This window comes from Pelodiscus sinensis, chromosome 4, assembly GCF_049634645.1.
Source record: "Pelodiscus sinensis isolate JC-2024 chromosome 4, ASM4963464v1, whole genome shotgun sequence".
Classification (NCBI taxonomy): domain Eukaryota; kingdom Metazoa; phylum Chordata; order Testudines; family Trionychidae; genus Pelodiscus; species Pelodiscus sinensis.
Window position 1 is genome coordinate 44,566,334 of NC_134714.1, and position 1,057,327 is coordinate 45,623,660.

A 1,057,327-nucleotide genomic window follows, 5' to 3' on the forward strand; every position below is an offset into this window, starting at 1 on the left:
AACCCTGGCTACAAAACGGAAAGCTGAGGTTTCTCCCTGACCTCTTGCTGTCAGGAGTGGCGCTCAAGAAAAACAGTGTCACAGGACTTGTGACTTTTTTTCTTAATCATAAGAGCTGGCAGCAGCACTGAGCTAGTTTCTGCCACTGGACCAAATGTATCTCCCACCAGCTCCTTTGCCTCTGGAGAAGGCATGTCATAGCTTAATTCTGGTTTGAAAGTAGCACTTTTGAAATGCCTGGCCCTGACCCAGCAGCCATCTCCCACTCCAAAATCTACCCCTAGAGCAGAAGCAAAGAGGAACAGGTGTATGTAAAGCAGCCAGCAATTCTCCACATTTATTCTACTTTATGAAGATTTAAGACAGAACCCACAGCTCTGCCCACCTCATCTTAAAGACTCCTCTCCCAGTCACCTTGCCCAACACACTCAGAAAGGAAGCCAGTTTAAATGGGTAATAGGGCCAGCTCTCTCCCTGTACATGACCAGCATCAGCCCACATTTGGGATGTGTTCCTGCAGCACTCTTACCCCTTACACATATGTAACAGAAAGGCATTGGGGCACCCCCACAGAATCTCTTCTACCTATTGGAGCTGCTTAGCAAAACAGCCTTTTCTCAAAGACTTGCGGGGACACAGGATAAGGGATCCAGTCTGAGCCCCAAGCTCCAACCTGTTCTCTTCCCCATACAGAGGGCTTGCAGAGCCACCTCTTTCCACTTGCAACAGAGCAGTGCAGGGCAATAGGCTCCTAGCACTTCCACACACTGCTCAGAGAGTGGAAACAGGAGAGAGATTGGCATATGCCTTCCTCTTCAACATACACCTGCTCCAAGACCCTGGGGCAGGGAGGGAAAACTGGCCTGCTTTCATCTGTCTGAAGTATCACCTGTGCAGCTGTTCATCATTCACAGTGTCCTTTTCTTCACCTAGAATCATAGAATCATAGAGCTGGAAGAGACCTCAGAAGGTCATCAAGTCCAGCCCCCTGCTCTAGGCAGAACTAAACCCAACTAAATCAACCCGGCCAGGGATGTGTCAAGTTGAGACTTAAACACCTCTAGGGATGGAGACTCCAGTACTTCCCTAGGTAACCCGCTCCAGTGCTTCACTACCCTCCTAGTGAATACTTTTTCCTAATATCCAACCTGGACCTCTCCCACCACAACTTGAGACCATTGTTCCTTGTTCTACCATCTGTCACTACTGAGAACAGCCTCTCTCCATCTTCTTTGGAACCTCCCTTCAGGAAGTTGAAGGCTGCTATCAAATCCCCCCTCACTCTTCGCTTCTGCAGACTAAACAGACCCAACTCCCTCAGCCTCTCCTCATAAGTCATATGCTCCAGCCCCCTAATCATTTTGGTTGCCCTCTGCTGGACCCTCTCCAATGTGTCCACATCCTTTTTGTAGTGGGGGGCCCAGAACTGGACACAATACTCCAGAGGAAAGCAACAAGGATAGGGCACCGGTGGGACTGAGGTATTGAGGAAAAGTTTAGGGGTCACATTCTTTCTTGGTTCATCGCTCTATCTTCTAGCACTCTCCTTTGCTCCTGCCTTTGAATGAGTTTAGGCCCTCAGAGTGGGAGTACAAGATTGTTCTACAAATGAAATAATCAGAGATCCAACCAGCTCTACATACAGTTGTAGAGAAGTTTTTAAACTAAGGGCTTGAGAGAAGCTGACAGATACAGGGGAGCACGATTCAATCCCTTAGGGTAGTGGTGCTCAACCTTTTTTAATTCACGACTCCTAGGGCCGGGAAAATTTTTGTTGAGAAAAAAAAAAGCGTGCTGGGAACATTTTGTTGCGGTCCCTTTAATTTAAAGCGCTGGTCCACTCCCCTGCCATTCCCCCCACTTACGCATCAGGCGCTGAGCTGGGAAAATAAAATGGTGGCCGGCTCGGATTGAAGGGGATCACGACTCACAGGTTGTGCACTGTTGCCTTAGGGGAGGATCTATTAATGGGTATTTTCTATATTCTAGTAAGGAGGAGAGGAATATAATTGATAAAATACAGATAGGAACAGAAGTTACACAAGCAAATGAAAGTCTCATTCAATTACATAATGGCAAACTACTAAAAAAAAAAAAAGAGAGACAGATTTTGTAGTTGCTTGTATACAAAATCTAGAAGTTTAAATACGGAGATGGGGGAACTTAAGTGCCCGGTATTAAATGAGGATATTCACGTAATAGGCATCACAGAAACTTGAACTGCTGGGAGAAGAGGGCTGCTGCAGCCCCATGGATCCAGCCACAGACAGGGGGTGCTCTAGCCTGGCTGGAGCAACCCCCATCTGCGGTGAGGCTGACACCGGTGCATTGCAGGCAGGGGCACTCCAGCCCAGCCAGAGCAGCCCCAACTCTCTCTCTCTCTGAGCGCGTATGCATGTGTGTGCCCATGCAGTGGACTTCTCCAGCACAGCCACAGCCCCCTCAGCCACCCTGATTAAGTCAGCTAACTAATTAAACGGGATTTTACATTCCTAACTTGAACCATGGATCATCCAATGAAATTAATAGGCAGCAGGGTTAAAACAATCAAAAGGAAGAATTTCTTCACACAGTACACAAACAACCAGTGGAACTTGTTTCCAAGGGATGTTGTGACGGTCAAGACTATAACAGTTCAAAAACAACAACAACCCACAAATAAGTTCATGGAGAATATAAGTCTATCTATGGGTATTAGCAAAGACAATCTTATTGGAAAATCCTGGGAGGTGGGCAGACATAAGCCCACTTACTTCAAGAGGCCCTTCCCCCAGCCTTGCAGGAGGGACCACTGGATCTGGGTTCCAAGTAAATACAGGGGACAACCAATGAAAAGACAGGGTTGGGGTGCAGGTCATAGATTCAAAACAAGGATCCAGAGGAGGAAACCAAGCAGAGAACCTGGACAACATGCACTGCTCCTCAAAACTTTCTAAGGAGCCAGCAGATGCCGCCCAAAGGAACTCTGCCTGGACGTGGAGATCAGAGAGGAGCAAAAATAGGTCTCACAATCACAGAGCATCCCCTCATCCAGCATCCTCCTTCTGGTTGTGGCCTTGGCCAGTTAGACCTGGCCTCAGAGGCAAAGCCTCTGCCATACAGATGATATAAGGCCAGGTCTACACTAGGGATATAATAGTATAGTCGATTAACCAATATGCAAAAGCTTATAGGTTAATACTACAGACTACATGCATTTCTCCTCCCCTCCCCTCTCCTCTGCCAGTAAATTTTTTAGCAGGCTGGCCAGCAGCCCAGCCCAGTCTTGGCTTGTGACAGATACAGGACCTACCCCTGCTGTAACTCTGCATTTAAAGTGTATTAGGAGCCGGGTGAGCAGGCAGTCAATCCAGCTCAGTTCCAGCTTGCACCAGGTCCGGGAGCTCAGACCCTTCCCCCGCACCTAGACACGGGCTGCTGCCACTCCGCACTACTGCCTCTTTATCAGAGGCAAAAGCACAGCGTGACAGGCAGCTGGTCAATGAGGGGAGATGCTTTTTAAATTGGCTCCCCTCACAGACCATCTCCTGCCTAGCACCCTGCGTTGCTGCCTCTAATACAGAAGCAGCAGCACAGAGGGGCAGTGGGTTCCATGGGAGTGAGGTGCACTGGCTGCTGCTCCCACTCCCGGGGACTACAGCAGGGGTAGGCAATAATTTTTGCCCAGGAGCTACTTCAAAAATTTTTAAGTAGTTCCCAGCCACCCCAGAAGAGGCGGGGCCTAAACAGGAAGGGGTTGGGCTACCCCTCCCCCAGACCATGATTGGTTTGGGGGTAGGGAAGCCCCTCTCCCCTTCCCACTAGGCACCCATGCCCTGGAAGAGGCGTGGCATGCTCCACCACCCCCGGGTCAATCAGGGCCTGGGAGTGGGGGAGCACAGGAAGCCTCCTCCCTCCCTGTGAGGTGCCACGGGCTCCTCACAGGGCTGGGGTATGGCAAAGGAAGCTTCACGCAGCTCCCTTGTCTCCAGGCCCTAATTGGCCTGGGAGCACGCAAAGCCTCCTCCGCTCCACCCCCGGCCCAGTGAGCAGCGCAGGGCTTCAAAGCTCCATATGCTGCTGGAAATGGGAGGGAGGTTTTGTGCGCTCCCCCACCCCCGGGCCAATTAAGGCCCAGGGGGCGGGGTAGCATGCAAAGCCTTCTCTGCTCTGTCCCCACTCTGCGAGCAGCGAGTTGAAGTGCCGCACGCTGCTCCCAGGGCGGGGACAGAGCTGAGAAGGCTTCAGGTGCTCCCCCGCCCTCAGGCCCTAATTGGCCTGGGTGTGGGGGAGCAGCAGGGTCTCTGCAGGCTGGATCCAGCCTGCAGAGGCCCTTTTGCCCACCCTTGGACTACAGAATAGTCGACTAACAAATAAGACTTTGTGAGGTTATTCAACTATTCAATTAACTAATATTTAACATCCCTAGTCTATACTATGCAAGAAAGTCGACCTAAGATATGCAACTCCCACTATGAGAACAGCGTAGCTGGAGTCGATGTACCTTACTTATGTCAAATTTCTGTGGCACCTCCACTGTGGGAGGTCGACTTCCCTTACTTTTTGTGAGCCCTTGAAATACCGAGGTTGACAGGGGCATCATCAGCAGTCAATTTGGCAGGTCCTTACTAGATCCACTAAATTGAACCCAGCAGATCGATCTCCAGAGCAAAGATCTCAGGGAAAGCATAGACCTGGCCTGAGTGTTTGTTCCTCAGACAAGAGCCTCCTGATAAGAAGACTGCAAGAAAATTCACACAGATGTGGAAGACTCCCTCCATAGCCACATTTTTTTTCGACACTCCATAAAACACAATTTTCTTTCAAACTGATGGGGGGTGGAGGGAAATTTTCCTGGGAGGTTCATAAGTGGCTCAGGCTACAGTCTCCAGTAAACAAAGGTCCCTTGTGCCTACTACAATCCTCTCCAAAGTAAATGCTAAGGGAGTCATTTGTCCCTCCTGAAATCACATGTCCAGAGTTTTTAAAACCCACACAAATACCACTTCTGGTCCAGCTGCTTGCAAAGTTCTTTGATTTGTATATCCTGAGTTCTTTCCTCAGGGCCATCAGAAAGAATTTCCTTCTTTTCATCTCCACTCTTTTTGCTGCAGAAGCAAAGCCTGCCCATACTAGAGTTTTGAACAGTGTTACTCCCAGCTCAAACAGTAATAGCCCCAAACTATTCTGTGGACACCTCAAAAAAAGCAAGATAATATGTTTCCTTCAGCAGCATACTCTATGAGAGTTAAATGGGACTCCTTCCTGATGTAGTGCCCACAAACCACATCTTTACTTCAACAGGTCTTCATTTGCAAACATGGTGGTAATAAAAACGGGCACATTTTTTCCTGTTCTATTTTATAAGGTTTGACACAAAATATTATTTGTTTAATCTGGTACTGGGAATGGATCTTAAAAATGCCACAAAACAGAATTGTTATCTATGCATCAAGTACAGAATAATATTTTAAAAACTAATTAGAATCATAGAATCCTGGGTCTGGAAAAGACCTCAGGAGGTCATCGAGTCCAGCTCCCTGCCCAAAGCAGGACCAACCCCAACTAAATCATTCCAGCCAGGGCTCTATCAAGCTGAGACTTAAAAACCTCTAGGGATGGAGATTCTACCACCTCCCTAGGTAACCCATTCCAGTGCTTTACCACCTTCCTAGTGAAATAGTTTTTCCTAAATATCCAACCTAGACCTCTTCCCCTGTAACTTGAGTCCATTGCTCCTTGTTCTGCCATCTGTCACTACTGCCTCTCTCCATCGTCTTTGGAACCTCCCTTCAGGTAGTTGAAAGCTGCTATCAAATCCCCCTTCACTCTTCTCTTCTGCAGACTAAATAAGCTCAAATCCCTCAGCCTGTCCTTGTAGGTCATGTACTCAGCCCCTTTAATCATTTTGGTTGCCTTCCGCTGGACCCTCTGCAATGCGTCCACATCCTTTCTGGGGGGCCCAGAACTGGACGCAGTACTCCAGATGTGGCCTCACCACAGTGCTGAATAAAGGGGAATAATCACTTCTCTAGATCTGCTGGCAATGCTCCTCCTAACGCACCCTAATATGCCATTTGCTTCTTGGCTACAAGGGCACACAGTTGACTCATATCCAGCTTCTCATCCACTGTAATCCCCAGGTCCTTTTCTGCTGCATAGCCAGTCAGTCCCCAGCCTGTAACAATGCTTGGGATTTCCATCCGAAGTGCAGGATTCTACCCTTGTCCTTGTTGAATCTCATCAGATTTCTTTTGGCTCAATCCTCTAATTTGTCTAAGTCACGCTGGATCCTATCCCTGCCCTCCAACATATCTATCTCTCCCCCTATCTTAGTGTCATCTGCAAACCTGCTGAGGGTGCAATCCATCCCCTCATCCAGATCATTAATAAGGATATTGAACAAAACCAGCCCTAGAACTGATCCTTGGGGCACTCCACTTGAAACTGACTGCCAACCAGACATCAAGCCATTGATCTCTACCCGTTGAGCCTGACAATCTAATCAGCTTCCTATCCACCTTACAGTCCACTTATCCAATCCATACTTCCTTAATTTGCTGGCAAGAATATTGTGGGAGACAATATCAAAAGCTTTGCTAAAGTCAAGGTATACCACATTCACTGACTTCCCCAAGCCCACAGAGCTAGTTACCTCGTCATGGAAGCTAATCAGATTGGTCAGGCATAATTTGCCCTTGGTGAATCCATGTTGGCCATTCCTGATCACTTTCCACTCTTCCAAGTGCTTCAAAATGGATTATTTGAGGATCCCCCCATGGTTTTTCTGGGGACTGAGGTAAGGCATACCGATCTGTAGTTCCCTAGATTGTCCTTCTTCCCTTTTTTAAAGATGGGCACTACATTTGCCTTTTTCCAGTCATCTGGGACCTCTTCCAATCTCCATGGCTGTGTCTAGACTGGCCAGTTTTTCCGGACAATCAGCCACTTTTCCGGAAAAACTTGCCAGCTGTCTACACTGGCCGCTTGAATTTCTGCAAAAGCACTGACTTCCTACTGTAAGAAATCAGTGCTTCTTGCGGAAATACTATTCTGTTCCCGTTCGGGCAAAAGTCCTTTTGCGCAAAGCTTTTGCGTAAAAGGGCCAGTGTAGACAGCTCGGATTTGTTTTGCTCAAAAAAGCCCCGATCGCGAAAATGGTGATCGGGGCTTTTTTGCGGAAAAGTGCGTCTAGATTGGCACAGACACTTTTCCGCAAAAAGTGCTTTTGAGGAAAAGCGTCCGTGCCAATCTAGACGCTCTGTTCCAAAAATGCTTTTAACGGAAAACTTTTCCGTTAAAAACATTTCCGGAAAATCATGCCAGTCTAGACGTAGCCCATGAGTTTTCAAAGATAATGGCCAAAGGCGCTGCAATGACATTTGCCAATTCCCTTAATAACCTTGGATGAATTAAGTCCAGATTGATGGATATGTGTATGTCTAGCTTTTCTGAATAGTTCTTAATCTGTTCTTTCTCCACCGAGGGCTGCCCACCTCCTTCCCATACTGCATTGCCTAGTGCAGTAGTTTGGGATCTGATCTTGTCTGTGTTGTAAAGCAGGCTTTTTCTGTCCACGGCCTTCGCTATAGCCCATCCTGCCACACAAAACTCAAATGAGCATGGGAAGCACAATGCAGTTTTTTTGTGAATGGAATTTGATCTTACAGGCATCCTGGGACTCAGAGGCACCAGAAAACAGGGAGGTGAGCATTACTAGATAGCGCCTAGCTGCATTTACAGATAAGCCTCATTTGACCGTAGCTTGACCGGTCTTAGAGGCAAGAGAAAAAGCAAACATAGCGTAATAAAACACAACTGTCTCACACTAACTATGCCCCATCTGGTCCTGTCCACGAGGGGATCACGCATACATCACAAAAATTCCTATAGGGCAGTATTGTCATACTACCTCATCATTAGCCTATCAGGCCCTGCCAAATGCAGATCCTAGCATGGCATTAGACACCGAATTTTTGTATAAAAGACCCTCTACCCCTTTGTTCGACAGAGGTTCCGTGTATTGAGGGCACGTATCTTTTTTTTTTGCCCGGCTAAAGGATTGATCACACTGAGGCTGCCTCCCCACCCTTCGAGTCAAATATAGGGGTGCACGAGTCCGGAGCATGCTCCGAGTTCTAGTGTGTCTTTGTGTTGTTATCGTTTCTGGATTTGTAAGTATTACTTAAATGTATTGGTTATTGGTTTGATTAAGAGTTAAATTGTGTTAATTTCACTGTGTAATTATGTAAAGTGTATCTAAGTTCTGTTAACCACACTGTGTAAATTGTATAATTTTGTGTTGTGTAGTAGTGTTGTATTTAGGTTAAGTGTAAGTGTTAGAAATAGAAGACCAGGAGTTGTTAAGTTGTAAAAGTAGATTTATGACTAACTCCACCACCTGCCCTAAAATAACCATAGAGGGGCTGGCTTTGGACGGAGTTTTTATTATCATTATATTGGCTTTGTTTTTGTATTTTTCGTTAAGCAAATTAGGGATAGTGATTTGATATAAATGAATTGTAATCAAAGAATTGTAATCAGTTGGGTATAATTGTGCCCAAGCTTTTCTACCCTGTAAAAGCATTGGGCAATTGCTAGTTTAAAAAAAACATTTGCTAATTGTTAGTTTTAATGAAAAATCATTCCACTTAATAAAAATAATTTGTTTCACCATCATCCAGTAGTTTTCACTGGGTAGTCAACTTTAACCCTTGAGGCTCCCATCACATCACCGAACCAAAGTGTAACAGCCTGTGAAGACAGAGGCAAGAAAAGCACCGAGTACTTCAGCTTTTCCCACATCATCTGTCACTGGGTTACTGCCCTCATCCAGTAAGGGCCCCATACCCTCTCTGATCACCCTCTTAGTGCTAACATGCCTGTAGAAACCTTTCTTGTTACCCTTCACATTCCTTGCTAGCTAAAATTCCAATTGTGCTTCTTCCTTCCTGATTACTTCCCTACATTCTTGAGCAATATATTTATACTCCTCCCTAGTCATCTGTCCACATTTTCACTTCTTATAAGCTTCACACCTTTTGAAAGTTACTTTTCTCTCTTGTAAATACCTGAAGGACTATTTCTTATATACTGACATCTTGGCTACGTCTACATTGGCATGATTTTCCGGAAATGCTTTTAACGGAAAAGTTTTCCGTTAAAAGCATTTTTGGAAAAGCGCATCTAGATTGGCAGGACGCTTTTCCGCAAAAGCACTTTTTGAAGAAAAGCGTCTGTGGCCAATCTAGACGCGCTTTTCCGCAAAAAAGCCCCAATCGCCATTTTCGCAATCGGGGCTTTTTGCGGAAAACAAATCTCTGCTGTCTACGCTGGCCCTTTTGCGCAAAAGTTTTTCGGAAAAAGACTTTTGCCCGAAAGGGAGCAGCATAGTATTTCCGCAAAAGCACTGACAATCTTACATGAGATCGTCAGTGATTTTGCGGAAATTCAAGCGGCCAGTGTAGGCAGCTGGCAAGTTTTTCCGCAAAAGCAGATGATTTTGCAGAAAAACTTGCCAGTCTAGACACAGCCCTTATGTTTTATGGCAAAGCACACTTACCTATTGAATCTATAACCTCCACTTATTATATTCTGCATACATTCATGCCATATGCTCTCTTATGCTTCTTTATATCCTTAAAAACATAATAGAGATTTTTAATATTACCCTACTTTCCTAATGTTCTCACTAAATCCTCGCAATATATTCTGTCACCCCAAACCATATAAATTTTTAATAAAGAAGCTTTTTTCCCTATGGGTTGCTACTGGCAATCCCATATCAAGTGATACACTGTTTCTTTAATATTACATATGTTACATGACCATTCAATAAATACAAATTATTTTTCAAACCACAGTGACCAGTTCATGGTATTACTACTGTTCCTTTAATAACTTTGGACTACAGTAGCACATTATCTGCCCCATATTTGGGGCATAGTTCATAAAATTGTCTTCCTCTTTTCTCCTTGGTCCACAATTCTTGACATACCTTTTAAAACCTTTTCAATTCAGTTTTCCACTTCTTTTATATGCAAAGGACTCTGTCAATTTCTACATTTTAAAAGGCCCTCATATGCAAATTTAACACATTTAGCCAGGGACTGAACAAAGACATTTCTTGGATGGACCATTATATTCAACACACAAATGACATCAAAAATTAAGTAATAGACACTTACAGCCCACTCTATTAGCCTCATGTAGCACAGACACTTTAATTGTCAGGGTTTTTTTTCTCCTCCCCTCTCCACTCCTTTTCTGCTTTATATTTATTTTTCTCTCTGTGCCTCTTGCTCCATATTTGTCATCTGAAGAAGTAAGTTGTGCCCAAGAAAGCTCATAATACTATCTATATTTTTGTTAGTCTAAGGTGCTACAGGACCACTTGTTTTTTAAGCTTTTTCTTTTTAAGTTACAGACTAACATGGCTACCTCTGAGACTTGTAGACACTTTTAAAATATTTTCTGCTTTCTCCTCTGCCATTCCACTGCCAGGTATGCCAACATGTGCTGGAATCTATGCTACTATATTCACACCAAATGACATTGGTTTAGTCCCGGGGTGGGCAAAGGACCCTTGGCGGACCAGATTTGGCCTGCAGCTGCCCTGCCACTCCTCCACCCCTAGGTCTGAGGGTGGGTCAGCACACGAAGTCTCCTTGCCCCTGCAAGAGTGCGTGGTGGCTAGACAGACAAGCCGGTATTTATCCCTAGTTGCTGCGCGCTTTTGGCAGGTGGGTGGGTGAGTTTTGCATGCTCCCCATCCCCAGGCCAATCAGGCTTCCTGGGGGCAGGAAGCACGCAAAGTCTTTTGTGTCCTATACCCACCCTGCCAGGGGCACGCACTGGCTATTGACATGCCAATTGTTTTAAAACAGCTGGCATGTCTCTCTAGCTGCCCCATGCTCTTGCAGGAGTGAGGAGACTTTCTGAGGTCTCCTCCCACTTGGCACCTAGAGGGAATCACCTGGGCTGTGTCTAGATTGGCAAGTTTTTCCGCAAAAGCAGCTGCTTTTGCGGAAAAACTTGCCAGCTGTCTACACTGGCCGCTTGAATTTCCACAAGAACACTGACTTCCTACTGTCTGAAATCAGTGCTTCTTGCGGAAATATTATGCTGCTCCTGTTCGGGCAAAAGGGCCAGTGTAGACAGCTCAGATTCGTTTTGCACAAAAAAGCCCCGATCACAAAAATGGCTATCGGGGCTTTTTTGCAGAAAAGCGCATCTAGATTGGCACGGACAGTTTTCCGCAAAAAATGCTTTTGCGGAAAAGCGTCCATGCCAATCTAGACACTCTTTTCCGCAAATGCTTTTAACAGAAAAGTTTTCCGTTAAAAGCATTTGCGGAAAATCATGCCAGTCTAGACATAGCCCTGCTGTTTTAAAACAGCTGGCATTTCTCTCGGTGGGGTAGGGGAGAAGGAAGACTGCTCTTGTTCTTCCACCGTAGGCCAATGGGGCAGGGAGAGCATGAGAAGTCTCCTGGCCCCACCCCTTCTGACTTCAGAAATTTCTTAAGTGGCTCCTTTTTAAAAATTAATGCCCACTTCTGGTCTAGCTAGTCTTGCTAATAAGGTATTAATTAAATTAATTGAAAATGAGTGTTGTTGGCTCACCTTTGCTTCACTCTAGCTGATATTAATCTCTTCCGTAGCCTTGGATTGCAAAGGGATCTGTAATCTGTGCAGCATCTAAAAACAGAAGCACAGTCACATTTTTACCATGACTGTTACTAAAAACACTTAAAATCACTAACATTAAAAGCAATTTAATCTATTCCTGTTTTTACTTCCTCTGTGAGTCAGTTCCACAGTGTCCTATATCAGCAATCATGCCTCAGTACTGTAATTTGTTCTGCAAAAATGAAGGTAACAAATGCCTACTTATGTGACATGCTGTCATACAGCAGAGTCATCCAATACATAGAGATCAATCCTACACACACTGAAGTCAGAGAAAAATGAACATGGTGCAGTGGTTAAAGAGAAGAAAGAATTTCCTACCTTCATCTAGACCACAGGTGCAATCTATTGGCTCATAGCTGTTGACTCTATGCATGCTCCAAGGCTGGAATACATATAGAAAAAAAAAATAGTGGCTGCTCAACACCCACCAGCCATTACTGTTCCACAGCACCTTGATCAGCTGTTTGGCAGCACTTGATGATTCAAGGAGGGGTTTCAGGAAGGGTGGAGAACAGTGGTGGCCCATCAATACAGGCAAATTACGACACCAAGATAAATGGCTGTTGAGGGCTTTGGAGGCGGGAGCACCGATTGTGCGTTTCGCCTAGGGTGCCAGTTCTTCTAGGGCTACTTCTGGTGGAGAACAGTGGGTGGAGGCCTCAGGGAGGTGACAGAGAGGAGTTAGGATGTGATGGGAAGTCAGGGTCTCAGGAGAAAGGGCAGCACTTCCAGGGAAAAGTAAAAGATGATGCCTATGTATCAGCTCCTCCATGACTGCACATAGAGATGCTGACTAAGCATCTCTAATAGCAACAGTAGTAAACAAACAAACTTTACAATTTACATAGTTTGTGGATTCATAAATATGATGCAGATAAGTGGAATAGCACCCTGATTTCCTGTCAGCTTGTATGAGATATTTGAATAATTCCATAGTAATTATGCTAATTAATCCAAGGACAAAAATATAAATTGAGTAGACAAGCGCATATCACCAGGCTTGAAATTGTATAAACTAAGAACAGATCTTCCTGCCTAGCCTAAAGATCCTCTCTCATCCTGGGAGCACATCAGATTCACCACGTAGCCAACCTAAACAAACTTATGGGCTGTGTCTAGACTGGTCAGTTTTTCCGGGAAATTAACCACTTTTCCAGAAAAACTTGCCAGCTGTCTACACTGGCCGCTTGAATTTCCGCAAAAGCACTGACTTCCTACTGTAAGAAATCAGTGCTTCTTGTGGAAATACTATTCTGCTTCCGTTCGGGCAAAGGTCCCTTTTGCGCAAAAGGGCCAGTGTAGACAGCTCAGATGTGTTTTCCGCAAAAAAGCCCCGATCGCAAAAATGGCAATCGGGGCTTTTTTGCGGAAAAGCGCATCTAGATTGGCACGGATGCTTTTCCACAAAAAGTGCTTTTGCGGAAAAGCATCTGTGCCAATCTAGACGTTCTGTTCCGAAAATGCTTTTAATGGAAAACTTTTCCATTAAAAGCATTTCTGGAAAATCATGCCAGTCTAGATGCAGCCTTGTAGAACACGACACAGTATCAGTAATTTTCTTTTCTGCTCCAATTGGCAATCAGTGTGCTCAACTGGAAATACCTTTGCCTGTGAGAGATAGGAGTTGGCTGCGTCCAGTTGTCAGCTCCCCCTGGGGATTAAACCAGCCAGCCTGCAGGGGGCTGCGTTTAGTTGCCGACGCTGGCCCCCTGGTGCTGGGTCCCCACACTTGGAAGAGAGCTAACACTGGCAGCAGCTGAGGCCATCAGTGGTGGCTGACTCCCTTGCGGGCGCCCCCCACAGGCAGGACCACGGCCTCGGAACGACTCTGCAGCCGCAGGCCGGGCCACGCAGAAGCACGTGGGCAACCGGGACAAGTGCTTTCGCGGGAGTGCGGCCTTGAGCCAGGACCCCGGACAGCCCTTGCGCAGGCGCAGAAGGGGGGGGCTGAAGGGCCATGACCAGCCGCAATGACTGGGGCTGTGCCTGCCGGGGGCTCGGTTGTGGGGTCGGTGCTTGGGGGCCAGAGGTCCCCGGAGCGCCGGGCACTGCAGGGAGCTGGAGTTGAATAGACTCTGGCAGCAACTAGCCCAGTCACAGCCAGACTGTTGCTTAGCAACTAACTGCAAGCAGCCAAGTTCCTTAAACGGCTTCGTCATCACGCGCGCGCGCCTCCTCCCTTCTGCTTCCGCCTGAGTGCCCTACGTCACCAGGACCACAGGAAGCGGCGGGGCTTCGCGGCTCTACGCCAATAATGACGTGTTGGGTGGGCGGGGCTTACCATAAGCCACTGGCGCAAGATGGCGGCGCGGGGGCGGCTGTTGAGCTGCCTGAGGAGGCTGCAGAGCGGCTGTCGGAGCAGGTAACCCAGCGGCCCCTAGCTGGGGTCCCGCGCCTGGGTTGCTGGGGCTGGGCCCCTCGCCGGCTCGGGCGGAACCAGGGCGCTCCGCTGTGTCCCTCGCACGTGGGGCGCCGCGCTGGGATTTGCGCTGTAGGGCGGGGGTGGCATCGACACGCTGCCCGGCTGCTTAGCGCCTGCAGCTCCCTGCCCCGCCCCTCGGGTGGCCTTGCTGTAGGAGCCGGTCCCCGCACTGGGTGGCGGGGATGTGCGGCTGGGGCCGCTCGTGAAGAGGGACACGGGCCGCTCCGAGTCTCGGTCCGTGGGCGCGGTTACTCCGCTGGGCAAGGAGGGCGGTGCGACCTTGTCGGGGGAGATCGCGCCGGGGACTCGCTAGTGCCCGGGGCCGGACCAAGATATTGGCAACAAGTGGCTAAATATTCTCGTCTCAGCCGAGGTGACGGACAGGTGATGGTTACCGGCATTTCTGGTTCAGGGCACAAGCCATCTCCTAAGGGACTCCTGCTTCCAAAACCTTTGACACGTGCTACTGTGCCTGGCTCACATGATCATTGCTGTTAACTAGGCTGTTACAATCTCTCAGTGCTGTCACTGGCTAGATATCCCTTGAAGCAGTGTAGATTAGGCATTTCTCCTTCCCCACATTCGCTATGCATCTCAGGTTGTTTCTATCCTTTCCCTGGGAATTCCTTGTTGTGCTTGTCCCCATCTGCATTCCCAAAATCTCCTTTCTGGGGTTCTGCTCTAGTAGCCAGTGTGCTTTTTGCCTGCATTGCTGACTGTTCCATCCCCATCTTTTCACAGCAGCTTTTCCCCTACTTTGCTACGTCTGGTGAGAACATCACCCTGTTCTTCTCAGAATGGAGCTCATGTACCAAGCATCAGGGTGCAGTGGGCATCATCCTCTTCTAAGCCAGGGCAACCAGTGTCTGACTCTAGTGAGGGACAGATCTCCCTCACCAACAGCTGTGTGAAGGTACAACCTGGAAGGCACTCATGCTGTGTCTTTGAGTCTATTTCATTGAGAAGATTTTTACATTGCCTGGCATGCTCTTTTCATAAAATTCCCTGCCACAAAAGTGCCACCAACACCATGCTACTTATAGCTCTTTTACCTAAAGTTCCCAAAGTATTTTTTTAATTCTTAGCAGGATTCACTAATGGATACCCCCATTCCTGTTCAGATATGCGTCCCTTTGAGGCAACTGCAGACTTTGTGATAGCTGAACCGTGGGAAATTAGTGGTTTCCCATTCATTTCTCAAATAAGCTGCAATGAGGGATTCCCCACATGTGGCTGTGGGTGGACTGGGATATGCTGTAGGCCCCTTTCTTATTACTCTGATTCTAGCCCTTATCCTGTGGAGGCATCTTGGGATTTGAAGTAGATACTGTCTCCTTGCCTGTGAATACTGCAGATCTTCTAATGCTCCTCCCTTTCTGCTTTGCAGAGGCTGCTGGAGATTATAGAAGGTTCTGAGTTTCTCAGGCTGCAGGTGGAAGGAGGTGGCTGCTCTGGATTCCAATACAAGTTTTCCTTGGATACAGTTATCAATCCTGATGACAGGCAAGCACAGAGGATAAAAGTGTGTGGATGTATGCTGGGGTTGGGGGGAGAGATTTCTGTGGGCTAAGGTGATGAGAAAGATATGTGTAATAATGTTGTATGTTGAAGAGAGGAGATGGATGATCACAGCACACTAAGGGGAGGGAAGAGATCACAGTATATTCCTTTATACTGCTGGAAGTGTGCCTTTTCCTTTTATGTCTGCAGGCTTATAATAAATCACATATTCTTCTTTCGTAGGGTGTTTGAGCAAGATGGTGCCCGTGTTGTTGTGGATGTGGACAGCCTGGCCTTTGTGAAAGGTGCAATGGTGGATTTCAGCCAGGAACTGATCCGCAACTCGTTCCAAGTGGTGAGCAATCCACAGGCCGAACAAGGTTGCTCATGTGGAACATCCTTCTCCGTTAAACTCTGAGTGGATTCCTCTCTCGGTGTTGCTTGGGTGGACGCTGAGCCAGAGACTATACTCAGCATCGTCTCCAAGGGTTTCTAATTTTGCTATTTTTTTCAGCTTCCTCGATCCTCCTCAGACTGTTATACAATTACTGTAAATGTCCCCATCTGCCTCTCTGAACTGAGTCTACAGCCAAGACTGATAGGGCAGTCCCTGCAAGGGTTTGAAATAGGGTTGAAACCTAACACAAAAGCATCTTCTGTCTTCCATGAATCTCCAGAAACTGCTGAGCGTAATGAACCTTTCTGATCTCCCTGAGCTGCCCAACATGTGGAACTGCCTGTCTAATTAGAAGCTGCCTGTTCCTGTGTATTTGATGGGTTGTTGTTTTTTTTTATCACAATTTCAATTATTTGTTTGTTTGGTTTTTTTTCCCATGCTTTTCAAAGTGTGGTTCGAATGCAGGTTTCTACAGGGAGATGGTTATTTCCCCCTTGCCCTTAAACTGGCTGTAGGGCTGCCTGTGTTTTCTAGGCAGTTGTGGGTCTTTCCAGACAGTTTGTTCTATTAACCTTCTTAGTCTTGAAGATCTTCAGTGGCAAGAGCTCCTCCACTGCCCCCATGGCCCACCTGTCTACAGGGAGCATCCAGTACTTGATACGGGTAGGCAAAGTAGAGAGGTGGGCATAGGGGGTTAGGGTTGTTTTAGCATTAGGGCTAAAAAAGGCAATTTGGTTTGTTCCCAATCCTGACTCAATTTAAAAAGTGGTACAAATCAGCAAATGGCTTCTTAAACTGTCTGCTTTTGTCAGCAGGAGGGCCAGGTGGGTCACATCTGAGAGCCCTTGTACCATGTTCTGCATGCCACTTTGATTTAATAACCTAAACCATTTCCCTAGTTTTGCTTAATAATCTAATCTGTCTTCATCTTTGTTTCTGGTTTTAGGAGAGAAACAAATCTCTTATTGCCTTTATAGGGCAGTGCCCAGCTACAAGTGAACTGTAGGAAGGTTGTCCTAGATGTTTCCAATGCAAATTTATTTTCAGTTACTCACACTTTGTGGAACTCTAGCCTCTTTGTTGAAGTTTTCCATGCTCAGTCTCTGCTTGGAGATGAATGGTAAATTTGAGCCAAAATGGTTCATCTCCTTTTAAGTGAAAGGAGAGATGGGGAACTTGTGTTTTTTCCCATTATTACAAAATCCTGCTTTAGCAGTCTCATAACCAAATTGTAGGATTTAAGTGTCCATTTCCCATGGAATATGGAGTAATGCATAGCTTGGTCTGAAGGAAACAGCTTGCAATCTGGGTGAATTTTAATCATTTTCTGAAATTGACATGCCCTGTTTAGTTATGTCTTTTATTTGCCTTTCTGAGGTGTGGTATTAACAACCAATTTTATAAATGGGATAGCTGAGACTGAGAACAGAATTGTCTGAACTCCCATGGTTAAGCTTACAACATAGCTGGGAAGAGCATGTTTATTTCTGTGCTAGATACATGTTTTATCTACCAAACCACAATGCCACTCAGACAACTGGTTTCCAGTTTTATTCACTTTAAAATGTGAGCTCTAAAGCCTTGTATAAATGCAGAGCATTATTAATAGACCTGTCTTTAAATAGGATAACTAAGCCACAGAAAGGTGGCTGGAAGGCATTGTTTTCTGATCCAAGAAATAGGTTCTAGTTCTGCTTGAAGTTGGTCAAATTCATTTCTGTCTCACTTAACCTATATTTCTATATAGGTTATGAGTGACTGTAAAATATAAAAAATGGTAGGGGGTTCTGGGACAGTGTGAAGCCTGAAATTACTTAATCTTTTATCTAAATAGACTTGATTTTAAGTTGTCGTTTTAACCATGCTTCTTGAACATTGTCAATGAACTCATTTTATGGAATTTAAACTGAACATACTTGTTCCATTCCTCCTCACCATCTCTGTGTTTGCTCATTTTCTGTTGAATGCTGTTGCTTAAGGAAACGCTTCCCATATGCAGATTACTTAATCTCTTTTGCAGAAGCTGCCCCCAAGCAACTTAAAAGGACCCTTGCTAAGTACCATCTGTAACCACTTCTGCACAATTATAGGGAAAACTCACATATGCTGCTTTCTCCACCTGCAGTGTTAGCAATACCTCAGTAACTTCACTAGGTGGCACCCTTACTCCTTGGGAGTTGTGTTAAAAAACCCTATACAGAGAGTTTGGGCTTGAATTTTGATTCTGGCTGACATGTGTGAGTCTCAGAACCTAGGAAAGGACATAGATGGTTTTGCAACTCCCCAGTTCTGGGTCTGGCTGGGAACCAATTCATCTCCTGGTGTATGTTAGAACAGTCTGGTAGTCCATGGCCCAAGGAGGTTGTTCTGGACTTCAGAGATGTAGGGATGTAAGCAAAAGCTTATTGGATAGTCGACAAATCCCCTTCTCCCTCCCTTCTCCCCCAGCTCAAAAGCTGGTTTCCCCTCCTCCCCTGGCTCCAGCTTGATGGGATGGGACAGGGGCACAGTGGTGGTGCTTCCCCTTTGAAATGGAAAAGCTTGATGTTTGTTTGATTCTATAGAGAAAGGAAGTGGCAAGATTTGGACACTATCTTTTGGGCAAAGGTGACACTAAAGGTAACCAAGCAGAGGACTGGATGGAAATGGAGAAGCAGATTGGAGTCATTGGCATAAAGATGGTTGAAGAGCTGTAAGCTCAAGCTCACCTAATGAAAGGCTGTAGAGGGAAAAGAGGGACAAGGACAGAGCTGTGGAGGGGTTCATGGAGAATTAGAGATTGGAGGAAAAACACACTTTTTTGCCTTCCACAGTTAGGAGGAACACCTCACTTAACCCTCTCTCTTAAGAGACAAAGAAGGAAAGATTAGAGACGCAGGAGAATCAAAAGAGGGTAATTATGGAAGTCAAGCTGAGATGAAAATTTCAGGAGAGCGTATAATCAATTGTCAGAATAGCTGAATGATTGAGGAGGATGGACAAGGAACCCTGATTTTTGGCTAGGAAGAGATTGCTGGAGTTCTTGTTAAAGCAGATATAATAGACATGGTAGATTAAATCCTGTGTCTGTGATTGCTTTAAGACCATCCAGCCAGTGCCATGTGTCAACTGCTCGTATCCTAGATCTGTCAGGCTTCAGGCCAAACAATGGTACAGAGATGGCATTTGATGCTCTGGCAGAAGCATTTTACTTTCCCATAGATGAGAGAAGTCATCCTGCCACCAATTGCCAAAATACTTCCTCTCCACTTCCGAAAAGCAATACAGGTGAAAGAACATGCCCTGAAATGGCTCAGATCCTTTCTGTAAGGTCCAGCCCAGTGAGTTGTCATGAGCAACTATCCCTCCACTCCCAAAACTCTCCTCAGGGAGTCCTAAAAGGATCAGTCCTCTTCTTGTGTTATTCAGCACCTACGTGCAATCTTTGGACAGCTGCTGAGATGAGGTGGGCTGAAGTGCCATCAGGATGATATAGATAATACCAGCTTCCTCCCTCTCATTCTGACCATTCCATCAAACACAATCAGTGCTATCTCCCAACTCTGTCTCTCTGTGTGTGTCTCAAACCAACACTTGGATGAAGCTGGCTAAACCTGAGCCCAAGAAAAGCTGAGGCGATGCTGGTAAGAAGAGAGGAATGCTTTAGTCAACTTGCCTCCAGCATCACATTGCCTGCTGTCACAGGCATTCTGATTTTAGATGAAGTCAACTTTGAGATGCATTGAGTGTCCAATAGTAGCAATGACTCAAACAGTCACAGTGGCAAAAGATGCCCACTTTTTGAATGACTGGCCAGAAGATGAAGACCTTGAACTTCAGGTCTTGAGCCTGCACATTCTTGATCTTCGGGCACAATTATACAACTTATCCTCTTCAAAGACTCATTTGGCAAAACAGAACAGCAAGTCTGCTTGACAGCAAGGATTACTGTGGATACATCAGTCTGATGTTCTTCTCTCGTCATTTGGTCTCTTTTGTGTACTGTCAGTATAAGGTTCTGTGCCCTGATAGTCCACTTCCCCTAAGAAATTGGCCTTAGAGCAGCTCTCTCAAGCAGCTATCTGCAAATGTAGTCTCAGATTACGCTGGATCAATGTAACTATCAGTTAACAGGTGGAGCCATATGAGTACAGAAGACTCATAAGAACAGACTGCAGAACTCACTTCTGCAAGAAGTAACCATGGATCTAACCTCTTCAGAGCTATATGGAAAACTCCTTTGACTTCAGTTTCTCTGTTTCCTCAACAAAGACAAGTTAATACAAAAGGACAGTCTAATTGGTTGGCTTGAGAGCCAGATGCCCAAAGGTATTTAGATGCATAACTCCCATTGAGAGTTAATAGGAGTTAGGCACATATTTCTGGGCCTGAGTCACTAGATATGGTAATGAGATGTCAGAGTAAGTTTGGGCCCCTAGTGGAGGCATCTGCTTTGGTTGGTGTTTGGAATTAGGGTTAGGCCAAGTCTGGGTTTGGTGGGGTGTGCTTTGAAGAACAGGTCTGAGTAGATGATAGACTTAAGCTCAGGTTTGTATTTTGTTTGGGATCATAGATGTAAATGAAGTCTATTAGAAGAGGTTCATAGCTGGTGGGAGATGTGCAACCATGGAGGGAAGTGCTGTGTTAAAGCAGCTTTCCCAAGTCCATCTGTGAGTAGGCACAGCAGCTTTCTGGATCAGTATATGGTGCTGTTGTTCCTCACTGAAGGAAGGCAGTCTGTGCAGTGCCTCCACTTTCATGCCTTGAGATAATTTGTGTATGCAGGGTCTCTCTTTGTTTTTTAATATTTCCTTCTGGAGTGATAGAGATTCTGGCCTCTGTCTTTCTGCCCTTGTTTTAATCAGTGCTCGTTTACCTTTGGCATCCTTCAGTGGAACAGAATGGTATATCTTTTCATTGCCATGGAAACAGTGAGACTAAATGCATATTACCATGGCAACTTGCCATGTTCTTCAGCTTTATCTGTGGGTCTCATTTCCTGAACTTGAGGGTTTTGTGCTGATATTGATTAGGTATGTTAAATACTGTATAATTGAATAGCTATTCAATAGTCCCCAGTGGTGGGCAGTCACACTCCCATGCCTGTTCCCAGGGTGCCCCGTTACCCCACGCTGTTGCCTCTCTATCAGAGGCAGCAGTGCAGGATGGTAGGTGGGAGTTAGTTTACCAGGGGAGCCACTTTAAAAATCAGGTCCCAGTGCAGACCAGCTGCTCCAATACAAAGACAGCAGCATGGGGTGGTAGCAGCTCCTGTCCATGGGGGTCCGAATTCCCTATGGACAGAAGTTGGTCTGAATCCCACAGAGCAGCCCCTGTCTGTGGGGAGCCTGGGCCACCGTGAACAGAAGCTGCTTCTTGGCAGCCTCCCTTGTCCCCTCCCCCGTGCTGCTGTAGAGGCAACAGCACGTGGAGCGGAGGCAGCACTGCAGAGCTGGTGTTGGGCTGAACTGCCTCTTAGAGGCAGCGAAGGGAGGCAGATGGGTCCTCGGAACCAGCATGCACAGGGATCCTGCTTGAAAGCCAGATTCCCGTGCATATTGGCTCCAGCTTGACCCCCTCACCCTCCATTCTGCTGCTTCTCTATCAGAGGCCGCAGCACGGGGGTGGGAGGGGCTGGATCCTGTGCACTTGCAGAGAACTGTTCGAAGCCAGCTCCTCACGAGCACTGGCTCCTGCTCCTCCCTTTTCCTTGCTGCCTCTGTATCAGAGGCAGCAAGGGTGAGGGAGTGCATGTAGTCAATAAAAGTAACCGATAAGTCCAGGCTTATTGGTTAATCATGTAGTCAACTACATATTGACATCCCTAATATTGGCCTTCTATTGTTTTACAAAATGAACCCTCTGCTGCTACCATAGTTGGCTCAGTGCTTAAGTGTAGTCAACAAGAGAGTTGTGATTGCTGCCACCATCACCACCCCATTGACCAGACTTGTAATGACAGGATCGTCTCCAACTCTTCTCCCTCCTGATTTCCAAAAATACAGACAAGCACAGAATGATCTGATGTTGACATTGACACATTCCAAACTTCTTTCCACCACCTCAACCCACTTGCCTGGGTTAACAGATTCATGGTCTTTTGGATCAGTGGGCAGAGGTCAGAGACTGAACAGTAAATTTCAGAGTCTAAGGTACACCCTGAGAATCCTTTCCCTTGGGTTGATGGGACTGTGTATTTGAGCATCCCAATTAATCTTGACAGCCAGGTACAACACCCTGAGAGAAGCAGGTCTCTAAAGTCAGTTGAGTTCATACCCTGTACAGCTGTGTAGATCGAAAATAGTGCTCTGAACTGTGCACAGAAATTAATGAGACTCTGGTGCTGATCAGAGAGAACAGATGTAATGACCTTCCTGTGGAAGAGAGATTCTAAACTCCTAGCCAAGTCTGACTAGGAAGAAGAGGGGAAGCATTATTAGGCACTGCTTCTTTCTCTGTCTTCAGTAGCAGCCCATGTTCTGAAAGGATTTCTAGTTTATGAACCTAAGTAACAAAGAGCTTCAGGAAGCTGCTCTACATTTAGCTTCCCTCCTGTTTCTGTTAGTGGCTGCATATTTCTGTTTTATGTATCTCGTGCTTCAGCTGATTCCTTCTCATCCAAGGCCTAATTGTGGTTATTCAGGGAGAAATCCTATGTCCTAGTCTGATGCAATAGAGCAGGGATAGACATGGTGGGGCGGGGTGCGTATGAGTGGGCCTCCTTCGCCTCAGTAGGCCGCAGCAGCCTATAGCTGACTGGGTTCTACATGCAGCCCTATAGACTCTCCTCTTCTCTTCCCCCCCCCCTCACCCCTCCCAACTGTCCCTCTCCAAATGCCTCACACACCAGAGCCAGCACTTACTTGCTCATCCTCTTCCCAGCACTTTCGGAGCCAGCAAATTGTTTGATTCAAGTTCTGTCCCTGCTCTTCCTCCCAGACCTGAACCACTGTGAACAGCTGATTCCTGGTGTTCCAGCTCTTAGAGGGAGTGGGAGGAACAGAGACAAAACATGAATCAGGCAATTGGCAGTTCCTCTGAAAATGCTGGAAGGGAGGAGCAGGAAGCGCATTGTTCCAGTGATCTGGTGTATTGGGGAGGGGAGGCATCCACGTGGTCTTCGGCTGCAAATGGAGCCAGAGTGGGCTGCAGGTTGCCCACCAGTGCAATAGAGACAGATCTGAGAGTAATCCACCTCCTCTCCCCTCCTGACTTCATATATGTTGAACTGTAGGGTGACAACAAAACTCTATTGCACCTTGCGGGAAATATTGCAGATGCACAGTTGTCCCCTGTTTTCTTCTGGGTCCTATCAGATGGAGCCACTAAAAAGCAGCTCTCATTAGGGTAACCATCTAATTGTGTGGGTGCACTGTGGGTGAGATGGATTGAGCTCTGTTGCTACATGTGATGGGTTGCATTCATCTTTGTGAGCACCCTGGTGTCTTGATGTGCTGCTGCCTCTCTCCTGTGCACAGCATCCCCGATTGTACACAGCCTTATGTGGGTGAGAAGCTGCCTCTTCTTTGGCTCAGCGGCCAGGCATGCTGGTTATACTTGCTCGCTTCTCTAGTTGAGGTGTGTTTCCCTATGTGTCTTAAGCTGTCGGGGTGCCTGCTCTATCCTGTCAAAGGGTGAAGCAGTAATTGACCTCCAGAGGTCTTAGAACAACATGCCCCTAGGAGCCAGAGGGCTCCTTTCACCATGGCTTCAGCAGTAGCATTGGAACAAGGCAGGAAAAAGGTGTTTTTTTTGTGGCTCTTCTATTCAGGGACTGCTGTGAACTGGTTTGGCTACTGCTGCAGGTTGAAGTAGACCTGAGGGCTATCCTAATTTGTACTCTGCTGTAGCCTTATAGAACAAGGGGCAGAATTATTGGGCAAAGGACAACCCTGGAACTTCCCCTCATGCCCCCATAACACTCCTGTCCTGGCCCAGTGTGACCCTTGCACCTGAGCCACTAGAGGTAGGGTATATAGCTAGCTCCTGTGGAGTGCTCCTTAGTTTGGAGTCATTCTTGGCCTTTGAGCCCATGCAGGGGTGAATTGCCCTCATTGACTTCCAGTGCTGTAGGTGGGGGGTGTGGCTGTGTCTCTGCCCTTATGCTTAGAACAGGAGTGGACAATGATTTTTGCCCAGAGGCCACTTCAAATATTTTTGAAGTAGCCCCAGGCCTAAACAGGAAGGGGTGGGGCTGCCTCACCCCCAAACCATGATTGGTCTGGGGGTGGCAGAGCCCCTTTGCCCCTCCCCCTTCCCACTAGGCACCCGTGCTCTGGAAGAGGCTTGGCACACTGCCCACCCCTAGGCCAATCAGGGCCTGGGGTCAGGGGAGCGCAGGAAGCCTCCTCCCACCCTGCAAGGAGCATGTGGCACTTTGAAGTGCTGCAGGCTCCTCGCAGGGCAAAGGAAGCTTCACGCAGCTCCCCAGACCCTGATTGGCTTAGGGACAGGGGAGCGTGCAAAGCCGCCTCCACTCTTCCCCCACCCTGCGAGCAGCGGGTAGCGCTTGAAAGCGCCACGTGCTCCTGGCAGAGCAGGAGGAGGCTTCACATGCCCTCCTACCCCCAAGCCAATTAAAGCCTGGAGGTAGAGGAGCGCACGAACCCTTCTCCACTCTGCCCCCACCTTGTGAGCAGCGTGTGGTGCTTTGAAGCACCATGCGCTGCTCATAGGGTGGAGGAGGCTTTGGGCACTCCTCTGCCCCCAGGCCCTAATATGCCTGGGGCGGGAGAGCAGCAGGGCCTCCGTGGGCTGGATCCACCCGCTTGGCAGGCCGAATCTGGCCCATGGAGGCTCTTTTGCTCACCCCTGGCTAGAAGGATGAGATGTACACTTCCCTCTGTTGATATGCACAATCACACTTGCTGAAAACTCCAACCTGTCAGAATAATGTGCAATGTTGAAGTCCTCACTGAAAAGCAAGGCAGAGATAATATTTGGAAAAGAAAATTCTGTAGCTGTCCGGTGACAAACGGGAAAAGCAGGGAGATTCGTTGTTAGTAGAAGTTTATCTGCATGCACCTGTAAGAGCATGGTAGGGAGAGGGGAAGCAAGAGGGCAATGTAGCAGATCCCTCTGCCAGTTAATGAAACTGCCTCCATTGCTGCTGTCCTATATTCCCAGATAACAGGCAGAAGCCAGAAATAGGATGGATACAGTGAAAGAACTTTCTTAATCCTCTTCAAATTGAGCAGAAACATATCAGTGAAAAGCCAATTCACAGGTCAGAGAAGAATTACATGAGAGAAAATTGGATCTACAAATCGAAGGGAGCTCTTCTGTGGCTGAGAAATGAAGAAAAAGAGCTGGGTAGGGAAAGAAAAGTGACTTGTTCCAGAGAACCATGTTGAATGGAGACCTGGCTGGCCAGTCAAAAGAACCAAAGTGACTATGATGTGAGAGAAACCAATTGGATGCTTCCCAGGGCAGTGGAAGAACTTAAGGGATGTGGTATAGTCTAAAGAGGTTCTACCAATGGAAAAGGAGAGAGCAGGAAGGCCAGAGATGGGCCAAACTTCAGTAAGCAGTTAGGGCCTGGGTTACCAGTGAGGGATATAAATCCCAAAAAGCAGAATCCCAGAGATGTGACAGAGAAGCTAGGAGAGTGTATGCTGAGCACGTCCTGCACTAGAAGTCTTACTCTTCATAATGCTCTGAGACAGTAATGTGTGCAGACACAAATGTTGCTCAGGTTACCAATAGATGCATAGGTATTGAGATGAATGGCATAAATGCTAGATAGGGATACCTGGAATAAGCAGGAACCCTACAAGGAAAGACTAGATTCAATAACAAGCTAAGTGATCATTTCTTCCTAAATGAATCCAATAGAGGCTATTGCCTGGGCAGCTAGACCCCAGAGCAGAGTCAAGGTGAGAGAGTGGAAGGTAAATTGAATGAGTCAACAATGCAGTGTTGTCTCAGATGCTATATTGAGATTTAGTAATAGGAATTCAGGAAACACTTGAGGTATAGCTGCTTGCTTTTCTTTGCTTCAGACAGGGAAAGCCTACAGAGATGGGTTCCTAGTTTACAGAAGGACAAAGGGAGAAAGTTCAGAGAAGAGCAATTTGTCTGGGAAATAACTGTCCTCCTTAGGGCTTAGAGGTAGGCCTGTGAGGATAGGGGAAAAAGTGAGGTGAGCCAGAGAAAGGGCAGCCAAATCTCTAGAAAGAGATTGCCAAGAGGACATGGGTTGATCCATTTATGCTGCTATGCAAGTAATAGAAATGGCAGTTTCCAGAATAACTTAAAAGGCCAAAATCCTGTGCAGTGTCTACAATACCCAGGAACTCTGATCCAGTGCAAGGAGAGGCCTCTTTACAGCACACAAGGGCAGGTAGGATAACTTGGAGAGGACTAAGTTTCCTTGATTGCTGTAATGTGACACTGTTCTCCTTCCACAAGGAGACTAATATGATTGAACTCTTGAGTTCAGCTCCAGTTGTGATTGATCCTAGTAGGAGGTCTAGGGCACTTGGCACAACATGGAGCATTACCAGGACCTCACTGAGACCTGACACTTGGTTGGATATAATGCATGTGAGAATTGTGTTAGTGGGAACAATCTATATTGAACAGGCCAATTTTCTAGTGCACACCAGGCCATTGAGAGAGTCATTTTGGATAGGCTTCTTGAAGGTGAGAGGATGCTGGGCTCCTGGGAATGGGAGACTATTCCAAACAGGAAAGGCGGTGGGGAGGAAGGTGTGAATTCTCACAAATTGCTGATAAGAAAATAAGATGAGTGTAATATCAGTAGGGAGTAGGCTTGTTAAATGGGACTAAAGCTCTTAGTGTTACTTAGTGTGGGACTTTGCAGGTCTCCCTTGGCATGGTGAGACTAACCACTGTCTGGATAATTTAGGCACATTGAAGTAAACCCTGTCTAGGGAAGTAAAAACCCACTAAAATAGTTAACCAGTTAAATGATTTATTTATCCAGTTAACCACCCATTTCAGGCAAGGGAGCCAGCTGGTTAACCAGTTACAGGTAAGCAAGCTGAGAAGCCTACTGCTTATTGGGTAACTGGTTAACCTCTTACATCCTAATTCTGCTCTGGTGCAGGATAAGGACTAGCTGCCCTAACAGAGTACCTGACCCCAATCACAGAACACAAAGGCAGGTTAAATACCATACCACACCAAATACCATACCACACCAGTGGAATCTGCAGGGCTCCTTGGGCAGGGAGAAGCAGGATGACCCCAGGCTGGATTTTTCTCTGATTCCTTGGAGCCTCTTCCTGCCCTTTCTTTTTTAGATTTATTTGATTAATGCATATACATTCCTGTTTCTCACATGAATGGGTTTCAAAGAATGTCCGCTGTGTGAGGGGAAAAATTGAAAAGTATGAGCTGCAAAGCAGCTGGAATCTCTCCTACAAAGCTGGAGATGTTAATTATAGGAGACTAACTAAAGCCATTTGCCAAAGAGGTGCTTTCTAACCCTTTTTCTCCAGCCTCTCATTCTTTTCTGTTGGATTCTTATATTTGTGGCCCATCTCCATGGTATGATCCTAAGACTCAAAGGTACACCTACTTGACTTGCATACATGCATCACATGTAGTTAAATCTCCCCTCCCACTAAGTACATTATGACCTTTAGCTGGACTTACCTGGGCTATGCTTCTCTTGCAGCAAAGAGTAGCTGCAGTGCCTCGGCCTATCCATCTCTGCCTTTGATGGTGCAGACAGAGTGGTGGATCGACACTCTTGCCTTAGCCATTGCAATCCTAGCTTTTCAAGATATGAGCTAGCAATGCTGAAGCAATTTTTTTTCTGTTCCTGTTAGAACTAACCTGCTGTTTGTGTTGCTCAGCAAGCCTCTCCTCCTGTCCCTTTCCAGACTAAGTGACTTGCCAATGTCTCACAGGTCTTTCTAGGCCTGTGATTTCCCTCTCTTCTCCCCCCTCCCTCGTAAAATAAACTAGGATGATAGCGTTTCCTCACCTCTCATGCTGTGAGGAAAACTATATTAAAGATGGTGAGGTGCTTAGATGGTAAGTTGGTGGAGACCATAGAAGCTTGTAAGATAGAGCTGGTGTGTGGAAGCTCTAGAACTTGGTGCCCTTGTTTTTGAAAGCTGACACCTTTCTCCGGGCTTCCTAGAATTGCAGGCAAAGCATGTGCAGAGAGAAGATCTGTACTATCATCAGAAACTGGATTCAGTGTTTGGAATGGATGCGAGGCCCCTCTCTTTTGCCGAGATTCCTCAGGGACTAGGCAGCCAGAGACAGAAAGGGGGCACGAGGTCTCCAATTAAGGAGGAATCCTTTTATCTCAGTTGCTCTTACAGGAAGAGGCAGACTCAGGGACTGAGCAGAGCCCCTCACCCATGTTGGTCCCAGTTTTAAAGCTGCTAGAGACCCACAAATCTGCAGGAGCCTTTGATAAATCTCAAAAAAGAAAGTGCGATAGAAAAGCCTTTGAGCTGCTGGCTCAGCTTATTCTCAGAGATGCTTGCACAAGAGAAATGGATGCACATCGTAAAGTGGGGAAAGAGATGGAGGATCTGGAATCTGGTAGCAGACAATTCTCTGAAGGGACTTGGCTCGTAAACTGAGGAAGCACTTCTCCTTCCCAAAGTCCCTGTCACAGACAATGTAGACAGGAGAAGGGGGACTTGGAACCACTTCTATCTAGTAATTGGTGCCAAGCTCTCAGCCTGCAAGCATTCAGCCCTAGTGCTACAAAGTCTGCTCAAGGTAGGGCAGGTGCAGACAGACAGATTACATCTTCCTTATTTCCAATTTATCACATAGCAATAGCAGAAGACGAGCCCTGCTATTTTGCCTTCTCTGGGTGTGGGACCTGCTTCTGTTGCACATGCCTGTCAGGTACGCTATCTACAGTGTGTTCAAAATAGCAATATAAATAGTCCCAGGTGGAGGCTAGCATGTGCATGCAGAAAGAGTCCAATTCTGACCCTGGGATGAAAAATTAAGGAGAAATGACCATGAGTATCATCTATGCTGGGCACTGGAAGAGAGAAAATGAAAAATGTATAGGTGGTTTGTCAAGGGGCCTAACACCATCCTCTGAGCCTCTGATACTGCAGGATGGCGGAAAGCATCACCAGTACAATTCCAAAAGTATGCAGGCAATGCTTTGATCATCCAAAAAGGAGAAAAAACATGCCTTTGTGCCATTTGAGAGGCCTCTGTCACTGGTGAAATGAACCTCTGGGGTGAGCAATGCATGCAGTGCACTGTGAGCTATACCTGGAGTGGTTTTGTGGCACACGGGAGTGGGGCTGGCTGTGAGTGGTAGTTGGGGGCAATCTGGTTGCCCCAAGGTCTTTGGCTTGATTTTAAATGTGTCCCTTGGAAGAAGTGCCAGCCTCAGAAGAAATGATCTACTTGAGCTTTGAAGGGGCATATATCAGAAGGGGGTAGTGGATGCTTTTCTCTTAACACACAGTAGAAGCTTCCCCCACTTAGAATGAGAGGTAATGGAAAGGGGTTGCAGAGAGGCTATTATACTGTCCAAGGCCTTTTAAATCAGTAAAATTCCCCAAATTCCATCAGAGCATTAGAAGATTCATAGTCACCCCTTGCTGAGACCTCAGGGTACTTAGACCCTTCCAGGGCTGGCCCGAGGTATTCTGGCGCCCCGGGTGCACGGTGCATGTGCGGCCTGGCTACGGCCGCTGGTGCGCAGCTTGGGGCCCGCCACTAGGGTGCAAGGCGCAAGTGCGGCCCAGTCTGGCCTGGCCATCGCTGCTGGCGCATGCACTGGGCCGTGTAGGGCCCTGCGGTCGCAGGGATGCGGGCGGTGCCTGATGGCAGCTGTAAGGGATGCCGTGTGCCTCTTATAGCTGCCATCAGGCGCCCCCCATCAATTGGCGCCCTGGGCAGCTGCCTGGCTTGCCCATGCCTCCATCCAGCCCTGGACCCTTCCTCCCCCATAAGAAAAACACTTACTAGGTTACACACCAATCCCCACTCTCCAGCTTAGCCCCTGCTCCCTCCTGGGAAAATCCAAAGTTTTGGCATGAGAGAGAGTCCAGCTGGGCAGGAACTTGCTCCAGCTGGTAGCATCTGGACTAGTTGGGCTCAAACAGGTCTTTGGCATCTCTCATTCCACCCTTCTGCCAGGTTTCCCTGGCAGGGAGTTGGCTGCATGTTGATCCTGCCCAGTAGCTGTAAGGGCCACTTAAAGTTTCACAAGAGGCACTTGGCATTTCAGCTAACAAGAGGCAAGATGAGGATACATTACCTAATGTCTAGAGTGCAGCAGTCTGCAGGGAGCCAATCACAGGCCCAGGAGCACTCACTCCCAATCCTCATGAAGTGAGCTCCTCACTGTGCTAGGGATGTTACATATCAGTTAATTGAGTAGTCAATTAACCTCATGAATTCTTATCAGTTACTCAGCTATTCTGTAGTCCCCGGGGTGGTGCCAGCAGCCAGTGTACTTTGGCTCCACTCCCATGGAGTCCCCTGCCACTCTGCGCTGCTGCTTCTATATGAGAGTTAGTGATGCCGGGTGCCAGGTGGGAGCTGGTCCATAAGGGGAGCCGGTTTAAAAACCATCTCCCCTTGTGGACTGGCTGCTTGCTGCCATACCTCACTTCTGCCTCTGATATAGAGGCAGCAACGTGGGGTGGCAGCAGCCCCTTTCTGGGGTGGGAGGAAGGGGCTGAGCTCCCAGTCCTTGCACAAGATGGAACTCAGCTAGGCTGCCTGCCAGCTTGGCTCCTAATACACTTTAAATGCAGAGCTATAACAGGGGTAGGCCCCAGACCCAGCGTGAGCCAGGACTGAGCCGGCCTGCTGGCCAGCTTGCTAAAAATGTACTCAAAAGGGGGCAGGTGGTAATCAGTGTAGTCTAAAGCAAAAGCTTATAAGTTAATGCTACTTGGTTAATCAACTACACTATTACATCTCTACACTGCACCTCCACATGCACCAGGCAAGAGAGGCTGGCTACTAGGAAGCCTGGCCTGTTGGGTGCTCACTCTGCTCTTGGGTCAGCTGGGTTCCCTCCTCAGAGAGGTGAATTAGTTTGTTTTGGCTGCAGAAGCCCATCTGTGTGGAGGGACACCCCCCCCCCCCCCCCCCCCGCACAGCACCATGCTGGGTATACATTTTTCCTGTTCCCAAGCCAGAAGGGAGCAGGCAAGTTTCACCCCACACTGAAAAGGCAGCCAAGGTACCTGAATGTTTCAAGGGATGGAAGACAGCAGCCAAGCTAGAGTACATTGAAACAGGCCAATCTCCTCTCTCCTCTCAAAGGTTAAAGTGCCAGTGACCTTCCTTCAGCCTAGCCCCAAGGCCTCACCATCTGCTTGGGGTGGTAGCATAAAAGGGGAAGCCTTTTGCTCCCAGACAAAAAAGAGGCAGCAGCACAGGGCCTCTTTCTTCCTCCGAGGAGTGACCTCTTCCCTTTGATAGTAGCTGGGGCCACTTCTCTCCATCCACAATGCTATAGAGGCTAATTGGGGGAGTTGCCTGTACTTAGCAGCAGCCAGAGTGTATCCATGTGTGTAGGCTGGGCCTGGTTATTTTCATCACAATTGCAAAGGCTTCTAAAAACTTCCTTTGTTCAATGAAAGCTGAAAGCCTGATGTAGTAACATGGCTCTAGGAGCTGGAAGTCTGCAGCTGGCCTCAGACAGACAGATACATGAAGGCACAGTGTGGTTCTCTGCACAGCCTATCACCACCATGTTCCTTCACCTTGCCAGTAGGATGCACTGGAGAGCAATGCCAAGGATTTCCCTCCCACAGGGTAGGAGAGGGAGAGTTAGAGAGTTCTTGGGCTGTGTGCGCTAACTGTAGGTCTCCTATGCAGTGAGGGATGAAGAGTACCAAATTTAAATCCTCCTCCCCATCCCTTAGTTGGGATCCTGCCTCTTCTTTTCCCCTGTTGCATCCCCTGTTCCCTTCTGGTGATTCTGGGGAGGTAGATTGCAGAAGAGGGAAGACCAGGGCTTGATCTTTCTGTTCCAGGAGAATATCACACTCAGCAAACAGTGGGTTGCTGGAAGGAGCCTGCTAGGGAGCTGTATATAGTGTTAGGAGTGTAGCTATGCCAGCTGCTCCGATACTGAATGGGTCAGTCTCCAAGGTAGACTTTTGTTGGTACCACCTATGAGGAAAAGGAGGAACTAAAAGGAGTGTCTGGTTATCAATCCTGCAGTAGCTGCTACTTGTGCAATTTTGAATGAAAATGTCTGTCTACAGCTTTCAGTGCATCACCAGATGACCTAGGACAGTGTTTCTCAATCTTTTTTTATAAAGTACCCCCTTAAAAAAAAAAGTACCCCCAGTACCCAGAGTTTTCACACACACAATTTTTTTCTACCATTGCAACATATTTGTTTAAACAACTTAATCGTAGGTGGTGGGCGATGAAATTTTGGGATGTAAAAAGTACAAAAATAAAGCGCTGTAAAACCTAAAACAAAAATTCAGTTTTCTCCAAATTTCAGTTGTTGAAGTACCTCCCCAGACTTCTCCTGAGTACACCTTAGGGTACTCGTACCACTGGTTGAGAAACACTAACCTAGGAGACCCCACAGCCCTGGAATCAGGCTGGTTTGCACTCCTTCCCCTTACCAAAGGTGACTGGCTTATAGTTCCATGTCAGCTCAGACTTGCCTCGAGGGACCGTCTATCTCCCAGTGACTGGGAGAGATGATTGAATACCAGGTTTTGCATCCAAGCAGGGAAGCACTACCAGTATCTGCAGCCTTCTCTGCTGTTCTACCTTGTGTGAGCTGTAAGGGCAAGGAAAAATAAAGAACAGCAAATCTTGGGGATTTTGCTGGGCAGGCCCATTACAGCCCCTCTGACCTGCTTCTGTCACGCTCCTCAGACACACACACACAGCTCCCCTCAGAGGCTTTGGCAGTGATTATAGGGATTGAATCTCAGCGGGGCTAGCAGAGGAAGAAGAAAATGTACTCTTCCTTAATCCCTGCCACTATCCTGCCTGTATTGCCCTGGGAAGCTGCTGTTTAACCAAAGTCAAACAATGTAAGCAGCTCAGCTCAGGTGCTTACATTGGGGCTACTCAGACCTTTTTATCTCATCTCTACTTTCTGCTCCTTTGGGCTGCCTGCTGGTATGGGGCCATACTGGCCAACTGAACCCAAAAGAGCCAGCTGGGGACTGGTTTCTTCTCCATGTTCGGAGAGGGGGAGGAAAAAGCTATGGGAGAGTGATCTATTGAAAACTCTGTTAAAATGACCAGCTAGCATGTGACGTATAAGGGGTTTCTTGGTCCTGCTGGCAGGGTAAGGGGTTCTGCAGAGAAATGTGCAATCTGACCTGGCTCTTGTGTAGTGAGTATTTAGAAAGCCAGCCTACGGTGGTCAGGTAGAGTGTCTGGTGCCACTCAGTTTTTAGGGAGCAGCCTGCTTTGTCTCTCTTCTATGGTCAGAATAACATACGTGCCAACTCTGAGTGCTGGAGCATACACAAGGAAAAACCAATGGGTGCTGCACCCACCACCCAGAGCTGTTTGGCAGCACAGAGAGATCTTGGGGGAGAGGGCAGAGTAGGGCAAGCCTCAGGAAAGGGTAGAGATGGGGTGGGAAGTGCAGAGAGGATGGGGCCTAAGGATGAGGAAGCAGAGTGGGGGCAAGGTCTTGGGTGAGGTAGGGGTAGAGCACTCCCAGGGAGAAATAAATCAGCTCCATGGTTCTGAAGTCTAAGTTATAAGGTAGTGTTACATTGCAAGTTTCCAGCAAGTGTATTATATGTCTATATCTAACTTCTCTGTTGTACACATAGCAGAGAGGTCTAGGGCAGGGGTTCCCAACCTGGGGTATGTGTACCCCCAGGGGGTACGAGAAGCTTGTCAAGGGGGTCTGGGGAATATTTGGTAAATAACTAGATTATCGTAATTGAAATATTCCAAAAGTAGTAGTGTTAGTGAAAAAAGTTGTGGATTCTAGAGTCTAGAATTGATTTCCTTTCATATTGAATAGGGGGTACAGGAAGGTTTACTAAAAGCCAAGGGAGTACGGGGACCAAAAAAGGTTGGGAACCCTTGGTCTAGGGAGTTCCTCCCCAGAAGAGGCTTTAAGAAGAAGTGTGAGTTGGTGCATTTCAAAGGCAAAGTAATTTGCTCCCCGAAATGATCTTGTATAAGGCACCAATACAATTATCCCAGAAGTGGGAGAGGGGCGGGAGAGCATTTGAGGGTATGTTTACACTGGGGTTGAACACCTGCAGCTGTTCTGTGTCAGCTGACTCAGGTTTGAGTGACTCCAGGTATGGAGCTGTTCATCTGTAGTGTACCTGCTCCAGTTGCAAGTGTTTAATTGCACCATGAGAAGTGTACAGTCCACTCTGATTTCACCTTTTAACTGCTGCCAGTGAAAAAACCTCAAAGATGCTTTATGACTAAGTTAGTGTCCACGGGCGAAGAGAAAATGGAATCAATAAAACAGAAAGATCCAAATTGGTATGAAATGTTTCAGCTTATTGCCAGATATTCTCAAACCTCCACATTGAAGGGCAGCCGGGGATGAACTGGGATCAATTCCAGTCTGCTTCAGACTTCAGCTGCCCACGTCTATGTGTAACTCTAACCCATTTCCCTGCACCCTATCTGCCAAGTAGCTTGTAGCCAGACCACCTTGGACTCTGATGTCAGCTCTCTAAAGATAAACACGTTTAGATGGAAGGAGCCCCTCAGTTTGCTGCAGAATGTGTTATTGGTGAGTCAGTCTGTGATGCTCTTCTCTTGGGGTCAGTATTAAATCCATACCACGGTGTGGTTCTATGGGGCACTGGTCTGCTGGAAGTGAAGAAAACTGAGGCCTTGACCATTTGTATCCATTAAAATGTCTCAGTCCTTTGTGGGAGGTGGGGATTTGAATGTTTCCTTCAATGAGTGCAGTCATGTCAGTTCAGGATAAAACAGTTACTTACCTCATAACCGCTGTTCTTTGAGATACGTTGCTTATGTCCATTCCACTAGGTGTGCGCATGCCGTGTGCACGACTGCCGGAACTTTTTTACCCTTAGCAGTACCCGTTGGGCCAGTCAGAGAGCCCCCTAGAGTGGTGTCGGCATAGCCACGCATATATACCCCTGCTAGCACCAACCCCGCTCAGTTCCTTCTTGCTGGATATCTCGACGAAGGGGAGGCGGGCGGGACATAAGCAACACATCTCAAAGAATAACAGTTACGAGATAAGTAAACGTTTTTTCTTCTTCGAGTGCTTGCTTACGTCCATTCCACTAGGTGATTTCCTAGCCATAACCATGGAGGTAGGGTCAGCAGTCTAGACCGAGACGGACTGCAACATGGTTGTCCCCACTGCCGCGTCCTGTCTGGCCTGCTGTGAGATTGCGTAATGTGCGGTGAATGTGTATCAATGACCATGTGGCTGCCCTACAGGTATCCAGAATTGGCACCTGAGCCAAGAATGCTGTGGATGATGCCCAGGCCCTGGTTGAGTGGGCCGTGATAGTGGGTGCTGGTTTCCCTTTCAGGTCATAGCATGTTCTGATAAATGTGGTAATCCACGAGGAGAGACATTGTGCCGACACCAGGCAACCCTTCATTCTCTCCACTATCGAGACAAAGAGCTGCGTGGACCTACGGAGTTGTCTTGTCCTATCCAAATAAAATGCCAGCGCACTCTTGACATCTAGTGTGTGTAATGCCTACTCTCTCCCCCACTCCCCCGTGTGAGGTTTCGGGTAGAACACGGGCAGGTAGATCTCCTGAGACATGTGGAACAGAGATACCACCTTGGGTAGGAAAGCTGGGTGTGGGTGCAGGGTCACCTTGTCCCTAGAGAACACTGTGTACGGTGGCTCTGAGGAGAGGGCACGCAACTCTGAGACCCTTCTTGCTGAGGTAATCGCCACCAAGAATGCCCCTTTCAAGATAGATGTCAGGTTGCGAAGCACAAGGTTCAGGTCCCATGGGGGAATGGGTTGTCTAACCTGGGGGTAAAGCCTGTCTAGGCCCTTCAGGAACCTCTTAACTATAGACAGGGTAAACACCGAGTGTCCGCCCTCCCCCAGTGAAAGGCTGCAATGCCACCAGGTGCGTCCTAACTGAGGAGGGAGCCAGACCCTGTCACCTAAGGGCAAGAAGATATTCTAAGATGCTGCTACCAGGTTTCCACTCTGCTCAGCCACCCAGGTTGAGAACCTTCTCAATTTAGCCTTATATGATGCCCTGGTGGAGGGCTTCTTACTCTCCATCAGCTCCCTTTTCACCGGGTCTGAGCAGAGGAGCTCCTCCCCTCTAAGCCACTGATCTTCCAGGTTATGATGTGCAGGGAACATAGGTCCTGATGACCAAGGAGATCCTGGCCTATGTCCTGGGTTAGCAGGTCCGGAACCTGTGGGAGGAGGATGGGTGTCCTCCACCAATAGGCTCCGGAGGTTTGTATACCAGTGCTGTTGGGGCCATGCCGGAGCGATGAGGATCAGGGTCGCCCCAAACTTCCTGACCCTTAGGAGGACCTCGGGAATCAGCGGGTAGTGTACAGGAAGCACGTTGGCCACCTCCCGACCATGGCGTCCCCCTTAGATCCCAGTTCTCTCCTTCAGTACAAGCAGAACCTGGGGCACTTCTTGTGATTCGAGGCAAACTGATCGAGGAGGAGAGTACTGACCACCTCGCCCTTGAGGGACCACTTGTGGGCCGCAAATGCCCTGCTGCACCGATCTGCCAGGGTGTTGTGCACCCCCGGCAGGTAGGTTGCCTGCACATGGATATCGTGTGCAACACGGAGCTCCCAAAGGGCTATTGCCTCTTGGCAAAGGGGAGAGGAGCGAGCACCACCCTGTCTGTTGATATAATATATGGCAGCTGTGTTGTCTATCTGAACGGACACACAGTTGCCTTTCAAGCATGGGAAGAATGCTAGGTACGCGAGCCGGACTGCTCTCAACTCCCTGACATTGATATGCAGGTACCTCTCCACCCCAGACCACATACCTTGTGTCCGTAGCTCCTGCAGGTGGGGTCCCCAAACCGCTTCTGAGGCATCCGTTCCCAGCTGCAGCATGGGGAGGGGATACATGAACGGGACTCTGCTGCACACCTCTCTTGTCCACCAATCCAGTGCTGACAGGACCGCTGGGGGGATGGTAACTATGGTGTCCACGGGGTCCTGGGATGGTTTGTACACTCCCGGCAGCCAGGCCTGGCATGACACAGCACGTACATACAGGCTGCCATGTGGCCCAGCAGTTTCAGGCACTGTCTTACTGTGGTTATAGGGACAGCCTGAAATTTCTGGACCATCCCTCTTATGGTCTGGAACCTGGGGCCCGGGAGGTAGGCTCTCTCTTTTGTGGCGTCTAGCCTTGCCCCCACAAACTCGATGACCTGTGTAGGGACAAGTGTCAACTTTGCCTTGTTCAGCCATAGACCTAGTTGCATGAAGGTCTCCCTGGCTAGGGCTACTGCTGAACCTGCTTCTGCACTCGGCCCCTGATGAGCCAGTCGTCCAGATAGAGGTAAACATGCACCCCGTTCTTCCTCAAAAAGGCCGCTACCACCACTATGTATTTTGTAAACACTCTGGAACTATGTCTACACTCGCGGCTTCTTGCGTGAGTAATATGCAAATGAGGCTACGCGTGGCATATCGCTGAGCCTCATTTGCATACCTAATGAGCCACCATTTTTTTCAGAAGAGGCTCTTGCTCAAGAAGGAGCATCTACACTGCCCTTTCTTGCGCAAGAAAAACCCTCTTGTGCAATGCCGTTACACCTATTGCTTTTCAGGTAGAAAACCTAGCCTGATGTATTGACAAAAGTATGTACTTTTTGGTGGGAAGATTCGATGGCAAAAGAAAAACGGCAGTTTGTAACTGATGTACTACCCCATTTCAGAACTGCAGCATAACAGCTCTGGATTCCAGTTCTAGCCACATTATGGCTCTGTCAGCAGCTTCTCGTTAATTATAGTATCTGCTTCCTGCTGTATGTCTCTCTCAACTCCCCCATACTCAAACATACTATAACCCTTTGTTAAGGGCATGTGCCTAGGCTGAAGTCACTATTCCAAGCTGCAGATCAGTTACTGTCACCCAGCAAAGTCAATGCAAGCCTGTCTGGGTGTGTTGGCTTGACATAAGAGATATATTTGCACCTTGTACCTTTTGAGACAAGAGGTTTGGTAGACACAATGTTAGAAGAAACTGTTGTGTCATTAGTGCTGGGACATTAAGATAGCCTGTTGGGGCATTGGAGAACCCTGCAATGACAAGGTGGATGAGGGAATACCTTTTATAATGGGGGGGGAGAGGGATTTCTCAACTGACCAGTTTCAGTGAATTCATTGTATTCATTTCTGCTATCTTCACTTTATTCTTCTCAGTTTAGTAGAAAGGAAGAGAGAGCTAGCAGAAGCATTGTTCAGACAAAATATCTGACATGGCAAAAGATAAAAAGCACCCAGGAGAGGTGAATATGTCTCTGTAAAGCCCTAAAGGCGCAGGAGGAATCTGCAGAGACCCAGATTCCTCTGAAACAGCTTGCTATAAGAAATGTATTATCAGTGTCAGGAGCATGACTCAAGCACTGAAGAAACTAGGCTCAGAGGAGACGTGAAGAGAGCTGGGCTCTTTCCCAGTGGAGGACACTAACTGGCTCCTCAGAGGTAGTTAGATGCCTCCCTCCTCTCACCACTACCACTGATTTCAGTGGTAGTTACGTGCCTAAATACCTTAGATGATCTGTGTCCAGGATCTCATCTACACTGGAGGAATGTAATCACAGTTTAAACTGTTCTAACACCCATGTAGGTGAGTCAGGGTAGCACTAGTGGGAGCTGCAGAGTGAAATGAGGGTGTGTCTAAACTACACCCCTCTGCCGACAGAGGATGTAGATTAGGCATATCGCTATTGCAAATGAAGCGGGGATTTAAATATCCTGCGCTTCATTTGAATAGAAATGGCCACTGCTTTTTGCCGACACGGCACTTTGCTAGCAAAAAATGGAAGTCTAGATGGGGATTGGTTGACAAGGAAAGCCTTTTCTGACCGAGTCTGTAAACCTCGTTGCAAGAGGCATAAGGGATTGGTCAGAAAAGATTTTCCTTGTCAACCAATCCCCGTCTAGACTGCCGCTTTTTGCCGACAAAGTGCCGCAGCTGCCACACTGGCCAGCAAGAATCCACACAAGCAGTTCCCTTGAACACTCCAGCTTTCCCTGTGCCACAACCAGAATTGCACCTTATACTGATAAGAGGTTATGAAAACCAATCTCACAAAATCTGAACAGGTTCTTCTAATCCCAAAGGACCATCCCAGGTCAATGTATACTTTAGATTTTACCCAAAAAAGCACACTGTGCCAATCCTTTAGAATCTAAAATCTAATCCTGCGTCTAGACTGGCAAGTTTTTCCGCAAAAGCACCTGCTTTTGCACAAAAACTTGCCAGCTGTCTACACTGGCCGCTTGATTTTGCGCAAAAGCACTGACGTTCTACTGTCCGAAATCAGTGCTTCTTGCGCAAATGCTTTGATGTTCCCATTCGGGCAAAAGCCCTTTTCCGGAAATGCTTTTGTGCAGAGGGCCAGTGTAGACAGCTGAAAACTGTTTTGCGCAAAAAAGCCCCAATGGCGATCGGGGCTTTCTTGCGCAAAACCGCGTCTAGATTGGCACGGACGCTTTTCCGCAAAAAGTGCTTTTGCGGAAAAGCGTCCGTGTCAATCTAGACGCTCTTTTCCGCAAATGCTTTTAACAGAAAAACTTTTCCGTTAAAAGCATTTGCGGAAAATTATGCCAGTCTAGACGTAGCCTAAGGGTTTACAGAAAGAAAGAAAAATTGAGGGTAGAATTGTTAAAGAAATTACATTACATACACCAATCACAAAGTTCCTAGTGTAGGCTTGTAGCAGAGATGGAATAAACCGCTTAAAAGTCTCTGGTATACATCCTTTGTTAGGATGGATCCTCAGTCCTTCTGGGCCAAATTCATAGCAAAGATGCTTCTGAAGTGATGAGCCAAAGTAAAGACAAATGGAGGAACCTTTAGGGCCTTTTTTATAATCTTGTCCATGTGAAGAGAATTCCATTGTTCTTGCTGTGTGAAGGTACCTCCCAAAATGGGATTTGTCATATGACCGAGTCACCTTTCCATGTCCTCTTTAGGCAGGTGGCCATGGGGTACATGTTTGACAATGTTTACAACAGTGTGTATTGGCATCACTTAAGGTTTGTTGTCTGTCAAGCACTGCTAATAGATGGGTGACACCTGCAGATCTCTCTCAGAAGCAGATACTTGAAATATCAATACATAGACAATACTCATAACTTCACATACAAAAATCATACAGCCATATGAAGCGTATAAATAGAATCCGCAAAGCACAAGCTTTCAATAGACACCTCACTTGGCCCACTCTGTACCAAATTTGAGGCAAGCACACAACAGCGGGTGCAACAGTGTTCTGCATGTTCACATAAAATATCTAATATCATAGGGGTGCATGGCAGGCTTACCCATCAGGTAAAGGGGGCTGAGTGTCACTCAGTGCTCATAGTCAAACTCCATAATGTCAGTAGGCTGGAGTACCTACTAAGATAGATAATGTATTGTGCCTGGCCTTTTTTCCTTTTCTCAGGGTTCTAAACCTTTAGGAGAAAATACGTGGGGAGCTGGTCTTGCCATGGGGCTGAGTCAGCAGCTGTTAGGGACTCCAGCCTGGGAAGAAGACAAAATAGGGAGTAAGTTTGGTTGAGGGGAGGGGGCAGAAGGCATTTTACAGTTTGAACTAAACAGTCCTTCCCCCTACTGAGCTGTGTGTGGTTCTGGCTATTGCAACCACCCAAGCTGAGAAGTGAATAGACAGGAGGAGGGCTGGGAGTGCCGCCTGTTCGTCTCCTAGCACTGCCAGCCCTACAGGCTTTCAGAAGCAATGTTTGTTCTGACATTTAGAATAGATTAAAAATCAGTACAGGCTTTTCTGGGACATTTCAGAAGGTGAAGTTATTGATTTAAAAACTCAGCATCAGTTTTGTGAAGCAAACTCTCGGTTTCCTTTCATGAATACTAGTTCTAAGCATCTCCTTGCTTGTCAGGAAGATGTTAATCTCTGCTGTTCTCTGTGTCCGGCATTCAATAAGTCTAGAAATGAAGCTGTGGGGACAAACATGCTATGGCTGGAAGGTGTGGGTGAGTACTTAACAGATGCTTCCAAAACCATCTAATATATTTAACAACCTATTCCAGATGCATTGCCCAATGTACTGGTGGCAGGAAGCAACATCAGCAATCTCTACCACTCAAAAATCAAGATTCATGACTCAATAAATAAATAAATACATGTGGGGATGCTCTTGATTGCTTTCAGGTGCAAGTCCTCTCAAAGCTACCACCTTAACCTTTCACAGCTGTCCTGTAGCTTGCCTTGATGCCAAACTTCAGCTCCTGTGCAACATCTGAATTCCTGTGAGAAGGGCCATTCTGCTGACTGCTGAAGACAATTGGTCATAATAAATTCTGGTTCTGGTCTCAGCCCCGTAAGGGACACTAAAGGATGAGAAATTCTTGTCTCCTACTGCATGGCTGCTTCCCCACCTCTACATGCACCTCTGTTCTGCATTTTAGCTAAGGAGTCGGAGAGCTGGATTAGATTTTTCCACTTACAATGAGTTGATAAATCTGGAACTCCATCCAATTAGCCGTGAAATCTTACAATCCCTCCTTTACCCTCACATTGCCTCTGTAAGGGCATGGCTCCTTGCTGCCCTGCCCTTCTCCACCCTCATCCCTGCTAAGTGAGCCCAGCCAGGCCATGGAGGGCAAAGTTGGAGAAAATCACTAGTTCAGTCTGGGTGCAATATAAATACCTAGACATGGTGGTGACATCACAGAATAGCTGCCATAAGAATGAAATGCCCCTGAACATTGACTCTGTAAGACTGGCCTCGAGGTATATGCTGGTAGAGCATGAATGCCAAAGATGACATGGGGGCTCTGCTATGGTGCTAGGCAGGTACTGACTCTGCCAAGAGAACACCCTAATGGGGAGGCTCTTCTCTATCAGAACACTCTGTCCTCCCTTGCAAATCTTCCCAGAGAAGCTCTTCAATTGCTGCCCATCCAAAGGAAGGTAATGGAAGAGTTGGGGTGGGGGATCCCATTGCTGTGAGAGGAAGGAGCCCATAGAACATGGTATTAAAGCAGCAGTTCTTGCAGTTGCACTCACTCCACCAGCTTTCTCTATGTATCAGCAAAAGTGAAATGAAATTGTGTCCGCTGCTGGCTATGGAGAGCTTGTAGCCTCTAATCAGGGCAGATATGGCATTTCTTATCTGTTATATAAAACGGCACTGCGCTTCAATCCATCCAATTATTTTTTCCAATAAGTGTAAGTGAAGGGGGAGGGGAAACTGACAGAGCGGGGCCAGGAGAACTTATTAGACTCAGCAGTGAGCTGGCAGCACAGGGACAAGCTGCACCTGGCCAAGCAGCTGCCTTTGCTCTGTACAGGTATCCTGTTAGGCAGATATCTTGCCCTGGGCACTTATTTCATCAGAACCAGTCAAGGAGGTGCCCATTGCTGAAGGGAGCACTGCTGTATGAGGAGTATTGGGGAGATCCCCTAGTCAGCAAAGGAGTCAATGGTGAAGGGCTGATATGGTCAATGGACTCTATGCAAGGATCTCTTCTGAACTCTCCATAATGGGACGGTCAATGTGCCCCACCCAAACACTCCCCATAAGAAAAAAAATGTCCAGGGAAACAAAGAGGGCTATTACTGTCTTGGGCTAGTGAAGTCGCTATGTGTTGTCCTTTTACTGAAACTCGGTGGGGGTTTTTTGGTTGGCCATCTTCCAGTACCAAAAGAAAGGAGAAGGATGATGAGAAATGATGACCTGGAGACTCACAGTCCCCAGAGACAATGAAGAAAGGCTAATGCTCAGTGATCCTCAGTGTGAGCTGAGCCAGAGCAGGCCAAGCTAAGGAAAGAGCAGGAGGCTGGCTGAGCAGAGTTGGGGAGCAGAGTCATGCCAGATAAGGACACCAAGAACCAGAGAAGCAGCCTGAGTGGGACCAGAGAAGCAGCCCAGGGAGCTGAGCTGGAGAGAGAGCGGCAGCAGCAGTGCTGGGGATGGAGCAGTTCAGAACTGGGTGTGGTAAGCAGCTGGGGAGAACAAGCTGGAGCCTGGGCAAAGGGCCCGGTGCAGGGAGATGCCACCAGCTAAACGTTCTGGCAGGCTGGACTTGGAGAGGGATCGTAACCTGGCTGGGACGGCCACCTCTGGGGAAAAAAGGTCCTACCACCTAGGCCTGAGGGTGTGTGGCCACTTCTAGAGCAAGTGTCCGATTCGCTGCTCTCCAGCAGCACAGCCAGGGCCTGGGACATGGGCGGAACAGACTGTGTATTTCCTTACATTACAGAGATAGCTGTTATGTGTTTCCCTTTAACCTTTCCCATTTTTCCTTATTTTTTTTTAAATTGATTGCTGTTTAATAAATCGTATTTGCTTAGAACTGTATGCAATGGTGAGGGAAGCAACCAGTATGGAGCAAGTATTCTGGAAAGGGAACGTCCTAGCCCCTGCCCTAAGTGACCATGACAAGATTGGGGGTTGAAGCTCCCCAGGAACCCTGGGATTAGCCTTGTTCGGGGTACAAGGACTTTGCCACCCTCCAGAGTGGAAGGGGAGTCCTTGAGGTCAGGCAGGACTCTAGGTAAAGGGTGTATGAGCAAGGACTGCCACTAGCCAATTCCTTCATAGTAGTGTACAAGTCAGAATAGTTCTCCACAATAGTGAGACCATTTCCCCGCTTCCATGTGGCCATGTTTTGCCCAGTTTGTTGGGTGGAAGGGAACTCTGCACCAGTTTATTGCTGTGGAGTTGTTATTTGGGGTTTCAGCAGTGGCGCAAGGGTTGTCATGAAGGAATTGTGGCAGCAGCCTGCAGCTTAACAGTCTCTTCCCCTGAGCTGCCAGCATGGGCATTCATCACAAGAGGAACCCGCAGGCCTCTGGCACACACAGGTGCAACTGCATTCATAGAGAGGGGAGGAAAGGTTTGGGGTTCACTGAAGGGTTTTAGCAATGCCAGCAGAACGATTCCTGCAAGTTACACTTATACCTGAGGGAAAAACAGAGAATATGGACTGTGAGAAGACAACATTGGCTGTTATAGGAGCACCTCCGTTTTACAGAGATCTAGACATAAAATAAATAGAGGGGGAACCTCAGGCAAGGGAAGAAAAATATGTAATTGGAGAACGACACAGGGAAGGGTCAAGCAAAAAAAAGAACAGAAGAAAAGGCTCAAAGGGAAGAGATTCTAGTGTGGGAGAGAGGAACAGGGCAAACAATTAGTGTTTGGAGAAAGAAAGAATGTAATGAAAGATGCTGCTTTTCAGAGAAAAAGGAAGAGTAAAATAAGGAAAGCAATAGCACAGTCTGCAAACTACGTAAAGATGGAAAAACATGCCAGAAATGGGTGGTGAGGGAAGAATAGGATACATGAGAAAATCCCCATTTTAGATTAGTGACTCATTCATTCTGCCTCTCTATTTACTTGTCCTTCCTTGATAGATTCCTGTATCTTCGTATATTTGAGGAATTGATGGGAGGGGATAACTATTTTGGGCACTTATCCCATGCTATATTAATATTGGTGGCTACACTTGATATGGGAGTTAACTAATTAGGGAAGGGACACAAAACAACTTAAATGTCACCATATAGCCCCCCTCACTACAGTTCACTAGCTACTGGATCCATTAAAACCCCAGCACACAGAGAGACTTGGCCAGTGAAAAAGTGTTCAAATGTTGGCAACCAACACACAAACTGCAGCACAAGCATTTGGGTTCAACTTCTGGTACAAGGACAGAGGAAGGGGCTGGTAGGGACAGAGAGCTCCAACCCCTTTTGATTTGAAATAAACCAGAAGTCCCCTGAGGTCAATCTTTCAGGCCACTCAGGAGTGAAAGTAAACGAGTGCACCCTGTACACACCTCCAGCAAGAGCTGGCTGAGCTGCGGCAAAAGCCAGCAGGGAGCTATTTAAAGAGCTGGCAGGGACCCAGGTTGCAACAGGACAGTACCTGAAAGAAATTTTAAGTTACTTTCACCACTGAGGCCACCCCCAAAATTCCCTGGGTGACCTGGTAGTGAGTGAGGGCAGGTCCACCCTCATTTGGATGGATGGCCAGATGTGTAGACCAACTGAGTCTGCGTGTAGCTCTGAGAGGCAGGTGCTATTCCTACTGCTCATATCTCGGCTCTGAATTCCAGCAGCGTTCATCCTTTCTCAGCCTCATTCAAAGACACAGTGGCAAAGCTAAAGATAGAATTGGGGACAGTGCTATTAGTCACCAGAGATTTCAGAGCTCATTAGTGTTCAAAGCAGCCCAAATCAGGCCTCGTTTTCTTTTCCCTCACACCTTATTGCTAACCCTCTGCACTATTCACCCTGACCCCAAGTCACTGGGGTGCTGACTCTATAACGTGACAGAACATTCCTGGAAGAAAGCACAGCAGGGATTCGACTAGTATTTCTGTCCTTTCATGTTCCTCATTATTTGTGTAACTCTGGCAACACAGAATCATCAAGTGATGGGGGTAGGAGTGAGCCATTGCCACAAACCCCTCTGCATCACTGAAATGACTTTGGCAGTTTTGTCTTCTACACTGCATCCTGGGATCTGTGACCATCTCCTTCCATGTTACTCCTCTTGTTGCTCCTGCCAGGTGGCCTGGCTTCTTTCTTACACCTTTCAGACTATAAGCCTTTTGGAGCAGTGACTGTCTCATTTGATATCTTGTACACAGTGTCCAGCATGTTGTTGGCACTTAACCAATAACAATAATTCTTCTCTGAGGCATTTGATGGAACTTGTCCAGCTTTTCACAGGAGTTATGAAACTGCCCAAAAGGAGATCAGAATCCAGTTATCCAAGCCCTTTGTCCTCCTGGTAGTGAGAGCAAGCTGCAAATGCCAGTACCTTTGTTCAGGTCAGAAAGGGCATGTCTACACAGCAGGGCTGAAGTCGAATTTAGCTACGTAGCTTGAGCTACATCAATTGTGTAGCTTAAGTCAAAATAGCTTAACTCAGCTCTTGGCGCTGTCTACACAGCAAGACATCGAAGGAAGAGCACTCTTCCTTCGACTTCCCTTACTCCTCGTAAAATGAGGGTTACAGGAGTCAGAGTAAGAAGTCCTCCAGCTCAACAGTATTTTGAAATAAAGGCTTTAACGGTGTGTCTAAACTACACCCCTCTGCCAACAGAGGGGTGTAGATTAGGCACTTCGAAAGTGAAAATGAGCCCGGGATTTAAATATCCCGGGCTTCATTTGCATATTCAAGTTTGGGCGCTGTGCTGATCACGTACCCTTTCGAAAGTGAAAGTAAAATCTAGCCGTGGCTCATTTGCACTTTCTAAGTGCCTAATCTACATCCCCCTGTCAGCAGTGTTATTCTGAAATAACACTGCTGTGTAGACGTACTCCCAAACAGTGCTATGACATGGCCTGGGAGGTAGGAGCCACCACAGGTAGAAGCTCCTGAGTGCTAACACCTGCTGTGACCCTGATTTCTCTATAGCAAATTTCTTCTGTTAATGTTCAAATATTAACACTTGATGTAAAAAAAGAAAGTACAAAAGGAACAGCTGAGAATCCCTCTTATTAGCAATGTAGCCATCTTATCAGACTTTAGACTATCTATCTATCTGGGCAGCCCATCACCATGATATCTATGAAAAGTAAATACCAAAATTCCACGTAAAAGGTAAAAAAAGGTAATAATACAGAAATGCAATCAGTGGCATACGAGCAAAACAGTTATTCCACTATCACATTTTTCAGCTCCTCACTGCTCATTAAAATAGTGCCAATTAAAAAACTCTCTAAATCAAAAGGAACTTAATGTAATTTAAAGATTAACATTCATAGATTCACTAGTTAATTTGGAAACAGCCTTCAGTGAAGAATTCTCCAGCTTCTCAATTTTACCAATGGAAAAATAAAAGTCTGTTAATCCAAGTCATAAAATTAAAAAATACTGCTCTTCATTATTTAATTGCTAGATATGTGGTATGTGAATTTTCCTCTCATCCTTTAAACTACTGACTTCAGGGCTGAAAACTGCAACTATTTCTCTCTGATTGAGGACAGCTGAAGTAGCATTGGGGAAAGCCAACACCTTTCCTTTGGGAAGTAAAGTAGCAGCCTACAAATCCTGATCCTGAACAACTGGATCCAAGGGAAGTATTGCCATTGACTTTAACAGGAGCAGGATCAAGCTCTTTGCAAGGGAATTTTTAATATCTGATCTTGTTCAGAGGCAATAATAAACAGCACAAGAAGAGCACACTTAGAAATGTAGTGCTGTTCCATACTCTGTAGGGGTGGCTATGCTGCTATTGTACCAAGAAACACTCAATAAGAAGAAATACATAAAGATTTTCACATAGGTGTTTCTGATTGCTTGTTTGTTTCTAAAACATCTTTTTGTATAAGGGTTAAATCAATTAAAAGTGCATTTAGTTTAGAATACTCTGACTGAACAACAAGGAAATTAACAAAACCAAAGTGTAAATATCAGAATGAGTTCCCAATGACCCCTCGGCTCTTAGCTAATGATGGTCTTTGAGTCTATTAGATTAGGATTCTTTTTCCATTAAAGAGGCAGACTTTTGCTGACCCCCAGCCTGCCTACAGAAGCACTCAGAGAGTCACACCTTGTCTCTGGTCTGACTAATGCTGCTGACACTGACTCAAAAGGAACACCAGGCTGAACAAAATCTTATTTTTTGAGAATCAATGGCTCCTGAGGGGTTGCTACAGATGAACAGTTATGCATTATTTATCCCATGTCCCTTAATACCTCTGGGCACTGCACCAAGAAGCCTGGTGGGGAAGAAAGATTTTTTGGGGATGAGTGAAGTGCTAAGAATTGTGGCCTTTAATACCTGGCCATGGCTATCTGAGTCAACAGATGAACCTGAGCAGTCCCTCCCTCTCCCCACCCCCATTATTTCCATGTGACATATTGTTAAGAGTGAAAATAACCCAGGACAACAACAGTGCTATTTCATACCAAAGCTCCTTAGGTCAGATCTAATAGTGCAAATGTTCATAGGATGCCAAAGGAAAATAGCCTATATGTGCTGGCTTAAATTCCAGTGGAAGCTCCTTATAAAACAATATGGCTGTGTCTAGACTGCATCCCTTTTCCGTAAAAGGGATGCAAATTAGACACATCGCAATTGCAAATGAAGCGGGGATTTAAATCCCCCCCACTTCATTTGCATAAAAATGGCTGCCACTTTTTTCCGGCTCGGAGCTTTGCCGGAAAAAAGCGCCAGTCTAGACGGGGATCTTTCGGAAAATAAACCCTTTTCCGAAAGATCCCTTATTCCTCTTAAAAATTCCTATATCCCTAGCAAAACAAGAGTAAACTGGCCTGTTCCACTGCATATGGACCTGAAGGGAGGGGGACTGACCATCATCCCAACAAAAGACAAGAGCTTAAAATAAATGTATTTGATATAATTTCTGTGTGTAAGTCCCTCCTACCTGACATCTTAATTGCTTACTAGAATAGCTTTCTCCAGAGCACACACAGGGAGTGGCTGTTCTAAGTCCTAAATAACATACAAGAACTGGTTCAAGTAACTTTAGCTGAGTCACTAACAGTGACCACAATCAGAGACATTCAGTGTCCTCAGGAGAGGGATTGTGCCAAAAACAGTGGCACTAAATTTCAGAATGGGTGATTTAATAAAGAAAATGAGGCTAGTAAAAGAGACACTCATGTTAAAAGTAAGGAAATTGAAATAGCTAGATTCTGCACAAATGTTACTTAATCAACCAGAAGAGTACTGGAGAAAGCACAAGATGGGGACTGCTGACCTTGCAGAGGAGCCAGATAAGAGGGGACATGATAAAAGGTTACAGAATAATGAATGTTATAGGAAAGAGGGATTGTGAACTTCTCTTGTTCCTTTTTCAGAACAAGGGAACAGTCAAGGCAACTAAAAGGAAGCAAATATAAAATGGACACCAAGGAATACTTTTTCGTGTATCAAATAATGAACCCACGGGACTCACTGCCCCATGAATTTTAATCAGAAAGCTTATACCCCCACAAGTTCCATCTCATAAGCCAGCTTCTAACTATTGGAGTTAGGAAGAAAACCGCCTATAGGAATTATTCCATAACTGCCAGCTGCAGAGTTCTTGTCATTTCTCTGAAGTCTCTGGTAGGAGTTACTTTCAGAGACAAAGCCTGGGCTAGAAGGTGCACCGCCCTCACATGATACTATGACCTTTGCTCTCCTCCTGTGTTTCTAAGGGCAGGTGCCTCCTGCCCAGGCAGCTGAAGCATGCTAGCAGGGCTCTGAACTAGCACACTACCAATAGCAGTGTGGATGTTGGGACCCAGGCTCTCAAGCCCAGGGATCAGCTTGCCTTGAGAACCCAAGCTTCCGCCTGGGCAGCAGTGTTCGCACTACTACTTTTAACATGCGAGCTCAATCCCCTCCCACTGGGACACTCACTCTCAGCTGCAGTGTAAGCAAATCCAATACCCTTAGTGAGGCCAGTAGCAGGGTTTCCTCAGAGCTTTGTCTCCAGGGTGCCTATTTCATCTTGAACAAGAATCTAGTTCCACACCCCATTCTTACCGCTTGTTGCCCTCACTTGTGGCTTCACACCTGTTATTAGATTGTCAGCTCTTTGTGGTGTGGCTTCCTTCAGCCTGTAGAAATAATAATAATAATAATAATGAATATTGAAAGTTTCTCTCCCCCAGAACACCAAAGTCATGTAGCTGGGGCAGGGAACCATCCACAATGAGGGGACTCCCACAGTTTCTGCTAGGGGTATAATAGTGTAGTTGATTAACCAATAAGCAAAAGCTCACAGGTTATTGCTATAGACTATACACATTTTCCCCCCACCCTTGCCAGTACATTTTTTAGCAGGCTGGCCAGCAGCCCGGCTCAGTCTTGGCTTGTGCCGGGTCTGGGACCTATCCCTGCTGCAGCTCTGCATTTAAAGTGTATTAGGAGCCAGGTGGACAAGGAGCCCAGCTCAGTCTTGGCTTGTGCCAGGTTTGGGAGCTCAGTTCCCCACGCCCTGAATAGAGGCTGCTGCCACCTCACACTGCTGCCTCTGTATTAGAGGCAGCGGTGTGGGGTGACAGGCAGCTGGTCTGCGAGGAGAGCTGGTTTGTAAACTGGCTCCCCTCATGGACCAGCTCCTGCCTGGCACCCGCAATGCTATCTCTGATACAGAGGTAGCAGCATGGAATGGCAGGGGGCTCCTCAGGAGTGGGACCAGGCCCCACCCCTGGGGTCTACAGAATAGTCAAGTAACCAATAAGAATTTATGAAATTGACTATTCAATTAACTGATATTTAACATCCCTAGTTTCTACCTGGCTTAAACTGCAGTCCTTTTGCCACTTACAGGCTAACAGGAGTTTGGCAAACTGTTTACTGCTGGTTTGTCAGCTTGACAGCAATGTTTTCTTGATGGCCTGTCAGCTGCTGATAACAGTAACATCCTCACGCTTTGGAGCACAAGCCCCAGCATAATAAATCCCAAGCTGTTGTCTAAGGTTGAGCGGCAAGGAGAGATGAAATCAGGGTCTTGGCTGTTGTGGATTTATTTTACAGACAGACTGGGAGAAGCGGTCAGCAGAAAACTGGTGGCTCGTGACATCTCTAATCCCACTGCTGAGAGCAGCCTAGCAGATACATCATAGCATTTATGGGCATCTGGGATTAGGGAGTGAGGTATGTGACCCTTCTGAGAAAGAAAGGAGGAAACAAAGAACTCAGAGAAGCTCTCTAAGAAGAGAACATGGCATCTGCCATTGCAAATGTTACACAGGTGGCCATATGAGTCATTCAGAAGCAACATGTTGATGTAAAACTCTGGTGTGCCCAAAGGGCTGAAGCTGAGAGCAGAAGAGGACCCTTGGTACCCTTCCCATCTGAAGCTGGCAATGGTATGTGGCACAGACTGAGAGACTTGGTGCTCCCCCAGTCTGAAGCTGGGAGTGGCTAAGGGCTGAAGCAGGAACCCTGGCACACCCCCATCCCCTTCCCCGGGTTCTCCACAGACAGGGACTGCTCCAGACAAGAGCAACCCCTGTCTGGAGCAGGACCTCTGTGGGGCTGGAGCAGCCCCATGCCCACAGCAAGTGGGGAGTGCTCCAGCCCCCTCTGATTACCAGTTAATTGGAACTGGTAAGCATCCTCTGTTATGAGGACTAAGAAAGTTGTCCCATGAAATTGTGAGATAGTTCTGGATGATTCCCAGGCCCTGGGTAAAATAGGGATATATATCCACTGCAAAGTAATAGGTCTTGCATCCTGGATCTCATCTTGAATTCAGGTTGGACCCCTAGCACTGCAGTGTCATGGGGCCCTAGGCCTGGGTTAATGCAATTGCAGTATAGTTGCATGTGGGGCCCCTATAGTGCCCAAACCCATCCCTATTGGTAGAGGATGGTGGGAAGAATTCTTAGAGGGGTCACATGACACATTTTGCTTCTGGTCATGTGTCTATCTTGACCCCAGAAGTACTACGTCCAAGGGTGGGGTTTCCTGTGGCAGGTGGGTGGAGCCTAAGGAGTCAGGGGAATGGCTAGCAGTTTTGGGGGCATGACTAATGTGTCCCTATTTTTGGTTCCGAAAATATGGTCACCATATCTATAATAAATCCAGTGCTCCAGTAACAGAAGTTTTGTTTGCTCAACCAGAGGGACTGGTGTGTCTTTCCTGAGGGGCAGAATGAGTTTGGTTACAGTCACACATGAGCTATATGAATAAGCAGGGCTCGCTGAGCGGCGGCAAGCCCTGCTCGCCAGCCGCACGGTTCTGCGCTCTGCGCATGGGCAGATCGCTCCGCGCTGGCTCTCCCGGGGTGTAATCTACTCGCCCCAGGCGAGTAGATTACACTATTTGTCGAGCCCTGTGAATAAGCATCTCTGATTTCATTTAAGGAAGAATGTACCTGTGGTTTGTTAGTCTGTTTCAGCAGCACTGCACCTCACATACTATTATCATTTTTATATTATATATTTATTCCCCAAAAGTGGCAATTATTAGATCATTGGAAAATAATTAACTCACTGATCATGAATATTTCTGCATGATATATATACACATGGTATGTTCAAAGAGTTAGGGGTATGTGCTAGAATTAAGTTCTTAAAATGTGCTTGGTAAGGAATGCATATACGCAGCCTGTCTTAGACAAATGTATATTTTCTCGTCTGACTGACCACCCTGCAGCCAAAGAAGAGACATTTACAGGCAAGGCAAACAAAGCCATCAAACTAGTGAAAAGGGGACATAGCCTTCTAACTATATAAAAACTGGATATGATCCTCTAATGCGGGGGTGGGGAACTTTTTTGGGTTGAGAGCCACCTACCCACAGAAAAATTAGTCAGGGGCCACACATAAGTAAGAAGCAAAGAAGCCCTCAGTTGAGAAGAAAGATACTCCAACACTCCCCACATTCCCCTCATATGCCAGAGCTTAGGGGAGCCCACGCTAGTAGATTTTTTTGTGCTCCAGTCTCATGGTGGGGCAGCAGGGGGGCTGGAGCACCAGTGCAGGCTCCCCAATTCTGGGGGGACCTCTGAGCCTCAGGGTTCGGATCCAGACAAGCTGTGGGCCACATCTGGCCCCTGAGCCTGAGGTGCCCCACTCCTACTCTAATGATAAGCAATCAGATGAAGTCACTGTACACAATATTACTATAGTATAAACATGTTTCAAGTAAGGTCTTTTACAAAAGCTTGAGACACACTGGTGATTAATAACAGACATTTCACAGTAACACTGTATGAGGAATTATGGATACTCATTGTTATTATGCCTTAAAGCAATGTCTCTCAACTTTTCTAGACGACTGTACTCCTTCCAGGAGTCTGATTCATCTTGCGTTCCCCAGGTTTCGCCTCACTTAAAAACTACAGACATAAAAATAAAAAAGTGTCACAGCATACTATTACTGAAAAATGGCTACTTTCTCATTTGATCAAATAATTCTAAAACAAATCAATAAGAACATAAAAATTGTACTAACATTTCAATGTATAGTACAGAGCAATAAACAAGTCATTGTATGAAATTTAGTTTGTAGTGACCTCGCTAGTGATTTTTATGTAGCCCATTGTAAACCTAGATAAGTTGATGTACCCTCAGGAAGACTCTGCATACCTCCATGGGGTGCCCAGACCAAACAGGGAATTTCACCCAGACATCAGGGAAGGCAGCTATCTACTGTCTCTAGTGCAAATTAAGCAGTTTGGAATAGCAACAATGGAAGCTCTATTTACATATGAATCTGCAGGGGGGATGGGAAGTCTACAGGAAGGGAAGAACAAGTGAAAGCCTCAGGGCCATCCCTACCAATACATAAAATACACAGTTGCATGAGGCACCATGAAATTTGGGGCACCACATTGCCCCATATTTCATGGTGCCTGGGCAGCTGTGTAAGGCGCGGCACCAGCCCCATCTCCCATCCGCCCTCCCTGCAGGCTGTACCCAGCAGGGCCATTTATAGGGAAGTGCAGGGGCCTGGGGCAACCCTCCTCTGCTCCACCTCTTCCTGCCCCTGACAGGGTTGCCAGGTATCCGGTATTGACCTGGACAGTCCGGTATTTTCACCTCCTGTCCAGTAAAAAAATGCAGAAAATACCAGACACCTAAGATGTCCGGTATTTTCTGATTTTTTTCCCTGACAGGAGGTGAAAATACCGGACACCTGGCAACCCTACACACACTCAGCAACCAGGCCCAGCCCTTGGATCCCCCGCTTACCTGGTTCCGCAGGGAAGCTGTCTTTCGGCTCGATCAGGAAAAAAAGATGGCTGCCGGCAAAAAGCTTCAAAGGCTTTTCTTAAACGGGCCATGCTGTTTTATTTTTTAAGCTTAATAATTCCTGGAGCACCTATTTTTTTCTGCTCACCAACTTTGGTCTCCCTCCCCCCCCCCAGAACAGAATTTTTTCCCCAATGTTTTTTTTTGGGGGGGGGGTCAGAATTTTTAGTTAAACCATCTGACAACCTTAGCCCCTGTCCCACCCCATGCTACACCTTCCCCCAACACCCTTGAGCAACACAGCCTAAGGGATTAGGTGGGGGCCTGGTGCTTGCAGCATTCACTGATGGCAGGAGAGGAAGCAAAATGACCCAGCCCCAACCCCAGTCTACTGGTCCACTGGCTCCCAGCCATGTTGATCTGCTTCCCACCACTGGTGAGTGCAGGGGATAGTCCCATTCCTTTCACCAGTCCCCTCCCCCAAGCAATGCGACTGGGAGCTAGAGAAGTGGAGTTGGCTGGGGCCAGGTCGCTCCTCTTCCCAGCACTTCCAGTGAGTGCAGGGGTGGGCACAATCCCTGCTGCCTCTATGCCCTGCTTCTGCTCCCTGCAGCTCTGCTCCCACAGCCCCATATGGAGTGAAGGTGTTTAGGCTGTGCAAGTATGTAGAATGCCAGAACTGCTAGGGATGGTCCTGGCAGCCTTCTTGTCCCTTGTAGTGGGGTCAGTGAAATCTGGAAAGACAGGATGGTGTCTGCAACCCCAGCAGGAGAGAGAAACTTGGTCTGGGCTTACTTTTCAACAAATACTTTTCAGAGATGTCCGGGGATATAAAACCAAGGGAGGAAGGAACCCCATAGTGATCTGTCACTGAATCCTTCAGCCGTGGGGGTCAAAGTCTTGGGGAGCTGAGTTTAGATGAGAAGTTGCTTACACAAGATTGTAACTTGCAGAAGTTGAACTCTAGTTGTATTTGTGCTTTTGTTTGCTGTGACCCCTTCTATCTTTGTTCCTCCTGCTCTGTGTCACTTCCTCCCATGTCCTTTTCTTAAATAAACTCATTTTACTCTTGCTATAAACCAATTCAGGACTGTGATTGAAATAAGAGTGTTTATCAAACCCCAGTTAAATAATGAGCTGCAGTGTATTATCTCTTTACAGGAGTAATGAACTTAATTACATCTGTGCATGTTCCAGGAGAGGCCTAGACACTGCAGGGTGCTGTAGGAGCATAGGTTCACTGATTGTTACTTGCAAGGCATAGTTTGGACTGGCAGGGTCCTGAATGGTATGCTGGCAAGGCAGATAAGCTGGTGTGTCAGGGAGCTGTCATGCATCTTAGCAGTAGCAAAACTCTCACTTGATGGGGTAGAGATTAGGAACACAGTAACTGAGAACCTCATCACACTGGTAGATGATTTGGGGAAAATTCAGGACTAGAGGGTGTTGGGGTCCCTCTGCACACAGTAACAGGGTGGTGGATGCCAGGTTGTGACCTGCAGGCTTGTAGGCTGGCTGTTGGAATCAAGGCTGTATAGAACTGAAAGCACTCAGAATCACTAGGAAGGTGTTAACACAGCCCCTGATTGGTCAGGGTGGAACTGCAAACTGTCACAGTACCAAACTTGAGTTACCAAACCCTAGTTACTGCAAATTCAGTGCTACGTGCAGAACAGCAGTCTCTCCCTGACATTGAAAATCTCTTTACTTTTTAGTGGTGAGGCAGAAATTTACCAGCACTGAGCTATGGTGGGCATAAGGGAGGAGAGACTCTAAGGGTGTGTCTAGACTACAGGGTTTTGTCGACAAAAGTGGACTTTTGTCGACAAAACTATACCTGCGTCCACACTGCCTTTGAGTTATGTCGACATAACGTCGACAAAACTCAGCAGTTTTGTCAACGTATGTAAACCTCATTCTACGAGGAATAACGCCTTTTGTGGACAGAGTTCTGTCGATAGAAGGCATTATTGCATCTACACTGTCCTTTGCATCCACACTGTTATGTCGACAAAGTGGCTTGCTTTGTCAACAGACCTGGATGTAGTCTAGACGCTCTTTGTCAACAGAAGCTTTGTCGACAGTATCTGTTGACAAAACTTCTGTCGACAAAACTCTGTAGTCTAGACATACCCTAAGAGCTGCCAATGAAAATGACAAATAATGGGTTGGCATCAACTTTGTTCCAGGTATCATTTGGTCTAAGCCACTGTACCTGAAAATGTGAGTTAGTACGTTCTTTTTCAGGGGTTACTGAACTGTTGCAGGTCCATCATCAAGCTGTTAAGGTGAGAAGTTACAGACATAGCAGACTTAGTGCTGGTCTGATTTTTGGACTTGGGCCACATGAGCAGACACAGAAAATCAGAACAGCTCCCACCCTGTTATTCCAGATGCCAGGAACTCTCAGTTCAGTCTGGGTGTCTATAAAGGGGTCTTATGCAGTGTGGTTGTAGATGTGTTGGTCCTAGGAGAGAGCTACTCAACTTTGGAAGCCCTGGGGCCCACAATGATATACTCAGCACATGCCAAGGGCTGCAACTTAAATGTAGTTGCATATACATGCAAATATATGCAAATTGATTCTTTCACACTGACAGGCATGAATACAAAGATTAAGGCAAGACTATACATCACGCAGGCCCTATTTAAGTCAGTTCTGCTGATATTAATAAAATGCAATATTTACTCAAATTCCACCCATATAACAGCACTTTTAATGAGCAAACACAGTCCAGGAATTTAACTACTAAGACGCATAGCATCAGAAAACCATTATACTGACTCGCCGTTATGGAGCGTGTTCCCAGTGGAGGTCATATTCAAAGGATCCCACCCGTGGGCTGCATGTTAAGTAGCCCTGTCCTAGGAGATTAGTGAGATAAGGTGTGTATTACCTCCCCCATCTTGTCTCTCTGTTATGGGATCTTTGCATTTTTATTTCACTTTCTTTAGGGTGAGCTGCTACACTCTCTTTATACCATCCCCAACAGAACTCTGCATGTAGATGATATTGCTCTAAATTAATGGTTCTCTGCATTTATTGATTGTATCATTCCTCCCCCCTCCCCCGCCTTCTTTGTGTTGGTAGTAGTGTACACCTCCACCCCAGGCACATGGCCAGCAGCCACGACTCTGGAAGAGAAGAGTGCAGTGACTGCTGGCTGGGCATCCCACTCCAAAGGCAGTGAAGCAGCAGCAGAGAAATAAGGATGGGATCGTGTTGCCATCATTACATCTCTGCTTCTTTTGGCAATGGCAGCCTTCAGAGTTGGGCACCTGGCACACTGACAACTTGTCATGCTATGAGCAATATGCCAGGACTGTTGCTCCTGTATCCACATTGTAGTCCAAAAATCCATGTCAGTGTCTTCCTGAACAGTCTGTGGGTTCTCTGAAGGTGCACTGGATTTTGGCAGGTATTGCTTTACTCAGAGCAGCCAGAGTTCTGTATGATAGTGACTTTTATTATGTACTTATTATTGGACAGTACCCCAAGGTGGGTTAGTTGTTTTATGGTAGAAATAAGGAGATACAATCTCAGCCCCCAAGACCTGCATTAGGCCTCATTTCAGACATGACACAATGAAGTAAAGTACGTAAGCCGTAGAAAGGAGATGGAGACCATAAAATGATGCAGTCACTCAGCGCAGCTACTGCAATAGTGGCTCAAAGATATGTATTTTATGTATACAATAAATAAATCTCCTTGTAGGCTAATTTCTGGTATGTGTTATAGAAGTGAGTCTCCAGGGGATGGTGAAAGAAGAAACTGCATCGGCTTCTTGGTCCAGCTCAGGAAGTGTTTTTTACATCTACTGAATTTGAATCCATACTGCCTGTGAGATGCATAAATGTTCAGCAGTGATAGCCTGCCAGAGCAACTAGTAAGTGACAATGGACTTAAATCTGTATCACACAAGTTTGAAACTTCTATGAAGATGAATGGTGTGCATCACATCAGAGCAGCACCGTGCCAGCTAGCAACAGCTTAGCTGAATTATTTGTCCAAACAATGAAGCAAGCACTGTGCAGCTCAGGAGGAAGAGCATCTGTTCATAAACGCTTGGCTAATTTCTCATTATCTTATTGAAACAGCTCGTGCCATTGCAAAGGAGCCTCTAGCACGGCTAATGCTCAGATGACAGCTGGGCACGAGTTTTGATTTACTGAGAGCACCCAGAATGACACAGGTGCTGCAAGAACAGGAACAGGGAGACCAGCAGGAAAGACAAGTAAAAAAGTAGTGCTGTAACATGAGGCTGTATGGCACTAGCTTGTAAATAGGCTACTGTCTCTAAATGGCTCTAGCTGCCCTGACAAGACAAGGATGAGTGTCGTGTTCATCCACTGCAGGAGCACAAAATCATATCATATGCCAGGAATTGTGTTACCCTACTGAATGAATCAGCTGACCATTCAAGAGTTTCCGTTCTGGAGTTTATGGAGGATGACGAGAGGCCCTTTATCACAGAAACTTGCCATGCCAGAGCACTGGTATTAGTGGATAAGCTAGTGTCACTGTCTGGTCCACCTCACTAATTCTTCTCAGACATTGCTCTTGCATGCTGCAGGTTGTGATGAAGGTCCCACTTCCTGTCCCCATACATATTTAATGTGAGTCGGCTTATTGCTCTGTTGTTGGAAATCATAGTCTGGAAGCAGAAGAATTTCAGGCTTAAATGAGAATTTGATGTAGTTGACACTATTTTCTAGTTAACAGTTCTTCTATTAATGGAGTATTACTATTGCGGGCCACAAGTGGTTACGTATTAGCATTCTGTGTGGTTTTCCCGTAGTTGCCCTTAACAATATTTGACTTTACAACTCAACCGTAAAATATTGGATACACATCTTATTTCTGTCTCTTCTGGGGGGGGGGCGGGGGAGAGAGAAGTGTATTGACTTGCCTCAGTTTCCTTGTCTATGGAATAGGGGCAATAAGACTAGCCCACAGTTGTAAAGTGCTTTGAGATTGCAGGATGACAACTAAGGATTAATCTGGCTCATCTTTGTCGTTAATTCTTTTGAAAGCGGGCTAGAGAGGGAACAGGCTCTGCTCAATTATTTCTTTCTTTGCAATCTTTCTCTACCTTATGCTTTTGCTGGCATGAAGCTAAGCCCAACACTGCATGACTGACCGTCCTGGTTTCTGTAAAAGGGAGAGTGGTGGGAGAGTGGTGAAATGCGTGAGTGGGGAGAGCAACCCCTCCTGCTTCTTAAGTGCTGGAGTATTTTTTCTTTATTATGGTTTGCAAATGAAAACAAACAACCTACAGCAAAAGATAAATTGAGGGTGAGGAACAGAAAGGGAAGTGTTGAGAGAAGGAGGAGAGAGAGTAAATGAAGACATGAGGGCACAGATTAACAAAACGAGAGAGAGGGGAAAAGAAACAATTATGATCAATTTTAGAATCTACAGAGATTAGAAAGGAGAGGTAGATAGAGATGTGGGACCAAAGGACTGAAGAGGGGGAACTGTTCTCCAAATCAGCTGTATCATGCAGACATTCACTGTTCCACCTCAGTGCATGATTATTGATGGATTATTGATCTAAGAAGGTAACAAAAGGGGATCTAATGTAACTCTACACTTCTCCGGACTATTTCACAGCAATGAAAAGCTGATGATATTGGAGAACAGAAAGGGTTTAGAGCTAATGAACAGCTTTCAGTGTTGTGAGATTTTGGATCTCTGTTGTATTAATTCCATGCAGTGGAAACTGCTGTTGGCATGCATGGAAGGGCAGCAGGTCACATCTGGGAATTCAGGATTAGTCCAGTAGAGTGAGATTTAAGTTTTTACAGATGCAAAAAAAACCCAAGGGACTGACAAAAATCATTTGCTTAGCAGAATTGGCAGCACAGGACTTCTGATGTAGGTGGAAAAAGTCAACTGAAACCCAGCTAAATATTGAATACTACTTGTTTATGTAAAAGAAATGTATACAAAACCTTAATAAGAAGTGCACTGGCATTCATACAGTTTTCAGATGGAGAAGCTTACAATGTCAGCACTGAAATTAAAGTGCACAACAAATTGCAATGCAGGACAGTTCTGGGTTAGTTCTTATTTGGGTGGTGGGTCTAATATTTGAGGTTTGGTTTTATGTTTGAGCCAGTTTTATGAGCTTTTTATAGAAGTGGCTTGAATTTCATTACCTGATCTCAGTATTTGCACCTGTGTTGACTGCAAAACAGACCTGCTCAGTAAATTTGAGCCACCCACCACAGCTCAGAATGTCCCTATGGAAAAATCTGCATATGACCTGCAGATTTTCACCATTTGCTTTTCATCCTCTGAGTCATTTTGCTTCTGCAAATTTGCAGCCTTTTTATCCCTATTGACAGCATCAATGCTGCAGGCAGTCAGTTTCATTGCCACCTCTCTGGTTGTTGACAGAAGGTGCTGAATCTGAAGCTAGATAACTAAAAACCCTGGTGGCTGCGTCTAGACTGGCAAGTTTTTCCGCAAAAGCAGCTGCTTTTGCAGAAAAACTTGCCAGCTATCTACACTGGCCGCTTGAATTTCCGCAAGAACACTGACGATCTCATGTAAGATTGTTAGTGTTCTTGCAGAAATGCTATGCTGCTCCCATTCAGGCAAAAGCCCTCTTGTGCAAATGCTTTTGTGCAAGAGGGCCAGTGAAGACAACGTGGTATTATTTTGCGCAAAAAAGCCCCGATCGCAAAAATGGCGATTGGGGCTTTCTTGTGCAAAACCGCATCTAGATTGGCACGGATGCTTTTCTGCAAAAAGTGCTTTTGCAGAAAAGCGTCCGTGCCAATCTAGACACTCTTTTCTGCAAATGCTTTTAACATAAAAACTTTTCTGTTAAAAGCATTTGCAGAAAATCATGCCAGTCTAGACGCAGCCTAGGAGATATTTTAGAGGAGTGGGCTTCTTCACAGAACAGATGATTGTTCCAGTAGAGGTTTGAGTGTACTTCTGGGCAGCTCCTCTCGTGTGTAAAGAATCTCTGTTGTAAGCTTCCTGGTACCACACCAAGGTGTGTGCATTACAAAGCTTTTGATGCACCTCAAGTGCACCAGGAAGTACAAGGCTGAAAGCTACTCCTGTGGAAAAAGGATGGCTCTGTGGTTAAAGCATAGATCTGACACAGGACTTCTGGGTTCCTTTTGGAATTATGACACTGGTTCTCTGTATAATGAGGCGTTCTATGGCACCTTGAAGACAAGCAGCATGACTTGCCTAATAACCTCAGTCATGCTGAATGCAACACCGTCCACATTCTCAGCCACAACTCTGACATTATAATCAATGAGACTGGCAATAAAGTGCCTTAGCCAAACCCCTCTATAGTCCTGGTCTCCCTATCCAGGGACAGGGGCTGTAGTCATAGGGGGAGGGTGGGCAGGGGAAGGACCCAGGCCCACTGACTACTCTGGGTTCTGGCCCAGGGACTTTAAGGCAGCTGCAATAGATGGGGTTTGTTCTACTCCCCACCTAGCAACTACTTTCCTGGGCCACTCCCCCAAACCTTTCCTCTGGTAGCTGAACAGCTTCTCCTACTCCTCCAAAAGACTCTACCTGACTCACAATTCCCTGCTCTCACCCAGACACCTCTCACTCTCAGAACTTTGGCTTCTCTCTTCCTCCTCATGTACCACTGAACTAATAAAAGAGGAGCCCTTTTAAACCAGTCTCAACTGGTTCTTGACGGGCCCCAGGTGGTCTGATTAGCCTGATTCCCTTGGCTCTGAAAGACTCCTAATTAGCACCAGGTGTTCTAACTGGCTCATTGTCCAGACTACTTCTGGAAAGTTCCTGCAGGTTCTAGGCCAGCCCCTGCTAGTTTGCCCAGGGAACAGAGTCTTCCTTAATCTAGGGCTAACACAGCTCCCTGCAAGTACTCTTAGCCATCTGACCAGATCCTGTCACACTATACTTGAGCAAAAAACCTTCAAAACCAGATTGTAGCATGGAACTGCAAAACTGGAATTAATATGCCAATGTGACACTATCCGACTGGGTTTGAACAGAGACTGGGATTGACTAGCTCCCCACAAAAGTATTCCCCCCCCCCCCTTACGGTATTCTCACCTTCTCTGATGGGAGTTAGCCACATCCACCCTTATTGAATTAGCCTCATTAGCACTGACTGGTCCCCTGCATCGTAATGTAACACTCCCATCTTTGCATGTGGGTATATATCCCTGCCAAACTGAAGTTCCATTTCATGCCTCTGCTGAAGTGGGCTCCAGCCCACAAAAGCTCATGCCCAAATAAATGTGTTTGCCTGTATGGTGCCACAGGACTGCTTGTTTTTGCTCGAACAGACTAACATGACTATTGCTTTGTTGTTACATTACCTCTCTTTGCCCCACCGAGCATGAATGGAGGCCTGAACACAAGCAAAAGAGGGAGATATGTGTGACTGTTCAGTGCTCTGGCGCTCCTCACCCCCAGCTCTATGAAGCCTGCTGTGTTAGGTCAGCTGCAGACTGAGATACCTTGCCTAGGTTGGCATTCACATCAGGTGAGGATAATGGGAGAGATCTCGCAAATTCCTACCTGGTCCTTAACCCTCCTACATAATAAGCAGGCTAAAGGGGGAGCTTCAGCAAACAGTTCTAATGCCACCTCCTGGATCCCTCTCAGCTGGACTTCAAGCTAAGTCAGGGTTTTGTGTTGCTCCAGTAGATGATCTTCTCCTGATTCTAAAATAGATGAGTGTACCACACTCATCCTGCTGTATATCGTGGCATCATTGAATATACTGATCACCAAATACTCCTGCCCCACCTTCAAGAAGCTGTAGGGGTGAATGACAATGCCCTGAAATAGCTCAGGTCCTTCTCCTAAGAGGCAGCCTACAGGGACGTCATGGGCAACTGCCGTCCCCCTCCAACGCCTTCACCTGCAGAGCTACACAAGGCTCAATCCAGTCTCTCACATTACTCAGTATCTGAGTGTAGCCATGGGGGGAGGTGCTGGTTAGACAATGTAGACTGAAAAGCCAGCAGGATGCAGACAACACCCAGCTCCACCTCTCCGTTTCATCCATTGCAAATAGGAGTGTCTCCAGCTCTCTCTGCCTGCTGGAAACCAGCATTTAGATAAGAGTGAGTGGCTCATGCTGAGTCTAGGCTAAACTAAGATGATGGGAGTATGAGGAGAGAAGAGCATTGAAAAATCTGCCTCCTTATCATATGGAAGGCATCTGCTCACAAATGTCATAAGAGTCCAAGGCCAGAAAGGACCACTGTAATCATCTGGTCAGATTAATCCACCCCCTCCCCCAATACCCATATGACTCAGGCCATAGGACTTCTCTGGATAATTCCTGTTTGAATTAGAGTTTAGCTCTTACAGTGATACTGGGGAGTCAGTCTTCAACCTTGAGTCCTTTGGCACTCTAGTGGAACCCCTAAAAAGGGTGACCTGCTTCTTGAAGGACTGAGGCCAGATACCCATGTTGTGCACAATCAGATCCAGCTGGGAAAGGGGCTAGACTTTCTCTATAAAGGGCTCAGTGTGCTTCATGGAAGGGTCCTGCAGGAGTAGATGGGCTGCTGCTGTGGGCCCTGAAGCAGGGGATTGCAGGCAAGGGAATGGTGGGTCCTTTCAGCGCTGAGAGAGGCAATGGTAAAAGCCTCTGGGTATTGTAGCTCATGGGGGGTGGAGAAGCAGCTTTGTTTTGATGTTGTGGCTAAGTTCTACATGTAAAGAATAAAACACTTCTGAGGGGAAGATCTGAAGTCTCTGGGCATGGTAATGAGTCCTTCCTGGGCTGAAGAGAGAGATCAGCAATTTATAGAAACTCAAATAGCCAGTGGTGGCAAAAATCACACATTTCCATGATGACTGGCCAGCAGCCTGCACCACATCTTATCAGACACAGATCTGGCCATGAGGATCCATGCATTCTCGAGGCTCAGTTACTGCAATGCATGAGATCCACAAATGAACCAAAAGACTCTGGCATAGCCCTAGCTGGCACCAAATGCAGTAGCTTGTGTGCTTAGGTAGGTCCCCACTAGTACATCACCCCAGGCTGCACCCTGCTCTGTCATCTGACTTGGTTCAGTTTGTAGTCTCTGACTTGCTATTTAATGCCCTGATGGGACTAGCCTTAATTCCCAGGGGATACGTCTACACAGCAGCGTTATTTTGGAATAACATCACTTATTTTGAAATAACTATGCGAGCTTCTACATAGCTAGCCTGTTATTTCATAATAATTTCAAAATAATGGGTGGCTTATTTCAGTGCTTGTATACGTCATTCTATGAGGAATAATGCCTCTTTTGAAATAGCTATTTCAGAATAGCAGTAGTGTGGACGCTCTGCTGCTGCTATTTTGAAATAGCTTCTGCCCCAGGTCGTTAAAAGTAATCACTCCTCAGTGCCTCCTGGGTCTCTAAATCAAGGTAGCATGTCCACATTAGGGGAGCCTGCCTCGGGCTAATTTCCAGGCTTCCCAGTAGTGCAGTGCTATTTCAAAATAAGCTATTTCGGAGTATTTCTTCCATAATAGTTTAATCCAAAATAATTGTGCAGTGTAGACGAGGCAGATTCATCGCTTCTCCCTCTGTGACCAGGATCTCCAGTGACAGCTCTGTCCCACCAGAACAATGAAAAAGGCAACCAATGGGGGAGGCTGGCAGGATTTGGACCCGGACTATGGAGCCAAATGCTACAAGAGACAAAACTGGGCACAGGCCTGGCTGCGTTCAGAAAGCAATGTTAGAACTCTGCTCCTTAGCTTAGCTTGTCCTCGATAACTTCTGAACACAAAACACCCAACATTCCCTCATGCAAACAATATACAACCCAAAACCTTGTGAACCAGCCAAGCTATTTCTTGTCTGGGCTGAGAAGGAATAAAGAAAGAGTAAAGTTATTTCCGTTTTTAAATACTTGGGAGGGTGTGAAAATGGAGGCCATGCAGATACTGAGATAGATTGTTCATAATCACTGTCTGTGGTTTTCTGGCATCTGCTGGAGCATCCTGTCCATTCTCACTCCTTCCTTTTTCTGACAGGTTTGAGTGGTTATCCTCACCAAACCCTTCCAGTTGGAGGCCTTTCAATAACTCTGGAATCTGTTTCTTCAGCCTCATCCTTCTTCCTTTTAGTCTGTTGGTAATGAACAGCACAAAATGGTCAGACAAGGGCAGCAGTAAAATTAGCGAGGTAGTAAAGTTCACAGCTATGCTCATAAATTTAATTTTCAAAGAGGCGAAGCGTGAGACGAGAGGCCATAAAACTGGAGAAGCAAAGCTGGTGTCTGATTGAAGCTGCGGTTTTGTGCAGAATTGCAAGCAGCCTCTGTCCAGTGGCCAGTTACCATGGGGACCTTGCAACAGTAGGTGGAGCAAATCTTTCTGTTCCCAGCTTGTATAGTGCTTGGGATGAAATGGCATGGCAGGCTGGTAGCAGTCACTATTCAGGGCCTGCCAAGGCCTTTCCTCATTTGCATAGACAGAAGCCCAGGAGATGGTAATTTTATTTATTAATTGAAATTGATATACATACATGATAAGATCCCATCCTGAGTTCATGCTGCCTTAGGCAGCCTGCTCTAAACACTCAATACAAAAGAATAGATTTATCTGCATTGCCCGGTATACCTTATTGGGATAGTTTCTAAGAGAAGAAAGATTTTAAATCTCTCGCTGAAACAGTTTGGCTAATTCCTCCATCTCCTGCAGGAGGGTTTGATAATGATCCCAATCAGGACCTTGCTGTCACTGAGCGTATGTCTACACTGCAATTAAAAACTCACAGGTAGCCCATGCTAGCTGCCTCAGGCTTCTGAGCTCGGGCTTGGGGATGTTTAGTTCCAGTGTAGAGATCCTACTTGCATAGCAGCCTGTGCTGTGGGATTCTCCCACCTAGCAGCATCCTGGAACCTGGGCACCAGCCTGAGTCTGGATGCCTCCACTGCAATTAAACAACCCCTCAGCCTGAGTTCTGGGAGTCTGAGTCAGCTAGCACAGGCCAGCAGTGGGTTTTTAATTGCTATGTACAGATACACAGAAGCAGGCACTGCACTGCCCAGGAGCAAATGTCTACAATCCCCCCACCCCCGTCCTGTTATTTCAGAGGACAGGGATATTAGTGCTTCCTCCTCTTCCTCCTCCTTGTAGTTGTTGGGAGTAAATGGAAGCTTATGTGAAGTGCAGCTCTCCCTATTGCTTGGAGCCTGGAGCTTGCATCTTAGCAAGTGGAGCTTACGCCATAGAACGTGGGGCTTGGAGGAGGTGGTCTGGTCTATTGAATATCAGTCCCGTAGCTTTAGGACATTGATCCTGCAGCTGTGAAGTCAATGGGAGCTTTGCCATCAACTTCAGTTGGCACAAGATCAGGCCCTAGGGAGCAGAGTCTAGATTCCCCCAGCACTGGGTTGCTGCACCAACCAATTCTGCTCAGCTGTGGGAGTTTTAGAGTTGGATGCAAATGGACACATTCCTCAGCAGCTGAAATGGAGGCATTTTTCCTGAGCATGGTCTGTTCCTTGGGTACTATGAGAAAAACTTTCTCTCATTTGAGAGCTTGTTCCCCTGTGAGCCAAGATTAAACAGACTATCAATGAATGTCCATTTTAGTATCCTTAATTCAAAGGTAACATTAATTTGTGCTGCAATCCTGATCCTAATGCAGTTAATGGGAATTTTACCCATTGGATCAGCAGAGCCAGGATTTCACTCTATATTGTTAGGACATTTGGAGGTCACAGCCCTGCAACAGGTGTAAACATAATCTGCCACAAATCATTGTGACAGAACCCCCAGTGGCCTACATGAATGATATTGGCTATGGGAAAAGGGGCAAAAATGGGCTGGGTATGGGATGGGGGATGATAAGGAACTAAAAAATAGAAAGCAATGAAATTAAAAACACAGGTGGATCAAAGCGGTTTGAAGGCATCTTTTATACAGTGGGGAGAGAGGAAAAGACACCTTTCTGTGGGGAGAAGGTTTTTACTGCCACAGAGTCTCACAGCAAAAGCATAGTTTAATTGGGGATAGTGGCATTCCTGAATAGTAATAAAACTGAGCACTGAGGTCAGATGCTGCCTCTTCAAAAGGTTTGATGTCTTGGGCTAGTCAGTCATATTAAGTTAGCTCTTCCCAGCTTAATGCTCTAGGCCTAGAAGCAGAGAGTCCCATCACCTCTGAGCTTGCTTTGTCAGTTACGAAAGTAAAATAATTGCATGATCCCTGGTACACCTTTCTTTACAATTACAAATTAAGTGCTGACTCCTGCCCCACCTTCAGCATCCTGCAGGGATGAATGGAAATGCCCTGAAATGGCTCAGATCCTTCTCAGACCCAGCCTAGAGGGTTGTCATGGGCAACTGCCCACCACCTCCAAAGCCTGCACCTGCAAAGCTACAATCTTAGGAGGAAGGAAGCCCAGCAGTGAGGCGCTGTAGAGGCAGACAGAGGGCTGTGGAAGGCTCCAGACAGAGAAGTCTGGGAATCACTGCTTGGTACAGAACAGGGAATAGTCCAAGAGAGCCCAGGACAGGCTGAAGGGAGAGCAGGAAAAGAGCCTGGGAAGGCAGAAACTGAATCCAGAGAGTGAGAGAAGGGTGCCTGAAGTTGGAGAAGAGAAGACAGACACTTTAGGAAGGAGGAGCTGGGCCCACTTTAGGACTAGGACAGAGTTCATGTTTTGTTTGGTTTGGACTTGGATTCCCTTGATAGGGTGGACTTTTGTTAATGGTTTAACAACTGGAGGGGCCAAGTCACTACAGCCAGTCACCTCGACATTTGGAGGAGTAGGCTGATGACTGTTGTGGAGAAACTGAAGCAGAGTGCTGCAATACTGGGTCTAGTTATGAGCGGGTGCTCTGGGGAGGTGAATCATGTACAGACACCTATCAGTATGCCAGGTGCTTCTCACACAAAACCAGTTCCTGCCCTAAAGCCTGTACCGTATAAGGGCCCCAATCCTTTAAGTTGCTCCATACAGGTAGGAAGTCAATGGTGCTTCAGAGATGTGTTGATCTGCACTTACTGAACACTTCCAGGATCAGGACTTAACTGGCAAGCTTGACAAGAATGAGGAATATGGAATATCCCAGGAAGGGGAGGAGCAGGGAGCATTGTAGATTATGGAAATATAGTTGTGTCTTCCTCCTTTCATCCCCTCTCTCACACTCTTTGAGGCTCCCCGAGGCCTCCTCCAACTGTTTCTTGGAGATCCCATTGCTCACACTTTACCAATCTTCTTTACACTGATGAAGAATCACAGAGTTACCCTAATTCCTTGTCTTTCCTTGACTTTCTGACATCTCCTCTGGTTGCCTCATAGTCACCTGAGCTTAGTGGAGCAAAACCGGGGTCCTCATCTTTCCTCCTAACCCCTTTTCTATCCCTCCTTTCTCTGTGGGAAGAGCACCACTCTTCACTATGTAATCCAGGCCTGCAGCATGGGGTCATCTTCAATTCTTCCCTGTCTCTTGCCATATATATCCAGGCTGTGTCCAAATCTTGACATTCCTTTCTCCAAACCAGCTCTAAGACAAGGCTTTCCTTTCAGTGCAAATGCTTGTCCAGTATCTCAGCATCTTCGGCCTTGATTATTGTTCTCCAACTTTCCTGATATTCACACTGTCCCCTCTTTAGTCCATTCAGAGTGCAGCTGCTAAGATCATCTTCCTTGCTTGACTTTTGTGCCACCTTTATTAATCCCTCTACTTTCTCCTTTTGCATCAGGTTTGAGCTTCTTGTCTTTACCTTCAAAGTCCTTCTCAGCTTTGCTTCTTCCTCATTCCCTGCTAGTCTCTTATTGCATATCCCCACCCCCTTTCATCTGCCAACCCGACCAGTTTTGACCACCTATTTGTCTGCCTCTCCACAGCTGGGTTTGTGCTTTCTATCAAAGAGATGACAGACCATTACCTTCTCTTTCTTCCAGTTCACCCCAAGCCCACCTCTGCTGCAATGCCTACCACACACAGGCCATCTAGCCAGTCAAAATGGCAACTTGGGCTTGCTGACGTGTATCTAGGGTTGCCAGATAGTTTCACAAAAATACCGAACAACATGGCAGGAAAAAAATTGGTTGAGCAGAAAAAACAAACAAACAAAAAACCAAACCAAACCACGGGGACCAAAGTTGTTGAGCAAAAAAAACCGGACACCTGGCAACCTATGTATATCTGTTACAAATGGTATGCATCCTGGATACATGTTTTTTTCCTTTCCCTCCGCTCTGTGCATATGTGGATACTGCCTAGTGCAATTTGGATGCTATTGCATAGAAACAAACACCACCAACTGTGCATCCTAGATTAATTTTGATAGCTCCACTTTTCTTTTTACTGTAAAGCACAGACCTAGTTGTGCTGCTGCAAGAGTGCATCTTTAGGAATAATCTGGAGGAGGTGAAAGGGAGGAGGCTTGACAGATAGATTTTGAAGGGGATTCCTGCCAGAATGAGAATGAAGGAGCAGGTCTCTCAGATATCTAAGCCTGCACTACTAGGGGCTTTAAGGGATGTCAGGGCCAAGACAGTCACTCCATTGGCAGCTGATATGAAGATAATATGATCAATGTAGCTCAAGCCAGCAAGTGGACAGGCTGCAGCTTCCTGATCGTGCTACAAGGAGGGTGAAGAAGCCATGCTGAGCGGGAATGACAATTATTGAACCTCATGGACACATGGGCACATGTTGCTTTTTCAAGGTCATGACAGGATCATAGGTGTGCACACGGGGTGTGCCGGGTGTGCACAGGCACACCCTAATGTTTCAAAGGGCCGCCTGCTTCAGCACTCTGGGGAACGGGCACCCCGCCGGGTTAGCCATGCATGCGTGGCTGTGCAGTCAAAACCAGCGGCTCTTAGGACCCCGAGGAAAAAGGTGTCAGGGACGCAGCAACATCACCCTGCCGCCCCGTCAAGTGCGGTGAGTTCAAACCCCGGGCAGGGGGATAGGAGAGGTGGGGAGTGCCCCAGGCAGGTGATCGGGTGCAGCGCAGCTGGCCCAGGGAAGGGAGGGGTCGGGAGCAGCGTGGCTGGCCCAAAGAAGGGGAGGGAGAGAAGGGGGGGGAGCAGTGTGGCTGGCCCAAGGAGGAGGACGGAGGGGGGGAGCAGCACAGCTGGCCCGGGAAGGGGGAGGAGAGAGAGGGTGGATCAGGAGCAGTGCAGCTGGCCCTGGGAGGAGGGGCTCGGGCCCTGAGGGGCTGCGTGCGCGGGCTTCCCTGCTTGGCGGGAGGGAGCGTGCAACGGGGCTTCCTTCCTCTTCGGGAGGGGGTCGGCACCGGAGGGAACACTTATCAGGAAGTCCCCAGAGGCACGCTCTGGGACTCCCCTTCTCCGCGGGAGGGAGGAATGGGTCGGCCCCGAGGGGTCGCGTGCGCGGGCTTCCCTGCTCGGCGGGAGGGGGGAGGGAGTGCGCAACGAGGCTTCTTTCTTCTGCGGGGGGGGGGTCAGCCCTGGAATCAGCGCACAGCAGAGGCTTCCCTCCGAGGCTGGTGTAGGGAACTCCCTGCCCCCACTGGCACCCTGCCCCAGAACCTTGTTCCCCACCCTCCTGCCCCCATTCCCTCTCCCTTGCTCCCAGCCACAGAACTGTCCCCGTCTTCCCGTCCCCCCACTACAGAAACCTGCCCCCCTGGCACCCTGCCCCCTGCTGCAGAAACCTGTCCTCTGCCCCCCCCCCACCCTGTTCCCTCTCACCTGTCCCCAGCCGCAGAACCCCATCCCCACTGGCACCCTTCCCCAGTACCATGTCCCCTGCTCCCAACTGACTTTTCTGTGGATCAGTGACCCCTGACTCAAGACAGGTTCCCTGCCCTTCTGCTAAATAAATGAAGCCTGGCCAACAAATCCCTAATTGGGGTCAAGCCCCCATCTGGTCCCAGCCACTCCTGCATTCCCCCTTGCCCCATCAATGGGCCTCTTGTGGCATGATCTATCCAAATCATAACCTTTTGCCCTGCATGATTCTATTCTGGAGCCAAAATACTTCCCTGTTCTTAAATGATTTTTATTTTGAGATTGAGCCAACTATTGATATAGCTAAAATCCATAGCTACAAAAACGGGCTGAAAATTCAAACCGCTGAATAGACTTCATGCATGGCTTTCTGTTGTAGTTGAATATCTAAAGGAAAATAAACCCAGTGGCTTGTTCTCCTTAGATTCGAATAACCCCCCCCCCTCCCGCCTCCAACAATAGCCTCTGATTAAAAGGGAATTTTTTATTTGGTCTGAAGGAAGCTAGTACAACAAGGCTGCAGATGCTATTATTGGCATCTGTCCAGCTCTATTGTTATCCTGGGGTTTATAGTGAAACATGAACGACCAATTTGTTGGGTCTTTATATGAACCTGATTCCACAGTCCTGGTTCCTCAGCGCAGCCTATAACTACTGTGTTTTTATCAGTTTGTCCCCAGGGGATCTTGCCTCCCAAATCTTTCAAGAATCCTTCTGTTAATCTAACTCTCTCCAGGCATGTTAGCAGTTGAATTTAGCAACCAGATTTTGGCTATGGATTTCACACCTCACATAACTGCTATTGGCAGCAGCACTTTGTCATTAGCAGAGAGAGGTGCTGGGTGCTGTTCTCAACATGCTACAGTTACTGTAGAGATGGGACAAAATATAAATATAAATCTCTATTTCCAGTGGCTTATTTCTTTCAGGTTGCATTTTTTCCTGCTTGTTCTCAGCCCAAGGGTGGTATGTTTTGTAAAGTTTGATTAAAAATTGGTTTGGCTGGCTTTTGAGTTATTCAAATAGGAAGAAAATGTCTTTAGCACTAGACATTTTCCAAATACTTTCCCCCTCTCTCTGCCCCTGTTATAGTAACTCCAGTGAATTCCTTGGTAGCTCCATTTTCTTCACTGATTAAGCGCCTTAGCCTTATTTGAAGCAATGTGGTTTATAAATAAAGGAATCAGCTGAGAGTAGCACCTGGAGCATGCTCACTGTGTTACTGCCCTTTGTGGGGCAGAAGAGCCAGAGAATGCAGTGGTCTGTGCCTCTGAGAGGCGTGGGTGCACATAGGCATCAACTCTGGAGGGGAGGGTGGAAATGATGGGTGCTTAGCACTCACTGGTAGCCAGCCACCCTATTGGTGCATGGCCCTGCTGATCAGCACCTGTCCTGTGACATGCTGGGGGGAAGGGTCAGGAGTGACTGCAGGGCGCACCTGGAGGAGGGGGCAGAATATGACAGGAAGAGGCAGAATGAGGCAGGGAATGGATGGGAGTTTGGGGGAAGAGTGGAGTGGGGGTAGGGCCTGGGGCAGAGCTGGGGGAAGTCCCCTCCCCTCAGAACATTAGAAAGTCATTGCCTATGCAGGAGGGCTTGGTGAGTCTCCTGTCCTGGGCTTGCGGGTGCTCAGTAGTGCCATGAGCACAGCAGCATCAATTCACTCTCCACAACATCCTCCTCCATATGGTTCAATGCTGCAGCAGGGCAGAACTCAGCCCTTAATGTTGTTCCTCAAGCTTACGGTGGCTGTCACAAGCCCTCCTGGAGCACTGCCTTGAGAGAGACTGCAACCTTCTTTGTGCCTACAACCTTGTGCCTTGACAGGTACCTTGCTTGCAGTTCCCCCTCCCAAGGGTGCCAGGCAACTTCCTGAAGAAGGCTGTAAACCAAGTTGTTTTTGCTTGTAGTGAGGGAATGGGTGAGCACCAGTACTACAGAAATGTAGGGAAAATGCTCAAGACAGGTAAAATTGCACAACCAACAGCATACCCAAGTCCTCTGAACTGGACCGCCCTGTTAGGCTGCCACAGAGTTTAGCTGAACAGTTTTAACCTCCACAAGGGGAAAGTCATTTCTCCCTCAGCCTGAAACTCCACAACTGACATCTTAGTGTGCAGGACATAGAGAGGACTCAGGTGCAGGATTTGAGAGTGGCTGAACCTCCCTCCACCCTTTTCCTTGGATCCCCTGACCTTTTCCCACAAGGCTTGTTCTCCAACACACATTTATATCTAATCTGAGTGCTGAGTCCTTGCCGTGTATGATGGATAGAAGGAATGCTGGCCTCCTAAAGGGTTAAAATCAGGTAGCTAGTGGTGTTGTTGGCAAGGAGCCAGAAGAACCAATGGGCTACTGTGCTGAAATTTAAATTGTAAATACATACCTGTGACCATTTGCTCTTTTGGGGAGTTAAGCCAGGAGTTGAGACACACAGGGTGATTTAAACCCAGGCTGGATTACCATGCCTCCAAGGAATTTGGGACATGGAAGTGGACTGAACCAGGAAGGGATCATGAGTAAATAGAGGAAAACCTGTATTTAGTCGCAATTAGGATATTTTTCTTTATTTTTGGGTTTGGTTTGAACTTCTCTGTGTGAATCCATGCCTCCCCTCCCCCATTCACCATCTAAGAGTTGTTCCCAGAGATTTTTCTCTGTGTTTTAATTTGTAACACCTAGCAATCAAGTATGCCTTATTGAGTATATCTTTTGTTTTGTTAATAACAATCACTTGTGTAAGGTGATGATTGGATTCTTGTGTCCTGAAAAGGAACAGGGGCTCTGTATGTGCATGTCTGCCTGCCTAAGACAAGCGGTCACCTACCAGAGACTGCAGCTCACTGTTATCTTTTCTTTTCTCAGGCTCTTTGGTGCAAAGAGCTTGGGGTATCCCTGGGGGAGGAATTCAAGTGCCCTACCCCCTGTATTTTTTAGGGTGAATCACTTGATGGTGGCAGCTTTTGTTTTTTTCTCAAAGCCAGGGCATCTGTGACTCTGGGGCTGTCTCTAGACTGCATCCCTTTTCCGTAAAAGGGATGCAAATTAGACACATCACAATTGCAAATGAAGCGGGGATTTAAACCACCCCACGCTTCATTTGCATAAAAATGGCTGCCGCTTTTTTCCGGCTCGGAGCTTTGCCGGAAAAAAGTGCCAGTCTAGACGCGGATCTTTCGGAAAATAAAGCCTTTTCCGAAAGATCCCTTATTCCTGATTTTAAGAGGAATAAGGGATCTTTCGGAAAAGGCTTTATTTTCCGAAAGATCCGCGTCTAGACTGGTGCTTTTTTCCGGCAAATCTCCGAGCTGGAAAAAAGCGGCAGCCATTTTTATGCAAATGAAGCGGGGGTGATTTAAATCCCCACTTTATTTGCAATTGCGATGTATCTAATTTGCATCCCTTTTACGGAAAAGGGATGCAGTCTAGACAGCCTGGAAGTATTTGGAAGCAAAGCCTAAAGGTAAAGGTATTTAAGGTCTTTGTGGGCCCGCACCTTCTGCACTTGGAGTGCCAGAGTGGGGATCAGCCCAGACACCATGAGGTTAGTGGTCTGTGCAAGTGGCTTCTGGAGTGCTGAGCTCTCTGCATGCCAGTCCCCATTGGTCCAAAAGTCACAGCAGAAAAAAATGACTGAACTCAGTGGCCCTGATTTTGTCATTCCCACAGTAATTGCTGTGGCTCACATCCAGGCTAATGTTGTGCTTTGAATCATAGAATCACAGGGCTAGAAAAGACTTCAAGGGTTATGTAGTCTAACCCTCTGCCAAGATGCAGGATTTGTTGTGTCTAACCCATCCAAGACAGTTAGTTATCCAGCCTCCTTTTGAAAAGCTAAAGGAACAAAGAAAAGCAGGAAACTCAACAAAATCCTACATACTTACCCAGGTGGGCAATATGTGAGCTAGATCTGGCCCTCCAAATATTTTCCTCCTGCCCATCATGACCCTCCAGGCCAGGGCCAGAGGAAAAGGTCCTGTGGTACAGCTGGGCAGCCAGGAAATCTGCCTGCCTTATGTGGCCCCAGCCATGTCATTTTCAGAAGCAACATGTCTGGAGGCTGCTGGTAAGTGTGTCTTTGCATGCCCGTTGGGGGCAGTGGGTCTTTGCAGGCTTTCTCTGCCCCAACACCATCCTCAGAAACCAGCCAATGGGAGCTGCAGAGGTGGTGCGCGTGGACAGTGTGCAGAGACCTCCCAATGCTCCTCAACAGGCACACAGACGCATGCCAGCAGCTGCTGTACACTTTGGTGTGGGGCCAAAGTGTACAGCTGTTATTCTACCCACCTGAGTGCCCTGCCAGTAGGGAGCTGCCTATGCTGGTATGCGTCTCCCAGCCAGAGCCTGCACCTTGCACCCCAGCCCCATCACCAAGTCAGAATCCCCTCCTAGACTCAAACTCCCTCCCAGACCCCGCACCTCCTCCTATACCCTTGCCTTTGATTAGAACCTCCTCCTGCATTCAAAATCCCTCCCAAGATCCACAGCACCCGCTGGACCCCAATCTCTACCTGAAGCTCCCTCCTGCACCCAAACTCCATCCCAGACTCCACACTCCCTCCATTTATCTAATAGAAAAGGTCAGTCCATGATCACTCACCAAAATTCTTTGGCGTGGCCCCCCTGAAAAAATTATTGCCCACACCTGTTCTAGATGGTGTGGGTGATCTAAGCAAAGGATATGGATCCTTGGCTGAATCCTGGCACAAAGAGATGATAGCCAGGCTGTGGGGTGGAAAAGATTTAGGGAAGAGTGTGGTGAATGGTTCGAGAGGTGCAAGCTATCACCTGCAGGGACTTTGTCTATAATGAAGAAAAGCAATGCTGTCCCAGAGTAAAGCTACAGATCCACTCTTCTCCTCTCTCTCTCTGACCTTTTCCTCCTTTTATCCTATCTCTTCTTCTCTCTTGCCTTCTATTTTCTCTTTCTCTCTCCCCTTTTTCTGTCTTCTGCTTTCCATAGGGATAGAGCTCAGGATAATTTTGATCCACAGGATATTCACCAGGCTGAGCACAGTGGAATGTGGGGGGGGGGGGGGGGGAAGGAGGCAGGGAAGAAGGCCCGATGGCTCACAGGCCACCAGAGTGAGGATCACAGAAAGGCATAGGATGGTTTCGGGCAGCCAACCTGGGCTTTGGAGGTTCCTACAGGGCCCAGAGTGGTCTGGGAGATTACCGAGGTCTGAGGCTGGCAGCTGGTGTTGGACCAGGCCTGCACTCACCAGTGGCAGTAAGAGCTGCGGGAAGAGGAATGACTTAGCCCCAGTCTGCTCAGCTCTGCTTCACCATGGCTGGGGGAAGTGGAGCAGCGCAGTCCCAGCCCACTCCGCTCCCCTGAGCAACACAACTGGGAGCTGGACTCGGGAACAGAGCAAGCAGGGGCTGGGTCACTCTGCTTCCTGATACTGAAAAAAGTGTGGAGGCCTTACCCCCTGCTATTGGCATGAAGCCCCTTGGTAATCTTCTGGGTCGCATAGGCTTGCCAGGTGTCCGGTATTGACCCAGAATGTCTGGTATTTTTGCCTCGTGTCCGGTAAAAAAAAATCAGAAAATACCTGAAATGTCCAGTATTTTCTGGGTTTTTTCCCCTGCCAGGAGGTGAAAGTACTGGACACTTGGCAACCCTAAGACACACTAGGCAACTGGGCCCAGCCCCCAGCACCCTCCCCCCCAGGCCCTCTGCTTACCTGGGGGGGGGGGGGGGCTCAATCAAGAAAACAAGATGGCCACGGGCAAAAAGTCCTAAAGCAAGGGGAAGCAATGCCTTCCCTGGGTCTTAGTGCTCAACCTCTCCACTCTTGCACTTAAAGGGGCCATGCTGTTTTAATGCTGATTTTTTTCTCCACAACTTTGGTCTTCCCCCCCTTTTTTTCTCCCCTCAACAGAATTTTCCCCTGGTGGGTTTTGTGTGTGTGTGTGTGTGTGTGTGTGTGTGTGTATGGGGAAAGGGTGTTTGGTAGTTTTGGTTAAACCATCTGTCAACCCTATGGTTGCATCATTTGGGGGAGGGAGCTTGTAGAAAGGAGTGCAATGGGGACGGGAGGGGCAGAGCTTGAGGAAGGGGTATAGTGTGGGTAGGGCCTGTAGCAGAGTGGAAGAGGGTTGTCCTGGGCCCTGCACTTCCCTACGGATGACTGTGGAGAGGTCATAAACTTGAGGGGTGGGGAAATTAGACTCCGGGCATAGGTTTGCTGTGATGGAACCGAGGGTATCTAAAGACTTGTAGGGATCTTTTCTAAAAGGTATGCTCTAGGAATTATTTTGGGGAACTTTCTCTGGCCTGTGCCACATAGGAAGTCAGCCTATGTGGTCACAGTGTTCCCTTCTGGTCTTGGAGTCTGTGGTGTTGGCGGGATTGGAAGGGAATCCAAGGTCTTTCTGAAGAAGATCATGGACTGTGATCTTGTCAGAAGAGATTGAGAATGGGATTGCAGAGTTGGGAAAACAGGCTTGGTTTGACACTTGTGCATTGGGTGCTGGAAGAATGGCCTCATTACATATGTGTCTGGTCTCAGTTTATAATTTTTGTCCCTCTAAAAGGCATAGAATGCTCTGGGGAAGACAACCTCAGAGCTCATGTCATTTGCATTCAATGTGTGATCATCTGAGAATTTGTGTGGCTCATTTCTGCATTCCCTCCTCGCTACCATGGAAGATTATTATTGGTTGAGGGCAGTTAATGTTCTTGGTGCTGAACAGAGCTGAGATGGGTCTTGTCCCTGGAGTTTTGTCAAGCCAGGACCAACCTACCACTTCCATGTAGCCACAGGGTGCCAGAATTCTATGCTCAATGGAAAGTAATGAGTAGCACATGTGCCATGAATCGTTATCCAATGCTAATTACTTCAAACCCAAATACTGCCAGGATTGTGTACCTTCCTGAGATGACTCGTGTGGCTCAGACACTGACAATTCAGCCTCTTTCTAGATATTCAAGAGAATAATAATTCTTAAAATGTGTGGTGGGGGAGAGGTTCCTACACATGCTTGCTGAGCTGAATTGCTAGCCTTTCCCCAAAACGTTCCCCTGGGGTCTGATGCCAGGCATGAGAGGTTTCCATTTTTGAAAGTTACAAGTCACTGGCTGCAGGGGTTTGTGATGTGAACATGATCCAAGGTTTGCCTGTGACAAGGCTGGATGTCAAATTGAGGTTGGGAAATGGGCAGACACCAGACATGCAGTAGTGATGATCTTGGGTCTTTGCTCTCCTTCTGGGATGATGCTTTCAAAGCCAGAAGAGTGCATACCCTTCCTTGCTAAAACACAACAGTCCAGCAGGCCGCAAGGTGAAACTAGCACCCTTGCCAGGATGGGGGCTTTCTGGGGCAGAATACAGGCTCTGGGAGCACACACATAGCCCATGTTGCCCTTGCTATCTGCTGTGAAGTGACTGAGCTTAAGTGGGGAAGATCCCTGTGGAGCTCATGCAGCTGCCATTTGGTATCTTATTCTTTATCCTGCTGCTTCTTTTTCATCTCAGGCTTCAGCAACATTGTAAAGTTTAATTCCCAGAGACTTGCCTTCTCCCAATAACTGAGTTAGGAGCTCCCCAGGTCTCTGTCTGCCAGACTCCAAAGCTATAAGGTGGGAGGAGGGGGCAGCTTTCAGGTAGCCGAGGGCAGCTACAGGTTGTCCCAGTCTTGGCTATGGTCAGACAACTTCGTGCACACAAGGAGCTGGACAGAACAGTTACATCCCTGGGAGAGTCCACCCACAAGGGAGGGCAATGTGGTTCTCAATGTAAAGAACTATTCCACTGTAGGTAGTGCAGGGTAGCCTTTCCCCAAAACGTTCCCCTGGGGTCTGATGTCAGGCATGAGAGGTTTCCATTTTTGAAAGTTACAAGTCACTGGCTGCAGGGGTTTGTGATGTGAACATGATCCAAGGTTTGCCTGTGACAAGGCTGGATGTCAAATTGAGGTTGGGAAATGGGCAGACACCAGACATGCAGTAGTGATGATCTTGGGTCTTTGCTCTCCTCCTGGGATGATGCCTAGAGTCCATGGTGTCCTGGGGCACCTCTAGGACAGGAAAACACCAACAACCTAGAGGTAATGCAGAAAAGATCTGCACAAATGATTAAGAAACTGAGACACTGCAGAATGGATCAACTGGGGAATTGACATGAAGCAAGTCACTAGTTCAAAGGCAGCTCAGATAGATGAAACTTCCTCTTAGTTATCTCTTCTCCAAACACAGTAGTCTTTACCTTGCTAATTTCTTCCTTCTTTTCAGACCTCTAGGGGCCAGTCAGCTCAAATCAAAGTCAAGGGCATTGACTGCAGGGATGAGGGCCCTTAATCACTTTCATTGCTTTTCTTGGGGCATCAGAAGTGAGCAGATTATTCCAGGTGAGGACATACCATTGATTTATGGTCCCAGACAAAAGTGACATTAAAATGGAGTGAAGGTGGAGAGTACTTATCTGTAATTTAGGATCAAATACATTATGGGGGTGTTGTAATTATCTCAAACTCAGAGATGTGAAACCCAAGACATGCACAGTTAATGTTAAACTTAAAAAATATCCAAACATGATAAGATATGGAGATGCATAGTGAAGACATCTAGCCAATCTTGACTGTCCCTACTACAGACTCTTCCAGCTTCTCATATACTTAAAGCTCACTGCAACCCTCTGATACGTTGAAATATATATATTTTTATTTAATAGTCATTTCCCCCAATTATCCTTTAGAATTTAAGTTTCTCCTTCAGCAGACATTTTAATTCTGCCCTGCAGAGGCGCCATGGAAATACCACGTGATTATGATTAAACAGGGGAGCCGACAGACTTGCCAGGAACCTGGGGAAGTTGGTGGGGGGAGGTAGGGACTGTTCTGTGCTCCTGGAAGGGGAGGGGCCATGGTTGGAAGGGTCGGAGCTAGAGCAACCATTCCTCAGCATCACCCAAAATGCACTGCACACCCCCCTCTCTCAAGCTCTCATAGCTGCCTGGTACACGTGGCACAGCACTCAAGTGGCAATTTAAAGAGCCCGGGGTTCTAGCCACCACTGCTGCCCTTTTGAATTGCCAGGTCCCAGGGCAATTGCCCTTTTTGTCCCCTCCTCCCTCATCAGTGGGCCTGTGGTTAAGGCAGTTAGTATTTGTGGAGTCAGATTAGAACAAACTTGATTTTTTTGAAATCATATTTGGGTTTAGTTTTGTTTTCCAGGTTTTTCCCTTTCATGGAGTCACTATAGTTGTTCTTTCTAATTTTGTACATATTTCTTATGTAAACACTAAATAAAACACCCAAAGAGAATGCTGCCATGTAATATTTCTAACAATTGTAAGATGTGACATACCAACCATGTACCGCTTTAAACGTATTATCTATTATAGCCAGGTTCACTAGTGTGTTCTGGCTGCTTTACCCCACTTTGGATCAGCAAACAGCAACCAAAAAATACAGGCTGTGTGGGTTTACAGCTGTTTTGTTATACTAGCAATGCCAAACAGACAGCATGAACACTGTAGTTTCCCCTTCCTTCTTGTCCTCCAAAATCCCCTTGTCTCTTGCATTCTCCACATGCCCTGTGTGCACACACCCACTACAACAGTTCCACTACCACTGGCACTTCCCTGCTTTTCCCTGTGTGCACGTAGCCCTGAGTGCATGCGTGCACATATACAATTTTCCACTTCCCTCCTGTACATCCCCCACACTTCTCTTGTCACAGATCCACAGGATTTGTCCTGTGCCCCAGCTTTTAAACAGTCTCTTGGAGGAATCTCTTCAATATGCTGGAATCTAAAGTGGCCCCATTCTCCTTAAAGGTAGGCTATGAGACCTCAGCACCACTGAGGCACCTCTGTGCTTCAGCATTAGTGTTTCACACCATGAGTTCTGTTCTGCAAATGCTGAATCCAACTGAGACAGACTCTTGTTCAGAGACTTGCACTGCAGCAAGTATTTGCAATGACGTCAGGCAGCCTTTTCAAAACAAAGTAGGGTATATTAACCAACTGGAATACAGTAACTGGAAGTAGACGGTTGGCATAGAGAAGCAAAGGTGAAGACAGTTCCAATTGGCCAATAACTAGCGTTATTTTGAAATAACTTAGTCCATGTCTACACAGCAGGCAGTTATTTCAAAATAATGTTGAAATACTGTCAAGCTGGAGGACTTCTGACTCCGACTCCTGTAACCCTCATTGTATGAGGAGTAAAGGAAGTCAGAGGAGGAGTGTTCCATTTCAAAATAAGTGCTGTGTAGATGCTCCCAATTTTGAAATAAGCTATTTTGAAATAAGCTAGGCAATTGACGTAGCTCCATTTGCATAGCTTATTTTGAGTTAAGCTCTGCTGTGTAGATACACCCTTTGTTAGCCGCAGGTGAATACTCTTGTGTCTCTCCCAAAAGCTAGCTCTTATCCCAGCACCCTTTTATCTCTTGGTCCATTGTCTTCCTCCTGCAGATTGATGCTGAATTCACATTTCAGCTGTCAGCTTCCCATGTGCTAGTTGTTCAGGTGTTGGGGTTCTCTTTGTCTTTCTGGATCCTCCACTGATATGGGTCGATTTCAACCAATCCCCTCCTATTTAGCTTTAGTGCAATGGGTGGCCTTTGAAAGGTATTTAGGATTGAGGGCCAATTTGTGGTACTGTTTTCATAACTGAAAGTTTATCTGCCACAAAGACTTGTGCTCTTCTTCTCCCATTGTTCTTGGTGCGATAGAAGCCACAGCAGCCCTTAGGAAGATGATGGCCTCCTACCCTGTGTTGTGGCAGAAACACTCAGTCCCATTGACAATGAGAGAGAGTCTTATCAAAATGGTTCCTGTAGCTTTAGTGTCATAGAACAATGGCAGTTGGGGGCCTGTTTTGAAAGGGGGAAGTTCTTTGTGGAGTTTGCTATATTGTATCCTTTAGCCTCTGCAAGAGGAGTTATTTTCCATCATGAAGACTAACTGGGTGAAAAGATCATTAATTCTCAAAGAGAAACATTCAAATGTAACATGCACACAAGATTTAGTGAGTTTTAAAATGCAGTTAAAGTCTAAGCAATCTATGTTGTTGAGAATATTGGAAACCAAATAAGTTCTGACATTGGAGACTACATGTCTTAAAGAAACCATAATGTAATGCCTAAAATAAGAGACTGACTTATAAGTTGTCAGTACTGTCATTCTGTATTGTAATTAGCAGGAAGATACATGAATTTTTCATACATAACAAAGAGTTTGAATCCCTTCTCTAAGTGCAAAACTCAGCTCTGCCCATACAATGTATGGTATCATTGCTGCTGCCTCCAGAAGAATATCCCTTTTTTAGAATATCCCTGTGTAGACACTTATTTCGAAATGGGGGGCCTCCAGCTTTCCCAGGGTGCCCTGGTGGCCTCAACCAAGAACACTCCTCTCCCTCCCCCCCCCCCCCCCCCCCGGAACCCTTAAAGGGGTAGAATCTGGTCGCAGTGCCTGTGCCAGCTCCAAGCCAGCTAGCCCAAAGCCAGCAGTCACTGCCCCTGGCCCAGTGGCCCCAAAACATGAGCCAGCAAGCCACTGGCAGCCAGCCCTCCACTGCTCCCCAGGAGCAGTCTGCCAGATCCCAGGAGCCTGCCAGGGCCCGGAGAAGGCAGACGCCTTCCTGGTCCAGCATGGAGATCATAGACCTTATTCAGGTTTTTGGGGGGATGCCCCCAACGTCCATGATCTCCGCACTAGACAGAGGAATGTGGCCGTCTATGGCAGAATAGCTGCCAGCCTGGCCACCAAAGGCCACATGCGAACCCAGGAGCAGGTTTGCATGAAAATCAAGTTGGTATGGTGAGACCCCCAACCCTGAGCCCTGAGCTTCCCTTCCCCTGGCTTCCCCCTTCCAACTCCCTCCTCCCAGGTTTCCTTCTCCCCTCTTCCACCCTCTCTCTTCCCCTCTCCCACCTCCTTTCCCCATTCTCACCAGAGTTTCATCTCCCCCCCCCCAGTTTTGTTAAAGGGAGTTTGTGTTCATGAAAATACGTGTCTTTTATTTAACATCAGGAAGGGGAGTTAGGGAGGGGTAAGTGGAAGGACATGAGGGAGGAATGAGGCACAAGCCCCCAGAGGGGCAGACCAGGGAGACTCTCAGTGCTCCTCAGAGTGGAAGCTCTCCCGCAGGGCCTCCTGGATACTGACAGCCCCCCGATGGCCCTCCGGGATGGCAGCCTGCAGAAAGTGTAGTCAGGCTCGCAGCAATGTGTCCAAGAGAAGCACCAGAGTGTGCAGGGGCAGCACTGGCTCCATCTTGCAGAGTGCTGTGGTGTCCCGAGTGAGGGCAACCAGAGCATGAGCATGCAGAGACAAAATTCTTTGCTGTCCCTCATCGAGGGGAGGTCCCTTTAAGCACAGGCCTCCGATAGCCTCAGGCAGCAGCCACACAAAGTAACTCCTGACCTGATGCCCTGCTGGACCTGGTTCCGGCCGGCCTTAAATGCTATTCAGCGTCCACTAAGTGTGAATGCACTATTTCAAAATAGCAAAAAGCTATTTTGAAATGCATTTTGTGTGTAGACGCGTTATTTTGAAATAACACTGTAGTGTAGACATACCTTATGTGTCCATCCATCCATCTGTCTGTGAATCTGTTTGTTCAAAAACTCCTCCTAAACAATAAGAGCTAGGAACACTCTTAAAAGCAAGGTAAGGGTTTGATTGTGCCAGGACAATGGGATATGCCTGGAATTCAATTGCTTTTCTTAAAATAGAAAGGGAGGGGCCTGGTAAGAGGAACAGTTATACTGTAGAAGGATTGCAGGGGGTTGCAGGGGCCAGAGATGAATATTGGAACAGCTATAATACCATTGGGCCAGCAGGGGGCAGAGGTGGAGAAAGGGACAGCTATCTACTATATAATATTTCAGAGTGTGTGTCTTTTTGCTTGTGTCTGTCCCCCAGCTGGGGGACATGCACCCCTCCCCCAGCTGTGCCCGCTGCAGTGACCATGGACAGGTGCTTCTCACCAGGCCCCAAACTGCTTCAGTGAGAGAGGGCTGTGGTTGTCCTCTCTCTCTCTCTGGAGGAGCCAGCATACTGAACTCCTCATCCACAGCCCTACCCCAGAACAATGACTTAAAGAAGAAAAACAAAACTTATTTTAGTTAAGGATCTGAGCAATGCCAGGTAAATCTTCTACAGTATACATAAAATCTGGCTGCTTATTTTGCTGCCTAAGTAAATGCTGAGCTCTGCTGCAAGTCAAGCCCTTTCTGATGTGAGGGCAGCATCTGGGCTCAGTTAAATGCAGGTGCCTGAGTCTGGAGTTTTACAGTTATTTTTGCTTTTCCCAAAAGAACTTCCATCCTCTTGAGTTTATCATTCCTCTTCCTTTTATTTTTTTTCTTTCGTAGCACAATCTACTCCCTTGAGGACATCTTGCAACAGATTCTTCATCTTAAAGGCCTTCCAATTATTTTGAGGTCTGTACACTGTTTTTTCTTACTGACGCTAAATTCTTGAACTGGATTATCCACGTGTTACTGTTTGCTGCAAGTTCAGACTTCTAGCTTAAAATTATCCATTTTTTGGTTGCTAATAATGCAATGGCATCAAATTTGTCTTGGCATATTTGTTACTATATTTGTTGTTAAATGTAGAATGTCAAACACAGTACTTATTAGCAAGGGTGCTTCTAATGTCTGACAAAACATTATCATCTTCTTCCAATGCAGAGTAACTTCAGAACAGGAACATGGCTTTTTACTCATGTAGTTTGTCATAGTAAGGTGGGGGGTTTTTTCATAAAAAGAGGCATTGTTTGAATGGCATAATTTGTACAATGTCATATGTCATCGGGAATATAATGTAGCAAAATCTCATTTCTTCTGACTGCATGTGTCCTTGCCAGAGGTCTCCTTGCCACTCAAACTGAGATCAGGAGACCACTTATTTCTATACTTTTTCTAATGGGTCCGTTTCATTCATCCCATTAGACATATAAATATCCACAGTGAGACTCAGCAGAGCAAGAGATTTTGCACATTATTGCTTCAGTCCTTTTTGAATTGCAGCTCTTTGTTACTCGCATGTACAATGTTTGACTTGTAGTTCATTTTTTTTCTTGACATTTATTAGGTCATCCAGTCCTTCTGCATGTAGCCACGTGAGGGCAGCTCTAGGACCAGTTTATGTGCTTTTCTCTTAAAGCTGCACCCTAGCCTGAATTCATGAAAGTTATCAGATAATGATGGTGCTAAGCTGTTTTTATGCCCACTCTCACACACACGACTCTACCAAAGAGACATCCTGGGTCAGACAGACTTTAATTCAGGCTGCTAATGTCATCTTATCATCGTCAATCCACAGGACATAGAGCAGCAGCTCTACTATTAAGTGGTATCTGTACAAACTTGGGAGGGCTAATCCTCACCCTGTCTGGGTAATTACAACGCCTGCATTTTAATCCGGCGATTGTGTGTGGCCCATATGAAGGGCAGAGCGGCTCCACTGAATTGACAAAAGCAGCTTGTGGGGATTTTGATGGGGCTGCTGTGGCAAAGATGATTATACTTTGGTAATGTTACTGTTTTGATTACCCATCCACCCTGCCTTCTAGTCCTTTTTGGCATGCATTTCAGCATCTTATCATAACGTAAATTCAAACTGGTTTGAAGGGAATTAGCAAGCCATGTATCAAGATATTTTGTCTGACTGGCGACCTTTTCTTTGGGGCTCTCCTGTGATTTGGGCAGTGGGTTTTTGCTGAGACACACAGTAAGAGCTCATTTTTATGGTGACTTTCTGTCAACGCCCCCGAGTCCTTTAAACTTCCTGAGGCTGGAACACGTTTGCCAAAGCTCTTCCCAAGGCCTCACTGTATAAGCCAATGGTTTGCCCTAGTGTAACAAGGTTTTGTCCAGTACAAGTCCTCTTTGTTTACCTTTAATCAGCACATACTGCCTGAACCTTCCGCATGTGGTTTGATAACCAAGGCAAACAACAGGCGTGTAAGCAACCTATCTCCCAGCCATGTGCCTGCTGAAACTCTGCCCATAGATTCCAGCTGCTCCTGGTAACGAGTGTAGTCAGGGTTTTTATCTAGGACTTTCACCTAGCTAATGCATTTGCCACCAAATTTCATTGTTCCTAGTGCTGCAAAAGAAAAATCCCATCATCTTCTCTTTCTTTTATTATTACCCTGTGTTTTCGTTCAGCCAGCAATAGGTTGGAGACACCAATTCTGAATTTGGATCCGGGGTCCTTGTATATAGGGTTTTGCTTTGAGCCCATCTTGGGCTCTTAAGGATTCTTAAGGATCATCTACTGATGCTGCCTGGTGCTGGGTGGGGTTTGGCCATGGAGAACCAGTCCATATGAGGGTGCTGCTTTGTTGTTAGTAGCAACTCTTAATTCAGGGTGAGATTCCCTGGAAGATAACTATGTGCTTATGACATGTATGTGCACTAGGACTGTGCCTGTCCTGGCTCACACACTTTCTATTGCTGATGGAGGAGATGAGCAGTCAGGCCTTCAGTGAACTCAGTCAGTCAGAGTTGGACTCCTGTATCAGATGCTGAAATCACAGACGGGGAATCCAAGGACTGTGTTCCTCTTGTTATCTAGCCCAATCCAATGGCTCACCTCCCTCTGTTCTTGTTAAATGACAGACCCATATGCAGGGGTGTGTGAATGTATCTCCCCCCTACATTGTCCCCCAAGTAAGCGTGAGGCTGGGGCCAATTCCAGCCAGGATGGGGAAAGCTGGGGCAGCACGCTCCCTGAGCCTCCCTCCCCTGTGCTCTGGCCAGCCAGGGAAGGCTGGAGAAGATCTCCCCTCTCTCCTTGCTTCTCTAGGAGTGAGACCCCAGGAGTGAGGCCAGAGGCAGGACTGGGCTGTGAACTCCTTTATATTTAAAAAAATGGCAGCCCACATTTACAAAAAAGCACACACACCACACCCAGAAATTCCTGCATATGGGCCTGAATGATCTCACAGCTGTAGCTAGAAAGACAGGGTTTGTCTAAACTGCAATTAGACACCTGCAGCTGACCTGTGCCAGCTGATTCAAGCTAAAGGGCTTGGACTAAGGGGCTGTTTAGTTGCGGTGTAGACATTTGGGCTCAGGCTGCATCACAGGATCCTAGACCCTGGGCTGTAGCCTGGTCCTGAACAGCTACCCTGCAGTTCAATAGCCCTATAGCCCCAAAAGCCCAAGTGAGCTGGTCTGGGCAGCAGCGGGTGTCTAATTGCCATGTAGACATAGCCAGAAACAAGTCTACAAAAGCAGGAAAGATTCTACCTCTTTATTTCATTCTCCCAGTCAGAACTCTGGTGGCACTTGGGAGCTGGGCCATCAGAAATAACCTGCCGGCTGCTCGTGGAGTACAGTGAAAGCAGAAATCATGTGGTGATAGAGATTAGACCAGACCTTCCTCCTACCATTTATGAGAAACAAAAATCCTGCTAAGAAGTGACAGCTTTAGCCTGGCTAGGCCCATGGCATTTGGCATACTGGCCATATTGGAGATGTGGGTTAAGGGGAGCTTGGCTTTTGAGGGTAGAATAGAACCAATGTGAGCATGTGGGGATGCAGAATGGCACTGGGATGCTTTGAGCACAGGAATTGCCAGGCTGAATCAGACTCAAGGCCCAGTACCCTGTCTCTGACAGAAGGTAATTCCAGATGCTTCAGAGCAGTAGGCACACGTGGGACAAAATCTGCCCCCCTATGTCAGCTCTCATTCTCATTTCTGACAACTGGAGATTGGCTGAAGCACCCAAAATGAGTAGGGTTGCCAGATGGTTTCACAAAAAATACCAGACCTCCCCCAAAAAAGCGCTGGGAAAATTTTGTTGAGCAAAAAAAAACAAAAAAAAAAAGCATCAGGCCACTGAAATGCAGTTGCAGCCCTTTTAATTGCCGGGCCGCTCCCCTGCTACTCCTCCCACCCCCTCCACATGTCTGTTGGGCAATGAGCCGAGAAAAGTAGAAAATACTGGACATTTTATATGTCCGATATTTTCTCAATTTCTTTACCGGACAAAAGGCGCAAAGATCAGACAGTCCGGTTCAATACCGGACACCTGGCAACCCTAAAAATGAGGCTTTATAGACTCTGCTATTAGCACTGCCTGTGACAACTGAATATTCTTGAGCATGTTGGAGGATAGCTTTAGGCAGACAGCTTCTGTGGAGGGGATCATGCTGTTAAAACCATGTAGGAATGTGGGGGGCATGGTTGTGGGCTGCTAGGAATGGGGCCTAGGAGCACAGTGAGGGTTTGAGAAGACTTGGGGTAATGGCCTTAGAACCCTTGGGAGTGGTGGAGGCCACGGTGTGCGGGAGGTGAAATGGGTGTGGCAGTGATCCACGGCTGCTGTGGTCATGTCAGGGAAAGGTTGGAGTACAGCATGGAAGCTGTTCAGGGTGATGCTGGGGCATAGTATAGGCAAGACTTGAGGTGGTTGGAGCCAGTTGTGGTCACAGCAGGGGTGCAGTGAGAGGGTAGCAGCAGGGAAATGGTTTGGGGAAGGCCCAGGAAGCTGTTTGAGGAGCAATAGTGAAAGATTTGGGGATCTGCATGAGCCCTTTGGCGTGCAGGTTGAGAGTGGATGGGGATTATAGGAACAGGTGGGCTGCTGGGGTTTGGCTCTAATCTCACTTCATGCTGGGGTAGATTGGGATTAACTCCATTGAACTCGCACACGTTTTATACTGGTGTGACTCTAGTGAGTGAGATCTGAGTCAGGCCCTTTAGTTTTATTCTATACAAACTCTGTGCTATAAGAAAGAAATCCCACATAAAGGAGAAGCTCAGCTTTACCATCCCACAAAGATAATCAGCCAAATTCTGGCTCTAGAATTCCCAGGTGGGCTGAGCCAGCCCCATCTCACTGGGGCAGAGAGCACACTGGCTGTCTTGGTGAATTATGGTACCAGGGCTGGACCTCTGACTTTTAACACCAGCGAAGAGGGACACAGATCTTGAAATTCTGCTGTGCAGCTGTATGTCTTTCCTTCCCAGGGTGTTTGTGGGAGCTGCAGAGGGAGTTGCAGTGCCAAGGGAAAGGCAGTGAAAAGAAAGAGAAATGCTGCCTGTTCCATTCTGAGTCCTTAGCCGAATTAGCTGGACAAACATCTTGGGAGGGAGCCGTAATCAGGCAACGTGCAGCTGTCCTTAGGGAACGTTTGCAGCTGATCACACCGCAGCTGGAGTGCTAGAGAGTGAGTGAATGCTGGGCTCGCTTGACACAAATGTGAAGTAGGGTTTTGCTGCAGCTAGAGGGCTGCGCTGATGCACATCTCCAGTGTGTGTCTGGCTATGCTGATGCACATTGCCAGTGCTGTCTCCGGCTGCGCTGAGGAGTGGTCCCCAGTGCTCTACCTGGTGTTGTCTCTGACTGAGGCTTCCAAGCAAAGCAGCTCAAGACTCCATCCTAAAAGGAAGAGGCTGGAGTCATTCCAGGCGAAAGGCTCTTCCTAAGCAACATCATGCACGGATCAGGTTTACTTCAGCTACCTTCTCTCCCACTTAGGGGCTGAGACACTCTTCATCACTCAGGTAAGCAGCATGCCTGGACTTTTCTTAGCCAGGGTACTTTCCTGCTTTGACCACGCAGTAGTAACTGGGGCAGGATTAGCAAATAGTTGTTTCTGGGAGGGAAATGCTGGTAAGGATTTAGCAAAAGATTTTGACCCCATATATTTCAGAGAAATTGCAGAGCAACTTCAGATGGGACTGTAAATCGGAGGTGGCCACAGAGGTAAGGTCACTATGGACTTTCCCTTACAACTCAGCCCTCTGCTAAAGTTTGGGGATTAGTAATTAGACTATTGTGGCAAAGAGAACTAATAGTCAAACCATGCATGATAGATGCTCGTCATGTCGCTCATGGCATCATGGGAAGATGCTTGGAAGATTTAGAAGAAGCTGAATAGAACAGAAGAGGCAATTAGTCAGATTGGTTCATTGTGCCAATATTGAACCTTCTTCTTGTATGCATGTAAACCCCTTTTCAGCGTAGGTTGGCAAGATCCTATCAGCTCTTGAGCAATGTCTGTGGGAAAGGAGCTGTGAGTTTGGAGTTCTGACCAGTCCCTAGCTTGTAATTCATTTTCCTAGGCTGTTGCTGGTTTCATACCCACCCCCACCGTGCTACTCAGCCCCCCTTTACGAAGCTGCTTGCTGAGCTTTCAAAAACTAGATTTTGTCTGAATTAGCATAGCATCTACTACCAGAAACTTCTCCCCCTACCCCCAAGGGACCCGAAGGGAAAGCAAGGATGCTATGTAAATAATACGGATAATTGTAGAGACTGGTGTGAGGCTCTGTCTGAGAGTCTCACCGGAAAAGCCACTGTCTCAAGAGGATAATGGATGGCTACTTCCCAACTTGACAGCAGAAGAGTGTTGATATATTTATCTAGCAAAAGTTTCCAGTGCCATGAAAATAGCTGGCAGATTTACAGAGCGTTTGGAAGCAAAATGCTCCTCATTTTGATTCCCTGCTTCTCCACCAGAGACAGGGAGTAAACAGGCTACAGGAGGGTGAGTAGGTTACTGCAGCTCCAGTTTGGGATCCTCATTCTGTTCAGCACAGTCCCTGCTTTGGACACGGTAGTCCCACAGCCACCTCAGGGCTTTGTCCACCCCTGTCCCCTCCTTATGTTCAAGCTTCAGTGCTCCTTGGGGAGAGGAGCCTCCGAGCCAGGCACTCTGAGACACTGCTATGAATCTCCCTTTCATGCTACCTGCCCCATGCCCCCTGTGCCCAGTTTGGTAAAGAGTCAGCATTGTCCAATGGGGGTGCCCTTTGTCAGGCTGGCCCAGCATTCTAGTGTGAAATCACACCCTGCCCAAGAAGGGTTAATCTGTGAGGGTATCAGGCAGCTTCCCCAGGTGAAGGGAAACACTGACTGAATTGTGAGACTGGAATTGCAGAATCTGGAGACAGAGGGGAGCTGCCTTAGCTCACTCTGCCCATCTCCAGGAGCCAGGTCCTTCTGTAGTAGCTGTTCTGTAGCATGTGTCCGATCTAGCGCTGAACATCCAACGGATGGAACTCACACCCGAGGAGATGATCTCCCAGTGCAAGAGAAGTAGCATTGCTGCTCAGTGAAATGTTTCCTCATATTCAGCCAAACCTAACTCACTGTTATATCCAGCTCGTCCCTTCTACATACCCCCTTGTTTGTCACCCAGAACAACCCCTCTTCTGCTTTGCGAAATACACACTTCTGATATTTGCCACCTCCTGTCTTGCTCCTTTAATCTCCTGCCAGGGGCTTTTCCCTTCTGCCCTCTGCCATTTTCATTGCTCTTTCCTGGACTCTGTCAAGCTCCGTCTGCTAACAGCAAGCCTAGAATTCAATGTGGTAACCCAGATATAGTGGCACCAGAGCCACATTCTCATCTCTGCCAGGGGCATTCAACTGTGGAGTATGCATCATCAAACTGCATTGGCCTTTGTTACACACATTGCAAACACCTGTACTATTTGCTGCCCTCTCTCTCCCCTGACCATCATTCCTGATCCCAGCTCTTCCTCCTGTTGAGAGGGGTTTAGGGTTATTATCCCCAGGCATAATAAAAACACTTTCCCAAATGAAGCCTAGAGTACACTACTTTGTTGGTAAAATAATGTCACTGCACAGCACTGAGCAATGTAGTTATATCAACCTTAACCGCCTGTGTAAACAGCAGTAGGTCAATAGAGGAACATCTCCCATTGGTAGAAATACCACCTCTCTGGGAAGTGGATTAATTACAGTGATGGGAGCGCTTTCCCTACTTGCATAGGAGGGAAAGTCTTCTTGTAGATACTAACACTGCTACCCCTCTGAGACTTTTCAATTAAACATTCATTTTAAGTATTGAGCTGCACTTACTTTACTATTTTTCTAACCTTTGTACATCTACGTAGAGGGATTTTATGTGGCTTTAGCATGAGACTAACAAGCAGAAGATGCAGATCCAAGTCCCATCTCTATCACTGACTTTCTATGTGATCTTAGGCAAGTCATTACAAATGTCTATGTGCCTCCCTTTTCCTATCTGTAAAATGGGGATGATACTGACTCACCTCACAAGGGAGAGGAAGAGCGTGTAAGGATTTTTGTGTATTATGTATTGAGAGACAGAGAGGCCATGAGCCAGTGCAGTATAAGTATAATGTTAAGCCAGCAGTGCCCAAACTTTTTTGTTCATAGCCCCCACTTATCTGGTCCATGCCTCCCAGGGAGCCTCAGTGGGGAGCAGGAACTCGGTGTGGCGGATTGACTGTCAGGGGTGCCACCAGATATACTAGGGTCTAACTGAGCCTACTGGCACTACTAAACTGGGTTTTCCTTGCATTGGATTGCTGTGCCAGGACCTCAAGTCCTTTTCCAGCACAAAGCTAGGCAAGACCACACCCAGCTGTAGACACAGACTGCAATCAGATCTGTGTGAGAGGGTTCAGCTTGAAGATGTGCCCAATACTCTGGTGCACACACTATCTGGAGTGCAAACCCAGAATAATAATAATGTCTGCACTGTATAGAGAGCTGCACGAGCTCATAAGAATTCACCCTCTTCTTCAATGTGGAGAGAAGTATGCACAGCTTTTCGTCTCTCCTCCCCCCAGATATGAATGGCACAAACTGGGTTTTGACATAAACAAGAAATACCCTTATTAACTACGAAAGGTAAGTGTTAAGTGATAATACAGGAGAGCAAACAAAACAGATATCCTTAGTAAATAAACAAAACCCACGAACTGATCTTAGCACACCAGATATACCTTAGAAAATTCTCACCCTGAGTGATAAACAGGCTGGCAGATTCTTAAGGCACAAGTTGCCCTGGTTTTCTTATACTGGCTACAAATCCTTCCAGCCTGGAACCATCATTTCCCACAGTTCAGTCTTTATTCCTCAAGTGTTTCCAGGTGTGTTGTTGTAGGGTACCCCTATGATGTCACTGTCTCCCTTTTATATCTTCTTCCCACTTGCTGGAAAGCTCTTTTGCTGTGACCTGGGTCAAACAGTTCCCATTGTGTAATGCTGGCTCTGAAAGGTTTCTGTTGTGTAATCTGGGTGTGTGTTTTGCATAAGCAGCCAACACTGTTTGGCTTTTTGACTGTTGTACCTGAAAGGCTGCTTGTGGGTGCTTTGAACCTCACCACACGTGTCAGTAACACATAAGCGGCCAAACTTTGTAACTTCACACACAATAACACACACAATCCAATGAGATATTCATGTTTAGCAGATCATGACTTTCAGAATGACAACTCATTATATGTACTTTGTACAAAACATCCTGATTACATCACTGTGCTGACTATTGGGGTGTCATACCAGGAGCGGAGCTGTGGTCAGGAACACTGTGGCGCAGTTGGGACCAGGGCCTCATTGTAGCTGGGGCCACATTTGGGGCCAGGAGCTGGGGGCCATGGCCAGGGGCTGAGGTCAGAGCTGGGACCAGAACTGCATCTGGAGCTGGGACCAGGGGAGGGACTGTGTGCAGGAGCAGAATTGGAGCTAGAGTGGGCATGGGTGGTCCTTCCTCCCTGTCCCCCGGTAGCTGGTCTGGGCCCTGCCATTCCCCTCAATCACTGCTTCATCCTGCCCCCCGGGGCATACCCCGCAGTGTGAGAACCATTTTGTTAAGCACAAGCTGTATGCCTTCATTTATATAGGGCTACTTACATGCTGAGGGTTATGCTGAATGCACCTGCTTAAATGCTCTGCTGGCTTCAGGTCTCAGTATCCAAAAGATGCTAGGGGCTTTACAGAAATCTGACACCCAGTCTCCCTGTGCCTCCATCCAGCAGTCTCAGGGGCTGCACCACAAACCTTGCTTACTCCCCAGGATCTGCTTAGATGTCAGAGAATGTTGATACAGGCAAGCTTGGAGATGCCTCTAGGGAGGTTGGTTTTGTGCCTCTGCAGCAGCTCTTAAGCAGTTTGGCTGGAGCAGAGCCACACTATTCCTAGGGCTTCCCCTGGAACTTCTCTTAAAGGGAAATCCCATCACAGGCGGGGGAGTTACCCTGGGGCTCTGAGTTCAGCAGTGCTGTGAGGGGAAGGATGCATTCCCCACCTACTTGCATGCACCCCAACACTGCAGAGAGCCCTCTGTACAGACCAGAGGAACAGGATGCTACTATGGAGGCAGCTGAGCCCCTGCTACATGGGAGGGCAAGAGCCATGCATAGAAGTTCCATCCAGCCCCAGCTCATGGGAGCATGATCAGGCCCTTAATTGGTTCATGTTCATGAAGCAGGAGGAACCCTTGGGCATACCAGTGAGCAGTAGGCTACATAAACATCATAGAAGATTAGGGCTGGAAGAGACCTCAAGAGATTGTCTAGTCCAATGCCCTGCCCAAAGCAGGACCAAGTCCAGCTAAATCATCCCAGCTGGGACTTAAAAATTTCACGGATGGAGTTTCCAGCTCCTCCCTAGATAACTCATTCCAGTGCATCGCCATCCTCCTAGTGAAATAGCTTTTTCTAATATCCAACCTAGACCTCCCTCACTACAGCTTGAGATCATTGCTCTTTACTCTGTCATCTGCCACCTCTGAGAACAGCCTAGCTTAGTGGAATTTGCAACTCTTCCTGGGTTGGTATCATCCATGAGCATCATTAACTTCCCCATTCCAGATTACTAATAAAGATGCTAATCGGGCCAGACCCAACACGAGGCTACTGCCACCTCCATTCCTGGCTGTTTGTCTTTGCCCTTTGTTTCCGGTCCTTTGGCAGGTTCTCCGCCTACGTGGCTGGGTCAGACCCAAAATAGGCTGAGCTGTTTTTACACTTCAGATTATATAGCACACAGAATAAAATTCCAATGACTGTTTATTTTAAAGCACCTAAGTGTGAAGGTCACGTCATGAAACATGTATAGCCCCAGCCCCTGCCTCTATACCTTCCGATCTAAATCCAGGGGACATGTCAAGGAGGGAAGAGAAACAGACCCACTGCAGAGATAGATTCCAGCTCAAGTAGACATAACCATGCTAACTCCATCAGACCTAGCGTGTGTACATCTCCTTCAGCTAGAAATTACACCACAGACCTCAAAAGGAGAAGGGAAGACGAAGGACAAAGGCATTGACAACACTGTTCAGCACGGCATGAGTACAGCTTTCTGCTCCATTAAAAAAATCTATACATGGTAGCCTCGCCATCATGCCTGTCTCTCCCCGGATGCACAGCTTGCTCAGTTGCCAAGTACAATCCCTGCAGCTGCCAGCAAACACAAGAGGCAAGGGAAAGAGAGTGAGTTGGGTTGGATCTTTTTGCCTAAAGCAATCTCTGCCTGGGGCTGAAAATGCACAGGGCCGAGGAAGGACTTTGGAAATATTGAATCCCTCTTCACCTCCCCAGCTACAGTTGCTCCTGACTTCAGACTGAGTTTGGACAAACCAGTGCTCAAAGTCTGGGGACGTCTATCATCATCTAGGAGCTGTGGCTTTGGTAAGACAGTGCCTCAAGTGTGCTCCTCAGCACTTGGGCCCAGTTTTTAATTTGTCTTATCTTTTGTTGCTGGGCCCATTGCCCCTTAGCAACCCTCTTACACAGACACTTTAAGCACTGGGGGGGAATGCCAAGCTTTACACAGTAACTGCTGGTTTCTCTGAACAGAGCTGAGGGCCAACCCAGACATATCAGAGGAGATTTGCAAAGGGCATTGGACGCTCACCTGCTGTTGATGTTGTTTAAGTTGATTTGGAGGCCTGTCAGGCCTTTTGTGACTTTGAAAATCTCCCCCATCATCTTATCCTTAAACCATTCATTTGCAGTGCATCAGGTTTTATGGTCTGGCATATGTGGCCCTTCCGCCGAGGTTAGTAGGGTTGCCAGGTGTCCGGTATTCACCCGGACAGTCCGGTATTTTTGCCTCCTGTCCAGTAAAAAAATTCAGAGAATACTGGACACCTAAGATGTCTGGTATTTTCTGAATTTTTCCCCAGCCAGGAGGCGAAAATGCTGGACACCTGGCAACCCTACAAACACTCAGCTTTTCTCCTTCCCCCCCCTCCCCGAGACCTCCCTGGCCCTCAACACCCCCAGCCTCCCCCCTCCCCACCAGCCCCCATGCTTACCCAGTTCCCCAAGGCTGCCAGCACAAAATGGCTGCTGGCCAAAAGACCTAGGGGAACTGCTCCCCTGTTCCTATCCCTGCACTCACTCTTAAAGGGGACATGCTGTTTTAATGCTGTTTTGTTTATTTATTTATTTATTTATTTATTGGCTTAATAAGTCCTTGGAGTCCTTTTTTTTTTTTTTTTTGCTCAATAACTTTGGTCTCTCCCCCGCTTTTTTTTCCCCGGTGGGTTTTTTTTTTTGGGGGGGGGGGGCGGGGGAAGGTGTTCGGTATTTTTGTTTCAACCATCTGGCATCCCTAGTTAGGTGTTCTCTGGGCAGGGCTCTCTTCTCTCTCCCAGCCGTATGGAAAGAATTTTTGGGACCATACATTGCAAGACTACGTTGTTGGAAGTTCTACTTTCCTCTTCCCATGAGCATTGCAAAGAGAGCAAAACTAATTTAAAAGCCTGCAGCAGATGTTATTTCTCCCGACCTTATTCTTGAAAACATAAGAAGCTCCTTTGCTCCAGTAGTCCCTCCAATTTCGAGGCAAACTTTTGTAAAGACAGAGGGCAAATCTCCATCTGACGAGTCCATAAGGAAACATCAGTCTCTAAAAACAGGCTAAAAAATCTCAGGCTGCAGCTATTAAGATGGGTAATGAGACAGGTCCCAGACTTTGTATCAAATGGGGAATTCTTCACCAGAACTTGAATGGAATGATTTATTTCTTCACTACACCAGCTTATTGAGTTGGTGAGAAATACTTCTGAGTTGGAAAAACTGAAATAGAAAAGTGTAGCATCCAAAATACATGTTAGTTTTTAAAGTGATCGTAGACAATTAGCACTAGAAGTAAAGCATAGCTAGTAAGGGCTTTAAATACATGTAACGGTAGCACCCACAGGCCCACATCAGGATCAGGGCACCATTGTGCTGGTCCCAGTAGACAAAGGGTGTGTCTAGACTACCTAGTTTTGTTGACAAAAGTGGACTTTTGTCGACAAAACAATACCAGCGTCTACACTACCGCGAAGTTCTGTCGACATAACGTCGACAGAACTCCGCGGTTTTGTCGACGCTGGTATACCTCCGCGGTTTTGTCGACGCGGAGTTCTGTCGACAGAAGGTGTTATTGCCTGTAACACTGCGTCCAGACTACGGAGTTCTGTCGACAAAGCGGCTTGCTTTGTCGACAGAACTCCATGTGTCTGGACGCTCTTTGTCGACGGAAGTTTTGTCGACACTATCTGTCGACAAAACTTCCGTCGACAAAACGCGGTAGTCTAGACGTACCCAAAGACAGTAAGGCAACATCTACACTATGAGTTTTTTTGGCAGCAAATATGCTAATGAGGGACTCATTAGCATAAGTCATGACTTCATTAGCGTATTTTCTGCCCTTTCTTTTCGCGCAAGGGGTTTTTGTGCAAAAAGAAGCAGTTTGGACAGGGTTTTTTGCACAAACCCCCTGTCTTGTGCAAGATCCTTATGCCTCTCTGGGATAGGCATAAAGATCTTGCGCAAAACAGGATTTTTGCACAAATAAAACCCCGTCCACACTGCTTCTTTCTGCACAAAAACTCCTTGCACAAAAAGAAATTACAGAAAATATGCTAATGATGTTGTGACTTATGCTAATAAGTCCCTCATTAACATATTTGCTGCTGGAAAAAGCTCGTAGTGTAGATGTAGCCTAAAAGTGTCTGCCTTGAAGATCTTACCATCTAATCTGAAAAAAAAAACCCAGGTTCATATGTAGAACAAACATTAAGAAGGCAAAAATAGCAACAAAACCTGACAGCCCCATTACGATGCCATCAATGGTTGGCTCTGATTTGGGCTGCTTGCAGTGTTCCAGGCAACAGGGACAGTATGGTGGAAGGCACGTAGATTTTCTGGGAGGGAAGTAGATCAGTGGGCTGGTAAGGCTGGTGTGGGCTGGTGAGGCTGGCCAAAGAGGGGGTGTGAGAAGACAGGAGAGTGGATAAGGAAAATGGGGCAGATTGGTAAAGGTCCTGGAAGGTGAAGGCAAAAATTGGATTAGATGTGATGAAAAACAGGGAGCCAGTGTTTGAATCGAACAAGGGTATTTGCCATAGTCCTAGAAGCTTAGTAGCGATCTTGGCATTCATAAAGCTCTCCATGAAATCAAATGTGCATTGTAGTGCAGCAGAGAATTCAAAGACATACCCTCTAGCAACAGGCCCGGCCAAAGAGTGTGCGGGGCCCAAGGCAGCACGCTGAGCCACATGGCTGTGCAGCTCCCGGCAGGGTGGGTGGGGCTGGGAGACGGGCAGCGTGGGACCCTGAATGCGCAGGGCCCAAGGCGACCGCTTCGCTCGTCTTTCCCAAGGGCCGGGCCTGACTAGCAAAATGAAAACAACCATAGGCACATCATAGTTTATAAGGTCTCCAAGCATTTTCAAGCAGCAGCTGGTTTCTCTTGTCTCATCCTTAGCATCCAAAGTCTGACAGAGCTCCAAGAAAAGGCAGAGCTAGTTCTGTGGGATGACAACATCTGACAGCATTATAATTTTACCCCAGCCAGGCCCCCGAGGTAAGAACAGTGGTTCAGTGTAGGACATGCCATCTCATTGTTGGAAAACATTTACAGCCACTGGGTCCTGTTAGTCTGTTAAGTTGGGTTCCCCGCAGCTGTACATGCTTGAAATTTCAAGCAGGTTTTCCTTACTGGGGACTAAATGACAACCTCTCTTTGGCCTTCTCTACTGCTGTTTTTTTATGGCATATGCCTGGTCAGGATCACTGATGGAGGGGAGGGGAGGCAAAGAGGGCATTTGCTCCAGGGCCTGGCAATTCAGAAGGGCTCAGGTTTCTGGCTGCCACTGCTGCCACCACAGGAGTGGTGACGGCCGGAACCCTGGGCCCTTTAAATCATTACTGGAGTGCCATGCGGTGAACTCTGTGTGACTCTCAGGGCTGGCTGGTGCGGGGGGAGCGAGGCACAGAGGGTTGCCCCCAGCCCTGCCCCTTCCGCTGAAGGCCCCACCTTTCCTGGACTGCAGAGCTGGCCCTGGACCTTGCCCGGACCTGTCGGCCCCACTGTGCATGGCAACTCTGGCATGATTTTCTTGGTGAGATTCAGAGGTGAGCAAGGGGAACTCAAAGCACACAGCCTGCACTCCAATTCCTCTGTTTCTGTGCTGTGGACTCTGAGGATGGCTGCAATCTGCTCTAGAAGTTACAGTTCCCTTCCTCATGGCCCAGATGCTCTGGTCTGGCACTTTATCGCTGAGATGGACTGTCAGAGCCCTGGCAGCTTACACCATCTCAGATATACAAGTGTCTCCCAAGCTTCTCTCATGGGTTAATTCCTCGAAGGGCTTGTAAATTTGAATGACAGCCTCTGCCAGATTCACTTCCTCAGATCAAATTGTGGAAGAAAATTGGTCATGCCAATTTTCTTCCACAATTTGATCTGAGGAAGTGGGTCTGGCCCACGAATGCTCATCACCTAATAAACCATCTTGTTAGTCTTTAAGTGCTACATAGTCCTGTTTTTTGTTTCAGCTAGACTAGACTAACACAGCTACATCTCTATTACTATTCTGCCAGACTCCACTGTGATGAAGTCAATGCCTTGACCCCCTCTGAGCAGAAAATTATCAGAGGCCTGTTGTTCCCCTCCAAATTAAAAAACAAAAAACAAAACACCAGTTGCACCTGACATGCTTTGCTCTTTATAACCTCCAGTGTTGCTTACCGTTCACATTGCCCTGTAGGGGTAGAGACTTTTCTTTTTACTCCTAGTTCCATTATTTGATTAGCGTCTGAAGGCGGAGTTATGGGGAGTAAAATCTAAATTTTAGATGCAGAGTAGCTGTCCTGAAGCAATGGAATTACACTACTGTAACAATCTGCACAGCTAAAGCTCTTGACCAGGACTGCATAATTTCCTGGCTTCATTATTGTTACCTCTTGCTCTCTGGCCTCCCTGACAGCCACCCTGCAGATGGTAGGTACAGTCAGGATGCTGCTTCAGGCATCATCTTCTTGGCCCTCTGCTGGCTCTGCATTCTCCACCCCCCTCACCTTTAGATTCTTATCCTCCCCTGTAAGGCCCGACACAGCTCTGCCTGTCCCTACTTACCTACCTTTGTAATTTGGTGCGTTGCTTTCCTCAGCCATTCTGCTCCACCAGTGACACAAGTCTGCACTGTCTGTCTGGCCACCCACTCCAGAAGCACGATTGTGCCTCCTTCCATGTTTCCTCACTGTGCCTGGGACACCCTCCCTGAACTGATCCTGAAAGTCACTGTGCTCTCCTCCTCAAGCCCTACTCCTATCACCATTCCCATAGCAAATCATCAATGGATAATGGCCAGCAGCATGTGCTGGTGCCCAGTTAATTGATTTATGGTCTTAGACAATAAGAGAACATACTGACAGGAAACATGCTAATAGGCACCTACAGCCTACATAACACGTGTTCCTCTATCATGGGTACTCATATCTTCCCTTGCCTTTCCCTTTGATTGTTTGATGCACCAAAGTGTTCTCTCTTTTGCATCTTGCCTTAAGCTAAGTCATGGGTGTGATCTTTGGTTACTATTGTAATTAATAATTAATGTGAGTAAGATCAGAACCCATGTAATTGCTGGATTCAGACTCAACTTTTTCCTGAGGATCATTCCCTCTTTTGTCTTTCTCTGCTTTCCTAGGTCCTTTCCAGTTTGTACCTTCCCAGCTAGAGGTGGCAATTGTAAGTGTAGCTGAATCATTAGCTAGTTGCCATAAGAACCTGCAGTGCATGGCACACCGATCTGTTGATCTGTAAATAAAATGGACACATACTGTAAAAATAAAGGTAAATGCAAGTAGCTCCCCCCAGAGGTAGATGAAAGGATCCCTGTGTGCAGTCTACATATGGGGTTGTTCCATTTGTAAAATGCTTTGAGGCCTTCTGGATGAAAAGCTCTAAAGAAATGTCAGATCTTTATGCCAACAAACAACAAGATTGAGCCCTGGGAACGGTTATTGTCAACAAGGAAGCCAGCCAGTGAGGAAGCACCCATAATAGCTAGGGCTTTTGCCGGCAGAGAGTATGCAAATGAAGCACTGATTAGCATTTTGTCATGCTTCATTTGCATAATCTATATGAGCCGTTTTTGCGCAAGGGGTTTTTGGGCAAAACAAGCAGTGTGGACGTTTCCTTTTTGTGCAAAACCCCCTTTTTGTACAAGATCCTTTTCCCATATCCTTGGGATAACGTCCACACTGCTTGTTTTTGCACAAAAATGGCTTGAATAGATTATGCAAATTAAATGTGATAAAATGCTAATCGGAGCTTCATTTGCATGCTGTCTGCTGGCAAATGCTGGCAGTGTAGACAAAGCCTAGGATGGATTTCCACTGTCCACTGAGTTAAGTCAAGGGAGCTAGGAGTGTGAGCTCCCTATCCTTTCCAGACACCTGCACCTCTTTCATGACTCTGATTTGTCTTGTATCCCCCTCAAGTGTCACCTCACTTAAAGGACACAAAAATAGAATTAGACACAAAAATAGAAAAGTGTCACAGCACGCTAGTACCGAGAAATTGCTACTCTCTCATTTCTACCATATCATTATCAAATAAAGTGACTGGGCTATGAATATTGCACTGACATTTCAGTGTGCTATCTGAGCCTGTTTTTCATTTCTGAACCTTCTCTGAAGCCAAAGCCCCTCTGCCACATAACTTAGCTTGTCAGGGCCCAGGAAAGTGCCCTGCTTGCTGCCCCCTTATGTCAGCCCTGCACTTGCAACCCCTTCAAGCCCATCCCAGGGCCTGATTGCCTGTGGGCCGCAACTCCCAGTTTCAGAAACACTCATCTAGATGAGATGAGCCCCCCGGGAAGATCTCTGAGTACCCCCCAAGGTACACGTAACCCTGGCAGAGAACCACACTGAACTACCCATGCTTAGCACCTGTCTGAGAATCAACTCTTTACTGCCTCTGTAGAGTGACTGAGACATCTAGTGGCCAGATAGAAAAATAGCAGGATCATAGATTTAATAGGAAAATCTATTTTCTTCACACTGATGCTGCAGTGCACATTGTGTGCTGGGTGCTGCCTACACATGCAAAGAGGTTCCCTGCCCCAAGAAGCTCACATTCCAGGAGTACAGGTGGTGGAGAAATGGTGTGGGGAGCAGGAGACAAAGAAAATGTGGACCTCTTTAATATACATTGGTAAGTCAACACTTAGCGATGTGTGTTCAGGAGCTTCAGGGGGTAGCTGAGTGTACCCAATGAATGTTAATATACCCAGTATGTTCCAAACCCCACTTGTCTAAGTGCACCCTAATCTGATCCCTGGTCAAGCCCATTTGGCTTGCATTGGGTAAATTAACATTTTAAAGGAATTAAGAGGCTTGCGTATAATGTGAGGATTCCTTATGGAGCTTCCTCCATGTGATGCTGCTTCTCAGGCAGCTGTTAGGCTAGCGCCACTGAAGGGATTGGGGGGCCGGTGTTCTGGCTCCCACCATGAGAAGACAGGTCTTGACCCTAAGTAGTTTGGATGAAATGTTTCCGCAGAGAAACATTTATCCAAGCGAGAATGAAGATTTGATTTGCATCTGGAAATCAACCAATTTGCCTAGCGAATCCTTGAAAAGCATCACACGGCATCCCAATTCTCAAAGCAATTTAGTCTTTGCCAGCTCCGGAAGCCCATCACTGCGGCAGCTGAGTGCACCCCTATTAGAAGGGCAAAACAAATGCCGTATTTGCTCCTTCCACACTTATCAAACAAGTTGCTTCACAGCTGTGTATTAGCTGCTCTTCATCGCAGACATCCTTTATCGTGCCCATTCGCCAGAGCCACAGTCTGTGTTCCCTTCTGCCCCTATCGTTGCTGTCACTAAATCCTTCCCCCATAATAGCTAGACAATCCCCTCTCCCACCATCCTGCTTGCTAGAACAATTGTACACACCTGGCTCATAGGCTGCTTGAATTACACTTCCCTCTCCCTGTGTTTCCTGCAGATCCCATCCTTTTCATCCATATGCTGTTCTGACCAGCTTTCTCCCTTGCTGCGCAGATGACCTCTCCTTTTGTCTCGCATCCCTCCCCTGGCTTCCTCTCCTTTTGCACCTAGTTCAAGCTCCTTGCTCTCTTCTTCAAGGCTCTAGATAATCTCAGCACCGCATTCATTTCTGCCTTCCCCTTCCCCTATTCTGAGCCTGTTGCTTTCACTTTAAGGCTCCTTTTGTTTCTTGCTCATGCTTGACCTGGCCCCTTTTCTTATTCTTCCTCCTTTGCTTGAGACAGTCTTCCACACCCATGGGCCTGAACAGTTGGTCTCTGCTCCTTATCCCTCCTGTAAACCATTTATTTTGCCCGTGCAATTGTGACCCTCTTCCTGGTATCGCCTTCCCCTGCTTTTCACCTTCCCTTCTGGGTGTTTTCTCTCTTGGTCCAAACCAGATAATTAGTTCCCAGATTCAAGGATGTCCCCTCCTTGTGTGTCAGACAGGAGGGGGGACCTCTTCTTATCTCTGGAAAGCATCACGCACATTGTGCACTAATTATGATCATGTGCATGTGCAGGATAGCTCTCCATAAGTGACAGTAACGTCTCTGTTGCCTTCTCTGTGCAGCCACTCCTGCCATGACAAGTGCTACACAATAGGGTTTGATTTGGATACTGCTGCCCATGGTTCTGCCTGGAGGCCTAGGCAGGAGAAATGATTTATATGCAACTCTCACTTTATCTGGGGCTTTCTCCTTGCAGCTGCTGTGCTGTTATCTCCTGGTTTCTCTGATTGCTCCTTTCTCAAACAGCTTCACCATGAGTCTGGCAGTACGGCTGCAGTGCTGAGTACTGCTCTCTGAATGGGCCAGCATGGGTCAGTTGGGAACGCTCCTGCATGTCAGCCAGAAAGTCCTGTGGCTTACAGTCTTACATCAGGATTTTCTAACCTCCAGGGTGTCTGGGGAGATGTAACTCAGCCATAACCTGACAGTGAGTGCTAGAGGCTGGACTGAATGTTTTCTTGGCACAGCAACTAAACTATGATTGATTATTGGAAAAGTTACTTAATTTACCATGAACCTGGCTAGTTACACTTGCATCTGTGCCAAGTGTCAAATGAGAATCAAGGGCTGTCCACTGAGAGTATTCAGTGACCTCTACCTGTAAACGTATTGCCCTGGGAAGGGTAAATGTGCCAGACTTGAGAGCAGGGGGCTTTGGAGCTGGGAGACACCAGAATCTGGCCCTGTATGTTTTTTCCTTAGCTCAGTTCATGTCCCTTGTTTCCAGTGTAGCTCTTGTTTTGATGATCTCACAGTGCGAGGCACAGGGATCAGTCTGGTTTTCTGCCAAGGACTGGGCAGGAGAGGCTGGGACTGGGGGTGTCGATGCCTCGCCTTCTGGAGTGACTGTGGGCAACTGTCAGGAGAGGACAGCCACATAATTATGGAGATACAGCATCCAAGTATTCCCAGGTGATAGCCCAGTCTGACTGCAAGTCTGATCCATCTCTGTCAATCTGATAGACTCTCCTTCAGGTGCATCTCTCTGTCTGAGCTCTTTGTGTGTATTTATCTTCCCTAATCACCCAATGACACCCGCTATTACCCACTCTCAGGATTATTCAGACTAATGCCATGGGAGTGAATAGTGTCACACTCCATCCAAGTGAGTTTATAACGAGGATGGAGTGTGCCTTGCTCTCAGCCAATTTTGTCCATTTGCTGTTCCTTTACTTTGATCTTCCAGTTTCATTCTTTCTCTCCAAGCCTGATGATGGGTAAGAAGGCCACAGTTCTGTGACACTATGGTAGAACCCACGAAAGTTCAGTCTAGTTTGAAGTTTACTGCATAATTTGCTGGGCTTTGTCTCTTCCCAGGTGGGGGAGGTCCATAGGTCTTTTCTTGCTTCTCCTGTGATTCCCTGTGTAGCAATACATAGTCACATCATCTCAAGAGACTGGTAGGAACTGTGCAAACATTTGAAACATAGTTCCGTCTTGCAGAACTTACTTTGTTCACTGCACACAAGTGTGTGGACATACACACATTCTCATGGTATATTTAGGCAGTGCTGCAACCTTGGTGATTTTAGAAATTAGAATGATCTCAAACCCTTCCAGAATTGTGTCTTTCTCTCCTTGTCCTCCCTCCCATGCTTCAGGCTGTCTCTCTGACATTAGAGGCTGTTCAGAGGACATACTAACCCTGTTTCATTAAAGCAAGAAGCATATTCCTTGCCAGCATTACAACACAGCTGAGCGCAGCACCTATAGGGCTCAGTGCTCAACTTCCACATAAAGCCACAACTGCAAACAAATATTGAGATGGTTCCTATGACTGCACATCAGCGTAACTTTGCATATGTATGAGATCTGTGGTGGAAAGGTCTCTCTTCTCATTTCTCTCCTTATCCTGGGACTCTTCTTATCCAGCTTTCTTCCTAGAAAGGGAGCTGCCAGTGCAATAAGATTGCTGGGATTTTTTGGGAGCTGTTCCACACGAAAAAAATTGCTGACCATGAATCTTCCCTCCCTGTACAGAGTTGTCTATCTTCTTAATACAGCATTTCCCATACTCCTCCCTGCTACAGCCAGTGCCCTATGGGATGGCATAGGATAGATGTATTTAGCTACCTTTGTTGGCCCTTTGATCCCCTACAATCAACACCCTTATATCCTATTTTCCTCTCCTTAAAGTTTAGAGCATCCCCTCTTGGAGCCAAGTGCCTGGGGTGATGAAGGGCAGCAAGGAAAAGAGTGTTGGCTGCCTTATATCACAGGGAACATTACAAGAGAGGGAGCTCTGTTCCAGTGAGCAACAGAAGTTAGTGAGGGAAAAGACTCTGGCTGCCTCCAGTCTACCCACTGTCAGTGCAGGATTGTTCTCTACGTAGTTTAGTGCTTCATCCATTGTAGCTTTAAAAATCCCAAGCGGCTGATTTTCTATCACTTCCTATGCAAGACAATTCTGCAACCACCACAACTCACTCTTGGGGAGGCGTTTTTAATACTTAAGGGTATGTCTACACTACAAAATTAATTCGAACTAAAAGACGTTAGTTCGAATTAACTTTAATAGGCGGTACACAGGCAAACTGCTAGTTCGAACTTAATTCGAACTAGTGGAGCGCTTAATTTGAACTAGGTAAACCTCATTCTACGAGGACTAACGCCTAGTTCGAATTAAGTAGTTCGAATTAAGGGCTGTGTAGCCACTTAATTCGAACTAGTGGGAGGCTAGCCCTCCCCAGCTTGCCCTGGTGGCCACTCTGGGCACCACCAGGGAAACTCTTCTGCCCCCCTCCCGGCCCCGGAGCCCTTAAAGGGGCACGGGCTGGCTACGGTGCCCGTGCCAGGTGCAAGCCTGCCAGCACCCAGCCAGCAGACCCTGCACCTGTCACGGCACGAGGCAGCCACCCGCTGCCACTCAGACCTCCGCCTCTTCCTGGGACCAGGCTGGCGGCTCCCAGGAGCCTGCCTGGGGCCGCAAGAGGCAGGCGCCCACCAGGTCTAGTGCGGAGATCGTGGACCTCATCCACGACCTCCGCACTAGGCACAGGAAAGTGGCCATCTAGGGCAGGATAGCTGCCAGCCTGGCCACCCAGGATGAAAATCAAGGTGGTCCAGTGAGACCCCCGACCCTGAGCTTAGAACATAAAAACATAAGAACAGCCGTACTGGGTCTAGCCCAGTAGCCTATCTGCCGACAGCGGCCAACACCAGCTACCCCGGAGGGGATGGACAATGACCAAGCCATTTGTCTCATGCCATCCATCTCCAGCCTTCCACAAACAGAGGCCAGGGACACCATTTCTACCCCCTGGCTAATACCACTCCATGGACCCAACCTCCATGAATTTATCTAACGTCTCTTTAAACTCTGTTATAGTTCTAGCCTTCACAGCCTCCTGCAGGAAGGAGTTCCACAGGTTGACTATTTGCTTTGTGAAGAAGAACTTTCTGTTATTAGTTTGAAGCCTGCTACCCATTCATTTCATTTGGTGTCATCTAGTCCTTCTATTATGGGAACTAACGAAGAACTTTTCTTTATGTACCCTCTCCACACCACTCATGCTTTTATAGACCTCTATCATATCCCCCCTCAGCCTCCTCTTTTCTAAGCTGAAAAGTCCCAGTCTCTTTAGCCTCTCTTCATATGGGACCTGTTCCAAACCCCTGATCATTTTAGTTGCCCTCCCCTCTCCCACCCTCTCTCTTCCCCTGTCCCACCTCCTCCTTTTCCCAGTCTCCCCAAGTTTTGTTCAATAAAGAGAATTTCTATTTTTAAACACACGTGTCCTTTATTTTGTACATCAGGAAGAGGAGCTAGGGAGGGGTAAGTGGAAGGAGGTGAGGGAGGAATAGGGTACGAGTCCCCGATGGGGAGGACTGGGGTGGCTCTGCCAGCTCCTTGGGGTGGAAGCTCTCCTGCAGCCCCCCGATTGATTCCCCCCCCCCCCCCCCGGATGGCAGCCTGCGGCAAGAGTAGCCGGGCTGATGGCCGAGTGCTGTGATGTGCCGAGTGTGGGCATTCAGGGCACTCCAAGCCAGGACTGCTTTGCTGTCCCTCATCGAGTTAGACAAGTGAGCGGGGAACCCCTGAGAACTGTCTGTCCAGGGTGGGGGTCGGGTCCCTTTAAGCACAGCCCTGGGCTAGCCTGAGACAGCAGTCTTAAGTCCTAATCTGATGCCCTGCCGGCACTGCTTCTGGCCATCCTTAACCTTGGTTCAGGGTCCACTCAATGTGGAGATGCTAGTTCGAATTAGCAAAATGCTAATTCGAACTAGCTTTTAGGTCTAGATGCACTAGTTCGAATTATCTTAGTTCGAATTAACTAATTCAAATTAAGTTAGTTCGAATTAGTGCTGTAGTGTAGACATACCCTAACTTACATTTTCCCATAATTTCCTAGATTACTCCCAGTTTTACTCCTTTGAGCTACCCTAGGTAATTCATCACCCATCTGGATATTTACACTTTCAGCTATTAGCAAACTGCTACTATGTCCCTCTGTGTTGTTTCAACTAGACGAATCTTGCTTTTCCCATCTTTCCTTGTAGAGCTGTCTATCCAGCCTCATCATTGTTGCTCATCTCTGAACTTTATCCAGTTTATCAGTGTCTTTCTAGTTGTAAGGGTCCCAAGACTCACATAATCCAGGTGTAGCTGCAGTAGAGCTGTATAAAAAGAAAGGATCACCTTCTGGTTTTGTTACTTGATCCCTCACAGTGGCCTGTTTTGCTGCCATTTTGCATTGTCTAACTTGCTGTCCTATATCACCACTAAATCTCTTTTAGATATTTCTGCATCCCAGTGCTTTAATTCCTTTTGGTCGCCTGTGTTTCAGATAATTTTCTTCATATTTATAGCTGCCTTTTACCAAGTTTAGTTTCATTTTATCGCATACTTGTTTTCAATTTTCCCAGAATCCTTTGCATTATTTCTTTACCTACCAATATCCACAGTGCTGCCTAATGTACTTCTGTGCGCACATTTCATTAATGTGCAGTTCATTCCTTCTTCCGGGTCATTTAATGATGATCTTAAGTAAGACTAGATGTAACATTGAGACATGCAGTACCCACTGCAAACCTGTACCGGGCTTTTTATCAGCACCCTTTGTTCATGGTCCTTCAGGTGATTTTCAGTCCAGTCCAGTAACTATTTCCCACTTTGAATTAACTTTGGCAGAAAAAAATGTAATGAGACAAGTTGTCAAATGCTTTACTAAAAATGCAAGTTTGTCTGCCAAGATCTTTTCTTCGCAAACTCCATGATTGAATGATTAGCCTTGTTTTGTGATTTTTCACCTTTTAATAGTTGTTCCATTATTTTATTAGAATAGAATTTAATTTCACAGGAAAGTTCTTGTCAGGATTACTTTTTCCCTCCTTTTCCGACCCTCCATTACAAACCCAGTTCTCTGTGTCATCCTAGAATTGACTGTCAGTGCTATAATTTGTTACATCATTCCCTTAAAATTCTTAAAACACATTCCATTCAGATTGTTTCACTTCTCTATTTAAAATTTTCCATATATTCTTATACCTGCCTTTATTAATGTATTTATAGTAATTCTTCCTTATTTGGTAATGGTTGAAATAGAAATTCTTAGATTGGAAAATTAAGAATCTGGGGCATGCCATTGGTCTTATTTTGGTTGTTGGGGTTAGGTGTGCATGCCGGGTAGTGTTGGTGGCCTCTGACATGGTCAAACTAAATAATCTCTATTGACTCTTCTTGTGAGGAGAGGCATGAAGGATGTGTGAATGAACATGGATTAGCCTCTGGCAACACAAGGTGGTGCTGAAGGCTTTGGGGATGAGGGAAAAAAGGGGGGGGGTCATTTTCCTGAAGGAAGGTGCCTCAACTTTCAAAAGTTTGGGAAATGCTGCCCCAAGGGAAAGGATGGAAGCTCATGAATTTTTGAAACTAGATATAATACTAGGAATTGTATAGTAGGAGAGAATCGGGGATTGGCCTTAGGGATGAACATGTGGGAGCTAATTGGGCTTTTCATCCTCAGGAGTTTTTAATTCAACTTCTTTATTTAAATTTTCTTCTGGATGACAGCTAAAGCTAAGGCAATATGCTTTAGATCAGAAAGCATGGCATGCCACAGGGAGTCCTACACTAGGCAGATGAATATGTCTATAATATATAACATACTGCAGAGGATGAAATTACTAAGGTATCTAAAGAGAAATAACATTTTGGGCTGCAAGGCAGCAAGGTAGCCCATTGACGTATGCTGAGGAGATAGATGTATGCTAAAGAACTTCTGTAAAAACACTGTGTTAGAATTAGGGGTAGCCAAATAATGGAGTCTGTACCCCAGAGGAAATTTTGGAATTCTGACATCTGTATTCATCCCAAATCAGGAGGAACAATCAAAATATCAGCCATTTTCACAGAACAAAAGATTCCAAAAGATTTTGATTTGGAAATGTTAAAATGAGCAATGTTTACATTGTTAATCAAGATGAAATTATTCATTATTCCCAAATGAATACATTTTTATTTGAATTGATATTTTTTTAAAGATTTTTTCATCTCACTTCAGAAATGTCCATTCAAAACCAAATGTTTGTTTTGTTTAGATTTTATTGATGGAGAGTCAAACAATTTGGTCAAAATTAACACCTTCCCATGACAAAGTTTGATTCTGATAATCATATTTTCTGATGGAAAATTGTTTAGTGCAAAAAAAAATGCCAGCCAGATCTAGTTAGAATCCCTGGAACTGAGCTCTCTGTTAGGGCTTTTCTATGCTGTGGGGTGGCACTGGTTTCATTAAAGCTGTGAGGTTGCATTAGATTAGATAAAAGGGTTTAGAAAGAAAAGATGGCACAGTAGTTAGGATGCTATTCTGGGCTGCCGGAGACTGGGCTTCAATTTCTGCTCTGCAACAAACATTCTGAGTGACTCTGGGCAAGTCACTTAGAACTGGTTTATGCTACAAAGTTAGGTCACCTTAACTACATTGCTCAGGGCCATGAAAAATGTCAGACTCTGCATTGCATAATTAAACCAAACTAAGCCCCAGTATAGTCACAACTAGGACAAAAGAAAAATTCTTCCATCAGTCTAACTACCTCCTCTTGGGGTGCGTTTACACTGCATGCTTATTTTGAAATAAGCTATTCCAGAAAAAATATGCCAAAATAGCTTATTTTAAAATAGCATGTCTACACTACAGGGAAGCCTCAAAATTAGTCCGAGGCAGGCTTCCCCAATTTGGACATGCTACTTCGATTTAGAGCCCCAGGGGCCATTGAGGAATAATTATTTTGAATGGCCCTGGGGAGGCGATATTTAGAAATAGTAGCAGTGGTGCGTCCATACTACTGCTATTCCGTAATAGCTATTTCAGAATAGGCATTATTCCTCATGGAATGAGGTTTACAGAAGTCAGAATAAGCAATCTGTTATTTCAAATTTATTTTGAAATAACAGAATTGCTGTGTAGACACTTGGATTGTTATTTCGGAATTACGGCTATTCCGAAATAACTCTACTGTGTAGATGCATCCTTGGATGAGCCATTGTAGTGTATCTAATGGAGACACACCTACAGTAGGGCTCAATCCCTGATAGGTAAGGGAATGGGAAAAAGAGCAAGCACCATCTCAGTACGCACGTCTGTAGCCCCCTGCCCTCCTGAAATGGCACCCTGGCTAGTCACCGAGTACGTACCTCTCTGAGACCCTAGGATGTACTCAGGGTAGCCACAGCTACATTCTGTTCACAGCAGGCTAGCTCAATGACAGCTAGCGTGAGTGTCTCTAGGAGACAGGAATCATGCCTCCAGCTCAAAGTGTAGCCATACCTTTTGTTTCTCTGTGCCTCAGTTTCCCATCTGTATAATTGGGACAACAGCATTCCTCTCACAGCAGCGTTGGGCAGATAAATACATTAATGACTGCAAGGAGCTTAAATACTGTAGTGATAGGGAATTTATAAGGACTTTCACTAGGTAGAAAAGAGCAGCTGTAGGCATAAAGCAGACCTCAGAGTCTCAATCCCGCTCTCCCTTACTGTGCTGTGCATAGTGCATGGAGAGAGGCAAACCCCCAAGAGAACACTATGACTGTAACATTAATTAAAACATTCTCACTTCCATCTTCCCTGAATTTCCACTCACTCCCGTGCCAGACCCAGCCCAGGCATCCAAAAGTGCCCTTAAAGCTGGAGTATATTTAGAAACCATTAGCTGAAGCTGTAATGCAGGAAGGGCTGTAACTCATGGTGTGTCCTGCTAGTTTCAGATGTCAGGAAGGCCCCTCAAGTGGATGCCAGCTGTGCATCTACTGCAATGCCATCTGGTATCCTCTACACTACAGTGATATAAAGTATGAGCCACCAGAAAGGAATGCCTGTTGCAGGCTATCTGCCTGTATGGTCCCTTCTCAACAGGCATTATAGGTACAGCAGATCTTCCACTCGTCCCAGCCTAATGAATCAGGTCATCTCAGCACACGGCCACATGCCTACTTCATGATCAGCTTGTGACTGATGAACAGCTCCTCAACTGCCTGAGACAGTGCTTATAGAATAGGATCCCTAAATTCTTGTTCTCTCTAGTGCAGCCAGATAGTACCATTTTTCAATGGCCAGTGTCCTCCAGTCATCTCTGCTGTGACCAGTAGATTTTATTATGAATGGTACCCTGAATCCACAACCTCGCCTTGTTGAGATTACACATTCACTCCTTCTACCCTCTCTTATTCCCCAGGGTTCCCCTTCTCTTAGCACCTCCAGGCCCCTTTCAGCAGAATGGAAAGTCTGAGTGAGCTTCAGAACCCTCTGCTGGCCAAGAGCAGCAGGCACCTTCATGGTAGCTACTCCTACCATCAGCACCACCCCAGCCATTGCTGCCAGGGGAAACTTTACATCTTTCAAAACACTGGCAGTGCCAGGACTCACCAGCTGCTGGATGCCAGTTCTCTGCAGCTGGCTGTTGAAGCACTGTATGGCTCCAACTTCATCCTAGTGAAGGATGAGAGCAATCTGAAAGCCAAGGACAACAAGGGGGAGAGCTGTGAGACGACCTTCATGGAAAACAAAGAGGTCTCCTCGGAGGCTGAAGATGGACAAGAAGCACAAGGGCCATGCCTGGTGGAGAGTGATGTCAGAATCCAAACAGTGTCCTATGAGGTGGAAGAGGAGGAATTCCAGGAGTATGAGGTGAGCTCCTTCTAGGAGAAACAGCAAAAAGATGCTGCTACCTGTTGGATACGTCCAACAGCCCTTTGAGGTAGATGGTGCACACATGGCATCAAAGGTGTTAAATTTCCCTTTGGGGTGTCTGAACTCAGCGTCTTTGCAGAACATCCCAGCTGCTTCTGTTGGTTTCCCACAGGCCTATTGTGGTGGGATACTTGGCAAATTTAATCTGATGCTGAAATCAAAGTGGGGCTGGAAATAAAACATGCTGGAGGACGTAGTCAGTTATTATAAAGTGGTTTCATTTCATTTGCATATTGCAGTCCTATTGGTTGAAATATTTCCCAGTATTGTGAATTTCTCTTATGCCGAAAAAAGCTCATTTGCTTCTACACTCATCCCCCTCGTTTCCAGCTCTGGCTTATTACACAGCGAATGTTGCTATTTTTGTCAACTAGACAGTTGCACGGCAGCAGCACTGTAGTGAAGGTGTTGTTATATTTTTAGGGTTGGAAAGTCCCCTGAGGCACCTTGGATTGGCTAGAAATTCATCCAAGAGAATGAGCCTTCCTGGGGGTTGTGTCCAGTGTTCCCTGTAAGCTGTGCACTTGTGTGGCCACACAGGAGAGATTTGAATGCTGTCCAGCTGATTAGCACAGCACCCACAGCTAGATTCTGTGTTTCTACTGATGGTGGATGTTTGCACATGCTTCGGTGCACACAGAAAATGTATTTGGCACATGGAAGGAAAAGATTAGAGGGAACATTATTTGTGTCCTTTGAGATAACCATCACATTAAAAAAGCGCTAAGTGCAGATGACACATGGTGTCACGCTTCATGTGGCAGTCATGTGTGTGCTGTACATGCTGGTCTGTGACAAGGCACTTAGGTATCTTGGTTGGCTGCTCAAAGGGGACCTCATTTATCCATGGGGAAAGGAAGCTGCCATTCTGTCCCTCTCCATATTCCTCTCCCATAGCTATTTTGTCTCATCACCATCCTCTCAGCCCCATCTTGACACCCAATCTCCTGCTGCCCATGCAGACTTCTGACATGCTCCAGGGCTAGATTAAGAAAGGGACTTTTGGGACTGTAACCTAGGATCCCCGGACTAAGGGGGCTACTACAGAAAGAACTCCAGGCTGCCAAAAATGCAGATATTTTTGTTGATCCCCCTTCGCCTGGGGCCCTGGGCTGCAGCCACTAAGACCCTTGAATTCCAGTCTTGCATGGTGGTCACAAGGGAATGTGGCTCTGTGCACGGCCGTCCCTCCCCCCCGCTGAGCTGAAGCTGCAAGTGTCCATATGCTTCTCTTGCCTGCAGGCTTTGCCCCTGCAGCTCCCATTGGCCAGGAATTGCAGCCAGTCGGACCTGCAGGAGGCAGTGCCCCCCTTCCCATGGCCTGTGCCACCAAAGAGGAGCTGCTCCAGGTAAATGCTTCGCACCTCAATCCCCGTCCAAGCCCTAAGCCCCCTCCCTCACCCTAACTCCTGTCCAGATCCCACACCTCCTCCCCAACCCCTTGCTCTGAGCCCCTCCCCCCACTCCAAACTCCTTGGCTCCAGTGTGGTGCCCCCTCCTATACCCCAAACGCCTCATTCCCAGCCCCACCCCAGAGCCCGCACCCCCAGTTGGAGCCTTTACCCCCTCCCACACCCAGTCTCCTGGCTCAACCCACAGCCCTCTCTGCGCTCTGAATCCCTCATTTTTGGCTCCACCCCAGAGCCTAGGGGGGTCCCACAAAATCTAATAGCCCTGAGTCCCCAAAAGAGTTAATCTGGCCCTGCATGCTCCCCCAATTTCCCATTGTTAGTCCATACTCTACCCTCCCCTCCCCTCTATTTTCCCTCTCAGTATCTTGGTAGTCTCTTACTATTCAATTCTTCCACTCTGCTACCCACATTTCCCTGCACCCCCAATCTCTCGTATTATCTTTATTACCTGCACCACCTCAATAACCTTCCTAGCATTTCTCAGCCTCCTCTCTGCCCTTTTTCCCCATCGGTCTCTTTCCTGAACCCTTCATTCCCTAGAATTCCCTCAGTTTTTCCTTCCTGCTCTTCATCTTTCCTAGTAATTTCCAGTGCCTCCATGCATTGAGCAGCTTCCTGTCTCTTCACGCTCCCTCTGTGAACCCACCATTTCCCTGTCTCCTCACAATTTCTCATCCAGTTTCCTGACCCCAGAGCCCAGGAGGTGGCCAACTTCCCTGATACCAGCCTGACTTCAACTCATTTGAGAACAATGGGAGATGGTGGCCATTTTCATTTGTGGCAGCCTCACTTTCCAATGCAAAGCCTAGAAGGCAGTGGTGGCCATCTCAACTATGTCTTTGGCATTACTGAAAGAAATGGGAAATGGCAGCCATTCTGAATAAGGGCAGGTAGAAGGGTATATGGACCTCACACAGATCACTAAGGGGGTTAAGAGCCTGTGAACTTAATCAGCCCCACCCTGCTATACCTGAGCTAGGTGTCAAGCTTAAAGGGAGGAATTAAAAGGAGGAAAGTCAATCACAGTAGTGGCTGACCAGGAGAGGTGATAAACATCTTGTGCTAGCTCCTTGAAAGGACTGGCTGGTGCTTAGCACCAGTCCGAAGACTGCTTGAAGGAAGGCCTGGCTGAGGCCAGGGAATATTCAAAGACTGTTAGAAGCCAAAGCCTGCCTGGATGCAGAAGGGTCTCATATGGACTCTAATATTTGCTTTGTTTCCTGTAAGACAGAGTCTATTGTCCTGTCTGATCCTTTTTCAGATCAGAGTACACCAGGGTAGCCAATGGTCCTTTGTCTCACACATCCCACTGCTGAAGGGGACAGACACGTGCAGTAAATCTGGGCTGATTTGATCCTACCAGAGCCCGTACAGTAATTTGTCATGAAATCTGAAGCAACTCAGTCATGGGTTCCACAAGTTTGATACCATCCCTCATGAGAAGCTTAAAATATAAGAATAGCATGAGTCTTGCAATCAAATAATGACGGGCAGATCTGTGCTATGGCTATTTGTATTGATGTTTCCTGTGTTCACTCAGGATTTAGGTTGCTGTGTAAGAAGTGAAGAACAATACACAAGATTCGCAAAGGCAGTGCTCTGTTGGAATGAATTCCACTAGCTTTGCTCTTGTTGGTTTTGGCTGTTTATCTCCAAATCCATTTCTTTGGACCATGCCCCCTCCAGACTGAAATGTGCACTTGCCCATTTCATGGGTGTCAACCACCCAAAAATATGTCCCCTCCAAACTGAATGTGGGTCAAAGAGTGCCCCAAACAGGAAGAAAAGCACTACACATTCTGAGTGGATGCCCTTTGAAAAGAGGAACAGGGTTCTTAGGAGATTAGGGTATGCTCAAATCCAAGCCCTTTCCTTTACTCTCAGACAATGTTCTCTCTAATCTTTTCCATCCATGTGTGGATTTTTTCCATCCATGTACAGAATAAATGTTCATTTGCACTGAGGTAGGTGTGAATGTGCCCTACTAGTAGAAACAAAAAATCTAGCTATGGGCACTCTGCTAATCAGAGCAGAGTTTGAATTTCTCCTGTGCAGCTTACAGGGAACACTGCTCTCAGACCCAGTCTGGCAGGGGATTGGTCCATTGAGTCTTAAAGAGAATGAGGCACTTTGCTAAAGCTGACACACAGCCCATTATGCCATAGCACAAGACATTTAGGTATAAGAATAATTCCCAGGGAAATCCCAAATCTCCAACAAGTTTGCTGATGGCTCAGTCTGGGAATAAAATCAGAATTCATTTCAGTTGCAATATTTTCTCATTACATTTTTCAGTGTTTTACAAACTCAGTCCTCTAATTTTCAGCTCAGAGGAGTTGTAGAGTATATGGAAGGGTTGGGAAAGAAAAGGAAGTGAGGCTGAAATACAAAGTATGAAGGAAATATTGTGGGGGTGTGAAGCATTATTTAGATATGCAGTGATAACTTCTCTAGACATACCATAGATGGGCAGACTGACAGTGGCAGCTGTGACTCGAGCTATGGCTACAGTGCCCTTTTTTTGTGGAAGAGGATATGCAAATGGAGCTCGCATTTGCATATCTTCTTTCAATTCTTTTTGTGGAAGAGGTTTTGCCGATAAAAAGCCCCGTGTAGATGGGGACATTTGTCGTAAAAAAACCCTCTTTTGCAAGATCCCTTATTCCTCAAAAATCGAGGTTTACGGGATCTTGTGAAAGAGGGTTTTTTTCCAAAAAATGGCCCCATCTACACGGGGCTTTTTATCGGCAAAATCTCTTCCGCATAAAGAATTGGAAGAAGATATGCAAATGCGAGCACCATTTGCATATCCTCTTGCGCAAAAAAATGGCAGTGTAGCCGTAGCCTCAGAGAAAGCCGTTAGCAATAGGACACAGAGCATTTTGTGTCAAGAGCTCTGACTTCCTTGGTGTTGATCGTAAGTTGTTTGCACTGGTGGCTGTGTGGCAGTATGTGAGCCATGAGATCCTCCATCTCAGCCCACTTCCCCTCACACCTGTTCTCCTCCTGCAACTGAGGCTTCGACAGGCCATAGCAACTAAACTCCTTTTTTATCCCTGTGGCAGATCCCTCCAGTGCAGGCTGGTGCCACCCTGGTGGGAGGAGAGAAGCCCCTGTGTCAGCTGTTTGCAGGCCCCCCCCATTTTTGACAGATTGGCCTCATGACATGTTTGAGGGTTACATATGTGTCAGGCATGCCAAGCTGTCCCACTGAGGGGTGAATGGGGTGTGTTTGCCCTGCTACTCCCCAGGCCCTCTCATCCTGGGCTCTTTCCAGGCTTGATGGTGCCACAACAGCAATGACCTTGTTTGTTTTCCAGAGTGATTCTTCGAGTGACAGTGAGAGTGAAGATCATTTCCTAATGCTTCCCCCACGAGACCACCTGGGCCTGGCCATTTTTTCAATGCTCTGCTGCTTCTGGCCCTTGGGGATCGCTGCCTTCTACTTCTCCCATGGGGTGAGGAATCCCATCCTCCTTTTCTGTGCTGCACATGCTGGGCTAGGTAACTGCTCTTACACACGGACCCTGCAAGCCAGGAGAAGCCCCTGAGTCAGGGCCTGGCACCTTTCAGGTCAGGGAGACACACCTCTCTGTCATGCTCCAGGCCATGTACTGCTCTGGGCACCCTTTGTCCCCACCCCCACAGCAGAGTTACATGGTTCCACTGCAGCCAGGGTTCTCTATGATTGTGTGGGGGAACTAGAGGACTTTCCTTTAAGTGCAGAGACTAGATGCTACAGACCAGGGCCTCTTTGTGCCGTTCTGCTGGTGCAAAGGGACCCGAACCTGACCGCAACTTGCTAAATGAGAATTTCTCCAGCATGGGGGAGTCTTTGGCTGGGATGGAGCTGTTATCATCAGTTCCTACATTGCCCTGCTTCAATTTCTGTGTTCCAACTATCCCTGGAGATGGGTTGGTGTCCTGAATTACTTGTACTGTCTGGGATAGCTTGGAGCTGCCTCCAGGCTATTCCAAACTGTTCCAGCGTCAGCAAAAGGCCTCCTTGGAGACTGGACAGAGCAGAGATTGGCCTCTGTTTCTCATTGCAGGGAGCTCTTCATTCATTATCTCTGTAGTAATGGCCTCTCATGTTGTCTGTAGTTCCCCCTCTATAGAAAGGGGATAACAACACCTCCCTTTGCTGACCTGCTGATTAAACACTGAGGCTCTGTCTACACTGGCCCCTTCTTCGGAAGGGGCATGCTAATTTTGAAAGTGGGAATAGGGAAATCCGCGGGGGATTTAAATATCCCCCGCGGGATTTAAATAAACATGGCCGCCGCTTTTTTTCCGGCTTATTCCTGAGCGGGAGCGTCAGAGTTCTCGTGCAAGAAGCCCTGATTTTATACATTAGAACGTCAGTTTACTTGCGCAAGAACACGCGGCCAGTGTAGACAGGCAGCAAGTTTTTGCGCAAGAGCGGCCGCTTTTGCGCAAGATTGCGCCAGTGTAGACACAGCCTGAGTGTATCCAAAACCAAATGCCAAAGTGTAAATTCCTATAGCAATTGATTATGGAATAATCTTCTTCTCTGGGGAGATTCTTCTTCGCCCCATCAGTCAATGATTGGTTTATCCTTACTAATATGTCTGCAGTATTTTTGTTATTCAGATACATGTTGACGCCACTATGTCCTAATATCATGTGGCTATGAGTTCCACAGCTTATTTAAGCATCATGGAAAAATGTCTTTCACTTTTAAATATGTTGCCTTTTAATTTCAATAAAGGCTAGGTCTACACAGCAGCGTTGTTTTGGAATAACTGATGTTATTCTGAAATAACAGTTTGAGTCTACACTACAAACAATTATTTCAACATAATGTCAAAATAATGTCGAGCTGGAGGACTTCTTACTCTGACTCCTGCAACCCTTATTTTACGAGGAGTAAGGGAAGTTGGAGGAAGAGTGCTCTTTCTTGGACTTCCTACTGTATAGACGACGCCAAAAGCCGAGTTAAGCTATTTCGACTTAAGCTATGCAATTGACGTAGCTCAAGTTGCATAACTTATTTCGACTTTAGCCCTGCTCTGTAGACATGCCCAAAATTTCCCTGTGCTCTGGGATTATGAAAAAGTGTAAAGGACAGCATACCATTTATATCTTTTGTCCTAGTCACTATTCTGTGATTATTTTCATGTTATGAAAATGGTCAGAAGCCTGGAAAAAACCTTTTAACTCTCCCCGTGAAAGTATTTCTAAACCGTTGATCATTTTCATTGCTTCTCTTCAAACTCTTTCTATAACTGCCATATCCTTTTTGAGATGATGTGGCCAGCACAGGAGGGCAACCTGCCAATATATGTAATGACTTTATTCAGTATTCTTTTTTATCCCCTTTTTAATACAGGGTAACCAGAAATATTTTGCCTATTCCTGATTAGGCAACATACTAAAGACTATTAGTACCATGATATAGCTAATGTCTCATATAGCTAATGTCTCATATGCAATCCTTCTGGCATGACATCATGAACTTCTCTTGCACTTATATTTCAAGAACACAAGTGCAAAGTGACCTATTCAGAAGTCCAAACACAACCAGTTAAAAAACTGATCCATCTACAAAGGTATGGGTAGCTGTGGCTATTTCCCAAAAAGTATTTTGGTGGGAAGAGATGGTGCTATTATCCCTGTACCATGAGAGCGGAGTTTAAGGATATCAGATGCACACATGTACTTTGAACTTCTAACCCCTCAGACCTACATTGTAAAGGAAAGCTGTGTAAGCGTAAAGTTGCACAGAAGGGAAGAGGGGAATAAATGTTGGAAGTCAGTGCTATTCCTTGAAGTAAGTGAACAGTCAGGCCTCATCCCCAGAGGATTTAGATGACGTTAATAGTGACTTACACATGGTCTTCTCTTTCCAGACCAGTAAGGCTGTCTCCAAGGGGGACTTCCACGTGGCAAGTTCAGCCTCCCGGCGAGCCCTCTTCCTCGCTGCACTCTCCATCACCATTGGCACAGGGGTGTATGTTGGTGTGATTGTAGCACTGGTCGCTTATCTATCCAAAAATGGTCATGTATAGCAGAGACCTTCACGCCAAAGCTTAGCACTCTGCACACAAAGGCCAATGCTAGTGGGATTCATGCTTGTATGGAGCACAGGACACGCAGCTTGCAAGGGCTACTGAGCAGCTCCATCACTGGAGGGATCCAGACTGGTATAGGCTCTTTCCCTGTTACATGAACAATAGACTCCATTCTCCTTTACACCTTGGACAACTGGCTAACAACATCCCACTAGAACCGGATTCCGCACAGGCTGGATTCTGAGGCTGGGAGGAGTGTGCTTCCCTTAAGGAAGAATGTGGAAGAGAGATGTTTAGTTTATCTGCAGGGCCTTGCAGTCACTCCTAGGTTTCAAAACAACATGTTTACATTCTAGTCCTGCAGTGTGACTCCTTATCCCTCAATCAATAGTGTATCCCAGCCCTGGTCTTATTTTGAGGCATATGGGGAAGAGGGAAGTGAGCAATACATTCACTGGCTGCTCTTCCATTTGGGAGACCAGGCTTTCAGGCTTATTGCAGGAGAGATTGGTAAGGGCTCCTGTTGTGGGGAAAACATTTCAGTTTTAGTGCCATAGGCTGGCAACTGTCCCTTTAACTGCCACAGACTAGGAGGACACAGTGCAGCCCTGATTAAAGAGGAGGGTCTGGGACTCTGGATGCAGAATCTAGCTAGCAACTTTACCCCTAGGCTTTACCCTACTCTTGTTTTCCAAACTGTGGCTGGGCTGTTAGTGAGTCAGACCCAGCTCTTGAATCAGAAATCCATTCTAAACAAGACAATGAACGGCCATTTGGGCTGGTAATTGTCTGTCATTTCATGTGTAGAAGCTGGTTGGGAAAAGCCTCACAACCTTTGTGTATTATCATCCTCACTGTAGTACCTAATGGCCCAGATGAGATGGAGCTCCTGGTGTGTTAGGTTCTGTAAGGACACAGAACTGACAGCACCTGCTCCAAAGAACTCACAGTCTAAGCCAGGAACAATGGCTGTGTGTGAATGGAGGCACAGAGAGCTGACATGATTTACCCCACGACACTGAGGAGTGGGGCCTCAGTGGTCAGGGAACCCCTAGGCTTGAGTTGCATCCCCTAGCCAAGGTACCGCCCCCCCCTTTAGTTTTCTCAATGAGCAATGAAACACTCCAGGTACTGTCGTCTGGGGTAACACCCAAGAAAAAACATCCTGTTCTGCCCCCAATGTGTCTGTCTACTTCCAGGAATATAACAACCCACTCAGCCAGAACTGGCCTGATCCTGTCAATGCTGGTGACAGACAAATAAGGAGATAAATAAAAAAACCTCTTAACTCAGCTTGGTGTACCACCTCCAGTACTGTTTGTTTCTGCTCAAAGCCAGAGAAAGAGAACAATATATGTTCCAGGCTTGGAGAATGAATCACAAGCGATGGAGCCAAAACCCCAGATTGGGGGTAGGAAGGGAGAAGGGTGTCTGCGGAAGGCTCTGTGCTGGTCAGGATCCACAATGGAAATGCCACTGCCACTTAGTCCTGTTTATAGCATACTGCTTATGTGTATAGTGCCAGTAACACGCCAGGTGCTTCACAGACAGATGTGGAGGCAAGGTTTTTGCTCTGAACAGCTCACTGAAAAGAGACACTTTCTGCTTCAACCTGAGCTCTGCTCCATGCCTCAGACTCCACGTCTTAGACATTCCTCACCTTGGCCAGTCCACCCCTCTCTTCTTCTTTCCTTGCCTCCTCACTCTGTAAGTAGGCTTCCGACACACCCCTCCCTTCCCTGGGGTTTCATGCACGCTACAACATATTCTGTAAGAGACTCAGCATGTTCCTTGATCCATGTATTATTCATATGTACATTTCATTCTAAAGCAGCATGTTAATATCTGAGATTTCCATTGTACTTGAGCCATAAAAGAAGGAAACACACAAGAGAAGAAACCTGCTCAGAAGCGTTTCTGGAGGTCCTATTATGTTTTATAACATGAAAGAGTTAATAAAAGAGAGGGAAACGGAAGTGTATCCTTGATGAGTTGGATGTGGAAAGAATGGAGGTGCACTGTGCAAATGGCACAAAGCTGTTTTGATCAGTAAAACCCCAGGATGCTTGTGAGGAAAGCTGGAGGATGTAATCCAGCCAGATGCTGGGCGACACAATAGTAGACTGCAGTTAACTTAGATCACTGCAAAGAAATACACTTTGGGGAAAAGAACCTAAACTTCTATTAATGCCCAGAGAGGCTCTGAACTCAGAGTAGCTTTGTAGGGGAAAGATTCTGAAGTCACCATGGAGTTCAGTTTGCCCAATTCACCATAGACATTTAAAAAGCAAAGATCTTCAAAAGAGAGAGAGAAAAATATGATCTTGAGTAACAGTGAACGCCTCTGTGGAGTTACTAATGGGTCCTTTGGAGAAGCTGGAAATGAGAAGTCCCAGAGAGGCCAATAAAATGAGTCAAGTCCTGTCAGGACTTCCATAAAAGAAATGAGAGTTAGAGCCGTTCCAAAGCTTTTGTTTCCTTTTTGTTTTACCATTCGATAAAATCTTACCAGTTTGTATGACCAGGTCAGGGAGTGGGGGTACTTGAATCGCAGTGAAAGAATGTAAATGGGAAACAAAAAAAGGGAAATGAGCATCTAATTCACCTAGAGGAGTCAGTGTCCCACAGGGTCTCCATGCTGGAAATCATGACTGGGTTTTACAATAGGTTAATTTGATGGCCAATAATAACCCCTGAAGTTGTGCAAACTAAAAGAAGTGAAATGAAATCTCAGCCCATCAACTAATTCCCAAGGAAGTAATAAGGCCTCCCCTTCTTAGCCATAGCAAGGCACAAGTGACCAGCATCATTATGGGTGTGAGGTTACCATCAGTTATTATCCACTATTAGAATCAACAGTCTAAGGTATAGATGTTAAATTTAGATGAATTGGCTAATTCCTCTGCTGGCCCAGTGCTCCCCACAGTGTTTCAAAGCAGCAGCGCCACATGGAGCCCGGTGTCAGCGTGGAAACCTGGGTTCCATGTGGTGGTGCTGCTGCTTTGAAATGCCGCGGGGAGCCTGGCATTAGGCTCCCCACAGCATTTCAAAGCGATAGCATTGCATGGAGCCTGGGGCCAGTTGGCCCCGGACTGCACGTCGTGTTTCAAAGCGGCAGCAGTCGGTCTGGCCCGAGGCTCCACGTGGTGTTGCCACTTTGAAGAACCCCCTCCTCTTCTCCCGCACCCCTTCCTGCCTCTTTCTGATAGAGGCAGCAAGTGGGAGGAGGGGGGAGTGACTAGTCGACTAATGTGGCAACTAGCTGATAAGTATTTGCTTATCAGATAGTCAAGTAGTCAGTCACATCCCTAGGCTAAGGATCTGATGTGTTACATTATATTTGTACTGCAGTAGTGCCTAGAGGCCTCACTGGAGATTGGGACCTTACATTATGTACCAACATATAGTACAAGACAGCCCCTAGCCCAAAGAGTTTACCATTTACATAGACAAGCCCAACGACCACACCGTCACGCATCGCTTACAGCAGCCGCTGGAATATCAGGCTGAGGACTGACCAGAGGCCTGACCCTGGACATCAGGAGCCAGAATACCAGGGACTACATGATATTGCAAGTCTGATGTGTGGCTGCAGCAGAGAGGGGCTTGTGTCTGGATGAAAGTCTGAGGAAGCATCTGCTGATCGGAAGGTAAGGACAAGAGGGTGGAATTTCATGCAATAGAAAATGGAGAGGCAACAGAGAAATTCAACCCAGTTAAGCATGTGTGAGGGACAGAGAGAGCGAGAGGCCAGAACAGGAGTCTAGTGGTGGTAAAGAGACATAAAGGCAGGATCCCTGACTGCCACACTCACTCTGTGACCTTGGTTAGCTCCCCAAACCTCAGTTCATTCTCCTGTCAAACTGCTATAACATTTACCTCCCTGATGGAGGTAGCATGAGGCATAATTAAAAGGCCTGTTCCTCATGAGCTTGGAGACCCTGGGCTGGTGTGAAGTGTGATATTTTCCAGCTTGCTCAGAAGCAAGCCAAGAAGATTGAATTGTGGTACAGCCAGGAAAAAAGCCAAGAAATGTAAAGCAGGTCCATCATGCTCAGGGCAGGGCGCACACTCCCATTACATTCTTTCCTTGCAAAAAGTTACCAACCAGCTCCTTGCTGTCTCTGAAAGCTGAGACTGGAGGCAGATACAACCGGAGTGACCCCATCTTAATTAGGGCTGTCCATGATTAAGTTAAACGAATCTCTTCAGTTGGAGACACAACCGTGGACAACTGCTGCCTCTCTCAAGCCGTGCTGGAACTGAGCTACAGAAGGGAGCTGTGGGCCCAGTGCTGGGGAGCAGAAACCCTCTTTGAGTCGGATGCAAGCCAAGGGCCATGAGAAGCTGCAGCAAGTGAGGGAAGGAGGGGGGGGAGGAGAGGGGGGAAGCGTGTCTCAAGGTCAGGCAGGCCTCCGGGTAAAGAGAATTGGAGTGAGGCTTCAGATCCTTTCACTAGGGCTGCATCTAGACTGGCAAGTTTTTCCGCAAAAGCAACTGCTTTTGCGCAAAAACTTGCCAGCTGTCTACACTGGCCGCTTGATTTTGCGCAAAAGCACTGACGTTCTACTGTCTGAAATCAGTGCTTCTTGCGCAAATGCTTTGATGTTCCCGTTCGGGCAAAAGCCCTTTTCCAGAAATGTTTTTGCGCAAGAGGGCCAGTGTAGACAGCTAAAAACTGTTTTGCACAAAAAAGCCCCGATGGCAAAAATGGCGATCGGGGCTTTCTTACGCAAAACCACGTCTAGATTGGCACGGACACTTTTCTGCAAAAGTGCTTTTGCGGAAAAGCGTCCGTGCCAATCTAGATGCTCTTTTCCGCAAATGCTTTTAACGGAAAAACGTTTCCGTTAAAAGCATTTGCGGAAAATCATGCCAGTCTAGACGTAGCCTATCTGATTTCACCAGGATAGTGCATAAGCCAGGAAAGTGCCCCACAATAGCAGAATCATTCTCTCCATTTGCACTAGAAAACCAGCTACGCTTCTGGGGGCTGGCTAGTTCCCAGATCTCTGGGGAGGCTAATGAGGTCAGTGAGTGGCCACTAGGAAGCACACTCGGCCAAGGTCCTGCAGCTTCCACCACACAGCCCTCCACCACCCTGGCCTGCCTTACGGGTGTGCTTCCCTTCCCCAGCTGGGCTGCCGCCCACACACTTCTCTCTGACACTGCCTGGGCTGGCAGCAGCAGAGCCAGGTACAGGAAGCAGCTGGCTGGACTTTGCCAGGGTACTGGAGTTCTCCCAGGTAGTGGAGTTCTCTGCCCACTAGGCTAGCACCCTCTTCCATTTCTCCTGGGGGGGAAGGGGTTAGAGTGACTGTCCACTGAGGAGGTGTGAGAGGGAAAAGTTCTCAGTCCAAGTATGTCTGTCCTCGGTACCTCAATGCAGAACCTTGAGAACTAGAAATGTTTTCATGGCCCCTTGAAGTGCCTTCCAGCCCCACATCGCTAGGATTTTATGAGAATCCCAATGAAAATTCAATTCTGCTTGCTTAAAAAATAATTACTGGTTCTCAGGCTCCTAAATCCTTTAGATGTGTTTGGAAAAAGCTATCTAGTATCTGTCCTCAGAGTCTGTGGGACAGCCCCAGGGGTCTGGCTGGAATAGTCTGGCTTTCCACACCTTCCCCAGCCTTGCCCTCAGTACTCCCCTCAGCTGTGAGCCATACTCAGCCCTGCTATGAAGACCCTCTCTGGCCCCTACTCCACACCTCCCTGCACTCAGAAATTGGTCTTCAGGATCCTGCTAGTTGAGGAAGCATCTCCTCAGTGCTCCATCTCACCAAGCTTCCTGGGTTTAGCCCTTCAGCTGCCTACAGACTGGTTCTAAGTTCCTTCTGCTAGTGATCTGTGCTTGATGGCACTGTGGGATGATGTACTGGGACACCTCAGCCTGCATTGCCCGTCACAGGGATGAGTGTCAAACACAGATCTTAGGTTACCTTCCATTGAACTAGAAATTTAACTGGACTCCATCAGAATTTCAAGACCCAAACATACATGCACAGGCTTTTTAATGACTTATGTGCACTAGGGAATATGTGACACACTCTGTTAACAGAACATACTACGTTGAAACCCATCTCTTGTCTTTTTTAATTTAAGCTACAACTTGAAGAACTTGATTTGAAAGGAGCTGACAAAATTTAAAAGTGTTTTCTGCTCAGAAGCAGTGATACCATACGGGGTGGGTGGTGCAAGAACATCCCCTGTTATGGAAAGGAGGATATTAGTTTGATGTAGCCTAAAGGGGAACTTGGGGAAATTGAAATCCATAGACTCAGCATGGTGGCTGCTGCAGAATCACTTATTATGGACTCCCACAGTCTGCTGCATGCCCTGGAGCAAAGGGAAAGGACACAAAAAGCCAAGAAATCAACAGGCTGCTTAAAAGGCAGCTCCAGGAGTTTGTAAAATGTATAAAATCCTGCAAAATTAAATTTCTGCCCAAGACTCTAAAAAAACCCGATTGTCACCAGCCAACTCTGCCCCTCCATCCCCTCTGTGCCTTCCTCCCACCCCCTCACTGCCAAGCCCCTCCACCTTTGTTCCTTCCACACACACCCCACCACCCACTGCCTCTACCTCTACTTCTTCCATCCATCCATGAATAACCAGCTGGAAAAGGCAAATCTCAGCCCTGCCCCTTCTGCCCAAGACCCCCCGCCTTCCACAACCTCCCCCCTGTGGAACCAAGCCTGGCCCCTAATGCAGGTTACTGCCCCCAACCCTTGAACATCCCCAGACTCCTTAGTCTCCCCTTTTTCAATGGGTGGTGCGACCTCCTCTTTCCCCTCAGGTTGGAGCACCTGATGGCTGGACAGCCACACCCTGGCCCCAGCACTACTGAGAGGCCAGACAGCCAGGAAGCTGAGCCCTCCCAGGCAGCTGCACCATGTCTGCAGCCAGCCCAGCCAGCCAGAGCATAGGCAATTTTTGGAAGGCAATGCCTTCCCTTGCCTACGTTACCTGCTCCACCCTCCTCACTGCCTACCTCTCCATCTCTGCTTCTTCCTCCCACCCCTCCACCTCTGCGCCATGAGGGTTACAATTAAAAAAAAAAACACTAAAAGGGACAGTTAGGTGTCTTCAAAACCTTTAAAAAAAAATCTTATTCCCTTTTCCCTTCCCCTCTTTGTTGGTAAGTCATTGAGTTAGGCAGTTCTTTGGTGCAGGGATCTGATAGACCGATCACATGTCTGTAGCAGCTGCTCTACCTCATATTAATAAGGGATGTACATTAGCAACTGAAAGATGTAACCAGGGTCACATGTACACTGCAATCTGGTGAAGAAGAAGCCTAAGAAGTGAATTAAGATGATGAAAGGGATGTGAGTCTCTAACCTAGACAGAAGCACTTACTTCCTGACCCTTACCTGACACTGCTCTCACTACATCCATGAGATTGGGAGTTAAAAGCGATCCCTGGCTTTTGCCAGCTGTTAGGCAGCAATAGGGCCAGCTGCACTTTTTCTCCTTGGGAAGTTTAGATCTTCCAGATTGGCAGTTATAAGAGGAAAGGTCTCCTCGTTAGGCCTGGAAGTTTCCCTAGTGTTTGGACCTTCCATTGGCTCCTTGTTCCCATAACCTGGGGCCTATCCCGCTGCGGCTTCCTGTCACTAACTACATCGAAGTTTCTTCTGTTTGTGCTTTTTGCTCAAAGTGAAAAATGTGCCGTCTTCCCACTTGTGTTTCCCTTTATCTCACTTTGTAATTTCAAGTCAAGCTCATCCTGGCAGATTCTAATCTTAGGAAGTGCATCCCTCCAGAGACAGGCCTGGCTGACGGAGCGCTCTTTTATCAGCGCTGGGCTATGCTTTGTACCCTGCTGCCTATTAGGATGCAGTGAAAGAGAACATTATAAAAGGCAAATGCACTGGTTTGTCCGACACAGATCTAAGTTACTGACACATCTGAGCCAAGTCTGTCAGCACATGCTTCCTCTTTTCCTTTCTTCATGCTCCTTTCCCCTTGGCAAATGATTTGATATGGAGAGAAGCAGCAGCTGCCTCTGGATGCCAGGCTTTGTAGTAGTTACAAAGGGTGCTGGTGCTGGTTTGGCGCTTGATCTATTTCAGTTCCCCTTCCTGTTCTCTGAAGCGCATCAGGAGGAGGCAGAAGGGAACACAGAGAGAGGGGCGGGTGCAGAATATTCAGGACAGAATACCCTGGCTTCTACCAAAGGAATGTTAATGAATGGGATTCCTGAAAACTGAAGATCCCTGTCCTCAAGCCAGGGACAGTGGGAGCAGCAGCACTGTGTCCTTCCCAGTTCATACCACCCTGGCTCACATGCCTCCCTCCCCCGCCCTGCAGCAATCCCTGAAATCCAGTCCTCCCCTGGCCTCCCAGGCTCTGTACCAAGGAGAAACCACATGGTCTAAGTGATTAGTGCAGGAAGCTTCCTTCTATTCCCAGCACTGCAATTGACTTATTGTGCAGCCTACGGCAAGTCAGTTATCAACAGCCAAACGTGCAGAAGCAGTGATTGATTTTGGGTGCATGCTGTGAGGCACTTGGGGTCTGATTTTTCACAGGCATTGAACCCCAGCAGCTCCCATTGGCTTTGGTTAGATTGTGGGGGCTCGGTGCCTCTGAAAAGCCTCTCTCAAGATGTCTGAAGTTGGGCGCTCAAAATCACTGGCCATTTTTCAGAATGTTACCCTCTCCAGCTCTCCCTGTGGTCATGGACAACAATGGTAACACAACCACTGCTTAAAGAAAAAGTGCAACAGAGATCCCCTTGAGACTGTCACTCAATAGGCTGCTTATACCACGAAGCCTGCTCACTTGCCTTCTGGACCCCCATCACCTTTTCCTGCTGGGCCAAATGCGCTGGTCTCTCCCTGCCAAAACACAGAGCTGGGGTCACAGTCCTCAGCAGAGCAACACAGATACTGAGAACAGCTCAGCTCTAGAAAGTCTCGGCCACAGGGATTTGATAGCACCCAGGTGCACAGCCGTGATGGGACCAGAATCCCCCAAAAAATCCGTCTTACACTATATAAAAGCCTTACTTAGAGAAAGATCATGACGTTTTCTCCCTGTTTCAATATAAGAGAGACATGCACAGCTGCTGTCCTTCCGCCAATAACAATGATTTACACGGGGTTTGATAATAAACAAGTGATTTTATTAAGTATAAAAAGGAGGATTTAAATGGTTATGAGTGGTGACAAATCAACATAAATTATTAGGCTAAAATGAAACAAAATACACCAGGTAAGCCTTCTACACTGCTTAAAATAAGCTATGCAATGTGAGCTAGGCAAATTGCTTAGCTTATTTTGAGTCCATTTCAAAATAGCTTATTTCAAAATTTGGTGCGGTCTATACAGAACTTATTTCAAAATAAATCGCTATTCTAAAACATCTCTTACTCCTCATGGAATGAGGTTTACAAGGATGTCAGAATAGCAAGCCCATTATATTTTGAAATAATGGGCGTGTTCAAAAGATGCAGAATAGCTATTTTGGGATACCTCTAGTATCCTGAAATAGCACTGTGGTGTAGACATAGCCTAAGAGAAATTGTTACAAATCATAATTTCTCACCATAGTTCTTATTTCAGGTAAAGTTCTTCTTAGGCCAGAACAGATCTTTTCCCTGACCTGGGTCTAGCAGCTTGTCTCCTTGTTAGAGTTCTTTTGTTTCCAGGTTTCTTTTGTGGTGGGAGCAGTCTGTGAAGTCAGATGAAGACAATAATTGTTTCCTTCCCATTCGTCAAATAGAATTTCCCCAGGGTGGCAGGTCTTTGTTCCATTTTCCCCACCCCTGTGGAAAAATACCAAATTCAAGATGGAATCCAGCACCAGGTGACATGGCCACCTGTCTTTGTAGGACCAACCATAGTTTAGACTTACAGGAACAATGTAACTATTCACAGATCCTTGTGTTGATCATGAGGCCATTAAGTTCCTTAAGAATCACTAATGGCTTTCACTAGCAGACCTAGATTAATAAACAGGGTTATACTTTTAACTTTACATACAGGAAAGATAAATGCACTCAAATAAAATATACACATTCAGGGAATTACAGCCTCTTGAATGTTAGATTACTTGCCCTGTTTTGAATACAGCATATTTGAGTTGTGCATATTCATATTCAAAAAACACATTTCCATAAAAAAATATGGGGCACAGTGTTACTAAAAGCAAGGTATTTGTGATTTGATACTGCCTCATTCTCACTCCCCTAAATCATCCAGGCCCTGATGAATGGGAAATCATTTAAAAATGAAAAACTCTCTCCTATCCCTGCACCAGTCTGGCCCCTGATTTTTGGCTGGATTGACAACACTGCCCTGGAGCTGCAAGCTCACCCTTCCCTGAGTCACTGCAGGCCTTCAACAAACATGCTGTCTTCATTTCAGAAAGAGTGACATAGAAATAGAGCAGGAACGATGCTTTCTCCTCCCTTGATGGCACAATCAGTATTTTCCTTTCAGTGCAGTCCAGAGAGAAACTGCCTAATTATCTGAGGCAGAGTGAATTTTCTATGCCTATAGCAAAACAAGGATCTCAGAAACATATTCACCTGCCCCCTTCCATTCAGCTTTCCTCCCTCCCCCAGCCTGCTGCTGGAAGAGATGGTGCAGGCTCCGCCTGTGGCAGTGCTATCTCTCTAAGGGCCGGAGAAAAGGGATTTACTCATACAGAAGCCAATTAAGGGCCATCATTCAGGCATCAGCTGCTGTAAAACCAGGCTACTCATTATCACTCCCCTCCCTTGTGACAACTGCCATGATCTCCCTGTATAAAGATCTCCAGTAACAGCACATACCAGAGCACAATGGCTAGGGCTGCCTGCCCGAACAGCCAGGTGCTCAGCCAGATCCATTGGGCTAGGCAGAAAGGTGCCCTATACTCTCAGCCTCTTTTCACACCTTTTTTCCAACTGCCCTTCTCTGCTGTGCACTGCAGCAAGAAAGACTGGATCCTGCCCATCTCTCATCTGCTCTGTTAACTGTGGTGAGGACCTGGCACATGGCAGCAGAGATCGTCTTGAAATTACTGACAGAAGACTTAGAGGAGCCGGACTGTGCATGTGGTATGGACAGTGGCAGGCCCACTGACAGGGGGAGGCAAAGGGGGCAATTGTCCAGGGCCCAGTGATTCAAAAGGGCTCAGGGCTCTGGCTGCTGCTACTGCACAAGTGGCAGCAGCGGAGTCCTGGCCCTTTAAATCTCTGTTGGAGCACTGTGGGCAGCTGAGAGGGCAGCCTATTGGGTGCACCAAGAAGGAGCCCAGCCCCACTCCTTCCACCTGAGGCTCCACCCCTGCTGAGGGCACAGATCTGCCCCCTCCACTTTGCCGAGAGACCTGGTGAGGCTGTCAGCCCCACTGGACAGCAACAATCTGTTGAATTTGTCAGTCACAGAGCATCTGTACAGGGTGCATTGGTGCTTTTGTACTAGGGAAACCAGCACTGATTGGTGAGATTGCACCGTCATGCAGGTGTGGGATGAAGCCCAGTGGCTATAGAACTTCAGGATGTGCAAAGCAACCTTCCTGGAGCTGTGTCATGAGCTGGCTCCCGAACTGCAGCACAAGGAACCAGAATGAAAGCTGCCCTTTGGTGGAGACGGGTGTGGCAATTGCTGTGTGGAAGCTACCATTGGGTCTGCTAGTGTGCAAGGCAATCAATCGCATTCTGCTATGGAGCACTGTGATTCTGGGAAACGTGCATGACATAGTGGTTGGCTTTCCAGACATGGGATTTCCCAGCTGTAGGAGGGTAATCGATAGCACAAATACTCCGATTTTGGCCCCAGCCCACCTTGCTACCAAGTACATCAACAGGAAGGGATCCTTCTCAATGGTGCTGCAAGAACTTGTGAATCACCATGGAATTTTCAGATACATCAATGCAGAATGATCTGAAAAGGCACATCTTCAGGAACAGGCCTGTATGGAAAGCTGCAGGCAGGGCTTTTCTTTCCAGACCACAAGATTACAGTGGGGGGATATGGACATGCCTTTTGTGATCCTGGGAGATCTGGCTTACCTCTTGCAGTCCTGGCACATGAAACCATACTCGAGGCCCCTGGACAGCAGTAAGGGGCATTTTAACAACAGTCTGAGCAGGTGTTGCAAGTCGAACATTCCTTTGGGACAGTGTTTCCCAAATGGTGTTCCATGGAACCCAGGGGTTCCACGAAGTGAAAATAAGGGTTCCACGAGAAAATAACATTTTATGATTTTTAAAAATGATAATTAATATTTGAGCATTTATGAATTTTATTGAGAACAATTTGTGTTTGCCACGATAAGTGTCCCTGTGTAATGCCAGCTTAGCCAGAGAGTGGGGATGATGATGTCACTACTCAGTCCTGCGCGCGCAGTCAATCACTGGTGCCATTGCCTGTTATATACCACCATAAATCCCTGTACTCTCTCTCAGGGAGTGTGGATCACGTGGGTGACTGACTACGAATATACTAGTGCCACGTTGGACAAGTTGAAGCTTCAGCTGTCAAACCAGTAGCTTGTATGGGAGTGTGCAGACAGTGCTCTTGCGAATATTTTACTTCAGTTTAGTCGTGTGATTTCTTGTATTTAAAAATTTAACCGTGACAATATAAATTGACTATGATAGATTAATCTACATATCATGACCTAGTTTAGCATTTGTTTATTATTATCCTTACTTATTTGTGGTCTACTTTTTCAGCTCCATACATAAGACTGTTATTAGGGGTTCCGCAAAATTCCTTCTTGTTTAAAAGGGTTCCGTGGCCAAATAAAATTGGGAAACACTGCTTTGGGAGACAGATTGAAGGCAAGGTGGAGGTGTCGCTATGGCAGGCTAGACTTTACTGAGGACAATATTTCCATGATTATTGCAGCTTGTTGCGCCTTGAATAGTTTGTGTGACTCTAAGGGAGAATTGTTTGCTTACAGGTGGAGCACTGAGGCACAGCACTTGGCTGCAGAATTGGAGCAGCCAGAGACTAGAACTGTCAGAGTTCATTGGTCTGACCTAGCATGACCATTCTGATGTTCTTATATAGAACCCAGATGTATCTGCCCCCTGCTATAATCCACTAAACCCAATCTCCTCTCCAAAGGCTGAGAGAGAGCCCAGCAGTCCTGATTGTGAAAGCCTCTCTCCCTGCAGAGTGAATATCAAAGTAAGAATATACAGGGTTCGACGACTGCGTCAAAAACCCACTTGCCAGCCCCACACCGTGCATGTGCCAGACCCGCACTGCGCATGCGCGCACCGCCAGTGAATGGGGCGACTGGCTAAAATCTACTTGCCACAGGCGAGTAGATAAGCGGATTTGTTGAGCTCTGAGAATATACATTAAAATCTTAAGACTAACCAGTGTCACTTAAGTGATTGGTCACACGCTGTCAGAATATGTTAGAATTAGAGCTGAGTGGGTCTAATTTTTTTAAATTTTCTCTATTTTATACAGATACAGTGCTCCTGTCAGCTAATTGTTAAATTATCTGCCAAAAAATGAAAGTTTTCAAGTGTCTTTGTAGCTCCTGGAAAATGGTGATGTGTGTGGGGAGGGAGAAGGCAGACAGGGTTGGTCCACCTCTCTCCCCCCATTTGCTGCTTGGCTTATACTAAGCATGCTCAGGAACACTGCTGAAGCCACTGTCTTCGCTGTGCCTCCCCGCCCTCATTCTGCCCACCCCACTATCATAACATGTGCCTGTCACCCCCTACTCACACCTCACAACCTGAAATGGTGCTCCTAGCTCGGACCAACAGACTCCTCTCCCCATGTACTGATCAGATCCAACAGCTCTGCAGCACTTCAAGTGTGATGACCAGACATGGGCAGGAGGGAAGATGCCATGAGACCACTGCGCTGTCAGCCAGCCCAGGGACCCAGGGGGGACAGGTGCTCAGGCAGCAGGAAATGGGGTTTACGTTTTGTGGGCCTTGCAAAGAGGGCGGGGTGAGAAGCTGGTCACCTGGCTGCAGGGTAGTGGAGTTCAAACAGCTGTCCGGAGTGGCTGATTGTGGGCTACTTTCTGGAGGCCAGAATCAGCGACAAAATGCCATGAGGTGTGTACTCTGCATGTTCGTTGACAACACGGAGGGGGAAAGACAAAAGTCCCTCATGGAGCTGCAAATTTTTTGTCACTGAAAAAGAGCCTGACAAAAGACACATTGCAGTGTGAACACTCATGCACTTTTGTTGACAAATGGCACTTTTCCTCGACAAAACTTGCCAGTGTAGGCAAATCCCAAGGCTTCTTAGCCATGATTAAATGGTTTGTCTCCTTCTGTCTCCTCTTACTAGGACTGGTATTTGTTTTGTAGCCTCCTCCTTGACTCTGCCCTGTGTGCTCAGGATATCCCCATTTGCGGTAGGAAGCTCTCCACAGCACAGCAAGCCCATGGCTGGAGCATTGTGCTTCTTGCTGTGATTGCCTGAATGCAGTCTCGTGGAGAAATAAAGGCTACGGCTGCTTGCCATGTTGTGGAACTACCTACCCTTTAGAAACCACATCTGAGCCAGCCTGGAGCCCACGGGAACACAAACAGCAAAAGCACATTCAGCCTCATCTCCCCTCTCCTTACCTTTGTCCCCCTCTACCCCCCCATGAAGGACTGCGACAGAGACTGGGTCGAGGAGGAGGAAGTGGGGAGGGTTGAACACTAATCTAAGCTGATGTCTGTCACAGACTGTGCGCTGCAGTGGAGAATTAGTGTGCAAGGAAGTGCCCATTGCCCCACACTCCATGGGACACTCCTGCCAAAAGGAATCAGGTTAGAGAAGATACTCGGGGCATAATTCAGGTTTATTTATTTGCTGTGTGTCGGAAAGAATAAAAAGAAGGGAAACTGCACAGAACAACAGAATATTAATATGCCAGCCCATGAATAGCAGCCCCAAGAAAAGGCACAGCGAGGTCTGGATCCTGCTCTTCATCCCCCCCATTCACATCTGAAACAACCTGGAGCCATTAACTCCCTTGCATACATAACAGGAAAATGAACTCGAATCCTGATGAGAAGAGCAGATAAAAACACTAGCACCTGCTACAGAGTTTCTCCTGGCTCCTTTCCTCCTGGCTCCTCTTCTCAGCTAAAAGAAGAGGAAACAGCCCTCCTCTCTCCCTGGCTTGGAGGAGCAGCACACCCCAGGAACTCCTCTCCTCCATTTCAACCTATTTAACCATTGAGCACAGGGCATTCTCAGACTAGCTGGCTGCATCAGACTCTTCCAGCTTATGCCATGCATGGATTTCCTCAGAAATTAATTTTCTGAGTACACCTGGCTCTACCCCCATGTCCATCTGTCTAAACATGGTAACATTCCAGTGAGTGACCCATGTGCCGGGAGGAATCAGGACTTTATCTTGGAAAGCAATGGACCAGCAATGTCTAGGACCAGTTCATCTGCTGAAAGCCTTCTGCAGCCAGGAGCAAAGCAGGAAGCACTGGACAGCACAGGAGAAAGGGGATGGTTTGTGCATAAGGTGATTGGCCATTTGCTGACTCACAAACAAATGGTTATGGGTGTTCAAAGGGACGGTTGCCAGGATATGAGGCTGAAGCTGATATTATGGTGGAATAAAGGTGTGATATACAAGGGTGCTAGGAAGAATCTAGTCTTTATTTTCAGGTTGAAGAATATGACATAGACAAGGGTAAGAAGGCTCTGTCCTTGTCACATGACAGGGATCAGAGTCCAACCCCACCCCCTTTTTGGAGGGATTTATATGCAAATAAATCATAATGCCAGCTAAAATACAACCACAAATTAACACAGCCAGGCAATAAAGCACACAAATGGAAACACCTGGGATGGAGGGTGACCTCAGATGACTCCTGGCAGATGACACAGCTACTCTGACTCTTATTGGACACCTGTCAGTATCTCAGAACCCAAATGACTTTCTGATCAGCTGTCCATATCTTGCTTATCACACTGCTCCTGTTGAGCCCTGAGGCAGAGCTGTGACCTGGAGCCTGGGTTTGCTAACGTTTAATATTCTCTACTAGCCTACTCGCAGTGACTGGGTGGGCATGAGCTGCTTCACAGCACGAGCACATTTGGTTGGTCATGTGGGCTTCCTAAAGAAACAGAGATCTGCGCCCTTCACTGGATTTATTTAGCTGTCTCTTCTCCCTACCAAAGAACTGTCTCGTGGGTAGAGCGGCAATGGGGGATACACGCTCCACAGGCTCAGAAAAAGTTTGCTGGAGAACTCAATTAGGGCTCCTGGCTGTACTTGAAGAGTGGACTCAGCCCAGTGACTGATAAGTCCCAGGTGAGTGAGGAGCAGAGTGCTTACTGTATAGAGAGGAAGCCTAGAGCAGATGCAAGGAAAGAAAGAATTCTGTCTCTCTGGGCAGGAGAGGGCCAGGGAAGGACTCTAGGGCAGTGGAGGGAAGAGGAAGCCCCAGGGAAGAGCTGGCCTTAGGATTCTCCCCTGACTAGAGAACTCTGCCAAGAGGCAGGGAGAGACATGCAGTGGGATAAGTCTGAATAGACAGACCTTGCCTGCTTGTTACAGGGTTCCTGTGGTGGGCCTGGGGTTCAAGTTCCCGATCAGGTGAAACAGCCTTCTCCCCTCTGCCATCTCCCACCTCTTCCACTAAAGCCCTCTTCCTGACAGACAATGTTATAGGGTCCTTCTGATGTGTCCTTCCAGGATGCTGAATTCAGCCAATGATGTGCTGAGACCATGGTCTCTCATGCTGACCAGTATGATCTCATTGGCTTTTTTTGTTGGTCAGTCTGTATCTCTCTGTTGTCTCTTGTCTTAGCTTCTGAGCTCTCCAGAGCAGGATCTGTCTTTTAGACAGGAGCAGTGTGATAAGCAAGATATGGACAGCTGATCAGAAAGTCATTTGGGTTCTGAGATACTGACAGGTGTCCAATAAGAGTCAGAGTAGCTGTGTCATCTGCCAGGAGTCATCTGAGGCCACCCTCCATCCCAGGTGTTTCCATTTGTGTGCTTTATTGCCTGGCTGTGTTAATTTGTTCTGTTTGTACAGCACAATGGGGTCCTGGTCCATGACTAGGGCTCCCAGGTGCTACGAGTACCCTATCTAATGCACACTCCAACCTCTGGACACAGCCAAATATGCAGTTAAGATCTATGACACCCCCAGCATCCTCCACTGCACAGGTCTGAGCATCACCTATCCACCCCAATCTGCCATACACTGCTCTGACCTCCTATGTTCCCCCTCACTGCTCCGGTGCCCCCTACTGCTCCAACACTGCCTTAGTTCCACCAACCTTCCTTCTGTCATTATGCGCTTTGCTTTGACCACCTCCAGTCCCTCTGCTGTGCCAAGCGCCACTCGTCCCCCATCTCCACCCCCTTCTGGTCACTCCGTGCCCCTGGTAAGCATGGAGGGGCTGTGGGAAGGTAGTGAGGCTGAGAGAGTGTGTGCATACACCAACTGGTTACAAGAAAGGGAAGGAGAATGAATATGCAAAGTGCCTCCACCAATTCTGGGCCTGCAGTGTAGAGAAGGGGCTTTGCACATCCATCTGTTGCCTACCAGGCTCCGAGTATGACATAGTCAAGTCATTGCAACGAGATGTTCTAGAAAGATCACTCCATGGAGATTATCACAGACTGAAACAACGGCTCTGAGAGGGGCAAACTGCTCCTTTCATCTCCAGGGATGTTCTTATCCCACTCCTGTTATGTCAGCGCTAGGGGGCCTAAGCCAGGCTCACAGCACGGCAGTTCAGACCATGCCAGTTCTTAGATCTTCACTGCAGTCACTGCAGTGCCTGCCCCAAGAGTACTAGTTCTCAACTATGGTCTCATAGTTGTGGCATAAACTAAACATGCCCATTCCCAGCTCCTCAGCCTGGCCTTGGTATTGTGTGCCTGTGGCATGCACTGAACATGCTCATCCAGAGTGTCCCATCTTGGCTGGTCGCAGCAAGGTGGGGAGCATATTTTCATGGTGGGTCAGAAATGGGGCATATGGATGTGTAGCATGTTGGGGTCATGGCTGAAGCCCCCCTACTTCCTCACTACATAACTCTGACTCCCTCCTTTCCTTCCTACTCTCCTGCACTGCTCTGACCTCCCCTGTCTTCCTAGAAGCAGCCCTGTAAATAAGCGTGAGTGTGAAGCTCTTTCGCTCTGTTTGAAGCAGCATGGAGGAGGGAGTCATGGACTCCTCCCCTGACCAGAGGGTAGTGGAGACAAGGGGCACCCCTGAGCCATCACCCTTGACCTGGTTGATCAACATAGGGAAGAATTGTGAGAAATGTTGCAGGGGGTTGGGAGGGAGAGCATAAATCGCTTCATTTTCCTTTTCCCACCAAATATGTCACTGGAGGTGAAAGTGCTCAACTATCCCTGTGAGGGAGTGGACCAAGTCCTGAGGCCCTCTTCTGGAGGCCTTGTGGTCCTGCCACATTCTGCACCAGAGATACAATAGAGCTAGAGAGGAAGCAGAGGAAGCGTCCAATCAGGGGCCGGGAAGGCCCTATAAAAAAGAGCTGCAGTTAGTTCCTCTGGAGATCTCAAGCAGTGTGATGGTAGATGGTGCTGTGAGGTGAGCTTAGTGAACACTGGACTATGATAGGACTCTGAGGTAAGGATGAATAAGTTACTGCCAGGAGGAGAAGCCTTTGGGGCACCACTCTCTGCCAGAGTGGGCAACAGTCTGAGGGCCCAGACTCAGAGACATTATAGCGGGGAAACTGAGATAGATCCCTGTTAAAGATGTACCCCAGAAGTGGTTTTGTTTGATTGCACATAGTAGGTGTGTGACTTGGCTGGAGGGCTGAGTTGCTGAAGAAGCTTTTAACAGAAGGGGGTGCAGGTACACACACTTAGCCAGAGGGGTTCTTGTGAGAGATGATTGTTGCCCTGTTACGTTCCCCCTTCAGTCTCTCCTGAATGGCTGCACAAGCACAGAGCTTACAGGGAACACTGACCCACACCCTGTATCGGCCCAGCTCACCCAACCATGCATTGTTCCCTTTTAAGGATAAATTTTTTGGGGGAAGGGGGTTGCATCCTCAGATGAGGTGTATAGGTCTCACATTGGGGTAGCCGGAAAGGGGTTAATGGATGAGGCAGCTAGCTCTCTAGCTGTGACTAATTGGCCAATTAATAAGCACAGAGAAAGACTGCAGAGCAGGCACAGTAGTTCAGTTCTTGGTGGGCAAGAACTAACCAACTTGGAGCAATAGAGTGAGCCCCAGGAGTGGGCAAAAAAGAACCAGGTGATTTTTGTACACAACTGTTTTAGGAAGATTATATTTCGGGAACCTCTTGTTCAAAGGATCCCTAATCTGAACTGCTAACCCTTCCCCCGCCCCAACATCCTTAGGAGGCATAGCACATTTCAGGACTACCCAAGTTGGTCACTTGCCCCTTAAGAGCTCATAGAATTCACCTCCTATACACAGGAAGTGATTCAAACTTAACTGACAGCTGTGCTGCTCTGCTATAGTGCAGATTGCAAAATGAGCCATTCATGAGTTGCAGGCTCTTAACAGTTAACTCATTTGGAGTCTCCTGGAGAATCTTGGTGGGCTGCCAGGTATGGGGTTGTGCAACCCCTCAAGTGGTGTTTTGGTTTAACTGTCAGCTATCTAAATCATTTGGCTTGATTGCAGTGTTAACTCAGCTGCTATTTATATTTGCTCAATATCATCTCATTTTACCATCTGGTCATATTTTGCTTATACCTTCATTCTCTGCTAAACAAGTGTTAGGTATCGAGATATTGCTGTTGGCACCCCATGGGATTATTATGGATTTGATGAATCCCAGTTCATTATATGGTTGCACTACATGCTACTGCAATCTTTGTGTTGGACACAATGTATTGCAAGGGCTCCATGTTTATTGCAAACCAGACCCCGCCACTTGTTTAGCCTTGTATTGTATCTTTCTGCCTTTGTGTGCACGCTTTCACTGAGTCCACTTTAGTCCTTTCCCTGCTTAATAATGTTTTCATTGAGAAGCACAGCATTCACTAGCTGCCAAATACCTACCATTCTTTGCAAAGTCAAGTCTGCCTCTCGCAAAATCCTGGCTTTGACCTGCTCACCACTTATACCTCCAAATAATGCAGTCTCTGATTAATTCATCTGTTAACCGGTCAGACTTTCATGGCTTAGCTGAGCTTTATTACCGAGGTTTGTACCACAGCCAGAGGAAATGATTCAGTGTTAATGGGCTTTTTGTGAAAGAGGTGCCTCTCCTGCAGATGGTCACCTTCTCTGGGTCACAGTATTGTGGGTATGTTTGAATTACTTTTTGTCTAGTAGTTTGCAGTCTCCTTGGCTACGTCTAGACTGGCATGATTTTCCATAAATGCTTTTAACGGAAAAGTTTTTCTGTTAAAAGCATTTGTGGAAAAGAGCGTCTAGATTGGCACGGACGCTTTTGCACACAAGCACTTTTTGCGGAAAAGCACCTGTGCCAATCTAGACACGGTTTTGTGCAAGAAAGCCCCGATTGTCATTTTCGCTATCAGGGCTTTTTTGCGCAAAACAGTTTTCAGCTGTCTACACTGATCGTTTTGAGCTTTGCGCAAAAGGACTTTTGCCCGAATGGGAGCAGCATAGTATTTCCGCAAGAAGCACTGATTTCAAACAGTAGAAAGTCAGTGTTCTTGCGGAAATTCAAGCGGCCAGTGTAGACAGCTGGCAAGTTTTTCCGCAAAAGCAGCTGCTTTTGCGGAAAAACTTGCCAGTCTAGACACAGCCCTTGTGTTTTGGCTTACCCCAGCCACCATTGTGCAGGATTTCACTCTGATTTCTGAGCACTATCTCTCACTTCCCAGCCTTCTGTAGTTCTCTGACAGATTCTTTCCCAGGCTGGGGAACTGAGCTGGCTTCAGATATTCTTCCCCCCCCCCCCCTCTAAAAACTGAGTTACCTTCAGACACAGGGGCTGTGTCTACATTGGCATCCCTTTCCGGAAAAGGGATGCTAATGAGACACTTCGGAATTGCAAATCCGCAGGGGATTTAAATATCTCCCGCGGCATTTGCATTTACATGGCTGCCGCTTTTTTCCGGCTAGGGGTTTTTGCCGGAGAAAAGTGCCAGTGTAGACGCGATTTTCCAGAAAATAAGCCCTTTTCCGGAAGATCCCTTATTCCTACTTTCGGAATAAGGGATCTTCCGGAAAAGGGCTTATTTTCTGGAAAATCGCGTCTACACTGGCACTTTTCTCCGGCAAAAACCCCGAGCCAGAAAAAAGCGGCAGCCATGTAAATGCAAATGCCGCGGGAGATATTTAAATCCCCCGCAGATTTGCAATTCCGAAGTGTCTCATTAGCATCCCTTTTCCGGAAAGGGATGCCAATGTAGACACAGCCAGGGTGATTAGAGTTGGTTGGGAACCTGAAATTCTGTTTGGCAAGAAATGCCAACATTTTTTAAACACAAATTAGTTCCACATTGGCATGAGAAACTGAAATGTCCCACAAAATGCATTCCAAATCATTGGTTATTTGGAACCATTAAAGTATTTGGTGTTAATTTTATTATGTTGAATATTCAAGTCAATTTTAATATAATAGTCAAAACTAATCAAAATTATACAAAAAATACAACACAACTTTGAAGGGAAGAAGTCAAAACATTTGTAAAGTGATATATTCCCACAAAATATTTAGTCAAAAATACTTTTTTTTTTTTAACAGAAAACTATTCCATGAAATATGCTGACTGGGTCTACTTGTAATAAATGTACAAACCAAAGGCACAGTGGAAAGACCATGAACTCTATTTTGTGGCCCCAATTGCACAACATGAGGTAGGGCTCCCAAAAGTTGAAGGCCATGCAGCTGACCCCAATGGTTGCTGCCTCAGAGGTTGCTCATGAACAATCAAGTACTTCTGAAAGGACCAAAACAGAACCAGAATGAGAGAACAAAAACCCAATATCCCCCACTGACTCGATTAGTGGGAGAAAAAAGCACTAAATACTTTTTTAATTTGCTAGCTGTAAGTCAGTGTGAGACACTCTTGTATGTCAAAATTAGCAGAAGGAATGGGACCTCGCTCCCATAGTCTAAGGTAGATTCACAGATCCTGTATTTGGACTGGAGAGTGGCACAAATTTAAGCAGAAGCATGCTTTAGGGCAAGGGTGGGGTACCTCAGGCCCATGGGATCGATGTGGCCCCTGGCTTGCAGGGATCTCGCTCCTGAGGCTCAGGGGCCCCCCCAGCATTGGGAAGCCTGCACTGGTGCTCCAGCCCCCCACCTGCTGCCCCACCACAGGGCTGGAGCCCAGAAAATCTACTAGGCTGGGTCTTCCTAGATTCTGATGTGGAAGAGGAATGTGGGGAGTGTCGTCTTCCTTCTCAGGTGGGGGCAACATCGGTGAAGGGTTTTTTTTTTTTTGTCTTTTGGCTTCCTCACTTGTGTGCAGCCCCCGACTGATTTTTCTGTGGGTCAAAAACTTTCCCCACCCCTGCTTTAGGGCTATTGCTAGAGTGTCTCCTAACATTCACTAAGGACAGTGTAGAGTTTTTTTCAGCAGGGATGCTGAAGACAAAGACCAGTGTCATGACCAGGCTTTGACAACTGGGAAGTTCTCTGGGAAACTAGATGATGCAATCTCTGGCCCCAACTGAGAGGTGGGGTTGGGACAAAGGCAACCCTGCAGTCTTCCCGGCATGAAGTCGGAAGCACTTGTAGCACAGAAGCAGTGTTCAAATATCTCTAAAGCAGTGGTCCCCAACCTTTTGGGGCTGCCGTGCACCCGGGGGCGGAGCCATGCATGCGCCGCGTGCCCAGGGTGCAAGAATGGCTTGGGCAGGCCCTGGTCACTTGGTGGGCGCACATAAATGCCCCAGCGGGCACCACGTTGGGGACCACTGCTCTAAAGGTTCTATTGTTCTCTCATAACAGTCTCCTTGCTCTTCCAGTTACCCTCAAACTGATTCCTGACTAGCTGCTGTTTGCTGGTCTTCTCTGAGCACTCTATCTCAGCTGCCTGAAAACATAAATTCTGCTACCAAGAAGAGACTTGAACTGTACCAGGTGCTCCATATTCATGGACTATGATGGGAGCTGTAAGCACTCAATACTTCTGCACATTATCTTGTTTATTTACATGTCTAAATAGGTATGTAGATGCCTAATGGTGGTGGTCCTATTGAAAATGTTGGTGCTGTCATTGACCCCTGCTTGAGGCAAGATCCAGAACTGGATAGGCCAGTTCTGTGAGCCTGGTGCCATGTGCTATATTAGCAGGTGGAACAGACCACCCCTTCTGGCCTGGGGCGAGCCCGGTGCTGCCTGCTGCATAGGAAGCTCTTCGCTCTCTGGCCGGTTTTGAGTAGCGTGAGGAACATGGATGAATGTGAAATAGGTGCATTCGTGATTGAGAATATCCCCTAAATCAGATGCAGGCAGGAGGGCTCCTCTGTGTGGGTTTTACAGTCCCCCAGCTTCTGCATTTTAATCTCCTTTTACTGTTTTCATTTCCTGCTTTGCTGGGGTTTGTGTTTTTAAGTACCAGGCTGTGAGGGATTTCAGGTGACACTTGAACTAAATCTTATTGCACACATGTGAAGGGAGAGATTTATTAGCCCAGGGTTGACAGCAAAGTGAGGAGCAGCTGGGCCTGTTTGAAATTCATCTCTCCCCCGTCAGCTCAATGAGAGTTCAGTGTGACAGGGATACATTGCCGGTTATGTTTTTCCCCCCAATTAGACTCCACTCAGCCACAAACTACCTCAGTAAATAAAAAGTGCCCACAACTGATCATTAATGCCAGGAGTACTCTATCCACGTCTTTCTGGGCTGGCTGGGCAATAAAACACCATCTCATTACAGCAGACCAAGGAAGACAACAAGCTGAGCCTGAGCTGGGAGGGGAGAATGTAGGTTTGAAACCAAGACAGACTCTGGCACTGGGCTGGGGATTGGAAACTAGCCCCAGAGGTCAAGCAGGGCAACGTGAACTGGGAATGAAAAAAATAAGACTGGAATTTAGGATGGGAAATGGACCCAGAGACCAACAGCAGAGAGTGGAACAGGAAACAAGGCCTAGGAAGCAGATGTAGAGAGTCCAGGGAAAACTGAGAATTTGCAGCTGGAGGGTTCCTGCTTTATGGTGATGAGTTGCAGCAAACCCCATCTCCAGCAATGAGAGGAGGAGCATAAAGACTGCACAGTCCTCAGCAGCCTCAAGTGACTGATAAGGCTGACTGGGAATTACAGAGGGGATGGGTCTGTTGCTACTGCTGGAGCCCTCAGACCTCAACCATGGCTCCAGGAGTGTAGGTTCACTCTATTAACCCTAGTAAAATAAAAAAAGCAGTCGTGTAGCACTTTAAAGACTAACAAGATGGTTTATTAGGTGATGAGTTTTCGTGGGGTCCAGGACAAATTCTAACTGAGCTAATTCCATTCTGTTCCCTCAACTCCTCCTGCAGTTTCCACTGAATACAAGATTCCTTTTCACTTCCTGTGCTCTGATGTCCTCACAGCATGCAGGGATACCAACAGATGGTGTTTTCTCTCCCCCTGCCCTGGGCCCAGCAACACAAGCCTGCTATCCATTATGAGCAAAGTCTGCAAAGCACTTTGTGATTCCTTTTGGCAATACTTCTAATTGGAAATTATGCTTGTCTCTGTCACCATCCTTTAGTACTTCATGGGAATAAGTGAAATCTAGTGTTATAAATCCCAGAAATGGGCTATTAATATTGATAGAAAAAAAAACCTTACAGGAGGAGAGGCAAAGTAGAAGAGGTAAAGAGAAGGCCCCACAGGTCAAAGCCAATGAGCCATAATGTGATAACATAGGGGGGATTGAAGGCAAAGATACAAGGAGTGTGAAGTAAAGGAAGAGTGACCTTGGGCATCAATGTTTCACCTCCCCCTTCCTACGAGAGAGAATAAGCAAGAGAGTGCTTCCTAGATCAAGTTTCAAACAGCTCAGAACTGCAGGAAACCATACTCATTGGGGCTTTTAATGATCCCAACATCTGTTGGGTGACAAGTGCAAATCAACAAGGATCATCAAAGCTTTTCCTGGGGAGAGGAAAAAAGCTTTGATGATGTTCTGTTTAGGATCCAGAACAGACTCCAGCAAAAGGAAGCCTTTCTAGATCCTCTCCTTACTGAAAGGGAGGGATCAAATGAGAATAGCAAGCATGTCCTACTTGAGTCTGGCACATGAAAGGGACTGGTCACTGCATATAGCAATACAACCACACTAGATTCCAGGAAGGGACTAAGAAATTGAGGGTATGTCTACACTACCCTCCTAGTTCGAACTAGGAGGGTAATGTAGGCATACCGCACTTGCAAATGAAGCCCGGGATTTGAATTTCCCGGGCTTCATTTGCATAAGCGGGGAGCCGCCATTTTTAAAACCCTGCTGGTTCGAACCCCGTGCAGCGCGGCTACACGGGGCACGAACTACCGTTACTCCTCATTTCACGAGGAGTAACGGTAGTTCGAACTAGGAAGCCTAGTTCGAACTACCTAGTTCGTGCCCCGTGTAGCCACGCTGCACAGGGTTCGAACCAGCGGGGTTTTCAAAATGGCGGCTCCCCGCTTATGCAAATGAAGCCTGGGAAATTCAAATCCCGGGCTTCATTTGCAAGTGCGGTATGCCTACATTACCCCGCTAGTTCGAACTAGCGGGGTAGTGTAGACATACCCAAAGTGACTAAGGTCCACAAGCTCTTAAAATCCACTGGTGTAGGAGGATGCTGCAGGAATCTAACAGTCCCTAAGGGTATGTCTACACAGCAAAGTTATTTTGAAATAATAGCCCTTATTTCAAAATAACTTTCCTAGCGTCTACACAGCCAAACCGCTATTTCGAAATAAGCTCTGTGCAGACACTTATTTCAAAATAGGGAGCCTCCAGCCCTTCCCAGGGTGCCCTGGTGGCCACTCCGGCCTCAACCAAGAAAACTTCTCTCCCTCCCCCTCTCACCAGAGCCCTTAAAGGGGTAGACTCTGGCCACAGTGCCTGTGCCAGCTCCAGGCCTGTCAGCCCAGAGCCAGCAGTCACTGCCCCTGATCAAGTGGCCCCAAAACATGAGCCCTCCAGCCCCCCCCTCCCAGTTTTGTTAATAAAGAGTTTGTGTTCATGAAAATACACGTCTTTTATTTGACATCAGGAAGGGGGGTTAGAGAGGGGTAAGTGGAAGGACATGAGGGAGGAATGAGGCACAAGCCCCCAGTGGGACAGACCAGGGAGGCTCTTAGTGCTCCTCAGGGTGGAAGCTCTTTTGCAGGGCCTCCTGGATACTGACAGCCCCACGATGGACCTCCCGGATGGCAGCCTGCAAAAAGTGCAGCCAGGCTCACAGCAACGCACCCAAGAGAAGCGCCAGAGTTCCCAGGGGCAGCTCTGGCTCCATGCTACCGAGTGCTGCAGTGTCCCGAGTGAGGGCAACCAGAGCATGCGGAGACAAAATGCTTTGCTGTCCCTCATTGAGGTAGACAAGCAAGCAGGGAAACCTGAGAACTGGCTGTCTGAGGGGGGGGGGGGGGAACCCTTTAAGTACAGACCTCAGATAGCCTCAGGCAGAAGCCCCACACAGTAAGTCCTGAACTGGTTCCAGCCAGCCTTAAATGCGATTCAGAGTCCACTCAGTGTGGACGCGCTATTTCAAAATAAGATATTTTGAAATAACACTGTAGTGTAGACATACCCTAAAATGGAGGGGAAGCTACTTGCAGGGCCTCTGGAAAAGAGAAAGGGGAGGAACAAGGAACAGCCAATGTGGCCAGGCAAGAGATGGCTCAAAGACCTGAAATTTGTATAGGTAAATGAAAAGGGGCTGTCATTCATATAAAGATGCTCCCAGTCACAAAGCTGCCGAGTGAAGATCAGAAAATCAGGAGTTAATGTTGTCAGAGGCTATGGAAAGGTATTTTTTATAAATCTATCATGTGTGTGTGGCGGGGGGAGATAGTCGGGGGAATTGGGCTCATGGGAAGGGGATGTTTAATGAGGACTCATAACAAGGCATCTCAGCCATTCCTCAGCTAGAGGCCTGAAGAAAGTTGGGCAGGGAAGGAAAGAGACTGTTACATAGCAGGGAGGGAACAGCTGTGGGTGAAGAAGATGAAACAGGGCCTGGTGAGATGTCTTCTTATAACGGCAGGGGAGATTCAAGTTACAGGGCTGAAAAGAAGTGTGTGTGCACGATTCCAGGAAGTGGGTCCCGCTGTGAATGGGTTTGAGCTCCACAGCTTGGAGTACTAATATTTTCAAGTGTATGTGGGGGCAGAGCTATCATGAATTACGGGCCCTGGTGTTGGCTGTACTATGAGCACAGGACAGACCAGGCTGCCTTTCATCAGTCAGTGGTATTGTGCACATGTGCAATGACAGCCCTCACCCCTGTGCAGTTCATCCAGGAGGCTCTTTGAGGGGCCAATGAGCCATTAATCACCATTGGCTGACACCTTCTCACAAGACATGAACCAAACCCACAGAAGTGAACCTGGGCCCATTTGCAAGTGCATGCAATCATGCCTCTGCTGTAGGGCTGGAAAGCTCTCCTAGCCAGTGTCATCTGTCTGGTACAGCAGGGAGAGCTCGATGCCTGGCTGGAGCCTGACCCTAGGTGAAAGATACAAACAATTGCCATTCTATTCAGCACCTCTCAGAGCGGCTCAGATACCACCTGCCCTAGAAAGGCATGCTCTCTCTCAAGCCTGGCAGAGAAGTAGATCACTCCAGAATGTCAGGCAGCGATTACCTGAGCAAAGCCTGGAGCTCAGCACTGTTCTGCTCAGCTACCACCATCTTCCTCAAAGGAGGGATTACTGACTATAGAGCCTGCCTCCTAGACTACCATTTTGGCTTTTGACTGGCCCAGACACCAAGGATCTGCCTGTCTGGAGGGAGAGGGGGCAGAAGGGGGATGGCAATGCCAGCACCAGCCAGGCCTGCCTATCAAACTCCTTAGGAGAGGGTATGTTCTTGCACCCACTTGCTCTGACAGGCTTTCTCCTGTAGGAGAAACTGACACTGATTCTCTGCTCTTCTGGGCTGGTTATGCTGCTCTAGGGTCACTAAAGCACTGGTTAGGAAGTAGAATTAGGATGACACCAGAATAGGGCTGTTCTGTGTGCTTAGAGCTGGCCCAGAAGCTCTATGCTAGCACTGGACAGTCTTCAGTGCTGGGCAGAGGCTGGGGGCAGGCAGAGCTAGGGGAGGCTAGCTAGTATGCACTGCACTCCAGCCATTCTCAGCTACCCATAGTCCCAAATAGTTCTTGTCTGCCCTTTATCCCTGAGACACTAGGCCCACAGCCAGATTATGCAAACTGGTCATTCTTGCTTAGTGCCTGGAACATCGTCCCTTACCCCATGTACCCTGCACTTTCATCTCACTCATCACCTTCCTTCAAAACAGATTTGGGGTACACTCCCAGCCTCTGCCTTGGCCACTTCCCTCCTATGGCCAGTCTTTGCCTCTCCCCACACACACCTGGCACCAGCCTACACACCAAGCCACTCTTTGGCTCTGACCTTCAACTTGGCCCCTCTTACAGCTAGAGATGCAAAATCCTGTTGAATTATATAACCAGTTAAATGGGGCAGTAGGAGCATGGAGTGGCCCGCCCGGCCACAGACTGGGCCCATTGCAGACCGGAGCTGGAATACCCCTACCTGTGGTACAGATGGGCCGAATCCACCAAGGAGGGGGCTGCTCTGGCCCTCACTATTAACTGAAACCAGTAAGCCACACCCATTCACACCCCTATTTACAATCTTGACATTTCTCCCTTCATCTCCAGTTGAGGCCAGCCTTAGAAAACTAAATCTCTCAGCAGACTGGGATGAACATGGCTTTTCTGCTGTTAGTCTTGAAAGAAATCAGTTTTTAAATCTTGAGTGCAAAAATCCATGGAGCTGCTCAGACTCCCCTTTGTGACCCTGATGCACGACAGTGGAGGAGGTAACCCCAGTGAGGCCCCAGGAGGTTCAGAAGAAGGGTTTGCATTTCCCTTACAATGTGCTGAGGCTGGGGGGGGGGGGGGGAATTGAAATTAGCATCTCACAGACCTACTTGTCTGGCACTCGATCCCCAGGGCCTTTCAGAGTTACTCTATGTGCAGCCCCTGAAAGGTGAGGTGAGAACAGTGCAGGGATGGCACCAATGCCAGTCACTTTGCTGAGTGAGTGATGAGGCCAAGGCAGATTTACCAACTCCATTTCATCCCGCTCCAGAGGCAGCTCAGCAGGAGCTTGTAGTGAGGGAAAATCGCAGAAAATAAAACTGAATCTGAACCAAGCCAGCATGGAAAAGAAATGTTTTTGCAAATTGCAAACTGGAACACTCTGGAACTTAACCTGTGGGCCTCATTGCCCTCTGGCCCCTTCACACAAGGGTATAAGACCAGAGTAGCTGGTGTGGTAGAAGTGGCCAAGTTGCTGGCCTGCTTACCTCATGACAGAGTTGGTGCTAAGCTGTTGGGAGGGAGAAGGGTGTATGCAAATATGAAGCTGATGAAAGAAAGGATGTAGTTAACACAAATGATGAATCTGTGGTACTCACTGCTACAGGGGAATAGTGAGACCAAGAACTTAGGCTTCCCAAAGCACCAGGTGAGCATCATGAAGCCACCCACAACTATAGCTGATGAAATAACATGTATGGCATATAAACCTCCTGCTTCTGGGATAAACCAACCACTACCTAATGGGATTTAGAAGATGTTTCCCATGTAGGCAGGGAGTTGTGTAATTGTCCATCATGAGGGTTTCTCATATCTTCCCCTGAAGCATCTATTCACACTCTGCCTGATTAGAAGTAGACAGAGCACTACCAGGCTTCTCTACTCTGGCAAGACGTACATGCTGTGTTCCTGATCACTGGGGTGCATGTATTGCTAAGCCTTGGCCCTGCTGCTGAGTAGGCTCAGCCACCAGTGCCTAGAGCCTGAAATTGTGCTTTAATAGGCTGAGTGTTGGACAATCCACCCTCTCACACTCACCGCCTTTGTCTAGCTAAGGGAAAATACCATTTATTTGATTTCGATTTCACAGCTGCTGCAGCCAGGGCTGCTGAGGGGAAACAGCTGATCTCCCAGCCTCTGGGCACAGTTTATAGACACGGGTAATCATTCTGGAGTAATTACTATCTCACTCCCTCAGAGGAATTCACTGGTGAGAAGTCACTGGGAGCTAATTACTCTGTGTGTGTCTCTCTCTCTCTCACACACACACACACCACTTGCTGCAAAAGCTTCCTCCCCCTGCTTCTGTCACCAAGGAGTACGCTCCCATCCTTGGATCACAGCCCTATTGCGGGCTGCTCACCTTTCCTATTGTCAGCTGCTCTGGATCTAAGATCCTAGCCCTGCTATTTTCACTATCCAGCAGCTAGAGCTTTTTATAACACCTATCATTGCCCTGACTGGACAATAAAACAAATTCTACCTGCATACTCCATTGCTCCTTATGAACCATGCCAGTTGAATGACCCTCCCTTCGCTCTGAGTTAGACTGAATCAATGCAGGATCTGTAGTGTTAGGGAGCTTGGGGGTGGGGAGGATTGAGATGATGCAGTGCTGGTGTCATGTGGGGGGGGGGGGAGAAAGAGGAACAAGTGCTGCTGCAGCCCTTTCTCTACAACCCCAGCTATCCCCACAGGTGTCAGCTTCTCAAGTTGGGGGGCTCCCATATCAGAATCAGGCCCCCCAGGGCTTGGGTGCCAGCAGGAGTCAGATCCTAGGTGGGCAGGCCCTTGCTACCAGTGCGATCTAGGCTAAGGACTACAATAGATTGAAATGGGGGTGGAGGAAGGGTTTGCATCCCAGCAGCCAAGGAGCAGGGAAGTTGAGGGGGAATGCCGCCCCTCCACATCAGGGAAGAGAAGGGGCTTTCAGCACAGGAGTGGGAGATTTAGTTGGACCTCTACTACTTCTCTTATTTTAACCCCTGATGTGGGGCTCATTTCAGTCCCACCTGGGATAGTCCTGTTGAGTCCCTGGTGTTCCTAGTGGAGGCATCCCCCTCAGGGTTAAGTCCTAACAAACTGCCTACTAGACACAGGGGCTGTGTCTAGACTGCACCCCTTTTGCGGAAAAGGGATGCAGATTAGACAGCGCAATTGCAAATGAAACAGGGATTTAAATCTCCCCTGCTTCATTTGCATGAACATGGCTACCGCTTTTTTCCAGCTCGGGGCTTTGCCAGCAAAAAGCGCCAGTCTAGACGGGGATCTTTTGGAAAATAAAGCCTTTTCCAAAAGATCCCTTATTCCTCTTAAAATCAGGAATAAGGGATCTTTTGGAAAAGGCTTTATTTTCCGAAAGATCCCCGTCTAGACTGGCGCTTTTTGCTGGCAAAGCCCCGAGCCAGAAAAAAGCAGCAGCCATGTTCATGCAAATGAAGCGGGGGAGATTTAAATCCCCGTTTCATTTGCAATTGTGCTGTGTCTAATCTGCATCCCTTTTCCGCAAAAGGGGTGCAGTCTAGACACAGCCAGGCTGTCTGGGCCTGTGGGAGCCAGCACCCCAGACTGCTGCACAAGGCTGCTAGCCCCTCTTCCCTGAAGCTGAGATTCCTCTCACTGCGTGCACAGGACACAGAGGCAAAGTGAAGTAGAGGGTAACAAAAGCACAGAGCTCCAAGAGGAAGAAGGCCTCTCTGTTTCCCCACTGGAGGGAAGAAGAGTTAACTTCCCTAGTAGCAAAGAGAGGACTGACCTATGGGGGAATAGTGCATTTTAAAAACTCTGCACTTCCATAGTCTTCCTTTACCAGAGCACCACCTGCTGGCTGTGAGCCCCCTTCACCACTCAGATTCCCCCCCCTCCCCACCTCACTCAGGAACAAGGAATGAGCAGATCTATCACCACAGGCATAGTACATTACATCCTTTGTTTTTGAAAAGATCAGTTCTCAGACAGACACTTGCTGTGATGTTAGAAATAGCATTCAGTTGCATGAGCCTGATCTGGCTTCCAGTGCCATCAGTATAAAGACCCCGTTGTTCTGAATATAGACCAGACTGGGGCCTAGGGCACTGGTTTGGATCTGGCCCAGCTCAGCAATAACTGACAAGTGTTAGCCCATTCCCTGTGCTGTAGAGAGCGATCCCCTCTGCTAGTGATTATCATCCATGCTAACTGTTCACTGAGTTCAGATTATTTCCTCATGAAATTACAGCAGGGAGGGGAAGGGGGTCTGAAGTCCCAGCCTCCCCCTTAGAAGTGATACCACAGGCTCAGGGCAGACAGGAGAAAGTTTTGTATAGCTGCTGCCTGTCTGGGACCTTGGAGGGGTGGGGAGAAAGAGACAGACTGTTACCCTGCAGGGGCGCCTATTGGGCCTAGCTTTCCCCTAAAACTAACAAGAGGATAACAACGCTCACTGAGACATTTGAGTCACACACAAAAACGAGGTGAGAGAAGAGACATACCACACAGGGCTGGGAGGGGAAGGGTTTTTATTGATTTACATTTCTACAGGTTGCACATGCACATTCAGCCCTGCTGTAGCATGGGGCTCTGCTGCTCAGTCATGAGATGCCCTCCTCCCTTACTCTCAGTTCATTAGGTGCAGTGAAAGTAGAGTCCCCTCCTCCCCACAGTGGCTCCTGGTGTAGTCTCTCTACCTCTTCCAGTGGGGCTTCCTACCAGACTCCTGTGAAAAAGATGCTCCTGAAGAGCAGGAGCATAAGGCACATGCTCACTGGGACTGCAGAGAAGCAAGGTCACTTGCTAATAAGGCAGGGGACACAGGGAAGTTATTATCCAGAGCCTGCAAATGACAGCAAGTCACAGGCTTGAAGGGGTCAAAGCCAACAGGTCCCTGTTTAGCTGAAGAGCTACACATGATCATTCCCAGAGGGGAAGGGCAGACAGAAAGAAACAGGAACGCAACCCCCTCACCTAACAAGGAATGAGAGGAGGTCTTGTCTCCTGGGACTACAGGCAGGGCAATGTCTGATCAGGGACGCCACAGAGTCACTAGGCCTCTGGAATTAATAGTCACAGAACTCAGATCATGTCAGTGCTGTCCCTGAGCTAAACCGCTCCTCAAACTCCACCCGTGTTCTTAAGACAAGGAGGAATGCACCAAAGCACTGTAGCCTCTAGGGTACCCCCACCTAAGGCGGGGCTGTTAGGAAATCTTCCTATGGACACCATGCCTGGGATGGTCTCAGCACCATCTCTTGGAGCCTGAGAAAGAATGAGCTTGGTGTCCTTGGTGTGCCAGGCGCTGTGTAGCCCCCCCCCCCCCCCCCAAGAAACATGATAGACTTCAGGTTTGACAGTGACTGGGCAGATGAGCCCACAAATCCCATACATAGCATTCAGAACAGAAGCCTGCAGTTTGTCAGCCCATAACTTAAGGGCATTTATTCCCATAGTGCATACAGGAACATTTCAGAGTCCCATATCCCTCCTTTTCCCCTATTCCACCACCCTGCATCCCAGGCTAAGCATCAAGAGAAGGAAGTCCCCCTTCTGACTTTTTGGGGCATCTTGGCCACCCAGAAACAAATCCAACACAAATCAGAGCTCTCATTCCACTCCTCCCGCCTCCAGGGACTGGCAACAGGCAGGCCTGGCCCCTGTACTCTGAGACCAGATTTAGTCAAAACAGAAGAGAAAACAAAATAAGAGAAAAAACAAAGACAAAGAGAGCTGAATTGCAGCTCACAAATGCTGCCCTACCGCCTGGAGAGCAGAGAGCAGGTTCCAGCAGGCAGCCCGCCCTCAGGCATCCACTAGTGTCAGTCCATCGTGCAGGGCACGCTTCCACATGTAGTAGGTGGAACGTGCCGTGAGGGGGAAGTGGGCACTGAACTCTTTGTAGGTTGGGAAGGTCTTCGATTCAAAGCGCTGCTGCAGGAACAGCTTGGCCTGAGCTTTGAACTGGGCAGTGGCAATCACATCCATCACGAACATCCGGCTGTGGGCTCTTTCCGACATGGCATAGCCAGAGATTGTTGCATTGTAGGGGGTGACAGATGCCTGCTTGTCTAGATGCCTAGGTGCCACTTCCATTTGGGATCGTGGCTTGATCCCAGGCTCTGCTTTTCCAGGAGCCTCAGAGATGACCTGACTCAGCTGTTGGGATGAGCTGGTCCGGAGAGGCTGCTTGTTCATCTGTTGGCTGCTTTTCTTCCAGAACCAATAGGCTGTAGAGGAGAAGCCAGGGTAGCGGAGGCGGAACTTACAGAATGGCAGCCGCCATTGCTGGACATGCCTCTTGGCTATGTCACGAAGCTGCTTTCTCCAGTTATAGACTGAGGGTTTGAGCTGAAGGAGACTTCTGGACTCTGAGCGGTGTCCGTTCAGCATTTTCCTGCCAGACAGATTTCCAGGCTTGAATGGCAGGTACACCTTACTTTTCACTAGGGGCTTCTGGCTGACTGAAGGAGCCTGAGGGGGTTTGAAGTTGGGATTCCCCTTAATGGCTTTTCTCCGCCAGTTGTAGTAGGTGGACCTGGAGATACCAGGGAAGCTGCGCTTGAAGCACCTGTAGGGTACCAGAGTGTTCATGGAGATGCATTTCTCCAGGTATGACTTGGCTCCTTGCATGAAGATTCCTGCTTGGCTGGGCTCCAAGGGAGGGATCTTTGGCCTTAGGCTACCCTCTGACTTTGCTGCATCATCCTTGTCTGGGTTGGGCTTTTTTTGATGGTCTCCATGAGGCTCCTGTGACCTCGGAGTCTCAGCTGGAGCAGAGGTGTCACCACCATTGACCATGCTCTGCATCTCGTGCTTCCAAGCATAGTAAGTGGAGCGGGAGATTTCTGGGAACATTTGTCGGAAGTGCTGAAGAGGGATCACATTGCCTTCTTGGAAGCAAGACTGCAGGAAGTGTTTGGCTGCAAACCTGGTAGCTGCTTTCTGCCTGTGTTCCCGGGACTGGCGCTTCCAGCGGTAGAAGGTGCTCTTAGTGATGCTGTACTTGTCACACAGATTAAAGTAGGTCAGCCGGGGGTCACTCTTCAGCAACTCCAGAGTCTGGACTGGCTGGACTGGAGGCTCTGGAGAAGGGCTTGCAGGTTCCAGCTCTTCCAGGCCTACCACAGCTACAAAGTACTGTGCTTTGAAGACCTGAGAGGAGAGCTGCTGGCCTGACCACATGATGTGAAGCGTGGAGGTCTGTGGGCCACACTTCCTGGGCCGGATGAGGCGGTTGAAATATGGCCGGATCTTCAAGTTGCTCATGGGGTAGATGGAGTAGATGTTACATTGCAGCACTGAGGCCAGGGCATAGACATGCCACATGTTAGCAAAGGTGCCAGGGAAACAAGTAGCCTTGATGTCAGCATCAAAAATGGCTTCAAGGATAGCCAAAGGCAGGCTGGTCATCTCTGGGGACTCCTCAGTGCAGAGAGAGTAGCGGGCAGCCTGCAGCATCACCTTGGAGTCAATCATGCCATTCAGGTAGTAATGCTTGTGCAGCAGCATCTCCACAACTGTGCGCACCTGCAGCTCCAGACTCAGGCTGGGGTTGCCCCACAGCAACACACTGGCTGCCTCAAACAGGTGGTTCCCCTCCCCCTTGCACACCAGGGGCAGCATGTTGCTGGGGGCATCCTCTGGATACAGGCTTCTTGCTACCCGGTCAATTTCCAGCTCTTCCTGGAACTGCCTCCCACAGTAGCTGGGGAGTGAGAAAGAGGACAAGGTCCTCTCAGCCTCTAGGGCTGCACTGGTTAATCCCTCTAGCCCAAAGCATTCAGTGGCCTCTTGCAGCTCCTGCAGCACAGACTGCACCAGCTGGTGCCGCTGGATCATCCTGCAAGACACAAGAGTTCAAACCATGTAAGCTCCAGCTCTGCAGAGGAGACCATGCCTCCCAATGCCCACCCCACCTGCAAGTAGGCACCCTTGCTTTCAGTCCTCCAGATTCAAAAGGAGGAATCCTGGTCTTGAACCACAAACATGGGCAAGGGATACATCTTGTGTTGCTCTCAAGCGACCTCTTCTGGCCGATGTATAAATGGCACGGATGGCCTCCCGAGAGAGGACAGGCTGGTCAGAGCGATTTGCCGCAAGGTGTAGGAGAGTGCAGCTTGAGGGTCGGAGGTAAGGCTGCACCAGCAGGGGCTGCTGCAGGCCAGGAGTATAATGCATAGGCAGAGCTGAGAAGAGGGAAAGTTTATACCTGGTCTGTTCTGTGCCTGGCTTTGTGCCTAGTATGGGCCTGAGCATAACATTTACCCCAGATGGTAAAACCTGGGAATCTCAAAGGGCAAAAAGGTGAATTTGTTTCATTACCCAATAACAGCACCTGGAGAGAGGAATGGGAATGGCCACTCCCTTCTGCCATCAGCTTTCCTGTGAAAAATCAGTGTTAGAAAGCAACACTCTTCTAAAGTCCTGTGTGCAGAGACAGAGCCCATTCTCAGGGAGCTTTCAGCCTGCCCATAAGAGGGACAGTATAGTCCAGAGAGATCCCTTGCTTGGCCAGCTGCAGGAGCAAAGCCTATTCACAGCCAGGATCATGGTGTCAGAGCAACAAAGCTCTCAATACCCATCCTGGAAAGTCTGTACCCTGATAGTGTAATACAGTGGTTCCCAACCACAGGTCCACAAACAGGTGGCAGGCTGTGAACACTTGCCTGCTGGGCCATGGCACTCTGTTGGGCCATGCCCCCAGCCGTGTGCTGCAGTTGAAGCCGGGCCACGCTGAGACTACTGGGATGTCCCTACTGGGGCAGCCTCACAGGACCGGCCAAAGGGTGTGCAGGTCCCAAGGCAGCTGAGCCGCATGGCCCCCTGCCGGGTGGGTGGAGCTGGGCAGTGCAGGGCCCTGAATGCGTGAAGCCACAGGGTTCTGAATGCCCAGGGCCCAAGGCGACCGTCTCATGGCAGCCACATAACCTGGCCAGCAGGGCTGTATGGCAGGTAGCTGCTGCATGTGCCATGGCTGGAGCCGGGCCATGGTGAGGCTGTCCCTACTGGGGCAACCTCACCACAGCCCCGGTTCCAATTCCATGGCAGACACATGGCCTTGCATGGCTGCTCTGAGGAGTGGGCCTGCTCCTGAGGTGGTCAGCCTGCATGGCCAAGTGGGGCTGCTCTGGGGCAGCTGAGCGATGTGGCGGACCAAGGATCCTCTGGGGCAGCTCCAGGGGCATCCAACCAGCATGGTGGAGCAGGGCTCCTCCCGGGATGGCTGTGTCCCTCAGGGTTGGCTTAGAGACCCTCTGGCAAGCGCCTTGGCTGGGGCTGAGCAGGGGCCACCACTACCAGGCGGCTGGGATCGGGTGAGGGAACATGGCGGGAGAGGCCCTCTGAGTCAGTCAGAACCGCACCACTTTCAGCCTAGCCTCTCCCCAGCGTGGTCCTCCTTTTCTTTTCTTTCCTTCTCTTTCTTCCCCTTGGCCACAGCCCAGCCCCCTCCTTCTAACCTGCCTGCTGTACTCTTGCTTCTCTCAAAAAATTAGTGAAAACCAGAACTACTCTGCAAAGCATGCCATCTGTTTAACGATGTGCAATTTTGATCTTCCCATCCACACAATGACATGTATTGTGTGCGCACAGACACAATGTAAAACACCACTTGACAACCACACCACATGACAACGAGCTGTTTTTGTGCAAAAAGAGGTTTTTGTGCAAAACTGCTACGGCCACACTGCTTGTTTTTACACAAAAACTCCTTATGCAAAAACAGCTCAGAATAGATTATGCAAATGAAGTGTGACAAAATGCTAATCAGCGCTTCATTTGCATTGCCTCTTCCACCAAAAGCCATAGGCTACGTCTACATTGGCCCCTTTTCTGGAAGGGGCATGTTAATTTCAGCTATCGTAATAGGGAAATCCGCGGGGGATTTAAATATCCCCCGCGACATTTAAATAAAAATGTCCGCCGCTTTTTTCTGGCTTTTAGAAAAGCCGGAAAAGAGCGTCTACACTGGCCCCGATCCTCCGGAAAAAGCGCCCTTTTCCGGAGGATCTTATTCCCACTTCAAAGTAGGAAAAAAGCGGCGGACATTTTTATTTAAATGCCGCGGGGGATATTTAAATCCCCCGCGGATTTCCCTATTACGATAGCTGAAATTAACATGCCCCTTCCGGAAAAGGGGCCAGTGTAGACGTAGCCATAGTGTAGACATAGCCTGAATGTTAGGAATCATCATAAAACAGAAATTATTACAGCGCCGCTACATAATTCCATGGCATACCCACATCATGAGTACTGTGTGCAGATATGGATGCCACATTTTCCAATTCTAATATATATATATTTTAAAAGTGCAAAGAAAGGCAACAAAACTGATTAGAGGTATGGAACAGCTTCTATATAAGGAGAAATTAAAAAAACAGACTTCAGCTTCGAAGAGAAAAGACTCAGACATATATGGCAGAGGTCTCTACTATCATGAATGATGTGGAGAAACGGAACAAAGTAGTATAATTTTCCCCTTTACATAACACAAGAACTAGGGGTTACCCAACAAAATAGTAGACTGTAGACTTAAAACAAAATTTTTCACACAATGCATAGTCAACCTGTGGAACTCTTTGCCAGGGGACACTGTCAAGGCCAGACCTATAAGAGGGTTAAAAATAAATGAGCTAATTCATGGAGGATGAGTCCATCAATGGCTGTTAGCCAGGTGGTGGGGGAGGGGAAGGTGCATCCAGTGTTCCCTGTAAGATTTTCCATCCATGAGCGGTCCGAGTTTTGTCTTGTGCACCAATATTGAGGTCATGTGCGCTTGTCTGGATGTGTGCCACTGTGGCACCCCCCAGTTACTAACAAATATATTAATGTGTTATGGAAGAAAGAATACTAAAGCAGCCCTTTCCCAGTAACAAAGAATAAAACGAGCTGCTAAATCAGGACTTTCACCCACACATTTTTATCATTATGGCTGATCCTAACTGCCAATGTGCTGTATTTGTCCCACAATCTGCTTATTAATCACCCCTGCACTAATACAAAAGGCCTTACAGTCATTCTGAAGGAAATGGGTGCTTCCTAACAAATGAGCCTAAAAATAATGAATTGTGATGGTTGCAGCAGGTACAAGAACAATCCCATTTAAACTGTTTAACTATAAAAAAAATTGTAGTTAAGATCAGATGGCTGAAACATGGAAGGAAAAGATGGAACTAAACATTGCTAAAATACAGAAGTTATCAAAGCCCAGGCCAAAAGAGATCTCAGCTGAAAAACAAACAAACAAACTTTAGTCAAAGATTAAATATAAAAATGAATAGCGGTTTAGAAACGTAAGCAACTTACATGAGTCATTTGTTCAGAATTTGCAATTTACACATGCTCTTTGAAAGTCTAAAATCATTTTCAAAAGTAAAATAGTTCAAAACTTCAGCTAGTAAAAGATAAGCCAAGAAAATTTAAATATTTAGTCGCTCATTATGAGCATAGCAAGACCTCAAATTTTCAAACACTAATATTTTATATATCAGCTTTTTAAAAATTCCACTAAAATTCATTTAAATATTTTATTCAAGGTTGCAAAACTGACAGCTACTCTTTATTTGACAGTGAACATCGACTGACAACCTTAGCTTTAACTTAGTCATCTGAAGAAGTGGGTTTTGCCCATGAAAGCTCGGGATACCATCTACATATTTTGTTAGTCTTTAAGGTGCTACTAGACTATTTGTTGTTTAAGTTTTTCCTGCTACAGACTGAGGTTCCCCTCTGAACTTTTAACTTTGTTAGTTAACTCTTCAAGTGTCCTGATGCTTTCACAAAGTTAAACTTTTTTTTCCTTTAAGTGATTAATATTAAACATAAAATAAGTGAAAATAAAAAGAGAAACCCAAAATAAATATTCTAACTCCCTGTCAATAACAAATAAAAAATATAATTAAAGTAAAAATTTAAAAATAAGTATAGGTGTTCATATAAAATACAAAAAATAATACCTCTTACTTCAAATCTTTTAAAAGCTCTAAAAAGGCAAAAAGCTGGGTGGTTTAAAAACAAAAACCAACCTAGCACACACACAATCAATACAAAACAATAAAGCCCAACTATTAATCTCCTATTCAAAATAGGGATGCGAATGGTTAACATCACCCTTACTGGGTGATGCTTACTACTTATGGTCAACTGGTGTGAGGCCTGACACACTTCAGGCTGGGATGTGCCACATCCTGGCGGGAACAACTTCCACCCCAGCCAGAGCCACTGGAGCAGCCGCCGCCTGCCACATAACCTCTGGCTCTGGCCCCACTGACTCTGGCCCCACTCAGGGCCACACTGCCTATCACGTGGCTTCCAGCTCTGGCTGCCAGAGTAGCTGCCTCCCGTAGTGCAGCTTGGGCTCTGACTCCAGCCAGGGCCACCAGAGGAGCAGCGGTCCACAAGGTGGCCCACACCACCAGCCCTGGAGCTAGGTGGCTTCCCTGCTGCTCCTGGGGCAGGGCAGCCACCCAGCACAAGGCCCCACTCCAGAGCAGCAGAGCACGGCTCTTCTGAGCTAGACAGGAGGTTCATTTCTGGTGTGTGCCCACACAGGTGCGCTCCTTAGAGGGAAGCCTGGATGCATCCCTAGTCACTGTTTGCCAGAAGATAGGAGTGGATGACAGGGATAGATCACTTGATTCCCTGTTCTGTTCATTCCCTCTGAAGCACCTGGCATTGGCCGCTATCTGAAGACAGGATACGGAGCTGGATGGATGGTTGGTCTCAGATTGTGAGCTCTTCAGCATACGGCCTTCTTTTAGGACTAGAATGAACCTAGCATACCTCAGGAAGGACTGAAAATCACCATCAGCATTTTCCAAGGGGACAACAGGCAAGAGGGCTGATGCAGTAATGTGACAAAGCCCTACAACTGGGAGTCAGATTTGCCCTTAAATGCTGCTACAGCTGGATCTGGATTTGCCATTTAGGCCCAAGGTTACATTTTTAGTCTCATCAAGGCTGTCAGAGGTGTTTTATGAAGCACCATTCAGACAGGCCACATGCCTGGGTCATCTGTTTTCATAAGCCCTGACTCAATAAGTGCTTCAAGTCTGAAGCATCCATGGAAAAAAGTTAGCGGGTGCACTCACTGGCAGCAAGCACCTCTCCCTCCCTCTCACCACCACCACCACTGGATGGCTCTGTCATTGACTCCTCTTCCTCACAGCACCTCCAACCCACTTGATCAGCTGAGGGGGAGGAGCAGAGCCAGGGTGTGTTCAGGGGAAGGGCCACAGTGGGGTTGGGAAGAGACCGGGTGTGAGTAAAGCGGGACCAGGAAGAGGCCGGGCAAGAGTTTGAGTGAAAGGGGTGAAGTGCAGGCAGAGGCTGGGGTGAGATGGAGCTGGGGTGGAGCAATCCCAGGTCAAGAGGGAAGCTGGCACCAGTGCCTGATTTAACCACCCCACCACTTCTCCTTAGCTTGGTTGGTTTGTTAGGAGAGCAAGATTTGCTTGTGTTACTCAGGAGGGACTTGCATAAGGGGTTTATTGACACACTCCTACAATGGGTAGCACAGCCCATCTCACTCCAGCAGGCCTGCCACTGCATCCTCCACTCCCTATCTTGACAGCGAGGTGGTCATTTAAGTGAACGTGCTGCCCCCATACTACTCCCAGCTCAAGGAGTAAGAGACTAAAGATGCTCTCATAGACATCGCTCAATGTGGGGGCCATGAACAGCCTTTCTTCCTTTATGATGAGATAGGAGGGGCTTCCCAAAGCTTTTCCTCTAGCAATCCAGTGTGGAGGAGGTGGTTGGGGGAGAACCACCACTTTAACACTCCTTCTCCCACACCACTTCCAACTCCTATAGCTGACAGCCCCCCAAATGCCAGACCCCTTATTTCAGGCAGCAGAGGGACCTGACAGGGCTGGGCTGTGGAGTGGGGCTTTCAGCTGCCACAACTTAGGTGCTAGATTTGAAACAACAGGCTTGGTTTCACCCACGCAATAGTAGCTATACGCAAAACAAGCTCCCAGCACCCACCACCTACGGCTAGAAGTGGCCAGCTCTCCTCCTTGGAGTCTAGCCCCAAAGCCCGACTCCTTGGCCACTTAGACTACAAGCCTCTTTCGAAAGAGGCTTTTTCGAAAGAGATTGGCTAGACAGCAACCAGTATTTTCGAAAGAGACGCTTTTTCGAAAGCGAGCACCCAGGCAGTCTGGATGCTCTCTTTTGAAAAAGCACTATTTGTGTTCAATAATGCCTTTTTTTGAAAGAGCACTATCAAAAAAAGGCATTATTCCTCATAAAATGAAGTTTTCCGTGGTAGGAAAAACTGCTGTTTTCTTTCGATTTAATTTTGAAAGTACGTGGCAGCAGTCTAGACACAGGCGAAGTTTTCAAAAAAAGACCACTTTAAGAAAAAAAACCTGTAGTCTAGACACACCCTTAGCTAAGGCTGCCAACAAAGAGGCTACTTGTGATTTGGACCCCTCTCCTCTAGGTACTTCACTTCAGTCACAGGCTCATTTCACATAGTGCCAGTTGGCTGGGCATCCCAGGTATACATCACCACTGCCCAACATCACATTTAAACTCATACATAGAGGTGAGGCTTTGTAACACATTCCTCAAATCCTGGAGCCCAGATACCCAACAGGAGAAACTGACACAAAAGCCTGTGATGTGGCCACCAGGGAGGTCCAGTAGCATAGTGAGAAGCCCAGTCCACAGTTGTTGGAATAGAGGAGCCTGCAGGAATTCCCACTAGGATGCTACCCCTGAACCCTGGTCAGGGGCTGTAGCTTTTATGAGTCTCTGGCCAGTAGGTTTCACATGAACTTGAAGCCACTGCCACTCCTTTGCAGCAGAAAGAAAAGCAGCTGTTTCTTCTCCACCCCATAAAAAGCTATGTGGGGAAGGATCTACTATTCCACCCTTCCCTAAAAACCTCCTGGCTGCTGAGAGAGAGAGGAATCTTTCCTTTTCTATTCAGAGCTGGATTAAGACACAGACACAATAAGAATGTGCCTAGATTCGCCTCCCTGTTAATCACATGACCGCAACAGACTTCTCAGCTTTCATTTCAAAGGCAAAAATAACATTTTCCTCCCTTACAGTTACAGAGAGAAGTTTGAAAACATAAATGTAAAGGGCTTGTCTACACTAGGCAGCTTTATCATTTTAAGGGTAGCAGGATAGTTAAAGCAAGAAACAAAACAATCTCCATGTGAATAGTTATACTGGCATAAAAACATGTAAGCCTGTATAGCTTCCAATTTGGAAGGGAAATACAACTTTTACCAGTAACTGCATTCACACTAGTCCTTAAATTAGTATAAGCATAATAGATATAAAAAAGTTATATCTCCTAACCATAACACTGATATAAATTGTCTAGTGCAGACTAAAGCTGATAGTTATGTATGACTCAGACTTTGTTTGGGGGGTGAGAATGGAATGTGGGTCCTTAGGCTTTAACTATCCCAGTAAAGCGACAAAACTTTCTAGTGTAGACAAGATGAGGCCTTAGGCAGCCTGACACAACAGCTCTAAGAGGTGTGAATTGCCCCATTCATCTTAAACATCTATAAACACCTCCAGTTCCTTAAATGGAAGCCATGTGAAGTTAGCCCTTTAAATGTGTTTCCCTGTGTCAAAGCCATGTTTGTAGTCTAGGGGGCAGGACTGCCCACATCAGCAGTGAAGCTGAACAGAGCCGTGTGAGTTTCCCTTTATGGATGTTTGGGTAAGCTGTAAGCAGCAGCAACACTGGCAGCTGCCAGCAGGCTCAGGAAAATGACTTATTTGAATTGTGTTTGGAAAGTTTTTCACTGCAATAAAGGCTTTTAGCCTTTACAAAGTAAGAGTTCAGACACTGCACAGATATTAGTGGCTTCAGCTCCCTACTAACTCCAAGATAGTGGCTTTTTCAGGCCTTCTCTGAGCCCATCTAATAGCCCATATACGTTCTGGAGTCAGACTGGAACTCCAAAGGAGGAAGGCCCTGTATCCCATTCCCTGAGCCAGCCAGTTCCCCCTGCACCACTGGCCCCAAAGCAGGAAGGCTGCATCCGCAATTCCCAATTCACAGGCCATGTTATTTGTAATATCAGGGTGACAGAACAGCCTGGGGACCAGCATTGTGGGTTCCCTCTGCTGGTGGCTCCCTGGCCCTGCTGCAGCATAGGGACGCTTGTGTTTGTCTGGGAGGTGGAATCTGAGGGAAACAAAGTGTGACTGGGGGGCTCTTTTTACCCTCAGACATGCCAGGGTTTCAACGGGCAGAAGGCATTGAGGAAGGGGGGGGGGGGGGAAGAAACCGGGTTTATTGTCCTTGAAAGAAGGAAAGGCATTTCTGGACAATTGTGTCCTGGGGCAAAGTCCACATGGAGAGACAACACAAAGGTTCCTCTCGCTCGGTTCCAGAAATGGCCTGGGAGGCCCCAGCCCACAAAAGGAGCCAGTGAAACTGCCCTGGGAGGCCCAGATCGCATGGGGAGGTGGCAGCTCCGCAGCAGCGCTTGGGGCCGGCGGGGAGCTATGGGGGGGGGGGGGGGACACAGAGTGGGTGAGGCAGATACTTCACTGGGAGCCGCTGCCGCAGCTCCCCGGGCACCACCCTGCAGCTGTTCCGCGTCCGGAGGTAATTGCACAGCTTTCCCCTCTGCTCAAGCCCGAAGCGTTTGGACTCTGGCCCCCTGCTGACCTGGGCTGCGCTTTCTGCAGTCCGGCCCACGCCTGGCTTTCACCCTTGCAACGAAGATTCCCTCCTCAGCCAGGCCTGGGCTTTGGGAACCTCCTCTGAACTCACCTTACTTGTTGGGCAGAGCCCTGGCGCTCACACCAGCCAGTCCCCGGCCGCTGCTGTTACTTGCCTTGCTCCCTCTGCAAGGCAGTTCCCTGGACATTTAAATCCTGCAGCAGGAAGCGCAGCAGGCTCCACTTTCTCAGCTGGGTCCCACATTCAGACTGGAACTGGTTTCAGATCTGGAGTGAACCATCTGGAGTGATTGGCTTTGGCTTGTGTGAAGGGGTCTCAGCTCCTCCCCTCCCCACCAGGAAATAGTCCATCCTCAAGTGCTCTTGTATCCAAGATGAAAGGAGTGCAGATTCAGGGGTCACTTCCAAAGCTAAAGTGATAATGGCTATTGTCTCAAGACACTCAGACCAGCAGGACTTCTTAAAGGGCCAGCACCTTCACTGCTCTGCTCTCACACCTTCCAGAACATGAGCAGAAAAACAAGAAGAAACTGGAAAGATCTTGGTTCCAAAACTAAAATATAAAAGCAGAGGAGCCCCGAGGAGGAGCTCTGCCTGTAGCTGGGAGCCATGTGGGAAACTCAACACTGGTAGGGAGCTTGGATACAGACTGATTGGTTTGGACCCCCAACAGCTTCCTCCCCAGCCCCTACAAGAGCTTCCTGCTGCTTCCACAATTACAACAGAAAGAGAATCAAAGGCCCAGGAACATTTTGCCCAAGGATAAACCTTGCATATATATGATTTTTCCTCTTGTTCCATCAAGTCAGAGCAAGAAAATTTGAATGTTTTCTTACTTGGCTTGCTAGCTCTCATCCTTTGGCACCCACTCTCTGGCCTGCCTACTCGTCCCCAGTAGGTCTCCCAGTCTGTTACCTGTCCTAAATATTATGAGAAACAGACACTCTTCCACAAAATACCCTATTGCCATGGGGAAGATGCACAGGGCTGGGAGCCAGGAGGACCCCCCCCCCCAAAAAAAGTTCAAGCCATACCTCTTTCACTTACAACTGTTTCTAGTTCAGTGTATTTCACAACACTTATTCATGAGCAAGGCTTTACATTCTTCTTTATGAGACAAGCAAATATTCTCCCCATTGTACAGATAAGGTACCTTCTGGCAGAACTAGGTTTCTAATATAGCAGACCCAAATCTCAGCTGCATTGCCTTTCAGAAAGAATCATCCAGATTTGTTTGCTTATCTGTAACCACCAGGTCCTACAGCCTTCTAGAACCAGGAAAGACCCAACCATACCCATCTCCCCGAGTCTGGTGGTCTACCCTCTGGCCCCTTATTCCTGGTAGCCTACTTATACTCAGGGCTTGTCTTACACCCATACCTTTACCATCAACCTCTTCCCCCCGACTCTCCCTAACACCTGGACTGATCCTTCTCTTGTTTATTGATCCCCCCCTTCTCTCCTTTCTTGCCCTCTAAAACCACCCCTCCACTAGCTCTGGGCAGCTTCAGCTCCCTCCCTCTACCTATTTTCTTGGCCCCAGAAACCTCAATCCTTATCAGCCCCTCCCAGCACAGTGGATTTATCACATTCTTTGGGCCTTACATGAATCTGTGTAAACAATAAAACCAATGAGAGTTTTACTCCATTATTCCTCAGCTCCTAAAACCAACTGCCTCAAAGTCTTTCGTCTCAGGAGACCCTGAAGCCCAAGCCCTTTCCTGCAAGACCCTGCTGCAACCTCTAAGACCTCCCCTCAAACCCTGAAATTCCAAAATTTACTTTCTTCTTCCACCCAAGGCTCTGCCAGTCCCACAGTCTCTCCTGCTTTCTGGTGCCCTGTGGTCTAACCTAATCATTGCCTCCTGCCAGTCCACCTGAAGCCCCTGTGCTCTTGCCCTTTATGTCTCTTCCATGCAAACTTTTCCAAAACATCTGTCTTGCATGTCCTGGTGGGATTTGTGTGGAAGAAGCATCAAAGGAATGAATGGTATGTCAATTTCCTAGGGCTCTGGTTCTGCCAGCAGCGGCTCCCTGCAACCTTTGTGGTGGATTGGTCATTTGCACAGTCAACACCCAGCTCTGGGGTGGGACAATTCAGATGAGGGAAGTTTTAACAAGTTCTCGGATTTGAAATGTTTAATCAAGAGAGCAAGAGCCTGACTACTTGCTGCCTCAAAATAGGGCCCTGAGCTTTGGGGGTTAGGTGCTTGTTATTGAGACTGAACAGATATAATGGACCCTAGTGGTCTTGGAAGCCCAGCAAACATCACATTTTCTCTTGCAGGTATTAACAATAGGAAGAGAGCAGCCCTGGTGTCCGGTTATTTCCAACCCGGTTCATTAGCCCCATTGTTAACTGCATTCACCTTTATTTAGCCAATATGTGGTTTCTGCAGGCCCCCACAAACCCTTTGCTCTAGCCTAGTCTCTATCTCCCTGGGCCAGGACTAGCCCAGACTCCAACCCAGTCCCATACCTTTCCACCTGCCAAAGCCCTAGCATGGGATGTGATTTGTGCCAAAGATCCAAAGTGAGAGGCACAAAATAGTTATTGATGCAGATGTCAAACATGCTGGAGTGTTCCTTCCTCTGCATAACTCACTTTCTGGAACCTCTATTCTGTGATTCTTCATTTCTCATCCAATAACACTCAGCAGTAATGGAAGGGGAGGGAGAAAATGTGTTTTCTCTCCCATTCTCTTCCCATGTCACTCAGCTGCCATTTCTGCAGAACTCCCTGTAGAGTAGTACAGTGACCTACATGCAAGGCCCTGTAGAGTAGTGCAGTGACCAGCCCCATCTCCCAGCTACCTGGCACCCTCCTCAGTCCCTCCAATTAAACCCAGCCCAATCTACCTTCAAACCCTGGTAGCCCCTATTTTCAGGTGTTGGCTGCTCACCCAGAACTTCAAATCCATGCCCTATGAGTTCACTGTTACTAAATACAGAAGAGTTATTCCAAAGAGAGTGAATGTGGGAGAGGAACATTAGGGGTGCGTCTAGACTGGCAAGATTTTGCGCAAAAGCAGTTGCTTTTGCACAAAAACTTCCCAGCTATCTACACTGGCCGCTTGAATTTGCACAAGAGCACTGACTTTGTAATGTACAAAATCAGTGCTTCTTGCACAAATACTTTCACGCTCCCGCTCAGGGATAAGCCCTCTTGCGCAAGAATACTTGCGCAAGAGGGCCAGTGTAGACAGGCACCTTAATTTTTTGCACAAGAAAGCCCGATGGCTAAAATGGCCATCGGAGCTTTCTTGCGCAAAAGCGCATCTAGATTAGCATGGATGCTTTTGTGCAAAAGCACTTTTTGCGCAAAAGCATCCTTGCCAATCTAGACGCTCTTTTGCGGAAATACTTTTAACGGAAAAACTTTTCCGTTAAAAGTATTTCCGCAAAATCATGCCAGTCTAGACCTAGCCAAAGAGCTGTCGAATTAGCCCCCTTCTCCCTTAGGCAACTGCGTAGCCAGTTTCCTTCACCTAGAAGTTCTGCTGGCTGTCAGAATCACCTCTCCTCAGCAGCCTAGCTGGCTCCATTCTCCTTAGCACCTACACCCACTGACATTCTAACAGTGTTCTCATGCTCCTGTCTCTTTGTAACATTTTGGTTTTATTTGCAAGGCTGGGTTCACAGGCCAGGGATGCTGGTAAATCCAGCCAGCTGGATCAGTGATTAACATGGGAGCTGGAAAACACACAAAGAGAAACCCCTGAGCAGTTCTGTTATGCAGATCACTACACACACAGGCTTCCAGCATATAAACAAGTAGTTAGTGTTTTTCTGTGCTTGGGGCTGCCTGTTCCTTAGCCGAGGTCAGTGGGAGACACCTTTGCCCTCTGTTACTTGGTTCTGAGGAGGCTGGGATTTTTTGCTATAGGTCATCCAGACGTGGTTTAGCTGTTGTCACCAGTTGATTTTCTGTCTTTAATGTGCCTGCAGTAGTCTATTCTTCCTCAAACAAGTCCTGGGGCAGGGAGCACAGACTCCAACTAAGCTCAGTTTCTCATGCTGGGGTCTTGGCCATGCTGTAAGTCAGGCCTGTCAGCTCTAAGCTAGCAATACATGCGTTTCTGTGTAGAAAATGGGTCCAGTTTTCAATAGACATTTTAATTCTCCCTGGTGTTTTCAAAATGGGGGAGGAATGTCTGCAGGGCATAGAGCTGGGTTCTTGTTAAATGAGAGTATTTGTAGCACCTAGTCACTCATTGACTCGAGCATTATTCAGGGCAGCACAGAGATGAGCTATTGTTTTTGGACTGGGCTATAGAATGTCATATAATTGCCCAATCTTCTGTGTCACTGCTAGAGCCAGCTTCTGTTCTGTGTGGGTCAGGCTACTGCTGGGCTAATTCTGGGGTAACTTTTCTAACTCTGGATTTGGACTGAGTTGATCCTTATCGCTCAGCCCATCTCTAAAGAATAGATTTTGTTCTTTGCCTTTTCCAGGGCTCGGTCCAGTAAGGTGCTGACATCCCTCCACTCCCATGGAAGTCTATGGGAGCTAATGACGCTGCACATCTGTTCTTGTGATTGGCATTCTCCCCTGTTACTTGTGTATAGTTCTGCAGGGAAGCGTTTGCAGCAAGCTAGGGAGAGTTTGCAGAATGCACCAAAAGCTGGATCAGTGCAGCAACCCTAGAGCATTAGACAGAGGAGAGAGCGCTCCTCTGTGTATAGCTCTGGTGGGATATTATGTGCACGTTCAGGTACCTCTGAGTTAGAGGGAGTTCAGAGAAGAGCAACAAAAAGGCCCAGGGTCTAGAGTAAATGAATTAATGGGAAAGATGAAATGATGTAACTCTGTGTAGCTGGATTAAGTAGAGGGAATGGATAGCTAACGTCAGAGGGGTTAAGCCTCAAGGAAGGAGAGGAACTAATTAGGATGATGCCAGGTAACAGGATGAAATGCAAGAAGAGAAAATGTTGGCTGAATTTTAGGAAAACCTTGCTCAGAGAGCTAGTTCTGGGGGAAACTTGTCCCTCCACAGGAAAGTGGGCAAGGAAGGGAGAGGCCCCCTTTTAGACCAGACAATGAACTGGCCCATGTATAAGAGGGACAGTCCTGTCCTGGGATAATAGAGATGGGACCAAAATGGCTTTCTCAACTCTGCTTCTGATTTCTGTGACATGCTCAGGGCTTCTCCACCCTTAAGCTCCCTGCCCTCCTCACTCAAGGTACCTTCTCCCCCATCCCTCTTTTGTTCAGGGTTCCTGCCATGGACTAATTTGACCTTGGTCCTGGGCTCCGTTTCCTGCTCTAGGGGTGACTATAATGCACACAGCTCTGCTCCCTGCTGCTGAACAGGAGGGGAAGATGCCAGCGTATCCCAGATCATGTTCTATGATGACTGGAAAGATCCTGGCAGCAGGTGGTGAGGGAGGGAGAGTTCTGGGAACTGCCAAAGATTCAAAGTCAAGATCAAAGGGTTTCCCTTCTGATCCCCCTCACACTTTCCATTCCTCCTGCATGCACATAAAAGCACTCAGCCCCCAGCAGGCCCTCTGTGGAAGGGGCTGGGGGTGCTTTTCCACATGCTTTTCCTGTGTCATTAATAGCTAAACCAGCAGCGGAGACCTAGTGAATGTCCCCCACCCCCAGCGTCAATGGAGACCTCATGTGAGTTTGGTGACTAATTTCCTCCCATGCTTATGCCAAGAACTCTCATGGAGCCTCACAGTCCAGGCCTTCCTTGGGCAGTGGGAAGGGGGTCCCAAAAGATCTCCTTGTTACCCTTTTCACAGGATCAGGGGCTGCCAGGAGGACCTGGGAGGAGCAGGGGCAGAGGTTAGTGGTAGAAGTTAAACCACAAGGAGAGACCTGGAAGAGGAGAGAAAGGCTGCTTGGCTCTCTGGAAAAGGAAGATTAAACCAAGCACAGTGAATGGGGTAAGAAGAAGCAGAGTCATTCAAATACTAGGGCGACAGGCACCAACCTACACAGTCAGGCCACGTCTTAACTTCTCTGAAAATTGATGCTGCGGCAGTTGATCTTCTGGAGTTCGATTTAGCAGGTCTAATAAAAACCCTCTAAATTGAACGCTGAAGGTGTTTGCTCCCATCAACCCTCCACCGTGGAGATGGTGCAGAAGTTCAAATTATGGTATGTCGACTCTAGCTGCACAATTAACAAAGATGGAGTTGCGTATCTTAATTTGAACTTCCACGTGAAGTATTGACGTGGCCATACACTTGAGAGCAAGAGGAAGACAAAGTGGGTGAGAGTGCAGGCATAGGTGCTGGAACTAAGGGTTTTGGAGTGCTGCAGCACCCCCTGGCTTGAACTAGTTTCCATTATAAATCAGGTTTACACTTAGAGCCCTGCAAATCTGTAGATAGCTGCTTTATATCCGCAGGTATCTGCATCCACGGATGTAGATGCAGATATCCATGGCTCATTTTTGCAGATATGGATACAAATTTTGTATCTAGAATCCTGCAAATGTGAGAATATCCACTTCATATCCATGGGTATGGATGCAGCTATCTCACTGCTCATTTTTGCAGATACAGATGCAGATGTGGTTACAAAACTTTGTATGCGTGCAGAGCTGTATTTACAGTTTGGTTCAATGGCTCTGAGCATCCCCACAATACAGATAGCTCCAGCACCCTTGTGTGCAGATTTGCTAATAGGCCCAATTATATTCAATTTCCTCATTAATGATCCAGAAGGGGGATAGAACAACCTAGTTTGAAACTTGCTGATGACATTAGGGAATACAGAGAACTACAAAGAGGCCTAGAGATTAGAAAAATGGGTAAGAAACAGCAGAGAGGGACTCATCTTTAGAAAGCTTCGGATAACATGTCTGGAGGAAGATAATCCCAAACCCAGCTACTCAGTGGTAGGTGGAACCTGGGAAGCAAGAATGACTGGAACAGACTGAATATGGAGAACAGGCAGCTTGCAATGCAGTGTGACTACAAAATGGCCATTGTCACTCTGTCAAGGAGAATGATCATCACTGTCCACATGGCTCTGCCTCCACAAATGAAGAGTACTGGAAAATAACAAGAGAGGTTCAGGGGCTTGAGAGCCTGACTGATGAGGAAAGTTGAATAGAGCTGAGTCTGTCTAGCTTGGTTATGGAACATCAGGGTGAGGGAGAGAACAGTCTTCAAGTGTCTAGGGTGTAAACAGCCAGGAAGCAGAAGGTTGTGGAAAGCGTGCAACTGATTATAATTAAGAGCAACGGGATAGACTGAAGCCTAGGAAAATACAGACTGAATCTCAGGCAATTTCTGAATGGTGAAATCAGTCAAGCTTTCCACAGAGAAGGGAGTGGCAGGCTTATCTCATGGCTCATTGAGAACTGAACTGGCCAAAGCCCTGTTTACTACACCAGAGGAATTATATATTCAGCTGCTGAGAGGGGGTCAGCTGCATGGGACCTACTACTGAATCAATAGCAAATCCCACAGCCAAGGCTTTGCAATGCAAAGGGGATCCTTTGGAGCCTGACCCCAGAACAGGCTATGAAATGGCCTGTGGTGTAAACAGGGCAGTGCATCCCCAGAAAATCTGACTCCAGGACTCTCTCCCCACCCCAGCCCTGAGGCACGTCCTGGAATGGACAGAACTTTTGCTGGTGAAGAAGTGTGAGAAGTGGGAAGGGTGCAATAAAAGATGTAAATGTTCAGTGCTGAGAGCGGCTCCGACTGTCTAGGACACAGGCTTTGGGGGGAGGGAGAAGAGCTGATAGAGAGGCCCAGAGGATGCGCTCCTCTTTTGTTCTTGATCTTGGTTGTGTCAGGAGGGGCTGGGGAAATTCTTGGAACTGATACACTAAATGGAGCTCACAGCAGGTGCTGTATGAGGCTGGAGGAGGACAAAGGGGTGATGGGAAAGGGTTTGGAATAGACAATTGCAGCCCAGCATGTCTGAGTGTTGTCAGATCCTCTGGCTTCCATGCATCCAAAGTAGAGTCCAGTTTATAACAACCCGGCTGTGAATATTCTGTCCCAGCTGGAAAGCCACTTAATCTTCCTAGGGAGAAGAGGAGCGAGGCAGATAAATTCCAGTGATCACTGATCCGATACGGTTCACAAATGCCGCCTCTTACAGATTGCTGCTCCAGTGGGGTGCAACTGGCCCTCCCGGGCTGCCATCCCTAACTTTTGTGGCAATGATGGATGTTTATTTCTGTGGTAATGTTCCATGCTAGTGGGCTCAGTGTTTGACAGAGATGGGCTGTGCCCTGTGGAGCTTGATCTTTAAATATGACTGATAAACCTGTGAATCACAACAGCTTGAAATGGGAGGGGGTAGAGATGAGAACCAGAAGATGGGGATGCTGCCAAGGCCGAGCAATATTTGCAAGGAAGCTGATTGTGTGTGTTTTAATTGATTATGTAGGGTCTGATGTTTTGTTTGTTTCTTTTTTTAAACTGATCAGGCACAGGACCTGAGCAGAGATGAGTGTGGGGAGGCAGCCAAAAGGAATGAGCTTTGAGGTGGGATTGAACGGGATAGGAAAGTGACATAGGTTGGGTGTGGGCAAAGGGAGCCCACTCTGGGCACCGGGGTTGTGTGTGTGCAAGGAAAGGCCCAGAGCTGCAGTGGGAGAAGGGATACAAATAGAGGGCCAGGTGTGAGGGGAGATTGTGAGGAAATGAGGACCTCAAGCCCGAAGGGGCTTACATCCCTTTACAATTAGATTTTCCTCAAGCAAAAAGGTTTCCTAACCCAGAGTTCAGATGACAACTTCAAAAACATTAGTTTTAACAAACTTGGGCATTAAAGATGAGATCGCTGAAAGGCCAGGAAAGTCAGTGGTAATTTAAGTTCCAACATGGACCCTATTCTGCTCCCTCTACTGCTCCCACCTCAGACCCTCCCCATTTTGCACCAGTTTGATTCTGTTCCTTCACCAACCTCCACACTGCCCTCTTGTGTTTATCCTTTATGATAAGGAATTTAATTGCAGGACCAAGGAACACGCATGAGATTATGCTGTTCCTCTACCTATTTATTGTGTATTAGTCCAATGGCTTCTTTGTTTGCCCCATGTTGTGTGATCCTGGGAAGAGAAACATGTTTGAAAGCAGCAACAGGACTGTCACAAAACAAAGGCTCTGATTATGTGGGATGCTGCTCTTAAACTTCTGGGGCTCCACCTCTCTCTCCACCCTGCTAGTCAATAAGCCTGCCATTCTTCCCTTCCTCAGCCTCTCTGGCAGTAGCATACTTGACAGGAATGTTTGCCACCTGCAAGGGGCCTTCTCTCAGTTGCGGAAAGTGAGGTCTTTGTGGCTTCTTGGTCCTCCAAAGCAAATGGTGGTGCCTATTTTTGAACTGGAAGCACCAGAAAACTTTGCTGACAGGAACAGCACAGCACCTCTGTGTGGGGTTTAACGTGACATTGTGGGTGACAGACTGGTGCAGCCTGGGAAACTCCGGAGAGGAGCTCTGCCCCACAACAAGCTTAGATTGCCTCAGCAAGCCATAATGTTGGAACTAGTCCTGGCTCAAACAGCTTGGTTGGATTTTGTTTGAGGGGATAGGATTTGGCCAAACCACTCCCTATTTATAAGGAGCTGGTGCTGGAGTATCAGGGTTTGTGGATCAGTGCTGGAATTATCACTGGGAAGTTCCTGATTAGGAATGTTTAAATTCCCAGATAATGTCATGGTAACTTGAATTGTTTGTAGAGTGGAGAAATTCTCAACTTTAGCTTTGTGCACTGGATGGAGGTATCTTTGGTTTCTCTGGGAAATATATGTAATTGCTGTAGGTTGTCAGTGAGTGACTCAGCCGTGAGAAATGTAAGAGATTAAAAAGATTACACACTTGTCCTATGTTCCTACTGCTTAATTGTTTTGAAGTGGCATCACTTAGTCCTCATCTTTGTACAAAGGACACTCAGTGCAAACATAAATGCAGTTCATGCAGAACTGACCAGAGGAGGGTTATTTCCCAGGCTGTACTATTCCCAGCACTCGGCTTGGCAGCAGGGTGTGTTACTTTTAAGGGATCCGAATGAAGACGATTGATTGCCTTTATCATGTCCAGACTTCCCTGATAACTCATGTGTTGCGTGGGCATGAGCCTGATACAGCTCAGCCCTGGAAGGGCTGGACAATGGAGGGGCGGGCCAAAGAAAGCCCGGGCGGTACGCGAAGCCTCGCGGTGGCTCAGTAGGCTCTGCAGACAATGGCGCTAGGGGGCGCTGTGGTGTTTGATTCCGGGGGCTGCAGTATCTTCCTATCCGCTGGGTGGGAGTGGAACAGCAGCGCAGGAGTCGTGGCCCTTCTAGCCGCCCCGCGAGATGTCGATGGTATGGGATTTGCTGTGCCCCCTATGCCCAGGTAGACGGCGTCAGCGCCTTCCCGTTCCCGGAACTGCTCTAGCTCAGCTCGAGGTCTATGGTCCCAGCGGCTCCTATCTTGCCTCGCGGAGTAGAGACTCTATAGTTCCATTGGCGGGCGGGCGTAGAAGCGTATTAATGAATATTCAGATGAACTAATGAATATTCATTATGCAGAGCCTGGGGGCGGGGAAGGACGCTAGTGCGGTCTGGCCCGGACTCTGGCCCGGGCGGTGGCGGGCCCGGCTCAGGCTGCGCGGGGCTCATGGCTGCGGGGAGCGCCAGGGCCGGCGGCCGGTGAGTGAGCGTGAGGGCGGCCGGGCTCGGACTGCAGCGGGAGCGCGTGCGGGACCGCTGCCTGGCGGGGCTCACACGGGGAGGGGGGCGCCCGGGGCACAGGCTGGTGGGGGAGGCGCACGAGGTGTGGGGGAGGCGCACGGGGTACAGGGAGGTTTGGGGTGGCACGGGATGTGGGGGGCACAGGCTGGTGTGGGAAGCGCATGGGGAACAGGGTGGTGTGGGGGGAGCATGGGGTATGAGGGGCGCATGGGGCACAGGCTGGTGTGGGAGCTGCATGGGGTGTGGAGGATGCACGGGATACAGGGTGGTTGGGGGGAGCATGGGGTGTGGGGGGCGCATGGGGCACAGGCTGGTGTGGGGGACATGGGAGTGCACTGGGTGCAGGCTGGCTTGGGGAGTATGTGGGGTGCAGGCTGGCTTAGGGGGCACAGGCTGGCTGCTGGGGTGCATGGGGTGTGTTTGGGGTGCAGGCTGGCAGGACGAGTGAGGGGGTGGGATGGGCAACTGGCTGGCAGCACTCATGGGGTGCCTGGAATCATAAGGGGGCACTGGCTGGTGGTGCACATGGGAGGGATGTGAATCACTAGTCAACTATCGGATAAGCTTGCTTATCGAATAGTCAACATGCTAGTTGACTAGGTGCTTTCCTTCCCTTGCTGCCTCTATCAGAAAGAAGGAACAAGGGGAGGAATAGAAGGGGGTGCTTCATGCTGTGTGGAGCCCATGGTCAGCTGAGGACTCAGGATCAGCCGCACTGACCACAGGCTCCATGAGATGCTACTGCTTTGAAATGCTGTGGGGAGCATGGGGCTAGCCGGGGGACAGCTTGAGTCCTGAGCTCTTTTGCCTTTGAAGTATAGCAACAGTCCTGGGGCTATTGCTACACTTCAGAGGCGGAGGTGCCCTTGTCGACTATTTGATTAGCCAATTGATCACATTTTTACATCCCTAGTGCATGGGGGGCAGGCTGGCTGGTGGGTTGCGCAGGGTGTGTATGTGTAGGGCTCATGGTGTGTGTGTGGTAGGGAGGGTGCAGGCTGGCTGGCGGGGTACATGGTGTGTGTGTGTGCGGCTGGCTGCTGGTGGGTGTGGGGGGTGCATGGAGTTTGGGGGGTTGGCTGGCAGGGCAAATGAGGGGGTGGCATGGGGGGCTGGCTGGTAGGATGCATGGGATTATATGGGGTCACTGGCTGGAGGGGTGCATGAGGTGTGATGGGAGCTGGCTGGTGAGTCACGGGGTGTGAGAGGGTGCATGAGGTATGGGAGGGTGCAGGCTGGCTGGCGGGCTGCATGGTGTGTGGGGGCACATGCAATGGGGGTAGTTTGCAGGATGCATGGGAGGTGTGGGGGAGCACAGGCTGGCAGAGCACATCAGGGTATGAGGGGCTGGCTGGAGGGGTGCATGGGGGGTTCTGGTTGGTAGGGTACATGGTGGATGTGTGGGGCGTGTTTGCTGGCGGGATGCATAGGGATCTGGTGGGGTGCACTGACATCATCAGTGGGCGCCTCGGGTGCTCCGTTGAAGGCGATGCCCTAGGCGACCGCTGAGTCTGCCTATGCTCACGGGCCGCCCCTGCCTAAGGGTACTCGTACCACTGGTTGAGAAACCCTGGCCTAGAGGGAACCTGGGGATGCACAGGCCTGCGCACAAAAAAATTCTTCCCCTGCCACCTCCTCTGAAGAGCCATACAGCAGCACTTGCTGGACAAGCAGCTGCTCCAATGGGCAGGGCCAGCTGAGACAGCATGGTGAGGGAGCTGCTGGGGTGGGGGCCCAGAACCTGCCACAGCCACGTGATGGGTGGGGGCGGGAAGGCCTGCTCCTGTGGCCAGGGCCGCCATGTGGCGGGGGCGGGCCCTGTTCTGGCTCTGGGGCCTGGAATGTGACCTGGCGAAAGACGAGGGAGAGGGTGTCTGCTCCAGCAGCTGGGAATGGGACATGCTGCATGGTGAGGGAGGGGAGGTTTCTGCTCTGGTGGCCAGGAACATGTATGTGTTAATAAATTGGGTGTCACAGTGGCACACATCCCAACCAGCACACATGACCTTAATATTGTGCACAAGTCAAAACTCACTCCGCTCATGGTTGGAATTTCTTAGAGGGAACGCTGATGAAGGTTATAGCTAGAAGCAGAGGGAGGAAAAGGCAAGGGGAGAGGGAAATTTTGTGTGGAATATCCCAGGGTCCAGTCCATTGCAGTGTGGGGCTGACACAACTGCCTGTGGTGGACTGGAAATGGTAAGGATCCGAATGGATTTGGATACTACAGTTTTTTGTGCCATACAGGTACCTAGATAGCTAGTGAAAGGGAGCTGGCAGAGCATGGGCATAGAGTGGGGTCCATTGGGTAGAAAAACATGGTTGCTGAGGGAGAAGCTGAGCAAAGCCTGAGGGCCCAGGGTGGGAACGTGATGTAGAAGGAGATGTGAAACTAGCCAAGGGAGCGTGACCCAGAGAGGGGAGAATTGTTGGAGCAATGAAGAGAACGTGACTCCGGCTTTTGGTTAAATTAGAGGATCCAACTCAACAGTTAGGTTGGCCGCTTTTCCCTTCCCTAGACCGAATCATCTCTTTTTCCCAGTTCGGATATTTGATTGGCAGGGCGAGTTAGATGCATCTTTCCATGGTGTAGAATAGCCAGACTTGCTGGGTATATGTGTTGGAGGTAGATTTGAATGCTGGAGCGGCAGCTTCCCTGATTCATTGGGCCTGGATCCTGCCTAGTGTATGAAGCAGGATGAGGGGCCAAACCTATCCAGCCTATGGGAGGGATAGGAAAGGATTTGTATTCTCCAGCTTGAGGAGCCACATTGACTGCTTTCCTTTGGTCCCTCCAGTACAAATGCTCTACTGTGGAATCCCTGACTAAGGAATTCTTATGAACACACTTGATCTTGGCTGACTGGCTTTGGACTAAGCAGGCTGACTTCCATGAGGCAGCTATACAATTTATTCTCTTGGCATGTAGAGTTCTTTATTTTGAGGGTCATTACACTCACAGGGCCCTGAGGCAAATCCCTAGCCTCTCCTGCAACCTTCACTGGGGTGTGAGGCACTTCCATTGTGGTAGGAGGAAGGTTTGATAGTCTGATTCCAGGGAAGCAGGTAGTGGAGTGGGGTGGAGCAGAGATGGCTATTTCTCTGTAAAAAGCAGATTACACTGCTTCATAGTGCACCTTTGCTAACCTCACTCTCCTGTTCTTTCTCTTGCAGCAGGCCCCAGCCTCAGCTGGATCTGCTATTCCTGCAACGCTTTGGGAGGATCCAGGCCATCTTGTTTCCCAGATGGTCCTCCCAGAATGTGCTCATGTTCCTGACTCTGCTGAGCATTGCCCTCTTGGGTGAGTTAGTGAATGGCTGCTCTGGGTTGGGCTAGCCTGGGAAGGTGGGGAGGAATGTGTGTGTACACAATACCAGGCTTTTCATATTCTTGTGCTCCTCCTCAACTGTGCCGCCTCAGCCCTTCATTTTTCCTCTGTATTTCTTGTTGCCTCCCAGAGCAGTTGGTCATTTACCAGGTGGGATTGATCCCCAGTCAGTACTATGGGGTCCTGGGGAGCAAGGACTTCTCTGGGTTCAAAAGCCTGACTGCAATTGCGGTGATATTCATCATAATCAACTCCACGGTAAGAGGCATGTGCTCCTAGAGAGCTAGGAAAAGCAAAGAAGGGCCTATGATAAGGCAGGGACTCCCTCCCCGCCCACCACTGTCCACAAGAGGAATCTTGTAAAAAAGGAGAGCCCTCCCTAAGTTGCAGCATGTGCTCTAAAGCCTGGGTTCCCCATATGGGCTGGAGTCCATTGTTAGCCAGCAATGTTACTCATCGAGCTGAATGCTCAAAGGGAGGGATTGGTCCTTCCTTCTGGCCTTTGCAGACAGTTGCAAGTTGAGTGGGGCCATTTAGTTTTTCACTGCTGATTAATTTTGGATTTGTATTGCTAAATGATGGTTTTTCCTCTCCCTCTTTGTGTGTCTCCTTGCATCATCCCAGTTGAAAAGTTTGGACCAGTTTATCTGTAACCTGATGTATGTGAGCTGGAGGAAGTCTCTCACTGAATACCTACATGGCTACTATTTCCAGGGCCAGGTGTATTACACACTGAACGTGCTGCGCGAGGACGTCGATAATCCGTAGGCTGTTCACAACTTCTTTCAGCCTCTTGCTTGGTGTCTCCTGAACTGCTCCTCGCTCTTTGCAGCCATATCTGAGTATCTGGTTTCCCTTGGTAGGGGGCCGTTTTGAGCTCTCTCTGTGTTTGATTCTGCTCTGTGGGTTTTTCGCTGAGTGGTTTAGGCCCCTATCTCTGTGCCTGGTGGGAGTTGGTTCCTGATAGAGAACTCTCTTCATTGCCAAAAAATCTTGCTGCCTGCAGGTTGGCAGAAAGTAGTGCTATATCTGTGGGTCATCTTCTGTGCTGCCGTGTCTTTTCTGCCTCACGGAGCCCCTCTCTGCCTGCTACAGCCAGCTCCCTTCTGTAGGAGGGCCCTGCTTCCCTCTCGAAGACCATCCTCTCCCTGCTAGGAATGTGAGATCATCCTTTGGGCTGGTGTTTTGCCTGGGTAAATCCTCTCACTTTGGCAGGGCTCAGTTACAGAGCAGGGAAAATATACCCAATAAAAATTTAAAATAATGAGACTAGTTATTTGCACAATGGTTTTGGTTATACATGAGACCCTTGTGTGCTGTGCAGCATTTTATCCAGTGGCAGGGGCACTGGAACCATACAGAATTTGCCCTCTTCTGTTCTCTTCCCTTCTCCCTAGTCCACTCAGGACAGACTTCCTTATCTGCTTTGATTTTAAACCACCCAGTTTTAAACAAAACAAAACAAAACAAAAAAAACCCCCTTCATACAATTAAAAGGTTTTGACAGCCAGGCAGGAGTCATCTGGAACTTTGACATCCCAGGAAAGGCTTGGGAGCTGGCTTTGTTTCTTGCAATAGAGGCCTATACAACTTGGCTGCGTCTAGACTGGCAAGTTTTTGCGCAAAAGCTTTTTCAGAAAAGCATCCGTGCCAATCTAGACGCTCTTTTCCGCAAATGCTTTTAACGGAAAAACTTTTCCGTTAAAAGCATTTGCGGAAAATCATGCCAGTCTAGATGTAGCCCTGGAGAAGCTGGTGTATTTTCTCTTTCCCATCCTCTTTTGGGCAGTGTCAGAGGTGACTTTGAACACAGGAGCAATGGGTGGAGGGTTGAATTCCTCATTACTCATCCCAGCAAACTTTATCAGCTGTCTTCTCCATCATACCCCGCTACCATGTTTGCCACTGCATCAACAAGCAGGACAAGGAGAGGTGTATTAGCTGGATAATTCTGATAAAACAAGCAGCTAAATTGTAAATGTTGCTGTTTGAATCAACACCCTTAGACTTTCAAGTGATCCCTTCAGTTAGATGTCACCCCTCACAGCACTATTGTTTCAGGCTGCCCATAGATTTATGTAGTCAATATTGTTAGATGCACTCGTAGCACAGTTGGAGAGAGTAGAAGATGAACATATTTTTATCCTTCACATTATGAACCAAATATTTGTGGCAAAACAAAAAAATAGAAACCAATTTGTAGCAAGTTACATGGCTACATAATGACATTTTATGCATACCCTGCGGAATGGGTATTTCAGACTTGGATAGCTAGTGGTACAAGTCACTTCTCTTACTAGTGACACCTTCCAGAGGATTGGGTGGAGCCCGGAGATAGTTACTTGCTTAAAGGAAATGCTTGCTTAATGAGGATCATAACTCTTGTTAATGGAGATGACTTCAGGTAATTTAGTTCTCTCAACTAAGAGAATCATGATCATTCTGTAATAAAAGTGATTAGCATCACATCTGTGTGGGCTGGAGATACAGCAGTGGCACTGAACCATGATTCTTTAGCCATGACTGGAGCAGCTGCCAACCTTAAGAAATGTTTGCTATTAACAAAACTTTGTACTCAACCAGTCTTGCAGAAATAGGTTTAGAAAGTAGTGCCTAATGCCAAGATACCTGGATGCCTTGTTAGTGTGATAAGCAGCCAGTGCAGTGCATGGATCAAAATAAAAAACTTAAGAATAGTCAGGTGTTTTTTTCAAATAAGCCTCTCACCAGTCTTATCTTAGTTAAATGTTAGCCTTTAACCTGGGATGTGCTCAAATGCTACAGGGGCATGTGTGATATAATCAGGGCCCCCTTGGTTTCTCAGCAACATGAGACAAATTGTACCACAGTAAGTCCTAAATTCCATGGCAGAATTAATTCATTGTATTGCTGTGGAATACTTTTCATTCCAACATAAATTTGTCTGCTGGGTTTTCCTTGGGAATCTTCCATTGCACCAGATTAGAGACTGAGCCGTGATGGTGAGGTGGTCTCTCGTTAGCTCACACGTGTTAATCAAACTGGAAACTGTTTCCCTTTCTTTTTCTCTCACTTCTCCCTAGGCTGGGGAGGGGGGAGCGGAAAAATAGATGGCCACAGTCAGTGTGGCAGATCCAAACAGCTCAGGGTTCTAGCAGAGTATCTGAATTAATATTACTTATATGGAGTCATAAATGTTGCTTAACAGACAAAGGAAAGACAGCATCCCTGCCACAGTAATGTACATAGGCCCCAGGAGATAGCAAGTAAGAGCAGAGTTGTGAGCATCAAGGAGAGAGGGTTGATTCAGAGTGGGCTAAGGGGCAAAACTGGGAATGAGATGAAGATAATAAAAGGAACACGCTGCATGTGCCTGGATGGTGTTAGTGGCATCTTAAGTCCTGTCAGGTTGTGGAACTGTTTCCCAAGGGAAGTGGTGGAAGCCCTCTTCACTTACTTTTCCAAAACCTGGATTGGATAAAACCCCAAGAATAGAAAATGGAGAAGTTCTGTGTAGCATATGGGGAGGAAGTGGTGAAAGAAGGAACTAGGTGCATCCTGACAGAGCTTTATTATCTCTTGTTCTGATTTGCTTCATACTTGGTTTTAACAGTCCATGTTGCTTTTATGTTGAGCAGAGACCAGCGAATCAGTCAAGATGTGGAGAGATTCTGCAGACAGCTAAGCTCTATGGCCAGTAAACTCATCCTTTCTCCTTTTACACTGAGCTACTACACGTATCAGTGCTTTCAAAGGTAGGCTCTCTGCATCTTCCCATTGGAATGCGGCACCTCTCAGAGGTGATTTCACGCCAAGCCTGAGGGTGCTACAGTTCAGAGTTTAGTGGCTGGGGATTTGAATAGGCATGTTAAATATCAATTAATTGAATAGTCGATCAACTTCGTTAATTCTTATTGGTTACTCGACTATTCTGTAGTCCCGGGGGTGGGGCTGGCAGCCAGTGTGCTTTGGCCCCACTCCCGAGGAGCCACCCCTGCCTGCTTGGCCGTCAATGACCATGACATCATCACGGGGCGCCCCCCAACACCCTGTGACATCATCACCGGGCACCCAGGGCAGCGGCGCCCTAGGCAGCTGCCTAGCTCGCCTTGGCTCACGGGCCGTCCCTGACCCCAGTAATAGTGGGGTGGGTGTTGCTCTGACTGAGGCCTTTCCTGGGTTTGCTAGCTAACCTCTCTCCATCTTCCCCTTTAGCACAGGCTGGCTGGGCCCAGTAAGCATCTTTGGATATTTTGTCATTGGAACAGTTGTTAACAAGGTGCTGATGAGTCCCATTGTGTCAAAACTGGTGCATCAGGAGAAACTAGAAGGGGATTTCAGGTGAGTGCCTAGCAGCCTTTCATGATCAGAGGCTTGCTGTCACTGACCCTTCCTTCCTGGAATTCCTGTTTAAAGCCTGGCCCTATGTCCAGCCCACGCAGTGGAAATAAGTAGTTAATCTCCTCCTCTGACTATGCAAGTCGGCCTACTCTGCTTCTCTGAGGCCACAGCCAGCCCACTGAACCCAGCCTCGGAGACACCCATCTGGGCTCAACTTGCTAACCCCCAGCCAACCCTGCCATTAGAGTCTCTGTTGGTCAGACTATCAATATTTTTCACTGATACCTTGTTGCTATTGCTAATTTCAGTGAGATGCTGTGGAACAGAGGAAGCATAGAGCTTCTGTTAAGTTGGGTCTTGAGCCATGTTCCCCCAAGGATGGGTGGCAGAGATTTGAGGCACTCTTCTTCTTTCCACCACACACATGCACTTACATTTACGACGTGACTAAAATCCCCACCTGCAACCAAGCTGGGTCTTTTAAATCTCTCTTGATGCTTGAGGGCATAAACCATTGGAAGGTATTTTATTAATACCAGGTGCATTGTCAGGGTTTGATAGCTTCCTCTGAAGCATCCATCACTATTAGAGGTGTAGACAGCAGAGCAGATGTACCCATTGATGTGATACAGTGCAGCCTGAGGCTGCTCGATTATATGACCTCATTGATTTGATCTAGTGTAACAGAGATACAGGGCTAGTAAACAGGATACTGGACAGTGCCAGTGGGGGGATACCAGTGGTCCAATGTGATTGATGCAGAAGAGAGGAGACCACACTAGACCTCTGAAATGCCCTGCTCTGGTAGTACCTATGTATAGGGCAGTGGAGTGCTCTACTGAACCTTGGTCAAGGCCTGTGACCCTGTGTTCAGGCACATTACTGGGCTAAAAATCTGTTGGATCACTCAGCATGATGGCAGGAGCAGGGATGGATTTTTCTATTGCAGGGATGTTCATTGTTTAATCCGTGGGGTGAGCATGTCATATGTTTTGGTTTGTGTTGTACAGGTTCAAGCACATGCAGATTCGTGTAAATGCAGAATCAGCTGCTTTCTACAGGTAAATGATGGACTAACCCATTTCTTCTCTTCTCTCTTTATGGATCCTTCCAGCTCCCAGAGTAACTGCTCAGTTCACACATTCCAGATCAGTAAGGGGAGGGACCTATCCTGCTGCCTGCATTGCTTTAAACCTTCTCGTTTAAGGGCCCTTGTCCCTGCCTCCTGTGCCTGGTACCAAGTCTCTAATTTGCTGCTCTGTTATGACCCCTCTGTGAGCCAAGTACAAGGCCTATGCTGGGTCATACAGTTCTCCTGCCCGTAGGAGAGTTTCCTAAATTGTGATGGTAGCAGAGTCTCTACACAGCACCCACTGTCAGTGGACAATTAATTCAAGTGCGTTAAAATCCTAGGCAGTGGAGAGGAACAGCCTTCTCCCATCGCTCCTCAGGGTCCAGTTTAGCAATATCCTGTGGCCTACAGACCACTTTCTGGCGTGTCACACTGGGACCTCTTCTGCTGTTCTGGTGTCTGTTCAGGGTCTCACTCTATTCTGCCAAGATCCTCTGCTGAGATCTGTTCTAAGGTTCCCTTTTCTTAATTTCATCCCACTGCTCTCCTATTTTCCCCTTTGTTGTCAGCCCATTTAGACTTTAGTTCTTTCTCTCTCTTCCTTCTGGCTCATTCCCCCTGTTCCCCATTCACTTTTGTTGCTCTTCTCCGAATTGCGTCCAATCTGCCAATGCCTGCTACCATGTGGTGCCTGGAACTGAGCCTGCTCTCCCAGGTGGGATCTGCCCAATGCTGTGTATGGTGTCTGCAGTGCCTCCCATTGCAGTACCCCTTGTGAATGTCATCAACATGCTCTTTACCTGCCTGAACCAAATCATTGCTAAAGATGTTGTATTTGGCTGCCTGGAACCCTGATTCCTTGGGACCCCAGTTTGAGAAGGTCTGGAGTGGAGCGCTTGGTGGTACACAGTGAAAGTCAGTGGTCTCCCCTCTTCTTCTTGCCTTAGTACTATGGGATCTTGTCACTGGGGGACAGCAGGGACTCCTCCATTTGTCAGCCCTCCCTCTCTGCACTGTGTGTGTGGATTACCGGAATTTTTCTGGTTGAGTATCTGTAGCAGTTCTCCTTCCATTGGTCTAGCCTGGTGTCCACGTGGTACTAACAATAACGGGAGCTGGGCACAAGTATATTCACTGCTGCATCATGTAGGCATGCTGCAGGCAGAACGTGGTGGTAAAAGCAGTTGCACTAGACATACACTGGCAGCTCCACCGGGGGCCTGCGCTGTGTGCAGTTCCACTGGGAGCCAGGGTTGTTAAAAATTCAGCATGCACACAGCCTGTGTCTGAATACTAAACATTTTATTTTTCTGCTTTTCGCCACTTGAGGGCACTGCAAACTTTGCGAATGAGTGGAAGCAGCTGTTGCAGGCTTCAGCCAGTGTGAGTTGGTGTATGAGTGGAGCTCTCTGGTGCCAGGAACTAGGCTCCCACTGTGTATTCAGAGGGATGCAAATCTACAACCATTACTTAAGCTGGAGTGGGAGAAGAGCCCCCTTCCAGGTTTGAAATCCAACCTTAGACAGCTCCAGAGACATGAATGCAGTAGGTACAGATTCAACTGGGTTAACTGTTTTAAATACCTCTGGCTTTGGCTTCTCAGGATGTTTAAGGCCTGAGCTCAAGTGACCCACAAGAGATCAGTAATCAATCCACATCTGCTTATGGTAAGTGATAGAGAAGTGGCCAGGCTGTGGCTTGGGAATCTTACCTATCCTGTTTACCTGACTCTCATCACCACCTCTGCTCATCACGCTGCTCCTCTTTCAGGCTCCAGGAATGCAGCCCTTTCCAGAAGATTCTTTGCTCAGGTGCATGAAGTAGCTTCACTGGCCCCCAGTCTGGTATTGGGCCTTGGTATCGTCACTTGGCTCTTTCTTTTGTCCTCTACGTCTAACAGAATCTGCCAGAGCCCCTTGGCATTTCTTTCTAGGGTCACCTGCCTCAGCTGAGGCACTCTAAACAAGCACATTCACCAGGCAGCACCGGGTATTTAGTGCCTGGCCACCGCAATAACATGGCTGTAATACTATGGTGATGGGTATGCTCCAGATAGCTACAATAGTCCTGCAATGTTTTCATCATGCTGCAGGGCGCACAACATGTGAATGGCCGTGGCAAATTTATGGCCTGCTATTGCCTTGCTTTGCAGAGCTGGGCGGGTAGAGCACATGAGAACTGACCGCCGGTTGCAAAGCCTACTGCACACACAGAGGGAGCTGATGGGCAAGGAGCTATGGCTCTACAGTAAGTGGAGAATTTCTGTAATTTGCAAGGGGATGTGGACTCTTCATCAGGGAAATCATCTGGCCTGGGGAGTGTGTCTCCAGGGACATACAGGAGTATTGACTGCTCTTCCACTACCCTTGGCCACGGAGGGGGGTGATACCTGTTAGTGCCCTAGCATAGGGATATAAGCGACTACTCTAGTGACTACTTCACTACTTGCTCCCCCTCTCACCTCTGTATTAAAGGCAGCAAGGAGGCGGCAGGAGAGTCAGAGATGCAGTGGACCTGGGGCTGATGTGAGCTGGGACTGCTCAGTCCTGGCTTGTGCTGGCCCTGGGAGCTAACCCCCCTGTGGCTCTGCACTTCAAATGCAGTAAAAGCCCGACACCTCTTACTACATTTAAAATGCAGAGCTGCACCAGTGTATCAACTAATCGAGTAGTCGATGGAAATTCCACCAACTATTTGATTCGCTAATTAACCATTACTTAACATCCCTATTTCGGCACCTTAGGTGTGTTGAGGCAGTATTGCCTTCCAGGAGGAGAGCCCATGAGAGAATGAAGTTTGGTATCATGTTGATACCTTGGGGGGACACTGGCAAAGCCAGAAGGCCAAGGGAACAATGTCAGCAGCACCCCTGTTAAGAAGAGCAGGGAAACTGGGCTCTTGGGAGGGAGAAGCATAGGTGGGGGAAGATGGGAGCTGCTCTGAGACCAGGTCTGTGTTCAGCCTTTCCCCCCATGCTGGTGCTGTCTGGAAACCTTGACTGTGGTCCTGATTCCAGCCCCACCAGATCCAATTCCTTAGTGCTTAGGGTTAAGGGCAAGTGAGTACCTTGCCTTCAGGGTGGAAGGTAGAGCACTTTGCAAACAGTGGAGTGATGTATGTGGGAATTCTGCACACTTGAGCATTTCTACTTTTCCTATGTTCCTTAGGCAGCTCAGTGATGTAGGCCTCCAGCCCCAGGTATTCCTTCCTGTGTCTCAGGCTTGGCTGGCCACTTTGCTCTTCCATATTTCTAAGAGGCAGCAGAGGCTCTGGCCTTTGGAAAGAAGTGGGCTGGGTGGATTTTGCTCTGTCTAAGGTACTCTAGCCAAGGGGGTAGTGGTATATCAATGGCATTTTCTCCACTTCGGTGCTCTGCCTGTGGGAGCTGCATGCCAACAGGTCGGTTTTCATCCCTGTGATGTGGGGAAATTCAGTCTTTTGTCTTGGCCCCCTAGGTGCAGTGTGAGGTGCGTGACTGGGAGGTGGGACTAGTTTTCTTTGGCCTGAGGAATTGAAAATGGATTTGCCTGGGCCAGAGAGTGCTCCCTGCTCATTGACTGCTGCTAATGTGTTTATACCCAGTTGGGATCAACACCTTTGACTATCTGGGCAGCATTCTGAGTTATGTGGTGATTGCCATTCCCATCTTTAGCGGTGTCTACGGCGACCTGGATCCGGCACAGCTGAGTGCTCTGGTCAGCAAGGTGAGTTCAGCACCATCTCCCAGAGGAATGTGTTCCATGTGCTGCGTTTCTTCCCCTGGCACCTGCAGGACAGTAGGCTATGGGAGTGTGAAGTAGCCCAGACTGACTTAATCCTGAGGTTCTGGTGCTAAGTCCAAAGAGAGCAATGTGTTGTGCAGGGCTAGACTCCAGTGGAAAGGGTGACTAGCAGAGAGAGCAGTGCATTGTGAGAGGCGGTACTGGAAGTTGAGGGGGTGACTGCCCCTCTGTAGAGGTGACTGACTAGCACTAAGTCATGCTCAGGACATTCTTTGCAAACATAAGGGCTAGAAATGTAAGTCCTGTGCCTGCAAACTCTTAAGTGTGTGATTGACTCAATGCACTCAGGTATGGAGAGTTAATCACACTCACAGGCATTGCAGGATCAGGCCCTCCTGCTTTAAATGAAACACGCTATTGAAATAGCACAAGGCATTGGAATAGGGCTAGGCCCATGCAACACTGCCAACCCCCCTGCTCCTGCTGGCTGAAGAGAGGCTCCAAGAGAGTTGGCTTTTCATAAAACCAGCCTGTCCACAAACCAGATACTTGGCTTCAAAAGCCCCATCTGCCTGGAACTGCTCTGTCTAGGAGGCTGAACTCTCTCCTGCTTTTGTTGCCTCACTAGGCTCCTTGGGTGGGGCCTCCAAATCTGACTGGTTCCCAGCTAAACAAAAATAGCTGAGGCTGGTAATGCAGTTCTAAAAGTAGCCTGCTTAGCATTCCAGGCTGTGTAGCAGAGAGACACTTCTGAGAGTCGCAGACCACTTCCAGTGCAGGGTGGGTGGGGAATGGTCAGCGTGACACCAGGAAGGGGACACTGACCCCAGTGCTGGCAGGAGTTGCAGTGCAGCTTGGCAGGACTTGTGGATGTGCTAACCAAACAGCTGCAGCCTGTTTGTTCTGAATTCCTAGTGGTGCTTCTGGTTGGTCCTCTTTCATTGAAAGCTTTTAGAGGCTTTAACCCTTGGAGTACTGAGAGGAGCTCCCTGCTGGCAGGGATTCCTAAGGCATCAGTCGGAGGTGCTCATCCAGGATTCTAGGGAGTCTTCTGGCCAGTGGTGATTCCAATAGGGAAAGAGTCCTACCACCAGGCCCCCTGGCCTGGCATTGCATTTGCAGCGGGCTTACTGTGTTCCTTTCAGGGATGGCCTTATGGGAAGCAGTTCACTCAATGGCCATGGGGAGTGAGAAAGGGAAGCTCCTAGCAGACAGTAAAAGGTATTAGGGATGTAAATATCCATTAAAAATTAATGGGTCACATGATATAATTTTAATTGTGTAACCCATTAACCCTGGAAGGCTGGTGAGCCCCCATGGCAGGGGTCCCTGTGGGTGGTGAAGGGGCTGCTCCAGCCAGGGTGGAGGAGGGTTACTTCAACTCCCTGGCCTTTTGGTTAACCAATTACTGGGTAAGCATGTCAGTAAGGCTAATGCTTACTGGTTAATCTTTTACATCCTTAAAAGGACTCTCCCCACGTGAGAGTGTATTGGCTGGTTCAGATGAGCCCTCTTAAATCTCCTGTCTGGTTCCCCTTTCTCTGTGGTTTGTTCCTGTGCTGGGCCACTACTCTCCTAGGGTCTGAGAGTTTGTATGTGCCCACCTGAGGTGGCTGCCCTTAGTTGAGCACATGGTATCCAGTGCTGCTAGCTATGAGCAGGCGGAGCTGCCTCTGCCCTGGGCGCTACTGCACTGTCTCTGTGCTAACTCTTCTCCCGGCGTGTGATTCTCCCACAGAATGCCTTTGTCTCCATTTACCTCATCAGCTGCTTCAGCCAGCTTATCGATCTCTCCGCTACCTTATCTGATGTGGCTGGCTACACACACAGGTGAGATTTGCCCTCCTTAGCCTGTCTCCAAGCTGGTGGCTGCAGGAAAGGGAGTGTTTTTGGTGCCCCAGAATAAGGCTTCTGGGAATGTCCCAGTCAGCAGCTCTGGCAGAACTGGGGAAGCTTGTACCTTTGGCAGGGCTCCTTTGAAGGGGAAAACTGCTAACATGCGATCATCTTGTTCAAGGAGCCATTCTTAGTATGAGGTTAGCCCCCACAGGCCAGCCCAGATGGTACTAGGTATGGTACATACGTCTAATGAGAGAGTACCTTTGCCCTAAAGAGCTCGCACTCAGTCACTGAGGGGGTCCATTTGGAATTGAGGTAGGCAGGGGGCTCTTCTCTGTGGAGGGCTGGGTGCTGATTACCTATGACTGGAATCCCCTTGCTAACAGAAGCCACTGAGGAGGCGAGATGCTGAATGGAAGAGCAGCTCTTCCTTTAAAATATGCCTTAGCCGCAGCCCGCTGGGGTCCAGATACTTTCCAGTCCAGTGAGCAGCTTGCAGTGGAAGGCACTGAACTGACTGCATCTCTTTCCCAGCGTCCCTCCTAAAGCTTCCCATGATGCTTGATGTGTAGGAACGCTTTTAAAAGTTCCTATGCAATTTAAAAAGCAAGAAAATGCTTTTAACCTCCCCCCGTTTCTCCAGCATGACCATCCTGTCAGCGGTTCACCCAGAAGCTATGCAGGGTAGGACTTGCTCTGCATCCTGTACAGCACTAAGCACATTGCTCAGCCTAAACAAATCTGTTACGAAGCTCAGTGAGGACAGGAGCCAGAACTTGGGGGAGGGTTGCGGAGTCATTTCTGACCTTCTTGCTTCTCCCTCTGTCTTACAGGATTGGGGAGCTGCTGGAGACACTGCTGTCTCTCTCCAGGAAACACAGGGACTGTGAATCAGAAACCAAAAGCAACTGGGACTTTGACAAGTGAGTATCTGCAGCCAGCCTGAGCTTGGGATGGTAATTTACTGTCTGCACCTGGGTCTCTAGGTTGTGGGGAAAACTCACAAGTTCATCAGGCTTTTTGGATGTGCCTCTGGGATGGTAAAATATAGGGTTGCTCCAAACACTACAGCCTAGCATCCTTCCCTCAGGAGTGCTGTAAGGAGCGTCAGAGGTCTACATCCTCTGTGCCCAAGGATTAGGCAGAGATTTAAACAACTTTTGTGCATGTCCCTAAAATCTCCCTGAGGCAGGGAGGTATGTTCCTATCACCTGAAAATTAAAACTGTACAGATTGCTTGGAAATCAAACTGCTCAATAAGAGGAAGATGCTGGTAGCCAGGTGCATGTGAAAAAGCCCTTTGAGGCCAATGAGTTGAGTGCTTCTACTGCTGATGTATTTGTGATCATACAATCTGTTACTGCCCACCTCCTCTCCCCTGTGGCTGTCACACTTTACCTGTCGCAGCTTGTTTCACATTAGTTTGTAAGCTGTTTGGGGCAGAGAGCAGGTCTGTACATGCTTGCATGCATGTACTGGCAGTACCCAGCACTGTGATGCCAACTGAAATTTCAGGACACACAACCTTAGTGAAGATAGTAAATAATGTCTCTAGAGAGAAGCTCTACCTAATGTTCTCTGACTCCAGCAGCTCTTGGGATTGCACTTGATATTGTGGTTCTCCAGAGCTTTGGCCAGTTTCAAGCTCCCTGAGGTTCCTTACTGCATCAATCCACATGGGGTTCTACTTCAGCAATTTCCCTCTTGCCACTGTCCCAGATCATCACAACCTGTCTGGCATAGACACCCCTGCACTCAGGGCTGTTTCTATGTTTTTGCATGTGTTCCTGCTGTTTGTGGGATTAGTGCCAGGACTTGGAGGAGTGGGGACCTGAAGGCATGTTTAGAGGCATAAGCCAGCCTTTCCACACCTTAAAGTCTAAAGGCAGGCCTAAATCAAAGTGGCCTGCCTTTCGTGAGTGAGGACTGCAAGCCCCAAAGTCTGAAAATGCTGGTCTGGGCCTGTATTAGATGCCTCTAGCCAGCAAACTGACTTCTGGTCCTGCCATTTCTGCTGACTCTGCTCTCAGACTCCTTCCTGCTGGGTTCCAGGGCCTGAATAGGTGGCAGAGAAGGATGGATTCTCCTTCGCCTCATGCATCACTAAGCTTGTTGCTGGTTTTGTTCAGAGTGCAACTCCCATTGTGGACATTGAGGCATGAAGTAGAATGAACAGTTTGGATCCTACAGTCTGATTTGCAGCCTGAGAAGACTGGATCTGGGAGCCCTGAGGCAGAGTGAGCCAGGAGCCCCACTGAGTGTAACATACATAATTGCAGACATGGCCCCACACAGCATCTGGGCCCCCTTGTGTTGGACGCTGCACAAACACCTACAATAACAGCCTTTGCCTCCCAGAGTTTGAACTCTAGGTAGATGAGTGAGTGCATGAGGGGAGAGCGAGACAGGAATCCAGGACTCAATTCATAGGAAGGTGTGGATGTTTTAAAAGTTATCAATGAATCATCTCTCTCTCTCTCTCTCATCTTTCCATCATCAAGTAGCTGATTCCTTGCAGGCTGTTTTTCTAGCTTGAATCACCGTTTAGTTCTGGATTGAAGTATGGCCCTGCCATCGGAAGGCTTCATAGGGTATGGCTACACTGCAAAGAAAACCCTGTGGCAGCAAGCTCCAGAGCCTGGGTCCTTTGCTTGCACCATAGAGCTAAAAATAACAGTATAGACTTGCCCACTCAAGTTTGGACCCCGCTTCCCCCGCTGGGTTTCAGAGTCTGAGGTCCAGCCCAAGCAGCAATGCCTACGTTGCTACTGTTAGCTCTGTAGTGCAGGAGTGGGCAATAGTTTTTTATGGGGGTTTGGTTGTTGAGGCCACACCTCTGTATAATATTAATGGAGGGGTGTCGAGTTTGGGTACAGGAGGGAGCTCTGGGTAGAGGACTGGGGTACAGAAGGGGATGCAGCATCTGGGGGGGGGGGTTGGGTACAGAAGGGGGTTGGGCAGGGTTTTGGGGTGTGGGAGAGGGTGCCAGGTGCAGGCTCTGGCTGGAAAACACTTATTGTGGGCAGCTCCCAGCTGGTGGCCCTTTGGGACCTGCAGGCAGGCTCCCTGGCTACCTCAGCTGCACATGCTGCTTAAAGCACCCAGATGTTAAGGTTGGCATGTATGTCTGTGTGGCCCGAAGCCTGTTCCCCTTGAGGGCAAGGAGGCCTCTGTACCTTGCCCCCGCTACTATCCTCACGGCTTCCCATTGAATGGGAGCTGCAAGAGCAGTGATTGTGGGGGTGTGCATTGTGCGGCAATCCACTGTTCCCCTCCCCCCAGGGGGAACGCATTACATAGACACACATTGACCTCAGCAGCCGGCCACTCTTAAGTACCATGGGCTGCAATGGGACAGATCCGGTACACGGGTCATATTTTGCCCATCACTACTGCAGTGTGAGCCCAGTTAGCTTGAGCTCCAAGACCTGCCATCATGGCCCTTTTTTGTTTTTTCCAGTGTAGACCATCCCTGGCGGTTGCTTATTCCCAGTAGAACCTTCCAAAGCTAGCAGTGACTATGGCAGTCTTTCCCCAAGGGAGACCTGGATATCACACTTTGGCATGAGTACTGAGCCTGCTCAAGGTTAATCTTGCTGTCCTTCTGGCTGGTCTCTCTCATGGCTCTCTTGGACTGAGATGACCTTGTACCAGCGCCTGCTGCATGTGGGTGGTTTGTGTAGTCCATGCAGGGTTGCTGATTAGCCCATTATTCCATGGTGTAGCTGGTATAAATGGCACCTTGATACCCCAGTAGCTGGTGCTTTCTAATCCTGAAGCCTGGCACCTGTTAAGTTTGTTTGTAGCCCTAGTTGCCATGATATCTGGGTGCTAAACATGACATTAGGGGAGGCATAAGCCATTTACAAGGCAGGACTCGGTCACTTATCATTGGCTCTTTTCTCTGCTCTCTGCCTTGGTGCCTGGGCTCCAGTGGTTCTGAAGAGCAGCCTGTGCTGGGGGATACAGCCTTCCTCCTGGAGCGAGTCTCTCTCTCACTTCCATCCTCGGACAAACTGCTCATCAAGGATCTGAACCTGAAGATTTCACAAGGGAACAACCTGCTGATCGTGGGGAACACTGGCACAGGGAAGACATCGCTCCTAAGGGTCCTTGGTGGCCTCTGGGACAGCACACGGGGTAAAGACAGTGACTTCTCCAAAACTTCATCCTAGTAAATGGGGGGCAGGAGCTGGTGTTGTCGCAGGAAGGCTAGAGGGTGGGACCCAAGTCACTTGTGGGAATTTGGGGCCATTAGCACTTATGCATGTGAGTGCTGTCACTGGTGTGTTTGAGCTGTCCCTTTTTCCCTATGGTGTGAGTGTCCCCTCCTCCGTGTGCTGTGCTGAGCACCTGAGCTCTGATCAATGGAATCGTAATACTTACGTGGTGCTTGCATCTTACTAATGCTAGGCTGTGCACTGGGTAGGGGCTAGAAGGTGTGCTTGTGAATTGGTGTGACTCTGTCTCTTGGCTCTGTGCAGGGAATGTCCACATGCTGACCTGCTTTGGCCCCCATGGGGTGGTGTTCCTGCCGCAGAGACCTTTCTTCACAGATGGAACTCTGCGAGAGCAGGTGGGTCAGCTTGGTGCAGGGGTCCCACAGGCTGGCTGCACAAAGGGTGACAGTCCCAGTCCCTAGCCGCACTCAGCCAGGGCGGATGGGACAGGACAAGCAACCCCAGTGCTAGGAAACTGCGCTGCATAAAGGCTCACAGAAGAGAGAGGACTGGGGGAGCTCATCTTGTGTCTGAGTTCTGAGCTCAGCGTGTGGCTGTGATGAATTCCAAGTCCAGCTTCCTCTGACATGGCTCTGTTTGGTTTGTTCATCCAGGTGATTTACCCTCTGAAGAAGATTTATCCAGATTCAGGTGAGTGGAAATTAGGTGAAGCAGCTACTAACTGATCCTTAGTTGCACCTGTCTATGCACCCAACCAGTACATCTTTTGACCAGCCCAAACCTTCCCTGCCTGTCTGTACAAGGGATGTAAGCGACTAGTTGACTATCCTATAAGCAGGAAGAGGAAGGGGTGCTGGGGGGAGCCGGCCTAAAAGCCAGTTCCCTCCAGCTCCGTGGCAGGGGCGCAGCAGTGGCGTTCCAACTTTGAAATGTACAAGAGTCCCCGTTGGCCCTGGGCTCCACCTGGCGTTTCAATCTTCGAAAGGCACAAGAGCCCCTGCTGGGCCTCTTGTACATTTCAAAGGCCATGCTAGTCCTTATCGATTAATCAAATAGTCAATGGGATTTCCATCGACTATTCAATTAGTTAAACGAAATTTAACATCCTTAGTAGCACTAACCCATTCTGCTTTTGCTGCCCATAGCATTTCCTTGAAAGACTTTTCTGTAAATCAGCTCCATGCTCTCTCTCTACACTTCCAGGAGGCTTTATGCTTGTGAACAGCCCCTTGTGAGACCATGTTGGCTACTGCTTGTCCCTTATGCTCTGCATCATTGTTCATTGCTACTTACGTACAGAATCTTCTAGGATTCCCTGTTGATCTCCATGTGTGTGGGGAGGGGAAGTGCTCAAATCATCCTTACTAGACTTCTGAACTCCCTCAGATTCTGAATTAGTCAGACACTGAGTCTGCACCTTCTAATCAATCAGAAATAGGTCCAGGAAGGGCGTTTTAGAAGTGGGACTCCCGCATGAGAACAGGATCCATGAATTCAAGTAGTCAGGGTACTGTCGATTATCTTTCAATACTGTAGTAATTACCCATGACTCTCCTTTGTTCTTTGTAATGTTACCCAACTTATTTTATTGACTGCCCTGTTCAGAACCAAATTGTCTTGTTGTCATAGTAAGTTATAGATACTTAGAGTTCTGGAACATACCTTTCCCATTGGTCTAGGTGTGGTTTTTTTGTGTTAAACACCTTGCTATACAAAACCGAATCTTAAAAAAAAAAAAAAAAAAAAAAAGTGCCCAGCAAACTGCCCATCCAAAGCTTGCCCAGACCACAGAACTACTTGCTAAATGGTAACAGCTCTGTTTCGCCACCCATTCCTGATTGTTCTTGTTCCTGGGTTTGTGTTACCCTCCTTTTTGATAGTGAGGATTTATTGCTGTGTCAAGAGGCGCTGGACAGTCATTTCTTGTAGCTCTTATTGTGAATTATGCCTACTTTCTAGAGTATAGATCCTGCCTAGGGTGCCTATTCTAAATAAACCCACTCCCTCAAGAGGTGGCTGAGAAAGTAGCTGAACTTTACATTTTGTCTTTAAGGAAGTGCCTCCTGGTTCTGCCAGACCCATAGGAACTGTATTCAGAGTAAGGCCCTGCTGTGAGAGGCATCCTACAAGAGGAAAGAGAAATCCCAACACACCCTTGTGACCAGTGTAGCCAGGAGTCAAGCCTTGTGGGGTTCTATCAGTTGTACCCTGACTGGAGTCTGATTGGGAGCTAGTGCAGTGTGCAGCGCTCCAGTGTAATGATGTCCGAGTGAAGTAATAGCCAATGAAGTGGCAACAACAGTCTGCTTCCAGGTAGGCTGGAAGCGTAGCCACATGTAGAGTGCATTGTAGCTGGCTAATGTTAAGGTGAAAAATGGTTAACTTCAGAGGGGCATAGTAAGTACTTAGCTCTTCTGCTCAACTTCCACATCAGCTCATGTGGCTGACTCGCTTTTAGCTCTGATAGTGTCCCCCTTCGTTTGTTGGAACTTCTTGTTCCCCTTGTGAAATTCTCCATTTGCTGAGGCCTGTGTTCTGACCCTTGGATTCCCCAGCTTGCAATATGAGGGTTAAAGCTTTTAGGCAGCCTTGCATAAGGCATGTTACCATGGCAATTAGGCATTGTCAGAACTACTGAACACCCTGTGTTCTTGCTGTTTCTCCTCCCTTGCTCTTTGCTGACTCAGGCTCTAGATACAGCTCTGAAATGTACTGCTTGGAGTGGCAAGTCTCTTCTGTTCATGGTGCTGCTCCTGGACGTTGGTGTTTAACCTTTCTTGCGTGTGTTGGCCTGTAGGAGCCACTTGAGGATTAGCCATGGCCTGAATGAGGGTGGAGTGTGAAACCTGCAGCTCTTCAGTGTTTCAGACAGACAGACTTTAAATAGCTGCTTTTAAAAAAAGCAACCAGCAACTCTCATGGAAAGCAGTGGGAGGTCTGAGCCCTTTTTGGCCCATATTTGGTGACCTCAGGAAGGTGTTGCCCTAGTGATGCTGTTGTCCTGGATGTGGCGGTGATGCTCTTTGTGTTGCAGGGTCTGCGGATGATGAGAGGATCCTGCAATTCCTAGAGCTGGCTGGGCTGGTGAGTTGCTAAGGGAGCTGACAAGAACATAATGGGCTTGTTCCATCCTACCCCAACATTGGGGGCACCATGCTGTCCTCTCCCAGCACAGGGCAGCTGAGTGTCATGTGTAGGGTGTTGGCTGTAGCCTGGACAGAACCTTCTTACTTGGCTTAGCTGAGGAGTATGGTCATAGAAGGTGGGAATGTATCAAGGGCAGGAGTGACACCGGGGGGAAAAGGGATGTCACGGGAAGGTGAAATCAGGATGTTTGTTCCTGGGGGAGGTGACTTTGGGAGAGGCATGGAACAGGATTATTGAGGACAGCATTGGGGAAGAAAGGGATGGTTCTACTCAGGGCCTTATCTGCCACAAGAGGCAATTGGTCAGATCTCAGGATATGTTCAGATTTTCATTAGTCTTTGTCTTATGTCATTTGCAGTCTGATTTGTTGGTGCGCACAGGGGGGCTGGACCAGCAGGTGGATTGGAACTGGTAAGGCTGGTGCAGTGTCTGAGACTGGGTTGTGTGGATCTCCTGGTGGGAGTGAGGGCCGAGCAGTGTCACAGAGCTTAGAAGGGGCCTGTCCTCTGCATTCAGCTGCACTGGGGTAAGGGAATGGTAGTTGGAGTAAAGATATTGTTATAGCACCGTCAGTTCTTTCATCCCTGCCTCCAGCAATATCTGCCCCAAGCTCTGCTTTCTTCCCTCCCTGTGGCACCTTGTCCTCCTGAGCACGTGGCTTTGGGGATCACCGGGGGACTGGCACAGCAGCAGTCAGGCCCCCCATGCTCCCTGCGGCAGTAGGAGTCATGGAGGAAGTGGAGCGTGCTGGGCAGGTGCACTTGCCCCTCTATGCTCTGCTTCCTTGTGGCTCCTGCCACTATTGAGAATGTGGGGGGCCATAATCACAGCTACTGCACCAGACTGCCTCAGTGATCCCCAAGCCACATCCTTGGAGAGATGGGGTGCCATGGGTGGGAGAGAGTGGGGTGATGGCAAGAAGGGGTAGGACTCCGGGGTCAGTAATAGACCGGTCTCCTTGGCCCACCGGGAGTCCTGGGGAGGATTGATCAATCTCTCCTGCTGGCGATGGCCTGCTGGCCGGGACTGAGACCCCTGTGCTAGAGGGTTTGGTGCATCAGCAAGTTGGTGCTAACTGCAGCTTGTTCTGATTCTTGGCTCTTCTGCAGGTATGACATCTTGTCCCCAGGGGAGATGCAGAGACTCTCATTTGCAAGGCTCTTCTACCTCCAACCCAGATATGCAGGTGAGTGACTCCAGGCTGGAGAAGAGGCAGGTCTTCCTGCAGCTGAAGGAATAAACAAGCAGAGATTGTCTAGAAAAATCCCCTTTCCTTTGTCAGGAACTGTCTAGGTCTCTGCCATCTGTCTTGCCTTCCTGTGTGTATCCTGCAGCTGCCAGGTGAAGTGTGCATCTGTCCCAATGAGCATATTTACGCAGCCCTGTAAGATGTCCAGGGTGCCTGCTGGACCAAAAAAGGCAAATTTCTGCCTTACAGTACTTTAGTCTGTTAGGACTTAACCCCGCAAAAGAGAATGTACAAAAGTGAGGGAGAACCAGGCGGCCACTGAGACAGCAGAATTGATTCTCTCCTGTGTTGGTATCCTTAATTCTTTCCTGCAATCTTAGTATCAGTGCTGTTGGTGGGGGGAGACTGCAGAATATGGGAAGAAGTATGCAAAGAAGCGGGATTTGAAGGAGAGTGAAAGTGAGGGTTCACAGAGCCAGAGAGCATGTTTCTACCTCAAGGGCAGAAAGTGGAAAAGGCACCAAGCTGCTTGTGGGCAAAGTTGCAAAGAGCACAAATGGAAGACTGAGTTGCCATGGGTCAGAGTCTCATGAAAGGTGGACTGAAAACATTCTCTTTTATGGGAGCTCCTACGCAGGTTGTAGCAAGCTCCCCCTATTATGGGGCTGGCAGAACCACCTAAGTTTGCCCGACACGCACCATTACAAGACCCTGTTTTCAGTTAATAACTTTCTCCAAACAATCATTCAGGCTGAAATTATCTATGCTGGGCCTTTGCTCAGTGTCCCTGCCCTGACTGGGCTCTCCCTTCTAAATGCTCACAAGGCTGCTGCCTCTGGACCTGTGTGCTGGATCCATGTACTTAATAAGCTCTTCTCAGTCTGGATAGCTCCAGCCACAGGCTTTGGCCTCTTTGGCATATTTTCCAGGCACTCTCTCTCTGGAGCCACTCCTGGGGAATGGGAGTCCATGGTCCAGCTGCCCCAGTCCTCGAGCAAGATTTCCAGCAAGGCCTTGAAATCGGGCAGGGAGATGGCCTTTGTGCAGGGCTGTGCCTTTCACCATCCTCTACAAAAATCTGCCCAAATTTAGCTAAGTTATGAGTCTTTGAAATATTTCACCTTGCACCTGCTGATTTAAAGACTTGCTAGAGCTTTAGAGCTAGTTTTGCAGAAGTGTCAATCTGTACTGGATAGGCTGACGCTCTGCTGAGTAATGCTTTCCCTGCAGTTGCTGCTGAAGCCTGTGTGCAAACTTGGTGCAAGAGCTGAGAGCAGGGAGTTTGTCTTCCCTGTGCCATCAGTGGGATGAAGAGCCAGGGATGAATAAGAGACGAGACTGGGATAGGTTGAAGGGGACAAGGCAGAAGGGGTCAGGTTTCAGTGAGGGAATGGCAGAGGAGACTGTGCTCTCTGGAGCATGTTCCTTCCAGAGCCTGCAGTAGAAACCAAGACTGCTGAATCTCACCATTGCTCTGATGTCAGCAAAGATCTGTGAAATCCACAGGTAAACCTTTCTTATCCCCCAGGAGTGCTGGCTGCACAGTCAGCCTTAATCCTAGCATTTCCTGATTTTTGCAGCCTTCATGTACTTCAGTGCGCATTTGTGTATGTCTCTGTGTAGTACAAAAGGTAACTTGCAAGTGAATTCTTTGTTCATTGTGTCTTGTGAACAGTGAGTTATAGTACTGACTTCTTTACCTGGTGCAGGAAATTGTGTATGGTACTGTGGGTTCTGTGGCTCACAGTGAGAGAGTCGTTGGGGGGGGAAGGCTGTGACTTGCCTTGTCACTAGATCCTCCCTCCCTCCAGGGGGAGGCTAGAGCATTAATTTACAGTAACTGTTGGTAATAAGCATATAGTGTTTTGGCAGGGGGTTTATCTGATCTCTCTCTGACAAGGGGAGAGGGTGTGGGTGTGGGTATTGAGTAATATTAAGTGGGGAGGGGGAAGTGGTGCCAAGTGGGAAAAGTGATCTCATCCTTAGCTTGGTCTTGTTTGCCAGGGAGTTTTCATACGTGGGAGTGTGTATTCAGTAAATCTCTCTGCAAGTTCTGTCAGTGACGGTTGTAACTGCACTCCATGCAGCATTGCATAGAAAAATATTAGAAGTTACTTTTCAAAAGTTGTGCTAATTGGGGCTCCTCTTTCTCTTCTGGTGACTGTTATAAGTAGGGCCTGGTGTTCAGTAGTGCCATGTAACCCACCCTTTGCTGTGGAATTGTCTTCTGGAATCTAAACTTCTGTTAGTTTCTAGCTCCAGTGGCTGTGAAGGAAAGCTTGAAAAGGTGACATTCTCATAACCAGTACAGTATTGTCTGCATATCAGCAGACAGCCTGAATCAATAGCTGTGAGAGGAGCACTGTGCTTAGGAAGGAAAAATCAAATGTACAGCTACAAAACAGAGAATAACTGACTCAAACAGCAAAGGATCTGGGGCCATAGTAAATCAAAAATTGAATATGCACCAACAGTGTGATGCATTTGAGAAAAAACAAATATCCATTACAGATGTATGAACAAGGGTGTTATGTCTAAGCCGTGGGAGGTAATTTTTCTGTTCTGCACTGGCGTGAAACTTGTGACCAGTTCTCGGCACAGTGCTTTAAGAAAAATGTGGATAAACTGAAGAGTCCAGAGGAGAGCAACACAAATATAAACAGTTTAGAAAACCTGACCTATAAAGAAAGGTTAAAAAACTGAGAGTGTTTAGTTATGAGGAAAAAAGTAAAGGAAAGGGACACGATATAACTTCAAATATGTTAGGGGCTGTTATTGAGAGGAAGATGGTGATGTCCATTGAAGGTAGAATAAGAAGTAATTGGCTAAATCTGTAGCAAGAGATTTATGTTGGTATCAGGAAAACTTAATTAAAAGGTGAGTTAAGCATTGGAATAGGTTACCAAGGGACGCTGTGGAATACCTGTCACTGGAGGCGTTAGATTAGGGATGTTAACCAGGGATGTATTAGTATAGTCGATTATAGCATTAACCTATACATTTTTGCTTATTGGTTAGACTACATGCATCCCCCCGCCAATAATTTTTTTAGCAAGCTGGCCAGCAAGCTTAATCCTGGTTTGCACTGGGTCTGGGACCTACCTCCACTGTGGCTCTGCATTCAGAGTGTATTAGGAGCCAGGAGGGCAGGCAGCCTGGCTCAGTTCCAGCTCGTGCCCCGTCCAGGAGCTCAGCCCACCCCCCCCACCCCAGACAGGGGCTGCTCTCACTCCGCACTGCTGTCTCTGTATCAGAGGCAGCTGTCTCTGTATCAGAGGCAGAAGCTGGTCTGCAAGGGGAGCTGGTTTTTAAACCATCTCCTCTCATGAACCAGCTCCCACCTGGCACCCCGAGCAGCTGCCTCTGATACAGAGGTGGCAGGGGGCCCCTCGGGAGTGGGGCAGGAGCACACTGGCTGCTAGCCCCGTGCCTGGGGACTATAGAATAGTTCGCTAACAGATAAAAATTCATGAGGTTAATCCACTATTCAATTAACCGATATTTAACATCCTTAATGTTAACTGTTGTTTGTGTAAATGTGTAACTTCTGGAAATGTTAGCAGTTACATGTTTACATGCAGGGGGGAGCCAGTACTCCTGCCTACTCCCCCCCCCCCCCCCCCAGCCTCTGATAGAGGCAGCAGAAGGTGGAAGCCAGCTTTTAAGCCAGATCCCTTTGAGCACTGGCTCCCTTCTGCCCCCACCCACTCTGCTGCCTCTGTGCAGGGGTGGGAGGTGGGGCCTGCAAAAGCTGGTACATGCAGAGAGCTGCCCCCCACCTCATCCCCCAACCTCCCCCTATGCTGCTTCCTCCATGGGAGGCAGCAAGAGGTGGCTCCATGGGGCCGGCAGACACCTCTTTCCCCCCCCCCCCCCCCACAGTGCTGTCTATCAGAGGCAGTAGCACTGGGGGGGGGCGCAGGTGGCTCCCCACAGGCACCACCTCCCCCCCCTTACTGCCCCTGATAGTCAGCAAGGCGGGGGAGGGTTGCATGTAGTTGGTAGGATGAACTGATAAGCCCAGGCTTATTGGTGAATCGTGTGACTGACAGTATTTTAGATTAGACAGACAAACATGTGTGGATGTCCTGGGTTTATGTGGTCTCGCTTCAGCACAAGGAGCTGGACTAGCTGGCCTCCTGAAGTCGCTTCTACCCTCGCACTTCTGTGATAGGTCCCATTCATCACTTCTGGGTGTTGATTCTGAAACCTAAAAATCCTAATGTATTTGGCAGACGCCTTGTTTGTTGAGCTGGATGTTTCTGCTAACATGAATCACCAGTGGAAATGCTCACAGCACCATCCCCAGTCACCAGCCCTGGTAACTAGTTTCCTCACAACCTCTGCCACCAGCACAGAAATCTTTGCCATATTGAAAACTGAAACTCATGTAGTCTGTAAAATAAATTCAGTTTAATCTCTAACCAAGTACCCCCGGGACTCTAGGACCATAGTATTAATTAAATCCCTTCCTTTTTAATTTAAGTGAAAGAACCACAACATTTCGAGTCTGTTCCATCAGTTTTGTAGCTGAATCCAGAAACCTTGCCAGGGCCAGCTTGTGGTGGAGTGAACGGGTCTGAGTTTCTAACTTCCCCAATGTCTCTAGCCCTGGAGGCTTTCTCATAGGGGACGCTACTCTAGATCTCAAGGTATTTGAGGTTTGCCTTTCCTTAAGAAACCTTCAGTGATACTGGCATCTGGCTGCGATGGAAGGAGGTACCCATGTGAGCTGCATCATTTTGGCTGGAGTAGGAGTCTTGTTGGGAAGACCAGGTTTGCCCTTCAGCAGATAGTAGCTTTGTTCACTGCTGGTCCCAGTTCCCAAAGATCCCTGCCCCACTTCTCTGGTACCTTTTGTAGTTTGCCTAAGAGTCCCTCGATGGAGGTTTCAGACTTGACTGCCCCATGCAGCATGTGAGCAAGGGTCTCAGCAATTGCTCATTCCAAAATTCACACCTGTAGGGTAGAGCAGGGCTACTCAACACGTGGTCCGCATGTGGCCCGCAGCCCGTTTGTTTGCGGCCTGCGTTGTGATTTGGGTTTACGGTGTGGTTTGGGTTGATACGTGTTTTAGTAGTTAAATTCCTGGATTGTTGTGAAGCCAAAACAAAAAAGTAGTCAATGTGATGGTCTTCTGTCGCTATGCGGTTTAGTAGTTAAATCCCTGGACTGTCATTGCTCATTAAAAGTGCTGTCATATGGGTGGAAATTGGGTAAATATTGCATTTTAATAATATCAGCAGAACTGACTTAAATGGGGCCTGTGTATGTATAGTTTTGCCTTAATCTTTGTATTCATGCCCGTCAGTGTGAAAGAAGCTATTGGCATATATTTGCATGTATATACAACCACATTTAAGTTGTGGCCCTTGGCATATGCTGAGAGTATCAATGTGGCCCTTGGGGCTTCCAAAGTTGAGTAGTACTTGGGCAGAGATTCCCTGACTGGTTGCAGTCCTCCTGGGTAGTGTCATGTTGATGGGGCTTTCTGCTTTGCTCTCAGTGTTGGATGAAGCCACCAGTGCCTTGACAGAGGAGGTGGAGAATGAGCTATACTGCACCTGTACTCGGCTGGGGATGACACTCATCAGTGTGGGACATCGCACCAGCCTAGAAAAGGTGAGATGGAGAATGGCAGACTTGTGCTCAGCACAGGGGCCTGCAAACTCCTGGACTGCATGTGGAAATGAACTGGGCAAGAAGGGCAGGTGGATGAATGGCAGAGGCATATGTTGTTGGTGGATGGGTGGTGTGAAGCTGGGCAGGGAAGAGGAGAGAGAGCGTTGAGTGTGCAGGGGCCAGATCCTGGGGAGGAAGAGGGTCACCCTTTGAAGCCATGGCACTCAGATGTATGTTACTGATTTAGTTTCACAGCTGGATTTTGAAACTCTCTGGAAGAGGAAGATGGGAACTAACAAGAACGGAAGGAGTGAGGCGGCTCCCAGCCAATGAGGGATGCTGAAAAAAATACTGAGGATTGGGACTGGTTAATTACCCAGCTGCTGCAGAAACTACCTGCCCCACAGGAGATACCTGATCAGTGGAAGTGGAATTGCAGAGCCACCAGAAGCTACTAAGTATGCAGGGAGAAGGGGGTGGTTCTAGATTTTACTGAAGGACCCAGGACTGAGTATTTCCTTTCTGCCTGTTGTCCAAACTGCTTCTGGTGCTGGATGCCACAGAGAGTGAAGGCCTTTGTCCCTCCCAGAGGGAGCTTCTCCCCAAACCATTCCCCTGGCATCTGATCTCCTCTTCCTGCCTGTCGTGGTGGGGGAGTGAAAGGAGCCCGTTTCTTGCTCCTTTGAGAGGGGATAACTTTCACTGGAGTGGGGGAATACCAGGGTGCCAGGAGAAGGCATCAGGTTCTGTGCAAAGGCAGAGCCAGGGCTGCCCACATTTGACTGGAGTGTGATACTGGCTCAGATCACCACAGGGATCCTGATGATCTGGGTCTGCGACACTGGGACCTGTCTGGATGGATGGGACCCGTGTCTCCTCGTTCTGTTCAGCACGTTGCTGGACCTCACTAGAATCATTTTGCATTAAAATCCAGGGCCTGGTTGCATGGGTTGTGTGGCACCATTCATCAAGCAGCTCAAGTTGGTGCCAGACAGCAGCTGCCTCATCCAGTCACCCTGCACCAGTGCTGGCTTTAGGGGGTGGGCTCTGTGGAGGACTGCCTAAGACATTGGGGCTGGGGGAGGCGTCTGAGTGCTACAAGCTGGTGGGCCTGAACTGCCAATGTTGGGTAAGTGCAAGTGTGGCTGGAGCCCTGGCCAGCTGGGCAGGGTGCGGGCAGTGCTCCCTGGAGCTGCCAGCCTTGCCAGGAAGTGCAAGCAGCAGGGCTTATCCCTGTAGAGCCAGTGGGCCAACCCCTGGGTCCATCCTTCTTGTGGGCATGGAGAGTAACTATGCACCCTCCCTCTTTTCTCCTTCTAGCTGGGCAAGGGTGTTTGGGCTATGGAAGCTCCTGGGCCCAAACTTCTCTCTGTGCAGCCAAGCTGGCATTTGGTCCTTACACCCTGTGCCCTATGCTGCTGCTCTCAAACTCAAATAAAGGGTGGCAAAAATACAAATTCACTCAGGGTGCCATTTTCCCTAATGCCAGCCCTGTCCTGCATGGACCCCTCCCTCGCCCACATACCCTGTGCTGTGGCAGTGGATTTGGAGCAGCTGCAGGAAAAGCATGGAGGAGTAATGTTCTATGCTGGAGCTGGGAGCTGTGCTGAAGAGAGGCCTCTAATCTGGGGTTAACCAACTTCCACCGTCTGCCTCCTTCCTTGTTATCCAGATGCTTCTATCCTCTTCCTCAGGGAGGAAGCAGGGCTCTCTTCCTCACCCCCTCTGATTTCCTTAGACATAGCCTCATCGCAGAAGAGCTGTCTGCTTTGGCGTTGTAGTCCAAGACTTTTCAGTGCCAGTGTGAAAAATAAAGGTCGATCTCAGCTGAATTACTGGTGCCTGGTGATTGACTTTTTCTAGGCTCAGTCCCTGATTTGATGTGGGAGAAGGAAGGGGTGAAGAGAGAGGGGAGTGGAGAGTCTCTGCACTCAGGTTACTGGCCCCGTGCCTCCTGCAGAAGGCGCTTGTGCCCCTTGATGATCTCCTCCACGGTCTCATGGTCATCTAAGGTTGTCAGGTCTCCAAGTTCATCTGCCTTGTCCTCTACAATCTTCTTCAGGACACGGCGCATGATCTTACCTGACCGGGTCTTGGGTAGCCGCTTTGTGACCTGCGGCAGAAAGGAGCAGAGTAAGGGCTGGAGCATTAAGCAGTACTATCTGGGGCTGGGAACATGGGAAAGGGGCATCTGCTGTGCTGTTGGGACAGGGTTGGGGGCATACAGTGCGGGCAGGGACAGGCCTGTGGGCTCTTACCTGAATGTATTCAGGGGCTGCGTATTTTGCAATCTTTTTTGAGACCAGCTCCTTGAGTTCATTGCTCAACCTTTCCTGAGAGATGCCCGTGCCCTTCTTCAGCACAATGAACACGTAAGCTCCTGGGAAAAGATGGAGTTACTCATCCATGCCACAAGCCATGGTAACGGGAGCTGCGCAGGGCTAAGCAGTGCAGCTGGCTGAGATGTTGCCTGAAGTACTGTGGAGGCTGAAATGGTGTCTGTGACCTGAGTGAATCTCTCATCAACACTCTTCCCTCATCAAAGCCATTGTACTGCTTCCTGAAGCTGTAACCCTTCCTCCCCCCCCCTCCCCATGGTGTAAGGTTACCAGAGGCTTGCAGCCCAAAGCCATGTGGCTCTTGCGGTGACTACTACCCCATTCTGGTGTGTCCCATACATGCTGTGTGTGGTTCCTGCAACCTCACTCCCCTGTACAAGTCAACTATGCAGCCACCCCCCGCCCCACACACACACACTAGCCCTAGCATCTGAGAGGTACCTTATTGAGATAGCGGAATCAGAGGCCCTCACCTTCTCCTTTGATCTCATGAGGGAATCCAATCACAGCTGACTCTGCCACTGCTCCGTGCCGATTCTGGAACAAAACAGGTCTGTATGTCACATCAGCAGTCCTGGCAAGCTGGCTGGAGCCTGTCCTGCCACGCACTAGCCTGGTGCAGTCAGCTGCAAGGCAGAAAGAGATGGGGAGCTCCCAAGGTGGCCTCTGTGCCCTTTTCCTACTTCCCCATACACTACTGTGGCAGGTAAGAGGTCTGATGCCCTGCTTCCCCTTTCAGCTCTGGGCTTACTCCCACAAGACCTCAGTGGGTAGTCCCTATTCACAAGCCCGGGGCACGTCTGCCCCACAGAGCACTCTAATCTCATAACCATGGGGGCCTCCAAGGTTCAGATGATCCCCTACATTTGCAGGATGCGCTGAATCTTTAGGGATCATGTAGCAATAGCCTGAGCCCCAAATTAATCTTTATTGCTCCCTTGTGTGCAAGGTTAGAGCCAGCAAGGAAGGAGGTTAGAACAGCTTAATTGAGATACTGGAGCTTAATACGTTGCCATCTAGTCTGATACTGCTGAGGAAAAGTGGAACTTGGCATAGTGCAGCTCTTAGGGTATGTTTAGGCTACATCCCTCTTTCGACAGAGGGATGTAGTTTAGACACACCCTTAGATAGAAGGTAAGGTCTCAGATATGGAGCTGGGGAGCAGCAAGGCATCTGACATGCTCCTAGCTGTCTCCAGCTTGATGGAAATTCGTGCTGGGGAGTCTTGTGAGAGGCTTCAGCAATCATGGCTGCATGTTGTGATCACTATCCCACCTGGGCAGCATAGAGTTGGTTGGAAATCAGTGTGGGAGCTGTAGTGTTGTGAACTGCCCCTTCTTCCCTATCTGCTCCAGACAGAGCTCCTGTCCCATTCTCTACAGGGCCTCTTGCTGGAGTGGAAAACTCTGGCATGACTGCAAGGTGCTATGTTCACTCACTGTTTCATGGCTGCTTTGCTCAGAGACCCCTGGGTGCCTCCTTGGCTCCTGAAGAGGCTCTCCCCATCTCAGCTTTTTGTACTTGTGCATAAGCTCAGGGTCAAATGTTTTTCACTTCCTTCTTCCCAAGCCTCTTACCACAATGTCTTCCAGCTCAGCAGTGCCCAGCCTGTGCCCGCTGACATTGATGACATCGTCCAGACGCCCTGTGAGCTGGTAATATCCTTGGCTAGTACGATAGGCTCCATCTCCGGTGAAGAAAAATCCTGTGGTGATCAGAATCAGGAGAGCTGCACACTCTTCCCAGTACCTCCATGGCCTAGGTACATTCCTTCCCACATCAAACCACCCCCTAGTATGCTGTGCCCCTCTCCCCAAACTCACCTCAAAGGGACTTCCAGGACCCCAGTAAGCCTCATGGCTTCCCATTAGTTCCTAGCCCTACAGACCAGAGGCATTCCCTGTCCCTCAATTCTGGGGTGCTTTTCTCCCTTGCTGGAGCAGTCCCATTCCCACAAGCCTAGGAGAGCTGCCACAGTATAACCCTCCAGGCTAAGGAGACATTTCTCTTCCCTTCTCTCGTGACTACAGGCACTGACATTATTATGTCTATTACAGAAGTAATTGGTGGTCCCTGCTGTGATCAGGGCCCCATTGTGCTAGATCTGTGGTGAGCAACCTGTGGCCAGAAGGCCTCATGCAGCTCATTGGGGTTCTACATGTGGCCCATGAGTTGGTTGGGTTTTTGTTTTTGTTTTTTACAGTTGTCAATGCACAGGGTTGCCAGATTCTGTAAGTTTTTGTTCATGTCTTTTTTTCCCCTGACAAGTGACACCCACACAAAGCAAAGGCATGTGAAGAGTAAGGCTGTTAAAGACTAGTTGACCAGTTGACTATCCGATTAGCAATGCTTATCGGATAGTTAGTTGACCCTTCTCCCCCCCCCCCATGCTACCTCTATCAGAGGCAGCAAAGTGGCCAGGGGGGAGAGGGAATACTTCAAAGGGTAGCGCTGTCCTTTTGAATGTCACCTTGGCATTTCAAAGGGGCAGCGCTCATAGCTGATCCCGGGGCAGCGCTGCACATCTGATCCCTAGCTCAGCTGTGTGGCGCTGCCCCTTTGAAACGCCGAGGTGATGTTTCAAAGCGGCAGCGTCACCTCGAGCCCAGGGTCAGCTCCTGCTGGGGCTCTTGTACATTTCAAAGGAGGAATGCTGAAGTGCCTGTTGAGTAGCCAATGGAAATTCCATCAACTACTCTAGTCAACCGCATTTTAACATCCTTAGTGAAGAGAGGTGTGTGCTGATTGCTCACAACAGTGAAAGCCATGTACTCCCTCTGCACTCACTCAAAGTGCTGCCACGTTCAATTGTCACACCCCACAAATTCTAGGTACGCAAGCAAAACTACTCTATCACAGGAAACCATCTTGCAGCTTGCTGAGTTGAGGGGGCCGCTCATGCAGCCCACTCACTAGCCTAGGTTGTGTGTGTCAGTGCTGGATGCTGTATATATATAGTAAGCTCCTGACCCTGAGCCAAGGAGCTTATGCTCCAAACAGATGAGACAGGAGAAGGAAGGAAAGAAGGAAGTGCTATCTTTATAAAGTGCTGTTTTATAAATGGGGAACTGTGAGGTGCAGAGAACTGAAGTAATTTATCCAAAGTGTTCCTGTGAGTTTGTGTTAGAGCCAGGAATTTAATCCAGATCTCCCATGTTCCATTAACCATACATGTGGCTCTGGAAGTACACAGTCTCCAATCAGTGATCAGCTGTTTATCTTCCTTTGTCCTTCCCTGCAGATCATACCTGGGTAAGGCATCAAGTAGGTCTCCAGAAATCTCTTGTGGTCATTGTAAATGGTCCGTGCCATTCCTGGCCAGGCTTGAGAGATGCAGAGGGCTCCAGAGACATTGTTCTCTGTTAGGACATTTCCCTGGAAAATAATACCCTTTGTCATGGCTGGGACTGAGGTTACCCTCCAGACTTGGTCTAGTTCTATTGGCCACATCCTTTTGACTAGAAAAGACATGGAGAGCCGTGGGGCAGGATCCAGTTCACACACCAGCTGATATAGCTTATTCTGCTGCTTAACATCTGGGATTGGTCCACTGCATCTGAGAGAAGCCAGTTCTCACCAAGGCCCAGCCTGATCTGTGTCCTTCTCCAGATCTGCTTCCCTTAGTGCATTGCAGGCTCCCTGAGCACTGGCATGTAGCCACAGCTTTGGCTGTAAGTCTAGCATGGCTTCCATTCAGTTACTGAGGAGCTGGAGCCCTGTCCCAGAAAAACCCTTTGTAGCATTTCTGAGGCGTGCCTCTGAGCTCCCCTCAGGACAGAGCGCTGTAGTGAACAGTGCAGGAGCACAGGCTGAGATGGCACGAGGTTACTACCAGCTCCCTTGTCACAGTTCCTCAAAACAGGAGGATCCGTAGGGAGTTGGGCAAGATCTTGGGGGCAGAGGTGGGATGCAACTTCCAGGTCCTCTCCTTCCAGCTCCTCTACTACTGGAGGGGACAGCATGGGAACATGGGCTAAGAGAACCTCTGGAATCATGTTTGTAAATTACCTTGTCATCCAGGAGGGCGGGGCTGATCCCAAAGAGCGGTCTCATGGCCATGCCTGCAAGAATCTCGTCTCCGGGGCTGGAGGGACGGGGAGAGATACAGATGCCTCCTGTTTCTGAGACAAATGAAATGGTGACACCTATGAAATGAAACCAAAGTGAAAGCCATGGACCACTGCTATGAAATCCATCTTCCCCCTAAGCCTTGCTTGGTTACTGGTGCTGTGGTGGTGAGGGGATGCTGCTGCTTCTATGCCCAGGCAGGGGTACCTGTAGGCAAGGCTCTCTGCTGTCTGGAAGTGGCTGGAAAAGATTAACGGGGGATGAAAAGTCTTGCTCATCTAGGCCAGTGCTGGGCTGCACACAACAGCCTATTCTCCAGGCTAATTTTAAATCCTGTCCTGTGGTGGGTCCAAGAGACTCCCTGGTAATGTCTAAATAATAATTACCCCAGATGGGCATTATGCCTCCTAAGATGGGGAGATGCCTGGGAACTGCTTGGGGGCCTGGAATGGGAGGCGAGGGGTCGTCTTTGCTTCTTACCAGTTTGCCACCATGTGTCAACTACTGGGCACCGTGCATCACCAACCACGTTGAAGTACCACTCCCATGCTTCTGTGTTGATGGGCTCTCCCACTGCAAGGGGATAGGTAGATAAATTGTGCTTTAAGGGCCAATTCAGAAAAATCTCGCCTTTTCTGCCTTCCAGTATCTTGACTTCATCAAGGTTATGGATCCGAGCCAACCACTAGACTGTCTCCTTGGTGGTGTATTCTCTCACTGTGAGGTATTGAACCAACAAACACCTCTAATCCAGCCCACTATTAAATGGAATGAGTGATGGTGTGGTCAGCCCATAACCATCAGCTGGTACCAACCTGATCCAAGGATCTTGAGGGAAGATCGGTCGTATCTCTTTACCCACTCATCCCCGTATCTCAGCAGCAGGCGAATTGCTGTGGGTGCTCCATAGAACTGATTAATTCGTAATCTCTCCACTGTTTCCCAGTAGCGCCCTAGAATGGGAAGTTGGGCCAGTTACCTCTAGAATTAGCTCATCCATCCTAAGCCCTTGTTAAGGTTAACCAGTGGGGCTGGAGCAGTTCCCTGCCTGCCACCGGCAGGTGGCTGCCCCAACCCCTACAGGAGGGCCTGCTGCAGACAGACAGCTCCAGGCAGGGGTTGCTCTGGTCAGGCTGGAGCAGCCTCTGCCTTCAGGGAGCTGGTGTTCCACCCCCTCTGCTCACTCCCCCTTTAATTGGTTAACCAGTTAAACAATATGTTTTACTTTACCAGCTAGCCAATTAAACAGGGTTTTACATCCCTAATCCAGCCTGATTTCAGTAGTCACCTTGCTTTCATACCCCTGCTATAACAGTGCCATGGCCATCTCAGCCAGACCAAACTAGCTCAGGGTAAACCCCATGGGAAGCAATGGCCCTTTCCTTCCTTGAGAGCCATCTCCACAGCTCTCTGCTGCAGGGAAGAGCATAGCTAGCATCCCCCTCAGGACCCTGGCTCGTGGAGGGGACTCCTCAAACATGGAGTACAGGAGAGACTTGCTCTTCTTACTGCTCCACCTATGAATAAGATGTTTCCCTACCACCTCCCCTGAGGAATTCAGTCTGTTCTTCAGCTCCACTAAGGCACTCAGCTCATGTCATGATGGAAGGAGTCCAAAGTTGCTTCCCTGCATACCAGAGATTTCAGAGCAGGGTTACATTCATACTTTCACAATCACTTGTTACAGTTCTGGCAGAATGGCTGCTGAGCATTTTTGAAGAATCCTTGATTCTCCCATCCTGACCGCTTCTTCCGCTTGCCCATCCCTTCTCTTCTGAACCTCCATATTACTTACCAGGATTAGGGTACACTGGAGTACTCTCAAAAAGGACTGTGGTACCTCCATTGCACAGAGGCCCATATACCACGTAACTGTGCCCTGTGATCCAACCAATATCTGCCACACAGCCAAAGATGTCCCCATCGTGGTAATCAAACACGTACTGCAAAAAAAAAAAAAGCAAGAGTTGTAGCTGTATCCCAAAAAAGCTCTGCCACATCCAAGGAATGTGTCCACTTTTTCAGAACAGTTTCCGAAAAAGCGGACGCGTTCTTTCGGAATCCCCGTATTCCTCATTGTATGAAGAATAAGGGATGTGCCAAAAGAGGTTGTTTTTCCAAAATGTGGCCCTGTGTAGACAGGCCAAATTTTGGAAAATCCTCTTTAAAAAAAAAGTGGAAAAAGATACACAAATTGCAGTTTGCATATCTTTTTCAGATATAACTCTGCAGTCTAGACATAGCCAGAGTTCAGACGGTGCTATTTTTCCCATCCTCCCATTTCATTGAATGCCATGCTGGAGTAGGAGGGAGGACAAACTATCCTAGAGTAACTGGAGAGCAGAGTGAAACATCTATTTTACTTGGGCCTGGCTCCTCTTAATCCATTTCCCGTGTATTTAACAACAAGCAAGTTTCCTAGTAAAACGTCTCTTGGAAGCCCTTTGTTTCTTAGCCATTACTATGAGACCTTCCATTTTCAACAATATTTTAAAAGCCTCTTGTCCCTTAGCTGCCATTAGATTTGCTGTAGCAGTGCTCCAGCAGCTCCCCGCAAAGTGGGCCCCACTGACAGGAGGCTGACAGATGAGGATTCCAGGGGTGAGAGAAGTATTGGAGTGTTTGTAATGGAAACTTGCTGTCCTCTGTGCTAATGTCTGTTTAAAGTAACAGTATTAAAACAGCAGCAGCTTGCCGAACCCATCTGGGAAAAACTAGTAGGAATTCATTCCAGCTCTGGCCAGGCTTTCCATAGCTGCTGGAGCTTACGTGGCCATGTGCTGGAATCAGACAAAGATGCCTGCTTCCCACATTCCAGTCCTGGGACAACATCCCCTGCTTTCGCTTTCCATCCTCATGAGCTGCTCCAGTATTGCCAGTCAATAGCTACACAGAGTCCAGTGGCCAACAGGACAACTGCACTAACCCTGGGGTCCAGTGAGGGTTAAACACATTGCTTTGCTCTGTGTGAAATCACAGACTCCTTTATTTCCACATGTTCCTCCCCAAGCACACAGGGTATTTCAGAATTAAATTACCAGCTCTGGCTTCACAGGAACACTGGAGGCACCAAAGCCAGGACTAGAGCCCTCTGGCACAAGGGCCAGGTGGCAGTGTAAAGGGCCCTGGAACAAGTACAGATGGAGAGCTTGCCCCTGGCTAAAAAGCACAAGATGAGGTGTTTAGAAAGGGGCTTGTCTCATGAGAAGCCAGAAGGGTGGCGTTTGGAAGCACTTTGTTTAGTGAGCTGTCCCAAGCAATGGGCCTTTCCCCAATTCGTATGGGGGACTCTTCTGCAGTCCAGTCCTGCGCTGTCTAGGAACACAAGAGTGGCTCACCATGTAAGCTCCCAGCAGCTCTGGCTCCTGCTCTTTCACATCTATACAACAAAAACCCAACCCCACAGCAGTGAATCTCAGCTCCTCGCTCTGCAGGTACACGGTGCTCATGCTACAGCACTAGAAATAGCCGGACAGACATTCTCACTTAGGCTCTGAAGTCCAGGGAAAAGGGTGGGCCTCAGAGCCTGCATGGGAATCTCTACATAGATAGTTTTAGTGGCATAGCATAAGCCTGACTCTGTACTCCTCTGAGACTCGCTGCTGTGGGGTGAGGGGTAGGGAAGTTCCCCAACTGAAGATGCACCTTCAGAGGGCTCACCTACAGACACTCTAATGACAGGACTTAAATTCGGGACATAGCTGTCTGTTTTAGGGGCTTCCTCTTCCCAAAGCTACCTCTGCTCCACTGAGTTTTGGATCCTTCTCTGCTGTTAGTGCTCTTTGGGCTCTCTTGAGGAGAAGGGCTAAATTGCTGGCTAAACAGCAACAGAGCTTATGCACAGAAGGAAAAGGCTGGGAGTATTTCTGGACAATAGCTGCCATTTCCTTTTTCTCCATCAACTGGGCTAAAGTGATGGGTTGTCTGAGCAATGCTTTTCTCTGAGGGTGGAACTCTCTCCCTGAACTGATTGGCTTTACCAAATACATTGTCTTTGTTTTGTTAATAAAATCACCTTTTTAAGACTATGATCTGATTCCTGTGTCCTTGAAAGCAGGAGGTTCTGAGTGTACATACCTGAGACTGAAGGTCTGCTATCAAGAAATTACAGTTTGTTTTCAAGCTCCAGCCTGAAGAAGGATTAAAGAGCTTGGGATTACCCCACAGGAAGAAATTCCCAAGTGCGTCTTCCTGGGGTCCCCTCAAAATTATTATTATTATTTATTATTGTGTATTATTATTGCATTTGGATGGTGGCAGTGTATCAACCAAGATCAGGGCATCTGTGACCTTGGGGAGTTTTTAAGCAGAAGCCTATAATGGCAGGATATTTTTAAGATCTCTTACAGGTCCCCACTCTTTGCACTAAAACTACCAGAGTGGGGAACAGCATTGACAGACCATCTCTTCCTGAATGCTAGAGCAGCACCCAGCACAACATGGCACCCAGGTCTACCTGGGACCTCTGGTTGTTACTGTAAGGCTATGTCTACACTGAAATCTTTTTCTGGAAAAAGATACACGACCTGCAATTTGGGTACCTTTTTCCGCTTTTTTTTTGGAAGAGACTTTTCTGACATTTGGCCCATCTACACAGGGCGAAATGTGGGAAAAAACCTCCTCTTTCAGAAGAGCCTTTAGTCCTTATAAAAAGAGGAACACAGGGCTTCCAAAAGACCGTGCCCACTTTTTCAGAAACTGTTCCGAAAAAGCAGACACGTTCCCTAGAAAAACTCTGTAGTGTAGACATAGCCTAAGTAATGAATAACTGACTGTTCTAGCACATGCACTGGGCCCTCTGTGGCTTGGACTGTCCTGCTCCATTCCTGGTAACCATCTTGCCCACCAGCAGCTGGACCCCCTAATAACAGATTGTGCTTTAGCTTAGGTGGTAGAGATGTAGTCTTGGCATCAGGAAGTTGGCAGTTCTGCTGCTTCTATGCCTTTACCAGAAAGTTCTGTTTCTAGGTCTTTTTACCTTGTGGGTGATGGCTGTGTACAGCAGGTATCCAGCCTGTGAATGGACCAGCCCCTTGGGTTTGCCAGTACTGCCAGATGTGTAGAGAAGGAACAGCAAGTCTTCACTCTCCATGACTGCTGGCTCACAATATACATCCTCTTTCATCATTTCCTGTGACACAAATCAGAGAAATTCTCACACTGGGCACTCCATGGAGCTCCAGGATCTCCTCACAGCCCCCGGATTTTCCTCCGTTCTTCCCACTCTCTGACCTCACATTTCACTAGTCATGTACTAAAACCAGGGGATTATTCCTCCGCTGCCCAATGATGAGCCAACACTGCCTGAACAGCATTGTGGAGGCCAGGACAACTCTCTAGCAAACCAGATCCTAATCACTCTCCACACCTTTAGGCTCTTGAATTCTACATGTCTCAAGTCCATCCCTTTCTCTGCTTCCTTATGGCTAAAGCCTTGGCCAATTCTCTTTTGGCTGCTACAGCCTCTGCCTCTTTGGCTTCACCACTTCCCACCCTGATTCTCACCAGTACATACCTGTATCGTTGCTGCCACTGTGGCTATGCCACCCACTTCTCTTCACACCTGCAATGACTTTCTTTCACCAGCTACATCCGGTTTACATTTATTTTCCTCGGCCCCAAGATCCTACAGAAAGCTATGCATCAACACCTCAGCTCTCATTTCCACCCATGCTCCTCTATTTCCTTAGTCTCCAGGTCTTATCTTTGCATCTTCCTCTAGGCTGTCCTTAGGCTTTGAATTTCTTCCCACTCCCAGACTCACACCTCTCTTCAGTCAGCTGGCTTCTTAAAATGCAGAATTACAAGCGACCATCAAAATGGCACCAGTTTTTATTGCTTCTCTGTTGCCAGATCCAGTGTTCTGTGTTCAAGTAAACTGATGGTTTCTCTTTCCCATGCTGGCACCACAAGCTCTCCCTCGGTTCTGAGAGTCAAGCACTTTCTGGTTCAGTCATCATCACTAGTAATAAGATTCTGCAGTTGGGGCATATTTAAATTCTCTGCTGATGTGCTGTCCCAGGTCCCTCTCCCAGGGCTGTGGGCTCTGCGGAGCCAGCAGGTGTACAAAGCTGTAATCAGAGCTTTAGAGCCTATGTGGTCTGGGAGCCAGCAGCCCCTCTGCCTGTGATGGGCCACAGGTGAGGGGTTGCTCCTGGGTAACAGTTACCCGGTAAGCATCACCTGTAATGGTTAACCCATGTACATCCCTAGTCCTGGTGGCTTCCAGGAAAAGGCCGCCAGGTCTCTGTAACCCTAGGCACATGCTAGCTTTATGCTCACAGGCACCGCCCCCACTGCCCCCTCTGGTCACAGTTTCTGGCCACTGAGTGCTTCGGTGCTGGCACTATGACTGGGGGCAACGTGCAAAGCCTTCCTGTGCCTGGGGAGGGGGGAGGCGCATGGATCTAGTGGTCACTTCTGGAAGCTGCATGGAGCCAGGGTAGGTAGGAAGCCCCAGACCCCTGCTATGCCACCAACTGGACTTGTACTGGCCTGGTCAGCAGCCACCAGGCTCTGTTTTCATCTGGATGTTCTGGTCAAAACCCAAATGACTGGCAACCCTAGCTGTGGGCCCCATCCAGATTGAAATGACAGGGGTACTGCAGGCCAGGAATGAGGTGTACAAAGTTGTGTGGGGAGCCTAGGGCGGGAATAGGAGGGAGTACTCCAGAGCAGGTCTGAGGCACATGGGCAGATAGTTTGCAAGGTCTTGCCAGACTATTGTAGGCTCTAGTTAGTACTGTCACTCCCTGATGCTACACAGAGAATACAGTGTGTTCAAGAGCTCCCGTCTTTAACTCATTCATTCATTCTGGAGAGCAGGGCAGCTGCTGTTGGGAAGGTTCCTGGCCTGGGTCAGACTATGACACTGTTACTCCCAGAATAATGTTCCCTGTGCATCTAAATGCAAACAGAGTCCTTTGGGCTGCTCTGGGGGGAAGCTGGTGGTGGCTCCACATAACATCTCACCTCCTCCAGTGGCACATCCAGTTCTGACATGGGAACTTTCTGATCAGTCCGCTTGGAAACCAGAACTCGCTTCACTAGCGGACACACACGCACAGCCTGGTCCACTGTCTGCTTCAGCTCAGTAACCTTCCCCCCTCTCAGGCCCTGGTTCACAGTGATCACAGTTTCTGACTGGGCTGAAGAAGACAAAAGAGAAGAAAATGAACAGCCAGCTGCCCCTCTCTCCTCTTGCCATCCACCATCATTACCATGAAACCTAGCCCCCCTGGTTCTACACACACATGTAACTCTTCCCTGCAGCACGTGCCTTTTCCCTCTCCTTGCTCCTCCCGTCTCTTGCTTTCAAGGCCTCTCTTTAAAATAAGTGCAGCAGTTTTAAATTCTTTCTTTCCCATTGCGGTGGAAATTCACCCATTAATTCACGTACAACCTGATGAGAGGCAGCACTGCAGGCCTTTTCTCTCTTTGATGGGGCAGAGAACACAAGCCCCACATCTGACAGACCCTGCTGCTCTAGAAGCTTATTTTTAAAATACTGAGTTTGATGATGCCAGGCCGAGCCTCCATTGGACTGGAAGAGGCTTCTAGTGAGAGCTAGTGAATAGCCTTGCCACAGGGCAGGCCCTCTACTGGGATATTTAGTCCTCCCTGCCCTGCATCATCGTAGCAGGATTCCTTAACCATGGCTGATAGGGTTTGTTTCTTCTTAAAGAGCCGTGCTGATGAGCAGGATTCCAGCATCAGCCCTTGGCAGCATGTGAACGTTAGAACCCGAACTTCTCTGAACCCGAACTTCCCCTGTTGCATCTTACGCCCCTTCCTTCCAGGCCTGCTCTTGGTAACCAGTGCAAATGAGTGAACCCTGTTCACCTCACTCAGCTGACTGGCCAGCTGCAGCTTTTATTTTCCAGGGCTTTGGAAGCTACAGTTTGTGGGAAGTTGTGGTGATGTTCTTGGGTGACCTAAGCATGTGACCTAGAGCCTGCACGTTTCCTCCATTTCCTGAGCCCACTCTCTTCTCCTTGGCTGGAGGAGTAAGAACACTGGGGCAGGAAGAGTTTGCTAGGAAACTTCAGGCACAATCACCACATTCTCAGCCCCACTGGTCACTGAAGCTGACCGGGGATGATACTGTTCTCCAAAGGGGCGGGATGAAGGGACAATGCTTGCACAGCGCACCTATCAGTTGTGAAGAAGGCTCTTACCATCTCGGATTCTGTCAGCTAGAGCCTCAGCGCTGAATCCAGCAAATACCACAGTGTGTATGGCTCCTATTCGGGCACAGGCTAGCATGCTTGCCACAGCCATAGGGCACGGGGGCATGTAGATGGTGACCCGGTCACCTCTTTTCACTCCCTGTCGTTTCAAGGTGTTTCCCAGGCGGCAGGTCAACTCAAGTAATTCTCTGTCCAAAGAAACCAGCTTGAAATTAGAAGCTCTCCTATCCCAGAAGCCCCTCTGAACTGAGACAGATAGGGCTGGCTTCCCTTCCCTCCCCTTCTGGGAGCCCCACAGAGCTGGAGATGAATGACTCTGGTTCCTTCATTAAATAAGTAACCATACAGACTACGCTTATTAAATTTGCAGATGATACCAAGCTTGTAGGGGTTGCAACTGCTTTGGAGGATAGAGTCATAATTCAAAATGATCTGGACAAATTGGAGAAATGCTCTGAGGTAAACAGGATGAAGTTAAATAAAGACAAAATGCAAAGTACTCCACTTAGGATGGAACAATCAGTTTCACACATACAGAATGGGAAGCTTCTGTCTAGGAAGGAGTACGGCAGAAAGGGATCTAGGGGTTATAGTGGACCACAAGCTAAACATGAGTCAACAGTGTGACTCTGTTGCAAAAAACAGCAACATGATTCTAGGATGCATTAACAGGTGTGTTCTGAGCAAGACACGAGAAGTCATTCTTCCGCTCTCCTCTGTGCTGATTAGGCCTCAGCTGCAGTATTGTGTCCAGTTCTGGGTGCCACATTTCAAGAAAGATGTGGAGAAATTGGAGACGGTCCAGAGAAGAGCAACAAGAATGATTAAAGGTCTAGAGAACATGACCTATGAAGGAAGACTGAAATAATTGGGCTTGTTTAGTTTGGAAAAGAGAAGATTGAGAGAGGACATGATAGCGGTTTTCAGGTATCTAAAACCTGGAGGAGGGAGAAAACTTGTTCTTCCTGGCCTCTGAGGATAGAACAATAAGCAATGGGCTTAAACTGCAGCAAGGGAGGTTTAGGTTGGACATTAAGAAAAAGTTCCTAACTGTCAGGGTGGTTAAACAGTGGAATAAATTGCCTAGGGAGGTTGTAGAATCTCCATCTCTAGAGATATTTAAGAATAGGTTAGATAAATCTCTATCAGGAATGGTCTAGACAGTACTGGGTCCTGCCATGAGGGCAGGGGACTGGACTCGATGACCTCTCGAGGTCCCTTCCAGTCCTAGTATTCTATGATTCTATGATACCAGCCCTCTGTGCTTGGTTCTCCTGCTCAGAAGCCCTTGATGGGGTAAGTACAGAAGTAAGTACTGACCTGTATGTAATCCGGACTTCTTTCCCAGGTTCATCTTTCTCCCAGATCAGGGCCACTTTGTTTGGAGCTGTGTGGACATGTCGGTCCAGACAATTCACTGGAGGAGAAGATTGACTGTCATTACAGGGTCAGCTATTTTCAATTCTAGTAAAGCCAGTGCTAGCAACTAGTTCCTGAATACAATCAGGGTGGCTACATTGTGATTTTGACTGTTATTCAACCCATTAAACAGCAACCCATTGCTAGCACCAGCCATCAGGTCAGAAGCACCACCCCCATCCCATTCCCACTCCCACTCCTTCATCCCAGCCACATCCATGACCATCCTCATCCTTACTTGCAATCTGCAAATGCCCCCTAAGTAACTGTAAGAGCCCTCTGTGCCTCATACATATTAACTGTCATTTTTCAGCCACCCTGGGTGGTGAGTAAGCAATCCACAAAGAACACTTCACCCACAACTGAAACACAGCTGCCTGTGTAGTGGAATGGGGCAGCCATCAAATAGTGACAGTAGCATTCCATGAGACAGTTTGGGACAGGAAGTAAGGAACTCTGCAAGAAGGAAAATAGGGGAGCAGAATGCAATCACCTTACATGGAGTAGGGTCAGAACTCTGTGGGTACGTAGAGCTCTGTGGGATGTTTCATGACCACAAGCACTCAAGACCTTGGTGTTAAGTATTAGCTGCAAATAGGTTCCTTTGACAGCACTAGCATTTCAGTGTTGCCGACGCTTGTTTTATTGGGAGTCTCACTACATATGTTGCTTGCAGCAGATCGCCAAATCTCCAATATGTGAGACTTTCATTTTAAAAAAACATGTCTCTCCCTCATGGTCCCAGAAGGCAAATAAAAAACCCCCCCTAAATCTTATTATTTTTAGTGCTGACCAGACCCAATGCCACTCAGCTTGTGAGAGCAGCTTGGCTCACAGCACATGGTGCTTCAGGGGATAGCCAAGTTAGTCTGTTACAGAAAAAAACAACAAATCATCTGTAGCACTTTACAGACTAACAAAATATGTAGATGATATCATGAGCTTTCGTGGGCACAGCCCACTTCTTCAGATGACCGGAGTTATGAGTAGGGGATATGAAAACTTGAAATAAATAGGAGAGGGGAAGGAGAGGGAGGAGAAAAAGCAAAAAGAAAAAAAGGAAAAAGGAAGGGGGGGGGGGAGTGAGACAGGGCATCATTAAGTATCCGAGGGATGGGTACTTGAACCTAAGCAGATCAAAGTAAATAGATAGATGCTAAGACAGGAAGGATTCCAGCCAGACTCTCACATGCTAATGAAAAATACAGGACCAGCTACACCAGACTAACACGGCTATATTTCTATCACTATTCTACATGCTAATGAGACTCACTCACTTCCCTCCAACCAATCTCATTTGTACACACCTCCCATATACCCCCTTGCACAGCCAATCTGAACGTTCCTGGCAGGCGTCCTCTGGTTGAGCTTATGCGATCTGAAACAGTTGGTTTGATTGGCACTGTAGCACACCCCAGGCTTGTGTGTGAGGAGAACAAGATTGGGAGCAAACACACCAGGGAAAGTGGGGCTCAACATCCATATGCAATCTCATGCTCACACCCTCGCTCTCTGACACACTCTCATCACTTTCTTCCCTTGCCCTCCTCTCCCTTTGATGTCTGTTCCTCTGAGTATTCCTCTCCTGGCTTAGATTTCCATGTGCAGGGAAAGACAGACCAGTGCACTTCCAAGAAAGTGTCTAAAAACAGAAAGCTGACTCTTGCTGCTATAGAACCTCCCCACTAGTGCCTTCCCGCGAATAGATTTACAAGGCTGAAAAGGCTCCATCCTGAAGATGGTGGGACTAGTCAAATTCCCCAAGAGGACAAAGAACAGGGGGGCAGGAGAGAGGGGAATCTGGTTTCCTGCTTACCTGCTACATTCAGTTGTCCTCCCAGGAACCAAGACACCCGGCCCTGCTGTAGGTTACAGTCTTGGACAGAGTGAAAAGGATTAATCCATATGAGTCGGTTTCTTCCTAGAGCGCCCCAGAATGCATCCACCTGCTCCACCGATGCTTTGTACAGCCCTGGGTGGTCCCTTGATCCAGGGAATGCTACAGCTTCTGGCATATATGCAGTCAGGGGCCCTCCACTCCAAGCTCTAGATAGTCCAGAAGAGAAGGGTTCTTTAGAGGACTGACAGAAGATTTTTAGGCAACAAATTCTGGGAAGCAGCCAGGCCATAATCCAGGGTTGCAATTGCAAGCAAGATCCCCAACTCTGCAACAAGGAGGAAATCTTCAGAAATCCACTCTTCTTTTCTAGGAATAAACCCCAGGCTAAGTGCTTTCACTCTGCCCTGGAGCTATGACTTTGACTGAGAGGGAGTGGAGTGTTAGCTGGGTCTCCCGCTGTCCATCAGATTATAAATCTGCACTCAACCAGCGAGCTCACAAGTTGCCCTGTCTCTTCCTGGCCCGCACTCTCTCTCTCTCTCTCTCTCTCTCTCTCTCTCTGTGAAGGAAATTCAATCCCTTTTAAGGGAGGAGAGGGGGTGGGCTGTAGGAATGTTTGACTGGAATAACCTTCATGCTAATCTGAATTCTGAGGACTGCCTCTTGCACTGAAAACCAAACTGGCTGGTGCTTGTAGTCTCAGCCAGAGCGATCTAGGCTGGCCTATGTCACTTAACAGTTTCCCTTTGTCCTGTTGCTAACCTGCCCTTGCTTAGAGGTTGAATGCAGCAGGTTACCCACTAGCTTGCTCTGGCCTCTGCTAAGTCTCTTGCCTATGTGCTCCGCTTGGATTTTTCTCCCAATCTCACTCTGTGCTTTCCCCTGGCATGCTGCCCACAGTTCCTGGAATTATTTCTATTCCTTTATGTTCCAAAATGGCTCAGTCAGAATCCTGCTAAAATTGCTCTTCCAAAGTCTGTCAGACACAGTCTCCCACAGACCTATGAGTCTATGAAAACTCTTTGCTGACTGAGATCACGCCTTCAGCTGGTTTCCCAAGGTGGTATACATACACAGTTTATACATTCTTTGGTGCAGGGACCGTGACTTCCTCTTTATTGTCAATGCTAGCTATACCTTACCACAGAGTGCACAGAGTTTTAGTGGTGTCTGTAAAAATGAGATATTAATCCGAAGGGACTTCTCGTCTAAAGCTGGACTGAAGAGACACAGCCAGATTCTAATCTGCACCACCCTGGAGATGCAACCCCAAGGACTAGGCAAAAGTGGCTTCAGGCACAGCTCCTGGAGTGTTTTGCAGCAGCCCCTAACTTAACAGCAGCATTGTATAGCTGCCCAGGGAGTCTTCCATAGCCCCGAATAGTCAGAGCTCAAACCACCCTGGCCACTCCCCCTTCTAGCCACTAGCTACACCCCAAAACACCCCTGCTGAGATCAGGGTAGGGCCCTGTGCTGCTCTTGTGCTAGGGAAATGCCCTCAGACAGGAGTTACTAATCCCTTGCATCAGTGGATAGCATCAATGGGCCATAATGAGACCAAAATCTAGTCAACAGTGAAAGGATAACAGACAGAGAGACTGCAGAGACTAGTCCAATAAAGAGGGGACCCTATCCTTGAAGTCCCAGATTCCCATGCAGAATGAGAGAAAAAAAAGCTGGTTGCATCTGAGATGGTTTTGTTTGGGTTTTTGGTGTTTTCAGTGCAAGAGGTGATGTAGCTTCTAGCATTTGTAGAAAGACAAAAGAGTAGAGCCTGGTCATTTGATGCAAGGCCAGAGAAGCTGTTTCAGGGATTGGGAAAAGGGGATGGAGGCTTGCATGGAGAATGGGGAATAGGAGGAAATGATCCCAAGCTGGTTCTAGATCAGAAATGCCCTGCAAGGAAATTTGGAAGGGCATCTGTTTGTTCAAATGACAAGAGAGGGGCAGTGAGATGAGATCTAGGGAAGGAGGAGAAGGTCGTAGGAGTCACATGAGAGAGAAGTCCAAGACATGGAGCAACTTTGAGTGTTCATGGTGGATCTCAGAGATGTTGCAAAGGAAGAGCTGCCAGGATACGCAGACAGCCAAGGCCCTGGATGTGAGTGGAATTCTCTGGTCCATGACATTCAGGAAGGCAGACTAGATGGTTTAATTGTTTCTTCTGGCCTTAAATCTATGAAAGGGAAGAGAGGAGGCAACTGTGGCATTCAGGTGTGAATCAGGGTATTGGGAGAACAGTGGAATCCCAGTGACTGTGACGGAATGACTGTGTGCACAGCACCAAGTGAAAGCACATTGGTGGCAGCTCCCAGTCCCCACAAGAGTGAAGGGGCCTTCGCTGGATCCCTGAGTCCCAGGGCATCTGAGGCACAGTAAGGCACCACACGGGAATTATAAACACAAGAGTTTAAAACTGCCCATAGGCTGGGAAAGAACAACTCGAGTAAGAAGGGGGTCAGGGAGAAAGCAAATGTGTCATTAAATGGGCAGATGGAGGGAAGCAGAGACTGGGCTGAGCAACTGTACTTTAACAAGGCAGGCACAGAGAGGGTGTGCTAAGTGACTATAGAAGGGGCAGGCGTGGAGAGGCCTGGCTGAGAGACTGTTGTTAAGGGGCGTGTGTAGAAAGGCCTAGCTGGGCAACTATATATAAAGGGGCAGGGACAGGGAGGAGGAGAAGCTGGATGAAATCTTAACAAGGACTGGGGGTCAGGAGGAGAGTAAGAACTCCCTTGTGTAGCTTCCATCCCTTCATTGCCCTGGGGCAGGGTGTTGGTATATTGCCTGTGATACACCTAGCACACTTGAGGGGATCCAGGTTGAAGGAATAAATAATAATCTCCGCGGGTTTGTACAGGGGCAATGCAGGGAGTGGTTCCCCAAGGGAAGGTAAGAGGCAGCTCACTCCAGCCTCAGTAATTCTTGACTGGAAAAAGAGTGACCTCCAGTGGCTTTTTCAGGTCACAGCATGTGAGTATTTCCCACCTGACTGGTTTCAGCATTGGCAGTTAAGTACATCGAACACAACACCCTGGGGCAAAAGGGATTGAGCCTTATCCTTAGTGCTTACCTAGGCTGTTGATTTGCCCCTTCAAAAATGGCCACGAATCTCTGGCATTTGGACATCTAAATACCTTCGTGCCTTCGACCCCCAAGAAGTCACGAGATTTTAAAAAGCAAGATTTATATTTTTGTCTGTCTTTCAATTTTTGAATGCTCCCTGCTCACTTTGTGTATGTATGTGTGTGTGTGCGTGTGCAGGCACACCCCCACACATGAGACTGGCATGCTAATTAAAGCTGAAGCTTTAACTCTGGGAATCCAACAGACCAGCAAATAATTATGCGTCTGCCCCCATCTCCACATCAGTTTATCTAGTTTTAACTAATTATGTCCCCATATCTGTGTCCTAGCCCCAATTTCAGGCCAAGTCATCTCCCCTTGCAGGAATTGGGTGTCAGGCCAGACCACCTACTTCTGAAGCCCCTTATGAGACTACATGATTATGGGTGTCAGTCCAGATTGAGTTCCTGCCATGGGACAAAGGATGCTGAGTTGGTCCTTCTCCCTCATGAGAAAGCAGGGGATCACGTGTCTAAGCGATCTCCCTCCTGTCTTGCATAAGCAGGGTTGTCAAGCTATGCTCTGACTCACTGCAGGACAGAGAGGTGACAAGCTAGACTGGCTCCCCCTGTGACAAGTCCCCAGGGGACAAGTCCTTGGCCAGATCATGTCCCTGTGGTGACCTGGGATCATGGGATCAAGCCAGGCCATCTTCCTCTGGTAGATTGGGGGTTGAGGGTACTGGTCTGGGTATTCTGCCCCTGTGATTCAGGAGTGAATATCTATATGCCATCACATGTAATTTATGCCTCCTGCCCATGGCAGGAGTTATTTTATCTCTGAATATGTGAGGTACCAGCTTCTTTCTGTTTTACTGTGCCTCAGAGCCTAAATAGGCAACTATTTGTAATGCAAAGGGTTTTTTAAAAATAGAATCTAACCAATTGTTTTGCAGTGAGGGACTATAACAAGCCCAAGCCAGTCCTGGTGCCAGGCCAGATTTGCTGAGGGAATTGATGGTAGAGACCATAAGGTTAATTAGTCTCTCATTCTTCATTCTTCATTAGTGGGATCCTTTGTGGCCCCTGTTTCACTGGTCAGCGGGCACTGACTCACCTGAAGCATTAATTAGGTACCAGTGAGGAAGACAGTCTGGCCACACAGAAATGCTGCCTCCACAGAGAAAAAGAGGACAGGGGGTGGGCAGTGTCTCACCTAGCATCAGAACCATTGGCAGAGTTACATGTTAGGGCTGTAACCGCACTGCATAAGCCCCCTCAAAGGACTGTCATTGTTCAAATGGCTGCATGTATACAACATACCAGAGACCCTGTGACAAAAGCAAAAGCCCAGAATTGTTCTTTAAGCATCAGGATGGGCCCTTGTATACAAGTGAGATTTGCACTGTTTGCTCTTCAACCAGTTTTACACAAGTGGGTCACTGTGTCCACACTAGACAGGAGCAAATCTGATGCAGTTCTGCCTCACAGCCACATTGGCACTTTCTTAACATTAGGTGACACGGAGCCCTATCACCACCACTTGAATGTGTAAGGGTCCAGAATTAGTAAACTTTCCTCTAGTTTTCTGGCTGAGTCCCCTCTCTACTCTGCTTCTTTATGCATTTGCTACACCTGTGTCCCCTACAGCATCCTTCCCATCAGTTGAAATGCCCTCTCAGATCAATTGCCAACCCTAAATGTTCAGAAAACATGCCTGATTCCCCTCAAATCAATAGCTTGATCCAAAAAGTGCTTGAGCCAAAAAGTGTATGTCGTTTTCTTTCCCAACAAATTTTATCTTGTGGGTTTTGGAGTGTTTTCCATTTTTAACTCCCTCCCCTGCCTACATCCATCCCCAGTGTCTGTCGGGGGGACAAGGGAATGTTTTGCCAGTGTGCCCCAGTGGCTAAAGTGATTTGGCCCTTTGCTGCAGATGCTCCTCTGTGCTGCTGGATAGCTTAGAGCAGTTGTTCTCAACCAAGGGTATGTGTATCCTGGGGGTTCTTAGCTGTCTTCTAGGGGTACTCAGCTCATCTAGATGAGTGCTTCTGAACCTGGGTGGTTGCAGCCTCCAGAGACTTAGATGACTAGGATGGATGAATGTAGGAGGGTCACAAGTGTACGGCTGGCATTAGGGTGCAGCAAGCAGAGCAATTGCCTGGGCCCTGAGAAGCTAAGTTATGTGCTTCAGCCCCTGGCAGAGGGTCTGTGGCTTCAAAGAAGGCTCAGAAATGAAAAACAGGCTCAGGTAGCACACTGAAATGTCAGTGCAATATTTATATTCTAATTGATTTATTTGATAATTAAATGGTAAAAATGAGAAAGTAGCAATTTTTCAGTAATAGTGCCCGTGACACTTTTGTATTTTTATGTCTGATTTTGAAAGCATGTAATTTTTTATGTGAGGTGAAACTTGGGGTATGCACAACAAATCAGACACCCACAAGGGGTAGAGTAGTCTGGAAAGATTGAGCATCACTGGCACAGAGCTTCCAGCATCTCCTTCAAACCAACAATTCTGATTAATGAATCTGGTGCCTCTCATCTGCCTGCTTGCCCCAGCAATTAATTCTGCTCCTCGGCAATTCTACTCTACAGAGCCCCTATACCTGCATGTTCCTACAGCCCCCAACCCCCCAACCCATTTCGGCTTTGCTCCGAACATGTGGGGTTCTTCGTCTTCCTTGCCCAAGCTTGGGGGGGCAGCTGTGGTGGGTACAGCTCTAGGGGTTCTGCACCCAGGGGCCCCTTCCCAGGCCAGGCATTGGCAGAAGGGAGGGGCAGAGAACGCTTTACAAGAAGGGGCTGTCCCCCCTCCTTTCTTGCAAGGACCATGTCTTCCTTGTCCCTTCCCACCCTAAAACCCTTTTGGTGCCTGATGGGAGGGGAGGGAACCCTGGCTGCCTCCTGCAGCAGGCCCGATTGGCTGCTTTTCCCTATGAAGTGAAGAAGGCAGCTAATCAGAAGGGCCATTCCCCTGGCAAGGGGTGGAGATGCACTTTTCCCTCATCATCTGACACTAACTCCAACAGGGCCCTGACTTACTGATGAAGAGAGTTGGTGATGCTGCCTCATGGCCTTGCCTTGTGGGGCTTAGGGTTATTTCTAAGGAGGGAGATAGGTCTGGAAGGGCTCTCCTGCTCCACCCCCCAATCCTTGTACGGCAAGGCCTGTGGAAGCTGCTCACTGTCCCCAACCACAGCTGGGCTAGGTCAGATTTTACTGTGATGAACAACAAGCCACATTACAGCTCCCTGGCATCATCAGCCCCCCTTATTGGGCAGGAGTTACCCACTCCCAGAGAAGCCCTACAGCTTTCCGTTCTTGCTTTAAGACGGGGTTCTCAAACTTTGTGATACCGCGACCCTCCCCCCCCAAGTTGCTCGTGTCAGGACCCACAGTTTGAGAAACTTTAAGAGCTGAGATGCCCATGAGAGAGACACGGGGAGCAGGGAGGTGGATACATGACAGGCACCATCTTGGCTCATACTAGGGACCTTCAGAACTGAAAGTGTGAGTCAGACTCTGTGACAGGTGTCTGTACTAGGCTCACATCTTCTGTGGATGGGGCACTAGTGATATACCCTCACCAGTGGGTTTCAGCTGTAGGAGATTAGACACGGGTGGTTTGTTGGGAAGTGGGCCAGATGCATTGTGGGTCAGGTGTAATTTGATTATAATCACAGACATAATGAGTCACGCAAGTGTTGCCAGAGAGACAGTCAGAACCATGCAGTTGCCATCAGAAACAAGACCGCAAGAACTTTGCTGCTAAGTCCTCGGCTGGAGTATTGTGTCCAGTTCTGGGCACCACATTTCAGGAAAGATGTGGAGAAATTGGAGCAAGTGCAGGGAACAAACACAAAAATGGTTAAAGATCTAGAAAATCTTTAAGAGGAAAAGATGAAAAAAATGTCTGTTTTGTCTGGAAGAGAAAACCAGGGGGAAGGGAGGTAGAGACATAGCCATTTTCAAGTAGAGTACATAAAAGATTGCTACAAGGAGAAGGATGAAAAATTGTTCTCATCAACCTCTGACATTAGAATAAGAAGCAATGGGCATAAATTGCAGGAAGGGTGGTTTAGATTAGTCATTAGGAAAACTTCCTAACTGCCAGGGTCACAAAGCACTGGAATAAATTGCCCAGGAGGTTGTGAAATGTCTGTCTTTGAAGAGTTTTAAGAACAGGTGACAAATGCCTGTCAGGGATAGCCTTATTACTTAATCCTGAATGGAGTGCAGGGGACTGGACTAGCAAACCTATTGAGTTCCCTTCCCTGCCTACATTTCTGTGACTGGGCTTCATGGCATGTTTGGCCCCCTGTGACACACTATAATTTTTGTCAATTCCTGCTGTAGGTGTCTAGTGCCATCACTGTCATTTTACTCTGAGACTGGCCAATGCACTGGGTATACAGGGTTGCCCCGTCTTGCTTGTTGCCATTTAATGGATGGCCTTTTAAATAATTTCTGCTAGTTTGGGGAAGCCTATCTCTCATTCTCTTGTCTCCGTTTCAATCTTTTCTCTGCATAACTGTGCCTCTCTTCATTTGGGCCTCCAGCCACAGCACTTCTGGGCAATAATTCAGTATTTGGTGAGATTCCACATATGTTTGGTACATTTTTCTGTGGTTAGATATCACCTAGTGTGGGACTCCTTGTTTTCAAATCAGTTAGTCCCAGTGACTTATGTTATTAGGTAATAGCACTTTCAGCCTCTCTTCTCCCTGGGGCCAGGGCAAAGGGAGCGAGCTTTCCTACAGCCTGGTGGAATTTAGAGCAAGTTTCAGGCTACTCTCAGTTACACTGGTGTAAAGCACAAATGTGATTTAAAGACACCTCCAGAGTTGCCGTGTGTGTTTACTAGTCCCAGCATGGCTTTATCTCTGAGTAGCTCCGTGGAACTCCTGGGTCATGGGGTCACTCCAGGAGGGCTCATAGGGCACTGAAGTGTGTGTTGAAAAGATTGGGCCAAAGTAAAATTCCAAACTTGCAACTTCCGTTTGAGTAATATACTTTGTTGGCATGATGAACTCTGCCTGAGATGCCAAAGCATGAGCCAGACCCCTCTGCATGTGTACGTTCTCTTGCCTTTCGCAGTCAGAGGCCTCTGTTTGCATGCGGTTTTCTTTTATCCTGCACCTAACTTGATAAATGGATTTAATGGTGCCGTATGTCCCCTCCACACCCCACCCCCAATCCCAAGAGCAATAGAAAGTTTTGCAGCAAAGGAACGTTCAGTCCTGGATGCCAGATTGAGTCCAAAGTGTCATCAACCTCTTTTATAGAAGAGCCATCTCCTCCATTGTGTAATCTTTACATTGGTGAATGAGCAAGGACAGTAATTAAGATATGGGCAGTGGTTTTTTTTAGGAGGAAGGATGCAAGGATACATTGCAGTGGCCAGTTACCATACCTTTTTATTGAGAATGGTGCGGAGTAGGGTCTAGGGTTCCATTTGAGTCCCTGTCTAATGCAAACAGTTGCTGTCTCTACCAGGTAGCTTGCCATACCACTACAATACAGTAATTCCTCATTTAACACGTGCCCGCTTAACACGTTTTTTCAATAGCACGATTTTTTTTTTAGGGAACATTTTTTGAATTACATGACCGTCCCTGGAATAACATGATTTCCCCAGCCAGCCCGTCGCTGGAGGCTGGAGGCTGCGCGGCGCTTCCCCCACCTCCCTGCAAAGTGGCGGAGGGTTCGCTGCTCACCGCGCCGTTCCCCGCTGACTCCCCCTCACCGGACGCCATGCTCCTTCTCCTCCAGCCCCATTTGCAGGCCGGCAGCTGGGTTTCCCCAGCCGGCCCATCACCGGCAGCTGCGCAGGACTTCCCCCGCCTCCCTGCAAAGCAGCAGAGGGTTCGCCGCTTGCTGCGCTGTTCCCCAGCGACTCCCCGTCGCTGGACGCAGTGTGGGACCCGGCAGACCCGTCACAGGGGCATACTCCCAACCCAATCCCCCTCCCCTCTCCTCTCCTTCCCTTCCCTTCCCCAGAGCCAAACACCTCCCCTCCCTGCTGTAACCCAGTTCTCTTTCTCCCCCAACCTTATGTCCCGGTCCCAACAGACACCACCGTTTGACACGCAACCCCCACCTTTTCCATTATTTTCAATGGGAAAATTGATCCCGCATAACATGTTTTCATTTAACACGATCATTTTCTGAAACATATCTATAGTGTTAAATGAGGAATTGTTGTACTGTTAAAGTGAATGGTATGTGCGCCAAGTATGCTGTACACTTAAGTGACACCTAGACATGTGTGGCGTGTGCACGCAAGGCTCAAGCATGGCATTGTGTTAGTGTGTAAAGTGTGTTCATGGCTGCAGGATGTTTGTGAAGTACATGGATGTGCAAAGTAGAACCGTGCATGGTAAGTACAGATGTATGCAAGATGTATGGGTGTGTGCAAGCTGTGTCTGTGAGGTCTGATTGTGGGAGTGCGCAAGGTTTAAATGTTTGAGAGACACAGTGTATGTGGCTGAAGGGGGATGTGTGTATGAGGTGTGACTACTGAAAGCCGATGTGAGTCATGCATGTGTCCACTCAGATTATTGGAAGCAGTGCTAAGTATATTTTGAAATACAAAGCCTTAGAGCACTAGCTTCTTCCCTTCAGGCCCTCCAAGCTTCCATATGTCCTACGTGATGGCCAGGAAATTACCTTGCATTTTCGCCTTTTGAGTGTAAGCTTGTCTGTGGCATTTGGGCAGAGAATTGTAATTATGTCTCCTGAAGTCCTCTCTCCTTACAGTAAGTACCATGCCATGTCACCAATATTTGGTGTTGCTGGAAATATGTTAGTCTCTCGTTGCAGGATTCAGCTCCCTCTTTACGCATTGTAGAACCGAGAATTCATCTGGCATCCCATAGGAAATTGTTAGGTTGTGGGTTGAGAACAGAAGTTGACATTTTTAGGCTCCATTGGCTCTGGCATAAATCAAATTAGTTGGGCTGCTTCATGATTTTATTGTATTCTGCTAGTTGTTTTAAGAGGTAGTGAAAAATGTGCAGGCAACATATACCCCTCCGTTATTTGTGTGCATGTGCATGCACAAAGTACACTTGCACACATATGTACAAACTGCTGGGCCATTTGCCTTCCATCCAGGCCCCCTTATTCCAAAAGATGATGATTCCTTCAAGCTTGGTGCTGTCTTTAGTTTAGTTTTATTCTTGCTTAGGTCTTTACAGAAAATGGCACATAACTCACAGGTTCTGAATGACTAGAAGTTGTTACAGTTCCATACCTCAAACACCTCAATACCAAATTCTTTTTTCACTGTATGTACATTATTTACACAACATGGGCTATCGTCTAGCACGTCAAACAAATTGGGAACAAAGACAAACAGAGGCTGCATGGAAGGGAAGGATCAGTCTTTGACAGAATAAAAACAGTATCTCTGAGGAAAAGCAGCTCACAGCTGAAAGCAGGACAGACAGGATAGTAAATCACTGTCATAGAGGGTAGCTCCTCACCAGGATTGGAGGGGAACGTTAGCTTGGAGTTGTAATGTCTGTCTAGTGTGTGTGTGTGTGTGAGAGAGAGAGAGAGAGAGAGAGAGAAACACCTAACAGCATTTATGAGCGTGCCTGCGTATCTGTGGATGTGGCTGGTGCTCCCCTTGAAACTCAGAGACAGAGCTGGTGGAGTTTAATTCAATAAATACACGATTTGGCAAACATTGCCATTTTATATTGAGCCATTTATTCGGTGAATATTTTTCCTAATATTTGATCCACTTCACACTGAGAATGGGCAGAGCCTGCAGGCTCCCGGGTCTCTTGAGATGCCTTCTGTTTTGAGGGCTGTAGTCAAGTATGATTCTGAGAAGAAGCCTTGTGGGAACAGGCTGGCCCCAGACTATGCTTGCAGCAAGGACTCCCTGTTAGTATTCCATACAATTAAACCTCAGCACTTTGTGCTGGGGAGTAGAAGGTTTCTAGGAGCCGTTTGAGGCAGCCCAGATTACAGCTAACATGATACAGTGCACACGACAGAGTGCAGCATCGGGGGAGAGCACTAAGGAGCTGAATGCCAGGTATCTATGAGGGGAGGAGCTGGGTCTCAGTTACCAGTAAGGGGTGACGCTGGGTGCAACACTTGGGTACCCATGAGATCTTGGATGCCTCTTAGGCATGGTGTCATGTGCAGAATGTGTTCAGGATGGTGCTGGGGGTAGGAACCTGGTACCTGAGCAGGTTATGAGTCTTCAGCATGCCTACAGGGGGAAGGCAGGTGTAGGACTTGGAATATCCCCAAAGGGAAAGGTGGGACTTGGGTACCTGAGGTTGTAGGGATCAGCTCCTGGAAGTTGACTTTGCTCTTTCTCATCCCGTTGGCTCCTTACAGGAAAACTGAGACCAAAATCAGCTGTCCAGCATACCACCCTCCCCATCTCAGAGTGCCTCCAGGCACCCCACCACCCAGCCAGGAAAGACACACATGAAATATACAAACCACCATTTAAATAGACTCACTGTTTTATGCAAACATGTCCATGGATTTATCCCGCAGTGCTTTAGGCCAGAGAAAGAGTCACATGGTCCCTGTGAGGTCAGTGGGTCAGCCCCACCCACAGTTGGTCCTTGGGTGCTGATGGCCAGGTACCATAAACACTGGGGAGGAACATGTTTTGTGGGAGATAGAGTTCATGCTGCTCTAGACTGATGGAAATGCATAAGGGATAGACTCGCTCTCAGGGTGGGGTGGGGGAAACTGTACCAGGGAGAGAGCGTTGCTCTGATGTGGGAATGGGTGGGACTGGGAAGAGACTCGCTCTGAGGCTGCATGTGTTGGACCAGGACAGGAGAGACCCAAAGCCCCTCAGCCTCAGTTAGTTTCAGTCTCCTCTCAGAAGAAGATGGTGATAATTCCTGATCCCTCAGAAAGGAGGGGTCTGTGTGGCAGGAATAGTCCTAAGGGCTGGAAAGGTGGAGGGGCAGGAATACTCCTGAGGGAACAGTCTCTGGATACACCTGACAGTCAGAACTTGGCCTGAGCCTGTGGCTTCCTGAAGTGCTCAGAGACCGTAGGGGGCCTCACTCCCTGTGCAGGAGCTGCCGGAGGGGCCCAGTCAGTCTGAGGAGAGGCTGCTGCCCCCAGAGGAGATAGTCTTTGGGGGCTGATTTCCATCATCTCTTTCCCTCTAAATCTGCTTCTCCTCCTCTTGTGATGAGTTTGATTTCTCCATTTGTCTCTCATCATCTGCTGTTGCCTCTTCCTCTTTCTCTGGCTTCCTGGCTGGGGTGGGGGGGTCTCCAGAGACGGTCCCCAGGACTTTGGTGCTATGCTCCTGAGCTTTGGCCCTGAGGGCAGCAATGCTGTTCTCTCTCAGTTCCTCCTGGGAAATGGTTTTGGGATCCGGGCCCCTCTCTTCCTTGTTGCTCTTGTCGAGCTTGGGCAGGGCCTGACGTTCCACCTCCGGCTTCCTTCCCACCTCAGCTGCTGCCTCCAGAGACTTTTTGTGCATCCCTAAAAAGAATTGTTGGTATTCGGGTTTAGAAAAGCGCCTGGGCATGGGAAAGCCATCTTGAACTGAAAACAGCAAAGATAAAGAGAGGCCAGAATTAAGGAAAAGCAGAAACCCTTGCTTCAAACAGCAGTCACACAGAGAGCCCATTGCTTTGGGCCCTGCATGAGGGAAAACTCAGGCCAGCACTAAGAGGTTGCTCAGGGTAGACCAGAGGGGAGAGCTTGTGCCCACTCTGCGTTCTGACCAGGCCAAACATAAGGGAAGAACCTGGCCTGTAGCAATAGGAGGGAACTTGGAGAGAGGAGCACAGGTTTCAGGATGGAAGAGGAAGAACCAAGAAGTCAGTCTGTGTACGCATGGTTGGAATGTTAGTTGCAGTTGCAGCAACTCTGTAAATAGCTCACAATAAAGAGTCAGTTTAGTTTTACAATAATGGGGACCTCCCATGTTATTACCCAGAGGCCCAATATTCTGCTTGAGACAGGCCAGAACTGAGACAGGGCACACCTAAGGCAGAGAAGGGGATGGGAGGGGACAGATCCCTATGCTCCTCAATGCCCAGCCCTGAGAAGTGGACAAATGTGTTAAAGTGTGATGCCACTTCAGGGGACACATTCTAAACATCACAAGAGGCAGGGATTTCCTGCCCCACAGTTTAGGCTGCAAGACTGGACACAAGAGATCAAATAGAATAGGTTCCCTGGTGCTAGCGACCAGTGAAGGTACCCAGCTAGCAATGACAAGATTACACATGTAAGAGGGAAGGCCTGGAGCCTGGTAGCAAGAGGAGAAACTGGCTATTCTCCCACTCACAAGGCTGGCAAGAGGTATCCCTTTGTCTCCCTCTCACATAGTCTACCCCCACACCTCTCACTCCCAAATCCATACACAGACAGAAGAGCGGGGCAGCATATTTCTAAGAAGCCAGAAATTAGCTTTTTAACAGAATGAGCACGATAGATCAGAAATCAGGAAGCAAAGAACAGGAATGTGAAAGGGAATCTGCTACTTCCACATCCACACCACCTGTGACCTATTAGAAGAAGGCAGGCAAGAATTAGACTGTCTTCAGTGGCAGGGAGCTGTGGGAGGATACCAGTCCTTCCCTCCCTCCCTCCCTCTATCTCTTCCTTCCTTCCTCCTTCCCCCCCCCCCCCAAAAAGGAACCAAGACACAAGCAAAGGATCTCACAGGGGGTACCACAAGGGCTGAAGGAATCAGTCCCCACTTCTTGCTGTGTAACAGGGAAACCAAGCTGCTATGGCTTTTGAGTAAGGTGGTTGTTGACAGCCACACCACAGAAACCTGGGCTAAGGGGATAGTCCCCCCCCTCCCCCACACCTCATGCCTCAGGAATGTGGGCTCATGGCTGATAGCTCTTCCACATGAGTGTGGGCCCCATCCTAACCCTGGGCCAAGGGGCTGATACCCCTCAAGTCGGGACTGTGGGCTGGCAGCTTCCTCCCATGCCCTAGGGCTCAATGGCCAGTCCCTAATATAAAAGGTAATGTGCTTGTGCTCTGGGTTTCTGGAGTAAGTGTGAGTGCAGGATAATTTCCTCTCTTGCTCAACACTTCCAGTGAAACAATTAGTTTTCCCTATTTCAATAGGTCACCCCTTGGAATGCTGGCTGTACCCAGGTGTGGAGCTGGTCTCTTACCCAGGAGCCAAGGGGCGCAGGACTCCATGATGCCGTCCTTGGCGGATTTGAGGATAGACTCTGGCAGCGGGATTGAGTGACGTACCATTGCACCATAGAGCCCGTATTCTGCCATCACGCTACTTCTGCCCCAGCACTTCTCCCGCTTCCGCCACTTGGCCCGCCGATTCTGGAACCAAACCTGCAAAAAGCAGAGCAGTGTACTGAGGCTTGGTGAATTGTCGCTGCCCCTTAGTTAGCCCTGGGATTCTACATGCGCCTGCAGGAACACGTGCTTGTGGATAACTGTGAGGGCACATGCACGTGAGCATAGGCCCACATGTCCCCCTCATAAGTCACAAGCCAAAACAAGAGACCTATTAAAAATGGTGAGAAAGACTTCAGTCACCTTTATTCCCGATGGGAGCACAGAACTGACCATGATGAACAGAGAGGGCACGATGTAGACTAGAAATGGGCCAGCTTCCATCTACTGCCCCCCAAGCCTGCCTCACAGGTGACGAAACTCACCAACATCACTCAGTCTCTCAGGAGAGTTTGGGGTGTGCCTGTCTATGGGCCATGGAGATGTGACAGGAGCAGCTATGCCTCTCTCCCGAGTGGCTGTGCACATCTTCCACAGAGGCCACCATATCTACCCTGGAGGAGAGGGAGATGTACAAGCCCCCTACTGGAGCAGCTGTGGCTTTTCTCCTCTCTCACGCCCCATCCACTAGATTGTCTTTTCCCCACCCTCGCAGGAGCCCAGACCCATCCCTTGATGCAGGATGTAATTAATTTCCCACTGCAGTGTCTCTCACTAGTGGCTTTTGGCTTGGGTGCCTGGGATTTTCTCTTTCATTAACTGGGTGGCTGAGCTGCAGAGAGAGGCTGTGCACAGCTGGGGCTGGGGCTGGGGCTGGCCCAAGGTGGTGTGCACTGAGGTGTGTGTGGAGTGGGGAGGGGGCAGTCATCACAGCTCACCCTGAATTCCCCATTTGAAAAGCCCCTCATCTTCTCAGAAAATTGGCAGAATAATCTCTGGGCTGTGACCCGGAGGGCAGTGAGCAGAGACTCGGGTGGCACCAAGGGGGGGGGACTCTCAGAAATCTATTAGTGTTCTCGCTCCGATTTCCATTCCTCTTGTCTCGCTCTCCCACCGCCCTCCCCTCATTCCCTCCCTTCTCGCATTGGAGAGGCATCAGCTTTAGATGAAAAATTGCTTGAGGTCTATTCAGAAGGCGGCAAAGGAAGAGTCAGCCCCAGGGGCAGCCCGGGCCTGATTGAAAAATAAGTTAATTTCAGTTTGAATCGATGGGCCTCAGGCACTGAAATATCACGGGAAATTAAAGCAGCCGCTCCCTAGGGAACTGCGCCATTGACCCGCGCTAATTAATGCCATAGAGTTACCATTCGCCTCTCTGCGAGGCAGCCCCTCCCTCCCCGAGGACACCCCAACCACCTCCTCATTTAACTAATTAGACTCACGGAAAATTGGGTGTTAATTTGTTTAGGAATTTTTTTTTCTTTCCAGGGAAGTACATGGTGGAGTGGAAATGAATGGCGGGGTCTCGCTGGCAGATGGATGCTCGGGGTCACTCCGCAATCTTCTCCAACTTGATTGCTTGATTAGGTCGTTAGCACATTAAAAAAAAATTGCTTGCCGTCTGGCGCTGGCCTGATGAGTGGGATGAGGCGGGAATCGCCTGGGTAATTTATCTTTTTATACTGCAAAGAATTTGATTTCAATCTGCAGATATATGGAGGCGCCTTTGACACCTGTTTAACATTACAGAGCTGACAACTTAACCCTCTGATGCCTCCACAGCCAAGAGCCAGAGGGGAGCAGTACTCACTGCTCCAGCTGGGGGCCTGAGGCTGGCAAGTGGGCTCCCAAGGGCCAGGTTGGGGAGAGAAATGCTGGAATGAACTCCGGATGCTCCCCTCCACAGCTAGGGAGCAGTTGGGGGGGGGGGCTGTATCGTAGGTGGGATCTGGGGGGCTGTAGCTGACATGTTTGTTTCTCTGGCACAGCAGAAAGCCAGCTAGCTTGCCAATTTGAAATGGATGAGTCTGGGCAGACCTATCATGGCTGTGGGGAGCAGCCCAGTGTGGTTCCAGCTTCTCCCAGTGGGGAGCTTTGAAGGGGGAAAGAGACAGAAGCACCTCTGTAGGGACGCTCCTAGCTACTCCATTCCCAGCCTTTCTCAGAAGGAGGCGCTGTTGGGAACAGACCACTTATTTCTGTCCCTTGGGACAGGGAAGCAGGGGTCAGATCCCTTGGCTTTTCTCTGCTTGGGGCACCAAAAATATTTTCTGCCCTGCCCAGTGGAACAGCTAGTGCTGCTCCAACCAGCACCAGCCTGTTTTATCATGAGCTGTGTAGGGTACTATATAGCAGCATGGTTACTCCAGTCCCTCTCTCTCCCAGCAGGGGGCAGCAGGAAACCAACCACGGCACTAACTGTAGAGAAGTTGCCAGCTACTCTGACCCCAGCCTCTCCAGGCAGGAATTGCTATAGGAGAGTTATTCTCAAGCTGGGGTCTGCAGCCTGTGTCTAAGATTTCCAAAGGGGCCCACACCACCATTTTAATTTTTTTTAAAGTCCACAAATGAAAAAAGGTAGAAACCCCCTGCTGTAGGGAACGGCAGGTGAACGTTGCAGCTACTCTAATCCCAGCTCCCCGCCCCAATGGCAAGCACTGTAGGGAATGGAGTCAGAGAACTTGGTCACTGACTGCCTCACAAAAAGAGTAAATAGCTTCCTGGAACATTTAAAATCTACAGTCTTTGCATTTTCCATCTGCTGCTATTTTGTTTCTGGACCGTTAATGGTTCTGAACCCACACATCCCTAGGGGAGAGCCCACCAGGATTCATCTGCGCTCTCCTGGCTGGACAGCACTTTATCAGTCAGGTGGTAGAGGAATTCTTCCTCAGAAATGGCTTTGTTCATTTCTCCTGAGGGCTTTGCAGTGTCAGGCCTGTCAGATGACACTAGCTCCTTTCTCTTTGGAACAAAGAGGACAAAGCAGGAACTTCCACAATCTGCACTCTGAGGAGCAGTGCAAATGGTACCAGACCTTTCTAACTGACCAGGTTCAAATATCATGAGGTTGCAACATCTCTGACCTCTGAGCAGTTGCCATCAAAAGGCACTGTCTGCCTCCACCCCACCCCCACCACCAAGCAACAGAGCTGGCCAATTTTACCTTGGATAAACAGATACAGTTATCTCCTCATCTATAGAAGTCTCACCATGTTCCTCCCTTGACATCCTATTAGAAATACCTTGGGCACTCTCTTTCTGGGGGAAGCTGGTTGCAGATAATTAAACCCCCTGTAAACAATTTTGAAGATGCTGAGTGCAGCAGTAACTGAGCACCAAGATTATCTTCGCATTTGTCAAAAATTATTGCAGTGACATCGAAGCTGGCCATAGATTCCCCCTGTGAGATAGACGTGGGATGTGGTTGATTCACTATGACATTTACAGTACATAAAGTGCTGTCCATAAATTAATGCATGGGTGGAGGGTTCTTAATTTTCAGTGTTTCAGTATTACAAGGGGGTGGTCTTGAAAAATCACCAAAAAATGTGTAACCCATAATAGATAGCCCACAATTCTTCCCCATACTTCTCTCTTTCTTGCACCCATCCACCTTTCACAACCCATGCTTTTTATTACCCATCACTTCCTTTTTCTTTTCCTCCTCAGTGCTTTCTGTTGCTCCTGCCTTCACTCCTCCCCTTGGACACACAGTCTTGTGAATTTCTCTCAATCACACTGGTGTCAAATGCACACCATTACTCACTCACCCACCTCTCATATCACTCATTTCCCCAGCTCTTTCATGAAACTGCATCTGTAATGTCCACTAGGTGGCTCCCTGCATTAAAACAACATACTACCTTCTTCACAGCACAGGAGAGGAAGCAAATGTAGAGACAACAGAAACACATTGCCAGGTGGCAATCAATTTTCCATCCGTTAATGCTATTTCAGTGAGATCAAAATGTTTCATGTGAACTGTCAATTCCATCAACATTTTTGATGAAAAATTATCAAAGTGCTAAACAGCAACAAGATCAAAGCACATCATTTTGGCTTTGTTTTGACTATTAGATTATAATTTATAAACATAAAAGTTGTTATAGCGTAAATTATATTACAACAGTCAAAATGATAAATATGAAGCAAAGCACTTTGAGGGTTGTTCTGACACTTCCAACATGAAATTTTTCTGATATTCTTTTTTTAATGGGAACCTTTTCGTTTTGGGCTGGGATGAAAGGAAATTTTGGAATGTCAGTGTATCCTGTACAATGGAAATTCTGAGGCTTGTCTGATCACCTCTATTATTGACTGAGAGAGCCAAATTCTGCTCTCATTTACGTTCATCCATGAAATCCAGTGGAAACAATATAGTTTAAAACTGGGGTTAATAAGACAAGAATCAAGCTCAGCATCTTTGTCATAATTAATGCCTTAGATCTCAACACACAGAATACAGAAATATAGAGCTAGAAGGGACCTTGAGAGGTCATAATCCCCTGCACTCAGGTAGGACCAAGTAAACTTAGACTATCCCTGACAGGTGTTTATCCAACCTGTTCCTAAAACCCTCCAGTGATAAGGGTTCCCCAGCCTTATGTCCTTATGCAAAAACCCCTTGTGCAAAAAGAAATGGCAGAAAATATGCTAATAAGATTGCAACTCGTGCTAATGAATCCCTCATTAGCATATCTTCTGCTGAAAAAACTCGCAGTGAAGATGTAGCCTTTGAGTACAGTCTTTCAACCACCCATATCAGTCATTTAATCTAGATTTCATTTCTGTAGTTTGCTTATGAAAATGTCATGTGGAACTGTGTCAAAAAAAAACTTACTAATCAAGCTATATCACATCTACTGCTTCCTTTAAATCCACTAGGCCAGTAATCCAGTCAAAGAAAAAAAATTATATTGGTTTGGTATGATTTGTTCTTGAAAAATCCATGCTTGTTATTCCTTATAACCCAATTATTCTCTAGATGCTCCTAAATTGACTGTTTAGAAATGTGTTCTGATATCTTCCCAGATATCAAAGTTAGGCTGATTGGCCTATTAGTCTCTGGGCCGTCACTGTTAGCCTTTTTAAAGATAAGTAATATATCTGCCTTTGTCCAGTCCTCTTGGACCTCATCTGTCCCCGTTGAGTTCTCAAAGATAATTGCTAATGGGTCTGAGATTACTTTGGCTAGATCCTTAATTACCCTAGCATGAATTTCATCAGGCCCTGCCAAAGTGAATACATCTAACTTATCTAAATAATCTTTAACCTGTTATTTCCCTATATTGGTTTTCATTCCTTCCCCCTTGTTGTTAATGTTAGTTGTGTTGAATATCTGCTCATCGTTTTGATGACCTTTTCAGTGACTAGTGGAACAAAATAAGCATTAAACCTCAGCCTTCCTGATCTAATTAGTTATTAGGTCTACTTCCTTGCCAAATAGAAGATCTACATTTTTCTTCAGCCTTCTCTTCCTTCTACATAATAATGGCCATACTTGGTGAGAATTAGTAGTCCATCTAGCCCAGTATCCTGTCTCCCAGATCCTTGAAAGAATGAACAGAGCAGGGCAATTTATTGAGCAATCCACCTTTGTTGTCCAGTCCCAGTTTCTGGCAGTTTTGAGGTTTAAAGACATCCAGAGTTTGGGGTTATGTCCCAGACCATCTTGGTTAATAGCCACTGATGGACCTTTCCTCCATAAATTTATCTAACTCTTTTTTGAATCCTATTATACATTTAGCCTTCACTATTTTTGGCAATGAGGTCCATAGGTTGACCATACATTGTGTAGAGACATATTTCCTTTTGTTTGTTTTTGTCTTTCCTATTGCGTAATTTCATTGGGTAACTGCAAGTTCTTGTGTCATGAGAAGGAGTAAATAATACTTCTTTACTTACTTTCTCCACACCAGTCATGATTTTATAGCCTTCTAGCTTTCATATCTCCTTTCAGTCATCTTTTTTCCAAGCTGAAAAGTCCCAGTCTAATTAATTTCTCCTCATATGGAAGCTATTCCATGCCCCTAATAATTTTTGTTTCCCTGTTCTGAACCTTTTCCAATCCCAATTTTTGTTTTCAATGTGGGCGACCACACTGGCATGCAGTATTCAAGATGTGGGTAATCATGGATTTATATACTGGCATTATGATATTTTCTGTTCTATTATTTATCCCTTTCCTAATGATTTCTAATATTCTGTTTGCTTTTTTGACAGCCTTTGCACATTGAACTGATGTTTTCAAAGAACTATCTATGATGACTAAAAATGTATCTAAATTAGTAACAGCTAATTTAGAGACCCCATCATTTTCTACGTATAGTTGGGATTATGATTTCCAGTGTGCATTTCTTTGCAATTATGAACATTATATTTCATTTTCCAATACTAAAATATTTAAAGAACCCTTTCTTACTGTCTTATTTCCCTTGCTAAGTACAACTGATTTATGGCCTTCAGTTTTTCTGATTTTTTCCCTACATGCTATTTTTTTGTGCTCATCCTTAGCAATTTATTCATGTTACCCTTGTTGTAGGATTCTTTTTTGTTTTTTAGGTAATTAAAGACCTCCTTATGGATTCTTATTGGCCTTTTGCTGTTCTCCTTGTCTTTTCTTTGCATTAGGATAGTTTCTAGTTGTGCCTTTAATATTGTCTCCTTCAGAAACTGACATTTCTCCTGAAGTTCTTTATCCCTTAGATTTTCTTCCCATGGGATGTTACCTACCCAGGCCGGGCTCTTGGGCAAGGTGAACAAGGCGGTCGCCTTGGGCCCCATGCATTCAGGGCCCCATTGCCCCACACGTTCAGGGCCCCACCCTGTCCAACTTCCAGCCCCGCTCCCCAGCCGGGAGCTAAGGTTGCCAGGTGTCCAGTTTTGAACCAGACAGTCCTCTATTTGAGCTGTCTGTTCAGGAAACAAATTGAGAAAATAAATGTCCGGTATTTTCTACATAAGATGTAACACAGATTGTGATGTAATGTCAAGTGTGTCCCAGTGTCTGGTATTTTTGTTGAAACCATCTGGCAATCCTACCGGAAGCCGCACGGCCATGGAGCTCAGCGTGCTGCCTTGGGTCCCGCACATTCTTCGGCCGGGCCTGTACCTACCAATTCTCTAACACTGTCATAAGACATTATGCCTTAGCAGGTCACATCCAGTCCACCATTGTCAGATAAGGCAGAATTATCCCCTATTGTCTATTGTCAGGGCTTTGTCTAGATTTCAAAAGCCCAAGCCTCGGGATTTCTCTTGAGATATGATTCCACAGCCTGTTAGGCCCTAACAGATCTCACCCTGGGGAACTGTTTCATGACATCTAGCCTACATTTTCCTTTGCTCAGTTTCTTAGTTAACTCAGGGCCGAGAGAAGCCCTTTGTTTAAGACAATGAGAACCATTTCTATTTTCTCAGCTTTTACTGGTGCCTCACTTTCTATAAGTCCGTAGAACTGGATGTTATGCAAGTACATCCCTTTATTCACCACAAGGTATGAATGTGGAGACACTTATTGTCAGAAGGCATCTTGTCTCCTCTTTCCCTGGAGAAAATGGCTTCACATTTTCTTGCTGATCTCTTTGTTAGTTCTATGGTTCCTTGATCAGAGCTTTACTTTGGGAGGGGGCTGATATTGTTGTTCTATAGCTCTTTCTATAAGCTGCATCAGCAGTAATTTGTTGGCCACTGGAAGTAGTATCCAGGGTTAATTAAGATATTAGTTGCTGCACAGATCTGGTCATGGTGCTTTCCATCATGACAGGCCAAAATAGCTATGCATGGATATGTACCATAAATTTTGCTTTCACCTAATAAAAGCATGACCTTAGCTTGGTTTTCCCATTATACTGACTGAGATAAGGCAAGGAAATTAAGCATTTGCACTTCCAAAATTCACAAGTAATGGCTTTGTGACATGTGAGCCACTAGCACTTGCCACAGCATTAGAAATGCTCAGGTGACCAAACTGCTCACTGCAGCACTGCACAATTATAACACAAGCTGTGTCTTGTCCAAGCTCCCGGTAGTCAAAGTGATAGTTAACTGCTCTGAAACACTTAAGCTACTTGTTCATACCAGCTTTGCTCCAGGCCTGAGGTACATTGTGTGGCATAAGTGGCTCCTTCACTTGATTATGAAATCATAATACTTCACACCATCTGTCATAGGACTTGTTGCGCAAGTTCCTGCCTTTCCAGACTAACATCTCTGACTTGCCGAGACATCTTGTCTGTGTCCTGGTGACCAGCATGGATTCTTGACGACACCTCCATTCTCATAACTTTAGCTAGAACTATTTTGGGTCCTTTGCAGGTGGGCTATATTTTGCACCGATTTCATCCCAATTCACCAAGTATTCCCTAATTATGTCAGGAATCTCTTTATATCTGAACTTCCAGCTTGGAGCATGGCTTTCAGTGCCTGTAGTATTTCATCTCATCTTTCATCCAAATAGGTCCTGATCTCATGCGCAGAGGCATACACCACAGGGAGACAAAGAGCTTAGTCCTCTCTGAAAGACCCAATGTTTTTTACATTTGTGTATATGCACTTAGATACTTAAGCTGACAAGCACATTAAAAATGCAGAGAGGCAATTTCTCAAGATTATGTTTCTGTCTGCTGAAGGATGCCTTTGTTTTTATAACTTTCTCTTAGACAAATGCAAAGCATCTTGAAACAATGCTACTCCTGAGAGAAGTTTGTCATGTACACTTTAGATCCCTTTAAATTTAATTTGAAGAGCCCTGCATCACCTTAAAGACTAACAGATTTATTTGGGCATAAGCTTTCATGGGTAAAAACCACTTCATCAGATGCATTGGAGTGGAAGTTACAAAGACAGAGCCGTATATATGTACCAGTATATCAAAACAAAGGAGTTACTTATCAAGTGTAGGACTAGTGTCAATGAGGCAACTTCAGTCAGGATGGATGTGGCTCACTCCCAACAGCTGATGGGGAGCTGTGAATACCAAGAGAGAGAAAATTGTCTTTATAGTGAGATAACCAATCTAAGTCCTTCTTCAGTCCTAATTTAATTGTGTTAAATTTGCAAATGAATTGCAGTTCTGCTGTTTCTCTTTGTAATCTGGTTTTGAAGGTTTGGGGGCGAGCGTTTGTAGAAGAATGGCTACTTTTAAATCTGTTCCTGAGTGTCTAGTGAGGTTAAAGTTTTTACTAGTTTTACTACTTGTTTTTGTATGTTACCTTTCTTGATGTTTGATTTGCAACAGAGCTGCAATTCATTTGCAAATGTAACATGATGAAATTAAAACTGAATAAGGACTTACTTAGAATGGTTCTCTCACTACAAAGAAAATTTCCCTCTCTTGGTATTCACAGCTCTCCATCAGCTGCTTGCAGTGAGCTACATCCACTCTGACTGAATTGGCCTCGTCAACACTGGTCCTACACTTGATGGATGCATCTAGACTGGCAAGATTTTGCACAAAAGCGGCCGCTTTTGCACAAAATCTTGCCGCCTGTCTACACTGGCCGTGAGTTTTTGCGCAAGAACAATGACTTTGTACAATACAAAATCAGTGGTTTGTGTGCAAATACTCAGATGCTCCCGGTCAGGGATAAGCCCTCTTGTTCAAGTATTCTTGTGCAAGAAGGCCAGTGTAGACAGCCAAGTTAATTTCTTGCACAAGAAAGCCCGATGGCTAAAATGGCCATCGGAGCTTTCTTGCGCAAGAGAGCGTCTACACTGGCACGGATGCTTTTGCGCAAAAGCAAATCTTTTGTGCAAAGGCACATGCCAGTATAGACATTCTCTTGCGCAAATACTTTTAACGGAAAAACTTTTCCGTTAAAAGTATTTGTGCAAAATCATGCCAGTCTAGACGCAGCCAATATGTAATGCCCTTCTTTTGATATACTAATGAGAGAGGGAGAGAAATCTGTCATGCCACATTCTGCATACTCAGCCCTGTAGAAACAACAGAAAATATGGAACCAGCCCTGAGAAGCCCAACTGCTCAAGACAATATAGTAATTGGAAGATTTTGTTGTTATTTTTAATTTTGGGGCAAATCATCAAAAACATGATTCTAGTTTTAAGGAAGGATCTGAATGAGAAGAGGGAGGTTATTCAGCACTTGAGAAGAGAGAAGGTGTAGAAGCAGGAGAGAAGATGCAAAGAGGAAAGTGGGAGGATATAGCGGAGCTAGGGGAAGGACAGGCTCTTGGATGGAGTGCAGACAGCAAGTAGGAAGAGGAGGGAGAGACAGAACACAGATGTGAGTAGAGTCATGCAAGGGCTCGAAGGTAAGGACAACAAGCTTGGAAAGCAGAGGAAGCCAGTGAAGAGGTTTGAGTAAGGCAGCACATGATCAGCATATACCTCTAGGTTTTATCTCTACTTTTAGAGGATTCAGGGGCAAATTGTATGCAAAGATGTTACCATGAGACTTACGGTCTGAATCAATTCTGATCACAGCTCGTCCATGCAGATCAAATCCACTGTACGTAACGCAATGTAGCCTGGCACTCCTTTTTAAATCGGTGCCTATCGTGGCTTCCTAGATGTGAGAGGCTTTGAGACCTTCCAGGTGTCTCTCCTGAGCTTAGTCCTGCTCACTTCAATCTCTCTGACTTGTTACATCCTCATTGACATCTTAGTAGCTAAGTGTTGATTGCTGCATGACAGTTGCTATTCCTGACTCAGAAGCTTATTATGTGGTGACTGCCACTCTCAGGCAGTGCCCCTGTCTGACAGTTGATGGAGAGATTTGTACATATTGTACAAGTTGGCAAAATTTGAGAGAAGTAAGTCACAGATACTATCAAATCTCATGCTGCATGCACAGGCTAACTTAGGCATAGTCGGGATTGTACACATCTTCCCTAGCCTCTGTTTGCCAGAGCTGGGATGAGCAACAGAGGATGGATCACTTGATGATTACCAAAATGCAGGACAATGTAGCACTTTAAAGACTAACAAGATGGTTTATTAGATGATGAGCTTTCGTGGGCCAGACCCACTTCCTCAGATCAAATAGTGGAAGAAAGTAGTCACAACCATATATACCAAAGGATACAATTTAAAAAAATGAACAAATATGAAAAGGACAAATCACATTGCAGAACAGAAGGGGGATGCGGGGGGGTGGGAAGGGGGAGGAAGGAAGGTAAGTGTCTGTGAATTGCTGATATTAAAGGTAGGGAGAGTGGGATGTTTGTGAGTTAATGGTATTACAGGTGATAATTGGGGAAACTGTCTTGGTAATGGGTGAGAAAGTTCAAATTCTTGTTAAGTCCTTGTTGGCAAGTGTCGAATTTTAACATGAATGACAGTTCAGAGGATTCCCTTTCAAGTGCAGATGTAAAAGGTCTTTGTAGCAGAATGCAGGTGGCTAAGTCATTTAGAGAGTGTCCTTTCTGGTTAAAGTGGCAAGAAACTGTTTTCTCTTTGTGATCTTGTCTGATATCTGTTTTGTGGGCATTAATCCTTTGGCGAAGTGTCTGAGTTTTTTGTCCAATGTACATAGCAGACGGACACTTTCGGCACATGATAGCATAGATTATATTTCTGGATGTGCAGGAATATGTGTTCTTGATCTTATAACTCACTTGGTTAGGTCCAATAATGGTATCAGCAGAATGAATATGTGGACAAAGCTGGCAACGGGGTTTGTTGCAAGGGAAGGTACCAGGGTTGGTATTAGTGTGGTATGTCCTGTGGTGGTTGGTAAGAATCATCTTGAGGTTAGGTGGTTGTCTATAGGAGACTATGGGTCTGTCTCCCAGAGCCTCTTTGAGTATGGTATCCTGTTCCAATATAGGCTGTAGTTTATTGATAATGTGTTGGACAGGTTTAAGTTGGGGGTTGTAGGTGATGACAAGTGGTGTTCTATTGTTGGTTTTCTTGGGTCTGTCTTGAAGTAGATGGTTTCTAGCTATTCGTCTGGCTCTTTCAATTTGCTTTTTTATTTCTCTGGGTGGGTACACAGAATTTCTGAGTGACCCTGAGCAAGTTACACATGGGGTACATCTGCACTTTGAGCTGGAAGTTTAGATTCCAGCTTGAGGAGACATGCCCACACAAGCTCTGATTTAGCTAGCATGCTAAAAATAGAAGAGCAGCCTTGGCTGTGTGAGAAGCACGTGGGGCTGACTGTCTTGAGTTTGTACCTGTCCAACACGCCAAGTGGGCAGCTACCCACTCCTACTACTCACACCAGGGTGATGATTCCACTTCCAGTTTTATCACACTAGCTCCATCACAGCCTGTACGGGTATGTCTACTCAAGCTAGAATGTACATCTCCAGAGCAAAGTGTAGTCTCTGTGCCTCAGTTCCCACCCTGTATAATGGGGATAATAGTATTACCCTACTTCCCAGTGGTGTGAGAATAGCTATATTAAAGATTGTAAGACACTCAGATTCTACAGTGATGGGGATCATGTAAGTACAATAGACAGACAGACGTGTTCCTGGCAGCAGCTGGAACCAGAGAGAAGATAAGGGATCTGCTACTGCTACCAATTAAGGGAGTTCATCTTTGTAACAAGTAGCCAAGGCATGTGTTTTTAGAGGTCAAGTATCCTGTCCCCCAGACATGTATGAGTTATCTAGTTACTGTGCTTGGAGCAAATATAGAGAGATGACATAGCATCCTCACCAAAGATGAATGTGAACATCATCTGGCTCATTGTATTTTGCTTCAGAGAGCAGAACAACACAGGTTCTCTGAACTCGCTGCTGAGCCCTTCCTTCTGCCAGAGCACAGGACAAAAGAAATTGTATGCAAAGATGTTACCATGAGACAAACAGAAACTACGTATCTCCAGTAGATATCACAATCTGTGAGCACAATATCACCTCTTGGAACATCACACCCCCATACACTCCCACCTGTGATGTCGCATCACCAAGTATGGCTGCACTGTGAAATCTTGGAAAATGTGAGTGTTCAGAAACTACTTAGTCTGGCAATGGGGTGACCATATCCCCACAACAGCAAAATCTCAGCTACAATACGCTGTATCTCAGGGTAAAATTGTTTCATAAGAGCTTGACTAAGGGCAGGTCTATGCTAAACCAGAAGGTTGACTTAAGATATGCAACTCGGGCTATGTAAATATGTAGCTGGAGTCCACGTACCTTTAGCCAAATTTCTCTGGTGGCCCCATAGAGGGAGGTTAACGGAAGAAACTCTGCTGTTGACTTCCCTTACTCCTTGCGACTGCAAGGGGTTCCAAAATCAACAGAGGCACCCTCTGTGTTCAATTTAGCGGGTCCTTACAAGATCCATTAAATTGAATGCCAGAAGATTGACCTCTGCAGCGTCGATCTTCTGTTTAATATAGACACGACCTAAGTTATTCTTGTCTGTTTCCTTTTTTTATTAATTATAATTGATATGATTAATTCATTATTGATGATGCTATTATGAGTAAATTGTATCAGGAAGATTCTCTCATTTTGCAAGGGGAGAGAAGATAGAATGTGCTCTAGTTATTTGCATTAATCATCTTAGTTTGTTTACTCTATGAACGCCTAAAGCAATGCCTGCTAAAGAGCGATTTCCTTCACCTTAGACATGTGATTGGAAATCAGAATATGCAACCAGAAATTTTAACTATTTCTAGTTTCTAAAAGCGTCCATGGGCTTAAACAAAACACAAACTATTATAAAATGTTTTTTGTGGTGTGGGAAGGAACAAAATATGCAAGAGTTTCTGCATCCAATCCGTAGGAGATGGACAGACCATTTTTTGTCTTTTTAATTAAAGTTTCATAACTGCACATCCAGGCATAGTCCATCCCTGGATCTTTAGGCTTGAAGCTGATCAAGTTACTGAGTCTCCGTGATAGAGTGGCTTACAAACATCAAATCTCACTCAGTACCTTTGACACCTTATTTCAGCAGAGATCTTTCAAGTAATAAACTTTAGTGAGCATGGAATTCTATTCTAACACACAAACACACCCTGAAATGTCCACTAGATGGCCACAAGCAAATTATAGACAGACAGAGACATAGGAACAAAATCTCTCTCTCTCGGCATCTATTTTGCATAGTCACTAGGATACAGATGTATATGGATCTATGAGAGTCTAAGATGGAGGAAATGAATAGTTGACATTAAGAAGTCCTCTACCTCTCCCCACCTCTGGTTCATAGTCACTCTCCCCTTTTCTTGCAAATATACCAATATCCAGCCATTTTACCACAAATTTCTTCAGGGCCTGATATTAGCCAGGTCTCAAGCTTCCTGCTGTTTTTACAGTGTACCAGACCTGTTCCCTTGTACTAAAGAATAACAACCCATAAAACAAAAGGGACCTCTGACTGAGAAAACAGCAGGAAATCATAAACCCCACCTGATGGCCAAGAGAACATGGTATAGTGTCTAGTGAGCTTTGCTGGATGTTTTTTCTCCATTGACTCTCTTTCTTGGGGGATTAATCTCCTCCCATAGTCTCATCTGTCATCTCTACTCTTGATGATACCCTGATCTACCTCAATCCATAATGTCTCCTTGTCTAACCTGGCATCTCTGACTGGCACTTCTCTGAGATGTCTTGCAACCATCTCAAACCAAACAAGGCAAAAGCTGAATTTATCATACCTCTTCCAAAGCTTTCTCCTTGCTTCATTTTATTTAGTATACTGAGAACCCTAATGTCACCCCGACAACCTCAAATTTCAGATGCTCCCTCCTGTCATATCCAGCTCTTGACAAGACTTGGCAGGCCCTCCTTTATATCATCTCAACGCCCCCCGTCTCTCCATTCCAACCACTGAAGCCAGGAGTGACTGGTACCTGCAGGACAGTGTGCACCCAGGGCACTCCCCTTATTTCAAAATAACAAAGCGAGCAACCACACTGCTAAGACTGTTATTTCGAAATAACTCTGTTTGTGAAGCGGAATAAGCTTATTTTGCAATAGTTATTTTGGGGGCTATTTATTTCAAAATGACCTGGTAGTGTAGACATACCCCCTCTCTGTCCCTCTGGGGCTATGTGAGGGGGCACCCCATTTAGCAATTAAAATTTTGGCAGGGGCACAGGGGGCAGTGCACCCCCTGAGGGCTACCATAAGTCACCTATGACCAAAACTTCTATCAACATGCTGGCTCTCTTGTAACCTCCTCTGCATTGTTGCTGTTCCCCCTATCGCCTGCAGGCTGGGAAACACTGCTCCTACAATCACTCTCCCCTTCTGCAGCTGAGAATATGATTGAAGGATCCTTCTTGCCTTGAGGAAGTTTCTCTTCCTGACCTTGAAAGCCTTGAACGACTCTGCCCCATCAGCATCTCAGCCCTCATTCTCCCTACCCTTCTCCTGATGACAACACACCTGCCTTTGTATCTTTCTTCTGACTGCTTCCTTCTACTCTTGGCTTCGCCTTTCCTTCCACAGCCCTCCCCCTTATGCTTCCCTCAGCTTGTGCACAGCTTAGTTAGCTTCCCTTTTCTCAGTCAAAGCCCTTCTTAAAACACTTCTTCCCCCAGCACTTTTAGTCCCACTGTGTCATCTGGGTCTGATTTAAGCTGCAGACCTCTTGGGGCAGAGACGCTCTCTCTCTCTCTCTGCACATCACCAATCACACTGTTGATGCTCAATAAATAATAAAAGTGCAAAAGTTGACAACTCCTTAGCAAGCCATGGTTGCTGGCCAGGAGTGCAATCACGGGCTTGGCTCAGCTACCAGTCTCAGATAGGTACCAGACCCTCCTCCTACATGCCCAAGAGTGGAAGACCTGACCTGGCTTCAGAACTTCTAAGCAGTTTAAGGAAGTTGCAGCATGTTTATAAACCAGGAAGCCGTTTACTGCTGTTCATTTAAATGTAATGTCAAGATTATTGGCACTATTTATGGTGAAATCACTTTCTATGGCAGGTGTAAAAGTTAAATGAGTGTAGTAAAGGTGGCACATGGCTTGAATGGCTGATCATAGGAGTCATGACTAGCACTGTCTCCGCGGCTTGCCTAAACCCAGCACAAGGAAGCCCAGCACTGATCCCAGGAAGATGGATCCTACCACGCTGCAGGATAAAGGTCTTTCCTTCCAGGCCCAGCAATTGGTAACAACTACCTTGTCTCTGGACCCTCATCCACTCCTCTCAAGGGGGAGGGTAAACCTATGAGCAACTTGTAACATGCAATTGCCTGGCCTTCGTGTGAGAAACGGACCCTTGCAGCTAGTGATCACACCAACTACTGACCAGACTGAAATCTCTCTTCTTCCAAGGTTACCTCACCAACAAGGTTGCTGCAGGCTAACTACACCAGCTCCTCTCCTCCTACAACACCTTGGATCCCTTCCAGGCTGATATCAGAGTGGCACATGGCATGGAAACAGTGCAGGACAAACTAACGTAATCTTAAGGTTTATGGACATGCTGATATTCAGGGCTCGACAAATCACTGAATCTACTTGCCCGTGGCGAGTAGATTTCAGCCAGTCGCCCTGTTCATCGGCAGCGCACGCGTGTGCAATGCAGGTCTTGCACATGCGCAGTGCGGGGCTGGCAAGCGGATTTCGCCGCCATTTGTCAAGCCTTGCTGATATTGCTAGATCAGGTGTCATCTTTCATCACTTCGATCATGGAATACTACTGACCCTCCAGTGGGAGTATAGTAGGGGTAGCTGAGGTCACATTAAACCGGCTTCACTCTTTCCTCAGGAATAGATCCCTGCAGGCACAGATGGGCACTATTCCACCAGAATGAGGGCTCTCACCTGTAACACTCCACCACGATCATCCCTGTTCATCCCCTAGGTTAGGGAGCAGGGGAGATTGTAAGATCTGGGCTACAATGCCTGCTGATGCCACCCTATTCTTGCTCTTCTCATGCAGCACAGATGTACCATCATACCAATGGCCCAGTGACTGAGGGTGTGTTTACACAGCAAAGTTATTTAGGAATAATGGCTGTTATTCCAAAACTAGCCAATTAGCCCATCACAAGACGGGATTTTCAGGTCTTCTCTCCTGAGCTCGCTCTCTCTCTCTCTCTCTCTCTCTCTCTTCCTACTGCCTCCCCCCCTCAGCTCTCCTCCACCTCCTGCCTCTCTCTCCATCTCTTTCTTTCTCTTCTCCCCCGCCTGCCTCTCACTCTCCCTTTCTCTTCTCCTCCTCCTCCTGCCTCTCTCTCCCCTCCGTCTCTCCCCGCCCCCCTTCCCCTTCCTGCTCAGTGCTGCCTGCTCAGCTGGGCTGCTGCAAGGGAGGGGGGTGGGGTGGTGACATACATGGTTGGGCCCGGGGCCATGTACATCACCGCTCTCCCTTCCCCTCCCACCCTGGGGGAGCCCAAACAGCCCCTTGTGCTGCTTGCTCCCCCGGCAGCCCAGCTGAGGGGCGCAGCACTCAGCTGAGTGCCACAGCGGGAGAGGAAGGGGGGCGGTGACATACACAGCCCCGCCTCCTGGCTGTGTACGTCACCTGCCCCCTGGCTGTGTACATCAGTGTTGCGCGCTCAGCCGGGCCGCCACGGGGGAGGAGGGGCGGGGCAGTGATGTACACAGCCAGGGGGCGGGGCTGTCTATGTCACCCCCCCCCCCCCCGCGGTGGCCTGGCTGATGGGCGCACCACTGAGCGCCACAGCGGGAGGAGGAAGGGGGGGCGGTGATGTACACGGGCCCGCCCCCCTGGCCATATACATCACCGCACCGCCCCCCCTTCCTGTCCTACCGGGCCCACCTGAGCAGCGCTCAGCTGGGCCCCAGTGGGGGAACAAGCAGCCCGTGGCTGCATTCCCCCCCCCCTCTCGCCAGGTCTGCTTCCCACCCCCTCTTCCTGCCAGCCAGCCCCCCTGACCACCCGGACACTCCCTCAACAGCGCTGCTTCCCTCCCCCCATCCTCTCCTACAGCCCCCGATCCTCCCCCAGCTCTGCTTCCCACCCCCCTTCCGGTTAGCCCTGCCCCCTTCCCCTCCCTGCATGGCGCCCCACCCCAGTTCCCCTCCCTCCCCATCCGTGGCGCGCTGCGCCGCTCCCAGCTGAGCGGCACTCCCGTGTGACTGGCACAGAGTCAGACTTAGCACTGTCTCCAGGAATTTCCATGTGCAACATCACAGCAGCCTTGAGACATACGTCAATATTATCACCCCTGCATTAGAAAAGGGGAAACGGAGACATAGAACAGCAAAGTAACATAACCCCACGGTCACACACTAAGAGCCAGGACTAGAATTTGAGCAGCCTCTAAATGGTAGCCACCACTTCAAGACAGATTATTGAGATTACAAGACACTCATGCTGCTAACCAGCTCCCACTGTTCTGCTCTGTGCAATATTCATCTCCATTGGGTGGAAATCACTGTAGAGGGAAGCAGGGGAGGGGCTGAGCCAGAGGCTCATCCAGGTTTAAATAATGCCAGGTGAAATATGCACTGGAGGCATGGGGGAGGGAAAGAATGCACACAGCTCCATACCGGGCTTACAATGCAAAGGGGTGACTATCAGTCTATGACACCTCCAGTTAGCACAACATTAATTAGCATGTGAGTTGATCCAGGGGTTTGGAAGCCATCTAGAGAGCCAGATTCAATTCCCTAACTCTACCACAGCTTTCCTGCATGACCTTGGGTAAGTCCCTTAGCCTGGCCGTGCCTCACATCCTTACCTGCATAATGAGGATGACAGCACGTCTCTCCCACAGGGAGGTATTGGGAGGCTTAACCTGTAAAAGATTGTGCAATGCTCAGGTGTCATGGTAATGGGAGCCATTAACATCTACAATGGACAGAATTTCCCAGAAGTGCCTCAGTTGGTTTCAGTTCAAAGGTGGCTAATGGAAAAGTCAGGGCCCAGTAGGTGAGGAAAGCCCACTTGTGATTAAACGTGGCACAAAGAGGTTTAGACATGCAAACATCAAATCTAAGGAGCACTTCAAGATGAAGAGAAACAAAGAATGAGACTGTCAGAGTGGAGCTGGACTTACATCCAAGGAGAGGAAAAGCGGATTCTCCTCTGAAGCAGCATGGTATAGTGTAGCTAATCTCACTTGTTCTTGTTAATAACAATGCATTTGGTACTAACTGCACAGTGTGTAGACGCTCACTAAGGTTAAGGAGTTGGTAACTTTATCAATAGTAGGTCTTTGGTAACATTCTATATTATTTATGCTCCTGGACAATGTGGGGAAGTTTGCCTTATAAAGTTCTTAAAATTTGCAGTCACCCTTCTTGGCTTGATTTGCTTATACCTCACAGCTAATGTAACCCAGAACCTATGCAGAGGGCAAAGGGGTATGGAGCCTCCCAACATCATCCCTAATAACAGGAGTCTGCCCTCGAGGGAGAAGAGGAGACTGAGGCCAGGCCAGCTTTGGAGAGTTCTCGGACCAATGGAAACCACCAGTGAGAAAAGGCAAGTACTGCCATTTAGTTTCACTGTGTCTGGGCACTTTACAGCTCTGCTACAGCCTACATCTCAGCTGCTGTCTTTAGCTACGTCTAGACTACATGCCTCTGTTGTCAGAGGCATGTAGATGAGGCTACCAGGCATAGGAAAATGAAGCGGCGATTTAAATAATCGCTGCTTCATTTAAATTTACATGGCTGCCGCGCTGAGCCGATCAGCTGTTTGTCGGCTCAGCGCGGTAGTCTGGACACGCGGGTGTCGACATCAAAGGCATTTGTCGACCACCCAGGTATGCCTCCTGGAATGATGCCTTTGATGTCGACACCCGCACGTCCAGACTACCGCGCTGAGCCGACAAACAGCTGATCGGCTCAGCGCGGCAGCCATGTAAATTTAAATGAGGCGGCGATTATTTAAATCACCACTTCATTTTCCTATGCCTGGTAGCCTCATCTACATGCCTCTGGCGACAGAGGCATGTAGTCTTTGTCTACTCTTCCTCTTGTACCAGGCACTCTGCCTTGGCCTTCTTTGCCCTGTTCATGACTTCTGAACCTTTTGCTCAATTCTCTCCACTTGAAGTATGCTCCTTGCTCTTTCTGTGTATGAAGCATCCTCATTCCCAGCATTCATCTCCCTCCTCAGACTTACTCCTTTCAGTTGCTTTGCCACACAGATCTCCACCGCATCGGGTTTTTTTCTACTTTGGCTAGAACACAACATGGCTAATGATATAACCTACTGCCCATGTTAAACCCCTCTCTGTGCAGTGCACCCATACCCTTGTTGTCTCTTATTATATCCTTCATCTTCCCAAAGCTCCATTGCCGTGGTCTTCTACTTTCTGGATCAGAAAGGAGTTTTCTGGGTAATGTGGGGACCCTGTTGATGAGGCTTCCTTGGCTTTGTTTGTTATTTAGCACACATGGATAATCAAAATTCCCCAGCAGCTGCTCTTAGAAGAAAACACCAAGAACTGCGCCAGCAAAGTGTCCTCCTTATCGTCTTCTGGTCTGAGGGATCTTTCTGCTTTGTTTTGCATTCCCCCCAAATTATCCATCATTCTTCATTGTCCAGCTGTAGCCCCCTCATACTGCAAATGGCTCTGCCATACTTTGCTACTCCTCCACCTCCTCTTCCCTCTCTCTTCCAGGTAGGTGGTGCCCCTATGCACATTCCAGTCAGTGGGATGACTCCCATGAGTTTCCATCATGCTCACAACATTGTCTGACATGTTGAGGAGACAGGGCCAAGCACCTTGCCCTACACAAGGCACAACTTGGCAGAAAGCACTTACAACACCCTCTTAAGGGGCAGAACTAGGTGTGCCTTTTGCCTACATACTGAAGAACTCTGCATAGCCCCATGCTTCTCTGAGCTCCCACTTCACCCTTCCCTACTCGGGGCTGTGCCTTGCTGGCATCATCAGGCCCCTTGTGTCTTTTAGGAGATCAAAATTTGTTCTGCTTGAGTGATGCTTGCTTCCCGTTCTACCTTCCCAAAGGCATTCCAAAGCTAACTCACAAGCCCTTCTCAACACTGGCAGATCCTACATCAGTGCGGCTTCAGTACCAGCCTTCTCTTTTCTTCTCTTGTACTTGGTACTAGCAGAATCTCTGCTGGGAGGATCAATATCACTCTGTCTTCCCAGGATACTGAAATGGCTCTTGGTCATACCAAGTCGTCCTTTGCTGTTGCCATGGGGACTGTAATCAATGGGAAATTCCTACCATCACTTCCAGCACCATTAGCTTTGGCAGGTAAGAAGCAGCAGATTTTATTGTATTTGATCTATTCCCCATATCTTGTGCTAGGTTTTCACTATAGAATCATCCAGTAGGCTCACATGCCTCTTTTGGTGGGGGCTGTCTTGTACTCCTTACTCTATCCTCTCTGGTTTGTTAAGGATTGTACTTCATCTGTCTCAGTCTTTTCGTACGTGTCATCTCCTTGCTTCAGGACAGGAATCAATAGGCAGTGACTCCAACAATGAGTCTTCTTCTCCTCTTCTTACTTGCTAGCTGCTAGAGTCTTCCATTTTCTTTCTTGATGCTCCAGAACCAGTCATCCATTGTGTTAGCTTGTGATGTTAATGTCATCCCATAGGCAAGCAATGTTAAAGGTATGTGAAGGCTGTATGACCCCATGCTTTGGTACCAAGAAATGCCCTGTGCTCCCTTTTGCATGTGAGTGATTTGTTATCTCCTTTAGTTACATGATCACTTCCCATTTCTCAGATTCAAGTCCACCACCTTTTTCTCCTACACTTGTGTTAATTTCATGGTCCAGTGTAGTTTTATTGTTATAGTGCTTTAGGATAACTTCTCACTGAGGTCTGCTTCTTAATTTAAGCAGAAGCCATGCACAATACAACTGATCACCCTGTAGCAGTACAGCAACTCTTTGGTGAAATTCAGGGGCTGAGGAAGTTCACTGCTCCATTAGCCTTGCTGTTAGCTTAGACAGCTAGTGTGCACTGGCCAATGTCACTAGTATTCTGAGTTGCGTACTCAGGGCTAGAGTTACCTTTTGCAGGCAGACTCACATTACAGGGATAATGCCACCAGCCTGGGTGAAAATGTAGAAGATGCTCCCAGAGGCTCAGCTTCCATCCCTGGCTAGTGCCCCATCCCATCCTGTTCCCCTGCCAGGTAACTAGAGCCCATAAGAACATGAGCCAGAAGCAGAACCTGAGCACAAGGGTCACATCATAGCCAGCTGCTGGCACAAAAGTGAAGAGAAGGTGCCATGAGGCTGTCTTCACTCTTCCTTGCACAACTGCTCTGGTGCCAGTCAGCGTGATGGGCCCTTAATCTGCAGTGCAATGAGCAAGTACAGCTTCTGTGTAAATGCCTCTCCTAGATGCCAGCTGGTCTTCAAAGCCCAGTTCTCCATACTCCACACAGTATCTTAAGGGCAAACAACAGTGGCTATGTAATCAGGAACTGTCCAAAAGGCTGTAAGTGGGAAGCAGCGCCACTGAAAGCACTGGTGTTACTCCCGTGTAAAAGGAGACTTGGGCCCATCAAGAGGCAAGATGGCAGACCTAGGCCTGCACGTCCAAGCTTAATTTCAGCATTTCCAGACTAGGATCCATTTGTGCAGACTGTCTGATCTTCCAGGCAGAGAATGGATCTCGCCCGGTGTGTATAGAGCCCCAGCATGGTGATACCTCAATCACAACTGCTGCTGTAACACAAATAAAGCAACAGGAGCTCCCCAGGAGCAAAGAGTGGAGCCAATTCAGAAGCATTTTGAGAACATTTTCAGCCAGAAGTGGGAGGCACCACACTCATTAGACAGGACAAAAATACCAAGGGAGAGAAAGAGAGAATAGAAAGACAAGGAGGAAACAGCAAAAACAGGATTTGCTTTGGTACCACAATGCTAACCTCACTGGCTAAAAATAACCCTTAACTCAGGAATCCCCGGAGAGGGAGGAGAAATCTGGAATGCAAGAACAGCCCATCAAAGTTCTATGCATGGCCCATCAATTTAGTGTTGCCCACTCGCAGAGATGCCAAATTCCGCTGATTTCCATCCGTGCCATTTTTTTCCTACCCGTATTACTAAAAAGCAAGGGCACATGAAGTGCAGTGCATGCAGATTGCACACCACATTGATTGTGAGAGCCATGTATTCCCACAGCAACCAATCAAGCACTGCTACAGTTCAGTCAGCACACCCCGCAAATTCTAGGCCCTCAGGCACAGTTAGGTTCCCATGGTAGAATAGTTTTGCTATCTTGGTTACAACAATTACTGAGATGAAGGAGGGGCACTCATGAGGCCCACCCACTTGTCCCAGTTGACCATCGCTGCTCTAAGCTAATGTCTCCAACTGCACATGATCTGCTCGCAGAAGTGTTCAAGGCCCTCCCAGCCTTAGCACTGCTTAGATTAGAGTGAGGAGATGCCTGTCTGTTCTCATTGCCTCTAGCCAAGCAGGCCTGCAGCAGGCCTCACAAGCCATCTATGCTATAGAGCATCACTGCAGCAATTTATTCTTCATTTCAGCCTCTGGTTTCTCCCCTGAAAGTGGTCCATACAGACTTCAAGTCAGGGAATGCCAAGAGTAATTTGCATCTGCCCCAGGTCTTATCTCCTGGTTTTGATGCACCCAATGGTTAGGATTCAGGACAAGAATGGCAACATGCTTTTTTATATTTATATAGAGGACCTAACACTGGTGAAACATCATCCAATCACAAGGGAAAGATAGAGGGCAACCAAAAGGCAATATGGCTTAATTCTAGCAAAGAAGAATCAGACAGGTTATAGAGATCTATCAGAGAAAAAGTCTGTAACTCAACAAAATCAGTGAAGAAAAATTGATAAAAATAAAGCAATTAAGGGAAAGACCAAACACATACCACGTATCAGGTCCCTTTGACGTGCACCATAGGGGATGATGAGAATCAACAATTGAAGATATTGGGCCACCCTCCATTTTTTTTCCAACTCAGATCATGAAAAGTTGGGAAAATATCAGAGGATTAGAGACAAGTAACTAACACAGAGATTTAGAGTAAAATTTTCCAGAGCATCTTGGTCCGATTTTCAAAGTCATTGCTGAAAACAGGACTGAGGAGATTTGAAAGTTTTACCCCTAACTTCTATTTCTAGGAAAATATATTGACAAGAGAAACTAGTGTCTAAACTTCTCAGAGGGGTAGGTAGGTTAGTCTGTAACTTTAAAAACCACAGTGACTAGTCCTGGACTACTTGTTTTTCTAATGTCTAAACTGTCACAGCAGTACTCGGCCATGCAGAAAGCTCCCTCATATTTTCTGGACCATGGTCCTAGCTGTCGTGGGGAAAGCAAGAGCTAGGCACCCAGTGTTGCAGAAGAGTGGGTGGGAGTAAAGTAAGCTATTCCCTAACAAGGTCCTAAAGAACTCACTCCTTCAGCTCAAGGAGAAATGGGAGAGGAACAGTCTCTCCTGACTCACAGTTCATTCCCTTTTCCATGGGCAGTGAGAGTGTGTTGCTTCTTACTTTAAACTGGCCCCTTAACATCTAGTAGGCAGAATCGCAAACAACAAGCAGCAGTATGAGGTATTAAAACATTTAAAAAATGAGTTCTGAACATTAATTTGTGTAGCTGAAGGAAGTCAATAGATTGAATGCATTTGTAGTTTAATAGAGTCCTGGAAAGCTGGGTCGCAAAAATATTAATTAATTAATTAATTAATGTTACTATAACAGAGCCCCTTGCACATGGAATGCCACTCAAGTGAGTCCATTTTCACTTTAACTCCTTCCCAAAGTTCACTTCTACCACAATGCCTACAAGAAACTAATCAGTTATTAATAGCTAAATAGGGATAATTTACATAATAAACATGAAAAATATATGACACTAAGAGGAGATATTCCAGACACTCCATTTATTTCTTGCTTACTCTACATCACATCTCCTTCCCACAACTCAACCCTAGCCATGCCCCAGGAATTATTAGATGATGTTATCTCTGTTGAGGAGACAGAATAGGCTAAATAGTTCTTTAACAAAAAAGCTGGTTCCCAATTAACTGATACCTGAAACTGCACCATATTCACTGGGGCTATGTCTAGACTGCAGGCTTCTTTCGAAAGAGGCTCTTTCGAAAGCATCTTTCGAAAGAGCCTCTTTCGAAAGATCGCGTCTAGACTGCAGGCGGATCTTTCGAAAGAGCAATCCGCTTTTTTGAAAGAGAGCACCCAGCGAGTCTGGATGCTCTCTTTCGAGGAAGCCCTATTTACATTGAAGAACGCCTTCTTTCGAAAGAGGAACTTTCGAAAGAAGGCGTTCTTCCTCGTGAAATGAGGTTTACCGCCATCGAAAGAAAAGCCGCGTTCTTTCGAAATAATTTCGAAAGAACGTGGCTTGAGTCTGGACGCAGGGGAAGTTTTTTCGGGAAAAGGCTACTTTTCCCGAAAAAACCCCTGAGTCTGGACACAGCCTGGTTGTTTAACTAGGAGTGTAACCAGTCCTTTTTTTGTGATGGTACGCCCCGGGACAGCACCTATTTTCCCTGCATAACTTAAATGAATTGCATTCCCCTTGGGCATAGCAGCACCTCTTTTCCTGGGGCAGCTGGGCTCCCGACGGAAGCCCACTCAGGACACACAGCTCTTAAAGGGGCTGCAACGGCATATCGGTCCCCAGCCCCGGCTCCCCCCCCACCCCCAACAACTTTTCCCCCAGAATACTGGCACCTTTTTTCTTACAAAAAAAGAAGCACTGGGTGTAACTATGACCTGCTTTTGTGCCGTATGCTGGCCTAGTTTCCCCCTTCAAGAAGGGCATAGAAAAGTTTTAGTGAGCAGGAAAAATTTCTCCCTCATCTGATCTTTACCTATCACATGGTACTTACACAGAAAAGAGATGATCTCATAATAGGGTGGATGTGTCTCATTCACAGCATTTCACGTGAAGATGCAAGTATCAAAAGTGAATATCAAAAGGCAAATTTCCCTGCTTTTGATATTTGCATCTTCACATCAAATGCTGTGAATGAGAGACATCCATGCTGACTTAATTAGACTAACATGGCTACATTTCTATCACGACTTAATTAGCTTCATCGATACTGGTCCTACAATTGACAGGCAACTTCTTTTGCTCTAATATATACCCTGGATTCTGTAATTTCCACTCCAACTCATCTGACGAAGTGGGTTTTACCCACAAAAGCTCATAACCTAATACATTTGTTAGTCTCTATGGTGCCACAGGACGGCTCGTCATTTTTACAGTTAGATATTGTAATATTAGAATTACGTATTGGAGTGTGTAGCCAGAGATTCTTCAGACTTTCTCCAGTTGAATTATCCTCCTTTGGCCCCTCACTTTAGAGCAGTTTTGCATAACTAGAATATACTTAACCTCTATTTTCCTGTATAAACACTGTTAGTATGAACTTCCTTCTTGATCCCCCTGCAATTAATTACCTTCTCCCCACTCTTCCAGTCCCAATCTCAGTTAAACTTCTTTAACAACTGCAGAGTGATATTAAAATTTATTTTGACAGCTGGCAGATAAAAGATCATCTTTATAATTCTGTACTAGCACAAAAATCCATCAGTTGTTTGGAGTTTCTCAACTTAACCCACTTCTGTCTAGCAGCAGTGTTGAAGCCATTATTAGAATGGTGCAGACACTGCTCACACCCTTCCAAACAGCACTGCATCCTTGTGGAACCACAAATCCTAGATACCTCATTTGAATACATCCCTTTTCCTAGACAGTCTAATTTTACCTGCTGTGATATAATTGTTTACTCATCATATGAAGGTTATACTGACTAGAGTTACCAGAATTCTTAAATACATTCTATTCCTTTCTACTTTCTATAATGATTGATCATTTCCCCTAGGAGATAATCCTAATTTCCATCCAAAAGTAAACAGGCAGGGTCTTACTAGATGTACCCAATTTCTTGATAAAACTGGTCAGATACATTCCTTTGATCAGTAAGCAACAGTCTAATTACACCAACATACCAGTATTTAAATAATCCTATACTTGGCCTTTTACAGGCAATAGCACTTTGACGACAAGAAGCTTACCACACTTGGAAAATATAATGTTTTAGATAATCAGCATTTAAATGCATCTAAAATCCACACAATCTATTTAAGAGACTAGGACTCTTCCTGTAAGAAGTATATAGGCAAAGTTGAATATTAGGTTCCTTATAACAGAGTGCCTATATTTTGGGGAAGAGACCAACCAGATTCACAAGTCAAGTGTAGACACACCCTCTAGTCCTAAACATGGGCATAGCCAGTAGCAGCCTGCTTAGCCCCAGACAGATTGGCAGCAATTTATTTTTGATAAATGTTGCTTCATTTCTGCTATAGGCTCTTTCAAACATGTGTGATGGGATTACACATTAATACCAATATGTTGTGAAATGCAAGTTAGTATGAGGGGGAGAGAGAACCTGCTAGAGGAGGTTTACTTATGCTGCCCAGTGAGGAATCCCTCATGCTTCTTCTATGAGCATCTGCTTCACTTAAGCATGAGACATCCTTACAAAAAGGAATCTCACTCCCCTAAAAGCTAATATCGATATTATCTCATTGCCTGGGCACCAGGGAATATTTTTATTATGTCCTATACATGATATCAAAACAAGAAACTATCCGTATTTGATACCTGTTAAGAACACATGGTGCTTTGCTGCAGATAGTGCTTGTGTGAATAGTTCTAATACACCACTTTATTTCAGTGTTTCCATTTACTTCTGTATGTATTTTAATATTGGTCTCTGTTTGCAACCTCCCAAAAGTAGATTCGTAAATAAAAACAAAGGGTGGTGATAAATGGCAATATGCAAGATGGGTCCAATGGGAATATGCAGGGATAGGCATTAGGGCCAGTCTTATATAACTTCTTTATTAATGATCTAGAAGAGGGAGTGTATAGCATGTTAATGAAATTCACAGATGGTACTAAATTGGGAGGAGCTGCAAATCCCATAAGGACAGAGAAATAGAGGGCCCTGGAAAGATTAGAAACATGGGCAGGGAATAAGGAAAGATTCAGTTTAGGGAAAAAAATTGAAATCCACAGTACAGAAAGGAAGAGGGAAACCTGGCAAGCAGGAATGTCCAAAGGAGACTTAGACAGACAGGACTTTGCAATATGATGTGGAATCAAAACCAAGTCAACACCAGTTTGGGGAGAGATCTGCTGAAGGACTCAGGAAAGTAGTGGTCCCGCGCTATACAGCACTGATGTAAACTCATTTAGTATGTTCAAATAGGCTCTTAAGCCCTTGTTTCCAGAAAGACTGACAAATTGGAGGGAGCTCAGAAAAGAGAAACCAAAAGGCGTTGGAGAGATTGATTTATGAGAAATGATTAAAAACAGATATTGTAGCTTGGATAAGCAATGACTAATGGTTGGAGAGTAGAGATTGGTGGGGAGAGGAGAACAAGTTAACAATCTCCAGCTATTTAGAGGGTGTAAATCCCAATGCTGATGCGAGAGATTATTCAGGCTAGTACCAAAGAGAGTGTGACTAGACATAGCTTAAAAAGGAGGAAGTGAGGCCAAATATCAAGTACTAATTTTAATCTTCAGCATCATCTTCCCAATATGTGAAGAAGCTTATAACACCGAAAAGCAGCTGGGGAAACACAAGAAAATATACAATAAAGGAACAGTTATGAACTGGCCCGTTGGAGAGAACCTGCATGATGTAAAAGCATCAGAATCTCTTAGGAGACTGTATATAACTCTCTGATCCCTGTCCTGGCATGAGATACTCATGTTCCCCCTCCAATAATGTCACAAAAACCTACCATTTCCCATACTATCCCAGTTTCACTAATGATCCCTCCTCTTTGTGATACCAGTGTCACGACTAGCGTGATGCTAATTACACTCCTGATACAGGGGCTGCTCCTTCTACCTGGGTCTAATCTAGTTCCAGTTGAGCAGGCTGATCACAACAATGACAAATTATGGCACAGAAGTTGCCTAACAGTTTATCACTGGCTATTGACAGAGTAAAATATAAATAGCAATTCAGTGAATGAAGTAGTAATTGTCAGGGGCTATTCAGCTCCTAAATAACACAGATCACAAGAGGTATCTAACTGGCTCTCCATTTAATTCTGTCTTGATAGAAGCATCAGGACCTACCCATCACAATGCAATCCCAACATGGAATACAAGAAACAAGAGACCTTATTCTATCCATTCCCATTTCAGGTTATGGGTCAATCAATTATTTGAGGCCTGCTGGAAATCAGCACTTAGGACAACATCAGTAATATCACTAGAAGTCATGCCAGAACAACAGAAGGATTGGACCTGACTTTATCAGCATGATACATTTGATTAGCACAAGCATTTGGTGGAGGAAAATGTGTTGCAAAAAAAAATGTGGAACTCTTTGGTTTGAGAGTCTCTCTGCATTCCTCCATCTCCACTGCCCCTCCCATACCTCAATAATTTACAGCATCAATCCTGTGTCCTTGATTGATCTCTAAGGTTCTTGTGAGCCCATGGAATGGGCTGTCTACCAGCACTGAAGATATAGCCAGGTAATGGTGTATTGGTCCCCCGGGTGCAGGGAAGAAGCAGTGAAAAAGGCATAAACTGGAAGAGCAAATCTGAGTGAGGTGCACAGTTGAAGGAATTGGGGGAGGGGGGGGAAGAGAACAAGCAGCTTAGTGTGGAACCCAGGCCAAGCCCTTCACAGAGAGACCAAGCTGCATCAGCTAGAGAAGCAGCTGCCACAAGTATGCAGAGCAATAAAGCCAAGTTTCAACCCTGCAAGCCCAGAAACTGGGTCCACGCAGTAAGTGACACCAAAAGGGCTCAACTTTTTTCTGCTCTGTTCCTGTGCTTTGTACGGGAACTAGGAGCAGAGGCCAAGAAAGATAAAGCAGAGGTGACTTTCAGCCACCTTTGTGATCCTCACATTCTTGGACTGACAGGGTCTTACACCGCCTTGGACAGTAGCTGTGGCAGTTGTAAGTATTCTTCTACCTTCTGTTTTGGCCTCAACGATTGCCTATGGGCTGTTTGCCAGCCTATAATAGTCACAGAACAGTAGTCTCCAAGCATACCCCCTCCCTTTCTACCCTGACAGGCCCTATGCCCAAAGCTGTTTTAGGGCATCTGCACACATAGGTTACGTCTACACTGCAGGCTTCTTGCATAAGAAGCACTTATTGGAAGACGTCTTCCGCAAAAACTTCTTGAACAAGAGCGCGTCCCACACTGCAAAAGCGCATTGAAAACAGCGATGCACTTTTGTGAAAGAGCATCCAGACTGCATGAACACTCTCTCGAAAGTAAGCTTGGATTGCTATGCACAGAATGGTCATCAGGGCACCTGTGCTTTTTCCTCTTTGCATGCAAAAAACCCATCTTCCCCTTCCACACACATCTTTTTGTGAAAGAGCTCTTCCGCAAAAAGGTGTTCTTCCTCGTAGAATGAGGAATACCTAGGCTAGAAAAACCCCTCCGTTCTTTCGATTTTTTTGCACAAAAACGTGCTTGAAGTGTGGACATTCTGTGAGTTTTTTCAGAAAAATGACAGTTCTGTGCCACCCAGGGAATCTAATGGGGCTATTTTCCAAGGGCTGCTTTTGCCCCCTTTATGATGCCAGAGGGAAATAAAAAGGCAAAGGTTCAATGGAAAAATGAGCCACAAAGGTTTTCTTGAAACAAAGAACACAAAAGGTACATGCACAGGACAAATTTAGATTCTCGCCCATATTTGAGTTCACAATACAATCTTATTCATGGCTACACTAGGCAATCTGATGCACTTCTAGACAGTGACATCAAGCCCTCTTTGTGCCTCCAGGAGAAGAGAGACTAGCTGTTCCATTATGTCAGTGCTCCAATTTGTACCAGGCTGAGATTGGGGATTTCTCAGTTCTGGGACTGGGTCTCTATGGAGTTTCCTCTTTGACCATGTCCACAGAATTCCTTAGGGGCAGCAAGACATGGCTATCTAGGGCAATTTGACCATTTTGGACACTTTCAATACAGCAGCTCCTCATTTTTGGGTTATTTTTCTATTCTGCCTATTGTAAAATACATCCATTATCCTGTGCACCTTTAGTTAGGTGCTATGAAATGTAACAAAAAAACCCACACAAGACAGTACACTACAGTATAGCACACACATACTTACAGCAGCACACAATGCAACCTCACATACAAAACATCACACACATACACCAAACAGATTTTTGCAAAAAAGCACAGAAAATGACAGCCTAGAGGTTTTGGTTATGATAAGGGGAGTTTTATTCAGTGTAATAGGACCATATCTATGCTGGAAGCTTCCACGTCCTCTCCTTAGGGATAGAATGAACACTTCTTGGGATGGGAGGGATACAAGGATTGTTCTAAGGGCCCAGAGAGGTAGGATTACCTGTATCCTGTCTTCAGGCAGTTCTGTTTTCATAGCCAGCATCTCTCTGGCATAGACATCAGGATAGTGGGCCTCATTAAAGGCCTTTTCCAGCTCCTCCAGTTGGTAAGATGTGAAGATTGTCCTGAGGGGAGTAAAACTCAATGATCAGAATACAGAGAAAGCTGAATAGTCAGAGATGGAGAAATAAAGAAAAGAAAATCTGAGAAACTGTATAACATGTGTAGATTGTGTTTTACTGTTATTCTGTGGACAGAAGGTCAGGCCCTTGGCTAAGAGAAAGCTCAGAAAGTGCCAGGACATTGTGTTCTTTTACAGTCACAAGTCACCTTCCCTCACAGCCACTGCCTCCTCTAGGCAGCCCCTCTTCCAGTTTCTCCCCCCCGCCACCCGAGAGGAACACTGAGATGACTTTTACAATTTCTAGATTAGATCTCAGACATTATTTCTTTCCAAAAGACACCGAAGCATCTCTCTTCCCCTTTTTACAAGCACTATGGTCCTCTTTATGTTTGCCACACAGACACTCCAGAAGATTGCACTGAGGCACCAATGAGGAATGGCATTGTTCTCAACATCTCACCCCTCCCAAGGTTCTCTCTGCTTACAAACACACCAACCCCTCACATCCAAGTCCCCGAGGGTTTTACTCACAGTTCTCACTTCTATAACCGGTCAGTTCTTCCCCTCATGCATGCTACCTCCAGCCACTCACCCCCTGCCAGTTCCCTTCCTCAACTTCTACAGGGGAACCCAGAACAGCCCATCTCCCTCCCTTCCTCCTGATTTGCATTCCCCCATCACCCATTGGAAAGCCTTCCTGACTGCCTGAATGGTCAGTTGCCCCAACCTTGCCCCATTCTCAGCGGAGGATGGGCAGACTGAAAATTTTAAAAAAATCAGCAACTGGAAGCTGAGACAGATGAAAGCGTAACTCCAGGGGAATGCAAAAAGATTCCAACAATGGGGAAGTAAGGTACCCAGACCTTCTTCACTTCCCTGGTGCAAAAATCCTCCCAGAACATCAGGCTATCTGCAAGCCCTTTGAAATGCCAATTTCTAAGTCTTGTCAGCCTACACTGCTGCCAGCATTCTAATGGGGTTTTTTTTTAAATCAGACTTGCCTTTAAAGTAAATAATCAAACCAAAGGACAGAAGGTACAGTGCTCAGAACTTTTTAAAAATCTTTCAATAAAATAAACTAGAGTTTCAAACGAACCTACACCTTCCCAATAGCAAAAACAGAAAGTCTCAGAATTACATTCCAACATTGAAAACCTAAGAATTCCACCTGATCAATAACATTATTAACAAGAGGGGCTTGTGAATGCAGGGGACCCAGTCTGCAATCAGATCATTATTTAAATTTACTCCTAAATCTGCTCTATGTTCTCCTGCTCTCGTAGAATCACGGACACTGAGATGAAAAAAAAGACCTATTAGCTCATCCTATTAGCTTTTTTCCCAACACAGTATGGGATTATTTCTGATTGTATATTCTCTAGTTTTTAAATGACCCAGGTGCTTGGAGCATCTACCATCATCAGATGATGCCAAAGCCTAGTGTAGCTCACTGGCTGAATATATATCCTGAAATTCATCCTAAATTTTCCCTTTTAAAACATCTGATTAGTCCAAGTCCCTTTTACCACAATACATAATCCCTCCCCCAGTTATCACTTTGCACAGATAGAGCAGACATATTAGGCAGTTTTAAGCTATTTTTTATTAAAAAAACCAAAAAGTTTGTTACTATTTAAAACAATCTGAAAATTATAAACAAATCCAAATCCTGTTTCCAGTCTCTTGATCCATTTCTAGTCCTGATCCAATTGTGATCTTTATTCCAATCCTAATTGAGATCTCACCCATCCCTGAACCCAATCCAGTTCACAAAGGAAATGAGTCGATATTTACTCATGGTTATGGGGTAACTATAAAACTGTTTGATTTGAAAGTATGTCACATAGGTCACTAGTCAATCCCCCTGGATTGGAGTAGGACCTCCAGCAGGGAATCTAACCCATCCTGGGATATTTAGTTTCTTTCTGCACTGTATCCTATCTAGGCTTTCACTAGGGCATCTTTTAATCCACCCATCCTGAATTGTGGCAGATTGATTTAATTATTCTTAAACCACCCTGATAAATGGCCGTCCCACCTCCTTTTGTCCTGAATATCCCAGGCCATGGCAGACCCAAAATTGAGCGAGGTGCTTCTAGTTATTCCTGTAGTGCCTAAAGTTTGTGAAGCTCTGTGATTTTTAGCTGAATTTTATAGATGGGTAATAGAGGCAATGAGAGGCAAAACAACACATAATCTATACCAGCACTGGAAACTGAACCTAGATCACCATTCTATGATGCTAGTGCCTTAAACAAGGCATCCTCCTGCATCTAGCCCTGCAGCTTTTCTCCCTGATTCTGAACATCTTCAATACTTTAATAACAAATAAGTGATTGATAGAAGCTGCTATTTGCCTAATAAATGATCCTAAGATTGCTCTACTGCATTGCAGAGTCCAGTCTCAATAACCTCACTACTCTCATTTCTAGGGCTCTGGGATAAATGGTTGTCACTGTAGGAAATATTTTTAAACTATCAGCACCTGCACATCTTCTGAGTAAAGTAGTAGCCTGGATCTAGAGCACTTGGGAAGAAATCCCCAAGAGTAACTTAAAAAAATATATAAACAAACAAGCTTTTTTATGACACCCTCACAATAACCCTTTAACATACTGTTCTGTATATTACATATAGAGGATCAGATTAATATTCAAAGAAACTAGCTAAAGATTCTGCCTTGCTGGCTGAAGAGCCCTTTCCTTCCTCAGAGCCCACTAGCAAAGATGATCAAATTTGTAAATACTCATCCTCTCTTTGTGGCATTTCTCTTCTTTTTATACTTGGCATGAAAGCTTTTCTTATTAGAAAGACCATCCACATTTTAGTACATCATAATTGCATCTGTGGAAGGGTCAGGTATTTCCAATAATGTGCAATACACTGCCAACAATTAAAAAGAATAATTTGCTGTTCTGTTTAAAATGCAGACCCTTCATCAGAGCATTAAGGAAACAGGTCAGGGGATCTCTAGGAAGCCGACATTTTGTCATAAAATTGATATCTTTATTAATTTCCTCCCCAAACCTCCTAACTCTTGGGCACAACCACCTCATGTGCAAATATGTCCCCAATTCCCTGCAACCCCTTCAACAGAGTGCCTCTCTAGTTGCAAACATAAGCTGGATCTTAACTGGAGTCAAACCCCGGAATCCTACTCCCTTTGACAGGGGAGCAGAAGATACAAGGTTCCCTTCAGATAGGTTCCTCCCTCTTGGTCAGAGTTCAGTTCAGACCTGAGCCCTGCGCCTATGGTCTGAATGAGCTCTTACTGAAGGGTGCTTGGACTGCCATAGAGGAGGGAGAAGGGAGTGAATACAGAAAGGAGGCAGGGTTAGACCCAGTGTGGGGCCTGGCGTGGCTAGCTTGCCAATCATTCGTTCATGTGTATTTCTATTTTTATGAAATGTTCTTTTATTTGAAGCCCCTCAATGGTACAGCAAGTCTACGCAAGCAGAGAGTCCTTTCCCTTCAGCCTTCCTCACTAGCCCCTGCCTTTGCCTGTTACACCGACCGATTGCAGTTGGTCCAGTGCAGGCCCCGTGCAGCCGCGAGGTGCAGCACGCACGGATCCAACCTCTCATGGAGCCCTAGGCTGAAAATCTTGGGGGGGAGGAGGGGGCAGGCGCTGCACCATCCCGTGCCTCTGCGTAGCGCCCAGGGCCCGGGACAGAAAGGACAAATACGGCTCCGAAAGGCCTAAAGGTACCAGCCACGGTCGGGGCAGATTCTGCTGCTGGGGGCCGGCGTGGGGTCCCGGGGTTACCCTGCGGAGCCGGACTGGCAGAGGCCGGGGCTCGGGGCGGGCAGGCTGGGGCCGGGCGGCTCTCCTACCTGTGCCGTCTCTTCTTCCGCTTCTTGCTCTGGTTCAAGGAGGATTTGGACATTTTCCTGTCGCTGGAAGAAACATCCTCGGAGTCTGGGAAGAGAAGCGCGGCACAGATTGAGGACCGGCTCGGGGACTCGCCTCTCCCAGCTCCGCAGGGGCTCCCGGCGCCTCCTCCCCGGGCAGGTCCCGGGCTCCCTGCCCGGCGCGGGCTGCCAGGGGCTGGCACGGCCCTTGCTCTGCCCCTCGCGGGGGTCTCGCCTGGGGTTTCGTTGCCTCGGCGGAGATTTCGTTGCGATCCCGCCGCGCAGCCCCCGGCCCGGCCGGGCGAGGCTGAGCCCTCTTGGCGCTGAGTCCTGGGGGTGGCTCGGGGCTCGGCCGCCTTTTGCTCCCCGGGGGCCCGGCTGCGCGGGGCCGGTTCTTTGGCGCCTCGGCCCCGGGTTCCCCCGGTTTCGTTGGGTTTTAATTCCAGGCGGGATTTAAACCCCCGCCCCGGGGAAGGCGGAAAATCCCCGCGCTGAGCCCGCGCCCCCGGGACCCGCCGCGATCGGGCTCTGCGGGAATAAAGCGCCCAGCTCAAGCCGGAGGCGCCGGCCCATTCGCGGAGCCGCCCGGCCGCTCCTGCCCTGTATTCGCCGCCCGGGGGTTGTTCGTTCCCCCCTGGCCGGGGCCGTTCCGGCAGCTCGGGGTCCCCCTGCCTCGCCCAGCAGCGGCGGGTACCGGGCGCCGGGACCCGGATTTCGATGCAATCGGCTCTGCCGTGGGGCAGGGATCGGCCGGGCTTGCCCGAGGGGCGGCGGGATGGGGCGACCCGCTCCGGCCCCCCTCGGCCCGGTTCGGTCCGATCCCCTTGGCCCCGGTTCGGCTCGGCCCACCTCGGTCCCTGTGCCCGATGGGCATTTGCGATGCGGTCTCAAGGGGTAGGCGGCCGGGCGGCCCTGCGGGAAGGGGGGAGGAGGAATCGGTCGGATATTCACTAACTTTTCCCCGGGCAGCTGCGGGGGAAGCGCGCCCGGCCTGGCCAGGGGCTGCAGGGCAGGCGGCGGGGCGGATCCTCCCGTCTAGCAAACGGACGACGGGGCTTCCATTTGCTCGCAAACGAATTAGGGGCCCCGGAGCCTCGGGGGTCCGCGCCCCTCCGGCTCCGGGAAGCCTCGGCCACTGCGCCCCGCACCCCCGGGGCCCCGCATGTGGCACCCGCCGGCCGGGGGCTCCCACCCCGAATTCATCCCCCTGGAGCTGGAACGAATTTTAATAACCCCGGGAGGGGGCTTCTCTGCCGCCCTGGCTCCAAGCCCTCGGACCCGGGCGCAGAGACCCCGGGGAGCAGCCCCGGCTATGGAGGCGCAGCAGCCTGAGCCTACCTGAGCTGGCCGTCTGGCTGGTGTCCAGCTGTCCGGGGGCCCTGGCCAGGGGCGGCAGGTGCACGCTCTGGGGGTCGGACAGCACCTCCAAGAAGGTGGGCTGCGTGTAGAAGCTGGGGATGCTGCCCGCCCCCAGGAGCCCCATGCTCACGCCGCCTACGCCGGCGGGGCTGAGCACGGAGCGGGCCGCCAGCAGGTGCCCGGCGGGCAGGGAGTCCAGGGCAGACCGGGGGTGCGAGGGCGGCTCCTTGTTCAAGCCCAGGATCTCCTGGATGCCGAAGCCGGTGCACCTGGGTGGCGTGGGCCCGGAGCTGGGCTTGGCCCCGGCGGCGGCCCCTGCCCCAGGCGCGGCCCCAGGCGCACCGGCCGCGCTGTCGGGTTTGGCTTTGCTGGGCAGGCTGTGGGCGAGCGCGTCCCCCGCTTTGCCCGTCATGCTGCGGCCGGCCGGTCCCTAGTGCCCGCTCCCGGGAATGCTCGGGAGCCCCCGGCTCAGGCCCCTTTTATCCGCCCAGCCTGGAGCCCAAGTGGGGTCAGAGCCGAGCAGCCAATCACAGGGGCCAGCCGCGATTAGGAATTCCAAAAAGCCGGCAGGCTCGGCACTGGCAGCGGAGGGGCCGGGGGGAGGCGGCCTGGGACACGGGGCCGGGGGGAGCCCGGGAGATGGGGGAGCCCTGCGGAGGCGGCAAGGACCTGGGGGCTGCCTGGGATGGAGGGATCGGGGCAGCCGGGAGAGGGGCCTTGCGGATCAGCTGGGCCGTGTGTTGTCACTGATGTCCAGCGCTCCCAGCCAGGCGCGGGGCTGCGGGGCTGGTGTGGAGCCACTCGCCCCAGCCAGCCGCTGGCCCGGAGACCGGGCGGTCTGAGCGGGGCTGTGGCAGGGGCGTGTAGAAGGCAACCCCGGGATGGGGCGTCCCCCACAGGCCCGGCAGGCTGGGGGCATTTGGCCTTTGAAATAAGCGGACACAAAGGCAGGAGCCACCACCAGGCCGCTTGCTGCTAGAGACCGAGGGGCGGGGGCCGCACAGCCCCCCAGCCGCTGTTAGCGCCTTTGTTGAAGGGGGGAAATGATGCGAGGACAGGAGCGGACCGAGGAGCGATGTGGTGCCAGCGCCCGGCCGTGCCCCAGCTGAGGGAGCGTTGCTGAGGCCCAGCACAGATCTCTGAGCCAGCCAAGGCACAAGCTGAGGCGCTGTGTCCCCGACCCTGTGGGAGAGAGACACAAAGTGGAACTGAGGATGCCGGGAGCTGAAGATGTGGTGAGATTCCTCCAGCACAAGGAGCTTTCTTAGTTGCATGATGATTTCTGAGGAAAAGTAGTTTAAACAACAAAAAGGAGGGTCTCTCCAGTTTGTGTGGACCAGAGGTAACCTAGGGACTGACCTGAGTTGTGTTCCTTGACCTAAGGTAAGTGGAGAGTATAGCCATAGGAGATACACACTGTACATTGCATCTCCCCACCCAGATCCACACAGTGGGGTAAGGAGTGCAGACAGAGGAAGACCCTTCCAACCTCTAGGCATAGGGCACCTAAAGCTGGGCAGCAGGCAGGGCATCTCCTTGCTGCTTGGGCATGAGGAGAGCCCTGGTCAAAGCCTCCACTTCCAGGAAAGATCTCCTAATTCTCAAGCCTACATTTCATCTCTTGCCTCTTAGGATAACCTGTTTGTCACCCTCATGATCCTCTACTTTTTCAAGTTTCAAGTTTATGCCAATAAACTCAAGTGATAATAATTGCAGTTGCACCCACAGGATGTGCACAGTGTTTTCCAACCACATTAGAAGGCTGTATTGACAATTATTGCGTGGCATATTTCACCTCTGAGCCATAAAACCCTGTTCTCCCTCCCCCCACAGGAAACTTTCCAAGGGAACTTGGAAGTTGGTGGGATTCCATTGTCACTGAACTAGCAGGGACAGGGTGGAGCAGAATAGTCTGTGGGTCACAGTGCAAATGTTGCAGTGGAGCCGACATCAGGCCATTCTGCTTTTCAGTACAACATTCTAGAGAATAGAAAGAAGAAACACACATCAAGATAAAATTTGATCACACCTGATTTTGAGTTAATTGCATCCCAGCTTGAACATAAGAGAAAAAAACCACCCATGACTTTTACTAAAAAGGAACATCACTTGAGAGAAGGGGAGAGATGAAGGGAGGTTTGTGTCAGGCAGAAAGGAAGCCCAAGCATCTGCAAGACAGAGCTGTATTAAGAAGTAGAGAACAAGGATCAAGAAGTCAAGAGAATTGGGTCTCTCTAGGGTCCACTTCTTTTACACTGCCCTGGTGGCACGAGAGAGCAAAAACAGCAAGTGAAGACCATCTCCAAGCAGCTACCAAGGTCAGAGCCAGCCAAAGGCATGGTAAGGAATGTGGCAAAACCTGGCCCACAGAGCAGCCTCAAGAGTGTTGTTTAAAACTGGCCTAAATTAAAGCAGCCCTGGGGCTGCTCTTACGTGAGTGAGCCAGGGTAGCAGAATTCAATAGACAAAGAGGCAGCTTAAAGATGTCTCTACCCCACCCTGAAAAAAGTATTGCTTAGACTCTGGCTCTATAGCTTGAAATTGTCATGACTTATGAAGAGGGTCAGGATTCCTTTCATGGTAGAGGACAACTCCAAGCAAAGTCTAGTCATTTTGTGATCATTAGATAAGAAAAGGGATGTCAATTGCTTGCCAGCACCCGTTCTCTCTAGTGCTTTTTCTCCCTCTCCTCAGAATGCTGCTCAGTGTTCAAGGTTCCATTACACGTCAGTGTGTAGGGTTAAGTCCTGCCGGACCAGCCATCAGTGTTCAGGGGAGAGGGAGAATGGCAAACGGTGCAGAAAGCCCCTGTCCCCACATAACTCTCCCGTGGGGAAGGCAGTCATCAAGTGACAGCTTGAACTCTCAGGATCAGCTCTTTGGGCTTCTGAGCTGTACGCTGGGAGGGAAAGTGTTTCTAAGCCACACTTCTTTTCCCCAGTCTTGGGGCTGGTTCAGTGTACTTGACATATCTTGGCTCTCCTGAATGGTAGACCTCTGAGGCAGAACCTTAATGTCACATGGGCAGGCTCACGGCCACCTAGCGATACATCTGCTGGCTAAGAATCACTGGAGAGACTACAACACTCTCGTCACACCACCTTCTTGGGTAGAGGCACCAGGCGCTGACAGCATCGAGCTGTGGAGTCCTGCAAGGCAGCTAATTGGTTGTACAAAGCCAGCCCTTAGACTGCACAGGGTGATGGGGTTTCTGACATTACCAGCAGGCCTTACTGCTGCTTTATATTCATTTTGAAGACAGTATGGTTGTGTCTACACTGGGCCACTTATTCCGGAAAATCAGCCGCTTTTCCGGAATAAGCTGCGAGCTGTCTACACTGGCCCTTGAATTTCCGGAAAAGCAATGACGCCGTACTGTACAAAATCAGCCGCTATTCCGGAAAAACTATTCTGCTCCTGCTCGGGCATAAGTCCTTATTCCGTAACACTGATCCGGAAAAGGGCCAGTGTAGACAGCCCAGTAGTCTTTTCCGGAAAAAAGCCCCGATTGCGAAAATGACAATCAGGGCTTTTTTCCAGAAAAGCGTGTCTACATTGGCCACAGATGCTTTTCCGGAAAAAGGGATTTTCCGGAAAAGCAGCCTGCCAGTGTAGACGCTCCTTTTCTGGAAAAACAAAAAGCGGAATAGTATTCTGTTTTAAGCAGTTCCAGAAATTCATGCCAGTGTAAATTCAGCCTATGTATGAGCATACCCGGTCCTCCTCTCCCATAACCCACAGCTTCAGGGCAACACTGAGAAGAACACGTGCTACACCTGTTGTAGCTGTGTAGTAACTCAAGAGAAGAACAGCTTCAATGATTAAACTGCATTTAGAAGATACCCCTCTGTTCCAAGCACAAAGACTTCTCTATGCCTAAGAAAAAGAATTGAGCAATCTCTCAACAAGCAGAAACCTACATAAACCAAAAGTCAGGACTTTTGCTCCAACCCTGACACAAAACTAGAAGAATTACATTTTGCCTCTCCTTCCCAGCCCTCACCCCAAGCACATGAGATAAGACAGAGAAATTAAATCATAGAATCATAGAATAATAGGATTGGAAGGGACCTCGAGAGGTCATCGAGTCCAGCCCCCTGCCGTCAAGGTAGGACCAAGCTCCGTCTACACCATCCCTGACAGATGTCTATCTAACCTGTTCTTAAATATCTCCAGAGAGGGAGATTCCACCACCTCCCTTGGCAATTTATTCCAATATTTGACCACCCTGACAGTTAGGAATTTTTTCCTAATGTCCAATCTAAACCTCCCCTGCTGCACTTTAAGCCCATTACTCCTTGTCCTGTCCTCAGAAACCAAGAGGAACAAATTTTCTCCTTCCTCCTTGTGACACCCTTTTAGATATTTGAAAACCGCTATCATGTCCCCCCTTAATCTTCTTTTTTCCAAACTAAACAAGCCCAGTTCATGAAGCCTGGCTTCATAGGTCATGTTCTCTAAACCTTTAATCATTCTTGTCGCTCTTCTCTGTACCCTTTCCAATTTCTCCACATCTTTCTTGAAATGTGGCGCCCAGAACTGGACACAGTACTCCAGCTGAGGCCTAACTAGTGCAGAGTAGAGCGGCAGAATGACTTCACGAGTTTTGCTTACAACACACCTGTTGATAAATCTTCCTGTGTCTCACACAGGAGCTCTACCCTGGTATATAACCAAGACTCAACAGTCCACATTCACGAGCCTCAAGGGATGATGTGCTACACTGCCTTCTTCGGACTATGCCAGCAGCTCCAACCCCAGATATCTGAACTGATAAATCCTCTCAACAGCCTTTTAGCTAGACTGGTCCTATGTCATCCAAAGCTTTATATTTTTAGACCTTGAAACACCCCCAATGCTTTTGGGTAAAAGGGTCTTGAGCTGCTTCCTGCACTGGCTGCAATCTATTGCGACCTATCGTAGAAAGTCACTAGAAGATGTACATTTAAGTGACTCAGCCAAAACCTTCCCCAACACAGGGTAGATAGCTGGGTAGATCGAAGTGTCATTCCAGGTTTCTTGGCAAAGGTAATACCATTGGCATACTTCTGCTGAACTCATGCTGTCATCCAAAAAAGGAAAAGCTTAAAAAACAATGAATAGTCTAGTAGCACTTTAAAGAGTAACAAAACATGTAGATGGTATCGTGGGCAAAACCCACTTCTTCAGATGAATGACCAGAGTATATTGAGTCCAGATCCACTCACTGTCTCTCTTTTTCTTCTTCCTCTCCCCTTTTTCTCTCCCCCCCCCCTTCCCTTATTTATCCTTGGATCTGTTGGGTTCAAACCCCACTGCTCATGCTTTATAAAAACACAATGACAAAGATACTCATCTAGTCCAGCAAGAAAATCACTGGGATATGGACATGGATGGTAAACAAATGTCTTGATAGCTAAATTGAACCATGAGAACAATATCTGGTAGTTTCAAGCTCCTTGAAATTTGGGCCAGAGATTTTTCATTCTCACCCTCTTAGAATCTCAGTAAATGAGGAACTGCTGGGAACAGAGTAAGAGAGTGGGAATGCCAGTATAGAAATTGGGTGAGCACTGACATTATTTGCTTTTTCTTTTTGTTTGCCTTTCCCCCAAATACTCCACCCATCCACTCATGAAGTTGCATCTCATGGACTTCATAATTATTTATAGCATGTTGTGCCATCTTTCCCCTTTTCTTTCCTTTCTGTTTCTCCTTAGATGGATTGGAAACTCCCCAGTCTCCTGGCTTTGCCTCCATAACTAGGAAGACAACTCTGGCTCTCTCCTATCATACTCTTTGTACACCGTGAGTGGTGACACTTATATTGTGCTAAGATCACCTCTTCTGTGGAGTTCTACAAGACTCCGTTCTTAACAATCTGCAAATTTCTATGCACCTCCATCAGCTTCTCTCTCGCTTTTATTGAGCCATCATTTCTGTGCTAAGGACACTTGGCTATATATAATTTTGTCACCTTCTGTGATTCGCCCTCTTACCCAAGTGGATTTTTGGCTTCTGCTTCACTTCCTGCAGCTGAATGTCTCAAGGACACAAGCGTTTCTCTTAGGCCGTGTCCAGACTCAGGGGTTTTTTCGGGAAAAGTAGCCTTTTCCCGAAAAAACTTCCCCTGCGTCCAGACTCAAGCCGCGTTCTTTCGAAATTATTTCGAAAGAACGCGGCTTTTCTTTCGATGGCGGTAAACCTCATTTCACGAGGAAGAACGCCTTCTTTCGAAAGTTCCTCTTTCGAAAGAAGGCGTTCTTCAATGTAAAGAGGCCGTCTTCGAAAGAGAGCATCCAGACTCGCTGGGTGCTCTCTTTCGAAAAAGCGGATTTCTCTTTCGAAAGATCCGCCTGCAGTCTAGACGCGATCTTTCAAAAGAGGCTCTTTCGAAAGATGCTTTCGAAAGAGCCTCTTTCGAAAGAAGCCTGCAGTCTAGACATAGCCTTAGGGAGAGGCACCTCCATAAGCCTAGATCCATTTATTTAAGTTTCCCAAACTCAGATCTTCCATTTCAATGAGGAGGAGGTAGATGAGGCATTTCTTGAATAAGCCACAGAAATATCCAAGATACAAAACCTGGTAGCAACGGGGGACTTTAACTATCCAGATATCTTTGGAAAAGTAACATGACACAAAATGGCCTATAAGTTCTTGAAATGTACAGGAGACAACTTCTGATTTGAAAAGAGCATGGGGCAGTAACCAGGGATGCAGCTATTTTAGTCTTGATTCTGACTAAAATTGAGGAATTTCTTTCAAATCTGGAGGTGGACGTTAACTTGGATGAAAGTGATCATGAAATAGATGGGCTTCATGATTCTAAAGAAAGGAGTGAAAATGGCATGATAATGACAATGGACTTCAAAAAAGCAGATTTTAACAAACTCAGGCTACGTCTGTACAGCAGGGCTAAAATTGAATTAAGCTACGTAATTTCCGCTATGTCACTTGCATAGCTTAAGTTGGAATAGCTTAATTTGGCTTTTGGCATTGTCTACACAACAGGAAGTCGATGGAAAACACTCTTCCTTCTACGTCCCTTACTTCTCGTGAAATGGGGGTTACCATGAGTAAGAAGTCCTCCAGCTTGACATTATTTTGAAATAAAAGCGTGTAGTGTAGACGCACACTATGTTATTTTGGAATAACGTTAGTTATTCCAAAATAACACTGCTGTGTAGCTGTACCCTCAGAGAACAGTTAAGTAGGGTCCAATCAGGGCCGCATTATGACTTTCGTGGGCCCTAGGCCCTTTTGCCTTCCTGGGCCTCTCCCACCATAATAATATCAATATTAAAAATTATTTTTGATATAACTTTAAATACTTCAACATTTTTTTTTCTGTTCTAGGCAAAATGTAATAGATTTTCATGGGCCCTAAAAGTTTCATTTTTTTCTGATGTGAGAAAAAAATTAAAACATTTTCTTCGACCCTAAAAGTTCATTTTTTTCTTCTGAATTTAAAAGAAATTAAAACATTTTCGTGGGCCCCTAAAAGTATTGTGGGCCCTAGGCACTGTGCCTCCTGTGCCTAATGGATAAGTCGGCCCTGGGTCCAATAGGTAGAAAATTAAGGGGAAAAGGATTTCAAGAGAACTGGCAGTTTCTCAAAAACAGAATTATGGCCCAACAAAAAACTATCCTTATGTAGAGAAAAAGTAGGAAGGTAAGAGGCCAATGTAAATGCATCAGGAGCTCTTTAATGATCTGATAAAGGAATCCTTTTCAAAAAGGAGAAGCGTGGACACATTGTTAAGGGTGAGTATCAAAGAATAGCTCAAGCATGTAGGGACAAAATCAGAAAGGCTAAGACACAAAATGAGTTACACTGAGAAAGGCACATCAATGGCAATGAGAAGATGTTCTATAAATACATTAGAAGCAAGAGGAAGACAAAGGAGAAAGTAAGTTCACTATTTAGCAAGGAAGGTGAGCTATTAATAAACATCTGAGATGTTTCATGCATATTTTGTTTCACTTTTGCCATAAAAGCTTACTTATGTCCAGCTGCTTAACACAATTAATAATTAACAGCCAGGGGGAAAAATACAAGGCAGAAGAGGGAAAGAACAGGTTAAAGAATATTTATATAAATTAGGTTTATACAGGTATATAGAATCTGTTGTAGTTCATAGTTAGGTACTTAAAGAACTAGCTGAAGCAGTCTCTGAACTCTTAGCAATTATTTATGAGAACTCATGGAGGACATGTGAGGTCCCAGAGGAGTGGAGATGGGCAAACATAGTATCATATTTAAAAAGGGGAGCAAAGAGGTCCTGGGGAATCATAGACCAGTCAGTCTAACTTGGATACCTGGAAATATGGTGAAACAAATTAGTAAGTAATCAGTTTCTGAGTACCTAGAAAATAATAGGGCAATAAGTAATAGCAAGCATGGATTTGTTTAGAACAAATCGTGCCAAACCAACCTAATTTCCTTCTTTGACAGGGTTACTGGCCTAATGGAATGAGGAGAAGCAATGGATGTGATTATAGCTTGATTTTTAGTAGGACTTTTGACACAATTACACATAGCATTCTCATAAATAAATTAGAGACAGCTGGTTGAAAAACTATTCAAAGAGTAACTATTGGTGGCTCACTGTCAGGCTAATAGAACTGTATCAAGTGGGGTTCCATGTGGGGTCTGCCTTGGGTCCAGTATTATTCAACATTTTTATTTATTACTTAGCTATTAGAAAAAAATATGTATACAATTTGCAAATGACACCATGCTGAGACAATGCAAGCACTTTGGAAGACATGATTAGAATTCAAAAGGAGCTTGACATATTGCAGAATTGGTCTGAAATCAACCAGATGCAATCAAATAAAGACAAGTGCAAATTACTACACTTAGGGAGAAAAAAATCAAATGCTCAGCTATAAAATGGGGAATAGCTGGTTAAGCAGTATATCACAGAAAAGGATTTGGTGATTACAGGGGATCACAAATTGAGTATGAGCCAAAAATGCAATGTAGTTGTGAAAAAGGCAAATATTATTCTAGCGTGTATTAACAGGTGTATTAAATGTAAGATGCAAGAAATAATTGTTGCACCCTACATGGCATTGGGGAAGCCTTAGTTAGAGTGCTGTGTCCAGTTCTGGTCACAGCACTTTAAGAAACAAGCTGGGGACAAGTTGGAGAGAGTCCAGAGGAGAGCAACACAAATGATAAACAGATTAGTAAACTTGAACAATGAGGAAAAGTTCAAAAACTGGGCATGAGAGAAGAAGACTGAAAGGGGACCTGATAGCAGTTTTCAAATATGTTAAGGGGGTAGGTAGCTGTGTTAGTCTGTAACTGTAAAAACAATGGGCAGTCTTGTGGCACCAACTTAGGGCATGTCTATATTACAGTGTTATTTTGAAATAACTCATATTATTTTGAAATAAGAAGCCGAGCATCCACACAGCAAGACTGCTCGTAGTCTTTAAATATGCTAAAAGTTGGTGTAAAGAGCATAGTGATCAATTGTTCTTCATGTCCTCAGAAGACAGAAGAAGTAATAGTCAGCTTAAACTGCAACGAGGGAGATTTAGGTTAGATATTAGACAACACTTTCTAACTATACAGATAGTTAAGAAGTGGAATAGGCTTCCAAGGGAGGTTATGGAATCTTCCCCTCACTGGAGAACTGTAAGAATATGTTAGACAAACACTTGCCTGGGATGGTCTATGTTTACTTGGTCCTGCCTCAGCATAGAGGCCTGGACCAAGTGATCTCTTGGGGTACGTCTAAACTACATGCCTCTGTCGGCAGAGGCATGTAGATTTGTTTGTTCAGCAAAGGCAAATGAAGCCGCGATTTAAATGATTGCGGCGTCATTTACATTTACATGGCTGCCGCACTGAGCCGACAAACAGCTGATCAGCTGTTTGTCGGCTCGCGCGCTAGTCTGGACGTTCCCCCTGTCAACATCAAAGCCCTTTGTTGGCAGCCCCGGTAAACCTCATTCCACGAGGAATAACGGGGCTGCCGACAAAGGGCTTTGATGTCGACAGGGGGAACATCCAGACTAGCGCGCGAGCCGACAAACAGCTGATCAGCTGTTTGTCGGCTCAGCGCGGCAGCCATGTAAATGTAAATGAAGCCGCGATCATTTAAATCGTGGCTTCATTTGCCTTTGCTGATCTGTCTAATCTACATGCCTCTGCCGACAGAGGCATGTAGTCTGAAGACTGTTCCAGTCCTACATTTCTATGAGTTGCCACCTCTGTCTGTAACTTGAGTATTGTCCCCTAATATGAATTTGCCTTCTTCTTCCACAGGTTTTGTGTTAGCAACCCCATCTTATCCCATCCACAGTACTAGCCATGTGCTCTACTGTCTTGACTCCCTCTCTGCCTTCACCTCCTCCCACTAAAGCAGTTTTCTTAACTGTGGGCATCCAAAGTCCCAACTGTCCAGTGGGCACTCAGAGCTGCTACCACTTCCACTTGCAAAGAAGCATGTCTTGATCGCCCCCTCCCTCACGCAATGCCCACTCAGTCTCATTTATTTCAGCATCTGGTTCAAAATTGCCCTGCTCTTTGTTTACAAAACCTCCTGTGGATTTGCTCTAGCCAGCCTCACAAACCATATCTTCCTCTGCTCCCCTCTGCTTTTGCTCCTCTATCTGCTCTGATACCATCAGTCCCCTCTGACTTCACTCAGTTTCAGCTCTCTTGGCACAAGAGCCTTGTTCTTTGCTGCTCCTTCCAAAGGAATGGCCTCCCTGTATCCGACCAGTTCATCTACTATCCAGCTCTTTTCAAATCTCATGTGAACATTTTTTTCCACTTTGAATAAAACTCTTCAGCTCTTTCATGCTATCTTTTTTATTTTAATTCCTCCTTCATTTAATTCTTTGATGCATCTGGGATCCTTCTTATATGAAAGACACTAGACAAAATAAAACTATTGGTGTGATCATTATTATTCAGTGATGGGGTATCATTACATAACAGTGTAGGATATAACAGGGTTAATATGTAAAGAATAAATACTTACCTGCTGTAACAACAAATGCAGTATACTGTTATCAGAGATCCAGTGGTTAGAAACTAAAGCTTGACAGATTCAGATTAGAAAAAAGGTATGAATTTGTAAGTGTGATTGTAATTGTCATTGGAACAATTTACGTAGCAAGAGGGTGATTCTCCACCATCCAAAGTCTTTAAATCAGAATTGGTTTTCTTTTTAAAAGAAATGCTCTAGCTCGCACACAAGTTATGGGCTTCATGCAGGAATTACTGGATGAGGCCTGTGCTGTGGTGTGCTGTGTAGGAAGTCAGTCTAGATCCGCGACAGGCAACCAAGGCTTGTGAGTAGGCTGCATGAGTGGCCCTCCTTCATCTCAGCGAGATGCAAGATCGGAATCAGGCTTGTACCTTAACCCTGACCCCAAGAATAAGATTAAATACATTGCACTTCATTCTCCTTCTTTATCATGACTTTTTCAATACAAGGTGATCCCTTATTAGGGGCAAATTAAAGTAACATAAAGAAGCAGAGGGAGCGCTCAGCTTTCACAATGTTGTGTGCAATCAGCATGCACCCCACACCTGCCCTTGCTTTAAATGTGCGTCACTTCTCATTTTGCCAGGAGCTGCTCGACCTTCCCTTCTGCTGCAGGGCCCTGCCCGCGCTCCACCCTTTCCATCAAGCCTCCTCCCATGAGTGTGCCCCATACCTTCTCCTCCCACTCCTTTCATGCATTTTTGGAGCACTGTGAATCCTCTGATGTGCCCCATCTCCACTCCCCCCTTCCTTCCCTCCCAGAATGCCAAGAATCAGCTGATTCACAGCATTCTGGAAGTGCTGGGAGGGAGGGGAAGGAGTAGATAAGTGCAGGACCCCAGCACATAAGAGGCATGGAGCGAAGGGACCTGGGGGGTGGGCCGCACGTAGAACCTGATGGACCTCATGTACCCGCAGGCCACAGGTTGCCCAGCACTGTCTAGATGGTCAGTTCTGTCCTTAAAATCTTTGAATCTATGGATCTTGTGGTGGTGTTTCTATGTAATGTTTTTCATACTTATGAGATTTCTTACAGGTCTTCCGATAACTGAGCTCTTCCGTTGGACATATTTTTTTCTTTAAATAGCATCTTATTGATTTTTGCAACTATTTATTATGATACACAGAGTACAAGGAGGGTGTTGAAATATAGCATTTTTACATGCATTTCATACTGTTCCCAATTTTCAGTTGTTAGTCCATTTTAATACTTGCTTGCCTCACTACTAGGGTTTTAAATATTATTTAATTTCAGTACAGTGTTTAGTAAAGAATGAACAAGGCACCCATAGTACTCATTATTTTAATCTTTTGAGAATCATCCCACCACTTTCCACTTGCATCCATTAAACTAGAGAGTCAAATCCTGGCTCCACTGAAGTCAATGGGAGTTTTGCAATTGATTTCAGAAGAGTGAGAATTTTGCTCTGCATCTTCACCATTCACCATAATGTGTATATCTCCTTTCCCCCCAGGCATCTGGTAACTGTTACAGATACGGAAACATCCATGCTCTTCTTTTTCCTCATCTTCTGTGGTAGAACATCTCTGTATTCTTTTGGTGGTACATCCTCTGCCTGGAGTCAGATGAGGCAGTGGGCAGCTAATGGTTAAATATTCCCTCTTCTAGGGTCTCCTCTGTGGCAGGGATTGGACAGCAACTGAAATATATTGGGCAGCAACTGAAACAGGGCTCTTTAGGGCTTGGGACCTGACACCATGTAAAGAATCTCCTGTGCTTCGGGGAAGGAAGTAGACATCAGCTGAAGTATCTTTTCTGTGTCATGGCTGTTTAGTGGCAAGAACTGGACACTGGAGCTATGTTTACACTGGTGGGTTCTTGCGCAAGAATGGCCGTTCTTCTGCAGAGCATCCACACTGCCTGCCCGTTCTTGCGCAAGAAGATTTACAGTAAAGTGTGGTAAGAGAGGGATTCTTGCGCAAGAGCTACGCTCTTTTCTAACAAGTGTAAGCTCTCTTGTGCAAGAGCTCTTACTGCCACACTGCCATGGATGCTCTTGCGCAAAAGCACATGGCAGTGTGGACGTGTTCTTGCGCAAGAATCCGCCAGTGTAAACATAGCCTGTGGGTTTTTGATTCCCATACACATTTTCATATTAGCTGCTCCCTAAACAGATAAAAGCAATGTAACTGTTATGAGTTCAGGAGGAGTTGCTACCCCACTTCAGAGGAGTACTCCATTACTCTAGTGTCTTGTGTCTGACAGAGGCCCGTACCTTTGTGTTAGAGAAAGGGGCAAGATACTTTAACAAAATATGTTGACAATATGGTAAGAGATGTTAACCTGTCTGTTTGTCCTTTGGGAAATGTTTTAATTTGTTTTGAAACCAGTTAATTTCAATTCAATTCTACAACTAGTTAGAACCAGAACATAGACAAGTTTTAGTTGGTCTATGGCTGCACATTTTTACTAAACCAGTTTCAAGCAGTCTGGAAACTGAGTGAAAACAATCCAGGACACTTCCAACCACTTAAAGCCACATTTACATTACTAATAAAGTGCTTAAAAATAAGTTCAATTTAACCTTCTAAAAATGATTTAGAAAATTCCCCACTGTACTAAAACACCTTAGTAGGTGCTTTATATTCTAAAGCCGTGGTCACCAACCCATCGATCGCAATCGACTGGTCGATCGGGAAGCCCTGACCAGTCAATCACGAGGCGTTTGGGACCCCTCCCATTTACCCCCACCCGAAGAAGCCCCACTACCTACCTCCACCAACGAGGGAGGTAGTGCTGGCTTCCTGCGGGGTGGACGGAAATCCAGCAGCTGCGTGCCACTCCCGGGGTTTGAGGAAGTGCGCAGGCTGCTTCCCCTCCCCCAAACAGCCAGCGCTGTACCACAAAGCAGGTCTCTGGTGTGCTGAGGACTCTCTGGGTGGGGGGGGAGGTAGGAGTTCCCAGAGGAGGCGTGCGCCAAGGCTTCCCTTCTCCAGGCGGGGTGGGGGTGGGGTGGGGGGGGTTAGAAGTCTCATGAAGAGGTACGCTCCCGGGCTTCCATCCTCTACAGGGCGGGGAGGAATCCCCAGAGGAGGCGCATGCTGGGGCTTCCCTCCTCTGCGTGGGCGGGGGGTTAGAAGTCCCGAGAAGAGGTGTGCGAACGGAATTCCCTCCTCTGGGGAGATTCGGATTAGGGAGGAGTCCCCAGAGGAGGTGTGTGCTGGGGATTCCCTGTCCCCTGCGCAGAACCCACTGGCACCGTCCCCTATCCAGGGCCGAACCGAGCCATTGAAGCACCCTGGGCAGACAGTTTAATTGCACCCTGGGTTGGGGGAAGGCGCTTGCGTGGCCCCACCTGGCGCGTGGGAGAGGGCACATGCGTGGCCCCGCCCCTGCCTGGTGCGTGAGAGAGGGCGCACGGAGCTGGCGGCGGCAGGATGCACGTGCCTGGCTCAGCCCAGCCTGGCTACCACCACTGGCGCGCAGCCCAGGGCCGCCCGGCGCGGGCCGAGCCTGGCTCTGCAGGGTCCCGCGGCCGTGGGGGAAGGGCACTGATGGCCGGCGCTGCAGGGGTTAACGCGGCCCCCCACCCCGGGCGGCCGCTGCAAGGTGGCCGCTGGGAGCTGCTGCAGCCTGTGACCCGGGAGCTGGGCACGCGGCGCCTGATGGCAGCTGTAAGAGGCGCGCATCACCCCTTACAGCTGCCATCAGGCGCCCCCCATAGGTTGGTGTCCCGGGCAGCTGCCCAGCTAGATCATGCCTTAATCCGGCCCTGCCCTTATCCCCACTGGCATCCTGTCCCCTGCAGCAGAACCCACTGGCACCCTGTCCTCTATCCCCACTGGCACCTTGTCCCCTGCCACAGAACCCACTGGCACCCTGTCCCCTGCCCCAGCACCCACTAGCACCCTTCCCCAGTACCATGTCCTCTGCTCCCACCACCACAGTTGTGGCCACATTAGTGAGGTGGGGGGGGGTTGGAGGAATTATTTTTTTGCATCTCACTTGTGTGGCCCCAACTGACTTTTCTGTGGATCAATGACCCCTGACTCATAATAGGTTCCCCGCCCTTCTCATAAATAAAGACAATGCTGAAACTGTTTGTGTTTGACATAATATTTTATTTAAAAATGAAGCCTGGCCAACAAACCCCCAATTGGGGACAAGTCCCCATCTGGCTACAACATTATAACACTTCTGTACCCCCCCCCACCCTAGATCTGAGCCTATCATACACTGGAACCCCCTATCCTGAGCCTCTCTCATCCCCAGACTCCTGCAGCCCCACATGCTCAGTCTTCTGCCACAACAATCGTGCACCATCCACACACCTGAAAATCTGCACCATCCACATACTGCCCATCTTACTCCTAACCTCCCTGCCTCTCATACCTGCAGATGTTGCTTGAGGATGGACAATTTTGCTCACAGCAGAGATCAGGTCAACCACCAAGAAGTCCCCCCCACTCCTCCAAATTCAATTCCATTTCATGTGAAATAATAAGTTTGCTCTTCCTGTTCCTGAAGATTTGATAACAGGCAGGTAGAGAAGCAGGCACGGTCGCATCCCAGGCAACTCTCTCCTCCCTCTCCTGTGATGCAGCAGCTGGCAGACAGGCGTGCTGCAGAGCATTTGCCATAAGGAAGGGACAGCCTCTTCTCAGAGCACTGTTGCTCACCCCAGAGATTCCCTGGGGCTGCTGGGCAAGCACTGAGTGACAGCAGGAGGTGTGGAGTCCATTCCCCATAGTGACAAGACTATTCAAATACTTCCATTTAAAACAAGCGTGGCTCAGGGAATACGTCAGGCTCCATTCACAATACAACATATATTTTCTTGTTCACACACCCTCAACTGCCACAGGTTGGATACCTCCTACGTGCCATGTTAAGTGCCAAGCTGTGGGGCTGGGGACCCAGTGTGAGGTTAGAAATACTTAAGCAAGAGGTTGGGGAGGGGCGTGTAAGGCTGAGGGTCCCAAAGATCCCAGCAGAAAGGGCCATGATAATTTTGAGACATGGATTTCTGTCACTTGTGAGGCTCTAGTTTCTGACTTGTAGCGTGAAGGCAGTTGTGGGGCATACATTAGATCAGACTATTGGAGAGGAGAACAGGTAAAAGTCTTCCCTGCACCCTCCCTCCATCAACTGTTAGAACTCTCTGTGGTTTAGAAGGGCTAGTACTTTCCTGTGGGCCAAGGAGGAACAAATCTGTCCAGTAGCCTCCCACTCGGAACATTCATCCTCCTTTAGGAAGGATTTTAATTCGTGTAAATGAGTGTTTTTAATTTGTTATACTAGGCTTTATCTCTATTACCATCTCATTTGCTTTTAAACCCAGTTTTGCCCTCCTGACTGAATTCCATTTGCTGCATTAGGAGTAATTCTCTTCCCCAAGGGTTAGACATTTTCTCTCCACATAAAAGTCGCTTATTTTGGATAAAGAGACGATTAGATTTATCTTTAATATTTTAATGGCAGGCGGGATTATTGGGTAGGCAGCCCCGGTTTCGGTTGTTGTGGGGGGATTAGACTCTAATAAATTCTTCAGATTGGGATTTTTTTTTTCCTGGTTTGCACAAAGTACTTGCATTTTTTTAAATAGTCGCTTCCTTTTTTGAGTCATAAATTCCATTTGTTGTTTCCTATTAGTATTAAATCAAGTTGATTAAATTCAGAGTGACTGTTTGCACATATATCTTTTTAATTTTAACATCCACAACATAAAATCTTTTATGGTGCAATTTTAAATACCTGCAACATACATTGCTATTCCTGTTGGAACAGATGGAAGTGAGGTGCCGCAAGGACGAGTGAGGGGTGGGTGGGTGGATGGATGGATGCAGGGACAGACAGAGATGAGAGGGGAACAAATTAGCACCTCCTGGCACCCATTCTGCTAGTGCTTTGGACAATCTACAGCTGTAGGTTTAGAAAGCAGCTTCTTGCCCTTCAGAACATCAGCTGCATCTCTGCTGAGAGGGAAGGAGCGAAGACCATCTTGCCTAGTGGGACTTTCATGGCTACAAACAGAGCTCCTCTGTCAAGTCTTCAGCTCCAAATGAGCACTAGGCAGCCCCTCAGAGCTGGTATCCACTATTGCCAGGAGGGTGAGCTGGCCTGAAAGAAAAATATTTTGATGGGGCTGGTTCCCCCTCTAACCTCCGCTCTCCTGCTCAGCCTGCCATCGGATCCTATTTCAGGCTAATCAGAAACTTGGTAATAGAATAAAATGTCAGCAAAGTAGAAATCAATAAGTGTTAATGCTCCGGGACTTTCACTGCTAGCCAGCCGCCCCCACCGCCTGCCCCTCGCCTCCCCCCTCCCGGCCAGCCGCACCATCCTGGCCCTTTGATTTCAGTCCCTTCTCTAATCCCCACCTCATCAGCTCCCGGGAAGGGCTGATCTGCAGCAGAAAATCCCTCATTCGGGGCAAAATCAGCTTAATTTGCAGCAATTTGTAGCAGGTCTTTGCTGGGATTTGAGTCTCAAATTATCCCGCGGGCGGGGGCTGCAGGCGCAGCAATATGGGCCGAGATTTCCCTGCTCCTGGGTAGGCCCAGCTTTGTTTGTCTGGGGAGTAATTACCGCTGCGTCCGAGCCCCGGGTGCCGCCCCCAGCAGCCGGGCCTGGCGCGGTGTGAGCCGCCGAACGCTGGGCCGCGCGGATTAGCAGCATTAAGCGCAAATGCAGAGCAACAATTAATCATTTGCTGGTAAATACAAACAGGCGCCTCCCCGGGCTGGGGGCGGAGGCCCGCGGGCGGGCGTGGAACGGAGCAATGAGGAAAGGGAAGGAGCAGAGCCGGGACCTTGTGGCCTCAGGACAGAGATCAGAGTAGGGAACTTTCCTTCCTCTAATGCTGCTAATTACAGCCTGCCGGGCAGGGAGCCCCCTCCTCTGAACGGGGCGCCTCCCCAAACCCGGGCACTGCAGCAAGAGGGCTTCCCCCCCCCAGTGCGAGGTGCCTGCCCACAGCACATGCCCGTCGAGCCAGGGCGCCTCCATCAAGGCAGCATCCCCAAGCCACGGTGCCTGTTAGGGTTCCCCAACAGAGGGCACTCCAAACGAAGGCAACCCCGACCAGCCATGGTGCCCACAGCGAAGGCCACTGCCCTGACACAACTCATCACTGAACTCCACACGAGTGGTTATCTACGGACAGGGTGATCGCGACCTACATGAGCCAATTATATGGGTTACCTGCAAACAATATATTACTGACCCGTAATACACCCACGGAGCTTTAAAAGGAATGATTTTCCAAGGCTAAAAACAGTCATCAACAAAACTGAAAGGAAAATAATTAAAGTGACCAGTGATTGAGAATGATTTGCTATTTTTTTACTAGGTATCCCAAAATATATAATTTTTAAAAATCACAAAAGAAAGCGTATTCACTTAAAAACCTGCCCCATTAAGGAGAGTCGTGGAGGTGGCAATAAACGTGAAATTTAAAAATCCAAACATATAAAAAAGGAAAAGTTGAAATGAGAAATCCCAATATATAAAGAAAGAAAAGTTGAAGTTAAATGAGCAGGTATGAAATTCAGACAACAGATAAGGGAAGCTGGCAGTATTAAAGGAAAATCTCTGGCCAGTAGGGTTAAAGATAAGGAGGATTTTTAAAAAATATGTCAGGAACAAAAGAAATCCTACCAATGGTACAGGTCCAGTACTATCTTGATATTGCAACACTGACAATGGAGATATAGCAAGGGCAGAATTTTTCATTTGGTTATGACTATCACATGTTCTTAGGGAAAAAAGACCTTAAAGTTACAATTCATAACTTATCCTTATGGAAATAATACCCTTCAAAGTCCATCTTCTAGCTGCAGAATGCTAACATTTTAATTATCACATTTTACAGACAACTGTATTGCAACTCCCAAGCAGTCAAAAAATCATGTCAGATTGCTCCAAAATCATTATATGTGTAGAGAAGGAGAGATCTTTTGAATTATCTATTGGTTTCTGAGACTTTGGGGTGCATTCAGGTCACTTTTCTCTGCAACCACAAGGACAGAAATATACTCTTTTAAAATGAGAGTTTAGAATTTCTTATAATCACTTGACTCCAGGAGATGACAAATACTGAGAGACTCATGAAAATCATGAGTTTTCTTGGTATTTATTTTTTTCTCAAACATTTGTTGGTCACTGGAGGAGCTATGACTTTAAACAAAAGCTTTTAATCTGGGAATTTCCTTGTTTATATTTCTTGAAAACTAACCAAAGTATATTAAAAGCATAGATGAGGCTCCTATGGAACCCACACAGGGTCAACATGGACTCCTGCAAACTCTGGACTGCAGCACACAAAACTGTATGTGTTGAAAACTCCAAGTTCTCTACCTATTCAACAAAACTCTACAATCCTCAGAAGGTCCAGTTCTGGTTGTGCTTCCAAGCTGCACTGGATCAGGGATAAAGCTTGGAAAATCAACAGAGCCTGTCCTTGGGAGGACTTGTGGAACTAGAACCACAAACTTTATTTAGCTGGAGAAGTCAGTAATAGCTGAAAAGGGAGAAAAGACTGGTCATAATTCATCTTAAAAAAACCCTTTATTTTGAAATATTGTATACATAATTATTTATATGATTAAAAACTTCAGCACATGAAGTGTTATGTGTATAAACTATATGCACTGAATTATGTTAGTAAGATGCTTTGATACCATGGTAATGCACACAATATAAATACAGGCAGTCCCCGGGTTACGTACAAGATAGGGACTGTAGGTTTGTTCTTAAGTTGAATCTGTATGTAAGTCGGAACTGGCGTCAGCCGCTGCTGAAACTGATCAGTTTTAACAGCGGCTGAATCTGGACACCAGTTCCGACTTACATACAGATTCAACTTAAGAACCCCAGGCGTCCCCAAGTCAGCTGCTGCTGAAACTGATCAGCAGCTGATTCCAGGAAGCCCGGGGCAGAGCAACTCTGCCTCGGGCTTCCTGTAGTCAGCCGCTGGTCAGTTTCAGCAGCGGCTGACTTGGGGACGCTTGGGGCAGAGCAGCTCGGGTGCTGCTGGGTTGGTCCAGTAGCGCAGCCACTCCTCGGCGCTACTGGACCAACCCAGCAGCACCCCAGCTGCTCTGCCCCAGGCGTCGTGATTCAGCCACTGCTGAAACTGATCAGCAGCGGCTGAATCAGGACTCCTGGGGCAGAGCAGCTGGGGTGCTGCCGGGTTGGTCCAGTAGCACCAAGGAGCGGTGCTGCGGGACCAACCGGCAGTGCCCCACCTGCTCTACCACAGGCCCTGGGCTTTGCTCCACATCTCCCTGGTCTGCTGGGGGGGGGGCACTAGCTGCGTCCCCCCCCAGCAGACTAGGGAGACGCGGAGCAAAGCGGAGGAGGACACGGGCCAGACCGCGGCGCTTCCAGATCAGCTGCAGACCAGGGAGACGCTGAGCAAAGCCGCGGAGGACCCGGGCCGGACCCGCGGCGCTTCCAGATCAGCTGCAGACCAGGGAGACGCTGAGCAAAGCTGCCGAGGACCCGGCCGGACCCGCGGCTCTTCCAGCTGATCTGGAAGCGGCCGCGGGTCCGGTCCCGGGTCCTCCACTGCTTTGCTCCCTGTCTCCCTGGTCTGCTGGCTCCCCCAGCAGAACAGGGAGACGGGGAGCAGCTTTTCTTGCCCCGGAGGAGGCGGGCGGCAGGACCAGGCGTCCCGCCGCTCCAGTCGTCCGGGGCGAGAAAATCCCCATTCGTAACTGCGGATCCGACATAAGTCGGATCCGCGTAACTCGGGGACTGCCTGTATCTATATTTGATAGATAAAAGAGATTTATGTGGATACCTGTGTTCCCTCTAAGCTGCACAGAGCCCTGAGTCTCTGCCTGGGCAGGGCTGATTAATCACCTGTGAAGCTGTGCTGCCAAGCAGCTTAGAGGGAACACTGGTGGATACATAACTTTATGTAAATACTTCCATGCATAACCACATACGTACGCAAAAACTTCATGAGCTGAACAGTGCCTGGTCCTATACCCATCTCCACCCTCCTACTCAGAGACCATAGACCAGGGCTACTAAACACACAGCCCATGGGTCACATGCGGTTTACGCGGGGCTCAATATGTGGCCCATGGGTGGGATCCTTTGAACATGGCTTCCACTGGGAACGTGCTCCACAACAGTGAGGCATCTTCCAGGCAGGATGAGGATTGAAAGATGCAGGCAGATGGGCTGGCTGGAACAGACGGGTACAGGGTGTCGGCATTTCTAGTCCCTGGGCCGAGGTGCCAGGAGCACCGAGACATTGTGTGAAAGAAGGTATTTGCATATATGTGCATATATATTTGCATGTATAAGCAACCACATTTAAGTTGCAGACCTCAGCATGTGCTGTGAGTATCATTGTGGCCCCCAGATCTTCCAAAGTTGAATAGCCCTGCCATAGACCTTGCCATCGCAAAGGAGGTCCAAGGTCTTGGATCTTCACTCACACTCAGCTGGTACAGGACTTGATGCTATTACCATTGACATCAATGGTGTACCTGAAGGCCTTGGAACATGTAGAACTTGAAAGTGAAGCATGGACCATACCTGGTCTTAGATGCTCTGAATGAAGCTCAACCAAACCAGTACAAAGTCCTGTAATTATTCTTGAGTAACTGAGATGCTGCATATGGAATGGGTCAGCTGGGAAGGAATGTGGACTATGGGTGCCAGATTTCTTTTTGCAGGGGATGGGGACCAATTGGTGCATGCAATTTAATGTGGTGCAGTGTTTGTGTGGGATGAAATTGTTCTGTGCACCAGCAAGGTGGCAGGGAAAGGTCTCAATGCCACAGCAAGGACAAGGAGAGTTTGAAATGTTGGATTCCATGATGTGGGGTAAATAGGTACATTATTATATTGTTTTCAACTTTTCTTTTTCGAGCTATGCAAGTGCTTCTCTCTAGTAGTAGCAATACACATTGATACACCTAGGCAAACCTTTCCGTTTGACAGTAGAGACTAGGAGAAACATGATGCTTTCTCACATATGCAAGAGAGACCTTTAACTAGTAGCTTCAAAATCAAAATACTTGAAACAAACAGGAGGGAATAAAATCTACTCTGTCCTAATACTAGTTGCCCACATTTTCAGCTAATGATCTTTTCTTTGTTGGAAGTTACAAATTAAATAAAAATCCAACTGTAGAGAACCCTGATTGCACAGCAGAGCATACTACCAGTCACATCTGATGGAGGCTGATACCCAGTGCCTTAGCTGGCACAGACAGAGCTGTGAGAAATCTTGCTCTTTTAGAAGTGGGAAGAAACCCACAGACATTAAAATACCATGGGGTATGTCTAGACTACATGGCTCTGTCGACAGAGCCACGTAAACTAGTTTACCCGATATAGTCAATGAAGCGGGGATTTAAATAATCCCCGCTTCATTAAAATAAAAATGGCCACCACACTGTACTGACAATCAGCTGATCCGGCACAGCGCAGGAGTCTAGACGCGGATCGGTCAACAAGGGAAGCCTTTGTTAACCGCTCCCTTATGCCTCATGAAACGAGGTTTACAGGAGTGGTCGACAAAGGCTTCCCTTGTCGACCGATCCGTGTCTAGATTCCCACGCTGTGCCAGATCAGCTGATTGTCGGCACAGTGCGGCAGCTTCTTTGACTATGTCAGGTAAACTAGTTTACATGGCTCTGTCGACAGAGCCATGTAGTCTAGACATACCCATGGTGATTGGGGCAGTATTGGATCTGAAGTAGGTAAGTAGACAGAGGCTCTGTCCTTTCTTTCAGCATCTCTATTACACTGTGGCTGTACAATTGGGAGAGGTAAGAACAGCAGAGGGAACTTATAAACCAATGATGGCATTTGAAGAACACTGTGGTATAAGTCCCCATTTACACTAGTCCAACAGCATTGTAACTCCAGTGACTTCCATGGAGCTCTTCCAGATCCTCACTGGTGCCAGTGAGAGGATATTCAGACCTTATGTTATTTATATTGCCCTAAATTCAGTGCAATGTAGACATTACTCTACATTATTCCAAAGGAATCAGACATGGAAATACTAAAAGAGTTTAGTTTGAAAGCAGAGAGAGAGGGAGTGAGAGTTATTTAACAGAAAATTTGAAAGGAATGAAGAGAGATTGTTAGAAGGGCTTGAAAAAGGGCATTAGAACAGCTGAAAGCTCTTGTTGGCTGGATCCTGCCAGAATATCCTCAGTTACATGGGTGTATCTGCAGCTGAGGGGGCTTTAAGTCTGTTGACGTAGGACTGTATAATCAGGGAGAGAAAGTGGAGAGAAGATTCAGGAGGGATAGAGACAAAATAAAAAAGAAACAGAAAGGCAGAGAGAGGAAAGAAAGGGCAGACAAAAAAGGGAAAAGAAGAACAAGAAAACCTAGAGCAGTAAGCGGGAGGGAGGAAGAGAGAAAGAGATGGGTGGGGGGGGGGAGAGAGACTATTTTCTATAATTACTGTGGATTGGCTCGGATTAAGGGCAACTAGCTATCTCTTGGTTTTTCCTTTTTATATAACAACTAATCTCCTTCTAATCAGTTATTATTAAATTATATTCCATTTTTAATTCATTCACAGATCATTGGTGGCACAATTTGGACATCTGGACAGATAATTGAATAGAGATAATTTATGTAAATGAGGAACAGTTGTGTACAGAGGTGGGGGAGGGGAGAGTCCAACTCCTGAGGCCAGTGACCTAATGAGGAATCTCCGAAAGCTGCCACCACTCCCAGTGAGAACTCAGGCACAGGAGAGAGAGGCCCTGATATTTGAGCATTGGCACTGACATACATACACATTGGGAGGCTCCCTGCTAGTGGCTGTCTTGTCTAGACCTGACCTCATGGCTCAGGAGACTAGACAATAGTGAACATCACTTTAGTGTAGCCTTTATGCTACTCTTTGGGGCAGGAACTGTCTCACTGTGTCTGGGGAATAGTGACCACATGCTGGGTGCTCTCACAATTAATCATCCCATACATCACAAACCTGGCTGTGCCTACCCCCAGAAGAACTGCACTTTCAGTAGAACCCAAGGACAAACTGCATGTCTCCTCCTTAGGTGATACAGAGGAGTTGAGGAAGGCACAATGGGATGTCAACAGGCCCCAAACATAAACCCTGTGCAGCCCATCTCACTCTGCAGAACTGGGCTTGTAGTTCAGGTTCTGAAGGAACTTTCCAACTACCCACCAGCTGGGCACTGTGATTTCTGGGTTGGAGGGCAGTGCCATGTAATGGGCTGCACATGAACAGGAGACCAGGAACTTCCGGACTCTGCTCAAATAGATTCTGTCCGGGGCTTTGTCCCTAGAGCATTGCTCAGAGCACCTCGCGCTGATGCTGACTTAATGCATATGCACTTCTTCAGTTTCCCTATATGTAACTTGAGAACAATATTACTAATCTACCTACATTGTGTGTGTGTGGTTAAGATTTATAGTTTCAATGCATATTATTGTTTTAACAAAGGCCAATAACCTATCCATTCCACTGGTTAATGCTAAGACTGCTGTTTGGGGTGGCCTTGTGCATGGTGCAGAAAAGTCAGACTAGCAATGCCTTCTTTTGGAAGAAAATGCTTGGCAGAGAGAGGTGCCTCATGACAAATGGAGAGGGAGGGTGGAGTTGAGGCAAGTTAGTTATATTTACCCATCCCGCAGTGATATGAAATTTGACAGAAAAAAACAGACACCACCTCAAATTCTGTGGCTGAGGTCCTTTGAGCAATGTTCTAGGGACAGAGGCCTGCACAGAGTCTATCATAGCAGAGTCAGGCTTGGATTTGTCACCACTTCACCAAGCTTTCAGCCTGACAAACACAATTTGTGACAGATTGAGCATTATCCCCAGCATCCTGGCCAAATTTCAACTCAAGTAATAACTTTCCTTCTCTTTAAAACTGCCTCAGATGGACGCAGTTGTCTTCTTCACTACCTGCCCTACACTATTACCTAGAACTGCAGTTCCTATTTCCACAGCTGCTACCTTTACTTTAGAGAGGTGTTGCATTCCAAGAGGAGGTAAAATGATTCCTAGCTACACTATGGGTGCATCTAGACTGGGCAAGATTTTGCAGAAAAGCAATTGCTTTTGCAAAAACTTGCCAGCTGTCTACACTGGCCGCTTGAATTTGCGCAAGAGCACTGACTTTGTAATGTACAAAATCAGTGCTTCTTGCGCAAATACTTCCATGCTCCCGCTCGGGAAAAAGCCCTCTTGCGCAAGAATACTTGCTCAAGAGAGTGAGTGTAGACAGGGAAGAATTGTTTTGCGCAAAAAAGCCCTGATGGCTAAAATGGCGATCGGGGCTTTCTTGCGCAAAATTGCGTCTAGACTGGCCACGGATGCTTTTGCGCAAAAGCATCCTTGCCAATCTAGATGTGCTTTTGTGGAAATACTTTTAACCGAAAAACTTTTCCGTTAAAAGTATTTCCACAAAATCATGCCAGTCTAGACTCAGCCTATTTGTAAAGTGGTTTGAGATCAAAGGTGATAGATAAACACAGGAGATGACCAGGACAAACAGTGAAATAAAAAGGGGAAAGGGGAACATTTGAGGAAGTTGCAATTTATGGTCATTCATGTGGGAACAAAATGACTTTAGCAAAGGGACATAAGATAGCAGCAGCATGACTTCAGTGACCTGGGAAGATAACAGTAGATGCACTTGAGGGAGGTGATATCCTTCCACTGCTGAGTGTGAGTGAAGGCAAAAGATTGACTGATGCAGGAGACAGCCAGTAGATTTATTAATAGCTTAAAGCACAGGGTGTAGGGGTAACCGTTACTGGGATGTTCTCTTGCACTCATCTGCATATGCTTTGCCCTTCTTGATACCTTTCCTTCCAGAAATCCAGGAGGCAGCTAACTACTCTTTTTTGTTTTCTGGGCCTCAGACAGCCCAAATCAACTTTTTCAGTATCTCATTCCAAGTTCCCTGGAGACTCCCAGGTAAGGGGTTCCTGCCCTTTTAAATTTAAAGTTATCTTTTATAATATAAAACCTCTTTCAGCTATGGTAGAGAAACTTCATTAAAAAAAGAGTTTTACAGTGTGTCCCAGATGTAGCAGACTTTGGATTATTCTGACCTCCTTTGGGAACTTTTAGCAGTCAACCTCTGATTTATCTCCAATTCTTACCTGGTTTCATCCTGTGTGTTGTCAGCTGCATTTTTCCAGAGGGGCATGGATGGAGATGTGATCCCTAATATGACTGGGTCTGAATCACTGATGCCTTTGAGGACCAAGACTAAAGCTTTCACTTGGCGAAGGAAGTGATGTGGGAATCAGCAGATGGATGCTCGATACAGTCTCTGAAAGGCCTCCGTGTTTAATCCCAGAAACAGCAAGTTAGAGTAATTCAGACTGGAGCTGCAAAATGCATGGATCGCTGTGGTTAGATCATTGTCTGGGAGAAAGGGATGAAGTCTCTTAGCAAGTTGGGAGCAACTGAAAAATTTCTCAGCATGTTCATGTGTAAACATCCAGGCTGATCAATGAAGGTGCTGTACTACTTGACCAACAAGGCAATAGACACTTTCCATAAGAAAGAAAATCCCACAGTGATATGGGCACTTCCTTCTCTCTGTTTTTTTCTTAGTTTAGTTTAATCTGGGTTTAGTTTGAAGCGGCTGCTCTTCAACCAAGTCCTGCTTTCTTACAGACACCATGATAACCTTGTGATGGAGCTGGCTACCTGTGTCTAAAGAACACTGGGACAGGAAGTGTGGACGAAACTGAAGTGTTTACAGGAAGACTCAGTCTTAACAACCCATTTCCTAATGTAGACAGGCCTTCAGCCAGCCCAGCTCCCACAGCTCATGCTAGATTATGCCCACCTGTGTGCTTTTTGGCATTCTGCCCAGTCTAGTTTGAGAAGTCCCAAGTGATATGGCTCTTTCCCTATCACTTGGAAGAAGGTTCCACACATGAAACAGCTCAGTGGCAGGGGCCACTGGTACTTTCCCTTTCTTAATTTCATTTTATTCCTCCTCGTTACAGCCATGAGTACCACACTGAGGGGCTGGTCATGCCTGGCTATTTGGTGGTCTGCAAATGGTAGACGTCTCCCCCTTTTACCACCCACACAGGGGACAGCATAGTTGCTATTCCTGCACTTTTCAGCTTAGAGTGAGTGCTACCTCCTGGAGCCCTCCGGAGTCTCCTTCCAACAGAGGCAAAGTGGAGAAGGGATTAAGGCTCTATCTCCTTCATTGCTGGGAGGGCACATGCATGCACCTCTTTCTAAGAGGTAGTGCAGTACATCGTCCCCGCCTCCCAAATAGGTGTTGGATTGCTCTGTGAAGCAATGTGCAGACATGAGTTATTATGCCTCTCTCAGTTCCTCTGGATTTAGGACTGCTCCACTCTGTGTCAGTGAGTTCCACATTTAATTCCCTTACCACCCTAGAGTGTGTGTCAATTGAAGCAGCAGCTCTGAACATCTTCACATTGTCAAAACAATCCCACACCTGCTCTTTATCAACAGTTATTTGTATAGGTTCTTCCTTCCTTAATTACCACTTTTTTTCTCTACATGTTTCTTGCTGAAGACAGATTTAAAAAAAAGGTTGATATTGCTGTCCCCCTTAATGTAATTATTTTCACTTGTAAGTGGGCCTGCTTTCTCCCTAATCCTTCATTTTGCTTTGGCAAACAGGAACCCCTTACTGTTTCTTGTAGCATCACAAATTCTATGCTCTGGATTTTCATATTTTCTCAAAATTAGATTCTAGCCTAGACTGGGGGTTTAGGATGAACTTAGCTGCCTTAGGTCGAATATCTAAATAATGAGACCATGCCACCAAGCCCATTCTGTGGACTTCAAAGGCCATTAAAGTATTTTGGTACTTTTCACAAGAAGTTACACTAAATTTGACCTTGCATGGTCAACTTTACGGGAGTGCAGACACAGCGCTGTGAAAGTTAGAGCTCTTGGTCTCTGGGAGGTGTCCCACAGTGCCCTGCAGTGACCACTCTAGCCAGGACTTTCAATTCTGCTGCTCTCCAGGTGAACAGCAGAATAGGGTTTCATAGGGTCCACATATGAAAATTTGATTTTAATTTCCTGTGTGGCCAGCATGGCAAGCAGACTTCAGAGCAGGCAGCACACCTTAGCAACACATTTGATCAGTGGGGACTGGTGAAAGGGGTGAGTGGGAGGTCTCCTGCCCTGCGTCTCCCTGCCCCTTGTTCTACCCCCATCCCACCCTTGCTCCACCCATCTCTGCCTCTTACCAGCACACCCTGGAGCAGCCTACCTGGGAAGCAGCGCTGCATGGGCTGGAGCCGCCCAGCCTGTGCTTTACCTGCCACCGCTGCCAGTGAGAGCATAGAAGAAGGGGAGGGCCATGCCTAGTGGATTCCTCCTGCTGGCCAGCCCCTCCCAACTTGAGGGTGCATGTGGCCCCCATAGCAGAAGGATACTGATTGCCTTGGGTACTTTGATCACAACCGCCCCCATTCTGAATTGATCCCCAACTGACTGGTAGCTGTCTGGCATTGCAGGCTTCTACATGGCAACTGCCACTCACTTCTCCGCTGTCAGAGCAAGTCTCATTCTGATATTCTTGCATTTCCGGGCAAGGGGAAGCAATTCGCAAACTTCCATGAAAGTGGTCTTACATGTGAATGTTTTGCAGCCACTGCTGATTGTCCCATAGCTACATCAATATGTGGGCCCGTCAGTCTGTGCTTGTCTCACGGCACTAGAACCGGTGTGCCACTGTGACCAGAGGATCGATTGCTAGCGATTGCATTTGCCATTCGCTCAACCCAAGTGCTTTGCAAAAGAGAGTGTTCATGGACTCCCGAGATTCATCCTTGTTCTGGCTGATCCTAGATACATTCTGGATATAACTCCAGCATAAGGCTCACCCTGGTTAATATGATTGCCATAATACTATGATGCTCAACAGGATCTTACACTGCTATGGCATCTGTATGGATAAGAAGGGAAAAGAAGGGAGTGAAAAAACTGTTTGCCATTGCTTTCAAGCAGGGGAAGATGGGGAGACGAGTGCACTATGGGACACTGATGACATGCCCCCAAAACCACCCGCTGCATAGTTTTGGTCCCAGCGTGAACTGGGAGCATAAGCCAGAATGCAAAGGGGTACAGGAACTATGGGATAGCTACCCATAATGCATTGCTCTTAAAGTGGAGGGTACTTACTGGGAACATGCTACTTCAAACTATGTTGAATTATTGTGCACAGTGGGGTCATGAACCTTTGACTTTATAAAATTGGGTGTCAAAAAATCAACCTTAATAAATTCGACCTTATCTTATAGTGCAGACATGGCCTAGCATTGGGCCACAGTTTAACTCCAATTTACCCTAAATTTCGGTATTTGCCAAAAAACTTTTGTTGACTAAATTTAAAAAACAACAAATAGTCCTGCAGCATTTTAGAGACTAACAAAAAGTGTAGATGGTATCATGAGCATTCCTGGGCACGACCCACTTCTTCAGAAGAATGGAGTTAAGGAGTCCAGGGGCCAAATAAATAGCAAAGAAAGAGAGAGGATGGGGAGGGAAAGAGAAGGAAAAAATATATTGTCAATTAGAGTGTCCACGGCAAACAAGGCAGAAAGAATAGGTTCTAAGTACTTTAAGTACCCGGGGCTTAGATTTTTATTTCATTAGGGTGTGGAATGTAGTGGACCCATCCAGTTAAAGTATTTTTTAAAACGTCTATTGCAGGTATCAGACTTGTAAATGAAATCAAGTTCTGCAGCTTCTTTCTCCAGCTGGTTTTTGTAATTGCCTTGTAATAATATTGTCACTTTTAGATACATTAGTGAGTGCCCGGGCAAGTTAAAATGTTCCCCAACAAGTTTCTGTGTGTTACCATTTTGAATATCTAATTGGTGTCCATTAATCCTTTGTCACAGAGACTGTTCAGTTTGGCCAATATACACGGCAGAAGGGCATTGCTGGCATTTGGTGGCATAGTTCACATTGGTGGATGTGCAGTTACATGAGCCTCTGATGTGGTGGCTTATATGCTTAGGTCCTGCGATGATGTCGCTTGTATAGATGTATGGACAGAGTTGGCATTGGAGTTGATTGCAGGGGAAGGTTCCTGGATGAGTATGATGGAGGCGTGCTGCATGGTTGCTGGAATTTGTTTGATGTTAGGGAGTTGTCTGTAGGTGGGGACTGGCCTGTCCCCCAAGGTCTGTGAGAGTGAGGGGTCATTTTCCAGGATAGGTTGTAGATTGTTAGTAATGCTCTGAAGGGGTTTAAGCGCGGGGCTGTAAGTGATGACCAGTGGTGTTCTGTTGTTTTCTTTGTTGGGCCTATCTTGAAGAAACAGATGCCTGGGTATTCGTCTGGCTCTGTCAATCTGTTTTTTCACTTCTCTGGGTGAGTATTTAAGTTTTAAGAATGCTTGACAGAGATTCCTCAGTTACAGACTAACATGGCTACCCCTCTAAAATGTTTGTTGAGTCTTTTTGAAGCTTCATAGTAACAGTCAGAGTATAGGACCTCATGGGAAGCACTGTGGGGGCGTAATCCCTATGGCCAAGGCCTGCAGAAAAGAATATGATGGATACCTCACCTTAGCCAGAAGACACCACACTTTGGCACACATATCCCCCAGACACGGAGGCTGTGTCTACACTAGGCCACTTATTCCGGAAAAGCGGCTGAAGGGGTTTAAGCTGTGAGCTGTCTACACTGGCCCCTTGAATTTCCGGAAAAGCAGTGACGATTTACTGTAAGAAATCAGCTGCTTTTCCGGAAAAACTATGCTGTTCCCGCTCAGGCAAAAGTACTTTTTCCAGAAAACTGTTCCGGAAAAGGGCCAGTGTAGACAGCACAGTAGTCTTTTCCGGAAAAAAGCCCCGATCGCGAGAATGACGATCGGGGCTTTTTTCCGGAAAAGCGCATCTACATTGGCCACGGACGCTTTTCCGGAAAAAGGGCTTTTCCGGAAAAGCATCCTGTTAATGTAGACGCTCTTTTTCCCGGAAATACTTATAACGGAAAACTGTTCTGTTTTAAGCATTTCCGGAAAAAAGTGCCAGTGTAGACACAGCCACAGAGTACGTGGAACAGCAAATCCTATATACTATGAGCCTACCCAAGAGCATTGACAACAGGACAGAAGTCTACCTGGCCACAGGGTCAAACTCTGAGTAGAAGTTTGAGCTGGCTGGAAGATTCTATGCTCCTGGGAGATGCAAGCGGCACATGGAACAGGGGAGTCATTGGACAGGAAAGAAAGGGGTTGGCAATAAAAATGAAGAATGCATGCAAGGTCTGTTGAGAGAGTAAACAGTTAAGGACTTAGAGGTGGATATAAAAATGCATGGTTTTATAAAACGTAGATTGTGACAGACCAACCTGATCTTTCTTTCAGAAGATAACTAATTTTCTACTTAAGGAAATGCAGTAGAGCTAGTCATCTTGGATTTCAATAAGGCATTGGTATAGTTCCATATGATAAATTCTTTATTAAATAGGAGAAGATGAGGAATTGTATGGGAATTGAAAGATGGACAAGCAGCTGGCCTAAAGAGACCACAATGGGTCATGCTGGAAGCTGAACTATCAGGCTGGAGGAAGATTATGAGTGATCTTCCTCAAGAATTAGTCTTGGGACCAATCTCATTTAACATTTTCATTCATAACTTTGGCTTGTGCTAACAAAATTTGAGGATGACAAAGTTGAGAAGTATTGCCAATATGCAGAATGACTGAAATATTACACAAGATCTAGAGGACTTCTGAAAACTGGAGTAATAGTAATGGTATGAAATTGATCAGTGCAGAATCATGTACTTAGTGACTTACAAGAATTTTTGCTATAAACTGGGGATGTATCAGTTAGACGTGAAAGAGAAGGAGAAAGACCTGCGAATATTGATTAATCATAGGAAGACTATGACCCTCCACTGTGATATGGCCATGAAAAAGGCTAATGCAATCTTAGGATACATCAGGCGAGGTATTTGCAGTAGTGAAATGGAAGTGTTATGGGAATATTGTGGGCAATTCTGGGTTTCCATGTTTAAGAAAGATGAATTCAAACTAGAATAAAGTGAAGAAAAGGGCTACCAGAATGATCAAAACAATGGAAAACCTAGCCTATGAGAGGAGTCTCAAGGAACATGGCTTGGTTAGCCTTGTGACACTGCATGCCCATATTTTTATGAAAACATGTTTTTAATACAAATATGCCTAACTTGTCTCTATAGGGTTCTTGGGTCAGGACCCAGTGTAGTGGGTGGACCTGGGTCTCCCCTTTGACCATATCTTGCCATCAAGGAGTGTGACCTTTACAGACTATGGCTTGCCCCCAGACAAGGGGCTAGACTTCGGGGCTGCAGTTGGCCATGGTGGCAGGTCTAAGGACTGAGGACTGCTGATACCCCTGAAAGAGGGCAGAACTGAGTAGTGGGCACTGTTGGAGGGCAGTGTCCTGAAGAGGACATCAGGGTTCAGGGAGCAATGCAGGTCCAGAACCAGAGTATGGAGACAGCAGAGAGTGGAGGAACAACAGGGAAGACACACTGGCCAGAATGTGGTACACTCCCATGAACAGAGCTATTTCCCAGTGTGACCAGCAGGAGACACTGCAGCAGTGAGGAGACCCCAATACAGGGAAGGATTGTGCCCAAATTAGAAGGCTGCCTTGCTTGTGAAAAAAAGATTATTAAAACTACTGTTAGAGTAAGAAATTGCAATTAACAAGTTTCTTAGAATAAAAGCTTAGCTGGCATGTTTTGTTTTATTTTATTTTGCTTAGTAACTTACTTTGATCTGTCTTATTTGCAATCACTTAAATCCTAATTTTTACATTTAATAAAATCACTTTTGTTTATTAATAAACCTAATAAAAATAATCGTTACTGGGGGGACCATATCTATACATATCTGTGGGGGTTCTTTTATAAAGGGAGTGAACAACATATGAGCTTGCTCTATGTAAAATATTTATGCAGAGTAGGATAGATTTTTCTGGGGTTTTGATCCCATTAGAGCTATGAACCTGGATGCTGTGTCACGTCCCCGTGACTGAGCCTTTCCAGAGGTGAGCTACTCTTAGTGTCTGTTGTGGGCTAACCTCAACTCTGTGACATTACTGGGAGAGACCAGAGCTTCTGGCTCAGCAGTTGGCAGGGTGCCCCACAGGGCATGTAGGCAGGCTCAGTGGTATGATTAGCCGATCATCCACCAAGGGGATGGCAGTAGTATCTCACTCTCTCATCCAGAGGGAGGCCCCACTGCCTCACTACATTGACAAGAGCAAATGGATTTAAATTGGCCAACAAGTTTAAACTTGAAATTAGATGAAGGCTCCTAGCCATCAGAGCTGTGAAGTTCTGGAACATCTTCCCAAGGAAGGTACTGAGGCAAAAAACATAACTGGCTTCAAGACTGAGCTTGATATGTTTAGAGAGTGGGTGGCATATTGAGCATCTTTGACTGCTAGTAACAAAGACCCCCAGTGGCTGTAGATGGGACACTAAATGGAGAGGATTCTGAGTTAGTGCAGAGAATTATTTCCCAGGTGTCTGGCTGGTGGGTCTTGCCTACATGTTCAGGGTTCAAGTAATTGCCATAAGACTGAGAAGGATTTTTTTCCCAGGCCAGATTGGCAGAGATCCTGGAAACGGGGTAGGATCTCAGCTTCTTCTGAAGCTTGGAACATGGGTCTCTTGCTGGTTTAAATTAGTTTAAATGGTGGTTTCTCTGTAACTTGAAGTCTTTAAATCATTATTTGATGGCTTCAGTAACTCAGCAAAAGTTAGGGCTTTGTTGCAGGAGTGGGTGGGCGAGATTCTGTGGCCTGCAATGTGGAGGAGATCAGACAAGATGATCATGATGGTCCCTTCTGGCCTTAAAGTCTCCATGCCTATGAAAGGACCTAGAAAGAGAGAGAGTTGAATAAAGAAATGTTTTTTAAAAACAACCAAACAAGCAGCTTTAAGGTTTGTAACATTTTGTTTATGTTCTTGCCTTAGGTGTCTAATTAATTAATGCCATTTAAATTGTAACAAATTTCAAGTTCTTCTTTTATAAATTGCTGTCTCCATTACATATCAATGGGATTGTGCTTACTAGTAGAACCTTATTGTAATAAAAGTTCCAGTTCAATATGGGATAGTTGATTTCTATTCTACCTGTTTATATTTGGCCAAATACCATTTCCAGATACTTGCTATTCAGACATTAAAATTAGACATTTAGTTAGACATATAACTGCGACAAACACACTAACAGAAAGAGTCAACAGAGATTGTCATATAGGCAAGCATTTATTTAGCACTCATTGCAGTCAGATCTGAGCTCACAGAAGTGGTACCTGTATTACACAGACATGAAGCCTAACCTTTAGCTAATAGCTCTGTTTCACTGAACTCTCTGTCCTCTGAAACAGCACTGGGCAACAAAACACCAGGACCTCATTGTCAAGATTGCTTGTCTCAAGTAGCAGGTGTGAGGCACTAGGATGGTTTAGGGCCTGGGCAGAGATTGGTTAAGTCCAGAGCTGACTTCTTACTTGGTTTTCTTTCTGAGGTTGCCTCCAGTTTGACTTTCTGTGATGAATGGGAAGGGTACTACTACCCTTTTTTGAACATTCCAGCCATTTAGTTAATTAAATTGCCTGTAAGGGTTAAACTCAGAGACGGTGGGTCCTTGAAAGTTTTCAAGAAGCGTTGGCAGGGAGCCAGGAGAGCCAATGAAAAGAGTGTGAGCTTTTTAATTGAAAGCAGGTTTCTTTTGCAGCAGTTTTTTGTGTGAGCAGAGCAAGAACTAGGAAAGGAGTTAAGCCAGGAACAAGGCATGGAATTTCCAGCGATATCGAGGCCTAGGGAAAGACTAAACCTTGAAACAACGTAATTGCATGTAAAACAGGGAATGTTTAATTAGATATGATCAGGTTATTTTCTTTATTTGGGGTTTGTTGAACCACTCTGTGCTGAGCCAATGTATCCCCCACCCCCGTACATTGTAACTTTTAAACCGAATCCCAGGGAAGCAATTCTCTGTGCTTTTTAATCTGTCTTTTTCAGTTATTCTAGAACTGAATCAAGTATGCTTTACCAAGTATGTCTTCTTTGTTTTGTTAATAAAATCACCTTTTTAAGACTATGATCTGATCTGATTCCTGTGTCTTAGAAGGCAGGAGGTTCTATGTGCATGTGCCTGAGACTGAAAGGCCAGCTATTAAGAGATTTTCTATGCTGTCTCCTGAGGGAGGGTTTAAGAGCTTGGGGATACCCCACAGAAAGAAATTCCCAAGTGTGCCTTCCTGGGTTTTTGCCTTTGGGTGGTGGCTGCATACCACCCAATGTCAGGGAATCTGTGAACTCGGAGTTTTTAAGCAAAAGCCTTAAATGGCAGGGTATTTTAAAGATTCTTGAAGGCCCCTATCTTCTGCACCCAAAGTTCCAGAGTGGGGAACAGCCTTGACACGGTGGCAGCACTGGTGGGATAATTTTGAACTAGGAGCACAAATCTCAGGATTTTAAAAGAACACTTTTTTTTTCTTTTGGCTGTTTGGAAGTTTTGGGTTTTTTTTTCTTTTGCTGCCTGTAGAGGGAAGGGCACAGAAAAGGCTCAACCTGCAAAGCCAGAGAGTCCAAACAAAACAATTTATTTTTTCTAGCTTTCAGGGCAACTTGATAGCTAAGGAAGAGGGCAGAAAAGCAGCCCAGTTCATGCATTTACAGTGGGGAAAGTAACCCTGGAACAACTAACCTTCCCAAAGCAGCACACCAAGGCAAAACAGTGCCAGATCAGGGCCAGATGTCCACCTCCAGTAGACAGTCAGAGCAGGAATAAGAAACAGGAGAATGTTCCTATGATGCTGGGGGAAGTAATCTCCTGGGGGCAGGCCATGTCCCTCCCGTACCACAGACACCAAGGTGGGAGGAAGTCTTTAAGGCAGGCATATCTCTAAGGAAGAAATGATGTTCTTATAGGTGAGGTTCTTGGAAGTTAAAGCAGAGAAGAAGAAAAAGTAGAGATACTTTAAGACAGAGGAGAAGAAAAGACAGAGGCACTTTGAGATGGAGAAAGCTGAGCAGCTGGGTGCTCTATCTACACTGACTAACCACCCTACTCTAGTTAACTCTCCCAACCCAAGAAATACCTGGCATACAAGGTAGGAGATAACACAAAGGCCTTCTTAGAGAATTTTAAAAGGGTCTGCCTCCAGTATAGCTCCAGTAACAAGCCAGCTGGAGCTCCAACATGTGCTCCCCAATGCTATGGGGGAGCCCCAAGCCTCGGGTCCAGATCCAGGGAAGTCCACATCCAGCCCTCAGACCTTAGCTTCCCCACACCTGAAATAAACTCTTTCTTGTGAGCATAAGAACTGGCAGCCTCAAAGACAGTTGGTCTTTGAGGTACATAGTAAATGCTGGGGTAAACAGAACCAAAAACCAATTCAAAAAGTCATTCTGCTGAAAGAGAATGGGCAAAAATGTGTCCATCTATGTCTAGTCTTGTAAGGTGTGCCAGTGGTGGATTCTTGAAGAAGTTTTTGCATTTGTGTGGTGGCAGCATACCATCCAAAGGAATCTGTCACCTTGGGGAGTTTTTAAGCCAAAGCCTTTAGTGGCAGAGTATTTTCAAGTCTTTTGCAGGCTCCCACCTTCTGCACTCAACATGCCAGAGTAGGGAATAACCTTACCACCCTCATAAGAAGCTTCTACTGGGGAGACTCAGCCAGTTTTAGCTTATTAGAGTCTCTGGAACTTCTGTCTTTTTTGAGTCTGCCAGCAGTCCTGCATTCTAAGGGTATGTCTACACTACCCTGCTAGTTCGAACTAGCGGGGTAATGTATGCATACCGAACTTGCTAATGAAGCCCGGGATTTGAATTTCCCGGGCTTCATTAGCATAAAGCCGGCGCCGCCATTTTTAAAAGCCGGCTAGTGCGAACCCCGTGCCGCGCGGCTACACGCGGCACGGGCTAGATAGTTCGAACTAGCTAGCCATTCTGAACTATCTGTACGCCTCGTGGAACGTGTTAACCCAGTGTCTAACGTGGAACGAGGCGTACAGATAGTTCGGAATGGCTAGCTAGTTCGAACTATCTAGCCCTTGCCGCGTGTAGCCGCGCTGCACGGGGTTCGCACTAGCCGGCTTTTAAAAATGGCGGCACCGGCTTTATGCTAATGAAGCCCGGGAAATTCAAATCCCGGGCTTCATTAGCAAGTTCGGTATGCATACATTACCCCGCTAGTTCGAACTAGCGGGGTAGTGTAGACATACCCAAAGAGTTGGAGGGTTTCCCATCTGGAGCTACTCCAATTATTTCTCTTCCTCATTTTTGCTTCAGGTGTCAATGTGTAGGCCACTGTACTATTAATTATTATTGCACACAATTGCCAGATCTTTGTTCAGTAATCCATGCTTGACATGGGTGCTCCTTCCAACTGTTGCTATATCTCCAACCTCCCAAGAAGGCGATGGCAAAACAACTCCCTCAACAGCTTGATTCTTTAAGTTTTTCTGATGACAGTGAATTTAGTTTAGACTTGTATATAGTAAGGAAACAGGATGGATTGTGCTGGTTGGTGATCTCCTCCTGGTCATGAAGAAAGCAGGTATCCAAGCTTAGTCTCTTAGATCTATCTGTTACCATTAATCACCAAACAGTGGTGATACATCTGCATGCCGTAGCAAGGGCTATGTCTAGACTGCAGGCTTCTTTCGAAAGAGGCTCTTTCGAAAGCATCTTTCGAAAGAGCCTCTTTCAAAAGATCGCGTCTAGACTGCAGGCGGATCTTTCGAAAGAGAAATCCGCTTTTTCGAAAGAGAGCACCCAGCGAGTCTGGATGCTCTCTTTCGAAGACGGCCTCTTTACATTGAAGAACGCCTTCTTTCGAAAGAGGAACTTTCGAAAGAAGGCGTTCTTCCTCGTGAAACGAGGTTTACCGCCATCGAAAGAAAAGCCGCGTTCTTTTGAAATAATTTCGAAAGAACGCGGCTTGAGTCTGGACGCAGGGGAAGTTTTTTCGGGAAAAGGCTACTTTTCCCGAAAAAACCCCTGAGTCTGGACACGGCCCCTGTGTAAGGATCTACTCTTGAATGTCTCTGCTTCCTCTTTGAGAACGTTCCCAAAGAATGGCAGGTGCAATTACTCATTTGTCTCAGGGGCATTATTACGCAGGGTTTCCCAGGGCTCCATCTCCTCACTCCTCTTGCTCAGCAAATGAGAATGTTTGAGAGACTAGTGGGGATATATGCATTGCAGTGTGTTCAGTATGCTGATGGCATCTGGTTTTCCTCTATATTTCCATCCCTTATGACCCAGAAGGAGGGCCACTTACCCAGTGTGTAACGGAGATGGGAATATGGAGGCGAGCTAGCTGGCTGGGATAGAGATGGTGGATGCTGCAAAACTCGGCTATTCTTCCAGGCTATTCTTGCACAAGGAGAGGGTTAATTGGGTAGGGAGTGGATTGCAGGCTGGGAGAAGAGCCAAGTTGGGAGACAACATCAGGGTTAGGAAGATATGAGAGGTCTGAATTTTTCTTATGGACTATGGTAGAGCTCCTGTTTAAGTCTCCATTTAAATTTTACTCCAATTTGTGATGATAGCTCTAATTATATACTTTGGAAAAACAAGATGGGCCTCTATTCTGACTGCACTGTTACATTGCTGTACTCCTCCGTGTTCCCCTTATTCAGCTTTGTCGTATGAAAATAAGCTCGTTCTTAATTGTCAGATGAGACAGGGACAGTTAATAAATATGAATGAATAGATAGGTGTGTAAGATGCCTCTCACCAGGGTATATGTACAAACTTAATACAATTTAAATTGGGTCATTCACATCCATGCCTCAGGCTCCAAACAGGATTGCTGCAGGTACTTGGAACTGGGCAATAAGCAGGGATGTTCCATGAATAGCTCCCTAATTCTGCATGTTCATACATTATCCTTCATTAATGCCTGCACATCATGCACAATCTCCATTTGCTTTTCCGTGGTGCACTCGGCGGACAGAAGACTTTGGCCCAGATGCTGTACCCCAGATAACCGGAAGAAGGGTTAGTGTGTAAGATGCCTATCACCTGTGTGGGTGCACCTGTTCTTGCCCCTGACAGACACCTGAGGGGCCTGCCCCTATTCTGTTCTGGCAGCACTTGGACTGCTTGTCAGGCCAATGAAGTCTCATTAAATAGATTGCACCTACTCTCTAAAGCCTCCTTACACTTCTGACCGCTCTCCATCTTAAAAGTCTCCACTATCAATGCCCTCTACCTTCGAAGGCTTTGCTCCTTTGTATTCTCCTTCATAGTCCAACAACAGACCTTCCTCATTTCCTCTCATGCCTGTCCACAGACAGTCCCCCTTCCTAGTCTCTTAATTACTTCCCCCCTAGCATGCACACACACACAGAGAGACACCATTAGTAGCTTCCCTTTCCCCTCCTGTCCCCTCCCCTTCCCTTCTATAATCTATCTACATATTAAAATGAGTTTGTCCCTGATTTACATGCGTAAGAAGGGATGTAATAATGAGGACGTAGATTAGAAGATTTAGCACAATCGTTTGTGTAGATTGTGTCCCATCAAAGGGCAGCTCTGACGAGCTGAGATTAAGGAGCAAACAGCTGCCGCTGGAATTCAGTCCATTTGTTTGTTTGCTGTTTTCTCTCTTGACTCCAGCAAACAGTCTCATTAACATGCAAGTGATTTGCTCCTTAAGCCTTTTCCTGTTTATTATTGGGGGAGTTGCTGATGAGGGCTTTGTAGAGTCCCTGGCCCAGATATAGGAGATCGACATGCAAATCAAGATTAAAATGAGAAGTAATTACAAACAAAAGAGGGGGCATGACACCTTGTACCCTCTTCCTTGGGGGGGGGGGGGGCATCTTAAGGTTCAAACATCCCAGGAGGGAATACAGGACACAAGAAGCTATGGCCCAACAAGATTGTCTATCCCTTTCAGTTTCTCTCACCCACACCTGTGGGGTTCTTTCCTTATATTGTTGTCCCTTCCTCCCACCCCCAGCCCTACCCCTGCCAATAAAATGTCTGGCTGTCTACTAAACTCATTTACATATTTGCTTCAGTGGCCTTATGTATCAACTTGTTCCATATGGTCACTGTTTGACTGAGCTGGTTTCTACCCATATGATCCCTCTTCGGAAGCTGAACTCTCCCAGAGTCAAGTCTTTTTGGCTGTGGCTGCACGCTCAGCTGGTGGTAGAGGGAGTTCCCTATCAGTTGTCTGAATAGCAAAGTGTGAGATGTTTTGTTTCACATATGGGGTCTATTTTGGATCATTTTCACCAGGTTTTATTCACATTAAAATGTATTTTCCATTCACTGGCTCCCATAGACACTCAAGCCTGTGGTGCAGCAGGGCCACTACTGCCAAGTGATTTCTATCATATACTGCGTTTACAGTCTGGCTCAATGGTGCTCCGCACCTCCCCTGCACAAATTGTCTCAGCGCCCCTGCTGGCTCTGCACACTAAGGTATAAATCTCTCCAAACTCACAGGCGCTGATCTTTTTTATTTGATATGATCAGTAAACTTTGCTATTTTGAACTACAGTGTTGACATATGCAATAAAAAGAAAAAAAAGTCTTGTTATTAAACCTTGGTCTACACTAGGGTGTTATTTTGAGATAAACCTCCTTAGGTCAAACTTATAAGTGCAGCGCCCACACTAGCAAGACCATTATTTTAAAATAATGGGCTACTTATTTTGAAATCTGTACTCCTACTTTTCTCAGGGAATAACACTAATTCTAAAATAGTTATTTTGAAACAGTGATTGTGTGGATGCTCTGGTGCCGCTATTTTGAAATAACTACTCCCCAGAGTAATTCGAACTAATTATTCCCCAGTGCTTCCTGGGGCTCTAACTCAATGTAGAGTATCCACATTAACGGAGCCTGCCTCGGACTAATTTCGAGGCTTCCCCATAGTGGAGACACACTATTTTGATTTTGTAAAATCGGGAGTTATTAAGTTGAATTTAGTTATTTCAAAATAATTTCCTAGTGTTGACGTGCCCTAAGGGTCTCAGATACTGCAGTGATGGAGATATCTAAATAGATAGATCAGGTGAGCTGACTAAGAAGTCTTCCTTCAAGAGGACTTTTTCTGGCTAGGGGAATTACAATTCACCCACCTTAATTTCAGATCCTGCCTCTTCCTTCCTATGTCATGGTGTCTGGTTTAATCAAATGCTTGTTCCTTCTGCAAAGAATAGGGAGTGCATGTTAAATCCCTGTTCTAACTTGGGCTGATTTCAATGGAGTTACACCAAGGACAAATTTGGCCAGATATGTCTTTGAAGACCACATGAAGTCAAAGAAGCAAGGCTACCCAATGTTCCCTCACCATACAGTGGACAATCTCTTCTTCACCCCAATGGTAATGTGCTTGCAAACTCTTGTGTTTTTTTGTTGCCATGATGTCTCATGATCCTTTAGGTTTGGTTATTAAATGTGAGATCTACTGATATCCATGTGAAAACAGCTTAGTGAGTGATGTTCTTCCACTATTAGTAATATGGGGGGGGGGAATTCCCCTTCTAACCCACTGTACACACACCCACACCTCTTATGCTTGCAGGGAATCTGAACAACATAGGAAATTACTCTGGAATCTTTTGTAGGATGGGGCAGAGGCTCTGAAAGAAATACCAGTAAAACAAGACAACCCTTTTCTTTCATTTATCATAGCACCTGCTGCTCCCATTTCAAGGCTGCTAAAATGATGATAAATTCTAGACATTTCATTTGAAAAAACAGTGATGGTTACTGAATGACGACACATAAGTTATGTCACATCGTTTACCGAACACAGGCACTGAAAAGCCAGTCAATGAAGAGGTAAAGGCATCATAAATCCTATGGTGTCCACCTCACAACGAAGTACAAATACATATTTCATCATCACAGTCACCCTTGCTATACACGCTCTGCCCTGTGTTCTGAAGGGCAGATTCTCCTCTCAGTTTCCATAGTGTAAATTCAGAGGACCTGACTATGACTGGCCTCATGCAAGGGTCACTCACTTGGAGGAACACATGACTGCTCTATCAATGCACCAAAGGGGGTGCATATCCCCCAAAGAGGACCAGGTGGAGGTGGAGTCTCCCCCAAACACATATACCTGTTGTCCCTCCCATTCTTCTTGGCCAGGCGAGGCCTCTAGGATGTTGTACCCTGTGTAGTCACTACTCTCCCTCCCCACACCATCAAACTGTGGAGAGACTGATGGTCTCTCCTAAGGAATGCCCCATCATCTTGACTCAACATAGTGTGGAGCAACTCCATACCACCCCAATGCAGGCCAGTGGCTAAATGCCCAAATTTTGGGCCCCAATGAAGCTATTGAACTCAATGAATTTATATATTTATCATTGTAAAAATCTTTAGGCTAGAACGGTCTAAATAATACTTAGTCCTGCCATGAGTGCAGGGGACTGGAACAGATGACCTCTTGAGATCCCAGCACCCCTATGCCCAACATGATGTATATGATCGTGTAATTTCCATTTGTATCATAACAAACACACATAATGAGGCAGAGTTCATGTTAAAAACTTACCTGACATTTGAGGGCTTCACTCTGCATGGAATCGCTCTAAAAGAACCTTCATTATTTGTCTAGACAGTGTAGTAAGGTAGCACAAAAATGCTGAAAGTGACACAAAGTGTCTGCTTGAACGTTAGAGTGTTTCACAGGACTGCTGCAGATCTGCATGCTGACTGAGGCCTGGCTCATGTGTCCCAGCATCACCCACAGTACCACCTCCATGAATGCGCAGAACAGACCCTTAGCCTGAACTCATTGCTAAAATCACTCAGTCTTGTTCTAGAATTACTGCCCAGTCAATCAATCAATAAAATAGCTGAGGTTATTTTAAAAAAAATGAAGCTATGAGTATAAACTCATTGCTCCACTCTGCTCCCTTTATGTCAATTTAAGTGGCATGAAGAGAGGGAGGAAGCAATCGTCCCAGGGCAGGCAGGACATGACCACCTGTAGTGGAAATGCGGAAGACGATTGTGATATCGAGGAGAGTAGGTGGTGTACAGCAATCGTTCCTTTTATGCCTGCATCTCCTTTCAGGACTGGATGCCCTAGGCAGCCATTTGTGTTTTTTATTTCTCATTATTCTCTCATCATTCTCAAAGAGTTAGCTGCTTGCTCAAGATGGCACAGTTTAGGAATGCACCGTTTACTCTCAACAAGTTCTGGGACGGGTCCCAAGGCCATCCACCAGGTACGGGAGTATGGGAGTGTTTGGGATGATCACATTATCTATGCTGAATGTTTGCTACCTGCTAAAGCTAATTATTTGACCTGGGCAAATATCCAACATATCAGCAATCTTGCCAGGTTCTCAAAACAACAGGTGTGAGTAATGTAGATCCAATATTATATAAATGCCAGGGATATTCCTAATATCGGAACCTCGGCATAGACCAAAGCCATGGAGGGTGCTACGTACCGGACATTGGGGTCCGTCCGCTGTCCTTCTTCAAGGGGTTCCTGGTAGCAGAAGGGACGTAAGCATTGTATTTTATTCTGAGATTTGCTTAATACATTCTTTAAACCTTCACCCAATTTGTGTGCTTATTGCCTCCGAATCCTTTAAGGAAAGGACCATTGCCTCTTGGCAACATACCTGCCTACACTTTGGACTGGCCATCTCCAAGCAAGGGATGATTCTTTGCTAGCTGGCACAGACTAGAACAGTCACCAGGGTCATCTGATTTATGTTGGGATCAGCACTGGAGCAGGACAGAATCTGGCTCCCCGATCCTCAGTTTCCCCTCTGCTGAGAGAAGTGAACTTAGCAGAGAATCTACTCCACAATTTGGAATGTTAACGGACCATATTCATGCACTGACTTTTTGCTATTATCCTCATACACTCTTCCCTCCTATTGCTGGCTATACAGCTTGTCTTAATCAAACTACATGCTCCAAGATGCAGGGACTGTGTGTTTATACAGCCCAGTGGAGTTCCACTGCTGATTAGGATATCTTGATGTTACCAGCATATCAGCAACAGCAAACAATTTCCAAATCATCATAACTCAGTCCAATCAAAATGGATTTCAATAGATCACACAAAGGGGCCTCTCCAGTGTATAGAGCATCATTAACCCTGACAAATTTCCACTCCCTGATTCCCCACTTCTGTGGTTATAAACTACAGGATTTTGTTTCATGATGAGAAAAGTGTTTTGTCATCACTGTCCTCAGTTGCATAAATCCTGAGACATTTTTGCCCAAAACTAAGCAAACACAAAGCACACAATTCATCCTAGGGCAGAGACAAACCTGGAGAATTTCACTGCCCAAAAGTCAAAGAGTTATGAATAACTAAAAAGGGAGTTTGTAATAGAAATGCTTACTCAATCTTGATTTATTCATTAATGCTCCAGCTATAAGAATGATCCAAAGACCTCAGTCTGCAGTCAGACCATCTCAATAAAAAAAAGTAAAGTAAAAAAGAAATCTGCATGCCAACTACAGCATAAGCCTACTACTGTCTGGGGAACTCAGTCACTCAGCAGTACCCTCTTCTGGTTGGTTCTTGAGGTGGCAGTGATGGATTCCGAAAGTATCTGGGTCCAGTCCTTATGTCAGTGGAAGACTCCACATTATACAGAGCATCAGGGTGTGGAATCATACATAACGAAAATGTGGGGATCTGGGAGAGTTCTTGTCCCTTTCCCCACCAAAAGAAGATTGTGGTCAGCTTCATTAGCTCTGGGTGGCTTGTGCATAAATTGAGGTGGGGGGAGGGCTTGGGTTATTGCTTTACAGGATGTTTTCCTAAACATTACAGCGAAAGCTACATCGGACTGGCTATATACAAAGACCTGAGTCAAAAGCACCATAGGAAGTGGGGGGAAGAGGCATGAGCAATCTGCTCTTGATCATCACAGATGGTGCCCAATGGTGGTGTGGATGGAGGAATGTGTTAAGGGAAGGGGGGAACATTTCTGGTTTACAATCACATTTTTATATATGTTTTAGTAAAAAGGCCGATGCTGAATTGTGCATGTTTTCTGTCACAGCACCTCCTGCACTAAGGAACGGCTCCTGTTGTATATCCAAGTTTAGATATTTTACTGTTGGGATAGATGTTATCGATAGCACCTGTTGTCATCCAACCATTTAGCATGGCAGGGAAGAAGGAAGACTGGAAGAACAGCCTTTTAGGCCTAGGAAAACATTTCTCCCATGTTTTCTTCTTGGGTTGTGGTCTCTCAGGGGATAGCTGCAGCACTTGGACATGTTAGTTTTTAAAGATGTCTAAACTCCTGTGTTTCATTAGGATCTTGGGAGTAAACTCCAGTCAGAGGCTGACTTCTTTAGAGCCAACTTTGTCATTTCCAGGCCCTGCCCCATAATTCCTATGTGAGGCAGGGTCTGTGATGCCCCTCTGGTGATATGTTTATCAGATGAGAGCAAGTGTCAAAAAGTCATTGATAGACACTTTCTGTGGTAAATATTATCCCCATCCTCCAACTTCAAACTCACACACTGTCTCCCACTGTAAGGGCCAGGCTTGAGATGGAAGGGGGTCATCTGCAGTTGGAGGGGGCTTCCTGAAAGTTACTGCTCCAGGGGCACCAGGTAAAATCAAGAAGCACCGCAGTGAGATCACAGGAGGCAGGCAAAGAGTGGCCTCAGAGATCAGACTGCTGCTTGTGCCACTGTCCAAGGGCTGGTGGGGGGGAGGGAGAAGGGAGGGAAGAGCCTTTAATCTTTTGAGTGGCTGGGACTGCTGCCAGGAGCCAGCTCCCATCCCTGGTGGTGGCAGCAGAATATTCTCTCACCTGCTCCTCTCCTGCCACCCAAAGGGTACGTCTACAGAGTAGCGCATAGCCTGAAATAAGCTAAGCAATTTGAGCTATGTAAATTGTGTAGTTTATTTTGAGATAGCCTATTTTGAAATTTGGCACTGTCTAAACAGCGCTAATTTCGAACTAGAGTGCAATTCTGACGAGCCCCTTAATCCTCGTGCCACAAGGTTTACAGGGCATCGGAATAACATGCCCATTATTTCAAATGTATTTCGAAACAACGGGCTTGCTGTTAAAATGTGCAAAATGCTATTTTGGGATAACAGACATTATCCTGAAATAATGCTGCTGTGTAGATGTACCCAAAAACACAAAACATGTGTGTCCAGAATTGGGCTTACCTTCAGGCTATTCCTGTCAGAGATCATGGCACATAGCAGTAAAATGTCCACAGACATAGGAAGGCCAAGTTTAACCCCAATATTTTCCTTTGGGGACACAGAGTGCTTTTGGGAATTACACAGATGCTGCTTAGGGCCAATGGGGACAGCTTGTTTTTTCTGACTTGAAAAGTTAGTGCAAGTCTAGGCTGGGTTCAGATTTGGTTTTCTTTTCTTTCCATGGGGCATATACAACACAGTGTTGCAATCCCTTTCTGAGGTAAGAGGGCTACTTTCCCTACTCAAGCCTCTCCTGTCCAGGCAGCTTCCCTCTTCAGAACAAAGAGCTCTGACTTGTTCCAGCACCACAATCGTCTTCACTAAATATGATTATTGTTATTATTACTATTGCTATTATGTCATAAATTGACATCCTGTGTTCTAGTCTGTTATCTGGGGATTCTACTCTAATCTTGATGATCACTAATGCAGTGTAAATCCAGCGCGCTGGGTGATAATCTGGCTACATAAAAATGGATGTTTTAGACATAATCAAAACCTTTCATTTTAATGTTATACAATATATTTGGGCTAAAGTGCATTGCACTTCGGTAATTCTTGTCTGCTGTCAGAAACACACCCAAGTGTTTTTCAAATGAAGCTGGCGCGCGTGGTGTGCAAACTTTGGAATTTATTGCACACTGTGTAGAACCAACCCTCAGAAGGGAAAACAGAAACTTCTCAGCTTTGATTTGGTACAGAACAGAACAATTACGCTGTGCAGACTGGTGACATTTGAAAGTTGGCAGGGAAGCTGGCCCCATCCCAGTGCCTGCGGGGAGCTTTTCTCCCCAACACAACCAGAAATCCACAGAACTTTTTGTTTATTTTCAATGGAAAGTAGCGAGATGCACTTCATTATGAATGGTCTATATTGATTGAAACTATGTTTTCAATTTAATTCTGTGCTGAACACATTATACATGATCAGGCAGACATGGCCTAAGAGGCAAAAAGTGTGCCATACACTGACTACTTAATCATCTGGACAGAGAGAAAGAGATGAAGACAGAAAGTAGCAGCTGGAGAGAGAAAGAAGAAATCATAGGGTTTGCTTTATTTGTGTTCTTATATTTGATGACCCCTGTATATACTTACACACCACATCTCTGCTAAGATTCAATTGAGTTGTTTCTGCAATATATTCTACTATTCTGGCAGGGTGGGTTTTTTTAATTTTCTATCCTTACTTTTGTTCCTCCTCTCCTTTTCCTGAGTCTACCCCCTTTTGTGTTCCCTGTTTTCCTTGTAGATTTCCTTGTAGGTTTTGTTGTAGATTTCAACAACCTACACCCCACCATTAACCTCAGCCTGGACCATTCCACACGAGAGATCCATTTCCTGGACACCACAGTACAAATCAACAATGGAAAATTAGACACCACCCTCTACAGAAAACCCACTGACTCATACAGTTACCTACATGCTTCCAGCTCCCATCCAGCACACACCATACGATCCATCATCTATAGCCAAGCCCTTTGATACAACCGCATCTGCTCTAATCCCACAGACAGAGACCAGAAACTTCAGGATCTCTACCAAGCATTTATAAACCTCAACTACCCACCCGGAGAAATAAAAAAGCAAATTGAAAGAGCCAAACGAATACCTAGAAACCATCTACTACAAGACAGACCCAAGAAAACCAACAATAGAACACCACTTGTCATCACCTATAGCTCCCAACTTATACCTGTCCAACACATTATCAATAGATTACAGCCTATACTGGAACAGGACACTAAACTCCAAGAAGCTCTGGGAGACAGACCCATAGTCTCCTATAGACAACCACCTAACCTCAAGATGATTCTTACCAACAACCACAGGACATACCACACTAATACCAACCCTGGTACTTTCCCTTGCAACAAACCCCGCTGCCAGCTTTGTCCACATATTCACTCTGCTGACACCATTATTGGGCCTAACCAAGTGAGTTATAAGATCAAGAATACATATTCCTGCGCCTCCGGAAATATAATCTATGCTATCATGTGCCGAAAGTGTCCGTCTGCTATGTACATTGGACAAACGTCTCAGACACTTCGCCAAAGAATCAATGCCCACAAAACAGACATTAGACAGGATCACAAAGAAAAAACAGTTGCTTGTCATTTCAACCAGAAAGGACACTGTCTGAATGACCTGCTAACCTGCATCCTACTTCAGAAGACATTCAAATCTGCACTTGAAAGGGAATCCTCTGAACTGGCATTCATGCTAAAATTCGACACTCTCCGCAGGGGAATTAACAAAGACTCCAACTATCTTACCCATTACAAAGATAGCTTCCCCAATTATCACCTCTAATACTATTAACTCACAGACATTTCCCCTTCCCCACCTCTAATATCATTAACTCACTGGCATGCACCTTCCTTCCCCCCCCCCCCCCACATCCCCTTCTGTTCTGTAATGTGATTTGTCCTTTTCATGTGTGTTCATTTTTTTTAAATTGTATCCTTTGGTATATATGGTTGTGACTATTTTCTTCCATTATTTGATCTGAGGAAGTGGGTCTGGCCCACGAAAGCTCATCATCTAATAAACCATCTTGTTAGTCTTTAAAGTGCTACATAGTCCTGTATTCTGTTTTCCTTGTGCATTGCTATATCCCGTCCCTCCATGTTTTCTGTACACCTGCACTCTTACCACTAAATCACAGAGAGAGCAAATGCATGTGTTAGAAGGGAAAATTTTAAAAAACCAAACCACTCACCACTCCTTTTACTGGGCTGGGGTGGAGGATGTGACATAAAATAAGGTCACAAGCTGGAGTTGGCCTGTGGCCTACGCTTAGCCAGCTCTGTGATCAGATTTTTTCCCTTCCCCAAGAAAGTCCCTCTCCCTCTTGCCCCACTCTGACAAAATTCTTACCTCTAACTTCATCTTGCTGGCAGGCTTGGATTGGGGATAATTCTGTGCCCCCAACAGGTTTCACATTGTGTCACTCCATTACACTAGTGTGGCTGCCTGCAAGGCTGCCGGAGTGTACGAGCTGTCCCCTCAGGAGTAGGCATAGAAGATGTCCATAGTAATTCTGGTGCCCTGAAGGAATGAAAAAAGTAGTAAGAACATAGCAGGGATCAGGAGATAAGGTGGCTGCAGGAGATGGGCTCCCTTTGGTATTGCAACAGGGCATGCTCACAAGCACAGATGAATGAGAGGCTAATTCATTTCAGGAAAAGGAAGGAAAGTAACAAAACCAAAACAACGATTCTGTGCTCAGATCCCAAGAGCAACAGTAGTCACTGTCACGTTGCTGAATTGGAGGGAAGCAGCCAGATCGCTGCTGCACCCCTAGGTGGGGGTGTTGGCCCCAGAAATTGGTATAGGGGGGAGCCATGTGGGGTATTGAATGGGAGATTATTGTTTGTTGATCTTATGTACGCTATTTATGTGAGTGTATAATGTCTATGTGTGTAGGTAGGAATCTGTAATCTGTGTGGAAGCTGAATATTTCTGTGAATGTGGTTGAGTATTGCTATGGACAGGCTGAGTAGTGAAGCCCTGTGAAACAATGGCCCTTGATGGCCCAAAGACACACCTAAAGCAGGAGGGCGGAGACCCAAGAGCTGCCAGCAGAGAGAGGCTGAGGACCAGGTGACCGGCTGAGACCAGAAGAGGCCAGGAAGGAGGTATAAAGAGGCCATGTGGTCGAGGCCATTTTGGTTCTCAGCTCAGCACTTCATCCCAGAGGCAGCACTGCAGGGATTGAAGAGCCCGGAAGACCTGTGAACCCATCCTGATCGTAGGATGTGCAATGAGAACTTTTAAACCAGCAGCTGTAACATCTCTGCTAGAGCCTGCATCGAGAACTGGGAGATTCGGTGCATGTAACGTACTGTACTTTAATAACCTTACTCTCATGCTTTTCTTTCCTGTAATAATAAACCTTTAGATATAGATTCTAAAGGATTGGCCCAGCGTGATTTGTGGGTAAGGTCCAGAGGGTAAATTGACCAGGGATCTGTGGCTGGTTTCTTGGAACCGGACAGAACTTGTTCGGGGTAGGTGGGATTGGGTGCTAGGACTCCCCACCTGTGTATGAGGCCCGGGGCCATCTGGGGCACGGATATTGCTGGGGTGCCAGAGGGGTTTTGCTCGGGAGGCTTCAGGCAGGTTGCTGAAGCGCTCTGTGGGACTGGTTTGTGGCCTGTGTGGAGAGGTCACCAGTCGGGGGCTGTAAGTAGCCCCGGATTCGAGCAGTTCGCCCTGAGCGGACGCCCTCAGCTGTGCCCAGACACGGCCCGGTCCATCACAGTCACAAAAAAGTACAGTACATCTCTGGGGGTCAAGTCTTCGTTCTCTCCTCTGCTGTCAATGGGGATAGCCTTGAAAACAGAATTGAGAAATCTGTGATAAAAATAATGTATGGATGGGCTTCATTCTTCAGTGTACAAACAAACAGTCTGAGCCCCCCACTCCCATTATAATATATCATGTTCCAGGACTGTAAGCTCGAGATAGGAGCAATAAGAACGGCCATACTGGCTCAGACTAATGGTCTGTCTAACCCAGTATCCTTTGACAGTGTCTGCTTCAAAGAGAATGAACAGAACAGAGAAAGTTATTGACTGATCCATCTCGTCATCCAGTCCCTGCTTCTAATTCAGAGATATCTAGCTATTGGTGGACCTATCCTCCAGAAACTTATCTAATTCCTTTTTGAACCCAGTTATATTTCTGGCCTTCACATTCCTGACTACGAGTTTCACAATTTGACTATGCATTGTGTGAAGAAATACTTTATATTTTTAAATCTGCTGACTAGTAATTTCATTTGGTGACCACTTGTTCACTTGTGACATAAAGGGGCAGATAATACTTCCTTATTCACTTCCTCCACACCTTTCATGATTTTATACATCTGTATCATATCCCCCCTCAATCACCTCTTTTCCAAGCTGAACTGTCCCCAAGTCCTTTTAATCTCCTCATATGGAAACTGTCCCATGCTCTTAGTAATTTTTGTTACCCGTCTCTATATTTTTACTAATTCTAATGTATCATTTGAAGATGGGAAAACCTGAACAGCACACGGTATCCAGGTTTGAGTGTACCATTGATTTATATAGTAGCAATATGATATTTGCTGTCTTATTATCTATCCATTTCCTGAGGTCTCCTAACATTCTGTTTGCTTTTTTGACTTCTGGTGCACATTGAGGAGCTGTTTTCAGAGAACTATTCACAGTGACTCCAAGCTCTCCCTTTTGAGTGGTAACAACTAAGTTAAACCCTATCGTTTTGTACGTATAGTTGAGATTATATTTTCTGATGCGTTGCTTTGCATTTAACAACATTGAATTGCGTCTGCCATTTTCCTGCCCAACTGCCTAGTTGGGCGAGATCCTTTTGTGACTCTTTGCAGACTGCTCTGGACTTAATGATCTTGACTCATTTTGTATCATCTCCAAACTGTGGAACCTCACTTTTCACCCGCTTTTTCCTAGATCATTTGTGACTATGTTGAACAGGGCCAGTCCCAATACAGAACCCTGCTATTTACTTCTTTCTACTGCAAAACCTGACTATTCATTTCTACTCTTTGTTTCCAGTCTAACAACCTGTTACTGACCCAGGCGAGGACCTTCCTTCTTATGCCGGAACTGCTTAGTTTGCTTAAGAACCTTTGGTGAGGGACCCTGTCAAAGGCTTTCAGAAAATCTGAGTACACTGTATCCACTGGATCACCCTTGTCCACATGCTTGTTGACCACCTCAAAGAATTCTAACAGATTGGCGAGACACAATTTTCCCTCACAAAAGGCTGTGTTGGCTCTTCTTCAACACACATAAATCGATATGCCTAATAATTCTGGTCTATACTACAGTTTCAACTAATTTATCTGGCACTGAAGTTAGGCTTACCACCTATCATTGCCAGGATCACTTCTGGAACCTTTTTTAAAAATTGGCATTGCATTAGCTATCCTCCAGTTATCAGATATAGAAGCTGATTTAAGCAATAGGTTACCCATCTCAGTAGTTCTTCAGTTTCATACATGACTTTCTTCAGAACTCTTGGATCAATACCATCTGAGCCTACAGACTTCTTCTTGGTTAATTCAGGGTACACCTATACTGCATGCTTATTTAGAAATAAGCTATTTCGGAATAGAAACTCCAAATGATCAATAAGCATGTGGACAAAGGTGATCCAGTGGATACAATGTACTCAGATTTTCTGAAATAGAGTGTCCACACTGATTGGAGCCCCCATAGCATTTAAAACTCCCTGGAAGCACTTGAGGCAGCATCAAGACAGCAGTCACTTGCTGTAGCTGCTTCCTGAGGCTATCTGAGGCTTGTGCTTAAAGGGACCCCCCCTGTACAGTCATATCTCAGGCTCCTCTCCTTTGCCTACCTCCATGGCTCTTAGACCCCTTGCCACACCTCCTGATGCAGCTACTGCAAGCTGCCCTTGTGGCTATGCAGTACCAAGATCCCCAGCTCATTGTGGGACACACTACTCATGCAGCAAGATGGCTCCTGCCCTTCCCTGAATACTGTGCAGCACAGCTTCTGGCAACTGGACACCAGTTCCGACTGGTGGGACTGGCTCGTCATGGAACAGTGGGATGACCAGCAGTGGCTCCAGAATTTCCGAATGTGGAAGAACACCTTCCTGGAGCTGTGTGATTGGCTCACTCCTGCCCTCAGGCGACAGGACACCCACATGCGACTTGCCATCCCCCTTCAGAAGTGGGTCAACATGGCTATTTGAAAGCTCACGACACCAGACAGCTACCACTCCATCGGGAACCAGTTTGGCATGGGGAGATTGACCATCAGGGCTGTGGTCATGCAGGTATAGCACTCTTGTGCTAATGTCCCAGAAGGGTGGTGAACTGCTGGATGGGGTTCCTTAGGGAAGGGGGGAGTGGTAAAGGCTCCTTCCCTGGAAGTTTTTAGTATTGACTTCACAAAGCCCTGTTGGGGGATGGGGTAAGTAGGGGGTTGGTTCTGGTGTGTCTGGGGTGATGGTGCGTGGACTCGGGGACCTCCCAAGGGTGCTGGCAACCCTGTGATTCTCTGTTTGTCTCCTCTTACAGGTGGTGAGGGCTATCAACACTGTCCTGCTGCACCGGCTTATCCTCCTGGGCGACATGGACCCCATTACCACCGGCTTTGCTGTCGTGGGCTTCCCCAACTGTGGGAGGGCTATTGATGGCACCCATATCCCCATCCGGGCCCCCAACCACCGAGCCTCTGAATATATCAACCACAAGAGGTACTTTTCAATTGTGCTGGGGGCCCTTATGGACCACCAAGGCTGGTTTACAAACATCATCGGGTGGTAGAGGAAGGCACATGACGCCCGCATCTTCCGCAACTCCAGCCTCTTCCAGAAGCTGCCCATGGGCACTTTTCCCCAACCACACCATCAGGGTCAGGGAAGTGGATATGCCCATGTGCATCGTGGGGGACACTGCTTACCCTTTGTTCCCCTGGTTTATGAAGCCCTACACAGGACACCTGGACTAAAGCAAGGAACGTTTCAATGCCAGACTCAGCGGGGCCTGCGTGGTTGTGGAGGGAGCTTTCAGCCATCTGAAAGGGAGGTTCTGCTGCCTCCTCACCTGCCTGGACCTCAGTGAGTGGAACATTCCCCAAGTGGTGGTGGCCTGTTGTGTCCTCCACAATACATGCAAGAAGAAGGAAGAGACATTCCTGACAGGGTGGGGGGCAGAGGCTAAGCAGGTTGCCAGAGCCTTTGAACAGCTGTGCATGGCTGCCATCGAGTAAGCCCAGCAGGGGGCTGTGCGCATCTGAGAAGCCCTGAGGGAGAGTTTCACACAAGGACCTCTGGGCCTCCCCACTAGGGGCCTGTGCATTGCTTCTCTGTGCCTTTCCTCCCACACCCCTCTCCTTCCTTCCTTCCTTCCTTCCTTCCTTCCTTCCCCTGTTGATACAATAAAGCAGACCTTTTGTTTTGAAACAAGAAACTCTATTTTGGTGTTTAATTGGGGGTAACTTTAATTGAGGAAAGAACCTGGGAGGGGGCGGAAGGGCAAAGACCGAGAAGGAGGTGGAGGCAAGGTGAGGTTCAGGGATGGGGCTGGGAGTGGCACCTGCTTCAGATAGTCCCACTGACTCATGTATGGGGCCCTTGGCAGCCATGGGGGGAGACTCTAGGGGGAGAAGCTGGAGGGGCGAGAGTGGCAGTTGGAGCAGCCACAGTCCATAACAGTGGTGTAAGCCACACACATGGTCTGGGTCTGCTGCAAGAGCTCCTGCCAAGTGATGTGGTGCAGCTCCATGTCCACCTCCAGAAACCACTGCAGGGCATGCAGGCAGGCGATGTGCTCCTGCTGTAGATCTTCTTGGGGTTGCCTTTGCCTGTGGGTCACATGGGGTCTGGAGACTGGTGCAGAAGGTGGGGGTCGCACCTCAATCACAGCTGGTCCAGCTGAGGAGAAGAGTAGGAAGGGCATCATCCTAGGAGACAGGATGCTGGAAACCCAGCCCTCATCTCTGAGCTGTCAAGGAAAGGTCTCGGTTCTGACAATGGCTATGTGCTTCCAGTAAGGCCATCTGTGGCCTAGAGAGCGGGCCTGTATTGCAGGGGCATGAACGTCCCAGGTCAAGCACATCCCCACATCCCAGGGACAAGCTTGCATGGGAAGGTGCCGGTCAGGCCAGGAGCCTGCAGGCGGAAGAGGGATGATAAGGTGGCTCCATGCCACACACATGCCAGGTCCGGCAGTACTGGTGTCCCACAGGGAGAGGACTTGTACCCCTGTCTGCTGGAGGAGCAGGGGAGGGCATTTGGGGAGGGCTGTGTGAGCAGCAGACACCACTTGCCGGGGAGGGTGCTCTTGGGATCCCTGCCACTTTCTCCCCATTACCTCCCAGCAGGTTTCTCATCTCACCACGCTGGCCTGGGAGTTCATGGTGCCCCAGGAGTGTTGGCATGCCCATGTGCTGTGTGCGGCACTGCTGAGTGTGCGTCTGTGACCCCATTCTCGCTAGTGGTGGCTTGTAGTGGGAAGGTGTTCCTCCACGGGGTTGGAATCATACAATCATAGAACACTAGAACTGGAAGGGACCTTGGGAGATCATTGAGTCCAGTCCTCTGCCCTCATGGGAGGACCCAGTACCATCTGCCATTCCTGATAGATGTCTATCTAACCTGCTCTTGAATATTTCCAGAGATGGAGATTCCATAACCTGCCTAAGCAATTTATTCCAGTGTTTGACCACCCTGACAGGAAGTTTTTCCTAATGTCCAACCTAAACCTCCCTTGCTGCAGTTTAAGTCCATTGCTTCTTGTCCTATCCTCAGAGGCCAAGGAGAACAATTTTTCTCCCTGTGACACCTTTTTAGATACCTAAAAACCACTATCGTGTCCCCTCTCAGTCTTCTCCTTTCCAAACTAAACAAGCCCAATTCTTTCAGTCTGCCTTCATAGGTCTCTAGGCCTTTAATCATTCTTGTTGCTCTTCTCTGAACCTTCTTCAATTTCTCCCCATCTTTCTTGAAATGTGGTGCCCAGAACTGGACACAATACTCCAACTGAGGCCTAATCAGTGCAGAGTAGAGCAGAAGAATAACTTCTCATGTCTTGCTCACGACATTCCTGTTAATGCAGCCCAGAATCATGTTTACTCTTTTTGCAATAGCATCACACTGTGTGTTGACTCATATTTAGCTTGTGGTCCACTATGGCCCCTCAATCCCTCTCTGCAGTACTCCTCCCTAGACATTCGCTTCCCAGTCTGTATGTGAGAGATTGATTGTTCCTTCCTAAGTGGCAGGCCTCTCCAGAAGCCCTGTGAGCAGGAGTGCGAGGTTCCTGAGTGGCTGCCTCAATGCGGCTGTTTGCTCTGGACTGGCGCTCCATGTACAGCCATGTGCACAGGCTGCTGTGCGATTCCCAGGCCGAGAAAGCTGGGCGAGGCGTGGCAAGGGGCTACACACTCCTCCACCCCCATGCCTATGTGTATCCAGGGAAAGTAGTGCAACTCACTTGATGGGCCTTCCCCAGCCTCATCCAAGCTCTGGGTAACATCCTGGGATGGGGGTACTAACTCCAGGGACAGAGTGAGGTCCTGGCTAGTGGGCATGGTGTGGGTGCTGGCCACTTCCTCCTCCTCCTCCACAGCCATGCCCTCCTGGAGGCTGACAACAGGTGTCTCCAGGCTGGAGTCGATGATGAGGGGAGTGGAGACGAGGCAACCTGCCCCCCATCAGGATGCCATCCAGCAGGTTTTAAAAGCAGGAGGGTGCTGCTCCTGACCAGGAACTCCTTTCCTTGGCCTTGGCATAAGCCTGTCGGAGCTCCTTGATCTTCATTCTGACCTGGTCCAGAGTGTGGCTGTGCCCCCTCGGGACCAGGCTGTCGGCCATGCTGCCATAGACGTTGACATTATGCCATCTGACGCAGAGATCCAGCACATTGAACTGCTCCCCCCAGATCTCAATGAGATCCAGCATCTCTGGGTAAGTCCATAAAGGTGCCCTCCTCTTTCAGCCCTGGGCAGGGGCTTGGGAGCTGGCTGCAGCTGGGCTGGCAGCTATGGAGGCTTTGGATGGCATGCTAGGGTATACCATTGCAAACGTAGGGCAGAACAGGGTGCTGCAGTGTGGCACAGGAATAGCAGGGCCTGCTGTGTGCCTCAAGCTCTTTCCCCTGTGGCTGCAGCTTTAAGAGCTGTCAGGGAAGGCAAACTACAGAGTTCTGATGAGTGTGGACAGAGTAGCCAGCAGGGCACCTCTGGGAAGCCCTGGAGGCCACTTATTTTGAAATAACTCCCGCTGCCCTATCTCGACACACCCTATTTCAAAATAGTTAGTCATATTCCTCGTAAAATGAGGGTTACAGAAGTTGGAATAAGATCCCCGTTATTTCAATATTATTTCAAAATAATGCATTTACTGTGATGATGTAGGTTTCATAGTTCTCTTTGCATTTTCCTCAAGATTTGTGTTTATGGCAAGTTTGAACAGGGGAGCTGTCCCCAAGCATACAGAAAGATGGGTCCACCAGGGATAGGACCACCAGAGTCCCTCTCTGGAGAGGAATTTCCATTGGAGCAGGGGATAGAAGCTGTTGTGAAAAAAAAAGGACTGTGTGCCTTTAAGAAGTGCCTGCCTGTCCTGGTGTCTGTAGTGCTTACTTTGTTATTTCAAAATAACGCTAGTTATTCTGAAATAACGCTGCTGTGCAGACATGCCCTTAGTTCCAAAACCACCTGCACTGACACCTCAATCTGAGACAGTGCTTCAGATTTGCCACCTGAAAAGTACGGCTCCAATATGGGAATCTCTCTCGCATCCTCTGCAGTGAAGACCTATGCAAAGAATTAATTTACCTTCTCCACAAAAACTTCTCTTCTAGTGCTTCTTTAGCAACCTCCATCATCCAGTGGCTCCACCAATAGTTTGGCAGGCTTCCTGCTTGTGACGTACTTAAAACAAAATTGCTGTTCGCTTTTTTGTCTTTTGTTAGTTGCACTTCAAATTCTTTTTTGGCTTGCCTAATTATATTTTTCCACTTGACTTGCCAGAGTTTATGCTCCTTTCTAGTTTCCTCACTAGAATTTGACTTTCAATTTTTAAAGGAAGTCTTTTCATCTCTAGCCACCTCTTTCACTCTGTTGTTTATCCATGGTGGTATTTCACATTGACCCTCTTACTTAAAAAAAAAATTGGGATGTACAAATAGTTTTTAGCCTCTATTATGGTGTTTTTTAAAAAAGTTTCCATGCAGCTTGCAGGCATTTCACTGCGTGGGGTATGGCACGCTGGTCCATATGCGCAGCCCAATGGAAATTCCTCTACAGAGAGGGACTCTGATGGTCCTATCCCTGGAGGACCAGTCTCTCTGTATGCTTGGGGACAACTCCCCTATTCAAACTTGCCATAAACACAAATCTTGAGGAAAATGCAAAGAGAACAATGAAACCTACATCATTTCTACAACCCTCTCATGCCTCGTCTGGAGCGGGCATAGAAGCTGTTGTGGAAAAAAAGAAGATTGTGTGCCTTTAAGAAGTGCCTGGCTGTCCTGGTGTCTGTGGTGCAGTGAGGCAGGGAATGCACTGCTGATACTAACCAAGTTTGCCAGCCATGCTTTTCTCATGGCTTCCACACAATGGCCCGTTTTTTGCCCACCTGCCGATAGTGCTTAATTAGGCGAGGAGTTGATTAATTTGAGGTAATTGACAGCTAATTATAGGCCTGAGGGCTCATTAACTTGACGTCTTGTCTCAGTGAATTGGCTGAAGGAGGTCAGGTGATGTGCAACCTCCCCCCCACCTTCCAGGCACACAATATTCCCAGCTCAGAGAGACTGTAGGAATTTACCTGGATCACAGGGAGAGAGCTAGGAGAGCAGTCTGCGGAGAATCAGCAGCTAAATACAGGAGTAGGGGAAGGAGGGCAGAACTCCTGGGATAATACTGACACCAGGAGGGGCTAAAACAGCTCTTGGTAGATACTAGAGTGATAAGCAGTGTTATAAAAGCCTACTCATAAAATGCCCCTTGCATTTTGGTCATAGAAACAGAACAGAGCTGGATCACCCATGTTGCCAGACAGTCCCAGATGGCAACATGGGTGATTCCAAAGCTGAAGGAGAGGAATTTCTGGATTCAGAGATAGACTAGAACTAAGTGGGAGAACACTGGAAAAAACACACTGTGGGAGAGGGGAACAGTGGCTTGGGGGACACAGGAATTACTTACCTGTGTGGGGTATGAGCTCCTGACGCCCTGGCTCCTGCATACAAGACTCTAGGTGTGCTGATAGCTTATGGTACTATTTAGTTATATACACACTTTACAAGATAGGTCATATCAGGAGGGCAGATGGGGATGAGGGAGGGCTGCACAGCAGCATGTAAGCTGGTCAGGATTCCCTTCACAATGACTGACTGGCTCCCAATGGCCAGAAGCTCTCACTGCCACTTTATACCACCCCCACAATCCCACCAAAATTAGCACTTCCTACAGGTTAAAAGGAAAGTACAAATAATTACTGAGCAACAGAAGAGCATAAGAACTGCCAAACAGGAAATGACCATTAGTGCATCTTGTCAAACTCATACTCATACTTAGATCTATGGGCCATATAATCCAGCAGCCTTCTGAAACAGGCCCCAAAGGTCCATCTTGACTGATATTTTAGCTTCAACTGTAGCCAATACTGGGTGCTACAAGAGGAGGCATAACATTCCCACAAGGCAAGTTATTATCCAATATATTGAGTGGTAGATTAGTCAGAAGGCCATATTGAGTGGTAGATTAGTCAGATAGGGCCAGGTCCTAGGTGCCCCAGCCAACTGTAGAGCCCTTCAAAAAATTTGCTACCAAGGGACAAAAACCCAGAACTCCAGCCATTGGGCAGGTGGGATGAAGGATGCTTTTTAGAAGCAGGCCCCAGTGCCCCCATCCATCCCTAACAGAAGCCACAGAGCAGCAACAGGGGAAGCCCCCATGACTGAGACTGCTCTCCAGCAGAAATGGTGGGAAAAGTCCCTCAGCCCTGATCTGGGTCCTCCACAGAAGCATAGGAGATTGTGGGGGAAATCCCAACACCTGAAACCCTGCTGTAGTCCTAGAATTGGAGGGGCTCTCACTTCCTGCTACCGCTTTGGGGCTGTGGCATGAGGACAGGGCTTCTCTGGTCTTGGGGCAGTGCGAAAAGGGGGCAAGATGAGAGGGACCTTGGGTGGAACAGGGATTGGCTCTGAGAAGGGGCAGAAAGGGGTGGTGTTGAGGTAAAGCTCAGAACAGGGGCAGGACTGCAGGTGGAAAGGGTGGGGAGGAGCCCTCCACTTGCTCTGGCTCAGAGCACCAGGAAACCTTAATCCACTTCTGATACTATCCTACAGGGGAACTAGAGGAAACAGTTTGAAAAACACTGAAAAAATGCTTATTTTAAAAGGACACCACCGTATTACATTTTATTAATTATACAGAATCATTTGTTTGCATCACAGAGTGAGTTTTTGCTTGATTATTGCTCGAACACAGACTTATCTAAGCAGATGCTTCTTCATAAACTCATTGGATATACATTAGAGGATGTCTTAAATGTATTGCTTTTTAACATTGTACTAGCCAATTAGCCCATCATAAGATGGGATTTTCAGGTCTCTTCTCCAAGTCAGACTTCTCTCCTGAGCCTCCGGTCTCTCGCTCCGTCTCTCTCTCTCCCCTCCTCTTCCTGCCTCCCCCCCTCTCAGCTCTCCTCTGCCTTCTGCCTCTCACTCCGTCTCTTTCTTTCTCTTCTCCCCCTCCTGCCTCTCACTCTCTCTCCGCTCTTCTCTGTCTCCATCAGGGAAGCATGAGTGGGGCGGGCAGCACCCTTTCATCTGCACGTGCCCGGGTGAGTCCAGCTCCCTGCCGGCCAATTCCTTCTCCCTGCCCTCCACCAGCCAGTTCCTCCTCCTGATTTCTTACAGCCAGCCCCACGGCCTCTGACCCTCACCCCCGCCAACCAGCTTTGCTTCCCGCCGGCCAGCCCCACGGCCTCTGACCCCCACCCCCGACCAGCTTTGCTTCCCGCCGGCCAGCCCCACGGCCTCTGACCCCCACCCCCAACCAGCTTTGCTTCCCGCTGGCCAGCTACACTGCCTCTGAACCCCCACAGTTCTGCTCCTCCCCCCCCCCCCAGCCAGCCCCACTCCTCTCCTGGCCGGTCCCTCTCCCCTCCTGCCCCAATCAAGGGTGTCCGTTTTTTTTACACCCTATCCCAGGAACGTACAAGGCCAGGGGGCGGGGCCATGTATGTCACCACCCTACCCCCCTTCCCCTCCTGCCATGGCCCTCGGCTGAGTTCTGCGCCGCTCAGCCAGGCCACTGCGGGGAAGCAAGCGGCTGTTTGGCCTCCCCCGCGGCAGCCCGGCTGAGCGTGCAGCACTCAGCCGACCACCATGGCGGAAGGGGAAGAGGGCAGGGCCATGTACATCACTGCCCCGCCCCCTTTCCCCTTCCGCCGTGGTGCTCGGCTGAGTTCTGCACCACTCGGCCAGGCCGCCGCGGAGGAACTCAGCCGAGCACCACGGCAGGAGGCAAGAGTGCCCCCCAGAGGCAAGACTGTAACACTACAGCATTACAGACTCTCAGACATTGGGCTACTATATATATGATGCCCTCTTGTTTTAATTTTTTGTGCTGAACATGATTGATTTTCTGTACAAAGGCATTGTCTTACACCCTTCTTTCATTTGATTTTTCTTCTTTTCACCCTACATACTTCCAAGCTTTGTTGTGTCTTTTGGTCAGAAAGCCAAACAATCCCCAAAGCCTCTAATAAATGTTACTACCATTCTCAGGCTCTTCCTCAATTTCCCATAGCAGAAAACTTTATCTGGGAGAACATCCAAGTCATTTTTATTATGGCATTAGAATACTTTCCTTATCACTTAGCTCCAAGTAGGATAATTTTCTCTCTATATCCACTGCTAAAATGCTGGGTAATAAGTCTTGCTAATTTCTCACCTTGACTACTATATGCCTTTCAGAGCAAGTGTGAGCAGAGGCTATATAAAAGGTTAAGTAGTAGGTGTGGCACTCCTTACTGACCAGGAGCAAGTCTAAGTCCCTTTCACCTCTCCTCTTTATCTTTTAGATACTGTTGTGGTCCCAATGACCAAAGTGCTGGAGCTTTACAAACATCAATGAATATATCTGCACAACCTCCCTGTGAGGCTAGGAAGTACTACTTCATTTTACAGATGAGCGTTGTGGCACAGGGCAGATTAAGTGATCTGCCCATGGTCACACAGGAAATCTGTGACAGAGCTAGGCAGGGCTACAGATCTGAGTCCCACTCCAGTTTCCTAGTAGGCCTCTCTTTTACTACATGGCAAGAAGAACTTGTAGACTCAAACTTTCTAATATGCAGGTCCAGGTGATAAGCCAGCTGCATTAATGAGTCAGCAAACCCATTTAACATTTTCACATCAGGGTGAACATCAGCTAATAGGGCAGAGGATGTTCCAAGCAAAAACTGCCAGCCTATTCCAGTCCCTATATGGCTTACCCACAGACTTGCCTCCATAGTAACATGAGAAATTATAGAAGGGAAATTAGTTACAAAGAAGCCCTCAAATTTGAGGGTCACCTGACTGCTTTATTTTTCTTGTTGAACCATCTGAAGGAAAAGGGGTTAATGAAAATCTTCATGTGACACAATAGTGATTGGCATCCTTAGTAGCCTAAATATCTGAGAGAGAGAAAGCAAGAAGTTTAAAAATTGTCAGAATAAAAGGCTTTTCAAAGCCATTTTTCATTGGGTGCCTTCAACTCTGGGATGAGCTTTGTGCTCTGTGCAAATGGGTTGATAATACACAGGGCATCTTACTAGTTGAGTGCTACATATGCCCCATCACCATGCTATCTGAGTGCCTCGCTGGGTGGAGCTGTGCCTCTCCCAGGAAGGAATGTCTCAAGAGAACTGCCCCCCGTCCCAAGTTCATTAGCAGAAAACATTTGCACCATTTTATATGATTAAAACCATTTGACCAAAAACCTTATATCCAAAAACAAAACTCCCCCACAACCCAATCAAGGGTTCTATCTATATGAAGGGAAGATGGATAAATCTACAATTGCATCATCTCTGTGAGTGGATTAGATTTAATATTGGAGGGGTTTACACAACGTTAAATCACATTTGATCCATTCTGTGTATCTGGCACCTAATGTTATCTTTGAGAAGGTGGACAAACGCATCTGCCAGGATTGTCACATCACAACTGAGTTATGGCATAATATAGAACAGGGAGCAGCCACTAGGAAAGATGGCCCTTCTTAGGCATCCGTGCTGTTGCAGCATGACACATTTCCACTGCCATGATTCATCCGAGTCTGAGAAATTACTGGTAATTGACTCAAAATCTGTGGGAAATCAGGAATTTTATGAACTCTGTAGCCATCTCTAGTTCCTTCCTGGTTCTCAGTCTTGATGAGGATGTTGTCTAAATTGGAAAAGACATGTAAGCCACTAACACATTGATGAAAATTCTCAGAGAAAAGAGACAAGCCTGAGCGATAGTGTGTTGTTTTACCAGCACATTCCATTGTAGCAGAAGAGTAGATACCTCCAACATGAATAATGCAAAGGAGTGTATAGATGTCAAATTCCCCTAGTAGAATCCTTTGCCAGAGGATGTTGTGAAGGTCAAGACTAACATGACTTTAAAAAAAAAAAAAAAAAAAAAAAAGGACTAGATAAGTTCATGGAGGTTAGGTCCATCAGTGGCTATTAGCCAGGAGGGGCTAGGCTGATGGCCTTAGTCACTGTTTGCCAGAAGCTGGGAATGGGTGACAGGGGGATGGATCACTTGATGTACTGTTCATTTCCTCTGGAGCATTTGGCTTTGGCTGCTCTTGAAGACAGGACACTGGGCCACACAGAGCTTTGGTCTGACCCAATATGGCCATTCTTACTTTCTTAATCACTGCTGATATTTAAACCAGACTTTCCCTTCCTGAATTTGATTTGCTTCAGATCTATAATGGCCTAACTGACTCTTGGCAATCATAAAATAGATAGAGTACATCTACCAACCTTTCATCCTTGGAGAGCAGCCCTGCTACATCCAGGAGATGATCTGGACTTTTCATAGACACAAGCTTTTCAGAGGGCTCCTAGATTTCAAGGGGCCATATACATCTTCCTTGTGGTTGACTTGATAGTTCCAAGGGTTCAGATGCTCTTCATGCCCACTGATCTGCCAGATGTAAAGTCTGTTATTGAAGGCAAAAGTTTGACAATCACATAAAGCTTGTTTTTCCAGACAGTCACAGATTTTGCCTGAACAAGAATTGTCCTGAGATGTTGCCCTGCAACATGGTTTTCTTCCTCTGGGATACCTTCCCCATAGCTTTCATCTTTTGGATAGTTTATTCTGTTGGTATTGGCAAAAGGCACACCTCATGCAATCACAAGAGAAGTACAGACTTATGAGAGAATTTTCATTTTAGCGTTTTCTCATTTCAGTCTACATCTACCTCACATTGGTCTCTGCTGAATTTGGCAGATGTGTGTAATTATTTAGCCTGACTACGCCCTGAATAATAGGCATAGCCTTCAATTCTCTCCTGTTTGCAGCTGTTGCTATGGCTAAGTGACTGATGAATTCCACAGAAGTGTCCACAAAAAACGTGTGGCCAGTGGCACCTGAGTAAGAATGTTGCTGATTTTCACTTTCACTAGGGAAAAACATGTAGAAGCCTGGAGGCCTTTTTGGAGGGTCAGTGAGTTCTTTATGGAATGATGGGAATCTTGGCATGGACTAGGACTGCCATGGTGGCTTTGGGAATCATGAAGCAAGTTGTTTTATCCTTCAGGGATTTGTAGCCTTTGCAGCACTGTCAGTTCAGGCCATCTCTCTCAGGGGGATGCTCTTTTTATCTATCCATCCCACCCTCAATACTGTGTTTAGCTGCATTGTTTTAAACTTTAAAGAGTGTTTTGCTTCAGGCTTTGCCTCCTCCCCTAGAGTGCATTAGCTGAGTACTACAATGACCCAATGAATCTCAGTTTCTAATACGTAGCTCAGAAAGAATCACTCCTCTCTCTGTATATCTGATACAACACTACAGACAGCTCTTCTCCTGACTTGGTTGCCAGGTGTCCGGTATTGAACCAGACAGTTCATATTTTCGCCTCCTGTCTGGTAAAAAAATGCAGAAAATACCAGATACCTAAAATGTCTGGTACTTTCTGATTTTTTCCCGGCCAGAAGGCAAAAATCCCGGGTGCTTACCGAGTTCCACAGGGGAGCTGTCCGGCCCCACGCAGGGAGGTAAGATGGCGGGTGGCCGCCGGCAGCCTATTAGGGCCAAAAAGCTTCACCACGCGTTTCTGAAAGGGGCCATGCTGGGTTTGTTTGGTTTTTTTGCTTATTTCTCGGGGGGAGGGGTGTGTGTGTGTGTGTGTGTGTGTGTGTGTGTTTTCTGAAACCATCTGGCAACCCCACTCCTGACCTAAGACAAAGCAGCAGGCAAAGGGGACCTGTGTGAGTGCAATGAGTGTTGGGACGTTTGGTTTTTAGGCCTGAGCCTTCTGAAATGATTCGATTTCTTCTTTCTCTTGCCTCATCCTTGTTGAGAAGGAGTAACACAGATATTCCTAATGCATCTTGCATTTAGCTCAAGATTGTCCTTGAATCTTTGGCTCCAGTATCCGTCTCTCTCCTGTGTCTGGAGAGATAATAATTAAAGCCTCTGGCTTTACTGGGAGAGGGATACAAAACATAGTATCAAACAGCACTTTATAAACTCTCTCAAACATTTCCAAGATAGCTTTTCTACAATGTGCTGAATGCAAAGAATTCATGCTGGTTAGGTGCAGGGTAAAGGTTTTATTGGTATAAATTAGGGATGTTTTTTGCCTCTCATGAAGTAGTGTAGCCAACACAAACTCATGCCAACAAACCTTTACACACTAGAATGTTTTCTCTAGATCTCACTCAAATTGCCAAATATGTAAATCAGGATATTAAAATGTGATCTTAATTGGTTGCCCTAATTTGCAAATTAACTGTCAGCAAGTTTCCAATGTGAATTTGGATGCATCTAGTTTTTAAGGCAGTAGTAGGGTTGCCAGGTGTCCAGTTTTGAACTGGACAGTGCCGTATTTGAGCTTTCTGTTCAGGAAACAAACAGAAAATATAAATGAGAAAATATAAATGTCCGGTATTTTCTAAATAAGATGTAACGTAGATTGTGATGTAATGTCAAATGTGTCCAGTATTTTTGTTGAATACCCTAGGCAGTAGCCACCAAAAATAGGCCCCTGATTACAGATGCAGAGTTTAGCTTTTCAGACGTACAAGGCACGTGTGGTTCAGCAAGTGTGGAGCCAGGGTTGTCACCGCCTCTCAAAAGGTAGGAAACAAAGCTTACTGAAGTCAATTAAAAATCTTCCATTGACTTCAAGTGACTTTGGATCAACACTCAAGAGAGGCTCTCCAAATGTTACCATCCATGTTCTCATCCAACAGTGTATAACATTCAAGCCAACTGCACAGCTGTAAGACCCAAAGGAATCCAAGAAGCTGTTATGATGGTGTGTTTTCATCACCAGCCTCTAACTTTCTAACATGGAGGCTCTTAGGCCATACGGTTTTGCTCCTCTATCCAAAATGGCCACTTTCTGGTACTGGTAACTCCCCTTCTCTTTCCTTAGGCAATATGTAGTACCTACACAAACATCTGGTTTCCCATATCCTAAAATAAACCAGCACCCCCAACCCAGTGAAAAATTAAATCTCATAACAGGGCTTACTAAGTCTTTTTAATAAATTCAGACCAGAAAAATATCCTAAGACAAGGATAAGAAACATTGGTTAAAGGTACAAAAACTTGCAGATCAACGCTAAACATGTTTTCACAATGAGCTTTCCTAAGGCACCTAAAAGGAGGAGGATAGCAGTGGCTTCTTGGGTCTAAACCAGTGTTTTAATGTATGGAAAAATATGTTGCCCAGATATTGTTAGGTGACGGACATCTCTCCCATACACCATGCAGTAAAACAACCCTTATTTTAAGCTTGGGATTTGAGAGACCTCATGGGTCAGATTTCTACAGCTTGCAGTCAACCAGAGAATGGTGTTCAAAGCCAAACATTGACATGTGATAACTTTATGTGTTAGAGTAGTCCTGTTCATTAATAATTGCTTATTTTAAGGTAAACAGACCTTATATAAAAATTATAAATGGATTTCATCTTGAACTTTCTCTATCAAGCTTTAGATTTCGGATCCAAGATAAGTTGTCTCAACTGTAGCTCAGTTCCAAAACAGGAAAGCAACAGGAAGGTAACTGTACATTCACACCTGATTGTCTAAAGCAGTGGTCACCAACCAGTAGATCGGAATCTACAGGTAGACCTTGGAGTCTCTGACAGGGGATCCTGACTGGTTTGGTTGGGAAGCCATCAAGTGCTGGCACTTCAGTTGCCCTTCCACCCTGTCATGCTGCTCCTGCCCTCTGTCTTGGAGCTGCCCCTTGGGAGCCTCCTACTTTCTGTGCAGGGTGTGGGAGGGAGAAGAGGGGGGCATTGATGTCCAGGTGTCCTTCCTCCCCCTATTCCTGTACCCCATATCCACACAGAGAGAAGGGGATGGAGGGAGATAGACAATGCAAATCTGTCACTCTCACAACCTGTGTGTCTCTCTGTCATTCTCACAAACACACATTGTCCTTCCCTCTCATCTCCTGATGAGATGGGGGGTTGTTACTACTTTACTGCTTGCAAAGTGGGATAATTTTTGGTTTTTGATTTGTCTGTGCATTTCATAACTTTCATTTCTCTCTTATGCTTACATTTAATTCTTTGAGTAGTGAGTTCTAAATTGCCTAACCTGTTATATCTGGAGTAATTATCCCTTTGGTTGTTGTTGCTGGAAGTGTCTGGCATATCCCTGCAACCCCTGAGAAAGTCAGAGCAGGGGATCTCTACATGCTGTCCTTGCCTGGGGACACCACTCCTGCAGTTCCCATTGATCAGTAATGGAGAACCATGGCTAGTGGAAGCTGTGGGGTGAGGGCCTGTAGATGAGGGGCAGCACATGGAGCCACTGCTGTACATGCCAGCTGCTTTCAGGGATGGTGCAGAGCCAGGGTAGCAGCAGGTCTGTCTTAACTCTGCTTCTCCATCCCTGGGGCAGCTGGCTGGCCGCTCCCAGGGTGGGCTGGCAGGACTCAAGCCCCCAACCCTGCACTCCCCCCTGACAAATGCAATAATCCCTAGTCTACTACAAAGCCCACCCCATCTCCCACAGGTCCCTTTATCCTGCTTTCAGAATGTGGGAGCCAGGTTCATCCTTGGGGCAGCTGGTGTTGGCTACCCAGCCACTGCCTGAATGGGCAAGGATCCAATCCCAGAGTTCACTGGAGATCCCACTCTGCCTCCCTACCTCCAGTGGGTCCCTTATGCTGCCTTCCTAATGCAGGAGCCAGCTCCATCTCTGGGCCAGTCTGGGTTGGCTGTCCAGCTGCTCCCAAGGTGGGTGGGACTTGAATACGCCACCTTGCACATGCCCTAACCCCTACTTCACTCCACTCCACTCCACTCCAGAACCCAACCCACCTCCTTACATTCAGCAGATCCCTTATCACGTGTTGGCCGTCTGACTGCTACCAGGGTGAGCATGGGAGGAGGACTGAAGTCCCCAACCCTGTGCTCCCCAGACAAATCATAGAATCATAGAATAATAGGACTGGAAGGGACCTCGAGAGGTCATCGAGTCCAGCCCCCCGCCCTCAAGGCAGGATCAAGCTCCGTCTACACCATCCCTGACAGATGTCTATCTAACCTGTTCTTAAATATCTCCAGAGAGGGAGATTCCACCACCTCCCTTGGCAATTTATTCCAATATTTGACCACCCTGACAGTTAGGAATTTTTTCCTAATGTCCAATCTAAACCTCCCCTGCTGCACTTTAAGCCCATTACTCCTTGTCCTGTCCTCAGAAACCAAGAGGAACAAATTTTCGCCTTCCTCCTTGTGACACCCTTTTAGATATTTGAAAACCGCTATCATGTCCCCCCTTAATCTTCTTTTTTCCAAACTAAACAAGCCCAGTTCATGAAGCCTGGCTTCATAGGTCATGTTCTCTAGACCTTTAATCATTCTTGTCGCTCTTCTCTGTACCCTTTCCAATTTCTCCACATCTTTCTTGAAATGTGGCGCCCAGAACTGGACACAGTACTCCAGCTGAGGCCTAACTAGTGCAGAGTAGAGCGGCAGAATGACTTCACGAGTTTTGCTTACAACACACCTGTTGATACAACCTAGAATCATATTTGCTTTTTTTGCAACAGCATCACACTGTTGACTCATATTCAACTTGTGGTCCACTATGACCCCTAGATCCCTTTCCGCCATGCTCCTTCCTAGAGAGTCGCTTCCCATCTTGTATGTATGGAACTGATTGTTCCTTCCTAAGTGGAGCACTTTGCATTTCTCTTTATTAAACCTCATCCTGTTTACCTCTGACCATTTCTCTAACTTGCTAAGGTCATTTTGAATTATGTCCCTATCCTCCAAAGAAGTCGCAACCCCACCCAGTTTGGTATCATCTGCAAACTTAATAAGAGTACTCTCTATCCCAATATCTACATCATTGATGAAGATATTGAATAGTATGGGTCCCAAAACAGACCCTTGAGGAACTCCACTTGTTATCCCTTTCCAGCAGGATTTAGAACCGTTAACAACAACTCTCTGACTACGGTTATCCAGCCAATTATGCACCCACCTTATCGTGGCCCAATCTAAGTTATATTTGCCTAGTTTATCAATAAGAATATCATGCGAGACCGTATCAAATGCCTTACTAAAGTCTAGGTATATGACATCCACCGCTTCTCCCTTATCCACAAGGCTCGTTATCTTATCAAAGAAAGCTATCAGATTAGTTTGGCATGACTTGTTCTTCACAAACCCATGCTGGCTATTCCCTATCACTTTATTACTTTCCAAGTGTTTGCATACGATTTCCTTAATTACCTGCTCCATTATCTTCCCTGGGACAGACGTTAAACTGACCGGTCTATAATTTCCTGGGTTGTTCTTATTCCCCTTTTTATAGATGGGCACAATATTTGCCCTTTTCCAGTCTTCTGGAATCTCCCCTGTCTGCCATGATTTTTCAAAGATCATAGCTAAAGGCTCAGATACCTCCTCTATCAGCTCCTTGAGTATCCTGGGATGCATTTCATCAGGACCTGGTGACTTGCTGACATCTAACTTTCCTAAGTGATTTTTAACTTGTTCTTTGTGTATCCTATCTTCTAAACTTACCCTCTCTCTGCTTGTATTCACTACGTTAGGCACACCTCCAGACTTCTCGGTGAAGACCGAAACAAAGAAGTCATTGAGCATCTCCGCCATTTCCAAGTTCCCTGTTACTGCTTCTCCCTCCTCACTAAGCAGTGGGCCTACCCTGTCCTTGGTCTTCCTCTTGCTTTTAATGTATTTATAAAAGGTCTTCTTGTTTCCCTTTATGCCTGTAGCTAGTTTGATCTCATTTTGTGCCTTTGCCTTTCTAATCTTGCCCCTGCATTCCCGTGTTGTTTGCCTATATTCATCCTTTGTTAGTTGTCCTAGTTTCCATTTTTTATTTTTTATATGACTCCTTTTTTATTTTGAGATCGTGCAAGATCTCCTTGTTAAGCCAAGCTGGTCTTTTGCCATATTTTCTATCTTTCCTACACAGCGGAATGCCACATTCCCCAGTCCACTCAAGAACTCACAGCACCTCCCTACCTTCAGTTGGGTCCCTTGTTTGTAGTTGGCTGTCTGGTCACTCAGAGTGGATAGAAGGGAGGCAAGATTTGAACTTCCCACCCTGGGCTCCAGAAGCTGATGCCCTAGCCCTAAGTTCACAGGAGATCCACCCCAGCCCCCTACCTTCAGAGCATCCCCTCCTACACTCCGAATGCTTTGGCCCAAGACCAGAGCCTACAACCCAACCCCCTACCCTACCCTGGTGAAAGTGAATGAGATTCAGGGAGGAAGGAGGATAGAGTGAGCGGGGTGAAACCTCAGAGAAGAAATGGAGCTTGACAGGGCCACAGAGAATAGGGGGGGGGGGGGGAACCGGGCAAGGGTATTTTGGTTTGAGGTAGATCTTACAGTGCACTTAAATTGAAAAAGTGATCTTGTGGTCAAAAAGGTTGGAGACCACTGGTCTAAAGGCTTTGGAGTGAGATGGTACAAGACAGAGCAAGGAAAAGTCAAACACTAAGGATCAAAACAAAGGCCCAGAAGCCTTGCCTTTGGGGTCATCAAGCCATCTGAAGAAAAACTGACATTCCAGTCAACAAGATTGAGGGGCTTGGAGAGAGGAAGTCATGACATCAAGAAATAGGCTGTTCCAAGCCTTTTACCAGTCTTTCCCAGCATCCAAAGAACGCCTGCTAGTGAGAAATGCTGTGCCAACAGAACATCACTGCTTGCTTCCTTAAATTAAATTCCAGCTCCTGCTGGCCGGAGACTTGCAAAGGCTACAAGAGCTGAAAATTTCACCAACTCTCTCTCCCCCATTATTAAACATCCCATTTTCCCTATTTCTAATGGCTTGTTTTGATTGGCCAGGAGAAAGTCCAGTCTTTTTATTTTCTTTATTTGAGGGTGTGGAAGTGAAAGCATAGCTGTGGGCTCTCAAAGCCCACCCTGAAGAGGTGCTAAAAAGAAAAGGTTTAAAGAACCTTAAAAATCTCATGGAAGTGTTCGTTAAAATGTGTTCTGCATGTAAAAATCCTCAAGTAAATAATTCTTAAACTTCTGCTTACTGAGACTGTTCTGTTAAGATACCATATAAAAATTGGGACTCTTTGAAGGGAGTTTTATAATTGGTCTGAAGCTGAGATTCAGACATTCAATAATAATTTGGTTTCAGTTTTAAAATACTTAATCACTCAAATGATAGACTTGATTGAATTTGGTCAAATTCTCTACCAAATGGACTCCCTTTCTTAGACTCTTTAGAATTTTTACAAGGATTGATCATTTTGCTATCAATCTGATGATTTAACTCTAATCCAATAGTAAGGCCAAATGGATTTGTTGATTTGAGTCTGATTTATAATGTTTTAATCTTCACTTAGTTTAATATTAAATAGCTTACACTGGTGATACATGGGCCTCATTTTCAGAAATGCTGTGCACCCAAATTGAAGTCTACGAGAGCTACAAATGCTGAGCACCTCTGAGAATCAGGCCCAACATGAGTGGATAGACCATGCAAGCTCCTCTAAAAGCCAAAAAGTTTGGGGGGGTGGTAGGGGGAAACAAACTCCAGAACAGAGGAATTTTCACTGGCCTTAATATTACATTTTTATATAGCTAAAATTTTCCACTAGGGCAAATACTATTTCAGCTCCATTGATAGCAGCAAACATGCAGACAAGGTGCCGGCTTTTGGTAGTGTTTTCATCACCCTGGCATGTAGTCATGCTCTGAGCAAATTAGATGAGACAATAACTGGAGAATTGGAAGCTGCCTGGAGCCCTGTCTATTCTAGGGTTCCCACCACTGCTACCTGAAATGGAATTGAAACAGTAGGGAGTTGATCCCCACCCAAAAATAACCCACCCATGCTGCAAGGAGCAATCACTGAGAGTGCACTGATTTGGTGGGCTTTAAATATAGCAAGACTAATATCTTTATGAGGTTTGCCCAGGAAAAAATATAATAAAAACAAATCAAATGCATCAATTTAAAATTGGTGCAATTATTTTCTGATTTATTCCCTTATTTCGTTTCTTTAGCTCTATTTTTTCCTTCTATGTCCACTTCACTCTATCCCTTTCCTTTCAAAACCAGCATCTCTTTTCCTCTCATTCTTTCCTTCATGTTGTCCCCATCTTCTGGTCCATCCCTTGCTTTCTTCCACATTGCATTGCTTCATCATCAGCTCTCTCAGTCCCCTTTGCTTCCAACTTTTTCTGCTTCCCTTGTTCCCATCTGTGTCTCATTCTGTTGCCATGGTCCTGTCCCACCCTAGGACTCTCGCTAATTAATATACTAATACTTATGCTTATACTGAACTAATAAACATAAATTAGTCACATTATTCTTGAGGTAAGTAAATATTTTACTGGATCAAATTCAGCCCTTTCGAATGCAGCTGGAACTCTTACTACAGTGAATGGGAAAAGTTACACTTAACTCTTAAGGGTGTTGAGAATGTTAATACAATAATATTTTCTGTGTAGGTTCACAGGACCTGGCCCGCTACCATCATTGCACCAGGAAGGTTAAGAATCTAAACCCACTATAGTTAAGACACTTTAAAATGTTTAAAAGACTAACATCCCCTGACTTGTGCCACATAGGGATAGAGCAGGTATGAAATCCTACAAAGACAGAAAGGTAGCACTGTACTTTATGCCTACTTTGCACAGGTATAATTGCACCATGTGCAAGCAGGTTCCCCACACATTGAGAGTACAGGCAGTCCCCGGGTTACATGGATCCGACTTACATCGGATCCCTACTTACAAACGGGGTGAGGCAACCCCGCACTAGCTGCTTCCCCCCAGCAGACCAAGGAGACGCGAAGCTAGCACCCGCCCCAGCAGACCAGGGAGACGCGGAGCGGCTTTTCTCAGCAGACACCTCAGCTTGAGAATAAAGGACTGAGGGAAGTGAGGTGTGGGAGAATAAAACTGAGCTCTGGAGAAATGTTTGGCTAGAGTTTCCCCTACAATATGTACCAGTTCCCACTTACATACAAATTCAACTTAAGAACAAACCTACAGTCCCTATCTTGTACGTAACCCGGGGACTGCCTGTAGTTGAAATGACTGTTAGAAGCACATTAGTAATACTTAGCTCAGAATAGCATGTCTATAGCTTGTGCAATGCAGCCAAGTTAATACTGCTTTGGGAAACCATTATTAGTTTGCTGATTTGTGTGTTGAAACTCCCCGCCCTTAACAATGCAGTAAGGTGAATTTTAAAAATTAAATTCTCTAAATACATCAGGTATTATGTTGTGATTTATCTTTATTTAAATGTCATCTACTAAACAGTATCTAGTGCTTATATTTGTATAAAGAGAAACAGATATTTAGTCTGATAAGTCATCATGGTTGTTGGTAAAGGCTCTGAACTGGGATTCAGGAGACTCAAGTTCTCTTCCTGCTCCAGCACAGGCCTGGTGGGTAACATTTGACAAGACACTTCACCTCCCTGTGACTCGTTTTCCCTCTTTCCTTTTTGTACCTGGTCTAGTTAGGTTAGGCAAACTCCTGTCAAGGATGGTCTAGGTTTACTTAATCCTGCTTCTGCACAGGGTGATAGACTAGATGACCTTTTGAAGTCCCTTCCAGTTCTTCTAGAATTCCGTGATCATAAACTTTTCAGGACAGGGACTGCCCCTTACTATGTGTTTGCACAATGCCTAGCACAATGGAGCCTGTAATACAAATAAATAAAAAATAAATGTCAAAAGGATCTCCTTTCAAAAGCACTCCTGTCTTAAAACCAAAGAGCCACTCCATTCCTAAACCACTAGTAACAATAGATGAATATAGAAACATCTGAATGAGACATAGAATCATAGAATACTAGACTGGAAGGGACCTCGAGAGGTCATCGAGTCCAGTCCCCTGCCCTCATGGCAGGACCAAATACTGTCTAGACCATCCCTGATAGACATTTATCTGACCTACTCTTAAAATATCTCCTCAGATGGAGATTCCATAACCTCCCTGGGCAATTTATTCCAGTGTTTGACTACCCTGACAGTTAGGAACTTTTTCCTAATGTCCAACCTAAACCTCCCTTGCTGCAGTTTAAGCCCATTGCTTCCTGTTCTATCCCCAGAGGCCAAGATGAACAAGTTTTCTCCCTCCTCCTTATGACACCCTTTTAGATATCTGAAAACTGCTATCAGGGGCGGATATAGGGCAGGGTGAATGGGGCGGCCGCCTTCCCACTAGCATTCACTATGTTAGGTGTTCCTTCAGACTTCTCGGTGAAGACCGAAACAAAGAAGTCATTGAGCATCTCTGCCATTTCCAAGTTTCCTGTTACTGTTTCTCCCTCCTCACTGACCAGTGGTCCTACCCTCTCCTTGGTCTTCCTCTTGCTTCTAATGTATTTATAAAAAGTCTTCCTGTTTCCCTTTATTCCGGTAGCTAGTTTGAGCTCATTCTGTGCCTTTGCCTTTCTAATCTTGCCCCCGCATTCCTGTGCTGTTTGCCTATATTCATCCTTTGTAATTTGTCCTACTTTCCATTTTTTATAGGGCTCCTTTTTTATTTTTAGATCATGCAAGATCTCGTGGTTAAGCCAAGGTGGTCTTTTGCCATATTTCCTATCTTTCTAACACATCGGAATAGCTTGCTTTTGGGCCCTTAACAATGTCTCTTTGAAAAACTGCCAACTCTCCTCAGTTGTTTTTCCCCCTCAGTCTTGATTCCCATGGGATCTTACCTATCAGCTCTCTGAGCTTACCAAAATCCACCTTCCTGAAATCTATTGTCTCTATTTTGCTGTTCTCCCTTCTACCCTTCCTTAGAATTGTGAACTCTATGATTTCATGATCACTTTCACTCAAGCTGCCTTCCACTTTCAAATTGTCAACTAGTTCCTCCCTATTTGTTAGGAAAAGGACATTGGCAGAGTAGATGCTAGTTCAGGGGGACCTTGATGTGATATGACCAAGTGATGATAAATCAGCATGCCAAGAGTGCTCGCACAGATTTCAAGCTTCATCCCCAATGGCAACAAGACCATGCCGAGGCCCCTTACAGCCAAGGCCTCACATCTAACAGAAGAGACCCCATCACAAGACACAAAGAAAGGAGAAGGGCAAGCACCATAATAGTTTAAAAGCTGACGGACAAATCATACTCACAAACAGTACTCATATGTGCAGAAAGGGGACCAAAAAAAAAACCTGTCAAGAGATAAGTTGAGGACCTTAACCTGAGTTTGGAGTTTACCATTCTTATAAAGGGTCTGAAGGAACTGAAAGGCAGTTGAGATGATTCCCCAGCACAAAGTAGGAAGGGATGGGAGAGCAAGTGGCTCCAAAGTCTATTGTTTGCTAGACATTTCTAAGCTCCCACACAGGGAGATGTTTCTCTTGAGATTGAATAACTATATGGCCAGTTCTTGAAGGAGAAGACAGTGCTTTCCTCTGTACCCATTAATGGCATGACTGGGAGGTCAGAGAGAGCTCTAAGTAGCATGTATGGTATCAAGGAACTGCAATGAAGAATGGGGGTCCCTTCTACCCCTCCACTCTTGTGACTGAATGCACTACATGACTGCATCATTAGTTATCTGTTTGTTCACTCTTCCCCATAATTCTCTCTCTTACGCCACCCCTAAGCATGAAACCCCATTCCTGAGCATGTCTAGAAGGTTACTATCCTCTCCTCTTCAAGACTCTCTTTAAAAGCCAACTCTGCTACAAGTGTACAGAAATAGCCAAGGCATCACTTAATTAAAAATGATAAATCAAAGCTTTCACGACCACACTATATTGCATACTAACCTTCTTGGCTAATGGTCTTAGCAATAAGAATTGATAATTGATAATGTTCTTAGCAATATTAACCCTGCTCTTCACCCATCCCCTCCCTACATCATGTCTGAAATTGTGTATGATCCTCAGGACAGGGTCATATCTTTTTATTTTAATTGGGAAGTGCCCAGTACTTTCCTGGGTATTCCTAAAAATAATAAGTAGGCATAGTGGAGAGAGAAAACTCCAGTCTGAGCTTACTGAAGAGAACAAAAGATGCATGGGAGGATATGGAAGGCATGCTTGCACTTCCTCCAATCCAGTGGAGAACAAAAAAGTATTTGTTCAGATGGAACATAACCCCAGAGAAATGGCAGGCTATAGACACATGACTTTGCAGGCCTCCTTGGAAGGGTGTGATTGCTTGGTAAAATGGAGCATATTCTAGCATCCTCTACAACAGAGGGAAAAATTACTTCCCCCTCAGCCAGACATACTCTAACCAGAAAACTGAAGGCCCCGGAGCCTCCATCAGAACAAAAATGGTTGACACGGGCTCAAAACATAGCTGAAATGGAGAAAGCACCTTTACAATTTCTAGGACAAATAGATAAGACAATTCAACCCCTCTAGTCTGCTATGATGAGTACACTGCATACAGATTAATTGTTCCAAAAGAATGGAGAGGTAAGGAACCAACAATTCCTGGAGATGTTACTCAAGGTGTTGATTTATAAAGGCAATTATATACCAACAATACATTTAAATTCTCACCAGCACTTTCCCTCACACCATGTCCTTTTTTGTTGCTGATGCAATCCCCTTCCTCACTGTGACTCCTCCATTCTCTGGGGCAGGCCTTCATGGATATACAGGTCTTTCTGACTGCATGGTTACCCCCTTGCTGCAGTCTGTCTCTAGCACCACCTCCATCTCTATACCAAACAGGCATATATCTACTCTATGGACTCCCACAAGCTCAGAGCATCAGCGTTGTTATGTTTTCTATCTTCTACCTCTCCCTATTTTTTTAAAACATGCTTTTAAGCAAATGATACGCTGTATCTCAACATACCTTTCAATGCTTCCTGTGGCTTCTTCTGAGGCTTCCTCTTTACCTGTCTAGACTAATGAATTTGTGGGTTGTTACTGGTTTCTGCATGCTTCACCTGGAAGTCTCAGACAGAGCTACTTCCTTGGGCAAGAAGAGCCTCCTCAAATGCACTTTTACCTCCCTCCTTATCTCAGTCCTCCAACAGGCTGATGTCCGCTCTGTCTGGGATTCTCTCAGTCACCTCCATGTTACCTGCTGTGAGTTTCCCAGGTTTCACAGTCCTGGCTGCATAGGTCTCCATGAAGATACTGATAGCTATTCACTTGCTGGAGGAGGAGGGGTAAGGTTATGATTTCTTGAGCCCAGCTTTACATCCTTGGTGTTTATTCTCCAAATTCTCTCCACCCACATGTGCATTTCACAGCTCCGTAAGGTAAGTTGGGTGTAAGCAGATCTGCTTGATTTACTGTTGGGTCATTGGAGCGCAGCCAGCTAGCTCTACAGCACTATGCCAGTACAGTCACTAAGATGACTGTTTCAACCATTTTCCTGCCCCTTTGGCAGTCCAACAGGTTTTCCTAAGTCGACCCCTTTTCCACACACACAAACATCGCTTTCTTTGCTCATCCATGGAGGCAGTTGGGATTTTGGATGCAACAGGTGCAGCTACTGGGATTGCTGGTTGGAAAAGCATTTGCTTGAGCCCGTTAATTAGCACAGTAACGGTGACTGTGCTCCATTAGCCAGCCCATGTGGTAGGATCCCCTCCCCAACCACCAGCCTTTCCCTTAATGAGAACTGGAAGAGGGACACTCACAAAACACTGCCTCAGAATAATATTCTGCTTTGTCCACGCCGGTAACGAGAGCTGACAGGATCACTACGTCCATTTCTCTTCTAATTAGCACACTTCCAGCTAGGCCTGAGCCAGCAGCCGGAGATAAGCGATCGGACAACCGTACCGAATCACAAACACAAAGAGGCCCATTCCCCATAATTAGGTGAGACAATCCCTCAGTCTTTTCTCGGCTGGAGCTTGCCGGTAAGACTCTCGCTGTTTTGGTAAGTCCCAGCAACACAAGTTACACGTCTCCCCAGGACACTAATAAGCCCCTAATTGTCTTCCGCTTCACACGGCTCTTACCGCAGGTCTGACTTGGGGGAATTCTCCTAACAAGCGACAGCCCGCACTTCTTGCGCCACAAACAGCAACTGGCGCTGCCTCTCGGGTGGTTACACTAAAAAAAAGGGGAAGTGGATGAGCAGGCAGAAAGCAGCCCAGCATCTGGAGTCTTGCTCCTGCAGAGCAGGGACCGAAGGAAGAGGTCAGAATGGCTGGCATCATGTAAGTGTTGCTGGGGACAAAGACAGTCCCTAACCTGCCCCCATCTTCTCTCCTCCTCCTCCTCCACCACTCTGGCATGAAGCCACCTTACATGTTGTCCCGTCCCAGTCATCAGCTTGCCTTCTGCCTTGCCCCACCATCAACATCTTTTTGCCCCTCAGACTGCTCCCTCATGTATGTGTTTAAATATTCTCCTTCAAACACAAGGATCTGAAAAACTTATTTTTAGTTCATTCCAAAGCCAAGGCTGTTTTGAATGTTATCTTTGTTTTGAAGATGAGGAGGGACAACAGTGAACTCTGGGAGGAAGGGGGAAAAAAAAAAAAGGCTGGCTGCAGAGATTTTAGCTTACATAACCACAAAGATTCCCCTTTTGGGGCTTTCCCTGTGTCTAATCATGCTGCAGCTAAAAGGAAATGCAGGATGGCAGTTGAGACAGGGTCTGCCGATAGAGCCAGGTAGTCACATTTCTGCCAAACTCAGAAGCATGTGAAAAGGTAACTCCTAAATAAGACCCTGTCATTTCTAGTGAATTTACATAGGGGTTTATGGCCTGGGGGTTTTTAAAAATTAAGGCTGGCCAGAAAACAAACAAACAAAAATATCCATTTTGTGAAACATTTCAAAACTTGTTTTCTATCCAGGGGCACTGACAGGTTCTGTGAACATCTGAGAAGGTGTGTGGGAGGACCATAAAGCCCAGAAGGGGGGCAGAAGGGGTGGGATTGAGGGCAGCCATCCCTCAGTGCCACCCCTGCCAGCCCTAAAAGCTGCATGGAGTGTGCAGCAGAACACTCCAGCAGCAATTTAAAGGGCCCATGGCTCCAGCCCCTTTAACCAAGCCCTAGGGCAAGTGGCCTCCTTTGTCTCCCCGTTGGTGGGCCTGTTTCCATCCAATGCTGAATAAAAAACAGGACCCTGTGTGGTACAGATTCAGGTTCCTGCTCCAAATCAAGCAGAACAGAGTCCCCTCCCCCATTCTGGTTTTGACTTGAGAAACCTTCCTAACGATTCCGTAAAGTATTTCAGTTTTTCACAAAGTGATTTTTTCAACAAAAAATGTTTCCAAAATTATTTCAATCAGCTCTGTTACAGATTCTCAGCGCCTGCAGCTCTCAGTGACTTCAATGTGATTTGTAGGGTACAGAGCACTTCAGAAAAAGCAAACCGACAGGCCTTGTTGCACCTCATTAGACAACTACTTCAATTTACACATCTTAAGGTGCTAAGTAAAAGGAGGAAGTTTGGGGAGCATGAAGACAGGGGACAAGCAGTAGTAGCCAATGCTGGCATAGAAAATGGTCAGGAGCAGATAATTAGCTAGAATGGCAATTTATATATAAATATACATAAATATTAGTAATGACTAAATAGAGGGGCAACTGGAGATAGGTATTTCTATTTATTTCCCCATCCTTGTATATAAACTAACAAATCAAATATCCATCCTGACCCTGATCACTTTGCTGGTATCTTGTATCATGCTTCTTATTCTGTTTAGACTGTGAGCTCTTTGGAGCAGGGACTTGCATACTTTCAGGCCAGAATGGACAATCATGATTGTCTAGTCCAGGGTTCAGCAACCTTCAGCATGGAGCCCATCAGGATAATGTGCTGGTGGATAGCGAGACATTGTTTGACTGTGCACAGGCATGGTCCCTTGCAGCTCCCAGTGGCAGTGGTTTGCCATTCCTGGCCCATGGGAGCTGCAGAAAGCAGCAGCCAACACATCCCTGAGGCCCACGTTGCTTTTCACAGAAGTTAATCCACCTTTCTTCTGTAATAGACCTATAAGTTCTGGCTGAGTTACTGAAGTCCTCAGATCATGGTTTAAAGACTTCAAAAATACAGAGAATCCACCATTTACTCTAGGTCAAACCAGCAAGTAACGCTGGCCCCACACTGCAGAGAAAGAGGACACCCATCCCTCCCCCCGCCACGGTCTCTACCAATCTGACTTGGAGGAAAATTCTTTCCCAACTTACAACATGGCAATCAGTTAGACCTAAACATGTAGGCAAGACTCACCTTGGAAAAAATTTTCTGTAACAACTCATAGCCTTCCCCATCTAGTGTTCCATCTCTAGCCATTAGGAGATATTTGTTAATAGCAGTCATGGATGGGACATATGCCATTGTAGGCAATCAAACCCGTTCTTAAAACAAAATAGTTTATCCCCCTCCCTCATTACTCCAATTGGAAGGCTGTTCTAGAACTTTACTCCTCTGATGGTCAGAGGACATCATTTTGATTATGTTGCCACAACCACAGTTGTTCCTGGGTCCCGCCACAAGGAAAACGCCTCATTTGGCCTGCCATAAGAACATAACGTAAGAACATAAGAATGGCTGTACTGGGTCAGACCAAAGGTCCATCTAGCCCAGTATCCTGTCTACTGACAGTGGCCAGCACCAGGTGCCCCAGAGAGGGTGGACCGAAGACAATGATCAAGCGATTTGTCTCCTGCCATCCCTCTCCAGCCTCTGACAAACAGAGACCAAGGACACCATTTTATCCCCTGGCTAATAGCCTTTTATGGACCTAACCTCCATGAAATTATCTAGCTTCTCTTTAAACTCTATTGTAGTCCTAGCCTTCACAGCCTCCTCTGGCAAGGAGTTCCACAGGTTGACTACACGCTGTGTGAAGAAGAACTTTCTTTTATTAGTTTTAAACCTGCTACCCATTAATTTCATTTGGTGTCCTCTAGTTCTTCTATTTAGGGAACTAATAAATAACTTTTCTTTATTGGCCCTCTCCACACCACTCATGATTTTATAGACCTCTATCATATCCCCCCTCAGTCTCCTCTTTTCTAAACTGAAAAGTCCCAGTCTCTTTAACCTCTCTTCATATGGGACCCGTTCCAAACCCCTAATCATTTTAGTTGCCCTTTTCTGAACCCTTTCAAGGCCAAAATATCTTTTTTGAGGTGAGGAGACCACATCTGTACACAGTATTCAAGATGTGGGCGTACCATAGTTTTATACAGGGGCAGTAAGATATTCTGGGTCCTATTTTCTATCCCTTTCCTAATAATTCCTAGCATCCTATTTACCTTTTTGACCGCCGCTGCACACTGCGTGGAAGTTTTCAGAGAACTGTCCACGATAACTCCAAGATCTCTTTCCTGATTTGTCGTAGCCAAATTAGCCCCCATCATACTGTACTTATAGTTGGGGTTATTTCTCCCGATGTGCATTACTTTACACTTATCCACATTAAATTTCATTTGCCATTTTGTTGCCCAATCAACTCAGTTTGGTGAGATCTTCTTGGAGTCCCTCACAGTCTGCTTCTGTCTTGACTTTCCTAAACAGTTTTGTATCATCTGCAAACTTTACTACCTCACTGCTTACCCCTTTCTCCAGATCATTTATGGATAAGTTGAAAAGGATTGGTCCCAGGACTGACCCTTGGGGTACACCACTAGTTACCCCTCTCCAATCTGAAAATTTACCATTTATTCCTACCCTTTGTTTCCTGTCTTTTAACCAGTTCTCAATCCACGAACTTATCCCATGGCCATGTAATTTACACAAGAGCCTTTGGTGAGGGACCTTGTCAAAGGCTTTCTGAAAATCCAAGTATACTATATCTACTGGATCCCCCTTGTCCGCATGTTTGTTAACCCCTTCAAAGAACTCTAACAGATTAGTAAAACAGGATTTCCCTTTACAGAAGCCATGTTAACTTTTGTCCAACAAATTATGTTCTTCTACATGCTTCACAATTTTATTCTTTACTATTGTTTCTACTAATTTGCGCGGTACTGAAGTTAGACTTACCGGTCTGTAATTGCCAGGATCGCCTCTAGAGCCCTTTTTAAATATTGGTGTCACGTTGGCTACCTTCTAGTCATTAGGTACGGAAGCCGATTTAAAGGATAGGTTACAAACCACAGATAAGAGCTCAGCAATTTCCCATTTGAGTTCTTTTAGAACCCTTGGATGAATGCCATCCGGTCCCGGAGATTTGTTAACATTAAGTTTTTCTATTTGTTCCAAAATCTCCTCTAATGACACTTCAATCCAGGACAGTTCCTCAGATTCATCACCCACAAAGGATGGTGCAGATTCGGGAATCTCCCCAACGTCCTCAGCCGTGAAGACTGAAGCAAAGAAATCATTTAGTTTCTCCGCAATGGCTTTATTGTCCTTGATTGCTCCTTTTATAGCTCGATCATCTAGGGGACCCACAGGTTTTTTAGCAGGCTTCCTGCTTCTAATGTACTTAAACATTTTGTTATTTCTTTTTGAGTTTTTGGCTAGCTGTTCCTCAAAATCTTTTTTCGCTTTTCTTATTACATTTTTACACTTGATTTGACAGTGTTTATGTTCTCTTCTATTTATCTCACTAGGATTGGACTTCCACTTGTTAAAAGATACCTTTTTGTCCCTCACTGCTTCTTTTACATGGTGGTTAAGCCACGGTGACTCTTTTTTAGGTCTCCTGCTATGTTTTTTAATTTGGGGTATACATTTAAGTTGGGCCTCTATTATGGTGTCTTTAAAAAGTTTCCGTGCAGCTTTCAGGGATTTGGCTCTAGTCTCTGTGCCTTTTAAATTCTGTTTAACTAACCTCCTCATTTTTGTGTAATTCCCCTTTTTGAAATTAAATGCCAGGGTGCTGGACTGCTGAGGTGTTCTTCCCACCACAGGAATGTTGAATGTTATTATATTATGGTCACTATTCCCCAGCGGTCCTGTAACAGTTATATCCTGGACCTGATCCTGCACTCCACTCAGGACTAAATCGAGAATTGCCTCTCCCCTTGTGGGTTCCTGCACTAGCTGCTCCAAGAAGCAGTCATTTAAGCCATTGAGAAATTTTATCTCCGCTTCTCTTCCTGAGGTGACATGTATCCAGTCAATATGGGGGTAATTAAAATCCCCCATTATTTTGGTAGCCTCTCTAATCTCCCTTAGCATTTCAATGTCAGTATCGCTGTCCTGGTCAGGTGGTCAGTAATATTTCCCTACTGCTAATTTCTTATTATTGGAGCATGGAATTACTATCCATAGCGATTCTATTGAACATGTTGATTCAGTTAATATTTTTATTTCATTTGATTCTACATTATCTTTCACATACAGTGCCACTCCGGCACCCACCCGGCCTGCTCTATCCTTTCTATACATTTTATATCCCGGTATGATTGTGTCCCACAGATTTTCCTCATTCCACCAGGTTTCAGTGATGCCTATTATGTCAATCTCCTCATTTAATACTAGGTACTCTAGTTCACCCATCTTATTAGTCAGACTCCTAGCATTTGTGTACAAGCACTTTAAAAATTTGCCACTGCTTATTTGTCTGCCCTTCCCTGATGCATTGGATTCCTTTGTATGCGGTTGTTTGTCTGCCCTGGCCCATGGTTCGCCCTCTCCCCTCCTCTTTCTGACTACAGCTTAGAGAATCTCTATCAATGGATTCTCCTCTAAGAGAAGTCTCCCTCCGATTTATGTGCATCTCCGCACCAATCAGCTTTCCCCCATCTCTTAGTTTAAAAACTGCTCTACGGCCTTTTTAATGTTTAGTGCCAGCAGTCTGGTTCCACCCTGGTTTAGGTGGAGCCCATCCTTCCTGTATAGGCGCCCCCTCTCCCAAAAGTGTCCCCAGTTCCTAATAAATCTAAACCCCTCTTCCCTACACCATCGTCTCATCCACGCATTGAGACTCTGCCATGATCTCAGAGTGCTCCAGTCCATGTGGCTAAAAGGGCCATCCACAACCCCATATGGTCCACAAGGGGCATGACAGGACAGGACGCCTCGACCAAGTGTCACTGGAGGCTGGGTGAAGACCTTTGGAGACATGTGCCCCACCTTGCCCCATGACAATTGCAGCACACCAGAGCCTGATGTTTTCCACACTCTGGCCACCACTCGTGGAGCAGGTCACCCTATCCACAGCCCCGCCACTCCCCCTACTGATTCTGCTTGCTGGCACTGTGCTCTTCAAGGCATGCTTCTTCTGAGCACAGGGACTCCAACCAAGAGGCACAATAAATATGCAAATGCTTGTTAGTCTAAAATCCAGAGAAATAAAGCTAACATCTGAATGGGGAAGGTAAGACACATGACAATGCTCTATCAAGTAATGACAACCCTAGGATAACAATGAAATGCCGTCGAGTTTTGATTTTCTACATCTCTCCCGTAATTCTACCTTTTTTCTTCCTTCACTGATTTTGATTCTTTTAATTATAAAATAAAAAAATCACACACGCAATTGTAAACATTTGTTGCGTCTCTGTAATGGTTCCATAATCTGGAAGAACATCACAGCAGAAAGAAATGGAGTTTGTGAAGGCTCCTAAAAATCTTAGTTCTTTTTGGCTGTTGCCACTTATTTACCAATGTGGTGGTAACACCTACTGGTCACGAACTAATATAGTGGGATGTACAAAAGCGTCTTGCTATTAAACTTTAAATGGTGGAAAACCTGTTGGTAAGGAACATTTCCTAGTTGGTTGGTCACAGCTTCCATATTTCACAGGGCCATTTCACGAAGACTCACACCATTTTGTAAGCTTTGCACTTGTTTATTATAAGAACATAGAGCAACAGCAGATAGATAATTTTCTGCCTAACATACAAAAGTACATGTAAATACTACCAATTAAAAAAAAGACATCACTGTTTCATCTCTATACATGACAAGTACAAAACGAATAAATATCTCGAATCTAAAGGATCTCTCACTTGTTTCCCCATCGTTAGAAGATAAGTACTGCTAAACAGGGTAGTAATAAAAGAAAGGGGTTTTTGCATGCTATGGTGCCAGCTACTTGAAGTTTGAGAGTCTTTACTGTCCAGATCACAAAACGGGCATGCAGATTTGTGACAGACTTCTGGGATTTCCCTCTATACTTCTCAGCTTTCCAAACATCTCATATATTGGAATAGACACCACCAGAACATGCAACAAAGAACCAAAATTCACACAAGTCATTTTGGGACCACACATTTTATATATATAGAATACATCTAAACTAAACTAGACATACAAATGTTAATTTCCCAACAAACATATAATTTAAATTAACACTTTCAAAGCTACATCTATGCCCATTTTGACCAGCAACTAAGCAAGTCCTTTCCCTGTCTGGCTCTCCACTGTTTCCTTGCATCTACTATTGTTCTGTTGCCCCTCCTTTGAAGAACTGGAGCTGCTCTGTTAAGCCTTATCACTCCAAAGACAAGCATACAGGTACAGCCCCATTGAATTCAAACTGTTCACATGCTCAAAGTTAAGAACTGAGTAAGTCTTTGCAGGTCAAGGTCTTAATTGTGCAAGTTTAGTGAAGAGGATCTTTCCCAATTTAGCTTAATTCTTGTTAACTAACTGGAGGCACGCACAGACTGAAGATAGAAAGGCTTTAAACATTTTAGTAAAAATCTCAGAAATCTGCCCTGAGCAGGAATCTGCTCCTCACTAATGTGCACACAGCCTAAAAACAGAATCTGCCCAAAGACAGAAGAATGCAATGCTTCAAGGACAATGCATTAATAAGATGTTGTATAACCACAGCACTGGTTCAATTCACACCTCACAGCCAACTGCAGACTGTGTATGTAACTGTTTGAACAAAGAGAGAAAACTACTCTTGGACTAACATTTTAATACTTTATTTTAGCCATGAGGAACAACCAATTTTTATTCTAGAATACGTAGTTTTACTGGGCAGAAGAAAACAGAGTGACATAAGAGCTATGCCAACCTTGCAGAGAAATAGACAAATCAGAAAAACACAAGACTGATACACAGCATGTTGAAAGAGGAAAGGCACTAACAAGTACTCTGGTACCAGTTGGGCCACAAGGCGCTAAAGAGTAGTTCAGTACCAGATGAATGAAGCCCAATCTGTACACGAGGATACTAGCTAACAGTACAATTCGCCCCTTAATGGGGCACACATTCCACATTTGCAGTTAAAGCAAGTTCTGGAAGCTGCTGTTTTCTAATAATGTGGGCAAATATCAGAACTCAAGCATAAGTAGTAGATGCTGTTTATATGAAGGTTATCCCCACAGGGGTGTGAACAAGACAGTCGCTCCACCTGGAAGTGCTCTAATTTAAAACATTATTGCCCTTCAATCTTATAACTTCCTCCAGTACCTCAGGAGCACTCTCACTGATCTGGATTTGCAAAGGGAGCTGACAGACCTGTTTGTGTCCTGGCAGAAGTTTCCACAGAAACATTTTCTTTCATGATACTGTAATAGACACCTTCTCTTATTCACTCCCTATGGGCCATCAGTCTAGGTTGAACAAGAGAACACACAAATGTTTAGCACTGAGATGGAGCCCCCTGTCCACATAGCATCAGGTGCAAGTATTTGTGACATGCAGAACAGAACAAAGGCAGAGACAGGATTGAAGAACTTCCCTTGATTGCAGGACATCCACCTCTGAAGGGTGTGAGTAATGTCAATCTAGGACACATAACAAGTTCCACCTGTCTTGTAAGTAGGGTATGATTGTACTGATCCAGAACTAACAAACCCTGGAACCGTCAGTCTTCATCCAGAACCCTGCTTACAGTCAGCACTGCAGTGTTGCTTCCAGCACAGAAATAAATCACTGTTCCTAAGGCAAGAGACACACATGGAAGAGCCAATGCATCACCCAGAGGTACTGGCCAGTGTCACAAAGTCACTGACAGCAACTGAATGAAGCCACTGGGGATGAGAGGCCACTCAGGATGTATCACTGTGAATGGTTTATAGAAAGACTGCTGTGAAACTTTGCTACAGCATACGAGGGTTGAGTTTTCCTGGCAATCTTGTGCTGAAAACCTTGGATAAGGTCTCTGTGCTGATGGAATTACTGGCAGTCGTCATGAAAAGTGTCTGGAATGCTGCTCCTCTGTAAGGAGAAGAGCTGTGGAAGCAGTAGAGAGGTTTGCTTCTGTCATTCTAGAAGAAAGCTTTAGCCTCTTCTTGAAGAAGTTAGTGTTCTGCTGGATCTGCAGTGACAGATGAGATAACCCAGACAGTGATACTTTTGCCTGAGTTCCAGTAGCAGCAGCTACTTCTTGGGTTTCTCCAGGATGTTCAGGAACTTCCCACGAGTCATTTCTCTCGCTGAAATCAAAAGGGGGGAAAAAGATTAATGTAAGACAAATAGAGCCAGATCATTTTTAATATTTAATCGGAGGACAGAAATGTATTTAGACCTCGCTCTGGTGCTAACGCATAGCTAAAAATATTTTTAAATGAAAGGAAATCTGCACTGCACCTTGAATTCCTGACACTCTGGAAATGTAGGCCACACATTGGAAACCTCAAAGCTCAGCAATAATTCCCATGGCCTGTCATTACATACAATCAGCACTTTCTATTCCTATTGTGGATAGCCTCCTGGTCATGAAGATCTGCCTGTGTCTTTGCACTATCAATCTCTGAATGGTGTAATCCAGAGCTCCATCACTCTCTCAGGGCAATTGTTCCTGGATGCTAAAATCCATCAGAGATTATGGAGTGCTGTCTCTCTCCATTTCAGGATTACTGGTCCCTGGATGCTTATGATCTTAAACAGAAATTACACAGCATTTTCTCTTTCCCTTGGCAGTGTTAGTCTCTGAATGCTGCAATATAATGGGGTTTATATTCCCTCAATGCAGTTCATCTATGGATAGTGTAATAAAGTAGAGTTTATAGAGCTTTGGTCTTCTCACTTTGCATTGTCAGTTCCTAGATATTTAATACAGCAAGGCAAGGTTTATCTCCCTCTCTCATATTCTTGGCACCATCAATCTCTGGTTGCTGCATTACAATGGAGTTTATACAGCCACTTTCCTGCACAAAACATTTCTGACTTGTGAGCCCATAGGCGCTGGCAGAGCCACCCTAATACAATCTTTGTCCCAACATTACAATACTGAATATACACAGCTTGATTAGGATTGAGCCCTGGAGAGAGGGGTTCCTCTCCTTTTCAGCTCTTTTAAATAAAAGCCCGAAGTAAGCTTTGCGCTGGTGAAAGATTCCCAACAGCCCAGGGACATGGAGTCCTTTATTCACAGAACTAGTACAGGAGCAATGCAAGTCTCCTTCATCAAACCTAGAGAGAGCCCTAAAGCGTAGGGTTGCCAGATGGTTTCAACAAAAAACTGGACACACTTGACATTACATCACAATCTACATTACCTCTTATTTAGAAAATACCAGATATTTATATTTTCTCAATTTGTTTCCCAAACATAAAGCTCAAATACTGGACTGTCCGGTTCAAAACCAGACACCTGGTAACCCTATCTAAATGGAAGAGATGGAATTTTAACTCTCTAGTCTAAATGATCCACTCATAGAAGAATAGCAAATGTGACAATGTGTTAAATGTGACAATTTAACACATGAGTTGGGGATGGATATTGTGACATTACCACTTGCCCAGAAGGAACTAAACTAAAACCTGATTCATTTCACAAAAGCTACTAAACACCTAACATCAGGTAATGACATTTGGTCACTACTCACTCATCTGGATGATTAGAATTCATGTCCTAGCACTTAAAAACAAACAAAAATCCTCAGAGGCCATCCTCAATTTCCCCAAATTATCCAACCTTGATTTCCCTACCTGAAGAAGCTACATCCAATAGCTGGATGTTGCTAAAAGAGTCAGTGAAATAATTAATGTTGACAGTTAAACTGGCATAATTAGGTTTCAGAATCAACACCCCAGAAACCTATCCCCATCTCACTTTATCACAGCTTTTGTTTCAGGATGCTTGCAGACTCAGGCAGACATTACTTCATCAGTTACACTTGGGTTAATGTTTTCAATCATGATGGCTAGAAATTTATTTTCAAACTTTAAAACGTGGATTCTGGAGCCCAATTCCATGGCTGAGGAGTCACAGAATAAGCAGGGCCCTCCCTTTGTAGAGAAGAACAATTCCCTGTTTGAAGAGCCTGACAGGGATTCAAGAGATCTGGGATCTATTCCCAGCCCTGTCCTTGATTAATTTTAAAAGTCTAGGAACCATTGACTTTTTTTCCCCCACCTCAAGTTCCCCCATCTGCAAAATGGACATCATAAAAAAATATATCTGTCTCCCAAGATGTTAATACTGATATAGTGCTCTGAGACTCATGTATGGAAGGAGCTGGTGAAGGGCAGAAGGTGATTTTTGTTTTGAGCTGTTTTGTGATTAATAAAAATGTGAGTTTTCTAGCAGTTTCCATTTGAAACAGACTCAACGTAAGCAGCTCCCTGACACTACCATACTTCACACCATCCAACAGGGTTGTAAAATGCTATTGTGGAGAAAGCACAAAACCAAACTACAGCATTCTCAGCTGATAGAGATGCAAGATTTCCTAAATGCCAGTCCCATATAAGAGATATACTCATGTATGACAATTCCATTCCCCCCAAAGAGGGTTGCACCCTATAAATCAAGCAGTGAGCATAGACTCCTTCTGTGCTCTGAGAGAAATTACTGTAGGTTGGGGGTTGCTCCAGAGCACGTGCCCTCCTGTTCACTTGTCATCGGAGATGTTAACATTTCTGATTAATTCACAGACCTCTCATTTTATTCTTCATTCCTTTATCCTTGCTATCCTGCTCTGCTGCAGCTTAAGATTCTTACCGACCTGCTACAATAATCACCGCCCGCTCTTCCCCCCCCCCAAAACCTGGTGAAATTGTTTAGTGATGCCAACCGCGCTTTTAATTTGCAAGACATCAGACACAGAGGTAATTTATACCAACATCTGTTCATTTCTGACTTCTGAAACAAACTCGCACATGCTGCTACAAAATCCCATTAGGAGCAGGAGGCAGCCTTCTGCTATTCTGTATTCCTCTTCTCCACACATGGGCTGCAACAGGGCTCTGTTTTTAAGGTATGATAAGAGAAGGACCCCTCATGTTCATATATGTATTGAGATTGCCATAAATATGTCCTCATAATGCAAACGAATCTCCGCCAAACTGAAAGGGCAAGTTTCCACAAATATTTACAATCTTATTTTCCCTGCTCTGGCTTGTCTCATTTTCCCAAGAGTCACAGATGAGTGTATTTCTGGTAAACACAGGAAAGATCCAGATTGCAGAGTGCCAAGTTCAAATGTCTTGACTAGTTGTTCTTCTGTCCCTCTTAAATCCACTTTGGAGCCTTTCCTGAACATGGGTGTTCATAAAAAAGTCCCTATTATTTAAAAAAAAGTGCTCCTTCTACTCAGCACTGCTCCTGTTAAATGAATTCTTTATAGTGGGAATATCACTTCCAGGTAGGCATCTTGGAGTTGTTTGGGTTGCTGTACTGTTGCCGTACAAGCTGGAGAATGAATAAATCACCTCTATGTACTAAAAGTGATTGCAGTCAAAGAGAAGGACAATAAACCTATTTTAAGCAACTGCCCAAGGGAACAGCAGAAGCAAGTTGCTTAGTAGACAGAGGTGGATCTTTTAATTATAAGGCTGGACAAAAACTGTAGTGGAAGCCTTTGGGTTATTTTGAAATGGTTGTTTAAACCAGGCACTTGACTTGCAGAGGTGGGGGGGTCTTAGCACAGGTTTCATTTACCAGTAAAGAGACACCACAGAATCCGTGTGGCATAAAATAAAAACATGAATCTCTATGTCAAGTCAGAATTTACAACCCTTCCTATACTGTGCATCCATCACTACAATAGAAAATCAACAATGGATACGATCGCAATAGTCTGGTTACAAATTAATCTCCTCAGTTAGGTGGAGAAGGAAGGTGAGTGTTGAAAACAATATCTTCAAAGGTGTTTTTGTTATCAACCTGGGTTACAATAAAAGTGCTTAAACAGACCTCCCATTTCCTCAAACTGCAGAAAGAAATGGGACCAAACCACGGTAATATGGGGACCCCTGACCCAGGAATTAAATTTTCTGCCTGGCAATAGGTGGCCCTCAGGGCATGTATTGGACTGGAGAGGTCAGGGAGGAAAAGGGAAACTGTGATTTCCACTTGCTTGGAGGGTGGAGTTAGGTTTAATATAATCTCCTCTTTAGAACTTCAATCCCTCAATCCTGCATTTAGCCTTGTTGCCTTGTGCTCCTGTTCTACTACAACTGTCCCCAAACTGCCTCCTGCAGTAAATTTTGTGGCTGCTGGCTGAAAAGATTCAGTGGTACAGATTGATTTCTTACAAGTGAGGAGATGAGGGATTACCAAAAGCAGCCCCGGCTAACAAGATTGGGTACAGAATCTCCTGCTAGAGCAGCCCACTCTGCCAGCACTTTGCATCCTTTCACTATGACATATGGGTTTCATTACACAAAGATTTTCCTGATTTTAACTTTGAGGCGATTACATTGGAAACTCAGAGCCATCTTTACATCTGTAGCAATTTAAAAGGTTAAGTAACTTTTTAATCAAATGACAAAGACTCATAATGTTTTGCCTCCAATCCAAAATGAAAATTGCTGCTCCGGATGTTCCTTCCAGTGACAATTTAATTAGAAAAAGAATGCTCTGCTGGAGATGGGGTCCATTCTCATTGGTCCCCAACATCTCATAAACAGCCTTCTCATGCATATGACAACACAATACAAACCGTGTCATAAGGTCTGAATAGCCAGGAAATAATGGAGGATTACTGCTGTAAAACCAGTAATGAAAACAGTGACTTACACTTATATAAGCAACTTTCACCTAAAAGGATCCCAAAGTGATATGTATATACACAGATATGTGTACACACACACACACAGTAGTATACCCATACACAAATATACACACAAACACAATGCATGTAGGGATATCTATGCAACAGAATGTGATAAATTGTATTTATCACAAACCTTTGACCTTTACACCTGCCTTTGCTCGCCAATCCATCTCTTCTGAGACTTCTAGCATTCCAAGCTTATGAGCAGCTTCAAACTGCAGCCATTTAAAAAAATGCAGTCAAAGGAATATTTCCTCCTTTCTCCCCTAAATTCACTTCTCAAAATTATACTAGACTAAAATATGGGACAGGTTTAGCCCTGCATCAGTAACAGGGCTAAATGTATGTACTGGTTGAACCTCTCTAGTCTGGCACCCTTGACACCTGACCAGTTCTGAACCAAAGAATTTTCCCATATTGACCATGGGAGGTCAATATTGTCTAGCAGTGTTATCAACACTTCCACTGCTTACTGGGCTGTTAGGGGACATTTAGGGGTAAATTAGAGCTAAAAAGCAGCACAGAACACAGAGCCAGGACTGGTGGCTGTAAACAAATCTTATGGGACTGGGGAAACTTGGACACACCCATGAGAGGTGGACAGCAGAATAACTAAAATCATTCCAGAGGACAGATGTTTCCAGACCAGAGATTTCTGGACTTGAGAGGTTCAACCTGTATAATGCTACTTTTCAGGGTTGGAAACTGACCCTCCCCACCAAGAAAGGGGATATTTTCTCACCTTCCCAATGAGGAATACAGAAACTGGTTTTAGTCCTGAAAGAGCCTGAAACTTTGACTATATGCTATTTTAGACGGCTATTTTAGAGTTTTAAAAAGAGTATCCCTGTTGCAGTTTTACTCTTCCTCTGAGTCCCATACAGTTGGGACTTTGGTAACTAAAGAACCATCATGGAACAACTACACTGACAAGTATAAACATCTAGGTTCATTTCTTTTCAGGCGCCCATCTTGTAGCAGTTTACCAGTTATATTTTTGTGCTTTAATCAGATGACCAGCCAACACAGGAAATAAAAGACATGGCACTTGACTGCAAAACTACTTCACCTCCACAGGGAAGATAAAACCAAAGTACTATCTCTTGACTACAAATAGAAAAAATAGCCAGGGGAACTGTTTAAGGCTGGAAGAAGCCTACTTTGGAGGGGGAGAGAGAGAGAGAGAGTGGAGCAACATGAGGTGATTTTGAGCTTATTTGCCAAGATATGTTGTAATAGAGATGATTTCTCTTGGATTGAGTAGACAGCTTTAGGGCAGAAAGATACAAACACATTCTTGGATATAACACACAGAGAGCCCTGGGAGAGGTAACTCAAGAGCAATAGTTGAGATTCTTACTTGTCTTAGCTTGTGAAAGCCAGTGGCAAAGATTCATCTTTTGGCTGGGCTCCATTATTAGCACCTCAGGGAGACATGACAGGGGCAATACTAAGGAGAATAGGGGCATCTGTATGATAATCTACCCAGATGCAACCTATATACAAAAAACAACTGAACCAGCAAAATATCTTAAGATTAAAATGGGAAGACTAACCCTAAAAAGACACAACAGAATGATCTGTATTAGCCAAGGCCTACAGGATGCTGGTAGCAGAGCAAGAGGAGTCAGCCAGTCTGCTGCAAACTCTGATAACGCAAGAGAAGGAGAGTCCTGGACCTTCTGACCTCCCAAGTGATCTTAGCTCCTCCTCTACTATGCATATTTATAAGCAGAATGACCAGATTCCCCAAGTCCCATTAACACCTGGTAGATGTGAGGAGTTTGGCCTGCTCCAGCCCTCCTTCACAATTCAGAACAAGAACTCTGATTGCTCTGCAGATACAATCTCTCCCTGATATGGCTGCCAGATAAAGACGCAGTGTCCTGATGTGTGGACTTACACAACTGGCGAAACCAGTAAATATCTGGAGAAGTTATTTCTGATCAACAGTGATTAGCAGATGCCAGTCCACTCTCCTTTAGAGGACAGACTGCAAAACTATTCAAAATATGCCTTATATTCAACCTGTGCTTAAGGAACCATCTCTGAGAATATACCCAATCAAATACAGGTTGCCCACCACTGCTCAAGAGTATCCCATCAGGGTTCTGTGTGAGAGACCCACGAGACATTTTGTTTACTGTTGCCCATGCACAGGTTTGCCCGATTCCACTGGTTGCCATCTGTGTAGGTTTTTTCTTACCAGTATTCCTAAAGTAACACACACACACACACACACACACAGAGCAAGGACATGTGAAATAAGATGAATGCTGATTGCACACAACATTCACTGGGAGAACCATTTGTTCCCTCTGTATCCTATCAAAGCACTGGTTCAATTGGCACATTCTGCAAATTCTAGATACGCAAGCTCAGTTAGCAAAACTACCCTACCCCAGGAGACAGTCTTGGTTATGACAATTTTACAGCCTACTGAGATGGGAAGTCTGCCTATGTGGCCCACTTACTAGCCTAGGTTGCCCATCACTGTTCTTGAAGGAAGGTGACCGAGGGTTGAGCAGCTGTCAGAAGGAGCGTCTGGATTAAGCAATCTTTTCTATTCCTATAGCACCTTTTATTCAGGGATCTTAGAGCACTCTGCAAACAATGTATCGAGCTTCATAACATCCCTGGGAGGCCAAGTACTTTCTTTCCCATTTTACAGAGGATGTAACTGAGCTTCAGAAAGCGGCAGTGACTTGCAGGCACATAATTAGCAAGTCAGCAGCAGAATCAAGATAAGAGGTTAACATAAAACCCTGCTATGACATTCCTCCTTCTGACTCTGTCCATGGGAGCCCTACATTGTGACTGACAAATGATATGCGAGTGATGAATTAAGACTGTCCATAGAGGTACTGCTGTACCTATTGCTTGTTTTTTATACAAGGGCTCGTGAAGCTATCACGGTAGATGGCCAAATACTTCACATAATAATTTAACCTAACACATTTAGTTTGTTTTACAGGCTGATTCCCCCCAAAAGATACTTGTTATACAAATAAATTATTTCTCTGGACCAACTGCCAAGAGTTTACATTCTTTACATTTCCCCACTGGATCCTCTCCTGATCCTGCCTACTCAACAGCACACAGCTCAAGATTCCAGACTCATCAAGCTGCAGAGATAGATGCTCAAGGAACTTAAAATGTACAAGACTTTGAGTACTGCTGACTCACGTACAGACAGCCAATTCCAAACCAGGTATAAACTCACAGTAAGGGGCAGTGACATCTCAGCCCAGGCCCAGAGAACCACTAAGAGCTAAGTCCCAGGTCACAAACACAAGGACCTATCACTATTTTGTTTCAAGTGACCTAAATAGTAAGGGTATGTCTAAACTTGCTCCCTAGTTCAAACTAGGGATGCAAATGCAGGCGACCGAAATTGCTAATGGAGCGGGTATTTAAATATCCCATGCTTCATTAGCATGATCTCGCTGGCGCATTATTCCACTCAACAGCTGATTCGAACCAGGAAATGCGCGCTGGGACGCGTTAGCTCGAACCAAGAGGTTTGGTTCAAACTAACACGTCCCGGCACACACTTTCTAGTTCAAATCAGCTGTTGAGCAGAGTAACACGCAGGCGAGATCATGCTAATGAAGCGCGAGATATTTAAATCCCACTTCATTAGCAATTTCGGTCGCCTACATTTGCATCCCTAGCTCGAACTAGGGAGCAAGTGTAGACGTACCCTAAGATGAAATTCCTACAACACCTCCCACTTCAAGAGCTGGCAGCAGTCAGTATCCTATGAGGGTGAAGGCCTGATCCTCTTGACCCTCAGAGCAGAGAAAGAGTTACATCTCCTCTCTGTGAAGCCAATAAAAACCTCTTGATTATAATTTAGATAAGAGCCACTGGATTGAATAATAATGTCTGAAACTCCCCTGGCTGTTTCACCTTGAGACGTCCATCACTGGGTTAAACATGATGCTAATTGCATTTGGATTGATTAATTTCTCTCACTCCTGTCTATTCGAATAATGCTTAACAAAATAATCACAGCACCCAGAGCCAAATCTTCTTCGTCAAAGGAATGAAGCCATCAGAACCAGCAGAGATGAAAGAAATGAAGATGACCCGTAATTACTGCTACGGTGATATCATTACCATATTATAGAAAATGAGTGTATGGGGGGAGAGCGGGGGACCTACGATTATTATTTATTTTTTAATGAAACCTTACATCCCAAGAATACAGATCTGACACAGTGAAGCATATAGAAATACGAAACTGAAAAAAATATAAATCTTGTGCATTAAATTGCAAAATACAGTGAACACTGAGACTCTAGATACATCATCAAGCGTCTTATACTGTGAGCTGGTGTTATTCACTCCACTTCTTTTTCATTCCAGTAACACTTGAATACAACTAGCACAAAGCTTTAAGAAGCCTATCTCCCTACAGAAATCCTTAGATATCTGCTATTAACACTAGCAATGATATTGTTTTAATATAATTACAGGTGGTTTTATTCCAAAGCCTAACATTCAGTTTTTAAACTATAAAACCCAGCTCTGAATTCAAAGGAAAACTTTTCTGCTAGAGATGGTTATTCTTAAGACTAGTAATTCTTCATTAAAAAAAGATCTATATTCAGGTGGGCAGCCAGACTGGAAAATGACTTTAAATTGTTCATTATTGTGGTTCCATACAGGTATCAAATGTGTCTAGTCCAAAATAATTTAAATTGGTATTAAAAAAAATATTTTTCGGCCAAAAGGAAGCCCTTCTCTCTTTATTCTCCAAAATACACTTCCTAAGCCCTACTAATTTAAGAAACAAATAGCTTGGCAACTGTGTAAGATCTTCAAAACACCTGTGCTCTACAACTCTAATTGTGGTTTATACAATTCACTTCTTTCAGTGCTGGTTATGTCTGCCCCAATATCTGACTGACAACACAAAATACATAACCAGAAGCTTAAAACATGCATTCTGGAATAAAGCCAAGGACAAAGACACATGAAAATTTCACATGCTCCCTCTCCCCCCCAAAAAAATCAAGACCTGAAACAAGGATATAAATTTTGAAGCTAATTAAATAAAAGTTCAAATCATTTTTGAAGATGAAAAACTAAATATGTACATCTGATATTAAACTAGTATGTAACCCATTTTTGCATGAAAGGTGAGGATTCTCCCCGCCCCGATTGCTTGAGGGAAGTGCCAGACTGATCTCAGAATGCCTACGCTCCTTAAGTTATCTTCAGACTAGGCACAGGATGAGCAGGCTTTCCCCAACCTATCTCTAGGGCACTGGTGCACAGCCTTTTTTCAACCGCGACCCCCATGGCTGGGCCCAGCTGTTGATGGCTGGGCCCAGCTGTTGATGGCTGCGCGGCGCTTAGATCCGGGTGGCCAGGGGCTGGGCCCGGCTGTTGGCGGTCACGTGGCATGGCGACGCCCCAGGAAGACATCCGCAACCTCGTTGGGGGTCACGACCCACGGGTTGCGCACCACTGCTCTAAGGCAACAATGTGCTTCCAACATTTTACAAGATGTAATGTTTTGCCGACTCTGTTGCAAAACATTATCTACAGAAAACCATCCCTCCTGTGCAAAATATCCATCTCTTCCACAGGTCCCCTTCCAAAACCTACTATCCTTCCACTACCCGACCCAAATTCAACAATGCATCCATCCACAACCACTGGGCCTGGTAACATTTGACCTACCATGCTTCTCCCATCACAGCATCTCACAGAAGTTTTTCTAGACAGCGTCTTCCCTAACAAACTTGTGTGGCAGCAGTGAGAGCAAACAGATTGTACTGAGGCATCTGGCTGTGGAATGGCTGAGTGGCGAGTGGGTTCCCATTGGTAGTGGGCTGAGGGAGAGCATGGTATCATGGGGAAAGAGTTCTTTTTGGTTCCTGAAGTGAGCAAGCAAGCATTCTCTTGAGGTAGGTGGTGTATGCACATGGGAGACTGGCTAGAAGGGCTCTACCTTACCAGATGTCTAATGTTGGAGAGGGCACCAGGTCTCTACTGGCTGATGGTAAGGAAGGGCTCTCTCGAAGAGACAGCTATTCCAAGTCCAAGCTGGGGCTAGGCAAGCCTTGGATAATTCTGAGAACAGGAGCTAGTGAAAGCAAAGGGATTAGAGTTGTCAGGGTATAGAGAATTACATACTCACAGTGCAATAGCTGAAAAATATTGTGTAGTGATTATGTAAATCTCTAGACTCCGACTGGCTAATAATGGCAGTCAGTCAGCCAGAATATAGGGATACAAACTGTATGGTTATGCAAAGCCAGGACACCCACAGAGTGCAGGGAAATACATTAAAGGAAAAAAAACCTCTTTCTGATTATGGGTCAGGAACTATACAGTCTTGCCCCCTAAATGACTGAAGTGACTCCCTTTGAGTAGGATATGTAATAACTTGACATTTGTGTTTATTAATGTAAGATGAGAGGTGAGATGGGTTTGAATTGTTTAACTTCACTTTCTTGACAAAGACTGTGAGAAGAGAAGCTTAAGTGAAGGCAGGGAATACCTCAATATTCGAAATCTATTTTCTCTTAGTGTGTTCATCAACTTTCTAGAGCTGTCACTTGAAATTTACTTCCTACATTACAGATACTAACTTCACAATGCATCTGTAGAGCATTATGAGATCCTTGGAAAGCAGACTGCATATACATGCAAAGTATTTATATAGCAATTTTTTTAAAAAAAATAATGGTTTTTATTTATGTTATATAATGACCTCTTAATCCATTTAAAAATATCCAGGAAAAATCTAACATCTGAACATAGAATCTAATCCTCAAAACCCCTTGTTGAAACAACAATTTTCAATGAAGGAAATAAATTGTAATCCCAGATGCCATAATGAATTAGCAAAGATTAAAGACCTGTTCGAAAAAAGGAGAGTTGATTCTTATCAGCAAACTGTACTATTTGCTTTAAACCAGGAAGAAAACAAAAGGTCCCTTTCCCAATAAGTAAAATACTTAGGCAGTACAAAAAAATACTAATTTGACTACTGCAGTTTGAACAGTACCCCAATTACTGTTTTACAAGCAGTATTCTACACTAAAAGTACCAGCACCTGATTCATATCCTGAAGCATCAAGAACTGTGGAGCTGCAGGGCAGGAACACAGGAATTCTAGTGTCAGCCCACCACCTCAGCTGGAGGAGGAGGAACTGCAACTTTACAACCAACTGGACACCACTGATATTGCAAAAAGCCCTCCTTTACTATGAACTATGGATTTCTTTTCTCAGTGCTGACTGGCTATTTGTTCCAACTCCTTCCCACTTCTCTCTTCAACCCAGTCTCTCGGTTGCCTGCCTCACTCTCCATTAGGGATGTGAAGGACTAGTTGACAGGATAGTCGACTAGTTCTGCCCCTCCTCCCCCTTTTGCTGCCTCCATCAGAAAGAGGCAGCAAGGGGGTGAGGAAGAGGCAGGGGTACTTCAAAGCGGCAGCACCGCATGGAGCCTGGGCCAGACCCTGGGCTCCATGCGGCGCTGCCACTTTGAAATGCTGCATGGAACCTGATGCCAGGCTCTCCACAGTGTTTCAAAGCGGATGTGCCACATGGAACCCGGGATTAGTGGGGGACTCTCCATCTGATCCCAGGCTCCACACGGCGCTGCTGCTTTGAAATGCAGTGAGGAGCCTGACCCCAGACTCCGCAAGGTGCTTTCGCCTTTGAAGTGTAGCAACAGCCAAGACTGTTGCTACAGTTCAAAGGCGGAGGTGCCCTATCGACTAATCAAATATAGTCGATACAAAATGCACTGACTATTCGATTAGTCAATTACTCGCAATTTAACATCACTACTCTCCATAGCCTCCCCTTCTGTTCACGTGCCACTGGCCTGGACTGAAGCAATGTTACAATTCTGAAGGTCTGAAGAGGAAAGATAAACAAGTTTGCTACACTGAATCCAACTTGGTGTTACACATCTGGGAACAGACGTATCTATTTAGGGAACTTACATGGCTCCCAGAATATCTGAACCCTCAAGGATACACATAACAGAGAGGAAGAAATAAAAATCAGGACTTGGATTGAGTTGGAGGGTGTGGGGAGAAGTTCTGTGCTCTACCAAGCTCTGCCCATAAGCCAAGACTCACCTATCTGAGATGCCAAAATTAGACACCACTCACAGCACAAACTGGGAAACAAACAGGAAGAATTATAAGCCCTGGCCAAGTCAAACAACTATGATTTGATTGGAATAACAGAGACTTGGTGGGATGATTCATATGACAGGAGCACTGTCATGGAAGGGTATAAACTGTTCAGGAAGAACAGGCAGGGGAGAAAAGGAAGAGGAGTTGTATGTCAGGGAGCAGTGTTTGCTCAGAGCTTCAGTTCAGAGGGAGAAAAAGCCTGTTGAGAGTCTATGGGTTAAGTTTAGAGGTGGGAGCAACAGGGGTGATGTTGTGATTGGTGTCTGCTATAGACCATTAGATCAGGTGGACGAGGCTTTCTTCAGACAACTAAGAGAAGCTTCCAGATCACAGGCCCTAGTTCTCATGGGGGACTTCAATCACTTTGACATCTGTTGGGAGATGAATACAGCAGTACACAGACAAACAAGGAAGTTTTTAGAGAATGTTGGGGATAACTTCCTGGTACAAGTGCTGAAAGAACCAACTAGGGGCCATGCTCAGCTTGACCTGTGGCTCACAAACAGAGAAGAACTAGTAGGGGAAGCAGATGTGGGTGGCAACCTGGGAAGCAGTGACCATAACCAAAGGAAGACAGGAGAGCAGCAAAATACACACCCTGGACTTCGGAAAAGCAGACTCTGACTCCCTCAGAACTGATGGGCAGGATCCCCTGGGATGTGAACATGAAGGAGAAAGAAGTCCAGGAGAGCTGGCAGTATTTTAAAGAAGCCTTATTGAAGGCACAGAAAGAAACCATCCCAATGTGCAGTAAGAAAAGCAAATATGGTAGGTGACCAGATTGGCTTACGGGGGAAATCCTTGGTGAGCTTAAACACAAAAAGGAAACTTATAAGAAGTGGAAACTCGGACAGACTAGGGAGGAGTATAAACATACTGCTCAAGAATGCAAGGGAGTAATCAGGAAGGCGAAAGCACAATTGGAATTGCAGCTAGCAAGAGATGTGAAGGGTAACAAGAAAGGTTTCTACAGGCATATTAGCAATAAGAGGGAGATCAGAAAGGATATGGGGCTCATACTGGATGAGGGAGGTAACCTAGTAACAGATGGGAAATGCTGAAGTATTCAATACTTTTTTTGCCTCTGTCGTCAGACAAGGTCAGCTTCCAGTCTACTGCAGTAGGCAACACAATATGAGAAGAAGGTGGGCAGCCCTCTGTGGAGAAAGAACAGGTTAAAAACTATTTAGAAAAGCTAGACGTACACAAATCCGTGGGTCTAGATTTAATGCATCCAAGGGTACTGAGGGAGTTGGCAAATGTCACTGCAGAGCCTTTGACCATTATCTTTGAAAACTCATGAAAATCGGGAGAGGTCCCAGATGATTGGAAAAAGGCAAATGTAGTGCCCATCTTTAAAAAAGGGAAGGAGGACAATCCAAGGAACTACAGATCAGTCAGCCTTTCCTCAGTCCCCGGAAATATCACGGAGGAGATCCTCAAGGAATCCATTTTCAAGCACTTGGGAGAGGGGAAATGGATCAGGAATAGTCAACATGGATTCACCAAGGGCAAGTCATGCCTGACCAATCTGATTAGCTTCTATGATGAGATAATTGGGTCTGTGGACATGGGGAAGTCAATGGATGTGATATGCCTTGACTTTAGCAAAGCTTTTGATAAGGTCTCCCACAATATTTTTGCCAGCAAGTTATGGAAGTATGGATTGGATAAATGGTCTGTAAGGTGGATAGAAAGCTGACTAGATTGTCGGGCCCAATGGGTAGCAATCAACAGCTCGATGTCAGCTTGGCAGTCGGCTTCAAGCTCCAAGGAGTGCTCCAAGGATCAGTTCTGGGGCCGGTTTTGTTCAACATCTTTATTAATGACCTGGAGGAGGGGATGGATTGCACCCTCAGCAAGTCTGCAGATGACATTAAGCATGTAGATATGCTGAAGGGCAGGGATATGATCCAGAGTGACCTGGACAGATTAAAGCAGTGGTCACCAACCAGTAGATGGGGATCTACCGGTAGATTGTGGAGCCTGACAGATGATCCTGACTTGTTTGGCTAGGAAGCTATCGAACGCTGGCACTTCAGTTGCCCCTCCACCCACTGTCATGCTGCTCCTGCCCTCTGCGGTGGCCATTTTTATGCAAATAAGGCATGAGATATTTAAATCCCTGCCTCATTTGCAATGTCGACCTGCCTAATCTGCATCCATCTGCTGACAGAGGGATGCAGTCTAGACATACCCAGAGTGAGGCAAGACTTCAGATATGAAGGTTCTGCTTCTCCACTTTGGCCTTCTGCATTCCCATGTCAAATTGCAAGAGGTAGGGAGTGGGGAAATAGGAGGAGTCTAAAGGCCTGGTGTCTACCAAATACCATTAGTTGGTATGGAAGGATACGGCTTGCTCAGGAAGGACAGACAGGGAAAAAAGGGAGGAGGGGTTGCCTTGTATATTAAAAATGTACACACTTGGACTGAAGTGGAGATGAATGTAGGAGATAGCTGTGTAGAGAGTCTCTGGGTTAAGCTAAAAGGGGTAAAAAACGAGGGTGATATCATGCTAGGAGTCTACTACAGGCCACCTAGCCAGGTGGAAGAGGTGGATGAGGCCTTTTTTAAACAATTAACAAAACTATCCAAAGCCCAAGATTTGGTGGTGATGGGGGACTTCAACTATCCAGACATATGTTGGGAAACTAACACAGCAAGGCACAGGCTATCCAATAAGTTTCTGGACTGCATTGGAGACAACTTTCTGTTTCAGAAGGTTGAAAAAGCTACCAGAGGAGAAGCTGTTCTGGATTTGGTTTTAACAAATAGGGAGGAACTAGTTGAGAACTTGAAAGTGGAAGACAGTATAGGGGACAGTGATCACGAAATAATAGAGTTCATGATCTTAAGGAAAGGTAGAAGGGAGACCAGCACAATTGAGGTAATGGATTTCAGGAAGGCAGATTTTGATAAGCTCAGAGAACTTGTAGGTAAGGTCCCATGGGAAGCAAGACTGAAGGGAAAAACAACTGAGGAGAGTTGGAAGTATTTCAAAGGGACGTTGTTAAGGGCCCAAAAGCAAACAATTCCGCTGTGTAGGAAAGATAGAAAATATGGCAAAAGACCAGCTTGGCTTAACAAGGAGATCTTGCACGATCTCAAAATAAAAAAGGAGTCATATAAAAAATGGAAACTAGGACAACTAACAAAGGAGGAATATAGGCAAGCAACACGGGAATGCAGGGGCAAGATTAGAAAGGCAAAGGCACAAAATGAGATCAAACTAGCTACAGGCATAAAGGGAAACAAGAAGACCTTTTATAAATACATTAAAAGCAAGAGGAAGACCAAGGACAGGGTAGGCCCACTGCTTAGTGAGGAGGGAGAAGCAGTAACAGGGAACTTGGAAATGGCGGAGATGCTCAATGACTTCTTTGTTTCGGTCTTCACCGAGAAGTCTGGAGGTGTGCCTAACGTAGTGAATACAAGCAGAGAGAGGGTAAGTTTAGAAGATAGGATACACAAAGAACAAGTTAAAAATCACGTAGGAAAGTTAGATGTCAGCAAGTCACCAGGTCCTGATGAAATGCATCCCCGGATACTCAAGGAGCTGATAGAGGAGGTATCTGAGCCTTTAGCTATGATCTTTGAAAAATCATGGCAGACAGGGGAGATTCCAGAAGACTGGAAAAGGGCAAATATTGTGCCCATCTATAAAAAGGGGAATAAGAACAACCCAGGAAACTACAGACCGGTCAGTTTAACGTCTGTCCCAGGGAAGATAATGGAGCAGGTAATTAAGGAAATCATATGCAAACACTTGGAAGGTAATAAAGTGATAGGGAATAGCCAGCATGGGTTTGTGAAGAACAAGTCATGCCAAACTAATCTGATAGCTTTCTTTGATAAGATAACGAGCCTTGTGGATAAGGGAGAAGCGGTGGATGTCATATACCTAGACTTTAGTAAGGCATTTGATACGGTCTCGCATGATATTCTTATTGATAAACTAGGCAAATATAACTTAGATAGGGCCACAATAAGGTGGGTGCATAATTGGCTGGATAACCGTAGTCAGAGAGTTGTTGTTAATGGTTCTAAATCCTGCTGGAAAGGGATAACAAGTGGAGTTCCTCAAGGGTCTGTTTTGGGACCCGTACTATTCAATATCTTCATCAATGATGTAGATATTGGGATAGAGAGTACGCTTATTAAGTTTGCAGATGATACCAAACTGGGTGGGGTTGCAACTTCTTTGGAGGATAGGGACATAATTCAAAATGACCTTAGCAAGTTAGAGAAATGGTCAGAGGTAAACAGGATGAGGTTTAATAAAGAGAAATGCAAAGTGCTCCACTTAGGAAGGAACAATCAGTTCCATACATACAAGATGGGAAGCGACTGTCTAGGAAGGAGCATGGCGGAAAGGGATCTAGGGGTCATAGTGGACCACAAGTTGAATATGAGCCAACAGTGTGATGCTGTTGCAAAAAAAGAAATATGATTCTAGGTTGTATCAACAGGTGTGTTGTAAGCAAAACTCGTGAAGTCATTCTGCCGCTCTACTCTGCACTAGTTAGGCCTCAGCTGGAGTACTGTGTCCAGTTCTGGGCGCCACATTTCAAGAAAGATGTGGAGAAATTGGAAAGGGTACAGAGAAGAGCGACAAGAATGATTAAAGGTTTAGAGAACATGACCTATGAAGCCAGGCTTCATGAACTGGGCTTGTTTAGTTTGGAAAAAAGAAGATTAAGGGGGGACATGATAGCGGTTTTCAAATATCTAAAAGGGTGTCACAAGGAGGAAGGAGAAAATTTGTTCCTCTTGGTTTCTGAGGACAGGACAAGGAGTAATGGGCTTAAAGTGCAGCAGGGGAGGTTTAGATTGGACATTAGGAAAAAATTCCTAACTGTCAGGGTGGTCAAATATTGGAATAAATTGCCAAGGGAGGTGGTGGAATCTCCCTCTCTGGAGATATTTAAGAACAGGTTAGATAGACATCTGACAGGGATGGTATAGACGGAGCTTGATCCTGCCTTGAGGGCAGGGGGCTGGACTCGATGACCTCTCGAGGTCCCTTCCAGTCCTATTTTTCTATGATTCTATGATTCTATGATAATGCCAAACATATTGCACTCACAATAGACTGCACAAATCTTTGAACCTTCTTTTCTTTAGGCTTGACTTCACTAGTATATCAATTCAAGTCCTGTCCACAACCTCCCCTTAACTGAAGTGTGGTAGTTCATTTAAGTGGCTTTAGCTGACCTATAAGACGCAACAGGCTACAGCATGAGTTAACACAATTCATAGGCTGCTAACACGACTGCTCCTGCATTATAGGCAAAGGCTCATGTCATTTGAATATTTCCCTGTCCAAAATAGACAGTTTTCCCACAATTCAATGGCTCAACTTACTTCAGCTGCAAAGAGCCATGAGGGACATCTCCAGAAGTCTTAGTACCACCAGCATGAACAAAGCAGCTGCAGTGTAATTTCACTGTGTAATTATCCTCACTTAAAGTAGGCTAATTTAAGAGAAGTAACTTGAGTGTAGGTTACTGCCGAGTTAATACAAGTTACCATGCTTTGATAGCAATGAATGTGCCCTCGTGTTACATTTCTCTGAGGTGCTGTTTTAGGGGGTCTCCGTAGATTCAGGTAGGCAACACTGTATTTGTTTATTCTGACCATGCATTTACAAGGTTTTCTCCCAAGGGCTAGCAAATTAACTTTTACTGAGTGAGTGAGATTCTGCAGAACAATATGCCAGTCGTTAAAAAGTGCTGAGTTACTGACCCAGTCTATTTTGAGCCCTGCCCCAAGTAGAAATAATTGCTGAGCTGTGAGAATGGATGATATGGCCCAGAGATAGAGCAGAGAGGAGAGAAGCCAAAGACAGAATGCTGAAAGGGTGAGGTGAAAGGAGAAATACTCAAACTGAAGGAAAGCCTGGAGTTCAGCATTGAGAAATATAAAGGAGGAAGAGAGAATACGCCAGGAATTGTGCATGATTCTGGTGCTCGTTTCAAGATCTACAAGATACTTCCCAATTTCCTGGACTGGTCCCAGACTCTAAGTCAGGTTTACAAAAGATGGTCTATTTCCAGGCTTTGACAAAAAAAAGGGGGGTGGGGAGGGAGACTGCAAAAAAAGTCTCACCATAATGGCTGAGAGCTACTAAGTGGCACGCTATCACTAAGGATACAATGCCCAATTGGCTGGGGAATGCTACGAATGATGCCTCTACTGAAAGCCTGCTCTGTGTAACTCTCAGCTAATAAGCTGTCATCTCCCATTGCAGACCCCACATCCCTAGCTTCCTGAAACCTGGAAGTTGACCCCAATTGCTAACTGTCCCTCCTACACCTCTTCAGAATCTTTGTAGAACTCCAGCCCTTTAATCTGCCAAGCATCCAGCCAGGGGGTACTCCCTGTTGGCTTTGTTTCACTCTCCTGCTCCCTCAGAATCTCCTCCCTCAAGTCCCACCTCTTCCATAGTTCTGTTGCTGAAATGTCTGTCCATTACACCTGCTCACTCTGGAGGATGGACATAACTGTCTCCTCTGTCCCTAGTCTCAACTGGCCTGTGTCACTGGACCCACCACTTGGAGGGAAGAAGAAAAAAAAAAGTGTTGCAGGTGAGTAGTTCCAGACAGACCTAAGGGTCTGAGCGTTTCAAATGACAGAGGGATAAAGTATAGAAAGATGTGAAAAATAATAGGAGAGAGAAGGTTAATAAGGGGAAAAGGAATTAACAATGAAAACAGCAAGGAATTTTGCACAAATTTGAGGTCAGAACTCTCTTTTTAAATTAGCTGGAAGGGAATTAGAGGTTATTTCCAACTCCACCCTCAGTGCTACACTGGGCTGTCCTGCTCAACGTTGCTTCCTAACCACTCACCACAACGTTCTTCATCCCCATCCGACACCCTCATTGACATTTCCTTAGTTGCCTTCAAAGACTTCCTATTTCTCCGCTTTTAAAGACTGATCTCTCTGCAAGAGTCACTGCACCAGATGCCCTGCTAGAGAGAGGGGGAGGAATTCACAGTCCCCCTATAGGTCCTTTCACATCCACATGAGTCTATGGAAACTGTATACATTTCAATAGTACTTTAAGAATACTCCATTTATTCAGATAAATCGGAAGCTAAGCACAGAAATATCTGAGGCAATAGAGAGACTATCTGCTGAAAGACCAAATGACAGCTTGGCCTGCTACCCGGAAACATCCGTCACCCAGCTCTTTTCTACTGGGATTTGTGTTGAATGACGTTTACTGCAGGTTAATAATTAGTTTTTAGCATAAGAGTCTAGTGTGGTTGTCCTCTCCCCAGGAGAAAAGAACAGGCTGAGCGATTTTTAGATTATATGCTCTGATAAGACACAGGCTCCTGACTCCCTATGTGCTTGTGCCATACAAGCCACCTGCTCTATGGAGCTGACACTGGGGACATCCTGGAAAAGGTTTAATAACAGTGTGCTCCCTAGAGATGTTACTCAAAAGCCTGAGCTGAATTTACATCCTATATCAGAAAGTAAAATTTTGTGATACAAAAATCCTATCAACAGAATCTAAGGCAGTCCAGTCCCTAGGAAAAAAGTTTTTTTTTCCAGGTTACAGAAATGTGATTTCACATTAAATGAGAATTTGCCATGCCTGCAGGAGCAACAACATGATGGAACATAGGAACTGATAGACCAGTTCAGATCAGTGATCCAGCTTGTCTGGTATGAAGCGTAAAAAAAGGGGGGGGGGCCAAGAAACTCCAGAATGGATAATTATGGAAAAACCTGCCCACGGAGAAAGTTGTCCCCAATCCCCCGGAATGATATGGGGCTTTATATGCCTCCTAAAAATTCTTTATCTTAAGGGAACCATGGATGTTATAATCTGATAGTGTCTGAACCTTTTTTGAATCCTGCTCAATTCTTAATATTCGGTGGCAATGAATACTACAGACCAACACCACAGAGTGTTTAAAAAAAAAAAAGTGTATCCGTTACAGCGATTCCCTTTCAATTTCATTGAATCTCCTTTCTTTTTAGGGCTGAGAAAGAGAGTCAGTAGGTACTCTCAATTGATCTTCTCTACACAGTTCATTATTTTATATACCTATATCATGTCTCCTCTCAGACTAAACAATCCCCATCTTTTCAATCTATCCTCATGCAGAAGTCTCTTGATTTATGAGCAACAGACTGTCTAGGAATGAAAATGCACTTTTAGACTATTTTGAAGTGATTATAATGCAAAAGACTTTGCCAAAAGTGACCTTGTGCAACTTGAAATATCCTATCTGTAAAATGGGGAGAATTATACAGTACTTGTATTCCTTCTGGTGAATGACAGAGACTACGCTCAATAAAAATGGATGCAAAATATAGAGAATTAAGGTCAATCAGTGGAAGAGGTAAGATTTTTTTTTGTGGCTATCAGCAAATCTGGACACAGTTTTCAAGGAGTCTGATTTGAAGATACTCTTTTTGCAAAATTTCAACTTTATACCCCTCCCTCCACAAATCACCAAAATCAGCAAGCGCCCTGTTACACAACCTTAATAATGATGTTGCTACCAGTCCAGCAATCAGAGCCATCGCATCCATAGGATGGCAGTTCCTGGACTCACACCCCAGCCGTCCTATGGATGGGACAGTTCCCCATATTGATGTTAGCCTGCAGAACCCAGGACTACCAGCAGGGGTTGCCCCCAACCCCACACAGCACTGCAGGAAGTGAAGCGACATAGCAGCAGCCTGCTTAGAAGCGTGCAATGGGTTGAGGCTGGGTTGCTCTGTTTCCTACTGACACCGTGAAGCAGAGTGATATAGCTGGGAGATGGGCAATGGAGCAGAGCAGGCTGCTGGATTGTTCTTCTTCCTGTGGCTCTTGTTGCTGCAGTGAGGGCAGGGAGTGGGGCCAACTCCTACTAGACAACGTTGCCTCTTTTTTCCCAATCCATGTGCAGAATACATATTGTTATGCGCACTGAGGCATGTGTAGACATACAGCACCAGATGAAACTGCTGCTAGATGTGAGTGCTCTGCTGGGTGACATTTGAGTCTCTCCTAGGGAATTACCCAAGCATGCAGCTTACAGGGAACATTGGCGCTAGGCCCCCCCCTCCCGTTAATCCCTCAAGTCACGTCACTCAGTGAAGGTGGCTTTGAGGGAGGAGTACAGTGGGGCACAACGGGGATGGGAAGAGGCAGTGCTGCCCTGTTCTGCCCTCTCCTCCCAGAAGACAGCCCTACCAGCAATAAAGATGTAATAAAACTGCCACTAACACAGATCCTTATGATACCCCTTTCTAGGCACCTTTTCCCCAACTTAGTTCATACCATTCCAAATATTGTTGGCAAACTATCTTCCACCACATCCACTTTTTAGGAGTAAAAGAATACAAGCAGCAACACAAACTTTTGGAGAATCTGACTGTTATACTCAGAAGGAAAGAATCTGAAGACTTATTGTGATGGATGCAACAACTTCTGTGGCCATAGAAGGAGTGTGATCCAGCGGACTGGGCATGAACAGTCAGGAGACGAGGATTCTATTCCTGTGTCTGCCAGTGACCTGCCAGATGGTCTTAAGTAATTTCTCTTCTCCATGTCCGGGTTTCCCCATTGGTAGACTGAGGACATAGATAGTTTCTGCTATGTAAAGCAGTTTGAGGGTGGCAAACGAACAGTACTGTGAAATAGCTATTTTTTTTCAATATTGGGTTGAGACTCCGAAATGTTCCAGCACAAATGACTGGGATCTTTTTTCAGTTGTTCCAAAGACTTGAGCAAAGAGAATTAAGAACCTTCTGGCATTCTCAGTATCATCCTCTATGAAGACCCCTCAAGAGAAATCATCTATCACAACAAGAAGTCCCAAATCCTGATCTCTTGCTCCATCTGCAATGGCAGAAGGAGACTAATGGGTTAGGGTTAGGTTAGACCAGTGGTCATTGTTGCATAAAAGCCTCTGCCCGAGATATTACACATGGATTTTCTTGGAAATACACTAAACTATAAGGTCCTGCCAACACATAATTTAGACTGACAAAAACCTCCCACTGACTGCATTGCTGGGGGGTGGGGAAGGAGCAGTTGTCTTCCAAGTCACTTCATTATTGTTGATTTGTAAATGATTCTCTGAAGCTATGTAATTGTTCCAGCTGTTTTGCCTTTTAAACTCTGTAATTTGTTGTAATCTTAAACCTTGGAACTCTGTAATCTTTGTAAAACCTTGAAACTTTGTAACTCTCAGCAACTTTGCTTTAAGTTCAGAAACCTACTGTAAGTTTGGTGATTGTTGAGCCATGCAACTAACTCTCGGCCACCTTGCTTGTAACTTGCTCTAAACTGCATTCTCCCCCAAGATATGAATGTGTGAGAGTGGAGACTTATTGGCTGTGTCTAGACTGGCAAGTTTTTCCACAAAAGCAGCTGCTTTTGCGGAAAAACTTGCGAGCTGTCTACACTGGCCGCTTGAATTTCCGCAAGAACACTGACTTCCTACTGTTTGAAATCAGTGCTTCTTGCAGAAATACTATTCTGCTCCCGTTCGGGCAAAAGTCCTTTTGCGCAAAAGCTTTGCGCAAAAGGGCCAGTGTAGACAGCTCAGATTTGTTTTGCGCAAAAAAGCCCCAATCACGAAAATGGCGATCGGGGCTTTTTTGCGGAAAAGCGCATCTAGATTGGCACGGACGCTTTTCCGCAAAAAGTGCTTTTGCAGAAAAGCGTCCGTGCCAATTTAGATGCTCTTTTCTGCAAATGCTTTTAACGGAAAACTTTTCCGTTAAAAGCATTTGCAGAAAATCGTGCCAGTCTAGACATAGCCATTGTGTGTTTGAGATTAGAGACTGCAAGACTGAGCACATGGAGCCAGGTGATGAGCCATCAGGCCACTTAAGGAGACTACTGCTCTTCTGGATCAAGGGATATCTGGGCATGCTCCCTGGTTACAAGTCACAGGGGTTGTACAGAGGCAATAAAAGGAGAGAGCAGTGACAGAAACCCTCTTTCTTTCTAAGCAGCAGCCAGCCAGCTTCTTTCCTGACCAGCTCCCCAGCCATGATCAGCAGACAGACCCTCCAGAACCAACATGCCTTGACTCCTTCTGCAACTGAAATGCCTGTGTAAGGCTGTGTCCAGAAAAGTAGCCTTTTTTCGAAAAAACTTCACCTGCGTCTAGACTGCAGCCGCATTCTTTCGAAATTAAATTGAAAGAATGCGTCTTTTCTTTCGACGGTGATAAACCTAATTCCACGAGGAAGAACGCCTTCTTTCGAAAGTGCTCTTTCGAAAGAAGGCGTTCTTGAAAGCAAACAGGCTTTTTAGAAAGAGAGCATCCAGACTCACTGGGTGCTTTCTTTCGAAAAAGCGGCTTGCTTTTTCGAAAGTTCCGCGTGCAGTCTAGACGCTCTCTTTCGAAAGAGGCTCTTTCGAAAGACGCTTGCAGTCTAGACATAGCCTAAGTGTGTGAATGTGAGTGAGTGAATGAATGAAGGTGTGTGTTTGTGTGTAGAGAGATAGCTGGTTCCCTCTTTACTTTATACCTTTAGTGGCAGCTCTATCTTCTTTAATTTAACAATAAATCCATACTAGTGTGACCCTGAGTGGTCTCTAGTGGGAATTTTTGGGGTAACAGTCACCAGTAAGTAGATCAGGATCTACCAGTAGATCTTGGAACCTCTAACAGGTGTTCCTATCAGGCACTGGCTCTTCAGCTGTTCCTCCCCGCATTGCCCTGCTTCTGTTCCTGCCCAGAGCCTCAGAGCTGACGCCCCCTGGGAGCCTCCTGCTTCTTGTGCAGGGAGGGGGAGACAGAAGCAGAGACGCACTGATGTCACTCTGTACCCTATCTTCAAAGAGTGAGGAGGGCAGGGCCTCAGTAAAGGGGCAGGGCAGGGGTATTTGAGTTTGTGGTAGATCCTGGACTGAATTTCAAAAAGTGATCTTGTGCTTAGAAAGGGTGCAGACCACTGGGTTAGACTAATGGCTGGACAGAATCCTAATAGAAATATAAAATAAAATATTTATCTTAATGCTATAGAAAAGTCTTAAATTAACTATTATGTGCTATTTCTCCTGGCACACCAACAGACACAGTATCTGGACTACCAGAGGGCCTAGGCCCTCTAGTGTTGGACCAAACTACTCTAAGCACTGTATTAAGACAGAACAAAAAGACGGTCCCTAACCCAAAGAGCTTACAGAAGGTGGATGCAGACAAAGTAGTACAAGGAAACAAATGCAATACTGGTCAGCATGGTAGACAGCAGTATCAGTACACCTGTTGCTTAAAAGACTTAATTTTTTGTAGGCATCACACAAAGGAGAATTCTGAAGGAAGGTAACAAGGTAGCTTTAGGGATGTTCACAGGGAGAAAGTCCTAACACATGAGGCAGCATAGGAGAAAGCCTATTAGAAAATTTAGCAGGTGAATGATGAAGGCTGGCATCCTAAGTTGACTGGAGGCAGGAGTCGACTTCTTGATAGTGAGGAAAGATGACAGGGAGTGTGGGGGTTGGGACGTGAAAGGCCTCAAAATGAAGACAAGTAGCTTCTATTTGATTCCATAAGAGAAGAGGAAGCCAGTGGAGGGACACAGAATACTTTTCAATTTAAAAAGTGGCAGTAGTGAGGTTTTAAAAGGGAGCTTAAAGAAACTTTCCACAGCTTACCTGATTCAGGTTGCTTAGAAACAATAAGATGCTTCAGCTTTTATTTATGTTTAATAATGTCATTAGCCCATTGCTGAATATACAAGACTAAGGGTATGTCTAAACAGTGGCGCTATTTCAGGATACAACAGCTTTGTGCACATTTTATTAGCACACCTGTTATTTTGAAATACATTCCAAATGATGGATGGCTTATTCCGGCTTCCTGTAAACCTCGTTGCACAAGGAATAAGGAAGACGCCAGAATAGCAATTTATTTCTAAATAAGTGCTGTGTAGACAGTGCCAAATTTTTGAAATACAATATTTTGAAATAAGTTACACAGTTTGCGTAGCTCAATACGCATAGTTCATTTTGAGGTACACACTACTGTGTAGATGTACGCTTATATAAACAATAATCTTCCAGGTAATCAGAGGACATTTCATAAAGAGAAGAGGAAAATGCAGCAGAACTAGAACTCCACGAATGGGGAGGTTTAAGAATTTTTCCTTTTCATAGTCTTGTTGCCATGATTGGTTATCAGTAGGATTACATCACTGTCCTTATGCTTGAAATAGACAAAGTGATTTTCATCTTAAATAACTTAACATCTTCCTTTCACATAATGACCCATATCTTCCCTATTGCAGATCCAATGCATAACAAGGTTAGCTGATTAAATGATAGTGCTTAACCAGTGAACCATTTTAACCTAGGACCACTCTCTGCCCATGGTCCTGCCACTGGTGTAAACTAGCAAGGGCCAATTAAACAGTATACATACTGGTACACCTCATGCTTACCAGTTAACATCCCTAATCCACAAATGCACCCATTGCTACAACCACCTGCCTAAGGGACTCCATTTATTGAAGAGATGGGTCACTGGCCTAGAGAAAGCTGTAGCCATTTCTGTGAGAGTAACAGCAGGTAACCACTTTGTGACCACTCACAAGGAAAAGGCTTTAAATTATGCCCTCCTGAGTGCCAAACTTAGTGAAAGCTCAGCATCCAGATTATTACTTATTTGCTCACATAGCGCAAGATGATCAGCAACTTAGAAATACCTTAGACAAGCAGATAAACATATGTCAGAAAACAAACCAGCTAACAGGGCTGTCCAAGTGCTGAGTATAACTAGAATGTATTGTGTGTGGCATTTAAATAAATGTTATGAAATCCAGAAAGATTTTGTCTTCCTGCACGCACCCGACTGGCAATGTTAAGTGCCTTCCTCATTAACGCATGCAGGTGCTGGCTTTTACCTTCCACATTAGGTAAGAGCTTTCTAAATATCCCTGTCTGCATTAAGAAGTAAGTCTGCAGCCATGCACCACAGAAACAAGGAAAACATAACCTGCAAGAATTAAGGCACTGTTGAGCTGTAAGAAGAGCAATAGGGGTGCATTTCAATGCCACCTACTGGATAAAATGGACAATTTCACTTATAGTTAGCAGGAGTTGGGCTTATTACCTCCCAACAGCAACAGAGCTCTTCTCCATATTGTGCCCTGATGTAGAGATCAAAGGTGCATGTTTATTAAGTACCTACTCCTCAGCACCACCACTGTGACCAGAAAAGCAAACAAACAGCCAATTTAATCCTTAATAAGGGGGAAGGTGTTTGTTATTAATCTACTACTGGTTGTACCTCCCTGGTCTGGCACTCTGGATATCTGACCGGTCCGGGATGAGTGATTTTATTGGACCAGGGGAGGTCATTTCTGGATCTCCTGCCACCAGCCCTTTGCTGGCCAGCTCCCTACCTCTTGCTAGCCCTGCCAACCCCATTAGGCAGCCATCGCTGCCGTGGCTTCAGGACCCACCGTGCAGCTGCATGTGCCATGCTGGGGCTCCAGGTCCTGCAGGGCAACCATGTGTGCTGCGGCACCCTGGCCACCATGCAGCCTTGCACTGGGTCTCCCAACCCCACTAGGAAGCCTCAGTGCCATGCACTGGGCAGCCCTGCCATCAGCTCGCTCAGGACCCACCGAGCAGCTGCATGTGCCATGCTGGGGCTCTGGGTCCTGCAGGGCAGCCATGTGTGTTGCGGCACCCTGCCCAGCAGGCAGCCTTGCACTGTGTCTCCCAACCCCACTGGGAAGCCTCAGTGCCATGCACTGGGCAGCCCTGCCATCAGCCCACTGCCCTGCCGGCCCCATAGGGATCCGTGCCGCTGGCCCCCTCCATCTGGACTCTCCATGGTCCACCACAGCTGTTGCAGGACCAGATGTTGCCAGACCAGAGAATCTCCATTAAGAGAGTTTCAACCTGTACAATAAAATTCAGTGCAACTCTCCTGCATTACCTGCTAGCTTTGAGTCCATGTTAGTAATCACAAACTTTACTTCTCTGATTAATAGCATAAGGTACAGGTGCAAGGAATCAGCACCCCAAAGAAGTATCTTCAATTAAACAGGACAGGAAGAGCCTTGATGTCTTGGTGTGAAACCCAGTCTTTGGATGATAGTGTTACCTGGAAGCACTATCACACCAGAGTCAGGATACAGTTTTATGAACACAGGTTTATTGACAAGGCCATCAGAATGAGAAAATGTATCCATCTCATCTAAAAAAACCCATCTTTGAGTAGGAAGGGACACTGATCATCACAATAATCTACAGACTGTAGCATGCAGCTAGCGGGCCGACTCAGACACAAGAAAAGGGAAGGACCATTATCCTGAGGAGCACAACAGTTATAGATGACTTTTAAAGCTAAGAGTGATAACCACAGAACAAGCAGATAAGTTAATGCCACAAGAGCCTACAACAAACATTTGTTACTACAGTGCCAATGAAATGGTCAGTCTTGCAGAAAAAAATAATAAAATAGCATTCCAACACTTGTGTGTGCTGTAACTGTATAAACCCAGTGGGTCATATCCAAAAGCCATGTTCTCTGCAGCATGGTATTCTCCTTTGTAGAACCTAATAAACATACACAAAAGACCATGTTGCTACCTTACGAATTTCTCTCACAAGGAAATTTACCTTTTCCTTTCATGATACAATCATTATTCAAACAGTAAGCTCTACCAGACCAATAGTGACTGTCTCTGTATCTGCGTGTTGTGTAGTCTTGCCTTAATCTGTGTATTCATGCTCATCAGTGTGAAAGAAGCTATTTGCATGTGTATGTGCAACCATACTTAAGTTGTGGCCCTTGGCATGTGATGTGAGTATCACTGTGGCCCCCAGAGCTTCCAAAGTTGAGTAGCCCTGCTCTAGTCTAGATGACGACTAGTACAGAAGAAGAGAGGTCTGAGGATCTCCAAAAGAACTTTGTATGCTGGATATACACACTGAGGACTCCAACATCCAAAATAGACCATTTCTGTTCTAAAAGAAGATGTGGAGTTGGGCAGAGGGAGGAGAAAGTGCTCTCAATGAAAGTGAGTTGATTGGTTGTAGGCATGAGTCAATCTATCCTGAGGACTATTTAATTGGCACAGGAAATGTAGCAACTTGATTGTACCAACTGGGCTCCCACTACAGAAGTTCTTCTTGATCACATGATTGCTAGTATAAAAACCAATTTGATGTCTAAATGAGATATTCTTCCCTTCAATGATCAAAAAGAGGTGCTGAGAGAGCATTCAGATCGAAGTTGAGATCCCATGCCTGAGTTCTAACTACTAGGAGCAGGCTTGTAAATGTTGCAACTGAAGCATCTTCTTGATGTCTGGACTCAGTATGGCTGTGCTTGTGTACTTATACTTGAAGAACACACCTTGACAAACCCACACTTCCAGCATAATGTGGCCACTCAAAGCTAATCAATGAATGCAAGAGACAGAGAAACTCCTTTCAACTTACATCAATTGGGGAAACCTTAGGTCAAACTCAAGAGTATGCTCCACTGGCAGACTAGAGACCAACGAAGTTTGATCAAACCAACAGAGTACTCTGTTTTTGAACATCTCTCAAAAACCAAGCAGCTAAATTTTCGTTTCCTTAGATCCAGCAGGTAGGTCAGTCTGAGAGAGAAATGATTCTCTCAGAGGGAAGGAATATTGGGGTTCCCATTACTACCCTGAAAAGATTTGATAATCCTAATCACACTTCATTAGCTAAGGTTATCTGTCCCTCTTGATCTTCCAAAATAGCCTGGAGATTAGCAATTTTGAAGGAAAAAAACCCACAAGAGGATGTTGCATTACATCTAGGAGCTTGCATCTAGGTCTACTTCTTCTAGATCTCTCCTACTGGAGAGGATCCTGAGCACATTTTGTTGAGTCTATAAAATACATCCAGCAATAACATCTAGGGACATGGTCAGATGAAGACCCCTGGATATAGTGCCTCTCTGACAAAGAATTTTACAGGCACCGTTATTTTTAATAAAAGTCAGGGACAAATCACAGGCAATAAACAAAACTCATGGAAGCCCATGACAGGTCTGTGACTTTTACTAAAAATAAGAGATGGGGTTGAGGAAGGAGGAATAACAACTCTGACACCTCCAGCATCCTGGTGGCTCCAGAGCCATAGGGACACCACTGATCTGGGCTGAATTTGAAGAAAAGGTCACAGAAGTCTTTGAAGGTATGTCTACATTACAAAGTTAATTTGAACTAACAGCCATTAGTTCGAATTAACTTTAATAGGCGCTACACATGCAAACCGCTAGTTCGAACTTAATTCGAACAAGCGGTGCGCTTAATTCAAACTAGGTAAACCTCATTCTACGAGGACTAACGCCTAGTTCGAATTAACTAGTTCGAATTAAGGGCTGTGTAGCCACTTAATTCGAACTAGTGGGAGGCTAGCCCTCCCCAGCTTTCCCTGGTGGCCACTCTGGGCACCACCAGGGAAACTCTTCTGCACCCCTCCCGGCCCCGGAGCCCTTAAAGGGGCACGGGCTGGCTACGGTGCCCCTGCGAGGTGCAAGCCTGCCAGCACCCAGCCAGCAGACCCTGCACCTGGCACAGCTCGAGCCGGCCACCCGTTGCCACCCAGCCCTCCGCCTCTTCCCGGGACCAGGCTGGCGGCTCCCGGGAGCCTGCCCAGGTCCGCAAGAGGCGGGCGCCCGCCTGGTCTAGTGCAGACATCGTGGACCTCATCCACGATCTCCGCACTAGGCACAGGAAAGTGGCCGTCTAGGGCAGGATAGCTGCCAGCCTGGCCACCCAGGAGCAGGTTGGCATGAAAATGAAGGTGGTCTACTGAGACCCCCGACCCTGAGCTTAGAATGGCCGTACTGGGTCAGACCAAAGGTCCATCTAGCCCAGTAGCCTGTCTGCCGACAGCGGCCAACACTAGATACCCTGGAGGGGATGGACCGAAGACAATGACCAAGCCATTTGTCTTGTGCCAGCCATCTCCAGCCTTCCACAAACATAGGCAAGGGACACCATTCCTACTCCCTGGCTAATCGCACTCCATGGACCCAACCTCCATTACTTTATCTAACTTCTCTTTAAACTCTGTTCTAGTTCTAGCCTTCACAGCCTCCTGCAGCAAGGAGTCCCACAGGTTGACTATTTGCTTTGTGAAGAAGAACTTTCTGTTATTAGTTTGAAGCCTGCTACCCATTCATTTCATTTGGTGTCCTCTAGTCCTTCTATTATGGGAACTAATGAAGAACTTTTCTTTATGCACCCTCTCCACACCACTCGTGCTTTTATAGACCTCTATCATATCCCCCCTCCATCTCCTCTTTTGTAAGCTGAGAAGTCCCAGTCTCTTTAGCCTCTCTTCATATGGGACCTGTTCCAAACCCCTGATCATTTTAGTTGCCCTCCCCTCTCCCACCCTCTCTCTTCCCCTCTCCCACCTTCGTTTCCCAGTCTCCCCGAGTTTTGTTCAATAAAGAGAGTTTCTATTTTTGAACACACGTGTCCTTTATTTTGTACATCAGGAAGGGGGGCTAGGGAGGGGTAAGTGGAAGGAGGTGAGGGAGGAATGGGGTACAAGCCCCCGATGGGGAGGACTGGGCTGGCTCTGCGGGCTCCTCGGGGTGGAAACTCTCCTGAAGCCCCTTGATTGATCCCCCCTCCGGATGGCAGCCTGCGGCAAGTGCAGCCGGGCTGATGGCCGAGTGCTGTGATGTGCCCAGTCCTGGCTTGGAGTGCCCGGAGTACTCCGGACTGCTTTGCAAGCGGGGAACCCCTGAGAACTGTCTGTCCGGGGTGGGGGTCGGGTCCCTTTAAGCACAGCCCTCGGTTAGCCTGAGACAGCAGCTCCACGCTCTAAGTCCTAATCTGATGCCCTGCCGGCATTGCTTCCGGCCAGCCTTAACCTCAGTTCAGGGTCCACTCAGTGTGGTCATGTTAGTTTGAATTAGCAAAACGCTAATTCGAACTAGTTTTTAAGTCTAGATGCACTAATCCGAATTAGCTTAGTTTGAATTAACTAATTCGAACTAAGTTAGTTCGAATTAGTGCTGTAGTGTAGACATACCCTAAGAGTCATGGAATCCACAGCCTCAGTGATAAAATCTTACTCTTATTGACAAACCAGCTCAGCCCCTCCGCTAGAGTTAATTTTTCTCTTGTGTGCCAAGTGCACAGAAATCAAATATTCCTTTCTCCCCAAGATATAAAAAGAGGCACTTCCTTTTGGCAGGAAGGATGATTTGGACAGTCTGTTTGCTAACATAGGCCATGGTTCAGGTATTGCCAGTCAGTCATGCACAGAATCCCCCTCTAAGGGTATGTCTACACTAGCCACCGTAGTTCGAACTAGGGTGGCTAATGAAGTCATTTGAACTTGAAAATGAAGCCCGGAATTAAAATATCCCGGGCTTTATTTGCATGTTCCCGGGCGCCGCCATTTTTAAATGCCCGGTAGTTTGAACTCCCTGCCCGCAGCTACACGTGGCACAGGCTAGGCAGTTCAAACTAAAGCCCCTAATTCGGACTACTGTTACTCCTCCTGCAATGAGGAGTAACGGTAGTCTGAATTAGGGGCTTTAGTTCGAACTACCTAGCCCGTGCCGCATGTAGCTGCGGGCAGGGAGTTCGAACTACCGGGCATTAAAAATGGCGGCGCCCGGGAACATGCAAATAAAGCCCGGGATATTTTAATTCCGGGCTTCACTTGCAAGTTCGAATGACTACATTAGCCACCCTAGTTTGAACTATGGTGGCTAGTGTAGACATACCTAAGAGAGTGAAGATAATACAGCTTGAAGGGTGCAGTGGATTGCTCTAAAAATCAGCCAAATGTTGCTAAGTTTTCTTTAAGTTCCACCCTCCTGAATAAGCTCGTGTAAACTGATGTCAGAGGTCATGACTAGCTGAGCACATCCCACTACTGGATGGCAACTGGTAAATCGGCAAGGATTTTGACCACCAAAATGACTGGACAATTATTAGCAGAATGTTTACAGTTGAAAAGTGACACACTAGATAATGTGTGTAATAAGAGGAAGGTCTGAAGGGCATCTTATGATGCTTTGACCACTGAAGGATGTTGATGACAGACAAACTGTAATGAGGTATATAAACCTCACACTGGGCAACTAGAGGTTGAAGGAACTGCTCCTATTGGAGGAGGAGGAGGAATTAAAACAGCATGGCAGCAGCTCATTTGGTGGCAGGCCAGAAAGATAGCAGACCTGCTACCTATAGCTCTGTGGAGAAGTGCTCAGAGAAAAGCAAAAATCTTTCACATGACTGCTTCCCAGAGTTCCTTCCTTGAGGAAAGGGAGAGCCTGCTGCAGCACAAGTCTGAGGGGGAAGCATTTCCCGGTTCCTCTCAGATGGGCTCTGAGTTTTGTTAATTTCCCTATATTTTGTTTGGGCTGCTTCCATAGGGGAAGTCTTAGGATTGATCTGACCCAGGAGGGTGGGCCATACTGAAAAAGGAGGCAGTTGCCACCCGTGAGAGAAGTAGAGCCACCTCTGCCCCTCCCCCCCCCCACACTTCTCCCCCAGAAGGTGTTCTATATAGTAAATGAATACCCTTCATGCCTCCTAGACTAAGGATGTTAACATGCAGTTAACTGACTGGTCAACTAGTTGACGGAATTTCCATCAACTAGTCGACTCATCGATAGGCACTTCCACATTCCTCCTTTGAAATGTACAAGAGCCCCAAGTCCTGCTGACTCTGGGCTGCATGCGGTGTGCCTGCTTTGAAATGCACAAGTCCCCCCAGCAGGGACTCTTGTGCATTTCAAAGCCATGGAGCCCAGGGTCAGCGGGGGACTCAGCCCCTGCTGCCCCCGGGCTCCATGCTACACTGCATGCTGCTAAGAGCTCGGGGTCAGCTGGGGAGTCCCCAGCTACCCCTCTGAATCACCACAGAGGCGGTATTTTAAAGGGGCAGCTTGCCACACAGCTGATCCATTTGAAACTGCTGCCTCCACCTGTTTTAAAGGGGCAGAGGAGCCCACACAGCACTTCCCTGGAACCCCAGATCAGCTGAGGAGTCCCCAGCTGATCCCAAGCTCCATAGCTGCCCCTTTGAAAGGCACACAGGTGGCATTTTAAAGGGGCAGCCACCATACAGCACTGCCACTTTGAAGTACCCCTATTTTATAGAGGCAGCAAAGGGGGAGGTATCAACTAGTCTACTAGTTAAAATACTATCCGATAAGCCAGTGCTTATCGGATAGTCAACTAGTCTTTTACATCCTTAATCTATATACAGGAAGGAGGGCAGCAACCTACCTATGATCCAATTTAGCATTTTTCAAACACATTACATCACAAAAAAAATGCATTAATATTTTATGACAAGTCCTAATGATAAATTTCTCCTCTTTCCCACAATAAAAAAAGTCACTTAGCTTATACCAAAGGAAACAAAAAAACAAAAGCTTTACATTTAAAAAATAAGGTCCATGTAAAACAGCATCTACATTTATTTCAGTCTCTAATCCCCTTCTCTTGTGTTCTCCACAATCTCCAACTACCCTTCAAATACCTATGATTGGACATCCTGGAACTGAAGGGAGTATTTCTATATTCAAATATTAGAGTACTGCTCTCTCCCTCATGCAACTCTAATTATAAGCAAGTACAGGGTCCTAGAAAACAGTAGGAAAGCCACAGTCTTCTCTGTTTCAGAGAAACAAAACAGGCTAGTGTTGAAAACAAGAGGAAATGATTTAGCCAAACAAAAGCAGTTCTGAAAGGTGAACAAACCCCACAAGCCACGCAGTCATTATTACAGTGTCGATAGCATACTTGTTAAAAATGTATATTTTAATTTTCTGTATTGCTAAAGGTCCCAATTTGCCCAGGGATCTAGCTAAGCTGCCATTTTCTACCACGACAGAGTCCTAATCTTTATTTAATGGATTTAGCATCTATCTTCACTAGAGTGGTCTCTAAGGGAAAGGGGAGGGGAGTATGAAGGGGCATAGAAGAGACGATCAGAGCCCCCCTCTCCTTCATCCATCCGGCGCTCATGTTTGTGTTCAAAATTCAATTACCTCCTTATTGATACTTCACAGAGATATTTAAGCTGCAAACATGAAGCCCTGATTTCCCAGGGGGCCTTGCCCCTCTCTATTTCACTGCTCTGCTTCCCCCAGGGTGAATTCCTGAGGCGTCCATATTAATAGGTAATCAGTCACAATTCATTTATTAAACAGCTAGCAAGGTTTATCAGCCTGCCCTGATTAGCCGGAAGAAGCCACTGAATTCCTAATTTATTTATGGAAATGTAAGTGTCTTTTTGAATTCCATTCAGGAGAGACAGGGGTGCTGTGGGCTTGGCATGCTGAATTCTAACAGGAAAGCAGAAGGCAGACTAGCTACTAGAAGGCATGCTGCTTCATCCTGGGAAATGCACTCCGGTGACCCTTAGCATGGCCAATGGATTTAGGACCACAGAACCTGCTGTACCAGAATTCATTAGGTTGTTTGTCACAAAGTGAACATTATTACTCCACTATTAAAACTGTAATCCCAAGTATGGTGAATGTGGATTGGTTGAAAAGTAGTTCTTGAACAGAGAAAGGTTAAGAACTTCAGTGATATCATATCAGAATAAGACAAAACAAAAATACTTTCCAAGAAATTTTAAAATAAAAGGGTTAGAATAACACTGAAGGGACCATTAGGTCCAATTCAATCCAAAATACTGATTTTGTAAAATTCAGCTTTTGGTAAGATGAAGACCACTAGAATTGTTTTCATGTTTTTTAAAGCTGTTGCCCCTGGAATTTTAAACCAAACACCCTTCCATTCTTTGCAGCTCTATGCTAATTCAGAATAATCAGAAAGTGCGACCAAAAAACAAAAAAACAAAAAAACACAAACAAAAAATCCTCCTTTTAAATTTTAAACTGGGCAAAATGCAAAAGGTAAACAAACAGAGCCTGATCCAGCCAAGACCTACATTTATGCATAGTCCTAGCTGAGTCAGTGGGACTTGTCACATATGTAAAGTGAATTTTGCATGTAGGTCTCTGAAGATCAGGGGCCTTAAAGAGTGAAAACTAAATAAACTTTAAGCTCTTTCAATTTTCAAGTAATAACTTAAAATATCCCTCATTACTTGCAACATCTGAGATCACCATGATTAAGAATGATTAGGGGAAAAATATTTTTCTCTGACCCCGCTCCCCCCGAACTCACGTGTGTTGTCAGTTTTACTAGCCAGTGCCAGGATCACCACAGCTCTTTCCAGTGAGTTTTTAAAAAAAGCAATTGGAAAAAGAGAAACTTTCTAGAAAATAGGAAACCTTGGCTGGCTCAGCCACAAAAACTGTCAGGCTGTCCAGGGGCGGGGGCAGTGCCCAAGAGTTTTTATTTCATTTTTAAAATAACTGTCTAGATTTTAAATTAACATGATCACGAAAACCAAAATGTTATTTGGAAACATAAGAAAGGTTGCTTTAAATAGCTTGAGAGTATCCTTCTAATAGCCAATTCTGATTCATGGTTATTAGACAAACCACCATTTTTGTCCTGCGATTTTAAAGTGCTGATCTAGTAAAGTACACACCTAATGGGCTCACTGCTTAAACAGAGACCATGCTGTTATGGTCTATACACAGAAGTTACATTAATTTATCTTAAAAAAAAAATCAAATACAAATATCTGGATTTAGCGAATGCAAATCCTTATGTAGATACAAATTTACAGATGCACGACAAACTATAAACCAGATTTAAAATGTATTTAAGAGTTTCTATGCGAGAGTTTGTGCTATTTTCTAAATTAGTTTAAAATCACAACTGTAGTTAAACCACTGTAATTCTGCTTAGACCAGAAATACAGCGCAGTCTATAGGAAAATAAACTGAAGAAGTCAGAGGCTATGACATACTGGATCAGCTACCAGGTCCATCTAGCAGGGATTAATAATAGATGCCTCAGACTAAGAAAAAAAAAGTGACATAACGTGCACCTGACTAAATGCACAACGCTGTACACAGGATAAATTTCTTCCTGGTCCTTGTGGCAACTGGCTCATACCCTGGAGCTAAAGATTTTATTTTCCTCATCATTACAGCAGTACACCATGAAAGGGTACATATGAGTAAACTACTGATGCATATATCAGGTATGTTGGCAGGAACCAAGTGCTGTCAACTATCTCAAACGAACCAGCAGTTTAATTTTTAGTAATATGCATTCAGTAATTTACATTTCAATTAAACTAAAACTTAAAAAAAAAATTTTGGGGGGGAGGGGGAAGAGACTATAAAAAGCATCTTTCCACTATGAAAGTGGTTCCTAAAAAAAGAAAGAAAAAAAAGGAAAAAATAGATCTGCTTACTGAAGAGCGCACAGAAATTGTGTTTAGATCCCTACTAAGCACGATTGGAAACTGGTGCACAGTTGTGACACGATCAAACAAGCCCAACGAAACAAACCAGACTGTGACTCTGGATAAACAGGGCCCCCAGCCATCACAACTCGCACACCTACAAATGTCATCAACTGGTATAAAGTTATATGGCCCCATCCTAAATCCTGGTATATCACAATGACTTCCTTCAGCGATGAATTCACAATATTGATTTCAGACTATAATATTTATACACTCTTTACAGAACAAGTAATGGAGAAAACAGCCCTGAGCAAGTTACAGGACTTAGTTCAGCAAAGCACCTAAATATGTGACTTTAAATATATGCTTAAGTTCCATTGAAGTGCTTTGTTGCAACAAGGTCTAATTCAGTACAGTTTTCTTATTTTAATCACACAAACTCCTGCTTACACAGAGAACATCTAAGTGGGGCCACATGAATTTCACAACTCTGGAGAAACTGCATCAGGATCTGCAACAGAATCCACCTCTTGCTGCAGAATTTTGCTCAAGAATCTATGCTTTTCCTTTTAAGAAAAGTTGTTTTCTGTCCTTATGGTTGTGAAGTTATGCTGGGAGACATGAACAAAGAAAGTAGGCAATGCCGTCTATGCTTCTTAAGTCTGCAGCCAATCAGAAACAGTTGCCCCACAAACTGTGGATGGCTCCATTTATACATTTTATGCTATTCTTATTGATAAACTAGGCAAATATAACTTAGATAGGGCCACGATAAGGTGGGTGCATAATTGGCTGGATAACCGTAGTCAGAGAGTTGTTGTTAACGGTTCTAAATCCTGCTGGAAAGGGATAACAAGTGGAGTTCCTCAAGGATCTGTTTTGGGACCCGTACTGTTCAATATCTTCATCAATGATGTAGATATTGGGATAGAGAGTACGCTTATTAAGTTTGCAGATGATACCAAACTGGGTGGGGTTGCAACTTCTTTGGAGGATAGGGACATAATTCAAAATGACCTTAGCAAGTTAGAGAAATGGTCAGAGGTAAACAGGATGAGGTTTAATAAAGAGAAATGCAAAGTGCTCCACTTAGGAAGGAACAATCAGTTCCATACATACAAGATGGGAAGCGACTGTCTAGGAAGGAGCATGGCGGAAAGGGATCTAGGGGTCATAGTGGACCACAAGTTGAATATGAGTCAACAGTGTGATGCTGTTGCAAAAAAAGCAAATATAATTCTAGGTTGTATCAACAGGTGTGTTGTAAGCAAAACTCGTGAAGTCATTCTCCCGATCTACTCTGCACTAGTTAGGCCTCAGCTGGAGTACTGTGTCCAGTTCTGGGAGTCACATTTCAAGAAAGATGTGGAGAAATTGGAAAGGGTACAGAGAAGAGCAACAAGAATGATTAAAGGTTTAGAGAACATGACCTATGAAGCCAGGCTTCATGAACTGGGCTTGTTTAGTTTGGAAAAAAGAAGATTAAGGGGGGACTTGATAGCGGTTTTCAAATATCTAAAAGGGTGTCACAAGGAGGAAGGAGAAAATTTGTTCCTCTTGGTTTCTGAGGACAGGACAAGGAGTAATGGGCTTAAAGTGCAGCAGGGGAGGTTTAGATTGGACATTAGGAAAAAATTCCTAACTGTCAGGGTGGTCAAATATTGGAATAAATTGCCAAGGGAGGTGGTGGAATCTCCCTCTCTGGAGATATTTAAGAACAGGTTAGATAGACATCTGTCAGGGATGGTGTAGACGGAGCTTGGTCCTGCCTTGAGGGCGGGGGGCTGGACTCGATGACCTCTCGAGGTCCCTTTCAGTCCTATTATTCTATGATTCTATACCAAAATGTTTACAATTCAACATGTTCAACTACAACATTATTGATCCTTTTAACATATAGCTGAAGTGCTCAAGCCACAATTCCAAACTGTATCATATGCCTGACCATTTGCCAAAAGCTCCAAGTATCCCCACACAAATGCCAAGTCTTCAGCTTCTTCCCTGACAACTTCTATGAGGGAGCTATGTGTTGATCTTGTATGACCGTATATACTGAAAACACAGACATAAGAGTATAAAATTTATTAACAGAAAATATTCCATTATTGTCCTTATTGCTATATTCATTTTCACAATTAATTTAAAATTGCCATTTTAATCTAAACAAATCTGCTGCAGAATTTCCATACTCCTCCACTGTACCATCACATAATTACCAGACCTTGTTGCAGAATTCAGATTAAGCTTTCTGTACAATCCATAAGGCCAGGTTTAGAAGTAAAAAGGCAGTGTTTACTATAGGTATTATTCTTCCCTTTCCGAAATACAATTTCACGCAACTTAAAAGGGAATGTCTATTACTCTGCTGTATAGCATACAGCAACACACAAAATAATGCACTGCATGCTTTCAGTAAGTGAAAGGACAATTTCATGTCTCTTATATACTGAGTCAGCACTGCTATACTGTATTTTTTCTAGTGCCTTTTATTCAAAGACTTTTGCATAATACATACACAGGAATCGTTTTCCTCCGTGACTTAAACATGTATCTCTGTGGGAGAATCTGGCCGCTGTTTAAACATACAACAGCACTACACAACATGTTAGAGATAGATCTCTCTCAGCTTTTCTTCTAATTGATGCTGTTGAGGAAAATTAGACTGTAATTACCTATGCTGGTATTTTGACTATGACAACTGAGGTTAACATCTCACTCTTACAAAAAAATGTATGGGATCTTTAATGACCACAAGTCATCATGACCTTTGTCATATCTCATTCAAAACACAACATTTCCAACATTACAGAGCCCCCTAGAGTCATGATTGGGTAATGGTTCAGTACTGACTCCGAGAGAAAAGCATTATCTACTGAATCACCAACAGTTCTTCCTGTCACGCTTGAGTTTTCCTTAAGGATTCCCATCCAACTATGACCAAGCTTGATCCTGCTTAGCTGAGGAGAACAGACACCAAACCTTAAAGTGATATAAATGCAGACATTTTAATAATTCACTGTTCATTTGTCAAATCACTTGTAGAGCCACAGAGGTTTAATAATGTGCCATTGGGCATGTTCACTAACTCTGTCCACATACACAGAAAGGTTGAGATGATTGGATTGTAATGGCATCAAAATTACCACTGTGTAGCTTAAAATAAATGTTTGATGAAGTGCTAGATGTGTAGTAATCATACATGTACAAAATGCTACACGGTTAAAAAATTCTGGGAAAAAAGGGGAGGAGGTATGTAAACTTACCCACTGTTCTGGAACATAAAAAAAAAAATCAAATGCAATGATGGATCAGGTGGACAACATACATATGAATGGCCATATTAGGTCAGACCAAAGGTCCATCTAGCCCAGTATCTGTCTTCTGATAGTGGCCAATGCCAGATGCTCCAGTCTCTCTCGGTGAGATCACTGGTGAGATTTAATAGCCAAAGCCATACTGAAAAATCCAGTGGTCATCCCACCTCCTTCAGCCATAAGACTTTCTTTCCATGTATTAGAGGCATAAGTTAAAAACATTCCAATTTATTTGAGACTAATTTCCTACATGCTAACATTAAGGCTTGATATTGTTAGTTGTCCAGGGAGCATCAATCTCTTGGCGATTAAAGATTTCACTGAAGACAGCCTTTAGAACATTCCTCTACAAAGAAACAAAGTAAGGTTTTATGACCAAAGCAGATGTGTAACAGTTGGTGTTTCACTGCAGGAAGAAGGGCAACAAACAATGAATATGATGAGAAGACACATCACATGGAATCTTTTGGTCATGATGCTAAGCACTCCTTTTATGCCATAACTCTGGCTACGTCTAGACTCCTTTCCTCTTCTGAAAGAGGAAATGCAAATGAAGCACTGATTAGCATTTTCTCATGCTTCATTTGCATATCCTCTTCTGATCCTATTCTTGGAAGAGGTTTTTTCGAAAGAAAAAAAAGCAGTCTAGACAGGGGTTTTCACGCAAAAACCCTGTCTAGACTGCTTCCTCTACCCCCTCCCCTCCTGCTCCCAAAAAAACCTCTTCCGAAAAAAGGATTGGAAGAAGATCTGCAAATGAGACATGAGATTTGCAAATCAGCGTTGCATTTGAATTTCCTCTTTCCTCATTTGCATTTCCTCTTTCAGAAGAGGAAAGCAGTCTAGACATAGCCTCAGTGAACCTTGAAAAACCCTTACCCTTTAGAGGGATGCAATTCCCAAAGTTCCTTCTTAAAGTCCTAGCAACTATTTCCTATGACTCATTTTGACTTTCAGTTTAAAACTACATATCCCAGAATGCCTTTTTAAAGCCTCTTCCATTAGGCAGGAGTTAACTCTTAAAAAAATAGAAATAAATATGAATTAAGCCTTTTCAGGGAGCAACTTTCCCCTGGAGAGATGGAGGCCAAATACGCAATACAGAAGAACATTCAATAGCATTTAAAACCATAAAGAAAGAGTCTGTCATACAATCAGGGTATAGGTATGGGACTATTCCAACTCTCCTTGAAGTTAATTGGAGTATTGCCATTGACTTAAAGGGAGTCTCTCCTGGTCCTTAGAGATTATAAGCATGAGTCAGGCCTGAACACTGGGAATTAAATTTCATTTTCTTCCCCCTCCCTGAACATGGTTCCCTGCGGACTTCCCTTTCTACCCTGATCAACCCTGGTGATAGGCGCAAATTCTTCAGGGGGAAAAAAAAACAAAAACAAAAAAGTGAAAATCAACTCTCAAAGAACAAAAGCCAGAGGAAAGGGAGAAAATACTAATCATTCCATTTTCACTAAGAGGAAGAGAGTCTAGTGTAATCAGCCATTTCCAGCTCAAGCTCCTTTCCTGTTCCAGTCATGTCATGACTGAACTTGTTCTGAGCTCCCCCAAAGAAAGGAAACATCCATCTCCTCATACAGATCAATCTGCAGAAGCTACACAAGCAGCTTTTGCCATCTGTTGTCACTTCTTTCTCCTAGCTTCAGCAAATGGATCACTTGCCTGCCCTCTTTGTAAAAGGTTCCAGGACAAGGAAAGCAAAACATTACAATTGTGATGAGGCAGAGTAAAACCTAACAGAAACAATGGAAATGAACACTGCCTTGCAACAACATTCTAATTCTTCTATTTCCTGATTCAAATCCACCCCAACCCACCTCATGTTTACCTAGGTCTCATCTTGATTTTGCTACTCTCTGAAAGAGCTGATCTGTGTATGCTCAGGATACATTAATTTTCTCTTCATCTCCATCAGGCAGCTCTGCACTACAAAGGCCTCCAAGAGTTCAAATTCAACAAAGCACCCCAGTAACAATATTCCATCTCATTCCCACGGTAAACCAGGGCTTGAAAAAGTCCCAATACCTATTAGCTTGAGAGCTAAACCTGCTAGCCAGAAGCAAATAAGACACATGAGTGTGAGATCACTGGTGAGGTTTCAAGTATCAGAGGGGTAGCCATGTTAGTCTGAATCTGCAAAAGCGGCAAGGAGTCCTGTGGCACCTTACAGACTAACTGAAGTGTTGGAGCATAAGCTTTCGTGGGCAAAGACCCACTTCATCAGATGCATGTACATCTGACGAAGTGGGTCTTTGCCCACTAAAGCTTATGCTCCAACACTTCAGTTAGTCTATAAGGTGCCACAGGACTCCTCACCGCTGGTGAGGTTTAAGAGCCAATGCCATGCTGAAAAATCCAGTGGTCATCCCACCTCCTTCAGTCATCTGGAATTTCTACCAGAACCCTTACATCTTGCTTGATTAGTGGATGTCTTACAAATTTGAAGCCCTTGCTACAAAAGGTGTAGGAGACAAGGGACTCCCCCTTCATTATCCCTTTCCCTTTTTTGGTGGTCCTCTTCTTGAATAATTCCAGTATCTCTCTACAGCTGCTCATAGCTTTCTCAAGTAGCTGCAACATTAAATTGATTCTTTACAGTATCATTTTTACCCAAAGGACTCTGAATATCAGCACTGAAACAGCATTAGAGATGCATTTCACTCTGCAGATGCTCAGCGAGCTTATGAACTGTATAGCAAAGGCAGTGGAGCTGTCCATCTGTAGTCTCAAAAAGACAACATGCAGCAGATGCACTCAGTTCACATCTGTATGGTTCGTCATAACAACTACAGTGAAACCTTTGTTATCTGGCACTCTGTTAACTAGTTTGTTAACAAAACTTTGTTAACCAGCATTGTCCGCAGCCATAATACTGTCACATCTTCAGGTGCACAGGCCTGGGTTGGTTTACCATGTTTGGCTTAACAATTTTTTAATTAAGTACTAATCATCTTTAACTCAAAATAAAAATGTGAAACCAACTGTCTCTCACTACAAAACTACCAATATTAAAAAGTTGAGTTCTACTATCATTGTCCATTGGTTTTTCCTAGGTAGATGGGACCCTCCAATAACTGGTATTTTTAGATAACCGGAACACCCTAATCCCCGAGCGTGCCAGATAACACGGGTTTTACTGTACTTCAAACTCTGCAGAAATTAATAGTTCTTCAAACTGTAACAAGAAACAGAACAAGCAAAAGCAGAACAAGGCAGTGGCAATCAGTGAATGGTACAAAAGCTTGTTTCAAGACAACCAGGAGCTCTTGCACAAAGAGGACAAAGTATATGAACTTTAACTCTGCATAAAACTAACGTGCACTGGAAGAAACAATCTGAACTACTCACACACACTGCTGGATTCTAATGCAACTGTAGCCATGCAGGGTGGGGCCTTTGTGAGCACATCAATGAAAATTTCTGCTCAACATGCAATGGAAGACAAAAAGGCAACCAAAAAAGAGTTAGCATATATAAAGATTGGGACAGAAGATACTGAAAATACTGTACCACTCACTATACAGTACATTCTCACCCAGAATTCCACGATCAGATTTGCTCACCACATCTCAAAAAGAATGGGAGAGAAACAGAAGGGCTGCGTCTAGACTGGTAAGTTTTTCCGCAAAAGCAATTGCTTTTGCGGAAAAACTTGCCAGCTGTCTACACTGGCCGCTTGAATTTCCGCAAGAACACTGATGAACTCATGTAAGATTATCAGTGTTCTTGCGGAAATGCTATGCTGCTCCCGTTCGGGCAAAAGCCCTCTTGCGCAAATGCTTTTGCGCAAGAAGGCCAGTGTAGACAATGCGGTATTGTTTTGTGCAAAAAAGTCCTGATCGCAAAAATGGCGATCGGAGCTTTCTTGCACAAAACCATGCCTAGATTGGCACGGACACTTTTCCGCAAAAAGTGCTTTTGCAGAAAAGCGTCCATGCCAATCTAGACGCTCTTTTCCGCAAATGCTTTTAATGGAAAAACTTTTCCGTTAAAAGCATTTCCGGAAAATCATGCCAGTCTAGGCATAGCCAAGGAGGTTTAGCAACAGGTAAAAAAAATTATTGGAGGTCTAGCGAGAGAGAGAGAGAGAGAGACATACTTTCCCCACACACAAGACTTAAGGACCGGTCTACACTACAAATTTACATCAGTATAGCCATGAAAAATCTATACTGAAGAGATGTGCTATGCAACGTAGCACTGTCTTCACTGGGGGTTATGTCAACAGGAAAGCATCCCCCTGTGACAAATCTACTTCAGCATAACTAGCTATCACCTCTTGCAAACAGAAGAAGCTCTCCCATAAGTATAGCAGCATCTTCACTAACATGCTGCAGTGACACAGAAGCATTGTTATAACTGTACCACTACTGCTTTTTAAGTGTAGAACTGCCCAAAGAAGACTAGGAATATTTAGTTGAGAGAGGAGATGGAGAGATATATAAAATAAAAAACGGTGCAAAGAAGTCTGATCAGATGCTCCCTACCCTAAAAGAGCATGGGAAATAATCAATGAACTCGGTCAATAAAGAGAAATAAAATACTTACGTTAACTATATAAAACAAACCTACAGAATTCGCAGCCACATGATATCAAAACAAAGAGCTTAGTAGGATTCAAAGAAAGATTATACATGAATAACATCCAACACTACATCAGACAGAATGAAAAAAAACATACGGTTATATAAATCCTGATGCTTCCTGGTATAAGAAACACAGACAGGGTTGAGAACAGTGTTCCCTGTAGGCTGTGCACTTGTGCAGTTGTTCAGGAAAGATTCAAATGCCGCCTACCTGCTTAGCCTGGCACCCACTAGTAGTTTTTTCCCCCCCTACTGATGGTGCACATTACTCTGTGCACATAAAATTATTCTGCCCATGAATGGAAAGTTCAATAAATGGATGGAAAAGATTAGAGAGAACATTGGTTGGGAATAAGCTTCCCCTGAGGACAAGTTTTCACAATTGTGCATCATGGGCTTCTTTGAACTACTAAAGCATTTGGTATTATCCACTGTCAGAACAGAGACTGGACTAGATAAAACACTGGTCTGATTCAACATGGCAATTCCTATATTCCTAACAGCAATTACTTCGATTTGTCCTGTATTTGGCACAAAACTCTCCTGTAACCTCCTTGGCTTCACCTGCCATTCTCAGCAAGGTACCATAGCAAGCAACAGATAAGGATGTGTGGGATGGGGGCTGATGGAAAGAGAAGAGAAGCCACTTTGGGACCCAAGCTGTTACACAAGGACCATGATTCCTCATTTCAACTACTCATAATTTGTTTCCTGAATCCATGGCTGTGAAAAAACATCATTCAACTCAACAAGTAGGATCCAGTAAGCAGTGCTTACCAGCTGACTCTGCACTACAGGGCCCAGGGATCCCTGATGTTTAGGAATCCAGCTGAAATATTTTAGCAGTGTCCAGTAAATTCATAGGTAGAGCCTTGTGCGGATACAAAGTTTGTATCCTCATCTGTTAAAAATAAGCCCTGGATAGCTGCTATGAATTTGCAGGGCTCTATCCAAACGCATGGGGGATCAGCATTATGTAAACACAAGGCTGCGGCAGCTAAGGTTTGTATCTGCATCCAATCTGCAAATATGGCGCATGGATGCAGGGCTCTAAACATACATACAAATTAAAAAATAAAATCAAACAGACTGAGCATACAGACAGGAAGTGTGCATAAATATAAGCACTAGTCTTGGGCAGAAATATAAGGCACTGGCCCAATCCCAACCATATCAAAGCTGAATGCCAAAAGGCCTATAGGGCAGCCCCTTGCAAAAAAAAAAATCATCTTTATTTCCATGTGAGGAAAACATGGGAACTGTAGCTATGGAAGTCAAGCAATTAAAAACCATTTGAGGCATTCATGGGACTGCACCAGCCACAAGTGCCTGACAGCTCTTTAAGCACTGTGCCAGTCCCTGGAGAGCCATCACACTTCAATTACTATCACTAACATTAGTCATTATCAGGCTGGCTCTGTCCCCAGGGAAGACAGCTTGTGATGACAATACCCAGCCTTTCCTTGTAAAACAATTCATTAGGCAAAATGGAACAGCTGGGGCAGCCACGTGGCAGTTCACAGAGTGCCTGCCCCAGTGGGACTTCTGGCCCCGATTTCCCTTTCGGGGAGGGGGCAGCCACTACTCTCATGACAGCTGTAAAGCCCTCGGGGGACACTTCAGGTTTAATCAGTGCTCGTTACTCGCAAGAGAAGTACTTGCATTGCTAACTTAAACTAATGGCACTCTGGAGCTTTCAGTAGGTTACACTACTCATCAGATAAGAGGCTTTAGGGCATTTATATCTTGTTCTAATGCTCAGGAGTTAATGAGCCAGTTAGAGATACTGTCACAGAGACTTGCTCCAGACACATTATGTAAACAGGGCATTCAGGGCTGTGCTTGCTATGGATGTAAGACGAGGCAGCAAGTGTGTTATTGCTTCTGCAAGAGGTCATGTTCAGAACAAGTGGAACCACCACCAGTAAATGGGCAGGTTTTGCTACAGGCAAACCACTAAGTCCTTCCATACAGCACTGTGTGCACATCACAAGATCCAGAATAGAAGTGGAAAGACGACACTCCAACACTGGCCTGCAAGATGGGCTCAGTCCCCTTTCAGGGAAGTATAGCACTGCTGACTCAAAGAAAGCGGAGTGGGAGACTGGATGAGTGCAGGATTGTCAGAGCATACACAGAATCACCACATTCTTCATTTAAAAGGTATTGAGTCAAACGTGGCACTGAAGAGCTATTTAAATCTCTGTATAACTGGAAGACAAATACTTGTTTTCCACCAACACCTGTTCCACACCATGCATATAAATTTGCTCTTAGGTCACCGGGTCTGTGAAGAAGCCTCCTATCTAAACCTTGGTAAGAGCATTTAATGGTTTCCCCAATTTCTCACAAACTGACAACAGATGCATTCCACTGTGTTGTCTACATGCAGAGATATGACAGACCAGACCCACATTGCTCCTTCATGGCAGCAGGAGAAGAGAGGAGACACAAATGACACACACATAGGATAGATTCCTTTATGATATCTAGGTCTCATATGGTGCTTTTCATTGATTCTAAAACACTACACAAAGAGGGTCAATACCATTATCCTCATTTTATGACAGGGAATGGAATCACAGGGAGGGGAAGCGACTTGCCCAAGGTTATTCCGCAAACCAGCAGCAGAGCCAAGAAGTGAACATCATGGCTCCTGAATCCCAGTCTAATGCACTATCCAGCAAGACACACGGCCCTCCTGCAAGTAGATACAGCTAGTCATCTTGAGAGAAAAACCAAACCAAACCAAACCAAAAAACCCTCTCCTCACTCCTGACAACAATCAAGACCTGAAGAAAATGTAATTTAGGGAAATCTGTATATATGTACTCCTGCTGTGATTAACACAGGTACAGTGCCCGGGCAGGGGAGAGGAGCTGAAGGAAACTAAGGCCACTGGGGAGTGGAGGGTATGGACCAGGCAGAAGGTCCCTAGAGCCCTTGCCAGAGCAGTGTTCCAGTTTCTGTAGGTCATTCAGTACAAAGGCATCAGTTAACAGCTGGCTAAGCTTTCCCTCTACCCCCTTTTCCAACATTAATGTGAGAGTGGAGCAGACCCTCTGACAAGACAGCCCTTTGAGGATACACTGTCATTCCAGGAGGAATAACAGATAGTTTGAACTAGGGCTTTAATTCGAACTACCGGGTCCCTGCCACGTGCAGACGCGGGCAGTTAGTCCAGACTTGTAAATTTCAAAAAATGGCGACTGGCCAGGAAGATGCAAATCAAGCGCAGGATATTTAAATCCCAGGCTTGATTTGCAATTTCAAATGCCTACATTAGCCTCCCTAGTTCGAAATAGGGGGCTACTGTAGACATACCCTCAGAGTTTCTTGTTTTTCTTGTTTGGAAACCATGTCTAAGCTTATTAATTATTTCTTTCCTCTTTTGTAACTCAGCCTTTATTATCAAAGGCCCAGGGGTTTTCCCTAAGGATATGTCTACACTACAGTGTTATTTCAAAATATCTTCTCTCGAAATATTTTGAAATAGCTTATTTTGAAATAACGCGCCTACACACAAAATGCATTTCAAAATAGCATTTTGCTATTTCGAAATAGCAGGTCCACACTGAGTGGACTCTGAATTGCATTTAAGGCTAGCCAGAACCAGTTCCAGCAGGGCACCAGGTCAGGACTTACTGTGTGGGGCTGCTGCCTGATGCTATCTGAGGTCTGTGCTTAAAAGGACCCCCTGGACAGCCAGTTCTCAGGTTCCCCTGCTTGCTTGTCTACCTTGATGAGGGACAGCAAAGCATTTTGTCTCTGTATGCTCTGGTTACCCTCACTCGGGACACCACAGCACTCTGCAACATGGAGCCAGAGCTGCCCCTGGGCACTCTGGTGCTTCTCTTGGACGCGTTGCTGCGAGCCTGGCTGCACATTCTGCAGGCTGCCATCTGGGAGGTCCATCGGGGGACTGTGCGTATCCAGGAGGCCCTGCGGGAGAGCTTCTACCCTGAGGAGCACTAAGAGTCTCCCTGGTATGCCCCTCTGGGGGCTTGTGCATCATTCCTCCCTCACGTCCTTCTACTTACCCCTCCCTAATGTCAAATAAAATACATGTATTTTCTTGAACACAAACTCTCTTTAATTAAACTAGAGGGGATGGAATGAAACTCTGGTGAGACTGGGGAAAGGAGGTGGGAGAGGGGAGAAGAGAGGGTGGGAGAGGGGAAAATCTGGGAGGAGGGAGCTAGAAAGGGGAAAAAGGGGAGGGTAAGCTCAGGGTTGGGGTGGCACCGGGCCAACTTGATTGTCATGCAAACCTGCTCCTGGGTTCACATGTGGCCTTTGGTGGCCAGGCTGGCAGGTATCCTGCCATAGACAGCCGTGTTCCTCCATCTAGTGCGGAGATCATGGACATTGGGGGCATCTCCCCCAAACCTGAATAAGCTCCATGATCTCCACCCTGGACCAGAAAGGTGCTCACCTTCTCTGGGCCCTAGCAGGCTCTTGGGAGCTGGCAGACTGTTCCTGGGGAGCAGTGGAGGGCTGGCTGCCAGTGGCTTGCTGGCTCATGTTTTGGGGCCACTGGGTCAGGGGCAGTGACTGCTAGCTCTGGGCTGGCAGGCTTGGAGCTAGCACAGGCACCGTGGCCAGAGTCTACCCCTTTAAGGGCTCCAGGGAGTGGGGGAGGGAGAGAAATGTTCTTGGTTGAGGCTGGAGTGGCCAACAGGGCACCCTGGGGAGGCTGGAGGCCCCCTATTTCAAAGTAAGTGTCTACACAGCATTATTCCTCATAGAATGAGGTTTACCAAATGCGGAATAAGAACTTCGCTATTTTGAATTTATTTTGAAATAGTTTGGCTGTGTAGATGCTAGGAATGTTATTTTGAAATAAGGGCTGTTATTTGGAAATAAATTTGCTGTGTAGATATACCCCGAGTGGCTTTATCAAATGGTGGCTCTTTCGATCTAGCCAATTTACTATGCTTGCAACTGTAGTTTTGTTTTGATAATAAAAGATTGTTTTTTTCCTAATTAACCGCTGTTGGTTGATTGTTGTGTCCTTAGGACTCAGTGCCTAGTTTCAAGGGCAGAGTCCATTGTTGTCTGTGGATTCCCTCTGTTTTTCCCAACTCCAAGCAAAAGAGAAACTTTATCTTAGGGAGGGGATTTCCCAAGTGATCTCTTCCCTGATTTTCTTGGAATTATTTGGGTGCTGGCAGCAGGTCTTGCAAAATCTGGGTATTAGGATTTTGGGGGGCAGGGAGTTTCTGTACCACAGTCCGTAAAAGAAAGGTTTTGGGGTACTCTTGCGGGCCCCCAACTTTTGCATTCATCGTGCCAGAGTAGGGAAAAGCCTTGACAGGCACAGGCCAGAGATAATTGGGGCAAGGCTGGGGCTGCAGCTGGGGGTGGGTCCGGGGCCACAAGTGAGGCAGGAAGCAGAGCTGTGGTCAAGTCTAGGGGCAAGGTGCAGAGCCATATCCACAGGCTGAGGCTGGGGGCAGTGAGGATCCAAACCTGGGCTGGAGCAGTGCTTGAAGGTACTTCCTCTCTCCCCTGTCAGGACTGGTCTAGACATGAGTCACCCTCTCCAAACTGTCCTCCATGCCCCACTAAGAGGATGTACCCTAGAGTTCGGGGACGTGTGCTCTAGACACTCCCACCTCCACCACTAAGCTCCAGAAAGGAACTGTGGGACATGTTCTTTTTCTGAACAGACGGTAAGGCTGTGACCATTGTAATGCCTGGTTTCTGCCATATGTTTTTTACTGCCAGCTAGTCCAAAATAAAGTGCAAGGGCAAGGTAAGACTGGTATTCCTAGCTCAAATACCTTTTAACTGTTGCCTTTATAGATTCCTGAACTGGTCTAAAAAATAAGCTGTCTTGTACAGTAGCTACAAAAACTGGGGAAAATGTAGGCTGTCTGCACACAAATATCCTGAGTAAAATACAGCCCTTTCTAACAAAACTTCTTCTTACTTAGTAAGCGTACTGTGTTGTTAAACATCAATGATAAAAAGTATGCAACTATTTTTAAAGCCATGTTATCTTTGCCACCCATTAGGCAACTGTGTATGCAGTCATCTGATTTGTGCACCCAACTCACAGAATTACAGAATCAGATGGATAAAGGTGTCTGATTTATTTGAAAAACTGCCTTCCTTAGTGTCAGCTTCAAAATTAACCATCATTTAAAACGAATAGAAAAATTTAGTATCTCTCCAGTCCGAGCTGTTTCAGACGACAGTTCTACATCAGTGCACATGTCGAGGTTAGAGAACCATAAGTCCCTATTTAAAAAAATAAAATAAAATAAAAAAAGCTTACCTTCTGCAGAATCTGAATGTGTTGTGGCAATATAAATAAACAAAGTGGCCTGGAAAGGGCCTACAGACTGCATTTTCTACTGTATTTTAAGTCATTTTGAACTCTAAGAAAACACAAAAAAATTTCCATTTTGCTGTGAAAAAAAATGGTACACATCCCATGGTCAGAAGAATATCCCCAAACTACAAAAACTAAAAAGGAGGTCCTGTATACACAAGTGGCAACAACAGGCATCAAACAGAAAATAGCAGGGAAGAGAAACGACAGAAGTTTGATTGTTTGACACATTTATGGGTGTTTTAAAGATTTTTTTCCCTTTTTTCAGACTTCAAGAGCATGCACATCTCCTCCCACAGTCAGCAAAGAGCTGTCAATGGCTGGCTTAGGATGCAATATTAATACTCTACACTGAGACTCACAAAAGCACTTCCCCCCCAAAAGGGTGGGGGGGAAATACAAGAGTCTAGCATTTTCTTGAGACTGAGAAATTCATTGCACTCTTCATAAGGCAGAGGAAGAATACCCCGAAAAGATTCATGCAATAATAATATATAGTATTTTTGGAGAATGCAGTGATTACCTAAATACTTGTATTTGTTTTGTGGTAAGCCTAAACTATTTATGCATATGTGCAGTATGATATTTAATACTCCCATTTTTGTATTCAGGAACAGTGTATGTTTCTCTGTTTTCAGAACTTACTGGTCAAGTCAACCACCTGGTTCAAACTCCCCACCCCTCAAAAAGCCCACCAAAATGAATTTAAAAAATAGCAACCAAGGTCCAGGCTCAATTTCCACCCCACCATGGCAACCTAATCTCCTGGCAAGTTAATGCAAATCAAAGTGAACACTTCTCTGCCACTGGTAGCAAAGCGTGTTTCTTTCCCAAGAGAGGCCTGTAAAACAGGACAGTCACTGACAGCAGTACAATTACTGACACAGATACAGACTTTATGGACATGTTTATCTCTGCTGTAAATCCACACTCTCTCTCCACTCCGATTCATGAGTCATAAAGAAATTGCAGATAATGAAAAAGTTGGAGAAATTTACAGCATGTCGGAAACCTCAGACAGCCAGAAGAAATTAAAGAGCTGACTGAGGATAAATCACATAGGTACAATTAAAACTTCCCATACCTTCTTCACTTCCAAACTGGCATACAATCCAATGAAGATGATGAAAAGTTGAGGTCATGACTCCTCTGGCTGTAATAATTTCTTAACTAACTACATGTCAAAATTAGCCAATTCACAGATCATGTGTGAATGCCAATTTCAAGCTGGCACAGTCATCTCTCTCTTCCAGTGGGAACTATCCAAGAAGCAAGCCTGTCCATAAACAATACTAACTGTGATGAGCAATAAATGAAAAGGTGATTTCCTTGTCCAAGAGCCCCTCTTGCCATACCACTGTGCATTAAAATAAGAAAGCGGCTCTAAGGTATTGTGGGAGGGGAATGGAAAGGATGATTGAGAATCAGAATGAAGGTCAGGGTTTCTTGTTTCAAACAGGGACCATAGTGCTCAGTCATTATGGGGAGGACAGCCATTCATCTCTTTTCAACCATCCAAAGGTGAGGTCAAGAATGGGTGCACTCACCAAAGTGCAAACAAGCTTTATTAACCCAACACTCTCCCCAGGTGACTGACTGACAATACTTGAAAGTTCATATCTGTAAGAGAAAGTATGACAACAGCAGAACTGCTTTATTTTACAGGACACTAATTCCTGGACTACAGCTTGTGGTTTCAGATCAGACATTGTTTAAGCCACAGGTGAACCATCCAAGAACAGATCCACATTTTAGACAGAAAGTTTACGCTCTTATCTTTGCTAATTAAATCCCTGTCAAACTAGCTGCATATTACAGAAATCAAAATGTCCAAGGAGGGTAATTCTGTCTAATACTACACCAGATTCAATCATTATAGCATACAATGCAATCTTTTCTGCACAGAAGCACTATAAATTCAGTGTTATATAAACAAGATAAGGGAGAAAGATTTCAGGCAAGAATGAAATGAGATGAAGTGATTCAGGGAGGCAGACAAAGGTAGGAAGCCTGCTTCAGGAAACAGGAGTTGTGAAGACAACCCTTGTTGAGAGTGATGATCCCATGTAGAAATTCAGAGATGACACTTTCTTAACCCTATCCGCCAGGGTCCCCTTTGGGCAGGCAGAGAGGGATGAGTAACTGTACTGTCAGTGCCTCCAGCATATTGCACTTGACTTCCCAGCTATACCCACTACTAATTCACAGTTACCTCTACTCTACTCAAAACATGGTCTAAAGAATGGGAAGGGAGGGAACGTAAGGGAGTCTTTTTAGTCAAGGAGAAAGACATCTCAGTTTCCATCTGATAGGAACTAATCAAAGACTTAAAAGGTCAGAGCAAATCTTGCCACATTTTTAGGTGCCTCTTCTCAGAAAAGTTACCTGCTTTTAAGCCATCAGGTCAGACAACTTACTGTGCTTAGCTTCTATCCCTGGAAGAAGCCTGCCTTTACATGAGCTCAAGTGTTTCCAAGATGATGGGATGCATCCCAGAATTGTTCTGGTGATTCAAAGACATACACTAGGGCAATTCAACATGCAACCTGCGGTGCAATTTGGATTTACGAGGGGCTCAACACGCCGCCCGCAGGTGGGAACCAAAACGAAAAAGTAGCCAAATATAATGGTCTTCTGTTGATATTCATTTTAGCAGTTAAATTCCTGGACTGTCATAGCTCATTGAAAGCTATCATATAGGTGGAAATCAGGTAAATATTGCGTTTTATTAATATCAGCAGAACTGACTTAAATGGGGCCTGCGTGTTGTGTAGTTTTGCCTTAACCTTTGTATTCATGCCCATCAGTGTGAAAGAAGCTATTTGCATATATTGCATGTATATGCAACCACACTTAAGTTGTGGCCCTCGGCATGTGCTGAGAGAATCACCGTGGCCCCCAGGGCTTCCAAAGTTGAGTAGCCCTGACATGGGGGGGGGAGGGGGGAAAGAGAGGAAAGCTTTTGGGCCAAGAAGTCATAAAAGGTTGTAGCTGATCAGCTAAACTTATGGAGCACTCTCCACTGGCAAAAGGATTTTCTGGAGCTCCTAGTGCAATAGGCTCAATATATCTTTCAAGAAACACTAAAGTTGTGGATGGTGCTATGCAGCTGAACGAGGTAGGTTGGATTGCTGTGGAGGTGCTTGGAATGACAGAAACTAATCCTCAGAGGCAGAAACCCAGACTTCCCCTCTCCCCATTAATGACTTCCATCTCATTTTGAACAGTAGGTTGCCCCCAAAATACAGATGTGACAAGAGATGGAATTTAAATTTAGCTGAACTTCCCCAAATTTGTCTGATACTATAGTGGATATTTTATGACCAAAACAGTAATAAGCTGAACCCAATAATCCTGCCAACAGGAGAGAATGTACCAACCCTGGTTCCTCAAGCTGCCAAAGGGATCAGCTCTGTTGTGCTCTGACACCACAAGGCTACCTGGCTAAGTACTCTGTGTTTTAACATTTTTGGTGTTCCTTATTTTGGTTCCTGGCAGGGCATAACTAGTTTTCTAGGCATATGGGTAAATTGCTATGAATCTTCCAGTTCACTCTGATCTCTCCATGAAATCTGGGTAAGCACTTGGGTAAGAGACTATAGCCACCAGGACAGCTAGATGTCCATAAATGCCCAAAGTAAATAGAAAGACCTCTAAGCGTGGCATAGAATGAGTCACTTTGAGTTGCCATAATCAGACTCTAATAGGGGATGCTCTTTATTCTGGCTGAGTACTTATCTCAATGTCCCAATACAGTGCTGCTTGAGGGTCCACATTTCAGAAAAGGCATAAAAATCAGCATTTGCTGATTCTTTTTAACATTAACACATTAAGAATAGGCTTCCTTCTCTTTGGTAAACTAGCACTGAGGTACTGATAGCAAATATAGTCATCCTGGACACTTATCACTGCCCTGTCTCCCAGAAGGATCCTGCCCCCATATCGCTAGTTTCTTCCCCTCTAAGAATAAATCCTCTCCGATAGTTCCCAGTGTAGCAGTTACGTAATCCCATCTCCAAGAAAGCAGTTTTAGGAGATGAGTCTTCAAGATAGACTCTAAGACTACAGCTTTGTCCAGAGAAATGTACAGTACTACCCTCCCTTGCATCTGCCTGCACAGAGGAAAGGGAATGAAGGATGGCAGCAAGTAGTTTTTACTAAAAGGGACAGCTAGGGGAAGAAGCTCTTCAAAGAGAATATAAATGCAGTGCAAAGAAGCAAGAGTTTCTTCTATCCATCTCCTGCTTCATCATCTCTGAAACAGACAGTCTCTTCAAGTTAGAGCATCCCAATGTTACAAACACTTGGAAAGGTGTCCAATTCCCAAAGATTTGAGATCCTAAGATACTTTTTGCAAATGGTAACTGATGTCCAGCCTCACTGCAGGATAGGTAACATTCTGCTTCCTCCAAGCCACTTTACACCTTGTCAAGATATAGGATTCTTCACTTGTCCTTCCCTACTGTATAGTGGCATACTGGTGTTAGGTAGCAGCACGTTGCCTAAGACCACCTGTGTTCAATTTGAACAATGATTCAACTGTCTTTTTTGGAGACTTCAGAAAAAGATGTAAGATACATTAACAAAGTTATAAGGAAGAATCTGACCCAGGCAAAAAGATTTTCCTAAATTCTAGGCAGCAGTTACATTTGCAGTTTTTTAAAGATCCAAGCAAACGTCCTACAGATTTTCTCCATTAACCATACAGACATGAATCTTTTAAGCCTCACTAAGTTTCAGGTTCAAAAACAGGATATGGCAATGAGTTCCACAAGTTAATTAGGCATTATGTAAAAAGTAAAGTGGCTACATTTTAGCAGTAGAATATATTGTTTGGATTTCTAATGTGGGGAGAAGTCAGCAACATGGAACATATACATGCTTAGTGCAACTTGTTTTATTTACATGCATATACAAATCATGGAAGAGATGGTCAAGTGGCACCCAGTGAGTCCCCTCCCCGTTCACAAATCTCCATCCAAAACCCAGTGCCTGGTTCCCATGGAACAAATCTGCCTTGATAACTGACTCTAGGAAGGAACACAAGGAATAGAATAACTTGCTGCTAGTCACAGCTTTCCCAAAAAAATATGAAACAGGAACCACTACCAGAGCATTATTTCTGAAATTAAAAATGTGCTTGCAAACTAAGAAAAAGACTCAGAAGACACCATGTAACAGCACCAGCTGGCGATTCCTGCCACACCATTTAGTAATGATTATTCCTGGCTCTGCCAGGTAATTCAAAGAAGCACTGGGCTGAACCTCAAAGATCATTTGAAAAAAAAAATCAGAAGGAGGATAAATGATACGTGAAGCTTCTCAACTTACTACTATAGAATATTTTTTAATCTGCAAAGGTCTGTAGCAAAATTGTTGACTGTGCTATAAAATATAAACCCCCATGATGGAAGAATGAAAGCGTACATGAGGGAAGAGGACATCAATCCTAGAATAGCGTTAGATAACACACAGGTTATGTTGAGGAGGGGGTTGTTTTCTTTGTTTTTGTTTAAGATCAATTCCATCCTTGGATCTGATAACAGAGTTGAGCAAAAAGGTGTAATAGCACCTGTCAAAATGCACCACACTCATGTTTTAATTATTTCTATTACAACAGCACCTAGAACAGAGTTGGGCAATTAGCCTGTTAAAATAATCTGCAGCCTGGACGGAGTTATTTGCTTGCTCACAGATGGGGTGTCACCATCCCGGGAGGGAGGGGGGGGGGGGGAGATGGAGGAGAGCGGGGGGGGAGGGGGGGAAGAGTGATCCTGCTGGCTGAGGGGCGCAGTGTGAATAAAGCTGCCTCATACAATTCCACTTCACTCCATTTCCCCATCAACACAAGTTGTTTCTTTTGTCTCTCTCAGAACCCAATTCCAATTACTGCTTCCACACTGGCTGACTGACCTGAGAGCCAATTAGGTTCTAGCCAAGCAACGAGCAGGGGCAGGGCATACCTTAACCAAAGGGCAGTAGGTTACCAGAGCCAGATGGCACAGGACGGAGCCAGTGTCAAGAAGGAATGGGAGCTGAAGCCCATATGCCACATCATGCCACCACTCAGCCTACCCAACTCAGATTCCACTCTACGCCACCCAGTTTTGCTTACTGCCTTTCCGCTGGCCTCAGATCCCAAAGCCAATCTGACTGTCCTCTGGCCATGGACAGTTCAGGGTGCATCTCTGCACACAGAGGGGCAGTAACTCCTTCCCATCTGGCATGACAGGAGAGCAGCCAAGCCACACTTCAGTAGCACTGCAACCTGGTGCATGGGCTCTTGCTTCTAGTCCCAAGGCCTGCCCCAGGGGAGCAGAGCAGAGGCAGTCTATAAGCAGCAGAGAAAACACATTAAAATGTTATGTTTGATGTTTTCATTTATTAATCCGCTAGTCTTCTGCATATTAAAGAAGGTTTGTGAAAGAGGTATATTTAAACTGTTTCCCTCTACCCCCATTTAAAGGCTGTGCTGTAAGAGGCTTTTAGAAACACTTTTTTTTTTTTATACACACAGTTAAAGCTGTACTATAATAAATTTTGAGTTACACAACTGTAAACCATCCATAGATGGTGTGGCACTCTGTCCCCCTCTAGTGGTGATTAGGCCAAATAAGGATTGATGACCATGCTGCAGTCTTAGGCTATGTCTACACTGCAGTTTTTCTGGGATACTGGAGGTATCCCGGAAAAAAAAGACCCTTTGCTGCATCCAGGGAATTTTGCTGCGTCCAGGAAACGCGTCTGCTCTTCTGAATTTTTTTCGGAAGAGCAGGCGCACGTTTTCAGCATCTCTGTAAACCTTGTTTTACGAGGAAGAAGGGTTTTTTCCCCCCCCAACATTTGGCCCAGTGTAGATGGACCAAATATCGGAAAAGCCTCTTCCGGAAAAAGCTATGCAAATTGCAAACTGCAATTTGCATAGCTTTTTCCGCCTTTTTTGGAATAGCAGTGCGGTATTAGACATAACCTTAGATAAGAAAACTGGGCCTTTTAACTGAGGTAATGAAAGCTAATTAATTATGCTCAAGATCACCCAGATTTAATCCCCACTACTGAAAACCCATGCAGGGGCATTCAGCCTAACAATATGTAGCCTCTAAAAAATAAAAAGTCATACAGTCCACTGAACATTTTTCAGTGGATTTTGTGGTCCTCTACTAAGTTGCCTATCTCTGAGCTAGAGGCAGAAAACAAATCCTGGAACTTTAGAGTACTGTAGACATAGCCCAAGAGATGATGTTCTCCTTATTTCTCTCCAAATAAAGGGCTTTTGCACATATTTCAAATTCATGGAAAGGCCACAAACAAACTTTAATCACCCCATTTCTTCAGTCCAGTTTAAAGACTTAATGGAAAATAAAAGTAGAGTACTGTGTCCTTGGTTAAAAGCTTCATTTTAAGTTAACTGGAATGCAGGCCATCATAGTTTGAGCTCTGGCTTTATATCTAAACTCTGATGATAAAAAAACCCAAAGCAACAAATTAACCTTTTATTCCTCTTGGAAAGTACCAATCTAGAAACACTGATGTTATCCATACTGTACGTGGTTTACAAGAGTCAACCCAACATTCAAGGTGAAACAATTTTTAATTATGCCTCAAAGAAACTTGCAATTTATTGAAAAACTATCACAGATAACCAGGGCTCAACAATCTTTGTAATCTACTCGCCTGTGGCGAGTAGATTACAACCCGGAAGAGCTGGGTTCCGGCAATCTGAGCATGCGTAGAACACCGGACAGCTCAGCGAGCCCTGCAGATAACACCTAACATCAATGCTGATAAAGGCGGCCCTGGATGTACATTCAGAACATATACCACCTAAGAGAAACAAGTGAACTGTACTGTCACTCTCTGCCCTCAAAAACTGCACCATGAGATTATACTACTGTGATCACAAGGAGATAGATACAGCCAATCCCAATAGGAGATTCCAGCTCAGTTACTGAGGGAAATTAAAGTGAACGATTTATGGTAGTGATCTATGGGCAACAAAACGGCAAATGAAATTTAATGTTGAGCAATGTAAAGTAATGCATGTTGGAAAAAATAATCTCAACTATAAATACAATATACTGGAGACTAATTTAGTTACAACTACTCAAGAGAGAGATCTTAAAGAATTATTATGCATAGTTTTCTGAAAACATCCACTCATGTGCAGCAGCAGTCAAAAAAGCAAACAGAATGTTAGGCATCATTAAAAAAGGATAGAGAACAACACAGAGAATACCTTATAGCCTTTATATACATCCATGGTATGCCCACATCTTGGATACTTCATACAGATGTGGTTGCCTCATCTCAAAAAAGATATATTGGCACTGGAAAAGGTCCAGAAAAGGGCAACAAAAATGATTCGGGGTTTGGAACAGGTCCCATATGAAGAGAGATTTTAAAAACTTGGATTTTTTCAGCTTAGAAAAGAGGAGACTAAGGGGGAATATGATATAAAATCATAAAATCATGACTGGTGTGGAAAAAGTGAAAAAGGAACAATTATTTACATATTCTCACAATATAAGAACTAGGGGTCAGCAAATAAAATGTAATGGGCAGCAGGTTTAAAACAAACCAAAGAAAGTTTTTCTTCACTTAGCGCATAGTCAACCTGTGGAACTCCTTCCCAGAGAATGTGGAAGGACTTTAACAGGATTCAAAAAAGAGCTAAATAGATTCATGGAGGTTAGGTCAATCAATGGCTATTAGCCAGGATGGGTAGGAATGGTGTCCCTAGCCTCTGTCTGTAAAGGGGTGACAGGACAGGGATCACATGAGGATTACCTGTTGAGTTCGCTCCCTTTGGGGCATCTGGCATTGGCCATTGTCAGCAGACAGGATATGGGGCTAGATGGACCTTTGGTCTGACCCAGTATGTTCTTATGTTCTTAGTGGTTCCTAATCTGGGAGTTCTGAAACATATCATGATTTTTGAAGGCGGGTACATTTCCCTCTTCTTTCCCAACTCAGCAAATGAAATTTGCTTATTCCATTAAACAAACAAACAAAAAAAAAGCCACACACACACACACACACACACGGAAGAGGAAAAAGCAGGGGAAATTTCAGTTATAGACTGCAAATGTGAGTATGCAATAGAAGGCTGTAAATGAAAACTGCTTTGTAATTTCAACTGTACAGGTTGAGACAATAGATAGAGGAACTGATAGATGTTCTCTTTCCAACCTAAAGTTTCCTAACTCTTTGCAAGGACCTGCCATCCACAATAATACCTCCAGTAATATGTAGTGATTCTCTTCTTCAGTTACTGCTATTTTAACTTGTTTTTGCAGATAAACCTGGTGTTTGTTTTTTTAATCACATACAAAAAATATTAAAACTAAGGATGCATGACATAGTGTATTAGACTAGTTTCTCATTACTGGCTATTCCTTTACATTTTCAAAAGTCTTAGCGGGGTAGCCGTGTTAATCTATAACTTTAAAAAACCAACAAGTCCTGTGGCAACTTCAAGACTAAAAAAAGAAATTGTATTTATACAAAAAAATACAAATCAGGAGAGAGAGGGTTTTCTTGGTCACTAGTTCCCATTGCAATGCTATCTTCACTGAGCAGTTTACATGATATTCAGATTAAGGATGTTATAGTATAGTCAATTAACCGATTAGCAAAAACTTATTGGTTAATAAGTTTAAGGGAGGGATAGCTCAGTGGTTTGAACATTGGCCTGCTAAACCCAGGGTTGTGAGGTTCAATCCTTACAGACACCATTTAGGGATTTGGGGCAAAAATTCATCAGGGATAGTACTTGGTCCTGCTGTGAAGGCAGGGGACTGGACTCGATGACCTTTCAAGGTCCCTTCCAGTTCTAGGAGATAAGCAATCTCCATTAAAAATAATAATAATAATGCTACAGACTACACATATTCCACCACCCAGGCCAGTAAATTTAGCAGCAGCCTGGCTTAGTCCTGGTTCATGCTGGGTCCAGGACCTACTCCGCTACAGCTCTGCATTTAAAGTGTATTAAGAGCCAGGCAGCTCAGTTCCAGCTCACACTGGGTCTGGGAGTTCAGCTGCTCCTCTCCCCGCCGGACAGGGGCTGCTGCTGCTTCTATCAGAGGCAGCAGGTCCATGAGGGGAGCTGGTATTTAAACTGGCTCCCCTCATGGTCTGGCTCTCACCCGGCACCCTGTGCTGCTGCCTCTGTTTCAGAGGCAACAGCATGGAGTGTCAGGGGGGCTTCACGGAGTGGGGCCAGAGCGCACCAGCTACCTGCCCCACCACCAGGAAGTATAGAATGGTTGAGTAACCGAAGTATAGAATGGTCAAGTAACCAATAAGGAGTTCATGTGGTTACTCGACTATTCAATTAACCGATATTTAACATCCATAATTCAGATCGGTTTTCTGGGCAGTTACATTCTAATGATGTCTGAATTAGTAGTAGTATAAGTTTAAAAAATTCCTTCTAACATTCATTTGTCTGTTGAATTTCAACTTATTGCCCTGTTAAAAGTAAGTTAATTGGGAACATATTATGGGGAAAAACAGGATCAATGAAAGCCAAAGAAAGAGAGACCTTGGAAGATTTGGTAAAAGACCCAAGTACTATTTATTTGTTCAAATCAAATGTTGAGAAATTTTACACATACATTTCTAGCTAGAGAGGACTGCAGAACTGGATAGAGCAAGTTAAATGTCTGAAGTGAGGAAATTCACTATGAAAGCCACTAGTGAACATGTATAGCACTTACATTCATCTAGCCCTAGCTGATAAGCCAGGTTCTGCAGGCCTCGCACCTTCTCCATTAGGTTTGCTGTGGTAAGGCTTCCCAGCTCTAAAAACAGAATAAATGTGATTAACATTGTTTGTTGCCCTCTAGTGGTAACTAATCCATATTAGCTATTTAGCAGAGAACTTTCAGGTCACACTGAAGATGTGCTCTCTACCACTTGAAGATGGCTTATATTCAGCAGTCCTCTTCACATTTGGATGACAGGGAAATAATGTAGGTCCATAGCTTCCTTATTGGAATTCCAAGTATGGGTGCCTAAATCTTGATTACAGAACTAGACAAAGAGAAGTGACGTACTCCTGTAACCCACCCTTCTTCTAGTGCGTAGTTCTTCCCTACTATTTACTTTAAATTGCATTTTGTCAACCCTAAGTTTGACTACTCCATGCAATAACACTTCCACTAAGGTGGTGTTCCTATAGTCTGAAAAATTCTCATATTTCTTGGATTTTTCCCTTCCTTTCATCTCACTATTCCTTGTTAGTCTACAGTTCTTCAAAAAGTGTGTAAACACCAGAGAAATCTGTAGACAGATACATTGTGCTCTCTTTTCACCTTAGACATGTTTCAACTGAACCACCACTTATTATGAATTCTTTTGCTCTTCAAATGATTTCAGCAATAGTCTTTATTTTGTTTCTCTTTTCTGAGCTCCCTACTGCATGAATACCGCTGACATACAAAGCTGTACATGGTATTTCCAGTGTGACTGAATGAGAGCCACACATAGAAGGATTATTTGCCTTTTTGCTTTGCTATTGTCTGTCACCCCATAGTTAATTATTTTGGGAGTAAACAAGCTTGAAGCTGAGTAGGAAACAAATACAAGTTAACAAGAACTTCTTAAATTCAACCCACATTTTCAGTAGGAATTAGAGACGTGTAGCTTTTGTGCTTGAGACACTAGTAAAGTGGCTATTGTTTCATAGTTGTTCCATAGCATAGCCAACTTTGTACTTAAAAGGAGAGATTAGGTCTGTTACATATTGATACAAATATGTTCTGCAGAATTATTTACTTATCAAATTGATTTGAGAGCTCAATTAATCTGTTAATTAAATTAAAAATTACACTTCAATTCCACCAGGGGAAAAACCCAAAGTGTTAAGTCAGGGGATTGAGAAAAAAAAATACCGATTAACTTATAAATACAGTCTGTATCTTAAAGTTTAATTTATTAGTATGAAAACATTAATTTACTCATAACCATTATCTGCTTTGTGATATCCATATGTAACTATATCAGTACTCAAATGATTGCTACAGAATTTAAGATTTCATTTAAAAGCTACTTCTAGTACTAGGCTTGTGAAGATAACACTGAAAATATGAATCAAGGCCAATTGATTTGGTGGGTGCACCTTCACTAGGAAAAGGGTATAGATAGTTCTCTGAAAACATCCACTCTGAAAACATCCACTCAATGTGCAGCAGAAGTCAAAAAAAAAAAAAAAAGAGAGAATGAAAAATCATTGGGAAAGGGATAGATAAGACAGACAATATAAAAGTCACTACACTGTGTGCAGTTCTGATTGCCCCATCTCAAAAGAGAGACTTTAAAATTGGAAAAGGTACAGAAAAGGGCAACAAAAATGACTGAGTATGAAAGCATCCAAATGAGGACAGATTAAAAAGAATGGAACTTTTCAGCTTGGAAAAAGACTACAAAAATGAAATAGACTAGAGATTTGTAAAATCATGACAAGTGTGGAAAAAGTGCATAAAGAAGTAAATAACCCTTCCTTACATAGCACAAGAAGCAGCAATCACACAGTGAAAGTTAATAGGCAGTAGGTTTAAGGACAAAGAGGTTCTTCTTCACAATGTATAGTCAAGGGATGTTATAGTTTGGGCCTTCACCACATTCAAAAAAAGGATTATGTAAATTCGGGGAGTATATGTCCATCAATAGCTATTAGCCAAGATGATCAGGGATGAAACCCCATGCTCTGGATGTCCCTAACCTCTCAACTGTCAGAAACAGGGAGTGGACCTGGCATAAGCTACTGTCAGAAGACTGTAAAGTAATGCACATTTGGAAAAATAACCCCAACTATAAGTATAGTATGATGGGGACTAATTTGGCTACAACAAATCAGGAAAGAGATCTTGGAGTTATCGTGGACAGTTCTCTGAAAACTTCCACGCAGTGTGCAGCGGCAGTCAAAAAGGCAAATAGGATGCTAGGAATTATTAGGAAAGGGATAGAAAATAAGATCCAGAATATCTTACTGCCCCTGTATAAAACTATGGTACACCCATATCTCAAATACTGTGTATAGATGTGGTCTCCTCACCTCAAAAAAGATATTTTGGCCTTGGAAAGGGTTCAGAAAAGGGCAACTAAAATGATTAGGGGTTTGGAACGGGTCCCATATGAGGAGAGGTTAAAGAGACTGAGACTTTTCAGTTTAGAAAAGAGGAGACTGAGGGGGGATATGATAGAGGTCTATAAAATCATGAGTGGTGTGGAGAGGGCCGATAAAGAAAAGTTATTTATTAGTTCCCTAAATAGAAGAACTAGAGGACACCAAATGAAATTAATGGGGAGCAGGTTTAAAACTAATAAAAGAAAGTTCTTCTTCACACAGCGTGTAGTCAACCTGTGGAACTCCTTGCCAGAGGAGGCTGTGAAGGCTAGGACTATAATAGAGTTTAAAGAGAAGCTAGATAATTTCATGGAGGTTAGGTCCATAAAAGGCTATTAGCCAGGGGATAAAATGGTGTCCTTGGCCTCTGTTTGTCAGAGGCTGGAGAGGGATGGCAGGAGACAAATTGCTTGATCATTGTCTTTGGTCCACCCTCTCTGGGGCACCTGGTGCTGGCCACTGATGGCAGACAGGATACTGGGCTAGATGGACCTTTGGTCTGACCCAGTACGGCCGTTCTTATGTTCTTACAAGATACTGGGCTAGATGGACTATTGGGGTACGTCTAGACTACATGCCTTTGTCGCCAGAGGCATGTAGATTAGGCTACCAGACATAGGAAAATTAAGCGGCGATTTAAATGATCGCCGCTTCATTTAAATTTACATGGCTGCCGCGCTGAGCCTACAAACAGCTGATCAGCTGTTTGTCGGCTCAGCGCGGCAGCCATGTAAATTTAAATGAAGCAGCGATTATTTAAATCGCCACTTCATTTTCCTATGTCTGGCAGCCTAATCTACATGCCTCTGTCATCAGAGGCATGTAGTCTACACGTACCCTTAGTCTGACCTTCCAGGACTATTCTTATATTATGAAGGTACATTAACAACATCTTTCTCCTTAGTGAAGACAGTCTGCAGGAGGATGCATCTGAAACAGTATTTCTGACAAGTGCAAAAGGTCACTGGGAACAATTAACTTTGAAATTTAAGTTGCGGCCATTTAAATGGCCACATCAATTAAATTGCTGCTGACCATATTAGCAGAATGAGAATGCAACATTTCTCTGCAGAGGCTGGTGGATGGTGACTAGGAGGATTATAGTGCACTCTGTTACTGTTGCCCTCAAATATAAAAAAAACCCAAAGAGCTAGGAAAGTTCTGTCAGCCTTGTACTAAAGAACCAATATGCACAAGCTAGAATCCTACAGAGAAGGTATCTTTACAAAACTCACATTTTGAGCAGAAGTAGCAGCACCTACAGGGACAAACTGTGTTACAAGTATCCATGGGATTATGGCCAGTTTGTGATTGCTCTTCGGTCAAATTCTGTTAGCATATGTGGTATAGAACCCATGCCATCTATACCTGACTTTTCTTCCTTCTGCATAATTGTCTACCCTTAATTTAATGGTTCAATATTAGCATCAAGCAGCTACAGAAACCTACTTAATTACCAACATCCCCTCTAATGAACTCTCCTGAGCACTTGTACTTTGTATTTCATTCTCTGAATATGTACACAAACAAAAATGAACTCAACATTCTCTGCCACCTCCACCTCACTATTCTCTGTGTACTTTAAAATAAAATTAGGTTTTTGTGACCCAATTGCTCCATGTAGATTCATAGGATTTAAGACCAGAAGAGAGTGTCACAATCTTGTGCAGTGGTGCCCAACCTTATTACACCTAACCTAAGCATAACCTTGTGTAGGCCAGATAGATTCTACATGCTTTAATACGATTTAGAGTCACTATTTTATTTATTGTTTAAATTCAGATTGTTTTGTATTTATTGTATTGTATTGTGTATTTACAAATTTGAGTAAACTTTGTATCCAAATATGGTCAAACATTTCTTCAGCCTGATGAAATCTTCAAGATCTAAAATGGAAACAGTGCAGTAGAACTACTCACTGTGCTCCTAGAGCTCCTATTTTCTACAGTTAATGCACTCACAGGAAGCTCTGTCTAACATTTCAGAAGTTGGCAATGTTTCCTAGATCTGTCCATGCACAAGTAACTCCCAAAGAAACAGTTTGAGAAATTTTCAGTTGAGCTGAAGGCTCCACTTTCATTAGCCTGTGAAAATTAGTAAGATTTCAATCTAAGGGGGAGAACAAAAACAAAAAACAATCAACTGAGTGAAAATAAATCTTGATTTCTGGAGTGACAGGCACAGAAAGAATATTGGCTTGTGCTTTTTCTTTCCTTTTCAAATAGGGTAAGAAAGTATTCTCCTGCAGATGTTTCACATTAAAAAGAATATTATAATATTTCATAGTTCTCTAATTACATAATCACAGAACAAAAAAACCCAAAAAACAAACGAACAAACAAAAACAAACAAACAAAAAAACCACACACACACCACCACCCACCCTGACAAGAAAAACAAGTTCTTCTCACACTACAGAACAAGGATGAAGTGGATTTAAAAAAAAATGTCTGCATGGAAATTTCAGGAGGATTTAAGAATTAAGAGCAAAGAGGGCTTTCAACATAGATTTAGGTCACAAACTTTCCACACACAAAAATATATTTTTAACTGCCCTTTCAAGCCCTATGTACTGCATAATCAGCACACTAGGCAATAGCTTAGGTTCTTTCCCTTTGATTTTTCAAGTTTCCACTGACCTAGACTCCACATTATAAACTATTAGATGGAAAGCACTTACCCTTTAACATATCAATATCATCATTTTCTAGTTCAGCCATCCATTTGGGAGGAGAATTGGTGATAGGCTGTCAGAATACAAACAAAACACATGCTCAACCAAGTATTTTTGTGTATTGCTGTAAGTGGTGTATAGCTACCAGCTCCAGCATCTGAAGCAATGACGACACCCAGACAATAATATAAGTGGACTAAGGACTAAACTCAGGACACTTTGTAAAGAGCTATCCTGGTCAGATGCTGTATTTCTCCAATTCCTGTATTGCTAGCATTTTCTCCAGTCGCTGCTATCGTCTGACGCAATGCCCGGTCACGCAAAGGGCAGTATAGACTGTAATAGCTTCTGATAGTCACTAAATGCAAGTCTAACTTCTAAGTGTCATATACAGTATGAAGTAGAAGATTCAGAATTTACAAAAAAAATATATCTTCCAGAGAAGAATAAGAAAAAAAAAGTTACCTTAGAAAGAAAATACAGACTGTGACAAGAAACATGTGCACGAAGGGGATAGTTATGTATGTATGCCTAATAGAAGTTTCCATAGATTCATAGAAATAGTGACATTAGTCATCTAGATTTAAAATAGATCATGGACAAAACACTTGGGCAGGGTACAGTGAGGGAAACAGGGATTTCATAAAGAGAAAGCTGCAGCGGCACAGGAGCCAAGCAAACAGAGCTGTAAACAGGGGAGTTTGAGTGGGAGTTTGTAAAGCGAGTTTGGATTGTGGGACCTGGAGTTTGTTTTTGCTGTGGAGAGGGTGTTTTGGTTTGTGTGTTCACTGGACTAATAGGATTTTGGCGAGAAAGTAGATAAAACACAGAGGCATTAGTGGCCACGGCCCAAGTAGTAGAGAACACAAGGAGGATGATTGGATGTGGTAGCTGCGGTATGTACATGATTCTGGAGGGGGTACCTGAAAGGAGTTTTGTTTGCATGAAATGCCGCCTGATAGAGCTGATGGAAGAAAAGATCCAAGGACTGGAGATGCAGGTGGAAACTCTGGTCGAGTTTAGAAGGGGGTTTGAGCAGATGATGGGGCAAAGGCATGACGTGGCTGAAGGGGAAAGCTTAGATATGCAGATGGAAGCAGGATCAAGGGCCTCAGAGGGGGGACTGCTGGGCGAAGAAAATGGACAGTGGAAGCATGTGACTCAGAGGACCAGGCAGAAGAAAAGATGGGTCAGTGAAGGAAAAATAGAGCTCAAGAACAGGTATGTGGAGCTGGAAAATGTAGAAGGGGTACAGCAGGTAGATAATGAAGATGGAAGGGTAAGGAAGAGAAGAGTGGCTAGTCCCATAGATAAAGGGGAAGACTTAATGGAGACAACACCAATAATGAGCATTAGGATTACAAGGGAAAATAGGAATGGCAAGGACTTGCAGCCAGAGGAAGCTAGAGATAGACCAGAGAATTGCACTGTCACTAGGAAAAGGCAGGTCTATGTGATTGGGGACTCCTTATTGAGAAGAATAGATAGGCCTGTAACCAGAGCTGATCCAGAGACTAGAAGGGTGTGCTGTCTGCCTGGTGCTAAGATAAGAGATGTGGAACTGAGGTTGAAGAGAATTATTAAGGGAGCAGGAAGGAATCCATTGATCATCCTTCATGTAGGAACAAATGATACAGCTAGATTCTCGCTGGAACGAATTAAGGGAGTCTATGCTAGGCTGGGGAGGATGCTCAAGGAAATTGAGGCTCAGGTGACCTTTAGTGGGATTCTGCCTGTACCTAGAGAAGGGCAACTAAGATAGGACAGGATTATGATGATCAATAGATGGCTTAAGCAGTGGTGCTATAAGGAGGGCTTTGGGATGTATAGTCACTGGGAGGCATTTATAGACAGAGGACTGTTCTCTAGAGATGGACTTCACCTAAGTAGGGAGGGAAATAGACTTCTAGGATGGAGGCTGGCTCATCTTATTAAGAGAGCTTTAAACTAGGAATTTGGGGGAGACGGTTGGGAGATGCCCAGGTAATCTCTACGCCAGATTTTAACACTGAGAGGGAGGAAAACGAAGTAAGAAAGGATATAGCTGGGGGTAGGAGAATGAACATGAGGAAGGGTGGGGTGGACACTAGTCTAATAGGTCATATTGGAGGTATAACGTCTATGCCAAATTGGGTAAAGACTGTGAATGAGGCCAAACAGCAAAAATTAAGATGTTTGTACACCAATGGGAGGAGCCTAGGTAACAAAAAGGAGGAACTAGAGCTATTGGTCCAGGAAGTGAAACCAGATATTATAGGAATAACAGAAACGTGGTGGAATACTAGGCATGACTGGAGTACAGGTATTGAAGGGTATGTGCTGTTTAGGAAAGACAGAAATAAGGGTAAAGGTGGTGGAGTTGCATTGTATATCAAAGATGAGGTAGATTGTAAAGAAATAAAAAGTGATGGAATGGAGAAGACAGAGTCCGTTTGGGTAAAAATCACATTGGGGAAGAAAACTATCAGATCCTCCCCTGGGATAGTGCTTGGGGTGTGTTATAGACCACCAGGATCCAATTTGGATATGGATAGAGACCTCTTTAATGTTTTTAATGAAGTAAATACTCATGGGAACTGTGTAATCATGAGAGATTTCAACTTTCCAGATATAGACTGGAGAACAAGTGCTAGTAATAATAATAGGGCTCAGATTTTCCTAGATGTGATAGCTGATGAATTCCTGCATCAAGTAGTTGCTGAACCAACAAGGGGGGGATGCTATTTTAGATTTGGTTTTGGTGAGTAGCGAGGACCTCATAGATGAAATGGTTGTAGGAGACAACCTTGGCTCGAGTGATCATGAGCTAATTCAGTTTAAATTAAATGGAAGGATAAACAAAAATAAATCTGAGACTAGGGTTTCTGATTTTAAAAGGGCTAACTTTAGTAAATTAAGGAAGTTAGTTAGGGAAGTTGATTGGACTAAAGAAATTATGGATCTTAAAGTGGAGGAGGCCTGGAATTATTTTAAGTTAAAGTTGCAGAAGCTGTCAGAAGCCTGTATCCCTAGAAAAGGGAAAAAATGTATAGGCAAGTGTGTTAGACCAAGCTGGATGAGCAAGCATCTCAGAGAGGTGATTAAGAAAAAGCAGAAAGCATATAAGGAGTGGAAAATGGGAGGGATCAGTAAAGAAAGCTACCTTATTGAGGTTAGAGCATGTAGGGATAAAGTGTGAGAGGCTAAAAGTCAGGTAGAGTTGGACCTTGCAAAGGGAATTAAAACCAATAGTAAAAGGTTTTATAGCCATATAAATAGGAAAAAAACAAAAAAGAAGAAGTAGGACCGCTAATTACTAAGGATGGAGTGGAAGTTAAGGATAATCTAGGAATGGCCCAATATTTGAATACTTTGCTTCAGTCTTTAATGAGGCTAATGAAGAGCTTAGGGATAGTGGTAAGTTAACAAATGGGACTAAAGATAAGGAGGTAGATATTACCATATCCGAGGTAAAAGCCAAACTTGAACAGCTTAATGGGAGTAAATCGGGGGGCCCAGATAATCTTCATCCAAGAATATTAAAGGAACTGGCACATGAACTTGCAAGTCCATTAGCAAAATTTTTTAATAAATCTCTAAACACAGGGGTTGTACCATTTGACTGGAGAATTGCTAATATAGTTTCGATTTTTAAGAAAGGGAAAAAGCGCAACCCGGGTAACTATAAGCCTGTTAGTTTGACATCTGTAGTATGTAAGATCCTGGAAAAAATTTTGAAGGAGAAAGTAGTTAGAGACATTGAGGCTAGTGGCAATTGGGACAAATTACAACATGGTTTACAAAAGGCAGATCGTGCCAAACCAACCTGATCTCCTTTTTTGAGAAAGTAACAGATTTTTTAGATAAAGGAAATGCAGTGGATCTAATCTACCCTCGACTTTAGTAAGGCATTTGATACAGTACCACATGGGGAATTATTGGTTAAATTGGAAAAGATAGGGATTAATATGAAAGTTGAGAGGTGGATAAGCAACTGGTTAAAGGGGAGACTACAGCCGGTCATACTGAAAGGTGAACTGTCAGGTTGGAGGAAGGTTACTAGCAGAGTTCCTCAGGGATCAGTTTTGGGGCCAATTTTATTTAATCTTTTTATTGCTGATCTTGGCACCAAAAGTGGAAGTGTCCTAATAAAATTTGCGGATGACACAAAGTTGGGAGCTATTGCCAATTCAGAAAAGGATCGGGATATCATACAGGAAGATCTGGATGATCTTGTAAATTGGAGTGATAGCAATAGGATGAAATTTAATAGTGAGAAGTGTAAGGTTATGCATTTAGGGATTAATAACAAGAATTTTAGTTATAAGCTGGGGACACATCAGTTGGAAGTAACGGAGGAGGAGAAGGACCTCGGAGTCCTGGTTGATTATAGAATGACTATCAGCCGCCATTGTGACATGGCCGTGAAAAAGGCTAATACGATCTTGGGATGTATTAGGCGAGGTATTTCCAGTAGGGATAAGGAGGTGTTAGTGCCATTATACAAGGCATTGGTGAGACCCCATTTGGAATACTGTGTGCAGTTCTGGTCTCCCATGTTTAAGAAGGATGAATTCAAACTGGAACAGGTACAAAGAAGGGCCACTAGGATGATCCAAGGAATGGAAAACCTGTCTTATGAAAGGAGACTCAAGGAGCTTGGCTTGTTTACTTTAACCAAAAGAAGGCTGGGGGGGGACATGATTGCACTTTTTAAATATATTAGAGGGATAAATACCAGGGAGGGAGAGGAATTATTTAAGTTTAATACCAATGTGGACACAAGAACAAATGGATATAAGCTGGCTAGTAGGAAGTTTAGACTTGAGATTAGAGGAAGGTTTCTAACCATTAGAGGAGTGAGGTTCTGGAACAGCCTTCCAAGGGAAGTAGTGGGGGCAAAAGATCTATCTGGTTTCAAAATTAAACTAGATGGGTTTATGAAAGGGATGGTTTGATGAGATAACATGATCTTGGTAACTAATTGACCATTCATTATCAGTGGGAAATAGGTCAATGGAGGGATGATAGGCGTTACTATAGAGAACTTTCTGGGTGTCTGGCTGATGAGTCTTGCCCACATGCTCAGGGTTTAGCTGATCGCCATATTTGGGGTCGGGAAGGAATTTTCCTCCAGGGTAGATTGGCAGAGGCCCTGGAGGTTTTTCGCCTTCCTCTGTAGCATGGTGTACAGATCACAGCTAGAGGATTCTCTGCATCTTGGGGTCTTCAAAGTATTTGAAGGCTTCAATATCTGAGATATAGGTGAGAGGATTATTCTAGGAGGGGTGGGTGAGATTTTGTGGCCTGCACTGTGCAGGGGGTCAGACTAGATGATCATAATGGTCCCTTCTGACCTTAAAGTCTATGAGTCTATGAGAACAAGGTTAGGGAAAGGGAGAAGGGAAACAAACCGGTCTCAATTAGATAAGATCACTTACACTTTTGAAGGAAGCTGCAAATTCAGCAACACCTGGCACTGGAGAGTGGGGAGAGACAGAGAAAATTAGTCATGCCTAAATGTTATTGCCTCCAGTTTCCAAAGAAGCCACAGCTAATCATCATCTAAGGATACAGCTACCCTGCATCTCTGAAGACTAATTCCCAGTTTTGGTAAGTGTAAACACATGCTAGCATGCTAAAAATTAAAGCATAGACCAGCATTTCCCAAACTATGGGCCGCGGCCCGGTACCGGGCTGCAGGAAAAAACTACCGGGCCTCAGCGTGGTTGCCAGGGTGTTCTGCACCACTGGAGTGCCCGCATGGCACCGGGTCCCCGAAGCCCTCGGCCAGCCTGGGCGGAGTCTGCAGCCGGATGTTCCAGCTCCCAGCAGAGTCCTAACTAAGGGAGGTCGGGGCGAGGAGGAGGGGAGAGCCAGCACCGGAAGCAGCACTGGATGGGGGAATCGGGGTGGGATGAGCCGGGGAGATTGGGGGGCCAGTGGAAGCAGGGCTGCCAGGAGGCATGAGGTTGGGGGTAGGGAGCTGGCCGGGGAAGATGGGGGTGGGAGGGAGAAGCGGCCGCCGGAAGCAGGGCTGGACGCAGGCAGCGGGGCTGGCCAAGGGAGATTGGGAAGAGAACTGGCTGTCCAGGAGGGGGTTGGGGGAAGTGGGGCTGGCCAGAGGCGGGGGGAGAGAGTGAATCGGCCGGCAGGGAGCGGGACTGACTTGGCCATATGCAGGTCTCGGGGCGCTGCTCCCCTTCTCCCCACCCCCACAAAGCACGAGTGAGTCTGGCCCGGGGATTCTATTGTGCCCCCCCACAACACACACCCTCGAGTAGTTGCGAACTGTCTGGCTGGTAGACACACTCATGCAGCCTGAGCACATTTACCAGCTAGGCAGTTCGAAACTACAAACTGATACATCTAATAATAATAAAACTTACCTAATGAGAAAAGACGAGACATGTTATATGTCTGGTATTTTCTCAGTTTGTTTTTTATGGGTTTATATTTTTGGGCTGCAAAAAACAGTACTAAAAAAAAGGGTTCGAACTAAAGTAAAAAGATTGGGAAACCCTGGCATAGATACACAGATCATGGGCAATTTGCCTGAATGCAATCCTGTCAGACGCCCTAACCCACAGCTCTTGAGCCGCATGCAGCTCTTTGCTTAAAGAAATGCGGCTCTTGCTAGTTCTGAGCTGTGCGCCTGGACTGCTCGCAGCCAGCTGCTCTGTGCATGCGTCCCAGTGTCTGGAGGGAGAAGCGTGTGGCGACAGCGGCTCTGGGACCCAGGCATTGGGTTAGAGTGGGGGGTGCCTGGCTCTGGGGGAGGGAAGGGGATTGGGTTAGAGCAGGGGAGAGCTGGGGGTGCCTGGCTCTGGGAGAAAGCATTGGGTTAAAGCAGGGAGGGCTGACGGTGCCTGGCTTATCTTCATGGATGCAGAATAAAGGCAGCCAACACAGATGTCATATTTAAATTCCAGGGCAAAAAAGAATCAGCATACACTTAGTTTACACTGTGTTCCTTAAAAGAAAATTCAAAGGCTATTGTTCGCCAGGTTGAACCAATTATTCTGAGATATGTGTCTCTGCCTTATTGTTTTTGAACCTCTCATATTTGCAGTCTGGGACAGACCTGAATTTTTAGAAGTAAAAAAACTGAGGAAACCATACCAGAGGTCAGAAGTTGGAGTGAAACAGACACTTCAAATTGTGCTAATTTATTTCTCAGTTCAGTTTAATTAAAAAAAAAATCACAGGACATACTAGGGCAGTAATGTTAAATTTAAAATACATGGTAGGGATGCTTTTCTTTTAGTGTGAGAATATTGCTGTGTTTTTAAAAAAAAAATTTTTTTAATTTGATGTTTGCTCCTTGTCAAGTTCTCAGAAGATCTATGGACTGGAGATTAATTTTTTAAAGTGACTAGTGACTTTTTTATTGATTTTTGTCTGAAGTGTCCTGTAATGTTATTTTTAATCACTATATTTTGTGTACTATAGCTATCTATCTATCTAGATATATAAAAATAAATATCCACAGATATTTTGGCTCTTTGTCCCTAACTGGTTGGCCACTCCTGCCCTAAGCAGATAGTTTGATAGCCATGCTGATATTTTTTCATATGCTACATTGATCAGAATTATTGTACAAATGCCAATCAAACTGGGAATTAAGCTTCCTAGCTGCAGTAGAGTTAGATAAAATCTCCAGTCACATGTACTATAGGAAATGTTGCCTCACTACATTAAATATTAGTCACTAACTCATCTACTGCAGTTTCTTGAATACTGCAGGAGTAACAAAAATTCAGAATGCTCTTTGGAAGATTTTCCCTGCTTATTTGCCATGGAAGTGTCCATTGCAGATCAGCTTAGTTTATTAGTCAGTAGTTTACACAGAGGTACTGGAAGAGTTCCTATCAAGCCTCACTTCTTATATTTTCACCACCTAGCCAAGGAGTGCAGATCACCGTAGTTTAAATGCATAGGTGAAGGGAACAAAACCTGAGAAGCACCCGCATCAGAATGTTATGGAGAACATCCTAATCTACTAGGGCTCAAACTGGATACCATCTCCAGTAACATTTACATGGGCAATCAGATGAAACTTACAGTTGCCAACTGCCACTCCCCACACCATCAAACCATAACTCCATGGTACACACACCCATCCCAGGTTGCGGGGGCCTGGAGGTCGCAGTGCACTCCAGTGACCCAGGGGTCTTTCCCCTTCTCACCAGGGCACTGGATACTCTCGTTTCCTTTCACATGAAGGACCAATCCACCTCATCAAGCCCTGGAGGAGAATCAGGGTTGACTTACGCTGCTCCGGCCACAGGTCTGGGGATGCTCGGTCCAGCTTCTCAAAGCTCAGCAAGGAGGCTTCCAGATCTGTCCCTGGAAGGAGTCAGTCAGTGAGTCAGTCAGACAGACAAACACCGCTCCCGCCCCGAAGCCGGACATGTCACACGCAGGCTCAGCGACACCCCAGACGCCATGGCCACGGGCTGTGGCTAGAGGGTGCCCTCGCAAGGCTCAACCGCGGCGCCTCACACAGGCGACAAGCAGCTCCAGTCCGGGGACGTGCCCCGACGACAGGGCTGCCCGGTGCCCGTTCTCCAGCGCCGGGCGGGGCCGCCTGGTCGGGCCGGTCTCCAGACCCTTCCCCCCGGCTCCGAGTCGCCGGCGGGGAGGGGGCTGGCGCAGGGTAACGACACATCACGCTCAAGACGCGACCCAGGAACCGGGCGGGCTGGGCCGATACCCAGAAGCCGCCGCAGCTCAGCTCCGCGCGCAAGGCAGATCCGGTCCAAGTCCTGGTGCTTCCACTTCTTACCTTCCGTGGGAGCCGCCATCTTGCCCAAGTCACGTGACGGGCAACCGCCGCCCGCGGGAATTCGTACACGTGACTCCCTCTAGCACCGCCCACACACGCGGCGCTTGCGTTCCTCCCCTAGGAGGCGTGTCCAACCCTGACTTTCCATCCATGGCCGCCTTCAATTCCCGTAGCCAATCACCGCCCTGGAATGGTGGGCGGTTCCCCTAGGGGCGGGGTTAGGCGATTGCGGCTCTCTATTGGCCGAGTCGAGCGCCACAGCCCCTCCTGGGTAGAGCGGAGACTAGGGCGTTGTCTAAGCGGCCAATGGCAGTGCGGGGGCGGGACCTGAGGGCCCGTGAGGGTCTGTCCTGCGGGGGCCGGGGGACTCTCTGCAGGCGGGATGGTGGCGCTGGCAGGTCGCGGGGCCCAGGCTGGGCAGCGGCTCCTGTGCAGGGTGAGGCCGGGCGCCCGCTGTACGGCGGGGGTGTCGAGCAGCCCCCGGCCCGGGGCGAGGTGCGGGAGCCCTGCTGTAGCTCCAGCGGCTGGGCTCACGCCTCCCCTGTGCCGGACAGTCCCCCGGGCTATCGGCCTTGTGGCCGCCGGACGAGTGTTTCTCGCGGTTCCTCTGGGCTCCGCCTGGCTGCCAGCAAGACCCGAGGCCGCCGCTCCAGCGGGCAGGCGGGCCGAGGTGCTGGGATAGGTTTTCTCCGGGGGTGACAGCAGGGGTTGGCAGCGAGGTTCCCGGGCATGACTGGGGAGAGCTGGGCGGGGTCTCAGCTGGGATCTGCACGCGTCTGGCCTCACTGTTCCGTGCCACTGACGGCTGCCCCGAGGCGAGCTGTCGGACGGTGCTTGGAAGGCTGCACCCTTGAAACGGTTTAGGTTAAAACCGATAAACTAGGAGGAATTTTCCAGCGCTTTCAAATACGATCTGGCAAGGCTCACCTGAACCCAGTTCGTGCTTTGGGTCCTTGCCATTGATTCCGTTAGCACGTGTTCAGTCCCCTAGCCTGATATGGGGTATGATTGAGACCCCCTTCCCACAGCATCTTACCGTGCAACCAGTGGTATTTGTGGCTGCCCCTTTGCTCCCTCAGGCTATAGTTGACTCATGGACGTTGGGGATCAGATCCCAGGCTCTCTCCACAACCATAGCGTCTGCACGGGTTTAACCTCTGCAGGATTTGCCTCCTGTGTGTCTAACAGCATTGATCTCTGTGTGTCTGCCTTTCTTTCATGTAGATCCTAGGAAAAGTCAGTCCCACCTGGTATTCATCCTTTTCCTCCTCTTACTCAGTGGTGAGTTCATTCTTGTTCCTGTTGACAAGCTTTACCAAAGGGGAGACATGGGAAGTTCAAAGGGCCCTGGATGCAGGGGAGGAGGAGGAGGAGATGCAGATGGTGACTATCTTATTAGCCAGCTATGCACACTTGTATGGCAGGAGCTGCACCCCCGTACTATCACTTGCATAACTTAGCATGCCCAGTACCTGTCTAATCTGGTGTTAAACTAAATCAGACTTTGCAGTTGCATTGCCAAAGGAGGGGGTTGGTATTTGGAAGAAAATGTATTTGCTGAATTAGCTTTAGATAACTTAGCCCAGTTAGTAAGAGCAGGGCATGAAACAATTTCATGTTAGGCCTCTAGATAGGGCTGGCTAAAGTTCTGGGAAGTCTATAACTGCTACTGGGGCAGGTGGATTGTTGGACTCCTTTCCTCATGCAATGAAACACTTCCTTCACATCTTTTTAAAAAGTCACTTCCAGGGCTTAAATTCTCAGAGACTATTTCACAGAGCTGACCACCATTTAGGACACAGCTGCCAAATGAAGCACGTCTCAGGGAGAGGAGAGGGTGTTCTCAGGGCTTCTATAGGTTTGAAAATATTTACCGGAGCTCTGTTCTGGGTGGCTCCAGGTGAATCTGGGGTTCAGTGAAGGGAGGGAGGAGAGTCCTAAAGCCTTTCTAAATAAGGATGTAAGTGAGTAGTGAAGTCAGGTATTTGACTACTCACTCTCCCTTCCATGTCACTGCCTCTGTATTGGTGGCAGCAAGGAGGGGTGGGCAGGAGCCGGTGCTGGTGGGAGCCACCTTAAAAGCCAGTTCCCTCCAGCACTGTCTCTGTGGTGCCATGCTCTAGAAATCTCTGTCTTGTACTGCACAGCCCTTTCCTGGACAATACGAGCTTGGATAATAATAGAAATAAGTACACTTGCTGTCCCAAGTGGAGTTTCCCAAACACTTCAAATACACTGGATCAAAGGGAATGATTTTTGTATGCTTTTAAGCGTGAAGCATACGAGTCAGAATTTAATACAAGAAAAATAAAATAAAAACGTTACAGGCAACGACTGCCTAACTTTGCCATTATGGCAGCAGTTCGCAAACTGTCATTCAGAACCACAGAATGGGCTATGATCAAGTTTTAATTGGGTCTGCAAAGGCTGGCATTGGATTTGCTGTGGACCAGGACCAAAGACTGATTTTGATGACTTTGACTTTGGCCCTGAGTGGTGGGGTTCAGGTTACAGGTCTGCTGAGGCCTTGGGCTTTAGCCTACCCACCCAGGGTGTTGGGGCTTGAGGTTTTCCCCACTTTCCTGACAGCCAGGGCAGCAGGTCTCAGGTGGGCTCAGGCTTTGGCCTCCTCTCCTGGGGCCATGCAGTAATATTTTATTGTTGGAAGAAGGTTACAATGCAATGAGGTTTTGGAACCCCTGAACTAAGGTAAATTCAAAGCAAAGCAGTAACGATGGGTGACAGGGGAAGGAGGAAGACACTGACCACGTGCTCCCTGCTTCCGCCCAAGGAAGGACCAGGACAACTCCCTTCTGCTCCAGGCCCTGTCTCTCCTTGCCCCTTTGTTTCAGCCCAGGGGACTGGTGGGGCCAGGGGTCTGTGCTGCACTCTTCCTACACATGGATTGGGTGGCTCCAGCTTGTGCAATGCTGTTCTATTCAATATTTTGTTTTCTTGTCATTATTCATTGTGGCCTATTTACTGCACAATATTCAGACCTTGTGTTGAAAATAGAATTATTTCTTTACTCAAAATTTTTATCTACATCTCCAAAAATAAGTTGCAGACATATGCATTCACATTTATAAATGTAGATACTTGCAGATATAAAGCAGAGCTCTATCTACATATAGGCTTATAGTTATATAGAGCTAAGTAGTCTTGAAAAAAAATCAGCTTTTAGGCATCTCAAATTAGGCAACCAAAATTAGTAAATGTTTTTGACCCAAGTCTCCTTGCCTCAGTTTCCCTATCTGTAAAATGGGGATAATAAAACTACTACCTCACCGGGGTTATGTGAAGATACAAAACATTAATGAGTTATTTAGAACCCTACACAACTGCAGACATCCACATGCGCAGATGTGGTTTTTTTTGTAGATGGAGATGCGGATACAAGTGTTGTATAGAGCCTTGCACAAATGCGTGTGAAAAGTTTGCTTTAAGTGACTTACCTAGTATCACTTAGGAACTCTGTGGCAGAGACAGCATTCATTTGTTTTAAGCATGAGTCAGTCCTTCTCTTCCTGCATTCCCCTACCCCACTCAGTACAAGTCGTCCAACTTCTGCCACAAATAAGGCAGGGGCCCTATGGACAGAAGTCCCCTTTCATACCTCGCCTGGATTCAACAGAATAGGTCCATTTTGTCCAGTGAATGAAGCAAGGAGTTTGTGAGATGAGGGGGAAAAATGTGAATATGTAATTGAAGACTGTAGCATAATGCTGATACACAAGGGGCTGGATTAAAGTTGCAGAGTTATTCTTAACTTTAATTCCCAATTTTTGATTGCTTAGCTTTGCAACTTAAATTTTCTTTTAATGTAGTTTTTTTGTGTGTAATTGCCTAGCTCTTAAAAAAGCAAACTGGGGGGCAGGGGGAATTCCATTGTGGCATCCAAGTGATACCCACATGGGTTATTAGTTGGGTTGATACTGTGGTGTTATATGCATATCCCATCACAGGAGTGAAGATATTCAGGGGTGTGGATGCCACCTGATTGGCTACAGGGTATTCAGCTGTCTCTCTAGTCTGTAAATGTCCCCTTGCAGTCTAGGGTATTTGAGCTTAGTGTCTAAGGTCAATAGTGCTGTGCTTTCTCTCAGAGCAGTACAGTCTGCTGGTCAGAGTCCATCATGGTCAGCCTTCACTCCAGGGCAGTGTGGCCTAGTGGCCAGAGTCAGTAAGTGGCCCTGGTCTCAGGGCAACACAGAGAATCGGTAAGTAGCTCTTGTTGCAGGGCAGTAGGTCCTAAAGGCCAGGCCAGAATCAGTAGGATTGGGGCAAGCACCCTGGTAGGGGGAACCGGGCCCACCCTACACCACCAGGTCCTACCCAGCGCCCTGCGAGCAGCAGAACAATCTACAACTCCCTCGGTGGGGAATCTGGCCAAAACCCGCCAAATATACCTGGGTGGGAGAGGCCATTCCTGCACCCTCCCTGGGTCACTTACTACGATTCTGGCAGGTCGACGTCCCACATAGTGGCTTGGTCTCCCAGTTCCCTGGCAGCGGCTTCTTCCTGGGACTCTGCGGGGATTGCATAGCAGCCGTCTCCTGGGATTCCGGGTTCTCACTGTTCTGGGTCACTGGCTGCTGCAGCATGGGAGCTCTGGCTGGAAGTCTTTCTCCTTCATTGGCCAGCCCAGATAAGCTACTCTCTTGCCTTTTATGCTGCCCCAGCACTTGGAGCATGCCCAGTCTGGTTGAAGGAGCAGGGCTTTCTCTGCCCACAGGGTTTTCATTCCCCCTGCTCCAGTGTGGGGTATTCACACCCTGTTACAGGTACCTTTAGAACCACCACACAGACCGTAGTCATTTCACTTAGTGAAGTAACTGATAGCAATAGTAAGTTGACATCCTCTAGTGGCACAGAGGAAGGTGAGAGACTTTGCCAGTGAGTTTCATAGATATTTGCTGAAACTGGGGAGTGGAGAGAATCAAAATGTTTGGGTTCCCTTGCAGGCTCTTTGGTTTATATATTTTAGAAATGTGTATCTGACCGCGTGTGAGTCCTTTTGTTCAAGAACTCCTAAATGGTAAGAGCTAGGTATATCAAATTTGGTGTGCAACTTCCTCTTCTAACTTAAAGCAAGGTCAGGGTTTGAATATGCCAGGAAAATGGGATCTGCTGGGAATGAGATTGTTTTCCATAACACACAAAGGGAGGGGGCTGATTGGGGGACACCATACTGCAGTGACCACTGGAGACAGCCGGACCACCAAGAGAGTGACCAGCTGGGACTGGAATTCACCATCTTGCTGGCCACCATACCTGGTAAGTGGCCCGCCCTGATCCCAAACCCCTCCCATCTCAGCCCTTGGCCACAGCACTTGAGTGGGGTGGTGAGGGAGAGCCCTGATTCCTGCACTCCCACCCCCTGCCCTGAGCCTCTCACTCCCCAACCCTCACTCTTACACCTCCGCATCTCCAGCTCCCTGCCCCGAGCCTCTCTTCAACTCTCCACTCTGACTCCTGCACACACACCCCCAAGCACCTCAACCTCCTGTCCTGAGTTCACCCACATTCCCAAGGCCCTGCCCTGACTCCTGCACACCACATATCACCAACCTCCTGCCCTGAAGGACCCAGGCAATGCCAGGTAAGTCTTCTAGTTTGTAAATAAGAAAACAATACAAAGTGAGCACTGTACACTTTGTATTCTCTATTGTAATTGAAATCAATATATTTGAAAATATAGAAAATCATTCACAAATATATATAATAAACTTAAATTTGTATTCTGTTATAACAGTGCAGTTAAAACTGCTATTAATTGTGACTTTTTCATATTTGCTGCATGTATTAACTGTGATTAATTTACAGCCCTAGTTATTACAGAAAAAAATCTGGATTTGCCCTGGTGCTGGAGGGACCAGGCTTTGTGGAGATGTCGCATGTGTATCCTGCTCACTTCTAAGAGCAGTGATGCAATGGAGTATACTCACTGAGGGAACCTTGTGCGTGCAAATTGTGATTTCCCCTCTTCCCCTCGCTTCCCAAAGGCTTAGACTTTGACCAAATATGAGTGAATTTTCATGGTGACAGCAAAAGGCACATCCCTAACACAAAGGCCATCATCCTGCCAAATTTCAAGTCTTTGCTCCAAAGCTTTCAGGTGCTAAAGCTTTCTAAAGAAAAAGTTCACAGAATTTAACTTGCAAAATGACATATTTTCTCTTAGCCTTGCTCCCAAAAATGACGAAGCCACTCTGGATGAAATTTTACCCAAAAATTCACTCTTGAGAGAATGACGAGGAGTCCTGTGGCACCTTATAGACTAACAGATTTATAGGAGCATAAGCTTTCATGGGCAAAAGTGGGTCTTTGCCCACGAAAGCATATGCTCCTATAAATCTGTTAGTCTATAAGGTGCCACAGGACTTCTCATTGCTTTTGCAGATTCAGACTAACATGGCTACCCCTCTGACAAATTTGAGAGACACCCCTAGTATAGAAGGGTATATCTAAACTACATGGCTCCGTTGACGGAGCCATGTAGATTTGTTTGTTCGGCAAAGGGAAATGAAGCCGCGATTTCAATAATCGCGACTTCATTTAAATTTAAATGTCTGCCCCGCTCTGCCGATCAGCTGTTTGTCGGCAGATCGGAGCAGTCTGGATGCTCCCCTGCTGACATGAAAGCCCTTTATCGACCTCCCCACTAAACCTCATCCTACGAGGCATAATGGGGAGGTCGATAAAGGGCTTTCAGGTCGGCGCAGAAGTGTCCAGACTAGCACGCTGAGCCAACAAACAGCTGATCAGCTGTTTGTCGGCTCAGCGCGGCAGCCATTTAAATTTAAATGAAACAGCGATTATTTAAATCGCAGCTTCATTTCCCTTTGCCGATCAGCCTAACCTACATGGCTCCGTCGATGGAGCCATGTAGGTTAGACACACCCGAAGATATCAGCTTGAAGTCTGCCAGAGTTCTAAGCAACTGAACACAGGATCTTTTAAATGGGAAGCATCAGGAAACATTAAAAAATAGGTGGTGCTACCAGTCCTTTCTATGCAGTATCGTGGCACAAAGGGCAAGTAAAAACATCACTGTTCTGTGCTTTTGTTTTCTGCAGCCAGCAACCAAACTGTTCATTGATGGAAAGTTTGTTGAATCCACAACTACCGAATGGATTGATATCCACAACCCAGTAAGTGAAGTGACCTCTGCTGCTGTGTGGGCTCCCACTGTGGTCAAGAGGGGGTTGCATCTCACTGGAGTTGCAAGTGGAGAAGCAGGGAGCATGACTCTCTTGCAAGTGCTCTCTTAAGGGTCAACTACCTTCTCAAGGTTAATGTCAGACCCAGGAGAAATGATGAACGCTGTCTTCTCTCCCTATATGGTAGATTTCTGAGACTTAGACCTCTGTTTCCACTCTTTGCACAGGGAAGGGATTCTGTAACTTGCACAGAAAGTTAGTGAATGGTTTCTGCCATAGAATCATAGAAGTGACTGGCCAAACATGATTTGATGTAAGCCTGAAGGTAAACTCCTGGCAGAGACTGGTGTGACATCCCTCCACCCCTCAAGGGGGAAAAGACAATCCTGTCTGGAATCTGAGATTCTTTTTCCCCCTCTTTTGATGGCTCTTTTAAGCCATGAAAATCCCCGTGAATTTTGGCATCAAGTATCATGTTGGATGCAACTGCTTTTCAAGTCTGATCTCAGGACCTACATTCTGTTTCATTTCTATGTCTGGCTCCAGGGGGCAGATGCAAGATCCTGTCTGATCCTTGAAGCAGGTGTCTGGACAGAGAGCCCATTAGAGCCCATTTTGACATATATTTATTATTTTTTCATATTGTTCATGATAGTGAAGAGAAGCTTGAGACTCTGCAAAGCTAGCTCAACCAATTAAACTTGTATCCAGTGAGAAGATTCACCCTTTGCAAGGCTACTCATTTTCTTTATTTCTTTTCCTCTTGCTCTGAACGGTTACTTATTTTTATTTTGCAGATGTCTCTCTGAATGATGCAACTGATGATCTTTGCTATGTCAATGCAGATTTTTTATAATCTAGACTTAAAGAATGTTAAGATTGCTAAAACAAACTCTCAAAGGATAGGAATTCTAGAATTATGGTTGTCTATATGAATTATGATATAGTACTTAATTTTGTAATCACTTAACTCAGAGCACAAGAGAAACAGCAGATGAGACATGGAAAAAAAGACTATAATATAGAGAGATGCTGCTGTCCATAGGATCCCATCTTATGCACAATAGTGATAGAAATGTAGCCGTGTTAGTCTGGGGTAGTTGAAGCAAAATGCAGGACAATGTAGCACTTTAAAGACTAACAAGATGGTTTATTAGATGATGAGCTTTCATGGGCCAGACCCACTTCCTCAGATCAAACTCAGATCTGAGGAAGTGGGTCTGGCCCACAAAAGCTCATCATCTAATAAACCATCTTGTTAGTCTTTAAAGTGCTACATTGTCCTGCATCTTATGCACAGCAGATGTGTAGTGAAGTAGGGATGTAAGCATCATTTATTACATGATGCTTACTGGGTAAGCGGTTAACTGGCAGCTGGAGCAGCCCCCCACTGACACAATGTGACTGGCTTGAGCAGCCCCCGCCAGACTGAGGTATGAAAGGGGCATTAAAGAGGATGAATTTTGATATAGTTGGTTGTTCCATCAGGCCACAAATGAAGTGGTTGGTCGTGTCCCAAAGGCCACAGAGAGAGAGATGGAGGCAGCTGCGAATTCATGCAAAAAAGCTTTTCGGAACTGGTCAGAGACATCTGTTCTGAGCCGCCAGCAAATCTTTCTGCGTTACCAGCAGCTCATCAAGGACAACCTGGTGAGACACCGATAGCTGTCCTCAACAGCTGTTGTTAAGTGCAGGCCATGAACCCAGGGTGAGGAGGCTCAAAAACTGTTTCTTGGGCTCATGCTTGCGGCAGTGCTGCCTGGGTTCATGAGCTGAAGGGGGATGGCATTCCTTATGCCATGGGAGGAATGGTGAGGTGGTCTTCAGGCTCATGGAGACAAAAGTAGTGTTGCCTGGGGACAGAGATAGGACAGATGATTGTTTGCATTTTATCTTATGCCAAGTGCTGATTCAAATTGTCTTGAGGTTTGGCGGAGTCAGTGAAGGTAAAAAGAAGAAATATCTGCAAGAGGAGTTCTCACCAGTACTTTGCAGTCCGTCCAGTCCACATCCCCAGATAGCTTGGCTGTGATGCCATGGGGCCAGCCCTGCAATTCCAGTTGTCCTGATTAAAACGTTACCTTTTTGAAGATTTTCAAGGGTATAGTGACTTATATTAAGAAGTAACAAACTGAGCAGTGTTTCCTTTCCAACCCATGGGTGCTGGTCAAGTCATTGTGTATTTGGCTATCTTTGGAACTGTCTCTACCTCCCAGTTGTGATGGTTGGCCCTTTTAACTTTTTTTTAATTTCCAGAAAGAAGTTGCCAAACTTATCACTTTGGAGCAAGGAAAGACCCTGGCTGATGCTGAGGGAGATGTATTCCGAGGCCTCCGTAAGCTGCTGGCTCCTGCTATAAGGGGCTTTCAGAAGCTATGGGCAGGGTAAAAGACCACTGAGCAACAGGGATTCTAGGGCACAAGAAAGTAGCCACCTTCAGAACTTTCACATGAAGATAGAGGGATGGCCTTGTCTTTACCTTAGCAGCTCTGGATGGAAAAGGTCTATTTTCCAACACTTTGAAGCTGTTGCTCACTTCCTCTCCCTGCAAGTTATACTACTCCAGATGGCTTGTGCATCTTTTCCTGTGCACAGAAATGGCTGAGATAAAAGTCCCTGCTAGGATTGGTTCCCCTATGCTTCTTGTATGGGGAAAGTGTTACTAACCTCACTCAGGGCTCCTGTTATGAACATTAAATGGATGCTTTCCTCATTGCATTCAGAGCCAGCTAGTCTATTGTGCTTGGCACTGCAGGGAGTGTTCATAGTGCATGTGGACTGCAGGCTGTGGGGAAAGATGCAGGAAGAGAGAATAGCACTGTGCCATTGGAGAGAGGAATTCTAGGGCTGAGTAGTAGGAGCTCACCCTGTGTCATATCACCCTTTCTGCTGCAGAGGTGGTTGAGCATGCCTGTAGCGTGACATCCCTCCTGCTGGGAGAGACCCTGCCCTCCGTCACTAAGGACATGGACACTTACACCTATCGCCTGCCTCTGGGAGTGTGTGCAGGGATTGCACCATTCAATTTTCCAGGCATGATTCCTCTCTGGATGTTCCCCATGGCCATGGTTTGTGGAAACACCTTCTTGATGAAGCCATCAGAGCGTGTGCCAGGAGCACTCATGTTTCTTGCTAAGCTGTTACAGGACGCTGGTGCCCCTGATGGGACTCTGAACATCATCCATGGGCAACATGAAGGTAAATGTGTGCATTGAGGGGGGCATAGAGATACTGGGGTTTCCACTGTTTGTAGACCAGCATAGTATTTGGGGTTTGTGGAATGTGGGACAAAAGGAATCCAGGTAAACAGGGCTTACCAAGTGGCGGTGAGCCCTGCTCACCAACTGTGCAGTTCAGCACACTGCGCATGCTTGTAATCTACTCACCATGGGTGAGTAGATTACACTAATTGTCGAGCCCTGCAGGTAAGTGCAAGGCTAATAGAGAAACCATTAAAGAGGTTGGACATGCAAATGGACATTTTAAATAGGGATGTAAACATTTGCCTTACCCAATGATGTTTACCAGTTACTGGTTAACCAGCAGCCAGCTTCCTGCCTGCCTGTGGCAAGGTGGGCCCAGCCCAGCTGGAGCAGCCCCCAATCAGAAACTAGTGCAGTGGGTGTGGCCTGGCTAGAGCAGCTGCCTCCTCAACCAGGCTGTAGGCTGGGGATGCTCCAACCTGGCTGGGCCCACTGTACTGTGGGCGGGGGGTGCTCCAGCCTGTCCAGAGCATCCTCTACCCACAGCACACCCAGCCTGGCTGGAGCAGTCTACTGCACTGCTGGAGAGGGGGTACTTCAGCCCGGCTACACCCACTTGCCATGGGTGGGAGCTACTCCAGCCAACCAGGCCCATCCATCTGTTAAATATCACATTTAACCAGTTAATTGATTAAACAGGATTTTACATCCCTAATTTTAAACCTGAATATCTAATTTAGATCCTTAGGATGGTCTTTTCACAGTGTCCAAGTTACTTAGAAACAACTGCCATTGTCTTTGGGTACTTGTACTCTTCAGTTTCTTAAGCACATTGAAAAATGCCATCATCTGAGGCTAAATATGGATTTAGGAGCCTAACTTAAAGCACCCAGTTTGACAGATTTTGGCTGCTAAACAGTAAAACAGAACCTGCCCTGGCAGTTCTGGAGCTGGACGAACATCAAGATATAAAGGATAAAGAATACTAAGAACTCCAATGTGTAGGAAAGTCTAGAAGATATCTGGGATTTGAGTGCCAGAAGGGCAGAGACCATAGTAAGTGGAGGAGCTAGGATTTGGGTGCTATGGTGACAGAATGATTAGGGATCCAGGAAGGTGAACAGAGGGATAGGGATTTAAATGATAGAGAAAGAAAGTGGATGGGCAGCAGTAGAATTTGGATCCCCGTAATGGTGGTACACAGAGGGGCAGGAATCTGGGTACTAACACTGTGAGTAGCAGCGTGATGGGCACTATGTGGAAGACCAGAAGGGACCATTTGATTAAAACGGTTCCTTCTAGCCTGGGACTCTATGGAAAAGAATGTTAGAGTCCCAGCATATGACGAGCTATTTCTTCTTTGAAGCTGTGAATTTTATTTGTGACCATCCGGATATCAAGGCAATCAGCTTCGTGGGGTCCAATCAGGCTGGAGAATACATCTATGAAAGAGGATCCCAGAATGGCAAGAGAGTCCAATCCAACATGGTAATGCCCCTCAGTATATCAGGGATTTTAGTCTACAGGCTGCTATTGCCTTGTACATATGTGCAATTGATTTGATCACAGGAGTCCCTTTGGGGTTGTCACCCTGTGTGCTGGTCATGCCACTGAGCCAGCCTATCTGCCTTCTGGGGCACACCCCATCCTCTCCTACTGGGCCAGAAGCTCTGGTCTCCCCTGGCCAAGATGCAGAGTTGTGGTAACAGCACTCTTCCCCATTCTCCTCCCCCTACCCCCACTCCAGAGCAATACAGATGCAGAACCAGGTCCGCTCTGAGACGGACTCAGCTCGGAGGCACCCAGGAACATAGCCCCAAAGAGGACCAAAATCCCAAATAAATCCATTTTATTCTTCATAAGTTTTACTCTCTATCAATGAAAGAGATGCACAGTAGTTGCTCCTCCTCAGATGATAAATGTTTACACTGAGCTTGATAATAAATAAGTGAAAACAGACACATCAAAGTAAGTAACTAAAACAAAACATGCCTATTAAGCATAATACACTAAGAGCAATTGTTTCAAAGTATGTTCCTTACCCGTTGTCTTTGGTTCAGGTAAAATCTTTCTAGAAAGAGTTATTCTTTCTTTCTGGCTTGGCTCTACAGCTTTTTAGGGATCTTTGTTTCCTGGTTTCTTCAGGCCTTCTCTTAAAGGAGAGAGGCAATTTCAAAAGACAGATGAAGACAAAAGCCTGATTGAATCAACCCATTAAATAGTCTTTCCCCAGAATGGGAACCATTTGTTTAATTTCCCCATCCCCATAGAAAAATAGCAGATTCAGGATGGATTCCAGTACCAGGCATCATGGTCACATGTCTTTCTAGGACCAACCGCAGTTTGGGCTTATAAGGAAAACAAACCCATTTATAGATTGTCATCTTGAGCCACTGTGTTTCCAGAGTATCAGTAATGGCCCTCATTAGCACATTCAGAATTATAAACCGATCCACACTTAATACTCCTAACTTCACATACAAGACTGATTTTCACACAAAAATAGAATATACACCTTCTGTGGATCCTAACTTTAAAAATGCTATATTACCTTTTGCCTAAAGCATCTTATAGTTATGCATATTCATAAGCCAGTTTTCGTAAAGTTTGGGGGGGGGGGGGGCATGACGACATGCTTAAGAGCTTTTCCATTCAGATTCAGGGAGTGAATTGAATTAGTGCAGTTGTATGTGCTGAGAGAAAGTAAGCTTCTTTTTCTATTAGGATGTTAGCACTTCAGTAACAGCTACAGTAGGAAGTTGTTGTCACTCCAGAGCTGGGAAGATGGCAAGCCAGGTTTATTTAACAGTTTGAGATTGTATATATGTCTTGTATTTTAGGGAGCCAAGAACCATGGTGTGGTAATGCCGGATGCCAATAAGGAGAACACCTTGAACCAGCTTGTTGGTGCTGCTTTTGGAGCAGCTGGCCAACGCTGCATGGCCTTGTCTACAGCCATATTAGTAGGCGAGGCAAAGAAATGGCTGCCAGAGCTGGTGGAGAGAGCCAAGAGCCTGCGAGTTAATGCAGGTATATATCTGTTTGGTAGCTTCAGGCTAAACCCCTGATTTGTGTGTTTGTGTATCTGGTACATCATAGTGTGTGACTATGACGTCTTGGCTCCATGGGATTGGTGCATGGAGGAGGGGTTGGAAGACTTCCTGCTTGAAGGCTCTCCAGGTTCTGTATAAGTACAACAAGAAGTCTGAATTCAGCACCATGTGGTTGAGGTGCAGAGAGGCTCTGTGAAAGAGGGCTTAGTTGTATTATTAGAACTCTAGTTTTACTTTCGCAACACAAGCAGTTTATAACTAGGTTTGGATATTTTTTGTGTTAGGACTCAGCCTTGCATTTAACATAGCAATCCCATTTACAAAGTGTGTGGGATTACAACACACTTTGGCTGTTTCTACACTGGCGGGTTCTTGCGCAAAAACTTGCCGCCTGTCTACACTGCACGCACGTTCTTGCGCAAGTAAATCTACAGTATAGCATCAGAAAACAGGGCTTCTTGCATGAGAGCTCTGATGCTCCCTATCAGGAAGAAGCCTTCTTGCGCAAGAGGCCAGTGTAGACAGGCAGCCAAGAGTTTTTTGCACAAAAACCGGCCTCACAGGAAAAAAGCCAAGTGGCTTCTTGGATGCTCCATACCTGCACTCACAGCTTCTTACTTCCTGGTTACCAGGCCACCCCCCTCCCCTTAAAGCCACACGCAGCCTGAAGGCACCACGGAGCAGCAGCAGCTCAGCCAGCTGCTCCATCACGCAGCTCTGCCCTGCTGCACCCACGAGGCCCCCAGAGGAGATGTCTGCTCCAGAGGGACACCCCCGAGATCCTGCACCCTCCTCCCAGCAGCCACCACAGGGCTCCCAGGAGGCCCAGAGGGGCACCAAGAGGCATGCCCGTTGCTGGTCCCAGGCAGAGGTGGAGGCCCTTCTGGACCTGTGGGCCAACGAGGAAGCCCTCCATGACCCCCATGCCCGTCGTCGGAATGCAGACATTTTTAGCCGCATGGCCCAGGCACTCTCGCAGCAGGGACATCTGGCCCGGACCCTTGAACAGGTCTGGGCTAAGGTGAAGAAGCTGCACCTGGGCTATGTCCGGGCCACCGAGGGCCAGGGGGCAGGAGCCAACACCTGTCCCCACTACAACTGCCTCCACGCCATCCTCAGTGAGACAGCAATCTCAGGAACCTTTGGTGCCAGTGGACACTGGCCTGCACCACCCCAGTGACCAGGCCACGTGACATGGAGGAGGGTGACCTGCCCACTGGGACAACCGCAGCAGCACTGTCACCCTGCACCTGGAGCCAGTGCTGAGCAGCCAGGATGTCTCCCAGGCTTCATCTGAGGCCAGAGAAGGATCCTCTGGTGAGTGTTTTGCTTCTCACTTGCAAGGGTTGGGGGAGCCGGGTGCCTGGGAGGAGAGAGAGGAAGTGTCTCTCAGGTAGTTCGAGCTGCACGTTGTGTAATAGTATGCAGCATGTGCAACCTTGTGTAGCCTGACTGTGTGGCAGGTGGATGCGGCAGGCAGCTCCAGGGCACACTTGGGACCCTGCTGCTTGCACACGTCCTGACTGGTGGAGAAGGGGGGGTGCCGGCTGGAAGCAGTCAAGGCCCCAAGAGCTCAGGCTAGAAGCCCACACCTCCCACAGGGCGCCGCACACAGACAGCACATAGCCATACCTGGCTGTGCTACACAGCAGCTGCTCCTGGGGAAACTGCAGTGATCCAGCCCTGTGAGCACAGCCCCCATGGAGCCCTTCGCTTGCTCCCGGCCCCTAGGCTGCCCCTGAGGGAAGCCCCTCACTACAGCCACACACTTTCCTGGACTACTTGTCTGAGGGCTAGCAGGAGGGGGAGCGGGGAAGCGATCGGCCTGGCCCTATGGCCGCTTGAGTTTTGCTGCAAGGACGGTACACTCTCCAGTCACCTTGGCTCTGTCTCTGAGGACATCAGTTGACAGGGGTCTGAGACCCCAGACCTCGTCTGCCATACTTGCTCCCATGCAATGTGGGGGGATTTAGCTAACTCCTCTTTAAATTCTGTTAATAGTCCTAAGCCTCCACAGCCTCCCCTGGCAAGGAATTCCACAGATTGATACAACACATGCCAGGTGGCCAGGACACAGTCAAGGGGTCTTCAGTCACGGTGATGTCTCCCAAGGGGTTACAATCCATGGAGGATCACTTTACTCCAGGGGGAGTCCTGTATGCAAACATACATACAAGGGACCATGCGCGCCCAAGGCATAGTAGTGTGGTGTCACTTGGGCTCAGGGTGGAGGGCATGGAGTGCAGGGACAGTGTGGGCAGGGCTGCTTGACTGCCCCATCATTATCTCTGTTCTCTGCAGCAGGACCATCCAGGAGTGAGGGACCCTCCAGCCCTGCAGCAGTGGCAGAACCCCCAACCTCCCAGGCACCAGTCCGGCGGGTCAAGACCAGCTACTACGGCGGCACGTCCAGGCCGTTGAGAGAATGGAGGTGGCGGTCACCAGAAAAATAGTCGCTGACCTGGAGTGGTGGCAGTAGGCACGGGGGCAGTATCTGCAATGGTGTGACTGCATGTGCAACATTATTACCACCCTGACATTGCACATAGGTCACGCCGTGCACTATGGCATGGCCTTGACACATCCACCTGCCCTCCCTGCCATGCCCATGCCCCCTCCGGCTGCCTTGCCTCCACCTGCTGCACCCCATTCTGCCCACCTCCCCGTGCTGCCTGCCCTGACCCTGCCTGAAGGCCAGCTAGGACTCTGCCCCTGCAAAGGCACTGGCAAGAGCCACCCCTCCCATCAGTAGCTCACTCTCCCCCTCCAGAGGCCCCTTCTTCCTCCCCCTCTCAGTTCAGATCCCTCTTCCTCCTCCCCCTCTCAGTTCAGAGGCCCCTCCCACTGCCCACTCTTCTTCCCTATTGTTAAGGCAAATAAAAGTTTTTTCTGTTAAACAAAACCAAACTAGTTTTTTCTTATTGGGAGGTGAGGAAAGGGTTGGGGATGGGAGGGAGATGTAGATGGGAGACTGAAGCGACCCTACTGTGGGGCCTGGGAGAACATGTCCTTCAGGGCCTCCCTGATGCGCACCTCATCGTGGTCCACCTGGCGGATGGCAGCTGTGCAGGGCTGTTCAAATACCCAGCATTCGGCTGCCATTCATGCAGGGAGGAAGGCCGCTCCCCTTCCACTCCATGATGCTGTGGAGCACACAGCACGCTGCCACAACTTCAGGAATGTTCTGTTCACCCATCTCGAGACGGGTGAGCAGACAATGAAAGGCACACTCGACCTGGTTGCGGGCCTGGTTCAGGCGGTCATTGAAACTTGTCCAACCATCCTGTGTAGGGCTGCATCAACAAGGGCATCAGGGGGTAGGCCGTGTCCCCCATAACACAGAGAGGCACGTGGATGTCCCCAGCAGTAAATTACTGCTGGGGAAAGAAAGTGCCCGCCTCCAGCCTGAAAAACAGGCTGGAGTTTTAGGATGTGGGCATCATGTGCCCTGCCGGACCACCCCACATAAATGTCTGTGAAGCTGCCACAGTGGTCCACAAGGGCCTGGAGTACGATGGAGAAGTACTCATTCCGGTTAATAAAATGGGCCTCTTTATGTTCCGGGCCATGGATGGGGATGTGGGTTGCATTCAGGGCTCCCTCACAGTTGGGGAACCCCAGGGCAGTGAAGCCAGCCACTGTTGCGTCCATGTCCCAAAGGCAGATGACTCTCTGGAGCAGGATGTCATTGATGGCATGGACAACTTGCAGAAGGGTGTAAAGAAACAGAGAACACACTGAAGGAGGCAGGGTAAGTGCGTGATCCCTTGGGGGGGTGCCCGCCCCTCCTGTGATGCCCTCTGTCCCCAAAAGCACCAGGGTCCCCTCACCCCACAGGCTCCCCCCCATACCAAAAGACCTATGTGAGGGAGGGATGGCACAAACCCCTGGTGACGAGGCATCCCCCACTCTCCCCACTCCCCCAGCCTGGAGTCTTCCCTTCACTTGGGCAGAGTGCAGTACCCCCTCAGGACTTACCTGCATCACGACGGCACTGACAGTGGACTTGCGCACCCTGAACTGGTGTCCCACCGAGTGGTAGCTCTCCGGGGTGGCCAGCTTCCAGAGGGCAATGGCGACCCTTTTGTTGACCAGGATGGCAGCCCGCAGCCGCGTGGTAGGTCTCTGGAGCGCAGGGGCGAGCCAGGCACACAGCTCCAGGAACGTCTGCTTTCGCATTCTGAAGTTCCAGAGCCACTGCTGGTCGTCCCATTGCTCCAGGACCAGCCAGTCCCACCAGTCAGTACTGGTGTCCAGTCTCCAATATCGCCTCACCACGGTAGGGTAAGGATGCCCCAGGGACGCCACCGCATCCATGGAGAGGGAGTCCAGCTCAAGCTCAGACTCGAGCTCCTGCAGGGTAGCGCAGTAGCATGGAGCAGCAGCTGCAGGCACTCCAAAATGGCTGTGTGGGGCCAGAGCAGGAATAGGGCCACCCCTGGCTCAATGGCACAGCAGTGATGATTCCAAAGGCACTAGGCCAGAAGCTGTGGTGTCCAAAGAGGCTGAGGGAAACCACAACTAGAATTGCTACAGCTGTCAGTCCCTGCAAGAGGTCCCAAAGCACGAGAGAAACAGCTGTCCAGGGAGATCCCTTTAATCACGTGTCTTAAAGGAGCTCTAGCCCCTGCCCCTGGAAAGTCCTGGTGCCCTTTTGCCCTCTGCAAAATAGTTCCGGGCTGAAGCTTTTGCGCAACAGCGTCCCGCTAGTGGGGACACACTCTTGCGCAAAAGCGCATGGCTCTTACGATGCGCTGTGACCAGTGTGGATGCTCTCTTGCGCAAGTACTTTTGCGCAATACCTTTTGTGCAAAATAGTTCTTGCACAAGAAGCGTGCAGTGTAGACATAGCCTTTTATTCTAGGAAAGTTCCCCTTTCATTTGCATTCAGTAAAGCCATTCAGATGGAAACCTCTCTTTGTAGGGAGGTAAGTCAGTCTGCTGATAGATTTTGTAGTTGATGTAAACAACAAAGAAATAAACAAAGGTAGCTGATGTAAAGATCTTTCCCTGTCATACATTTTTATTGGAAAAAAAAATTGAAGAACTTCATACATAGATTGCTTTGCATTTCATGGATGTTCATATTACAGCTCCATTTATAGGCTTTGTACAGCATATTTTTAACTGTGTGTGAATGAGGTTTGTCCATATTTTATACTTTTATCACATTATATTGAGTTAAATTCTTGTACAGACCAAACAATATAACATACATATTCCCCTTCTTTTCTGCCAGCATAGATGTCTTCCCTTCACTCCATTTTCCATTTCTGAAGAGATACTGTTGAGACAATCATCCTATTAATGTGACATCATTAACAGAACCATTATAGTTATACTGAAATAAGTCTCTTGCTATTTAGGACTAGCTTATCTAAAACAAAATCTTAATAATTTTGCATCTTTTCCATTCTAATTTTCCTAAAATATGTTTGTGGAACACACACACCAGAGTACAGGTGAGTTAAAAAGTCAAGACAGGCTAAAAACAGAAGGGCTTCCTGATTTTTTTTTTTTTAAAGTCTCAAAGTTTCTGGGGCTTATTTAATTATTTTTCAGAATCTGGCTCATGATTTTTAATCCCCTTGAAATTGGCAATATTGCAGACTAAACTAACTCAGTTCACCTTGATTCCATCTCATGCTTGTTTTAGCGTCTATCATATTAAGCATACAAAGACCAAGATGACCTTAGGTTACTTTTTTCTCACTCTGGCTCAAGAAAGCTTTTGTAAATCTTTCAATAACTTCAAAATTAGAGACCTCAACAGATCAAGGGCTGGGGACTAATGTCTCCTTTTTTGGAAGCACAGGGCCTTTAGTTCTGTTGGTTCGGAGCTTGGGCTCCTCTATGAGACTGGAGTTTATGGGACTTGGTTTTGTGTGTTTGACCTCTGTGTTCCTCTTCTACTTAATTTTAACAAAAGACAGAAGTATGTAGCACTTTAAAGGCTAACAAGATGGTTTATTAGGTGATGAGCTTTTGTGGGCTAGACCCACTTTCTCAGATCAGTATGTGGAAGAAAATCAGCACAACCATATATACCAAAGTAATACAATTAAAAAAAAAATGAATGCATGTGAAACTGACAAATCAAATTTTAGAACAGAGTGGGGGTGAGGGGAGAAGGTCAGTGCCTGTAAGGTAATGACATAGGGGTGATAATAGGGGAAGCTGACTTTGTAATGGGTGAGATAATTAGAGTCTTTGTTTAAACCCATATATAAAGTGTCAAATTTAAGCATGAATGACAATTCTGAAGCTTCTCGTTGAAGTCTGGAGTCTCTTTGAAGCAATATGCATGTTTTAAGGTCATTGAGGGAATGGTCAGTCTGGCTGAAATGGCAAGCAACAGCTTTCTCTCTTTGAGAGAGTCTGTCTGTTTTATGTGCATTGATTCTTTGGCGAAGTGTCAGACGTTTTTGTCCAATGTACATAGCAGATGGACACTTTAGGCACATGATGGCATGAATTATATTTCTGGATGAACAGGAATATGTGACGTAAGACTCTCCCATAGAGAGAAAGCTGTTGCTTGCCATTTCAGCCAGACTGACCATTCCCTCAATGACCTTAAAATATGCATATTGCTTCAAAGAGACTCCATCGAGAAGCTTCAGAATTGTCATTCATGCTTAAATTTGACACTTTATGTATGGGTTTAAACAAAGACTCTAATTATCTCACCCATTACAAAGACAGCTTCCCCTATTATCACCCCTATGTTATTACCTCACAGACACTAACCTTCTCCCATCACCCTCACTCTGTTCTAAAATTTGTCAGTTTCACATGCGTTCATTTTTTTTTAATTGTATTACTTTGGTATATATGGTTGTGCTGATTTTCTTCCACATGTTGATCTGAGGAAGTGGGTCTGGCCCATGAAAGCTCATCACCTAATAAACCATCTTGTTAGTCTTTAAAGTGCTACATACTTCTTTCTTTTGTTTCAGCTAGACCAGACTAACACGGCTGCATCTCTATCACTATTCTACTTAATTTTAAGATTCTTATATCTTTTCAGAGAATGTAGTTGTTGGTTTTCTCTTTGGAGATGAACCCATCACAATTCAAACCTTCCCATGCTTCTGTACCTCAAAGGAGACCAACCAGGAGCAGATCTGGGGCCCTTGATCAGCCCTCAGGCTAAAGAGCGGGTCTGTCACCTGATCGAGAGCGGAGTGAAGGAAGGAGCTGCTCTCCTTCTGGATGGACGAAACATCAAAGTGAAGGGCTATGAGAGAGGAAACTTTGTTGGACCAACAATCCTTGCTAAAGTCCAGGTGAGCTAGCCAAGGGCTGATCACTGGATACAAAGGATTGAAGTATGTCATAGAATCAGTGGAAAGAGTGGCACTTGTGTTTTTTCCCCAATACCCTTGGTAATGGCACAGTGGACTTATCAGTCATGATAGGCTAGATGGGAAACTGCTGCTGAAGTGTGTGATTTTGAGCACTTCGCACATGTGTTAATTGGGCAGGATAGCATGTTTAAGGCTCCACCATGGGTATATCCTGAAACCTTGATGGAAGAGTGATAAGCGAAGTGGTCTGTGAAGCTGGGAAATTGGGAGGTAGGAAGTTAGAGGAGTGTGGATGGGGTTTAATTGTTAAACTTTCAGCTGCTGCACAAAATATTGGTAATTTGGAATGACAATAGGAGAGTTATGGGCAATGTGAGAGTGCAAGGGAGAGGGATAGCTGGTAAGATGCAATGGGGTGACTGGCAGGCAAGTTGTGCCAGTTGTAGTGATCAGATCACCAGGCTGGTGGGGGATGGAAAGACAGGAGATATGGAAGCAGAAGCAAAGTAATCCGAGTTTGGACTCCTTGATCAACCATTAGGCTAAAGAGTAAATGTGTTACTTGCCTAACAGCAGGCAGGCAGGGGTAACAAGAAGGCTAAGTGTCAAAAGCCAGAACACTGATGGTTTAATGTTTGGTGGTGTGAATGTGGGAATTGGGTGTGACAGATGACAGGGTGTGGCATTGTGATTGTTGGCTACCAGGGCATGTGAGACAGTGGGACATGCAAATTCAATAAGGATAAATGCAAATTATTTCACTTAGGAAGGAGTAATCAGTTACACACATGGAAAATGGGAAATGACTGCCTTGGGAAGGAGCATTGCAAAAAGGATCAGGTGGGAAGGGTTCCATAGTGGATCGCAAGTTAAAGATGAGTGAACAGTTGCCAAAAAAAACCCACTCACAAAACATAAATTCTGGGGCATATTAGCAGCAGTAAGCAAACCTGAAAAGTCATTCTTCCACGTTACTCTGTGCTGGTTAGGCCTCAACTGGAGTATTGTGTCCAGTTCTGTGTATCATGTTAAGAAAGATGTGGACAAAGTAGAGAAAGTCCATTGAAGAGCAACAAAAATGATTAAAGCTCTGGAATACAAGACAGATGAGGGAAAAGTGGGAAAAAAATGGGTTTGTTTAGTTTGGAGAAGTGAACAGATTGCACAATAAGTTTTCAAGTAATAAAAGATTGTTACAAGGAGAGTAAGAAAATTTTTTCTCTCCTTAACCTCTGAGGATAGGACAAGATGCATTAGGCTAAATTGCAGCAAGACTGGTTTAGGTTGAACATTAAGAAAAACTTCCCATCAGGGTGGTTAAGCACCAGAATAAATTGCCCAGGGAGGATGTGCAATCTCCGTTCTTAGAGATTAAGAGCAGATGAGACAAACACCTGTCAGAGATGGTCTTGATAATACTTAGTCTTGCCATGAGTGCACGGGACTGGACTAGATGACCTCTTGAGGTCGCTTAGAGTTGATTCTATGCAAGATGATGTCCATTGAGAAGGATGATGAATGATGGGAACGTTCTGAGGGTTTGATTTGTGTAGGATGTGTTCTCTTGTTTGGGGGGGCATGTGGCATTTTCCTGGCTTGACTTTTGCTTTCTGCTGTTTTTGCCTTAGCCAAGCATGACCTGCTACAAGGAGGAAATCTTTGGGCCAGTTCTGGTGGTTCTGGAAGCAGACACTCTCGATGAAGCAATTGAGATAGTTAACAGGAATCCCTATGGAAATGGAACCGCAATCTTCACCACCAATGGTGCTACCGCTCGGAAATACTCCCACTTGGTAGATGTGGGGCAGGTATGTAGCACAGGGTAATGTATAGAGTAGAATTATTCCCATCAGTGCTTGCCATATCCATGGGACACACATCTAGTTCCAGTTTCTGATTTCTGTTTTAAGGTGTCATAATATTTGATTAGGTAATATACTACTTTTACATGCTAAATACTCCATATTTAAGGAAATTGGATCTAGTATCAGGGGAAGAGAAATGAGCAGATGGTCTGTTATTTCTACAGTGTTGTACTTGTTCCTTCTATTAATGTGGCAACTTTGCTCTGATTTAGGTGGGTGTAAATGTTCCAATCCCAGTGCCTCTGCCCATGTTCTCCTTCACTGGCTCACGTGCATCTTTTAGAGGCGATACCAATTTCTATGGCAAACAGGTAACTCAAGAAATTAGGAAAACTATTGTGTTTTGCTGCTCTGTGTAACTGGTACAGGAAGCCAGGTGGAGGTGAGGGAAGAGACCACAATATGGCATTAAGGTGGAGACTTGTGAATGGAGGAAGAATTGAGCAGTATAACTTATTGCTGGGGCAGAGACCTCAGGATTACGGGAAGAGCAGAGAAACTACTGGCCACTTGGGTACTGGATATCTCTGGACCCTGAGGGTATTAGTGAGAAGTTTGCAGGAATCCCAAGGCCAAATAGTCAACCCTTGTTTGTTTCATTTCCTTTAGGGGGTTCAGTTCTATACACAGCTGAAGACCATTATATCTCAGTGGAAAGAGGAAGATGCTACAGTTACCAAGCCTGCTGTAGTTATGCCAACCATGGGAAACTAACCAGCTTTTACAGGGTACCATCCATGATGCTCTTCACCTTTTGTGCTACAGACTTTTCCCAGCTATGTCCTGACTGCTTTTGTTCCCTATTTCTTTGGGAATAGAAAGTCCCAGTCTTCCCAAGACCTCTTTCCAAATCAGGGAGGCTTTTTATGTAATGCACAATTTAAGTTTTCTGTTGTTCTCAGCTAATTGAGCTCATTTTTCTCCCCAGAGGAAACCCTCTTTAGTGGCAGGTCAAATGTCAAGCCTGGGTATAAGGTCTCTTCTCCCCATCCCTTCAAACTGCACTTGTACAGGCTCCATTTTCTATTAGATAGTACCACTGACTCAGTGCTGCAGCTTTCTCCACTTCCTTCTCTGGCCCAAGATTCCAATTCTACTTCACTTTGAGGAAATCTCACTGGTGCCAGCGAAGTGGCTTTTCTGTTATGGAGAAGGTAACAAGTTTGGGACTCTCTGAAGTTCTGAAGAGTTTAACCTCAGACCCACTGAATAGTTTTGAAGGACTTGACACTCGGGAACTGGCTGCTTTAAGAGTTTTAGAAGGAGATCTAGTGGGGGGGCTTGACTGAAGATCAAGGAGATTGCTATGAGCGTGAGTCCCACCCTACATCTATCTGATTGGAAACGCTCTGATCCCCATCATCTATGTATCCTGCCAACTCCTGTTAGTTCTCAACTCTTATCTGAAGCAACTTTCAGGATGATGCTTATTATGATAGCAGCAGTGTGCCTATATGCTGTGTGAATCTGGAAGCAGAAGCACAACCCTGTGTATATAACCACTCCAGGCTCATGTTACTCAAGCCATGTTAGGGGGGAATTGGTAAGAAGAAGGCGTTTCCTTCCATAGAAAGCAACCAATCCCAATCTTTTAGTTACTCCTCCTGATTTTATGTTGCTACTACCCACATTGATTCACTGTATACCTGCTCAAGTATGTGTGCACATCTTCTAGTGACTGCAGGCCCCAATACTAGTGACAGGCCAGGAGATTATGTCAGCCTGTGTGATAAAGATCTGTTTCTTTGCAACTGGAGGTCTGAAATTCTATCCCTAGCACTGATGGGAGGATTGGAGGTTGAGCTGGTAACTCATGATGCAGCCATGGAGTAGTTAAGGAAAAGTCCTGGGATGGAGTAAGATTAAGGGTGACGTTATCTTGGCTTTACTTGGACTCTTCTATAAGGGGCAGGGATCTACAGTCCCTCTAAGCTGTGCAACTTCCCCTTAAACTCCACGCAGGGATTCAGAACATCTCCCTGCCCAGAGAGCTACCTAGGGTGCCCCGTGGTGCTCCAGCAATGATTTAAAGGGCCTAGGGCTCCAGCCACCACCACTCCTGCACTAGCTGTGGCTGGGCGCTCCAGGCCTTTTTGAATCACCAGACTGAGGGGCAACTGTCCCCTTTGCCCTCCTCTTCCCACTCCCTCGTCAGCAGGCCTATCCCAATCCCTTGGCTCCATTCCCACCACACGCTGCCCATGTGCACAATGACTTTTGTTATATGATATATCACTTCCACCTTGGTGCACATAAGTCATTCTGCATATGGATGCAAAAAATTAGAAGGTACACTGGGAGAGACTTGTAAAAAGTTGCTTCTCGCACCTGAGGAAAATCATGCTCTTAAGCTGATTCTAATCATGATTCATTGGTCTAATTGAATGAACTGAATGTGAACACTTTGTATTCTGCCTGCTGATAGAGGCCTTTTGTAACTGACAGCTGCCTGACTTTAATACAACTGCTGGTGTGCCATTAATATTTGTGTATTTTCTCTCAGGTTCCAGTATAGCTTAGGAAAATTCTCATTTCTGCAATTGATTATGAATAAAAATTGCTAATGCATTTCTTTAATGAGTGAGGGGGCAGGTGTTTGTTTTTAAATAAGACCTTGAGGGGGCAGGTGTTTGTTTTTAAATAAGACCTTGGGCAGACCTAGTGGGCTCAGCTGCACCATTGATCCTATTACTAAAACTTTTTGGATCCAAGTCACCACCTCCTTTTATACACAAGCTTACTGCTGCTAGGACCCAAATCTTTTCTGGGTCCACATACGTATCACTTCATTCCAAATGCTCTTTAGTCTACTACACTTTTACTCCAGAACAAAAAGAAATCTCCATCAGAATGCAGTCACGCACGATCTTAATCTCAGCCTCCAGCCCAGATTCCACTGGGCAGCTAGGAGAACCCTACCTACATACCTACCAAACTTGAGCCAGGTAAAGAATAAAAAAAAATTTAGAAGAAAAAACCTTAAATACATATTTATAAAATTAATTTACAATCCCCTTTCAGACTGGTTTTAAATGGAAACCAAATCAACATCACAATAAAATGGGGATAATAACGTTTTCACAGCTGTAGCATCATTCCATGTACACAAGAGTCCCAGAAGAAAAGGTGTGGAAGAGGCAGTAGCCGTCATTACCTTTCATCTTGTTCGGTCAGAGTCAAGGGGTCACACTACTGTCTGGGGTGTTCTCAATATCTGGAAGGATGGCTCCATGAGAAGAGGACTCCGAAACTGGGACCTGCTGCGTGATGAAGGTCAAGCTGGGAGCAATGTTTTCAGTTCTGCAAAGGTAAAGCACTGCAGATGAGTCAGCAATAACATGTTGCTGTTCACACACGCATGGTAAGGAGGGAAGGGGTTAAATGGTAACCTCTGATATGACAACAAATAGTCTGGTAGCACTTTAGACTAACAAAACATGTAGATGGTATCAGATGAAGAAGTGGGCTGTGCCCACAAAAGCTCATGATACCATCTACATGTTTTGTTAGTCTATAAAGTGCTACCAGACCATTTGTTGTTTTTTTTCTGTAACAGACTAACTCGGCTACCCCTTGAAACCTCTGATACGATATAAGCTTAGTCTTTCAACTCTCCATTTTCGTTCCTCAAGCAGAGGTTTCTCTTCCCTACCTCCATTCCAGCTCTTACCAAATCCTGTTCGCTTCTTCCTTTACAAACTCTAAAAATCCATCCCTTCCCATGCCAAGACCATTTTCATTTACATGAAGGTTAGCTCTTGCCTTGAGTACAGTAGAACCTCAAACATACAAACACCACAGTTATGGACTGTCCTGTCAAACAACGATAGAAATGTAGCCGTGTTAGTCTGGGGTAGTTGAAGCAAAATGCAGGACAATGTAGCACTTTAAAGACTAACAAGATGGTTTATTAGATGATGAGCTTTCGTGGGCCAGACCCACTTCCTCAGATCAAATAGTGGAAGAAAGTAGTCACAACCATATATACCAAAGGATACAATTAAAAAAAATGAACAAATATGAAAAGGACAAATCACATTGCAGAACAGAAGGGGGATGCGGGGGGGTGGGAAGGGGGAGGAAGGGGGTGGGTCCTGCTTTCTGTCAAACAACTGCCACCACGCAGATTTGAACCTGGGCTCTCTGAAGCTTAGTGTAGGAGCATTTACCCTTTGAGCTAAAAGCTAGCTGGCTCTCAGCCCATGCTGTAGAGGTCTCATCTGTTACTGTGGTCTAGATGCCATTGCATGTGACCGTGAACTAAGGGTGTGTCTAGACTACAGGGTTTTTTCGAAAAAAGTGGCCTCAAAAAACTTCCCCTGCGTCTAGACTGCAGCTGTGGTCTTTCAAAAGTAAATCGAAAGAACACAGCAGTTTTTTCGATCACGGAAAACCTCATTTTACGAGGAAGAATGCCTTTTTTTGAAAGTGCTTTTTTGAAAAAAGGCGTTATAGAACGTGAACTATGCTTTTTCAAAAGAGCATCCAGACTCACTTTTTCAAAAGTACTGGCTGTAGTCTAGTCGCTGTCTTTCAAAAGAGGCTTTTTCCAAAGAGTCTTTCGAAAAAGCCTCTTTCAAAAGAGGTATGTACTCTAGACGTACCCTAAGTGGCTACATCTACACGGCAGGCTTTCTGCACAAGTAGTCCTTTGCGGAAGAGTTCTTGTGCAAAAGCTTCTTTCACAAAAGCGCATCCACACCTCAAAATGCATTGCTTTTGCGCAAGAGAGTGTCCACACTGCACAGACGCTCTTGCACAAGAAAGCTCTGACCATCAAAGCACCTGTGCTTTTTCGGTTAAGCTCTTTTTGCACAAGAAACACCTACGGAGCGTCCACATATGCCTTTTTGCACAAGAGCTGTAGCGCAAACAGGAGTCATGCCTTTAGAAGGAGGTATATCTACACCACAAAAAGCCCTCTGTTCTGTCAATTGACTGTAGATTTTCTTGCACAAAAACATGCTCGAGGTATGGACGCTCTGCGGATTTTTGCACAAAAACAGCTGGTTTCACTCAAAAACCTTATAGTGTAGACATAGCCGCTGTGTGGGTTACACAGATGCTAGGTGAGATGGGAAGCAAGCAATGAGGCAGCAGTGGAGATGGAAAAAAAAAAAAAAAGCAAATTCTGTACTCCACATGCTGCCTGTCCCCTCCCCCCTTTATTTGCCATGCTGGTGGCAGCCACTTACAGCTAGAAGGGGAAGATGCTGAAGTTTACAGGCTTAGCTATGAGCCACTGAGCAAGCAGAGCAGGAGCAGTTCCCTGCTTTCCTGTAAGCCACAAATGCTGCCTCCATCCCTAAACTTGCAAGCTCAGCCCAAGCTGGGAAAGACGCTAACCAACTTGTTCCTTGGCATGTGAGCTACTAGAGCCAGAGCCCAAGCTGCCTGCACACTGCTTGTGAGAAGCAGCTTGGTTTTAAAAGGCCATAGACTCCACCACACGCCCACTGAAACCTCAGTGCTGCAGGGTGCTTCACTCATCAACCTTGCAGTCAGGGGTCTTAAACCAATTGCCTGTTCCCATTCCCGCTCCCCAGGCAGCAACTTACAGGTTGGAGGTGAAGACACAGAAGTTTGTGCATGGTTGTCTCAGAGCAGTGGTAGGCAGCCCATAAGAGTTCTATGTGTAGTCCATGAGACATTTTGTTTACTGTTACCCATGCTCAGGGTGGCCAGATTCCACAGGTTTCTGTCTGTGTTGTTTTTTTCCTACTGGTATTACTAAAGTTACACATATGCAAAGCAAGGGCACATGAAATGAGGTATGTGCTGACTGCACACAATATTTAATGTAAGTGCCTTGTGCTCCCTCTGCATCAAATCTAAGTACTGCTATGGTTCAATTGGCACATCCTGTACATTCTAAGTATGCAAGCATAGTTAGCAAAACTAACCAATCCCAGAAACCATCTCGATTATCACAATTTTGCAGCCTGAGATGGAGGGTGTGATGGCGCGTTGGGGTTTCCCTGTCTCCTGCACCCCCGTAGTGGCACAAACAGACTCCACCAGCCAGTAGAATAGAGGGAGTTTATTGATTCTCCAAGATTCAGCACAGATGTAATTTGGTTACAGGGCAGGCCTAGGATGCCTCAGCCCCCCCCTTGAGATGGGGGAGACTGGGCCCCTAAATTCCAGCCCCTTCCCTAGGCTGTCTCCTCCATGATCCCAGACAGAAACTAAACAACTATCCCTTCCAGCCCTGCTCCCCAGCCAGGGGTGGCATTCCACCTTCCTTTGTTCCTCTCCCTGGGAAGTAACCGGTAGAACAGGTTACCTCCCGGTCCTATCAGCTACTCGGCTGGGCCGTGGTACAGACCGCAGCCAGTGGGGATCACCCACAGCCCAAGCCTAGCAACCAACAAGGTACCCACACTACATCACAGAGGGCCACTCACATGGACTACTCACTAGGTTAGGTTGCCCATTGTTCTATCAGAGCCTATGAAAAGCCAGGGTCCAGATGTAAATAGGACTGATTCCTATTTCTGATGTCCAAACAACGATAGCTGAACTGAGAAAGCTTGAGGAAGGATGGCCTTAGTTTGCCTAGAACATTAAAGAGAGTGGGGTTCTATATTTAAATAAGATGCCAGCCATGCAGAGGCATAGCGAGGGTGTTATGCACCCGGGGGCGAAGGCAAAGTTTGTGCCCCACCCCCCACAAACCTGGCGCATGCTGAGCTGGACCCCGGGGGAGGGAGGGAGCTTGTACCGCATCTTACCCCACTCCTTCCAGTTTGGGGCCAGGCCCCTGCATGCACTAACACTTTGGCAGAGGTGGAGGGTCAGGCTGGGGGCAGAAAGGTGGCTCTAGCCAGCAGTGGTGGGCAGAGGAGGAGCAGGCAAGCAGAGGGATGATGGGGAGTGGAGGGGCACTAAACTGGCGCTCCTCCCTTCCACCCTCCTCATTACACCGCTGTAAATAATCCACATCTTAGAATATTTATTGTTTAATTAATTACTTATTTTACTAACTACAGACAAATATAAATTATAAAGTTTTGGGGGTTTACATTCTGTTAAATAATTTTTTCTCTTTAATTTGTTCATATCCTGATCTCATTAGGTTCACGTCTTTTACATTAAAAGTGCCAAATTCTTAATATATGTAAGTTTTATAAAACAAGAGAAATAAATGTTATACAACCTAAATATGAATTTCATCACTATATTTCAATCAAGCATTTAAAACCACTGTTATAGCAAACTCATTGCTTTAATGAATAAAAGGTAAAAAGAAGATTGAGCATATCAAATATATTTTAAGCAATCTGTAAAGCTTCCTAACTGCTGAGTTACTTACTAGTTAACCCAACTGTTTTTCATACTGTCGCACAGCGACAAACTACATCATAATTATGAATGTAAGAGATTAACTTGCCTATTAAAATAACACTCAGAAATATTTTTAAATCAAAGTAACACACAACTCCAGAATCGCCCTCACTTTTTTGAAAGCACTTGAAGCAATAAATTAGAGTAGGAGGGGTGGTGCTCTGGGGGAGCGGAGAGGGATTGGGTTAGAATAGGGGCATGGGAGTGCCTGGCTCTGGGGGAAAGGAGGGTAATATTTTGTTAAATTTTTGGGTTTTATGTATTTATTCCCAAATAATCACAAAATGTATATTAATTTTATATCAATAAATGTCAATTTTTGCAATTGCATAAATAATTATATGTTTATGCAAAATCTCAGACTTACAAAGTATCTGAAATTTTCACAAAAGCCTGTTCTATTTGGCTGACCATGGTCTATACTCGTTTTTATTTCAACAAAACAAGTTATGTATCATATACAAAATTTTAAAGTACCTTAAAGTTTTATATTTAAATGAAAAATCATTTTATATGAGCAAATAATTTTACAAAAATTATTGTATTATATTAAAACAAGACCTGAAAAAATATTATAAAATATACCTAAAACATAATCTATAATAATAAATAATTACAACTTTCCTATAGAAGTACATTTTCTTTGGTATCCCTGAAAGCTATCCGTTTTCATTTGTGTGGCCCTCAGAGGGCTTCAAGTTTGACATAGAATCATAGAATTATAGGACTGAAAGGGACCTCGAGAGGTCATTGAGTCCAGCCCCCCGCCCTCAAGGCAGGACCAAGCTCCGTCTACACCATCCCTGACAGATGTCTATCTAACCTGTTCTTAAATATCTCCAGAGAGGGAGATTCCACCACCTCCCTTGGCAATGTATTCCAATATTTGACCACCCTGACAGTTAGGAATTTTTTCCTAATGTCCAATCTAAACCTCCCTTGCTGCACTTTAAGCCCATTACTCCTTGTCCTGTCCTCAGAAACCAAGAGGAACAAATTTTCTCCTTCCTCCTTGTGACACGCTTTTAGATATTTGAAAACCGTTATGTCCCCCCTTAATCTTCTTTTTTCCAAACTAAACAAACCCAGTTCATGAAGCCTGGCTTCATAGGTCATGTTCTCTAAACCTTTAATCGTTCTTGTCGCTCTTCTCTGTACCCTTTCCAATTCTCCACATCTTTCTTGAAATGTGGCGCCCAGAACTGGACATAGTACTCCAGCTGAGGCCTAACTAGTGCAGAGTAGAGCGGCAGAATGACTTCACGAGTTTTGCTTACAACATACCTGTTGATACAACCTAGAATCATATTTGCTTTTTTTGCAACAGCATCACACTGACTCATATTCAACTTGTGGTCCACTATGACCCCTAGATCCCTTTCCGCCATGCTCCTTTCTAGACAGTCGCTTCCCATCTTGTATGTATGGAACTGATTGTTCCTTCCTAAGTGGAGCACTTTGCATTTCTCTTTATTAAACTTCATCCTGTTTACCTCTGACCATTTCTCTAACTTGCTAAGGTCATTTTGAATTATGTCCCTATCCTCCAAAGAAGTTGCAACCCCACCCAGTTTGGTATCATCTGCAAACTTAATAAGCGTACTCTCTATCCCAATATCTACATCATTGATGAAGATATTGAACAGTACGGGTCCCAAAACAGATCCTTGAGGAACTCCACTTGTTATCCCTTTCCAGCAGGATTTAGCACCATTAACAACAACTCTCTGACTACGGTTATCCAGCCAATTATGCACCCACCTTATCGTGGCCCAATCTAAGTTATATTTGCCTAGTTTATCAATAAGAATATAATGCGAGACCGTATCAAATGCCTTACTAAAGTCTAGGTATATGACATCCACCGCTTCTCCCTTATCCACAAGGCTCGTTATCCTATCAAAGAAAGCTATCAGATTAGTTTGGCATGACTTGTTCTTCACAAACCCATGCTGGCTATTCCCTATCACTTTATTACCTTCCAAGTGTTTGCATATGATTTCCTTAATTACCTGCTCCATTATCTTCCCTGGGACAGACGTTAAACTGACCGGTCTATAGTTTCCTGGGTTGTTCTTATTCCCCTTTTTATAGATGCATGTAGACATGCCTGATCTACATGTTTGTTAGCCTTTAAAGTGCTACCAGATTATTGTTTTTTTAGGTTTTTCCCTTTGTTATAAAGTATCTTTTCTTAAAAAAAAAAAAAAAAAAAATACTCATCCCTCCCCCAGAGCCAGGCACCCTCCATTCCAATGCAACTGTAGGTAAATCTCATTAATCTCTGTATTAATCATTTTCTCATTGAATTTTATTTTAACTTTGTATCAAGTCCTTTTAATTTTATAATAAGTCTGTAGTTTGTTGTATTGAGTCCTTTTATAGAAACTTTGTATACTTTTACAGAGCATAGAAACTTTATATTAAGCCTTTTTAGATAGAAACCTTGTATCATGTAGACTTTGTACACCCCTCCCTCCGGCTAAACTGATTGTCCTGTTGAGTGAATGAGATGTGAATGGATAAGGCATGAAAGAAAAGAATCTCTGGACACTTGCAATGGTTGGAGAAAGGTGGAAGCCAGATTCAAGAACAATAAGAACAATGGGACCTGTGAAGTGGGCTCATTGAAAAAAGACTGGACCTATGGATGCCTTGGGAGTAAGCAGCAAGCCCCTGCTTTTGGAAGGTCCCTCTCTGAAGGTGAATGGGGGAGCATTAAAACAACACCCAGAAGAAGGTGCCACAGACAAATAACTGCATGTGCATATGATGACACTCTGCATGAGAGGGAAGACACTATACATCTCTAAGGCATCTTGCAGTCAACATGGGAGCATTGATCTGGCTCCAACCCTCCCCCAAACTAACTAATCTGGCCAGCAGTTAGGTGCAACAAATATTGGCAAAAACAAGACATGGTGTGTGTGTGTGCTGTATTATATGCATATAAGTGTTGACTGCTATATATGTGTATTACCAATAAATGTGGCATTTTGCCTTTTCCCCCAAAAAGATCCCATGCAGTACTTTTAAGTACAACACAACCATCCCTGCCCCAAAGCCATCCCCCCCCATGCACTCACCCCTCCTCCCCCAGAGCAAGGCACCTGCCCAGTGGCTGGGGGAGCACTCTCCCAATCAAATCCTTCTCTCCCCCCCTCCTCCGAGCCAGGCACGGAGGAACGTACCTTTAAAACCACTGCTCCTCCCACCCAGCTGGCTGCTTCAGCTCGCAGTATGTAGAGAGCCTGCAGCAGCTCTTACCCAGCAGCTCCCAGGTCTGGTTCAAAGCGTCAGGTGAGCAAGAGCAGCATGCGCTCTGATCCCACTCCAGCCCGGCGCCCCCTTCGCTACGCCTCTGCAACCATGAAGTGCTTTCATCAAGACAGGAGGATGCGACTAGAACACGGATCTCAAACTCTTAATCTCCACACCATCCCCGGCCAGAACAAATGCTCAATCCAGCCTGGGAGTCCTAGCAGGCTGCGAGAGGGAAGCTGTCTGTTACCGTTCCCTAAGCCCCGCCCCTTCCCACCATTGCCATGCCCTTTCCTCCGATGGCACTGTCCCTGAAGATGCAGCCTTAGGTATTACTGGTAGGACCAGGTCTGCTGCAGCTGCTCCACTCAGGCCCCACTCCTGCATTCCCCATGGAGGTGGGAGCCACGGGGAAGCAGAGCACAAGGAAGCGAGTGCACCTACTGAGTATATTCTGCTTCCTTGCGACGCCTCCTGCTGTGGGAGGGGAGAGGGCAACCACTGTTGTTGCACTGCAGCAGGCCTTCCCAGTGATCTCTGAAGCCATGTCCTTGGGGGATGGGGTGCCATGGGGGGAGGGGAGGGGAAAAGAGGGTGGAGCGATGGCAGGAAGGGGTAGAACTTAACAGCCCCTCCCCTGAACTAGAGTGTCCTTCAAATTAAGCAGAAAATTGAATCCTGTTCCATCACCCACAGATTAAGCATCTGTGACCTCCAGGCTTGCTAGCTGCTATTCATTATGGCTATGTCTACATAATAGTTTTCTGCCGGAAGAGGCAATGCAAATGAAGCGCTGATTAACATATTGTCACACTTCATTTGCATAATCTCCTCTGATGCTTTTTGCTCAAGGGGTTTTTGCACAAAAACAAGCAGTGTGGAAGTTTCCTTTTTGCACAAAAAAACCGTTTTTACGCAAGATCCTTATCCCTCTCCCAGGATAAGATCACAGAAGTCCATCTGCTTATCACTACAGCCCATTGAACACTTAATCCTGGGATTCTAGTCTCTTCAATAGCTCTCTTGAATGGAGAATTTAGTTCAAGGCCTTTCTCCTGATATTCAAAGCTCTCATGTTGAGTACTTGTCTCTCCCCAGACCCGCTGACAGAGAAGGGCAAAAGGGGCAGTTGCCTCAGGATCTGGTGATTCAAAGGGGTCAGGGTCTCCTGGCTGCCACTGCTGCTATTGAGGCAGTGGCTGGAACCTGGAGCTCTCTAAATTGCCACTGAAGCGCCACTCTGTGTGGTTCTGAGGACTAGGGTAGGGAGTCCAGCACTACGGTCCAGGCAGCACTGAGGGCTGGCTGCCCCAGCCCTGCCTTCCATCCAAAGCCCCATACTTTCTTGGGTCATGAAGCCACCCCTACACACACCTTGCCTGGGGCATATGGAAGCTATTGCCCCTCCTCCCCCGTCTCTCCCTTTACAAATATGACCTCTCAACAACTTTCTCCAAATATAATCAAACTGTTGCCTAGTAAAGGAAAGGCTTCTGAGTCCAGGAGATGGAATGGTGCTGGACCTAGATTGTAGAAAATCACAAACAGAAGAGATGGGAATGACTAGAACTATTCAGAACTAAAAGCAAAATTAATCTTTTCAACATAAATTCTCCCCCCCCCCCCAACTGTACTCACATGCAGATACACCAGCACCAACAAGTAAACAAAAACCTTCACTAATCAATGTAGTTCTCTTTCATGTTAGGAAAGATGATTATATTTGTTTTTAAATACCTAACTGGTGGTTGGGTGTTGTGTTAATAGAGGCTACAGAAGTACCTAGATAAAGCACTATAAAAATGTAATATCTTACCTAGCTTTGTTTCTTTCTTCAGAACCAGGAGTAACAGCAGGTGGAGTTGAAGGGACCAAAACATGTTTGCGTTTCCTGTGAGAAAGAAACAAAGGCAGGAGAAATATGGATTGAGTAAAGTATATGCTAAGAGGCCACGCCTATCTCTGTTCCTCACTATCTAAGGAAAGATGAATAGCAGCAGGAAGTGCTACTCTGTTGCTAGTGTAACCTTGGGTGGGCTAGACTTCACTTCATTGCCCTTTTCCAGTGCCTTAAAAAACTCAACTCCCATAGAAAAGTAGCTGGAGACCCAGAATTCAGTCTCAAAGGATTTTCAGTAAGGATTGCTGCACCCAGTCAACCTCCCCACATTCAAGTACCAAAAAGAACTAAAGAAATGAATTTAAATAAATAACTTTATAAAGTCTTATGATGAAAAAACAAAGTCTAGTTTTTACCTAATATGCTATTTCATAACCCATAGACATTATCTTCACAGTTACAATAAACATAAAGAGAAAACCAAAATTAAAATTTGAACAGTTCAGTCCACACAAAATACAGGCTATGTCTACACTACAGAGTTTTTCAGAAAAACAGCTGTTTTTCTGAAAAAACACGCAGTGTCACACCTCAAACGTGTTCGAAATAACACAGAGCTCTTTCGCCACAAGGAGTGTATGAACAGGGAAGAGGGATTTTTTTGCGCAAAAAGAGGAAAAAGCACAGGTGCCCTGGTGGCCATTCTGTGCATAGCAATCAGAGCTTACTTTTGAGAGAGCGTCCATGCAGTCTGGACACTGTCTTTTGCAAAAGCTCATAGTTTTTTCTATGCGCTTTTGCACTGTGAACGTGCTCTTGCACAAGAAGTTTTTGCAGAAGATCTCTTCCGATAAAAGCTTCTTGTGCAAGTAGCCTGCAGTCTAGATGTAGCCACAATAAGAAACTGAGAGCTCTCAAAGCTTAGGTTTAATTCACATAAGTCTCAGTTAGTATCTTTGATCACCAAATCTGCATAGTTTGCTGAGTCTGAATCATCTTCCCTCCCACCACTTGCTTGTAGAATCTTCAGTTGTAATCCATACAGACTCTTCCTCTGCTGTGGATCACTGCTAGACAATCAGCTAACTGATTGATTTGTTACTCAATTCACAAAATTAATTTTAAAGAAAACTTCAGTTAACGACAACAGCCCGCTTTCTGGTTCTGAGCTCAATTTCTCCTAACTCACATAGGCCAGTGGTTCCCAACCTTTTTGATACTGGGGACCAGCAAGTCCATTCACAAACTTTTGGCGACTGGTAACATTGTATTTGCATATTCATTATGCAAATGATGAATATGCAACTAAAACGTTACTGGTCTGCCAAAAGCACAGCCCTCACAATCCCCAGTGCCAGCCCTACCCTCTAGAGCCCCCCACCTCTCCACTACCCCCCAGTGCCTGCCACTGACTCCAGAGTCCCTTGCACCCAACTCCCGCAGTGCCAGCTCCCAAACATCTCAGTGCCAGCCCGCTGCCCCTTACAGCCCCCAACCACCAGACCCCCCCAGTGCCAGCATCCTATTTCCAGAGCCCTAATGCACCCAACCCCCTTCAAAGTCTCCCCCAGTGCCAGCCACCAATATTAGCCCCATCCCCAGAACCCCCCAGTCCCAGCCCTGCTTCCACAGCCCCCCACTGCTACTAGCTCAGCCTCCAGAATCCCCCAGCACTAGCCCCCTGCCCCTGAAGCCCCCAGTGCCTGCCCCAGCTAAACTTGCTTGCTGCCTGCATCATGGCAGCTCTGGGGGCCAGGGCTGGGGTATACCACCCAGTGCCTTGTCTTCTGCTGCAGCTGTTGGGAGAGGTGTGTCCTGCCCCGCCTCTCATTCAACCAGGGCCTGATCGGGCAGGGTCTCGTCTGGCCTCAGAAGAGTGCTTTCCTGCATGGAAGGAAGCCGCACACCACAGGGTCTCCTCCCAGTTGCAGAAGAGAACTCCCCTGCACAGTGGGAGGGCTGTGTGGAAGCACTCTTCCGCAGCTGGGCAGAGACCTCCATCCCTGCCGTGGTGCTGGTTGGCTGAGAGGCAGGACAGGACAGATCTCTCCCAACAGCTGTGGTGAGAACAGTATACCCCAGCCCGGCCCCCAGAGCCACTGTGGCCCAGCAGCCAGAGGTCCATGTCCTGGCAGCGGGCTGTGACTCGGTGGTTGGGAACCGCTGACATAGGGCACATGTCCTGACTGCTTGCCCTCATGGAGCTTGACCCCAGCAAGACAGAGAACCAATTGGAGCAGACTCCAAAACTGTAACACCCAACTCTAGATGCTTCTGGGTGTAAGTGCTAAATTGCCTAGCAACAATGACCCAGACACAACTGACTCCTACCTCCCCACCATGGGTCTTTTAAAGAGATGTCTGCCTATTGGGACACTTGTGCATTCTGTTTTTTAATTTAATTTAGACAGTGGAATTTCTGTTTTGCTGCTACAGTGAAGAGGGAATCAGATGCAGAAATGCAGAGTTCAGGAGTAAAGTACAGCGAGTTTCTGCTGTGCAGCTTAGCTCTAATCACATACGGGGAACAGCTGTCCAACTTTTTATGTATAGAGCTTAGATTAATTATCCTCCCATTTAGCCTCTTTGGACATTAATTCACTTTCTGACTTAAGTGACTGTGACTCAATGATTAGCTCATCAAGTTCACTCCCCCTCTGATTCACAGGGAACAAACAGAATCCCCTAGAAGATGTTAAAGTTAATATTAAGCTTATCTTAGTCAAAAACAACAGGAAACAAAGTTTAAATGACAGATTCCAATTCTAGTTTGTGGGCAAAACATGAAAAGTAAATAGAACATAGTGTTTTCCCCAAATTAAATGCATTAATTGGACATTCCCTACAAAATTCTGCTATATGTAAGATTATTACATGTGAACACACTTCTAATAGAGCATCCAACCATATCCCTGCTATTGCTGTTTTTTTGGGTTTCTTTTGTCATCAGTTTCTCTATCAGCTTGGACAATGAAATGAGACTGATCAATATCTCTTTTTAGTTACCATACACACACAGCATGGTTTCAGTTTCCAGTTTGTGAATCAAGTTTTCAAAGAGATTTCAAAAACTATGGTCACAAATTCTGCAAGCAAATAGCAACATGAGCTATATTGTGAGCTCAATTTTAATGACCAGTTTTTTTTTAAATGTCAACACATTTTCAACCTTTTTATGACTGTGCAGATTGCTTTGTTTGCAATAAAGACATATTTCATTCTGTGTATGGGACATTCTGTCATTAATTGGATAAATGATCTCATTACAATCACTTGCTAAACAGGAAACAGTTATTCACTGTGAATAAAATTAATTTAATTGCATTGGTTCATGACAGCAGATCTCAAGACTGTAAGCCAAGACCCTTTTTTAATTAGGTCTCCAGGACTGACTTAGATTTGCTGGGGCTCAGGCCAAAGCCTGAGCCTTACTCTATGGAAGGCTAAAGTCCAATCTGATGGCTTCAGTCCTGAGCAGCAGGGTCAGATTGCAGGCTCCTGGCCTGGATCTGAAACCCTTTGGCTCTGTCCTACTCCCTGGGGTGGTGGGGCTTTGGCTTTCCCCTCTCCCCAGTAGTAATTTTTGTTGTCAGAAGAGGGTCAGAGTGCTATGAAGACTGAGAATTCTTGTACTAGGACCACTCCGTGTCCTCTTAACCACTACTGCTACTTTTCTTCCTCTTCAGAGGTTCGAAAATTGCACCTCAAGACAGAGTAGCTCATCCTAGAGTCAGATTAAAATTAGCCAAGATTCCCTTCTCCAAACTAAGATGGAATATCTTTCCTTCAGCCTACACAAGTACTGGTCAGCACAGGATCAGCCTTAGCTGCAGAATGGGGTATCCAAGCAATCACCCTGGATTCCACAACAGGAAAAGCTCTGTGTCCAACTACTACCATAGAAAAAGCATTACCGTCGCTCCATGCCATTCATTCTTGCAAAGAGTAATCTGAGAACACATTCCTTCTGCTCCCATGTCAACTGGCCAATATCCACCTTCCCTTGCTGGATATTTGTCCTGTAAAACACCATCAGAGTGTAGATCAATGTAGTAGGAGAATAAGATCAAAGAAAATGTTATCATCCAGCATAAAATATCTCTGGCCAATGGATGCGCAAAAAGGATTTTCAGTCATAACCTGAATTCCCTGAGTTTCATTCAGCTGGTATATATGTAAGCACAAAAGAATCCTGCATTTGCAGGAGATGGACTATACACCTTGATCAATCTTCCCCACCTATTTAAATTCCACAGCTTTCTAAATTGTCAGATGGGCTAATCAGTTGAGAAAATCTGATATCTTGTCTCTGACAGTTGCCAGATATTCCAGAAAAAGGTACAAGAAACCCCATGGTGGATAGTTATGGAATAACCTGTTTCTGGGGACAGTTTCCTTCTAAGCCCCCATAAATTAGAGAATAGTTTCTATTCTGAAGTATGAGGGTTTATAGCCTCTTTTTTTAAAAAAAATATTCAATATAACTGTGAATGTTTTCATTATAATATAAATATCTAGTCCTTTTAAAAATCCTTTGAAGTCTTCACCTTAATTATACATTTTGGTAGTGAGTTTTGCAAATTATGTGTCGGGCAAGAAAACCATTATTTTTATCTCTTTTAAATACATTATCTGTCCCCTTGTTTTCATACTGTGAGAAGGTAAATAGAAGCACCTTATTTACTTTCTCTACATTACTTATCATAGACCTCTACCATTTCTCCTCTTACTCATACTCTCGGCAGAAAAAAAAACCTCCTGGTCTTTTTCATATCTCTTTGTATGGAAGTCTCTCTCTAATCACTTCCATCTATAGGTGTTGAACTCTCCCTATTTTTGCTATAATCTTTTTGAGGTAGGTTGATTAGAATTGAATACAGTATTGCAGGTGAGAGCATACCACTGATTTATACATAGCAATATGATATCCTCTTTATCCCAGTCTTTTTTTCATTCTAACATTTTGTTTGCCCACTTAGCAGAGGTTTTAATCAGGAATAAAATAGAGCCTTTCACCCACTGTGTTACTGAATTTGATAATATACTACATTTATTTTAATGAAGTTGTCTCTTTTTCTGTTTTCAATAGGCCACAGATTTTTGTATTGACAATGAAGAACTGTATTTGAGAAGATGTAAAAGGAGATGTGTAGCTGAGGCTTTTGGCTCACAGGGAAAGACACAGGAGACAGAGGTTGTGAGAAAACCATATTAAAATGATCAGCACGCAATAAATAATAGTGCTGGCATTTAGCTGACATATTTAGGTGTCAGTGATAATTTATCACTTCTATTGTGTTCTGCCGGGTCTTCAGCAGCAGACGGTCCTGAAACTCTCTAAACTGCTGGGTCTGCAGCCTTCTCTCCAGTGCTGAACTCCTTTCCTTCCCTCCCGCCCACCACAGTAGCCTCCAAAGAGATTACTAATCTGGGTACTGTTACTACACAGTGATTTTTAAGATTTAGGTTTCATTCCTGTGAGCCAGGGAGATGGACAGTAAATGGTCTGCTGTTTAATTACTAGTACCATTTCTCTGCCTCCTGCAGGTCCTTGTACACACTATTTGTGCTGTGAGCATTGCTGTTAAATGTTCTGATTTTTGGGTACTCTTCCTTCCCTGCAAACGCTTCCATCATTTTCTTCTGATAGGCAGCTTGGGCCACCTGCTTGTAGCACTTTCTGCTGGACAGGATCTCACGTTTCACTTGTTCCAGAGCTTCTAGGAAGAAAATTTCCACCTCACTCCTCTCATCCAGGATGTTCTTGGCCAGTTTCTTCACTCGATTCATCTCCCGATCCTTCATTTCCAGCAGCTGCTGCAGCTTGTTGATCTCTACCATGCCTGCCTGATTTTGAACTAAGGCCTGATGCTGTGTCTTCTGAATTTCTGTTTCAAATTCTTGAGTCATATGACCTAGTGCCATCTCCAGTCTCTCCACTTTATGCTGCAATGTTTGGATCTGGGCTTTTTGTACAGTGACTTGCCGGACCTTTTCCTGAACCAAACTCTCATTTGTTTCCTAAAGGACAGGAGAAAATTATTTGGACTCTCATCTTAATCACCCTGAACCTCAGACTTCTTTCAGTAGTAACAGCACATGGGTCACATCAGCCTGGCAGACATTCTGGCACTTCCATGCTAGAAAGTGTGCAATAATCTGGGCTCTGGGCTCTGCCTCCAACTGAGACAAAATGAAGAGTGTCTGATCTGCACAATTCCCATTGTACACACTGAACTCTTCTTAGAGGGGCACCATAGGAAACATTTTCTATTCCACAGTCAAAAGGACAGAATAAGAGCCTCATGTCTCTTAAGACAGCTCTAAATTACAGTAAATTGTGGATGGGTTTGACTGGAAAGGCACTTAATGAACTTAAATCTGTATTCAGAATTTGTATTTTAGGGGTCCCTTCCTAGGGAAGAATGAAATAGAATTAGGAATCAAAGCAGGAACCTTCTCCTGCAGAAGAAAAGCATTGTCCTCTTCCAGCTGTTTCTTTATTTTTTGTAGCTCTTCAGTCTCCTTCAGGTGATAAGCAAGAGCCTCCTGAAGACGAACATTCTCTTTAAACACTGCTCTCCCAGTGTTGTCTAACTGCCTAAAGAAGAACAAAATACAAGAGGTGACATCAGAACCTTTTAGGTCTTCCTGTATTAATATCAATACCCTAATTTCACAGAAAAAATATTTCATGGCACTTTCACTGAAACAGTTTTGTTTCCAGCTTCAGGGCTGGACAAGAACGGGGGTGGGCACAGATGTTTCACTGAGAAAGCATTTGCTGAGTTTCTGGGCTGAAGCCAAAATTAATTTTATGGTAGAGATGTCAGGATAGCGATGGTCCCTGCATTTAAACTGTGAAAGTAAAAGATGCAACCAAAGGCCCTTACCCATTTCCCCACAAATATTGTACAGTGGTGTTGGCTGCCTAGTAGTTATTTGTAAGTCCAAGAGTGACAATGGCTTTCTGACTCCTCATTGTAACTGGAGAACAGATAAGGCCAATGACTTACACAACGGCCTCATGGTGGGCTCTCTCTGCCAACATTACTATCTTCTTCTCAGCTTCTCTTTCTAGTCGTTGCTGAAGGGGAGAAAAGGCTGCTTAAATAAATAAAGACAGACTGTGTAGTACTAAAGAAAAAAATCAGACAAAATCCATGTTTCTAAAAATCACACACCTGGGATTAAACTGGCCACCGAAACAACTCTTTATTCTAGAGGAAAAGAGGGAGTGAGCAGCAACATTGATTCCTTTGGGGCACTAAAACCACTTCCCTGTGGGAGTGGGAATCCAGCAATGACATGGCCCTTCAGAGATTCTGATGCCTCTGATTTTTCCTGAAAAGTTGCACCCAATTGCAATATCTTACTTTTTCTTTTTTTTAACAAACGCCGTTATAAAATGTTCATCAAAAATAGCCAAAGCAACTCAGATCTTGGCCAAGGGGAAAGCCACATTGTTCAAATATGAGATTCCTAAATATTTTGTAATATATTCCTAAATATTTTGTACCTTTTCTTCCATGAACCTGTTCTCTAGCCTTCCCAGAGTCTCCTGATGTTCCTTGTTTGAAATTCGCATATTTTCTTTGATCTATGATTTAAAAAAAAAAAAAAAAAACCTTTAACAATGGTGCTATATTTCAACCTTCCTGATAAAAGTATAGCTGAAACTCTCTGCACAGCAACTCCCAGTTTTTATCTTGCTCATCTCATGCTCTCATTGGCCCCTAACATAATCTCTGTCTCTTCTCTTACCTCTCTTTAGTCATGTTACACTTTTCTTTCATGGTTTACCAGCTTTCCTAATTTTAAATATTTGAAAAGCTTCATTAGCATACTTTCCATTAGTCTGTTAATATACAGAACATGGCATAGACTCTTGTAAAACTCTTCCCAGTCTCACACTATTAGTTATACTCCCTCTATTCAAATAATCATCTGTGCTATTCAAAACTCTGTGCCCTAATATTTTTTAGAAAAATTTTGCAGAAAGGTATTTCGTATCTTACTTCTGAACATTAATTTATTATTTGTATTACCACACCAAAGAGATTCCAGTTATGGATCAGGGCCCCATTGTGCAAGGCACTATTTAAACACATAGCAAATGATAGCCTTTGCCCTAAATAGTTTACAATGTAAGTGATTTACTTATGCCAAGAGATAAGATAGTCACTGCATTTTATCTGCCTGTTGATGTGGTTATTGAGAAATCATGTTATAACTTTTATAAACCCTATGGTACTTATAGCCCAAATACTAAGTCTTCTGTACATATTCTTAAAGGAGGTGTAAGCCCCTTCTGATATATAAAATGAGTGGATCCCAGACCCTATAATCCTTGCTTAGTGCAGAAGAGCCTGAGTCAAATGTTAGCAAGCCAAGTGCTCTGTAAACCGCTTTGAGATCTATGGATTAAAATCACTAGGGATGTTATTTGATTAGTCTATAAGGGAGCCTCACCTTTGAAGTGTAGCAACAGCCCCAGAGTCCCCAGCTGGTCCCTTACTCCCTGCGGCATTTCAAAGTGTCAGAACTACGTGGAGCCTGGGGTCCTCTACGGACTTCCCTGCTGCCCCGGCTCTATGCAGTGCTGCCACTTTGACATGTCGCAGGGAGCTTCACACAGCGTTTCAAAGCAGCAGCACCATTTGGAACCCGGGCTCAGTGGGGGAGAACCCAGCTGATCCCAGCTACATTCAGTGCTGCTGCTCTGATGCCTCTCCTCCTCGTCCCCCCCCCCCCCCTTACTGCCTCTTTCTGATAGAGGCAGCAAGGGGAGGGGAAGTAACTAGTCGACTAGTATATCAACTATCTGATAAGATTTTGCTTATTGGACTGTCGACTAGTCTTTCATATCCCTAAAAATCACTAAAAGTACTAGATACTTTATTATATGACTTGGGTTTGGCCCTGTATTTTTCTCAAGATATTTGAAGACTGAACATTTGTTGTATTTGTCCTCAGTACTGAGGCTAGACTAGGCCTTTTAATAGCAATCTGACCATGTTTTGTGCTGGGGAGCAGGAGCAAATGAAGAAGCCACCATTTCACTGAAGTTTGAAATGATTCTCTGTACTAACAAGCCAAGTTAAAACACACTGATTATTTTTAGCTAAAATAGTGCTAACTTCATATGGTTTTCGCCTCCAACCATATCCCAGTTCGGGAACATATATGTCTGACCAATATATTGCTTTCTACATTCACAGTAAGCCTTATTTGCAGTAAACAGTGTAATAAATCAGTCAGATTCATCCATGTTCTTTCCATGTCAGTCACCCACCCCACCATGAAAGTGGCAGAATCACTTCCCATATAATTCATTACAGACTGTGGATCATGTAGTTAGTACCAGTGCAGGTTACCATGTTGAATTAATTTTAATTAGATTAGGTCATTATTGCTTTCAGGACATTAAAACATCCAAAATTAACATGTACGACAAACTTACATCTTCAAGTTCCTTCTCCATCTGTGCTTTCTTCTTGCGAAATTCTTTTATTGTTTTCAGTTCTAACTGAATTAATCCAATTTCTTTGGCTTTTTTGCTGAATTTCTCCTCCAGATCCTTCAACTGCACAGAATAAAGTTCTGCCTGCAAATCAGAAAATCTAATCAAGAAGAGAACAAGTTGTAACTATTCAACAATATTACTGCAAAAAATAGATAGCAAATGAAAATTAAAGACTTGGTGTGCAGAATTTTTAAAAGTCACTAAATTAATGAGACTTAGCACTAGAAGGGAAAGCAACAAGTTAGACAGAATCAAACTACTGGAAAAATAGGAGGCATAGAAAGAAGTGTTATGTTTAGACCTATCTTTGAATATGTCATTTCCCATTATATTCTATTAGAGATGGATGGGCAAGAAGTTCTTGATGCAATTTATTGCTTAAGTACGGGGAATAGCAGACTTTTGTAGTCAGGTTTCTGTAAAAAAATTCTGAGTACTACTTGGTGTTCATCTTGATGCCAATAAGACATCCTTCTGTTGTGACCCTACCCACTCTTTATCTATCTAGATATTAGTACTGGTATCAGAGATAGCAAACCACACTCAACAAACTAAAAAGGCCTTGTATAGTCCCCAACCCACTTTTCCTTTGCTGTTTTTTTTCATGCCATGTGTTTATCTCAAAAGCTTTTCTGCATAGCAATTATTTCTATATTGCTCATATTACTAGAACCAAAACCATTGCTCAGCCTGCTATGGAGGCCTCATTTGAAAGGAAAGGGAGCAGTTCACTCACCACTTTCTCATTCTCCTGTTGAGCCTGCTGCTTCAAATCTAGCAGTTGCTGTTTCAGTTTTGAAATCTGCAAAAGATGAAAATAGAGAAACCACTATGATTGAGAAAACTCTCCCCCATTTGTTTACTTCTCTCCCCAAGCCTCTTTCTGGGATCACATCAAGAAAGCTACAGTGACACACAAAAGGTCTCTCATTTGTAGGATTTAAGCTGGCACTGTAGAGGAGGCAGTGTAGGGTTGTGTACACTGGCCCTATGCTGAACCTGTATTGGCAGAATTCCTTGTAGGGACTCTACAGCCCCCATTATGCCACTAGAGTAACATATGGCACTCCAGAATCTGTCCCCCCACTTTTTGCACTATAAATTTGCAGTTGAGTGTCTTAGGTCTGCTCACTCTCTCTTACTGAAGAAACTTTACAAGTGTCAGCAGGGGACCAGAAAAACACATTCACTGTGACTGATACTGGAGAAACTCGGAAAAAAGTTACAGAGATGTAGTAAAAACATGCTAGGTCTCATCAGTATATGTGCATCTGGCTTTGACTTCTCATATTTAAATATGGCCTGCAGGTGTCAGAAGGTGATGACTATTCCTGCTCCTGCACATGCAAACTGCAAACGTGCTCATCATCTATGCCGAGCACCCTTTTTTGGATGTGTGCAGCATACTCATCTGTTTACAGCATGCGCCAAAAGCATAGGGGGAATGGTAGATTGTTGCACCTTTCCCACAATGCCTGGCACAGCTGCGTGGAGCAGGTGTGGAATATCTGTGGTATATAGGAGATGATACTGCCTGTGAGCTATTTTTGATTTGTTCCATCAAATGCTTCAAAAGGCTCTATGCTGCATTACAAGCTGCGTGTGCACCATGGACAGCAGGTTCTGTGGTCACTGCACATTTGCAGATGACATATTGAACAGTCTGCATCTCCTCTCTGAACCTGCCAATAAGACACTTGTGGACCTAAAGGCTGCTATATTGTAGGATGAGCATCTCCACCTTCGGTGTGGACACTCAGAGTGCATGGAGTGGTGGATAGGTTCCGGTCTCTGCACATACCTGCTCTTCTTTCTCCAAATCCTGCTTCTTGAGAAAGCTGATCACCTCAACTGTGTCCTTCTCCAGGCGGTGCTGCTGCCATGACAGCTCCTCATTGTTCCTGGCCAGCACGCGTGCAGCCTCACGATACTCGGCCCGGGAGATCTCGGTCACCTCTAGCCGGGCTTCCCATAGTGCTGTGTTGGCCTTGGCCCGCTCAGCCACAGACTCCCTATCCACTTTCGAGTCAGCCTTGGGCCCCTTTTTTGCCCTGTTTGGAAAAGCTGAGGCATGTGGGTTAAAGATCCTTGAAACTCCCACCCCACTGGGACACTGTGGAAAAGGTCTCCCTCTACCCTTCCCCCACACTGCCTACTTATATGCCCCCTTCCCTCCCTAATCGCCCACCTCCCCCGCTTCTGCCCTTCGCCCCACCGCCTGGTTCCCTGCCCCCTTCCCTCCCTATTGCCCCCACTCCGCACTTCCCCTCCCCCGCCCCGTTACCCTGGTTACCGGTCCCCTCATCTCTCCACTTCCCTCGACAGGCAGTTACCTGCCCCGCTTCGCGCCTTTCCCCTTCCGCATCTTGGCCCCGGCCGAGAGTCACGGGCGTCGAGTCGCAGCCCGGATCGGTCTCTTGAGACAAGAGCTCGCAGCGATCTGTTGCTATGGGGACTAGAAGCCAGAAGCTAGTGACGAGTTAACTATGCGTCCGTGACGTCACACGGCGCGCTGACGTGACACGCGGCACCGGCGAGACGAGATGTGGGGTCTCGAGCGCACCGGCGAGGCGGTGAGTGCCGACCACGGGAGCGCGCGGGGCGCGTGACAGCGCCCCCACTCCAGAGCCGGGAGCCCTCCCTTGTCCCCTGCGCGGGCCCCGAGCCGGCCTTGCTCCCCCACAGAGACGCCGGCTCCCTCCGCTCCCGAGACTCCCATCGACCCAGCCCTTCCCGGTGCTGGGGTACTAGCCTTATCCCAGAGTTGTCTGGGGCTGGAGGCTTTGAAGTAAAAACAGAGCCACGGGCTCATAGCTTCTGGCCCCTGCTACCGTGTTGCCTGGCAGGTGCTCAGGTTGCTTGGTGCAGGCGGGGTGGCGGGGGAGACAGAGGCGCAGTGCGGGACCCAGCATGAGCTGGGACTGAAGTAGCTCTTACTACATTTAAACAGCAGAGGTGCAGTGGTCTGGTCCTGGTGCAAGCTGGGACTGAAGCAGTCCCTGCTCACACTGGATCATGGACCTACCCTTGCTGTGGCTCTGCAGTTTAAATGTAGTAGGAGCTGGGTTGCCTACACACCTGTTCCTACTACATTTAAACTGCAGAGCCACAGCAGCCCCTTATTGACTAATCATGTACTCGATACAAATTGTATCGAGTACATCGGGGTGGACAACCCCTGGCTTCTGAGCCGTATGCGGCTCACGAAGAAAAAAATTGTGGCTGCTGGTAGAACCGGGACAGAACCCGGAACTGCTCGGGTCAGCCGCTCTCATGGCCGAGCCGCCACTGTGAGCCGCATGCGTTCTCACGGCCAGCGCCGTTCCGCTCGCTCCGCTCCACTTATGTCATATTCTGCACAAGCAGGTTGGGTCGCACACAGCATCCTAGCCTGCACGTGGTAGCGACTCCAGGGCTGTGTCTAGACTGCATCCCTTTTCCGTAAAAGGGATGCAAATTAGACACATTGCAATTGCAAATGAAGCGGGGATTTAAATCCCCCCTGCTTCATTTGCATAAACATGGCTGTCGCTTTTTTCCAGCTCGGATCCCTTATGAGGAATAAGGGATCTTTCGGAAAAGGCTTTATTTTCCGAAAGATCCCCGTCTAGACTGGCGCTTTTTTCCAGCAAAGCTCTGAGCTGGAAAAAAGCGGCAGCCATGTTTATGCAAATGAAGCGGGGGGGATTTAAATCCCCGCTTCATTTGCAATTGTGATGTGTCTAATTTGCATCCCTTTTACGGAAAAGGGATGAAGTTTAGACACTGCCCAGGTGCGGCGGCGGTGCCAGAGGCGGCTCTGGGACCTGGGCATAAGGTTAGTGGGGCGGGGGGATTGTCTTAGAGCAGGGAGGGGAGGTGTCTGGCTCTTGGGAGAGGAGAGGAGTGGAGGAGCTGCTCAGCACCTGGAGGGAGATGCACGGCTGTAGCGGCAGCTCCGAGACCCGAGAATTCGGTTAGAGCGGGGAGGGAAGGAGGAGTGGAGGGAAAAAGGGACCTGGCTCTAGTCTGGGAGAGGGGAAGGAAAGGGAGGGGGATCAGGTTTTGGGGAGGTGTTTGCACGGCATCCCAGCCAGCACATCTCAAAGCCGGCCATTCAGCGCATGCGCCCTAGCACCTGGAGGGAGACGCGTGTGACTGTAGTGGAGGCTCTGCCTCCGGGACCTGAGGGGCGGGGGAGGAGGATTGGTATAGAGGGGGGCCGGTGCTTGGCTCTGGGGGGGAATTGGGTTGGGGCGGTGCCTGGCTCTGGGGAAGAGGAGAGGTATTGGGCTAGGGGTGTGTGCCTGGCTCTGGGGAAGGAGAGGGGGATTTGGTTGGAGTGGGGGTGTACTTGGGGAAGGGGAGAGGGATTGGGTTGGCGGAGAGGTGTGCCTGGCTCTGGGGAAGGGGATTGGGTTAAAGCAGGGGGGGTGCCTGGAGGAGGGGAAGGGAAGAGCCGCCAGCTTCCTGAGACCCGGGATCCCCAGGTACTGGGCCCAGCTGTCTCTATCCCCTCCTCCTGGCTAGACCCCCCTCCCCACGAATACCCTGCCCCAGCACCCTGTCCCGTGCCCCCACCAGCACAGTTGGGGCCACATTAGTGAGGCTTGCAGGGTTTTGGAGCGGTTTTTTTTTTTTTTTGCATCTCACTTGTGTGGCCCTGACTGACTTTCTGTGGGTCAGTGACCCCTGACTCAAAACAGGTTCCCCACCCCTCTTATAAATAAAGAAAACGCTGAAACATTTTGTGTTTGCGATAATATTTTATTTAAAAATAAATCCTGGCCAACAAGCCCCCGGCCCCCATCTGGCCACAGCATCATAACACTCCTGCACCCTCACCAGACTCCAAACCTGAGGCTATCATACACTGGAACCCCCTGTCCTGAGCCTCTCACATCCCCAAACTCCTGCGCCCCCACATCCCCAGTCTTCTGCCACAACATTCCTGCACCATCCACACACTGCAAATCTGTGTCCTGAGCCCATCATACTCCCAGCCTCTCTGCCCTGAGCCCCTCATGCATCCCAGCCCAAACTCCTGCACCCTCACAGCCACAAGCCTGCGGCTTACTCAGCGCCCCAACCCTCCACCTGAATCCAGCACTCTCCAGCCTGGAGCCCCCTCCCTGAGCAAGCATCCTCTTCTCTACTTCTGCCAGCACCCAAATTCCCTCCCAGAGCTTGCACCTCTCAACCCTTCTCAGTGTTTTTTTGTTTGTTTGCCAGAATAGCAGTGTAGATAGCATGAAAAGCCAGGGCAAAGTTGTTGAGCCCCCCCAAAAAAAAGAGGGCCGCAAAAACCCGAGGAAAAGTTGTTAACCCGCTCCTCCCCCCCAAAAAATGCCGTGCCCTTGGATGGATGTAGTAGCACCTATTTTTCCCCAGTGTGGCACTTTTTCTTTTTTTTTTTTTTTTTTTTTTTTGCTCAAGAACTTTGACCCGGCTCTTCTATGCTGTCTCTGCTACTATTGTGGTTCTTTGTCTGGAATGGGTTGGTCACCCCTGGAGTACATGATTAGTCATTTAGTTGATACTTAACATCAACTGGGTAAGAAGTGGCCGGGGACAAGATCTGGCATGCCTAAAACTTTGATCCGGTCCTCAGATTGCATCTGGCTGCTTTCTATTTATATCTTGCTGCCCCTGCCACCGAATTTCCAGATGGCGCAGAATCTATTTAAATGGCTCCCGGGCGTCTGCCAGGCAATGCAGTAGCAAGGGCTAGGAGCTGTGAGCCCTTTGCTCTATTTTTACTTCAGAGCCTCCGGCCCCAGACAACTCTGTGGAGGGGCTAGTCCCCAGCCTTGCCCCTTCCAGGAGTGGAGCTTGCCCATGACCAGTACCAAAATTCATTAAGTGGCCCCCCTGCGAAAATTATTGCCCAACCCTGCTGTAGAGCCAGAGCAAAGTTGCCTCCTTGGATGTGAGGGCAGGGCTGCTGCCACCCGCACTCCCAGGAAGGAGGCTTTGCTGTGGCAGCGAAGCTACCTCCCCAGCAGTTGGGCAGGCTAGGGCTGCTGATAGCCCCGTTCCTCAGGAGTCAGCAGGGGTAAAGGGTGGCTGGGCCCACCACAGACAATGGCTGCTCTAGCGGGGCTGGAACAGCCCACTGCCTGGAGCGGGAGGGGAGTTACTACACCCCTTGCCAGTTAACCAGAACCAGTAAGCCTCACCTAGTAAGGCAGGGGTGGGCAATAATATTTTGCGGGGGCCATTTCAGAAACTTTCAAGTGGTGCTGAGCAGCTCCAGAAGGAGCAGGGCCAGGATACTTCTCTGCTTCCCCACCCACAGATCATGATTGGCCTGGGGGTAAGAAGTGTTTGAAGTCTTTGCCCCTCCCCCCCAGAGGTTCTCCCTAAGTGTTCATGCCCCTGGCGGTGGGAGGAGACTTCGTGTGCTCCCGCTTCTGCCCCCAGGCCAGTCAGGGCTTAGGGGTAAGGGAGCATGCTAAGTTTCCTCCGCCCTACCCTGCAAGGAGCACGCAGCGCTTAGAAGCACCACAGGCTCCTCGCAGGGCGGAAGGAGACTTTGTGGGTTCCCTTGCCCCCAGATCCTAAAGGGCCTTCATGGGCCGGATCAACCTACTTGGCAGGCCGGATCCAGTCCCTGGAGGCCCTTTTGCCCACCGCTGCATGAAGGATTAGGCTTGCCAATTAATCAATTAACTTTTTATATCTCTAATTTATACTGTGCTTAGCACTGTGAAGTCCTGATCCAAGATTAGGACTCCTAAACTGGGTGCCCTCTAAGCTATGTGGCCCCACAACTACCTAATAATCACACAAGGGACTCAAGGCTGCCGCTCATGGAGCTGCCGCAGCCTCCTTTTCCTCACCTGCAGCTCCCTGCTGGGGTCACAGGAGTACAGCTCTCATCTCCCCCATCTTCCTCCCACCACGGCAGCTCCCTGCTAGTACTAGGACTTAAGGAGAAGTGCTTCTCTGGCCTCAGGAAGGAGCTGCCACTGCTGGAAGACAGAAATGTTTCTCTGGCCCCAGCAGCAAGCCAGATTAAGAAAGAGGCTTAGGAGCTGCATCTTGTAAAACCCCTGTGTTCTAGGCCCTTCCTGGTGGAAGTGGTGGGGGGTGACTCCATACGCTGCTGTCTCCCCCTCTCCGTGGCTGGAGCCATGACCACCAGGAAGCTTTGTCCCTTTGCTGCCTTCATCTGAAGGCTTTGCCCCCACAGCTCCCAGTGGCCAGGAATCGCAGCCAATGGGAGCAGCAGGGGACAGTGCCTGCAGGTGAGGGCAGGCCATGGAGCCACTATTCCCCATCATCATGGAATGGGAGCTGTCCCAGGTAAGTGCCCTCCATCCCAATCCCCTGTCCTAGCCCTGAGCCCCTTTCCACTCCCATACTCTCCCTCAAACCCCACATTCCAACCCACAGCTCTGTCCGAGAGCTCACTCCACCACCTAGATCCTGCCTAGAGCTCAGACCAAATCCTGAACTGCTCCTGCTCAGACCCTTCCCTTCTCTCCCCATCCTCCTGCCCTTAGCCTGCTCCTGCCCTCCAAATCCCTTGGCCCCAGTCTGAAGCCAGCTCTAATTCCTGAGTCCTGTCCCACACTCCAAACCCCTTAACTCCACTTCTGCCACAGACCATCTGTGTCACACACCATCTCCATATTGGTACATATAACAAAATTCATTTTGCACATGGACTTAAAAAATGAGAGGGAACACTGTTCGTACATACTATGTTAATACAAATGAGAGCAAAGTGTAGGTGGAAAAAACTGTAAATTGTCTAAAGGGGCTTAGTTTGCCAGAATCTAAAACTTTCTAAGTTTAGCAAACAAAAGTAAGGCATCTGATAATATTTCTATGTAAAGCTTCTCTGATTTTTTCAGTCTTTAGATGACAGTATTGGATTCACTAGATGTTTGTCATTCTAACTGTAGTAAATGTGGAATCTTCTGGGCAATATTGCAGACTGACGACAAGTGTCTGTTGATTACTAAATTCATTTAGTAATCAATGTACCTAAGTTGAAGGAGTAGAAAACAAATTATTGATTTTACTAAAATGATGACATTCTTATAAAAATATAAATGTTATTAAAAAGTTGTAAATGGCAGTACAAAAAGAAGTCTTGCTTATGTGAGAGAAACAGTTTCAAGATTAAATACATCACCGGAATATTAAGGTTGCTGAGCCTGCAAGTTCAGACACTTTTGGTACCATCATAAGTGTAATGTGTTGCAATCTATTGATAATATTGTAGTAGCATTTTGTCCCTGTTGTAGGTGTTCTAACGGCACTTTAACATCAACTTATTTGAGGAGCAGTTGGGTTTTCTTTGACATAAAAACGGCAAACATCAGTTGTTGATTGTGCCATTAAAAACAATTGAAATGCAAAGTTGCAAGCCTTCTTTTATGATACCATCACCTTTAATGTAGCATAATGTGAACAATTTAAAAAATTGAAGTACTTCACGTTGAATTGGAACAGACAGCTATGCAGTTAGATGTTACAAGTGCAGAGGGAGAGGAAATTTAAAGGAAGGATTAAGAGAATAAACAGCTATTATGCCAGGTGATTAGATCATGTTCATGATTGATCAGTAATAGTAACAAACAACCTCGGGGATAAAGTAGTCCTGCTTAATGCTATTGATTTTATATATGAAATAAAATCCACAACATGTTGTATTCAAGTTGCTGAAGATGCCATACAATAGAATACAGAGAAAATAAATCAAAGGCAACTTTGTCATTTGTTTTTACAATAAAAATGTACTAAGAACTCATCCTTTAATTTCAGTTCATCCCAAATTTTTGACATGTGTGTTGAACAACCATTATGTTACATTATGGAAATCCAAAAAGTCAGAACCCATTGTCACCATACTGGTTGGTAGTAAAAGAAGGATTGATGTTGCAGTTTCCCAATAGCATGTGGTGGAACTCTTAGGAAGACTGTGTCTGTGTTTGTACCCAACTACTATTGATATGCTGATATTTGCACTGCACACGGAGGATTGAGCAAAACAAAGCATGCATTTTACACAACAAGGAGCTCTTTAAGGAGCCATTACAGCATAAAAACAACTGAAGGTTCTATTGGGAGGGAAATCAACAGATTACAGGCAGAGGACACTGCTATTTCAATCTCAGTGGAAATATGTTTTAATCTAATTAACAATAAAATTGAAATCCCACTGGGACAACATTAAGACATTCATGGAATCCATGGAAGAAGAGGCTGGAAGAGGGCTGCTAGACCATAATTGTGAATTTGTTTCTTTCTGCAAGCATTTAAAATTAAAGATCTAGAATTGTACTCTACATTTGCAAAGAAAGTTGTAATTTTAGTCCATCAGAATTCTGAAAAATTCTGTCAGTAAAATCACAAGAGAAGGAACTGATGAATTCAGAATAATTAATTTTAAAAAGACCTGTAAATCTGTGAGCAGATCAAGAAAGCATGTTTTTTCCTGCATTCAAATCCTTCTGGTTAAAACTTCATAATGAATTATGTGCTGAACAAATAAATACACTGGTAAAAGTGTATTTCTGTCTAAAATGGTGGTTGCCCATCACTGATTTAATTCATATACTTTAAAGTTCTAGGAATGAGATGTAGGACCAGCAGGGGTGACAGTCACAGTGAGTCACAGGCAAGGTGGGGTGAACCAATTGCACCCCTGGAAGGGGTGGGCTATAGGCAGAAGGGGGAGGCAAGAGCAATCAGCCCTTACCTCCACCTGGACCGCAATGCTAGGCCCCCTGTCCAGTCCTTAAAGCCTCATGGAGTGGCGCTTTGGTGCTCCCACATCAGTGCAGAGGGGCCCGGGGCTCTGTCCACTGATGCTGCTGCAGTAGTAGCTGTGGTGGTAGGGAGCTCTGAGCCCTTTTGAATGTCCAGGCCCTTGGACAATTTTCCCCGTTCTTCTCCCCTACCCCTATCAGTGGATGAGGTTAGGATGCTGGGAACTTGATATTGCTTACAAAACTGCAAACTTTTTATTTTGGACAAGGTGGCTTCTACGGGTACAGGAACCATTTTTATAATGGGGTGTTGATGGAAAACATGGAAACCATGTATTTGGTGTTTGTTATTACTGTAGTACCTCAGAGTTACGAACACCATAGTTCTGAAATATTCATAATTCTGGACAAAATGTTATGCCTATTCTTTCAAAAAGTTTATAACTGAACATTGACTTAATACAGTTTTGAAACTTTATTGTGCAATAGAAAAATGCTGCTCTTAACCATCTTAATTTAAATGAAAGAAGCACAGAAACAGTTTCCTTACCTTGTCAATTTTTTTTCAAACTTCCCAACTTCCCCCTTTTTGTTAGTAATTTACATTTAATACTGTGCAATATTTGCTTGCTTTATGGTTGCTTTGTTTTTGTCTCCATTGCTGCCTGATTGGGTACACCCTTTTCCAAATGAGGGATGTGATTGACCATTCAGTTCATAAATTTGGTGTTTGTCACTCTACGATTCTATCGTACTATTTCAAGTCAAGTAACACCCCCAAAGCCTCTAGTTCCATTACCAATGATGGCTTTTCACATGGAGAAAAAAGTGTACAGAATGAATCACTTAGTTTCAGTCTTTCATTTCCGTGTGTGTGTGTGTGTGTGTGTGTGTGTGTGTGTGTGTGTGTGTGTGTGTGTGTGTAAATTGTTATTGTGTATCTGAGATGTTTCTATAGCACTTATCTCCTCTTACCCTGTCCCCCCACTGTCAAATTTGGACCCTGATTTTAGTATGGAGGTAATGTGATGAGAGGTGTAACAGTCTAAGTACAACAGTTTGAGCTCCCACATGCTACTCTGCATGGAATACATGGAAATATGAATGAGACTTTCTTGCCCTGGGCCAGTGTAATGTGGTATGTAAGCCACACATTGGGGAATCAAACCAGAGGGTCCCACCCAGTCTCACAGGCTGGGCTGGCTCACACTGGAGGCAAAGATCAAAAGGGAAAAGTCCATCCCAGTCTGAGCAGAAGAGAGCAGTCCTAGGGTGTTAGCCCCTGCAGAGAAGCCTCAGGAACTCCATGTTGCCTGGAGCAACCTCTGCTGCTGAGCTACCAGAGGTCCCCATGGAGACCAAGAACAACATCACAAAGAGGTAGAACCCCACTTGAGAGTCCATAACCACAGCTTGTGATGGCTTGGGAGAGTCAGAGGATGCAAAAGGAAGTCACCTAGGGTGCAAGCTTGATCTGTGACCTGCCAGTCACAAGACTCAGGGATGGACCTGCTGGAGTAGGGAGGGCCCAAGTTCCCCTGTGGCCCCACAGACTGCCAGTACTGAGCAATACCATCTCTCCCCTCGCCCCTGTAGACACTGCTGGGCTACGTCTACACTGGCGCGTTCTCACGCAAAAACTCTTTTGTGGAAGAGTTCTTCTGCAAAAACTCTTCCAGAAGAGAGCATCTACACTGGCATGTGCTTTTGCGCAAGAGATGTGACGCTCTCTTGCACAAGAAAGCTCTGATGGCCATTTTAACCATAGGGCTTTCTTGCGCAAGAAATTCATGTTGCCTGTCTACACTGGCCTTTTCTGGAAGAGCTCTTGCTCAAAAGGGCTTCTTCCTGAGTGGGAGCATCAGAGTTCTTGTGCAAGAAGCCCTGATTTTATACATTAGAATGTCAGTTTACTTGCGCAAGAACACGCAGCCAGTGTAGACAGGCAGCAAGTTTTTGCGCAAGAGTGGCCAATTTGCGTGAGATCACGCCAGTGTAGACACAGCCCTGAGGTTTCAATATGGAAGACCTGAAATAGTTCTGCTTTGCAAGCTCTGCTGCTCTGCGACTTCCTGTTCCATCTTGACTCTGTGTCAACCTTGATCCTCCTTCCACTGTATGAGGATTTTTCTGACTCTTCTGCATTTTAAGTGTACAGCTGAACTCAGTTTGCCCCAGTGCATTCAACTTGGTTGTACTTTACATTTTCTCTCATTTTAATCTGCCCTGTCCTGAACTTTCTGCAGGATTTTGTGGCTGGCTGGTTCTGGGTGCTTCCTGCTTATATAATGACAAGCTCATTGTTGGCAGTGCTCAAACTGTTGAAATGAACTTTCTGTCAATTTGTTAAATGTTTTACTAATTTGTTGATCTCAATTGAACTTTTAACTGTTTGGAACCTGCCCCTTGTACTTATCTGGCTTAACTAAAGACCTAGCATGCTTGTCAGCATTAGATCAATCATAAACCCAAGCCCATGAAAAACAGCTTGTGTGAAATTTCTTGTGCTTCCCTAGTTGAATAGCTTGTGTGATAAATAGTCCAGTCATGTCAGCTGCAAGTGAAGGTGAAGAAGAGGTGAGTGTAGGCACAGTCTTTGCTGTCACAGAGACTGTTACAAGCTGCTTGTCAGGAATCTTTGGAGTGGAGGAGCAGTTGCCTAAGTCTTGCTTCAGGATTCTAAGTCTTAGGTGTGTGACTGTAATATTTTGCATTTCTTACTACTAATTATTATTTTAGTGCCATCTGACAAGTGGTAGGCAGATATCAAGCTGAGCTTACTGATGCTGATCTGCTTATTACACCTATTGCAAGTTATCTGCAAAACATGCTAGTATTACTGTAAGCCTGTCCTTTTTCACCCTACCTGTCACACCTTGTCTTAAGTGAAGATTATTAACTCTGGAGCTGAGTTTGTCTTTTACTCTATGGCTGTCTCTAGACTGGCCAGTTTTTCTGGAAAATCAGCCGCTTTTTGCGCAAAAGGGCCAGTGTAGACAGCTCAGATTTGTTTTCCGCAAAAAAGCCCTGATCATGAAAATGGCATGGACGCTCTTCCGCAAAAGCACTTTTTGCGGAAAAGCGTCCGTGCCAATCTAGACACGCTTTTCCGCACAAAAGCCCCGATCGCCAATCTAGACGCTCTTTTCCGAAAATGCTTTTAACAGAAAACTTTTCCGTTAAAGCATTTCCGGAAAATCATGCCAATCTAGACGCAGCCTATGTCTGTACAATGCAAAGTGCAATGGGGTCCAACCAAGTTGCAATACAAATGATTAATCTCAAGATTAGTGTTTTTGTCAACAAAGAGGATGCTGTATGCTTAAACCATGTGCTGATTTAATAGCTGGAGAGCCCTAACCATAAGCCAAAATTTTAATGAAACAATAGGTCAAAGTGAGGAGTGCCTTGAGTTGGGTAAAAGCCATCTCTTGGGCAAGTCATTAATATAGAGGCAGATATGCATGCTGAAATGTCTGCAAGATTATCCAATGGCTTTATGTCTGTATCCCTATGCAATATTTGAACAAGCTATTTGTAGAATGGTCTGGGGGAGAGAGGTTATACCATTAAATACCATGAAGGCTAAAAGTTATTTGAAAATGGAAAAAAACATATTCCTGTTTTTTTAGTAACTAATCTCTCCCTACTTTCTTGAGGAGATGAGACTTACCACTTTTCCCAGAGTTCTTCCTCTCCTTCTTCCTTTAATTCTCTTGCTTCTACAAACAATATTTAACCCTTCCTCATCTTTCACTACCTTTCTCATTAGGGATGTTAAAGTGTGTTTATTTTGGTAAACGTGTGCCTGTTGAAATTTTCGGTGAGTACATGTTTACATGCGGGGCAGGTGGGAGGCAGCTCCATGGTAGCCAATGCTTATGAGGAGCTGGCTTTTTAAAATGGCTCCCTGCAGTCACTGGCTCCCATGCTCATGCCAGAGGCAGCAGCGCAGGCTTGGGAAGGTGGCTCTGTGAGAGCCAGTATGCACGGGAGCCAGCTTGCAAGCCGGCTCCATCTCTCTCTCCCCCCCCCCCCCACTACCTCTGATACCTAGGAGCAGCAGTGGGGGGGGGGGGGGAGAATGCTGCATGTAACTGTTATTGCTCAGGTTCATCAGTTAAACATTTACATGGTTACACAATTACATCCCTATTCTCTATTTATTTTCATTTTCTTTCTTGCTTTCCATCTCCTTCCACTGTCTCTGTCCTCTCACTCCTTTATCCTTTTTAAGACTATTCATCTGTTCTCCACTGAAGTTCCTCTAAGCTGAGGACACTCCATAGCTCCTACCAGAAAGGCTCATAGTAACTCCATCCTGGCAGCACTTCAGTGAGGAGCAGGGAAGAAGAGTTGATAGATTTATTTGGGGAAGGGGTAAGCTCGGAGAGAGATGGAAAGCTGTGAAGGTAAGGGGAGAGCAGCTGGGGTGAAATTTTGGGAGTAGGTGACTGAGGAGGGGAAATGTTCAAGGAAGAAGTTTAGAATGCTCATCTACTGAGAAAAAATGACAATAGGGAAATGGTATTAATGAGAAAAATCAGTGGATTATTTTTATACTACCTTAATTTCTAGGGACTAGACAAAGATGTAAAGGTCACGTGTTTCTGTGGTGTAATAAAAAAATGTAATCCAAAGACCCTGCAGTTTCGTTTCAGACAGAGCCATGACCTGAGGCGGGTGCAGGGATTTTATTTGTACAGGCAGTCCCCGAGTTATGCGGATCCGACTTATGTCGGATCCGCAGTTACGAACGGGGTTTGCTCCGTCTCCCTGGTCTGCTGGAGACCAGCAGACCAGGGAGACGGGGAGCAAAGCCGCGGAGCACGCGGGCAGCGGACAGCCCAGACGCGCCGCGGCTGTCCCGCTGCCGGTGTCCTCAGAGGCTTTGCTCCCCATCTCCCTGGTCTGCTGGTCTCCAGCAGACCAGGGAGACGTGGAGCAAAGCTGCGGAGGATCCGGGCGGCGGGACCGCGGTGCGTCTCGGTCCGCCGCCCGCGTCTCCCTGGTTTGATGGGGGGGGGGCAGCTAGTACCCCCTCCCTCCCCCAGGAGACCAGGCTTTTCTATAGACCCCTGTGGTAGAGCAGCTGGGGCGCTGCCTTGGTCCCGCAGCGCTGCTCTGGGCACTACTGGACAAACCCAGCAGCACCCCAGCTGCTCTGCCCCAGGCGTCCTGATTCAGCCGCTGCTGGTCAGTTTCAGCAGCGGCTGAATCAGGACGCCTGGGGCAGAGCAGCTTGGGTGCTGCTGGGTTGGTCCAGTAGCGCCGAGGAGCGGCGGCGCTACTGGACCAACCCAGCAGCACCCCAGCTGCTCTGCCCCAGGCGTCCCCAAGTCAGCCGCTGCTGAAACTGACCAGTGCTGACTACAGGAAGCTCGAGGCAGAGTTGCTCTGCCCCGGGCTTCCTGGAATCAGCTGCTGATCAGTTTCAGCAGCAGCTGACTTGGGGATGCCTGGGGTTCTTAAGTTGAATCTGTATGGAACTGGTGTCCAGATTCAGCCTGTTGAAACTGATCAGAGGCTGATTCCAGGAAGCCCAGGGCAGAGCAACTCTGCCTCAGGCTTCCTGTAGTCAGCCACTGGTCAGTTTCAGCAGCGGCTGAATCTGGACGCCAGTTCCGACTTACATACAGATTCAACTTAAGAACAAACCTACAGTCCCTATCTTGTACGTAACCCGGGGACTGCCTGTAATTCCATCAGTAAACAAAATAATCCTGAGCTGTATTGTGCTAGGTTAGCGCCACTGCTATTGACCAATTAAAGAGCAGGATTTCCTAATGTGACTTTATATTATATTACGCCCTGAGGCAAAGAGCAGCTCCTCATATTCTCTCTGGATGGAGGCAAGAGTCTTTAGAGGAGAAACAGACACTTGGGCCAGAAGTAGGCAGGGATCCACAGGGAGATGAGCAGCAGGCAAAACTCTCAAGCAGATTGGATAGACATGCACACAGGTGAGGTACAAGGTGAACAAACAGGTCCAGGACAAGGACACAAGGGAGAATCTTGAGGTGGATGAATAGTATTAGTGTCTTTTATATGCTAAGGTACTTTAATGTGTTTGCAGTGTGGCTCTGACAGGGTTTTCGTGGTGTTGCTCAATATAAGTAAGAAATCTTCTATATATTGAGAGTCTGTTTGTCTGTTCAAGAACTGCTCCTAAATGATAAGAGCCAGGACCACCAAATTTGGTATACAGCTTCCTCTTATCATAACTTAAAGCACGGTCAGGGTTTGGTTGTGTCAGAAAAATGGGATGTGTCTAGAATGGGATTGCTTCTCATAAAACCAAACAGAAAAGAGACAGGATCACCAGGCAGGTGAAAGGAGCTGGCTGGGGCTGCCTCCCCCTCAGTTCATGAGTGCCCCAGCCCTGAGCGCATCCCCCAGATACTCTTTAGGGAAGGCAGGGACTGAAGTTTCCCCCCATTTGTACATGGACATTGCTGGCTGTTTCCCTTTGTTAAGGAGTGAGGGGAAAACACGATTGTCTGCATTCCTCACTCTAGCTGGGAAGTGTAGGGGGCAGATGACCCTGGATCTCCCCAACCAGGGAACATGTAGCCTTTCCCTGGCTTTGCCCTCTGGAGCTACAGTGGCCATGGAGAGGTGCTTCTCACCTACCCCAAGCTGCTGCAGAGAGGGAGGGCTGGGGTAGTCTTCTCTCCTCAGGGCAGACTACATACTGAATCCCTCATCCCCAATCCAACCCTTAGCCATGATTTATTTTAAATGAAGCATGTACATATTCATTTTCCAAAAAAGAAAAATTAATTGAGTTAAGTACCTTAGCAATGCTGGGTAAATAAAGACAACTATGTTCTCCTCTGTTTGCTTTAACTAAACACATGATTAAGAATGACTGTGCAATTTCTGTACCGGTGTCTTTCCTTTGCTAATATCTTCTTTGCGTGCAGGGAGGCTTTAATCACAGAGTGGGTGGGTAATGGGAGGAGAAAGCTGCTGAATCTTGATACTTAATACTAAGTCATGCATTTCAGAGACTATGAATAATGTTGGCATATTATAGGCCATGTGAATATTCTGCATTTCATTCCACAAAGGAGAGGGAGTTACCTGCTCAAAGTGTAAAAATAGTTTGTCCTAATCCTGGCTGGTTTTAAGCAGAGAACATTGTACTATGAGGGGAAGATAAACAAACAACTTGCAGGCAAAAAGCCATCAGATAAGTATGAACACTGAGAGGGGGCTGAGGAACTGGGGGCATGCGTGTGTTAATATTGTTTCCCCTCTTACAGTGTAGGTGATCACTGCTGTTAGCAGTTCATGCCCTTTATCCTCCCCATATACTGATCTCTCCAAACAGCTGCCATCAGGTGGAGATGAAATTCTCTTTGTTTGTGGTACTGAATGACATTTGTGTTCTGTGCCAGGCCAGCATCCCATATGTGGATGTCAGGACAGAGAGATCCAGCTCTGAGCTACATTTACATAAGGTGTGAATTCAGCTGAGATTTGAGCTGTCAGGAAAGTCCCAGGGCTGTAAATCTGATCTAGAAGTCCAGGTGAGAGAGAAGGTTCTGTGTACAAACTCAAAATTAGGTATCCTGGTACTCCCTTTTTAAATGCTCCATTCTGATATCTGCAGTAATAGAGAGGGCCTGTAGTCTGACAGAGCAAACTGGTTAAGTGCAGTTGGCAATACTTAGTGAGAGCCCCTGTATCTAGAGTGGAAACAGCTGGGGATACCTATCTCTTGGGAAGGTGCAGTCAGGAAGGATGTTTTTTTCTTTTAAGGATAGATAGCTTCTGTGCTGGGCAGATTCCTTTAAACAGATATACAAAGGAGAAAGGTGGTGGTAACTTGTTCTTATTTCACTCTCCAGGAACTCCTGCAAATCTGTGAACGCTGATCCATACTCCAGCTGCCCCAAGGTTCCCTTGCAAGATGGCAGCTACCTGGCTTACCATCTTTCTAATGTTGGCCCTTTCCTCTATTTACTGCATTGTTTCACATCCAAGCCCAGAGATGTGGTTTCAGGATCTCTTTCCACCTAGTGTGTGCCCTATAAATGCCAACGTCAACAACTTTTATGGCATCATGTTTGATGCAGGAAGCACCGGGACCCGAATTCACATTTACACCTTTGTGCAGAAAAACCCAGGTAAGGCTGAATGACAGAATTCCAACAAATAGGGGCATTTCTCAGAGACCCAACCTGCAGGATTCTGCACCCTGATCTTATTGACTTAGGCCATGGCTGTCTTAGAGGTGCTTTTCTCCTCGTACACTATTCCAGAGTTTGGGACAACGGGGGCAGTTCTAATATCAGCTCCTCGATCCAAACTCTGGGTGGTAGGTACGCTCAGTCTGTGGTGGGGTTTCACTCCAGAACTCTTCCTAGTTAATCCATCAAAGGCTGTTGACCTAGGCACAAAAGAAAATTCTCAGTTTCCTAAAGCTTTAGTCTGGCCATCTGGGCAATTCTTTAAGAGGACTAAATCTCACACTGAGGCTAGGACGAAGTTTCACACATTTTCTTTTGTCACTTGATATGTTTCCGTGCATTGTAACTTGATGTATTTCAACAGGTGATTAATGAATTTGGAGGGCACAATGGGCACATTTTGTTAAATCATTCTCTGGCAAAGGAGGATCAGTGCATGTGTTGGAAAGGGGTGATTGTTATATTCAGGGAGATATAGGGGATGGTCGTCATGAGTGATTTTATGTGAAATTATCTGTTCCTAAGTTTGAAGGTAAGGCACAGCAGAGCTGGTGGTGGTATATGTGCTTCCATGTGCTTTTGTTTCATATGTGCAGAGCAGCCGCCAGAGCTGGAAGGGGAGATATTTGAGTCAGTAAAGCCTGGTCTTTCTGCTTATGTTGATCAGCCTGAAAAGGTAAGACTCATCTGGAATCTTCCATGTTTTCTGTGAATACGTGTTCTCATTTTAATGCTGCCTATAATTTACTTAGACTACTGAGAGCCAGGAAACTACATGTGGTGGTGGTGGGGGGGGAGGGGGTGGAGAGAAAGGGGCTCAGTATATGGATCCCCTCACAGCAATCTGGGGAGCCACAAGAGCGGGAACCTGACTAGATTTGTGACATGGGGGAAGTATTGTGATAATTTAGGGGATCTGGCTGTTCCTTATGTGTCAGGTAAAAAGCAATGGTATTAGAATTCTGCGCACAGTGTGTGTCTTCCTTCCTTCCTAAGCAGTGAATGCACATTTTCCTTTGTCTTGTTCCTAAAGTATTTATAGAACTCCATCTTACTGAATTATATGTTTCTTGTAAGGTGTGACTTATTGTGTGCCTTAGTCTTTCTGATTTTTTTTGTCCCCACCTACTTGAGTTATTCTTTGATGCTTATCCATAGCAATGTGTCCATATTTCCACTTTTTGTAAGATTCCCTTTCGATTTTCAGATAATAAAAGAGCTCCTGCTGAATCTGTTCCCCTCTTAGTATTCATCCTGTCAGCTTTCTTGAACTCTGTTTTCCCTTAGTTTTCCTACCCATGAGTATTTTACCCTACGAGTTCTCTGGACTTGTTATAATTTACTTTTAAATTCTATTTCCTTATTCTGCAGCTCTCACTCCTTTCCTTAGAATCAGGAAGTTTGTCATTTCTTGATAACTTTCACATGTATTATCTTCACTTTGCTCTGACATAAGTGGTAATCGGTCCCCTGCACTTTCACCAGATTGTAAAATTCTAAGGAGTTTAAAACTGTCCAAAATGGAATGGCAAAATATTTCACAAAGAAATGGTGACCATTATCATCCCGCACTAATCATTACAATAGTTTAGGTAATAGGGAAATTAATTGGTAGCTGGCAGTCCCACGTGGGGCCAGAAGCAGTAGCTCCCTGTGTGGAAGCAATCCTGGAAGTGGCAGCAGCTCTGCTGGCCCCATGCAGGGCTGCGAACACTTCTGGCCCCAGGCAGGCTACGAACCAACAGCTCCTTGTGGAGCTGGAAGCAGCCCCTGCCCATGGCGGGGCAGAGTGCGCTCCAGCCCAGCTCTGTCAGGCAGGTAGGTTGCTCCAGCCCAGCTGGGTGGGGTAACCATCAGAAGAATCCATTACAGAGGTTCACTGCACTAAAAAGAGAGGGGTAAGGAACCCCAACTTATCTTTTCACCTAAAAAGACAAAGAAACTGAGCACTTTGTCTTTGGAGAGAGATCCTAACTATAGGGTGGTCTTGTTTGAAGAAGTGTGTATCATCAACCTTACCCAGTATCTAGGCCAGGGTTGGCCAACCTGTGCGGAGAAAAAAATTGCAGCTCCTGACAGAACCTATGACGGACAGACCTGGAACCTCTCAGGTCATCTGCTCTCACGGCCGGGCTGCTGTGAGCTGCATGCGTGCTTACGGCCTGTGCCGTTCCATTCACGGCCTGCAGCGCACTACGTCATATCCTGCACATGCAGGCCGGATTACACACAGCATCCCAGCCTGCACGTGCTAGCAGCTGGCTGCTGAGCTCAGGCAGCGGTGGCAGCCCCGGGACCTGGGCATAAGGCTAGTGGGGGAGGGAGATTGGGTTAGAGTGGGGAGGGGAGTTGTGTGGCATTGCTGGAGGGGAGGGAGTTTGGGGTGAGGGTGCGCACATCGTGCCAGCCGCTCAGTGTGCCGGCTGCTCAGCACACGTGCCCCAACGCCTGGAGGGAGATGCGCGGCTATAGTGGCGGAGGCAGCTCCAGGACCCAAGAATTAGGTTTGAGTGGGGAAAGGGGGGATGCCTGGCTCTAGTTTGGGGAAGGGGAGGGGAAGGAAGGCGGATTGGGTTTGGGGGGGGAGAGGGTGTGCATGGCATCCCAGCCCGCACATCTCAAGGCCAGCTGCTCAGCGCACGCACCCTAGTGCCTGGAGGGAGACGTGTGTGGCTGTAGTATTGGCTCCACCTCTGGGACCCAAGAATTAGGTTGGGGGAGGGAGGGAAGGGGATTGGGTTAGAGGGAGTGTGTATTTGTGCCTGACTCTGGGGAAGGGGAGGAGGATTGGGTTGGGGGGGTGCCTTGTTCTGGGGAATGGGAGGGGGATTGGGTTGGGGGGGGTGCCTGGGAGAGGGGAGGGGAAGAGCAGCCAGCGGGCTTTCTGAGACCTGGGATCCCCAGGTACTGGCCCCAGCTGTCTCTGTCCCCTCCCCCTGGCCAGACCCCCCCCACAAGTGCCCTGCCCCAGCACCCTATCCCCTGCCCCCACCAGCACAGTTGGGGCCACATTAGTGAGGCTTGAGGGGTTTTGGAGCGGTTGGTTTTTTTGCATCTCACTTGTGTGGCCCCGACTGACTTTTCTGTGGGTCAATGACCCCTGAATCAAAACAGGTTCCCCGCCCGGCTCCTAAATAAAGACAACACTGAAACATTTTGTGTTTGACATAATATTTTATTTAAAAATAAATCCTGGCCAACAAGCCCCCAATTGGGGCCAAGCCCCCATCTGGCTGCAGCATCATAACACTCCTGCACTCTCCCCCCCCACCCCCCGACTCCAAATCTGAGCCTATCATACACTGGAACCCCCTGTCCTGAGCCTCTCACATCTCCAAACTCCTGCGCCCCCCACATCCCCAGTCTTCTGCCATAACACTCCTGCACCATCCACACACTGCAAATCTGTGTCCTGAGCCCATCATACTCCCAGCCTCCCTGCCCTGAGCCTCTCATGCACCCCAGCCCAAACTCCTGCACCCTCACAGCCACAAGCCTGCGGCTTGCTCAGCACCCCAACCCTCCACCTGACCCCAACACTCTCCAGCCTGGAGCCCCCTCCCTGAGCCAGCATCCTCTTCTCTACTTCCCCCTGCACCGAAATTCCCTCCCAGAGCTTGCACCTCTCACCCCTTCCCAGTGAAGCGTGAAGAGCCGGGGCAAAGTTGTTGAGCCAAAAAAAGGGGAGGGGGCAGGGCCGCGAAGACCCAGGGAAAAGTTGTTAACCAAAAAAAAAAAAAAAGCTGTGCCCTTGGATGGATGTACCAGCACCTATTTTTCCCCACCATGGCACTTTTTGGGGTTTTTTGTTTGTTTGTTTTTTGCTCAAGAACTTTGGCTCTTCACATTGTCTCCATTGCTTTTGTGGCTCTTCGTCTGGAATGGGTTGTCCACCCCTGACCTAGACAATAGCTTGTTAAAGTCTTAACATTAGAAACCATGTTTTTTACTTTTGTTCGGTTGTAACCATTTTTAACTTTATTCCTTCTGATTGGTATCTCATAAACTTCTTTTCTTAATAAACGTATTTTACTTTGAATCTAAATCAACACGGTGCTGTGTTTGAATGGAAGTGATTGGTTACTCCAGTTAAAGTAAAAAGTATTTTATCTCTGCAGAGATAAAAACAAACCTCATTATTCCTCTGAATGGCCTAGGAAAGTGCAGGACATTGCAGAGCACATGACTTCGGGGAAATTCAGGTCTGTGTGGTGTTGGGATCATTTTAACTGGTGCTTAACAGGATGGTTGAAGTATAGCTGATGCAGAGCCGCTTTCCTCCTAACGAAAGAGCCTCTTTTTATTTGTAGGGTGCAGAAACGGTGAGAGGATTGTTGGAAATGGCCAAAGGAGCTGTGCCGCCTAGTTACTGGAAGGAGACCCCAGTGGTGCTGAAAGCTACAGCTGGACTGAGGCTGCTGCCTGCGCCCAAAGCCCAGGCTCTCCTCTCCGAGGTAACATAAGAGAGATCCTCTGTGCTATTACATGGTCCTCCTTACAGCATGTTTTATAACTCTCTCTTCCAAGCTCTCTACTATAACTTAGTCCCAGCTTTGAAAAAAAGTTGTAATTCCCTAAGAGTGTATGAGAACTCTCAGAACTTAAAACCTTCCTGCTGTGGGCTGGAGACCTCCTTTCTTGATAGAGGCAGAAAGGGTGGATGGAGAGGGCCCTAGTACACAGGAGGAGGAAGAGAAAGATTGCCTAACACACATTCATGTCTTTCTTTCTTCTGGTCTGGGGAGAAAGGGAAGCTTTGCCCAGCACTCCCAGTGGAGAGCAAGGCCCCCGGTCCAGGGAATCTAACCATTTGTCCTTTCTTCAGGTGAGAGAGGTCTTTGAGGAGTCCCCTTTTCTGGTTCCAAATAACAGTGTTAGCATCATGGATGGATCTTCTGAAGGTGGGTCTTGGGAAGGAGAAAGGGGGTAAAGGCAAAAGGGAAAGAGAAGTGACTATGGAGGCCGGGGGAAGGAGAAATGCCCTTCAGGACTGAAGGAAAGAACAGAACCTTTCTGGCACAACTCAAGCTGTTTGAAAATAGGATCCTTTTGTATTCTTGAGAATTTTGACTACAAATGCAAAGAGATTCTTGAGTTAGGTAGATGACATTTGAGGCTCCAGAGCAGAAGTTTCTGCTTGTCATTGGATGAACAGTGGCTCCTGCACTGTACAATTTAAAATGAACAGCTGAGCATTTGTCCTCTGTTGCAGGTGTGAGTAAAAGCAATGCAGTATTCCTCCACAGGTTACTTGAAAGGCTTACTGCAGTTCTCAAAGTTCATTGTCCCGTGACCCCTTTCTGACAACAAAAATTACTCCATGGCCCTGGGCAGGGGTGGTGTGGAGCCCAAGTCCCTCCACTCTAGGCTAAAGCCCTCGGGATCTGGCTTCAGCCTGGGGCAGTAGAGCTCAGTTTTCAATCCCAGGCTCCAGCAAGTCTAACGTTGGCCCTGGTGACCCCATTAAAATGGGGTGATCCACAGTTTGAAAACCGCTGGCACAGTGATAAGCAGTGCAGTGTCAAATTGTAGGGAAGCTTCTCATGGCTCCACTTGGCTGGAAACAGCGAACTGGAGCCATTGGGAACTGTGGGGCTCTCTGGGTATGTCTACACTACAGAGTTTTGTCAGAAAAACAGCTGTTTTTCTGACAAAACCTGAGTTAAGACCATACTGCAATCGCATTCTTCCAAAAGTAAATTGAAAGAACAGGTTTTTTTTCCAGCATTGGTAATCCTCTTTCTATGAGGAAGAAGCCTTTTTCCAAAAGAGCTCTTTCAGAAAAAGGCATGCGTGGATGGGGAAGAGGGAGTTCTTTTGAAAGAAGAGAAAAGAGGAAAAAGCACAGGTGCCTTGCTGGCCACTCCATCCATAGTAATCACAGCTTAAATGCGAGTCCATTCAGTGTGGGTGCTATCTTTTGAAAAAGCAGATTGCTTTTTCGAAGCGCTTTTGCTGTGTAGACGCTTTCAGAAGAAGTTTTTTCGGACGATCTCTTCCCCAAAAAGATTCTTCCAAAAGAAGCCTGAAGTCTAGACATAACTTCTGTGGCTATGGACTCTAGATAAATAAAGTGGTGCGGGCCTGCAAGTGGCTTTCCCAAAGCAGGCTTATAGCTCACTTTGAGAAACACTGGCCTATGGGGTTAGAGTGTGCAGCAAATTATACTTGAGTTTGCAGCATAATATAGCTGCAAAAAAGGCCATTATAAAATTGGAGTAGGTACACAGACGTCTCCCATCACAGAATAGGGAAGTGAATAGCCCTCTTTAGCAACTCTGAAGGACAGTTACATTCTGTACTGAGCACTTCATTACTTCTTGTAGTGCGTGAATAACTGATGTTTTCGTTTGCTTTCAATTCCAAAAAGTTTATTAAAAAAATGGGCCAACCTGAAAGTTTCAGTGTATCAAAACAAAAATCATTTTAGTTCAAGTAAAAACCATTAAAATGTTTCATTTCAATGATGAGCCTTTTAAAATAAAATTAAAGAAAATTTTAAGCCCCAGTCAATTAAAATTGAATGAACAAAAGGTTTTGTTTAAAAAATGTTGAAACATATTGATTTTTTAAAATTTTTTAATTTTTTCAGAATTTTCAAAAGTTTTAATTTTGATCAAAACAATGCAGCTAATTCAACATGAATTTGAGAAATGTTTGTCAACCCAAATCTGCATTTTTTGCACGCACAGAGAAAAGGGTTGAAAAATTATATTACTATTAATATAGTGACAATTTGGGGAATTTTGAAAAGAGCAGAAAAAATAATGTAGCTGAAAGGACCTATTTATGAGGAAATACTGAAAGAACCCATGCTGGTCTAGGAGACAATAAGCATGATAAGTCTACAAGTATTTGAAGGAAGGAAATAAGTAAGTTATTAGTGCAATACATAGTGTATTATTAGAGGTAATGGAACATAGCCTTTGAGAATGTGCTGCAGGAAACAGTGCTATGTGCTCAGGGAGAAAGACTTATGGGGCCTAGTAGAGGCCAATATGGCCTTCATAGGTTTTTATTTTCTAAACTGCCTCCTTAAACTACATCTCGTTCAATTGGAATCCCATCACCGATGTACACTCAGGTGCTACCCAATGCCAATACCAAGCTCAGAGTACTTCTATACTGTGGGTTTTTTCCACCTCTGCCATGTCCAGGGAGCGCGTTTGCTCTTCTGCTTTTTTTGTGTGGAAGTGCAAACGTGCTCTTCCGGAAGCCCCCTCTTCCTCATTCCATGAGGAAAAAGGGATCTTCCAAAGGAGGGGGATTTTCTTAAATTTGGCCCAGTGTAGACGGGGCAAATTTCGGAAAAGCCTCATCCAAAAAAAAAAAAAAGAAAACAGAAAAAGCTGTAGTGTAGACCTAGCTTCAGAGGCTAGAGCAGAAAAGGAGGAGTTGTTGATATTTTACTGGTTCTCATGACGCAGTCCAACTGTATATACAGAATTAAAATATAAAGAATATCGAGTTTTAATGTTAAGAATTTAAATGCTCAAAAGTCAGCTAATGCCAAAAGCAAATGTATGCATGATATCTTATATCCATGCCAATTTGTGTATCATTGTGACATAGGGAAAAATTCTTAGATGCACAGATGCTGAAAAACCCTCTCTCTATTACTCCTTATGACAGTACATGTCGTGCCATTTTGTTATAAGTGTAAGTTAGATTGCGTAATGTTTGGGGCAGGAAACTTGTCTTTTTTGTGTATCTGAAAAGCTCATATAATGCTATACAAATGATAACTAACTTGCTGATTGTATGAGGAAATATGAGGGGCAGGAGATAGAAGCAGTTTCAGTTCTTTTTTTTTTCCTCTCTCTTTTCAGGAGTTTTAGCCTGGATTACTGTGAATTTTCTAACAGGTAATTAACTCTGCTTGATTCAGTGGTAGGCCTGAACTGAATTCCGCCCCCACCCCCTCCCGATCCCCCAGGGAAAGGAGTTTGGAGTTGGCTGTCTTGTATGTTTCTCTCCCTGGTTTACCCTCTCACTCCTCTCCATTGTGGCAGCACGGAGGGGAAAGAATAGAGGAGAAACTAGAAAAAAGATGATTTTACGCACATACAATTTTTGGGTAAGTGAAGTTGGAATCAGGAGGAAAGGCCCCATATCTTTGCCACTACTATCTGCCTGTGTCTGCCAGCTCTGTGGTAATGAGTTGTGGGGAGGGGATCATCCTTTCCGTTCCCATGTTTCTGCCTGACACCAATCCAATATGTTCCAGAGACTAGCTTAGCCAAATCAGCTCCCATATAGGTCTGTGATGGATTGATGGCTCTAGGGACTTGTGGGCAGTCTCCGAGTTAAGGGTTTGTGTATTAGTGGCTATTCTGAGCAGGATGTTGTCTGCAGGGCAGCTCTATGGCCAGAACCAGCAGACAGTTGGGACACTGGACCTGGGAGGAGCCTCAACACAAATCACATTCCTGCCACGGTCTGAGGTGAGGAGTAGACGCAAGTATGTGTGCTAGGTTATCCTAACCGTGGGTAATGGTGCCCAGGCACTCACGTGTTCTTGAGACTCATTTTTTCAGCATGGGCACCTACATGGCATCTGAGATGGTCAGTTTGCATTTGTTCCTTTTAATATTGACAATTAAATTCAAATGACTGGTGCATATAAACAAATGATCCTGTTTAAGAAGGAGAAAAATGGATATAAGCCAAAGAAAAGCAGCTTGCATTGCTGTTTAGACCTAGGCTGGGAAGGCCTCACTAACATGGGTTAGATCATGGGTTAGATTTTGTACGTTACCAAAGGGAAAGGTTCCCAGGGAGGTTTCTTGCATGTTAGAAGAAATTCTCAGTGGTGTTAATCCTGGACTGTCAGTGCTTCTCCTCCAGCATGTTAGTGTATCCCTTCCTAATAGTCTATGTCCTTGAGAAGAGGAAGTACTGGACAGGTTGGAGGAGATGGGACCACACATGGGGAGAAAGGGTGGAAGAGTCGGTACCCACTAGAGCAGTGGTGCGCAGCCTTTTTTCCACCGTGACCTCCATAGTTGAGCTCGGCCATTGGCGGCCGCATGGTGCGGGACTCAGATCCGGGCGGCCGGGGGCTGGGTCCGGCCGTTGGCAGTCACACGGTGCTTAGACCCGGGCGGCAGCGCAGCAACCCCCCAGGAAGATATCCGCAATCCCCTTGGGAGTCGCGACCCACAAGTTGCGCACCACTGTGCTAGAGCACACTCTCCTTCAATACCTGCAGTAGAAGCCAAGACTCTTAGTTTCACCACTTCTGTACTCTCAGCAAATACCCGTGAAACAAACTGACGTATGTGTATCATCCTTCTCTATTGCTGGGTCACAGAGAGGATGACAATTTAATATTGTAATTAGTAATTACTCTATTAGCTGAAATGGCTGATGGTGTGGTGGATCTACAGCTTCTAAACCTACTGATGGCCCATGGGGGTGTCAGTATGATGCCACATGAAGCCATTCCTGTTTTTCTTTTCCTGTTGGCTTTTTAAGAACTAGGAAATTATACACACATAAACTAGCCTGAAAGAAGATTATTAAGGTTGCAAAGTCAAGTGCTCAGAAAAAAAGCCAGAACTAAGGTTGCCTGTGCAACCTCAATTCAAACTCTTTGTGCATCTGCATTTTTATGATGCACAAAGTCTTTTTATGATCCCATATTATTTTTTCAACACAACTTAATCAGTTTGTGAGTGTTTGATTTTGCAATCTTTTAAATTAGATTTTGTTTGTGTAATATAATTAATGACTTTAACAAATAACAATTAGGACTGTTGGTTAATTGCAATTAACTCATGCGATTACCACTCAAAAATTAATGGCTATTCAAATTAATCACAGTTTTAATCGCACTTTTAAACAGTAGCTACAGCACTCAACCCTAGGTTTAAGAATCTGAAGTGCCTTTCAAAATCTGAAAGAGATGAGGTGTCTTCATGCCTTCAGAAGACTTAAAAGTGCAACATTTTGATGCAGAAACTACAAAACCAAAACACCAAAAAAAGAAAATCAACCTTCTGTTAATGGCATTTGATCCAGGGTGATGAAAAAGAACATGTGTTGGTCTGCATTGCTCTGGATTGTTATTGAGCAGAACCAGTCATCAACATGGACATGTTCTCTGGGAAGCATAAAGGGACTTAATCTTTAGCATGTTTTGCATGTAAATATCTTCTGACTGTGTCTACAACAGTGCAATGCAAACACATGGGCTGTGTCTAGACTGCATCCCTTTTCCGTAAAAAGGATGCAAATTAGACACATCGCAATTGCAAATGAAGCGGGGATTTAAATCCCCCCCGCTTCATTTGCATAAAAATGGCTGCCGCTTTTTTCCGGCTCGGAGCTTTGCCGGAAAAAAGCGCCAGTCTAGACGCGGATCTTTCGGAAAATAAAGCCTTTTCCAAAAGATCCCTTATTCCTCTAAAATAAGGAATTTTAGAGGAATAAGGGATCTTTCGGAAAAGACTTTATTTTCCGAAAGATCCGCGTCTAGACTGGCGCTTTTTTCTGGCAAACCTCCGAGCCGGAAAAAAGCGGCAGCCATTTTTATGCAAATGAAGCGGGGGGGGGGGGTTAAATCCCCGCTTCATTTGCAATTGCGATGTGTCTCATTTGCATCCCTTTTATGAAAAAGGGATGCAGTCTAGACATAGCCATGTTCTTACTTTCAGGTGTGACATTGTAAACAAAGAAACAGGCAACATTATCTCCTGCAAATGTAAACACACTTGTTTGTCTTCACAATTGGCTGAACGAGAAGTAGGACTGATTGGATGTATAGGCGCTAAAGTTTGCATTGTTTTATTTTTGAATGCAGGGGCTTTTTAAACATAATTCTACATTTGTAAATTCAGCTTTCATGATAAAGAGATTGCACTACAATACCCGTATTAGGTGAATTGAAATATACTATTTCTTTTATTTTTTACAATGCAAATATTTGTAATAAAAATAAATATAAAGTGAGCACTATATATTTTATGTTCCGTGCAGTAATTGAAATCAATATATTTTAAAATGTAGAAAACATCCAAAATATGTAAATACCTGGTATTCTATTATTGTTTAACAACGTGGTTAATCACAATTTTTTACTCACTTGACAACCCTAATAATAATTACGTACGTGGAAGGGGCAAAATTCAGGTTGCATGGGCTATATTAATTTTGAGGGCTGAATAGATGTAGCGTTATGGATGCTACCACAATACCAGATGCTACCACAATACCAGAATTATAAGTTATTTATAGAGGATGGATAACTCCATGTAGCTACAGCAGATGACTACAGTAAATTATCTGGATATATGTGTGAAAGTTAGCAGTGAGAGTAGCACTAGGTCAGTGGTCTCCAACCTTTTTACACCCAAGATCACTTTTTAAATCTCAGAACAGGTGAAGATCTACCGCCCTGCCCCGCCCCTTCCTTGAAGCCCCGCCCTCTCTATTCTCTTCCTGTCCATCACTTGCTATCTCCAGCCCTTACTTACACACACTGATAAACAGTTTATTTTTAAATTATGTGATATATAAAATTAAAATCATATGTTTATAGTTATGAAATAAATGGTCTGTTTTTTATTCATGCTATTTAAATCTAAAATGAAGCATTTATAATTATACATTTTGTGGGGACAGTTCTGTGGCTGGGGAGTGGGGTGCCAGTGGAGGCAGAAGTGTCCCCTGCATCTGCCTCCTCCCAGGATTCACCCCCCCCCCGAGGGAAACCAGCGTGTGCGTGCCCCGGGTCCGCCCTCCTGCCCCCCATGGTGCAGGGAAGCCCCTTGCCTGCATGCCCCGGCACAGGGAAACCCCACACACGCCTGCCCCAGGGCCAACCCTCCCCCCTCCGCACATGCACTGGGAAGCCCCACGCGCACCTCCCCCGGGGCTGACTCACCCCTCCTGTGCGGTGCAGGGAGCAGATGCTCCCTCCCACAGTATACCCGGCAGAGCAGCTAGCGCACTTCCGGAATCGCCAGAAGTGGCACTAAGCTGCAGGACTTCTGTCCATCCCCGGAAAGCCGACACTACTTCCATTTTCACTTGAGGTAGGTAGTGAGGCTTCTCGGGGGTGGGAGGGAAATGGGGGCGGGGCAGACAGGACACCTCGCGATCGCTGGTCGAGGCCTCGCGATCGACAAGTCGATCACAATTGACCTGTTGGTGACTACGGCACTAGGCTTTGTTTTGTTTTTATTTTTTGATTGAGTAATAATGACTGAAATATATACTATTTACTTAAATTTTAGGAAACCTTGGAGCAAACCCCTGTGGATTTTGTGACTTCATTTGAAATGTTCAATAGCACTTACAAGCTCTACACGCACAGGTGAGGAGCAAAAAGCTGCCATCTTCACAGGAAAATCAGTCCTTTCGTAGTCTTGAGCCAACCTAGGATGTACCTTGTAATTCCATAGGCTCTGTCTAAACAGCAACATTATTTCAAAATAAACATCGTGTCTACACTATAAGCCTTTATTTCGAAATAATGCCAAGCTGGAGGACTTCTTACTCTTACTCATGGTAACCCTCATTTCACGAGGAGTAAGTGAAGTTGAAGGAAAAGTGTTCTTCCTTTGACTTCCTGCTATATAAACAGTGCCAAAAGCCAAATTAAGCTATTTCAACTTCAGCTTCACCATTGACATAGCTGAAGTTGCGTAGCTTAATTCAACTGGAGCCCTGCTGCGTAAACATGTCTATAGTGAGTTGTTGAGCCCCAATCTTCCCCGATTATTTGCTTGAAAACCATAACAGAAAGGATGCAGAATCAGCATGAATGCTAGGGAAAGGGGAAATCACAGTTTGTACCTCAGACAAGTTTTATGGGTAATTAATTTGAGAGAAGAGAAGTTCTGGTACATGGGGTGGTTAAATCAAACACTTTGGGCCACTTGTAAAAGAGAAAATGTAATTCAGTTATCAAGACTCAACCTTGTCAAGGGACTGGAAATGGGATGCAGGACCTCGCATCCCAAGCCATCAGCTCCAGAATATTTTGGCTTATTAGTCACTGAAAAGCTCATTGTGTATTTCCTTTGATCAGTTTCATGCCCTTCTACTACTGTTATAGGGTAAATAGGAGCACCTCACCTACCAGCTTTAGGCTATACAGTTTGTGTATCCGTATGTAAGGGTCTATGGTCATTCCTTCCTGTCAGTCTCAGTAGGGGGCTCTACCACAGCGCTATCCAAAAAAGGGTAAGGGGAAACTGGCACTTTCAGGGCATGCGCTCTTTCTCTCACTCTCACACACCACAGCAAAGGCAGTGTATGAGTTTCTTGTTCTGTGCAGGGCCAGGTGTCAAGTAGTCTACAAGGCCCAGTCCCTCAGGCTGTGCAGATCAACATACAGTTCTTCAAGTGCTTGATTATATCCATTCCACAGTAAATGTGTGTGCTCATCACATGCGCCATTGCCAGAAGTTTTTCCCACAACAGTATCTATAGGAGAGAAGCTCTGGCGCCCTCTGGAGTGGGGCCTGCATGGCAAAGTATAAGGGGCACCATCTGCTCCTGCCACCCTCAGTTCCTTCTTGCTGTCAGTGATGCTGCACAGAAAGTTCACTGCTCTTACAATCTATACGGTCATGAACTCCTATCTGTCTTTATGGGTACTGCTTGGAGTCATCTAATGTGAAATGGACACGGGCAAGTTCTTGAAGACTATCTATTGCTCTGCCCTCACCTGAGGGTAGACGCCCTTTAAAAAAGACAGTTACCTGTTCCCCTCTACTTCCAGTGTGGGTGGGAGTAGATAGCCTGGCTCCACTCACCTGGTGGTGGATGGTGCTTTTCCCCCTCAAACTTCCTGTCAGTCTTAACATAGGGCAATGCCTGCTCTCTACTCAATTTCATTTCTCTCTCTTATTCATCTCTCTAAATTAAATAGCCCCAGCCATCTCAATCTCTCTTTTATGTAGACATGTGCCCAAGCCTCTTAACTCTTTTGTCACCCACTTCTGAAATGCCTATGTTGCTTCTGAGATAGGTTGAACAGAACTGAGCCCAGGTCAAGACATACCACTGAATTATGTTAGCAACATTAAGAGTGTTTTTAAGAATTGCTTTCCTATACTTTTTGTATCCAAGTAGTTTGGTTTTTGCCCATTGCTACATTTTGTTGAACTGTCAACAGTGATGCCCATTCAGTTTTCCTGAGTGGTTTACAACTAATTTAAAATCCAGCCTATTGTGAAGAGTTAGGGTATGTCTACACTTGCTCCCTATCTCAAGACAGGGATGCAAATGTAGTGTATCGAAATTGCTAATGAAGCACGGGATTTAAATATCCTGTGCTTAATTAGCATAATCGCGTCCAGGCACCATTTTGTAATCGCATTATTGTGAAATAAAACACCCCATGTAGCAGCGTTATTTCGAGAGAAAACCCTTCTCTTGATATAACTTACTCCTCATTGTATGTGTTTTCTCTCGAAATAACGCTGCTACACAGGGTGTTTTATTTCGCAATAATGCAATTTCAAAATGGCGCCCAGATGCAATTATGCTTATTAAGTGCGGGATATTTAAATCCCACACTTCATTAGCAATTTTGGAACGCTACATTTGCATCCCTATCTCGAGATAGGGAGCAAGTGTAGACATGCCCTTAAGGATTTCAGACCAGTTCTAGTGCACAAGAGGCCATTATCATAATTAGAGACTTTGTAATAGTCTTAGCTGATGTAATGAATGCCCCCAAAATTGGTGCTGCAATTTTGTTTTTCTCTCTGGCTTGTAGCCATTGTCTGTGATCATGTTTCCTATTGTTTTACATTCTTTATATCTTTACCCAAAGTATTTCTGCACTCCCCTCTTGGCCATCAAATTGTCTATCATGGGCATTATCAGGGCTTGCTGAACCGCGGTGAACCCCGCTCGCCAGCCGCACTGTCCGGTGATCTGCTCGTGTGCAGATCGTTCTGCACATGCGCAGATCGCCCAAACCCGGCTCTTCCGGGTTACAATCCACTCGCCATGGGCAAGTAGTTTGGATAATTTGTTGAGCCCTGGGCATTATAGATAACTAGTTAATAGCCAATCATAAGACGGGATTTTGCAAGGAACCTGGAAATCATAAGATGAGTGTGTCTTGGTGGGGATCAAGTGTCTCCCTGCCCCACCTCTTCACCCTGCCCTCGGGTCTCTCCTCCACGTCCTATTCCCTTTCTATCTTGGTATTCTCTCCTGAGCCTCCGGTCTCTCACTCCGTCTCTCTCTCTCTCTCTGTCTCTGTCTCTCTCTCTCCCTCTCCCCTCCTACTGCCCCCCTCCCTTCCTCCTGCTGCCTCCTCCCCACTCTCTCCATCTCTCTCTTTCTCTTCTTCCCCTCCTGCCTGCTTCTCTCTCTCTCTCTCTCTCTCTCTCCGCTCTCCTCTGCTCTCCTCTCTGTCTCTTCCGCTCTCCTTCTTTTGAATACGGTGCCCTTTCCTGATGTCAGAGACACAAGCTCGTCCAGGCCCCGCCCCCCTTCAACTCCCGCCGTGGCGCTCAGCTGACTTCTGCATCACTGAGCCAAGCCGCCATGCGGGAGCAAGCAGCACAAATGGCTGTTTGGGCTCCACAGTTCCCATGCAACATGGGTCGGCGCCGCTTGAGTGTGGGATAGATTGCCCTTGCCACTGCGGGGCAATCCTGCCCCGTCACACAGCACTCAGTGCTCCGCTCCGTCTACTGATCAATGCCACTACGCCGCTCAGAGGCAACAGAAAATGTTACAGCGTTACAGAGGCACAGGTGCCGCTCAGAGGCAACAGATAACTTTACAGCGTGACAGAGCCACAGACTTTGGGATTTTATATATATGATGTTGCCCAATTTCTATTCTATCCTCATTTCCATCATTGTGTACAGTTTTGGGTCGTTTGGCTTATTTTCCATTCTCATTGTATTTGTTTGTAGTACTGTACTTATGTTAATGCTGCATTTTACTAGTTCTTTTGGTACAGCAAGTCCCTATCTTTTCTCTAGTACTTTTTATTTTCAGTCTCCAAAATACATGCCAGATTTGTTTGGGTTGCCCAAAAGCTTCTTATTCTTCTTTACCTAATTCCTGCCTAGTTTTACATTTGCACTCCATCTGTGTGCATTGTAAAACCTTGTTTTTGTACTAGTCTGTTGGCACTTGATATTTTTCTCCTGGTAGAGAGAAGTTCACCCACATGTAGAGGGAGAAAGGGGGGGGAAGGACGCACAGCAAGGGAATCTGGTTTGTGCATGCCTTAGATTTGGGGTTGGCTGTATGTGAGGCATATTAGATGAGCCAGGACAAAACTGCAATATTGTGTTTTGTTTTTTGCAGCTATCTGGGCTTTGGACTAAAAGCTGCCAGACTAGCAACACTTGGAGCTCTGGAAATGGAAGGTACAGTCAGATGAAATAGCTGTTTTAGATTTCTAAAGAAGTGGGTGAAGTTCATCTTGCGCTAACTGCTCCTTTCCTATGTCTACCCTGCTTTACATTCCCTTTTTCTTCATTTCTCTGGCAGATATCTTCCCCAAAACTTTATTTCCCATTAATCGGCAATAGGCCTAGCTGTACTGCAGCTTGCAGGGCTAAGGAGGGGCCATATTCCAGAGTTCAAATTATTTCCCAATTCAGAATCAATTTATGTAGCATCTATCTTTTTAGATTCACCAAATCTTAATTTTCCCATCGGCAATCTATAAGTCTACACAGCAGGGCTAAAGCCAAAATAAGCTACACAACTTTAGCTATGTCAATTGCGTAGCTTAAGTCAAAATAGCTTATTTTGGCTTTTGGCATAAGTCTACACAGCAGGAAGTCCGAGTTAGAGCGTTCTTCTCCTGACTTCCCTTACTCCCCATAAAATGAGGGTTACAAGAGTCAGAGTAAGAAGTCCTCCAGCTCGACATTATTTCAACATTATATCGAAATAACTGCTTGCTGTGTAGATGCGAACTATGTTATTTCGGAATAACATCAGTTATTCCAAAATAATGCTGCTGTGTAGACATAGCCTAAGGCACCTTGGGTTTTCCTCACTTTCTTGTGGAGTATTGATTAGAGGGGTGACATTGGGAGGTCTCAGCCCTTCCTAACTTTCCTCTGGCTTCCTTGCAGCAGCTGATGGACAGATGTTCCGAAGTTCTTGTTTACCAAAGCGACTGGAGGCAGAGTGGCACTTTGCGGGAGTGAGATATCAGTATGGTGGCAACAGAAAAGGTATATTAAGGAGGTTTTGTTTCTGGTAGAAGCTGATTGGGTACTTTCCTTTTGTGGGCTAAGTCTCAGGCCCTAGAAAGAAAGTTTTCTTGGTTAACACCCTTTCTGTAACCCTGTTCTTTGGGAGGATGTCTGTCAGTGCCCAGGGATATGGTCATAGAGCCAGTCACAGGTCCCTTGATATGGAAATCCATTGATACAGCATAAGAAAAATTCGAAGCTATCTGGCTTAGGACAGCTGGCCTTATAGGAGTTGCCATTTCTCACTGAAAAATGCTGGAGTTCCTTGGTGGGAAGTTTTGCATTTACTTGTCCCAGTGAGGTAAAATTAGTGATAACTTTGAGAACTCATGGGGTGAGTGAAGTCCAAGAGAATTGCAGTATGGCAAACGTACCTATCTTTGAAAGGGAGCAAAATGGACCTTGCGAATTATAAACATGTCACCCAAACATCAATACCTGGAAAGATACTGGAAAACATTATTAAATAATAAATTTGTAAGCAGCTAAAGGATAATAGAGTGATACGTAATCACCAGCATAGATTTGTCAAGAACAAGTTGTGGTAACTCAATTTAATATTCTTTGACAGGATGGCTGGCCCAGGGAATAAGGGGGACACGGTATATGTGATTTATTTTAGTAAAGCATTTGATACCATTACATATGAGATGAAGATAAGCAAATTAGGGAAGTGTGATGAAATAACTATGTAAGGTGGGTGCGTCCAGATTCAGCCACTGTTGAAACTGACCAGCAGCAGCTGAATTGGACACGCCTGGGGCAGAGCAGCTGGGGTGCTGCTGGGTTGGTCCCGCAGCGCCGCTCCTCGGCTCTACTGGACCAACCCGGCAGCACCCCAGCTGCTCTGCCCCAGGCGTCCCCAAGTCAGCTGCTGCTGAAACTGATCAGCGACTGATTCCAGGAAGCCTGGGGCAGAGCAGCTCTGCCTCGGGCTTCCTGTAGTCAGCTGCTGATCAGTTTCACTAGCTGCGCCCCCCCCCCCCCCCCCCCCCAGCAGACCAGGGAGATGCGGGCCGGCGGGACCGCCGAGACGCGCTGCGGTCCCGCCACCCGTGTCCTCCACAGCTTTGCTCCGCGTCTCCCTGGTCTGCTGGGGGCCTCAGCAGACCAGGGAGACGCGGAGCGGCTTTTCTCGCCGCGGAGGACGCAGGTGGCGGAACCGCGGCGTGTCTGGGGGGTTACGCCGCCCGTGTCCTCCGCGGCGAGAAAAGCCCCGTTCGTATGTAGGGATCCGACATAAGTCGGATCCATGTAACCCGGGGACTGCCTGTACTAAGAAGGATAGCTGCTGAGATATTATGGAAACAAACTTTTTCTTGGAGTAGGATGTCTAAAATTCTCTCTTGCCCTTTCTTGAGTCTCTCCTTCCCTTATTTCTCCTTTGGTCTCTGCTTTCTGTCTTGCTGTGTCATCAAATTGTCACTAATTCCTCTACCTCTTGATCTGTCTCTGTAAGTTCATCTTTGTGTGTATTTGCTCTGGCAGGGGAAACAGGATTTGAGCCATGCTATTCAGAAGTGTTGAAGGTCGTACAAGGGAAACTTCACCAGCCAGATGAGATTCGCAGAAACTCCTTCTATGCCTTCTCCTACTACTATGATCGGGCTGTTGACACCAACTTGATTGGTAAATCACTTTGTGGTAGAGAGCTCTTGTATGATGATGTGCATGTTTGTTAACTAGAAGAGGGAAACTAAGGCACTAAGATTACTTGGTGTGAGGGGTGGGGAGACTGTGGGGAAGATAGGCCACCTGTGTGACTTTGATGGAGGAGAAGCAGCAGCACACCCGGGAACAAATATGGAGCTGAGTCCACAAACACAGTTTGTATTGAAGAACTTTCCCAGACCTGCATAAGAGCTGTGTGTGGCTCCACAGCCTCTCTGCCCCCCTCTCTCTCTCTCCAACAGCAGTTGGTCCAATAAAAGATATGACCCTCACCCACCTTGTCTCTGTGGGTATGTCTACACTACAAAGTTAGTTCGAACTAACGGATAATGGCAGGGAAACTCTACTGCCCCCCTCCCGGCCCCGGACCCCTTAAAGGGGCACGGGCTGGCTACGGTGCCCGTGCCAGGTGCAAGCCTGCCAGCACCCAGCCAGCAGACCCTGCACCTGGCACGGATCAAGCCATCCACCCAATGCCCCCCAGCCCTCCCCCTCTTCCCGGGACCAGGCTGGCGGCTCCCGGGAGCTTGCCCGGGACCGCAAGAGGCGGGCACCCGCCTGGGCTAGTGCAGACATTGTGGATCTCGTCCACGATCTCCGCACTAGGCACAGGAAAGTGGCCGGCTTGGGCAGGAGAGCTGCCAGCCTGGCCACCCAGGAGCAGGTGTGCAAGAGAATCAAGGGGGTCCACTGAGACTCCCGACCCTGAGCCTTACAATGGCCGTACTGGGTCAGACCAAAGGTCCATCTAGCCCAGTAGCCTGTCTGCCGACAGCGGCCAACCCTAGGGACCCTGGAGGGGATGGACCGACGACAGTGACCAAGCCATTTGTCTCGTGCCATCCCTCTCCAGCCTTCCACAAACTTTGGGCAGGGACACCACTCCTACCCCCTGGCTAATACCACTCCATAGACCCAACCTCCATGACTTGATCTCACTTCCCTTTAAACTCTGTTCCAGTTCTAGCCTTCACAGCCTCCTGCAGCAAGGAGTTCCACAGGTTGACTCTTTGCTTTGTGAAGAAGAACTTTCTGTTACTAGTTTGAAGCCTGCTACCCATTCCTTTCCTTTGGTGTCCTCTAGTCCTTCTTTATGGGAACTAATGAAGAACTTTTCTGTATGCACCCTCTCCACCCAACTCCTGCTTTTAGAGACCTCTATCCTGTCCCCCCTCCGTCTCCTCTTTTCTAAGCTGAAAAGTCCCAGTCTCTTTAGCCTCTCTTCATATGGGACCTGTTCCCAACCCCTGATCATTTTAGTTGCCCTCCCCTCTCCCAGCCCCTCTCTTCCCCTCTCCCACCTCCTTTTCCCAGTCTCCCCCAGTTTTGTTCAATAAAGACAGATTCCGTTTTGGAAGACACGTTATCTTTATTTTGTACATCAAGAAGAGGAGTTAGGGAAGGGTAAGTGGAAGGAGGTGAGGGAGGAATGGGGCATGAGCCCCCGATGGGGAGGACTGGGCTGGCTCTGCGGGCTTCTGGCGGTGGAAGCTCTCCTGCAGCCTCCCAATTGCCCCCTCTCCCCAGATGGCAGCCTGCGGAAAGTGCAGCCGGGCTGATGGCCGAGTGCTGTGATGTGCCGAGTGTGGGCACTCAGGGCACTCCAAGCCAGGACTGTTTTGCAAGCGGGGCACCCCTGAGAACTGTCTGTCCGGGGTGGGGGTTGGGACCCTTTAAGCACAGCCCTCGGCTAGCCTGAGACAGCAGCTCCACGCTCTAAGTCCTCCTCTGATGCCCTGCCGGCCCTGCTTCCGGCCATCCTTAAGCCCGGTTCAGGGTCCACTTAATGTGGACATGCTAGTTCGAATTAGCAAAACGCTAATTCGAACTAGTTTTTTAGTCTGGATCCTTTAGTTCGAATTAGCTTAGTTCGAATTAACTAATTCGAACTAAATTAGTTCGAATTAACGTTGTAGTGTAGACGTACCCTGTAATATCCTGGGACTGACACATCTACATTTACACTGCATCCAGCATCCAGTAGATAACTTGTGCTTTCTTCTGTTCCACCCTCTGCAGTTCTGTGTGTTATTTGCTACAGGATCTACCCTTTGCCTCTGAGTTATGCTCCAGCATCTATGCTTTCATTGGAAGAAAATGTTTCTAATACCTCTGATGGTGTTTTCTCATCTCTTCAGATTATGAAAAGGGAGGAGTTCTAGAAGTGAGAGACTTTGAAAGAAAAGCTAAAGAAGGTAAGTATTGTGAAACATGAAACAGTATGGGAACTGGAGGCAATGAAAATAAGTGAACTATTTCTACACAGTACAGAGGATGGAACTGATTTAAAAATAAATACAGATCAATTATTCTCTATCCCATGCTGCCCTGTCATCTATCCCTTATTAGTTAACTCATTTTTTAGGTCTTGAAGAGGCATTGAAGACTCAAAGCTCTCTGGCCTTTACAGTTCAGGGAGTAGGTTTCTTTCAGAAGCATCATTGTGGCAGGAATAGATCTACTGTACTAACACAAGAAGAAATCTTTCTGGATTTCATGTCTGAGCTTAGCAGAATGATGATCCTTGTTAGTCCCGCATCCCATTGCTTTTGAACTCCTTTTTATAGCTCAGACAACCTGGACTCTCTTTGAATTCAGTTAAAATTTACCTGGGAGGCACTTCTGCTTTTCACCCTCCCATGATGGACCATCTAGATTTCACACCCTCTTATGAAGATATTTGAAGGGCCTAAATCAAGTGTTTCCATCTGTTCACGAATTACCACCATCTTGAGACTTGAATTTGGTGTTTACAAAGCTAATGATGGTGCAGTTTGAGTTGTCACATTGTTCGTTGCTCTGTCCATCATTGAATATGGTGTTCCTGAGAGCGACATTAGCCCAAGGAGTAAGAGCCAAGACTTGCTGGCTGATCACTCCTATGTATGCTTTTCCATAAGAATAATGTGTTGAATTTTTAACTAAGGTGGGCTCTGATTGCCACTTTATCTATTAATTTATCCATAATCCTCCCCAAATCATATTTGTCACCAAAAGAGGCTAAGTTATGTGGGATGGGGTAGAATTTAAAAAAAAAATGAATTAGGAGTTCTTTTGACTTTCAGTTAAACTTAAGCTCCTGAGTGACTTAGATGCTTTTCAAAATGTGACTTAGGCTCATAAGTCACTTGGGCTATGTCTAGACTGCAGGCTTCTTTCGAAAGAGGCTCTTTTGAAAACATCTTTCGAAAGAGCCTCTTTCGAAAGATCGCGTCTAGACTGCAGGCGGATCTTTCGAAAGAGAAATCCGCTTTTTCGAAAGAGAGCACCCAGCGAGTCTGGATGCTCTCTTTCGAGGAAGCCCTATTTACATTGAAGAACGCCTTCTTTCGAAAGAGGAACTTTCGAAAGAAGGCGTTCTTCCTCGTGAAACGAGGTTTACCGCCATCGAAAGAAAAGCCGCGTTCTTTCGAAATAATTTCGAAAGAACGCGGCTTGAGTCTGGACGCAGGGGAAGTTTTTTCGGGAAAAGGCTACTTTTCCCGAAAAAAACCCTGAGTCTGGACACAGCCTTGGGTGTTTTTGAAAATGTAACTAGCTGTTCAGAGAGCATTTAACTCTTGAGACATGAGGACCTGATCCAGCACTCAAGTGAATTCAACTAAAAGACTTTCATTGACTTCATATGGGGAATTGGATCAAGCAGTAATTTAATAAGTAAAAGTCCTAGACTGTTTGTGCCCTGGAGGGACAAATCCAAGCGTCAAACAGTCTGTCTTCAGGATTATCTAAATAGATTAAAATGTGTATGCAAACATATTTTGACCTTGAGGATGTGATGACATCAGGATTTTAGACTATATTAATCTGGGTCTAATATTTTGATTGCATATCTCAAAACTTTGCCAACACAGATACATGTAAAACTCTCTGTTTGAGTTCTGGTCATAGCTCTACGCAGCTCTGTTTATTTGGCTTTTAGAGCTGATGCTCCATGAGAGCAATCATAGTGTCTTCAATTAATGCTCCTCTTGATCACCTCTGTAGTAGGCTGTGACTGCTGCTCAGTTCCCCAGCAGCGGTGGACCACAAAGTCCATTCTTGTGGGAGAGGAGGAAAATCCATTACCAGTTCTGAGATAAAGGCCTGTATGGAATTCATACTCCCTAGTCTTTGAATTTTTACCATAGAATTTTGATTTAGCAAAAGGAATTAGGAGGTAGTAAGGGCTACTTATATTCTGGAGTTTGTAGGTATCATGTTGAAAAGGATAAGGCCCAATAGGCTCTGTTGGTTAGAAGGTTCCAAACTTGCATGCAGCCCCAGGACATACATCCATATAGGAACTCATCTTGAAGAACCACAGGTATATGATAAGTAGCCTTTCTGTCTACCATGTGATCTTTTACCCCTAAAATATCCAAGTCCACAATATGAAGGCAGGGATAGCAAGTCCTGAGTTGTAACTATGTTATTTCTGAGTTGTACCCATGTGTACAGGAGAACAACCTGAGCATTTATTATGGATTTGTTTCTTTGAAAAAGGAAAATCATGGGTTGTGGTGATTTATAAATACCCCAAGGTGCTTATAAGGTAAAAATGAGACCTGTAAAAAGAGGTCAATACAAGGAAGTGAAGGAGATTCATGTAAGCTGGTAAGGGCCTAAGTATGTGTAATGGGTCATATATTGGCTAGCAGTACATAAGCAATATAATTAAGGGCTGAGGTTGGTGTGATAAATAAGATCTTTGAATATCTCTTTTCGGAAGGAGAGCAAACAAAGCCTTTTTGGGTTACTAAATATCCTGTTCAGTTTTTGGAATGCCCCTGAATGTCCCTGATTTGGACACAGGACAAAGAAGAGATCATTGTTACCTGCCAAACGCAATCAGCATAAACAGGGAAATTCCCTGTTAAATAAGAAGAGTAATAGGTAGTGGGTTATTTTACTGTTAATAAGTAGATAAACATGTTATATGGTCTAATGTGGAATTTCATATTTGATCAAATATTAATCATATAATGAATCAGAGGGGGGTTGTTGATAAAAGTAGGGATTCCTATGGGTATAAAAAGAGTGTACTAATGCTTAAGCCTTGGTCTTTGCTTGTTTGCATACAGCCAGCTCGTTCGTCTCTTACACTCCCCACCCCACCCTGAGCTGCTCCTTGGGGCTACGTCTAGACTACAAGCCTCTTTTGAAAGAGAGCATCTAGACTGCAACCACTTCTTTTGAAAAAGTGAGCCGCTTTTTTGAAAGAGAGCACTCAGCAAGTCTGGATGCTCTTTTGAAAAAGCACTGTTTGCATTCAAGAATACCTTTTTTTGAGAGAGCACTTTGGGGGGAAAAAGCGTTCTTCCTCGTAAAATGAGGTTTACTGTGGTCAAAAAAACCACCGGGTTTTTTCAATTTAATTTCAAAAGAATGCGGCGGCAGTCTAGATGCAGGGGAAGTTTTTCGAAAAAAGGCCACTTTTTTCTAAAAAACCCTGTAGTCTAGACACATGCTGGGGTGTTGCATTTTGTACCTGTGCTGAAATAAATGTGTTCCTTGGATTAGAACGCAGAGTTAACAGGAGGTTTTGTCTGCTGGAGCAAGCAGTGGCTGTCTGCTTCATTAAGTTCATAAATAACCTCCCGTGGGCCTTGTTGTTGGTCTGAAATATCATTACTGCAAAGAGAAGTGAATGCATCCATGCAGATACAAAGCACTTGTCTCCACCTGTTAGAGTTGTGAGCAGTTAGCCAAAAGAAAAGGGTAGAAGGCACAATCTCCAGGCCTTAGTATGGGCTAGAGCTTAGTAAAAACCTAAACTCTCAGTAGGGAAAAATTAAGCTAAGTCCCTGGGGGGATTCCAGATGAGACAGCTAGACAAGAAATAATTTGGGGTGCTTTGTCTTTGATGATACAGTAAGAAAACGTATAGCTTTAATTTCCATCAAAAGGTGATTCCATGTTTACAAGACCTGTGCGAATGATATTGCTGTGGTAAGAGGTTCATAATGGTGTTCAAAGAAATCAAAAGTATCGTCACGTACAATACTAATGTACTAGTCTCTGGCTTTAAAGAACAGCTGCGCAGACTCAGATTCCCTGTATATGGAAGCAAAAGGCTCGTGCTCAGCATCTGCGCCATGGGCTCTGACTGTATGTGCAGTTCTGTCAAGTATTCTATTAATGAATACCCTTCTGAACCCCCTTTCTCTCTATCTTCCCTCTAGTGTGTGATAACTTGGACAGGTACACTTCAGCCAGCCCTTTCCTGTGTATGGATCTCAGTTACATCACTGCCTTACTAAAAGAAGGCTTTGGATTTGGGGATAACACACTCTTACAGGTGAGAGAAGCAAAGCAATAATGTAGCTCTGTATCTCAAGTGTAGAAGATGCACTAGTCCTATTACTATTACCCGTCTTATTTCTATATGTTCGTGGTATCTCACCTTGTCAATCACTATACATAGTGATGGCATGAGACGGGCTGCATTTCATATTCATTGGTTTGGCAAGGGATTGAATATAGCCATTGCCCTGTTAGTTATGACTATGGTTTCACACTTTCTTTCTCATGACCCAGTTGAAGAAAATTGTTGATGCCTGCAATCCAATATAATTTGATTAAAGTGTGGGCTCTGGGCTGGGGCTGAGGATGAGAGCTGTGAGGTGTACGGGGGTGCTTCAGCTTTGCGGGGGGGTTAGGGCTGGAGCAGAAGAGGCTTACCTTGAGCAGCTCTCAGTCATCAGTGCAGTGAGGGTGCTAAAGCAGGCTTCTTGCCTCCCCTGGCACCACAGACTAGGCTGCATCCCAGGAGCAGCCAGTAGCAGGTTCCCATCCAATGGCTGTGTGGAGCTAGTGCTCAGGACAGGGGCAGTGCACAGAGCCCTGTACACTCTCTTCCTCATCCCCCCAACCTATGAGTGGGCCTGCTGTGCAGTCTATGGTGCCAGGACACACAGGTAGCCTGTCTTAGTATGCCCTCTGGTCACCTGATCACCTTGCAGCAATGAAACCCAGTGCCTGACTTTCACGACCCAGTACTGGGTCATGACCCTTAGTTTGAAAACCACTGGGTTATGGTGACCTAGAATTAAGCAACATGGACCTCCAGAAATGTGTCATTTCCTGGTGATCTTCTCAGCTCAAACTTGATCCAAAATTTAGTTTAAAATCAAATCAAACCAAATCAAATATAAAAGAAGCTTTCAAAACCTAAAACTAATTAGAACTAATTTCCTGATTTAAAAAAATTATTCAGTGTATACGTTCCCAACTACTGCTAACTCTCTCCCAGTCTCTTTCCCACCATCTTCCTTCCCCAGGAAGCACTTTGTTCCTCCATCCATTTAGGGCATGTGATCCCAGCCCTTCTCATGGTATGCAGTTTCCATGTGGATAACCTCTTGAACATAAGTGCTATGAAGGTTAATCCTGCTCCTTAGAAAAGGCCAGCTCAGGGGGTCATTATTGTTCTTACTGATCATAAAACAGGAATTAATATATGAATTCCTGGTTTTATCCCATTTTGCTGTGGCCCAAGTCCTGTCTGTCTGTGGAAGGAAGTTCTGTGGGCTTTTTACTCTTACAGTGCCAATCTCTGCTTAGCTTTTCCTTCTCATGTGACTGGCCAGATCCCTTAGAGTCCTTAGGAATATGTTGATATGGGAAGATTTTAGACAGATCTGTAAGGAGGCAATCTGGGGTTGGAGAGGTTTCCTAGAGCGGAGAGCAGGCTGAGACTGCTCATTTTGCTTCCTTGCTATATTCACTCTTGTCTCCCACATGACTTGTTTTCAGTATGATTTTCAGGCCAGGGACCAGGAAGACCTGGCAAGTAGGCAGCAAGGGACTGAACATTGATATTGGGAAGTGCAGAGGGAGGCGGAGCTAAAGAACTGAAGAGGATACTGGTCCTGATTGTACAGTGAGCTGTAGATGAATACAACAGCTAATAGAAAACAGGAATCTCTGCGGACCAAGCAGTCTCTTATCCCTATACCAAGTTGTTGCAACTAGACTCAAAGGAGGGACGCTGTTAGATGGATCTTAAAAGAACAAATACTGATTCCATAACATGTTCTTGAACACTTGCTGTTCAGGCAATACCCATTGTTTTCATTTGCAGAATCACAAGGAAAGTACCAAATTCTTTGAGAATAGTTACCATTCTGTGCACCTGCCTATCAGTTTGCTCTTGGTCTATTGTGACAAATGTATAGATCTGGGACAGATGTTGCAACTGACTCATTTTTTGTTTGTTTATAGTTAACAAAGAAAGTGAACAATGTAGAGACAAGCTGGGCCTTGGGTGCCACCTTTCACCTATTGCAGTCTCTGGGGCTCTCGCGCTGAGCTGGCGCCCACTACAGAACATTGGCCTTTCCAGAACAAAGAGAAGGAAAGTTCAAACCTCCAACTGGAGAGCTCATTTGGATCAGTCCTACAGCAAAACAAGGATGAAAGCCATGGAATCACTTCCCCCAGGACTAGGCAGTTCCTAGCTGCAATAAGCTGGGCCCTGCTGAAATGAGAGCTGGCCCAGTATGGTTTCTAAAGAACTTTATTGCTATTATTGATACAGAATCTGCCTCCTGAAAGTCGAAGAACCTAAACTCCAGCTGGTCTTGAGGCTGATTGTGCTTATAAGTAGCCCAGACACAGCTTCAGTGAATGGATTTATAGGTGCCCCGTATTACCAGCAGCTCAGAGTGCTTCTCATGCCCTAACAAATTGCAGACCTGTGACCAATGATGCTTAGTTGTTTTTGTTTGTTTTATAGGTAGAACTGAAGTTTAGCCCAAAGAATTTTAAAAAAAATATATAAATGTTCAAGCATGGCATCAACCCATATATTTAAAGCAGAGTGAAGTCCCCCTCAGTGTTGTAAACCTCCATTTTCAATATGTTAGCCCTTAAGAGGCTATTAGTGAGAGTTTCTAACCTTTCAGGATGAGCTAGTTCCAAGGCAAGTGGGTGCAAGTGCTTCTTGAACAGGGCTGAAGGACAGTTTTTAGTAGAAGGCAAAAAGAGACTAGGTTGGTTGTCCTGGGTCTGGAAGCCTGGATCCATCCTCCTTGCCAGTCTCATGCTAAGCAGTATTGATTAAGGTAGAACCAGCCTAGAACCAAAAATCACTTCTCACTGCAGAAGATGATGTTTAAGGAGCTACTTACTTGATATGCAAGAAAGAAGAAAATGGGAGTGGAGGTAACTTGGTTCCTGTTTAAATTAGGGTTTGTGTTTTAACCCATAAAACTGTATTATAGTTCCTGCTCTGATTGACTTCATGTTGCAGGGTTGGACCTATAAAACAGAAGTCTAAGCTATAAGGGGTCAGAGAGGAATGGAAAGTGGCCCCTACAACCTCTATTTTATACAGGCAGGCCATACTCTTAGTACAAGGCTCCTGGCAAGTCGCTGCACCAGTATATGTGTCTTTAATGTCTTACACAGTTGGTTAGTAGTAGCAGCAGGGCACTCAAGGGAGGGGTTGTAGCTCCTCAGCACTTCCACCCCCTCCCCCAACTGGCTTAGCAGTACTCTGTTGTCCAATAATATGTTTCAAAAGTGGAATTTTTAATCCCTCTGTCCCTGAATGGTTATGTGGAAGCAAAAAGTGCTCGCATAACATGACCCATCACCTATCCCCGCAGAGACTCTCTGCCATCCTGCATCTTCGTCATAGCCTATCTGGAGGCAGCCTTTTCCTTCTTGCTGAACTGCCTGCCCTTTCTCTTCTGCCTAAGGTAAGCAAAGCTCCCCTACTGACCTGAGAAATCCCCCTGCAACATCACAGCAAAACAGGCCAGACCCTCTAATGTAAAATACCTCAAATCTGGCCTGTTACACAGGGAATGTAAGAAGTCTTCACCACATCCTCAAGCTGAAATAATTGTTCTGTATTATTTGGCAGAGGTCATGGAAATGCTGTCTCTGCACACATTATTAGAGGAGTGCATTTATCAACTACAGGCAGTCCCCGACTTACGCGGATCTGACTTATGTCGGATCTGCACTTACGAACGGGGCTTTTCTCGCACCGGAGCTCACGGACGGCGGGTCACCGCCCATGTCCTCCGGGGTGAGAAAAGCTTCTCCCGGTCTTGCTGGTCTGCTGGAGGGGTCCAGCAAAGCCGCTGGACCCCCCCAGCAGACCAGGGGGACAGGAGCAAAGCCGCCCAGGCGGCGAGGGTCCCGCTGCCTGGGCGGCTTTACTCCCGGGCAAACGAGCAAAGCCGCCCAGGCGGCGGCTTTGCTCGGGTGTCCCTGGTCTGCTGGGGTGGGAGGGGGCGCAGCTAGTGCGCCCCCCCCCCCCCCCCCCAGCAGACCAGGCTTTTGTTGCGGGACACCTCGGGTAGAGCAGCTGGGGTGCTGCTGGGTTGGTCCTGTGGGAACCTACCGGGCAGCGCCCCAGCTGTTCTGGCCCAGGCTCCAGATTCAGCAGCTATTGAAACTGATCAGGCTGATTCCAGGAAGCTGGGGGCAGAGCAACTCTGCCTCCGGCTTCCTGTAGTCAGCCCCTGGTCAGTTTCAGTGGCAGCGGCTGAATCTGGAGCCAGTTCCGACTTACATACAAATTCAACTTAAGAACAAACCTATAGTCCCTATCTTGTACGTAACCCGGGGACTGCCTGTACCTATAAATCTTGCTTTGGCAAGCTTTTTTTTTTTTCATTTTCACTGACTACAAAATGGGATGGAGTGAGCAACAGCCCGGCTAGATAACATCTCAGAACTAATCATTCAAAAGCCTTCTGTAAATTTGAGCCTTTGACGTGACATGTTGCTTGCTACTGTTCTAGAGCTGACTTTGGAAGCAGGAATGAGGCCAGTGCATCTAGAGCTACAAGGCAAGGGGAGAAAGAGAGAAAAGGGCAACAGAAGACTTACCATCATTTCCATATGTTCCAGCCTTAGGAAAAACACTGTCTTGAGAGGAGAGGGAAAGACTAGAAAATACCCCAAAAGTACAGTTCAGAATAAGTTGTTTTTCAGTGTTAGCATTAAGCTCAGGCACTACAGACACTGTTGGGAGCGTTTGCTTTTTCTAACAAACTTGCATTAAGTCTGGAAAGCTCAGGGCCTTGATCTTTCAGTTGTACAATCTGTTAACTGAAGTACATCTGTTGCTGCTTATCAAGGGCCTAAATGTGCAATTCTTGCACAAACAATTTTCAACATCAGTAGGAGTTCTGTATGCACAAGGACTAGGATGGAATACTAAGCTGTCATCTGAATTATCCCAGAGGTGAGTTGGGGACTTCACCTGCTTCAAATCCTCACACCTACTCTAGTGCAACAAGATTATTTATTAATAAGAAGCACAAAGTAGCCTTGCAAAAGAAGAGTCCTGACCTGCATCATTGCTGGAGAGGAGATAGTGCCTAGATAAAAGACACTGATTCTAACACCTGTGACTGTAGAACTTAGGACTGTCTATACTATGAGCTAGGGGTGTGATTCCCCTGCTCTTGTATACATATTCATGCTGGCTTTTGTTGAGCTAGCAAGTGTACAAATAGCAGTGGAGCCATGGCTGAGATGGACCAAGTACAAATCTGCCTGAAACCAGTACATATGGTCTTGGCATTACTCATCTGGGCCACTGGTGTTGCTATTCATGCAATTGCTGCTACATTGCTATTTATGCTCATGCTAGCTCAATTGCAGCCAGTATTAGTATGCATACACTATCAGGGAGTCACACCTTTCACTTGCAATGCAGGCATAGCTTAAAGAGAATTTGCTTTCAGTCACAAATTCACATAAGTTCCCTTTGATAATGTTAATTCCTGATATTAGTTAAATGTACATGACAGCACTGCTATAATACTATAAATCCAGGGCTCATATTTACTTAATAGTGTAATACAATTAATTGTCTAATGCAAGAGCCTGGTGTTTGGAACATTAAGACCACTCAAATGTCTATTTTAATAATTAAAAAAAACTATTTTTAGCAGACTATCCTTGGAGTCAAACCTTGGTGGTGAAATTTCCCTCTTTTCTAGAGCTCACCGTTACCCCTCAGTACTAAAGAAATGGGATGGTATGCACAGTCCTCAAGTCTAACTAGTTTCTTGAGAAGGGCCTTCTATTAGACACTCCTAAGCCTTCTCAAGAAGCTATTGTTTGGGGAAGGGGTGATTTGAGCTTACAGGTTAGCACTGGCTCTGAATTGGCTTCCTTGCTGCAAACTACCACTCACCTCTGGCTCCAGATTTTGCTCCAGCAGCAGGAGGCTGACAACTCTCAGGAAGAGATCACATCAGTACTACAGTGCACCAAGCTGTATGAAAAACTACATTTCCTGTCATTCCAGCCTTAAGCTAAAAGGGCCACTTCTACATGAAAGCACATAGCAAAGATGATTAAGTGGCTGAAACCACTGGTACCACATGCCAGGATGTGAAGGAGAGCAGAACAAACAGAACTTTAGCAAAGACGAGCATATGTTGTAAGAAAAAGTTTAATTCATAGTTTTTATTGTTATGCTTCGAAGGCACTATTTAAAAACATTCTCAGATCAGACATGATACAGTCCTCACAGGTTAAAGATCTCAGGTTCCCAACAGTCACTGGTAAACTGCAGCTACACACAGATGGAGAAATTACTTACTGGCAAAGGCCATAATCTGTTCCTAGAAAGGAAAAGGGGAAAAAAGTGAGTCACTGTGAACCACTGAAAGACAAATACATCCTCCTTCCCTCTACCCTACTGGATATCATCTCTCTTCCTGTCTAAGGAAAGGGAAACAGAGGGATTCAACATGGCCTAATTTTCTAGCAGACAAAGAAGTTACGTGCACTGTTTGCCTTGAGTAGTCCAGCACAGAGGGCTGACCTACTGTCCATACTGCAAGAAAGAGAAAAACCAAATCAAAAGTGCCTCCCCCAACCCCCAATCTCCTTTCTGGTCAGACAAAATCATTTTCAAGGTAGTCACAGCATTAGTGCAGAACCCTGCACACTACTCTCCACTACCAGCCACTGAGCCTTGGAAGACTGCTCATTCCTAGGTGACTGCTGTTTGGAATAGTTGGCTTCTAACTCTGCAACGTATCTTTTAGGGAAAATATATCCTTTACTGCCACTTCTCTTCTAGTAGCCCTCTCTTTCCAGAAGAAATCCCACATTGTAGCCGAAGTAGAATAATTAACATACAACACAGATGGTATCACAAATTAGTATGTAGTGTCCTAATGGTACATCTCACTTTGACTGGAGACAAGGCATTTGTTGTTTGCAATCCCCATGTCCTCAGCAATACAAAAGGAGCAACACTTGTGGAATAGAGTCTCTTCAACAAGTCGATAGCAGCCATTAAAGAGAGGTTATGCCTCTGACGTTCTGTCTCAAACTGTAAGAGATGCTTTATGGAGCCTGAAAAAGAGAGGGGCAAATGAAATTGCAGTCCCAACTGCTCATGCCACTGATGTAATAAGTTCTACAGACACCCAAACATACACCAATGCTCTCTGCAGTTTCTAGATACATCTTTAAAAGGTGCTGGTCTGTCAGCAAATAGCAAGATCCCAGAGGTGTTTCTTGTTCCCTTCAACAACTTTTCTTTTTCCCACATCCCTTTACACCAGTGACCAGCAGAGTGAAACATTCTGCAAACTAGGCAACACAAGACAGGTTTTGGGAAGGGAAATACATCCGGGAGCACCTCTCTCTGACTGGTCCACAAGTGACGCTTGGACACTCCTGCTCCTCTCAGTTTATAAATATGCTGATACATTCATTTATTGAGACACCAATCTGACTCAAACTTTGCCCTGAAGAATTCACTGTCTAAAAGAAAAGTTCAGTTATGCTGGGAGACCTGCAGAAGGGGATATTCATATTCCCATAGATTATACCATATGATTAAGTATCCTTACCCAGATCCTTCCCATCAAAGGCCGCTGTGCTGAGGTGATGTGTCAAGCATGCAATATCTCCAAAGCCCATATTTACACCTTGTCCTGCTAGTGGATGGACTCTATGTGCTGCATCCCTAAAGGTAGAGCAAAGCGCATACTAGATCCTAACCAGAGATGAACAGAGGTAGTCCATGTTTTCCTGGCCCACTGAGTTCCTGCCCCCTCAGTGTAGCACAGAGGCTCTCAACCTCTCTCTTTCTGAGGCCCTCCCAACATGCTATAAAAATTCCATGGCCCACCTGTGCTACAACGTTTTTCAGTGAACCAAAAGCCAGTGCTGGCCTCAGAGGGTAGCAAGCAGAGCAATTGCCCATGGCTCCATGTCACAGGATGCCCTGCCTCAGCAATCTGCCCTGTGTCCAAGTATGTCTGATGCCGACCCGGTTTCTGGTTTATTTTGGTGGGCCTCCTGAAGCCTGCTCACTGCTCTCCAAGGTTCTGGGACCACTGGTTAAGAACTTCTGGTGCATCACACACTTCACCTCCTCTAATAAACCCCCTTATAGCACTTCACGTCCATTATATATTCCTATATATTCTGCCTGCCTTTTTCCTTAAAGAACCTTTCTGATCCTTGGTGACAAGTTTCAGAGTGTTAGCCGTATTAGTCTGTTTCAGGAAAAACTAGGAGTTCTGTGGCACCTTAAAGACTAACAAATTTATTTGGACAAACTTTTGTGGGCTGGAGCCTACTTCATCAGATGCATGAAATGAAAACTTCAGTTTGGCATGGAAGAGAATGTTACCTTATTATGCTAGGGTCCAGTGCTAACAAGGCCCATTCCATCAGGGTGGATGTGGCTCACTTTCAACAGTGGATGAGAAGATGAGAATACCAAATGAGGGAAAATTACTTTTTGTAGTGAGCTAGCCACTCCCAGTCTCTATTCAAACTCAGTCTGATAGTCTCAGGTTTGCATATGAATTCTAGCCCTGCGGGCTAAAACTGCAGTCTAGTTTTGAAGGTTTTTTTAAGATCTGTTACTGAGTTTTCAGGGAGTCTGAAGTGCTTTTCTACTGGTTTTTTGAATGTCATTATTCTTGATGTCCATTTACTGTTTTGTATAGACAGTCTGGTTTGGCCAATGTACATGGCAGAGGGGCATTGCTGGCACATATATCACATTAGTAGATGAGCTGGTTAACAAGTCCCTGATGGTGTGACTGATGTGGTTAGGTCCTATGATGGAGTCACAAGGGTCAGGGCCATCCAGAGGAGGGTGCAGGGCCTGAGGCAACCCCCTCAGTGCCCCAGGCACAGGGCAACCCCCCCTCAATCCCTGCCTCCACTCCACCCATTTCCCTAGCCCTGCTCCCACTCCATCCCCTTGCCCCCTCCCCCAAGCAACGGAGCCTGGGTCCTCACTTGAACAATGTAGCCTGAAATATTATGGAGGCCTAGCACAGGGGCACCGGGGTCACCCCCACTTCAGTCTCCACACAGGAGGCAGGGCAGCTTGCTCTGTCCCACTCTGCTCCTCTCCCAGCCCACTGTCCTCTACTTCTCCACAGCGGTGGGCCTATTAGAGAGAGGAGGTGAAGTATGTGATACACCAACAGTTCTTAACCAGGGGTCCTGAAACCTTAGGGAGCTGTGAGCAGGCTTGTTTCTCCATTCCATGGTTCCCTGTAAACTGAAGAGAGAAACATGTCTGGCACCACAACAATTGCCCTCCCTGAATAAGTCTCTCCTCTGTTGTAGCAGAGGGGCTCTACCTCATTCCCCAAACACCACACCCCGTATGGTACCAGAAATGGCCTGTTTTCCCATAAAAAAAATACTCATGGCACCTGTAGTCCTCAATGAGCGATTTACCCAATAAGTGCTACCCGGTGTCTGACATATTCTGTGGCATGCCCCATTCCAAGAGGAAACACAGCTCGGCTCTTTGGGTCCACTCTGGCGATGCTTGGGGGCAGCTGGCGGGCTGCAGTCCCTGATGGCATCAGGAGAGAAATAGCAGATCGGAACACGGATCCAGCAGTATCAATAAAGTCCGAGTGGTGTAGGTTGCTCCACTGAATAACAAAGACAGATTTATATGGTGCCCCCAATCCCAAGGCTTCTGGGTAACCCAACAAAATTACAAACATTTAGTATATTATGGGCACTACACAAAAACAAGGTACTGAACAAGCATAAGGAAGACATGATTCCATGTCCCAAAGAGCACATTTTGCCTTGACTAACACTCAAAAGCAATATGACCTAATAAATACCACACTGATGCATAAATAGATAAAAGTACCCAAAATATGCTGTTCTAGCCACTCAGCAAACAAAACCATCTACATTATGGCCTAGGAAAAGACCATCTTAGACAGAGAAAGCCTATCCCTTCAAACGTTTTGAAAGGTAATTCACTCTCCATCCCAATATCTAGTGCTAAGCTGACTTCAGTCACAAAGGGTGACAACACTAAGGTTTATTTTATAGTGCTCCTATGTGAAGATATTCCATCTCAGCATTTTTTTAAATGTTTTAGACTTTTTTTTTGATTGATTTAAAGTGATAAGAATGTTTTCCATTAGTTCAGTTAAAGGCTAAGTAAATAGAAATCTGATAAGTAGGGTTTCAATAGGTTTTCAAGTTACAGCTTATGCATTTAAGCCAAATGCTTTTATCTACTAGTTATACAGCCTGGTTAGTATCCATGCAAGTTTACAAGTACTCATTGTAGCAGGCAGAAGAGAGCCCATACTTTTCAATTTGAACACAATAAGATATCCACTAATAATCAACAAATATAAAAGTGATCAAAAGCTACCTTACTGCAAATTAACCAGATCTGAATGACAAGAGCCACAAGTCAGAACATGCAGTAAATGACCACAAGACTAAAATGGAGAATTATTTATTAAGAGGCAAGTTAGACTTTGTGGAAAATAAATGAAGTGAAAAATAGTTGACTTGTGGGCTTCCCAAGAATTCCTGCACTGACTAACAGTTGGGGCTCTGGGAGTGTATGAGCTGGTGCTTTTTGACTATCCTATCTCAAAGCACAACTACACTAAAATGCACTCTCAGGTTTTGTATAGAAATTTTGTTTGGCTCATTTTTATACAATTACAGCATATTTGCAAAAAATGGTGGGGCAAAAAGCACGTCTCTATTTATAGGGCAAGATTCTGTGGGAGACTGAAGGGGAGCTGCTGTCCAAGACACAACATATACATATATATATATATATATATATATATATATATACATACACACATACATACACACACACACACACACACACACACACACCTTTCTGTTCAGAGGCTTCCAATTTAAGAAGTAACCAGACTCAACCTGTTCAGCTGTTTAAAAACACGACCAGATCAGGCCTATCCATGTGATGTTTTTCAGCACCCACTAGCATACTTTTATTCCAAGTCAACTTTGTTCTGAACTGTATGAATCTACCTATCTTCGTATCCCGACTGCACCAGTGGTAAATTCCAGATTCATCATAGGAAGACATAAGTCCTCCCTAATGTACTTGCTTGCAATGGTATCCCATGAGGGAGACATTTCTTCCCACCCTGCAATCCTAGCAATTTCATCAAAGGAGGATTGAGATTGCCTATTTTACTCCAGCTCATGTCACTGCAGAAGCTGTTCTTATTCAGACAGGAATTTAGTATCTTTTGAGACTTATTAAAAAGTCTGCTTCAACAGTTACCTGCCGCAGCAAGTTTCACAGGTTAATTATATGTTCTGTTAATAAATATTACCCTTTACTCATTTTTAAAGTTGCCATCTTAAGTTTGTATAATAAGGAGTAAATGGGCCAAAATGTCCACCATTCTTTAATGTACAGAAGTCTATCTTGTCCTTATCACAGCAATAAATTCAGCTCTGCATCCTCATGAAATGATGATACTCACAAAGGCAGAGTTGATGGTGTCCACAAAGCTTTCCTCATCCATGTTAAGAAGCTGTGATGCATGTTCATGAGATGTGGACCAAACCAAAGAGCTGGCAGTGTCAGAGAGCTGACCCAAGAGAACCGTAAAAGTCACAGATGGAATAATAATCTGTATAAGGCTCCTCCACATGCCATTCCAGGAAAGGGCTCAGGCCCCACCCATATGCTAACTTGGACAAGAGCCTTCATTCCATGCACCCCAGAACTAGGGATATAAAATTCCATTTAAATGATTAACCAGTTAAAAGTGATGTTTAACCAATTAAAGGAGGAGCATGTGGAGGGGAGTGGTGTTGCTCCAACACAGCTGGGCTGAAGTAGCCCTTCTGCCACAGGCTAGGGCTGCTCTAATCCCCAGTAGCCCCTGCCTGCCCTGCCCCCTGGGACTCATCATGGACAGGGGCTGGTCTGGGTGGCTGGAGCACCCCCTGTCTGCAATAGGCCCCATAGGGGTAGAGCAGCCCCCTGCCCACGATGGGCGGGGAGCTGCTCCAACCCCCCCCCCCACCACACACACACACACACACGTTACTTACCGGTTGCAGTTATCACCTGTTAAAGGTATACTTACTGGTAAACCAGTTAATCTTTCACATCCCTACCCAGAACCAATATGTGAAAGGGACCCCAGACCCAAAAAAGTCAACAGGCAGAAAATAGAAACATAATAAGAATTAGTAAGAAGGGAAGGGGATGGAAGGGACAACTACAGGCAATAGTGATAGGTCAAAAGTTACAGAAAAAAGGATAAGTCTTAAGACAAGATAGAGGCAATACAATAAGGCACTGAAAAGTAGAAGAAAGGTGATTAGAAATAAATGGACCAATGAGTTAAAGATGGGTAAATAAAAAGTCACTGTCTCTTACCGGGAGAAGAGCAATTGGTCCTGAAGGAAGGAATCTCTGCCATGCTACATTGTTGTCTGTGGCCTATAACATGGGGAAACATGAGAACTGCTGACCTTGCAGTTAACTTATTTAACTTAATATTGCAGCTCAGGAACTTGCAGGATCTCACCTCAGACAAGTGAAGAGTAGCAACCACAGCTGACTGGTCATACTGATAGTGGATGTTCTGAATTCCAGCTGCTTTTCGGACCATGGAGTTCTGACCATCTGCACCAATCTGTAAGTGGATGAGATACAAGGAAACCTCTTCAATGGTTGTAGAGAAAAATCAGTGTTCCAACCCTTATTATTGGCAGCTAACTCAATTCAGTAGTAAAGGTCTCCCCGTAGCACTTGGGTGTGTGGTTGCAGTATTCTCATTTATTTAAAAGAAGCAAGAAACAACTTCTACAGCCCTACTGCAAAATAACAGAGTCCTCTTCAGCTTGACACTGGAAAACCTTCTGAAGTTACCCCTCAGTTGGTCTCTCTGACACAGTCAGCAACTCACCTCACCCAATCTTTCCACACTGGTGGAGTAGCATCACACATGAAATCAGAACTAAATCAATTGGAATAATCTGGCTAAAGACAGTACCTAATCAACAGAAAATGAAAGCTTAGTTACCAGCAGTTTGGTTTCTAGTCTTCGTCCATCAGCTAAGTCAATTTTGACCCAAGGGCTTGTGTCAGAGGTATGACAGGGAAAGGGCCAGGTATACCCAACTGCTCTGCTCCTGTAGAGAACCTCCACTCGATCTGATGGAAAACAAGCAGCAGTGTCACGGCATGATAAGAAAAGGAAAGCTACAAAGAGAGCAAAAGCCAAGGCATAGCTACTCAACACACTGACTTCTCAGAGATGTTTGTGTTGACACCTACCTCTAGGACACAGAAGAAATCTCTCTATCTAGGCACCCTCCAAATATCTGAGCTGGAAGGAGACTGGGAGCTGAAGATGCTCCACAACAAAACATCACAGTTGACTGCATGTGTGAAGTCCAGAAAAGGACATAGGCCAGAAGGCTTAAATACAGGTCCACCAAGAACAAGTATCTCTTCTCAACACAAAGGGACTGACTCTGCACTAAACCTCACAGTTATCTGCTGAATGGATTTCCTCCCTCTCTCTTCCCCTGTTCCAGGGCTTCCTGCTGCATGCAACTCACTGATCGCTTCCACACCAAGAGTAAAAATACAAGAAATTCTCGCCTACCTGACACTGCATCTAACTGTTTGGTTAGAGCAGCCATAATGACATCATTCTCCACTATATAACCCATGTCTTCTAAGTTATTTTTATCAAAGATTATCATGGCTTCTGAACAGGCATCCCACACCTGTTTGGGGAAGAGAGAGAGAAAGAAAGAAAATATTATCACAAAGCATAAACTCAGCAAGCATTATGCAGCTCCATAAAGAACTGCCCACAACTCTCCCTTAACAGAGAAAGTTTATGGGAAATTTCTAGAGCTTCTATCCGGAATCATCCCTCCAGCCTCTAATGTCAGGAGACTGATGGAGGATGTAGAAAGGTGAGAGTCTCCTAGAAAGGCGAGAGTCTCCTAGAAAGGCTACCCCACCAAGAATACAAAAGGCTTAGTCACAGTACTCTGTTCTTCTCCAGACAGGAAGCAAATGATGGGCCATTGGGGTAAATATTTCTGAGAATTCTAGTTACATTAGCAGAATCAGACAGACTGCATTCATAGCAGTGAGTTAAGCACCTGCATCCGGTGGAAGGGTTTGAATCGCAGGCTGCAGACATGATCCCAGGCACCAAAACCTAAAGGAGAGAGAGAAGGACCCACAACATGAAGAAAAACCCATCACAATGAGACCAAAATGAGACTCAAATACACTTTTTTCTCTCTCTCCCCTCAATCCCTTACTGAGGAATACTCTTGCAGCCTATCCATACAGTCTGCTTTCTCTACCCATGTATAAGACTCCCACACCACTCTGTTGATACTGATGCAAGACAGGAGAGAAAAAAAATTAGTGGCTTCCTGATTTCAGGAATTCAGCGTAACAGCGAGCTCTAATTACAGTAATACTTAGGTTCTGAACCGGGGGTACTAGAGGGAGGGAAAGGCTCAAGGACACAGCTTATTAAAACTCTTCTTTCATCATTAGGAAGCAGGGCTCAGACTAGGGATGTAAATGGTTAACCGGTAAGCCCCGCCCTGTTTTGTGTCTCATAATGGTAACTCCAGCAGCACCGAGCTGGGGCATTAGTTCTGCAACAACTCAGAGCAAATTACCAGCACCACTTGCTGGAGCACTTGGGTTGTTCTTGGAGTTCAGACATCAAAGTCCTAACCAGACCTAAACCTACTTGGTTTACTAATAAGTACTATGGCTCCAAGCTAGCAGTGTTAGGGAGGATGAACCAGCAAACATTTTCCCACATACCTAAATATTCATGCTGTGAAAACAAAAAAGAAAGGGAATAAAAGGTTGGAGGAGCCAGCTATATACTAGAATCAGATACAAGGCTATTTCAGAAATGTGAAATGAATTTTTGTGGCTACAAACCTCAGTCCAGTTGCCTAGGAATGGAAAAGCCTTCACATCTCAAAATCCATCAGCACTATCAACATTATCCCTCAGCAGAGAAGTCAAAGACTGAGTGGCCCCAGTGGACTGAACTACGATGAAGAACCAATTCCTCCAAAGGTGAGGCATATAAACTAGGGAACAGTGTGGGTAGCTTTCTTTGCACAGCCCAGGCTGTAACTGTTCTGTGGATACCCCAGGGGTGTCTGTTCAAGACACTAATTCACTAGCACTGAAATCGCACAAAAAATCTATACAAACTGAACAAGCATTCCAAAACAAGCCATGCCTCTACCCTAGAAAAGCCTGACACACCTCAATTCAGAATGCATGGCAGTTAAGAAACAAAGAACAAGAATCAGTCACATCAGTTTAAGAATAACAGACAGTCCCAATCTGAAGAATTCTCAAGGGCCTCACAAAAATAAAACCAGTTCCAGTTTTAGGTTAAAGTTTTAAACAGAAAGAACAAGAAGAGCTGTACTCACTGCTCAGAAGGGTGGCTGAACCAAGGGAGATAGAACTGACCCTGTTACTGTAACTCTCAGGTAAACAGTCAGTCGCTTTCCGAGGGCCAGCTTCCAGTAACAGGATTTTCTTTTCACGGAAGTGGACATCATGTCCTGAAACATGCATACACACATCAAGATACTTTTAATACATAGAGAAAGAAATTGGTTTTTATTAAGAACTCCATGCACCTTGCAATGAGACATTCAGATAAAATTCCCTACAGGAAAGCATTCAGTACAGATTTCTAACTAGGTAAGTACAGATTTAATATTATGGAGGCATTGTTTGCAACTCCATGGTTAAGGTTTTATATTGAAAACTACAGTGTAACTTCCTCATACTTGCAGCACTTGTTGAGTGTGAACAAATTTTCTGGAAGTTTACAAGCAAATTTGTTAGTTTCCAATATAAAGTTAAGCAAAAACAAATTACTTATGAAACTTAGCATTGGTGCCAGTCTTTCCTTTGTCTCAAATGATCTTTATGAAGGAACAACATAAGCCCCTCAAACTTTCCACAGTTAAAATGGTTTGAAATCTTTTGCACAGGTTCTACTTGAAAAAAATTAAGTGGCAATTAAGCTAAGTAATTATTACATATCTAATTACTTTGGTGATACAGGCTACAATAAGGCTCAGGAAATTCATAAATGGGGTTACTGGGATCTTAAAAATAACTCCTCCTCCTCCACAGCTAATTTGCATGCAACATTCTGGTGGCTCTAACGACTGAGTACTGTGAACGAGAGTGAACACGGATCAAAAATAGTTCTCATTGGCTGGTTACTTTGACCAACTGTTACTGCTTTTTAAAGGTTCTATGGCTGCATATTAACTTTGGGGATAAGTACTTGAGAGGCTCCCTGAAGCACGGCTGCTTCAGTGCCACTGAGCACTGACTTACCACTGGGATAAGGCAGGGATGTAAAGGGAACTTTTAAAACAGAGAGACATTTGGACATAGGGAGTAGGTTCTCCCTGCCCCCTTCACATAGGGCTCATCTCACAGAGCCCTTTGAACTCATAAATACATTTTAAATTAAGGCCAGCTTCACCAGTACATTTCAATTGCTTTGCACTGCTCAGATTTTAGTGCATCAGTGAATTTATCCTTCAAAGGTTGTTTTTAATGGTTAGTAATATGTATAATAAATAACTTGAAATGTAACAGCTAACTTTCTTTTTAGATCTTTATGATGTTTTAATTTTTTTTAAAGTTAAGTAAATTCCAAGACAAAAAAAAAATACTAAACACGCCCACACTATGTTTAGTCTGCAGAAGCGAAGAGTGAGGGGGGATTTGATAGCAGCCTTCAACTTCCTGAAGGGAGGTTCCAAAGAGGATGGAGAAAGGCTGTTCTCAGTAGTGACAGAAGGCAAAACAAGGAGCAATGGTCCCAAGTTGTGGTGGGAGAGGTCCAGGTTGGATATTAGGAAAAACTATTTTACTAGGAAAGTGGTGAAGCACTGGAGCCTCCATCCCTAGCAGTGTTTAAGTCTCTGCTTGACAAAGCCCTGGCTGGGTTGATTTAATTGGGATTGGTCCTGCCTAGAGCAGGTGGCTGGACTTGATAACCTTCTGAGGTCTTTTCCAGCTCTATGGTTCTATGATTCTAAGGTTGCAAGCATGTATTAGTAAGTTAAAAGTAAAAACATATTATTGGGTTCCAGCAGTTTAGCTCCTAATTAAGCATTACAAACTCATGAAATTCAAAATTACAATTGCATTTAAAAGATATCCATGTGTTATGCAAGATATGGAAGTTAAGGATCTGAAAAATTTTAACTCTGCTTTGTTTCCCTGTAGTGATGGAGAAAAAAAGTGCATGAAAGTTGACTAATACAAGTTATAAATCATTCCTGAATCCCAACTTGCCCTACTTCCAGATATTCATCCTATCTCCTGCACAGAAAAGAAGAAAAACAGGACACATGAAAACAGTTGGCTACTAGTTGGAATGTACCCACTCATTTCAGAGCAGAAATTAAAGAAATTAATTCATTTAAAAACCTCAATTTTGTAAGTTAATAAAAAAATACCTAAGTGCGTAATCATAGGCTACTGCTGCATAGTTTCAAACAGATTCTCCTTTCCTTGCCCCCAGTAAATATGCCACTTCTCAACAAAAGCTTTACCCATAGAAAGTATAACGAATTGCCCTGACTGAATTAGAGCTGGTCTGCACACGGTGTCGTGGGTGTAATTTTCCCGGCCCTTCAACAATCAGCGCATCCCTCTATGGAGGATATATTTATACTCCCCATAGGGGTTACTTCCCTCTTCTCTGTACCCTAGAAGTTGCACCCCAGAAGGATCGTCTCACAGGGAAGCCATATACCCGTTTTCAGAGGTGGAGGGGAGCGTTGCACCGTTTCAAGGCTACCGGCAGGGTGTGAGCGAATCTCAAACCGGGCACCACAGCCCATCATCGAGCCCCCAGGGTTTCACCGAGTCTAGGCTCGTGTCCTCCTTCTGCCCTCCCCCGCCGGACCCAGAGGGGTCTCTGGTCACATTCCCGGCCAGTCAGAACCGGGACACGCTCCCATCCCGCAACTAAGAGGATGAACCCCCAGCCCAGAGAGCGCAACCAGGCCTTACCCAGCGCCGCGGCCATAGCGCTCCCGACCATCCCTCCGCCCGACACCACCACATCATACACCGGCCCGGAGCCTGCGGCTCGCACCGGGACCTTCCATGCCAAGACCGCGGCCGGCCCGGCCCGAAAGCGGAGCCATCCCCTAATCGGGGATAAGAGACTACAACCCGCCGACACCACCATCACTGCGGAAGTGACGGACGCAACACCATAACAACCACCCACATCGGAAGTGACAAACAGGTGCTATGGCAACGGTGCGCTAACAACCGAGGTGCAGGCAGGGCGACTCCTTCCGGGACAGGTGTTCCAATCCACGGGCGCTGGGAAAGGCGATCATTGGCCATTGAAGCAGTGACGACAGAGAGGGTGGGCTTAGAGATTTAGCCACAGCGCTAATTGGAGTAGCTACGGGCAACCACTGACCAATGAACAGGTAGGGCCCGCCGGAGGGCGGGGCTAGGCACAGCCCGTGGGGACCAGAGATGACAGTGTCAAGGCTACCGGGAACCTCAAGCGGGGCCGAAATGGAGCCGCCTGGGGCGCGGACCCGACTGGTAAGATAAGGGAGGGGGCGGAGCACCATAGGAACCACTGAGGTTTTTTTTTTCCCTTTGCGGGGACTGAAGGGCCGTGTGACAGTCATGTCACAGCCATGACCAGTTACCATGACAACGGAGCTTCCCTGCTTCTGGCCATGGAGGCCTCTTCTTGCAGGGGCGTGGGCGGCCTCAGCGAAGCAAGGAGTTGAAGTCAGGTCTCCTTTGTCCCTGTGCCTGCACCACAGAGCAGCCTTTGTCCCCCTCTGGCCTGCACTGCTCTGTACTAGCCCGATGCCTTGGACAGCAGCAGCTACCTGAAATGATTCACTGGGAGTCAGGAGGAATAGTTGTGATCAGATTCTGGAAGTCTACAGTGGGACTGTTTGCATTGTGGAGGGGTGTAATTAATGGGGAGACTACAGGCAGTCCCTGGGTTACGTACAAGATAGGGACTGTAGGTTTGTTCTTAAGTTGAATTTGTATATAAGTCGGAACTGGCGTCCAGATTCAGCCGCTGCTGAAACTGACCAGCGGCTGACTACAGGAAGCCCCCGAGGCAGAGTTGCTCTGTCCTGGGCTTCCTGGAATCAGCCGCTGATCAGTTTCAACAGCGGCTGAATCTGGACGCCTGGGACAGAGCAGCTGGGGCGCTGTCGGGTAGGTCCCCGCAGCACTGCACTTCAGCGCTGCGGGGACCAACCTGGCAGCACCTCAGCAGCTCTACCTCAGGTGTCCCCAAGTCAGCTGCTGCTGAAACTGATCAGCGGCTGATTCCAGGAAGCCCGGGGCAGAGCAACTCTGCCTCGGGCTTCCTGTAGTCAGCCGCTGGTCAGTTTCAGCAGTGGCTGACTTGGGGACGCCTGGGGCAGAGCAGTTGGGGTGCTGCCGGGTTGGTCCAGTAGCGCCGAGGAGCGGCGCTGCGGGACCAGCCCGGCAGCGCCCCAGCTGCTCTACCCCAGGTGTCGTCGGCGAGAAAAGCCTGGTCTGCTAGGGGGGCGGGGTGCACTAGCTGCGCCCCCCCCCCCCAGCAGACCAGGGAGACACGGGTAGTGGGACCGCCGAGACGTGCCCCGGTCCCACCCGCATCCTCTGCGGCTTTGCTGCGCGTCTCCCTGGTCTGCTGGGGGGGGGGCTTCCCCCAGCAGACTAGGGAGACAGGGAGCAAAGCCTCAGAGGACGCCAGCAGCGGGACAGGACCCGCTGCCCACGTCTTTGCTCCGCATCTTCCCCCAGCAGACCAGGGAGACGGGGAGCAAAGCCTCAGAGGCTGGGCTGTCCCGCTGCCCTGCTGCCTGGGTCCTCTGCGGCTTTGCTCTGCATCTCCCTGGTCTGCTGCCCCCCCCTCAGCAGACCAGGGAGATGCTGTGACAGCGCGTTGGGGGTCCCCCGTCTCCTGCACCCTGAAATGGCACGAACAGACTTCACCAGCCAGTAGAATACAGGTGGTTTATTGCTTCTTCACGATACAGCACAGAACAGATGTAATCTAGTTACAGGAACTGGGGGCTAAGAGGCCTCAGTGCCCCCCTTGAGATAGGGGAATCCCAGCTCCTTCCCCAGTTCCTTCTCCCCTGCTTTCCAGCCAGGCACTAACTCCACCTCTCCAAGCCCTGCCCCCAGCCTGGGCAGCATTCCACCTCCCTTTGTTTCTCCCCATGGGGGGTTGGTTCAACCGGTATGGAGTCACCTTTGCATAATAAGGTTTTCCCTGCTGGGTCTTGCTTCAGACAGAAGAGGTCACCACAGCCCAGCAAGTACCCCCACTACGTCACAGATGCGGAGCAGCTTTTCTCGCCCCGGAGGGCGGTGGGACCGCGGCGCATCTGGGTGTCCCGCCGCTCGCTTCCTCCGGGGCGAGAAAAGCCCCGTTCATATCTGCGGATCCGACATAAGTCAGATCCGCGTAACTCGGGGACTGCCTGTACTAACCTTTTCTGGACATCCCAGCCATTCAGTTAACTAAATTGCCTGTAAGCCTCAAACCCACAGACAGGTCCTAGAGAGGCTTCAGGAAGTTTTGGGGGAAAGCCAATGAAAACAGTGTGGCTATGTCTGCACTGGCATGATCTTGCGCAAAAACTCTTTTGCGAAAGAGTTCTTGTGTAAAAACTCTTCCAGAAGAGAGCGTTTACACTGGCATGTGCTTTTGTGCAAGAGCATCCATGCCAGTGTAGATGCTCTCTTGCACAAGAAAGCTCTGATGGCCATTTTAACCATAGGGCTTTCTTGTGCAAGAACTTCATGTTGCCTGTCTACACTGGCCTCTTGCGCAAGAACAGTTGCGAAAGAGGGCTTATTCCTGAGCAGGAGCATCAGAGTTCTTGCTCAAGAAGCACTGATTTCGTACATTAGAACATCAGTGTTCTTGCACAAGAACTTGTGGCCAGTGTAGACAGGCAGCTTTTGCACAAGATTGCGACAATGTAGACACACAGCCTGTATGTTTTTTTGAATGGGAAATAGTAATCTTCCTGCTGCAGTCTTTGTGTGACCAAGGTAGAGCTGGAAGACATGGACTGAGCCAGGAACAAGGCTGGAAATATCCAGTGATATCCATGCTTAAGGAAGGACTTGGAACAACAGATATGCGAGTAGAACAGGGAATGCTTAGTCAGATGTGATCAAGGTTTTTTTATTATTATTATTATTATTATTATTATTGATTTTGTTGGACTTATCTGTGTTGAACCCATGTGACCCCTCCCATACACTGTAACTTTTAAACTGAATCCCAGGGAAGCAATTCTCTGTGTTTTTAATCTTTTTTTCAGTTGCTCTATGATATAAAGCAGCAAAGTGTATTTTACCAAGTACGTTTTCTATATTTTGTAAATTTAAAAAATCATCCTTTTAAGACCATGATTTGATTCTGGTGTCCTAAAAGGCAGATAGTTCTATGTGCACATGCCTTAAACTGTTAGGTCAACTATTAAAAAATTATAGGGCGGGGCTAAGTGCTCTCCAAAGTGGGGGTTAAAGAGCTTGAAGGCACCCCACAGGAAGAAATTCCCAAATGTGTCTTCCTGGGTTCTCAAAAAGGTTTGTGCATTTGGATGGTAGAAGTGTACCATCCAAGGTCAGGGAATCTGTGAATGTGGGGCATTTTTAAACAGAAATCTTTAATGGCAGGGTATATTAAAGTCTTTTGTGGGTCCCCATCTTCTGCACTCCAAGTGCCAGAATGGGGGAAAAGGCTGGGCAGAGGGGGCTGCAGCCTCTGCCCAGGAAAGACTGCAGCCAGCTTTCATTATAAAAATCTATTTTATATCCCTACAAATATAGCATCGAAAAGGAACATGGGCTGACAACTGTCACATTCTGCCCAGAGGTTGAAGAGGGATATTTGTGTTACAGGTTATTGAAAAATTATCCTGGCTTGAAATTTGGACTTTTCTTTGTCTCCCATTAGCTCAGAAATGCTTGTTCACAACTCTCCAAATTTCCCAAATTGATAAATCTCAAAATTCCCAACCTGGCATTATTTGGAGAAAAAGCAGATTGTAATTAAGCAAAGCTGTTAATGTATTTTGTTGTGGATAGTTTAAAAATGATTCCTGCTGCCATTGGCTTCAGTGAGAGTTAGATGCTCAATATTGCTCCCATCACTATAAAAGGGAGGATTTTTGCTATTGATGTTCTACAGGCAAGATTCACAGCTGTATCCAAAAAGTGCTGGACACAACTCAAGCTGGGGAGGACAGCATAAAGGATCAAGTTTCACAGATTATAGTGTGTAAACTGAAACAGGCCCAGCAGCAAGATCCTTCCATGACAGGGAGAGCTAGTGAGGCATTGAGTATTCTGCTTTTTGTAGACTATAGATCGGCTCTTTTATGTTGTACTAGAAGATTTACCCAGTGTTGCTGAGGTCCTTAATTCATTTTTTGAAATAAAAGGAAAATGAACATGCATTATTGAAATGATTGTATTTTTCAAAAATTCAGTGTTATTTTTATGAAGTTAATTTTAGTAATTTATTAAAATGGGAATTCCATCAAGTGTATATTTTTTCTTCATCCCTATAAATGCTTACAATTCACTGTGTTTTAACAAAAAAGAGCTATAGTCAATTTGGCTTCCAATAACATTGTCTTCTAGTTTTCAAACCATAAGCATTGATTTAGCTGTCAAAATAGAGCACTACTCCAAATTTCTCTTTTCTAAAAGGTTTATTAAGAATCCTATTCCAGGTTCATCCTGTTTTTCTGGCTCGTCTTGGGTTCGGTCTCTTTCAACATTCACTCAATTATGTCAGTTTTGAGGACTGTATTTGATTTGGTGATTCTGTCTCTTTTTGGTTTGGTTTTCTGAGAAGCAATCCCATTTCAGGTGCATCTTGTTTTCCTGGCACAACCAAACCCTTACTTTGCTTTAAGTTATGATAAGAGGAAGCTACATACTGAATTTAGTGGTCCTAGCCCTTACCATTTAGGAGGAATTCTAGATGAGACACACTCTGTAAAATATATAGTAGATTTTCTGCCTTCCTGCACCTGTGAAAATGCACTTTGTAGCTGGCTAAGATGTAGATGGCATCAGATTAGGCATAGGTTGCGTGGGAGTTGCCTTTGTGAACTCAAGACATTGGTATAAGTTTAATTTTTTTCTCAACATCAAGCTTTTATCTCCCTAGGTGTTTCCACCTCAAGGTTCTTCAGATTCTGAGCCAGAAACAGAGAGAATTGGTGGTGGCACCACTAGGCCCAAGACAGATGAGCTGCTGGATTTCCTCCAGCCAGACAAGGATATGGCAACTGCCTCAGGCTCAACTGAGGGATATTATGACACACTGCAGGAACTCAAAATGAAAAACAGACAGTCTCTTTTAGAACTGGGCTTGCTGTACCAGGCAAAATTGGAAAGCAACCAGGAATCCTTCAAGGAGGAACTAGAAGACTTCTTCCAAGACAATGGGCGATTGATTCTGCAGGTCAAGCCGTCTCAGGCTTCAAGGTAGGACACACTGGAAAACTTTTACAGGCAGTCTCCGACTTACGCGGATCCGACTTATGTCGGATCCGCAGTTACGAATGGGGCTGCCCCAGAGTACACGGACTGCGGGACCTCGCAGTCCTGCTGCCCGTGTATTCCGGGGCTTTCTCGGCGTCTCCCTGGTCTGCATACCAGGAAGATGCGGAGCAAAGCCGCGGAGGGGCTCGGGCAGCGGGGCAGCCCAGGCGCGCCTGGATTGCCTCGCTGCCCGAGCCCTCCGGCGGCTTTGCAAAGCCGCGGGGGGGCTCGGGCAGCGGGGCACCCCAGGTGCGCCTGGGCTGCTCCGCTGCCGGCTTCCCCTCGGCTTTGCAAAGCCGCGGGGGGGCTCGGGCAGCGAGGCAGCCCAGCCCTCTGCGCTGTGGGACCAACCCGGCAGCCCCCCAGCTTCTCTACGCCAGGCGTCGGCGAGAAAAGCCTGGTCTGCTGGGGGGGGGGGGACACTAGCTGCGTCCCCCCCCAGCAGACCAGGGAGACGTGGAGTGGCTTTTCTCGCCGCGGAGGATGTAGGCGGCGGGACCACGGCGCGTCTCGTCGGTCCCACCGCCCGCGTCCTCTGCGGCGAGAAAAGCCGCTCCGCGTCTCCCTGATCTGCTGGGGGGAAGCGCCCCGCGCACCGCCACAGGCGGCGACAGTGGGGGAGGCACCCTGCACTAGCTGCCCGCCCCCCAGTTCGTAACTAGGGGTCCGACTTAAGTCGGACTGACATAACCCGGGGACTGCCTGTATAGCACTTTTGATCAGAGCTTCTCAAAGGACTGTACAAATGTACGTATCATTTCTATCCAGCCAGAAGGTAACTCTCTATTGCATATCCCTTTGAGATTTCTTATCACTTTATTTGTTCCTGCTGCCTTAATAGTCGTGTCTTTGTCCTACCCACAGATCTAGTATCATAAGCCAGTCCAGTTCTTTAACTGACCTAAATCTGGACAGCCTTTGGGATCAGAAAAATCCCCTCTCACTTCCTCAGTCCCACCTGAGGCCAAAGACTGCTGCATCTGCCTGGGTCTCTACTATCACCATCCCTCAGCCCTTCAAGATGACTCTGCGTGAGGCTTTTAAAAAGCCCCAGTTGATGAGATCACGTGCATCCCTTGAGCTAGAGAAACAAAGGGAAAAAAGGCAAAGTCAGGAGGAGGAAGAGTGCCAGAAGCAGTTCCGGGCACAGCCAGTTCCTGCCCATGTATACTTGCCACTCTACCAGGAAATAATGGAGCAGGATGAGATTCGCAGGGAAGTGGGAATGCAGAGAAGAAAAGAGTTGCTCCTTTCCACTCAGCGACCCTTCAGCTTCCTGGAAAAGGAGGAGAAAAAAAAGGAGGCCATGAAACAGAAGGTACTGGCAGCACTGGCTCCAGTTAAGAACTCCAAACCAAAAGACAGCAAGATGATCCCTAAATCCACCTATAACTCAGTTCTTGGGGATAAACTCAAAGGTAAAGTGTTTAGTGGTCTTCCTGTAGAAGGGATTCCATGTCTGACTCACTTTGCCTGTCTTCTTTCTCACTGTCTGACTATGGCAATACATACTGGGAAATAATATGTTCTGCTCCTTGTCCGGTCAGGCACTTCCTGACAGGGTTATCTCTTCAGGAGAAGCATCAAGATTGTTCAGAGCCATAAGAAACAAGCTGTTATCCCATATGTAGGGATTGAAAGAAGGCCTTTTGTTAGCCTGTCCATCCACCATGTACAAATATTTATTTTATCAGAGGGTGAGTAAAAGAAACAGCAGGGCAGGGTACTCTCACTGCCTACTTCAGAGTTTGAACTTCCAAGCATCTGCAGCATGTGAATGAGGAAGACATTTTCTCCACAGCATAGAATTGCATAGTTATGTGGATTATATGAAGGGATAACAAAGTGTTGTTGTAGCCATGTCCCATGTCACAAGGTGGGTGAGATAATGTATTTAATTGGACCATTTTCTGTTGGTGAGACAAGCTTTTAAGTTACACAGAACTTCTATTCTGTTCAGGAAAAGGTACTCTGTGTTATAGCTAAACACAAGGTTAAACTGCATAAGTAAATTCTGTTCAACCTTGCATTTAGCTGGGACATTCTGAATACATTTCCCAGACCTGAAGAAAAGCTCTGTGTAACACAAAAGTTTATCTTTTTTACCAACAGAAGTTAGCCCATTATAAGATATTGCCTTACACACATTGTCTCTGTAATGCACAGGCATAGGAAGTAGGGGTGTTGGGAGTGCTGCAGCACCCCCAGGTTTTTGGCATCCCAACTGCATGCCTGCTGCTGCCCTGGATCTTGACCACTAGACCACATCTCCTAGGAGGCCGTGAGGAGCACTGATGGATTAGGGTGGGTGCAACTCAGCACCACCCCTCCTGTCCAGCACCACTGTTGTACTGAGAAAAAAGCTAAAGTATATCAAAATAGGAGGGGGAGCCACCAATTGTAGTGATATTGTCATGGGGGGACATGAGATTGCATCAACCTGTTTGATGGAACATGGCCTAGGGAAGAGAATGGGAATGTTGGACTTTGAAAAATCTCCATGTCTCTAAGTAACCTCATACCTTTTTGATCATGAGCATGTGCAAGTATACATGCGTACACAGAATGGGAACACTGTAGGAGTATATCCCTTGTATTCCCAACCACCCTCTCCTCTCACACATCCCACCATGGGATGCAAGAACAGGAGAGGAACTTGATAGGCTAATTCATTTTTTTCCCTTGGGAGGGGGAATCAGCAATGGGACAGATCTTCCTGTAAACAAAAGAAGACAGATGGGACATTACAACTTGAGAATCATTTTCTCATATCAGGTACCACTGCTGTTCCACATATACTAGTAGCAAGGCTTGGAGTCCTATATAAAGTGCTCAGGCAAGCCACACCTGATTTTTTTTTACCAGATGAATTTTCATTTTACCAGTCAATGAAGAAGCAAAAGCAGGAGCCATAAAAGTTAGGACACAACATCTCTGGCTTGTTAATCTGATATCAGAGGACATACTCTGTGATGGCACTGACTCAGCTCTTTTAACTGGGTGGGCTGATGTCAATGCACAGGTCTAGCTTGCTTGGCTAACAAGTTAGAAGTCTCCCTTAAGTTACAAAATTAAAACCTCTAGATTTTTGATCTGTTGTTAAAGGAAATAATGTGTCTGAGCACTCAGGCTATGTCTACACTGCAAAGTTTTTGTGCAAAAATGGCTGTTTTTGCGCAAAATCCTGTGGAAAGTCCACACCTCAAATGATCTTTTGCTCAAGTAAATCAGCAGTAAAATGGCAGAAGAGAGGGCTTTTGCTGGTGTAGGTAAACCTCCTTCTATGAGGCATAACTCCCTTTTGCGCTACAGCTATTGCGCAAAAAGGCAAGTGTGGATGCTCCAGAAGGGTTTCTTGGGAAAAAGCACAGGTGCTCTGATGGCCATTCTTTGCACAAGAGCGTCCATGCAGTGTGGACGCTTTCTTGCGCAAAAGCACATGGTTCTTGTGATGCGCTTTGAGGTGTGGACATGCTCTTGTGCCAGAAGTTTTTGTGCAAAAACTCTTGTGCAAAAGGCTTCTTGCACAAGAAGCCTGCAGTGTAGACATAGCCTCAGTGTCTCTATCTGGGCTGATGTCAAAGCATCTTTGAATTCATTAGCTCAGCTGCTTAAACGTGCTGTTCTGATGCAAAGGCACAAGTGTCCCTGAGCTCATTGACTCACCCTCTGTAAGTTGATGAATTAATGTGAAAGTACAAGCTTTTATGAGAGTTACTAGCTCAGAGAATTTACACCTTCTTTTGACATCTAGTATTGGCCACTGGTGTATTAAATAGATGGTGAAAAATTTCCAGATAACTGATTCTAAGCTATATAGTCTATGCTGGTTTGACAGAGTTGGAAGGAGAATATTAAAGGACAAGATGAAGCTTAAAAGTTCAAGATGGGAGATATCTATTAAGTTATAAAGGTCTCTCATATAGGATTGTTCCCCACTGTCTGTTTCCAGGGCTCTGTCCACTTTTAATGTTCTAATCAATGAAGCTTCTACCAGTTCCTTCAAGCAAGAATTCCTTGGCTAAATATAGCTCTGTCAGGGAACTTTTCCTCATATTCAGCCTAAATGTGCCTACTTGAAGACCCGTATGTACATTTTCCTTCCTTCAGATATTTATAGATTTGTTTCCCAGGAATTGTTGTTTAGGCAACCAGCACATACTTAGCTCTTGAGAAATCAATCCCCCAATCATTTTCATTGCTCTTCTCAGTCCCTCTACTTTGTCAATATCTTTCTGGTACTTTGGTGCCAAGAATTCAAACCACTATTGCAGGCAGAGTTCACCATAGCCATATACAGTCTCAAATCATCTCCATGTTCATGATGTATTTGCCTATACTATCGAAATTTGCATTGGTCATTTTAAAGCCATATCACATTTCTTTGCAAATGTCTAATTGCTATGATCTCTTTCCCTTTACTGTTGCCTCTGGTTTTATTCCCCATTTAGCATGCTTGCTTTAATATAGCAGGTGAAAAAATTATCTTTAATGTACTGAACTAAATGGACTGTTGGACTGACTGGACTGGGGTCAGACTGTTGATTCCAAGCTACATGCACTATGCTCCGCTGTGACAGAGTTGGCAGAGCAAGATTAAAGGACATTTGATAAGTTAGACAACTGATGTGATCTGACAGTGCTAAGTGACTGGGTGGATCATTGTTTTGCCATTCTATGCTGGCATGGTTGATATCCCAGCAGTCAGCGTGTGTACCGTGTACCATTGCAATTAAGCAAATGACCATTTAGATACCCACGAATGCAGGTTTCATGTGTTACATGGGAATCAGCAAAAAAAAAGTGAACATTTTTAACCTTATTGCACCATCTGCACTATCCACCATCTTTTCTAAAAGTGGAAAAATGATTGTTTACATAGCATCCATGAAAACAACAAACATGAAAAGAGTCAAGTATGCAAATTATCCTTACAACATACACTGCTCATGTCTCATGGAAAATTAGGCTCAGAAATTACAGGAAATGAGGACTTCAGGGATGCAAGGCTCTGCTCCCCACTGAATGTACTATATTTTTGCCCAGATTTTTTTTTATGAGGACTAAGATGAATGGATCCCAAATAGAAAAAAAATCATCTTGTAAAAATATTTGAGTTGCAGTATCTTACCATGACATTCATACAGGATAGAAGGGTACAGCTACCCTCAACAGCACCCTTGTTTGTGGTGGTGGTGAAACAACCAACTGCATCCTGAGTGGGAGGGGCGAATGGTGTACTCACTAACTTATGCCACAGCAAGACAGAAAAATCAGTCGATGGTGTTTGTAAGGTGTTAGGGAAAAGTCATAAAGGACTAATTGTGACGTAGTGTGGGTACCTTGCTGGTTGCTAGGATAGGGTTGTGAGTGACTTCCACTGGCTGCTGGCTGCAGGACGGCCCAGCAGGGCAGGGGATGAGTCATTATGCAAGGGGGCTTCGAACCTGTCTGACCAGTTATCTCCCAGGAAGAGGAACAATGGGAAGAAGGGGAATGGAGCCCTGGCTGGGGGCAGGGCTGGAAGTGAGTTAGTTAGGTTTCTGGCTGGTATCATGGAGGAAGCAGCCGAGGCAACGGGCTGGGATTTAGGGGCCCAGGCTCCCCCATCTCAAGGGGGGCTGAGGCATCCTAGGCCTGCCCTGTAACCAGATTAGATCTGTGCTGTATCCTGGAGAAGCAATAAACTCCCTCTGTTCTACTGGCTGGTGGAGTCTGTCCGTGCCATTACGGGGGTGCAGGAGACGGGAAAACCCCAACGTGCCATCACACTAATCTTGAATTTTGGGTGGAAAAATGCTGTAAGCAAACAAATATTGAACATTCTATCTATGTTAGCTGCTCCCAACCTCTCCCTTTTCTATGTTGTCAATTACCAACATCCTCTTGAAGTCTTTCTTCTCATTGATTTGGTTTTGATTCCCAGAAGCTGAACTCTACAGAAAAATCCGCATTCAGATGAGAGCCAAGGATCTTTTGGAAAACTCCTTCGCTCCTATTGATCTTAGCAACAGACAAAGAGAGTCATACTCCCGAACTGCCACCAAAACTAAGCAAGAAAAACTTGGCTTCCTGCAAGATGACTTCAGCTTTAAACCAAGAATTAACCCAGTTGTACCTGATTTTGAAAAACTGTATTGGGCATATCAGAGAGAAGCAATAAGGATACGAGAAGTCAAAGAGCCAACTCATAATCAACCATTTAAACTGAGAACCTCCAGTCTCCTTTGCAGGCAGAAGCAGGCTAATGAGCAGATAATGAAGGTGAGGGATGATGACTCTAGGTGTCAGATTGCTGGGATCTGTCTTTTAATTTATAATTCTACTAGAAGATGTATCTGGTGTTGCTTGGTCCTAAATTCAAATAGTTTTTGGTTGGGGGAAAATGAAATGAAAATGTACATGCTTCATTTAAAATCATTGTTCTGGGGTGGGGCTGGGATGTAGGGTTCAATATGCAGACTACCCTGGGTAGAGAGAACTACCCCAGCCCTCTCTCACTGCAGCAGCTTGGGGCCAGGTGAGAAGCACCTCTCCATGGCTGCTACAGTTCCAGTGAGCACAGCTAGGGAAGGGGTGCCTGTCCCCCCAGCTGGGTCAGGTCCAGGTTCATCTGCCATTTGCGCTCCCCAGCCAAAGTAAGGAATGCAGCAAACTGCACTTTCCTCTTGCTCCCTGATGAAAAGGAACAGCCAGCAATGTTACAATATGAATAGGGGTGGTGGGGAGCTTCAGGTCCCCCCCTCGCTCTTCCTAAAAGGTGCCTGGAAGGTGGGAGACTTGGGGCTAGAGCAGTCCTGGACAGGGAGGGCAGGGGGAGCATAACCCCAGCCAGCCTCTTTCACCTGCCTGGTGATTCTATCTCTTTTCTCTTTGGTTTTATGAGAAGCTATCCCATTTCAGGCGCATCTCATTTTCCAGGCACAACCAAACCCTGACCTTGCTTTAAGTCAGAAGGGGAAGCTGCATACCAAGTTTGGTGGCTCTAGCTCTAAGGGCTCGTCTACACTGGCCCCTTTTCCGGAAGGGGCATGTTAATTTCACCTATCGTAGTAGGGAAATCCGCTTCAAAGTAGGAATAAGAGCCTCTGGAAAAGGGCGCTTTTTCCGGAGGATCGGGGCCAGTGTAGACGCTCTTTTCCGGCTTTTTTAAAAGCCGGAAAAAAGCGGCGGACATTTTTATTTAAATGCCGCGGGGGATATTTAAATCCCCCGCGGATTTCCCTACTACGATAGGTGAAATTAACATGCTCCTTCTGGAAAAGGGGCCAGTGTAGACGTAGCCTTACTGTTTAGGAGGAGTTATTGGAAAAAAGACAAACACACAGATAGACAAACTCTCTCAGATACATAGGTAGATATATTTTTACTGAAGCTGACCAATCTGAAGGGAGACCTGTCCGCTGTTGTCTAAGATAGCCCCTCTGTAGATCCATGGCCAGCCACACACACAGGAGTGAGGCAAAAGAAGCCAATGCTCAGACACTTCTGCCTACTCTTAGGCAGATCCTGTACTCATTTTTTCAGGAGTACAGGATCTTTTGAAAAAGGGTTTTATTTTCGATCGATCCCCGTCTAAACAGCCATTTTTCTTTCAAAAAGCCCCGTTTCGGGAAAAAAACGTGGCCACCATTATGCAAATGAAGCGCAGGAAATTTAAATCCCGGCTTCATTTGCAATTTCAAAGTGTCTAATTTACATTCCTTTTTCGAGAAAAGGGATGTAGTTTAGACACAGCCTCAGTCAGGTCCAATCTAACTTCAGCCTTCTGGAGGAGAACTGAGGGGAATAGACTCTGATAAAGACCTTCCCCAAAATAAGAGTACAATGAGCTATTTCTACTAGAGGGAAAAAATTGGGTTCATGATGTAATATGAGCAGTATGAGTAATATGCCTCTTGGAGGCAGCCTGCTGAATCAGGGTATGTCTACACTACCCCGCTAGTTCGAACTAGCGGGGTAATGTATGCATACCGCACTTGCTAATGAAGCCCGGGATTTGAATTTCCCGGGCTTCATTAGCATAAGCGGGGAGCCGCCATTTTTAAATCCCCGCTGCTTCGAACCCCGTGTAGCGCGGCTACACGGGGCTCGAACTAGGTAGTTCGGACTAGGGTGCCTATTCCGAACTACCGGTACACCTCGTTTCACGAGGTGTACCGGTAGTTCGGAATAGGACCCTAGTCCGAACTACCTAGTTCGAGCCCCGTGTAGCCGCGCTACACGGGGTTCGAAGCAGCGGGGATTTAAAAATGGCGGCTCCCCGCTTATGCTAATGAAGCCCGGGAAATTCAAATCCCGGGCTTCATTAGCAAGTGCGGTATGCATACATTACCCCGCTAGTTCGAACTAGCGGGGTAGTGTAGACATACCCTCAGTGTTTTCATGCTCAGCTTATCGTATTCATAGAATACTGTAACTAGAAGGAACCTCAAGAGATCAAGCCCAGTCCCCTGCCCTCATGGCAGGACCACGCTCTTACATATCTCCAGTGATGTGGAGTGTTTAACTACCCTGACAGTTACGAAGTTTAAACCCTTTGCTTCTTGTCCTATCATCAGATGCCGAGGGTAGGGGCGTGGGGGAGGGAATATTCTCCTTGGCCTCTGATGATAGGACAAGAAACAGTGGGCTTAAAATGAAACAAGGGAGAATTAGGTTTGACGTTAGGAAAAACTTCCTAATTGTCAGGCTGGTTAAACACTGGAATAAATTGCCTAAGGAGGTTGTAGAATCTCCATCACTGGAGATATTTAAGAGCAGGTTAGACAGACACCTGTCAGAGATTATATAAACTGTGCTTGGTCCTGCCATGAGGGCAGGGGACTGGACTTGATGATCTCTCGAGGTCCCTTCCAGTTCTAGTATTCTATGATTCTATGAATATGAGCAGCTGAGCATGAAAACACTGATTCAGTGGGCTGCCTCCAAGAGTGCCTGGAGCCTTGAAATGCAACAGTGCATTCCAGAATAGCAGCTTTTCCACTGCTAAGAAGAAGTATTACAATTTATACTTTGTTTTGTGAATTTTGTTTCAGTAACCTTATTTCCTTATCTATGTTGAGCAATTTGTGCAATTTATCAGAAACTCACTTCTTTGCAAACATTATGAATTCTTAAGTTTTTTTATATTTTATAAGTAAGCGAGAAGAAAAGGAAAATTCATGCATCCCATTCCAGTGGGATGTGGAGTAGTCTTTCAAGGGAAGTGGTGAAAAGAAGGTCTTTAAAATTAGACTGAACAAAACCCTAGACAAAAGCTATAGTGACAAGAGATGGGCAAGATTCTTTTTCATCTCTCCAATGCCATGTGTAAGGACTCCAATCAAACTTCATTGGTAGGCATGAATTGGAAGTCTGCCCTCACAGATTGCTGCAGGTATGTTTGAGTCCTTTCAATAGCCATATAAAGAACAACAGAAGAGATTCTGTACCTTTCACAATTTCACTAAACTAGATTTTTTTTTCAGGATTTTCAGCAGCCTTCCAAGCCTCCAGTGCAAAGAAGCCATTCTCTGACTGGTCTCTCATCTCTCTCTTCCAATACCCTTCCGGTGCATATTACAGATGCAACAAGAAAGAGGGAATCTGCTATTAGGTAAGTAGGAAAAAAAGTGCTCCACTAATAATAGAGAAAGACATTTGAAATTGTTTCGCTCTTCCCTATCACACCTACTATTCCCAGCAATGCCTGTATTGTTTTTTCTGGAAGTAGCTTCTCCGCCATTGAGGGGCTGACTTCTGTAGGAAACCTACTTTTCCCTCTGCATGTCTGTCTGGTCTCCCTTAAAAAAACTAAAAAAAGAGTGGTCCTGTAGCACTTTAGGCTATGCCTGCACTACCAGGTTATTTCAACATGTTATTTTGAAATAATAACTCCGGAAATAACTATTTTGAAATAAGCATATTCCACTTCACAAGCAGGAGTTATTTCAAAATAACAAGCCCATTATTTCAAAGTAACAGGCTTAGTAGTGTGGATGCTCACCTTGTTATTTTGAAATAACAAGTGTAGACATCTTAGAGACTAACAAAAGAATATAGATGGTATCATGAGCTTTCGTGGGCACAACCCACTTCTTCAGATGAGTGAAGTAAGAAAAACAGAGGGGCACAAAACCCCCAAAAATTGAAAGCAGAAAAAGAAGGGATATGGGGAGGAGAAAAAACCTGTCAATTATAGTGTCCGGGTTAAATTAGGCTAATAGAATGGGCTGTACGTCTCCCTCTTTCTTTGTCATTTCTTATATAGCCCCACACAGGGGCCAAGATACACACCAGGCCCCTAGGCAAGCCAGGGGGAAATGGCTCTGTGCTCCGGAAGGGGCGGGGCTGGGGCTGGGGCTAGCCTCTCACAAGCAGTCTCAGCACCACCCAGAGCGTGCTGCACAGGGCTATGATAGTGATTTAAAGGACCTGGGACTCCTGTCCACCACCACCGCCACTTTAGAATCACCAGACCCTGGTGCAACTGCCCTTTTTGCTCCACCCCTTTTAGCACTCCTCCTTGGGCTGGCCTTTAATCCCATCACTTAAGTGTCTTCCCCCTCTCATCTTCCTCCTCCATGTATTTCTTCCTTGCTAGTCCCCTTCACTTGCTTGTTCCCCTCTCTTGCTATGCTGCCCCCTAGTGTTTTGGCATTACAAGGCAGTAACATCATAACCCTTTTAGACAACTAGGCACATTTCACCATTATCAGTATGTGATTCCCAGCCAATAGTCCTGAACTCTGAAATGAACCTGCTGCTTCACTACTAACTTCTCTCTGTTTAGACACTTCCAGGAAAACAAAAAGAGCAGGGAGAAAAAAGAAATTCACTGGATGGAAGTACAGAGAAAGAAATGTCAGGCTATGCACAAATCTCTGAGCAGCCGAGCAAAAGCCATGGATCCCCATAAAAGTTTGGAGGAGACACATAAGGAGAAGCTGAAAGAGAACTGGTCAGTATCCCAGGTCACACAGATAAATGGCTCTTTGCAGCAGCCAATTATTTTTAACAACAAAAGATAATTAGTTTGTAAGGGTGAGCCTGGGCACATATGACCCAAAATCTAGCTTTTTTTTTTTTAAGCAGCCAGGCCTATTTCACGGACTTCTTTTTTTTTTTTAATTTCAATACTGCTCTTTCCAAACTGATAGAAAAAGCAACAAGGACCACACTTTCTGAGATACCTCCACCAATGCAACCTCAATGTTTGTGTTTGTTTTGTTTGCTCACCTTCTAGTGGAACATTAGCTAGTGCTGTGTAATCTGAAGCAGCATAAGTGCATTTTGTTTGATGCAGTCAGTATGTGAAGCAGAAACAAAGCAAGTAAGAGAATGTCATGGATTATCTGAGATGAAGATTTAGAAGGTCATTCCAACTGATCAGAAACCAAGCAGTCAATCAGAGGACACCACTGTTAGTCAAATAACTTTTTCATTTCAGGCAGAATGACCAAAAAAGAACAAAGGAGTACAAAAAAGAACTGGAAGAAATGGAGATACGAGTAAAGAACAGACCATACCTCTTCGAACAGGTCACAAAGGTAACCACTCAAAGTTCCAGTACAAATATGGAGCATAGAATATATTGGTAGCTCATTATAGAGATGAATAAGGAAGCCTGTGATAAATAGGCTTTTTTCAGCCCCCCCCCCCTTACTACAGAAAGGTGTTGCACTGAGAGGGGGAGACTTTTCCCTTCTTTCAAGAGGGCTGGGTGGGACTCCAAAGTGGATCTAATTCCTACACCAGTCCCACCTACTCACCCAACTTCTCCCTCAAACTGAGAACCAGCACAGAGAAAGAAGGGTGCAGCTATTGGCCTACTCGGACTTGGGTGCTGTTCACAGGGAGTGAGAGTCAGGCAAGGAACAGGAGTGTAGAAGGAAGTGAGTCACAGTTGGGTCGGATCTGTGGATCATACTCTTTTAGTACCTAACTCTGATATAGTCCAGCTGACAATGAACAGAGCTTTCTGTATGATCACAACTTCCTGTGTAGCTACTAGGGACTGAATCCCTCTAGATAAAATTATTTTAGGGTGTCCATTATGGGGAAGGATCCAATTTTGGTTGGTTCATATTTCTGTTTCAATTCCACAGCATGATGCTCGGCGAGAGGCAGAGCAACACTATCAGGACACCCTTTGTCAGGTGGGGCTGAATGAGGAATTTGTAAGGAACAAAGGGACAGATGCTACTGACCTTCCAAGGGAGGAAGATCCTGAAACTCACAGGTAATCAAAGTAATAAGAATATAGAATGAACTTGCCCATCTTTGGCTAGACACACATTCTTTTTCCTTGTTCCTAAAGAGTTCTAATCTGTGCCTTCACAGGTAAAAAGTAGAACTCAGTTACACCTTTATCAAGTAATAAGGCTCCCCTACTACTCTTTGTGCTTATGATTTGTATGGCTGACTACTTCTGCTTCTCATGCAAATAATAAAGAGGTTTAGATAATTTCCAATACTTAACAAAAGCTCCTGACTGTTTCTACAGAACTCAGGAACCTCAGAAAGACATTGACAGCGACACTGTACAGGAAGAAGAATCATCATCTTAGGAAAAGCAAAGAACAAAAAAACAAACCTGCACAAAACTCAGTTGGACCTGATGCTGAGAGAAGTTCCAAACTATTTACCTGCATAACGCCATTTTCTGATTTCTTGCTTCCTGTGATCTCAGGAGGATGCTGTTTTGTGGAGCAGCATTGTGTGGGCCACAAAGCATGACCGCACACACATTGTACATGCAAGGTCACACTATGTGGAACAAAATGGCATCCTGCCCACACTCAGGAGAATATCCACTGATGACGTGACCACAGTCCTGTCTGCTGATGGCACAGTCCCACTTGGGGGTCACAATCTATAGTTTGGGAACCACTGTTCCAGACCTTCGACAGAAACTCAGAGTTATGAACACCTCTGAGTCCGTAACTCTAAAATGTTCATAACTCTGAACAAAACATTATGGTTATTCTTTCAAAAGTTTACAACTGAACATTGGCTTAATACAGCTCATAAGGCTTCACTATGTAGAAGAAAAATGAATGCTGCTTTCATTTTAATTTTTTTTAAGAACAGTGGTTCCCAACCTGTGGTCCTTGACAGTACTATAGGGCGTCCATGGAAAGTTCAGGAAAAGTAAGGATTGGGCCCACTGTGGGACTGGTTCTTTCCACCAGGTGATTCTCACCCAGGGTTCACTGTTCGTAACTAGCCACATGCACATTGCCTCCCGCCCTCGGGATGGGATCTTGATATCCCAGGAGACACCATCCGTCTTCCCGTTGCCAGCTGCACTGCTGTTTATGCTCCAGCCCTCTCCGCGTCCCAGTCCCATGATCCTTACTTTTCTTTGCCTTTTCTTATTTTTTTCCTCCCCTAGGACTCTGTGCCCAGGCAAGGGCAGAGTGCCAGAGAGGAGCTGCCTTTGGCCACGAGAGCCCTCTCGCTCCATGGATGAGCAGGGGACAGAGGGGGCAGGAGCGGAGGAAGCAGCACAGGCCAAGGGATGTGCTAGCCCCCGCTTTCTGCTACTCAACTTGGGGAGTCCATAAAATTTTAACATTGAAATGGGGACCGTGCGCTCAGAAAGGTTGGGAACCACTAGTTTTAGAAGGTTGAGTTTAACCTTCCCTCACCCCATCTCTGCTGCTGCCTGCTTGATACTTCTGGTTCCAAATAAGCTTGGTGGTTGGTCACTATAACTTTGGAGTTCATAACTCAGATGCTACAGGTTGAACCGCTCTAGTCTGGCACTTTCAGGACCTGACTTTTGCTGAACCAGAGAATTTACTAAACCACGGGGGGTCAGTAGTGTGTAGCAGCATTACAAACACTTCCCACTGTTTACTGGGCTCTTAGACAACATTTAGAGGTAAATTAGAGCTAAATAACAGCACAGAACTCTGAGCGCTAGGACTGGTGTCTGTAAATAAACTTTATGGGACTGTAGGAAACTTGGCCACACCCATGATAATCATGCCATGACCAGAGAATGCCAGACTAGAGAGGTTCAATCTTTACTGTATTTCCAAGTGATTGACTTGAAAAAAATTGCTGTGGTTTGGATAACATAGGAAGACTACACATGGGAGCAAGGTGAGAATTGACTCTTGTCTAGAACTTCTTGCCCTTCTCCTTGGTCGCACACCCTCCTAAATCCTTCACACATATTTCCCAACTGATTCATTTTCCCATCCCTTATTCTGGTTTAGAACCAACAGTGAAACGGCTTGAAGCAGATAAGATGGGTTGGAGCATTATTGCTGAAAAGGAGAGGTAAACCTGAAGATGTGTACACTTTATTCACTTCCTTTGTGCTCAAAAGACTGACTAGAAAGGGCAAATAAAATTCTGCTCTAAAGCTGTCCTGTGTTTTTGATGTTGCTTTCTCCTGAATGTGTATGTTGAAGTGAGTTTTAAATAAGACATTAGTACAGAATAAGACATTTATGGATTTGAATTCTCCTAAGACAACTTGAAAAACCTCTTTTTTGGCATCTTACCTCTGTACCAGTACTACAGCAGCTCTGCACCTTTCCTGATGTTATGGAGACACAGCCTTGCCATAAAAGTTGCAACCATTTTCCATTATAAAGCAGGGAAGATTGATATAAATCAAGTTTCCCACAGATACTTCTTCACATATTTCTTAAACAACGGTGCAAATCTGATCACTAAAACATAGAATCATAGAATCATAGAATAATAGGACTGGAAGGGACCTCGAGAGGTCATCGAGTCCAGCCCCCCGCCCTCAAGGCAGGACCACGCTCCGTCTACACCATCCCTGACAGATGTCTATCTAACCTGTTCTTAAATATCTCCAGAGAGGGAGATTCCACCACCTCCCTTGGCAATTTATTCCAATATTTGACCACCCTGACAGTTAGGAATTTTTTCCTAATGTCCAATCTAAACCTCCCCTGCTGCACTTTAAGCCCATTACTCCTTGTCCTGTCCTCAGAAACCAAGAGGAACAAATTTTCTCCTTCCTCCTTGTGACACCCTTTTAGATATTTGAAAACCGCTATCATGTCCCCCCTTAATCTTCTTTTTTCCAAACTAAACAAGCCCAGTTCATGAAGCCTGGCTTCATAGGTCATGTTCTCTAAACCTTTAATCATTCTTGTCGCTCTTCTCTGTACCCTTTCCAATTTCTCCACATCTTTCTTGAAATGTGGCGCCCAGAACTGGACACAGTACTCCAGCTGAGGCCTAACTAGTGCAGAGTAGAGCGGCAGAATGACTTCACGAGTTTTGCTTACAACACACCTGTTGATACAACCTAAAATCATATTTGCTTTTTTTGCAACAGCATCACACTGTTGACTCATATTCAACTTGTGGTCCACTATGACCCCTAGATCCCTTTCCGCCATGCTCCTTCCTAGACAGTCGCTTCCCATCTTGTATGTATGGAACTGATTGTTCCTTCCTAAGTGGAGCACTTTGCATTTCTCTTTATTAAACCTCATCCTGTTTACCTCTGACCATTTCTCTAACTTGCTAAGGTCATTTTGAATTATGTCCCTATCCTCCAAAGAAGTTGCAACCCCACCCAGTTTAACATGTTAATTTACAACACAGTACAGCATTTTACATCTGGGAGGGTATACTTTGTTGGGTTTTTTTTTTTTAGATAAATTGATTATTAATGTAGGAAGTATATTAGAGAGTTTGTGTGTCTGTCTGTTCAAGAGCTCCTCCTAAATGGAACACCAAACTTGGTATACAGCTTCCTCTTATCATAACTTAAAGCAAAGTCAGGGTTTGGTTATGCCAGGAAAATGGGATGCCCCTGTATTAGGATTGCTTTTTATAAAACCATACAGAAAAGGGACAGAATCATCAGGCAGGTGAAAGGAGTCGGCGGGCTGGCTGGGGGTCTCTCTCCCTTCTTCCCCCTCAGTCTGGGACTGCCTCTTTCCCCCCAGGCATAGAGAGTCATAAAGAATGATGCATTGCAAAGTGAATTATTTAAGTTACTAACCAGTTGATCCATTTGTCCATCAGACATAGCCACATCTTCATCCACATCGTTTTCTCCCAATAAGCAGCTTTCCTTATGTTTCATTCTTGCAACTAGGCCCTGTATCTCCTTTTGCACTGCTTACACTTGATACATTTTCCATTTTTACCCAGGGAATGAATTTCTTCCAAATATTCCCAAATAGGGTCTCTTTTGTTCTGCCTAGAAGCCAGGACAGTTATTTGGTGGCAGAAGTGTAGTGGAATATTGGAAGCTGGGTGTGTGCTTAATAATGTCTTCCCTTTTCTTTCCAGTCCAGTCCACTCCACTGTTTCTTTCCTATATATTGTCTCTGTCTAACTCTTCTGCTGCGTTTGGCCCAGCTTTGGCTACCACATAAGCACAAAACAAAAACCATCCTAGCCAGTCAACTTTCTTTGCACATGTGACTTTAGTCTGCTGAGATACAGAAACTGAAACCTCAGAACTTTCAAGAAGCAAGAGCTGGTAGTTAGACTGCACAGACTAGTATTCATTCATTTTTATGAAATTGTAAAAGTATAGTCTTAGCATGTTTGTGAGGGGATATAACTAACTTTTTTAAATGACAAATTTAGTATGATTTTTTTTAAAGTGCCTTTTTTTTTTTTAAATCAAAGATTTTTATCCAGACTATCATAAAGCTCTATTTTAGTCCCTTTTAACTTCGGCTCAGATCATGCGCTTGGCCTAAAAGTTGCACAATTTACTGTGAAGGATGTCCGTGAAAAGTTTGAGGAAATTCATCCTACACATTTTGAGCTTCATGTAATTAAAAAGCTATCTGAAGTTTGGACTTCTGCCCAATGTTGTTCTCTCCTAGCTCAAAATCAGTTTGTCAAAACCCCTTCAAACTAGCCTTAAATCTCCCTAAAGTCATGTCCTGCTTATATATTTAATTACAGCAAGGTCTGTAGAAATGTAAGGCTGGAAGAAATTTGAGAACTTTCTTTAATCCAATTCCCTATGCTGAGACAGGACCAAGTATACTTAGCCCAGTGTTTCTCGAACTGTGCTCCGTGGAGCCCCAGGGCTCCGCGAGATATCTCCAGGGGCTGTGCGAGGTTGACAAACTGGAAACATCGATAGGTACAACACATACAATCAGTGGACCACTGGGCCTCTGCATAAATTTTTACATCTATAAAGAGCTCCAGAGCCCAAAAAGTTTGAGAACTGCTGACTTAGCCCATTCCTGACATGTTTTCTAAAATGTTCTTAAAAACCTCCAATGGTAGGGATTCACCACCTACTTTTTGAGGCCTATGCCAGTGCTTAACTATCCTTATAATTAGAAAGTTTTTCCCACCATCTAGCCTAACTCTCCCTTGCAGCAGATTACTTGTCCTTTCCCAGAATCTGGAGAAAAATTGCTCACCATTCTCTTTATAACAGCCCTTAACATTTTAAATACTACTGTCAGGTCCCCCCGCCTATTTTAATACTAGACTCAAATCTTCCCCCACCCCCTCAAAACTAAATACACTCCTTTTTAACTCTTCCTCGTAGGTCAAGTTTTCTAAACCTTTTATCATTTGTATTGCTCTCCTTGGGACTCTCCGATTTGTCCACATCTTTCTTTAAGCATGCCCCCCAGAACTGTCAAGTAGAACAGGACAGTTACATCCCACTTCTTACATATGACACTGCAGTTAATGCAAGATTATTCACTTTATGATCCATTTTACACCCGATCCTTCTCAGCAGTACTATCACCCACCTAGTCATTCCCTGATTTGTAAGAAGAAAAAAAATTAAATGCACCCTTAAGTGTTATACTCTTCACTTGATTAAATTTTCCTGTGATTTCAGACCAATTCTCTATTTGTCATGGGTTTTTTTCCAATTGTCCTCCAAAGTGTTTGCACTCCAACTTCGGAGTCATCTGCATGTTTTTGGAAGTATATTTTCCACTTCATTAGGCAAGTCATTAATTAAAGTATTGAATTTTTACCAGTATCTCTGAGAACCATATAAGATCCCTTCACTATAGAAGAAGTCCCTAACTGGAAAAAAAGCCACTGTTGTTCCATTATGCAAGGGAACTCTTTGCAGGGAGGTTTCAAGATGCGAGCAGTCTCATAGCCAGGGGCACTACATAGGCCAAACACTGTCCCACTGGAGACCTATCTTGTTACTATAATAGTAGTAGTAGTAGTAGTAGAGGGACTGTGTAGTCACTTTGTGCCTCACCACTAGGTTGGGTGGGATAGGCAAACAAAATTCCTCTCCCACCCCAAATCATTTTCTGCATAAAACCCATTTATGCTCAAGTAAATGTATACCTGTGGGGTGTGGTAAGGACAATAAAGATGCAAATTTTTCCCTTTATCTCAATGGGATGCTAATTCAGGAGTGATCATTTAAATTGTTTCATAACAAACTATTATAAAAAGATCCACAATTAGCTGGATTGATAGAACATGATCAGAGCTCTACTACCTTGGTGCTCCACTCGGGTGCTATCTAGCATGGTTGGCATGTATTCACACTTTAGGAGAAAGATATACAAATTATTACATTTACAGAACTTAAATAAAAACACTTTGTCAAACCAAATCAGAAGCCAAAGAGCTAAACAGGCTGTTTATTTACAATAAACACTGAAAATCTTCTACCTCTGATTTTTAAATAAAAAAAACAACCTAAACACTAATAAGCATTTTAGAAATGAAGAAATATGGAGCAAAGCAGAGCTGGTTCTGAGGTAATCCTCTAACTTGTGTCTGGCTTCAGACTGTGGGGCAAGGTGGAACTCTAGGGAACATATTTTCATGAAGCAAGCAAGAGTGGTGGAGAAGCTCCTGCTCCTCGAGGAAGCACCTCATATTCTAGTTAGGGTCACCCTAGAAATTAACCTTCAAAACAATAGGACTGCAATGCTCTGGTTTAGGATCCACTACACCCTAAATATTCTCCTCTAAGAAAAGCCCCTATTAGTTGCTTTAGCAATAATAATGCCTTGTAAATGTTGGAACCTGCGAACAAGCTTCAGGTGAAAGTGGTTTGAGGTTGCAGTGATGCAAGTGCTGCATCCCTCCCGGTTGGCAAGATTAGAAAGTCCCACTTGCCAGTCCAACATGATTAGTAGCTCCTGAATTTAGCTTCAAGAATCTGCTTCAGTCATCAGGAACTCATGTTCTATATCTCATATCCCATTCTGGATTACAGTTTCCTTTTTGTTGCAGGAAGTCATAAAAAGTAAGCTGCCTGCACATCATGTATTCTGGATTCAGGTCCTGCATCTCTCCTTTAAGAGATCAGCATGCAGAAGTCTGTTCTTTAACTTTACATTCCGTGTCTTCTCTTACTATACAATTGGTTTCTTCTTCCTTTTGTAACTGTAAAGTCAACATATACTCAGTTCAGATTGCAGATAAATGTTATACAGAATAATATCACATCCTCTGTATACGGCACATAGAACTTGTTTACAACGCGCTTCCAAAATTACCCACAACTGTCCTGCTGCTACCCACAAACACACAACCTGTTCTAAAAAGCTTGCCACAACATGCAACCCCAGCAAGCATCCCTGCTCCCAGACTAGGTCACTAGCACCAGCCTCCGCATTCTCAGAAAACTCATTTTTGTGGTGGCAGTCATCTGGAAACGTGTGTTGAAACCAACTCTGGATTAAAATTTTAGTGTCTTGAATGAAAAGAAGGAGGGAGAGTGGTAGGAGGATCCGACTTAACCAATAAACCTATTAAGTAAAATTGCAACTGAAAGAAAGCCTAAATGCACTTGTTTGAACGTAATGAAACTGCTGATGTTTTTTTCCCCGTCTCTCTCTTTTGGTCAGTTTTTGGAGTTGCTGTAACAACTTCCCATCAAAAAAAGTTATTAAATGGGATGGAAGTGTCTCTATGTGAAATACCAAAGCTTATTGTGATTGGATAATATTGCTACTCTTTTTAGGCATTTCTGGGGAACACTTAACACCGGCCCATTTTCCTGACTCTGAAAGATATTCCACCCAGACAATATTAATATCCCCATGGCTATGTCCTAAGCAATCTCCATTTGGCATGTAATTTTGTTCCCTTTTTTTATATCTTTCTCCTTTTGCCTTCTATATAGTAATAGTTCAGGTTAACTAACTGGAATGGATTTAACATTGCAGTATTTTGACAATATCTGGTTAGTAAGATAAATGCAACTCCTGATCTTGGTATAATTTTGCCAAGGCCCTTTCGAATTTCCAGTTGGGTTCTGTACTATGCATATGATCTTCTAAGAAATGATGTTAGATGTGTATCTTTTGTGCTATTTTTATTCTCTCCCCCTTTGTGTATGTTTTGTCTTGTCCTAAAGACAAACAGGGTTGGACTTTTAAGAACTGAGTACTACCAAATAAATTTGATTTGGTTCTAAGAAGAACAGTTGATGCACATAAAATCTGCACATAAAAATTCTCCTTTTAATTTAAACTACTCTTTACAAGGGGAAGGCAGACTGGGAGGGAGAAGATTGTATTGCTAAAATAAAAGGGCTGACTTGCATGTATTACATCGTGTCTATGCATTTCATAAATGTTAAAACATTTGATGTTGACAATATGTGAACCTACATCTTGGAAGTGTAACCATAAATTCAAGTTATGCTGGGATAGTAAAAACAACAAAATAAATAACTTAAAAACCATCTCACAAAAATCAAGTTGTGTTCTAAGGCCAGGAAGGTGTATTTCTTTTCATCTACAAATATCTTAGAAACAGCAGAGTTTTCATTTTTATTCTGAAATTTAGCGGCAACTTTTTTTTTTTTTTAAAGTTTAAAGAAGGATTAAAGGCCTACTCAACTGACCTGTAGATTCACTGTAGTAATGCAGACACCCCATAGGAGTGTCTACCTGCAGACATGGTGACCAAGTGATGAGACTGTGGCAAAACCACATCAGATGCTGATTGGAGGGTGCCTGGTGTTGCTTCAGCAAGAACCTCTGAGAACCACAACACATTTACATACAGTAGCATCATATATTTAGAATACACTTTGCAAAGAAACATTCAATAGGGGATTATTAATTTAAGTGAATCAAAGCACTCTGAGCTCTTCACGTAAGAGCCACCGTCTACATGCTGTGCATACTTTTACCAGAGTTAATGCAGATGGGGAATATTTTAGCTCAGAAAAAAGTCTGAACATCTAGAAAATACCAGAATCACTGAAAGAACTTGAGACACCAAACAAACGATGGAAGGTGTGTTACTTGAAACATTTACAGTACAGGCAGTCCCCGGGTTACGTACAAGATAGGGACTGTAGGTTTGTTCTTAAGTTGAATCTGTATGTAAGTCGGAACTGGCGTCCAGATTCAGACACTGCTGAAACTGACCGCCAGTTCTGACTTACATACAGAATCAACTTAAGAACCCCAGGCTTCCTCAAGTCAGCTGCTGCTGAAACTGATCAGCAGCTGATTCCAGGAAGCCCGGGGCAGAGCAACTCTGCCTCGGGCTTCCTGTAGTCAGCGCTGGTCAGTTTCAGCAGAAGCTGACTTGGGGACGCCTGGGGCAGAGCAGCTGGGGTGCTACTGGACCAACCCAGCAGCACCCCATCTGCTCTGCCCCAGACGTCCTGATTCAGCCGCTGCTGAAACTGACCAGCAGCGGCTGAATCAGGACCTAGGGCAGAGCAGCTGGGGTGCTGCCGGGTTGGTCCAGTAGTGCCCACGAGGCAAAGCCTCAGAAGCGCGGGAACCCTCCCGGTGCCCCTGGTCTGCTGGAGACGGTCTCCAGCAGACCAGGGGCACCGGAGCAGCTTACGAACAGAGCTTTCTCGCCCCGACTTCCGGGGCGAGAAAGCTCCGTTCGTAAGTGCGGATCCGACATAAGTCGGATCCGCGTAAGTCGGGGACTGCCTGTATCTTAGATTTTAGAATGAGCTGCAGGAATGGTATTGCAATGCCTACCCAGGATATAGGCTAAAGATTTCATCTTTTCCATCTCCGACTTTATAATTCATTCTCCAGCTATTCATTCCCCGATGAAAACAGTAAAAGCAACACTCAATCATCCCTCTGCACTGTAGTTAGACTCAAGGAATCATCCTACTTCAAGTCACATATTAGGGGCAGAAAAAAGAGCAGCTGGTCTCACCCTCCTCTACTCCAATAATAGACTCAGTATCCGGCAGGTGCAGAGACTCCACACTAAGGCGAGGCTGAGAGTTCATGGAGATCAGATTCTTACTGTGCACAGCTGCTTCCTCCAGCAAACTGCTGCCCATCAGCAACTCTGTTATAAAAACAATTAGCTATAAACTATCTAGTCTCTGCCCTTGCTGCCCACCACCTTCTGAGGAAGGGACTTCTCTATCTCACACAGACGTGGTGAAAATGTCTATTTTCCAAAGATACCCATTTCTATGAATTCCCACTCATGGATCTGTGCTTCCAGCACATAAACAGGTGGGGACTCCAAAAAGTTTAAATGTTAAGTCCTTAGAACACCCGCAATACAAAGAGGCTGAGCTGGCTATGTTAGGTGAATTACTTAAAAAGAAATAATAGGTTCAGCCACCTGAAACAGAGGAGAGGTATATATGAAGAGCATGAGCTTCACTGAGACTAGTCTCAAATTTTTTTTCAAAGCAAGGACCCTCATACCCCTTAGCAGTCACACAGAGATGCCCTCCTATGCTTTAGCCTCAACCTCTGTCATCTGCTCCTTCCACTTTGCCACCTTTTCCCAACAAGGGCTTCCTCCCATCCGAGTAAAGAATTCCCCTCTCCATCCTAGCCTATCCTCCTTAGGAAGGGAGGAACTAACTGTCCCCAGTGGCCTAGCCTCTCCTACCACTTACTGTAAGAACACTCACCACTTCCTCCTCCCCTACATACCCACTTGCTCATACCCTCTCACAACCTCTTCGCAGGGAAGATGCCTTTGTCTCCTAAACATTCCTTACCAGGTTGCTCTCGCTCTCTGCTTCCAGCTGCTCCAATTCTGGAGTGGTGCTTTCTCATATGCACATTCCGACTTCCACTCTGAGAAAATGTCTTCCCACAGATATGGCACTGATGGGGTTTCACTCCTGAAAAAACAGACTAAGTTGGTAGTTCTGCATTTGGGAGTAAAGATCCAATCAATAAATGGGAGCATGGAGTCAAAAGGATAACATCACTGGCCCTGAAACTCAGGTAAAATCAATTCCTATTTTCTAGAAAGAAGTTATTCTATCAGAAGGAAAACACTTCAGAGATCAATGTTGCAAAGTACAGAAAGAACCAAGTATTGGTAAGGTTTATCAGAGGTTCTCGGCCCTGTTTTATGAGGATATGCAAGTTATTTAGTGTCTGGCTATGTGCTCAGATCAGATGTGGAAATATTTGATCTCTAGTTTGTATCTAGAATATACTCTGACCAAAAGTGGAGTAGTGGATTGGGGCAGAGTCTTGTGAAATCTGAGAGATGTTGCCATTTCTGGCCCATACCACGAGAACGAGGCCGGCCAAGATGTCCAGCCTCTAGTTAGTAGTTATTAGGTTCACTATTTAAAGGCCAGCATGTAGAGATTTCACAAGGACAATGGTGTTCATGGCCCACAGATGCAAGATCATCTGTTCAAGGAGATGTTGTTCAAGGAAAAGGGGTAAAGTTAAGCTTAGTCCAAAAGAAATTATTCAAACTAAAAAACAACCCAACCCCTCCCTATTAAGAGAGACACACACAGCTCCACTGAGGACACCAAAACCAACCACATTTTGAGTTTGCTAACCATGGCTGATGTTCAAAACAGAATGGATAAATTCTTACAAAAGTGAAAATCTCTCTGCTGTTTCAACCTCCTCTCTCACACTTTGTCCAATTAACATCAGATTAAAAACCAACACACATGAACACACGCTTCCAAATTTTCTCTGGATGATCACCACATGAGAGAACATTCAGATGGAGTGATGATGATTAGTGGGGGGGAAAGGATTATAATCTGTTTTACAGTAAAAAATTACAATTTTAACTATGTAGTAACTGGCTCAATAACAAATATTGTATATAAATCAGTGAAATCTTTGTATCTTTCAATTTAGAAATGGAATAAGTCAGAAAGGAGATACAGGAGAAAACCATAATCTAGTTTGTGTAGTCATAGTGTAATTGTCATCACAGAGACTTGGTGTGGGATAAGTATTGTGACAGAAAAATTGGTAGAGAGGCATAGATTGTTGTAGATCAGGCAGAGAAAAAAAAATGGAGGCAGTATTGCACTATATATCATCAAGACTATACACTTGCAATATACACTATTGCACTATACCCTTGTTCTCAGGTTCAGAAGGTGGCGAGAGGCAGACTGGCTGAAATCACTTGATAAAGATAAAATGCAGAAATAAAAAAAATGGGGACAATATGACAGGCATCTACGACAGACCACCACACAAGGAAAGAGAGATGACAGGCATTTCTAGGACAAATAACAGAAGTATCCTAATTATAAGCCCTGGTAATAACGGGGGACGTTACCCTGAACACATATAGGTTGGAAAAACAATACAGCAACACACAAAATGTCTAGTAAGTTATTGAAATATGTTGGAAACAACTTTGTTTCTAAAGAGGGAGGAATAACAAGAGGTCAATCATTTTAGATTGGATTCTGACTAACAGGAAGGAATTAGTTGAAAATCTGAAGACAATTTGGAGGAAGTGATCACAAAATGATAGGGGTAATGATTCTATGGAAATAAAGGAGTAAGAGTAACTGAATAAGGAAAATGAACCGCAAAAAGGAACATTTAACAAACTCAGAGAAGTGGTAGGTTAAGTCACATAGGAAGAAAATCTAAGAGAAAAACAAGTTCAGGAGTGGTGGCATTTTCTCAGACTATATTCAAGGCACAGCAGCAGATTAGCCTGAGGTAAATAATAAATAATAATAATAATAATAATATGGAAACATGGATGCATCAGGAGCTTATTAGTGACCTGAAAAATGAATCCAAATATCATGCTGTCTGGAATGGCTCTCAACTGAGTGTACCACTCTCAGGGTATGTCTATACTACATCCCTTTTTCGATAAAGGGATGTAAATTAGACATATCAAAAGTGCAAATGAAGCCAGGATTTGAATTTCCCATGTTTTATTTGCATAATGGCGGCCGCCGCTTTTTTCCCCAAAAACAGGGCTTTTTCGGGGGGAAGGGACGGGGGTGGGGGACACACACCGGCAGTTTAGATGGGGCATTTTTGACAGAAATGCCCTGTTTCTAAAGAGCCTGTACTCCTCAAAAAATGAATATAGGATCTTTCTAATGCTGAACACAACGACCCATGCTTTAAAGTTAGCAGCTTTCTTCATTTTCAATTCCAAGGCTCCAATTATATTTGATGGGTTAATTTACATAGTGTATATCCAGGTAATTACATTTGTAATGTAATAATATGGAACAATCCATTAGTTTTCATAAAGTTTACACAGCAAGTAAATTCTCATTTTAATACTAACATACCTTTTGATCTAATTTAAGTACAAGAATACACATAATATAATGCAATAGAATATAGATAGGTTAAAACAATACCCATTAACACCTAAGTAAATTGGTCTACGCATATTAGAACATTTAACATTTATTTGGTATTTACACAGAAGTGAATTGGTCTGAGGCTCTGACCTGCTGGGCTGTCAGGGTGTGTCTAGACTACAGGGTTTTGTCGACAAAAGTAGACATGTGTCTACACTACTGCCGAGTTCTGTTGATATAACGTCGACAGAACTCGGCAGTTTTGTCAACCGCGGGAGACCTCATTCTACGAGTAACAACACCTTTTGTTGACAGAGTTCTGTTGACAGAAGGTGTTATTGCATCTACACTGTCCTTTGTATCTACACTCTCATGTCGACAAAGCAGCTTGCTTTGTCGACAGAACTGGACGCAGTCTAGACGCTCTTTGTTGGCAGAAGTTTTGTCGACAGTATCTGTCGACAAAGCCTGTAGTCTAGACGTACCCTCAGTGTCACAGTGAGTATCAGTATATCTCAAGCATGAAGGAACAAAGTCAGAAATGCTAGCTCAGACTGTGTTACACTTAGTAAGAGACATAAAAGTCAATTAAAAAGGTTTTGTGAATACGTGAGGATGAAGAGAGAAAAACATGAAGGAAAAATAGGGTGACTATTTAGTGGGGAAAGCAAGCAAACAACAGATGATGCCAAGAAGGCTAAGGTGTTTAATGCCTATTTTGCTTTAGTCTTATCAAAAAAGGCTAATCATGACCAGATGCTCAATACAATATTAACAACAAGGTGGAAAGAACAAAGTATAAGAATAAGGAAAGAATAGATTAAAGAATATTTATATAAATTAGATGTATTCAAGTCATAAAAGTCAGATTAAATTTACTCTAGAGTACCCTTAAGGAACTACCTGAAGAAATCTAAGAATGATTAGTGATTAACTGATGGAGGACAGGTGAGGTTCCAGAGGACTGGAGAAGGGCAAACATAAAACCTGTCTTTAAAAAGGGGACCCAAATAAAAGAAGAGTCATATCCTAACTTCAATACCTGGAAAGACACTGGAACAAAATATTAACTAATTATTTTTCAAACACCTAGAGAATAATAGGGTTATAAGTAGCAGTCAACGTGGGTTTATCAGGAACAAATCATGCCAAACCAATCTAATTTTCTTCTTTGACAATGTTACTGGCCCAGCACATAGAGAGAATGCAAAACTAGTCAATTTTATACACGGGGGCTGCGTCTAGACTGGCATGATTTTGCGGAAATACTTTTAACGGAAAAAATTTTCCGTTAAGAGTATTTCCGCAAAAGAGCATCTATATTGGCAAGTGCCTTTGTGCAAAAGATTTGCTTTTGCGTAAAAGCATCTGTGCCCAGTATAGACGCAGTTTTGTGCAAGAAAGCTCTGGCAGCCAATTTCGCCATCGGAACTTTCTTACGCAAAAAATTCCTGTTCCTGTCTACACTGGCCCTCTTGCGCAAGAAGACTTGTGCAAGAGGGCTTTTTCCCTAGCAGGTGCATCAGAGTTCTTGCGCAAGAACACTGACAATCTTAAATTAGATAGTCAGTGTTCTTGCGCAAATTCTCATGGCCAGTTTAGACAGCGGGCAAGATTTTGCACAAAAGCAAAACCTCCCTTTTCAGTATTCAATTCAATATTTTCATTAATGACTTAGACAATGGAGTGCAGAGTATGATCATAACATCTTCAGATGACATCAAACTGGAAGAGCTTACAAATACTTTGGAGGACAGGATTAAAATTCAAAACATTGTCTAAATCTTCAGTTTGCCAGAGAACACTGGTCACTGTCAAAAGACGGGATACAGAGTTAGATGAATCGTTGAGCTGACCCAGTAGGCCATTTTTATGTATTTATGTCTAAAATAAAAAAACAGCACTCAATAAAGACAAAATCCTGGAAGGGAAAAATATCAAATGCACAACTACAAAAGGGGGAATAATTGGCTAGGTGGTGACAATGATGAAAAGTATCCGGGGATTATTGTGGATTACAAATTGAATAAAAGCCAACTATATGATGCAGCTGCAAAATAGGCTAATATTCAGGGGTATATATTTACAGGAGTGTTATATGAGAGACATGGAAGGTTACTATACCACTGGCAAGGCCTCAGCTGGAGTACTAAGTCTAGTTTTAGACATCACTCTCTAAGAAAGATGTAAACAAATGGGAGCGTCCAGAAGAGAACAAAGACAATAAAAGTTTCAAAAATGCAACCTATGAGATGTTAATAAAAAACGATAGATTTAGATTAGAGAACAGAAGACTTGACAATAGCCTTCAAATATGTTCTGGACTGTTATAAAGAATACTGTGGTCAACTGTTCTCTATGTTCACTTAAAGGGCAAGAAGTAATCAGCCTATAGGCAACATCCATGGTCTAGCATCAGGGGGAAAAGACAGGTGCCCTGGACTCAGCAGCTCCTTCTCCCACCTTCCCAGAGTTTCTGGAGTGCTGCAAATACCTGATTTGTGGTATTTAAACTAATGGAGGGAGGGAGAGAAGCAGGGACAGGAAGAGCTTGGGGGAAGAGGTAGAGCAAATGCAGTAAAGCCCTATGACTGGCCAGTAACACAAAGAACAGTTCTACAGAAAATAGGAGAATTTCTACTGAAAACTAGACCAAAATAATGCAACACTGATGTTTAGCATATAAGGCCTCATCTACCCTACCTGAGTGGACAACCAGATGTTTCCGAAGGCTGGAGTATTCAGCAAAGGAACGACCACATCCTTGTGCCTCACACAGAAAGGGCTTTTCCCCTGTATTGGATGAAACACAAGTTTGTAGGCATTATGGCCTGTATTTCAGTTCCATAAGAACTAGATAGAAATGGATAACCTTGGCTGCTCTGAGACATCATGCTCATCTGTATGCAGCTTAAAAATCACATGGATTTCATTTGTTTCCACAGCATATTTCAAATACATATCTGAATTTGCTGATTGCGGTCATCCCTTACATCTCTTCTAGCCATTACTGCTTTCTAGTTTTCTGCCTTTTATGGAATATATGTGTTTGCACTTCTTATTCCCAACATGCATTAGTTTTCATACTCCTAGGCTTAATCTCATTGCTATTTCCTTCTCATAGGTCTATTCTTTATAGATCCCTTGTATTTCTCCAACCTCATTGTTATTTCCATCTTCCAATTTATAATCATTTATAAATTCCATTAACCTGCTCTTAACCTTCCTCAAGGTCACTAATAAGGAGGTTAAATAAAATTAGGGCAAATAAATACCTGCAGCATCCATTAGAGAGCTCCTCAGAACTCAGTACACTGCTGCTTATTGTTACCCCTTAATTGTAGCCCTACAGCCAAATTTCAGGCCATGTTTCAAACACTGTCCAGGCAATTTGAAATACTCCACACAAGAATAAGATGACATTTTTATCAGATAATATAGAAAAATCCATGTGTATCATATCAGGGTTGCTAATTATTTTTGAGGGGGGGGCCACTTCAAAAATTTTCGAAGTGGTTGTAGGCTGCCCTGGAAGAGGCAAGGGCTTTGGGCGGAAGGGGAAGAGCCTTTAAACAGAAATATGTGAAAGGGCTTGTGCCTCCCCTGCAGCTCCCAGGCAACACAGCGGGAAGGAGCTGCGAGCCCTTCCAATTGCTTCTATTTAAAGGACTCACGCCCTAGCAGCTGTCAGGAAGGCGCAAGCCCTTTAAACAGAAGTAGTTGAAAGGGCTTGCAGCAACCAGCTCCCCAATGTGTTGCCTGGGAGCTGCAGAGGCGTGAGCCCTTTCAAATGCTTCTATCTAAAGAGCTTGTGCCTCCTAGACAGCTGCCACCGCGTTGCCTGGCAGCCTACTGGCAGGCAGAAACAAATGAAAGGACTTGCACCTCCCAGCGGCACACAGGCAACACGCTAACGGTGGGGTTGGGAGCCTTTTCAACTGCTTCTATTTAAAGAGCTCACGCTTTCCCCGAAGCTGCTAATATATTGTCTGGTCGCTGTGGGGAAGATGCAAGCATTTTAAATAGAAGGAATTGAAGGGGCTTGCACATCCTTGGCTCCAGGCAACATGTTGGGGGGGGGCCGCGAACTGCTGTGTGAGCTGGATGAAAGAGCTAGGCGAGTCGGATCCAGCCCGCTGACAGGCTCTTGCCCAGCCCTGTCATATATCCTGCTTCATTTAGTAATATTTAACCCCGTGAGTTGCCTGTGATTAACCAAAACATTAATAGCGATTAATTGCAATTTAAATTTTGCTGTTAAAAAAAACAGAATACCAATTGACATTTTTTAAATATTTTGCACATTTTTCGACATTTTTAAATATATTCATTTCAACTACAACACAGAATGCAAAGTGTAGAGAGCTCACTTTGTAATCAGAAATATAAATATTTGCACTTTAATCTACACTATTATAAAAGGAGAGGTGTCCATCATGCCATCTGTCACAGAGAACATTTGAAAAGACTTGAGAAGTTTCTGGGGGGAAAAGGTTTCAGCCCCACCCCTTCCAGGGCGGCCCTGTCCCCCCCATGGGAGGAGAGAAGCAATGAGTGGAGTGCACTTGCCCCCCTCCGCACAGGAAGGAAAAAAGCATGCACACTCCAGCCCCTGACAATGGGGAGGGGATGAATGTGTGTCCCGGCATATTGTACAATATGTACAATAGTAGGGCCAACAAACCTTAGCCCTTCCTGTGAAGAAAAATAACAAAGGGAGGGGGTGAGGTCTGCAGAAAGCTTGGACCCCCTGCAGATGGGCTGCTGCCACCCCATGTTGCTGCCTCTATATCAGAGGCAGCAGAGCAGAAGGACTGCGAGGGGAGCTAGTTTTTAAACAGGCTCCCCTTGCGGACTGGCTCCTGCCTGGCACCCTGCACTGCTTCCTCTGATACACTTTAAACAAGTATGGCCTCTTCACTCATAAGAATTTAAAAGAACTTCTCTTAAAACCCACAAAATGTCTAATTTTCAGTTATCCCACCAAGGAACCACTTCGTTTACTGAAAATTAGAAAGGCCTTGGGACTGATTTAAAAGGAAAAAAACAGAAATTTACATAGATTGGCTAAGTGAAAACTAAAAGGGGAACATGATAAAAGTATACAGCATTGAAGGATGTAATCTCTAAGATTATGTAGGGAAGTGCAAGGGTAAACTTATTAAATCAGATTAATAAAAGATTATAAATTGGAAGCTAAGGACACCAGTGAACTACAGATGGGCACTGCTTTTTCCTGGATCATTTCTTAGGAAGTGTTTTCTAAACAGATTCCACCTTTGGAGACTAAGAAAATCTGGGATTTAAACGCACCAGTGTGAATCCGCAGGTGGTTCTTCAGATTCCCAGCCGTTGTGAACTGCTTCCCACAGCCCACTTCAGTGCAGACAAATGGTTTCTCGCCATTGTGAGTTCGCATGTGCACCTTCAGCCTCTGCAGGACATAGAAGCTTTTCCCACAGCCTTCTGCTGGGCAGGTGAAGGAACGATCATTCCTGAGAGGCAACAAAAGAACTGCAACACCGGGTTATGAAACAATGTATTTTCTCAAGGACATTTAACTGGGGATGTAAAATTCCACTTAACTGGCTAACCAATTAAACATACTGTTAACTAATTAAAAGGGGTCAGGAGTGGGGAGGGAGCACTCCCACCTGGCTGGAGCAACCCACCTATCCGCCACTGGGCTGCAACGCCCCCTTTTCCCAACAGGCAGAGGCTGCTCCAGTCCAGCCACAGCAGCCTTCGCCTGTGGGTCTCCCACCTCTTGCTACTGGCAGATGCTGCTCTGGTATCCCGATCAGAGCAGCCGCCATCTGCAGGATGCCCAGACCTGTCATGGACAGAGGTTGATCTGATGCCAGAGCAGCCCCTGCCTGAAGCAGGCGAGTTGCTGCTCTAGCCTCACTTGTTAACCTTAACCAGAAAGCCTCACCCACATTCAACTCTGTTTCAACATCTGTTTATAAATAAGGTTACTACCTTTTACTTGCTTTTCAACTTGCATGAAATGGAGGTACAAGGAAATTGTATGGATATAAGAACAAATGGACATAAGGTGGCTATTAGGAAGTTTAGACTTGAGATTAGACGAAGGTTTCTAACCATTAGAGGAGTAAGGTTCTGGAACAGCCTTCCAAGGGAAGTAGTGGGGGCAAAAGATCTATCTGGTTTCAAGATTAAACTAGATGGGTTTATGAAGAGGATGGTTTGATGAGATAACATGTTCTAGGTAACTAATTGACCATTCATTATCAGTGGGAAATAGGTCAATCGAGGGATGATAGGAGTTACTAGAGAGAACTTTCTGGGTGTCTGGCTGGTGAGTCTTGCCCACATGCTCAGGGTTTAGCTGATCGCCATATTTGGGGTCAGGAAGGAATTTTCCTCCAGGGTAGATTGGCAGAGGCCCTGGAGGTTTTTCACCTTGCTCTGTAGCATGGGGTACAGATCACAGCTGGAGGATTCTCTGCATCTTGGGGTCTTCAAAGTATTTGAAGGCTTCAATATCTGAGATATAGGTGAGAGGATTATTCTAGGAAGGGTGGGTGAGATTCTGTGGCCTGCACTGTGCAGGAGGTCAGACTAGATGATCATAATGGTCCCTTCTGACCTTAAAGTCTATGAAATTAAGTGACCTAAGCAGGTAAGTGGCATAAATCTGTATTCAACTAGATTATTCATTAAGAAGATTGTATCACATACTCAGAAGTTGTAAAATCTATTGGGAAAAAATAAATAAATAAATCCAAGCTTCTTTGGCTTATATCACAGGTTTTTTGCAATCTCAGCTTTGTTTGGTATAGATGACCCTTGTGCAAGGTAATGCATAGATGTGATATCATTCCCTCATATACAAGTGTCTAATATAGCAACACCCTTACTGTAGCTGAGATTGGGATAGGAGCAATGCATATACATGAGATGGGGAAGATGAGTTAACCTTGCCTATCACACAGGATTTTAAATTAAGGATAGCTCCACTTTAAACAAACAAGCAGCAGGAAGAGCCCAAATCAGGCTTACTTTTTTCAGTTTATGTAGCATATAGATTAATCTAACACATAAATTCACCCTGTTCCTGTTTCCAAGGAGAAAACTAGATTTAGAGATATGCTTAGCAGTTATCACTCCTTCCAAATTCTGTTTAGTTCATATGAAATCTTAAGTCTTTTATTTCTAGATATCAGAGTTAATATAGAGAGACATTGCCATTGTGAGGAGTTTCAAAATCCAACAATCCTCTTTTCCTGATTTTGATATTGGTCCATTGCATGTATTTACATCCACTCTACTTGGTGGATGTGGCTACACAAAGAAACAACTAAATCAATGTTTTTCCAGAAATACTTGGGCCAGTTCCAGCCTATTCAGAAGCACTTTTTAAAAAACAGTGTTTTAAATAACAGTGTTTCCTAGGAAGAAGGAGCTTTTCTGTGAAGATGTCAGCTTTCCCTAATGCACAGAGGATTTCCTGGAGGATAAACAGAATTTTCAAAAGAAACATATTTCTGCACTGAATGCCATCCCAGCCGTGCTGAGTGTGCACAGGAGGGGTGCTGACCATTAGGGATGTTCTATACTGTACTGTGAAAGTGAATAATCTGTAACTGAACAAAATTTTAGCAGTTACATGAATATTCAATTGTGCCCAGGGCCAAGACCAGCAGCCAGCGCACTCCCAGCCCCACTCCTGGGGAGCCCCCTGCTACTCCATGCTGCTGTCTATGTATCAGAGGCAGCAGTGTGGAGTGGCAGGTAGAGCCGGTCTGCGAGGGGAGCCAGTTTAAACATTTTAAACTAGCTCCCCCAAACACTGGTTCCTACCTGCCTCCTCCCTCCGCTGCCTCTGTGGTAGGCAGCAAAGGAGAGAGGCAGCTCCCCACGCGTATCAGCTCCCACCTTGCCCATTATTGCCTCTGTATCTGAGGCACCAACGCGGGGAAGTGGAGCAGGTGGCTGCATGGGATTCAGTGCTCACGGGCAACGGTTCCCACTTCTCCCACCCCACACTCTCTCTGATACAGGCAGCAAGAGGGGCGAGGAGTGCCTGTAGTTGACAGGATTTATTGATAAGGCCAGGCTTATTGGTTAATCATGTAGTTGATTACACATTGACATCCCTACTGACCATAAACCAGCAGGAGTCAATTATTTTTTGTCAACGTCTAAATTTCTCTGTCAAGGTATACTCAAGGTCCAGACCCCAGAAAAACATTTTTTCATACTACAATAACAATAATGGTAATTGTAATGAAATTAAAAGATTGTTGCAGTCTGTTCAAAAGCATCTGGTAGTCTGGATTTGACCCACTGTCCACCTATTAATTACCCCTGTCATAAACCTGATTAGTAAGACCATTCAGCAGCTATATCTGGGTTTTATTCAATTTTACATTTCCCCTTTGCTTTCATATTTGGAGAGAATTTTTACAATGGGAATAATTGTGTTTTGATGAAAACAGGAGACTTCTGCAAGGTTTTGCAAAGTTACAACAACAGATCTTTGCTCCACTCACCTATGAGTTTTTAAGTGATATTTGAAGTGAGCTGGCCACACAAATGTCCGATCACAGCCCTCAACTGTGCACTTCAGCTTCTTCTCTACACGGGACAGGTGAGGGATGGGGCTTGAATCTTTTGTCTGCCCATCTCCTGAGCAAAGATGAACACTCTCACCTAGAATAGGACAGAAAAAAAACTTGTCAATGTCCACAGTGGAGATAGATACCCATATAAAAAAGAGACAGGATAACCCCAGTACAATCTAGGCCTATAAACTAGATGTGTTCCTGGGTACTGTGTATTTACCTCATCCTACAAAGTAGATACTGCTACCCATCCCAAGTGAGATGCCACATACATATCTAGGGTTTGTCTAGACTACATGGCTCCGTAAATGGAGCCATATAGATGAGTTTACTAGACATAGCAAAATGAAGTGGCAATTTAAATAATCGCTGCTTCATTTACATCAGCATGGCCGCTGCACTGTGCCGATCAGCTGATTGTCCTCAGATTCTGTAAGCCTCATTGCATGAGGCATAAAGGATCTGATGACAAAGGGTACTGGGGTCAGTTGATTCCCTGTCTAGACTACCGCGCTGTGCCGACAATCAGATGATTGGCACAGTGTGGTGGCCATTTTGATGCAAATGAAGCAGCGATTATTTAAATCGCTGCTTTGTTTTGCTATGTCTAGTAAATTCATCTACACGGCTCCATTGACGGAGCCGTGTAGTCTAGACACACCCTAGCTGTCTTCCCAACCCTATAAACTATTTCCTGCAAGGTACCATATTATATCAGCTAACTTCAGATCAGAATAAGGATAGGAAGTATGATATACTAAAAGGTCAGAGATTATCAACTAAAATAATAATATTAGGATATGTCAATTATCCAAATATTGAAGTCAAGTGTCACCTCTGGATTCAGTCAGGATAAGCAATTGTTCAACACCTTAAATGATGACTTCTTGGTACAGCTAGTTCTAAAGCACAGAAGAGGACTTAATTTGATTATTTTAATATAATTGTAGTTAAGTCACTAAGTGATCACAATATAAGTATTAGTTCAAACAGATCTCCATCAGAAAACTGATTACCAAACCTATTTAAACCACTAGAAAGGCATATAAAATAAAGCAGGCAATATGAAAAAAGGACTCTGTGATTAAAAGGTAATTTGAAGAACAAACAGCTGTAGATAAAAATGAAACAACATAAAAAGATTCTTTAAGCAAATCAGACACAGGAAGCCTACAAAAGCATTGGGTCTATTGGATTATTAGAAAATAAAGGAAAATAAGAACACTGCAAATAAATTAAGTGATTGTCTTGCATCAGTCTTCACTACAGAAGATTTTGGGGAGATACCTTTGGGGGTAAGTATTAACAGGGCTCGACAAATCGCTGTTTCTACTCGCCCGTGGCGAGTAGATTTCAGCCAGTTGCCTTGTTCACCGGCGGCGTGTGCATGCGCAATGCGGGTCTTGCGCATGCGCAGTGCGGGGCTGGTGAGTAGATTTCGCCGCCATTTGTCAAGCCCTGGGCATTACAGTTGAAGAACTTCTTTGAGCTCAAACTATTGAACACAGTTTCCTAGAAAATTAAACATGTATGTTTTTAGCTCAGATACTGAAACCTTGCTCTAACAGAAAAACTCAATACAGCCTGAACTCGAGAGATGCTAACAATGCCGCTATCATGATTTTGTCTAGATTATAAACTATCTTGCAATCACATAGAACAAACAACTGAAGCTAAATAGTTATTTTTCACAGAAGCTTAAACCTTTAAGATAACAAGAGAACATCTCCTACCATTATTGCTTGCTTTGGCATTCTTTGCAAGCTGTGCTCGAGTGGCAGCAATCAAACTGTCATGGGCCAATTCCTGCACTCGTAGGAACCATGGGGTACTGCTATCTGTGCTGTCATGGGACAGAAAGTCATTCCCAGAATCCTCTGCTTCATCCTGAACAAACACCAGGTGTTCTGCAGGACAACCCAGGCCTGGAAGAGATGGCAACTCCATGAGACAAAGTCAATGAGAGGGGACTCTCTTGCTTCTCAGAGGCTTATATTCATGGTATATGTAGAATAGCTGCACTATGCCTCCAATAAACTCTGCATTATGAGAAGCTGCTGAGAGTTATGTGCTCCTGAATAACATCCATCGACATGGAGAAAATGTCATATTTCCCCATCGTAAGCAGCTGGGACAAAGATGCATTTGTATATCCTGTATTCTACAATCTGAAAAAGATCCAGCCAGATTACAAGGGAAATTACCTGCTCTTGTTAGATTGAGGAGAATAAAGGAAGTGCTGTCATTGGGCTGGAGGTCTTGCAATAAGCTGGAAGGTTCTGGACTTGACAGGAGCTCAGATGGTTTCTGTACAGTCTGTGCTCTCGTCTCCTCACCGTCAGGGCCTACATTTACCTGGAGGCTTCTCAAGACAGCAGATGAAGGAACATCTTTGGAGGAGTTAGCATGATTTGGAGAATCATCTAGTGAAGAGAATGAGATCATAGACCTCTAAGTAGCAAAGCTCCCTCATTAATAGGAATTTCCTATTAACTCTTCTGAAACTAACCCTCCACCTCCAGGATCCCTTCTTATCAAGCAGGGACAACATCCTGCAGTGGCACATTAAAGCCAGTTATATGAACAGCACTCCCACACAAACCTGTACCATAGATTTTACCTGGCAACATCAGCCTGTTGCATTCTGAGGTCTCAGTAACAGGAAGCAGGGAGAGACAGGTGATGCTTTTAGGTTCTGATTCCACCAGCCCTCGCCCAAGTGGAATAGATGTATTCTGAACAAACTGAACCAGCAGCTGAAAAAGAGAGGATCTTGAAAATAGCATTCAGCAAAGAGCAAATCTGTCTATAGCACAAGGTTCCAAAGAGATAACAAAAGACATTGAGTTAGGCTTCCTCTACCTTGTAATACAGAGGGAAAGTGGGATTGGGTTCTGTGAAGTCAATGGAAGTCTTCCCACTTCAATTGGAGCTGGATTGAGTCCAGAATTGAAAATATTAGCCCATCTTCAACTATTTCATTATATTTTTAATCTTTATTTTTCTTTAAAAATGCAACAACAGTAAGTGTTGTGCTCATCAGATGAAGTGGGCTTTACCCACAAAAGCTCATGATACTTATACATTTTGTGAGTCTCTAAGGTGCCACAGGACTACTCATTGTCTTTGAAGTTACAGACTAACACAACAACCCCTCTGATTGTGACAATTACAGTGACTGATCACACAGAAAAGTCACATTAAGAAGATATGTAATTCCTTTTTAGTTTCTTTTAATGCAATTTGGTAGATGAAACTAACAGGGAGAAACAAGCACAATGTGGGTAGCCAGTAGTCTGGGGACAAAGATTTGGGAACTTCTAGAATAACCCAAACTCCCAGAATCTAATAGTGTTAATCTGATTAGAGAGAGAAGTTGGTACAACAATTTAAAAAAAGAAAAATAAGAGAAAAGGTGAACATTTATTCTCATCAACTGTTATTTTATTAAAAAAATGGCTGATGATTCTTTGTTCAAACTAAAAAAAAGTCACAGTATTATAAACCACTGAACATGTTTGACTACAACAGAAAATATTCTACAGTCTTAAATACAGAGGGCGTTATCATCTGCTATGTTTAAGTAATTTCTCAACATTACCATCTAAATGGTAAACTGCATCTTCTGCTGAACTTAAATGTTGGAACATGAAACAAAAATCAAGTCCAGAACTGAACCCAGTTGCAAGCTGCTTACCTCTGGTTTGGATTCTAACTCATCCGATAACATTTGAATCAAGTTTCTGATTCCTGCAGCTGTCCTGGGCAAGGAACAAATTTAGCATTCAGAGTGAACAGCCCCCTCTAATTATTCTCATAGTCTCCTAGCCTTAAAGTAGAGCAGTCTTCCTGTAAGTAGCTGTGCTAGGAGGATATTCAATTTAACCTACAATAAATAAGAGAATGGAAGTGTAAGCAACAGAGACCTATCACTCTGAAATCAAAGCAAAAAAATGTATGGGTATTGTTAAGGAATACAAAATACTCTCAATATGGAGGTCTCTCCTTTTTTCGCAGTTGTTTCTTGCTCACCTTGGAGTTTATGGTAGTATCACAATGGTATCCTAATGTTAACAAAACCAACTAAAAGTGGAATTAAATTTGATAAAAGAAAACTAGTTTCCGTGCCTCCATTCTATTATCTAATGTAAGACTACACAGAATTTAAAAGACAGTACTTTTAGTTGCTTATATACAGAGAAGCATTGCCAGGCCATTCTTCAGGCGTTATTGCAAACATCTGGACTTATTCAGATTGTTAGTGAATGAAAGTTCATAGCCAAAGACCCATAATCAAGAAAGCTCTGCCCACTTGTTCCTCAAGTAATCTGCTTTCTGAATGTCAAAAAATCCCTGATGTTTGCAGATATCTTTTGACTTAGTTTCACCTCAGTTCTCACACACACACACACAGCACCTTTAAACTAACCAATATGTTTTTTCTACAGAATATATATTTTTGTCCTCATTTCTGGAAGGTGCTCAGATATTAGTGACAAAAAAGATTATATCTGCAAGATTATATCTGGTTTGCCTGTTCCATCAATACCACAGCTTCTTTTAAGTCCTACAAAATGTAATAGTCTGGAAAAAAAACCTCACCACTTCTGTTTCCCAGTTGGATCAGTACAAAAATTATGAGAGTCCTCCTGTGGGACTCCCCATTGGCTGCCTGTCCAAATATATAGATGCTCTAGTCTAGGCAGAGACCATGCCTTGTACTAACTGTGCAGTCACAAGCCCACTTAATGAGTTAAATAAGAGTAATAATTAAAGACAGCAATCAAGGGGAGTCCTAGTATTTTGTTCATGTTCTAAGACTCTATTTACCTTTCAAACTGAAGACCTGGTTGGGCCATTCATTGGTGAAGGACCATCACACCCAGTGAGATACGCTACAGCATCAGCAGATATAAGAACCAACCCAGCTTCACGAGCGAAGAAGCCCGGGTCCCTACTGCAGCCCTTCCTGAGCCGTGTGAGGTTCAGTCTGACCCGTCCCAGCATCAGTGAGAGCTACACGCGCCCGCGCCAGCTCTCCTCCGGCCGCAGCCAGCCACACACGGTGCCTGCGAACGCCGCCCGGAGCAGCTGGCGTGGGAAATAAACCAACGTCGTGAAGACGGAGAGGAGCAGCCCGAGGCCAGGGACCGGGCCGGACAGAACGGAGAGAGGCCCCAGGGCCCAAAGGCCCAGCTACGTGGGCGGCAATGGGGGGCGGGCGGCACACAAGCGCTCCCGCCCCATGGGGCAGGCTCCCCTCGGCGCGGGTGCGTTCCCTTCTGATCGCCCCTCAACTTCAGTGGCGTGGGGGAGAATTCCTACCCCCAGACCGGGGAGAGGCCAGCACCGCCCTGCGCGAGTCCCCGGGCTCGGGAGGGGGTGACTAAGCCCCGAAGAAAGGATTGACCCCTCGCCCCCCATCTCCCTTCCGACTCCCCCTACAATTCTTACCGGCATCTCAAAATCGCTCGGATATGACGTAAGCCCAAACCGGAAATGCCAAGCTTTCAGCAGCTCTATGATCTGGGCGATTTTCCAGCCTAACCAACGCTTCAACTCTATGACCCAGACGGCTAGTTACAGACGCCGTCCGGACATCACTTCCGGATCCGGTTTCCAGCCAGGAAGGAGTGTAGTGTGAGCCTGTAGCTGTGGCGCTGCGCCAGCGCTCTCCTCCCGCAGGCGCGTCACATCGCTCCCGTGACCTACCGCTTGTCGCCTAAGAGACCGGGCCGGCAGCGCCAGTGTCCCGAGGGCTGTTAACTGCGGCCTTCCCCCCGCCTACAGCCAAGGTTCAATTGTCCGTTGCAGAAAAAAACCGAACATCCGTGCCCTGCCCCCGCTTCTTCATAGCACCGCTCACCCTCGCTATTTTTCACCTGGCTGGGGCAAGGAGTTGAGCTTGGGCCAGGGATAAGGAGGTGGGGCACAAAGGGGGCTGAAGTGTTGGAGAGGGTGAGGGCTCTGCCCGTGGAGTGGGCTCGCGTGGGGCCAGAAATGGGGTTTGTGTGTCAGGGTCTGGACAAGGAGGAGAAGGGCTCAGGCTGAGGGGTTTGGAGTGTAGAAGGTGACTAAGGACGGGTTGGGAGTTCTGGAGAAGGTGGACACTGTGGGAGGATGTTAGGATGCAGGAGGGGATTCAGGGCTAGAGTTGGGGCAGGGGATTTGGGTTCTAGGCAGGACATACCTTAGGCTTTTGGTTGGCAGCCTGCCCCCTACAACTTCCAGTAGTTGCAGTTCACTGTTCTCTACAGTTAGTGATCTCACAGAATTAGGTGACTTCACAGAGATCTATCTGTGCCTTGACCTTAAACTAACATGATAGAAGCTCACTGGCCAGTAGAAGCAGTCAATCTTGACTGCAGACCAATAGACTACAGGAAATAAATCAGCAACCTCACAAAGTCCTGTCCTCTAACATCAAAACAAGTGAGCTAAATATACTGAGCTATACCTCACAGAGCTTTTCAGCTGCCCTCATTCCAGCAAATCTGTAATTGCTAAACCAATAATCCTCATCAAAAACTCTGCCCTCCTCCCTCACAGCAGAATGGAGGTTGTGATTCTCATGGCTGATGTCAAGAACAAAGAACTTTCAAAGAAAGCTACAGAAGCTGAATTAGTAATCTTAGAGAGTCCTCTGCCTTGGTGTGCTAGAGGGACTGGGTCAATTATCACACAAAGGAATGAGCCTTGATTGACATCAAGCAAACATGAGATATGGACCTAGTGATATCAAAGAGGTCCTAGCCTTGATATTAGTCCATCAAGCTGTAGCTTTTGAACCAGGGATGGGGAACCTTTTTTGGGTTGGGGGCTGCTGTCCCACAGGAAATTCAGTTGGGGACCTTACAAAAGTGTGAAGCAAATCCCCCCCAAAACCAAAACCCTCTCATTGATGTAGCCTCTGTCTGAGAAGCAGAAAGACACTCCTCACATTTCCCTTGCACAACAGAACCTATGGGGACCTGGGCTAATAGATTTTGTGGGCTTCTATAGGCTCTTGGATAGAGCCAACAATGAGGAGCTGGGCGGGAGTCAGGGTGCAGAAGCAGAGAGGGAATGTATCAGCAAGGTGGGAGTCCTACAGGGCTGGAGCACCAGCTCTGGCTCTCCAGTACTGGGGAGAGAGCCCTGAGTCTCAGTGGGCCAGATCCAGGCAAGCTGGGGGCTGCATCTGTCTCCTGGGCCATAGGTTCCCCATCCCTGAAAGTAATCATGCCTTCTACCTGCCATGTACATCAGACCAGCAAGCTGGAGATGTTCAGTTAAATAGCCATCATGCCAAAACAATAATAACCCACATCCCACTCAGTAACCTCATGCACACCTTTGCCTTCACATCAGACCAGCATTCTAAAGGGCTACGTCTACACTGCAGCCTTTTGTCGGCAGAGACAATGCAAATGAAGCACTCATTAGCATTTGTCGCACTATCATTTGCATATTCTCTGACGATGCTTTTTGCAGAAGAGGTTTCTGCACAAAAACAAGCAGGCTACGTCTACACTGGCATGATTTTGCGCAAGAACTCTTTTGCGGAAGAGTTCTTGTGCAAAAACTCTTCCAGAAGAGAGTGTCTACACTGGCATGTGCCTTTGTGCAAGAGATGTGCTTTTGCGCAAGAGCATCCATGCCAGTGTAGACTCTCTTGCGCAAGAAAGCTCTGATGGCCATTTTAACCATAGGGCTTTCTTGCACAAGAAATTCATGTTGCCTGTTTACACTGGCCTCTTGCGCAAGAACAGTTGCGCAAACGGGCTTATTCCTGAGCGGGAGCATCATAGTTCTTGTGCAAGAAGCACTGATTTCATACGTTAGAAAGTCAGAATTCTTGCTCAAGAACTTGTGGCCAGTGTAGAGAGGCAGCAAATTTTGGTGCAAAAGCAGCCACTTTTGCGCAAGATCGCGCCAATGTAGACACAGCCGCAGTGTAAATGGGCCCATTTTGTGCAAAAAAAACCCTTTTGCACAAGATCCTGTATACCTCCTTTTTTGAGGCATAAGGGCTCTTGCACAAAGATAAGGCATAAGGGATCTTGCAGCTCTTGAGTTGTTGAGCAGATGTTAAAACAATTGGGAGTGTGTGGGAGCACAGCTTCCCATCTGGTATAGAGGGAGAATGCATTCCTACTCTGCTCCAGAGCTGTTCACCCTCTTACCATTTCACTGGCTAGGGAATTGTGGACTCATCTGGTAGGAGAATCTGTATTATGAGCAGCCGGAAGAGCTGGTGCCTGACTGAGCAATTTACGGGGTTCCAAATCTTTCCTATGAATATATGGACTATCTCTAATAAGCAATAAGACATTAATTATTCACACTGAGAGTTCCACATCTGACTGCTTCCTTCTACAGGAAGATCTGTACTACTATTAGTTCTCCTACAATCCAGGTAAAATAAGATACTCAACCACAAAGCCTCCACAACCTACATTTGAGAACACACAACCTAGTTCCCTCTCCCATCCTAGCATATCATTGACAATTGTGTGGATTAAAAAGATTGTTATTTTAAATTCCGTTTCTGGACCAATGAGGAGCTTCTAATACTTGATAAACAAAATATGATTGTTGGGTTCAACAAGGAGTGATCAACATTTGATGTCTGATTGGCAGTATGTTTCAACTGGAGTGCCGCAAGGATCAGTTCTAGGATTGGTTTTGTTCAATGTCCTTATTAATGACTTGGATGAGGGGATGGATTGCACCCTCAGCAAGTTCACAGATGACACTAAACTACAGGGAGAGGTAGATAAGTTGGAAGGTAGGGATAGGGTCCAGAGCGACCTAGACAAATTGGAGGATTGGGCCAAAAGAAATCTGACAAGGTTCAGCAAGGACAAGTGCAGAATCCTGCTCCCATGCATTGTTAAAGGCTGGGAGCTGACTGGCTAAGCAGCAGTTTGGCAGAAAGGAGATTACAGTGGATGAGAAGCAGGATATGAGCCAACAGTGTGCCCTTGTAGCCAAGAAAGCTAATGGCATATTAGGGTGCATTAGGAGGAGCACTGCCAGCAGATCTAAAGAAGTGATTATTCCCCTTTCTTTAGCTCTGGTGAGGCCACATCTGGGCTACGTCTAGACTGGCATGTTTTTCCGGAAATACTTTTAACGGAAAAGTTTTCCGTTAAAAGCATTTTCGGAAAAGAGCGTCTAGATTGGCATGGACGCTTTTCCACAAAAGCACTTTTTGCGGAAAAGCGTCGATGGCCAATCTAGATGCACTTTTGCGCAAAAAAGCCCCGATCGCCATTTTTGCGATCGGGGCTTTTTTGCACAAAACAAATCTGAGCTGTCTACACTGCCCCTTTTGCACAAAAGTTTTTGTAATTCCCTCTTCCCCTCTTCTGAACCTACTGGTATTCCACCAAAGTGGGAACAAGTGAGTATTGACCTTCATCAACTATTCTTAAAAGTGTGGACATCAGGCAGCCTACCCACAATGGAAAAATTTCATCATAGTGTCCCTGTGCAAGGTAAAGAATCTTGCATTGAACTCAGGATTATCTCATTGCTGTAAGTCTCCAGGAAAGGTCTTGGTTACATGCCTGTCATGAATAGGCAACATTATCCACAGCAATCAGGTTTCACTGCTGGGCAGCTGACAGTGGATTCTCTCTTTATCCTTCATCTTCTGACTGAGTTGCACTGAGAATTTAATGGCCCAATGCCTACTTCAATCTGTTGCATAATCTTTAGATCAGATCTGGTGCAAGTGTGTGTGTTGGTTCACAACTTTTGCTGTGTTTCTACACAACTTCAGATATGTGGTAGGGATGCATTCTCACCCTGGCACTGTTCTGTAAAGATTTCAACTGGACATTTTGACTTGCTCTATTCCATCCATCAGAATTGAGGTGAAAACAGTATTCACTGACCATTACTATGACAATGGTATTGCCTTGCCTGTGGTAAAGTGAGAGAACTGCAGTCCTGTCGGTGGTCGGTTCCCCAACCGCGCCCATGCTTTATGAAAATTGACTTTTGAGTATAAATATCATAGAATCATAGAATACTAGGACCGGCAGGGACCTCGAGAGGTCATCGAGTCCAGTCCCATGACCTCATGGCAGGACTCAGTACTGTCTACACCATCCCTGATAGACATTTATCTAACCTACTCTTAAATATCTCCAGAGATGGAAATTCCACAACCTCCCTAGGCAATTTATTCCAGTGTTTAATCACCCTAACAGTTAGGAACTTTTTCCTAATGTCCAACCTAAACCTCCCTTGCTGCAGTTTAAGCCAATTGCTTCTTGTTCTATCCTCAGAGGCCAGGAAGAACAATATTTCTCCCTCCTCCTTGTGACACCCTTTTAAGATACCTGAAAACCGCTACCATGTCCCCTCTCAATCTTCTCTTTTCCAAACTAAACAATCGCAATTCTTTCAGTCTTTTTTCATAAGTCATGTTCTCTAGACCTTTAAACATTCTTGTTGCTCTTCTCTGGACCTTCTCCAATTTCTCCACATCTTTCTTGAAATGTGGTGCCCAGAACTGGACACAATACTCCAACTGAGGCCTAATCAGTGCAGAGTAGAGCGGAAGAATGACTTCTCATGTCTTGCTCACAACACACCTGTTAATGCATCCTAGAATTGTGTTTGCTTTTTTTGCAACAGCGTCACACTGTTGACTCATATTTAGCTTGTGGTCCACTATAACTCCTAGATCCCTTTCTGTCGTACTTCTTCCTAGACAGTTGCTTCCCATTCTGTATATGTGAAACTGATTGTTCCTTCCTAAATGGAGCACTTTGCATTTGTCCTTATTAAACTGCATCCTGTTTACCTGAGACTTTTTCTCCAATTTGTCCAGATCATTTTGAATGATGACCCTATCCTCCAAAGCAGTTTCAACCCCTCCCAGCTTGGTATCATCTGCAAACTTAATAAGCGTACTCTCTATGCCAATATCTAAATCATTTATGAAAATATTAAACAGAACCAGTTCCAAAACAGACCCCTGTGGAACTCCACTTGTTATACCTTTTCAGCAGGATTGTGAACCATTAATAACTACTCTTTGAGAAAGAGTGCATAACTGGCTGGATAACCAATCTAAGTTGTATTTGCCTAGTTTATTGATAAGAATATCATGCAAGACCATATCAAATGCCGTGCTAATGTCTAGGTATACCATGTCCACCGCTTCTCCCTTATCCACAAGACTCATCCTATCAAAGAAAGCTATCAGATTGGTTTGACATGATTTGTTCTTTACAAATCCATGCTCGCTGTTCCCTATCACCTTATTACCTTCCAGGTGTTTGCAGATGATTTTCTTAATTACTTGCTCCATTATCTTTCCTGGCACAGAAGTTAACCTGACTGGTCTATAGTTTCCTGGGTTGTTTTTATTTCCATTTTTATAGATGGGCACTATATTTGCCCTTTTCCAGTCTTCTGGAATCTCTCCCGTCTTCCATGATTTTCCAAAGATGATAGCTAAAGGCTCAGATACCTCTTCTATCAGCTCCTTGAGTATTCTAGGATGCATTTCATCAGGCCCTGGTGACTTGCAGATATCTAACATTTCTAAGTGATTTTTAACTTGTTCTTTTTTAATTTTATCTTCTAAATCTACCCCCTTTCCACTAGCATCCACTATGTTAGGCATTCCTTCATCAGACTTCTCAGTGAAGACCAAAACAAAGAAATCATTAAGCATCTCTGCCATTTACAAGTTTCCTGTTACTGTTTCTCCCTTCTCACTGAGCAATGGGCCTACCCTGTCCTTGGTCTTCCTCTTGCTTCTAATATATTTATAGAATGTCTTCTTGTTTCCCTTTATGCCTGTAGCTAGTTTGAACTCATTTTGTGCCTTGGCCATTCTAATCTTGCCCCTGCATTCCTGTATTGTTTGCCTATATTCATCCTTTGTAACTTGTCCTAGTTTCCATTTTTTATGAGACTCCTTTTTTATTTTTAGATCATGCAAGATCTCCCAGTTAACCCAAGGCAGTCTTTTGCCATATTTTCTATCTTTCCTATGCAGTGGAATAGCTTGCTTTTGGGCCCTTAATAATGTCCCTTTGAAAAACTGCCAACTCTCTTCAGTTGTTTTTCCCCTCAGTCTTGCCTCCCATGGGACTTACCCACCAGCTCTCTGAGTTTACCAAAATCTGCCTTACTGAAATCCATTGTCTCTAATTTGCTGTTCTCCCTAACTTAAAGATGCACTGGACAAAATATCTCATGTAACATTAAAATTCCTAGGTTAAATCTGCTGGATATGTATATATTATTATGTTGCATGTTTCTTTCTTGTATGTGAAGCTAAAAATATGAAGTATGAAACTATAGTTTAAAAAGTGCTAATGAGAGCCATTACTGGTGCCTTCCACCTTTCCCTCCACAAACCTTAATGACCTGGTGATCAAGTTAACTACTAGTAAATAGCCTTGTTTGTACTTTAAGTTCTGAAGGTGGCTGGTCCTAGGAAAATATGTGACCATACCATGTGATACTGGGATCCATTTTTTAACTTGATATTTTTCCAGGGATGGGGAGGGGATGTAAAACAAAAGATTCCCGCCCTGTGGGAGAGTCTGTTTAAGCAATAGGAAGCTATCAGCCATTTGTCTTTGGCTGGCCTGGGGAATGGCCTGGCATGCAAAGAGGACTGGAGACCCAAGTCAGAGTAAAAGAGCTTGTCTCTGACTTGAAGATTATGCCTGAAATAAGAGAAGTCATTTATCTGCTTGTGATAAGTTTCTTAGTGAATTAGAATTGGCTATGTGTTTTCTTTTCATTCTAATTTAGTAACTCACTTTGATCTGTCTGTTATCACTCGCAACTACTAAAATCTTACTGTTAGTACTTAAAAACAGTTTTGTTTACTATCAGGCCTAGGGGAATAATTGTTACCCAGAGACAACAACCATTGTGCATATCTCTCGTTCATTGATAAAGAGGGTGAAAATCCTCATGAGTTTTCCCTGTTTAAAACTTTTACACTGAGAAAGACAGATTTATTTGGGGGTTTGAGCTATTTTGGGGGTTGATTTCCTGAGTGCTGTGCCCTAGAACTTCATCCTCCCAGAGTTGAAGTGATTTAGTGTCTGCATTGCTCTGCAGGAGGGCAGTTACCCCAACTCTGTGCTTTGTCTGGGGGAGACCAGAGGATCTGGCCTAGAGAACACGGTGGTGGGGAGCCCCAGAGAGCAAAAAAGTGGATGTCAATGGCATGATTGGCACACGGAGAACAATCCCAAGGGGACTTCTGTGACTGCACCTCCAGCACATCGTCTTTCAATATTTCCAAGATGCTGCCCATACTGTGGACTTGAACATCTCATGCAAAAGACTGAGGTCCAAAATCTTGGAGCTGGACCACTAGAACCATTAAGTTATCCAGTTAACTGATTAAATGGGGGCAGGTGGGGGAGCCGTTCCATCCTGCTGGGCTAGACTGCCCCCCCACCACCACCACCACAGCTGGACTGGAGCAAGGGCTGCTCCAGTCCAGCTGCTTAAAACCCCACACTGAGCTACTGGCTCTGAGCCTGTAAGCCTACACAGGTTGGGAGCTGGCAGCTCTTCCCCCTCCCACCCCATGCCCTGTGCGAGGCTGTGGAACTCCCAGCCCTTGTGGGCTAACAGTTAGCTATTACCATTAAAGGGTTATCTGTAAACAGTGATGCTTACCAGGTAACTGGTTAACCAGTTACCCGTTCAGATCCCTAATCACTATATGGGTCAGAAACCTGAAACCTCTTACAAGTAGATGGTGCAGTTAGATGCATTCCATATGCTCCAAATCTTGAGCATACAGTGATTCAATTTTATGCAAAATGCCATAACCTCACAGCTAACTGGCATTCCTTCAATCACTCACTACATTCAAAAGCAGTATTTTATGTTCTTCCACTTCTTCAGGATGAACAGAGACACCCCAACACACTATTTCTCCATCAATGTGCAAAAGGGTTCACACCTTGATCCTACCTGACCTTGCCTATGGAGCTGACTTGAAGATTGATGGATTTGCAGAATTGAGCCAGACCTGGGCATTTGACTTTGAGATCCCAGCTGTGATGCAACTTGGCCTGGTTGTTCTGAGTGGTGCCCTGTTCTGTTCCCCAGGGGAACGTGCCAGTTTGATGATCTCTCCCCACTCAAGACATGATTCTGGAGGGAGTTGCCTCCATCCCCCTGCCAGCTGCACCCCCCTCCCAGTTGTGCTTGATGGTATGTTCCATCCTCTTCCACAGCTGAGTCTAAAGGTAGTTTCCATTTCTCTCTCTGAGTGAGGTGGTCGGGAACTCTTCCCAAGGGGCTGAGTTGAGTTCTCTGGTAATTCCTTGCCCCTCTCCCTCTCCGGTCAATGGTAGCCTCCATAATCCCGCAAAGCTGAATACAGATATGGTGCCACCCCCGTCTTCCAGTTAGTTGGTAGGATCCATTCCCCTCCCCCCCCCGAACTCGGTGGTAGGTACTATCCTCCCCCCGCGGCCGGGTGCGGTGGTTTGCCCCGGCAGTAGCCGAGTCTCGGCCGGCCCCCACCCCCTCCGCCTTGTCATTGATGTTGTTGTTTTTGTCGCAGGAGGCGAGGCCGGGGCCGCGGCCTGGGGCTGCAGCAGCGGGGCTCGGGCCGGCGCCAGGCATGGCGGTGTGCGGGGAGGCGGTGGGCGCCGGCTCCCTGCCCAGCGAGCTGGTGGTTCACATCTTCTCGTTCCTGGCGGGCCCGGACCGGCTGCGGGCCTCGGCCGCCTGCTCGCACTGGCGGGAGTGTCTCTTCTACCCGGCCCTGTGGCCCCGGCTGCGCCTCAGCCTCTGCGTCTCTCCCGCCGAGCGCCCGCGCCTCGACTTCCTCATGCGCAAGTGCGGCTGGTTCGTGCGGGAGCTGCGCGTCCAGTTCGCCGCCGACAACTACCCCAGCGGTGGCGGCGGCGGCGGCGGGGGGGTCTGCGAGGGGGCGGCGGCCGAGGGGGAAACGCCGCTCTGCCCCCGCTGGCTGGACCTGCTGAGGACCTACCTGGAGCTGGTGCTGTGTGTGCTGAGCAGCGTCCGCAACAACAGGTACCGCGGGGCGCCCCGTCTTCTGGCCTGGCGCGCTCCCTGACTGGGGGAGGGGGACACATCTCTCGGGCTCAGCTCCTTCCCCGAGCCCGCTTGGCTTTCCCACCTGCCCCTTTCGCTGGGGGGATTTCCCTCCTGCCGGGCCTCTTCAGCCCACCCGCCCCGTCCTGGCCTTCTTCGCTGGGACATGTTAATAGGAACATCTTGCTCTGTACACAGGAAAGGAAGGATTGGGAGAAAGAGTTTGATTAGAAAAACTTCTTAAGGAAAGAAAATCCTGGAAACCAATTAGATTTCCCTTGAACTTGCTTTTAAATAAAGGGCATAATGGAGGCCACAATGAGGACTAGGTCACCTATTGTGTGTACTGATGCTTCATGAAGATAAATCGTTACACACCTGCCAATCGATAGCTCATGTACAACACGCTCCATATTCATAGGAACTGTGATTTGATGAGAGGTAACAATTCAGCGTGTAAAGCAAGCGTGTAAAGCATTGTCTTAAATGAAGCATTATTTGGCATCTCTGATATATAATGTCAATCACTTATTATAGTGCAAACTTGACAGTAAGTAAAACTTACGGTAATAATTTGCAAATTTAATGTCCTTGGAATTCTTAAACAGTGTTAGCCCATATAAACTAGCTTACACATACTTTGCATGGTATCATATTAGCTGTGGAATATAAATACAATGTAAAATATAGAAATAGATGAGCTGAGAATTTACATTAGCTTGTGGTAAAAATTTTTAAAAATCAACGTATAGATCTGCAGCACCTTAGAGACAAACAAAAAATATAGATGGTATCATGGGTTTTTGTGGCCGGTGGTACACAATAAAACAATTGGAGTTGTACAATAATTGCATTTTTATTTTAAGAAAAAAGAAATCACAAATCAAATGTATGATCAGAGCTATAAGTTTGCATTATGGTGTGTATAGCCCATTTTTTTTCAAAATACTTTGAATGTGCCTTCATAATTTATCCATGCATGAACAGACCCAACAGATAAGTTGTGCTACCTTGTGTAATTTTAAATTGTTCCTTCTACCACACTGTGATGTGAACTTGGTATTATAAAAAAAAGTATTAACTAAGTCTATCATAATAGCTGGGTTGCTGGACACTCAGTAATTTCTGAAACAGTTTGGTCTCTAAAAGAAGGAAGTTTATATTTAGTCAGAAACTATTAAAAGTGAGTGACTTGTAATTGTCCTTGGTCTTGGGAGATGCTGATGGTAAAGAGGAAAATCGGGTTCAATTGTTAAGGTGCTAGCTTAGAACTGGGGATTCCTTGGTTCAATTTGATGCTTTGCCACAGTCGTCTTTAGTGATCATGGACTCTGGTCTCTTTGGGCCTCAGTTCTCTTTGAAAAATTGTGATCATAGTGTAGTGATAGAAATGTAGCCGTGTTAGTCTGGGGTAGTTGAAGCAAAATGCAGGACAATGTAGCACTTTAAAGACTAACAAGATGGTTTATTAGATGATGAGCTTTCGTGGGCCAGACCCACTTCCTCAGATCAAATAGTGGAAGAAAGTAGTCACAACCGTATCCTTTGGTATATATGGTTGTGACTACTTTCTTCCACTATTTGATCTGAGGAAGTGGGTCTGGCCCACGAAAGCTCATCATCTAATAAACCATCTTGTTAGTCTTTAAAGTGCTACATTGTCCTGCATTTTGCTTGATCATAGTGTGTTATGCTTATAAGAAGTACATTGGGTCTTTTCAGGGGAAAAGCCAATATGCCACGTTTATTGAGAATATAATGGCAAAGCAATTAGCATATGCTTACATAGACAGACACATATACGCACGCTGTCCCACCAATCAGTGTTATATTTACCACTCCATGGTCTGTGCCCAGCCAGATTGATGACGGATGGAGGAGCGGGGGGGGGAGGGGTCTATCGGTCCAGACCAATGCTCCAGTCTTTGGCAAGACGTCCCTGCTCTTACGGCGAAACAGTTCTCCTTTTCCATCAGGATCAATGGGGTTTGCATCGTCATGGTGTTTTTCTGACATGTTTATTATATCCAGTTGTTTCTCTTGCTCCTTATCATTTTTGTTCTGCCATGCTAAGCTCATTTTGATCACTAATATTTTGTCCCAATTGATAAATGCTTGCCTTCTTTCAGAGCTGTCGATTTGCCCATTGCTTACATCTTGATGGGGATATGCAGCAATCTTCGGCATTTTTACGTCTGTTCTTGTTTTTTTCCTAGAACGTTTGGTATGGTGACCTTCGCACTTATCTCTCATACATTCCTCACTGTCTTACACATAACAAGGTTGATTTCTTTGCTACAGAGAAGCAATGTGCACATTTAAACAAGGAAATAAAATATATATTTTTTTAAAAAGTCACCCTTTTCACTTATTTCACAATACTAATTTTAAAACAAAAACAAAATTATCTGTGCCTTAGAATCAACTTTAGACACAATATTCTGGCTGGTGCACCTTTACAATAAAGGTAAGGTAAAAGGTCCTTTCTGCTTTCAGAAAGGGTGGCTGGCAAAGTACACTAAGTCACATTACTTAGCATAAAGCTACATTTTAGCTACATGGCTATAATAGTACAGGTTGAACCTCCCTGATCTGGCACCCTCTGGACCTGACTGGTGTAGAACTAGAGAATTTGCCATACCAGGGGAGACCAATGTTGTTTAGCAGCTTACTAACACTGCCACTGCATACTGGACTCTTAGAACACATTTAAGGATAAATTAGAACTAAATAGCAGCATGGAACACTGAGAGCCAGGACTGGTGGCTGTAAACAAACTTTATGGAACTGTGGGAAAGTTGGCCACATCCATAATAAGTGGATATCTGGCTAACTAAAATCATGATGGGCCACAGATGTTGCTGGACCAGAAAGTACCAGATTAGAGGTTCAACCTGTACTTCCTTACCTCACTGTAGTATGGCACACACACTTGGTATGGTAGCCATTAAAACAACTAAGACAGAAAAGAAAGAGACCATTAAGATGCTTCAGGATTCCCATCAATATCAGGAAAGGGTATGACTGGAAAGGGATCTAGTGATCAAAATGAAATTAAGAACCTTACTTCCACGCTAATATCCAATACAAAAAGCTATAAATGTTGTTGTGGGTATTTTAGCCTTCTTCAAACTGCAAATCAGTTTATCAGAAAAGTGGCTACAATGATGTGTAAAATTAGAACATGTTAGGGCTGTTATGCATCTGTGGCTTTGGGGAGAAATATTTGTTCCCCCCCATCTTTTGTCCTGGGTTGTAAATAGAGAGTAATGAAAATAATCCATGCTTGGTCTTAAACGAGTACATAATAGGCAGGTGAAATTATCTTCCTTTCAGTCCCTCCACTTTATTGCAGTTAGCTTAGAGACAGTTTCTGTGTGTTAGCTCTCAGCCATCTCACTGACAAAACTTACTTTCTAAAAACATCACTTCTGCTCCAGCTCTGAACTGAGGACCCTAACATTGATACCAGACCATTCATATTTTAGTACATGTTACTCCAGTCCTCCACTTGTCAACATTTCAGGGCTGTCTCACTCAATCATCTGTCTGCTGCTATCACTCTTTGTCAAACATCACTAAAAATTAGTCAAAAAATGTTATTGCATTTTAACACATTGGGTGACTAACTTGGCAACAATGTAATGTGGAGTGGATTCCAGTGTGCTGTATCCTAGTGAAAAGTTCTCATATACTGTGTAGCATTCACAGTATATCATTACTTTGAAAATCACTTCTTCGCTGTTGCTATCCCTTATTCCCCAAACACTTTATAACAAGTGCTTGTGTACTAAGAGTGAGCTTTTGCTATTCCAAATCTGTCTTTACTACTTTGCCAAACTACATTTTATATGCACTCTCTTCAAATTTGTGTATGCTTTAGATATTTTTTCAGCAAAGTGTTTACTTCTCTGTGCTACATGTTGATACGGCTATAATAAAACACATGTTTTATTTAGCTCTGTTTAATTAAAATGATAATAGTGTAAAAGTGCGTTGGCACTTCAAGGTCCCTTGACAAAAGAATCCTTGTCTTGTTGCTAAGGTACAATCGTGCCCACTCTAGGGGACACATCTCCTGTGAATCCTTTTTACATTTAACCATACCAATTTAGTTCAGTCTCTGAAGTGTGCAGTGTCACATGCTATTCAAAATAGAAAATACACAGAAAAATTCAACATGTAGAAACATATAGTAGAAGTGATAGAGTGAATGACTAACTTCAGATTCAGGTCATAACTATGTCTCAGCATTGGCAAGTTTTCTTTTGGTAAAATTTAACTGTAACAGAATTTCCCGATCACAGATAAGTTCTGTTGCAGAGTAAAGCTTACTATAATTCATGGTATATGGACTTGCAACTCTTAATTTTAGCCAAATTATGTATTTTAAACTATATGTTTCTTAATGTAAATAATTGAAGATGAAAAGAATTGTGCTTATAATTGCAGAGATAGTTTCACTAATGCATGCATAATTCCCACCATACTTATCCAGAGCATAATACATGCTCCTTCTTTATTCCATCCCCATGAGCATGTTGGAGTTTCATGTTAAAATGTGCTTGAATTCTTTAATTATGTGTACATGTAAGTTTGTCTATTTGTGAACTGCATAATTATTGAGAACTATGTAGAACATAAATATGATATGTAAAAGATAAGACGACTATATGAAGCTGTCCAGATTAAGTGAGTTAGATACTAAAAATATTTGTGGTTCTCAATTTGAATTAAGTGTATTAGCTGAAGAAGCTAATATCAGACAAGTTTGAGTTTTGAATCGCTAAGTAAATGAACCCTGCTTCTTGCAATTTGCTGTAGAAAATCACTAGTTTTTACCTAGGATAATGCCAAACCAGTCTAACATCACTCTTTGACAGGTTTACTGGTCTAGTGGATGGGGGAAAGCTGTAGATAAGATATGTCTTGATTTTTAATAAGCTTTTTGACAGTCCCACATAACATTCCCATAAACAAGCCAGGGAAATGTGATCCAGATGAAATTACAACAAGGTGGGTACAGAAAGATTGTGAAACTGTACTAAGAGTATTTATCAATGGCTCAGTGTCCTGCAAAGGGGATATATGTAGTGGAGTCGCTGAGGTGTCTCCTGTGTCCAGTACTAGTGTTGTGCTTAAAAGATGTACCCAGGATCTTTTTCAGGGGGATAAGGCAACACGCCACTTTTATTGAACATAAATAATACTTTATTGTATGCATATGATACATTATATTAATGCACTCATACACACACACAAGCACACTCTGTCTTGTTGTTACCAATAGTTGCTCCCCCTAACTACACTGGCCAGGTGAGTTAGGTGGGGGAGGGGTGGAGACAGGCTTCTGCCGATCTGCATCAGTGCTCCAGTGCTGACAAGACGAAAACCCAGGGTCCCTCTGCAAGATGCCTCATATTTATCCTGCTCATGAAGCCAGTTAGTTATCATTTACATATGCAGTGAGATACTTGTGAAACCTTTTTTAATGCTGCTTCAAAGAGGGTCCTTCAGGCACTCACTGCTTGACTCCAAAGGCCCTCTGTATGTCCAGTCTTCTTCTCAGTGAGCTTGCTTGACAAGTCTTATTGTCTTTGGATCTGGCTTCCAGTCCTTTTCCACCCTTGCAACTGTTGCTGAAGGTGCTCACCTTTAAATGCTTCTCCATTCACACCTCATTCATTTTAACAGAACAATCCATGGAAGGGGAGATATCTATTCTACTCCTAGAAAAAGACATTTTTTTTATCTTAACTGTTCATAAGACCTATAATGTAAAGGACTTGATACAAAGTTTCTATGGAAAAGACTAGATACAAGGTTTCTCTTAATACAAGGGATTCCATAAGAAAGCTTAACATAAAGATATATCTAAAAGGACAAGATCTATATCTATCTATAAAAGGACTTACAAAATTTCTCTTAATACAAAGTTATATGAGAATGATACATGGTTATATGGAAATGTTAGAGATTTATCCACACTAGTCAATATAATAATGATTTTGATAATGGGAAGAGAGAGTATGCTTATAAAATTTGAAAATGACACCAAGCTGGGAGGATTTGGTAGCATTTTGAATTCTAATCCTGTACTCTAAAACAACCCTGATCAATTGGAGAATTGGTCTGAAATCAACAAGATGAATTTAATAAAGATAAGTTCAAAGTATTGCAGCTAGGAAGAAGAGAAGTCAAATGCACAACTACAAAATGGGGAGTAACTGTCTATTTGGTAATACTACTGAAATGCATCTGCATTTATAGTATCTCACAAATTGAGTGTGAGTCAACTGTAGTTGCAAAAAAAGCCAATATAATTCCAGAGTATATTAATAGGAGCATTGTATGAAAGACATTAGAGGTAACTATTCAACTCTGTGACACTGGTGAGGCCTCAGATGGAGTACTATGTCTAGGTTTTGGTATCGTACATTAAGAAAGATCTGGACAGACCGGAGAGAGTCCAGAGGAGAGCAACAAAAAGTAAATGGGTTTAAAAAAACCTCACCTTTGAGGAAAAGTTGTTGTTTTTTAAAGGATGTTTAGTCTTGACAGAAGATGATAAAGGCCCTCATGCCTGTTAAGGGCTTTTATAAAGAGTCTGGTGATCAGTTGTACTCCTTGTCCACTGAAGGCACGACAAGAAGTCTTCAGCAAGAGAGATTTATGTTACCTATTAAGGAAAAAGTTTCTTAACCTTCTTTGGAAAGCTATTCCAATAGCTATGTTATGTTCCTGTTATTGGAGATTTTTAAGAACGAGTTGGACACACATGGTCAAGGATGGTTTATGTATACTTGGTCCTGCCCATTTGGTCTGTTACCTAAGTTCTTGTCAGACGTGGCACTCTTTAGCTTTGAGGATCAGATGTGATTGGGTGCATTCTTTTCAGTATGTCTTTAGGTAAAAGCCACATTGCTTTATTGGTGGGTAACTAAACCCAGATCAGTTGTTTGGTAAGCAGCTCTACGCATTGCTATACCAAATACATCTAGTAAGTTGCAGGGATTCTATTTTCTGTGTCAATCAGATCAAAAACACGAGAGGAAAGGAGTCAGGACTAGGGATGTGAACAGGTAACCAGTTATCCGATAAACAAAATCCTTAATCGGTGATGCTTGGGTAACAGTTAACAGGTAGTCTGTAGCGGCCATCCCTGTGCTTGGGAGGAGGGGAGGGGGCTGCTCAAGCCCCATGTAACCTTTCCCAGGGCTGGAGTAGTACTTCACCTGCCACCTCTTTAACCAGTTAACCAATTCAGCGGGATTTTACATCCCTTGTCAGGACTGAGAATCAGATGATTTTTTTCATGCCTCTGGGATATCATTTTTTAAATGAAACCAGAGAATCTTCAGCTCTAATTTCTTATCATTGTGGAGTATTTTTGTAAATTACAGTGCCAGCTTTTGTAGCTTTTGTAAATAAACTGTAATGCCTTATTGTGGTCTTATAAACCTAACTTCTATTGAACAATGCAGTAATGCAAAGAATAACTTTAAAACCCCCTTCCAAGTGCACAGTCAAAAGTTTTAGATGGCTGCATGGCTCTTTAAGAATGCATACCAAAGGACTGGAGGCAAGACAAATGTCAGCCTGCAAAACTAAAAATAGTGAAGTTTTTGATAGTCTGTTGGGCACTGGGTGATTATATACACTTCTTCCACTAGCTAAATTATCCATTCACTGTACAAAACAAAGCTGAAGACATGTAAATGAAGCTGATGTTAAAGCAGATGATTATGGGAAACCAAAAATATTCTATGTAAAACGTTGCTAATTTTCACTTACTGGAAGGATTTAATAAATTGCTATTACTAACCGTTGCTAACAAATGACATAAAATATACTGAAATTCTTGCTGCTGGAAATTACATTTCAGAGGATCATCACACAAGTCTTGTTTGATATTATAAGCACATAGATTCAGAGTTACTGCAAATTTAATATTAGTTTCTTCATTCTTTATTACTGCATAGGCAGTAAAAAGGTTCTTGGTATTCTGATAACACATATGCTCCTGCTGCTTACTTTTGACCAGAAATCAAAATCCTGTTTTGTAACAATATCTGTAGCAACAAATTGTGAGGGTCACAGAGGACTATAGCTTCTGATGGAGAATGAGCAGCAGGAGCAGATTTTGGTTTTAAACAAAGATTGAAAGTAAGTAGAAGGTACGAAGAAACTTTCTGTAGGTCATCAGAGTATCTATGCTCGTTAAGTGAATGATTGCTTTTCAGGAATATTCTTTTTCAGAGAGGGTTGTGGAGAAAGGAATTTGCTTTCTGTACTCTGCACTGATGATATCCACAATTCTAGTCTTTCCTTGTCAGAGCTGTTCTGAGAAATAGTAAGGTGTTGATAGATGTCTATTGCTTGGTTTTCACAGGAGAGAAACTAGCACATGCAGTGACCGCAGGATCTGTAGCCAAGTGGGGAGCAAAATCTAGATTTTAGTAAACCCCCAGTATGTCATCAAAATGTGGCATGTATCTGAAAGAATTTCAGGAATTAAATTAAATGAGGATTCAGGATTATTAAACAAGCCAAATATTTAGCACATTAAGGAAGTCAGAATTGGCTGCAACTTATTCTTCAGGAACTCCCCCACAACTGATCTGGTACAAGCAGCTTCACTGAGCAAGCAGTGTGTAATTGCTATTCTAGACCACGAATGAACAGATGTACCATTCTTCTAGTCCTGCTGTGTGTAAACAAGACCTATGTGCAAAATGTGTAATGGGCAAAAAATTATTAAAAATAGTGCACAGCAAGCAAATCTAGTATAGTGCAGTTACTAACTTGCTAGAGATTGCAATCACATGTTAGCATAAAGTAACTGGAGAAATATAAGAGTTTTAAAAGTAGAATCTCATGGATGAGAAATCACTGATAAGTTCTTTCGAACAAGGAAATGCCTCTTTATGTGTTTTGTAGTTCATAGAACAACACTACTCTGATCCTAACTGAGGCCTCTGGTTGCTGCTTGAATATAATTATTCAGTAGCAATGGTTCTGTCAAGTGCAAAAATGCATGAAGGAAATAATAGAACTGAAGCAGGGATCAGAAAAAATAAGTGGTACACTACTGGGATCAGTATTATTCTTTTAATTAATGATCTATAGTGGAGTCTGAATTCAGCCATGCTCAAACTTTCAGGTGGTGATAATCCTGGGGATAGCAAATGTAGAACTAAGTTGCCCTATAGCTGACTTAAATAGTAAACTTTGAGGCAGAATCTTCTAGTCTTGTGTACAGTTGGGGGGCGATGAGGGACGGGACCCCAGACTAATGAGTGGGCCACATGAGTGGCCTTCCTTCATCTCAGTGGTCCACAAGATTTTTGTAACCCAAATCATCCCCCAGGATAGGGTAATTTTGCTAACTGTGCTTCCATAACTAGAATTTGTGGGGTATGCCGATTTGAACTGTAGCAGTGCTTTTATTGGATGCAGTGTGCACTGCTCTCTGATGTTGTGTACAATCAGCATGCAACTCATTTCACTTGCTCTGGCTTTAAGTGTCACCTTTTTTATAATACTGGTAGGGGAAAAAACGTTTGTGAACGAAAACCAGCAGAATTTGGTGACCCTGTGTGTGGGCAAAGGTAAACCAAATGTTTCATGGGTTACACGTAGAACTGCAGTGGGACATATGCGGCCCCCAGGTTGCCCACCACTGGTGTACAGTGTTTTTAGCACAGAGCAGTGTTATAGAAATTTACTACTACAAGTTGAACCTCTAGTCCGGGACCTGACTGCTGCCAAACTGGAGAATTTGCCAAACCACAGGAGGTCTATTGCCTAGCAACATTACCAGCATTTCCACTGCTTACAGGGCTCATCTAGAACTATGTGGAACAGTCAAAAGAGGATATGCAATTTCTGTATATCTTCTTCCGATCGCACTTTTGAAAGTAGAGCTTTCAAAAGTGAAAGTAGTTTAGACATGGCTTTTTTGGTGAGTCCCCCTCCCCTTGTTGAAAAGCCACTCTTCCTCAAAAAATGAGGTTTACACAGCTTTTTGAGAAGGGGGAGTTTGCCGAAAAAGCCATGTCTAAAGTACCTTCACTTTCGAAAGCAGATATGCAGATTCCCACAAAATTTGCATATCCTCTTTCGACTTGTTCCGCATAGTCTAGATGAGCTCTTTGGGGGTACGTTAGAGCTAAATAACATAGAGCAATGAGAGCCAGGATTGGTAACTGTAACATAAAGAAACTTTATGCAACCATGGGAAACTTGGCCACATCCATGGTGAGTGGACTTCCAGTTAACTAAAATCATGCTGGAACAAAGAGTTCCGGATTAGAGAGGTTTAACCTGTACTAATGTAATCCTGAAACAAAGCTGAAAGTAGTGAGGTGATGCTTACTATTAAACAGGGCCTGTATGCCTTGCAATTCTGTTGCTGCATAATTCTTTGTAGAGAGTTGTTTTCCAAATGAAAGATTGTTTTAAAAAGTAGCTTCTAACTTTTGTGTAATGTAACAGTCTCTTGAGTCTGCAGATGCTTTGAAAGGTGCAAACTGCCTCATTCATCTCAATGACTTTGTTCTGAAATCCAAAGACGACAGTTTGATTCTCAGCCTTACGCAGGACATTGCCAATCATTTTAGCAGAAAGATTTAGCCATCCTACTTTCCTCACCATATTAAACTGATTCAAGGTCCTAGGATTCAAACCTCCCCAACTATCCACCATCTTTGCTGCCAAAATCTTCAGATTTCCCCTCAGTCAACAGTTTTTGAGGTAGTTGGCATCTTCAGTATAAAAATCTGAGGCATACTGAAAATGAGAATGGTCAGCATAAAATTATATTTAAATATAATATCAAATCACTTGGACTCCTTTATTGCTCATGCTTTTCAGCAAGCTACACCTAAGTACTGAAACACTCCTGTGTATTCTGCTTTGGAAGTTTTAATTAACACACACAAATGAGTATTTGGAGCCTTGCTAGTAAGTCCCTCATTCATTTAGGAGAGAAAATAGCTAGCAGATACAAATAGGACACAGCTGTTATGATATCAGAGTAGGAAGTGATGACAGATCACAAACTAAACAGGAGCTTTCTAGTAGTATTAGTTTATAGTGATTATAAAGGGTGATAGATTGGACCTAAAAATTACGTTCATTCCCTTCCCTTGGTTCCAGTTGAAACAACAAACAGGACTATGTAGCACTTTAAAGACTAACAAGATGATTTATTAGGTGATGAGCTTTTGTGGGCCAGACCCACTTCCTCAGATCAAATTGTGGAAGAAAATTGGCACGAATATATATATACCAAAGAATACAATAAAAAAAATGAACACATATGAAAAGGACAAATCAAATTTCAGAACAGAAGGGAGATGGGGGGGGGGGGAAATCACCTACAGCCCCCAACTTAAACCCGTCCAACACATTATCAATAAACTAAAACCTATACTGGAACAGGATACTGAATTCTGAGAGGCTCTGGGAGACAGACCCATAGTCTCCTATAGACAACCATCTAACCTCAAGATGATTCTTACCAACAACCACAGGACATACCCCACTAACACCAACCCTGGAACTTTCCTTGCAACAAACCCCGTTGCCAGCTTTGTTCACATATTCACTCTGCTGATACCATTATTGGACCTAACCAATTGAGTTATAAGATCAAGAACACATATTCCTGCTCATCCAGAAATATAATTTATGCTATCATGTGCCAACAATGTCCGTCTGCAGTGTACATTGGACAAACATCTCAGACACTTCGCCAAAGAATCAATGCTCACAAAACAGATATTAGACAGGATCACAAAGAAAAAACAGTTTCTTGCCATTTCAACCAGAAAGGGCATTGTCTCAATGACCTGATTACCTGCATCCTGCTTCAAAGACCTTTTAACACCAGACTTGAAAGAGTATCCTCTGAACTGTCATTGATGCTTAAATTTGACACTTTACACCTAGGTCTTAACACGGACGCTAATTACCTTGCCCATTACAAAGATAGCTTCCCCAATTATCACCTCTAATATCATTAGCTCACAGACCTTTACCTCCCCCCATCCCCCTTCTGTTCTGAAATATGATTTGTCCTTTTAATATGTGTTAATTTTTTTGATTGTATTATTTGATATATATGTTCATGCCAATTTTCTTCCACAATTTGATCTGAGGAAGTGGGTCTGGCCCACGAAAGCTCATCACCTAATAAACCATCTTGTTAATCTTTGAAGTGCTACATAGTCTGGTCTAGCTGAAACAAAAAGCAGTACTAACACGGCTACATATCTATTACTTGGTTCCAGTGTAAGTGATATCTTATGACAATTTAGTCATCTCCTAGTAAAGTGTAATGAAGAGCCCAAGGAAGGTTCGCTGGTGCTGCAGCATGGGCTTTAGAGTTGCTAATATTTACATGATAAACTTCAGAACACATTTTTGGATGTAGCACCTTTTAAAATGTTAAGTTCTGAAGATATGAATGCTTTAGCAAAAAGTCACCCCGAAGGAGTTGTACAGCTTCTTATCACTTTTCTGGTGCTGCCAGTAGCAGTATGAAATGATTGAGAGAGGGTCTGAGTGTGCTATTATCTAGGACTATTCATGGCCACATTAACAACAACTTTCTGCAATCAACCCCTTCTTCCTTACTCCACTCATTAGATCAATGCAGCTGTTCTCACTTTTTATACATAGATCTGAATACAGGCAGTCCCTGGGTTACGTACAAGATAGGGACTATAGATTTGTTCTTAAGTTGAATTTGTATGTAAGTTGGAACTGGCTCCAGATTCAGCCGCTGCTGAAACTGATCAGCGGCTGACTACAGGAAGCCCTAGGCAGAGTTGCTCTGCCCCCGGCTTCCTGGAATCAGCCGCTGATCAGTTTCAACAGCGGCTGAATCTGGACTCCTGGTTCAGAACAGCTGGGGCGCTGCCGGGTAGGTCCCCGCAGGACCAACCCAGCAGCACCCCAGCTGCTCTACCCCAGGCGTCCCGCAACAAAAGCCTGGTCTGCTGGAGGGGTCAGCAGGGAGACTGGAGCAAAGCCACAGAGGTGGGGAACCCCGCTGACTGTGCGGCTTTGCTCCGGGGCAAAGGAGCAAAGCCGCACGGGCAGCGGGGTCCCGCCGCCTGTGCGGCTTTGCTCCTTTCTCCCTGCTGTGCTGGGGAGTCCCCCCCCCAGCACACCAGGGAGACCCGGAGCAGCTTTTCTCGCCCCGGAGGACGCAGTGGCGGGACCGGTGCGCTCTGGGCGGTCCCGCTGCCTGTGAGCTCCGGGGCGAGAAAAGCCCCGTTCGTAAGTGCGGATCCGACATAAGTGCGGATCCGCGTAAGTCGGGGACTGCCTGTATACATGGAAGATGTTGCATCAGCACCTTACTAAAGCCTCACTGTTCCTCATGTCTACAATGGCACTGATTGTGCTGCCTCTAGGAACTGTGGTGAAGTAGCAATATATGTCACCTGTGAAACAGCAGGAATAGGAGTTGATTTTTTTTTTTTTTAAACATCCTTCTCTGTAAACTGTAGATCAAATTCATGACCAAAATAATGGATGGTTCTAATTCTTGTAATCCTGCACATTTTCACTAGGAATCCTGGAGTATTACCCTGCCAAAATATGTTTAGAGTTCTATTAATAAATAATACCTTTAGAATATGTAAATATTTAAAGGAATCCTGTCAACTTGAGATGTAGACATTTGGCAAAAGTTAGAAATATGTCAGAGGCTCCAGTGCTGCTTCCATGGTTTTGCCATCATTTTTTAATATCTTTCCCTCACCAGTTGTGGGAGAAATGGATTGTATAGGAGACAGTGAAATTGACCAATGTGCTAACATATGCATAGTGTAAAATATATATATAATATACAAATTATTAGGGCTGTTTAAAAATAATCAGTCATGAAATTAAAAAGTAGTCATGATTATTGTCCGAGTACTGTTATTTATAGTGTGATTCAAACTGCCATTTCTTTAATTGATTTATTGATGAACGTTAAAAAAAACAACAAAGCAGCGGCTTGCCTCCACTGCCTTTGCAAATTTGTTCCGGGTTTGTTTGTTTGCCTCTGCGAGTTTTTGCTTTCTTTTTGTTTCTGTTGTTTTCTGGCTGTCCCCCGGAGACGCGCAACTCTCACCACACCCGTAGCTCCCCCTCACCAAAAGACACAGAAAAGCAGATTTTTCTGGGGGACTCTTATTTTTATGGGGTTTTTCTTCCCCCTCCTTCCACAAAGTGTGTTTTGGTCTATTTTAAAGGGCCGTGAGAGACGCCACTACCCGCTGTGCAGCACTGGCACCACGCATGCCCAGAGCCTGCTGGCCACCCTCCGCCTCCTGATGCTGCCCAGTTCCACCGCCTACTTCGGGTCAGCCCTCCCCGTGGGGGTGTGGGGCGGGTTCACAAGGAGATGGCCCCGGTGCAGAAAGCGCAGTCTCTCCTCTGGCCAGGGCCCCTGCGCCATGGGCATGGCCACTGCAGAGATTTTATCAGTTGTGTGGTCTTTGTGAAACTTTTGAATTTTTATACGATATTGGAAATATTAAAAATCAGTTTTCTAAAGAAAACCTCATGAAGCACTGCCAGGACCTACATTTAGTGCTCAGTACTGATAACACTGCTGACATTGATGAAGTAGAATTGTATGTTAAATTAATAGCTTTAGCTGAGCTAATAAGTCCTAAAACTTCTCCTCTAAAAGTATTAGAATGTATAGCAAGAAATTATTTTTTTCACTTCAAACACTGCTATAGCATTACCGTATTTTCCGGCGTATAAGGCGACTGGGCGTATAAGACGACCCCCTAATTTTTTAGTTAAAAGATAGGGTTTCGTCTTATACCCCAGCGCCCCTCCGCCTCCTTTGCTCCCGGTGTCCCTGGTCTGCTGGAGACGGTCCCCAGCAGACCAGAGGCACCGGGAGCAAAGCCGAAGCGGCAGCGGGGTGCTGCGCTTCTGAGGCTTTGCTCTGGCAAAGCCTCAGAGGCATGGGACCCCGCCGCTGCTGCGGCTTTGCTCCCGGTGCCTCTGGTCTGCTGGGGACCGTCTCCAGCAGACCAGGGACACCGGGAGCAAAGCCTCTGAGGACGCCCCGGAAGCGGGACAGCCCCGACGCGCCTGGGCTGCCCCGCCGCCGGAGCCCCTCCACGGCTTTGCAAAGCCTCGGGGGAAGCCGGCGGCGGGGCATCCCAGGCGCACCTGAGCTGCCCCGCTGGGATGCCCCGCTGCCGGCTTCCCCCGAGGCTTTGCAAAGCCGCGGAGGGGCTCCGGCGGCGGGGCAGCTCAGGTGCGCCTGGGATGCCCCGCCGCCGGCTTCCCCCGAGGCTTTGCAAAGCCGCATACCCGGCGTATAAGACGACCCCCGATTTTGGGGGGATGTTTTTTAACATCAAAAGTCGTCTTATACGCCGGAAAATATGGTACATATATTCTTTTAACATTACCAGTATCAGTGGCTTCTAGTGAGCGCAGTTTCTCAAAACTGAAATTACTAAAAAAATTATTTGAGGTCCCCCATGTCTCAAAATCTTTTGTCAGGACTCTCATTAATTTCAATTGAAAGTACCATTGCAAAAAAATTAGGTTTTACTTAATTATTAAAAGGCTACGCAAGTATAAAAACCAGAGAAATTCAGTTCATGTGAATTCTTTTAATTTATGAGAAACTGGGCGCACTGGAAGACACTAACATTTTTCATTACAGTGTATAGTTGAATGCAAATTGTTTGTAATTGTGATTTTGTTAAAATTAAATGAGTACACTAGTAGGAAATTGTTTTATTTCACTAACTACAAATTTCCTGTTTTCGTTTTAAAAAAAATTTTAAACAGTCAAAACAAAACAAAAAAAATTGCAAAGTGCAAACATGAGCCAACAAAAAAAGTGGAGTGGGTGGCCAAACGTTTTTTTGCTTGGGGCAGCAAAAAACCTAGAGCCGCCCTGAGTGCCACTCGTGCAAACTGCTCACTAATCTAGAATGTCCATCGGTGATGTAAATTAAATGTTGATTTTCTTTGAACTCTCTTCATTGCTATCTTTACCCTGGTCTGTGCCTAAAATTTAAGTGGACCCAGCAACATTGCCTTCTGAAAAATTCTCCTCCAAGATATGTAGTTAATCTAACATAAACCATGGAGTTCTTTCATCAGCTTCACTGTTGCCTCTCACGGGAGTAGATTAATTTTGGGAAGACGACCCCTTTCATTGCTGTGTACATGTCTGTAATACAGTGCTGCAGCACTATAGTTTAGACATAGCCTTAGAGTTCTCGATGTTCAGAATTAAGTGTAGCTTTCCTATAATGAAAAGCATACATGTATAAAGTGTAACTGATGGAATGTAAGGACAAAAGTGGATAATAGATGTCACAAGGAGTATTCCTGATAGCAATCTGCTAGCTTGGGGGTAGGTAAGATATGGCCCACTGGCTGGATCCAGCCTGCCAGGCCTTTTAATCTGACTTGCTTGTCCCTGCGGTATAGGGCAGTTTTGTTCAAAGTGTCTGGCTGCTTCCTGTGGCTCTCTGTGCTGTGGGGAGGGGCAGGAGAGGGCTTTGCACACCGCCCCCAGCAACATGTTTCAGCTTTTATTTGTAAGGGAGCAGCCACTAGGAGCTGAGGGTATGTCTACACTGCCACCCTAGTTCGAACTAGGGTGGCTAGTGTAGGCATTCGAAGTTGCAAATGAAGCCCGGGATTTAAATATCCCGGGCTTCATTTGCATCTTGCCAGGTGCCGCCATTTTTAAATCCCCGTTAGTGTGAACTCCGTGCCCGCGGCTACATGCGGCACGGAGTAGGTAGTTCGAATTAGGCTCTCTAATTCGAACTACCGTTACTCCTCATGGAACGAGGGCTTCATTTGCAATTTCGAATGCCTACATTAGCCACCCTAGTTTGAACTAGGGTGGTAGTGTAGACATACCCTGAGAGATTTTGTTGGGGTTGGGCGCAGTGTGCAAAGTTTCCCCCACATCTCCCACAGCACAGAACACCACATGAAGCAGTCCGGGAGGGAAACCTGTTTGAGAGTGCTGCTGGCCAAGAACTGCTTCAGTAAGCACCTCCCAGCCAGAGCCTGCCTCTGGCACTCCACCCCTTGCCACACCCAAATCCCTCCCAGACCAGCACCTGCTTCCACATCCCTCCCCCAAGTCAGAATCCTCTTGTGCATCCATATCCACTCCCATATCCTGCACCCTGGTCACCTGACCCACGTCACAAGTCCCTCCTTCACCAAACTCCCTCGCAGACCAAACATCCTATCCTGCATCCCAATCCCAATCCCTTACCCTGAACTCCCTTCTTCACCAACCTCCCTCATGGACCCCATACCTCCACCATAGAAAAGTGCAGCTCTTGACCCCTTACCAAAATCTTGGCATGGCCCCCCATTAAAAATTATTGCCCACCCCTGTGCTAGATGATTAGCTGTGTATTCAAACTGTTATAATACTGTGGCTCAAAACTGATCAGACTTCTTGCTTCCATTGGCATGTTAAGCTGCTTCCCCTGAAAAGCTCTATTTAAGCTTTAGTTTATTTGGAAGTTGTGTGTTGTCCAAACTTCTAGAGTGAAACTCTTCCCAGCGAGGACCATACCTTCTGTGCATAAGTGTGTCCTTACTGCCTGTGTTCAAGAATTGTCCTTAACATTTCCCCACTGTTGCCTTAACTTCATGTACAAACTAACAAAACCTATTTTTATAGGAACCTCCAGAAGTTAAGTCTTTTTGGGGATATAAGCATTCTGCAGCAACATGGAAGTATATCGAATACATACCTCGGCAAAGTGGACCCAGATGGCAAAAAGATTAAGCAGTAAGTTCTTCTTTATACACTAGCAAAAATAATATGCTGATTCAAAAAACTGGTAATAAGAATGCAGAAATCTCCATCTCAAGGATATTGGGTTAAAAAAGGTTCAGCTTGGTAGTGGACCTTTCATTTGGCTTCTGCTTTTGTGCTATCTGATGGTCATTGGGTGACCTAATATAAGATGAGTTGATCTTGATTAAGACTTGTGTGTCTACATCACTCAAACGATCTTCAATTGTCACATTTTGATAGTCTTATGTGGACAGTGCATAAGACACAATACTTTCACTAAAACAGAACGAGGTCTTACTGGAGCCAGGGATGGAGTAGCAGGGTTTTCTTGATACTGAATATACTGTGGTTGTTCTGAGACTGAATGGAGAACAGCACTTGGAAATGAAATCATCTGGCGTGTTAAATATATACAAGAAAAAATTAATATTCGGGAACAAGTGACTTTGAAGAAGGTAATAAGTGATTTCCAAGTAAGGATTTGTTGTAAGACTGCATGCTAGTTTAAAATGAGAACTACTTATTTGCAGAATTATTCTTAATGGGATGTCTATGGAAAGCTAAATTGATATAAGCTAAGATGTGAATCTAAACTGTTAGTTATTTCAGTATAAGCTTCTCCTCGATGTAGACACTCTTATTGCAGGATCAGTGTGGCTTTTTTAAAGCTTATATCTGCTTGGCAGAACTCATTTTTGTTTACTTTTAAGTCTTTTATCTTATTCTACTCAAATTGTCATCATTGTGGAAAATTGAGGGGGGAGGGAGATCAGACAGTTGAATCGCAGTGTCTACTGTTAAACAAAATTAAAACTTTATAACCATTAAAATACAGTTTGTCAATATGACATGTCAGTTTGCAAAGTAAATATGCTTAAATCAACCTCTAAGTTCTCAAGCAGCTTTTTTCTTTGAATATCTGTAAAGTTTTACGATTGATAGAAATATTTCCATCAGCTTTTGTGTGTGTAGCAAACTCGGCATCAAACAAACAAAAAATCTAATCATCCCAAGGCTACTTATACCCTTTTGGAGAAACTGAAAAAGCCATTCTTATTCTAGAACTAGTTCCCTCTTCTGTGGGTGATACTGGTATAACTAAAACTTCCCATTATAGACAAGCCCTGACGGCTATAGTTTAACCTATATTGCTGGGTGGTGGTGGAATCTGCTTATCCCAAAACTCTGAGGGGAATGAGTAGTCTTTCTTCTTCTCTGTGGCTGCCGTTGAAGTGTCTCTGGAACTATCATATTCACAGATAGATTAATGTATACCTGAACTGCTAATGCCTAGGTCCTGGCTTAAGTTTACAACATGGTGGAAATTCAGACATGCATCTCCTACTGTATTTTTGTTATCCTGTTGTGCTTATGTAATGCAGAAATTGAGATCAGTGGAAGATATGTAACATTCATCCAGTATTGCAGTACTAAGGCACAGGTTATAGGCTACAGCTATACTACAACTGGGATCCACAAAGTAAGATTGACACATCAGCGTTCCATTTTAACAGGTCTAGTGAAGACCTGCCAGATGGACTGCAGGTTGCTGTCCAGTCAACCCCAGTACTCTACCCCAAATGTGCAGAGTATGGTAAGTTGACAGGAGAGTGTCTCTAGTCAACCCCACATAGTGTGGAGACTACAGATAGTCTACCTAAGTTGTGTTGACTCCAGCTACTTTTAGGGATGTAAATCCTGTTTAATTGGCTAATGGGTTAAACACATTGCTTAACTGGTTAACCGATAAAGGGGAGAGTGAGTGAGTGGGGGAGTGCCGCTCCAGCCCATCTGGAGTGGGCCCCCCCCCCACCTCTAGGCTGGAGTGCCACACAAACACCTCTGCCACCGCAGGCAGGGGCTGCACTGGCTGGGATGCTGGAGCAGCCACTGTCTATGGTGGAGCAGCCCCTGACTGCGGGGCACCCAGGCCTGCTGCAGCCAGGGGTTGTGCTCCAGCCTGGCTAGAGCAGTCCCTGTCTGCGGCGAGCCCCACTGCAGGGGTGGAGCAGGCAAGGAGCTGCTCCAGTCCCCACCAGTAAGCCTCACCCAAAACACTGGTTAAACTTTTACATCCCTAGCATAATTGCTTGTACGGAGTTGTTTTCCATATCGATTTGCTGCAGTACTGTAGATGTAGCTGTAAATATCTGAGTAAAAACTTTTACTCAGGTTGTTGTCTCAATAATATGCTTAGTGCTCGCCCTCCTATGATTTTTGCCTGACGCGTAGTGCATAGTGCTGTATTCAGGTAGAACCTCCCTGGTCTAGCCAGGGGAACTAACTGGTCCTGAACCAGGGAATTTGCTGGACCAGGGGAGATGAATGCTATTGGGGGGACTCCATTCTCTACCTTCTTCTTCCCTCCCCTTCTCCTTGGGGCTCTGCTCCTCAAGTTCCTCTTCCCAGCTGGACCTGGGCAAGCCCTTGCTCCCTGACTCCATTTTTCCAGCAGGAGCCCTGGAACTGGGCAGTTCTGTCACCACTCCCTGGTTGGAGTGCCAGCAGACAGAGTAGGGGAAGCCACTGACTCCGCTCCACAGTTGGAGCACCAGACAGAGCAAGTCCCCAGCCTCACTTTCCAGCAGGAGTGCCCAGTGGAGGTGGGGCAGCACAGATGGGGGGTGCACATTTATTCAGGTCGGCCCCCCCATTTTCCACAGCATCTATTTCCCACACCCATGGGGTTGGATGGGAGGAGAGGTAGCCCTGATAGCTCCTGGATCTGGCCCACCCAAATGTCCCAGTCTGCCTATGCCACTGACTGAGTCTCATTTTTTATTATCCCTATATATGGTTATTGTGCCATGTAAAATACCCTCAGTTGAGTTATTTAAATATTTGAGACAGGGTGGGTGGGTGGTACTAGAAGGGTTGTCTCTGCATTAGATAGCTAGAAAAATTTAGTTGAAGTGGCTGTATAGTTTTTTTTGGTGGACATATGGATGGTTAGTTCTGCAGGAAGAGTCTAATCAGGCTTAAATTCAGGGATTTGTGTATGATTATTACTGTATATCTGAGATTTTAAATGTTCAGCATCTCTGCTTTGATTGGAAGAGCTTACTTCTAGTACAGTACAGAACAATATTAGAAGCCACAATTGTGCAATTATAGTTAATCCAATTCAGTTAACAGAGCAATCAAAAGCAAAATGCTCAAGTAATATTTTAAACTATATTGTTTTAAGATTAAACATGAATATCTAGACATTAGAGAAGCACAACCTAAATTAATAGGCTGCACAATAAAAGAATAGTGAAAGCAAGAGTGCGTTTGAAGGCCATGGATAATATCTGGAAAAGTAAAGTGATTAGTTTAGGAATGAAACTGAGTTTCTTGAAAAGTGTGTATTTAGCAGCATGTAGTATGGATGAGACATATGGGTGATAATTAAAGATTAAAAAAGAAGGATATTGGCATTCAAGAGGAGTTGTTATAGAAAGATCCTGAGAATAGGATGGATGTAGAAAGTCACCGAGGAATTGTATAGGAAGATACAGCCAAAAGAGAAACTACTGCAGAAGGTTATACAACCAAAGTTACAGCTATTTGGGCATATCTGCAGAATGAACGAAAAGTGAAAAGTTGAGACCCTGGTATTCGGCATAATGGATGGTCCGAATAGGAGAGGCAGACCCCACAGAGAATGCGCAGATGATATAGTAGATTGGTGCGGAGCTAATCTGCAGAAACTAAGCCACTCCACACTGGACAGGGAAAGATGGAAGGAAATAGTGAGGGAGGCATCGGACGCCAACAGGCATTTAGCCCGTGGTGGTGGTTGATGATGATGACGACGACGACAATAAAAGAACTGAAGTATATGTTTAGGCATACCCAGTAATACCATGTTGAACATACATGCATTTCATATTTTACTGTTCACTAATGGACTGCGCCCGATGCTCGCTACACTTGCCAAACGCCCCTCTTTCTGGCTGCTTTCGTGGCCAGAGTGCAGGAGAACGTGTTGTCATTCTATCACTTGTCAGGAAAAACTTCTTTATATATCTAGAGAGAGAGATATGGCAGAAGGAAGACTTAACTTAAAATATTAGATATTTATTAAAAATGCTTATATACAATATTGCAAGATAGGATGAGCTTACCTTTCTACCACATTTTAGCCTCTGATTAAAGATATACATGCACATAGACATTTTTCATTTTCTTCTGTGATTAGATGCCCTTTACATAACATTCTTTGTCTGTGTATGTTTACATACACAATGTGTACTGTGTAGCAATTCAGCTCAGAAGAACTTGATTTTTGGCATGATTATCTTTTTAAGTTTTGTGTTCAAGGCTTTTGTATTGTATTCTTTGAGGCTTTTAACCTGACTTAGCTCCCTTCTTGCAAATATTGTATTTTTTCTTCTTGTGGGGTTCTTGTGCATTTCAAAGAGGAAGTGCAGATATGGAGCCTAGGTTCAGTGGGACCCAGCTTGCCCCGGGCTTCATGCAGCATTTCAGTCTTTGAAATGCACAAGAGACCCCATATTGACTAGTTAGTTAGTTAGTTGATATTCAATATCCCTAGTTTGGGATGCGGGGCTGGCACTGTGGGATTCTGAGGGTGGAATGCTAGCACTGGGAGGGTTGGGTGCAGGGGACTCTGGGATCAATAGTTGATGCTGGGGGTAGTGGAGGGGTTGGGGGGCTCTAGGGCTTAGGGCTGGCACTGAGGTCTCTGGGAGGCGCTTTTGGCAGACTAGTAATATTTTATTTGCATATTCATAATTTCCATAATGAATATGCAAATAAAACATTCCTGGTCTGCCAAAAGTTTGTAAATGGGTTTGCCTGTCCCCAGTATCAAAAAGGTTGAGAACCACTGGGGTTGAGGATTGCCTTAGAGGATGAAACCTCAGAGGCTTTTGTAAAGTGGTAGTTGCTCATATTTATATAACCGCAAAATGGCTGAATTGGATTTCCCTTAAACTTTAGTTTTAAAAAAGCTTGTCTCTGAGGAATATGGGTCACTTCTCTTCAATAGGCAACATTTTCCGGGGGAGCAATCAGTACTAGGGATGTGAAAGTGTAAATGCAGACACAGTTAATTGATGAGCCGGGGGAAGGGCATGCCATAGCACAACTACAGAATCATGCCCTAATTGAAAGAGAAGAGTCTCTCTTGAATAAATACAAAATGCTAGGCACTTCTATTGCTCTCTTCCATCAGTATAGAATGGTGATGTTAGAGTTTACAGCTGTGCCGCTGTAAACTCTCTAGTCTAGCTGTGCCCTAATGACTGAATGCTATTTTAGGTGCCTATCTTTAGCCATTGAACTTTTAAAATTTAACCAAATTGTTATTGATTTGATGTAGTTATTATCTGAAAAATTTTGCTCACAATACGGGGTGGGGGGATCGCATATTTAATAGGCTTGGTTGTTTGTTTGTTTTTTCAGAATACAACAGCTTTTTGAAGAAATACTGGGCAATAGCAGGCAACTGAAGTGGCTGTCTTGTGGGTTTATGCTGCAAATAGTCACTCCCACATCATTGTCATCTTTATCAAACCCCATTGCCAACACCATGGAACATCTGAGTTTACTGGACAACCACATTCCTGGTAATACCACTCTTATCACTGCAGTTGAATTGGAGCGCTTTGTGAATCTGCGCTCACTCGCCTTGGATTTCTGTGATTTTACAGCTGAAATGGCAAGAGTCCTGGCTGATAGTAACCATGTGCCTTTGCATCGACTCTCTCTTCTGATCCACAATATTTCCATAATGCACAAGTCCTTGGAAAACATGCCAGAAGATGAGAATTGGAAGGCACTGACACGCAACAGCACTAATCTTCGGGTCTATATTATGGCTTTTAATGTCAAGAGTGATGACATGCTGAGAATTCTTAAGCCCAGTATCCCACTAGAGAGAATTCATTTTGACAGCTACATCACTTGTGTTTCAGGGGCTGTTGTTGACCTCATATCCAGGCAGTATGACAAGTTTCTCACTCATTTTATATTAATGAATGATGTGATAGATATGTCTGGCTTCCCAGATCTTAGTGACAACCGTAATGAAGATCCACTGGTTTTGTTAGCGTGGAGGTGTACAAGGCTCTCTCTCCTAGCAGTTCATGGTAGGTAATGCTATGTCTAAACATAGTAAGTGACTTTGACCTTTTTGATGCTTTAGTCTTTTCTGAAAATCACTATCATATGTTTTGTAGTAATAACATTAGTTACTGCCCTAAAAATCCTGCAGATGATGGTAATTCTAGAAACTGTTTTATACAGATACTGGAAAAAAAATCTCAAATAATCAAATTTAAAAGTGTAAAGTCATTCCAAAATACTATAGTTATTCTTATTTCTCGTAACAAATTATGTAGCTAGTAAGCTACTGATTGTAAACAAATTTTTCTGTGCAATTCTGTTCACACACATGTAGCTTGTATAAATGAGAATGAACAAGAGGTTTTTTGGTAAGGTTCCAAAAGAAGGTGGTATATGAAATTCCATGCTGTGAAAGGCTCATATTAAATGTGTGGAGGATCTTTATTACATTAAGCTATGTATTATCCACGGCATTTATGAGAATTGGAAATGCTTGCTGCTTACTATTAGTTTAATTTTGCAGTGAGGATTAGGTACTATTACTTCCCAGTTGTAAATATGTATGGCTCACAGTGAATCTAGGTTTGAGAGGAGATGTGTAGTACCAAACTACTAAATATCTAGCAGCAGCTGACAGGCTGAAGTATTGGCTGATAAAGTTTTGAATATATTCCCTGAGTTTGATTGCAGGTGGGAGAGTAGCATAAACTGCATTTCTCTGCATTTGAAATAGTTTTAGGTGGGTGCCTAACCAGACGCCACCAAATGTGACTTACATTAATTGTCTATACTAGCTATTTATTACTGTAAACCTCTAATCCACTCTGAATTCAGACTCCGAGAAAAGGAACTTACTCTTATGTATTATCTGATTTCAACTAGTGACCTATAGCAGACAAAAGTAGATAATATTCATTTAACAAATTAAGGAAACTTAATACTAACGTAGCACTTGTAGTGTGGCTTTTCATAACTTATGTGGACCAGCCATTGGGGGGTGAGAAGGTTGTGTCTACTGCTGCTTTTATAGGTAGGGACTAAGGTCTCAATTTTGAGATCTGCTCTGTAGGAGTGGACCTCCTTTTTTCCAAACAGCTTCTGGGAGGGGCGGAGGGTTGTTTAATCCTTTGGCTCAAATAGCAGAGGCTCATGATTTAAGCACCAAAGGGCAAATTTCACTGTTTTCCACAAAGCGGGAGATGGGAAAGGGTAGTCAGATACTCACAAGAAAGAGGCTTCAGCTACAAACTTTAATTATTTTCCAATAAAAATCAGATTGAATCTTCCCAATTCTTTGATTTTTCTATTTAATCACTAAAAATTTCCTTGAGTAAAATGTCACCTAACTCGATGCAACCAACAGATCTGAGGCTGTCTAGAGCTTGTATCAGTTTAACTTGGGTCACTCAGGTAGTATGAATAAATAATCCCTATGAGCGACCTAAATTACACCGACATAAGCACCGATGTGGATAGCACTGTTGACATAGCGCCTGCAAGCAGCAGTAGCTGGAGTAGTTAAACCAATGCCAGAGCTCTTTTCCATTAGTATAGACTAGGGAAGTAATAGTGTAAACTTTTTGTCAACTACACAGTTAATGAAGTGCATGCTTCTTAATATCCCTAGTATAGAGTGGTGACATTAGAGAGCTTACAGCTATGCCGCTATTATCTCTCTAGTCTAACTGTGCCCTAATGACTAAATGCTATTTTAGGTGGCTAAAGCTAGGCACCTAATATTAAAATGTAACCAAATTGTTATTGATTTGATGCAGTTATTATCCCAAAAACTTTGCTCACAATACAGGGGGAGAATTTTCAGACATCCCCCAAGATATACCTAATATAAACAAACAGCTGTAAATTTACAAGCTAACAAATTCAGCATATGAAATATGTGGTGTTGTCACATGTCTATCGAGCAAACATTCCGGTAAAGCAATAGACAAGCAAAAATGTAATCATCTTTATTAATTGGAGAGTTTGAAGTTACATAATTATCTGATCTTTTTAGAGTCATTAGAAGGGACAAGCTTAGGGCAATTTCTTATTTTCTAGTGTGGGGTGGAGGGAGGGAAACATGTCCAAATAAATGAAAGCAAATCTCTAAATAAAATACTTTCAGCTGTGCTTTTCATATCTTGGCTAAATTGGGGAAAGATTATATTTTTCTTCATTATGCTACCAGACTGTCTGCCAGTTATTTTGTGAGTAACGAAATAAAAATAACATCTGAAGTTTTATGTTCGCTAAAATATTTAAAAACTTAGAAGTGAAAACTACATTTTTGTTACAATAGGTTGCAAATGCAGCTGTCTATCTCAAGAATCAATTTTAAATTCTTCAGAAAAAGCTAAAATGTTCATATTGCATGCTCTGTCCTCCATAATTTCTACTATTTTTTTTAAAGGAAGCATCATTCTTATTCTTAAAAACATAATCGTTTCTAAACTTTTTTACAATTTAAAAATCACAAATTCTATCTTTTTAGGTCCTGATTGGTAGTAAAGATTATCTCTGTTAACTGTAGAAGTTGTTTTATTTATTTATTTATTTTTTAAGAAGTCTGACTTGATAACTACATCTAATGTGGCAGATAGAGGAGGGGTAGATGGAGAGAATCTTCTCTTACATCCATTCCTTGTACTTTCAGAAGCTAACTAAATATTTTTATATCTGTCCTCTCCTCTTGTAATCAAAGTACTTACACTGAATTATGAGCATCTTTCTTCTGGGTCTCAGGTGACAATTACAAAAACACTGTCAGGAACATGTGATGATACAATAGACCTCTTTAAGCTCAACAAAGCAATTTGTTCTTATATTTAAAAAAAAGAAAAAACACTGGATTTTGTGGCCACCTACTACCAGTTTAATTCCCTTCTATCTGTTACCCTTAAAAAAAGAAAGAAAAAGAAAAAAGAAAATAAACTTTAAATGTTCTTCAAGCCAAAATGAACGGTTGTTCTATGACTGATAGCTCAGAAGGTAATGACCAGTCAGTAGCTAGGATTTATTTGGTCTGCATGCTTTTGGCTGCTGTTTGTCATTGGATTAGAAAAATCTAACTCCTATATTCCTTTTCTTATTGGGTGGGGCCTTAAGAGTTTTTCCTGCCTTCACAGAGTAACTTCTGCTACCTTCCTTACAGTGTATCTTCCCGAAGCAGTAAGAGAGAAGTATTGAGACAATCTCTGGGACTGAAAACAAGCCCACCCACTTTGCATGAAAAGGGGAGAGGGGTGAATCTTCCCCAGAGGGACAAGGACTATGGGGAAGAGGTGATTTGAGATTTCATGATGTAAACCTAAGGGATCTCATCTGGCCCCTCCTTTGTGGATTAGATTCCTTTCTGCCTGCTAAAGTCTTTTCATGTTCTCTTCTGGAAGGAGAGACTAAGACCTCTGGTAAGATTTTAGCAGTCTTTACTTCAGGTTATTTTTTAACAAATATGTACAGGCATATGCTCAGTGTTACATCATAGGCAACCGAAGAACACATGAGAGCTGGAGACTCAAACTCCTAATTTATATTGACTACTGACCATCTCCAGAAAGGTCAGTAGCAAATCATTCATGGGCAACATTTTGATAGTTTTTTTTTTTCAGTCCAATAATTAGATCATTTATAGGCCCATACTGCCCTTTACGCCTGTTTCACACTCTTGGGAAGCATTCACTAACCAGATAAGCTGCTACCTTCTGCTCTGTGTGAAGGGACAGAGCCTTGCCCCACACCTCAGAAACATTCCAAAGCCTCCCCCTCCACACTAGGCATGCTGCAGGCACAGAGTGTCTTTACAGTGATTTTACATCTCTGGCAACTGCTCTGGGCATCCAAACTGGCCTATCTGCATTCCTGGTGGAAGACTCATGATTGCTCTTGTGGATTCCCTTCCCCATCAGAAATCATTTTTCTGAGGGGGAAGCAAAGAACCCTGCAGGGGCAATGAATTCTGCATATGCACAGTGACACAAAACTCCTCCAGGGTAATTTGCAGATGCCCTGGGTGGCAGAGTGCTAGCTTTGAATAGTTTTTTTCTGTTGGAAGCTTCAAGAGACGGTGAAAGATTTTCATTCTCCTTACTACTTCCTCTTATTGCCTCATTTACTTCAGTCTCCACTGTCCTCTTGACTGTGATATTTTCTCGCTGGTTGTTGCTATACAGAATCCATTATCTACATTGTTGAAGACCATCCCACAGAGAATCAAACCTTGCTTATATTTATATACTAGATAACTTTCTGTGCCTTGGATGAGACTGCAGTTTCTTCCGCTCTTAGAGTTTCTTATACAGACTTCAGCAAGAGCATTTGCGTCTTAGGTGAGAAGTAAAGTACTTCTAGCTACTTCATGTTGGCAGGAATAAAATGGGGAAGCAAAGGGTAGGCACCAGAAGAAGAGGGAAATTCTAGATGGTGTGTAGTAGGTGGTAGTGAGATAGGAGGAACCCAGCATGTTTTTTAAACCAAGCGATAAAAAGCAAGTTTGCTAGTAATTGGGGATATAATTAACCTTTTTCTTTCCGGGGAAATACAATATGCACTTGTAGTAGGTAGCAAAGATAATTTCATGATTGCCATATTTCATTTCAGTTAAGATTATTCTGCAGTTGAGTGAAAAAGTTTTCATCATTAAAGGGACTTGGTTTTCATGAAAGGTGAAATGATCTGTGAGGAAAGGCCACAATCACTGTGAAAATGGAGTCTTGTAATAGAAAATAGGTCCTAATTGTAACACGGAAAAATCAAACCTCTTCAGAATTCCTTTGTACTGCAAACACAGTTTTAGTTCAGTTCTTACACCTGTGCTTTCACTTAAGATTAATCATGCACTCTTTCTTGCACATAACACACTTAACTATGTAGCACTTTAAAGAATAAGATGGTTTATTAGGCGATGAGCTTTCCTGGGCCAGACCCACTTCCTCAGATCAAATTGTGGAAGAAAATAGGCATGACCATATATACCAAAGGGATACAATTAAAAAAAAAAGTGAACACACATAAAAAGGACAAACCAAATTTCAAAACAGAGGGGGAATTGGGGGGGGGGGGGAAGGTAAATGTAAAGGTAAAACCTCCCCCCCAATCCCCCCTTTGTTCTGAAATTTGATTTGTCCTTTTTATGTGTTCACTTTTTTTGATTGTATCCCTTTGGTATATATGGTCATGCCTATTTTCTTCCACAATTTGATCTGAGGAAGTGGGTCTGGCCCACGAAAGTTCATCACCTAATAAACCATCTTGTTAGTCTTTAAAGTGCTACATACTGTAGTTCTGTTTTTTGTTTCAGCTAGACCAGACTAACACTGCTACATCTCTCAGTAGTTTGAGCATTGGCCTGCTAAACTCAGGGTTGTGAGTTCAATCCTTGCAGAGGCCATTTAGGGATTTGGGGCAAAAATTTGTCAGGGATGGTACTTGGTCCTGCTGTGAAGGCAGGGGGCTGGACTTGATCTTTCAAGGTCCCTTCCAGCTCTAGGAGATAGGCAATCTCCATTAATTTAATTTAATCTCTATTACTATAACACACGTAAACTGTCAAGTAGTTTAGGTCTAAAATACTTGGTTTGCCCCAGAGCCTAAATAATAATTTGTAGGAAAAGTAGATTTATTTATTCTTTATAGGGGAAGGGAGGAGATCCAACAAAGTTGGGGAGAGGGTAACTACTTAAAATATTATTAAGTTTTATTTCCTCACTTGATAACAATAAATTGGAGCGTTATGGCTTGCAACTTCTTAAATATGCAGAAAAAAGATTGTCAAATGGGAAAAAAGGCAAAATTGGATGGGGGGAAAAGACAGTTTGAGTCAGGGTTCTCAGGTTTTAAACACTTTTAAAAAGCAGTCTTGCAATGAAGTAACAGCTGCTTTTTCCTCACCCACCCAGGTTACACAGTGTGGGCCCATAACCTCATTGCAATTGCTCGTCTTCGTGGCTCTGATTTGAAAGTGCTAGAAGTCACAGAAGAAAGCATTGATTTCGACCAAGGTGAACTGGCTGATCAGGATGTGGATCCAGTACATAACCTCATTGAGCAGGTATCGCTTGGATTGGGTCGACCTTGGCATGCAGTCATGGACATAGAATTATTCAGTGTCTTTACTGAGCCAACTCGTCATTTTTATAGAGAGATGCAAAGCTTCAGTGAAGGCATTTAGCTCTTTTTTTTTTATTTACAATTCCTGTGGTTACATATGCAAGTAGGATCCTATTATGTTTTTCAGTAGTGTGAATTAACCCCTTTTGTGCTGTGTTTAATCAGTATTAGCTATATAGAATTATATATGTGTATTCTACTTCTTGATCAAAGAACGTAGTCGGGTATTGGTTTAGAAGCTGAAAGTGGCAACGTTTAGGGCTTTCACGGTTAATGGACTTGTCTACCAAACCTTATAGAGATACAGCCGAAGGTTGTCTGAGGTTGCCGGCTAACTATATATTTTACTGAGTAACTCTGCATCTTCAATTATTTTACTATGTTGGAGTTTAGTGCTCAGGAGCCAATTTTCTAAATATCCATAGCCCTCTGGATTTGTATGCAATCACTGTCATATAATCTGGTAGCATGCTACTTATTAGGTTTTTAAAAAAGGAAGACTGCCCAATTGCCAGTTCCTTGTAAACTTGAATTTCACATGCAGTTTCTGAAGCATGAATTACTACCATTCTCGAAATCTTTTTCAGTTATTAAGTAGTAGTTTGTAGCACTGTGCAGCTTTTTTCAGTTACTCACCTGAATTGCAAGCTCTTAGACTATAAATTATAGGATTTCTAATCCTTTGTAAATTCTCATAGTTTCTTATTCTCATGATCTCTGTTTCTCCATATGAGTTAGCTTTGGGCCCAGATTTAAAAGGAAATATAAGTTTACACACTCCAATGGGGTAAAACCATAACAATGAAGATATAAATTTAAATGTATATACTTGCAAACAAACATTAGTCGTGAAATCCCTAGCAACCAAGTCACTGGACTTTCTCTGTCAGCGCCTGTGTCAGCTGCCAAAGAATAGATTAAAAATGAAGAAGTGCCCACATGCTGGCAGGGGCAGGCCAACTGTTGGTCTGCCAGATACTGCTAGATTGTAATATATAAGGTCGAGTTTCGACCTGTGGTACACAGCTGTGCTGTGGCTCAGTCAGCAACCTCAGAACTCTTAAACAAACATGCACCTGTTTCACTGTGAATAGTGAATGTAAAGGAAGGAAAGGAAATAAATACAAAGCTTGTTCTATCACAGGTATGAGCTGCTATGATGCATGAAGAACATTCCATGAAGTATGTTTTAAAATCTTGTTATATCTGAGAGGCTTTAAAAGCCGATTTAACTGTTTCAGGGCAACCGCGGTACAGACGTGGTCTCTGTGAGACTTCCACCTGACCCCAGTTTTAAGTGGTACGAATGTTGTGCATTTAATGTTAAAGGACAGTCTGCAATAATTAAAGTAAGTGGCCAACGTGGGTGCCCAGCAGTGCTGAGACCTGGCTGCTATATTGTAAGCTTTGGAAACACAATTTATGCAACAGATGTCCAGATATGATTCTATTTATGGAAAAAGTTTATATGTGTTTTACAAATGGTTTTACCATCTTATATTAAAATGACCTTTTGACAGGTGTGCGCTGTTTTGTCTCCAGTGAGCACATACCATGCGGATTTTATATGTACATCAGTAGAGTGAATCCACTGGCACAGTGTGTGTGTATATGCCAGATGTGGTGAGATTTTATCTTATAAATGTGATCAGATTGAAAAACTCCTGACAGAAAATGTAAGGAAACCAGCTGAATGTTTGAACTGATGACTGATGTTGTATGGTTTATGTTAAATGTATATTCTTTTAATCAATGAATAAAGCATTAAAAACTGATCATTGTAAAATATTTTATTGTATCAGCATGAGGATTTTTAGCATTAAGCTGCAGCAATCATTCATAAATTGTGTATAATTGTTAGTACCCATTGTTACAGGTTCAGCAAAGCTTAGTCTGAAATAGATCCTACAGTAAATGTTTCTTATTTGGATGGTACTTTGTTAAAATGTTGATTAAAATAAAGTGCTTAACACAAACTAGTCAGCTAGCACAGACCAAATATTACACACTCAATGTGACTTAGTCTGATACAGTAAATTGTAGAATATTAGAAGACACAAATTCTGCACCAATTGCAACTGCTTAACTCAAAATCTCATGTGCTCTAAAAAACTGTAGTATTCATGTCAGTGTCCCACTATTAAATAGATTATGAATACCTACAATGCTTCAGTTTGACATTTTATCTATTTTTATAAATCTGATTACATACCATGGAGGAAAACTGTACATGTTGGGTAAACCGGTAGAAACAGCAGTCACAATGTCAGTGACTGGCTGTGCCATGAGAACTAAGTGGTTGTTTAGTGTGCTTGTGTGCCAAATATTATTTTAACCCTGATTATTGAAGATGAATGTTTAGGATAAAAAATTATTACTAATCCCATAAGCCATGCTGCTTACTGAGATGTGCCTAGTGTCTGTTGTTTCTTTTGCTAAGTCTGCAGAACAGTCATGTAACCCGTCCCCTTTTAAGAGGAAAGTAGCTTTTGGTGTGAATAGTGGGGGAAGGATAATGGAGGGTATCCTGTTGCTTATTAGTGATATCAAATGAAAGGCAAAAATGCATGAGTGCCATTATGACTGTTGCCTTTTCAGCATTAGTATTGTGGTTTCAGATCCTGGGCTTACATCCCGAGTCTTTTATTGCCTGAAAGGCAGCTTGCAGTAGAAGGAATGCTATCCCATTCAAATTAAAATGTAAGGTTAAGTCTCCCTCTGTCCAGGAGGAAGCTCAGATCAAGAAGAACTTAATGAAAAGGATAAATGTTCCTTTGCTTAACAAAATAAGTCCCCAACAATGTTAATATCCAGTGTTTTGTGCAATTAGATTGTAAGCCTTAGAGACAGGTACTATTCTGCATCAGTTTTGTTCTTTCTTAAAGCTAGTGCAAATATTGTTTTTCTTTCTAAACTGTTCCTTTGGTTAGCTGTTCACTGATTTCCCAGTTTGAGGGCAAAAATGACCTAGAACCGCAGAGTAGTTTATTTTCTTGACTAATGCAAAGGAATGCATGTTATTTCACTTACATTTCTGATTCTGGTAGGACTGCAAGGCTACGTCTACACTGCTTCCTTCTTGCGCAAAAGCCTATGCAAATGAAGCACAGATTAGCGTATTGTCATGTTTCATTTGCATAATTAATTAGGAGCTATCTACACAGCGCCTTTTTGCACAAAAACCCCCTCTTCCTAATTTTTTCAGGAAGGACAGCTCTTGCGCAAGAGGGGGGTTTTGCACAAAAAGGCGCTGTGTAGACGGCTCTTTTTTGCCCAAAAACGGCTTTTAAGTAATTATGCAAATGAAGCATGGTAATATGCTAATCTGCACTTCATTTGCCTAGGGTTTTGCACAAGAAGGAAGCCCAAGGGACCTCTAAGTCAATTCCAGCCCCTTCTGTTGTGGCAGGACCAATTAAACATAGACCATCCCTGACTGGTATTTGTCTAAATTGTTTTTAAAAGCTTCCAAAGACGGAGACTCCATGACCTCCCTTGGAATTCTATTCCACAGCTTAACTATCCTTATAGTTAGAACATTTTCCCTAATATATAACCAAAATTGTAATTGGCTTAATCTGCACCAAGTGCTACTACTTCTTACTTTATGTTGATATGGAGAACAATGGATGACCATCCTCTTTTATAATAGCCCTTAACATATTGGAAGACTATTAGGTTTCCCATCAGTTCTTTTCTGAAAACTAAATGTCTGCTTTTTTTTTTTAATTCAATCTTTCCTCCATAGATCAGGTTTTCTAAACTTATTTATATTTGCTGTCCTGGACTTTTTCCTCACTATCCACATCCTACTTAAATTGTGGTACCAAGAATTGGACACACTACAGCAGCTGGGAACTCACCAGTGCTGAGTAGAGCAGGGTGATTACCACCTTTTTCTTACATAATTGATGTTTTTAACAGGAGTGTTATATGATTCTGGGATGTATTAGCAACTCTGCAGTATGTTGATGATTCATATTCAGTTTGTGATCCTCTATAGCTATACTACTACCTAGCTAGTTTATTCTCCATTTTGTAATGGTGCTTTTGATTTTTTGCTTCCTTGGTGAAATATTTTGTACTGAATTTCATCTTTGCTTACAGTCCCTTTCGGCTTGGTATCCTCTGCACATTTTATAATTCTTTTTACTCCATTGTCCATATTGCTAATGCATATATCGAATAACATTGGGTCCAGGATTGACCCTTGTGGGATCCCACTAAATATGCACTCTCAATTTGGTAGCAACCATCAATAATTGCTCTTTGACTTCAGTCTTTCAGTTAGCATTACCCACATTAAAGTAATCTAGATCACATTTCCCTTATTTGCCTGAGATTGTAATGCAGAACTCTGTGAAAAGGCTTACTAAAATCAAGGTATAAACACATCTCCTGCTTCCCTGAACCCTATCCACTAGATCAGTAATATTACTAAAGAAGAAAATTAAATTGGTTTTGCATGACTTGTTCCTGACAAATGCATGATAACTATTCCTTATAACACTGCTATCCTCCAGGTGCTTACAAACTGATTGTTTAATAATTAGCTCCAGTATTTTTCCAGTTATTTACATTAGCCAGCCTGGTCTGTAATTCCCTGGATCTTCCTTGTTCCCATTTTTAATGATAGATACATTTGCCCTTTTCTGGTCTCCTGGAATTCGTCCTGTTCTCCAAGAGTTCTCAGATATAATTGTTAATGGCTTAGATTGCTTCAGCTAGTTCCATAAGTACCTTCATTTGGCTCTGTTGATTTAAATGTATATAACCTACTTCAATATTCTTTAACCTGTTCTTCCCTGTTTTGCCTTGTATTCCTTCCCCCAGTGATCAGTAGTAATTGAGTAACAGATTATCCTTAACCTTTTTAGTGAAGATTGAATCAAAATAAGAATTTAGCACCTCATCTTTCTTGATGTCTTTAGTTAGTTCTCCTTCCCCATTAAGTAGAAGATCTACACTTTCCTTTGTCTATTGCTCACTCCTAATGCATTTAAAGACCATCTGATTGCCTTTTATATCTATTTCCTGGGGTAACTCCTTTGTGCCTTAGCCTTTGATTTTGTCCCTAACATTTTTTGTACACTTTCATATTAATTTGACAATGCTTCCATTTTTTGTATGTTTCCTTTTTTGATTTTTTTTCAGGTCAATAAAGAGCTTCTGGTGGAGCTATCTTGGCTTTTATCATCATTCCTATCTTTCCTTTGCGTGGGGATAGTTTCCTATTATGCCTTTTAATATGGTCTCAAATTGCCAGCCCTCCTGAACTTTTTCCTTTAGATTTCTTTCCTCGTGGGACCTTACCTGTGAGTTCTGCGTGTTAAAGGTTTGTACATAAATAACAAGAATATTTAAACTTAATAGATAAAATAGAGGCAATATCAACTTTAAAAAACACTTCATTATACATTTTTGTACCCACTCTTATTTCTATAACTGACATATACAAAGCCATGTGCTTTGCCTTTAATTTAACATTGAGTATAAAATCAGATTCATTTTGGCAGTGCGCGCCTCTTCCCTTCTCCCCCCTGCTTCTGTTTTACTGTTGAGTAAAATCTCAGTTAACAGGTTGGGAATGGAGGTTGTTCATATGGCTGTTTTTAGACGTTTACAACTGGACATTGACTTAATGCAGCTTTGAAACTTTATTGTGAAAAGAAACAATGCTGCTTTTAACCATTGTAAACTAGCACAAAGTTTCCTTGCATTAAACTTTCCCTTTACTGTACTGTTAAACTACCAGAAAAATATTTGCTTTTTTCTGCCTGCCGCTGCCTTTGTACTTCCAGGTCCAAATGAGGTATGTGGTTGACCAGTTAATTTGCAGTGAAAATCAATAACCATAACTAGAATTCTGAAACTGATCAGACAAATAAAGCAAAGACAAAATGGAGGCATGTGAATTTTTGGTGGTGATACTCTTAAGCTTGCTCAAAAGATTCTTCTATAAACAATAGCAGGGAAGCAGTGAAAATCAATAACCATAACTAGAATTCTGAAACTGATCAGACAAATAAAGCAAAGACAAAATGGAGGCATGTGAATTTTTGGTGGTGATACTCTTAAGCTTGCTCAAAAGATTCTTCTATAAACAATAGCAGGGAAGCAAACTCCGTATTAATTCTGTATTCTAAAAGGAAATTTGGAATTTTTGAAAGTGGTATGTCCCTTTTCTGTTGTAAACTACCAGAAACTGATTTTCAGAATGATTGATTACTGAATTAACTCTTTGGTTAACTTTCAGATTCATAGCATTCAGCCACTTAAATGCATTGAAACCAAGATTGGCTGAGAAAATATAAAATGTGGCCTGTTGTGGGAAGTTGAGTTGTAAATGGTTTGCAGCTGGTAGTGAGTTCTGGAAGGAGAGAGTGGTCAGAACTAAATATATGTGAGTGGGAAGGACGACAGGTATAATGGGACACACTGGTATTTAGAGAAGATGTATTTGCTGAGTGCTCTTTTGGTAGATTTTTGGTTTTGTTTATGGAGGGAATGTGGTAGCAGTTCTGCATTACATGCTATCTTTTATATGTAAAAGATGGAAGACTCAATTTAGTTAAAGGCTTTTGAAAGGATGATGAGAAAATAAACTTTAGTGTTGTAGGAGCCTATGTTCATTCAATACTTGAGGCAACTAACTAGGATTGTTGTGGATCACAATTGTGCCTAATGTTAGGTGCCTAACTATCCTCCTGGAGTATACCCATTTTCCCTGCAGTTTTAATTTTCAAAATGGAGTGTAAATGGAGAAGGCATACAGACATCATATTAAAACTCCTATTACAAAAAAGAAATAAGGCTGTCTCAGTAAATTCAGCTTGCTTTCAGCAGGCATGTTTGTAACCTGGCCATTGTCATATCATGGTTACCATTCCTCCACTTAAGCTACGTCTACACTGTGGAACTATTTTGGGCGACTGCCAGTATCCCTAAATAGTGATTCCGCATCTTAAGAGTGAGCCCATTATATTTCAATATAATGGGCTCATTATTCCAATGTCCCTCATTGCACAAAGATTAAGGGTTGTTTTGGAATAACATTTTATTTTGAAATTTGGCGCAGTGCCAAATTTCGAGATAAGCTATTTCAAAATTAAGATCAAATTGCATATCTTATTTTGAGCTACAGGTGCAGTGTAGACGCATCCTTAGTGGCAAGCATCAAGATGCACATATATAAAATATCTAATACAGCAAAGTAACAAAGCCATTTAGGCTTTTTCTAAATGTTAGAGACCAGTCATTATTACTGCAATCCCCAGAATGACATGAGGTTTTAATGAGAACAGAAGCCATTTTTAGACTGTTTGTAACAGGACTAATTAAGGATGGGATAAGATCACTAAGTGATACAAATTTGAACTAAGGAATGGTTTAAGCCCCTCTTCCCTTCTACTCTTTCTTCAAGGGTAAACTGAACAACTTAAATCCCTAACTTATACTTGTCTAATGTAGTATTCTAAACTAAAATACAAATCACTTGAGCTTAATGACTTCAGGTAGCTTAACTACTGATGCTTTAGAAGCAGACATTGCAGAAAGTTCACGTTAGATGTGATAAATGAAGTGAGAGAGAAGTAATTATTACAGAAATGTAACAGTTTGATTAACATTAATACCACACAGGTTTTCAAAGTGACTGCATTTTATTAATTCAAACATTTTCACATTTGTCTTCTATAGCAAGCACTGTTCTTTGCATGCAGAGTTTTCCTGTGCAGATGAGACATAGTAGCTGAACGGTGTTCAATGTTACTCTAGTTGTGTTTTGTATACATTCAGAATAGGTTACTCAAATTAAAAATACTTAATTTAAAATTTCTACTGTACAAAGAGCCATTTAATTTATCCTTATTTACAAAATACTATCCTGAGAATTATTCTATTAAGCTTCAATTTGAGCAAAGTATTTATATAGAATCACTTAAGTAACAGTAGTTACTTAACTGAAGATGTAAGAAGACTTTACAGGTATAGAAACAGTACATCAGGTTAATTCCCAAAATGTCATACAGCAGCATCAAGTTTCTTGTGGTGGCTCTGGATGTTCTGTACCTGGAGTACTAGATTGATGAATTAACCCAGGAGGCTCACTTCTGTTTTCAAGTGAAGGCAGAGGAGGTGGGAAAGATCCAGCTCTTGGTGGTAGATACTGAGAAAAAGGCCTCAGTGGAAATGGATTTCTCACTGTTTAAAAATAAAGTATTTAGTGAGTAATTTTTTTTTAAAGCTTCATTATCCAAAAAATACAGATGCTGTGCTGGACAAACACCCTTTTCTCACTATGGCAATCAGCAGTTTAATTTGTAACAGTGTTTAAAGACAACCAATCAAAGGTCATGATGCCAGAAAATCCAAGACTTGAACTAGGAATTTGTAGTGTTAGGTTGGGACGAAAGGTGGAAGACACTAAACTGATAAGTTACTTTTTTATACTTTCAACAAAATATTAAGTAGTGTCCCTTAAAGCTTTTTATAAGATTCCCTAATGGTTATCAAAAGTGAAGATCAAACTGACATCTACCTATAAAGTTATCCTGCATTCATCTCTGGCCCTCACTTGTCCTTCCTATAGAACTAATATCTGAATGTATAAAATGTGCCAAAAACAACTGTCCCTGAGGCCATATATTTTAAATTGCACCAACTACATTTGATGATGAGGTTCTATTGTGTGCTTGGAGTATGTGGGATCCTGAAAATCACAACACTGGAAGGACCCTCAAAAGGTCCCTGCACTCAAAGCAGGACCAACCACCATCTCACCCATCCTGACAGGCATTCCTGTTCTTAAAAGTGTCTCCAATTATGGAGATTCCACAACCTCCCTAGACACTTTATTTCAGTGGAAGTTTTTTCTATTGTCCAACCTAAACCTCCCTTGCTACAATTTAAGTCTATTGCTTTATCAGAGGTCAGGGAGAATTTACTTTTTTTCCTCCTCCTAATAATCTTAGGTACTTGAAAGCTGTTACTTTTCCCAGACTAAACAAAAACCAATTCCATTTTTCCTCATAGGTCATGTTTTCTAGCCCTTAAGTTGTTGTTCATTGGATTTTTGTCCGTATCTTTCCTAAAACGTGGCACTCACAACTGGACACAATACTCCACTGGTGGCTAGCAGCCGAATAAGTGTAGAGTGAATTGTTATGGAAGATTTACTGTTTCATTTACATTGGTTTGAATAGCTGGCATGCGATTCAGTTCACTTTGCTGGGTAATAGCTTGTTATTGGAAAAGAGGAAGATGTTTTTAAAAGTGAAAAGCTAGCCTAAGTATATAAACCTATATGTCTGCTAGCAAGCAATGATGGGCTAGGCTAGAGAATCTGGCCTACCTTCCTTGACAGACTTACTATTTAAGTTTCAGAAAGATAGCCCTGTTAGTCTGCAACTTTAAAAACAACTTTTCAAAAACAAGTAGCCCTATGGCACTTTTATTTTTGATAGCCTAAAGCAGGGGAATACAATCATTTTTCACAGGGGGTACTTCAAGAATTTGGAAAGTGATCAAGGTCCATACTTTTCCATAATATTAATGGAGGAGGTACAGGGTCTGGGACAGAGATTGGGTGCAGAAGGAAGCTTGGAGTAAGGGAGGAAGCTTGGGTGAAGGAGACAGTTGTGACCTGGACACTGGACTAGGGCGTGCAGGGGATTAAGTTGGTTTGGGGTGCCAGGCAGCCTCTGGCCAGGGAACTTACCAGCCAGCAGTCCATTTCTGAATCTGCCTGCCTGTCTGCTGTGTCCAGGCTGCAGCCACCTGCGTTGTGAATAACTAGGAGCCCCCTGCTCTTAAGACAGCTCCCATTGGCCAGTTTCTAGCCAGAAATTGGCCAATGGGATTGTGCTGGAGACAGAAGCAGCTCCTAAAGCTTCCCATCTCCCCTCCAGGCTCAGTTTTTAAAGTGAAACCGCCCTTTCACTTGCAGCCTGCTCTAAGGGCACACCTACACAGGAAGGCTAAAGTTGAAATACCTTGTTTCGGCTTTTGGCACAGTCTACACAGCAGCAAGTCTAAACACACTTCTTTCAACTTCCCTTACTACTTGTGAAATGTGGGTTACAGGAGTTGGAGTAAGAAATCCTCTAGCTTGACATTATTTTGAAATTAAGTCAAAATAACAGCGTGTAGTGTAGACATAGGCTTTGTTATTTTGAAATAACGCTGCGGTGTAGACATAGCCTAAGGTACCACAGGACTAGTACTTTTCTAAAAGTTGTTTTTAGACTTACTACATAACTGTAAAATCACTTAAGATTTTTAGGGATTTATAGTATAAGGGTTAACTGATAACCCCAGGCTCATCAGTTAACCTTCGTAGTTACATGCACTTATCTTCCCACATGCTCGCTCTCCCCTTCCCCCTTTCCCCCTGCACTACTGCTTCTGTATCAGAGGCAGCAGTGGATGGCGATAGAGAAGGGGGGAAGAGCCAGTTTTTACATGCATGTTACCATCCCCATTATGTAGTATATTGTACAAGCACAATGGGATAGTTTAATGAAACTTAAGTCTTAACTGTAACTTTATGAAAAATTTTCTACTTTAGAAGAAATCACATCCTTCATATTCACTTGATTTGGAAGAGTAAAAGGATGTACAGAACAAGAAAGAATGTACTAATGCTAAAATAGGTCTTCCTGTCATTACTGTACTTCTCTCTGAGGAATATAGTTTACACACATACAACATGGGAGGGGAGGTTTGTGAGTTCAGAAAATAAATGCAAACAGAAGTTACATACTTGTCAATGGAGGACATGGTACACCAGCAAAATCCCTTGGAAAATATTCACGAGGTCCATACATGCCTGGAGGAGGAGGGGGGAAAGGAGGCCCTCTTCTTATAAAAGCTCCTCTGGGATCCACTGGCAGCAGAGGGGCTCTTACTGGAGGGAGAGGCGGGGGAACAAACCCTGCTCCAATTGCTTCACTTTCAGACACAAGTGACTGATCAGACACATTTAGGAAATTCTGTAGCAAAAATCAGAAATGGATAAATTCACTTTCTGAAAGAGGTCCATGCCAGAACTGAGCTAGGAAAACCTGGGTTCACTTCCTGCCTTTATCAGGCCTCCTGCATAATCCTGATATTATTGTACTTCACACATCAGAATGAATGCAGCTGGGAAAAGTGTGTGTACAAGCTGCCAGCCTTATCACTGTATATTGTATCCCCTTCATATCCTGTGTCTTTTTAGGTTTTCAGATGGTTAGTCAGTCTGGGACAGCAATTGTGCTGTCTTATATACACATAGCACCCACAAAATTATAGTAGGTATGTGTATATATAACACACACACGATAGTCAGCAGTTTTGTTCTGATTTTATCTAGTACATAAATATAAAACAGTCTGATTAAAATATCCTTCTACAAAAAGCTATAGAAAATTTAATTCTTTTTGATTACTTACACTAAAATTGGGATGGTTTTTAGTTTCATTTCCACTTGGCTCTGTCCTTGAACTGTTCTCTGGAGATGCTTGCCCATCTGAGTTGAAAAGTAACAAGTAAATTAGCACTGATAATTTTTCCCAACACTTCTTCCTAGAGCAAGATAATTTACTGCAAAAACAACAAAAAAAAAAAAAACTTACAGGGACACTGCAGATACTGTGAAATATATACCTCTTGCCTAGCAGCTGTATATGTGCTAAGAGGCAATTAAGGATCATGTATTGGGTCTGGCCAATCCCATATTCAGTTAGGAAGAGGATACCATGTCATGTTAGCACTACAATTTTTTATTTGGCCAATAGCAACTTGTAACTGAGAAATACAATATCCACAAGAAAAAAGTTCTAACATTAATGATTCCCCTTATGTGCGAACAAACAAAACGAAAAAAATTGGAGAGGAAGCTGCCCAATGGGAATCTGATAAATTGTATTGTAACAGAATGTATCCCTTCATAAATTAAAAACAAAAACCAAATAGATGGGGAATTTGTTTCATAGAACACTAGACCAGTCCCCTGCTCTCACGGCAAGACCAAGCATCATCTAGATCAGCGGTGCTCAACCTTTTTTTATTTGCAACCCCAAGCCGGGAAAATTTTTGTTGAGCCAAAATAAAAAAATCACAGCCCCTTTAAATTAGTGCTGGTCCACTCCCCCCACCACACGTAAGTCTGTGTCTGTCTAACCTGCTCTTAAATATCTCCAGTGATGGAGATTCCATAACTCCCCTAGGCAATTTATTCCAGTGTTTAACCACCTTGGGTATGTCTACACTACCCTCCTAGTTCGAACTAGCAGGGTAATGTAGGCATACCGCACTTGCAAATGAAGCCCGGGATTTGAATTTCCCGAGCTTCATTTGCATGAAGCCAGCAGTTCGAACCCCGGGCCGCGCGGCTACACGTGGCACGGAGTAGCTAGTTCGGATTCAGCTAGTTCGGATGAGGAAGCCTAATCTGAACTAGGTACTCCGTGCCGCATGTAGCCGCGCGGCACGGGGTTTGAACTGCCGGCATTTAAAAATGGCGCCGGCCAGCTTCATGCAAATGAAGCCCAGGAAATTCAAATCCCGGGCTTCATTTGCAAGTGCGGTATGCCTACATTACCCTCCTAGTTTGAATTAGGAGGGTAGTGTAGACATACCCCTTGATAGGCAGGAAGTTTTTCCTGATGTCCAACCTAAACTTCTCTTGCTATAATTGAAGCCCATTGCTTCTTGTCCTCTCCTCAGAAGCCAATGAGAACAATTTTTCTCCCTCCTCCTTGTAATACCCTTTTAGATACTTGGAAACTGCTATCATGTCCCTTCTCAGTCTTCTCTTTTCTAAACTAAAGAAGTCCAGTTCTTTCAGTCTTCCCTCATAGATCACGTTTGCTAGACCTTTAATCATTTTTGTTGCTCTTTTCTAATTTCTCCACATCTTTCTTGAAATGTGGTACCCAGAATGGACACACTACTCAAATTAAGGCCTAATCAGTGCAGTTCCCACATAAGGGGGATCATTCATGTTGTAGAGTAGAAGAATGACTTCTCATGTCTTGTCCACAACACTCCTATTAAGGCACCCCAGAGTCATGTTTGCTTTTTTTGAAACTGTGTCACACTGTGTCACGTTTAACTTGTTGTCCACTATGACTCCTAACTCCCTTTCAGCAATACTCCTTCCTAGACAATCACTTCCCATTCTGTATATGTGAAACTGATTGTTCCTCCCTAAGTGGAGCGCTTTGCATTTGTCCTTATTAAACTTCATCCTGTTAACCTCAGACCACTTCTGGACAAACTAGAGATCATTTTGAATTTTGACTCTATTCACCAAAGCACTTGCAACCCCTCCCAGCATGATATCATCTGCAAACTTAATAAGCATACTCTCTGCCATCATCTAAATCATTGATGAAGATATTGAACAGACTGGCCCCAAAGCGGACCCCTGCAAAACTCCACTTGTTATGCCCTTCCAGGATGATTTGTGAACCATTAATACAGCTGGTCCCCGAGTTGCAAACGGTCGACTTAACAACCGTTCGCAGTTATAACCAAAGCTGTCGTAAATGGCAGACCCTGAGTTACGAACGCGATGCGTACTTACAAACAGCATGCTTGCATGTAACTCAGTGGGGTCTGACTTACGAATGAACCAAGTTACGACCAATTGCTTGGTCCGTAATCGGTTCATAAGTCAGAGAGAGGCTGTAACTACTCTGAGAATGGTTATCCAGCCAATGATGCCACCTGCCTTATAGTAGCCCCATCTAGGTTGTATTTCCCTAATTTATTGATAAGGTGGTCATGCAAGACTGTCTTAAATGCCTTACTAAAGTCTGAATATACCATGTCCACCAGGATTTGAACAATCCGGCTTTAGCTTCACCTTTTATATGAACGAAAAAGCATTGAAAAGAAATACCTGAGCCAAGACAGTTATTTATGCCACCAAGCAGGTAACACTGAACTTCTATTTGTACTTTGATTTATTTCTTCCATAGCACAGAGAAGATTTTTTCACTAGGATTATCAAGGCCCTTTTCAAAGTCTCAAATATAGGTCTGCTTTAAGAGAGTTGTGGATCATTTATTTGGTGTAGTAATACGTTCTACTGAGGTGTGATTTCTGAAGTGCACTAACTGCTCTGTGGAAACAGTCCTTGAACATAGCACCCAGCTGAAACTGTACTACATTAAAGCACCTTAGGGAATTGTTACAGAGCACCAGCAGTGTGGTGTTTAAGCTTGACAGCCCAAACTGCAGTTCAAGCCATAACCCCAAAGTAAAGTCTATAGTTATTTTTAGTGCACTAGTGCAAACCCCATTACCATAAAACTGGATCTAGGCTGAGAGGCTCACCTAAACTGCAGCACAGGCATACCCCTGTGTGGTCCTCATTTTCTGGATGTTCAACTTGAAACATTCAAGCCCTTGATTTACAAGAGTACTAAGCACTCACAGTTGTAACTGGATCAGTTGGGCCCTTGCTTAGAACACATACAGGGCTATAAAATGGTAAGTACAGTACTCAAAAAAAAATCAAGCCCTCTAAAGGTGTCAGTTTGGCACCAAAAGTTAATGGATACTTGATGGTATCATCCCATCTAGGTTAAACTCTATGGTACCTCACAAGACTGGCATGGGAACATTTATCAGTCCCATAGCAAAAACCCAGGAGGAAAGGATTAATGCTGCATTCAGTACAGGGTTTCAATGGTGGAAACAGGTATAGGACCACACACTGAATGAATTCCAGGAAAATACTGAATAGCTACCATTCAGTAAGCACAATCCATCCTGTGGATTAGACTGCTAAGCTCATGATAGGGAAAGAAGCATTGGGGGGTAACAAATGCTGAAAGAAGTTTCTGAACTGAAAAACCTTATGTTATAGATTTGGGCCCTGGTAAATAAAGTTTATCTAGCACCATACTACTATGGAACTAGGAAAAACGTTCAGTCACATAATGGCAGCAAATTAAAGTAACTCCTACCTGCTTTATCAAAAGACGGTGTGTTGTACCTTCGTAGTTCTGCTGGTCCAGAAAGTCTTCCTGAATTTGGAGAATTAGAATAAAATCTTTCTTGTCGTCGTGGGGGGAAAGCTGGATCATTATATGGCTGACCTAATATTCAATTAATCACAAAAAAGAGGCAATGTATTTAATGAAGAGTTTCAACTTATTTTAGTTAAGTTATGTGTCTAAGAAATTCAAATCGAAACAAGCAATCTTACAAAATATCCAAAATTAGATATAATATAGGGAAAGGTCTTAAAATAAATGAAGGCAAGTCTCTAGTGGGGCATCCTTACTACTTGCACTTCTAGTAAATAAAACGCCAAATTCTACCACAGAAACTGATTTAAAATAAGATCACATAAGCTATGTCTAGACTGGCAAGTTTTTCCGCAAAATCATCTGCTTTTGCAGAAAAACTTGCCAGCTATCTACACTGGCCGCTTGAATTTCCACAAAAGCGCTGATGATCTCATGTAAGATTGTCAGTGCTTTTGCGGAAATACTATGCTGCTCCTGTTCGGGCAAAAGTCTTTTTCCGAAAAACTTTTGCGCAAAAGGGCCAGTGTAGACAGCAGAGATTTGTTTTCCGCAAAAAAGCCCCAATTCCGAAAATGGCGAGCGGGGCTTTTTTGCAGAAAAGCGTCCTGCCAATCTAGACGCGCTTTTCCGAAAATGCTTTTAATGGAAAACTTTTCCGTTAAAAGCATTTCTGGAAAATCATGCCAGTGTAGACGTAGCCATACTGTATATGTAAGCAGCAGTTAATACCAGAAAAATTCTACTACAGGTTGAACTTCTCTGTTTTGGTACCCTCATGACCTGACCAGTCCCAAGCCAGGGAATTTTCCAGACTATGGGAGGTCAATTTTGTCTAGCAGCATTACCAACACTTCTACTGCTTATTGTGCTGTTAGAGGACATTTCAGGGTAAATTACAGCTAAATAACACCACAGAACACAAAACCAGGACTGGTGACTGTAAAAAACTTTAGGGGACCATGGGAAATTTAACCACACCCATGAAGAGTGGACATCAGGCTAACTAAAGTAATTCTGGATCATGGATGTTTCCGAACCAGAGACTTTTGGACAAGTGAGGTTCAACTGGTATGCAAATTGAAACCAACAGGTCCAATGCGGTAGCTGAGCTACATGCTAGATCGGGGCCCAAGTTAAGAATAATTACCATATATTCTAAAATATGCTGAGAGTTCAATATAAACGAAGTTTGATTTTTTTTCAAGACTACATTAACATGTACCATAGCAAGACATTTTAGAAGAACTGTCCTACTTTATTACAATCTGGAATACTTATATTCATTCATCTCATGTTCTAAAAGGTGACCTGAAACCAGACTTCTTTTAAAATTCAACTTGTGTTCTTTATTATTCGATTATGTATATAGAAGACTTAAAAAGGATGTGTCCCCCTCACATTTCCCAGGCTTACATTGTAATTTAAGACTTATTAGGATTGGCAAGTTAGGTTGTCCTTGGTTTTGTATAAGAATACAGGGGAGAGCAAGAACATTTACTGTGAGCTTTAACAATTGGGGGGGGGGGGGGGGGGAGACACACTATGTTTTTACAAGGATACAGGATTTTACAACATGTTTTTTTTTAAAACAAACAAAAAAAATCTCCTAATACAGCCATATAACTTATGATTTCACCATTTGTTCAGTGACCACAGTATCTTTTAGTCTAGACCAGTGGTTCTCAAACTTTACAGCACCACGCTCCCTTTTTGATTTTTGAAAAACCCTCCCCCCCAGCAACAAAACTTGAGGAAGGGGAAAGAAGGAACTGACCGAAAAACAAAATAGCAGCAAAATTTGGGAGGGGGAGGGGGCTGGGTCACCTCACCCCCCCCCCCCCCCCCCCCCCAATTTGGGAACCCATAGTCTAGACCCGTGTTCACCAACCCGTCGATCGCGATCAACTGGTCGATCGCGAGACGTTTGGGCAACCCCACCCCTCATTCCCCCCACCCCCGAGAAGCCCCACTACCTACCTCTAGTGTAGTGCCGGCTTCCCGCGGGGCGGGCAGAAGTCCTGTCTGAAGCCCGCATCACTTCCGGGGGTTCCGGAAGTGTGCGGGCTGCTACCCTCCCACTGCTCTGTTGCGTTCTGGGGGAGAGGGCTTCACCCCAGAGGAGGAGTGCAGCGGCTTCCCTGCGCCGCCAGCGCCAGAGGTGTGAGTTGAGCGCAGGGGTTTCCCTGTGCTGCGGGAGCGGGGGTTGGCCCCAGGGTTTGGCCGCGCCGTGGGAGGGAGGTTTGGCCCTGGGGTAGGTGCCCGCAGGGTCTGGCCATGCTGCAGGAGGGGGTTGGCCACGCTGTGCTGGGGGGGGGGGGGGGGGGGGAAGAGGCAGGCGCACACGGGGGTTTTCCCTGCACCGCGGGGTCGGGCCCGGAGGAGGCATGTCCTGGCTTCCCTTGGGGCGGGGGGGGGGGGGGGGGGAGAATCCTGGGAGGAGGCAGATACAGGGGACTCTGCTGCCACTGGCACCCAGTCCCCACTCCCCAGACCCCAGTCCCCTAACTCCAGCTACAGAACTCTGTCCCCATTCCCGTCCCCACTCCTGTCCCCATTCCCGTCCCCATTCCCGTCCCCACTCCTGTCCCCACTCCCTGAACTCTGTCCTCTGCCCTCCCAGCACCCTGTTCCCTCTCCCCCGCCCCCATCCGCAGAACTGTCCCCACAAAATGTATAATTATAAATGCTTATTTTAGATTTAAATAGCATGAATAAAAAACAGACCATTTATTTCATAACTATAAACACGTGATTAATTTTAAATATAGCATAATTTAAAAATAAACTGTTTATCAGTGTGTAAGTAAGGGCTGGGGATAGCAAGTGATGGACAGGAGGAGAATAGAGAGGGCAGGGCTTCAAGGAAGGGGCGGGGCAGTAGATCTTTGCCTGTTCTGAGATTTAAAAAGTGATCTTCGGTGTAAAAAGGTTGGAGACCACTGGTCTAGACAGAGTTTGAATTTCTAATGCCTAGCCTAGAATGAGCCTCTAAAAAAATACTTGCATTTAATTTTACCCCCAAATGCTTAGTTATACATTTTATATACACAGTCCTATGCTTGGTGCATCATAGAGCCATGTATCTCAGAAGAGGAGCTCAAGGAGAAATCTGAATTCCTCCTGGTACTCACCAGTGCACAAGGGAAATGAACCTACAATCATACCCTTTCACATGTTGCATATTCTCCCTTGTGCATGAAAAGCAGAGCTACATATCACGAAGTATAATTTTTTTTTAATGTAACTAATAGCTGAACACCGTTTCGAATATTCTCAAATACATTTTTACAAATATCTGGTGGCCCAACATATTTAGTTACCTGGTGGAGGATGAATTATCCTACAATCTCTGTCCCATGGAGGGGATAGAGACCCAGTGTCTGAAGGTGCTCTGTGGGGATCAGATAACCTATCAGAGCTCAATTCCCCTCTTTCATTAGCTGCTTCATACATAGCAGGATTCCCTGCTCCTCTTGATCCTTATTAAAGAAATAAGATATTATGAAAATGTTAAAATAAACTGATGTTACAACAATCTTTATTAGCAGTCTAAATTCTAATAATAATAATAATAATGAGTAGAAAGGCCTTAAATATTTATCAGGTGAATTGTCATGACTCACCATAATTCTGCAACAGTTTAATTATGTTTACTGAAAGTATTTACTCTTTAAGCAAAAATTTTAAATAAAAACTTAATTCCTTAAAAGTTGGATCTACAATATATTCAGATTCCTCTTATAAGACTCTAAAAGGTTACCAGGTAAGCATTAGGCTTATCAGAATGCTTATAGATAATCATTTAAATTGACCGTGTCTTAATCCAACAGATTACCAACCATGCTAGGTTGGTGGGACCTCAGGCCCATGTCTGTACTGAAGCAGCCCAGACAGGCTGATGGAATCCTGCCCATGGCCACACCGGAGAGGCCCCAGCCCTAATCATAGGGGGCAGGCAGGCTTGGAGCACTCCCCACCCTGCCTGGCAAGTTGGATACCTGCTCCACAGAGGAAGCAGGACTGCAGCCCTGACAGAACCCCAGCCCCAACTAGGAGTAAGCGACTAGTCAACTATCCGATAAGCATATGCATATCGGATAGTTGACTAGCGACTCGAATAATTGCTTCATCCCCCCTTTGCTGCCTCTATAAAAGAGAGGCAGCAAAGGGTGGGTACAGGAACTAGTGCTGGGGGGGATTCAGCTTAAAAGCCGGTTCCCTCACAGTACCATCTCTGTGGGAGGCAGGGGAGGCACAGGCATAGCGGGGACCAGGCACAAGCAGGGCTCTTTAAATGTATTAAGAATCTAGCACCTTGTTTCTTAAACTGTGTTCCACGGAACACTAACAGGCGTGCTGTAGCCGTTTGAAAGAAAAAAAACAACAACCAGTAGCGAGAGCTGCTGAGACACAGCGGGTGGTGTGAAGAGGTAAGCAAGTGGTGATGCGGCTAAAAATGAGGCGGGGGCTACCTGCGTTCCTCCTCCTGTGCTTCCACATGAAGGGCGGAAGAGGCGAGCAAGTGATGATGCTGCAGGAAATGAGGCGGGGCTACCCGCATTCCTCACGTGCTTCTGCGCCCAGCTTGCAACTGCCTGGGAAAGCTCTGCGCCTCGGTTGCGCCCCTTGCCAGAGGGGAGGAGCGTTGCAGGGCCAGTAGAAGGGCCGGCTCTGATTGGCGGTCTCCACTGCTGGTCTGGGGATCCTGCCTGCTAGGGGAGAGAACCTAACGCTGCCACCCCGACGGGGTCTTTACACCACTATTTTTAGCCCTCGCATGTTACCCAGGACAGCTGAGGGGGGCCAGCACCTTCCACCCTCTTGCACAGACAAGGCCCTTCCCTTCAGTATTCTGTGTCAAAAATAACAGAGCCGGGGCTAGAACTATTGAAAGACAAAACATTAAGCAGTAAGGACATTAAGCACTGTGAATTGGGGGGCAGGGTAAGGCCCTCAGTGTCCCTAATGCTGGCGTGGTTGCTATGGCTGCTGTCAGTCAGCTGCTTGACATTAACCCATGCTTGATAAGGTATTGAATTTATAATTTCCACCAATATGAGTAAAGAGAATAAATTACATTTCCCTATAAAAAAGGCAGAAGTTTAGAAGGCTTCATAGAGCAGTGAGCAAATATTGTTGTCAGTAAAAGTGTTGTCTGGTGTTTCAAGGGGCAAGCTTCTTCCCCTTCTCCCCCCAAAAAATCTTTAGTGTTCCTCATTTAAAAAAAAAATTGTTTGGTGTTCCTCGATCTTAAAAAGTTTAAGAAACACTGACTTAGCTGCTCTTAATACATTTAAAAAGCACAGAGGGAGGAGGGGGAAAACTAGGTGCAAGCCAGGACACCTCATTCCTCAGGCCAGGTCCACACTCTTAATTCATTTAAGAGGCAGAGTGGGGCCAGGAGCTAACCCCACTGCAGCTCTGCAGTTTCCCCTCCCCCATCAACTAAGCAACGGAAATTCCATTGACTAGTCAATTAGCTGATTAAACACCATTTAACATCCCTAGCCCCAGCTTCCCTGCACCAGATTCCAATGGTTAACCAATTAAACAGTGTAATTTAACAGTTTATGGATTATACAGATACATCCCTGCAATTAACAGAGGAGAATGAAATTCAGAATAGAGATGTTTTGAAATTCAAGAACTGTACCTCTTCCTCCACCACCTGGAAGCATAGGTGAAAGTCTTAAAGGACCCTCCAGTAAGGTTGGTGGGGACAGAAAAGCTCTTGTTTCAGATGAAGGACGGCTCATTGGTGAGGGTCCATATGGTGAATGCTCTGGAACAGTTAAAATATTCAGTATTAAATCCAAATCTTGGGTCACAAATTAAATTAATTTGGTAGTTATGTGTTCTAGAATGAAAATACCATATGTCATGCTTTCAGTCTAATCAAAGGCATTTGAGAAGTCTTTTTTAAAGATTAACTACCCAGTAGAAAAATGTTTAAGCAATCTAAATTGTATATAGCAAAATGCAGGACAATGTAGCACTTTAAAGACTAACAAGATGGTTTATTAGATGATGAGCTTTCGTGGGCCAGACCCACTTCCTCACATCAAATAGTGGAAGAAAGTAGTCACAACCATATATACCAAAGGATACAATTAAAAAAATGAACACATATGAAAAGGACAAATCACATTGCAGAACAGGAGGGGGATGCGGGGGGGGGGGGAGGAAGGAAGGTAAGTGTCTGTGAATTGATGATATTAGAGGTGGGGAGAGTGGGATGTTTGTGAGTTAATGGTATTAGAGGTGATAATTGGGGAAACTATCTTGGTAATGGGTGAGATGACTGAACAAACATTTGAACTATCTCACCCATTACCAAGATAGTTTCCCCAATTATCACCTCTAATACCATTAACTCACAAACATCCCACTCTCCCCACCTCTAATATCATCAATTCACAGACACTTACCTTCCTTCCTTCCCTCCCCCCCCGCCCCCCCCCCCCCCCCCCCCCCGGCATTCCCCTCCTGTTCTGCAATGTGATGTGTCCTTTTCATATGTGTTCATTTTTTTAATTGTATCCTTTGGTATATATGGTTGTGACTACTTTCTTCCACTATTTGATCTGAGGAAGTGGGTCTGGCCCACAAAAGCTCATCATCTAATAAACCATCTTGTTAGTCTTTAAAGTGCTACATTGTCCTGCATTTTGCTTCAGCTACCCCAGACTAACACGGCTACATTTCTATCACTATTCTAAATTGTATATACTCTGTGTAAGCTTTTTAAAAAAAAAAATCAGTGATATTTGCATGCACACACAGATTACAGCTGGTCCCCGAGTTGCGAACGGTCGACTTACGACCATTCGCAGTTACGACCAAAAATGTCGTAAATGGCGGACCCCAAGTTATGAATGCGATCCGTGCTTATGAACAGCACGGTCGCATGTAACTCAATGGGGTCCAACTTACGAACAAATCAAGTTACGACCAATTGCTTGGTTCGAAACCGGTTCGTAAGTCGGAGAGAGGCTGTATTGCTATGCTTATGAAGTCATGAATATGATGTTTTGGAGGGAAAAAAACACCATAACGCCACCTCCAAATGACACCAGAAGTATTTTACAAGCTGAAGAAATGAGTTAAAAAGAAAACTCTTCACTATACCTCTGCCAAATGATCTAACTGGGACATCAAGAGCATAAGGATCTTTTTCTAAAAGGTCAAATTTAAATTCCATTTCAGTTAATCTGTAAATATGGAAAGAACAAAAAAAGTCTTATTAACTTACAAAATATACCAGTTTCCTAGAAATCCATCATTCTCCACTAACATCTCTATTGTAATAGAAAATTAACCTAGAATTCCATTTCCTAAGTGGTATCAAATATATTACATTAGCTAGTTAAATAAAGGATAATTGTCAAACAAAAAACAATTTATCAATTTAAGTATTCCTCAAAATATACAACTACTTTTATACTGATATACAGGCAGTCCCCGACTTACGCGGATCCGACTTATGTCGGATCCGCACTTACGAACGGAGCTTTCTCGCCCCGGAAGTCGGGGCGAGAAAGCCCCGTTCGTAAGCTGCTCCGGTGCCCCTGGTCTGCTGGAGACCGTCTCCAGCAGACCAGGGGCACCGGGCGGGTTCCCGCGCTTCTGAGGCTTTGCCAGAGCAAAGCCTCAGAAGCGCGGGAACCGCTGCTGCTGCCCCTTGAGACCGGGTGCCTGTGGTCTGCTGGGGACGGTCCCCAGCAGACCACAGGCACCCGGACTGAAGCCGCAGCCACGGGGGGTCCCGCGCCTCTGAGGCTTTGCCAGAGCAAAGCCTCAGAGGCGCGGGGAACTGCGGCTCCAGTCTGGGTGCCTGTGGTCTGCTGGGGACGGTCCCCAGCAGACCACAGGCACCCTGACTGAAGCCGCAGCCGCGGGGGGGTCCCGCGCCTCTGAGGCTTTGCCAGAGCAAAGCCTCCAAGGCGCGGGGAACCGCCGCTGCTGCCGCTTTGACTGAAGCGGCAGCAGCGGCGGTTCCCCGCGCCTCTGAGGCTTTGCTCTGGCAAAGCCTCAGAGGCGCGGGACCCCCCGCGGCTGCGGCTTCAGTCCGGGTGCCTGTGGTCTGCTGGGGGCCGTCCCCAGCAGACCACAGGCACCCAGACTGAAGCCGCAGCCGTGGCGGGGTCCCTCGCCTCTGAGGCTTTGCCAGAGCAAAGCCTCAGAGGCGCGGCACCCCGCTGCGCTGCGGCTCTGCTCCCCGTGTCCCTGGTCTGCTGGGGGGGGGCGCAGCTAGTGTGCTCCCCCCCCCCAGCAGACCAGGCTTTTGTTTTGGACTCTGGGGCAGAGCAGCTGGGGCGCTGCCGATTGGTCCTGCAGCGCCCGTGGGCACTACTGGACCAACCCGGCAGCACCCCAGCTGCTCTGCCCCAGGTCCTGATTCAGCCGCTGCTGGTCAGTTTCAGCAGCGGCTGAATCAGGACGTCTGGGGCAGAGCAGATGGGGTGCTGCTGGGTTGGTCCAGTAGCACCCCAGCTGCTCTGCCCCAGGCGTCCCCAAGTCAGCTTCTGCTGAAACTGACCAGCGCTGACTACAGGAAGCCCCAGGCAGAGTTGCTCTGCCCCGGGCTTCCTGGAATCAGCTGCTGATCAGTTTCAGCAGCAGCTGACTTGGGGACGCCTGGGGTTCTTAAGTTGATTCTGTATGTAAGTCAGAACTGGCGGTCAGTTTCAGCAGTGTCTGAATCTGGACGCCAGTTCCGACTTACATACAGATTCAACTTAAGAACAAACCTACAGTCCCTATCTTGTACGTAACCCGGGGACTGCCTGTACTAAAAGGTAAACACTGTAATTCATATTAAAAATAGAACAAATGTTATAAGCCCGATCACATTATCCTCATTCACTTACTGTAAAACCTCATTTCAAGTATTTTTCAATGGTCTATTAAGTAAACAATACTCAATTTTAAAAATACAAAAACATTCAGTAATCAGCATTCCTGGTTACTACAGGAGGTCATTTAATAAATTCCTGGTACCTTTTCTCCTAAAATAGGTATTTAATTCCATATTTTTAACCAGATCTTACATTCACAAACTGTAATTCTCATAAAATGTCAACTGTCCCCTTCATTCATTACCAAAACAGAGCAATATTTTATCTAGCAATACCTATGCCAAGATGGATTAATGTTCTTTTTACCATTTTAACTGTGGAAAGGAGACTGAAGATGTACCATGCTACTAACAGTGTACAACCTGATTGTTGCTAGCACAATTTTACTGTAGTCAGGTGTGACTAAGAGATCACTCCTGCTCAGTCTAGACTCTCATCCCATTTCTACAAGTATCAGTCACTCATTTCCACCGTCCATCCATCATCACAGAACATTATTAAGACATGAAAGAACAACAGCACAAACTCATGCCCTCCTACAAACCTGTAGACTCCTTAGTTAAGGTGTTAAAGTGAAAATACATGAATGACCATGACACAATTAAGTACGCGCAATCTGAAACAATTTACCTACAGTCATTTGTAGCTTTGTCCGTTTTAGTTTTATGCTTTTCCTCTAGCACTTTCTGAAAAGAGCAAAATTACAGCTAAATTATACCATTCAGAATTTGTCCAGTACAGCACTTACTTTTGTCTGTTGTGTGCATTTTCTTTTCTCATATCATTGAGGTGTCTTTCAGCTGCTCTCGCTGTCAGCTTTAGGGAAAAAAAACTACTAAATAAAGTATTTCATAACTAGCGCACTTCCTGAATTTCTAGTAAGTATTTCTAACTGGTAATCTGAAGACCAGTTGCTCATACCACAAAAGTAGTCCATAAAGTGTAGGGGAATTTTCAGATTTACTTTTTAGGAAAGTAAAAATCAAAACGTACTATAATTAACCACCATCCACACAGGAAACAGACCAGATAACTTTGACTATATTTTTGCATATTACAGAGCTCAACTGAAACATCATTATCAGTATAAGTTATTAGCAGTTCCCCTGAAGTCATCAGTTAAAACATCACATAATAAGATTCAGTCTTACTGCAGCTTAAGCAGCTACACTCCACATTAGATGTTTGCAATATTTAAAAATAGTGCAAATCAAAGGAAGCCAAGAAGTTACTAAAATGCAAAACCAAATGTTTTAAACTGATTGTAATCTTGATAGAACATACATAAACTTAAAATAAGACCTCAAGTTAAAATTAACAAGATCCAATAATGTTAGGTGTTAATTTTAATGTATTCATAAGAACTGTACAATAACAAATAATGAAAAAAATTCTGAAGAGATTATTTGAAACTCATCCACTATTACTTATTTCTGAATCAAAGAAAGAGCAGGCAAATTAAAAAAAAATTAAAGTCTGTATAGAGAAGGGGTTGAAATATGGTCTTTTGTTCTTTTCTTGAATAAACACACTTTATCTTACAAAAAGCCAAACTATTCCCACAGTTACATTCACATATCTCTGACTTCAATGGAAGCTGCATGTATATTAATTGGCTAATTGAATAGTTGATGCACTTTGCATCTACTATTTGTTTAGCTGATAAGGGAACCTCTGCCTTTGAAGTACAGCAACAGCCATGGGACTGTTGCTACACTTCAAAGCTGAAAGCGCTGGGGGGGGGGAGGGCGGAGGGGCAACCCCTCCCCCCTCCCAATCCCAGTGGCGTTTCAAAGCAGCAGTGCCTCATTGAGCCCAGGATTGGGGGGGGGGAGGGGGCGGAGAGTCCCCAGCTGACTGCAGTGCTGCCATTTTGAAGTACCCTCTTCTCTTCCTCTCCCTTGCTGCCTCTTTCTGATAGAGGCAGCAAGGTAGTGGGGGGGGGGGGGGAGCAACTAGTTGACTAGTATGTTGACTATCCAATAAACATTTGCTTAGTAGATAGTCAACTAGTCATTCACATTGCTAATGTGAATACCCGAGGGCAGAATCCAAACTTACCTATCCTGACTCTGAGGCACATATTAAACTTGATCATGGGGACGGGGGGTGGGGTGAGTGTTTTTTTTTTTTTTTTTTTTTTTATAATCACACCATATTAGTATGGCTACACCTGCTTTGGAAAGCTCAAAAATTATCAACATGCAAGTTTTAAGAGCTAAAGGAAGCTCCTATTTCAAAACCTGCAAAAAAAAGTATCATGCTAGGGCAGTATGGGGAATACCCTAGCATGAAGTTCCATTAATGTCAATAGGATTCTCTCCTGTGTAGGCCTCTTTGCAAGATTAGAATATTTATTAATAGTGACAGATTTTCATTTTCTTGTTTAAGAGGAGAGAAAAAAATGGAATTTGCAATAGCATTCTTACAAAAAATATCAATGGAACAAAGGTTGTCACAGGACAAAGTATCTTCTTCTACTAGATAAAACCAGTACAGTACAGCCAGATAATTTATTAAAATGTCATTGAAACAAGGCCCAAGAGTTTATTTATGAAACACTTAAACATTTGTTAAACATCTTATTCCGGTGGATTTATTTCTATAGCAAGTGATTTTTTTTAAACATTATTCTGGCAGAATTAAAGGGACTTTGGTTTAATTACTACAGCTAGTTTATCTATTTGTTAAATTTCTTGTTAGTAGATTTCTGAATGTTAAGTCTTCAAGTTTTTTTTAATCTATAAATATCCCACTAAAATCAAGGTATAATGCAGTCTGTTTAGACAGTTTGAAGAGCAGTGTAATTTTTTTTATGACAGAGTTTGAGAAACTTTAGTAGTTGGAACTTACCCAATTATCATGAGCTTTTTTTTCATGTGAAGTAATCTATTGAGAGATATTCATTAGAACACCTTTGAAATGTTATTCTCCTGATACAAAGCAATACATTAAAACTTCAAGGCTCTTTTCTGATCCAACAGTTTTGTAAGATGTTCAGTTACATTAACCAGCCACCAGAATTTAAACGGAACAGTTACGCCCATATTCAAAAATACCACCTACTTGGTAGTCTTTCCTAATTGTAATTTATATCAAGGTATTTCTGATGACATTAGCCAAATAAAGCCATATACAGTATTGCAAACAGCTGTAAGTGGTAGTTTCAAGTTGAAAGTTAATTGTATTATTCCTGAGTATGGCAAAATGCTAGCTAAGTCAACATATAATATATACCTGACTCTGGTAAGAATGAATGGTTCTGTCTAGCTCTTCTTCAAGATCTTTTGCTCGCTGTCTGTAATAAAAATGTTAGCAAAAATTTTAAATATGAATACCACCAGAAATAGTTACACTGCGAATAATTCAGAGTTTATACCCAAACACTACGGTCATCTATGACCAAAGACTACTTAAAGGATAAATAAAAACAAAGGATGAGGCATACCTGGGAGGTCGACAAATGCCTTTGATGTCGACCGCGGAGCGTCCAGACTACCGCGCTGAGCCGACAAACAACTGATCGGCTCAGCACGGCAACCGTGTAAATTTAAATGAAGCGGCGATTATTTAAATCGCCGCTTCATTTTCCTATGCCGGGTAGTCTAATCTACATGCGCCTCTGTTGCCAGAGGCATGTAGTCACAGACGTACCCTTAGTGTTGTGTGTATTAAGGTGACCAGACATCCTCCTTTGAGGAGGACAGTCCTCCTTTTGAGGGGCTTGTCCTCCCCAATAATTATTTCCTCCTTTGAAAAAAACTGTCCTTCTTGTTCTACTTTGCCAAAAAAAATATATCCTGCTGTTTTTTAAAGTATCATTATACTGCAATTGAACCCTGTTAAAAGGCTTAACATACAGTAAAAGTACACTTAGAGGCTATTTATTAAATGTTATTGTTTATTTTGAGACAATTTAACGTCAATGTGATTTTTTAGTTGACACAATTAACCCTAAAAATGTCAAAGAAAAGAAAATGCCATTTCAACAAGAATTTAAAAAAGAAATTTCCTTTCATCAGAATTGTGGATGAAACAAGAGATGATTCACTAGTGAAGCGTACTGTCTGTTCGGTGGAATTCAGTGTGGCGATAGGTGGCCAATCCAGCATAACAAAGCATGTTTCAAACAAACAAACATACATCAAAATTCTTTAACATCGGCATCAATGTCCCAGAAAGTTACAGACTTCTTAGGAAGTACATAATTTGGAGAAGACAAAAAGAATTTAGCAGCTGCCGAAGGTCTGACTGCGTACTACACTGTGATACACAATCAAAGTTTTCGGAGCATGGACTGTACGTCAAAACTGAATAGAGTACTTTATAATAAAAAATTCCATTGTGCCAGAACTAAAGGAGAGGCTATTATTCGCAACGTTTTTCAAACTTAAAATTTGAAGAAAGATTAAATGAAGCTAAATTTTGTTACACTTCTTTCAGATGCTTCAAACCACAAAGATACAAAGTTATATCCAGTGTTAGTTCATTATTTCAGTTTTGAAAATGGTATTCAAATCAAAGTTTTGAATATGGAAGCAATTGATGGTGAGACAATTGAAATAATATCCAATCATATCAAAAAATGAGTGGACAATCATAATTTGAACGATAAAGTTATTGCTGTGTGTGCCGATAACACAAATACTAATTTTGGCGGTGTAAATCGCAAAGGTGATAAAAATGTTAAGAAAATGATGCATTTACTTGGGAAAACGATTATTGGAATCGGTTGTAATGCCCATATTGTATCTAATGCCATCAATACAGCATCAAGCTTAATGTCCATCGATGTTGAAGTTGTGATAACTCACATTTATTTACATTTTGAACGATTCACTGTAAGCGTTACATCATTAAAGACTTTTTGCGAAGAAGCCTCAGTTGAATATAAAAAACTGTTGGGATATTCGAAAACAAGATGGTTAGCTTTAATGCCAGCCATTGAATGAGTGCTGCAATTGTTCGAGCCTTTAAAATCATATTTTCTAAGTTTGTCCACTGATCTTGAACAACTTTTTAAAGAATGAATCTGCTGACGTAACTCTGTATTTTGTTCACAATCAAGCAACTTTGTTCCAGTCAGTTATAAAAAGTATTGAAAAAGAGCATAACATGTCTACAGAAGTGGGATTGCATATTAAACAATTAAAGGAGCAGCTTCAATCACGTCTTGAGTCCAACTTCCTTCCATTGGTTGTAATTACTAATTTAAACAAATTACAAGAGAGCAATCCAGGAATAAAGAATTTACGAGGGAGGCAATGAGCTTTTATAAAACTGTTCTTGAATATCTAGAAAATCGGACTAAGCGTGACAAACCAGTGTACGTGTTTGATTGGATTCTGCTGAATGAAGAAATTCAATGGAATAAAATCCTTGAAACAGTTTTATTCGTTAAAGAAAAATTTAGCACCATAATAAATTACAATTTATTGTTCGACGAAGTACGAAGAATTAACAATATAATAAGAGAATGGACTGAACGCGAAATTGATAAAAAATGGATCAAGATTTTTAATTTCTTAAAAGAGTGACAAATATTGATGTTTTTAATGTTATATGATTGTTTTTGTTAAGTCTGTTTGTCTTATAAGACGACTAATATCGTGATAATTTATTTATATGATTATTTATATAGTTATACAAGTATGTTATTTTTGTCAAATCAGTGTCCTCACACATTTTCAAATTCTGGTCACCTTATGTGTATGTATCATTGCACAAGCACATACACAAAGAAGATTTCTATAAACTAGCATACAGAAAGAAAGCATCGAAATTGAAAAGAATGACAGCACACATTCCATAACAATGCATTATAATTAGTAAATTTACTAATTCTCTAGTGGATTTTATAATCTTTAGGGCAAACACCAACCAAAAAAAAAAAAGTAAGTACCTGTAACTATTTAGTTCTTCAGCAGCATGATTAATTTTCTCATCTACTTTAGAGAGTTTTTCTTCTTTCTGTAACCTCTCTCTCTCTTCTACTGTTAGTTTCCTTTAACACAGAGACAGTATGATTAGCTGAAACTCAAATAATAGTTTTGTAGTTATTCTCTCTGAAGAGAGAGATTTAGTGTGATGTTCACTCAGACTGGCAGAAAGAAGTTGTGGTATACCATGCTTTTTTAAATTTTATATAGCTCTTTATTCTTTAATTATGAAAATCTGGAACAGTAACGCAATACCAAGACTAATCACTGCACTCAAATAACTTGCAAATTATACACTGATAATTAGGACAACTATATTTGAGAAAGTAAACCTTCCTTAATGTCTCAGCATTAAGTTCTGATTTTTTTTAGGTGAAAAATAACGTACACTATTTTTCAGTGATGATTCCAAGTACAGTAAACTTCCAATAATCCAGCACCTTTGGGACCCAGGGGGTGCCGGATTATCGGATATGCTGGAGTATCAGGAGGTACTCCGGAAGGGGGCTGAGAGGGGTCGGGGGGGGGAGGGTCGGCGGGGAATGTCACAGCGTGGGGCGAACCCTCCCCCATTTTGCAGGGAGGCGGGGGAAGCCCCGCACAGCCACCAGCGATAGGCCAGCCGGGGCTGCAAGTGGCAGCGGCGACTTGGGGAAGCGGCGGGGCGGTGCTGCTGGGTCAGTCCCACAGCATCGCCCCTCACCTGAGCGGCACTGCAGGACCAACCTGACAGCACCCCAGCTGCTCTGCTTGCTGCTTCCCCACGTCTGCCACTCATCAGTTTCTGCGGCAGCGGACTTGAGGAAGCCATGGGGCAGAGCAGCTGGGGTGCTGCCGGGTTGGTCCCACAGCACCACCCCTGAGCAAGAATCAATGCACACAAATCAGACATCGGACAGTTTCACAAAGAAAAAAGTTTCTTGTAATTTCAACCAGACTGGGCATTGTCTCAATGACCTAACCACATGTGCTTCAAAAAGACTAACACCAGACTACAAAGGGAAACCTCAGAATTGTCATTCATGCTTAAATTTGACACTTTACGAATGGGCCTTAACAGAGATGCTAACTACGTTACCCATTACAAAGATAGCTTGCCCAATTATCACCCCTAATAGGATTATCTCATAGGGTGTGTCTAGACTACATGCCTCCTTCGACGGAGGCATGTAGATTAGCCAGATCGGAAGAGGGAAATGAAGCCGCGATTAAAATAATCGCGGCTTCATTTAAATTTAAATGGCTGCCCCGATCTGCCGATCAGCTGTTTGTCGGCAGATCGGGGCAGTCTGGACGCGACGCGCCGACAAAGAAGCCTTTCTTCATCGGCACAGGTAAGCCTGGTTTCACGAGGCTTACCTGTGCCGATGAAGAAAGGCTTCTTTGTCGGCGCGTCCAGACTGCCCCGATCTGCCGACAAACAGCTGATCGGCAGATCGGGGCAGCCATTTAAATTTAAATGAAGCCGCGATTATTTTAATCGCGGCTTCATTTCCCTCTTCCGATCTGGCTAATCTACATGCCTCCGTCGAAGGAGGCATGTAGTCTAGACACACCCATAGACACTAACCTCTCCTCTGTTCTAAAATCTGATGTGTCAATTTTATATGTGTTCACTTTTTTTGATTGTATCCCTTTGGAATTTATGGTCATACCAATTTTCTTCCACAATTTGATCTGAGGAAGTGGGACTGGCCCACGAAAGCTCATCACCTAATAAACCATTTTGTTAGTCTTTAAAGTGCTGCATAGTCTTGTCTTTTGTTTCAGCAAGACCAGACTAACATGGCTACCTCTCTATTACTATTCTTCTGCTTTCAGTTACCCTACTCTGAAGTACACTGGGATTTCCTTAGTTCCTGCTACAAGGGGCCAATGCCTTAGTCCACAGTCAATTCCCAGTGGGGTAGAAAAGCAACATATGCCTCCCACCTGCCTCTATGAGGGGGTGAACTAGATGGGCCCAGCGGTGAAGAGGTACAGGGAGTTTTTCACCTTCCTCTCAGCACCTTCAAATCACAGCATATTAAGTAGAAATGTACCTAATTCCCAACTGAGGGAATTGGTTTAATTGTGGGCAATTTGCAGCCAGTTAAAAGGATAAAGTGAACTTAGGGTTACCAACTCAGACTAATGCTATTGTGGGAGATTCTTTCCTCCTCCTCTCCCCCATATGACAATGTCATTTTCTTAAAATATCCTATTAAAATCTCCAGGACTGCTCTCAATTTTTATTGGGAGATGAAAGGCAGATTCCGGGAGACTTCAGGCCAACCATAGAGGGCTGGTAACCCTAAGTAAACTGTTCCTAAGAGGTAAACAACCTGGAATTTGGTGACAGGCCTTGGACTCATGAGATAAGGCCAAGGTTCCTACCTTTCTCCACCCTCTGAGGATGGTGGTGGAGTGGGAGCAGGAGGGTGCTAGCACTTAAAGAGCTAAATTCTGGGGGCAGTTTGAGGTCAACCTATCCCAAATTATGGGTTATATTCAGTTTTCTTATTCACGTGTGGCATGACTTTTGTAATTTCCACCAACATGTATCAACTCCATATTAGCATACATAACAAAAGTCATTCCTTACATGGACAGTTATGGGGTGAGGCCAAAGGATTGGGGCTCAGACTGAAGGTACAAACTCTAGGATAGGGCTAGGGATGAAGTGTTTGAGATGCAAAAGCGATTTAGGGCTGGGATATAGGGATAGGTACATGAGGGTGATGGCTCTGGCTGGGGTGGGTCTGAAGATGAAGTGTTTGGGGTGCAGGCTGCCCTAAGGAGAGAGGACTCACTCCAGCCCTTCCCCAGCCACAGCAGCTGTGTGCAGGGACTAGCAGGGAGAGGAGCTTCTACCTCAGCAGCTTTAGGGCATGGAGAGAGACATCTCTCCCCGCTGTAGCCCTGAGCTCTTGTTTGGGGCTTAATAGATAGAATACAGGGCTTAACAGGCAAGCTCTGTGGCTACTAGCTTAGAGGGAACTTAGGCTATGTTGTAAGGAGCCCTGTAACTCACACAATGGAACCAATTAAATGCCCAGTGTAGGCAAGTATGGGTTATGGGCAGGTAGTGCCCTTCCTCTATGCCTAAGTTTAATGAAAATTGTGGTCTTCCACTTAATTATATGCATTTGTCAGTTCTTAATTCACCTTTGCGTCTATATTAAAATATACTGCTGTTGTAAATACAACCAACAGTTTTATTTGGGTCTTTCTAAGGAATTAGATTGGAGGGTTTTGCTTTTGTCTCTTTCCTAATTCTTTTCTTTAGTTATTTAAAATATTTTAAAGTATCATTTACTGAAATATGCAAGAGAGAATTTGACTCTTTCTATAGCATGGGCTGAAGAGACTTAGTGCCATATTACATAATACTTACGCAATATTACATCAGAGCAAATACGTTTATGTTAAAATCAGCAATGACTGACACTGTGACACCATCCTTTGTTATATAGCATATTTAATAATTTTTATGAGAAATGTCAGTTATGGCACGATGACAGATCCAAACTATTTTACTACTGAATTACAATTATATCCAACTGATAGGGTTAAGCAAATAATAGGTCTGTTGAAGTTTCAAAAGTGACTTAAGTGCCTTTGAAAATTTTACCATTCCCTGTTCTCTAAACCAAAGTCCAGTTTATCCATAATTACAACATTTTTAAAATGGTACTTCTCAGTATACTGGTTTTTGACTGCCCAAAGTTGTTTCAGGCATTGTAAATGAATGAGACCTTTAAGAATTACAAACACCTCGGGAATAGATGTTGTTTAGAACTCTGAAATGTTCGTAAATTTGAACAAAAACGTTATGGTTGTTCTTTTGAAAGTTTACAACTGAACATTGACTTAATACAACTTTGAAACTTTACTATGCAGATGAAAAATGCTGCTTTCCCTTTTTATAAATAGTTTAGGTTTAATACAGTACTATGCTTCTTATATATGCTTTTTTATTTTTTGTGTCTCATGCATCCTGGTTGTGCACTTTCAGTTCCAAATCAGGTGCATGGTTGACTGGTCAGTTGGTAACTCTGAAGTCCTACTGTGAAGGTCAGCTCTTAACTGGCTGAAATAAACTATACTTGTATAATTGGCACAGCATACTTTTGCACACAAGCACATTTCAAACACACACCCCTCACCTGTTTCCATAAAACAGTTAGGTGATAAATATACACAAGGTATACAGTCCCTTCTTCTCCAAGCGTTTCAAGACTAGTATTATGCATTTTCCTAATAGATTTCATCCATCAATTCAAAGAAAATAATAATCACATCCATATCTAAACAAATGCAAAAATCTGTTTATTCAGCGATATATCAATTTACCACAAACACTTAGCTTTACATTACATACACACACACACACACACACACACACACACACACACTGTACTTTCAGCCAAACTATAAGGAATACGGTGGATATGACAATTATCTTGCAACAAGTTGTCACAAATTTGTTATGTTTAAACTGAAAAGTCAAATGATTTCCCAAACTTCCCTTAATAATTAAATGCTTAATGTAAAAATATAGTGGTATCAGTACCTGTGTAGTTTCATTTCATTTTCTTGATATAGTTCCGTCATTACTTTAAGCTTTTGCTGAAGCTTTTGAACTTCAATTTCAAAATGTGAATTTTCAGATTGCAAGGAGACTTGTTCATTTTGGAGTTTTTCAATGCGTTCTGTCAAATTTAGAGACAGCTAAATATCCAGTGAATAATGCAGTTTATGAAGTTAAAACAAAATTATAAACATCCTCAGAAAGTAAAAACTCTGCAAGTCAAGGACCGTAATGTTTTATTAATGAAGGACTTGTCAACACTCGTGAAGTAACACAGGAAGAGATCTCCCTACAGTCCACAGAATGCTGTTTTGTTTTTTTGTAGTGTGAGATATTTCCACAGATTGCACAACTGAGTAGTAGTATTGTTTACTGGTCTTAGTACGGGAAAAGGAATCAAGAGTTATGATACTTAAGTAAAAACGAGAATTTAAATGTCAGTTTCAAACTATGCTTCCTTTCAATACATTTAATCCTCTGAAGTTTGAAGGCCCTAATGAGGAAGAAGGCTACTATCAGTCTAGAACCGTGGTGTATCAATACACTAGCCACATGTGACTATTTGGCCAGATGAGTGTGGCTAGTTTGCTGGCTTCAAAACTGGCTAAACACCACAGGTCTAGAAGGACATCTGATAGATTACCGTAGGAGAGCTTTAAATTTTATGGGAAACAAAAATTGTTGCATAAAAGGACAGAATTATTAAATGCCCTGGCATTTAAAATTTAGTCCAATTTTCTGCTGATAGTGTTATTTACATTAAAAGTACTGATTAGAGTTAAGATGTATAAAGCTGCATTTTAATCTCTCTCTCTATAAAAACAAAACAACAACAAAAAACCCACACTTGTGCGTCCTGCATCCTTTCCCTCTGCCCTCAGCCCTGCCTCCTCCCAGTACTCCGGTGGAGCAGAGGCCATACAGCTTCTCCCCTTCCTGCTCACAGGGGAGGGGAGGAGAGGGGAGGGATTGGATCCACATGCCTCTCCCCTTGGTGGGGCACGGGAGGGCCAGAGCCGGGGGTCAGGAGCTGCATGCCCTCCTTCCTTGGGAGGGGAGGGGAAGGGGGAAGGAGACAAGGGCCATATACCCTCCCCTGCTCCCAGCAGCCAGAAGGAGAGAGCCAGGCCAGTTGCAGCCTTGGCCTGGCCTAGCCCCCCAGAGGAAGAGAGCTGGGGGGAGGAAGGGGAAAGAGAGCACATGGGCTGCCTTTCCCCCGAGAAGGGGATTGGTGAGCACAGCAAGCAGGGTGCACAGCCCCCTAATTTTATTTTAAAAATACTTTTTCTTCATGGATTTTGTCCAACAAAGGAAAAGGGGTGACTATGTACTTTCTAAGCAAAGGTATTTTTAGAATAAAGAAATATAATATTCCAACTATATATAATGAACTAATCACAATGTTATTAGAAATTTGTTGACCAATTAAACATTCCATTGTTTATAAATACTTTATATTGAAATATATTAGATATATTTTCAATAGCAATATTGAAAAAAGATATATTTATTTGAAATGACAACTGTTGCATTTTCAATCAGTGAAGTGAGGTAATAAATTAAAAATGGCATGTCAACAGTCTGTGTTACTACTTGCTGTGGTTTTAGCCTTTTAAGACCAATTTTTTAGAACTGGCTAAGTCACTTAAATTCAAACTTACTGGACTTTTATCTAACTGAATAAAACTGTTAGTGTAAGCTTAATATTTTTTCCACAAAATTTGAATGAATGAGCCAGAGTTATTTAAGGTAATGAATAGCTTCTGATTTTAAAAACTCAGTTATTTTTACAATATCAAAACAATGTAATTTACCTGTAAGTTCTTCTTTAGCTTTATCTTCATCTGCCAGTTTTAAATATACTTGATTTCTTTCTGCTTCCAGGGTTTTTAAACAAGCATTTACCTATGTTAAAATAAAATAGGAAATAAGCGTGAGAACATTACTGCAGGAAAGACTCAATCCTACTTGACTGCAATTCTCAGATAATGCAACACTAAAGTAACTATCGTATGTTATGGTTGTAACATTGACTAGTGCTTGGAAATACAATACACTATTTCATTAGGACATGATATTCTGCGTTCATTGTAGATTCTGACCAAGAAAAAAAAATATCAATTAAGATTTTTAAAATAAAACATATTTAGAAAAAAGCACTGAGAAACCCTGAACTTCGTTGATATGGATACATTTATGTCCATTAATAGACAATCTGATAGCATGTACTTTAAATAGCAGTTTCTCTGTCCTCTTCCTTGCAAATTTTTAAAATCAATACATCATAAATTGTTACTACATACCTTAGCAGCATAGATCAGCTTCTTTATCGTTCGCTTTTCCTGATCATCTTATTAAGAGCATAAAAAGAACAGTGAAATCACAAAAACAGCACATTTTTTGATTGAAGTGTGCATTTACTACACCTAATTACTGGATATATTTTTCATAAAAATTAAGTTTGTGCTTAGTGTGGTAGAAGCCAATGTGATTCACTCAGCGTGGAAGAAAAAATTAAAATTGACACTTCTGACATTAACATACACGCTGACTAAGCAGCATCAAATAAGCTGACTGAGGAAAAACAGCTATGCAATATGAATTTAGTATTCTGGAGGAGCACATTTGCAAACCGTATTAGTACACAGGGTTAAGAAATCCAGCTTCTATCTTTAACAAATTAATTTCATTACAAGTTTTGCTGAGGTCAAGTTATTCTGTTCTGTAAAAGTATTGGGAGGAAGAAGAGGGGGCAGTGCTTAGATAAGAAGTTGTTATGATTGTACCTAAAGCCTCTCCATTTTCTGTTTCACCCATTATATCAACATCCCAGTGGTTATCTTCAGCATTATCTTCTCCTATTGCTGCGCTCCAGTCTTTCATCTTCAACAAACATTCTGTCAATGACTAGATATTACCAAAAATAAATAAAATTAAAATCCAAAATGAAAAATAGGCAGTAAACGAATGCCACACTGAATCAGTTTCAACTTTGTGTACTTTATTCATTTCTCATTAATATATCAAAATTGGTCTGGTATTTAGGATCCTACATGTTCCACTACGTACCATTAAAACACAGGTAAGAAGCAGGACAACAGTTAGGCATATATAAAGTTTCTTAAGGTACGTCTACATAGCAGGGCTAAACTCAAAATAAGCTATGCAACTTAAGCTATACTAATTGCACAGTTTAAATTGAAATAGTTTATTTCAAATTTGGGTGCATCTATTCAGCACTTATTCCAAAATAGAGCACTCTTGCTCAGACTTCCCTTAATCCTCATAAAATGAGGGTTACAGGAGTTGGAGTAAGAAGTCCTCCAGCTGGACATTATTTCAACATTATGTCAAAATATCTGCTTGTTATAACAGCAGTTATTCCAAAATAACGGTGCTGTGTAGACATACCCCTAATGATGCTCATTGGGAGCTTCTGAAGAGTTCTGTGTGTATGTGCGCGCGTGCCCACAAAGCGAATATTTTTTTAGAATGCAAATATTCCTATTTATTTCAGATGTTAGCTTCTAGAATTCTATGGCCTTTGGACAGTGTCCTGATGAATTCAAACCTCAAACTAAGCTGCTTTGTTTTCCCAGGAGGGTAGAGGAAAAGGTGAGTAAAAAAAAACAAAAAATAAGTTAATGCAAAAAGCAAATTGAGATAGATATTACAATGAGAAGATGTTATCTTCTAGAATACAAAAGATTCAGTGTTAAATACAATAATTTACCTTGACTTGACTTTCCTTGTTTTTCAAAGATTCCTCCATATCTACTTTAGATGATTCAAATATTTTTGTTTGTTCATTTAGTTCACTAAATCGTTCACCCCATCCTTCAGCTTCTTGTAAAAGCTAAAAAGAGAATTGTATCAGATCAATGAGACAATCTATTACAAGTTGGAGGAAAAAAAAATCAAGAAATAACCACTCGATATTTTTCACATTTCTACAATTAGCCCTGTGTACACTCATAGGCAGCATATGTGGGGTTAGTATTTTGAAATCCTACCACCACCTATGAAAACTAAAAATTGGGTAACATTTGAACATGTTTACATTTTAAGTTATTGTCCTGTTCTCTAATTTGTTATCAGCTGTGCTAGCTCTTTAGTGTAATTAGTTACTAGGATATCTATAAACAAATTTGACTGAATAGATCAATATTTTAGAACAACAACAAACCGCAGATTTCTGGGAAAAGATTGAAGAGAAGAGACATTAATTTCCCACATGCTCCTTAAACTGCAGCACTTGTTCTCTTTTCGAGTTAAGGCAAATGTGAGAAGGAAGTGTCCCATTAATGTTTTCATTTATATCTTGGAAATTTTCTATTGAATAAAACAAATGTGGCAGATATTTAATTAACCACACAACCTGTAGATTTTTTTCCCCTAATACAGTAATTACTCATTTAACACGTGCCTGCTTCACACGTTTTCGCAATAGCACCATTTTTTTTAAGGGAACGTTTTTTGAATAACACGACCATCCCTGAAATAACACGAAAATAATCAAGTGGCGGACTACTTCATGCGGTGGTATAAGTTGGTAAAAACAGTGGTAATATGCATGAGCGGATGAATACATGTGGTCACAGCGCTCCTCCGTTCACTCATGTGTTTATCTTGTGTTTTAACAAACTGCAGCAACTTGTGTTGCTAGATATCTTGCTGTTACTGTATTATCCCTTATCATGAGTGGCAAGCGTAAGGAAAGTGATACATCTGCTTCTGCAAGCAAGAAGCATAGAAAATCATTTACATTAGAAGAGAAACTTTAAGTGATTAAGCAAATTGAAAAAGGCGAATGCAATTGCGATATCTCCCGTGCTTTGAATATGCATGAGTCTAGTGTGCGCACGATCCATGCCCAAGCTGAGAAAATTAAGGAAAGTTGCAAAAATGCAACACCAGTAAGTGTGAAGAAGGTTGTTCATACACGATCTAACCTAATGGAAAATATGGAGAGGCGATTGTCTATGTGGATTGAAGACCAAACACAACGAAAGATGCCAGTGAATTTGGCTGTTATTCAGGAAAAAGCAAAAGCTTTATATGATGCTGTTAAATTAGAACTGAATGAAATTGATGCCAAGCCATTTAATGCAAGTCATGGTTGGCTCAAACACTTTAAAAAGCGTTCAAACTTACATAATATAAAAATAACTGGAGAGGCTGCTGCTGCTGCTGACACAGAGGCTGCTGAATCATTCCCAGCGATATTTGAAACTATTATAAAGGAAGATGGCTATTTGTCTAAACAGGTGTTTAACCTGGATGAAACAGGACTCTACTGGAAGCGCACGCCAGCACGCACATATATCTCTTGTGAAGAGGCTTATGCACCTGGCTTTAAGGCTGCAAAGGACCATATGACTGTGATGCTATGCACCAATGTAAACAAGGATTGCAAGCTCAAACTGGCAGTTTATTGTTCGGCCAACCCTAGAGCTTTAGCTAGGTACTCAAACAACAGGAAGATGATCCTTTGGAGATCTAATGCAAAAGCATGGGTAACTGCAAGCATCTTCACAGACTATTTCTGCAATTGCCTAACTGCTGAGTTGAAAGACTACTGTTTGCAAGAAAATCTTGCTTTCAAAATTTTACTTGTAATGAATCAGGGCATCCTCCTCTTTGCCTTATTTATCTGTCAGAAAACATTTGAGTGTTATTTTTACCCCCCAATACAACCTCATTAATACAACCTCTTGATCAAGGAGCGATAGCTGCTTTCAAAGTGTATTACTTCCGCCGTACATTTGCTAGGCTTATAAGGGAGACAGATGGTGAGAATAAGCCTAATCAAGGAGTTCTGGAGAAAATTTAACATTAAAGATGCTATAGATCAGTGGTCTCCAACCTTTTTACACCCAAGATCACTTTTTAAGTCTCAGAACAGGTGAAGATCTACCGCCCCGCCCCTTCCAATAACAAAGTCTCAGTGTGACACCTGTGACTGAACAGTATCTGCCAGTGTCTTGAAGTCTGGGTTGTAGTCTGAGATTGCTAGTCGTATATAGTCCATCAGATGAGAATCTGTGATCCTGCGCTCAGCCTGGGAAGCTTGCTCCAGCACAGCTGGAGCAAGACGCAGCCTCCCTGGAGGGAAGAGAAGTGGCTGCCCGGCCAGCTGGCCATGGCGCTCAGCTGGGGTGCACCAAGCTCCACGTGGGCAGGCAGAGAGGAGAAGCCGCCGATCAGCTGGAGCCTGGGGCAGCCTCTTTCAGCTGAAAGCCAGTCAGCTGTCTGGGGTGTTTCAGCCCTCCCAACCTCCCAGCTCCCACAATTCCTCGCAGCTACTCACCTGTGTTGTTGCTCAGTGAGTAGCTGCTCCTCAAATGAGGAAATCTAATGTAAGTGCACTGCGCAGGCGCGCAGTTCAGAGAGGGCTCAAGAGCTACTCTTAGAGCCCCTGAGATCTACCCGTAGATCACGATCTACTGGTTGGTGACCACAGCTATAGATATTATAGCAGAGGCTTGGGCAGAAGTTTCATCAAGCTGCCTTAATGCAGTTTGGTGCCATATATGACCTGCATGTGTTCATGAGTTCAGGGAGTTTGACACTGAAATAGCTGAAGCTAAAAAGCAGATTGTAGCCCTAGCCCATGGAACAGGATTAGAGGAGGTGGATGCCACTGATGTGCAAGAGTTGCTCAACTCTCATGGGGAGGAATTGTCTATGGACAAGTTGAAGCTGCTGAATGAGCAGCGGCTGGAAAATGAGCCTGAACATGCTGAGCCAGTTATTTGAACATTATCAATGAACGTTATGGCTGAAGCATTTAAGCTTATAAGTGATGCAATAACATTTTTTTATGAGAATGATTCTGATCGCAAACGGAGCTCAAAAGTAGCAAAAAGCTTAGAAAGCGCCTCATGTTGCTACCAGCAACTTTACAATGAAAAACAAAAAGCAGCTCTCTATAGAAAGTTTTTTCATGTTCAACCTAAAACAACATCAGCTGATGAACAAGATAGCTCTGTTCCATCTACATCATCTAATGTTGACGTTGACGAGACAGCACCAACAGAAAATTGACTTTGACATCACCACCTGAAATGCAACCCCCACCTTTTCCATTATTTTCAGTGGGAAAATTGAAAAGTTTTATAGCAAGTTTTCGCTTAGCACAATCATTTTTTGAAACGCATCTACCGTGTTAAATGAAGAATTACTGTAATTATTTTTACCATACAGTTAAAATATATTTTAAAGAGACATTTTTGCTGATCAAAGCTATGAGTATTCTATGTATACAGATATTAAATATTAAAAATACAGTAGTTAGCCTTTTGTTAATTAGAAGGGCAGCCAGATTGTGAAGATTTTGGAGCTACATTAACAATTTTATATTTCATTTTCAGATGTGTCCTTAAAAAAAAAGGAATAATTAGACTTCAGAGTTTGTTAAAATAAATGTAATTACTATGTCAACTAATTAAACCACACCTGCATTATATGAAAACTTAAGCAAATTTGTGAAGAACAGCATATTTAATATTATAAAAATTCTAGAAGCTATTTCTCAGAATCTTGCAAAAAAGTTGAGGGATGAACATTAAGCAAAGGACGACCTAAACATACCAGGTTTACAGAATTAAGTGGTTAATCTATTTTAATCAAACAACCAATAAATAGATGGCAGTTTACAGCCTAAACTTCAACTTACCAAAGATAAGCAATTTTAAAGATATAATAAAAACAGAGGCTGTAAGTAAATTTTGACCAATTATATTTTTAATCATAATCAAACATCCATTTCATCATACGAAAACAAAACAAAAGTTATTTCCATTGATAACATTTATAGAGAGTTAAAAAAAACCTGTTACTTGAGAACAGAGTTTTATTTAAGAATATTTACTTTGTATTTCTGGATACATGATGTTGACATCATGTATTTTAACTGACAGAAAGCTCTAACTTTTTAAATCTCAGCATCTGCTGTCATTAGATATTATTGTCTGATTTAAGGATGTTAAGAGGCAAGTGTCATGATTATGAGGGTTAGCCAGCAGCCTGGGGATTAAGGGGTTAACTACACCTAGCCAGGTGGAGTGACCAATAAGAATGTAGGTGGGACTTTTCAAACTGGGACAAAGGAATTTGGGTTTTTTTCTCTTCTCCCTTTGGTCTCTCTGAGAGTTCTCTGCAGCTACAGAGAGGGACAAGCATGTCTCTCTCTCTCTCCAAGACATCATTCTTCATTTTCTGTAGGTAGGGTCAAGTTTAGGTAGTTTCGTTAGGTTTTATTGTGTTATGGATTGGGTATGGGATCTGAGATCTGGCACTGCTTAAAAGATGTTTTGGCTTTTCTTTGTAACTAAGTTCTAGGCCCATGGAGTTTCTCCATGAGTATATTTTGTTACCTTCCTCTCTAGTCATTATACTTGCAACCAGAATATTGTTGTAATAATAAAAGTTCTTTCTTTTCTTTTATTAACCTGGCAGTGGTTAATGGTGTGCCCTGATTTTTGTTTTAGGGGGAAGATTTCCCAAATGATCTTTCCCCTGGTTTCTTTAGCAACATTTGGGTGGTGGCAGCGGAAGTTTTATTCCCAAGATCTAGGGTTTTTAAGATCTTGGGGGAAGTTTTATACCAAAGCCTGGTAGATAAGGCTTTGGGGTACACTTGCTGGCCCCCACTTCTGCATTTATCATGCCAGAGTGGGGAAGGAGCCATGACAGCAAGTAATTGGGTAGTTATGTAGTCAATACAATTTGTATCGACTACATGATTAGATGATAAAGGAAGGCGCTGCCCCCCCAGCAGCTCTGCAGTTGAAATGCAGTAAAAGCTGGATGCACATTTAAACTGAAGAGCCTATTTATTTATATGACAAAATGAAGTGAATGATCAAAGTTACCCTTCTGAAACAGCACATTCCCTTTTAAGATGTAAATATCATATACTAGATAAGTGATCAACGACTCCATGTCTGGCTACCAGCCAGTATCAAGTGGAGTGCCCGAAGGATCAGTACTGGGGACTGGTTTTGTTCAACATCTTTATTAATGAGTTGGATGAGGGGATGGATTGCACCCTCGGCAAGTTTGCAAATGACACTAAGCTAGGGGGAGAGGTAGATACATTGGAGGGCAAAGATAGGGTCCAGAGTGACCTAGACAAATTGGAGGATTGCGCCAAAAGAAATCTGATGAGGTTCAACAAGGACAAGTGCAGAGTGCCAATGAGCTGGACAGGAAATCTGGTAGGTTTCTGGCAAACTCGTTTCTATCAAAGTCTACATTTCCCAGCAGAACATTTCAGTTTTGACTAACTGGCATTTTCAGATAAAGTGTTGATGGAACATTTCTAACCAGCTCTAGTTGGTCATTCCAATGTGCTACCCAGGTCATTCTGAACTTTTCTCTTCCCTTCCATCACAAAGATAATGAACCATTCTCCTGGTTTATGGCAACTAAAATCCTTGTCCACTGCCTCAATTTTCTCCTGTTTAAAACTCTTTCTTTGTCATCTCTATCAAATTCAAGTTTCTGGTTCCCACTTTTATGGAGCTCAAGTACTAGCCTAAATATTTATTCTCATTTCTTCCAAATCTCTTCCTCCCCCCACCTCAGTAAAATCTTTTCTCTCCTCCATTGTATCCTCCTCTCTATCACAGGGTGGCTTTTTCCACTCTGCCCTTTAGGGCTGGAACAAGTATTTCACACCTTACTTGTTAAGGATTTCTTCTCTTACATGTGCACATTTCATAAAACCTTTTCAAAGAGAGACTGATCCAAGAAAAAGTTACTCTACCACAACAAGACATTCTAAATATATATCTAGAGAGAGAGAGAGAGCTGTTCTCCAGGAATATTATGTTCTTCAAAAGCTGAGTTCTCCTCCTCCTTCTATTTACCTATCCCTCATAACCAGCCTGGTCAGTCATTTTTGTTATGTTCAATCAGGTGATGAACTCCTTAGAGCAGGGATAACTTGAATTGTGTAGACAATGCCATACATACCTACAATACTACACATAAACTAGGAAGAACTTACCTGTTTCTCACTTTCCTGAAGATGACAGTTTTCCTGTATTGCATCTTGGACAGATGTCTCAAGTCTCTCTTTATTAATGTGAAATACTTTTAATGTGGTCTTGGCCTAAATGAAATAGAAGAAAGTGAACTGCTTCAACACTATATCTGAAGATCCAATAGTATGTTGCTGCTTATGATAAAGTTCTTGGCAGTGTATGTCTCAGGTACTAACAAAATGAAGTGTAACTGTACTTTCCACTTAACAGTAATTGATTTTACAAAAGAGGATGACAATCAGCTACTAAATACCAAAAAACAGGGCTGAGCTCTAGAAGACAAGCATTAATATTCATGTCAATTCTTTCCTTTGAGCATTTAATTTGTGATAATACAATTTTATTTTAGTAATTGGTTTACATTATTTGAACAAAAATCTCAGATATTGAACTTACTTCTGCCACTTGTGACTGGATGCATTTTGCTTCATTTTCTAAAGACTCCATTCTTCTCTGTATATCTGCCATCTGAAAAGCCATAATATTTATCTTCATACAAGTTTTTCCAGAAGTTTGATTGAAATGTTTTAAGCCAAAATAATTTTGAGATACATTTTAGTAGCATTTGCTGAAAATTTATTCCTGTAAAATATTTCTGGTTAAATTGTAAGAATTGTCTTTGCATGCTTGACAATACCAGTGTTCCTTTCAAGTATTTCTTTAAGGAAGACTTTTTGGCTGTACAATAGTGACATATGATTACATACCTATGCCTTCCTTTTATCTGTCTTGTAACATACTGTTTCTTTTTAAAATGTTTATGTCTAGTACATCCACAATGAGATACTGGAGAATCATTAAATAAATCCATTTTCTAGAAGTACTTTAGGAAAGGATTTTTCATATGCAGGATATTTAAAATGTCTGCAGAATGGACCTCCAATTATTATTCCTTTGCAACTTTTAAGAGTGAAAGTGTTCACTGAATTTACACTCTTACAAATCCTTCTGTACATTAAAATAAGATCACTGGTATCACAGGTGAAGACAGGACTATAATTCAGAAAGGGCTCTATGTTTGCTTTATAAAGGCAGATAAACAACAATTCTGTGGGCTTCCCTAGTTACATAGTATAGAAGTTGTTTTAACTTGTTGACAGCAAGCACAAAATATCTGTTTTGGCATTATATAACCAGACAAGACTGCCCCCACTTCCTAAATATCCTCAAGATGAAAGCAAGTTATTTTGCCTGACACTAAGCATCATCAATGGTAAACAGTACAACACTGTAGGTGAAAGACTGGAGAAGGGAGAAACAAGATTGGCTATTGATAAATGAGCCAAAAAACACTATATTTCTGGAGGTGCTACAAAAATGATTCCCCCGACCTAGGACAAAAAAGTGTGTTTTCTAAATAAAAAGACAGTTAAAATTCAGGGAACCTTCTCAAATCAGACCTTTTTAAAGTGTATTTGGAAGCATACAAAGAAAAAGTTATTGAAAAAAAAATCACTTAATTGTTAAACAAATCTTCTCTTACCCTTGCTATTTAGGATATTCAATGTACAACTGTATCTTTAGCTTCTAAATATTTTAATGTTAAATCCTGAACCGTAACAATCTGAGATTTATCCTTTGAATAATTTTTTAAACAAAATTTAAAATTAAGTTAAAAAAGGAATGGAAAAAACTGCCTTTTCAGTAAATATCTTCTCAGAGAAATAACTCAAATTATGCACAAACATAACTTGGTTTTAAAAATTTGAACATGTTATCTTAATATGATGAAAAAAAAAATTTCTGACCCTTACCAAGTCATCCTGTTCTGATCGCTTAGACTTCTCTTCTTCCAACTCTTTTTCTAAATTCTCTAGTTCATCTTTGAGTGCTGTGTTTGACCTGTTCAGTTTTTCACAGTTTGCCTAAAACAAGTCATTTGATATTTAATTTCTTTATAACTATACATTTCTGTACATTAACTACGGGTATGTATAATGTATTTTTATGGAGCATTTTAATAAGATACAGAGGTGCAATGGGGCTCAGAAGCTAAGGCTGCACTGTGATCTGTTTTTAGAGATTAAAACACTTATGAATAGTCTTATTCCCACCTTTACAGCTTTTACTCCAAGTACAAAATGAATTTAAGTATATATACACATTTTAAAATGAGAAGTATGGTAAGTCTAGCCTTTTTTGGAACCCTCTATCAAATAAGTTCCTGACTTTTGAGACATAAAAATGTATTCATTTCTATACTATAGCAGCCTATAAGTCACAGTGTTACTTTAAGTTATTAATGTGTATTTTTGGAACAGATCTATTTAAAATTCATGCTGCAATATTTGCCATAAAATGTATTATTTCAAAATATCGTGGTACACATTTGATTCTGTACCAGTCATTGAGGAAGAATGAGTTTCCACAACAATTTTACAGGATGTCACATCTGACATTCAGTAACATATACATAACTATTTGCTCAAAAATTAATTGCCTGTGTGTCTGATTTGCTTCATATTTATATCTCTGTTTAACAGATGCACTCTCTCATTTTGAGAAAACCTGGATCAGGAACAATTCCACAGATTTTTTTTAAAGTACATTTCTGATCCATTGAGTTTTTCCTGAAATGCGACCTCAATTATACAAAAATAAGCCCTTGTTTCTTTTACTCTGTTTTTACCTCAATAGGTGATGTATCTGTTGACTCTTTCAGAAGACTGGCATCCTTTAGAGATGATTCTAAATCTTCATACTGAAAGAGATAGTTTATGTCAAAATGTATGTAAGATCAAAAATAGTTTAAAATGTAATTAATTGAGGATAAAATTGAACACTAACGGGTGGATTTTTAAAGGTACTTAAGCACACTAGACATTAATTCCCAATGGATGTTAGTGGGATTTTCAGAAGAGCCAATTTACCTAAAGATGCAGGTAGGCACTTAAGTGCCTAACCATCGTTAAAATCTGGCCCTAGAAGTTTAGCACATAAGAGCATAAAACAAAGACATTTAGAATACATTTACAATGCAGTGTACTGTACTAGGATGTAAAAGGAAGAACTGATTTCAAGATCATAAATATATAAACTTTTAATAGTTAAATTTAAATAAAGCTTCTATTGCTTAAAAGAACAGTCTCTCAATGTGCTAAAAAAATAAATTGGAGGAGGAGGAAGATAAATATAAGAGTTACCTCTTTCTTGCAGAGACTAAGTTTTTCGAGAACTTTGCATTTGTCTTCCAGTAGTTCAGCAATTTTACTGGCAAGCTGTTTTTCCCTTCCTACAAAGAACAGTAGCTTCATTTTATAACAGCCAAGTAATTAAAATAGTTAAAAATCAACAGTGTAGCTAGAAGCAGATGCCACAGAAACAATAAGGAAAGTTAACTTACCTACATAAAGTCTGCTTCTAACCTGAAACAAAAATGAACAAGCACTTAAATTTGTCTATTAAGTTGCACAGCATGAAAAGATGAGACTATTCAGTTTTTAGTCTCATTTTCTCTGCATTCTTTACTTAACATTACAATGTTTATTTAATCTACAATAAACTGGGGCTTTTTGTGATCTTGTCAGCATGGATCCCACCTTAGGTGTGCATCCATCTCACACATATGAAACCGTATGTGTTCTTGAACAACAGCGTGAGTTGGGGCTGTTCATTAGTTCTGTGCCTCCTCACGCTTCCATTCGAGTCCATAAAAGGAGGGGCTGCTACAACCGTCTCTCAATTCATCTTACCATCTAAAGCCATGATGACTGAGGACTCCCAAAAGCATAGGTGCAAGGTGAATCATGGGATCCACTGTATGTCCATCTTGAAGAACAAGAGTTACTATAGGATAAGTTTTTTTTTTTTTACTATCCATTACTGTGGATGCCAATGGAGGTGATTAACAAGCAACATGATCCCTAGATAGTTGAAGTGAGGTATTTCATTTGTACCAAGCAGTGACTGAAGTACTGATCCTGAACTTGGCATTTAACTCAGCTGGCATGCCTATAGTGGGTTTAAAAACAAAAGTGAATAGGTTGCGCCACAATGCTGTTCTCAGAGACTGGCAGGCAAAAGATGCTGCCAGTTCCCTGGTGGCATATGCCTGGATATGTGGCAGGAGAGCAGTGACTTTCTCCAGGGGTTCAGGAAAGTTTCAGAAAAAAATGGAATGGCAAATTAACTGATTGTTCAAGTGGAATTACTAGAATGCTTAAAAGATTATGTGATCTCAGTACCACCTGATTTATATGGAAGGATAAGCAAATTAGACTTGCCACCTGCCCAAGTTTTCCTCAGGATTTTTTAAAGGTAGCTGTCCTGGAAAATCTGGAAGAATGCTCATTACATACTACCAGCTGTCCAGTTTTATGGGCTAAGGATTATCCCAGATATCCTTTATTTTTGTACCTTAGAGGTGGCAACCCTAGTAAGGTGGTCTGGCCAAGAGTGTTTGGAAGTTCAGTGCCTCCCCATACTGAGGTGATGGCAACCAGAAAGATTGTTTTGATGGTAAAGAAATGTACTGAGCAATTTGACACTGGTTCAAAAGAAGTTAGTTTGTGGAGCTTATTGCCAGGAGATGGAGTGAAAGCCAACAGTAGAAATGTTTTTTTTAAGTAGCTAAATTCATGAAGGATAGTCCATCATTAGCTAAGATGATCAGGAGTGAAACGCCATGCTCTAGGTATCCCTACACCTTTGACTACCAGAAGCTGCAACTGGATGACAGAGGATTGATCACTCATTAATTGTCCTCATCAGTTCAGTCCCTCTGAAGCATCTGGCACTGCACTGGCCACTCTTTGAAGTCAGGATAATGGGCTACATGGATGATAGGTGTGACCCTGTATTGCCAGTCTTACATTCTTCTGAGTCCTCAGGAGTTTTATGAGGACAATACTGAAGGCCTCATGAAAGAGTCAGTATAACCAAACAGTAAATATGAAGGAGGTCCTTGGGGAAATTTTGATATTGTCAAACATGAGATCAAGGATGGCTGTACCAGGGCATGACACACCAATATCACTGCAAGGTGAATCTTAGGAGAGAGAGTTAAATGCTAATCGAGCATGTTTCAGGTGCAGCATGTAGTCTAGGAGTTGCAATATCAAGGCTCTACTGGGTCTGGATCATGTTGGGCTGTCCATATGAAAAATCTTTACTGTTTTGATGAGCGAGTATTCTTAATTAAATATTTCCCCATCTTGTAGGACAGGTTCCTGAACCTATAGGAAGCAAGAAGCAGTTTCTGCCAGCAATGCTCAGTCAGCCAACATCCAATATTTCAAATGCAACAACTGTAGATCTGAATGCAGTATCTGACCCTGGTTCTGAGATATGTCCAGACAGGTTGGGAGGTGTATAGAACCTAGCTCCCTCCTTGCAGAAAAACACTTGAGTTCTGCCTAAGGTCCTCAGCTCAGTGTTTGGAGTGCCCTCTCTCAGTACTGGGACTTGGGTAGTGGAGGTGTTGAGATCACTGCTGATTCTTTTCTCCGTGTCCTCTTCTCTACACTGTTCTTTAGCATCACTTGTGGATAGGTAAGGCAATGGATAAAACTGGCTTGTCTGATGAGATCTTCATGTTAAGTAGCCCTTTTCTGGAAAATCTGGATAGGAGTGTCTAACTGCCAATATCCAGTCCACATGGGTCAATACAGGACATGGTAGTCGTATCAAGAGTTCTGAAGTTTTATATAAGATTGAGAAGTTTCAATGAAAACTAGTGAGTTAGACAGTCACAGATTTGAATGAACTGAGAGGGTTGCAGTCATTCTGCCCTTAATGCCCTTGTACAGCAGCAAAAGGTGCCTTCATAACATAATCAGGCACTATTGTTTAAAAAAAGACGAGAGCTTGAATGCAAGAGGTTCAGTGACACCTACAGTGGAATCTATATTGAAACATACTCAAAGACATATCTTTACACTGATAAACTGTTAGCCAAGCAGGACAGTTAGGATCAAGAAACTCTAGGTCAATGATGTGCAATTAGAATGAGCTGAATGAGCTAATTTGAGAACTGCATTACAAGAACTGGGCCATTTGCGCAAAAGGCTGACAAAATATGATGACTTCTGGAAACAGTTAAGACTGAACTAGGAGAAGGAACTTGACCCAGGCTGGAAGGGGTCTGTCAAAGGGTGTCTGTCTTGTGAAGATTTTTAAAACCACATTTAGGGTGAGATCTTACATGTAACTAATTTCTTTAGTGTGTTAAGCTTAGCTTGCATGTTTGTTTATTTTTCTCATTTATGTTCTGTCTGCTCCCTTTTATGACCACTTATACCCTATCTTTTTATACTTAATAAAATCACTTTTGTTAAGTAATAAACCCAGTGTAGTAGTACCTGGGCGAGCAAAGGTACTTTACACTAAGAAAAAAAGCAAATTTCATGACCTTACGCTGTACAGGCAGTCCCCAGGTTACGTACAAGATAGGAACTGTAGGTTTTTTCTTAAGTTGAATTTGTATGTAAGTCGGAACTGGCGTCCAGATTCAGCCGCTGCTGAAACTGACCAGCGGCTGACTACAGGAAGCCAGAGGAAGAGTTGCTCTGCCCTGGGCTTCCTGGAATCAGCCACTGATCAGTTTCAACAGCGGCTGAATTTGGACGCCTGGGACAGAGCAGCTGGGGCGCTGCCGGGTAGGTCCCCGCAGCACCGCACCTCAGCGCTGCGGGGACCAACCCGGCAGCACCCCAGCTGCTCCACCTTAGGTGTCTCCAAGTCAGCAGCTGCTGAAACTGATCAGCAGCTGATTCCAGGAAGCCCAGGGCAGAGCAACTCTGCCTCTCGCTTCCTGGAATCAGCCGCTGATCAGTTTCAGCAGCAGCTGACTTGGGGACGCCTGGGGCAGAGCAGCTAGGGTGCTGCCGGGTTGGTCCAGTAGCGCCGAGGAGCGGTGCTGCGGGACCAATCCGGTAGCGCCCCAGCTGCTCTACCCCAGGCGTCGTCAGCGAGAAAAGCCTGGTCTGCTGGTGGGGTGGCTCGCACTAGCTGCGCGTCCTCCCGCCCCCCAGCAGACCAGGGAGACGTGGGTGGCGGGACCGCCAAGACGCGCTGCGGTCCTGCCGCGGGTGTCCTCCACTGCTTTGCTCTGCGTCTCCCTGGTCTGCTGGGGGGGTGCATCTGGGTGTCCCGCCGCTCGCGTCCTCCCGGGCAAGAAAAGCCCCGTTCGTAACTGCGGATCTGACTTAAGTCGGATCCGCGTAACTCGGGGACTGCCTGTATAGATCTCTATGCAGCACAAAACAGATTAATCTAGGTTCAGCTCCCAGAGGAGCTGTGGGAAAAGGTTTCAAACTGTACTCCTTTCAGGCCATGTCTGCAGCTTTGGGGGCGTGGCCCTGTCCCAGTGTTTCAACTGAAGCAGGTTGGAGTGAAACTCAACAAGACAGGGTTACAGAGTGCCCACACTTTCAGGCTGCACAGGCTCATTGGGGCCTCAGCAGATCAGGTGACAGTCCTGAGTGGGGTCCTGACCTGTCACAAACAGTTCATTATTGTATCAGAGGCAGCAACATGGGGAGGGGGAAGAGAGGGAGAGGAGATGGCTCCCACCTATACCAGGAGCCTGCGTGTAACCATGATAGTTAACTGATGAGCCCAGGGATCACAGTTACACACTTATTCGGGATGTGATAGTGTATTCAAATGTTTAAACTTCATGAAAATTAAAAGGTTGTTATAATGTAACAAGAATAGATATGTGAGAACAATATAAGTAACAGCAAACACTTACAAGCATGTTGAACCCTGTAACTAAATTACCCATCAAAGAAATCTTATGAAATGCTATTCCAGGATTTAAGGACTTGAACAGAACATGTTAATTTCAAAACAAGTCAAGGACTAAGTGCATTCCTCACAATCTATTATCAAAAGAAAAAGACACATGGGTTCAGACATAACTCTATATGTAATTTTGGATACTTACTGATTGATAACTCCTACACAGAAACAGTAAGACTGTAAAAACTCCAACAACTGCAACACAAATCACTATTTCCCATGGGAAACCATAAAGATCAGGACCAGGTCTCATATCTTTAGGCAATGCTGCCATAACCTGAAAAACAAAATCAAGCAGCAAAAGTCCAAGTGGTTAAGAAAGGGACAGATTACCTATTTTTGACAAATGTAGATATTACTTATTGTTCACTGAGTCAACTGTGAAATGAAAGGACTCTTTGTATATTTACTTTTTCAAAACCCTGTGAAGTAGCAAATGTCAGAAGTCTATTTGGTTTTTAAATCTTCTGTTTATTTAGCGATGTATAGATGCACATGGTGTGTGTAATCAGATCATAACCAGCTTTTTAAGTTTTCCTTCTGAACTTGTTCAGGGAAAGTTTCCTTCTTGAGGTGGTTTATATGTTTCACCAGTAAAAAGTGTCAACATTAAAATAAAAATGTTTACAACACAGCAGTCTCATAGACTTTAAGGTCAGAAGGGACCATTATGATCATCTAGTCTGACCCCCTGCACAATGCAGGCCACAGAATCCCCTCCTAGAATAATCCTCTCACCTATATCTCAGATATTGAAGCCTTCAAATAGTTTGAAGACCCCAGACAATTTATGGTGATAGCTAAAGATATGCAAATAATTTCTGACTGGCTAAATTATAGCATAAGTATGTTTTATAAAACATGCAGTTTACCATATAAAGGCTGGTGATTAAACTGTGCTCAACATTATTTGTAAACAAATATGTATACACTATTTTCTAAACAGAACAACCTGCTTAATGCAGCTCACCTGTCCATATACAACTACTAGTGTATAATATTTTATTCACTAAGCTGAAAAGTCAAACTTCCAGTCTTTCAAGCTAAGCTGTTTGGTCTGAACTGGGAAAGAGCATCATTAGGCCTCCTTTGATAGTAACGAAAGGGCAACCAATACAAGCATATTTTGCTTTCATATTTGAGGATATATTTCCTAATTTCATAGGCATTAAAAATGCTCTTCACATCCAAACCTCAAACCTCCACTACTTGTGCCCTTCTAATCTTCATTTTCATTAAACATTGCCATGACCCCTGGTCCTACAAGCTGCACCTCACAGGGAGGGCCCCTCTGCAGGGCAATTTGCCGAAATGGGTGCCTGACCCAGACACCTGACTTTTCTAACAAAATGTAAGCGATCAGGTGACACGTTTCGCAGCAGATTAGTTTCACGTAAATAACAAATCAAACTGCGCTGAGTTCGGACCATTGAAGCGCAGTGCGGGATGCTTATCGCGGTGAAGCAGAGGTGCTACGAAAATCCTCCCACCACCCAGCTAGTCCATATCACACCGGCCGTCTGCCCAGCCCCGCAGCGGCTGAGAGCAGAACCCCCAGCGCCGACTCGCCGGGGTGGATTTAACGCAACCCGCGGAAATTTCACAATTCAAGAGGCCAGGAGAGCCAGGCCCCCGAGACAGGCAGTCCCGGCTGCCCCCGCCCTGGACGAAGCTCCCCGGGTCGCGCAGCTCGCTGCAGTCGGCCCCGCACTCACGCTCCGCGCTTGCTCCAGGGCCAGCCCGCAGAAGCGTTGCGTTGTCTCTCGGAAGTCCGGCCACAGGCCTGGGACTGCAGCCTCCGGGGCATCCTGCCGGCTCTCCCCGGCGGCCATCTTACTGCTGCAGCAGGAGGCAACGGCGAGGGGACAAGGGGCGCTCCGGGCCCATCACCGGCTGCGGGAGCGCCAACCCCAACAGCGCCCACGCAGCATGACAACCGAGCGGGCCGTACCACCTTCCCGGAGAGGGGGACGAGGGGAGGAACCAAGGCTGCCTGGCGGGGGGAGGCGACTGCCACGGGTGGGAACTGAGCAGGTGGGATTACACCACTAGCCCAGAAACGCGGGCCGAGCCAGGCGGCACCATTCGGGCGGGAGGGGGAGTGCCGCACCACTGTTCCGAGGGGAAAAGGTCTCCGCTGAGCCTCTATGCAGGGTTCTCCAGTCACCACATTAGCCCACCCCTATCCATCGTGCGCACCTGTAGCGCTGAGCCGGAGGGCATGGCCCCCAGAACACACCGCGTGTTGGGACTTGCAGACTCAGAGGCCACCGCCTGAACGTCACACGGGGGTGGCTCTTTGTCCTCCATTTTAGGAACACTGAGGGGAGGCTCCTGAGATGCCAACGTGTACCCCCTCCCCCGTTTGGGCAAGACTCCGGCAGCCTTAGAGTAGCACCGGTCACTTTAGCAGGACTGTGCCGAGCAGGTCCAAGGAAACACAAGCAGCTTGTAACAAGCCTGCTCCAAGTCATGGGGCCCATTGAGACCCTGCAAACTTGTGACAAAGTGCTCGTGTCAGTCACGTGCAGTTCTATAACAAATTACTAGTCGAGATTAAAGGGGTTAGATTTTCATATTTATCGGGCTGTGGAAGCCTTACCCTCGTCCTTTTACCTCCCCACTAATATCCTCAATAATCCCATATCTCTGTGGCCAATTTAGGAAGCCTACCTGCAATTCTCTTTAGAGCCCATCAAAATAATATTTAGTCTCTTCTAAAATAAATCATTTGAGAGCACTGAAAGGCACACAGTGCTCCTAGTCTGAGATGGTAGGAATTTGAGCTCCAGGCCTCTGTTTAAAGGTTCAGTATGCTGTTAACTAGACTGGTAGCCTAACCTCAATTTGGAACAAAAAACAGGACTATGTAGCACTTTAAAGACTAACAAGATGGTTTATTAGGTGATGAGCTTTCGTGGGCCAGACCCACTTCCTCAGATCAAATAGTGGAAGAAAATTGTCACAACCAAAGGATACAATTTAAAAAAAAAAGTGAACACACATGAAAAGGACAAATCAAATTTCAGAACAGAAGGGGGACGGAGGGACGGGCAGGTAAATGTCTGTGAGTTAATGATATATTAGAGGTGATAATTGGGGAAGCTATCTTTGTAATGAGTAAGATAATTAACGTCTTTGTTTAAACCTAAGTGTAAAGTGTCCAATTTAAGCATGAAATTGGACACTTTACACTTAGGTTTAAACAAAGACATTAATTATCTTACTCATTACAAAGATAGCTTCCCCAATTATCACCTCTAATATATCATTAACTCACAGACATTTACCTGCCCGTCCCTCCGTCCCCCTTCTGTTCTGAAATTTGATTTGTCCTTTTCATATGTGGTCACTTTTTTTTTTTTTAAATTGTATCCTTTGGTTGTGACAATTTTCTTCCACTGTTTGATCTGAGGAAGTGGGTCTGGCCCACGAAAGCTCATCACCTAATAAACCATCTTGTTAGTCTTTAAAGTGCTACATAGTCCTGTTTTTTGTTCCAGCTACACCAGACTAACATGGCTACATTTCTAACCTCAATTTGGTCACTAGCCACACTCAACCAGCCAAATAGCTACGTGACTAGTATGTTGGACACCACAAGCTGAGGGCCCTGCTTTATCCAGGGTATTACCCATCTTGCCGGCTGACCTTCTGGAAATGAACCTAGTGTTAGTGAGGGTTTGGGGAGAATATTCTCTCCCAATGCCTTCTACAACTTTATATATAGGAACCAAAAAAAAGGGGAGGGGCGGGAACTGGGGGAAAAATAATTAAACTAAGCAAACTGTGAGGATTAAGAAAAAAGTAAAGGAGAAATGGAGGAAGCCAACTTGAATACCCCATTCTGAAAATACTACCTTTGAGGTAATGTGCACAGCGTCAAACACCTATTATACCCTAATGAAGCTAAGAGTTCTATCTAATGCTGACTCAGGCTAGTTAAAAACTCAAGATGGCAGGAAGAGCCTTTCACAGACAGATATTAGAAATTCTACATTTAACTCCAGAGATTGTTTCAGTGCTGGAAACTCCTGTTTCAGGTGGAAGTGTTTTAATACAGTTGACTTGGCATTTATAACTTACAATATGCAAACAGAAGCCTTTCATCGCAAACTTCACTCACCTTTCAAACATTTAAAGAGGTATAATTCAGAAATAAAAAGTTAAGGAAATAAATGAGAGAGATCATGACAACAGTACTTAGAAGTATTTCCAGGGCAACGGATCAATTATTCCATTTTGATATGAACGGTATGGCATTCAGTGGATACAGAACCAGTCTTTTCTTAGCTAGATTATAACTACTTGTACAGAAACTTACCCCTTCCTTTGTTTTTGATGTTTCCATTTGTGAATCAAATATTGTAATCACATAACAAAAATGTCTATAAACATTATAAGCATAAAAATAGCTCTAGTTTCTTAAGGAAAGTTCCTGATCCAGTCAGAGACACATCCTGCACTGGTTGTTTCCAAATGGACAGAGATCCTGTTTTGACATTTCTGCAGTCAGGCAAGGGGAGGCCAGAGGTGGATTAATGACTAACAACAAAGTTTCTCGTTTCATGGCTCCTTTCCTTTGTAAATATATATTAATTCACAATATGTATTTTTTAAATTATAATGCAAAGAAATATTATATTTGGAAATCTAATATATATATATATTACTCATTTTTTCATAAAAGATAAAGTACACCATTTAACAGCTGTAAAAAACTGACTAAATTGTGGACCAATACCACCTATTGGAATTACACACAAACACAGAGGCTACAGAAAACATTGATAAGCCATATCCTAGCTACGTGGCATTATAATTTTATTTATTTCATTATTAGTGCCACTTGATTTTTATATTCCATTATGATTTTTAAAATTATAATTGTTTGTAAATCCCAGCTTCTAAAAAGTTTGCATGCAGCAACATATGCAATTTGCATGTTTTAGTGTGAAAATCTAAGAGGAATGCAATACAAAGTTGCTGTTGGTACCTTATAATATACATGAGAATTTGAAAGTAGCCATTTTCTTTGTACTGAACAGTAACAATTTTAATTTTAACATGGTCTGTAATATTATAGTATTCCTAATGTGAATACTTCTATGAACCCCAATTGACCATTAAAGTCTTAATTTTTAATGAAAACAAATTATTCATGTTTCTTTCTCATGGTTTATGTATTTGCCAGAACACAGTGGAATAAATGATAAGCATATACTGTAATTATTTATCCCAACATGTTTCAAACATTAAGACTGATTATACCTCATCTGAACCTCAGACTTTTTTGGTATATGACCTTTCAGATATGCTTCCTGTATTTGTGTTTCAAGATTCCAATGTTTCTCTGCCTTCCTTAACATCCTTCTGCCATCGTTTCTAAGAAATTTACACCCTCTTTACTTTGCCCCTAATCCTATTTATCAATTTGAACCCTGTCAAATTCTCACATCCTCTCTTTCCTCTGCCTCTCCAGACCTCCTTTCCATCCCTTCAGTTATCCCTGTCTTCACCCTCTTTGTTTTGTTTCTCCCAGACATTCCTTTCCAAGTGCCCCATATCTCTGCCTACCACTTTCACCTTCGTTTTTCAAGCCTCTCCCCACAGTTCACTTTTTTCCCCTTCCCCCAATCCCCTTTGTTTCTCCCATTTTCCATCTCCCTAGTGGTACCAATTTTCCATACCTCCAGGCACAACCGGTACCCCAGAACTCCCCTCCCCAATACTCCTTTCTTTACTGGTGCACTTCCCTCCTCTACGAGATGTTACCATTGCCTCTCTCATCAGCTCCATAAATTCTACCTTGCGCGAGCCTCCCAATCAAGTTTCCCCAGACCACCCGTTCCCCACTGATCCCCATTCTCTCTCGCGAAGAACCTCTTGGACCTCTCCCCACTCCCAGCCCCACCCCCGAGTCTGTCCCCCAATTCCTCCTTCCCACCTGTCCAGTGATCAGACCCAGTATTTCCATGTCCCTCCCTGTACCATCTGCCTACTTTCCCCCACGGTACTTGTACCCCTCCCAAGCTCCGCTCTGTCCCTCCCCTTTTGCCAAGCACCAGCCAAGCACCCCCTTTCCAAAGTCCCTTTCCAATATATCTTCCCCATGCATTTTCCCTCTCCAATGTCCCTTTTGTGCCCCCACCACCTCTTGCCTCTCTTTCCCCTCCCCTCCCCTCCCCTCTTCCTCGGAGAAGCAGCACGAGTTGCCGTTGCTGCTGCTGGCAGCCGAACAGGAGACCAGCAACTAAGTCACAGTGCCTCCCTGCCTGTCCCCTACGCCAAACTGACACGGAGGGTGGAGAGTATCCAAACAGGGAGGAGGCTGAGCCAGCTCCCAAGTCTAACTGTATGGGGACACAGCGGCCCCGACGTCCGGAGGCTGCACTGCAGCTGCCTCTTTCCCTCTCGTCTGTTCTATCTGACTGCACATTTTGATGAGGAGGGTTATGACTATCTTTTAAAATCATCTCTTGGCCAGCATCTAAATGTGGCCCGTGTGCCTTCAGTGGTACTTCTCCCAAGTTTGAGAACAGTTGATTTACTCTATATACTAAAAGAAGAAAACAAAATCTATAATAGCACAACTTGCTGATGGAGATTTTACATTTGTAGATTTTACAGCAAATACAAAATTATAGTTCCCATATCCATTGTGCCTTGCATTTTATATTATTTTATATATTGTGCTAACTTTTGTACATTGAATATGTTCACAAGAGGATCATGTTATGTCACTGTAGTAACTAAATGTTTAAATTTTTTGGTTCTGGTATTTTTTGTGTAAAATCAAAATCACCAGTACAAGATTGAAGTACCATTTTTTTTCATTCAATCTCCAACCCAATCTAAGGGAATTTTACCAATGATTTAAATGGGAGTCGGAGCAAAAATAGATAAAAGATGCTGGTGTGTTTAACAAGTATTTTTTTTGGCTATTCTATAAATGCGCATATGAATGTACAGGCACTAAATACATTTAGGAGGATTCTGCAGGAGCAGTAAGGGGCCAAATTAAACAGGAATTAATGTGGTATTTCCTGCTTCATCCCCATAACAGTTGGGAATCAAGTCTCCTTATGGACAGGTTTGAAAATTCTGCTCTCCCTAATTGCTTCTTCAGCATAAAAACAGGCCACACTGAAGATAATCTACCACAATTTTGCTATTAGTTCCAGCTCCAACTCCAGAAGAGTTGCAGAACCAACAACAACAGAACGAGGCTCAATTCCAATTTCCCTGTGTTGTTAAAATATTAAAGAAACAAAATCTTACCTTTTTGCTAACAGTTGCCATTGCTGAAAATACAGATTGTACAGCATCACCAACATCAATTCCATTAAAATGTAGGAGAATCTGATATATCCAGTCTTCTGTTAATTTATAAGGAAATAAAATTATTTGTATTTATCAAACTATCTTTTTAATAACTCATTTTTATTTTCAGATCAAACAACTTCATACTTACCATTATTAGGAATATAGTTTTGAATCAGGAAAAATATCTGTGATAAAGGTTTTTTAGCACCTAACAGAACATTTTTTGCTGAAGTGTACATTTTCTCCTGAGCATTTACTGGAGCAATTGTTGTTACTTTTGATTCATGTTGGTCACTGTTATGTTCTTTGTGCAAAGCTGTATTCATGTTATGGTCTTCTCTTGGAGCTTTGTCTGATAATTTTCTCTCATCAGATATATCTGGAAATAATTATGAAGTGGAATCAGTCTTCTCATCAATAATATTTTCTGCATGTTACATTTTTATAAGATTATTTCCCATTGTTATTATTTTGGTTTTTGATTTCCTCCTAATTTTTAAAGTCAGACTCTAGAACAAAGGTCTCAAACTCTCAGTCTGGGGCCCATCTGTGGCTCTAGCACTTCCCCAAACTGACACACAAAATATTTTGAAAGTTACCTAAGCAGGCCCACATGGCTGGTGGCCCAGGAGTAGGGAGGTGTGGAACACAGGTACTCACCCTCACACATGGTTCCCAGCAGCACCCTAACCCCTAGCACCTCACATTGTCCCAGCTGCAGAAGCTGCCGCTTGGTCCAGGAAGCTGTGCTGGCTGCCTCTGCAAGAATGAGAACCACACTGGCAAAGGAGCCGCTCAAGCTGCCCGCTTCTGCAGCCAGCGGCGTGGGGCTGGTGGATTTCACTTTTGATTACCCTTGGCAGGGGCAAGGAATCCTAGCACAGGGACATGGATATTAGCAAGACGGGAGCAGGAAGAATTCCAGTGTGCAAATGTTAGTGGAGTGGCATCCCAGCATGAGGATACAGGGTGTTAGGGTTAGGACTCACTTTTATGTCTTTCGAAGGATCCTGGTCTCTGTTTGGGCTCTGGACACAGAGGGAGAAACTATCTACTTGTAGTTACTGTACTGACAACCCCAAGCATTCAAAACTCATGAAACAGCCTGCCCTTCCACGCCTCTCAAAAAAGAAAATAGCTTCTTGAAATCTCAAATAAAATACACATGGGGATCTTTTTATTTGGCATCTGGTGTTTGAGGTCTTTGGCTGAATTCAGGGCATGTTTTCTAGCTTTTCTCCACATATCATGAGACTTACTCAAAAAAAAAAAAGAAAAAAAAAAGAAAAAAAAAAGGCTGTGTTTCTCTTGTAATAGCATGCACCAACAAACAAAATCTACTAAATCAGAGCAATCGCAGTTGACAGCAGTGCTTGAGGCATCAAGTAGTGGAGTTCCCAGATCTGGCTTAATTCTAATAACATGGCTGGGACTTTCCAGGGGACAAAAAAAGCCCTAATTATCAGGAGGTTTGTGAGCATATCAGGAGAGTTGGCATCCCTGATATCTAGTCAGTTTCACTAAAAGAGGTGTTAGTTTCACAGCTTACACTTATGGATAGGATGGCTCTGCATGCATCTTCCTTGGGTCATAGGGATGTGCTGGAGGCGTTATGGAGTTAGCAGCAGGAAGCCACTCTAACCCTGCTGCCTGCCAGAGATGGGGACAGAAGCCACAGGCAGGTTTTAAATAGCCCAAAGGTAGGAGGCAGCGCTCGGGGATGCATGTGTCTGGGAAAAGTGCAAACCAGCTGGATGGGCCAGAAGACATGGGGGGAAAATGCAGAGACTCCTGCCAAAAGGGAGGCCTACTGGCCCACTAGAAGGATTTGAGGACTGACACTGGCCCTAAGGTAAAATGAGTTTGTGACCTCTGTTCTAGAATGTTGTCACTGGCAACTGCCAAAGACACTCTCTCCCCTCCCCCAAAAAAACACTAAACAAATGGATTTGTTTTAATGATTAAAAAGGTTAATTTTCTGATGTCACCATATGACAAGATGATATAATAAGTAACCTGACAGGAATATAAGAACCATTGTCAGGACAAGGTTATATTTACAAAAGGTGTATTATAGCACTCACAAGCTTTAAATCTATATTCTAAAATACATTTGGCCAAATTCTGGTCTCAGAATGGGGCTGCACAGATGTAACTAGGCAAAATTTGTATTACTCAGATGTAATTAAGGTCAAAATATAGTTCAATATTTAGAAAAAGTACATTTTGTCTTTGATCAATACTGTTTGGAATACTCTTCCAGAATTGGTCTCTATTTTAAATTTTATGTTCTGATATCAGAGAGGAAAAGTCAAGGAAGAGAACTGTAATAGCCAGGAAAAAATAATTCATAAAGGACTAAAGATTAACTATTTTCCATTACATTTCCTTGTAAAGGTTATATGCATAAAGAACAAACACAGACATGTTTGTGAGCAATGAATGGTAGTAGCACACAACTGCACATATTGAAGTGCATCACAAAAGCTCATATAATTAACAAAACTGCCACTGTAATAAGATTAACTCAATTTTATGGATAATTTCATAATCTTGTGAAGCAATTGGAAATTACTGTATGTCACCACTCTGCATTATATTAATATATGATGACAGAGAAAAAATGACTGGAGTTATTTGTGCCATCCTAAGATTTGATTTCTTCAATTAACTCAGTGATTTAGACTAACCAAGCAGAAGAAGGCATCAAAAAACAAAATGTTTCCAACCACAAAAAGGAAATAAGCATTAATTATTTTTTCACGGCAGCTCTGGAAATACAGCTACTATATAAAAATACAATGCAGCCAAAATTAGTAAGCTAAGGAGAATTAGCAATGTGCTAGAAACAAAGGATTACCATTAATTATAATTAAGTTTATTCATGTAAAAATGTTATACATTAGAAAATACCTTAATTGGGCCATGTTTTCAAAGCCTTTGTTTGGCTACTGAAACAGCACATGCATATGCCCCTGTTATGCATAGATTTTTGTGTAACGCAAAACTTTGGATTTGTATGTAGTTATATCTTTAACTACCCGGTCTGTAGGCACCACTGAGTGAAAAATATTGGAGGTATGAAACTGTGAGCATAATTTTAAAGGATATAGAATATTTGATCCATTGGGCCAAATTCATTTTTGGTATAACTTCACTGGCTTCAGTAGCTTTATCTAATTTTTGTCCTATTATAAAAACTACATTAATCAATTACGTTAATATTTTACTTACTTTTTTAGAATAATCATTTAAATGATGGTAACACTAGTCACACAAATATGATACACTTTGATACTTCTTAACAACATTAATGAATACTGGAATCAAAATATGCAGTGGCATCAAGAGTTTGATTACAATTGGTTTGATTATAAAAAAGAACCATGGTAAGGTAGTTTTAAATCTCCCTTTTGAAATCAATCAATCACCAGACTAAAATAACAGCCTATGGTGTGAAGTGTAACAACAGATAACCTATTCTAATACCCACTGAAATAAACGGAAAGACTCTCATTAACTTCAGTGAGATTTGGATCAAGCGAGAGAACCTAAGGAAGACGGACCACCTCTGGATTAATTATGAATATTTGATCTCTTAATTTTAGGTGGTCTCCATTTATTTTTAGAAATACCTTAGCCGTATTTTGTATTACATATTGATGTCCATAACCTGTAAGTAGTATGATATAAGGAATCATATATTCCTCAAAGAAAGTGTTAAATAGCTGCACTATAATCACCTGTTAATAGTTAGTATCTAAGTTCACTAGTGTTGATCTGAACAAAGTGTCACACCTGTCCTACATTTTTCTCACACAAAGCACGCATTGTTCTTGTTATATCACCGCTAATTAGTAAAGCAGTAGTCCAGTACCTGATTCTGAATTTTGGGTTTCACACTTCATTCTGATGGCTGACAGAAGATCTTGTAGCTCTAGAAGAAAATTCATTTTTTCCTTCATACATTTGTCATAGCCAGTGCCCAGATTATGTTCCTCTTCCACAGAGACAATCACATGTTTATTCTGTATGAGAGTGTCTTCACATGTAGAAGTAGTGATATCATGCTGCACTTTTTTAAACTGTTGCTCTAGCACCAACAGTTTGTTTTTTTCACACAGATTTTTTAAAGGTTGGTTCACTTCTTGAGACAATTTTGAATAAAGTTGGTATGCAACAAATGGGTTGGATGTATCTGTGTCCCCTTCAATTAACCTTTGGACTTCTTTCCTTATTTTCTGTGACACAGACTCTGTCTTCCAGACTATGGTTTTATCTGTTTCCTTGTTGTTTGTTCCTGTTTCTGATGTAATAATATTTTTTTCCTGAATGCCATGTTGTTCTTCCTCAGCTCTATCTTTTGGCATTTTTATATGATCTATGTTTAAGTTATTGGTAGCTTCTGCAGTTTGAACTGTGTCTTTCTCTTGTTCAGATTCATTTTCCTTTAATTCAGTCTCTCTTATTTGCATATTATTACATTCTGCCTTTATCTCATCTATTCTAATATCTTCCCTATTTTCATTTGTGTCTAGGCCAGGACTTTTATGTTCAGAATTTCTTCTAAAGTCACCATTATTATTTTTACTAAACAAACTTCCAAGAAACATTGAAGTTTTTGTAAAAATACTACCCACCGTCTCCTTTGTCACTATACCATTTTTATCATTTATATTTTGGGAGTCTGTTTTTCTCTGATCTTCAGTATCTTTTTTTCTTTTTTTCTTACTATCTCTTGCTTTTTCAGCAGTAGTTAATTTTTCTATATGATTTAAGTTTTCATTTGGAAGAGTATCTTCCCTGTCAATATGTCTTTCATTGTTCAGATCTCTACGTTTCACAGCATTTAAACTGAGTGTATCCAAGCTCTTTCCTTCACTTTGTGAAGGAAAATGTTCTGCTTGCTTGTGTGCTGAATTATAATCATGCGGAATATGTGACAAAGGCTTGTTAGGAGTAGAACCACCATGATTTTTAAGAGGTGCCTGACTTTGCAATTCTGTATGTTCAAAAGATTGTAAATGTAATGGTAGGTTTATTTTTTCAGAGTTTTCAGCTATTCTAGATTTTTCTTGGAATAAATGCTCATCTCCAGTAAGTAGAATATGATTGGATTCTGCAGTTGCTTTTACTAAACTTTCTTCAGACATTTTCTGAGATTCTGCTACATCTAGTAACTTTGATGTTACATTGTCATTTGAATGATGATGTGATGATCTCAGGTATTCAGATTCATTTTCAGTATTGATGCTTTCTGTATCTTCATGATGACTTGAACTGCTGGACTCGGGTACTTCTAAATTTGACGATATGTAAGACTCTTTTATTGTATTATGTAGCACCTGATTTTTATATTTCTTACCAGAATCTGAATCAGTATTATCTCCAGTTCTATATTCTGATATCAGAGTCTCATGTTGAGAAGATGAATCATCCATTGTTATTTCTGTTGGCTCTTTCTTATGATGTTGTATATGCATGGAAATTTGTTGAGATTGCTGCTCTTCTTCTGGAAAAGTATCAGTGCTAGCATCAGGTGCTATAATTTGTTCTTGTAAGACATGTTCATTATGAATATTTACTGTTACTGAATCATCACGCATTCTAGTATCATCAGAATGTTGATCAGAGGGATTTGAAATAAGTTCTCTTTTCTTGTATTCTTCATATATTTGCTCTTGTGGAAATAGCACAGAAGATTGTGGAACTTCATTACCTTTGCTTTGCAAACCATACAGTAAATCATTTAAAGTGTGACTGTCTTGCTCAAGAACTGCATTTTCATTTTGTATTATTTCCTTAGATATTTCCTTAGCTACTGAAAGTGTTTCTTGGGTAGCCAAAATATTTGCTCTTTTTTCATACTGGGGTTTATTTGGCTCATATGTTTTTATCATTTGCTCACTGTCTTCTAGGTTGTTTCCACCACTCTCTGAAACATGTTTTATTATGTCTTGGGAAACCTGACTCATGTCTTTGCTATTAACTACAATTTTGTCTAATACATCATCAACATTTGAATAATAAACATGATCTTTTATGGAATCTAGTGATACATGCAAACTTTTGTGAGAATAATTTTCAGTATATTCCACATCAGTAAATTCTCTTTCTTCTTCAGAATTTAAAGTAATATGTTGTCCCCATACTTCATTATTTAAATGGTATTTTGATGATTCATCAACTTCTAGAGAAGATAATTGGTCTGAATCTTGAACTTTCTCTGTGTTAGCAATGTAATCAATGTCACGTTCATGACCATTATCCTCTGAAAAATTTTCATCTGTGTAATCTTGCCTTTCTTCCTTTTTACTAGTTTTTTGTGGATTAGAATAAGAATCTTCATAGAATGATCCATGTTGCTCTGGTGAATCTTTAATATTTAATTTGGATTCTACAGGCACCTGCAGCTCATCTTCTAAAATAGAAAATTCACTTTTCTCTTTTATATTAGAAAATTCCTCTCTTTCATTACATTTAGTATTGTGTTCCTTGCATTTTAGATATGTAAATAAAGGGTCTACTCTGTGTTCTAACTGGGATTCTGTAAATGAAAGAAGTGAGCTATCATCTACTAATTTAGTCTCTTTCATTATGTTTTCACCATCTTGTTCAATATTTTGCACTGTCAACGGAGAAAATAGAACACTTTCTTTGGCAATGTCTGCATAATTTTTCTCTAGTACTTGCTCATTAATCTTCTGATTTGTTTGGACTTTAAGTTCAATTTCCTTGTTTCCTAGTAATATTTCATCGCCATCTGTAATTTGGCCATTTTCGTCACTGAAGCTCAGTATCCCTGATTGCCTTTGCAGAGAATGCTCATCTTTGGTTGCAAAACTCTGGAACCTCAGTAAGTGTTTATAATGACTAAAAGAGAAGACAGACTGTGGCTCTTCAAACTGGTCTTGCTTTTCTTTATCTAAATTATCATCTGTGTCTAAATCCTGAGATAAACGAGAAGATAAAAGCTGGGCTGCAATAGATTCTTCTGTGTCTTGAGAAACAATATATTTCTGTTCCTTTCGATCATCTGCTATGTCCATATTAAAATCTATGTTGCCAGAGTTATTTTCATACCAACCTGCCTGGTCATTTTTTCTCTCTGATTCCTCTGTTATCTCTTTTACTTCAGTGCTTTCTATTATTTGACTTTCTGTACTGTAAAGCTCAGTAAGTTTGGTTTTGTCTGATATTTCTTGAGTAAGAGGTGACTCAGCTTCATTTAGGATTTTCTGGCTGTTCAGAAGATTATCTATATTTGCTAGCAACTCCCTAGAAGTTGGTGTTTCACATTCTGAATCTACTGATTCTTGTTCATGTGTTTTCAGATTATTTTGTTCTTCATCTTGCATCGTTTCAACTATTTCTCTTTTTGACTTCCTCTCTATGAAAGTTTCAGTTTCCTGTCGTTTTAAAGAATGCATTTCTTCATTCTTATCTCCTCTGTCCTCTTTATGTTCAATTGGTTTCTCTTTTGATAACACATGCTGTTCACTAGAATAAAAATCTTCACTTACATATTTATGTTGTACTGGTGAAACTACTGTATTTTCTAACTTTAAATCTAAAGTTACACACTGATGGTCTTTGAAGAGAGGGACATCACTGTTATCTTTTATATTAGAAAATTCTTGTCTTTCACTATCATCAGAAATGGGTTCTTTGAAGTTTGAATAGCTAGTTATTTGTGAGTGTTGAACTTGGGAGATTTTAGGTTCTAATTGGGATTCTACAGATAAAAGAGGTGAGGTATTGCTATCTTTTACTAATCTGGCATCTTGTATAGTTTTTTCATTACTTTGTGCATTACCTTGCATTGCTAATGGGGACAACAGAACACTTTCTTGAGACTTTGCTATATTTCTCCTCTCTTGCACATTCTCACTAATCCTCTGATTTGCTTGCAATTTCACTGTGGTTTCTTTACTTCCTTGTAATATTTCATTATGATTTTCTGATTGAGAGAATTCTTCACTAAAGTTCAAATCCACCTGTGCACTTTGCACAGATTCCTGCACTTTGGCTGTTAAACTGTGAAAACTCAGTATGTTTGTAAAATGACTAAGTGAGAGAACAGACTGAGATTCTTCAAACCTGTCATGTTCTTCTTCTGAATTTGTAGCAACAGTGGGGTCTAAGTTCTGAGGTGAACTGGGAAAAGAGTCAGGCTGGAATGTAACTGATTCCTGTGTGTCATGAGCAACCACAGATTCCAGCCCCTGTTCACTATCTAATGTGTCCCTATTAAAAGTAATGAAGTTACTATATATATTTTCATACCAACCTGACTGGCCATTTATGCTTTTTGACTCCTGAGTAATCTCTTTAACTTCAGTGTTTTCCATAACATGAGTTTCTGATACAGGGTCTTGTTCTAAACTGTAAGGTTCAATTAGTTTGTCTTTGTCAGCTATTTCTGTAAAAGATGACTCCGCTGCATTTTGGGGACTCTCTAAGTTGAGAGGATTATCTTCATTTACTGGCAGCTCCCCAGAAGTTGGTGTTTTATTCTCTGAAACTAATATTTCTTGTACATAATTTTTCTTGTTACTTTGTTTTTCGCTTATTACTTTAGCTGTTTCTTTCTTCAGTTCTCTGTCTAGCTGAGATTCAGTTTCTTGTGGGCTCAAAGTCTGAATTTCTTCATTCTTACCTGTTGCAACCTCCATTTCCCTGCTTTGTCCCTCATTTGTTACAGGGTTCTCTTTCTTAGCATGCCCAAATGTTAAAACATCACTTAAGCCGAAATTAAGCCAGCTCGATTTGGATACTTCACTGTCACTCTTTTGCTTTTCTTCCATTGAAGTTTCTGCAGCTATAGTTCTTTCTTCAAATTCGGAATGTGCAACATTATTAGAACTGTCATGGATTTGTGGACTATTTTCTTTGTTCAGCAAAGTAAGATCTGAATTCTCTCTACCAAAATATAATAAATCTGTCAGTCTATTCTGAAACCAGCCAGAAGGCTCTGGTTTAGCCTCATCATTTAGTTCTTTCATGTCACTTCCATCAGTTATGGCCATTTTTCTGCTTCTGAATGTATTTTCTTCTACAGATTCAGTAATTGTTACCAAGGCTTCGTCATCTTGTTTACTTCCTAGGCCAAACCATCCGACAACACCAGAAACAGTCCAAGTAGATTGTATTGGAGCTGGTTTCAATGGGTAACTGCTTTTAGCTTCTTGCAGAATAGCATCATCTTTTCCATTCTTGCTCTTTATGGACAATTTATTGCTGTCAGTCTTCTCCTGCATGTGAAGGTCTTTGAATTTTCTGGCTAATTCATCACTTTCAGGAACTGACTCAATTCCATGTTCCAATTGGAAGGAAATACTGGTCTGTTTTTGGAGCTCACCTTCGGGCACCTTTAATTCGGGTTCTGTGTCAAAAAATGGATATTCACTTTCTTCATTATGTTCATGCAATACACTATCTTTGTTTTCCAAAAGGTATTCACCTCCATCAAGACAAAGGAAATCAGTTTCCTAAAAGAATAATATTCACCTTTTTATTATGTGCACAAATGTTTGTATTTTGTAATCAAATAATATACTCATTTTATCTACTCTGCTTCTGTACAATATAATGCATGTATAGCCTTGTACGAGGAAATATGAGTAATCTGGTTATTCCTCATGGCACTAGTTGTCTTACTTGATATAATATTTGGATGCAAACTTCTTAACAGAGATCTGTATCTGAATATATATAAATGGTAGAATAACAAGAGAAACACATACAGAACAAAGAAGACTTGTAATGACACCTGAGTTTCTACCCATGTATCACAGAATTTCAGCTGGTCATCAGTATACCGGGATAGACTGGTGATATTAGTTTACCTTAGTTGGCACTTCTACTTCTTGTGTAATAAAAACTTCTTCAATCTGAACTGCATTCTTTGGAAAATATCCAAAATCCTTTCCTTTCTGTAAAAACATAAATGGAAGGACAGTATTTAGCATTTTATTATACAGGTTGTGCCTCGATAAACTGGAGTTCTCTGGTCTGGCAATATCTGTGGTCCAGCAGGACCACAGATGTTCCAGATTTAGAGAGTCCCCACAGGCTTTGTGTGTGGGGGTGAGGGGTGGGGGAGGACCCTGGAGCTCAGCACAATGCAGGCAGGGGCCAGAAGCCTAAGTGGGCTGAGGGGGGAGGAAGCTAGGAAGGCAAGCATGACACCTAACTGGGCTGTGGAGGGAAGAGGGTGGGAAACCTGGCACATGCGACCTAGCTGGGCTGCCCAAGAGAGCTGGGGAGCCCAGCACATAGCTCAGCTGGGCTGGGGGCGGGAGAGCCAGGAAGGCCGTGGCCCAGCTAGACTGGGATTCAGAGGGTAGGGACAGGAAGCCCAACTCATGACCCAGCTGAGCTGCCAGGAGAGCAGGGAAGCCTGGTGGGGTAGCAGGGCAGGGGATAGGACCAGCAGCAAGGAGGCCAGAAACGACCTCCCTTGGTTTGGCAAAATCCCTCATCCAGGAACAGTCAGCCCTGCGGGCGCCAGGCCAGAAAGGTCCAACCCATATATACAGATGATGTGTTCATCTAGCATCGTTTCACATTAAGAACTTATGAGCAAATAAATACTTATATAAGAGCCCTCTGAAGTTGACATTTATACCCATTTTGGTCAATTGAATCACTTCTTCACAAATGAGATTTTTCTCCATCACTTCCAAAAGAATAAGACACTACATATTTTATGTTATGTTTTCCATCAGAAGTGATGCATTGGAGGGGGACTCATGGGGTCAAGTGTTCCCCAGATTTCCATGAGCACTGAATTGCCTTACCACAAGGTTTGCTCTGCTTGGCCTGCTGAGGTGGGAGGAACTCTATCCATAGGACAGTTTAGGGCAGCTTCTCCAGGCCCTACATGGATGGAGCTCAGGGCAGCCCAGAGAATTACCTGGGGTGGCAAGGTAGGTCTGTCCCACACTTACCACATCAGTAAAACAGTGCACTGTGGGCTGGAAGATGGGTGGTGGTCTGGAGTGGAGCAGGCTGCTTTGTAGCTCCACCTCTTGTTGCTGTGGTTAGTGCAAGGGAGGAGAGTCCCAACCCCCTGCTGCCATCTTATGCCAGGCCCCCCAGTTATCCCCCAGCTCATATTGCTTGGGGGAGGAGGGCTTCAGACAAGCGGTGCACTGGGAATAGGAGAGGTATGGGCAGGGCTTGGGGAAGGTGTGGAACAGGGATGGGGCAGGGAGACAGAGCAGAGGCTGGGTGGAGCGGCACCTGTGGTGGTGGGGAGGTTGCCCTGGGCCTTGCACCCGAAGCACTGAGGAGGGGTTGCCCAGGCATCTCTAGGGACAGCCCTGGATCTATCATTCCCATACTGCACCCTCCCCTCCCGCCCCCAGTGTTTCTGGTTTGCATGACCTCTCTGCCTGGCAGCCAGACTTGGGCAGAAAGCAGAATAGGATGGCGCCACTTCTCCTGCTGGGTGATGGTGGCCTGTCTGAGTCACTGCCTCTGTGCAGTATGGTAGTGCCTACATTTGGGGATCCAACTAGGGAGGCAGTGGTGGCCCATGTGGCAGTTAACCCTGGTAGAGAGGGAGAGTGCAGCAGTCCCAAGATGGGCGCAAGGGAATCCACCAGGATTGGATTCCCTGTGCTCAGCCTGAGTTAGGGACTCAGCTTAAGTGAGGTGTCATTGAGGGCATAGGAGCTTCAGATAGAAACTTTGCTGCTGTGCGCTATTTCCCCACCTTCCACCAGGGGCTGGCCCAGAGTTCCTAACTGTCAGCAGGGGCAGATGACCGTTTTGCGGGGCCCCGGGCAGCAAAATTTCACGGGGCCCCCCTTTGTCACGGCGCATGCGCAGTGATGCCATGCGCATGCACGGTGGCGCCACAGCGCATGTGCGGGGCTTTTTGAAGCGCGGGGCCCGGGGCAGCCACCCCGTTTGCCCTGCCCTATATCCGCCCCTGACTGTCAAGGTGGTTGAAAGCACTGGAATGAATTGCCTCCGGAGGTTGTAGAATCTCCATCACTGGAGATATTTAAGAGCAGGTTGGATAGACTTATATCAGAGATGATCTAGATGGTGTTTGGTCCTGCCATGTGGGCAGGAGTCTGGACTTGATTTCTGGAGGCCCCTTCCAGTTCTCATATTCTATGATTCTATGAAGTTACATGCTTCCCATTCACGTAACTCCAGCCCCCAGGAAACAATGAAATTGGGATGTGGGGTTAAAAGGGATGTGGGGTTAAAAGTTTCCTGCACCAAGAGGCGATGTGTGGGGCAGTCACCTGCCCATCTCTGCAACTTTTAAATTATGCCCCCTCATTATCAACAGTTACATCTGTTTTACACTTACACATTACTATTGAGAACATGTTTTGTTGCGGTATCAAAACATTAGCCTGGATACCGCTTCAATTCATATATTGTTATATGTACTAATGATTTGATCCCATTCCCACTAAAATCAGTGTCAAAACTCTCAGTGACTTAGTCAGACGAAGTTCATTTGCTCATAGCACGCTAGAAACCATACTCTTCCATGTGTCTCAGATTCACAAATGTAATGTACTGTATACATTGGTTACCTATTACCAGCACTATCTTCTCTGCAAAGTATGTGATAGGGAAGTAGATGAGAAATTGTTATGAACCATGTCAACAAGATGTACAGCATTATCTAGTAATCTAGCTACCAAACCTGTAACAAGCAAAAGCACTATGTTTATATAATTGAAAATAGGCAATTATATAACCTGCTACTTTTATCATTATAAACCCTGTGCTGCTTTTGGAATTATTCTGCTCTACTAGGGAAATACATATTTTATGGCATGTACAAATGTTCAAACTGCATAAAATTTCACTGATAGTCTGCATTGGTAAACTTTATTTTTTACAGAGCCATCAGGTTTTCTCTTTTGTAACCATCACCTTGTATTTGAACCTCTGCAAGGGTTTGAACCTCTTCAAACACATGTCCATTGATTCTTAAGTAGGGACGTAAAATCCCAGTTAATCAGTTAAATGTTAGGTTAACCTAACGTTTAACTGGTTAATTTAGCAGGACCTGAGTTGGGGACCGCTCCAGCATAACTAGAGCAGCCCCCAGCCTGTGGGGCTCCTGCCTCGAGTCCCACTCCGGTGCCTGGCTGCCAGGTCCCAGCCCCACGCTAAGGCTGCCATCAGCTCCCAGTCCTCATGCTGGAGCTGGGGATGGCTCTGCTGGCTTCCAGCCCCGGCATGGACTACCCCCTACCAGAGCAACTCCTGCCTGTGGCAGGCTCAAGCTCACTGTGGACAAAGGCTGCTCCCAATGCTGAAGCAACTCCTGCCTGGGGGACAGCTGGGCTCCTTGCAGACAGAGGTTGCTCCCAATGCCGGAGCAGCCCATGCAGAGAAGGCCCTCTTGGGTCTGGAGTAGCCCTCTGCCGGTGGCAGGCAGAGAGCTATTCCAGCCCCCAATGGTGACGGGTAAACTAGAAACAGTAAGCATCACCTGTTTAGGTTACGCATCACCAGTTAACTGGTTCACTTTTCACATCCCTAATGTAAAGTCCAACACTGCCTTGACCATTTGACTATTCTATTGAAGGTGCTAGTTGTTCTTACTCAAGAAAAATTCCCAATTACTTCTTTGGGAGTTTTGTTTTAACAAAAATTGCAGGATCAGACCCCACAATTGGATTTTTGATTAATCAGTTTGAACAGCTCCTTGCTTAAATTCTATTTAGTCTGTGGACTTTTGACTAAATAGATTTGAACAGTTCTAAATAAGCTATGTAGTTAAAAGACAGATGATATGGTAATAACTATCGCATGATTACTGTGAAACTGAAGGCCAGGATTGCACTCTCAGCTCTATCATTCTCATGGGACCTTGGACAAATCTGTGGTTAACTTTCTATATCCGTAAAATGGAAATCACAACTGCCTTCCTCACAATGATGCTCTGAGAAACTGGAGAATGTTCAAGTGTTGCAAGACCCTCAGATGACAGGTGTTATAGATGTGAAAATGGGTTATTACAGGAATGGCCAAACTGCAGTTCACAAACCACAAGTGCCTCTTTTCCATTTAAAGTGCAGCTCATGGAGCCCCCTCATGTTCTGTCTGCCAGACTGGATAGGTGTGTGTTTCAGGACTTCTGCTATGCAGAGGGGTGATGGGGTTAGGAGCTTCTACAAAAGACAACTGGTTCCTGCTGAGGCAGAGGGTGGGGGGAGGGCACAATTAAAGCTTTGGCTCCTCAACAGCTTGAGTCATGCTCCCCTCAGACATCCCCTTTAACCCTCAGCAGCCCCACTTTGCAGCTCCTAGGTGTTAGCTCTACATGAAGAGGCAGCAGCAAAAATAGCTCTGCCCATAGCTCCCATCTGATTAATGCTGCTTCACCCCATAGACATAACTCCCAGTTTGCCACCTCCAACAGCTGCCATGCAGGGTGGGGCTTGGTGACGCTATGCGAGCAAGCGAAGCCAGCAAACTGGCAAAAAGTAAGTTTGATCACTCCTGTCTTATTATTTTATTTGGCTTGTTCATAGTGAAATTATTTCAGACTGAAATACTTACACTTCCTGCCCACAAATCTTCCCTTTTTCTTGAAAGTTTGGAGTATACGATTATCTCTTCCCCCATTTTGAATTTCAGATATCGGCAGTCAGGCCCTATGTAGTCTTTAGTGCCTTGGACTCTGCTCATTGCAGCTGAATATATGTAAAAAGGAAGCAAAAAGCAACTATAATTACTTTTCTTAAATCATTTATCACTGAAAAAGTAAATGAGATGTATATAAAGAAACAACAAAACAACTGTTTATATGTGAATAAAATGTGCTATATGATAATATCACTCTGTTTCAATTCTAAAGTAGAAAGCTTCTCAAAACCGGAATAAACATTGGAGGCCCTATCCTGCTCTCATTTAAGTCAGTGGTAAAAATCCTATTGGCACAGATCCCAGTCCTACATGTGCAGACCATCTTTGAATATTGGCATACACAAAACTTCCAATGCCTTTAATGGCAGTTATGCATGTGGAGCAGCTGCAAGCTTAAGTGTTACATAAATACAGAATCAAAAGACAATATTTTACAAGTATTTTGATTGTTTGACTTTTAAATATTGAACATTTTCACTGGCTTATTTTTCAGCTATTTTAGTCACGTCTTTTTAATGCAAATACAAAAAAGGTAAGTTTAAATAATATAAGCATGTAGGAATATACACGTTGACAAAAATGGGACATTTAAAATCTAGGTTTCTGTTTTTCATTTCAATTTCTTTTTCAATAACTTTTTTAATAGTATACTCCATTTGAGTCCCAATCCCTTCCATACGGCTGTTCCAGATAAGCAGGCACCTGAGCTTGCATAGAACCCTCCGAAGTCAATGGGGCTCCACAAGGGTGCAAATGTCAGCTGGCAAGGTGGATAGGTTCTCAGCTTTGAAAACGTGTAAGTGCAAAACCAAAGGAGGCAGCTGAAAAATTGGCTCCAAAAATATACATGACAAAAACAGGTTTCACAGTGGTAATCAGAGAGGTGGCTTTTCTACAAGTACCCATTTTGTATCACTCCCACTTCTGATTGTGCAGCAAGTCTGGTTAACTCCTGGATAGCTATTTATGCAGACAAATTCACTCAAAATTATGCAGGCCTTTCCTATCTTATTCCTTCACTAGTTTATACCCTTAACTCACATCATAGCAGGAAAAATAACTACAGGGCAAATGAAGAATTGCACAAACCACTCCCCAAAGTCGGCTTATAATGGGGAAAAAAGAACATTTTTGCTAAACAAGCATATTAGTGTTCTGTAAATGTTTTTATATTTATTTTACATTTACAGATATATCAATTTAGAAAAAGTATTTCAGTATACAAAGCAGTATTAGAAGTTTCTTAACATTGACTATTTTGAGGAAACTTAGAAAATCATAAGGTGTTAGCACAAAGTTTCTAATGTACTGGTTACAAGAAGTGTTTCCACTGAACTTTGTCCTTTTGCATATTTCCACAGCAACCTCCCACAGGAAGATTTTCCAGGAATATTCTGCCTTTATTGAAAATATATGGGGGTATCCATCATAAGCATAATACTTTGACAACAGTATGTTAAAGCATATACATATCCCAACTTGTCTTTCACATTTTTATTGTACTCTTTTACATTGTGATTTGAAATGACTGTGTATGAATTTACCAGCTTCATTAAAAATAAAAACTTTCACTTACTTTCACATTCCTGATCACCACACATTTTCCATTTTGACAGTAGCTTTGTGCTCTGCAGACTTGTTACAAATGAAATTACTAAAAACAAATTTCTGTAATCCAAAAACTTTGCCATATTAGAAAAGCAAAAAGGAATCTAAAACGTGTTAAAACTATATAAGCAGCATTGGTATTCAGTCTGCAGAAATATCCAAGATTACTGTACTTAACCTAACCAAATGTAGAAAATAGGATCCCATTTTCCTTCCAGCTGCAGAATCTGCTTAAGCAGAGCATTAGATTTCCACAATTTGCAGAGTCAGGTATGATTAAACACATAGGCTTAATAATTAACTAAGTTTAGATAGTTAGACAAGTATTTTGAATACCAGCCAATGAACTCCTATTCAGATTGAAGATATGAAGTCTCGTGAAAGCTAATAAGCAAATGGTTTAACTATATGTGGCTAGTGGAAAACTGTGGGGCAAAAATTCAACATTTGTGAAGAATTGTAGTGAAAATTATAGTTTATTTCCATGACTGTTAAGGAATATTTTTAAATACATCTTTCAATAGATAGTGAGCTTGTTTGCTCGCATACTGGATCAAGTTTTTGCGTAAACTGATTTGCACAATTGCCTTTATAGTTGCCAACAATGTTTTGTCAGGAAAAATTCCCCAAATAAACCGTAGGTTGAGAGCTTTTTTTTGTCCCCAGACAACAGAATGTTCTGTGTTTTCCAGTGTTCATTAGGTTATTTTTACATTAATATACTGATTCTAAGGATGAATTTCTAAGGATCCTAAATGTCTAGGTCCCAGAGAGCTGAGTTTACAACATAATGTAGATATATTATCCTGAGGTTAAAAAAATATTCTCTGGCTCACATGTTACATACTGATATATCAATATTAAAGTGATCTCTTGTCCTGTTTTTTTTAAGATAATCCTTGTTTGGTGCCTAGCAATCCAAATCTAGCAAGCCACAGTATGCTTTCAAGCAACAATCATATACAGGCTCACATCCTGAATTACAAATGTATGATTTTGTACCATCGATGTCTCACGGGTACCTTCCTTATAGCACATAGTGGTTCCCATGAAAAATACTGCATCTCGCATATTTTATTTTGCTGGCCTGTATTTTCTTGGATATTACTGCATATTCCATCATAATGAAACCATGTGGCAAAAGTATCTAACAGTACGCAAACCACAATCATCAACACTGGAAAAACAGACATAGAATCAGGAAAACTCCAAGGATTCAGGATTTAGGGTAGGTTCTGATAAGCCCTCTATGGATACCACTAAGCAACTACTTTCCCCTTGCCTTGGTATCTCTTCTCTCCCACCTGTACTTGCCACTGTTTTGAGGGTGACAGATATAGGTGCTGGCACTAGGAATGTGAAAGGTGCTGCCACACCCCTGATTTGAAATGATTTCCATTATATACAAAGTTTACAGTTTGGTTCAATAGCTCTCAGCATGAAAGTAAATGCAGTTACTTTCCTAATTGAAACAAAAAACAGGACTTTGTAGTACTTTAAAGACTAACAAGATGGTTTATTAGGTGATGAGCTTTCATGGGCCAGACCTACTTCCTCAGATCAAATAGTGGAAGAAAATTGGCACAACCATATATACCAAAGTATACAATCAAAAAAATGAACACATATGAAAAGGACAAATCAAATTTCAGAACAGACGGGGTAAAGGGGGGGGGAGGTAAATGTCCGTGAGCTAATGATAGATTTTTTTTATCCACTACTTGATTAGTCAATAAGGATTGCCATTACAGTGCTCAGTCTGCCTTACACCAGGTCCGAGGATACACCCCTCCCCCCCCCCGTCGCTGCTCTGCATTGTAAGGGACAGGAGCCAGCACATGAAGATGCTGGCTCAGTCTCTGTGCCCGTGGGTCATTGCTCAGTCCACATAACCTCCCCCACTGTCCCTATAAGGGAAAGGGGAGACTGTCTTCATGTGCTGGCTGCCTTGTCCCTTACAATACAGCATGGCAGCCAGGGAGGTTATGCAGGCTGACCAATGACCCGCAGCAGTAGGACTGAGTCAGCATCTTTGCGAGCTGGCCGCCCAGTCCCTTGTAATGCAGAACAGCAATGTGGGAAGTGGGTTTAATGCTGATGGATGAGAGTCTTGGGACCAGGGACTAAACCGGTGTCTTTGCGCGCCAGCTCCCTTGTTCCTTGTAATGCAGAAAAGCAGAGCGGCAATGTGGTAGGTGAGGGAAATGTGACACGTCAATAATCCTAACCAATAAGCTCCTGCTTATGGGTTAGTCGACTAGTTACTTACATCCCTACTTGGCACCTCCACAATACAAATTGTCTGAGCACCTCTGAGACACAGTTAAAAAGAGAGAGACATACAACGCTAACTGCTGCTGCGTTTTGCCCTCTCCTTTTTCCAGTTTTGTTGCAGGCACTAAAGCAGTGAATGAGGGGCATAAGGCAATCAGAGCAGTGAGACTAGACCTAGGACAGACAGATGCAGGCTCTAGTGACAGGAGGAGAAAACTGCAGCCAGATTTTATCCTCGCTCTCCAAAGGTAACAGGTCAAAGGAGACTTCTGAACATATCTGTTAACAAAGGGAAACTCAAAATCTTTTGTCTTTGCTCACCACAGACCCTGTCCCCTTCATCAAATTGTCTCCTCTTCCTACGACCTCAGTTTTTTCTCTGCCATTTAGGAGGTTACTTCAATGTTTAAAAAACAGGAAGATTATATTCCTGACTTTAATTATTATTTATATTGTGGATCAAAATGTCAAGGCTCAATACAAAAGAAGACAGAATATCTATCCAAAAAATCTGAATAATAGTGGGACTCCTGAACTGTTCACTTTCCAGCTTATCTTTTTCTTTATTCTGTGATAAATCTTAGCATGGAACAGAGGGTAGAAACTAAATGACTGGCCTGGGAAAATTGGAGTTTTAGTCCCAAGTACAACATACAATTGCTATGCTTACAAATGGCAAAAGTGAGCACCTTAGTCTAATATTAGCTTAACTCTGTAGTTCTATTAAGAAGACAAATAGTGTGATTCAAGCTTAGATCTCTAGACCATCTTACTTTAAAAATTTGTGAAGCTTTATCTGAAAATGACCCATTTATGCTTCATACCAAGAGGGAACTACTGTGTCCAAAGCTTGCTTAAAATAGTTCAAGAGTGCGTGTGTGAATCTTTTAATAAATATGTTTAAAGTGTTTATCTAAATATGGCTATTCAAATTATGCTGTCTACAGTATTCCAAAGTTTTCTGTTTTGTGTTTACTGTGGACTTTGATAGACTGAAAAATACGTAGACATCTCTGCTGTAGCAGCATCCATCCATGAAAAGACTGTTCTTTTTGTACAATGAATGATCCTATTATTCACTTTTTAAGATTTGAAGCAGTTCAAGGCTGATTGGAAGAACCCTGATCTCCCTTTTGTATGGATTATTTTTTTGTTCTATGATTTCAATAATTAATCAAATTTAGTTTATTTCTTTTCTTATTTATGATTTTTAAGTCCCAGACCTGTAGTCTTTATGAAGACATAACTCTCAGTTACCTTTGAGCTGAGTTCAAAGGTAATAGTTAATGGAGTTTATCATAACAGATTTGCAAAGTACAAAGTTGAAAACTTTTAGCAGATATAAAATGTGCTGTATATTTTACTTCCACTTTGCATATTAAAGACCAGACATATTCTTGCAGTAATTGAGCACGGTCTGTTAGTTTACATGTAAAGATACAGAAATATTAATGAAAACATAGGAAATGTAGATTGACTGACCTGTTTATAGACATTTTCAATATGCAAGCTTGAAGCATGCTCACAAATCTCAAGACTTATTTATAACATCTGTGCATTTTTCTATCATATGACATACACAACGATGTATTTGACTTATTTTTACTAGATGCTAGACAATAAAAGATTTCTTTGCACATAGGTTGACATTTTGAGTGCTGTTAGCAGTGTATAATGTTAAATACATTATTTAGAAAACAAACAAGTTACTGAATTTTGTTATTTTTCATAACTGCCAGTACCAAAGAATGTTGTAGCTGTGTTGGTCCCAGGGTATTTGCAAGACAAGGTAAGTGAGGTAATATCTCTTATTGGAACAACTTCTGTTGGTGAGACAGAGAGGCTGTCAAACCTCAAACCCCTGTGTTATGCTACCAACAATGAGCATTTACGTTGAAGAATTTAAAGATTAACTGGTATAAAATAACTAATATTTAAATATAAGATTAGAAATAAAATTTGAGAAAAAGAAGTTTAATTAAGCATAATCATTTGCCAAACTATCAACACAGCCTGACAATGGACAAGATACTGCTGGTTAACAACTATCATTCATCTTACTCCAATTATTTTTGCTTTACATAATACATGGAATCATCAATCACAGTTATAGAAAGTGATAATCTCCAATAAAATGCCCAATGCAAACAGTACACAATGATTCATCATTCAATTTTCAGTGCACCATCTTGGGCTTGACGCCAGCTACAGAATACTGATTCTCCATTAATAGGAAAAATGGAAATAAGGCAAACAACAGAATGCTTCCTAAAATTCTGGAATTAGCTATAGCAAGTTTAAAGAATTTCTGAATTTAAAATGACCCTGAAATCCTGAGATTATGTGACTCAACTGCAAACATTTTAAATTGTACCATCTCACAAGCCTCTGCAGCCTAACATAATATCGTGACATTGCTTGAATAAAGCCTGGGGGAAAATAAGGTTTTCATGTAAAATAAGAGGAAAAACCCTCTTTCAGTCTCTGTAAATTATGAGCAAAATTGTGCTTGCAGATCCACACTGTAGATCTGTGGCCCAATATTCTATTTAGGTAATTATGCAACTTATTACCATAATCTTTGAGCATCTCATAATACAAATTCATTTATCCTTAAAGCACGTCTGTGACTTAGCGAATTTTTATCCTAACTTCACAGATGGGGCATAGAAACTGAAAATTAACAGTATAGCTACATTGCAGTGTAAAACCAATGTTAGTGGCACTTGATTTAGCTGACCCTGAATTAGAGAGCCTAGGGCTTGAGAGTCTACACTAATTGTTAAACTTAAGCTAAGTTTGCAGTAGGGAAGATAATTGGCCTGGTACGCAACTCCAGCTATGTGAAAAGCATAACTGGAGTTGGTGTACCTTAGGTCATATTTCAGCAGCAACCCCACTGCAGGAGGTTGACGGCAGAAACTCTCTTGTCTACTTTCCTTGCAACCCAGTGGGTTACATCTTCACTGGCAGCTTCTTGTACAAGAACTGTTTTACGGAAGAGTTCTTGCATAAAGTCTTCCACAAGAGTGCAACTACACTGGCATGTGCTTTTGAGCAAGAGCATCTATGGCAGTGTGGACGCTCTCTTGCGCAAGAAAGCTCTGATGGCCATTTTAGCCATAGGGATTTCTTGTGCAAGAAATTAATGTTGCCTGTCTACACTGCCCTCTTGCGCAAGAGGGCTTATTCCTTGTGGGAAGAGGAATAACTCTTCCAGAAGAAGCCCTGTTTTCTGACACTAGACTTTAAATTTACTTGCACAAGCACGTGCGTGCAGTGTAGACACCTGGCAAGTTTTTGCGCAAGAACAGCTGTTCTTGTGCAAGAAGTCGCCGGTGTAGACGTAGCCATGGAGTACAGGAATTGAGGAGGGCACCATCTGCAGTTGCTTTAGCAGGTCCTCACTAGACCCACTAAATTGAACTCTGGGAGATCAATCTTCACATCAACCTTGGGGTAAGTGGTAACAAGCCCTTGGTGAGCCCAAACAATACTTCTGAAGTAATTGCTGGCTTGAGGGGGAATGGGGTTTTCAAACTGCACTAATCAAACTATAGTTTACCCTTCTCAAGGAGCATGAACACACAAAAATACTACACCATCATTATGCAGGCTCTTGAAGGCACAGAGGTCAATTTATGAATATCAATGTTGGATGCACAGGAAAAGTTCACATCTGCATTTTTTTGTCAATTGGAAGTCTACATTTTTGGTCAGCCTGGGACACTATTCCCACCAAATGATACTGTCATAAATGGAGTTATTTTCTCCATTATTATTCTGGAAAACACCATGTATGCCCTCTGCTTTGCCATATGAACTCATACCCTAATTTCAGAGGCCATGGCAAAAGACAGTGTAATTATACAGGTGCAGAATGGTCAGTGCTTTTGTCAGATAGAAATCCTGTCAGGAAATGTCTGCAGAGCTATTCGGATTATAGTCTTATCAATGCTGTCTGCACCACTGGGGCTTATTGTGCTCTTGAGTGTCTCTCTAAAGCTACAGGTACTACAAAGGGGATGCAGGCCATGATGGCGGTAATGAAGCAGGAGTCAGTAATCTTATGGCCATGAGTGATATCAGCTGCTTAAACAGTTCTTTCTGCTGAGCTTTGTCATTACTGGAACAGTTTACAAGAGGTCATGGTAGATTCATCACAGAAAAATTTTAAATCAAAATTAGACCCCTGCCAAATAAAAAGGTATGCTTTCATGTCAGAGAAGTCTTGTTGGTATGCAGCTCAGACTATCTGATCACAATGGCCCCTTCTGAATTAGTATAATCTATGAACACCCACACCATCTGAATATCTACTTTTGTTTAAATAAAATCTTTACTACAGGCAGTCCCCGAGTTACGCGGATCCGACTTACGTCGGATCCGCAGTTACGAACGGGGCACTTCCTCTCCCTGGTCTCGAGCAGACCAGGGAGAGGAAGCAAAGCGGCGGCGGAACGCGCGGCCAGCTGACAGCCCAGACGCGTCTGGGCTGTCAGCTGGCCGCGCGTTCCGCCGCTCTGCTCTACTCTGCTCCCCCTCCCCCTGGTCTGCAGACCTGGGGGACGGGGAGCAGAGCAGAGCAAAGCCGCGGAGCCCGAGGGCAGCAGGATAGCCACGGCGCGTCTGGGCTGTCCCGCTGCCCGCATGTTCCGCCGCTTTGCTCCCCGTCCCCCTGGTCTGCAGACCAGGGGGACGGGGAGCAAAGCAGAGCAAAGCCACGGAGCCCGAGGGCAGCAGGATAGCCACGGCGCGTCTGGGCTGTCCCGCTGCCCCCGTGCTCCGCGGCTTTGCTCCGGACGCCTGTGGTACAGCAGCTGGGGCGCTGCCGGTTGGTCCCGTAGCGCCGCTCTGGGTGCCACTGGACCAACCCAGCAGCACCCCAGCTGCTCTGCCCCAGGTGTCCCCTAGTCAGCAGCTGCTGAAAATGACCAGTGGCTGACTACAGGAAGCCCCTGCCCCGGGCTTCCTGGAATCAGCCGCTGATCAGTTTCAGCAGCAGCTGACTTGGGGATGCCTGGGGTTCTTAAGTTGAATCTGTATGTAAGTCAGAACTGGCGTCCAGATTCAGCCACTGTTGAAACTGATCAGTTTCAGCAGCGGCTGAATCTGGACGCCAGTTCCGACTTACATACAGATTCAACTTAAGAACAAACCTACAGTCCCTATCTTGTACGTAACCCGGGGACTGCCTGTATTGTCAGATATCTTGGCAGCAGTCTTTCACAGGCTGAGCATGAATGCCATGGTACCTTACATTTCCTTAAAAGATGATTTTCTAGCCATAATTTTTAGGCCAGCAGCAACCAGCCCAAGAGCCACTACTAAAATTGGTGAAGTGCCCCCTACAAAAATTATTGCCTACCTCTCAGATATACGATCACTACTGTTACTCTGCAAAACTAGAATCAAATAACCAAGTACTTCTCTAATTTATATTTAAATCAAGTTAGGAATAACTTCCAGTTTTCCACATTTTATCAAAACATATTGCTATCAGAAATAGGACCTAAACCTAAATTTTCTAGCCATAATTTTTAATGTAATCAATCCCCTGTCCAATTAATTAGGACCCTTTGCATTGCTACTGTATCTTGAACTAGTCCATTCCTTCAGGCCTTAGTACGGTGGTGTCTGTTTAGCCCAGCTCACTTTTTGTCCTGGACTCTATAAATGATTAATGCTTGTTGAGTTGTATAGTAGACCAATGCCACAAAAGCACTATTACTCAACATGTCCTGTACAATAAAACCGTTCAACTGTGTTGACAGAATAAAGAGCAGCTTTTTAAGAAGCTGAACACTAGGATGTCAAGCAAGAAAGTTAAATTGCTTTCAAAAATAGAATCTCAAATCAACCAAATTATGGAAGCCTGGTAGGCTTGTTTACAGAAGCTGTTAGCAACCGAATTGCTGATGGAAAATGCTAAATAGGGATAGCTGAATTTATCACCTCTACATCTAATTATAATCTGCAAAGCAGAGTCACCCAATGCAGATTATGTATAAAATCTTCGGTAGGCATTAGATTTAATCCCTCTCAGCTCTGAAACATTGTTAAACAAAAAACAGAAGGGCTGTGTCTACACTGGCATGAATTTCTGGAAATGCTTAAAACAGAATAGTTTTCGTTATAAGTATTTCCGGAAAAGGAGTGTCTACATTGGCAGGCTGCTTTTCCGGAAAAGCCCTTTTTCCGGAAAAGCGTCCGTGGCCAATATAGATGCGCTTTTCCGGAAAAGAGCCCCAAGCGTCATTTTCACGATCGGGGCTTTTTTCCGGAAAAGACTACTGGGCTGTCTACACTGGCCCTTTTCCGGAACAGTGTTCCGGAATAAGGACTTATGCCCGAGCAGGAGCAGAATAGTTTTTCTGGAATAGCGGCTGATTTTGTACAGTAGAGCATCGTTGCTTTTCCGGAAATTCAAGGGCCAGTGTAGACAGCTCGCAGCTTATTCCGGAAAAGCGGCTGATTTTCCGGAATAAGTGGCCCAGTGTAGACACAGCCAAGGGGAAATGTGTTTGTACTGAGAGAAAGAGTAAAGCAGCAGCAATTCCAGAGAAGCAAAAAGCACATGGAAGTGTGATGGAAGATCCTGAATGAAAGGAATGCTAAGCTGATTAACACAAGGCAGATATTTCAACAGCTTCACCACTGCTTAACATCCACTTTTTTGGGTAGTCAAGTATTCTTTAAGTAATGGAATCCACTGATCAACACTACTATAAAATGATGAATCAGGCTGAATGATTTGAAAAGGATCTGCAGAATTAAAATGAAAGGTGAAATAAGCACAAGGGGAGTTTGGCACAAGCATAGGTGATTGTTTTGTCTTCCTTTAGAAATGTTTCTGGGACTTCCTGAAAGTAGTTATGGATTAATCATTTTCAAATTCATTTTAGCAAGGCCCTGTACCCACTCCCACTGTGCTGTTTTAATCTAGTACTTTTGGAATTCACATTCACAGGTTGTAGAAGGAACAGGCACTTTTCAATACCATGAATACTGCACAAAGATGACAGTGTTAGCCTTTTTGTTTACAGTGTTATTGTGCCCATGTTACCGCCATGATACAAGAGACAACAGGGATGCTGTAATATCTTTCACTAAACAAGTTTCTGTTGGTAGAGAGGACAAGCTGTAGAGCCCAAAGAGCTGCTCTTCAAGTCTAGAGATTGTTAACAGGGCACCCAAGCTAAACACAAGGTAGGACAGATTTTTTTAGTAGAAGGTGTTCCTAGTTGCTGGAGGGTCAAACCTTCTGGAAGAAGCCACTTATGAAATGTGCAATTATAGCAGCAGTGGCCACAGAATGAAGAGCTAGGAGGCAGCAAGATGTGTTCTAAAGTTTTGTAACTGCTGTAAAACCATGGTATCTTGTTAAATCAAAGGTTTTGTAGAGTCTTGCAGAGTTAAGTTCCCAGGTTTGTCTTTTGAAGATGGTGTACCAGTTTCTTTTAAGGGTGAGGAGTGAATGGTCAGATAGGCAACAACCCCTCTGGGAAATGTTCATCAATAAGTGTCTTTTTTGTACAAGTTTTAGTGCATAGTTTTACGTAGGTGAAACCAGAAGCTGTTAGGACATATGATGCAGTGGATGAGGTTTACAGCATTGTGAAATGCATGAAAAGGAAACCTGAACAACACCTTCAAAAAGTGAGCCTTGGAATTTAAATTAATTTTGCTGGTCTAAAAATAACCATTAACAGACACTGATTTTGTGGCCCATTACAACAATCTATCACACCTGACTGCCTCCATTTTCCCACTTCATGTTAAGAGGTCTCTTGCAACCTGTGAAGACCTTAATCTTTCCCACCTTGTACTTAGTTTGGATAGGAGGGTTAGCTTCTCCACACCTGAAGTGAAGCTTGAAAGCTTGTCATCTTCACAAACAGAAGTTGGTCTAATAAGATACTATCTCACCCACCTTGTCTCAATGTTAGCCTTTATAGATTAGTATGAGCAGAAACAGAAAGTCTTAAGCATTCATACAGTCATCTGATAAGCCACATTTATTTGCACATGAACAGAACAGGCCAACAGGCATAATGTAATTGTTTCATACAAAATTATAAAAGCAATAACGTCACCTTGATACACCATACTGCTTTATTTGGAACTTTCACACTTCCCTATCAAATACATTCAAAAAGTATCCTTAAACACACACAACATTGGTATTAGTCCCAGGTAACTCCAAGACCACAACAATGTTTCTAGTGGCACATAGTGATCAAAGTTTAATCAGTAGCAAATATAAAGATGGTTAATAATGACCAGAGGTCTTGGCCATGTCCACCTCCGGCCAACAAAGCAGGGAGCATCACGTAACAAACTATTTTCAGAACATAGTCGTAAACATAAACTGAGCCCTGCAGAGGACAGACAAGAGTAGTATTCTAGACTTTCTTACTCAGTCTTGGTCTGTGTTAGTACTTTTATTTAACTACTGCTTATATGAGAGTTGGAGAGACATTTGTAAAATGAGAAAAAAATCAAGCTAGAGATGGTTGGGGTAGGGAAGAAACTGGAAGAGTGAAAACAGAATGTTCACTTCCCCCTCTCTTTCTTGCTTTGGAAAATTGAGGACTTTGAATTCCAATTACCACCAAGGATGGAGAAGAGAAAATAGAATGGAAATTATGCTAGGCAGCAATGTTATAAAAGCTCTTAAAATATGTAGTTTGAAATAGGAAAGATAAGTGTCAACAGGACATCTCAAACCATTTATTTAAAATGCACATTTATTTCTACAAAAAAGAAATGATACAGAAGTGATCACACCAATTTAAAGATTTAACTATTAAAATATACAGAGATTCTTAATGAGTACAGGATATTTAAAAAAGATGCGAAGAGGGGTGTTAATTCTTTTATTTTTACAGTTTTCTGGAACTTCACATAATTTTGATAAGTAACCTTTTACAAAATTATGTAAAAAGTACAAGATCTCTGGTAAACGGTCTGTATTTTTCCAAAAGATTTTTTACAGCATGCATTTGTTAAGGCAGCCTTCTCCTCCTCATAGGAATCCTTCTACTCATCAAGTAATCTTCTGCTGCAAAGATTAGGCTAAGGAAGCTTAGTCTCTTCTGTTAACGCCTTTTGTCTTTCCTGTCTGATTTACGGTCTCTTTCACTCCGTGAAGTTCTTTTGCCTGACCGACTACCTTCTGAGACAGACCTCTTTCTGTCAGACCTTGAACTTTTATCCTTTGATCCTTTTGCATCTCTGCTACTACCTTTTGAAGACTTGTGACTTCTTTCTAGTCCTGAAGCATCCCTTCGCTTCCTATCCAAGCTTCTCCTGCGCTTTCTATCCCTGTTGTGTCCCCGTCCTCTGCTTCGACTTCTACTCTCACTGCTGCTACTGCTACTGCTGCTACTGTCCCTGCTACTACTTCCACTAGTACTACTGCTGCTGCTGGAACTACTCCGACTACTGCTGCTCCCACTACTAGAACTGCTGCCACTACTACTACTGGTTGAGCTACTAGTACTAGTACTACTGCTGCTGCTATGACTTCGACTCTTGCTAGTCTTTTTCTTGGTCCTACCATGGCTTCTACTCCTAGTTTTACTCTTAATTTCCACACTCGTTGCCTGGATCTGATCTGACTGCAACTCACCCAGCTTTACAGAAACCACAGTGACTTCCTCGTCTGCCTGAGGTTCTTTATCCTGAACGGACCGAGACAATGGTGGAGGCTGTGGCAGCGGCACTGACTCAGGCTGGATCTCAGCCTCAGGCTCTGGTTGGGCTTCAGGCTCCTTTTCCTGGGTCTCTTCAGGTTCAGCTTCAATTTCTGGTTTGTTAGCTCTCTCCTTTTCAGGAGAATCAGCATTAAGCTCTTTTGCTGGCTGTGTGTCACACTCAGCTTCTGGTTCCACTTCCTTGCTATTTTCACTTTCTAATGGTTCTACACTATCCACCTCATTCATCTCCATTACATCCTGCTCATTATCCACTGGCCGAGAACTCTCACCTTCCTCTCTTACAACCATGACCTCTTCATGCTGACTATCCTGCTGCCTATCGTTTTCCTTCACCTCAGCTCTCTCTATCTTATCCTCCATTTCATGTTTCTGTTCCTCCTCCTCCTCCTGTTCTCTCTCTGCATCACTATGACCTGACCCTATTTTCACTTTTTCCTCCCCTGCCTCCTCCATTTCTACATCATTGTTCTGGTTACCTGTCTCCATCTCTTCCACCTGCTGAGCCACCTTACCCTCTTCCTGCTCCTTGTTCTGGTCTTCTTTCTTTTCTTCATTACGCGCCTCCTGCTGTTCTTTTTCCTTCATAGATTGTCTTCTGGGCCTGGCCTCCATTTTGTTAATTTGTTCTGCAAACTCATTGCGTCTATTCTCAAATATTGCTGGAGGAGGAGGGGGAAAAAAAAAAAGAGATGCAAATATGAAAAAGTAAATTTCAGAATAACTTGTCAAAGTTAGGACTGAAATCTTACTTATTCCCACGAGTGGAGTTACATAATTATTGTGAAGTATACAATACTATGTTTGTTAGCACAATGTTTCAGAAAGATATTCAAGTGTTATCCAAAAGATAGCAATAGTTTACTAAGAAAGTAAAAGGGGACGGAGTAGGTAAATGTAAGCCCAAATTTTAGGCTTATGTAGGGATGTCAATCTATTTGCGTTAATGCCTGTTATTAATGCAGCGCAGGATTAACGCGCTAAAAAAATTAACGTGTTAATTGCAGGCATTAATGCTGCACTGCCCCTTTGAAGTACCTCTTCGGCGCTTCAAAGCAGTAGCACATTAGGACCCTGGGATGAGCTGGAGACTCCAGCTGACCCCGGACTCCCGCGGTGCTGCCCCTTTGAAATGCCGCCACAGCATTGCAAAGGGGCAGCACACGCGATTAATCATGATTAATTTTTTTTAATTGCTGACAGCCCTAGTTTTATGAGAATTTACACACACACACACACACACACACACACACACACACACACACACACAAAATTAGTAAAGAGATGTTCAAGATCTCTAGAATTTCAATCAAGAATTTTGTGGTCCAAACCAAACAAGCCAATCCAAAGCCAACCTGAACAGATTTGGTTGTTTTCATACCTTACAAATGTTTGTGTCGTCTGGTCAGACAGCAAGGGTCTAGCCACTGTCCTGGACTCCATTTTCTTTACTTTGTTTCCTCCAAGGAGCCACCAAAGCTAATCACCAAACCCTCATGCCACTTCATCCCAGTGCCCCACAAACAAAGGGTGTCTCCATCTTGCCGCGTTGCTGCCCCAAACCTGTACTCAGTGCTGACACCCATCCCCTACCAGGCTTCTTACTGTGCTGTGCGCTATGGAGCGTCACTGTACCTCAACACTCTCATGCTGTAGTGCAATGCAGAGAGGTGACAGTGGCTGGCAGGAAAGGAGTACGCAACTGTTGCCACACAGACTCAGTGGGCTAAAGGAGATCAGAAACTACCTGACCTGACCTCAAGAGTGTCAGGGTGTTTTCAACTCTACCCAAATGCCAGTAGTTGGTTCTGCCAGGTTTGGTTTGGTTTACAAGGCACAAACAAGTGCATTTTCACTTCCTGACACTCAAATTATTAGCACTAACTAAGTTCCATTGTCTAAGTTGGAAGAGCCTAAATAACAAAAAGGAAAGTAGATGTTTAAAAATCATTTAAATAAAGGTATTTGCACACTAAGCTAGAGGGAGAGGTACATATGCTGGAGGATAGGGATAGACTCCAGAGTGACCTACACAAACTGGAGGATTGGGTTGAAAGAAATCTGATGAGGTTCAACAGAGACAAGTGTAGAGTCCTGCACTTGGGAAGGAATACACAGCAGTTTGGCAGAAGAGGACCTAGGAATTACAGTAGATAAGAAGCTGGATATGAGTTAACAGTGTGCCTTTATAGCTAAGAAGGCTAGTGACATATTATGGTGCATTAGCAGGAGCATTGCCAGCAAATGGAGAGAAGTGATTATTCCCCTTTATTCGGCACAGGTGAGGCCACATCTGGAGTATTGTGTCCAATTCTGGGCCCCCCCACAGAAAGGATGTGGACACATTGTAGAAAGTCTGGCAAAGGGCAACAAAAATGATTAAGGGGGGGGTGGAGCACATAACTTATGAGGAGAGGCTGAAGGATTCAGGCTTATTTAGACTACAGAAGAGGAGAGTGAAGGGAGATTTGATAGCAGCCTTTAACTTAAGCGGGGGGGGTTCCAAAGATGATGGAGACTTTGGATCAATGGTCTCAAGTTGCAGTGGTGGAGGTCTAGGTTGGATATTAGGAAAAACTATTTCACAAGGAGAGTGAAGCAGCACTGGAATGGGTTACCCCAGGGAGGTGGTGGAATCTCCATCCCTAGAGGTTTTTAAGTCAGGTCTTGAGAAACTCTAGCTGGTTTAGCTGGGATTGGTCCTACTTTTAGCTGGGGTTGGATTCAATTACCTTCTGAGGTCTCTTCCAACCCTATGATTTTATATTAATCAGTTTCAAACTAGAATTTAACTTGACAGTAATTCCTCCTACTCTTCACTTTTTGGTGATGTACCGAAGTTGACGGGAGAGTGCTCAGAGATAGATTTATTGCATCTGCACGTGATAAATTGACGACCAGTGGATCGATACCTGCAGTGTTGATTCACCACATAGTGGAGACAAGCACTTACGTTGTCCTTCTTTCTCTGAATAGCTTTTATGTATTCTAAGATCAACTTTCTAAGTTAATCTTGTTTCAGTTATCACATAAGAGCTGTTCCTCAGAACACATAAGGTGTTCGCTTATTATAGAAAGTACGCTTATTAAGTTTGCAGATGATACCAAGCTGGGAGAAGTTGCAACTGCTTTGGAGGATAGGGTCATAATTCAAAATGATCTGGACAAACTGGAGAAAGGGTCTGAGGTAAACAGGATGAAGTTTAATAAAGACAAATGCAAAGTGCTCCATTTAGGAAGGAACAATCAGTTTCACATATACAGAATGGGAAGCGACTGTCAAGGAAGGAGTACGGCAGAAAGGGATCTAGGGGCTATAGCGGACCACAAGCTGAATGAGTCAGCAGTGTGATGCTGTGGCAAAAAAAGCAAACATGATTCTGGGATGCATTAACAGGTGTGTTGTGAACAAGACACAAGAAGTCACTCTTCCGCTCTACTCTGCGCTGGTTAGGCCTCAGTTGGAGTATTGTGTCCAATTCTGGGCACCACAATTCAAGAGAGATGTGTGGAGAAATTGAAGAGGGTCCAGAGAAGAGCAACAAGAATGATTAAAGATCTAGAGAACATGATCTATGAAGGAAGGCTGAAAGAATTGGGTTTAATTTAGAAAAGAGAAGATTGAGGGGGGACATAATAGTAGTTTTCAGGTATCTAAAAGGGTGTCATGAGGAGGAGGGAGAAAACTTGTTCATCTTGGCTTCTGAGGATAGAACAAGAAGCAATGGCCTTAAACTACAATAAGGGAGGTTTAGGTTGGACATTAGGAAAAAGTTCCTAACTGTCAGGATAGTCAAACACTGGAATAAATTGCCCAGGGAGGTTGTGGAATCTCCATCTCTGGAAATATTTAAGAGTAGGTTAGATAAATGTCTATCAGGGATGGTCTAGACAGTATTTGGTCCTGCCAGGAGGGCAGGGGACTGGACTCGATGACCTCTCGAGGTCCCTTCCAGTCCTAGTATTCTATGATTCTATAAGATGACTCCTTGGTAACACTTTCATACATGTTCTATTCTCCATAGAAAGTGCTTCCTTACACCTAAAGTTTATAGGTGATACAGGCGATAACTTACACACCTTTAAAAGACTACATACCTACACCGCTGTTCAATTTTGCAATAGACAGACTTCTCTGAAAAAGTCATTCATTGTTATTTAAAAGAAACTCAGTAATTGTTGTGACAAACAATCTCACTCCCCTTTTCCCACTACGGTTTAGAAATATAATTCTATTACCAGAATAAGTTTTAAGATAATGAAATGCAAAAAGCTAAGGAAAAAGTGTATCTTGCTTGTGGGAGGGGAACACACTTACACCCCTTTTTCTGTACATGCCACCTACCATTCAATTTCTTTTGCGAATCTTCTATTAGTTTTTGTGTAGCGGGACACATCCTGCCTGGTATGTAGAAGAGATGGGGCCTTGTCCTGGTTCTTATATATTTAATTATTTTGGCATTATGTTCATTCCAATCTTCTTGCTGAGAAACAAAAGGAAAAAAAAAAAGAAAGATACATAAGTATATACTTTACATAAGAGAAGTACTGAGTGTAAAGTCAGAATACTCACCAACTGAGCAAGTTCCACCTTTTGTTCCAATAGCCGCAGTTCTGTCTGCTTAGCACGCCTTTCTTCAAACAGTTCTCGCCTTTCATTTTCAACCTGCTTTCTCTCCTCCTCTGCCTGAACCTCAAGCTTTTGTTCAATTTCTTGACGTCTCTTTTGCTGAAGGTAAATAAAGTATTGTTAACATTTTCTTCTAGTTTAGAAAAAGTATTCTTGGCCAGTTCGATAATTATAAGCATTATACACACAAATGTTACATGTAGACAGACTATGGAGTGAAATATTTATATTCTTCCTTTAAAAACAAATTAAGAGGACACAGAATTTAGAAGGCTAGCAACCTGCAGAAAAATTCTCATCTCAGTTTAAGACCAAACAGATGTTGCAACAGGAAGAACTCAGAACTGCAACTTACCAATAACTGTTAAAACTTAATTTTACCTAGTCAGTTTTTAGGGATGTGACCATGTAACCATGTACACTGTTAACCAATAAGCCTTTTAGCAGTTACACATTTCCTTGATTAAAGCATTTTAATATCCCTAATTTAGGATCAGGGTGACCAACCACCAAAAATGCTTGTCTAGCTTAAATGGTTATCGAATGATAAATTTAAAGCTATACTAACTATAGCCGTATCAATACCAGAGGAGACTCTCAGATTTATTTACTGAAAATGGTTTACAATACATGTTCTGGAAAAAAAAAAAAAAATCACTGACTTGTACATAATATAATCATGTATGCCATTTACATGCACTTTTGGCACGGTAGCCTGTGGTATACAAAATCAGAACACAGAAATAGAATCATTGTATTCTAAGTGAGTGATTGAGTATCTTTAACAATTGTTTGATTTTGTATTGTTCACAAGTAATAGCCTTCTAATTGGCTACAAGTGCCATTCACTTTGAAATTACTCCAAGTACTCAATACCAGTACACTCTGCAAATGTTTTAGAACATGAAGCTCTCAAATTTCTTATGAGCATATACTATATTATTTATGTCATGAAAACTGGGGTCAATGCTCAGTTTTGCAGCACTAAAAATCCCAAGAGTCCCTACCGATGTTCCCTCTAATCTTTTCCCCTTCATGCAGCTTTCCCCCCCAGACGTATAGAATAAATTTTGTTATGTGTACCAAAGCATGTATGAATGTGCACCAACATGAGAAACACAAACCTGGCTGTGGCTCTTCTCCTAATCAGCTGGGTGGCACTGGAATCTCTGCTGAGCAGCCACACAAGCACCCAGCTTATAGCGAATACTGGTCCCTATGTAGTTTTAACAGCTTTTCAGTCTAAAACAGCTGTAAAAGCTTCCTAAGCTCTTGGACCCCAAGGATCAGGATGTCTCACTATAAGTAATACACACATCATGGGAATTTCACTCCATGCATTGAAGTAGCAACTGCCTAATTTGGCCTCATTTGCTTTAGCTGAGTCAGGTTATAGCATATAACATTAAGAGAAACACGTACCCTCTCAGTAGCAACTGTGGATTCTTGTTTAAATTTCTGAAGAGTGCCCATCAACAAGCCAAATATACGTCGATTCCTAAATGAGAGAAAACAATTTTTGAGACTCCATATAAAACACAGGTTTTTGCTCACAAAAACACTGAGGGAACTTATTTTACACACTAGTTGACTAGTTTCTTCCCCCTTCCCCACCCCCTTGCAAGCAAGGGGGGGGGAGAAGAGGGAGGTACTTCAAAGCAGCAGCACTGCATGGAGCTTAGGATCAGGTTTGCAGCACTGTCCCTTTGAAACACGGTGTCGGTGTTTCAAAGGAACAACGCCGCAATATTGACTAATCAAATAGTCGGTTAGTAAATTACGATGCTTAACATCCTTACCAATTACTAGGTGTTTGTACAAAACCCTTTACAAAAGGAGTGGGCAATGAAATGGTTAGCCCCTGGTGGGCCGCTGCTGCTATATTTACATGTGCCTCTGTAGGTACAGGGGATTGCAGCTCCTATTGGCTGGGAACAGTGATTAGCAGCCAACAAACTGTGATCGCTTGTACCTGCAGAGGCATAGGTAAATATGGCAGTTTGGAGCCCCACCGGGGCTAACCTTGGTGGACCAGATCCAGCCCATGGGCCGGTTTTTGCTCATCCATGCTATACTATGTGATGTCACACACTCAAGTAGAGGCTAACTCTCTCTCACATGAGTCTACGGGCTGGGAATAAGAGTTCACTGACAACAGGCTAGTTCTGATCTTGATTTGTGCTTGACAGTTGTAAGACATTTAAAGTAAGTGCCTTTGCTTCCTTCCCGTCTATAAACTCACTCTTCCATGCCTCCCATTACTGCCTTTTTTCCTAAATATTCTTTTTCCCCCACCCAATACCTCTTTTCTCTGCCTCTAGGATTTTTCCCTTTGTCCCTCACTTTTAGGGATTATGCTCCTCCCTCTTTTAAAGGATTTTGTCTCCGATAAAAGAAAATCTCCCCCCACCCATTCATTTTGGGCATTTATCAGAAGCAACTGTTCCTCTCACCACAGCACCTAAGCAGCAAGAGCCAGGCAGGAAGGAGAAAGTACAGGAACAGAGCACTGCAGTCTTAGTAGGGAGGGGAAAGGCACGTAAGAGCTGAGAAGAAAAGCATTCTCTATCAATCAAGATAGAAATTGTTTTTAAATGGTGAGACTATGCATTCCTCTTGGAGAAACCTTTCTACCATAAGATTAATTTGCCATTCAAACGCTGTTTAAAGTGTGCACCCCGACCCTTGCTGCCTCTATGCCGGGGGTAGGTAGGAGCTGGTACATGCAAGAAGCTTTCAAGCCAGCTCCTATGGAGCTGCCTGCTCCCCACCATGCTGCTGCCTCTCATAAAGAGGCAGCACTGGGGGGCTGGGAGTGGTGAGGCCGCAAGTGTGAGACTGTACATGTGAGAAGTCAGTTTTCAAAGAACCTAGAGAATAAATCCAGCCTGTGAGCTATGTATTGAACATCCCAGCCAAGAATGGACTCTGATTTCAGTTGAGACTTCTAGAACAGCAGTTCTCAACTGGGGGTTCGGTGCACCTCCCCTCCCTGCAGGGATGAAGCCCAAAGCCCCAGCAACTCCATGGGCTGAAACCTGGAGGCCATGGGCCTAAACCTGGAGGCCATGGGCCTAAATCTGAAAGCCCCAACCCCATGAGTAGAGTTGGAGGGGCGGGGGGAAAGGGGTCATAGGGCTGCTGTACCTTACCCAGAGTAGGGCAGTCCTGAACACAGCTCTGCACCCTTCTCACCTGGCTCCTTTCCTCAAGGCCCTGTCCCCTGACAATTTGGAGGCAGGAAGTTGAGCAGCTATTGCTCTTGCTGGTGCCATGAAATGGTCAGCCATGGTGCTGCTCCCCCATTTCCTGTTTCTGATGGTGCTCAGGGTTGCAGCTGTTACTGAGCTCAGAGCCCCCTTTGAACACTCATGAAGCCGGTACAAACCACCCTGGCAGAGAACTCAGTGTGCATCAACTACTGGGACGCCCTCTTGGCACAAAGCCCCTAGCTACTCGTTGCCCTGCATCCTAAGCCACACCCCTGCTCTCTTACAGCTCCAAACTCCTCACACTGAGCTACTCCCTTGCCTGCACAAAGCCCCTAGCCAGCTTCAACTTTCTGAGTTAGTGCATTCTCTTCATTAAATTATAATTTGTTTGTTTCCCATCCTCCAACCTTGACAGGAGGGTTGCCTATTAAGGTGAATAAAGGATGGAAATGGTGCTTCCTCCCTGGATGCCAACATGCAGAGTAGGCCCGAGCTATTCACGACCCTCAACAGAAGTCAAACTACAACCATGACTGAGCAGGGTGGATAAAAATCGATTATTTATTGGCTCTAGTCTGCCCAACCTAACAACCAGCTCTTGCGCTTTGAAAATTCTGGGCTTTCAATTTCTGTTAGTCTATTGAGAAACATGTGCAAAGACACACAGGCCGGATAGGATTGTTTATGATCTATGCTTATGTGGTGGTGATCCTCGGCCAAACATGGCAGAGTTAGTTAAGACATTGTCTAAAGATAGAAAGAAATATATATAGGAAAGGATGGAGGCAGCATACAAAGGTACACTGGAGTGGACTGGAAAGGAAAAGATGACATTCGGCACACACAGGCCTTCCTATATTCCTCATAACTTTTGTCATGGCTTCTGGGTGTAAAACAGACCCTATCTGGAAATATTTTGAAGAAATTTGTTCTCCGGGTTTTTTAAAAAGGGACAATGTGTCAAGGGTAAGCAGCACAAGAAGATGCTGCATGGCCTAACTGCAAGAATGAAACATTGTAAGGAAAACTGCTTGTTGGGAGAAAATGATGTGGATAAAGATGTGGCTATGTCTGAAGAACAATGTGGGTCAACATTGCAATGCATCATTCTTCAAGACTTAGGCCACGTCTTCTCCTCCTGGAAAATCAATACTGTGGCGCTCGTTCATCCAGAATTTAATTTAACGGGTCTAATAAAGACTAACGGGTCTAGTAAAAGTGAATATTGAGGGCACCCTACAACTATTACTCCTCACAAGGAGTAAAGGAAATGAATGGGAACGTTTCTCCCATCAACCTATACAATTAACATAGCTGGAATTGCTTATCTTAATTTGACTTTCCAGTAAGTATAGGCCTCTGTCTATGCCTTTTAGTATAAGTAATTTAATAAGTAAATTTCCAAGCTATGTTATGTTGGATGTTGTTAGAAAATAGTTTAGCTATGCTGATTTTTGTGTCTTGTTTAATTAGTTAACTAGGTTTAGAACCTATCACCCAAGTATAGAGTACAGAAAGCAGCAGTAAGAGAAATCTAGAATAGCCAGTTGCCACTAAGTATCATTTTCTTATTTTATATTACATAATACATGCCTCTTATTTTGGAACATCATGGTCACAGAGCATAATGGTGATGCCATAAGTCTATTCCTTATTTTACTTCACCAGAATAGCTTTCACAAAGGAACCCCATACTATACTTATTTTCAATAGAGCTTAATCCAATATTAAGTGCATTCTAAGCACAGTCGATCTTAGCGTTTTTGGAAACTTGGAATCAGATCTACATCAAAAGGATAGTGAGAGTGGGGAAGAGGAGAGCTAGTTGTAGAAGTTTTAAGGATACTGTGAATTTAGTGCTCTGAGATTTGTCTACTAGTTAATAAAATTTTAAATAAAAAAAGTTTAAGGATAGCTGTCAACCAGCGACTCAGAAGACTACTGCAACTGCAAATGTGAAATATTTATGGACCATTTAAGATTTAGTTTAAGAAAATGTAAGTGCTGTTGTGTTTGTGTGTATGATTTAGTTCTTACCATTTCTAATGTACTGCTGCTACAACTGCAGCTTGATACAAGTAATGAGTATTATGTACTATTTCCAAATCTAAAAAAAATACATGAAGTATACCCTCTTAGATTATATAAAATGCTATATTGAGCTGTTAAGTAACATGTTTTAGTGATCAGATTTGCACTACTGTTTGAAGAAATGTGTGAAGTAGTATCAGTAGGAATCCCGATTAAAACCAGGGTTCTTTTTGTTGATTTAAAATCAATCTACCCTGTGACTGAAGTCCCATGACCCAGAGCCCTAAGGTTCCTTTCCCTCCCCCGCTAGGAGTTTTTATAGTATGTTGATGGGGCTCAAAGGAAAAAGGTTCATACCCCCTGTTCAAAAAACTATCATAATACACATAATCAGTAGAAGAAAAATAGTAAGGTTAATAGTAACAGGAAAGAGGAAACTATCAGTGATGTAGGCATGAGAAATATTTTGCTAGGAGGTGAGGCCCATCATTGCCAGGGCAAAATCATTTTGGATAGATTACACTTATAGGTAAGTTCAAGAAACTAAATATTTGTAATAGAATTTTTTATTAGAGTGCTTTCAAAAGGGAAGTGAAAGTTTTAAATTGTAGGATTTCAACTTCAAGCACTCATTGCATTGAATAATTATCATACATAGTAAATCTGAATCAGAAACTTGTAACGCTTCCATTACTATTTCCCTAACTAATTTGAATTATTTTATGATTTGTATCAGTAAAAATTTTTTGGGACTAAAATGACAGTTGAATAGGCAACTACAATTTTAATTTTGTTAGCAGATTTTTTTTTATGAACTCTAATCATATTAGCCATGACTTTTTCCGATGGAAAAACAAACAATTTAAACCTTTCACCCAACATATTCCAGTGTAAAAAGTAGTGCATTCAGGTAATTTAAGAGGTAGGACTGTTTATGCAAAATTTGGTATCTGTAGGTAATCTCAAAGCATGATTTTGAAAGCAGCAAGGAGCTTGAAATTGCAGAAATTTGGAGTCCAGTACAAGACACAGTAATAAGACTTAGTAAAGTATGCCACTACACAGCAGAACAAACATCTAGTAGATCTGTTAATCTTTTTCGGATTACAAAAACGAAAACTACAGGTTCAAAGATTAAAGATACTCCTGTACTAGGAATGTAAGCGACTAGTCGAGTAGTCAACTACCTGATAAGCATAAGCACATAACTGCGGGGTTTGCTCCAGGCAGCAACGTGAACTGGGTCTGAACAGTCCCAGCTCGCGCCACTCCCGGGATCTTGTGGCAGCTCTGCACTTGAAATGTAGTAAGAGACCACTGGGGAAGCAACCTCCCCAACATCGACTAATCAATGGAAATTCCATCGACTACTCAATTAACCGATAGTTAACATCCCTACTTTGAACGGTGGGAAACTAAACAGAAATATGCTAAGCCACCATATCTTGAAAGGGGGAAAACAGCCCAAATTCAGCAACTACAAGCAGTAAGTCAGATTATATTTTAATTTTCCATTTTAAAAAACCCAAAAGTTTAAGACTCAAGTAACAACCAATCAGCAAACCTTTGTTACACATCCTAATAAAACTGACAATAAATAGTATGGACAAACATATGAGGCCATCTATAGAAACATCACAAATTCTACTTAAATTGAATAAAGGTATGATTTATTTGAGTCATGACTGCAAGTCGTCTATTTTAAGTGTACCTAGGCAACATTTCCTCTTAAGGCAGCCCCTCAAAGCCACCTGTTATGTATTATAACTATTGCATTCAGTAGCCATATGGAAAAAATAATTTAAAAAAAAATCATAGGAAAATAGATGTATAGGTACCTTTGTTTTCCCTTCTCATCCATATTTTGATCTTGAATAAGATCTCGACGTGTTCGCTCTTTGGAGGTAGCAACAACAGAAGATTGCAACGCCGGCTACAAGAACAAAATCACCAGTGTTTGATCCATCTACACCAGTATTTCCCAATTTTATTTGGCCACTGAACCCTTTTTAAGCTTGAAAGAATTTCAAGGAACCTCTAGGTTCCAAGGGGGAAAACAAACAAAAAAACCACACCCATACACACACCACTGAGACTTGTCAAGCCAAAAAACCCAGCAATTTGTGTGTCTCTCTTTAAGAGGGGGCAGGAGAGTGCCGGGTTCCACAACAACCCTTACTTTTGCTTCAATTGGGAAAATCTACACACTTCTATGCCAAATCCCCACTCTCTCCATTATTACCTTTTTAACATCTTCATCCTCGGCGTCGCTTTCATGGCGTGATTCTCTCCTTGTCCGACGTTCCCCACCCAGCCTAAGGTGAAAATACAAGAGTCAAACATCATTATTGTTTGAAACAAGTATAAAGGAAAAAGTTTACACCCTGACAGAAACGGCACTTTTCAAGACTGTAACAGCCAAGCACATCAAAGTTTAACACACTTTCATCATCCAGAACTTAAGATGATGAACAATAGTGCTCAGTTAAAGTTTTGACTACATCAGTAAGCACACGTATTACAATGTCGAGTAAATTAAGAGGTAGGACTGCTTGGTTAGGTATTTTTTGTACACCCAATATTTTACTACCCAGGGTTTTATTCCCAGTTTTATTTACATGCATCTTTTTGGTGTAGAATTCAAAGGCTTTAGAATGTATACATGGGTTTTGAAATTTCAAGAGAAAATGCTCCTGAAGTTACCTAAAATGAAGGAAGTCTTCAGTGAATTAATCCCTGAAACATTGCAATTTTCCAGATGTGAACAGTATTTCAGTGCAACCATTTTCTGCAGAATTGAGTTTTAACTTCATAAAAGATTTTAACCTGGAGCAATTATTCTCCAAAGTTAAAACACTAAATGTTGGTCTTAGAAGAAGCAGACCAGTACGGTATTGCACTATGATTATTTTTAGTGAAAATGATTTATGATTAAACAGCAAAACGCTTTAAAACAGAATAAATTTAACTACTTTTGAGAGAAATATGGATCCCCCTCCCCCCCGCCATCAGAAAAGCACTTGAACATATATTTAAGTGCTTTGCTGAATCCAGGTCTTAATAAAGCCTACAAATTAACAAGGCTAGTCCCAATGTTTATAGCCTAGTATTTTTGTACCACACCGCCAACCTAAAGTATAAACTCTTTATTCTACTGGAGGCTACATACATATCTGATGTTCTAACACTTTTGTAACAAATGCAAATCTTGTTTTCCCAAAAAAGAGTCTAGAATGAACACAACTACTGAACTCCTTTAAAACTCTACAAATAAAATCAATTGAGAACTGCAGCCAAAGAGAAAGCGTTTCTGAACAGAAAATAAGTCACACAAGAATATATTTGGACAAAGCTAAACAAATTTGAGATTCTATCCCTGTGTGTTGTTTGTGTTTATTTAAGATGTCTCATTCACAACTCAGTTTCTTTAAGCCATCTCTAAAGTCAAACCTACATTTAAAAAAACGTAGAATGTTGCAGTATGACAAGTTCTACACCTATCTCCACTGTATTATCACACAAAAAATATTTCAAGAGGAGAAAGTCCCTACTGAGAACCATGAACTCAGCAGTAAGCTTCTCATTACTCACTCATGGTGAATTTGACAGTAACACAATTTTGGCACAAGAAAGTCTACTGAACTGAGATAAATAAAATCATAGCGGCACTCTTTATGTTATTAAAGGTGATCTACAAAGAAAAAAAATAGAGAATGCTCCCATGCAACTGGAGTTTAGATATGTACTCTACACATTCACACTTTTGAGCTGCACTACTGGTGTAGTTCCAGTGGCCAAATGGTTCACTGGAAGGCTGTTAAGAGGCAAGTAATTGGCTAATCGTGTAGTAGACAATTTTTATCGACTTCATGATTAGTTGATAAGGGAAGGTGCTGAGTCCCAGCTCATGTCGGGTCCAGGAGCTACTCCCGCTGTGGCTCTGCAGTTAAATTTCGTAGGAGCTGGGCATGCAGGTAGTCCAGCCCCTACTACATTTAAACTGAAGAGCTACAGTGGGTATCGTAGACACAGGTGAGCCAGGACTGAGCTGGGCTACCTACCTGGCTGTACCAGCCCCTATCAGAGGTAACAGCATGGGGTGGCAGGTAAGAGCTAGTCTGCAAGGGGAACCCTGTGCACAAGGAGCCTGGGCTCACTGCAGAAAGGGGTGGCTGCTGCTGCAGCAGCAGCAGGTTCTCCTGCTGCTCTGCCTCTGACAGAGGCAGCAAGCGGGGCAGCCAGGAGGGTCCACAGAGCCAGTGCTCAGGGGGAGCTGGCTTTTGAAGACTAGCTCCTGCCTCTGCCTCCACTCACTGGCTCTGTAAGATGCATCAGGAAAGATAAGCAGACGGGTCCACAGAGCTGACTCCTCACCCATATTGACTCCTGCCTGACCCCAACCCCTCCACACCGTTGGCTCTCTATCAGAGGCAACAGCACAGAAGTGCAGGTCATTGGTTCCCGTTCCCCAGCCCACTGCCTCTGATACAGAGGCAGCAAGGGGGGACAATGTGTGCAGGCTTATTGGTTAATCGTGTAGTCATCTACACATTGACATTCCTAATAGCCATTTAAACTATAGGCAATCCAGCTATCCATTGACACCCCCCAATAATCAGCAGTTGATATTAACAATCAGGTGTTTTAGATTTCGGCATCAACTCCTCATTGAGCGAAGGGAATGATTTATACTCAGATATTACTTCAGAACTATTGAACGGTAAGTTACCACTCAAATTCTACATCTGATTGCATTTCTTCAGAATTATTACATTTTATAGCGAGGAGGAGACAGAGACAAGATTTTATCAGAACTGATATGAACATGTTAAAACATGGATAGGGAGCTATATCCTTACTGATGCAGGAGGGATCATCCAAAAACAGTGACAAAAGCTTTAGCTTTGGAATTAGTAATCTTTAAGAAAGTAGTTATAAAGCCACCAGACTAACAGTTACCAGTTCTGACAATTTAAATGTGTTAAAACATGATGACCTTTCACTCGAGTAAAGTTTTTGTTCACCTTTATACTTACCTACTGGTTGCCCCTTCAAGATCCCTCTGTTTGGCTGGGGGTCCTCCGCTATCCGAGAATCCACGCCTAAAAAACAGAAGACTTAATACATGAAGTAAAACAAATAAGTAGCTGTCAGAGAGACCTGGACACTGGAACTGCAGAGTTTCCAATGCTGGTCTGCCGTTGACTCAAATGTGATCCTGGGTAAGTTAAACTTCCTGTCTATGTGGGTAATGCTTCCCTACCTCACTGAAAACAATCATCATAATAATTATATTTTAGTAACAGTCAAGTTATATAGCATTCTCCATTGCCTATATTAGTGGCATGAAGTACACAATAACCCTGTAATACTGACCCTACAAAACCTGATGGAAAAGTAACATTTAATAATTTGGCGATGGCTGAGAACCACAAAATAAACAGTTTCTTACCTCAGCAATATGCTACCACGCCCTCTACCTCCACCAGGGCCTGTGATGGTCAATAATCTACCTTGAGCGGGCCTGGAAGAAATGTACTAAGTGTTAGAATGCGGGCAGAGTAAGCAAATATGCTCTCTCTGGAGACCTGCATGGTCTCACATACCAGACATTGACTAACAGAGGGAAAACCTCACATGTCAAGAGAATAAACTTTGCTTGTAAAAACCTTGCTGGGGAAAAGCAGCACATACCCTTGGCAAGTGCACAGAGAAGGGATTGCTAGATATGTTTTCTAGCACTATATTTAAATTCCCAATCTTGGTGTACGCAGATGAGAAAAATAAGGGACTGTTGGCAACCCAATGACCTCCCCAACTCAGTTCCCCCTCCCTCCCGGCTGGATCACGCCTGACAGGCAACAGAAGGGAGACTCTGTGTGTCCCTCTCAGACACGTTACCAACTGACTGTGCGGGCAAACCACGCCGCGGCGGCTGCCTCCGATCAGCGCCCAGCCCAGCAACCTCAGTGGAACAGCACGGAAAGCGGTGGCGAGCAGCCGGCCGCGGGGCGGGCAAAAGAAGTCTCCCGCGCTCCTCCGCCGGAACTAGGGGCCCGAGCAGAAAAGAAGGAGCGCCGGGCCGCGGCGCCCCAAACCCCGCAGGCCGCACCCAGTCGACAGGACTCGGACCCTCAGAAGCACGTTTGCTTCCAGAGTCAGTGACGCGCTGCTCCTCCGCTCCGAGAGAAAAGGAACCCGCAAGGCTCGTCCGGTCCGGCCCGCCCTCGTCCGCAGGGCGCGCGCCCAGCCCCAGCCCCGGCCTCGCCTCGCCTCACCTCACATCGTTGGGGTCCCGGCCCGTGAGCTTGCGGATATTCTCATCCACGTGCTTGAGGCTCTCCTTGGCCTTTTCCAGCTGCTCCTGCAGCGCGCGCACAGCCACCGCCATCCCGCCAGCAGCGCGGCCTAGCCAAGGGCCTAGCGCAAAGCACCGCTGGGTAACGGAGCGAGATGCCCCGCCCACAAACTACTCGATCCGCCCTACAACCCGCCAGTCACAATGCTCGGAACCAGAGTGACACCAATAGGAAATCGCCGACCGTCCAGGTGCGCCAATCACCATGTCTCGACCAGAAGCGACGACGCCTACAGCCTAGCCGCGTGCGACGCATCTGCCAATTAGAGAGCCCATGTCGGAGTGACAAATCGCCAGCCCCATCACCAGTCTTCCCTGCTTGCCATATCTGCGAATCACCGAAGGGACAAACAAAATGACATAGATCCCAGCCAACCAGCACCGTTTCCTTTCTTCCTATCAACCAATCAGAAGCAGAGTAATACTGTCCATCTCCACCCACTCCGAACTCTCTCAACTTTCCCGCCCCACCCCACGCCGAGGCCCTTCAGAGGCCATGAGGCATAACTAACAGAAGCGGGGAGTAGCCAATCAGCTCTTACTTTCTTACAACTCAACCAATGCAAAAGCATGTTGTTTGGGAACAAGAAAAGAGCGATTCCGCGCAAGGCCTGGCGTTTAGCCAATCAGCTCACGTGCTGGTGTCTTCTTTTTTTCCCCCTTCTACTCATGTAGCCGGCCCGGGATCGCCTCTCCTGAGGGGAAGCCGCCCTGGCTGCTCGTTTTGCGGGGCAAGATGAGCTGCCTGCTTGGCGCTGTTATTCTGCCTTTCCCATTGCAGCGCGGTGTCTCCCCTGCTGCGCATTCCCCTTCGCTGCAGTGGGAAAGAACCGAGCTTAGTGCCCTGCCGCCCGCAGCCTGCCCCGCTCCGGGGTGCGCCCGCGCTGCCGCGACCCTTCGTCCTCCGCATGATTGTAGGGCCAGGTCCTCGGGGCAATTCTGTGTCTCTTCTAGTTCTGCCGATCGTGCGGAGAGCTCCAAGCTGAAGTCCAGCTCGCTGCCCAGGTTTTTATCGCTCGCAATGAGCCGAGTAGCCAAGTCTCTCTGTTCTGGCTTTAAAATTCCTATGGAATGGAGGTGACTGTTCCTCGTATTCGCTAATTTCGCTCTATTTTACTACATCCAGCATTGGGTCATGATGAGCAGCTCACAGAGTTGGCATGAAGTAAAAAAATACATGTCTCGTTGCTCAGTAGTGACTCAATATTATTTTGGTTTAGTTTAGGTAAACGAAATAAGCTAATTACCCAGCTAAAGTCAAGAAGCAGGGAGACATGAATGAAAGGGGTTCATTATCCTGGTGCTGGGGGATATTGATGGCCTGACTAAAGTCTGTGACTCTAAAATAGAGTGAAGAGGACACAAGATAAATGTGAAGAAAGGCAGTAGAAACTTTGATCTCTAACATTGTTGCTTTACTTTTCCTTAGTTTATTCAGTTTTCTCTACAGAGATAGAGCTACTAGGGTTGCCAGGTGTCTGGTATTCTACCAGTCTGGTTTTTGTGCCCGCTGTCCAGTAAAAAAAATTCAGAAAATATCAGACGTGCAATAGCTGTTAGTTTCTGTTTTCCTGGCTGGGTGCCGGACGGAAGCCTGGTTGGGGTGGGGGAAGTAACAGGGAGGTGGGACCGCAATCGGTGCTGGGAGCCTGTGGTACCATGCAAAAGCTTGGCAGGGATGGGGGGGAGTGGCTGCATGCAACCACAGGCTCCCATTGCCTGCCTCCCAGCTTGGAGCCTGTGGGTGTGTGCAGAAGCCAGGTGGGAGGGGGGGAGGGCTGTGGGTCCCAACCACTCCCCCTGCCAGGCTTCTGCACACACAACCAGGCTGTGTCTATACTGGTGCGATCTTGTGTAAAAGTGGCCTGTCTACACTGGCCGTGTGTTCTTATGCAAGTAAACTGACGTCGTAATGTATGAAATCAGGGCTTCTTGTGCCATAACTCTGATGCTCCTGCTCACGAATAAGCCCTTTTGTGCAACTGTTCTTGTGCAAGAGGCCAGTGTAGACAGGCAACATGAATTTCTTGTGCAAGAAAGCCCTATGGTTAAAATGGCCATCAGAGCTTTCTTGCGCAAGAGAGCGTCTACACTGGCATGGATGCTCTTGCGCAAAAGCACATGCCAGTGTAGATGCTCTCTTCTGGAAGAGTTTTTGCAGAAGAACTCTTGCGCTAAAGAGTTTTTGCGCAAGATCACGCCAGTGTAGATGTAGCCCCAGAGGGAGTCCCAGGCTGGGAGGCAGGGCTGTGATTGGTGCTGGGAGGAGGAGAAGCCCAGTCCCTGCTCTTGAGCGCTGTTGAAGCGCGTTGTGGTGCTGTAGTCCAGGAAAGAATCCTGCAGGTGCTTTGTAGTTGCCTTTAGGTGCCTTCCATGGGCTCTCAGCCAAACTGATTGGGGTGGAATTTCTGCTTCTTCCCACTGGGACATCCAAAGACTTGGCTATGGAGGAGTCACCTTCCTACCCATGTTTGCCCTCCTCCCACTGTGTTGCCCCAGGGTCTGCCTCTCTCTGCTTTGGGTAGCAGGCGGCTTCTTTGCAGAGCAGGCTGTGCTGCCTCCCCCTTTGTTCCCAGCTTGGTGGCTATTGGTAGTAGCCACACAGGATGTATGTGTGGTGTGGGTGGTATTTTTTTGGGAGACCATCTGGCAACCCTAGAGCATGCCAGTTATAAACTCACATCTGCCTCCCTACCCTACATACCCTAGAACTGCCAAGACTTTCTCCTGTAAACTGCAGTTTGTCTCCTTTATAATAATTGTGAGCCACAAAGTGCACTCTGGCACTAGTTTAAAAACAGGCAAAATACCATTGACCAAACAGTATTGGTAGAATGATTATAACAGCTTCCAGAGCCAGTAATGCTACTGGCTGTGCAAGTTTAAAATAGATGAATGAGACCAGTGGCTGGGCGTGGGCGTATAGGGCAACGATATATCTAGGCTCTGTGGAGAAAAGGGATTTTACTGTATTTCAGGCAGATCTCAGAGTATTTTAAAATAGCTGCTACTAACATGGTTGGCAAGTTTCACACCCACCATCCTTTCCCTCTACCTGGGACTACGGCAGCCCCTCACCCTAACTTGGCACCTACCGCTCCTTTGCTCTGCGCCGCCCCCCGCATCGCAAGGCGTAGCGCGCAGCCCCCACCCCGTATCCTTTTTTCCCGGCGGGCGGAGCCTTAGGAGCCTGACAGCCGGAGCCCCGCCCCTGCCCGGAAGCCGCCCGTTGCCTTGGTAGTGAGGCCGCGCTGCTTCCCGGAGCGGCCGGGGCCCGGTCTGGGAAGGAGGGAGCCGGGGAGAAGGGCGGCAGCGCGAGGCCCTCCAGCCGCCGGCATGGCCAGGCCGGAGATGGCGGACGAAGCGCTGTTCCTGCTGCTGCATAATGAGATGGTGTCTGGGCTGTACCGGGCCGCGGAGCAAGGCGAGGGGGTGAGGTGGAAACTGCCGGGGGAGGGATACCGACGAGCGGCGGGGTTCACCCTCCCGGGCACTCGCACACATTGACCTGGGAGCGATCTGCCGGGGGTTCCTTAATCCAGCTGGTCCCTACGCTCCTGTTTGGCACGATGCCTGTGCTCGGAGTAGACCTCTCCCGCCAGGGCCTCTATGCCAGGAGCACCGTGGGACACAGCCCAGCCTGGCGCTGTCCTGGCCGAAGCTAGAGAAAGAAAGACATGAACAGGTTTATTTTCTGAACTCAAAATACTTGCTTTTTCTGTAAATTCTTTCAGGAGAGCCGGCTGGACGGCTCTAGTAACCTGTGTTTGCAAAGGGAGGAGCCACAACTGAAATAGCATAGTCTATAGCTAGAGGCCATAAGGAATGAATGAACTCTTATTTTCCTTGTACGCCTTTACCGTAAGTCTGAGGTTAACAAAATATGTAAAAAAAACCTTTTGTATCTTCTAGGAAAATGGACGATGCATCACTAAATTGGAAAATATGGGGTTTAGAGTAGGACAAGGATTAATAGAAAGGTAAGAATGGTGTGATTTTAAAAAAGTGATACCTTATAACCCCTGCATCTCACTTTGCTTTCTCCTCCCTCAAACTCTTTTCCCCTAAAATAATATACCATGTAAACTGGAGCCTTCCATAAATGTTTTGAATTGAAATAAGGTTTACAAATCTAATGCTTTTTTAAGAGACAATATCTGCTTCAGATCTTTGGTAGAGAAGCTGACTTTAATGGGTTATTGAATACTTTTGTTAGCAATCTAATCATTTCATCTTAAAATCACCCATAATTCTTGGATGAATGCAACCTTGTACATGTGATTTATAGTTCTTTAATTGTCATTTGTTCTGAATCTAGCAGCTTCTCTTCTGACACCTCCATTCTCTTATGGTTTGTATTTATTACTTAAAGATAGCTATCTCCCCTGCATCTTCTGTGGTAAAGATATTACATAGTTCTTCTAATGTCCTTGTCCTCATGATTTGGTCCATTTAGGCCTTGTCTACACTATAGAGTTTTGTGGATGCAAGTGTCTAAATGTGTGTATGTGTCTATAGATAGATATAGTGTGTGTCTATATGTATCTGTATGAATGAATAATGCCAGTGAGAGGGTAGTTGGATGTAAACTACATAGAGATGGAAAAACATTTATTAAAAGTAATAATAAATCACCTCTAGCTCACTCTTTTTAGAAAGGTGTGGCAAATGAAAACATATGTATTTGTATCTAGGGAAAAGTTCTTTTGCCATATTTGATAGGTGTTTTGTTTTCAAAATAGCATCCAATAGTGTGCCACATGTGAGCAACATGTTTTCAGACAATCATTTTAATATATAGTCCTGGTAGGGATATTAATGGTTAACAGCCCTGGGAGGGCCCACCACAAGTGAGGGCTACTCCAGCCTGGCTGGAGCAGCCCCCAACTGAGGCAGGCCTTACCTGTTTAATTGGTTAACTGGTTAAACTTAATGTTTAACTGGTTAACTAAATAAACAGGATTTTATATCCTTAGTCTCTATCTAATGCATATATCTGGAGCATCACACACAACATTAATTTTGGTTTTTTGCTTTACTTTAATAGTCAGTGCTGTTGAAAACTTTCTGCCTCCCTCTCAGCCATTCTTTTCCCATGATTAAGTTATTAAACTCCAAGATATTGGTTCCCGTATAATTTTCTCACATCATGTGTAACATAAAAGCAACACACAACACTATGTATACATGAGGAATAATGGCCTACGGAGCCTGTTTGGAAATTTTTAACTGTTGTATATTTAAATCTCAACCAGTATTGCATATAGCTTTTTTTGGCATTTACTTGATATAGTTAATTGAGGCAGTCACTGTACACCTTTATTTATTTGAACAAAATCAACCTAATCGTTTCTGCTTGCTCTTAGGTTTACCAAAGACACTGCCAGGTTTAAGGATGAGTTAGATATTATGAAGTTCATCTGCAAAGATTTTTGGACTACTGTATTCAAAAAGCAAATTGATAATCTAAGAACCAATCATCAGGTATTAATATTGTAGCATAAGAATTGATTTGGTGGCGCTTGTTATAAACATTTTATTATTTTGAAGGTATAATATTATTTTAGCTTGTCTTGGTCTGAAATTTTCCATCAGAGAGACCTTTTTCTTTATATGATCTTAGTTTAAAAAGTAGCAGTCCTTAGTTAAAAATAATTGTTTTTGATACTACTTTCAATGCAGACTTGACAATAATAAAAGCTTATTGTGATGTTATTGTATGTAACATTTAAAAAGACTAATGCCTATATACTTAAAGGAATTTAGGCTTCTATTGATTTTAATGGAAATTAGCTCCTTAAATAACTGTGAGGATCCCGCTCATATGGCTCATGGCCTTCATCTATAGAGCTAGCCAGTTCTCAAAGCCATAGCAGAATCATGTAAACAACTGTTTTCATTGTTAGAGACTTAAATTTCTAGTGCTTTTTCCCAAGAATCCATGATATGGCATAGTTCTCATGATAAAATTGGGGACAGGGTGACTTGTAGTGTGGGTACATGAGGGGGAGGGGGATGGCTGCAAAAGGTAAACTCTATATAAAGTATTTAACTTCCAATGGGTATTTTATCACCATACAGTTTAACAAGGAATGTTTGCAGATTAGAAACTGCACACTCAAATCTAATAATTTGTTCTTAATTCTAATAGTTATTATTTTTCCAAAATATTTGAGATCTGTCATAGCAGAGCTTTAAACAATATCAGATTTACATATATCTTTACATTCATTTTGAATAATATTAGGATTTGAATCATCATCCTTACCTCCTACTGTCAAAAATTAAACTTGGAGACATTTTCATTGCATGCTAGATCAGCCTGTGCTGTTTTTTATATATATAAAATATTACTAATACATAAAGTTACATGGCACCTTTTTTAATAATGCAGAAATTGATTATTAGAATCTGCTTTTATGCAGTTCATATCATGGAATATTCCTGTTCATATCCTCTCCAATGACTATTCATCCATAAATTAGTTTGGGAGAAAGTAGTGGAAAAAAATACTTAGTTTCTTAAGTATTAAAATTAACAAATATTAAAATATTAGCAATATAACATTTAATACAGTAGCGATGCTGTTAAAATTACTCATCAGCCATGGAAAGATTTCTCCCAATTATATGTAAGTCATCAAGCAAATCCCAGCTTCACAACTTTAACCCTTGGAAAGTTTGTGCCAAAACTAAGTTAGGTATGCAGATACTACAATAACGAATGTGCTTTGCAAACCTGAGTATGTAAGTCATTAAGAATTCTAAATATAAGGAAAGTATCTTCAGAAAACATTACACTTTCTTATCTGCAAGTTGATAATATAGATTAATACAATATTGTGGTTTTGTATAAGCTTTTTCCATGGTTCCTTTAAAATTTTATTTTATCTCTCCCCGACGTCATTATGGTCTCTAACTGCAAAGCCGCCTTATAGAGGGGGGTTGGTGAGAGTAGCAAGCATGGGGCATAGCCCCCTACTAAAACTTTTAAACAAGCTTTTTCTTTACTTAGAGTATAAATCTAGTTTTTTGTTTAATTTGAAAGTATTTCACTGTATCTGTAAATGTTTTACAAAAAAATAACTGATTTTTCTCCCAAAAATGTTGATTACAGTCTTTTGCTAAATATCCTGCTAAAGGAAAACATCGTTTCTTATAGGGCATCTATGTACTTCAGGACAACAAATTTCGTCTCTTGACACAGATGTCTGCAGGAAAACAGTATTTAGAATATGCACCTAAGGTATTCTTCATCTGGAGCCTGGGATATTAGCAGTTTTACATCTGTATTATCTTGATTCAGTTGTAAAAAATCTTATGACTGGAGTTGTGTGGATAGAAAAGGTACAAAAATGTGTTTGAAGAGCATTTTCTCTGTAAGTGTTAGACTAGATATTAGTAAGGTTTCATATTGTATTTAGGTAAATATGATTGGTGAGTCAGGAAATAATTGTCATAATGTTAATGCCTAGCTGTGTCAAGTTTGAGTAACTTGTCTGACAGACCTAAGTCTGCAAAGTGGGGAGGTCTTCTCTGCCTGTGAGTGGAACATCAACAAACAACACACCTTCCTTTATCTGGAATGCTACAGTGGGAATGACCATTAGCCTCACAAAACTTTTTTCTTTCCTTTTAGTAGAAAGCAAATATAATCAGGAACTTTCCTTTCTCTTCCACTCCTTTTCTCCTAATTCCCAAGAGATGCTGAGATTATACTAAAATGATGCTTACACAAGCTTTCAATTATGTTACCTTTTTTTAAGACACATCTTCCATCACATTTTATAAATAGCTCTGTTTTATTAAATTAAATACTGTTGCTAAAATAATAGGTTAGATAAATTAAATCAGTACATCTGCAGAGACTCTGCTGCTCTGAAGTGGTTTTAGTCAGAGTAGATGTTGGAAATGGAGTGTTCAATTAAATTATACTATCTTATAAATCTTAGATTATATTCTTAACAGAAGAAATGATTGTGGACCGTTATATAATATTGGGTGAAGTCCTGGGAGATTTGCCTATTTCTGTCTTGTATACTTGAGATACTGTTTTTTACATTTTTCTGTAAAAATATTTAGAGATATCATTAAGATCATAACACTTACCTGTTTCTAAGGATAAGCTGAGCCTTGATTTGCCAGCAAGTATCTTGAATTTAAAACCATTCCTTAAGTAGTCTGATGTTAATTTTATATTAGGGATGTTATATATCAGGTAATTGAATAATCATGTAACCACATGAATCCTTATTGATTACATGACTATTCAATAGACCCTGTGGGCGGGGCTGGCAGCCAGTGTGCCCTAGCCTCACTCCAGGGAGCCCCCTGCTACCTCTCTATCAGAGGCAGCAGTGCGGGGTGCCAGAAGGGAACTGGTCTGTGAGGGGAGCCAGTTTAAGAACCAGCTCCCTGTGCAGGCCAGATGCCTGCTGCTGCCTCTGATACAGACGCAGCAGTGCAGGTTGGCAGCAGCCCGTGTCTGCGGGGAGGGTCTGAGCTCCCCGAGGACAGAGGCTGCTGCTGGGGAGGGTGGGGGAGGCTGCTGCGAAGTAGCCTTTGTCCATGGCAAACCTGGGCCTGCTGCGGTCATACGTTGGTCCCCAGCAGCAGCCACTGTCTTCAGGGAGATCTGAGCGCCCCTCAGACGGCTCCTGTCCATAGAAGCAGCCCCTGTCCACAGGAGCTCAGACCCCCTGAAGACAAGGGCTGCTGCCAGGGACGGCTTTGATAGAGGCAGCAGCATGGGGCAGGAGGCAGGCAGCAGTGTGGAGCTGGTTCTGGGGAAACCGGCATTTAAATCGATAAACCTAGGCTTATCAGTTAATCATATAGTTGACTAGTGGGAGTTACCCGGCATTGCTCGGGAAAGTGGGGGAACAAAATGTAGAAAAATAGTAGTGCAGATTTTTGAGCCATGTCTGTCTCTGGTCTTGACTCTTGGATGCCTTTAATTCTATTTGTATTACACGTTGCTTGTCTAGACGAATCTGCCTTTCTTCTACACATTCAGGTGCTCTTGATAAAGCCATTCTTTTTGCACCTGCAGTCTTTCTTCCTAGCTGCCTTTTTTTTTTAAATGGCATAATATTTTTTTTAAATGCAATTTGTTGTTTATTGATAATTTTTTTTTTAGGAAAAATAATATAATCTGTTCAATAATTAACGTGAGTTACCGAAAAATAGTCAGTATACATTGTTGAAATATAAGTTGCCAGTTGATATAACTGAGGTGAGGAGCCTGAGGGAGGGAGTGGAAAGAGAGCTGCGTGCCTCTTCCTTGTCCCTCCGCCAGCCTTAGTGAGAGACTGTCCCCACCACTTCCCCCGGGAAGCCGCTTCTCCCCACGCTGCCAAGCTCTTTGCAGCCCCGGGGAGAGGCGTTCGTCTCTCATCTCTTCCCTCTCACAGTCCCTTAAAACCTTCTCCTGGATGACAGGTTATCCCTCCGCTGGCCTTAGTGAGCGGGTGTCCCTGCTGCTTCCCCTGGATAAAAGGTCCCTTAAAACCTTCTCCTGGATAAAAGGTTATCCCATTCAAAGTTTGGTTGCGGTAGCTCTTATAGTGTCCAAGTTATTAGCATACAAACATTCTGCTTTATATATTAGATTACATGTTCACATCCCTAGTTTATATATCCTCTGGCCAAATATCTTGCAAAACATAGCAATGTTCTCAAATGTTGAAACAAAACCAGAATTACCACATAGGTTATTTTATGCATTTTTAGTTAGATTGTGATACAATGCTAATATACCTTTATTGTAAACCTCATTTTTGATGATGTTGACATAAAATATAATTTTATGTTTAGTATCTGGCATTTACCTGTGGACTTATTAGAGGTGGCTTATCAAATCTTGGAATAAAGAGTATTGTGACAGCTGAAGTTTCAGCAATGCCTGCATGTGAGTACATCTCAGATTAGACAACTGTTGTAAGGTAATTTAATATGTTTCCTTATCTACTTCAGGGGTTCTCAAACTTTGGGTTGTGGCTTGTAAGGGTAAGCCATTAACTGTCCGAGAGACGTGTTTTTATCTGAGCATTCATAGGCATGGCTGCTCCCAGTGGCTGCAGTGCACCGTTCCCGGCCAATGGGAGCTGTAGGAAGTGGTGCGGATTGGGCCACCACTTCCAGCAGCTCCCATTGGCCAGGAATGGTGAACCACAGCCACAGGGAGCTACGAATGGCCGTACATGTGGACACTTAAATAAACAAAGCATCTCGTGGCCAGGTAGCGACTTACCCTTACAAGCCGCAACTCAAAGTTTGAAAACTCTTAATCTACTTCATCACTGTTCAAGTGTTCAATGTGGGACTATAATTTAAAACTGAATTAAGTGTGGACTTCAGAAAATGGTTTATTCTGAGTATTATTGAAGGTTGTTCTATTGAAAGAGCGGAGGAGAAGGTTAGCATGGAGGAAAACATAATAAAATAAAAAGCAAAACCAAGAAAAACACAAAGAAAAGAAAGACATGGGAAAATGAGAAGCAGCAATTTTGCCAGTTATCAGAGGGGTAGCCGTGTTAGTCTGAATCTGCAAAAGCAGCAAGGAGTCCTGTGGCACCTTATAGACTAACCGCATCTGACGAAGTGGGTCTTTGCCCATGAAAGCTTATGCTCTAGCACTTCAGTTAGTCTAAGGTGCCACAGGACTCCTCACCAATTTTGCCAGGGTGAGGCAGTAAGGAAAAGGAGATGGTTGAGAATTACTGTCTGAATAGGTATCGTCTCCTTTTAGAAAATGACTGTATTTGTAGAAGTCCCAGGTGCTATGGGATTTTGAGATTTAACTTTTTATTTTTTTAGTAGTAAAACTTGGATTATAGCTTGCAAAATGAACATGCTAGATATAGTTACTGACAAACTATCCAGTCTCTATTCCTCTCCAGTATTTTCATGAAACTAATAGGAGTGGTGACAACATAGCCTCACTGCCGACCACTTAAGTGCCCTCATAGGGTTTTGTATTTGTTTACATTGTTTTAACAGATTCAAAATTAAATTGATGAAACTTTGAATGTAGACAAACTTTAGTTTTATTGGTGAATAAGAAGACTATACTGTATCCTGCTAGCTCTTTTGAACAAAGTAATGCGAAGTCTCTGCTGTTAGAAAGATTTACATATCATACTGACATTTTGTAACTTGATTCTGTTTTTCTTTACAGGTAAATTTCAGGTGATGATACAGAAAATGTAGAATGTTCAGATCTGTGTATCTCCCCTTTTTAAAGAACCCCTGTGTACACTAAAGATTACTTTAGTTTTGCCTGTATACTTTATAGTAGCATGCAGCACAATTCCTGTATTATGTAAAAAATGTTAATTTAATAAAAATAGCTTAACACTATATTAATATCTTGGAATGAAATTTGTACATTCTGTACTAAGCATTAAATATCCAGCATAATAAACATTCAGCTAAGTACATTTAGCAGAAACAGATGCATTTCTGTTACTAGAAGGCTGTATCATGAAGATTGTAGGTAGATGTATTTTTTTTTTTAAATCTTTAAAATTGAATTGAAAACTTGAATTATGGTTGTTCGGGCAACTTCTCCCCTCCCTTTTTGTTCTTTATTAGTGTTAGTGAGAACCCTGTAGGTGAGAGGAGATTGCAAACGTGAGTTGTTGAAGATCTTGTACGTTTCAGCAGCTGGGGAGGTTGGCAGAGTAATGGTATATTTATCAGTTACTGAAAGATGGCAGAGTTAAGGTTGCTTGAGCAACCTCAACTGTAAATTTCCGTTTTCAGAAGTTTTTTACTCAATTTAGCATTCTGAAAGGTGAAAACATATCACCAAACACCCTTAACTTTGCATTAACATAGGGATTTTTTTACAATGAATTTCCTACATTTTTTTGAATGGGAAAAGTTATGTTGTTGGTAGGAATTAGTAACTATTTAGGCTGTTGTAGATATGTCCCAAAACTTTTATACTGAGCCATCCAGAACCTTTTTACATCAAATCAACTAGGTTTTATCAGCCATGCCCCTGACCCCTTCTCTACTGGCAGGCTGCCCACCATTGCAGCTGGGAACAGATGTCCCTGAAACCTTCACTATCTGGTATACAAACTCATCTATAGAAGAGTTCACTGATCGTACGATCCAATGTGAGAAAAGGACAACTAATACAATGGAGGGGTGTTTTGGACCATGTTTTAGAATATTGGAGAGTGGTATTTGTGTCAGAAAGGGAATGATTCTGTGGCGTTGGTTATGGAGGCTTTAGGGCCACCACCATCCAGTGTGTATGGATGAGGCATCTGTCATGATTATGAGGGTTAGCCAGCAGCCTGGGGATTAAGGGGTTAACTACACCTAGCCAGGTGGAGTGACCAGTAGGAATGTAGGTGGGACTTTCAACCTGGGACAAAGGAATTTGGGTTTTTCTTTTCTCCCTTTTGTCTCTGGGAGGGAGTTCTCTGCAGCTACAGAGAGGGACAAGCATGTCTCTCTCTCTCCAAGACACCATTCTTCATTTTCTGTAAGTAGGGTAAAGTTTGGTAGTTTCGTTAGGTTTTATTGTTTTAAGGATTGGGTATGGGATCTGAGATCTGGCACTGCTTAAAAGATGTTTTGGCTTTTCTTTGTAACTAAGTTCTGGGCCCATGGAGTTTCTCCATGAGTATATTTTGTTACCTCCCTCTCTAGTCATTATGTTTGCAACAGGAATATTGTTGTAATAATAAAAGTTATTTCTTTTCTTTTTATTAACCTGGCAGTGGTTAATTGTATGCCCTGATTTTGTTTTAGGGGTGAGATTTCACAAATGATCTTTCCCCTGATTTCTCTCTCAACATTTGGGTGGTGGCAGCGGAAATTTTATTCCCAAGATCTAGGTTTTTAAGATCTTGGGGGAAGTTTTATACCAAAGCCTGGTAGATAAGGCTTTGGGGTACACTTGCTGGCCCCCACTTCTGCATTAATCATGCCAGAGTGGGGAAGGAGCCATGACAGCATCTATCTTCATTCTCTTGAGGAATGGCTTAAGAACCTACGTCCCCCGTCTCCAGGTGTTGAGATACCATCCATGGATTGTTTAAACATTTACAGGAAGTCCCCAACTAATGAATGGGCTGTGTTCCAAAAATTTGTAAGCAGATTGTTTGGAATTCAGAATGCATTTTCCCATGGAAAGCGTGGTAGCTAGGTTTCAGGATAGCCCCCCAAAGCCTATTTAACCCATAATATAGCTGAAATACTGTGCAATGAAGAAATAGTTTATTTAACCTTGAAAACTGGTGCTTGAGTGAAAGGCAGGTTTAATTAGAGGAGAATGAGGAAATAGGTGGTGATTCTGAAGTGGACTTTTGGGCATCTCCTGACTGCCACCCTCTCCCCCACAGGCTCCTGCAACCAGTCCCATCCTCTAGTAGCCCCTCAAGGCAAGCTGCTCACAGGGAGGCAGCGAGTGGTGCGAGAGGTCTCTAGAGGAGCAGGTGTTGGCCATACAGTTTGAGAAACGGTCATTTTCCCTATCAAAGTGCTGCTTCTTTCCAATTGCTGGTTGTGTGATTGCCCCCTTGCACCTCAAGCCAGCACTTAAGCTGCTCACTACCACCCATGCCCCTTGCCTGCTCCCTGAGACTGCAGGTGAGCTTTTGTTTGTAAGCCAGATGTTTGTAAATCAGGGAGTACCTTCATAGGCTTCATGTACTAAATCTTAATTAATATCTCTCCCCATTCAGTGTATAGGGAACCTTAGCATCTAACTCAAGCTGTATAGATCAATGCCTCCCTTAACTGGGTCTCTGTGGTCCGGCAACATCTGTGGTCTGGCGGAACCATGGATGTTCCTGGACCACCAAGCTCAGGTATAGGAAGGTCAGGCCGTGGAGACTCGGTCGGGAGCCACAGGGCAGCAGGATGGGCAGCGCAGCAGGGAGCTCTACCTGCAGGGGCCCAGCAGTGGCAGCTGCTGAACTTTGGCCCCAGCTGCAGAGCTTGGGGTGGCAGCCTCAGCGCTTCAGCAGCAATGGTCGCAGAGCTCCAATGACAGCCAGGGAGCTCTATCTTCAGCTACAGAGCTCTGACCCCAGCAGCAGCCATGGCCAGGAGGGCAGCAGCAGGACTAGGCTGAAGCCCTAGCTGGGGCAGTAGGGCAGCATGGGCCACATTGGGAGGGACCTCCCCTAGTCTGGCAAATCCCCTCATTCAGGACCAGTCAGGTCCCAAGGGTGACAGACCAGGGAGGTCCAACCTTTGCAATACTCAATATCGCACCATCTAAGTCCTTTTGTAGATCCACCCTTCGTTCATGAAAAGGAAAGTGCGTGTTTAACAGTAGTTAATAGCTGTACTACATCGGTATGTTCAGTCTGCTGTGGCATAGTAAGAACAGGAGAGAATAGAAATTGTTAAATTTAAATATCATGAACACAATACTATATATAATGTAATTTCCCATCTGAAATGTTTGAGTATTTAACACACTGAATAGCTTCAGTTTCTTGTATGTACCCAGACTTGACTAAGTGCCAATATTGAGTTTCTCTCTTGCTTTATAACTGCTAACAGAACACACAAACTAATTTAATCTTAAAGTGGTTGAATACATAGAAAGCCTACTTGATGAATGTATGAGACTATTCTAATAAATCCAGTAAAGTTACCAGGATTAAGATGAGAGTATATGTCTAGAATAGATTATACTAGAGCCAATTCAAATCGGTGTACAAGCTTGTTCACTCCAAAATACTCATTATGCTCTTATGAGTAAATGTAATTTTACCGGTAAAATTAGTATAATTACAATTTTGCATCACTTAGAAATTACTGAACTAATATCCAGCATTTCCAGAACCTCTCCTCTACAGTGTATACTGAGCTAATTGAGTCCCTTCCTAGTAAGGAATATTGTTTTGTAGTACTGTTTTAAAGGGGTAGGCAAGATTCGGCCTTGGGACAGATCCAATCTGACAAGCTTTTATGTGGCCAGCCCACCCACCCCTCCAGCATGGAGCAGCACCATTCAAAGTGGCTGACTGCTCTCTGCAGTGCAAAGCCTCCCCACCTCCAGGGGCTGCTAGCAGGCAGAGAAGTGTGCTTGAGTGCTGCTGTCTGGGAGCTGTTTAGGTAAGCCTCTTCTCGCCAGAGCCTGCCTCTGGCACCCCACCCATTCCCAACTTGCTCCCTGATCTTGCATCCCAATCCTCTGCCCAAGGTCACAACCCTCTTTGGCCCCAATTCCCTCTCAGCCACACCCTCTCCTGCATCCCAGTCCCCTACTCTGAGCTCCCTTCTACATCTAACCTCTGTCCCAGGCCCCTCCATAGAAAGTGTGGCCCTTGACCACTTACCAAAATCCTGGAATGCCCCTCCCCAATCAAAAACTGTCGACCCATAGTTTAAATTCAGTACCTAAATTGAGATTTTAAAAAACCCAGTGTCCCTATGTATATCTAACATGATCAGTTCTGAAAAGTTGCAGGTTATAAATAGCAAAAGTAGAAGCCCAGAAGCATTTTTAGAAATACTCTAGCAACACACACACATACAGTTTTCAATTTTTTATTATAAAGTTTTACAAAAACCCTTTAATATCAGATTCTTTAGAAGTGTTCATGAAAGCTTTCTAGCTGCCAAGCTTTCATTTGTACAAAGCTTGGGACCTTGTCTTACAAATCTTTATTCAGATGAGTAATTCAATTTCAACAAGTGGGCTTACTGCCCAGTAACAATTTTTCCACTATCAGCTACCCTTGGGTGCTTACAACATCTCAAGTTGCAGATTGGTTTCAAGACCACTAGTTTTTGTAGAGAAACAGACTTAAAGAAAGTGGTTAGGCACTTCACTGTTGACCCTTTTGAGGTCATTAATTATTCAATGAGACATCAGCCTTTTGCTCAACACCATTCAAGCTCACTACCAAGAAGGTACATTTTGAGCTGCATTGCACCTGGCTGTTTAACACTGGTAGTGGTGTTTATTTTATAGTGATGCAAAACATTTACTGTCTCCAACCCGGGATCAGGAAGGCTCGTCAGCCAGATCACGTTGATCAAAATACCTATCAGAGAAGCACAATTTGAATATACTGACAAAAGCTAGTCAGAGTCAAGACATTCTTTTTCCTCCCAATTAAGTAACTGACAATGTATTTGCTGTATATTTTACTGCTAGTCTTTATTCCCAGAACATTTCTGGCTTCCTGCAAGTAGTTTTAGATTTATTCAAAAGGTTTCACTGTTGATCATGCGCCTCACATGAGGTTTGTTTTTTTAACTTTACTCACATCTCGTTGAGGAAATTAGTATGTTTTACTATGATTTTTAAAAGGAAGTTATTCTAACTGAGCAAATGTATACCACAGAAGTCTTTCAAAAATATTGTCCTAGCCTAAATTCCTTAAAGCTGATCATATAGCTAAGATTTCTGTGCTTGATATTTACATAAATTACTCTACATTCTATTTAATAAAATGAAGCTTTCAATACCTGCTAACTAAACAGATTAGCAAATTCAGAGCAGACACTTTTTCCTCATTCTTGTTCTCCTGCAACAAAGGAATATGAAGTCTTAGATTATGTGTCTAGTATTACTTAACTGAAGAAAAGGGCTACCATTCTTATGCAATTTGTTGGGTTCCATAAAAATCCAGTAGTTCATTCTCAATATTTTGCTTTTTCATTCACTTGAATCTATAGATTCAGCCTCTGTGGTCCAGGACACTGGTTGAGCAACATCTGTGGTCCAGTAGGACCACAATGTTGCTCAACCAGAGCACCCCAGCCACAGAGGTTGCCAAGTGGCTGGAAGCTCAGCCCACAGGTTGCCCGGAGAGCCAGTGGCCTGGGAGCAGGAAGCCCAGGCAGAGCAGGACCAGGCAGGGAATCTTGCAAGTCCAGAATGGAGCTCTGCTGGCTGGGGGCAGGGAACCCTTCCCCCACACCGACTAAGCCAATGCCAAGTGGGAACAGGGAGCCCCACTGGCCAGGGGAAACGAGCTCAACAAGCTGGAGCAGGGTGTCAGCCAGAAGTGGAGCCCTGCCACCACCTAGGGGCAGCATGCTGGCTTGGCTGGTGGCCAGGAGGGGAGCCCCGGGAGAGCCCGATATCTGACCTTCCCTGGTCCAGCAAGTTCCCTCCATTGGGACTATTCAGGTGCCAGACCTGTACTATCTATACACTGTATTAAATCAAATAACTTGGATAGATGAAAAATGAAATGCTTAGTCTGCAATAATACTGTCAGGTCATCCCCACCGTATGCTGACATGTAAGAATTTCCCCATATTAAATTGTTACTTACCTCTAGTACTCTGACTTCAGAGCATCTTCTTGCCAATTGCCGAATTAGTGAGTGGGCTTCAGGCAACAAAGGCTTTTCAAGGCATGCCAACAAAGCATAAAGCCATCTACCCTATATGGATTTAAACAAATAGTACAGCTTGGCATTTTTCAAATCAATTTTTACCATAATTAACTGGTAACAAAGATCCTATCCATTGCTATCCATTGCCATTGTATTGAATGCTAGTGGAGACCAATATCTGGTCCAAGAACACATTTGTATAAATATTGTCAGGATAGAGAGGAGCTGGGGGGAAAAACGGGTATCAAAGTTTGTTTTAATACCAACTGTGTGCTCTGCAGGGTATACTTACAGGCAAGTGAGACAAGTTACTACTGTTATGAGTTTCCTGATATTTATCTGAAATATACAATTCTTCATTGGGCTTCTTTATTGATATATAGAATAAATTAAAAATTACCAATTCTGAAGTAAACTCTTTCTCTCCAAACCAGTTTATCAGATATTCCAGGACGCTAGTTACTGTTGCCTTTTAAAAGAAAAAAAACACACCTGAAAGGAAGAATGACTATATAAAAGTTATTGCACTCATTTTTAATGATGTTTTCTGATATTTCTTTATGGGCAACTTCACTTTCCATAGTGAAATGACACTTTTTTATTTTCACGGTCTCGTGCATCTAGACAGGCATTTATTTCAGTCTGAAACTTGATATACAAAGAGAAAGGAAATTTCAGGATAGCTGTTGCTGACATTGGAAAGGACTGAGAATATATAGAAAGAAGAGGAATGAAGCCCAAAGTGGACCACGATATATAATTCAAGCACTTCTATTCAGTCTCATAATTCAGGATAAAGGGTTCATACGATGAAATTGAAAGATACTATTTAAAACTGTTAAGAGGCTATAATCACATACACAACATATAGTTAACTTATGTAACACACTATTCCAGATATTATTTGGGATAGTGAACAGCAGTAAAAGTGATTCCCTCCCTCAAAATGCATATGTTCTATATGTTTTTATACCAGTCATCATCATATGCAGGGCTTCCATGACTTTTCAGAATTCCACAAGGCATTCTGACAAATGCTGTTCTCCAGGTGGCTTGTAACATCCAGGATAAAATTCTACTAACAGTGATGTGGAGGTGGCCCACCTTATTACACTGGAGCATCAAATGTGTTTTGACATGGGACTTTTCACCCACCAAGCCCTTGAGGCCACACAGGAATGGGCCAAATGGCAAACAATTGCTACAGACAATTATTTGGTTAAGTACTGAAGAAGCAGTAGTAGTGTAGTAAGCAATGTGAAGAAACACATTTGTCATGCGTTTGTTCTCTCATCCTCTCCTTAGGAAGAAAAAACAAGTGCAGTAGAGTATCTTGTTTTGGTAGGGGAGTATCTTGTTTTGGTAGGGTTTTTATTATTTAAGTCACAAACAAGAGAATATATCCTCAGTACCAGGAACAATAACAACAAATAATTCACACAAACAGAACTACTTCTATTCAATAGTGATAGAGATGCAGCCCTGTTAGTCTGGTGTAGCTGAAACAAAAGACAGAACTATGTAGCACTTTAAAGACTAACAAGATGGTTGATCAGAGGAACTGGGTCTGGCCCACGAAAGCTCATCACCTAATAAACCATCTTGTTAGTCTTTAAAGTGCTACATAGTTCTGTCTTTTGTTTCTATTCAAGGACTTAAGTAACAGTGAGAAGGGTAGAGGTTTGTTAGTTTTATCATGTAAGATTCTAGTGGCAGGTTGCACTAATGCCTCAAGTTTTATAGTATTAATACAAATGGCACTCAACGATGGGATAGCCATGGAATTAATAGGAAAAATTGAAAAAAATAAACGTTTATAGTGAGAAATATTCTATTCTCGTAAGTAGAAATATAGACTTACCTGATTCATTCTGCTAACAATACTTAAGAAAGGAGGAAAACCAATCTGAAAAAGAAAAATCATGGTGGAACTATATTATACGTTGTAAATTAAAACCGAGTTTGAACACGAGGACATAAATCCACTTTGAAAACCCATTACAATGAAAAATATGAAGTCTACTAAGTATTAATTTTGAAAATGTCAGTTACAATTAATAATGGGAAGAGTAATAAATACTCCTGGGGGAATTCTTCAAAAATTAAAAATTCTGCACACAATGTTATACAATTTTACATACCTATATTTTACTTGTTAAAGTAACACTATATAATCATGTCAACTTCCATTATTTTGGTAATGAATTTCAAAGTAACTATCAGTAACTATGTCTAAGAATACAGACAATACAATTCCCACAGGAGCAGATAATTAATAAAACCCTATGACAACCCAGTTCCTGTTTCTCTGAATCCTGTTTCAGAGCCCAGATGGAGAGCCAGACACCCACACCTCTCCTTCAAGAGCCCAACCATGGGGCACACTATCCCAGACACTTGAACTTCCTGCCCTCCAGAGCATACCCGCAGGGTGGCCCCCCCATCCCAGTCACCTACTTTATTTACTCTTGGGGAAATTGTGTGCCACTGCAAAATTTGCAGAGAAATTTGAACCCCTTGCCCTTCCAGAGTCCAGGTGTTCAGAGAGAGAAATAGCCTGATGCTGGTCCCCAGCTTGTGTGGAATTTCCTGCACACTGTCTCCTACCTTCAGGAGGTGCTGGGAACCTTCCAGCTCTTCCTCTCCCTTCCTCCCTCACTCCTTCCACCAGTGTCTTCTATTTGTGAGCTGGGCTCTGCCATGTCTGGCACCTCCTAATGGCAGCCAACAGCACTGTAGCCCATTTCCATGGGTGTGGGAGTGGTTGTGGGGGGAGAAATTCTCACACAATTCCCTCAAGAGTAAATAAAGCAAATGTAAGTAGCAAAAAATAGTTATTCATCTAAATGTTAGCAAATACTGGGAGAGCGCAGATTAAAAAAAATAAAAAAATAAAGTCTGTCCTTTATGACTGCAATTTTTATAAAAAATATTTTTTGGATCATAGACTCTTGGGTCCTGAATTTTTATACATGTTTTCTGGCTCTCTGATATTTACCAAAGACCTTTTGGGCAAGTCCAAGAGCAATAACAAACATGCCTGAGCCCACCTCTTCTCCCAATTCTCTGTTCACACATGCTCATCCTAATTCCTTCCTCTTTGTACACACCTAGGCCTGATGTCTCTGTGGTTTCAGTTTTGCTGCTACCCCTACTAGTAAGCACAAACAAAAGTCTTAGGCTACATCTACACTATGATTTTTGCTGCAAGAGTCTATGCAAATGAAGCACAGATTAGCATTTTCTCAAGTTTCATTTGCACACTCTTTCACTCCATTTTTGCACTAGGGGTTTTTGTACAAGATCCTTGTGCCTCAAAAGAGGAGATATACCGATCTTGCACAAAAAGGAAACATCCACACTGACTATTTTTGCGCAGAAACAGACATAAGAGTATGCAAATGAAGTGCGAGAAAAGGCTAATCTGCACTTCATTTGCATGGGCTCCTGGCAAAAGTAATAGTGTAGACACTGCCCCAGGGAATAGCATATGAGAGTTTCCAGTAGAGTGACCTGCACAGTAGACAAACTGCAACTGGCCATCAACAAAAAGTGGAGACTGCAGAAAATGCTGTTAAACTCACAGAACAAAACATTGTCTCTAACATGTTTAAATTAATAATAATCCTAAGAGTTACTTATAGTAGTAGACATATATTCACCTAAAAATTATGTAAGATCAGATTCTTGGCTTCACCAAGTTTCCACTCATCTTAGCAGGGAGGTAGGCAGCAAACTCATCACAGAGCCAGTTTTAGACTCAGATTGGATCTGCACTGACCTCAGCACTGCTTAAGCTGCTAATGAGATATAACAGTCAAGAACTAAGAAGGAGCATGAGTATTCTTAATGAAAGATACCTACCTTTATGTAATCAATTCCTAAGTTTTCATTACCAGACACTGCAATAGCTGCTTCTGAATATAACCTTTCACCCAGACAAAATAATTTCCAGCCTTCTTCATCATCAGATTTTGGCTAAAAAAGTTTAAATAAAATGGGCTACTATTAATACAATTCAGTATTTTCATTACACAAGTTACATATTTTCAAACAATTTATAACTCTGGTAATCCTGAGTTGAAGTTTAACAATCACTAATGCACCACCATTACCAGCAATAATACAATTTAACAGTAAATGAAATAATTTAACAAAATCCATTAGGAAATTCACTCACTATTGTAACATTGCTGTCCAAATGCTGTGCCTTCCAATGATTTCTGTGTTTGTTCAAACTCTGTAGGATGAAAATAATTAAACCTAATTTCAATTTATAATATAATCATTTTATTCTAGCTAAAGTAGCTTTTCATCTCCAAATTACTTACATTGGGTCTTTGTAACCATAACAAAATCAATACAAGTATAATGATCTTATTTTAAAAAAAAGAAGAATGTATGTTACTATAAAAATATGGTAAATAACTAATCAAATTAGTCACATATTTCTTTTACTTTAACAACGGACTTCAAGTTGTAAACTAGAATTTACTACTTTATAACCTGTAAAAGGCAGATGAAATAATGAAGAAAGTATGTTGTTGGATAGTCTACTCCTTACAATTTTACTTTAAATACGCCTTCATTTACATAGCTTTGATAGTCTCTAGACCCTTAAATTTAGGGCTATTAATCCTTTAAGATTTTTTTTGAAGTAATCTTAAAAAAAAAAAAAAAAAAAAGAATTTGTAGCTCTTGAAGAACTGCCCTTGCTTCTGTTTTGACATGTATGTTTAAGAGAGCCAGCTTTCTCCTTTTACTGGATCTGGCAGTGTTATCACTTGTATGATAATCTTGCCTTTGAAATAAGCCTTAACCAGTACTGCAGTTTACTAGATGAGAACACTGCCTTAAAAGAACCAAAATCTTGTTTCAACACCAATACTAACCAATACAATAGGAAGAAAACAATCATGAGTAGGAGATTCTCAAATCCTGTATGGGTCAAGGACCCTTACAGTATCAAAAAAAATATTTGAAAAAAGATGTGTAAAATTAGGGATGTAAGCAATGAATCGACTAATCCAATAAGCAAAAGCTTATTGGATAGTCGACACTCTAGTTGACTAGTCGCTTCCCCCACCCTTGCTGCCTCTATCAGAAAAGAGGCAGCATGGGGTGGAGGGAAAGAGGAGGAATCCTGGGGGAGCTGGCTTAAAAGCCCTCCAGCTGCAGCTCCGTGGGAGAGGGCGCAGTGGTGATGTTCCACCTTTGAAATGTACAAGAGCCCCAGCAGGCCTTTGAAATGTTGCAACAGCAGGGTGGACTCTTGCTATATTTCAAAGCGGAAGCGCCCTTATCAACTAGTGGATGGAAATTCCATCGCCTATTCAATTAGTTAATATAATTTTAACATCCCCTATGTACAGTTTGGTCAAAACCAAAATTGGCCTGTGTTGGAATTATTCTGGAGATTGAAGTTTAAACCTTGGAAATGTAAAGTATATTTTCCATCCAGTGATTGTTACTTCAGGAAAGATTGTTTTTCCTTTTGGTTTTTAAAGCAGGTACAATGAGACCAGAACCATGTTAAAATGAGAATAGCTGACATATTTTATATAGGCATAATGCTAGCACAGAGGGCTAGCCTTCTGATTCTTCTGCACTATTATTCTTACACATTTTTCATGCATACTAACACTAATGCTTTTCCTTCTCACCATGCTAGATCTGTTAGAGGTAAGAGAGACCAGCATTTAACATGCTACAACAGGAATGTTAAGCTTTGTGATAAAAATCTAGTTTACTTTTTTTACTTTTTGCATTTTACCCACTGTGGACTATAGGAAAAAAAGGCTATTCAATTTCCTTTTTAGTTCTTATAAAATAGGACAACTTGAAAGCATAGTATGAAAGATTTAAGATACTGTGCTACCATAAGATCTGTGCAGATGGACCATTCTATCCAGATGGGATTCTACTAAAGTACTCTATAGGTGCAAGGACCTGTCCATAAGCCTAGTTGTTGGACTGGGATCCAAATGTTTTTATTTTGTTTACTAATTAAATATTCCTAATACTACATGTTGTGAATTTTTGTTAGTTACACCCCCCCCCAAAAAAAAAATCCCAAAGCTTTGTCCTCAGCTACCTGACAGAGATCCTTTATACACAGATACCATTTACAAAGACTTTGTTTTAAAAGAGCTAAAATGTATGATTGCCTTTTTCTCTAAAAACCTCTTTGGTGCTGGAATATAATGATTAATTAGGTTTTCCAAAAAAAACAAACAAAAAGTACGTTTTCCAAAGACAAAGCCAGTCATCTACTTTATTTAATATGTTCTACCAGAAAACGTTAAGTCTTACATCTTACAATTAAATTTCACCTCCTCCACAAAAAACAGCACCACACAAGATGCCATCACATTCAGAATGCACAAGTTCAGGAACACTCTATTCTTTACCTGACGAACGGCTGAAAAATGGGACACTTGTTGCTGCTGCCATTTTAAAGTTGGAGAATATCCCTCAGGGGCTGGATGGCATCCTGTGAGCTAAGAAAACACAAGCAGGAACTTTTTATAACAAATAGTCAAACAGAACCCTAAACTAATCAAGTCTAAAACTAAGAATTTCCACTTAAAGAACACATGAAAGTAGGAAGAGAAGAAAAAAAAAAATTCTACACTAAGAAAACAAAACAGCCCAATTTGCACATTTTACAAAAGAAATGCCGTATTTTGAACAGCAATATGCTGAAGATATCCAAATGACAGATGAACCCCACTTTCTTACTGTTAATGGGAAAGTGCTGTTTTCTCATAATGATAGGGGAAATCCTCTAAAATAAAGCAAGTGGTCATTATTTTTCTCTCTGCAGCTGTAAATAGCTTATTTCGCACAAATGTAAATTTTACAAAAATTTTAAACATGTATATCGTATTGTAATATTCTTCATATCACAAGTGAGTGGATAGCCTGACTTGTACAGAATAAAAGACTGATCTACAAAAATATGTTGTTTTAGGGTCCTAAATTGATCTACTACAGGCAGTCCCCGACTTACACGGATCCGACTTATGTCGGATCCGCAGTTACGAACGGGGCTGCCCTGGAGTACACGGACTGCGGGACCTCACGGTCCTGCCGCCCGTGTACTCTGGGGCTTTCTCTGCGTCTCCCTGGTCTGCAGACCAGGAAGACACAGAGCAAAGCCCCCCTCCCCCCCGCGGCTTTGCGAAGCCGCGGGGAAGCCGGCAGCGGGGCAGTCCAGGCGCGCCTGGGCTGCCTCGCTGCCCGAGCCCCCCCTCCCCGCGGCTTTGCAAAGCTGCGAGGGGGGCTCAGGCAGCGAGGCAGCCCAGGCGCGCCTGGACTGCTCCGCTGCCGGCTTCCCCGCGGCTTTGCAAAGCTGCGAGGGGGGCTCGGGCAGCGAGGCAGCCCAGGCGCGCCTGGACTGCTCCGCTGCTGGCTTCCCCGCGGCTTTGCAAAGCTGCGAGGGGGGCTCGGGCAGCGAGGCACCCCAGACGCGCCTGGGCTGCTCCGCTGCCGGCTTCCCCGAGGCTTTGCAAAGCCGCGGGGGAAGCCGGCAGCGGGACAGCCCAGACGCCCCGTGGCTGTCCCGCTGCCGGTGTCCTCAAAGGCTTTGCTCCCCGTCTCCCTGGTCTGCTGGTCTCCAGCAGACCAGGGAGACTGGGAGCAAAGCCGCGGAGGACCCAGGCGGCGGGACCGCGGTGCGTCTCGGTCCGCCGCCCGTGTCTTCCTGGTCTGCTGGGGTGGGGGGGGGGGGGCGCAGCTAGTACCCCCCCCCCCCAGCAGACTAGGCTTTTCTCCGGACGCCTGTGGCAGAGCAGCTGGGGTGCTGCCGGTTGGTCCCGCAGCGCCGCTCTGGGCGCTACTGGTCCAACCCAGCAGCACCCCAGCTGCTCTGGTCCTGATTCAGCCGCTGCTGGTCAGTTTCAGCAGCGGCTGAATCAGGACGCCTGGGGCAGAGCAGATTGGGTGCTGCTGGGTTGGTCCAGTAGTGCCGAGGAGCGGCGCTACTGGAGCAACCCAGCAGCACCCGAGCTGCTCTGCCCCAGGCGTCCTGATTTAGCCGCTGCTGAAACTGACCAGCGCTGACTACAGGAAGCTCGAGGCAGAGTTGCTCTGCCCCGGGCTTCCTGGAATCAGCTGCTGATCAGTTTCAGCAGCAGCTGACTTGGGGACGCTTGGGGTTCTTAAGTTGATTCTGTATGTAAGTCAGAACTGGTGGTCAGTTTCAGCAGCGGCTGAATCTGGACGCCAGTTCCGACTTACATACAGATTCAACTTAAGAACAAACCTACAGTCCCTATCTTGTACGTAACCCGGGGACTGCCTGTAATTAAGGAAGAGCATCAGCCAACCATATGACGCATCAGTGCAGATCAGAAGAATTACCATTGCAGATCTCCCTGTACATGAATTTGTAATAATAATCTAGGAGGCTGAGGTCAAAGTTTTATATACTTGCAGTTAATTGCCTTTTAGAGGAAGTGATAATGAAAAGCCTCTGTAAAGACTTCTTGCAGGTGGGATCCTGAAAATTTATCAAGAATATAGGATGTCTCTCTAGATTAAAAGTAAACCCCAAAATTTTCACTAATCCACTACTTCTACAGTTCAGTACTGAGCCAACTCCCTATTTTATTACATTAAACAAGCTCTGAATGATTCACTGGAAAAGGCATAGAAGCAGGAAATTCAGCTAGATACAATGAGTTCAAATTTTTTTTATCTGAATTGTAATCTATATTAAAAGACTGAATTAAAATAGTTGCAAGAACCACATTTTTCCCCGACCATGTTCCAGTTTGATTTTATAAACACTTAACTTTGTAGTGCAGACCAAGCCTAAGTCTACACAGAGCATCTTATATTGCTAGTCTCCCGCTGATGTAAGCATCCTGTTACGCTGAGATACTATCACATCCCCAAGTGGCACAGAGCCACAGTCCATGTATTTAGGTTTGACACAGTGAAAGTGTGGACACTACATTACTTATAGGAATCCTAACTGTCCTTCGGTAGCTGTCCTATAACCCCACAAACTGACCACTCTATTCTGGATTTCCTGAGACTGTGGGGAGAAGGGTACGTGCGCAAACAGCTTCAAACCAGCTGTTGAAACATTAATATCTACCAGAACATTGCTCAAGGAATGCAAAAGAAGGGATCAATAGCAGGGGCATGTGAAAGCTATAGCAGGCATACCAGGAGGCCAGGAGGACCAACAACCGACCTGGTGCCAAGCTGCAGATCTGCCCCTTTTTCAAAGAGATGCAGGCCATACCTGGCAGAGACATTCTTCCCCACCGTGGATACCTCTGAGGAGCCAGAGTAGCTGTTCATACCAGGGGACTGAGAGAAGGAGGAAGGATTGATAGTGGAGGATGATGAAGAAGAAGAGTAAGGGGCTGGAAATCAGGGGATCCAGTTGTGCAGCAGGCCAGGATCTGTTTCTGACTCCACTGCAGTCCAGCCAGTCAAGTACAAGTGAGCCTGATGCAGGAGTAAGCATGTAGATAAATTTTCAAGTACAGGAATGGCACTCCTAAAGTAGCAGGACATATCTTCTGACTATTTATTTATTTACAACAGAAGAGTTAGTGGTACAACCAAAAGATGTGGAGTTGCTATCTATTTTTCACACCCTTCTATAGCAAGGGTCAGGGGAAGAATATGATCATGTGGAGTAGTTTATATATGTACACAGGGATATCCCTTGAATCTTCCTGAGAGATCTGTATGAAAATCTCAGTAGTACTGTGCAATCCCCTGCCAAAAGTTTCTAGTGGCAGTGCCTTATTCTTCCACCATAGGGAACCATACATTAACACTTAGTAATAACTTCCACAGATACCATTGCAGTACACAGGCCCAGGTAGCTTCAGGACATCATCAGCAGCTGTCCTCTCTCTGCCTTTGTTAACCTCAAGAGTGAGATATCAGCTACAATCACCACTGCCTATGGAAACCTGCAGGAGTGTGTACCCTATGCTTACAACACTCACAACAATAGCGCAGAGCTGTGCAGAGTCCAGGTTCTGTCCAAGATGGCAAAAAGCGAGGACAGCCATGGAGGTTTGTGAGATTTTGAAAAAGAAGCGAAAAAGCAAAGGATATGTATAATATTATGGGATGGCGACAGTAGTGAACTGTGAAGTTGATCCCATGCTCCCCATTACTCTTGCATGATTTGTTTCAGGTCCATAATGCATTGCCAAAATTTCCTTAAAAAAAAAAAAAAAAGTGGTGAATTGCACAGTGGGATAACTATGCATGGTGCACAGCACTGTGCACTGATACAAGCACTTCTATTTAGTGGGTACACCACTGAACCAGGAAGCCAAGTATGCAGGCACACAAGTGACAGCTGTATGCCAAAGTACCTTGGGTCAACATAAGTTTATAGTGTAGACATGCTCTTAAACAAAATATTTATCTTCCTGTTGTGTGATCAAAAGGAAAATCCATCAAAGAAATAGACTAAGAGGACACTTTCTTCTATGCCACCTCTTAAGTATTTGATTAATATCTCAGAGGTGTTATGAAGATGAAAATTAATGATTATGAGAGGCTCAAATAATAAGATGAGTAAAGCTATGCAAGAATCTACACAGATTTTAGTTATATTCGATTTTAAAATAACTATTTTTTTAAATAATTTATTTTTCAATAATAGAGAGGCGAGGTAAAAATATTTTAAAATAAATACATTAAAAAAAAAGATGCCTCCTCTAGAAAGTAAAACAAAAGACAATCATTTTAAAGGCCTGATCTATCTCCCATCAAAGTTAACTGAAAGACTGGTAATTTCATTGAGAGATAATCAGTTTCAAACCTTATCATAAGAGAAAACAATATCTTTCTATATGTATTTGAAAACAACTCCATTAAGAAAGAAAAAAGCAGGGTGGAAGGAGCTAAAGAAGGAAGAGTCCCACGTTGTTCAGCTTAGAATCACAATGTAAAATTGAGCACATGAAAATTTCAGGTGAATCCAGAGAAACATTTTTCAATAGCAAAACATCAGAACAGTTTCCCAAAGAGAAATTCTTGAAGGTCAATTTTTTGAGCTATTCTGAAGGGGACAGGGTGAATAATCCTGTAGGGACATATACAGAAGGGAATAATCCTATTTGGTTGACCTAAATGGATGAAGTATGGAAGGGTTAAGCAATAATTTTTGATTGGGGGGGTGGGAGAGGGAAGGGACAACTCCAAGAATTTGGTAAGTGGTCAAGGGCTACATTCCTCTGTGTTAATAGAGGAAGTGCAGAGTCTGGGATGGAGTTTGGGTGAATGAGGGGATTATGACCTGGGACAGGGAATTGGGGTGCAGGAGGAGATGCAGGATCTGGGAGAGGGTATAGGTGCACGAGAGGATTCTGGGAGAGGTGTGTAGGAGGAGATTCACAATCTGGGAAAGGGGTTGTGACCCAGGGCAGGAGTACAGGAGGGGAAGCAGAGTTGGGGTGCAGGAGGAAGGGGGATGCCAGCCGCAGGCTCCCACATTCTCTCTAACTTTTTTCCATCCATGAGCAAAATAAGTTTTGTTATGAGCACCAAGGCAGTGGTTTTCAAACTACAGGTCGCAACCCAATACTGGGTCATGGAATGTCTGGCACTGGGTATCATTACTGCAGGGTGATCAGGTGACCAGAGGGAGTGCTAAGGCAGGCTACTTGCCTGTTGTGGCACCTTAGACTGCGCTATACCGTAGAACCATGGTCACCAACCTGTTGATCGCGATCGACTACTAGATCGCTAGGCGTTCCGGGTCCTCCAATTCTCCCCACCCCCAAGAAGCCCCGCTACCTACCTCCAGTGACAATGGAGGTGGTGGCGGCTTCCCACTGGGTGGACGGAAGTCCTGAGCTGCGCGTCACTTCCGGGAGTTCCGGAAATGCACTGGTTGCTTCCTCGCCCCAGGTCTGTGGCATGACGGAAGCTTACCGGGGGAGTCCCCAGAGGCATGCGCTGGGACTTCCCTTCTCTGTGGGAGGGAGGGGAGTTGGCCCGGGAGGGGGCATGCGACAGGGGCTTCCCTGATCCGTGGAAGGCATGCGCCAGCCCCGCAGGAGGCATGCGACAGGGCTTCCCTCCTCTGCGGGGGGTAGGGGAAGGGAGGAAGAGGAGAAGGGAGTCCTGGGAGGAGGCGGGTGCAGGGCACCCTGTCCCCTACCCTCTCCTCCCCCATCTCCTGTCCCCTTTCCCCCACTGGCACCCTGTCCCCTGCTGCAGAACCCTGTCCTCTGCCTTCCCGGCACCCTGTCCCTTCTCTTCTGCCCCCAGCCGCAGAACCCTGTCTCCACTGGCACCCTGTCCTCTGCCTCAGCACCCACTAGCACCTTTCCCCAGTACCATGTCCCCTGCTCCCACCAGCACAGTTAGGGCCACATTAGTGAGGCTTGGGGTGTTTTGGAGGAGTTATTTTTTTGCATCTCACTTATGTGGCACCAACTGACTTCTCTGTGGGTCAGTGACCTCTTACTCAAAACAGGTTCCCCAGCCTTCTCATAAATAAAGACAATGCAGAAACTTTGCGTTTGAAATAGTATTTTATTTAAAAATGAAGCCTGGCCAACAAACCCCCTATTGGGGCCAAGCCCCCATCTGGCCACAGCATCATAACACTCCTGAACCCCTCTTTCCCCCAGACCCTAGATCTGAGCCTATCATACACTGGAACCCCTTGCCCTGAGCCCCTCACATACACTAACCCAAATTTCTGTACCCTCACATCCACAAGCCTGTGGCTTGCTTAGTACCGCAACCCTCCATCTGACCCCAACACTGCCCAGCCTGGAGCCTCCTCCCCGAGCCAGCGTGCCCTTTTCCACCTCTTCCTGCATCCAGATTTCCTCTCAGAGCTTGCACCTCTCATCCCTTCCCACACCCCAATCCCTCATTCCCACCCCAGAGCCTACACATCCTGTCTCAACCCAGCAAGGGCACACCTAGACTGCAGCAGTTTTTCCAGGATTCCAGAGATATCCCAGAAAAATTCTTCTGCATCCAGGGATGTGTTTGTTCTTCCACTTTCTTAGTGGAAGAGCAAACATGCTCTTTCAGTAACCCCTGTATTCCTCTTTCCACGAGGAATAAGGGGGCTTCCAAAAGAAGGGGTTTTTCTTATATTTGGCCAAGTCTAGACAGGTTAAATGTTGGAAAAACCTCTTCCTACAGAAGAATTGAAAAAAAAAAAGCAACAGTATAAGGGTTGGGGAAAGCAAGTGATGGAGAGAAAGAGAACAGAGAGGGTGGGGCTTCAAGGAAGGGGTGGGACTTCAAGGAAGGGGTGGGGTCTTGAGGGAAGGATGGGGCGGTAGATCTTGGCTTGTTCTGTCATTTAAAAAGTGATCTTGGGTGTAAAAAGATTGGAGACCACTGCCCTAGAAGCAGCCAGCAACTTTTGCAAACATCTGCAAGAAAATAAGGTGACAGGTAAACAGCCAGCATGAATTTGTAAAGAACAAATCATGCAAAAACAATCTGATAGCTTTCTTTGATAGTATAACAAGTCTTGTGGATAAGGGAGAAGCGGTGGATGTGGTATACCTAGACTTTAGTAAGGCATTTGATACGGTCTTGTATGATCTTATAAAAAAACTAAGCAAATACAGCTTAGATGTGGCTACTATAAGGTGGGTGCACAACTGGCTGGATAATAACTACTCTCTGAGAATAGTTAACAGCTCACAATCATGCTGGAACGGCATAACAAGTGGGGTTCCGCAGGAGTCTGTTTTAAGGCTGGTTCTGTTCAATATCTTCGTTAGCTATTTAGATATTGGCATAGAGAGTATGCTTATTAAGTTTGCAGATATTACCAAGCTGGGAAGGGTAGCAACTGATTTGGAGGACAGGGTCATCATTCAAAATGATCAGGACATACTGGAGAAATGGTCCGAGGTAAACAGGATGAAGTTTAATAAGCACAAATGCAAGTACTCCACGTAGGAAGGAACAATCAGTTTCACACATACAGAATGGGCAGAGCTCACTGAGCTGTGACGAGCTCGGCTCGCCAGCCACACTGTCTGGCATTCTGCGCATGCGCAGATCGCCCGAACCTGGCTCTTCTGCCATGGGCGAGTAGATTACATAGGGTGTCAAGCCCTGAGAATGGGAAGCTACTGTCTAGGAAGGAGTACTGCAGAAAGGAATTCAGGGGTCTTAGTGGACCACAAGCTAAATACAAGTCAACAGCTTGACGTTGTTCTAAAAAAAAACAAAACATGATTCTGAGATGCATTAACAGGAATATTGTGAACAAGATACGAGAAGTTATTCTTCCACTCTACTCGGAGCTGATCAGGCCTCAATTGGAGTATTTTGTCCAGTTCTGGGCACATTTCAAGAAAGATGTGCAAAAACTGGAGAAGGTCCAGAGAAGAGCAACAAGAATGATTAAAGGTCTAGAGAACATGAGCTATGAAGTAGACTGAAAGAACTGGGCTTGTTTAGTTTCGAAAAGAAAAGACAGAGGGGGACATGATAGCAGTTTTCAAGTACCTAAAAGGGTGGTAAAAGGAGGGAGAAAAATTGTTCTCCTTGGCCTGAGGATAGGACAAGAAACAATGGGCTTAAACTGCAACAAGGGAGGTTTAGGTTGGAAATTAGGAAACACTTCCTAACCATCAGGGTGATTAAACAGTGGAATAAATTGCCTAGGGAAGTTGTAAAATCTCCATCTCTGGAGATATTTAAGATCAGGTTAGATAAACATCTATCAGGGATGGTCTAGATGGTGGTTGGTCCTGCCATAAGGGCAGAGGTCTTGACTCAATGACCTCAAGGCCCCTTCCAGTTCTAGTGTTCTATGATGCTATGGTTCTAACAGGCCTGGCTCTGGGGGAGGGGAGAGCACATAGGGCTCCGCACACTAGTTCTGCACTCCCATTGGTGGGGAACCTTTTGCTGGCTGCTTCTGAGCTGCAGCATGGTCTGAAGTGGCAGGAAAGGCAGGAAGCCTGCCTGAGCACCCCCACTGCACCACTGATAGGAAACTGCTCAAATTAAGCCCCTCCTGCCACAGTCCTGACACCCCCAAAGCTGGAGCCCCCTCCTACACTTTAAAGCTCTCATCCTCAGCCCCTCTGGAGCCCATACTCTAGTCAAATTATGTTGGGTTGTGGGTATCAACGATTTTCCTCAACCTCCAAGGCACATCCAGATGTGTGCCACTAGTAGAAAAACATGCTGCCAACTGTGAGGACTCTGCTAACCAGCTGGGTGGCATGTGAATCTCTCCTGGATGGACACCTGAGAACTTAGCTTACAGGGAACAATGGCAGGCTCTGGCTGGGATCCACTTATCTGGATCTGCAAGACTAGATTCCATTTACTTCTACAGATTGCTTAAATTCAGTTACTCTATGACATGGTTCCCAAACTGGGGGGGCGTCTCCCCCTGGGAGGGGGGGGTGAAGAAATTCAAGGGGTGGCATGAGGGCCCCCTCAAGTTTTGCTGCTATTTTTGTTTCTCATCCCCTATCAGTTCCTTCCCCCGCCCCCCCAACAAGTTTTGCTGCTATTTTTGGAGGGGGAGTGAAGGTTCCTCAAAAATCAAAAAGGGGGCATGATGCTAAAAAGTTTGGGAACCACTGCTCTAGGACATATCTAATGCATACACCAAGTATCCAAAAATGTTAAGAGACAAACATTTTAATATGAAATCAAAAGCTTTTTTCGTTTAACTATCTGTTTTTCTAAAAAAAGCTTTAGAATATATACACACACGATACTTACTGCAATGTTTACTGTCTGCTTCTTTCTCAACTTTTTGGGGTCTATCTGTGCCACAACAACATCTGGACATTGTGCTGCTTCAATCCTTCAAACAGAAATAAAAGGTTATATTTGAAATCCCTGAGCTGTATCCTGTAAAACCAGAAACAGTCACAGGTTGAGTTTTCATGAAGAGATACTGACCAAATTCAAAACACATGCACAATTCTTAAGTTATCAATGAGAATCTATCAAAGAAAGAAATGTTAAAAGCAAAAATATTTATTTGGAAGGGTTTTAAAACGTTTTATGAGTTTACAATGTAGACTACGAATGGTTGATAAGTGCCCCCATTTTACAGATACACAGGAGCGGCCTGAGGCAGGCTGCGGCAGCTGTTGCCCCAGGCGGAATGTGTGATTGGCGCCCCTGCCTACAGGGCTGTCAATGGACTGACGTCATCATCAGCCACCCCACTGAAGGCGGCGCCCTAGGCAATAGCTGAGTCCGCCTATAGTCACGGGCCACCCCTGCAGATACAAAACTGCTTAAAGTGAGCCCATGTGTGAGACAGCCATAAAAAAAATCCAGGGCTTCTGATTTCCAGTTTTGTGCTTTAGTTACAAGACCACTTTCCATCATAATCATAAGTAAAGATCACTATAATTTGCAGTTGTAGTTGGTAAAATAACATTCTGTGCAAAGCAATTTGTACCGACTACACCACTAGTCGATGAGGACCGCTATGCAGAACCACAGCAGGGGTAGCTCCAGAAGATGGTTCGAGCAAGGAGTGAGCAGTCCCGGCTCTTGCCATCTCTGGGAGCCACCCACGCTGCAGCTCTGCATTTTAAATATAGTAAGAGATGCAGGGCTGGGCTCTTTCTACATTTCAAATTTAGAGGTGCAGCGTCCCAGACCAACGCAAGCAAGAACTGCACCATCCCGGCTCATGCTGAGTTCAGCAGGGCAAATTGTATCGACTACAAGATTAGTTAGATAACCACAGTTTAACATCCTTAGACGTTAGAGACAAGGCAGCTAAAGGGTTTGGTAAATGGGTTAGGCATAGACGCAGAACCTGGCTCTCTCAATTCCCTGAACAGCACTTATTTCTTAAGGATATCAAGGCCACACTGCACTGTAAACCTGAGCTCAATTAGGACTCACAGGACCCCGGTGCTAGGACCGGCAGGTCTGAGCCGGAGCCCTAGTGCCATTCAGGACCAACCCCTATGATTGTGCACAAGAGCTACAGCTCAAGCCTAGGTCTGCAAAGGTCTGATCAGGGGCCGTACCCAGGTCCAGGGCGGACCCACAGGCGGGATCTGGAAACAGAGGAGACCCAGGCTGACAGAGCAAGGAAGGGGGCGGGGCGGCCCACAAGCGGGGTCTGGGGTCAGCCCCGCAGCTCGCTCAGCGCCCGAGAGCTGCCCGGCCGCGGCTCAGCTCCCCGCGCCCCGGCGGGCTCACAGGCCGCGCTGCCCTGGAGGGGAGCCCCAGCGGACCCTTCCCCCACTTACTGGACCCGCTTTAAATACTCCTGGGGCGTCCGCGGGGGCAGCGAGGGGTCGAAATCCTCCGTGAGGTCACAGTCCCCCACCGGCAGGAGCCGGGGCATCAGCTCCTCCGCCGCAGACTCCATCTCCGCGCGACGGCCCGTGCTGCCCGGGGGCCTCGCAGAGCGCAGGCGCGTGGAAGGACGCCGCTGACTTGCAAGCGCCGTTCGCGGCAGCGGTAGGAGACAACGCATGCGCACTGCATGTTTCCCCCCTGGCAGCTGGGCAGGCTGCCCATTCTGACGGCCGGGGTAGAGCAGCGCGCTGCCTTCCTTAGGGCTCCATGAAGTCTTGTCTGTATGCGTCTGGGCCCTTTCACCCCACGGTCCTGAGCTGAAGCGTCCCTTTGGAGCCTCCAGAGACCATCCGGTTGCATCATGTGGTCCTGGCCCCAGGCTGTAGCAGGCCCGCTGACTCCCGTGGCAACAATGATCGTGCCCAGGGTCATCTGCTGCCAGGAAGTGTATCATTTAGGATCATGACCAAAGCATGGCGTAAAAGGGCGTATTCCCTTTTAAACAGCATCGTGCCTTATTTTCCATATGCTCTTGGGACAAACGGAGGGCATTGTGATTTATTGCAAGTCACAGCTGCAGGACACAAGTCTCATCCCTTCACCCCCAGCGTGCAGAGACAGTGGCCATCTGCCCAGCTGCACCGTCCCGAGGAGCCCCTTCTAGCGCATGCTCATCCCCCCCCCTTTTCCCCAGAGGCTGGATCCTTTCCATAAACTACATCTAATTCAGCGCTCTGGCCACAGGCCCCAGAGCCTCTGCCCACCGATGGTTTAACAGCCCCTGCAGAACAGGGACAGTCTGCCCTTGTGTACCCTGAGGTGGCAGCTGTGGGTGGGTCCAACAGGGCAGGGTGGGAGCAGTCACTGTTGGTCCATCTTCTCTGGCTGCAGGGATGCAGTGAAAGCCTAGAACTCCTCTGGGTAGAAGCGCTTATACGCACTGATCTTGCTCTTGATCTGCTTGGGTGTGTCCTGGTAGTAGTTCTTCTCATCACGGGCCATTGCCTTATAGTTCGTCCTGGTTCCGTATCATGTGCTGCACATAGTCAATCAGGTCTCTGGAAAAAAACCTTTTTCAAAAGAATCCGTATTCCTCATTTTTTCAGGAATACGGGTTATTTTGAAAAAGGGTTTTTTTTCCCCCAAAGGATCCCGTCTAGGCTGCGCTTTCACTTTTGAAAAACCCTTTCTTGAAAAAGTGCTTGGATGCAAATATGCAAATGAAGTGCAGGATATTTAAATCCACGCTTCATTTGCACTTTCAATTTGCTTCATTTACATTCCTCTTTCGAAAAAGGAATGTAGTCTAGACATAGCCTGAGTTTGCTGTCACTATGGCCAATAAATGGCAAAATGAAATGTAACAGTTGGCCAACAGATTTATGTCTCATCATTGCCTTTAGGGGGACTGATGTGTCAAAGTGGAATGATGGATTGGGATTGGAGTAGAGAGTAAGAAGTTTCTACACCATCTTGGCCCCTATGAGAAAACCTCTTGAAGGGCTAACCTTTGGCTTAACATACAGAAACAACAAGCAATATTATATATACCAAACACACTTGTGCCCAGATAGTTCTGTGACGTTAATCTACAAATGGCAGAGCAATTAAATCATCAAAACTCCACTAAATCTAGATAGCTCTTTAATAATAATTTTAAAAGATCAAGGCAGTGTTCTCTAACCTAAATATCAGCATTAGCAAGTATTTTTTTCAACACCAGTGCTTAAGATTCAATCTTTCTCCATTTAAGTCAATAGAGGTTAGTAATTCTTTTTTTATTTCCAACCTGTCTCATCTAGCCGTTCTCCTTTGCTTTCTGCAGAAGGAAAGATAAGTGTAATTAGGAGGCTGATAGGAACTGGACTCTTAGGGCATGTCTACACAGCAGGGCTAAAGTTGAATTAAGCTACGCAACTTCAACTGTGTCAATTGCGTAGCTTAAGTCAAAATAGCTTAATTCGGCTTTTGGCACTGTCTACACAGCAGGAAGTCAAAGGAAGAACACTCTTCCTTCAACTTCCCTTATTTCTTGTGAAATGAGGGTTACCATGAGTCGGAGTAAGAAGTCCTCTAGCTTGACATTATTTCAAAATAAAGGCTTGTAGTGTAGATGCACACTATGTTATTTCAGAATAACACCAGTTATTCCGAAATAATGCTGCTGTGTTAGACATACTCTTTTAGACAGGGATCCATTGCCAGTGTTTTGGGCCATGTCTCAGAGAAATAAACTAACTTTACTACATCTTAAGACCAGTTGTTTTAGTTGAGGCAGCTGTTTTATTTTCTCCATCAAGTGAGAATACATTTCAGACAAAAGATGACACACGCACAGGATATCCTAAATGAAGACTAAGTGGTATTTAGAAAACAACAACATACGTTATAGAGAACTTACATAAAACTTTCCCAGTTCTCTGTGTCAAATGAGAATAATGCTACTTCCCTTCTCTGTAAGGGTCCTTGAGATCTATGGCTAAAAAGCTCTGCACTATTTAAATAAATAAAATAATAATAATAATAATTAATAACTCTAGGCAATGATACAAATAGCTTATGTACTTATTCCTGAAGAGTCAGTGCAAGGATTTTTAAATTTTACAGCACTTAGGTTGTTTCTTAGCTACAATAAATGCCCTATCTGAAAGGCACTTTTGGTTGTTTTTTCTATATTTTAGCAGTTCTGAACAAGCAATGACTTTCAGCTTTCCTCTCCATTCATTTTTATTTGCTTTTAAGGTGTTTCTCATAATTATTTATGTGTAACAGGCAGCTTTACTCTAAAACCAGGATGTAACTTCCTATTAGTGCACGTGACAAGTTTGAACATTGTCTGAAATAAAACCAGCTTAATCAAAACTACATTGGATTTCAGGAGAGTTTGACACAGTGGAAAAGATAAATCCTTAACTTTGTCAAAATGTAAATGGATTTTTTGAAAATATTCATATTTTAAGATCTATGACTTTACTTGGTGTGAAGACAAGAATTATAAAAACAAAGAGAACCAGGGACTTTGATGCAGCAAGCGTAAATGTATGCAACTTTTTAGTGATCTAGATTTTTTTTTCCCTAAACATTTCTAATACTGCTTTTTGAAGCAGAATAATATTATTTGAATTAACTACTTACTTTTAAACTTACTGTTACAGGAAACACTGGTGGATTTCCAAGGTCTATTAAGAGTATCAAGTAACAAGATTTAATAATGGAATTCATGAAATATCTGACAGAGCTCTATATGATTCAGTGGAGGAAGAAAAGAAAACAGCCAGAGCTGAATATTCTCTCTCTTTATCAATTGCCCTGGAGTTACAAAGGAGTAATTTCTTGAAGAAGAGGTGAGTTGCCACCCGTGGATGTGAACTGATGATTCAAAAAACTAACAAGTGAATCTGTAACATATTGCAATAAGGTAAGAAAAGCAAAGTGGAATTACTATGTATAGTAACACCAGGGGATAACAGATAAGAGATTTTCTGACTGTTGTTTTTGGACTCGTTTATCATTCCAATATGTATCTATGTGTTCATCCAAGTACTTTTGCTTCTCTCTAAGGTCCCCATCACTACAAAATCTGTGCATCTTCCTGAAGTGCTATTCAGGGTACAAGAAATGTGGGATTGAGGCCTTATAAAATATTTTTTTACAGTGACTGGTAACAAAAATATTTCATACTTCTTATCCTCAATGGGTTTTCACTATATTGTACCCTCCTGATTTTCCTCCTTCATCTCTGACCATTTTTCAGTGATTGTTGTCAAGTGCTCCTCTCTGATGAGGTTTACAGGGCTACGCCGGGGCTCTGTCCTTGACCCTCATTTCTTTTCTCTTTACACTGTTTCTTTGGGCAATCACTATAACATCTGAGTACTCTCAGAAACCATAATATTAAGGGAATTTTTCATCTGGTTTAACAGCATCTGACAACCAACTATTTGGGGCTCCAACCATTTTTTTTTGCATGATGGGGTATCTACACAGTGCATACTCTCAACTCACACCTCAATATTTCTTCCAACTGATAGTGGAATTAGAGTGTGTGGAGGAACTCAGAATTTCTCCATTTAGGAAACATGGGACCCTGTTTTGGTCTGCAAGCTCTTTTAAGATATGAAGTCAGCCCAGTCATTCAGACCATAAGATGGATAGTATTGAAAATAGTAGTTGTACAGGATTTCACAGCTAAAATACAAATAATAGATATAATGATGTTATGGTCACTGATATTGTTTCACTGATTCTAGGCGGTTATTATCATGTGACACGTTTTCAGATTCTCTGAGAAAAAATGCAAGCAAGATGATAGTGTTTTGCTCCCCACAATGAATAAAATTACTCAGAAAAGACCACAGCTTTTTAAATCCTTTCTCTCAGACTTGTTGGATAAAACCATTCTGGTGTGGTAACATTGCTTTGTAAATTTAATCACCAGTTCTTGGAAGAAAATAAAAACGGATACAGTAGCTTGTAGCCTAAACAAAAACTCTGATACATTGAGGGCTAAACGCTATTGTTGCTTGCTAAAGTATGTTGGAAAAATTGCATTTGAAAAGGGCAGCCCATAGCCACGCAGGGTCCCTGAGCAAATTGTGGAGGGACCAGCTCCATGCTTCTAGAAAGGGGTGGGCAAGGCCCTTAGTGCCTCCCAGACAATGGTCCCCTCCCTCAATGCTGTCTGGAGTGTGCTATGCAGTGCTCCCTCTTCCTCAGGCAGCCCTATGCCACCCAGAGCATGCTGCGTGTCACTCTGGCAGTGATTTAAATGTCTCTGGGGTTTGGGCATTGCCACTGCCACAGCATCAATGGCAGCAGCTGGGAGCTTCGGGTCCTTTTGAATCTCAGGGCCAGAGGACAGTTGCCCCCTTTTCTCTCCCCTCTCCCAATGGGCAGGCCTACATTTAAATGAATTCATTTAGGAACATAATCATAGAATCACAGAACTTGAAGAAACCTTGAAAAATCATCTAGTACAGTCATCTGCACTGATGGCAGAAGGACTAAGTATTATTTAAACCATCCCTGACAGATGTCTCTCTAATCTGCTCTTAAAAATCTCCAATGATGGAGATTCCCCAGTCTCCCTAGGCAATTTATTCCTGTGCTTAACCATGCTGTAAAGGACTTTTTCCTTATTTCTAACCTAGATCTCTCTTGCTGCAATTTATTTCCCTTTTTATTGTTGGGCACTATATTTACCCTTTTCCAGTTTTCTAGAATCTTTCCCATATTCCATAACTTTTCAAAGATAATGGCTAATGGCTCAGATATCTCATCAATCAGTGCCTTGAATATTCTAGGCTGCATTTCATCAGGCCCTGGTGACTTGTAGACATGTATATTGTCTATGTAATTTTTAACTTGTCCTTTCCCTATTTTAGCTTCTGAACCTACCCCATTTTCACTGGCATTCACCATGTTAGGTGTCTGGTGACCACCAATCTTCTTAGTGAGAACCGAAACACAAAAGTCATTAAGCACCTCTGCCATTTTCACATTATCTGTTATTGATTTTCCCTCTTCACTGAGAAATGGGCCTACTCTATGCTTGGTCTCCCTCTTGCTTCTAATGTATTTGTAGAATGTTTTATTGTTACCCTTTATGTCTTTAGCTATAGTGAGCTCCTTTTGTGCCTTTGCCTTTCTAATAGAGGCAGCAAGTGGACGGGAAGTGACTAGTGGAGTATTGACTTGACCATCCGATAAGCCTAGGCTTATTAGGTAGTCAACTACTCAAATAGTCGCTTACATCCCTACTATATATATTTGCAATTTGACCTAGTTTCCACTTTTTGTAGAACTCTTTTTTGATTTTTAGATAATTGAATATCTCTTGGTTAAGCCAGGGTGATCTCTTGTCATACCTTTTATCTTTCCTATGCAGTGGAATAATTTGCTCTTCTGTCCTTAACATTGTCTCTTTAAAAACTGCCAACTGTCATCAATTATTTTTCCTCTTAGACTTGCTTCCGATGGGATCTTACTTACCAACTCCCTAAGTGTGCTAAAATCTGCCTTCTTGAAATCCATTGTCTTTATTTTGGTGTTGTTGCTCCTACTATTCTTTAGAATCATTAACTCTATTGTTCATGATCACTGTCATCCAAGCTACCTTCCACTTTCAAATTCTCAACCAATTCCTCCTTGTTTATCAAAATCAAACCAAGAACAGCTTCTCTGCTAATAGCTTTCTTAACCTTCTGAAAATAAAATATTATCTCCAATACATTCCAAGAACTTGTTGGAGAATCTGTGCTCTGCTGTGTTACTTTCCCAACAGATGTCTGGGTAGTTGAAGCCTACGGTCACCACCAAGTTTTGTGATTGGGATACTTTTTTTAAACTAACAAAATCGTCATCCACCTCTTCTTGATTAGGGGTTAGGTGGTCTATAATAGGCCCCTACCATGACATCACCCTGAGTTTTTACCCTTTTATTGTTACCCAGAGTCTTTTAACATGTTTGTTTCTTATTCCCATCTCAATCTCAGTCAAAGTGTATACATTTTTAATATATAAGGCAACACTTCCTTTCTTTTCTCCCAGCCTGGCCTTCTTGAACAAGCTGTATTCTTCTATAACAATATTCCAATTGTGTGTATTATCCCACCAAGACTCTGTAACACCAACTATATCATAGTTGTGTTTATTTACTGTCACTTTAAGTTCTTCCTGCTTATTCCCCATACTTCTTATGTTTGTATCTAAGATACTTATTTGATTTCTCCCCCAGTCCTGTGTTGTCTCTCTTTTATCCCTTTTATAACAGCCCATGCTCTCCCAAATTCTGACCCTTCTCCCCGGTCACAGAGACAACATTTTTCTGACTTACCTGTGCACTTTGGTCACTTACCCCCTTCAAACCTAGTTTAGAGCCCTTCTCACTAGGTTAGTCTGTATCCAAATATGCTCTTCTCCTTCCTTTATAGTTAGCTCCATCTCTGCTTAAAAGTCCTTACTTTCCTGAACAGTATCTTGCACATCAGGGACAGGTGGTGGTGGTCGGGGACTCCCTTCTAAGAGGGACTGAGCCATCCCTCTGCCGTCCGGACCTGGAATCTCGAGAGGTGTACTGCTTACTGGGAGCTCGCATTCAGGATGTCACTGAGAGGCTTACCAAGCTGATCAAACCTTCGGATCGCTACCCCTTCCTGCTTCTCCACGTGGGAACTAATGATATGGCCAAGAATAATCTTGAGCGTGTTACTGCGGATTATGTAGCGCTGGGAAGAAGGATCCAAGAATTTGGAGCGCAAGTGGTATTCTCCTCCATCCTCCCTGTTGAAGGGAAAGGACTGGGCAGGGATCGTCGAATTGAGGACATAAATACGTGGTTGCGCAGATGGTGTTGCAGAGAGGGCTTTGGTTTCTTCGACCATGGGACTCTGTTCCGGGTGCAAGGATTGTTAGGAAGAGATGGGATCCACCTAATGAAGAGAGGAAGGAGCATCTTCGCGGGCAGGCTTGCAAACCTAGTGAGGAGGGCTTTAAACTACGTTCGTCGGGGGATGGTGACCAAAACCCTGAGGGGAGTGGGAAAGTCGGATTCTGGGAAGAAATGCAGAGAGGAAGGGGCAAGAAAGGAGGACCTATGTTTCGAATGGAGAAGATAGGACGATCAACTGGTTACCTGAAGTGTTTGTACACTAATGCGAGAAGCCTGGGCAACAAACAGGAAGAACTGGAGGCCCTGGCCCAGACCAAGAAATATGATTTAATTGGGATAACAGAGACTTGGTGGGATGACTCGCGTGACTGGAGTGCTGTCATGGAAGGGTATAGACTGTTCAGGAACAACAGGCAGGGGAGAAAAGGAGGAGGAGTTGCACTATATGTAAGAGAGCACTACGATTGCTCTGAACTCCAGTATAAAGAGGGAGAAAAACCTGTTGAGAGTCTATGGGTTAAGTTTAAAGGAGCAAACAACAGCATTGATGTTGTGGCTGGTGTTTTCTACAGGCCACCGAATCAGGTGGATGAGGTAGATGAGGCTTTCTTCGGACAACTGAGCGAAGCTTCCAGATCGCAGGCCCTGGTTCTTGTGGGGGACTTTAATCACCCTGACATCTGCTGGGAAACCTATACGGCAGTACACAGGCAATCCAGGAAGTTTTTGGAGAATGTTGGGGATAACTTCTTGACACAGGTGCTGAAGGATCCAACCAGGGGCTGTGTGCAGCTTGACCTTCTGCTCACAAACAGGGAGGAACTAATAGGGGAAGTGGAGGTTGGTGACAACCTGGGAAGCAGTGATCATGAGATGGTAGATTTCAGGATCCTGACCAAAGGAAGAAAAGAGAGTAGTAAAGTACACACCTTGGACTTCAAAAAAGCAGATTTTGACTCCCTCCGAGATCTGATGGGCAGAATCCCCTGGGATGTTAACATGAAGGGGAAAGGAGTCCAGGACAGCTGGCAGTATTTTAAAGAAGCCTTATTGAAGGCACAGAAAGAAACCATCCCGACGCGTAGCAAGAGAGGCAAACATGGTAGGAGACCGGACTGGCTTACAGGGGAAATTCTTGGTGAACTTAAGCACAAAAAGGAAGCTTACAAAGAGTGGAAACTTGGACAAATGACCAGGGAGGAGTTTAAAGGTATAGCTCGAGAATGCCGGGGGGTTATCAGGAAGGCGAAAGCGCAAATGGAATTGCGACTGGCTAAGGATGTGAAGGATAACAAGAAAGGTTTCTACAGGCATGTTAACAAGAAGAAGGTGATCAGAGAGGGTGTGCGGCCCCTAATGGATGAAGGAGGTAACCTAGTGACAGATGATGTGGGGAAAGCTGAAGTACTCAATGCTTTCTTTGCCTCTGTATTCACGGACAAGGTCGGCTCCTGGACTTCTGCGTTAAGTGACGCAAGATGGGATGAAGATGGACAGCCCGTGGTGGGTAAAGAACAGGTTAGGAACTATTTAGAAAAGCTAAACATACACAAATCCATGGGTCCGGACTTAGTGCATCCGAGGGTACTGAGGGAGTTGGCAAATGTCATTGTGGAGCCTTTGGCTATTATCTTTGAAAAGTCGTGGAGATCGGGAGAAATCCCTGATGACTGGAAAAAGGCAAATGTAGTGCCCATCTTCAAAAAAGGGAAGAAGGATGATCCAGGGAACTATAGGCCGGTCAGTCTTACCTCGGTTCCTGGAAAAATCATGGAAGGGATCCTTAAGGAATCCATATTGAGGCACTTGGATGAGAGGAAAGTGATTAGGAATAGTCAGCATGGATTCACAAAGGGCAAGTCGTGCCTGACCAATCTGATTAGCTTCTATGATGAAGTAACTGGCTCGGTGGACATGGGGAAGTCAGTGGATGTTATATACCTTGACTTTAGCAAGGCTTTTGATACGGTCTCCCACAATATTCTTGCCAGCAAGTTAAGGGATTGTGGATTGGATAAATGGACGGTAAGATGGATAGAAAGATGGCAAGAAGGCCGGGCCCAGCGGGTAGTGATCAATGGCTCGATGTCAGGATGGTGGTCGGTTTCTAGCGGAGTGCCCCAAGGTTTGGTTCTAGGACCGGTTTTGTTCAATATCTTTATTAATGATCTGGATGAGGGGATGGATTGCACCCTCAGCAAGTTTGCGGATGACACTAAGCTGGGGGGAGAGGTAGATACCCTTAAGGGCAGAGATAGGGTACAGAATGACTTAGACAAATTGGAGGATTGGGCCACAAGAAATGTGATGAGGTTCAACAAGGACAAGTGTAGAGTCCTGCACTTGGGACGGAAGAATCCCAAGCATAGTTACAAGCTGGGGACCAACCGGTTAAGTAGTAGTTCTGCAGGAAAGGATCTGGGGGTTACAGTGGATGAGAAGCTAGATATGAGTCAACAGTGTGCCCTTGTAGCCAAGAAGGCTAATGGCATTTAGGTTGCATTAGGAGGAGCATTGCCAGCAGATCCAGAGATGTCATCATTCCCCTTTATTCGGCTTTGGTGAGGCCGCATCTGGAGTATTGTGTCCAGTTCTGGGCCCCCCACTACAAAAAGGATGTGGACGCATTGGAGAGGGTCCAGCGGAGGGCAACCAAAATGATTAGGGGGCTGGAGCATATGACTTATGAGGAGAGGCTGAGAGACTTGGGTCTGTTTAGTCTGCAGAAGCGAAGAGTGAGGGGGGATTTGAGCAGCCTTCAACTTCCTGAAGGGAGGTTCCAAAGAGGATGGAGAGAGGCTGTTCTCAGTAGTGACAGATGGCAGAACAAGGAGCAATGGTCTCAAGTTGTGGTGGGAGAGGTCCAGGTTGGATATTAGGAAAAACTATTTCACTAGGAGGGTGGTGAAGCACTGGAAAGGGTTACCTAGGGAAGTAGTGGAGTCTCCATCCCTAGAGGTGTTTAAGTCTCAGCTTGACAAAGCCCTGGCCGGGATGATTTAGTTGGAATTGGTCCTGCCTAGAACAGGGGGCTGGACTTGATGACCTTCTGAGGTCTCTTCCAGTTCTATGATTCTATGATTCTAGGTCATTTGAAGAAATGAAAAGTGTAAAAATATCTTTCTAATATAAGATATGTCCTTGAATATAAATAGCACTGCTTGGATACTTAGGCAATCACCCCGATGTCCCTTCTGTAGGGCTCCACTGATCAGCTCCTCCCCTTTCCTTCCACCTGTTTTCTGGGAGAGAAAGGGTTGAGCAAGAACAGGAAAAGGCGGAGTGAATGGAATGGAGCAGGATGGGGCCTTGAGGGAGGGGGTGGAGTGCTCAGGAAATCAGAGAGCCAGTGCTTCTGGTCCCCTCTATCCATTTATTTATTATTATACAATTCCATTACTATATACAAATATTTAATATTTTTAAATATTGTATGTTACACTTAAACTATAGTAATTTAGAGGCTAAACTTAATACATGCATAATACAGAATTTTCATTTTATGTACATATAACTAATCTGGTATCATTACTCTGAAATAAGTGAGAGGTCTGAAGTGTTTGCTTGTCTCTTCTATCAGCAGAAGTTGGTCCAAATTAAGATATTTCCTCACCCACCTTTTTGCTCTCATAACTAAGAGGTGACAGTTGGGTTTATGAACTAAAATAATCTGTTGAAAAACAGTACATACAAGTGTATGCAAACTTTAGTTATTAAAACTAAAATAAGCAATCTTATCAATTTAAAATAACACAAGTATTCTATCAATCTATTTCATTAAGCTGTAGAAACAATAACTGTTCCTGGAAGAAATAAAGCAGATTATTGGTGGGAACTAAGCATTGATATTTAGAACATGTGCTGGTTATTGATCTAAACGGGGAAACACAGTATTATTATACTTTTAGAAATAAGAAAATGAATACTGCTTCTACATAACATACAATCAGCCTAAACAATTCATAAAGAGAGTAATTTTGAAATCAGTTAGAAAAAGCAATTCTGAGAAAATATTCATACCATTTTACAGAATAAAAAGCACCCAAAGGACCTATTAAATACAATCCTAAAATATAGACTATATACAGTATTACAAAGTGAATTTGTGGAATTTGGGAATGTTGTTAAGGTTGCCACTTTTGGTTGGAGATCTCATAGCAAGACATAATCTTTATCTAAAGATTAATATTTCATCCCTGGAGACTCTGGGACAATCCTGGAGGACTGGCTACTCTAGTTCTAGCTATCTTCTCTGTACAAAGAGTTTATCTGAAATGTACCATAGACTGAGAACAAAAGTGTGTGTGTGTGTGTGTGTGTCTATATATACTTATACATGTGTGTAGGTACGTAAAATAAATAAATAGTCATATAATGGTTTCGTAATACTTTATAACCATATAAATATAATTACATCTGTGGTAGAGCTATTAATATATATACAGAACATCATTGTTAGCCATGTTAAAAAAATAAAAGTTAAAGCTCCCTCTGGTGGATGTTAATCAAAAATAATTTTCAACCATTTTGAGATTGATATCAACACTGTATACAAACATTTAGAATTAGAAATTCTAAAACAATAAGAAAACCTCAGAAACACACAACCAAAAAGATAGAAAAATAATTAAGAATGACTAATTATGAAGCGCTTCCAGATATTACAAGCAATAAAAGACTGGAAAAGGTGGATTCCAGCCAAGTACTTGAAAACCTTCCTCTCTGAAAAAAAAACAACCTAATTTTAATAGTGTATTCAGCACTATTAAGATATTTAATTTCTCATATATATATATATTTTCTCCCAGAACCCCTGCCTCATGCTTTGTGCAACAAAGTCCTTCTTGAACCACTGAAGCGCTTTAAGTTTATATTTGGGTATATGAGACTATACACTACTCAGCCAGATCAGTGCTAAAGTGTTTCCATGTACTGGGGCCTGAATGAGTCAGCAATATGCAATGAATAGGACAGGGGTCTTGATAGTATGTCCTTAATTTATGGCCAAATTCTATTTGCAATTACCAGTGTAAATCTGCAGTAAACTCAAATTTACACCATATTTGGGCCCTCAATAGACATTGTCAGAGAGGATTTATGACTGATTTAGGCAGGGTTGATCCAAAGCCCATTTAAATCAATGGCAGTGCCACATCAGAACCTTTGTGTATAGTAGAAGAATGGCAGACTCCATGTGCATGGGAGAAACATTAGAGAACTTTTGTGAATGACAGGGTGTCCCTGCAATGTAGGTTTACATGTGCAGAATAAATTTTGTTATATGTGTGAATGTACACCACCAGTAGAAACACATACTGCTGACTGTGCTTGTTGTGGGCACTCTGCTAATCATCTGGTAGCATTTGAATCTCTCCTGGGCAGTCTCCCAAGTGCTCAGCATACAGGGAACACTGTCCACACCCAGTGGTTCTTGGGTGGGGTGTAGGTGCAAGGAGTCACCCATGCCCATTTGTCTGGGAGCTAGTGGTGTGGGTGCAGAGAGTTCCACACCCCAATTATCTCTGGATTGGGGATGTGGGTGCGGAGCAGGCCTGAGAGCCCCCTGATACCCAGTCAGCTGTCTCTGTGTGTGTGTGTGGGGGGGGGGCGTGCGGGTGCAGGGAGCCCCCCCATGCTCAGTTCTGGCAGAAGTCCCGGATCAGAAGGATGTCAGAAGCCTGTGGTAGGCGGCAGCACCAGCTGCAGAGCAGGGTCAGCCAGACACTCGTTCGCGGGAATCAATTCGGACTCAGTTGCTCCGGGACTCTCGGCCTGCAGGGCGGGGGCGGATCAGTAGGGGGAGCCATGGGCGGGGGCGCCTGCACTCCTCCCCGCGGAGACCCCACGGCGGGGAAGGCGCAGCCCAGGGCCCGGGCCGCGCAGTGCTCTCTGCCCCTTGACGTGGCATGGACTCTCCCATCAGCCATGTTGTCGCGTCGGCAGCGCGGGGCCGCTGGGTTCAGTGAGTGAGCGAGTGAGTCAGGCGGTGGCGCTGAGGCTGGGACACTGGCAGGTGAGCGGGGCTGAGGCCGAGTAGTTTAATAACAATTAGGGAGGGGCTGGGCAGCAAGGGGGCGCGGGAGTCCAGCACCCCGGAACCGCGACTTGGGGGTGCAGGGCGCTAGAATCCCCCAGCGCTCCTGCCTTGGGACTGTGTGTTGCGGGGAGCCCTCTCCAGCTGCCTGTGGGAGGTGTCTTAGGGAGACCCCCGCTGCTAGCGGCTTGTATGTGGTGCAGGGAGACCCCTTTCCTAGGAGCGACCCTCTCCTCCGCCACAATTGTCTGTGGGCTGAGCGTTGTGTGTGTGTAGGGAGTGGTGGTGCAGGGAGCCTCTACTCCGGTTGTCTCTGTGTTGAGGAGGGTCCGAGGGCTGGTGGTGCCGCCAGTTGTCTGTGGGTTGGAAGGTGGGTGTAAGGACCTCTCCCTAACGTGTTAGTAGATGTTGGGGGGATGCAGGGCGTCCACCCCCAGTGCATGAGATTTGGGAAATGTAGGGAGTTAAAGCCCTGTCACACCCTTGTTATGGGCTGGGGTATTCATGCAGAGACACCATTGCATGCCCCTCTCCTCGTGCCTGTGATTTAGGGGACTCAGCATGTCAGAGTCCTTTCCTTTGGCCGTGAGGCTGGAATTTGGGACACTGGCCATTCAAGAACAACAATCGGCCAGTTTGCTAATGGGTTATACTTCTGCCTGGTCTGCAAGACTTGGATCATGGATGCTTCTTTCCTGCTGACACAGCAAAGAATAGTTAAAAGTGATACAAGCCCCTACAGTATGTGGTTATACTAACTAATCTAAAGCTGCTTATACTGAAATAGCTTATATCTGTTATTTTTAAGAAATCAGATATAAGCACCGTTTACTGGTATTACTGTACCCACAGGGGGGATTGGAAGGGCCATGGGCAGTTCCTAAATAGTTACAGTCAGCACTACAAAAACTACTTGTGGGCAAACCCATCTTCAGCAAAAGTCTTCCCCTCCTTAGATGGGAAAACTTTGCTATTAAAATCAGTCCTTAATGGAGGGCACTTAGAAAGCAGGTCTGGAGTACTGCTGTGTTCTGGTGAGTGTGGGAGGTGGTTCCATCCCACCCCACAAGTCCCCTAGCAGTTGGGAGCAGAGGATGCGGAGTGGGCTGGGGCTAGGTTTCTCCGCTTGCCCCTCCCCCCCGATGAGTGACGGGTCCCTGCCCCCAATTCCTGCAGTTTTGCCAGGGCACCCTAGGATGTTCTCAGCCCTGCAAGGTCCCCCAAAACACAGGGACCAGCGAGGCCATTTGGGCGGATTTGTTGTCCTTCATGTCCCCGGTACATCCCCTCTGATTGCAAGTTTAGACAAAACGTTAGATATGTAACTGCATTTAACTCATTGCATGTTATGTGGCTTTGTATGAATACATGCTCTTCATTTTTATGAGTCACCATACAGTGTATGTGTACCTTGCCCCCTGTAGAGCATGTAACCAAGTAAAGAAGGGAATTAAAATAAGACTACATAGAGCTTTCAAAGTAGGGGAGAAATGAAGGGCAAAGAAGACATTTTAAAAGATACCATGCCAAAAAAAAGAGTTAGCTTTGAAACACTGTATTTTAATTTCAGATTTTCACTTATGTTTTTAATAGAGTTGGTGTTAGTGCGCTATTTATACGTTAGAACACAAGAATGGCCATAGTGATCAGACCAGTGGTCCCCTTAGCTCAGTGGTTTTCAAACCTCATTGCAAAATGTCCCCATTCTGACAGCAAAAATTACTACACAGACCCTGGATGAGGGATCAAAGCCTGAGCTCACCCAAATTTTGCCATCTTTCAGGGGTTCAAGCCCAAGCCCCACTGCTCTGGGCAGAAGGGCCCAAAGCTGAAGCCTAAGGACTTCACCCTTAGGTACTTGGGATGGTACTTGGTCCTGCTGTGAAGGCAGGGGATTGGACTTGATGACCTTTCAAGGTCCTTCCAGTTCTAGGAGATAGGCAATCCCTATTAATTTAACCCCTTCTGACAGTGGCCAATGCCAGATGCTTCAGAGTGAATAAACAGAACATAGTAGTTATTGAGAGGACAAAAATGGTGGCTCAATCTCAGCATCTGATAGTCAGAGGTTCAGGAACGTCCAGAACACGGGGTTACGTCCGTGACCATCTTGGCTAATAGCCACTGATGAACCTGTCCTCCACACATTTATTTAATTCTTTTCTGAACCCCAGTTTGGACATTCACAATATTCTGTAGCAACGAGTGCCACTGTTTGACTGTGTATTGTTTGAAGAAGTACTCCCTTTTGTTTGTTTTGAACCTGCTGTCTATTACTTTAACATATGACTCCTGGTTCTTACATTGTACGAAGGAGCATATGACACTTCCCTGTCCTCTTGCTCCACACCAGTGGTCCCCAACCTTTTGGGGCTGTTGGGCGCCTGGGGGTGGGGCCATGCATGCGCCACACGTCCTGGGTGGAGCCATGCACGTGCCTGTGGGTGAGGTGCGCCTGTGCAACGCACCCGGGGCTGGTGCTGCACATGCGCCGTATGCCCTGGGTGGGGGCCGCGCATTCGCTGCGCGCCTGGGGCTTGGGGTGCAAGAATGGCTTGGGCTGGCCTTGGTCACGCGGCGGGCACATATAAATGCCCCGGCGGGTGCCATGGTGCCCACCGGCACCACTTTGGGTACCACTGCTCCACACCATTCATGATGCACTATGTGCTCTGCTTTCCTGTAGCCTCCGCCACTACTGCTTTCCCATGCTAGGTCCTTCTCCCCAGTAATCCCTGCAGCTGCATTCCTCGGGGAACAGTGTGCCATGGGGGGAGAGGGCGGGCTGACGCCAGGAAAGGGCAAGTCTTGGTGAATGGGACTGGGCAGCTCCCCCATCCACAGTCTGCTGGGGACCTGCTAGGCAGGATCACACAACTGCTCCAGCCAGGGATGGCTCACAGGCTAGGACTTTGAGACCCCTGATTTAGATGGTTCATATGTACCCTATTTTAAAGATTTCCTCCTCTTCCAGAACTTCTATGCCTTTGTGTGCCATTGCCTACTCTCCACTAAGGCAAATCTTCATTCCCATGTAGATGTGCTCATGGGGATGATTCTGACTGTGAGTTTTTCAATCTTAGAAAGTAAGCATTTTGCTCATCATTTGAGTGGCTAAGTAAGTATGTGAAATTATGGGCATAGCCATTGGATCCACATGGATTGATCCTGGACTTTGTTTATTTTCTCTTTGCCTATATTATAACATAGGCTTGTCTGTGCTGAGAATTTGAGAAAATTCTCCTGGTGTTTAATCTTATATTGTGCAACTTCACTGCTATCAGTGGTGGCATAGACTGGTCACTGGCATTTTAACCACTGTAGCAAATGTTATCTAGTGGTTACTGATCTTTTGCTGTGTGCCCATTCCATTCCAACTGCCTAACTTCTGCTCTGTTGCACCTATTCTCTAACCCCACCTTCAGCTCCTTCCCATGGTTCTCTGCCCTTGCTTCTGTCTTCATACATTTTATTGCTAGTGGCCATTTCCAGCCTGCTGCTGCTATCTCTTGTATCCTTGAGCACCTTTACTGTCCTCCCAACCTGTTTTCCCCTGCCAATTATTCCCTACCTTTCTGCAGTAGAGACAGGTTGTATCTTTCTCATTGCCTAGGGGCAAGCAAGGGGAGCACTGAGAACACGAAGAGCATGTGTTTGCTCTCAGTTCTGGTGTGTAGTGCCACAGTGGTGCCTGCCCAGCCGTAGCAATTGCAGGGAATGTCAGTGCTGGGTTAGCATGTGAGTACAGGCAGTTCCCGGGTTATGTGCAAGATAGGGACTATAGGTTTGTTCTTAAGTTGAATTTGTATGTAAGTTGGAACTGGCTCCAGATTCAGCCGCTGCTGCTGAAACTGACCAGGGGCTGACTACAGGAAGCTGGAGGCAGAATTGCTCTGCCCCCAGCTTCCTGGAATCAGCCCCTGATCAGTTTCAACAGCGGCTGAATCTCGAGCCTGGGACAGAACAGCTGGACTGCCAGGTAGGTCCCTGCAGGACCAACCCGGCAGCACCCCAGCTGCTCTACCCCAGGGTCCACAATAAAAGCCTGGTCTGCTGGGGGGGGGGAGGGGGCATGCACTAGCTGCGCCCCCCCCCCCCAGCAGACCAGGGACACGGGGAGCAAAGCCGCAGCTCTGGCAAAGCCTCAGAGGCGTGGCACCCCGCCGCCGCTGCGGCTTTGCTCCGGGTGTCCCTGGTCTGCTGGAGATGGTCCCCAGCAGACCAGAGGCACCGGGAGCAAAGCGGCAGCGGCGGCGGGGTCCTGCGCCTCTGAGGCTTTGCTCTGGCAAAGCCTCAGAGGCGCGGGACCCCGCCGCCGCTGCGGCTTTGCTCCCGGTGTCTCTGGTCTGCTGGAGACGGTCCCCAGCAGACCAGGGGCACCCGGAGCAGCTTTTCTCATCCCGGAGGTCGAGGTGGCGGGACCGCTGCGCTCTGGGTGGTCCCGCTGCCTGCGAGCTCCGGGGCGAGAAAGCCCCGTTCGTAGGTGCGGATCCGACATAAGTCGGATCCGCGTAACTCGGGGACTGCCTGTATTCTGTGGGAACAGAGTAGGCTCAGTGTAGGAGAGCTTTGAGAGAATTTAGCTGTTGTACTCTAACAAGTCTTTATTGACCATATGTGAATTGAAATTTGCAGAGGCTCATAACTTGATCAAATTTGGAAGGGTATTCACAGGACAGCAAACAATACATCCCTGGTATGAGGGTGATCATCCTGCCTCATATTTCAAGTTCTTGCTGCTAAGCTTGGAGTCACCAAGAGTTTCTGGTGAATGAAATAGTTGTAAGAATGTGAATAAACATGAATAAAACAACATATTTTCTCCAGCTTTGTTTTCAGAAACAAACCATTTTGACCAGGGTGGATTTGATTTAAAATTGATTTAAGTCATGATTTAAATCACTAGTCAGGAAGACTAAATTTAATTATGGTTTTCTACATAAAAGTGCATTCTTATTGGTTGTCATAGCCTTATACATATTTTTCATACCTCAGAGATAGAAGTAGGTTTCATTTTCAGAAGGTACACACTATACATTTTTAAATGGTGATTTTTTTAACGTTTCAGAGTTTTACAGCTATATCAGAAAATGAGTGATTGTTTGCTTATTTCAATTCAATTAAAGCAGTCAATTGAATTGAATTAAAGACGTCACTCTATTCATTTGAAGCAGATATGTATGAAGTTATTGGGAGGTTTATTATCTCCAATTCAACAGGTTAATCCTTAATATTTGGAGGATCTTCTTGCTATGCTGTATTAGGAGGTAACCATCACCAGACAGAAATTTAAATTGTTTTATTTAACTGAAACAACAATATTATGTATTCTGGACTTTTGTTCTGCAACAGCAAACATATAATATTTTTAAAATCAAGTTTGTTTTTGTTAGAATTGTTTTTAACTAAAATAGATAAAATTATTTTTTTTAAAACAAAAATTCAATAGACTGTAAACTATGTCAACATGAGAAATTTAAAATATTGGCTCTATTACTTGAACTTTTTGAAACTTTGCACTTTTAGAGAGAGGTAAGAGATCAACTCCATGTACACAGTAGGGATGTAAGTGAGTAGTTTAGTTGGCTAACTGATAAGCCTAGGCTTATTGTTTAGTTGAGTTGACAACAGGCAGTCCCTGGGTTACATGGATCCGACTTACATCGGATCCCTACTTACAAACGGGGTGAGGCAACCCCGCACTAGCTGCTTCCTCCCAGCAGACCAGGGAGACATGAAGCTAGCGCCCCCCCCCCAAGCAGACCAGGGAGACGCGGAGCGGCTTTTCTCAGCAGACACCTCAGCTTGAGAATAAAGGACTGAGGGAAGTGAGGTGTGGGAGAATAAAACTGAGCTCTGGAGAAATGTTTGGCTAGAGTTTCCCCTACAATATGTACCAGTTCTGACTTACATACAAATTCAACTTAAGAACAAACCTACAGTCCCTATCTTGTACGTAACCCGGGGACTGTCTGTACTCGCTTCCCCCTCCCCGTTGCTGCCTCTGTATCTGATACAGAGGCAGCAAGCAGGAGAAGGAAATAGAAGCTGGCTCTGCAGGGAGCTGGCTTAAAAGCTAGTTTCCCCCAGCATTGTCTCTGCGGTGCTGCCTGCTTGCTCTCTCCCCCGCAGGCAGAGTGGACAGGGGCTGCTGGGCTCAGCGAGAGCCAGGACTGAGCAAGCCTGGGTCAGTCCTGGCTTGCGCTGGGTCCGGGACCTACCCCCACAGCAGCTCTGCAGTTTAAATGTAGTAGGCGCCGGGCTGCCTGCCTACCCAGCTCTTTCTACATTTAAACTGCAGAGCCACAGTAGAGGTAGCTCCCGGACCCCCATGTGAGCCAGGACTGAGCACCTTCTCTTATCTACTAATTGTGTAGTCGATAGAATTTTTATTGACTACAGGCAGTCCCCGGGTTACATGGATCAGACTTACATCGGATCCTTACTTACAAACGGGGTAAGGCAACCCCGCACTAGCTGCTTCCTCCCAGCAGACCAGGGAGACGCGAAGCTAGCGTACCCCCCCCCCCAGCAGACCAGGGAGATGTGGAGCGGCTTTTCTCAGCAGACACCTCAGCTTGAGAATAAAGAACTGAGGGAAGTGAGGTGTGGGAGAATAAAACTGAGCTCTGGAGAAATGTTTGGCTAGAGTTTCCCCTACAATATGTACCAGTTCCGACTTACATACAAATTCAACTTAAGAACAAACCTACAGTCCCTATCTTGTATGTAACCCGGGGACTGCCTGTACATGATTAATGAAATAGCCTGTTCTTAACATACTTAATACACAAATTTGCAGAGGGACAATAGGATTGAGGTCTGTTATTTCTCAGCTATCTATATTATTTATTTTGTTTAAAACATTTTTGCTATCAACAAGCATGTTATCTCTGGCAGCATAAATCCACAGTTTGAGAACTGCAAAACTAAGCATCTCTGATGGCATCTTCTAGACTGAGCACTGAGTCCCATTGGATAGATAGATTATTTAGGTTAATCTTTCTATACAGAAGCCTCTGGAACTCCAAAGGATTGGGTTCCTAATTCATGAACTATTGGAATTCATTTACAAAACTTTTCTTAAACATTACATGAATTAGCATTAGAATTTATAAATCCTATTCCATAATAAGATATTTAGAGCTATGATGTATCTTAATTAAAATTATCTTTACATAGGCTTTTTTCCCTCAAAAAGCATTTTACAAAAAAATCTGATTGAAATAAAAAAAATATTTTTTTAATTTATTTTTATCCACGCTGATTTTAGCTAAAACTTAAAAAGTTCCATTGGAAGTAGACACCTGACTGGAGAAACTCGATTGAGTTTAAATTTAGCAGAATTATAAGCAACTGAAAACAGGTTTGGTAATGGAATGTTTTGGTCAACCTTAACTATAAGATGGTACTACATGCGTCAACTATAACACTATTCCCAACAAGCTTTTAGGGTTGCCAGATGGTTTCAACAGATATACTGGACACACTTGACATTACATCACTATCTACGTTACATCTTATTTAGAAAATACCGGACATTTATATTTTCTCAGTTATATTTTCTCAATTTATTTCCTGAACAGAAAGCTCAAATACTGGACTGTCCGGTTCAAAACCGGACACCTGGCAAACCTATAAGCTTTATAGAACTGTATTGTCATAGAACATGCATTTCTCTAACTGTGGTTGAACGCTATATTATTGCTTTTGTTGGTGGGCCTTGTAGTGTGTTTGATCAAAAACAGTTGTTGTGCCATGTCTCTAAATATTGTTTGTGCTCTTAGCACATTTCTTTAAACTTTTTTTTTTACAGAAAATGTAAACCATGAGTTTAAAATGATCTGTCTTGAATTAGCTAAGGCAGTGGTTCCCAACCTTTTCCAGATGGGAACCCATTTTGAAAATTCAGGAGGACTTGGTGACCCAAGGCAATTCAAAAACGGGGGGAGAAAGGGGGATAGAGCCACCTAGGGAGACACTTGGTGACCCTTTTGAAATGTAATGGAGACCCATATTTGGGTCCTGACCCATAGGTTGGGAAACCCTGATCTAAGGGAAGGTGACAAACTAAATAGTTGCAATAGAAGTGGAATGAATTATTAAATCTTTGGGCGTTTCCTAAGTGGAGAGGCCTAGAGCTATCTACAAGCCAGAGATGACGTTGCTAGCTTTGTATCTTTTGAAATATGTTTAAAATATTTACTTTATAATGCTCTGCCTCCCACTTTCCCCTCCTGAATCCTTGGTTTCGTTAGAATACTGCTGGATTGCATTTATGTTCCTCAAACCAAGACAAATTTGCAACATAGCATGTTTCAGTGCTGTACCTTTATTTTAACTTTGTACATTTTTGGCACTTTTCATGATGTAACTACATCCCAAGAGTTTTATTTTCTTCATTGCCTCTTTGAATTCTGTACAATGCATTTAGAATTACAGAAGTTTTAGGGAATTTCTGAAAGCTTCTTTTTAACAGAATACATAATAATTCAGTATGTGGGATTTTGTCATGTTTTAACCAATCCATATTGGTGCAATTAAAGCTTTTATTCCTCATTGTGATTCATTTATTTTAATATACACCTACTATATATCTTGTTAATTTATACTCTTTTATTTCAGAAATAAGAAAAGAGGTTAACGATGACAACCTTCCTGGAATTCATCCAGCAGAATGAAGACAGAGATGGAGTTAGATTCAGCTGGAATGTTTGGCCTTCAAGTCGCCTTGAAGCCACGAGAATGGTAGTCCCAGTGGCTTCCCTCTTTACACCACTGAAAGAGCGTCCCGATTTGCCTCCCATTCAGTATGAGCCAGTTCTATGCAGTAGGACCACCTGTCGTGCAGTTCTGAATCCCTTATGGTAATCATAAATAATTTATATAATACTTGTATATTAAATATATATAAAATACTTAATATTTTTATTCAAAAACTTTACGTCATAAAGCTGTTTTGAAAATACTGCATCTCATACGCAAAAATTATGTTGTTTTTAAAATTTTGCGTATTCTAGGTACATTGGTGTAAGGCCTGAATTTGCAACTACAAAGGATTTCAGGCTCTCGCTGATAGTTGGTTTGAAGGAAGACATTCACAAAAATTATCAAGTTAATTAAATTAATGTATTTTAAACTTTAGTTTAAATCTGAATCTGAAGTTTTTTATAACTGCAAGTCACATGAGATAGTAGTTACAGTTTTACATTTTTTATCTCTAGAAAAATAAATATGAAGAGGTGAGTTAGGGTAATGACTTTTAATCTTTTAAATAGTTTGGTCCTGGGTGATATATACTCTTTATAAAATAAATTCACTATTTCCAGAGTCTCCTGACTATTCTGGTCTAGTTAGCTCAGTTTTTTATGATTTAGTAGCCCCATCTTGGGAAGTAAAGCCCAGTTGCCCGACACTACAAACGTAGATCAACATAAGCTGTGTTAAGTCAATCTAATATGGTATGCATCTTACACTACGGAATCCATTCTGCAGACTTAGTGTCCTATGTAGTCAATTTCTGTACTCCGCCTCCGTGAGAGGCATATTTGATTTGACATCCACTGGTCGACATGGGGATAGTGTCCACACTGCGTGGTACAATTTGAATGAATCGGCCACAGAAGGTATCCCACAGTGCTCCGCTGTGACTGCTCTGGAGAGCACTTTCAATTCCACTGTACATTGGCCAGGTACATGGAAAACAGCCACTTTCCTATTAAAGACCTGGGAAATTTTGAATGTTCATTTCCTGTTTGATCAGTGTGGAGAGCTCACCAGCACAGCTAGCTGATCATGGAGATTCAAGGCCTCAAATGCTCTCCAGCATGGAGTATACAGGAGATAGTCGGTTTTGTTAATGTGTAGGGAAAAGAGTCTGTAGGCAGAGCTCGGATCCAGCAGAAGAAATACTAACATCTGTGTGAAGATCACATGGGTCGTGGATAAGGACTTCACTAGGGATGCAGCAGCGATGCATGAAAATGAAGGCGCTTCGGCAAGTGTACCAGAACACAAGGAAGGTGAACAGTCATTCTGATCCTGCTTCACAGGCATGCAGCTTTTATGAGGAGCTTCGTGTGATTCTTGGCAGTGATCTCACCACTATCCCCAAAATGCTTGATGGATGCCTCCAGGAGCCCCGGGTAATCTTGAGCAACAAGGAAGAGGACATTGTTGATGATGAGGAGGAGAATGTGAGGTAGACAAACGAAGAATCCATTCTTCCTGACAGCCAGCCCTGGAGTCCATCCATTTTTAACCCTGGAGCCCATCCCTTCACAGGACCAGTTGGCAGTGGAGTATGCTGATGGGGAAGGCACTTCTGTTGAGTACACATTTTCAATCAAACTCCAGGGTTACATGCTATTATTTTTATGTTTAATCTGGCCAAAAAAAGTAGGTGTAGTGGGTGGTGTTGGCCACTCCAGCTACATAGTGGGAGTGCTCCAAAAAAAGACATGGTGCATAGGGATGGTCTGGGAATCTTCCATGGAGATACTCTTCAATCCTTTGCAGAAGGTCTCTGGGAGGATGCCTTATTTGTCCACTATGTTAGCCACACTTTCCCCCACCACTCCTGCTGGCATCATTGGAGCACGCAGCATTGCAGCTTAAGGACCAGGTCTATAACCTGACACTTGCAGCATCTTCTCCCTTAATGTCTCTGTTATCCTCTGAAGAGTGATATCACATAAGGTCACCAAGGGGAAATGGGAAGTTTTCAATGATAGCCCTTAAATTGCAAACAATTCAATATGTAAGCCACTCTCCTCACCCCATTTGGTGAAATATAGGTCACCCAATCTTGCTTTCCCAAATATGCTGTGATTGTGGTTGGAAGGGATCACTGAGTTTTGCAAGTGGCATTGGAAGAAAAAAAACGGAGAAAGGTGATGTTTTCCTGTTAGTTAACTTTCCCGCCTGACCCTCTTTTGTAATGAACAAACTATTTGGGGGACTTTACACTCGTGCCTCTTCTCAAGTAACATCCAGGTTGCTAGAAAAAAGGGGGCTTTTGTCAAATTCTAGTCTGTGATCCCGAGGATGTTTTCAAAAACATCAGCGAAAGACCTCTCATCCATGCCATGCTTTGTGACCTTACTCATCGTGGCTGTAGCAGCAAACTGACTCTTGCAGTAACCAGCAGCTGTTATTACCATGTGGCTTGTGGTGAAATGTATTGAGTAATGTGGGTTTTTTTTAACATAACCTTGCACCAGAAACCATGTATGCACTGTCAGTGCTCTGTGCTTTGCATTCCTGGCAGCTGAAACCTTGTCCATCAGCATGTCCTTCACACCAGGACAGAGACCTTCCCAGATTAGAAGGTGAAAAAAGAAGACTCAGGAAGACATGTTCAATGAGTTAATGAGTGCATCCAAGAGTGACGAGGGAGTTCAGAGCATGGAGGATTACTCTGTTTTAGAATGTGGACATAAAGTGGACAGGAGAGCATGCAGGGAACAAGAGCAAGCTATTCAGGAAGAAGTGCTGTGAATTATGAAGGAGCATTCAGACATGTTGAGGTTCAAGAAAGGTAGTTGGATGCTATAATCCCTCTGCAGCCTGTGCTGAATCTGCTTCCATCATTGCCCAGTTCTTCATCCTCCTCCCCAAATGTCTTATGAGACAGGGAAGTTCAGTATTCCTTGCACTCAACACCAGGGGAGGGTATAAGGACTAGGAAGCGCAATTGATTGTTATTGTTATTGTGAGCTATTGTAAGCAAGCTTTCCTTGTTTCTCTTCCCCCGTTATCCTCCCTTTTGCCCCAAGTTGTTTTACTTTTCTTTGCTATCTCTGTGTGTTTGTGTGCATAATAAAACTTAACAAAATGAGGAAAAAAGGCTTTTTATTGATTCAACATGGTGGTTGGGGGAGTGGATTTTACAGGAGAGAAAATGCAATAGAGATAAGGAACAACACAGATAAGTGTCACATTACTCTGACTCGTTGAAATTGGTTTTCAAAGCCTCATAGAGGTGCAAACCCCTCTGTATGCTCTTCTTATTGCCCTGGTGTGTGGCTGCTCAAAGCTGGCTGCCAGGTAATCTGCCTCAGATCTCACCCTCTCCATCCCCACCCCCAGGAAACTTTTCACCCTTTGTTTCACAGATATTATGGAACACACAGTAGGCAGCAATAACAACGGGGATACTGTTTTCACCTGAGGTTTAACCTAGTAAGTAAACAACGCTACTTTTAAATGTCCAAAGACACATTCCGCCATCATTCTGCACTTGCTCAGACTATGGGTGAACTGGTCCTTACTGGTAGTGTATGTCTTGATGAGCCATGGGAGCAAGGTAGAGGATAAATCTTCCAAGATCATGATTGGCATTTAAACATCAACAGTGATTATTTCATAGTCTGTAAAGAGAGTCCCTTCTTGCAGCTTTCTGAATAGACCTGTGTTCCTAAAAATTCATCTGTCATGTACCTTTCCTACCATCCCATATTGATGTTGATGAAACAGCTTCTGTGATCCACCGGCACTTGCAGGGCCATTAAGAAGTATCCCTTTCAGTTTATGTATTCTTTGGCTGGCAAGGTGGTCTGGTGCCAAGATAGGTATACGTGTTCTATCTGTTGCCTCACTGCAGTTAGGGAACCCCTTCATGGCAAAATCATCCATTATGTCCTGCATGTTGCCCAGAGACACTACCCTTCTTAGCAGAAGTGTGTAAGTGGCCCTGCAAACTTGGATCAGAACAGATATCATGATAGATTTACCCACTCCAAATTGATGCTCCACTGACTGACAACAATCTGGTGTTGGAAACTTCCACAGACATATTGCCATTACTCCATTGTCAGAGCAGGTGTTGTTTTTAGTATTGCTGTGCTTCAGGGCCAGGGAGAGCGCCTCACACAGTTCCTGGAAAATGGCCGTATCATCCCATAGCTGCATAATGTTGCAGTCCCACCAATCAGTGCTCATTTCCCAGGCCCAGAAACAGCACTCGAGCATGTCAAGATGATGTATGACTATCTTCAGCAACTGTGAATTGCTCTGCTGTATGTAGCACAGCTTTCAGGGGATCACATTCTACACAGTGGCTGCTGTATAGGCTGTGTAAATACTGCAGGGTGAGGTGGTTATAATGCTCACAACAAGTGTACAGCTGAGTGGTGTCCATTCTTATTGTGCTATGGGGGTAACCAAGGCTTTTGGAAAAAGGCATGAAAAAAAGCTTGGTTGGTTTGTCGGTGACCGCAGGGGAGAGTGGAAGAGAAGCGATGTTCCCTTTAATTTTTTCCAGGAATGTGCAGAATGCATTTTATGTGCACAGAGACATGTGCAGATGTGCACCACCAATAGAAAACACAATGCTGCCAGCTGTGGGTGCTCTGCCAATCAGCTGGATGGCACCTGAATTTCTCCTGGGTGGGTGTCCAAGTGCTTAGCTTACAGGGTAGTGCTCTGTGCATTGATGCAACCCCTGCTAGTGAGGATATGCTCTTCCAACACAATAAGCATTGTGTGAACATGCAAAATCAACTTGCTTAAATTAGAGGCTTGATGTTGACTTACATAAAGTTGACATAACTTTACAGCTTTTAAAGTCTACCCTTTTACCATGTTTACACTATTAAGTGGTATGCGAGGATAGAGGTCTCAGTGTTGTTTTGAGGCTGGAATAGTACTGGCTTATACCTAAAGTCAAGCTTATTCACAACTTATGTATTTCTTGTCAAAGCCTCTTGATAAAATCAATTATATAATAACTTTTCTTATTTTATTTTTATAGCCAAGTGGATTATCGAGCAAAACTCTGGGCTTGCAATTTTTGTTATCAAAGAAATCAGGTAAGAAAATGATGTATTCAACTATAGAATGACCTTTTATAGGAAGAAAATGAAATGCACCATTGCTAAAATTATACATGTGAATTGGAATAGTGAACAGGGCACTAAACATGTGGATGTCTGCCCATTTTGAGACACCATACTCAAGACAGCTTTTAACAATAGTGGCACTATTGTTTTGTACAGAAGAAAATTAAAACATCTGCATATATTATTTTTCAATGTATATCTGTAACTTGTAATTTTGAAATATGTTCTTAATATGTCTTTTTATTTTTTGATTTTTGCAGTTTCCTCCTACTTATGCTGGTATATCAGAGATGAACCAGCCTGCAGAACTTTTACCTCAGTTTTCTAGTATTGAATATGTCGTACAGGTAAAAACAATCAAATAAAATCTTTGACCTTAAATTAGATCGAAGCTAGCTATGTAGGGTATGGCTTATTTTACTTTTGTGTTGATTTAGTAGTGATTATAATGCAGTGAGTAATCTACACATTTTTGATTGTAGACCTTCAATCAGTCTTGTCCACTGGAAATGGAGAGAACTAGCTTAAATTATGTCAAGTATCAGAGGGGTAGCCGTGTTAGTCTGAATCTGCAAAAGCGACGAGGAGTCCTGTGGCACCTTATAGACTAACTGAAGTGTAGGAGCATAAGCTTTCGTGGGCAAAGACCCACTTCGTCAGATGCATCTTTGCCCACGAAAGCTTATGCTCCTACACTTCAGTTAGTCTATAAGGTGCCACAGGACTCCTCGTCGAGTTTAAATTATGGTGACTATTAACAGATTTACCTGGCATTGCTCAGGGTCTTGGGGATGTGGGGTGTGTGTATACAGAAAGCTGGGGGCCAGGACAGTATTCTTTCCCATCACCAGCACTCTCCTGCCCGCTTGGGACCAGTTCTCACCCCCCTCCCTTCCTCCCAGCTGATCCCTCCCAGCCTGCCTGAGCCCTGTTGTCTCTCCCCCTGCAGTGCTGCAGCTAAGGGCTTGGAGGGGGAAAGGGTTTGGGGCCGTGGAGCCTGAGCTCTGGTATGGTGGCAGAGTTCTAGCCCTGCTGGTCACTCCCTCGGTGGTATGGCTGCCCCCAGTAGACACTTTGCATGATAGCTCTCTTCTGCAGCCCTACTGCCCTCACTGTTCACTCTCATATTGTGTCCCTCTGACAGCAGCCCCTCCCTTTGCATGTTATGGAAAACTGTCCCTTTCTGGGGGCTTCTGGTTTCCTGGCACAACCAAACCATGACCCTGCTTTAAATTTAGGAGAAGGGGAAGCTGCATTCCAAATTTGGTGGCTCTAGCTCCTACCATTTAGGAGGAGTTCTTGAACAAATGGACTCTCAGAAAGATATACAACACTAGAACTCTTATCTATCGATCGATCGTTCGTTCGTAACATTAAATGATTGTAAGAGCAATACATATGTTCTAAAGATTTAAGCCTCTGTTAAGATATTTCTTTATGAGAAGTTCAGTTCACCTGTTCTTGTTTTGGAGACACCATTTTATTGCTGCTTGCCAGCATAATTTAGATAAATTTTTAGTGAACAGTTGGTCTGTGAGGTGAAGATTATATCTAAATCATATGATATTGGAACAAATGTGTTTCTAGGATAAGGTGAGCAGTAAACGGTTAAGTTTGCAGATAGCTAGTTTTTGGCTGATCGGGTAATACAATTTGGATTTTCTTATTTAATTTGAATAAATAAGAACCTAGTCATTGGCGGGTGGGATTGAACCTCCTATTCTTTGCAGTTTGGCCCTAATTAGTAACTTCAGTACACCCCCCCCCCTCCCGGACACTGGTCACAGTCGCTGTAGCAGAGATCAATTTCAAGCTGGGATAAGTGCCATTAGAGTGGAACAGAAGCCCACACCAAGCAGATATAGGTCACATAATAATTTTATCTGCCTATACTTTATCATGATAGGACATGGGAGTGTCCGTTAGGGATTAGAAGAGGAAATAAGCCATACAAAAAAAAAATCCAAAAAATAAGTTAGACTGGAAAAAGATAGCGTTAGAGGGGACTTCAGTGAGGCATTCAAATTAAGATTGTACAGGTTGAACCTCTCTAGTTCATCATTCTCTGCTCTGGCGACATCCATGGTCCAGCATGATTTTAGTTAGCCAGATATCATGGGCGTGGCCAAGTTTCCTGCGGTCACATAAAGTTAGTTTACAGTTACCAGTTCTGGCTTTCAGTGTTCTGTGCTGTTAATTAGCTCTAATTTACTCCTAAATGTCTTCTAAGAGCCAAGTACTTATTGGAAGTGTTGGTAATGCTGCTACACAATATTGATTTCCTGTGGTCTGGCAAATTCTCTGGTTCGGCACTGGTCAAGTCCGGATGGTGTCAGACTAGAGAGGTTCAACGTGTAATGTTAAAACGTGATAGTGCCTCCTTTTGGTTAGTTACATATACTAAATCAAAGGGAACACTGCTGAAATTAAAGGGGAATGAATTTAGAAAGAATATGGGGAACTGCTGATTTATAGTGTCAAACTGAGGAATTTGAAAAGTCACAGAGGATTAGAAGATTTAACACTGTTTCTAACATTGGTACTGACACTGCCTGGTGTGGGTTTCCAAATTGGATAGAGCATTGGTCTGAGTGAATGTGGCAAATTCTATAATTACTAAAATTAATATAACTTGAATTAAGTTTACTTTTGCAATGTAATTATTTTTTGTATGATATATGAACCACACAATGTGCTTTTTCACTCAGTTATTATTATTTCTTAAAGCGTGGTCCTCAGATGCCTTTGATTTTCCTTTACGTTGTGGACACATGCATGGAAGATGAAGACTTGCAAGCTCTGAAGGAATCCATGCAAATGTCTTTAAGTCTCTTACCACCAACTGCTTTGGTGGGTCTTATTACATTTGGGAGAATGGTGCAGGTCCATGAGCTTGGTTGTGAAGGAATTTCAAAAAGCTATGTCTTCAGAGGCACAAAGGACCTATCTGCAAAACAACTTCAGGTAATAGGCAAAAAACAATTTTAAACCCCTCAAACTCTGAATATAATCATAGTTTTGAACTTCAAGATAATGTGCAATCAAATTTATATATATATATATACAATTACACATTTTTTACAGGAAATGTTGGGACTTACTAAAGTGTCTGTTTCACAAGTAGGCCGGGGTCCTCAGGTACAGCAGCCACCACCTTCTAACAGGTATTATTATTTTTTAAATAACATCTATTTGCTAAATTGCTTTACCAGAAAACTTTACCTCATGATTTTTTTCTTTTGTGATGGATGCAACTACAGGGTTAGACTAGGTTGAATGCTGGGTGTTCTCCTACATTTTTAATGCAAATGGCTTTTCCAGTTTAAGGACCATCTGGAGAGGTTTCTGGGAGCAGAATTTTATCTTGGCAGTCCTTTGAGACTCCGAATGTAGCTTTGAAACTTGAAGCTGGAAGAGTTGTTGGTAAAAAACGAATGGGAAAAGTCTGTCTCAGATAAGCCTCCTTATCTTACCATACTTCTAAAATTATGCTACAGTCCTTGTCATTTTAAGGGGGTCTCTAATAGTCTAATTGCTTTAAATATTTTAAGGGATAACCAGAATGCATAACACAGAAACATTTATAGTGTAGCTGGGATCTTAGGCTATGAAGGTGTTATAGGAGAATGATAGTAAAAGAAGAGATTCTACATCTAAAAATGCATATGGTTCACTCTTCAAAAGATTTTACTGAAAGATCCCTGTTTATAAGGGTAGTTTGCTGATAGGTCTCAGTATTTGTGACATTTCTGCTATTTCCATTGCTTTTGACATGTTTATAGTAACTTCATTCAAAGAAGCATTTTAACAAATTTACTATGCTCCATCACATTTGAAAATATATAGAAGTATTGGTCCTCTCTTTCTATGTACGTAAATATATCCAACATTTGAAAATATATCAACAGAAGTATTTATTCATATATATTTTGATCTTTCATTCTCTTAGATTTGATGAGAGGCAAAAAGGCTATTTGCTAAATAAACCATTGGGATTTAGATTCCTAGACAATTCTGCAAATTTAATCCCTTAATATTCCAATTTTGTCATCCCACCAAGATAATCCTCTTCCCTTTAGTTTCTGTCTCAAATTCCCATAGTGAGCTGATGTGTTTTTGTCTGCATATAGTTCCTTCTGGAATTGTTTCTAGGTCAGCAGGTTGCCTTGCTCTAGTGCTCCAAATGGAGCTTACTCTTTCCTCAGGCTGAACATGCTGTATATGTCATGCTTCAAGACTTTGCCAGCCTGTTGAGCAAGCTATTGTGCTTTGAACCCAGATTTGTATCTTTGACATCACTATCTAACATGTTGCTAATGAATTATTAGTCCTGGTTATTTTTTAAAAGGCTATATAGCCAAAAGAATCCTAAAGCTAACAGAATGTTATTTATCGGTTTCTAGATTCTTGCAGCCAGTGCAGAAAATTGATATGAACCTTACTGATCTTTTGGGTGAATTACAACGTGATCCTTGGCCTGTTCCACAAGGGAAAAGACCTTTGCGTTCCTCTGGAGTGGCTCTTTCTATAGCTGTGGGACTTCTTGAGGTAATAGTACTACATCAAGCAACATTTAAAAACAACTGTATCACTGTCCTGCATAAAACTTCTATGGCTATGGCTGCAATCAACAAATATACTATAACAATAGAATATGGACATGAAAACAATCTCTATAATTCATATACATTGGTCTTGTGTTCATACTCAGAAAAGCATATGAAATTTATTTAATTTTCCTATATTTAATCTGAGTAAATACATATATCTTATTCTATTTTCATATTCCACATAATTATGTTACTATTTTATGCTTGCTATTTGGTGACTTTTTGCCTTTTAGTGTTGATTAAAGGAAGTCCACTGATCTTTTATTATTTATTAACTTAATATTTATATTGTTCCTAAAAAAGTGTGAAGAATTCTATGGAACAAGAACACTGTTTTGGTCAAAGAGCTAAGAATCTGTATTGAAAGTGTATTGAGCAATGAGAGAGAAGGAAATGGGATGTAGCCCAACATTTTTAAAAATATACTTTTCTTACCCAATTTATCCATATTTGATTAGGTTGAAAAAGAAACATAACAGAAGGTTGAGTGAGTGTGTTGTATATTTCTATTTAGCTGAAAAAGGTTAGCATTACTCTCAATGTTCCCTCTAACTTTTTCCATCCATGTACAGAATAAATGTTATGTGCACCAACTCATGCGTGATTGTGCAGTACTGTTGTGGGCATCTGTGGGCACTCTGCTGATTAGCTGGGCAGCACCTAATACTCTCCCGAGCGGCTGCTCAAGTGGTCAGCTTACAGGGAACACTCGCTACTCTTAACTTGTATTGTTCCTCTTTATGTCATTAAAGATATATTGACGCAAAGTGGAACAAACTTGAATGTAAAAAGAAATGAATTGAGTGCTAGTGAAAATTGAACATTGTTTGCTCTGGTGAGCTCTTCTGATTAGCCACAGAAGAGGTTAAGTTTAGGGGAACAAACTGCAAGCTTCCTCCCCTCACCCTCCATTTTTATGCTGCTTCTAGAAGGGCCCACCTCTAAGGGAGAGAAACTAGTTGGTTTCCATGCTCATTCAGTTCTCTGCTGAGACTTCCAGCAAGACTGCCAGTGCTGAACACTTCTCAAGTAGAAACTAGCTACTCATTTTCTAGCCACTAGTTTCACAGAAGAACAAAAGGCAGCTAAAAAAACCCATTGTATTTAGAATATTTAGCCATTCTAATTTTTAGCCAGTAGCCATTCTGATATTTGTCCCACCTTTATATTTTTATCTCCCAAGACACTTGCATGGAAACAGGATGTTTTGTACAAAGATCCATTTGTTTCTTCTGTTTATTTTCCACATTAAGTTGTTATTTTATGATGACAGCCATTTCAGTAACAAGTTGATGTAATGGCGTAAAGAGGAGGGTTGTGATTTCAGTATAAGGAAGAAGATAAAATCTTAAAAGTAAAGGTAGTTTCCCCTTCCCCATAATTAACAGGGAAAAGGAAATACCCAAATACTATGAATCAGATCCTCAATTTGTGTACATTATTTTGGCTCATTTGAAGTCAGTAAAGTGGTGACCAGCTGAGGATTTGACCTTAGGTATATGCAGAACTCTTAAAATATACATATATTCATAGTTGTTTTGTCTATTTATATTATGTAGTAACTATTTATAACAAAAAGAATTGCTCTCTGAGATTTCCTTTCTGTCCCATAGTGTACTTTCCCTAATACTGGTGCACATATATTGATGTTCATTGGAGGACCAGGCACTCAAGGACCCGGGATGGTTGTAGGGGATGAACTGAAGTTACCTATAAGATCATGGCATGACATTGAAAAAGACAATGCCAAATACGTTAAAAAGGCTACTAAGGTAAGAATTACCAATAGATGGGGGAAGAGAGATGAAATTTTTAAAAATTTGATAGATAATTAGAATAAGACATTTGATACTACTATTTGTATAAAGTGCTATAGAACCGACATGCTTTTTTGTTGTTGAACCTTCCTTGAATAACTATATATCTTCCAAAATGTCATAAGGATTTTCAGTACATTGAGTGATAACCTGGTTTAACCCCTGTTGAAGTCACTGGGAGTGTTTCCACTGACATCAGTAGGCGATGAATCAGGATCAACCTACAGCAAGTTATCTTTTCATCTGGCTGGGAAAAGTAGGGAATAATCATAAAAAAATTCTAGACATTTCTCATCTAGTTTTTATTTTTCAAAAAAAAAAGTCTTTTGGCTAGTATTAGAGTATAATATGGATACAATCTAATTTAGTTGTAAAAGAATTCCAAGAGTTTGTTTTAATGACAGTGTGCATTTCAGTTTGCATATTGTTATAAATGCATTTTAATCTTTTATTTAGCATTTTGAAGCTCTGGCTAATCGTGCTGCTACAACTGGTCATGTTATTGACATATATGCGTGTGCACTAGATCAGACTGGTCTTCTGGAGATGAAGTGCTGTCCCAACTATACAGGGTATGTATCTAATTCGTTTGAAAATGCACTTTCTTTTTAAAATATTTAAAAGAGAGTGCTCAATACCTAATAAAAGTACTAATTCATTTGTTTTGGTTCCAAAATGATAGAAGAAAAAGTAAAGACTCAGTGTTTAGATTGTGGATAGCTTGCATATGGACCTAAATTGGTGTGAGCCTAAGTATTTATTAGGGATGTTAGATACCTTGTAATTGAAGAATCATGTAACCACATCAAATTTTATCAGTTTCACAACTATTTTATAGTCCCTGGGGGCGGGGCTGGGGCCAGCAGCCAGTGCACTTCCACCCCCACTTTTGGGGAGTCACCTGCTATCCTGCGCTGCCGTCTCTGTATCTGTATCAGAGGCAGCAGCGCAGGGTGATAGACGGGAGCTGCCCCACTCTGCGACCTCTGATACAGGGGCAGCAGCACAGGGCAGCAGCAGCCCCTGTTTATAGGGGTCCCGAGTGCCCTGTGGACAGAGGCTGGGCCCGCATCCGTGGAGCAGCCACTGTCTGTGGTTAGCCTAGGCTCGCTGCGGACAGAGGCTGTTCCATGGCAGCAGCCTCTGTCCATGGAGGGCCCAAGCTTTCAGCAGACAGAGGCTGCACTGGCATCCCACGGCTCCCGCCCCCCACCCCCCAAGCTTTTAAGTCAGCTCCCCCCAAGCACTGGTTTCTGCTTTACTCCTCCCTGCTGCTCTCTCCTAGCCGGGTCACTCTGATTCACCATGGCACTATGCTGAGCCTTGCATTGCTCATTTGAGAAAAGTGGGCTGGACTGCTCCACTTCCTGCTGCTGTGGTAAAGTGGAACAACCCGGCTAGGAGAGGGCAGTGGGTGGTGAAGCAGAGAAAGCAGCTGGGTCACTCTGCTTCCCACTAGCCAGCATGGTGAGAGTGGGGGTGGGAGGTGGCCCTGACTCTTGCTGCTGCCCTGCCACCAGGATCCCCAGTCATTCCCCAAGCTTCTCAGGGCCCTGCCACCACAGCTATTATGGGGGACCATCCCATGGTCCATAAGATGGTTGAGGCAGCCACTGTAGTGCTACCTAAGTAGACTGGATGGCTCCAATGGCCAAAACAGACACTGATCTTTCTAATGAAACACCCTGCTGTCGCCCATTCTGGCTCACTAGTGACACCACCCTCATCCTTTTTGTCACTCAAGGCCATAGCATAGGGTTAATCTTGGACTCCTCTGTCTGCACTGCCTCTCGTGTGTCCATATCTAGCCACTTCTTCCTACACAACTTTTCTTAGGTCCACTCTTTTTTTTTTTCAATCCCTACAGCTAGGTTTTCATAATTTCCCATCTCAATTACTGAAACCTCTTGCTTTGTGGCCTCCTCATGTTATCTTACCCCTCTAGAGTCAGTACAAAATTCTGTCGCTAAGAATATTTTCCATGCCCGTAATGTGACCATGTCAACTCCCCTTTAAATCCTTCTACTATCACTATTCTTTTGTCACATCAAGGTCAAGCGTCTTGTACTTGGAATCAAGGTGTTATGTAATTCTGCCCCTTCCTGGAGTGCCGCATGTTGGCCCCTTCAACAATACTAGCCTTGGTGGCCTGTTTGTCTATTTCTTTTGGTGTCTGTGACTACGTTGCCTGCTAGGCATAAAGTTGTTCTTTCTGAGCTGGTCCTCATAGTTGTTATTCTTTTCATATTTATATAGGTCCTGAAGACCCATTGCCTACAGAAACTAGTTAATTTATAAATGGAAAGTTGGAGAACAGAACTTAAAATAAACCCTGTTATCAAATATATTGTTAAAAACATGGATGTCTTATATTTGGTCACTCTGAGCACTGCTGAGGATAAACACTAATCATGTCTTACGCTCATTCCTTAAATGCTAATTGGATAGTTCTAAAAATACTTCACTGTTCAGTAAAAGATTTCATGGCAATGACCTTAATTTCACTTCCAGTGAGAATTGCTCAGTTTACACGCTAAAATGTATTTTGTGAGAATAGATTCAAGTTTGAAATAATTATTTATCTGAGAGAGGCAAAATGATCTGGGAAAATATCAGAATATTAGGATAAGTCAATCAATGGATACATCTCCACGAGGCAGGGTTAAAAATTAGCTGTAGTGATAAAGTACAGTATAATGTTTTCTCCAGTTGAAACTTTTGTTTTTATTAAGAGTCTGACAACCTATGACATGGTGCTCTTGTAAGAAACCTATTTACAAAGTTTCCCAGTATGCTTTATGATGAGGTAATTGAATGTAGCCCCCGTAAAGGAGATTTTGAAAATAATGTTTTGGCGTGTTTCATAGTGAACTGTTTTAACTTTAAACTTTTAGGGCATGTCTATGCTGCAGTTGGACACCCAGAGCTGGCTCATGCTTGCTGAATTGGGCTTATGGTCTTAGGCTGTGGAACTGTTTAATTACAGTGTAGATTTCCCAGCTTGGGCTGGAGCCTAGGCTCTAGGACCCCAAGGGAAGTCTACAGTGCGATTAAATTGCTCCACATCCCAGGCCCTGTAAGCCCAGGTCAGCTGGCACAGAACAGCCGCGGGTGTCTGGTTGCAGTGCAGATATATCCTTTGGTAGTTCTTTGAGAGGTAAGTGATATATATCCTGTTTGTGAAATTAATATAATAATAAACAGTCCAGATGCTTTCTAGTTGTATTTCTGTGTTTGTGACATACGTATCTTTTTGGTCTTTCACCCAGAGGTTACATGGTAATGGGAGACTCCTTCAATACATCCCTATTCAAACAAACCTTTCAGAGGGTGTTTACCAAAGATATGCAAGGGCAATTTAAAATGGGATTTGGTGGCACTTTAGAAATAAAGGTAAGAGTCACAACTTACTATGACTATTATTAGGGTCTGGTGTTGTATTCCCTCCTTCCACTTGCCCTTTGCTATTAAATTCATGTACCTGTGAGAAATTCAGAAGTTCTAACAAATCAGTTCCAATGATGTATTTGTATTAGAATAGAATGTTAGGAATCATTTAAAAAGGGAAAGAGAATAAGACAGAGAATATCTTATTGCCTCTCTATAAAACCATGGTACGCTTACATCTCAAAAAAGATATAGTATAGTAGCATTGGAAAAGGTTCAGAAAAGGGCAGCAAAAATAATTAGAGATTTAGAATGGGTCCCATATGAAGAGAGATTAAAAAGATTTAGACTTTTCAGTTTAGGAAAGAAGAGACTAAGGGGGGATATGATAGAGGTCTATAAAATCATAACTGGTATGGAAAAAGTGAATAAGGACGTTATTTACTTATTCCCATAATATAAAATCTAGGAGTCACCACATTAAATTAATAGGCAGCAGGTTTAAAACAAACCAAAGGAAGTTTTTCTTCACTCAGCACACAGTCAACCTGTGGATCTCCTTGCCAGAAGATGTGATGAAGACTGGGACTTTAACAGGATTCAAAAGGAGCTAGATAGATTCATGGAGGTTAGGTCCAGCAGTGGCTATTAGCCAGGATGGGTAGGAATGTTATCCCTAGCCTCTGTTTGTCTGTAAATGGGTGACAGGGGAGGTATCACGTGAGGATTACCTGTTGTGTTCCCTCCCTATGGAGCATCTGATATTTACCACTGTCGACAGACAGGATGCTGGACTAGATGGACCTTTGGTGTGATCTAGTATGGCCATTCTTACGATACGTTTATATGTTCTTATTGCTTGTAGTAGTGGTTCAGTAACTTTTCATTTTAAACCTTTATTTTTAGCAATTTATTATTTTATCATAAAAATCTTGAGCAAAGAATGCTTGAGATTCTGTTTCTCTTATTTGGGTAAAACAATCCTTAATCCCATTTACATGCTTGTCAGCCATGGGTACACACATCTGCACGTCATGCCTCCATGGGGGCTATCATGTGGAGTCAGGCATGGTAGTTACTTTCCTACCACATTTTGAGCATTAAGAAGAGATCCTTTTCTGTTGCCAGCTCTGGAATAAAATACTTTCTATATTCTTTCTTCCCAACCTTCCTCCCAGCATTGCACTTGTACAGTACAGGCGCTCCCCAAGTTACGACCACCTCCACTTACGACAATCTGCACTTACGACCAAAGCGGTCGTAAATTCGGATCCGAGTTACGAACGGCCATCCACGCTTATGAACAGCGCGGTTGCTATGTAACTCTATGGGATCCGAGTTACGAACACTTCAAGTTATGGACAAAGTGTTGGTCCATAACTTGTTCGTAACTCGCGGAGCGGCTGTAGAAGCTAGGACCCAATGGAAAATACAACCTGTATGCTAAATTCAGATATATACATTGATAAATGTTCTGAGAGATTTTGCTATATAACAGAAGAAACAAAATAATATGCTAGGTTCACAAATGTGAGGAAATGCGAAACACATTTTAACTAATGTGAAAAAGACGTGGTTTGCTGTAGTGGGAAGGCAAAAGGTCAGATGATTTTGTGATACCTTTCAGAGCTTGTTTGTCCCCTCCTGTATGTATGGCTTAGAAACTTGGAAGCAACTGTGACTAGGGAGAGTCCTTGGTAGCCTGTTTTCAACAGAAGTGTCTTGCTAGGACCCAGAGTTGGAGGGAAGATGAAAGGCCATTTATCAGAGATGCACACTGGAGTCCCCTAAATCCTTGAGGGTCAGGTATGGGATCCCAGGGCTTTTTCTGTTGAGTGAGGGAATGTTCCCCCATTAGGAAAATGGTGAGGTTCTTATGAACATTTCCTTTCCCCCAAACAATTTTATTATTGGAAGTAATAATCTGGCCTTCTTGTTTTGTAGGTACATAGTTGTGAATTTGGTTGAAGAACCTGGGATAAATAGGGAAGCCCAACTCTTCAGGGCACCATTGTACAGTACAACTGTATTGGAATCATTTAAATCATTAGATGTTGCTTTACCAAAGCATGTTTAGAAGATACAGACTATTAATGTAATATATTTGTACAATAACACAGCCTATCCCATAACCCCTCACTGAGCCTCATCTTATGAATACTTGAATGATAATATCTTAAGTAAAAAATGCCTTTAGTTATGTGATGTAACCATAATTTATAATCCACTTTCTGGGGCACTCAGAGGTCTGAGTCATAAAAGGTGTTTTTATATTCTATAATTAATAAATAATATAATTTCAAACTTAGAAAACTAGACATGTTGCAGAGACATGTTTGCAACTGCAGTTGGCTTTGTTTGCTGAAATAATTATATATATACTAAACATCTTACGTGTTTCAGCCACATTTTTAGAAGTGGTTATAAACTGAAATTCTAGCAGAAGAAAAGAAAAATAAATGTTTTTATTTTATCACTGTTGAATATATGAGTAAGCACAGTTCAGTATGCTACCTGTTTTTCTTTTAAATATGAAGACCTCAAGAGAAATCAAGGTTTCAGGAGCTATTGGACCCTGTGTCTCTCTCAATTCCAAAGGACCTTGTGTATCGGAAAATGTAAGTTACATTTGTTGTAAATTGGTGCAATTTTGAATTGCTAGAAGATAAGACTTAGGTTTTCTGGATTTATAAATTAATGTAATGGTAGTATTTAATTATTGGATCAAAGCCATTGTTATCAACATTTTAATATTTTTTCATGAGCAGGTTTTCAAAAATGCTTCTGACTTGTACCTCAAGACCCTCAGTCATCAGAAGGTTATATAGAGAGTCTAGGGAATTTAGTGGTTAGGTTTTTAAAAATATATCTAATGTATCTTAATTCTCTGTTTTTGGATGGACACCTGTAGTGTTGTTGTTTTTTTTCACTGTGTTCTCTGCTCTTTTATGAGACCGAAGTTCCATGAAGCCCTACATTCTGACACCCATTTATATTGTATTATGATATTGCATCAATATATGTGATATTCTATTGATATGGTATAATATTGTAAAAACACATAGTAGCATGCACAGTTCAACTACAAATATAGCAAAAATAATTATTAAACCAGTGATGGGAAATAAAAATTTAGGAAGTTTTGGTAAGTATCTAGGAGTTTATTTGACCCAGTGGAAGCTTTTATCTAGTCTCAAGACCCTCTCTTGCACAATGACCACGTCTCTCCTAAGCTAATTTTGTGCCCATTAAGTTATATCTCTGGTGTCTTTCTTAGAGGCGTTTAGTAACTTGTTATTGCCATCTGACTTTCCTGCTGCCCCATTTATGAGAGAGGGATAACACCTTTTCTTCCCTTTTCATTCCCTCCCTGTGATATCTGTCCTTCTAAATTATCTTTGGGTGCATCTACACAGCAACATCGTTTCAAAATAACTAGCATTATTTTGAAATAACTGCCTGCTGTGTAGACGCGGACTAAGTTATTTCAAAATAATGTTGAAATACTGTCAAGCTGGAGGACTTCTTACTCTGACTCTTGTAAACCATATTGTACAAGGAGTAAGGGAAGCTGGAGGAAGAATGCTCTGTTTCAGAGTAAGTGCTGTGTAGATGCTCCCAATTTTGAAATAAGCTGCACAACTGCCATAACTCAATTTGAGTAGCTTGTTTCGAGTTAATCCCTGCTATGTAGAAGCACCCTCTGTGCCATCTCTGGAGTGTGCCTTATTGCCTTCCCTATGGGCTTATTTTGCTTCGTTCTGCCCCCAGCCCTAACTGGTGCCTGTTCTTCTGCTCTTTCTGGGGGAACTGGCCTGTAGCTGCTGCTTATAGTGGCAACATCTATGCCTGTAGAAGCCAGAGAGGGAAGTGGAAAGGAAACAGTGGAAACTGTGGCCAGTAGTGATCAGATGCAAGAAATGCAAAATTTTTAATAGCGCTATATGTTTATTAATGATCAAAACAAAACATTCTTATTGTTAAAAGCATTATATATAATTTATTTACAGGAGATAGGAACAGGAGGTACATGTCAATGGAAGATCTGTGGTCTTAATCCCAATACAACCCTTGCACTGTATTTTGAAGTGGTCAATCAGGTAAGAGAGTTTTCACTCCACTTGTAATAAGCTCAAAACACGGTAGTTTTTGTTTTTATTCAGATCTTGAACAGTACATTTTATTTTTACTACTCCCTCAACCATTCCCACACAGTCTAGTGCTATCCTCAATCAAGCTTTTGAATTGGTTGGTCTCCACCCATTGAGATTTTTTGACTTTGTTTATAAATGTTACATTATGTACACCAGCGGCTAGCCCGTTTATTTAATTACAGATATCAGAAGATAGAAAAACAAATGAGTGTTTATTAGCTGTAAGATGTTTACTTTTTTATATAAAATAACTCTAGATAATTGTAAGTGTTGCAATTTAAGCTTCAATAAGCGGATAGTTTGGTGTTGAGAACAGGGCCGGCCCGAGCCATTCTGGCGCCCCGGGCGCACGGCGCATGCGTGGGCCTGTCCCTCTAGGTGCACGGGCCTGCTCCGGGGTGCACAGCGCATGCGTGGGCCTGCCTGGGGGCTCATGGCCCAGCTACCGCTGCTGGTGCAGAGCCCAGGGTGGGCCACGCCTGTCTGTGCAGGGCCCTGCGGCCGTGAGGGGAAGGGCGCTGCTGGCCAGCGCCGCGGGGATGGGGGAGGCCGGCGCTGCGGGAGCTGGGCACGCGGCACCTGAAGGCAGTTATAAGGGACGCCACATGCCCCTTACAGCTGTCATCAGGCGACCCCCATCGGTTGGCGCCCTGGGCTCGCCCAGCTCGCCCACTCCTTAGTCCGGCCCTGGTTGAGAGAGGACTTGGTATAGTAGTTGGAGGAAAAAATTTTTTTTTTCATTTACATTGCTTTTAACCAGATATATGAATATGTAGCTTTACACTGTTATGCATTTTTCTTCAGATCAGTAGAAAACAAAATACCCCCCCCAACCAAAGTAAGGTTGTAAAATCCCATTTAATTGGTTAACTGGTTAAACATTATGTTTGACTGATGGATTAAAAGGGGGTGGACAGGTGGGCTGGATGCCCCCCCCCGGCCCTTCTGTCTGTGGTGGGCCTCAGAGAGCCGGGAGCTGCTCCTGCCCCTATGAGTTAACTGGAACCAATAAGCCTCATCCTTAATGGGTGAGGCTTACTGGTTAATCATTCACATCCTGAAACCAAACAACTCCCCAATCTTTATAAAGGTTTTTAGCAAGTTTTCAGACTATTGTAAACACGCTTTAATGTGCATTATTTGATTGAATTTAGCAGTTCTAGGTTTTGATTTTCCAGTACACTGAATATTAACATATATTCTTTCCTCCCTGACTGTCCTGGGTCCTGCTCCATCCTTTAGGCATGCTCCCTCATTGAGCCACCTTTGTGGCCAGGCTCTGTGGCCACTGAAGCCCCTGCAGTTAGGTTATCTGGGCACTTGTGCACAGTGCATCGTTAGGGCTTAAGGATATGGGTTATGTCAGTGGCCAGGAGTGTTGGCTGCTATTCAACACTGTGTGGGTGGGAAGGGATGAACTCTGCAAAGACAGAGGCCAGGTCATTCCCTTCCCCCGCTCCTTCTCTCCTGTGACTGGAGGCAGCTCCTGTCCCTTCCCTCCCCCACACAGTGCTGAAAGGATGCTGCTAGCCACATTCTGGTGTGAACTCTGGCAGAAGTTGGAGGTGGGGAGAGGAGTGCATGTGACCTTGTATGCCTTCCCCATCCTCCTTGCTTTGAGAAAAGCTCCAGGTAATGGGAGAGATGGGACTGTCCCAGGAGCCCAGTCAGTCATGGAGTGTGGAGAGTGACAGGCAGGAAGGGTCAGGTTGGGTCTCCCCATGCTCCATATGAGGTAGGGTGTGGGTGTGTGTGTGTGTGTGGGGGGGGGGGGTTTAAAGTTAAGAAAATAAATTAAACAAATCCAACTGCAATAATTCTTTTTAATGGGGGCTCAGTCAAATTCATGTTACTTTGAATGTTTGTACTGTGTAGTTTTGATTGACTGCCATTGAACTCCCTTGAGTACAAGTAATTTTACCAGGTTTCCCATATTCAGCATGGAGAAATATGGTGTATCCTAGTTCCAGATGAATAAAGATTAATTTCAGTTTGCAGATAAATCTATTTTGTGCCTCCTGAGAAGAGAGAAAAAAATTCCTTATTTTTTTAATAGGCAAAAGTACAATGTTCTCTTTAAAATCATCAGTAATATTGACTCAATATGCCCATATGTAACAAACAGCACTTGTAATGGATAAATAACTCTGCATTACTAAATAGATGTTGAGAGTTTGTAAAATAATATCGTCCTTTAGTAGTAACTGAATGTATTTTTCTGTATTGCATTTTTTTTAATATGGATCGTTTTGGCTGCCAAACAGAATGTTATGGATTGGACCATAAAACTTAGGCATCTCCAATTGTGTACATTCATTTGTAAATGCCTAACATAAACAGATACTTGATGTATGCATCAGTGATTTTTGTACATACAGTAGTTAGCCAATTTCTTGCCATCTGCATGAGCAAACATCTTATTTGCATGTGTAAATGAGATGTACACAAATGGCTACCCCCGTGTAACTTTGAAAATGTGGTCCTTTGTATGAAATTCTCATCTACTATCAAACTGCTGGGTATTCTTTCATTGTACATAGAGTTTTCAAAAATCTACATTTGTTATTCCTGGTATATTTAAGTTGCTAATTATAAAAAATATTATAGATTAATGAGGAATGCTTGACACTTGAAAAAATGTAAGTTTTATTCTGCTCACCTCAGAAGAGGGATGAGGCTATGCTCCCTCAAACCATTGTGGCAAAGATTTCAAACATGACAATCTGTACCTTACACCCAGAAATAGTACGAATGAACTGAGTTACATGATGTGTGGCAATCCTCATTTTTAAAACTAAAATTAATTCGAGTGGAAAGGCATGAAAATCTTTTAGATTCAGTAAGTGGTTATAAGCATTGGAAGAATAGATTTGGTAGTCAGCTTCCATGAAATAAAAATTAAAAATAGACTTACTCAGTGATTGCTGATTTACATTTATTTTAGATTTACTTATTAAAGTTCCTGTGGAGCTAAAATGTTTTACCCTCTTGCAAAAAGTGCCAGTGTCCTGCCAATCATTATTAGAGTAACTACATTCTACCCACTCTCTCTCCCTTTATTTAAAATTGGATACATCATTCTTCACTCTACTGTCTGTAATACTGCTTTTCCTACTGAACAGCGTCATCATTCTACCTCATTTGTGGCTGCATTTCAGTGATAGGTAAAACAATTCACCCTTCATCATGAAAGGTGTCACATAAATACAGCATTAAGCCTCCGCTTTTAAAATTTGGATATCTGCCTTCATTAAGATTATTTAGATATAATTTGCCTTTCTCTTTCTGAATTTTCACTGGACAGCTACCCCCAAGAAGCTTATGTTAAAGGTGTATTATAAAAGATAGCTCAATATTTTCCAGACAAACTCTCATTAATTTTGCTTAAATATAACAAGGTAGTCTTCCATTTCTGGTTACTTTTATTTCTGTTAGGCTTGTACTACAGTACATTTGATAAATCCTAGTTTGGCAGAAAAAGGCAACCTGCTTGCTATTTTTTCCCCTTATTTACAGGATATGATGTTTTCATTGTATTTTCCCCATTTCAGCCACAACTGAATTTAATTTTAATATTCTAATGTGTGCCTGGCTCTTCCTACATTTAAACTGCAGAGCCGCAGAAGGGGTAGCTCCTTCTGAGCACTTTCCCTTATTGACTACACAATTATCCAGTTACCTGCCTCTTAACATCCTTAATACCAGAAGATACTGAGAAATGGGGAAAAGTGAAATCAGCATTAGTCAATAATCATTCTGTACATGCATCTATTTTTGTTTGTAAATCATATCTATTGCTTTGTGATTTGATAATCACTAACATCTTAAAAGCAATTAATAGTCCTCTTGCATCTTAGAGACTAACAAAATGTATAGGATCTTACACAGAAGAGTATGTAAAAATAACAATTTAATAAACTTAACATTTCTCATGATCCATTTATTGTCAGGCATATTTTAAAAACTAAAGTGATGGATACTTGTTTCAAAGGTGTAAGAGTCACACTTAATCCATGTTATGCAGTAGTGTTGTAGATGTGATGGTCTCAGGATATTAAAAAGAGAAGGTGGGAAAGGTAATATCTTTTGTTGGATCAGCTTCTGTTGGCAAGAGAGAGAAGCTTTTGAGCTTACAGAATTATGTATATCACTAAATTATATACTGTACTGTGACTCTATTGACCTGGGCTTTGAAATTTCAGTTTAAATCAGTAATCCATTTCCTATGATACTGCTGTAAATTATTGTTCAGCATTTTTGCTACTTATGGTTTAAGGGACAGGGACAGATAAGTGTATGTTATTTGTGATTTTATTATCAATTGTTTTTAACCCTTTTGGGATTATAAAAATAGAATTGCTTTAACTCCTTTAAAGCAATAATCCCTTAGTGTAGAGAATATAGTACCATTAAGAAATTATTCATATCAGACATTGATTCACTGTGTTGTGCTTTACAATGGTAACATTTATAAGCAACACTAAAGATGACTTCACTAAAGATGCCTGTTCTATTCACTCCCTCTGGGGCACCTGTCATTGGCCACTGTTGGAAGACAAGATACTGGGCTAGGTGGACCTTGGTTTGACCCAGTATGACCTTTCGTATGTTCCTGTATCTTTCAGGAATGTAAATATTTGTGTAGTTTAACTAGTTTAAAAATAATATTGAATCTATGTATTTTACAATAGTTTTTCCTCAGGAAACTGATGAAGTCTTCAATATTGCCATGTCCAAACCTGTCAAGTCCAAGTCCAAAGTCACACACACCTTTAAGCAAAATCACCTGATATTGTGAGACTTGCCATAAAATCATGAGAGTTGGTAGTATATCCTCCTTCCAAATCTTCCCCTGGCTCCCATCACTATGCACCAAAAGCTATCAAGTGTATAAAATGAACAAAAAGGGGAAAATACTGCTTTTTCTCCAACATCTTTCCATTATAGTAATCTTGTCTGTTATTGGTAGGTTAAAAAACAATCACACTGAAATGTGATTTTTCAAATCAACAGCATCTCTTTAAAACTGCAGCTGGCATGATGGCTTTTGGAATGTAGCACTTTCTCCATTAGATTATTGTAATTTTAAAGTTAGATACATTTAAGACTTAAATGTATAGATCAATGAATTGAGTTCACTGGATTATATTTTTATCCACAAGATATATGCTGAGCATATTAAATGTATTGAAGTAGCTGTTTTCTTATTTCTAAATTCAGAATGAATTTTGGCAGTGATAGGAATCATGGTATGATTATGCCTCACAATCTTAGTGAGATTTTGTTAATTTATTTTTTTTTATTAAACATAGCACAATGCTCCAATTCCTCAAGGTGGACGTGGTGCAATCCAGTTTGTGACTCAGTATCAGCATTCAAGTGGACAGAGACGTATCAGAGTAACCACAGTTGCCAGAAAGTAAGCTTTAATTGTGATGAATTAATTTAGAAATAGGTTGATACACATCTATTGCATTTAAAATAGTAGTGTTCAGTTATTAATCAATTGAATGCTTTTGGGTGTACAGTGCACATGGCAACAGTGCCTCTGAGACTGTGTATTGTATTTTGTATGAAGAGCTATAGGGTAGTCATTTCCAAAAAGCTTCAGGGTTGACTGGAAATGCTCTGAAATGACCCATGTCCTTGCAGATGAAGCAAGAATCTCTGGATAATATTGTTTTACTTGTGGTCACTCTAGATGATCATAATGGTCCCTTTTTTAATCTAAAAATCAATTGTTATATACCAGGGGCAGGGAAGGATTCCCAGGCATCACAGCGTGGAGTTAGGCAAGTAGGGTTGGATCCAGCCTGCAGGCTCTGCCTGGCTGGGGGAGGAAGGGGCTGCATGCACTGCTGCTCTTCCTTCCCTCTGGCTGGGGAAACAGCAGCATAGAGAAGTGCTCACCTGGAGGCTTTCTCCAGCTGCTCCCATTGATACCTGAGAGTGGCAGAGAGTGTGGTACCATATGTGTCCATGGGGAGTTGCACAGGCAAGCTCTCCCCTCCTGCCTGGATCCTCACCCTTTTCTTCCTCCCCTCCTCCTGCCCAGACCTCACACTCCCATTCTGCTTCTGCATGCTCTCTATTGCCCAGCCCCTCCTATCTCCAGCCTGCTCCTGCACCTTTGTAGATTTTATGCCCCCCCCCAGGCTCTGGAACGTGAGGGGAGTAAGGAGAGTGTCTTTTTTTTTCTGTTCAGTCGGAAGCCACGTCAGTGAGGTGTGTGGGGGGGGGGGGGGGGAGTGTATGTCTCATTGGCCCCCAACCAATTTTTCTGTGGATCCATAGTCCTCGACCCAGAAAAGTTTCCCCACCCCCATTATATATACCATTGCTCCTCTACTACCAGAACTCTGACCACAGTTTCATAGGTTCAATTAGTGTCACAATTAGCTTGCTTAGAAAATGGAGGTTAAACATTAAGAAGCATGTTACAACACTGAGTGATGTTTTCTTTAGTACTGAGCAGTCCATTACATGCTTAATTTGATGGTAGATTCTTCTTATCCAAAGAGGTGTCACTGTTGGTATGAGTCCCAAGTTGACTCTCAATGATTATATTATGCAGGTTAAATCTCTATAATTTCGACTCTTTGGGAAAAGCCGGGGGCCTGTGCTCAGCAACTCCTCCCTCTCTTTCCTGGAGCTTCTGGAGTGCTGCCAATAGCTTATTTGCAGCCTTCAAGCTCAGGGAGGGAAGGAGAGAGAGGGGCAGGGACTGGGGACACTTGGGGGAAGAGGCGGGACGGTTGTGGAGCCATGTGGCCGGGGCTGGGAGAGGAGCCCTAGGTGTTGGTCATAGGGCTATGCAGTCGTTCTGCCTCTTTCCCTGAGTGCCCTCCCCATCCCCATCCTTTGATGCTGGTTCCTTTGCTACAGCCAGAGTACAGCCCTGCAGCCGGCGGCAGGAGAGGGGCTGGCACTGACCTCCCTGGTCCAGCAAATTCCCTGGATTGGGACCAGTCAGGTCCTAAGAGTGGTGAACCAGGGAGGTTCAACATGTATTTAATTAAAATCTCGATACTCAAGAGAAAAACAAGCATTGTATGCATACAGTACACTCATTCCTCACAAACCGCAACTGGCCAAAATTAAGGCTCAGAATGACACACAGACCCAGGATGAGTGCACAAAGAAAGTATTATTGCAGGAACCAAAATGTGTGATTAATTTTTCAGGTTAACAATTTCTATAACCTTCTTTTCATAATTAAGTGTTTTTTATGTAAATGGTTATTATAATAATAGTGACATCATATTGTGTTTTGTGAGTGGAGATGTATTTTGATTCAGAATTAGGAGAACGGGTCATTGAGAAGTAAAGAATCCACCTTAAAAAAGATCTTGGAATTCCAACATGGGCTTGTCTGTTATGATCTTCCTACACGATAGTATCTGCCTTAATTTTAATAGAATATCATGAGTTTGGATGAGTTTTACTTCAGTTATAGTAAAAATGATTGCTTTACTTTTACAGCTGGGCAGATGCTCAGACACAGATCCAGAACATTGCTGCTTCTTTTGACCAAGAGGCAGCTGCCATTCTTATGGCTAGATTGGCAGTTTATAGGGCAGAGACAGAAGAAGGACCTGATGTACTTAGGTGGCTGGACAGACAGCTGATACGATTGGTAAGATCAGGCCAAAAGTGTTAACTCAGCTTTTTTCTCTCCAAGCTTCCATTGTTAAACAATTTGAATATCCAGTAGTAATCTGTAAATACTATACACAGAGAGACTGAATACCACCAAGAATGCATTGCTAACCAAGATTTTCTATCAAATGATAAATACTTTAATTATTTATAACTAGTATACAAATACCAGTGTTCAACACTCAGCATAGAGTCTCTGCTATGAAGCTGCCAAGTATCAAGAAGTTTAAAATAAGAATAAAGATCTGGCTCTGGGGAGTACAAATTTCAAGATGGATGGGGATGGAGAGAAAGAGGAAAAGAATGGTGAGAGCTCCAGCTGGGGAAGCAATCTCCAGGGTGGGGCCCAAAATGAGGATTTCAGGGTACAGCAGGAGGGTCTGGGCAAGGGGTATAGGGAGGTAGATAGAGCAGTGGGGTGCAGGCTCTGGGAGGAAACTCGGGGTTGGAGTGCAGAAAAGGGTGCAGTGTGCGTGCTCTGGGAGGGAATTTGGGTATGGAAGAGGGTTCTGACCTGGGGTAAGGGGTAGGGTGTGTTTGGGGGTGCAGGGTCTGAGGGAGTTAAGGTTCAGGAGGGGGTTTCGACCTGGGGCAGGGCATTTGGGGGTGCAAGCTTCAGTTGGTCAGTGCTTACCTCAGGTGGCTCATGGTCAGTGGCACAGTCCTGGCTCTGCACCATTCTTGGCACCTGCCAGACAATTCTGTGGTGTTTGCTGCCCATGCCTGCAGGTCCCACCCCATTGGCCACAGTTCCTGGCTGATGGGATCTGTAGAGCTAGTGCTAGGGGTGGGGACAGTGCACAGAGTTTCTCTGGTTGCAACCTCTGTCTAGGGGTCGCAGGGACATGCAGCTCATTTCTGGGAGTTGCATAGAGCAGGAAAAGCTGGGAGCCTGTCTTAGCCCTGCTGCGCCACTGACCGGAGTTTTAATGGCCCGTTTTAGTGTTGCCGATTGGAGTCTCCAGAGTCCCTTTTTGACTGGGTATTTTGATCAATAGGAACCCTAACCAGAGTTAGGATAGACCCACAAGGCATGAAAAAAGAATATATTACACTTGGGGAAGTACGAGACGTTAGCACCATCTATCAGGGACAGGGAACCTTTTCTGGGTCGAGGGCCACTAACCCACAGAAATATCAGTCATAGGCCACACAAGTGAGAAGCAAAAAACTGAGGCACATGTGCGTGCGCACACGCACGCCGCCCCCCACACTCTCAACCCTCGGAGGCTTGTGCAACTGAGGCAGCCCCTTCCTCCCTTTTCCCAGCACCCACACTGGGAAGGGGTTCTGGGGCTTGCCCAGCTGTGGCCTCCCCTAAAGGGGCTCAGTGGCTTCTCTTCCCTCCCACTCCTGTAAGAGGCTCCCCTCCCACATCCCTCTCAGTCCTGCACACTTTCTTAGTTGCAAGAGGAGGAGTTGCTGGCAGTGTCTGGCTGGGGCTGGATGCTGCAAGAAGCATCTTTCCCAGGCTGGGAAGGGACGCCAGCTGCTTCCTCACTGCAGCCTGGCTGCCTGGTATGGAGGAAGGGTGGCAAGCAGGGGCAGCCCATGAGCCTAGGCAAACTAGGCAGTTTCCTAGGGCGCCACTGGCCCGGGCACCCAATGATGACATCATGGCCATTGACGGCCATGCAGGCGGGGGCGCCGATCACGCCTTCCGCCTGGGGCGCCAGCTGCAGCAGCCGACCTCGGGCTGCTCCTGGTGGCAAGTGCTCAAATGCTGAAGGAGCTCCTGTTTCCATGCAGGGTTTCCGGTGTTTGATGCCATGTGGCTTCCCCCTCTGGCCACCTCACCTGCACATGCCTCTTCTCCTACGTGCAGGAATAGGAGCTGGAAGTGTCCAGCCAAAACTGCAGGCGAGGTTGGGGTAAACTCTTTATATACGGCCCTGATACCCCCACACAATGTTGCACGGCCACTGGACATAACCCCCCCCCCCCCCCCCCCCCCCGGAGCTGAATTGAACTGTCTGGGGGGGGCCGGAGCTTCCCCACACCTGTTTTAGATCATCCCCGACAGATGTCTGTCTAACCTGTTCTTAAATATCTCCAGGGATGGAGATTCAACAAGCTTCCTAGGTAATTTATTCCAGTGTTTAACCACCCTGACATGAAGTTTTTCCTAATGTCCAACCTAAACCTGTTCCCTCTCAGTCTTCTCTTTTACAAAGTAAACAAACCCAATTTTTTTCAGTCTTTCCTCATAGGTCATGTTTTCTAAACCTTTAATCATTTTTGTTGCATTTCTCTGGACCTTTTCCAATTTCTTCACATCTTTCCAGAAATATGGTGCCCAGAACTAGACACAATACTCCATTTGAGGCCTAAACAGTGCAGAGTAGAGTGGAAGAATGACTTCTTGTGTTGTGCTTTCAACACTCCTATTAATGCATCTCAGAATTATGTTTGCTTATTTTTTGCAACAGCGTCACACTGTTGACTCATATTTAGCTTGTGGTCCACTCTGACCCCTGAATCCCTTTCTGCAGTACTCCTTTCTAGAAAGTCACTTCCTATTTTGTATGTGTGAAACTGATTGTTCCTCCCTAAAGTGGAGCACTTTGCATTTATCCTTATTGAACTTCATCCTATTTACCTCAGACCATTTCTTCAGTTTGTCCAGGTCATTTTGAATTATGACCCTATCCTTCAAAGCACTTGCTACCTCTCCCACCTTGGTATCATCTGCAAACTTTATAAACATACTCTCTATGCCATTATCTAAATCAGGGCTACTCAACTTTGGAAGTCTCGGGGGCCACAGTGATACTCATAGCACATGCTGAGGTCTGCAACTGAAGTGTGGTTGCATATACATGCAAATATATGCAAATTAGTTTTTCACGCTGATGGACATGAATACAAAGCACTTCCTACAGTGGTCTGGCACTCCTGGCACCTCCTCCCAGGGGGCTAGAAACTCTGACACCCTGTATTCGTCTGTTCCAGCCAGCCTGTCTGCTTGCGTCTTTCAATGCTCACACCACCTGGGAGATGCCTCGCCATTGTGGAACGTGTTCCCGGTGGAGGCCATGTTCAAAGGATCCCACTCACGGGCCACATGTTGAGTAGCCCTGACCTAAATTGTTGATGAAGATATTGAATAAAATTGGTCCCTGTGGAACCTCTTTGCCTTTATAGCAGGTAAACTACATCTAGATCAGTTGTCTCCAACCTGTCGATTGCGATCAACTGGTCAGTTGCAGAGGCACTGCCAGTTGATCTCGAGGCAGTGTTCCCAGCCCCCCACCTGCAACAAGGAGCCTGCGCTGGCGCTGCAGCCTCTTGCCCCTCACAAAATTGGAGCCAGCGCTGGCTTCCTGTGCTGGGGGGAGGAGGGAGGGAGGTGAGCCCCAAGGCTCTGTGCCAGAGCCAGCTTCTTAGGAAGTGTGCGCGTGCTTCTCCTCCCCTCTCCACAGCAGTGGGCTGGATTTCTTCAAGGAGCATCGTGTGATTCTTCCAGCACTGCTGCAGATCTTGCCTGAGAGATGCTTGTCCCTGGAGACCCCCAGGTACAGACTGAGCTGTTCCTGCCCCCTCTCCTCTGGCCAGACACCCACCAGTACCCTGCTCCTACCCTCTGGCCAGACACCCACCAGTACCCTGCTCCTGTCCCCTCCCTCCTGTCCAGACACCTACCCCCAGTTTACTCCTGTCCCCTACCTCCCACCCAGATTCTGCACTCCCATCCCTATCCCACTCATTGGCAGCTCTGTCCCATGCACTGGACCACTCATTTTTGGACCCACCCCATAGCCAATGGGTGGCCCACAAAATCCACTAACCTTGGAAGAGTTAATCTGGCCTGAGGCCTTGAACCTCAGTCCTACCTACCCTCCCCATCCCAATGGGGCTGGAGTTCCAGGGAAGTGACGTATGTCAGTTGGGACCACATCCGTGGGAGGTTGAGAGTTTTTCGGAGGGGTTGGATTTTTGCATCTCACTTGTGTGGTCCCTGAGTGATTTTAATGTGGGTCAGTGGCTCCCTGACTCAAAAAAGGTTTCCTGTTCCTCCCATAAATAAAGACAATGCTGAAACATTTTGTGTTGGACATAATATTTTATTTGAAAATGAAGCCTGGCCAACAAGTCTCTAATTGGGGCCAAGCCTCCATCTGGCCGCATCATCAAAACACTCCTGCACCCCCTCACGTATCCCAATCATGAGCCTATCATACACCTAACCTCCCTGCTCTAAGCCCTTCATATACTTCAATCCAAACTTCCACATCAGCACCCCAATCCTCCACCTGACCCCAACACTCTCCAGCTTGGAGCTCCCTCCCCAAGCCAGCATCCTCTTCTCCACCTCCTCCTGCACCCAGATTCCATCCCAGAGCTTGCACACTTCACCTCTTTCCACACCCAAATCCCTCATTCCCACCCCAGAGTCTGCACCTCCTGTATCAACCTAGTGAGAGTGAGTAAGGGCTGGGGACAGCAAATGATGGAGAGAAGGGGAATGGAGAGGGTGGGGCCTCAAGGAAGGGGTGGGGTCTTGGGAAAGGGATAGGGTAGATCTTGGCTTGCCCTGAAATTTAAAAAGTGATGTTGGGTGTAAAAAGGTTGGAGACCACTGATCTAGATAGTAGCAACATGCTATTTCTAGCTTCAGTAACTCCTTATGCAAGCGTCAAATACATCCATCCTTAGATAAGTCCTTTGCCAAAGTTAGAATTTATAATAATTTCCTACAGTGTCTTGGTTAGTAATGTCAGTGTTATGGTAATGTGACTGGAGGTGGGTGACTTTCAGCTAGTAGTGTATTTAGTGTTCTGTTAAGTTTGCCTTCTACATGTAAGTGATATTTATTTACAACTGTAACTGTCATAATGATTTTGTCTGGGAACATTTAATTTTGTAACTCCTGTTTGGGGATTTAAAAAAAAAACACAGCTCCACAGCCTGATATGGAAGGAAATTATTTCTTGCCAAGAAGAACATTTGTAACAAGTTTAATCCTAGACCACATTTATACATTTTAAAGGAAACTTGGGGAAGGAGAAAAAAACTGACATAAAATATTTCATTTAATGTCATTTTATTTTAAAATGCAATAGTGACATAAACAAAGCTTCCATACTAATTTAGATTAATTTTTCTTTTCCTTCAGTGTCAGAAATTTGGAGAATATCATAAAGATGATCCAAGCTCCTTCAGATTTTCAGAAACCTTCTCACTTTATCCACAGGTGAGTAGAAAGAAGGTGCTAAAAGTAAAAAAAAGTCCATGCTTTTCCTCTTAGCATTTACTCAGGAGGTGGTGGTGCTGATAGGACACTTGTGGAAGTACAGACCCATATATTGAGAAGTATTATGCTTAAATACATTGGGACTCAGAAGACCTGGTTCTAGACCCAGCTAAGGCATTACACTGCTGTGTGTCTTTGAGCAGGTCACTACACCTTTCTGTGCCCCTCTTTTCCCTCCCACTCTTTCTTCTTTCATGTTTCTTGCGATGTGTTAATGCCATGCCTAGCATAATGGAGGCCTCTTCTCAGCTGAGGCCACTATGTACTCCCATAACACAAATAATAATATTAAATAGATATTGGAGACAGCTATTAAAAATTCAGAAAGTATTTTAAATTTCATGCTATACATTGCTCTGGTGATGTCTTTCATGTACTACTTACAAATGTTAAACTGATGAGAGGAAATATATCACTGATGTTTTATTAGTTTAATACAGCTGAGATTAAAAGAAATTATGCAGTTAGTAAATAACCATTCACAGAGCACTATTAAAACTCTGTTGCATCTGGACTTGCCATTTACTTCAAAACAGCTTCAGTGTAAACTGGCTGCAATGAAGAAAGATTGGTCCAGCAGAAAAGGGGTTTGCACTAAAAGGTCCAAATGTGAAGTTGCTAATAAGTCCTTCTTCTAGGAACACAGCTCTTTTCCTAGTTTCTTTGTTTAAAACATAGTACACTAAGTCCTAAAACGGTATAGTTAATTTACACATGCAGGTTTAGTAAAAATTATAACTGTATATTGTTTTAGATATAAATTAGGGATGTGAATGGTTAACCAGTAAGTATCACCCTTACCTGGTGATGCTTATTGATTATGCTTAACCTGTGGGGCCCACTGCAGGTGGGGAGCACTCCAGCCCGGCCAGATAAGTGCCTGTCAGCAGTGGGCCTGGCCTGGGCTTGCTGCAGGCAGGAGTGCGCTAGCCCGGTTGTAGCGAGCCCGGTTACAGCAGGCCTGGTCGCAGTGGGAAGGGTGCACTCCAGCCCAGCTGGGCAGGAGCAGCCCCCCCCCCCCCATTTAATCAGTTAACCAGTTAAACATAATGTTTAACCAGTTAGCTAATATACATAATATAAATACTGGGGGGGGGGGGGAGGGAGAGGGAGAGACAGATGTTAAACTCTCCTTTTCATGCCTGCCCATTTTGAGAGTGACTATACTTAATTTTCATAGAGAAGTGTAATGCTCAATTATTAGAAATACAGCTTTGTGAGTGGTAATTTCTAATGTTGCACTACCTAATAGTTTGATAACTTTATTGGAAACAGATTTTTCTACTTTATTTGTCCAATCCTGTTGGGCTTTGTTTTGCAGTTTATGTTTCACTTAAGAAGATCCCCTTTCTTACAAGTTTTTAACAACAGCCCTGATGAGAGTTCATACTATCGTCATCATTTCATGCGTCAAGATCTAACTCAGTCACTTATCATGATTCAACCAATTCTCTATGCCTACTCTTTCAGTGGCCCTCCAGAGGTAAGACAATGTTTAATTCAACGATAGGGCAAAAGTACACTATATGTAGGATTTTGTATTCATAGCTGTGTTGCAGATATTTATGTAAGTATTAAAACACCTTACACATCATCACCTGTGAAAGTGTGCATATGCATGTAAAGCCTTTTATATAAAACAGAAAATTATGAGCACAATGGCTGTGTGAACAATGAGATCTGATTGTTGCATAGTAGGCCTGAGAGCGTTCCAAATCAGGACACATGGGATGAAATTCTGGTCCATTTCAAGTCAAACGGGAGTTGCGTTGATTTCAGCAACATCAGGATTTTTTCCATGGTGTAAACTTATTTCCCAGCTCTGAGGTTTTACTTTTTATAGGTGTGAAGGATTTTACACAATTACTAGGAAAAACAAAGGTTCAAGGCTATTTATGAAATGCCATGTCATAGATCCAACACCTGTCTCACTCAGAATTGACCCCTCCATTGTCATACAGTTGACCACAGTAAATTTGCTATAGCAGTCAGTTACATTGTAGCCCAGTTTGCAAAACCAAGGATTCTGTCTAGCTTGTATATACTATAAGTGAGTTTCCAAAGCTTTAGGACTTAGTTCCAAACCCACTAGCAGATCCTGAATACCATGCATTCCATTTTTAAAATGGATTTACCAATAGCTACAGCAATAGTCAAGTGCTAATGTTTTAAAATAACTTTTCTACGTTTGTACATAGAGAATAATACTTGGATGGTGTGTGTGTGTGTGTGTGTGTGTGAGAGTCAGTCAGTCAGTCAGTCAGTCAGTCAGATACAAGATAATCTCTGCTCCAGAAAACTCGTAACAGATTGATAGTCAAATTCAGTCTTAGTGTGTGAAGCAATTCCACTGAGCTCAATGAAGTTGCACCTATGTGTGCCAGCAGTGAATATAGCCCTATCTTTTCATTGATGTTGTAATGCCTTTATGTTTTCTCATGTGTGTAGATCTCCATATTACAAAGTAACATCAGTCCAGCCACAGTTTTCCTTGTTGTTGTTTTTCTACAGTCCATACTTTTAGGTATCCATTGAGATGTATTCTGTTACCTCACGTGACACCAAATAGGGATCTCCCTTAAAAGCCTTTCAGTGCCATTTTTAAGTAATGGTACCTCTGAATTCAAACATGCCGAGGTATTCAATATACAGAATATAGGGCAGCATAGTCAATACGATAGTACTGTTATCTAGTTGCAAAGGTAAGGCTGCAAGGAAAATATATTCTAAGTGGCTACTGTTTCTCTATTCAGTGAGGCATTTTTAAAGTAGTTTCATGGTATTGATAAAATGGAGGTGTTTGAAAGACAAGGCAAAGGCACATTGATGAAAAATCTCCCAGCTCTTGACTTCTGTATTTACTTTTTTTACATAACATATTCATGAAATACTGTTTATTTGGAATCAAGAAGTCTGATTTTAAAATGAAATTATAAGGTTTATAGATACGTAATTTTGAGAAGTAATGATGCAGAACTAGTAGTAATTTTAAAGAAAAGTATTTCCTGAAATTTAGTGATCTGTTCAAAAAGACTTGTGAAATACTTGGATTATTCTGTTCTGCATGTTCAACTGATTTTTTCCCCCTTTATCTTAGCCTGTTCTTCTCGATAGCAGTAGCATTTTGCCTGATCGCATTCTTCTTATGGATACCTTTTTCCAGATCCTTATTTATCATGGAGAGGTAAGATCCAGGCATTCTTATGTGTATATCCTGCTCATTGTAGAAATGCTGTTACTAAATTAAGGCCCTAATTCTGCAAACATTTACTACAGTATTTGACAGTGAGTACAACTTGATGGAGCGACTTGCATGCATTCATGTATACAGGCAGTCCCTGGGTTACATGGATCTGACTTACATCGGATCCCTACTTACAAATGGGGTGAGGCAACCCCGCACTAGCTGCTTCCCCCCAGCAGACCAGGGAGACGCGAAGCTAGCGCGCCCCCCCCCCCCCCCAGCAGACTAGGGAGACGCGGAGCGGCTTTTCTCAGCAGACACCTCAGCTTGAGAATAAAGGACTGAGGGAAGTGAGGTGTGGGAGAATAAACCTGAGCTCTGGAGAAATGTTTGGCTAGAGTTTCCCCTACAATATGTACCAGTTCCGACTTACATACAAATTCAACTTAAGAACAAACCTACAGTCCCTATCTTGTACGTAACCCGGGAACTGCCTGTATAAATGTTTGGAGGGTTATGGCCTAATGTGGTTTAATGTAGTGGCACCTGGTATTACTTGCTAATTACATCTACATACAGTAAAACTCCAGTTGTCCGGCATCCAGTGGTCCGGCACTCCTGCTAGTCCGGCACCACCTGGAACCCGGAAGTCCTCCAGGCAGCCGGACAATTGGAGCTGCTCTGCCCCGGGCTTCCCTGAGTCAGCCGCTGCTGAAACTGACCAGCGACTGACTCGGGGAAGTCTGGGGCAGAGCAGCTGGGGTGCTGCTGGGTTGGTCCCGCAGCGCCAAGGGGCGACACTACGCGACCAACCCGGCAGCACCCCAACTGCTGTGCCCCGGGCTGCCCCAAGTCAGCCGCTGGTCAGTTTCAGCAGTGGCTGACTTGTGGATGCCTGGGGCAGAGCAGCTGGGGTGCTGCCGGGTTGGTCCCGCAGCGCTGTCCCCTCCATCCCCCCACCCCACCCCAGACCCCTCATAGCCCCCCCTTCCGATAGTCCGGCATATTTGATAATCCGGCACCCCTTGGGTCCTAAAGGTGCCGGATTATCGGAAGTTTACTGTATTTTGTTAGTCTGTAACAGGAAAAACTTCAACAACAACAAATAGTCCGGTAGCACTTTAAAGACTAACTCGGCTATACTCTGAAGATTATAAATCCTGTTTTTCAAGGGGTTTAAGTTTCATTTGATTCAAAATGCCTCCAGCTGAAATTTGTCTTACATGATATCAGCATGCTAAATTTTGATGTAGAACAGCAAAAGATTTTTTTGGTATTTTTGGATATAGTATTACTATTTATTTCTACTGTGCTTTAAGGGCGCATGATATTTTAAAGGAAATAAGATTGGTCCCTGTCCTTACATATTTACAATTTAGCACAGCTCTGCCTGACAAAGGTGGGGAAAAGTATGGACAAGGACAATGGCTACACGAGTAAAAAAAGTGTATTACCTGCTTCTGTTACATATTTGTCTTGTTAGAGCTTGTATTTAGAGAGTCAATTTTATAAGTTAATACATATATAATAGTTGGAGGGAGCAAAGTCTAGGAGGAGGGCAGGAATGTTGGAACAGTCCCCCACTTTAAGTCCCATATCAACTGTATTGTGTATGAATGACTCTTTTTTTGTTCTGGGTTTGTAAAGCACCTAGCAGAATGCTGGTCTGGTCCATGACTGGGGGTCCTAGGCACTATGATAATACACATTGTACCTCCCTCAACTGGGACTCTCTAGTCCAGCAACATCCGTGGTCTGGCAGGACCACAGATATTCCTGTACCACAGAGTCCAGGTATAGGGAGATCTGGCTTCGGGGCAGAAGGGCAGTGGGGGGGCTGGTGACTCAGCTGGAAGCCCCATGGGGGGTTGGCAGGTTGCACGGCAGAGAAATCTGGCTTCGATGGCAGCTGGGGGGAAGGGTGGGGGTGGTAGTGGCTGCACGGCAGTGGCTGCACAGCTCTGGCCCTGGTGGAAGCCAGGAAGCTCCAGCCCTGGCTGCACAGCTCTGGCCCCAGCAGCAGCTAGGGACCTCTGCTTCCAGGCAGAGGCCCCGGCCATGCAGCTCCAGCCCCAGTGGCAGACAGAGAGCTCCAGCTCCAGCAGCAGTGGGGGCAGTGGGAGCTAGAAAACTCTGGCCCAGAGAGTGACCAAGCAGCAGCAGGGCGGGCTGAGTCCAAAGATGAGGGGCGTGGGCAGCAGTTTAGCACGGGCCAACAGGGGAGAGATCCCCCTGATCCAGCAAATCTCCTCCTTTGGAGTGGGTGCTGGACTAGAGAGGTCCACCTTGTACAAATCATGACGATAATAAGCAGTGCTTTTTTCTTTTCTTTTCTTTTCTTTTCTTTTCTTTTCTTTTCTTTTCTTTTCTTTTCTTTTCTTTTCTTTTCTTTTCTTTTCTTTTCTTTTCTTTTCTTTTCTTTTCTTTTCTTTTCTTTTCTTTTCTTTTCTTTTCTTTTCTTTTCTTTTCTTTTCTTTTCTTTTCTTTTCTTTTCTTTTCTTTTCTTTTCTTTTCTTTTCTTTTCTTTCTAGAACATAGCTCAGTGGCGCAAATCAGGCTACCAGGACATGCCAGAATATGAAAATTTCCGCCATCTGTTACAAGCTCCAATAGATGATGCCCAGGAAATTCTCCATTCCAGATTCCCAATGCCCCGGTACATTGATACAGAGCATGGAGGAAGCCAGGTACAATAAACTGTATACATAGGTTTAAGAAGTGACATGTTGTTCATGACTAAATTAAAAATACTATAAACTTGCATTTTAATCATTAAAATACATTTAAATGGGTAGTTATATAAATGGTGACTGAACAACCATATGTATGTTTGACATTGACAAATAAGTATGTAATAATAACTTGTTACTTAATTTTTGAACCACTTTTAGACACTACTATTGCATTAGTTTTAGATTCTTAAACATTTTTTACTAATCTAATTTTATATTTATTTTACTTGAGTTTTTAATTTTTTAAATTTTCCACAACTTTGAAAGGTTGTCAGCCTCACAAATAATTTGTATGTTGTCGCTATGAAATACAGAGATATTTAGTTTCACATTCAGCATCACTTAGAGCTTGCTCATTTTTTCCTGTAAAAACTTAACTGACACTAAAAAATTCTAAGAAAATGACAACCAAAGCATGCTTTGCTTCAGATAATCAAGGTAAAATGCTGTGAGTACAATATTTCTTTTGTTTTAAATTTAATGATTTATTTCCCCTTTGGTTTATGTTTTTGAAGGCCCGCTTCCTGCTTTCTAAAGTCAATCCTTCTCAGACTCATAACAACATGTATGCCTGGGGACAGGTAAGTTTACAAAACATTGAGCTAAATTTACCTCAGTGGTGAAGATGTTTAAAGGAATGTTTTTGCATCCAGAAAATCTTATTATCCATCTCATCAACACAGTTCAGGAACTGATCACCAGAGTGCCAGAAAACTGTCCTACAACAGATAGACTCTGAGATTAAAGCGCAACAAGGGATGGGCAGTGCACTAATATTTTATTGATACCTTGGTTTCCATTAGTGGGGTTAAATAGCCAGTAAACATGAGGCTTACTGATATCCTTACCAATTAATCTGTCCTTGCCAGTTAACTCCGTCAGTGGACAGTTGTGTCTTGCTGGAACAGCTCCAGCCATGGTGGGGCTAGCAGGCTACATGGTAGGACCTAAGTTACAAATGATTAATTGGTTAAACAATAGTGCCAGTTAGCTATTTCCCATGCTCCAGGTTGCCATTCAGTCACCAGGAAATTAGCTTTTCAAGTCCTTTCTCCAGGAAGGAAACTTATTAAAGATACAGGAAATTCAAGAACTAAGGCTGTGTACAGCAATTCACTTTCCTGACTCTGTTGCAGCCTTAACAGTTCTGCATCCCAATTTCCTACCTTGCCTCCCAGCTTAGAATTTTATAAAAGGAAAAGAAATATAACCAAATGCCTATTTGGTGGCATTGTCAAAAATGTACTGACATTAGGTTTGTACACACTTCTGTTGTTGATGCCAAGGCAGTAGAAGCTCTTGTCAGGTAGTCTGATGAAGGGCATATTCAGTCCGAAACATTAATGAAATGTCAAAGTATTTCTCCAAATTTATAATGGCATCAAAAAGAAACTTTAACCTAATTTAAAAACTAAGTAATTGTAGTTCAAGCTGAACAAGTTAGACTCTTCTTTTCTTTGATAGGGGGAGTTTACCTTTTCCTTTTTATATTATTGACAAAGACTCAGCTGAAAAGTAAAAAATAGAAATTTCACATTTTCATTAGCCCTGTATTGTATAATTTCTGCATGAACTCATGTAAGCTTAGCTTTCAATACCTACTCAAGAGAAAGATCTTGGAGTCATTGTGGATAGATCTCTGAAAACATCCACTCAGCGTGCAGTCAAAATAGCAAATAGAATGTTAGAAGTCACTAAAAAAGGGATAGAGAATAAGACAGAGAATATCTTATTGCCTCTGCATAAAACCATGGTACACCCACATCTTGAATACTGTGTACAGGTGTGGTTGCCTCATCTCAAAAAAGATATATTGGCTTTGGAAAAGGTTCAGAAAAGGGCAAGAAAAATGATTAGGGGTTTAGAACGGGTCACATATGAAGAGAGATTAAAAAGACGTGGACTTTTCAGCTTAGAAAAGAGGAGACTAAGGAGGCGGGGGAGAATATGATAAAGATCTATAAAATCATGACTGGTATGGAAAAAGTAAACAAGGAAAAGTTATTTACTTATTCCCACAATAAAAGAAGTAGGGGTCACCAACTGAAATTAATAGTCAGCAGGTTTAAAACAAACCAAAGGATGTTTTTCTTCACTCAGCACACAGTCAACTTGTGGAACTCCTTGCCAGAAGATGCGGTGAAGGCTAGAACTTTAACAGGGTTCAAAAAAGAGCTAGATAGATTCATGGAGGTTAGATCCATCAATGGCTATTAGCAGGGGTCGACAAATTATGGAAAACCCTACTCGCCAGACAAAAAAGGGACTCGTCACCCTTCCCCACAAAAGTGTTTTTTTAATGGCATAAATTCCTAATAAGAATAAGAACAGTACTTACTAATAAGTTATTAATAAATATCACCCAAGTTATGAATAAATATCTTATAAACCTCTACCTTTTCTCTCTGCTGCCATGTCTCCTCCCCTTGCTCCATCATCTCCCCTGGTGCCTGCTGTCCCCCCCCCCCCAACCTCTCACCCTCCTCTGCTGTCCTGACTCCTGCCCTTCTCACTGCCCTCAGCCCTCCTGCAACCTGCCCCCTCCACCAGCCCTTCTCCCTCCCCCCCCCCGTGCCCACTCCTCCAGTAGCCTCATTCTGATGATGTGAGCTATCCCTCCTCATCCCCTCTCCTAAAACCTCCTTCTACACACCAGCCCTGCGTCTCTCCTTTGGTGCTGGTCCCTCCCCTGCAGGTGTCTTCTCTTCTGCTTCACCCTCAGAATCCCTTGGCACCTGCACCATCCTGGTTCCTCCCCCTTCCCTCACTGCCCCTGCCCCCATTGCCCTCTTTTTCCCTGATACCCACCCCCTCACCACCTTCTCCCCCCGTTCCCCTCATGCCCCTGTGCCCTCACAGATGCCTTGCTCCATCCCCGCCTTCATCATGCCCACCCCTTCTTTCAAGCCTTCTCCCAGCACCTCTCCCTCCAGCCCCCAGTGCCCTTACCCTATCCTTTCCCAGCATCACCCTGTCCCCCCTCCCACTGACACCTCCCCTCTTGCCCTTTCCCTCATTGTCTGCACTTGGCCCCCTGGCATTTGTCTCTCCTGCACCCCTGTCCCTTGGTGCCTTCCCCTTTCTTCTTCTTCTCCTGACCTCCTTCCCTCCCCTCCCCTCCCCACAGCCCAGCCCCTTCCCCTTCCCCAGGACCAGCTCTAGGTTTTTTGCTGCCCCAGGCAAAACATTTTTGCCCCCCCCCCCCTTTTTGTTGTCTTTTTACATGTTTGCATTTTGCAATAGGTTTTTTTTGTTTGTTTTCGTTTTTGTCCCGGCATTTTAGCCCTATAAATAGCAAATAGCATTTTCATTCATTTTTTTCCATAAAGGCAAAATGCTTCAAGTGAACTCCCCCTTTCACTGGCTGCTGGGTCACAACAACCTTTTCCCTGACCTGTCCAGCCCCTCCCTATGGGCAAGCACCCCTCACTCCCGACCCACAGGGAAAAAAGGGTGCAGGGACAGCACAGAGCCAGAGGGGTGCAGGGAACAGCGTGGGGGTGGTGGTGCAGGGAACGGGAGTCACAGAGCCACAGGGACGCAGGGTGCAGTGGAGGCACGGGGAATGGGACGCGGGGAACGGGAGGGGCAGAGAGATCGGGGTCTATGAGCAGTGCAGGGAATGGGCAGCACAGAGCTGGGGGGGCAGGGATCGGAAGGGGCAGAGTGCGGGGGGCAAGGGCGGTGCAGAGCCAGAGGGTCGCAGGGAAGAGGGAGAGCAGGGAGTCCACGGTGCAGGGGAGCAGGGGCAACGTGTGGAACGGGCAGTGCAAAGACAAAGGGGGGCTGGAGCTGTGGCAGGACTGGAGCCGGCATGACATGGCTGTGCCGCGCGCCGCAGCCAGTTCCCAGGGACAGGCGGCCAGAGCCGAGCTGCCACAGCCCTTTAAAATCAGCGAGGCCACGTCATGCCAGCGTCCTAGCATCCTGCCCCGCCTCCTCGCGCCGGAGCTGCACGCAGGCAGCCCGGTGGCAAGAATCTCCGCACTTCCCCCTTCCCAGCGGCGCTCTGCTCCTCTGCCAGCCAGTGGATCGGATGGGGCCGCGCTGCCTGTAGTGCGGGCTTTGGCCAGCCTGTCACAACGGCCCAGCGGGCCAGTCCGCCCCTGCACTCGCCAGCTGGTAAAATCTACTCGCCGCGGGCGAGTGTATTTGTCGAGCCCTGGCTATTAGCCAGGACAGGTAGGAATGGCATCTCTAGCCTCAGTTTCTCTGGAGGTGGGTGACAGGGGAGGGATCATGTGAGGATTACCTGTTGTGATCCCTCCCTCTGGGGCATCTGGTATTGGCCACTGTCAGCAGACAGGATACTGGGCTAGATGGACCTTTGATCTGATCCAGTACGGCCTTTCTTATGTTCTTATGTACCTTGTGCAAATAGATTTAAACAAAATAAAATAGTGAGTTTTCAGAGTATCAAATGATATATGCTATATTTTATCATTTTAAACGTAACTAATTTTGCTCTTAAATTTCCCGAGTTATTTGGGTTGTTTCATGTAATTCTGGCTGATTCACGAATTGGTGAAAATCACCAATAAAATTTGGTACTCCACATTGCCCTGAAGAGGGCACCCACATACCACGGAAGCCATGTTTCAGGAAGCAACAAGTCATGTAGTTTATCTTTTAATATTGTATTGGAAGGGAAGGTTTTTCAGACTTTGGCCCCATATGAGCATTTATGGTATTTAAACATATTCAGAAAATAAATAACTTAAAATTTCAATAGACAGTTTAATTGTATTTACTTTCCAATATCTTGAAATTACTCTTTAAACTACTGTAGTAATGCTATTCTTTTTCTATACTTTCATTAGTGGTGACTAAGCATGTAACAGTTTTTAAGAGAAAAAGCAGTGTGCCATGTTTTAAGTCTACTAATGCTAAACTTATTGGGATTAGTAGCTCGGCCCTTGCCTGGAAGCCTCGCATATGCTCCAGATCAATTAATATCTGCCTGTGTTGTATTGAAATCTTTCATGTATTTACATGCTGCAGTACTAGGATTTTAAATTCTATTAAAAATCTTTGTGTGGCCTGTGTAAAAACAAAGCTAGTTTTCATGTATTTTGCAGCTTCATACAGTGGAATCGTGCTAGTTTCACGATGGTAAACTACAGACCCTAACATTATCAATAGACAAAGTGTTTGATTTGTTGTTTATTGAACTACTCCAGAGACTAGGGGTGGGCAATCATTTTTGCAAGGGAGACCACTCCACATATTTTGGTAAGTCGTCATGGGCTGCACATTTGTACTATATTAATGGAGAGTGTGCTGGGTCTGGGAGGGAATTTATGTGCAAGAGGGGGCTCCAGGCTGGGTCAGAGGATTAAGGTGCAGGAGGGGATGCAGGGTCTGGGAAGGAATTTGGGTGCAGGAGGGGGTTTTGACCTGGGGCAGGGGTTGGGGTACAGGAGGGGGGTATGAGTAGCAGGCTCTGGATCACAGGCACTTACCACAGAGGGGTCCCAGGCACTGGTTTGGTAGGGCTCAAGCAGGCTCCCTGCCTGCTGTGGCCCCACAGTGCTCCCTGAAGTTGTCAGCTGCTGCTGGCACGTCTATGCATGCCCCTTTGTGAGAGGAAGGCATCAGGTCTCCATGTTTTTGCCTGTACCCTCAAGAACCGCCCCATCAGCTCCCATTGGTTAATTTCAGAAACTGGCTAGTGGGAACTGTGAGCATAATGCTGAGGCAAGTGTAGTATGCGGAGCTTTCTACCTTCCCTCTCCAGGGGTGCACAAAGACATGCCAGCAGCAGTCAGCCACATCTGGGAGCAGTGTGGGGCTATGGCAGGCAGCCTGCCTGAGCACCCCACTGAACTGTAGGAATTTTAGCAGACTAGACTGGAGATCATGAGGGAGCAGCCAAAGAGTCGCCTGCAGCTCCAGGGCCTCAGGTTGTTGATACCCTATACATTTTTGGGAATTATGGCAAGCCGGACAGAAATGTTAGATGGGCCAGATTTTGCCCACCTCTGCCCTAAAATGTCTTCAGCTACATTAGAAGGGGATTATTAGTTGATATTAAGCTCTATTTCAATGTAAAAATTGTGGCGTAGTGAGTCACACACTGACTCCGTGATGCCAGTTCTTTTGAACAAGGCTATTTATAGTCCTGTTGCTGCTCCTTGTGCAAGGAGGAGAAAATACAGATGATTTCATTTGCAGGCAAGCCAGAACATCATTTATTCTTACTCTGCCACTAATAGAGAGTAGTTTGGAAATTCATTAATTTCCAGTGGGTCTTCACTAGAAGAGGCAATATAGTGCAGTGTATTGAGCCCAGGGCAGTGAGCCAGGAGCATCTGGATACCCGAACCTAGCTCCGCCACTGATCGTTTCGTGGTTTTGCCCTGTTCTAAAGAATGTCTCTGTGCCCTAAGTTAGACATGTGTGTCTTGATCCTGAAAAGTGTTGTGAACACCCATTCAGCTCACTGACTTTAATTGGAGTTATGGGTATTCACCTTGTTCATTTCAGAGATTTTCATGCAAACATGAAACAAAAAGATGGCCCCTGCTTCAAAAAGCTTACAATTTCTCAGAAAAGATGTAAGGACAGATAGTCAGACAGATGGGGGAGTACAGAAAGATAATATTAGTCAGCATGGGAAGTAGTGATTTTAACACAACCACTGCTTAACCATTGTTAAGGTTTTTGTAGTCATAACTACAGCAAAGGAGGCTTTTAACAAAGGATTTAAAGGAGGATATTGAAGCAGCTTTGCTAGTATTTGTGGAGTGTTCCTTCTGCTCATCTGTAAAATGGGGATAATGACCCTGACTATCTTAAAAGAGCACTTGAGAGTTTTAATTATGTCATGTTTTGCAGAGTTGACAAGTCTGGTGGTGTTTTTTTATGTACTAAAGGTTTTGGCCCTTTTTACCTGGAAACCTGAGCAGTTCACCAATATTTTTCTAATCTTGGGTTCATTGTTTAGCATTGGCAGATCTGATGTGAAATGAGAGAACCAGTTGTATATGTATTAAAAATAACACTCACACTAAAATGTTGAAAATGTATTGTCTGTTTTCTTGACTTGTTAGATATCTTACGCTCTCTCTGAAGTGAGTCCAAGCAAATACTTTAGTAGTCACATTCATTCTTTTCATTTCATCATCTCAAAGTTTGAATTTTGTCATGAGCATTTCATAGGGAACTTCAGATTGTTCCCAGAGGTTAGTTGGAATGTAATACTCAAACTAAAGCCTGTGTTGCTGGGACTTTTTCACTGTTCCAGTACCCAAGCCAGCTAGATGAGCTCCAGTGTGTAGACATATCCCTTGACTTCAATGGATGTTGGATTAGGCACTCCTCAGTCATCTTGTGTTTCCCATTGATATTTTGGGTGTTCTTGTTAAATGGTTGTTAATTTTGGTGGTGGTAGTAACATCCATTCCTTTCTCTTTTTTTTTTCTTTTTTGGAGCACTAAGATAGGAACTGTGTAGGAAATATGGCATGATTTTTTTAAATGTATAAAGTTTATATTCAATATTTGTCAACTATGAAAAATGTTAGGCTTCCCATAAATACATTTTATTATCTCCCCACACTGTTTCCTGTTGCAGAATCTATTTAAGATGGGAAGGAATATAGTTTTGATGGTTTATACTTGAATTTATCCAAATATAGGAAATGTATGTAAACCTACAATCTTGCATTTTTTTCAAAATGATGTTTGTGAAGCCCTTTAAAATATGAACTGATTATTTTACTGAATATATTGTTGATTAAGATTTTTTTCCAACTACACTTGCTTTATAATTAATGTAATGAATTCTCCTTGCCTTTACTTTCTTTTGGAGGAGTCTGGAGCACCTATTTTGACTGATGATGTCAGCTTGCAAGTCTTTATGGATCATCTGAAGAAACTTGCCGTCTCCAGTGCTGCATAAAAATTCATCAACATATTAAAGGCATTGACAAGCTGAACTATATTTCAGCTTTCCTTTTCCTTTACCCTTCTCAGTGTGTCTGCAAACAGAATGCTGTGATATGTACATGCTGCCTAACTAGATTTCAAAGAAGTGACATTTTCAAGAAAGTATTGAACAGCAAATTTCTTAATGGAGTATCATTAGAGGAAGAACAACAAAGTCTTTTTGGTTACCATGATGATTTATATATATATATATACATACATATATATATTATTTTTAGACCATTGGTAATAAATTTGAAATGTGATATTTTTTCTAAATGGTTGAGAATGTGACTCTGCCTTGCACTATAAAGACACATTAAACATTACAAAGGAAGTCTATAGTGGCACTGGGCTTCCTAGATTGCCTTGTGCCTATTTCAGTTTACTAATTTTTAACAAAAAGCGAACAAAGGTACAGAAAAAGCATATAAAATAAATAGTATAAACACACTCATTTTTAATTTGTCTACAGAATATTTCATTTCTTTAATCAGTTATGTTTGTGGGGTGATTATTTAGAAAAAAATTATCTTTCAATTATTGCCTTTTTAAAATGTTTATTTTTTTACCTCTGCTTTTTTTTGGTAACAGATTGTTTTTCTTCTTCCTATTTAAATAATTTGAACACATTTTTAAAAAAATCAGTTGTTCTCAAAAGTGTAAACTGACAATCCACATTTTATATCTCTGCCAATAATTGTACCCTATTACGTCTAGTACTATCAAACACTACTGCACATGAATTTACGAAAGGCAAAGGAGGATAATAGCTGATGCAGTTTAGCTTGTTCCAACCCCCCCCCCTCCCACCTACACTACAGTTGTGAAGTGATTAGAAATGTAGTCTTGATTTGTCTTAGGGAAAAAAGTATATTTTACTGGCTAAGACTCATAGATTTTTTTGTTATAGCCTTATAATATTATTACTCTGATGTGTGGCACTACTTTTTGGTTTCTTCTTCCTTTTTGTTATAAATTCAGTAGGTTGCAATTTTTTTTTAAACAGTATTATGCATTATATACCATAATAGTAATAAATTTGGTGATACTTTTTTTTTTGTAAATTAATGTGTGTTCACATTTACTGTTGAAAGTTTACATATGCAACAGATGTTTACATTGCTGATGCTATTTTGATAAGCAAAAAAGTAAAATTTGGTAGTGGACAATAAGAACAGGTTGTGCAATGATTGAGGAAAGATAATTTTGACTTAAAAATTAAATTATATGCTGGTCAGATAGGCATGAGTTTTCTCCTGTTTGTAAATTCTGTAAAACTTGATGAAATCAATAGCTGTTAGTTTTATTTCCTTGATTTTCTTTTATCTAAATGCGATTATATCCAGGCCAAAAGACGCTCCAATAAAGCTTTTCCTTTCTCTGAGTTTTTTATTATTTATTTAACTGTTGGTATAGTGCATTTACATCTGATAAAGCAGATGTGGTACTAGAGATTGAGATAATGAAAGTCATAATAACATCACATATTTTGTATATGTACACGTACCCTAAATTTGTATTACTTTGTTGTTTCAAAAGAAATACTTTACCCCTTAAATATTATCTGTCCAATCTGCCAAAAGGGGCTGGGGCTGGAGCTGGGGAGAGGGCAGTTGCCCTGGAGCCTGGTGATTCAACAGGGACTGAGGTTCTTGGCCACTGCTGCTACTGCTGTTACTGCAACAGCAGTGGTGGCCAGAACTCAGAGCCCTTAAAATTGCCACTGGAGCAGCAGGCGGCTCTGAGGGCTGGTGGAAGGAGGGATCCGGCATTGAGGGCTGGCTGCCTCAGCCCCATCCCTCTTGGGAGCACAGAGCTCCCCCGCTCCCTAGGTATCTGTACAATATGTTGCAGTGATTGTGTCTTGACAAAGTTACGAGCTTTTTGTAGATATTTTAGATGTTACTTTTTATGGGAACATTTCCTGTTAGACATGTCTGGTATAGTGAATTTGTCAGGTCTTAAGTGAGACCTTTTTGTAAAGAACAGAGGATCCTTTGCTAAGGAGCATCTGTCACATGTACTAATTCAGAAGCACTTCAGACAGTATTTCACTTTAGACAAAAATTGCTTTTTAACACTTCAGCTCTTAACATTATATGGGTCTGATTCACTTGACATTTTTTTTTAATTGAGAAGTGTTTTTATAATTCATGTGTGTCCAAAATGTGCTAGATATTTCTCAGGCATGGAGGAAGGGGACTGTACTTGATTTAAAGTGCATACAGTTTAAAAAGGCAAATGAACTTATGCCTCACCAAAGAACTTAATACTATACTAGTGTGGAGAAATAGAAGAATTATTTTACCAATTCCACCTCAAAGAATTATTTCACAAAGACCACCACCACCTACAATTACTATGTTCTCATTGACTTAATAAAAAAATCTTACCTGGACACCTTCCTTCCCAGTGGATGACACCATATACTTGATCATTACATAATATAATTAAATTCAACCTTTGTTGTGGAGGTGAGGAGATATCAGAAATCCACCACAGTAGCATTTAGCTTTAACAACAGAGAACTCTGCAAAAAATGAGGAAGCTAGTTAAATGGAAATTAAAGGGTATTCATGAGTAAGACTTCTGCAAGATGCATGGAAAGTATTTTAAAGCACTATAATAGAGGCTCAAACTAAATTAGTACCCTAAATTTAAAAAAAAGAGGACTAAAACATGACAAAATGTCTAAACAGCAGAGTAAAAGAGGTGGGTAGAGGCAAAAAAAGCATCCTTTAAAAATTGAAAGTCAAATCCTCCTAAGGAAAATAGAAAGGAGTGTAAACTCTAGCAAGTGGAAAAGTGTAATTGGATATGCCAAAAAGAATTTGAAGAGCTAAAAGTAAAAGTCACAAAAAATGACCAAGTTAAGTGATCAAAAGAGGAAGCTTGCTCAAACAATCAGTGGGAACAATGGAAAAGGTACAAAAGACACACTCAAGGAAGACAAGACTATGGCACAGAAGCTAACTGATTTTTTTGCATTGGTCTTCCTTGTGGAAGGTGAAAGATTCCTACACTTGAACCATTCTTTTTTAGGGGACAAACCTGAGCAACTGTGCCAGACTGAGGTGTCAATAGGTTTTGGAACAAATTGAAAAATAGTAATAAATCACCAGGACTAGATGGCATTCACTGAAGAGTTCTGACAGAACTCAAATATGAAATTGCAGAACTACTAATTGGGATGTAATTTGTCACTTAAATCAGCCTCTTACAATATGGCTGGAGGATAGCTAATGTAATCACTGCCGGAGCCCTGGGTGATACTGAAGGACTGGCTGAGGAGGCTAGCCCCTAGCATTGTCCCTTCTGGGGGCCCAGAGCTAGCCTCCCCACCTGGCCCACAGTGAAGTCTGTTAGCTACCCCGTCCAATTGATTGTCTGCTTCGACTTTCAGAAAGTCTTTGACAAAATCCCACGCCAAAGGCTCTGATGCAAAGTAGGCAGTCGTAGACTAAAAGGGGAGGTCCTCTCATAGATCAGTAAGGGTATGTCTACACTTGCACCCTCTTTCAAGAGAGGGATGCAAATGAAGACATTCGAAATTGCAAATTAAGCTAGGATTTAAATTTCCCATGCTTCATTTGCATATTCACATTGACGCTATTTCAAAATAACATGCTGTTAAGACGTGGTTATTTTGAGAGAAAACCCTTCTCTCGAAATAACCCTTATTCCTCATACAATGAGGTTTACCAGTTATTTTAAGAGAAGGGTTTTTTCTTGAAGCGTCTTAACAGCGTCTGTTATTTCAAAATAGCGCCATAATGCGAATATGCAAATGAAGCACAGGATATTTAAATCCTGGCTTCATTTGCAATTTTGAATGGCTTCATTTTCATCTCTCTCTCGAAAAAGAAATGCAGTGTAGACATACCCTAACTGCTTATAAGATAGAGTATAAAGGGTAGGAAGTTTTTACAATGGAAAGTAGGAAATATATTCCTCCAAGGATCAGTACTGGGACCAGTGCTGTTCAATATCTGGCAAAATTTGCTGATGACATTAAGATATCAAGATAAACCCAAAAATGACTGAAGAGTTGTAGCAAAATCTCAGAAAACTGGATGACTGGGCATCAAAATGTTAGGTGAAAATTAATGTTGGTAAGAGTAAAGTAATGCAAATTGGAAAACATAACCCCAACTATACATGCAAAATGATAGGGTCAAAATTAGCCGTTACCACTCAAGAAAGAGATCTTGGAGACCTCATGGATAATTCTCTGCAAATATTGGCTCAAAGTGCAATCAGGCAAAAAAAGTGAAGGGACTGTTACGATCCATTTGGAAAGAGAAATAATAAAAACACAAATCCATGGGATGCCCATGATTTTCCCTTGAACATGGTATGCAGTTCTGGGTGTCCCTATCGTCAAAAAAAGCTATATTACCTTTGGACAAGGTATGGAGAAGGGTAGCAAAATGATTAGTGATATAGAACAACTTCCATATGAGAAGAGATTTAAAAAGACTAGGACTGTTCATCTTAGAAAAAGTAATAAGTAAAGGGGAATAGCATAGTGGTTGCCTTCTCCATCGGTATCTCAGTGGGCAGAGGCTGAGCCTTCTCCCTATACTTGATGAGGACAAAGAGCAGGAGGAGTAAATTCCACCATCATTCCACTTCTCATGGTGAGGCTATCATGTCTGCATCTCCTCTGTGGCTGACAACTTCAGACACTATTTTGCAGGGTTGCAGACATTTCAAATTCCTTATGCTTAACAGTTGGTTCCACTTGTATTTAGCTGTGACACTGAGTACCATTCCCAGACTTGAGAAAAGCTGAGTGTAGCTTGAAAGCTTGTTTCTCACAAACAGAAGATGACTTCACCCACCTAGCCTCTCGTATCCTGGGACCAACAAAGCTACTACAGATAATGGATTTTTATCAGACGAGTAACTTGACTAAGGGCGGGCTGAAAGTGATCCATCAATACCATATTTTGGACAGAGACTTGAATGTGAGTAAATGATTTTGTCAGAAGTTTTCAGTAGATAATTTCCCCTTTTGGAGGAAAAAAACCACACCAAACCTGACCTACTCTTTGTATTTTTTGCCATGGTGCCTAATGAGCTTTGTAGTTCAGTTTCTTCAAGTCCCCATTTTCCTCTATGGAATGGCTTCCCCAGCCAACCTACAGGTCTCAAGACTCACCATAGATTGGACACCCATGATGCAGCTACCTCTTCTCATCAGGAGGAGAGACTGTGGTACATAATGAAAGAAGGCATAGGTAGTTTTCATTCTTGTCCCACCATGGTGGGCTGAGACTATGAAATGAGCATTTCTAGATCAGATATAACTGCTCCCCTATGCCCTACACATGTTGTACAATATATGCTTTTTGAGGTATCATTTGAAAGCTAACACCACACTGATCATTAATATGCTTGCATGATGTGTGCATGTGGAGTGCATTAAGAGTTGTGGGTATGTTGAAATTATTATTAAAGTGTTTAAACTAGGAATGTAAAGGACTAGTTGACTATCCAATAAGCAAATGCTTATCAGGTAGTCGACGGGATAGTCAACTAGTCACTGCCTTTATCAGCAAGGATGGGATGAAGAGGAGGGGGAAAGACTCCATCTGATCCCAGATGGCACTGCCACTTTCAAATGCCACATGAAGCCTGGGGCCAGATGGGGAGCCCCCAATTTTATAAGAAGACTTGCTAGCTAGAGTCTGCTGCTGTGAAAAGTGATATTAATGAACGTGCAAATATCACTTTTCACAGCAGCAGAGTTACTCAGCACTGCCAAGCCTAGCAACAAATACAGTCTCGGATGGAAAGGTTGGTGGGGGGCAGCCAGGGCTGGAGGGGAACACATGATGCACTGGTAGGGGCTAAGGGTGATGGGGATGCTGAGCCCTATGGGGGATTAGAGCACAGTGGCCAGAGCCTGCTGCCTGCCACCCTAGGACTGGAGCCTGACCCACCCATCCCCAGGAAGGTGGGAAACTCCTCCAGCATTTGTCTCCCCCTGAGGGTAGGGTCCAACCTCTGCTGGTGGCTCTGGGAGAGGGGCCACCGCTTTACCCCCATCCCACATCACTGCCCACGAGGCTGTGGCCACAAGGAACATCCCTGAGGGCTGCACGCGGACATGGTAGCCACATCTGAGAAATGCAGATCTAGTTTAACCCTTTGCAAAGATGCAAAATGCATCATCCCTTCTGAGCTGTCACAAAATAGCTTCCCAGACTGAACAACGCCTCCCACAATGGCCTTATCCAAACAAGCTATGCTGCTATTATCCTTCATCTTTAAAGGGGCATAATCACAATTTGCTGGGTAGGATTCCTCAGGAAAAATGATCAGGTAGAAACCAACCATAATATTGTACCAAGAAGCAAACAATAAGTAAAAAATCACAATGCAAAAGGGAAAAAAATCCAGAAATCTTAGTTTCCTCCCAAAATGTCTGTGTGTCTCACATGTAGGCCATGGAGTAGGTGGCTTCTGCTTATACAGTCAGATGCTATATTGTAACTCAATTGCTAGATAATTCACCTCGGTGGTAATTTCATTTTTTGCTTACTCTTGAGTTCCTTTTATTCTTCTACGTGTCACAGAGAGGTTGCTGTTTAATCTAGTGAGGCTCACTGTGGAGAGATGGAAAACGACTAGTATCACTTTTTTATAAATAGATATATTTTGTCTTTCTGAATTTGTTTTATGCCATTAAGTCACTGTTGTGTCCATACAATAATTTTTATTTCATGTTTTTTTCAGTACTTATCAATGAGTATATTTTAAGGTTCTATAAAAACATACGTCTTAGCATATGCACAATGTGACTCGAATGACTCATGACCTGGATTTATCACTAATTTGGTCCACTGGTTAAACCATTAACCTCTCCAGCTCAGGCTGGGTACTGAAAGGGAGTGCAACATGAATGCTGATCCATCCCCCCAGGAGGGATGTTAAAAGATTGTGTGAATATTAATATGGCACCTAACAGAATCATACAGTATCTTTTATTGTCTATGCCAGGGGTGGGCAACCTAAGGCCTGGGGGCTGGATGCAGCTTCCAGCTTGCCTGGATCTAGCCCCTGTGGTTCAGGGCTCCCCCTCAACATTGGGGAGCCTGCACTGCCACTCCTTCTCCCACCCCCTTCACTCCCACCCGTCTCCCTGCAGGGCTGAAGCACACAGAACCTACTAGCCTGGGCCACCCAGGCTATGATGCACAAGGGGAATGTGGGGAACATCTTTCTCCTCAGACAGGGGCTATGTCAGTGAAGGGTTTTTTTTCCTTTCTGATTCTCACTTGTGTGTGACCCCTGATTGATTTTTCTGTGGATCAGCAGTCCCCGACCCAAAAAATGTTTCCCATCCCTGTATGCCAATATGAAAAAATAAATGCATTACAATTATTTTATAATATCCTATATCATATCATGTAAAAATCCCATTGGGGGCTCAAATATGCTTGCTTGTGCAGGATAGTGAAATGCCTAGTTACAGCTCTGCCAGATACACAGACCCTTGACCTCAGGTGTAGACGGGGCCATTTGTTGGAAAAAAAACCCTTTTTCGCAAGATTCCTTATTCCTCAAAAAATGAGGTTTACGGGATCTTGTGAAAAAGGAGTTTTTTCCCCCAACAAATGGCTATATCTACATGGGACTTTTTATTGGCAAAACCTCTTCTGCAAAAAGGATTGGCAGAAAATATGCAAATAAGAGCCCAATTTGCATATCTTCTGCCAAATAAAAACTGCAGTGTAGACATAGCCTCAGAGTGGTTTCATGGACCACTTTGAGAAAAATTGGGCTAGAGTCTATGGACAGGACAGCAAACCCCAATAGAGTTTATGACATTCTGACACTCATGCAACAGATCTATATCCAGCTCAGACTGAGTTGAGCCACTCCCTTTTATACTATCCCAGTACTTGGCACATGCCTCTGCATGGCTGGGGGGGAGGCAGGACTTCCTCCACCCACATGATATTAACCCCTTCCAGCCCAGTGTGAGGTATGCATAATTGCCCCCCCCCCTCCACCCAAGGATCCACAGCTGCATCTGGTCTCTCTGGCACACTCCCTACAGGATGGGGTGAGAGTCTGCATGGAAGTTACTTTTAACTTTTTATCTCCCAGCTGCACTGCTGGAGGAGCACGGTAAAAGTATAGGGGGATTAGCTAGTTGCAGTACGTATCCCTTTCAAGCCATGCAGTCTGGGGAAGATGGAAATTAGGTGGCTTTGGCCTTGGGGTGTGTGGTGAGGAATTCTGTAGGGATGGCCTATGAGTTCCCTGTAGCTCTACTCTCCTCATAGCTCACATCCTTTTTCCTCACCTTGCAGCTATTGTCAACTATCACTTTAAATCCATGCTATCACTTCAAATCCATGGATCTGGTTCTTCTCATACTTCCACTAAATTAAATGAGTCAGTGGAGTTACACTGGTGCTAAATTAGTGTGTGAGATCAGTGTCAGGTCCTGTGAGCAGAAACTTGCACAATTTTGGATATCTGTCCCCTTGGCACAGGCTAGCATGTAGCCCTCTGTTCTCTCTCTGTGTGCACTACCTAGTTTAAAATCAGTTCTAATTTAATGTGAACATTTTAAGCATCTACTATCCATGACCTTATGAATATGCCATCCTACTGAGAATGAACTTTATTTGCTGTGTGCATCAGCACTGGAAGCATATATGGAAGAGAGTGAAAGGTTAATTGAAGCATGAAGACATTTTTAAGGAGTTGTTGTTGACTGCAAGCTATTCTCATTCACCAGGCTGTCATATCTGGCTAACGATGTAGTCTGTATAAGGGTTATGTAGCACTGTTGATATTTAACAGCTATAAAATAGCTCTGGGATGAAATAATGCAGATGTATAAAAGGGCTCACATTGAATCCTTTCCACAAAACAGATGGCAGGTTGATAGTTGGTCAAAACATTACTTCCTGCATAACTCCAAGCTAAAAGAATAGTAAATAATCCTTAAATTTATTTTGTGGTGGGAACAAACCTATCATCTGTGTGGAAGCACAATGGGTGAATTCAATTCTCCTCATTCAAAAGAAAAGTGAATGTGAATGCTAAGGGAGATAGGGATGGCTAGTTACTTGTGGAAATCAACTCTTTTGGCAGTCAGAGGGTCATGTGGAATGATTACTTTAAATCCAGAGGAGCTCACAATTTCAAGCAACATGGTCAGCCTTCTTAGGATAAATTTTGACCCTTTTAAACATATTTATAATCTGCTTCCCATTTCTCAAGATCTATATACAATATTTAAAATACAATCCAAGCTAACCCAGTAGTATTGTCAGCACAACTGGTGTGTGTGTGTGTGTGTGTGTGTGTGTGTGTGTGTGTGTGTAAAAAAAATCTAAATTCAGATCTCAAGTTCAGTTCCATCCACCCCTAGGAGGAGAAAAAGCAGTAAGTGTTCCATCTTTTGATACGCTGATAAGGATTGATAGCCTTAAATAATAAGAATAACCAAAATTATACTAAGTTGGAACTCAGACTAGCCTTATAGTTTTCAGTTGTTAGGGAAAAAATTGCTTAGTAAAGAAAGTTTAACAGACTATATTCTGTTCATTGTTCTTTAGAGCAATTAGAATTCAGCTACCATTACATTTTGAAGCTGATATTCCTGGCATAAGATGAAACACATTAAATTTATCTTGTACATTATGCACCCCACAATACTCCAAAGAAACAAAACCCCACCCTGTCCTATTTTCTGCTTTTTACTCACAATAATAATCACAATTTAAGCCAAGTCATATATTCTCTAATATCCAAGCAAATGATAAAATGGTCAGTTATGGAAAGGCTGTCTAAAATGTGCATTTTCTGCACACACACTTCCCTTTCCTTTGGGTACAGCTGAATTGCTGTTAACTGTACTCCTCACTTCCATCATTCATCTCCTGTCAACAAAGATGGAGTGGTGTGGGGGATGCAGGAGTGGTGGGAGCTGCAGCAGCCTCAGAGTTGAAACACTGGTGATAAGGCTATGTCTACAGGGCACAGCTAACCTGGGTTATAGACATACAGGTGTGAGTGTTCCTACAGCAAAGTCCCACCTGCTTTACTGCAGCCTCATTGATTCTACACCTGCTTATATAGGTATAGCTCATACTACTTTGTTCTGAGTTGCTTCAGGGTTCTTTCCTGGTCAACTGCCATATTCCCAACCTCAAGAGATCAAAAATAATTGGATCGGATTCTAAAAAATCCTGGGAACCTATAAAACATTATCAAACCCTGGTTTTTAATCTCTTCTGACTCCCGTCTTTTCCTCCCCTCCCCTATTTTTCTGGCACGATTGCATGGTAATTTCAGGTTGAAAAGTCAACCTTTAATGCATACATGCCTCTAGCTGCTCAAATAGAGACACGGTGAATGCGGAAGATACATGAACATATTTAAGGAGAATTAGAATGGAGAAGATACAATATGGAGAAGAGCCACAGATCCAGATAAGTGATTATTCCCCTTTATTTGTTTTTGGTGAGGCCACATCTGGAGTATTGTGTCCAGTTCTGGGCCCCCCACTTTAGAAAGGATGTGGACACATTGGAGAGGGACCAGTGGAGGGTGACCAAAATGATTAGGGGACTGGAGCGCATGACCTGTGAGGAGAGGTTGAAGGATTTGGGGTTGTTTAATCTGCAGAAGAGTGTGTGCAGGGGGGATTTGATAGCAGTCTTCAACTTCCTGAAGGGCGGTTCCAAAGAGGATGGAGAAAGGCTGTTCTCGGTAGTGACAGATGGCAGAACAAGGAACAATGGGCTCAAGTTACAGTGGGGGAGGTCTAGGTTGGATATTAGAAAAAACTATTTCACTAGGAGGGTGGTGAAGTACTGCAATGATACTTTCGAAAAAGCCTCTTTCGAAAAAGAGTGTCTAGACTACAACCAGTACTTTTGAAAAAGCAAGCGCTTTTTCGAAAGAGAGCACCCAGGCAGTCTAGATGCTCTCTTTCGAAAAAGCACAGTTTTCATTACATAGCACCTTTTATCGAAAGAGTACTTTCGAAAAAAGGCGTTCTTCCTCATAAAACAAGGTTTTCCGTGGTCAAAAAAACTGCCGCATTCTTTCGATTTACTTTTGAAAGAACGCGGCAGCAGTCTAGACACAGGGGAAGTTTTTTTGAAAAAAGGCCACTTTTCGAAAAAAGGCCACACTTAAACATAATTATATATACACTGGAGCTGACACTTTACTGAGAATTAAACATTTGTCATCTTGTCATGTTACTAATTCTTGAAAATTAGTTCTTTGGTATGATTGTGTAATAAAACCAGGAAAAGTTTCCACACTACTTTAACTAAGATAATGAAATAAAATAACAATGAATCAAAATTAATGAAATCTCTTGCAAAAGAAAAACGTTAAATCTGCTCAAGGCAAAAGCAGCCTTAATTACATTGTCTTAATTTACATCTCAGCTCCCCAATAGGTCATACAAAATGGGAGTAGAAAAATCAGTTTAATAATGTAGTAATCATATTCTGATGACGTTAATTAAAGGCAGGCTAAATGGAGGCATGGAATGATGAAGTAATAATGTGTTATACAAATATAACTGAGAGCAGTACAAGAACAAATTTTGTGGTAAGAGACCTGGTGCCAGATTGTAACCTTCTTTACAGTTGTGTCAACAGACTGATTCTGCTAAAGTCAGTGAAGTTAGTGTAATAAAACTAGTATAAACAAGAAGAAAGTTAGGCTCCTAAATTGGGAATGGGGCATATTCTTCTATAGCTCAACTTTCTGTGTTGCCTTACCTTAATATTTTTCCAGCTGCAAAAATTGCTTTTCAGTTGAAGTGAATGTAATAGTGCACAAAACTCTATACATCTGTCATTTACTGAAGCAGCATCAGGATGCTCCAAAGAGCTTTGTTTCACATTGACTACAAGTCATATCTTAAATTTCTGCAGTCATTTACTTGTGTGGGATTTTAATTTGTTTAATAGTGAGTTGCCCCTTTCTTATATCACATTCAATTAGTAGTCCTCTTAAACATTAACTAATTTCTCAGCTTCCTATTACCGTTGAAAATATTTCTAAAACTCTCAGTTTTTGGGGAAAAAAGCAGTACGGCACACAAGGATCCTGGTTATTCTACCTCCGATAAATGAACAATACAAATATAACATCTTTTAAATAACAGCCATATATAGTAACCTCTAATAGCCGGCATGTGATAACAATAGTTGTTACAAGCAAATTCTAAAGTAGTCCCCCAAAACTTAACAGGCTTATGGCAAGGTTGGGGTAACTTGATGTAATCTATTTGGGTATGTCTACACTACAAAGTTAATTCGAACTAACAGCCGCTAGTTCGAATTAACTTTAATAGGCGCTACACATGCAAACCACTAGTTCGAACTTAATTCGAACTAGCGGAGCGCTTAATTCGAACTAGGTAAACCTCATTCTACAAGAACTAATGCCTAGTTCAAATTAAGGGCTGTGTAGCCACTTAATTCGAACTAGTGGGAGGCTAGCTCTTCCCAGCTTGCCCTGGTGGCCACTCTGGGCCAAACCAGGAAAACTCTTCTGCCCCCCTCCCGGCCCCGGAGCCCTTAAAGGGGCACAGTCTGGCTACCGTGCCCGTGCCAGTTGCAAGCCTGCCAGCACCCAGCCAGCAGACCCTGCACCTGGCACGGGATGAGCCAGCCACCCACTGCCACCCAGCCCTCCGCCTCTTCCCAGCACCAGGCTGGCGGCTCCCAGGAGCCTGCCCGGGGTCACAAGAGGCGGGCGCCCGCCTGGTCAAGTGCGGAGATCGTGGACCTCATTGAGATTTGGGGGGAGGCCTCCAACATCCATGATCTCCGCACTAGCCACAGGAACGCGGCCGTCTACAGCCGCATGGCTGACAGCCTGGCCGCCAGAGGCCACATGCGGACCCGGGAGCAGGTCCGCTGCAAAATAAAGGATCTGCGGCAGTCCTACTCCAGGGCCTGCCAGCCAGGGGCCGACCCGGAGACCTGCCCCCAATTTGAGGCCCTGGACCACATCCTGGGGGCTCACGCCGTCCATGCCCCCCGGGTGGTGATTAACCCCAGGGCAGAGGGCCCCATCCCTGATACGGAGGAGGAGGCGGAGGAGGACGCCGCCGAGAGCCAGGACCCAGGACCCCCGAGGCACCCCACAGAGCACATCGGCTGTGTCGTCCAAGGCCGAGGAGGGCTCCGCATGTGAGTGCCATCATGCTCCCCTTATGTGTACGGAGGGGTAGGGGAAGAAGGAGCCCAGGGACTGTGCGCCTGGGCGTTGCCCACCATGGAGCAGCAGCTGGGTGTCATGCAGGGGCCCTGGCCTTGCAGAGGGGGGCTGGGTTTTACCCACCATGTCTCCAGGGAGAACTGACCACTGCTCTTGTTTCACCTCAGCCGCAGCACCTGGGACTGCAGGGCGCACTACCCCACCTGCAACAGCCACCTGCACCCGGGCCAGCAAGCGCCAGGAACCAGGAGGACTACCAGTGGCAGAACCTGCGGTTCCTGGAGCACCAGCTCTGCACTCAGGACCACTGGGTCCGGGAGGACCTGCGGCTGCAGCAGCAGAGTTTGGAGGCACTGGAGGAGCAGGGCCGTGCCCTCAGAGGCCACCTCCAGAACTTGGTGGACAGGTTCCTTCCTCCTCCTGCTCCGGCCCCTGCGGCGGCTGCTCCTCCCATCCCTGCTCCTCCTCCCGCTTCCTCCGCACCCCCCATCCCTCCTGCCCCACCCTCCACACCCGCTCCCCTCCGACGCCCCCGCACCCGCAGTGCTGCGAGACAAGAGAGCCAGCAGGACCCCCAAGCCTGAGCTTTCCCTTCCCTTCCTCCCCTTCCTCCTCCTTCTAGCTCCCTCCTCCCAGGTTTCCCCTCCTCTCTCCCACCCTCACTCCTCCCTCCCCCCACACCAGTTATGTAAAATAAAAAGAGCTTTTGGTTGTTAAAACAGGTGTCTTTATTTGACATTAGGAAGGGGGGATAGAGAGGGGAAAGGGGAAGGGGATGAGGGTGGAAGAAGGCCCCAGTGGGGTATGCAGGGAGAGTTCAGTCCTCCTCCTCCATCTGGAAGCTCTCCCGCAGGGCTTCCCGGATCCGGACGGCCCCCCGCTGGTCTTCCCAGATGGCAGCGGTGCGGGGCTGAGCGTAGTAGCCAGCCATGCGCTCAGCCTTAGCCATCCAGGCTGGCAGGAAAGCCCTCCCCCTTTTGCTCACACAAATTGTGCAGCACGCAACATGCTGCCACTACAGGAGGGATATTGTGCTCGCGAAGTCAAGGCGAGTGAGAAGGCACCTAAATCTGGCTTTCAGTCGGCCGAAGGCCCCCTCGATCACGATGCAGGCCCTGGTCAGCTTGGCATTAAAGGCCTGGCAGGAGGGGTTGAGGTGCCCCGTGTACGGCTTCATGAGCCAGGGCTGTAGGGGGTAGGCTGCATCCCCCACCAGGCACACAGGCATGTCCACGTCCCCGACCCTGATGTGGCGGTCAGGGAAGAAGGTCCCAGCCTGCAGCCTCTGGCACACGGAGGAGTTCTGGTACATCCGTGCGTCGTGTGCCTTGCCAGACCAGCCCACATTAATGTCCGTGAACTGGCCCTGGTGGTCCCACACGGCCTGCAGGAGGATGGAGACGTACCCCTTTCGGTTGACGTATTGGGAGGCCTGGTGTTCCGGGGCATGGATGGGGATGTGCGTCCCGTCGATGGCCCCCCCCGCAGTTGGGGAAGCCAAGGGCGCCGAACCCCCAGATGATGGCATCCAGGTCGGCAAGGCAGACCACCCTGCAGAGCAGCACCTGGTTAATGGCCTTGACCACCTGCAGAGAGACACAGCAAACCACGAATCACTGGGGCGCCCGGGTGGCTGGGAGTGTTCATTCCCTGGCACTGCCCCGCGCCCCACTCCCGGAAGCAAGCCCCCGGGCAGTGTGTAGTATGGCCGGGATAGATCGAACCCTCCGGTGCAGGGCACTTTTGCCTCCTTCCCCCCCCATTTTCCCTGGGGCGGCCCATCCCCTCCTTGCAGCCGCCCTCCCCCCCGGCCTAGTGGCCGGTGAGTGCCGTTCCTGCATGAGCACTGCTCCGACGGTGGATCTCCCTACGCTGAACTGGTTCCCAACGGATCGGTAGCTGTCTGGTGCGGAGAGCTTCCAGAGGGCGATGGCCACACGCTTCTGGAGGCGGATGGCGGGCCTCATGCAAGTGTCCCGTCGCCGCAGAGCAGGGGCGACCCACTCGCAGAGCTCCAGGAAGGTGTCCTTCTTCATCCTGAAGTTCTGGGTCCACTGTCTGTCTCCCTAGCGCTCCAGGACAATGCGGGCCCACCAGTCACTGCTGGTGTCCAGACGCCAGATGCGGCGGGGAACGCTGGCATCCGGGCACTGCTGCGGCTCCTCCACGGGCCCCAGGGAGGCCAGGCGGAGAGACAGGGGGCTGACGTGCACCAGGTGGTGCCAGGCAGCCTCTAGCCATTGCTGGCAGGCTTGCAGCAGCAAGTCCAAAAACTGCACCAGAAAGCCCAGGGCGAGATCTGGCTCCATGTCGCCAACTGCAGCGGTGTCCCCAAAGGGAACCACCGACACAGACAGGCGCAGAGAAAAACGCTTTGCTGTCCCTCGGCGAGGTAGGCAAGCAAGCGGAAAAGCTGAGAACCGGCTGTCCAGGGGGGTGCCTTTAAGCACGAGCCTCAGATAGCCTCAGACAGCAGCCACACAAAGCAACTACTGACCTGATGCCCTGCCGGAATCGGTTTCAGCTGCCCTTAAATGCACCTCAGCATCCAATCGGTGTGGATGCGCTAGTTCGAATTAGCAAAACGCTAATTCGAACTAGTTTTTAAGTCTAGATGCGCTAATTTGAATTAGCTTAGTTCGAATTAACTAATTCGAACTAAGTTAGTTCGAATTAGCGCTGTAGTGTAGACATACCCTTTCTTATTCCTCTCTCACTGACTACTGTGTTTAAAACATTGTGTTACTAATGTTTAAATGAACCTTTTTTTTGACAAACTTTTTACCAAAACACGCAGATGTGGTCCAAATACCACATTTCATGAATTCATGTTGGTTTGGGTTGGTTTGCTTCAATATTTCCAAAACATTTCAGTTTTTCAGGCTACAAAGGAAGCTACTTTCACAAGAATTGTGTCTCAAATATAGAGAATGAAGCACAGAGAAAGCTATTTATCATAACTTTTCTTAAAAGACTACTCGTTAAGACTAACGGCATTTCTTCAAAGATTTGATTTCATGCAAAGAAAAAAAAACTTGTAAGAGAACTAACAGCATCACCTAGTGACTTCTGCCAAATATGGAAGAACTAAATATCTATAATTGGTGTAAGTCAATGAAATGTTGCACATATAATGTATGTGCCTAAACCCCAATTCATTCTGGTAAAAAGTGAGGATATATGAATGAGATAAAGCAAACATTTCAAAACATGACACAGGAGCACACCAGGGCATGAGTTAATGTGTCAGACCTAATTTCTTCAGAGTTAATGCTGGAATCTTTCCATATCCATTTCATTCACTACTCAGTCTAATGTCATGAATTTATCTCCATATCCTTGTTGTAAGGTAGGAAATTATCTCTGTCAGCTATGCAAACTATCATATTAACTGACTTGCCCACACTACTACACAAAGGCATGGTAGTATCAGAAACTGCGGTCACATCTCCTTGAATCCTAGCCTAGAGCCTAAACCACACAATCATCCGTCTTCTCTAAAAATAGCATTACAGAAAAACTGAAATATTAGTACATCTATGCTGTATAGAGAGGTTACAAAGTTATTTTGTTTGATTCTGAGTGATAGTGCCCTATAGAGTAAACATAGTTATAATTAGGCAACATTTCAGTACAGTGTCATCTTCATTCTGTAACACTAAATTCCCTTGATCAGTTCAGTTCATGAATAGTACTAATAATGAATGTAAATTCCCCATTGCTTAGTCTCTCTGGGAAATCTTACACCAAAAGTCTTCCGTCATGAAAGTTATTCACCTGTAAGAACAAAGTGCCATATAGAGGATACAGTTGTCTGCCACTTTACTTTTCATGGTTCATTTACTTTTTCTGATAAGTAATATTTGACGATTCAGAAAAGCGCTGGCAGCTGCTGCAGGATACATGGTTTCTGATCAGTCTATACAATCACTAATCTCTAGAGAAGTCTACTGTGAGTCCATGCAAATAGAAGAGATGAAGGGGTGAACACCAGATACACCATTAGCAAATAGGTTTAAACCTGAGAAATCACCCTCAAACTAATATTTACATAATGTGAGCAAAGAAGAGAGAATTAAGGCACTGGACCCATGTGTACTTCTGATGTTTGTGAGCTAGATGTGCTTTCTTTGTAGATTTGAGGTGCTAATTTTCCTATCAACATCATTTTAGTCAGTTTATTATAGGCGTACAGATGTCGACCTATTTTTTAGATGGATATCTGATTGTGCCATACAATAATGGTACTTGGATCACAGTTATAACTAATATACAGACATCTGTCTAACATGAAATTACTCAAATCATAGTGATTCTTACAAGGTGCTTTGCATCCTCAACTTCTATTGACTTCAAAAGGGTTCAGCATCTTCTCTTTAAAAAGAATGAGCAGATGTTGCATTTTAAAGGCTTTTGGCTTCAAACATCTTATGTCCTTAAAACGAGGATTCAAAAACCAATGATTAGGGAAAAATGCTTTTAAAATCAGATCACTGAGTGACAGGAAAGCAAATACTGACATTGAAATGTTTTTAATAAGATATTTTGGCATATTAACAAGGTATCATTTCCCAGAGATTGTGTTGTGCAGACAGATGTTTAAGGACACCTAGAACATGCAGCTATATCTCTGGTAATCTTAGGTGATAGCCATTGATGAACCTATTCTCCATGAATTTACCTAATTCTTTGTTGAACCCCAGCATAGTTTTGGCCTAACTAGTTCGCCAGGTTGATTGTGTTGTGTGAAGTATTTTCTTATCTGTGTTTTAAACCTGTTGCCTGTTAATTTCAATGGGTGAACCCTGGTTCTTGTGTTATGTGAAATGGGAACTAAACTTTCCTATTCGCTTTTTCTATGCCATTCTTGATTTTTATAATCTCTATCAAAACATAGTATCCATTGTCTCTTCTCACAATTGAGCAGTCCCAGTCTTTTTAATCCATTTGGGAGAGCAGTTCCATAACCTTAATCATTTTTGCCATTGCTTTTTCTAATATATTTTTGTAGATGGGGTGACCTGAACTGCACATAGTATTCAACATGTGGGCACTGAATTTATATAGTGGCATTATATTTTCACCAGTGTTTTTTAGGTGACAAATCTGAGGAACTGTTCCAGATGGAGGTGTGATTGAGGGAGGTTTGGAACAAACAAATAACCTATAGAGTAATAAGTCACCAGGACCAGTTTGTATTCACCCAAGAATTCTGAAGGAACTGAAGTGTGAAATTGCAGAACTACTAATGGTGGATTGTAACCTATCATTTAAATCATCTTCTGTACCAGATGACAAGAAGATAGCTAATATGATGCCAATTAAAAAAAAGACTCCGGCAATAATCCTGGCCATTACAGGCCAGTAAGGCTAACTTTAGTACTAGGGAAACTAGTTGAAACTATAGCAAAGAACTGAATTGTCAGACACCCATATTAACATGATTTGTTGGGGTGGGGGGGGAAGAGTTAACATAGCTTTTGTAAAAGGAAACTATGGCTCACATATACTAGACTTCTTAGAGGAGGTCAACAAGCATATAGACAAAAGTGATTCAGTAGATATAACATACTTAGATTTTTCAGAAAGTCTTTGAGAAATCCCTTCATCAAAAGCTCTTAAGCAAAGTAAGATGGCATGTGATAAGAAGAAAAGTCCTCTCAAGGATTAGTAACAGGTTAAAGATAGGAAACAAAGGGAGGAATAAATGGTCAATTTTCAGAATGGTCAGTTTTCGGGGGTCTGTACTGGGACCCGTCTAATTTAACATTCATAAATGATTTGGAAAAAGGGGAAACAGGTGGTAAAAAAATTGCAGATTATACAAAACTACCGAAAATAATTAATCCCAGGGCAAACTGTGAAAAGTTACAAGTGGATCTCACAAAACTGAGTAACTGGCCAACAAAATGGTGGATGAAATGTAATGTTGGCAAATGTATAGCAATGCACATTGGAAAACATAATCCCAAATGTACATATAAAATGATGGGGGTCTGAGAGTGCGTCTACAATGCAGGGCTTAACTCAAAATAAGTTACGCAAATTGAGCTATGTCAACTGGGTTGCTTATTTTGAAATAGGAAGCATTTACATAGCACTTATTTCAAAATAGAGCACTCTTCCTCCAACTTCCCTTATTCCTCATACAATGAGGGTTACAGGAGTTGGAGTAAGAAGTCCTCCAGCTTGACAGTATTTTGACACTATTTCAAAATAACTGCCTGCTGTGTAGACATGGACTAAGTTATTTCGGAAGAGAGCTAGTTATTTTGAAATAGTGTTGCAGTGTGGACATACCCCCAATGAGCTGTTACTACTCAAGAAAGATCTTGGGGTCATTGTGGATAGTTCTCAGAAAAATCTCAATGTTCTCAATGTGCAGCAGCAGGCAAAGAAGATAACAGAATGTTGGGAATGATTTAAAAAGGGTTAGATAATAAAACAGAGAATAACATGCTAGTCCTATAAAAATCCATGGCATGCCCATTTCTTGAATACTGCATGCAGATGCGGTTTCCCCATCTGAAAAAAAATGTATTGGATTTGGAAAAAGTTCAGAAAAGGGCAACAAAAATGTTTATAGGTATGGAACAGTTTCTATATGGGAAGAGATTAAAGACTGGGATTTTCAGCTAGGAAAAGAGTTAAGGATAAGTCAATCAATGACTATTAGCCAGGATGGGCAGCAATGTTTTCCAGAAGCTGGGAATGGGCAATAGGAAATCACTTGGGCTTCGTCTACACTGCAGGGTTTTTACACAAGAAGCCTTTTGCGGAAGAGTTCAAAAGGAAGAGTTCTTCCGCAAAAACTTCTTGCGCAAAAGCACGTCCAGACCTCAAAGTGCATTGCAAAGGCGATGTGCGCTTGCACAATAGTGTCCACACTGCATGGACATTCTTGCGCAAGAAAGCTCTGATGGCCATTCTGTGAATGGCCATGAGAGCACCTATGCTTTTTTGGATAGGGGTTTCTTGCGCAAGAAACCTCTGTGGAGAGTCCACACTTGCCTTTTTGTGCGAGAACTCTTGTGCAAAAAGGAGTTATTCCTCGTAGGGAGAGGAATAACTGTACCGCCAAAAGCCTTCTCTTCTGCCGATTTACTTGTGCAAAAGCACACTTGAGGTGTGAACACTCTGCTGGTTTTTGCACTAAAACAGCTGTTTTTATGCAGAAACCTTGTAGTGTAGACATAGCCTTGATGATTACCTGTTCTGTTCTTTCTCTCTAAAGGATCTGAAATTGGCCACTGCTGGAAGACAGGATACTGGGCTAGATGGACCTTTGGTCAGACCAAATACAGCTGTTCTTATAATCTTATGTTTAGACTTATTATCTATCCCTTTCCTAGTGGTTCCTAATATTCTGTTTGTTTTTTTTGACTGATGCTGCACATTGAATCAATGTTTTCAAACAACTATTCACAATGACTCCAAGATCTCTTTTCTGAGTAGTAGCTGCTCATTTAGTCCCATATTTTATATAAGTGGGATTATGTTTTCCAATGTGAATAACTTTGCATTTATCAATAAAAGGGCAGATAAATTCAGTTTTGCTAATCACACACTGTTGTGAGGTCTCTTAGGTTGTGTCCAGACTCAGGGTTTTTTTCGAAAAAAGTAGCCTTTTTTCGAAAAAACTTCACCTGCGTCTAGACTGCAGCCGCGTTCTTTCGAAATTAAATCGAAAGAATGCGGCTTTTCTTTCGATGGCGGTAAACCTCATTGCACGAGGAAGAACATTTTTTTCGATGGAGAGCCGTCGAAAATAAGTGAGTGTGGATGCAGGGAGGCCATTTTTTCGAAAATAATGGCCTCCAGGAAGAAGCCCTGGTGGACAATCTGGGGCATGCCTTGCATGTCTCTGGTTCCTGTCTGCAGCCATTTCTTAAAGGGACAGGCACCCTCACAGCCACTTGTGGCAGCAAAGCAGCCAGAGCACATGGCTGGTTAAGTGCAGCATGTCTCAGCCCCAAGACCCTCGTGGCCCTTCTAGAGAGCCTTCTGGGGACCCAACCAGGGGCTCCAAACGCCGGGCACCGTCATGGTCTGGGCCAGAGCTCAAGACCCTTCTCGAGCTCTGGGGAGAGGAGGAGGCCTTACAAGCCCTAAAAAGCAGGCGGCGAAATGCGGACATTTATGGCCGCATGGCAGAGGCCCTGGCCCAGAAAGGACACTACCCCCGCACCCAGGACCAGGTTCGCTCCAAAGTTAAGGAGCTGCGCCAAGGGTATGTGAAGGCCAGGGAGGATAGCTCCCGTTCTGGGGCAGCCCCCCACTCCTGCCCCTATTATACTGAGCTGGACCAGATCCTGGGTGGTGGTGAAGCACGCACACCACAGCGTCTCGTGCAGTCAGGCTTGGCGGACCCTGTGGTGGATGCGCCAGAGCAGGACCCAGAGCAGTCTGGAGACGGGGACATGGTGCCAGAGGAGGACACTGAGGAGACGGCGACCCTCACCCTGGAGCCAGTCACACAGACCCCAGAGGCCTCCCAGGTGTCATCTGATGCCAGAGATGAAGCAAGCAGGTGAGTGCAGTGAGGTTGTGTAACACCCGGGAGAGGGGGGGGAAGTGGGTGCACAGTGGGTGATGCACAAGGGAAACCTGTCATGCTCAGGCTGATGCCCAGGTCACACATGGTGTTACCTTCAGAATGTCTGATTTCCCTCTGATTTCAATGAGAGGGCATGCCCTTTTGGATAGCTGTTGCACACATGACTGATTGTGATAGAAATGTAGCCGTGTTACTCTGATCTGAGGAAGTGGGTCTGGGCCACGAAAGCTCATCCCCTAATAAACCATCCTGTTAGTATTTTAAGTGCTACATAGTCCAGTTTTTTATGACTGATTGAGTCTTCCTCTTTTCCTCCACAGCTGGACCAGCCGTGCAAGAGGGCCGCAGCACCCCAGCCCCACCTCCATCTCGGGGACATGGGAGCCGCAGACACAGGCATGTCTATGCGGACATCCTGAGGCAGCATGTGGAGGCCGTGCAGGAGCTCAACACCATCCTGCGAGAGAGGGCGGAGGCAGATGATCGGTGGCATGACCGGCTGATGGAGGAGCTGGTCCAGCAGCGCACGTCCCTGAGTGCCACTCTCAGGGAGGTCTGCGGCTTGCCTGCTCCTGTGCCTGGTCCTGCTCCTCCAGCACCCCATGACCCTGCCCCACCAAACCCCCCTTCCACAGCAGCATCCCTTTCCCCCCTTGGACCTCCCTCTCCCCCAGCTCCTCCAGTTCCCCAGCCCCTCTCTCCCCCTAGCTTTGGACTTAACTATCTTGAGTAGTTTAGTATCATCTGCAGATTTTGCCACCTCACTGATTACCTTCTTTTCTAAGTACTTTTGGAATATGTTGAACAACACTGGTTCCTGTCCAGATCCTTGTGGGTTCCCACTATTTTATTTCTCTGCATTGTGAAAGCTGACAATTTATTTCTACCTTTTGTTTCCTACTTTTAACTGGTTCCTGATTCATGAGAAGAGTTTCTCTCTCAATCCATGCCTGCTTATTTTGCTTAAGAGCCTTTAGTGAGGGAGCTTATCAAAGGCTTTGTGAAAGTCCAGATATACTATAGCTACTATATTCCATATGCCTGGATACTTGTTGACTCCCTCAAAGAATTCTAATAGACTGGTGAGACATTTTCATCTACAAAACTCATGTTGACTCTTTTCATATACCATTATGTTTATAGAGAATTCCTTTCTTTACTGTGATGTCAATCAATTTGCCTGGTAAGGAAATTAGTTTTACTAGCCTGTAATTGCTAAGATTGCCTTTGGAATCTTTTAAAAACTGATCTTACATTACTTACTTCAACTATTAGCCTTATCCTGGTCTCTTGTACAAACAAACAAACAAACAAACAAACAAGGCTGCAAAATAGTTTTGCATGTTTTGATGGCTTGATAATTTTGTTAATGTATTAGATTTTCCTTGAAGGAGGAATGATCAGACTAGAGAAGGAAGAACATGCTAAAGTAAATTGCAAATATAGTTGAACTAACAAAGGGATTTGCAATTCAGTCACATAATGATCCTTCTGAAAGGCCAGCTATGTCCTTGATGGCAAAAAAGAACCCCAAATGATAGTAGTACATGAGGGCCAATTATTGTGCCCCACTAGTATTAGTGAGACTTTTTTTTATCTGGAAGTATTAATCTTGTCCCAAAGTCTCCCCACCTTAGCCCAAGTCCTTAAGAATAAAATGGAATATTCACCTGTTGGCTAGTTCAGGCAGAGTGAGGGAGCCAACTAGCTCTCACAACCCACCTCTGCACCCTATATCTTGAGGTTAAGCACTGTCATTCACAGAACAGTCATTTCTGCTGTTGAAAGCTGCCATCTCTACCTACTCCGTAAGTGATGTACTTGTCAACACTGAGTGTATTGCAGGCTTGCTTTGGGTCTGACCAGATCATCTTTTCTGGTTTAAGAAGAATTTTCCACTCCGGGGAAAAAATAAGCAAAGAGTGTGTGTACATGTCCTCTCAGCACCCTAGGGCTGTGTCTAGACTGGCCAGTTTTTCTGGAAAATCAGCCGCTTTTCCGGAAAAACTTGCCAGCTGTCTACACTAGCCACTTGAATTTCCGCAAAAGAACTGACTTCCTACTGTAAGAAATCAGTGCTTCTTGCGGAAATACTATTCTGCTCCTGTTCAGGCAAAAGTCCCTGAAGCGATCGGGGCTTTTTTGTGGAAAAGCGCGTCTAGATTGGCATGGACGCTTTTCCACAAAAAGTGCTTTTGCGGAAAAGCATCCGTGCCAATCTAGACGCTCTGTTCCGAAAATGCTTTTAACGGAAAACTTTTCCATTAAAAGCATTTCCGGAAAATCATGCCAGTCTAGATGCAGCCTAGATGTCTAGTATCTGAGAATAATCAGAATAAGGAATGATGTTAAAAAAAATAGAGGAAAAACCAGGAGAGGATTAGTAATAAATATCAGTGTTGTCACAACTTGCAGCTGGTATCCATCATGCACAGGATTATTCAAGAGATAAATATAGGACCCACTAGGCACTGATAGCTTGCAGGAGAAGAAAAGTCGGGTTTTTTTGTGCCATGTTTTGGATAACAATATTTCTAAAACACAACCGACTCTTCATTTAGGGTATGTCTACACTACAAAGTTAATTCGAACTAACGGATGTTAGTTCGAATTAACTTTCATAGGCGCTACACTAGCGCTCCGCTAGTTCGAACTTAATTCGAACTAGTGGAGCGCTTAGTTCAAACTAGGAAAACCTCATTTACGAGGATTAAGCCTAGTTCGAACTAACTAGTTCGAATTAAGGGGTGTGTAGCCCCTTAATTCGAACTAGTGGGAGGCTAGCCCTCCCCAGGTTTCCCTGGTGGCCACTCTGGCCAACACCAGGGAAACTTGTCTGCCCGCCTCCCGGCCCCGGCCCCGGACCCCTTAAAGGGGCACGGGCTGGCTACGGTGCCTGTGCCAGGTGCAAGCCTGCCAGCACCCAGCCAGCAGACCCTGCACCTGGCACGGATCGAGCCACCCACCCGATGCCCCCCAGCCCTCCCCCTCTTCCCGGGACCAGGCTGGCGGCTCCCGGGAGCTTGCCCGGGACTGCAAGAGGCGGGCACCTGCCTGGGCTAGTGCAGACATTGTGGACCTCGTCCACGATCTCCGCACTAGGCACAGGAAAGTGGCCAGCTAGGGCAGGAGAGCTGCCAGCCTGGCCACCCAGGAGCAGGTGTGCAAGAGAATCAAGGGGGTCCACTGTGACCCCGCGACCCTGAGCCCTGAGCTTACAATGGCCGTCCTGGGTCAGACCAAAGGTCCATCTAGCCCAGTAGCCTGTCTGCCAACAGCGGCCAACCCTAGGGACCCTGGAGGGGATGGACTGAAGACAGTGACCAAGCCATTTGTCTCATGCTATCCCTCTCCAGCCTTCCACAAACCTTGGGCAGGGACACCACTCCTACCCCCTGGCTAATAGCACTCCATGGACCCAACCTCCATCACTTTACCTCACTTCCCTTTAAACTCTGTTCTAGTTGTAGCCGTCACAGCCTCCTGCAGCAAGGAGTTCCACAGGTTGACTCTTTGCTTTGTGAAGAACAACTTTCTGTTACTAGTTTGAAGCCTGCTACCCATTCCTTTCCTTTGGTGTCCTCTAGTCCTTCTTTATGGGAACTAATGAAGAACTTTTCTGTATGCACCCTCTCCACCCAACTCCTGCTTTTAGAGACCTCTATTCTGTCCCCCCTCCATCTCCTCTTTTCTAAGCTGAAAAGTCCCAGTCTCTTTAGCCTCTCTTCATATGGGACCTGTTCCCAACCCCTGATCATTTTAGTTGCCCTCCCCTCTCCCAGCCTCTCTCTTCCCCTCTCCCACCTCCTTTTCCCAGTCTCCCCCAGTTTTGTTCAATAAAGACAGATTCCATTTTGGAAGACACGTTATCTTTATTTTGTACATCAAGAAGAGGGGCTAGGGAAGGGTAAGTGGAAGGAGGTGAGGGAGGAATGGGGCACGAGCCCCCAATGGGGAGGACTGGGCTGGCTCTGCGGGCTTCTGGGGGTGGAAGCTCTCCTGCAGCCCCCCAATTGCCTCCTCTCACCAGATGGCAGCCTGCGGCAAGTGCAGCCGGTCTGATGGCCGAGTGCTGTGATGTGCCCAGTGTGGGTACTCTGGGCACTCCAAACCAGGACTGCTTTGCAAGCGGGGCACCCCTGAGAACTGTCTGTCCGAGGTGGGGGTCGGGACCTTTTAAGCACAGCCCTCGGCTAGCCTGAGACAGCATCTCCACGCTCTACGTCCTCCTCTGATGCCCTGCCGGCACTGCTTCCGGCCATCCTTAAGCCCGGTTCAGGGTCCACTTAATGTGGACATGCTAGTTCGAATTAGCAAAACGCTAATTCGAACTAGTTTTTTAGTCTGGATCCGTTAGTTCGAATTAGCTTAGTTCGAATTAACGTTGTAGTGTAGACATACCCTAAGAGATGTACTTAAAGGTGCTGTGACTGCAGTTAGCATCTCAGCTGTGTGCACATAGGAGGCTTTTGGCACCTCCTCCAAACTCTTCCCTCCTGCAACTCATACTCTTTCCTCAAAGTTTATGCAGGTAGCTACATTTTGTTTTTTAACCTTTTTTTTTGGTATCCTTTGTGCAAGCATTTGCTGACCTGTTGGGTGCCGGAGGTTACTTGTAGATCGTCCACCCCATATGGCAACTTGGAGAATCTATGTAAGGGTATAATGTATGAGTTCTGATTGATGTTACAAATTTATGAAAACTGTCATTGTATCTAGAAATGTTTTTATGTGGGTGTGGAATACACCATCTGCTGACAGCATTGCTTGCAGATCAACTAAAATAGAGGTGAGTGACTGTGCTTTCAACTGAACAGTTAGTTGGCTGCAGAAACTAGTTTTCCAACCTCTTTTCAGGGATGGGTGAATAGAAAAAGTCCCAAACAGGACAAAGACAGAGGTGACAAAACTGGAGTGTACAAAGGACTTGCAAGAGGAATTATGGGGGAAAGCTTTTGGGAGGACAGGAAGGTTGGGGCAGAAATTGGAAAGATATGGGTATGTTTTCATAGCAGAGTGATCCAGTTTAACTGCAGGACCAAACAAGGTCAAAGAAAGCTAGCTGGGCTGGAGAGACTCCATGATTTGCTGGAGTAAACATAAGCTGCAGGGAAAGGATCCTGGCCATCCACAGGCATCTATCCAAGCCCCAAACTCTCCAAAGTGATGAGAAAATTGACTTGGGGAAATGTGTGTGGCACTATTTTCAGGGCCTAAGCAACAGGGGCATGAAATCCTCATTGCCAAAAGAGATGTCAGATCTGAGGACTGCAGTGGAGTATGCGTCTGAAGGCTCAAAGCCCAGGTGTGATAGATGTACAAACCTCACACTGGCAACCAGGATTTTATTTTGAGCTTAGCCAGCCTGGCTCTGCTACACCTGCAGCAAATACTCCATCTGCTGGAGGGATTAAAAGACAGAGACTTAACTTATTTCCGTAGCAGTGCTGCATGTGAGCAGACTTGCAGTGCACAGCTCCAGCAGCACAGAGCAGAGGGAAGCCTAAAGGCTCTGACAGCTCTCCAAAGGGGCTCTGAATGAGGGAAGGAAGCAACTGGTAATCCCCCTTACTTAGTTTGGTTTGGATTTCCCCAACCGGGGAAAGGCTTGGACTAAGCTAACCTGGGGGCAAAAGGGTGGGAACTAGGAAGTGGCCAAGGGAGGAAAGCCTTAAGTAGCCTTGATTGCCAGACCACTGGGAGTCCAAAGGGCCTTGGGTTGGAGTCTAATGGATTGGGAGGGCCCAGGCTCCCCCCCTCCCCACACAGTCCTCTTAGCAATCAGGGGTTGCAGTCATGACCACTAGGCCAGGCTGCCCAACCAGGCCCTGAGTGAGCACAGTACCTAAATTCTTCCCTGCCCAGTAGTTAAAGGCATGTGGGATTCAGTGTTTGAATCCCTTCAGCAGTCAATCAAATCTGTGCTACGTGGCTTTTATCAACAGTTCATTGCAGCCTGTTAGGCCTCATTGTCCAAGTGTACCATCTTCAAACCAGTCTCCGACTCTCAGTTTATGTTGTTGATGTGGGACTTGCTTCCACCTTAATTGTTACCTTCGGTCTACTGGATGATGTCCTGTTGGTCTTCTGCATGGCCTAGATATTTTGTTGGTTCTGACTCTTCCGTCAAGCCTGCTGATGGCTGAGGTTTGTTCTAAGTTCTCCTGGTCCTGGTCTTGACCATGTCTGTCTGGATTTGCTGACTCTCTGCTACTATTCTGTCTGCATCTAAACCATTGCCCCAAGTCTGTAGTAACCTCATACATTCTGTGTCCCACTGCAGCTTGGACTGTTGGTCGTTGTTCACTGGTGCTTTGAGTGGCTGTTTGGTTGGACACACATCTATTCATCTGTGTGTAGGACCCTCAGAGCCATGGCTCCTTTGGAATGGGCTGCCTGCCTAGCATGGAGTTCTATTAACTGTTGCTGTGTACTGTCTGTAATTGCTTTGTCAGGCCACAGCAGCGAATCAGTCTTTGTTCTCCAGTCCATGAGTCCTTGTGCTGGGGTGCTACCTAATCACTGGAAGGGTGTATTGTGAGGGTCTGATACTGCCAGGTAGGATCCCTTTCTGTCTGCAACCCTCTGCCATCAGTCTCTTGCCTGCATTTACCTTCTGATTGCTTTGTGAGTATCTAGGGGAATATATCTTGTGTTGAGGTTTCCGTTTGGTTCTGAATTGTTTCAATTCTGCCACAGTGTACTGTACTATGGCCCATTATCTGACCATAGCATATCAAGTATGCCAGGCCTTGCAAAATGTCTCTGGTTTCCTGATCACAGTTCTTGCCTGGCTGTCCTCCAGGAAGTCTAGCTCACAGAAACTAGACCTGTAATCTACTATGACCATGTAAAAAAGAGAACGGGTCTGTTACAACCTTTTCTCAGGCCCCCATTGGGATGTCATGAGCATGTTGTCTTCTGTTGGTCACTTACTCTTTGCCCATCTCCTGCTGTTCCATGTATGCTGTCAATGCATCCTTGAGGGAATTCCATGCCAAAAGTTTACAAATTCTGCTCATGATATTTTAAAATTCTGCATATTTTATTTGTCAGAAAAACACAATATTATCACACCAGTTTCATTACTTTGGGAATTTATTAAAAAATATCTGCCAGCCATTATGTCTGTAATACAAACAACAAAAAGATGCAGGGAATTTAAAAAAAAAAAAACTGATTCCTTACTAGGCGTATTAGTACAGAACTCAGAGCAATAAGTCATTTAAACTACAATACATAACTATTTCCTACCCTCCTCAGAAGCAGTGCAAAGTCTTGATGGGGTCAGGTGTGACAGAGGCGGTCAGGAAGAGGGAAGTAATTGCTAGGAAGGAACCTGGCTGTGAACTTGGAGGGGTGATGAGTGAGAGTGGAAGATAGGATTTTGGGGATAGGGAGGTTTTGTTAGGGAGCCTTCTCCCATGAAAACCCTGTCTCAAGCCTTTCCCATTCAGTCAGGCACATCTGACCCTCCCCATATATCTCTGACAGAAGTGCAAGGGCACATGCAATTTATCCACCCATCCTCCCCCATCCCCATGTGCCCCTTCACACTGTCTTCTCTATCTACATGTATCCCTCTCCTTCCCACTCAGTCATTCTGCTTCCTGTATGTGGCCAGCCTCTTCTCTTCCCTGTCTGCAGCTGTGGCTAGCCTGGAAGTGGCTACTCTCTGTTCTGTTACCACAGCAACTCCTGGTGAGTGAGAGGCATAAAAGTAGCACCTTTGCGGCAGAATGTGTTTTCTGCAGAGAAAGGTATATGAATTCTGCATGTGCACAGTGGAACAGAATTCCCCCAGGAGTATCAATTGGACAGTCTCACTTGGCCAAAATCTTACTTGCTTCTCTTCCTTTTCCTTAATGGATTAGTTAAAAAGCTTTACCTTCACTTTTCATAGTTATCCCCCATGGTCAGCTCTTTATAGAGGCTCAATTCTTGCATCTATGCTTGTGCAAGATTTCTTTTGTCTAGCAATCTTGCTCTGTTTGCTCATGGCCAGAACAAACAGTCAGCATTATAGGACCGAGTTTCTAAGTGCTGCTTAGTCTGCCCATTAATCACAGTCTTTTCCTTGCTGTGGGTTTTGCTGGACTTACCACTGCCACCATATTTGATGAACCATCTATTGGGTAATAACATGACATCACTTCAGTGTTAGAATTGGAGTACAGCTCTGGAAACTCTTTTTTAATTTAAGTTCAGCAACAGATTTCCTCAGGTATCTTTATAGGTAGTAATTTTGGAGGTATAGATTAGCTGAGAAGGGAAGTGATCTAAGACTGAGATGGAAAAAGCTCAGCTCACTTTATTAACTGAAGAGTTTGTGTAGGGGAACAGATGGACAGAGAATGAACTTAATTTTCATAGACTTTATGTACAAAAAACCCCTTATTGACTCTTCAGATCCCAAACACTGTTTTTTCACAGCCTAGACTTCACTTGACTTTTTATCTAGGACTCAGTGCTTCACAATGCCCTTTAGGCACAGCAGTTGTAATATATTTTATACAACACTAGTAACCACTCTTCAACTTCAGTTCCTAGTGCTTGTGTTTCCTAGAGACTGCTAAGGTTCAGCTAAATTAAGCTTCTCTAACCTTTTCCAAGTTTCTCCTGCTTAAAGTTATCTCCTTGCCTCTCATTTCCTGGGAGTTCTGCCCTGTGAATCTTTATTTGCCCCAGAGTGCAAACTGTGTAGTGTAGAAAAGGCCTTCAAAACACAAATCTCTGTTCTGTGGTCCTTTAACCAGACCATTTAAAAAGTTTCAGAATGCCATTACAATTAAGGGAAAAACTGAGAACTTGTATAGTAACCTATAAAGTTTCTATGGGAGCAAGTTTCAGCTCTGTCTAGATGGAAATTGTCTGTAAAATCTACTGTTACATTGCCATCAATATTGAATGAAATGTCTGGGCTTGTCTGTGTAGTATGCTAACACACAACAGGCCAGGTGTAAATCTACAGTATGCCCTGTACTAACTGGTCATGTGGACACTGCTAGTACATATTAAAAGTCCTGTAGGATGCTTTTCTGGACTGCTGTTTCAGAGCATAGTATGTGTTAGCACACTCCAGGACTTTTAATGCATGATAGCAGGGTCCACTTGGCCACTTAGTAAGAGGAGGCTAGTGTAGTGTAGATTGACACCCTTGCTTGTCATACACTGACAGACTGTGTTAACAAAGCCTTAGTCTTTCAAGAGAGATTTTCAAAGGCACCAATGTCTCTCAAAAGGAGTTGGATGCCTAATTATAATTTTTTTTAAATCTTCCTCTTAGTTCATGAATTATATTGCACCTCAGAATGAAGGAAAAAAACAAATAAATTCCATTTTGTAAAACTGCTTTGATAGCAATTGACACCCTACATTTTCATGTCTGAATTTTCAGAATGTATGTTGGGGGCCAATTTACACTGAATTTAGAACAAAGTGAGCTTTAGAATACATTGTGTACTTGATAGACTCTCATTTTGAAAGACACTAATGTTCACTTTGTACATCTGTGCATTTAAGACCCAGTTCAAAAGAAAATATAGCTAAGCAGGTAGAACAAGAAGAGTCAAGCACATTGATTCTAGGAGTCCTGTAACAGTTTTTTTTTCTTTATAGCTGAGAGCTATTGAACCAAATATATACGGTTTATATAACGGAAGCCACTATAAGCCAGGGGGTGTAACAGCACCTACCACTCTTGCTGTTGTCCTGGATATGGTGCCATTGCATGGTACAACACACCATATTTCCCAACACAGGTTAAGCTGCTTTAGGATCCCATTTTTCATGTGGAATAGTGCTCTTTTATGCCACTGTCATCTGTACCGAGGTAGCACCAACGAGTCTGAGTCACTCTGCTAAGTGCTTTACAAACACAGAACAGAAAGCTGGTCCCTGCCTAAAGAGTTCACAAACTATGTTCAGTTCTACTAATATCAGTGGAATTATTTCTGAAGCAAGGAGACAAACTCTTAGCATTATTTTCTCATCCTTTAAAAGTTAAGGAAATCTTTGACCTGGAAACTTTTTGAGGGCTCTGATCTCTTTCCAACAGGTTAGGTACATAACACTGACCTTTTGCATTTAGATTTGATTTATAGAGGCCCAGATCCTTGAAGGTATTTTGGTACCTAGTTCCTTTGGAGATACTTTTGCGGATCTGGACCAAGGTATCAGAAGGACATGGTGATAAAAGAACAAATAACTAAACAGAAGCATCTTCTTACATAAAATTGCTAATCAAATCTCTAGTTAACAGTCTTTATTACTTGTTGAGACTGAAACATCTGAAATTGCAACAGTGAATCATTTGTCTCTAACAATTATGACAGTATAATGACAATCTCCAAATGCAAATGAAGTAGAGGATTGGGTTGTACTGTCTATCTTGCTTTCTTTCTGAATGCATCACTGTTCAGTGCAAATCACTGGACTATCTCATATTATTGCCTTCAGAATGTATTAACTGAATTTTCTATGTTTTTTTTTTTAAGAGGCCATGGTCTAAATTGTTCTGTCAGTTGCAGTGCTATAAATCTACATTAGATCAATTGAAATCAATGGAGTTGCTTTATATTTACTCTGAGTAACTAATTGCTTGACGTCAATAGAGTGATAATGGTATAAATTCAGAATAAGCAAAATTAGAATTTGATCAGTATGATTGCACTGAGTCTGGATGAGCTGTAACATATCACAGGCACTAGGATTTTGCTGATAAAATAATACTGTCAGTAAAAGCAAGGATCCACTGGTAATGGTTCACACTGGCACCACATCATGGGTGTCCTTGCAGATAATAGATGTCAGGGAACTAGGAAGCATACTGAAGAAGAATGCCCAAGTGATCTTCTCCTGAGATTCTTCCTGTCACATAAACAAAAAGGATAGATGATTCAGGGAGTAGGTTGGTAAATAGTGGAAAGTTTAGTTTTGTGGAATATTGGTCCACCTTTTGTGGAGAGAGGGAGCTGTAGTGTTTGGATGGAACCAGTTGTCTTGGGGATAGACTGGCTAGAATAGTCAGGAGGGGCTGAAACTAATCAAAGGGATGGGTAAAAAATAGGAAAATAAAAGCACTTGTTTAGCACGAAATGAAGATGTTGAGAATAAAATGAAAGAATTTTTTCTTCATGTTCTTCAGTTCCTTAACTGATTATTTGCTAAAGTTAGGAGCCTGGGTAACAAACATGAAATGGAAACTGCTCAAGTTTGCGAGCATAAATTCAATCTTGTTGGCACAACTGAAACCTGGTGGGATGATTTGTATGACTGACTAGAATGTTAAAGTCAGTGATTATAATCCATTTAGGAAAATCTGAAAGGGCAAAAGAGAAGTGAAGTAGCACTCTATCCCCAGTGGCATTATCTGTTTTCATGTCACTGAAATACTCTGGAAGAAAATGGTCTTGAATGCTTATGGGTCAAGATCCTAATACTGTAGATTAAGAACTAGATGGGATATTAGCTGATGTCTTCTTCAGACCACGCAATCACACTAGGGAACAGAATGAACAGTTCCTTATACATCTATTTATAATGTTTATGGAAAAAAGATGAATGATCATGGGAGACTTCAATTTGAGCATCATATGCTGAAAGATCTCATGCTGTCAGAACTAAGTCATCCTTGGAGTCTGTAAATATTTCCTAACACTTAGGCTACGTCTAGACTGCAATCCTCTTTCAAAAGAGGCTTTTTCGAAAGATACTTTAGAAAAAGCCTCTTTCAAAAAAGAGTGTCTAGACTACAACCAGTACTTCCGAAAAAGCAAGCCGCTTTTTCAAAAGAGAGCATCCAGGCGGTCTGGATGCTCTGTTTCGAAAAGCACAGTTTGCATTACATAGCGCCTTTTTTCGAAAGAGCACTTTTGAAAAAAGGCATTATTCCTTGTAAAATGAGGTTTTCCGCGGTCGAAAAAGCTGCCGCGTTCTTTTGATTTACTTTTGAAAGAATGCGACAGCAGTCTAGACGCAGGGGAAGTTGGGCCATTGGTGATATTTCTACCAACTAGTTGTCTTCAATGAGGTTACAGAGGTGGGAATGAAGACCAATTTTGGGACTGCAGTTGGCAATGCATGAGGCAGAATAGAATCCAGCTCACTCTCCTCTTGTTATGTGCTTTAAGCACTAGTAGTAGCGGAGACTATAAAACATCTTTTTGTCCCCAAACTATCACTCTGAATAAAAATATATGAAGTGGAATATGAAGTTCTAATTTTTACATAGTTCATTTATGATTATATTTCACTCCAATATTGTTGAATATTATCAGCACTGCTGCCTGGCTTTACTTTGAAGTTAGGTGTTTCTTTGATGTGCTTCCTATTAACAACATGAAAACACTGTGTAGGATATTAATTTCTTTTCTTTCTCTCTCTCTCTCTTTTAGACATATACCCCTACACTGGTAACACAGCAACAAGAACAAATAATGGAAGCTGAGTGAGTCATGTATTAAAAGCCAATTTACTTTTAAATTTGACTATTGCATATAGCAGGGGTGTCCAAACTTTTTTCAAAGAGGGCCAGATTTGATGAAGTGAACATGCGTGAGGGCCGACCATTTTGCCTGACATTCTTTGAACCATTAAAATTAAATGCAAATTAACTATTTTAGGCAAAGTTTATTGCAAACGGCATACTTTTCATTTCGTCACAAGGATGACAAATCTAAACAGGTGTTAAATCACTCTGCCTTTCATATCTGAAGGCCAGGAAGCTGAAATATATGTCAGGACCATTGTAAAGTACATTACATATTATTGGTAATAAAGGTTGTCTGTCAACTTTTAAGTTAAAAAAATATGAACAGGAACATAACACCAAGTATACATGTTGTGTCCAAATATATTTATAACTGATTTAGACCAACTGACATTAACTGAGATTTTACAATGTATTCATCTCAATACATATGGATTCGTTGGGGGCCTTAAAAAATAGATATTGCCAAATTACCTGTGGGGCCGTATTAAACCGGAACACGGGCCGCAATTGGCCTGCGGGCCGGACTTTGGACATGCCTGGCATATAGTCTTTACTGCTGAGCTCAACACAAAAAGAAACAGCTTCAGATACAGTAGGCTTATTTATTCTCCAAATATGGACAAGGGGCAATGTTGGGTCCTGCCCAGCATTCACCCCACTGCTGAGTGCCTGTTCTGGCAGAGGCTAGGGCATGAATGAGAACAAACTGGGAGAGGAACATCCACCCATGAGAGAGGTGATAATGGGTTGGAAAAAGCAACTGGATGATATGATGCAACTTATCTTTCCACCAAAGGAGATTATCTCATATTTATAATCCAGCATGTAGTTTAGTTGGAATCTCAATTATTGCTGAATGATCCTCCTCAAAAAGTAATAAAGATTACCATAGGAGCCTGATTTAGTGAACCCTCTTCAGCAAAGCTGTTAATGAATGAACTCATGCACTTGCTTAAATGTTTTGCTGATTCAGAGTCTTTATTATTTGCATCAGTTTTGGAGATGATAACCTTTTATTTCTGATAAGCAGGTTGCCACCCTTATTTATGTCTTTTTGTCTCAAGACTAAATTAGACTAGGTAAAAAGGAGTGGGGGAGTCTCCTTAAATTAATTAGGAAGCTAAAGCTAGGACAGAATGAAGCAGCCAACTCAGCCCTGGTCTACACTAGGGAGTTATTTCAAAATAACTCCCCTTATTTCAAAATAACAGGAGCATCCACACTACCAAGCCTGTTATTTCAAATAGTTATTTTGAAATAGCTGCAGTGTGGATGCTTCATTGCAGCTATTTCAAAATAACTACTCCCCAGAGTCATTCAAAGTAATTACTCCTCAGTGCTTCCTGGGACTCTAAGTCGAGGTAGCACATCTACATTAAGGGTATGTCTACACTGCAGAGCTTTTTCAGAAAAATGGCAGTTTAAAAAAAAAAAACTTCAGTTACATCCACACTGCAATTGCATTCTTTTGGGGAAAAAAAAAGTTGAAAGAACAGAGGGGTTTTTCCAGCAGTGGTAAAACTCTTTCTATGAGGAAGAACGCCTTTTCTGAAAGAGCTCTTTTGGAAAAAGGCATGTATGGACGGGGACGCACCATCGTGGCATACACCCTTGTTGTTTGGAGCAGAGATCCTGTCCCTCCCTACTCGAGCTATGGGGGGAGGAGGAGACCGTACATGATTTCCGCTCCAAATGCCACAATGCGGACATTTATGGCCGGATGGCTGAGGCCCTGGCGGAGCGTGGATACTCACTCCGGACCTTAGAACAGGTCCGGAGTAAGGTGAAAGCTCCGCGAGGGATATGCGAGGGCCAAAAGCATAGCTCTTGCTGCAGCACAGGACCCCACACCTGCCCTTACTTCAAGCTGCACCAGATCCTGGGAGGTGGGGAAGCCCTTTCCCCACCTGTGGTCATCGACTCTGGCCTCAAGACACCTGTCATCACCCGGCTGGAGGTCACAGAGGAGGAGGAGGACAAGAAACAGCAAAGGGAGGAAGAGGAGGAGGTGGACGACACAGCAACCATCCTGACACTGTCCCTGGAGCCAGTACCCAGGAGCCTGGATGTGTCACAGGCATTATCTATTGCCAGGGAGGGATCTTCAGGCAATAGGCTGAAAGCAAGGTGAATGCTTTCAGTTTCACACACACAGGGTGGGGGAGGTGAGTGCAGAGGGGGAGGGGTGTGAGCATCGCTCAGCCTGCTCATGCTGCAGTCTGTGCACATGGAACCAAATGCAGCATGATTGTGCACCATGTGGACTCAGCAGGCAGCCCCTGAACCCACCCAGGATCCTGCTCCCAGGCTCATGGGAGGCCACACACATGTCTGGCCATGGGGGTGGGTAATGCTCTCCCACCATCTGCCATGGCTGGAAGCAGGCTAGCCACAAGGGTGCAGGCACGACCCCATACATACCGAGGAGTGCTGCACACAGCACACGGGCATGGCTGTATGTGTGAGACATCACCCACTCCAGCAGACAGCATGACCCCCACACTACCCCCAGCCCTGAGCCCCCCTGCCCAGCTTTTTTTAATGAAAGATAAATACAAAGTTCATTCTGTTAAAATCGAAACAGGTGTCTTTATTCAGAGTTCAGGGAAGGGGGGGAAGGGAGGGGTTGTGGTGGGAAAGGGATATTGGGGAAAGCCAGAGGCTCCTGGTGGGGAGGCCCTGGGGAGAGTTACTGGGGTCCTTGAGACAAATTCTCCCTCAGGGCCTCATGGATACGCACCGCCAGTTGATGGGCTTGGCAGATGGAAGCTGTCCGTGGCTGCTCAAAAGGTCTGAAGCACCCCACCCTGGGAGGAAGGGCTCCCCCTTCTTCTCCACAATGTTGTGGAGGACACAACACACCAAGACAACCTTAGGGATTGGTGTCAAAATGGGTCAGGAGGCACCTGAAATGTGCCTTGAGGCAGCCGAAGGCACACTCCACCTTCATCCTCACCCGGCTGAGGCGGGAGTTAAGTTGGTCCCTGCTGGTGTCTAGGTGGCCGGCGTATGGCTTCATCAGCCATGGTATGAGGGCGTAGGCCACATCCCCCATGATGCACAATGGCATCTGGACATCCCCAACTGTAAAGTCACGGCGAGAGAAGAATGTGACCATCTCCAGCTTGCCATAGAGGCTTGAGTTTTGAAAGACGTGGGCATTGTGCGCCCTGCCCAACCACCTGACAAAAATATCAGTAAAATGTCCACTGTGGTTGACTAGAACCTGCAGCACCATTGAAAAATAGCCCTTGCAGTGGATTTCCTCATGCTGAACTGGTTGCCCACTGACCAGTAACTGTTGGGGGTGGCAAGCTTCCAGACGGCAATTGCAACCCGTTTCTCCAGGGAGATGGCAGGTGGGTGTCATGTCATTGGAGGGCAGGAGGGAGCCAGGCACACAGCTCCAAAAAGGTGACCTTCCTCATGCAGAAGTTTTGGAGCCACTGCTGGTCATCCCACCGCTCCATGACCAGCTGGTCCCACCAGTCATAACTTGTGTCCAGCCTCCAAAAACACCTCTCCACTGCGGTGTGTGGTTGCACAGGTCTTGCTCCTGCACCCAGGGAGAGGGTCTCAAGAATGAGCTTGGAGTTGAGCTCATGCAGGGCCAGGAAGGCAGCCTGGAGAAAGTGCTACAGAAACTGCAGCATGGCCGTATAGGACCATTGCATGCCCAGGGGCAGCTCCGGCTCAGTGGCACAAAGAAAAAAGCTGTTGCATCCAAGAAAGCTGGGCAACCAAAGCAGGCACTGCAAGAACTTTGCTGTTCCTCGAAGAGGTAAGCAATCACACAGCAGAAGCAGAGAAATGGCTGTCCGGGAGATCCCTTGAAGTGCATGTCTGAGCTAGGCTCCGGCACCAGCACTTGGAAGCAACTAGTGACCTAAAGCCCTGCCTGAACTGGTTCCGGATGGCCTTATATGCAAGATAGCATCCAATCAGTCTGAACGCTATCTTTCGAAGCAGATTGCTTTTTCAATGCTCTTTGGCAGCATGGACGCTCTCTTTTTGGAAGATCTCTTCTGGAAAAGCTTCTTGTGAAAGATGCCTGCAGTCTAGATGTAGCCTAAGGGAGTCTGCCTCGGACTAATTTGGCTTCTCTGTAGTGACACTCTATTTTGATTTTGTTATTTCAGGTGTTATTTTGAAATAATTTCATAGTGTAAACATGCCCTCAGTAACTAGACATTCTCACCACAAATTTATTTATCAGTGCTCCATGATCTGCACTGACAGCATAAGAGTTTGAGTGGAATGTAGGGTACAGCTGGTCTGGAATTTTCTGTCCAAAATTATTTTGATGGAAAACAGTGTTTTTTACAAACTCAAATTTTTTTTGTACTTTTTTTCATTTTTCTGGCAAGAAAATTGAAGTTATTTTTTTTGCATGTAGAGTCAAGTTGAACAGAAATATTTCATTTTGCATGTTAAATTGTTCTTCCTAAAGTACAGCAGTGCCTCATGGGACTTGTTGATTGGGTGCTTCATGTCTCCATTATCTCCTACACACAGCAGGTAGCACTTTCAAAATAAGAAAACAATTTATTAGTCACTTACCACAGAGAAACAGAAAGTTCTTAAGTCAGCAAATAGAGGCACAGGTTAACCCAGAGTCCATTTTGGTCAAACTAGTGTACTCAGCTGCCCAAGCTCTTATGCACTCCATTTCTGGTCCTGTTTCACTCCCTTTGTCCTTGGACCCTTATGAGAGATGCTTAGCACATCCAAAGGCAGCCCTTATTCCCATCAAGTGACACCTTTCCCCCTCTGCTCTCCAGCTGAAGTAATTTATTGCCCTCACCAGGGATATGTCTAGATTACATGGCTCTGTTGCCAGAGCCATGTAGATTAGTTTACTAGACATACCCAAATGAAGCGGTGACTTAAATAATTGCCGCTTCATTTAAATTAAAATGGCTGCTGCACTGAGCCAATCAGTTGTTTGTCGGCTCAGCGCATTAGTCTGGATGCTCCATGGTCGACATCAAAGGCATTTGTCGACTGCCCCAGTAAATCTCGTTCCACAAGGCATAACGGGGTGGTCGACAAATGCCTCTGATGTCGACCGCGGAGTGTCCAGACTAGCGCGCTGAGCCAACAAACAGCTGATCGGCTCAGCGCGGCAGCCATTTTAATTTAAATGAAGTGGCGATTATTTAAATCGCCGCTTCATTTGGGTATGTCTAGTAAACTAATCTACATGGCTCTGGCAACAGAGCCATGTAATCTAGACATACCCCAAGTTTCCTACTGTTAAGCAATGGTTGTTCAGTTGTTGGGAAGGTCTCATTGTCTTTCTGGATCCTCTGTAGATTAGGATATTTTCAACAGGTTCTTTAAGACACATTCATTCCATCCAGACAGTGAAATGACACACACTCCTCATCTTTCCTGCACTATTCCAGAAGCAGAATTAACCATTTTATCCCCACTGGGTATCAATACAAAGTATAGAGGGAAATTGAGGCACACATAGGCTTCATAAAAATATTAGAAGAATTTCCCCCTTTATCCAACAGGCCCAACCTTTTCAGTTGGAGATGGGTGCTCAACTTCTTTGTCCTTCTGAAAAATTTCCCCCTAAATCCCTGCATCTTCTATGCTCTGTGTTACAGCCATAATTCTGGCCAAGGAGAACTAGACTTCCTAGAACTGAATACCACACACTGAGCCAAAGTTGTTGCTTTTGAGCAATGTGAAACTGCCCAAACTGTCTGGCTTGTGCCTTGGTATTCAGGAGACCTATATTTGATTTCCAGTTTTGAGTTTTTAATATTAGGCTAAGTGAGGCTGGTTATCCTGAAATGAGATTTTGCTCAGATCTTGCAGAGGGAGGTGTCTCACAACAATCTGTCTGAGTTGACTGATAATGAGTTCCAACCAGTCATCTTCTGTTGGAAATGTGTGACCCAGGAGTCAAAGGGTTGTAATGGGGAAAAGGGATTAAATAGAAAAAACAAAAGTTAGTTCCAGAAAGGGAGGAACATGAAGACCCTCAAATTTCAGTGAAAAAGACAAGCAATAAAACAAATTCATTATAGCTTTCAGCCTTCAGTGTGTGGACAACTGATAGGAAAAATAGACACTGTTTTGCCAGCACATGCTAGGTTAGATCACAATTTAACATTTAAATACGATGGTCTGACAATAAATCTAGTTGTGATTATTTTATTTTGCATACCAATTCCCTTTGATAAAAGCAGGGAAGTGTGACCTACAAATCATGCTATTATGATTCTTTTGTTTCTCTGACCGACTTTGAGAATAAGATTAGTATATTTGTTTCTTTATTTCCCTTCATTTGTGCTTTAAAAAGCCAGCTTTGGTTTTATCACTGTTAAACAGAAATGACCTTTGCTTCAGTAACTAAGCTGATAATATCGTGTAAGCATTTTGCAACATTGACACGCTATGTAGTTTGGGTCAAAAGTAGATAGATCACTTTTTTCCCCAATGATCCAATAGCAGTGTTATTACAATGAGTGGGGGGTATGTGTGTGACACCCAAGAAAGAGTTAATGCATATAAGTGTACCTCATGATGATTACCAGATGAGTTCTGATGATGGACATTTGTGGTGAGTGCACTGTTTGTAGTCTCGGGCAGAACTAGAATTCTCCATCTCCAGCTGGTCTGTGCAATTTCCATTAAGATCAGCTGAAGAAAATTCTTACTGTTAATATATTTCTGTTGGGTTCCTAGCTATACTCCAAACTCTTAATGCCTATTATTCCAAATGCAAGAGCAAGGTGATTCTGGGCAACTATATTATAGTATGTCACAAGAAATATTTTAAAATAAGCTTGGGAGACTGAGTAGAGCTATGAAAAAGGCATTATCCATTTTTGTTTGTATTTAGTAGCTATCTTAATGGTGCTAAGTGCTGACTGGCTCTGTTCAGGTGTGCTAGAAAGGGAGGCAGATGGTGCAGAAACATAGAATACTAGAACTGGAAGGGACCTCGAGAGATCATCAAGTCCAGTCTCCAGAGAACCCTTCTTTTTTCTACCAGATCCATCCAACGGTAGTTCTAATTGGGCTGAATCCGCTAGGGAGACCGTTAAGAATTTCAGAGTAGCTCAGAGTTCCTGCTCCTTAAAGGAACGAGCATTTGGAAAGGCTGGCCAAAAATTTCCCATCTAAACTTTTTCTGATGGAAGAATTGGTTTTGTGACTAAACAAAAAAGTTCATGGCGAGTGCCAGTCTGCTTTCTTCAGACTTCCAATTTTTTATTTTTGTTGGAAAATTGCAATAGATTCTTCTTGCCTAAAAAGCAATATTTTTTGTTTTTCATCTCCCCCAGCCATTTCCTCCTCTGAACATCTATAAAATGATGTTGTTGTTTTTGTCCTGAAGCATGGGACCTGTGGCAGTTTCCATAGAATCATAGAACCATAGAGCTGGAAGAGACCTCAGAAGGTCATCAAGTCCAGCCCCCTGCTCTAGTTAGGACCAATCCCATGATCTGTCCTATGGATGGTATGGCTCTCCTTGTACCCGTTTTGGGAACCACCAAAAATGATTCAAAGCTGGCGTCCATATTAATGCATAATGCATGGTTTTTTGAAGCTGCAGTATCTTGCTGACTTTCTTTTCCTGAACTATTCCAAATGTGTGTGGTGCTTCCTCTTTTGTCTAATGACTTCACTGGTTTGATCTGTTGCTGTATGTATAGGCTTTCTGGGGAGATAATGCAAATGTTGTAATTTTACTGGTCCCATTTTTGTAGGTCTGATGAAAGTATTGCATCATCCACCTTGTCTCTTTAATATCCTGGGATCAAATATCTATACTTCCCAGGCTCAGTTATACCATGAAAGCATAGCCCTGCATTGTAGGCAGTGTGAAGATACACTGCCTCAGCAGGAGCTCTGGGTTGCATTATGAGGGCTTCAAGGAAATACTTAAAGCAGTCAGCAGGTGTTATTGTTACCAGTGATGTGTAAAACTTTCATATTTAATAATATCTCTGTAGTTTTCATGACATTCTAGAGAGATGTCTTGGTAACAAATAGATTATATTTAAGTTATTTGAATTAATACATAGACACTTGTCACATGTTGAGTGTCCCTGCTGTCAGAGATGGGCCAAATCCTCGAGTCCATACTTGGAAGTCCAATTCTCTACTGATTTTTTTGTTTAGCTTTCTGATACTCTTCATGTATTTTGTCTTTGATTTAATTTCCCCCTTTAATCTTTGTATGTTGGCGTGCAGATGTTTGGTATGTTGTTCCTTTTTTAAAAAAGGAAAACTACATTTAAAAATCCCAATCCTCTCTTCTGGTGATTTGTAATCACTGGGGCCCATTTATTTTGGAATAGTCTTAAAGTCAAAAGACTTTCACATAGTCAAGTTTCAACAAAAATAAGTCTTTTGATCAATGTTCCCGCTAATCTTTTCCATCCATATGTGCAATACATTTGTACAGTGCACCAAGACATGTGAATGTGCACCACCAGTAGAAACAAAAGCCAAGCTGAGGGCACTTTGCTAATCAGCTAGGTGGCATTAGTATCTCTTCTGAGTGTCTGCACAAGCCCACAGCTTATAGGGACTACTGCTTCTGATTTCTCTGCACTAACTCAAAGTGTATTTGCAATAGATATGTCAAACAATCGAAGAAGAAATAGAAAACTGAAACTTGGGAATTTACAGTGGTGATAGACAGTAGATATTTAGGATACAAACTTGATCAAATATTGTTTTGATTTATTTTACTTCCTGATTTCTTTCACGTTTTGTTGCATCTCTAATATTGGAGTGATTAGTTACATTTGTGAGTGGGACTGTTCCATTGTTGTTATAATGGGTACGACGGTTCATTTGTTAGGTAGTCAACTGTGGTATGGAAGGTAATTTCATTTTGATTTTTTTCTTATCGGGGAGAACTGGCTTTCAATCCTTCAATAAAGGATTGAAACTCTCTATTGTATATTTGAGAGAGTTTGTCTGTCCATTTGTATGTAAGTATGGGTATGTCTACACTACCCTCCTAGTTCGAACTAGGAGGGTAATGTAGGCATACCGCACTTGCAAATGAAGCCCGGGATTTGAATTTCCCGGGCTTCATTTGCATAAGCAGGGCGCCGCCATTTTTAAAACCCCGCTGGTTCGAACCCCGTGCAGCGCAGCTACACGGGGCACGAACTAGGTAGTTCGAACTAGGCTTCCTAGTTCGAACTACCATTACTCCTCATTCCACGAGGAGTAACGGTAGTTCGAACTAGGAAGCCTAGTTCGAACTACGTAGTTCGTGCCCCGTGTAGCCGTGCTGCACGGGGTTCGAACCAGCGGGGTTTTAAAAATGGCGGCGCCCTTCTTATGCAAATGAAGCCCCGGAAATTCAAATCCCGGGCTTCATTTACAAGTGCGGTATGCCTACATTACCCCGCTAGTTCGAACTAGCAGGGTAGTGTAGACATACCCTATGTTTGTTCAAGAACTCCTTCTGAATGGTAAGAGCTAGGATCACCAAATTTGGCATGCAGCTTCCTCTTAGCATAACTTAAAGCAAGCCAATTAATCTTTGTGGTAAATTCCATTTCATCTGAGGAATTCTCCTATTCCTCAAAGTGAGGTTTATAAGAACATGCACAAACCAGGGTTTTTCTGACAATGGTCCCATCTACATGGGGCTTTTTATCGCAAAAACCTCTTCCGCAAATAGGATCGGAAGAGACTATGCAAATAAGAACGTGAGATTTGCAAATGAGCGCTCCATTTGCATTTCCTCTTCCGAAAAACTGCTGCAACGTAGTCTTAGCCTCTCTCAGCTGGTTTTGGGTTAGTGTAAAGAGCAGTTAGTTATCCATTTAGGGATCTGGTGGCCAAAGTCCATATGGGATATGACTTGAACAGTTCCACTCTATTTTTGAAAGCTCTCTGCATCAAGTGATAACAAAAGAAATGGATCTTCTTGTGATTTGGCATTATAGATGATTAAAGTACCCCCAATATTTTCTAACAACTGTCTGTTCTTAATTCATCCAGTTTGATCTGGGTTTATATAAACTGGGAAGATGGACTACAGTCAGCTGGCTAATATTTTTGCTAAAAATCTTTGATTCAGCAGTGACATGATCGCTCTGAAGTTGTAAAAGGCTAAACTGCAGTAGCTTCTTTCACAGGCAGGTGAAATTCCTCCATTAATACAGTGGAACTGAAGGTACTTCTCAAGGGAACCACTAATTCCTCCTTAAATAATTTGTAAAATTAATCTAGAAAGCCATCAAGATCTGGGGTTTTAGCACTATTTATACTTAACACTAGGATTTTCAATTCTGTTTCTTTCTTTGCCAATTTTGCTTATCTTTAGTAAGCTAGCTACTGCCAGAGATCTTTGAATAACTTAGGTATTGGAGTATCTGAGGAATAGAGGCTTTCATAATATGAAGCAAAGTCGCAGTTTCATTAGCATGTATAACTATCTTTTGCTGACTGTTTAATTTGTGGACTAACACATTGCTTTGTTCCTGAATCGTTTTTAAGTTTTTTGGGCTAACAGCCTATCACTTTATTTCCTCTTTTTTATGAACTATCTTCTGTGTATATCCTAAAGGTTTTTTTTAGTGGCAGCAGTTAGCAAATTTTCTCCTAAGATTTTTTTTAATCTGTATTTTTAACATTAAATATGTCCTACTAGAAGATTTACTGAGCATTGCTTGCCTCCTTAACTCAAATAAGATATGTTTTTCTTCATTTAAATCAGTGCTCTGGGCTTGGACTGGGGATGAGGGGTTCAGTATGCAGGTTGTCTTTGGGAGAGAGGACAGCTCCAGCCCTCTGTGACTGCAGCAGCTTGGGACCAGTTGAGAAGTGCCTACCCATGGCCACTGAAGTGTGCACAGATGGGGGAGGAGTACATGTCCCTCAGCTGGGGAACAGACAGACACACAGAGAAACAGACATACAAACAAAGTCTCTGAAATATATAGTAGATAGCTTTCCTTTTCTCTACCCTTGCACCCTGCTGGCCCAGTGTGGTTATAGCTATCTCCACTGTGATCATTTTGCAGTACAGCTCCCTCCTACCAGACCCCTCCCTTTCCATTTTATGAGAAACAATTGAATTCTGGGCACATCCCATTATCCTGGCACAAACAAACCCTGACCTTGTTTTCAATTATGGTAAGAGGAAGCTGCATACCAAATTTGGTGGTTCCTAACTTGTTTAGGAAGAGTTCTTGAACAAATGGACTCATGAACAAACAGACACACATTTCTAAAATATATAGTAAGACCATGTAACTGCTGAGAGTGTGAGTAGAATGTATGGATGCAATTCTCACCAGCATTATGAGAGACTAAAATGATGAGGAAGGATAAAGAAGCAAATACACCAATGACTTCTCTGTGCTAACAGTTTAATCAGTTCTATCCCACTAAGGAACTGGTGTGCAAATTGAAGTCTCCTCCAAATGTAACTTCCTCTAAAATGTTGCAGCATTTTAAAGACATTGTTTAAAAAAGTCTTGCATTGTCATAGAAATATACACTAAACCCAGTGTTAACCCAGCAATCGAGCCCTTCAGTGAGATAGACCATCTCTCCTTTTCTTAATTCATTGTTAATCTGAAAGATGCATATTTAACCAAATATGTTCACTCCTCTTTTCTTTACCTGAAGCTGCTGAAACCAATTACTTTCCACACCCATAATTTGCTCCTCTTTAAAATGAGATTCTTGAAACAGTATAATTTGAGACAAAATGCAGGACAATGTAGCACTTTAAAGACTAACAAGATGGTTTATTAGATGATGAGCTTTCGTGGGCCAGACCCACTTCCTCAATCAAATAGTGGAAGAAAATAGTCACAACCATATATACCAAAGGATACAATTTAAAAAAAGTGAACTATTTTCTTCCACTATTTGATCTGAGGAAGTGGGTCTGGCCCACGAAAGCTCATCATATAATAAACCATCTTGTTAGTCTTTAAAGTGCTACATTGTCCTGCATTTTGCTTCAGCTACCCCAGACTAACACGGCTACATTTCTATCACTATTCTACATGCAAGGCACTACATTTAGCCGTTTGGAATGGAAATCCATCAACCATACGAAGAAACTTGCACAGATACAGACAGACATCATCTTTCTATCCAAGTGCAAGAAGATGGACATCGTACCCAAAGGACTGAAAGTGAACAATCCATTAAGATCAACATACTGCACTGACTACAGTGAAAGACTCTGCCTCACACTATCCAAGAAATTAAGTACCTTCCTTCTCCCCCCCCCCCCCCCCCCGCATCTCCCTCCTGTTCTGAAACGTGATTTGTCCTTTTCATATGTGTTCACTTTTTTAAAATTGTATCCTTTGGTATATATGGTTGTGACAATTTTCTTCCACTTTTTGATCTGAGGAAGTGGGTCTGGCCCACGAAAGCTCATCATCTAATAAACCATCTTGTTAGTCTTTAAAGTGCTACATTGTCCTGCATTTTGCTTCAGCTACCCCAGACTAACACGGCTACATTTCCATCACTATAATTTGAGAGTGGGTTTTTTTTAGTTCTATGGAGTTTTTCCCCTTTAATGACATTTAGTCCTCTATCATCCAAAGATTACTTTACAAGATACGTTTTTCAATAAACTAAAAAGTTAATTCTTTAACTGTTTGATACCACAAACCCTTGTGTGGCCAGTTTCTCATTTTTAATTATGGTGCAGTGATGATGGTGTACCTGACTGTATTTGGTTACTGTTTATAACCTTCCTTTTTCATGAAGCTCCCCCCCACTCCATCTCCCACATTCCCTCTCCTCTCTTGCATTCCCCTCAGTCTAAATCCACAGATAAAATATCAACATAGCATATAAAACAGCCCTGAAATGACAGTGTGGTGCTGAACCCTAAACATCTGCACTCTTAATTTGAACTTTTTTAGACTACTTCTGTTGCAGTCCAAAGAGGATACATTTTTCATCACCTAAAGGGATTTAACCCACACCCTTCAATATAGATTATCACCTGGTCACTTAGGTTACATGCTTAGTATATCTTATTTTATTTTAGGCTTAGTCCATCCTGTGTTTTTCAGCACATTGGGCTACCCACATTCTCTGTGCTGGTTTATCAGCTGCCATGTGACCCAAGCCCTCCTATTTCAAATTAAAAGTTTATATTACACTGATAATTGTATTTTTCCAGGTCAACTTAGGTATATCATTTTTTCTTGTTGGATTTTCTGGCTTCCAACTGAGAGCCATAATCGGTAGTTGGTTATGATCCATTCATAACACATGCACTAGACATCAATGTCTTCTCTCACAAATTATTTGTGATAGAAACCTTACTTTAGCTATTTTTCTGACCTTATTGTTCACTTTTTCCCTCATAATTTACTCCTAATATTCTCTGAAAGCACTTATGATGAAACGCATTTAACTTCTGAGCATCTGTTTTCTTAAGTTGTCAGGTTTACTGCCACAGGTTGCTATGGCTACAACAATGGCTGAGTAGATATTTAGTTTTGTATGTAAGGATATGGTATTGTTTCCAAATGTTCCTAAATGTATCAAAGGCTGTTTGCTTTGCCAATTCTTATTCTTATTTCCTCAGAGCATGTACCATCTCAGCTTATTATGTTTCCAAGATATTTGAATCGACCTGCTCTCTCTGGCAGTTCATTGTCTATTGTGATGTTTAAATCCATATCTCAAATTACCATGGTTTTACTTTTTTTTATGGGATAGATTTATTCAGACACCCTAAGGGCCCCTCCCTATCACTTCTTTTTTCCTCCAATAGCCTCAACCCATTGTCACATGATCAAAAAAAAAAAAAAAAAAAAAAGGGCAGACAGGCCAAATGGTTGGAGCAGGAGACAGTAGCTAGTAGTCAGTCATTCGGTTGTTATGCACCTGGGATCTCTTTCAGGTGAAAGAGCAATATGCCATGTTTATTAAAAATACAGTAGAAAAGTGACAAGAAGTCCTGCGCAACCTTATAGACTAACAGATTTATTGGAGCATAAGCTTTTTTGGGCAAAGACCCACTTCATCAGATGCATGTAGTGGAAATTCTAGAGGCAGGTATAAATATACAGGCACATGAAAAGAAAGCAATATCAATCAAGAGAAAGGCCAGAGATAACGAGGTCAATTCAGTAGAAAAGTAGTTAGCATATGCTCACACACACACATGCACACACACTGTCTTGCCAGTTGATGTTATAATTACCAGTATGTTGCTCGCTTTCGCTAGTTGGCCAAGCCAGTGAAGTATGAGGATCGAGACCAGGTTCCATTCAGCCCAGCCTGAGATCCGAGTGGAAATGAAGACGAACCCAAAGTCTGTGCCAAAGCAGCTGCTTCTTAGCAGTTTCCTTGCATTGGGACAAATGGGTTTTGCATCATCATGCTGTCTTGATGAGTGCTTCTTTTCTCAAGTTGTTCTTCTCATCCCTTATCTGTTGTCCCAACATGCTAGTTTTGGTCACTATCTTGTCTTGATTGATAAATGCCTACCTTCCTCCTTCAGAGTCCTCAGTATGCCCCCTTCTCACGTTTTGATGATGTTCTGCAATCATCCTGGCACCTTTTCATCCATCCTGATCCCTTCCTAGAACATCTGGTGATGGCCTTCCTGCTTATCTCCTAACACATACATTCCTCATTCGCACAACTGGGAGCTTTCATTAACATAGAAACAATATAAGCCTTTGAGCAAGGACATCAAATTACAGTTTTAACAGACACTTTTTTTCACAATATTCATCTCAAGTCTGAGTTCAAGTAATAATCATAAGGGTCTGTTCTTGTCCTTACATCAGATGCAAGCAAATACAAGCAGTTTGCCTAATACTAAACTATTGCAACATTATCCTAACTTAGATATAGCAAAAACAGAATTTCATACCAGACAATCAAGTCAGGAATTAACCTGATTGAGGCTGAGCTCCATCTGGAGTAAGACTGGGCAGGGGCAATGCTGGGAACAAGAAAGTATAAAAGATATAACAGCAGTGAGCAATCAGCACCCTGCTACTGGTCTTAGGAACAAACCAGTACTTCCCCCTGGCTGAACCACCCTATTGACTACCAGTTGAGGCCCAGCTGCACTTGTTAGATGGCTTGAGGGGCTATGCTAATAGGGGAGGAGTCTAACTTTGGGTCTTCATTTATTAAAGTGAGACTTTACTCTTTTCGCATCCAGGAGGCCCTGAGGGACAGGTTCTCTGAAGGACCTCAGTAACTCTCCCCAGAGCCTCCTTTTAGGGGCCTTTGGCTTGCTGCCCTATCCCTTCCCCACCACAACCCCTCCCTTTGTCCCTTCACGACCTCTCAATAAAGACACCTGTTTGGTTTTGAACAAAACAAACTCTGTAATAATCTTTCTGTAAAAACAGCTGGGGAGAGGGAGAAGGCTCATAATCTGGCGGGGAGGGGGGCTCATTCCAGGGAGTTGGCCAAATCGGCCTAAAGCCGGCCCTGTGTGCAGGACCAGAAAGGCAGCTGGAACAAAGTGCTGCAGAAACTGCAGCATGGCTGTGTGGGGTCATCACATAGCCGGGGTAGCTCTGGCTCCGTGGCACAAAGTAAAAAGCTGTTGCATCCAAAAATGCAGGGCAACCACAGCAGGCACTGCAAGAGCTTTGCTGTCCCTCAAAGAGGTAGCAAGCACGCAGCAGAAGCAGAGAAACAGCTGTCCAGGGGGATCCCTTTAAGCGCTTGTCTTTTCCAGGCTCTGGCACCAGCACTCAGAAACAACTGGTGACCTAAAGCCCTGCCTGAACTGGTTCCGGGTAGCCTTTCATGCGAGAAATTGTCCAATCAGTCCAGACCCTCTCTTTTGAAAAAGTGCAGTGTGGACGCTCTGTTTCAGAAGAAGTTTTTCTGGAAGATTTCTTCCAGAAAAGCCTGCAGTCTAGATGTAGCCAGAAGGACAGGTAACTTTCTCTGGCTCACTACTGATTTTTAAATTTAGAGTAGAGGAAACTTGGGAAAACTTGTAGCATGTGGCCTTTGAATATGAGCTCTAAAAGCTGTCTGCTTTTTTCATAATTTTTTTTCTGCTGATCTTCAGATCTCACAATTCAGTCTCTGGATTTATTATGAGGCCTAAGTGGGGCTAGAGGTACATTATGTGCTCCTTCCACTTTTACTTCTTCTACAGATCGCAGATGATACAACATCACAAGTCAAGGTTTTTACACACCAGATTGGGTTTCCTCTTTGGTGTGTTCTGACAGTTGCTTAATTCTGATGTTGTGCCTTCGTGCTCTATTTTTTCTCACTCTCTGCTCCATCAGCTTTGTGTGGCTGTGCAGTTTTCATGTGCTTGCTCTCTCTTGTTTCTTAGGAGAGGTTCTAATAACATGACTCAAGTCAATAAGGGTATGGCTACACTACCCCGCTAGTTCGAACTAGCGGGGGTAATGTAGTCATCCGGAGTTGCAAATGAAGCCCGGGATTTGAATTTCCCGGGCTTCATTTTCATGAAGCCGGCCGGCGCCATTTTTAAATGCCGGCTAGTTTGGACCCCGTGCCGCGCGGCTACACGCAGCACGGACTAGCTAGTTCGGATTAGGCTTCTAATCCGAACTAGCTAGTCCGTGCCGCGTGTGGCCGCGCGGCACGGGGTCCGAACTAGCCGGCATTTAAAAATGGCGCCAGCCGGCTTCATGCAAATGAAGCCTGGGAAATTCAAATCCCGGGCTTCATTTGCAACTGCGGATGACTATATTACCCCCGCTAGTTCGAACTAGCGGGGTAGTGTAGACATACCCTAACTTCCTTCTTTACTGCAAGGAGGTGGGTCCTCTCATGGCCAAAATTCAATCATCTCCAAAATGTCAGCTTTTGTAGCCATTTGCTTTTTTTCAGCCCTGGCATTTGTGTCTGATTTGGTTGCCCTATGTTCACTTGGAGTGATATCATGCTAGGAGTCTACTACAGGCCACCTAGCCAGGTGGAAGAGGTGGATGAGGCCTTTTTTAAACAATTAACAAAACTATCCAAAGCCCAAGATTTGGTGGTGATGGGGGACTTCAACTATCCAGACATATGTTGGGAAACTAACACAGCGAGGCACAGGCTATCCAATAAGTTTCTGGACTGCATTGGAGACAACTTTCTGTTTCAGAAGGTTGAAAAAGCTACCAGAGGAGAAGCTGTTCTGGATTTGGTTTTAACAAATAGGGAGGAACTAGTTGAGAACTTGAAAGTGGAAGACAGTATAGGGGACAGTGATCACGAAATAATAGAGTTCATGATCTTAAGGAAAGGTAGAAGGGAGACCAGCACAATTGAGGTAATGGATTTCAGGAAGGCAGATTTTGATAAGCTCAGAGAACTTGTAGGTAAGGTCCCATGGGAAGCAAGACTGAAGGGAAAAACAACTGAGGAGAGTTGGAAGTATTTCAAAGGGACGTTGTTAAGGGCCCAAAAGCAAACAATTCCGCTGTGTAGGAAAGATAGAAAATATGGCAAAAGACCAGCTTGGCTTAACAAGGAGATCTTGCACAATCTCAAAATAAAAAAGGAGTCTCATAAAAAATGGAAACTAGGACAAATAACAAAGGATGAATATAGGCAAGCAACACGGGAATGCAGGGGCAAGATTAGAAAGGCAAAGGCACAAAATGAGATCAAATTAGCTACAGGCATAAAGGGAAACAAGAAGACCTTTTATAAATACATTAAAAGCAAGAGGAAGACCAAGGACAGGGTAGGCCCACTGCTTAGTGAGGAGGGAGAAGCAGTAACAGGAAACTTGGAAATGGCGGAGATGCTCAATGACTTCTTTGTTTCGGTCTTCACCGAGAAGTCTGGAGGTGTGCCTAACGTAGTGAATACAAGCAGAGAGAGGGTAAGTTTAGAAGATAGGATACACAAAGAACAAGTTAAAAATCACTTAGGAAAGTTAGATGTCAGCAAGTCACCAGGTCCTGATGAAATGCATCCCAGGATACTCAAGGAGCTGATAGAGGAGGTATCTGAGCCTTTAGCTATGATCTTTGAAAAATCATGGAAGACAGGGGAGATTCCAGAAGACTGGAAAAGGGCAAATATTGTGCCCATCTATAAAAAGGGGAATAAGAACAACCCAGGAAACTATAGACCGGTCAGTTTAACGTCTGTCCCAGGGAAGATAATGGAGCAGGTAATTAAGGAAATCATATGCAAACACTTGGAAGGTAATAAAGTGATAGGAAATAGCCAGCATGGGTTTGTGAAGAACAAGTCATGCCAAACTAATCTGATAGCTTTCTTTGATAAGATAACGAGCCTTGTGGATAAGGGAGAAGCGGTGGATGTCATATACCTAGACTTTAGTAAGGCATTTGATACGGTCTCGCATGATATTCTTATTGATAAACTAGACAAATATAACTTAGATAGGGCCACGATAAGGTGGGTGCACAATTGGCTGGATAACCGTAGTCAGAGAGTGGTTGTTAACGGTTCTAAATCCTGCTGGAAAGGGATAACAAGTGGAGTTCCTCAAGGGTCTGTTTTGGGACCCATACTGTTCAATATCTTCATCAATGATGTAGATATTGGGATAGAGAGTACGCTTATTAAGTTTGCAGATGATACCAAACTGGGTGGGGTTGCGACTTCTTTGGAGGATAGGGACATAATTCAGAATGACCTTAGCAAGTTAGAGAAATGGTCGGAGGTAAACAGGATGAGGTTTAATAAAGAGAAATGCAAAGTGCTCCACTTAGGAAGGAACAATCAGTTCCATACATACAAGATGGGAAGCAACTGTCTAGGAAGGAGCGTGGCAGAAAGGGATCTAGGGGTCATAGTGGACCACAAGTTGAATATGAGTCAACAGTGTGATGCTGTTGCAAAAAAAGCAAATATGATTCTAGGTTGTATTAACAGGTGTGTTGTAAGCAAAACTCGTGAAGTCATTCTGCCGCTCTACTCTGCACTAGTTAGGCCTCAGCTGGAGTACTGTGTCCAGTTCTGGGCGCCACATTTCAAGAAAGATGTGGAGAAATTGGAAAGGGTACAGAGAAGAGCGACAAGAATGATTAAAGGTTTAGAGAACATGACCTATGAAGCCAGGCTTCATGAACTGGGCTTGTTTAGTTTGGAAAAAAGAAGATTAAGGGGGGACATGATAGCGGCTTTCAAATATCTAAAAGGGTGTCACAAGGAGGAAGGAGAAAATTTGTTCCTCTTGGTTTCTGAGGACAGGACAAGGAGTAATGGGCTTAAAGTGCAGCAGGGGAGGTTTAGATTGGACATTAGGAAAAAATTCCTAACTGTCAGGGTGGTCAAATATTGGAATAAATTGCCAAGGGAGGTGGTGGAATCTCCCTCTCTGGAGATATTTAAGAACAGGTTAGATAGACATCTGTCAGGGATGGTGTAGATGGAGCTTGATCCTGCCTTGAGGGCGGGGGGCTGGACTCGATGACCTCTCGAGGTCCCTTCCAGTCCTATGATTCTATGATTCTATGAACCCTGTGAGCCAGAGACACTCATTTTAGTGAGTTTTTTTAAACCTGGATTTTGTGAGTGTGTGAGTGGTCTATTTTTTGGGGGGGCAAAGTTTAATAGGTTGGGGGTTGGTGGAGGCAGATTACTTTGCTATCCCCTTAGAGTTCAGTTTTCAGACAGCCATGTTATTCCAGAACTCTGTTAGTTTCCATCATTGGAAGTTTTTACGAACAGGTTAAACAAACATCTTGTACGATGGCCTAGGTATACTTGGTTCTGTCTCAGCATGGTCTAGATGAACTTTTGAGGTCTCCTGCAGTCTTTCCTTTCTATGATTCCATGAAAAGGAGAGGAAAAATACAGTGGGAACATGTATAGCCAAACCACATATCATTTATATTGTGGTGCCAATCAGAAGGTATGAAGACACTGACCATAAAGGTCATATGAGAAATTTCTTCACTGGGCATCTGAAAATGACTTTTCAAAGCCTGTAGGGTTACCAATTTTGTGCCAAAACCTACATTTTGAGCATGCAAATGTCCATAATTATGTGCAAATGTTACTTTGTGTGCATACAAACATGCATTCACAATTTATGAGACTGTTTTAGAGACACAGAAAATCTGTCACCTTAGCTTGTTGGAAATTATCACCACTCTTCAGTAACTAATACAATACAGCAGAAGATTTACCCTTATGGAGGATGTTTTTGGCAGTACTGATAAAAGATTAACCAATTCATAGCATGACAATATTTACATCAGAGAAGACTGTGTTCTGCCAGACTTCCGCTTTCAGGCCAGACATACCACTGCAGAACCTACCTTTTTGCTCCTGCTCTTCTAGGCCTCTTAGGGACTCTTCATCAGCTTCATCATCTTGGGCTGGATTAATTTGGAAGGAGTTCAAAATAGTCCCCTGAAATGCTGGTAGAGCAGATGTCAGCTCAGGCTAAGGTCCTTGTGTATCCACTGAGTACTGAAATCAGTCTGGTTCACATGTGTTTATATTATTTACAACAGGTATTAGAATGATGAATGTGTTTAATATTTAGACATTATTGGATGCTGGAGTTACTGCATGCATTAATCTAACTCGGAACATCTGTATTCCATACTATATGGTAATATTTCAGCATTTGCATTGTAAGCCTGTATAAATCTCCATACAAGAGAGAGTCATGCTGATTAAATGTAAGTCTGGTCTCCAACAGTGGGTGTTATGCTCTGCCTGACACAGAAGGGCTTTTGACACCAGATGGATTAGAGTGGAACAGTGAAGAGGACAAAGACGTTGTTTCCCTACCATCCTTGTTGATGGAGATGAGACTTGTAAGGAAATCTGTCCCATCAGCTAAGTTTACAACTAAGATGAATAGGAGGAGTGCTGGCCAACACTTAGTGGCTAAAGGATTAAACTCAGGTAGTTAGGATGTGTTGGCAGGAAGCCAGGAAAGCCAATGGGAAAGACTCTTGAAATTTAAATTGCCTGCTATTCCTTTGTATGAGGTTTTAAGCTAGGAACTAGGGGAAACAAGATGAATGAATCTAGGCAGAACTGCATTACCCTCAAGGAATACTGGGCATGAAAATGGACTGGACCTTGAAGTATGGATTGTGAGTAGATAGTAAAATTCACATTTAGTTATGATCAGGTTATTTTCTTTCTTTTGTTTTTTGGGTAAACTTCTCCATGCTAAATTAATGTGCTCCCCCTTATTAACTATATCTAAGATGCACCCAGAGATAGTATGAAGCAAAATGCAGGACAATGTAGCACTTTAAAGACTAACAAGATGTCCTGCATTTTGCTTCAACTACCCCAGACTAACACGGCTACATTTCTATCACTATTCTACATCCAGAGATAGTATGTTTCTCTGTGTTTTACTTTGTTTTTACTCAGTTGCTCTGTAACACCAAACAACCAAGTACGCTTTATTAAGTATATCTTTTTGTTTTATTATTAAAAATCACCTTTTTTAGGGTGACGAATTGATTCTTATGACCTGGAAAATAGCAGGGAGTCTGTGTATGTATGCCTAGGACTAAGAGATCAGCTATCAGAGATTGCAGTTTGTTTTCTGTTTTTCTCAAGCACTCTTGCGGTAAAAAAGCTTGGGGGTGGGAGGAATGCCCCTCTGGAAGAAGTTCAAGTGCATCTTCCTGGGTTTCAGAAGAAGGGGTTTTGTTTTTATACTCGATGGTGGCAGCTACCTACCAAGGGAAGGAAATCTGTGATCTTGAGGAGTTTTTGTAAGCAGAAGTCTATAGAGGTAACGTTTTTAAGGTCTCTTGTGGGCCCCCACCTTCTGCACTCGGAGTGCCAGAGAGGGAAACAGCCTTGACGACAACAACACAAAGCAGAAGGGAATAAAACTTCCTCTTTGTTAGAGGGTTATCTCTGTTGCTTGGACTCTGAGGGGCAAGGTTTCTTGGTTTAAATAAAAGAACTTCGATGCTTAGCGTCAGTTAGCCCTAAAGGACACATACAGCTTGCTTATTTTAAAAGCTTCTATTACATTTCAAAAGGTAAAATTGGAACTCATGTGTATATACACATTAAATTGCTTTAACCTTGTAAATTACTCTCATTTCCATTATCTGTATAATAAATCTCCATAGAGATTATTTTAGAACTGGATACAAATGTTGTCTTTTGATGTGAGAGCTAAAGTGTAATTGACCTGGAGTAATTTACTGGTTCCTTAGGACTGGAAGTTGCCTGAATATTGCTGTGATTCAGGCTGTAAGGGATCATCTGTCAGAAAGTTAGACTTATCTGGCTTGAGAGGCCTGTTGGACAGTCTGTGACTCCATGTTGTGGCTGTTACAGTATCTGAGCAGTTTATACTTAATTGGTTGGTGATATCTAAGTATGGAACTCCCAACCAATATGAGGTTTGTGCGTTGGTTCTAAACAGTCTGCCCTGAGGTTGATACTTATGTTTTACCACAGGACAAATTGACATCCTCAATGTCCCAAACAAAGTCCATTACAGAAATATAATTTATACTCCTCAGTGGCTCATCTGCTGCACACACTGCTGCTATTTTGCTGTAGGCTGTTTTTTGTGGAGTTGTCAATTCTGACTGTCCCCCAAAAAGCTCAGTGTCCTGGCTTTGTGTTCCTTATTCTGAGGGAGAAAGCCATATTGATTCTACCTTTTGCAGAGAGATATGTTGGGAGAGAGGTGAGTCTTGCTCCACCCTATGCTAGAAAGGGACAGTATCCTGGTTTTTCCATCCAACTACTAATTTCCCAGGAATACTTTCTGTCTTCCTGCTACAAGACCTTTTTGGGGCCTTTCTTTTATTTCAGGAGTGGGCAATTAGTGGCCCATGGTCTGGAAGTGGTTCACCAGGGTTAGCACCAGACACTTTGTTTATCTGAGTGTTTGCAGGTAGAGCTGCTTGCAGTTCCTGCTGGCTGCGGTTCACCGTTCCTTGCTAATGGGAGCTGTGGGAAGCAGTAGCCCAGCCGTTACCACTTCCTGCAGCTTCCCTTGGCTAAGAATGGTGGATAGTAGCCAACAGGAGCTGCAAGGGGCCATACCTATGGACTCTCAGGTAAGCAAAGTGTTAGATGGCCTGCCAGGGGCTAACAGTGGCAAACTGCATCTGGCCCTCAGGCCACATATTGTCCCCCCCTGTTCTATTCCAATATCCCTGGAAAAGGGTCTTCTTGGTGATGTACAACAGAAACTTAATGCTTGCTTGTTTTCAAATATAAGATTTTTATTATCTTATTTATCATTTTTTTTTCAAATTACACTGCAGTTTTCCTTCTTAACCCTAAGAATCCCAGACAGTGAAAAGTATTGTTTTGTAAAATCACATGTAGTCAATATGTTATGTCCAAATAAAAAAGATTTGCTCTTCCTATGAACAAATAATTCTAGAAAGTTAAACACAGAGCAGGGAGTTGCAAGACTAGCTGTCTGTTCTTGACTCTACCAGTGACTATGATCCTGGAAAAGTTACATATTTTTATATGCCTCAGGAATAGGCACCCAAGTTTGTTATAGACCTTGAGATCTGCGTGTGGGAAGTACTATACAGTTGCAAGTTATAATACGCATTACTGCAAAAATGCAAGGGAAGCACCTGGATAATCTTTAGCTAATAATAGAAGAAAATATTTTGGGGTGGGGGGGCATAAGCCTGGGAGGCTGGATCCAGGCAAGCCAGGGGCTGCATCTAGCTCCCAGGCCTGAGGTTCCCCACCCCTGTGCTATAGGAACAGTGCTTGGGTACTACAGTGAACATTACGGAAAATTCTGAGAGAGAGAGATTTGTCTTCTCATGTTTTCTTTAATCTAGCAGTCCTATTCAAGCAAGGATTGCCCACTTCACATTTTAGGGGTTTGTCCTGTTTTTATTTGAATTGTGTTCAAGCAAAGAATTTCAGCCTGTTGGATAGAATACAGCCTATCTGCAATATGTTCATCGGGGAGACTGAAATGACACTCTCCAGCCTGGTTCTTAAGTGGCTCTTCTGAAAGGACAGTGTAACTTCACACAGTTTATTTGTACCAGGATAATGGGATGAGTTCTTTAGTGATGCATGTGCAACCTCACTGAAATCAGTGGATTTATCTGTATGCAACTGACACTGTGAGTCTCTCTTTTTTTAACTGAATGAAAACTAGTTTTATGTGAAACATGGATTGAATCTGACATTTAAAAGTGAATCTGGAATTGGGGCAGTGGTGATAGGTTATAATGCTAACTTCAATGGCATGAGAGAAATGCAGAGTATTTTACTATCTTACAAAGCTTCACAGGACTCATGTCTTAACCTCAAGGGACATGCAGGACTTGAGATACCACTTAATGTAATTTTGGCAGGTAAATTTGATCCTGTGAGTGGTGGCTTATGTGCTTTTCTCCGTGCCTGATATCCACCCACTCCCTGATCCACCCTCCAAATAGGCTGGCAGAGACGTCTCTGATAATGTGTTTCTTGAATGAGCCAAATTGTGAGAGAGCAGAGCTAGTACATTGATGTAGGCCTTGTAGACTGAGACAGATGCTGAAAACTCTCACTGTTTCAGCTGAAGTTGGAGACAACACCAAGTAATATGGTGAAACCTCAGTTAACTTCACTTTATGATTTTATAAAAAAGACAATCTCCCATCTTCCATTTCTTATACTATTTCTTCTACCATTCTTCAAACCAACTGGAACTACTCAAATGTTTAAAGTTAGTCCTTTAAGCAGAAGCACCATGTGAATATGTTATTTGTTCATTTAGTTTCTGAAGTGGCATTCAGAAACAGATGTATTTTTACATTGGTTAGCAGAAAAATTGAACTTGTGAATAACCCTTTTGACAGTTAAATGTTGCTCCTATTTTAACTGTTAATGTTATTTAAGAAAACTGATTTAATGCTGACATAAATGTCTTTTTTGGAAACCTGAGATGCAACATTAAAATAACCTTTTTATCACTCTTGACATGTTGCTGAAACGGCTAAAACTACACATCCAAGTTACCTACACGGAGAATTCAAATATATTAGAATGCTGAATGCATGTTTGTTAAACAACTTCAGGCAATAGAACTGCTGCCTTTAATTGGTTTTGCTCTTCAAGTTTTATTTTAATGCCATATGGAAACTTATTTTATTTTTAGAAGTTTTTATATAATATTAAACAATGTCTGTGCTATACAGTCCTTTCGTTAGTGATGGGAAAGCGGAGACTGGATCTATTCCAAGAGATACTCTATGGTTGAGGCCCCAGAATTGCTATCTTACAGTGCCAAATCATTATTGCATCCTGTACCTTATTCCACTCTGGCTATTGTATTCTACTTTACTCTGATGAAAAGATGTACAAACCAATTCATATTAATTAGCTCTCTAAACCTGAGCACATTTTGTGAACTGAACCTTAACTGAACATTCTTTAAGGTTCAAAAAGGTATTAGCTACATTTATTTTCATATATCTCTGCACTTCCTGATTCTTTATAAGAGTTGAAACTAAAAGTGCAGAAATACTCTGAGGAAATATAGCAAGAACAACTATCTGTAGCCCAACTGACTATACACAAAAAGTCATGGACTTCCTGATTATCTATGATTTATAGGTCAATTTTGAAGCTCACTTACTATTCTATGGAGGTTAAAAAAACCACACATACGTGGGGAAGTGAACAAAGTCCCTACACCACTCTTTCCACAACGTACTTTGACTTCAAGTGGAAATTCTTTCTCCACTGAGGGCTGCCCATCTCCTTCCCAACACTTCCCATGTGTTGCCTAGAGCAGTAGTCTGGGAGCTGATCTTGTCTTTGAAGACAGAGGCAAAAAAATTGAGTTTTTCCCATATCATCTGCCACTAAGTTACCTTGGTATATCTAGACTACATGGCTCTGTCAACAGAGCCATGTAGTTTAGTGTACTTGAAAAAGGGGAATGAAGCGCCGATTTAAATAATTGCCGCTTCGTTTACATCAAAATGGCTGCCGCGCTGTGCCGATCAGCTGTTTGGCGGCACAGCACGGTAGTCTGGACACTCTGCAGTCGACAAGGGAAGCCCTTGTCGACCGCCCCATTATGCCTCGTGGAACGAGATTTACTGGGGCAGTCAACAAGGGTTTCCCTTGTTGACCGCGGAGTGTCCAGACTACCACGCTGTACCGCCAAACAGCTGATCGGCACAGCGCGGCAGCCATTTTGATGTAAACGAAGCGGCAATTATTTAAATCGCTGCTTCATTTCCCTTTTTCGAGTACACTAATCTACATGGGTCCGTCGACGGAGCTATGTATTCTAGACGTACCCTAAGGGGCCACACCTTCCCTGACCACCCTCTTATTGCTAACATGCCTGTAGAAACCTTTCTTGTTACCCTTCACATTTCCTTGCTAGCTGCAATTCCAGTTGTGCTTTGACCTTCCTGATTACACTTCAGCATGCTCGAGCAATATATTTTATACTCTTCTATAATCATCTGTCCAAGTTTCCACTTCTTGTAAGCTTCCTTTTTGTGTTTAAGCTTGCCAAGGATTTTACTGTTAAGCCAAGCTGGTCACTTACCATATTTTGCTTTTCTTACTGCACATCGGGATGGTTTGTTCCTATGCCTTCAATAAGGCTTCTTTAAAATACAGTCTGACTTAACTCATTATAGATGTGCCCAAACAGTAAACTGTAAATTCCTTTCAGTTTTTTTTTAGTTGTTTGGGTCTAGCATTTTGCTTTGGGACCAGCACTGGTGGTGGTTTTTCATGTTTACATAGCTAAGGTTGTATCTGGAGAATCCGGGCCAGTCATGAAATTGATTAACTGTTCTAGTCAAAGGTTTTTTTTTTTTAAACAGCAAAGCTCTTTAGAGCCTGCACACAGTGCCCTTTAATAAGAATGAATGGTGTAGTTTGTTAATCAACCTGTTTCATTTTGAATTTGATTTCAATTATTGCAATAACCTTTCTTTTAAATTGCATCCTGTGATCATGTATTCTTCTCCTCTGGGTACCAAATGCAATAAATGTCATTTGTCTACTGTGCAGTGGAAGTTGATGTATCACAACAGCCTTTTAAGGAAAGCAAATATAGTGGAATCTTCATAAAATGAACAATTTTAAATGTCCATATAACTCTTCTGAGATCAATAGCTTGTCTTAAGTAGTTTGTCATCCACACTGTTTGTGATGAATTTCTTTCTAGATATTTGGAGCATATGTATTAAGTGAAAACAAATACTAACATTAGTGTGGTGGTTTTCTTTTAAAATTGCAAACAAAGGCAGACTCAAGCTTCCTTTTGTCTCTGACCTTTTCCATATCCTTAAGTATAATGTAGTCCCTTTCACTGAGTAATCAGTATGAAGAAATATTGAGACATACATAATAAAGTTAATATCAAAGGTAAAAGTTTTATTATAGCAACTGACAGATTGATATAATATGAGATAGAGATCTCCTGTTTAAACTGATTTATTGTTAGGCTTACATATCATCCATAGATAAAATGGATCATTCTGAATCAGCACCCTTTTGGGGAATCTTGCTTTGAGTGGTAGATGACATCAGGGGCTGTTTTGTACACATTTTAAAGGGCCAGTTACACAATGAGCACATGGGTGTAATACATGGAGTAAGCTAGTCCCACTTTCTTTACTAAGACTACTCATATTGTAGGTACTACTTGTTTTGAGGAAGCATCTGGCCTAAATATTGTTGCATTAGTGAACACTTAAGTACATAAGATGCAATTAGCAACGTTAATTTAATTAAAAATAACTACCTGCATACAGCATCCTGGACAACTGTAGGGCCTGAGCCAATGACCTCTGAAATAAATGCAAAGGCTTCCATTGCCTTCTCTGGCTATTCAATGGAACACATGATCTTTTCTGGACAGTATATTTATGGTGATTCTCCCACAGAGTAGAAAAACTCAAAAGGCCTCCCCTGTGAAGAGGAATGTTTGGACAGGATTAAATTATGTCCTATGCAAGGTAGAGGAGAAGGGGAACGTGTATTAGTTTTATTTGGGAAGGGGGGACAGATGATAAAATTCTAGATTGACGATAGGGAAAAAACAATTTGGTTTCAATTTTTGTTGGGAAGTATAGCTTTTACCATACCAAGACCTAGTGTTCACTTGTAAATGTGCTTCATTTTTTCGTCCTGTTTTCAAACTCTTTTAGGATAATTGGAAGGCGGTATTTTATTTCAGTAATAAAACAGAAAATAATTGACATTTCTATCACCAGTGTCTATGAATCTGAATTCACAAAATATCATCCCAATAAGTAAAGTCCAGTATGCACGAGAGAAGCTTAGATTACCAAAGGTGGTAAATTTATATAAAGGTCTGGATCCAGCACTAGTGACTGTTAATATTCTGTTGCTGTCTCTAAGGTTATATCTAGATAGCGGTGCTATTTCAGGATACTGTTAAGTATACCAAAATAGCAATTCTGAATCTTTATTTTGAAATGAAACAATGGGCACACTTTTCTGGTGTCCCTATGACCCTTGTTCCACGAGGGTCAAGGGATTTGTCAGAATAGTGCTTTATTTCAAAATTACCTTGAAATAAGCTACGCACTTTGCATAACGCAAATTGCGTAGCTTATTTCAAGGTAAGGGTGCTGTGTAGACACACACTAACTGTCCTTTTTTTTCTGTGTGAACACACTCAATGGGAGCTGAGGTATTATACACTATTTCAGATTTGAGCCAATGTACAAAAATCACATGCTGGATATACAGGTAAGGAAGAAGATTAAGGAATTATTTTTTTAAAGGAGAAAATAAGGTCACACATATTTTCAAATGTTAAGTTTCATCATTGCTAGTATACTCTTTACTTTCTGTTTCCTTCATATAATATGAAGTCAAGTATATTTTATCAGTGCAAATCCTGTTTATTGTGTATAGACAAGAGAAGAAAAATGAAGTGCTCTGTTTCAGATGTCTTTTTTATTTGTTTTTTCCTACAGTCATCCATCTAGAACTTATCATCTGTTCCTTCCCAAATAAAACTAATACATTTTATTGGACTCAACTAAAAGTGCAGGAAAAGCACGTAAAACTAGTATCACTTCTGTTTTCCTTAAATATCTGGCCATTTACCCATCTCCATGCTGTTCCAACTTTCTTTTCGTATTGACTCTTCTTGACTGGATTCTTTCCTTTTTATTTAAAAGGAAACCTTAACGACATTTTTCTTTTTGCATTTTAGTCATGGTTGATGCCTTACAATACCTCAGAGTAGGGATGTAAAGGGTTAATCAGTTACCTGATAAGCCTTGCCTTATGGCATGCTTACCAGGGTCCCTGGTTTACCAGCGCCTGGCCTGGCCAGAGCAGTGCCTGCCTAGTGCCCACCGTGTGGTAGGTTTGGCTGGAGGAGCCCGTGCCATGGTGGGCCCGGCTGAGCTGGAACAACCCACCAAGCCCAGTTAACCAGTTAAACGTAATATTTAACCGGTTAAGTTTTTAATTGGAATTTTACATTTCTATCTCAGAAAAGACTTTAAAATTTCAACTATTAGCACTATTCAACTATTAAGAAAGAGATCAATCTAATTTTTATGAGACGCCTCAAGTTGGATTTGAAAATAATTCCTATGAATATGGTCTTACTCCATCCTATTACAGGTATAATATTTTTACATCTATCAGTACCTTCCTTCCAACCTTCATCTGCTTCTGAGTATAAATGTACTTACAAATTGAACTGAGGGTTCTGGTCCATTCTAAAACTTTGTAAACAAAAATTATGCATCTATTTTTATATGTATTTTATCAAAAAGTTCTTACTAGATTCAAAAGGTCTGCAGATGTCATTTTTATATGGACTTGTTCCTGCTTCCATCAAAATCAATGGAAATTTTGCAGTTGGACTAGATCTCCCAGGAGATAGACCACAGAGCACTTTGGGAGATGTACTCAAGCCAAGGAGTCCAGCCTACAAAGAACAGACACACGACACCCAGCCACAGTTTCTGAGAAGCGTCATGGCAGCTAATAGAGCACATATTAATGTCAGGCTGATCAGAAATAGAGTGTTTTCTACTTGGATTGATTCAAAACAAAAATATTTCAGTGGAATTTCTCCTTTGGGAATTGGAAAACTTATATTTTGTGGAAACTGTGTTTTCTGCCAAACTCTTTGATAGAAAATTCTCAGCCCAGTTCTTGTGTCCACTAGTTTGGGTACCGAACCTGGAACATTTAATTCCGTATTTAAAACATTCTATATGATCCAAGCACATCTACTACGGATGTCATCTGCACTTGTGAGCACTCAGTACTTGTGTAAATCTGGCCCCAGGTATCTATAATTAGGCACTCAGAAAATGAGCATACAAAGATTTTTGATTTAAGCAATTTGCCTAGCCCAGGGGTGGCCAACCCATTTAACAAAGAGAGCCAAAACAGCAGCGGAAAAAATGCAAAGAGTCACACCAGAATTGTCAAGGAAAAAAAAAAGCCCCCCCCCCCGAACAGAATTGTCTAGCAAAAATATATATATATTTTAAAGGAGGCTGCCCCTTTAAGATGGCAGCCATCTTAGACTCCATTTTTAAAACCCCCACAGTCCCAACCTTGTAGGGTTGCCAGGTATCCGGTATTGACCCAGACAGTTTGGTATTTTTGCCTCCTGTCCGGTAAAAAATATTCAGAAAATACCAGACACTTAAAATGTTCGGTATTATCTGATTTTTTTTCCCTGCCAGGGGTCAAAAATACCAGACTGTCCGGGTCAATACCAGACACCTGGCAACCCTACACAGTCAGCAATCAGGTCCAGTCCCCCCGCCGTATACCTAGTTCTGCAAGGGAGCTGTCTGGCCTGGAGCAGGGAGGGAGGCTAGATGGCCATCAGCTGCCAGCAGCCTGTTAGGAGAGGCAGAGCACAGCCCCTCCTATTCTTAAAGGGGGTCCTTTTATTTGCTCTTCAAGTTTGTCCCCCCCTTTTTCAACAAAATTTTTTCCCTGTTTTTTTTGGGGGGGGGAGGGGTTTTCAGTATTTTTGGTTAAACCATCTGGCAACCCTACAACCCAGTAAGCACAGGGAAGCCAGGGACTGGGGGTTGGAGGGAACCAGTGGAGGGGGGCGGGGGACATGTGGAGGGGCGCAGGAGTGGCTTCATGAGCTGCACTTTTGGGGGGGCAAGAGCCACATTCAGCTCATGAGCTGTGGGTTGGCCATGGCTGGCCTAGCCTTCTAGGAGCTCTGTAACAGAAGCTGGATTTTAGTCAGTTGCCTTATCTCTGAAATATTTTGTGCAGAGACCAGTATTCTAAGTTGTCCAAGGTAACAATAGTTCAACTCAGCCCATTAATAAATTCATTTATGTATAAATCAGCAACAGTGAATGGCAGACAGAAGTGATCCAAATAGAAAGGTCTGCTGTTACAATCCAAAGGTGCGTAAAGATCAGAACTAGTAAAGCAGAATGGATCTAGAAATTAATGGACCAAAGTCAGTGTTTCAGAATTAGGCCTGATTGGTGGACAGATGATGAGGGGAAGAGCTATTGCGTTCATTACATCTTTCTGGGGTCCTTAACATATTTGTTGGGAGAATCAAAATAGCTGAGAGATGGCTGGACTAAAACGAGCTTAATACTTCCTCTCCTCATCTGTCATTATGATTACAGCAAGGATTCCTCATTGTGGGAATAAATTTAATAAGTTTTACATGTTAAGGGAGATCCAGTAAACCAACTACATTACAGATACTTTATTTCCAATGCATGAGAGTAATACAGCGTGTTTTACTTTCTTGTAATGGTTCACAGGACTCATTTTTTAACCCAAAAGATCTCTTCAGCCAAAAAATTTATGGAAATGATTTCAGCTTTTATTAAATGAACTGTTTGCTTTAGCTTAGTATTTTAATTTCGCATTTACTTAATTGCCATGAGAATACACTCTGAAACTATGTAGCAATTGAATTTCATGTCCTGCTGAGCAGTAACTGGCACAAACCCATGTCATTTTCCATAGGAGAGGAAGTTTCACAGGGTTTTCAAGTCCTGCTAAGAATCCTTTGCCTGGGGTTTTGGTGAACTTCTGAGTTCTATCTTTTCTTACATGAAAGGTATGTGATCAGAGAGAGAGACCTAGAAGACATCACCTACTCCACTGAGTCTGGCTAAATCCTGAACACCACTTAGAATGTAAGACTCAGGTCCTTGCTTTTCCCCTTCCACCCATCTTTAATTTCTCTCTTTCTCCCATTTAAATCTAGCGTAGTTGCCCAAGACTGCATTCTGCAATGCTGATGGGAGCCAGTGGCCAGAAGGGCAACTCCCTAAACAGCTTGATGCTGACACAAATTTGCCAGGTCTGAGAGTCTGTCAATACTTGGGCTGTGCCTTTTGATTCTCTAGCACTGAGAGCCAACACCAGAGATGGAATCTGCATTATTTTTTAATCTCTGCTGATCTTTTCTGTCCCTTTTTGTGTGTTTCATCTTGAAGGAAGAATTGACTTTTAACAGCCAGAGAGCTCAACTACTTTTTTCTCTTTTCTCCCTCCAGATGACAGTTACCATCTTTAATACAAATCTGACATAGTGTCAGACAGGGTTTTGCTTATAAAAACTTTCTTCAGCTGAAGGGAATATGGGATATTTTTAAAAGCCTGGAATAAATAACTGTAAATGCAACTGTGTTTCCTTTTTCTGTATCCTTAAGAAAAGATTATCAAAATGTGTATTGGTGGTGGTTGTCATGGCATTAGGCAGGCTAAGGCCTCTGTATTCAAAACCCTAAATAATTTAACTGTTCACATAGCCCACTGTTTTGCTCAAGCCTCCTCCTGGGTGTTTGCTATGTGGATTGGTTTCTTTCATCTCCTTGCAAGGGTTGAGCCTAGAGCTGTCTGATACCTGGAGCCTCCTCATTTGTATCTGAGCCCCAGGGGGCACAGTCCCTTGGCAAATGAATAATGCCACTAATGGGAAAGGTGTAGAAAACTAATAAACAAGAACCCATGATGCACATCAACCCAAACCCAGCAAAGAGCTAACACCCCCTAAAATAGCATAAGAAGTGGGGATTTTAGTTGGGGGAGGGGAAAATAGGGTTAGGGAAGGAAAGGGTTAGAGTTAACTAAGAGGTTCTTAACATGAACAAATGAACAAATTAACCAATTCATTACTTCCCCACATTCACAACTCATCCTCTTCTTAGGAGAGCCCCCTCCTTGGTGTAGGAGTGGAATTTTATATTTGTATTTCAGGTTTAATAAGGCAGTAATGTATGACTTAATTTCATCCTGCTAGCCACCCTTTTTTCTTGTGACCCTCATTAGGCCCTTTAGTGAAATATACATTTCTTTGGTTTAAGGTTTAGTAATTGAGAGACAAGATTTTGTATTGTGTCTATGTTAATGAAATTAGAAATATTGAAGGCCCAGGCCTTCAATGTGAACTGTATTGATTACAAGATTTAGTAAGGTTTAATTTACAATGCTTTTTGCTTTTGCTCAGTATAAAACACTACTGTTTGTATCTCTGTGAAAGACTGAGTGAATGAGGACTGTATCATCAGAAAGAGATAAGGTGTGAAGGCCGTTGTTAAAAACAGACAGTCAAGAGAAGAGGGGGCAAAGACACTTACCGATGTCAAAGAACCATCAGTGCGTATCCATGATTAGGGATTGGCAGATTGATGACTCTAAGGTGGAGCTGGCACCCTAAAGACAATTAACATTTCCTGGACAGGATGACTCTCTTGGAGGTGTTTTGGAATTATAACATCAAAAGATAACACCAATTAAGGAGTAACCGGTCACAAACTGACATAGTGAAATCCATAGACTTCAACAGAGAAAAAGGACTATAAAAGCAGGGTGCTTTGCCATGGGACTTTGGGTTTGTCTTGCCACCAACTCCAGGAGCATCAGATCGTGACCGACAGAGACCGGCTCCCCTCTGCGATCAATCTCGCTGGCCACTAGATTGATTCAGACTCTGGATTGGTAACTATAACCAGGGGCAGATGAGGATTTTGTGGGGCCCAGGGCAGCACAATTTCGCGGGGCCCCCCCTTTGATACAACGCATGCGTAGTGGTGCCACGTGCATGCGCGGTGCTTCTTGAAGCGCGGGGCCCGGAGCGGCCGCCCCACTTGCCCTGCCCTATATCTGCCACTGACTATAACATCGACTGGCAAGACTGTGTTCATGGTGTGTGGGTGACTGAAAAGCATATGCTAACTGTTGTATTCTCAATAAATGCTGTGTACTGCCTTCTCTCCCAAAAAAGATCTCGCGTGCTTTGTATAGCATAACATTGGTACTTTCCTAAGTAGAAGACACAATGAGGGTGAGTTCTTAGATGAGTGCGACTGCCCTAGGAACTGCTCAGACAACTGCTCACCTGTGTCTTTGCCCCTGGATGGGGCAGGGTCCTCTTCTGGCTGCCATCAGGCTCATTAGCATCTGGTCTGGTGCTGTGGGAGGGTTGATTGGCTCTCAGTATCTGGCACCAGGTCTAATCTCTGCTACTCTGAATGTTCTTCTCCACAGGACCTGAATGGCCTGATCCATGTGACTTTCTCTTAGGAGCTCAGAGGCTCCCTTTGTGGATAGTGCTTCCTGCTCTTGAGCCATTTGCCTCTCTCTCTCTCAGCTCCAGCCTGAAACTCAACCTTGTTCATGAGTCAGTAGGCTGTTCCCTCCCATCGGGGGGGGGCTGAGCTGCTCTGGTTCATTATCGGCCTAGTAAACTACTAGTTCAAATCACCCTTTGCAGAAACCTTCCTGCTGGACTCAACAGGAGTTTCTAGTCTGTCCTGTCCCCATTCCTAATTTCAAGATGGAAAATGGTTGCCAGAGGGCTCTGGTAGCCACTTACAGTTGTCGTCCTGTAGGTAGTACCCCTTCAGGTTCAGGCTGGCAAAATGTATCTATGCATGTGCATGGATGCCCTCTTTGTCTCAATATCTACTGAATAAATGAGCCCAGACTCAATAGACCACTCTTCCTCTTTCCTTGCCTCATTCATTGTACACCTACCATCTTCTGCAACAAATGATGTGGATGGCCTTACATGGAGCTGACTGGAAAATTTTTGTCAAAGCTGGTTGATTTAGAAAAAAGATGTTTGAGCAAAACCATTTGTGTATGTGAACTTGTATTTATTTCAAGAAATGTCTGTGGGGAAAATATTTTGTAATCTGGAGTGTTTGTTTTGTAATTTAAAAGTACATTTTTTTACTTGTGGAGATAGACATGTTCACTGTGGATGGTCTTTTCAGTGACTAATGCTGCCAATCTTTAATGAGCATATGGAAGTGAAGTTTATTATTTAGGCAGCCTTTCACAGAGATTACAACAAGCACACTCCTGCTAAGCATCAAGCTATTGCAAAGCATAGAGGTTCTAGAGCTTTTAATTTAAATGCACGGAAGATTTTTATCATGGACAAGATAATGCAACTTAACCTTCACTTTGACCTCTGAAATGGAGGAATAATTTTAACTGAAACTTGCCAGGTGTCAGCCTGAGGCAGACATTTGTCATAGAAAATTTGAAAAGCTCAAGCTGTTAAATCGTGGAAAAAGTTGTAAGTGTCTGTAATAGGGTGCAGGTTGTGAACAGGTGCACCTACACTCTGATTACTCAACTGTTAATTAGTTCCCTCGAGAAAGCGGGAGGGGGTTATTAGACAATCAGGTTGGTCAGCTGCATAATTTAAGGAGCCAATTATACTATCAACCCAAGGAAGTGCTAGGGAGGGAAGAGGGGGCCAGTGCTAGTTGAGCTCAGGTAACCAGAGACTCAAGGGAGGGAGACCTCTCTTCTCCTTAAGTTCCAGAGAAAAGCCCAAAAAGTGCTGCAGGTGATAGATTGTTGCATAGGGGTTGTTATGGAAATGGTGGAGGGAATGTAAAACTAAATGAGTATGGTGAAGGCACAGCCATTGAAGTCTGTATTTTCTGCAGGAGAGAAACTATGTCATGTGATGCCAGCTGAAAACATGTGTCTTAAAACAAAGTATTAGTCACTCTTAACTATAGGGTATTTGCATTTCCACTTATAACAAGCAGATGGAAACAAGCCTTTATTATACTGCACTCATACATGATGCCATTAGATTGACATTGTGTGTTTCATGAACTATTTTTGCCAGATTTTTGGAGAGTAAGGTAAAATTTCTAAATTTTATCTGAAACTGTGCATGTTACATTACTAATTGGTATCTTTATTTATGATGCAGGGATTCCTGTAGAACTAATAGGCAACTTGAGAGCCAAGGCAGGTGAAGTAATATCTTTTATTGAACCAACTTCTGTTGGTAAAAGGGACAAATTACTAATTTTTAAACTTCACAGAGTTCTGTGTTTAAGGGTAGCACAATATAGCCTAGATGAGCACTGAGTGTTGCAATGTGGCATCTTCTATTTTCCTTTCTGCTCTGAAGTAGATTAAATTTATTAATCTGCTACAAACATTAACCTTTCAGTGATTAATTTTGGAATTTGGGCTGGAAGTTTTCAATGGACTTGTGCTCTTAAATTTATTATAGTACTATGTATGGCACCTAGATGTTCCAGTTATAGACTAAGATCCATGGTGCTAGCTGCTATACATATAAGTTATTTTTACATACAAGAAAAACTGCGATTTGCCTAACTTTTATATAAATGTGTCAACTATTGTAAGGAAGTAAAGATGATGTAATATTTGTTTAAACAGGAACTGTCAAGACTTGCAAGTTCCAACTTCAATTCTATACAGAGGTGTAGCGAGGGGTGTTATGCACCCGAGGGCAAAGGCAAAAGCAAAATTTGCCCCCTCCCCCCACACCACCACATGACAGGGCCCTGAACCTGGAGCACAGCTGAGCCTGATGGGGGCGGGGGAGCTTGTACTGCATCTTCCCCCCCCCCCCACTCCAGTTTGGGGCGGGCACTATCCCACTGTTGAAGAGGGAGGAAGGTTGGACTGGGGGTGCAGAGGCAGGAAGGAGGCTTCAGCAGGTGGTAGTGGATGGAGGAGGAGCAGGTGAGCAGAGTTAGGAGAGGGGAAGCAAAAGGGCAATTACGCCCCCACACCTCCTTTGCTACGTCAGTGAATGTAAGAGATTAACTTACCTGTTAAAATAACACTCAGAGAAACTTTTAAATAAAACTAAAACACAACACGAGAGTCGCCCTCACTTACTTGAAGCATAAGGCTGAGGATACACTGCAAGCGAGGCTTTCAGTCTGCCATGAGCACTTTTTCCTTCAGGCTGCTGTGAGATTCTATCCTTAAGTAAAGGAGGGTTTTTTCCTCCTCATCACTGGGAGCTAGTTCACTTCCACTTCTCACTTGAGTGTGGTCCCCGACTGATATTTGTGGGTCAGTAGCCCCCAACCCCAAAAATATTCCCCACCCTTAGTATAAAGAGACTAAGCAGTCAGCACACTACAGATCTAGCTAACAGCTCAAAGACCACAGCTATCCCATAGCATCAATAGGCACTAAATAACTCCTATTTCCCCCTCAGAATACTGGCAATACAGGTCAGCTAAGACATCTGCAGACTCCCCAATGCCTCCAAACATATCTGTCGTCTTCACAGGTCATTCCATGGAGTCTGACCCTGTCAAAGCTAATTCCCCGCTCTGGCATGATGAATGCAGAAGTGGGGGCCTACAAAAGCAACCTAAAACCTGATCTCTACAGGCTTTGGTACAAAACTCCCCCCAAATCCTAATCCTAGGATTTTGGGAAATCCGCTGTCACCGTCAAGTGCTTTTGAACCCACAAACAGGAGTGGACACTTGAAACCAACCCCAGGGCATCCCAAGCTCTTTTCTCCAAAGAACTTGAAAAGAAAAGAGAAAATACAAGTTGCAATCAGTGATTGCTGTCCCCTCATCAGAGGCATGCAGAGCCCACAGACAGATTTTCCAGGACACAGAAATGAACCAATACCAAGTTAATTAAAAAAAGAAATAACTTTTATTATTAAAACAATACTACTGTTACAAGCATAATGACTAGATGGAAAAAGTCACCAATTAATATACTCATGGGGAACCCCCATGGGCTCAGGTCTTAGTTACAGAAACAGAGGAAAACCCCATTTCTTACAGCACAGACCTCAGATCCAAATTCCCAAACCAGAAAACAATAAGACCTGATGGATTTATCTAGACTTTACCCTACTTACACATTATCAAGAGTCTTTTTCTTGGAGAGAGACGTGTCTTTTGTCTCCCTCAGTATCTAGAGAGCAAACTGGCCCAGACACAAAGGAGGGAAAAGTTAAAAATTCCTTTGTCTCAGTTTGAAATCCCCATCTGCATTTTTATTGGCTGACCAGATACCTGGCTAGGTACAGGGGACATGATTAACCCCTTAGTCCCCAGGCTGCTGGCCATCTCTCATGGTCATGACAGACCCCAAAGCTGAAATAATTGCATGGAGGACAGACAGAAACATGATAAAAGACTAGTGGAGGAAATAAGGTATCATTTTTATAAGCTTCCGAGCCCATTCTTGTGCTCTGCAGGTGTTAACCCACACTCTTTACTGTAACATGTTATCAGCCTGACTTCCTTAGCTGTGCAAGGGCAAATAAACAGCCTACGTGCATGAGAACAAAAGACACGTGAGTCTCTTATCCCCACATTAGATGAGTCAAGTTTTATTGCTTAGTGAGTTAAAAAAAAGCCTTAAGAAGTGCCAACTGCTTTTATTAGTTACCTTTAATTTTCTCTTCCATACTTTTGAGAAACAGTATTGTTCCTTACAATCCTATTCTTTTTCCAGTTGATAACACTGAAAGGGATTCTAGAAAGTTATTTTTAGTTTGTAATCTGAATTTTAATAAACAATTTAATAAACAATTTAATTTAATAAACATTTTGAATCTATTCTTCTGATGCGCACCCATAAAATAGGTGACAATAAAATAGTATCACCATTTCCGGTGAACACCAGCTAGAAAAGGACTTTTGCTCGAACGGGAGCAGCACAGTATTTCCGCAAGAAGCACTGATTTCTTACATGAGATCATCAGTGTTCTTGCAGAAATTCAAGTGTCCAGTGTAGACAGCTGGCAAGTTTTTCTGCAAAAGCAGCTGCTTTTGCAGAAAAACTTGCCAGTCTAGACACAGCCTATATGTTTGAAGGGTGACTAAATGTTATTTGGAGTCATATCAGATTGTTTTTGGCTCAATCCTAGATTAAAATTTAAATTGTATTAGGCCCTTTGTAAGCAGATTGGGAAGTGGTCTCATTTGGCAATTATTATTCAGTATTAATTACATAATATACACATTGCCATCTTGGTATTGACATATACATTTCTCAGTACCTTTATATATTAAATAGCCCAGCCCCATTGACCTCCATGAGTAATGTACCTTAGAAAGAGTGATGGGGATACAATGAAGTTGTTTAAACAAATATGTTGCAATGGTAGAAAAAAATTTGTGTGTCTGAAAACTGTAGGTACTGGGAGTACTTATACATTTTGTAAAGGGATACTTTATTTTTAAAAAGGTTGAGAAACACTGCTTTAAACCTTTCCTTTTGGCCTCCCCCTTTCCTTTCTCCTTTGACAAGCTGGGAAGGTAGTAGTTTTGGTAAAAATATATCAGACATGTGCACACAATGCCTGCTCCACCTCAACTGGTGCTGGATAATCAGAGCCTCAATTCTAAAGGAATTGGCATTACCAAGGTAATCAATCCTACCGCATTTTGTTGTGGATTTTCCAAAGAAAATTCTGGTGTTTTCTATAGGTCACCCACATCTCCTAGTCATAGCAGAGACTTGGGATTAAACATGGCTTTCTCAACTAAAAGTCTTATACACGTTTGGCTGTTGTGATTGTGAACACCTGGCGAGGCAGTCTGCCAAAAGCAAGGCTGGCCTTGAATTTTGATATCTATGGCTTCAGTTGAATGACTTGTGCGAAATTTGGAAGAGCAGCTCAATGAGACCAGATTAATGTTCCTGTGGTCCCAGGCCCAGTAGATTTTGTGGGTGCTGGGATGGGGACAAAAATGGGGGGTTCAGTGTATGGGATGGGGTTGTCAGGGAGCAGGCTGAGGGTGGAGGTGTGGGGCCTGGGTGGGAGGTAGGGTGTGGGAGTGGGGTGTAGATAAGGGGTCTGGGTGGGAGGAGTCAGGGGATTGGAGCACTATCTTGGTGCAGCTCCTGGGGTTGGTACAGGTGGCTTCTTACTGTCCTGTGCTTGCAGGCTCTGCTCCACACCACTCCTATTGGCCACCGCTTTCTCCCCTGGCAGCTGGCGCTAAAGCCCTTGCCTGTCTGGTGGGGGGAAGTAGCAGGGAGCTGGTGTTCGCACTCCAGCCACAAAGGGGGGCATCGAGGCTCAGAGAACCAGTGCTAGCTCACTCTGCTGCAGAGAGGGAGAACACGAGTTTTGCAGGCTGTATCAAGGCAAGCTGGGGGCCAGATCTGGCCTGCAGGCCATAGATTCGCTGTCTTGCTTTATACTTTCCTTATTTGAGCTCCTTGGCTTGTTACTCAGGTATATATCTCAATTCCCACCTGCCCCATAAGTTGTGTGGGAAGCTGTCCCTTCCTCACTCTCATAAATGGCAGCAGAGAAGAAGTAGAATGTCAGAAGCCATTCTAGCAGGGTGAAGTTGAGATGGGGTAGGCCAGTGTTTCTCAACCAGTGGTATGAATACCCTTAGGAGTACTCGAGAGACGTCTGGGGGGTACATCAACACAACTGAAATTTGGAGAACACTGAATTTTTGTTTTAAGTTTTACAGCGCTTTATTATTTTTGTACTTTTTACACCCAAAAATTTCATCACCCACCCGGCTACGATTAAGTTGTTTAAACAAATGTGTTGCAATGATAGAAAAAATGGTTGTGTGTCTGAAAACTGTAGGTACTGGGGGTACATATATTTTTAAAAGGGGTACTTTATAAAAAAAAAGGTTGAGAAACACTGGCCTAGGCTGCTGTGTGGTGTATGACCACAAAAGATGTGAGCACGTTTCTGTGGGAGCAATGGTTGGCTGGGCAGCATGGAGCTTTGGCTGGTTTTCCTGGCTGACTAGACAAGGGTCAGAATTTAGCTCGGAATTCTATTTGTTGAAGTCAAGGGAAACAAAGAGCAGTAAATGTTCTCCTCCATGAAGAATAGCTTGGAAAATATGGGGATAGTCTCAGTAATTAAATCAATACTAGAATTTTTATATGACAAGCAAACAAATGTTGGTAATTTAATGTAACACAGTTTCAGGGCAGAAACATAGGCAAACATAAACAGCTGTTTTCCTTTTTCATTGGCAGAGATGATTAAACACGTAAATTTACAAGTGTCCAATTATTTGTATTTACAATGTCTGCAAGACAGCTTCAGGCCTTATTCAACCTTTTTAAAAAATGAAGTGTTTTGCTACTTTATGCAAGACATGTAATATGATAGAACAATGAATATTTCTGCTTTGGCTGCCTCCCTTTAAATCCTATGTCTGAAATCAATGTCAACCAGAATTGTGGTATTTTATGGATATAGGGCTACATATAAACATTTTCTGGATGCATTAGAATATACTCTGCAGCTAACTCAGTGAAACAGTTCATGGTAATGAGTCAATAATCTGTTAACAAAGTTCTTTTACACTGAACAGCTTTAATGTTGATGCCAGTCCTCCTACGTAATAAAATATCATAGATAAAGTTTAATAAAGTGGAGCCCAAATCATTTTGACACAAGATTTGCGCATAGACAGAAGGTGACAATGTTTGGCTATATCCTGGCTCAATGTGGAGGGGCGGCTTGGTGGGCCTGGAGAGTGAGCCTGCTTCTACAATCACCCTGAGTAGCAACAGCAGCCTCTGTGCCACAGGGATTGCAGAGTGAGCCCCCCCTCCCCCAGTCTCTTGCTTACCCTGGACAGTGATGGCTCTGCTCCTATCCTGTGGGGTTGGACCTGAAGGTTGCAGAGCAAACTTGCCTGGCCTCCTACTCCCCAATGGCTTGCTCCTGTCCCGTGGTGCTGAGCATGGGGGTTGAAGACTGAGTGTCATCAGTAGTGTTTCCTTGTGGTGCTGGCCTAATCTCAGCTCCCCATTCTGGACTTTTGACTGTTACCTCTTGGGGGAGGCTCAGGGAGCCTGTCAGACATTGCATGGCGCGCATTAGGGTTTCGCTTGTGGAGTTTGTTCACATTGGATGAGGAGGGTAGCTAGGAAGCTGTTAAATAGATTTAGGGTGCCTGCACCTCTCTCGCCCTAGCCACTCATGGCTTGTGGATGTGAGACAGTTACTTACCTGAGTACCAAGTGGATATGAAGAGTGACCAGATCAGAATGATAGTGGCAGGTGCTCACTTTGCATATACACTCAACTTATTTTGCACTGAGCTAAATGACTCCACAAAGAGCCAGGGCACTGATAAACTGGATCCCTTAATCACGGATGGTAACCTGCTAAAAGCATAGATTTAAAAAATATAAAACTTGGTATGCAACCCCCTTAGAACTCAAAGTGCTTCACAGAAGTGCAGTATCCTCCTTTTCATGTTAAGTGGAGGTGGGGGTGGAGGTGGAAGGGAGAGGGGTGTGCGTGAGGAGAAGATGGGTGAAATGAATTGCCCAAGATCACACAGCAGGTCACTGACAAAAGTGGGACTAGAAATCAGATCTCTTGAGTCCCTTGCATTGAGTACCAGACTACACTGTCTCATTAATTTCTCTGTTCATGGAGAAAATTACTAACTGTTAAGCAGTTCAGCATGCAAATAATTCATACAGATTTTAACTCCTCTTCTTGACTTTCAAAGTGATTCATACTGTCGTTTTCTCTCCCCCTCTACTCTTTTTTGTATTATCCCCAGATAATCCTACTAGCCTTCATTCCTGATTTATCTTTATGGCACAAGCATCTTTTCTCACTCGCATGCTGCTTATGATTTTTGTTGACTCGCTGTCATAAACCCTGCCTGCCTTCAAAACCCACTTTTGGTAATCTCTCCAGTGCTAATGTAAAAACAATTAAAAACCAAATTATTAAGAAAAAGAGAAATGAACAAAATGTGCACACTATATATTACATGTGGCCTTGACGTGTCATCCTCTTAGACACTTTAGGCTTTGTCTACACTGCTGGATTTTGTTGCACTTCATTTGCATAATCTGAGCTGTTTTTGCACAAGGGGCTTTTGTGCAAAAACAAGCAGTGTGTACATTTCCTTTTTGTGCAAAACCCCCTTTTTTGCACAAGATCCTTATGTCTCCCTGCATCTTGCGCAAAAAGGGGTTTTTGTGCAAAAAGGAAACGTCCATGCTGCTTGTTTTTGTGCAAAAATGGCTTGAACAGATTATGCTAATGAAGTGCAACAAAATGCTAATCAGTGCTTCATTTGCATACTCTCTGCTGGCAAAAACGAGCAGTGTAGACATATCCTTTTTGTTCTCTTCTTTAGGTACAGACCCTAAGACAAACATGCTTCCCTTTATCATGTGTGTATTCCTTACTCATGAAAGTAGGTGCAACATTGGCTTCATGTCCTCCTTTTATATCCACTGTCATCCTCTGTTGCAAAAGGCTTGTTGGCTGGAGACCTAAAATGGGTTATTTAGAGTTTGAGGCATCAGTTAAATCTCTAAGGCAGAACTCATTAATATTTCAACACTCCTAGGGAATAGTTGAGCTTAGTACTGTTTGATCTCTCAGAATTCTTTTTCTTGACTGTTCTCTTAAGGAATATATTTAAGGTTGCAACAAATTGTTAGTAATGGGGCAAAAATTTTTTCACCAAAAATTCTTTAAATAGAAAAGACTGTCACTGATCTCATTTGTTAGGGAAGCTGTTTTGAAAGATCCTTGGTCTTGAATCATAGCTGACATTCAGAATTAGATGTACTTCCTGAGAATATTTGTATTAGGGTAACAGTTCAATAGTGAACTAAAAAGTAATATTACTTGAATATATGTTATGCCAAGACATAGATTGTTACATGTGTCAAATAAAGAACCCCCAAAAAGTTTATCTATACAGAAGAACTGGAGCAATATAAAAAACTTTAGTAAGGAGCAAAATGAATAAAATAGTGTTCTTATCTACCTTTTCTTTTCAATATAAGTAATGAAGGATAACCACATGCTTAAAAACTTGTCACATGTAGTATTCCTTTAGGTTATTCATCCCACTCTCAAATCTCTAAAATGTTCCAAAGTTTTGAAAGTAATAATCCATTATGGGAGTATTATCTTCGCCATGTTCCTCATCAGCAGCTACAAATAAAAATTAGATACAAAGCAAACCAAAACAAACAAAAATAAAGCTATTTTTTATTATAGGCTTGAAAGTAAGATAGGGTGAAATTCTGGCTTCATTAAAGTCAAGAAACCCCAGTGATTTCAGTGGGCTCTGGATTTTTTAGAAGATGGTTCAGATATTATAGTGATGAGGCTAAGTATCTATGTAGATAACCAACAATAGGGGCAACAATGGAACAGCTCTTGTATATTTCCAAAAAGCAAATTTCTTCATCTGCATTTAATGCATAATACTTCACCACTTCCTAATTCTGCAAAGACGTACACATTCACATACATCAAGTCTATAGGGCCATTCGCTTCTCTACTCTCATGTGAAAAAGTAAACATATTTGAGTGTTTGCAGTTTTAGGGCTTCAGTTGATGTCTCTCAGCTACTTAATGAGTGAGCATTGTTTCTCAATATCCTTGTTTTCCCAGAATCCCTTCATTTCTATATAACATTTTCTGTAACATTTTATTGCTTATAAGTCTACTATTGATTAATACAAAATACCTGTGTGTCATATTTATTGACTTTATATCATGAGACTTAGAAGTATATGCTAATGCTTTGAACTTTTAGTTCTTTTACATTTCTGGAGAGCCACTATTTTTCCTTTATAATTTAATGTCTGTGAATGTCAACAACTTTCATTTTGGTCTTCATTCCACAGAAGACCATTGAATAGTCAAAGAGTAGGAGAGCAATCATGATGATGATAGTATGTGAGATGGCATCCAAGTTCTTTCTGACATTTTTGTATAAATTGACTGCCTTTTATAGGAAGTGATAATGGTTAGCCTATCAGACGGAGACTTAAGAGCTCTGGCTAAGATTTTCGATAATAGGAGCCTGCATTTAAGCTCCTAAAGCCACACTTAGGCGCATAAATGTGTGGTCTCACTACAGCTCCTACTGAGACAGATGATTAGTGCATCAGGTAAAAACACTTTCAGGAAGCTCTGTAGCATAATATCTGTTCAGAATGAGTAGATTTTATTTTTATTCTCTCCAACCCTTTATTCTGGATACTACTTAAATGAAAAAGATGGTAATTTACAATCATTTGAACTCCCACTGATTTGATGATGCCATCCATTTTAAGGGTATAGGAGGAGCTCTAAACATTATGCTCCTGATCGCTCTGTTATAGAAAATTCTGATCAGTTTATAAGCTGGAAAAATAGCTAACAGCAAAAAATACAAAGCACTTACGTAAATTTACTGTTTATGGAACTGGTCTTGCTGCAAAATTTAAGAACAAGTGGCTAAATGGAATTAGATTATATTTAATCATACTATGTGGGTTAAAAAGAGAAACATTTCACTAATTTGAGATGCATAGACTGTTGTATATTTTTCATTTTGCAAAGTATTTCCATAGTGAGGCCCCAAACAACTGAAACTGAGGCTGAAAGTTGGGAAACAATTGTGGAATAAACCACGTAATTCAATAATAAGAGATGCATTTTGTATAAACTTTGGAACCAGAATGCCTGGGTTGCTATAAACATACTTTTAGCATATACATTGCACTATGGTAGAACTGATTTCCATGCTTTTTCTGTCCTTGAAGAGCGAATTTAAACTTTCTGAATGAAATCTGCTGTAACATGTATAACAAGGAAAAGGCTTTGACTGCTGCACAAGGGCACAAAGACATATCAGAGGAGATTTTTCTGTTTAAATATTTGAATAGATTTGTCTTTGAAAAGATAAATAAAACCAAACACCTTATTTTGCTAATTAAAAGAAAATGTGCTCTGCTCCTTTATCGCCGAGAATGGGTGCAACCTGAATTATAGGACTTTTTTAAAGTGTTTCAGACCTTAGATGTGTCCCTTTTATGGACACTCTAGGCAAGCCATAGATTTCTTTTATTGTTCCTCCCTATATATTTTTGTGGAATCCACTATAATAGCACACTGATAATGTCAGCCTCATTTAACTTCTGCCATTGCTAGGAAAACACTTTCTGAGCAATGCACGCTCACAGTGGTTACATGGCACAACTAGTGTGTTCAAATTGCACTTCTGGATTTGTCTGCAAAGTGTGGGGCAAAGTCATGCAAGGCTAGGCATTTTTCACTATAATTTCCATGACACCCAAAGCTGGCTAAAAGCTTTAGAGAACAATAAAGTAGAGGTGAGGTGGGATGAGGTTTATAATTAAGTACTGACATATACTGCACAAAGGTAAATTTGATGACGGCATCTAAATATATTTATCTTTTAACAAGTTTATTAATTTCCATTCGCCTTTTGATTTTTTTGTATATTTCCCTACAGTATTCTTTGTATCTGATACCATGATTTGGAAAAGTATTGACGTTTCTCCTTGACATAATTCATGGAGCTGTCTTAAATCCTTCAATGGAAGCGTAGGTACCTATTCCATGGGAGCTCAGGTGCTCAAGCACCTAATGGGGGGAAAAAAAGACAGGAGGCAGTTAGCACCCACAAGGCCAGATTATCTTTTGTAGGCTTCAGTGCCCTGACCAAGGCCATGACCCTTGCTTTATCCCCACACTGTCCCAGGCCCCACCCTCTTCCTGCATGGTGACAGGGGAAGGGGGTGGAGAGGAGCACCCACCTGCAAAAACAAAAGTCAGTGCTTATAAATTGAAGGTGATATATAAGTGAAAAGTTATTTTTAATACGAATGAATATTAACCAGCTTAATATTGGTCTTATTCTGCTTCCCCAAAACTATCCATATACATTTAATGACATTTTGGTGGGAACTGTAGAAGTGCAGCCCCTTTGAAAATCAACCCCAAATCATTCTCAAATGGCATGATCAAAACCAGCCCAATTCTACAGTTTTTTGCATATTTAGAACTTCCATGAACTATGGTGAACGTTGAGTCTGTAAGGGACTGCAGGATCAAATTCCTTATTAATACTGTTCTTTCCATGGGTAAGATGTTAATGAGGCCTTTACTTATACCAAACATATCTGATCACAAGTGACTACAAAAATCTATCAGGATGAATCAAATGTATTTTTTAAAACTTAAAGATGTGGATATCCAAGAATTCTGTATAGAGAGCCTAAAGCTGCCATTAGGATAACCAAGTAAAGACTTGTTAATAAGCTAGAAATTTAAGTTAATTGAGAGACTATCACCAGAGGGCACTATCCTACCAGTTTAGGACAGCAACTGTTGTATATGAACTGATATATATCTTGACATTGTTTAAACAAAAGATTTCAAAAATTATCTTTCTAGTACGATTTTGAAGCTAATTCCCTGAAATACCTTCATCTTTTCCTTTCCATAAATTAAAATTAGACAAGTATCCATTATGATGTGCCTGGGTTGCATTTTTAGAAACACTGAGCCAATCTGGGTAGTGAAAATGACAATGTATTAAACAGAACAAGCAAACACTGTTGTAGTCTCTTTTAGTTCAGCTGCCAGTGTTGAAACTGAGTCTGGTTCTAGGCCTTGTTGGATCTTGCCTTCCCATTACCCCAGTGATTTTTCTTAGTTTTCTATGGGTACATAATGTAAGCTCTTCCTATTTCTTCCATCAACCAATGTTTCAGGAATGGGCAACAAACTAAATGATTTAACAACTGTGATGCAACAAAAGTTTGCTAATTTGCAAAACTGTGTTCTTTCTACAGGCCATTTCTGACCACAGTTCTCCTGGAGCAAGACTCTGAGGTGAAATCAGTACTCCTCTTAAGAAGGCCAAAATATTCAGATTCGGATGTCTAAAACTGGGCTACTAAGTAATTTGTTGCCTGTCAAAGGAGCTGAGCACCTTCAGCTCCCACTGACTTCAAACTAACCTGGAGGTCTATTCAGGGGCTTCACACTGGAAAAATATGGCATTGCAATTTACATAGAGTGCCATTTTATTGCCACATAAAATTCAAGGGACTTAATGAAAAGTAAAACCCAGTATGTGGTTGAAACCTCAGGTATCACAAAGATTTTCTTTTCTCTTGTATCCCTTAATACCTCATACCCATTTTCAGTAAGTTTACTTTGTAATGTGTACCACAGACGAAACTCATAGGATCCATGGTTCTCAGTGACAGAGCCTCAGGTCTGGAATTCAGTCCAGCTGAATTTACCCTAATTCAGTCATTTCTAGTGAGAAAACAAGATGCATCTTTGTTCCTTGGAATGGCTGGACATTGGATAAAGAGGATGGATAGCATGAATATGTGTTTATCAGATTGATTGACTGGAGGTAGGTCCTCAGTTTCAAAGGTGAAAGGAGGGAGAGAAGAGCCCTTATGCATCATTTGAGTGAAGATTCTGAGGGCAGCCACGCTGAAGACAATAGTTTATAAAAAGGTAATTTATTAAAGCCTAAATATTAAGGCTTAATTCTTAGATTCCAAGCATGGAAGAACCCTTGTGAATCATCTCATCTGCCCTCTTCTGTAACACAGGCTATAAAACTTCCCCAGAACAATTCCAAGAGCATATTGCCTAGAAAAGCATCTGATCTTGATTTAAAAAATGTCAGTGATGAAGAATCCACTCTGACACATGGTAAAGTGTTCCAATGGTTAATTATTCACACTTAAAATTTCACACCTTATTTTTAGTCTGAATTTATCAAGCTTCAGCTTCTAGCCACTGGATCATGTTATACCTTTCTCTGCTAGACTGAAGAGTCCATTATTAAATATTTATTCACTAAGAAGGTACTAAAGGACTGTAATCAAGTTATCCCTTAACCATCTCTTTGTTAATCTTAATAGACTCAAGGAGCTCAATCTATCACTTTAAAGCATGTTTTCCAATCTTTTAATTGTCCTTGTGACTCTTCTTTAAATCCTCTCCAATTTTCCAATTTCCTCCTTGAATTGCAGATGCTAGAACTGGATGCCATATTTCAACACAGCAGTCATATCAATGCTAACTACAGCAGTAAATGACCTCCCTGATGTTACTTAAGAGTCTTCTGTTATGTATTCAAGAATTGCTTTAGGTTTTTGGGCATCACTGTGGCAAATGGGAGCTCCTGTTTAGCAGGTTATCCAACATAATCCTCATTTTTTTTTCAGTCACTACTTCCCTGGGTAGAGTCCACCATTGTGTAAGTATGGCCCACATTCTTTGTTCTTATACATTTACAGTTAGCCACATTGTTTGCTTGTGCCCAGTTTACCAAATGATCCAGATCACTCTAGATTAGTGACCTGTTCTCTTCATAATGTATTACTCCCCCAATTTTTGTGTCATCTCTACTCTTTGTCAATGGTATATTATGTTTTTCTCCAGAATTCCAATGATAATGATGTCAAGTATCAGAGGGGTAGCCGTGTTAGTCTGAATCTGCAAAAGCAGCGAGGAGTCCTGTGGCACCTTATAGACAGGGGGTACGTCTACACTACAGCGCTAGTTCGAACTAACTTAGTTCGAATTAGTTAATTCGAACTAAGCTAGTTCGAACTAACGCATCTAGAACTAAAAACTAGTTCGAACTAGCGTTTTGCTAGTTCGAACTAGTAAGTCCACATTGAGTGGACTCTGAACAGGGCTTAAGGATGGCCGGAAGCAGTGCCGGCAGGGCATAAAAGGAGGACTTAGAGCATGGAGATACTGTCTCAGGCTAGCCGAGGGCTGCGCTTAAAGGGTCCCGACCCCCACCCCGGACACACAGTTCTAAGGGGTGCCCCGCTTGCAAAGAAGTTCTGGCTTGGAGTGCCCTGAGTGCCCACACTGGGCACATCACACCACTCGGCCATCAGCCCGGCTGCACTTGCCGCAGGCTGCCATCTGGGGAGAGGGAGTAATTGGGGGGCTGCAGGAGAGCTTCCACCCCCAGAAGCCCGCAGAGCCAGCCCAGTCCTCCCCATCGGGGGCTCGTACCCCATTCCTCCCTCACCTCCTTCCACTTACCCTTCCCTAGCCCCCCTTCTTATTGATGTACAAAATAAAGATAACGTTTCTTCCAACATTGACTCTGTCTTTATTGAAAAAAAACTGGGGGAGACTGGGAAAAGGAGGTGGGAGAGGGGAAGAGAAAGGCTGGGAGAGGGGAGGGCAACTAACATGATCAGGGGTTGGGAACAGGTCCCAGATGAAGAGAGGCTACAGAGACTGGGACTGTTCAACTTAGAAAAGAGGAGACGGAGGGGGACAGGATAGAGGTCTCTAAAAGCAGGGGTTGGGTGGAGAGGGTGCATTCAGAAAAGTTCTTCCTGAGTTCCCATAAAGAAGGACTAGAGGACACCAAAGGAAAGGAATGGGTAGCAGGCTTCAAACTAGTAAGAGAAAGTTGTTCTTCTTGACAAAGCAAAGAGTCAACCTGTGGAACTCCTTGCTGCAGGAGGCTGTGAAGGCTAGAACTAGAACAGAGTTTAAAGGGAAGTGAGATAAAGTGATGGAGGTTGGGTCCATGGAGTCCTATTAGCCAGAGGGTAGGAGTGGTGTCCCTGCCCAAAGTTTGTGGAAGGCTGGAGAGGGATGGCACGAGACAAATGGCTTGGTCATTGTCTTCGGTCCATCCCCTCCAGGGTCCCTAGGGTTGGCCGCTGTTGGCAGACAGGCTACTGGGCTAGATGGACCTTTGGTCTGACCCAGGACGGCCATTGTAAGCTCAGGGCTCAGTGTCGGGGGTCTCAGTGGACCCCCTTGATTTTCATGCACACCTGGTCCTGGGTGGCCAGGCTGGCAGCTCTCCTGCCCTAGACGGCCACTTTCCTGTGCCTAGTGCGGAGATCGTGGACGAGGTCCACGATGTCCGCACTAGCCCAGGAAGGTGCCCGCCTCTTGCGGTCCAGGGCAAACTCCCGGGAGCCGCCAGCCTGGTCCCGGGAAGAGGGGGTGGGCTGGGGGGCATCGGGTGGGTGGCTCTGTGCCGTGCCAGGTGCAGGGTCTGCTAGCTGGGTGCTGGCAGGCTTGCACCTGGCACGGGCACCGTAGCCAGCCCGTGCCCCTTTAAGGGGTCCGGGGCCGGGAGGGGGGCATAGAGTTTCCCTGGTGTTGGCCAGAGTGGCCACCAGGGAAACCTGGGGAGGGCTAGCCTCCCACTAGTTCGAACTAAAGGGCTACACAGCCCTTAGTTCGAACTAGCTAGTTCGAACTAGGCTTAGTCCTCGTAAAATGAGGTTTACCTAGTTCGAACTAAGCGCTCCGCTAGTTCGATTCAAATTCGAACTAGCGGAGCGCTAGTGTAGCACCTATTAAAGTTAGTTCGAACTAACGTCCGTTAGTTCGAACTAACTTTGTAGTGTAGACATACCCTTTCTGAAGTGTAGGAGCATAAGCTTTCGTGGGCAAAGACCCACTTCGTCAGATGCATGTAGTGGAAATTTCCATAGGCAGGTATAAATATGCAGGCCAGGATCAGGCTGGAGATGACTGGATCCAATCAAGGAGGGTGAGGCCCACTTCTAGTAGCTGATCTGGAGGTGTGAATTCCAAGAGAGGAGAAGCTGCTTTTGTAGTTAGCAAGCCATTCACAGTCTTTGTTTAATCCAGAGTTGATTGTGTCAGACTTGAAGATGAACTGTAGCTCAGCACTTTCTCTTTGAAGTCTGGTCCTGAAGTTGTTTTGCTGCAGGATGGCTACCTTGAGATCTGCAATTGTGTGTCCAGGAAGATTGAAGTGTTCCCCTACAGGTTTTTGTATGTTGCCATTCCTAATATCAGATTTGTGTCCATTGATTCTTTTACGTAAGGACTGTCCAATTTGGCCGATGTATATAGCAGTGGGGCATTGTTGGCACATGATGGCATATATTACGTTGGTAGATGTGCAGGAGAATGTACCAGTGACAGTATGGCTGATCTGGTTAGGTCCTGTGATGGTGTTGCTGGTGTATATATGTGGACAGAGTTGGCACCGAGGTTTGTTGCAAGGATTGGTTCCTGAGTTCGAGTTATTATGGTGCGGTGTGTAGTTGCTGGTGAGAATATGCTTCAGGTTGGCGGGTTGTCTGTGGGCAAGGACCGGCCTACCTCCCAAGGCCTGTGAAAGCGAGGGATCATTGTCCAGGATGGGTTGTAGATCACTAATGATGCGTTGGAGAGGTTTTAGCTGGGGACTGTAGGTGATGGCCAGTGGTGTTCTGTTGGTTTCTATGATAATGATAATGTTAAATAACACAAGACCAAGAACAGACTCTTACCGGACCACAATAGAAACCCGGTCATTAGATGGTGATTCAGTGTTTGCAGTTCCATTGAGAGTTATCAGTTAGTCAGTTTTTAATTAATTGAAAGCATGACGAGTTTATTTAGTATTCTGGCTTTTTAATCAGTGTTGTGTGATACCAAGTCAAATGCCTTACAGTTGTCTAAGTATATTATATCTACACTATTATGTTTGTAAACAATGATTGTAACTTCATCAAAAAAGATCACATTAGTTTGGCAGAATCTATTTCACATAAACTCATGTTGATTCACATAAATTATATTATTCCCCTTTACTTTTTATTAGTGGGTGTTAGGGTTCATGTATTATATGTGCCTGGGACTTTTTCCTTCTCTCCATGGGCATTTCTTACCAGTTACAGGTATATACCAGCACTTCTGAGTGGAATCATTTGATTCACTCTATTTTTGACTGTACCATGAGCTTACAACACCAAGTGTATTATCAAGTATTTACCAAGTGCATTATCTCTTAAGTCCAAATGAGTGTGGCCCTGTTCTAGAATCCTTTCTGGGAGGGCTGTAACCAGCTTGGAAATGCAGTGCCAGAAAACAACTTGCTCAAAAAAGACTGATTTATTTGTTCATAGGAGCATCACAAGCAGAGAAAGAAGGATTAAGAAGCCTTTACATATATTTTTTACCTGAACTTGCAAGAGACAGCCAAAATGAGGCATGCCCCCATTTATCCTTGGTGTCCCAACATCTAGGGACTGTTATTGTTTCTCTGTAGACCCTTGCCTCCCTTTTCCTCCAGGGTTCTATGTTTGAAAATTCCCACCTAAAAGCCACCTCCCTCTCTTGATAGCCTGACCTCATTCCACACTTGAAGAGAAGCTTAGAAAGAATGACCACGTCCAGTATTTATTTGAGTATAGCTGTCTACTTCAGGAGCTTTTGGTTAATGCAGTCTAAATCTGCCTCAACCCTATTTATCTTCTTAGCTAGCAATACAATAACCACAATGTCCACGGAGAGATATGCACAATACTCATTACAATTAATACAGGAAAAATCCCACATTCTCACAACTAATTAGAAAAGCAATGTATTGTTTTTACCATATAAGTGGAGTGTTCCAAAGTGATTGAATAATGGAATGAATGTAGGAAACACAAGTCAAATCACAAAGAAAAGTAGCAAAAACACAGGGAAACTTTTGCCTTAAGACAGATTTATAAAGATTTATAAAGCATGGTATTTTCCAAAAAGGGTCAGTGTTCACTTATTTCTGATCCTATTGAGCCATGGTCAAACTATTACTTTAATAAGAGCAGAATCAGGACAATTCTGAGCACTAATGCTTTAATATGCCACAGGATAGTGATGGATAGGCATACTAAGGAATACTTAGTCTCTGCTATGTTGCCCAAATATTGAGGACACATGAGTAAAATATGTTCTTTAACCCCAGGGAAATAGGAAAATGTGACATTTAATTAGAGTCCTTGATGGCTAAAAGTGTTGAGTTGAGTGACAGCTAATCAGGGGAGGGGTCACTGACAGCGAGCACAGCTCAGGGGAGGGCTCCAAAGAGGCTGGGATTTACTGCTGGCTGCAACTTTCATTCTGAGGGGTGAGTGCTTGGGGGAGTGGTACTTCTCATCCATGGCTAATTAGTTTGCAGAGCTACTGTTTGGTGGCACTCTGAGTTCGTCTATCTGGCTACTACTTTTAAATTTAACAGGAAGACTGGGAGTAAGAACTTCAGCTTTAAATTAAAATAAACTAACAGTATTACAGAGGCTGACGAGACAGAGGAGGAGTGAAATACTGCAATGTGCTTCTCATGAAGAGTTTTACTAGTATGCTATCCCTGGAGTTAATATCCAGGTTTGGCTCTAGCCATGGGCTGTTGATGCAGCTGGGGTTGGGAGAGGGAGGCCTCCAGCCTTCCCATCTCTGAAGCCCTGACTCCATGGGGAGGGAAGGAGGTGGGGCAACGTGCAGAGCATACCCCACCCAGGAGAGGAGGCAGGGCAGAGTGCCAAGCACTCCCTGGCCTCCCCAGAGCATGGGGAAGGGTGGAGAGGTGTTGGGGGCCTGTGCGCAGTGCAGCTCCCAGAGCACCGGGGAGGGAAGGTGGTTTCATCGTTCTAGCCTCCCTGGCCAAGAGCATGGGGGAGGGTAGGTGCTGGGGAAAGCAGCACCTCCCTTGCCTGCTGTGGACTGATCAGCCATGCTGGGTACACTCTGCTGGCTCACATGCAAGAGCGGTGGGTTATACGAACCCACAGGCCACACAGCTGCTCTTTAGTGGAAACTTACATTGTCTTCTATAGTAGGTGTTCTGGGGGTGGACTGTGGGTGGGGCCAAGCTTGTGGTTTGGGAAGGTAGAGCCTTTCCCTGCCTAAGCCACTGGACACCTGTGGCTCTCGCTATATCCCGGAGGAAGCCTTTAACCAATGCACATTCCTAGTTGAGGAGATTCAAAGATCAAGTAAGTGTTCATCTGTAAATAAAATGGCTCAGCTCTGATCCTGCTACTGAAGTGAGTGGTATTATGCAAACATACATGCAGCTCATCAAAGTGTTTGTATCCATTTATGTGGTCTGAGTATGTACTATGTTGTTTCAGTGTAGGACAGCTTCTGACTGTCAGATAAGCACTATCTGGAATGATTTAAAGGCCAAAGGTGAAATTTAAAGTGTTTACTAGACAATGCTTTTCTGAGTTATAAAAGATAACTATACCAATCATTATTATTTGAATTTCAATGCTTGAAAGACTAATAGCTTTTCATAAGTGTGTATGGTTTTTAAATTTCCAGTACCTTACTAGGGCCAGAGATTATTCAATTTCCAACTTGAATTAAAACATCAAACTGGCAAGGCACAACCAGCCACAGCCACTTTGTTCTTTAATGTGGGTATTTTCGAGTATATGTGGTCTGATGCTCCATGGCTTTCCATCTGTGCAGTTACTTTCATCTGTGTGCAAAGTGAGTAAAAAATGCTTCCAAAGTTGACACTTGCATTCTGCACACAGCTAAATGATTACACAAAGTGCAAAGCAAGAGGGAGAATCTAGCTCATGGCATTTAGGGGGACATTTAAAGCTCAGAAACATTTTCCAGGATTAATCCTTATGCCCTCACAACTTATAGGAAAGAGACACGAAGGAAGAACTTTTTGTTTCCCCCATAACTAAAAGAAAATATGCACTTGCTGATAAAACTTTGCAGAGGCATTTGGATGGTATCTTAGGGTTGCACTTGCCTGTTTTGCTATCTATCTCTTACTTAGATAGTTATATATAATCTATTACTGCGAGATGCTCAGATACTACTGTAGCTCGTCTACTTATCTTCCGCAGCCTTCTGAGGTAAGTCCTTACTATTGTTATTTTACAGCCAGGAATTGAAACACAGAGACTTTAATTGTAAAGTTATTTAGGTACCTAAAGATGCAGGTATGTGCCAAGGTATTTTCATTCTGCATCTGTGATGCCTCAATACCTCTAAAAACGTGGTCCTAAGTGATCTGCTAAGGTCATGCAGGAAGTCTGTGATGGAGCTATGAATTGAGGCCAGGTCTTTCAAGTCCTGGGCTAGCACCTTAACCATTGGGCCATCTTTCCACTCATGTTTTTCACCTTTAGTGCAACAAGTCTAAAGCAGTTTCAGCTGATCTATTGAGAATTCTCCTTACAATTGAGAATACTTGGGTAACATGGAACAACTGTATGGCATCCTATATCATCTCCACTTCAATTGGGTGCAGAAGGGATGTCCAAAGTGTCCCTATGCTTTGGTGATTTGCCACTACCAGAATGCCCTCTTAGGGCTGTGGGCAGTCAGTGTAAATTAGAGCAGCGTGGAGGAAGGTCCAGGCTGATGAAGATTAGTATTTATTTTTGTGTCTGATTGTATTGAGCTCATCTGGGTCAGAACATCTGGCTGATTTTCTGTGTTTCTTACTTCCATGGTTTTTCATTCCTTGTTCAAAGGAGTCAGGCCCCTTCTGCCTGTGAATAAGGTCCATTACAGAAATTCTAAGCTTCTCTGTAAAGGTTGTAACTGTCTTGTTATGGGAAGGTGAGGGTTTGGCCGTATCCTGTTTTAGCAGTGCTGGAACTGCTGGAAAGAAAACAGAACAAGTCTCTTTTTCTTACACAGGGTTTTGGCAAATTACAGTAATGACAAGGCTAGTTTCTCACTATGGGAAAAATAACCATCTTTCAGATAAAAACACATTTTAGTGAATAGGAGTTGTAAATGAGGGTTGTACAGTAAATGGTTAATGAATTCTAGTTTGCATTAAATGTGATAAGGACTGCTAATGTACCAGCTACAGCACAGCACAGCACTGCGTGTTCCTCTTCTGTATTAATGTAATTACATAGCTATTCTTTCAGCAACAACCCTTTCCACCTTATCACAGGCCATGAAATGAATATTTTTAAGTTCTTTATATTTTTATACGGATGAGCAATTCATTTTGTTTTCATTTGCAGAGACAGGATAGATACATTTCAAACAGCAATAAAATATTAATCAAATTTTAAATAATGAAGGAGGCATATGTAGTTTAGGTTCAATGATCAAAGAAACCTGTGGGATCTACAGGTCAATTGGATTGTTACGACTTGTGATGGTTAGAATCAAAGTTTCAAGATTGATTATATTGTACATGCTGCTTCACAGGATCATAGAAACAGAAACCATAGAAACTGCTAAGCTAGGTGACTGAGAGGAGCAAGCTGAAAAGCTCCAACAATGCTTTTGAGTTTATCCAGACATTTGTTGAAAACAGAGTTAAAACAGGGAAAGCCTACCTTCACAGGCGCTGATTTTATAAGCTGTAGTAAATAGCCCCAAATACTTGACTCAGCAGAACTAGACCCTGTGATAGGGTGTCCATGCCAGTAGGGGCCAGGAATTAAGGAGGTAAAGAGGGCCAATGATACTCAAAGCTGCACCTGAAGGAGGAGCCAGAGAACAATGAGAACTAATTTAAAGAGGAAGTTCATTCAGGTAGGAACAGGAGGGCCCCATATAAAGTCCAGTAATCAAGAGCAGAAGAAGGCTGCAGAGAGACAGAGAGGCTGCAATCAGTCACTAAGGAAATGGCACAATTAGGGGATGGTAAAAGAGAAGACTGCCTGGGACAGCAGGTCTCAAGAGACTTTGATGCATGTGATATTTCTGGAAAGGAAAAACTACTCATATACTAAGCTCCAGAGGTCCTGTGTTCTGCCTGCTGGTGTTACATGTACTCATGCTCTCACATAAAAACTGCGCTGCTGGCAAAAGTGCAGTTTGGCTGGTATAGCAGAGTCTGCATTAGAGGCTTTTTGCTGGCAGAGCAATGTCAGTCAGGTCACACCTCTTCATTTCCCTTACTAATACTGATGTGCTGGCAGAAGTCTGACATAGCCTCAGTATAATTTTATGGTTGCCCAGTTTAAATGAAATCTGTGAGGAAATGTCAAAAATGAGGCTTTCTACACGAGTGTTAACTCTGGAACATGTAATGCAGCATACATTTTATAACATACACAAGTATTAATGTACATTAATGTGCAGTTAATCAGGAAACCTACAAGTACTAGATATGGACAACATAGATGAGTTAACTTTGCTTAAGAGACCATCACTTGTTCATTTCCTTACTTTAAAAAATGTTAACTGTGTGTCATGACTGTTTCATTAACTTTGTTTGCATTAATATACTGTGATGCTATAAATACAAATCAGGGTAGAGTTAAAACAACTTACCTGAAGCATCTCCTTTATTATAATGAACAGAAAGTCTTTCTCCTTGTATCAGTTATTTTTTTCATTACTAATTAAAAAAAAAAAACATATCTGCAGTTCCTGGTGTAATCCTGATTTCCATAATTGGTCAACAAGAGAGGTTTCTCTTCCAGTACATCTGATCTAACTAAAGCCAAAGACTGGAAGAAAGTCTTTTAAAAATGTTCAGCCTTGGTTAAATATCAAAGTGGCTCAAATAAATGTAGGATTAGTGATGATAGTCAAAGCTTTTGTTTAGATGCTTTGTTGAATTAGGGTCTTAATCACTTAAATCCTACAGAAGTCACGCTTAAATGCTTTGAGGAACAGGGATGGAGTTTAGCATGTTGCTGAATCTGAAACTTAAAATGCCCAGTCAAATTAGATCTTGTAAGAGTCATTTCTCACTCATTTTGACAATAACTTTGGCTTTATCCTCTTGGGTTGTAGCCTACCCTCAGGTAAGGCCTGATCCAAACCCCATTTAAGCTAATATAAGCCTTTACGTTGATTTCAATTGGGAGATGGATCAGACCCTTATATAAGTGCATTCTGCTACTTAATCAGCTTTTGCAGTTCTTGGTGGTCTGAATGAATCCCTGGCTTTGATTTCTTGTTTTGTTTGGATCTGACATAAGTATTTTCCCCTCAGGTTTTGCTTTAACGTTAAGAAATGTGTACCTTCCACTTGAACCCACAGGCAAGTCCTTACATGCATCTCTAAATGATAGCTATATTGGATTTGTGAGGGAGAAATAAAATGATGCTTTGAATGGGCTCACTTTGCTTATTGTAATCCCAGATTCATGTGTCCTGGCTTCAAAACTTATAGTTCATTGCATTTTAATTTCCAAAAAGTTTTAGCTATTTCATCCCAACTCCAAATTCCTACATTTCCCATTTAAATAAATATTGTATAAGAAGAAAAATGAAATGATTGATATATAAGTCTTATGTACCAAAATATTACTGAAGATGGATTTATAGTGCTTAGCATCTATTTAGTAGTTAGAAAAAAAATTAGGACATTTCAAAGGCAAGAAAGGTTATGGTAGCCCTTTTTTTGGGGGGGGGGAAAGCACTTACGAGTGAATAAGGTTATGTCTACACTACAGTGTTATTTCAAAATAGCTTATTTCAAAATAACGCGTCTACATACAAAATGCATTTCAAAATAGCATTTTGCTATTTCGAAATAGCGTGTCCACATGGAGTGGACTCTGAATCGCATTTAAGGCTGTAAATCACATTTACTGTGTGGGGCTGCTGCTTGAGGCTATCTGAGGTCTGTGCTTAAAGGGACCCCCCCGAGACAGCCAATTCTCAGGTTTCCCTGCTTGCTTGTCTACCTTGATGAGGGACAGCAAAACATTTTGTCTGTGCGTGCTCTGGTTGCCCTCACTCGGAACACCACAGCACTCGGCAACATGGAGCCAGAGCTGCCCCTGGGCACTCTAGTGCTTCTCTTGGACGCGTTGCTGTGAGCCTGGCTGCACTTTCTGCAGGCTGCCATCCAGGAGGTCCATCGGGGGGCTGTCAGTATCCAGGAGGCCCTGAGGAGCACTAAAAGCCTCTCTGGTCTGCCCCACTGGGGGCTTGTGCCCCATTCCTCCCTCACATCCTTCCACTTACACCTCCCTAACCTCCCTCCCTGATGTCAAATAAAAGACGCGTATTTTCATGAACACAAAATCTCTTTAACAAAACTGGGTGCGGGGGGAGGAATGAAACTGTGGTGAGACTGGAGAAAGGAGGTGGGAGAGGGGAGAAGATAGGGTGGGAGAGGGGAGGGCAAAACCTGGGAGGAAGGAGCTGGAAGGGGGAAGCAAGGGAAAGAAGGGGGAGGGGAAGCTCAGGGTTGGGGGTCTTGCCGGACCAACTTGACTGTCATGCAAACCTGCTCCTGGGTTCACATATGGCCTTTGGTGGCCAGGCTGGCAGATATCTTGCCATAGATGGCCACGTTCCTCTGTCTAGTGCGGAGAGCATGGACATTGAGGGCATTCCCCCAAAACCCCAAAATAGAGCACATGCCAGGAGGGGGAAGGAATCCGAGGTGTGGTTATGTAAATCCAACTCAGCCAGAGCTGATGGAGGATCAGTGTTGGAGTGGAATGTGGTGTATTGTAAATAATTTGGGGCTGTTGTAGGATTCACAAATCATGCTACTTCTAAATATGGGAACTGTAAAACATGACACCAGTGCTTGCAGGAGAGACACCATCACTGTAAGAGGTCTCCGAGGAACAAGCCTCCCCCCTTCCAGAGTTGAGTGAACAGAGTTGGGAGGAAGGGCAAAAGGGCTTGGGTCAGCCTGCTTCATGCCTGCCAGGTGTGAGTTGTAAGACTGGCCCAACCTGCCTCTTTCCCCCTTTTGTTTTAAGGACAGACCTGAAGTAGACTCTATGAGGAATCTTTTTGCTAGTCCAGTGGAATCTGGAATCTTTTGCCAGTCTAGGTGATGGCTAAGGCTGTGTCTACATTGGCACAATCTTGCGCCAAAGCGGACGATTTTGCACAAAAACATGCTGCCTGTCTACATAGGTAGGGAGTTCTTGCACAAGAACACTGACATTCTAATGTGTGAAATCAGTGCTTCTTGTGCAAGAACTATGATGCTCCCTCTCAGGAATAAGCCCTCTTGCACAACTGATCTTGTGCAAGAGACCAGTGTAGACAGGCAACATGAATTTCTTGCGCAAGAAAGCCCAATGGTTAAAATGGCCATCGGAGCTTTCTTGCACAAGAGAGTGCCTACACTGGCACGGATGCTCTTGCGCAAAAGCACATCTCTTGCACAAAGGCACATGCCAGTGTAGACGCTCTCTTGCGCAAATACTTTAACGCAAGAACTCTTGCATTAAAGAGTATTTGTGTAAGATCATGCCAATGTAGACGTATCCTAAGAACTGAAATCACTGGTTTGGCCAGGAGCCAGACCCATTGCAGCCAGCGGAGCGGCTGGTGGGAATGACCGGCGGGTGGCCGGTAGGAGTGGCGGCAGGCGACCAGCGGAGCAGCCGGTGGGAATGGCCGGCGGAGTGACTGGTGGAGTGTGACAAGACAGCTGTTGGAGTGTGGCAGAGTGGCTCATGGTAAAGGCTGCATCAGAATCATATGGAGAGGTGGCGCCATCAGCCGTGGACCACGTAAGGTGCCCCGATCAATCCTCCTGTCCCCCTTTCCACCCAGGTTGGGAGGTAGAACCCTGCAGGTGAACTTTTGAACTCTGGGCGGCACTGACCAGGGACAGACACTTTTGGGGTGTTGGACTCTGGGAGATTTTGGGCTGCTGGACTCCCGAGACTCTTGCGGTGTTGGACTTTGCTCATGGTTTGGGCTATGAACTCTGTTTGTGGTATATTCCCAAGTTAATGCCATGTGACTTCTCTCTCTGTTTCATTAAATGTTTCTTTTCTACACTCAGACTCTGTGCTTGTGAGTGGGGAAGCGTTGCTTCTCAGAAGCGCCCATGGGTGTGTGAATTTCCCAGGCTACTGGGTGGGGGCTCAAGCCGGTTCTGTGTGAGATGGACCCCTAGATCTTGAACCCAGCCCTAGTTGCTGCCAGAAGGGTTACACGCAGATGACAGGACATCCCTGGGATTAATCTATTTTAATTGTAACGTACATTTTGGAAAAAATTCTGATTTTTAAAATTTCCAGCGAGGAAGAATCTTCTATGACCTTTGTTAAAAAATGTACGCCTTATTTCCAGCTAGAATTTGTCTTGCTGTAGCCAGTGAATATTGTTATACCTTTTTTTAAAAATATGTTTATCCATTGTCAAAAATATATTGTCCCCATGTGGGTAGTTATGGACTGATATGAAGTCATCTCTTCTCTTTATTAAAATGGATTGAGCTCCTTGAATCTAACCTTATAAGCATACTTTCTAGTCCTTTAATTGCACTTGTAACTCTTCCTTTACATCAATCAAAATCCTTTTTGAATTGTAGACACAAGAACTGGGCACAGTATTCCAGCAGCAATTGCATCAGTGCCAGACACAGAGGTAAATTAACCTCTCTACTCCTAGTTGATATTCCCATTTATACATCCAGGGTCTGTGTTCATTATTAATTACTCCCCCAAATGTAGTGTCATCTGCAAACTCTATTATGTGATCTTATGATTCCTCTAGGTATTTGATTAAAAAAATATTCAATAGCATTGAGCCAAGAAGAGATTCCTATGGAACTCTGTTAGAAACATACTTGCTCAATAAAGAATCTCTGGTTACAGTTTACATTTTGAGATTCATCAACAAGTCAGTTTTTAATGTGTCCCATGTTAATTTTATCTTTCTAGCATTTTAATCAAAATATCATGTGGTATCAAGTCAAATGCCTTGTAGAAATCTATTACATCAACAGTATTACCTTATATCAACCAAACTTGTAATTTCACAACAGATTCATTGAATGTCTTGTCAGGATTAATTTTCCATAAACTCATGTTGATTGGCATTAATTATGTTACTCTCGTTAAATCCTTTATTCATTAAGTTCCATATCACTTTATCTGATGTCTGACTGACAGCCTGTAATTACCTGGGTTATTCTGTTTACCCCTTTTTAAATATTGGTACAACATTAGCTTTCTTCCAGTCTTCTGGCACTTTATTAGCAGTCCAGCAAGCTCCTTAGTCTGCTCTTTTAAACCTCTTGGATGCAAGTTGTCTGGATCAGCTAATTTAAAAATTCCTAATTTTTGTAGCTTTTTAAAAACATCCTCTTTAAGTATTATTAAAGTGGAAAGAGTGTTGTACGTGTATATAATCTGGCTACTTCCTGATGCCAGCCTTTGGGGTAGGGATGAGTACAGGTTATCAATATACTGTCAGACTTAGTGGGGGGCAGGCCTGCTGATGGGAGGGGGACAAAAAGGGTAGTTGCCCTGGGGGCTTGGAAATAGCAATGGTGGTGGCTGGAGCACTGGGCCCTTTAAATTGCCTCTGGCGTGCAGGGCTATATGCTCTGGCTAGTGCTAAGGGCTGCAGTGTGGAGGCACTTTGCACTCTGGGGAATGCTGAGGGCTGGCTTCTTTCCTCATTCCCCTCACTCCAGCCCTTCAAAACTTGATGGGATGGTTTAGTACCATTTCTAGCAGATGAAGCTATGAGGATGTGAACTGCTTAGGAATGCATGGAAAGGCATTGGAAAGTAAAGTGAGGGTTAGAACCTCCCCTGTGGTTGAGATACATTTGAAATAGTGTGTGGGGCAAAGGTTACTCTAAGCCATTTTGAATTCCCCCAACCCTGGATTTGTGTCTGGGCCCTGACATTGCTTCCAGCAGCTTCACGTCTGCTTTCAGTTATTTGTGGCTGTCTGTGATCCTTTACACAAGGAGCTAGGTTGGAATTGCTTAAATCCACTACATTTGCTCTATGCCAGCTGGGGATTCTCTGCCACAAGAGGAACCCTGAGAGTGTCAGTTTAGCTGCTATGCAATGTGAGAGTGATGCTAAATAGCTTGAACATACCCAATGAACACTCCCAGAGTGCCCTCCCTTCCTGATCAAATCTGATCACACAATGCTTACAAATGAAAACAGAGGCTGAGAGCCTCCTGCAGTGATTTAAAATTGAGTTAACTCCCATGAGGCAGACCTGAAAGTTCACATATACATGTCACTCCCACTGGAGTATGGATTTTAGCTTCAGCTATTGTGAACAGGTTGTTTAAATAAAAAACAAGCCTAGAAAAGCAAAACTAATAATACAGCAATAAAAAGTTTTGATCCTGTCTATTGTTGTGTAAGCCTGAGTCAAATAAAAAGAAAACAAGTTGGTAGCTAGCATTTAGATGTGCTAACTATGTGAAATGCAAGGTATGGTGCCAAACACTTCTAAAATATATCTACAGGCAGTCAGACAAGTGAATCATAAGAATGGATTCGTAAAAAACAATCAAATAAAGCTAGGAACATCAGGTTTTTGGGGCAAAGTGCAGCTTCTAGTTTTTGTTTCATATTTTCTATGGCCAAGTCCTCAAATGAGAAGATTGTAACAAGTATGCCCGTAAAAATACACACCTCCTTTCCCTTCACCATTAAAACCTATCTTTGCTCATAGTCAGCCTCACGATACTTGTAAATATGTTGCTTTTGCTGTATACCTACTTCATGGGATTGGTTCAAGTTAAACCTATTCAACATTTGTTTTGACAGTCTAAGGTAGGAGGTGATATGGAATTTGGTTTCCTTGGGTGGAGGAAAAAAACAGTGGGAGAACATTTTAACCTCCCCTGCACACAGTTACAGACTTGAAAGTAGCCACCCTCAAGCAAAACAAACAAATAAATAAATAAAAACACTTCAAAACCAGGCTGCAACTGTGAAATTTTAGCTGGAATTCATATGCAAATTTGACACCATCAGATGGGTCTGAATAGGAACTGGGAATGGCTCTCTATCACAATAAGAAATTTACCACTTTAGGAATTTTCATCTTCTTATCTACATCCACCCAGATTGAATAAGCTCTGATGTAACACTCCCATCTCTGTATCCCTATTATCTCTTTCTTTTTCTTTCACTTCATGCATCTGATGTAGTGAGTTGCAACTTATGAAAGCTTATGCCAAAATAAAATTTTAGTCGTTAAGGTGTCACCAGACGCCTTGTTGTTTTTTCTGAAACAGAGTAATACTGCTACTTCTGAAACATGTCAGTTTATATAGTCAAATTTCCCAAACTGTGGCAACATACTTAAATGCTTTTCTGAATCCAGACAAAGGTAAGGGTTTTATAGAGGGCAGACAGGATGGTTAGCAATTTTGCTGTTTCTAAAATGAAAGAAGGTGCAAAGTAGTGTAGGAAAAAGTAAAAGCATTTTATGGAGAAATTGGCCTGTGAGTTGTGCTGTAGTATAGGATGAAGGGAGGTTGAAAGAGGAGTCTTGATGGTAAAGACAAGAACAGACATGGTGCAGAACACAAGAAAATAGTGAAGAAGTTAGAGTAGGAGTTGTTGCAGTGGTGGGCATGCATGGGACAGAGTTAGGGTGTGTCTACACTGCACCTGTAGGTCGAAATAAGCTACACAATTTGAGGTACACAAATTACATAGCTTTTTTTGAGTTAATTTCAAAATAGAGTGCTATTCCAAAATGTCCTGTATTCCTCATGGAACGAGGTTTACAGGGATGTTGGAATAATAAACCCATTATATTTCGAAATAACAGGCTTGCTCAAAAGATGCGGAATAGCTATTTTTGGGATACTTCCAGTATCCTGAAGTAGCTCCACAGTGTAGATGTAGCCTTAGAGACCAAGAAAAATATTACAGTGCTTGAAACAGCTGGGCAAAATTTGAGAACACCTTTTTTGGGTTTAAAAGTGTCAATTTCATCCAATTTTTTAGGTTAAACCCTAAACCTCAAAATTCCAATATCTGAGTTTCGAGATAAGAGGTGTGTGAGCTAATATTTTATTGGACCAACTTCTGTTGATGAGAGAGAGTGTTTTGCACTACAGTAAGCTCTTCTTCAGGTCTGAGAAGTATTAAATATCATAGCTAAATACAAAAATTGAACAGATAGTTTAGCATGTAATCCTATGGCTACAAGGATGTTAGCGGGCCACTTCACCTTGAATGATCTCTTAGCATACATAGTTCATTTAGAATATGCTGTTTGAGCTTGTAATTTAGTTGTGGCATTTTTAGTACTTATTCGTGCCAGAACAAGAGCTCTATGTAGCTAAAAGGCTGGTCTATCTCAAGGACAAAAATTGATCCAATAAAAGATGTTACCTAGTCTCTCTGGAATCTTGGGATGGACACAGCTACAACAAGATTGTATAAGATGTTTAATTTTGACATTTTTTGAATGAAATGTTTATTTTTTTCTTATGGAAATGGCAGCATTTAGAAATTTCCTTTATTTTAAAAAAAATCAGTGCGGAAAATCAAAGCAACATTTTGTTCTGCCCAAAAGAATTTTTTCAATTTGACAAAATTATGACAAAAATTGGTTTGATCCTAGTTTTTTTCTGGAATTTGCCAATGAACTGGAAAATCCATATGCCTATCTCCAGCAATAGCCAGTTCAGGTAGGTTTCTAAAATGAACCTGAGGGAGTTGTGAATTTGGCTTCCATTGTATATTAATGGACTCCATGTATCTAACTCATGTTGTCTCATTTGAAAAATCACAAGCCTTTATTATCACAAGAAAATATAAAGTGTCCCTGTTCCAGGAATCTTCAGATAAAGACTCTTATTCCTTTTCCTGTCTCTTAAGTTGGAGGAAGGATAGTCTGGACTACTGGTGGTAAATGCTAGGCAGTGTAGACTTTTCCCATCTCTATTCTACCATTCTCTGGTTCCCTCTTTTGGCTTGTTTCTAGCTGTTCTCTGCTTAAAGGAGGAATTCAGACTGGAGGCCCAGATACTTACAAAATTATCTTTTCTCAGCAGTCATTATGAATGAGGTAATAGCTGTGTATATATGCCACCTGAGTGTCTTTACTTCCTCTTTAACTCAGGCTGCCTGCTCTCAAAGCTAGGGTGAGTATACCCAAACCAGCTGTAAAGAATTTGTGGCTACTAACAAGAGGCACCATTTTCACCTGTTAAGTACGGGCTGTCCTTGCTATAAGTCCCAGCTAGATTCCAAAAAACTTAGACTTATAGCAAAATAACTTAAAGCAGGGAATATTTTTTTCTGCGGCTGACTTCCATTTGCGCAAATTGTTTTGTGTTGTTTTTGTGCGACTTAAGAGAGGGGACTTATAATGCATCAGTTCCTACAAGCATCAATGACTTGTGTGGAACGGATGTATACTGGGGCGACGCCCTGTATATGCATGGCATCAGGGAAAGAACCCAGGGTCCTTAGTACCGTAAACGTAAGCTTATTATCACTTGGCTTGAGAGAATCTCGTAGGTATAGTAGCATTAAGGCTTTTCTCCTCATTGTAGAACTACTTCTAAAGGGCAATCAAATCACTTCACCAGGTCTGCTGTTCCACAGCAAGCAGAGGCATGCCACCTCCCTCCAGTTAGTGGAAACACAGAACTCCACCAAGGTCAGGGAAGGAGATGACAACTCCTCTGGCTGTCAGGGGAGATCAACTTCACTGGGCCATAGGGTGGTGATGGGGGAAACCAGTTCAACTGGTTTCGGTGCCATGGAGAGGAGAATCAGCTCCTTCAGTTACCGTGGAAAATGAGCTCTTTCAGCCCTGGACCACTGAAGGAAGAGCAAGCTCCTTTGGCTGCTGGGGGAGAGCAAGCTCCCCCAGCTGCTGGAGGGCCACAGAAAGTGCCACTCCAAAAACAACCACATTTTTCTTCTTATGCATGCCCTTGCAGCTACTCCATCCACTTTGGTCAGTGTCATGCCTTTAACTCAGTCAGGATATTGCCGTAATATGATGGGCTGGAGCAACGCCAGTATACCAGAACACAGAGCTAGTCTCACAGTGGCTGCTGTAATTTGAGTCAGTTCCTTCAAATGATAAGGGATGACCCCACAGGACCAGTTTTAAAAGAAGAAAAGAGTTTCTGGTTGGATTCCGATTATGAATTATCCCAGTGGTGTTAGAAGGATTTTTTTAAAAAGTCTGTCTTAGAAGCAATTGATCCGAACTGCATCTGAACCTAATCCCCCGAGGAGAAGGGAAATTGGCATATTTCTCAGGGCTCCCCCCCCCCATTGAAAATAAAGCATCTGTGGGCAATCAAGTCTCCATCAGAGTGTTTTACAGCATACTGTACTGTATCATCACTAAGGAAATGGAGAAAGGAATACATAGTTAGACAAAAAGACCTCTGATAGTTCAAGAGAGGCTTAAATCTCTTGTCTATGCATGAAGATTTCAGCACACTGCTGCCATTAATTTGGAAGCATTATCTTTCTGTGGCAGACATTTAGGGGGCAGACACTAAATTTAGAAAAAAATATTGTAGGATGAATACATTTTATCAAATAGAGCTGTCTGGGTCATAAAGGACATCCAAACATATGAGAATAAAAGGGAAATAGCAATATTTTAAATATAACTAACCAACAAAAAGGGGTTACAATTAAAATATGATGCCCCAAGCCAATGTGTGTTAACTTTAAATTGAAAATACTTAAAATTCACGCAGTCTAATCATTAATTCTTATCTGCATAATGGAAGATTGCATTCCAAGTATGCATAAAAGATTACTATCTGCATCAAGGTGCATTACTAATAACTAGTTAGAAATATGGAAATTGTACTTGGACAGTTTGGGGATAGGGTGACTTTAAATTTTTATTAATCACTTTTGAAAACAAAGTGGATAAAGAAATAGAAACTATGTACATTTTTATGATAAAGTTTCCTGCTGCTTCATTAATATCAGTGACAAACTGGCATTCAGTAATGCTATATATTAGATATTTTGTGGGCCTCCATCACTATTAATCTCTGAGGGAGACCACAGCTCTTTGCTGTCACACCTCTGGAGTAGCAGGCTATCAAAGGAGGAAAGTTAGCCATCGTTTGGACTCAATGCTCAGGCAAAGGAGAGCAGTGAAGGGTGTCAGGGGTCAAGCCCTTAAACAAAATGGGGCTCCAAGCTGTTTAGGGTTCCCACCCTTTTTCATAGCTGCATCACATTGATGGCTCATAGTCATCCTGTGACCAACAAATACATCTAGGGCTTTCTCCTCCTTGTCACTTCCAACTGAAAAGTCCCCAGCTTAAAGCAAAAATTGTTGTTAGTTCATAAATACATGATCTTGCATTTTGTGCTATTAAATTTATCTAATTTCTAGTACTCAGATTTACAAGATCACCCAGATCTTCATATGATCTTCCTCCATATTGGCTATACTTCTCAACTTTGTGTCATCTGCATATTTTATTAGCATATTCTCACTTTTTGTGCCAAAGTCAGTAATAAAACTGCGAAATAAGACTGATTACCTGAGGAACTCTACAAGTAACCTTCTAGCCTAATAGTTCTCCTTTGTGCAACACATTATGATCCACTGTAATCTCTCCCTCAACAAGTTTTTTATCCAATTTTCAGTTCTCATATATGGATCTCCATCTTCTCCAATTTAATAATTTTTCATGCAGAATTGTATCAAATGTCTAATGTTCAGGTATATTAGACATAATGCGTTTCTAAAAAAAATCAGTTCTCTTCTCAAAGAAAGATGTTAGTACTTTCTTACCACTTCTTGAGTCCAACAATTGTAGAAATATTTGCAATTACTTTCTACTGGGGGCTGCACCCGCTGCTCACTACGCTGGACAACCCCCTCTTTCTGGGGATAGGCAGTGCTGGCTCTCCCCTGGCTGGTGGGGAAGGCTGGGGCTGAGACCATGCTAGCCATCTCACAGCCACTGGGGAGGGCTGGGGCCAAGGTCGTGCCAGCCCCATCTATACTCCCTTGCCCCTCATCACCCCAGCTGCTGAGGAGCGTTGAGACTTTGCCAGACCTGGCTCCCCCCCCACCCCCCGGCTGCTGGGTGGGTGGGGGGTGGACTGAGGACTTACCAGGCCCTGCACTCCCCCTGGTCACCAGGCAGGAGGGGGGCTGGGCTGAGACCTTGCCAGCCCCAGCTCTTTCTGTCCAATGGTGGGGGGGGGAGAGAGCACTGGAGAAAGGGGGGAGAGAGAGGAGGCCCAGTGACATGGTGACATCACTCTGTTGTCCTGCAGGAAACCTCCTAAGAGCTCCCTCCTTTTTTTTTTTTTTTTTTTTTTTTTTTTAAATCTTAATCACCTGTTAATCACTCTGTTTAAACAAAATTCTGATTCTGCCTCAGGAACCCAAGCTGGCAGAAGTCTACTGTCTCCTCTACAGAGCACATTAAGGCTAAGTGTACACTGCGGCTACGTCTAGACTACATCCCTTTTTCGTAATCCACTTTTCGTAATAGACGTATCGCAATTGCTAATGAAGCGGGGATTTAAATCTCCCCCGCTTCATTAGCATAAAAATGGCTGCCGCTTTTTTTCGGCATGGAGCTCCTCCCTGCCTCCTTCTGCCTTCATGGGGTTATAGATATTCTGGACCACATCTCTGGACCCTTGTTGCCCCCTTGTGGTTATTATGCATTTCCATTTTATGAGAAACAATCACATTCCAGGAACATCCCATTGTCCTGGCACAACCAAACCCTGACTTTGGTTTAAGTTATAAGAGGAATCTGCATACTAAATGGGGTGGTACTAACTACTACCAATTAGGAGGAGTTCTTGAACAGACGGACAGACACACAAACCTCTCAGATATAGACAGACACACAAACCCTCTCAAATATATAGTAAATATGTCTTCGTGTAAGGAAAAAAAACTACAGAAGATATATTCTTTCCGTATATTTAATTTCCACCTATTTCCAGAGAGGGGGTGCAGAGGCTCTTCAATTTGTTTTCACATCAGTGCCTGGCCAGGATCAGGAGCTAACTCTAGAATGGTTATGTGGGAATAAAGGGCTAATGTTTCCTTGACTCTCAGCCCTGGTTACTACCAGGACTTTATTTCAAAATAACCTCCCCGAGGTTGAATTTATGAGTGGAGTGTCCACACTAACAACCCTGTTGTTTCAAAATAATGGGCCATGGAATTTGAAATCTGTACTCCTGCTTTTCATCAGGAGTAATGCTAATTCTAAAATACTTATTCAGAAAAATGGACATGTGGACACTCTGGTGCTGCTATTTTGAAATATTTACTCCCCAAAGTAATTTGAACTAATTATTCCCCAGTGCTTCCTGGGACTAAGTTTGAGGTATTGCATCCATGTTAATGGAGCCAGCTTCAGACTAATTTTAAGGCTTCCCCGTAGTGTGGACACACTAGTTGGAATTTGTTAAATTGGGAGTTAAGTTGATTGTTAGTAATTTTGAAATACTTTCCTAGTGTAGGTATGGCCTCAGATAAATATGGGTTGGGATTTGGCCCTAAAGAATGAAAGTTTCTATAGTACGAAGCAAATTACTTTAGACTTGTGATCATTGATAGAAGATTTCTAGACCATTAAAGGGCACTAAAGTTTCTGATCCCTCATCTCATCTGACTGCAACACAGCCTCAATATATACATATATATGATCTGAAACAAAGTATTTTCATTATACTCTATGGCAGGCTGCACAGATCTGATTCTCCCACTGCGGGAAAGAAATAGCCTTTGGATTCACATGAGTCACCAGCACACTTTGTGATCTGAGATAAACTGACATTTTAGGCAACCAGTAACTCCAGATAATTCAGGAAAAGGTCTCATTTTGTTGTAAGTACAACAGTAGTACATTTATTTTATGCTATAGAGTGAACCAACATTTTTGTGAAATGTACAAAGCAGGGGTGTGAACGGTTAACTGATAGACATCATCCTTATCTGGTGATGCTTAACAGTTACAGTTAACTGGCCTCCTGGATGTGTTGGAGCAGCCCTCCGCTTACGGTGGGCCCTGGCTGGCCGGAGCAGTCAACCGCACTGTGCGTGTGCGTGTGTGCTTCAGCCCAGCCAGAGCAGCCACCACCAATGGTGAGCACAGCCTGACTGGAGCATCCTCCTCTCCCCACACTTGGCAGGCACAGGCTGACAGGTACAGCCCCCACCCATGACAGGTCCAGGCGAGATGGAGCAGCCACCTGTGGGTTGGAGTAGAGCCCCTAGCCCTCTCCCGTTTAAGCACTTAACTGGTTAAGTGGGATTTTACATCCCTAATACAAGACAATACACTTAATCCAATTTCAAGCCAAATGAAAAATGTTAATTTCAGATTTTTTCCCCACCAGTTTAGAAAGTCATAGTATACATTTCTCAATGACTAGCCACTAGCATTTTTCACATGCTGCTCTAAATGTACACCCCTGTCTTGTTATTTTTGCTTGCACTCACTGAGTCTTTTCCAAGAATGCAAACAATTCGTTGTTGGTCTATTAAAAATAGTTTGAGTGAAAAAAAGCACAAACACAATATTTAGTGATCTTAACTAAATGAAATAGCTTGCTATGCTGAAATGCAATCTATATTGTGAGTGACACTTTTCTCATTGAACATTAAACTTTCAAATTACAACTATTTCTTCTTGGGGGGAAGACTAACATAATAGAAGATCAAGGACTTAGGAAAAAATATTAAGCAATGTATAGATAATCACTTATTCTCATCTTGGCCTGGTGAACACAGAAATTTAGAATTCAAGAAAACTGTTAACTTCACCATAACTCTCGAATATAAATCTATTTCCCAGCTTTTCATTCAGTTCCCATTTTTATACCAGTTTTAAGACATGAGTCTGCTGATACATATGAGTACATTTACCTAGCTTACTAGTAATAACATAAATAAAGTTGGTGATGTGCATAGTTCTTTGCAGGATTAGTACCTAAATTGGAAGAACTTCAATGCACTCATGTCAAAGTAAAACTGATGAGAGAGGAGATTAAGACCATGGTTATACCAGCATCTACAGTAGTTTAGTAAAATCACTTTCTAAAAGCTGAAACCTCATCTTCCTACAGTTTCTTTAATTCACTTTAGTAGAAATAAAAACAAAATACATTTCATGTGAGACATAACATTCTTTGTTAATTTAAGTCCAAAGTTCTGAATCTCACAAAGGAATTAATATTTCTCTACTTTATTTACAGATAACTTCATTTATAGCAATTAAGGTTTGTGAGATGGAAAAGTTGATGCTATTGCACCTGGTGGATTACATTTTGAACTTGTGTGTGACTTTATGTATAGTAAAAGGCACCATTTTAGGATGAGCCCCAAGAAGGAACAGTGACTATGAAATGATCCCATGTTGCTCCAGGGAAAAGGTTTGACATGACACAGATTACTCTCCCTTTACATCAGCTCTGCTATATTCCAGAGTGTTTCACAGCATTAAATAGAATTGCAAAGTTAAATAACTCAGGACAGAAATGGGTGGAGGCATAGGCCTGGGAGAAGATAATTTTTTGATGTTATTTGAAAATATCTGAAATCAAGAGATGTAACAAAATACAGTTAGGCTGCTCTGCAGGGATGGTGGTGAGGAGATGGGCCTCTTACAAGACAGCCAAAAATGGGCAAGATTCTCTGCTGTCCTGAATTCTTATGCAGCCATTTGCTCCAGTGCAATGTAAGAGTAAAATGCTATTGTTCTGACTTACACCCACTGTGCATTAGTATAAATGATTACACAAAGCACAGAGAAATGGAACATCTGGTTCAAAATATACAGGGACTAGAAAGGAAGCCAGTGCTAGATGAAACAGGGAGCAATTCTCATTAGGGTGGGTGTAAGGTGACCAGAAAACCTGCCTGCTCCCTCTGCTATGGTACAGTTCTTGTGGAACGCCTGCTTTTCTCCTGTATTTTTTTATATATACGGTTCATCTGACTACTTAATGTTGCATAATCTCAAGAGAAAATGATAATTTTCAAGCAGTCACACAGAAAAGCATGGCAGAAGCTGTTGAGCATCACAATATGATGATGATGCAGAAATGCTTTAGCGTAGCAAAATAGGCATTAAACACCTCCGGCATCTTGTTGCCACCTGCTATTAGCTCTTCTTCTCTGCTTGGTGGAGGATCTACACTTTCCCCCCTCTGTTTCTTGCTTCCATTGTATTTATAGAACTTCTTATTGCCTTTTATGTCCCTTGCTAAATGTAACTCTTTTTGTGCTTTAGACTTTCTGATTTTGTCCTCATGTGCTTGTGTTATATCTGGTACTTTGCTCAGTCAGGGTATGTCTACACAGCAGCATTATTTCAGAATAACTAACATTATTCTGAAATAACAAAGTGTGCATGTACACAGCAAGCCGTTATTTCGAAATAATGGCGAGCTGGAGGACTTCTTACTCCGACTCCTGTAACCTTCAATTTGCGCAAAGTAAGGGCAGTCGAAGGAAGCGTGTTCTTCCTTCCACTTCCTGCTGTGAAGACAGCACCAAAAGCCGAATTAAGTTATTTCGACTGCAACACGCAATTGACATAGCTGAAGTTGAGTAGTTTAATTTGACTTTTGCCCTGCAATGTAGGCGTGCCCACTACGTGATGCAATAAGAACAGATCATAGCAGAGAATCTGGGACTGAGGTGCTCTCTAGTTCAGTTGATTATGCAACAAAACCTTAGGAGGGTTTCTCTCCCAACATGTTATGCATGAAAAATGCTGTTAAGAATCAAGTATCTGTTTTGGTCTTTTGATTTAGACTACAGGAGCTCACCACTTTTGCTTAAGGTAAAATCATGGGAAGTGCCAATCACCTGCAACTCTTTCTCTGAATTCAGTTAGAGTATCAGGTGTTCAGGATCATTCTTGGCCTTTAGTAAGTCAAAGACTAGTTTAGGGTTCCAGGAAGCATAGCTAATAGGTAGGTGGATAGGACGAAATGGAGCTGAGCCTCCCCCCACATCTATCCCTGCCTTTTTCTGAGCCACCCTCCACTTGTGTAAACCCAGCTTAGCAGGCAAACTCCCTTGTCTGATGATGCCAAGGATAGGAAGAGAGTGGGGCTGGGCATTATAGGAGAGGGCCTGCCTGTGTGCTGGATTCTCAGCAGGTGGAATTGGATACCTCTGTCCTAGAAGGCAGTGCTGGCTCCGGGGCAGCACTTTCTGGGAAAGTTGGTTTGAAAAGTGATACTTACTGGCAGCTCCACCAGGGGAGGAAACCTGTGAGCTGCATCTGGAGCAGGCCATCATGGAAGGAGAGATCTGGTGTCTAGGAAGCTCTAGCAGAGGGTAGGAAAGATCTGTCTGAACAGAGGTCCTGAGAGGAGAAGGAAGGATGGAGCTGGCATGGAGCAGGGAATACATTCTACACATTGAATATTGGGATGTGTCTGTGAAGATTGATGCTTGTGTGGGAGAAGGGGAGAAGAGAAGAGATCCTGGGGTACGGTTTCAACCTCTGAAGTGCAGAAAAAGCAGCACTCCAACAACAAAACAACCTCTGATCTCTCTCCTCCCACTATAATTATGTGTGTTTCAGGGGGGATTCCTGTTGTTCTTATGCAAGGAGGAATCCTGCCTGAAACACACATTGCAGAATTTAATCTGGAACGAGAAAGAGACTGAGATTATAGAAGTAGAGGGGAGAAAATAATAAAATAACAAGAGCAGTATAGTTAAAAACATGTAAAATTCCTTCCCTGGAAATAACTTAGCAAAAATTGCTGTAAGACCACACCTTCCTATCTAAAGTAGATACATTATGAAGAACGCATTTACTTTACAAGCATGTTGAATACACTAGTATTCGTATAATACCTCTATGTCACAAGATGTTATAATGTCTAATAATACAAGGAACAAGTGAGCTCTGACTTCCAATGACAAGCTCGTGCTGTGTTTCACTGACACATTGCTGCCAAGAAGAAGAGCAGCAGATGGAATGTACCCAAAGAGAGCTTTCTATGTGGGACAAGGTATTTTGTTTGTTTGTTTTTGTTTGGTTTGAGGTTTTTGTGACAATAGCTTGTCTCCACTGCCAATTGGATCAATGTTATGATGTTTGATCCACTGAAGTGTGTAGATGAACTACAAATCACTTTCCTGTCAACTCCTGGACTTCATCAAAATGAGAAGAGTAAGAGGAGTTGGTGGGAGAGTTTCTCCCATCAACCCAGCATGGTGTGGACCCTGCAATACATAGATCTAAGCTATGTTAACCTGAGTTATACTACTAGCGTAACTCATATTGTGTAGCTTGGATCAACTTTTCCCCTTAATACAGATCTGCTTTTAGAATTAGGAATTTCAGGCACCCTTAAAATACACACACAAGGTTTGAGACCAACAAAAGCCAGGCCAAAATCTAAAGGTCTCAAATTAAAACAGACATTATGATTATTTGTCTTGGTCTCCTTTTTCACTTTTCTTTACCAGCCAGCATCTTCATGCCTTATTTCAGTAAACCCTTCTCCTTCAACTTTGCTTTTAAATTGTTTCTTTCATTATTCTACTTTTCTGTTTTTCTTTTACAAGATCTGGCCTGTTTTTCTTTTACAAGATTTTTCATTACAAGATTTTTCATTAAGAATCTAGGTTTGGACATATTTATATTTGGCATTAATAATGTCCTTTATTTCATACCTAGTTCTAGATTTGTAGATGGCATTTTCTGACATCTTGTCCTCAATTTTGAAAAAAAATGCAGTTAGCCTTTGTTATATTTCTTTGAGATAGTCTAAAAAAGTTCAAATATGTTAGTAATTATTTCTTTTTTGACTTTGATATTAGAATCTCTTTTAACTACTCCTGTGGATGCACACGTTTGAATAAAGGTATAGATTTCAACTTTGGATCACTGAGTCATGAAAAGTTTAAATGAAAACTCTTTTCTGCCTCCCTTGCTGAAAGTCCAAATTCTGTGATGTGCTGAGAGCTTCCCCTAAGGCTATGTCTACACTGCAGTTTTTGCACAAACATGGCCGTTTTTGTGCAAAAGCTTGTGGCGCGTCCACACCTCAAGCATGTTTTTGCGCAAGAAAATTTACAGTGAATCGACAGAACAGAGGGTTTTTGCAGAAGAGGTATTCCTCTTTCTATGAAGAATAACTCCTTTTTGTGCAAGAGCTCTTGTGCGAAAAGGTTTGTGGGGATGGGAAACAGGTTTTTTGTGTGCAAAAACAGCCTATTGAAAGAAGCACAGGTGTTTTGGTGGCCATTCTGTTAATGGCAATCAGAGCTTTCTTGCAAGAGAGTGTCCATGCAGTCTGGATGCTCTCTTGTTCAAAAACGCATCACTTTTCTGATGAGCTTTTGCAGTGTGGATGCGCTCTTGCTCAGGATGTTCTTGTGGACGATCTCTTCCGCAAAATGCTTCTTGCACAAGATGCCTGGGCTACGTCTACACTGGCCCCTTTTCCGGAAGGGGCATGTAAATTTCACTAGTCGTCGTAGGGAAATCCGCGGGGGATTTAAATATCCCCCGCGGCATTTAAATAAAAATGTCCGCCGCTTTTTTCCGGCTTTTAAAAAAGCCGGAAAAGAGCGTCTAGACTGGCCCCGATCCTCCGGAAAAAGTGCCCTTTTCCGGAGGGTCTTATTCCTACTTCGAAGTAGGAATAAGACCCTCCGGAAAAGGGCACTTTTTCCGGAGGATCGGGGCCAGTCTAGACGCTCTTTTCCGGCTTTTTTAAAAGCCGGAAAAAAGCGGCGGACATTTTTATTTAAATGCCGCGGGGGATATTTAAATCCCCCGCGGATTTCCCTACGACGACTAGTGAAATTTACATGCCCCTTCCGGAAAAGGGGCCAGTGTAGACGTAGCCCTGCAGTGTAGACGTAGCCTTAGTATTCTGGACTTCCACCAAAGTTGATGGGAGTTGAGATTGCCCCTCAGTCTGGCATGTATGAACTCTTACTGTATATGTTGACTTAACCAAAAATATGTCTGCTATCTATACTGAAGAAGCTCGATGCACATTTTATTGAATTGAAACGTACATAGCATATTATAGTCAATGACTTCATCATGGAATGAAGGGCAAATAATGCTTGCATTTATTCTGCAACTCCAATATCTAATATATAAAGGAGAATGTTTGTATGTTTGTATGCTAATAACTTGGGCTCTATAAGACCTACCGCAACCAAACTTTGCATGGGGTAACCTTTCCTCCAGGAGAAGGTTTTAAGGTACTTTTGGCAGTGCGGGGGGAAGTGGTGGGGACAGTCACTTACTAAGGCTGGCAGCGAAGGCATGAGGGGAGGGGTGGCACTCCGAGCGGCAGCTGCCCCACTTGCCTCTACCAGGCTGTTCCACTGTGTAGGTGCCTCCGAGGTGGGGGAGCCCCCTCCTCCCTGCTGCCTGTGATGTCACGGCCCAGGCCCCTCCCCTCCGGTGGCAGCTGAGGGTTGCCAAGCAGTGGGCTGGAACTCACGGCCGCCACTATGGGGTGGTTGTGGGCGCAGCAGGGTGAGCCCAGCAGGGAGGTGGCGGTGGAGTAGCTTCCTGGTTGCATGGCGGGGAGTCTGGCACCTGCTCAGTGCAGCCCGTGAGAGAGGGGAGCCCCCGGCACGGCTCCATGGTGCAGCAGGTAGTGGGGCGAAAGTTTCAGGGGGGGCGGTGGGGTTGTTGCCCCCCACGGCACCTGCAGCCCCAGGTGCAAGGTGGGCCACCCCGCCCACCCTAGGTCCCATACTCGCCCCTTCCCACCCGTTCCTCACATGGGGCACCCCCGGCAGGACCCCACCGCCCGCCCCGAGCAACGCTGGGTAACTTCAGCTAGTTATCTATATTAGTGTGTTTCTTAAATTATTCATGATGATAAATAAAATGGATATTAATATTGATCCATGTGATGCTACCATTAGATACTCCCCTCCCCCCCAGTTCAAGACATAACTTTCTAAAGTCAGTGTTTCATTAACTTTTTGATCCAACTGACAATGCTGCTTTAGTTAGTTTTGAGAGCAAATTTTCGTGAAGTAGGGTATCAAACGCTTCACTTACATATAAATGTTACGTTTGCCATGTACATGACATTCATTCATTTTGTAATAATATCAGAAAATCATTTTGGGAAAAAGATGTCTCCATGGAGCTCTTCTCCAGCAAGAGAAACAAGGCATTCTAAACTTAAAATTAGCATTTTTCATGGCATAATTTAATTTAAGTCTCATAAAGAAAAAAACACCTAATGAAAACAGAGCAGCTCAGGGTGTCTATGTCTTTTAAAGGCAAGGACACTAAGCAGGAATATCAAAGAGCTGCAATCTTGTATCTGGAGAGCTACATGAATAGGATACAAAAACCTGATTTTTAAAAGAGAAGCACATGCTGTTAGCTTTGCAATGGGGATGACAGGAGCTAGTGGTCTTTCAAAGATACCCTTTCAGAAATTAATGACAATTTTGGCAGTGGTCATGCTGCTATTGCTATATTAGACTTTTTATTTTTTATTTTTTTTTAAAAGGTTAACCTGATTTCCAGGTTAACAAACCTAAAGAGCTGATTTGTTGCTGTGGAAATTAAATTAGTAAGAGCAGAAACATCTAAAATAGGTGAGAATTTGAGTCAGCTTTCTCTATATTGACATAAAAAGACAATAAAGTGATCAAAGTAGAGTTGGAAATCAAATTAGAGATAAAACTGTAAGCTATGAGCTCTGAGAAATACCTAGAGCAAACTGACTTGTAGCATTATCTAATATTACAGAACTAGATAAAACAGAGATTCAATATCATAACAGAACCATTGGAACAGCTATATTAATATTATCCAATATTCTGTTTTCAATTGTCTATAATTTCAGCAAACAGTACAAACAGTATCTGTTCAGACTACATTTTTTCTACCTCAAGGTTGTTGTTTTTTTTTTGTCTCAAAAGGTTCCATGAAAACTGTTTTATTGATGGTGACAAATGTACCTGTTTGGTGAAAAAAGTACCAAAAAGTAACTAGCTCTGTCAGTGTCAAAACCTCTTCTGACATGTTTAATGACTTGAATGCCTCAATGGGTTGGAGCAGGTATTTTAAATTTAGTAGGTGAAAAGATTGGGGCTCAGAGGGATCATGTTACTGTTTTCAGGGATATCTTCCTAGGCCTGCCAGAGTTACAATAATCCAAAAATTGACACTTTTGCACATACTTTGGAGTTGAGAGGCTTGTTTTTTACTTTTTGGAACATTATAGTTGTGTTATGTATATCCCCTAACTCTAATGAGCCTGGTCCATTACCGAGAAGCGGCCACATAAAACTGAACCTCTGGAGAGGACACAGTACCAAGTCACATCCTTTCTGGTGGTAGTGGCAGGTACTGATCATCAAAGTCATTTAGTGTTTCTCTTGATATAGTATCTAGAAACATCAGTCAGACCAGGGTCCTACTGAGCTAGGCAATCTATCTATCTATCTATCTATCTATCTATCTATCTATCTATCTATCTATCTATCTATCTATCTATCTATCTATCTATCTATCTATCTATCTATCTATCTATCTATCTATCTATCTATCTATCTATCTATCTATCTATCATATTATTTATATGACAGACCAGACTTTTTTTTAGTGGATTCTGCTCTTTGCACCTTCCAATGGGACTAACTGTATGGGAAAAAGGTGGAGGGAACACAGTCTGTAAATAAGGCTACGTCTACACTACGAGTTTTCTCGGCAAAAAATATGCTAATGAGTGACTCATTTGCATGAGCTGAGATCTCATTTGCATATTCTGCCAATCTGTTTTTGCGCTAGGGGTTTTTGTGCAAAAACAAACAGCGTGGACATTTTCTTTTTGCCCCCAAACCTCTTTTTCCACAAGATCCTTATGCCCCATAAAAGGAGGTATACTGATCTTGCGGAAAAAAGGTTTTTTGCACAAAACGAAAACGTACACACTGCTTGTTTTTGTGCAAAAACCCCTAGCACAAAAATGGATTGGCAGAAAATATGCAAATAAGATCACGAATCATGCAAGTGAGTCCCTCATTAGCATATTTTTTGCTGTGAAAACTCGTAGTGTAGACGTAGCTTTAAAGCACAAAGTGAACACAGCACAAAAAGGCCTCCAAGAGACTTTCTCAGCCCAACAGGGGTAGAGCTAGGAGGGCCCTGCAGCTGACTATCTTATGGGACAATAACACCAGAAGCAAATCTTGGATGGACTATTTCCACATCTACATAGAGCTAAACTGAAGTCAGTGGCCCGCTGTGTGAGCACAAGTGTAAGCCGACTGCAAATCCATGGCCTTTTTCTTGTTACCCCCTCATGGCCATGGGACAGCCTGATATGTGGTCCTCCCATGTCAATGTCCCCCTTGGATCTCCACTACCTTCATAGAATCCTCATAGAAACTCTTCATACCCCATTCTGGCATCTTCCACCACTGCCAGACTATCAGTCTTCCTGTGCACAGCTCAGGGGGAAGGCACATGGCTCCTGGCACCCCCATGAGGGGGGAGAACTTGTGGCTCTGGCACCCTAGGGAGCAGAGATGGGGAAGACGTGTGGCTCTTACCCCCCCAATGAAGGGGGAAGGTGCACGGTTCCTCCTCTGGAGGGGGGACAGTGTTTGGCTCCTGGCCTCCCCAGAGGAGGGAGGGTGCGCAGCTCCCAAACCGCAGCACCGGGGGAGGAGAGAGTAGGGTCGCTAAGAGCAGGGGGTGGGGGGAGCGGCAGATTGACATGATGATGTCACTCTGTCCTCCCACAGGATAATTTATATATATATATATATATATATATATATAGAGAGAGAGAGAGAGAGAGAGAGAGAGAGAGAGAGAGAGAGAGAGAGATTATAAAGTGGCTACAGCTCCGATGCTATGTCAAATCATGAAAATAAAATAACAGTTGTGATACCTTAGAATCTGTGTATTGAGGGGAAAATGGTTAGAGAATATAGTTGATCCAAAAATGTAATATATTTCTTCCAAAACTGACATTTTTTTTGCAGAGTTGTATGTGTACGTGTGTCAGCCGAAATGGTCAAGGCAGTGTGTGCATGTGTGTTACACCCAAGTCTTCAACTGCTGAGACACAAAGTCTCATTGCAGTGGGCAGCCTAGGAGGCTGGAGGGTGCCCCGGAAAATAGTTTAATGTCTGTGACTTTACTGCTAGGACCGGAGTCCTGTCGCAGAGGGCAGCCAACAGGCTCTCAGACGCCCCGGTGTGTGTGTGCGCTATACACCCGAGACTTCAACTGCTGAGACCGGGTTCCCTTGCAGCAGGCAACCTGGAGGAGGTTGACGGGCGCCCCAATGAGTTTATAGGGAGAGCTTATAACGCCTCAGATTTTAGCTGCTAGGATACAGAAATCCCTTCACAGCGGGCAGCCTGGGGAGGCTGAGAGGTGCCCCAATGGAAGCGACACGATCCAAAACGCCCACGCTCTTCCTATACCTGTCCCTTTTGACCAACTGAAGTTCTTTTGTTTGTGTTCAGTTCGGGTACAGCAGCACGGGTTCAAGTCAGAAGCTTGACACGCACTAGCTTATTTATAGGAGAAAGAAAGAGAAAAGAAATAAAGAAACTTGGTTCAGTGTATATATATTTTATAAGTGAATGAGGACATCCCACTTATTCCCAAAGTTTATAGCTAAATCACCTTACCAAAGGCAGTTTACAATAGAAATGAAGCAGTTTGCCTTAAGAAACTATAGTACAGTAACTAAACTTATAACAGAGAGACAATTAGAGTATATACATAAAGAAAACACATTGCAGGTACAATTCTCACCCCTGCGTTCCAGACTTGGCGTGGCCAGCGTCTTTCTCTCAATCCCTCGGGAAGAAGTAGGGTGAGGTTGGGTGTCCCACGGACCTTGGGAGACAATCAATACCTGCCAGCAGGTGTAGGTGATTGGAACTCAACCCTCTTTATACCCCTTGGGTCACATGGGCTTCTTCTTGGTCTCAAGTGGCCAATTAGGAAAAATGGCTTTGAATGCCAAGTTTCCCACGAAGGGTGCAAAGCATAATTCACACCTGGGAAGATGCAGACAATGGGCACCTCTGGTATGTGATGGGCGAAGATTCCTCTCCTGGGACAGTGCAGGCGTGTCAATTACTGATACTAGCCATCACGGCGACGGGAGGCCTCCCAGTCGTCAGCTAGCCCATTTACTGTCTGGTTTCTGTTTATGGTAGAGTCAGGGACAGGCACCACACCTGCGTTCCCAGGGCATCAAAGGCTGACTGCCTTTCTCTTGCTCTCTGGCGGGGGAAAAACAAGATGGGGTTCGTGGAAAAACAAGATGGGGTTGTGTCTGGCTACAATGTGCCAATTTGTTACATTTTTCCATCAGCTAGAAAGTAGGTAGAAAAATTCTGAATGTCAGAATTTTTCAATTAGGAGACAACTTTGTCATGAAATACATTTCTCTTTTTTTGACCACCTGTTCCAAAAAGCTCAAATATACCTAGTACTAGATCCTGTCTTCCAAGGAGAAAAAGTTCAGAGGGAGCCAAGACTTCTCTCACCATTCATTAGAGAAATCATTTGGCATTATTTTACTCCAGTTTTTGAGAGTATGCTGTGAAGAAGGCTCACATCGCTTCTTGAAAAAGAAGAGCTAGTGTATCATTAGAAAGTTTGCAAAATTCCATTTGGTGTGGTTTAGGTGGCATGCAGGCTAATTTTATCTGATTTCAGGAAATTCCATATCAATACATTTAAAAGTTTTGCAAATTAATAGCTTATTTTTCTTAAGATTTTCTTTATGTAATTATATTGGCATAATTATAATACACATACAGGCAGTCCCCAGGTTACATGGATCCGACTTACATCGGATCCCTACTTACAAACGGGGTGAGGCAACCCCGCACTAGCTGCTTCCCCCCAGCAGACTAGGGAGACGTGAAGCTAGTGCCCCCCCCAGCAGACCAGGGAGACGCTTTTCTCAGCAGGCTTTTCTCAGCAGACACCTCAGCTTGAGAATAAAGGACTGAGGGAAGTGAGGTGTGGGAGAATAAAACTGAGCTCTGGAGAAATGTTTGGCTAGAGTTTCCCCTACAATATGTACCAGTTCCAACTTACATACAAATTCAACTTAAGAACAAACCTACAGTCCCTATCTTGTACGTAACCCGGGGACTGCCTGTATGTGGAAATTCCACAGGGGGTGAGAGTTCATTTTACTGCAATCAAATGCCCCAAGTTCCATACTTAAGACTCAGTGTTGTGCCTTAATTCTGCAGTCTTGTTGAAATGCTTTAACATATAGGCTTTATAGATTGCTAGAAAATTTACCCTGTGTTGCTCAGATCCTTAAGTCAATTAATTTTTGTTTTGTCATTTAAATCATTGCTCTGGAATGGGGCTGGAGACGATGGGTTCATTATGTGGGATGCCCCAGGAGAGAGGACAACCCATAGCCCTCTCTCACCGTAACAACTTGGGGCCAGGTGAGAAGCTCCCACCATGGCCACTGCAGCTGCAACAGGCACACCTGGGGGAGGGGTGCATGTCCCTGGGCTGGGACAGGTCCAGGTTCATCTGCCCCCTGGGCTCCCCTGCCAGAGTGAAGAATGTAGCTAACTGTGCACTATCCACTCACTCCCTGACTAAGAGGAACAGTCAGCAATGTTGCCATATGAACTGGGTGTGTGTGGGGGGGGGGAGGGAAGTGGGGGAGAGCTTCAGTCCCTCCACCCTCCCTCAAGGGCACCTATGGGGTGGGAGGTTAGGGTTGGGGCAGTTCCAGATGTGAGGGGCATGCCCCTAGCCAGCTCCTTTCACTTTCCTGATGATTCTATCTCTTTTCTTTATGGTTTTATGACAAGCAATCCCATTCCAGACACATCCCATTTTCCTGGCATAACCAACACCTTACCTTGCTTTAAGTTATCATAAGAGGAAGCTGTATATCAAATTTGGTGGTCCTAGTGCTTACCATTTACCCACTGCTAGAATAATCCTCTCACCTATATCTCAGATATTGAAGTCCTTGAAACGATGGTTCAAAGACCCCAAGATGCAGAGAATCCTCCTGCTAGTGACCCGTGCCCCATGCTACAGAGGATGGCGAAAAACCTCCAGGGCCTCTGCCAATCTACCCTGGAGGAAAATTCTCTATAGCAGCTGAAAGTTCTCTATAGCATCTCTTATCTTCCCACCATTGGCCTATTTACCACTGATAGTGAAAGGTCAGTTAATTGCCAAGATCATGTTACCTCATCAAACCATCTCCTTCATAAACCCATCTAGCTTTATCTTGAAGCCAGATAGGTCTTTTGCCCCTATTACTTCCCTTGGAAGGCTGTTCCAGAACTTCACTCCTCTGATGGTTAGAAACCTTCACCTAATTTCGAGTTTAAACTTCCTAATAGCCAGCTTATATCCATTTGTTCTTGTGTCCACATTGATATTGAGCTTAAATAATTCCTCTCCCTCTCTGGCATTTATCCCTCTAATACACTCTTGGAGCAGTGTGACAACACAATGCCCTCTATATGTGGGGTTTATGACAAAGTCTCAGTTTAGGCTCCAATTTTTCAAATCCTTTTGAGATCCTTTCAGTGTGGAGGGAAACTGCTTTATAAAATTAATAAGCTATCACTCTTGAGAGCTTGATTTGCATCCCGAATCCTTTCCTGTTTTAGCAAAAAAAGCCGTTTAGAAAGGTAGCCATTACTATTTACCAAGAGGTACTACACAATTTATGTAATACTAGTTATTTTCTACATAGTTTAGGGAAATACTGAAAAACCTTGCATACCATTGTGTGGTAAATAAGTGACTTTTTAATATCACCTATACAATTTCAAAAAATTTTATTTCTAATAATACAACAGATGCTAATATTACTGTAAATAGGCTTCTTTTTTTGAGGGCCTTTTTTCTTGAAGTAAAACTATTTCTTAAAAACCTGTTTCTAAAAAAAAAAAAAAAATGGGGTAAGCTGTATTGGGATTTGAATGTTACTGGAGTCAGTTTCACCAAAGCTATTTAATTTTAAACCCACTAAAAAGATACATAACTGCACAGCTTTAATTTGAATCTTTTGGTGCTATTTTATTATTCACATGACAAGAATGTGGCTGAACTTGTCTTAGGGAAGTGGTAACAGTAGGTGAAAGCATCCACAGTACATAGCTCAGAATTAGCACAGCTGGAGTTGGAATAATTTTTCCTCTTTATCCCTGCATGCCATACTTCATTTACCTCCTAAATGCAGTCTGTTAAATGCAATTTTGATGGACGAGACAACATGTTTGTAAATAACTGATATATTTATATAGAATACTAGACATGAAGGAAATATATCGTCATGAACCAGGCCAGTTCATCCAGAGTGGATTTATAGCTCTGCCAATACCCTGCAATCAGCTTAACAGTGGAAGCAGTAAGCTTTCAATTTTAATTACTCTACAGTATGATGAAATATCTATAAAATGATGTAACTACTGTTATTTAATATTGACTTCCTTGGCTCTTTGATATTTGTTTCACTGAACCCAAGCAGCTTTGTTAGTTTAATGTTTTACATGGAGATGGGGAATTTTGGAGCTGTTCAAAATCCAACCCTACATCCAAATTTTGTAATTCAAACCCTGTCACACAGAGGCCCATTGGTGGTTTACTACTCTGGGTCAGCAACACTTGTCAGGCTTGACATACCTATTACATCTGACTTCAGGTTCACTGTTGTCATAACTTAAAATGACACCTCTAATGAGAACTCTAACAGAAGAATGTATAGTAAAAGTTCTGTTTTCTGGTGCTCAATTATCTGGCATTTCTGATATTTCCCAATACAATCTACACCCTACTTTTATGCAGAGGAGGCAGAAGCTAAGTAAGCAAGTTCTAATGAAGGAACTTTCTAATTCAAGAAAGTAGCTTTTAGGGTGTGTGATAAGGTTCAGATTCAGTCTAATCTCCTGCACCTTCTATAGCTGCAATGATAATTGATGTTGATAATGATGACCCTGAGGCCCTGCAAGATCCTGAAGTGCCTTCTGAATCATCAAAGAAAGATTAAATTACACTCAGTATAAACTTAGTGTTTGGTGTATTTTTAGTGATCTGGGTATAGCTATGTGCTGCCCATGCCTGTGACTAAAATGTAGCCTTATTTACAGGCAGTCCCTGGGTTACGTCAGTCCAACTTAAGTCGGACCCCTAGATACGAACGGGGGGGGCCCCCGCTAGTGTGGGGTGCCTCCCCCACTGTCGCCGCCTCCAGCGGCGTGGGGGGCGCTTCCACCCAGCAGACCAGGGAGACGCGGAGCGGCTTTTCTTGCCGCGGAGCACACGGGCGGCCGGACCGCTTAGATGCGCCACGGACCTGCCGCTCGTGTCCTCCGCGGTGAGAAAAGCCGCTCCGCGTCTCCCTGGTCTGCTGGGGGGGGGGGAGGGGCGCAGCTAGTGCGTTCCCCCTCTTCCCCAGCAGACCAGGCTTTTCTCGTCGAAACCTGGAGTAGAGCAGCTGGGGTGCTGCCGGGTTGGTCCAGTAGCGCCGAGGAGCGGCACTGCGGGACCAACCCAGCAGCACCCCAGCTGCTCTGCCCCAGGCGTGTCTGATTCAGCTGCTGCTGGTCAGTTTCAACGGTGGCTGAATCTGGACACCAGTTTCGACTTACATACAAATTCAACTTAAGAACAAACCTACAGTCCCTATCTTGTACGTAACCTGGGGACTGCCTGTATATGCAATTCAGGGGAGCAGTCATTGACAAAAGCTAGGCATCTTTGAAATCTTATGCTGATCTCATGGAAGAACCCAATAAACTCCAGTGACATCCTTAATCTTGCATCAGTTTCTCTAGGGAGTTTATTGCCACGATGATTTTGTGATATGAATAGACTGATATGCCACTAAACTAAATTTATTTGTTAAATTATTGGTGTACAGAGAAAAAGGAGGAATGGAACTCAAATGAGAACTAATTTGCATCTGCAAGATACTTATAAAAGGCTGCCATATGGAGTCCTTCCCCTTACAAATCTGTGGAGTCTATATTATATGCTGACATGATGTTGGCTTTTTTGGCTGATGTGTTGAAAGGGGAGCTATTGCAGTAAATAGCTAATATGGGAACATGAGCTGTTCTGAGAAAAGCAGGCCCCTAACCAGACCACTTATTTCCATTAAAGAGAATGGCAGGCAGATGACTTAGAGCAACCTATTTGGATGGTTTTGTGGTGATTGTACCAGAGGGAGCCTGGTTTCAGGAGAAGAGAGACCCTATAATATTGTTACGTTAGCTTAAGTAACAGTTCTTCAGGGACTGATAAAACATTTTAGAATTTGCTTTCTGAAATCATTTATTTTACTTCTGTAAGAAACTGTTAAGATCTGCTAACTCTAGAGAGTAGTTAATGTCCTCACAGAGGTTTCAGAAATGCTTGCACTTTGTAATGGGGTGATTTGTCAAAGTTGTAAAATAGCCCAGTTCATTAACATAATTTGCAGTAAAAATCTCTGGACAAAACATTAAACATCGACCCCCTGTGACACTCTGAGCAGTTGTTAGACTTACACAGTGCTGTTACCAGCAGTATTAAGGTAAGACCATTAAGAGTAATATTTTATCACAAGAAGATTCTGACTCAGTGTGTAGGCTATAAAATCTATTTGTACATTTGTATTACAATATAATACATGTACTATAGTGTAAAAGCAATGCAAGGATATTTAACCAGTTATTAACAAGAGTAGTTAGTATCAACTTAGATATTTTGGTTGCATTATGTACTTGTCATTGTGTGACGGGGCGGACAGGCCCCGCACTAACGAGCAGGAGATAGCTCAGGCCCAGCTGGCAGAGAAGGCCCCGCCCCTCCGACCCTGCTGGGCATGCTCCCAACAGCGGCCGGGTATAAAGGCAGGAGGAGCCCAGCAGGCGGGGAGGCCCCAGGGAGAAGGAGGAGACCAGGCCGGACCGGAGTTCTTGCAGTTGCTGGGTCCAGAGTCGTCGCCCGCGCTGAACCGGGACACGGAGAAAGCAGCCGCCGGCCCAGAGTGGCAGGAGCGCGCCCTCAACCCCGACAGGTACTGCCTGAGAGGCGAAGGGGCCCGGGGGGAACCAGGACGTGGTAGGAAGCAGCCCAGGGCAAGGGATACAAAGTTTGGCTCGGCGTGTATCGGCCGGATCCCCCGCCAAGCCGGCAGGAGCCATAGACCCTGCCTAAAGGGCCCTGGGCTGGGACCCGGTGGAGAGGGAGGGCCCGGGTCCCCCTACCACCCGTTTTCCCCTTCCCTGGACAAACAAACCCCGGGCCAGGGGAGGCTTCGCAGAGCAACTAGGCCTCTGCTACCGTATATGCCCTGATAGAAGGGCCGAGACTTTTGTGGTGGGACTTTGCTACCGTATATGCCCTGATAGAAGGGCCGAGACTTTTGTGGTGGGACTTTGCTACCGTATATGCCCTGATAGAAGGGCCGAGACTTTTGTGTTGGGACTTTGTTACCATATATGCCCTGATAGAAGGGCCGAGACTTTCGTGTTGAGACTCTGCTACCGTGCATACCCTAATAGAAGGGCCGGGGCCTGGGCCTAGGGACTCTGGAGTACCGTATAGGCCCGGTCGGAGGGGGCCGAGCCCCTGGACGGGGGCGTACCCCTTGACAACATGGTGGAGAATGTGGGCATGCCACCCCTGAACCTAGGGGAGGAACGGTGGGGTGAATGCCCCAACCGGGCGGAGAGCGAAACGGAGGTGGTGAGATGGATAGAAAAGGCGGCTGAGAGGCAGAGGGGGCAACTCCTGCAGCTGAGCCGGGCGTTGCAGCAGTGGGTAGCGCAACAACTGGAGCAACAAGGGCAGCTGCTCCAGGAGCTAAAGGAAGGGTTACTAGCCTCCCAGGCGCGGAGGCTGCAGGCGGAGACAACCGAGGACAGTGGATATGCCCAGGTACCGACTGTAGGGCACAGGGCCCGGGAAAATGGGCCGGCAAAGGCCGTAGTGGAGGTACGGGTAGAAGGGACTCTCGTCAGAGCCCTGATAGACTCCGGGTGTAGCCAGACCATGGTACAGGAGAGCCTGGTAAAGAGCCCCGAACCCGCAGGGGGGCCAGTCCTGCTACAGTGTGTGCACGGGGATATAAAGGCCTACCCGACGGCCTGGGTGAGGGTTGCGGATGCCTGCGAGGAGAGGATTTGTCGGGTAGGGTTGGCCCCACAGCTGGCGTATCCGGTAATATTGGGGCGAGATTGGCCTGGTCTCCGCAGGTTGGTCCAAGAGTGGGCCCAGCAGGACCCTCCCGAAACCGGAAGAAGGCCTCGCACAGGGACGGTGGTGGCCCAAGGTGAGAACCCCGAACCCGAGGACGAACCGGGAGTTAGGGCCGGGACGTCGGGCTCAGCAGAAACCCCAACCCCGCCCATAGAGGAGGGAGAGACGGAGTGGCTAGACGCCCGGGGAGACTTTATGCGAGACCAGAGAGAGGACTTAACGTTGAGCCGAGCCTGGGAACAAATCCAGGAGGCTGAGGACAAAGAGTTCGGAGGCGAACGGGGTCAGCAAAGACCGAGGTTTGAGGTCCGGAACGACAGGCTTTACCGAGTGGCCCTAGACCCGCAGACGGGCGAGGAATCCGTGCAGCTCCTCGTCCCCGCCAGGTACCGAAAGGGGGTACTGCGATTGGGCCATGCCAGTCCCTGGGCAGGACATCTGGGCCGTGAGAAAACGCTGCAGCGGGTGGCCCAGAGGTTCTTTTGGCCCGGGATCCATCGGGAGGTGAGGGAGTTCTGCGAATCCTGCCCCGAATGTCAGCGCACCAACCCAAAGGGGGTACCCAAGGCCCCCCTGGTGGCTCTACCAGTGGTAGGGGTCCCCTTTGAGCGGATCGGGTTGGACTTGGTGGGGCCCCTCGAGAAGGCTAGCTCGGGGTGCCAATATATCCTCGTTATAGTGGACTATGCCACCCGGTATCCCGAGGCAGTGCCCTTACGGAACACCACCGCCGCTACTATAGCCGCGGAACTCCTGGAGGTATTCTCTAGAGTGGGAATACCGAAAGAGATACTGACTGATCAGGGCACCAATGTCTCGTCCAAACTGATGGCCGAGCTGTGCCGGTTGTTAAACATCCACGCACTACGGACGACCGTATACCATCCCCAAACAGACGGACTGGTGGAACGTTTTAATCGGACATTGAAATCAATGCTCCGCAAATTTGTAGAAGAGGACCCCCGGGGGTGGGACAAGATGTTGCCAGCCTTACTCTTCGCGGTGCGGGAGGTACCGCAGGCCTCTACGGGGTTCTCCCCTTTTGAACTCCTATATGGGCGACAACCTCGGGGGATCCTTGACCTCCTGAGAGAGGATTGGGAGGGGCAGGAGTCCCGGGTGATGGGAACGGTCCCCTACGTGCTGCAATTGAGGGAGCGCTTGCAGAAGTTAGGCGAGTTCGCTCGAACTAACCTTTTACAGGCTCAAGAAACTCAAGCCAGATACTACGACCGAGGGACAAAACTACGGACGTTTGAGCCGGGCGACCGGGTGCTCCTACTTTTACCCTCGCAAGAGTCCAAGTTACTAGCCAAATGGCAGGGGCCGTTTGAGGTGGTACGCCGAGTGGGGCCTGTCGATTACGAGGTGAGGTTAACGGGGAGGAAGAAGGGACTACAGATATACCATGTAAACTTACTAAAAAAATGGAAAGTGCAGGAAGGACTCGTGATCAATCCCTCCCCACCTGATGAAGACTTGGGGCCTGCGGCCGCCGACCCACCCCCGGATCAACCAGCCACTCTGGGGGAAGAACTGAGCCCGGGCCAAAAAGACGAGCTATCCCGCTTGGTCCAGAAATACGCCCACGTCTTATCTTCCCAGCCAGGCCGGACCAGAGGGATAAGCCATCATATAAGCACCCTACCAGGCCAACGGGTTCGGGACCAACACCGTCCGCTACCTCGGAAGATGTGGGGGCTGGTGGAAAGAGAACTCCAGGCGATGCTGGAGATGGGAGTGATTGAGGAATCTCGCAGCGAGTGGCGCAGCCCCATCGTGCTTGTCCCAAAACCCGACGGGACGATGCGCTTCTGTATTGATTTCCGGAAGGTCAATGCCATCTCAAGATTTGATGCTTACCCCATGCCACGCGTGGATGAGTTACTCGAGAGGCTGGGAAAAGCTCGGTACCTCTCCACCCTAGACCTAACCAAGGGTTATTGGCAAATCCCGTTGACCCCGACCTCCAAGGAAAAGACTGCCTTCCCCACCCCGTTCGGGCTGTACCAGTTCATCACAATGCCCTTCGGCCTCCACGGGGCGGCCGCCACCTTCCAGCGTTTAGTAGACCGGTTATTACGCCCTCACCAGCTATACGCCACCGCGTACATAGATGATATAGTCGTCTACAGCCAAACGTGGCCGGAGCACCTTCAACATCTGGAAGCAGTATTAAAAGCCCTCGAGGACGCGAACCTCACGGCAAACCCCGGGAAATGCCACTTGGGACGAAGGGAGGTGACTTATCTGGGATACACGGTGGGGAGGGGGACGTTGAGACCCTTAGTCGACAAGGTACAAGCCCTCCAGGAGTGGAAGAGGCCGACAACGAAGAAGCAGATTCGGCAATTTCTGGGACTGGCAGGTTACTACCGCCGATTCATACCTGACTTCTCAACATTGGCGACACCACTGTCAGACCTGACTCGGAATTCCATGCCGACAAAGGTACAATGGACACCAGAATGTGAAGAGGCTTTCCACGCATTGAAACAACGACTAGTAAAAGAACCCGTGTTGTTCCCCCCAGACTTTGCTAAAGACTTTATCCTCCAGACGGACGCCTCTGAGAGAGGACTAGGAGCCGTGCTAGCCCAAGAAGTGGACGGCGAAGAGCATCCGGTGCTCTATATGAGCCGGAAGCTTTTTCCCCGGGAGCAGAGATATTCCACGATTGAAAAAGAGGCGCTGGCCGTAAAGTGGGCCACAGATGCACTCCGGTATTACCTGTTAGGTAGCCACTTCCGACTGGTCACGGACCACGCCCCTCTGAGATGGCTACATAGTATGAAAGACACGAATCCTCGGATAATGCGATGGTATTTGTCACTGCAACCATACGATTTTGAAGTGGCCCACCGCCCGGGTAAGACTCATATGAATGCCGATTTCTTTTCCCGATTAGGAGAAGAAGAAACCTGGGCAAAACAGACGGTAACTACCCATTTAAGGGGGGAGGTGTGTGACGGGGCGGACAGGCCCCGCACTAACGAGCAGGAGATAGCTCAGGCCCAGCTGGCAGAGAAGGCCCCGCCCCTCCGACCCTGCTGGGCATGCTCCCAACAGCGGCCGGGTATAAAGGCAGGAGGAGCCCAGCAGGCGGGGAGGCCCCAGGGAGAAGGAGGAGACCAGGCCGGACCGGAGTTCTTGCAGTTGCTGGGTCCAGAGTCGTCGCCCGCGCTGAACCGGGACACGGAGAAAGCAGCCGCCGGCCCAGAGTGGCAGGAGCGCGCCCTCAACCCCGACAGGTACTGCCTGAGAGGCGAAGGGGCCCGGGGGGAACCAGGACGTGGTAGGAAGCAGCCCAGGGCAAGGGATACAAAGTTTGGCTCGGCGTGTATCGGCCGGATCCCCCGCCAAGCCGGCAGGAGCCATAGACCCTGCCTAAAGGGCCCTGGGCTGGGACCCGGTGGAGAGGGAGGGCCCGGGTCCCCCTACCACCCGTTTTCCCCTTCCCTGGACAAACAAACCCCGGGCCAGGGGAGGCTTCGCAGAGCAACTAGGCCTCTGCTACCGTATATGCCCTGATAGAAGGGCCGAGACTTTTGTGGTGGGACTTTGCTACCGTATATGCCCTGATAGAAGGGCCGAGACTTTTGTGGTGGGACTTTGCTACCGTATATGCCCTGATAGAAGGGCCGAGACTTTTGTGTTGGGACTTTGTTACCATATATGCCCTGATAGAAGGGCCGAGACTTTCGTGTTGAGACTCTGCTACCGTGCATACCCTAATAGAAGGGCCGGGGCCTGGGCCTAGGGACTCTGGAGTACCGTATAGGCCCGGTCGGAGGGGGCCGAGCCCCTGGACGGGGGCGTACCCCTTGACACATTGTATTAGCGATCCATTGCAAAGAATTAAGGTAATGCTTTTTATTAATGATTGGCATCTGAAAGTTTGAGGTCCATTAGGAGTTTTTAATTCAGCCATAAAATTCATCTGGCCATTTATGAGTTGTGTTAATTATGCTTGTCATAGGGCTGTCACTTCAAAGCCCTCTGCAGAGGGTGAATATTAGATTGGTTTTGGCTCATAAGATTTAAGGGAATCTCCTTGCATGCCTTATAAAAGTTATTAATGTTTAGTTACTGCATTAAAATTTGAATTTTGTTCTTTCTTGGCTTCAGTTTTAAGGTTATTATGATCAGGGATAAAGATCAAACTCTATTCTTGCCATGTCTGTTTTTTGGCCTATTAGATAACCAGTTTTTGCATGTCACGCTGAACAAAAGACTTCCACAATAGTGTCATCTTTAGTCAACATATGAGGGATGCATGTGCTTACCAAGAGGAAGTGTGAAGGAATTGGGAATATATTAATTTTTTTTTCATTTAAGAGGAATGCTTTCTCATAACTTTAGCAAGAAAAGAGGAAACACCAATTAGCAATAAAATTAATTAAATACACATTAGAGCACTGTGTTTCACCTGTGGCATTGAAAATGAAGGATTAGGATGAGGATCTTTTCTTAAATTCTCATGAAAGAATACATTTTATGTTTGGTGCATTCTGGTTCATTATAGCTGGGGTGGGGGAAAGAGGAATATTCTAGAACAACTGATTTGAGTCTCGGGGATAAAGCCTCTAACAGACTCTAAAATCAATCAAATATTCCATTTTGAGATATCTCAATGGCAGGAATATCCTCCAATCCCTCCTTACACATTTACAACTTTAATCCTGGGGATATGCAGAGGTCTTCCAAGAGATACATTAACTCATCTAGATATTTGCCTAGTTGTACAACAGGGTACATAGAAAATATTAGTGAAGTCAGTAGAAACTAAAATTCCATACAATGAGTTATTCATAATGCTCTACATACTATGAACTGAAATGTAAGTACAATATTTATATTCCAATTGATATAATTTGTGATTATATGGTAAAAATGAAAAAATAAGCATTTTGCATCATTAGTGTGCTGTCATATTTCTGTATGTTTAATTTTATTACCAAGTAGGTTTTTTTTGTGAGGTGAAACTTGGGGGTACACAAGCCAAATCAAACTGCTGAAAGGGTACAATAGTCTGGAAAGGTTGAGAATCACTGCTTTAATTCTTAGTTACACAATCACATACTGGGCTCAGTCATTGGCTACAACTGAGAAGTGCCTGGCACATCTCAGGAAGGAATGCCACAAAGTGGGATTTAAGCTACTGTAACAGAGAATGATGTCCCTTTCAGTCATGTTATAGGCCCAGCAAAGCCTAGTTCCTGATTCCACCCAAACAAGAAAAATTCTTGGACTTTGTCACCTTTTTTTGTTAAGGTAATCTAAAGATGTGACAACATTTCATGGACTCATGGACGAAAAGCTGCACTACTTATTGATAAAACTGTGCTTCTTTTAGCCAATAGTCTAAGTCTGTGGTTCTCAAACTTTATTCCTCCTTGACCCCCTTCTGACAACAAAAATTACTACATGACCCAGGGAGGTGGGCTGAAGCCTGAGCCAACCCAAAGTCCCATCCCTCCAGTTGGTGGTGGGGACAAAGCCAAACCCCAATCTTTACCACCTAAGAGACAATGAGAAGGGCAAAGTGTTGGGCAGTCGGGCTCAGGTTTTAGCTTTGGCCCCAGGCCACAGCAAGTGTAAGCCTGCCCTGGCAACTCCACTATAACCCTCTTCTGGGTTCCAACTCACAGTCTGAGAACTGCTGGCCTAGAATTATCTATATGTTCCACTATATCTAGCTTCCAAAATATAAAAGTAAAGTTGTACACATTAACTTCTCACAGGTAAAATACAGCTTCAAGTTTGGCTGACCATTATTAAGCTGTAAATAATTAATGATCTAAACTGAATTGTAAAATTAGTTTCTGCTGTGTGTTTAAATATCATTTGTATTATGCTGTAAGGACATACTGAATAGCTTTTAAAAGGAGATAAATGGCTTCCTTTTAGTATTAAAATAATGGAAAATATTCTGATAAACCAGGCTACTCACTCTAAACTTGGCATACAATAAAACATCATCCTGAGGCTGACCAACTATAAAATTATATTAAACATTCACTAATTGTTAATGTGCTGTAACAATAGAGTATGTGCCTGAAAATGGTGTAGTCTAAACTCCATTGACAGACAAGCTGCATTCCCTTGTGAGGGCAAACTGAGGCCCTGTATATACTTGTGAGAAGATTGACACTGCGTTGGCTGATCTTCCGGTGTTTGATTTAGCGGGTCTAGTAAAGAACTGTGAAATTGAATGCTGAGGGCACCCCCATCGACCACAGTACTCCTTGCTGTCATTGCGAGGAGTAAGGGAAGTCAACTGGAGTGTTTCTCCCATTGATCTCCTGCTGGGGGAATGGCACCAAAGTTCAGCTTAAAGTACATGGACTCCAGCTACATTATTTATGTATTTGGAATTGTGTACCTTGAGCTGACCTTCGCCTGTAATATAGGCCTGGCCTCAGAGGCTATTTACCATAAAGTCTATAGATCTTCATAACATAGTTGTTCACTTCTTTCTTGAGTGCTTTCATCAAGAGTGAAATACTTAACAACGATATGTAAATGATCACAGTTAGGCTTGAGCTGAAACGATTAGTGGCAAATCATATATTTTGAACTGATGTGTCTGATTGGCTGCCCATTCAGGTAGATCACATTCTGTTGATATACTTTCTGAAAGTTATGAACTATGGAAATTTACAACCAAACCAAACCAAAAATGTTTTCACTGTGGAGCACAGGATGCAACAATAAGCAGAAAATTCTCACTTTTTAAGTCATCATGAGCTGGTTTAATGTAACTTTGTTTTGGCTACAAGACAAGAGACCAAAGCCAAATTGTTCCAGGAATCTGAAGGGTATGTCTGCATTACAAGTACTATAGCAACACATTTGCAGCAGCTCTGTAATGTAGCCATTTAACTACAGTGAAGTTTTTTCCGTCACTGTAGTAAATCCACCCCCTTGAGAGAGGGTTAGTAGGTCAATGGAAGATGTGGGTTAGGCTGATCTAATTCTCTCACACCAGTATATTTTTCACAACCCTGAGCAACATAGCTAGTTAGATCTAATTAGGTGCAGACTAGGTTAAAGTGTGACCATATCACATATTTGCATTTTTAGTGTTATTACTGTATAAAATGTCTGGTAAACTGCACAATTATATATATCATCATGATTTTGCCTAACTAACAGTTATGTCTGACATCTGTGATTATAATAAATTTTAGCTCCATCAAAATTATCATGTAATCAGATTCCCATTTGCACGATTGTTTATCCTCATTTGCTCTTGGTGTGAAATCAAAGAACTAGGCTGATACTCACATTTTAAAACAATCTGGTACAGAAAAGATGTCAGTGAAGTGGAACCATATGAGAACTGCTCACAACAGAGAAAAACAATATTCGAAGCAAGCTGGAATGTTCTTGAAAGGGAATTTTCTCAACAATTTTTCTTGAGGAAAGTATAAGAAAATGGTGGCCATGAACTAGAAGGGCAAATATTATTCTCTGCATTCATATAATGGCACTGCCTGGGTGGGTTGCGTGATTGTTTGCTGAAGCAGAAATTTCAAACATTGGCAAATAAGAAACCATTTCATCTAACCAAACACAGATTCTACAAATGGATTTATGTTGGTAGTAAATCTAAACCTTTTAAAGTCAGAAAAGAACTAACTAGTTTGTGCCTTTACAATCTATTTTAAAAGGCCTGAAAGTAAAATTTAGTTTTCTTTTTTGCTTTGTTTTTGGTCTTAAATATCAGAAGTATTCTACTACCAGCTCAATTTATTTGTCAGCTTGTTTATCCAAAATTCAGGGTAAATGTGTCCCAACTCCAAATTACTTATTAGCAAACATTGTAAATTAACATGAATAGTAGATCAATAACTTGCTTATTTTCTCCCATTTCACCTTGGCTTGTTATGTAAATTAGCAAGAATTGCCTTTATTTGTACATTTTTAACCAAGTGGCATGGTACATTTCTGTGTTCCTTATCTAGTAATACACATTGAGCTGGAAGTCTGCAAGCCTTTATAACATCAAGGATTCTGTCAATAACTTATGTACAAGTTCAGTTCTGTTAGTTGCCTGGAGCTTTGGAGTAGGTATAAATGGAGGTCACGTCCACTGAGGTGAGAGATACATATATCCGATCACTTTTTTAGCAATGGGAAAGGACTTGTCAGCATTTCCTTTCTCAAAAATAACCTTTATGGTGTTCCTGACAAATTCAGGATGGCTGCTCTGGTTGCTTGAACAGTCATGTCACTTTCTGCACTTTTCACTTTGAACCTTTCTTTGGGATTAATTTACCAGCCACATATCATGGATGAAATCCTGGCACCACTGAAGCTAGTGGGAAAATCTTCATTGGGATCAAGATTTTGTATCTTGTATTTTAATCCACTTTTTTAAAATGCCTTTTGCTGTCTTAGATCAAGACTGGATAAATCGCTAGAGATTATACAAGGGGAACACATCTGTATTGGCAGGGTACTTTACAGACTATGCTCTGATCTGTGCCAGAACTCTGACTCCATAAGGATTTCAGCAGGTGAAATTGGTACCATGGGATGTCCTCCCAGGTTAGTTCAGGAGACATTTGACTAGAAACAGGGGAAGGAATGAAAAGATTTCAGCTGAGAAAAAGAAAGGTAGTTTCCATTTGTTCTTCTATCCCTTTCTATCCTCTTTTCGTACCTGCTTCCCTTTTCTCATCTTAAATAAAGTCTTGAATTATCAGCCTTTCTGAGGTCCATTAGGCTGTGTGCAGCTCCACAAAAATGCTCACTAGATATTTTCTGCAGAAAGGCTAGATACTGTTTTGATTAGGCCAAAATGTTTCACACTGAGAATTTGTCAACAAATTTACATTCTTGACATTTTTTCCAGTTACATAAAGTTAATTGTATTTGTCATTATAATCTAATATACATCTTAAAATAACCATTACTGTCAATCCCTAGACAAAACTTGTTTGTAAAGTGTCAGGATTCGGGCTATTAGTTGTATGGTTCCAATTGGAAAAGGAAGGCACACCACACTGTTCAGACTTTTCTTTGTACATAGGTTACTATAAGAATAAAAAGTAATTGTATTTACTGTGCTCTGAATTCATAATTATATGTATTTCAAGAATTTTTAAACCCGGAAATGTTTTATTCCTAAATGCAGGAACTATAGAAGGTTTTTAATAATACAACAAAAATAAGGAAATGTATCAATTAAATTCTTATGTAAGGAAATGTATCAATTAAATTCTTATGTACATTATACATTACAAAATCACGATAGGTAACACTTATGTATACAAACTTGTCCACTACCATCTCCAGTCTGTCCTGATTCATTTGCTGTGCTGAACTAGAGGAAGAGAGGTTGACTAGAAATTAGGGTTGATGTGGAGGGGAAAACAGAGGGACCAAGTGGCTCAGATATAGGAAACTAGAAAGTAATTGGGGGGGTGATATGGCACTTGGTTTCTTGATCTCAGTATGGCAAGACAGTGATGGAGGCTAGAGGAAGGATTACATCGGTTGGAATAAAGGGATACTAAGGAATGGAGACATTAAAGGCAGCAAGGACAGAAGGCATGGAGTGGGTCATGTGTGTCTCATGAAATAGGAAGCATGGAATAGGCTACCACATGCTACGGGCCATGGGGAAGGAGGCGAGGGGAGTGATGGTTATGAACCGTTGAGGGAACAAAATTGTTTCTATTATCCTACTCTGCATTCATCACTCACTGTCACCCCACTTCCCCCTCACCAGCCATGCAATCTGAGCTTAATGCTCTAAAATTTCCAGAAATATATGTCAAGGTCAGAAAAATTATCAGATTATACTATCCCATTTCCTATTTAAGAGATCAGTTTCCAGTATACTAATAACCAGGGCTCGACAAATAATGCAATCTACTTGCCCATGGCATGCGTAGATCGCTGGTCAGTGCGGCTGGCGAGCGAGGCTCACTGCGGTTTGGCGAGCCCTGCTAATAACAATGAGATATTCCTCCCTAGAAAAAAGCCCTCACTCATGCCATGATACTACTTCAGTGTAGTTAAAAATACAAAGACAGATCCTTTTCCCACCCAGTCTGGTTGCTTTGTTCTCCCCTGTGTGTGCCTGGTATCTCCCTGGTATGTTACTTAATAGAGCTCACTGTCCAAGAGGCCTTGTTGTGCTACTCCCCACTGCTCTCATTGCAGAGCTGGACATAACATGGAACAATAAATCCCTTTCTATGGATTTTGCCCTCTTCTGATTTATTAAGTTCCAGATTCACGGTATTGTTTCACATGCCTGTCTTCTCACAAAGGAAGTAATAGCTGGAGGCATGTTAGCAGGATACGTACCATAATTCATCTGTAAATACAGCATATGAACAATATAATGCATCTGGATTTAGAAGCAAGAGATGGATTATTTGTGTGTTCATTTATGAATTAATATGTATAAAATGTTCTCTTTCTATGCCACTGACAATACAAGTTCAGGGCCCATTCCTGCAAATACTTCATAATTATTTTTACTTGATTAGGCTCTTTCTCATCTAAGTAGATCTGTTGATTTGAGTAGAACTACTTGCATAAGAAAGGATTAGTCATGTGTGAAGCCTTGTTGAATGGGATATTTATGAGGTAAGGTACTGCTCAGTGAAAAGAAGGAGCTCATATCTGGCACTATATAAGCAATAAAGGTTTGCAGGGCTGTGCTCTTACATTGTATTGCATTTTATAATCTCCATCCCAGAATGCTTTACAACATTAGATATGCAGAACAAAATAAAAGGGAATTGTCTCAAATACACCTTGTGGTTCTTTATTTTCAGTTACTGAGGCTATGTCTACACTTCAGAGTTTTGTCGGAAAAACATCTGTTTTTCTGACAAAACATGAGTTACGTCTACACTGCAGTCATGTTCTTTTAAAAGTAAATCGAAAGAACAGAGGGGTTGTTTTTTTCCGGCATTTGTACTCCTCTTTCTATGAGGAAGAAGCCTTTTTCCAAAAGAGCTCTTTCAGAAAAAGGCATGTGTGGATGGGGAGGAGAGTTTTCTTTAGAAAGAAGAGGCCTCCAGGAAATAACACAGGTGCTCTGGTGGGGACACCATCCATACTAATCACAATTCTATAGTTCCTGTCTCCTGCCAGCTCTTAAAGCTGCAGGCACCTTGGACAATCCTTGTGGCAGGAAGCCAGCCAGAGTGCAGCACCCTGACCGCACAACTCACCCTGCCACAGGCCTTGCCACCAATGGCGGAGCCACAAGCCCCCCGCAATGCCTCTGGCCCTCACATGGAGCAGTCCCAAAATCCCAGGACCCACCCAGGGGGACCAAGAGGTGGGCACCCTCCTGGTCCGGAGTGGAGATCCTGTCCCTCCTCGAGCTGTGGGGCAAGGAGGAGTCATTGCAGGATCTCTGCTCCAAGTGCTGCAATGCAGACATCTTTGAGCGCATGACCGAGTCCCTGTCGGAGCGTGGACACCCACCCCAGACCTTAGAACAGATCTGGAGTAAGGTAAAGGAGCTCTGCCAGGGATACATCAGGGCCAGAGAGTGCAGCTCACGCTCAGGGAGAGGACCCCACAGCTGCCGCTATTACCAGGAGCAGCACCAGATTTTGGGGGGTGGGGAAACATCTTCTCCACCCATTGTTGTGGACTCTGGCCTAGAGACCCCTGTCATCACCCGGCCAGAGGTTACAACGGAGGAGGAGGAGGAGGACCAGGGCCAGCAGGAGGAGGAGACGGACACCGTCACCCTGTCCCTGGAGCTGGTGCCTGTCAGCCAGGACGTCTCCCAGGCCTCGTCTGACACTGGGGAGGGATCTTCAGGTGAGTGCTCTCAGTTTGTCACACACAGGACAGAGGAGGTGGGTGCACGGGGGGACAGAGTGAGCGTCGCTCAGGCTGGACATTGTGCTTCAGTTCTTGCACGTGGAACCATGTGCAGTGTTAGTGTATGGCACACAGACTTAGCAGGCAGCCCCTGAGCACGGGTGGGATCCTGCTGCCAGGCTCAGGGGAGGCAACACATATCTGGCCCTGGGGTGGGGGGGCTCCCAGTACCTGCCATGGCTGGAAGCAGGCTAGCCACAAGGGCGCAGGCACAACCCCATACACACTGAGGAGTGCTGTATACAGCACATGGACATGCTTACATGTGTGAGGCACCACCCGCTCCTGTGGGCAGTGCCGTGAGCTACAGATGTGTGAGCAGACCCCAGGGAGGGCTAGGTTGCTCCTGGCTCCTCTGCCACCCATGGGATCCCACTGTGGCTGGACACTTCCCTTGCCTGCTTGTCCGTGGGCCGGAGGGGAAGGGGAAGCGGGCAGCATGGTTCCCTAGGCACCTCGGGGCCCCTGTGAGGCAGGGCCTGCTATGCAGCCCACCCCTGGCCTTGCCCTGGGACATCCCCCCCTCTGGCCCAAGGACTGCTGGTCGCTTCTCACAGAGGAGGGCATGGCCTCAGGGACAATGTCTGCATGGACACTTGGAAGCAACTGATGACCTAAAGCCCTGTCTGAATAGGTTTTGCGTGGCCTTCTATGCGAGACAGCATCCAGTCAGTCTGGATGCTCTCTTTTGAAAAAGCAGATCACTTTTTCGATGTGCTTTGTGTGTGGACACTCTCTTTCGAAAGAAGTTCTTTTGGAAGATCTCTTCTGAAAAACTTCTTTTGAAAGAAGCTCGCAGTCTAGATGTAGCCTTAGTTGCAGAAAAAGCCTCCAAATATTCAGAGCAGCAGAAATTGTGGAAGCACAAGCCAGAGAGCTGGATTCACTAGAAAAGGTTATCCATATACAAAATACAAAAGAATAAATCCAGAATAGGTTAAATCAAAGAGTGGAAATACTAACTATGAAAATTATGAAAATTCAGAGCAGTCTTTCTTTTAACCCATTGTCTATTTTATTTCTGATCAGAGACTCTGTCAACTCACTAAAGGGTACGTCTCCAACATGTCCAAGGAACACATTTGCTTTTCCGCTTTTTTTTGCAGAAGAGCAAACACGCTGTTTCGGGGAGCCCTGTATCCCTTGTTCTACAAGAGATAAAGGCTCTGCTGAAAGAGGAGGCTTTTCTGCCATTTGGCCCTGTCTAGACTGGGCCAAATGGTGGAAAAGCCTCTTCCGGAAAAGCGATCGGGAAAAGCTATGAAGATTGCAGAGCACAATTTTTGTAGCTTTTTTGGAAGAAAAAAAAACACAAAACAACAACCCCAAACCTATAGTGTAGACCTAGCCTAAGTCACAAATTCACTGAATTTCCTTACTTCTGTGACATATTGCTTTATGGTATCAATTTTTTGCATGCATGTAAAAAAAAGTCTCTCAAAGGTTTCATTCCTTTTTAGCATGTAAGATTCCTTAAATTTAGTCCTTGTTTTACTGAACTTTATGCTTTCACCTTCTTCAAATCTGATGCTTTCTCCCTAACAACATGCAAAAATACTAGTGATTTCACTTTATCCCTTTTCTCCTTTGCCCCTGTGGCTACTAAAAACAACTCAAATTCTGTTACATTGCTTGACAATTGCAGACTGGATTTTGGTCTTTCTCCCCCTTCTTAAGCTAATCAAGCTACTGTTGTGCTCAAAGGGAACTGGTAAGGAGGGACCCAGGGAGTCATTGACCATATGACCCTTCCTGGCCAGAAAAGGGCCAGAACAATCCCCCTCTGCCCCAGGCCTAATCTTATTCCTTCTTTGCTCTGATTCTCCCTACCCTGTCTACGATGGAAACAGCATCCCTAGCTCCAGCACCTATACCAGTCAATTAGAAAGGAATAAAACTTTAATGAAAGAAGCCAGAGAGCTTCTTTAATGAGCTGCTGCAGACAGCCATGTGGTGCTCCCAACTTCCACCTCCAGGAGATATCTCTGAATTCCTATGTTCATAGTGCTGTTCTTTATGACACAGTGTTTATGAATTATAATCTGCTACAAACATATCTCTACAACACAAGTATAGTTAATCCCATGCAACAGAGTAGAAAATCAGGCCATGTTGTTGTTGTTTCAGAATTGAGTTTTCTAATCTTAGTGGAAAAAACAAACCAAAACAGAAGGTCTACAGATAGTTAAGGCTAACATACCTAATGGAAAAAGAGGAGGAAGAGATTTATGATCCTAAACTACAAGGAATAGCTAAAAGAAGCAAATGATTAATTCTGGCATTGCCAGAAGGAAAATGTTATAACTAATACTAGGACGCTTTATTTCTGAATTAGACCTTTCATGTAATATATGGAAATACTTTGCTTATGATACAGGATTTCCAGATACTTGGGAGTGAATGTGTTTTAAACACAGAAGTTTGAGGTAAAATGTAATTATTGTAAATGTTGTTAATTATTCTTAAATCTCAGTGAGTTCAGAAGTTGCTCAGTAGCTTCCATAGATTTTTAAGGGCAAGAGAAAGAATATGATTTTCTAAACTGACTTTTTACATAACACAAGTCAGAGAACTTCACCTAGAGTATGTCTACACTACAGCACTATTTCGAATTAACTTAATTCAAAATAGTTAATTCGAATTAAGCTAATTCGGAATAACGCATCTACATACAAACTATTTTGAAATAGCGTTTTGCTATTTCAAAATATCACGTCCACACTGAGTGGACCCTGAACCGAAGTTAAGGCTGGCTGGAACCAGTGCTGGCAGGGCATCAGGTTAGGACTTTGTGTGTGGGGCTGCTGCCTGAGGCTAACTAAGCTCCGTGCTTGAAGGGACCCTACCCCCACCCCGGACAGACAGTTCTCAGGGTTCCCCACTTGCTTATCTACCTTGAAGAGGGACAGCAAAGCAGTCCTGTCTTGGAGTGCCCTGAGTGCCCAAACTTGGGACACCACAGTACTCAGCCACATGGAGCCAGAGCTGCCCTGGGCACACCGGTGCATCTCGTGGGGTTGCTGCCATCAGCCCGGCTGCACTTGCTGCAGGCTGCCATCTGGGGAGTCCATTGGGGGGCTGTCAGGATCTGGGAGGCCCTGAGGGAGAGCGTTCAACCTGAGGAGCCCTCAGAGCCTCCCTGGTCCTCCCCACTGGGGGCTCATGCCCCATTCCTCCCTCACGCCCTTCCACTTACCCCTCCCTAGCCCCCTTCCTGATGTCAAATAAAAGACACCTATGTTCAAAAATAGAAACTGGGTTTATTGAACAAAACTAGGGGGAGGAGGAATGAACATTTGGGGAGACTGGGAAAAGGAGGTGGGAGAGGGGAAGAGAGAAGGTGGGAGAGGGGAGGGGGAAAGGAGGAGAGAGCTGGAAGGGGGAAGGAAGGGGAAGAAGGGGAAGGGGAAGCTCAGGGTTGGGGGTCTCGCCGGACAAACTTGACTTTCATGCTAACCTGTTCCTGGGTTCGCATGTGGCTTTTGGTGGCCAGGCTGGCAGCTATCCTGCCATAGACGGCTGCATTCCTCCGTCTAGTGTGGAGATCATGGACATTGGGGGCATCTCCCCAAAATCTGATTAAAGTCCATGATCTCCACCCTGGACCAGGAAGGCGCCCGCCTTCTCCAGCCCCTGGCAGGCTCCTGGTAGCTGGCAGACTGCTCCTGGGGAGCAGTGAAGGGCTGGCTGCCAGTGGTTTGCTGGCTCATGTTTTGGGGCCACTGGGTCAGGGGCCCCGGTGGTCACTGTTGGCTCTGGGCTCGCAGGCTTGGAGCTGGCACAGGCACTGTGGCCAGGGTCCACCCCTTTAATGGCTCCGGGGTTGGGGGTGAGGAGAGTAAGTTTTCCTGGTTGTGCCCAAAGTGGCCACCAGGGCTCCCTGGGAAGGGCTGGAGGCCCCCTATTTCGAATTAAGTGTCTACACAGCACTTAATTCGAAATAGCTATTTCTAATTTGATGTTACTCCTCGTAGAATGAGGTTTACCAAATTCGAATTAAGGGCTCCGCTATTTTGAATTTAATTCGAAATAGCAGTTTGCATGTATAGATGCATTAAAGTTAATTTGAAATAATGGCTGTTATTTCGAATTAACTTTGCAGTGTAGACATACCCCTAGTAATTCCTGCATTAAAGCCAATAACTTGGCTGAGTTATATCATGTCTTTTAGAAGGACGTACAGTCTTGATTTCCAGTTTGAATTTCTCTAGCCTCAAATTCAGAAACTGACAGTATTTGACCACCATTTGATCTTATGCCATGGTCTAGTACAGATCCAGGTAAAATCTGGTTACATTGAAGTAACCAGATCTACGTGAAATCTGGTTACGTTGAAGTAAATGGGAATTTTGCAATTGAATTCTATGGGAACAGGATTCACTCTAGGTTTTTAGTGAGCCAAAAGAGCCTCTTCTAAATAGTGCAGTAAGACCTGTGTTGATTTAAACTGGTTGCTGGCCTTTGCATGTCTGATGCAAACAGTTTAACATAATACAGCAAATGAGAAATGTAATGTATTTTATTATGTTATAAGTAGCCTCCCATGATGTACAGTGACATGATTTTTTCTATTTTTGTTAGAGCTATCTTTTATGACAATTTTTAAAAAAGCGTTGACATTTTTCCATCCAGCTCCAGTTAGTAGACACAAATAGACACACACATGTACACACACGCAAGGAAAATAAATACCTTAATCTATGGTCTATGACTAGAGATTCATGGGATAGCTTTTGAAAGAGAATGGCAAATATTTCTCTAAATAGGTTTCATTAAAGAGAAGAATTAATTATTTAAAATCCACTATTATACTTAGTGAAAAGTCTCAGAGGGGTAGCCCTGTTAGTCTGTATCTGCAAAAACAGGGAGCCACAGGACTCCTCATTTTTATTATGCTTCGATATTGAACACAACAACTGGAGCAGCAGGTATAAATTTTAGGATCAGTCACAGTAAACATACTCCTTTCTCTTGTATGGTACTTCAAAAGAGTTGTTCAGCTTTGATCATGACAACTTTTTTATGGCTTGAAAATATGTGGAAAGGGCAAGCAAGTTTCATTAGAATTAAAATGTAGAAAGTAAGGTATATAAATTCTAAGAGGGCTGGAGGAATAGATGTAGGGGACTCAAAGGCATAAGTCACCCTGGGAAAATAAAGAGAATGAGAAACTTTCCTGCCACATCCTTCCCTGAGGTGGATTGTTAAATTCTGAAATTGTCCTTTCCTTTCTTGTATCCATAAATGTCACTTTCTAGACAGGCACTGAAGTGTGTGAAATCACCTCCTGGTCCTAACACAAGACTTCAAACTACATCACAGAGCAACTCTTTTTGTTGAAATGTGAAAGCTATAAGTGATTAGGAGACATCTTGCCCCTTCCCCTTCCCAGTGCTTTCCCTTCCCACTGCCTCCTAAGGCAGCCAGCTGAGCTGGCCATTCTTTGAAGCAGTGCTGCTGTAATCCTTTTTCATGTGCTGCTATGATTGCTGAGCCACCCTGCAGCCCTTAGTACCTTCTTCCTCTCCAATTCACTCTGCCCCCCCCCCCCACTAAATACTCATATAACAGGGCTGGACAAAATAGGGCGCACAGGCCCAATCCGGCCTGCCAAGCCGCTGGATCCAGCCTGCAGATGCAGCAGGGAGCATCAGGCAGACTCTCTGCCCCCTGCCTCTCCCCGGCCGCATACCACTTTCTGGCCAATGGGAGCTGCCTGTTTGAAGAATAGGCTATATGCAAAGCACCACTCCCTTTGGGCTCTTAGTGACAGATGCATGTGGCCCCTGCAGTCTGTGCAGGGGTGGGGCATGCAGGGGAGCTGCCTGAGAAATGTGCTGGGCTACTGGCCTGGAGTCACACAGGTAAGTATCCCGGACAGAACCTGCCTCTGACACTCCTATCCCCACCCACATAACTCAAACCCTCTGCCCCCTCCCGAGCCCATACCCCCTCCCAGACCCTACACTCCAATCCACTGCCCCGACACAATCCCCTCCTGCCCTAGATCATAACCCAAACTCTTGCACCCCAATCCCCTGCCCCAGATCATAATTCCCTCTTGCCCTAGGTCATAATCCAAATCCCTTCCCCCTCTTCTGCACTCTAGTCTTCTGCCCCAGCTCGCAACCCTTTCTTGCCCTAGATCCCAATCCAAACCCCTGCACCTCCTCCTGTACCCCAGTTCCGTGCCCCAGGTTACAATTGCCTCCTTCACCCAAACTCCCTCCCAGATCTCCCAGGCCCTCCTGCACCCCAATCCTTTACCCAAGCTCCCCTCTACACCCAACCTCCATCCCAGACCCCAAACCTCTTCCATTAATATTATGGAAGAATGTGGCCCTAGACCACTTTCCAAAATCTGAGCGTGGCCCCCACATCAAAAATTATTGCCCACTCCTGCCCGATAGTAACCAGAACCATTTTCCCATTCTCCAACCTACTCCAGGAATTTCTACTTTCAGCTCCAGCTGCACATACCTCTCCCACACCAACCATACACCATCTACTTCTATTACTCCTATTCAGCCCTAGAGCTGCCCACTGCTGCTTCTCCATGGCTCGGTAGAGAGAGTGAGCGAGTATGTATATGGGAGCATATGTGAGAGTACTGATTACTCACTCAAGCACACATAGGCTGATATATTTTCTCCCTCACTCTCTCTCACACATGATCATTATTTTATTTATTTGTATTGAGGTAGCATGTTGGGGACCCTGGCCCATGACTGGGGCTCCTTCAGGCTAGGCACAGAACAGCCACACAACTTCATCTCAAATTGCTTACAAACTAAGTACCAGGGTACGTCTACACTACAGCGCTAGTTCGAACTAACTTAGTTCGAATTAGTTAATTCGAACTAAGCTAGTTCGAACTAACGCATCTAGAACTAAAAACTAGTTCGAACTAGCGTTTTGCTAGTTCGAACTAGTAAGTCCACATTGAGTGGACTCTGAACAGGGCTTAATGATGGCCGGAAGCAGTGCCGGCAGGGCATAAAAGGAGGACTTAGAGCATGGAGATACTGTCTCAGGCTAGCCGAGGGCTGCGCTTAAAGGGTCCCGACCCCCACCCCGGACACACAGTTCTAAGGGGTGCCCCGCTTGCAAAGAAGTTCTGGCTTGGAGTGCCCTGAGTGCCCACACTGGGCACATCACACCACTCGGCCATCAGCCCGGCTGCACTTGCCGCAGGCTGCCATCTGGGGAGAGGGAGTAATTGGGGGGCTGCAGGAGAGCTTCCACCCCCAGAAGCCCGCAGAGCCAGCCCAGTCCTCCCCATCGGGGGCTCGTACCCCATTCCTCCCTCACCTCCTTCCACTTGCCCTTCCCTAGCCCCCCTTCTTATTGATGTACAAAATAAAGATAACGTTTCTTCCAACATTGACTCTGTCTTTATTGAAAAAAACTGGGGGAGACTGGGAAAAGGAGGTGGGAGAGGGGAAGAGAAAGGCTGGGAGAGGGGAGGGCAACTAACATGATCAGGGGTTGGGAACAGGTCCCAGATGAAGAGAGGCTACAGAGACTGGGACTGTTCAGCTTAGAAAAGAGGAGACGGAGGGGGGACAGGATAGAGGTCTCTAAAAGCAGGGGTTGGGTGGAGAGGGTGCATTCAGAAAAGTTCTTCATGAGTTCCCATAAAGAAGGACTAGAGGACACCAAAGGAAAGGAATGGGTATCAGGCTTGAAACTAGTAAGAGAAAGTTGTTGTTGACAAAGCAAATAGTTAACCTGTGGAACTCCTTGCTGCAGGAGGTTGTGAAGGCTAGAACTAGAACAGAGTTTAAAGGGAAGTGAGATCAAGTGATGGAGGTTGGGTCCATGGAGTCCTATTAGCCAGAGGGTAGGAGTGGTGTCCCTGCCCAAAGTTTGTGGAAGGCTGGAGAGGGATGGCACGAGACAAATGGCTTGGTCATTGTCTTCGGTCCATCCCCTCCAGGGTCCCTAGGGTTGGCCGCTGTCGGCAGACAGGCTACTGGGCTAGATGGACCTTTGGTCTGACCCAGTACGGCCATTCTAAGCTCAGGGCTCAGTGTCGGGGGTCTCAGTGGACCCCCTTGATTTTCATGCACACCTGGTCCTGGGTGGCCAGGCTGGCAGCTCTCCTGCCCTAGCCGGCCACTTTCCTGTGCCTAGTGCGGAGATCGTGGACGAGGTCCACGATGTCCGCACTAGCCCAGGAAGGTGCCCGCCTCTTGCGGTCCAGGGCAAGCTCCCGGGAGCCGCCAGCCTGGTCCCGGCAAGAGGGGGTGGGCTGGGGGGCATCGGGTGGGTGGCTCTGTGCCGTGCCAGGTGCAGGGTCTGCTAGCTGGGTGCTGGCAGGCTTGCACCTGGCACGGGCACCGTAGCCAGCCCGTGCCCCTTTAAGGGGTCCGGGGCCGGGAGGGGGGCATAGAGTTTCCCTGGTGTTGGCCAGAGTGGCCACCAGGGAAACCTGGGGAGGGCTAGCCTCCCACTAGTTCGAACTAAAGGGCTACACAGCCCTTAGTTCGAACTAGCTAGTTCGAACTAGGCGTTAGTCCTCGTAAAATGAGGTTTACCTAGTTCGAACTAAGCGCTCCGCTAGTTCGATTCAAATTCGAACTAGCGGAGCGCTAGTGTAGCGCATAGGAAAGTTAGTTCGAACTAACGTCCGTTAGTTCGAACTAACTTTCTAGTGTAGACATACCCACAGAGAAGAGGCAACAAGAGCATTCGACAGCTGGGGAGCACAATAGCTAATACTCTCTCTATTCATCATACATACACTGTTCCTCCCTCAAGTTATATGTGTGCTGGGGTAATGGGATAGCAGGTGACCACACAGGTTATCCTAAGGCACATATACAGGCTTCTCAGGGGAGTGGTCTCTCCAGTCTGCTCAGTCCAGTCTGGGATCATTCCCATTGTCAGGGTGTTCTGACAGATACCCCATGTCATGGGCATTGACTATCCAAAGGGCTGGGATAGCATTATGGGATGAAGAAAATTGCATTTTGGGAACATGACTCCAGGCAATCCCTGGATAAGTCATTTCTATCTCCTAACACATTGAGAAAATTTTCCCAAAGGCACTGTGCCAGACGGCACATGGCATATTGGGATACCTACCCATGGTGTACTGCACTAGGCATTGACACAAGTGCTTCTGGCGAGTACGTGCAGAGCCGACACAAGCAGCCAAAGTAAGTACGTGCTCAAGTGACATACAGACTTCTGTGGCTAAATGCTGATGCAATTTGTGCAGACTAAAGTTTGTAGTATAGACATGGCTTTAAATTCAGGAAATTGCACCTGGCACTTAACACTCTTTCTAGTTGAGCTCCTTGGAGCCCAAACCCCTTATTTAAAAGTGTTGTTGCTGAATGACAGTTACTCCACTTTTATTTGACTGGCTATGGGCCAGTCTTTTGCCAGACTCTCACTCCCTGTGTACCATCCCATCATGGCACAGAAAAGCTTTCAGGGAGGGAAAAAGACGTCACACAAATAACTGGTATAGACAGCAGACATACCCAGGCTACATCTAGACTACATCCCTCTGTTGAGGTTTACATGATCTTTCGAAAAAGCACCCCATTTTCAAAAGAACCGCGTCTAGACTGCGGTTTCACTTTCAAAATAGTGCTTTTTCGAAAGAGCACCATTACGTGATTATGCAAATGAAGTGCAGGATATTTAAACCCCAGCTTCATTTCCACTTTTGAAGTCTAGACGTAGCCCGAGTAAGTTAAAATATCCTTCATTGGAACAACTTCTGATAGGGAGAGAGACAAGCTTTTGAGCTACACAGAGTTCTTACCTGAAGCCCCGATCTGAAGAAGAGCTCTGGTGGCTTGAAAGTATCTTGTCATTAACAGAGGATACATTAACATATATCAATAAAATATATGACCTCACCCGCCTTTGTCTCTAATATGCTGGGACCAACATAGCTGTAACACCATTAACATAGACAGTGGCAGAAATGACTAGAACAAAAGAACTTAAATGAAAAATTAAATGTAAATGATATTATCTGGAAGCAATTCCCACCATTCAGAACAAAATAATGATGCAGCAGCCCAATATTGCTCCTTAGGGAAAATATACTTAGATAATTTACAGAACAAATATCACAAGCATGTAGAAACAGGCCAAGCTGAATTGTGTGGCTATATCTAGTTCCATGATACCTAATTAGCACAAGATGACATTAATACTGCAAACACGCTTCAGAAGCAGACTGCAGGCATTTCAACAGAACAGAAATGAATAGACACTGTAGAAAGTGTAGCTGGCATTTTAGCACAATTTTTTAATGGCCTGTAAAAGAAAATAGCTTTTTGGGATGTAATAAGAATTTCACACAAGGGGAGGGATGAATTATATTGGAAAGCACATAGGCTAAATTATACCCTTAGATATGCATACACACACACTGCCTCTGTTGTAGTCAGTGGGAATGTGCTTTGCACAGTCAAGGATTTAAATTCCACTAAAATGCAAGGTCATGCTCTTCTTAGCACTTTGTTGTTTTTAATCTGCACATCCCTCTCAGAGCCATAAACCCCCTTTCACTAGTCTGAGCCTCATGCCTCAAACTCAAATAGTTACCCCTAATTTAGCAACAGCCAGCCTTCTGGCTGAGGACTATTGGACATGTCTTTCTCTTTCACTCCATATTAACAGGCCTGCTGGGGTGGGGGAAGGATAAAGAAGACAATTGCCCAGGGGCCTGGGCGATTTAAAAGGGCTCAGGGGCCCTGGCTATTGCAGTAGTAGCAGCAGCCAGGAACCCGCCGGTCCCTTTTAAATTGCTAGGTGGGCTGCAGTAGGGTGTGGACAGTGGGTGGAGTCCCCTACTAAGGGAGGCTTAGCCCCAAGCTCCTCTTCCTCCTCATGCACCTTCCCCCCATGTCTGGAGCAGAGACCCCTCTTTGCCCCTCCTTTGACCAGAGCCACCACCCTCCCTACCACTTAGAGAAGCCCTCAGAACCCCCGCCTCCCCCCCGTGAGAGGAGTCTCAGGCCAGCCTGAGGCCCCGCACATGGAAAAGCTGCGAGTGCCCCTCCTCCTCTTCCCCCTGCCAGAGGAGCCCTGGACTAGCCATGGCGATGCCTCTCCTCTCTTCCTCAGTCCCAACCTACTCTGGGGAAAGGCATCTAATGGAAGATACTTTGGATGTGCCCTATGCAGGTTTTGGAATGGCTGAGTAACAAATATCTATCCTTGGGTTGGGTCTGGAGAAAGGAGGGGAAGCATGGCTACAGCTGACATGTGGCTCCTCCAGAAAGGTGAGGGAGGGGGATGCAGCCGGCCCAGGGATTCTCAGGGCAGGTGGAGGGGAGGGGCTCCTCTGAGCAGTCTGGGGATAGGGCTGTGACTATGTCGCGAGAACCACAGGTCCAATGATGCATACCCAAGGGGGGAAGGACAGAACCAGGTGGACTTTTTTAGCAAATAAAAGATATTTACTTATGACAGTAATGAATTTATAGTATTTATTTTAAGATTTTTAATAGACCGTGTTAATAATGAATTTACAGTATTCATTATATTTATTCTACAATTTCTAGTTAAATGTCAGAGATATAAGGATGGGAATGGCAAGGGGAATAGTCTCTACTCTAAAAATATCCAGCTACACTAATTAAATAACAATGATAGCTACAAACTCTATGTACTACCCAAACAACTACAACACTAAGCTTATACAACAAAGAAAATCAAATCATACATACCAACTTACACAGCACACGGAACAGTTCAAAGATATCGGTTCGGTTGTGAAGGCCTTGGTTACGCCCGAGAGTCAGGAGAAGTGGCTGGTCGGTTGATCAGGCCGGCAGCGCTTTGGAGTATACGGGAAGGCACACGCATGGTGGTACGTGTGTTGTGAAGACCTCCTAGAGCGAACTGTGTGATGGGTATTTATCCCCAAATCGGCACATCGCTTTCCCAAGCTTGCATATTACCATATACGGCCCAACGGTCAACAAGTGGGGGTCTGTGTCCCAGGGGCTGGGCCGAAACTGTGCAGGTTTCATGCGACCAGGTAAGCCCTGCAGTTCTCATGCCAAGGTGACAGGTGGGAGAGTTTGAGGCTATTTTCTCCTTTTCACACCTTCTCTTTTTCTAAAGGCAATGGTATGCAGGAAGGGTGCGGCCGGTTTCTCCGAAGGAGTACTGCAACCCATTATAGCAAGAGTGGCCTGGCCAAACTTTTTTACTGGGGGCGGGGGGCAGGTTTTTTTCCTCTAACAACTAGCCAGGTTATAGGCCCAGTCTTGTAGTTCTTACACAGAAAATGTGCATTGGTTTGGTTTCTGCTCAGAAGAGGAATAGGAGTTTTGTTTTCATGAGAATTGCAGGATGAGGCCCTGTTCATGAGGGCTGAGCATAACAGGTTGAGGTAATATTTCTGCCTCTTGTTCCTCAATTAAAATGGCCTTTGTTATGATTGCACTGATAGAAAATATATAAATTGAAATGATCACAATGTCTCTTTCAAGAGAACACAGTCACAGGAGACTTTTGAGGAAATAAAAGAGAAAACATGGTTGCAACAATTGTAGTACTTTTTGAAAAAAATGACAAGGCAATGATTTCCATCTCTTATGGCAACAATGCAAAAATGTTGAAAGATTGAACACCAACTAACCCACAAAACTGGGCATTAAAAGCTAAATAACTGGATTATTAGTGTGTGAGAGGTATTTCCTGAGGCTTATCTTCTGGCTGATTTACTGTGAAATGCTCAGGGAGATTAGAATGGCTAAAACACAGTAATAATGGGGGATTTCAACTCTCTTCATATTGACTGGATAGATGTCACCTCAGGATGAGATGCAAAGATAAAGTTTCTTGACACCTTATATGACTGCTTCTTGGAATAGCTAGGCTTAGAACCTCCAAGAAGAGAGGTAATTCGTGATTTAATCCTAAATGGAAAACACGATCTGGTCCAAGAGGTGAATATAACTGGACTGCATGGTAATCGTGACTATAATATAATTAGATTTAATATCCCTGTAGTGGGAAAAACACCACAGCAGACCAACATTGTAGCATTTAATTTCAGAAAAGGGGACAATGCAAAAGTGAGGAAGTTAAACTGAGATTAAAAAGGACAGCGCCAAAAGTGAAATCCCTGAAAGCTGCTTGGAAACTTTTTAAAGACAGTATAACAGAGGCTCAACTTAAGTGCATATCCCAAATTAAAAAAACCCAAACCAACAAAACAAAAGCACAAAATAAAAGAAGCAGTGGGATCAGAAATGCATTGTTTAAAAAGTGGAAGATAAATCATAAGCGAGGAAAATAGAAAGGAGCATAAACTGGCAAATGAAGTGTAAAAACATAATTAGAAAGGCTAAAGAAGTTGGACAGCTAATCAAAACCTCAAAAAGTAAGAGCAATTTTCTTAAGAATGTCAAAAGCGGAAAGCTTACTAAAAACCAGTGGGAGAATGGGATGATCAAGCTACTAAAGAAGCATTCAAGGATAAGGCCATCGCAGAGACATGAATTGATGAATAATGATGATGATGAATTCTTTGCGTTAGTCTTCACAGCTGAGGATGTGAGGGAGTCTTCCAAACTTGAGCCATTCTTTTTAGGTGACAAATCAGACAAACTGTCCCAAATTGAGGTGTCATTAGAGGAGGATTTGGAAAAATTAATAAACTAAAGAATAATAAGTCAGCAGGAGCAGATGACATTTACCCAAGAGTTCTGAAGGAATTACAATGTGAAATTGCAGAAATACTTACAGTGGTTTGTAATCCTTTAAATCCGCTTCTGTACCAAATGATGTGAGGATAGCAGCAAAATGATTAGGAACATGGAACGGCTGCTATATGGCTTTAATAAGACTGGGTCTTCTTGACTTGGAAAAGAGATGACTGAAGGGCGATATGATAAAGGTCTATAAAATCTTGAGTAGTGCAGAAAAAGTAAATAAGGAAAAGTTATTTACTTCTTCCCATAACATAAGAACTAGGGGTTACCAAATGAAATTAATAGACAGCAAGTTTAAAACAAACGAAAGAAAGTAGTTCTTTATGCAGTGCATAGTCATCCTCTGGAACTCTTTACCAGAGGATGTTGTGAAGGCCAAGACTATAAGAGGGCTCAAAAAAGAACTAGATAAATTCATGGAGGATTGGTCCATCAATGGCTATTACCCAGGATGGGCAGTGATGTGTCCTAGCCTCCGTTTGCCAGAAGCTGGGAATGAGCAACAGGGAATGGATCACTTGATGATTGCCTATTCTGATCATTCCCTCAGGGGCATCTGGCATTGGCCACTGTCGGAAGACAGGATACTGGGCTAGATGGACCTTTGGTCTGACCAAGTATGGCTGTTCCTATGTTTTCATTAAATGATTTTTTTGCCCCTCAGACAGTAAAATAATATCTTGCAAAAACATCTTAGACTTGTTTCTATTATAGTATTAGTACTTCAGGAAGCTACCACAGAATAGAAACACATATTCTGGGTTTTTTTTCAGTGTATAGTGCATGTTATTTAATTCTCTCCCAGTGGAAGTGCAAAATTAGAAATCTTAATTGCGTAACAAGTTTATCAGTGAACAATTTGACTTAATTTGTCTGAAATTTGTATTTTTGGGACAAATCCTGACAAGTTAATGAAGCTTTAAATCTTAATTGAAAGCATGCAATATTACATGAGTTAATTGTGTGAATGATAAAAACTCCTCAAGCTAAGAAACGTACACACAATTGAAATGAATTTACACGATAAAGTCTAATTCAAATTAGAAGCTTTATTATAGGAAAAGAGTAAGTATAGGGAAGTACTAGTAAGTGAGTAAAATGGGAAACAAATGGGAAGTTCTAATCTCTATTTTGATCTATGGCTCACTGTGAATCTATAAACTTAAAAACCAAAACCTAATAATATGATTTCAATAAGGCAAGCAAAAATCATTAAGCATTCTAGGTGACACACATCTACACAGTTAAGCAGTAGTCATCTAGGGTTGGATTTCAAAGGGCCTACGTCCCATTGACTTTAATTTAGACTCTTGGTTCCTGATCCACAAGATACTTAGGTACTTTAACCCCCCAATTTACATGCCTATCTGCCAGTGTTAGGCTCCACTGTGATGAACAAAACTCCTGCTGAACCTTTAGGTGTCTAACCTCATTCAGCACCCAAGTTTTCAGGGTATAAGGTGTTCCTGTCTATGAGTATGGGCACAAAAGCCTCACTATAAGTGACTGTATTCCTATCCCCTGCATAAACCATGCCATAATCCATGATCTAAGGGAAGATAGGTGGAAGAATGCTTTCCTTTGTGTGTGTAGTCCAATACAATAGGTAATCCCATTCAAAATGTGGTTGGAGGTAGCGCATATGCTCACCTTATGACTTTTAGCCCAGGAGTTAGAGCAGGAGTGGGGAACCTTTTTTGGGCTGGGAGTTGCTGATCCACAAAAAAAAAATCAGTTGGGGACCACACACAAGTGATAAGCCAACACCCCCCCCCAAAAAAAACCCCACCAGTGGTTCAGGCTCTCCAATGCTGGCGGGGGAGCCCTGAGCCTTGAGTTAGAACACATGTCTAGAGCCCCAGAAGATCGAGGCTTAATCTCCTCCCTCTCTCTGATGTAGTGAAAAGATTAGAATAGGTCCCACTTCTCAATACTTAGTCATTGGGCCAGAGATAGACTGTGGGGATGACTGTATAGAGTTCACCAGTCAAATGTCTTTTTAGTTCTTGATCCACAGTGGAACATCTTTCATGGGAGAGATGGAGGAGCCCTACATCAGAGAATCACAGAACTGAGTAGTTAATACACTGTACTGAAAGGTAAGAGATGGCTGTTTAAATCCTTCTCGTTCAGGTAGAGAAGGGGAAATTGAACTTAGGTTTCCATGACATAAGAGGTCCAGAAGTGGTTCAGTTTCTTTTCAGGCCTCACTATACCTAAGACACTTGCCATATTGTGCATCTAAAAGGTGTCATATGAGGTATTGTATATAAACTGATTGTTCCTTCCTAAGTGGAGCACTTTGCATTTGTCTTTATTAAACTTCATCCTGTTTACCTCAGACCATTTCTCCAATTTGTCCAAATCATTTTGAATTATGACCCTATCCTCCAAAGCAGTTGCAACCCCTCCTAGCTTGGTATCATTTGCAAACTTAATAAGCTTACTTTCAATGCCAATATCTAAATCGTTGATGAGGATATTGAAGAGAGCCGGTCCCAAAACAGACCACTCCGGAATTCCAATGGTTATACCTTTCCAGCAGGATTAAGAATCATTAATAACTACTCTCTGAGTACGGTTATCCAGCCAGTTATGCACCCACCTTATAGTAGCCCCATCTAAGTTGTATTTGCCTAGTTTATTGATAAGAATATCATGTGAGACAGTATCAAATGCCTTACTAAAGTCTAGGTATACCACATCCACCGCTTCTCTCTTATCCACAAGACTCGTTATCCTATCAAAGAAATCTATCAGATTGGTTTGACATGATTTGTTCTTTACAAATCCATGCTGGCTGTTCCCTATCACCTTACCACCTTCCAAGTATTTGCAGATGATTTCCTTAATTACTTGCTCCATTATCTTCCCTGGCAGAGAAGTTAAACTAACTGGTCCATAGTTTCCTGGGTTGTTCTTATTTCCCTTTTTATAGATGGGCACTATATCTGCCCTTTTCCAGTATTCTGGAATCAGTCCTGTCTCTCGTGATTTTTCAAAGATGACAGCTAGAGGCTCAGATACCTCCTCTATCAGCTCCTTGAGTATTCTAGGATGCATTTCATCAGGCCCTGGTGACTTGCAGGCATCTAACTTTTCTAAGTGATTTTTAACTTTTTTTTTTTTTTTTTTTTTTTTTTTAAATCTTCTAAACCTACTCCCTTTCCACTAGCATTCACTATGTTAGGCATTCCTTCATCAGACTTCTCGGTGAAGACCGAAACAAGTAAGTCATTAAGCATGTCTGCTGTTTCCAAGTTTACTGTTACTGTTTCTCCCTCCTCACCGAGCAGTGGGCCTACCTTGTCTTTGGTCTTCCTCTTGCTTCTAATGTATTTATAAAAAGGCTTCTTGTTTCCCTTTATTCCCGTAGCTAGTTTGAGCTCATTTTGTGCCTTTGCCTTTCTAATCTTGCCCCTGCATTCCTGTATTGTTTGCCTATATTCATCCTTTGTAATTTGTCCTAGTTTCCATTTTTTATATGACTCCTTTTTTATTTTTAGATCATGCAAGATCTCGTGGTTAAGCCAAGGTGGTCTTTTGCCATATTTTCTATCTTTCCGACACATCGGAATAGCTTGCTTTTGGGCCCTTAACAAAGTCCCTTTGAAAAACTGCCAACTCTCCTCAGTTGTTTTTCCCCTCAGTCTTGATTCCCAGGGGACCTTACCTATCGACTCTCTGAGCTTACCAAAATCCACCTTTCTGAAATCCATTGTCTCTATTTTGCTGTTCTCCCTTCTACCTTTCCTTAGAATTGTGAATTCTATGAATTCATGATCACTTTCACCCAAGCTGCCTTCCACTTTAAATTCTCAACCACTTCTTCCCTATTTGTTAAAATCAAATCTAGAACAGCTTCCCCCCGGTAGTTTTTTTAACTTTCTGAAATAAAAAGTTGTCACCAATGCAATCCAAGTACTTATTGTATAGTCTGTGCCCCACTGTGTTATTTTCCCAACATATATCTGGATAGTTGAAGTCCCCCATCACCACCAAATCTTGGGCTTTGGATGATTTTGTTAGTTGTTTAAAATTAGAATTATGTTATATTAAAATGCATTTGGCAAGTGGTGTCTAAGACATGCCTTCTCTAGACAAAAGAATATAGTTCTACACACTTGACTGTCTCTCTAATGTAAATTATAGAAGGTGTAACCAAAGACAAAGTATACTCATGTACAAAGTGAAATAAGCCAACAGAAGAGTAATTAGGGCAAGGTGAATACTTATTGTTGGGAGATGCAAATACACATGAGGGTGCCTTTCTACCCCTTGAAGAAGGGTCAATGAACTTTGGGAAAATAGCATGGCAGCTACACCCACTAGGGGAGAGAGGCCTTACTTTTCAAATAATACATTTCAAAGGTTTATGGGGCTATAAAGATGGGGTCTGAACCTCAAATAATAAGCAGTTGAATCAACTGTTTACAATATTTCTGTGCTATAAAAGTGTATCGAGTAAGATGTTTTATGAAAACCTGTAACATGCTGTTGATTAATATAAGTACGAAATGTCTGCATTAACATCACAGGTGGAATTATGGATAGTCATTCATATTATACTTTAAAATCTGTGACCCAAAACAGGTTAGCAATAGCAGAACTTGCTTGCTGTAGTTGAGAGGGGTAACAGTAACTCACAGTTCTGGCAGCTTCTGCAGATTGTCACATAGGGCAGATAGTTTGGGGAAAATTTGGGACTTGGGAGTCATTTTGCAAAAAGTAACTGGTCAATGAAAGCCTAGATGTGACCTGCATGCTTATAGGCTGGCTGTTTGTGTCAGGGCTATGTCACAGCCGCATAGCCAAAGCATTTAACTCAGGCACTGAGAATTTTACTGTCATGCCTGTAATTTTTCTAAGCTCTGCAATGCTCAGCATTACAATACCACAGTCCCTTCAAAGACCTGGCCTGGGCCTTAGGCATTTTTAAAAATTCCACCCCTAAATGGAGAGGAGTGATGTTTACAAAAGCTTTGTCATTCAATTGCCAGTGTAGACAAAGCCTAAATGTAGTGAATGAGCTACACATTCCATAATGAGTCAGCAGCAATGTGCAGAGTTCTAAGAAAATCTGCTGATAAGGTGGGTCAATTTAAGAACCATATTGGCTTGTTGCAGTTGGAGCAGTTTGCTAAAGCAGCTGCAATGGTTGTCATTAATGTGCAGTTCTTCTATGAAGGCTAAATGCAAGGACTTTTCCTATTGATTTCAATAGTATGGAATCAGATTGGGCTTTTAAAATATAGTAAATCTATTTGGAAGGAGTGAATCAACAAGTTCATCTAAACTCCTTTGTCAACATAATCTCAAACCCACAATCTATAATAGTGAGTGTTAAGTATTTTCTAATGTTTTAGAGTTGAGTGTCTTGTTATGCTATTTGTCTGATACTGAAGTGTTCTGTTGTAAGGTTGCATTGCTAATCTTTCTTGGGGGCTATCACAAAATAATCATGAGTCTGTCTCAGAGAACAAACACATTAAGAGTGGAGCAAAACTGCTTCATGTGTTAAGTAATAGGTAATACCATGAGATGCTATTCTGGTTGAACTAAACTGGCTCTTTATTTAATCAATGATAGACTGTTCCAACTACAGCTTAACATCCTTAGTACCATGAAGTCAGTTCTCTGTACACAAGTCTTCCTCCAAAATGTTGCCTCTTCCAGCACATGACCCTCACAGGTTTTGTATCTACTCTGCTCAGAATGTAAACTTGGATGTGAATCTATTTTCAGGTTTATAAAAATGGTATTAACTTTTATTCATGTGTGAATTTCTGACCATTCCTTGCTTGTTTCAGCTGGAAGTGAAAGAAGTAAAATAGTATAGAGGCTATGTAAGTGTAACCCCTCTGCCAGATAGGGCCGGCAGCAACCAGTTCAATCACAGAATCATAGAATACTGGGACTGGAAGGGACCTCGAGAGGTCATCGAGTCCAGTCCCCTGCCCTCATGGCAGGACCAAATACTGTTTAGACCATCCCTGATAGGCATTTATCCATCCTAGTCTTAAATATCTCCAGAGATAGAGATTCCACAACCTCCCTGGGCAATTTATTCCAGTGTTTGACTACCCTGACAGTTAGGAACTTTTTTCTAATGTCTAGCCGAAACCTCCCTTGCTGCAGTTTAAGCCCATTACTTCTTGTTCTATCCTCAGAGGCCAAGATGAATACGTTTTCTCCCTCCTCCTTATGATACACTTTTAGATATCTGAATACTGCTATCATGTCCCCCCCTCAATCTTCTCTTTTCTAAACTAAACAAACCCAATTCTTTCAGCCTTCCTTCATAGGTCATGTTCTCTAGACCTTTAATCATTCTTGTTGCTCTTCTCTGGACCCTCTCCAATTTCTCTGCATCCTTCTTGAAATGTGGTGCCCAGAACTGGACACAATACTCCAACTGAGGCCTAACTAGAGCAGAGTAGAGTGGAAGAATGATTTCTTGTGTCCTGCTTACATAAGCAACCATATTGCCCAGCATTTCAAACCTGGCTGTATTGAAAACCTCACCCCCTCCCCATCTCTATTCCTTTTGTAGAATTTTGGGATAGCAATCTGATCCTTTAAAAAAATCAAGATCTTTTATGGTCACGCATCACTATTTTATGCTCTCCCGTGGCTTGCTATTTAATGAATTAAGGGAATAGCCAAACAGTTAAACTGTAATGAGCCTATTCTGTTGACTATGTCCAAATATTGTTGTTCTAGTGTGCTTTTCAAATGACCTTATAAAAGGAAAATTTTTGATATTACTTTAGCAAATGTGCAATGACTTGACTTTTGACAGATCTTCAGTTCCAACTGAAAGGGAAATAAAATTGAATAGCCATAGTGATGACTTTTTATTAAATATTTTTCCCCTATGTGTGTCCTTTTTCCTGGTAAGTTGGTGATTTCTCAGGTTCCCTTATCCATTTTATAGCAGAGGAAGCAGGGTTCCATAGAGCAGCTTAATTAATAATGCATGTTAGGATTCATACATTGTGTTAAATAAGTTGATGAATTTCTTCCCTCAGAGTTGCTACCATTTGAAACAACTGGGCAGAATAGAAAAGTAAGTAACATCACATTCAATCTGTGATATTGTTGGAAAGAAATGGGTTAAAAACAAGTTTGATTGATTTCTATGGTTGCCATTTTGGTTGAATCTCCATCTAGAACTGGCTAAAGAAGAACCTGGCCTCCATCTTGGTGCACCCTTCTCCAGACTAGAGGAAAAGGTGGGAACATGGAGTGCCACGTGACAGTAAATCTGCCCAGCAACTGGAACGTATATAGGGGAGTGTCTGTCATTATGCTCTGTGTCTTTGGATGCTGTGCAAGCAGGTCATCCCAGAGGGGCACAGAGACCTCCCACAGTAAGCCAGCCTTTGAGAGCAAGAGCCAGGGGAGATCTAGATAACATCTAGAAGGGACCCTTTAACTTACATCCATGCACAAAACCAGGTAGAAAGTGTCCGCATACCACACACAGGATGGTGTGTCAAGAACAGAAGAATGAAGACAGAAGATCGAGGGATGTCCACTTACCTGTTCCAGAGGTTCCTGGAATCCAGTTACTGGTGTTCCTGTGTCATTCCTGTGTCTACAGGACATGATTTAGCCCTTCCCTATTGTCTTGCTTCCCTATTGTAAGGGTCTAAGCCCTGGGGTTCATCCCCTATGGCAACATCTGTGCTACATCTGAGCCATTATTGCTACGTTTATTTGTGTTATCTAATAATGATGTTGTTGTTTTATCTAATCTGCCTACATCTCAAATACACTAAACACCAATGATGGACGTGGAGAGGGTAGGATACTGCAGACAGCCCATCTTCTGACTAGTAAAATCATAGAGCCAACTGTTTCGGGCTAACAATATAAGGATTTGCTTCATATTAATGTTTAAACTTTTGCTGAATTCATTCCTAATGGACTGAGAGAAGATGTCAGCTCATGTTTTCCTCTTGTGGGTACTTACTGACCAATCCGCTGTACCTGCATATGGCCCAGATTCTGTTGCTCCTACCACAATGCTCAGTATTAGGAGCATGGGCATAGAGTGACTTCTTCCACTTTGTATAGCCAGCAGGAAGAGTCATGTAGAATTGCAGCGCCCGTGTTCTGGAGAGTGGAGGTGCTCTGTCCCTACTTCCCTGAAGGCTCCTCATGTAGAAGGAGGGGTCCATGGCTTCCCTCCATGCACATGCAGCCAACAGAGTGGGTCTGCTTCATGAGGGGAGTAACTTGCTCACCAATATGAGCATGGACTGCCCGACCCAGCTCACAGGATGGACATTCAGTTAGGGTATGTCTACACTACCCCACTAGTTCGAACTAGCGGGGGTAATGTAGTCATCCGCAATTGCAAATGAAGCCCGGGATTTGAATTTCCCGGGCTTCGTTTCCATGAAGCCGGCCGGCGCCATTTTTAAATGCCGGCTAGTTCGAACTCCTCATTCCATGAGGAGTACAGCTAGTTCGGATTAGAAGCCTAATCCGAACTAGCTACTCCGTGCCGCGTTTAGCCGCGCGGCACGGGGTTCGAACTAGCCGGCATTTAAAAATGGCGCCGGCCGGCTTCATGCAAACGAAGCCCGGGAAATTCAAATCCCGGGCTTCATTTGCAATTGCGGATGACTACATTACCCCCGCTAGTTCGAACTAGCGGGGTAGTGTAGACATACCCTTATATATTTTAAAAGGGGGCATATTGAACTATAATGGGCTTAAAGATCAAGGTGTTGTGCAAGTCGCACCCACTGGTCAGTATGTGTCCCCACAGAAGATATGCGCAAGTTGTAGCTCTCAGCTTCTAAGCTTGACTCTTTAGTTAAAGCTGTAGAGATTTATGCTTTCAGCTGTGGAAATTCCTGGTTCACTCCTGGGTGTATGATGATGGTGGTCAATATTACATACTAATATTTAACCTTTGAAGCGATGTGCTTATTTCCCCTGGCTGTTTGTTCTGTTCAGGGAAATCTTGCAAACAGAAAAATGGGATAAATGTGATAATTAAACTGTTGCACATAGTTTGTCCAGTTCTACCCATGACCTTATGCGATAGATAGTTAAAAATAATCCCATTGGGTGTAGCAGTGACTGAGCTCTCTCTGTGAGGCTCTGGAATTTGCTAGGCTTGCTATAGACACATCTCATCAAAGGAAGCACTGTGGCAGTGTGCCTTCCCATGAGAAGTTATTCTTTCAAAACATGCAGCCTTGCCAATTTCAATGCAGGACAATGTAGCACTTTAAAGACTAACAAGATGGTTTATTAGATGATGAGCTTTCGTGGACCAGACCCACTTCCTCAGATCAAATAGGCTATTTGATCTGAGGAAGTGGGTCTGGCCCACGAAAGCTCATCATCTAATAAACCATCTTGTTAGTCTTTAAAGTGCTACATTGTCCTGCATTTTGCTTAAGCTACCCCAGACTAACACGGCTACATTTCTATCACTTGCCAATTTCAAGCTGTCAAATCAGAAATATAGTCATACTCTGTATTGTAACATTGATCAGACAGAGTCACACTAATGAAGTGACTCAAATGTAGTCTATAGTTGTCACTGTACTTAGAGTGATTCTCAATCTTGTCTCCATCTAGTAATTTCATAACTATTTTTAATTCTCCAATCATTGGACTTTATCAAACAGCTTCTAATATTTAACATTAAGTTAAAAAGGAGACATAGGTTTTTTTTTTCTCCTGTACTGTAACTTACCTGTCAACAGTTTTTGTTTTTCTCAGAGTTCTGAGGTTTTGTACAACTATGGCAGCTTATCAATGCTGATGACAGTCAACTTGTTTTCTGGGATCAATAAAGCTAGATGATTTAATGAAATAATACCAGTATACTAGCTTCAAATCCAAATCAGGATGCAAGTGAAAATGAGATCAGTGTTCTTATTTTAGTGCCTGCTGGAAATTTGTCCGCAGCAGATCTGAACAAAAATTTCCAATTAATAATTGATTGGAATGTCGTCTTCTTTTTGTTTGTGAAATGACAGATAAAAAACACAGCATTTCCAGGTTTACTCACTATATAGCAGCTGTGACTTTCTTAACTAAAGGGCATTATTTTAACAAGTCTCAGAGGGATAACAGTGTTAGTTTGTAACTTTAAAAATGAGTAGTTCTGTGGCACCTTGGAGTCTAACAGATATATTTGAGTATCATGAGCTTTCATGGGCAAAACCTGCTTCTCACATGAGCTAGAAGCTGTCATTCCTGTCCTGTCATTTCCATTCCAGCTTCCAGCTCAACTGAAGAAGTGGGTTTTGCCCACAAAAGCTCATACTACTATATATATTTGTGTGAGTTTCTAAGGTAGCACGGGATTACTCATTATTTTAACAGTTTGCTGTGTGACTATTTGCAATTAGTGTTATGTTCTAAAGAATTTGTTCCCTGATTTGATTCTTGATTTAACTAAATAACATTGCACAGATTGCAAATTCTGTAGATATAAAACTCAAAATGTGTGTGTTGACAGGATTTTTAGCATATGAGTTTAAAAATCAGGAAAAAAAATGAATGAGAGATCTATTAAAGCTTGAAAACTGAACACAAAAGGATAATGTATAGGGTTGAATTCAGAGATGTCGACTTTCTATTGTGCTGGGGTGTGCAGGAAAGGCTGGGGAATGGGGCACTTACCTGGAGCAGATCCCCTTTGGTGTGGGGAAGCAGATGGACCATCTTTTGCCCTGCATTTTTCTGCAGGCATCACATCTCTGCAGCTCCCATTGGCTAGGATTCCTGGCCAATGCCAGGAGGGGGTGAAACTTGCATGCAAGGGCAATGTGTGGACAGAGCTTCCCCTGGCACTTGTGGTGATGTGGCTCCAGCCTAGCAGGCAGGAACAGCAGTGTGTTAATACCCCACGTGGCGAGGCAAGGCTTGATAATGTGCACTTGCAAAGGCTTTAGTAGCTGCAGCCCAGGCCCTGAGCTAAGTGGGCCTTGCAAAAAGATCTGGACTTTGGGTGGTCCAGAGTTCTTTTTGTGGTGCTCCCCAGGGCCCTGGTTTGCAGCCCTGAGAGCCCGTTTTCATCTAGCCCTGCCGGGAGCACCCACAGAGTCAGCATATATGGTTGAACTAAAATTTGCTCCTGAATGGGTTTCATAAAAGATACCTTTCTCCTTTTTGCGCTACTCTAATCCACATCACAAAACCTTCAAAAGATTGAGATCTGCTAACCATTTCTGTGCAGTACTGCAACAGCAGCGATGTTGCATGTGACCTTCCGTTTAAAATATGAAACATTGTCAGGACACTACCTGCACTGCAAGGACAACACTCTGACCAGCCTTGTATGAGATCACAGAGTGAGTGAGGACTGTGCGGATGTCCTTACTTTACCTGGTGCACACTGCTTAAGGGCCTATCCCAGTTGCTGTCCCTGCAGTACAGGGACTGGTTTCTCTTTAGGCCCTTGGGGCATGTACTGCTCTATTATTTGTTTGTATTACCTTGTACAACCTCTGTCTCTTGTGCACTAGAAACACACTGGCCCCAAGAGTGTTAACTTGTTCACAGTATCAGACATATTTGCAGTTCTCACCCAGCCTAGTCACCACATGACATGATTATGAATTACCACTGCAGCTGGTGTAGTGTCAGTGCCAGTCTGCCTGCCATGCATGTCCTTCACCGAGAACATGTAACACCAGTTCTTCAAAGACAAGGCTGGCCTCTTTGTTTCTCTGATTGCTCTTGTTTCTGAATATAAATCAAATTGTTAACACCAATCTGTTTTGAAAAGACCCTTGTAGATCTGGGAAGTGGCTATGTGAGGGACTCTCTCATTGGGCTTGATTTTCTTTTTTTTGATGGGGCTGGGGATGACCAACCTGACACACTTTATTGGAGCCTAATTTTCAGAGGATGAGCACTCAATACTTTCTGGAAATCAGGCCATTTAAAAAGGCATCTCAAATTAAGCAATCCAAAATGAAGACACTCAAAACTCACTAATCAAATTAAATTACAAATGTTGTTTGTATGCAGTATTGTAGCCATATTGGTCCTAGAAAATTAGACCAAGGGTGTGTCCAGACTCAGGGTTTTTTTCGAAAAAATTTCACCTGCGTCTAGACTGCAGCCGCGTTCTTTTGAAATTACATCGAAAGAACACGGCTTTTCTTTTGATGGCGGTAAACCTAATTCCACGAGGAAGAACGACTTTTTTCAAAAATGCTATTTCGAAAAAAGGCATTCTTGAAAGCAAACAGGGCTTTTTAGAAAGAAAGCATCCAGACTCACTTGCTTCTTTCTTTCAAAAAAGCGGCTTGCTTTTTCGAAAGTTCCACGTGCAGTCTAGACGCTTTCTTTCGAAAGAGGCTTTTTCGAAGGTATCTTTCGAAAAAGCCTCTTTCGAAAGAGGCTTGCAGTCTAGACATAGCCGGAGTGAGTGAGGGAATATCTTTTTGTGGGACCAACTGTTGGTGAGAGAGTCATGATAGAATTTTCTTAGAAGCTCATGTCTACTTTAAAAATGTTATATCATTATTGCTACCTTTAAAGCTTGCTACAACAACAGCAATGTATTTTCAGGTAGCATTTGCATACTAATGAACCCCGTCTATCAGTGTTTGTGAATATCTAATGTGTTCTTAATATTTGATAGACCAGAGCCTTAGGATGCAAAGTCCTATTAACATGCTAATGTGTTTTGTCACTACTTGCTTTTGAATTAGTAACTGTAGGTTGTTCACCAATAGGAGGCAATTTTTCAGAGTGCTAAAGTTATTAGCAACCAGGAGAATGTGGAGATGCTGCCTGCCAATCAGCTTTCCTTATCAACTAGCAGTTAAGTACAACAAGTGTTTGAAGTGTTATTTGGAATAAGAATGCAAATCAAACTGCCATAAGACCTAACAAAATGTTTTAATAGGCTTCTTGAATAATTTTTTATTTAGCAAGTACTCCCAAAGGTGCTAAGTCTGGCCCTGTATATATTTTCTCTCCCACCGCAAACACTACCATCGCTACAGGGATCTTAGAACCTTTCTATGAGGATTTTTACAAGCCAGGTTTGGGGGGGAATGTTAATTCCAGACTCCAGAATTTCCACTGGGAATTTTCCCCCCAAGCCTCAGATATTTAAAGTAAAACTTCCATAGCTGACCTCCACTTTTACAAAGGTTCATAAGGATCTCAATATTCATCTAACTTCTACCATTTTGTATCAGTAACTCTATTAACTCCAGTGGAATTGAGGTGCTAGAACAATGTGAAGAGTGGTTGTGCAGACACCCATTTAACCAAACTATAAATCCTGAATGATGGAAATCACTTCAAGCCCAGGGGTGCAGTATCACCCCCAAAAGCCCTGTTCCAACACCTATGATGGAGATAAACCTGGGATGCCTTTTACGTTGCTTTGCTGTGGGAGAAACCAACTGTTGACCTGCTCATATACAGCTTCCAGCACGTAAATTACTCTTAACTATACTGCATGGGTGCATCTACACAGCGGGGCTTAACTCCAAAGAAGCTACACAAATTGAGGTACGTCAATTGCATAGCTTATTTTTAAATTGGGAACATCTACACAGCACTCATTTCTAAATAGAGCACACTTCCTCCGACTTCCCTTATTCCTCATACAATGAGGCTGTGTCTAGACTGGTAAGTTTTTCCGCAAAATCATCTGCTTTTGCGAAAAAACTTGTCAGCTGTCTACACTGGCCGCTTCAATTTCCAGAAAAGCACTGACGATCTCATGTAAGATCGTCAGTGCTTTTCCGGAAATACTATGCTGCTCCCGTTCGGGCAAAAGTCTTTTTCCGAAGACTTTTGCGCAAAAGGGCCAGTGTAGACAGCACAGTACTGTTTTCCGCAAAAAAGCCCCGATCGCCAAAATGGTGATCCGGGCTTTTTTGCGGAAAAGCGCGTCTAGATTGGCCACGGATGCTTTTCCGCAAAAAAATGCTTTTGCGGAAAAGCGTCCTGCCAATCTAGATGCGCTTTTCTGAAAATGCTTTTAACGGAAAACTTTTCCGTTAAAAGCATTTTTGGAAAATCATGCCAGTTTAGATGTAGCCTGAGGGTTACAGGAGTCAGTGTAAGAAGTCCTTCAGCTTGACAGTATTTCAGCATTATTTTGAAATAACTGCCTGCTGTGTAGATGTGGACTAAGTTATTTCAAAATAATGTTGCTGTGAGATGTACCCTATGAGTGCACTAGCTGAATTATATTACAGAGTGATACCAGCAAATTCCCTGACTTGTTCCCAGAAATGTGCATCTTGTACTGCCCAGTACTCTCCTGAAGAATACCAGCTCACAGAAAAATGTAAAAAACAACCAATAGTCTTGCAGCACCTTAGAGACTAACAAAACATGTAGATGGTATCATGAGCTTTCCTGGACACAACCCACTTCTCATACCACCATCTATATGTTTTGTTAGTCTTTAATGGTATGTCTACACCACAGTGTTTTGTCAGAAAAACGGACGTATTTCTGACAAAACTTCAGTTATGTCCACACTGCAATCGTGTTCTTTCAAAAGTAAATTAAAAAAAACAGAGTTTTTTTTCCGACAGCAGTACTCCTCTTTTTATGAGGAAGAGCTCTTTTGGAAAAAGGTGTATGTGGATGGGGAGGAGGATTTTCTTTCAAAAGAAGAGGCCTCCAGGAAATAACACAGGTGCCCTGGTGGACACTCCATCCATACTAATCTCAACTCTATAGTTCCTGTCTCCTGCCTGTGCTTAAAGCTGCAGGCACCCTGGACAAGCCTTGTGGCAGGAAGCTGGCCTGGGAGCAGCACCATGACCATGCAGCTCTCCCTGCCACAGGCCTTGCCACCCATGGCAGAGCCACAGCCCCCCGATACCTCTCTGGCCCTTGCAAGGAGCAGCCCCAGGGATCTCAGGGCCCTCCCAGGGGGACCAAGAAGCGAGCACCTTCCTAATCTGAAGAGGAGATTGTGTCCCTCCTCAAGCCCTGGAGCAAGGAGGACACATTGCAGGATCTCCACTCCAAGTGCCTCAACACGGACATCTTTGGGTGTATGGCCGAGTCCCTGGCAGAGCACAGATACCCATCCTGGACCTTAGAACAGGTCCGGAGTAAGGTCAAAGAGCTCCAGGGATACATCAGGGCCAGAGAGCAAAACTCATGCTCATGGGCAGGACCCCACATCTGCCCCTATTACCAGGAGCAGCACCAGATCCTGGGGTATGGGAAAACGTCTTCTCCACCCGTTGTCGTGGACTCTGGTCTTGAGACCCCTGTCATCACCCGGCCAGAGGTCATGACGGAGAAGGACTAGGGCCAGCAGGAGGAGGAGATGGACACCGTCACCCTGTCCCTGGAACCTGTGCCTGTCAGTCAGGACGTCTCCCAGGCCTCGTCTGACACCGGGGAGGGATCTTCAGGTGAGTGCTCTCAGTTTGTCACACACACAGGACAGAGGAGGTGGGTGCACGGGGGGACGGTGCGAGCATCGTTCAGGCTGCTCGGGCTGGACATCGTGCCGCAGTCCATGCATGTGGAACCATGTGAAGCCTTAGTGTGTGGCATGTGAACTCAGCAGGCAGCCCCAGAGCACGGGTGGGATCCTACTGCCAGACTCAGGGGAGGCAACACATATCCGGCCCTGGGGTGGGGGGCCTCCCAGTACCTGCCATGGCTGGAAGCAGGCTAGCCACAAAGGTGTAGGCACAACCCCATACACACTGAGGAGTGCTGTATACAGCACACGGGCATGACTGCACGTGCGAGGCACCACCCGCTCCCGCGGATACCACTGCGAGCTGCAGGTGTGCGTGTAGAACCCAAGGAGGACCAGGCTGCTCCTGGCTCCTCTGCTGCCATGAGGGGATCCCATTGTAGCTGGACACTTCCCTTGCCTGGTTGTCTATGGGCTGGGAGGGAGGGTGGGAAGTGGGCAGCTTGGGTACCTCGAGGCCCCTGTGAGGAAGGACCTGCTGTGCAGGCCACACATGGCTTTGCTCCCAGGACATCCCCCTCCTGTGGCCTGAGGACTGTTCATCTCTGCTCACAGAAGAGGGCATGGCCTCAGGGACAGTGTCTGCATGGATAACAAAACACTTCTCCCTCTTTGTGTTCTCCACAGCTGGACTATTTGTCACCCAGATAAGTCTCCTGACCAAAGCTTGCCTCTGACGCCTCAGCCCTTCCCACCCCTCAACCCTCTGTATCCTGACTCCTGCCACACTACCCCACATAAGCCAAACCCTCTTTCCCCCCTCCTAAACCCGTACCCCCTTCCACACTCTGCACCCCAATCCTCTGCCCCAGATCACAACCAAAACCCCTGAATCCCCACAGGCCCTAAGTCACAAGCCCTTCCTGCCCCAGGTCACAATCACCTCCTTCACCCAAAATCCCTCCCAGACCCCACACCACCTCCCTTACCCCAAGCTTCCTTCTGCATCCAGACTTCATACCAGAATCCACACCTCCTCCATTAATATCATGGCAGAGTGTGGACCCTGAGCACTTTCCAAAATCTTGGCGTGCCTCCCCCATCACTGGTAGAGTGAATCAATTTGAGAATGAGAGGAAATTAAGGAGAAATGGAAGGAGGAGGAATATAGAATAAGCTAGTTGTACAAACATTTAATGATTTTGGCTTAATCTGAAGAAAGGGAGATTTAGGTTGCATATAAGTCATTCTTCTGCTCTATTCTGTGCTGGTTAGGCCTCAGTTGGAGTATTGTGTCCAGTTCTGGGCACCACATTTCAAGAAAGATGTGGAGAAATTGGAGACGGTCCAGAGAAGAACAACAAGAATGATTAAAGGTCTAGAGAACATGACCTATGTAGGAAGGCTGAAAGAACTGGGTTTGTTTAGTTTAGAAAAGAGAAGATTGAGGGGGGACATGATAGCAGTTTTCAGGTATCTAAAAGAGTGTCACAAGGAGGAGGGAGAAAACTTGTTCATCTTGGCCTCTGAGAATAGCACAAGAAGCAATGGGCTTAAACTGCTGCAAGGGAGGTTTAGGCTGGACATTAGGAAAAAGTTCCTAACTGTCAGGGTAGTCAAACACTGGAATAAATTGTCCATAGAGGATGTGGAATCTCTATATCTGGAGATATTTAAGAGTAGGTTAGATAAATGTCTATCAGAGATGGTCTAGACAGTATTTGGTCCTGCCATGAGTGCAGGGGACTGGACACGATGATCTCTCGAGGTACCTTCAAGTCCTAGTATTCTATGATTCTATGATTAAAGAGAAAACTTTTCAATTATAAGGATAGGTAAGCACTGGCATAGGCTTCCAAGGAAAGTTGTGGAATTTGTGTCATTGGAGTTTTTTAAGAACAGGGTCAGACACACACCTGTCACGGCTGGTCTAGGTTTATTTGTTCCTGCCTCAGGTCAGTGCACTGGCCTACATGACTTCTTGCAGACACTTCTAGCCCTACATTTCTATGATTATTTAACATTTTTAAATTGGTGTAGTGCCCAGATGTCCCAATCAAAATAGGACACCCATTGTCCTAGGTTTAGTACAAATACATAGCAAGAGACAGTTCCTCCCCTGAGGAACAGTCTACTCTTCTGCTCTACAAAGGCAACTACCATTTAGTGAGTTGATATAGCTTTTAAGGACTGATTCATCACATATTATCTGTCTTGATAATCTCTAATAAGAGGGAAGTCAGAGCTCTCCTAGCATACATGGTACACTTGAACCTCTTTAATCTGGGTGTCTGTGATCCTGGAACACCTGGGCTGTGTCTACACTGCACCCTTTTTCCGGAAAAGGGATGCAGATTAGACACTTCGGAATAGCAAAATCCACGGGGGATTTCAATATCCCCCGCGGCATTTGCATTAACATGTCTGCCGCTTTTTTCCGGCTTGGGGATAAGCCGGAGAAAAGCGCCAGTCTAGACGTGATTCTCCGGAAAATAAGCCCTTTTCCGGAGGATCTCTTATTTCTACTTGAAAGTAGGAATAAGAGATCCTCCGGAAAAGGGCTTATTTTCCAGAGAATCACGTCTAGACTGGCGCTTTTCTCCGGCTTATCCCCAAGCCGGAAAAAAGCGGCAGCCATGTTAATGCAAATGCCGTGGGGGATATTGAAATCCCCCGCGGATTTTGCTATTCCGAAGTCTGCATTAGCATCTCTTTTCCGGAAAGGGGTGCCAATGTAGACACAGCCCTGTGGTTCAGACCAGTGTTCCCTCTAAGTTGCGTAGCAGCACATCTTCACAGGTGATTAATCAACCCCGCCCAGTCAGAGGCTCTGGGCTCCCTGCACGGAGCTGACTGGGTGGGTGGAGCTCCCCGTTACCACACCTTCACCCCCCAGTTTCCTCATGTACCCTGCCTCCTTTCCTGCCTCCACCCCTCCACCCCCAGTAATAGTTTAAATACAGTGCTTTAAAGATTTATCTTACGATATATTATTCGTGTACAGTACTGTATAATGGGTTGTACACACAAAAGCTTTAGTACAGGGTGAACCTCTCTAGTCCGGCACCCTTGGGACCTGATCGGTTTCGAACCAGAGAATTTGCCAAACCAAGGGACGTCAATATTGTCTAGCAGCATTACCAACACTTCCTCTGCTTACTGAGCTCTTAGAAGACATTTAGAGGTAAATTATAAATAAACAACAGCAAAGAAAACTGAGAGCCAGGACTGGTGGCTGTAAATAAACTTTCTGGGATCGCAGGAAACATGGCACATCCATGATAAAATGAATATCCGGCTAACTAAAATCATGCTGGTCCATGAATGTTGCCAGATTAGAGAAGTTCAACCTGTAATAGACTTTGTTTATACTTCATTATGGTGAACACTTAGGCTATATCTATACTACAGTGCTATTTTGGGATACCAGAGGTACCTTAATAACTGCACCTTAACACCTTATACCTGGATCTTAACAGCAAGCTCCTTATTTCGAAATATTACAGGCTCACTATTCCAATGTCCCTGTTAATCTCATTCCATGAGGAGTAAGGGATGTTTCAGAATAGCAGGTTATTTAGAAATCTGTAGAGTGCACCCAATTACAAAATAAGCAATTTTGAAATAAGATTGAAATAAGATACACAATTTGAGCTACGCAAATTGTGTATCTTATTTCAATCTATGGTGCAGTGTAGATGCACCCTTCTGGCCTGGAAAATTCCATAATCCGGCATAGCCTGTTTCCCAGAGTTGCCAGATTAAAGAGGTTCAAGTGTATTTGTTTACATATAGGATGCTCAGCTTTTCTAGGCAGGCTGCTGCCATCTGTACATTAATTATAAGCCATGATGAAATCATTAGCACTGCAACTAGTGAAACTTTGTTGCAAGCAATCGGTACAATCAGTTTCAGCCTCTTTGTTTTGTTTGCTCTTTCCAAATAGGCTCATAGTTGTATTAATTTGTTTCCTATACATTATTGACTAAATGTTTCATAAGAACAAATTTCAGTACATGTGGACATTGTTTACTGGGTGTAATAGCTATTCATTACTGCTGCTGGTAGTGGTCATCTAGTTCCATGGGGAGGCTGTTAGGATTAAGGAATTGGTGGTGGAACAAAAGGGAATGGGGAATGAAGGACTAAAGGTGAATGTAATAGTTTTATAGAAAGTGAGGGTGCCAGAAGGTGACTCAAGAGTGAGGCAAGAGAGAGGGCACCCATCTTCAGCAATTAAAATCTAGGGGGACACATGACCCATGTAGGCAAGCACATGACCCCCGCATGTGTCACTAGTGAAGTTGACAGCTGGAGAGTAAGAAGGGAGGATGGGGGAAGAGAGCAGCATAAAAATACGGGGAAGAAACGGGCAGCCTTACTCCCTTCCACTGCCAACTCTCTGATTCATTCCTTGTCTGCTCAAACCAAACCAAACTCATTTTAAAGATTTTTCTCTTATATTTTTAGGTCAATCTAATTTGCAAAGGCTGACTTTGACTTTGCTTTTGCCCCAGTAATCTCAGTTCATGCATAGTGCGGCATGCCAATAAAAATGCTACACGGCTATTAATATTTCTTGCCAGCAGGTATGTGAATAAAATGGAAGTGCACTTGACTGTCCTTGAATGACTTTGTTTGCACATACAGAATCAGTATTATTTGGATCATTTTTCAATATAATTTGAAATCCTTTTTTCTCTAAATTTATGTTGCACTTACAAGCCACCTGAAGTGAACTGATCTAAAAAATCCAATCTTTTTATAAAAAAATACTTTAATTGACAAAATTGCTGTATATTGCATGAAGTAGTTTGTTTTTTAAACGATGCAAGTAAGAATCTTGGAACTAGATGGTTAATTAAGTCTGTTTTGGCAGACTTGTCATCGATGGGCTTGCGCTATTGTTTAAATACCAGACTAAGTGTAAGTAGTGTTGAAATTGCTCATGTTAACAGTCTGCTAATGCTAATAAAATTACAAATTTGTAGTAGTTGTGCCAGCAGGATCAGATAAAGCAATGGTTGCAAAATCTCACAAACGTTTAACATTCCACGTCAACTTATTTTTTAGACTGAAATTTTCCAAGCTAAGCACTTGCCAAAATGTCAACTGCAAAGTAAGAATAGCAGCAGTTTAAGGAAGTCATGTTAGTTGCTCATGGAGTTGCTATAGTTTACAAATCCTGTCTAATTAGCCCTAGGAGAAGTAGGTAACAGCATCACTTGAGGAACTGTTGGTATGTGCAACAGAGAGTGTATGGAGCCCTGATACAGCTAACACTCTGGTGTCTGTATCCTAAGTTGTAGCGACCTGTGCATAGGAAAGCCTTGCTGATGGCAGAGGCTGGGGGAAAAGAGGGATTATGGTGGTGCAGTATGTTGTATCTGTGACTTCAGGGCTGCCAGGAGGCCTGCAGCTATACAAAGCATCCCTAAAGCATAGCAGGAAGTTCAAGGACAGGTGACTTAGTCAAGATGTGTATGGATGAGTTGATTTAATGTACCCGCAAGTCAGCCTCTATAAGTATAGTTCTTTTGGGGTATGTCTAGACTACATGGCTCCATCAACGGAGCCATGTAAACTAGTTTACCCGACATTGTCAATGAAGTGGGGATTTAAATAATCCCCGCTTCATTAAAATAAAAATGGCCACCCCGTTGTGCCGACAATCAGCTGATCCGGCAGTGTGGCAGTCTAGACGCGGGTCGGTCAACAAGGGAAGCCTTTGTCAACTGCTCCTGTAAACTTCGTTTCATGAGGCATAAGGGAGCAGTCGACAAAGGCTTACCTTGTCGACCGACCTGCGTCTAGACTGCCGAGCTGTGCTGGATCAGCTGATTGTCGGCACAGCACGGCGGCCATTTTTATTTTAATGAAGCGGGGATTATTAAAATCCCCGTTTCATTAACTATGTCGAGTAAACTAGTTTACATGGCTCCGTCAACGGAGCCAAGTAGTCTAGACATACTCTTGGAGTCCAGACCTGAAGTTACACTCCCCTCTTCTGATGGAAACCACAGGAAGGGTGGGAATATACATTGCCTGCCATCTCCATGCCAGGAGTTGAAATTAATCTGTGCTTCAAATAACCTTTCTGTAAAATAGATAGAATACAGTGGTACTTAACTATATAGCACATAGAGCGATCACGAGGCTTTGGACTATTAGCCCTGATGCTTGGGTCTTGGGCTGCTTTGCAGTACTAGAAATCCAGTTTAAATGGCATGATGAGGATTCTCTTTAGGTAAAGCAAATCCTTGGTAGCATGGAGGCTGTGTTGGACCTGTCTACCTGCTCCTGACTCTCAGAATAGAGGGTATTCCGGGACAAAAGGTGTGATAGCTAGAGTGTCCTTGCCTGAGTGATCCCAGTCTGACAAAATAACTTCTTGGACCCTGAGGTCAATGGTCAGTCTGTTCCCAGGGAATTGTCAGGTCCCCAGCCAGTGCCAAGATCACAGCAGTATGTAAATGGTTTAAAATCATCTCTGCCCACTTCTTCCACAGCTGGGCTGGACATATCTCATCCAGAGCAGACTATTTAATCCATATGTAAAATATAAAGTATATTTACTTTGCATATAGTTTTCTTTGAGAAGTCTTGGTTTTATCCCTGGCTGAGTTTACACAGGCCTTACTGCTCTTTGCAATTCCTTCCTACGAAGGGAAATAATTAGTGGATTAAAGATGGCATATTGGGTGAATGCCATGATGCCAGGTAAAGAGTGACTAATATAAAGGTGAAGGTTAGCAAGGAGAACCATTGATTTGCTCATGAAAGGAGAACTAAGTTGCTTCTAACTTTGAAGATAGATTCCCTCCCAAAATGTGACATTTCTTGTCCAATTTTCTGCTGATATTCTGAGTCATCAGGGACAGTTCTATGCTTTAAATACTCTCAATCCTGAAAGGCATTTTGACTGAGGAAAATAACAGAAGGTCAGTTTAAAAAAGGAGAAAAGCTCCTTTATCTGGCATCATGAGCAATATTTCCAAATATACTTATGAAAGACTGGATTTTAAAGACAGAAGACTATATCCTCAATGAGTGTAAATCAGTGTAGCTCTATTGATTTCACTACAGTGATGTTGACTTGAACCAGCTAGGGATCTGACCTTAAAGTTTAAAAAGAAAGTGTACTCATCATTGAGATTTCAGAGTACTTCTTGGCAAATGCTGGAATTCCATTAACTGTGTCCTTTGAAGTTTACCTAGTCTTTAAATTCATATAAAATTAAATCAGACTGGCCATTTCCTGTGGGAGAATGAGTAAATTTAAAATGTGGATTTCCAATGTTCATAAGACAATTTTGCCCCTAGCAGATAAATCTAAACCTTTCAGTTGGGCTCAGAAGGGACTAATATACAGAAAGGATGAAAAGGCAATCATAGAAATATGTAACTATTTAAATAGACACCAACCATAGCTCTGGCAGTATATTTACAGTTTAATGTGATTTAAACTATTTCTCCTTCTGCAGCTTTCCAATATTAAACAGAAAGTTAGTAGTTTTGAAAACTTTCTTAATACAAAGTGCACACCCTATGTCAGAACAAGAGAGCCCTTTAAAGAAACCAACCCATCTTGCCATATGGACTTCTGTTTGGGCTCGTCTACACTGGCCCCTTTTCCGAAAGGGGCATGCTAATTTCACAGGTCGTAATAGGGAAATCCGCGGGGGATTTAAATATCCCCCGCGGCATTTAAATAAAAATGTCCGCCGCTTTTTTCCGGCTTTTAGAAAAGCCGGAAAAGAACATCTACACTGGCCCCGATCCTCCAGAAAAAAGCCCTTTTCTGGAGGATCTCTTATTCAAAGTAGGAATAAGAGATCCTCTGGAAAAGGGCTTTTTTCCGGAGGATCGGGGCCAGTGTAGACGTTCTTTTCTGGCTTTTCTAAAAGCCGGAAAAAAGCGGCGGACATTTTTATTTAAATGCCTCGGGGGATTTTTAAATCCCCCGCGGATTTCCCTATTACGACCTGTGAAATTAGCATGCCCCTTTCGGAAAAGGGGCCAGTGTAGACGTAGCCTTTCTGTATAGTTTTAGTGGAAAACATGCCTCCTGATAAACTTGCATCCAACTTTATTTTAAAGCTGGCAGTATATTTTCCTTGTTGTATATGAATGATTTCTGTTACAATTTTTTTAAACTCTGACTTACAAAATTTTCCAGCCCTAGATCAAATGCGTTTTTTAAAAAAATATAAATTTGGTTGTGAATTTTATGTTTGCTAACTGTTATGGTTTTACAATCCCATTTCTTTTATTATAAATGATGTTTTCCCCTTGGTTGCATGAAAACAACAGAAATAAGGGAAACAGAGACTGAACAGCTAGGAAGAAGAAACTAAATAAGCTGACAACATATAGTACTCTGAAAAAAAGGTAACTGAAAAAAACCTTGGAGGAAATACAGTTTCCTTTGATGTTTTTCAGTTATATTTTTTAGGCATTACTTTAAAGTTTAAACAGTAAGTGAAACATTTAGCAAAAGGTGTTTTTGAAATTGGGTACCTTTTAAAATATGTGATTCTTGGATATAGTGGAACTTTGGGCACGTCTACACAGTGGTGTTATTTCAAAATATCTAGCGCCATTTGAAATCAAGTGAGTATCTGGACAGCAAGCCCGTTATTTTGAAATCTCATAGCTGCCCTGTGTCCATGCTCATCACAGAACTCTATAGTTTCTTTCTGTGCAAGATCCTTATGCCTCAAAAAAGGAGGTTTAATGATCTTGTGGAAAAAGGGGTTTTTGCACAAAAAGGAAACGTCCACACTGTTTGTTTTTGTGCATAAACCCCAGCGCAAAAATGGCTTGGAAGAGAGTATGCAAATGAAGCACAAGAAAATTCTGATCCATGCTTCATTTGCATTACCTCTTACGGAAAAACTCGTAGTTAGATGTAGCTGGAGTGCCAATCCACAGCACGCAACTGCAGGAGCCTCCCACAAAGGAACCTTGTGCTCCTGCTCACGGGGTTCCTGCACAGGCCTGCTTTACTCCTTAGGCCGTGGTTGGACACCTTCCCACCACAAGCCACCACGAAGGAGGATGCAATCATGGATACACACAGCAGTGCTGCACACAACACACAGTCCTGCCTGCACTCCCGGGGCAGCATCTGCTCCCAGGCAAGTACACCAAGGCGGAGGATACCGAGCCCCTGCATGGGAACCTGGCAGGGGGAAGGAAGCGGAGGGGACCCCAGCAGCACCCTCCCTGGCAAGTGGCATCTGCTACTCATACATACCTCCCCAACACCCTGCCCCCCCCTCCAGTGGGCAAGAATAGGAGGCTTCTCGCTGTGGAACACCATCACTGCTGGACCCAGCTTATGCGTGGCATGGAGGGAAGCCAAGCTACTCTGTGAGGCCTCTATCCCACCCGCAGACTCCCAGTCTGGCTGGCACCTTTCCATGACTGCTTGTCCCCAGGACATGGGGATAGTGAGGCTCCCCCTGGGACACCTGTGCCCCTGCAGGAAAAGTCCCACTGTCTAGGCCACGGATCCGAGATCTTTTTGTGTCAGTTCAAAGATGAGGGCTGGCTTCAGGCACAATGATGCCAGGGTGACTGCCCTTCTGTTTGTTCTTCATAGCTGGACCAGCTGCGAGAGGGGTGTAAGCAACACCCTCCCAAGCCATCCTCCCGACCCCATGTGACCCACGGGTGAAGGCGAGCCCAGGAAGTCTTGCAGCAGGAGCACATCTCCTGCCTGCATGCCCTGCAGCACTCTCTGGACTGGAAGAACCTCAGACTAGAGGTGGACCTGAAGCTGTGCTGAAACAGTTGGCAGGAGCTGCTCCAGCAGGGCCAGACCATGTGCATGGCTTTCACCGCTGCCCTCAACTGACTTGCTGCTGCACCCAGCTCCCAACCATCTGGCTTCCCCCTGTAGTTTCCCTCCACCCATGGCCACTGAGGGTCCTACACCCAAGGCAGTGGGACCGTCTGAGGCAGGCACAACGCCCAGCCTCACCCGAACCCCTCCTTCATGCTCCCACGTTCTTTCCCCAGTCCCTCCCCACATTTACATTTATCCCAAATAAAAAAACCCAGAGTTTATTGTTCAAAAACAAAAAAAGTGTGGTTTATTGTCTCTGCAGGAGACGGCAGGAGGGGTGTGGGAGGAAGAACAAGAGAGGCAATGCCCAGGCCCCTTGTGGGGATGCCCAGGGATTAAGTTCACTGGGGTCCTTGTCTGAAACTCTCCCTCAGGGCCTCTTGGATTTGCACAGCCCCGTGATGGGCCTTCCAGATAGCAACCGTGCATGGCTGGTCAAAGGCTCTGCTGAGCCAGTCGGCTTCTGCCCCCCACCCTGGCAGGAACATTTCCCCCTTATTCTCACAAATATTGTGGAGGACACAACAGACTGCCACCACTTGGCAGTCTACTTGCCAAGGTGCAGGTAGGTGAGGAGACAATGGAACCTCTCTTTGAGACATCCAAAGGTACCCTCCACAGCTACATTGGCCCTGCTAAGCCTGGCATTAAAATGTTCTTTGATGGGGCCCATGTGGCCAGTGTAGGGCTTCATAAGACAGGGGAGCAGAGGATAGACTGTGTTCCCCACAATACATATTGACATCTTTACATCCCCATTCCTGATGGTGTGGTTGGGGGAAAAAGTGCAAGCGTGCAGCTTCTGGAAGAGACTGGAGTTTCGGAAGATGCATGCATCATGCACCTTCCCTGACCACCTGACATAGATGTTGGTGAAGTGGCCTTGGTGGTCGATGAGGTGGTCTGCAGGACTATTGAAAAGTACCCCTTCCAGTTGATATAATCAGAGCCCCAGTTATCAGGGGCCCAGATGGGGATATGGGTGCCGTCAATGACCCCCCATGCAGTTGGGGAAGCCCATGGTGGCAAAGCCAGTGACAGTGGGGTCCACGTCACCCAGGATGCTGACCCTGTGCTGCAGGATGGTGTTGATGGCCGTCACCACCAGTAGAAGGAGACACAGAGAGAATCACAGGGTTGCCAGGGTACTTGGGAATTCCCCAGCCCAACCCCCCCCCCCCCCCACAGATACCAGGAGCAATCCCAACCTGCCCCAGTCCCCTGGCAGGACTTTGTGAGAGTAGAACTGAAAAACCTTCCAGGGAGGGAACCTCCACCACTGCCCCCTCTTCCGTAGGGAACCCCATTCCAGCACAGTTCAACTCTCTCCTGGGACAATGGTAGAGAGAGCAATACCTGCATAACCACAGCCCTGTCGGTCCATTTCCCCATGCCAAACTGGTTCCCAATGGAATAACTGTCTGGCGCGGCGAGCTTCCAGAGGGGAATGGCTACCCACATATGGAGTGGGATGGCGTGTCTCATGTGGGTGTCCCATCACCTGAGGGCAGGGGTGAGCCACTCACATAGCTCCAGGAAGGTGTTCTGCACGTGGAAATTCTGGAGATACTGCTGGTTGTCCCACTGTTCCATGATGATCCAGTTCCACCAGTTGGAGCTGGTGTCCAGTCAGCAGAAGCGGTGCTGCTCAGTGTGCAGAGAAGGGTGGGAGAGGTTGTGCTGCATGAGCAGTACCTAGAGACAGGAGAGGAAGTGCCCTGCAATTAGCTGGGGGTCCTGTTCCTGCAAGGCCATAAGGGTAGCCTGCAGAAACTGCACTAGGAGGTGCAGCATGCGATAGAAGAGCCATCAACTGCTCAGAGGCAGGCCAGGCTCTATGGCTGGAGTGCTATGGTGTCTGCAAGGGTAACCAGAGCACACAATAAAAAGGCTTTGCTGTTCCTCAAGGAGTAAGGCAAAGATGAAGAACCTGAGACATGGCTGTATGAGGAGTGGCTCACTTTAAGCATGAGCCTCAAAGAGTCTCAAGCAGCAGCTACAGGAAGTGAGTGCTGTCCTGATGCCCTGTCTGAAGTGCTTCTGGGTGGCATTCAATGTGATTCAGAATCCAATGAATGTGGACGCTCTATTTTGAAATAGCTTAGCACTATTTCGACAGGCATTTGCTGTGTAGACGCGCTATTTTGAAATACAAATTTCAAAATAGCTTTTTCCTAAATAAGCATCCAATATAGACATACCCTTGTTGAATACTAACATCCTGAATTGCTTCATGCAATTCCATATGAAAATTATAGTGCCACTTACAGGAAAGTTCCTGTTACAGAAAAGTTGATAAAGTATTCAGTATACTGTCCTTCCATGCATTTTAAATATCTAGAAAACCTGTTTAAATGGCAGAAGCTGAGCAATTAACAATACCTCTTACATTATGCATGATTCTTGGCTCCTAATATGAAGAATCAACTGCAGTGTTCCATTAGTGATTTTCAATTTGCTGCTAAGCTTTGCAATTGATTGGTGTTATTTGAGTTAATCTACAAAGCAGTAAGGGAGGAAAGAGTCCCACCTCCCATCCAAAAGAAATCCCTTTTTATAGGGGGAAATATACCTTTTCTTTTAACATCCAGAAGGACTAGAGAGAGAGAGAGAGATTGAGTTTTAGCTATAATTTGAAAAGATGAATTTCATGATGTTAGGGGTGGACAAAAATCAAATCTTAGGACTTGAAGGGATCTCAGGATGTTTTCTAGTCTAGTCCTCTGCACTGCTGGCAGGAACAAGCAGCATCTACTGTCCCTGACAGATAATTATCTAACATACTCTTAAAAACCACTGATGATGGACATTCCACAACATCCTTAGGCAATTTCTTCCAGTGCTCAATCATTCTGACAATTAGGAAGTTTTTCCTATTGTCCAACCTAAGCCTTCCTTGCTGCAATGTAAGGCCATTGCTTCTTGTTCTATCCTCAGACGTCAAACACAACATTTTTTCTCCCTGCTCTTTGTAATCATATTTTATATACTTGAAAGCTGTTATACTTGAGTCCCATTTATGGCGGTCGAACAAATACAGATTAAACGTATGGTGACACCGCTCACCATTGGAACTTGGAACGTGCGCACGCTTCTGGACAACCCTACAACAGACAGACCAGAGAGAAGAACAGCCTTGGTTGCTAGAGAGCTTGCAAGATACAACATTGATATTGCAGCCCTCAGTGAGACTTGTCTTGCTAATGAAAGTCAGCTAACTGAAACTGGAGGTGGATATACCTTTTTTTGGAGCGGTCATGGCACCGATGAGCGTCATGATGCTGGAGTCGGATTCGCTGTCAGGAATCCCCTTGTTCGACAATTTGCCAGTCTTCCCAAGGGTGTGAATGATCGGCTTATGACTCTACAACTTCCACTACAGAATAGAAACCAAGCCACTCTGATCAGTGCCTATGCTCCCACAATGACTAACCCGAACGAGATGAAAGACAGATTCTATGAGGAACTGGATTCCTTACTATCAGCTGTGAGTAGCACCGACAAGCTGATCCTGCTCGGTGACTTCAATGCAAGAGTAGGATGCGACTCAATAGCCTGGCATGGAGTTGTTGGCAGACATGGAGTGGGCAAAAGTAACAACAACGGCCTACTCCTACTGAAGACTTGTGCAGCACATGACCTTCTTATCACCAACACAATGTTTCGTCTGCCTACCTGGAACAAGACCTCCTGGATGCACCCCCACTCTAAGCACTGGCATCTTATAGACTATGTCATTGTTAGGAGACAGGCAAGATGTCAGAGTGACCAAGGCCATGTGTGGTGCTGACTGTTAGACAGATCATAGGCTCACTGTCCCCAAAATGAATCTCCGAATTAGAATGAAGAGGCGGCCTCAAGGTAGCAAGCCCATAAAAAGAATTAATGTGGCCAAGCTAAAGAACCCAAGCAAAGCCTCAGCATTGACTGAGAATCTAGAAAGCAGGCTTTCCGACCTACATCTTGTGGACGACTGGGAACTTTTCTGGAATGCTATCCACTCATCTGCACTGAATTTTTTAGGACCCTCTTTGCACAAGCAGCCCGATTGGTTCGATGAGAATGATGGGGAGATATTGTCTCTACTTGCTGAAAAGCACTGCCTTCATCATGCACATCAGAACGATCCATCATAAGCTGCCAAGAAGAACGCCTTTGCAAATGCTTGCAGGACAGTCCAGAACAAACTGCGCAAAATGCAGGATGCTTGGTTAAGTAATCAGGCAGCTGAAATTCAGGGGCATGCTGACAGGAATGACCTGAAACGGTTCTATGCAGCCCTCAACACTCTCTATGGACCTCAGTCTCTCGGGAGCTCCCCCTTTATTAGTACAGATGGTACCACTCTGATTACAGAGAAGGCTCAGATCCTGCAGAGACGGGCTGAACATTTTGAAGATGTCCTCAACCGACCGTCATTTATCAACGACGAGGCGATTGAGAGGATTCCCCAGGTTGACATCAACGGCACCATGGATGATCCACCAGTAGTAGCCGAAGTTTCACAAGCTGTTAGCCAGCTATCCAGCAGCAAAGCTACAGGGGCAGATGCTATACCTGCAGAGGTCTATAAAGCCGGCGGTCACGTACTTATAGAGAAGCTCACCGAGTTGTTCCAGTCTTTTTGGGAGCAAGGATCCATTCCTCAGGAACTCAAGGATGTACATTGTACATCTCTATAAGAGGAAGGGCAATCGACAGGTATGTGACAATCATTGGGGAATTTTGCTGCTTTCCATCGCAGGTAGAATTCTTGCAAGGGTGATGTTAAATCATCTGGTCACTCATCTGGACTGTGGCCTCCTGCCGGAGTCACAATGTGGCTTTCGTTACAGCCGCGGGACTATTGACATGATCTTTGCCACGCGCCAACTTCAGGAGAAGTGTCAGGAGCAGAATCATGATCTTTACATAACCTTTGTTGACCTCACAAAAGCCTTCGACACTGTCAGCCGACAAGGTCTGTGGAGGATCATGTCAAAGTTTGTCTGCCCCCTCCCAAATTCATTCAGATGGTATGCCAGTTTCATGATGGCATGATGGCCAGAGTGCTAGATGGTGGAGAATCTTCTAAGGCATTCTCAGTCACCAGTGGCGTCAAACAGGGCTGTGTACTTGTACCTACACTGTTCAGCATCATGTTTACTGCTATGCTGAATGATGCCTTCCAGGACAGTGTTGCTGGAATCAGCCTTAAGTACAGAGTGGATGGGAATCTTTTCAACCTGAGGAGACTTCAGGCTATGACCAAAGTGAAAGAGACTGTTCTGAGAGACTTCTTGTTTGCTGATGATTGCGCCTTATATGCTGGCTCTAAAGCAGAGATGCAAATTAGTGTGGACAAGTTCTGCACAGCTTGTGACAACTTTGGACTCACCATTAATAGCAGAAAGACCGAAGTCATGTATCAGCCTGTCCCTTATGCACTGTACACAGAACCCACAATCACAGTCACAGGGCGGATGCTACAGGCAGTGGACCAGTTTACTTACCTTGGCAGCACTCTTTCCCATGCAGCTAACATTGACATAGAAGTCACATGCAGAATAGCGAAGGCAAGTTCTGCTTTTGGTAGACTGTGCCCCACTGTATGGGAACGTCGAGGAATCAGCCAAGCAACAAAACTGAAGGTCTACAGAGCCGTGGTACTCACCACCCTCCTGTATGCCTGTGAAACATGGACTGTGTATCGGAGGCACGCAAGACAGCTTAATCACTTCCACATGACTTGTCTTCGCAGAATATTACGCAGTGGATGGCAAGATAAAATACCAGACACTGAGGTTCTCTCTCGAGCAAGTTTACCGTCAGTCTACACTCTGCTGATGAATGCACAGACTAGATGGGCAGGTCATGTCATTCGTATGCCAGACGAACGTATACCTAAGCAGCTCCTTTTTGGGGAACTCTCTACTGGTAAACGCTCGCTTGGTGGACAGAGGAAACGTTACAAAGACACACTCAAGGCCTCCCTGAAGTCATTCAGAATTGATACAACCACCTGGGAATCGCTGGCACACAACCGCCCTGCCTGGCGCAGTCTCATCCACAAGGGATGCCAAGCTCTCGAAACAAGGCGCATCTCTGAAGCACAACACAAGCACGTGCTGCGCAAGTCCAAAGCTACCAGCGCAACGATTGCAATGCCTACACATGTCTGCCCGACATGTTCCAGGACATTTGGTGCCCGAATTGGCCTGATATATCATCTTCGGACACACTGTATCCAATCTCAAAGCACTTAGTGGTGTTGAGGTCTTCATCGACCACGATGGACGAACAACAACAACAACAAACTTGAAAGCTGTTATGTCACCTCTTAGGTTTTCATCTGCAGACTAAACAAACCCAATTTTTTTCAATCTTGCCTCATTGGCCATATTTTCTAGACCTTTAATAATTTTTGTTGCTTTTCTCTGGATTTTCTTCCAATTTGTCAACACCTTTCTGGAAATGTGTCACTCAGAACTGGACAACATACTCCAGAGGAGGCCTAATCAGTACAGACTAGAGTAGAATTGCTTACAAAACTCCTGCTAATATAGCCCAGAACGTTTGCTCTTTTTTTTTTGAGTTTGCAACCGTGTTACACTGTTTACTCATATTTCACCTGAACTCCATTTATCTGGGGGTTCTGCCAAACTTCAGCAAAAGCCACATAGAGGGCTAACTTATGTTTTAAGATCAAGCCATTTTGGTGGCTGAATCCGGAAGCCTTTTTTTTTCTTTTTTTAAGGGAAAAAGTCAGCAAAGCAGAGGTAGGGAGAAATCTCCAGTTATAAGAAACTTCTTTACATTGAAGAAAATATAGGATGATTGTTGTTTCACAGATAGGATTCTGTTGAGCTTTAGGATAAGTAGTCTCTGAATAATCACCTGCTCTAAGCTAATATTTATCCATCTTAGCAGAACATCATGGCTGGATATGAGACCAGCAGTACCACTTCATGTGGGGATGAGGTGAAAGTTCTGAGTCAGTACCTGCATTCTTGCATGATGGGTTCCATCCGACAGCTACCCCCACTCCCAGTGGAAGAGGCTAAATATAGTTTAGGCTTTTTGAGCCAAGTCCTAAGAGGTGACATTAGCAAAAGTAATTTGGGCCTGGTTCTCCACTCTTTCTTATTTTACACTGTATAATGCCACTGAGTTCAATAGCATTACTCCTGATTTACACCAACAAAAAGGAAAGCAGAATCAGTGCCTTTGACTTCTGTGCTTAGATCCTTTTACAATATATGTCTCTGTATATAGACGCACAGTCATTGTGTGTGTTTGGGTCAGTGGAGGAGCTATAACAGATATATGGAGAAAAAAACTTGCATAGCCAGAGGAAAAAAATCATAATTTCTTCAGAGTCACAAAAATCAAGATTACAGTATTACCCCTCAGCATGAGCAGCAGTTTTACATTGTAAGTAGTCATCAGTTTTGGGAGTGGAAGAGACTACTCCTGGAACAAGGCATTGATCCTGACTTAAGAACTTCAGCTCTGAAGCAGACTGTCCTGGAGTCTCTAGGAATTAAAATATTTATTTTTAACATAAGATGTATGTCGTAATGAAATATCCAGGAATACATCCAACCAAAATTGGCAACCCTACCTTATACAGAGCTTCAATCAATGTAACGAAGCACTCTGCAGGTGCAAAAGTCCTCCTGTGTGGATCTGATTGCAGATCTGGAGCCTAAGATGCTATCTGATGTGAGTAAAGGTGACAAAAATGGGTCAAAAGCAAATAATGCTGTGTAAAACACCTGAGGTTTTATCCCATAGAAATAGCCTTTTATTTGAGCCACCTGCACTCCTCCTGCCTTCAGCTGCTTGAAAGGCTCTTTCTGCTTATGTAAAGGAATTCTGACAACTATATTTAATAGAAGTTACAGAACTTGGCAAAACACACATTTTGCAAAAATACTTGGCATTTAACGTGTTGCAGAGGTATTAAGTTTGTCAATTATTTTAATCATGGTTGGGGCTCAGAGCAGGCCTGCTGATGTCTATGTGAGGGTGTGAGTGTGAAGGGGTGTGTGTGTGTGGAAATGAAAGGGGCATTTTTTCCCAGGCCTGGTGATTCAAAAGGGCTTGGGTCTCCCAGTCGCTAACTCTGCAAGTGGCGTCTGGAGCCTTGGGCCCTTTAAACTGCAGTTGCTGTGGCATGCTCCAGGCAGCTCTGAGGACTGTGGGGGTGCAGTGTAGCATGCTCCAAGTGTGTCACCCCAGAAATGCAGAGCCAGTTTCGCCCACCTTGCCAAGGAGCTTGGCAATGCTGTCGGCCCCCCAGGCTAAGAGATTTTTGAAATGCGGAAGATGTTTTGAAGCACTTAGAGCAGCGAGAGGCAATAACCAGCTTGTGGGCTGGTCAAGGTCCACCAGGGTTATGTCCCCATAGGCTGCCACTGCTGTATATACCTGCACCTCCCCAGGTACAGGCTTTTGTAGCTCTGATTGGCCATGGATCACCATTCTCAGCCAATGGGAGCCGTGGGAAGTGGTATTTCAGTCCACACCACTTCCCACAGATCCTATTGGCCGAGAACAGTGATCTACAGTCAACAGGAGCTACAAGCAGCTGTACCTGGGGAGGCACAGATAAATACAGTGGCAGCAGCCAACCAGGGTTAACCCTGGTGAACTGCCATCATCTTATTGCCCACCCCTGACCTAAAATCTAGTACTGATGGTTGCATATGGATGAAAATTGGAAATAGACAGAGTGACAATGTCATAAAGTAGTCAGTACAACCGAAAAATACTCCTGTTTTAATATCCAATATACTGTTTGATTTCATAAAAGCAATAATTTTTAACTGAAATACAGAATTTATTAAAAATAATATAATAATATTGATATATCACCTAAGGTTGCTAAAAAAGTCTTAGTCACTTGGAAAACATTTTAAAATCAGTAATTTAAGACATGTTTCTGAGAGGGATAAACTTGTGATAATCAAAATAATATTTGATCCAAGACAAAATAGGAAGGAAGAACAAAAAAGAACTCATCCTGGATATGTTCTATTTACTCTGAGGTAAAAAGTCTCAGTGTGTTCAATAGCTGATATTATCTGGCATTGAATCTGATTAATCACAGTAAAATATTCAGTATTATTTTTAAATAAATGAGGTATAGGACACAAATGAATTTTTTAAAGCTGGCCACTTCTTACTATTGGATTGCTGCTACTGACAAGCAAGGTTGCTTAGCAACACTGGTCCACAAAGCATTCTCCTTGAGTGACTTTTAAGGAGAGATTGTACAATTTATAAATTGCAACCAAAACAGAGGTGTATTTGGCTCACAGACCATCTTTTTGTTCCTCTCTTAAGATCACATTTTCTTTTAAAATACATATTTTGTTTTCTTGTTCAATTTGGCTGCCCATACAGGGGATTCACTTCTGTTTCAAATAGGTTATTTATAGAGAAGAGGTGTTTTCTATGGATGGTAGAGACATATTAAGTAGAGTTTTGAACCTAGATAAACCTCATGGGCTATATTTTCAACTGGCCTTCATATCTGTTCCCACAATATTTGCAAACTTATTCCTTTGCCCAGGCAGAATAGCACATGTATGTGCCAAGTATCAGAGGGGTAGCCGTATTAGTCTGAATCTGCAAAAGCAGCGAGGAGTCCTGTGGCAGCTTATAGACTAACTGCAGTGTAGGAGCATAAGCTTTCGTGGGCAAAGACCCACTTCGTCAGATGCATGTAGTGGAAATTTCCAGAGGCAGGTATAAATATGCAGGCCAGAATCAGGCTGGAGATGACGAGGTGGATCCAATCAAGGAGGATGTGCAGTATCTGTTGTGCTGTATGTGCTGTATCTGTTGTGCTGCAAGTATAGCAAGTTCAGTTACACAGGATAACTAAAAATTTGGCCCTGTCAGTTTGACACCTGTTTGGAAAGCCACATTTTTAATGTTTTGAGTCTGGTTTTTGGTTAGATCTTTTCCAAAGCTTTCTGTTCATCTGAGTCTAATTCAAGGAGGTGATCTTCAAAGCACCAAATGGTCTGAGAGTTTGTCACCATCTAATACATCAAAACAGGAAAGACCAGCTGGGAAGCACCTGCTGTGGACAAGAAAGTCAGAACACTCAGGGCCCACTAGTGTTGTTTATACCTCTGCAAAGTAAATACAAAGCTGGATGTAGAGTGCTACCAGTCAGAGTGGCGGCAGAGGTGCAAGTTACAACACAAATTGCAGGGAAATGCTGAATTGAGTTCAGTGTTTCTTTATTTATAACAATGTGCAACAGACAACTTTGAGCTGGAAAACTTTTGCCCAGCTCTCTTATTGCAGATGAGACCTACAACAGCTGTAGAGATTTAGGAAGTTAAAGGTCATGCTTTGTTTCCCTCAATTCCTTTTAACTACATTGTCCCTTTTTTGCCCTCCAAATAAATGCTTCAGTCCATGCCTTATTCACTTAGGTGATATAAAGTACAAAGAAGCTGTATTCAGATGTGAAGAAACATTACAGTGCTTTTGTGAACTGTTTGCTTTTCTGATCATGAACAGATTAGGTATAAGAATGAAAAGAATCCCAATTACAACAAAGATCTGAAATGCCATTTCTCTTGTGTATATTTGAAAAGTATTGTTTCGATGATTTCATTAGTTTGTTGACCATAAGAGATCTCTTTTAAAATCATTTTGATAAGAGCCACCTTAGAAAAAGAAGTACAAGGTTCACATTGTAAGATCTCAAGGACAAAGGACTTAAGATATTTTCATATACTTATCTCAAGTGGTCTATAATTATAGACGAGGATAAGAAATTAGTGAGGACACAGTTGCGAGAGAGACAGAACAATGCACTGCAGAAATGTGTAAGACTAGTACATCAGTTTTCAAAGAAGTCAGCAGGGCTCCTAAAACCAACTCCAGACTACATTGTGAGCTGGGATCATTGATATCTGCTACAGAATTTTGAAAATCAATTGTCAGGTTGAATTTTTGGATCTCAGCAAATTCAGCCTTCATTCTAAAGTTACTACACGAAGCAGTAAAACAGATTTGTTTGGTCTTTTTGGGTGCCTATCCTTTGCTTACGTAACTGACTACCAACCATCACTATGATGTATTTAAAACTTAAGGAAAGAAATGATAATTCTCAGTGTAAGGAATTTCTTGGTCTTGCTTGCAGGATAAAGGGCTCCGAAAGCATGCAAACTGGATCTTAATGACCCAACATGCAAAGAGTCTGTCTAGAGCAAGTTTGAGTTGAGTTTTGCCCCTCTGCCTTAGTAAGCAGCCTGCTTTATTTTATCTGATTTTTTTGGTGGTTCTGTGTTTTCATTCAAGATTCTAAGAAAAAGTAATGCTATGTTGCAGCCCTCCAAAAATTATATTTTTTATTTAACTTCTCTGTGTGTATGCTGTGAACATCACCTTCAAGTTATGGCCAATTTCTGGAAGTATTGTTGTAGGAGGAAAATTTGACATGCTGTCATTTTCCTTCTCTGTAAGATATGTACAACAATTCACCCCTCTCTTGTCTGAACACTATAATGGTGGGTGCTAAACATACTTATAATTTATGTTTAAAGCAGGTTATTAAAAGCAAAATTAAAACAAGTTGGAAAGTAGATTGGGACTTGCCATTAAACCAAACATTGACAGTGTTTTTTTTTTTTTTTTTAAATAGTAACTTTACAGCTATTTTGGCCAGCAGTATATGGATGCAAAGTACTTATTTTAATTAAAAAAAATATAATTCATTGAATTTTGGCTGTAAACATGGCTATGACACTTAAAGGCTCAAATTAGTGCAGCTTTTTAGCTAGCTCTTTCCATTATATCTGGGTGTTACTGTGGTCTTGAAAACACTACACACTGTTCTAGGACTTTTGCCATGTCTAAGCCAAATAGGGTATGTAAATCACCGAGCATGAGTAACCCTCCATTTTATATTTCTTTTGCCTTTGCCAGTTTTTGTAAGATACTTTAATGATTCCCCCCCCCCCCCAAACTGGCCACAAACTGGAAAAAAAAACCTGATGAGATTTTGTTGTGTGTGTGTGTGGAAGGCTGACAATTTAATTCTGATAACATGTAAGAAATTTGTCAGTACTTTCTCTATGGCTTTTGGCAATGGCTTGCTGACAATTTAAAAGGGGGAAAAATAACCCAGATTTGAAATTAATTGTTTTCATCAATTTAATTTCCAGTCTGTTCCAGATTGAAGAGGCTAGAGGGAATGACTGGCATCTGCTAGGATATCAAGATTAAAAAATGCAATTTCCAGTTTGTTAAACTGTAAAAAGGTCACACGTCAGTAATTGGATACTTACTAAGAGTTTCCCAGTTTTGTTTGCTGTAAAGAAGATATTAGCCTTTTGGACAAGAAGTGCTCCTTACTTTCCTAGAATGTCTCAGGTGGATATCTGTGTTTGTTTTTTAAAGTTACAGACTATGAGTAGTCCTGTGGCATCTTAAAGACTAACAAAGGTGCCACAGGACTACTCTGTTTTTTATTTCCTAGTGCACATCATAATGAGCAAGGTCCCTGCTTTTTAATCTTTATTTTTTAATCCTTTTAATCTTTACTGATTTTGGTTATTTCCTTCCCACCATTATGTTGTCAAATTTAAGTTTTGAAGTACACATTTCCAAATCATTAGTGAGTGCATTAAATATCAAACATGTTAAGGCATTTCCAAAATGTTACCCACCTTCATGTATTTAATATAGTAACCTTGATCCTTCTAATTAATGGGAGCTAGGTACCTGAAAATCAGAATGAGATAGAAGTATTAAATATGCAGCAGTAGCCAAAATGATTTAGAAAAGCCAAGATACATGGTGTGGTCTCCCATGTGCCCTCCTGGTAGGGGCACTACCTCCTGAAGTGGCCCCTTCACACACAGGCATAACAGTTACACAATCTAGACACCAGCTTCCAGACCATAGTGCCTGGCCTCTCCTGAGATCCATGTGCCTACTCCCATAGCAGCCCCAATAGTCCCCACTGCTGCTCAGCAAGTTGGGCCACATAGCCCCCCCAAATAAATGTCCCTCTTGGACATCTCCATCCAGGGTCTCTCAAAGTACCTATATTCCCTTTGTACCTATTGTGGGGTTGAAAGAACCTTCTGATGATGGCACTGGGCTGGACCCTGTTATGGCTGCTGTTGTAACTCCTTCTATTCACCAGGTCTCACTATCTGTTGCTGCTGCACATACTGCAGCTCCTCCATGCCCCTTGTTTGCAGGACCAGTCCAACAGTCCCCCATTTTGGTACAACTTTGTAATGGGGTGGCACTCACCTCCCATGAGTACCGCTCATCTGGCTGAGCACATTTGCCTGTACTGCCTCTTTAAAAGCCTTTTGGCTACTCAGCCCTCCAGCTGAATCACACTCCTGTCTGAGGCTCAAACCTCTTCCAGGGTACACACCTAACAGGGGCTCATCCCAGTGCCCTCTGCTGGGGTCTCCTATCTGTCTCAGCTTCCCCTCAGTCTCTTTTTCCACTGGTAGAGAGTGGCACCTCAAGGGCTTCCCCTCCTCAAGGCAACTTCCTCAGTCAGCCTAGTAATCTGCTCAGCTCAAGCTCTGCCCACAGCTCCTTTTGTAGGCCGCCTTGGCCTCTGATTGGCCAGTTCCTCTAAAGTCTCTCTAGCCTCTTGAAGGACTTGTCTATGCTTCTTTCTTGTCCATGCTGTCACAGTATACTACTGGAACTGACTGCTTCTCCTGTCCTTACTTAGATGCCTAATTATGTGTAAGTGTCATGGGAGAAGCACTTGGAGGGAGGAAGGAGTAGTGGTCTTGTAGATAAATTGGTAGATAATTCTGTGTGTAGGAGACGTGGCGGAAGATGACTGTCTAAGAAGCAGGCAAGACAAGTTTTAGGCAGGCAAGAAGAGTCGCTGAGGAGAGACAAGAACAGGGAGTACAGTATGTTCATGATTGTCTTTGAAATAAAATAATTGCCTACCAATGGTTCTTATCTGCCTCTTTTGACTATCCATTCTTTAGGTGCTTATAGACTATTTGTTTTTCCTGTTACATTCCAGCTTGGCTTTCCCCTTGATATTTGTATACCCACTACCTCTTGTTTCCCATTTTTTTCCTTCTTCCCCTCCACCGCTTTCCCTTCTCCCCTCTTTTTTAGTTCTGGACATCCAACACTCTGGTCATCTGAAGAAGTGGGCTGTGCCCATGAAAGCTCATGATACCATGTTTTGTTAGTCTTTAAAGTGCTACCAGACTATTTGTTGTTTTTAAAGAAACTTAATGTGTCAGAAAGGGGGGGAACTTGTGGTGATATATTGAGAACAATGATCAAGGAAGATGATCTTAGCAGTGTTTTGAATGGAGTGGAGCTATGTAGGTCCTTTGTTGGTCAGAGAGAGAAAAGTCATTGTAATCAACATTGTATTAATTTTGATGGAATATATGAGCCTAGAGACTCAAAGGTATTAACATGACTATTCCTATATAACACTAAGACTACATCTACACTACATGCTTCTTGTGCAAGAGTTTTTGCACAAAAACTTCTTGCGCAAGAGCACATCCACATCTCAAAACACATCGCAAAAAGCCATGTGCTTTTGCACAAGAGAGCGTCCATGCTCCATGGATGCCCTTGTGCAAGAAAGTTCCAATGACTATTCACAGAACGGCCATTAGAGCACCTGTGCTTTTTCCCATAGGGGTTTCTTGAGCAAGAAACCCCTCTGGAGTGTCCACACTTGCCTTCCTGTGCAATACCTGTAGTGCTAAAAGCAGTTATGCCTCAGAAAAGGAGGTTTACCTATGGTGGAAAAAGCCCTCTGTTCTGCCATTTAACTGCCCATTTAATTGTGCAAGAGCTCATTTGAGTTGTGGATGCTCTGCAAGTTTTTGCGCAAAAACCGTGTAGTGTAGATGTACCCAAAGAGTTTTAAACAAGGTTTGGGGGTTCAAGGACAGAGACCTCAGCCCTTTTATTACCATGGCAAACACATGATTAAAATATATTGTTAGCCTTTTATTGAAGATACAGAAGACAAGGAAAAATAGTGAAAGCATTTGAACTGTGAAGTATTAAAAAAAGCGGTCATTTTAATAGTTTCCCTTGTTCCCTTTTCCTTGAGTTATAGAGATTTTGGTAAGTAAAAACAATCCCTTGCTTAATAGTCTTTAAGGTGATATTAAAATGTCCTTTTTTGGGAAAAGCAAAAACATGCTGAGATGTGCTAGAGCTGCTGTTATTGCTAATGTCCAAGTCTGCTTTCTGAATGATGAAACAAAACAAACCCACACAGAAGTGAGAGAAAAGAGCAAAGAAAGAAAATGCAGCTTCCGTTTCTGGTGTTGACTCACACTTGCAACCTCGCTGCTGGAAAAACACAGGCACAGCATGGTCTTATTAGTCACTTCAAGACCTAGCAAACTTGCAATAGCATCAGACTCTTGGTTAGGCATTATTTTTACCTGCCTCTTGTGACAGGCTCACAGCAGCATTGCAAAATGTGCATTCTTGACTGGCTAAGCTACTCTTAGTAGTCAGAAGGCAATAGGTAAAGCATAGGAAAGAGAAAAACTAAAGGGAAGGAAACGTACACATGGGTATCAGGGAAGAGAATGACAGTCTCTCGTCCCAGGTGGTTTTCTGGGATTTAGCCAGAGCTGTTGGAGTTGGTAATGTCTTTGGAGTCATCTTCCTGGCTAGGCTGGGTCAGGATATTTCTCAGATCAGGGTAATGAAGGCTCAGCGATGCCATGATGAATCCCAGGGTACTAGGAGACGGTGGAAATGGCAGTTAGGACGGTGAACAAGTGAGGTATGTTCCTCCTTGTTCTTCTGTCTTTCAGTCAACCAGCATCTGCTAATTTTCTTTTTAAAGTGTCTTTTTGAGTGACCTCAGGAGGGTGTGGTAGATTAGCCCATTCCTTCATCATTTTGGTCTATTGATTTCTGATCCCATACTTTTAATGTTCATCAGGCATGATCTTAACACAGCCCTTCTGTTAGATCAATTGGCCTTTTTGTTTGGACTATTTTAGTTACTTTATCATTAATTTATTTTTGTTTGGCACCTTTTACCATCCATTATTGTGACACTTTGTGAACTAACAGCTGAGAACCTAAATAAGGCCAACATGTGAAGGCACATTTATCATACAATCAAGGCAGGAAATGAGGCCCTGAAAGATAATTTTGCTTGCATGGACTGAAAGAAAAAATTAGAGTTTAGAAACATTAGGGAGTTAAAAAAAATAGACATGAGCATGATCTAGATTTGCTTGTTAAGGGATGACTACAAAGTTATGGGCCTCAGTGACAAGATGGATGATGGGGTTATGAAAAGTGGCAGAGAGAAGATGAAGGGAGATGAGGAGGCCTAGATGGAAAAATTAATATTGTTAGATATGTGTGTTCTATGTTAATGTATTTCCTTTCTTTATGAAGCATCAGTATTTTATTTAATTCTTCCCTTGCAGATTATGATGAGGTAAACTAAGCACAAATTTGAACAATCACACAAAGAGAGACTGGAGAAAACTGCGCAACTCTATCAAATTGAATAGATATCCAGGGGTACATCTACACTTGCCCCCTACTTTGAAGTAGGGAGGCAAATGAAGGTGACCGAAGTTGCAAATCAAGCACGGGATTTAAATATCCCATGCTGGATTAGCATAGTCGTGTCCGGTTGCCATGTTGGAAATTGACTAGCCCGAATTAACTCGCCGTGTGTAGACGTGGTACTCCAAGGGAAAACCCCGTACTTCGAATTAACTGTACTCTGGAGAAGCTTGATTTGCAGCTTCGGTCGCCTTCATTTGCTTCCCTACTTCGAATAGGGGGCATGTGTAGATGTACCCCAGCAGCTTATACCAACAGAGAAATTAGCCTATAGAATTGTCAACCAATTCATCTGCTCCTTTAGGAAAATGTTGGTTGATTTTGTGGCTGATACATACCTATATCTTGGAGACTATCATCTCCTCAAGAGATTTTTAATTTTTTTTCATCACTATGCGTAAGGAAATAAGAGGATACCTTTGGGGGGGGGGGGTTGAGGCATTTTAGTACACATTTCCAGTGGTTCTCAGTATTTAAAAAGAATGCAGGATATATAACCTCAGAATCTGTGTTCACCTATCTTGGCAGTATAGTCCTGTTGTAAATTGTCTGAACTGGGTGAATGTGTTAGGTTTGATTAAAAGTGATAAAATAGAGTGTATGATAAAATATGACACATACAACTCTCACAGGATGCTGGGGTTCAGACCCTGATAGGATGAGGCAGGACTATTCTGCTGATTCATGCTGGTTTAGTCTGCAAGATGGACCAGATGGGACTCAAAGTTCAATTCTGATGATATAAAAGGGGTCTCTTTGTGGAGGAGGGAGAGAAAGTAACCGAGGCAGGGACAGAAGGACTTCTCAGGGATAAACCTAAAACCTGGTCAAACTTATCCGCATTAGATCAAATTACTAAACAATAAGTCCACATCACCGAGCCTGTTCCAGTGCCTTTAAGGGCTGTTAAAGTCAATTTCAGTACTCCAGCTTTTCACGAGGAGTAATGCTAAATTCAAACTTGCGTTGTCAACTTTACAGTAGTGTGGATGCAATGCTGTGAAAGTTGCAGTTCTTGGCCTCTGGGAGGTGTCCCACAGTGCCTTGCAGTGACTGCCAGCCAGAACGTGCAACTCTATTGCTTTCCAGGTGAACAGGAAAAACCCTGGGAAAACTGAATTTCATTTCTTGCATGGCCAGTGTGATGAGTAGACCTCAGAGCAGGCAGTGCACCTGAGCAGCACATCTGACCATGAGTCCCCAGGGTTGCAGATGACCACCAGCATGGAGTATGCAGGAGATCCTGGATCTCCTTGCTGGGTGGGGAGAGGAATCTGTTCTCACAGAACTACAAGCCAGAAAAAGAAACGCAGATATCTATTCCAAGATTGCAATGTGCACAGAGGAGAAAGAGTTCACCAGGGATGCCCAGCAGTGCTGCATGAATATAAAGGAGATGAGGCAGTCACACCAGAAGATAAGGGAAGTAAATGGATGGTCTGGATTATCACCACAAACATTCCGCTTGAGCAGCTGCATGTGATCTTGAGAGAGGACCCAATCAGCTTCCCTAGCCAGTCCATGGATTCCTCCAAAGACATTCCTCTGCCAGCCTTGGGCAACAGGAATGGAGGACAGTGTGGATGAGGAAGAGGAGGAGGAGAGTGTTCAGAAGGCAAGCAGGGTAACCGATGTCACGAACAGCAAGGACAATCCCCTCTTTCCAGGAGGAAGCTAGGGAGGGCACTTTTGGTGAGTTCACATTTTTTATCATGCTACAAGTGGGTTAAGGCAATTGAATATGATCTGTGGTGGTCCTGTGCCTACATGGAGGCCGAGGGCCCCAGAACAGCTTGCTAACATGTCTAGAGATAGAGAGGGAATCCTCCTTGCACATCTCCATAAACCTCTCATAGAGGAACTTTCATCCTTCGCACAAGGTTTCTGGGGATGCCTGCCTTAAACTATCCTTCATGGTAAGACGCCTTTCCATGCTGAACCAGAGGTAAATAGTCTGGTGTCATTGCAGCACAAAGCTTGGCAACATAATGTGCAGGTTTCTGGCCACAATCAGTCGTCATCTGCTCCTTATCACTCTGTGGATTTGTAAAAGACTGATATTTTGCAGGGGAAGCTATTAGCTGATGACTCTGCAGTAAACCTCCTGACAGTCATTCAACTCAAGTGCTTCACAATAGAGTATGTTCATCGCCTCCTGAGATACTTCCTCATTCTGGCATACTCTGGATATACTCACCATGGTTAATATGATTGTTATAATGCTTTGATGCTCAACAGGCTCCACAATAGGTTTCATGCTTACACTGCTATGGCATCTCCATGGGTAACCAGGAAAAAAAGGGTGTGAAAGACTGTTTGCCATTGCTTTCAAATTGCAGAGGAGGAAGGAGACAAGTGCTTTAGGGGACGCTGATGACACATACCTAGAACCACCCACTACACACTTTTGGTCCCAGCGTGCATTTGGAGCATAACTCCCAGAATTCAAAGGGGTATAGGAACTGTAGGATAGTTACCCACAGTGCATTGCTCTCAAAGTTGATGGTAGCCACCATACTGGGGATGTGCTACTTAGAATTGTTTTGAATTCTTGCACAGAATGGGGACATGCACCTTTGACGTTACAAAATCAGGTGCTAAAAATAGAGCATTATCTTTCAGTGTAGAAAAGGCCTTAGAAAAATCTTGTATTAGGAGAAAGCTTTAGTTTAGGATTATTTTTTAGTCCTTGAATTAAAAACAAAGGCAAACTTCAGAAACAGGTGGATTAGAGTTGTGTGTGAGTGCTAGCTCTGCATTCCTGCCACAAAATAGGTTCAAGGTATGGGGACTTGCCCCACGCTGCCTGCTGGTCAGCGCTCCTGTTGGGGAGCAGGTTGGAGCTTAGGGGCTTGCTGCATTTCCCCGACCAGGTAAACCAAATGGGCAAGCACCCCTCTCTAGCAGGAGCTCTGGTTGGAGGGATTGGTTAGTGTTGGAGAATGCTTATTTATTTTTCAGGGACCTTGAGTACTGTTTGGCCCAGTAGCTAATCCACCACTGCTCAGGAAGGCTATGTCTAGACTGCAGGCTTCTTTCGAAAGAGCGTGTCTAGACTACAATGCGCGGATCGAAAGATCGATCCGCTATTTCGAAAAAGAGCGTCCAGACTGCTGGACGCTCTTTCGAAATTCAAAACCACCCGGAACTGCTTCTGCCAGGGCATGGGGGCAGCATTTCCTTCCGGGTGCTGCCTGCCTGCCCTTTGCAGAGACGCGTGGTTAAAGGGACACTCCTGAACACCCGTTGCTCTGCTCCTGCAGCTGCCTTTGCTGTCCCTCGAGGAATTAAGCAAGGCATTGCACTGCTGGTTTGGAGTGCTCAGCTTCCTGGGACACCCCAGCAGCTTTTTTCTTTTGAGGTTTTTCTGCTTGCAGACCCTTTTTTTTTGGCATGGAGCCAGAGCTGCCCCTGGGCAGGCGATGGCCCCACACCACCATACTGCAGCTGTTGCTGCATCTTCATGACACTGTCATGAGGCTCCTTCCCGAGCTGCTCCCAGACCAGAGGTACGAGGGGTTCCTCCGTCAGGCAGCCGCACTGCCCTTGCCTCCTAACTTTTTCATGGACGGGCGTGTTTGGAGGTTTGACACCAGCTCTGAATGGTGGGACCGGCTCGTGATGGAGATCTGGGATGACCAAGACTGGCTAGGGAACTTCCGGATGAGAAAGACCACTTTCCAGGAGCTGTGTACCTGGCTCGCCCCTGCTCTGGAACGGCAAGACACCCACCTGCGGCCCGCCATCCCCCTGGAAAAGAGGGTCGCCATTGCCCTCTGAAAGCTGGCAACCCCCGACAGCTACCGCTCCGTGGGACACCAATTTGGCGTGGGGAGATCTACTGTCGGGGCCGTCTTGATGGAGGTAAGTCATTGTCTGGGGACAGTCACAGTTTGGGGTGGGGGGAAGGGAGACTGTCAGGAAGGGCCAAGTGGAGTGGGAGTGGGAGGGAGCTCCTCCACTCACCCTGAATTGTGGGGGGAGGGGGTTCTGAGGAGGGGATTCCCGGGCTGTTTGAGAGGGAAGGTGGGTGGTGGGTTCTCCTCCTAAGACATAAGGCACCCCTTCTAACATTTTGTTGTCTGTCTCGTTCTGCAGGTGGTGAGGGCCATCAATTCGGAGCTGCTCAACAGGCTCATCTGTCTACCAGATCTGGACAGCGTCATGGCCGGCTTTGCTGCCCTCGGCTTCCCGAACTGCGGAGGAGCGCTCGATGGGACACACATTGCAATCCGTGCACCGCCCCATCGAGCAGCCCAATTCATAAACAGAAAGGGCTACTTTTCTATGGACCTCCAGGCCCTGGTCGACCATCGTGGCCAGTTTTCGGACATTTGTGTTGCGTGGTCAGGGCGGGCACACGATGCCCGCATCTTCAGAAACTCGTACCTCTACCGGAGGCTTCAGGCAGGAACATTTTTCCCCCATCGCCAGTTTGCAGTTGGGGATGTGCACATGCCGGTGTGCATAGTGGGTGATGCCGCCTATCCCCTGATGCCGTGGCTGATGAAGCCCTACACCGGCCAGCTGGATGCGAGCAAGGAGCAGTTTAATGCTCGCCTTAACCGGGCTCGCAACCAGGTCGAATGTGCGTTTGGCCGTTTAAAGGGCAGATTCCGGTGCTTGCTCACACGCCTCGACATGGAGGAGACCAACATCCCCGAGGTGGTGGCCGCGTGTTGCGTCCTCCATAACCTCGTGGAGAGGAAAGGGGATGCCTTCCTACCAGGGTGGGGGAGAGCTGCTGATGCCCAGGAGAGGCTCTTTGCCCAGCCCCGGACAGCTGCCATCCGCCAGACTTACCGGTCTGCAGTTGGCATCTGGGAGGCCCTCCGGGAGCAATTCTCCAGTGGAGGCCACTGAGACTGAGTGCACTGAGGGGCTTCTGCCTGGGGACTGGGCCCTGGCCCAATAGAAGCTTCCCTCCACAACCCATCTCCTGACCCAGTTTGGACACATCAGTTACACCAGGGTGTGTTTCAAAATAAAATGTTCTGTTTACTTATTTATAATTTTGTACATATTATCAAACAATGTTGCAAACATAACAAAATTTTTTTTCATTTTTGTTGTTGCCAAACTATATACAATAAAGAAACAGTTCGTTTAACCCTTTGTTTGTGCTTTAACTGGGGTGATGGGGGTGATTGAAACCTGGAGGGGGGCAGGGGACTGGAAACCTGGAGGGGGGAAGGGGATCAGGTTGAACGGGGCTTGGCAGATTTCCCTTTCCTGCCTGGGCCTCATGTTTGAGGTGCTCCCCGGGTGCGGGATCGGGTGGTGCACCTGTCGGTTGGCTGGCTGCTGGGGTGCTCTTGGGACGTGGAAGCCTGGGGGAGAGGAGGGCCAGGGGGAGAGAGGGGCTGGGGAACTGGGGGGGCTGGGGGAGAGGGAGGTCCAAGGGGGGAAAGGGATGCTGTTGTGGAAGGGGGGTTTGGTGGGGTGGGGTCATGGGGTGCTGGAGGAGCAGGACCAGGCACAGCAGCAGGCAAGCCGCTGGCCTCCCTCAGAGTGCTGTACAGGACCGTGCGCTGCAGGACCAGCTCGTTCATGAGCCGATCACGCCAGCGATCCTCTGCCTCCGCCCTCTGTCGCAGGATGGAATTCTGCTCCTGCACAGCCTCGACGTGCTGTCTGAGGATGTCCGCGTAGACACGCCTGTGTCTGCGGCTCCCATGTCCCCGAGATGGAGATGGAGATGGAGGTGGGGCTGGGGTGCTGCGGCCCTCTTCCACGGCTGGTCCGGCTGTGGAGGAAAAGAAGAAGACACAATCAGTCCTAAAAACTGGACTCTGTAGCACTTACAATACTAACAGGATGGTTTATTAGGGGATGAGCTTTCCTGGGCCAGACCCACTTCCTCAGATCAGAGTAACACGGCTACATTTCTATCACAATCAGTCATGTGTGCAACAGCTGTCCAAAAGGGCATGCCCTCTCCCTTGAGACAGGGGAAGCAGACATTCTGAAGGTCACACTGTGTGTGTGTGTGTGTGTGAGAGACCTGGGCATCAGCCTGAGCATGCCAGGTTTCCCTTGTGCATCACCCACTGTGCACCCACCTACCTCCCCCCCCCCCCGGGTGTGACACAACCTCACTGTACTCACCTGCTGCTTCCTCTCCTGCGCCAGATGACGCCTGGGAGGCCTCAGAGGTCTGGGTGAGGTGGTGAGGGTCGCCGTCTCCTCACTGTCCTCCTCCTCCTCTGGGACCATGTCCCCGTCTCCAGAGTGCTGTAGCTCCTGCTCTGGAGCGTCCACCACGGGGTCTGCCAGTCCGGACTGCACGAACCTCCGTGGTGTCTGTGCTTCTGCACTGCCACCCAGGATCTGGTCCAGCTCTGGGTAGTAGGGGCAGTAGTGGGGGGCTGCCCCAGACCGGGAGCTCTCCTCCCTGGCTTTGACGTAGCCCTGGCGCAGCTCTTTTACCTTTGAGCGCACCTGGTCCTGGGTGCGGGGGTAGTGGCCCTTCTGGGCCAGGGCTTCAGCCATGCGGCCATAAATTTCGGCGTTTCGCCGCCGGCTTTTGAGAGCCTGTAAGGCCTCCTCCTCTCCCCACAGCTCCAACAGGCTCTTGATCTCAGCGCCAGACCAGGATGGTGCCCGGCGCTTGGAGCCCTTGGCTGGGTCCTCAGAAGGCTCTGTGGAAGGGCCAGGACGGTCTTGGGGCTGGGACATGCTGCAGCAAGGTAGCCGTGTGCTCTGGCTCCTTGTCTGCAACAAGTGTCTGTGAGGGTGCCTGTCCCTTTAAGGAATGGCTGCAGCCAGGAACCACAGACGTGCAACCCATGCCCCAGATTGTCCACCAGGGCTTCTTCCTGGAGGCCAATTCTTTCGAAAGAAAGGGCTCCCCCCGTCCAGACTCACGTTCTTTCGACGGATCTCCCTCGAAAAAGGCGTTCTTCCTCGTAAAATTAGGTGTACAGCCGTCGAAAGAAAAGCCGCGTTCTTTCGATTTACTTTTGAAAGAACGCGGCTTGAGTCTGGACGCAGGGGAAGTTCTTTCGAAAAAAGGCTACTTTTTCCGAAAGAACCCCTGAGTCTGGACACGGCCGAAAAGTGGTGAATTTTAGATCCTAAACATGTGTGCTGTTGAGACAATGATGTGAAGACTTCTGCTATTCACAAAAATATTATCTCCTCATAGTTATATCTCTTAACAACTTAATTCTCTACTCAAGAATATTTGGGCTCAATGGGAATATTTCAGTAAGACTTTGTGTTTTCTGAAGGGACTATATTGAATTTCAAAGGCTGGAGTTCTCCCTCAAGAAGCTTCTTTTCAGGCTTATTTATCACCCTTTGATTCAATTCTGTTTGACTTTTCATTCATAATATCTTCAATTTATAAGCTAAATAAATGTCAGCTTTTGACGTGCTGTCAAAAATGTATGCCTTCCTACAAAGTAGATGATTAGTTGCAGCGAGACTGTTTCTGAATAAATATTTTAAAATAAGCTAAACAAATGCATTGCTTTGATGTCTAAACCAAAGTGATCTTAAATTCCATCTGACATGTGAAAGCTGCATCTGACTGTTTGCAAGCTTCAGTGATAATCTTAGTTCCTTTAAGTATTTGAAGGATACAAGATACAAGTTGGTATTGTTTCTCCTGGATTGCTTTTGTGCAAAACTTGTGGACTGAAACCAATATGAAAAACACTTTAACTTGTTTTATTACATGAAGGTTGAAGATAATGAAACTTCTTTATCACCCAAGAAGGGGTGAAAAACTATAATGCAATCAAATAAGAAACTTTTCAGCTATATTCCTTAGAGGAATGGAAAGTTCATATTTTTCTACTATACTGTAGCAATAATTGCATTTAATGACTTTCTATGTGGTGATGGGGGAATATTGTAGGTAAATAATTGTATCAAACTGTTCTTTAAGCAATAACTGTATTTCAGACAGCATCGCAGAGTGATACACCTGAACAACTGTTTTTCTATATTTGCCTCAGGAGGGAAATGCTTTATAGAAGCCTGCTTTTTGGTGGTGGCTTGTCCATGAGAACCAATGGATTGCTAATGTTATGTGTTGGACTCTCATGATGACATCATTTGCTATAATGTTCATGCTGGGCTCACAAAAGGTGGTGGAGAAACAGGTGGTCGAGGTCTATCGGGGGCTGTCACGGGACAAGCTCCTCCACCCAGGATTTCTCTTCGCAAGCAGCCCTCCCACATATCTATGCAGAGTCTCTACACTGTACTTTATTTACAAAGTCTTGTGCAGTTGATGACCCATCACCATAAAGCTCTTCTTAAACTTCAACTTAAATCTTAGGCCCTGGAGTGGCAGAGAGGGAAGGAAGAGAAATTTCCTCTTGGCGATACTGAGCTTATTTGCCCTCTTTTAGCCTTCCCCTCACCCACTTCAATCTCCAGCTAACAAGCTGAATCTCCTTGTTAACTGTTTAATCACCCAGTCCTCATCAATCATCTGCCAATTTGGCCCATGTGGAAGTACTTACAAAGTACACAGAGTGGTGAGCAATGTTCCATGTAAAGGGAGTGCTTGGGAGACCACCCAGGAGACATTCAGGTGCCTTCCAGCTGATTGACAGAGTGTCCACAGCTGGCAGCATGTGTTTTTAGTGGTGGCGCACATACCAGAATTTATTCTGCCCATGCATGGAAAAAATTAGAGGGAACACTGGTAATGAGCCAGCCCTAGGCTTCTCCCACTCTATCACACACCTTCCTCTTGTTTAGTTTCCTACTGGGGCCTTCTCTCTTCAGCTCTGTATCTTCTAAGGGTGTGATCTACTCCCATAAATAAAGGCTTCTTTAAATTGGTGCTCTGAGGGCATATCTACTGCCAACTGACTTGAGCTCGGGTCACAGGGCTGTGTAAACTTCTGGGCTTGGGCTGTAGCCTTTCCTATGCTATCTTTCATGGCAGACTTTGTATGAAAAATCACAATCATATATGAATAATAAACATGAGGGTTACAGGGTGCTATTTTGAAAGACAGTGTGTCACAGGTGTTGCCCTTGCTTTCTTCTCTCTGCTTCTCAATCCTTTTGCCCTTTTTCTTTACCTAATCTCATTCTTCTTCTTCATCCTTTTCATGCCTCTCTATGGCTATGTCTACACTGGCGGCTTCTTGTGCCAGAAATATGCAAATGAGGCTAAGCATGGAATATTGCTGAGCCTCATTTGCATACCTAATGACCCACCATTTTTTTCAGAAGAGGCTCTTGCGCCAGAAGGAGCATCTGCACTGCCCCTTCTTGTGCAAGAAAAACCCTCTTGCAAACTTACGAGCTTCCCATAGTGGAATCTGAGATCTGTGCCATGTCCAGACCTCAAAGACTGACTGTGTTCATTTCAATAGCCTCCTGAGGGTTTCTGTCTGCCCGCAGAGCTCAGAAAAAATTAGTGTTCATGTAGAGGAGTCCCTTTTCAGATCCCTAGGGCCTTCACACTAGTAACAAAATCCTTTCTTCTCCCATCTTTTTCTCCCCAGTGGCCTTATTGTTGGTAGTGCCCTGCCATTGCTCCCTGGGTCATTTCCTTTAAATTGGTAGATGGTTTTACTAAAGATATCAGCTTTCTTGAACTCCTGAGTGAATTCAACTCCAACTTTTAAAGTAGCAAGTTTGTGCTTCTGCATCCAAGTTATAGTGATCTCTGCAAACTCTCCAAAATAAATGAGCTCATGAATTTCCCAACTCCCTGGTTGTCTGGCGTCAACTACCTAGTGGTCTAGTCTCACAACGTTTGAGCAAAGGCCATGGGTCATGTCCTCTTTGACCATCCTGCCACTAGAAACATCTATGTACACAATTTGGCAGATACACCCATCCAATCAAAATTTTTTGCCCTCATAGTATCATTGTCCATAGCTTGTTCTTCAGTCAGAGCCATGTAAGCAGCTTGAGCTTCTCCCAAAATGTAAGGAGTCAAAGTGCCCATTCTCTCTTTTCCCAGCATCCTGAAGCTAATTTCACAAACACTGACCTTTGGGATCAGCTATTGGGCCCATTTTTGCACAGGCTTATGCTCATCACCTAGATATTACATCCTATTGATGGACTGGCCAGCTTCCTTAAGAGCTATTGTTTGCCCTGAGATTGGCAAGCAATAAATCGCTGTAGCAATTGTTCTCCTTGCTAGGAAAACAAGGACCAACTCTATACCCTGTCTTCAGAGAAGTAGCCGAGTTAGTCTGTAACTGGAAAAATTTAAAAAACAACAAATAGCCACACCTTAAAGACTAAGAAAACATGTAGATGGTATCTATACACGGTGTCTGTTGACACTCCTAGTGTTCTTTTTGTGACTCAACCATCTAGCCCCGGAATTTATCCATACTACATGGTCCTCCACACTGGTTTGTCATTTGCTCTTCTTTCTGGTCTGTTGCATACACTGAAGAAGGAAAGTCTCAGAAAAGCTCCTAAAAGCCACGGGACAAGCTCCTTCATCTGAAATTTCTCTTTGCAAGCAGTTCTCATACCTTTTACATAGATTCACCACAGTGTACTGAATTTGCAATATCTTATGCAGTTTCATGTCCAATCACTATAAGGCTTTTCCTCTATTTAAACTTATACTATAGGCACAGGAGGATGGGAAGAAAGGTCTCTCTTCTTTGAAATACTGAAGTTCTCTGCCCTTCCTTCCAGCCCTATTTTCTTCCTTCCTGTCTCCCATTTACAAGTCCCTAGCTGACAAGCTGAATACCCTTGTAAACTGGTTAATCACACACTCCTAATCCATTATCTCCCAATTTGGTCCATGTGTGGGTACACTTACCAAGTGCATAGTGGTGAGCCTGACACAGGCTGCTCCCTGCTCTTCCACAGAGACTGAAACTGATTGTATATTTTCACTGGTTTTTCATGATGGCTTGTGAATGTGGCTTCCAGAAACACCAGCCTGCTGCTACTTCAGGAAGCAAGATGTGTGGGTAAAAAAGTGAAAACATCTCAATTTCCATGTAATCAAGTTTGACAATTACAACTTGTGTGTAGAATTTTCATGTTTTGTGAAAACTTGCAAGCGACAGAAAGAGGGGGGAAAGCTTTGTCTGTTCTTGTCCATTCAGGGAAGAGAACTGAAGAAGTCATGCGAACTAGTATGTTAGCAAACATTGTATAGATATATAAGTAACAGCTGGTTTTCTTGACTCCTCATGTAATGAGTTTTTCATTCTTAGATTTGTTAACACATGGAAGGACTAATAGTTATATCAAAATTAGGAATTAAAAAAGTTACAAAAATGCCAAAGTACATTTTTTTTGTTTTACATGCTTAAAATAAGGGCTTTCTTTGTTTCATGATAGTTCATAAATCACTATCTCTGCACCAGTTCTAAGCAGTTTAATTAATAAAAAGAGGGACTGCTTTGCAGTGGCCTGTTGTAACAGGTGGCTCCACTCTAGGCTACAGAATCTGGGGGGGCTAAACCATTACTGATTACAAGATGAGCCCTACCTGAGAGAAACCAGGTGATTTCAATATAAAAAGCAGCAGGAAGCTGTAGGGAAGAGTATGATTTGAGAGAGTGACAGAGGCTGCTATGAGCAGGAAGCCTAGTAATTAGCAAGGGATGCTCAGGGGACAGAGGAAGTAGAGCTGGTAGGAGGACAAGTCTGGCTCCTGTCAAAGCCTAGCCAGCTAAAGATGGTGTGTAGGAGATAAAGCAGGGAAGGTGACTTGAAAAACTCTGTAGTCATTTTGGACCTTTGAATTCTATTTCAGTGACAGACTGTTGCAAGTATGGGAGGAGAATAAAAGGATTGAGCTTAGAAAGTCACTGGTGTGTGTATTTTTTTAAAGGCTTTAAATAAAGGGAAATAGAGTGGGGATGGTACCAGAAGCAACCTTTGCCACATTGAGGTGTTCTGGAGACAATAAGTGCCACCATGCTATGATGGTACTTTGGGTTGGTCAAGCTAATAGGTGTCCATCTCAGTTGATGCATAAAGTTGTTTATAAAAGAAAGCAAAAGTTGGATACAAACTGGATTTATTCAGACAAAGAAAGACCTTCAAAATATCTGCTGAATTCATGTTGGCATAACAAGTGGCTGAAATCATCTAGAATGGGGAGGGGATATTTATAATTGAAATAATCAATCTAATCTATTTTAGCTAACTGTAATAGGTAGAGGTTGCCACTTTGGTTGGATACTGTTGTTCTAGGGGTCACTAAAGAACAGTGGAATGTATGGCCTAGAAAGAGGAAAAAATTGCTATCATGGCAGCCACATCCATTATCCTGTGGATCTCTAGGATCCACCTTGACACAACGGGAACTTCATTGTTCTCATCCTGAAAATTGTGCTGAGCTGACTGGGTTGGAGGAAGGAAGTCAGATGACATCAGCATTTCTACCAGTTTTGGCTAAATCCTGAACAGCACCTGGAATGTGAGACTGGAGTCCCTGCAGTCATTACTTTCTGCCTTCCAGACCTTAATTCTTCCCTGTCCTCTCTTTTTGCTTTTCTAATAAGAGTCCAGATTGATAGGCCAAGACAACGTCTTTTTTCAACAGTGGCTGTGAGTTTGTTGTGAGAATAGTGGTATAACAAGACATCTGAGAAGACTGACACAAGATTGGGTTGGGGGCTCCCATCCTGGTTCTGAAATTTGCCCATCATCCCCTGTCACAACCAAACCTACCTGTCCTCTAGCTCCTGCCTAGCTCTTAAACAACCTGCTGCCCTAGGCCTGTTTCAGGTTGTAATGCCTAGAGTAGGGAGATGGGTCCAGTTCTGTGAAAGGAAACCATCTGCTGCCATGCAGCGAGTGTGGAATGGACTCACTCTCATGCCCAAGGCCCAGCCTTGTGGGACAGGGGAATTGCCACTCCAGGATGAGTGCAGAGTAGGTTCGCTCTCAATTCTGGGCCCATCTCTCTCCCAGCAGCCTCTGTAGTTGGCTCCCCCTAGAATCTTGTCAGCCCTGGCACATCTGCACCCATTTTAATTACACCACAGGCCAGAAAGGCAGCCAAAACAATGTCTTAAATGGCCCAACATTGATTGGTAAATGTTTGCCTGGTCTCGAAGTGGCCAGTAAAACCATATGCTGAATTTGTGAGGCTGCAAGGGAAACCATGTGCAAGAGAGAAAAGCTGCAGGTTTTTTCTTTTCTTTCCCCTTTTGTATGTGTTGTGTCATCTTTTGTTTTAAAGAAAGCAGGATCAGAATTGAACAGCAGGCATTCAGGATCATTTAAATTAACTTGTTAGGTTTTTTTCCTCCTAAAAAAGCCCATTTGAGGCTGCAAAACAGAGGTTTGACCTGAAATGACAGTGAAAAGAAATAAGGGACGTTTTTAAAAAGAGAGCCTTACTTAGTATTTTACATTGCAAATACCTTAACTGCGTTCCTTCTTTTTCAGTATCTCTAATAAAAATAGAGAGATTTTTAATGATGCCTGTTATAATGATCTGTAAGCCAGCCACCTTGAGACCTGTCATCTACAAAATAGTTAAGTATGTCTCAGGGATTGCATTGTATCAGTAGAGAAAGGATGTTAGCAAAACCTCTCTTTTGCTGGATCTGAGCCTCCCTCCTAACCACCACACAAGCAGTTCCTTTGTATTTTTTTTGGGGGGGGGGAGGGGAAGGAACGGAAGGTTAGCTTCTGATGAGAGGTTTCAGATGGAAGCACCAGGTTAGCCTCTTTCTTTTTTTTCTGTGGAAAGGAATTATGAGGGATTACATAAAGGTGGAATATGAAAAATGTTTCATTTTTTTTCAAAAATATTCCACAAGGTAGCAAACTAATGGAGAAAGAAATTGAGTATCTTTCCAAAGAGATAAAAATGACTAAAACTATGTTTTAAAATTTCTCCTGACACACTGGGGTATCTTATTAGGTCACTGGTTCAATCACCCCTTGCCCGTGGGGGCTATGAATCAAAATAGAGATGTCAGCCAGCATGTGAAAATAGTCTTCACAAATGGTTCTGTGTGTGCAAATTGAGCAGTTACACACAAGCAGGAACTGGTTTGTATGAGTGCCCCAACTTGCAGGTACATGTCTTTGGTTCAGTTGCCTGATCCTCTGTGCCATCTCTGGCCTCTGGCTCCTAGGCCTGACTGCCCATGTTCTGGTCTGAGCCCATTTACTTCTCCAATGGCCGTTCAAAGGCCTGAATGAAATATGTGAATGGTCTTAGTCCAACTCCAAGGATTAGATTCCCATATTTGAGAAACCATGACAATCATAAACATCCTTAATGGCAGATCCAGCCAAAGACTGAATGAACATGGAGACTGTGACTCTACAGGGGATCACACCATGTCAAAACTGAGGTATAGGGAAGTGTGAGAAAATCTTTGTTACTGATGGCCTTGCTGTGTCTGTTTTGTAGAAGCACAGAGGCTGCATTTAGACTGGCATGATTTTGCTGTTAAAAGTATTTGTGCAAAAGAGCATCTACACTGGCACGGATGCTTGCGCAAGAGGGCTTATCCCTGAGAGGGAGCGTTGGAGTATTTGCGCAAGAAGCACCGATTTTGTATAGTACAAAGTCAGTGTTCTTGTGCAAATACTCACGGCCAGTGTAGACAGGCGGCAAGTTTTTGCGCAAAAGTGGCTGCTTTTGTGCAAAATCTTGCCAGTCTAGACGCACCCAGAGGACTTTATGTCCTTATGGCTGCAATTCCAGCTTCTTAGATGGTGTATACATTTCCCTGCAGAGCTGGATGAGGTGAGTGGTTTGCATAAACGTGCTGTTTATGTGATGGGGATATTTATCTGAATCAGCCGTAGGGGGACCAGAATACCTGGTCAAAAAGGAACCCTGGTGGCTCTGGTTAGTACTGCTGACTGGGTCAGTAGCACTGCAGGGTTAAGATAAGCTAGTCTCCACCTGCCCTTGCACCATGCTGCTCCCCAGAAGTGGCTAGCAGTTCTGGCTCCTGTGAAGGAGGGCAGGAACACTGGGCTCCATGTGCTGACCCTGCCCTGAGCACCAGTTCTGGCCAATGGAAGCTGGGTGGCAGTGCTTGTTGGTGAGAGCACTATGTGGAGCAGTGATGGCAACCAAGGTTAGTGAGTGGTCTGTAGGATTGAAATTAGACATATGCACTAATCATGACCCCAAGAATAAGATTAAATACATGGCACTTTATTCTTTATCATGCCTTTTTAAACACAGCAGTTATGTATACACTGGCGGCTTCTTGCACAAGAACATCTTGCACAAGGGTTCTTGCGCAAGAAGTCTTGCACAAGAAAACGTCCACACTGCCATGTGGGAGCTGTGCTTTTGCGCAAGAGCGCCCCTGGCAGTGCAGACGCTCTCTTGTGCAAGAAAGCTCTGATGGCCATTTTAGCCATAGGGCTTTCTTGCACAAGAAATTCATGTTGCCTGTCTACACTGGTCTCTTGTGCAAGAAGAGTTGCGCAAAAGGGCTTATTCCTGAGTGGGAGCGAGAGAGTTCTGGCACAAGAAGCCCTGATTTCATACATTAGAACATCAATTTACTTGTGCAAGAACTCGCGGCCAGTGTAGACAGGCAGCAAGTTTTGGCGCAAAAGCAGCCGCTATTGCGCAAGATCGCACCAATGTAGACACAGCCAAAGTGATCCATTATTAGGGGCAAATTAAAACGCCAGCAAAAGTCACATAAAGAAGCAGAGAACGCACATGGCTCTCACAATGCTACGTGTACCCCACGCCTGCCCTTGCTTTAAATGTGTGTCACTTCTCATTTTGCCAGGGGTTGCTCTATTCTCCCCTCTGCTGCAGGCTCTGGGAGGAAGGAGGAGGACGAGTGGGAACTGGGTATGAATCAGCTCATTCGCAGCTTTCTGGGAGGGCAGGGGAGGAGTGCAGGGCCCCCAGCATGAGATTGGTGGGGATGGAGGGGCAATGGGGATGCACCCTTCATATAGAAACACAATGGGCTTCATGTAGCCTGTAAGCCACAGGTTGCCCACCACTGCTATGGAGCCTCCTGACTCTTCCCTCTTCCCTGCTTAATTGATGGACCTGCCATCTCCTTACAGGGAGCAGCATGGAACCAGGTCAGGCAGGTAGCTTGCTTTAGCCTTGCTGTAATGCTGACTGGGAGCTTCCCACAATAAACCTGTTGCCCAACCTTCTGCCCCCTAAACTCTTTCCTGTACCCCAAACTTTTTATCCCCAGCCCAGACACAAAGCCTGCAACCCTACCCTAGAGCCCTCACCCCTCCTGCACTGAATACCCCACATGAACCTGTAACCCCTCCCACACTTCAAATTCCTTGGCCCAAGCTTTCACCCTTCCTGCACCCCAATCCCATTATTCCTATCTTACCCCAGAGTTCCCTCCTGCACCCCTCATTTTGTCTCCACCCCTGAGCCTGCAACCTCAGTTAGAGCCCTCACCCCCACCTGCACCCAACCCCCTGTTCCAGCCTAGTGAAAGTGAGTGAGGATGGGGTAGAGTGAGCCAGTAAGGGAGAGGGAATGTGATGAGTGGAAAAGGGCCTCAGGAAAAGCGTGGATAAGGGGTGTGGCCGCAGGGAAGTGGCAGGGCTATGATATTCAATTTTGTGCAGTTAGAAAGCCAGCCAAGCATGTGGGGAGACAAAACCTGAGAATACAGTGGAAGAGAAAACAGTGCTTTCCCGATGCCAACTGAAGCCCCAGTGCATGAGATTTAAAAACATAAGACACAACGTGGGAAGGACTATACCTTTATCCGTGTGTGTCCAACAACATTCTAGCACGTCCTTGAACCTCATTGGGGCTCGTAGGCAGTATTTTAAATGAAATATTAATAATTTGTGAACTTTTGGGCAGGGACTGTTCCCCCACCCCCGCCAGGGTCTAATGCAATAGGACTATTATATCTAGGTAGTCCCGCAATATAGTCCTGTGATGTGTCTAGTAGACTCACCAATAGCAGCGGTGTGGAATCCTAAAAATAATCTAACATACATTTCTTACCAACCACCTTAATACAAAAACAACCTATTCTACTGTGCAGAGGTTCATCATAGAGCCATAAGAATGGCTATACTGGGTCAGACCAAAGGTCCATCTACCCAAGTATCTTATCTGCTGACAGTGGCCAATACTAGATGCCCCAGATGGTGTAAGCAGAACAGGTAATCCTCATGTGATCCTTCTCCTGTGATCCATTTCCAGCCTCTGACAAACAGAGGCTAGAGATACTATTCCATCCTGGCTAATAGGTCCATCAATGGCTGACTTCCATGAATTTATCCAGTTCTTTTTGAACCCTGTTGAAGTCCTGGTCTTAACAACATATGCCATAATATAAATGATGAGTAAACATTTCCCATATAAAACTGTTTGTATATTAAAAAAGAGGAGATTGCAAAATAATTATTTGAGTAGATTGAACTTTTTTTTGGTCATAGTGGATCAAATTGTTTTAATCCTGTTGGAGCATGAATTTGCTACTCTTTGCATGGGTTATTGGTTTTTAATGATGAAATCTCTTAAATATAATGCTTGCTTTTGGATTTCAAATAATATCACTATAATGGTTAATTATATAATTATATAATTTTAAATGCACTTTACTTTCAACATTTTAATATAAAACTATATAACAGTGTCACAGATTGTTTAATGTGTTCTTCAGACTTGCTAGTTTTCTTCATATGCAGTATGCCATTCAATGCATTTGACCTTCTTATTCCAGTATTTCCAGTATTTGAGGATCTAGCCTGTTTTTATTTTAACTTTTTCAAGTGAAAGGTTAGATTTGTGACATGATCATGGGAGTCCAAGAGCTCATTTTATGCCAATGCCCTAATTGGGTCCTGATTATGTATGCAAATTGGGGAAGTCTATACAGAGGGTCAATTAAGTATCTTTGAGCATGCATTGTCCTATAATTTATGCCTACGAGGACTAAATACAAGGTAGGAGTAAATGAAGGACTAAGTACAAGGTCAAATAAAGGTTCTTAAATCTGAGTAACTTTTTTTGTACACTGTTGCCAACTTTTTAAAATGGAGCTCTATTAGTTTAATATAAATACCAGAAAGGTGGTCATAGCATAGTGTATTATTTGATAATTAATTTATGAACAAGTGTAAACAGAAGCTACAATTTTTTTTCAGAACTCAGATGCAACTAGAAAACAATAATACTTAAAATATACAGATTTCTTAATTGGTCTTTTAGGCCCTGGGCCTGCATTATGACCCATACAGATCATCTGAGCAGATCACAATGCAGGATCTAGGCCTTTAGCTAGAAGCTCTTTAAGGCTGGGTCTGTCATTTAAGATGTTGTTTAATGCATTCCACTATGAGGTTATGAACTGGTCAAAGTCTCTAGGCACGATCACTAAAAAAATAATAATAGTGATAATTAATTAGTCTTTGAACTGAGTTGGAAAAGGCAGACAGTAAACACCAACATATGTTTTTTGGGACAGATTGTCCTTTTGTTGTGTTTCTGTATAGCACATAAAAAAGAAAATATTTAAATCTAAACCTACGACCCTATTACATTGGGCAATATCTAGATTAAGGATTTTTTTTCTCATCCCACTGGATATTGCAGTTCATAGTACACAGGTTTCACCCTTGAAACCTAGGATAGTCTCTTCTGTTGGAATCTTTAGTCTTCTGAGTGTCCTTGTGGCCTGCAGCATATGTGAGGGATGGAAAGAGGCCAAGTATGGGCTCCCATGTTGTGTTTTATACCCTTAGTCCACATGGTTGGAAAACACAAGTCCAGTCATGTCTGCTGGGCTTTGCTGAGTCACATGGAAAAGCAATAACTCAGTGTGGCTCCTGTAAGTGTGTCGTTGAGTTGGAAGGCTACTGCTAGACAATGGCTGGTGATGTCTGTTCAGCACCCACCCGGGTTTTGATTACCTCTTGTGCTTTCACTGGACAGCTTCCCAAACTTGCAGCATATTTTACTGAAAACAATAAACACAAGTCTTATAATTTCATATGCATTGAGGCTATACATATTTAGATTAGCTTTCAGCAGATCATAATCTTTGCTCTTCCTCCTGATGCCTCATATAGCATGCTTTATATGCAATCTCTCAATTTTATATAAATGAGGAATATGTAGATTACAGGGTTGCTCTCTGAGGCTATGTCTACATTGGCAATTGCTTTTGCGCAAAATCTTGCCACTTGTCTACACTGGCTGCGAGTACTTGCGCAAGAACACTGACGTTCTAATGTATAACATCAGTGCTTCTTGCACAAATACTCTGATGCTCCTGCTCAGGGATAAGCCCTCTTGCGCAACTGTTCTTATGCAAGAGGCCAGTATAGACAGGAAACGTTAATTTCTTGTGCAAGAAAGCCCGATGGCTAAAATGGCCATCAGAGCTTTCTTGCGCAAGAGAGCATCTACACTGGCACGGATGCTTTTGCACAAAAGCAAATCTTTTGTGCAAAGGCACATGCCAGTATAGACGCTCTCTTGCGCAGATACTTTTAACGGAAAAACTTTTCCGTTGAAAGTATTTGTACAAAATCATGCCAGTCTAGATGCAGCCTGAAGATATAGCATGTCACACCTCTCCTAAGATATTTTCAGTGTTCTATATTTAGCAGAATTCTGACATTGTGTTACCAGTATTCTTGTAGGAACTAAACTTAAGTCTGAAATAAGTATCATGATGGTTGTTAGTGTTTAAATGATACTATGATTTGGAATACAGTAGACTATAGAGAATAAATGGGCCTCTTCAGCTCAGCAATTGCCAAAGGGAACCATGTATTTCAAATTGTTGTGCTGGCAAAAACCCAAGAGCAGTTTAGAGCAGGAGATTACTAACTCTAAATCATGGAAGGATGTTAAAAATTAATGGTAATATAGATGCAAAAGGTTCTAAGAAAACGTGTTTTCTTGCTGTTTTGAAAATAACTTAAATATCTACTATATTTTACAAAAATAAAACAAATGACCTCAATGCTCATAACATTCACGTAATGGCTCATATGCAACCAGGTAACCCTATACTATGTTATCTTGGTGTTATTTTGAGAGCTGGTCAGGCTTTTTTTTTTGTTTGGCTCTATCAGAAAATGTAAGTTTGTTAAAAATCAAACTTTTCATAGATGCACTTCATTTTTACTGAAATTTTAATTGTGAAGATTTCTTAGGTCCAGGATGGAATGTTGAGAGAATAACACACCCAGAATAATCCATATGAGTGGCCAAGCCACATGTATGTGGGAGATCCAGATTAGGCAGGAGAGGGATTGGGAACGAGCTGTCTCTCATTCAACCAGAGTGCTATAACTACCAGGCTATTGACTGTTCTGCAGTGGCTTGCTCCTCTTCCCCTATTTTAATGAAAAATGTTGAGCAGTCTCATTTTCTTCCACATTTAAATTATAACACATGTTGAAACATGGAAATATTCTGTGGAAAAATAATTATCTTTTTTGGGTCATCCCTAGTTATTATGAACAGGGCTCTTTTCTCATTTTTGTTCTTAACAGTGTACCACAGATCATTGTAGTGGATAGTAGGTCACAACTCATCTTCTTGTTTGGCCAGCATATTCTGTGCTGACAACTTATCACAGTAGAGCGAGAATCTTTAAACCTTGAGAGAGAAGACCTGTCAACTTCAAGCAAGTGGAATGTGAGAGGTGGGTGAAAACCTGGGAAGCAGTGATCATGAGATGTTAGACTTCAGGATCCTGACCAAAGGAGAGTAGCAAAATACACACCCCGGACTTCAGAAAGGCAGACTTTGACTCCCTCAGAGAACTGATGGGCAGGATTCCCTGGGATGCTTACATGAAGGGGAAAGGAGTCCAGGAGAGCTGGCAGTATTTTAAAGAAGCCCTATTAAAGGCACAGGAAGAAACCATCCCATCAGCGTAGCAAGAAAAGCAAATATGGTAGGCGACCAGATTGGCTTACCAGGGACATACCAAACTGGGTGGGGTTGCGACTTCTTTGGAGGATAGGGACATAATTCAAAATGACCTTAGCAAGTTAGAGAAATGGTCAGAGGTAAACAGGATGAGGTTTAATAAAGAGAAATGCAAAGTGCTCCACTTAGGAAGGAACAATCAGTTCCATACATACAAGATGGGAAGCGACTGTCTAGGAAGGAGCATGGCAGAAAGGGATCTAGGGGTCATAGTGGACCACAAGTTGAATATGAGTCAACAGTGTGATGCTGTTGCCAAAAAAGCAAATATGATTCTAGGTTGTATCAACAGGTGTGTTGTAAGCAAAACTCGTGAAGTCATTCTGCCGCTCTACTCTGCACTAGTTAGGCCTCAGCTGGAGTACTGTGTCCAGTTCTGGGCGCCACATTTCAAGAAAGATGTGGAGAAATTGGAAAGGGTACAGAGAAGAGCGACAAGAATGATTAAAGGTCTAGAGAACATGACCTATGAAGCCAGGCTTCATGAACTGGGCTTGTTTAGTTTGGAAAAAAGAAGATTAAGGGGGGACATGATAGCGGTTTTCAAATATCTAAAAGGGTGTCACAAGGAGGAAGGAGAAAATTTGTTCCTCTTGGTTTCTGAGGACAGGACAAGGAGTAATGGGCTTAAAGTGCAGCAAGGGAGGTTTAGATTGGACATTAGGAAAAAATTCCTAACTGTCAGGGTGGTCAAATATTGGAATAAATTGCCAAGGGAGGTGGTGGAATCTCCCTCTCTGGAGATATTTAAGAACAGGTTAGATAGACATCTGTCAGGGATGGTGTAGGTGGAGCTTGGTCCTGCCTTGAGGGTGGGGGGCTGGACTTGATGACCTCTTGAGGTCCCTTCCAGTCCTATTATTCTATGATTCTATGACATCCTTGGTGATCTTAAACACAAAATGGAAGCTTACAAGAAATGGAAACTTGGACGGATGACTAGGGAGGAGTATAAATATATTGCTCGAGAATGCAGGGGACTTATCAGGAAGGTGAAAGCACAATTGGAATTGCAGCTAGCAAGGGATATGAAGAATAACAAGAAAGGTTTCTACAGGCATGTTAGCAATAAGAGGGAGATCAGAGAGGGTGTGGGGCCCTTATTGGATGAGGGAGGTAACCTAGTGACAGATGATGTGAGAAAAGCTGAAGAAAATGTGAGAAATGCTTTCTTTGCCTCTATCTTCACGGACAAGGTCAGCTTCCAGACAAATGCACTAGGCAACGCAGTATGGGAAGGAGGTGGACAGCCCTTGGTGGGGAAAGAACAACTTAGGAACTATTTAGAAAAGCTAAACATACACAAATCCATGGGCCCGGATTTACCGGATTTTACTCAGTACTCCGAGAGTACTGAGATTGGCAAATATCATTGTGGAGCTTTTGGCCATTATCTTTGAAAACTCGTGGAGATCAGGAGAGATCCCGGATTGTTGGAAAAAGGCAAATGTAGTGCCCATCTTTAAAAAAGGGAAGAAGGACAATCCAGGGAACTACAGACCAGTCAGCCTTACCTTAGTCCCCGGAAAAATCATGGAGGGGAGTTTCAAGGAGTCCATTTTGAAGCACTTGGAAGAGGGGAAAGTGATCAGGAATAGTCAACATGGATTCATCAAGGGCAAGTCATGCATGACCAATCTGATTAGCTTCTATGATCAGGTAACTGTGGATATGGAAAAATCAATGGATGTGATATACCTAGATTTTAGCAAAGCTTTTGATACAGTCTTCCACAATATTCTTGCCAGCAAGTTAAGGGAATATGGATTGGATAAATGGATTGTAAGATGGATAGAAAGCTGGCTAGACTGTCGGGCCCAACAGGTAGTGAACAACGGCTCGATGTCAGGTTGGCAGTCGGTTTCTAGTGGAGTGCCCCAAGGATCTGTTCTAGGACTGGTTTTGTTTGACATCTTTATTAATGACCTGAATGAGGGGATGGATTACACCCTCAGCAAGTTTGCAGATGACACTAAGATAAGGGAAGAGGTAGATACGCTGGAGGGCAGGGATAGGGTCCAGAGTGACCTGGACAGATTAGAGGGTTGGGCCAAAAGAAATCTGATGAGGTTCAACAAGGACAAGTGTAGAGTCCTGCACCTGGGAAAGAAGAATCCCAAGCATTGTTATAGTCTGGGGACTGAATGGCTAAGTAGCAGTTCTGCAGAAATCCACTGTGGATTACAGTGGATGAGAAGCTGGATATGAGTCAACAGTGTACCTTGTAGCCAAGAGGGCTAATGGTATATTAGGGTGCATTAGGAGGAACACTGCCAGCAGATCCAGATAAGTGATTATTTCCCTTTATTCGGCTTTGGTGAGGCCGCACCTGGAGTAGTGTGTACAATTCTGGGCCCCCCAGAATGTGTCTAGAAAGGATGTGGACACATTGGAGAGGGTCCAGTGGAGGATGACCAAAATGATTAGGGGGCTGGAGCGCATGACCTATGAGTATATGGGTAATATACTGCAACCTTTGTGCATGATAAGTAGCTCCTACTGAGTCAGATAAGTTCACTGATATTAATGTGACTAATATAAGTAAGTTCTACTCATGGTAAGTAAAACTTTCAAAATCAGGCTGTCATGAAGTAACATCCATCCATACAGATTTGCAAAGTTCTGTCATTCTGTGTTCCTTCTCTTACAAATAAGCCTGGAAACTTTGTAGAGAGGGAGATGCAAGGTTATTAGACAATATCCTGAATATTTGCCTACCCTTAGAATAAACTTTTGCTGGGATTCGCTTTGGGAACACTCCACTCGGCTTTCCAAGAAGTCAGTTCAACTCCAGAACATGATTTGGTGGGAATATCCACAGTTTTGAGCTGAAAACTCATTTTGGTGCTATAAAAACCAAAACCAAAATGTTATAAGTGGTATTAACATGAAAAATGCATAAGAATAAGACATAAAGAAGAAATATTGTCAGTTGTGAGGGAAGATGATGAAGCTACCAGTAAGTGTGAAAATAACTATATAACATATACAAACGTGTATGTATACTATGTACAAAACTTGGAAATATAAATACTACAAAAGAGGAGCCAGAAGAAAGGGAGAGAGTGAAGGCAGAAGCCATGGAAGAGAGGAATTTCTCCAAATCCCCATACTTCTAAATGTCTTGGGTCCTGAAAACCCCTTGCTCATACTCTGTGAGACTATCAATAGAGATGTGAAACATTCTTTAAATTTGAGAGGAGAGTGAGCTTTTTGTGCGCCTAAATTGCATTAAAACATAATCCACTGAGATTCTAGCTAATCAAATGTCTATAAAAAAGCAAAAAAGAAACTCTCAATAATATCTGTTTCATAGCTAGCACATTTTTCTCTTGAGATGCTGTACTAAACCTAATTCAAAACCTAAGTCTACATTTTTGATGCATTGAACATAACCAATCCAATGTGATAGGTGTTAAATTCAATTACTGCAATTAGTGTGTGTGTGTTCCAATGTAACCTTGAAATTTTTTGAGGTTCACACACCCCGCAAGGCACGTTCGGCATCAATTTTTATACTTAAGGTATTTGTGCACTCATGTCCTGAGCCTATGAGGCCTGATATCCTTCATCTCTAATGGGGGTTGATAGTCTTTGATGGTTTTAGGATTAAATTATCCTATGCAGTACATTGTTCCTGCCAGATGGATTCTAAAGGTTTTCTTGGAACTATGGGGTATGTCTAGACTACATGTGTCTGCCGACATAGGCATGTAAAATAGGCTACCCAACATAGTCAATGAAGCAGGGATTTAAATATCCCTTGCTTCATTAAAATAAACATGGCTGCCGCGCTGTGCCAGCTCAGCTGATCGTTGGCACAGCGTGAGTCAAGATGCAGATCGGTTGACAGGGGAAACCTTTGTCGATCGCTCCTGTAAAGCTCGTTCCATAAGGCATAACGGAGCGGTCAACAAAGGCTTCCCTTGTCGACTGATTTGCGTCTTGACTCACGTGCTGTGCTGATGATCAGCTGAGCCAGCACAGCGCGGTGGCCATTTTTATTTTAATGAAGCCAGAGATATTTAAATCCCCGCTTCATTGACTATGTCGGGTAGCCTATTTTACATGCCTCTGTCAGCAGAGTCATGTAGTCTAGACATACCCATGGTGTTTGCATTCCTCTGCTATTACTCAGTACTGGTTAGCAGTGGATTTTATAACACATTATAGAATGAACTATGCAATGTTAGAAAAGAGCCAGCATCAGTGTTTTGCTTATTTAAGCTAAGGGAAAGACAGCCTGTTCCAGCTATGTGTGTCAGGCCAGGACAATTACACCTGTATTTCCTTTCTGGTTCAGCAAGAGCATCCACGCCTCAGACTTCCAGTTCCACAGCCATGGTCCCTTTTGGGTGGAAAGATGCATCTCCCTCCCTTCTGACAGTAGTACATCCAGGCTGAACAATTCTCTGCCTTTGCTGTATAGTTCCTAGCACAGACAGTCTGTCAAAACAGACCTGTTTGCTTTATCTTTAGAGATAGAGCACAGTGTAACTGCCAGTGATATGTTACCATACAATTCTTTCTAAGCAAGCCTGCTTTATTCAGGTTACAAGTGTTACAGAGAAAACTTATTAAAACAATTAAAGGCATCACCTTTCGGGGGAAGGGAGAGGGGTTCTTTATGATCACAAGTACATCAGAGTTTCAGCTCTGAACAAGCACATAGTAGGCCAAGCCCTTCCAGTCCTCCCCTAAGATTTGGGGCCTTCTGAGGACTAGAAGTACTATCCATTTGCTGGATAAGGAAGAAGACCATGAGCAAGCCTAAATTTAGGCTTTTCATCAAAAGCCTTTTCTTTGTCTTTGGAGAATCCAATTTGAACTAATATATGCGTGTTGTCTTCAGGAAGGCTGATACCTGTGGATATTCATTAGCAACTTACCCTCCAGGAAAAATATACACAATTGCATTTTAATACAATGTGCCCCAAAGGTGTTAAGTTAAACTCAGTTGAACTGGGTTAACTCAGTTAAGCTTCTCTTAACATAAGGTTTGTTCAGTGTATTATAGGATATTGTCAGTCTGTCACAGCAGCTTTAAAATGAGTGAGTTCTGGCTTTGGAAACCATCAGATGCTTTCACTGTATCTGAGTGTAATGGGGCCAGGCCATAGACAAGTCCTCCAGGTAGCTAGAGTGCTAGGAGGAAGCCAGCCAATCAGGAGCCAGGAGGGACTACATAAGAAGCTTCAGGAGTAGAAGCAGCTCAGGTGCAGTCCAGACCTGAAAGGGAGAAGATCAGGAATGGCTGGCAGAACCTGGGACAGCTCCCAGTGGAGAGCTGTGGAGAAATTCATGGACTTGAAGCTAAAGCCCTGAGGAAACAACAAAGGACTTGTCTCCAAGACTATGTCTACACTAGCAGCTTCTTGCGCCAGAAATATGCAAATGAGGCTAAGTGCCGATTATCGCTGAGCCTCATTTATATACCTAATGAGCCGCCATTTCTGCAGAAGAGACTCTTGCGCCAGAAGAAGCTGTCTACACTGCCCCTTCTTGTGCAAGAAAACCCCTCTTGCGCAATGCCGTTATTCTTGAAAATAATCAGCGTAAAGGTGAGGGGCAGTGTAGACAGCTCCTTCTGGCGCAGGAGCCTCTTCTGCAAAAATGGTGGCTCATTAGATATTCAAATGAGGCTTGGGAATATTCCACGTTTAGCCTCATTTGCAGATTTCTGGTGCACGATGCCGTGAGTGTAGACATAGTCCAGGAGGAAAAGCCCTGGTGGTACTACCTTGTTCATAGTGAGACACAAATTAAGGGAATGACATTGAATTGAGATACTCTACAGGGGGCACCAGGATGGAGGTGTACCCCAGAAGGGGTTTGTGATTACATGAAAGTGTGTGACTTGGCCGGAGGGCTGAGTAGCCCAAGGCTTTTAAAACTGAGTCAGTGCAGAAACCCATTCTTGAGGAAACAGGGGTGTTTGGATGAGGTGAGTGCTGACACTGTTACACTGAGTTTGAAAGATCAGATTAGTACTTTCCTGCCACTATCAAAAATTGTCTTTAATGTCATAGAATCATAGAATCATAGGACTGGAAGGGACCTCGAGAGGTCATCGAGTCCAGCCCCCCACCCTCAAGGCAGGACCAAGCTCCACCTACACCATCCCTGACAGATGTCTATCTAACCTGTTCTTAAATATCTCCAGAGAGGGAGATTCCACCACCTCCCTTGGCAATTTATTCCAATATTTGACCACCCTGACAGTTAGGAATTTTTTCCTAATGTCCAATCTAAATCTCCCTTGCTGCACTTTAAGCCCATTACTCCTTGTCCTGTCCTCAGAAACCAAGAGGAACAAATTTTCTCCTTCCTCCTTGTGACACCCTTTTAGATATTTGAAAACCACTATCATGTCCCCCCTTAATCTTCTTTTTTCCAAACTAAACAAGCCCAGTTCATGAAGCCTGGCTTCATAGGTCATGTTCTCTAGACCTTTAATCATTCTTGTCGCTCTTCTCTATACCTTTTCCAATTTCTCCACATCTTTCTTGAAATGTGGCGCCCAGAACTGGACACAGTACTCCAGCTGAGGCCTAACTAGTGCAGAGTAGAGTGGCAGAATGACTTCACGAGTTTTGCTTACAACACACCTGTTGATACAACCTAGAATCATATTTGCTTTTTTTGCAGCAGCATCACACTGTTGACTCATATTCAACTTGTGGTCCACTATGACCCCTACATCCCTTTCCGCCATGCTCCTTCCTAGACAGTCGCTTCCCATCTTGTATGTATGGAACTGATTGTTCCTTCCTAAGTGGAGCACTTTGCATTTCTCTTTATTAAACTTCATCCTGTTTACCTCTGACCATTTCTCTAACTTGCTAAGGTCATTTTGAATTATGTCCCTATCCTCCAAAGAAGTTGCAACCTCACCCAGTTTGGTATCATCTGCAAACTTAATTAGCATACTCTCTATTCCAATATCTACATCACTGATGAAGATATTGAACAGTACGGGTCCCAAAACTGACCCTTGCGGAACTCCATATGTTATCCCTTTCCAGCAGGATTTAGCACCGTTAACAACAACTCTCTGACTACAGTTATCCAGCCAATTATGTACCCAACTTATCGTTGCCCTATCTAAGTTATATTTGCCTAGTTTATCAATAAGAATATCATGCGAGACCGTATCAAATGCCTTACTAAAGTCTAGGTACATGACATTTACTGCTTCTCCCTTATCCACAAGGCTCGTTATCCTATCAAAGAAAGCTATCAGATTAGTTTGGCATGACTTGTTCTTCACAAACCCATGCTGGCTATTCCCTATCACTTTATTACCTTCCAAGTGTTTGCATATGATTTCCTTAATTACCTGCTCCATTATCTTCCCTGGGACAGACGTTAAACTGACCGGTCTGTAGTTTCCTGGGTTGTTCTTATTCCCCTTTTTATAGATGGGCACAATATTTGCCCTTTTCCAGTCTTCTGGAATCTCCCCTGTCTTCCATGATTTTTCAAAGATCATAGCTAAAGGCTCAGATACCTCCTCTATCAGCTCCTTGAGTATCCTGGGATGCATTTCATCAGGACCTGGTGACTTGCTGACATCTAACTTTCCTAAGTGATTTTTAACTTGTTCTTTGTGTATCCTATCTTCTAAACTTACCCTCTCTCTGTTTGTATTCACTACGTTAGGCACACCTCCAGACTTCTCAGTGAAGACTGAAACAAAGAAATCATTGAGCATCTCCGCCATTTCCATGTCCTCTCACCAGAAAGAGAATGGGCTGTATGATGTATCCAGACTACAATCTAGACTAATGAGTAGCAATGTCCCCTTCTGTCTTCTAATTTGGTCTTTTACTGTGCTCTGCTGACGTAGCTTCCAGACTGGAATGCTCATAAACAGCCATTAGCATGCAAGTCATTCCTAGCTCAGTGTGTCTCCTGCAGCCAATCAGCCCTTGACTCTTACTAGCTTTGGTTATATGGCAGCGTGACCCCAACACATCCCCCCCCCGTCTTAAATTTCCCCACAGAAATGTATGTCTTATATTGCCCAGCCCTCAGTACTGGGCTGGGCCACACAAGTTCATAGAAATCGGTATTTCTTTAGTTAGAATAGTATGTGCCCACTTTGTTACTCTAAATGGAGTTCCACAGACACCTTAATTTAAACACACCACATTAGATAAAACTTACAGCTACAAACAGAGACATTTTAAGTTAATAAAAGTAATGAGCCGTAGAAGTCAGAAATAAATAAAAGAAAAATAATGAAATGCAACTGCTGCCTAAGTTAAAAACTTTTAAATTCAAAGCAAAGGCTTTTTTCATCATGTGCTTTCAGCAGTCTTCCTGATCAAACTGCTTAGGTGAGGACCCTTTTTCCAATTCAATAGCTGCTTTCTCTGTCTCTTCAGATGCAGTAAATCAATGAATACAGAGAAAAAGGATCTTTGTCACTCCTTTTTATAGTTAGTTCTCTGGGAAAACATTTTCAGCTGAGATTTTTGGTTTGAGGTTTCTTTGTTTACTCTTCCTGCTTGATGAGCCTGTTTACTGCTTAAATGCAAATTAAAAAAAGCTCCTATTTCTTTGAAACAGATCTGTTTGCCAATTTCTGCTGTGGTTTGGAATTTGTTAATAATGTTATATAGGGAAATTTTATAGTCTCACATACAACATTGCCACATTTATTTTATCAGGGCAATATTAACCAGCAAACTCTGAGTTTTCCGATGGTATCTTGCATAGGTTGTACACAGATTATTACAGCAACATGTGTATGGACACAGATACATTCTGCTTTATACTAGAAACATTTCTGAAAAGAACATCTTGTACAGAGTGGTGTGTTCCTGTAAGGTCTTTAGAGTTTGGATGCCTCTATCTCTAGAAGCTATACACATCTGCTGCTTTTGTATGGTGCTGTCCTCCAGTGAATTTCATATATACACATTTTAATAGCTTCTGAATAGAAGAGAGATTTGATCAATCAAGCCAAAGCAACAGTCATGACATTAATTGAAGAGCTTCTTAAAGTTTTTAAGTAGTAGCTTGTAGAAAGAAACTTTAAACTCACTGGGGGGAGGTTGCCTTTATAGTCAGTAATAAAGGAAAGCAGGTGAAATCTCTTTAAAATATAGTAGGATTAAACAATGAAAACAGGATTAAGTCTAAAAATATGATGGTCACCATTTAAATGTCAGATTTTAACACCTGGTAAAGACCTTAAATTGCATGTACAGCACTTATCACAGTTTCTGAATACCTCCTATACTAAGAGCTTGCATATGTGGACTTTTAAAATATCTTCTGTTGGTATGTGCTGAAAGCATTGTGCTTTTGTGCCCTGTGGCTTTAGACAAATACGTTTTTGATGCCTCTTCTCTTCATGAGGTAGAAGGAGATATATTTTGGAATGAACCTGACTTTTCAGTACTGTAGTGAATTATACATATGGGCAGACAGCCTGTAGGTAGGGGAAGGATGAATTGCAGAAGGCAGGATAAGAGTATAAAACCCCCCACTGCTATTACTGAAAGTGCTGCTGTTGTCCACATTGCGTTCTGAGTTGCCTGAAGTGACTGCTCAGGGGATATGGTGGTCCTGGGCTATGGATCCAGACTGGGGGTACTGCTCGTTCCTCTCTAATGCTGTCATTGGCTATTACTGAAGTCCAGGAACTGCTGTTACTACTTTGCTCTACCCAGTTAGAGGAGTGAATGTTTAAAAATTCCTGCTTCTTAGCAAGTGTCAGTTACTGGGTGAAAAGTACCTCAGATCACTGATATTCCCTCTTGACTGCACCCTCTCAATGATTCACTCAACCGCCTCTTTTTTTTTTTCTTGACTCAGGGTCCTGTAACAGATTCATGTTCCCATTTGCCGTGTGGTTTGATCTCTTTTAGATCCAAGGGAAACCAGGATGCAACAGAGAGACTTAACTACTTTCTTATTTATTGCAAGCTTTAAGCAGTTAATAGAATTGTTTCTGTTTTACAAGCCTTAAAAACACTTACAGCACAGTTTAAACCTTAAATACTGTAATTTTTTTAAAAAATTAGTACAACACAAAACAATACAAAAGCAATTCATAGAAGATTTATCATAATACATTATTTAAGCCTAGTTCACTTACATTTCACCCATATAATTCCAGGCAGGAGGTTTGTGGTCCCTTTGATTCCCTTTGATTTTGGGATGCCATGCTCTGCCGTAGCCAGTGTGAACTTCTACTTGAAATGAGCAGGACCTGTAGGTCAATCTGCTCACTACTTACATTGATTCTTATTACTAAGCTCATTTTATAGCAAAGTGAGACTTGGTCATTTTAATATTTACCAATTAATTACATGTTGTGTAAGATACCTGGTATGCCCTTATTTGGGGTATATCCTGCTACTCAGGATGTTGCAAAACTATATGCTTAGTTAACAGTTCTATGGCTATCTCTGCTTTTTGCTTATCAGAAGTAAAATGTACCAGTTTACTCCCAGTTTTCTTGGTATGATCATACTTCACTATGCTGGCTATGCATGATTGTGCAAAAACATTCCTGCCACTCAAAGCCCCAGACTTGCCTGTGCGCTACATGTACAAGACTTGAGACGGGCCTGAGTTTGCTTTGTTAAAGATCAGTACTTTGGATAAAGCAGGCATTGTTGTTTTGGTTAAGACAGGGCCGTGTAGGCTCCCCTATACCATTGGATCCCTCTTCTCAGCATTGGCAAAACCGCTATGGAGTTACATTTTACATAGCTATACATCTAGCTGTCATGTTGGAGTGTTTGAGATTAGAGGGGTAAGCTTTTGCCAGGCCCTGGGAGTGTTCAGCTCACCTCTCTGCTCCAGATTCCTGTCCTACCCCCATCCTGTCCCTTCTGCCCCACTTCTGCCCCCCCTCTCTGAGCGTGTCCCGGTTCCTGCTCCTCCCCTTTTCCTCAGTGTCTCCTGCACAGGACACTGTGCACAGTGGCTGTTCACAGTGGCTGTGACTAGACTGGCCAGTTTTTCTGGAAAATCAGCCGCTTTTCTGGAAAAACTTACCAGCTGTCTGCACTGGCCACTTGAATTTCCGCAAAAGCACTGACTTCCTACTGTAAGAAATCAGTGCTTCTTGTGGAAATACTATGCTGCTCCCATTCAGGCAAAAGGGCCAGAGTAGACAGCTCAGATTTGTTTTCTGCAAAAAAGCCCCGATCGCGAAAATGGTGATCGGGGCTTTTTTGCGGAAAAGCGCATCTAGATTGGCACGGAGGCTTTTCCACAAAAAGTGCTTTTGCGGAAAAGTGTCCGTGCCAATCTAGACGGTCTTTTCCAAAAATGCTTTTAACAGAAAACTTTTCCGTTAAAAGCATTTCGGAAAATCATGCCAGTCTAGACGTAGCCAGTGGGTAGGAGGGAAGGGGAAGAGTTGATTGGCAGGGCTGCTGGTGGGTGCTAGCCATCCACTAATTTTTTTCTGTGGGTGGTTCAGTCCTTAAACACCCACAGAAATGACACCTATGGTGTTGGGATATTTCTTATGTAGGCCATTGTTTTATCTTTCCTGCTGGATTTCTTTAACAACCCTTTTGATCTAACTCTATATCAAGTAACCCATGATAAATAAAAGCACAGAGGCATGTGTCACCTTCATAAAAATAATACTGATATTTCCTGGTTTGTTGCTGTGGCAGGTAAATGGGGGCGTTTGGGTTCACCGTTGCCTTGTTGAAGTTACAACACTAGGGGTGCATCTAGACTGGCAAGATTTGGTGCAAAAGCGGACGCTTTTGTGCAAAAACTTTCCAGCTGTCTACACTGGCCGCTTGAATTTGCGCAAGAGCACTGACTTTGTAATGTACAAAATCAGTGCTTCTTGCGCAAATGCTTTCACGCTCCCGCTCGGGAAAAAGCCCTCTCGCGCAAGAATACTGGCGCAAGAGGGCCAGTGTAGACCGGGAAGAACTGTTTTGTGCAAAAAAGCCCCGATGGCTAAAATGGCAATCGGGGCTTTCTTGCGCAAAATCGCGTCTAGACTGGCCATGGATGCTTTTGCGCAAAAGCAAATCTTTTGCACAAAGGCACTTGCCAATCTAGACGCTCTTTTGCGGAAATACTTTTAACGGAAAAAAATTCCGTTAAAAGTATTTCTGCAAATCATGCCAGTCTAGACGCAGCCTAGAAGCTTTAATGCCTCACCAAACATCTTCAGGCTTGTCACCCCTTGCTCATCTGTACTGTGAAAGGAAGGCCTCTGAGGTCCTCACAAGGTCATAAGTGACAACCGGCAAAGGGCCCACTATTCTGCAACTCATATCAGGCCTGACACCCTCATTACCCCAACACACTGCCATACTATGTATCTAAAAGATGCCATGTAGTATAAATTGGTGACATCTTGGATCTGAAAATCATTGTGACATATGCATGGGTTGGGTACAAAGTTATTTATAATTATATATAAAGGAGGAACTTCGTAAACCCAGCCCACTTTAGACACAGGAATGTCCTGACTGACCAGCTTGATTTACAGTGAAGGACAATGATAGGGTGAGCAAAGTCATCAAGCTAACAAATAATGGTGAACAAAGCCATCAAGCGAACAAATGGCAGTGATGTGTAGTTAGTGAGCATAATGAGAGACAGAAATATGTCCCAGGAAGTATTGTTAAAAATTCTTTTCTCCATCACACGTGCTCATGTATAGAAATACTTTCCAGGTGATGGTTTGAGAAGGGAGAAGAATAAGATAAAAACATCTTTTTAGAAACTATGTTTCTTCTCATAAACTGTAGCTCCCAATGCCAAACAAAAATCCCTTCTTTCACCAGGCCTATTGCAATCTTCATTATCTATTGCAGACATGGAAGCTGTTCATATTGCAGATAAGTTACTTGCTGTCCGTTCTATCCTGTCATTT

The 1,057,327-nt window shown here is 44.4% G+C and overlaps 19 protein-coding genes and 5 long non-coding RNA genes across 62 annotated transcripts; 10 read left to right on the forward strand and 14 right to left on the reverse strand.

Annotated features, from left to right (window-relative positions):
- Positions 1 to 8,337: 8,337 nt before the first annotated feature.
- Positions 8,338 to 13,742, reverse strand: LOC112544901 (uncharacterized). Its single transcript, XR_012903384.1, has 4 exons — positions 13,275 to 13,742; positions 11,991 to 12,054; positions 11,604 to 11,678; positions 8,338 to 8,733 (listed from the first exon to the last, which is right to left on the reverse strand). It is a non-coding gene; the product is annotated as an uncharacterized LOC112544901 (long non-coding RNA).
- A 139-nt stretch (positions 13,743 to 13,881) lies between these two features.
- ISCA2 (iron-sulfur cluster assembly 2) lies at positions 13,882 to 35,280 on the forward strand. 2 transcript variants are annotated; one of them, XM_006117744.4, is made up of 4 exons: positions 13,882 to 14,034; positions 14,836 to 15,007; positions 15,482 to 15,597; positions 15,838 to 35,280. In XM_006117744.4, exons 1-4 carry the CDS (start codon positions 13,973 to 13,975, stop codon positions 16,010 to 16,012), a joined length of 525 nt encoding a protein of 174 aa, XP_006117806.1. In that variant the 5' UTR covers positions 13,882 to 13,972; the 3' UTR covers positions 16,013 to 35,280. The 2 variants fall into 2 exon arrangements, with proteins under 2 accessions (XP_006117806.1, XP_006117807.1); XM_006117745.4 differs by having other exon boundaries at positions 13,914 to 14,034; positions 14,839 to 15,007.
- Positions 35,281 to 39,699: 4,419 nt separating this feature from the next.
- On the reverse strand, positions 39,700 to 54,679 carry LOC142829105 (uncharacterized). The gene is made up of 3 exons (XR_012903385.1): positions 54,534 to 54,679; positions 49,576 to 49,649; positions 39,700 to 40,617 (listed from the first exon to the last, which is right to left on the reverse strand). It is a non-coding gene; the product is annotated as an uncharacterized LOC142829105 (long non-coding RNA).
- Positions 54,680 to 83,210: 28,531 nt separating this feature from the next.
- SYNDIG1L (synapse differentiation inducing 1 like) lies at positions 83,211 to 121,587 on the forward strand. 2 transcript variants are annotated; one of them, XM_006117743.4, is made up of 4 exons: positions 83,211 to 83,838; positions 111,663 to 112,114; positions 116,910 to 117,047; positions 119,463 to 121,587. In XM_006117743.4, the coding sequence occupies exons 2-4, from the start codon at positions 111,704 to 111,706 to the stop codon at positions 119,619 to 119,621; spliced, it is 708 nt and encodes a 235-aa protein (XP_006117805.1). In that variant the 5' UTR covers positions 83,211 to 83,838; positions 111,663 to 111,703; the 3' UTR covers positions 119,622 to 121,587. The 2 variants fall into 2 exon arrangements, with proteins under 2 accessions (XP_006117805.1, XP_006117804.1); XM_006117742.4 differs by lacking the exon at positions 83,211 to 83,838 and adding an exon at positions 88,032 to 88,921.
- A 30,391-nt stretch (positions 121,588 to 151,978) lies between these two features.
- Positions 151,979 to 165,525, reverse strand: VRTN (vertebrae development associated). Its single transcript, XM_006117741.4, has 2 exons — positions 164,226 to 165,525; positions 151,979 to 155,309 (listed from the first exon to the last, which is right to left on the reverse strand). Exon 2 carries the CDS (start codon positions 155,306 to 155,308, stop codon positions 153,272 to 153,274), a length of 2,037 nt encoding a protein of 678 aa, XP_006117803.1. The 5' UTR covers position 155,309; positions 164,226 to 165,525; the 3' UTR covers positions 151,979 to 153,271.
- Positions 165,526 to 174,560: 9,035 nt separating this feature from the next.
- ABCD4 (ATP binding cassette subfamily D member 4) lies at positions 174,561 to 205,042 on the forward strand. 5 transcript variants are annotated; one of them, XM_075926877.1, is made up of 19 exons: positions 174,566 to 174,747; positions 177,964 to 178,091; positions 178,249 to 178,376; positions 178,743 to 178,882; positions 181,736 to 181,852; positions 182,313 to 182,438; positions 183,449 to 183,499; positions 185,663 to 185,757; positions 187,093 to 187,214; positions 188,971 to 189,062; positions 189,905 to 189,994; positions 193,006 to 193,211; positions 193,556 to 193,647; positions 193,906 to 193,942; positions 196,287 to 196,336; positions 196,758 to 196,810; positions 197,509 to 197,585; positions 203,095 to 203,210; positions 203,458 to 205,042. In XM_075926877.1, exons 1-19 carry the CDS (start codon positions 174,716 to 174,718, stop codon positions 203,551 to 203,553), a joined length of 1,848 nt encoding a protein of 615 aa, XP_075782992.1. In that variant the 5' UTR covers positions 174,566 to 174,715; the 3' UTR covers positions 203,554 to 205,042. The 5 variants fall into 5 exon arrangements, with proteins under 5 accessions (XP_075782989.1, XP_075782990.1, XP_075782992.1 ...); XM_075926874.1 differs by having other exon boundaries at positions 174,561 to 174,747; positions 203,095 to 205,042; XM_075926875.1 differs by having other exon boundaries at positions 174,561 to 174,747; positions 177,967 to 178,091; positions 203,095 to 205,042.
- On the reverse strand, positions 201,980 to 221,618 carry LOC102447912 (acetyl-coenzyme A synthetase 2-like, mitochondrial). 2 transcript variants are annotated; one of them, XM_006117739.4, is made up of 14 exons: positions 221,042 to 221,618; positions 219,127 to 219,223; positions 217,795 to 217,994; positions 216,590 to 216,765; positions 214,596 to 214,748; positions 211,413 to 211,560; positions 210,433 to 210,570; positions 210,098 to 210,190; positions 209,558 to 209,670; positions 208,798 to 208,924; positions 207,127 to 207,254; positions 206,023 to 206,086; positions 205,469 to 205,590; positions 201,980 to 205,323 (listed from the first exon to the last, which is right to left on the reverse strand). In XM_006117739.4, the coding sequence occupies exons 1-14, from the start codon at positions 221,352 to 221,354 to the stop codon at positions 205,147 to 205,149; spliced, it is 2,049 nt and encodes a 682-aa protein (XP_006117801.1). In that variant the 5' UTR covers positions 221,355 to 221,618; the 3' UTR covers positions 201,980 to 205,146. The 2 variants fall into 2 exon arrangements, with proteins under 2 accessions (XP_006117801.1, XP_006117800.1); XM_006117738.4 differs by having other exon boundaries at positions 209,558 to 209,694.
- Positions 221,619 to 231,301: 9,683 nt separating this feature from the next.
- VSX2 (visual system homeobox 2) lies at positions 231,302 to 272,362 on the reverse strand. Of its 2 annotated transcripts, none has more exons than XM_075926880.1 (5): positions 271,846 to 272,362; positions 270,490 to 270,574; positions 266,533 to 266,656; positions 235,281 to 235,461; positions 231,302 to 233,682 (listed from the first exon to the last, which is right to left on the reverse strand). In XM_075926880.1, the coding sequence occupies exons 1-5, from the start codon at positions 272,276 to 272,278 to the stop codon at positions 233,294 to 233,296; spliced, it is 1,212 nt and encodes a 403-aa protein (XP_075782995.1). In that variant the 5' UTR covers positions 272,279 to 272,362; the 3' UTR covers positions 231,302 to 233,293. The 2 variants fall into 2 exon arrangements, with proteins under 2 accessions (XP_075782995.1, XP_075782996.1); XM_075926881.1 differs by having other exon boundaries at positions 231,302 to 233,619; positions 271,846 to 272,361.
- A 30,463-nt stretch (positions 272,363 to 302,825) lies between these two features.
- Positions 302,826 to 435,466, reverse strand: LIN52 (lin-52 DREAM MuvB core complex component). Of its 5 annotated transcripts, none has more exons than XR_012903386.1 (7): positions 435,337 to 435,466; positions 434,823 to 434,897; positions 431,990 to 432,027; positions 426,576 to 426,642; positions 421,485 to 421,568; positions 320,904 to 321,074; positions 302,826 to 305,693 (listed from the first exon to the last, which is right to left on the reverse strand). XR_012903386.1 is itself a non-coding variant. In XM_075926882.1 (6 exons), exons 1-6 carry the CDS (start codon positions 435,353 to 435,355, stop codon positions 335,694 to 335,696), a joined length of 303 nt encoding a protein of 100 aa, XP_075782997.1. In that variant the 5' UTR covers positions 435,356 to 435,466; the 3' UTR covers positions 335,527 to 335,693. The 5 variants fall into 5 exon arrangements, 2 of the variants coding, with proteins under 2 accessions (XP_075782997.1, XP_006117797.1); XR_012903387.1 differs by lacking the exon at positions 302,826 to 305,693 and adding an exon at positions 335,556 to 335,713 and having other exon boundaries at positions 320,945 to 321,074; XR_012903388.1 differs by lacking the exon at positions 302,826 to 305,693 and adding an exon at positions 335,556 to 335,718 and having other exon boundaries at positions 320,945 to 321,074.
- Positions 334,782 to 342,812, forward strand: LOC112544894 (uncharacterized). Its single transcript, XR_003088255.2, has 3 exons — positions 334,782 to 334,866; positions 338,741 to 338,811; positions 342,676 to 342,812. It is a non-coding gene; the product is annotated as an uncharacterized LOC112544894 (long non-coding RNA).
- Positions 435,467 to 435,634: 168 nt separating the features above from the next.
- ALDH6A1 (aldehyde dehydrogenase 6 family member A1) lies at positions 435,635 to 460,507 on the forward strand. Its single transcript, XM_075926885.1, has 12 exons — positions 435,635 to 435,772; positions 436,561 to 436,617; positions 442,416 to 442,490; positions 443,988 to 444,149; positions 444,756 to 444,834; positions 445,395 to 445,697; positions 447,069 to 447,190; positions 448,543 to 448,732; positions 455,863 to 456,044; positions 457,694 to 457,873; positions 458,143 to 458,241; positions 458,540 to 460,507. Exons 1-12 carry the CDS (start codon positions 435,719 to 435,721, stop codon positions 458,642 to 458,644), a joined length of 1,608 nt encoding a protein of 535 aa, XP_075783000.1. The 5' UTR covers positions 435,635 to 435,718; the 3' UTR covers positions 458,645 to 460,507.
- BBOF1 (basal body orientation factor 1) lies at positions 453,957 to 482,393 on the reverse strand. Of its 3 annotated transcripts, XM_014570797.3 has the most exons (12): positions 482,238 to 482,393; positions 481,706 to 481,955; positions 480,641 to 480,706; positions 479,842 to 479,985; positions 477,898 to 477,978; positions 477,395 to 477,465; positions 476,835 to 476,979; positions 475,906 to 476,399; positions 474,293 to 474,397; positions 470,355 to 470,429; positions 461,085 to 461,230; positions 453,957 to 454,039 (listed from the first exon to the last, which is right to left on the reverse strand). In XM_014570797.3, the coding sequence occupies exons 1-11, from the start codon at positions 482,267 to 482,269 to the stop codon at positions 461,107 to 461,109; spliced, it is 1,587 nt and encodes a 528-aa protein (XP_014426283.1). In that variant the 5' UTR covers positions 482,270 to 482,393; the 3' UTR covers positions 453,957 to 454,039; positions 461,085 to 461,106. The 3 variants fall into 3 exon arrangements, with proteins under 3 accessions (XP_014426283.1, XP_025037750.1, XP_006117864.1); XM_025181965.2 differs by lacking the exon at positions 474,293 to 474,397; XM_006117802.3 differs by lacking the exon at positions 453,957 to 454,039 and having other exon boundaries at positions 460,941 to 461,230.
- Positions 482,347 to 528,582, forward strand: ENTPD5 (ectonucleoside triphosphate diphosphohydrolase 5 (inactive)). Of its 6 annotated transcripts, none has more exons than XM_075926893.1 (14): positions 482,347 to 482,477; positions 497,465 to 497,743; positions 498,403 to 498,482; positions 502,117 to 502,260; positions 502,632 to 502,707; positions 505,636 to 505,671; positions 506,162 to 506,250; positions 510,046 to 510,125; positions 514,100 to 514,161; positions 514,882 to 514,983; positions 516,493 to 516,633; positions 518,814 to 518,870; positions 522,840 to 522,955; positions 524,881 to 528,582. In XM_075926893.1, exons 2-14 carry the CDS (start codon positions 497,527 to 497,529, stop codon positions 524,965 to 524,967), a joined length of 1,287 nt encoding a protein of 428 aa, XP_075783008.1. In that variant the 5' UTR covers positions 482,347 to 482,477; positions 497,465 to 497,526; the 3' UTR covers positions 524,968 to 528,582. The 6 variants fall into 6 exon arrangements, with proteins under 6 accessions (XP_075783008.1, XP_006117792.2, XP_075783009.1 ...); XM_006117730.4 differs by lacking the exon at positions 482,347 to 482,477 and adding an exon at positions 492,041 to 492,185; XM_075926894.1 differs by lacking the exon at positions 482,347 to 482,477 and adding an exon at positions 492,041 to 492,185 and having other exon boundaries at positions 514,885 to 514,983.
- A 484-nt stretch (positions 528,583 to 529,066) lies between these two features.
- COQ6 (coenzyme Q6, monooxygenase) lies at positions 529,067 to 541,233 on the reverse strand. Of its 2 annotated transcripts, XM_006117801.2 has the most exons (12): positions 541,019 to 541,232; positions 538,396 to 538,530; positions 537,076 to 537,134; positions 536,565 to 536,688; positions 535,977 to 536,107; positions 535,479 to 535,586; positions 535,328 to 535,390; positions 534,420 to 534,527; positions 532,360 to 532,562; positions 530,502 to 530,617; positions 529,832 to 529,998; positions 529,067 to 529,256 (listed from the first exon to the last, which is right to left on the reverse strand). In XM_006117801.2, the coding sequence occupies exons 1-12, from the start codon at positions 541,197 to 541,199 to the stop codon at positions 529,227 to 529,229; spliced, it is 1,425 nt and encodes a 474-aa protein (XP_006117863.2). In that variant the 5' UTR covers positions 541,200 to 541,232; the 3' UTR covers positions 529,067 to 529,226. The 2 variants fall into 2 exon arrangements, with proteins under 2 accessions (XP_006117863.2, XP_075783006.1); XM_075926891.1 differs by lacking the exon at positions 529,067 to 529,256 and having other exon boundaries at positions 529,778 to 529,998; positions 541,019 to 541,233.
- An 89-nt stretch (positions 541,234 to 541,322) lies between these two features.
- FAM161B (FAM161 centrosomal protein B) lies at positions 541,323 to 560,931 on the forward strand. The gene is given in 10 exon segments (XM_006117728.4): positions 541,323 to 541,573; positions 546,192 to 546,511; positions 547,433 to 547,986; positions 552,495 to 552,832; positions 556,039 to 556,166; positions 557,343 to 557,510; positions 558,000 to 558,099; positions 558,658 to 558,791; positions 559,056 to 559,110; positions 559,113 to 560,931. Coding segments are annotated over 10 exon segments (1,962 nt in total). The 5' UTR covers positions 541,323 to 541,501; the 3' UTR covers positions 559,206 to 560,931.
- LOC112544893 (uncharacterized) lies at positions 547,516 to 552,089 on the reverse strand. The gene is made up of 3 exons (XR_012903391.1): positions 551,700 to 552,089; positions 547,744 to 547,844; positions 547,516 to 547,649 (listed from the first exon to the last, which is right to left on the reverse strand). It is a non-coding gene; the product is annotated as an uncharacterized LOC112544893 (long non-coding RNA).
- Positions 560,932 to 565,133: 4,202 nt separating the features above from the next.
- ZNF410 (zinc finger protein 410) lies at positions 565,134 to 594,966 on the reverse strand. Of its 5 annotated transcripts, XM_014570790.3 has the most exons (13): positions 586,094 to 586,796; positions 585,470 to 585,730; positions 584,337 to 584,525; positions 583,260 to 583,395; positions 582,844 to 583,062; positions 582,373 to 582,564; positions 580,568 to 580,727; positions 577,362 to 577,543; positions 574,752 to 574,841; positions 569,490 to 569,615; positions 568,679 to 568,816; positions 567,384 to 567,519; positions 565,134 to 565,915 (listed from the first exon to the last, which is right to left on the reverse strand). In XM_014570790.3, the coding sequence occupies exons 3-12, from the start codon at positions 584,367 to 584,369 to the stop codon at positions 567,392 to 567,394; spliced, it is 1,404 nt and encodes a 467-aa protein (XP_014426276.1). In that variant the 5' UTR covers positions 584,370 to 584,525; positions 585,470 to 585,730; positions 586,094 to 586,796; the 3' UTR covers positions 565,134 to 565,915; positions 567,384 to 567,391. The 5 variants fall into 5 exon arrangements, with proteins under 5 accessions (XP_014426276.1, XP_014426278.1, XP_014426277.1 ...); XM_014570792.2 differs by lacking the exons at positions 585,470 to 585,730; positions 586,094 to 586,796 and adding an exon at positions 594,604 to 594,966; XM_014570791.3 differs by lacking the exons at positions 585,470 to 585,730; positions 586,094 to 586,796 and adding an exon at positions 594,599 to 594,966.
- A 143-nt stretch (positions 594,967 to 595,109) lies between these two features.
- FBXO33 (F-box protein 33) lies at positions 595,110 to 701,345 on the forward strand. Of its 7 annotated transcripts, XM_075926886.1 has the most exons (6): positions 595,110 to 595,672; positions 613,398 to 613,508; positions 618,930 to 619,615; positions 625,487 to 625,638; positions 663,611 to 663,708; positions 701,213 to 701,345. In XM_075926886.1, the coding sequence occupies exons 1-5, from the start codon at positions 595,176 to 595,178 to the stop codon at positions 663,698 to 663,700; spliced, it is 1,536 nt and encodes a 511-aa protein (XP_075783001.1). In that variant the 5' UTR covers positions 595,110 to 595,175; the 3' UTR covers positions 663,701 to 663,708; positions 701,213 to 701,345. The 7 variants fall into 7 exon arrangements, 5 of the variants coding, with proteins under 5 accessions (XP_075783001.1, XP_075783002.1, XP_075783005.1 ...); XR_012903390.1 differs by lacking the exons at positions 663,611 to 663,708; positions 701,213 to 701,345 and adding an exon at positions 622,744 to 622,999 and having other exon boundaries at positions 625,487 to 625,618; XR_012903389.1 differs by lacking the exons at positions 663,611 to 663,708; positions 701,213 to 701,345 and adding an exon at positions 622,744 to 623,917 and having other exon boundaries at positions 625,487 to 625,613.
- MIA2 (MIA SH3 domain ER export factor 2) lies at positions 633,340 to 702,291 on the reverse strand. 7 transcript variants are annotated; one of them, XM_006117716.4, is made up of 29 exons: positions 701,428 to 702,291; positions 699,765 to 699,898; positions 695,063 to 695,149; positions 689,092 to 694,705; positions 685,363 to 685,593; positions 685,170 to 685,267; positions 678,034 to 678,165; positions 673,489 to 673,510; positions 673,289 to 673,377; positions 672,775 to 672,846; positions 671,900 to 672,010; positions 670,542 to 670,613; positions 670,109 to 670,213; positions 663,827 to 663,949; positions 662,880 to 663,000; positions 662,397 to 662,443; positions 661,908 to 661,998; positions 660,076 to 660,214; positions 655,484 to 655,585; positions 652,819 to 652,879; positions 652,435 to 652,470; positions 650,330 to 650,397; positions 647,852 to 647,934; positions 646,377 to 646,505; positions 644,044 to 644,202; positions 640,658 to 640,789; positions 637,130 to 637,206; positions 636,460 to 636,688; positions 633,340 to 633,899 (listed from the first exon to the last, which is right to left on the reverse strand). In XM_006117716.4, exons 1-29 carry the CDS (start codon positions 701,540 to 701,542, stop codon positions 633,733 to 633,735), a joined length of 8,646 nt encoding a protein of 2,881 aa, XP_006117778.3. In that variant the 5' UTR covers positions 701,543 to 702,291; the 3' UTR covers positions 633,340 to 633,732. The 7 variants fall into 7 exon arrangements, with proteins under 7 accessions (XP_006117778.3, XP_006117780.3, XP_006117781.3 ...); XM_006117718.4 differs by having other exon boundaries at positions 693,505 to 694,705; positions 701,428 to 701,710; XM_006117719.4 differs by having other exon boundaries at positions 693,874 to 694,705; positions 701,428 to 701,709.
- A 9,437-nt stretch (positions 702,292 to 711,728) lies between these two features.
- PNN (pinin, desmosome associated protein) lies at positions 711,729 to 729,879 on the reverse strand. The gene is made up of 9 exons (XM_006117711.4): positions 729,604 to 729,879; positions 728,778 to 728,849; positions 728,362 to 728,427; positions 725,568 to 725,640; positions 725,164 to 725,258; positions 719,505 to 719,580; positions 718,026 to 718,181; positions 717,798 to 717,936; positions 711,729 to 714,114 (listed from the first exon to the last, which is right to left on the reverse strand). The coding sequence occupies exons 1-9, from the start codon at positions 729,714 to 729,716 to the stop codon at positions 712,835 to 712,837; spliced, it is 2,070 nt and encodes a 689-aa protein (XP_006117773.1). The 5' UTR covers positions 729,717 to 729,879; the 3' UTR covers positions 711,729 to 712,834.
- A 1,649-nt stretch (positions 729,880 to 731,528) lies between these two features.
- On the forward strand, positions 731,529 to 741,123 carry TRAPPC6B (trafficking protein particle complex subunit 6B). 2 transcript variants are annotated; one of them, XM_006117713.4, is made up of 6 exons: positions 731,529 to 733,115; positions 733,596 to 733,663; positions 735,050 to 735,167; positions 736,845 to 736,928; positions 739,499 to 739,626; positions 740,862 to 741,123. In XM_006117713.4, the coding sequence occupies exons 1-5, from the start codon at positions 733,020 to 733,022 to the stop codon at positions 739,610 to 739,612; spliced, it is 480 nt and encodes a 159-aa protein (XP_006117775.1). In that variant the 5' UTR covers positions 731,529 to 733,019; the 3' UTR covers positions 739,613 to 739,626; positions 740,862 to 741,123. The 2 variants fall into 2 exon arrangements, with proteins under 2 accessions (XP_006117775.1, XP_006117774.1); XM_006117712.4 differs by having other exon boundaries at positions 731,549 to 733,115; positions 739,499 to 739,592.
- A 4,071-nt stretch (positions 741,124 to 745,194) lies between these two features.
- On the reverse strand, positions 745,195 to 764,611 carry GEMIN2 (gem nuclear organelle associated protein 2). The gene is made up of 10 exons (XM_006117710.4): positions 764,238 to 764,611; positions 762,736 to 762,820; positions 753,426 to 753,515; positions 751,196 to 751,255; positions 750,880 to 750,993; positions 748,877 to 748,921; positions 747,416 to 747,484; positions 746,953 to 747,063; positions 746,138 to 746,196; positions 745,195 to 745,710 (listed from the first exon to the last, which is right to left on the reverse strand). The coding sequence occupies exons 1-10, from the start codon at positions 764,465 to 764,467 to the stop codon at positions 745,671 to 745,673; spliced, it is 903 nt and encodes a 300-aa protein (XP_006117772.2). The 5' UTR covers positions 764,468 to 764,611; the 3' UTR covers positions 745,195 to 745,670.
- Positions 764,612 to 777,292: 12,681 nt separating this feature from the next.
- Positions 777,293 to 833,666, forward strand: SEC23A (SEC23 homolog A, COPII component). 2 transcript variants are annotated; one of them, XM_075926896.1, is made up of 20 exons: positions 777,293 to 777,391; positions 786,339 to 786,580; positions 791,467 to 791,524; positions 791,815 to 791,901; positions 794,282 to 794,518; positions 794,639 to 794,718; positions 795,958 to 796,102; positions 797,778 to 797,936; positions 798,438 to 798,553; positions 801,251 to 801,374; positions 803,906 to 803,986; positions 805,379 to 805,468; positions 810,835 to 810,941; positions 813,005 to 813,158; positions 818,298 to 818,375; positions 819,757 to 819,918; positions 821,533 to 821,619; positions 824,151 to 824,306; positions 824,867 to 824,932; positions 832,164 to 833,666. In XM_075926896.1, exons 2-20 carry the CDS (start codon positions 786,360 to 786,362, stop codon positions 832,251 to 832,253), a joined length of 2,298 nt encoding a protein of 765 aa, XP_075783011.1. In that variant the 5' UTR covers positions 777,293 to 777,391; positions 786,339 to 786,359; the 3' UTR covers positions 832,254 to 833,666. The 2 variants fall into 2 exon arrangements, with proteins under 2 accessions (XP_075783011.1, XP_006117771.1); XM_006117709.2 differs by lacking the exon at positions 777,293 to 777,391 and adding an exon at positions 777,486 to 777,692.
- Positions 833,667 to 1,008,185: 174,519 nt separating this feature from the next.
- LOC142829106 (uncharacterized) lies at positions 1,008,186 to 1,054,784 on the reverse strand. Its single transcript, XR_012903392.1, has 5 exons — positions 1,054,562 to 1,054,784; positions 1,029,699 to 1,042,459; positions 1,022,564 to 1,029,336; positions 1,019,684 to 1,019,738; positions 1,008,186 to 1,008,698 (listed from the first exon to the last, which is right to left on the reverse strand). It is a non-coding gene; the product is annotated as an uncharacterized LOC142829106 (long non-coding RNA).
- Positions 1,054,785 to 1,057,327: the final 2,543 nt, after the last annotated feature.

Coding starts and splice junctions, on each gene's coding strand:
- ALDH6A1 (XM_075926885.1), top strand. CDS start 435,719: ATGGTGGCGCTGGCAGGTCGCGGGGCCCAGGCTGGGCAGCGGCTCCTG. Junction 444,835..445,394: donor AGATGTATTCCGAGGCCTCC/GTAAGCTGCTGG, acceptor TTTCTGCTGCAG/AGGTGGTTGAGCATGCCTGT. Junction 445,698..447,068: donor CATCCATGGGCAACATGAAG/GTAAATGTGTGC, acceptor TCTTCTTTGAAG/CTGTGAATTTTATTTGTGAC.
- LIN52 (XM_006117735.4), bottom strand. Junction 432,028..434,822: donor AGACCTGTGGCCGGAGCAGC/GTAAGTCAACCC, acceptor CCCACTCTCCAG/TGCCAGGTGTTGCTGAATTT. Junction 421,569..426,575: donor TGATATTGATATGTTAAAGG/GTAAGTGCTTTC, acceptor TTCTGTTTTTAG/AGCTGGGAAGCCTTACCACA.
- MIA2 (XM_006117716.4), bottom strand. CDS start 701,542: ATGGCAAAGTTTTTGGATTACAGAAATTTGTTTTTAGTAATTTCATTT. Junction 670,614..671,899: donor GATCAGAACAGGATGACTTG/GTAAGGGTCAGA, acceptor ATGGCTTTTCAG/ATGGCAGATATACAGAGAAG. Junction 663,001..663,826: donor ACAAGGAAAGTCAAGTCAAG/GTAAATTATTGT, acceptor GGTAATATCTAG/TCATTGACAGAATGTTTGTT.
- VSX2 (XM_075926880.1), bottom strand. CDS start 272,278: ATGACGGGCAAAGCGGGGGACGCGCTCGCCCACAGCCTGCCCAGCAAA. Junction 266,657..270,489: donor CGGAAGAAGAGACGGCACAG/GTAGGAGAGCCG, acceptor TACTCCCCTCAG/GACAATCTTCACATCTTACC. Junction 235,462..266,532: donor TGCCTGAAGACAGGATACAG/GTAATCCTACCT, acceptor TGCTTTTTGCAG/GTTTGGTTCCAGAATCGGCG.
- GEMIN2 (XM_006117710.4), bottom strand. CDS start 764,467: ATGCGTTGTCTCCTACCGCTGCCGCGAACGGCGCTTGCAAGTCAGCGG. Junction 762,821..764,237: donor GAGTATTTAAAGCGGGTCCA/GTAAGTGGGGGA, acceptor TTCTGTTTGAAG/GATTGAAGCAGCACAATGTC. Junction 747,485..748,876: donor TTGTTAGCAGAATGAATCAG/GTAAGTCTATAT, acceptor TTCTTTTAAAAG/GCAACAGTAACTAGCGTCCT.
- ENTPD5 (XM_075926893.1), top strand. CDS start 497,527: ATGGCAGCTACCTGGCTTACCATCTTTCTAATGTTGGCCCTTTCCTCT. Junction 506,251..510,045: donor CATTCCTGCCACGGTCTGAG/GTGAGGAGTAGA, acceptor CTTAAATTTTAG/GAAACCTTGGAGCAAACCCC. Junction 516,634..518,813: donor TGTTGACACCAACTTGATTG/GTAAATCACTTT, acceptor TCATCTCTTCAG/ATTATGAAAAGGGAGGAGTT.
- SYNDIG1L (XM_006117743.4), top strand. CDS start 111,704: ATGGAAAGTCTGAGTGAGCTTCAGAACCCTCTGCTGGCCAAGAGCAGC. Junction 112,115..116,909: donor AGGAATTCCAGGAGTATGAG/GTGAGCTCCTTC, acceptor TTTGTTTTCCAG/AGTGATTCTTCGAGTGACAG. Junction 117,048..119,462: donor CCTTCTACTTCTCCCATGGG/GTGAGGAATCCC, acceptor TTCTCTTTCCAG/ACCAGTAAGGCTGTCTCCAA.
- SEC23A (XM_075926896.1), top strand. CDS start 786,360: ATGACAACCTTCCTGGAATTCATCCAGCAGAATGAAGACAGAGATGGA. Junction 794,719..795,957: donor CAGCCACCACCTTCTAACAG/GTATTATTATTT, acceptor ATCGGTTTCTAG/ATTCTTGCAGCCAGTGCAGA. Junction 797,937..798,437: donor ACGTTAAAAAGGCTACTAAG/GTAAGAATTACC, acceptor TCTTTTATTTAG/CATTTTGAAGCTCTGGCTAA.
- VRTN (XM_006117741.4), bottom strand. CDS start 155,308: ATGATCCAGCGGCACCAGCTGGTGCAGTCTGTGCTGCAGGAGCTGCAA.
- ZNF410 (XM_014570792.2), bottom strand. CDS start 584,369: ATGTTATCGGATGAGTTAGAATCCAAACCAGAG. Junction 574,842..577,361: donor CCACCTGCGGATTCACACTG/GTGCGTTTAAAT, acceptor CATCCAATACAG/GGGAAAAGCCCTTTCTGTGT. Junction 569,616..574,751: donor ACATCTGGTTGTCCACTCAG/GTAGGGTAGATG, acceptor CTGTTTTTTCAG/GAGTGAAACCCCATCAGTGC.
- ABCD4 (XM_075926874.1), top strand. CDS start 174,716: ATGGCTGCGGGGAGCGCCAGGGCCGGCGGCCG. Junction 189,995..193,005: donor AGCAACTGGGACTTTGACAA/GTGAGTATCTGC, acceptor CCTGGGCTCCAG/TGGTTCTGAAGAGCAGCCTG. Junction 193,648..193,905: donor ATGGAACTCTGCGAGAGCAG/GTGGGTCAGCTT, acceptor TTGTTCATCCAG/GTGATTTACCCTCTGAAGAA.
- ISCA2 (XM_006117744.4), top strand. CDS start 13,973: ATGGCGGCGCGGGGGCGGCTGTTGAGCTGCCTGAGGAGGCTGCAGAGC. Junction 14,035..14,835: donor CAGAGCGGCTGTCGGAGCAG/GTAACCCAGCGG, acceptor ATCTTTTCACAG/CAGCTTTTCCCCTACTTTGC. Junction 15,008..15,481: donor TCACCAACAGCTGTGTGAAG/GTACAACCTGGA, acceptor TCTGCTTTGCAG/AGGCTGCTGGAGATTATAGA.
- FBXO33 (XM_075926886.1), top strand. CDS start 595,176: ATGTTGTTGTTTTTGTCGCAGGAGGCGAGGCCGGGGCCGCGGCCTGGG. Junction 613,509..618,929: donor GATGGCAAAAAGATTAAGCA/GTAAGTTCTTCT, acceptor TTGTTTTTTCAG/AATACAACAGCTTTTTGAAG. Junction 619,616..625,486: donor CTCTCTCCTAGCAGTTCATG/GTAGGTAATGCT, acceptor TCACCCACCCAG/GTTACACAGTGTGGGCCCAT.
- PNN (XM_006117711.4), bottom strand. CDS start 729,716: ATGGCGGTGGCTGTGCGCGCGCTGCAGGAGCAGCTGGAAAAGGCCAAG. Junction 725,259..725,567: donor AGGATGAAGATGTTAAAAAG/GTAATAATGGAG, acceptor TTGTTCTTGTAG/CCGGCGTTGCAATCTTCTGT. Junction 717,937..718,025: donor AGGTGGAACTTGCTCAGTTG/GTGAGTATTCTG, acceptor TTTGTTTCTCAG/CAAGAAGATTGGAATGAACA.
- TRAPPC6B (XM_006117712.4), top strand. CDS start 733,020: ATGGCCAGGCCGGAGATGGCGGACGAAGCGCTGTTCCTGCTGCTGCAT. Junction 733,116..733,595: donor CCGCGGAGCAAGGCGAGGGG/GTGAGGTGGAAA, acceptor TGTATCTTCTAG/GAAAATGGACGATGCATCAC. Junction 736,929..739,498: donor ATTTAGAATATGCACCTAAG/GTATTCTTCATC, acceptor TTTTATGTTTAG/TATCTGGCATTTACCTGTGG.
- LOC102447912 (XM_006117738.4), bottom strand. CDS start 221,354: ATGGCCTGGCTGCTTCCCAGAATTTGTTGCCTAAAAATCTTCTGTCAG. Junction 217,995..219,126: donor GAAGTCCGGATTACATACAG/GTCAGTACTTAC, acceptor TTCTTTGGACAG/AGAATTACTTGAGTTGACCT. Junction 206,087..207,126: donor CTGAGCTGGAAGACATTGTG/GTAAGAGGCTTG, acceptor GTTTTGTTCCAG/AATCGGCACGGAGCAGTGGC.
- BBOF1 (XM_014570797.3), bottom strand. CDS start 482,269: ATGCGGAAGGGGAAAGGCGCGAAGCGGGGCAG. Junction 479,986..480,640: donor AACAGGAGAATGAGAAAGTG/GTGAGTGAACTG, acceptor TCTGATTTGCAG/GCAGAACTTTATTCTGTGCA. Junction 476,400..476,834: donor CTTTTCTTCTGCAGGAGAAG/GTTCCTGCTTTG, acceptor CCTGTCCTTTAG/GAAACAAATGAGAGTTTGGT.
- COQ6 (XM_075926891.1), bottom strand. CDS start 541,199: ATGGTGGTGTCGGCGGGTTGTAGTCTCTTATCCCCGATTAGGGGATGG. Junction 536,689..537,075: donor AACCCTTCCACCGGATGCAG/GTGCTTAACTCA, acceptor TTCCCCAAACAG/GTGTGGGATGCCTGTTCAGA. Junction 530,618..532,359: donor CACCGGGTAGCACTTATTGG/GTAAATCGCTCA, acceptor CTCTACCTTTAG/GGATGCAGCACATAGAGTCC.